The sequence below is a fragment of the Apis cerana genome, linkage group LG15, assembly GCF_029169275.1.
Source record: "Apis cerana isolate GH-2021 linkage group LG15, AcerK_1.0, whole genome shotgun sequence".
In the NCBI taxonomy this organism is placed as follows: Eukaryota; Metazoa; Arthropoda; class Insecta; order Hymenoptera; family Apidae; genus Apis; species Apis cerana.
Window position 1 is genome coordinate 4,639,822 of NC_083866.1, and position 1,031,942 is coordinate 5,671,763.

The following is a 1,031,942-nucleotide window of genomic DNA, read 5'->3' on the forward strand; positions in this document are numbered from 1 at the left end:
CACCTCCACAACTTTCTCCCCTCCCCCTTCGAGAAAGACGAAATTGCTACTTCGCTCGGGGGAAGGTGAATTCTTCTCCGAGCTAACTATCATGCTATCAAGATTTTAAAGGCTGAATCTCCCTCCACGTTAATAATCGAAAATAATCCAAATTATCAACGCTTCAACCCTTTTTCGTTGAAACTCGTTGTTCCTTCTTCTTATCCATGTGACAATCAATGTTGCGTTCGAAGCTCTCCTTGACAATAAGAAAGGATTCGACATTGGATTTTAAACTTGGAGAATTTGGTGTCGAAACGAGGTTCGAGATAATATAAAGAGAGAAACGGTTTTTCCAAGGCGCGGCGCGGGGGAATGAAAAACGAAACGTCGTAGCAACGCGAACTGATTACCCCGCAAACCGGCCGACCGTTGCACACATTTTCATGCGCATTTGCGCGGATTATTTATTCCACCGTCGTTGCGCTGGATGTGTTGGTTAAACGCGAGGGGTGGCGAGGTGGATCCGCGAAACCTGACGCCGACACAGCCTCGCGATAACTGTTTAAACGCAGCCACAAACCAGCCAGCCAGCCAGCTTTCCTCCCATTCTGCTCGATGTTAGAAACCTTACACGATACGCCAAAGCTTCTTGGGAATCACGCCTCCTGACAGTCCTTGGGAACGAGCGGCCATCGACTGTCAATCCTTGTTTCCCCTTCTCGAACAGAGCGACGAAGCGGTTGCGAGAGCGTGTGAATATATTTCAAGGAAGCAAGGAATTGGAGATTTCTATTTTAAGTTTCTTCCAATCTCTCGAGCGAAATTAAAAGGCATACAAAACTTGGTATCCGAATATCCGCCAATTACGATATCAACTTCCAAAAAACAAAAAAGAAAAAAAGATATAATATCTTTCGAGAAGATTGTTTCAGAAATTTCATTTCTCCCTCTTATCGAACCATTGTCCGTTAACAGAGCAAGGAAAGAGGATCCGGAAGGCGAAAAAGAAGAATTCAGAACAGATATAAACGGATGGGATAAAAACGTTGCATCCATTTGGAGGAACGTTTTATCCAAACTATCCCCCCTCCCTCCCGCAAAAAGCGGCCACCATTACCCTTTTCACTCCTTTTACACGGGAGATGCACTTATTAGACGGTATAAAGCTTGAAACGCAGTTTACGGCCAACGTGGTGGAGGGGGCCATCCCCGGGTTTTAGTTGGCAACAAGAACGAAAACCACACGTACACAACCCCGGCGATATAGCGAGCGGAGAGAGAGTGGTTAGCTCCAGCGTGAAACTGACCTCTCTCTGTGCAACGGGTTGCAGCGGTAAACTGCACTTTAGTACTATGGGCCGGCTTAAGCGATATTGAAGCGAAACCCTTTATACACTTAAAATACATTTACCATTTCATTATGAGGCGATCGTTCACGCGCGATAATAACCAACGACGATGAGTTTCCCGCGCGAATTGATGATTCGGAAATGAGAAGACGTTATCGTTTTCGGGGCGAGAGGGTCTGCGATTCTTGGAAAGATAGTTCGAGAGTCAATTAAAGGAGAAATACCGTGCATCCTCCGAAGTGAAGTGTATCAAATTTCAAGAGAAAAGGGAAAAATGATATTTGAATTGAATTTCCTTCCGTTTTAATTGTTCCAACAATTAAGGGTGTGGATACAAATCAATATTAGGTGAATTCTTTTATTAGATGTTTATGCAGAATGAGAGATGCATCCAATCCGAAGAAAGAAAAATAGAGAATTTAAATTGAGAGATTTGAGAGAAATTTTGCCCATGAATGCACAAACATTTTGCAGCCTATTTATTATCATTAAATTAAATTACATACACATTTGGAAAATACACATCCAAATGATTTATTTGCAGATTAAAATTTGTAAATTACAATTGACCCAACACGGAGACTGCGTTCGCTATCCTCCGTTATACAATAACATGCATAAACACGCACATTTTTTGAATACAAACTAAATAATGAACGAACAGCAAAACACTAAGATTATGATAACCACAATATAATCAAAAAGTCGCGATATCGAGTCACCTCCCCTTCTCCAAAAAAAGACCAACCCCCCTCGAGAAATCCCTATCACAGCTCCCTGGAAAAAGAAACTGATCGATCCGCCACGCGTCGAGAGCTCGATGTTGATCGGAGTCGTGACATCGGAGGAATCGGCCTGTAATATCGGGGGTGGGAAACATCGAAAGGATAGCCACGGGTGTGCCGTTAAAAGGAGTCCCAGAAGGGATATTGGGGTTTGCACACAGATGGATGGACGGATGGATGGTGTCGCACCTACGGTTTTGGTTCGGTGAGCCCACATGTCGGCTCTCCAGCGTCTCGGAGTTCGGTCGCGCCCCAAATGGGCCGCCAAGTGCGTGGAGGCCTGCATATAGGAATCTAATAGGAAGCAACCGAGCGCCAAGTGGTTTTACCCGGCGGTAAGCACGGCCCCCTCCCCCGATCTGTCGGCATTTATCATCGATTAAATTGTGTAAACGCCGCTGTCCATCGGGGGGGACGTCGCTGCGCGCCCAGAAACGGACTTTCGTGCAAATGGGAGCAGGGAGGAAGGGAGAGAAAGATAGGGGGGATGGTCTGCAAATCGGCCGCGAAATCGTTCGTTTAATGCATTTTCGTCCTCGTTCTTCGATCTCGATTGATCTCGATTTGGGACACGGAGAGGGAGGGGTTTGGAAAGTCGAGAGTTTGGAAAGTTTGAGGTGTAATTTAAGTAAATCATTTCTCGGATGTTAGATTAATCTGAAAACGGTAAAATTTTATCGGACATTCGGGATGAAATTTCACGAGAGAAAAATTCTTCTACGTTCTAATTTCTGTCTTGACTCTATCGTGACCGAAATTTGATAGATCTGCCAGAATATGCAGGAATGCAAAAAAAAAGAGATGGATAAAAATTATATTTATCGTAAAGTATTTAATATCCGGCCGACAAATTCCAATTTTTCGGCCATTAACAAAATCCCCTCCTCTCCTCCCCCATCTCTATATCGACGGACGATCAACGGGCGCGCGTTGTGTAATTAAGAATCAGGTGGCATTAGCGAAATTTTCATGGAAAATTCGCGTTAATTGTCGCGTGACAGACAGCAATACCAAAACTCTCGAAACGCCATTTCGGTGTTTGGGAGATCGCTGGATGTTTCGCCTCTCGCGAAATATTTTACCGTGCGCAATAACGGCGCGATAATTGCCGGGCGGTGGCCAGTTTAACGTTTGTAACCAATCGTCAATAACATGATCACTCTACAATATTTCACGATTGGTGGGGGTTGGAAAAAAAAAAAAAGAAAAAAAAGAAACAGTAGCGGAGTAACGCAGTAGCAGTTACATGATCACTCGTTTGACGGTTTGTAAATCGTTGTGCGTTCAGCAGAATGGTCGTGTTTGAAAAAAAAAGAGATACATATATATATATTTTTATATATATATGTGTGTGTGTGTGTGTGCATACTATATATGTACACGTATATGTACATACAATAGATGGACGTAGCACATAACAACGCGGATAGCGATTTTCGAATGCGCGAAATGAAACATCCATCGTAAAGTCTCGCGAGAAACTAATAATAAAAAGTTTGAAATATCATTGTTCGGAAATTGCCGGTTAAACGATTCGGCTCTCGATTGCAATCGAAACTCGATTACTCGAATTACCATCCGGGAAGAATTTTTAAATAAACCAAAAAAAAAAAAAAAAAATGAAAAATAAAATATATATGAGAGAGAGATTAAAAAAAAAAAAGAAAAAAAATGCAGATACGCGCAAAACGAAACGAATACAAAACGAAGCAGCAGCAGCAACAACAACACACCAAAAAAAAAAAGCATAAAAAACGAACTAGCAATCAAGAGGCACGACTCGAACATGGTGCTCGAGCACGCCTCAGATGACTTCCGGTCAAACTCCGCTCGATCCTTGCACAACACCGTTGCAATTTTTTATTTGGTGCGTGCTTTCGAGCCGCCTCTTTATTCACCGCTCCTTTCTACCTTTCGAAAACGCGAAACAGGCCACCCGTGGCCGTAGACGCGTGTAAGTAACGGTGATATCCATCCATCGGCGGGTTGACGGTTGATTTTCAAGGGGGCTTGGAGGGATATAAAGCAGAGAAAGATATCGGCTGGTGGGCGGGTATGTAGTATAGAGGGTGTATAGAGCGTAGGGGGGTATCTCCGCGTCGTATCGACTCTATTTATGGCGCTACTTGTCACCGAGGCCGGGGCTTTTGGTCGCTGAAATTTCCCTGGGAATGTTTCCCCGCGCGCGCGGAATGGAAAAGTCGAGAGGGGATCGAGGGTTCGATAGATTGGAGGAACTGCGGCCGGAAACGAGCAGCGAGAGGCTACATTGTACCTGTATCGACGTAAACAGAGCCCACCAACGGTTCTCCCTCCGCTCCCTCTCTTTGAGACGCGGTTCGTCGCCTCGGTTTTTAGAGAAGCTATTCCTCTCTCTCTCTCTCTCTTTTGCAAGTGGAAATACGAGGTTAGAAAATTCGAGGAGACGAAAAAGGGCATAGTTTAGCACAAAGTCTAGCTCTTCTGAAAATTAATTGCCACGTTACGGAGATTATAGATGAATCGAGAACGTTCCATTTTCATATACGAGGCTCACCAATCAACGAGTAAATTAAGAAAAATATATCCTTTTTAATTTCGATTTTCGAAAATCTCAAATCTCGCGCGTGTTTCTAGACCGATACTCCGTCGTGATCGTGAAAACGCGGACATCGAATTTCGAAATACACGCATGAAACAATACGTGACAATTTTTCCTCGAGGTATTGCGATTATTAATCTTAATTCGCGGAAAGGGGATCGGTGGAGAGCGAGCGTTCGTTGCATCGCCGATGAGAGGGATCCGTGTCCCCGGCCAGAAATCCTCATTCGCGGCCAGGCTAATAAAAGCGACAACGGCGCTACCAATTTGTCAAGTCGACAAAGTCCGTGGGCCGTGTCGTCGCAGCGGCAACTATCATCGCCGTGCACGGAAATTTCCTGAAAAATATTCCCTCCCCGAAGGGCGAGAAGTCAACGCCGGCGTTGCGGAGACGAAATGCGGAGGGAAAGAGAGGAGGAGGAGGAGGGAGAGGAAGGGAGAGAGAATTCAACAAGAGTCGAAAGGAGAAAGATGTACGAGGAGAGAAAGGGGTGCAGGGAGAAAAGGAGGGCGAGGAAAGGGGGAGGAGGACAGTGGGTGGAGGGAACAGCGGAGTACACCGGCCACATTGGCAGCAACAGTGGCATCCACCTAGCCACCCCACAGATACTACAGAGCTGTTGGACAAGCTGTAGCCTTCACAACCGAATTAGAATGAATCGACCCTTGCCTCCTTCCCTCCCCCCTTCCCCTCCTCCCACGGTTTTATTCTCTTTACGCGCCGCTTTTACCCTGCCCTCCGCACAACACCATCCAACGCACCCGCCATACCCTCCCTCCACCCCCGATAATCTTCGTCCCTCCTCCCCAAATCAGCCTCTCCTCTTCCTTCTCCCTTCTTCTTTCCTTCCTTCCTTCTCCCCCTCCAAACGCTTCGCCACCGCCACCCCTCGGATTCAACAAACTCCACCGCGCTGGCAACTGTCTTTCCTTTCCTTTCCTTTCCTTTCCTTCTTCGCTTGGATTTTCCACCCCGCTTGGAAAATCCAACCCACGCCGTCCCCCTCCTTCTCTCAACATCTCGCTTTCCTTCGCCCTTCGAGTTATATAAAGTTTTTACGATTTTTCGAGCTCTCCGCCTCGAGAACCTAACCCTCGAAACCCTCGACCACCACCACCAACACCACCAACACCACCACCACGGAACCACGACCGCAGCCCCTCCACCCCTGCCTCGCGGAACGGGCGGCGCGCGACCCGGGGGATAATCCCGTGTATCTTTCGGATAAGAGAGCTATAAATTTGTTTGGCCTGTCACCCGGGCCGGCATTAAGGAGAGGCAAGGCTCCCAATCTGTTGGTTTACCGGCGATATGGCTGCCGCGGATTCCGGGGGACTTCCTATTTCAGCGCCTGCCGACATCCAGCCGGGAGAAGGAAGAGTGAAGGAGCGGGGGGAGGGTGGGGGAATCGCGGCCGATTCGAAGCACGGATGGAGGGAATTCGCGATTCCTTGGCCGCTATATCCCACGGATTTGCCGGGATTCTTATGAATTTCCGACCGACCCCGCCATTTTGTCGCGGCCTCACCGTCCCATTCCCTCGAATAGGGGTGAGAGGGTGGCAGTGGGGAAGTCGATTATGTGCGGTGGATATTTCACGCTGGGGGTGGAAATGGAAATACTTTGCTCCTGTTCTTTCTCCTCTTTTTTCCTTCTTTTCGTTCGATCGTGTTTTGAGTCCATCTGGAAGAATTTAGCAATCGATAAATAGAGATTTTTAGATTTCGGTAGGTTTGTGTTTCCGAAAAACACGAGAATTGGATTTCGTCGAACGGAAGAGAGAGTGATTGATTATTATAATGAAATATAATGGTGTATTTGTCCGTCTTGTAAAAAATTTATCCCTCTTTCTAATTCTACTCTCAATAGTATTAACTTTATGCAACGTTGAAAATGTTCTAATAAAAATTGAATGGTCTCGAGAGTGGCACGTATTGATATTGTTTAATCATTTGTACATATAAATTAATACTCTTTTATAGGAAATATAGCGCGATTAGCGCATTAAAAATTTATCTACTTCGCGTTCTTTATTCGATCACATATATAAAAATATAACAACCTTTTATAACGTACCTTTTTTCCAGATCATTCAATTTTTATTTGAAGTTTTTTTTTTTCAAATTTGGATCGATAACGATAATGCGGATCGAGATGATAACGAAATCTCGTAGAGAAAACTTTTAGTTACATTCTTGTTTATTGAATATAATTAATACAACGCTTCGCGATTCCGTCGATATTTCCGCAAGATTTGACACGAATGGAGAATCTCTTCTTTCGCAATAAATATCTCTTAAAATCCTCCACTCCCTTCTCCTCGGCCAAATCTCTCGTTCTCGTGATAAAATTTTTTTCATCAAAGGGTATCGGAACAAGAAGAAAATCCTTCTTTCAAAATTTCGAAAAGAAATTTCAACGACGAGAAATCTTCTCGAAAGTGACGAGATCTTCAGAGAATGGAGGCTATTCTTTCTCCGAATAGGCCGATAGATAATATACAAAAACTTGTCTTGAAAGAGGACGAGTCATTTCACGAAGCCGCTCAAAGATTAAGCAGAAACAACATCTCGTATCGAAATCACAATACCTTCTCTGATCCAACGCATCAGACAGCCAACCGTTCAAAACCGTTCTCCATTGAAACTCAATCGCGGCTCGGTCGCGCGCGAAACTCCACCTTTTCACGCGAATTATTTGTCTGTTACCGGGAAGGTGGGGTTCTTCAATCGTGGAAGAACAGAAACACGAACCTTCTCCCCCTCCCCCCCCTCGAAACAGAGTTTTCCTTTCCTCGTGGCATCGATCGCGCCACCGATGAGGAAGGCTAATTGCACGTGAAAACGGCGCGCCTTTAATGCTCTCTCACTTTGCCAATCTGCCCGTATATACGCGCGTATATATTCTCTCTCTCTCTCTTTCTCTCCTCTGTGTACGCTCGCACGCGTGTACAAGCGTGTTGCACTAGTGATGGGATCAAGTCAAATCCGTACTTGTTAATTCAAGCCAAATTGAACGGCCCAATGACGAATGTTGTATCGACAAGTGGCACGAAGTATTGGTGAAAAGTATTCTTCTGATTTTCAAACTTTAAAATAGGATGGAAATAGAAATTTTAGATCGAGAAGAAAGTAGGGGAGTAGTGTTGAAAATTTCATCGAAATATTCGATTCCCACGAAGAAAAGTTTTAAAAATTTAGAAGTCGTATTATTAGTTTGTTCATTGGCGACTACCTTTCTCGACGCTTCCTTCATTTGAAACTTTTCATCGCTTCCAAACTTATTAACCTCTACAATTAGCAACTATTTCTTAGTAACTATCCCTATTTATAAAACTTTCCAATATAATAAATTGTTTCAAAATTTCCTCTCCCAATTCACGTCGTTGCGTCGTTCATCCCCCCCAAAATAATTAATTTACGGAAATTAAACCACTTTTATCTTGTCGTGCATTTATCAAAATCGTAAATCAAGGGGATCGAACGAGCGTATGGAAAACCTGAACGCGACACGCTCGCTCCCATCGCTACACACCACTGCGCCAATTCGAACCGGCCGATTCATTAATACGGTCCTCGGGAGACCCGCGGGGGTCTCCGCGAGCCCGCTAAAACCGACCTCATTAGGAGGCACGCCAAACGCATTTGTCGCCCCCCCGCGCCCCGCGTGATTTTTCCGCGATACCACAGCGCTCGCTCGCCTCTTGTTATGCAACTCTATACGCTTTCCCGTTGTCCCGTTTCATTCTTTTATTATCGGAGACATCGCCTATTCACCGCGGTATCGCGCGGAACGAGAAAATTCTCGGTATAATAGAAACTTTTTCAATGATAAAGAAAAGAATGGCGGGGCCAATTTGCGACTAAGGAGCGAGAACGGTGGACGGAGGCGACGGCGAGGTGGGGAGGGAGGAGGGAGGGGGGATAGGTCGGGGAGAGGGAGTGGCGGAGGGGAAAAAGGAAACGGGGCGCGTCTCAAACGGACGCATTAGAATAAAGCGGAAGATTAAAGTTAACGCGTTCCGTCGGCCGCTCTGTCGTCGGCTGGTCGGAATGAATGGCTCGATAGAGGTGATCATTAAGGCGCTCTTCAACGGTGGCGCTTCCTCAACGTCTATCGAACGAATATGATGGTGGGAGGGGGGAGGGGCTTAGTGTTTTCTAGTTTTCCAGTTTCGAAAAAGGGTTTGTTGTCGTTTGAGAGAAGACTTTTTTTTTTTTTTTAGAGTTTTCGATGAGGAAAATTTTGATCGAGGCTTGTTTATCGAGCGATTTTAATCTCGTAATTGGATAAGGCGAGGTGGATGATAGATGCGATGGAGATATGGTTTGGTACGTAAAATTAAATTGGAAGGGAAGAAAAGTTATATACAATATATCATTATTTGCAACAATTTTGCGATTACAAAAATGGGTATTAACGATTAACAATTTACTGATTACATTAATTGATGAGAGATTTGAGTTAGGTGGGATACGTATTCTAATTTTGGGCACGGTTTAAACGTTTCTCGAAACGTTTTGCGCTGAAAAATTTTAACATTTTTCTCTCATCGATTTCTCCCCCCTTTTCCCTTTTTTTCTTGATGTTGTTTACAACATCACCGTTTTCGCGGTTTTTTTTTATTTTTACTCGTTTCAAAGGGATGGCATTACAACGACGCTTTTTCGGGGAATTTTAAAGGGGAGTAATTTATCGACGAGAAACGCGAATAAATCATGACAGTCGCGCGGAAAGTTCGCGGAAAATTTATTCCTGTGACAAACGTTCGAAATTTAACGCCCTGCGAAAAATTTCTCTTTGGAAGGATATCTCTCTGTTTGAAGATATCGAAAGAATGGTATCTAACGCCACGAAGTTGTAAATTTTGTAAATTCCTTCCTTGCGGAAGGACTCAGTGGATAAGCTCGAGATACTTGATGTTTTTGATGGATTATTGAGTAAGGATAAGAATCCTTGTTCTATAGAGTAGTTATCATGAGAGTAAATTCATCCTTTGATGGCAGCACCAATAGAAAAATATATATGGGTAGATTTAGTATCTCATACATTTCTTATCTCTTTACCATTTTGGTATCATTTTCAACGTTACCGATTTAATTCGGAATGAGATACAATATCCGTAATTCAAAAATATTATGTTTTTAGATTGTAAAACTGAAAACAAATAATATATTTTTTATTGAAAATTTTCTATATAATTTTTTTTGAAAATAAAGACACATTGAAATTTTGTAAGATAAATTGTAATTCGCGTATATTTTATATGCCAAGTAGAGGCATATGATAAAAATTTGAAAATCAGCCATCTTCGGAGTACCGTAAATGAAACAAAGAAGGTAAAAATAATAAAAGCGAATAATAAAAGAAGGATAAAGATACGTAAGAATTAATCATCAGTACCATCTTTGAAATATTGAAAATGTAAATTTAAGTAGGTAAGTTACGATAGAATTAAAGATAAAATAGGACAGATAAGGATAAAGGAGGATAGGAATTAAAAATAAGCGCCATCTCTTCATTATTTTTAGAGATATTCTTGAAAACGGAAGATGGCACAAATTTATAATTCTACAATTCTATCTTGTTTTCGAAAAGATATCTTTTGTACTCAAGAGATGATGCTGATAATCAATTCTTATTGTATCCTTTTATCTATTTTTTTCCTACTATAAATTGTCTCTATTTATATTAAATTCATTTGCGAGACTGTAAAGATGAAACTGAATTCTACATTTTGATATTATCTATATCTTTTTTTCACTATTTGTTTTTCTTGTTATTTTTGCAAAATTATATTTCAACACATGACTCCTCTATCTAATTAACTTTATTGATGTTTTCTGCTTAATTTAATATTTAAAAATCTTAATTCCACTTCATTTAATTATTATATGTTGTATATAAGTATTATAGACATTATAAATATTTATTTTTGTATATTTAAATATTCAGGAATTCCATATATTCATTTAAATATTTTACATATAATTTCTTATGTGTTGTAAAAAAATATAATGTTTTAAATTCTGAATGTATTTTCACTTTATATTAAGTAAAGATAAATTGATAAGAGATCGTTCGAGAAATTTTTCAAGGAATTTTGCCAGAATTCTTCATGACGAACGAAATTATTCATTTCTTACACATTTATTTTTTATAATGAAAGCTATCATTTTTTGAGATTTTAACCAATTTTTGTTAATTTTTGAAGAATTCAAGAATATAGTGATCATTATATTTATATTATATGGAATATCTCATTTGTTTTTAATAATATCAAAAAATATTTTAGATAAAAATTAAATGGTTTCGAAAGAAACACATTTCTTTATTATTAATTTTTTCATTTCTTGATACCGTGGAGAATTTATGAAAGTCAATAACAATTTTTTAAATACAATTATATATTTTTTAAAATTCTTAGATACATTTCAGCGTTTTCTATAAAAAAGTATTAAAGTCTATATAGTAAGAAATTTATAATTTAGAAGATAATTAAATTTATTTAAATATCTTTTAAATTAATAATTTTTCGCTATAATTGGCTTTTTTTTATAGAGAATACCGAATTGTATTTATTAGTGTATTAAAAAATTGGATTTTGTATTAGGAGAACATAAGATGATAGGAGGTCGATCGAGAAATTTTTCCAAGAATTTTGCCAATTCTTGGAAGTGACGTCAAATTCTTGAAAATTTCAAAATTCTTGGAAGTGACGTCAAATTCTTGAAAATTTCAAAATTCTTGGAAACGACGTCAAATTCCTAGAATTTTCGAAATTCTTAGACGAACGAAATTTTGCTCAATTTTTCCACTTTATATTAGGAGAACATAAGTTGATAGGAGGTTGTTAATATTTTGCAAAGTAATAATTTTTTTCTAATTTTTATTTGAAATCATTTAATTTTTATTTGAAACTTTTTATTATAGATAAAAGTATAGTAGAATTATCAAATATTAATATTAAGTAAGATCTTATATATAAAATATATAAGTTATACTCTAAAAATATAATATAATTTAGGAATCGATATTTCAGAACACAAAGTTTCTTAAAATATCGTGTCCATTTTCTACCTTATCTGTAGCTGCTAATTTCACATTTCTTATCGATAATCAAATACCATTTGTTGGTAATAATCGTCTATCTACAAAAAGAATATTCTTCTTTATCTACCGACAATAAGAGAAGAGAATTTTATTTCCAACGCAAGATATCAAATTTGTTTTCTTTTTAAACTTATCATTTGCAGCAAAATTTGTTTCCAATATTATCTTGTATAACATTCTTATTTGCACAAACTATCATACTAATCTATCTCTATCCTAATCATTCATCGTATTTCACCAATAATCGAAACAGTAAAAACACAGACAATGTCCTAATCATTATACGTTATATTATATAAAAAACTCTATTTAGTACAAACAAATATTTCTAAATTCTCCAGATATATCCAAAAAAAATCCAACTGCAATAAAAAATCATCGAGTCCATATAAAAAATCCACGATTATATTAACCGTTGACCACATCGCCAAGAATCGCCATATCGTTACGCAAACTTTTCTTAACCAGAAAGCACGTCACGCTCGATTGAAACCCCCTCGACTGCGAGAACAACCCGGGCATAATTCCGTCCGAGTTCGAGTAAGAAAACTAGGAGATCGAGAGCCCAGGAGAGGATTCTCCAGAATCTTCTCCCTCCACCAATTCTTCCATCCCTTTCTCAATCTTTCGTTCAACGGTATATTCGAAAGGGTTCTCCTCTCGGTGTAAAGCCGAGAATCCCCGATATAAATGTCAAGTTCGCCTTTCGGCTTTGCCACTCGAGTCTCTCTCTCTCTCTCTCCTCTCTCCTCTACGCGCATTTCTCTTTCGTCACCGAGGGTGGTTTCGGCTCTCGTTGCCCTTGACGTGCCTCCCTCACCCCCTTCCTGTCGTTACCTACCCCCGAATATTTTCTCCATCTCCTTCATCTCCTCGCTTCTTCCAGAATCCTCGCCCCCTCTCGAGTACACGCTTACATTTTACTTCCCTCTCCTGGTTGTGAAGCCAACCAACCCTCCACGTCCTTTCTTTTTCCTCCGTTCTTGCTTCTCCTACGTTTATCCTCCTCCACTTTTGTTTGTCCCCTTTCTTGCTCCACGAGCCGAGGGGTTCACGTCGTCGAAACAACAAACAGAGCGAGGAAGAGAGGGGGAGGGCAGGAGGGAGGGAGGACTACGTAGTAATCGTAGCGATCTTCGCCCAGCAAGTGAGAAAGGCAATTTGGGCGAACCGCACACCACCACCACCACAGAGGGAGAGGGAGAAGGTCCGGTGGATAACGAACGGCCCGCTGGGAGGTAATTAACGGTGTTTTCCAACCCCCGGAGTAATGCTCGTCGTTACGACGGTTACGACTGCTCGTCGGAGGAGGCAGAGCCGGGGAAATCGGCAGGGGCGAGCTTTCTTCGACCGCGGCGAAGGTGAGGAACTCGTCTGGCCTTCCGGCCGAATGTTGGATGAGTCTGGACGAAGACTGAGGAGGGATGAAAGGGAATTTCTTTTTTTTTTCGTTGAGATTAAGTGGTTAACATTGGAGCGGAGTGGACTCCTCTCGAGAGAAAGGGAGAGAACGTGGAGGAATGTGGCTGATGGAACTTTTTTATTTATTTACGATGTAAGGGAAATTTGGACAATTTTCGTTTTAATTCGTATTTTTTTACAAGTTCACAATATTCTTATATAGTTCTTAGATAGGTTTAAAGATTAAAAAATATTAAAGATATTTTTAAGGATCGCATCAATTTTTTAATCCGTTAGAGTTAAATCCATTTATAATCCGCAGATATCCTTGAAGATTAAGGCTTTTTCAAATTCTCGAGGATCCGTTCCATTGGAAGATAAATTTATCGAATATCACATCCAACGTACGTGTAATAAAAATAATGTCAACGATATAACTGCTTGAAACAGTTTTTACTTCTTTCCAACACTATTTCCAAAACTACAATTCTCAGAGATCGAAAAAGCAAATTAAGTATAATCACCTTACCATCCGCTATCCTGTACACGCACGCACGCATTCCTTTCCTCCCAAAAGCGAGAAGCATCCCTAGAAATTTTCACCACCCGTATAATCATCGCGAGAAAAATCAACGATCTCGCGGCCACCGATCGCCCCCATTCTTCCATGTAACCAAGACGACGGGTACAGGGTGGATGAAGCAGGTACACATGCATCCTCGTCTCTCGAACACACAGACACACACACACACACACACACACACACTTGGACACGACACGCCTACCTAACGCCGCGACTGCGGCGGAACGCGGCCAGAGAGTTGCCTCGCACCGGTAAATAATGCAAGCCGGGGTAATGGCGCTATCTCTGCGCATCTTTTATTAAACGTTCGCTTCGCCGCCCCTTCCCAACCCTCCCAGCAGCCCACGCCACCCCTCCCTCCTTCCTCCCCCACCCACAACGCCGCTCAACTATCCGAGCCGGAACCCACACCCCCTCAACACCCACGTAGCACAGCCGGGTTATTGCCACCCTGACTGCTCTCTTCTTCGCGGAAAGGTGAGGAGGAGGCCGAGGAGGAGGGGGCACGAGTCTCTATGCCGTTGTTCCACGTTCCTTGTCCACTTGTTCCTCGACGCCAACGATTTTGCCACAGATTTTGCGCAGCTTTTCTTTCTTCGGGTGAAGAGAGAGAGAGAGAGGGGGTGAGTTTTGCTCGGTCAAATCTTGCAACAATATTTGCGGGGAGCATAGTTCATCGATGTAAGATCGTGGCCAAATCATTTTGCAATCGAATCTCGAAAGGAAAAGAAGAAATTTCGAAATTTCTTGACGACTCCACTGGACGCTTCCTATTTAACAATTACAATTGCAACATTCTATAAATGTTATCGAGTTATAAAGGAAGAATTAGAAGAGGAATTCACTTTAGTTGCTTAATCGATTCTACCGAGGAGTTCTTCTTTTATAAAATCTTTCACCTCTCTCCCTCCCTCCCCTTCATCCCTCCCTCCCCACCCCCTCGCAGGATGTGTGCACGATCGAAAAGACGAGGTCGCATTGCGAGGCGTTGGCAATTCGAGCGTGGAAACCCGAAGGGCTGTCGATTTTCGCGGCGGTGCTGATTTCAATTAGCATTATTATTAGAACCGCATCGGCGACAAGGAGAGGAGCGGAGCGGAGCCGATCGTCCTTCTCCCCCCTGGCCCCTCTCGTGCACGCGCACACCCACCTCCTCCGGTCCGGAGCGCGCAGGTCCCTCACGTACACGCGGCCTGGGGACCACCCCGAGCGGCTGACGCTTTGCTAGGGGGTGTTTGAAAGCGGTGAAATCAATGCTTCTGTTTGCACTGTTGAGGTCGAACCGAATTCCGTTCTCCCGCCCGCGTGTTTGTGAGCCTTTGTATATATATATATATATATGTATGTATGTATATGCGTGCGTGTGTGTGTGCGTGTGTGTGCAGTCAGATACGAGCACCACGTTCCACCCACCACGACACACTCGGCCGATCGCTAAGGTGAAAGTGCATGTGGATGGATGTGCATAGGCGACGCCAATTTTCGTCGGAGGCGGCTCTCTCTCTCTCTCTCTCTCTCTCGTTTCTTTTTTCCTCTCTCCTTCTTCCTTTCTTTTTCTCTTTTCTTTTTAATCGAAACTACGACCGCCATACCTCCTTTCTCTCTTTTTTTTCGGCTTCGATCTCCGTCGTCTCTCTCCTTCCTTCCTTCCTTCCTTCCTCCTGTTCCGGTTGCAAAATCAATCGACGCTGCACGGCCGAGGATTAGACTCGATGTCGAAGGTAATCGAAACCCCGGCTGGTAATTAAGCGGATATTTTGATAATAAATTTCGTTAGGTTGGATTTGGATCAGTGGAATTGGATTTTTTTGTTTGATTCACACGATTTCGAGTGGAATTTGAAGAAATTTTGGAAACAACATTTTGGTTTGAGTTTCGATAATCATCTCCCTATTAGATCTTTCTCGATCTTTCGATCTCTCGCAGGTTCGATTATTATGCCGCTTAAAGGAAATCGAGGCGAGCGAACGGAACGGAAATTTGCCAGACGAGTTTTAATCCCCCTCCCTCTGCAACTGAGATAACCGCTTCGAAAGGCTTCCACTTAATTCGCATCAAATGGAGCCAAAGAGGAGAGGTTTCGATGGAATCGGTCCCAAGAAGAAAAGGAAGAAGGAGGGAGGGGTGGCGGCGGCTGCCACCGTCATAATCCCCCCCGGTTGATCTGGTTCCGCTCGCGAGACAAGCGAGAGGACGCGTCCGCATCGCGGGCGGGAAACAGCGGCGCGGGTTGGACGAGGAAAGAGAGTGGCGCGGACGCGAAAGATAACGGCTCGCAGCCAATCGATCGATCCGCGGAGGCTTTTGTTCGTCTACGGTTCGTCCCGCTATCCGATTTAACTACGACTGCCCGGAATCGAGCCGCCACCGTAAGAACCGACTTTGTCCCCTCCCCTCCTCGCAGCTGGGGACCCTGCGAAAATATTGCGCCGTTACAACCCACCCTCCTCCCTTGTTTGTCCACGAATCCTGAGTCTTATGTGATAATAATAATAATAATATTATTCTTCGACAAAGTTTAAAAAGTTAAATGTACGTACGGACGAGAATCGTACGTATGCACGGGGGATCCGATTTCATTAGTTATCTGAACTGGAATTTCGATTGAATTTTGTTGCGTAACTTTGTCGTCACGCGTATGACAAATACAAGAGACGTCGATTCAGGAATACTTGCTCGATGTACAATTATCAATTTACTCGCTACTTCTCTTAATTGCATCGACAAGTAGAAATTTCTTTAATTAAGGTAAACTGCACTTACGTAATAGCTGGATAGCTTTATTATTTCCTTCGAATATAAATTGGACGTTAGAATTCTCCTGTTTACAATTTAAAATGTGAAAAAAAAAGAAAAAAAGAATTACACACATCTCGTTTTCTCGATACAAGTTCCCACGCGCTGTTCAATTAGCTAAACGACTCATTTGGACCCGTAACAATTTTTCTTTACATATCTATTTTTCAAAGAAAATATCGAAACAATCCTTCCAATTTCCTAAACAAACTTCCCATTTCCATCAAACGCCCAATTAACAGATTCCAATCAGCGTGTCGTCCAATTTCGTCCAAGTCGAAATCGTTCCGCAAGACGGGATAGCCTCGTTAACCACGGCTGGACCAATTACCTGTTCCGCGAAACGTCGCTCAAGAAACGTCTCTTTCCTTCCTTCCTCCCCCTTTTTTCCCTTTCCTTTCTTCTTTTTTCTTCTTCTGAAGCATACTTCAGGCCCCGTGTCCTATAAATAGCACGCGCGCGCAAGTGGTGTGCGGCCTCGTCGTATCCGCAGCAGCAGCAGACAGGACGAACGGGGAACGAACAGCTATTGAGCTATTACATGCTTAAGTGGAACAGGGTTGACTGCAGTGGCAACAGCGTGCCTTGCTGGATGCGTGCGACTCGGCGACCTCAAACTGCTAATCCGTAACACGGATCCGGCAGGATCGGTGTGTACAACCGCTGCACAGGAGTCGTCCCGTTGTTGGCACCCGACGGAGAGCGGACGCTGAAGGCGGGGGAAGGACAAAGGGGGTATATACGGTTGACCGTGGATAATTGGTAACTCTAGACCGACTTCCTAACCGGTCGCGCCTTTTCACGCGGCTGATAACGAGCCGCCACCATTTTAAACGCGCCACGGGGAACGGAGAACTTAGCCGGCCTTGCCGTCTAGGTCCAGGAGAATTTATAACACGCAGGTTTTTTTTTCTTTTTCTTTTGTCCCCGTGGACTGCTTGGATTTAAATTAAGAGAATAAATATCGCGTATATAGATATATGAAGAATTGGAAAATTCTGTTTAAAAGTAATTTAAAAATCAATATTTAAGAGTGTATTGTTATTATTTCGCTTATTGCGCCCCCGATAATGAAAAACTTTAATTTCAACAAGAAGGAGTTTCACCATTTTTCGATTTCATTCTTGATACAAACTTCGAATAAATTAGATTCCAAATTAGATTTGTAAAATCTTCCATCTATCTCCACCGACAACTTTCGACGAATTAAAATCGTGACTCGATTAGAACGTATCGAAATATGACACGACCGTGTCCCCCGTTGTTTCCGATATCGATCAATCGTTGATTTTCGACGCTAATGAGCCAATCGTCCCCGAGACAAGCCGACACGAGGGACACCCGCCTAAGAGAGACGGATCGTTAATTAGCGCCCTCCCTCCCTCCGCGTTTGCACCCGTGTTCCATTCTCCGAGGTTAAGCGTCCTCGAGGAAAGAATTCTTCTTCCGTACGTTCCACCTTGGCCCGTCGAGGCTACGCCACTGTGCGCGGGGAGCGAGTGTCGCGCGGGGTTGGTTATTTCACGGTCCACTCGGTCGACTCACACCCCTTACAGGCGGTGGCGGAGCCCCTTTCCAAATCCACCCCTAAGAATTAATTCGAGAGAATCGTCCGGCGGCCGTGCGACAGCCGCCTCTTCCTCCTACCCTCGGATCATCCCTCCTCTCTCTCCCTCCATAGAGGCCACTTTCTTCTTCTTCTTCTTCTTCTTCTTCTTCCTCCTCTTCGCTCTCCTTTCGCATTACCGTTCGCGTCGATCTAACTTACTCCCCCGGAGCTGCCATCCCGGCTTGATAACACCGTCGTTTCGAAGGGTCGAGATAAAAAGGAAAGGGCCTGAAACGCGAGGAGAGAGGGGGAGGAACACGAGGAGGTCTTTTTCATTGTCTACGGTCGAATGGGTTGGTGAGACTGATAAGGCTAATTTTCGCTGCCCTACTGATTTCTGTCTTTTGTCCTCGACGGACGAATTTCTGATTTGCGATTTTTCTTTTTTTTTTTTTCTCTGGAAAAATGTGTATAAGGAGGATCATTTTTGTGTTCCTCCCCTTCGATTTTAATCGATCTATTTCTGAAAAATTTTTTCGTAAGAATTGACCGATTAATTTCCAAAAAAAAAGAAAAAATGTACGGAAGTAACGATGGAAAGAAAACTGATGCAATAAGAAATTTTTGGTGAAATACCTATTAGATTCGGCAGAAACAAAACTTGAACTTTCTTTAATTCCTTAATTATTTCAACTTTCTGCAAATTGAGTTCAAAGTCTTCTTCCTTTCCATTCTTTCTACGGAGATTCATTCATTCATTCATTCAGAAAAACTATATAGTTTAAAATTTTTGCGAATTTTTCCTCGATTCCGTTTCCCAATTGGAAAAATAATAATCTATCGATTTTCTTACACGATTTTGGAGATCTTTTTGAGATTCGAGTTACCAAGTTTCGAGGGTATCGAGAGGATCGATTTGTACGTCCAACGATTCCTCTGCGAACGACGTGTAGTGTTTCATCTGGACTGATTTGCACGCATATGTTCGCATGGACACGAACGACGGGTAAAAATATTTCACGCTGTCGGATGTCGACGAAAAATTCCATTGGGACTGGGTTACAACGACCAGTCGAAATATCTTTCTCATTAATGACGATGAGTAATAGCGTTGTATCGCCAACGTTGAACGTTTCGAGCGATATGTTACCCGCTCATCGACCGCCATTTTTCAGAAGCCGCGCTGCAGATCGACCTTTATAAACGTCGATTCGATCCCTTTTTTTTTTAATTTTTATCTTATGCGAAATTCTCCTCGTTCATTCTAGTTCCACGTTATAATCCAACGTTTTTCCTTCTGGCAATTTTTAACGATTTTTCGTTTCAGGAATCTTGCGTGGACGCATTTGCCAAAAAAAAAAAAAAAAAAAGAAAAGAGAAAGGAGCAAGAGGAGAGGAGTAGAAGAGAAACGAAGGCAAGCGAATTATCGCGTTGCAAAAAGCGCCGATCTCTGCTCGTCAAACGTCCATCATTGTCCCAGAGGAGGCCTTTGTCAGCGCCTCGAAGGCCGGATCAGGAGGCCTGCGCCTCGCCTCGTGCTTTCTAATTTCGGCATCAAAGCAAGGCGCGAGCGATTTTCCGTCAATTGAACGTGGCTGCCTTTGGGACGGGTTGACAACAAGCCGCCACTGTATATCACGAACCGTGCGTGGAAGGCTGGACGACTTTGGACGAACGGCCGTTCAAAGCGCGTAATATTCCTCCGCCATCCGGCCGTCTAATGGCTCGACTCGTTTAGCGCTCTCCGCTCTTTCTGTGCTCGTGCAGCTCCCTCTCTCTCTCTCTCTCTCCCCGCTTTTGCGAAAATTTCCACTCCGCTTCGCCGCGAGAAACCGATTGCGGCTGGACGAAAAAGGAGGGTTGATTGAGAAAAAAAGCAGGTGGAAGAAGTCCGAGTTTAAGAGATAATTAGAATTCCAGGCCTCCTAGATCGTTTAGACTTACAGGTACAGTGTTTATTCACTCGTTATAATAAGCTCGATACGAAATTCTATTCTCATCGCGTTTAAAGAGAGATATTCAAGTCGAAACGGAAACAGTTTCATACTGTAGATCGATTGAATTTAAATTTTATTATCGTCAGAAAATTTTTTCCGATTTTGCCACGTTCGTCCGTTCGAATATCATAGTGCCATTTTATCCGTAATAAAAACGACTCGAGCGTATAACGAAAATAAATGCGCACTGCGTTTAATAATTTTTCGTGAAAATGGATTATTCAAGGGAGGGTGGAGAGTGGATGAGAGCGTTGGAGACGAATGACGAGCATACATAAGGAATATAAAATCGTTGCGGCCACGCGATCGTTCGAATGGACTGGAATACGCATAATACGCAAAGTATGCTCGATTTGCAGCGGCACCTGCATCGGGTGCACGCAGGGTTGATCGATCTTCGTTGAGGCCGGCGCGTATGCTGTATGGGATAATCTGCGTGTATTTACTGGCAAAGGCTTACGAGTGTAACGTACGGTATTTTATTTTACACAGGAACGTTCCACTGCGTTCCGACGTGGTTCAGTTTTTTGCAGTTTTTGCAGCACAAAAAATTTGCTCGCTAAATCCTTCTCTCTCTCTCTCTCTCTCTCTCTCGCTCATCCACTCGCGACAGACACACCCGCTCCGCTAACCCTTTCTCTCACGCACACCTTACCACCTCTTCGCCTTCCTTCTTCCGTTTTTACACCTATTACAGATGATCTCTCCGCCACTTTCTCTCGCCGCCATCAACGAAGGCGTTGAATATGTTACAACGATGTACGAGAAATTTCACCCTTCGTTCACTTTTATACCGAAAATTTTGGATAATCGTGCAATGATAATCTTAAATTCAAGTCGCAAATTTCCCCCCCCTCCCTTTAAAATTCTCAGAGAACAAAAGTCCCACCGATCTTTCGACAATTTACGATGTAACGAGAGATGGATAAAGGAAAAGGAGTTGCACAATTTCCCGACGCGTTTCGCGCTGCACGTAATCGCGAATATTGCACCGAAATAAAAACCGTAATAATAACGCCGCCGCGTACTCGTTCAATTTTTCAATCGCGTATGTATCCGGTTTTACAGCGGCCAACCGTTGTAATCGACCGCCCGTTGTTATTCCAAAGGCCGCGTATCACCGCGTATTTATCTTTCCGCTTGGGATGTCCCCTTCTCCTCGCGTGTTCGGCGAATTTTAAACGAGCCGACAATATCCTCCAAGAGACAGGCTCGTTTTCCGCGCCTCGCCCCCGCGTAAACCGATTACCCTATGATCGTGGGGGAGAGGGAGGGGGCAGTCCATCCCCCGATGCGCGACGATCATCGAACAAAGTGGACGAAACGGATGGGTCGACGGTCGGAGATATATATATATATTCGAGATATGTTTCAAGTGGCTTGAACGCTATTATATTCTTTCCTCGGGAGGAAAGATAACGATGGTTCTCTTCGAGATGGAATTGGTGCAGGTGAAGAACGGAATGGCTGGCGCTATTTACAATTCGCAATTGCGGCGTTCCGCCGTGGATCTCGACGATATTCGACACTGAGGACAACGTGAGTGTGTGCGTGTGTGTCTTTGTTTCTGTGTGTCTACAAATAACGAAGCTATATATATATGTATATGATCGGAATCCACGGAAAGACACCTCGATTCGCTCGAACGATCCCTATTATACATCATCTTACATACTCGGTTTTTTTTATTCCTTTACGCGCTGCCCTCTTCAGTCAAAGCGTATCGAACAACTTTCTTAATAAAAGTACAATAATCGTATCCGTTCGTGTTTCCCTTACCTCGGTGCGTGCAACTACTTACAACTCGATCGACATCGTCCGAAAGATGAAAAGCCGCTTCGACCAAAGGCGGCAGGAGGTTAAAAGTCACCCTTCCACCACCAATTTCTCCCATCCCTCTTACCTCACGCGCATCTCGCAAAGTGCACACTGTACAACGACGCATATTCGCGCCACCCACACTCGCGACGAGTTCACTTTTGCTCGAGTGCGACTACGGCGAAGGCGAGGACGCGGTCCGCGCGACGGATTGTCGAGTTCGCTACGCGTGCGGATGCGTGTGCGGGTGCGGATGCGTGGAGAGGGCAAGGCCCGTGGAGGATGGCGTGGAGGTGGGGGGTGGGCCGGAGGCGGTCGCCGGGGTGGCGGGCAGGTGATGGCCGAAGAACGTCGGCCCCGTGGGGGGGTAGGGGGGCGCGGCCGGGTGATAATAGCCGGGGGGCGGCGGGGGCACGGGTGGCGGGTGGTGGACGTGGGTGTGGGGGTGCGGGTGCGTGTGGGAGTGGGGGAGGGGGTGCTGGTGAGGATGAGCGGCGAAGAGGAAGGCCGGCGCGTAAGGCGGCGGATGGGGCGGCGTGGTGGGCACGGTCGGGCTGTTCACGTCGAGCCCCGGGTTCTGCTTCTTCCACTTGGTGCGCCTGTTCTGGAACCAGATCTTCACCTGGGTCTCGGTCAACGAGAGCGAGAGGGCCAGGTTGAGCCGCTCGCACACCGACAGGTATCTCGTCGTCTTGAACTTGTTCTCGAGGGCGACCAGTTGCTCGTAAGTGAACGCCGTCCTGGCCCTCCTCGGCTTCCCGCCTGTCCCACCGCCGCTCCCCCCGGTCCCGTTTTGGCTGCCCTGGTTCTGACCCTGGCAACCCTGCGCTTGGACGCTGCTCGACGAGGAGGAGGAGGAGGAGGATTGCCTCTTCTTGCAGTTGGCCGAGGCCACGTTGCTCGCCGCACTCGCGTTCCCGTCTCGCCCCGCGCTCGAGGACTCTTGGTCGGCCACCCTCATCTCCACGTCCTCGTCCTCCTCCTCCTCGTCCGCCTCCTCGTCCATTTCCTCCATCCCCGCCTCGGGCGTGCCCTCCTCGTCCTCTTGGCCGCTCCCGCAGGCGAACTCGCCCCGCGAGTCACCATCTGAAAACAGCAATCGCGCGAGTTAGACGCGGGGGAAAGAAGAAGAAGAAGAAGAAGAAGAAGTCGGTGGTGGTGGTGGCGGTGGGCAAGGAAAGCGATACGGTGTTGCGTGACAAAAATTGATTACACCGGTGGGGGGAGGATTGGGTGGGATGGGGCGAGATTGCCGGTCGGGTGTCGGTTTACCCTGTGACAAAGCGGTAACGCGACCCCGGCCGTTGTTTCACGCCCGATCCTCCGCGTCTCCGCGCGGAAGACCAGGCCGCGATGGGGCGCGAACTCGATACCGCATTACACGAGGGAAAATGAAAAAGAGATGATCTCCATTTATCGGGGTGGAAAATAGGCGAGGAACGGGACTCCAACTCGCGCCGATCGACCCTCTTATCCCGTCAGCGTACAGTCACCGCGCCGGTTTCGAAAAAACGCGCTTGTCCACGGCTATCGGTTTTAACGGGGGACGCGTCGTCGATGCGGTTTCGGTGGAAAGTCTCGTGCCGCGTTTAATTTTACCCCTCTCCGTTTCGGTGAGGATACTTTTCTCATTTAACGTTTATCCTCTCGAACCGACGATATTTAACAACATTCCATAGGTAGCTGGATTCATCTATCTTGTCTCAAAGAGGGGGGCAGAGAAAAGTCAGAATTGAGCAGTGTTGCAACGTATCCAATCGCGAAAATCTCTCGTAGCTTTGAAGACGTATTCCTGGGATGCCGATCTCTGGACCCGACAAAACGATCGGCTGATACGCGCGAATCAGATGGAAAAGGAGAGAGAGAGAGAGAGTAATAAGCGGGCACCCGGTCGGCCGGAATCGGAGGGAAAGAGAAAGAGAGCGGCCAATCGTTCGCTCAATGAGAGAGGAGATTGGAGATTCAATCAGCACGCAGATGTCCCGGGGACAGATATTCCCTGGCTCCGGTCCGTGGAGGCTGGGGGCGCCCCTGTGGGAGGGGGTGGGGATAGGTTTCCGGATAAAACCAGAGAGACGGAAAGAGAGAGATTGAAAGAGACGGATGGGCGGTTGAAGAGAGAGGAGAAGACAGCTGGGAGCAAAGGAGGAAGAGGGGACGGGCGGATGGAGAAATGGAGAGATGGAGAGAGAGAGAGAGAGAGACGGTGCAACTTCATCCGAATTGGCGTGGCTCGTGGCCCATAGCCCGTAGCCCAGCACCGTGCCTGGGGGTTGGAAGTCCGTAGGGGGCGACGGATCGAGAAGGTTTACGTCGTAATGGGATTTGTATCTCGTTAACGCGCGATCGTTCTTGCAGGCCGTCGTACAGGCCGCCGCCGACCGCCTCTCCCCCCCTCTCCCCTCTTCCATAGCTTCCTCTTTCTTTGCCTATTTTCCGCCACCGGCCCTCGTATCTTTCAACTCCACACCGTGGCCCACAGGCTACATCCTTCCCTCCCTTCACCCCCTCCTTTCTTTTTTTCCTATTGTACAGGCGTTGCGCCGATTGATCGGCCTCTAATTGAATCGCGTAATTTATATTGTTCCTCCGACTCTCCATTTTCCAACCGACCGTTGCCGCGTTTTTTCCCCAACGAATATCCTCGTGCTTCCCTCGAAATCCTTTAATCGTTTCTAATTAAACGATATCGTTCTTCTTCTTCTTCTTCTTCTTCTTTATCGTTATTTTATTCCCTCTCGGTCGCATTCGAATTCTTTCGATACGAGTCTCAGCGTTGACAATTTTCTAATCGAATTTCGATCATTGTTCCGTACTTTTCTCCGATTCGTTTTCATTAGCTGCCAATTCGATCACTCTCGATTGTTCGAGATAAATTTTTTAACAGTTGGAAAGGCTTTCCCAGGAAAGGCGAATCCATCGCGAGGCCAATTAGGTTCGATAACTCGCAACCTCTTATCGCGCTTAACGATATTTTACACCGTCGATGGCATTTATCTCGTTTAGATCTTCTTCATTAAGCACGATCGCTGGTCTCTCGCGCGGGAGAATCGATATTCGAGGGGGGAGGGTTAAGGTCCCCAGGGGGTGGCGTAAGAGGACACGAGGGGGCGCAGTCAGGAACACTTATTTCGGTTTTCCTCATTAAGCACAATGACAGCGTTTGAAAACGAGTATCGCGGCTTGGGAATAGGCAGACTGCCCTTCATCCTTCCCCTCCTCCCCCTCGGATGATGACGTTGACGAAGCGTTGCGAGACGGTTGGATCGAAGCCTAGAAACGCTTAATGGGCGGCGGGAATGTTAGGAATATTGGTGTGAAATTTCGTGTGGGCAGAGCAATAATGGAGGAAGATAAACGAGGCGAGGTTGATCACGATCGATCGAGATTTAACAGCGGTCTGTTTGTTTTACGAGCGGCCGGCCAATTATAGATTGGCAAGTGTCGAATAATCAGGTTCTTGGATACGTTCCGCTCTTCATAAAGGATAAATCTATAGGTTTGGAACACATATGGTCACGTGTCTAAAATCTGTGGGGAGGAAATATCGGTGGGTGATTGATCCAATAAACTAGGGTTGAAATTGCTTTTACCATCGCTCGATCTAAACACAGTTTAATTATTTGGCTTGGTTGCGTACGAATACAAACGATTAAATCCTTCAATTTCGAAACTTTTCCTTTCCATTCCTAATATATTTCTGTCACTCCTCGTAAAAAAGAAATATTTATATAATCTATTCATCGAGTGAAAGACTCGCTCCAACAAATTTCACTTCCATTTTCTTTTCAATTCGACCGCTTTTTCTTCGCAAAGAATTATCCCTTGCACGCGTTAATGCTCCTTCACCTCACTAATTTCCCACAAATTTCGTTATCTCGACAAGATACGCGAGCAAATATACGGATACAATTATCATACCGTTTCCAAAACTTGGGACAATGAGCGTGGAACAAAGACAATTTTAAGAGCAACCCCGCCCCCCTCCTCCGAGGGAGCTGTTCAACCAACTACAGCGCACACTATCCAATCGGTAATTACAATTTTTCCAGAAAAATCTAGCGGAAAATCCGAGTGAGATTTCGAGTCGTGAGGGGCGGGGGGGTGAACGTTCCCGGTCGGAGAATCGGTGGCGTGTGCAAAAGGGGGAGAGACGGTGGGGCGACGACGAGGGAGAAGTCATTATGATGCAGAAGAGCCAATTTTCTGGGCGGCTTGGCGCGATGCGACGCGATACGCCGCGATGCTGCGCGATTATCATAACAACCGGCGATATTATTCCGTCGCCGGATTTGCAGCGGGGGTGGAGAGAGCTTCGCCGGTCGAAACGGATTTCAACCGATCGGCCGGCTGCCTCTGATGCACTTTTAATGGGTATTCCTGACCACCCTGCAAGATGGATGGGCCGAGAATCGTGGTAATCCCGATTTCATCGCCTCCTCGATCGATCCTCCGAGAAGCCGTCCTCTCCTCCCTTTCCTCCTCCTCTCCGCACTTTTACTTTACCTCGTTTATCTATTTACATCCAAACTTTTACCCTTCGTCGCGTTTCTTTTCTTCATCATCCATAATTTTCGTATTATCGTTTCATCCATTCTTTCACGTTTCACATTCACGTTGCCCCTCAATTCGGCAATTTTCTTCCACCTTCGCTCCCTCTCTCCCCCTTTCACGAATTCGCCCACTCCGTTATTACGGATATCTTTTCTCACGCGACTTCTCTCTCGCGGAAGATGGAAGATGTATCCATCCATCGGTTGACAGGGCCGGTTGATTTCGTTTGCAGCCAGCGTCCCGTACCGGGATAAAGGGACGATAATGATGGGGTTCAAGGACTGGTTAACGCAGATTAGCGGAGCAATTTGTCACGCTCCGACAGGCCGCCCTCGCGAGCCCCCCTCCCCCTCCCCTCTCCGCGGGTCTGCACGTCCCCCTACACCCAACCTTGGTCCCTTTTCACCCCCTTCGTTGGACGATTCCTCCGCCCACCCTCTGTTATCGGAGCCAGGGATCCTTCCTTCTTATCTGTCCGCCAGACTCCATTAAATTCGAAAGTCAACTGTGAAATTGGGATCCTCGCGCGCGCGCGCGTGCTCCGGATTCGATCATCGACATTATCGGGACCGGATAAGCTTTCCGCGCCAGATGACTCGATTACTAGCCTACTCGCGAGCGAACAATTTAATAAAATTCCGGCTGAATCTTGCTTCGAAATAACGCATCCGTAATGTACTTGCTTCACGTTATTACCGTCGATTTTTATATATGTATAAAATATATTTTTATATATATATTTTCAAAATAAGTTTCAACTTTGATACTTTATCGTGAATAAAATTGGAATTACGTCGAATCGAATCGAGGGACGATCCCTGTTTCCTTCTCCAAAAGTCATCTTCTTCGAATAAATTGTTCGTTTTCGTTTTCGGGTGGCGATTAAAACGTGAGACACGAGTTTAAGCGGATCACGACGGAACGAATGGCATTAGAAGAGGGCATTAACGGCGACATTCGACCGTTCCGCTTCAACCCTTGTTCCCGGTAAAGCGTCTACATCATCACTTTTGTCGGAATCCCCGCAACTAACGCAAATAACTCTGAAACCGGCGAAATTGCAGGACGCGCGGGGAACAAGCCGTCCTCCCATCCGTCTAAACTTAGAAACGAGGAAGAAGCGTCGAATAAGGGGGCGGTGGTGGAGAGGAGATGCGCCCGGGGACGAAAAGAAATCCACGTTCAAGATCGCGGGATCTCGAGACGGGCGGGAGAGACGAGGACCATATGTTTCCTCCTCGATGGAGAAAAAGAGCGGAGCGCGATGTTTTGGTGGACGATTACGAGGACGGGCGCGAGAAAGGAGGAAGCAATAAACATGCGAGCTGATGTCTCGTGGGGAACGAAAGCCGGTCGAGATTAGGTGGAGGCTTTGCGAGTCGCTCGAATGCGAATATGATCCTCGCTCCGGATTAATCGGCCAACCAAATTTCCGACCAAATTTATTAGCGGAGGAGAAGGACGGTGTAACGGAGCGTTTCTAACAGACCGACGGTTCGATCTCTTCTGTACGAAAGTGTAAATATTCGGCGGATTTGTCGCGATCGATCGTGTTTGCCGGGAAGGAATTAATAACTCGATAATACCGTACATTGTAACGGACGATAATATTGGAATGAAATTTCGAACATGTTTATATATGTATATATATACATATGTTTAAACCATCGTATTCCGATCCTCCTAAATTTCCCCGTTACTGCTCACCGTTTGAAACGTTGAGCTCGAGCAACGCGTCGATCCCCTCCGCTAGAAAATTTGTGGGATCGTCAGCGTTCGTTCGAGTAGACGGCACACGACTCGTTTTACAAAGAAATAGAAAAGCGATCGTTGCCAGCACAGTGTTTCAAGTATCGATGGATCGAGCGATCCGAGGAATCACCAGACGTATCGGAATGGAAATCGAAGAGCAAACTGGACGAGTAATCACCTTCGTGCACGCTGTCGGCCCGCCGATGTCGCCGATGCTGAACGCGGCTGTGCACCACCCTCCCGCCGGTGAACTTGTTCGGATCCAATATATTCTCGACCGAGAACGCGAGACACCGTTTGTTCGCTTGGACGGTGCTCGCGGTCGTGGTGATGCCACCGCCGGTCGAGGTGCCGGTCGTTCGTGGCGCGTTGCCGGAAGTGCAGACGGTCATCACGGTCGACGCGGCGGCGGCGGCTGCGGCGGCGGCGGCGGCGGCGGCGTGCGCGGATATGTACACAGGTGTGCCGTGGGCAGTAGCGGTCTGTTCACCGCTTTGAACACACGAGAAAGGGTGGACGCCTCGGGCGGCGAACGGGTTAAGGAACTGGTCGGATCCACCGCCGCCCCTCGACGAAGGGGCGGTCAAGTCTACCGGGCTGCTCGGGTTGCTCTCGTCCACCTCGTCCCGACAAACGTCCACCTCGACCTCCTCGTCCTCCTGGTAACTTCCGTTCCGATCTCCCGGATGCACTTCCTCCTCCTCCTCCTCCTCCTGCTCCTCCTCGTCCTCTTCGTCCTCGACCACGTTCCTCCTCCTCCGCCGCCTCCTCCTCCTCGCGCTCCTCTCGTCGCGATCGCCGTTCTCCTCCGCCTCCTCCTCCTCCTGCTCCTCCTCCTCCTCCTCCTCCTCGGCCTCGTCCTCTTCCATCCTCTTCGACCGCACCGATTCCATCTCGTGGAAAGTCGCCTCGTTCCCGTCCAACGGGCGGAGGATCGGCGAGGTCGGCGAGGGCGAGTGCTGCTGCTGGCGCGCGTTCTCGTAGCGGACAAAAGGCTCGGCGGCGGTGCGTACGTGGAGCAACACGTGCCTCCTTTCTTGAGGCGGCAGCGACAACCCCGCACGCATATCCGCTTCCTCCCGCGGTAGAACGACCGGCCCTAGAGGCGACACGGTCCTCCCTTCCTGCATCCTCCACATAACCCTTCGAGGTTATCTCTCCTTTACCTCCTCCTCGCCTCTCGATCCTCCATTCTCTTCTTCCGATGCTCCGCTCACGAAACTACCGTTGCTACTACTGTCACTGCTCGTGAGAGAGCGAGAAAAATTCACACAATTACGGATCCTCAAACGGTACTGGGAAACGGGCGCACCCCGACTCGGCGAGTCATCACTCACACCCCCCGATCACACTCCAATTCCATCACTGACCCCTCTCCACCCGTGCCACACTAATTTCTCTCCTCCTCTCCGCTATCCTCCTGGAAGAAGAGCGAGGAGGAGAGCACCAAAAACGTTCGATATTACGCGAGTACAACCGGAACCGGATCTCGCTTCTTCCTCTCGAGAGAACACGACGGAAGCGAGCGCGCGACGAATCAGCACGAATCAGGCGAGCGCGACCGAGGGTGCCGCGTTGCGTACGTAGAATCCGTGCGAAATCGCGGTCGGCGATCAGAGCGTGGTCGGGCGCGCGATTAGCAGTGTCTTTGGTGAGTGAGAAGCGGCGCGCGTCCCGTGGAAGCTGGCCTCGGGACCTCCACGTAGAGCCATGGTGGCTTGAATAGGTGGTATATCGGCGTATTATTAGTAGCGGAGGAGCCGTCGTAGGAGACGTGGTCGGGCGTACCGGCGTACCCCGTCTGGTGGGGTGGTTGTTCCGCCTCGAGTGGGCGTGTCCAACCCCTGCCGGCTTACCAGAGTGTGCCGTGACCGGCGAGGGGGCGTGCACGGTGTACAGGGGGTTGCGCGCACACACGTGCTCTACCCCGAGCCGTCCGTGGTGGGTCGCGATCCATGTCCACCGCGGGCGGCTCTCTCTCGCCCGTGTTGGTCGGACGCCCGCGCCAACGATCACTTACACGATCACGAGGACGCGCGCGATCCACCCAGACACCAAGCCGCGGCTAGTGAATGGACGGGCACGAACACGAAATCGGGAAACAGAGGCCGCGTGCAGACGTTTCGCGGCCCCACGAGCGAGCTTTCGCCAGATACTCGGGTATGTACACACAGGGAGAGCCCTACCTTCCCTCCCTCCCTCCCTACACCAGCTTTCTATCCGCCCTCCCACTCCCTCTCGCCCCACTCCCTCGGATCCGGACCGGCTAAAGTGGTTTGTCTTTGATTTAACCACCACCGCCGCCGCCGTCCATGGAGGAACGCTTTTCCCTCCACGCACGTTGCCATCGTTCAGCGTTTCCCGGAGGATGTGCGGAGGAGTTGCACCTCTACCTGCTAGATATGTATGTATATATTCGTTTGTCGATCATCTTGGCACGCTCGCTCGGTGTACGATGCAATTACGTCCAAGATCTTTCGGCGTGTCTTCGGGCGGCTTTGGCTTTTTGGAGGATGGAACGGTCGAACGGAGGAAACGATGCCACTGTTCGCGGTAGCGGCGTGGCTGTATTGCCGCCGCCGCCGCCGCTCTTAACTCGGCGCACGGATATTGTTTACCCGACCATTTAGGTAATTGCTGGCCTACCGCCCTGCCAGCCAATCGAACGTAACCGGCGGATGAGCCTGCAATACCGAGGCCCTCCTCCTCCGATCAACCCTCTCTCGTCCCGCGTGCACACGGATCTCTCTCTCTCTCTCTCTCTCTCTCTGGCTCGCCATTTTTCCTCCCTTTTCAACTTTGTTATCGTTACCGATAGACGAGCGCGTCTATAGAGATCCGGCTTTTGTTTGTCGTTCGATCCGCGCTCGTGTTGCAGGAAGCAGCTCCCTGCCCTCCCCTTGTCTCCGATCATCGTCGAATTAGCTCGAGCCCAATCGTTCCACGAGATTGACGCTCTCTGATCGATTCTTTCCACGAAATTGGAGAGAGCTTTTTTCCCATCGTTCGATGACCGAACGGGGGAAGCGGAGTTTTGGGATGTAATCCATAACCTGGAGTTGGAAAGGAGCTTTCAGCGAAAGGAGTAGCGGAGGAGAACGGAAAGATTGCACGAATCTTTTCGAAAGAAGCGAGCTTGAGAAGCGAGCCTCGAAACTTTAAAGCTACGCGTGATTCGATATCGAACTCTTGGAAATTACCAATCGTTCAATTTATCCGAAAGAAGAAAAGACCCGGCTAACCGCACCCCGACAACTGAAAAACCTCTTCCAAAACTAATTTTCCTAATTAACCGACCGGCAAACAGCCGAATTAACGGTTCGACACGGCCGACCATAATCGCTCCACACCGTAAAAGGGTTAAACGATCGAAACGTATTTCCCAAGTCGTTGGGAAAATGCTCGCCCGGCTTTGCCTTCTCTTCACCCGCCCGCTAATAAGCTGTAATAATAGGGCGGCTATCCTCTCTCCCTCGCGTCGCTCGAATCGATAAGCATAATGAACCAGATCAAATATTTATAATCCTTACGAGGCCGCTTTATCGAGTTTTACTTGGACAGTACAGATGTTCCTGATTCGCGTAATCGCATCCAGTTTGCAAGGGGCGAGGGCGAGGGGACAGGGGAGGCGAATACCGCGCGGCGGTAACTGGAAACTGGCTGAAGCCCGACGGTTTTCCAGTGGAGGAGAGGGAGGAGAGGGGTGGGGGCAGCTGGTAGTTGGCCAGCTACTAATTTTCGCCCGCTCGCCGCCCGGCTAATGAGCATTATCGTAAATTTATTTCGGGTATATACCACCACGGCACCCGGCCACCGCATAAGAACTAACAAATTAATTTAATTCGTAAATGACACGTACGGCTTGCACGGTGCATTTACTGCATTGAATGCCGGCGCGCCGGGCGCGGCTCAATTTGCAGGCCGGCCACCAAAGCTTAATTAAAAATTTACACCGACAATGCGGCACGTTCCGCACGTGCCCGGATTGTTGTTGTTGTTGTTGTTGTTGTTGTCGTCATTGTCGTCGGTTCAACTGTCTCTCGGTGGCGAAAGCTTTCTTGCGCGAGGGTTCTAAAAAAGGAGGAGGGGAAGGGAGAGAGATGCGGAAGATGCGCGTTAATAAGCGGAAACTCTTTTCGAAACTCATCGACTCGTTGGTGCGGTGGAATAGAAAGGAGAACAGGTTGTTAACCTGTGGAAGATTGGGGTTGGTACCCTCGGCGAGGTCGCAGGTGGAGCGCACCGGCGGATTATCCTATACCTGGCAAAGTGATGTGGGTTTAGGCGAGCGTCCCTAATAGTTCCGAAACGGTGCAAGCGGAGTCGAGGAGCGAGCTAGGCGGATGGGAATGGAGGAGAGGAGAGCGAGAGGGCGGCATAGGGGTTGCGCTGTTGCTAGAGCAGGACAGATCGATACGCGGCGGGCGAGCGCGAGGGACAAGGACGGGGCGACGGGACATGCGATCGGGCGGAGAAAGACGTAAATATGGAGTAAGGGGCGACGGGCGAAACAGAGAAAGGACGAAAGGTGGAAGGTGGCGGAGAAGCGGGGAGGAGGGGAGGGGAGAGGAGGGGGTAGTTTGGAACGAAGATCGAACAGACCAGCCGTGACCAATTTGCGCCCGTTCCTGCTCTCGATTCCGATCCCGGTCTCGCTCTCTCGTCCACGCTCTCTCACACGCACGCATACACGCCCGCGCGCGAATACTATCCAATCCTGTACGCGTACAGCGTAAGTATATATACATACACACATATATACACGGCACACACGAAACGAGCGGAATCTTCCTCTCGCGACGAGGGTGGCATAGTAGCCCGCACTACTAGTGGTAGCAACGATGGCAAAAGATCGGGTAGGAAAGTCGGCGCTGCGTTGTCGCTGTGCTTGTGCACACAGCGCCGGCCACCCCAAAAGTTTCACGCCTATCTGGACCGACGCGGCACCCACTTCTATCCGCGTCACGATAATTGGCCAATTAAAACCGGCCGAGAGCGTTCGAGTTACCTGGCATCCGATAATTATACGGTATCCTCGCGGTGGTTCGACCACCACGTATCCACGCGACCAAGGGAGGGCGCCGGAAAGGGAGGTGGCCCCGCTCCACCTGGCCTGAAGGGAGGAACCGGATGGATCTGACGTGGGGGAGGAGGAGGAGGAGGCGGTGGAAGGAAGAGAGGAAGGTTGGAATCGACTATTCCGATTACGTGGCTTCGGGATCCTCTCCCTCCCCCCCTCTCTCAGTCTCTCCTCGCGGCTTGTCCCGCCACACCCCCTCTCGGGCCTTCCCTCTCGACGTCCTGTCCTCTTCTACGTAAATCAATGCGGCCAGCACGCCCTCTCCTTAACCCCGTGACGCATGACTGGAATATTCCTCGGTTCTCCGCGTTCATCCGCGGTCTGTTTACCGGGACTCGTTTCAACCCCCTCCCCCCCGAGTCGATATCGATGTATAACGGCGGTTCGATCTCTTGGCCCTGTGTGTGTGTACGTGTGCGCGCGCCAGGTGACTCGATAAGAAGGGTGGACTGGCTGGTTGTGCTTGGGCTGGTGGAGAAACCGGTGGTCGGCCGGCTTGATCGACAGCTCGTTAGCCGGCATGTTAATTGATTCGATCCTTCGAGGGAGGGGGATGGAGAATTCGATGATTTTCGAGCAAGGGTGTTGGACGTTTCGGCGGACGAGGATCGATGGAAAATTCGTGATCGCTTTGTTCGGGTCGCGGAAGTTCATCTTAGCGGAACGGCCAAATATAATAACGACGTTTCAATTATTTTATCGCGATAGCAATTTCACGTACAATCGCTTTTTTTTTGAAATTATCTCTTACCACGCGAGCGCGAGAGCGAGAGTAAGAGCGTCCGTTTATAGTCATCCGGATTATTTATCATTCGTATTCAGATATATTCGATTCGCTTTCTATGCGTCCCTTACACTCTTGCGAATCAAGCAAGTAAGATTTTATGTAAATTGGATTGCGTAATTTGTTTCTCACGCTGGAATGGATGGATTTTCGAAACGAATTTTCATTCGATGTTTTTCATTTACCTCAGCTATGAATTGTTCACGAGTAAAAAAAAAAAAAAAATAAAAAAAATAGAAAAAAAAAAGTAAAAAAATCCACGCTCTTCTCAATTTTGCATCTCGAAAATAAACACGTACAATTTTCATAATAAACAGTCCATTTATAATCGCGGTATTACAATAACACGTGATTTACTTTACCCGGGCGTAATTTCATGCATAATATTGCCGCTCGGAAACGCAAATAGAAAACGTTGTGTCCGGGCCGAAACAAGCTCCTTCCTCGATAATCGAATATCCGATCGGTGGAAATAAATATTTGAAATTTTTATTCAAATAAAACACGCACGCACACGGGCGAGCCGAAAATGGAATTCGTATCGGGATCCGTGATGCATGTCTCATTAAGAATGAGTTTTCCAGTTTGATTAATCCCATGGCCGAGTGATTGATCGTTTACCCCTAATTAGAGATCGGATAAGTCGTGAAAAAGTGGATGAAATTACGCGTGACACGGGAGGAAATTAGGTCCTCGGCGAACAGAATGATGTATGATCGTTATACTTCAGTAACCTTAGCGACAACCGCGTTAAGATACTCGTGGATACGAGGCTGCTCTATTTCCGATGGAACTTCTTCCAACGAGGTAATTATCCTCTTAATTAGAAGCATAATTCCTCGTTGACGTCTCCTTCTCTTTTTGAACGGACTCGGGTGAAAAATAAAGGAAAGGGAGAGGGGGAAAAAAAAAGAAAAAAGAAAAAGAAAAAAAGTGGATGAGAAGATTTATGAAAATCCTTTTCCTTCCTATTCTTTTTTACTTTTTTGTTTGGTATATCATTTTCCACGTGGTTGCAATCAACTGATGCAACAATGGCTGGTGACTTTTAATGCGTAATCGCGTAAACGTTAATTGTTGGCGATTATCGATTCATACAATTAACATTTTCTATAGACTATTGAACACCGATTGATGTTAATTACTAAGCCCCCCTTTGTTTAATAAAGCTCGTTTTCAAACGATTATTGCTCGCCCCGCGTATCGAGCTCACGTTATTAGCGGATAGAAACGTAATTGAAAACGCGCCACCAAGAATCCGATATTCGAATTCGTGACGCTTTCATCTTGCTGCGCGTGTCAAAAATAAAATTATCAATTAACGACAAAAAAAAATCTATCGCGTTGCTCGCGAGCTTGAGAATATTTCCCTCGGAGGAAAAAAAGAAAAATAAAAAAAGATGAAAATATTATATATCGAGGCGTAAATTTATCCGCGAAAAAAATAATATTTCCTAGCAACGAAACCGTTTCCCCGATAGTTGCTCGTCCACCGTTAAAAATAACTTTCAAACCGTCACGTTTTCCAAACTCTTAGGATCGAATCTTTGCACGTTACGATTATCAACACTCGCAAAACTCCAAATTCCATCGAGCCAATTTGGGAGGATCGAGGAGCGGCTCTCCTCCAATTTACGCTCGGCCGCAGAGTGAGCGTAGTCAAAGACATCGAAACGGGCGTACACTCGATCTAACGGGGAACAATGGCCGTAACGGGTATCATAATGGATCTAATGACGGCACAGCTTTCCGGATAATTCGATGTCAAGGCGGCGTTTCCGCCACGATTTCCAAGTGACGCGCGTGCGAGAATAGGTCTGGGGAATAGGGCCCAAAGGAGGTGATTATACGAGCTCGTGCTCCAACGATGAACGGTTGGCAAAAGGGTCGTTCCGTATATATATATATAATATATCGCATTAGGCGCGGGGGTGAACCGAGGCCGGGTATCGCTTACGCGTTATTATTGCAGCGATACGACACGCTACGGTGTCACCCGTGACCTCCCATGGGGGGTTTGCCACCGTATCATATACAATGTAGGTACCAACTGTCACACCATAGGCGAGAGGCGGCCAGGGTGTTCCCCCGGCTGGAAACCGGCTAGGCGTGCTTTATGGTGCGTCAAATTAAAAGATTCCCTCCTTTGCGTACCCTAACTGCGATCCGATCCACTTTGGCCCCGGTTTACGATCGAGGAGAGAGATCGGGCCGCGGAATCTTGGTCGAGCGATCGAGCCTTAATTCGCGGCCAATGGACCGTCGTTACGGGTGAAACGTGGCGAGAAATTTTTCTAATTCGTCGGCACTGGGATTTCTTAATCGTTCGGCGGTGTTAAGGGGGAGGGGGTTGGGATATATCCTCGAGAGAGAGAGAAGAAAAGAAGAAATAATGGAGAAGAATAATTTTTGAACGATAAATATCGTTTTGCGCCTCGTTTCATATATTCTGTCGATACTTATAACAATTAGAAATTATGTTCGAAAAAAACTTAGATACGATTTCTAGGAACTTTTGTTTCCCCCGTCTTCGTACTTTTATTATTTAACATTTCCAGTAAGCGAAGCTTCACGCATACGGATAAAACATGAATTATTAAACCCATTCTTCCCCCAATCCCCAACGCGCACCGTTCCAAAATTCCCCGTTCAATCATCCATGAGATTCGAACGATATTTCCAAACCTCCAAACAGGTCGTTACCACAATTCATCTAGAAGCCACCCACGAATAGTTTCGCGTCTCTCTCTCCCTCTCTCTGTCGCCTCTCTCGAGCGAGATCGTTCGCATAAATATCATCCTCGGTATAACGAATCGGTTCGATAATGGGTCCGATTAGCCGAGAATCGTGGCCAAATTTCGAATCGGCGGTCGATTAACCACAACGGCGGCCACTTTGCACGTTTCTCTCTCCAAGTCCAAGGAAACGCGGCCCAAGTGTCACGCGTACGCTTGAAATCGCGACGACGCGTGGTCGAACAGCTATACGAATTTCCGGGCGATGTGCCATTCGCCGTGAATTACAACGCTCGATCCTCCTTACCCGCCCTCCTCCTCCTCTCCGCGAGATCGTGTACCGAGAATTATGCGCATCAAACGGCGCGTATTTGCATATTTCGAACGAGGCACGCTCGAGCGAGCGGCAGAGGAGAGGCGTGAAAGGGAGAGGGAGAGAGGGAGAAACGTTTGATAGAGGATAATTCGTGGATGCGCTCTATAACTCGTCGGCCAAGATGCTCCACGTTCGTTTGCTCCGGGTTATTTTTGCGGTCTCCCCGCTTTGTAAATAGCGGGAGGCCGCCGTTTCAAACGGCGGAAAATGATCCGGTGGTTTATAACGGCCCCGTGGCGCGGGGCCATTATTTAATGGCGCAAACTACGATCCTACCGTGGAAACATCTTGTTTCAAGCTAGTTTCCATTAGACTTAGCCACGATCGTCCATTTAATGAACAAATGGTTTGCGCGCCTACGAGTTGCGCGCAAATAATAATCGGCCGGTTTGCATAATCCTCTCCTCCCCTTTTTCTCGGCTTAATTCGCCCGCCCGTTCTGTCAAGTTGACAATAAGGGGACAAAAACGGGAAAAGATGGGACAGGGAGGGAGGGGAGCAGAGAAGGAGAAGATAAACAAGTGGAATTCCTTTTCGTTCCGGTTGAACGAAAGGAACGAAATTTGGAGTGTGGACACAATCATTTTATACCGTTCTTCTTAAAATTTACCAGCCTTCCTTTCACCTTTCTTCTTCGATCACAGGATAAATTTTATCCCTGTTTTGATTCATCCTTTTTCGAAAAAAGAAAAAAAAAGAAAGCGTCAACGTCGGTAGCGGCACAAAGGGAGATCCGCGCCGAGATCTCGTAACTTGCGATGCCTCAGAGGCGACGCGTCCTTCTCGAACGTGGGCCGAACGAGGGCGACGTTTCGAATTCTTAACGACTGTACGCGTATTAACGACGCGGTCGGTGGCAATTTCGCGCGAGACTTACGGCCGTGGCCCATCGCGGCTCGTTAGTAAAAATAATCCTCCTTCGTGGGAAAGGGAGGGGGGAGGAAAGAAGTCAGAAACGCGAATACGCGGCGTTACACGCGGCTGGCAATGTAAACGAACGAGTCTATAAGTCCGTGTCGAGGCGCGAATAAACCGGGACAGCTCTTGTCTTGGACCCCGTCTCTCTCTCTCTCTTCTTCGACACTCTGCCGCTCCTCCCCTCCCCCCTGCCCCACCATCGACGACGACGAGGTTCGATCCTCCTCCCCCGTTAGACGTTTCGCCTCTTCAAAGTGTCAAGTGACAAACGGTCCCGCTACCGAGTAGGCGTAGTCGTCGGGGTGGATATAATTTGTCAGGAAATCACCCAATTAGCCTCCCAGTTATGCGGCCCAACAGATTTAACCAATTAGTTTAGCTATGCGAGCCCTAATACATTTCCACGCCGCCGCCGGCTACCGAGCCGCACCTCTCTCTCGCCCTTCTCTCTCGTCTCCCCCTCCTCTTCTCTCCGCGATTCTTTCGTTTCGTTCCTCCTCCTCCTCCTCCTCCTTCTCGGATTTTCGCTCGGTTCTCACGAGCGGAGTGGATGCATACGCGTTTCGAAATTAATTTAATTCGAACAAACAGGGAAATTACGTGCAAGAGGGTCGAAAAGTTATCAGCTCTCTGGTTATCGTGATAAGAATGTATAATATATAACTCAGATACGTCGGAATAAATTGATCGATCGAATTCCTCCTACGGGAAGAGATCTGGCCGAATGGACGAAATGGTGTGACGGATCAGAGCACGATCTGTCCACGATGGGACACAGAAAACTCAGGCACGTTCTGCACATTCTGAACGCACGTTCCACGCGCGCACACAGCCGGGGGAAAGTGGTTAGTATCTATTTATAGAGGAGTGGATCGTCGAGCGGAGTGTTCTCTCCGCGTCGGATAGGGGGAAAGGGAGAGGAAGAGAGAAAGGGAAGGGGAGAAAGTGGGGCTGGTACGTACAGAGAGTCGAGAGGTGAAGCAATTTGTCTCCCTAATGAGATGTCACCCCATCCGCGCGCGTGCAGCCGCGGCCAGTAAGGAGACGGAGCGGGACACACGGTGAAACCGATCGAGCAGAAATTCTTCCGCTTTTTCCACCACCGGCAAGGAGACGAGCGGTATCCTTCGCGGCGACCCTTGGCGCTGATTTTTTTTGACAGTGACCGATGCATCTCGCCCCGCCTCTCTCGTGAAAGAAGAAACGGGATCGAGAGAGAGTTGGTTTTCGAGACGTCTTAGATTCCGTTCGAGTTAACGAGTTTGAATAAGGGTATTTTTGTGTCTTTTTTTTCTTTACATGAGTAAGTATACGTGTATATATATATATATATATCCAAAATTTGTGTACGTATAATTTAATTTGATGGAAGATCGAATTTAATTTGGTGAAAGATGTTAGAAATGAATAAAGGATAGAGAGTCAAACAAGGATAAATTAATTATTAAGAATTTCTTGTCTCCACCCTGTCATCGAATGGAAAGAATTTTAATAAGAATTGAATCAAGGAAACGAAAAGTTGTTTGAGCAAGAATACCACGTTGAATGGAAAGTAATAATATTTGTAAAAGATGAGGGTATGGGTAATTGATTAACCGTCATAAATTTCCCGACGAAGATTGCTTCGAATTACGTACTTCAAATTAACCGTCTGCGAACCACCGAAAGACACATGGTGTAAAAAATGATCCAATCTTCCCCGGACACGTTTACGAACTGAGAAAAGAAAAGAAAAAAAAAAAAGAAAAAAAAGAAGGGAGGGAAAAAAAGAACGATTAATACCGCGGTATACAAAGTCTAGCACGTCTATATAAAGCTTAAGCCATCCTGAGCAAACAGTACACCGGGTAATAACGTTAATGACTGCTCGGTTGGCTGTCCCTTGCACCGAATAAACCATTCCTCTCTGGAAACCGCCCATATCGCGGCCGCAAACGAATATACGAAGCCACGAAGCGATAAAACGAAGGCAATGATTTTGTCAACGGGCTTAAGACGTTCCGGAAATAAGCGTTTCGATCGCGCGATAGAAAAACGAGACTCGTCGACTGCTCGGCTAGGAAACCTCCGTTTTTATCTCACAAGCACCGACCCGGTTTCGTTAACTCTGCCCTTCTGCTCCCTTTCCTTCGAATTACGTCGTTTTCACGAAGGGGATAGATCCGTCCTGATTTTCTCCTCTTTTTTTTCATTTTTTTTTTCGTTTCTATTGCAAAGAATATTTCTATATATGACGAATATATAAGGAAACGGTAGTTCGTAAGATCTTATAACAGGTAATGTAGAAAAGTAACGACGTTCAAACGTATGGTAATAAGAAACGAGGAAGAGCAAGGGAGATTTTTATTGATGCACGGTCGTAAAACGAGGGCTCCTCAGTCCTCGATTTTTACGCTCTTTTACGCGGTAATCGACACGCAACTGCGGACTTTTCAAACGTTTAGGGGCACGAAATCGTGAAACATTCGCTGAATCAATGGTGGACGAAAAAAGAAAAAAAAGAAAAATACATCTTTGCCTCGAATTCAATGTAATATTTCCACGAATATCGTGTAACGCACTACTTTCATTCTTCAAATTGTGATTGAGATTCAATTCTGATACACGCTAAAAATTATTTTCGACCCTGGCCTAAATTAAAATAATAAGAATTTGAATGTCTCGCGTATTTCCATCATTATCCAGCTAGCTCCCTTTTTTTTCCTCTCCAATAAATCTCCGGCCCGTGCTTTAATCGCGACCAAGAGAGATCGATCGAATGGAGCGACACGGAAAGATAGAGACGGAGAAAGAGAGTGTGTGTGTATGTGTGTGTGTGTGTACGGTCAATGGGAGCAGTCGGAGTACAGGATTGCTCTGGTCGATTCTAATTGAATCGTCCTTTGGCCTCTAAGCGATCACAGTTCCGCCCGCTGTTAGAACGGGCGACCCTCTCGGCTTCTATTACGCGTTTCCAACCGGAGATTCCACGCCACTCGTCTTATTTTAGACGAGCGATCGAGCTTTTTCCCGAAACCCCGGACCTACGGCGTCGGACCACGGCCGCGATAATTGTTCGAAAATTAATTTCCTCCGATCCGGAATTGGCGTGAAACGAGGTTTGAATCGAATCGGAGAGCGAAACGGAAAAATTTTAAAAGGGAAATTGGAAAACATCCGCTCGACGGTTGGTCGCGTGCACAGTTAAAGATTACAAGAACGGTTCGCGAAACAACGTAAAGTATTATAAAGCTTCATTTTCATTTTAATTCTTGCTTAATCAATTCCCAGTTAAGCCTAATCTAGAACTGTCTAATCGCCCTTCAACTTTGACTCGAGTGTTTTATCTAGCAAATGACAATAAAATTCAACCCAATTTAACTTGCAACGAAATTATTAAAAGAGAATAATAGAGATACCGAGGTAAAGAGCAAACGTGGACCGATTACCAATTAACGGACGTGTACTTATTCTCTCGTCTTACACTCACGCATCCACCACCCACGCGCGGGTTCACAATTGCACGCGACGGCGCCCACCAGCCGTCGTTATTTTTAAAAACCGTCCTCGGAATTTCTCCTCCTTCCTCCTCCACCACGCTTAATTCCGTCTCTCGATAAAAACCTCGCCTTCCCCTACCCCCCTCCTCTCGCCTTCCCACCCGCACTTCGCGACAAGGAACGAGAGGAGCGAATCCGCAGGTGATCGCTCGAAAAGAAAAGAAAAAAAGAACGCCTCCAGCCAATATTAATACAACCCCATCCCCCTCCCCCGCCATAAGACGATCCCCCTCCCTCCGACGAAGGGGGAGCGCGCACGCGTGGGGTATTAAATTAATGTAGTCGACTCCTAGGTCGGCGATTAAACAAAGGGTGAAAATTGAGCACCGCGTGCTCCCTCCCCCCGCCGCCGCGGCGGCGGCGTCGGCGGCGTGCTCGGCCACGAAACGGCGCATCGGCTACACCCACCCTCGGCTCGATTTCGTCGCTCGATCGCTCGTAACGCGTGGACAGCGTGGCCAGAATGTACGTGTGTGTACACACATATATATATATATGTGCGTATATATCGCGCTATTGGGTCGCGCTCGCGCGCTCGACGTACACATACACGGCTTCACGGACGAGTAATCGTCCCCGCGTACAATCGTGTCCGCCCGCTTTCACGGATACCACCTGGGGGGAGGGGGACGTGGTGTCGTGGTGTTCACGGACGCCGGGTTTTCACGGGTTATATCGAAATTTCGGTTGTCTGCGAGTCGAGGGGGGAGGGAGCGGGTGCGCGCACACGCGTTTAATATATGTAAACTGGCGGTGGCGGTGGCGGTGGCGGTGTACTCGCGCGCGCGCGCGTGTATGCGCGTGTATGTACGTGTGTATACGTTGCCGGTTATACCTATGTACACATCGGCCGACCGCCGTGGGGCGGGCTTCGTTCGTTGAATGCGGTTTAATATTAATGGGAACTGATGATAAGCAGCGCAAACAAGCGTCGAGTCTCCCGGGAGAGATCTGCCTTCTGTTACCCCGGGTGCAGTGGGACCCTGTGCGCTACACGCGTATATACGCTCGCGGGAGTGGAGTATACCGTGGAGGAGGGGTGGGGAGAGGAGGAGGAGGAGGAGGACGGCTGTACGCCGCCGACACGAAGATGTCGACCTGTTTCGTTTTTCGACTTTGGGGGAAAAACGGTGTCGCGGCGGATGTCGTCGGTGAAAATATCGCAATGATAAATATTTTCGAATTAAACGGATCTTGAACGGAGAGAGGGGGGAAAATTGAAAGTGTATGGATCATCGATCTTTTGCAGGTTTCTTGTAAATTGAGAAAAATAATGAAATCAGTTGGGTAATCGGTGGATATAAATACGTTTTACAAAACGGTCCCATACAAACACGAGCACGAACGGGGAATGGTGACTCTTACACGCACAGATGCACGTACAAATGAGGGAGAACTCGGGCCGGGAGGGGGTAGGAGGGGCTCGTTTGCCGGTACTTACTTTGCTCGCCTCGTCCTTTTCTCTTCAACCCTGCGTGTGTGCCAGCAGTTCTCTGTGGACACGAGCCCCCTTCCCCCCTGCCTCTCTTCCCGTGGCTCCACGATTGTGCCCCGGCTAACCTATTCGGTTTCGGCGCGAGTGTTTGCTCGGCAAATTAGAAAACGATCGGCGATCGACTATTCTCGGCCGAATAGGGAGACGAACGCGCTGTGTGGGGTTGTTTCGAACGTTCGAAGGGAGAACTTAATGCGCCGCTGCGAATCGCTTCGCTAATACGTTATAAATTCCCGGGGCGTTCGTTAACGAGCGAGGGGGAGGGGACAGCGGGGGAGAGGGTTTGCGGTTTGTCTTCCACTTTGTCCGTGTCAATTTTACAAACGTCGAAAAGGAAAAGTCTGGATGATCCGTGACGTCAACAGTGGAAACACCGGAAGGAGGAAGGAAACGCGTGTGTACGAAACGCGGATGATTTGTGTCTCGGAACGGATCTCGTTTCGAGGAATTTCGAGGCCCATTGCCTGCCAAATTTAGGGCGTACTCCCTGGCCGTATCCTGGCCAGGATTTCTCGTATTCAACATCCTCGTCATCACGCCGCTTCGCTATCCGTGCTTGATTAAATGGCTCCACTCTCGCTCACAACGTTTATTAGAACGCTCCACTGAGAATCTCCTCACGGCATGCTCCCCCTCTCTCGATCATTCGTCATTTATGAATATCCCAAATCCGCTCGGTACGGATATATTCTAACTAGATTTAAGAGATAGAAACGAGAGAACCATCTAATTATTATCCTCCACTCGCTCCATCCAAATCTAAATAAAGAAACATTGTCTGCTTCGATCTGACACCTAAGCCCCAAGATTCGTGGGAACAATATGAAACCGAGATACCGCTGCTCGAACGGGGAATTCATCCGTGGCGAATAATCGAGCATTGGCAACTAATTTGGCCGACGATCATCGTCGAGAGACGATGGTGGTGTACACCGATATCTCGGTGGTGCACGGATATTCTCGCCGCCGCGAGAGGAAGCCGCAACGAGAAGTACAAAGCCTCCCTCCCTTCCCCCTCTCGTAGTAATAGTAGTAGTAGTAGTTGTAATAGTGGTAGTAGTTTCCGTGCTACTAGGTGAGGAGGGAATAACCTAGGTGGAGAGAGACGGAGACGGATAGATAACAAGATAGATGTGTAGAGAGGGAGGGAGGGAGGGAAATTGCAGAAGAGGAGGCGATGGAGGTGGGAATAGGGATTCCATTATTTAACCGAGGTAGTTTAGGCGAGTATTAGGGGTTTGAGTTTATGACACCCCCCCTCTGCTGTCCGGATTGCCTATTAATACGATATGAGGCTGGCCCGCCTCTATTCCGCATCATCGCGCCTGGCGAGGCGCTTGCCACCCCCCGAGCACGAATTTTTTTTTTTTTTTTTATCATGCAACGACGTTTCGTATGAATGCGAAAATTCCTTCTCCCCGCGGCGGCTCTCGCCACCCTCCACGCCTCCCCGCGATATCTTTATTGCCCGTTTTCATTCCACGCAATCTCGCCCGGTAATTTATCCGCTCGCTTTCTCGCTCGCCCGAGTTTCAGCTGCGTGGATCTCGTGGATCTTCCACCGGTTCTCGTGTCCTCCTCTTTTTGTTTTTTGAATCGATATCCAGTCGCGAAAGAATCCACTTCCAAAGGATCCTTTGGAAATTTTTGAAAAGCAGAAACAGGAGGCTTCTTTGTTCAACGAGCAATTTTATCGTTCATTTAATCAAGATATCGAAATTAGAAAGCGGTGTGCTTACTTAAATCCTCGGAATCAATTAATTTGACAGAGGCATTGCGGAATTTCGAGAAAAGCATCGACTTCCTTGTTTTTTGCCAATCTTCGATCAATTGTAAGCCGATCCCTCTCAATTACTTCGTTCTGCGAACTTCTCTCTCTCTCTCTCTCTCTCTCTCTAAAGGCACGCTACCTGCGCGAGCTCGCAACAAAGAGGAATCCCTCTTGTGGAACAACAAGTTCCAAGTAACTGGATCGGAGAGGTTACTTAGATTCTCTTACGCGGTAACGATCTTTCTCTCAGTGCCGCGGTCGCGATTCAAACTTTGCGTAAACGCTTGCGAAACACCGGAGGAAACGGAGGAAAAGAGAGAGAGAGAGAGGGAGCGAGCAAGATACAATTGGAAGAAGAAGGGAAAGGAGAGAGAGAGAGAGAGAGAGAGTTTGTACTTCGGCTTATATCCGCGTACAAATTGCCTTTCGCTTAAGAGCTAATTAAGAGGCAGTCGTATCCCCGTTGGGGGAAGGTTCCGTTGGAAAATGTATCCTCTAAACTGGCGAACGTATATCCTATGACCTCCCCTGGACTCTCGAGAACTCGAGCAGAAGAGACCCTTCCTTTTCGTGCACCTATATACAGAGAGACCGAGGCGGGTAATCGTTACGACGTATCCGTAGACAGATAAGAGCATCGACTGCTCTTCCGTCTCGATTTCCAACTCTCTCTCTCTCTTTCTTCCATCCGTATTTCGCCTCTTCCCCTCAGACCGGGTCCATCCAGGTTCCAGGAAGCGTAGAATCCTCTTGGATTCCCCGGAGCCGACTTATCCGCGTATACTCCTAAAGTGGCGGGTGATCCTCGATGAACCGTGACTGGTCAGGATTTCTAGCGATTCGGGGGTAAGAGGAGGGGTGGAGGATCATCGAGGACCGTGTTACGTTCGAATTTAAAAGTTACGAGCGGAGAAGGCGTGTTTAAGGGATGGCGAACGATTCTCTCGATGAAGAATTCCGTGGAGATGATTTCTTTTTCTACAGATCCTTTTCGTATAAGCGATAAAAGTTTCGATCCGGTGATTTAAGATAGAATAGAATCATCGAAGGGTTATTAGGGAAGTTCCAAGTTGTCGCTGTTGATCGAAGAAGTAAAGAAAGTTTGGAAGAAAATAGAGCTTTTTTTCAAAGAGTTTACAACGTTTCGAAGATGACGATCGAAGAGAGAATCGTCGAAGCAACATCTCATTAAAATTGGAATGAATTGTCCGATAAAATGATTCGAAGAAAGTAAGATTCGAAATGGTACAATGGGTAAATAAAGGGAGGCTGGTGAACTGTGAGAAACTCTCAGCTGATCTGATAAGTAGATGCACCAGGGGGACGATTTAAGGGCACACTTGATTACGCGTGAACAGCGTCGTGACGTTAGAGTAAAATTTGTGTAATCAAAATTGTATCGGGATCTTCCTCTTAAAATTTATAAGAAACGATCAAAATTTCATCTCCACCAAGTTTCCAATTCCGTTTTCCGGAAAAGAGATGAATACCCTCCTTCGTTCGATTATCCACGTCCTTTCGAAGTCCTCTCCAAAAACCCCGCCCCTCCCCGAAAAAACGAAAACGAGCAAGCGTCTTAGAAACAGATGTGTACAATATTTCCCGGTTGTCTCACGGTTTACCGACGCAATTAAAATTCGCCTCGCAAGCTCAAGCACGTTCATTGCCACGCCATTAATCCCCCGAACATCCGACTAAAACCAACACGCCTCGCCTCCCCCTCCCCTAATTCTCCACCTCTAAATACCCTCCTAAATATTCGCCTCGCGTGTGTATAATACCGCGTTAAAGGAGCAACCTCGAATCTTCTCCTCGAATCGAGCGAGGGAGAAAGGAACGGTATGGAAAAGCGAGGTCGGAAATCGTAAAGTGCTCGACACCTCGGCCCTCCTGGACAAATAAGACGGCGAGTGGAAGAAGACGAAGCGGCGACGACAACCGGCGGCGACGAGTGGGAACCGACTTGCGCCTCTCTATGTATAACACGAGACTCCATACTACGCGGCATTCAACTACTCGACACCGTCGAGTCCTCGCCTCTTCCATTCAGCCCAAGAGGACGTGGACGCGGTGGGGGAGAGGGGGGGCAGAATGTGTCACGGATGAGGCAGGAGGCCGGGACAGGGACAGCTAAATAATAATTCTCACTTAACTAACTCGGTTAACTAGCTTCGCCGCGGCTAATAATAAAGGCGTCGTCGTGAGCGCGACGAGAGAGAGGGGGGAGGGAGAGGGAGAGGATCGTTTTCAGAGGGTGCCACGACGTCGTCGAGCTCCGAGCGGCGGAGGGAAGGGAGAGGGAAGACCGTGGGCCGCGCCGAGGTCTGAAGTCAATTTGTCGGAGAATGCGTTGGGAACACGTGCGTTGCGAGATTCTCCCCGAGTTTCTGACTCTGGGCGTACGCACGGAAACAGACGCGTGTACGTGGTTGAAAAACTTTGGGAATTCTCCTCGAGGGAAGGGAGGACGAATTTCGGGCCCTAGACCGGCAGTCTGCCGCGGAGGAGACGCCCTAGGGATTTCCGGAAGGACACCGCGTTGGCCGCATACGCGTTGAAAACGGAAGAAATTGAAAGAGACACTTACTAGACGATTACTAATTACGATAATAATAACAATAATAATAATAATAATAATCTTAAGATTTCTCTTTGGAACAAAGAAATCGAACTGAACGGGGCGGAACATTCTGTGGAAAAGCGCGCGTTATCCGGAAGGAACGACCAAGAGCCAAGATCCAAGATCTATTTTTTATCGTCGACCAGCCTGTATCGTGCACACGGACGAGGTGTGTGCATCTTAGCCCCTCTCTCCCTCTGCCCCTTCCCCTATCCTATCCCGGATGGTCCGGGGGGCGTTGGTAGATCCGGGTCGACCTTTCGGTCTTTCGGGGTGGTCCGCAGCCCGCCACTACGTAGGTATCCACTTATAAACACGACCCTACTTACTCTTTCCGTAGTCTCTGGCCTCGTAGGACTCGCGTCAGGGCGGTAAAAGGGTAGATAGATACACGGCACGGTATTAGTAGGTATTAGGTGTTGGCCTGGGAAAGGCTGCACGTGCTTGCGAGGAATCCCATCCCCTCCTGCGAGTTCGGATAATTCTTTAAGTGCTTCCTTTCACCCTTCACGCCGCCTCCGATCTCGCCACTCTTACCCCGGGGGGGCCGATCCTCCACCGGTCCCGACTCACCACCCCCTTTCCTCGACACCAACACCCTCCCTCCTCAGACCGATGCGCTCGCGGTGCCAAGCTCCGGATCTTTTTCCGGTCTACGTGTACATATATATGTGTGTGTGTATGTGTATATAACGGTCCACCCTTTTTTCCATCCTTTTCTGGATAGATCGCGAGGACGCTTGCTCCTCCGCAGACGGCTTTCAGCAATTTTACCGTGTGCGCGACTCCGATTCGGCTTTCACCGCCTCTTTGGACACCTTAGCGGGGGAGGAGGCCCTTTAATCTTCTTAACGCGAAGTTAAGCGTTCGGAGGAGGCTGGATGCGTCGACTTTAATGCATTCGATGATAATCGGATAGGGCGCCGAATGCTGTTGTGGATTAATTATCAGGTAGGGTGTTTCGAGCGTGCCGGTGCCTTGAAATTGAACCCAACAGTCGAGAGTTGGAGGATTACGAAGAAAAAGAGGAATATGATCGGAAAATTATCGACTCCTCGAGTGATTTTTAATCTTCCCTTTCTTTTTTCTTCTTTTTTTCTTTTTTTAAACTTGAGAGAATCTCGGAAGGAACTTTTTCTTATATAATCGGCGCGATTCAATTATACGTAAATGAAGATACACGAGAGATAGAGGATTGAAATTTGCAGCGGTATTCATAACAGGTATGGTTTCCACTTGAAATCTCGCCGGCAACTACCCGGCCGATTTACGTATTCCCATTCCGGGGCGGTGGTGCGTCGCGCGATGGCGGCATAAATAGAGCGTTACTTTCGCAATTTGAAACGGCAGCCTCCATAATTAGAATAATATTGCCGCACGCGAGACTCGTAATTTCCGTAACGCGGCGCAGTCGAGCGGCGGAGTACTCGGTAAATGACATAATTATCGCTGAATGAGCGCGCGTATCGCGCCGGCCCCCGTCTCTCTCTCTCTCTGAAATTACTTCGTAACACCTAGTTTTCACCGCGCGGATCCTTCCACTCCGCGTCCCTTCCACGCCGGGCAAAATAATCCGTATCCGTGCAAGCGTTCCATTCGTTGTCTCCGACCTCCGACAAGGACGTCCTTCCTCACAGGATCACCCTCCTCCTCCTCTAGTAGAAGAGTAGATGGTGGAAAAGTGAACGAACCGTTCTCAACTCCTCCAACATCTGGATGAAATTAACTCGACCGGTTCTTCCGCAGACAGACTGTCTGCCGCGTCTTCTTCTCTTCGCCTCCTGCGATATTTTTTCCCTCCCTCTTTCTCTTTCTCCAATCTAGAAAACACTCCTCTTCTCCGATTCTCGCGACAGCGCTCCAAGATTCTTCGCGCGAAATTGTTGTATGTATTTTAAGATTTGTTGTATATATTTTTATATAGATTGTTCGGAACGATCGAGAACAAAATTCGAAACGAAAAGGGGAGATGAGGGGGTGGAGAAATTGATAAAATTTGTTCCATCCATGGGGGGAAAAAAACTGTCTTCAGTTCGGTCCGCCGATCAAAGACAATCGAGCGTGGAGAAACACGCGGGGGAATGGCGGCGGACAATGGGTCGGCGCGGTCGGATAAAAAGCGCGAGCTGAAATGAAAAGCATTGAATTCGTCGCGGACGGATTTATAGGTAATTATTTTTCTCCAACGTGTCCCCCTTTATCGAGACAGGCGTAGGTGGTGGAGAAAGGAAGGGGGGCTTGCCGCGGACGTGTCTCGTCAAGCGAGTATCTCTCCGGCGAACGAGAGCCACCGCTGGGCGTGGAAACTAAAGCCTGATCATGTCGCGGATGTACATTTTCTACGGGGATCGTATTCAGCGAGGAACGGCGAGATGCGAGGAGAGGGTGAGGCGGAGGAGGTGGTTGCAGCCAAAAGGGAGGTGCGAGGGTGTATATAACCGGCGACAATTGCCGGATACTGCGATTCGCGCGAATCGCACAAGGCTTAGCTAGCTATATATATATATATATATATATACATACGTATATACGTACGAATACACCGTGAATCCTCGCCATGAGGCCGAGTGGAACAGGCGGATCGAGGAGGAGGAAGCGGAGGAGGATGAGGAATCGTTGAGGAAGATAGTGGAGGCAAGAATGGGACAGATGGAGGGGCGAGAGAAAGAGGGATGGTGAACGGCGGTGAGGGCGAGGGGTTGTATAGATACATCCCTGCGGCGGTGGTTTGTAATATTATGATAACCCTCCCTGGCTGCCTGGCTGCCTCACCCCTACCCTCGTTTCCCTCCTACGCGGCCCAGCCTGCGCGGCCACCCTCTTTCAGCGGCCATGTTGCCGGGAAATATGATTATTGTTATTATTTGCACCCTCCTTCGACCGCATCCTCCTGACTCCTCACCTCCTCGTGGCAATCCTCTCATCCTACCGCTCTTCCCTCTCCCTCCGTCTTTCTTTCGCCGCTTCGTCCCGTTTCACCATCACCGTCACCCGCCTCCGATGCTCTTGTTGCCATCCTCCCTTCCGTATATCTTTCCTTCGTCTCTCTGATCTCTATCTGATTTCCTCCTTCCGTCCCTCTCCCTCTTCCCGCTACTCATCCCCTTCGATCAAACTTGATTCTCTTCTCTCCGAGGCTTGCTCATCCTACAATGACGATTCTTCGCTCTCCGATGAATTAAGAGGAAACGAACAGAAATAAGTCAAAGGAAAAGAGGAAAAAAAAAAAAAGAAAAAAAAGAAATCAACGATGATTCTTTCTTTTCCATTCTATTCCCGTGTTTCTTTGTTCTTCCATCCTTTTCGTCTCTGTGGCCATGGCAGTTCGCGAAACTTTACGATGCAAAATGCCATCCCTGTGTGTCCTGCTTCTTTCCATCGGTTCTTCTTCTATTTTTTTTTTTCTTTCTCGTTCTATACCGCTTGCGTTTCTTTTTTTTTTCTCTCAGAGTATTTCGCTCTTCCTCGTCTCCTTCTTTTTATTTTTATCTAACGCTTCTTCCCGTCTTTGTCGTTTACCCTCGTACACCTCTTTTTCTTTCTCGACGCGCAGTTCATCCGCAACTCGTCCCTGCGGAAACGTTTCATCGACCGAGACCATCGTCCTCCTACCACCTTTCCTTGTTTTTTTCGCAGCTTTCCTCCGGGCTTTTCTTTCTTTTTTTTTTTCCCTCTCTTTCTTTTTTCCACCATCCCGAAACTTTCCTCGCGTGACTAATATTGAGAAGTATCTCTCCGCCCGTGTTTGAGGAGCGGGACGGTTATCTCGAATCAGACTGATAACCGGAAACTTTTAAAAAAAAAAAAAAAAAAAGGAAAAGAAGGGAGATCTTTTTAAACGTAATATTCGTGTTTCAACGCTCGAACGCTGTCTCCAAACTTTCTCGAATAATAATCGTGCAAAAGGAGGGGAAAAAAAAAAAAAAATAAGACGGAGTATTCTTGCAAGAAATCTCGAGTACAAGCTTAAATATCCTCTTCTTAGCCCTCTCTTCTGGAAAAGGGATCGCGAGAATCGCGTAGACGTGCAGACCATTTCCCGCAAATTCGACTAATCGTGTTATTCGTCGATTCCTCTCGGTATATACGGTAGTAGAACGCCGACAGTAGAAGCGTTAAATGTAACGAGAATCGTTGGCGTGACGTAAGAAAGGAAGAAATAAACGAACACCATTGGAAGAGAGTCGGGATGGGTGGTTAGAACGACGAAGAAACGAACGAACGAACGAATAAACGAACGTTGCGAGGGCGGGTGGAAAAGGGAGAAGAGAGAAGAAAAGAAAGAGAAAGAGAAAACGGAAAAAAGGGAGAGGAAAAAGGAGAAAAGAAATAGAAAACGAAGAAGGGAAGCGAGGAAGGTGGTGGTCTCGGTCTCGTACCAGTCGCGAGAGTCGTGGTAATAAATGGGCAACACGAGCGCTTATAAGGGGTAGGTAATCTAAAGCTTTCGAGGCGGTAGCGGGGAACGTGGAGAGAAAGCGAGGAGGAAGATGGAGGATGGGGGAGGGCGAGGGTGGATGGTGAACCTGTGTGTAGGGATGAGAGAAGAACCGGCTGGAGGAGGAGACCACGGAGGAAGGGGGATAAGGGTGGTTACGGTGAGGGTGTGAGATAAGGTATAAGGTGGGTAAGATGGCGGACAATTTGCCGCTCGACTACTCTTGCCCGCACCCCTCCCTCCACGCGATTCCACCCCTCCCCCTCCGGCCCATGTACCGGGTAATAGATGTTCCTCCTTCGCAACCAACAGAGAAACGTTGAACGCGCGCGCAAGCACCGGTTTCCACCCTCCTCAACCCCTTACCTCATTCCCTTTCTCGCTTTCTCTCTTTCTTTTCCCATCCGAACCAACGTCTCCTCTTTCTCCGCACGGAAAGACCCTTCTCGCGGCTTTTCCATCCCTTTCTCGACGCGTGTGGAACCGCGCATGAACGCATATATATATATATATTTTATATGTATATATGTACGTGTATATGTATAAGCGACGAGATGAGAGGAGAATCACGCGTGCACGCGAGCAGCGGAGACACGTACATGGCGGAAAGTTGCGGCCGCGTTCGCATATACACCGACTGGCTCCGCGGTATTCACGTTCGTGGTACGTAGGTATTTTAAACGCTCTCCACACCGTCACCTGCCGCCGCCACTGCTCGCTCCACCCTTCGCGCCTCCACCTCCCGCCCCTCCTGCCCGCCGCCCCTGACAGTCTACCCGCCAGACCGCACCAGCATGCTCTCTCTTAGCATTCCATCCGCCATCTTCTCACTTAATAAAATAATTACCCCAGGCCAATTAAGCGTTCCCCACCCCTTTCAACCCTTCGTCCCCACCGACCCCTCGTCCCGAGGCCATCCTCGTCGCACCAATGCCTAACCACTGTTCCTTCGCCAGGAGGAGGAGGAGGAGGAGGAGGAGGAGGAGGAGTACAAGGCTCGCGTATAACTCGCGCGTTCTTGCTCCTTTGAGCGAAGAGGCTTTCTTCTTGGGAGAGAGGCAGCTATTCCGCACGGTCGTTACACGACCGTTTACTCGGTATTATTATTTCAAAATGCCCGCCAAACGGGATACGATTAAACCTGGCGAGAATTATTCAAACGCGATTACGCGTGCCTCGATGTATTATGATTTGTATCACGTGATTTCGATCATAGTTGGAGGCATTTTCACGCGAGAATGATATTTTTTTAGGGAAGGGGAAGGGGGAGGGATGTTATTATCAATTTTTTTTAAAGAGGTTACGATCAGTCGTTATGTATATATATATATATATATATATGCATATGTATATGTATGTGGAGAAGGGGGGCCCGCGAGGGCGCGCTCGCGCTGTTCCCGCGTATTTTATACGCGTATCGTTATTTAACGGCTCACCACTCGCACTTTTTCCCGTGTACGGGAGAGATTTAACGTGCACCGGCGATAATGCATTTTATATTTATGCACCGGTGAAAATTTAGCATGAAACGGCGATGCATTGCTCGTCAGCACGGAAAATCATTTATTGATTTCCAATAACGGTGTTTTATCTTTCGTATAAATATAATGGCCTCGGTAACGTACCTGATGAATCCGGCACGCCCTATTTTTCATCGTTGTAGATGAGTCTCGTCTTGCTTTCCATTTTCAATCGTTGGCTAATTGCGTTGTCCTTGACAGGAAGCATCGAAGATCGTATTTCTTAGTGTATGAGACGATCCTTGATTTTTAGAAGATCTCACTCTACGTTCTGCTTCACACTTTCGTAACACTAGTATCAATCCACGCTAAAGCAAATTTATTAACATGAATTAACGCGAAATTCAAAATTTATTCGACATAAAGCACTTCTGCTAACTAGTCAAATCGGAAACTAACGAATTAGAATTCGTTTGAAACGTTGGTGACGACATCTATTGACAACTGCTCGATTTAAACTCTTAAGACGCGATGATGGCGCTGCAATCGATTCGTATCAAGATGTCTACCATGTCGTTGATAAGTCGTGTTTTCGGTAAATACGTCGCAGAAATTTGTCATACAACTGCTTCGATATCGTGTCAAATACAGCCAAAGAGGAATCAATGGAATCTAGTGAAAAGTGGAAAACCTGGAATCAACGGGAAGAGCTATAGAAGAATTGTACATTTCAAAAATGAATACACAATCGAACCTTTAAAGGTTACGAATTTAGGAGGCAGAGATCCTGTTACAGGTGCATATTTTACTTAAATTTTTTACTTTATATCCATGAGATATAATAAATGATATTGATTTTGACGAGGTAAATTAATTTTCAAAGTATATTTAGATTCTTTTCGTTTGATAATGAAATCATCAGTTGATAAAATAGTTTTCTATTCTGGCGAGAATTTCGATTAACACGATTAACGAATTAACGTTAAATTATTCATCCATTATATCATTTATGTTTAAAAACAGGAAGACTAGTGGCCAAAGGAATCGGTGGAGGTATTAAACACAAATATCATTGGATTAGATGGATCAGGGATGGACCCACTGATCTCAATGAACCTCCAAAGAAAGACAAAGTTTTGGCAATAATAAAAGATGGTTGTAGAACGTCAAACGTGGCTTTGATCGGAAGTGGCAGTCACATGCAATATATCCTCGCTACTACAAATATGAAAGTTGGAGATATAATTCGTACTCATAAAGGTATCCCTCTGAATCCAGTCAGAGCTTACGAGGGAGATTCTTATCCGCTTGGTGCATTACCCAAAGGTACAATCGTCCATTGCGTGGAAAAGTATCCAGGTTTAGGTGGTTCTCTTATTCATTCCGCCGGAACGTACGGTACAATATTAAAAAGAGATGGACCTGACCGTGTAATCGTTAAAATGCCAAGTAAGAGGGAATTCAGCTTACACCAAAGTTGCATGGCAACAGTCGGTAGACTGTCAAACACCGAACATAATTTGATACCGATTGGTAGCGCCCAGAAAAATAGAGAGCTCGGAAATCGACCGAGAAGCGGTTTGTGGAAGAGAAAAACAAGTCAATACGGTCGAAAAATTAAATCTATACCTCCAGTACGAGCGATTGGACCAGATATGAGTGGTTTAAAACAGGAGAAGCTGGAATTAAATTTATCGCGTTTTAATATTGTCAAAAATTAAATTGCATTCAATAAATATCATTGTACCGTTTTTTTATTGTCTTCGTTACTTAACTTTGCTTGTTTTTTTTTTTTTATAGTTGCAACACGTAATTGTAATATATACCAGAGAATAAAACTGGATATGTTTACATCTGCATCTCGATTCTGATAGAATCGTTATTGAATCGTTGATTCTATTTCTATAGAAATATTACAATTATAATTCGCTTCTTCTCGCGATGTATTTTTTCAATCGCGCGCACGCTTTCTTTGGCAGTATTTCGATATTTAAATTCGTTCAAAGACCTTTATTGTAATACACTGTTTGAAGATTCGGATACTTGGAGAGTATTTGTTCCCGTACTTCTGGTTCCAGATCGTCTACCGAGATGGGTACTCGTTGCTCGAATAGCGCACAACAAAGAGGAGTGGCAAATGTTAAGCAAATTCCGCAAATTAAAACTTGTATAGGTACGACAGCCCATTTCGCCCCGCATAACAATTTTCGTCGTTCTATTACATTCATTATGAAGGGCGCCATTGCTAAAAATAAACGCGTAAAATATTAATTATTCAACAAATAGATGAAAATTTCATAATATATTCCAACATTTTATTTTAAATACTCACTCATGCTCGGTACGGCCATAAGGATACGGGACAGAGTAACGGCGGCAATCGCCCTTCTAGCGGCACGTTTGCTGTTTCCAATCTTTATTCCTTTCTCTGTTTGTAATTCAATACCGTTTTGGAGCTCTAACATCCTCATGAAGGGAATATTTACGCAGTTGGCAGCGGCCACTGCTGCGAATGGCACCAATCGACACACCAGAGGTGGTGCATTCCGGAATAGTCGATTCAGGCTGAGGGCTGTTATTACAGCTCCTCCAGTTGCAATACCGTAACTTTGCAAGATCGTGTGTGTGGGAATCGGACTCGATCCGCTACGGTTCGTGTAATTGACGATAGCGTTGAACGACTGGTTCACCCATTGCCAGAACACGACATGCGTTGTCGTTCTAGAGAAAATTAAATATGTTAATAAGAATACGCGTGATAAAAAAATTATTCAAAAATTCGTATTGTTTTTTTTTCACAACATTTCACAAAATTTGCATTATTATCTCTCTCCACGAATGCAAATCTATGCTGCAACACGATAAATTTGAATTAAATTAAATTTTTTCGCATATAGATTACCCGTGTTTATATATCTCCCCGATGTAATACAATTGAACAAGCAAATATAAATCGTGATTCGATAGTTCGCGAAAGGTGAAAGGTCCGACAAATGTTTATCAATTCAACGCCACGATACAAACAGTTATAAACCGTCCCAATTTTCTTACTCGAATTTTCATATCGCTAAGATTAACGTAAAAATTCGTTACGCACTTGTAGAACGTTAACATACAGCCGGTGATCATCATGTTCATCGGTACTTGGGCGCTCATCCGACCTATCAGGAACATTTTCTCTCCCGTGTCGGGATGGAACGCGCTGTCGTACAAGTATTTGCATCTCCACAACTCGTCCTCCGTGATATTCAATTCCGCCAGACTGTCCCCTTTCCTGGGGAATAATATCATATTCAATTCGACAATCACATTAGGTGTAACGAAGCCAATGCGTGTTAATTACCTGTATTTAGTGACCACGTCTCGTGCATGCTCCAGCTGTTTCCCGGTGACAAACAAATTCAAAGGGTTCGTTACAGCGAGGAAGTGAAGCGCCCTACCCTTGTACGTGCTCTGATCCCAATACGGTTTCTCGATGTCGATTCTCTCCTTCGACATTTTGCCAGCTGCTCCTCCAGCTCCTGCCACTCGTTCCTTCTCCTATCGGCTGCTCTCTCACACACCTGTTTCCTCTGGCCAGGCACCCCCACCACGCGCCAGCACCAGCTTTTTTTGCCTCTGTCCGCTCGCTCGGCGCGCTCGATTCTAAGACGAGAGGACGATTTCATACGGCCTGATCCTCGAGAGAGGACGCTCAGACGCCTAAGACATATAGCGTCTCACGCCGCCGACTGAATCGAACCGTTGCATAACGCGATGATATCGCCCCATCGCCAGCTTGCTCGACCTTTCGATCCCGACACTTCTCTCTCTATTCTCCTCTGCTTCTCACCCCTTCGATGCCGTTATCGATAACGCATGCACGCCTGCGCGACCACCACCTTACTACGACGTTCAGCTTACCGCCTCCGCCAAGAGATGGTGACACTTTGACATCGATGATCAGTTTGCAGTTTTTGGAATTTTTTTTTTTTTCTTTTTCTTTTTCTTTGGAAGTTGAAGTTTTATTTTCGTTGTTCGAGTTTCGAATGATAGTTATAAAGATTCTTTTAACTGACAGTGCTAATAGCGATCATCGTGTAAAGTCATTCGTTTTCTTTTTCTTTTTTAACGTGGTGATAGTTTGGTTGAAAATTTGAAATTTTCTTTCTTTTAATTTGGAAAGTTTGTTGGACGGATGGAAAGGAGAGGGTTATTTATTGAAGGAGGATTAAGAATTTTTGAAATTATTGAAGAGTCGTACAGTAAATTGTTGGGGGATAAGGATTGTACTCTTAATTTCTGTTTTTTTCAACCCTCCAACAGATGGAGTAACGCGTCGTTTCTATAAAAATATGTTTCAAGTTTCAAGCAATGATTACCAGTGCTTGAAATTTATCTCGAAATATTGTATTGTTTTTTTTGTTTCATTCGCATTACATTTCGTGACATGATAATATAATAAACGCCGGATGCAGTTAGATGAAATGTTATGCTACTAACCTTTAAATCACGATCTATCAAATTTTATTGCTTATTCTATTTGATTTTTCTGGTAACGTAAATGGCCACGTTACAAATGAAAATCGATCGCAGTAAATTGAAATCAATTATTCGATAAACTTTATATACGCCCAGTTTTTGATATGTATATGTCCTTCTTGACAGTACCCTATCCCTTTTCTTGATAATTAAAAAAATGAACGAAGACGCGGCCTTCTTAGGGAACCCGTATGAATTGAAAATTCGTTACTCTCGGTTTTATAACGTTGATTTATTAATTAATCAAATTGCGATACGATCGATCGAAAAACTTTCTAAATCCATTGATCCAGTTCCAGAGGCAATAAAGTTTAAGTCAATAATTATTCATCGAAAAAAAAAAAAATCTCATAACACCAAATGCCCCGATTTTTCATCGTCGCCAATCGCTCCATTTCTCTTTTAACTTTTCTTCTATTTATTCCGCACTTTCTTATTTTATTTCTTAATTCACAGATGATTTACCGCCTCGTAAAAATTCGTGTCATTTCGCTCGCAAGTGACGACACGACACATTTCATTCCTCGTTTTATCCGCGCAACATGGAAATAAATGGCGAAGAAACGTTAAACATTAATAACTGAGATTAATAACTGAAAGGGGAGAGCGCGCGCACGTGTTCTTTCCAGGCCAGAAGTGTCTTATCGGTCATTTATAGCATCGTCCTGTTCTACCGTTTCAATTTTCATGCAACACATTTTTGCCGCATTTTTCCTTTAATCGAGAATCGAGGTCGTTCACCGTGTGTATGTTTATCACTGTTTAGAATTTGTAATTAAACGTTTTAATCTTTTTGATTATGTCAAAACGCGCCGGTTTCAAGGCTTGCGATCATCAGCCAGTTCATCACCGTTGCCCCACTTGTTCATCGCACGTACCGTGCAACTGAAATCGAAAACGAAAGGCAAGAAAACGTACGCGGAAATTGTAATTTGCATCATTATGCGCCGATTATGCGCGCATCCTACCACTATTGTCTAACCATAATTGTTAATTCTACCGGTAAAAAACCTTTGGGCGGTTAGATTGATGAAGTTTAAATAGGGTATTTATAAATATGTATTAGCGTGCTCTTTAATACCAGCTTTTCAAGTTTTTGTTAAAATAATATATATATATTAAATGTTTAATGCGTCTGAAATAATAATTTGAAATATAATTTAACGCTTTTTTTAATGATACAAATTTTTGTTCGCAAACGAATGATTTGAACGATTCGAAATAATTAATTATGAAATACTTATTCGAGTTTTTAGAAGACGAAAAATCACCAAACCAGTTAGTTACATCAATGTCTTATCGAATATCCTGCCCTGGATATAATACTATATAAGCTTTTAATAAATTTTAATTTTGCTAAACCACAAAGTGAAATTATGCCAAGTAGTTTTCGATAAAACCATGATAATTGGGATTTGGAAAATGGATTCAAAAATTTGATCATTTTATTACAGTGCACAGTAAGTAGAAGTGAATCTAGAAAATTAAAAAATAAAAGTAAGTATAATTAATTTCTGAACGTTCTTTATGCTGATTTCTCGATCCCTTCGATTAAAGGAAAAAAAAAAAAAAAATACTCCAGCATACTTTAGTCTCTAAAGTTAAAAATTCTAAAATGTAATCACATATCGAATAATAATTCCGTTTTTACTCTCTCGCTTCTTTTTTTCAATAATCCGAATCCATATTTTTCTTTTTTCTTTTTCTTTACAGGGGACAAGTTTTTTACAAGATGCGGTATTCAGGCCGTGAAATTTTCACACGTGACCTCGAGTATCAGCAGACGATCAATTTTACCGTATTTACGAGCATTTCTTTTTTCGCGAGCTTAACCATATCTTTCTGATTCCATGTCATAAACACAATAATGATCGCCTCGCTTCGAATTGAGAATAAAAATGAAACGGTCCTTTTTATCCGGAAGTTCGATAATTATCGACGATCGGTACTTTCACCGGGGCGGAATTATCGTTTATGGATCGCGTTCCCGAGCAATCATGCATACGAGATCTATGGGGCGCAACTATTGGCGCGAAAATGGAGGCCAATTGGAAGCAGCGAACGTAAGACGATGAGCGAACCGTAAATGATGACGAGCCTTCTCCTTTCCACGACATTCTCTGACGATAGCTCGAGTTTACTCGAAACAATGAAATTATTCGCAAATTATGCGAAGTAGGAGGACTATTATTATTATTATTATATTTTTTTTTTTATTATCCCAATTCGTTGATTCGAAACGTCTTGATTCCGTTTCCGTGAAATGTGGCGCAGTCTCGTTTGACGTCAATTTTTTTTCTTTTCTTTTCTTTCTTTTTTTTTTCCCTTTACGTTACGTTCACGAGGAAATCGTGTCGTGTCGTTTGATATTGTTTCTTCGGGAAAGAGAAAAAAAAAAGTATCCACGGCGTGGCTTTGTTAATAAATTGCGGTTATTTATGGATGGATTTCCACGAATTTGGCCACGAGAAGAAAGGATTTGTCAAATTTTGTTTATTTATCTCATCTTCTGTTCCCGTACGAAATTTTTATCCATGATGTAATTCTTTAAATAATTGTTACTTGTCATCTTGGTTATGTTGGTAATATTATCTCGTAGTATTATTTCACTCGTATCGTTTAACGTGTTATGAACATACATAATAACATGTATATGTAACTTATCCAAGTTGTTATCCAATTGAAACGGAATAAGCTTTTTCGTCATACAAGTATGGTGATTAGAGAGAGATTAAATATGATTATTAACCTCATTACTTATATACGATTACGGATCGATTATGTAAATTGTACTCGATCTTACTGTAATTTTTACGGAAATCTTATCTGTTTACGTTTGATTGATCATAAAAGAAAAGGAAGAAGAATTTACTATACGAATTTACTATATTAATCTATTCCGTAATTTTTTAATTAACGCAATTAACGCAACGAATTGAACGAATACCTGCAGCGAATCGATAAACAATCTCATTCACAATTTTCTCTTCTTATTAACCCAAACAGTAATAATCCACCAAGAGAATGAAATATTTATACTCTTTCCTTGCAGGAATTATGTATAAGCGGTGGTCAAACTGGATTATCGTCATATCCTGTGGACAATTACACAAAAGTGGGTCAATAAAAAAAAACATAATTGTAAAGCAGGTTACATAGCTAGAGACATGAAGCGTCCAAGGATTTTACCTTCGAGACATCGAACGAGGCCTGATTTTTATATCTAAAGTCAAAGCTGCTCGTTCTGCTTTTTCTTCGATTTATCGATGAATTCTATAAACCTGTTATTCATTAATTCTTCGTACCAATAGTTATTTATTTTTATTTACATCCGGGTCGCTTTGATTCCATCGAACGTTTTTCTTGAAATTGCTTCTGAAAAAATAATATATATATATATATACATGTATTTGTATATTCATTCAATTTTCGATTAATTATATAATAAATATAATAAATTAACAATTATGTTTGCAATACTTGAAAATTGGAAGAAAAGATCGAATGAAATTTGACTATATAAAATATTACCAACTAACATTGTTTGATAAAGATTAACGACACTGGAGCAACTCAAGATTTTATTCGTAAAAGGAACGGGGTGAAAATAGAGAATATATATACGTAGATACGAGAAATCCAAATAAGAAATAAAAATCGAAATATTTCTTTTGATACCGTAATCAATGGCTAGAAAACAGAAGCTGGATTAAATAACGATTTATTCTTAGAAATCGAAAGAACGTAAGAAAGTGTTTAATATGTTTAAGATACGCGTGAAAACGATTAGAATTGAAATAAAATTAAAGATAAAATTCATCGATCGAGTTTCTTCGAATTTTTTTTCTCAGCTTCAGAATTTATATCTTTTTTACCTAGCAATGTGACTTATCTTATTGAAGTTAATCGATAGAAAGACTAGAAAAAGATGTATAATAAAATTGTATACATTCTTTGACTTTCTTAAGTTTTATTAAATTAAATCGATCGACTGAGAAATAAATTTATCCTTGCCATGGACAAATGGACAAATTTCGAATCACGTTGAAGGAAGTAGATAATGGGTGTAGAAATTTTCTGTTGGAAAAGTAAAAGGATGGAATACGAAAAGAAAAATATTACACGTAATTACGAATATTTTTCGAGGATAACAAGATTTGATCTTGACGAGCATTAAACTAGTTTTTACCAGTTTCTTTCTTCTTCTCCTTCTTTTTTTAACTGAATCTTGTAAATTCTCGTTTGCACGGTTTGTTTGAAACCGTGAAAATATTCGAGTTCTCTAAAGATGTTACGGGTCATTAAGAAATCTGTGTCACTGATTACGACCAGTTAGATAAGCAAAAGTAAAGATTCAGAGGAACGAGAAAGCTTGCAAAAAAAACATCTTCCTGCTCTCCTTGTTCGCGAACAATCGTGATAATTTCTTTTCTTTTCTTCCTCGAATCGACAAATTTGAATCTTTTTACTCTCTGACCTCAAGTTTATCGTCTCATTAAGACTTTTATTACGATTTTCGAATTTTTAAGACACAATTTTTCTCCTTTTCTTTTCTTGCAGTTGTACTTCTGGTTTTCTTCGAATTGTTAAATATAAATTTTTTTTTTAATTTTTACAGATTTTCAAATCTCAGAGAGTGTCCTTTCTTCTTCTTCTTCTTCTTGTATGGAAAATAAATAAATGTATTATTTCCTTCGAATCATTAAATAAACATTTTTTTTCCTTTTTATTCAAAGATTTTTAAAATTCTTAATCAATTTTTATCTTGTTATACCTAATTATTTTAATTCGATCGAAAGTAGTTTAGAAAAACAGGTAAGGGTACAAACCGGTCGCGGAAGGAGGCTGATTTTCTTAGATCGTAAGATTGTAAAGAAGCTCTGCTCCACATTATCCTAATAATTATATCATACAGGAATTTCAAATGAAATATTAATGCACGAGAAACTACGATAAAGAAATAAAAAATCATAATTCTGCGATTCTCTCTAAATTCTATCGAATTTAACTTCGAGCAACGACAACTTTCTTTTCGGCTTAAACAAAACGATTCAATCGATTTCCGATCGAAAAGGAACCGAGGAATCTGAAACGTGAATTCTGTGACGTGAATCCTCATAAGTTTCTTATCCAATTCGCAGCCGGTTCCAGATCGTCCGCCTTTTCACAAACTGTGCGTGCGGAATCAAGCTCCAGTCTCTGCCGCGAGATTATCTAAGCCGAGGACCGGTACCCCCACCGACCTAAATGCACCAGATATAAATGGTCAAGACACCTTCTAAGATGTCAGATAGTGAGTGGACTTAATCTCTCGATCATCCTGCATCCGAGAGAGGCGGTGCTCATGCTCGATCTTCCGATCCACCGATCGAAAGAAGCCATTGTTCGGAAATAATAATCGGTTTAATCATGGAAAGGGAAACCCGTGGAAAAAGTTGGTGTTAGACAGAGTAAAAATAAATCGCAATTGTGGTGATGGTGCTCTTCGTTCAAGCATCCCCGTTCTTCGATCGAGGAGTCATGAAGTCACGTGGCTCGAGGCTGAGTTGCCTTCGCAGAATTGGTTACGCTTTATTGGTGACCATCTTTTGTCTCTCGTCGACCACGTCCACTTCTCCTTTTAATTCGAACAACAACAACTCGACGTACGTCGAGAGATGCCGAGCCGATTGCGCGTCGCACAAGGATCTTATAACTTGCGGCAAGTTCAGGGTCGTTAGATGGTTGAACGACATCGCGAGGGAGAAGGTAGGACTCGTCGAATTTTTTTCAACTTCAAGAGTATTTTCAAATTTTTCTTCGTGTAGCGTTGAATGATTATTGGATTACGGAATTTCATGCACCAGTTCTGAACGAAAAGTCGTTCACTCGTTGTTCATTATTCGAAAACAAGCCGCAAAAAACGAAGCAATCTTTTCCACGAGATATTTTTCGTGTAAAATTAAATAACGACAGTTTGATCGAAGTGTGCATTACGATTTCGCCGCAACAAACCGTTCGTGCAGCGGCGAGAGTGTCGACACACGATCCTCTCTGTTATTTTTCTAGACTTTTACTTTTTAATACTGATATTATTAACGATCGAATCCACACACGATTTTTCATTTCTCATTCAGACACAAATCAAAACTTTAATTATTAATATCATCGATATTAACGATACGAAAAAATTTACCAGAAACAGAAACCCAATTGTCGTGTAATAAATCTAATATCTAATTAATATCTCGTTAATTTTCGTATCGCGATATTTCTTCTCAATGATGATAATAATCGATCGATGATTCAAACCTCGTTAGGAATTCAAGTACGGCGCGATCCGCATCGTCAGAATCCCGTCACTGTCGCAGCAACCGGTTATCCCGAAATTGCCCGAGTCTCGTGCGTTCAAGACCGGCATAATGGAGGCCTTGAACTTCGTCAGGGACACGGCCGAGGATCTTATTACGAAACGAGCTCTCGTTTACACGATCGACAACACGGTTTCCGCGAGAAGTTTCGGGACAATGCCCATGATCGTGGACGAGGACCAACTCGCTCGGATGGAGAGCAGAGGCATATCCGACGGTAATTTCCGTAAACGAGCAGGAATAAGTAAAAAAGAAAAAAGAAATTGAAAATTTTAATTCTCTAATTCCAATTCTTTTCGATCCTTTGTTTTTAATAAATTTCCGTACAAATTGACAGCTGCTTGGCGAGGGATCAAGCACAAGAAGGCTCTCATCCTCCCACTCTTGATCCTCTTCAAATTGATGAAGCTGAAACTTTGGATCGTGCCGATCTTCCTCGCCGTTCACTTCATCAAAAAGATTCTAGTGATCGCCTCGATCCTCCTCCCGATACTGTTCACGCGTCTCAAGATCTGCAAAGTGTCGCAGCCCCATCATCAAGGTTACCCCCACCACCTGTGGACCACAGCAGCCGAAGCGCCGATCGATTATCCGTCAGGTATAAACGGAAGCAGGAACTGCTTTACCTTTCTCACCGGTTTGGTGTCACGGTTCGTTGTCATTTTGGAACGCGTACGATATTACAGCCACGATTTTAAGGCCGACACGACCGTGACGATTGGTCGGAATAACGCGCGTATAAATAATGTAATCGTGCGATGCTCGATGACACAATACCTGTTCCGCGAACCACAGTTATATAACGCTCGGCGCGGAATTGATGGGCGAGAAGCGATTCCAATGATATTTCGAGCATCATGATCGCCCGTTGATTCCACGTAATTGCACGTATTTTCTCTGGAATATGGAGAGAGAGAGAGAGAGAAAAAAGGAAGAGATTAGTCGAGTGTAACCGATCCCCGTTTTCTAGGCTGAGATCGACTAATCTGCCCTCCTCTACCTACCTCGCTCTTTTGCGCGATAAAATATTTTCATAATACCATTATTCGCAAAATTGTTATTACAAATTTTTCCGTCCACAGGATACGGAGAGGAGGTCTGGCCGTCTCACAGAAACGACTACCAACAAGGTCCTCCCTATCTAGCCTACCGCAACCCGTATGGATGAGAAAGAACGGAAGGAAAACTCGAAAGATCATCCGAGGCAAATCTCGTGCCAAATCTCGCTTGGACAAACATCTTTCCAATCCTTTCTTTCCTCTTCCACTCGCGCCTCCTTCTTCCCGAACACTTTCTTAACGATAATAGGGTACATCGTATTTAGCGGCGATTATCGATCGCTTTCCACCCGGCGAGAAATGACTTTCACACGTTGCCGAGTACCGTTACCAATATTTGTAACGAGGCGCACGTAATCGAGGATCATAAGCGGCGAGTGGGTTTTTCTTTTTCCTCGCGGATTCGCGCACACGTCACGCGAGTTATTCGAATTTCTCCAATTGATTAGGTGTACCGTAAATCCAGAGGAATTCGCCAACGACCTCGCGTGATGCCCACTTCCGGGGGAGAAGACACGTACGTTTGTGAATCGTCCACGATGGATTCGGAAAGAAAAAATTGCTTAAAATTCTTTTATTATTCTTCGAAACGATCGAATTAGTTGTAATTAATTTCTAGTACCTATATGTATATTTTTACAAAATAAATTGCTCTACTTGGTGTAACCGATTCAAAAGTAACGAGTACCTCGAGCATTAAACGTCTCGAGCGAAGAGAGCCAACCAACAACTGCATCTCCACGATTTCTTCTCCGTATCCTTCCGATCCTGTCAAATTTTCCAAATGCAGCGAGCCTCGCGCGAACGGTGGCCACGATGGCGGTCAAGGTCGACTCCTTGGCTGGAAACTCGTGGAAAGGCGCGGCGCACCGATGACCCACTGACAGATTTGGACGTGGTGCGTGGCTCCCCGTGACGCGCGCTTCCGCACGGTGACCCGTGCTTCGACGTGCGCGATCGGGAGGTACGACCGTTACAGGGCCGGTTATAGGCGTAGATGGATGCGGCGTCGATCGTTCCACGCGATAATACCATCCGTCGCGTTTAATGACAATGATTGCAGCCGATCGGGTGGAACGGTCGGCGCGAGACGGCGACCGACACGCAGCTTGCACTCCGCGTTCGTACGCCCGACCGTTACGTTCGAGCCGGAGTATTAACATAACGGCGCTCGTTCGAGGGTTTCTCGCTCGAGCTTCAGTCCAGGGGTTGCGAAGTTTTTCGCGAGAAGAAAGGTTAGGTGTAAGGTCGAGGATTTTTCTTGATTGAATCGTGTTTCGTAGGTAATTTCTGAAGAAGGGAGAAATACAAGAATTTGAAATAGTTTTGGATCTTTTGCTTTATTTCGGGTCTGAAAAGAGAGGAGTTTCTATGATAGCTTTTTTTCTTTGGAATCTCTTCTCCTGCGATAAACACGTTTTATCTTGTCAAAAATCGATGAATTATTCAACGAATTCCGTTGCTCGCTATCTCAACAGAGATCTATCAGGATTGTAAAGTGTCTCGTTAATTATTCCATTCACATATATGATTCTAGAGGACGAATCGATCCTCGTTTTTGGACGAATCTTTCTTATCCTTATCCCGCGTGTAATTTCGATCTATCGAATTCAGGAAATCGAGTCACGTCGGCGGGTATATGTCGTTTCGTAACACCATCATCGATTCTGTTAAAAACAACCACGTCTTTGTCTTCCTTAAATCCGTGGGCGATAAATTATTCCGAACACGACCCAATTTCCAAAGCAAATAAATTTTTTTACCATTTAACCCGCGATCGAGAAAGTAACCATAACATTCGAAATCTTCGCAGTATACTTTTGATCCGAACCGAATTTAAAAATTTGAAAAGACGCTCCAAGTCGAACCGCGTAAAAGAGCAATTTTGCCTTCAACGCCCCTCAATATCCAATAAATCTTCCACGAATCCAAATTTAATCAGGAATCACGGGATGGTGGTGGAAGATCCCCGTGGATTGAAATTCTGATCGCGCGTTCGATCGAATTTCCCTTGGCACACGCGTGCACACAACTCGAGGAGGAACGAAGAAAACCGTACATTCGGGACACAGTGAAATCTGTCGTGAGAGTAATGTCGCGCGATGCAACAAAGTCTGGTTTGGAGACACCCTTTTCTATTGATCAGCGCAATTAACGTTCACGTTCTTTCCATGTCCGTTCGGTTACCCATGGAAAACGGAAAGACGAGGCTCGCGAGTGAAAAATTTTATCCACGGGATCTTTTCGACACCACAGGGAGAAAAATAAATTGAAAACCGGATTAGCGGCCTACTTGAATTTTAAAAATGCTCGATTATTCGTGTCGATGGTGCAACGACACTTCAAGCCGGGGCTTTACGCCGGGAATTTTCCACGACGAGCTTTCCGCGCGAGCTTCGACCTCGCGTCACGTGAAATTCGATTTCTCTTCGAGGAATTATTTCTGGAATTATCCTTTGTTTCTGCGTGAAAAATTGGATCGATCAGAAAGAAAGAAAGAAAAAAAAGAGCGAAATTCCTCTTTTTCCACGTCTCGTCGTATAACGTAATTCCAAAAATCGGGGGAAAAAATCAAGCTAATTAAACGAAAAATCAGAATAGATCAGCAGAGTAAAGGGCAGGCAATAAAAAAAAAATGAAGAAGAAAAAGAGGAAGAGTTGGGACGAATCAGCCGAAATTCCAACCGGTGAAATCGGTCCGGCGATCGTTAGTTAGACCCGCGTCGAGAATTCGATTGGATTTGAATGAGAGGAGGACGGGTAGCGTTCCGCGCGGTGGATGAAAGGAGACGGGCGGTGTATGGCGGGAGTTGGACTGGCGAATGAACGAGGAGGACGAAGGTGGAAAGGAAGGAACAGAGGGACGGGCAGACGAATGGCCGGGTAACCCAGATCGGATCTGCCCAACCGATCCTACGGAGAGAGACTCGCCAGTTGCGCTCGAGTCGACCATCGTGCACGGGTTCTCGAACGGTTTGCTCCATTATTCCCCGTTGCACGCGTGCTCCTCCTTCTTCAATAATCAAAATCCGAAAATTCCGCTTAGAACAGTTGTTCACTTACGTCGAATCGGATATACACTTCGATGGCTGACCGGGTCCGTTTATGCGACGCGAAGAGGAAGAATCTGGCGTGAATTCTCTCGAAACGAATCGAAGGATCAGGATCGTGACGATCCTGTTGAACAAATATTTCTCTCTTACTCGAAGCAGATATAAAGGTAAACATGGATGGAGAGTTAGAATATATATATATATTAGCTCCGTTCAAAGATCCGTTGCACGGGATCGTGTTGTTTTTATTCAGAACCGATACTGTTACGCTATTTACTGTATCTTTGCGTAAAAGTTTGCGAGACACGATTTCTCACACTTTTCTTGTTTTTAATACACGTGCAATTTAAATACCCCACTCTAGCATCCAGCTACAATCATCATAATCACGTCTCGCACGATTAATAATCGTTAAATTCTCGTTAACAGTGCAAAAGAACTTCCGTGTCCCCTTACATCACAAACGAACTTAAAAGAATCTTCAAAAGATCGATAATATCAAATAAACTGTTACCTGAAATTATTCCAGGAACGGAGCGAGCCTCAGAGACCGAGATGCAGCTACATTTCGGCGGCAAAAGCTAGCCGAGAGGAGAGCGAGAAGCAGAGACGAAGGTAGAGAAAAGGAGAGAGAGCGAGAGAGCGAGAGGAGAGCGGCCGAACTCGATGGGGACGATGCGTGTGACGAGAATCCTGTCGATGTTGGCGGTCGCGTGGCTGGCGTCCGGGGTCAAGGACCACGTGGCGGCCTTGAACGAGACCAGCCACCGGCTCGAGCAGCCCATCGAGAACGAGGTTTCGCTCGAGACCGCGGACCGTCATCGCCATCCCCATCAAACCGTGCCCGGCAAACCCACGAAACTGGACGTGAACGTGAACCAAATAGTCCAAACGGACGACAGATCTCGATACCGGGTCGAGGCTATGGAGAACTCGACGTCCCCCGTTCACGATTTTCGGGAAGAGGAAGAGGAGAAGGAAGGGATCGTTCCTGCCTCGCGCGTCCTTGGAGACGATCCGCCCGGCAACGCGACACACGCGTCGCGGATAATGGGGAGCGGGGACGGGAGGAAAGGCGAAAAAGGTAAAGAGGAGAGGCGGCCGGACGCGAGAGAGCACGTGGTAAAGATACGTGGTCTGAGGAAGGAGTTAGTAGCCGGTAGAAAAGCTAGAAACTTCTTGAACGGTGAGTCCGCGTGAACGTGTCACGCTTTCGTAATCCTCGCACCAGAGCGGATGCTCGGTAGGGAGAGGTGGTTTTCACGCAGCGTCGCGGTTCTTCCTTTCATTTTTGGATGCCTTTATGGACGTTCGCCGCTGCCTTCGTCCGAGTTTTCAATTTTCGCGCACAGGGATGGATCGATCGTCGACGAAATCGGTCGAGCTCAATCGGCAATCGTTTCGAAACGAAATTGGTGGCGATCGGGTCTCGATCGTGGTCTCGCATATTTACTATTACCTGTCCGTTGTTTGCCAGATAGCGACGATTCTCCTCCGTCGAGAAAGTAGGCAAGTTCAATCCGAACTTTTATCTTCTGTAAAACGAGTAGTATTTTCGTGGACGATTTGGACGATACGATCGAGGCCCGTAAGCGAGCTTCTCACAAAGAGATTGGCATCGTTGGCAAGAAAGTCGTTGCACGTGCACGCACAAAGATCGATCGAACGGTTGGACCGCCATTGTCGAAGAATTGCGCTTTTCACCAACGCACCACCGATCTTTTTAGCTTTCTCGCTGAAAAAAAAGAAGATAATTAGCTTGGTAATCTCACCTGCTGATTTTGATTGGCAAAAATTAATCAAAATCGTTACATCGATACTGGTCGCTTAAAACAAAATTTCGATTACACGTCGAGCGAAATTTCAGAGAGAGAGAGAGAGAGAGAGAGACGCGATGGCTGCAGCAGCATGGCTTACAGGACTAACCGCAGTGCTTTAATACGCTGGTACTTTTGCTTTCAGCCATCTTTCAGGGAAAGAGTTCCTTTTTAACAGGATTCGGACTTGGTTTTCTAGCATTCGGCCTGAAGAAGCTGCTGCTACCTCTGATTTTCGGTGTACAGATCATTAAGAGCGTGCTGCTCGCACTTTTCCTGCCCAGCATCATAGGGAGTATCGGTAATATCGTCGGCAAAGGTGAGTGATCCTTCCTATTCCTTGCCTTCGCAATTCTCCCATCAAAATTCTACCGGAAATCTGTCTGTCGAGACTCGTTTTTTTCAAATCTCTTCTCGTTCCAGGGGTTTCCTCGTTCGCTCAATCGTCGCACACCACGGCCCAACCCGAAGAGAATTTCGAGTTCAAGGATAATTCCGATTTGTACAACGACGACTATTTGACCAGGCAACCGGTAGGTACTCTGCCAGCCTCCGCGATGTACGACGAAACCATGATGCAGTCACAAAAGACATCGCCAGAAATCGCCTCGAGATATTCTTTCACCGATCATAGAATGACGCATGCTAATGCAGTCGCTGATCGTTACTACACCAGGCACGTCGCCGCTAATGGACTTTCTAAAAAGCAAGATTTCAAGGTAAAGACTACTATTACGAGTATACGATAATCTTCAATTTATCTTTCTTCTAAAATTCAATGTATAACACCTTCCACTTAACATTATTATTATTATATTATCGTTTGGCGAAAACCCATTTCCAATTAGAAAATAGTTTCAATTGTCATTCGATTTCTTTTCAATCAGATAGACTTGAAAGAAAGAAAGAAATTCAACGGTTTGAATAAACTCTTTCAGGTGTTCCACGAGATTCCAACGAGCTCGTTGCTGCTGACCAACTACGATCCTTTCTACTCTCCCCTATTGTCGCGCCTGGACGCGGTGTTCTCGCGCCTCGGCCACACGACCGAAGGTTGCAGGGAGTACGCCGTGTGCGCGATGTATCGGAGCCCGGCCAGGTACGCGCCGTACTCGAACCTCGTCTCGGCGCAATTGTCCAGGGAATTGAACGAGCTGAGGAGGCCGAGCAGCGACAATCCGGACGTGCTCAGGTTCTTCCGTTACATGAAGGCGGCCAAGGACGGCCAGGACGGCGTCAAGTGCGAGGGGGCGTACTCCAATTGCGCGATCGCGCGGGAAGATCAAAGCCTCAGGCAGAATCAGGCGATGCTGGCCACGTATCAGGACATCGACAAACTGGTGCACGCGAGGAAGTTGTAAGAGGATGGAACTCGGCGAGTTTCGATAAAACTTGCAACAAACTCTTCGATCCAATCGAATAAATATTATTTTTCGTTTACACGAGGGGATGCCAGAGCGAGAGTGTTTCGAGCGTGTGCTGCTCCAGCTTCTAATTCGATTGACAAGATAACGGAGTTTGATTCTTGGGAAATACTTTTTTTACATCTTGATCGATCGAAAGATGACTTTTATTCTTTCTGCCCCGATATCCACCCGACTAGTCCAGTCGTATGCGGGCATCGAAATCTCCTTCACGAATGTGAAGATTCCACGAAAGACTCTCTTTTCCGTTCCGACTGTTCGAAAAATGGAAAAAAAAGTCTCGAAGCATCTACGTACTGTACGCGATGACGGATCGTCTCACAGGGCAATTACACGGCCGATAGTCCGGATCAAAGACAGTTAAACCGAGGCAATTCCGTGTCGATTAAGCAGGGGTAGAAGGCTGGCAACGAAAGAACGTCGATAATTACGCGTGGATAACGGTACACGATAGCTGGAAACGCGTGTATCGTTATCTCGAACGTTGCGCAACGTTGGGGGGACGACGAATAATTATTACTCGATCAGAAGAGACACGCACGATTTATCAGGGAGACAGTTTATACCGCGTGTTTCTGTTCCTCGGTATTTCGAGTTACCTTTGAATCCTCGATGGCCGAGGATTGTACGATAAGATAACTTAAAATAACTTTTCTTTCTTTTTCGACGAAGAACGATTATTCGTCGACGATTCAGAGGTAAACCAAGATCGAGAACGAAGTGGAAAATCGAAGTGGTATGTGATACGTAACGTCACCACGATTTTCAAAGGAAAACGAGCAATTCCATTTGATTTAGCGGTTTAATTAATCGGCAAGATTAGCTGATCATCGCACGGTGGAGTTGGAAATCGTGATCAACACCTTCTTCTTTTTCTTTCGATTTAATTTACTTTTTTAATTATTCGCGATCAGGGTCGGATCCAAGCTCCACGAATTTAGTTATTTATTTATTTATTTTAAGCCAAGGGTGAGACTGTTTGGCTGTTAATTTTAAATTAATCGATCGAGCGCGGGGATGATGTGAATATTCCCGGGCAAAACTATTATTTATTAATATAACAATATTTCCATCAGGGTCGGAGAGAGTCGGCCCGACTTCTGGGTCAACCGAGTTCTTTGTACAGTGCGTCAATAAAATTGTGAATGCGCTACCGATTTCTTCTTTCTTTTTTTTTTTTTTTCTTTTCCGTTACGAAACAGTATTGGCACACATCATTCACAGTAATTTGGAAACGGTAATTCAGTTATATGGTGCAATTATATATATGTATATATATTGTACAGAATGTTGATATATTTGTTCATAGTTTTGGAGGATAGGATTTCTTCGCAAACAAATGCGTGTATTGGAAATTGTTTTTTTATAAATTTTCAACCACTCCAAAGCTGTGTCACGAATATCATCAACGTTCGGTAAAAAAAAAAGAAAAGAAAAAACAAAAAAAAAACGAAGCTTCTTTGTCGAAAGATATAAAAAATATTTTCTTTCACTCGTTTCGCGATTCGGGATCAATAACGAGGGAAAAATTTTGTATTCCAGTTTCGATTGCCAATTTCGTTTGCCGTAATTCCACGAAAGGGTCGAATATCTAGAATCCACAGTTTCGAAAGAACGAATATGTCGGAGAACACGGGAGAAAACGAAAGGAGCAGGCTCGATGACGCACGCTCGAACGTGGATTACGAAGAAAGTCCAACGACTTCTTCTCGTTCTCGTCACTCTCTTGCTCCTCCCTGTTCGCTCGAAACCGACTTGTTCCGGATCTCGCATCCGGGGACCGCTTTCACTTTCGATTTTTACATGCTCCCTTTTCTGCCCCCGCACGAATCTGCCAACCTACGAATCCTTCTCCTCTCACTCCACGAGCCTCCTCTCGTATATAAATAAAGAGGAAAGAGACGCGAGCCGATCTAAGTCTATCCTCCATTTTACTCCCATCGAGAAGGTGAGACTCGATTTTTTTTCCTCTTTCTCGAAACTTCGAAGCTCGGATTCAATTTCGTCGCACGACTTTCCGACGAGCTGCGTAAATCTTCCGTAAATTTTTGAAACGTTAAAATTCGATCAAAATCGTTAGAGGTATCTTCGATCGATAATTCCAAAAAGAAAGAAAAATCCAATGTCCAACTCGCTTATTATATCATATGTAATATCATAAAATCGAACTTTATTATTGCTCGACTCGTCGCGATTAACCAATTCACGAGTCGATATCTCGAGACTGAATTGAATCGATATTAATCTTGAAAGCAATTAGAGACGCAACAATTAAGAAAAAGGATATTAGTTGCACACGATGAATTCGGTTAAAGAGAATGCGTGATCGGCGTAACGAATACGATGGACGCGCGACCGGAATACAAGGTTACGGACCCGGTTCCTTTGAACCAGGACTCGCGATTGGTCCGCCGAGGTAACGGAACTTGGAGATCCGCCGCGTGGTTAACGATCCAACTTGTTGGGTCTCCGACAGACGTTCGACCGCGGTTCGTGAATCACGATCGCCGTGATTTTCCTCTTTTTTTTCCCCCTTCCCTCCCCCTGGAATCGTGGAATCGATGTCGTTACCCGATCCAGTCGCTCCAGACGAGGTTTAGAGAGGAAGATAGAGCGCGATCCATTTTTCAAAGATCATTCATTTCTTTTTTTTTTTTTTTTCCTCTTCATTCCTTCCTTTCCGCTCGAGTTGAAAAAGAGTGCATTCCTTTGGCAGAAATGGTATTAATGGATTAAAGGTTACATGTACAACGTACATTCGATGTACTCGGTTTTCGCGAGAGGATGTTGTCGCGAGTGTGTCGATAAAGGAACGTGATTGCAGGACTGTGCAACGTTGAGAAGAATGCGACTAGTGCAATTGCCGGTAACGAAAGTGGTGGTGTTGTTGACGCTGTTGGTACCGTGCCTGTCGGTCACATTCGAGGATGGAAGTTCCGGATCCGAGGCACGCGGTGAGTCATTTGAAATTCGATAGTTGGAAGTGGAAACTTTCCAAATTTTGGAATTTGGAAGGTAAATTATGAGATGAAACTCGGAGGCGTTGGAATCACGAATTTGGAAAGGGGTTCGAAATTTATAAACTCGATTTTCAGAGAATCACGTGCCGGAGAAGAATTTGAACAAGACGCGGCAAGGGAAGGGATTGTTCGATTGGATAGGTGTAGGAGTGGATCGAAACGTGGATCCTTACGTGGCAAAGACGAATCACGGATGTTTAAACGGCGATCTGGCGGAATGCTTCAAATCTCAGGCTTTGGGTTACTTCTCCGATTTCTTCGACCAGCCTCGCTACGATATGAACGAACACGTGAAGGTCATCAGGATGTCAAGTGACGTCGTGCGGGAGGTCGATCGTCAACCGTATGAATACTCCAGCGAAGCCAGGTTCCAAAAAATATATCAGTTCACTTCTTATCAATTACGAGTATATTGATTTCTCACGACTTTTTCTTTCCTTCATTTTCAGGTCTACCGACTCCGAATGGGATCAGCTGACGAAGTTCGCTCTCAGGAAAATTGAAAAGTTCGTGAAAACCGTGGCCATCGAGTTGCACGTACCTTCAGAAGAAACTGGAGAAAACGAAGTGTACGCGCCACGATTCTTGGACGAAATCGCCGACGAAATTGACACTCTTGAGAACAAAAAGGATACCCTTTTCTGTGAGCAAATAAATAATCTGTTTAGAGATTCATTAGCGAAAGACAATCCTTCCAAAATTGTGTTATATTATTCTTTTCATCTCTACGTTAAAAATCAAAGTTTAAAGTGCATTTATTGGATCTGTTTCTAAATGTTATTATTATTATTAATATTATATTTCTTCTAACAGCTCGTAATCAATTCAAGAGACTTCTTATCCCCATGCTGCTCGTGTTGAAGCTGTTCAAACTGAAGCTACTCTTGTTCCTGCCTCTGATCCTGGGCCTGGCGTCCTTCAAGAAGTTTCTAGGCTTCCTTGCGATCGTGATACCCGGTTTAATCGGCTTCTTCAAACTTTACAAGCCGTTTACGCAGACTTATCATCCGCCTGTGTACACCCAAAGTGGCATAGCTTATCCGTATCACAAGGAAAGCAGTTATCCTTATCCCGGGGAACATCACGGTCCTGAATATCCGATTGGATATCACAGAGATACCTACGGACAGGAACTCGCTTATCGAGGCTATCGAGATTACCAGTCGTAAAGAGGATCGAATTTTGAAAATTTTGCTCTCTTCGATGTTGACCTCATTGATAGTATTACGATATCTTTGTATCTATTCCGTGCAATGCTACAGTTTTTTATATTACTGCGTTTGACGGAATTGTATCGAAGAAATCTTTGTAAAAGTTTCGCGTTTCTTTGAGAATTTAATTCCAAGGGATACGATACGCTCTCTTCTTAGATTATAAATCATTGCCATTATTGAACGCAATAGTCCTTCGTTCGAATATCGTAGGTGATCAGCTATGTCCTACTTTTCATTCATAAATTTGAATAAGTTTTGTGTGTGTGTGCGTGTGCGTGTGTGTGTGTGTAGGAAGAATGCGCATATACGCAAATAATAATTTGTGATAATTTATTTTGTATACATTTAGGATTTTAAGATTTTAGATTTTATTATTTTTCCGAATGATCAATAATTCATAAATTTAATTATAGGTGTATGATTCGATTCACACATTATATGCAATAATTACTAAACGAAATAAAAGGAATAATACGGAAACTTTCTCAAAATTTAAATAACAGTCGGTGCCTTTACTTCTTTACTTTTCATAATTATTCGCATAGCATTTCTTGTAATGATTAAAATTAATAATTAAGTAGTAAAAACGGATTATAACAAAATTTATTGCGGAATTAAAAGACATTGTTGTTGCTGTCCGTCGTTTCATTGAAATATCTCTTTGAATGGAAAGTTGCTCGAAGCGTAGTGTCGTATAAAATTTTATTAATATCAGATTACTTGTTTTCATGTCTCTCTGCATTCCCTCCACGTTTAACGTTTCTCAATCGCCATAGCCGTCGAAAAATATGGGACGGCTGTGACAAGTTTACGGCCAGGGAGGGCCATCGCTCGCTCGTGTATCTTTATAGACTGTTGCGCGTCGATACAAACGTACGTCGCCACCGAAAAAATATATTATCCCGACAATGTAAACACAAATCGAGCACACAAGAATTTGAATTCCCGTATCTTTCTCCCTTCTGAAAAATTTCTGGACATCGCAACGAGATACTATCAATTCTGAACGATCACAACGATCGATCCAGATACGCGTAGGAGATAATGATATTTCCTAAATCCAAATATATTCAAACTTACAAATTTCAAGATAGATTAAATTGAAAAAAAAAAAGAAAGAAAAAAGCTTTCGGCAAAATTACCGAATAATTTCTATTTCTAATTCTATTTATAAATTTATAAAATTAATATTTTAACTTTAACCATTTCTACCATCAACGATTTCCCTTCACGATTTTTTTTTATCCTTTCCAGCGCGAAATAACGTGTCGTTATTAACTTAATACATTTTCTCGCCAACCCCTCTCTTAAACCAACCCCATTTTCTCTCGTCAAACATTTCTCCACCTCTGCAAACACGCAGTCGGAAAACCAGTCGTCCTCCAAAATAATAGCCTCGATCGAACAACTAACCACTTCACATTCTTTCGTTCTCGCTTCTCTCCTCTTTTTCTTCTTCATGGATGAAACGCAACCGCGGGTTCGAAGTCGCGTGAAAATCTTATCTCTCTCTCTCTCTCTCTCTCTCTCTCTCTCTCTCTCTCTCGTCGTAAGAAAAGGTGGAACGAGAGTGCACGAGGCAACCGGTTCGACGCGATTCTCACTCGCGATCCAGAGAATCGGATGGAGCGGACCTGTTGACCAAGTGGCCTCGTTCGAGCCAGAAGACCGGAAACGGCCGATACACGGAAAACACGGAAAGTCTCGCGCAAAAACAATCGATTTTACGAACCAGTTTTTACGTATCATCGTGGTCTCACAATGGACTCGTCGGTTCTCGTCTGTGCGCGTCTGTTGCACGATTGATCCTTCTTCAGGGAGATTCTTCGGGGAGTGGAAATTGGGAAATCGTGAAAAGGGAAGGGTTGATTTAGGAATTAATCAGCCTGGATATGTAAGAGATCAGCAGTATCATTCTTGCTGATCGTTGGTTTTCATATGGTGAAGATTCGTTATATACGAATATTTTTTTTTTTTTTAATTCTTGATCGAGTTCGTTTTTCCTTTGCCTTCCTCTTGCAAAGCCTCGAGCGAACACCGAAACGGAGCGTGGTCTATAATTTCATTGAATATTCAAAGGAAAAGAAATTTCTAAAACGGGACGCAAACTCGTTCCATCGTTTCTTCGTTTCATCCAACAATATCGCGATATAAACGACCGGAAACGTCGATGATTTCACTTTTAAATGAAATTGCCTGCCATTTAATACTCAACGATGTCTTTCGACCGTCTTTCAAACCAATCTCTATCCCTATTAACGAATGGAAATTAACAACAATTCGTTAGAATTTCGTCCACGCTGTTTGATGCATAGGAAGGGAAGCGAAATTTCCTGTGTGCGTGCGTGCGTGTGACACGGTCGACCAAATCGTCGATACGAGTGGTATCAAGCGAGGAGAGGAAAAAAAAAAAAAGAAAAAAATGAGGGAACAAGGTTACCGAGGAGAAAGTTAACGAAACAGGTAGATATCAAAGGCACTCGAGCAATGCAAATCGACCAAAGATCGCACGTGACTTTGTTCGCGATCTTTTTTCTTTTTCGAGACTAATTTTTTGATTCTTCGTTAATTCTTTCGTAATTGGACGAAGAGAAAGAAATTTTCTCAAATTGGCGAATCCGTTTGAATCTATCGGATCAAATAGAAATTTTATAAACACGAAATGAATAATATTTAACAATTTTCTGCAGAATTTTAATCGATTGTTTTTGAAGATTATGATTTTTATCAAATACTGGAAGAGAAACTATACGAATGATTCTTTGCAATTGTAATTTTTCGTTTGTGAAACGAAGTTATTAATGAAATTTAAGGAAGAATATCATTGTTAATGAATATAAAACGTTTAGGAGGCTGAATTTATAAATATTTTTTTTTATCTAAGTATGTACATATACATATATATACGTCGAGTTGGATGAACGAGAGTTTGGCACGAAAGTATGCCTGCTTTTACCTGGATGAATGTAACCGATGATGTACATACCTGCGGTTTTCCTGGTCAGTTAGGTGTGTTTACTTAGATAAGATGCGATTTAATGAGCGGATATTCTGTAGAAGACGGACAGAATGTTAAACATAGCCTCTAAGAAGCTAAAGAAGGTAAGGTACAGTGTCTAATACAATAATTTGTACTTCGTACAAGTGAACGTTGTACCTGTTATACGTACGACGTCTTTTTAGACACAAAAATTCCAATTTCACATGAAAACTTCGATGGTATTGATAATATTCATCGAGATCTCGTTGAAAAATCGATCACCCACGCTGTCCAAAACTGACGAATTGGAATTCGACGTAACGGTCCTCGAACCTTTATAACCAAAACACCTTCAGGGGAATTGGAAGATCGAGTCGACGTCGAATAATCGTTTACCATATACGAATCCACGGCTGGCATACTTCTCGTCCTTTTTATTTATTTCTTTTTTTCTTCTTCTTCTTCTTCAACATTCCATTTTGCCGATCGACGAGAAACAACACGTTTACCACAGCTCGAATCCATAATTTCGAGTTTGGATCCCGAGTGAAAAGAATCGATGCACACAAACCGATCGACGTTTACGACTCGAAGTGGAAATCCGAAGCGCGAAATCTACGATCGGTGATTTCAGATACGGTGTTCGCGTTTCAGGTCATGTGGATTTAGTTTCGGTATCGAATTTTAATTTCACCGATCGAAGGAATTAGATTTCACTGGGTGATTTATCGACCGGTTGACCGATTATCTTTGGAAATTTGAATATTTGAAAGTTTCGAGGGGGACGATGTTGTTTACGAGTCGAAAGTCGAATAAAGTTTTAATAACCGGCCGAAAATTTCGTACCTTTCGAAGCGAAAACTCTCAAAAAATAACGATCCTTGATACGAGATCTCGTAATAATTCGATTGAACATCGAATCCTTTTCCCCCCCATCCGGGAAAGTAGCAAGAGCTACTCGATTCAAGAATGAAAAGCGGATATCGGATATCTAACGTTTTTCTATGCGTTCCACCGCTTCACGCCTAGTTTTGCTCGGATCTCGGCGACATCTCGCGATGTCGTTGTTTGCCGCGACCCCCTTGATTTCTTACCGATAACTTCACGGAGAACCGTTCCTCCGCGAAGTCGCGTATCATCCGAAACGCAAACAACGGCACCACGGTATTTCCGACTTTCTACCGATTCCTCCCGATTCATCACTGTCCGAAGATCCAAGAAAATCCGTTTATTTACTCTACGCTCAATCGACTCTTTTTCCAACCGCGTTGCTCAAATATTTGATTTTCTTTACACCGCCTCCTTGATCAATCGTTCGCGCGCACTTCGTGCTCGAATCCTCGCTTCTGGCCTGAATGTTTTCTCACTTCCACCTACGGGAACGAGCCACGGGTTGGGACAAGATAATTCCTTTATTTTTATCCGGGTTAAGACACCGAGTTTCCCAACGATTAGGGAAAAGAGATCGCGCGTGTTGTTTTTTCTTCTTCTTTTTATTTAAACGCTCGAAACCAGGCAAAAGAAATCTTCTGCCGCGCGAACTTGCGCGGCAATCCTGCGGAAGGAGGCTCCGAACTTGGCACACTTCGTCTGCCACACTCGCCCTCCTCCTCCTCCTTCCGTAATTGTTTCTTATTACGGCACGCGATATTTACTTTCTTTACGAGCGTAATATAACGAGGGCCCCTGCCAGTTAGTTGCTTTCTAGAATATTTTTCACCTCGATTCCGATATTCCTGCCCACGAGTCACGAGATCGCTACCGTCGGATCTTCCGTCCGTTCTTCCTTCCCTCGAACCTGAAAAACTACTGTAACTGAGTCGATGAAATTAGCGAAATAATCCAGCTCAAACTTATCCCCAGATTACCTCACTTTTTCCATCTCCGTTAAATCGAAATCCTCTCCTCACGAACACTCTCGAGTCGACAACCCTCCCCCTAAAAAACCAAACTCTAAAACCAACTAAAAAAAAAAAGAAAACGACATTGGAGAGTACGAGAGGACGCTCGTAAATTGTACAGAATACATGGAATATCGTAGATATCGTAGAGATAGCGAATCGATCGCGACACCGATGGAGGCATCGGCAGCCTCGGTCAAGTGTCTAACAAAGTGGCGGGCGCTCGTTCGCGTGTTCCACATCCGTGACACGGTTCTCGCGACACGGGTCTCGTGGCTGGACACCACCAGGAGAAGAGTCCAGGAATCGCCGACGCTTGTGTTGGTTCGAGACGAACCAACGGCCTCCGCTCTACACCAATAAGCAACTCAAGCACCACCACCGAGGTGTCCCGAGGTGTCCGGCAAAGGTGGAACCAGTTTGCTCTTCGGATCTCTCTCGGGGGTCGGCGCTCTTTTCAGCCGAGATGAGCGCGCGGGTACAGGAGGGGGGCGGGAGCGGAGCCACACGGTGGATCCCACCACTGTGTTCCATCATGTGACCAGTGCGACCAACCTCGTATCAAAGGCAAAAGTGGCCGCCACCCGCCCCCGTGTACGCCGTGTGCTCCATGTGATCCCTGGTGTGGTGGACCCGGTGTGTGCCGCACCGCGTTTTCGCGTGCACGCATATTCGGCCGGTTTGCCTACGGTATATAAAAGCGGCCGGGGCGAGACGACCGGGTTCAGAATACTCGCTACGCTCGATCCACGCATCGGGTGGTGGACCCGCCGTCGGTTGAGACAGGAAAGGGACAGAGAGAAGAGGGCACGAGGCACCGTGCTTCCTCCACCCAGCTTCCTTCCACCCGCTCCGCTCGTCTTCTTCGAGGAATCTAAATTTTCGTGAGTACCTTCCGCCAAACTTTTATCTTCTCTATCTTCTCCGTGAACTCAGAGAGAGAGAGAGGTTTTCTTTCGCTTGTGGATTTTTGGAATTGTGGAGAGTTCTTTCTTTCTTGCAAATTTTTCTCCTTCTCCCCCTTGTGACGATTGGAAAGAATTCGATCCCTCGAATTGAGAAGTTTTTTTTCGTTTCCGTTGCTTTGCAGAGAGAGGCAGGATGAAGGCCGTGGCAGTGTTATTCCTGTCGATCTCGTTGCTGGCCGCCCTGTGCCTGGCGACCCCGTTGACAGAGAAGCTCGACAAGATGAGCGTCCTCGAGCAGCAGTCCGTGACGCTAACGGATCGGGCCAAGTACGAGGAGGAGGTTCTAAGGAAGCTCAACTCCAAGTGCTCGCAAAACGACATGAGCAGTTGCGTGATGCTCAAGCTGGTCACGTACATGAACAAGCTGCTGAAGAAGGCGTCGATCAAGTTGACCGACGACATCGAGATAAGAAAAACGAGCCAAGCATCCGAGGAAGTGATCACGTTCGAGGCAGGGAGGAGCAAAGACGATGAATCCGAGGTCCTCGACCTCGTCGCCAACAAGGTGTACGCGTTCGTCAGGTCGAGGAGCATCAAATGGAGGATCCTGCCCGAGGACGACGTTGTAGTTTCCGCGTCCGAGGATGAGAACGGATCGCTGAACCTCGGACTCTCCATCGAGAGGGCGGATAACGTTCCCGTACAAGATGGTAAACACATTCTACTATTTACTTCCAACTAATAAATTTTCAACGAGGGAGATTTTTACTTTTATTTCGTTCACATTTCGATTCTACAGAAATCCAAATCTATCTTCCATCATCTACTTCTGACTAATAGATTTCAATCTCTCAACGAGGAAGATTTTCACTTTACTGCTCGTTCAAACTCGATTCTACATTACAGAAATCCAGATCCTTCGATCTGAAGGAATCTATTCTCCTCTCGCGTTCATCTTCGTCGTCTTTACTCTTCATTCCTTGCGGATGTCACATTTCCAAGCCAATCTATTACGAAAATTATTTCGAGTCGAATTCGTTTCTTAAAGAAAGCGAATATGAACGATTGTACGACGAACGATCGTCGATGATTTCAGGTCGTGGCAAGAAGAACAATAACATGGGCCCGTTGATCGCAGCTGCTGTGCTGAAGATCGGTCTGATCGGAGGTCTCGCCTTTAAAGCGCTCGCGCTATTGGTCGGGAAAGCGTTGCTCCTCTCCAAGATCGCTCTGTTGTTGGCCGGTATAATAGGCCTGAAGAAGCTGTTCTCCCAGCAGAAACACGTGACGTACGAGGTGGTAGCCCATCCTCATCACAGCTCCAGCCACACGTTCAGCTCGGACCACGGCCACGGCGACAGCTACTCGAGCGGTTGGGCCAGAAGTTTCCAGGAGCCTATTTCCGGTGTCCAGGGTGACGCCGCCCACGAGTTGGCCTACTCGGCGCACGCGAAATAAAAAGAAGAAGAAGGAAAGGAGATCCCGTGCTATTCGTGGTACTCGAAATTTTTCTCCGCCATCGTTCGCCAATTTTCGGGGCCAATTTTTCTTGCCAACACGCTGCTCTTCTTGCCTCCTCTCCATTTCTCTTCGTTTCTCCCTCCCTCTCTTCGCCCGATTCCTTTCGAAGCGAGACGACTCTTTGCTGTTCGACCGTGGACAGTAGACTTGGACAGATCGTGACGGAGTTTGGACAGAGTTTCTTTCGAAGAACGATGCGAAATAATTTTCAAATTTTGCACACGTCGTATGAATACGTAGCGTTGCCATCCATATTTTCATTTTCGATACGATTCTTATTCGCGCCATCTTCTTTTCTTTTACTTTTAATGCCGCGTTCAATGGGTTTTCCGACGCTTGGCAATCCAATATGTTCGATCGAGGAATCGCGTTCCCACGAGCTCATCGAGCGCTCGGATCACGTTTATAGGTAGACGGACGAACGAGACGCACCCATCGACACGGAATACTACTACTACTACTACTACTGCTACTACTGTTACTACTACGTCGACGAGTGGACTGTTTCCATAACAACTGTAACTATACTCTATTTATCGACTAATTTATGATTAATTTATTCGCCACATAGGCGCAGTACTGTAAAATAATGTTATTATTTACGTTGTTATTTACTGTATAAATAAATATTTATTTTGTTGTTATTTATATACACGTTTGCATCTAATCTTGTATAAAAGAAAAAAAAACTAGTCCAATATTTGGAAGAAACTCTTGTGTTTTCAAATCCCATCCCTGTTTTGTTTAATAATTTTATCCGATATTTATTATTGGAATTATATATATATAAAAAGAAGACTGTATACATAAATATCATCGAAGAATGCGCGTCAACAAAAATGAATAATTGTTTTACTTAAACGGAAAGGAAAGGTAGGTGCAAACGAGTTCTCGAGTTCGATTGAGAATCTGAATTATCTGAATCATTGTGCTTGGGTGATTTAAGCGTGTCACCTTTGTCATTTTTTATCGTTGTTTATCATCACAGCCAATCGTGATTAAATTCGAACTCGTACGATTTTTAATTAAACGAAAAGCCATTTTGCAAAAGAAGAAGAAGAAGAATGATAAACGTAACACAAAAGAAAATATATAAATATATATTAAATATTGTTACAAAATTTTTCCATTCCAGATCCAGAATGAACATTTTTGCCAATTAGCGAAACGCGGTTATACAGATTGCAGTACAATTAACAGGCCGATATTAATTAATGCGAGTTAATTGAAAATTTAATTACCCCATCAAAGTTCTTTCGCCTTTCAAGTTATCTTAAGAGCAGTAAAAAAAAAAAAAAAAAATGATTATACACGGAACGAAAGTTCGATAAATCATTTCTAACTGTTCGATAGGAAAAATACGCGCAATATATTCGTGGTATTCGTCACGTCGTGCTCCGCTTTGCGGAACTTAGCGGGACTTCAACACCACCAGATGGCGTCGAGCTATAAGAATTTGACTCAACTCACGACCAATCTTCATCCTCGAGCGATTATAAATCCATCCGCTATATTCCAAACCTCCTCTAACTTCAACTTCTCACTCCTACCTAATTTTCCAATGTTAAATTTCCTTTGAGATTTGCAGCATTCTTCCACGCGCACGCAAAAAAAAAAAAAAAATTCAAACACGTTTCAAAAATGGATCGAATTTTTTCTTCGCGCTCGAGCAATCATAGCTCGAGCAATCGACAGAAGGAGCGTCGGGGTGGTCCATACATCGGCTTTCAGAAGCTAAGTGTCAGAAGCTAAGGGAAAACGAAAAAGCAGCGACGGAGGCATCTCTCATTCAAATAAACCGTCCCCGTTTCGCCCGTGGCCGCTTTCTCCGCCTCGATTGGGAAGGATCGAAAAGAAGATGACGACGATGGCTCGATAAGGGACACCCAGGAGAAAAAGAATCTCCTTCCCTTCCCTTCCCTTCCTCTTCCCCATTCCTCGCGCGATCAACTTTCGGTTTCGGGTATCGGAGAGAGGCGGACGTCATCGTTGACCCAGTTCTCGATATTCGTAAATTGGAGAGAAGAAGAAGAAGAAGAAATATCGACACGTGGATCACGAAAAATTCCAGGACATTTAATCGATAATTATTCGACAATTATTGAATCGAGGGGAGAAGGAAGAATACTTCGTAGCTTCGTTACACTTTATAGCGAGTTTCCAAGAGTTTAATATTATTTTTCGATAATTCTGAAAATTCATACGATCGATTCATAACGTCTACCATCGTTATGATCGTTCAAAAGCAATAAAAGCATATCGCAACGAAAGGATCGAGATTTATTATTATTGTTATCATTATTATTATTATTATTATTATAACGCGCGGGATCGAAAATTAGTGGCCTGGTTTCGTTTCGGAAGCGCGTTTTCGCCCGATTCGGAGAAATTCGTCGCGAGAGGAGAAAGTATCTGGACGTATCGATCGTATCTTTTCTTATTATCGTCGTAGAAGGATGTTGAACGCGCGTAAATGGTGTCGACCAGTCTGTGTCTGAATGATCGACCGCTTGTTGCCGACACACATTTCGTCTATCGAAAGGAGAAAACGTCTGCGACCATAGATTCTACCGACTCGTTCTAAATTGTCCTCCTCCCTCGCTTATTACGGAAGTATCCCGGGGAGAAACCCGAGCCTGATTAAATTCTCTCTCAATCTCTCTCTCGATCTCTCTCTCTCCCTCTCCCTCTCTCTCTCTCTCTCTCGTCTTTTTAACACGGAAAAACAAGGACACTTGAGTTTACTCGTTTGAAAAACCTGATGATCATTACACAGGATATTAAAAGCCGTCGTTAAGGGGAAATTTACGATCGTAAAATATTAAATTGAAGGTGTTGGATAATTAAAGACAGCTACTTTGACGGGGAAAGAAAGATAATTGAATTCTAAATATAGAAGAGTTGACTAAGTACAGTTAAATTGCTGTGACGAAGTTTATAAATTAGAAATAATTAAGAAACTTACCTTAAGGAACGAGAGATGAAAATTTGAAATTCTCGGATATTTCAAATTTTTACAATCGTTACCTCCTTCCCCCACCCTCTTAACTCCCCTAGAAAAAAGCTTCCATAATTTGTCCGAAAAGAAAGAGGAACGAGAATTCGAAAATTTTCTCCGAAGCCGAGGCCAAAACCGAAACACTCGATCCTCCACCCATCTTCTCCGAGAGAAAAGGAAAGAAAGGAGGAAAGAAAAGGACGAGGAAAAGCAGGAAGAAAGCACCTCTCCAAGCCTCATCGTCGATCGGGTTTCAAGGATACACGATCGTCCGTGTGGCGTGGCGTCGTGGCAAGGAACGAGGCGAACGGTATCAAACCGGGCCTAGTTATACCAACCATCCAGCGCTACACGTATACACGTATACGTACCGTGTATCGTTCAAGCGGCACGCGAAGGGAAGTGGAACAGAAGAGAAAGGTATGCGGCGGCAAGATGAACTAGTTTCGCTCCTGGCCTGGTGTCGATCAAGCCTGGGACCGATTCCGCCTCTCCCGTATCCCATCGTCTCACGTCTACCCGAACAACCCGTCCGTCCGTTGTCCCTCCCCGTGCCGCGCCATCATCCCCCTCATCCCCTCGGGGGATCAAGTATCCGGAGGAAAATTCGAGCTCTCCTCACGGCGGAGACTCGAATATCCTCGATCCCGGTTTCTTCCATCCCATTCAAAAATTCACGCGAACCGTTTCAATTAATTCGAGTTCCACGCGGCGAACGAAACAGGAGGAGAGCAATGTAATAATAATAATAATATGTGGCGCGGATCTCGCGCAGCTAATCGCGGATCCAAAGATATATACATATATATACGTACGGGCGGGGAGAAGGAAGCGCTGCTCGCGCTTAGTTGCAACACCCGAGATTCGAAATCGGTTACGTTCTCTTCTGCTCCACTAAATCGCGGAAAGAGGGAAAGGAAGCCGTTTGTTCGTTCCGTTTGGGCGGGGTGTTGTAGCGATATCCAGTGATCTAGAATAAAGGGAGAGCGAGGATGAGAGAGAAGATCGAAGAGAAGGAGGGGGAGGGGGAGGAGGCGTATTGGCAGCCAACCGCGGCGTAACGCTCTGAAACGCTTCGGAAAAATGAGAATTAAAAACCGGGAGAGCAGCAGATGATAAAGATTGAGAGGCAGAAGAGGAGAGAGAGAGGAGAGGAGGAGAGAAAAGAAAAAAAACGGGCTGGGAGGAGGATGGGGGCGAAGAATCGCAAGCGCAACAACGAGCGAGCAACGACGAGAGGAGAACGGTTCGGCGGCGTCCGAGACGGCCCCGGCCGCTCTCCTTGCTTCTTTTCCTTTTTTTTTTTCCCCCTTTTCTTTTTTCTCCTTTTCCTTTTTTTTCCTCTTTTTCATAGTTACAATCACCGACCGGCACGTACAACTATATATAAACGAGATTTCAAATCCGCCTAGATGCACCACTCGGACCTCCGCCGTAGGTTCCACAGGTACGATAATCTTGTTCGAAGCGCGTGTCTTCTACGCGGCCGCGTGTCAAGTCGTGCAGAGTCGGAGAGCGAAACAGCGCACGGGGGAGCATGGATTGGGCAAGGATCGCGTTCACGTTACGCTACGGGGAGGGACGCGGCCGTTGCTTGGCCATCTGCCTGTCCGTCGTCTGCGTGTTTTGCATCGCGAGTCAGGCTGACGCGACGACGACGACGACGGCCGGCAGCAACGAGACCAAGGACCCCGGCTGGGCTGCGGGATCGGGATTCCCGGGCGCCGATTGCTCGGGCGCGGACCCGTCTAAGAATATTTCTGTGTCTTGTTACGGGATCAGGATCGTGAGGAGGATCGTGCAACAATTTCTGGAGCGGTCGAGCCAGGAGCCGAATCTCGAGATATTGGACGGCGTGAGTTTGGTCGAGGTGCCGGCCTCCGCCTCCCCGTTGAGGAAAGGGAAGTTCATGAAGGGATTCGGGGGCGTGGGAAGCCTGATGCAGTTCCTCGAGGGAAGGGAACTGAGGATTAAACTGCCCGCCTTGTTACCCCAGAATCTCGAGACCGCCCTTCAGGAAAGTTTGCCGGTCGACCAAGGTTCATCCTCGACGAGAGATTCCATCCGATATCCGAAATATTCTTCCTTACTTATTTCCCCTGTTTGTTTCGGTTTCAGCGAGACGAGGAAGCGGCGGAGGATTCGGGGGCGGTGGCGGCGGAGGATTCCGCGGTGGGAAGAAAGGCGGCGGCGGCGGGATGATGATGCTGGCTCTGATGATGGGTAAGACGAATTTTCGAAATAAAAATTTCCCCTTTTCTCCGTCTGAAAAATATCTCTCACGTGCTTACATTAAAATCTCTCACTCTCTCTCTCTGCTTCTCCCTTAAGAGATCAAGAGAGACCAAGATAATTACCCGGTCTGCGGTTTTCAGGCAAGATGATGGCGGCGCTAGGATTCGGCGCTCTCGGTCTGCTGGCCATGAAGGCGTTGATGGTGTCCGCGTTGGCCTTGATGCTCTCGTTGATCGTGGCCGTGAAGAAACTGGCGAGCGGGCACGAGAGCGGCGGCGGCCACCACGTGGTGTACGCGCAGGACGTCGGCCACCACCATTACCGGAAGAAACGGTCCTCCATAGGCGAGGAGGACACGGGCCTTCCTTACAGGGGATACGCTCACCTGTTCGGCGACTCGAGGGTGTCCTGATCCGATCTCGTACCGATCCAACCGGCTTCGTCGCCTCTTCCAGACGAGACAGCAGCACCGATACATTTGTTAATTAATTAAAATGTCGAGGGGGGGGTGGAGGGGGAAGGAGAGAGAGAGAGGGGAAGCACGAGAAGACACGAGAGACGAGACAAGGACGGGCACACTGGACGGTGACAATGACATTGAGACGATGGAGGTAGTGAGACGGACGAACACTTGACCGCTCCGTTAGAAAGTGACGGTTTTAAAAAGATTCGCACGTGACACGTACACAAGTACAGAGTGTTGAAAACGTAAGGTTGATCGGTTGTGATGGATCGCGCGACACGGGAGGAACGACGAAACGGGCGCTGGACACGCTGGAGAAATCCAAGCTTCGTCATTAAGCTTTACTCACCAACAACAATTTATTTATTATTCCTTTCTTTCGTTCTCTCATCTCATTCATTTCCATTTCTTCCTCTTTTGTATTATTTATTTATTTATCGCAACCGGACAAATAAAAATTTGTATCCAATTTGTTTGGCTGAAAACAATCGTCTGTTCCATTCTTCTGTCACTCAATCGCGATAAAAAATAGGGGAGGATATAGGTGGAAAATTCGTACAAATTGTCGAATTTATTCTATCGTTCAATTAAGAAAAGGGGAGAAAAAAAAACATTTCTGAAATTTCAAAGATACTGGAAGAAAATTCATACAATCGAGAGCTGCTCGATTAATTCGATTCGTAATTGGAAACATTGGACCAGATATTCCGCTCCAGTTTGTCGCTCGAGCAAAAAAAGAAAAGAAAGAAGAAACTCGAAAATTTCCAATATATATATATATATATATATGTGTCGAAAGACACAATCCGTTCTAGGATCAGGAGAGAAGAAGAAAAATTTAAAATTCTATTGGGAAAAAGAATTGATAATCGATAACAGTTGCACCAACGTGTAATAATATCCGATCGAATTTATACATATACATATATATATATATATTTAGGAAAATGGGATCGAGGAAAGTGTGCCAACGAGTCGCCATTTGCCGTGCGTTGCATATTTCACTTGTCCGCGCTCGCGATTAAACTCTCCCTCCGCCCGTCTATTCCTAATCGATCGGATTAACGAGCATAAAAGTGGCAAAAAGCCACTTATCACGGCGCGATCCCTCCTCGCGTGATCCGGATGTCCGCGTTGGCGGGTTGTGGGTAAGCGTGTCTCGCAAGTAGCACAAACCGATTGTGTAAGAAATCGTGCAAAGTGAAACGTGGCCGCTCGGTTTCGACCAACGTCTCGCGGAGCTGTGCGTCTCGCAGTGCGCGATCAAAGTCGGTGTCGGATCAGATTAAATTAATTAATTAATAATAATATACAATTCTGAGTATTTAAACGATAAAGATTCGTGTATCGTTTACGTTATCGATCCTCTTTCCACCAAAATGAAAATTTCATCCAAGAGATCGAATCCCTTCTCGCATCCCTGGAAAATTTCACCATCAAAAAAAAAAAAAAAATTGATCTCGCGCCTTTGGAAATCGAGGCCTCGAACGAATTTTCGAATCTCGTTTCTCGGAGAGGATTCGAAGCCGCAGAGTCGAGCGGCAGAGTCGGCTCAGCTTTCGAGAGCCTTCCTCTTTCTATGCACCTTCCCCTCCCTCCCCACTCGAGCCAGCCTGCGTTCCCCTACCCGGGCGAGCGAGGCCCCGTTTCTACGTCGAGTTGTTCGCAGCTAACACAGTGTCTGGTGGGAGGATGAGCGAGGAGACCGAGACCCACTGGCACAGATTCCACGCACACTTCCTTTTTTTTACATTTGAAATATCATAAAACGGGGGAAACGCGGTGGTAATCGGCTCAGATCATCCAGTGAATGCCCCGCACTCGTAACGAACGGCCGATGAACCGATTCCGCTATGTGGCCGGAAATGAGACTCGAATCTTATGTTTTTTTCAACGTAAACAGAGTTCGATCGATTTCTTTTAATTTGTCATTATCGTGCTTCTTTCATCGATCTCATCGGTGTAACTCCTTTTTCCTTCGTATCTATTTTTCCCCCTCTTTTTCTCTCGTCGAAACTTTCTTCGTCGATACGAAACACATAAGTTTCTTTGATTGATCGATTTTTGATAATACAGTATCCATCAACTTTCTCGATTAATAAAAGAAAAAAGTTTCGAAGAAATCATTTCACTTGAATTCCTCGACAAAAATTCCTTCCTACGTTTTTCTCTTCTTTTTCTTTCTTTCTTTCTTTCTTTTTTTTCTTTTTTTTTAAATACACATTGCAATTTATATATTCATTGTCTTTTACTTTTTACTTACCATCAACTTTCACACTTTGTTTTCTGTTTCCTTGATTGGTAAACAAGTTTCCAACTCGGATTTTTCTGTCTCTCTCTCTCTCTCTTTTTTTTTCTCCTCTCATTTAAAATTTGCATAAATATACTTTCCTTCTCGAACTTCATACTTCGCGACTGCCGCGTTTCGCTTTCGTTCCCCTCTCTCGAAAAGAAATTTCCCTCCTCCTCTTCCTTCTTCATCTCGCAGACGCGGCCGAGATTATCAAAAATCCTGCTCTGCTTTCGTTTTCCTGCTTTCGAACAATGCTCGCGAACAAGCAACGACGATTAAAGTTTTACAGCGCCGTAAACTCGAGCGCGCCAGCCGCTGCATCGCCGAGGGAAAACGAAAGTTGGAACGTTTTCGTGAATGGACCCCGGCAAAATCGCCATCTCCTTTCCCCGAAACCGTTCAAATCTACAAATCCAGGAAGGAACCACTTCAAGGAATTGAAAAATCATTTCTTCCTCGCCCGCGATTCCATTCAGGATCGCCGCTTTCCCCCTCTTTTTCCAAATTAACAGATCCTCGGACCAATCTTTTCTCAGAATTTAAAATATTTTCTTTGCCCGATCGAAGCGACTTTTCGAGAATCTTTACGTAGAAGAAATTCTAACGATAAATTCGTCTAAAAATCGAACATCGCCGTGGTAATATTTCAGCGTGAAAGAGTAGTCCGTTACATTCCACGGTTATTATCCATTCGACGAAAAGGAAATTTAAAATTCAAATGGCGGCCGGTGTCGACCGATTTTACGAATGTACGCGCGCGTGTCAAAGGCGATTCATGCTTCACCGTGAAGAACACCACTGTTCCGAATAATCAGAAATTTCTATGTAAACTAAAAGGCTGCGAGGGTATTAGAGGATCGATACGAATGGATGGAGGCTGTCCGATTTAAAAATTGTTTATGCAAATGATTTCGCGCCGAGATTCGGGTCGAATGATTTATGAAAAGGCGGAGAGATTTTTGAAATTCCTGCGCGAAGAATTTTCTCCTTTCTCGAACGGGAAAATGGATCTTTCATCCTGAATTTGAATTATCGAGAAGAGTTCATTCAGTTCGATAAATACTTCGGTTTTCTTTCCTTTTCAATCTCTAAGATCGGTTCTTTAAATTTTCGTTCTTTGAATCTGTTAAGAGATCGATGAATGGAATTCCATCGCGAAAAATTCTACTCGAAATAATAAATATTTCGAATTGTAAATTGAAAGAGAGGAAAAAAATCATCCATTCCATTAATTCCACAACGCAAGGGAAAAAAATACGGTAGTCTTTACACGTTCCTCGACCGATTTACTCGTAAACTCGTCGCTACAACTCGTTACCACGCAACCAATTCGTGGAACGATAAAACGACACTTTGACAAATCTTATTGAATTCTCTCTCTCGTCTCGATAATAAAGGATTCGTCACACTTGTTGAATAGGCGACGAGTCCACACACACACACACACAAAAATTAAAATAAAAAAATCCGTGAATCGGATTCGAGAAAGCGGAGTGAAGTATATATTCTGCCCTTTCGATACATAAATATAAACTCTACTTGGCTCAAAACGCTTCAACTTGCGAACCAATGACCGTGGAAAACTCGACTCGTTACAATTTCCCCCGTTTCCTGTTGACCGACTTGGCACAATGTATGATATTTTCGTTCGAAAAGTTTGCAATTTCGAAGTTCAATAGTTAGAGGAAGCTCGGGGCAAATTATAAGGAATTTGCGAGGAAAATGTTGCGTGCATTTCTGGGTTAACACCGGATCGGCCAATCAAGGGACCGATCCTCGTTTCTCTGGTTCGAGTGAAATTCTTGGGCGAACCAAGTGTATGCGAAGCGAGTCGAGACGGAGAGAAACGTCAACTTCGAGGCTAACGTGGCTGCGTGCACGATGACATCTATTTTCGAGTTCTCTTTCTTTCCTTTTTTTTTTCCTTTTTTTTTTTTTTTTCGTTTCGAATCTCGTTTCGTTCGCGATACACGATACATTCCCGGAATTCGTGAAAGAAATCGGTGAAATTCGAGCCGAGCTCCAGAATTGTCCACGGTGATTTATTCAAAGAATAAATCAGAGTGGATCGTATTTGAAATGGGCGATTATCGAATTCTAAATTAGCAGGAGGAAGCGAGGACGAGGAAGTTGTATGGAGATCGGAATGCATCAAATGTATCAAATGTTGTTATACGTCGTAATAACTCGAACGAGCAACAATGTGTCGAAGGTGTGAATAATATCTGAATAATAAATGCTCGCTTCTAAAAAGTATTATCGTAATAAAGTGCATTGGCGATACGACAGATATTTATACGAAGTCAGTTTAATGCCGGCTATTTACTCTCTTCCCATTACCATTTTCCCATTGCATTAAATGGATAAAACGAATATTCCTTCGATTCGTAAATTATATATAGAAATTCAACAACAACGATTACTTTCAACGATTAGCTTCGACAAACCTCGGTTAATAAATAATACAACTCTCGTATACAAGTGTACACGCGTGTAAATATCACTGTGCCCATTAATCTCTTCTTTATTCCAAACGCAATTCGAGATTCTCCTATTATCTTGTAATAACGTCCACATTACCGAATGAACAAAATTTTCCCTTATATGCATCGTTTTAAAAGCTAACGTAAAATAACGATTTTCAACTTGAAAATTTACTCTCAACATCGAGTATTCTCCAATATAAATTCAAGATGAAAAAGCAACACGCACGAACAACACGCGCAAAGGGAAAAGAAGTTACCTCTCGGTGAAAGTTTACATAATCCGTTCAACGAGTACGATATCAAGCGTGCCTAATTTCGCGATCCTTCTCTCCTCTCCTCCTTCGTACACGATTCCAGCTAGAAGAAGGCTCTGGGCGTGTCTGCTCCTCGTGGAAGGAGAAACCGTGATTTTACTTTTGAACGGAGTCTCTCCTTCGCCAAGGAAGGGGATCGAAGAAGGATCGACGAAAGGATGATCCCAGCCCGATGAATGAACGGGGCACTGACGTCACATCCAACCGGATTTCCTTCTCGTCGCTTCGCGCGCCTGAAAGAGGAAGAAAAGGAGAACGAGAAGAAGAAATTTTTCGAGCTAATTATCGATTTATCACATCAACACGCCATTTCGCTTCTGACCTTATATCCTCTCACCTGGATTGGAGGATTCTTAACGCGAGTATGCGAATAAAAATTGAAAATTTCCTTCACACAAACCTAGATCTTACCCACCTAAGTAAGATTACTTTAATAATCCCTCCCGTATGCACGGCACAATGGCACGATTGGACGAGTTCGGAATTTCGGACGAGGGCGAGTGGTGAGGAAGTTGGAAGGTGGGTTATTTCGCAACCGAAAATTCCTCGGCCGCTCGAAAGGAGGGAAAACGAAAACGACAAGAGGCTCTCGTGTCGTTATCGACGAGGGGCCCCTCGTGAGAGCCGCGGCGGGGTCAGAGTAGAAAGTGGTGTCCGCGTGCGGCTTGGCGCGCGCGATGAAGGTCGGATCCGGGATGTTTGAACCTGATCTATACCAGTTTTCTTTCATTCACGCGAGGAGAGAGAGAGTTCGTGTACGCGTCAATTTCTTCCTTCCTCCGGAAATCACGCGAGCAACCAGCGATTTAACCAGACTCTCCACTTTACGATTATCGCGTGGATAGGATCCATCCTCGTCCCCTCGAATCGGATGCTATCTCTTTTTCTCTCTCTCTGTCTCTATCCCTTCCAATCAGATCTTATCCACCATAGCGTTTAACCATAGCTGTTAAGAGGTCTACGCGATTTGCCGCTCTCTAACAACAGCGTTTTGTTAATTGGAGGATCCTCGTTAATTGCCCCGCGTGACTTCATCCGACGCTCCTTTCGAGGAGAAAACTCGGTTCACGCGTTGAAATCTATAATTTCACCCGAACACACACGCACAGAGTCTCCAATTAAGTAAGGAGTTTACGATTGCTCGAACGAGTATAATTTAGAGTTTAACTTTTGGTTTTGTTAATTGGATCTTTCTTTTTTTATTTAATTGCCCCATATACGTTCGCGTGTAATCTTAATTCGAAGCGTTTTTTCCTCTTTCTTTCTTCTTCTACGTGATATTCACGTGCACTTTCCGCGATGAGTTACGCACGTCAATAAGAAATATTCCAATCCAAACACTGCTACCAATACCTGTCAAGAGGATAGAATAACTGTAAAAACGTTGAATAATTTCCCCAAAAGCGGGTCATCTTTATTTAATTAACCTCATCTTCCATCCCACTTATCTTATCTTATCTACAATTTCTCCGTACTCTTCGAATCCAAATTGAGAAGAACGAGTGTTCCCCCGGGATAAGCCCCTTCGAATTTTTTCTTCGAAATACCACTCTCGAGCTCGGATGCATTCTCTCCGAGGCGAGATGAAAGGGAACGGGCGGCGAAGGTATCCGTTATCCGTGGGCAGGTCGCAGGTCGTGGTGGACGGATGGGCGGCTGTGAACACCTATCCGCGTCCGCCTCGCTCGAATACTTTCCTCGGTACGGGCCCCTGTTAAACGGCCCGTACGTGGCCACGCTGAGAGCCCGTGAGAGCATTGTGACGACACGTCCCGTGCCACGGCAAATAGGAAGAAAAAAGAGACAGGGTGGGGCGGTGACGCGGACCGCGCGAGAGGAGGGGCCCGCCAAATATATAAGGTAAAGAGATTGCACGAATGGACCACACGAAATTTCACTGCGGACGGGACGGGTTTCGGGAAAATTCGGCGCCCATTTTCATCAGTTAGTCGACAGTTGGCCACGATCGAGATACACTCTCGTGTATATATATATATATATCTCGCGTCTCGACTTTCCGTTTCGTTCGAGAGAGAAGATAAGTCATGAAGATATTGGCGATCGCATCGATTCTGACCGTCGTCGTGGCCGCTGGCCAGAGTCTGGACGATTGTCTGCAGAGCGACAGCATCTCCTGCGTGCAAAAAAGCCTGTACAGAAAGGCGAAGGAGTTTTTCGACAAGGACAGCTTGGAGCTGTTCACCGGTGTTAGCTTGGTGAGGAACGAGCGCAGTCAGGGGAGGAGCTCGAGGAGTGGGAAGGAGTTGATGTACGAGCAGGAAATCGACTCGGCTAACAGTGTCACGGACAGGCAGGCAGCTCTCGAGAACTTCGTGAGCGAGGAGGCTGGGGAATTGCTGACCGGTCGCAGCCTCAGGGTGAATAGAATCACATTCACGAGTTGTGAATCTCCCCTCTCTCCGTTCATTCTTAACGTCTTAAGAACTCGTTCGTTCTTCCTATTCGCAGATCAACTTTGCCCCCGCTTTCGAGAAGATCGGAGAGTCGGCGCGCGCCATTTCGGACTCGGCGCCGGAAGAGGTCCGCCAGGCGGTCGACGAAATCGTCGAAGGTACGTGTTTGCTTCGATTTACGCGCAAATTTAATCAAGCAAGGTCCGGATCCAGTGATATTCAATATATTTAATATTCGTTTATATCCTATATTTATAAAACAATCTCCTTCCTTCTCAACAACGTCCTCCGTCGGAAAAGAACTCGATTCAACGGTTCTCTTGTCTCAGGTCGGGGGAAGAAGAAGATACTCAAGTCGATCCTGCCCCTCCTGATCGCAGCGAAAGTGAAGATCGGCGCGTTGGCCACCCTCGCTTACTTCGCCATCGGCCTAATAGCGAAGAAGGCCATCTTCGCGTCACTCATCTCGCTCGCCATTTCCGCTTTCTTCGGTCTGAGGGCGCTCTGGTCCAAGAATTCCCACGACATCACCCCGTACAACGGTTGGGCAAGTGGCAACAACGGTTGGGCCACCCCTGTAGCGAGCGGATGGTCCTCGGCCAACTCGTGGGACGATTCTCACGGCTACGCGCAGAGCCAAGCGTACTCCGGATACCATCATTAATCTTTCTCCAAGTTTTAGCTCCATTCGCGTAAACCTCTCTCTCCTTCCTCTCCCCCTGCATCCCCTTCCCTCTTTTCCCCCTTCGTTCTCTTCTCTATCCCCTCCCCTTCCAAGAATTACGAAAGCAAAATCATTTCTGTTCTTTTCTTCCCCTTCTTGTTTTTCCTTCTATAGTTCCTGAAGAATCGATCTAAAAAAATTTATATTTATTTCGCTCTATTTATCCGATTTTACGTCTCTAATAGTTAGACGCGGCCATCCCTATCGGGGGGTCGAAGTGTAAATAATGTTAATATATTATATTATATAAATATATATATAAAGAAATTGACAGGATTTCGGAATCAAACAGATAGAGGCTAGTCGTAATAAAAGAGATATAAAATAAAAGAGCTCTCTCCCTAGGCACACGGGAGGAGGTCACGAGTGACCGATTCCTCTTCGATTCCACCAGCATATTCCTCCCCGCAATAATTTAATTTAATATCGATCGCAGTTGAAACGCCATCTAGTCCACGTACGATTTAGATGAACTCTGTCAACTCCCTACCTGATTATCTATGTAACTATATGTATACGTGAACCGTCGGTCAGAATACACGGTTTAACAGAGGAAAAAAACAAAAAAATAGAGAACAACTCGACAAAAGCGATTCATTTTTCCCTTCCTTCCAAGATCCCCGATATACATACATATATATATATATGTCTTCGAGTCTCGTTCGATCGAAAATTCTAGCGGATCCGGACGACGAAAAGAGAAATCATTCGCCGACTTTCCAACCTTTCCAGGAACCTCCGAAACCGTCTCCCTCTCCTTCTCCCTCTCTCTCGTCCCCCTCCCTCTCGTTCATCGGCGAAATTTCAGAGCGATCGGCCTCGAAATCGAGACGGGGCCCGATCTCCGAGGATGGAGACGTCGGATGTCGGAATGACGAGGGGAAAGTGCATCGGCCGATTCGCTGCACATCCGGTCGAGAAGCGTGGAGAATAGGAATAGGAGGCGCGGATGGGTCGATGGGGTCGCGTTCTCCGAATCGGGTCGGTGGATTCCAGTAAATCTTGCGCTTCGACCGATGTCCTTAAGTCCCAGATAGTGGAAAATGAGCGGCTGGAAAGGAGGTTGGCGCGAAATTGCCGTTTCTTCCGACGCTTGTTGGCCGATCCGATCCCGCTCCGGGGCCAGGCCAGTAAAAATCCTTTTTTGCCCACCCGTTTCTGGGCCACGAACGTTCACGATAATGTTCGATCGGTGGTTTCGACGGATTGTAAAACATTTGGGAGGGATTTTTGGGAGGAGTCGGTCGGGTTTTATTTCGAAATTTTCACACGAGAAATGAAACTGTCCAATTCGAATTCCAAACAGACACAAAAATTCGTGAAAAATTGAGGATGGTCGAGATAAAAAGAAATCGCTCGGTGGCAAAAACGGAGAAATAAGATCGAACGAAGGTGAAACGAGGATCGAGGAAACGGGAAACAGGAGCACGAGTGTCACGGCTCGTTACATCCGGCTGTAAGGCAGGATCGCGAGGGATCCCGGGGAAAAAAAAGATTATTCTGAAAGGAAGAGGAGAACTTTCGTTAGTGGCAAAGTGACGCGGGGAGAGGACGGGAGGACGGCATGCATCAATCATTTCATCTCGGTATTTCTCTTCGAGAAATCTCGATCCAATAATCCTTGTAATCCTTAGCATCGGGTATAATTTCTTTGAATTCGAAATCGTTTAAAAATTATTTCGTTCCCGTGAATCGTTCGATTTCTTCGTCAGAGCGCCAGAAACTCGGGCAGAAAAATCGGGACGCGTTCTGTCCACGTTATAGAAAGAATAATAATTCGCGACATTTGTCGGAAAGGAAAAGAAGAAGGAGAGAGAGAAAAAAAAAGGAAAATCGACGCTGCGTATTTCGAACGATCTACGAACGAACAGAGGCTTTCTTCTGGATGTCAGAGAAGCAGGAATTTCACCTCGTGAACGCGGCGAGGCCTTCTATCTCGTTTATTAGAGAGTCGTAAACGCGGCAAAGTCATGGCTGGCTCGCTCGCTCGTATCTGAATCTCTCGGTACGGTTCCTCCTCGAGTCCGCGATTAGTCAAGTCGAGTTTCTCGCGCGTCACACGGTTTCTTCGGCATTGGACGGACCCTCGCCTCGGTTTCCTTTAGCGTTTCCTTATTAGTGGGCCTCCCGTATGGACGATGCGCGACAGATGTTCGGCGTGATTCGAATCGCGGCGGCGGTGGTTGGTCCTTGGCAAAGATGTAGTAAAAGCGCGACACGGATTCCGCCCGTGGAACGATACAACCGAGTGTCGTTGGAAATTGGAAAGTTTCGAGACGCGTCGATTTTCGAAGGAGCCTTCTCCGAACCGGGTTACGAACCCATCGAAAATAATTTATTCCAATTACAACCGAGCTCGTAAGCTCGCTTTACACGTTGCCTAGAAATAGGTTGGTCGATAGGAATGGCGAGGACACAGGAGAATTCCAAATTTGTATTCCAGTGATTGATCAGTTCAACCCAAGCAAGAGGAAAAAATCGATAGAATCATCTTCGAAAGGAGCAAGTATCAGCTTCTTACGTTTTGCCTAAAGACAATTTTAATACAATTTTCGAAATAGACGTTATTACGATTTGGGTCATTTTGTTCGATTGTTTACGCCTCCATTTAAAATAACATCTTTCTTTTACGTACGTTAAATACAAGATATCCTGTATTCATAGTGATTTAAATAAAGCGTGAAAAATAAGACGCGCTCGATGTAGACATACTTCATTCATCCGGAAGCGAGAGAAACGAAAAAGGAAAAAAGAAAAAAGAATTAAATTCCAACTTTCGAGAGGAAGCCGGGATATCGATACACGCGAGCGGCGCGTCACGCAACACCTTGAACTTCACCGTGAATTTCGAAACAACAATCGCCAGCTGACCCGTTACTCTTTCCCGCGGCATCGTTCCGCTCCTCTCGAGGCTTCGCTCTCTTGCTCAGACTGCTCGTCTCCATTCGAGTCGAAATCTAATTATAAACGTATTTAGATCTTCTTTTTCCATGCAAACGAAATATCGAGAATCGAATCAACAGTTTTCATCAATCTCATCATTCAACGTCGATTTCCAAACATATGTATATATATATATATACATATATATACATACTTTCGATAACGTTTCAACAGCTTTCCGATCGGTTGAAAGTGTGCTGTCCTCTCCACTACTCTCTCACACGGGCTCTTAACCTTTGATTCCCGCGTTCTCTAACCATAATGTCCTCGATACTCGAATGGCTTCTGCCACTAGAAGCTAGCGATGGGATCGAATTCTATATATGTATCTTTCTTGTTTCTGTTTGAAGCCAGACGAAGATTCGTATTGAAAATTTTTGGCGCCGAATTAATATTATTTAATACTACCTTTTTTTCTTTTTAAGAATAATTAAAACATATGGATGAAATAAATCGATCTCATTTCCCCGTGATGGCAATATTCAATATTCGATCCTCTCTTTTTTCCTTTCGAATGAACTTACCATGGTAAGTCCAATTCTGCTTCTTCTCTTTAAACTCCTTCTGTCCAACGTTCTACTCGCGATCCGCTCGATCCCATCGCTACTAGAAACCGTTCTCCATTCCGCTAAAACGATTACATTACGTTCCATCCTTTTCCACGTATTCGAGTGCACGCATTCCACACGGCTGTTCCCCGCTATTCTCCGCTCTCGACACGAAATCGAGGTGCCATTTTGCGATCGAGGGTGGCCACAGAGCCTGATACGATGTACCTTCCCTTTTGTTCACGTGCACGCGTTCGCCGGCACGTAAGAGGCCGCGTCAGGTGGATGATTCCGCCTTGGGCGACATTCGTTCTCGAGGGCCGGCCGATCTTGATCCCCGAAACCGGCCGAGAGAACGCCTCTCTCTCTCTCTCTCTGGAAGGGAGCAGAGGGATACGGATCGGGGAGAGATGAAGACAGGTGTGCTGGTGAAGAGGAGGAAGAGGAAGAAAAAAGAGGCAGCCGAAACGAACGCTGGGCTCTCGACCCAGTTGTAAATGGGTGAGCGACCCCGTTCTCGAGATAATATCTCGCGTCCATCATACGACGATGAATTTTTCGATCCATGTCAACCTCTCTGGCAATTAACGATCCACTAGATGTTGCGTTTCCATGCTTGAGGAGAACGTGGGGGTAATCGTGGGAAACGATTGTACGACTTGTACGAGATACTCGTCTCGAGAATCGATCGAATTCGTCGTACATTTTTGAAATGTTTGAGAAACAAATGGGCGGCTCGAATTCGTTTGCTTTGTTTTATAATAAGAGTCGTATCCACGCACCTTATCCACGATTGTGAAATTTTATTCATTAAAAGTCACTTTTGTCAATCGATTTAGATATATCTGCCGTACAAATATACGCGAATCTTCCTCCACGCGAATAAGAATAATTATCATACGCGTTCGATACTAATTTCGTAATTCAATATCTTAATTTGTTGCCCCGAATATCTTACTCGAAGGAAGGAATTTAACGACGTTAAATCTCGGCTAACTGTATAAGCGCTATAAGGACCGGTCTAAAAGTAGCTTCCTACGACAGTTGGAAACAGTGTCATACTATTCCAACAGACTGTAACACCGTAGATCATTCCTCGTGCAACGTAATATCATTGAAAGAAAAATTAATGGATTTTTCCAAAACTTTTCGAAACCTCTAATCTCCAATTTCCAAGATACGAGAATAATCGTCGGGGAGACGTCACGATGTATGTGTGTGTGTGTATTTACGAGATCTACGTGGCGTGCAAAAAAAAAAATTACACGGACGCGGACGATATCGCGCTCCTCCCAATAATAAATAATAATAGAGGATCGGCGAAGAAGAAGAAGAAGAAGAAGAAGAAGGAGGAGGAGGAGGAGGAGAGACACGTGAAGTCGTGCGAGAAATCACAAGGGAGCCCCACGTATCCCCACGACGCATATGCGCGACAGCAGTATAGTAGATTTCCCTCGTTGAAATCTCGAATCGGACGAGGCTCCCTTCTACCACTTAGGAGAACCTTAATGGAATCCGAGCCGAAGTAGGTCTGCTGCAGGCGGTGAAGAAGAGGAAGAAGAGAGGAAGAGAAGACGGTACATCGAGGCGCGTCGTCGAGCCCGCCAACAACAACATCATAAAAAAAACCGACGAGAAAAGAAAATGCAAGTGCGTCCATACTTCTTTGTTTAATAATCCTCTAATATAATCCCCTTGTATTTATCTCTGTATACAACTACTGTGTGCGTGTGCGTGCGCGAGTATACGAGTTGTGCGTATCCTGTTCCTTCTCCTCCTCCTCTTCCTCATTCTCGTCCCTCTTCCGTGTTTACGAGTCTTTCTTTCTTTCTTTCTTCTTCTTCTTCTTCTTCTCCTTTTTTGCCATTTCTTGCCGAAATAACAAGGATTGAGGAAAGGAGAGGGATGCAACGAAGGAAGGAGAGGCCTCGTAGAGAGGCCTTGGAGGCCTTCGAAGAGAGGGGTACGAGAGAGAGAAACGAGGGGGAGTAGAGAGGGGATTGCAACGCGGGGAATAGAGAGAGACGGAATGGTAAGCGAACGCGAACTCTCGATGGCCTGTGCCCACGAGGTCTCCCCTCGTGCGATACTTCGGTATAAAAGCAAAGCAACCTCTTTTGGATGTAACACACGAGGTTCGATCGACGCTCATCCTGGCGTCCTCTCCGTGGCTCGACATTCGTTATTCGCGCGATCGTATCGAGGGATATAATTAATAAGCGACTTTTCTCCAATTTTTTTTTCTCGTACGGTGGTGATTCTTTCTTCTTTTTCTTCTTCTCCTTCTTCTTCTTCTTCTTTTTCCTCCTCTTCTCGTAACTGTTTGTCGAGGATCTCGAAAGGAGGAAGATGAGCAAGTACTTTGTGACCGTTCTGTGGCTGCTTCCGGTATTGGCCGCGGCGCTGCCGGCCAATGACAAGCCTGGAACCGAGAACGACCTCATGGCGACCATATACACCGATTGTTTGAAGAAGGAATCGATCAATTGCATCAAGTACAAAGTATTCTCGTACGTGGACAAGATGCTCGCCGACAAGGAGGATTTCACGCTCACGGACGGCATCACCGTGGTCAAGACGTCCAATGCCAACGAGGAAGGTGCACCTAGGTCGGTTTTCTTTTTTTTTCCTTCCTTCTTTCTTTCGGTTAAACGCAATTATCGTCGATCGATCTATTATCCCCCCCCTCCATCGTTCTTGAGAATTTTTTTTTTTTTCTTTCAATAATCACGATTTCGATTAGCTTCTCGCTCCCTTTCCGCGCGTTTAATTCGATTTTCCCTCGTCTTATCGTGATCATCGTTATTGCAGATCGATAGAGTCGAGCGACTTGGACACGCTTCTGTTCGACCGCCTGGGCAGGTTCTTGAGGACGTATTCCATCAAGGTCGATCTCAAGGGGACCGATATCCTCGGCGCCATCGAGTCTGCCGGACGAAGTTTCGAGGATTTCACCGACAACGCCGTGGAAAGTCGTGGCAAGAAAAGTAATTAACAACGATCCGATTCGTCACTCGTGTAACTCGTATACAACTCCTCTCGATTCATCCATCACTGATCGGATACCGCAGGTACCACTCCGCAGGTATCGGGTGTCGCGATTATAGTTCCATGTATCGATTACGATGATTCCATGTCTCGAAGTTTTCGGCTCGTCGTTTCGACTCTTCGACGCTTTTCAACCGCGACGTCGGCTATGCCGAGGAAGCTGGCCGCGAGACGTTGACCCACTGAGGAACTGGTTCCGCTTCCCCTCGAAGCGGACCCCGCAAACGGAGACGCGATCACCCGCGAGCGAAGAGAGAGAAAAAGACGGACGACAGACCTCCTCTCGAGATCTCGTCGCGCGAGATTTTTGACATACTTTCTTCCGTTCACGGGGTACGTCGCCTTGACCTTCGCCTATTCCACTTAAACGGATCTCTCCGCGCGGATCATTCTGAGAAAGGTCGAGCTCTACTCCCTCTACTATCCCGTGCGAACTTCCAGATAAGTTCTGCGCATGAGAAACGGATCTCGCTTCTACACGATTATATTACACCGTCCACGAGAAATTTATATATTGTCAGAAACACCGTGTTTCCGAATTTCTTTCCGTTCATCCGATATTTCGACTGGATACGGAAACATGACAAATTCCTTCCGTTCTTTCCCGAGAACCGACACACCGATGTCGGTAAATGTTCCTTGACCAAGAAAATTGTAATCGTTGCTCGCTTAATATGTACGATATAATTCCGTGGAATTGTTTCACAGAGAAAGCCCAGAAGATTCTCGGCCCCCTGATGATGGCTCTGGCCCTCAAGGCGGCAGCCCTGTTGCCGTTGGCCCTGGGCGCGATCGCCGCCATCGCTGGCAAAGCACTGCTCGTCGGGAAGATCGCTCTGGTCATCTCCGCCATCATTGGACTGAAGAAGTTGCTCAGCTCGAGCGGAAAACACGTGACGTACGAGGTGGTGTCGCATCCTCATCACAGCAGCAGCCACATAGTGAGTCACGACGACGGGGGACATGGCGGTTACGGAGGAGGTGGCGCCGACTATGGCGGCGGTTATTCCGGCGGAAGCAGTGGCCACGGCTGGGCCAGAAGTCTGCCTCAAGACGGCCACGAGCTTGCTTATCGCGCTCACCAACCTCAACCGCAAGCATAAAGAATCTCATAGAAAGTCACTTTCCTCTTTACCTCGTCCTTTTGATTCACTACTTTCCATCCACTCCCTTCTTCCTCGTCATCCTTGCGCTCTCTACTTTATCACGTTTATTTATTATTTTACGTTCCTGTTCGACGACCTTTCATCTCAACGTTTTCCATCTTCCATTTCCCCTTCTTCTTCCTCGAGAATTCCTCGAAATTCTTCCCTTCGTCCTGTTTCTACGAGGAACCAGTACCTCCGCGAGATACTCGTTCCATGTATAGCGTATATATATATATATATATATTTATATATATATGTCGAGCATTGTTTATTTATTCAACTGCGCCTAACATGACCTAGTATTTATTTAATTCTATCCATTCGATCGTGTGTTATTTGTTCTTTGTAATAAAGAGATGACGAACGGCGCGATGCGGCGTCTTGTCCCAAAGAGAAAAGGAAAAAAAAAGAGAGAAAAAAAGAAAAGAAAAGAAAAGAAAAGAAAAGAACGAAGCGTACGCGAGCGTGAGAATCCGTTTGTTCTATTTATTTACACTTGCACTTCGAGGAAATTATTTTGTATTGTAGGGTGGCACCACTGATCCCCAGTGAATCACGCGCGTTTGAGCTTTTTCTTTTTTCTTCTTTTTCTCTTCTTTTTCTTTTTACCGTTTAATATTTACGAAAACGAGCGAAAGTAGCGTAGGAACGCGTCGTCGGTGCATCCATTGATACCCGAACCAGATACGAGTTAATGAGCGAACGCGTTATAGGGGATTCCGGCTAGTAGAAAGTACTCGCTTGCATGCAACTCAATTGTATTGTTTTCTTTTTTCGAGAGAGAGAGAGAGAAAAAAGGAAAAGAGAAAAAAAAGGGAACAAGCTCAGAAATTTTCTCCACAGCGAGATTATCTTTCCTGCAACGATACGAAATTCCTCCCGTCTTAATAACAACCGTAACAACGTCGTAAACAATGTAAAATATCGAATAACCAACGTCCACTCGACCGTGTCGCTACTGACCCAGCTTCGTCCAATGGCTCGTTTAATGGCTCGTAAACCGTAATGGCTCTTTTTCGCCAAGCACTCTCATTACTAGCCACTTGGATTACCGGCGTCGGCGTAGCGAAACCGGATGCGCTGTGAACTTCCAACCGGTAACCTGCATACCTTCTACTGTATAATACCAGATAAAGCGTTACGCGCGTTGTGCTCGGTGCAAGGACGACAATGGAATGAACATATTACGGACGCGTCCCATTGGCGAGCGTGTGACGCGCGTGGCATTGGGTTTCCTCGAGAAGGTATCATCAACGAGGATCGCCAAGCGGAAAATGATTGGGTCGATGGGATCGCTATCGAGCAGGAAATCGTTGTGGTTCTTGTGCAACTGGTGGCGCTAGCGAGATCTAGCGGTCGCTTTCGCCGACGTGCAGAGTACAGTATCTAAAAGAAATACGTGCGTTTAATTACTGTTATGTATAAATGGTATATATTATAAGTATTATAAGCTTGTTTATAAACGATACTCGTTTAATTTCTTTACTCGATTATTTCTAGAATGAACATCATCTGATAATTCTATATCATATATACCTGTTTTTTTCGTTCAATCAACGTTCAAATACCGTAACATTGTACAGAGTTATCGTTAATGTAGCATATTAAATAGAACTAAAAAATAAATACGATTCTTTTATAAATAGATTATACGTTACAGCGATATTGTGAAATAAAACGAATCGTTGTCTCTTCGATACTATACCGTGATAAAAATTTTATTCTACCGATAAAAAATTCAATTTTCTGCAGTCTAAACGCGAGCCAAGTTTAAGATCGAACGAGACATTTCTATAGCATTCGAATTTCGATTCGACGAAATTCAATATTTTATCACTCGACGTTCTCGATCCAGAAGAATTCCCTCTATCATCGATCGATTCGACGTCGAAGCGTGGGAGAGAGAGAGAGAGAGAGAGAGAGGCACAGAAGTAGCGAAAAGAAATCGAGGCGGAACAGGTCCCCCCCAATCGAAATTTCAAATCGAAATTTCTTGCCTCGCTGCCTTCCTCGACGCTTCACTGCGTCCAATGTGAATCCAAACATTAAGAGGAACGATGCCCCCTTCGAGAGGGGGAGGGGGGGCCCACGCGTATCTACGCGTTTTCACTTGGCGTGACCCAGTTACCCCAGCCCTCCCCTCCGGCCAGGACGAAAATGGCGAGGATGCGATGGCAAAACGCAGGATAAGAGGGAAAAGCGCCCGCTGAGCGAGCTCTAACCAGGACGGTTGATATATATATATATATATTATATATATAAATACACGCATACGATGACTAACGGTCCCCGTTAATTAACACAGCTTCGTTTCTACTTTTATTCGTGTCATAAATGTAGAATACGCTTATCCAACGAGCGTTACATCTACCTTAACCGCCGAACAATCATTCCTCGTTACAATCTGTTTAATCCATTCGATGTTAATCAACCCCCACCCTCTCCTCCCTCCCTCTCTTTCTCTCCTCCTGTTCCTCGCGTGCTTTCGATTTCAGGCTTATCGAGATATAACGATAACGCGGGAGAAAATGAAAATCGTTTCTCTCTCTCTCTCTCTCTCTCTCCAGACGAAAAATTTCCACCGATTTGGACGAAGATTTCGAAGGACGAGCGGTGAGAGAGGTTGGAAGAAAGAGGTGGTTCGAAGACCGGTCGAGCGACGACAAGGGCGTTCCGCTCCGGAGTAGCGAAACGATTCGCCTGGATCCGAGGTTTTATCATCGTCGGATCGAATCGCGGTAAAAGGGAGGGGAGGGGATGGCTGCGCGGCTCTCCTCCTCCGCTCGGAGAGGGGAAACGCGAAATTCTCGCAGGAGAAGATCTCGCTGCTCTCTATCCACGGCGTGCAACAACCCTGGCGAGACGCGATCTCTCAAGTGATCCTTGGCGATGAAAATGCTCCCACAATGACGGTATTCGTACGCGGCGCGGCCGCCACGAGAAGGTGGGGGGGAGAATATCGCCAGCAACGGAGGTACACCTGACCAGATATATAGAGCTAGGGCAGGGCTTCCGTTACGGACAGTCCAGTTACAGTGCTCTGTGCAAGCACGCATCTCACGCGGCCCAAAGTGTCAAACCGATCCAAGTAGACCGAAAAGTGGCTCCGTTTCGCGACACCTGTCACCGAGAACCGATCGTCCAAGCCTTGTAGTAAATAACAATCTTGCTTCGGTGGGTAGCTTCGGCTGGTACAGGTATGGCACAGGATGGACGATGGAAGGATAGAACGGATGGAAGAATTTTCTCTCGGTGTGTACATACGTGGTGCGTATACACAGATTTTCCTCCGGGTTTCCAGGTTCTTCGGGTTCGTCCTCTTCTTCTCGAACGAGATGGTTCGACGGTTGGCGCATTGTTCCGTTCATCTGGCTCTCCTGTTGGCCGTGGCCTCGGCGAGATCGGCCGAGACCAATCCCACGACTAATTCCATCGACGGGGAGGCGGGTAGATCGACGGGGAGCGGCAACGTGTTCGGGGATCTTCGGCAGATGTATCAGATCTACAAAGAATGCGCGGACGAGGATCTCAGTTCCTGTTTGAAAGTGAGGCTGTTGTCGGTTATGGACAGGGTGTCGAGGAGCGTCCAGTTGAATGTCGCGGACGGGGTCACCTTCGTCCAGGACGATCCAATTTCGGCGAACGTCGCGGAGGAACCGCCGAAATCCCTTCAGGAGATCGAGGCTAGCCTGCCGAGAAGTTTGGAGGACAAGGAGGACGCGTTGAACACCATGATCTTGGACAAGGTGGTCAAGTTCTTCCAGAGCCACACGTTGAAGTTGAAACTGCCCAACGTGGAGGAACTTCAACGGAGCCTCGTCGAGGAAGGTGAGAGAGACGTTCAAAAAAGAGAATCGCAAATTCGCGAGGCAATGATCCGAAAAAAAGAAAGTTCCCAGTTCCGGTTTCCCGGCTCAGTGGACCGTATGGCCCACTCCTTTCCACCACCTGTCCGCAAACACTCCACTGGGAGTGATCACCAATTTTCCAATTTTCTCTAGGCCTAAACTTACTCGAATCGAATTCCAATCTTTCTTCTAATCGAACTTCGATTCTATTCCCCCGCGGTTATCCAGGTCGCAAAAAGAAGAAGAACATGAGCGGTCTTCTCGCCATTCCCCTGCTGATCGGTGGAACCCTGGTGCCGCTGGCTCTGGGAGCGTTGGCCCTCCTGGCTGGGAAAGCTCTGATCGTGAGCAAGCTCGCTCTCGTCTTGGCCTCCATCATCGGTTTGAAGAAGCTGGTGTCGGGAGGCGGGGACCACGGCCACGAAGTCGTTCAAGTAGCTGGTGGCCACGGATCGAGCGGATGGGCGAGATCGAGTCACGACCTCGCCTACTCCGCCTACAAGCCGTCGTCCACCTAACGAAGGGGGAAACAAAGGAAGAGGACGAGAGAGAAGATCAAGAGACCCTTGCCTTTTCAATCTCGTTAGACTTCGCTTTCACGAATCGTGTCCTTCCTCCTCGACGTCCAGATGTCGCTTTTCACCACGACCGTTCATCTCTCTTTCTCCCTCCCTCCCTCCCTCACTCTCTCTTTCTCTCTCACACGCACACACGTCACGCTTCCCCATTTGTTCCCAAACGAAACGAAACACGAGAAAGAAAAGAGAGCATCGACCATTCGATCGTCCACATCATCCACATCACGCCGTATTTATTTATTTGTTGTGCGCCGAGCTGCTAGCCAGCCGTGTATATTTATAGATATGTGGAAATATATTAAGATCAAGATTCGTCCGTATCCATCGATCGACTTGTTCTTGCCTGCCTAATCTCCCTCCCGATTCTCTCTTTCACTCCAATTCCGAGCGAAATTTTTCTTTTTCTTCCTTTCCTCTCAACAAAATCAATCCAACGAGGCTAGCCTCGTCCAAGTCGGGGAGGGATCGAGAGGGGGCGAATTCCTCGAGGCTCGTTGAAAGTAACGCTCGACCCAGGGGAGAGGTTTCGACACGTACAGTGTCCACTCGGTTGCGTTTCTGGATGCAGGGCAGGAGAGCGCTCGCACTTCCGTCTTTTTCTTCCTGCGCGCAAGAAAGCTGGGAAGAAAGGCGGAGGCAGAGGAGGGCAGAGCGCGTTGTTGAGTTACCTAGATACTAGAAACTACTGCACGCACACCTTACGCACCTTGGCCGGGGCCCGGCGAGCGCGCGCACGAGCGCCAGACGCGCGATCGAGAAGTAAACCAGGCCAGTCAGCATCCGCGCCGCCGAGCCTTCTCGAGCCTAACACTCTCCACCATCCACGGAAGAAAAAGCTGTGTCTCTCTTCGCTCGCTCCCCTCCTCCCGCACCTCCCCTCGGCCCCTCCCCTCCCGCGCCCCGACCCGTCCGTCGATCGATCTCTCCCTCCTCGAGCCGGACCACGTGACGGCGATGATCGAGGTTCATCGATCCTCGAGCACAATCTCGGGTCAGGTGGTCCCGTTCCGAGGATGGCTCTTCTTTCGGCCCTTTTCGACACTGTACCCGAAAGTAGCCGAATGCCTCGCCTCGTTTTCCACGGGGAGGAGGAACGAGGAGATGTCGAGATCCCGTCGCCAATTTTTTTAGAGAAGAGAAGCTTCGCTCGAATCCCCTCGATTCTTCTCCTCGCTTCGTTTCGAGCAGAAATATTTCGAGGGATGAAATTTTGAGATCGATCTTACTTAGGTAGATTAAGATAAGATTTCAGAGTCGTTCACACTCTGGTTCTCTCGCGTATATTGGATTGGATTCGGATGTTTGATTTTGCAATTTCTCCGAAATCATTCCTTCCTCTCTGTCTCGATCGAAATTACGGAAACTGTTTCGTTCTTATTTTCGTTCCCTTCTTATTTTTTCGAGGTTTTAATACACGCGGAACGATAGATAAATAGTCGGTGGATAAGAGAAGAATGCAAGGAAGAGTGGGAACGAGGACTCGTTCATTCATGTGATATATGTGCATGGAAAGTTTTCTTCCGTCTCTTGCTTTTTCTTTCCTTTTCTTCTTTTCTTTCTTCTTTTTTATTGGTGGCGAGTCTTTTGGAGAACCGGTAAAGGAAAAGGAACCGGGAGAAGGCGAGAGAATCGAACATGCGTGAATCGCGTTCATTCATCCGTGCCCGACGACTCTCCTTTTGCGTGCTACTTTTTCTTCCCTGGAATAGTTTCATTCATAGATCGAAATCAAGCTGATTGATCGCTTTTCGGAATTTCATTCGATTTTTAGTTGAAATTCAAAAAAAAAAAAAAAAGAACTTCTCCACCGTCGAAATTTTTATAACGACAACACGATTGATGATACAATGTGCACGTGAAAATTTCCTCGCCGAATTAAAATTCATCTAATAACCTAATCTAATAATAAATTTTGATCAGTCAAATTTCATCGACTACTGATCACGATGTAAAGTTAAACAACGTTGAACGTTTCTATGTACGAGATTTGAATCACGACGAAGTCGAATCGGGAAAAGAGTTACGTGGAGAATTTTCTTTGATTCTGATTCACGGAAGAGTTGACGAAAAAAGAATAAGAAGAAGAGGGAAGAGAGGGGGAGAGGTGGGGCTTTGCTTCGTGGGGGCCTTGACCTGACCTCGATCCTCGGCCGAGTTCACTCTCGCCCGGCGTCGTCGAGAGGAAAGTGTTCCATTATCACCGCTCAGCTCGCAGCCGCCTCGTTCTGCCATCAGGATTAGCTCGAGTTTCGGTGCTCGAGAATAAGCGACTCCGACTGTCGTTCGCAAATAACTTTGTCCAGTTGTTACGTGCGCGATCATCCATCACTCTGCTCCCACATTGCGACTAAACTTCGTGCTCCAAGGATCGAGGAAGATACTTCCAAGTCTTTGCTAAAAAAAAAAAAAAAAAGAGAGAATCAATATTGATCGATGAAGTGAAAGTTCTTCCTCTTAATGAGATGCAACGCATTTCTTTTTCTCTTCTTATTTCTTTCTCCTATACTGGCTCTCCCTGCTTCCCTTTTCTTTCATTTATCACATTTTAGACGAAATTTTCTTGAACAGGCATTTTTCTTCTCACTTATTCGCCTCTAAACGATTCAACGGAACAGTATCCCGAATCGTCAAATATCGAAATCAAGAAAAAAAGAAATGTCTACTTCTAATACCAACTGTGATTACTTTCTAATCATCCAACTAACGATTTTAAAAAAAAAAAAATTCTTCCCAATCCAAATATCGACACGATATAACAAAGTAATAAATAAACGAGAGAGAGAGAGAGAGAGAGAGAGAGAGAGAGAGAGAGAGAGAGAGAGAGAGAGAGAGAGAGAGAAGGAGGAGAAAAAAGACGTCGAATTCGCGGTGGACAGGCAGACGGAGAAAGTCGGAGGGATCGGAAACGAGCCTCGCATCGTCCTCTCATCTTTTTCCTTCCTCGTACGCGCATTTTTTCTAGGCGAGACGTCTTCGGGGTCACGGCGAGGCGCGGCCGGCTGTTCTCCTTGAGGAGGTCTGGCGCGGACCCAACTCGTCCACGCACCACGACGGACATTCCATGAAAAACCGTTAAACGTTTATACGCGATACCGGCCGGCCGCACGAATACATTAATTTCAAACAACATTTCTCAAACGTTCGTCCATTCGATAGATCCATTTGACAGACGAACGGGAAGAGAAGATATTGTCCTCCTCGGGCAGGAATGCCGGGGCCCGACTCAATCGTGCGTCACGCGATTAGCATAGGATGGAGGAACATATTTCTCGCGAGATGGGCGAGAATCGGAATATTGAGAAATTCGTTCCAATTGACGAATAATTAACGTGGGATGGGAAATGGACGGGGATCGATGGAATTTCTCGAAGAGTGCGTGTATTTTCGACGGGAGAGGAAGAGAACGAGACGAGACGAATTTACGAGAATGAAGGAAAGGCGGGGAGGGGGAAAAGGTGGATGATGAAATTTCGAGTTTAGTAGGCGAGTGGAGTGGAAGGGGGAGGGGGAAGGGAAGGATTTGCGAATGGAGAACGCACGTTCCGCTCGATAGGAGGTCGCGACGAGGAAAGTTGCGGAGGCGTGAGATTTCAAGTATCTTGTACATAATGCGAGGTATTATACGGCTTGTTGAAAGGGAAATTGCGCCGGTTATCGCTCGATCCTCTCCCTCCTCCTCCTCCTCCTCCTCCAGGATTCCTGTATTCGAAAAATAAATGTTATCCTCCGACCATCCGAGAAAAGTTTTTGGCCGAGCAGAAAAGCGAACTCGATCGAAAAGAAATATTCTTCAAACGGAAATAAGCGCGATGGAAATAAGTCGAATTAAGAGCGAAGGGGAATGAAACAAGTAAAACAGTTGGAGGGGAAAAATATTGTTTCTTTTTTTCTTTCTCCTTCTTTTTCTCCTTCTCCTTCTTCTTCTTCTTCTTCTTCATCTTCTCTCAAAGTGTTTCCTATTTAATATTTTATGATGTTTTCACAGTTACTTTTAATGAATTTGGAACTTTACTATTTTCAAGAATAAATTCTTGGAGAATATAGAAAGTAATTTTATGGATTACGCGGAACCGGTAATTAAATTTGGATACCTCTTCTAGAGATATATACATGCAAATAAAGGAAAACTCGATTTTATGGTATATTTACAGAACAATTTTAAGAGCACACTTAGTGAGAAGAATTATTACAAACCGAAACGATTCCCCGTGAATATCATTGACCCTGAATATTCGATTTCTAAATACACCTTTGCTGGTCTCTCTTCGGAAACAAATACGGTACCATAGAACGAGAAAGTAACCAAATTCTACGAACTTTCCTTCCATACTTTACAAAAAATATTATCACGTCTCAACAAACTCGACTGCCACTTTCAAGATCCCTCCACAATGCGTCCAAACTAATTATACATCCTCCTACGGAAAGTTCGAAAAAACGATCCCTTCAACTTCCCCGTTGTACCGAACAATTAAGATCGAACGATTGTTGTACATTTTATCGCGGATAGAAAAAATATATGCACATAAAACAACTGGCTTCGAGATAATTTATTAAGATTGATGAATCGGTTGGCCAACGATTCATTCATTCGAATGAAAAATATCATTTCTATTTCCTAAGAAAGGAAAGACGAAAAAAAAAAAAATAAAAATAAATAAATGTGACCAAACCTATCGATATATAATATTTATTACACGGCAACAGTCTGAAACGAACTTCCTACCGTAACATCGTGTATACTTTACCGAATAAAAACCTGTTACCTAAGTATATATGACGAATACACACACTCGTCACGAAGAATGCCATTTAGTTACAACTTAATTCAATCTTAGCAGCCTATCTTGCATACGCTTCTCCACGTCATATACATGTATCTCTTTTCCAATCCTACGTACGTGCGCATCGCAAACTTTTCGCACGAACAGGAAGGAACACCAACGACATCCCTTCTTCTCCGAGAACAAACAAAAGAAGAAGAAGAAGAAGAAGAAGAAAAAGCACGCGCATCATCCCATTATCTACCTACCTTCGATTCTCTTTCCTCTCGAAACACATACTCGAAACGTGACACGTATTCCATTTCCCGACTGGACCCTCGGTTCAATTTCCCTCGATCTCCTCCACGCGGGAAGGGCTGGAACCGCGTGGCTTTCGAGCGTCTTCCAGCAATTTCCTCTCCCTCTCCCTCTCCCTCCCCCCTCTCTCTTCCCCCCCGTCCGTGACCAATCGTCCGACGAGCACTCACCTGTGCGCGGTCAGGGCTGGTTCAAACAGAGGAACAGAGAGGAGAGAAGCGAGAAGGAGCGAGGCGCGGAGGCGCGTCAACGGGAGAGACGCGCGCGACAGGGAAACACGGGGACGCGACGACCGCCTGGAGGAGAACCAATAGCTCGTATGGGTTGTAACCCAGGCGGGGACCAAGCCGGTGGGGGCCATCAAAATTTCAAAAACGTACGCGGGCCCCTTTCGCGACGAGGATAAAAGGCAGGAATCGTGATTCTTTCGGTCAGTTTCGATACGATCGCCGCAGTAGTGGTTCCGACCCGTCCGTCCGTCCGTCCCGTGGGGCCACACGTCTGTGAACGTACATACACACGCACACACACACATCGGGGAAAAAGGAAAAAGGAAAAAGGAGATACACGTCGTCAAACACTTTTATCTTCGGATTCCGTTCTTGTGATCCCACCTCATCATCTCTCGTTCTCGAGTGTGTCGAGTATCGTATCCGCGGCCGTATCCAGTGTGAAGAGAGTCGAAGAAAAGAGTCGAAGATGACGGCGATGATCAAGTTATCGGGGATCGCGATCCTCCTAGCCGCGGCGGCGACGGCCGCACCCACGGCAACCCAGGAGGCGGCCCAACCGTCCGTCCTCGAACAGGCTCTGGACGTGTACGCGTCCTGCTCCGGGGAGGAGGACGTCTCCGTCTGCTTGAAACTGAGGGCGCTCAGATTCGTGGACAGGGTGGCCAGGTCGAGCGCGGACATCGAGGTCGCGGATGGGTTCAAGATCGTGGAGACGGAGGAGGCGAAGAGCAGGTAAGGGGAGGGTGGAGGGCGAGAAAGTGAACGAGTATAGGAGGGAGGGGGATGGAGAGAGAGGAGGGAAGGGGTTGATCACAATCTGCCTCACGCGTCGATTGTACGTTTTCCAGCCGCGCGGACAACGGAAGATCTCTGAACGACATCGAAAGCAGCTTGCCGGCCGAGGCGGGAGCCAAAGAGGCAGTCATCGATCAGGCGATCCTCGACAGGACCGCCAAGTTCCTCTCCACCCACACCGTCGAGCTGAGTCTACCCGAGGACGTGTCCCGCTCCTTCGACGAGGGTAAGCGACAAGCGTGAAATATTCACTCATCCTCGCGAGAATGGATTTGTTATTTATCGTTGGCCGGATTCGGATTGCAGCTCGAGGAAAGAAGAAGAAGATCGTGAAATCCCTGCTGCCGATCCTGTTGCTCCTCAAACTGAAGGCCGCGGCTCTGATACCGATCGCGTTGGGTGGCCTTGCCCTGCTCGCGCTCAAGGCGCTCGCGATTGGCAAGATCGCGTTGATCATCAGCGCCATCATCGCTCTGCAGAAGCTGTTCGCCAACAAGCATCAGAGTTACGAAGTGGTCGCCCACCCTGTACACTCGTACGGGCAGGAAGACCACCACGGATGGGCGAGATCGTCGGGAGCCGACCTCGCGTACAAGGCGTACAAACCCTCCGAATAGTTTCGGGTCCCCGTTCGTTGGTAGCAATACGTTTCTTCATTCTCAACTCACCTACCTTCGCTCGCCAAAGTGATCGTTCGGCCGAGGGGCGATCACCCGAGGGGCTGCGCGATCTCGAGCACTTTGTCCGGAGAGCTCGACCTGTGCAATCGATCGATCGACCACCTGGATACTCGTCGACGCTCGTCTTTGAGCGGTATCGTTACACACAGTGACGCATACTACATTCACACACACAGGGACACGTACATACAGTGACGGGACATACCGTGACTTCGCCGAATATCGATACTTTCCTCTTCGACTTGGAGACACGCTTTGCATCGAACCATCCATCGCAGGATTACGATTTTCGTCGATTGTGACGTAAGCATGGATGGAAAGCAGCTACGACGGACTTTATTCATTATGGACAGTGGTGAAAGGTGGCGAACGTATGGGTTTCCACCATCAGTGATCGATACGATGTACCCCTTCCAGGGGGGTCGACGATCCCTCGATCGCAGATCCCGGGTCGAACGCGCTCGGACTCAGTAGTCAGTACCTGTACAGGGCTACCAGATTTCATCCAATGATTATTTATATTCTCATCCCTCGCCCGGGTCGCCATGTAACTTATATCGAACTATTTATAAATAAATGTTAATTTTATACGAAGCTGTTCTCTCTCTCTCTTTCTTTCTCTTTCTCTCCTTTCGTGTGTTCTTTTCTTTTCTTAAAGTTAAAGGAGCGAGTACGATCAATAATTTTTGCGATAAAATTACTATTATTCGCTAGTTATTGGTTACTTTCGATCGTTTCGTTTCATTTTTCGATGTTTCCTTTGGCAAGGAAAAAAAAAAAAAATAAAGAAAAAAAAGAAAAAGGAGAATGTACAAACAGTTTTGCATATATTCATGCTCGAACGTATAATCCTCTCGACGTTCGAAAGTCATATATTTGTCGAATAAACGTTTGAAACAAGCTGAATGAACGATAGTTAAATAAAGGCAAGTTGAAAGAGTAATTTGCATTCAAGGAGGATCTCTTTCCTCTTAGTCTTAGGAGGGGAAACGATGTCGTGCGCGATTCAACAACTTTTCCCTTCTCAATTTCATCACTTTCATGAATCGATGACTCGATACCGGTTTACATCGATGATAATCCGTAGATTCGAACGAGTTCCATTCCATGTTCGACGAACTCTTAGAGATAATACTTCTTAGAATCGATATTTAAACATTTCAAATATTCGATAGTTTTTTTTTCCCCCTTTCCCCTTCGTTTCTCGTAAACGGACAGTTCTGACAATCTAACTCGCTTTTCTCGCTTCTCGAACTCTCGAAATTAGCCTGCTCGAGTGCATCCGGTGTATCGAGGGATCCTCGATCTCTCGTACGAAATGAAAAGAACCAGGCTCGGTACTTTCGCTGCTCGAGAAGATTCACCGAGTGAAACCAATTGTGTTCCGTTGTGTGTGAACGTCCTTTGCCGCCTATATAGAGGGCCGATCGTGGGCGTTGGATCAACAGTATTGTTCCAGAACTCTCGTTCCATGTATCGTATTCTTCTCCACCTCGATCTTTCCTTTGTTTCTTCTTTTTTTCCCTCTCTCTCTCTCCAACGAGAAAAATGAAGGAAACTTCTTCGTTCGTCGAATCGATCCTCGATTAATTCTCGAATTCCTCCTCAAGGAATGGAACGATTGGGCTAAATAGGCCAGATCAAGGGAAAACTTCACCATCATCATCATTATCGAGACTTTCTCCCCGATCCTCTTCCTTTCGTCACTCGTGGAACGCGATGAAGCACGGATTGAGAACCTTGTGCCTTTTAATCTACATCTCAACCGGGATCACGGTGATCGTTGAATCGATCGAGGAGGAGTCTGCGAGCTCGACGAACGAGGATGAAAATCGGGCGGGCTTCGACGAGGGTTTCGGCTCGTGTCTGGCTGGGAAACGGTACGCCACGCTGGAATGCTTGAATCGAGGCGCTCTGACCGCTCTTCGATCGATCGATCGAAAGGACGATTTGGATCTTGGCGACGTACACCTGGAGAGAGCGGACGGCCACGAGAGAAGAGAAGTTTTGGATTGGGATTACGATCCAAAGGATTTCGGGAGCGTCGTGAGGGCGGCCACCGAACTGATGGAACGGCGAAGCCTCAGATGGAGTCTGGATAACGTGTATCCCGGACTCGAATTGAGAGCCGGGCCGACGTTGAACGGAAACGGCGTACTGGAGTTCGTCGTCAATGAAAAATCCACGGTTTTCGGGGACAGGCAAACATTGGGCCCGGGTGAGCAATCTGTATTCTCATTAAGTAGCACGTAGTCCTCCTTTTCTTACCCGCAATTTCGATGCAGATATTTATTTCTGTCGGACGATCGCTAACTTGCTAATTTGCCAATAGGCGATACACGGGTTTTTTCGATCTCGAAACAGCACGGAAGCGAACCCATGCCGTTCTTCATGGTTCGTATCTGGGCTGAGTCGACGTTCGCCATAAGCTGGTTTCAGGAAGCACCTCCAGCAGGCAGCACGGTCAAGGCCACCCGCTCCGTCGAGCCTCCGTATACCTCATACTTCTAGAATTTATCAGAGCATCTGATACGTACATACATACATACATATACATATATAAAACTAGGTCTATCTTCCATTAATAAACCTGTACATCGGCTCGGACCGAATGTTCCTATTTCCAATGGAACAAGGTTACAAATGAAACGTGTGTGAACACGGACGTCTAAAGCCTGCCCCGCAACTTTCTCCTTTCCAGGAAGGCAAATGATGAGACACCTGTTGATACCATTCCTGCTAGGTTTTAAGTTCAACCTGGCCTCCCTGATCCCCCTCATGTTCGGCTTTCTGCTGCTGCTCACCAAGAAGGCTCTGCTGTTGACGAAGGTGGCGCTGGTGATCACCGGCCTGCTCGGCTGGAATTCCTTCTTCTCCACCGCCTATCCAAGCGGCATCCATCACTCTCACGAGGGACACGGCGCATTTCCACCAAACTACGAGCAGTATTACAATTTCCACCACAGACCACCGTACAGGGGATTCCAGGGCAACGACTTCGAGTCGCCGTACTACAGCCAACACGTCATCAGAGAGGTGGTCGACGTTTACGATAACGCGGAGCAGAGCGTTGACAAGAGCAAGGGGCGGAACGGGAAGAATTTCGTTTGGGTGAAGAGTAGTTGACTCGCTCTACTGTTCGATTCGTTGTATTCAAATTCAATTAGTTTAATTCCATTTCACAGCTACGTTCAACGTTGCCTTGTACGTTGATTCATTACGATATTATGAAGTTACGTTGAAAAAGAAATTTCAGAAGATATGTAGAATGAAATCGGATTGAAATATATTCCGCTCTCTTTTCCTCGCCATTCTTCACCCGTCGTAATTATCCTCATCAATTAACTCCTAAGAAAGTTAGTTAGCCCGATATACAAACAATGAGAAAGGATTCCAGGTTGAATCGGTTGAATTCGTTACAATTGAACAACCGTGAAATTGGCAGAAAACCAGATATCCGAATAACCTGGATAAAAGGCAAATTCTCTTCCCGTAACCGTTTGATCTAACCTCATCCATCCTCATTGATCCCATTACGGATGGAACAACTTCGAAACTTCACTGTCGTTTTCGGTTCCAAAAAAGAAAGAAAAAAAAGAGGAACAAAGGGAACACACGGAGTTTTCACTCCGTGACAGATCCATTAGAGCCGCGCGCCATTATCGTAACTGTACTCCATCCACGATTATCTTCTTCGAAGGAAGAAGCACCGACGTCCGGGAAACACGGTTTGCTCGCAACAGTGTTCACGATCCCGTGAACGTGCTGCTCCTCCACGTGGCCAGGAGAGCTTCGCGTCTCTCCTTATGTCAAGTGTGACGATGAACGCGGCATACATTATCGAGGATGACAGTCGACCGTAAAACTTGCTCGTTTTCCGCCACCGTTTCACGGCCGCATGAACGTCTCTCTCCTATTCCCTATTCTCTTCTTAACAATTTCTGCACTCGGCTGCCCTGCTCGAACGTGCGTGACGTCCGATTCGTTACCCGACGTAACGGTCCGCTATTTTTACGTCGTTATAGAATTCGTACGCTCGATGTTGCTCGAAATTATGATGATGAAATATTTCACGAAGTTGCTCGATCGGAAATGATCCGTTTTCTTTTTTTCTTCTCTCTTTCTCTCTCTCTTGGTAATTGGACATCGTGGCTTTTTTTATCGTAACGAAGTTATTCTATGGCTAATGGAGTTATTTATTTATTATTTTTTTTTTTGTAAAATTATTCAAGCTAGATTCCTCCCTCCCTCACCTTCTTATTTAATCAATTCCAAGTTTCAGATTCGCGTGTTTTTCTTTCTCCCCCTCCCTCTCTTTTCTCTTTCCTCCAAATAATTCCAATGTCTCCGTTCCATCGCAACATCCTTTTCGATTCGAGGGTAATTCTCGAGGCGTCCCCCTTAATCATTAAACTCGTGTTCGTGGGAAATTCCATCGTCGTGAAATTCGTCTCCCTCGACGGAAGAAACACTTCGCGAAATTATTTATTTAATCGAAATCCCCCCACCCTCTTCCTCTTCTCTCCACTTCACTCGATTCAAAGTTCCAAGTAGGGTAATGATCGGCAATCATCCGAAAGAAGAAACACGAAATAATAACGAGTCGCAAACTTGCAGCCAGATTTTTTTCTCAGAAGATGTCAGAGAAAATTTCTTTTCTTTTTTTTCCTTCGTTATAATATTGTTAAATGTTTCTTCTTTTTCTCTCTCCCCCCTCCCCCCTCCCTCTCTTTCTCTCTCAAGTAGGGTAATTGCGTTCGCTACTGCCTGCCATCAGAGAAGAGAAGCGGCCATCGGTGGAAAGCGTAGGAAATGATAAATAAGAGGAGAAGAGTGCCCTGAATTTTTCAACCCGGACCCTCGCACGTGTGTGCACGCGTGCATGTGCAACACTGTGTGGACATTTTTAAATATTAAATTTCGTGCGCGCGTAATTGGCCACGGGTCGTTTGACGTATGTGGCGCGTCACGGTCTGTAATCCGTGTCGGATTAACAGTATCTCGTCGAGGCGTGTTAATTAATTCCGCGGTGACTAATTCCCCGACTCGCGTAATTAAGGATCATTCGGAGCCGCGCCGCGTCATTTAACGAAAATGTAAATAAGCGAACTTTCGCCGGTATAAACGAAAAGCGGACTTGATTCGAAACTCGATTCTCTCTCTCCCATCCCTTCCTTATTCTCGATTCAAATTTCTTCGGATCGTATCCGAAAAATCCTCTTCCTTCTCGATAAATTTTTTATCCCTTGTTGAAACACTGCTCTTTTTTTTCATTCACGAATGCTTTCCGATCTTCATCGCAAGAATCTCATTTGAATTCGAAACGATCGTGTATGCAACACATAAGCAAAGATTCGCGATTCTCGTTTGTAAACTGGCCTTTAAACTCCATTCGCGGCCTGTTCGTTGCGCGGGGGTTCAAGCTTCGCTTGGCAACCGGGTCAGAGGGATACTTACTTACGGGGCTGTACGACATTGTTTTGAATCGGGAGTCCCTCCTTCCGAAGGAGGAGGCGTTAAACAGCGCGTGGATCAGGTGTGAGCCGGTATCGTAAGGACGAGGTAGGAGGAAACGCGGGAAATACTCTTATAAAAGAGCGGCCATCAGAGCAATTTCAATTAGTCCGCGATATTTTTCGAAACCGTGTACACCTCGCCGCTCTAAATATCTTCGATATCGCGTCCATTACGCCGTGTCGTCCCGCGGTCATGAGGGGAAAGAGTAGATCTTGCCACGAATTCGCGTTGCTCGTCGTTTGCCTGGTTGCGACGCTGTTCGACGCGGCGCAGAGCAGGAACGAGTACACGAGATTGTTCGACAAATGCGCGGCGGAGAGGAACGCGTTCGATTGCTTGAAAAGGAGAGCGTTGGAGATCCTGGATTCGGCGATCAAGGATGACACGGTGTACGTGTTGAACGAGTACGTGTCGATCGGCAGGGATCCCTCGGCCACGGCAAAGAATATCGACAGATCGTTCAAGGAAAATGGGACCGAGCTTAGTCTGGATCAGATGCTGGATAACAAGTTTCACGAGTATATTTCTTCTAGGAACGTGAAGCTCACTATTCCTGGGGACGCGTTTCAAGGTAAGGGCATTTGTTTTTCTTCGTTAATTAAATGAAATTAAAAATACCTCGTTTTCACGGCTTCAGGTCGAAAGAAAAAGGACAAGGGTTACGGTGCACTGATAATGGGCGCGATGGCGGTGGGAGGTAGGTCACGAATTAATCGGGAAAGAGATGTTGTTGATACTTCTTTTTCGATTCGAAGTATCGATGTCGAGAACTTTACTTTATTTTATTCATTTATTTTTCCAGCTATGATGGCGCAACTGGCCTACGGTAAAATCGCCTTCATCGCTGGCACCGCCCTGCTCACAGCCAAAATAGCCTTGGTTTTGAGCGCAATAATCGGATTGAAGAAGCTGGTGTCCAGCCACGGCGGAGGTGGCCACGAGGTTATTTATGCTACAGGCTCCGAACACCATGGAAGTTATGGAGGGGGATACGGAGGTGGCTGGCAAAGAGCTATGGAGGACGTTCCTACAACTTGAACGAAACGAACGAAACTTAATTTATTTCCTGTACGATATTTTTGTTAAGCGTGTAATGCAAGTAAAAAAAAAAAGGATAGAGATACTTTCTATTTGTACATAAATAAAGATATAATTAGACGTCGATGACAGCCTGATTTGAGCGATGTTATAATCGAGCAAGTTATAAAATAGACGATTGAATAGTTTTTCTGTTGAGAATTTATGTATATTTTGTAGTTAGAATAGTCGAAGAACCAAAAATTATATAGTATTGTATCGTATATTGTATTTATTTATTTTCCAAGTATGCAAATGTGTTCGTGTCATTTGCGTAAAAATGACATCAATAAAAAATTTCAGAGGAATATAATTATGATCAAATTATTTTCAGTCCTGGAAATTCGAAGATTTGTGAATAACTTTTCAAATAATTTCAAAAAAATGTTTTCTAGATTCTAAATTAGTTGCACATACTTTTTGAAGATTCCAAAATCCTCTTTATATGTAACAAGAATTAATAATCTGATTTATTTACTTATTTTACACTTTTATTGTTCAAAATAATTATATATATATATATGTATGTATATATTCTTCTTCGATATAAAATTCATTCGTATTAAACATTTATTTGTACTCTTCGTGCCTCAACGAGTTAATTTTCTATTAACTTTTTGCCTCTGGTATCCAAAATCACGATCCCACGATCCACCGTGATCATAATCGAAACTCGTACTGTGCGTATTCTCGTAGCTGTGATACGGATACTTAATTATCTCGTACGAAATTTTCTCATTGTGCTCTGAAAGTAAAGATAAAGGCACAATTATTAACGCATAAAATCGCGATGTTGCATAGAAATAAAAAAATTTCATACCAAGAATTCTCTTCAACGCGATCGCGGTCGCAATTGCTAGAGCAACTTTTGCGACGACCAGAGCCTTTCCAGCAATTGCAGCAACCACGTTCATTATTACGTAAAGCATAGTCATCTTGGACGCGCCCAGAAAATAAAGCAACATCTGTCCATATCCCTTGTTCTTCTTTCTTCGTCCAGCGACTGGAAGAAAAGAAGAGAAGAAATCAAACTTTACATCATAATATAATAATAATACATAACGAACGACATGTATAATACTTGGTGTAATACGCGTTCATTTCTAACGCGAAAAGCAAAGAAAAAGTAATTTAACTCGTGTCACGCTGTGCGCAAGATCGTACGCGATGATAGTTATGAAAGGAAACAAAACAGCTAATTGAATAATTAACAACGGGTAACATGAATAACTGCATAGAATCGTTTTCGCGGAACGGTATTTTATTTATATATATATATTCACGTCAGATGCATCGTCGTAAAAAAAAAATATCGCCTACTATGAAGTTACTCGAGCAATCTTGTCTGACCGAAACGCTCTCATTTTATGCAAAATAACTATTATGCGAGTAACTATAGACCGCATAATATTAATTTTCAACGATCTCATCCAATTTTATTCTACTCTTTATCTTATAATAACTATAAACTATATATATCTATGACACTTACTCGCACATAAGTTAATTCATAACCACTCACCCTGTTCAACCGCGCCATCTTCACTTTTAAATTCGTCCCCTCCAACGACAATCCTAGATTCCCTGGTCATCGACCGATCCTTCCTCCCTTCCTCCATCCCTTCCACCTTCCGCCTCGTCGCGCACTCGGTGGAATTCTCTCCTTGGCTGCAACCGATCGGTCTCGACACCGTATCGCGATCGCTTCGATGGAGGACGGTGCAACAGCACGCGGCCAACACGGCGCACAACGTGAACGGGACAACAAGGATCGTACGTTGAGGCATGTTCGACGCGGACTGAACGGCCGAACGAATGACCATTTTTATAGAAACACGGCATAATTAACAGTTACAGGCATACAGAGCGTGAATCCCGAGCTCTGCGCGGATCGTTCTCCTGTGTTCACTTGTTTTGTCGATTCTTCAAATCGCTGATGCGATACCCGTTGATAATTGCGCCGTGGCCACGCGGTGTGAAAGAACGATACCCTGCCGCGTACAAATGAAAAGGAATTGGGCTAATTGCGAGGGCGTTCGGGAAAAACTGCTCCTCGACTCGAGCAATCAGCGAGTTAGAGAATCGGTCGGAAGAATAGGATATATCGCGATGGTCGGAGGTAACGTTCTGTGAGCCATAGATATAGAGAGATAACTCGTGCTATTAAGATAAGAGGTTATTCGATATTTTCTCCTTCCTTTCTCTCTTTCCTTTTTTTCGTTTCAAACTGTTTATCGCAACGGTAATTACGAATATTGAGAAGACAAATTTGAGGAATTTCGTAGAGAATTATTTTTTCCATTGGATCGATTTGGAAATTAATCGTTACTCTTGATTCGTTGTGAACGAGTTTACGATTCTTCTCCCATCCTTTTGAATTTCGAGAAGCAAGATTTTCAAACAACCTCGATAATTCAATGGAACATACTCGGAGGAATAACGCCGCCGTGATACTTGCAGCTATCTGATTGGAAAGTCATCGTTGGGAAGCTGAAATCGTAAATCTAGGGAAACATTGTCGCCAAATTGAGACTGTTCTCCCTAGCTCCGCCTCCCGTGCCGCTTATACGCGGCGGAAGTGGAGAACAAGGTCTAAAAGGTAGGCTCTTTTTCTTCTTTGTGTGCCACTGGGCCGATTGCGCATCCTCGATTCACTTGCTTCGCAGATAAGAAACTATAGGGGAAGGTCGCGCGTTAACACGCGACGTGAAACCGTGAAAACGACACGATTCCTGTTCACGATCCCCGGTGAAATACCGTGCGTTTTCCTCGTACGTCGCCTCCTAAGTTCACGAAACGTCGTTAATAATTATAACGATCTATTACCTAGATTTTGTACCATTTAAAAGTGCACCTTTGTCGAAATTTTCGTTCGACATTCCAAAATTCGAAGCGAGAAATCAAGGTGAAATCCTATTTCAACCGGGATAAACTTATTCTCGTTATATCGTCGAACGTATTTTCTATCTCTTCGAAGGATACACCTGTACAAGAAGGAAAAGTAGATTGTTGCGTAATGGTATGTAATAAAATTGTTACAACTAACCAATACAATGTTTCAAGAAAGTAATACCGTGCAATAAACGTGTTTTACAATCGTTGGATAGTTAAACGCGTACAAGTTCGCGCCTTCACCCTTTTGGCCTCTTCTTAATTCTCTTCCGTTAATTCAATCTGCCGAACGCGTCGTCCATTTTTGCAGGTAAATTCTTACGATAAAGATCCCTTCTCGCGATAATATATCTAGAGAAGACGACTGACAGCGCGGGGATCGTGAGACTAGAACGCGCTCGAGGCGAAGTCGAACGGTAGCCCAATGAACATAAATTCCAGAGGAGGCTAATGAGCCAGGTCAGAAGTTACAACCACCTGTTGTTGATTGCTGGCCTGAATCCGATAACAGGGAGAGATAATGATCTAAAATTAGGATGTAAAAAAGTATTGGCACAAAAAACTGTTCCCTAAATCGTGATGATAGATGTATTGATGTTACATACGCATATTAATATTCGTTGACAATATAATAAAATTTAAAAAAGAGAATTTTCTTCTCTTCTTCTTTTCTACGTTTAATATATATCTTCTTTTCTACGTAAAATATATATTAACTTTACAATATTGTTCGAATAATTTGAAATGAAGCAACAACTTCGACTGTTACTTCATCTTATTTTATTACGAAACTATTTCGATATTTTTTTTCTTTTTTTTTTTTACTTGAATTAACATTGTCTATTTACCTGTTTAAAGGATTTTCTGTTGACTATTCGATTAGCTTGTAAAAGTTGTTGTTCGAGCTTCGAAGAAAATCAGAAGAAAAATATTTTTTCTTCGACTCATTGTTCTTCGTATCACGTGCACTGCGTAAACATTGGTGAAGAGAAAAGAGAAGAAATCCTTCTTGGAAACCTTTTTGGGACTACTTCGACGATTTCTTTGTAATTTGAAAGTCGAGGATATATATTTTTTTCGGATGGATTTTCGAACGTCTTCTGTGTTCCCTTTTTGAACAGAAGTGAATTTAAACGGGCTGAACGTAAAGACGTTTGACGAGAATCGCTACAGGATCTATTCACGTTGCGACAGTAACGTATTCGCTCATTAATTCCGCGCGTCCCCATTTACCGGTAAACCGACAACTTTCCTTCGTAACAATGGAGAATGAACTAATGTCACGTTTACTATTTCATTGTGGTGGAATAAAAGTAGAGTAAGCAATCGCTAACTCTAGGAAGAGAGTCCAAGTTTCTCAGTTTCCAAGCGGTAAATAATATGTAATGACTTATGGCTACAACAAATGGGATGCAATACTGCAAAATAAAAAAGGTTTAAAAATTATAGTGTCCCAAAATGATGGAAAAAGTGGCACGATGTAATTACAGTAGAGAAGAAGAAGAAGAGGAACATGGTTCCAAAAAAGTGATACCGCTTTGTCGTTTCACCTACAACTCCTTCACCTGTGAAATAATATCCGTGTTACAATCAAAATATTCTCTAAAACGAATTACCACGACGAATATACAAAAACTATATTCCAGAAACGTATTGAGACGTAGCGCAAAATTTTTTAAAATTTCTCGAAAATTTATTAAAAAAGAAACTTTTGCTTAATTTTAGAACAACCCAATTTGGTATTAATGAGGAAAGAAAAAAAAAATTGCCGACACGGTTGAAAGACTTCACAATGGCAATTTCCAAAAAGAGGATAAAGATTTTTAAAGTAGTTCACGATCAAAAACGAAACACAATTTCGTCGCAAAAGGAAGAAAACAAAGGTCACAAACTCACCTGGAATTAAATACGAGATCAGCCAAATATATATCTTCGTACGTTTTAAAAAAAAAAAAAAAATTACGATGAATAAATATTGGAATCTGCCTCGAATCTTTCCAACTTGTTTACGTCTTCGAAGGTTCGATCTTTGAACAATTTCCATTGTTTGCCGTGGAATCCGTCCCCGGCAGCGTCCGCGCGCGAATTCGCCTGCGTGTTGTGAATGTGGCACGCGCGTTAACACTGTTCACTTCGGTTCCTCGCGAGGATACCTTGTTGACGCATTAGAGATGCGTTAACCTCAATCCAACCCGTGTATTCGTAATACAAGATCGGCACAGTGACACGTTCCATTTGACCAATTCATTTTTTTCCCCCCACCATGAGAAATCGCGAAAGATTCAAGATTCTTAATCTTCAACGTGTCTTCAACGTCTTCCCTCCTCCTTACACAATTTTCAATCCAATTCTCGTCTTTCAATTAAAATTTAAAACACGCTTAAGGTGAAAGAATCCTTATTACGTAAATTATTGATCAATTTTATTGATTATATTTATTCAAGTCACACTACAAACAACACTAGAACTATCAATTTAATAATAAACGATACAAACGATTCAAGATCGATCGATTAAATAATTAATTTGCTTTGACAGTTCTAGTGTTAACATTCTTCTTTTCTACTTGCAAGGGTTAAAACTTGAACAAAAATTCATTCTCTTTTACCTCGTCTTACCCCTCGTCTTGTCCTTGCTTCTTTGGATTGTTACAAAAAAATCCAAAACTCGATGGAGCGGATGACGGATCGTCGAATTCAGGCGAGATGGTTTCGGATGGGAGAGTGAAGATTGCGAAGTGAGGCAACACCCTGTGGCGAGTGTCCGCGGTTTGTTTTCCACGCCGCGGACACGCCTAGTTAGCCAGGATGGAAAAAAGAGGAAGACCACGAGCGAAGGTGAGGGACAAGAGGCGAGAAAAAGATGCAACGTGCCGTATTCTCTCCAACCTGGCCGCTCTCATTGTCAACGCGATCCACGCCTCGAGATCGCTGCGCCGAATAAAACGATAACGTTACTAGGTCCTTGATTCTCTTAATTGCAACGTGCCGAGCGAGGACACGTGATTTTAATTCCGCGGATGGAACGAACCGAGATGCATAACGCACGTTTAACGTAACATTTTTTCTCAAATCGAATCGAATAATAAAATTCCAACCATTCTTGTACACTTCCCTTTCTACAGGTCTTGACAATGAAATCGTATCCCATAGAACGATTCACCCTTATGATTTCTTCCCGGAATATCTGGAATATAAAAAAGAAGAGAGAGAGAGAGAGAAAGAAGAATTAAGAAAATAAACCTTCTATTCGAGGCAAGACTCGAAGCTCCGACAATCTGGACCAAAGAGGACGCGATGCAAGGAGCGGAGAGAGAAAGAAAGAGAAGAAAGGGATACGCGAGAGTTAAGGCCACGGATCGTCCGCGACCTAAAACTACTTCCATCTATCACGGGGTCAACAGGGTCACGGTACCAGGCACTTGAAATAAGAATCCCTGTACATTTAGCCATCCCCTCCTTCCCTCCCTCCCTTCTCCTCCTCCGCCTCCTCCTCCTCCTCTCTACTAGAGGGAAATTTTAATTCGTTGCGCGATCGCGATCCTACCTTCTTCCTCTATCTCGATCTCGGCGGATTCAGTGGGTCTGTGTGTCAGAATGGGTCACGGCTGTGAGAGAATCATACGCGCGGGGAGCAGAGCGAGTGGAATAGCGTGTGAGGTGATGAGAAGGACGAGGAGGAGAGAGCTCGGCCCGTTGAACGGACGAGGAAGGCTGCGAGAGTTGTTTAGAGGCCTTTCGCAGGGGAGCCTGAAGGAAGGCGAGGGGGACGTGCACCGTCACGTGTACCATTGGTAGGTCCGCGGACTTGTGTTGGCACAGCTTCTTACGTGGGAGACAACTCAGCCCGATTCGCGAGGGATGGCGGATCGCCGGATGGTATATATTTGTCCGGACTTGGTTCTCCCGTCGTCAGTCTCCTGTCGCGTATCCTGGGCCCCGCGGAAGTGCTCTCCCTCTCTCTTTCTCTCTTTATCTCTCCCTCCCCCCCTCTCTATCTCTCCGAATCCGCCAATTCACGATCCACAATTATTCTTTCGTGGCGTCGTCGTCGTCGTCGTGTCGCTGGTTCTGCCAATCGAAAGTAACGAGCAAGTTCTGTACGAAGTTATATTCCGTTATATTTCTGTTACACAGAGAGGAAGATGATCCTCGATCTATTCAAGTGTGTGTCGATCTTGTTGGCGTGGTGTGCGCTCTGCGAGGGGATACCAGAGGTTAATAAGGAAGAGGAGAGCCTCGTTGACAGGGGATTCAGGGCGATGTACAGGGTGTACGAGGATTGCCAGCAACGGAACATAGCCGTGTCCCCGTGCCTGAAGAAGAAGGCGATAGCGTTCTTCGAGAGGTTGGGGAGAATACGTACCCTGCCCCTTTCGGAGAATTTCGAGCTGATCAGGAACACGGATACCGAGATGGCGAGGAGCTCGTTCGCCGAGTTGGAGACCCAGTTGGGGAGAACCGCGTCGAGCAAGGACGAGATACTCAACGAGATCCTGTTCGACAGGGTTGCTTCGTTGTTGAACAGTTTCAACGTTCAGATCAGATTGCCACGAACTAGCCCCGGCGAGTTGAAACGAGGTATGGAGGAGGGACGTGGCAAGATGAAGAAGATGATGGGCATGATGATGATGGGCATGGCGATGAAGATGGCTGCAATGATACCCATCGCCCTCGGGGTGCTGTTTCTGCTGGCCGGCAAGGCTCTGATCATCAGCAAAATCGCCTTGGTCCTGTCCCTGATTATCGGTTTGAAGAAACTGCTGAGCTCCAAGCAGAGCAACGATCACGGCGGTTGGCAGCACGGCGGTGGAGGTTGGGACAGAAGTTTGAAGAACGTTTTGAGCTCCACAGAGGCCACCACGACGGAACTGGCGCGCGAATATGCGCACAGCTTGGCCTACTCGGCGCGACATCAGCACTGAATCGTTGCGGAAAGAAGGGAAAGAAGGGAGATCTTCCGGTTCCGGTTCGGCGTGCATGGGCGCTTGAATCGCGTCTACTACACATTCCAGGCCAACAGACGTTCCGTTCGCGTTTATTGGATTGTTCTCGAAGAGTGACCTCGCAACATTTTTTCTTTAACATAAAGAAATCATTGATAAGGAATCGAACAAGTTCGTTCGTTGTTATTGCTATGAATACGTAAATGAATATTCGTGGAAAAGAATAATTGCAAAGAAACTTACAGGTATTTCGAGATTCGCGTCTTTCTTCCGAGAAACATTAACGTTTAACGTATACATCGTCGAATTATTTATAAAAGAAACGTGCAAGTTATTAAATTTTCTTAGTTACTCTTTTTCGTAGGCGTATCCCTACTATTCTGAAAAATATCCCGAAGAAATGGATAAGAATATTTGCATAATTTATAACGAATCCTAACGTCTCTTGCTAAATTTGTATAAAAATATTCTGCAATATATATTTATACTAAATTCCTACTCTCAACTTACTTTATTCGCAATTAAAATTCTATTTCTTCATAGAAGAAATTCTCCGATATCTTTTACTTGCGTCTTACTTTTTCTTTTTTTTTTCTTTCTTCTTATCGAAATATCGCTCCACAAGTAAAATTAAGCAATCGTAACAATGGGCGAGGATTCCGTTTGCGAAATTGAAGACTCGATCGAATCGAATTTTTCTTCCAATATGAGAAACCAACAAGAACAATTATCGGATAAATACATATAAATGCGAACGTTAGCGACACTTATCAAGAAATACCGTCACGCGATAATCAAGTGCATCGTGTATTACAACTGCCACTCATTTTCGTTCCTCGTCAACCAAGAATCCATTCGGCACGATAATAACCGTACGTCTATCTGCACGCATGCGAATTTCTAACGGAACCGAGTCGAGGCATTTTTGTGTTCGAAACGAATTGTAAACAGAGAAAATTACTTCTACGTATTATTTGCAATTGTTTTCTCCCGATTGCAAACAAGCCGAACTCTTTCATATTCGTTTCCCTAATAGTTCAATTAACCTACGGAGACCCAGACCCAATAATGATCAATAATATCGTTAAAGATAACGACGATACTTAACGCGTTTGATGCATTTATGCAAACTTAAAGAAGAAAAAAAAAATACCTAGTAAAGTGTACCTGACAAAAAGATACAGAGTTACAATTTAATTTCTCCGCTACGAGAATAAACGTTCTTTTTATTCCCATTTATCGTCTCGTCGTTAACAATATTGTCGATCATATCTGGGCCCTTATCCTAACAGATAAGAAGTTTATTTATTGCTGAACGCCATTTATCGTATTTATCGTATTTATGATACGTATTGCATTAACCCTTCTTTGACTTTTTTTGTAACAGACTCCTCCACGGATGGATCGAGCCTGAGATCGAATAAAGAGACGCGTAATCGACGTGAATAAGGAAGACACAACGGTTTAATCATTTCCAACGCTTATTCTTTAGCTACACCAGATAACGAGAATACAATAATATATTACATTGTTACGCCTAAATCTTCGATTCAAGATCACGTGGGTCGTCACACAGCTGCATTGCGCATGCGCGCGGTGATCCCACGTGATCATAACCTCAAAACAATAGCGGCTATCAGTTTTACCGAAACCAGTATTATTATCGGCCTCACGTTTCATAATCACGGATGTTCTCGTCGTGAAATAGGTTCGTTCACTTCACTTTCAGACCGAGAACCGCGGCGAACAGCGCGAAGAAGAAGCCTGCAAGTAGCGCGGTAGCTTTTAACAAGATCAGCCCTCCGACCAGTGTTGGAATCAGAGCGACGAATTTCAATTTGTACGCCATCAGCAACGCCATCATCGTGCGGTCCATCTTTCGCTTCTTTCGCCGTGGACGGTCTGAAAGCAGAGGGGATAATTATTGTCGTATATGTTCCGTCGATTACCTTTCTTTTATATCGATCCGTCTATCGTATAGATGTAAAGAAATTATTTGAGAGATTTTATTTTTATTCTTGTAACGACCGCGTATTTATCGAGATTATTTTCTGTAACGTTTTTAACATAGATAGTAAGAAATCAATAAATGAGAATGAAAATTGCATCGTTTTTTTGATCATAAAAATATCATCGAATCTTTCTCACTATCGATAGTCGTCAAACAAAGGTATATAAATAATACGTAATAATAAGAATAAATAACAATTAGCAATTATGTTGAACAGGCACAAGAGTTGAATATTTCTAACGAAAATCAAAGTTATGTTAAGTGTCGCGTTTCTAGAGATAGATATCACGATTCGATATTACCTGGCCCATGAAAGTAATCTTTCGACAAACCGAAACCGGTATTCTTGCTCTTCAGAATTTTAGTTTTATCTTCTATCCGCAGAAGAGCCGCGCTTTGAGATGCGGCTTTGTTGTGAACCTCCTTGACGATCTTCTTCCCAACTGGATAATACTCCTTGTGACTCGAATGCTTCTCGTCACTCTTCAATCCTTCTAATACGCGCGCCGCGCAGCTCAAAGTCAACAAAATCGCGACTAGATTCACTCTCGATTTCATCGTCCACGATTTAAACACGGCTCTCGATTCACATCCTCAAAATACGTTTAAAAAATACCTCCGTTCTTGATCACGACAGACTGGCCACACCATGACTTTCCTTAATTATCCATCTCGATCGTTTCTGAAAATGCCAGTGACAAATGGCAGCTAAGTTTAATATCAAAAAGCAACGTCCAAAAACGTTTTTCCTTACCAAAAAAACTCTTTCTTATTCTTACGTCTCCTCGCCTGGAACATCCACCGATCCGTCGACTCGTCAACAACAGCCTCTATCTATTCTCAACTTTAACCACTGGGGAGGGAAAGAAGGAAAGGACGAATAAATAAAAAAGAAGAAATAGAGTAAAACACTCGCTTCGAAATGCAAATTCGATTATCGGTGACGGAGGAGTGAGTGCAACAGCGAGCAACCGCGACCGCGAGCTAACTGATGCGCTCTTGATTCCTCGGCAACGATCTGTCGGAGGGGCTGTGGCCGGCCAGGGTACCGCGGCGGGCACGCTTCAGTTACCAGCGGGATCGACAGTCCGTGAAAAATGAGCACCGTGCGACGTGGCGGCAATATATGAGCGCGGTACAAGCTCTATGATCCCGATATATATGTCAGGTTACGTCGTCGAACGGTACACGGGGGATCGGCCCGGCGTTCCAAGCAACGAAGAAACGAAGGAAGGAAGGAAGGAAGGACAATGAGGGGGTGGAGCGCTGGATCGCGTAATCACACACCGCGACGTGAATCGTGGCGACGTGATTCTTTTTTAGTTACGCTACGCTGTTTAACCGGGCCGATGACAAGTGGTCGAGCGATGATGGAGGAGCTCGATGAACGGAATACACCCACGGCTCTGCGTGGATCGATCCTATCGACGTATGATGGGTATTTATAGCGGGGGGATTGGAATTGGGATTGGAGAAGGGATGACGAGGAAAAGGAAAGAGGAAAGGTTGAAGAAAATCTTTCGGGGGAGATGATAAGATCTTGGTTGAAATTTGAGCTTTGATCGAATTGATTGGAGTAATTTGGAAGAGTATTATAGGCTACGTTCGCGATCTTCTCTATGAAAATAGATGATAAGTCTATATTTAAATTTAAGTTTATTTGAAATTATTTATGCTCGTGGGGTGACGATTATAAAACGATCGGTAATTAAAAAATGTAAGGACCAAATGTTTGGAGAAATTTGTTGCGGCCGTTCCACTTTTGCGTTGAAAAATGATTTACTAAGAGAGGTTTCTAGCACGGAATCGTGAAAATCGACGCGCTGCACGCGATACAGTTTATCGCGTTCTGAAATACCTGCATGAAAACGGAATTCTTCGTGTCAATCGCTTTAAACGCAGATATGATTGTTAGAAAGCTGCCTTCTTCCTGGGCAAATGCCGCCTCTCAATGTCACGCGTATATTGGCACGCGGATTGTCAATTGGACAAACACTTTCCTAGTATTTTCCATCATACGCCTCCTCTCGATGATATTCAAATTTGTGAAAATGACTCGTGGGATATCGTTATCGCCGTTAATACCGTTAGAAAAATAACTACAAACAATATTATCCGTAGAGCGAAAATACAATTTCACTGAGAATTGGACTTTTCACTGGGACGGTGAAAAGAACTTTCGATAAAAATTCAATTTCAAAAGTATGATAACTCCATCGAACGATAAAAACGGAATAAAAAAAAAAAAAAAAAAAAAAAACACGTGGAAATCGCTAATTACAGTGACCGAATTTCGATCGAGAACTCGGCCGAAAGATTTAAAAGAAAAATTCCACGGTTCCATTGAACGACGATAAAACGATAAAGCGAATAGTCTCTATTCACGAGACAAAAAGAGCCATCAAAGTCGGAGATGCCGTGTCGCACGAAATCTTCTTCTTCGTATGTACGAATCGAGCGCAAAGTGCCAGAAGTTTTGCCGCAGTTTCCTATTCAAGTGGCAGGTGAAAGAGCGTTGCAACGTTCCACGAGGAAGGCAAGGGTAATTTCGTAGCTTCCTGCGTGAACACGGTGACGCGAATAATTGCACGAGAAACGGGACACGGAATAAAAAGTAGGGGAAGGAGGAACATAAAGGAAAAATGGGAGGACGAAAATTCTACTACTACTTCTACTGCTATATGCCTGCAAAATCACTGTCATCATTGCGGTCCCTCTCTTTCTGCCTTCTTTGTCTCTTGTTCGTTGCGTGCCGCGCGTAACTGCGATCGATATCGCAGTTTCATTTCCAAAGAAATGTAACGGTCGGGTGTTGTCCACGACCGCTGGATACACTGGATATACACCCGCAAAAAGCGTCGAAAGCGGCGCGATAACCAGAACGATCAGAGATTTTTCTTTTCAAAGAACTCAATTAGGATCTTGGTCTTTCTGCTTCTTTTTTCGGCCCATCTTTTTATTCCTTTCGTGCCATTCAGCTCAGAAAAACGGGACACTTCACGGCGAAGTTGTAAATAATCTCTGATTGAAAGGTTTGCAACAAGAAAACGATCCTTATCCAACTTCCACGTTATGCAACACATTTTTCTTCCTTCGATCTAACTGCAATTTGAATAACTCGAGTAAAAATCACGAGTAATAAATTAACTGCCTGTACTTTCTGTTGAAATAACATTTTTTTCTCCTCCGTTTTGCTCCAACGATTCGCACGATAAACAGATCCGCGTTTTGTGTAATCGGGATTACGAAAGCTCTCCCTCGTATCTTCAAGTCGTTCAGCATCGGCTCGTGAAAATTAACTCCCGTTGCACGATCGGGTTATTAAACAACGTGTTATTAAACAACGAATTCCGTTTCACGCATCTTGACCAAAAGATCCAGCGAAAACACGAAGAGAGATTCGTGAGAATCTGGCATAAATTTTCGCGATTCTCTTGCGTTAAAAATCCTATCTCTAAAAAAAAGGATCTCTCTCTCATTCAAATCAGAGTGAAAAGAATCTCGAGAGCAGATTATCCTCCACTTCTTTACCAAACTTTACTCCCTCCTCCGCCCGTATATCCAAGCGGAACAACCAAGAAGGCAGATCCCTTCCCAGGATCGATTAATTGCTCGACTGTGAAATTGACGGAGTAATTAACGGATCGAGGATCGCGCACGGTCTCGTTGGTTTTTTTCACGGAAGCGTGTCGCGTCCCATTGTCGTCGATCGAAATGTTCCGTTGGGGACCAATCGCGGCCAATGATCGAAGAGAAGAGAAGACGGAGGTGGAATGGACAGTGTATTTTTCGTCACGCGTCAAGTACCAAGTTAGATGGTGGTCTCCTTCTCTGGCCTTTTCACGTCCCACCTATATATAAACTAATGGTCCGGCTTAGGGCGAATGTCAGTTAACATTTCATTTGCCGAGTGGACGGTGCTCTTACGCGGTCAATCGTCCGGTTTTACTTCTCTCGAGAATCTGTAGATAAGAATATTTGGTAAACGGTCGTTCGATGGTGAGATATACAATTGTATAACATAACTCTAGACTTTTTTTTTTTGTCTTTCCTCTCGATTTCGAGAGGATTGGGAGACGTAATTAACGAGAACACCTTTCTTTTTTAGGATGTAATCGCGTTCTTTTCCTTGCGAAAGTGGATCGAAGTGAGAAATTGAATTTCTTGAGAAGTGAGGATCGCTGGTGCAAGTTCCTATTGTAGAATATATTACAAATATTTACATCGATAGTAGCGATTACAGATGAGATAGAAGGAATGCTGTTGCTCATGTATCCGTTGCTCTTCCTGCCTCTGTTCACGATGGCGGAAACCACGGAGGCAAGCATGATAATACAGGAAAGGTGGAAGCCCCAGCTGGAGAATTGGAGAAGGCCCGCGGATTGGATCGGCGATGGGATTTTGAACGTTGCGGGCACCGTTCTTCCTGTGACTCGATCACCATTCGACGGAATACGAGGTAATTCGTCGAGTCGATGAATATATATATATTTTTTTAAAATTAAATGGAATTCCTTTCGAGCGAAGGAAGAATCGAGAATTTTAGAAATTATTTATATATTTATTTCCAAGATGATGAAACCGCGTCACGATAACATGTTAATTGCAACGGTTGCGCGGCAATGTTGTTACACGAGCTCATTAGCGACGTCTAATATGCATCATAACGCGAAAGCACGGTCATTCACAGCACACAGTTGGTGGTCAACGCAATAACCATAAATGCTTTCCACTCCAGTTCACCTTATTACCTTGTTCATTTCGCGAACGTGACTAATAAGGAGCGCTTCCTTTTTGCCTCCAATGACTTGCGTTATCTGGTGCATCTCCGATGACATAGAAACGGTACCCGATTTTGTAGCTCGATCGATAATCGAAAAAGATACATCATCGTTTTCAAATTTATAATTATCGCAAGTTAATTTAATCATTCGTTCGAATATTGTTTTACCTTTTATTTTTTCTTTTTTATATATTAAATGAGAAGTTAAAGTTAGAAATTTGATAATATTTAAGAAGAAAAATTATATACAACTAACGCGAGGTATCGTTCAATTCGTTACAGCGCGTAGGAAGAAGAAGCACAAGTTGAACAAATACGTTATTCCCCTGATCGTGGGATTCATGCTAATAAAATCGATTCTGCTCCCTATTGCCTTGAAGACTTTGGCCATTTTAAGTGGCAAGGCGGTCGTTCTCAGCTTAATGAGCTTGATTCTGGCGGCCATCGTGGGACTGAAGAGGGTCGCACAGGGCCACTCGGGAGGGAGTTACGAGGTTCTAACCGTGCCCCACAATAAATACAAGAGGCAAGATTATCTCGACACGGGGGACGACTTGATGGACACCGAGCCTTACAAGTTTTATAGGGAACGGCGCAGGAGAAAGTAAAGATTTATATCGAAGAAAAACTCGATGACGTTTCCTTCATTTCCTCCCTTTAACTCCTTTAACCCTTTCAGGATCAAATTTGTCGAGGAGTGAGGGAAAAATTTTCTCCCCGATTCCTGAAAAGCAATCAAAGAAGATGAATTTGACGAATTCATTATAAAGAATCGGGAAGAATCTTAAAGTTCTCGTTTCCAACAATTGAGGAAGGTAATTCACTATCGTTCGAACGATGTCTTTTGCGATCAAAAGAATCTTGACATCGATCGATAATTTAATAATTGATGTCGTTATTGCACATGTAATGGGATTGATTTTAACAATTAATGCAAAAAAGAATTAAAATGTCGATTGAAAACGCTTTGGTTGCACGCAGGGTGCAGTTTCATTTATCAACAACAAGATTTCGATGTTTATAAAACTTTCTTTATTCGTACAAATACGAACGAGACTCGCTAATTATTCCGTTACGCAAAAGGAACGGAGCAAGAACGAGAAGTTAAAGTAAGAAGTTAGCGGATGAAAAGTGAAGAGAATCATAGAAAGTGTTTTCGAATAATTATCGATGTTACATGGGGAGAAAAATTCCCGATTCGATTAATCGCTACGAGTTTGATCATGGCGTCGATTCTTCGCGAAAAGGAAGCTCTTGAATATCTTGAGAATTTTGAGAATCACGAAGTAAACGATATTGAGAGAATTGAACTCCTTAAATCAGTTCCATCAGTTTTTTTTTTCTAGAATACAAGAGTTGCTTATTACAATTAAATGATAATGGTGTTGTAAAAATATAGAATAGAATTTGAAAGTGTATTAATTCTGTTTTTGAATAAATGAAAGTCGATATAAATGTTCGTATTTTCAGATAATTATAAAATTTGTCTACTAGTGTCAAAATTTGGTAATTTCCATACGTTATAAAATATTAGTTGGAGAGTAGTAAATAAATAGCAAAAGTTAGAAAAATATACGCTTTACTTCATTCACAATTCGAATTCAAGCAAAATCGAAAAAATAAATGAAAATATAAAATGAGCCGGTACATTAAATAGGGCAAGTCTCTATTCCACTCGCTATAAAATATTCATGGAAGAATAATAACTCGCCTTTCCAATTCATCAAATGATTCTCTATTTTTCAATCACTCTTACTCTATTCAGAAACTTTAATTTGCAAAACATTATCTTCCCGACTAACAACCTATTGATCACACGAGAATGAAATTACGTCGACTGAAAGTCGAAATGCAAGAAGGATATACGAAGAATACAATAGGGAAGAAAGTAATATAGACGCAATCGAAATTGAATCATCGTCGAAAGCAAGGCGTAAGCAAGAAATTTCTCCATTTAACATATAACGCTTGGATATTAACATTCTTTCGATCTTCTTTCCACTGGACGATTCTTTATACCTCTCTCTCTCTCTCTCTCTCTCTTCCGCACATTATTTCGATGTCTAAGAAATCGAAAAAACTCGGCAACACGAAACACGATTTTCCACGATGATATTTGACATACATCATAAAATGGAGCCGGCCGTACTTTGGTCAGAAATTCTCGAAATTTTTCTTTTCACCAGCACTTTTTCCTTCTTCGAACCATCGGCGAGTTCGAAACAACCTCGAGAAGAATTATTAGAAAACGATCGGTTGGTGAGTGATAAGATATACGTGGTGGCCGACTTTGAGAGGTTGCCGGGTGTAACCTAGAAAATTAATCGCGAAAATCCATCGAACGTTATACCGTTAACGCAGGAGGTGACGAAGTTCCGCGCGGCTGTTAAATATTTAAAGAGACCCGGAACGAGACAATGGAACGCGGCGCCCGCGAATAAGGCAGTTGCCATTCCGAGGCACGCGCCATTCCAAAGAAAAAAAAAAAGAAAAAAAGAGGAAGAACAACAACAGCGTACAATGCACGGGGATCGATCGGACATTGTTTGCCGGGCGAGTGACACACGCTCTGGCTGAGCTACTTATCCGCCCAGGAATTCGCGATAAATCCTTATTAGAAAAAAAAAAAAGAAAGAAAAAATGAGTACACTCGCACAACATTTGTTTGGCCGAGCATACATATATATACATATATGGTTAATCGACGATCGGTGTTTACTTTGAAAAGAAAAACACGGAGAAATGGATAGAGGTGAACTGCAATTAAAAGTATCGACAAGTACTATCGACCAATTTCATTCACTATAGCGCGTACCTAAACCGCTATTTACACTGTAAATAGCGAGCCGGTGAAAGTATAGTTTATCTCTCTTTCTCTCTCTGCCTCTCGAAAAATCGTAAAATGCGTGCGAAAAATTTATATTATCCTATGTCTGTACGAACGTTAGAGGAAATAATTTGAATTTTAGAGGATTTCGAGTGAGATCTGTCTTCTTTCGTCTTAATAACTTAAAGCTTGGAGCTTCGACGTTAAGAGGCGATTCTCGGTACGTAACGCGGGATATATCGGTGGAATACAAAAGAGATAATAATGTGCGGAGAAACTATCGGTAATCATATCATCAAACGTGGTCGTATCAGGAAATCCATCAATGCAACGAGTCGTGGCTTTGCACGACCACGTCTGTGGGTCAAGGTGAACTGCTCGCTCGTTGCACGTGGACGCATACAAGATACGCGCATTCGTCCCAATTATCTCTCCAACGCTTCTCAATCCTAGAATTTAGGGGAGACGAATGCCGGAGGGGATTTAGATGAATTATATGAACACACGCGCGCCGGGAGGATCCGGTCGTAAGTCCATCTACGAACTCGTAATATTCACGAGAATTCGTCGAATCTGTTGTCTCGGATTGGACAATTTTTGAAGAACGTGGAAAGATATCATCCTCTCTCCCGGTGTCACCACGCACACACACACACACACTGGTATCCTCTCGTCTCCCTACTGACCCAAATCTGGGAACTTGGGTGATCGGTATTGCCCGCGTGACTAGGGTCCGGCCAGCTTCTTGCGCCAACCCGGGGAAGAGTCGGCCGTTTGTTTAAAAAATTATTGAAGAAAGTTCGGCGTGACGGGGAGGTGGGTACAACAACGACGGTGTACCAAGCGCGATGACGCCTTGTGTGTGCCTTGGTCGTTCGTCGTCGTCACACGCGTCATCCGCCGTGAGAGTGGGGATATTGGGGAGGGTCCCAGCTGGCGAACACCTATAAAGATAGAAGCTACGGAGGGTCAGATCACACTTTGCTCCGAAAATTTTCCGAGGATCGATCCTCGTGGACAGTGAGAAAGAGAGAGAGGGAGAGAGAGGGAGAGAAAGAGAGAGAGAGATAGTCGCCAATTGTCGGATCGGTCAGGAAAGATGAACAAGCTGGTGATTCTGGGATTTCTCGCCGCTTCCGCGACGGCTGTGCCCACGTCGGTTGTTAACAACGTTCAACTGAACAGGGATCTCGATTGCTTCGAGCAAGAGAACGCGCTGTTCAGCTGTATCTCCGTCAAGACTGTCAGCATGCTGGACAGAGCTGCGAGGTCCAGCGATATTGACATCATCGACGGGGTCAAGTTCGTAAGGGAAACGCCGAGTGAGTTTCAACCATTATTCGTCTATCAATTTCTCTTCAACCTTCGTGATCCTTTTAAAGCCAATCATTATACGATTTTCTCCGTGACATCGATCGTATGTAAATTTGCACGAAGTTCGTTCGTTTAACTCGTTCAACTTCTTCAAATCGATACAATCTCGATATCATTCATCATTTCTTCGTTGACTAAAAAGTTGGTTCGAGTGATTCGATCATTTGTTTTCCTTTGCTTTAATCACGTGTTGTGAAATTTACAATTAATTTAATTATCGAATAAATTAGAAGAAAAGATTAAAGTGATAAGCACGCGGTCCCATCTCTCCCTTCCAGTGGAGCGCAACGGAAAAGATCTGAAGACCGAGGTGGACATCATGAACGAGCTGCCGAGAGACGCGTCGGATAGAGCCATCAAGCTGATGGGCATGATGTTCGACTCGGTCATGTCCTTCGTGAGGTCCCACAGTTTGAAGCTGAGCATGCCCGAGGAGGGCTCCATCTCCCGCGCTCTGGACGAAGGTAAACTTTCTATCTTTCTATCATAGAAGAGACATGCGCATCCGTTACGTAATCCTTCCCACCCGTGATGACCGTTCACGTCACACACATATGAACGAATAAACCAAGCCTTGCTCGACCAAGCCTTTCACCTTCGTGATATCTACACGATGCGCCGCGGCAACCTGTTCCGGATAAACTCGTTCCTCGCGCGTTCCACCTCCTACGTTCGCTTTCCTTCTCAAAATTATATTTTACGCCATGCTCCGTGAGAAAAGAGAGAGAGAGAGAGAGAGAGAGAAATGCTTATTGGAAGTTAATAACAGTAAGACTGTTAATTAGCAAGTATTCAGGGGTCGGTCGGTAAGTAAACGTGTTCGAGAGCTCTGGGAGTTGTGTTATTTTCTTCGAGTTTCGCGGTGATTTTGACAACAAGAGAATTACCTTTGATTTATCTTCAATTCAATTTTGGGAAAGAAGATGAATCAGCGCTTGAGAATCTAAATTTTCTTTTCTTCTTTTCTTTTAACGCTTGTTACTTTACAGCAGAAAAGGAATAATTTCGTTATTTGACGAACTAACTCGGCATCTATTTTGAATTTTGACAAAGATTTGGATCTGGCGTAGAAATAGATACAATTTTCCGTTTCTTCAGGTCGTGCCAAGATAAAGAAAATCGCGTTGCCACTGATCGCCGCGGCTGGGGTAAAATTATTCGCCCTGATCCCAATTGTGCTCGGAAGTCTGGGCCTGCTGGTCATGAAAGCCCTTTTCGTGGGCAAGATCGCCCTTCTCCTTGCCGGGGTGCTGGCTTTCCAGAGGCTGTTCGGCAGCGGCAACGGGGCGACGAGTTTCTTCAACAAGAACAATCAGCCGTCAACCGGGTGGGTGGACAACGGCGGTGGACAAGGCTGGTCGTCGGGCAACGTGGCGGCAAACGTGCAACCTCAGGGTTACTACAGAAGCTTCAACGATCAAACGGATGCCCATTCTTTGGCATACTCGGCCCAGGCGCCGATCACGAACGAAACCAATTGAAACGGGTCGACGATCTCGAGTGAAATCACGTTCTTTGAACGAAGAAGAAGAATCAGTTGGAGGCCATATCTCGCGTGTCTGGTGCGTTTAAAGATGCTAGATCTAGATAATTAATTCCCTCGACTGCTAGATTAATATTTATTATATTAATCCCTTTTGTATTAATAAATTATTCAATATTTCTTCTTACAAAATACCTCTTCTCATTTATTAATTCGTCGATTCGTTAATAATCGAATCAATCCAATTTGTTTCCGTTCTCGTTCTCGATATTCTTCCTAAGTGAATATAATTCCTTTTTCTTAACTTTAAAAAAGGATTTGTATTCAAAAAAACCTTGAAACGCAACACCACTTTCGACACGATTCTCTTAAACGCGATAAATCGAAAGCCGATTTCTAATTTGGGAGAAATAATCGATTATGCGCGTGGAAAAATATTATATACGATGCAACGCGCGAAGGTGCATAGAAAATACGGCCGATACGTGATTAGTGTTGCGTTTGCCCCGCCGCGAAATATCGAAATGTTCGACAATCGGTCATGGCTCATATTCGATTCAGATCGGACGTACAGTTTCGTTTCCCACTCCCACCGCTCTTCTACTCCGTTTTCTCACCTTCTCTCTCTCCCCTTTCTTCCTCTTCGTTCGTTCCATTTCCTTCTCTCCTTCTTCCTTCCTCCTTCTTCCTCCTTCTGACCGAAAACAGATTCGGGACACGGCAGCAGCACAACAGCAGGTCGTCCGTTTTGCATGCCGCGTGTTCCGTGTCACACGCGGCAACAGGCACGGAAATCTAATTTTCACCGAGAAACTTATTATACCCGCCGTCTCGTGCATATACACGATCGTGGATCGTGTATCGTCGAAGGCATACCACCGAAGGCTAGGAACGGGCGGCATTATCGCGTGGCCGCCGATTCGAGAGAGGGAGAGAGAGAGAGAGAAGAAGAAGAAGAAACACGCGTCGTCTCTGGAAACTTTGCTGCCATTGTGATTGGAGATTGACAAAAGGCGCCACACACATCCTTTTATTATTCTTACGATTTCGTGAGAGACAAGAAATATCTTTATTGTTGAAGTACGATTATTGTTCTCCTCTCTTCTCTGTTCGAATAGATGCTCGTTTGAATAGAGAATTTGGTAGAAAGTACCCGGTGGACATCTCCTCTTCGTCCATGCCTACGTTCGCGCCTTTCCACGAATAAACTGTGATTCTTATTTCCAACGTCTCCCAACGGCAAATGGACGCCGTTTGAAAAGATGCTTCTTCCTACTTTTCTCTAAAACAAATTATCCGCACCTTAAAACGGCCTATCAACTTTCAATCATCGTTAAGATGCTCCTTCCATTCCAGAAAATTGTGTATTCTCACTCCAAGTTTCTACAAATCCGTATTTCTCCATTTATGTCTCTCTCGGGTTTCGAAGCAAATACACTGCTCTTTTTCCTTCTCTCTCTCTCTCTCTTTACTTTTCCAAGCAAAAAAAATATGTTATCCGGTCTTTCGATATTAAACGATTTCTTTTTTTTTTTTCCATTATCAAGAGCGTCCAGCAAAATCGTTAGCATCACTTACTTCAGAATGATGCATAAAAATATTCATCAATGTATCTTTTGAAACTAACTTCGACATTTATTCTAGGATGAGAGAGGGAAATTTTCGGAGGCGATAGATAAAAATTGCCAGATACAACAGTCTCGACGTAAAAATCTAATTGGAAAACATATGCGATCGCTCGAAAGTGATCGCGCTGAAAAGGAAAATTAAATTTCTATCGGTTCGAAGCGCAACCAAGTCGCTTACGTGGGAAGTGCGTACCCACTCATCGTAGGCTTAGTGTAGATCGGCGAGACGTTGAAATTAAAATTCCTGACACCGCGGTCCTTGCACGTCGCTTGCCAAATGGTTCAAACCGCCCCCACCATCGATCACGGGCCCAAGTATAAAAGAAAAATTTGCCCCCGGGGCAAACAGTCAAAATCCTCGCGCGTTCCTCGATACCCGATAACAGACTCATCACGATGAAACCGTTTAACGCCGTTTTATTTGCGGCATTGTCGCTCGCCTGCGTCGCCGTCGCGGAAGATCCGAGGAACGTGGAGATCAGGCTGACAAGGGCGATGGACGAGTTGAACAAGAGGGATACCGTCAACATCTACGGTGACATGATCACTTTGGAGAAGGTCCACGTTGACGACGAGGAGGAAGGATCGGCGAGGAAGAGCGAGGATCCTCTGATAGGACAAATCGAACGATTCTTGAACAGCAGGAGGATCCGTGTTCGTCTGCCCAACGATGGATCTTCCGCGGATATGTTTGGCAGAGCCTTGGGACGGAAGGATATGGGCGTTGAACTCAGGGCCTTGATCACGGGGGCGTCCGAAGGTGAGAATTATTTCTTGGGATTTGAGCAGGGGAACTAGAGGTACAAGTTAAAATTCGATGAATCAGCCGCGTGGAAGAAAAATATCGAGTCGTTTGAGAGTGCGATATTCAAAGGTGAACGATTGTTTCGAGATTTGTTTTTTAAACGTTAAAAAATTAGGAATTTTTTTTAAGAAATCCAGATCGATTCCAACTTGAGTTGAGCTTGATTTTTAACGTTAAGGCAAATGTAAACGTTTTCACTACACTACATCGAAAGTCTCCAAGCTTTAATTAAAAAGAATCCGAAAATAGAAAGTGAGAGATTGGAAAATAGAAGGGGGAGAAGAATAGATTGTGTAAAGAGACATATGTATTTTTCTCCAAAAAAGAAAAAAAAAGGAAAAACTCACCGAAGAATCAATCATCGAGGAAAGCTCGAAGGAACTTTCTATCGAAAATAACCATTCCTTCGATCTCTCCTTTAGCCTACATATCGATCATCTTAAGCATTCGAGGCCTCGACTCCTCCGAATACCAAAGCGCGAGAGAACGCTGAAACTAATGGAAAAATATTCATGCGCCTCCAGCTTGGATCTCTAATTTAACCAACTTAAATTCCACGCGTCTCAATCTTCGAGGCGTCGAGCCGGTGCTGCGATCGGATCGCGACACGTCCGCCAACTTATAGCCCCTCGCCTTTCTAAACTCTCTCTAATACGATCGAAGTAAGCCACCGAGGCGAGAGGCGATTGGCTGCGAAAGTGGGACTTCCGGTGGCGAGGCTTCCGATTGGTGGCGAGAATCCTCCTCGCGCGCCTTTTGCTCTCCTCTTTTCCTCGGCCTCTTTTCCTTCGCCTCGAAATTTCCACCGATTTTTCTTTTTCTCTCTCTCTCTCTCCCCTCCTCTCTTTTTTCATTTCTTTCTCCCCCTCCCCGAATCAACCTCGCGTTCCTTCCCTCCACGGAAGGAGCGAACAAGAAGCGAGAAGGTGACGAAGAGGGAGCGCAGGAAAGTGGCCGCAGCCGCGCCGGGCGTAGAAAGCCGGCGTCGTCCAACGCGCGTCCCACTTCCTCCGCATCCGCGAAAACGACGGTGGGGATGGGGGGAGGGCAAAGTGGGCCGCCGTTGGGATTCCGGGTTTCTGGGACGGCAGCCGACGAGAACACGAGGAACGAGGACCTTGAACGAGAGTGCCACATGTCGAAGAAAGTAGATAGCCGGCGATTAAAGTGGCCATTAAAGATTCCAAGATTCTTACACAGATATATCCCCTTCTCTTCCCGGGCCCTGGGCCCCTCATTCATCGTATCGATAAATTTCACTCGACGATCGATCAAGGGTACGCACAAAATTTTTTTGCCAGTGTCGCTCCTCTTCTCCGATGATAATAACAACGCATTGTTGGTCGTTAAAAAAGAGAGGAAAAGAAACTGATAAGAGCCTTTTCCATACAGATTTCGAATTGGAAATCCTAAATATCGTCAAATTCATCAATATATATATATTGTTTTTTTATTATTATTATTTTATACACGATCGAGATTATTTGTTATTGTTATTGTTAAAAGAAAAAGAAAGAATCGCAAAATTTCTAAAAGCGAAATTTTAAATTTGACGTCGTTTCCCTTTCGTTCCAGCCCGAACCAAACTGAAGAAGATCGTACTGCCGCTTCTGCTGGCCCTGAAACTCAAAGCCATGATCGTCCTGCCGATCATCATCACTCTGATCGGCCTGATAGGGATCAAGGGACTCGGTGCTGGCCTGCTGTCCCTTCTCCTCTCAGGAGCGGTTGCCCTGAAGGCGTTGCTCACGCCACCACCACCCCCCGCCAGGGTGACCTACGGAGTCGTGAAACCCGAGATCCACCACGAACATTGGCACAGGTCGCAGGAGGAGTTGAATCAACCCTACAGAGGTTGGGCCCCTGAATTCGGGCCTGAACAGTACCCCTATCAAGACATCCCTTGAATTTAACCTTTAAAAATCGCCAACAAAATTCATCCTCTCATCCCCTCGCTTTATTTATTATCTCCTCTCTGTTACCCTCTGCATCGTATTTAAATAAAATGGCATCATATCCTCTCTTTTCATTTCTTTTTCTCTTTTCTTTTTTACAAACTCTTTGGCGTACAAAATTTGTACGCGTCCCTCTCCTCGACGATAAATAATTCTCCTCGCAGATAATTTCCATCCTTCGTTCCTAAAATTCCTCTCTTCGCCCAATCCATCAAACAAACATTTATCCACTTTCCTTTCGATCCATTCTTCGGTCCAACGATGCCACGACTGTTAAAATAATTAAATAAATAATTAAAAATCTATAATCGCTAAGGTAAGCGGGTTATCTTTGGCGAGAGGGGAAGGCTAACGACCCAAATAGAGGAGTGAGAGAGAGAGAGAGAAAGAGAGAAAGGACGACAGGTGGGGAAGAGAGAACAGGTGGGAGAGCAGGGAAGGGGAAGGAATCGAGGTCACTGTGACGCGAAAGGTGGGAAAAGTGGCCGAGGCAACGATTGGCCGTTCGTCCTTCCCTCTTGGAGGATCCTCAGGATCAAGGGCACTGGGTCATTGCCTCCACGTGGACCCCTACTTCGCGCTCTCCTCCCCTCCCTCCTATTTGGTCGATCGTTTGCCATTCCTCTCCTCCAAGTGGGGAGGTAACGGTATCGGTTGTGATCGAGTCACGTGGAGAGGGCGAGAACCTCGGATATATTACGAGCCGATCGAGAGGACAGCACTGTCAAGAGGCCGGAGAACTCGAGGCGAGAAGTTGATGAGTCGAATGATGGGCTTTTTGGGTTTGGATTTCGATTTTGAATTTTCCTCACGAAGTTCCGTTATTTCAAAGATTCTTTTAAGTATCTATAAACAGTCTTCTTAAACAGGATTGATTTATGATTTTCGCGAAGAATCGTGTAAACGATTAGTGGTAGATTTCTTTAAATTTTCTCCTCTTCTTCGTTCGAAATGAGGATTCAATTTTATTCAGCTTAGCTCTTCTTCGAAAAATATTCGCATCTTGATGTACAACGATCATCTCCATCGATGAATAAAGCGAGAGATTTCCTCTGCGAACGGAATCTACGAAATCGAAATAATTTTATCCGCTATTATTCCTTCTATAAAGTCACTTCGAATTGAATCGTTATTGAGATAATTTTACAAGAAATGCACGCAATAATTGTATTTCTTTTTTTTAAAGAATTTAAACGATAATAAAATAATTGAACGAGGAATTCGTAGCCTCGAAGTGAAAGAATGCAAAAGTATGATCGCGCACGAAGAATTTTCGAGCGCATAACGGATGCTCGTTCTCGAATTAACGAGGTCTACGCAGCCATTCGGCCAGTAATCGAGTTCGTAATCGAGTTCGTAGTCGACGTCGATGCGCCTCAATTTTTTTTTTCCCCCTTTTTTTCTCCTCCCCGTTCCACACACAACTCGATAACGCGTGCATTCGCTCGGCATGCCTGAGAACATTAGACGCGTGAACTGAGCACGAGACGGACGCTGGAATAGGAAAAGGCTTCAGAGAAATTACGGAAATTGCCGTGAAACTATTCCTTTTGAAACTGTACCGGATTGGCAGAAAGCTTGAATCGTAGATTATAATTCAACGCATTTTCTAAAACTGCCAATATTTCCTTTTATTCCAAACTTCCAATATCACGAATTATTCGAATCTCGACTATCCTTGTTACACTGCAGTATATTAAAATGACAAATATTTCGGACAGACAACTTATTATACGGATTATAACCGATAAGTAAATAATTCTGTAAATTCTTATATTATGCAAACAATGGAAAGCTTCGAGAATCCATCGAAACTATCGATTCTGCGAGGAAGGGGAATACGATCCATCATAGTCGGGCATGCGAGCCGCTCCTCCTCGTCCGACACGCTTTTCCAAATAACGTCGCCGCTCACCGAGGAAACGATCTCCTTCGAGGATCACCGATCGATCTTCGGGGAATTCACGGCGACTTTCTCGATACGTTCTATGTCTCGATTTTCGAAACGAAAACGGGGTGACCGCGCGCGATAGCAACGGCGCGGTGCAATTACGCTTCCGATATGTACAGGGTGTCTCGGTTATATTCGAAAAGTTATCAACGTTCAAAATTCAATCCGGAAGAAAGACAAGTACGTGGATACGTTTTTAAAAAAAAAGGTAGAAATTTTATAATAAATACCTTCTATAGGAAACATTTTACAAGAAAAAAATCTTATACTTTTCAAAATTATCTTCGAATGCGTGAGATATTTTTATCGAATAAACTCGTGATTCGAATACACCCTGTATATAAATCGACGAAACGGGAGAGAGAAAGAGAGAGGAATTAGAATCGTGGAAAAGAAACGGAGATTGACCTGATTGCGGATTAGACAGGGACAGTCTTATAAAATCGAACTTCTCCATCGATGATCGAACGGGCGATTCGATCCAGTTTTCTCCAGTTTCAATTGCTAATTGCCGCAAACTTGCCGGCCACTTAACCCAAATAGATATCCGCGGATTAGTCGAATCACAGCTTTTATTTCCACGCGCTTTTGCATTAACTTTCAACCAGAAGTTAGGGAGGACAGGGGAAGCTAGTCGATTTTCTTATATCACTCCATGTGACGCGTCCGTAGAAACGTAGGAATTAAGGACACTTATGAAATTGCGTCGTTGATCGATTTTAATTTTCGCTTTCGCCCCGTCTCGAAAGTGGAGTAGCAAAGTGGCGTTTTCCATCTTTTTTGCCCACGCCGCCTTTCGAACAAGAATCATTTAATAGCGCACAAGGAGGAGGGGGAAGAGGAGGAGGAGAAGGAAGATCGTGGAATAACGACCCGGCCGATGAAATTCAGACGAGCCCGCGTCTGTCGCGTATCAAATGTGGCAGAAGGATAGTAACAGTATACGAGAAACAGTTATGGGAAACAACAGGGCCCATTCGCGTTTCACCACTTACGGCACAATTCGATTTGGATCGATCGATTGGAAAGGCGGTGATCGATCGATGAAAATCGAGTCTATGGAATCCGTAACACTATACATTTTCTAATGACTCCATCCAACCTCGTATCAACGATAAACCTTTCTATCCAAAATAAAATTTCACTTTTTAGAAAAATTTGATCGAAGAATCAGATCTATACGTTTAAAATATTCCTGATTCGCTACGATTTGAGATAATATTTTTATCTGACCCGAGGGGGAAATGTTAAAGTTTTGTGAAAAAATTAAAAAATTTACCAATAAAAAATTTGGAAGAAAATCCGATTCGAGGACGATCGAAGAGGATCGGCCGATTCCGGCGCGAGCGGATCGCGAAACAAGAGCAGCTGAGCGGAGATCGCGCGATTATTAACGAAAGGAAGGCGTTGCGGTAAAAGGAAGTGGCGAAAGAAGATAGATAGGTGGAAAAGAAGGCTAATTCTCTCCTTTCCGGCACACCTGTTGGCCGAGCAGCGTGCGAGCGCATCGCCCTGCCCGTACGAAATGCATGTAAACGGCGGCCAATTTTTTACCACGCTCCAAACTCCACGCCCTATTGACGGTGGATCGTTTCTCAGCGGAATGCGCTCGAATCTTTCACGCGATTCGCGCGCTTTGTTTCGAGAAGCTCTAAATATTTAGTGAAATACGACCGAGTGTATACTCTGAATCCTATCCAACAAAGCTTCTCTTTAATTCCAATTTGACTCGAGTTGGTTACGTCGAACTCTCTTACTTCGCGTTTTTGTTTTTTTTTGTTTTCGCCAAATTTCACGTTCAAACGATTCACGCACGCCATTTTCTTCCTCCGATGACAAATTTCAACCAAATAAATTCTTCGATCGACTTCTTCCGATTTAAATGATTTTTAAAAATAATATTTAATAAGATCCGATCAGATTCGAGCCCAGGAAATACGGAAAAGTCGGCGAGTCAGATGAGCGCGTAAAATCACAATTTCCGCGATCACGCGATTTCCATCGATGCGCTGCTCTCCAAAGATGCTCCTCTGGATCCTCCTGCGGAAATTGGCCACTTTCTCGCTGCCAGATCCGTCTGCAGCGCGCGCTCGTCGTCGTTGGAGCGTGGCGCGCGAAAATCCAATCTCCACCGAGTTAACCGGTCTAATTTAAAGTAGGCCTGCTCGTTTCGCTCCAAGCCGATGTAAATATAACGTGCGCGCAACGACTCCACTCCTCCCTCTCCCCGCGCCGTTTTCGTAAATACACCGATTTTCGCTCGCAACCGGATGTAAAGCAAGCCTCCGTTTTGCCGGGTCGATCGACGACCACCGCCGACCGCCTCGATTTCGTCGTCGAGATCGAAAGTGGTTCACGCCGGGTTCGTTACTGTCGTCGTCCGATCGATCCGCAACACTCGATCGATCGACCGACCTTGTTCCTTTTCTTCCACGACCGAGTAAAACGCACACAGATTTACGGAAAATGGTGGACAAACAATTTCTTCTGCGTTATATACGTATATACACACGCATACCCCCCACTGTATACGTGCATTCGATACAAACAAGAATTAACGTAACAATTTGCTCGATTTGAGCGACATCGCGTTAGAAACTTTCCGTGCTAATAATTTTTAGATCACGGTATCGAATCGATACCGAGGGGGAAAAAAGGCAATAATCCGCGATTCACACCGTGAGGCGTGAATGGGCGATCCGAGGTGATCCAACGAGGCTTCGCTCTCATTATAGCGTCTCCGGTATCTCCTTTTTTCCCCCCGCGAATTCGACAGAGATTCGAATTCTCCGCTCTATTTGACGCTCCCTCTCGCCGCTTGACGCCAGCCAAGGCGGCGGCGGCGGCGGCGGCGGTGGTGGATGCCCCTCGCCTCCTCTTGGACCGCCGCGAAGCAAGAGAGCCGCCGTCGTCTCTCCGTTGCCTCTCTCGACTTAGGAGAATGTATGGAACGGGCCGAAAGGCAAAAAGGAAAAAGGACTACCCGGTGATTCGCTCTATATATACTGCAACTATCCGAGGGTATGTCCAGTGCACGGTACGCGCCTCGTCCGTCAGCTTCGGCCTACCGTCCTACCATCGAGCGCAGTCCTAGAACCAGCGAGACTACTCGCGCCGCCGGATCCGTTCGCCAACCAGCAGGATCGCGTCAAGATCTCGGGGGGATCTCGAAGCCATCTCCGTGACACGATAAAGTAACGAAAAACGGAAGGAAGGAAGCAATGAAGGGAGTAATGAAGGTTAAACGAAGTGGCCAACTGTTGGCGGCTATTCTGCTTCCCATTCTTCTGCTCGGTTCCGCGGCCGGCGAGATCGAGAGACGCACCTCGAAGCAGATGGTCGAGGACTCGGCCGAGAGTCTGGCCTCGGGCTTGAGCAAGGATTGCGGCAAGTCGTACAGCGCCACCTGCCTCAAATTGGACGTGGTCTCGTTCCTCGACAGGCTGTCCGAGCAGGAGGACATCAGCATCCTGCCGGGCGTTTCGGTGATCAAGGAGAACGGTACGGCAAACGTGCCGGCCTCGGAGGTGGTCGCAAATCTGGCCAGAGATTTCCCCAACGACGTGGAGAAGAGGCTGGACGCGTACCTCGTCCACAAGGTGGGAAGTTATCTCAACAGCCACTCCATCTCCATCAAACTGTTCGATCCAAGGACGTTCGAGGCGGCGAGAAATTTTAACGAGGAAACCCTGGCTCAGCTTGGACTCGGCGGTGGCGGGCAAAGCGTTGGAACTGGTAAGAAATTTCCCCTCCCCCCCATTTACAAACGTACAAACGAACGCTCTTCTCTTATGATTATCAACTCGAGAGAGGAATGAGAAAGAAAAAACAAAACAAAAAAAACGACGATTTCGCGCAGGGCGTAAGAAGGAGAAGGGCGGCATGGGAGGCATGATGGCAGGTCTGATGATGATGAAGGGCACGTTGGGGGCAATCGGTTTCGGCGCCCTAGCTCTGCTCGCGGGTAAAGCGCTGATGACGGGCCTGATGGCTCTCATGTTATCGGCCATCGTCGGTCTGAAATCTCTGGCAAGCGGGGGCGAGAAGAAGACCACCTACGAGATCGTGAGCAAACCGGTGTACTCGAGTTCTCACACTCACAGCTCGGAGGAGCACCACGGCCATGGTTACGGGCATTCAGGATACGGGAGATCCCTGGACGCGATCCACGAGGACGTGGAGCAGGCCGTTCTGAAGTACGGCAACGTGCGGGACCGTCGATCGTTGCTTCGACAAAATTAAGAAACTCGTGAACGGAGGGGCCGCCGGCGACTAACGACAGCCGGTGCCAGAGATCTAGTAGCACGTCTCTACCTCACCGAGTCTCCACACTTCATTTCCTCGCCTTCTCTTCTCCACTTTTCCATTCGTATTCTTACTTGCTCTTTCCTCCTCGTCTTCGTCACCATCTCCTCTCCACACTAACTATTACGTTCCTTTTCTTATATTTTTATTTCTCTCTGTCTTTCTTCTCTCTTTCTCTCTTTGTCACTCATTCATCATTCCTTTGTTTTCTCTCTTCATTCATCGTTTTTGGCTCTCTCTCAGTTTCATTACACTGTAATCTCCATCACCGTCACCGAGCTATAACTCGTAGATTCGTAGGTATTTATTTTATATTGGAATCATGCTATCGCCACCTCCACACGGTCACAAGGCTCGAGAGAAGAAGCTGGTCGTTGCACACGGACCATCCTCGAATCGTGTACATGATTTTCTCTTTGTTATTTATATTGTATTTATTACTCATTGTAAAGTTTTAATAAAAAATCATGTTTTTAAGAAGCCGCTTTCGATATCGCTTCGTATTTTTCTTTTATCTTGCATTTTGCGTATTCGAGAATTTGGAATTAATTTAATCGGCTCGATTCGTTCAACGATGCTGGATGCCTGGATTCGCGTGCTGCTCGTGGCAAAAGAAACGAGAAATCGTAGGGAACGGGAGAATTAAAGACTGGTCTTCGCTTCGGTCTGCCAAGTAAATTATAGACACGCCGGATTATATATATAATAATAGCAAGATGAATGTACCATTCAATTGGATCGATGCGAAATAAGGTCGTTCCTTTCTTCGCGCACATGTCCAATCTATCCAGATGTTCCGTGATCAATTATCCAATATTTCTCACTGTTCGACACTTCCTCGATGAATACATTCCCATATCTTGTAAAAATAGGAAATATATGTCTTCGACGTAATTTATAATCCCGGAACAATTAATTTTTTTTCAAAGATTATTGTAACTTTCGTTACAATTCTTATCTTAAAAATAATAATTCCCTCCTATTGTTATATCCAAGAAACGGGTAAATAAGAAACGGCAAGAAGATTTCATCATCGCAGACCAGGATCAAATTCTATTAATCTTTTCGCAATGATCTTGTCCCCGAATTCTCGAAAGGCAGCATCCTGCTTTGCAATCTAGGAGATCAAACCGAGTAAACGTATCATTACGTTGTTTACTTACTGGCGAATGATAAATGGTAATCGTGACAATGTCTGAAAAAAACCCAACGGATGACATAAATCTTATTGTATATAAACGATATTTACGATCTGATGGAAGTCAGTCTTTGGAAATCGTTTGGGGACCGGTCGAGCAATGACAAGTTGGAGGATCGTGCGCAAAGTGCAAGGATCGATGTTGATTGTGATTTTATTGGCGATCCCGATCGTGGTACGAAGCCAAGCCAACGATGCAACAACGATCAAGAACAATCCGGTGGATCCTTATAAAATCGTCGAGACCAACGATCGTCAATAGTACTTGATCTTGTTATTTCGTTATTCTTTGAAAAACGTGTTCGTTCCCGACAAGTGATTTCTTTTCTGATTCCTCGAAATTTCACTTCTAATATTTCCGTCGCTACGAAACGTTTCTTTCGCATTCAAATTATTGTAATTTTTAGCAACATTGGCCGAAGAGTGTTCGATTTCCGGAAGAACGGGATCAGAGTGGATATCAGAGTGGTACCGTCGTTGAAAAATGACTCGATGAAGGATGACGGGTTCCCTGAGTTTCCCGTGATGGATATAAACCGATGCGTTATCGATCTCTCGTTGATCTGCGCGAAAAACCGCCTCGGCCGATTCCTAGAGTCGATCAGGAGCATGAACGAGATTCACTTAATGGGGCAAAACGTTAAACTGGTGAAGACCAGGACGAGGAGCAGTCGTGGTAGATTCGTTAACGAGAGCAACGACAATATAGAGCGCAGTGTAAATGATTTCTTTGACACGTTCGCCTTGAGAATTACGTTGCCCAGGTGGAATGGGAATCGAGAAAAGAATCAGATCGACGTTATGTTCGACGAAACCGATATTGTGCAAGGTTTGTCAAATTTTAATGTTTAATGAATAATTAACGAAATAACATATATACCGAAATACGTATTACACTCTAGGAAGAGGGAAAAAAGGAGGTGGTGGTGGTAAGGGAGGTGGCAAAGGATGTCAGATGATGATGATGGCGGGTCTTATGATGCTCAAAATGAAATTTATGGGTAAATGTATAAAATGATACAAATATAATTAATTTCAAATGGAATCAAAATTTTCTTTTTTAATCGAAATTTTTTCAAATCAGGAATAGCTACGATGAAAGGAATGATGATGGCAGGTATGTCTCTAATGATATCAATGGCAATGATAATGAACAAATACATGAAGGGCGGTGGAGGCGGAGGCGGAGGCGGTGGTGGAGGTAATATATCACGAATATTTATCCTCGTCGATTATCATTACGAATACTGAATGAACATAGCATTGCACTTGATTGCTTGCAGGTCAATACAAAGAAATTGTCCTCTTAACGAAATCTGGAGGAGGTGGAGGAGGCTACGGTGGAGGGGGTGGAGGAGGTTACGGTGGAGGGGGTGGAGGAGGTTATGGTGGCGGTGGTGGCGGTGGAGGAGATTATTATGGTGCTCCACCGTCTATGACCTATGGTGTACCCTCAGGTGGTGGTGGTTGGGGTCGCAGTTTTGGAAAACGATTTATAACTACCAATCCCGATAAAACGAATCGTACGAATGATTCGACGAATTCACTTTTCAAAAGTGAAAGAAAACCTGTTTTAAGTACAAATTTTAGCAGCTATAAGAATTATGGATCCAATTTTACGTATTCGAATTGGAATTACAGCAATCACGCGCAACCACAGGCATATTTAATTAACAATGTTAGTAACGTGGAAAAAAATAACGGAATGGAGCCATTATTACATTCTTCTGATAAATATGCTAGTGGTACGAAAACTTATCGAATAAATGAGGGATCAAATGATGATACAAGAGATCACGTGACTGATACAGGACCAGTCGTTGATTATACGGATAATGTCGCTTTGACGAATCATATAGGTAAAAATTACGGTACAAATTTAACGCAACCGATTTACAGCAACGAATGGCAATCAACGGAAGAGAAATTAGGTGTCAAATTTGAATAGAGGAATTTTGAGAAAAGAAAATTCGAATGTTTCGTTGTGCGATGAATTTGATGTAATTCTCGAAAAAATGAAAAACTTCGTGTACTATTTGAAAATAAAATTAACATTGAAAATTACTTTGTTCGTTTTCAAGAATGATTTAAAACCCATCAATGCGATCGCGATTTTAAATCGAGTGCCATTACGTGCAAAACAGTGGTGCGATCTTTCGAATAACTAAGTAAAACAATGCAGAAAAGTGTTTTACCTGTCTTCAAGTGTAACTTTTTTATCCGTGTGTTCCGTGAATTACAGATGAAATACAGAATCTATTATCATTAGACGATAAAAATAAAAAAATAAATAAAAAAAGAAAAAAAATTAAATGAATTTAATAATTCAACAATAGAATATTGAAATTATAAGATTTGAAATAGAAATAATCGTTTGTATCGATACAGCGCGTGCCTTTACCCGTCGAGTATGTTTACATTTGGCTTTAGTTTCGTTTCGACTTTCGATACGAACGCATCGAAATACGTGCGGAAAATTTAATTTCGTATAAAATTTAAAATCTTGCACGTATTTTATAATTTAAAATTGCACGCAGTGTCGGTACATTTTTTTATTGCTGGAATGGACGATCTAGAAGCTAGCGATTTAAATGGTGACGATTTTATCTGCGAACGGTAAAACTTATGGAACTTTGTGTCACGTGTTCTGAAATACCGACTTCAAAAAATACCAAAAGTATTTTTTTACACTATCTATAACAAATTGTAATTTAAGTACACAAAATTGAATCATTCCAAAGTGCAAAATAAAAATAAAAATCTGTATTTATATATTTTAACAAACTGTTATTTATTTTTTAGACAAAATTTTTATCTACAATAATAAAAATACAATCGCGATCGCAGCCAATTAGCTCATATTATTTCTTATAAAATATATAATTATATCACTGATATTAACTATGATATGATTATATATTAACGGTGATATGATTATATATTGTATATTAAATAATAATGATTTCCCAGGTCTCACCGCTTGGAGGTTGCTGCGAATTGGAGACCCACCCTAGCCACGACATCCCATCCACCCTCCTTTTGCGTGTGAAAATTTATTTTCAAATAAATTCTCCTTTTGGCGTACGTTTGCAAAACGTTTAAATCTTTTACACGTTGCGCAATACAAACAACAAAAGGAGCTATAGAAAGAAAACCGGCGCGGAAGACTAAATCTGAAAATGAAATTTTAATTAATCTATCGATATTTTACATTTCCATCATTATGAAAATAGAAAATAATCGATAGTTAGAAGCTTAAAAAAAAAAGAAAAAAAAAAAAGCGAAATAAGCATTCTACAAAGCACTACTTTGGCCATTATCTACTTATCTACAAACTACTTAACACCCATGATTTGCATGCATTTAATTGTAAATATATTTACATTTTTAAATACATTTTAATCAATATTTTTCCACGATGTAATCTTCTATTCTTCTAAGAAGTAAAGAATCCTGAAACAAACTTAAATATAGGATTTTCCTATCTATTCTAAGAACTCTTTTCATATCCCTATCTATATAAAAATATTTTATTTACGAAGCCTGTCTATTAAAAATCTAAAGGATCTTTCTTACAAGCAAACATTCATCAACTAACAACAACACAACTTTCAAAAATTCACAACACGATATGAACCACATGTGGTCAAAAAAAAAGTGAACGATAGCTATGATGAACGAAGTCACGTAGCTATCAAGTATCGAGGATCTGATTGTTTAAAATAAGGAAGTTTAGGAATGGCAATTTCATGATCATGTTGCCTTGAAAAGGAATATTCTTTCGGGAAACTATGAATCGGAGTAGGAAAGGCAATTATGCCTTTTAACAAGAGGAAGAAGAGAACGTTAAATCATTTATAAATCCTATCTTATAAATCCTACCAAGAAGCTAACTTTATTTGATCCTACCTAATATAAAAATTGAAATGAAAGAAGAATGAGATGATCCCTTCATTGAAAGATGAAATTTGAAGATTGAAGAGTTCCTGAAACAAATTATACAACAGAATAATTAGTGAAATTTAATAACACAGATAATTAAATTTTAACAAATGAAAATCGAATCATTATTTCTTAATTACTTCTTCTTTATTTTCTTCAATCCGTACCTGTAACAAATTATTGGATTAGTAAGAAAGAAATAATAATTTTTAAAATTACTTCTTCTTTTTTATTTTCTTCAATCCGTACCTGTAACAAACTCAATTACTGGATTAGTAAAAAGGAAATATTAATTTTTAAAATAAAGTCAAATTACCAAAATATTGTTAAGTAACTCATAATTTTAAAAACATTTACGTATTTAAAGAAATATATTTTTTTAGCATTATTTAATATTTTTTAAAAGTATTTTCAATAGAAAATGCTCTTAATAAGGGGATGCTGAAAAGAAAAAAAAGAGGTAACCAGAAGGGTTACCAAAAAAAAATATCCACTCAATATAAACCCGGACAAACCGTGAGTGGAATCTTTTCTATCTCGCAACACTAATATACTAATAAGATCTCCAAAAAAAAACGCGAAGAGTGCTTTATTATATTTACAATGCAATTCTTGAATAAAAAAGAAAAAAATAATAAATAAAAGATTCGTGAAAATATGAAATATCTTAAATATTTATGAAATTCTCTAAATCAATTATTTTATGCACTCGTATTTTTTTGTACGCAACACTAATAACGGAAAGTTGCAGCATATCAGAGGCTGCCGTCGTGTAAAACCACCTTTGCAACTCTTTTGGTCGCAATAGGTGATCCAGAGCTGGAACATGCTTCCACAGTCCAAGTGGAAGAAATAATGGGCAATTCGTAAATTCGCAACACTACTATACAAAACGCGTTTATTCATGAACGCAACACTACTTCAAACAACGCGATCATTCGTCATCGCAACACTAATTCTTAAAACAAATGCGATACAAAATTCTTTAAAAATTAATATCTCGATAATATATCATATGATCGTAACAGTAAAAAATAAAAATTCAAATAAAAAAACAAAAAAAAAAGCAGACTAATTCATCAAAATAATTAGAAATCGCGATATTATTTGCAACGAACGCGATTCTCATTTTATCGCAACACTAATTCAAAACGCGAGATCTGTAAACGCAACTCTAATGCAACCCGTTATTGATCAATCGCAACACTAATAAAAAATCGCGATGCCCATGATGGCTGGATCTGGATGACGGGCCTGCATGCAATCGGCCAGACAACACAAACAATTACTACGTATTACTAAAACGAGCACAGTGACAAAATAGTAACAATGACTTCCCATCCTTTAGACCGAAAAAAACAGATCCAAAAGATGAGAAACCATTCGTTGCAGCCCCTCTTCGTGACAGTTTGTCGAGGCCTCTTCGGTCTTCCTCCTTCGGGCGCGATGCCCGCTGAAACTTATATCTAGGCTCGAGATTCGCTAATCGTAGAGCAAAGAAAAAAAGGGGAAAAAAAAGGACTAAATCGCGGAAGCTAAGTGCGCATGGACGACCAACAATCGCAACGATCGTTCTCCGTACATGCGCAGAATCTCGAGCGCAACGTTCGTTTCGATATTTTTCGCGATCGCGTCCGCGAAATTCGAAAAATCGAATGAACGAGGCCAGGGACGAATGATACCGTTCACCATTCATCCCAGCCTCATCCTCGATTTCCCAAATTTTATTTCCTGAAACAGATTGTCACGCGAAAAAACGCGCCTACCCGAACAGAGACTGTGACAATCTGCCCGGCCCTACCTACTTAATAATTAACAGGCACACAAGAAGTATACTACCTATCCTACCTAGCCCTATATTTAAAAAATGAGCAAAACAGGCATACCAACACACTCATTCCACGATATTCTCACACATAATACTCGGGCGCAAAAGCCTACACTAGGGAAAGCGTCCCGGGACGCCTCCGACACCCGAGCTTGGCACACCACACGCATACTCTAACTTTACGTACCATTCTCCTGAAATCGACCGATGATGGCTAGCAACCATTGCGTATGAGACAATAAAATTTCGTGTGTATATTCATATATATATGTTTATAAATTTTAATATTAAATATACTGTACAATTGAAAAAAAATGTATGTCCTCTAAACAAAATCATATCATTGGAGGATAATGTATCATTATTATAATGATATAACAAATAAGATTATATTTTACTATTTTTAATCTGTAATATATAACGTATTGTTAATATTACAAATTGTGATTGAATTAATAATTATTAATGGAATAAAACGACGCAATTCCACAGCCTAACCACACATACACATGTGAAAAATACGTCGTGCACGATATACTAACGCATCATCAGTCGCTGAAAAATATTTATGAACTTATGAACTAGGGTCATCATGCCCATTGCCTCTCTCTCACCCAAGTAACACCTGGGCACGTGAGTGAGTTCCTGGCAATGAACACGGAAAGGGTTAAATCTGAAAATCCTGAGCTAAAAAGATAAATTAGTATAAATATTTAACGGGCTAATGATTTTGTATATATCATATTTCAAATTTTAATGAAACTACTTTACTTTTACTTTACTTTTACTTTACTTTTTATCAATATAATAAATTATTAAAATATTCTATAAAATTATTAATCAAATATATAGGAATATATTTATTTAAAAAATTATTGAAAGACAATGTAATAATAATTTAATAATTGAAAGTTAAATATCAATAAAAATACCCTCAGGCGATTCCTTTATCAAAGCACATTTTTTAAAATACAAAATATTCAAAACTTATAGCTTTGATTTCAAAATCTGCCTGTCGCGAAGTGTCTTCTTGCACATAATATTTGATATATTTTCAAACGAAAGAAATAAAATTATTATGTTTATTATCTTCAAAATCAAGTGATATGATTTATTATTATCGTATTATTTTAATATTTTTTTAGATATTTGATATTTGCAAATATTCATATGAAATATAGTTTATAATTGCAATAATTTAATTTTAGAATTATTTTAGAAAATTATTAATATTTAAAAACACGATGTACAAGAAGACCTAGCCTGAACTAATAAATAAAATACAAAAAAAGAAAATGTTACTATTCACGAATAATAAATATCCGTGGTCACTGTGCTCGTGCAAAATTCTACGTATACAACCAGTTACCCGTGTCGATTTGGATCTTTTATCCTACGACATGATTGAGTAACCAGAGGAAACAAAATGCATGCGACTCACCATTAGATGCGAAGAATCTGCATAGCCATCGATGTTGACCCATGGGAAGTCCTCATCAAGAAACTATCAAAAAATAAAATATAATTTAAAACATATACATCATTATTTTAAAAAATTGGAACTTTAACTTGATAAAAAGATATATGAAGATAGTTACCTCTTCGCGTGATGGATGATCGCCTTATAATCTTGAATCACTGATTCTAATGTGTATCCGAAACGAATATTAAAAAAAAAAAAATAAAATAAAATAAAGAATTATTAACGCGTCCGTTCAAATTACAATCGGCGAACAAACACTGGCTCTAATTTCGCGAATAATTATTATTATAATTAATTTCAATTAGAGCAGCTGTGCTCTAAAAAATATTTAAAATACTATTGCGAAGGAAACACTGACTCTACCAACCGCATTGCGCGCGGTTACATATATTTGTTAAGATTCAAATCCAAGAGAAAACCGCAAAATCATCAGCACCTTTAAAAAATGTTAAATATTATAATACATTCATAATATTTTTCTTAAAAATTAAAAATTTAATTAATAAAAATTATGATAAAAATAATTACCTCTTCGAATGATGGATGATCGCCTTATTCTCTTGATACACTGACTCTAAATATATATCCGAAACGAATATTTAAAAAAAAAAAAAAATATAAGACTATCGACGCGTCCGTTTAAATTTCAATCGACGAACAAACACTGATTCTAATTTCGCGAATAACTAATATAATTAAATTAAATTAGAGCAGTTGTGCTCTAAAAAATGTTTTAAATACTATTACGAGATTAACACTGACTCTATCAACCGCATTGCACGCGGTTATAATTTTTTCTGAAAGAAAAGTTGGATTAGCAGGGAGGGAATAAAGAAACAAGAGAAAAGAAACAAAATCTTTTGATCTTTTCTTCTTTTTTCTATCGAGCATTATTAAAGAAAATACTTTTCTGAAGCTAGAAATTAAGAGTTAGATGATAAAAGAATAAATTTAATTTATTTAAAATAAAAAGTATAATTTATGAAAATAAAAATGTAATTTATTTAATATAATTTCATTATAGTATTCTTAATAATTCGTGCATTATGAGTTACTTAACAAATATAAATATATCAGTATTTTATAATTCAAAAAAAAATGAAAAATCAAATGTTACCACTTTTCCGATTAATAATCGTCGAAAGTCGTTACGGCATCCATATTGAAATTCCTTTTTCCTTTCCACCTTGTGATATTCGAATAATTAATCTGCAAAAAATAATCAAATTTTTAGAATAAATATATAAATACACATGAAAATTAAAAGATTGCATTAAAACGAGGCAATAACTAATGTAATTTGATAAACAAAATTGAATTAATTAATTTTTTCGAAAAATTATAATATTCAATAATAAATTATTGAATAAATATATTAATTAAATAATAATGGAAAGTAAAAAATAATTGAAAAATAATATATTACGTAATAAATTGGTCACATTTAGGGAAGAAAAGCGTTTAAACATTATAATTTTCGATACATATAACAATTTCAATATATCATATAAACTGAGGAAAGGGGGGAAGGAGGGGGAAGCAATTAAACAAGTCGAAACCTGTCGAAACCTGTCGAACGTGATATGAACGCGAACTGAAATTTTCTCGAAAGATTGAATTATATTGAAAAATATTTTCAGCCTTGCAGCTTTGAACATTCAATAATATAATTCAATGAATAATTAAATAAAATTAATAGTAATATAAGCGATATAAGTTAATAAGAATAGAAATTGCGACGCAATACGTATTTACGTACCTCAAGGTGATGCGTCCTATCGAGGATTTCGGAAAGACGAATAACGACACAACATATCACATAATCACTCACAAAACTATTTGATTTTCTTATCACAATGTACAATGAACACTTAGATAAACGAAACTAATAACAATATTAATAAAATAATTTAATAAGAATAGAAATTGCGACGTACGAACCGGCGACACGTCCTGTCCCAAGGATTTTCGAGAGACGAATGACGCAATGCGTCACATGACTTCTTAGCAGCTTTCCTATTGGTTGGAGCAGTCTCCCCCTCAACTACGTTTGCGCGGTAAATCTTTCTTCGAACGAAGAACTACGAAATATTCCGAGTTACGTATCACGTGACCAGCTAGCGGCTCGACTATTGGCCGAAACGATCTGCTCCTTCTAAGTTCGGATAAATTTTCCCTCGAATAAAAAGCTACGAAATATTCATAGTAGTTATTCGAACGAATTTTATAGTTACATTTAATTTTATTTCTAAATTAATCAGTAATATTATTATCTAATATTAGAAAAGATTTTGTATTTCTTAAAAATCTTTTAATCATATATAAGCATTTCTTGAGCACATAAATTTTGCAGAAGAAATATAAATAAAAGGAGCAAATAGAATATGGAAAACAAAGGATAAAAATGAATACCATTTCTAAAATGTAGCAAATGAAATACATAAAGAAAGAAGAAAATAATAGAAAAAAAGATAAGAATTGCAATTATTTTTTAAAGCATCTTTTTAAAAATATGCAAAAAATGATACTGATATCAATTCTTACTCTATTTTTATTTTCTTTCTTTTTTTTATATATTTCATTTATAGCACTCTGAATATAGCGCTGATTTTAATATACTTATTCTATCTTTATCCTTTTCTCACTATTTGTTTTCCTTTTCTTTACTTTTAGTGCGTGACCACAAATAAAATATGAGATGTCAAATGAACGTACTTTCGTCATTTCTCTTTCAAAACTCTTTCAAAATGTGTCTTAAAGTAATTTAATATAAAATATACATTCTCGATTTTGTATAGAATAACGAATTCACAAAACATAAATAAAATTTGATAAAAATATAAAATTAGAAAAGATCTACAAGATACCAACTATCGAGTTGAAAAGTTTCAAGTTGAAAAGCATCGTTACATGTCTTCTAAAACCAACCAATTTTCATTATGAAATTCAGAATCCTACGAAAAATAATCTTCCGAGTAATTCGTAAGATGATAAATAATTATATCGATGGAATGCAAGGTATGGAATAGATTTTATTTTTGAATAATTTTTTCTTTTAATGCCATTAATATTTTATAAAAGAGGAAATGAAATTTACAACGTAGTACTACTAGATTTTTTTTATTAATTTAATTACATTTTAAAATATGTGTAACTGTTTTGTCAATTTTAAATAACAATTTATATATATATATACAGCATTTAAAACTCGATTTTAATCATAATTGAATATACTTATGTATAACGATGCGTTACTAACAAGTATCTAAAGCAATATAAAAGAATAATATAAACCATAATTTGATTCCATAACATAAATAGCTACAACATAGAAGTTAGAAAGAACACAGAAGTAGTGTAGAAACATGCATACGTTTTAATTGCATGATAATTGTATACCAAGAAGCATTAAGTCGAATAATATAGAAATGTGTGTCTTAATACTATATATAACTCAACATACAAATCGTTTTATAGAATCGTCTCTGTACAATAACTGACCCACATCGATTTGCGAGCTTAGCATATACATTTCATGTTCGTACCATGTATTTTTTTCGAAGACAACACGATTCGATTTGAAAGGTATAACGGCAATTAGATTTTTTCTACCACAACGACTAACAATTTCTTCGTCTATTTCTTCCTCATAGATGGATCTAAAAAAATAATCTGTTTGTCTGCATTGAATTCAAATATCTTAAAGCCATTAAGAGTTTAACATAATTTTAACATTTAACTCGAAACGTTGAACATAAAATTGCTCTATATTTTAAGGATTCTCTAAACTACTTTCACTTGGATCAAAACTATGTTAGATTATATCTAAAACGCGTTCGACAACCTTCATAGAATTCTTTATATGTATAATGTCTGTATAAAAATAATTAATTTCAGGAAAAATTCAAAAGAATAATGGACAACGGGACAATGAATTGGGAAAATCGGTGAAAGTTTTCGCGTAAGAGGATAAACTCGATTATCAGTGCCAGAAATAGATAGAATGTGTCACGTCACGAGTTCGTGGATCGGTTCACTTTCCTACGAGCGCATGCACGCTTCGTGACGGATCTTTATTCAATTCTTCGTTGATGTAACAGGGGCATTACCGACACGAGAAAGCAGCCGGACAGGAAAAAAAGTGGGAATTTGATCGCATTGTTTTTATTTCCTAGAATGACGTGATAATGACAAATTAAAGAGTGCAGAAATCGTATCTTTCCTCGCTATGTATTAAAGTAAATGACGATGATTTCCAAAGAAAATCCTGGTAAAAGTCTCGCTTCTCATAGTTGACTCGTTTTCTATATCAAAAATCTATGTCAATCTTGTTCGTCTTTGTTTAACTTTATTCAACTTTCTTGGTCAAGGACATTTTTAATTACTTATAACATCATCAACATTATATAAGTTGAACAGAAATCACTTTAGTTCATTGATCATTTTAATCATCTGCTTATACAACGTGTCTCGTTATTCATGGTAATAATAATGAAGCAAAAGATTCTTCATGAAAAAATAAAAAATAAGAATTTTTTTCATCTGAAACTTCGTTTTCGAATAAATAAAATTTGAAAAATTTTTAAATACAAGTAAAATCTCAAAATTTATTTCTTTTTCTTTTCCAACTTCTTTCTTTTTTAATTTTATATCGTACCATTCCAAGCTAGTGAATCTACCGTTCCAAATATTTAAAGCTACCAGGAAGCACGAATAATATCACGTATCGAATAATCGATCTTAATCGCGTACGTGTCATTGAATAAGGGTAGGACTTAAAATTTTTACGCACACCCAATATATACAATGTGTCCCAGTTCCTTGGTTCACTTCGAGCACGTGCAAACCAGTTTCGATGCAGTGTGTCTTCTACAAATACTTTCTGTCGGCGTTTCTCAGTTAATGACACGCATAGACTTCCGATTTAATGTTGTCGTCCGTTCAACAGTACAATGCTTGATTAGTATCGATAAACGTTAACATATTAAACACATAGGATTATATTTAATTTTTAATTATTTAAATTTGCAATTAATTTGCAAATTATATTTCATATATCAAAATTTCAAAATATTCCCGAACTATTCTAATTTAATTAATTATATTAATTTTTCGTAATCTATTCATCATGGACAATAAGCTGTTTGTGATAAAAACAGCTTTAACCATCGTCTAAGAAAACAAGTAAAAATGAAACAAAGACATGTAGTTTTCGCTAATTTCAATTTTATTTTTTTCAATCTTGTGGATGATTCGAGTAGAAACGATACGGTTCATTCAGCCTACTTCGGCATTCGAGTTTCTCCTTTTTCTCTCCACGATATTCGTCTAATCAATTCTTATTCGCTATCGCTCTTCGAAATCTGAGATATTAATAAAATTTCCATAAAACAACCAAAACGAGTATATTCGATATATATGTTTTAAATATTAATCGAAAGGATTTCGAAGTGTGTTACTATTATGGAAATTCTTCTAGGTCGACGAGTGGTATCGTGTGTACGTAGTGCCGAGGAATTCTACGTACTGGTACTAATATCTAGGCTGTCTGGAGCGTGGCCGTTCTTCCTCCATGGGTATCGAGGGCCATGACGAAAAAGAAGGAGGAAAAAGACGAGGCCGTTTCTATGGACGAGCACGATCGTTTTCGGTGGTCGTCGAGCGACTAAGCCGGTCGTCGCTCTACCTGCCCAGTGGCCAGATCGATAGTAGGTCAATGGAATTCATCCGACCACGTTCGCCATCGTGTCTCCATTGACCCGTTCGATTCTTCCTCATGATCATGAAATTTAGACGAGATCACTGTGGAACGAAGGATTGATCGTGTGTATTGTATTCTCTAAATCTTGATTTAATTTAATTTAATTTATCGCAAACACATTTCTAATCTCAAGATCACATTTTCCCATTCAGGAAAAGATGAAACCATTTCTCTCATTTAGGAAATACCGAAAACAGTCACTGAACTATACGACTGTTGCTTATCGTACGTTCCTCATGAATGTAGGCTATTGGCATGGAAGCGGCTGTTTCCAATAATGGGAACACGTTCACCAACGATCTATTAGTGAAAACTCGAAGGTGGAGCTGGTTAAGAATTCGTAACAATGTTTATGAGATGGCTACTTGATCCATGACGTCTATGAATAACTTCAAAATAAAAGGAGTAGAATAATTAATAGAGAATTGGAGTAGAAATAGCTTTTGTCCAGGAGGTATAATTATTACATTTATCTTAGAATTAGAAGAATTTGGAGTAGAATAATCAATAACTATAATAATAACAAGTAAAATTAATTTAAAATAATTAATTATAAAAACAGAATCAAGACAAACAGTCAAAATCATCGGCATTCAGGTAAAAATTTAGAATAGAAATTATACCATTTTGGAAAGGCAAAGGATGTAAATGAAATTTCAGTTATTCATTGGAAATCGCTCGGCTGTTGACTTATACTTCGTTCCAGATGACTGTGCCATCATTTTCTAGTCAAATCTTAAACTTTGCTACGTCTTTCACAACAGTTAACCTCGATACGAAAAATAAAGTGAGGACAGAGTTACTTAATATTCCGCTGATATTCTTCATTTCTCGTTTTGTTTTTCACGGTATATGTTCCGAATTTCACTCTCGCGTTCCACTTATTTGCATTTATTCTGGATACATTCGGATATGGGCCGATTATTCAAAGAGCCTGCAATGGAAACTGTAAAAACCGATCTTGGATCTCATGGTTGTAATCAAGCGTTAATGAAAATGAGATCACTCGTCATGTCGCGTCAGACCGGTCTGATGGCACATAAACAGCGATCCGCAACGGTTCACTGATTTGCAGTTCTATTGAATCTGATAGAAGAAGAGTTTTCACGAGAAACGAATTAGCGATTTCTTTTTTCCTCGTTGAACGTTGTTATGATTACTGTAATATTTATTTATTTGATTAACGGGATGAATCTACTTGTTTCACAATATGAAAGAAGAAATAAAATGAAGATGGAATGATAAACAATATTGTTGAAAAACATTAGTAAACAAAATATGAAAAAGAAAAATATAATATTGATTTGATAAGAGGTATAATTTAGTTATCATACTCTAATCAAAAGTAAAGTATTATCTAATAATTGGAAGTTTTATATCAGTCCAAATGATTAGCAATTGTCCAAATTAAATTATAAGTCCAAAGTTGGGCAAATGAAGGTACAATATAACAATCTAATAAGAATATTCGTCTAATCTTTGAAAAGTTTTGACAACTCGTAACATTGTACATACGTTACATCATACATTAATTAAAAGATCAACTTAATTCCTAGTTTCTACACTTTCTAAACATCTTAACTATTTTTCATCTACAATAAGATAAATCAAAGGATAAATTCATGTACAGTTATATCATGAATAACCGTGTTATGGAATGTATAATTAAACGAGTATTTAATACTTGAAGTGCTATGAAATTTCACCTAACCAAACCAAAAAAAAAAAAAAAACAAAAAAGATCCTTCATATAATAACCGGCACAATCCATAATCTCCATATAAATAACGTATCTTGTGTTTAAAAAACGAAAAACAGTTAGCAAAAAAGAAAAAAAAATTCGACAGAGAATTTTCCATCAGCTTTCACCGTGGCCGATGCCAAGAGGTTCGAGACCGTGGCGCATACGAAATCCGAAATCCTCTTCGACGCCTCTCGACGCGAGCATGCGTGTACCGAGGCGCGTGGCCGGTTGCAGCCAGAGAGGAGACGATAATGACCTTCCACGGAGCGGGCATGGACGGAGTAGGAGGGCCTTTGACACACTTGACGCTCAAGTGAATTGTAGCCGAGAACCGAGGAGGTTGCGGTTAGTTTTGAGCGGGAGATCGTGGTGAACGCGTCTCGCGAGAAAGGACGGAGAGGACGAAACGAGAGGACGACGTGACATGCCGGCCAGGTGACACGGGCATGTCGATGGAATCGATGTGCCGTTCGCGACATGAATTGCGTGTAATCCAACAATCTCTAAAAGGGTAGTCGAACATCACTGAAGAGAAAAAAGAGGAGCAACGCGTTTGGATTGATATCGAGGTCGAGGCTGCTGGTGGGGGCGGCGGAAGTGATAAAAGGTGCACGTGGATATCTGTTCGAAGAAATCAAAAGTGTATCGATTAATCTCTGCTTCTTCCTCTTCAACACTTCGATCGAGTTGTTATGGCAACTATAGGATGAATTACATCGAGTTAGATTTCTTCAACGTTGGAAACAGGAATAAAACGGTTCATTTCATAAATGCGATTTGTTAACATGTAAAAAAATATTATTGGAAATATCAGAGACACGGTCGAATTGTTTAAATTTATTTTGAAAACTTGTACGAGTTGAAGTTTTTAATTTTTGTTTCGGCAAGTAGTTGAATCTAGTCCTCGATGAGAATGCATCTGAAGTACGTGATCGTGATCGTGTGTTTCTTCGTGGCGCGTGCAAGTTCTCAGCTCTTCGCCATGAAGAATTTGGAGAAATATTCGAGGATCTTTAATTTTGGTGGTTTATGGATGAACAAGACCGGAAACGAATTGTGGGATGGGTTAATCAGAGACTGCGATCGGTCAATTACGTTCTCCTGCATACAGAAGAACGCCTATGCTTACCTGGACCATGTTTTCAAGGAACGAGACAACATCACGGTGTTCGATGGTTTGACCATGACTAAGAACAAATTGGATTATGGTACCTGCCGCAGGAATTTGAAGGAAAATTATCAGGATTCCATGGATGAGAATCTTGTGGATGGATCTATCAAGAATGATTGCAACGAAGAGGAAAGTGAGGACGAAAGGGATCGACAATTTGATGAAAAGCAATCACCTCTGGAGGAAGTGACTGATGCGTTGAGGAAGAAGACGGTGAAATTTCTCGCGACTAGAGATTACGAGATCCAATTACCCGATTTTTTCTTCGAGGGTGCCACGATTAAACTGAGTCCTCGTGAGGTTGACGAAAATGGCGCCCTGGTCAGAGTGGACTTTGGTCAGAGTGGGGTGGAGAACCAAGGACGACTCTTTTTCAAAAAAATTAGTACGATCCTTTGTAATGCAATAATAATAATAAATTACGCGGATGTTTGTGCAAATTTTTTATATATTTTTATATATAAATTCAACGACAAATGCATAAACTTTTCAACGATAAAAATTTGCTTAAAATTTTCCACAATTTGATCAACGTTGTTCGTATTTTTAGGGAAATTCATACAGAACAAACTGTTGACGAGCTTTCTGGCCCTGCTGCTGATCATCAAATTAATCAAATTGAAGTTCATGTTCGTGATACCATTTTTATTCGGCGTGGGTACCGCGAAGAAATTGTTCCTCAAGCTGCTGCTCTTCTTCATACCGGCATTCGCGCATGTATTTAAATTATGCTCGAGCTATTACTCGACGCATAGCACGAAGTATCACCATCATCATCATCAGGTAATCATTAAATCCATTTCGATGTCATCTGGCGAATGCTGGATGCCATAATAGCCACATTAATATTCCATTTTTATTTTAGATATCTCATCATCATCACCATGTCCCGGTTCCGGTACCGGTTCCAACCTATTACAACCACCATCATCACAACGAATTCGACGGTTACGATTACGCTCATCCTCACATTCAATATCGAAAAGATATCGAGGAATTGAAGGAATGGGGTATAGAGCCTTACGAAGAGCCGTACGAGGTTCAAGCAGAGCCCATAGGAGGTAGCACAGGACCACTCCATCCTCCTGGTGTGCTTCCAGCGTCATTTCCAGCGCCCGCTTACTCTGGAGCGTATAGCGTCTCTCAGTACGCGTCGAACGTTCAACCGTCCCCATATCTAGAGAAGCATCCACAAGTGTCTGCTCATAATTTAGCTTATTCGGCGTACGCTGATAATAACCGTCGAACGAATTCTGCACCAGTGGTCAACGTTCCTTTGAATCCTGCTAACTTGCCGACCACTCTGCTACCAACCGCGACAAATGTGAAGGCGTACACCGCATTTGGACAAATGCAGAACGTTAATAGGCAAGGTTCCACGAAAAGCAATCAGATAGAGTCGAAGATAACAGTTGGCACTCGGCGATCAGACTACGACGATGACTTTTATGGGCCGATAATTAACAAGCTGGAGGACATATTCAAGCAACTGAGATTCGTGGATGAGCCTTGTAGAGAAAGACTCGTGTGCAGCATGTACAAGAACCCGGCGGTTTATTCGCCGCACAGCAACCTCGTTTCGAACGAGCTGTCCAGGTAGGAGAGGATGAAAAATGAAGATTAACCGATAATTATTAATGTTTAGAAGAAGTTGGTTCAACGTTGGAAAGCGTGGAAACGGGGACGTGGTTATTTGGTTTTTGTCCGTCGTTGGTCAAATAGTTTCACGAACAATATTGAGATGATTGATTCTCTTGTCTTCTTCCCCGTCTCGATTTTTTCTGATATTAATTACGTGTTCATCGATTCGCATCGCATTCGAATTCGATCGGATTTAGCGTTAATTATGAGGAGAAAGGTAGCCATCGTTCTGAATCGCTCGAATCGGAACGTTGAATCCATTCCTCTCGGAGTTGATTCTTTTTCTTTTTATATTCTTCCTATTGGCCATTCTCCGGCAACGATAAACGTTGTTCACGAAACAAGGAATGTTCACTGTACAAGAATCATTCATTGTACAAGAATCATTAATCCCAGTAGTAAATTATGATAAATCGAGGCTAAATGTTCTCTTTTATCAAATATTAATGATAAATTAGTATGTTACAAAAAGAGATCAATTTTGATAAAAGAGGAATACCGGTCAGAAGAAGAACAAGGCATTCGATTTACGAATTTCAAATTCTCGAATTCGAAATTCTCCATTACGAAGTTACGAACAAGAATTAAATTTAAAAAACTCGTTTATTAACAATTAACTACGGGTATATAATTATTAATGTAATATTAAAAGAGAATGTAATATTTATTCGTTAGTGTGTGTATCCGCTAAATGGCGAAAGTATCACACATGTTGACTCGACGCAAATATTGGCAGGAGAAAGAGGGTCAGGGTTTAATATGATTGTCGCTTGATTTCTATGTCAAGAGATTGTTAACAAAGACAATTTTTTTTCAGAGATCCGCAGGAGTTGAAGCAGACTGGGATCGAAAGTTCATCCAGCCAGAAATTTCACAGATATCTCGAAGCGGCCAGACTTGGGCAAGATGGTGGAGATTGTTTAAGAACGTATCCATGCCATATAAATACCGAATAAATCGGATGTAAATTTTGTAACGATTTGTAATAGTCTATGTAACGCGCCAAACTAGGCATCGAAGTCTCCGTGTGAGATTGACTGGTTTGTTCCGCTAGATATTATTTAGGTTATTTATTTGTGTCAGGGACACGATTCTTCGAGTACGAATGATTACTGTCGAATGATTTTATACATTTATAAAATATTTTTAATATTTTCAAAAAGATAAAGATAGTTTTTTTCATGATATTATTTTAAAGAAACGCTTTGATCGTTTTTCGAAAGGTTTATCTTATTCGTAAAATTAGTTTAGAATTTTCGATAAATAATATTATTTTATACAAATATACAAATTGGGGCTTTGAAATATCTTGTATTCGCACTCGTGGCAATATTAAATGGAATTTAATGTGATGAATATTATAAGTCGAATGGAATGGGTTTCCTGTTTGGACACATTATAAATGTAAATATCTACAAGATTTTTTTTCGAAGTTACAAGAATATCTTTTAACGTTTATATTCAGTCTTCGATATCGTCCGGAGCTGGATAATATTTTCTGATGAAATGTCAAATTTCGTACCTTTGACACTTTGTCAGAAAAGGAACTCCTAGTGATATTTGTAACTTCATCGTTGTCTGTACGAATTTGTAGATTTTTCCCGGATATTGAATTAAATAAAGATAACTTCTCCTAAGATATTTTTAAATCCACACGGTATCGTTGTGTAAAATAAACAAAGTGTAATTTATATTTAATATATAAGTAACTTATTGCAATGAGTATATTTTTAAAAAAAAATAAACTCTTAACGCAAGTACTTATTTATTTTTTAAATACGATCGTTTATTGTTACGTTCTCGGGTGCCATACCCAGTTATTACTGTACTTATTACATATGCATTAATAACTCGATTACGTTTAGACTGTAAGTTATTTATTGTACAAAAACGATTCACACTTCGATGTTACTATCTCGAAGTTGTATTGTTATCGTAATAAATAATGTTAAAAAAAGGACAACTATCACAGTTTCATACCTTTTATAATATCGTTAAAATAAAATTGCCAAAAAAATTATTTATACTTACGTTTTACGAAATACATTTTTACGAAGAAAGATAAAATTGCATAATCGTGATCATGTATAAAGCTCGAATAACCACAAAAAGTCCAATTCACTCTCGATTGAATCTCGTTCGAAGAAAACGAGCGATCCATCATCCCCATTCACGAATCTTGAGCCAAATCACCGTATAAAATCACTTTCTATGCAATCTCTATCTTCGTTCATTCCTCCCTCATAAATCAATTTTTACTTTCATTCCATTCTCTTCTCACGACCGACACCTCGAGCAATTTCACTTCGTCGTTCGTTAGTTTTTCTCCACCAATGGACGATCGATCGGGCTGTACATTTTCTTTCTTTTTCTTTTCTTTTTTTTTTTTTTTTCACTTCGAATGATCCAAATCGAACGAAAAAAAATCTTCCGGCCACGATTTTTTTTTTGGGCCAGACGCGAACGACCGGAAATCGTGGGTGTCGAATCGTATCGCGGAGCCCGTGAAAACATCGTCACCCTAGATAACGAAGCTTTCTTCTTTCCTTTCAGCCGGGCACACGTCCCTGATCAAAATTCATCGGCCGTACGTGGCTTCCATCGGCTATAAAACCGCGTTGTCTTCGTTCGAGCCGGCATTCGGTGTTTAGCCTCGCAAATCGGTCGGGTACAGTCATGAAGTTCACAACGATCCTCGCGTCTCTCGCCCTTATGGCCGCCCTCGCCAGCGCGCAGAGGGCCGAAACCACTGCCGACGCTCTTCGACACATTTATTACAGGTGAGGGGACAGAAACAAGGTTCGTTAATTAAAAAGAACGAAAAATCTGTAACGAGATTACGATTTATAAAAATAACATTTCATTTTTGCAGATGCATAGACAACGAGTCCATGTTGTCCTGCGTGAAGCCCAAAGTCCTGGCCTACCTTAGCCAAGCAGCGAAACAAGACAGGCTGGCCATCACGGAAGACTTGGCACTGGTGAAGTCGAGAGACATGCCCGAGGAAAACAGCGAGGATTATTACCCCGCTCAATACGACTCCGTGGACCCCGCAAGGAAGGAGCTCTTGAGATCCTTGATGTTGGAGAAACTCGACGCGTACCTGTCCAGCCACCAGCTGGAGGCTAAGTTGCCGGAAGCCATCGTTGGGTCCAATATCGTGCCAAGATCCTTGGTGGACAGTATGCCAAGAAGCTTGACAGTACCTCTTTCCGACACCTCGAGCAACGGTCAAGGTGAGGAAAAATTTCAATTCAGATTCTCGATTAGAATTTATTCAATTGTTGTCCAAACGAGGTGGACAAATTTTCTTGTGGATAGTTTTTAATTTAATTGATTCATCACGCGCATTTATTTTACGATCGAAAATGGAACAGGTCGTGGATTCGTGAAGAAGGTGATGATACCGTTCCTGTTGGGGCTGAAGTTCAAGGCCACAGCTTTGGTCCCGCTAGCCCTTGCCCTGATCGCCCTGAAAACGTGGAAAGCTCTCACCTTGGGCCTCCTCTCGTTGGTGCTAAGCGGTGCAATGATGATCTTCAAGCTGACGAAACCCAAGGTCGCCTACGAGGTGGTGCATTACGGACACCCACCCGTCGAGCATCCACCTCACTGGGAGACCTCGGCCCACGGACCCTACAGGGCGTACAGGAAATAGATTGATAGAAACTCGAACTCTCTCCCCTTCCACCCACCCATTTTTCTTTTATAAGAATCGTTTTATTTAATATTTATTGACGCGCGACGACTCTGACTTTTATTTATATATAAATAAAAATCTTCTTTCATGGTCTCATCAAAATCAAAATCTCTTTGCCTGTCTCTCCATATCTTTCGATCCTATCGATTCGTCAAAGAGAAGAAACAAAAAGGGAAAAAGAAAAAGAAAAATAAAACAAGTGAATCCACTCTCACCCTACACGTCTATCGAAGAAAGAAAGAAAGAAATTAATGCGCTCGATGCTCACTTTCCTTTTTATTATTTGCCTACGCGAGGAGAATCGGTCGCAGGATCGATCGGGTATTTGAAAGATGGAGAAAGTGGAAAGGGTCGCTTGTGCATTCAGCACGATAATTCCGAGTAAATCTACTCTGGGGATCGAGTGGCGTAAGAATAATTGGGTCGATCCTTGTTTCGATTCTTTTTTTTTTTGGAACGGTAAAAGTAGACGTAAAATCGGATCGGATCTTGATCTCTTCATTCATCGAACGATTTAACAAACTCGATCGCTCCCTTCATTATCAAGAGGGAGCAAGTTTTCTTTTATGCGCGTGCACAGAACGTCGCGGGGCAGAAATTGCCTGGAACTACCTAAGAGGCCAAAGAGGAAACGCAGAAGGAAAATGCAGGTCGTGGAAACTCGCGAAGGGAGAATTAGATTGGAAGGTGACATCGATCGACGCTACTACGTCCTGAATGCTTATGCAAACTCGACCCAAAATTCCAATTACCGGTTCATTGTTACGAGCAGTAGGAAGTCGGGCAAATGTGTCTCGTAGCAACCCCACGCGCGCATTCTCGCACGAGAAACTCGCACGCAGCGTGCATTTCTGATGCGTTAGAGAAGAATCTTTGCCGAAGAATCTGTTGGAACACGTGGTTCGATTCAGCTCTATCGTTTTGTACATTTATACTTGGAATCGCTCAAACGATCAAAACATCGTTTACTTCTCAAATATTCATTTATATCCGGCTTTAGCTATGAACTTTAACCGAGAATTCTTATTTATACAGATAGAATTCTGATAATGATTCTCGAACGAAATTAGGAGATTAGTTTGGTTTATTTTTCTTCGTAAAAATAACGCGAAAGGGGTGAAAATTTTCTGCCGTTTGAAATGGGGGGAAGAGGGAGGGGTGGGGAGCGCGCGAGCTAACGAGGCAAACGTGTGGAAAGTGTCGTGTTCGTGGAGTGAATGAACGATCGGTTCAATGCCAATGTTACGGTGCCATTGGTGCCAAGGATGAAGGGTCTTCTTAACTCTTGGCCGGCGTGCGCACGCCACTTCCGCTTCGCTACCTGAAACGATGCTGCGTATTATAGGGGGCCAAATATTCGAAAGTTTCGTTCCGTTTATTGCGTGAGCGGATTTTTTTATCATCGACCCACGATCGAGGTTAATGAAATGATAGACTATATTTTCGATCACTTTGGAATTGGAGCAATTTCGATCCTAGATATAGATTAATACAAGTGGCGTGTAAATATTCAGAAAGAAACGTTTCGACGAAATATCAAACGTGCAAATTAATTATCGGATTGATCAATCGATCGACTTTTCAGTTCGATCCTTACGATTCGCCACAATTTAGTTTTGGCGAAACGAAACGTCCAACTTATCGTCCAAGTTACTACTACGTAATCTTGGAAAATAATATTAAACGAGACATTATCCCACAAGCAACTATAGCGGAAGAATAATAAACGTAATCCTCAAATTGCAACCTATCTCTTCCAACTTCAATCTCCTAACGTCGAAAGCGATCGTGTTGGAGATTAAATCTTTATGGAAATAAACCCCCAAAAAAGGCGAAGCCGATACGATTAAAAGTATCGACGAAGCTCGGTGCTAATAGTAGAAAGTAAATGCGTACGACGAAATCGTTCATGCGATAGAAATCAACTTAGCGACGACGGAAGAATAATCTCTCACGCGACCCTCCCGGCACCGTTCACGAGGCTTTCTTTCGGCTTCCTTCGGATCCCTCTTCACGCGCATTCCCTTGGCATTCGCGTCACGATCGAGGCGCGAGGCCTCGATAATCGAACACCATACTGAACGAAAAGAAAATTCGTGGCCGGATGGAAGTGGGGACGTGGTGCGCGCCGGGTGGTGCTCCGCTACTCGACTGAACGTCCGTCGACACGACGACCGGGGGCTCCGTATAAATAGTCCGGTGCCCAACCCATTGGCAACAGTCGCCGTGCAATCGTCCAAACCGTACTCCACCTCCCGGTAGGCTAGAACTCGAAACGGAAGCGTCCACCTAGGAAGACCATGAAGCTGTTGGTTGTGTTGTGCTCCCTCGTGGCCCTTGCCGCGGCCCAGCCGGCGAAGAACGACCTGTGGAAGGGCAGCAGCATGGATCAGATGGTCGATCAGACGAAGATCGAGTGCGCGCAGAAGAACGACGAGGTCTCTTGCATGAAGTTCAAGGTCCTCAACCTCCTCGACCAGATCTTCCGCAAGGACAGCTTCAAGGCAAGTGTCGGCTCTGGATCGATTAATGCCTCGATGATTACGCTACCTTCGTTCGCTCGCCAGTGCTCGGTTTCTACTTGCTCCTTATTTTCAAAATCCCCCCCTTTCACCCGTAATCTTAACCGTAGGTATCCGAAACGGTGGAGGTGACCCGGAACTCGTACCCCGTGGAAGAGGTGTCCGGCCGCAGCGAGGGCTCGTTCTTGGACAACGTGCAGACGTACTTGACCTCTCACGACGTGACCTTCAAACTGCCGATGGACTCGTCGGTGAAGGTGAGCGCGAGGAACATCGAGGACGATCAGCTCACTTTCGACGTGAAGTTCGGGCAGGGTCGCGCCGTCGAGGAGGCCCGCAAGTCCAAGCTGAAGAAGGTGGTCATCCCGATTCTCGTGTTCGTCCTGCTCAAAGCGATGACGCTGATCCCGCTCGCGATCGGTGTCCTCGGCCTGAAAGCTTGGAACGCTCTTCAGCTCTCCTTCTTCAGCTTTATCGTCTCCGTCGGCATGGCGATCTTCCAGCTGTGCAAGAAAATCGCTGCCGACAGCCACGGCGCAGCGTTGACCGCGCACGGCCCGTGGGAGTACCAAGCCCAGTACAGATCCTTCGACGAGCAGCCGGATTTCGCGCAGGATCTCGCTTATTCGGCGCACGCGCAGTCGTAAACGCGCTCCCGTATCTCGTTCATCGCCGCGACTTTTGTAAAATACCTGCCTTCCTTCTCTCCTCTGTACACTTTATTTAATAAATTATTATTGCATATTCAAATCGGCAAATTCTATCGTCTTCTTTCTTTCGTCGGATGGGACAAGCTTTATACCCGATGATACATTGCATTTCAGATCCGTCAAGTTCCTTTCGAGTTATTTCTTTCATTTGAGAAGAATTTTTAAGGGGTTGAAGTCAGGAGAAATCGCACTTTGGAAGCTTAATTGGACGGACATTTGTCCGGGAAAATTGATGATCGATATATAAATCATGCGTGTGTAATGAGAGTTGTGAAGTTACGACAGAAAACTCACAGGGATAATCTAAATAAGGAAGATCGATCCTAAAGGATGATGTCAGGATAAACGCTAAGTTTCGCGTTACGTTACAATTACGTCTTCATTTCTGCGATCTGATATAATACAAAACCCATGTTATTACCATCCTAATAATTATACTTGTAACCCAATTACAATAACAAAAAAATGACATCAAAAATGACTTATTCACTGATAAAAACTTTCCATTATTCGCGTTATCAAAGGATCTCAATCAGAGACGTAAACTTATTTTATGGCATAACAGATTTGATGGAAAATGCACGATATCAAATGTTCCGGATCTAATAGGAGTGGTTTGTTTTTACAGGCGAACCGTAAGGGGGGGAAATGTCCATATAAAATCGTCCACAAGTGGATTCAAGTTTGAAACTGAACCGTAGTCCGGTTCTGCAAGGAGATTATGCCCGATAATGATCAGACACTTCGCGCCACTGGAGGCCATAAGCGCTTTGTCCTTCCGTAAAATGGAAATCCAGTTTCGTCTTCGCGAAGGCATTCCCGCACACTCTGCTTTCCTTTTTCTTTTCGTACTCTTCCCGCATTTTAAGCACGCACCGCGTGTCTTATTTCGGGAATGTTTTCATGATTTTACGCTTGTTTTCGTTGAACGTACACGTAACGTAAAATATTCTATATATTCACAGGATAACTCAAATAAATCTTGAATCACTTTTGCAACAACTGCAAAATACAAAAAAGAAATTATCGACACGGATATCGCGCATATCGAATTTATGGAAATAAATACACTTAAAAAAAAAAAGCTTCTATTTCTTTATCTACATTGAATCTCCCAAAGCAACAAGTATAAATTACGTAACGCTCACAATCTAGAAGAGACTTGTAAATAATTCAGTTCCAAATTTGTCCCAGACAATAGTTCCATACGATCCCCCTACGATCGCCTCCTAATCGTCCGTAGAAGAAGAAAAAAGCTACGTAACCGCTCGAGCGAATTAAAACCCAGTCGACATCCACCGTCCATCTACCGTATACGGTCCACCTACCAAAAATCGTGGCGAGGAAACTCTCGTTCCCGTTCGCCACGGATCGCAGCCGTGGTCGCAAACGGGAACGGTTTGTACCAAAGCGGCCGAAAGCGTGGAATCCCCCCTCCCCCGTGTACGTGGAAACGGCTTAGAAACTTGAGGGGGCGCGCGGCAAGTTCCGTTTCCGAGGCGTCGCCGCCGCATGCCATCGTGTACTCTCTACGCGACGCCCGATCGTACGCGCGATCGTGGACGCGTCGGGACGCGCGCGTGCACGCACGTACCGCGGGGGGAGAGGCGTAAGAGGAGAGGTGCCGCTCTATGTGCCAGTGAAATTTGAATAATTTTCCTTCGATCTTCGATTCCCGGCATGCGCGACCGAATAACATAGATTCGCGGGGGGCAAATTAAATAAAAGGGGCGGGCCACTCCTCCGTCAGTCGCAGTTCGATCGGCGATCGCTCGTCTCCACACGCACGCGCGGGATAACAACGGGTGCATCTTTTTCTTCTCTCTCTCTCTCTCTCTTTCCTTCTTCCCCACACGCGAGAGATAGGAGGGAAATTATACATTTATATATCTGTTTGGTATTTTCGATCATTCGAGAAGAGGATGAGGCAATTGGTGGCAATCGTGACGATCGCGTCTCTCTCGGTGGGAGGATGTTTGGCCGGGCAGGATTTCCTCTCGAAATCGTTGAACGAGTGCATCGCCGCCGACTCTTGGCTGTCGTGCCTCAAGCAAGAGGTGCTCGGATACTTGGACGGGAAGCTTGGGACGAGCACCGAGGCGAGATCCTTGGACACAATTGACGAGGCCATAGTCGCCAGGACGTTCAAGTACCTGAAGAGTTTCGACTACGGGTTGGATCTACCCTTCGTGGACGCTAGCCTCAAGTACAGGCCGAGCAGGAGTTTGGCGGATCTGGATATCGAGTTCAATGGGAACGAGGTGGCCACCGGGCAGGCAAGAGGAATGTTGAAGAAGAAGCTGCTGTTGCCCTTCCTGCTCCTCTTGAAATTGAAACTGAAGGCCCTTATGCCGATCCTCGTCGCCGTCGTTGGATTGAAGGCGTTGAAGGCTCTGATACTCTCGAAACTCGCCGTCCTCCTCGTCGTTGGATTCATCGCTGTTCAATTGTTCAAGAAGGGTGGAATGATGATGCCAATGGGTACGTTTCTCTGATTCTAATTTGCAGTATCCAAGTATGTTCACTCGGCTCGGAACAAATTAACTCTGTCTCTCTCTCGCAGGAATGTCGATGGAACCGGCTACGCCGGCGTACGGAGCTCCACCTATGCCCTCGACCACGTCGAGCTACGATCCGGCGAACACGTGGGACGGAAATGGCCCTTACTCCCGCGTATGGACGCCGACCAACGGTGTGGAAGCGCAGAATCTAGCTTACTCTTACTACTCTCCGAGCAGCGGATCCAACACTTACAGCGGCTCCTCGTCCTCCTCGTCCTCCTCGTCGTCGGTCAATTCCGCCAGCTCGACGAACTATTAGGCGATTGTACGGATAGTCGACTCGTTCTCCCCTTTTTAACTCTCATTTTTAACGACAGATCGATCGCACGATCGAGAGACCAAAGAAAAATACGCACGCCAAATAATCGTTTCAAGTGACGATTGGACGATCGTCGATCGATCGATCATTCGAAGACTGTCGATCATTCTTGATCACTGTCCCAAAGTTCCGTATTCTCGTCGATGCGAGAACTTAATTTAGAATCAACGAGTTCTGTAAATTTTTTCGGGATCATTGAATTGTCGAGGAAGATCGGCGAGAGAATGGAAGAATTTTTAAGATTGTTCAGCGTTGCAATAGGAATTCGGTTTGCAAAATGGAATGGACAGGAGACGATAGAGCGTCCGGACGACGAGAAGAACTCGAATCTGGCTGGAAATATACTTCTTTTCTTCCTTTTGTAATAAACTCCGGAACGTTGTTGCTTCCTTTATTTATTATTACTCGCGCGGCACGATTATTTATTTTTGTCTCCTTCGCATTTGTTAATAAAAGCATACGAATAACAATCGATCGTTCGCCCTCCTTTGTCTGCTCCTTTGTCTTCTTTCGAATTAATGAAATCTTCGTTGGAAATTTTTCACTCGCGCCTACCTTTCAAATGCACTTTCTCCCGATTCGATTCCTCTAATTGAAACGAAATAATTCCGATCGCGTTGAAAGTGCAAGCGCCACGATGTATGTCGTACTCCTTGCACTGCTGCACGCCTGATCGTTTTCGAACAACTGGAACATAGTTAATTTAAAAATTAAATTACATACCTAAGTGTATGTTATTCGTTTAATCTACGTTCTTCTTATCGAATTTATTTCCATCAATTACGAAATATTTATATATATTTTTTAGAATCTATGAGAAAGATATATAAATACCTATTAGCGAAACGAAATAATGTTTTACCATTGGATAACAAAAATTGTAATTTATAATTAATGAAAAATTTTTTTTATCAATAATATATCGGTAATAGAATTCGCATTAAAAATCCATGATGGATCTCAAAGTAGTTTGGGATGTTTGCCGGTAACTCGAATTTATCTTGGGCAATCTTTTCAAGTTGCAGGACACCAGCTGAAGATGGCGCCACTTCTCTGAAATCTCAGGTGTTACCTACCGGCCTATCAAATATAGAACATTGACATTGAACTCTACTACGTTCATTCCTTATCGATTCCTATATTAACATCGCCAATAATTCCAATAAATAATCTTGAAATACACGAGGAATGACTACCTACTTCAAATAATAAATGAAGCAGATTATAGGAAATAACATCGCAAGAAGAGAACGAAGAATGCAAGACGACCAAATGGACGAGAATTGAGATCGAAACTCCTTTTTTTGAATCCACGAAATTTGCTTCAACGAAAAAATCACAACAAGAAAAATGTAAAAATATCCGTCAAGATTTGTACAATCGCAAACAGATCCTTGCTAATCTCCTAAATTTACAGGATTAACTTGACCCTTTTCTCCACCCTTTTGTCGCACCCTTTCGTCCTTAACGAAACGCAAGCTTGTCCTTTTCGACAAAAACAACCCTTTCACCTTTCTTGAGAAAAAAACCGCAGTGACCAGAAAACGCAGTAAAAGTTTATGATTCGAAAGGTGGTGGTCCAGGTAAATTCTGTGTTCTCGAGTGTCGAAGCGAAAGGGTTTCTCGAGGAGCATCCTTCTTGACAATGGCGTAAGTTGTGTTCTAACTCGAGAATCATGGATAATCCTCTTCTTAATTCTCTTCGCCTCTTCTTTGACCGCAGGATTTCCTCGCCTGGTGCAAACATGCAGGAAAAGGGATTCGAAGGGAAAGGATGGCTCGAAGGATGGATAATTAATGGGGAAAATTGGCAGAAAATTGTCGATTTCGTGGATGTTGCTGTGACTTGAATTGAAAAATTGGAAAGGAGAATAAATTTATAAGACTCGTATCCTCATATTTTTCTCGATTGCGATCAAAGAACGATGCAATGGAAATTGAATTTTGGAAAATTTTGGAGAATTTTCTATTTTCGATACTGTTGATCATCGCATACATCCATCGATTCGTTTCTATTTGTTCGCAAACGTGTCACGAAAACATGTTTCCGAAGAATATTTAATTATACGAGTTTTTATCTTTTAATAATATATGAGGGAATATAAATGTTTGGTGACTTCGACGAAAGGATAAGCGCGATCGATATAATATCAGTTGCAAAATATTATTCATTATTGAAACGAAATCAAATTTTCAACGAATAATTTCTACTGGAAAAAAGCTAAATAATATTGTATTCAAAAAATATTAGAAAATTGAAATATCTGAAATGACGTTCTTGAAGAAACTTTGAAAATGCAGATTAATCGAAGAGACGAAGAATAATTCGTTTACACGACGTGGATTATCTCATTTTTTGACAAGTTTTAATCAGTTTCGAGAGAAAGACCGGTTCGAGGCGGAAGCAAGGCGCAACCCTTTTTCCAGAAACCTTCTTCCTTCAACGGGTTCGGTCTCGTTTGTGCCCAAATCATCGTCATCCTGAATGGCTTGTGGTTTTTTTCAAACCATCCATTCTCACGGTCTACCGAAACCATCGTCATCTCCCCCCTCTCCCTGTACTACACTCATAAATTCGTCGTCCTCGTCGTACAGCTTGTTAACAGAGTGTCATTAGCGTTATCTTTGACTAATAATAATTGCCTCGTGGAAAAAGTCATTAGCCAGGCAACGATAGCCGAATGAGTTATTAATTCTGATCCAATACAAAAACGTTTCGTGATAAAAATAACGAGAAAGTGTGTCCACACGCATATTCTTTTCTACAAATGTAAAATATGACGACTTCTAATAACTTCCAATGATATTACTAAATCAATTATTTAAAAATTATTCAAGAAATTTATTCCTATCTTTACAAATCTAATTTAATTTTTTATCAGAAAGCAATATATACTCTTGAAACCCCACCAAAGAGAGCAGAGAAAAATAAAAAAAGAATCGAAGCAAATCCAAGATCAAAGTTCTTCGTCTCGAGTGTCCAGGATCGATCGAATAAAGGCACGATCCTGCGACCGATAGATCGATCGCACAGGATGCGTAACTTCCTGCATTTGTATTCCCTCGTGTGCATGGACACTCGAGGGATCGAAAAACTGTCGGCGTTTCTCGACCAACCATCCGACCAACCGTTGCACCGGTTCCTTCCTTTTTTTTTCCCTGCTCCTTTTTTTTCTCCTCCTCCTCCTCCTCCTCCTCGATCTGGAACTATTAAAAAACGAACTCGTCGAAAACTGCGGATCCTTTGTAAAATGCAACGAGAGGGTGGCAGCCAGAGAGGACGGGGTGCAGGGCAGACAGGCTGTTACACAACCGGAAGGAAATCTGTAACACAAGGATTTCGTCTCGACGAGACGATTGAAAAGAGAGAGAGAGAAAAAGAAAAGAGAAGGAAAACGTGCACAGCCTCTTCGTTTGCGCAATTCCTTCCGCCTTCTTACGCATCTGTCGCTGAAACTGCTATTTACACAATCGAATAAAAGAATGTATTTCGTAATAATGTTCATTGTACGAACGATGAAGATGATTAGATTGGAGAAAAGCGTATATATATATATATTTTTCTCCCTTTTTTTTTTAATTATAATTGACAGAAGTAACCAAGCAATTTTAATTAACTATTATATAGAATATATCTTGCTACGTGGATTCGTTATATCAGAAGTAGAAATTCATGAAGAAGAAATCGTGTATAGACAAGGCATCGTAAAATGAATTCCATTAAAATGATCGTATATAAATAAATGACCAGGAGCTGGGAAATATATTTGGGATACGAAAAGTCAATATTAAATTTCATACAGGAAGTGTTTATACTTATTATAATCCAGATATTCAGTCAAGGGATCATTTTCTTTTCTTCCTCTCTTCATAAATTTTTATCCCATCGTATAAATTGCAATAAAATCGCGAAAAAACTAAACAGTTGTTCGTCGAAGATCCAAAAATCCAAGCAATCCTCCGTGGAAGAGGAGGAAACGCGTTCTCGCATTTCGACGCAAGAAAGTTTGTGAACGTTGACTGGCAAATAGTTGGTCGCCACTTTCTTTCCCTCCCTTCTCATCCCTCTCTCTCTCTCTCCCTCCCTCTCTTACCGATTGCGTAACGAGAAATCGATCTTCGTTGCATCGATACGATACAGCGGGACACACACGCACGCACGCATGCGTCTTATATGCGGCTTGCGGTAAATTGCGTAATTTCGTTTCGTCGAGCGATCTTTTCCACGGCTGGGCTTCCCTCCAATTTAATTTCAACAAGGACAAGCGGCCGCCGCCGCGGCGCGCTCGTGCCCCGCCGACATTTAATCGAACCGTGCATATATACACATGTACATATGTGCGTGTGTGTGTGTATATGCGTGACATTTGACTCGTCCAATTTCCCCGCGGCCTCGCTCCCTTGCAAAATCGTCTTCGAGCTTCGTTTCTTTCCCGTTACTTTTCTTCTTCGTTTTCCTCTTCTTTTCCACTCTTCCTTCCCTAAGGCTGCGTTTCCTCTCACCCCTCCCTTGCGTGTGCCATCAGTTGACATTTGCGAACGACTGGGACACGGATCGCCACGATGGAGGCGAACGGAGTGGAATCTCGAGACCGAGCGTCAACTATAAGGGGATTATGGGATTGCGAATTTAGAAAAATTTAGGGGGTAAAATCGGCGTGTAGCATGATACGATACGGTGATATCGAATTATATTTGGAGTGTGTGTGTTGATTTAACTCTTTAAGTTTATCTCTGAATTTCTGCTCGTGTCGGTAGCGTTTCTTTGCAAGAAAAGGTGAGAGAAGAAAACGTGGCGCGGTGTTTTCGATTGTTCCCCGATACGATCGGCTCCCGAATTTCGAAGAAGAAGAAGAAAGTGGCCGATGGAAGTCTAAGCACGAAAAAAAAAATGAAGAAAGAAGAAGACTAAAGAAGGCGGACTATATTTCAGAGGAGGGGGAGGAAAGAAATAATAGGAGAAAGGTGGATTCCGCTCGGGAGAGACACAGGTAAAAGTGAAATGATGCGAGATATCAGCGGTTTGACAATCGCTAACGACTCTATTCTCTTCGTCGAAGGGTTGCTCGTAAACCATTGCTCGTGAACCTGCGTAAACTCCAACTCTCTTCTTCGCATTACGAATAAATGGCCGATACTCGCCCACCTTCCACGAAACACCTCGGCCATGCCTATCGGCCGCTCATTATCTTCATCGAGGATCGTGCCTTTCGAAACGAGAGGTTGCAACATTGTTCTTTCGCTTCCAATTGTTTACCTGTCCGACGGCCATCGATGACCCTCCTTCCTTGCTGCGGAACGACACGGGCAAATTTAATTTATTTGGTCCCCGACCTTGCCCGGGATGCGACGGGAAAACTAATCTTACTTCGTTTAATTTTCTTTTTTTTTCTTCACAAGAAAGAAGAAAGATCCGACTTACCATTAAATTTCTATCTACGAAGAGATGAAAAATTTACAAATATATCGATTATCTCCTCGTATACATGTAAATACAACGAATGAAAGAAAGAAGAAGAGAAGCCTCGTTGATCTCGTTCGGTTTCGATCGAGTCTGGCTTGCATTTTCTCGTTCCGTCCTCGCCGGTTGCATTCCAACAGGGGACTTTTCAAGAGGCGCGCTTGCGTAATCGATCGTTGCGCGCGAGCATCCCCGATAAAATATCAGGCCCCCTGTTAAACGGGAGCCGACCAATCATTTATGATTTTTAATCATAGACGGGCCCCGCATCTCTCGTGAATCGATCAATTGACGTTTAATTAACGTGGCCCGGCTTCGTTCTGGTCGGCGCCGGAATTCATCGAGAATAAAAACCGACGATGTGTATATATACGTGTATATAGCGATGAAGAGGTGGCTGGTTTTTCACACTGTCCTCGATCATCGCGACAGCCCATGAGAAGCCGATAAAGCGTGACGTGAAAAGAAAAAACGCGATCAACAAGCCGCCTGCGTTGCCATTGTGAGTGAAATGAGTATATCGGCGAGAAAGGGGGGAGTCGGTTGGATAATTTAACGATCGTATCGAGCGTGTGGTGAAAAGTAGGTTCATTCAGTTTCGTGTATACTTGGCCCATTCATCGGCGGTTTCGCGATTGAGATGGGTTGAATCGCTCGTCTAGACGAGCCGACACGGATGATTTGCAATCACCGCTCCGATGGATCAATGGGCAGTGTGTTTGGTAAATGGAGTGGTGTCGGTGAATAGCTACTGGACTTCACGGGCCACCAGCCACGGTCCATCATCTATACGTACACCTGAAAAATTTTGAAACAACAACACTGTTAAGACAATTTTAATCTTTAATATATCACACTATATCGACTGTACCAGTGGAAATTTTAAATTTGTACAAGAAGATATATATATATATATACTTTGATAAAAGTTTATACATTTCATACGAAAAAATGTGGGAGAGAATCATTCGCTTTCGTTTCTTCGTCCGTTTTTTTCCCCTCCGCTCATCCGTTCGTGGGAAACGAAGTGAAGAGCGCGAGATATTTCGCAAATATTGGCTCATCAGTTACGCACTCTAATTGAAATATTTCCCTGGGCAATGGTTAATCGCGAATTAAGATATCAATCATGCACGCTTGTAAACTCGAATAATTATCGTCTTGGGCGTCATCTCTTCGAGGCATTTCTTCTAACGTCTCCTCTAGCGGCGAAGGCTGCACAACGAAGGCGGCAACCCCGTCCTCGGGGCTCGTTTCGACAGAGCAGGTAAGTGGCGGCGATTAGCGGTGGAACAGGACAGCGTGTAATTAAGGCGCCTGTGTTAAAGCCCACAGTTCCACAGCCGGCTTAACTTACGTACAACGAGGCTGCCCCCTCCCCCCGAGCATCGATGCGTCACGAAATGTTGAGCCGCCTCGAATACCGAAGAATTCCTATCGCTTATCCGCATATTTTCAAGGGTCACCGAGCCGGGCCGAGAACGTGCTTCGCTCTCTCGCCGCCTTCTACCGCGAGCTCTCCGCCTCGTCGAGGGTGGAAACCACGCTTCGAACATCTTTCCGATTCTCCACTCTCGAACGAGAGAGAGAGTAAAAAGGAAAAAATTGTAAAATTGAATCATTTTCAGATTTTCAGAATTCTGAGGCGAATGAAGAGACTCCTTCCCCTTATCGCGGTTCGTGGCCATCGTAAAAAACAAACTGGCCATTCGATCGTGGCCAAGAGAAGAAGCCGAGATAAGAAGGGACGAAAGGGGATCATTTCGGTTCGATGTGAGTCGGAGCATTTTTCTCTTTTCCTTTTTTCCCTCCTCTCTTTCGGGGGCAGGCATCTTATCACCGTGAAAGGCGTCCACGTCGATTCGAAAGGGAGATTCCTTCGTGGTGCCGTCACGGATTTCATGCATTCCTGCGCGGACGCCGCGGGAGGCTTCCTTAAAACCGAAAGTGATACCGGGCGAGGCGGACGCCGCGGACGTGAAAAGACGGGCGGAGAGGCTCGGAGGCAGCTCTCGTACACTCTCTCGCGTGACACGGCTCCATACGAGCGGGAGAAAACACGTGGAGGGACAGTGAGAGATAAAAAGGAGAGGATAAAAGCGGAGTTTTTCTTTTTATTTATATTTATTTATTCTTTCTTTCTTTCTTTCCTTTCGCCCGAGGACGTAAGGAACGAGGTGGACAGAGGTAAGTGCACCTGTGTCGCGGCAACCCGGCCGGTCGATCGATCGGACAGATAACTCGGGCACGGAGGGGAAACAGGTGTAAATAGATCGACGAATCCATATAACTCGGATGTTTTCGATTGAGACAAATTTCCTTCACGAGGGAGGGAGGGGGATACTTAATCCCATCTGATTTAAAGACGTTTTATATAATAAGCGGTGAAACCTAGTTGATGCATCTAGTTATGTCTTATTCAATTTTTGAGAATTGAACGAAGAGATTAAAAATGTAAGGTGGGGGGAGAGTTTAGAAATACTAATTCGATATAACAGGAAACGAATATTGTTTCGGCAAGGTAAGGTAATTATCGTAGAAGCCATTTTCTATAAGGTCGTTTTCTTCTTTTTTTTGCTCGCCTTCTAGGTCGTCGATTTCTTCAACGGCTACGGTTTTTGCTTTATGCAATGTTCACGGTGACGCGCAACGAGACCTTCGACGATCTCGGGAGAACGAATCATTCTTGTTTTATTAGTTTGCTTCTTTCCTCTCCTGCATTAGGCAACGTGGAATATTTCTTCGATAAACCACGATGTTTCAACTTTCCTTTTTTTCTTAAGATTTCTCTTCGATCCACACGCGTAATTTGTACGCGTTAATTCGATTTCCCAAAGATGGAAAGAAACGTTACCTTTATAGAATTTATATCGAGAAACGAGATCGACGACACGCGTTCGATCCACGAGAAAGAAAAAGAAATAACACGAAGATCGTCGATCGAATCGACCACGTTCTCACGTTCATGCTGCCTCGATTAATTTCCTCCTCTTAGGTAATTCCTTATCGAGATCAATCACAAACCGCTGCCCCTTTAACACGATCGTTTACAAACCATCCTGCTGTCTGTTCCACGTATGCCGCAGGAAACAGGGGTACAACCACAGCTGGCGAATTTCCAGGCACCTGGCCAAGAAGCTGGAATCGAGTGGTGGATCTGGAAAAGATACCCGATGCAAGAGAAAGAAAGAAAAAGAAAAAAAGAAGGGAAGAAAGGCACGAAATCTGGCGGAAGAAAGACGTTCGAGAGAAATTGAGGAAGGGGTTGGCTAGGTAAGAAGAATCTCCCCGCTTTCTAAACGGTATGCGGAAGGGTTGAGGCTAACCTGGACTCCTTTCTCTCTCTCTCTCTCTCGTCTCGATTTTTTCTTTCTTTGATCCCCTACCCCCTCGATGATAGGGCGGTTACCGAGGTACCGTTAGGTCAGCTCGCCATCAAGCTGCCCCTTGTGGTGGGTGGTTGCAGCGTTTCCTCCTCTTCTTCTCCATTTTTTCGTCCCCCTTTGTTGACGCTTCTTCGTCCGCTTCCTTGAAACCCTCGTCTAACTGTGATCCGTGTAATCCACGCGCTGCTTCCGCGTTTCGAGGGGCTGCGTCTGCCCTTTTTTTCTCACGAGCACCCCGTTTGGGAAACGTTCTGCCTCTTTTTTCTCTCTCTTTTTTCTTTTTCTTTTTTTTTTTTCTTTTTTTAGATTCCGATGGGAGTGGACCTCGTTTTTTGGGAAGGGAATTAATTTGGACGCGATGCTTTTTTGGACGTGGAATGAAAGAATGTGATGGGAAAGATGGTAATATATAGAATTGGAAAATATTAATTAAGCGGCGTTTCCGTTTTTGAGGTAAAATCGATGTTAATTATCTTATTAAAAAATTGTTCAATTATCGAATTATTAAAATTCTATTGCGCATTGTGTAGCTGATCTTTGAATAGATAAGACTTAATTATTCAAGGAATTAAAAATATCCTTATACTTTTTACAGAGCGAAGCTTCCAGCGCTCCAAAGGACAACGTGTCAATAATCTAGCCGAGGCAACTACTCCCCGTGGAGTGTGGATAGAAATCGTTGTAGTCCTTGAACACTGTGCAAGATTACGGCAAGATTTATGGCAAGATTGATAAATTCGTCGAAATTTGAATGTTTCGAATTTAATGAAATTCATTTCTTTAGAAATGTTTGACTCAGAATGACAATCGAAGAATTGTAAAAATGGCGAAATTGCCGTAAAATAATTAGGTTCTAAGAAAAATTTTGAGCATTGTGTAAAAAAAGATTTATCATGGCTGTCGCAGGTAATTTTCGAGCATTCTTTATTTTTCTAGGCCAAAAATCCTTGTATTTTCCTTGTACTTTCCCTTGTACTTTTCGAGCAATTATAAGGATATCTCTGAAATGATCATTGAAATAGTTTCCTTCGGAATAGATTCGTCATTCTCGATCACTTTTTTAGATTACATAAATATTTTTCGTTCACCTCGAGCAATTGCCGTTGTTCGATAAAATTTTGAAGGAAATCATTCTTCACGAACGACTCTTCCCTCGATTTTTGATCCCTCCATTCCACGGTCGAACGAGGAGAACTGGTTCCATTGCTAACCGACGAAAGTTCACCGGAATATTCAACATCGGCGAGAAAAACGAGGAGAGGAAGAACAGAAACAAGTGATAGTACGTGACTGGACTAAAAACGAAGAAGGGACGAGGAGAAGAATCCCGTGGATTTCGAAATAGAAATGCAAGGTCGCTAACCGTAATAATTTTGCAAATTTCTCGAGGTGTTCACCTCGGTGCACCTCGCTGCGCCTCTCGAGGTCACGGATTCTCTCTCTTTTCCTTTCTTCTTCTTCTTCTTTTTTTCCCCCGTTGTCCCATAACGGGATCGCGAAAAATTCGATCCTACCTGAGACCGTTAAAAATAACGCTTCCTTGGCCTTTTTCTGCCTTTTCTCCGACTGCTCGCTCGCGTACGAGGCGCAAAGAGAAAAGCAAGGACAAGTTGGGGGAAAAATTAGAAACGGGTTATTAGAATCCGAGGCGGAGAACACGGCGAGGGAGCGAAGGTTGCTCGATTTTTCTTCCCGCGAGTGAGCACGTAAAGGCAAGAAAATTCGCTGGAAACGACTAGTTCCTGATAGATCGGAAAAAAAAACGTAAAACGCTGTTTCTTGCCGGAAGTCAAGGACGGGGCCTCGACTTTGCTTAGTTAGAATGTCACTCTCTCGCTTTTTCTTTTTTTCTTCTTTAAATTATATCTACCGATAAATAAAATTCCTCAGATGAATTATGCATATTAGATAGTTGTTGTAAAGTTGATTGGTAAAAATCTCGAAATAAACCTTTTCTAAATTTACTCTGTTACGATATTAAATAATTTACGCCTCTTTTTAAAACGAACAAATCGTTGTTATTCTCCATACTTCCCCGTATTAATTTATACGTAACAAATAAAATCTCGCAGTTTGCGCAGCTTTAAAAAATACACCGATTCTCCCGAATAAACCTGCAAACAAATTACTGGATCTGATAATTGAAAGGGGGATCAGGTTCCCCCGGGATAATAAGAAAAATACGTTACGTGAGCGAAGGTGCATCGTCGCATATCCGGGGTATGCACCTCGGTCCGCCGGCGTCCACGCCGTGCCAGGGTCGAGGGAAAGAGGAGCCGGGTTGAAGGTGGTGGTGGGGAGGGAGCCGGCAGGACGAAGGGGGAGGGAGGCGGGGAGCTCGAGAGGAGAGAACCCAGTAACCTAGTGCCGAGTCGCCTGGAGGTCTGCAAAAACAAAAGAGAGGAGAGAAGTGCGTGCCACGTGCCCCGCCGCCGCCGCCGCCGGCCGCCGATCGCCGATCCCTCGCGATTAGTCGCGGTGGCCCGCAAAAATTACCCCCTTTCGCGCCTCGCCGCGATTTTATCGGGCGTCGAGGGTGGCCCGCGCCGCCCAGGCCCGGCCACGCGCCCGAGATTTCGCGATTCTTTTCGCCGATACGCCTCCTCCTCGACACTCTCGCCTCCTGCGCCCTTCCAATCGCAATCCCGATCTTGTTCTCGTTGATAACGAGAAAGGATTTTAGAGGATTTGCTTTCGTTCCTTTAGTTTTTCTTTCTTCTTCTCTGATCTCGAAGAAATTCGTAGAGGGCGATTCTCTTTTACATGCGATATAAAGTCAAAAGATTTTTTTTTTTTGTTATTACGGGTGTATAGAAGAAGAGATTATAGGTTAAAAAGGGGAGGATGACGAGAGTAATCTCAGAGTATTCGAATTTCTATTTTCTTTTTTTTTAATCTCCTACAAGGTATCAACGTGCCCTGTTTAGAAATGACTCAATGGCGATAGTGCGCGGTCAGCGAAAATATTTCCATCTCGAAGGCCAACAAGAGGCGCGCAGGAAGCGGTCTCGAGGAGAAAAAGTGAGAAAGAGGAAAGAGGAAAGCAACAACACGATCGATCGTTTCTTTCTCCTTTTTCCCCCCTTGCCGTTTGATCGTTCGTTGCAAGAGGAGGACGAAGGGCAACGAAGAGGAACAAAGTGTAGAGAGAAAATGATATAAACGCCAAGATACTTTTTTACTTTTCCTTTTTTTTCTTTTTGCTCGCCCACCCCTCTTCCTTTGGGGTGAGAACACGTATCGATTGCGAACACGTTGGTATCGCCGCCGCTAATTAAACGGAGGATAGATTCGATATTAGCGGAGGAAAATTGTGAGCACGGTCTTCCCGCCGCAACCTCCGGTAACAAACTTATCGATCCATCGATCGTTGCGTTCCACAGAAAGGTCACGAGGATCATGACGGAGGAGAGATATACACGTTGGCACGCGTTCACGTGCGCTCGATGCGGCGACAAAACTGCATACCCTACGATTTCTGCGCGAAACCATCGAGTACCGATTATCGATTATCGAGAATATTCGATGCATCGACAACGATACATTTTGGCGAGGACGACACAATTTTTTTCTCCGGATTCTATCTCTAATTTGTGATCGTAAAACAGGAAAAAATGTTGAAGAATATTTTTTTTTTTTTTCATTCGTTTCGATCTAAACAGTTCCAACAAATTTGCCTTAATTGATGATAAGTCGACTCGGTATTCACTCGGCCAATATATTTCACACTCGAGCACACGGGGAAACTTCAACTTTCCTTTCACTTAACTTTTACTTCAAACTTCAAACGCCGCCATTATGATACCAATTTACGATCTTATCTTATGCTGCATGGAAGTGTCGACGAGAGACCGATCATTAACGGACTTCCGTTCAATTTGCCACGCTGTTCGTGCCCCGAACAGAATAGACACAGATAAAAATATACATCCATTTCTTTTTATCTACTCTCGTACGTGTATATATTATACGTAAAAAAATTTTGCGTGTCTTCCTCTCTTCCTCTCGCTTGAACGTCGCATTACAGCTACTCTCTCCCTCTCTCTCTTACACGCGATGCATTCGGCCATCTCTCCTTTCTCTCGCACGTAACCACACACACAGCGCACCTTCCAATCTTCTTCCTCTCTCCGTCTTTCTCTCCTCGGCATCTTCTTCTTCTCCCTCTTCTTCTTCTTCTTCTTCCTCCTCTTCTTCTCGCTTCGGTTCTCCTCCTTTGCAACGCGCGATCGCGATCTGTGCCGTGGTAAGGTGAAGGAGGAGGAGGAGCAGAAGGAGAGGACGTCCAGGTGGAACGTCCAGGAGAGATCGTTAACGCGGGTTGAACAATCGAATCGCGTAATGTTAATCGTGGTGGAAATAACGTAACATCGGTGACGATAACGATGCAGTTTCTAATTATTTGACGCGCATTGCTGGGACGGATTACAATCGATAAAAAAGGAGATTGGAAAAAGGATCGCGTCTTTCGTCGTGACAGCGCGTAGACAGTTGATTTCGTAGAAAATCAATTTGAGTTCCTTTTTTTTGTACGAGTTACGACGATCCGCTTTTTCTTTGAATTTGGATCTGCTTAAAAAAATTTCGTCCCTTTTTCTTTTTCTTAATTTAATTTAATTAAACTCGTCATACATCGTGTGTCGTAGAAATTTTTATCGACAGATCATTATTGAAATGAATTATGAGATTTTATTCATTTATTAATCGGCAAGAACGGTTATTCAAGTTTCAATCTTCGTATCGTTCTTTATATATATTAAATATAACGACGACTTCGAATTTGAGATATTTTGGTAGGAAAATAAAAAATGGCTTAAATAACGAATACACTTAGAAGATATTTAGATATTAACATAGGGGATCCAATAATAATATCAGTATCAATAATATATGGTTAGATTCAGAAAAAGATAAAGATACAGTACATTTCAACTAATTTACACTCCCATATATAAAACTCCTTGATTTTACAAAATGAACACAATAACAAACTATTCCCCAAATCCTACTATTTCTCGCAACAACCATATATATTATAAATCCGTGTTACTGCATTAGAAAAAAAGAAAAGAAAGACAGAATGGGTTGTCTGTATATTATTTATCGCACAAAAATCCAATTTTAAAGTTTCAAAAACTAACAACTCCACGTATATTATTTTTACACGTAAAACATCCTTTTAGCAAACTTTTCCTCGAACAAAAAATTCCAAATCCCTTTACCTGTATCTTACATAGTAGCAGAACCTTCCACGAACAATCAAACGTTCGTTTCCTCCCCTAAAGAATAAACCCTTCATCCGCGCCGTTAAATTACAGACCACCCTATAGATATCGATATTTCTCTCCTCAGAGGAGCCCGTCCTCGTCCTCGTACACGGTGTAACAATCACGGTAACTCTAAAAGAAGGAGGAAAAAGAAAGAAACCAGGACGATACGAGCGTCGATAAACGCAAACCCACCCACTGTCCCCGCGAAAAAAAGCGGCGCGCGTGCCCGTGGAATGCAAAAGCATGCATGCGCGAGGATCGCCGACGATGGAAAGAAGTTTATGTGTAACAATGCGCGCTGCCACGCGGTAACTGCTTCCTGACGACCACGAGGGCCAGAGAGAGAGAGAGAGAGAGAAGGGAAGAAAGAAGGAGAGAGGAAACGGAGGATGGGCAAGGGGAGGGCGAGAGAGGTGGGAAAAGAGAGAAAACCGCGCTCGTGTGCGCATTCTCTCTCGCGTGCAGAAGGCGAGCACGTAGGCGAGCGCGCAGGAGCGGGTCAACGAACACTGCGAGCGGATTGAAACGAAAAATAGGCAATTTTCTTTTCTTTTTCTCTTTCATTCGATCCCTCTCTCTACTCTTTAGAGAAGCTTGGACCCACTGGTGCCGCAGTCATCTTCATGGATACACAGGTCGTGTGGGAAATTCTTAAAAATTCTTAAAATTTTATATATATATATATATAGGGAAAGAGAAGACACATACGATTGCAGTTTGTTTCAAATAAATATATTCTAAAGGTAAGAAATAGAAATAGTGAGAATAATTTAAGTGGTAATTACGGCGCTGATATTATATAAAGGTTATAAGGAAGGGCGATATTCGGATATTTCTTCCCTCGTCCGCGCCGTTGTGGAGTCTCTCGTTTACGGGTGACCAGGTGATCCATCGATCAAAAAAAAAAAAAAAAAAAAAAAAAGAAGGAGAAACGATCCTGAAGATCGATTCAATCGTTTCGCCTGGGGAGGAGGGGAATAACAGGAGGGGTGATGTGTATTTTTCCGTGTTCGCGCCTCGTAACGGCTCTATCGGCCGATAGAGGATAAAGTAGCCGCGGCAGTAGCCGCGGATAATTGCTGCGTAACAGGCGATATAGCGGCGGGTAGCAGTATAGTAAGTATAATAGCCTGTGGTAAAAGCCAATAACGCACAGGGCGGGTAGGGGAAAATGAAACGAAAAATCTACGTTGAATTTAACTGAAACGTGCCTGGCCATTCGCGTTCGCATAGCTCCTTTTATATTAAATCACCCATTCGGAATGGGACTGGATACATGTAACAAGAGGCTGAACGAGGGGCCAGAGGCCGAGAAACGTTTAAGTAAATTCAGCGTCATCGTGTGTATAGTGTAGTGAGAGAAGGAGAGGGAGAGACTCCTAGAGTATCCGTGCATACGTGTTTAAGTGTGCGTCTTTATACAGTAACCAAAGTAACTATCGGAGAGTAATGACAACAATTTTCCAATATACGGGGAGATACGGGGATGCGGAAGTTTCGCGGCCATCGTGTTTAGGATCCTTAGTCCGCACCTACGTTTTCATATACATGTACAATATTTATATATATATCTATATATATATATATTTATAACGGTGCCCTCTTAACGATAAGATTTAAATAATAATAATAATAATAATAATATTAATAATAATAATTTATAATTAATAATAATAATAGTAATAATAATAATAGTAGTAATAATAATTATTTATAATTAATAATAATAATAATAATAAAAAATAGTAACATCTCGAAATTCGTTCCCTCGAATGCGGCTCGACGGGACCGATGGAGAAAGGTGAAACGAACACGCGTCAAAAAACGGACAATCCTGCGGATCGATCATCATCGTTGAAAGGTGTGGAAGGTGCAGGACGATGACGATGAGGTTTCGAACAACGTATACGCATATCCAATCCTCTCTTTCGCTTTCCTCGACGAGTGATAATAATGTTGAACGAAGAACAACAGCAAGCTTGGTGACTGATGCTCATGGCAGTGCGAAGCTTCCATTCTCGTGTGTTTCCTCTGCTCCTCTGAATATATATATATATATACGTATATATTTCTCTCTTCCCCCTTTCTAGCTGTTTCTCGAGGGGCGTGGATCGCGGTCGCGAGCTCGATCCGATCGCGCAACGATCCGGATTCCTCGAACGGCAGTGACGTTGTTGCTGGTCTGTCTGTAAAAGAAGAGAAAAGAGAAATGCGCTGATGTTACTTCATTGTTTCTAATAGAAATTGAAAGAGTTATTCGAGAAACCTCCCCTTGAAAGTATGATAGCGCTCTGACGATCATTTTTAAAAAATTACCCACTCAAGACAATGTCCTCGAGCGAACGGTAGCAGCTCCATCGTTCCACTTACCCTTAACGCTTGACTTACAATCAACGATCGTGAAACTATTCGTCGATACGATATTAAAACGTGGATATTATCATACAAAAAAAAAAAAGGGAAACGGGATCTATAAAATATAATATACGTACAAAGCGTCAGGTGAGAGTGGGCACGGGATGTGACGAGGGTGAGACGGTGGGTGAGGTGAACAGGGAACCGGCAGAACAGGGAGCATAACAGCGGAATATCCTGATCCTAGCGAAGGTCGTCTGGTGCATTCTCAGGCGGGTAAAAAAGCGCACGGAGAAACCACGCCCTGGCTTCGAGCCGCGTGAGCGAAATATAACAGACACCACCCTCCATTAATAATTAACAATCCTTCGTGTATTCTTCGAGACGATCGATCGAGCATCGAGCTAGGAAACGGTCGGTTTTCGAAAAGAAAAAGGGGGAGGGGGGGACTGTGTTACCAACTACATCTGCGTTTCCACCTACTTCACCCAGCAACCCAGTTCCCTGCTCCCGTCTATTCGCCATCGTGAGCCACGGCCAAGCATTATCGCCGATCGGCGCGATATATCTTCCGCGTTCGAAGCGGCCTTCGCGAGCACCACGCCGAGGTCGCGCACGTCACAGATCCGTCTCTTGCCGATCCTTGGACGAGAGAGAGAGAGAGATCGATTCGGTAATTGGACGCGAGATTCTTCGGGCATCCGGAGAATCAGGAAGGAAAGTGGAATTCGAGCGCGTAGGAATGGAATAGGAATAAATTGGACAGGAATTACGAGTATCGGGCGCATCGTGAATCGAAATCAATAATAAATAATTTTTAAGTTGATACTTTTCACCAAAACCTCGAGAACTGTCCTCTACGCGTGAATATTCTTCTAAAAATATTTCGGCAAATCGTGTGCCATTCCCTTGCACTTTCCTTTCATCCTTTCCCGACGGTGGTTCGTTCGAAAACGTGACGTTTTTCCCCCTCCTCCGGAGAGAAAGTCGTCTAGGCCAGGATCACGGGCAAGGAGAAAGAGAAAACGGGCGATCACTCTCTCTTTCTCTCTCTCGACGACGTTTTGCATGAGAGGGAGGCGTCAGAGGGATGGAGGATAAGGGAGAGAGAAGTCTCGTTGCGCGTCTCCCTCGAGAAGGGAGGTGTGCGTATGCGCACGTTGAAGAAGGAACGTTGGAGAGAGAGAAGAACCTAACCTAAGCCACCGGGAGAGGCCGTGCGCTGCAGTTCGCCCCTGAACTTGGTTCTCGCGTCCCACACCGCGTTGACCTACTTCCATGGCCTACCCGATATCTCGACTGCCTTCTATGACTGCGCGCCGATTTTCTTCCCCCTCCTCCTCCTCTTCCTCCTCCCCCGCTTCCTTGTTTGTTTTGCCTTCTTGTAATCACGACTTAACGATCGCGCATTCATTTATCTATTTTTCTTATCCCGTGTCATTAAAAACGTTATTCCGGAATACGATTTCTTCGTAACGCGTATTTTTAATCGCGTTTACGTCGAATGCTTAAAAAAGAGAACCGATGCGAAATCACCTAATGATCTTTAATTCGCGATGCACGTAAATATCGTGGAAATAGTGAAATTATTTCTGTGCAAAGAGAGAGAGAGAGAGAGAGAAAGGAATTGCTGAGGGGACGATCGTGAAAGTAACAATCCATCGATGATGGATATCTGTATTGTGGACGCGAAACTATTCTTTCGCGATGCAGATAATTCGTAAGAAAGAATGTGGAAGTAATCATGGCCGAGTCCTTACGACGACTAATGTAGATTTAATAGTAGTTTCGTAACAGTAGTTAATTCGTGCCGGATTGAAAGCTAATAAATGCCTAGATCGGCAATCGAAAGGTGGCATCCGATCCACCTCCTTAGTTAACGATCCACCGTTCGAACGCGACGAGCCAAGGTCCCTTAAACTTCCACGACAATTTTTGCCTTTTTAATTCTTTTTTTCCTATCAAATCGTCGCAAAAGAATAATCCTGTATAAACACAAAGATGAACAATCCTAATACGTGAATAAGAAATAGATACTCATACAGCGAGAAACATAGAAAGACACGTGTCCTATAAATTAAAAATATTAAAAACATTCTACGAAAATTACAAACTCAAGTAGAAAAATTCACGTATCTTCGTTCACAAAATCTCCAATTCTCGATCTTATCGAATATATTCCCGAGAAGACACGAATAAGCGAATCGGGGAATTATTATGAATCGGTTTCGAGGTAAAAAGGTATCTCATCGATCGATATCGGTGTTTGCGTACACATATATATATATTGTAATCGCGCGAGGAAGTTAACCGCGCCGTAGTAGATGAATCTCGCATTCCAACGTGACATCTCGATCTCCTTGGGCCTTATCTGGCCGGCCGCTGAATTTCCTGCTCGGAGAGAGGGAGAGAGAACGATCGAGGTGGCTGGCGCACGGCTCGTATATTATTATTAGAGCGGCGTCTCGGGGGCGTTATCCGTTATCTCGCGTGTTATCTCGCCCGGACCGGTAAGTTAAACGAGGCTGCCGCGATAATGAGCCGTGCACGAGGTCCCCATCTCGTTCGCCGTGCGCCAGGATTACCTTACCACTACTCGCTCGAGGTGGGCGAAGGGGGGTGGAAGAGGAGTATCGAGATCCGCACGGTAGGTACGGTCAACCTGCGCGGGATACCCATTGGTTTAGACATCGAGGCAATGCACAAGTACCGGGATAATCATTAGTTTATATAACAAGTCATTTCCCGCGGCCACGTGATTTTCTCGTCAAGGCGAGCCGCTCCACCACCACGCCGCTTCTTAGCGACACACCGCTACTTCTGTGCTGCTACCATAGGTCAGCATCACCACGCGATCACCTCGTACCTCGATGGATGGAAAAAAGAGAAGTTGGAAGTCTCTTCTGTTTCTCCTTCCCCCTTCTTTTTGCCTTGCTTGCGTGGAATTGGATCGAGCTTGCGATTTAAGGTATCTCGGATAAGGTGCTCGAGAAACGGTGTCAGAATCGTGGAAGACGATTCCACGCTCGTAGGTGTTGCGAGAGAGCGATGCATTCCGCGTAGCGCTTGTAATGGAACGCTAAAGAAGCTGCCGGCGTGCTCGTGCACCTCGTGCCACGATCGAAACGGAGGGAAAGAAGGAAAAAGATCGAGAGAATGACTACGGTAGGCCGCGGGGGGGGAAGGGGAGAAAGAAGAGGGATGGAAAAGAAAGAGCAGAACGGTAGACGGAGACCGTTCCCGTTCGCGTGGAAGAGACGGAGAAACGGGAGGAATGGAGAGGACGAGGAAGAGAGAGGGAGAGGGAGAGGGAGAGAGGAATAGTCGAGGCAAAGGTGGTCTTGCCGGCGTAAATGCCACTGGTTGGCATTATGCCGCTTGCCCGGCCAGACCTTCGATGCACATCGAACACATCCCGATGATGATTGCCTGGCTGGCTATAATCGTGATATCGTTCGTTCTAAGATACGCAAGAGATGGGGAGACGTTCGAAGTTGGAGGGAATTTCGTGTTGCGCGACCGCACGACCAGCGACAACCACGAGGACGGCCCTGGCCCATTTACCTCTGCCAGAGTCACCAGATACCATCGTGCCGATATTGGCCTTTTCAACCCCCCTCCTTCCCTCGCAGCCTCCTTCGCAGCTTGCGTTCTCTCTCTCTCTTTCTCTCTCTTTCTCGCTCGTGCCACCTACGCGATGCCGCGAAAGGTCGCCACGCGATGCCTGCGAGCTGAAGATTCCACGGCTCGCCTCGCCAGTTCCGCGAATTTCCATCCGCTTTTATGCCAACGTTTTGGCCCTCGCGATATGCTCGTTCAATAAGCGTAGTTTAAATCGGGCCCGTTTCGGGATTACACTTTTCCCTGTTTAAACGCGGCAGAATTTTCTTTTCGAAAATTTTTCTCAATCGTGAAAGCTTCGATCGATATTTTACCACCCGAATTCCTCGTTTCATTACCAACGTTTTGGTAATCAGAGTCTCGAGTCCGACTCGAGAGTAGCGCAAATTGAATAAGAATCGTGCATCTAATCGCATTTTTATAAGATTAGCATTAAAAAAAAGAAAAAAACTTGGTGTTTATGATAAACGCTGAATCATTCTATTCAATAAAACATTGTGTATATATATATATATATATATATGTATCGCAACATTTACATATGATTACACGTTTAATGATTAATCAATTATATTTGTCGTAACCCACGTAATGATAACGATACTTTTGCCGTTAAAAAGGGAATAAAATATCAAGATGGATTAAAAGATCGAAAATCGTATCGTATCAGCCTTCACCCTTGATAATCTTCCTCGTATCACCTTCCATCTTATCATCTATTTAACTTAATCGTCGATCGAGATTCGAATTTCGAAATGGGAAGCAGGAAAACGCGTAAATCTCACGGCCAACCTCCTCCAACTTCCGCGGAGCTCACCTGAGCATTCGTGTTTGACGTAATCGGTCCGCGGATCGATCGGCGCGAACGGAATCGTGTCGGCGCAAGGACACCCGGTCGCGCGTCGGTCGTGTGCGAACGAAACGGGCGATCTCGAGCCAAGGCAGGGAACGAATTTCAACAAAGTGCAAGGAAACGAAGGGTCCAGGGGGGAACAAGGGGTCCGAATGGAATGGAATGTCGAATTGAAGCGACGATCTTCTAGGAGATGCCTGGCTAGCGGTCTACGCGCAAGGTAACGAGCGTAGGGCTGGCCTGTAATAGGAGGGATTCTCTGAGCGGCGGTGTAGGAAGGAGAGAGGTGAACGAACCTCCGAAACTTCTCGCGCGAGCGAGCGAAGTGGAGGAAAAGAAAGAGCGGAGGAGAAAAAAAGTGGATGGCTTCGAAAAAAAAAGGGAAAAAGAGAGAGAGAAGAACGGAGTGTCTAGGAGGAGCGAGAGGCGACTGAGGCGGCCGCTAGATCACGAAAAAGTGAAAGAGAAGGACGGAGAGGGATCGTTGCTTTTTTTTCTTTGGGCTGGAAGAAGAAGGAGGAGAAGGAAAAAGTAAAATAAAGTAAAGAGGATCGAGAAGATGGAGAATGGATGGAAGAAGTAAACGAGTTTGTTCGATTAATAATTAATCTTACAAATAAATCAGCCGCTTGTCAATCGTTTATCATATCAATTTGTATCACGTTGTAATTGATCGTAATATTAAACGTTTCTATCGAAGAGTGAGAAAAAAAAAATAACACGTACGCACGTCGTAAGAACATGTGTTTCTGTCTCTCCTCTCTATCTCTCTCTCTCTCTCTCTTTTTTACCTGTTGCTGCAAGCGATGATGACGTTGTTCAAGGCTATGTATACATATATATATATATATTTGCTATTTTTTTCTTTCTTTCTTTTTCTTCTCTTTTTTACTCCGTTTGTTTTTTTTTTAGTCGTTGTTATTGTTGTCGCCGCTACTTTGTTTGGAACACGAGACACGCATGGATGCGTTGCAAAATGCATTTGATGGCGGAAGAAACGGATCGGTCGTTTAACGCTTATGTAAACTCGTGTTTCACCGTTTTTCGCGATTGCTTGTCGATAAATCATATATCTCTTGTCATGGTACCATGGAGAGAGGGACAGGCATAAATCGATTGATTTCCGTTTGCGGAGAAGCAGAATCGAAACCGCCACGACAGGAACGAGATCAATATCAGTCGATACCGGAAAACGATTTTCCGAGAAAAACTGGACGCTTTCCCTTTCGATACTTTTAAACTCACCATCGTATGATTCGTTTTATCCGATATCTATTCCGTCCGAATAAATTACATAAATCGATAAATATATCCACATTTATAAATTTTAATCAAAGTGCAAAAAGATAACATTCTCCCTTTGAATATCCACCCCCTTCGCTCCTTTACCGCAAAGAGATGGAGGAGAAAAGGAGAAGGAGATGAGGAGTCGTGGCCCAAGTCCAAATAAAGTCAAGCCTTAGTTTTTCGTGGTTGTATGCGCGCGCGCACTCGGCCGGTACGTAGGCAGCGGCGCGGATGTGGGGGTGGGAGGAGGTGGGATCGAATCGGGCAGCGCGCGCGTCCACGTAACCAAATTCAAATCCGGGGGCGCGATTGTTATGCGAGATGCATCGGCCCGTTTCAGATGCCTCGCTGCCAAAATCCGCGGCAGGCCTCGGGTTCGATAGCATCGGAGGAGGAGGCGCCTCCTCCACCGAATGCGTCACCACGAGACGACTATTGTCGAGATATTCCAACGCGCCTCGTCGAGAGCGCGCTGTTCGTCCCTGTTGAGCCTCTTCGAAGGAGAACCGCTCTGAATTCTTTTCTCTCTTCTCTTTTTAGAAGAAAGCCAATCACGCGATTAAAATCCAAATTTTATTCAAGCTTTCTTCCTCGAGGATTCTTTCTCTCTTTCTCTCAGGAGAAACGTAACGAATATTCGAAAGTTGGTAACTAAACTCCGATTGTTATTGCTATTATTGTTCGCGAGGAGACGGACGAGAAACAGAGATCAATTCCCGTTTTTTCGTTTGTTTCGCAGAATCCAAAGATCGTCTTACGAGCGCATTAACACCCTGCGTACGCGAGGAAGAGAGCGAAGACGCGACTAATGCGCGGAAAAGAAGGGAAGAAGGAATGCGCGAATATACGCGGGAGAGCGAGAGAGAAACGATTGGCATGCAGGTCGCGCGGTATGTTGTCCTAGGTCACGCGTAATCCCACTCTCTCTCTCTCTCTCTCTCTCTCCTCTCCTTCCTCTTTCTCTCTAACTCCGTCCCTCCTCCTCGCCTCATCTCGCGGATGGTGCGCGAGGAAAGAGACGAGCCTCTCCTCTCCCCTGCCGATTGTCGTTTCATCTCTCCTCCGCTCGTTTTTTTTCGAGTAACGAGACCACGGGGAGAGATGAGACGAGATGGAGAGATGGCGGACGATCCCCTTGCACGTTGTCGCCACGATCCCTCCCTATGGAAGTGATTTACGGATTGATCACGGATTTTCTACGGGATTTCTGCCTTGTTCGTCGCCTTTTACCTAAACACGCTCGATGAATATCGATTAGCGCGCGGGACGGGACGCGCGGGTACGCGGCGATAAAAATAATTGCGCGATCGCGGGTGTACGCGAGGGAGCAGGGGATCGGCGTACAGTTGAGGATAAAATTACACCGTTTTCCTTTTTATTTCGATATCCCTCTCCACGAATACCTGCGAAATCGAAAACCTAAGATCGACACCAACTGAGCCGATTAATCAACAAAATCGGAAGTCAAGAAGGGAATTCAACCACGCGTGGAACTAAATTTTTCCTTTCCTTCCTTCGATCACCCGTTCCTTCCTCTCGAAAGGAGGGACGAGCGCGTTGCGAGCGTTGCACTTGCTCGAGCGGCGTGCACGACCGGTTCGCGAAATTTTCGCCTGAGTTTCCCGCCACCGGGCGAGCGTCCGTGGCGAAAACGACGGTTCTCGGGCGGGCGAAACGCGGCAGGAGCGAGAGAGGAGCGAGAGAGCCGGGCCGGGCCGGTACGGGCGTACCAACAACGATCGCTTATTCGGTTGACGAGGAGGGCACGATTCGTCGGCGCGCGCGCGCGACCGGGACGGTGAATGCCCAAAACTCAGCTTGGTGTCAATGAACTCGGCCATGTGAGGAGTCGGACGGAGAGGAGGCCTCCTCGGGCTTATACACTCTGCTATCGGGGTCTTGTCTTTCCCATGGAACCAAGACTAATTTCGTGACTTTGCGAAAGCCTCCGGGCGACCAGGAAGTGCACCCGTCCGCTTCCTCCGAAACCTCGCCCCGTCGAGTTTATGGGCCAACCCTTCCAATCCGCCTTCCGTTATTATTTATTTATTTATTTATTTATTTATTTATTCGCGTAATTTCTGGATTAGTCGGATTGTAGATTTTAAGTGGAAAAAAAAAAGGAAGGATAAAATTGTGCGCGAATGGAGCAAGCTCGGTTGCTGGGGGGAGGGGAGAGATCCTAGCCAGAAGTTCCCCTAATTACGCGCGCGGCAACGACATATTTGGCTGTGTACCTGTGCCGACAGAGAAGAAGAGAGAGGTGAACGTTCTAGACCGACTGGCAAGGCACCTGCTCGTAACCGCGACAAGAAAACCGGCGAACGATACTCGTCTCTTTGCTCTCGACTTTTGCCACGTACAAAACGTTCAATTCTTTCCTTCTCTCTTCCCTTCTTTCTTCCTTTTTTTCTTAGTGAAGTGAAAAACGAATTTCGAACCGCGCTGTTTATAAATTTTTATTACCCGAAAATTACGTCTCTAATTCTTCAAATATGAATAAAAAATTAAGATTAAAAAGCGGAAATGGCGAAAATAGGTCAGAGATTATGCTTGCTTGCTTGGATTTTCCGTTCGAATGTGCTCTACGATTATCTGAACGAAAAAAAAAGGGGGAAGAAAAAAAAATTCGACCTGATCAAATTTGGTAGGTCAGGAAGATTCTCTATGCTCCACGTCGGATTTACCGTGTATTATTTAAGCGTGAACGTGACGTAACGCGAAGAAATCGGACAGCCGGGCTCTCTCCCCCCGCTCTTCCTCTCTCCCGAAGCAGCGTGTTCGTTTTTAACCGGCTACCTCTTCTCTTCTCTCTCTCTCTCTCTCTGCCTCTCTCCCTCTCTCTCTCTCTCCCGTTTTGAGTCGCCGGTCACGCCGCGGGTCAGCGAATCTTCGAAGGAGGAATACCTCCCTTCTTTTGCAACTTGTGCAAAGGAGGTAGCCCCACACGCAGAGGTTGAACGCAGAGGAGGTGGAGAGGGTTTGACCGCCGAAAGAGAAGTAGTCGATTCGATTGCATCACGTTGGGGGGATATTATCGCGATATACGTTACATCTCTTTCGTCCTTGTCCAAACCTTGTCGATGGAACAAAGACGACCGATCGATCGATCGATCGACGGAAGATGAATCGAGTCGAAGGAAAAAAGAGAAGGAAAAAAAAGAAAGAGCAACATCGCAACGATTGACCAATCGATACGATGAAAATTCCTCGAAGAATCACGGTCATCGGTTAAACGATCGAGGAGAACACGGCTACCATATGTCAGGGCACGGTGAGTATTACATAAGCGAGGACTACAGGTGGACTCGTTCCTATCGACGGCGCATCTGTCTTCGATCGACGAGACTACACCGATTTATCCAAGTTTAATCGCGATGATGGATAAGTAACAAAATAAGGATAGAAACAGGGCAGAATTTTGCGCGAAAGGAACAGAGGAAAGAGAGAGAGAGAGAGAGACGACAGCGAGATTCGAACGCTCGATCGACGAGCAGAGGAGAGAAAGGAAAAGAGGAGACTATAAGATGAGATGAGTCGCTCTATAAATACGAGAACGAATAATTAACGGATTAATTAACTAACTAACTAACTAACCTCTCTCTTAGGCGCAGGCAGTGACAGTCTCCGAGCGGGTTCATTGATGAGTCTTGAGATCCAACGTGAACGGCGGACGATGTCTTCCCTTCCGTATGTGGATGCTCCACTCGGTTCTCCTCAGATTCGAGGTCGAGGTCTCCTCTCTACCCCTCACTCGTCTACCCATCGTCGACGCACCTCGACTCAACTTTTCCAACCTCCTCTTCTTCCCCCTTTTCCACCTTCCTCTCCTCGTATAATCCCCTCGATTCGATTAATTAGAGAAGCTTCTCCCTTCGTGGACGAAGAGAGGGAGTGAGAAAGAAGGAGAGAGAGAGAGAGAGAGGGAGGGAGGGAGAGAGAGAGAGGGGTTCAATACTGGCCGGTTGGATCGAGGCCCGTGCTGGCAGCCATGTCGCGACCTTGAGGTATCTCTTCCTCGACTCCACACGATCGACTTCCTCGCCTCTTCCGGAATCCTCCTCCTCGACCTACCTCCACTTCCCTTCCTTCAGTACTGACCGGTCGGATCGAGTCCAGCCATGTTCCTCTATTCGCCGGGATGCGTCCCCTCACGATGCGCGATGATAAATAATCGAACTCGACACGGAAACTGGCCACGGATATTTTTTTTCTCGATCGGCTATCTCTCCGGTTTCTTCCCTGCGTACACGCGCTCTCTTATAATACAGTGCGTCCGTGTGTTGTACGTGGTTGTGTGACGGTGGTGATGATGATGCTGCTGCTGCTGCTGCTGCTGCTGCTGCTGGTGGTGGTGATGGTGATGGTGGTGGGGGGGAAAGCGGCTCTTCTGGTTTCCTCTCTGTGTTCAGTAGAGCCCGGTGGGGTCCAATCCAGTTGCCATGATGTCAACCGATGATGTCGAACTGTCACTCGAGTCGAACGAGAATCGAACGAACGGTGGTGTATCCTCCCCGGGATGGATCCAAGTGGTTTCAATACTGGCCGGTAGGGTCCAACTGACGAGCCATATCTCTCCACCCTAGCTATCCTCTCGAGACGTTCTCCACAGGAGGGAGGGGGGGAGGCCTCCAAGGGAGGGGACCAAATTCGACCTCTGTCGCACGATCTCTGTCCTCGGTGTGATCTCACTGCTCGTCAAACGTAGCTTTTCGCGGGCGAGGTGGGGCGAGAAACGAGGAGAAAAAGGGAGAAGGAAAGGAACGGGGGGGAGGGGGGAGGGGAAAGGAGAAAAACAAAAAACGGCGCTCGGATGCACACGCCGCGAATCCCCGCGTTTCGGACTACACTCCGCGAGCCGATGAATCCACACGGCCACGATCCACGGGCCAGTGGACGGAACAGAGCACGGTTGTGAGAAACGTTGCCGAGAGAACAGAATACCGAACCGATACCGAGGGGATCTCGTAGCCGAGAAAGAAACGGGAGGCGGGAGGAATGATAGGAAGGAGGAAAAAGAAAGGAGGGGAGGAGAGGGGAGAGAGAGAGAGAGAGAGAAAGAGAGAGAGAGAAAGAGAGAGAGAAAAAAAGGAAGAAATGAATGGAGAAAGTGTCGAAAAAAAAAAAGACCAGCTGCTGTGTGCGTGACCGTGCCCCACAGAGCTCTGACAGCTCCACGGCGAGTGGCCTCGCTTAAGTCTTGGCTGACCCCCACTTGCTCGACCGGGGGCGACGCTGATTGGTCGACGCCACCGGCTACACCGGCAATCGGCACTACGATCAAGCTTTCGGAAAATTTCCCCCGATATATCGTCCGGACGAGCCCAACCCCCACGAGTGTGCCGTGCCGGGGCCCAATCCAACGTGGGGAGGAAAGTGGGATTCGTTGGTCACTCGAGGAAGGGAGAGAGAGAAAGAGAGAGAAAGAGAGAAAGAGAGAGAGACACTTCCGAACGGTGGACGCTCCTCCCGGGGTTCCAGCAGAATATTTTCACGAACGATTGGACGAGGTGGGACTGCTCGTCGCTTCGAGGGACGGGATAATTTTCGCGGTCGAAATATTACAATTTCATCCTTGGGGATGTGGGTACGGTTAAGTGAATTATTCCTAACTTGAATAGTTTGCTTAAACGTGTTTAGCCGATCGATCGATTCGAAGATAGAAATTCGAGTTGGAGAGAAGAATCGTTTTTCGTTAAGAATCGTTTTGCGGTAAGACACGCACGGATAAAGTTTCTTTTAAAAATTCTAAAAAAATAATCCCTTCCTCTTTTTCTTTTTTTTTTTTTTCCCCGAACGAATAAAGTTAAAACTCTATCCTCAAAGAAAAGTTTCAGAGAACAACGTTTCTAATAATACAGGAATTACTCGCGAAAAGATGGAATGGTAACACTACTACCTAGAAGAGCGTCAGCCATTTTTGGCCGTTTCTCTGCGAAGCAGGAAGCGAGCAAGAATTGTGCCAGTGGAAAGGACACGTAAACACGCAGTCGCAGCTTCGCGTGATTCATACGAATTCCGTTTCGAAATGGAATTTCGTGGTAATGGATGAACGATCGATGACGGCGTTTATCTTTTGGGTGGTGCAACCGGTGCGTTTCACGTCTCCCGTTCCACTAGTTTGCGCCCGTGGTGGTCTCTGCTCGCGGCGCTGCGCGCTCGCCTCGCGCGCGGACAGGGCAAAAAGTCCGCGGAACGTTGGCCAAGTATGCGAGCCCGTGTTTCCCGGATGGAAAACTGGATCGTGTGCGCGATCGACGAATTTTCCACTGAGAAATAATCGATACAATTGTTAGCGAAAATTTGAGACCCACCAATCTCTTTAAAATTTAATAATCGCTGTTACGATATTTCTCCTTTTCTTCGAACGCGATCAAGATCAAGATCAATTAGAAGAATCCGTGTCGTTCATAGATCTATCGCTCGATTCCGCTTTATCAGCGATTTCCGAGGACAATTGCGAGGAGCGAAGAATTCATTGACCTCGTATACGGCAGAATCGATTCGTTATCGCGCCCCGCTGAAGAGAGGTAACGTTATCGCAACAAACTCGACGATTCTTCTTTTTATTTATTTTTTCTCTCGTCATCGTTCCCGATAAAATCACTTTTATACACTCGTTATCCCCTTACGCCGAGATAAATCGGGCGCAGTGCAATTTATAATACGTTTTTCTCGAATACGAACGTTTGTCTGTGGAATGGACGGACGAGTGGGGAGAAGGAAGGGAAAACGACGAGTCGAGATTTCAAATTCGTTCGTTCGAGTTGCATCGGAGTCGCGCGCTCATACGCGATGCGAAAATAAACTCGTGCGCGTGCATTAAATCATCGCGTATACCGGCTCTTCCTACGTTCGTCCTACGAGAGCTGGAATTCTGCGACTTCCCTTCGTTCCAACCCTAATACACTCGATAAGGAAGCTCGTTAGCTAATAGGCTCCGCGTCTCGGATCGAACGAGACGAGACGCTTACGTAACCGGTCGTAAATGCTTGGAAATCGGTAAAATTCGTTTCACCGTATCGTCACCTTTGAACTGCACGCGTGTATATGTGCTATTAGGTTTGCATTATTAAGTAATGTAATGCATTTTCGAAAGCTTGGTCGAAAGAGAAAGAAAAGAAAAAAAGGGAGGAGTGATCCTTATTTTTCTTTTTTTTTTCAATAAATCGAGGAAATTCATTAAACGATAAAAGAAACTTAGTGAAATTAAGAAGAAACTTAGAAGAAACCGGATCATCGATGAATTTTTTCAAAAAAGGAGAGACCACGGAAGCGTATTATCATTTTAACGTATCAAATTACAGGCTGTTATCACATTTTACGAGATAGAATTTCAAGATTGATAGAAAACATCGAACAGAAAAATTTTACACGCTCAAACAACGATATTTCGGAATATATCGTCGAAAAGAAGCCTTGGAAAAAAATTGAAAAAAGATATTCAAAATTATCAATTGTTATTATATACAACGTCGACGACGATATTTCGAAGCGCGAATATTCCATTATCCGTTATTAAATGTCTGGAGAACAGCTCGGAGGAAAAAAGTGACGCATCGCTCGTACGAATAACGAGGCGGCGAACGTCTTCGCGAAGGCTTCCGTGGCTCGTTCCCCGTGAAATACGAGCCTTCCGCGAACTAACCCTCGCCTTTAATCCCTCTTCGACACCGTGCCGACGTCCGGCAGTCGTAAAACGCGTCAAGCGGATTTTCGTTTTGCCCCGAAACCTTTCCCCTCCTCGCCTGATTTTCCCGGCTGAATAAATCCCAGTACTTTCGAGCGCGTCCAATTCGTCGTCGGAGAAATTGTCGAGGCGTTTATTGCGCATCGCGACTATTCTCTGAGTGGCGGCGAGGATTAAGGGTGTGGCCCACCGCGGTCGCCGTTCTGGCCCCATTAAGACAACTATGGGTATGCACGTACACCTCCTGGGTCTCCTCTCGTTCGCACAGGAGACAATGACCGGTAGGCCCCAGACGGTGGCCTACCTAAGCCACGTTCCGCCTCCCTCGCAATCCGTATCGGATCGGGGATAGCTGAAAGTGGGCTTTCTTCCTCGTCTTCGTTTCCTCGAGGAAGAGGGATAAATATGAGAATGGAGCGATTTATGGAACTTTCGATCGCTCTCGCCTGGAACAGAATTCCCTTTCGAAATAATTGGAGATAAGATCGAGGATAAAGTAATTTTAAAACGGGTTATAATTAGTGAATGGAAGTTTCGGTTCCGAGCTCGATATGGAAGAGGGACTGTTTCTTTCGACGATTGTCGAGATAAATTTTCTAGTTAAAAGACGGAGTAATTTAGGAAATGTAATTATGAAACTATTCGGTTTCGTTCATTCGGAGGAATGAAAAGAGAACCTTGAATCAGAGGCGAACGAAGTTTTAAAGTGTATGAATAAAACTGGACAGAGATAAGAATAATTTTTTTTATACTGTGTTGCTCGATTTAACGATAGAATTAATGGCCCAATTCGTGAAAGCGACATCTTTGTTTGCAACGTCGCTGTTCGATCGTTCGAACGAATATTCCTTAAGGAATACGTACAGAAACGTCGATGAGTCTATTGCCATTTATTATACTCTATCCCGTTAGGAAAATGGAAAATTATCCGGGAAATAAAACTAAAAATATTTTCTCAAAACGGGCAAAAGAATCCTTCGAAACCTCTCCTCCGATCCCCAAAATCGAATCCCGTTTTAGAATCAACAACGACGATTTTATTAATTTATAAAAATACGTATCCAGAGACCGCAACACCCGCTCGTAAATCACCTCCATTTTTCACCCATCTCTCGTAGAGGGACATCAATTTGGACTCGCGTATTTTACGAGCAGCGAGAAGAAGCCCCCCCTCTCGCCCTTCCCCGAGCGTGGTGATGGAGGCCACGGTGGAAAACAAAGAAGGGAAGAGAAGAAAAACAAACAAGATGAAATAATAATAATAAAAAGAAGAAGAAGAAGAAGAAGAAGCGAGCGAGACGACCCTAACGGATCGAAGACGAGAGAATAAGACGAGAGAGGGACAGAGAGAGAGAGATATACACGGCGATACACGGCGGCATCTGATCGGCCGATACAAATAAAGCACGGTACCGGCATCGGTCGGTCGTCGTCGTGTAGATATACCGCGAGAACGTGCAGTTTGTAGTTTGTCGCCCGTCGTCGCTCGCGGCTACGACTTCGTGTTACTGGGATAAAAGGTGAACGACTCGGTGGTACTCTCGGTTTGCTCGTCCGTCCCACCACCAGCAGCATCCCGCTCTCGACTCTTTGGAGGGGTAGCGTCCTTCTACGAAGTCTAACCGAGAGATACAACGCGCAACGAGACAGGGGGAGGGGAGTGGAGGAGGAGAGGAAGAGGAGACGACGGTCGGGCGAGAAGGAGGAGGAGGAGGAGGAGGAGGAGGAGGAGAAGAGGAGCAGAACGCGCGAGGGACAGAGAGAGAGAGAGAGAGAGAGGAGGAGGAGGAGGTGGCGGGCAGGAGGAGAGAGAGAGAGGGAGGGGAAGAGGGAGTCATAAATTACTTGATCATCCTCAAGGTTCGATTCGACGCCGGTCTCTGCGTGCACCTTCGACGTTGCAAGCTGTCATTAAACGAGAATTTTTGCGCGGAAATGTAAATCTTGGCGTTTAGCATTTAGGATCCACAGGATTGGACAAGCGTGGGCGTAATCGGCACCACGGATAATGAAGATAAGAGGGAGAGTCGTTTAAAAAAGACAGTTAGAAAAGAACGGCCCCGAGTCGCGCCTTGATAAACATAATTCGAGCGATGGAGAGATCGAGACTCGATATTCACGCGTGCGCGCGTTTGCTGTATGCGCGAACGGAAGCACGTGGTGCAACCGGAACCCTCTCAATGGCGCCAAACGAGCCGATCGGCTCGATCTCTCGCGCTCGTTACGACACGTCGAACCAGTCTAGATGCTACGAATTCCATCGAATTTTTCGACCTTGCCGAAATTTCGTTCCAATTCCAATGAAACCATCCATTTCTTTCCACAATTTCCATTTTTGTACAAAACCGAAATTTCACCGTGCGTGCCCTTCGTTTCACGTTCCAACGCGACGGTAAACGCGCGACACGGCGCGATGATTGTGCAACGGACGAGCGGCCTGCCTACTTATCCACGACGTTTACGCAACGTGAAAAGAGTTTCGAAAAGACGCGGCCGTTCGGGAGGATGCGGCGAGCAAGCGAACGTCTCTCGTAGGCCAACCGTCGCACCGGTTGGGCTACTACGATTAATTAAGGCTGGCTAACGATTAAATAGATAGGAGAAGAAGAAGAAGAGGTTTTTGAAGAGCGTTGGTTGATCACCGGAGGCCGGAAGGGGCTTTCAAGCCGACACGTTCGCTCCACATTGACGATGAAATGCCTTTAATTACGGCTCTCGCTTCCTACTCCAACCTCGTGCCCCCTTTGTGCGCCTCGTTTCCTTAGACGCGCCGGGGTCATTAGGCGGCTAACGATGGAACTAAACTGGTGGATATTCGTGGATATACACGTACACGCCGCTTAGTTAATGATCAATCGTTATAATTATCTTACGGGGTAATCCGGTATTTCCGAATTAGGAAGTAATCGACCGTTTAACCGGTGATGGGATCAGAGTATCGATAACTTTTCCCTTGTATCGTTATATATTTACATTTCGAAAAAGCGGAGGAAGAAACAAACAAAAGTCGTGTCTCATCTTCTCTAACGCATCGATCATGATTCATCTTGAAATCACCAGTTATTACAAAAATGTCAGGACGCGATATCGAACAAGATAGCTTGCGAAACGCGGCGTGGAAGGCAGCCTTGGTCGCTGCACGTGACGCGATCCCCGCGAGTCGCGTGCCTCCTTCCAAGATCCTGCTGACAATAGAGAAACTCTCTCGTCACGGTCATCCAGATCCGGAAGTGGCGCGGCCAGACGGAATCTCCTGACACACGGGAGATGTCGCGGCGTGGAGAAAAGAGAAAAGGAGAGAGAGAGAGAGATTGAGGAGCAGAGGGGCGTCGGTGGAGGAGGAGGAAGAAGCGACAAGGCGATGTTAATCGGGCGGCACGGACGTGATCCTAGGTCGTCGAAGGACTCGGAAGTCGAGTCGGCTCGCTCGGCTTGCTCCACTAGCGGCTGGGAAAAAGTGAAAGACGCTATGAGAGGAGGATGCTAGAGAGAGGGGAGGGTGATGGGGGGAGGAGGAAGAAGGAATCTCGCGGCGAGAGGGAGAGGGAATGAGGAAGAGGAGACGGCGAGGGGAGGGTGACGTCCTGGTGGAAAGGTGCGAAGGCGAGGGAGGACAGGAGGAAACGAAGCGAGCGTGCGAAGGGAGGTAGGAGGAGGATGAGGAGGAGGAGGACGGCGAGACGGGGGGACGGGAGGATGGAGAGAGACGGAGGGAGAGATAGACGTGAAGGAGAAGGAGAGAGAGAGAGAGAGAGAGTCACTCGCTCGAGTTGTCGAGGCGATTGTGCCGATGTGCGTGGCAAAGTTTTGCGCCGGGACTCTCCCTGACCTAACCACTCCGCTCCTCTCTCGGTCGCCACCGCCACGAGAGGACGATGACTAGCCACCATAATTCGCCCCTCACCCGAATAAATCCAAATTTATCCTCCTATCCTTCGAATCGAGGAATGGATTGCGCGGAATTCTGCACAGTCATCGTGCCCTTCGTCTCTTCCGCTCGATTCAGTGTTTAAAAAAAAGAAAAAGAAAGAACTAGGATAATCTGTCGATTTGTCAATGCTGTGTTGGAAGAGGAGGGCCGCATTTGGCTCCGAATTCTCCCATCGACTCGACGAGCCTCTTCTAATCCTCTGTCGAGAGAGGATTTTCGACGATCGAATAAAAATATATTTGACGATATTCGGAGGAGGTAACAGGTATTTAATCCTTACGAAGATACGTGTGTACGAGAGCGTGGATTCCCGCCTCGGTCGAAACTCCCGCGAGAGGCGGCCGCTCTCGGCGCAGCCTCTAGGTCGGCCGTTCACCCTGTCCCGAGAGACGAACAAGCCGAGACTCGCGGCCGGGAATACTGAAACTCGATCGAATTTCGCTGTTCGCCGCGAGCGGCTCGCGAATCGCCACGGTTGTTCACCGGGAAACACGCTTCCGGGAAAACGGGGCCGGGAGAGAGAAAGAGAGAGAGAGGGAAACAGGAGCTGGGTCCGTGGGATGGGACGAAAGAGGGAAGAGGACGGTGGAATGGTCGATGAGCCGACTGTCGTCGATCGAATTCCGTTGAATCGTATCGGTTGGACGCGTCGGTTTTTTTATCGCGATGCTGCTCGATCGATCGATCGGTAAATGAAGATCGTGGCGGATGGTTCGTCGCGACGGGGGAATTTTCTTGAACAGTAACAGGATCGGAGGAAAAAGTGTGAATCATTCGTATTGAGAAACGATCCGCTACGTCATGCAAGTAGCTGTAGAATTTCCATCTCTGGTGGGGATGTGTCCGTGTCCCGATTAGAGATCCGTTTCTGACGTTTGTGACTCTCTGTTTAACTCCAGTATTGATTCAGAATCCGTGATTCAGAATTTACTCTCCACTCCGTTTCTAACTTTTAATCCTCGTGTTCGAATAATCAACGATTTGGACAATTCGGACAATCGACATTCCACCGTACGCGAATGGGAAATGAGTGGCGATATCGGAACACTTTCCTTTATAATCTCTTTGTCCTCGCGGCCGCGATCCTGCCTCGTATAATTGATTCCTCGATGCCCCATCGGACGTGCTCCAGGCGATACTTACCGACCACGACTCTCCCGGCCGATTCGTCACAGTTCCCACTTCCTGTTTCGTTCTCAGCTTCTCGAGACGCCTCCTCTCTAAACGCCAAACCAATTCAACCACCTTCGATCATCCGAAATCCATCCTCTCCTCGTTTCTTCCATTTCTCAAATCGCATCGTTCACGATCCGCTTCGTCTTAAAATTAAAATCCATCTTTCTCTCTCTCTAAATATATATATATATATATATATATATATATATATATATACATATATGGAGGACAAAAGGCTCGAAGAAACTCGTCCAGATTCAACACGAAGTGACCCATTCCCCGTTAATCGAGGGCCAGGCCAGCTTCGATGCTCTTTTTCTCATGTGAAAAAAACCGTGGCGACCGTGTGATACCTCCCCTTCCCCCTCTCCCGCCGTCGAGATCGAGCGGAGCCCGTTTCTTGCGAATCGATTCAGCTGGATCAGTGACCTGAAGCCGGGGCGCCATGCCCGTGTGTTCCATCGATACAGGGGCCGCAACGAATTATCATCCGTCCATATGATATTTCGTATCTCTCCACTCCGTGTTCATTCTTTCACGCCGCTCAGCTGTTCCTCTCATCTGGCGGTGAGCAAACAACAACCGATAGGTGGATAACAGATGATTGGATAGATGGATATAATTACGCAAAGTATGTAAGCATACGTGCAAAAATCGAAGGCATCATTTTTATAGATGTATATATATCTCTTTGATAAGGTCTTTTTGAAAATTGTTTGGATCATCGAGTATAACAATATAATATATCTTGAAAATTTCAAGGAAGGAACGAACTCTTCTCTCGATAAATCAAATGAAAAACCAAACGAATGAAATTTTTACGAGCAAGCAGATCCTTTGTCCGATATTCCCAGCGAGACGATCCAATTAATACACGCACAGGATATCGTAGACGATGATTAATCGAGATAAAAGTTTCGTCCTCGTCAAAAGTTCATATTAAAAAAAGAAGGACAAGAACATCAGAACGAATCGCAGCGCTCGATAATCCAGCGGGAAGAGAAAGAATTCGAAATCAAAGACGTAGACTCGCTCCGCCATTATTCCTCTCTTCTCTTCCGTCCGCGGAGGTGGCGGGTCGCGCGCGTGGTTAAACGGCCGATTCACCAATTCGGGATTCCACTGGCTGAGAGAAGCGAGTGAATAAGTGGCGATAAGTAGGTAGATGGGTAGGTAGGTAGGCAGAATGGATAGGTTGGCTCGGTTGGTCGCTCGTTAGGCCTTAGGTGCGTTGACCCGCCTGGCGTGTTCGCTGTCCAGAGCCCGGGGAGACGGATAGACAGGGGCGGGGAGGAGGAAGGTGGAGCGGGACGGATGGATGGATAGAGAGATGGAACAGGACACCGCGATCGGGGGTTGGAGGAGGAAGGGGTGTTGGTCCGCGATCCTCTCCCCCTGATCGCTCCAAAACGCTCGAAAACCGAACAAAGAACGTTGAACTCGGCGTTGAAACGATCCATCGATCCAACCTCTGCACGGGGGAGGGGGAGGGGAGCGGTCGCCGCGTCGCGATTCGGGCCACCGTTCTCCCGGCACGCGTCTCGATCGCTTCCACGATACGATTTATCAGCGTGGATACCACGGTATACGCTTTGCCTCTTATTCATGCGAGCAGGAGGAGGAGGAGGACTGCATCCACTTCTTTTTCCTCTCCTTTCTCCATGTCGACCGTTTATGTATATATATATGAGAGAAATCGGCGAAGAAGGGACGAGTTGGATGCGATTTAATGAAAATTTAAAATTTTCGGGAATAAATAATACTATCACGAGAAAAGGGAAATAAAATTCCCTTTGGAGTAAAACGATTGGCGAAAAAAGATTGGCGAGAAGAATTCTCAAAGAGAAGGAAACGAGTTTCGAGAAAATGGTTTAGGGAGCAAAAAAAATAAGGTGGAAGAGGAAATTTGGGGGGACGAGAGAGGGGCCCCCTCCCCTCCTCGCCCGCATATCCGGGGATCCGATTTTTCAACACCTTGGTGGCGCTCTCTCCGTCTCTCACGGTTCTCCTTTACTTTTCCCTGCCGCGAAAAAAGCGAGAGAAAGAGAATAGGAGGCGAGGCGGCTTCCTGATCGGGGAAAGTGAAATCGGTCGGCTGCTCGATCGCACGCGTGCCTACCTCGTTCAACGCTTCTTACCCGCCTTCTTACCCGATAAATCAGCCGACGCTTCCATTAATTTATGGAACACGCGCTGATTTAACTAACTAATTTAACTCCTCCTGAAAAAGGAACGATCGGAGAAAGTTTCTCAGGCGCGAAAAGCGTTTTTCGCAGAGCGAAAATTTATCGAGGATTTGCAACGACAATAAAGCTACGTTGGAAATGGATTCTCAGCCATTTCCATCGCCAGCAAGTCACGCGTGGAGAAACGGAGATTGGAAGTCGGTTTTCACTTCGTGCTCGGAGGATAAACGGATAAAGCGGTTTGGGGAACGATCCCTCTAAGTCAGATATCGCGTTCGAGAAATTACTTTGTTCTACCGTTTCATTATCGATTTCAGCATCCCAGAGGCACCAAACAAGCGTTACGTGACGCCCGTCACATCCATCGTACACATCCACCGTAACTGCACTAAAAGCATCCTCTCTCGGTTTCGTGTCCGAACCATTTATCTCTCCCCATCGGACAACCGTCCGACAGGGATTCTACGCTATCCTCACTAAACTGACACCACCGTTTTCGATTCGAGAACAACAAATACGAGACTTCTACTTGCTGTTATCGGCCAAGTGTTTCAATTTTTTTGAACGACAAAATCATCGTATGTGTTTAATTCTATTCAACATGGCATAACAAATCTTCTAGGCTACATCCAACGGCGTAGAAAAAAGTTTTAAAAGAGACGTCTCACCAACGTACTTTAAAGTAGCTCTGACTCGATCGAAACCGCTACAACAAACGGCAAATAGGTAAGCCCGAATGTTCATATGGTTTATATAAATTTTCTTTTTCGAGTATCTTTTGCTTAAAATTTTGTTATATTATACCCTCTCCAAAGGTTAAAGATCGAGCCCGAATCCGATCGTACGAAAAGTCCTGAATATAACGAGGCGAGGATACGGCACAGGATGTCAACCCCCTTCGCGACGGGCGCATGCGAACGCTCGTCACGAACGCAGAACTGTTGTGCAGAATTCAGCGCGCATTTGCATCCCGGCGGAGGTTGTGTGCGCCGTGGCCGGTCGCGTGCAACGACGCGCGCGAATCGAGCGGCCCCAGTGTGTGCGTGCGTGCGCGCGATCGGCTCGAACGCGTGATCGGCACGCGAGTCGAATCTCGATCGGGCGGTGCGCGTGCGCTTCGCTGCGCGAGTGCACGATGAAGCGGCCACGAAACAGGGTCGAACGATCCACGCCGCTAACGACCGCCATTACGCGAGAGTGAAAGAATCGAGAGTACGACCGCACGCGATCCGCTTCGGAACGTTTTCTTTCGAATTTTCGAGAAAATTCGTTCTTCTCCCTCTTGGAAAAGTGTTCTCGCTCTTACCTTAACGGTGCTCGAGACTATCTGCTAATAAGAACAAGCTCGACAAGCGTTCGGTAGATTTTATTTTAAGAGATCTCGCGTTTCTTAATTTTCCCTTAATGACGGTTCAATAAATAAATAAATAAAATAATAGGGAGGATTAAGATTCGCGCGTCGGACGCGTAAATGACACGTTACGGGTGTTAAGATGGTAGAAGTGGAAGGTGGGTCGGGATAATTGAAGGGTAAAATTTCTATAGGGTTACACGGGGAGGGTTATATCGTTGTTTCCATTTGATTTATTATGTAAATATATAGCGTAAAGTCTAATCCCTCGTACGTAATAATGACTATTACCGCAACATCGGAGAATGCCTTCGCTTTGAGTGATTCATGGTTGAAGGATCGAGGGTGTAGAATTATCTTAGGCGGGGAATTTATGGTGGAACGTTCGTTGATAGTTTCGATAGCATCGTTTCGCATGCAACTATGTATTGTATGCATGCTACTTTAAAATTCCTGCTATCTACCTAAGCACATTGCATGTAGTAGCAACGAGATTTCTCTGGAACCGTGCTATGTACCCGGTGTCCAAACCCGATCCGCGCATAAGATATTAACCATACACGAATATATTGCTCGAAACGGGACACCGAGTACGTGTGTAGAAATAACAGCACGATCGGCGGCACAATGCGCATATATAGCATTTTAATGTAAATCTTCATATATAACTATATATATATATATATATATATAAAACTTCTTCAATCGTGTATTTTATCGAAATAATTCTACGCTTAAATACAATAATCACGGAAAGAAAATTTTCGTGTCGATTCCATACTATTAATTACGCTCGAGTAAATTTTATTTTACATCCCTCTAAATACGGATTAAATCCTTTAAAATAATTAATCGATTTCGTTACTTTAATCTCGCATCGTTCGCTGCACAAAAATTTAACCAAAACTTGGAGAATTTCCCCCCCTTCAAATTGAATCAGGGACGTAGATTGTCCTGTCAACCCTCTGAGATGATCGAGAGGATCGAGCAACTGACGAAAGAAAGTGGTCGGGTTTCTGACATGAGCGTGGCGAGAAAGAAACCGAGGTGCAGATCGCCGTCCAGTCTAGCGAAACTGGCACAGTGTCAAGGTGCCTCGCGGGCACATTTGCTCCAGCGTGGAAGAGGGGCGTGCAGGATGCACGGAGTGGGGGGGTACGCCTTCGTGGTCACCTTTCCTCCACGTTTCACCACCAAAGAAGAGTGGCCGGCCGAGTGCACACCGATCGTACAAGAGCGTACTTTCACGGAGCTTTCTTCTTTCGCGGCCGAGTTAGGCGTGTGCCACTATTTCCCGTAAACACGGCCGAGATATCAGAATCCGGGGTGAAAGGCAAAAGGAAGAAACACGTGGGCAGAGAGCCGATTTTCCGTGGAAATGAAAAGCCTTCGCGACGCCTTTCACCGGTACCCTTGCCCGCCTCCCCGTCGCTTTACTTTCCTACTTTCGTTTTGTTATACTTGCTTCGATCCTTTCCGCTTTGAACATTTAATTTCCCACAGGATTCGACTCTGACGAAGAAACCTCTATTTCGATGACAATTTATTCTCGTATTAATTTCAAGGATTTTTATAACGAGGATTCTCCTGGTGCAAGTGTCTTCCATGGAGACAGCAATTTATTTTAGAGTTGGTCGCGGAGATTATACGCTAAAAAATTCATATCCAAACATACGATGACGCGGTTCGTAACGCGAGTCACGTAATGTCCTCGAAAATTGAATTCTTCCGTGTGGCATAGCTAAAGCATTCGGTATAAACCCGGCATTCATTCATAAAGAAATTACATCGGCTCATTACTCGAGGATTATTTATAATGGACAAGCGTGGGCATGGGGTTCGTTTGTTTCCTCTGTCTCCGAGACCTAGTTTCGCGATAGGAGTCGAACGTATTTATAGACGTACCTTTAAACTTCCTGTGACACCATTCCGATAAACGTGAGTTCTGTCTTAAGCATATTCCAAGAGAACCGAATATTTCGAGGAAATTGAGCTTGTGCTATCCATAAAAAAAACTCGTGTACATTCTCTGGAATAACGGTCAAGTATTAAAGTTGATAATTTGTTATTAATTGAAATGGAATTTATTCTCAACTATAATATCAATTACATGTACTCGCTTTCACTTTTTCTTTCTCGAGATACAAATTTTTGTTCGTAACATTTCCACTTTCTAACAAGTATATAATTTAATGAATTTTCTATTAGAAACTGTCTCGTAAGTGAAATTGAAATAAGAGTGAAAACGAAAAAGAAGTGTACGTTTACGAGTTTCAAGAGACGAAATACATCAAATTGTATACATGAAACGGATACAAAGCAAAGTTGTGTTTTAATCGATCAACGCGTCACGTTTCTGGATCGAAAATTTCAAATCGAGAGTATAAAAAAAAGAAAAGAGAAAAAGAGGGCCTCTCTGTCAAACGTTAACCCGCGGAGCTACGAAATGATATTCAACCGTGTGCGTTTCGACAGGCCGGGTGTCGTTAACCTCCCGCGCGGTTCATTCCTCGCCAGCCGCGAAACAATTGTCCAATCTAGACCTAGTCAGTCTCGCTCCAGACGGCCACCATCCGAGGACTACATCAATTCCGCGAGCCGCATCCCGTAGGTTGCGAATTGGGCGTTGGCCTCAGTATGTTTCTTCCCCGATGTATTAGACCGAACGACGGGCATGATCAACGCGTGGAATGCCACGTGCGATCACGAGAAAACTATTTTTTCCTCCCACCTTGCCGGACGGATTTCGATGGGCCCTGCGCCTCGAGCGGCGGCGCGAGGAGAGGGGCGGCATCGAAAAAGCACGGAAGGAGGGAAGAGGCGCGCATGGTCGCGAGCAAGTTGCGTGTGCACGCTGGTACACCGAAAATTCTGTGGGATCCACGTGGATGGCCCAAATGGTCGGCCAAGTGGAGTGTTGCAATCTTGCGCCGGTCCCGTTTCTTTCTATTCTCTTTCTCGGTCCCCACCGACTTCTTCGATAAATCTCCTCGTGATTTCTCACGGTGAATCGAACGGATGATGGGTCGCTTTTGGACAACAATAGACGTATTGTCAAGTATATGCCTCGAATCGAAAACGTACATGATATAGTGAATAAGACGATGCGCAAGTTGATCAGAGGTTAAGATAATTAAGATTAAGAAGCGGGAATTAGTCGGTAGCGACAATGCCAAGTGCGGCCAAGTTCCCTAACCTCTGTCGCGACTACTCAGTTACATGGAACGTTGCATCGCGTGCAATGACGCGTTTCGCAGCTATGAGGCGTACGGTCCGAAATCGTTTTCAAAGCGGAAATTTACGACCGCGTTTACTTGGCAGGACGGTAGTTCTGCAGCGTGGTTAAAGGCAAGTACAGTGGAAACGTCACGCGAGACGAGCTCTCAGCTGTCCGCGGTAACGTGCACTAACTCCCAGCTCTGATCTATGGTGTCAGGGTCCGTGGCTACCACGACTGATCGCTCTATTAGAGCTTACGGGGCCCGATCGTTCAACCGACCGGCCTACTTTCTTGAAAATCGTAACTCCACGAGATATCGGAACCCGTTACACGGAACCGCCTCATCCGCCTTGTCGTGTACTTTTAAACATAACCTATATTTCTCTTGTTTCTCTCCGGGTTGTTTCGCCTCGAGTGTAATTCGAGCGAATACAATTTTTTCTACCTTTTTTAACGAAGAATAGGACTACTGTACAATCGATCCAATAAATTCAAAAGGTTCAAGGGTATATAACCGTTCTCATCCGGACACTTTTAAACTTTTAAACCAATCTATACTCTACTGCCTCCATCCAGAGATTATTTCACTCTTTTATATATTTGCGAATAAATCAAAATGTATAATGAATGTCTTCGTACGTATACCCTACAGTTTTAAATCTAACCTATATTTCTTTTGCGCTTAATAGAAATATTGGAATAGTGATCTAATAACAATGAAAATTTCCTTTTATAAAATTAAAAATACATTTCTCTCTTCTAAATTTCCTTCTAAGATTCGAAGAATCGTCATCGATCACGAAGAAGAAAGAACGAACGAAGGCTAATCCCAAAGCGGCTACATAGCCGAGAATCCTCTTAGATCCCATCCGGATAGCAGTTAGCCGCAACGATGCACCATTGCGGACGGACACGTATGCAAAATGGTTGACCGAGTGAGAGAAGGGGCGGACGAGAGGGGGGCGAGGACCGCTCGAATCTCGGGCTAAAATCTCGCGGCTCGAGGATCCAAGAGGAGGAGGAGGAGGAGGAGGAGGCGAGCAACGGTAATCCATTGTATCGGACAGCCGGTTCCCTTTACGACGGGTTTCTCACGATCGGTCAGTCGGCGGATAAGCCAGAGGCGAAGCCGTTCCGCGATCCCCCGGGCTCTCTTGACGCGAGGATGCGTGTAAACCCCGCGGTGCGTGCAACTGGGTTTACAGCCGGATGCAGGCGGCGGATCGCGCGGAGGTCGCGGCCGCCGCATGCGAGAGGGGAGCAGCCGCTCGTCAGTTGGACAAGGGCAAGGAGAGGACAGGGCGAAGCCGGATTTCTTTTCTCGTCGCGCTCGCACGCGGCTAACTGTATTTTGACTTTGTGGCCTGAATTGCGGTAACACGGTAACTGGCTCCGCAGCGCGCGACACCCCGGAGTAACGGGCCATATCTCGAAGCCACGCTCTTCACACAGGCCTTTACCACGCGTCCAACCTACCTACATAAAAGGCGCTCTCACGTAACTCTCCTCCGGGCCCTCCCCCCTCCCCTCCCCTCGTGTGGACGAGCGTGTGTGCACACGAGCGAGTGTGTTCCTGCGCGAAACGCCACAGCGGTTGCCGTGTGTTACGGCAACGCTACGGCAGGGGCAGATGGCCGATACCGGGGAGCGTGGAACGAGGGAAACGAGGGACGCCGGTGGATGGAAAGAGGAACGGGAAGAGGAGAGCGCGCGAAAGGAAGGAGAGGATCGGGAACGGTTTTTCACGGTGTGCGTACGGGCCGCGGCGAGCTCTCCTACGTTCGTGCACGCAGCCTGGTCGCGAGCGTGAGTGTAGGTACAGTTAGGTGGAAGGTGGCCACTCGACTCTGTAGGTCGGAGCCGCGGGACAAGCGTGTATCCTTCGCATCCGGTGGATCGAGACGACAGCCAGGACCTTGGGCCTTAACCCACTCTTACCGGGAAAGGGACGTGTAACGCTTCTTCTTCTTCTTCTTCTTCTTCGCCTCTTCCGCGTTCGCCGCTTCTCGTCCAAGAGAACTCTCTGGCGGGAGTTCTTTCGTCCAATCCTTTCCCAGACGATTTCGATAGTGGACGATGGGAGCGAATTCTCGATCTCGAGGATGTGAAAGAGGAGTTAATTTTATCCGAACTTGTCTATCGGTAATCAAAGTTTTCGTTCGAGTCGAGGAGATCTAAAATTAAACGAAATTCCTTAAACCATCCGTCTTGTCGCGAAAAAATTAATTATTTAATTAACGGAGAGACTCTTGAGTAATTTTCATAGATTGCACGTATAATATTGTTGTCACTGTAACGGCTTTCTCTCCGAAGATTAACTTCAATGCGATACATCAATTCGTTTCCAAGATAGAAATCGAATGGGACAAGACGTTCGTCTCGATCTTTCATCAATAACCTTTTCTCAACGCGGGCCGATCGTCGAAACCGATCAGTATGCTCACGTGCCGTGGCACGCGACGCACTCCATTACAGAACCTAAAAGCGTAATCACGAGAGAAAGCCATCCCAAACTCGTTTCTCATCCTTTATCTCACCCCCTTTCTTTCTCCCTTGCATCTTCCTTGCACAACGGAACAGAAGGTGCAGCAGCTGTTTCCACCGCTTTCTCGAGAACCCTTTCCCCCGATTGTCCCTCGATTGGAACTCGCAAGAGGAGATCTCCTTCCGGGATCCGACTGGTTTTCACCTCGGAGGGGGGAAAAAAGTGGCCACTGGAGGGGGTGGATGTGGAAAGTGAAGAAAAAGGAAAAGAAAGAGAGAGAGCCAGCTTTGTTGAACGTCCTCCGAGCGATAGATCTCTTCCTGGAAACGTTCAAATTTTGATCTATCGACGGAGGAGAGTGAACTCTCGCGCGACTCTCACAGGAAACTCACAGGAGGTAAATGATTATCATCGATATTCGATCGAGGCTACCTTTCATCGATTCCAATCCCTCCTGCACGAGAAAATTATCATGGAGAAAGCAATGCGATTAGAAGGCCTTGATAACTTGTGATGTCGCCATCGATTTCTCGTTTCTTGTTGCCATTTTCTTCTCTCTTTTCTTTAATCTTTTACAAACGTCGCTTTTTTATGTCATCTTTACGTGGTGGAGTTTCCTCTTTGACAAGCTTTGCACTTTGGAACCGAACCGATAACCGAGCAAAGATATGGCTGTTTGATCGGACAATATCATTCGTAAATTGTAAATAAAGCAAATATATTTAGAATGTAGTAAAAATTATTTAAATGGAAGATAAGCGTTTTTCCATCTTTTATCTTTCTCTCATGCACACGAAACACGGGATATAACATTGCCATTAAATGTTAAATATTAAATATTAACTACCGACGTCTAATTACCTTGCACAGAAAGATGACAATGCGATTTTCGAGGAGCGCGGTCGAGAAGGCCAACTGCGATGTATTTTAAAATGGTACAATACGACTTTAAAACGCATTCCCTTCGAACAATTCATCCCCCGTGATCTCGTTGACCGGAAGAATGATCCGACGAACAAGATTCTCGACGTCCAGCCGTTCTCGACGAATTGTGCTGTATGCAGATGTCCATACACTCGCTGGCCACCGTGGAAAAATGGTCAGCCAGTCTCCGCCAGAAAAATGTCTTTTTAATTGGCAATTAGCCGCCGTCATGCGACCCTTTCGCATCTGTCACGCGGGCACACGGGTGATCTTTCACTCGAGAGAGGAGCCCTCGAGAGGAAACGATTGAATGGCGGCCGGTTAAAAAGGCCGGACAAAGTGCATTCTCCCTTAATCCCCGGGACACGCGTTTCCCCCATTTCCTCCATTCGGCCACGCGAAAAAAGGTGAAAAAAGAAGAAAGGGGCCGCGGCGGAGTGGACGATGGGCATTTTCCATCCCCTAATTTGAAGGACGGGCGTGCGGCCACCGTGCCTCCTCCTCCTCCTTCTCCGTTTCTAAGGACACTGTACATACCGAAGAGATAGAAGGGATATTCAAAAGCTTTTCAATCTTTCGGTCGTGTTTTAACATCCTGGCCGCCCCATTTTATTCACAGCCACCTTTTCGCTCGCTTGGAAACTTTTACACGATTCAATTTCAGTGGTTTCTCAGATTTTCTGTATATATATTTTGTGATATATGTATTATTGTGATCGAAACTTATCGTTGGCGGAGGATAATAAATGATAAATCGTATTGAAGTCTTTTATATAAGTCTTATAAGTCTTTTTTATTCGCTTTCATATCTCTCTTGGATAAATATCCGTATAATTTTTCAAATATCCTTGCGATAATCTTTCGCATTCGTTTTATCACTCCGTTATCACTGTACAATGTTTAATAAATTATCAACGATCGAAAGACGTAACTTTCCCAACCGCGTTTAATCGCATTGCAGACGAGGACACGAATCACAGTGGATTACTCGCAACTGTGCGCACAATTAATAAACAGCGGGAGAAATATTCTAAAAGTGGAATGGCAAGTTTTCACGGGCGCGGCGCCCACGCGTCGGCGGCGAAGAAAAGGGACGCGTCCCGGAAAAGCGATATCTCGTTGAAGGGTTCGAGAAATATCTCCGTACGAACAATGGGGAAGGAGCGGTGGTTAAGAAGCGATAACAGAATCGTGGCAGCATATCACGGACCTTGAATCGCGTCTGGCACACCTCCGTGTTTGCCATTACGCGGCCACTTGGCACCGGCCACTCGTGCGCCTACCTCCGGCCGCATACATCCTCCATTTTTCACGCCGGTGATCTATGCGCTCTACGATTACGCGACGTTCCCCTCATTCTCGAAACGTATCACCGCCACGGCCAACCGCGTCTCTCAAAGCCGGCTAAACGCCGTACCCATTACTAATCTCGCTCCCCTCTAACACGATTGTTGCAGTCGACCGATAAATCGATCGCCGTAGCTAAACTAAATCGCTGTAAATTCCGCCCTCTATCCACCGATCTATATCATCTTGTATTTCCATTCCTTTTTTCCATTTCCTTGATTTTCGTCTTCCCGCTGAGACGTTTCTCCAAATTTCTTCCTTCGTCCCGTCGAATCTGTTTTCAATCTCTACAATGTCTCTACTCCCTCGTTCTACTACTTCGTTCTATCCGAATTTATACGATAATTCGAACGATAAGAATCTATCAACCTTTCCCAACAACAATTCGTACGATTGGATCTATACGTATCGATTTTCCCTTTTACCGAGTATAAAACCGAGTAATAAACGCTCGATTACGTTTACAGGAATGCGAGACGTTTTCTTTTTTTTACTGCCTCGAGGAATTTGGAGAAAATTCCGCCGCGTTTTAAAATCGTAAACGCCACGGATCTTTTTTTCGGGGAGGGCCCCTTTGGACGATGACGAGGACAAACGATGGAAGCGAACGATCGAGGATAAGGCTACCGCACGTAGTTGCATCGTATCGGGAGAGCCAATATATATATATATATATAAACACAACGCCGGTGTCGACCGGTATGGCGAAGTCTAATTTCAAACACTTGCGCGACTCCGCGTCGAGGCGTGATGAGGAATCGATAATACGATCGATGCCCGCCCGTGTCTTCTTCGTCCTTCTGTTCACCGGTCGTTCTCCTCCTTTCTCTCTCCTCCTCCTCCTCCTCCTCCTCCTCTCCTCCTCTCCCCCTCCTCCTCTCCAACCCGCCTTTCTACTTTCTTCCCTCGGCCACAGCCCGGATTCATTCGGACTGCCGATGATGTTTCGAGAACAGTTATGTGGGAGTCTGGGTCACGAGGCGTGGCTTCTATGGGGACACCCGTCCACTGTCCCATAGAACCACAATCCCATTGGCCAAGAAACACAGGCGAGGCACGACCGGAATAATTATGTAACCCGCGCTTCGCGGTACGCGAGCCGAAGCGTTTCGAGAAACAGCGAGGGGGGTTGCGAACACCACCGCGAGCGCGAGTCGGGAGTGGAAAAAAGAGAAAAGAGAAAAGGAGGAGAGAAAAGAGAGAAGATCCGCGCGGTGGGATACGCGGGGGGATGAGAGGGGGAGGGGGAGGGAGAGAGGGGGAGGAGGAGAGCGGCGGAGTATCGGGCGGAGCGGTGGAGAGGGGGCACGGTGACCCCTGGACGCGAGGAAAATAGGTGCCGGTCTGCCCACGTGCGCCTCGTGTTTTTCCTATTTTTCCTTTCGTCGCCTTTCGTCGCCGCTGCGACTGTCTCCATCTCGGCCACTCGGGAGAGACGGCTGCTCGATCACCGGCGGTCCCTCGTCATCCGTGGAAGTGGGAAACGATCGACGGTGACCTCGGCTAGGATGTCGATGCGGCTTCTATTTATCGGCTCCTCGCGTTAAAAGGGGGCCCCCCTCGATGGTTGGATGGACGGACGGATGGATAGACGGATGGATGGATGGATGGATTCGTGTCAGGGAAAAGGTTAATTGTAGCCAGTCACGAGAGCGAGATGGAGCTTTCGACGAGAGGCTGTGCTCCTTCTCCCTCTCTCTTTCTCTCTCTCTTCGTCTCGCACTCGGAGGGAGGGGAATTAACCTTTTGAGCGGTGGCGGCGGCTTTTAACGGGAGTCGGTTGGAAGACTGATCTATCTGCGAATCTTTTTTAAATCTCATCTGTTGGAATTGAAGTAAAATTTTACTCGCTTTAACTCGAATTATGTATATATATATGTGTGTGTATGTATTGATTCCTTTGTGAATTTTTCTTACGATATTTGTGGAGGGAAATTGACGCGTATTTTAAAATCGACGCCCACTAAGCAGACGTTATTGCTGCATATCATTGATAAACTTCCGCGATGAGGTTACAATGAATCGCGTTACGATCTCGCGAGATATTATATCCTTTTCTTTCGTTACCGGTAAATTGATTCCACTTTTTCCACCAGAGAAGGAACAAGGGAAAGGCCTCTTACTTAAAGAAATAATGAAATAAAATTTTTTCTTACCTTATAAATCTTACAATTGTAAAAATTATTCCGGACTTTTATACAATCGAAACGCGTAATTTGCATAATAATGATTTTCTCCACATTTCCTGATGAATTAATCGAAACATCCTATTATTTCCAAGCTTTTTCTTCGTTATTATCGTTGCGCTTCTTTTTAGAAGAAAAAAAAAAAAAGAAAGAAAGAAAGAAAGAATTATTATCCTCAGTTCAAGAATTCATTTCGTTTTCGTTAATTACAGAAACCACCCACGTGACTCAACCCAAGAAGAAAATAAAACAAAACTTTCAAAATTCCTCAAAACATCGGTGTTTCCAAGTAACGTGGAAAAATTAGCACGAGCCGTAACCGTAACTCTCTCTGTTCCCAAAGGACCGTGTTTCGTGCGCGCGAGGAACCGTGTTCCCAATTATCATGGCCGCGCGAAACGAGGATTTTCGAGGCACGGCCAAGCCTAATGCCCCAGTAACGGGATGACTCTACTCTCTTCACGCCGTTGCGAATTTGCAATTCAAATAATTAGCGAACCCGACGAAAAAAAGGAAAAAGAAAAAGAAAAACGACCGATCCTTCCTCCTCGCGCGTGTTATTTATCATTCTCCTCCTCTCTCTCTCTCTCTCTCACTCCCTCCCTTTCCCTCTCTCCTTCCCCCTCTTCTCTCCTAGCAGCGCGCATCGTGCATCTCCCGTCGTGCATGTTCGTAAAGCAATCGCCAGGATGTCCATTCGCGGTAAAATCGGACATGGGTCGTTCGCTCGCCAAGTTCCGCGATGAATGGCGAACACACAACAGTGACTTTTTGACCTAAATTCTTTAACGACCGGCGAAGCTGACGTCACCGAGTCCTTGACCGTAACCGGCGATCGCCTATACTCAGCCACCACCTCCACCGACGGCCGAGGCATCATGGGATCGCCGGTGACCCTACCGGGAATTTGATTCGCGCCGGCCACGCTTCCTGCTTCTCTTCTCTCTCTCTCTCTCTCTCGCCCACGTCTTCCCCCCTCCCCCTCCCCCATTGTCCCGCTATTCGATTATTTTTGGCAGTGTAACCTGTATTCCTGCCTCGCCTTGGATTCGTTCGGGAGCGGAAGATCGGCGAGTCGCGACTCGAGGGTATAAGTGGTAGGATTACTTCTACGTCTTCTCGAATTCTTCTGTCGACTTCTTTTCTCGATTCTCCAGAGTTCAGAGAGCCTGGAAACTAGTGGTATTATTAATCGGGCTATTTTCTCTCCTCCGTTGTATAAATCGGAAAGTAATTATTATCGCTTTCAAAAATCGATATATCTGAACGATGGGTCAGGCAAAAGGTGTAAAAAACCTTTTGAAGTTTTTAGAGACTTCGGACGCGATGCACGTAGAGAGCATCGAAGCATTGGCGGGAAATTTGAAAAGACGAGAAATTTCGGCCGGTTGGAATGGCGCGCGTCGCCTGTACGGATGCGACAGAATGTTTACTTATTGAAATTGTGAGGCCTACGCAAAATCGGTGAGGATTATGCCGAAACCGGTTTCGATTGTGTAGCTATTTTTGGAGGTACGCAAACTCGTAAAACGCTTTTACGAGGAACGATGGTCTGTCGCATTCGTGAAACGCAACGATGGACGTCCACCCAACGAGCGAAATTTTCTTTGTCTATCGATATTCGCCCATTCAATTCCAATATCAAGGAAGGAGAGATCACGTTTCAGTTTAATCGAACGACTTTCGTTCACCGAAATTCTCCGTTCCGTCCTCTGTGTACGGTCTGCGATGAAAATTTTTGTTCATCTCGCGAAAGAAATATCCTCCTTCAGAGAAAAGATAAAATCACTTTTCAACACGATACTTCCATATCCTCTTGCACGCAGGAATTTCATTTCATCACAATCAAAATTTTCAATATCGAACGAATAGTCCTCCGTTTGAAGACTATCGAAGAATCGACATTCAATTCATCACTCTATCCCTTCCTCTCGCCACATCTCATAAAAAGCGATATAATTAACAAAAATTTTTGCACTTACCGATATCCTTTATCACATCCCTCACGTGACGAGCGATACCCGTTAAGGTGTATCCCGTTACACAATCCTGCTAAACACCTTAAGCTTCAATTACAATAGGCAGGCAATTCCATCTCCCCGGAATTAAAACCGACCCATATCCATATCCATTACCTCGGCTTCGTGAACCTAACCTAACCCCTCCCTTCCCGCAACGCGTTCGCGCCCGCGAATCATCCTTCCGTGAATCTCGCATGAATTAAAATCGCTTAGGCGGATGCGCCCCTGCCTGTCATCGTTTCGAGGGATGCAGCTTCGAGGTTGCACGCGCCGGCCGCGTAACACGAGATTCTCGTAATCGAATACGCGGGAGAGCGCGCGCACAAAAGGGGGAGCGTAGGGAAAAAGAGAGGGTGGCGAGAGGAGGAAGGAAAAAAAAGAGAAAAGAACGAAAAAAAAGAGGGAAAAAAAGGGAGAAAAGAGGACGGATAGGATGTGCTGTCGTAGTAGCTTCGAGTATATTCGGACTATGGCCGGTCGATCGGACGGATCGCTTCTTCATCTCTCCTAAAGAGAGAGGGGGGGCAGGGAGGGGAGGAAGGTCAGGCTGCGAGCACAGGATGCGTCGATTTTTTGCCCGTTTTTTTCCTCCCTCCCTTCCCTCTTTTTTTCTTTCTTTTCTCTCTCTCTGTCCGCCGCTTTGCCTTTCCCCCTTTCCCCTCTCTCGCTCTTTTTCCCCCGTGGAAAAATGCATAACGGGACGCGTAGAACGGCCGCCGAAAAAGCGGAGGAACGTGCGCGGCATCGTCGAGCCGCGGAGTTCAACTTGTCCCTTCCCTCCTCCCCCCCAAAAAAAAAAAAACGAAACCAGTGGGCGATTCGAGGGAGCTCGAGGGTGAAGTTTCCTCGAGAGGAAATGGAGGAAGGAGAAAGATTCGGGCGTATCGATAAGCGGGAGAAGAAGTAAACGTGCGCGCGTCCATCGGGGAACGGATAGATATCCGCAGCAGGTATCCGAACGTTTTATTAATACGGTAATATTGTGATCATAGTGGCAGCTGGTAGAAGATAGATATCCCCCTCCCCGAGGAATTAGCCGTTCCGAAACAAACTCAAATATCACCCATTACGTATACCTTTTATACACACGTATACGTAATATCGTGGTCCTGCTGTATTTACGAGAAAACAGGGAGGGAAAAAAGGCAAACCGCAGCCGGTAACGTGAAAAAAAGAAGAAGAAGAAAAAAAAAAGACTCACGCACAACGTCAGCACATTTCCTTCCCCATCAATCAACCAGGAACCACGTGACAGGGGTGGTCGAAGGATCCGATCTACCGCCCCTAAAAGGGGAAGGTAGAGGAGGGTGTTGGGTGAAAAGGCCGTAAATGGGGCCCCGCGTGAATCCAGAATTCGTATACCGTGGACGAGAAGCATGCACGGTTTCGGTGTTACAATATGCACGAACTGGTCGTTGGTTGCGCACGAGGAAACGTGACGCGAAAGCAAGAGAGTCCTTCTCCTCGTGCATCTCATTAGGACGCTCAAGAGGAAGAGAGAAAGAGGGAGGGGGAGAGAGAGAGAGGTAAGGAGGACCTCTTCGTCCGTTCGCTTATCAGGATGGATATATTTTACGATCGGGAAGTTGGCCAGCTTCCGCTGTTCCTAGGCTACCTAATTGGACGGCTCTCTTCCTGGTACCGCTCGCCCAGGAATCCCTCCACTTTGGAATGGGCCGAGAATAAACGTTTAGAAAACGTTGTTGGCTCGTCTCCTGCACTTCTAGAGAAGTAAGAAGAAGTCTTCTTTGTCTTCTTCTTCGTCGTTTCGTCTCTGTCCCGCGTTTGGATGTTCTTTCTTGCGCCCGTTCTCTCCCGTCTTTCGACCTTCCTTTCTCACCTTTCTTGCCATCCACACCGTGGAGGAAGTTTAACGCCGGCCCATCGTGGCGTGGCACGGGCTGCGTTCGTTCCTTCGTTCGCCGCGCATCCGTGAAAGTGAAACGGAGAAAATCAGGTTTCGAAGACGAGCCTTCGAACCTCCTCGTGGACGTGGCGCGGGATGGCGTTGATGAGAATTCGCCCCTCGATTCTTTCGTTTCGTCGATATCAATTGAAATATTGGATTTTTCTTTCGGATATACGGAATTTTACGACGACGTTTCGCAATACTGTCCAAGAATATTTTTTCTTTTTAAAATTCTTCTTAAAATTTGGAATCATTTCTTCAATTACAGCCGCATTCAATTTTTCTGCCACCTTTTTTAGCTTAGGTCAGGTTAGTTTCTAATTCTGAATAACGTAGCGATTTTAGACGGCTCGTTTACTTCTATTTTCTCGCGAATATTTCGCCACTTTTTAGATCAGATTACGAGACAGTTAATAATAGCGTAATATTTAAATTTCTAGTTAGAGATACGTTCAATCGAGGATCAAATGACGCGCGGTACAAATGAGAATCGTCAACTTAAGGAAACACGTTGATGCGAGATCTCAGCTGAGACGCGGCCAAAGTCAGCTGACTTCGAGTGTTGCCTGGCACGGGTCAAGTCCCCCTTCCACTTCACAAACTACTTCTTTGTCTCTCCTCGCGCTTCCCCCTTCCACATCCCCGAGTCATAAACCATCCCAATCTGTTTCGAGAAAATTTCTCGACGCAATTATTTGCATCTCTTCCCAACTCTCTCTCCTCGTCTCCTGTTCTCTTAAAAAAGAGAAGGAAAAAAAAAAAAAGAAAACCTCCAACAGTGCCAACAAGAGGATCGAACGTTCAAACTTAAACTTATTCAAGGAATAAGGAAGTTACCGCAACTTCGAGAAATTTAACTTTACATTCATCGTCAATGGCTTCTTAAGAAAAAAAAAAGAAAAGAAAAGAAAACAAGAAAAAAAGGAACGGAAGAGAATCGTGTGATGGGCGAACAAGGGAGGATCAAAATGCTGCGAAAAGGAATCGATCGTTACCACGGGCCTCGGTTCATAAACCAAGAAACCACAACGCGCCACTTCCCGCGTGGAACGCGCGCAATCGCGATTCCTCTCTTCCGTAAACACAAGCCCATTGATCATTCATCGTATATTCGATCAATCGTGCAAACATGATACAACAAATACAGTAACAATAACGATGATAAAATGTATCAGCAAGCGAGCTGGTTCACCCTCGGCTCCCGCGAAGTTGCGCGCGGGATCGGGATCCGTGTGTTCCGTCCACGCGAAATCGTGCGAATCGATCGGGCCGCTGGCATGGGACAGAGTGCAAGGAGGAAGCGAGCGATCGAAAAAGAGCAGCAAACCGGGAAGAAGACGAACGCGCGGAGGATGGAACGGGGGAATACGATAGACCAAGAACAAGAGGAGGAAGGAGGAGAAAAGTGTATGGAAAGGTGTGCGGCGGTGGCGGAGGAGGAGGAGGAGGAGGAGAAGATCGAACGAAGTGGAGAACGAAGAGAGAGAGAGAGAGAGAGGAGGTGAAAGAAGCTGAGGCGGAGGAAGAGGAATTAGAAGGAGAGAGGGATGAAAGGATGAGAAAAGAGGCGGAGGAGGAGGCGGAGGAGACACGAGTCGTCGTCGGTGCAAACCGAACGAGGTATAGAGGAATCGGTAGGCGATACGGGAGCGGGGGAGGTCGAGCGTGCGAGGGAGGGAGGAGGTGGAGGTCCACGGGTGCGGGGACGAGGTAAGGTGGGGGCTGGAGGGGCCTTGCGGGGCCAGGGACGAAGGGAAGTTGGTATCGCGGATGGCGATGGCGATGGCAGAGTCAATGTCCTAGCGCTCGCACTGGGTCACGGCGAGTTGCGGCCAACGACCCAAGCCCACAGCTCCTCTTTACTTTGCACACAGCGAGCGAGAGAGCGAGAGAGCCAGAGAGGGAGAGAGAGAGAGAGAGAGAGGTGATTACCGAGAGGGACGAGGACGGAGCTGGAGATGGAGCGACGGACGAAGAGAGAAAGAAAGAGAGAAAGAGGGAGAAGGAAGGAAGATATATACACCGTCTCGGTTGAAGAGAGACACATCCATGTTGGTGTTCCATGGTTCCTCGTCTCGCGATGTGTATACTGGGTGCTCGAAGCGAGAAGTCGTTCCTTCTTCCTCGCCGATCCTTCTTCTCCTGGTGGAGGATCCTTCTTCCAGTTTTCTGCTTCTCTCCGCCTAGCCTTTGTCCATCGCGTCTGCCTAACCCAGACCTGCTGGCCAGCCGGATCCGCCGCTGACACGGAAACCAGCCTGAGAATCTCGTTTCCTTCGAGCCTACGTGGTTCGCGTTCCGGTGAAGAAAGGGGCGAGGAGAGGGGCACGCAAGTTCAGTGGCGATTATCGGTGACCTGTCTCCTCTCTATATATATACATACACACACACACACGTACACACATATATATATATAAAATACATATATCTATATATATATATATATATATAAAATATATGTATCCGTGTTGTGGTGCGGTTTCCATCAGAGACCACGATTCGCGGGCACGGAGGAAACGATCCGGCGAGGATCGAGGAAAAAATTATATACCTTGAACGGCGGCGGCCCTATCCCATCCCCCAGCTTTTCCCTTTCTTCTCGTTAATCTTGGGAGAGATTCTCTCTTCCCAAGGTGGCCGACCGGTTCCGCGATCTTTCACGATCGCTATGACTACTCTTTGTGCCGGCACTCTTCGACCGAGACTAATAGATTACGTTCTATCCGTCTGTCTCCTCGGTGTCCTCCCCTCCCCCTTCCCCCTCCCCTCCCCCCTCCGCCCGATGTCGCGAGGGCTTCTTATATAATTCCATCGTGTGTCCTTCCTCGAGGAAAAGGAGAGACCCCAGAGCTCGAGAACGCGAGACGCACGCGAGATAGAATCTCTCTCTCTCTCTCTCTCCTCTCCTCTCCCCTGGCACGGGATGGCATTGGCTTTGACTCGCGAGAGAATTCGAGGAAAGTCCTGTAATGAACGTCCACCACCACCACCACCACCGACACCACCACCATCGCCACTATGAAGGTCTTCTAGCAGGCTGTCGAGACCGAGAAACGGATAAATTACCGAGGCGTTTGGTCGAGCGTAAATCATCGGTGACACCCTCCCCTCCCCCTGTCCGCTTTCTCGGTTGGGATCGGCTCCTTGGGACCGGAAGTATCGATCGAGTACGAGGCGCCGCTGCCCCCTCGATTATAGTCGCGTATAAGGCAAGGTGGGACCAGATTTCGATAGCGACGGTTAGATTCGTTCGCGTGCCCCCTTCCAGCCACGGCTGCAACCAGCCGTGAAGAAGTTCATCCGCGTTCGTTGAAAGCCAACTCGCTTCATCCAGACCCGAGAAACTCGAGTTCCCGACCGAGAGACACCGTCTCGAATTCCACTCCTCGTGCATTAGCATGCATAATGAATATTTGTTTTCGTAGCGGCTGCGACCACGTGCTCGAACCTCGAGATTTCCCTTTCTCGTTTTTTTCCTTTTTCCTTCTTTCCTTCTTTTCCACTCGTTCTTTAAATCGATGTTCCAATGACGCCGAGTGTATGCGCGCGCGCGCGCGTAAAGTCGCGCATGGAAATATCGTGTTCCTATACAGCCTATACGGCTGCCGTATCGTCGAGATATGTGCGTACTTATTCGTCGAGTATCTCGACGATCATCAGAGATTACGCGGACGTTTGCGCAATTCAAATTTGCAAATAATCATTTTCTCGCAATTATATATTTCGATTTTCGACGAGTGTATCTTATACATATATATATATATCTGTGCTCGTTTCAACACATTGACCGTACACTGATTTCGAACCGAGTCGAGTTTCTTATAAATTATATCTATTATTACGGGTCGTTCAACTTCTAGAATCGTTACTGCGTTTCCAATGGCTCTACACAGTTTAGACACGTTGCGATGATAAAAATAGTTAGCAGACACGGGAAACTCGTCGTGGAAGAACTTCATCCAAGATCCTCGACGTCTCTTTATCTCTTGCTCGAGCTTCATCACCCTCGTCCGCGAATCTTAATCTATTTCCTCTCCCTCCACGTCCCGGTTCGGCTTTCATCGGTGAAAATTCGAGGATGTCTCGCGTGATATTCGCAATAATTTATTCGGCCAATTACTCGAGAAACTGACGCGAGCCTATGGCGAATCATTGAGCGTAAAGGTCAATAGCACGTAGCTCTAACTCCGTTGCGCGGCAACAAGTCATCTAACCGCTTGTATCCGTGGAGATCCGAGTTTTCGTGCGATTGGATTATTATATATATATATAAACAGATTATCCTTCGCTTGTTTTCTCGATGGAAAAGAAAGAAGAGAACAAAATACGCACAAATATATATATATTTTTAGATACTTAGATACCTGCATATCCAAGTATATCGAAACTGGTGGGTTCCCCTTTGGACTGGCGAGTAATGGCTCCCGAGTTGAAGATCGCGGAATTAACTTCACCCTGTTATTATCCGTACCACGGTCCCTTATACGCGGCAAGGGATTAATTAATCGCGCGATTAATAAGCGCGCTACGAATTTCAAATATTTATGAGAATGGAATTCAAGTGTGCGCGAGGTGAGCGCGCGGGGGAAAGCCTAAGTGGGAGAGATGGGCGATAAGCAGACGGAAAATACAAGAGCGAGGCAAGCACTCGGAAGACTCGCGCGCTCGTTCGGCTCGGTTTAACCTGCTCGCGGTGAGAAGTGAACGGTGGCGATTAAAGCAACGTTGAATTTATATATATATATTTATATATAAAATATATCATTGAAATTCCCTCGATGATCCGTGCGAAAATTAATTAAATGCAAGCATGATTCGCTCGATCGATTGAAAAATTAAATAATTTGAAATTATCCTGTTTTGTTATTTTTTTAAAAATATTGAACGTAACAATCGAACGAAGCAGATGTTATATTCGTTGTTCCAGTTGTTACAGATTTCGGACTTTTCGGAATGGAAAAGAATACGGATCAATTTGTATACTTAATAATTACATCGATCTTCTCAATCGATTGATCTTGATCTCCTCGACCATCAATAGGAAACATCAAGTTCGATGCTTGTCGCTTAACGTCGAGGCTGTCTCCCTGTAACACAGCTAGAATTCCAACACACAGGAATAATATCAGTTAACGCGTTCGAATTGACAAGTGGAACCTGTAACAAGTTAGTTCCTGCCTATATATATATATATATATTCTTTCTCTGTTCGTGCCTCGATACAGACGCAGGAATCACGAAACACGCGTGACGGTTCGCAGAGATTCTAATTATAAGTCAGTTTCTAATGGAACCGCCTGGAATTGCCGCTTCAGATACCACGAGAATTATATCCGACCTCTTCCTACGGAATACCAAATGAACAAACGAAAGCCTCGTTAAGCTCATAAATAAACGAACAGCGCCTCCCCCACCACCACGTTGGTGGTTCTGCTCTTGCCCGCCGAGGCCTTAGAGGAGCGCTACCATTTTCGATCTAATCCGGAGGTCGCGGAGGAACGAGCTTCAACCTCGCATGAATTATTCGCCAACGATTCTTAATCCGCTTAATCCGTAGACATTTTTCTTCCCATTCATCCACTCCTCTGTCTTCATTCTTCTTTTCTTTCTCTCTTTCTTTCCCTTTCTTGGCGATGATGCAACACGCGCGTAAGAATTTTCGAATCGTGCGAAACTTTTTCGCTAAAAATTCACGAATAAAGTTGCGAGAATTTTTCTCGCTACTTTAAATTAATCTCTTGTTTCTTGCTACAGGGCGCAACTTGTTGTTGCGCCCATTATCCGATCCATTCTCTCGATTGTAATAACGTTCGACGCTTACAATGATTCATACGCACGGAAGCGAAAGATCGGATGAGATTCGGATCACGTCTTCTCTTTGGCCCAGGAATTTTCGTCACGCGACGTCTCTCCTAGTATCTACGATCGGGCAAAGAGAATCGAACCAATTTCTCGGTTTGTAGAAGCCGTAGAATCGTATCTCGCGATGAATTATTCAAACCACTATAATCCGCCAATGTACGAAATTCTTCTTCTTATTCTTTCCTTTAACGCGCCATCATCCATTAATCTCTCGATTATTTCCTCCTTCTTAATTATAATAACGTAATACGATATCGATCCACCCTTGGGACGATGAAATATCGCATCGTTTCCCAAGAATCTTTCAACGATATATTGCAATATCTTTTCTTTTTTGCCAGGAACAGGCCAAAGAAGAGAATCGAGCCCCGATTCCGTTGTGGCACGAGTTAAACGGACGTTTCCAGGAATCGATCTGGCCTCCTTTCAGCGCGGTACGAAGGGAGCATGTCGAAAATAAATTCGAGACCCGATGGATCGGCGAACGGGCACGAACACCACTAGCAGATCCAGCAGGGAAATATACCGTTAGCGCGTTGCCCACGAATAGTTCACGGCGATCGAGCGAGCCCGATTTTTTTTTGTCAGCCTCGCTGGCTCACCTACTTACAGCTCCGCCATTTACGTCCCCATCGTTGGTCCAACAGCGGGCCTTTTTCTTCCTTTTGGACCGCCGGGCTGCTTCGCTTCACCGCTATTCCGATTTTCGGTGACGTGGCTTTTTTTCTCCTTCTTTTCCTTCCTTCTTTTCTTTTTTCCAACGCTTTCATCATTTTCGATCGATGCTTTAGATACACTCGAATTCCACGTTATTTCAGAGATTAAAATTGTAAATAAAATTCGTCAAATATTTTCGAATATATTACGTACAATGATTTACGATTGAAATATTTCTATTTTCTCCGTGATTTTTTATAACGTTCGATAATTCGTTCTCCAACGTAATTTTATTAAATCTACTTAAAAAAAGGGAAAAACACGGGCAAGCATCATCACCAGGCGCAAGACATTTCCTTCATAAATAACGACATCGCCCCTAATGAAGATGTCTCGAGCGTTCAAACGTTGGAGCTCGTTACATCCCCTCGTACATAATAATAATTTGGCCACGGCATGGGTATTAATTTTAATTAAATAGTTTTATTGTTTCGAAATGATAATTCCCTCCACTCCGTGGGTAATGGTAATGCCGTTTGGGGATCCGTCATGTGAACCTGTGAACGATGCTAGACCGGAGGGAAGGGAAAACCTCGGGAAGAAATATATATATATATATTCGAATTCGTTACGTGTACTTTGAAAAGTAATAGTATTTGCACCGTAGAACAGGGTGGGAAGAGGATCTCTCTTCTGACACACACAGGCAACAATGGAGGCCGGGTTTATTCATCACCTTGATGCGTACGATATCCCCCCAATTCACTTTTGCCGCGAACAACCTCAACCGTGACAATTTATTACGAGGAAACACGGAATAAACCCTGCAACGAACGAGGAATATTAACCCATTGAAAAATATTCCGCCGTTCTACACGGCCGTCTACACTCCCATCCGCGAGCCGTCAGACACGTAGGTAATTTGAAACGAAGTGCGAAGAGTTCGTTGAATTTAATTTCGCGATAAGTTTAGCTCGGCCCGACCTTGTTTTCGACTCTATTATTACACTCTCTCGAGGGCACTTACTCTTCGTACTTTACTTTTTTACACTCGATAAAATAATAGAGACGTAAAAATTAAAATTCTTAAACGTTCTCGACGAGAAGAGAATTTTTTAAGGGGCAATGTATCATCATGATTCTTATCGATCGTTCGAATCGGCCGTAAAGATAAAAAAAGAAAAAGACGAAAAAAAAAAAAACACCTACACCTATAAAACATTGATCAATCCGTGAATCCATTCGGTTTCGTTTCACGATACAACTACTATTGCTCGTTGGCGGGACAGCGGCGATGAATAGGCGATAATTGAAACGGTCGATGTTGCAAGAAGCGGCCGGCCATCGCATCAGGGTCAGCAACGAGGAAGCGGGCGGTGGAAAAGAAGGGAAAAGGAGAGAGAGAAGAAAAGAAGGTGGAGGGGGGAGGAACGATCCCCCGGTTGCATAATCCCGATTTCGATCCCCCTCGGCCGTCGTTCTTGTCTCGGGGTCAGCGTGCTTCGAAGAAAATCACTTTCCTTCCCATAGAAGCTACGTGTATATAATGTACCGCGACCGCTCATCGAGCATACGTGCATACGCGCACGTAAAATATACACTCGACGCGCACGCGCACAGACACGCGCAACCGCTTGCCTGCTTGGCTGGCTGTAGAGAGCGGCGGAGCGCGTGCACCGATTCTTCCTTCCTCCTCCTGCTCTTCCTGGTTTCTCAGCTCGTTACGAGGCAACCGACAAATTATCGGTGCTCCCTTGCGCTCCCTCCGGTGTTCAACGTAATACACTGCGAGGGGAGGAGAGGGAAGGATAGGGAAGGACGGAGCGAGGAACGACAGCACGAAATCTCGGATGCGCCTAGTAAACGCAGGCCTCCGCGTATACTTTCACTTCCTTTCCACCTCGCAGCAGAGAGAGCTTCCCATCTTTCTCCCCCTTCGACTCTCGCCACCTCTCGCTCCCTCCGGATCTCTCGGACATAGAACTACTTTTCCTTTCAAACCCTTGGACCGAGGGTATTACCCGTACCGAATTCGTACTTTTTTCATACGTATTTATACTTGTACGGCGTACGCACCGACCTCTCGCCTCCTCCCCCTCCTCCCCTCTCGCTCCATGCGACGAATTAGGCGTGGGATAAATAGGTGTCGCGTCCATCGGTGGCTATTGCCGGTCGATCACTGAACGAGAAGGACTCGCGGAGGAGGGAGAAGGAAGGTGGAGGAAGAATGAAAGAGGGAAACGTGGCGTGACCTTTCCGCCGCGCGAGGAAGAGGAGAGGAGGCGCAGGAGCGGCGCAGTCTGCGTGGAGCATTGGTGGCCGGGCGAGGGAGCAAGGGTGAGAATGGGAAGGCTGTGGAAAATATTAGAGGCGGAGGAGTAAGGAGGGTACATCCCGACGTTTTCTCTCGAACTGATGGTAGGTAGCACGGGGTGGAGGGAATGGAAGAAGAGGCACGAGGTAGCGGCGGTGTTGTTCGTGTGCAGGGAACAAGGAGAATGCCGAAGAGAGGAGGCGGACCAGGATGTTTCGCGCGTGTCGCTTTCGCGTGATATACGCGGAGACGAAGAAGAAGAGGACGTTGACGTTAGACCCATAATAACAACTACAACATAAACCACCGATTCTTCGACTTGACAACTTTCGCTTCAATTGGACAGGTACATAAGCCGAAGGCGAAAAGGAAGAATAAGGGAATGGAGGGATTGAGAATGGAAGGTGGGAAGAGACGGCACACACAGCAGAGTGAAGAAGAAAAAGAAGAGGAAAAAGGTTGGCCAGGATGTTTAATATGCGATCGACGAAGGAAACATTAAACAAGGAGAAAAATCATCGATAAATAAATTGAAGATAAATGAAAAGACACAAAGTAGCAAAGGAGTATCTAGGAAAGGATGCTGAAAAAAAAGAAAAAAAGAAAAAGAACGTTGATGTCAGCAACAACGATCGATAACGACGACCATCGATTAATAAGCGTAAGACGAAAAGCAAGAAGAAGAGGAAGAAGAAGAAGAGAAAGAGAATAGGAGATGAAAAAGAAGGTGGTGGACGTGTCGAAGAAAAGGAGACAAGAAGAAACGTGGAAACAAGAAAGCGAGGAGGGTCCCGATGATAGAGACAACTCTCCACCGCGGTGGAACGAGCGCGAAGGAGCATGCAGAGGAAGAGACTGCGAAGGAAGGCTGCAGAAGGTGGGTTGGCGAGTAGTGGAGCGGGCCGGTGGGGTGGAGAGGGGCAGAGGAGGTGAGTCGAGATGATGCAGTTGTGCGTTTGCAAGGAAGGCGGAAGGAGGAACCGCGGAGGGAACCGGTCCCGGTCACTGGGCCACCAGCCGGCCGTCGAACCCGCCACACTGCCCCCTACCACCCCCTACCCCACCTTTTCCTCGCCATCTTTCTGTCCCTCGCTCTTCCTCGCGTCTCGCTCGCGGCCTGTCTCTGTCTCGCTTCCTTCGCTCTCCCTCTGCGCGCAAATCCCTCTGCCGCCTCCTCCTCCCACTCCTCCTCCTCCTCCTCCTCCTCCGCTCCCTTAGGAAAGCGTGCCTCCATCGCGAAACCTTTCTCAATTCGTCGACGAACGCGACGAAAATGACGAAGCACAAAATTGACCACGAGGATGAAAATGAAGAAACGAAGACAAAGAGGAAAACAAAGATGAAAGATGGTACGACAAAGAAGATGATTACTCTTAGATACCTTCCTCCTCTTCCTCCTCTTCCTCTTCTTCTTCTTCGAGTTCTTCAAACAATGTCAACCGGCGTGTGCGGCATTGTATGCGCCGATAATGCCACCGGTGGCCACCATGTTTACCGGCCCGAGGCTATATGCTAGAGGAGACATGTTCCCGCCGTGACCGACGTTTTCGCGTGTCTCCTCGTCCCCTCCAAAGATCGCACGCTTTTAACGGTGAGAATGAACACGAATCGGATGGACGATGCTCGATCCTGTTCCGGATGAACTTGCCGTTTAAATAGGCGAAGAGCTCGGTACGATGATAGATTCGAAGATTATTGGTGATATAATGGTAAATTTAAAACGGTAATTTTTCTTGGGAATCGTTCTTTTATCATCTATTCGAATTGATAAGGGTAATCTCGGTTGACTCGGGCGAAGAGGCGAACGTCGATGGGCGCGCGCGTGTGCAAACACGGTCGATATATCGAAGCGGTGAAAAGGAACGGAGACACGGGCACGGTCGTTCGCGTGGAAGAATGGAGGAATTAGTTTTGGATCGGGCTTTCGATCGTGAGAGAGCAGGCGAGCAGGTAGCGCAAACGGAAGCTTAGTACTCGTACACGGTAATCTCGCCGAGATACGCCAAACATTTTCTCTTAATTAAGAAAGGACGTGGCCGTAATTAAGTTTCCCTTCCACGTTATTCTCCTGCTCGTTTCAAGCCGTGCCGCGCGTTACGCCGTCAAAACAGAGTGTTCAGTGGCTTCGAACGATGACTTCTGCTTTCCATTAACCACTCTAATTCGTCAAAACTGCGATAATTCTTTTATACAGTTATTACATGCTCGAATTTTTCTCGTTTTCGTTCGAAGATCGATTCTAGAAGCCTAAAAAAAAAAAACGAACGAAATAAAAGTTTGTATGCAAAAATATCAGCTCGAGCTTATTTATGAACGACGTAAATTTGCGCTGGATAAAGCGAGATAGAGAAAGCAAGATGGTCGTACAACGAAGATAGAGCTTTTTCACTCTATTTGTATCTTACTTTATCTAATTTATTTAAACTTCAATTGCTTATAACTTATATAACCTAATAAATACGCCTTGATCAATTCTTTTTTTTAAATTCACAATCTGCATAAAATTATAGTTATTTATGTTAATACTGTAATAAGTGACGCGATGCTAGCGCCACGTGACTATTAACTACTAATATATATATATATATACTCCACGTATTAATATGACGGAAATAAAGTTGTCTTATATCGTGGAAGTTCGATTATTTTATTGAAAATGATATTAATCAAGGTGTCATTTTTATATTTAAAAAATTCAATATATCATTTGCTTTAATCAATCTCAGATATTATTCCAAGAAAATGTTCAGTATTGGTATAGTATCTTCAAACTTCCTATCCGATAACGCTTAATTTAGCAATCAAGACGAACAATATCGCGATTCCGTTTGTCGACGCGAGGCATGTAATCCTTGTCCATTTTATCAGGACCGGCCGATAAACTTCCCGATAGGAAAGGTTCAACAATACCGGCGCGTGTTATCGCTGTCCCGCGCTTCGACGTGCTAGCGTAACTCGCTCTGTCACGAGCCGGTAATCGACAGTCTGGAAAGTTCGACGATTCTTGTCCACTGTCGCGCCCGCCTAGATTGCATTCCGCGGATAGGATTCGCAACAGCCGACAAGAAAGATTATCGGCATACGTCGCGATTTTTCTCTGGAATTGTGTAGAATGCGCGTAATTTTCAATTTCTCCCATTGAAATCGCGAGAGAATTGATTATATTTAAAAAAATTGTGACTAAGAGAAAGTTTTCTCTATTTTTTTGTTGTTGTGTGTAAATAAAGGAGTGTAGAGATAATTTATTAAAGAAGAAGAGAGCTATGTTATTGTGAATGCATAGGTCGATTATCTATGTAGGTATTGAAGATTTCTACAAGATCCCTGTCGATCACTACATGACCTACATCTCCGACAGAAGATATATTTTATTTCTTTATATAAATCAGGATATTTATCGTATGATGGATAAGAAAAACTTATTAAAAAAGACACATTCTCATTGATTTTGGAAAATTTTCAAGAATTGAATTACAATAATTTTAAATAAAGAAATTAAATAATAAAAGACGAACAACCATAAGGAGATAAAACAGTATCATCTCTTGAAAATCTAGAAATCTATTTAAAAGTAAAAAAAGAAAAGAAAAAAAAATGTTATAAATAATACGATATATAAAAACAAATTTCAGAGTGTTCTTTTTCGAGGTTGATATTTTAGAAAACGTTCATCTGTGAATCTGTACTTATACTGTTGGTAACTTAGAATATGGATATTATCGATTCAAAAGGAAAATACGACTGACAGGAAAAGTTACCAACAATCGATAAATATTTCCGGATTTCTTCCATATCAACCACCAATATAAGAACAATTGAACCAAGAATAAAAGAAACCCCACACAAATTTTGAGAACTTTATTACAAAACATCCTTACGAACGAAATATCATCTTTAATTACACACCCCCTTTGGTACGTTCGGTCTGCACACTGGTTGAACAAGGGTCACGGTTTCTCCCCCACACGGTGGACAAGGGGCACAGGAGGCAGGTGGACAAACCGGAGGGCAACACGGGTCACAAGGTTGAGTACACGGAGGACAACAGGAACAATTAGGAGGTGCGCATATCTTCACATCGCACGGAGTACAAGGTGGACAGGGTTGGCACGGTTGAAGGCATACAGGCTTGCAGTCCACTTCGCAAACGTACTGCATCTCGAACGGCAGATCGTTTCGGACGGTGAGACATTTGCCTTGGATTAGATAGCAATAGGCCAATGCAAGAACCGGATTACCGCTGTAGGGTAACTCGTGGGGTAGGCTCAGATGTGGGGCCATGTCGATGTTCGTGTATTTTAAAGGAGAGCAGCTACAGGCACCGTGCTGCAATCGATACGAAGGGGATGAGGAAGGTGGTCGAACCAAGGGTGAGTGTAGGCCGAGGGTAAATGAGTTTTTAAACGTCATTGTAATGGAAAAGCTTTTTAATCTCCCATTAATGCCTTCTCGCGATACTTATGCTAAACTGATCGCCCATAAAAAATTCATCTTGCCATCTCCAATAAAGGGAGAAGCGTGCTCCGCACTCTGCGTATAAAACTGATTCTATAACGCATGTCGGGCTTTAAAAACGTACGATTGCAGCGATAAGTCTTAAGTAGCTAGTCAGACATACAGCTACGAAACAAACGAAATTGATTTCGCGAAGGGGTTAGGTTTGATCGTCCATTGCGTGGGATCGGGATAAGACCGGTAAAATCTGGGGAAGAAGAATTGATTGATTAGATACATCGATCGTTTATTCCGTTGAAAACTCTTGATTGAAGATCTGTTTCTCTGTTATATATGCGTATACAGGAAATACAAAATTAAAAAACATGATTGACTGATGATCCCGACTTAGGAAACCTGAAAACGTAATTTCAAGTAATAAAATTTCGACAAGCTGGCCCGTCTAGCTGGCCTCTTCGCAGTCGCGAAAGAGAAACTGTTTGGCCAATGCCAGAATTGGAGCACCTGTTGGAGGATCGGGAATATCGCCAGCGCTCGGGGCGATATCCAAGTGAGAATATTTTAGAGGTGTCCCCGATCGAGTGCCGTGCTAAAATTTACCACCAGCTCCTTCATACTACAGAAACGAGACAGATCATCTACGTAACACATTTTGAAACCTTGTCACCGTACCTTGTCCAGGCCGGAGGCCATGATCAGGAAGGCGGACGGTCCTTGATGGCCCCTGTTCGTGACGCCTGAACTGTCCTTACCCGAGTTCAGGATATCGTCGCCTTCCGTTCGCCCCTCGTGGAAACTGAAATCCTCCCTTCGTATCCTCGATATCTCGAAGGGGTCGCCCATTGTCTCGCCCGAAGCTTGAAGCTTTTCCGCGTTGCTCACCAAACGCGCCACTGCGTTGTCCATGGCGATCTTGAGTAATTATTTCGTTTAATAACGAAACGAACGATTGTCAAACGGGGTTGATAAATTGATGATATTCGCGATTAGAAATATTTATCGCGGTTAGTGAATCGAATCCGATCCGATTGGAGAATAAACAATATAACTAGAACTCGTGTAATAGGATTCCGCTAATTCCCCTCGTCCAGGCTATGACTCCTCGTTCGAATAATACAAGTTCGGATAAGTAGATTTAATCGGATTCTAACTAAAATTTCATTCGGATGAAATGAAACTCTGAAACTTCGCAATTTATGCGAATTAGAAAATTATTTGTATACAATTAGTCGTAAACACGTTTCGACTAACTGGATAAAACAGAAAAAAAGTCGATTAAAAAAACTATACAAAAATACCTTGGGCGTAAAAGTAAATACAGAATTTTACAGGAAAACGTTCTCTCGAAACGAAAGATTTGATCCATTGAATGAAATAAAAGAAAGGAGGAGTATCTACTTACCGAGTATCCTCGACCGGCAGTGAGTATCGCATGATGCGTCAACGTCGCGACCGTGAAAATATGCGGATTGACCGAGCACAGTGCCATTTCTTTGATATGGCACAGGGCATCGGCCATGACCAAACGGCCCTCCGCATCCGTATTCCCGATACGTACCCTCGTGCCGGATTTCGCGGTGATCACTTCATCCGAGACGTACGAATTTTCACCCACGCTATTCCTCACCACGCAGAGAGCCGCCACCGCCTTCACAGTCGGTGGTTGCAGCAAATTCACCACCTGAGAACGCAAAATTCACAAAATGACGTAACATGAAATTACACGTCATATCCTGATCCAACTGTTCATCAGAGAGAAATATATCTATCTCAAATTTGCAATATTTTCAATTATATTAATCAAGCTGCTGCACGCGAAATGATCAAATGGAAAGTTCGATAGGATCGTTTCTCCACTAGAAAAGGGACCTGCATGAATCCAGCGCAGGCCGCCGCCCCGCATTTATCCCTCGACATCCCGAACATGTTGCCCTTACTCTTGATATCGGCACCCCCCGTGTCGTAGGTAACACCCTTGCCCACGAACATCACCGTTTCGAGTATGCAGGCGGGATTGGGTGGCTCGTAGGTGAGGAAAATAATCCTGCCAGCGTGCCGCGGGATCATAGAGGCGGCACGGTTCACGCAAGCGAACAACGGGTACTCCTGGAGGAGGGTCTCCTGGTCGGACACCACTTGCATAGTCACGTTCGAGCCGCAGAACAGCTCCGCCAGATACTCCTCGACCCTTGGTGGCGCCATTCTTTCGGGATCTGCGCCGCCTGCGGGGAAATCACGTGAAATTAGCGTAGGAAACGAGATTTCGCCGGGGTGAAAGGGGTATTATCGGGGGTAATTCGGAACGGTGTGGACTTTATAAGCGAGGAATGAGAAAGATACAACGGAATGGCGTGGCTAAATTCGTATTTAACCACTCTTTCACCCCGGTTTTTGATTATTATTTCGTGATAGGGGAAAATTTCGAAGGAAAAATTTGCTGGGTTGGAGAGATTTTTAAATTTTAATTAATATCGTTCTGACAAAAATGAAATTACATTTACACCTGATAAAAACGTCATCTCTATATTCCTATTATTATTATTAGCATTGATGATGTTGCATCATCGTCGTACGTTTAAAATTTTCCAATACCGAGCTCCTCTCTAACGTTTAATAAACGTTCATTCCTATTATTTCTGTATTGTTATCTCGCACGGACTAATCGTTCCTCCAATAATTTAGGTTAACTATGATTTTGCACGAGACGAGAAGTGGATGGTTTCTAACACTTGCGAGTGAATTATTGTTGGCATAGCAATTCGGTGCTGACTTTACGTCACAATTAACGGGAAAGATCGAATTGTTGGGGGGAATTGTTATGGAAATAATTTCGAGAATTGTTCTGCATTTCTTAACCGCGGATTATCCTCCGTTATGGAATTTATATGTAATAAACGTGAACCGCAGGTTGGCACACGGTGCAAAAATAGAGTTAACGACACGCCAGAAAATGCGACATCGGCTCACTTGTTCTTACGAGTGGTATGTGGACATTCACCGTTCTTACGGGTGAGCAACGCAGGATATGAGTTCTTGCCACTCCACCGAGTGCACAGTTAAATTGTCTCTCAACCTTCCCGAGATTTATGTCGGTTCGCCATTTTTGTGCATCCCTCTTCCCTCAAAGCGAGCTTGTACCGGCAGGATTTTCATCAAAGAAGGGTTAGAGTAGGGAAAAACAGAGATTGGGTACACAATATGTGGAAGCAGAAGTGCAAAAAAAAAAAAGCGTTCTACATTATTTTTAATTTTCTTCTAATGACACGAATAAACGTACGATAGTCTTTAATTTAATTCTTGCTCCCTTCTTTCAGTAAAATGTATGAAGAAACGTCGAGTTAAATATAACGAAATCAATGTCGTTGCTTCATAAGTTTTGTATGTAGGGTGTATATATCCAACTTTATAGAAATTAACGCAAACTGTATGCATAATATTATGGCGAGAGAATCAGTGAGGTATAAGAAAAATGATAAAACGACGTGGTTAAATAGAGTTTAACGAGGCACAAAATTTCGGTTTAAATTTAAATCTATGGCATGCATAAATGGAATACTTCTCGTTCTTCTTGGTACATTTTATATACGAAAAAAAATTAACGTTTTACGAGAAAAATTAACCTTAATTTTAAGGTATAATTCAGTCGTTAAAGATCATCGGAAAATATTACTTTATTTTTTTTCTTTTTTTTACTCTTTTTTGAACGATCCTTTCCTCGAATATATTTTCAGCGTATATTATTTCAAAAGGATCAGCGTTTTTTTTTTATCATCTGTAATATTATTTTACGTGACAGAGAGGCGCGAGAGATACGTGAATGGAAGATTTCCGGGAGTTTTCGTATAAAATTTTCACGCGACACGTTTCTTCCATATCGGTTCCCATCGTTTTTTCCAACGGGGAAATTAATACGATGCATGTATCTCGAAACGAGTTCAAAATACGACGGATAAAAATTTCAGCCAACTATCATGGGGGAAGTTAAAAAAAGAAAAAAAAGTGGAATGACCCCACGATTAATAAATATCAATAAATCGACGAATCGAAAAAAATGCTGTGTACCGCTGTGTCCGATAATTATTTCTCAAAAGTGCAAATTTATCAAATTTATAAATTTTTCTTCCAATTGATATCACGATTTATAAAAGATAAAAGTTGTAATATCGTGTCTATAAATATATCGTATCAAAGTTGAAGTTATTATCACGAAAATAATTCAATATGCACGATTATCCTTCTATTTGAATGAAAATGAATATTAAACTTGGTCAAAAAAACTTGCTTGCACATTTTTAATAATTGCAAAGACAAAGAATCTGAAGTTAGTCAATTTGACTTAGCTTTTAAACTTCTTAAATAAGAACTTTCTTATGAAAAGAGTTGCATAAATATAAAGTTCAGGAAGAAACTTGTGAAATTTCTACACTTTCTAAATTAGGACATAATTGGATAATACAAAATTTAGCCGGTAATACGGGAGGGTGTAACTTTTAAGTGGCAAATCATGAAATTGCCTCCAAGTATAAAGCAAATTTTTAATTTAAGCTTGCCGATTCCTCTTTTTTTCTTCTTCCCCTTTGAAAATCATCAAAAATATAAACCAGACTGAAATATTAAATACAATAATTTTTTAATCGTGCACGAGGGAGGCTTGGAATTTTTTAAACATTCGTCGAGAAAATGCATGGACGACGTGTCCCGACGTAATGTCGCGCGGAGACGTATATATACGCGACTTTTTCTCGCTTAATTAAACGCCCGAGATTCTTGCAGGGTACGTGCAAGTGGAACGGCCTGAAATTTACATTCTCTCGACCGCGAGGAACGCGAACAGGACGGTTAAATCGTCGCGCGTTCTCCGCTTAGAGAAGATATCGGGGTTGATGGACCCTTGCAAAATACTTTCTTATATAATTCCTGCAATATTCATACGCGAGACATTTCAACATTGCCCACGATAAATGCAATAAGCAAAAAAATTCCAACAAATATTCATTCGAATCCAGAAAAAAAAATTTATCAACTCGAATATACCACGATTTCTTCCATAACATCGATCTTGTTAGATTTTAGAACTCAAAAATAAAAATTGATATGTGAAAATATCGGTTGAAATTAAACGGAATAACTATAATAATAAAATAAAAGTATAATACTAGTAGTTAACTGTCGCGTGGCGCTAGTATCGCGTATCCATAAAAATGGCCTCTAGCAAAGATTTCTTTCTGCTAAAAGACAGGGATACACGAGGATTTACGGCCAATCGGATACGAAATGAAACGAGAGGATGTCGGGCCATTCTTTAGTCTGCTCGAAGACAAAGATTTTGGTTCAACGACTTACCGATGTCTCTCGCGACGTATCTTCCACTCTCGAGCGCCGAGGCCAGCTTCACGATACCTTGAAGCTTCTTGCTACAAATCGGACTCCAGACGCCCAGTTGACACGCCTTGTAGCAACGATCCGGGCACGTCTCTCGCACCTCTAGCGGCTGTAACAGAAAACAGTGGAGAGGATTCGTGGTTGAACAATTTTTGATGCGAACATTTAACGACAATTTAACAATTTATTTTAATGACTAATAGAAGAGTAGTGAAATTGTCGATTGAACGATAGAAGCTATTCCTACGATAACTATGAAATAACAGAAAGTAGATATACAAATGTACGTAATATTAAAAAAAAAAAAAAAATAGAATATGTCGTAAATATTATGTTTAATTATTATATCGTAGAAAAGGTATATGCAATTAAATTGTGAAATTGTTGCGAACCTGGAATTGGACGGGAATTGTTTTTATTACGAAAACTTCAATTTTTTTTTTTTTTTGCTAAAATTAATAATTCATGTCGGTGGTGAATGGAAGGGGGGGTTGATTGAATTATTGGCAGGTTTGTTGGAAAGGTCAGGGACTCGAACGGATCGATGGTCAATCTGGAACTTACGTCAGTCACTGTTCCATGTTATAATTTTACAGTGACTGTAGAGTGGAATGAAGTGAAAAAATAGGTCGTGGACATATTTAATTGACCAATAATTACCTCGTAAGACAATAACTTCGTAAAATCTTAATTATCTATCTAATCGAGAGATTTGCCGAGGAATTATTTTCATGGAAAATTTCTATTCTACAAATCTCACCTTTTTAATTATAAAACACAAAAAAAGAACTATTTCATCGTGTTATCCATGTCAATAAAAAGAAACCAGGCAGAGACCTCCAAAGGAAGCCTGTGAAGAAAAATCGATAAAGAATTAACCCCGGGAGAGACCAATGTCCAAAGGTTGTAACGTTCTCCTGAAACACGGTTTCCTCAAAAGATACTCATCATAAACCATTAATAAGAAACAGGAGAAAGAAAGAAAGAAAGAAATCACCATCTTAATCCCTTAATCTTCCAACAATCAACGCACAAATTCTTTCCCGAATAAAAAAAAAGATAAAAAAGGAAAGAAAGAAAGAAAAAAGAAAATTGATCCCACGAGTCACGTGATACGGATCAAAGGGGTCAACGGTCGCGTTAAAGAAACGTGAGAAGGGAATAGGGAGGGGTAAGAAGAAGAAATTCACGGAGCGAGGACTCCAGTTTCCGGCGGAAACTTATACGGAATATTTCAAGAGGCGAGGAGGCGGATGGTTCTCTCGCGCCGTAGACACGTCGAATTCTAACGCAGCTTCCAAGCTTTGCTCCAAAAAAATATCAAAGCAGATAATGCTCTTTGCGAATCGTTTCATAATTTCGGAAAACAGCTCTCTTTTTTCCTTTCTTCCATTCCCCAACCTCTCCTCCTATTTTTTCTCTTTCTCCCTAACCATTCTCTTTAAAAAGTCGCGAAATTACCCTTAATCCTCCTCCCTTCTCCCGTCTTCTTCTGCCTCTCTTCCCTTCCTTCCTTTTTCTTCTTTCGGCGGAGGAAGTTTCAGATTCAGGCAAGATGGGTTTCTCATCTTCGTTACCCGAACGCCCGGCATAGTTCCGCGTTAACGTATTCGCTGCTCGTATCGGAGCCGCGTGTCTGTCTATCCGATACCTATTATTTCGAAGTAGGTGAATAGTTTACGAGTATGTACGTGGCTGGCGATACCCTATGACAGCAACGAAATCGAGGCAACGTTATGTAACGGATTAGACCGCTAATACATCCCTCTTACATCCCTCCCCCTATAACACATCGACGTAATATGTTTCGTGGACGTTTTCCGTAAGGGTGAACGCGAGAGACAGATTCGTTTATTAACGTTTCATCTTGCGTTGAATATGGCTCTCTAATTTTATTTTGCATTTTTGAAAAAATTGATCAATGCCAAATGATAAATTATTATTAACAGATTTTTAATATTGTTTCATCGAAATGAATTAAATATCCCAGAGAAAATTATTTTGCGTAAATTAAGGATTGTACGTTTTGTTTTCTTCCTTTTGAAATGTTTCGATAATGTGTCGAAGTTTTCAATCTTAAATCTTTAAGAAATTGTTATCATTAGATGGGGAAGTTAATTTAAAATCAATTTCGAAACTTTCATCCTTACGGGTTATTCAATATTCGTCTGGTATGACACTAAGATAATCTCATAATCGAATCTCGCGATCGACTACATTCCATCATTCTCAGGGCAAATTTCGTAGCGTAGGGGAAAGTTTGGAGGAATATATAATACTCCAATCAGAACTTTCTTCGTAGTTCCTCGAAACGATATCGGCGTAATAACGGCTGAAATTCCGAATGTTTAAAAGAGCCCGATAATTTCAATCGAAGCAACTGAAATTCCTGGAGCATCGAAAGTCGAGTAATATTCGAAGCGGGGTTAAAATACCTGAAGCTATTTCAATCTCGTCGTTGACCACTTTCTTCTTTCTCGACGAAAAAACTTTGAAAATTCTTCGAAGCATTGATAAAACGTCGAATAGAAAGGAAGGAAAGTAAAAAAAAAAAACTTCCTTTTTCCGAAAATGACGAAAAGAGGAAACAAAATCGAGAAAAAGAAAAAGAAACGAAAAGAAGTATCTTTCCCTGAAGAAATAAAACAAAGTAGAAACATACGAGAGAAGAAGAAAATAATCATTACTAGAAAAAAAAAGTACTCAAGGAAGAGATAAAAGAAAGGAAAAACCGGGAAAGAGAAGAAAAACTCCTTTTAAAAAAATAAGAAAAACAACAACATCAAACAAAGTTTCACGTTTTCACGAAATCGAATCAAAAAGAGGAAACGACAGCTTCATTTTCCCCTCAAAAATCAAAAAAGAGAGAAAAATAATTTCAACAACATCGCTATACCGAGAAAAACTCTCTTCTTCGAGAAAGAAAATAGAGAAGAAGAAAATAAAAAGACCCACAGCTAATGTAACCGAAATAAATGCCTCTCTAAACAAAATTACGAACAAAATATCCAAGATAGAGAAGAGATTCTCTAGAAGAGACACTTGAAAAACGAAAAAGAAAACTTTCACCTCAAAAAAAAAAAAAAAAGAATAAGAAAAAGGAATATTAATCGAGGGGAGGATGAAACTATGAAGAGAGGGGGAAGCATCTCAGGGCACGGAAGAAGAGGACGAGGTACAAGAAGCTGCGTTGGAATTCCTAGGGCGTCTTTAGGTATTTGGAAAATGATGGCCCCGTATTCGCGAGGTCCTCCGAGGGAAGGAGTTGGCTAAACGACGCGGAGGAAGCAAGGGCGCAAAGAAGGGAAAGCGCGTCGATGGATCCAGACACACGAAGAGATCCTTCCTGGGCCTCGAGTATTTCGCTAATTAGGTCGGCTAGCCGGCCGCCTGGATTTAGGAACGCGAGGCATCCACTATTCTTGGCAAGACCACTCCTCTTCACCCCTCCTCCCCCGTCTTATACTGTTCACCATCGTGAGCGAAGAAGATCCCCCTACCCCCTTTCTTCCCTCTCGCGTATTCGCGGTTTAAAGCACGAGGCGGATACGCGCTGAAGACGAAGGGATGGAGATTTTGGGGACGGAGAACGGACTTGGAGTTCGTTTCTCGTAAACGGGGGAGGAGTGGATCATCGATGAGGAGTTGATCCTTCCGGAATCAGACTTGGTTTCAATTCGTTACGTTGGAATTTGCAACTTGACTGGGTTTTTTTTAATAATTTATATAGCAATCATTTCGATAAAGGGATGAATAGATTTCAATTTTAAGAACGAATTATTAATATTATTAGAATACATTCAAAAAATTACTCTTTTTTCATGGATCAAGTTTCCGAAGTGTTTGAGACGATGCAGAGGTTATAAGTGAACTCGAGATTTAATGACCCACGCTGTTTCTTGGAAACGCATTCCTCTTCCAGGAATCGCGTTTAAAGTTTGAGATAAATCACGAGATCTATGTGAGCGAGAAGAGTGGAGCAAAAATTAACCCTTTCCTTTACACGACGATATCTCAGGAACAGAAAGTGCTATCGAGATAAACGAAAAAGTGTTTCAAAGCACGAGATTCTGCGCTTCTGATGACTCGGAGTTGTATCGATTCAAATTTGTTCCAATTTTAATAGCGCCTATAATATCCACGCGAAAGAAATAAAATTCGTAACACGTAATTTCCAGATGACAACAAAGCGGCACGTTAACCTAAATGTCGCCACTATCAGCCTTTCGTGCTAATTAATCTTGTCTCCTGTGTGGCGTTATCGATAATTTCGCAGGCAAGATACCACGCAGATACGATTGACCAATGTCAAACAGGCAATCCTACGGCACAACATGGCTCGTTTCCGATCGTAATTCCGATTGTCAGGTATATCATATCGTTGGACAGGAACGAAGCCGAAATCGATCTCGATTTCGGGAATCTGGGAAGATATCGATGAACAATGGCGGACTCGTAAGATATACTTATCCATCATCCACAGCTAATGTCGCAACTGCGCGTGACAAATGTTGTTTAATAGCTCTGTTGACCGCGCGTTTCGCATCTGATACCTGTCACGCGCCGGTGTTTACTCAAAATGTCGACGAACCGGAACTACATACGATTTTATTCGCTCCAGTAACCGAATTCCCATGATTATCGCGATAAAGATTAAACAGGGCAACGACCTGTCTTGTCGACATCGCTCGTGCTCCCCATCTTTGTCGAAGATACTTTATCGAATCGCTTGTAACGGCTAAGATCGGATCATACATTTACGAATCCAATGTTTTCTTCTAAATTTTCTAAATAGTTTTTTTCTGCAATAAATTCTTCGACGATGATTTATACTTATTTTTATTCGCGTACATAGATGATGATAAAAAAAAAATCATCGATAATTAAGGAATATCAGAGTCGCGCGCGGAAGAGTGCGCGTCAAGGAGTGCCGAAAGGGGTGGAGGAAACGCCTGACCTTGACCGGCCAATTGATTTTCCACGAAGGCTCCGTGGTCGTAAATAAATCAGAGACGAAACTTTTCAGTGAAATTGCTTTCCAGTGAGTAGTAATTAACGTGGGCCATCGAGGGGATAACGAGGTAATCTAGAACGTTCACTTGGCCTGATCCGATTCATCCAGAAGTTGCCCAAAAACTGTCTGTCTCGCCGATTGTCGATCCATATAATAATGCTCCAAACGACGTCGTTGGTTGTGGATTAAGACGAGGGTTTCGGCCCGAAATTCATTCGATCATTTTGGCCGACGAGTGGATTTAGGTCGGTTTGACGAGCAAGCCAATCAGAGTTTGCCGAAACACACGGGCACAAGGTCTGAATTCCTTTCAAACACAGGCCACGGGCTTCCTATTCTCCGAACGTAGTCACCACGCCGCCCAGCACTCCGTTGTCTCTGTTTGATTGGTTTAAATGGCGCGGCAGCGACCACAATTCGACCGACTATCTGGGAAACGCTTTAACCAGCCGTGTTGCCTACAATTGAGCGGCGCGCGTTTATCAGCGACGTTGACGTTACTAATCTTCGGCTGCTCCACTTTCTTCCGGGCAACTGTTCGATCTGTCGTGTCCCCAGTCAGTTTCCGCCGTTTCCTTTTTACTCCACCCTCCTCCCTTTGACTCGATCTGCTTTAGTTTCGAACGTCATCCGTGCGCCCTTGCGCCAACAGGAGGAACAATTGTTGGGTTCAGCTGATTGGGGCACGGTGTGTGTCGACAGTTCTTCAGAAATTACGATATTTTCGAATCGAATATTCAGGTTCGTTAAAATATCTCATCTAACGTTTTTTGGATATCTAGAAAACGCTGGAATCTTGTTACTTGTTTTCTTTTACGATATGTACGATTCTTGTACAAAATTTATCAAATACACGTATATCACGTCTATTTTGAATAATCTCGAAATCAATAAAATACATTTCTGTGCTATACAGATGTATTTTTTGATTTGTCTTGAAATTACGAATGGTTCGAGTTTCGATACAAAGATAGAAAATTGCGAAACCTAAGTGAATACTCACCACGTAGAAACCTTCGAGGGCTCCAAGAAGAGTGACCAGTTCGACGTTCTCGAAGCGGATATCCGGCAGGAGCGCGAACAGTGGACATCTGACGCCAGCTTTCAACGCTCTGTTCAAACAAGAATTTTCGGTTTAATAGATTCGATCTGTGTGGAAGAGGAGAGAGAAGCCGAAAGGGTGATCAAACGTAGGTAGTAAAATTAATTCTATCATCCCCGGATACGAAAAGGGTAATAATACATCGACGTCAATTTGTCGAGATCAATGTTCTATGAAACGGGAATAATAAAATGATCGTTTTCGAATTAACTTTTTCTAACAAATCAAATTTTTTTTTCAGGTTTCACAGAGTATTTTTTATCGCATAATAAAAAAAAAGAAAAGAAAAAAGAAGCCAGTTTATTTGATAAATGTGTAAAACCGTTTAAAATTTAGCGACTAAGCGTTAAATAATAATCGTTGTACGTTCATTTAAAGGTAAACCGAGAATAGAATTTCAATAAAATTTTATTCATTGTTTCATTATAAAACGGCAAATTGTGCGTTATAATGAAATACGCTTTACATATATGTATATATATTTAAAATTCAACGTAAAAACATTATTGGCAATATTAATAGAGCCATGGAAAAAGTTACATCTACCGCTAACATAAAACTTAAATATAAATATAACAATTAAATCAACGAAATAATAATCAATGAAAGATTTTAATTGCAATAAATTCAATTATGCTTTTCGATAAACAAAATGTATTTAATACGTTCAATTAAACACGAGATAATCAATAACAATATATAATTATTAAGAATAACCTAATATTTATCATCCAATTAAAAATAAATTGTACTATAGATCAAAGTTAAAGTATTATCATATATAAATAATCTATTTATCCGAACAAAAGTTCAATTTATCGATTCTCATTAAAGGACTAAGAAGAGAAACATCAAAATTGAGCAACGAATCGAAGATCTGTACTGGAATAATAACCGAGTCCACTTCTTATCAAAAACTTATCGTATTTTTAAAAAAATTGCAATCCAGAGATTACAATTCTTCAACCCAATTTCTCACGATCTTCGAAGAAGATTTCTCGTCCCGTTTTTTGGATTTCAATTCAAAAGCGCGAGACAGAAGATCAAACGCTGGCATTTCTCCCCTTTAAGACGCATAACGTAACCAATATCTCATCTCCCCGCGAGCGTCACCTCGAACGCAATTTTCTTTCCCCAAAAATGCTCACGTCGCGCGGCTTTTGCACCGCAAGCGTCGCGCGAAATCAAGGAATCGCGCGGACTAATATCGGACGAAAAGTCGAAAGTCGCTCCTCCCTGCTCCTCCCCGCTTCCGTCGCGGTATTTCGGCTGTCACCGCGCCACGTATGCGGGGAATCCCCCTGGCGACGATCTCGGGCCGCGGAATTTCATTTTTCAAGTGAAATTCGAGACAGCGGGGCCGTGCGGATCGCGAGGAATCTCGCTTTATTCGCGCGTGCACTGGAAACCGACGACGATTCGCGAGAGGATCGTGAGAAACTGAGGATTCTTCGTCGCGGAGGGGGTGGTTGATTAATCGCCTCGAATCGGATGGAGAAGTTGTAGAAGGAAGCACGGGAGCGGATAATGGATAGAATTAGATGTCTCAGTCTTGGAGTCTCTTTTCGAGTCTCCTTCTCCCTCTGCGGAGACGCTTGATTACTTTGGTCTCTTTGCGCAGGCTACGATTCTTCTATTGCATTTCGCTTTGACGCGCGAATATTGCAATTTGAAACTCTCGGGAGTTTCTCTCCTCGAGAATATATCCTCTCTCCTCGGGATATAATGTATCGATACCGACTGTTCGATATTGCTCTTTTACTCGTCGAGCGCATTTCACTCCAATGTTTATTAATAAAGTCGTCGCGGAAAAAATTAGGAAATATGAATACGAAGGAATAAAGAATAAAAATAGATTAACGGGATGATAGGCGGAACACTTGTACCGTTTTCTCTTTCACGGACAGAATTTTCTCTCAAAAGTTTTCCCCTATATTTTCCATTTTCTCTCGTCTTTCGCCATCCATATCTATTCGACAAACGATATTATTTCTGGATCGGAGGAGGAGAGGGGCTGATTGTTCATCGCGAGAGAAATCTATCAAAAGGTTCGTCGAACCTCGAACGTTTATTCCGCGGTATTAAAGCGGTAAAAAGCGCGCGACGGTAAAAGGCGGATCGAGGGGTGGTTACCTTGGGTGGTGGCCCCTCGATCATGAATATTTAACCTCGTCTCACAGCTTCGCTTCATTCCGTATTTATTAAGCGAGAGACACCTCGCGAATCAGATGTGCCATTGTCATAAATAGACAGGGTCGATCCTTCCGTTAAAAACTGATAGATCCGATGAATCATTCAGCCGATCATGCACACGGGCAACCCTTCTTTCTCGGGGGTCTACCTATTTCCGTGTGTGTTCTTATAAATATTCAAGAGACCCATTTATCTTTCCTCTTGGAGGACATCCATCATACGAAGCGAGGAGGGGGTGGAAAAAAACGTTTCCAATAGCGAGATAGCAGGTGAATCGAGCCGTGTTCTCGTTCACTTACGCGAGAATTTAACGAGGTAAAGACCACGTCGATTATCGCAGAATTTTCAGATATCTTTGATGCGAGATTTATCGAGCATTATTCGTCAGAGTGATCGATAATCATGATTAATTGAAAAACAATAACGGGGCAACGAAGTTTGTACTATCGATGGCAAAATCAATTTGAAGTCGGGCAATCGTCACTTGTCGTGAAATTGAAAATCAAAGTCACTTGAAAATAACTTGATACCGAGGATCAAAGTTATTTAAAGATCGTAATATCGAGAATAAAAGATATTTGATATTATCACGTTGTGAATTTAATATTGGGAATTCAGATGACTTGAGAACTTGGATCGATTTCTGGATTTAACAGAATAATGAAACTTTTGAAAAAGTCAAACGATTAAAATTTTAAAGTTTGAAATTATTCGATCAAATATACTTGGACGTATCCATCGAATTTATTATTACTTAATAATTTGAAAATTTGCGGACGACGATTTGTTTCGATTCCACTAATTTTTCATTTCCCTCGATGATATCTTTTTTTGTCGCAAAAAACATTTGAATAGTCGTATTCAAAGAGAAGACGAAGTTATCCAACGCGAAATCTTTGTTATTCGACAAAAGTAATCCATCGAATGAACCTGTACTTTAATATCTTTAATTATTATTACAGTGCAATTAATACATAATTACGCGACGATCGGATTTAGATAATTTGCCTGTTCTTGTCTATCTACGTTCCCAGAAAATAAATGATAAATAACCACGAACTCTCTCATTATTTCTATTTAATGTTATTTTCAAAAAAAATTAAACATTACGAATTTATCCTTACATAATTCCGTACTGGAAGTTAAATAATAATTTTAAAAAATTATTATTGTCGAATTTTAAATATTTTAAAAAACACGATTCTATTATCTATCATCTTACACGACTAAAAAACGAATGCACTTAATATAGCATAAGATTAAATGTAATTACAATTGGAAAAAAAATTTTAAGAGTTAGTATGTATATAATGAGAGAGAGGGAGAGAGAGGGAGGGAGGGAGGGAGAGATAATATTAATTGAATCGTACCTCTTTACGCCCTTAGTGGCCGCCTCGGCGAAGCTCCGCACGTCGTGGTAATCCATGTTGAGCGGGCCGGTCGGACTGTAAATGAGCCTTTTCGCGGGTAAATTGATGGGCAAAACCGCACCGATTACGCCCAGGGCGGAATCGATCTGGGCAGCGCTGAACAGAACCGTTTTGAAAGGCTCGGGCTCGTCGTAGCCCGGCGCGCATCCTGACACCAGGATTATGCCATCGTAGTCGCAGCTGCAGATGTTCGGCTCGATTTTCAGTTGACATGGCATCCATCTGAAACGAAATCATCATCACTTGTTAATCGTGCCATTAATTGTCCTAGTTCATCCTGATTTATCGATAATTATTCGCCAATGATTAGCCAGTCATTGTGGGACGCGTATCACTATCATCCAATCGTTAATCAATTATCCAATAGCATTTCGATCGGCTGTTATACATTAAGATGATATTATCGACAGGAATATCAGGAAGATTTAGGTAACTAGGCGTGGAGTTAAGAAAATCTGGCAGTTTAGTTGTAATATGAGGCCGAGGTGGCAAGTATCCAGAGTATTAGATTTAAGAATAGAGATTTATCTAGGATCTTGGATAATCTCGAATGAAATGGATGTGAGAAAGAATAGCGTAGCTTTTCTCTTGGAATTTTTCTCTTGGTAATTTTTTGGGACACGATTCTCTTGGTTTCGAGAGTCGTTTACAATAATAGGATTTATTATGATTCAAAAGTTAACAGATCTTTATTAATATAAATTAATTATTTTAATAAAGATATCTTATTAAAGAAAACAGTTATTTATTATTCGTTATTTTTGATAAATTACATATAGCGAAGGAAATTCTTCCGTCGAAATGATTGCACTAGGAATTCGATATAAAAACAAGAGTTCCAGAAAGCCAAAGGCAATTTGATACGAATCTCCGAGATCTCACGTGACTTCGAAATCGCTGCGGTTCCGCCCACGAATCCGTGATTTATCGTGAAACACACAACCTCCTAACCTAACTTTTGAGAACCTTTCCGTATCCTGATAAATTTGCCTTGTTTCTCATCGTTTTCCTTCTTTCTCTAATACAAAATCTCAATTTTCTCAAAAACATTAAACACCCTCACCTTGAGTGTTTTTTAACGAAAAGTTGAATGAGTTTAGAAACTTTGCTTTCAAACTGGTATTACCGTCGAAGGAAATTTCACGAAGAGAAGGTTTTCACCGAGGAATACTCGAATCCTTGCATGGTGCAGTTATACGTAAGAAGAAAGTTTCTGTTGGCTTATTTTCGCGGATTCACGGCCATAGGGGCGTCTTTTCGCAAGTTTGAGAACCAGTTCGCCCCCCTGGGGACGAATGTGTTAAATCGCGATACAATTCGTAATTTTTTTGTCTTTTCTTTTCGTTATCAATCACCAGACATGCCTCTTGAATTCTATCATGCATAAATATGTAGAAATTTGATTGACATATTTGATCTGAGCTGAGTTTCAAATATTGTTATCTGAGTATCGTGAAAATTTTCTTATTGCAAAACTTGAAATTATTTTGAGATTCAAATTCATATCATCATTTTATTCTTTACATAATATTTTCTTAATATTTATTTTGTAATAACCGATTGAAATGTTCAAAAGTGCACATTTATAAAGAAATAATTTTTGATGGATATAACTTTTCAGAAAAAAGATATATTAATTAGAAAGTTAGAATATTTAGTAGATAGAGATATTAAATATATATAATATATCTAATATATCTAATTATATTTAATATAATTAACTATATTTTGATAAATAATTAAAAAAACAAGAAGAATATAAAAACAGGCAATGATTAATAATTACATTACTATCCTTATAATATAAAAGTACATTACCAAGTGATTTACAATACAATGACTACTTTTAAAAGAAGCAAAATAATATAAATCTATTAATGTTCATGAATGAATTCAATTTAATAGTAGAATTATTAAGTTTACGAAGTCAACCGGTTTCAGATCTTTTGTTTTTTCAATTATATAAAATGTATAAGTATTTTTGACAAAATTAACATATCAACATTAGTCCTTGTTCAGAGAGAATAGATAATCACATATATTAAATTATTTTCAGAATAGTTCTTTAACTTTTGTCAATATATAATCAATGTATAATACAAATATATAAGTACATACTTATAATTGGTAAATTTAGTGTTAATATGTATAACAGAAGAATATTTACTTACATTACTTTATTTATTTAAATTAATCTAAACTTCCCTCAGAAAAATATTTATTCTTCACAAGAAATATTGAACAAACACTAAAAAATATCAAAAAAATTTAAAGCAACGTTCTTCTTAATACAATCAAAACTAAAACATGGCGGTTTCTCGAGATGAGCCGAGCTACACCGAATTTACACGAAGCCAATTGGGCTAACGATTCCACAAGGAAACATGAGCCTTTATACACAATTACACAATATATCGTTTCATCGCTTCGCGCGTTTTACCTCGATTCGACCGCCATGATGTACACTGTAGTTGCAACGTATCCTTTCTAGAAATTATCCTCTTCTCAAAATCAATAATGACTTTTCTATCGGTCACTAGATCACCTCGAAGGGATTGGATCGAAACTGTGCGTGAATCACGATTAAAAAATCGTGTAGAAGGTGGAGAAAATCGTGACGTTGCTAGACGTCTTTCGACACGACGCGAGATGCCGAAAGGACCGAAATACTAAGGAAGGAAGAACAACGACCGATCGACTATCGCTCTTCGCTGCCTACTTCACACTGGATATCGATTCTCGTTCACACTGCATCCATCTTCTCTTTATTTAGTGTTTCTTGATTGTCGATCATTTTGTTTCGTAAATGGGATTTTCATTGACATCATCTTGAGAATTTTTATTGTTAACAGTGTACAATCAATATGGTCATGTGAGTAATTTATCTTTTACTAATTATTTGCATATATTAATATAATAAGATAGGAATATATAAATCATTGCTAGACTGTGGATGATTATGCAAATTTATATTTTTATCAAAACAATAAAAAATTAATAATAATTTACAACAATTAACAATAAAAAATAATAGGTTTTTTTATTTTATATATTTAAATTTCTTTTAAATGCATAAACATTCATAGCATAATTATTATAATAAGAAATGAAATTTTGGTAATTCGTTTTATTACAATAAGAATTTGTTTATTGTTTTTATTACAATTATTATATTTACTACATTTGCGAAATCATTTTAATTAAATTAAAATAAGATGTAAATCAGTTTTTAGCCTAAACTTAAGATTTAAGAAAAATTATTTTATATATATTATAAATAGGTTATATTATTTTTGTTATTTTTAATACGTTTTTTTCCAACGTTATTTTTTTACGTTTTGATTCATTCTCTAAAAAATATTATATTCACTTTACTTTACGAAAAATATTTTTTTTATGCAACAATGAAAATGAAAAGAAATTGCTATTACGAAATAGGGTCATGACTCAAAAAAGATCGGGAAACAGTGCTTTAAAAAACGTAACTCTTCGAATCACATTTTCTATAGCATCACTTTATACGGTATTCATAGAATCTAACTTCCGTACGACGTGATTTAACTTTTATATTATATATAGGAATTATAGTAAAATTTTAAAGCATCCAATTTCGATTATATTCTCCGATCTTTACGAAGAATTCTATTATATCATTCTATCGTGTGACCATTCTCTTGGCTCTGGTTTCTCATAATTTTGCAAGTTTACATTTGTTGACAGTTTAGATTGAAAGTAACACAGTCGATAGATTTCGTAACGCAAAATTTCCTAAAAGTTTGACGATAAAGTCGTTCGATTTTTTATTCTCTTTTTCTCTCTTTCTCTTTACATGACGCGAATTAATTTTTAATCCAAGACGATTTTCGATTTTCAACCCACGTTTCATTGTAATTTTTGCATTGAAACGCGATTCGAAGAGTGTTGAAGGAAACGTCAAAGCAATTTAAACGACAGGTAATAACGTTATCTAATCGATCGATTGACGTCATCGATTAATCTCGAACACGATTACGTGTCGAGACATGTGAATTTCTGATTGATGAATGTACGTGTAGCTACAGATTTTTATTTTGCAAAATAATAGATCTTTCCGCTATAATCGGAACTGGGAATGATTTCGCTGACTGATCGAGGGCATCGTTCCTGAACCACGGGTTATCGACCGAGCGGAATGATGTTATCGATTAAACTAGGGGAAAATTTGGACAGAACGCGCGCAATTTAAAAAATTTCGATGAATTGATATAACTAACAGAGTAATGGATGGATGAAAAAATGAAACGTCAATTTTCAACACAACACTTAAAAAACGCGATATATTTGTGCAAAAAAAGAAAAAAAAAAAGAGAAGAAAAAAATAAATATTCATAATATTTCATACAGATCTATTCGATACTTCATATAGATACATCTAACGCAATTATATTTGTTATACCTATGTTATGTTACAAAAATAACGTAATCTATGACATATAAAACTTACAATAACGTAGAGACGAAGCTCTGCGAGTAACGGAGGCACACTCAATGTACAATTTACGCGAATAGTACTCGCGCTCTGTCATCACACGCCTCTTTCATTTGCATAGTGAATCACACTTGTCGCAAAACGTAAACTCATACCTTTAAGAAATCTTGCGCAACGGACGCATTAACATCCGCTTGATATCTCACAATCTTATCACGATTCAATACTTTCGTTATAAACTAATGCAGGAGCGGAATCGGAGAGACGAAAGCCACCGGTGAAAGCGTTTCTATATCAAATGTCAAAGATCACTTTCCCTCGTCCATAATCAAGCGCGAATAAGGAACGTTTCTCGTATTACTGTTACATAATATATTTTGACGAAATAGGAATAGAAAATTTAAAAATAAAAATTAAAACAAAAATGAAAATTGATATGTACAAAAATTTGTAAAATAAATATAATATTTATCGCAGTATTTACAGATTGAATCAAAATTTGTTTAAATTCTTTTAAAATCTTGATTACGTCTTAAATATTCGTCCAAATATATTTCTCGATAATCGAATTCTTTAAACGAACATCGACATCACAAACAATCCACGATTCCGTTCCTGACTTGAGACAATGAGTATTACATGCGTGTGTACGTATAACGTACAGAGTTCTTATGGCAAATTTGCGAATCGAAATTCGCAAATGACTGGCTGTTTCCACGAAGTAATTACATATATAGTTTTACATGGAACTACTTTAAATGTACAAAGCTCGCGTGAATCAAAGTGAAACTCGTCAGTCGAAAAACAATGTGAAACGATCAAGATAATAGATAAAGATCTATGATAAGGAGAGACACGATGAGACACGATGAGACAATCGAATCAACAAAGTAGTTGCAGTTCTCTACGTGCACTGATAAATGCCATCGTTTTTAATCTGCAATTACAGAAAGCTGACTCGTTCGGATGAACCGGATTTCAATACACTCATTCTTCTTGGAATCTCTACTTAACGTAATTACTCTGATTAAGTATACGCGTGTACGGTAGGCCAAGTAATCACGCGCATGCGGTCTCAACGAAGCCTACGACTTTGTACTACCGTCTACCCTATAAAATCGCTCGCTCGCTCGCCAATTCTGAATATAAAAATCAAGATTTCTACGTGAAATCTATTGCTATGAAAACTATTACTAAAAAGATTACATGCAACATCATCGCCTGTAATACTACCAACACAGGACCTCGATCGACGAAATTAAAAAAAAGGAAGAATATTTATCACCCAGACAGGTTGGTTAACGCGACACTCGGAAATGGATGAAATACTTTGGAATCAGCCTCGGTTCTCGGACAAATCTTCGAGACTCCTCAAAGCCTCGTCCCTTTGTTGACCTCGTTGGTCACGTCGAGCGAGACGTTCTTAAGGGCGTTCAGCTTCTCTATGTAACCGACGTCGATATGAAGGTTCCCGCTGCCATCGACGACCCCCTGAAGAGTGGCAGTCTTTTCCGCGCCATTCGCGATCGAGGTCACCGAGGACGAGGAAGTAGCATTCGCCCCGTTCTGCTCGTTCTGCAACCGCGTGCTGCTCGCGTACAATCTCCGCCTTCCAGGGAAGAATCTGGAGATCTTCACCGCGAGAGGGTGAAGGAGATGCTCCTCGTACATGTCTCCTTTCGGGTCGGCTGTCACTAAGCTCACGATAATACCGACGATCACAGTCGACATGCTTCCTATGAACGCGTAATACATGTACGTGATGCTGTACAAGAACTCGATAGGGCCCATATCCTCGGTTCCGTTCCTAAGCAACGGTCCATTTTCATACGAGTTATTGGCCGTGAGGTTGTTGGTCGTGAGATACGGCATGCTGGCTGGCTTGGTGATCCATGGGGAGAACGTGTCGTTCCGACAATTCTCGGTCGACAGAGGTAACGTTTCCACGTTGTTGCTGACGGTCAGGTGGCCAAATGTGATCCATAAAGTGGTTACGTGGCTGAAGATCATCCCGGCTGCGGCACCCTTCCAGTTGGCGCAAGGCACGAGCATAGCCAGTAGAAAAACGCCGAGCAGGGGGCCGGAGGTGGCCGACGTCATCAGCATGGACGACTCGATCACTCCCGATAGCATTGCGATGAGGAAGCTCACTCCTATTATCAATATACCGTAGATAACGCTGATCAGCTTGATCAGGTGCAACTGCTGCTTATCTTTCAAGTTCTTCATCGAAGGTATTTGACCGAAGAAGTCCTCGAACGTGACCGTGGCCAGAGAGTTGAGATTAGACATCGCCATGGTGAGGGCGCTGTTGAACAAGGTAGCCATGACGAGGCCCAATAAGCCTGGAAAGTTGAGGAATTTATCTTCCACGTAGAACGGGACGATCTCGTCGAATTTGGAGATGTATCCCAGAGATAGGGGGTCGCAGTCCGCGTAGTTGGCGAAGATTACCATTCCAACCACCCAGGAGAGGGAGTACAGGACGAAGATTATAGGGATGTTGGCCAACATAGTCCTGGAACATGCATATTATATATATATATATTTTTTCATTGAAATACGAAATATATACTTTCGGATTAAATTCTATTCTCCGCTCGATTTTGACAACGTATGTCGTTTTTAGATACACGTGCGGTCGACTCGATAGCACCTTAGCTCGAGGAGGGAGAATATCTACCGTTAAAAGTTTGGCCTGCTGCCATTTGACCCTACCGTGGCTGCCAGCCGAAAGACTCATTGATTATGTGGTAAAGGGTAGTGCGGAGAGAATATCGCGAATCGAAAGGTATCTCGGCCAAAGATGGACCGCGTGGAAATCTGTTCAGCCGAGTTAGAGAGACGGTCCATGAATTCGCGAAACTTTTTTAGGACACTTTGAAACTCTCTTAATCCGACGACAGTTCGATACATTTTCCATAGAATTTCGATCGGATGCCGGGAGAGAGGGGAAGATATGTCGTAAATTTTTAAAACAATTTCGAACGATCATCTATTTCGTACGAATTTTTCCGTGAGCAAGAAAGCAACGTGCAATTTTTTCTTTTTCTTTCTTTTTTTCTATTCTCTACGGAAACTTTATCATCAACGGCCCTCGAAAATGTGTAATAAAACGACAAATCGTCGGTAATTTTGCTCGCTCGCGCGCGGTTATATGCCCTAATAAAAATCCATACGATGAAACATTTTTATTGCGAGAGTGGAGAACCATGGCCGCGATTATATTCTAATAAAAGTCCATTTCGGGCCGAGGTTTTTATCGCGGCCGTACCGACACTTCGTTTGTTCGAATTTATGCACTAATAAAACGATCCTGTCCTTGTCGATGTTACGTTATCCCGAAAGGGATAAATTGCCTTTGGAATCGGTCGTTAATTTGTTTTGTATTTTTTTTTCTCTCTATCTAGAAACAATGACACGCGAGGGACCAAAGGACTCGTTTAAACCTCAAACGAGATCTTTTCGCGCTCGAATCTCTGGTTATACAAGATTTAATTGGAGATTTCATTGGTAAAATGCGAAGAGACAAGTATACAGAGCCGGAGTGTAATTTTTTTCTTTGCAACGTAGGATTTTTCCCTCTAATTTTTTGTAATTCTAGAATTCAACTATATAAAACTATATATACTATACGATAATATTTGTAATGCAAAATAGATTAAAATATTTCGAGATAAAATTCTAAAAATTTATATATTTTGCACAAATAAGTTTAGAATTTAGAAAATACTATTATATCTAATTAAATCAAATATTATTTCACGTTTAAGTAAAATATTATTTCCTATTTACATTTGGATTCGAAAATAGGATATAGGATCGAAAATACAATTTATACACATTTGAAATTATTATTTCAAAACTCTATTTTCTTTATAAAATAGTATCTATGTGTAGTAATATTTAGTTTCTCTAAAAATTAGCCCTTTATTGAATAACTTCAGACTCTAGAATTACATTTTGACAAAATGTTGGAGAAAAAAATCCTCAGAATAGAGATTTACGAAGAACGTCACTAGCAGAGTATACGTATATTTTTGTTCGGTACTTTATGAATATTAAACTCGTAAAATTTAAAGTGATATTTTTTCTGCGGAGAATTATCCATATTTTATTTGTCTAAATCCTTTTAAAATGGCCGAGTTATTATTTTTTCGCGAAAGAGTTTTGTATCTTCCGCGATTTCCAACTAATAACCGTATTTCGAAAACTGAATAAATAAAGTATCGATATTTTTCGAATTCGTACGTCAATCTTTTCCCGTTTTCTAAATGAATTTATTTTTTCTTTTTTCTTTTTTTTTTTTTTTTACTAAATCTTAATGGAATCGACCGGATGTATGGTTTCTTCGTTTCGAATCATTCAAAGATTTAACTTTTATCCCCGTGGAAGGGCGAAAAGAAGTTCGCAAATTACTTTCAGTCTGCTTTTCATCGTAGGTGTTCATCGTCCATGAAAAACGGAGTTATTGCGTCACGTGAGTTATGAAAGGGGAGCGAGATGTGGTTTTTTTAAACGACGAACGTCTCGATACTATTTAACATTTTTCCAATGGTTTCTGAGCGAAAAATAAAAAATACGTTTTGCGTATTTAAATGTCATGTCGTTAATTGTAAGACACGTCATTAAAATTCACTTAACTTGTTTCGATAAAATACGAGGAGAAATCGATAATCGAATGGAACTTTATTTATTTATTTTTTTCTTGATTTTGATAAACAAGGATAAAGACCGATCAATCACAAATAAAGAAAGATTAGATAACTGTAAGAATTTATATAATCAAGTGAAATGGTTATCACTGAAAGACACGCGACTCGTAGTCAGCTTATAATAATAATAATAATAATAATAATAATAATATCCAGCAAGATAAACGTCAAGCAGGAATAATTTCTAGCAAGCGTGATGATGATTCACATCGCGCACGTGATTGACCTTTTAATTGAAATGCCAGTCGTCAATTGAACCACACCATAACCTAAACTGCACAATTCCATCAAAGTTAATTATTTAGTTTTTATTAAACACTTAACATTATACAGTTTCCAAGAAATGGATTATTTAATGGATTTAATTAATGAGTACCTCAATTGAGAATCGTGAAATTCACTGTTACTATTCCAATTTAAAATCTATTAAAATAAGAGAATATAAAAATACACAAGGGAAATTATTTCAAGCTACAACTTCATATAATTAATTTCTCTAAAATGTTTTGTACAGTGATCCCGCCAATTGTCTCAATTCGGAGGAAAAAAAATAAAAAAGAGCGAGTAAAAAGAAAAAGTAGACACGATCAATCGGACGGAGTTTCTTTGAGATCATTCCCGGAAGGATTTCCCTCCTTTCGTCTTTCTAGCTCGAGGGAAAACAGTCGATTTCGTGTACACGTCGACTAAGTGATCCGAAAACTTTCAACTCACACCCCTCTTACTTTATTTCTGGGATACAAGACATATTCTCCCTTCACGCTTCGTGGAGAGACGTGGTCGATGATAGTTCCGAGTTGCTTGGCGGAAAGCCGCTCTAAGGGGCCAACAATGGCGGCAACAATGGCGGCCGTGAAAAATTAATCCAATTAATTATTATCTCGATCTTTTTTTTTTTTTTTTTTAATGATATCACGGGCAATCTAGGTCAACGAAGTTCAGCAAAATGTTTTTCTCGGTTTCCTAGAAAAATTTTTTCGTCCAAAAATTTATTTTCGTTTGAATAAAGCGTTACAAACTATCACTTTCCGAAAACTTTTATTAAAAATACTAACATCATTTCTTTTTATTTATAATCGAATTGTAAAGGAAAGGTAATTTTTACAATCGAAATTCATATGTAAAAAAGGAGAAAAATGATATATGAAAAGATCGAGAATCGTTGTTCTCGAGATTTTAAAAGTCTATCCAAACTATTTGCTATCGAATTTTTAATATACAAATCGCTTTTTGAAAAATCACTTCTACGTTTAAATATATCGAATCTCGTAACGCGTAATGTTATCTACATAATACTTATTTACATATCAGTCGCGTAAAATGCTAATATCGTGCATGCCTCCAAGTCATAGCTTGCACAAGCGATTTCTGTATTCCGCAAACTTTTCGAATATACCGTTCAATTTTTTCCCCTTTTTTTTTCTCTCGGCGAAAATTGGCGAAACACCAGGGATAGATTTCGGGGAATCAATGGTTCCAGGAATTTCGAAATTTCGCCGCGAGCCGTGTAATTTCACCGAGCGTTATTCCTCGTTAAATTATTACGAAAATGCGAGGTAACACGGTTAACAATAAAAGTACGAAATACGTCAAAATGACGGGTTTCCAATTTTTCAGTGTTCTCGCAATTACGAGGAATATACGGGTGGTTTACTCGCGAAATTAATTTGATTTTTATCGAGATAGAAACATCATCGTACGTATATACCGATATATATCATCCATTTCCATTAATAATTCCATCTTATATCTAGCCGAGCAAAATCGATTTTGCAGTTTCATTTATTATTAAATTTTCAATTTGATTTAAGAAGATTTGACAAAAGAAATTATATACTCACTTGATCACTTTCCTCTCGCTAGTCATGCTACAATATCTCTGCACGAAGTTCTGCTGACAACCGAAGATGGACAGGCTCATGAATAATTGACCCAGAGTTGCCGACAGAGTCGTCACTCGAAGTGTGGGATCGAAATTCATGCTGAAAGCAGAGATCGGTTCGATTAATTTCATTGGAGGAATTGATTTATAATCTTCTCGTTTCTCAAAATTTTACGAAATTAATCAAAATGCTTGGAAAATGTTTTTTTTTTTCTTTATTCTAAATCGAAGATACGTTGTTCTTACCACTTTGTATCGTCTCGTGGCACAAGTGTATTGAATTGGAAACTACGCGACGAGTATCCGGTAATCTTGTACCGCGTGTATTTAAAATCAATTATTCAGAATTATTTTCCCCTTTCTTAATTAAAGTTTTCTACAATAATAGTTTCTCATTTTTCGAGATGCATCAAATTATTTTTATCTTTTAAATGGAAATCGGAAGAATCTATATACAATGGAAAGATTATAAATAAGGAAAGTCTTTGTATTTAAAGATATACAAATATTTCTGTAATGTTATATACACAAATAGGATAGGAGAAATTTTTATGGTATTAATGCTATTTGCTAGAAATTAATTGAAAACAAACATTTTTCTATTTATATTTTCGCCATTATTCTTTGTAAACAATTGTATTTATTTAAACGAGAATGACACGAGGAAAATTATTAAATTTTTCTAATTATCTCAGATATTTTGAAGTGATAAATAAGAATATATCGTAAATAAGAAAGTATAGTATTATTAAGAAAGTATATTAGGATACATAAAATAATAGTAGGATCAAGATAAATATTAATGATTTAGTAGCACGTGAAACCGTCAACACCGATTCGAATCTCGTCTAGATTTCACGTGAAACTTGGAGCAATGTCTCGATTAACCAATAAGATTGTCGATATCTGATCTAAACGTGTTATAAGAATTTCACATCACTTAGCTTCGGCCAATGTTTACACTTACTCGAAGAAATCCAATCGGCCACGTTCGTACGTCACGTTTAAAATTTGACTGGGGCCGATATCAGCGGAGCCTCTCACGATTATCACGAGCGATACACCGATCATGGTCAAACCTTGTATAACGTCTGAGAGGATGGCCGCTTTCAGTCCTCCCTGCAAATATATGAAATTCATGAATTTTTTTACGTAAAATTTTGAAGCGATAATTTTTTTTTCAGAATTTTTTGGGAATTCTTTTCAAAGAATTTTTGAAGTGGTTTAACCTTTTATATCCCATTTAAAATTCCTCCTGGGATATCCCTTCCTCCTGGGATAATTTAAATTTTAATCAAATGATAAGAAATTCTCCAAATTTTTGTGTAAACATGATTCAAATTTTAAAAATTAATTCTCGATATTATGAGATGCAATTCCTTTTTACCACTCTTTACCATTTTTTCCCCCCTTTTTATCATCTTTTAATAGGAACTTTCATTCTCAACGCAATCCACTAGAGAGAAAAATAACAATTTTCGAAAACACAATTTCTCTTATTTTCAAATATATTCGCAACGATACACACAATAACACATTCAATTCCTGTATTGAATCGCTACGAATACAAATTTCTTTAATTGCAAAGCACTGCGTTTTTTAAAATATTTTCTTTACTATCGCCACAAATTCGCGAGCTACGAAAAAAAAAAAAAAAGAAAAAAAATTGCAAACACAGAGAGAGAAAGAGAGAGAGAGAGAGAGATGGATATTTAATCCGACGGACGAAAAAGCGAAAATCGCGCGTTTGGACGCGAGAATATGCAAGGGAATATTTCAAACGAATTGAAAATTATTGGACGACACGGAAATGAATTCACGTGTACGACGCAGGGGAAAGGCAAATATAAAATGGACATTTTCACGTGGTTCTCTTGCCTCCCGCGTTGTTCCACGGGAATTTTACGATCACGCGTGTTGTATTTACGATGCTTTCGATGGGAGGAAATGCCCTTTCGAACGGCCAACCCCTCTCGGATACAGAATAATTGATGGGGCGAAAATGCGGCGGCTATCGTAAGGACAATTTTAAATGAATCGGCGCGAAAAATCATCAGCCTCTTGGCTTTCCTCTCCTTTCTTTTGTCGTTGCTGTAAATCGTGCGGAATCGTCGATGAACTCTTCTCGAATGAATATTTATGATCCAGAGGCAATATCGTTAGCTTCGTGAAATATTTTGATCGAAACGCGACCGAGAGTGTAAAAATAAATTAAGAGAATTTCTTCGATTTAAATTTGAGAAAATTTTGTTTGTTTTTTTTTTCTTCGTTCTATTAATCGCAGTGGATAAGTATCTATATTTATAGATGTTTTTCTAAAATGTGTATTTAATATAACATCAAATAAATATTATATTATGATTACGAAGCGAGTTCGTTACGAGCTGATTTTTTGCTGAATTTTTATAAACTCGAACATATAAATTATTCATTATTTTTTTTAGTATAATAAGTTCGATGTAGATCAATTTATTCGCATTTTAATAATAATGGGGAAAAAAGTTTAAACTACAAGATGGAATTAAGATTAAATTTCACGATATTTGCTTCGTAAGATTTCCATAAATATATACGATTTGGTAAATGATAAATTTCTCTCTAAATATTTAGCGTTTAAATATTAAGAAAATTTCACGATCTTATTAACCTTTCAATTCCACCGAGAAAAATGAATCGTTAATTTTTTGGATTGCATAATTTTTTTACACGTCTACATGTCATAATTTCTTTACATTCTGAAAAAAATTTTTTTTCGAAAAAGTTCGTGTCGCGATCACCTGCCATGGAATAGAAAATTCCCATGACGCGTACGTTCACGTCATCCGCATTGAACGTATTAATTCAATTGATTTAGATTAACTTTCGACGATTATTTTCGATTCTAAATAAATACGATTAGCGAGTTTCAACTTTTTTCATTTCTGGCCCCAAAAATGGATATAAAAAAACCAGGTTAAACGGTGAATACATTTGAGAATAAAACTCTCCAGAGTTTGCTTTAAAAAATTATTTCTCTGCTAATGCACCGGAAATTAATTATCCGAGAGTAATTGTCTCTCATGTTTTTATACTCACATCTTTAATTTGAAAATTACACATTGTTGGATCGTGTATACATTTGAGAATAAAATTTTCAAGAATAAAAAAAAAAAAAAGAAAATAATTTTCCATTAAGTTACATTAGAAATAATCCGGTATCACATTCATTTCAAGAGCAAGCAATTCTCGATAATTTTCTTTTCAAATTACATTCACGTTACATTACCGTTGAACGTAAAATTACACTCACCATAATTGAAAAGACGACAGATATAGATGTAATACCGACTATACTGGTCCAGTAAGGCAAGCCAATCACAGCCTTAAGAGCTACGCAAGGCGTGAATATCGTGACGGCCAAGTTCAGCAGGCTTCGTATCACGTAGGAGAAGCTTGCGAGGCATCTGACTAGCTTCGACTTGAACCTGGGAAATTAGCATAATTACGAGAGGTCTATTCTCCGCTTATATATTATAGCCGGACATAATCGTTAAGCGGGAATATCGTCTCAAGGTTCAAATATTCGATTCTAAAACTTTTTCAAAACAATCGTTTTCCGCCCGAGCGAAAGTCTATCTGGACGGATAAGAATTTTTAGCGAGGAAAAAAAAAGAAAAAAAAAAAAAAAGAAGAAAAAATAGGAGGCGGATTTATACGGTGGCTGGTACCACGTAAATTGAAAATGTAAAGTAGCCTGGTTCCACAGGCAAGCAAACGACGATATCGAGTTGCTCGAGAGCATATCGTGTACAAGGTGAATTCAAATTTTCCCCGTGATCCGTCACGTGTCCGCGTGATTTCGAGGCGAATTATTTCTGGGAAGATATCTCGAATGATCTAGTCTATTAACTTTACATTGTGTCTTCCATTACTTGATTGTTGTGTTCATACAAAAAAAAAAAAAAAAAAACGCGATGTTTAAAAAAAACTTCCGGTTGGCGGCAAATTTTCCTCTCAACGTATAGGGTATTTCATCAGAGATTAGAAATAATTGAAATAATTTCGAAATTGTTCATTACATTGAAAACGTTGAATAATTTGTTGTAAGTACGGATCAAGATCAAGTTTCTTTCTTTGAATAGTTATATCTATGTATGTAATTAATTATTAAACAATAATTATTCCATTTTTCAAAGAATAAACTCTGATCGCGTATTTTAAAATAGAGAGAGAGTATCAAAGATGGAAGTGCAATTTAATTTAATATCAATTCGGTTCGGATGAAACGCCCTGTATGTATTTAAAAAGAGAAAAAAAAAAGAAACAGGAAAAAAAGAGATTCGCCGTTCCCACGAGCGAATTTTCAAGGATGCGGATCCAATTCCCGCGCGAGCGTTATTCTCAACGTTATTCCCGCGAAATGATGATCGCGATGGTCCGATGGAAACACGACTCTCGTAGATAATTACCTCATATCTAGATACTGATAGACGGACGTGATCCCGAGGTTGTAGTAAACCGGGACGAAGATGAAGCACACGATGGGATACGCGAGCATCATACCGTAGATGACCTCCCACATGGCGCTCCCTCTATAGTACAGCTCCGACGGATAACCTAGAAAGGATCTGACGCCAAGCGTGCCACGCGCGATTGACAGCATCATGGCGCCCATAGATACGGTGCCCGTTGCGAACACGTAATCGGCCTTGGTCGTCTCCTTCCGCCTGCCACGAAATTTCCCCCATAACGGTATCACGAACGAGGCAACGATGCAACCGACGAAGACCAGATAGTCGGTCACCATGGACGACGGTTTGATCGTCATCCCGGGCTCTCTTGGGATTCCGTCTCTTCCTTCACCCTCGAGTACTGTCTGCTTTCGGAAAACAAGAGCGTAACAATGTTACCGACGTGGTACTCGTTTATCCTTAACGGCCTCGTGTTTGAATCTATCCGCGGAACGATCACGAGTGAGAGGTTAGTCGATCTATGTTTACAGATGTCGCGTTTCGCTACTTTCTATCCTTCGGTCTCGGCTTTGTGTGTAAATAAAGATAGACGTTCGTTCTACCGCGATTGCTTTCGCACGCGTGCCTCGATCTCGAGCGCGCGTTTTCAGAGACGTTAGATTTTTTTCGAATGCTTCGAAGTCTCGATGCGTGTTTATTTTCACCGAGTGTGTGTATATATGTGTACATATATACAAGATGGGAGATCGATGCGATCGGAAGACGGCGCGTACTGTGACTGAACGCAATCCGTAAACCACTTCACGTTATTATGTTCGGCACATGGAGAGAGATGGAGGTATTCGCGGCGATAGAGCGACGAGCATCGACTCGTCTGACTATCTTCCTCGAAACGGTGAGAAGGGAGGGATAGGTAAGTGGAAGGGACTAGTGGCGGTAAGTCACTGGTTAAAAGCTTTTTTCTTATCTTTCTGCTCTATTGTTTATCGTGATGACACGTTAGGCCTCGTGTTTGTGGAAACTTGAAAAACACACGTATTTGCATATTGTATAAACGTATGAATTTGATAATAATCACGCATAATTCCGTTTAAATCGATCGTTCAATGTTTGTGATATAACGTGATCAGTTTTACTGGCAACACGTGAGCACTCCGTATTGCGGATCTTCGCGTTTGAGAAGAACAAGGCTGCGATGCGAGCTTGTTTGTTTAAAATTTCGTGTAGCTAAGTACGTATAATAGATCATATTTTGTTTGGAATTTGATAGATTTATTGTCATCATTTATTATATTTTCAAATAATAATAAAAGTTACGTTTTTAAAAGCAACATTAAAATCGAAAAATAAAATTTGAAGAGCACAAAAGCACAAAAAAAAAATCTTTCGAATGAGAGATTAAAAAGAGAAGTTATAAAGTTAATAATATCTTTAATGAAATATAATGAAATTATAAGAACACAAAAAAGAAAATGAAAAAAAAGATACCGTTATCGAATTAATGAATTTGCAAATGTGAGAAGATGAAATCGTCAAAACTGTATAAGTAGAATTAAAAACTTTAATCCAATGAATCAGGAGAGAGCCGAGTCAAGACGATAATTCAAGATCAAAAAAAAAAAAAGAAATTCTCGTAAAAAAGTTCATCTCTCGCGAAAGAACATCGAAAACGAGCATAAAAGAATCAAAAGAGAAAGAGAGAGGAAAATGGGAGAAAAGATGTTATATCCAGCAAAAAAATTTTATATCTCTTTTGAAAAATCGCTTTTCCTAACTTAACCCACTTTCCCATTCCGAGTCGCAGATTTTTCCATCCTTTCTTCACGTTATGGTTACTTTTATTCCCCTGAAAAAGAATTTCAATCTCAATCGATCGTTATCGAGACGGGAGGAGGAAGGGGGGGGGGAGAAAAAGCTTCCTCGACAGGAAAACGAGAACAATTTCTTCGTTAACGCCGTCGAACGCTATATTTCGTATGCTTCGAAAAACGATTTGAATTCGAGTCGCGTGGGTTACACAACGTCGACCGGGTCACGACTCCTCCATTGTCTCGTTCGGTTGATTTTCGAAAAATAAGAATTAGGAAATATTCCACTCCAAATACCTGTGTACCAGAGAGAGCATCCTATCCTCGTTTCCGCGAGGTTACAATGCGAAATCAATTGGAGGCTATTTATCGTGCCACGTTTAACCCATTTCACCGGGGCAATCGAACGGTCGACCGCTTCGTACCCCGCGGGAATATTTCGTATGCGGGTCGGATATTCTTTAACCGGAGTTGTTTCTCCGTTTGAAATGAACGAGACTGTACGAATTTCTTTATTGAGTCCACCGCTGACTGTTCGCCGGTCTTTGAAAACCCGATCGACTCCGAGGATCGTTTGTGGAAATTATTTAGAATTGGTGAATACGGTGGGGATTTGGGGGCTTCCTTTTGTGGTTGATTGGAAGCGTGAATTTTTTAAGACGAAGAAAGAGAGAGAGAGAGAGAGAACGAGAGGAAGAATCGAGAATCGTTATCTTCTTTTCTGATTAATTTCCTTCTCGCCAGCAATTTCGGATAATTGAATCTTTCGAATTTTCGAAGATAGAACTATAAGAGTTCTTTTGTGATTTGTTAACTTTTTCGATAACGAATTTTAAGAAATTTTAAATTTATTCGACGATGAACAATGTTTTCGTTATAATTTTCTATTATATTATCCACGACGGAAAAATATTTATTTATATCGATCATTTATTTATTTTTACCATCATTTATCCATTTTGTTTTTACATTCCTTTTTCTTTTTTTTTTTTATCACAAATAACGTGCCGAGTATCGGTTGTTTTAAAAGAATCGTGCAGGGTTATCGGAAGTGTCATTCGATTTCCGCGGATTCTAGATCGATTCTGATCCACCCCCTCGTGCGTATTCTATGAATCTCGCCGAAACGTTACGAATTATGTAAATAACGATAGAAGCGTGCATATAACGCAACCGGATTCATCTGCTCCAGTTCAGCTGATACGTCAGCCTCATGTGTCATGTGACACATGATCCACTTGTTTTCTGCGTGCCTATCGGAACATATTCGCTCTTGACAATTAATACACACCAGCGATCGACGAATCATCATCCAATTACGTATAAACGAACAAAGAACACCATGTATAATAGTAATATTATTTTCTGCCTGTTATTCACTTAGGTCAGTAACTCTGCAATTTTTTTTTTTTAATTCAGGATTTCAAAAAAATTAAAAAAAATTTTCTTCTTTCCCTTATTCTTTATTTAGGTTCTTTTTCTTTTTCGTATTATTTTCTCAATAATTCAGATTTTCATCAAGCTCTGCTAAATTTTTTTAAAATTTTAACTCAAGAAGGTATCCAACTTCATTTGATTTCGAAACTTTTGATTTCTTCTTTTTTCTTACTGTTTGTTTAATTTAATCTCCGTTGATTTATCGATTGAAAGGCGGTTTTCCTTTTTTGATGAATTTTTAAGATTTCAATCGGCATTTTTTAAAAATATTTTTGCAATGACCTGGAAAAATCCAAAAAATCTCGCTGGTAATGCTATCACAAGATTATCTAAGATAATAGCAATAAGCTCCTCGATTACTTTTTTTCGTGTAGAGAAGATAATTTTATTTATAAAAAGATAACTGTACTGGAACAATATCCTCCTTCTTCAATTTAATTCCCAATATATATATATATATATATATTTTTTAAAATACTGAAAATAACATCAAAAATAACGTATCGATAATTCCAACTTATTTCAAAGAGGCGTTGCTACCGCGCCCTGTTCATAATTTTTTAAATTAGATCACTTCGAATGAGATCGCAATAAAATTCAGCCAATAACCAACGTTCTCTCCTCTCCTTCGAATCGCTCTTATCCCTCCTCATCCTTCACAAATCTTCAATGATACCTACTCCAATAAAATCTACTCTAAAAGATGAAAAGATCCCGTCGGCTTTAATCGGTTCACCTTGAAACCGCGATGCTGCTCGTCGACGCGTCCCCGTGAAATCACAAGGGAAGGGAACGAGCTACTTGTGCGGCCAAGCCGAGTGGCGCAGCCACCGTGAAACACACGGCGCCGCAGTCAATTTCGTTCGCCTCGTCCTCGTCTAGGTGGGTATATCAAGGGAATCGTGGTCTATACGAGCATCAGACGACTGCCTTCTACTTAGATCCGACTCGTGGAAATTCCCGTGGAAAAAAAGCCCGATTCCTAACCTCAATTCCGTGCGAGTAGGTTATGCTCGAAGGAGAGATTTCATTCTTGAGAGATTTTTCTCTTTGCTGATGAAGTCTTGTGACTGTGTAATAATAATAATTTTGCGATGGTTTATTATTTCGAGTATTTCAATTGCACCAGTAGTTGTTAAAACTTTTTAAAATACGAAAATACGAAAAGTGAATAAAAATGAAAAATATAATTGTAAAATTGTAAAAGCATGTAACTTTCTGGAATGAATTATCTTTTACGAGTTTTTAAAAATTTTTTAAGAGAGTGGTATAAAAAGAAATTAGTCGTGGAAATAATGAGTTTTAGGTTACCCTTTGAAACTTTTATCTTAACTTAAATTAAAACAAATTTAAAAGTAGCTTGACGAAAGCTTTACGGTATTCTTGAGTTTTTCTTTTGGTTAGATAGTTGGAAAAAAAAATTTATGTAATTAATTCTGCCAGGTTTTTATATCGATTGCCTCTCTCAAGACGTATGATTTTCATGACGGAGACGTGAGCGAGTGGTTTCTAGAACGTTCTAGATAGAGATACTCTATTTATTACACTTTTGATCAAGCGTTAAGGTATGTTTGTTATTCATTGTCAAAAATTGAAAAAAATTAGGTCAAATTGATAGGCGTGACCTATCAATAGGTCATCGAGTATTGCTCTTAACGCGATATGCATTCACATGAAAACACATGACTACGTGACTCATAAATGCTCAAAGTATTAGTAAGCAGTAATTATAGCAAAAATATAAATTTTCAATATGATACAATTTTTAAGATAAGGAAAAAACTTGAATTAAAAAAATTATATGATACGAGTCAAAAACGAATATACATTTTTCAAAATGCATTTGAAATGCACTTGTGATATTTAATGAATATTGATATATTCGTTCTTAAATATCCATGTATATTTAGAAACGTCATTTTTTTTTACTAATTAATTTTCAATTACTCTCGAAAAATATATTTTGCTCTTATAGATTATACGTCAAATACCATATATTAAAATTGTATTAAACTCCAAAGATCTTAATTGTGTTCTTCTTCTATTCATAAAAGCAAATTTCAATTTTTTGAAAACAGGAAGTCCACTTACAACGTTAATTACTTAATTCGTCAAACGATTTTTTCTCGAAAAAAATATTCTTTTCCAACATTGTCGCAGATGTAATTACATATGAGTCGAAGTTAAAACCGATCTTTATTTAATATTTATCACATCACATATGTTACTAATTATTCATGACAAACAAACTTATGCACATTTTCTCTTAAGACTTTAAGGAAATAATGCTTAATTAGCGCTTATAAACGATCAAATAGAGAGACACGTGAGACACAGAACGTTCTTTCTTTCATAATTTCCTTTATATTTTTATTTCAGAAGTCCTTGTTGTTGCCACGTGTTGCTCAATATGTGTATCGTGGAACAATGGCGGGCACATAACGCAAAGGAAACACGACGAACGAAAGATTCGTTCGTGGTATTTTTAACCAATAGAGAAGAACTCATCGCGGCGTGCACTCTCGAAACAACTCTAGCCTTTTCCTTTTATACGCTTTTCTATTCCCGCCCTTCGACGCTTTTCTTCTGTGTAGAATCTCAACCGAACCTTGTAAAAATTTCTTACGTTCGAAGAAACCAAAATTGAAATTCTTTCTCATAGATGCAATCAATTTAACTTCTGATATTTTCTATCATTAATTAGAATGAAAAATTTAAAAAAGAGAAGCCTTGGCAATGCAAAACAAAACGAGTGGAAATTTAAAATGACTACATATAGTAATGGCAACATTTCTAAGGAATGACGTGTGCAAATTAAAAATTAAAAAACTTATTGAATTTTAAAAATTTTTTAAAATAACTTATATATATAATCGACGATTAAAAAATCTATAATTTTTGAACTTTTGAACGAAGATAAATAATATTTCAGCATTTTTATTATTCTTTTGTCCGAAATAGACTCCGACTCCACTCCGTTCGTATAGATTATATTTCTCTGAGTTTTTTGTATAATCCACTGCCTTCGGAAATACGTTCGAAATCAAAAGTATCTTAATCCTTTTCAGGGAAAATGGCGGTGCAAGACGAGTTTCCTTGAAAGCGGATATCCAATCCTGTTTTCCGCCCGTGAAAATCAAGTTTAAAGATTCAGGAGCGCGGTATGGCTCGCGTAAAACTTTAAGTGTACATTGAGACTGGACGAGAAGACAGGCGGGAATCGTGGAACGAAACATTTGGAGATTGCAACTCGACGAATAATCAAACTCTGGATTGGTATGAATGAAATTATTCTATTTGATGTTGATTCGTGAAAATGACAGGATAAAATTAATTTCAAATTACTTATTACCCAACTTTCAAATTCAAATTAAATTTAACTATTTAATTTACTGTTTATAACCATTTGGCTATATTTTCTTTTCTTTCTCATATTTTTTTTTTTTTTTTTTTAAGTCTCGCATCTTTGCTGGAATAAATTTAAATATCAGCAATTGGAAATCAACGATAAAATCGTAAACGAAACGATCTTATATAATCTTGATTGAAACTTATTACCAGTAATCGATACATCGAATTAATTAACGATTAATTTTAGAATAAAATCTAATCTCCATCTTGAGTTAAGAAAACTCTCGAGGATTAAACTTGAAGCGGCCACAAAAGGCTCTCGCAAAAGTCGAAAGAAGTTTCAATCCTCGCTGTTCATCGAAACGGGGAGACTGTGATTTGCAAAGAAAAAAGAGAGAGAGAGGGAAGAGCAACGAAGAGAGGACGATATTTTTCTATCGTCAATTTCCACGAACGTCGGTGGATCGACCGTCTTTTTTTGCGGAAGCGGCAAGAGATGACGGCAAGAAGGCGAGATAAATCTCTGTTATTCCGAGAACAGTGACGATGACAGTTTCTAACAAGATTTTCGTGAATAAAGGCACGTAAGATTGGGCCATCACGATTATCGCCTATTTCGTAATGCTTGATTAACCGAGAACTTGCGAGACACTGTTCTAATTTATCAGCGATGATAAATCACAGACAAGAAGAATTTTCTTTTCTTAGCCGTCGTTTATTCCTAGATTTTTTTTTTTTTTGGATATCATTGACGTATACAGTGTAATAGAATTATTGTAGAATTAATTAAAAAATATTCCATTATTGTTATCAATGTTAAGGGTCATGAGCGAACATGATGTTGAAGCGTGATTATACGATTTCTGAAATCGTAATTGAAGAATTATAAAAATTCCAATAATATTCAATAATGTTCAGGTAAATATCATGAAATAATCATGAAATTTTTTTATGATATAAAAATCGTATATATAAAACGCACATTTAATTTTTTTTCTAAATCAATAATTAGAATTAGCATCGTAGGGCACGATGATGAGTCAGCCTTTCGCAAAAAGATGGATTTAAACCGCTCGTAGCAATGAGATTCTTTAATTAAACAGATTTTTTCTTGCCGTTTCCGCGAGAAGCATGATCGAACGGACTTAACGATCTCAATTTAGACGACGGGCTTCGTTATCGAAGCGTGTCGACTAGCGGCGATTAATTCGCCGACAGAAGAAACTACTTACTTACGTAGGGTAGGGGAGGGGAGGGAGAGGGAGCACGTGTCTCTTGGGTTCACGGAAGCTGATCGATTACGAGAATCAGTAGTCACGAGACGAACAATTGGCAGAACTCGAGTTAAACGCGGCGGCCGACGCTTCTCGAGAACCGAGTTCCGCCGGGGGTAGAGGGCGCGTGCAAATTTATCCGCGTCTCGTGATTTCGATCAATCGAGGAAAATTTTCCTCCACTCCGTGTCGTGATCGTTTCTTTCCTCTTGATCGAAAGTTTTCATTCATCCATTCGTTCGTTCGTTCGTTCATAAAAATTCAAAATTCCTCCCTCCTCCTTCTCCCGAGGAGAATTTTCTTAATATAATCTCGTTCAATCCCGGTAATTCGAATCTCGGATCTCAATTTATCGGAATTTTTGAGTAGAAGAGGTTCAATAAATTTTATACGGAGAATAAGAGTGTATGTATATATATATATATATATTCTTAAGAGAGAAATTACGATCCATTTAAATTAAATTTTCATGGAAAACCTTTTGCTTCCCAAAAGAAGTTGATTCGACGATCGATCGATGATCGATCGAACCGACACCGGTCTCGTCGCTTTTGCTATTATTTACTTGCCTCGATGGACTCGCATCGATCGATGCACCCCGTCGTACTTTTCCTCCTCTTTTAAATACCTGATCGACCGAAAATCGTTTTAACGGGATTTTACACCATTTCGTAGGAATTTTTCACGGGGGGATTGCTTCCTTCCATGATCGACGGTTCCGACGACGATATCGAGAGCGCCTCTCTATACGAGAACGGCGATAAGCTCGCGCGAAACAAGCTCTGCGCGCTTTTCTCTTTCTTTCTTTTTCTTTTTTTTTTTTTTTCCCCTCTTTCTCGTGCAGCCTCGACGAGCCGTAACGAGGGAAGAAAACCTGGTTGCTCGAGATCGATGCACTTGCCCGATTTATGAACGATCCGCAAAGTAATTGTGCGGCGAGGCGAGGCGGCGCTTTGTTGGGAAAAATTTTTTGACAAGACAAAGTGGAAGCGAGAAGGAAAGTTTAATTTTCTTCTTGCAACGTTTCATCGATCGTTAATAACTGTTTAAAGTTAAGGTTATTATACTGCCTAGGAGGCCTGTGCAAGTTTCGAGGAAATTACGAAGAAACTCGATCGATCCAGCACTATAGAAATTCCTGCGAAAATTCCAACTGGTATTATATCCGGGGCGTGGAATAACTTTGATGATTAAAATTTGATGACAAGTGTATGACCCATTAATTTCCTCAACGGCCAATTGTTATGTACTTGTTACATCGGATGTAATATAATTTTTGAAAAAAAAAAAAAAAAGAAAAAAATAAAACTGTTTCGTCGAACGCGGAAATTCATTAAAATATTTCACATCTGCCTCGATTTCCAATTGCCTGGATTGGAAAATGGAATGAAAATGTTGGCAATTGAAAAGAGACAATTAACGGGCATTAAAGTTATCATTATTATTATTATTATTGTTATTGTTATAGAAAACAATTTTAACAAATTTCCTGGGATTTAAATTTTTATTTTCTACTCGTAGAACTAAAAAAAAAAAATCGCACCATACTTCGAACTGTTGAACCGCAAACTTGATACGACAAACTTTCCCTATCCCTTCGCATTTCGATAATTCGAACAACAAAGCGCAACAAGCACGCCCCGGCCGACAAAAGAAGCGGAATTTCAGAATTAATTATTCGCCGTATAAAAAGAATTTAAAAGGGAGGATCGGTGGAATTGTTACGCGACCGGGACTCTTCTACAACATTTCTCTTTCGGCCATTCGTTTGCCACGGTTGGCCAAACGTTGCGGTTCCGTCGCAAATGGCGATCGCTTGCAAATTTAATTGAAGCTTTCATCCAGCTTTTCAAATCATTTCGCTCGACCGCCGCGTCGTCGTGTAGAGGAGAAATATTATGGAGGGAAAAAAAAAAAAGGAAAAAGGGAAAAAAAGAGAGAGAGAGGGAGCTCGCTTTGAATACATCGATAACTCGCGCGATTCCGACCCTCGACTCGAAGCGTATTCAACGAGACGAATATAATGGGCAGTGACAAGCCGAAATAACATTGCATCTCCTTTGAGACGGTCGATCTTGCTCCTTTTATCTGCCTACCCTCTGTCTACCTTCTCTCGTTCGCTCACACGTAAGGACGGAAGGAGAGACTCGTGCGAGACGATCTCGCGATACAAATTCGCAGGGCTCATGAAACTTTCATTATCGATCGATTTCCTCGCTGCTCGTCGATTTACAAATCGTAGTATTAAAATCGAATCGTGTCGAATGTTCATCGAATGTTATGGAAAGAACGGAAGGAGAAAGGAGGGGAGGGGAGAACGTTTCTGCCATCAATTTCCTCTTTTTGTATTATCCGAAGAGATTTACATATTCATGAAAGAATTTCCCAAGATTTCCATGATTATTCGAATATTATACCTAAGAGAAACAATTTCGATTGAAGATTATCTTTGAGATAAGTAATTGAGAGAGAATCGTAATTGATCGAGTTTTCAAAATATTTAAATAGGTAGATTTTAAGTTTTGATATAGTTTTGTCATTGTAAAATTTACTATGAATTGCGATTTATTAATGAATTACGAATTCGTTAAATATACGCGAGCTTGGAGGAAGAATATTTAAATAAATTAAGCAACTGTTTTTGTACATATATATATATATATGTATATGTGTATATGTAATAGATAATATATGTACATAAATTACATGCAAAAATGCATATGTAATTATAATGTGTTTTTAATATCTTGTTGGATGACTTTTACGTGACAAATTGCTTAAATTTGTCGCATTTTTATTATACATTATTACACTTAAGGATATTTCTTTGTTCTTATGTTTCCATATGTAATACAATTTGTTTCGATGAGTCATAATGGATTGTACATTTTTTTTTCTTTATCAAAATAATTATTCGCTATCTTGCCATTTAATCAAATGTATACATCGACCAGTGCTATTATACAAGCGTGCAATAACTCAATTTTTGCATATCAAATTTATTTCAACCTTCAGAATCGTTATTTAAATTTTTTTATCTATTTCATTCAAACATTTTCTACCTTCTTCCATCCAAATATACGTGTACACTCGGTACAAGTCTTACACGTAAATTCTCGACAAAGTTCGAAAAACGAATTTCATCATCGATCAATTTAAAGAACGTTTCGAGCTCGACGATATTTCGACGATCTTGATGGGGGGAGGAAAAAAATCTTGTCACAACGCCGATAACGTGTATTGTAATTGGTATCCGGAGATTAACGATAAATCTGGTTTTTGCCAGTGTTGTAGATTCTATGCATATTGCATGAGGTTCGATCTTTCATCATTTTTCTTCTCTCCCTTCCTTTTCTTTTCCTTTTCTTCTTTTCGTCACAGTTTTTCACACACGGACTATATATATATACATATATATAGCCCTCGAACTCCTGTGATCAAACCCCTTTCGAGAACGAAACGTGTAACAATGGAACGATGACTTTTAGAAATACTTTTTGTACTTTAACCTGTCGTCGCGATTCGTCGAGTTGAAATTTGCTTGTTCGATGAACAATTTCGCGAGAAAGTCTTTCCTTTTAATGTTGAAACAAGAAAGAGGAGGAAGAAATTCGGACGAAAACGTCGAGAGAAATTATTACCTCTTGTAAACGAGTGCTCGAATGGAAGCTTTCTACCTGAAATTCCATCAAAATCTTCAAACTCCTTGCAACGTTCAAAGTGTTAATAATAGATAATGATATTCCTTTACGGCTTCTACAATTTTCCGCTATAAAGAGACACACATACACACATATATAGACTCTTCCTTAATCACATTCTGGATTAAATAAAGAAAGAATAATAAACAATCTATCCCATCAATTTTCTCGATCATAAACGCGTCTTCTTTTCTGCGATAATTGAATCCACTGTCTCGAATTTCAACTCGTTGAGACAAGAACGAAATGAGAAATTTTATAATCATCATTATCACAACAATTCGCACGATCGATCTATCATTAACTCGAATCGAGAGTATCATAGAATAAGAATTTCAATTTTCGATGCGTGTGCAGCTGCTTTTCTTCATTCTGTCTGCGTCACGAGACGGACGAATCGATGGATGGACACCAAATCGCGAAATTGATGCAAGCAGGTTCGACAATTTCTCGAGGAATTTCGAAACGCAAATAGGATCGACGTTCCTCTTCTTCTTCGCGCCGGTGCCCGGATATCCGGTCGAGCACGAACGATCATTCGTCCGTTCGTTTGCATTGGGATAACGATGTTTGGCGAAATGTTTCAAATATGTTTCGGAACGCATATGCCGGATCTCTTTGATTGACAATGATACGCGCTATTTTGGGATTATTTGGCACGAAATATCAACATTGTAGCCAGTTACGTCGATCAATTGATAAATTTAGATGGAAAACGGGAAAAACTAGATTGATAAATACGAACGTAACTTTCAAACGTGGATGTTTATCGAACAAAATAATAATAATTTAATTTTTTGGATAGCCTGGTAACAAAAAATGTGATATCACAAAGTTTGCTTGCTCACATTTTCTCGGTCAAAACGATATTGCAACGTTTATAATATATCTCATCAGAAATATGATTAATTGCGATATTTATAAAGGAAGAAGTTAATAACTTTTTCGTACTTAAAATTGTTTCTAAAAAATCTAATCTATCAAATATTGACAAGTTTCGATACATGGATAAATATTTGTTATCGTCAGATCGGATGCTTTTACGCAAAATTCTTCACTATTCTCACTATTCTCACTATTCTCTTTCAATAAATTCAATAATCAAAAAGCGTCACAACGAGTAAATTGATCCCACAACGATACGATGCATCCCATCGATATCCAACACAGCCCCATCTTTGCACAATCGATGATTCCCAACTGATACAAAAATTCGTGCTATCTTACGTTTCGTTACGAAAAAAAATAAAAAGACAAAATAAAACGAAGAAAAGTCCCCACGTCATAAAATGTAATCCCATTGTTGCCACGACTAAGTAGATGGAAAAGGGAAAGGTAAATGGGAGAGACGAGGTAAAAAAAAAAAGAAAAAGAGAAAGAAAAAAACGTTAAAAAGGTAAAATACGGAGGATAAAGAGGCAAGGAGAGGGAATTAGAGTAAGCCCGGTTAGAGTAAACTGAACAATGCTGTGATGTATCACGGTACAATAGGGGTAGCTTGCTCTTTTGAAACTTCCTGTACAAAATATGGTAACATCGAAAACACGGGAGGAGCAGGAGGAGGGGAAAAATAAAATTCAACGTTCTCTAAAGTGCCATTCTAACCAGGAACGAGGTTTTCGTTGTTAATGTTTTCCTCTCTCTCTCTCTCTCTCTCTCTTTTTTTCTTTCATTCGAAACCACTCTTGTTGACGTCACGACGACGAGACGTATTTTTACACGCGCGTTGCACGATGCAACGTTTTCGGCTTGATTATTTACAACACGCGATAAGGAATCGTGATATATGGACACGGATCGGTCCCAGATCTCGTTTAAATATTCCTGTATTGTACACTTGGAAAGGGATTCCTCTGGATATCGCATACTTTTGCTTTAACAACGGTGATTGATGAATCTCGATGCTCACATCGAGGAATTATCGTGGAAACGATAAAAAAAAAGAAAAATACGAGATTTCACGATTAAATATGTTCAAGGATTGAGAAAATTGCGGAGGCATCTACGAAGTTTGCGAAGATAAACACGTAATTGCGTAGATTCGTGCATTAGTGTGAAGGAAGCCTAATACCAGTCGAGGTTCTTCGAAAAACCTAATACCAGTCGTCACGTTCAGTCTTAAGAGACTTTCTTGAGACGGGAAGCAAAATTTCCCTTTCCTTCGAATAATTGTATTTTGAAAAAAAGAAAAGAATTAATCGCGATGGAATTTTAAAGGAAACGTTTATTACAAATTTCAATATAATTTTGCCGTAAACGCTTGTAATAACGAGAATAAGTCGAGACAATAAGAGGATCAATTATTTCGATCGTTAAGTTAAGAGTGCAGACAAATAATCAAGAAAATTAACTTGGAGGGAAGCGTATATATTTCGCGTAATATAGGAAATAAAAAATATTTTAAATAAGGCCGCAAGAGTGGCGCATAAATATGACGGCATAAGAGAGCATGGAAGAACGAAAGATATATCAATGGCATGAATTAGCGAGAGAGAAAGAGAGAGAACTTGCGCGAACCGGCGGCATTTACCATGTTCAACATTTAAACACACGTTCTCGTTAATATGGCAAATTGATCTTAAATCATTCTCGTATACGTGTACACGTACACGAGATCGGTATTAAACAGGATCTATGTGGAGAGGGAGATCTCGCCAATTATCCAATTATCTCCCGTAGAAAAATCTCGTCTCTGAGTCACGAGTTTGTTACGACCCTCATCATAACGTCGACGACGACGAGACATCGTGGAATAAAACGATAGAACGCATGATAATTAAATCTTTAATCGATCGATGTAACATGAAGGAGGAGGAAGGAAAGAGGGAAGGGAAAAGAAAGAGAAAGAGAGATGCGCGAATTTCCGGCGAAATTGCACAAGGTTCGACACAGGTTTCAAGGGAAGAATGAGTTGGGGAAAGAAGAGGGTGTTAAGTGCACTCTGCAGTCAAAATATTTGTTTAAACGAGCTTGTTGCGCGTTCATTAAAAACGCCACTCGACGAGAATCGACGGGATAATTGGCCGTTTTTGAGAAAGCGTGTTACACTCGTGCGTCAAAAATTTTTCAGACGAGAATAAGCAGTCCGTTAATGTAATACTTTTGGTTCGAGTACAAAGATGCGACGAGTCGTGTAAAGATTCATTTTAAAATATATTATTTGTTATAATCTTTGGTAAATTTTTCAAATTTCGGTCGCCAAAAAGAATCTTTCTTTTCATCGGGATCTAATAATATATCCAAGTTACGCCACATGATGTAGAATTCCTTTTGGATGAAATCGACTTTGAAAAATGGACTCCTCCTCATTGTATTGCATCCATTGTCTGGCAAAATAAAGATTCAGGATTTAATTAGCGAATTCATTAATGGAGATAAGAATATTATCGGAGTTGGTTTCGAATCGTCTCACGTCAGATTCAAGATCTCTTGTGTCGCTTGCCTCGTTATCAATCATGGGATTCGCATTAATCAAGAACCGAAAGGGACAGCACAGGGCAATAAATACTGATCGTCCAATTAACGAGGAATATTCGTGCTAAACGATAGCGAAATTTATCGATGCCTTCCATCCTATGATCTTCGAAATAAAGACAAAGGGAGAGGATGAGAGAGAGAGAGAGAGTAAATGAAGGTTCGGAAATTTCGAGAGTTTGCATCGAGTTTAATGAATGATGCATCCATTGTCTTGCAAGTTTGGTTAAACCTCACGATACTCGTAATATTGTAACTTTATATCCACCAATTTTATCGTTCCAAGAATTCGTAGAATAATTATTTAAAAAAATATTGGAAAATTTAAGTTAATATCTTCTTATATAAATTTCCATAAATTCATTATATATAAATTTTATTTAATATACGAAACAAAAGACAACGAATATAAATGAATAAGTTAGAAACGTGTAATTAAGAAAAATGCATTATCTCTATTAAAAGCTGAATGATTTTATAAACAAACATTTGAAAGAGTGATGATGAATACGCTCGCAGTGTCAGTTGCCAGACTGCAACGTTTATTTTCGTCGATTAGGTAACGTAGTATAATAATAATAATAGTTCGTTTCTCGTTTGACATAATAATCGTCTATGATATCTACTATCGCCAATCCTTTCATACAATTCAGATCTAACAATAACGATTACCCACGCCAATTCGACAGCTTGCACGAGTTTATTCCGCATTGAAATATTATTTCCCGCCAAGTTAAAATACATTTGCTTTAGCATCGAGCTTTTTAAATCGTGAAGTATAGTCTTCTTTGCGCGATATTAAAACACTTTCGATCAGTTCTCAAAAAAAAAAAGTGAGTTATACGTCTCGAAAGAGTTGTTACTGCGTTGACAAACAACGCATGAAACGACTCGTCATTTTTCTCGAGGACAATGAATTCGATACGAATGATAATTAGGACAATCAATTATGCCTCGTGTCCATCCATCATTTCCTGTGATTTACGACTAAAGAAAATATAATAACCCGGATTCGATTATACCTCGAAAATTGCCACTCGTGTTTGCTTATATTGTTGAGGTTAAATATTCTCGAAGAGATTAGAAAATTCTTAGATCGAGGCGTGATTAAACGTCAACACCGTTTTTACCCAGAAAAAACGTTTGCGTTTGAGCGGTCTCCGTGAGAAAAACCATTTATCAGATTACATAAAAATGTTTTGAGAAACGTTACGAATATATCGTCGAATTTTATTGACGGATTATGATGAAATATAATATTTAACTTCTCTTAATCGAGAGTAATTAACAACGGAGAAATTATAACAAAAAATAAACTGAAGATAAAATAAAGTAATAATAAAGTAATAATATAATACGTTTGTTTGATAATCACACAATTATACTTGATGATAAGATGAAAAGAAAATAATTGACGTAGGTAGCGCGATATCGTCCCATTATCGATTGTCACAACGATAATGCTTTAATGTATATAATTCAAACGATGTCCATTTCAACAAATTCCAATTCTCTATTCAATTTTTCAAGATTGTCAAATCAAGAACAAAGTTTACGAGGTAATTTGCATATGAAAGAAAGTAATAACAATCTTTAACTATTTCAAGCAACTTCGATCAACAAATTTCCAAATTTTAGAAAACAAAATTAATCCTTTCCCGAGAGAAACCAAAGATCTTGGCGGATCATAATTCGCAACCTATTAAGATCTCCAAAAATAAGCCAGCTCTTAATTTTCCAAAAATTACCAAAAATCCAATTTTTCGAGATCGTGGCAAAGTGTTATTCGTGGATGGAAAAATCTGCGTCACACGCAATCGTCGTCATCATCCTGATCAGAAATTGTCACGAGCCGATATTTGCGTTCGGACACGTCTGCCATCCCCATTTTCGGAACGAGTTAATCCTTACGTTGCACCGCGGCACGTCATTGCGCGTTACTGCGCCATCACGTTACACTTGGCCGTCATCCAAATGCACAGGGGACCGATAGGGGAAACGCCAGAGGGCCAGAAAAGTTCGACTTTCCTCCCTGATTTACATCTTCCACCCAAAGTCGATCGCCCCGAGAATTCAAATTCTCGCTGGTCAAAGCGCAACGCATCCCGGTCTCCTCATTTTCTTTTCTCTTGGACACCACTCAGTTGAAATTGTTTCAACAATTCGTTCCTTTCGATTAATCCGTATCGCGGACAATTAATTCGTCACGGATGGAAGTCACAGCTGCTGTCGGATTATTTGTGCAAAACTGGAGGAAATCCGCGCAGATCGATCGATCGATGTCTGCCTGGGTTTATAATTGCCGGCCACCTCGTTAATTTTAAATCCTCGGGAAATTTTTACAAAGAAACGTTGGATTATTGCGCAACTTGCGCGTTATCGGATTTCGTTTGTCGAATTCGATCTGCTAACGAGTCGCAATTAAATTTTACTTAAAATCTCGTTTTTCGACCAATTCTCCCTTTTTTTTTTAATCTTTTACTTTTTTCACGTAATAGTAAACTCTTCAATTTGTTATTCTTAATGGAACATTGATAGCCTTTTATATAATTATTTTTCAACGTGTAATTTTTTTAAATACAAAAAATTAATTCGAATAATTAAATACCTAGAAAAATGTGATACAATATTATCGACAAATTTTTTTCGAAATTCTCCTTATTATATTAACCCCCTTACAAAATTTTTAACATTTCACTTAACCTAAATATTGACAAATACCTTCACGATTCCTTCCTTTCTTTTTCTAGAACAATAAAACACTCAGAACAAACTTCAGTTCTCCAAAATTACACAACTACACGGAAGAAAAGAAGCACTAACACGAAAAAAAAGTATGTTTTTGCACGTACCATGGTAGAAATTTTATCAATAAAATTTATCCGGAGCAAAAATTGTTCGCGGATGGTGACGGAATCGATGCTCGAACACCTGACGCTGGACGACAGTTGCGTCGATCATCAACGATCGGGCAGCGATCGTTACCTCATTCCATGTGTCAACACATCCCGCGAATGGGATTCGTTGTTTTCGTTCATTTCGCGGGTAGCGATAATCGAGCGTGTGATCCGCAATGGTCAATCTTCCTCCCTTTTCTCGGAAAATCTTTCGCTTCCTGATTGCTTTTCTCCTATCTTCTATCTACGATTCGTGTATAATGGAGGTTGGATTTATTTATTACGATTAAATAATCCTCTCTGTGTAGAGTGCAGAGGAGAGAGAGAGAGGGGGGAGAGAGATTTGCACAGCTGTCGCGAGATTCGATCGATGTTTCGAATAATTAAGAAGATATCGAATCGATGAGCGCAGGATTTAGTCTTAATTTCAGCCTTAATGGAAATTTTGGAAATATTATATATGCAGGGTGATCGAGAAGTTATAAATCTTTCTTAGTTAATGAGATATTCTGATTTGTAACGATGGTAATATTTTAATATAGGTTAAGTTGTCCACATTTCCAAAGTGTAGAAGAAAAGTTATCTAATTTCTTACAGTTGTGGTTATATTTCTAGGTCACAATAAAAAAATTGTAATTAGTAACAATGACAATATTTCGATAGATTGGATTGGATGGATATTTTACGTATATTTTATTCCTTTTTTAAAATTTTCTGGAATGAGCTTCAAAATATATTTTATTCTTGATTAATCATAAATATTTTATTACGATGAAATTTTGTCCTTTCTCTTTCCAGCTTTTTATTGTTGATTTCTGGGTGGTAATTTATAACATCTCGTGTTTTATAGCGCAATATGACAAAGTCTAGTCTTAGGGATGGATCACAAGGCGACACGAAAGTTTAAAAACTGATTATTCAATAGCTAGATCGGCAAATATTTGTCTCGAAAATCGAGACATAGAGATAGCAAGACAAAATTTCTAATCTCTTATGTGCTCTTATTTAACTTTCTTCTCAAACCACATGCTTGAAGTCATACAATTTACATCTCTCTCTTCTTCTTTTTTTTTTTTTTCTCTTTTCAAAATCCGGAGTCACGTGTAACGTGAACGACGTAGAATTCTGTGGATAATATTTACTTCAACGTACGTATAACATTTTTGAATATGTTTGGAGCCGCTTTGAATTTCCATTTGCTATTTAAAATTAATGAAGCATTGTTGATCTTTTAAATCAGATGACAAGGCCTTTGGAAAAATAAGACATCCGTGAAAAGAAGAATTCACGTTTGAAAAATACCGTGCAATAAAATGTAATGTAATCGATACGATTCTTTATCATCGATTAAAGCTGTTGAAAGAAAAATTATTAAGAGCAGATAAGAGAGAACGATTTATATAATAAAATTGTACATCGATAATCTACATTTTTATTTTTATGATGGTAAGAATTCATTTATTGAGATCACGTTATTTTTCATTTGCGTTGCTGCCTTTTGTCAATTTATCTACCACATTACATTTTATTACGTTCGTGTAATCTTTTATAAATTTGTAGTGTTGTAAAATTTTGAAAATTAAAATTGTTTATGACATTGTCAACTTCAACTTCTAAATACTATAAATTTTTTTTCTCTGTTTACGTTTGTATGCTTTTACGCATCATTATTTATGAATATTTTACTTTTCAATATTTACCTACTTATTTCGATAGTTATATAAACCAAACATTTCCCACTTAAAAATCATTTTCATTTCTATCGCGTCGCATCGCACGGATAAAAAATTTAATAATTCCAGCTCTGTTTTGCCAAATTTTTAACTTTGAATTATTACGAATATACGACGATACGAAAAGATTATGCTAGTTTAAAAAAAAAAGAGAAAATCACGAACCAAGCAAAGATAAAAAGGCTACAAAAGCACGAGCCAGCATTAAAAAAAAAAAAAGTTTCACTGCGCGGTTAAAAAGGATTATGCATTAGTTCCATCGGAAATCCCTCCTATTCTTGATGGCGCCACACTTTGGGCAAGGTCGCGACATGGAAGGAGAAATGGCCGCCAGTGGAAAGTTCCCGCGCGGGCCAGACGTATTAGCGGTTTAATATTATGCAAGTTTGACGTGTTATGCTACACACGGTGTGTTTGAACCTGATTTATCCATCGACAAACACCCGTACGTTGATTCATGATACCGTCAACAATTAATTCTCAGAGGCGGCAATAAATTTCCTCGTGCAAACATACAACGATAGTATGAACGAGGTGAAATAAAACTGGTACTTCGAAACGACGACTTCGAAACTTTCACCATCCTATATATATATCTCTTCTATGTTTCTATCTATCTTTTTCGCGTGAATTTCTGCAAACAATCAAAAGTGCACAGTGCGAAAGAAACAGCAACCGATGCTCGCCAAGGAAATAATAGTCTTTTTCATGCTTGTAATCGGCTTTATAACTCTGTTTCGTTTCGTTTTCAGCGGAGGAAACAGAGGAGAAGAAGAAGGAGAAATCGATCGATGTGATGTGTTTCTTTTATTATTATTATTATTTCTTTTTTTCTAATTTTCCTCCCCTCTTTTTCAGGTAGTCGAAAAGTAGATTTATTCGAAAGCAACGATGCGACGTCGTTTCGTTTGAAATCCCTCTTACGTTCGCTCCAAAGAGAGCTGAACTTCTTCCACTGTGATTTCCTTTTAGCCCTCGGTAGCCTGTTAAACTGAGGTACAGTTGCAGTACTTATCCTTATCGGACGAGTGGTAAAAGGGTAATTTCATTACAATATATATATATATGATTTAACGTTCAATGCCGTCTTACTTTTCAGAAAGAACTTATGATACTTTTCTACTCTCTGTAAATATTTTAAAACAGCTTCGATCTTATAATCCTCAATTTAGCTCGTGGCTATAAGAATAAATTATATCTCCAAAAAAAAACAACGAGAATATAAATTTTAAATTCCCCTATACATATTAATGTATTCGCGAGATATTTTTGGATTAAATCGATTTTGGAGGACAAAACAAATTTATTAATTTGCTGAATAAAATCGTCCCCTGTTTCGCCCAATGTAAACTTAATTACTTTTACGATTTAACAAATAAATCTCAACCGTAATTTTTATACATTAATTCCTCCATATTATACAATTACGTTACATAATAACATTACAATTTTCCAATTTAAATTTCACATGAATTTATAAGAATTGAACGTATTCTTAATCTTCGAGGAAAAAGAAAAAAGAATCAAATCAAATCGCATATTCATTCAATTCGTCCATCATCCGTGCATCAACACGATCACGTTAATCAATGAATAAAATATCAAGGATTACGTGGACGTTTCACAGACAGAGAATAATGAAGCCACTAATAAGGAACTAGATAAATAATACGGGATTCCCCGATTCTGAATCCGCCGATGTTGCTAAGAATTCCCAAAGTAGACTCGCCATTAACAATCGGTTAGATGCCGGGCTAACGAGTTGAAAACACACGCGTTTTGCGAATTTCGTGGAAGTTGTGGGCGATTTAATCATGGACGGCCATCGGTTATCTTTGATTACTCTCGTCGTCGATCGTGGTAGAAGGTGAATTTTGAACGCAATGAAAAATTGCAATGGCCAATTTTATATCTTACAATTTCGTAGAATCGAGGCGAGTCTAATTTGTCGGGCGTTAATTAATTCGAAGAATGCGAAACAAACGGAGAAATTATTAAATAGCAATCGAACGAGTCGCTCGGAACAATTTTTAATCTCTTGCTTTTCAATACGGAAAATTTCATCGAATTTTTCTCGACCAAGATTAATAAATTACTGGCGACAAAGGTACAAATGTCCTCCTCGTTCCGATCAGCAACACATGACGGCGTAAAACGAAATTTTTGCGTAAAAATTTGACTTGATTGGAAAGGAGAAATTTTCATCGAAAAAAATTACGTTTAAATAAATTCGAATTCGAAATGGAATTATATTATACATCATCGAAAAGAACAGATCTGAGATCGAAATTTAATAAATAAATATTTTACATTTTATACGAGCATAGGATGAGGAAAGAAGAACACCTCTCGTCGAATCTTATTCTCTCTTATTCCGCTGGGACTTTTCATCGAAAACTACCCCATTATTACAGGATGGCGTACAACCTGCTACTTCCACCGAAATCGGTGGCCGTAATCCTCCGAAAGGGGGTTAAAGGGAGGAAGAAAAATCTGATGGATCAACGAACGAAACAAATGGTCAGGTTGAAGGCCGTGGAACCATCGCAATTTTCGCGAAAATTCGCGTTGGAAGGATGTGCGGAGCTCGTTATCTCTCGAGGGGGCGAGGGGCGAGAGGGGGTTAGATGGAAGGAAGGATGCGGAGGAAGGCTCCGACGGATGCTCGAGCGACGTGTTTCAACGCGATTCTCCTGCGAGATCCTCCTCGAAGAGCATTTTTCTGCATTACACAGTTATTTCGGGAGTAAATCGTCCGGATTGATAAAAATGGGCCGCGGCTTGTACACGCCGAGCACTCGAGGCGCCTTCAACCCGACCGCGGAGAAATATAAAAATGGCGAAACTGGACTGGATGAAATACGTTTCGGTGATGATCCCTGCCGATTTATATTTTATTCCATAACGTATCAGAATTTTTATCTTCTCCTTCTTTTTTTTTTTCTAAATTTGAATTCGGAAGTTGGAAGTGGTAAATCAATTTTATTTTTAGATGAGAATTATACACACATAGATACGAGGTTAAAACTATTATTACAATGGATTATGAAGTATTGAAAATCTGTCGCAACGAATATAAAATATCTTTGATGTTGCAATGAATTTTTAATATTTTTTTTCTTTTTTAGGTCATAATTTTTTCATGCATCAAAATAAATTTTTATAAAAATAAAACTGCAACTGATCTCTTGGAAATCGCGATTGAAAAGATTCCCTAAATTTGAGCAAACGAATATTTAACAAGTGTTCAAAAAAAAGAAAATCAAAAAAGAAAAAAAACACAAATGTATCAAAATATTTCACAGAAATTCGATTCTTTTTTTCGATCAATTCCGTAATCGCAATTACACTCGGGAAAAAAAGAACAAACCATATTTTTACCTCGAAATAATTATCACAGCCACAAAGGTGAAACACACCAATGACGTAATCCGCAATTGGCGAACAACACGGTCTTGTTTTCTTTTTTTTTTTTTCTTCTTCCTCCGGTTATTAGCAAGAAACAATGGACGGTTAATTATCGTTCGAGATGGAAGCTTCTTACGTACATCTCGATCGACGCGTATCCATCTCCTCGACAGGGGGGGATTCTAAATTGGACTAAGGGGCCAGCCTCGTCCATTCGGATATATACCGAATGGTCGAAAGTTTCCAAGACTTTCGTTTAACGTGCTAATTCCGGCCGGGCTTGTTTGAACTGGATCTTTAAGGCGGTTCATCTACATTTCAGACACCACCAAGGGAACACCTGAACGAATATTAAGCGATTTTATTTCACTCTGTGTATTTCACGTGTACGTTAACGTGATAAATAAAGTGTAAATCGCGTGCATGCGATAGATGAAATGTAAATATCTCGGCATGTGTATGAAAGATAATCGATGTCTATTTACAGTGTGGATAAAAAATATTGGATTTTATTTAAATAGTCGAGTTACAGAAGTGAAATTTTGAAAAAAGAAAAGAGTACATAGATTATTGAAGAACGATCGATGGATATATTAATTAATAATAACAATTTGAAACGGTGGAGATGCGATTTCAATGTTTCCCGATATATCGAAAGATATTGGGGATGATATTAGCTCCGTAATTTTTGATCGATTTTCAATATTTTCGTGGAGGGGGATAAAGTCGAGGAAAATTGGTCGAATAGCGGGAGGATCTCGCAAAGGGATCAAAGTGAAATGATCCGTTCCGTTGAAGAAAGCAATCTCCGACTTCTTTCCGTCACCTTACGTAACGATTACATGGTAATGGCGCGTTCACGAGCCCCCATCCACCGAAACCCATCTGCTAACTCTATCAGAGGATCAAAAATCGGTCAAGGAAGTCTCTTTTAACCCTCTCCTTTCTTCCATTTCCCAAATATTATAAAATCAACTTTTACTATTATTATTCGAAACTCGAAACTTGGAACGAATCGAGACAGAAATATATATATATATATAGAGAGAGAGAGATAACAAACAGGATTAATTCTCGTGATATTCTGCGCGCATTTAATTTAAATCTCGTGATTCAATAATTATTTAACACGAATAAATACGAGTATGAATATGATACTACTAGTAGTGATACTACTAGTAATAAAATTCTAGAATTTAATAAAAAAAACAATCGTAAGAGCACAACACGACGAAACGCGAACGAGAAGAATATTTAATCAATTCAATTATTTTTTACCGTTATATATCGGTGATATATAATGAATTACATTATCGGTAAAAATATTTACCTTATACCTTCGGTGCAAAGTAAATAAAATTCAATAAATTAATTTAATGCACGTCACCGCCGGTTCAATTATGATTTATAAATTTTATTTAGTTTAATAAATAAATATGTACATTTTTCGCTTTATTTTTTAATCGAATTGAACACGAGTTGAAAGTAACAGCGATTCATCAACCGTGTTAATGCGATATTTAATGAAATTATTTTATAATTTACTGTTTAAACGCGGTGGAAAAAACGTATCCGTATATATTTATCTACGAATCTCCTCCTCTTTATCGCCTGTCGTTCCATCGCGCTTCTCCTTCAAAATTTCAAAACTTTCGAAAACAAATGGAACAATCGTGAACACGCACAAAGACTGTACTATCGTGAAAAGGGAAGACAACTCTTCTTTAGACGAGCCACCTTCAAAAACGTGGAAACGAAAAACGTTATCGCGTGAGCACGAACCCCTCCCCCTCCATCAGGACGGATCGAACGTTGCACGCGGCATTAACCCCGAAATTAGCGAGGTTCCACATGAAATAGCCAGCCCTGTGGCCAGATCTAATCAGACACGGACGGAGAAGCTCGGTGCACCGATGCTATAATTTTCGGAGAAGCGTGAGATAAGTCGAGCTTTATCGGCAAATCGAGCTACGAATCCGAAATTCCTGCCGAATCTCGTTCGTTCCAGTTTTTTCTCGAGAGGCGATCGATTAATTCTCCTCTCCCCCTCTCCTTTCCTGTCACCTTTTCGAATCCTTTCGAGACAATTGATGATCTCTCCCGATACGCGACAATACGAAAGTCGAGTTAATTAATAAGCGAGAAGATCGAGTCCAATTTTCAAAGGAATATAATAACGCGTTTCAAGTGTGCGTTTTAGATAAGTGTTTTGTGGCAATTATCTCGTGACAAGCGTTTTAGCGCGTCACAAGTGCGTTGATTAATTTTTCTTGTCTGAATTTTTTAAAAATTCAATGTCATTTAATGATAAAAATGAGTTTCGTATATATATTATTTTTTTTTTTTTTTTTACAATTGCACACGGAAGTTTTGCAGAGTATCAATATATTGTATTTTGTGACGAGAGATACATAATTACGCGTAACCTTATTCATTCTCCTCGTATCATTTACAATATATAATTATTCGTACGTTAAACATTTCGTTTTGTCGAAAAAAAAAAAAAAGAAAAAGATTAAATATACCTGTACGCTCGTTTCGGTAGCGCGAAAAATTCTCATTCCAAATAAAAAAAATTCTCACGAAAGATCACATTCAAAGTACCTCCTCTCGGTATTTTTCACTGTTAAAACTCTGTCCCCCTCGAGCTCTTAGAGTGCTCGATTCCGACGTCCTTGAGCGCGCAATATCTCGACGGTGCTGGCCACGAGATGGTGGCCAGCCACACGGATATTGGACGCAAGGATCGAAAGGTTGGAGCGCAAAAACTAGGAAATTACATGAATTGGATTGCCGGCTGGAACACGTTTAAATGGAACAGTGTGACAGATATTGTTGGCAATGTTACAAATTCCGGATACGGGGTCGGAATTAATCAAATCTGTTTCTGCGAAGTCGAGGAAATGTTTGAAAAAAGAAAGAAAGAAAGAAAGAAAAAAACGTTCGAGCCAATTAACCGTGAAACACAAACGTGACTATCCGTTGCTCGATATTCACCCCCGTACCGGTTCAATCTTCGAAAGGTTTAAACTTTCGAATTAACGTTGAAAAGTTTCCGAAAACACGGGGAAAAGTGGTGTAAAATCTTGCGCAAAGGGGAGAAAGGGGGGAAAGAAAACTTCCCCCTATGTAATTGAGCTACTTTCTTCCAGAAGTTTTCGCGTGTAAGCTGTTTGGATAAGTCCTTTCGGAATCGCAGTGCAATTTATCGGGAATTAAAGACATCCGTTGACACGATATCAGTGATGCATTTTTCGTCTCTTCCTCTTCCTCTTCTTTCAGTCGTCGGCAAAACACGAAGGAAATTTAGAAAATTGTCATCAAATTTCAATAATCATTTTATATTCTTTTTATATTCACGAATGGAGATTAAATATTAACTGCAATTGACTGGAAAGACGTCGAACAGAATAACATTCCAATTTCCAATTTCTCATAAAACTGATATCTCATAATGATATTGAGCGAAAATTTTCTCGCATAATTACCCTTGTCGCGATGTCGTTTCCAAGCCACCAGTCACTCTGATTAATGAACGAAACAGGCGTTACCAGGAGTCGACGAGCGATTGTTTCCAAGTTTCTGACGTTATCGCCCAAGTTTTCGCGAGGTGACACACCGCAAACCCTGGTCACGTTGAGATATCTAGATCCAGGGATTGATAAAACCCTCAAATTCGGACCCAGAATTGAACGCGTTAATCAAATTCAAGGCAAATTTCTCACTTGTCGCGTGTAACTCGAACAGACCCTCTTTTCTTTTTTTTTTTTTTTTTCTTTGTCCACGAATAACAAATTTATCCGAGAATTGCTTCTCGCGAATACACAGAGTGGACACAGGAGGCTGTAAAATATACGCTTTTATACGCAGGTTAAATCTTGTTACATGCTGCTCGTCAGCGGCCATTCAACCGGTTGACGCCTCGTCACCAACTTCTTTTTTCCACCAACCCACGTTTTCACCAACCCTCGTGCGAGAATCTCATCATGTATCGAGGAACGATCGATACTCGAAGCGAGCGACAATTATTTACCGCGATGAAGCGATTAAGAAAGTATTTTTTTTTTTTTGTAAAATCTTTTAAGGAACATTCGCGAACATTTTTTTAAAAATTCGGTGTCTCTACATTACCTTTGCAGCGACTCAACAGACTCCTCCGGCGATTCGAACGGAAATTACGACATCTTAATCCTTTACAGAAATTATCACAAGCTTGAGACATCAGATCACCAGATCAAATTATTTGTCGAGTCAGAGCAGACCCACATCCCGCTTACAACCTCTTACAACTCTTCCTCCGATCAGTTAACATCCCACTTATATAGCAGAGGGGAGGATGCCGGGAAGGAAATTATCGGCCGTTCCGTTACGATCTCTCGATTCCACCACCCGTCTTTCCGATATCTGACGTTATTGTTCATTTTCCAAGTGCGTTATCGCGAATTATCAATCGATTCGATAAAAATACGAACGAAATACGTAGGAACGTGAATGAAATTTGATCAAACTCTCCTCCGTTAAGAGGAATAAAACAATTTTAACGCGGATAAATAAATTTAACGAAACGATCGAGTTGAGAGAAAAATATTCTCGATAATTTCAACATGTGTTTCCATGTGTTTCGTTTCATCGAATGCGTTGATGCGTTCCTCGCGGTCGCGAAAATTTATCCCGCATTCGTTCATCGTCCAACACTCGGACGCGCGTCACGTGAACTGGAATCGAGTAGGTTGTCGGTAATAACGGAGGGAAGAAGGCTCAGGCTGGGAACAGGTGCGAAACTAATCACGGAGCGGAATCACGCGAGCGTGGAAAAGGAAGGAAAGAGACGAAGAAAAAGGAGCGAGGGTTGCGCAACACGCGCTCGTCGCGCGTGCCAACGCAAACCCGTGTAATTGCTCGTGGTTTTGTTTCGTTATTTCAAGTCCTCGAGTTATTTTAAGCAGTTCTTCCGTTCCTTCGATTCCAAATAATCCGATCAACAATGAGTGTTCGATTCGTTTCCTTTCTTCGAAGAATATAAACGCAGTTTGGGAAAAACTGAGCGTTCACTTTACTTTCAACTCTAGAATATTCTAGGAAATTCTTGGAAATATTTTAATCAATTTTCTACTCTTGTTCTCGAATTTTTCGCGCAAGATCGAGAGATCTCGCGATTGGAAAGTGATACAAGTTTCCAATAGAATTTTCTCGCCACGAAATCATCCGTGTAACTTTTATATGCATACAAGACGCTTTCGAAAGGCATTTAAATTGAACTGGGTAGCTTGAACCACTTGGTCTGTCGACGAAGAGTTGGAATAGAGTAGAACAGAACGTGGGATATGCTAATTAGAATAACGTGGTATTGATAGTGGCGTGGATGTTTGATAGCCGAGTGGAGAATTTGCGATGAATCGCTATAATGGGGCGCACACCCTTACGAAAGCCCTCATCGTCGTAAATTAGAAAATCCCCGTTGAAACGCCATTAAACCATTAAAGATATTCGCGTTTTCTCGATAAATAAACAGCGGATACACGCGCACACGCATATACACAGTGTTTAACCGTGCGGGGTGGGGGAAACCCTTGAAATAACGGGCGAATTCGTGGCGAATCCAATTATAGCGGGCTAATGCGATGAAAATAGAAGAGAAACAGGGTCGCAATTAACAGATGAGAGTAAGTTGGGAAAATTGGAGGCGGGTCGGAAACGGTTGAAAATTCAGGTGTCCACACGCGATATGCTTTCTAAAATCGTGGAAAATACCGTGTTTGTCTTGCTCGGTGTTTGTGTTACTCGGTGGAAGGTTAATTTCGGAGTGGAGAGAGAGAGAGAGAGAGAAAGAGAGGGGAAACACGGATAACCGAGCGGATGTCCGACCAGGGAGGTGTGAAGGGGATGAAATTTTGGAGTAAATTATAGAAATTGGAAGAATTCGTTGCGCGTTCGATTGGAGGACCTCTCGAGAGAATAGCTTCTCTTAATTAACGCGTTAACCTCCTTCCCTTTCCTCTCCTCGACCGTTTGAATCGTCGATAAATAAACCGTGAACCGTGGTTAAACGAAGAAAGTTGACTCTCTTGGTTCATGATGATGGGTTAAATTTGAAATCGAGCAGATATGAAAATATGACGGGCGGGGAGAAACGAAGAGAAACGTTTCATGGAAGAAGACAGGAAATATATATATATATATACACACTTTGCGGTGGATTTGTTTTCGCTTCAACTTAATTAAACTTTCTTGATGGCATTCTAAGTTTGTTTACCCGACCAAGTTTTCATTTGATTCACGTCCATCTCTTTGTTTAAAACCGATGAATGGAAAGAGTCGGGAATTCCGTCAGGAAGAGACACTTCTTTTCTTCCAATTTTCTTAGGATGAAATTTTTAAGAAGATGTATCACCTCGATTCTGTGTCATTTCTATTAAACAGAGCTAGCTCGTATTATCATGTGAAAATTTTCTTACGTATCACAATATTTCCCCCTTCTTGATTAGTTTGTATTTGAAAAAATGATCAAAGCAATCAAAAAAAAAAAAATCGTATCGTCTATTTGTAAAAGTTTCAGAGACAAGTTTAAAAAGTATACTTTTTTCTTTTATACCGAGTGAAAAGCAAATATTCATTCATTATTTCGATCTGACGTTTTATTTTTATCCGACCGTATTTCCGTTTACGTAAGAAACTATTTACGTGTACCGCAAGAACAACAGAAAAATCATAGCTTGCTTTGGTTTCTCCGGAATCGTTTCCTGAATAAAACAATTACAGGAACGAATGCGTAGAAAAATGTACGAAGGACATATACAAATGAAATTACTTCATATCCGTGTTTTTTAATTAAATAATATGCAAACAAAAGTATATTGTATTGTAGCATAATAACGATCATTATTGTGATTATATTACTTGCCAATTTTATCATTATCATAAATATCTATATCGTATAAATAACGATATCAATTATTCTCATTTTTCAGTAAAAACATTTTCTTCTCGTACTCGTGATTCTAAACATCATTTTTCGTTTCGTTTCTATCCCATAGAAAAATTAAATTATATTTTTATACCGGGTGTGTTATAATGTAATTATCATGTGCAACGAATTTTAATGTTATATCGCGCGATACAAGTTTAGAATAAAACGAGAAAATTCACGTATTCCGTTCACAATAATTCCGGGCAAAGTATATTTCACGATAAATTATATTTCCTTTGTTCAACGAGAATTGTTCAATTATTTGCGTACGATGAACCGATATTTATCAAAAACCAATTCTTTTTTTTTTTTTTTTCGGTGACAAATTGAAGCCCATTGTACAACGAATGAATCGATACACACGAAATAATACGAAGGAAGAATTTAACAGTTGTCGTAATTTCTTATGTCCGCCACGTTTTACGATACGGGATATATCCACGAGTCGCGGCACGTACGCTCGACTTGCGATTTCGATATCCCGTTACAAGTGCAAATATTTGTCTGTAAACCCCTCGCAGCTTGCTGTTTCCGCTTTTTACCTTCTTTCCTTTTTTTCTCTCTCCTCCTTCTTCGATACAAAGTTCGAGATTCTCTTTTTCTTAATTCATGGAACGAACGATTATGAAAACTCGAAAAATTTAGAGAAGACGAATTTTCTTATTAGTTGGAAAAATAGATTATTATTATCATTTCTCATTTCCAATATATTTATTATATATCGTTCGATATGTGTATTAGTGCAAAACGTGTCGACAGGTCTACGAAGCGATATTCTGTCGTAGATAAAGGAGGCTCCCCTGTGAATATTAATAAACTTCTGCTAATAATTCGACGAAGCGAAGACAAGCAGCGTAATTGGAGATTCAGAAAGAATTTCTGAACGAAAGTCTATTATTACATCCTCCAATTATTTCGAGTATAGTCGAGCGTTTCCAGGGAGAAGTAGACAACAACCGAGTCTACGGTAAAAGTGTTTTCAACCCTCTCCTAACAATAAGATTCCTAGCTAACACGAGTCTCGCTAAACATTTGTCAAGAGTGGAGCAAACGAAACTAACTGTAACTTGGAAACACGTTACCTCAATTTGTCTTTTTTCTTTTTTTCTAATAAACAATCGTTCCTTCGCTTAACCACTCGATCTCGAGAAGTCGAGAAGTAGAATTTTTGCAAAAGTTGAGACGGTTTTCGAAAGGATAAGAAACAGGTGTGGACTTTTTGCAAGATCTTGGGAACTTATGCTCCAATTAAGGATCTGTGAGGAAACGTTACGAGGCTTTGTAAGAAGTCACGTGGGGCGCGATTTAGCAGGAATTAAGTAAGTATGATACGCCAGTTTACGACGATTAATCACCGATGAAAGAAACGAAAGAAACTGGGCGGAAACTGGGCCAAAGCCTTTCTTCCGCTTTTTGCGAAGATTTTTTCGAAAGAAATTACTACGAGGAAGACTTTTACAGGCTGCAAGGTTTAACAGGGTTTTACAATCATCGCTCTTCTATTATTTCTATTTTCGCGACGAGGAGGAAACAGAGTTTTTTTCTTTCTTTTCCATTTCTCTTCGGTTTCGATATTTCGAGGAAGATCGTGAATTTGCGCAAAGATCCTAAGCCGCGAATCGCCATTTTGGAGAACGGATTACTCTCGTAAATTCTATTCTATTTTTCTATTTATTCCCGATTTTCTACCTATTTTCCTTTCCTTTTTTACAATAGTTCAGATTCAAGGAGGGATCATAAAAGAAATAGATTTTTGAAAAGAGATTCCGCGCGAGATCCCAACAACAAATCGTCATTTTTGCGCAACACAAAAGGCCAAATTTCACGTTTCCTATCTATACGGCTCCCTTCAATTTTCTTCCACCTCGCCACATTACGAAATGAAAAGGCAAACACATAGCACGATTTGGCGAGCGAGCTCGAGCAATTTCCTTGGACAAGAATTCTCTTTCTGTCAGAGAAAATAAAAGCACGAAGATAAGAAAATCGTTTGGTATAATTCCAACTGTGTAGCTTTGGGATATGATACCAGGAATTTTTGTACAGTGGAATTTTTTTTAATGCTAATCAAATAGGTTCCTTCTCGTCGAAGGATAGGGAAAGAGAGAGAAAGAAACAGGAAAGAAGAAAGTCGAGGATGAGAACGGCGCATTAGGGAGTCGATGATGGCGTCAGATGCTCGTTGCTTCTGCGTTTTTATAAGCGATAATCGGGAAAAGTTTCGAGGAAAGGCGCTCTTCTCTGCCTCCCTCGTGCCTCCCCGAAAGAAAGCTGCTCTTTGAAAAGTAGAGGGATATTAAAGAGTCTGTTTCTCTCCTAACTAAATCCGAGCAAGAAATCTTTACGATCTCGAATCTTTCTAATCTTTACGATCTCTGGTAAAAAAAAAAAAAAAAAGGAACAGAAAAAGCATATTAAGGGGAAGTTGATACATTAATAACCGTCGATGCTCCGATACATTAAGTTTAAATGTTAAAGGAACAGATAAGAGCGATTATTAAAAGAAACTTTGCCGATTAACTTTTTTATATCCTTAAAATTTAATAATTCCACAGAATTTGGTCATTAAAAAGTACTTTGAATATTCTGCATCTTTTCGCATATTCACAACATTTTTTCGTAGCCAACTGTCTCTGTATATATACAGAAAATCGTGGGAATGACGATAAATAAAAAAATAAATTTACGCAAAGATCGAATTTTTGAACACAATTTAAAAGAAATTCGTTTCGTCGTTCAATAATTTTCAACTCAAAAAAAGAAATAAAAAATACCCTGCATATCCTAAATATTTATTAATCCCATGTTAGAGATGCGCGCGGCTACGAAAGCGAGCGTGACCCCCCTTCTCCCCTTGAATTCCCCCGAATTTCAAAGATAATATCCAAAGGAGGTAAACCAGTTTTCAAGGGGTGGGAATAATTTACAAGGAGAGCGTTTATATCGCCGGTGAGGATCAACAGCAGGCGAGGAGATGCGTTCAAACATCTTCCTCGAACCGATCCGAATCTCTCGATCGAGCCACTCGGCCACTCGACAGCTACGACCAAACTGCGCTTTTCGTCGTCGATTCCCCGATCGCCCCCCTCCCGGGGGAGCGGCAGATTTTCGGTTTCCTCGCAAACCTGTTCCCTCCTCGAGGAGGAGAAGGAGGAGGAGGAGGCCAAGAGCGTCTCGGCAAGAGGCAGACAAGCGAGGACAAGGTGAGGGCTCGACCCGGCTCGACTATTTTTACACTCGACACGCAGATCTACTTGGCGCCGATCTTGAACCTCGATCTTCGCTCGCTCTTCGTCTTCCCTTAAGCGAATCCCGCCTCCGTGATTTATTTTTCGATTTCTCGAGGAATTTTATCCTCGATCGCGAGCGAAGAATTCAACGTTTATGTATTTTCTTGTTGCTCGTCTCCTTTTAAGCGTCTCTCTTTCCAGATTTTTGTTTCTTTCGTTTTCGCGAGGAGGAAAGGAGAGGAGAAATCGGTGAGCGAGAAATTGTATATATTTTTTTTTGGTTATTGGATCTTTCTATTTTGTTATTTTGTTTCGGAGCGAAGAATTTTTTTTTTTTACACGTATCGATTATTAATTGACGAGGTTGAAAATAATGTTAAAATATTAAAATTAATTAGCGAGTTGTCCGAGCGTTATAAAATTTCCGATGGGAAATTTCCGATGGGGAGTAATTTAATTAAATGGGCGACGTTTCGAAGAATAAGTTTTATTCGTAGAATGTGAATAATATCAATTGGAATTAGATTATATCGGTAATTAATATTCAGCAGCGTTTTCATAAGAGAATTAAATAATATAACTCTTTCCTTTTTTTTTTTTTAGAATCAAGCTTACTTCAAATGTCATATATATATATATATATATATATATATATACAATTTGCACGCGTCATCGAAAAATTAAAATTAATAGCAAATGCCGTATTGAAAACGAAATGTTCGAAACGTTATAATTTTTCCAATACGCCCCATTTTCTTTTTTAAACAATAAAAACCGTTATTGCGAAACGAAATAACAAATAAGTTATTCGTATATATATATATATATGAAATATGAACTGAATTTCCATGTAAATTCTCTCGTACGATTTTTCACAAAATATTTCCTCAAAACACGTGTAACGATATTGTATATTTTTGGAACCAGTGCATACGCACTTGTGCGGGTTAAGATATTTCCTGTACAATATGATCTAAATATAAACGTATAGATGAGAACAAAAGCTTCTGTTGTGCTTTCGAGAGAAGACGTAGGGTGTCGCTTCTTACGCGTTCTTCTTGCGAGATTGTTCGCAATAGAAAACCACGTAAGTAATAATCGGCGTGGCCTCAAATCGGCTAATGGCTAATATCCGAGCGTTTCCTACCGGAATACGTGTCTACCAATCGAACGAATCTGCGAGTATAATGAGCTCCGTGGTTTCGTTCCGTGTCGAGAAAACGGAGATCATTTTCCAGAATGAATGAATTTATTTTTAAAAAGGAAGATCCTTCTTGTACACGCAACATGCACGTATATATATATATATTCAAATAATTCAATTCTTCTCTCTCGTATAAAGAAAATTTAAAGAACGGAGAGAATCAACAAAAAGGAAAAAATTCATCGTTACGCAAAATTTGTCAGTCAAACGCGAAAAAAAAGAGACTCGAAAAGAAATCAGTTCCTCCGAAGTTTCTTCTGGAACAATTCTCCTCTTAAAGACGTTAAGAAATATCTATTCTGCAAACAGACTCACCTTTCAATTCCTCTTATTACAACTTCACCGATGTTTTCTCGCGCGGGCACTTCTCATTCCCTCCCGCAACGCGCACCATCGATTCAACTCTCCAAAGTATCTCCGGAAGTCGGTGTAAACTTCGACGAAACAACGTCCTCGGGCGGTCTCCGCAGCCGGTCTCTCCCCTGCACCGACAGAACGGAAAAGAAAAACCGATCCCGTAACACCTTCGCTCGGATCGATTCACCGCACACCGCGCAGCAACTCCGATTCCATCTTCGCCGATCGAACTTTTTAATTAATCGATTGGTTCGATCCTGGTCAACGAAGAGAATCAAAAGAAAAAAAATTCCTTTACCCTTATTTCAGAAGTTTAAAAAAAGAATCGATATCCATCCATGGTCGCCGATTATTAACAATTTGATCGATTAAACGAACGCAAGTTCGTTTCTCGAAAGCAAGAAACGAGGCGGGTGGAAACGGGTGAGGAGAGAACAGGCCTGTTTCGTACCGCGTCGTGAACTGGGAAGTTGGACTTGTTTCTTCTAGAAACGTTTCGGCGTGGTTTAGGCGGGTTGCATCAGCCGGGCGTCGAATTTTGTCTATACGTGGGCGAACGAAGCCAAGGACGAGCCGCGTGAGACAAGAAAAGGAAGAGAAGAAGGGGGATTGAAACGAAACAAATAGTCGAGAGGAACCGGTGCCGGTGAATCAGAAGAAGAAGAGGAGGAAGAAGAAGAAAGCGAAACTAGGCTGTTGGAGAGACGTCGATTGGCCAGGCTCGATCGAAGACTTGTGTTTTGTATATCAGCGAGAGAAAAGTCGGGAGGTTATTTGTTGGTGGCTATTTTTAAAGCTGGGTTCGAACGATAATGCACGATCTCGATTAATGATTAATTTTTGATACGATACTATTTTATAAATTAGTGAATCATTGTCGTCATTTCTTTAGTCAGTTCTCAAACTCGACAGATCTTTCGGATAATGATGTATGTACGAGGCATTTATCGTTCGAGTTCATTCTTAGTCAGCGTTATACTTTTCTCTAGTCGATCTCTCTGAATCATCTTGAATTATTTTTATCGTCACCATTCTCAATATTCCACGAGGATTTAAAGAATACTTGTGTCACTTTTCGATTAGAATCGAGGACGTTGAAGAAGAACACGACACGAAAGCGATTTTATTTCGACGAATTTTATATTTTTAAAATTTTAAAAAAAAAATATATATTTCTCAAATTTTTTCTATTTAAATACGAATCTGCAATTATACTACGAGGATAATTGTAGATAGATAATAATTAAGTCAAGAATTAAGTTTTCCTTAATTTGCATAATCTGCTCTCACAACTTCTTCTTTTGTAAGCAAGTCGTAAGCAAGTTTCTTGGATCCGTTGATACGTGAACGTGAAAATACATTTCCAAAGATCTGTTCGTCTTTAGAAAATCGGTTTCGTATCGCTGCTTTCCAATAAATAAGGATGAATCGCGGGGACGGCGAGTTTGCTCGAGAACTCGCGCGTTTCAATCAGCTGATTCCCATTAAGCTAATGAGATCGCCGTTTCCGGTGTTCGCTAGAGACGAACCAAGTTCAGCCGTACTTCTTGGTTCTGGGAAATGTTGCGGGGCACTTGATAAAACTTGATTCTATCTTATTAAGCATCTTGCTCCGTTTTTTAACTTGCTGCAAAATATTCAGAGTGGAACATTTGCTCCAACATTTATCGTTTTTAAAATTTTAACATTACAATGGAAAGAAGAAAGGAGAAGAAATATTAATTATATCTGGATAATGGAATTAGTGCGCGAATAAAATAATTTTCCACCTTGAAATCATTAAATAAATCTATCTAATGTCTCTTCTTCTATGAAATTTCATTCGATTTTAGAAACTCTATCGAACCGGTTTCTTGGTTTCTGGATATCCCTCAGATTTCTTAAAATTCAACACTCAAGATCTTGGTTTCGCATTTGCAGAAAGGTTGGAGAAACTTGTTACGATTGTAGTTTTATCGAGGAGGGTTTTATATAAGAGGCACGATCGATTCTTTCATCGATGAGTCAACGAGCAGGATTTTTGCCCTCCAAGAGTTAGGGTGTTAACTCTAGGGTGTTGCTCTAAACACAAATTTACGAATTATGAAACGCGCCGTGAAGCCGTGTGTTTTCGCAGCTGCCTCTAAATAGTTGTGCAAACCGGTTGGGAAACGCGGAAGTTCGTTCTGGAGGGTTCGTTTCGGTTGTTACGCCCAAGTTTTGTTCCTCTTTGGTTTAGAGCATTAAAAGGCGACGGTCTTATGTAACTATTATTTACTATACTGGATTATAACTAGGTTAGACTCTATCATCGTTTAAAATATTATTACAAAAATATTTTGGAATTATCTAATAATAATTGAGAAGAAAATTTAAAATTGCATGATTCGAATATTTAATAACCAAGGATCACCTCGTGTTTTAATCAAAAATTAGATAAACTGCATATAAGGAAACGTTATACTTTCTACTCGTCAACGTATATTCGTGAAATATTTTTCATCGAATTAAATTACATCGAACCGTGACCTCTGACCTCTCCATCTCGCTCAACGCAAACCTAACCTACAACGAATCGAAGCACCGACCAATTTCCGTATACCAACTCTCATCTTTATTTCGAAAGCAATGATACCTCACACCACGAGTGTACAATTAACTAAAAATTCCGAGAACAATTTCAAACGAACGACACGTTACGATGAAATCATGAAACGCGTCGTATTATACAGCCAGAATCGACATCGTGTGAACGAATGATACGTGTACACATCTCGTCCACACACAACCGCGAAAACTACGAAGCGTCGTTTCAAGGCCGTGTTTCAGCCAACCAAACAACTGTTACGTACCAACTGTACCCGAGACTCCTTCCTCTCGGAGGGAAGCGAATATGTATCGAAACAGAGGAACGCGGCGGATCGATATTAAAAAACGCGACAGATCGTCACCCTTTGCGCGAGCAAAGGTAACGAGAGATTCGAACCGATGGTCGCAAAAGACGTGCGACGTGGTCAGTCGTCGACGTAATACTGGGAAGCCGAGAGAGTTCGGTTGGTATATTTAAAAAGGCAGAAACGTGGAGTGGCGTTAACGGGCTGGCACGCACGGTGCCATACTCACTTGGCACAAGTCGCATGGAGCACAATGCTCGTCTTCTTTCGAAGTTTCTTTCGAGGATGCGAGGCGACTGAGAAACGAAGGGGATGAATTTACGGGGACAGCGACGACAATAAATGTGCGTGCACGAATCGGGATAAGTTTATTGAAATAACATCGGCGATCGATAATTATCACTCGATAATTGGGAGAAATATTATTCGGTGAATCTTACCCTTTCTTTCTGGAGTAGGTAATTCGGATACTTTTTCTTCGACGAAATATTTTGAACGATATCGCGAGTGGACGAACAGCGCCCCCTTACAATTATGCGATTAACGGATAATTAGGGGAAATGTGTTATCGCGTTATAATCGGCGGCTTGGAGGATTACAGGGGCCAGATTTGTGCCGCGATTGATCGATAACGAACACCGAGTTGCGCAACAATAGATTAGATATAGGCGTGCGAAACGAGATCGTGTGTCGAGCACGGGAGTCATACGAGTACGGCACGTGGATGACCGCATTCACTACAGTTAGAAACGCGGAGTTAAAAGGGGAAACCGCGGAAGAACACGGAGAAACACGGGATATCGTGCCGTATTTTTTATCCTCGTCCAGTCGATGGCCGCCGCTCGTCGCCCACTCGCGTCGGAGAAGCGAAATCGAGAGCGAAAATGATAATGACAGGAACATAACCTGCGACAATGGACTGGATCGCATCTGCGCAAGGCAAAACCCACAGGATCACGTGTCTTCTACGTTATAACGCGGACTTGGGCTCGTGCAACAAGGCTGACGAGACGCGTATATAGTCGAATTAAACTATATACGGAGCGTGAAACGCGACCTCCTCTCTTGAACCAATTCTTTGAAACCCTTTTGACGCGTTTCGCGTAAATCTCGTTTATTTTTCAAGATTATCTTAATCGATATTTCGCACGAAAGTTGAAGAGCAATGAAAATCGATACAGATGCGATAACGGGGGAATATAAATCGAAGCTCAAAGGATTAAGTTCTTGGAGCTTTTACAGAAATGAAATACCATCCGTGATCTGAGAGACTTGCATTACGACTTTTCCAAAACCATGTATAATCTTAATTCGACTTTTATCCCATACCGATATTAAAAAGAAAAAAAAGAAATCGGCAGAGGAAAGGAAGAATATTCCACCGAGATCGTCGAATGCCATTCATTATCGTTTCTCGATTAATTAATAATAATGTAACGATATATTAATAATTAGTTTCGAGGAGAGAAATTTCCACGCGATTTTATACGCGACGTTTTGCATTAATGGAGCCGGTAATTCGGGGCTGTCGTGTGAAAATTCGAAATTCCACGCGAAAGATTCGCGTAGAATTGTCCCCTCGGTGAAATGAAATTCGACGGGATTGATTTCGTTGTATTTCGATCTTCCCCCTCATTCGCTCTGCATTCGAACGCGTTATGCTCGCGAATTCAATTAAAATCGATCGAACACAGCGCGCAGGGAGGACGACGACGGAGAACGAAGAATCGCTTTTAAAATATTTATACTTGAATCTAAATTTCTTCCGATTCGTTCGAAAGAATCGAAAATTCCCATTCCTTCTTAAAATTATATCTTCTTTACAAAATCATATCCCTTAAAAAATTCATAAATGCCACAAATTTTCCATCATTCTGTTCACCCATTCCTAATAATTATCCGTATAAATGGACACGGTTCGATTTATCGGATCTATCAATTTATCTAAACTTTCTCCTCGCAGAAATTTCCACCACTGGTCGAAAAGAAGAAGAAAAAAAAGAAGGGACGAGCGGTAAGAAACGATCTCGGAGAACCGACCCTCCTTTTTCTTCGGCCCACTCAATTAATAGACGGAGAGGAGACGTCGTTAGCCACGATTCCACGATCGTTCCGCAGCCACCGCCGCCGTTGATGCATCGATCACCGAGAAAACCGAACGGCTACCGGGATCCCTCGTCCCTTTCGAATGGGAGAATTTCTCCCTCCTCCCCCTCGTGGGTACAATTCGTCAGGATCACGTCCTGGATCACGCCGCAGAATCGCGTCGTTTGTTGCGCGCCGATAATAGATGCCCCGCAACCGACGTAATCGTTGCGGTCGTCTTGGTGCGCGTGTTATCGATTCTTCGAACCCGGCTTCCGGTTCCTCTGCGGGGAACTTAAACCCCCCTGTTGGCTTGGATCGATCAGCTGGCAATCTTGAGATTAGACCGCGCAACGAGATAATTGTTCAATTTCATTGTTTCATCATACGACTACGATTCTCAGCTTGTTCATTGTACTATTTCTCTATTGTTGGATGGAATAGTTACGATATGGAGCGATAATCAAATTTTTTATTATACCAGGAGAGAGAATACGTTTAAAAATAACTTTTTGAAATGATCGCTGGATTTTGCAATGTTGTTTGCGCTTTATATATTTTCGAGACGCACGGATTAGGACGTAAGTCGTTTGTACACAAAGTGTTTTTTTTTTTTTTAAATGAAATTCTTGTATTATTAGCGGGAAAAATATACGATCCTGATTTAATCTGGGACAAACAAAATGACGTTTTGAATGAAGTTGATGAATTGGCTTCTTTGCGAGTTAGTAATAAGCCAAACGATCGGATTAACTTCTATTAATGAAGCAATCGTAAGGCAAACACACGTGAGCTCCAAGTTTAAAGTTTCCAAGTAGGTGCTTGGAAATTCAATGTAGAAAAGCATATCGATGAATTTCTAATAATTTATTTTATTTCACGTCTGCACGTGTATATCCAATGGTTCGTTGTTACGATCTAATTTAAATTATTCTCTTGCATATATCCGTACGTACGTGTGTCATTAAATTTTTAAACTTGTTTTTCTTGAAAACAAAGCTATCAATATGGAAATCATATAACCTAAATCAAATTACATTTTTGCCTATTGCCAATCTTTGAGTTCACATATTCCATCAAAATCTGTTTTTTTACTAAAAAAAAGAAAAAAAGGAATTCGTCAATCGATATGGAATTCGCGTAACCTAACCCAATCTAAATTATATCTTTGTCTATTACCTTCGAAACCGTGTTTGTTCGTCGAATCTGTAAATCAATTGCTGTGTACAAAACGATCTCGATATGAAAATCGTGTAAATATCGTAATTTTTGTTTTTCGTCGAATTCGCCCAAGAGAAACAATCGCGTTAACCTCCGTTTAATCAGCCTTATGCTTATTTCTCGAAACGTGACGACGCCTGCGGCGTCACGTATGCGTTTCTCGATTTCTCGCTTACGTAATCGCGTGAACTCTTTACTCAAGCTAGATAATACACACAGCTGTGTACGAAAAGTGATTCACCTCGGGCAATCGATAACGCATACTCGTAAACAAATGCCATAATCTCGATTTTTTTTCTCACGAGCAACGAGTTGTTGCCATGTACTTATATGTATATATATATCTCGAACGATATAATAATATAACGATAGATTGTATCGCAAAATCTATATTACGTAAGAACCGTTTGATGAACTTGTATTTTTCAATTGTATGATTATTTCTAATTTGATCTCTCCAAACAAAGATTCTTACGGACTTTTGCAAATATCGATAGTTTAGCTTCTGAATGATTTTACGAGTGAATTTACGAAGGAATTATCTAACGAGAAACGTTATCTTTGAGGTTCGATAATTAGTTTGAGCAACCATTTATCATTTGTTTCCACGTCAAAATTAACCTAATGCTATTTCATTTCGTTTTTTAAGATCGAAATTATAAACGAACTTAACTTTCTCATTTATCATTAAAGGAATAAGAAATTTTGTGATCCTTGTAACATTAGAACTTAATTTTAGTTTCTAACTTGGTCGTTCGATTTCTGGAAAAAAAAGTAATCAAAACGTCATCGAGATTAAACGATAAATCATTTGGAACAAATCACCTCGATAGACTTAATCGAATCGAAAAATTATTGAAATTAGAAGAAAATTAGACTAATCATTTCGTTCACGAAAATTGTAATTAAGAATTCGCTCGATAAGGGAACTTGATCAACGCGGGGCTTCGAGCGAGCTCGTTTATCCTCGGAACTGGCACGATTGATATACAGTGGCGATCCAGTGGATCGAGGCCCGGTTATTCACTTGCTCGAAACGTGACTGCAACGTGGACAGAGCGAAACTGGTGAATAATATTTGATCAGACCTCGCGCACACCCATTAACCAACAAATCCCTACGCATAAATCAACCTCTCTCTCTCTCTGTCTCTCAAAATCCTAAAATCCTCGCGATCCGTCTTCACCCATCCGCTCTTTCTTTCCTCTTCTTTTCTTTTTCCGCCGATTCGATTTTCCGGAATTTCGCCGGAATCGGCAAACATGACGAGTCGATGGTCGTTCAAGACGTGGTTTCACGTCAATCCGTCGCATGGGCCAGCTTCTCGTATTACGATGAATTACGCTCGCATCATCGTACACACACACACACACGCGCGCGATCGTCATCCGCCAGGTGCGCCAAACTCGAGCGATGAATTATGCCCACGTATATATACATATATACAACACGGTGGCGTTTCGTAATTCGACGAGATAATCGCCTTCAATCCTCGTCGCTTCCCGTCAGGTCTGCGTATCTGAATAATACTTAGTTTCAGGGCATTACGAGGGTGTAGGCGAGGGTGGAATATTTATTAGATCCACATTGATGCTTGGCAAATCTCGTCGAAGAATTGTATTCCTCGAATGGAATATTTAATCCTCCCAACGAATTTTGGTTGTATATTTCGTTTGTTAATTTCTTTATAATCATATATTTATCGCATGCGTGGTATAGCTTTCGCGGAAGGTTTAATATTATATATATCGGATGAATTTAACACATTTGTTATGCATCGTTTTCTTCTTTTCCGATTATCAACTATTCATTGTACAAAAAGCGATTAATTAAGAGAAAAAATATAAAAGGAAGGCTCGTGTTCCATCGATTATCAAAATTCACGCTAGATTCAACCGTTTCAGGGACGAATTTCCCCCCTCTCGTGGGAGGGGAAACTTTGAAGAAACAATAAACGCGGTAAACGCGGTCGGAACAAGAGGAGACGGGGCATAAAGGGGCCTCGAAAAAGAGCCACGGAATGGAGTGGCCGCCGTGGGAGCGAACACACTCGAAAACGAGCAAACCCGGCCCGCACGAGGAGGCAGGGGACACACACTTTCCCTCCACGTGGGCAAAGGTGTACACGAACTTACATTTCCGCGTTTACATTTCCATTTAATTCAAACATGCACGCGCTCGTGAATTTCATCCCGGTCTCTGTGGGTAATGGTGGCGACGTCTGCCTGGCAATCGCCATTGTTCTCGAATCGGAACGGCTATCCAAAAGCGACTATCCTCGTCCTCCGACGTTCTCAACGGGACCTCTCACGAGGGAAAGATCAAGGTTTTGATATACGCCGAGCTTTCGGGAAAATTGTTTGAATTTTAAAATTGCTTGAAATTCAATGCTCGACTTTGATGGTGGGATTGTTATTTTTCTTTTTTTTTCTTTTTTCAAAATTTGTGATCAATCAATCTCTTGCTTCGATTACGTTTTGGAAAAACGAAAAGAGGGATTGAAATCGTGATTCTTGGAGAACAGAGATGTATTTTGGAGGATTCGAGTAATTTTTTTTTGAAAATATCGTGGAAGTACCTTCTTTCTTTTCCGTGCGAGATATTTTTGTCAAAAGATACAGATGTATATATATATATATTTGATAGCACGAGGATATACGAAGCCAGTCTATGGCATGGCAGTAAATGTATCGAGTGGTTTCTGTTACCGACATAATTTATAACCCCTCTTAACACGTATTACACGAGGACATTTCTTATTCCATCTCTCTCTTCCCGTCCGCTCTTCTTTTTCTGTAACCAACTAACATTATTTTCATATTCAGACATCGTCACGTAGACTCATTTACTCATTGTAATCTTATCGCTTTTTATTTTTTATTTTGAGACTCTGGTTCCTTACATATTCGTGCCTTTTGTCTTATTATTTCTTTCGTTTCGTCCTGATTCCCTTTCTTCCTTTCCCAGGTTTTTATTCTTCTCTTGCTCATCCATTCTTGGCATCTTCAATTCATCTTTTCCTCGGGTTTTTCTTCCCCCTTATGTATTTTGTCTAGATTTAACTTCCACACCCTTCTCCTATTCCCATCCCATCTCAGGAACATGGAGGACGAACGAAGTTTAAATCAATTAGAGATTTTCTTTCCCCTCCAACGATCGAAAATTCGATGGATTGACGAGCCACTAAAATACCTATAAACTCTCGAAATCCGAAAACGTGTGGTTCGAATAGTTGCTCCTAAGTCGAACTAATCCTTAATAATCGTAGCAACGTAGATCCCACCCCTAAAGCCTCAGAAATTCTACAACTAACAATGTAACTCCTACTAGGTAATCGTATTAAGGGCAGAAGTTCAGAATCTTCGAGAAAAAACTTAGTAAAACCACCTGCAATTCCGTCTTCGTAGAACCAACTCGTCTGAAAAACGATCTCCAGCCTTTGCCAACTTCATCCTCCCTCCCCTTCCTTGACACCCCTCGATTCTTTCCGGCCGTAAATTCTCGGAAAACTCGATACCAAGCACATCGTCGATCCTCCCCTCTCGGCCGAAGCGAGAATGGCGAAGCATTCCGTGAATAGGCACATCCTCGGGAGAGAAATCGGCCGAATTTGAAAAACGAAAAAAAGGGAGGGGCGAAAAAATGGCGCTCTCTCCACCCTCCCTCGAAATTCGGCCAATTTTTCGACCGACGACGGGCTTCGATCCCTCATCATCCCTCGCGAGCGAATGAATGGAAAAAGGGAATGGAAGGAAAAAGGGAATGGAAGGAAAAAAGAACGGCGCGAAAAAAATTGAAAAAAGAAAGCTGTACACGCACTATACACGCGGTACAGTGGGGAGGAAAACAACGGGAAGGCGCGAGTTTTTCGTCCTGGCGAGGGACGAATTGCCGTGGCGCACAAACCAGAGCAATCCAGAGTGTCCGCGGGGCTGATTTACGAGAGGCGCGGAACAGCGAGCGAGAATTCCAATAGGAACGGTGGGATACTTTATTGCAACCGGTCCCCAGCGCCTGGTAAAGATTAACACGTAACGCGTGCAAAAATAGGATTACACTGTAATTTCCGGCCCGTCTGTGCCGGTCCCCGCACGCGAACCGTGGATTACGCCCGGGGCAGCCGCGAGAGGAGGAGAGGGGGACGTTTGTATCGTCGATGCACGCGGCAAACTCTTCGTTATTGGCTCGAAAACGGCCGCCGCGAGCGTGATTCTACGCGATTCTGCGTTTTCCCAGGGACGAAAAGTAGTTGGAAAATTGTAATTCGTATACATCCGATTCTTATGATCGTTGTTAACTTTTTTAACCTGGGTTTTTAACTGTTTATTTATTTTTATTTCCCACTCTTCGTTTTGCGCGATAAATACTCGCGATTTTATTTGTGATACGCATTTCGGGAGAAGGGTTTGGGATAATGAATTTTTCAAGCTTCGACAGAGCTTTTTATCCCCTGATCTGATATAATTGTAGGGATGAAATTGTAGAGATTGGTAATCCCTTTTGTCGAGAATTTTCGTACTAATTTATCCCGTCGTTGAAGATAAGATTCAATCGGAACTATGATTCGTTCGCTCCATGTTATACGAGAATATGTATTGTATTTATAAATTTTGAAACATCAAATTAATTTGTTTGTTTCAATCGAGAGGCTATTTTTCTTCTTCTCGTTTCTTTCCTTTTTTCCTTTTCTCTAGTTGTTTGTATCATTGTGCGCGTAGAACGCTTTTTATTTTTGACTGTCGCGCCTCAAAAGCGGTAGCCGCAAGCGTGATTTCGCTTTGTGCGTCGCAATATCGAGCGTGATTCTATACAGTGTACACTTCGAAGGGAGGAAAATAGCCGGCGATCGATCCTACAGGATGTTTGCAATCTATGTCTCTGGCCAATTTCGCTTTTGTTTTTCTTTTTTTTATCCCTACGACAATTACTAAAAATTTAATTCTGACAAGAATTAACAAGAATAATAAGGAATACCTTATTAATGGTAAGCGTAACAACTCGACTTTCCAGCCATACGTTTGAACGTGTTGGATGATTTAATGGCCTGCATATATTTCTATCTACCGCCAAGATCTCGATCCCTTTGTGAAATATAAATGGAATACCTTGTCGTTCTTGAATCCATCTATATATATATATCCTTTGGTTATATTTTTGAATTAGATGGTCGAGCTTCCCACGAAACACATCGTGACGAGTTTATACGCGGTACGAGCGACGATTCCACGGTACAAAGGGCAAAATTTTTCCTTCGTGACTCACATTTAGAGGGAGGCTTCGTTCACAGGCTCGAATCGGTGAATATTCATGCTCTCCGCTCTGGAACGTTAGAGGAAACGCAACGCACGAAACACAGATTCATTGTTCCTGACACAGTCGTATCTCTCTCCCTTCCTCCCTCTTCTCTCCTCTCTCTCTCTCTCTCCAGCGATGAACGCTAAAAGCGGTCACGACGGGGTGAGAACGACACCGTTAACGATGACGAAACGCAAGTCGACCCAGTTCCATCCCCCTAGCGCGTGCACACACGGACGAAAAGCTGATTTATTACGAGCGCTTCCTCCCCTCCCTCCTGCGCCGTCCAGCCAATGGTACATTAAACTTGCCACGAATTTATGGCGCATTATTTCGAACGAATATATCTTCTTCACCGGTAACTCGCATCAACTTCGAGTCACTGCCTATTTGCATGGAATCTGGAAGACAAATAGAAAGAAGGAGGGTATAGAAGGGGGTGCATGTACAGAGAGAGGAATGGAAAAGGAAACGGTGGATGGATAAAATGACCGGGAAACGGACGAAGGCATGGGCACGAGGGAGAATAGGAAGAAAAATTCGCTTCTCTGATTTATAGATAGCAATCTCTTGGAGGAGATACTCGAAATATCGAAATATCGTTTGCTCGACGGTCGACGATGCGCCAAACAAAGTTCTACGATTCTCGCATTCGTATAGAAAATCCAATCGTTCTCCTGTGTAATAAACGTCTGTCGGGCATCGTGATATCCATCGATCGAGAGATAATCCGTGTAAAAGCGCATCGATGGAATTTCGAAGTAGCTTTCTCGACTCGTTCTTATGATAAAGATACGATTTTATAATAAAGATATGAAATAACAAAGATATGATTATAATATAAAATGTTTTCTAATTTTAACGTAGAACCGAGGATGAATTGTGAGAATTTATGTGATAACGCGTACGTATACGTAATTCTTATTATATTATTAGTCGTGGAATCAAAGTTCGGTGATTCTCTCAAGATTCTAAGAAATATCTCTTCTTCTTTTGTCATATATCGCTATAATTTTTAAGATAAACGCTACTGATTCGCGGTATCGATTGCATTATACAATGTCAATACCAATATTGCAATCACGTATTATTCACCGAAATTCAATCAAGACGGATTATATTATAAGCTAATATATATATTCCCGATCATTACTGTTATCTAACCATTCATGTGTACGTGAATTGGATCAGTGTAGATGATGATACAGGTGAATTACTTTGATATAGTTATTATTATTATTATTATTCTCTTTTGTGAGGTATATTATTTATACATATGCGTGTCTGTACAATTTGATATATATATATGTATGTATACATTAATATGTATCGGAGAATTTATGACGTGAATGTGAAATCAATGTACCGAATCTTTTCTGAATCATTAAACACGCTTGAAATCGTTTTGAATTTAATCAATTGACACGAATAATCAATATAAGGTTTTAAACGTATGGATTTGTTTTTAATCATAATTGATATAATATAGAATTTTTTTTCTTTTTAATATTTGTTTCCTCGAAATAACTATTCTTCCTATCAATTTAAATATATTTCGTTTAATCTTGACATTTTCGACAACTATGCATGGATGAATCACAACCACTTTCTCTCCATAAATAATATTTTTTATCTTCAAATTTCGCAGTTTAATTGACCATTGGATGCCATAGAAAGACAAATTGGAAGATTGGTTAATTTTTCGTGAAATGAAAAATCGAATCGAAGGAAATTTGGAATATCGAGAATTGAACTCGGATCTAACTGGGCGGCAACTAAGAATTTAACCGTATGAGCCATCGAGTTCTTGTTACTGAACTTCATTTTATCATTATTTATATCCAATAGAAATCGACTTTATAAAATAAAAAAAGTCTTTTACACTTTGAATAATATTACATGTCCTATTAGAATCTTTCTTCTTTTCCTTATTTAATTGCATAACACTTTTGGCCATTCTCCAAATATCATTTCGCGGAACAATTTAAAAGTGTCTTTCCCTCAAGAAAATTTTATCTCTCTCCTTTCGCATCAGTTAACTAAAATCCAACACTAATTCTCCTTACTCCCTGTATCAAAGAATCATTTCGAAAGAAGCATTAGTCCAGAAATTTTTCAGTCACGAAAGAGAAAGATATCATTTCAGTTTTAATTTCATTCTGCAAGTTTCTTCGTCTGGAAAAGGAATTTCGAAGGAAGGAAAGTTTTTCTCCGGAAGACGTTCCGAAACGGAATTCGAAAGTTGCTCACTCGAAGAAAAGAAACAAATTTAAACTGGGTCTACGTTGATCGAAATAGCGAGGAGAGGGACTTTCCTTTTTTTCTTTTTTTTAATTTGTACGCCTTGAGCGCTTACTTATGACGGGTGAGCAGGCATGATGATCGATGGATAAACTTTACGGATAATTAGGTAAACGGCGCTCTTTCTATTTATAGGCGCGTTCCATCATGGATGTCAGAGGCGTCAATTTTCGCGAGGAACGCACGTCGAAGGGAGCGCACGGGTGAAATTGCCACGACGCGAAATTTGCCACCTCTCGCCTTTCCTCGAACGATTTTTCTCGTATGTTGAGCCTTGCTTGCTCGATCGCGTGAAAAAACTACAGTCGTAGTAAAAATCTCGTAAAACCCGTAACAATGTCAAAAAAAATGTCTCGAACGAATAAAGGTATACGATGCAGTAAACGTTTTTATGGAAGATCCAGCATGCGAACTTGTTTCGCGATTGTTTGTTTTCACTTTTATTTTCCTCCCCCTCCCCTAATGTAATATTTTATATTTCCCATCGTCGTCGCAACACCGCGTTCGAAGAGACTTGGATCGTTTGGCGAGTACACGGGGATCGTTTCAATTTTACATGACCGATAACCGCAGGGAATAATTGTCCGAATTAGCAATTCAATTCCTTCTGTGACGATTCCTGCCAGTGAGGAACGATCGGTTTAACAGTGAATTACACTTAAAGAAACCAGTACACACGCAGATAAATTTGAATCTTACATCTAATTTCCAATAATTCTAATTTAATTTAAAAGTAATCTCGGACAAAAAATAACATTTCTCTTTCCAGAGAACCAATCTATCCAATATAAATAAAAATAAATTTCATTCGATTCGTCAAAAAATGTTTTCAAGTTTTTCAAAATTTCGAATTATCTCTGACAATTCTCCCTATCGATTTTTCAAAGCCTCCCAGAAACCTCAATGTTCCTGCTCATAAATATCAGGGAACAGGCTAGAAAAGAGACCGCGAAACGTCCCGCGGAGGCGACAGCAGTCATTAGACATCTTCTCGGTATAAAAATATTGGCAAGTCTCTTTTACTTGTGAATGTACAACACGAGTTTCATTTTCAAAGGAGATAATTTTCCAACCGCAACCACGAGCAGCTTCTATTCATACCTATCTTTTATTTTTTTTTATGGATTGTCATAAAAATGGACATCCTCGTCCGAGGATGGAGAACGCGACAAGATAATCAAGAGAAACATTCTTACGATTCGATCAAATAATTAGCAAAATGATGTTAAAGATTTAAAAAGAAAAATCTCAATACATTTTAATATCATATCTTTTTTAAAAGAATCTTTAAGCAATACGGTTTTATTATAAATAATCGATAAGGAAGAATTTTCTGTCCTTATTTCTAAAAAGATTTAGTCCTGAGAAGGTTAAGGATCGATTTAGATAAAAATCAATCGAAAAGAAATTTAGGTCACTCATAAAGAAGATTGGAGGAAGTTAATCGTAATATAGCAACCTTCCCTAACCTAACCTCCACTATCTCAGCATCTAAAGCACGGTCCTGCTAGATGGCGCTATCGATGAGTCCACTTAGTAATAGTAGTATCTCGTCCATATTACCATTTATATCGTGGTAAGTTTAAAAAGTAACAAAATATCGAAGAAATAATATTCGAGATATACACACATCATTTTTTTTTTTTGATCATTCGATTCGATGCTTAGAAAGAATTACATACGTCACTAAAGAAAACCACCATTAACAATCTTCCAATTTAAACACACTTCCTGTTGATGAAAATTCTTTCCCACTCTCTCTCTCTCTCTCTCGTCAAATTCCTCTCGATTCCAGCCAAACATCCACATGAGTCGACTCGTTGATTTCCCCATCTATTTGCACAGCGGCACAAAACGGTTTATTGTCCCTTCGGATCGTCTAATTGTAACAAACTAGCAAAAAGCAGCTTAAAGCAGCTTTAAGCAGCTCCCGTAACAATAAACATCCCATTATTCGCCGAGCTATTCGTTCGATTCGTAGCCGTGTTTCGAAACGTCTCGTGTAATTTCGAAGCTGAGTACGGTGAGAGCAAATGCATTTACGCGGCGAGAGGGAAATGCGTCCGCGAGAGTACATTTCCGGAAACGGTCCTGGATCGTGACTGAGTTAAGTCTGTGTGTGTGTGTGTGTGGGTCGAGAGAAGAATTTCTTTCCACGAAAGAATTGAATTACCGTCACGATCTAGGAAGAAGCTGACAGTCATCGACGAGGGATTCCCTTTCAGCTCGAGAATAATACGGCCTTCGTTTTTTCTCTTTCCTTCTTTCTCTCTTCCTCAATTGTTTTTGATCAATTAATACGCGTTTCATGGGACGTCGAAAGTCGAGTGAAATAAAGAAAAAAGGCGCAAAATGGCGAAAAGTGCAACGAAATATTATCGTGCACAGAATATTTGCACTGAATGTAAAAAAAAAAAAAGGAATATGGAAAATTCTTTTTCGTTTATTTACTTATTTTTTTTTTTTGAGAAAGTTTATAACGCAACGTATCATAGTGTAGGAAATTTCTATAATGCATACCGTTGCGTCACCCGTATCGAACGTTCTAATTTGTGAATAACGAAAATAACTGTACGTGGCGATTCCTTTTGACGAAACGATCAATGAAATAACGAAATGGAATATTTTATTTTTAAAGTTGTCGTCCACTCGATGATTAGCGAACGTTCCGTTTTCGATTAAATTGAATCAAGTGTTGTTTTGGGTCACTCTGCCGATCCGTTGATGGAGTTAGGTAATGGAGGATGATACGAGGTTAAGCTTTGTTTCGGAATACTGCTGATTCATTGGTGGAATTGGACGATGAAGGTTTTCCAGTTTTTTGTCGCGTGTTTCGAACGACACGCACGGAAAAAATTTAAAGGATGGAAAGAAAAATGGAAGGGAAGAATCCGCGAGAGAAGTATTTCTCGAGAAAAGATGAAAATATAATTTTCGAAAAATATGTATTGGTTTTTATCGATGTGGATAGAAACGTAATCTCATGCTCGTTCAATTTACGTTTATCGATGTTTTTTGAATATTCAGATTTTACCCAATATAATATAATTTATATTTAAATATGAAACTCGATTGTTCTAATATCACGAATCCCTCGCAATTAAATAAATAAAAATACGATTGAATTTCGGAATACGAGCAATTATTATCGCGACGAACGAAAATTTCATCGATATCACGAATGTATACTCATCGCGGACGCTGGTTCTATTAATTTTTCGTTATCAATCACGTGGAAGACAACAATACGCAATGAATAATCATCAAATTTCAATGAATAATCACTATAATGGTTATTTCAGGATATAATCTGTACGAGCAAGGCAATCAGCATCGCGATCCTTGTCCGATCAGCCAAATATTCCTACCAAAAATATTGTTATATTATCAATACACAAGGTGATTCACGCACTCTTCTTTTTCCATTCGCGTGCAATAAAATAACCGTCGTCTCATTGCCCTGTTACGTCATACACATCGAAGCAATATTCGTGCAAAGTCACTTAAATCGGATACACTAGCTCATAATTCCCAGCACAAAAAACAGTGAGAGGAGTTTCTATGTCAAAATATCGAAAGAGTCATAGGTTTATTGAATATAGTTCATCAAAATTTATGGAATTACCAATCATCAATAAACATTGATCATAAGAGATACACCATTCAAAAATATATCCAAAAGATTCTTAAATTAACCCTCCAAACAACTTTTTCTTCCACATTCTTCATTAATCTTTCATTTTCAGATTTTTAAAAACTGCGGACACGTATTATTTCGAGTCGAAACCCGGTATATAAATAACCCGTTTACCCCCGATACCGACTGCGGCGTCGTTAAATGGGCAACAGCCTTTAATCTCGCCCCACCATCTGCCCCGTTATCGGTCAGCGTTTCGACTCGCAACACGCGACGACTGCGAGCCTGACTTCGCCATCTCGGCGAGGTAGTCAGGTGTTTCGACGATCAAAAACCGATCGAGAGAGAGAGATCTCCGTTCGCGAGACAAGCGAGATAAGGAGAGCCGCGTGTATGCGATCGTAAATCGATCGAGAACCGCGTCGAATCGAAGAGAGAGCGGATGTTGGAGACACGGACGAGGGCGAGGGTGATGTGTGCGTCGGCCTACTCTGCCAACTTCAACCCCTTCCACTCCTTTCTTTCGCACATCCGTGACGTCACCGCGCCCCTACCACGACGCCCGTATCCCAACTACCCCTGGGTAGTTGGACGGAGAGTCGTCTGGTAGGGGTCGATACCATCCTCCACCCCCGCTGCTCCTTCCAGTTTCTTCCCTCGCGCGCTTTCTTCCCCATTTGTCTCCCGTTTCCAACGTTTTCTCCCTCTTTTCGATCCTGGCTCTCGCCAACCCTTAGGGGACGCGTGCATAGAACGCAACCCCCGTTGCTCACCTACGTGTCGGTGAAGTTGGAAAGAAAGGAATAAACGACCGTCGAACACATGGGTAAACGAGGAAATAAGGGCGACGTAGTTGGGAATCAGTGAGGGAGTAAGAAATGATAAACAGCGAATATAGGTGTTCGCGAAATGTTAACAAGAAAATTATCTTCTTGGAGGAAGAAACTTGCTGCAATTGCCATAAACAGGATTCGAAACAAGATCGATGGACTGCTCCACTCTCTTACGCGATCGATGATTATTTATTACGTTTCCTGTGTTTAAAAGATTTTATTTGCCAGTTTTTAGAGACAGATAAAATAATTCCAGGATAAATAAGGTATCACATTCGTAAGAGTTGACGAACGATTCGAAATGAATCTTGGAATTGGAACAAGAAGAAAAAGAAGAAGACGAAGGTTGGTCGTGGGGTTGGTAGACGTCACGAGAGGAAAAGAAAAGGAAAGAAAAGGGGGAAAGAGGATGAAAAAAGAGGAGGTGAAAGGGGAGAGGGTGGAGGAGGAAACGATGGAAAAAGTGTGGGGAGAAATGTGGGATGCGGGTGGTTAGTGGAAAAAAGTCAGCGGTAAAGAAATCAAACGAACCGAGGGGGGTGAGGGTATGACGCACACGGGTCCTGTGGCGTGCATGCGTGTTCCAATTTGTGTGTGTGTGTGTGTGTGTCTCGTATACACTGTCATGCACACGCAAGCGCGACGGTATGACGTCATAAGGGCGGGGTCCTCGTTAACGGCATTCTAGTCGGTGCACCGAGGCGACGAAGAGGCGAGCAACACGTGGAAAAGGGGTCGTGTCGGGGCGACGTCCGTCCTCGAGGCACTCTGCACCCCTTCGCGTCCCTTTCGGCCAATTTGGCCCTTGGTCGTTTAAAAAGCGCCCACGGACTCCCGTTGTCCGTCTTCCTCTCGCCCCCGAGAATCACCTCACATCCCTCAGCGGCGAGAAATTGGATGAACGTGGCATCGAGACGTTCGATTTTCGACACCCCTTTCAAAGAGAAATACGGATCTGGGAAAGTTTGAATGGGAGAAATGTATCTCTCTGCGGAGGATTTTGAGAGGGGGATTCGTCAGCTGCAGTTTTTATGAAAAAGAAAAAAAGAAAAAACTCTGTTGTACTCTATGATGTCAAAAATTAGGCAAATTGTGTGGTACTTGAAGGAGAAAACGTTTTTCGTTATACAAAAGAGGTTGCAAACTTATATTTCTTGATATCGACAATCTTTCAAAAAGAAATGAGAGAAATTTCGCGAGCGCAATTCTTATCCTTCGGTGAAATTAGCATCGTAAACGTAGCATTTATGTTTGATTCTCGATACGAAATATTCTTTGGGAAAAGAAATTGAGAAAATGTATAAAGAATTTTAAGAATTAGGAAAATCTCATTGCACGAGAGGGATACGCAAATCCGTATCCATAATAGACGTTTTTTTTTTCAAAAAAGAAATTCATTTTTAGAGAAATTCGATGCAGGGAGATATATGGAAGATTGAACGCGGAAGATCTCGTTGCAAGAGAAATGGGATGCTGGTTGATTTGCTGGTTGTAATTTTTTGAACCGCTCTGTATGGGAGATTTGCAGGAAGCTGAAGATACTATCGGTTTAAAACATTATTTCCGGTGACCCGCGTCTTCCGCGGCCGAGAATACTGCCACTTCCGTTGGAAGAGTCGGGGGAGGGGAAATGTTACAATACGCTTGCGTCACAATAAATAATGGTCCCGGTGGTACAAAATGATTCAGATCGTGGAATGGCGGAGGAAAAACCTTCATCGGGAACTTTTTAAGCGAGATAAAGGAGAATAAAGTGTCTTGCGGTGAATCCAAATAAGTTCCTTTCGCTATATGATCGTAGAACAAAGAACGAAATTAGAAAAGTTACTTTGGCGTAATGGACAGATCGTTTGATTGCCACTTCGTTAGTTTTCTTCAGGCCTCCCGAGTTCGAAACCGGGATTTTGTCGAAATGATTTTTTCACTTTCTATATGAATGGAAAAACTTCAAAAACCGTCAGAAATGTCAACTTTGCTCCTCCAATTTCCCCGACTGATGACTCTAAAAAATTTAATCTACCCCCGAAATTCCGCAATCAACAATTGTGTGCATAGCGTCGCAGTGTGCAATTTACAAAATGGAAATCAAATATCGTTTTATATCCCGGGTCGGGTGGTGGTGGTGTGTGTTGGGTTGGTGTTGAAATTCCGTAGACCGGCGTGCCCGAAATTCCAACACGTAGAAACTCGAGGGAAAATCGTGGAAAAGTGCACGCGGCTGTGGTTCCATGGTCGCATTTAAATCCTCCAGCATGTGTTGGTAGGTTCGAAGGAAAATGTATGTGTGGTCCGGAGCATCGAGGGAGATTCGTCCGGATTATTCGCAGGGTGAGAAAGATTAGATCGATTTAGATTGAATCGTGAGTGATAGTGGCCTGAGAAAGATGAGGGCTCTCTAAAACGAGGAAGTGAAGGAGGGAGGTTCTCGTGGGTTCCAAAATGGACTCTGTGAACTCGAATCGCCGCAAGTATCTTTGCGGCGTTTGGAAACGGATTGTTGTTAATCTATTTTCCGAAAAAAAAAAGATAAAATCCTCTTTCTCTCCGCCATTAAATATAAAGTATTTATACCAATTATCTTGATTGTCGAAAAACTGGAATCGTCTTTGAAAAATTCTTTTCAGAAAGAAAATATGTAAATTAATGCTTTTATTTAAAAAAAATCGATCACCTTCGATTTTGTATTAACACAACTTATAAGGCGAAACGATAAGCCAGATGTATAATAATCGGCATTATAAAATCTCTATTGCACGCCCCCCCCCCCCTTTTTTTTTAAAGTGATATCACTGAAAGAATTTCATCGAGGATATCGAGTGGCGTGAATTTTCCACGGTTTTAAAACTGATGGAATAAGGATGAAGGGAGGAGAGTTTGACAGTTTATAGACGACGAAATTGGTTGATCGTTCATTCTCTTTTTAGAGGCAGTCGCCGAAATGAACAATTTAAGAATGCATAGAATATTTATTGGAAACGCTCGATGGACGTTTAAACAAGTCTATCCCCTATATAGGTGTTCCGAGGCGGCGGCCATTATGAATTCAGGGAAATATTAACGAACCAATCTTCGAGTCTTATTCATAAATTTGGCCCTCGTTTAAGGATACCCCTTGGACGGGTCGGCACGTGCATCGCAATAAAAATTTCATTAAAACCGGCCCGGCTCTACGCTCTCGGCCCGCGATACTTTTTTGCTATGGTTTATTAAATTTTTATCGAAATATCGGCCACGAAACATACTTCGCTAGTTAACCGTCGAGGATATTTGCACGCGAATATCTTTAATAACGGTCTTCTAACGAATAATGAGAGAAAAGTTTCCAGAAAATTGAAATTAATTTTCATCCGCACGGTCATTATTGAGGGATCGCGTGTCTCAGGTAATGGAAACGTGCGATACGCGTAAACGTTTTCGTCCCCCCGGTCGACAGAGAGTGGCGAGATCGAATTAAAAAGCGACAGCTATTAATTAAAATGGACAGCACGGTACACAGATTCGACGGAGATAAAATCGCGCTTGGGAAACTTTGCTTTTTATTTGCTCGTATTTTCCACGGGTGAAATGCAATTTCTGTAATAAATCACAAAAAAAAAAAAAAGAAAAAAACAAAGAAGTTAAATTTTATTCCTTTTTTTTCTCTCTCTCTCTCTCTCTATGAATCGCGTCATTCTCTCGTATTCGCGCAATGTATTTACACGAGAAGAAACGTATAACAATGTACAATGGAATATACGCTTATCCGAAACGTCGATTATTCGAAGCTTGATTATTCAAGTGATCGATTATCCGAGAATAGCACGAGTATATATTCAAATTACCGTATCTACCAACTTTATCCGGGAATATAATATTTTTCACAAGAGGACGATTGAAACCTCGAGCATTGATTTCTCATTTCTCCCTCGATTCCTCTCTAAACTAAAAAAAATTGCATATAAAATTACGTATTCTTTTAACCGTTTCATCGTTACATTCATGGTCGGTGAACAGTTCGAGGTGAATTCCCTTCGAGGATAATCGACTCGGTTCTACTTATATTGCAAAACCAGATAGATCAAAGTGGCTGATTGCAAAGGGCAGTTCCGAAGTTACGTCGTATTCGTCACCGATCTTAATAAACGACCATGGAATTTGTTCCAAGGGATTTCTGCGCATTACCAACGCAGATTCCGTCCCGTTTGAAGTTCAACACCCGAAGTTTGGATCGTTTGGGGAATCTTGTTGCGAGGGGGACAACTCAGCTATCCTCAAGTATCGAAGCGGGGAAAGAAATCTAACGGGGGTAGGGCCTAGGAGGAGGAAGAACACGGACAGACAAACGTGTAATTGAAAGTGGCGCGGAAGCAATTTCCGACAAAGCGATGAATAATTCAAAATAAGGAGCGCGAAGAAAGGAATCCGCTCGTTTCTGTGTAAAATAATTCAATCGGAATATATTACCAGGGGAGCAGGGGAGGGGAAGGGCATTAATTCGTAGAAGTAGTGAGAAGCCCCCGGATGGAATTAACTTTGTAACCGGTTTTTTCTTCTTTCACTAGTGGAAAAGAGAGGTGGAGAAAAAAGAAGGAGAAACATTAAAGTAGTAATAATTATAGAAGACGATCCATCCGCGTTCTTCTTTTATCGAGCCTTACGAAATTTTTAACAAGACGATTCATTTTGAACGACACTTTCGCGTTTGCACCCCCGATTGAGCGATATCATTCTTTTCCCCCCTCACGATATTATGATATTAATAAATCTATTAAAAATCAAAGTTCATGAATAACCAACAAGTTGCTTATTCAAGTAGATACTTTCTTCCATATCCACAGACATTACAGACAGAATCTACTTGTTGCTCACTACTCGGTCACCCAAACTGGGTCACTTTTGACTCGCGCTCGTTCCTCTTCTGCAAATCAACTCTTCTACACAACTTGTGCACACTCGAATGCTAAAAAATAATCGATCAATCCATCCCAAGGGCTGTGACGGAAGAAAAAGAAGAAGAAGAAGAAAAAAATTAACCACTCCTGGCTGGATTCATCCGTTTCTTCGGATTTCAAGGGGAGGAGAAAAGTGTGTCGGAAAATGACAGGAGGAGGTATAGAGAATATAGAGAATTCTCGAGCTTGAAATTTCAAACGGTGGTTGGCTATCGCTCCCTCATTGTGTGCATGTGTGTGTGTGTATCCATAAGGCAGATGTCCTCGCTTCCTTTGACGGCGCCGCATCAGCGTTACCCATCCACCCCCGCGAGCTGCTCTCATTCTCTCCGTCTGTCTCTTTGCCGAAAGTTTGCCGTCGGTAAGTTCGGGATATTGTCGTAACTCTGATGTGCAATCTCCCTCTCTCTCTCTCGACTCCACGTGTGTAGGACGCGTATGTGTGTGTGTGTGTATCGGCATTGTCTCGTGCGGAGAACATGCACGGAGAAACTAGTTAGGAACTCCTTCGTTTTGGCCTTCGGTGTCCTTGGGCGACGAGATACGGGTGCATCATACGCGACCACCATCGACTCGGCATTGTCCGTCAAACAGACGAGATTTATATACGCGTCGTATAATTCGATACGTGCCTCTCTGATCGAAAAATTAGGGTTCTTTTCTTTTTTTGAATTTAATAATTTTATTCGATAATTTTTGCGCGTGACGAAGATTGTTTATAGAGTTCGAGTTTGATCGAAAAAGAACAAGGATTATATCGGATTCCTCTTTCGAGAAATCATCGAGGAAGAGATAAAGATCGAGTAAAACTGACCAATTGAAATTAGGCCGGAGATTTAGATTTAAAATTAGCTATGCCACGAGCATGTCTGGTGCTATCGGGCCCTGTTAAGTGGGGTGCATAAAAACTCTTTGTGCGGCGAGGTCGACGAACCTGGGAACGGGAGTTCGCGTGCGAGGAGAGGCCGCCTTTTCTGGGAAGAATCGTGGAAAGAATCGTGTTTCCATCGAGAAATCATCCACGGGGATTTTTATTAAGAACGATTCTGAATAATCGCTGCGTTCTCGATTACTTTGAAACAACGTGGTTGGGGGGAGGCAGGAGGATCCTCTTATCTATGAAATGTGTCGCGGGCTATATTTTGCTTAATCAAATAAAAATAACAAAGCGTTTCGCTCAAATAAATTTTTATCGATTTATTCAAATAGAGTATGGAATAATTTGACTCGAGAGATTACTCCGTTAACCCCGTGGAATCGATTCGAGTTTTAGTCAAATTGGATAGAAAATAATTTTAACGTAAGAGATTTTCATTGCTTTGGTTCTCATCACAATGAATCATCGTGATCCGAGGAATTCTTTTTACAATAATTAATAACATTTGCTGACTCGTGTTGTTCTCGTTTTTTAAACGAGTTCGTCCGTATTTTGATAAATGTATCATTGTACCGATTGTAATACACAATTGTTCTACAGTGGCTATTGAAAAATATACGAATGTGTGCACGCAAGATTTCTTTTTTTTTTTTTAAAGAACCGGTGTGTTTCTGTGCAGTTTAACAACGTTCTAATAACAATAAAAAAAAATATTCGCATTCGAGAGCCAATCAATAATTTAAAGAATAATAACTAATCAATAAAAATATAATCACACGAATATAACTCTATTTTAACGATTTATATTATAATAACTTTCAAAAGAGATGTTCGATATAATTATTTTTCAATTATTTTGTTTCGACAATATCCCAAGATTTACGAGAGTTGATAAAACGTTGGAGAATTAGAACAATTTCTGGCAATGTTTAGTTAAATGGCACAGACCCGATTATGTTTTTAGAGGATCTCGCAAGATCTATCTAATCAAAAGGGTAAATTTGATCGAGATCTCTCGAGAATTATAGACAGGATTTAATATCCAAAGCGGCATATATATTTCCACGATGAGCTCGTTTCAATGTGCCGAGTTCCACCATCCACGAGCTTCCTATCAATGAAAATTTTCCTCTTATGTATAAGAATTATGTGTATCTTGTACACGATAGTTCGCTCAGTCGATAAAGGCGAATAATTAAAATAAGACAAAGCGTAGTCGCAACGAAGAACGTGACGTGCAAGAATGACGTCGTATTATTACGTATGTATTGTTATCGTAACAGAGGCGATAAGGAGACAAAAACGATTCACGACGTCTGTCTATCTTTACGAGTTGACATTCTCGAAAGGATAAAACTTAAGCTCGTCTCAAACTTTTCCTTAGTCTTGTATCGCAGGTGTCGTATATTATATGAAATAAAAAAATATGTTTTTGAAATAATTGTAAAAATTTAATGTATACCTTTAATGTATCGTGTGAAAATATGTATGTACGAAATATATGAGAAAATGATTAGATGTAGAAGCGCGTATCGTACCAATTCTACGAATAAGAAAAGCTTCTTCCCTATCAATTATTTACGATATTTCTTCTACGATGAAGATGATGCGAAACGGGATATTTTTATATCGTTCAAAATATTACGATATCACGAATAACAATGGAATATGCATTAAAGATTAGAACGAAAAGAATCTATAAAAAATCGTAGGGAGGAAGGATTCTCGCGCGAGCTCGCTATATCGTGGATTTCTGCCCTCCATGATTCGATTGGCCATTGAGCGTGGTTCGCGTATACGGTTTCGAATCGTAAAACGTCAAACACGTTTCATCGGTTGCACCGATAAAACATTCCTCCGGTGTTTTATGGAAATCCAATGTACACTTTCAGCGAACGCACAAGAGAAACAAAAAAAAAAAAATATTTACAGAAAATAGAAGAAAGAGCTTTTCAATCGAATCGTAATTTAATCGAAATTAGTGGAAATGGATTTAAGGGCGGAGAAGGAATATAAGGGATATTGGATATACGAACGATAATCGAAACTTCGAAGAACCCAAAATTTGAAGGGTCGAACCGTATTATTCCTCGCGCGAATTTTCACACACGCCGTCGATTGTTTTGAAATATTCCAGGAGGGATGGATAGTGGTAAATGCATGCGATGTAACGGGGCTCAGTTCGTTAATTTCCTGTTTGCAGGGACGTCCTTGGGGAACCTGCGGGGACGATGAAATTACCCGAGCCAGGTGGAGCTTTTTAACGTAACGAATATTTAAAGATCGCAAGGGTAACGAGGCGGGCGCCACGCACGCAACGCTCGCCATTCATGACCGGCTCGAAACCAATTTTCATGAAAGCGTCGATAATTTTTGCCACGATCCAGAAATCGATCGTTTGGTCGATGCCGTGGAAAAAGTGGATAGGTACTCGTACCCATCGTTGTATCATAGAAAGACGAGAGTGGACGTGACGTGTAACGTTTTCGAGTATCGCAGAAATTTGCCCGCCACTAGATTTTCACGACACATTTTCACGACACGTGTGACATAATTTTAGTTTACGGAGGAAAAGAAAATTGTGACTTTAACAGGAATTAAAATTTTAGTAACGATGTTTACGTGACTCTCCACGTCACAAATCGTATCACAAATTGTGCACCACTGTGCAAATATTACAATTAGTACGAATATCCCGTAAGCAGGCTGATCGAGGTCGCATACACCACCTTATCTCCCGCCTTTTCTTCGAACGCATCCTCATCTGATAACAACCCGACAAGAGCAACATAATATATTCCCAATCCGGTGGCTCCACGTTCTAAAGGCGACTATCAAGTTGCGGTCGTCTAATTTACGATCACGGCAAATGGACGCCGGTTTTAGTGGACGGTGGCTTCGTGGCCACCCCCTTGCCTCCCCTTTCTCCTCCAAACCTCTTTCGCTTCTCGTTTTCTCTCCACCGTTTCTCTTCGCTCCCTCGAGAGTTCGTTATCGCCGACGGGAGCAAACAAAACGCGCGAATTTGGCGATCCAGAGTGCAACGATTAAGTGGCGAGGGGGAGGAGGGACTATTTCGAATATTAAGCTGAAGAGGCGGAGAGGGTGTTGGATGCTTGCAGCTGCTCGGCGGATTACTTGGATAAATCTGGACCCAAATTTGGCTCGGTTGAATGGTTCTGTGCGCGGGGAGAGGGGCTCGGATGTTTGGAATAGATGTTTGGGACGAGTTTTGGCCTGAACTTGGCCCGTTTCGGTAATCCGGTTATATCCGGTTTTATTATATCTCTGATATCCATTAGCGAGTGGTTTAATTGGATAGGAGTCAATTGGAGAATATTAAATATCCTAACGGTGTGCGTGCGTGTCGCGATCCACGAGACGGAGAACGATCGATTAGCGCGCGATCGAGTGTAACCTGTGGCCAATTGGAAACGGTATCTTCCAATGACCCGGAGGAATTCGATTGATCGGATCTAATCTCAGATTCGGAAAATCGATATCGTCCCTCTTTATCGATCCTTCTCCAGCGAAAGACAGACTCTCCCTATTAATCACATACGTAAAATCTAATTTTAACTCGCACGTGGTTACAATAAAAAAAGAATCGGTCGACGCCCAAATCTATAAATTCGTTCTCAGAGGGAAGCATCTGCGTGCGAGATTAATATCAAGCCCCCATTTGCGATATATTTTTCTTCGCCGTGGTGGATGGACCGATCGGTCGATGGTCCAAAGTCGACTGTCAGGCCACGGCGGTCGGGTGCTGGCGGCGCCCCGACGCCTGCGCCTCGCGTTCCCCGACTCCGTCAGACGGCGCCCCGACGCTGCTACCGTCGGACGGAGCGCTCGGTCGGGCCACCAGTCAGCCTCCAGTGAGCCAGCCAACCTCTCTCTCTCCCTCTCGCTCGCCCTCTCGCGCGCACGTAGAGGCGCGCGCGCGCGCGCCGCCGCGTCCTCTCGACACACACGTACGAGCACACATAGGAATACGTGTAGAGCACACGCGTGCCCGCCAGAGAGCGCGCACATGCACACGGCCTTCCCTCTCGCTCCATCCCACCCCGCCGAGCGTCCCTCCTCGTCGCGCGGCGATCCTGCGAGGAGAGGTCTCCATCCAGCGCACGACGCGAGAGGGAGTCCGAGTTCCTGGCTCGTCCCTCGCGGCTGCAGTGCGTTCCCAAACATCCACGAGGCAAGCTCGAGGTGTCCGCACGTACGCACGCACGCACGCACGCAACACCACCGACCACGTTCAAGGACCACGAGGATCCTTCCTCCTCTTTTCTCGACCGACGGCACGCTCGATACGCTCCAAGGACACGCGGCGTCGAATCTTCGGCGCGGTCCACTTCGTTCTCCTCTCCCTCCCCGCTCTCCCTCCCTTCTTCGCGACAGCGAGCAACACATTATACGGGATACACCGCTCGGACCTCGTGTTTCTCGCATCCGTGCACCCGACCTCGCTCGTGGAGAGGAGGAGAGGAACGAGGAGCCTCGAGTTTCCCGCGCGTGTCACCGCTGTAACTGCCTGTGCTTGTGCTCCGTTTCGAGGGGATTCGTTCCGCGAGGATCGTGCGTGCGACGGTGACGGGCCTCGCGACGGAAAATCGTGCACGCACGGGGCGAGCGCACGGGCCAGCTCGCCGTGGTGAAAAGGGAAGGGTTGTGGAGAGTTGTTAACGGTCGAGGATCATCGGTGGAGAGAGCGGCTCCCTCCCATGGGAGATGATTCGAAGGGGAACGAGCGGCGGACGCCAGGTCGGATGGAGAAGGTAGCAGCGTGACGAGCCGAAGGACGAGATATTCCTCGACCGGATTTCGCGACGAGAGTCAGGGAAGGTGGGAAGCTGATGACGGTGGCTGCCGGAGGAGTCCGATTGTTCCCGTATTGAACGTTGGCTGATCAGCTGACCGTGTGTTTCTTTTCTTTTTTTTTTCCAAAGGGGGTGGTGATACGCTTCCGTGCGCGAGGAGGACTCGAGGAGGAGGTTCGAGGACGGAGCAGCCAGGTGTGCGCGAATGAGTCCTGTTGATCCTCGCGTGTGAAACGAAAGGAAGAGGGGTGAAAGGGACGCGATCGTGTAAATACAATCGTGTACGGACGATGGGTCGAGGACGCCGACTCTGATCTCTGGGAAGAAGGCGCGTCTCTCTCGGATGAGATCTCCTTTTTTCTCCCCCTTCCCCCTTTCTCTCTTCTCCCCTCCTTCCCCCATTCTTCGTACTCCCTCCCTCGAGCCATTTTCTCGTGGCTCCCTACACTTTAATGGATAATAATTCAAGTAACGAATTAAATAGTTATAATAACGAGTAATTAATAATAATAATAATAATAATAAAAGAATGATAATAAATCGATTTACGATACGAATAAGGACCATCGATGAGAATCGAGCCTCGAACGTGGAGTTAGAGAGAGAGAGAGAGAGAGAAAGAAAATTCTAATTAGATTCTAACCTATGTGTAAACGTATATAGATAAACTCGTTTTTACGAATCAATCTGGTGTGCGCGATTACGTGTGCGTGTGTCTGTGCGTGCGTAGAGTCGAAATAATCGAATAAATACACAAATAAATAAATAAATAAATCTGTGTCGCGCGCGTTTCTTTTCGTTTTTTCCTCCCTCGTCGTCGTCGTCGTCGTCGCGTGTGTAGTTTCCATTTCTATTTTTCTCCCCTCGCGTTAACAGGGCGAGTTTGGACGCGTGTTTAACTCGTAAACAATTCGCAAAAAAAAAAAAAAGAAAAAAAAACGAAAAAAAAGTCGCAAGTCGGAGCAGTACGGGTATATAGTATCCAAGCGCTTAACCTTTTTTAGCCGTGGCGCGTTAATTAATTAACTTGGAGGGCGTATCGTTTCGAGAAACGGGCGGGCGGCAGCGTCGAGAGTCGCGAAATATCTCGACTTGTCCGAGCGAGTATCGAGTATCGTGAGTGTCGCGCTACATATGCCTCGGTGTCGATTCCAAACCCGATAAATTTCGCGGGAGAAAGAGAGGAGAGAGAGAGAAAAGATCGAGGCGCGAATCGTCGTGGAAAGGTGTTCTCTCTCGAGCCAAGATCGAGATCGAATTAAATCTTAGGGGAGAAGTTGAGAAAAAGAAGAAGAAAGAAAAAGGGGGACCAATTTTTCACGCCCATTCTCCACTCTCCGGGTTTCTAGTTTCTACTCCTCCGCATCGCCGACCTCTTTTACTCCACACTGTACGTCCGCAATACCTGACTAATAAACCCCGTATCGTCCACGCCTTTATCCCCTTTCCGGGATTATCCGTGAATCACTCTCTACACGTATCCTTCTCCGTATTAACTCCGTGGAGATCGGGGAATACGCGAGAGTCCGCGACTCACGCAAGCAATAAATCAAGGGCCAAACTCTGTGACGACAGCACACCACATAGATAGGGTGAACAGGTGGTGGTATGCAGCGATCGAGCGATACGTAAAGAAAGGAAGGAAAGAAGAAAATAGAGAAAAAGAGACATTCGTGCGTCGATCGAAGACAGATATACAAAATCGAATACGAAAGAGGCGATCGAATAATTAAAATTGAAGGGAGAACGGAGTATCATTGCACGCGTGGAGCGGTTTTACCTCCGCCTCTCTTCTCTCTCTTTCTTTCTCTCTCTCTCTTTTCCCCACTCTCCGACTGTCCGAAGAGAAGAACTCGAGAGAGAGGGAGAGAGAGGAAGGAAGGAAGGAAAGGATCGAAGCGGGGAATCCCCGATCGAGAGAGAGAGAGAGAGAGGGAAAAGAGCTCGGCATTGTCCCGTTTTTAACGACGATGACATTATCCTGAAACGGGCATGACGCCCCTGCCCTCGAGATGCGACGAGACCACCACCATCCTGCTGCTCCTCCTACTCGAGCTTGCACCAGGTGCACGCTGCTACTCGCGCGCGGCCACCACGCCCGCCTCGACTTTGTCGAGATAGCATCTACAGTCGACGGCGAGGGTGCGAGTGATGCCGCTCCTCGGCACCATTATGACCATCGACGCCGCCGGTAGTCCGACTACGGCGTCCAACAGCGTCCTCGACGAGAACATGACGTGGCCTCGGCCAACCGGTGGCTATTCGTCTTCCACTAACGAGGCACACGCGATCGACACCGTGACCATCCTCACCGACCACCGCCACCGACGACTGTCCACGACCGAACCCGACCACGTGGCCACGACGCTCGTCGATCCTGCTACCGGCCCAATACCCAGCGTCCCGGCCGATCGCCGACCACCGGCCGCCGAGGAGGAACAACCGATCGCCGCCGTTCCTCTTCCGCCGATTACCACCACCGACCACCGCCTTCCGACCGAGGAGATCGAGATCGAGATCGAGATCGAAAGAGGGACGACATCGGGCGGAGGACTACGGGCGGAGGAGGAGGAGGAGAAGGAGGAGGATTGTGCCTGCGGGGGATACGAGGACACGATTCCCTTGCTCGTGGCCGGCGAGGATCTCGAGCGGGCCGGCAACGGGAGCGTGGACGGCAGCAGCCCGGCATCGAGAAGCATCATCGAGGAAACTAGCACGGGGGTCGTTGGTACGAGCACGAGCACGGATCGGGAAGACGTGGAAGGATTGAGGGAGTTGGAGGTGCTGTTCGGGTTGAACGGCATAATGGAGGACCTGGATGGATCGTTCAACGACTCTTTCAACGAGAGTCTATTGTTCCCGTGCAACGGTAGCCTGTGCAACGAGACGTACGTGGTGCTCGGGGAGAGCCTGTACCCGTCCGGGTACACGATCCTTCAAATAGTTCTGGCGTCCGTCCTTGTCACGCTGTTGATGATCGTGATCGTGGTCGGGAACATGCTTGTGATAATCGCGATCGCGACCGAGAAGGCGCTCAAGAACATACAGAATTGGTTCATAGCGAGTTTGGCGGTGGCCGATTTCTTCTTGGGCCTCGTGATCATGCCTTTCTCGCTGGCCAACGAGATCATGGGATATTGGATCTTTGGGTACTGGTGGTGCGACATTTACTCGGCCATGGACGTGTTGCTGTGCACGGCGAGCATCATGAACTTGTGTCTGATAAGCTTGGACAGGTACTGGAGCATCACGCAGGCGGTGGATTATCTGAAGAAGAGAACTCCCGCAAGAGCGGCCCTCATGATCGCGCTCGTGTGGCTCCTGTCCGCCCTCGTTTGCATCCCTCCCCTCCTCGGATGGAAGAGACCCACGCCGGCTGAAGAGTATCCCAAGTGTAAGGTAAGCCCAACATCTTTCTCGAGGTTATATTTACGTAGCTCGTGACACGGATCGTTGTGCATTTCTATCACCTTTCCTATTTTTGCGAAATGGAATCGATTCCCTCGTTCGACGTTTAATTATATAAAGAAGGTAGCTTGGAAAGCTTCCGATACCAATTTGAGAAGAAACCAGATTCCGTGTCAATACAATTCTACTTTGAAAAACGATAGACGTTATAAAAGGAATAGACGTAAACGTCTCTGGCGCGGTCTGGCCCAGCAATGAATAATCGCGAATAATCTCGATATAAATTTGTCTCTTATCAATTGCGGCACGGTAAAATGGGCGGCGATCTTATCTTGGGCGAGATGCAGCTGCTCGAGTCAGAGTTCCCGGGAGTGGTTAATGTTTAAAACACAATTTACTCGGTCGTATTTGAGCGAACAGGGGCGGGTAATACAAGAGTTAATTATTTCCTCGAAACTGGTTGTTAGGTGGAGTAGATGGTCGTTGCAGATGACAGATTACGAGGTCGTGTTTCGTCTTCCAGACGAGGGATTAAATCGGTCGTAACGAGAAGAGTAACGCTCGAGGGAAAAGAGGGAGAGAAAGAAAGAGAGAGAGAAAAAGAGAAATAACGATAAAAAACCGAGGAAGAAATTATATCCCGTTTCGAGGATAAGTTTATCGGTAATTTATTTATCTCGGCCGATGATAACCCGATGGATCGTGGTTACTTGACCGTGTAAACCGTCCATTTATCGCCGATGAATCCACTCCACTCGTGCACTTGATTACTTCGAACGGATGGATTCATTGTTAGATCGGCAGAAACGATGGGAGAGGATAGGGAGAAATTCAGATTTATCGGATCAACTCGAGTCCCTTTTACGCGATCGCGCACGGTTAACGGGTTGCATTGTGAACCATCTTGAAATTCTACCTACCTTTCGATGTCGAGCTCCTTTGCTTGTTATCGTCTTTTGCAGCTATCTGTTACGCCATCTACTCGCGTCTCGAGCGCTAAATTAACGTAGACGAATTTCCGTGGCCTCCTTAATTCCTTTTCTTTTTCAACCAGCGAAACGCGTTCTCGAAAATAAGACGAGTTAAAAGAACGAACAAGACATTTATATCATTTCTCAACAATTTGCACGATTTCATTTTCTCTTCTTGTGGAAATTTATAGAACGTGGATAGATCATTAAATATTGTACTTTATTTCGAGGAAATAATATGCGATTATGCGCAACAATTATTCTAAATATCAAGAATTCGAATTGAAACTACCAGTTCGACCATTTTTCCACCACCGACCAAAGTCGCGCGAAAAACTTCAGACAGCGTGAAAACGAGAAATTCTATCCGCAACACGGATATTTTCTCGCGTCCTGCCGCGATGACAGCCGCACAATCGCCTGCCCAGCCGCCTTTTATGCATCGGCGAAACTCACACCTCGATCCTCGATCCTCGAAACCCGCTTATATCCGTCTCCACGAAACGTCCCCCTCGCGAGATTGCAATTCCACGCCCGACACTTTCGGCCCCCGACTTTGACTCTCTCCCCCATCCCTTTCCCAATTTCTTTCTTCCATTTCTGTTTCCCAGCCCCACCCGTTGCGGCGGCACAATTCGGCAACCATTGTCAGGATCCAATCGAACTTCCAACTCGAAACGCGAATTTTCGCCGACAGGAGGCCCAAGGTTTATCGTTCCCATTGATCACGTTGTTTCCTGCTAATTGAAAGCAGTTACGTCACTTGCGCGCGCGTGCACGGTTTAATTAAGCCTCGCGTACACTCCGCTTGCATTTAGCAAACTTTTCAACTGGATTTTTGAAGGCCAGAACAGGTCGAAAATCGGCGATTATTCGTACGAGAGAGATCCTGTTTCCGGTCGATGACTCGTCGATGATTCTAATAATAGAGGGGGGAAGTATCTGGTGCAGAAATTTCGTGCGTGTAGAGTTTAAACCTTTTTAACAAGTTTTTTTTACAAAGAAATATTTGTTGCCGAGTTTTCTCGAGAATGGATGTGAAATGGAAGGGAGAAATGTCGAGTTGCGGCTGACCTTTCGTCTGTGAAGAAATTTGATCTTGGGATAAAGGTGTGTATGTGTGTGTGTGTGTGTGTGTATCGTTTTGTCGAGACCCACTCATCCACCTTGTTTCTCTACTTCTCAGACTGTACTGTTTTTATGGATTATTCTTTTTAAGGGACTTGTTGCAAGTTTTTCAGGATGGATAATATGGAAAGAGGGTGCAAAATGTCAAGTGTTGTAAGTGACCTTTCGTTTGCAAAGAAATTCGATCTTGACTACTCGTCCAGATTCTTTTTTATTTCTCTCTCTCTCTCTCTCTTTCTTGGATTCTTTCATTAATGTTCATTTCTTCGTGAAACTTGTTGCAAGTTTCTTCGAGTAGATATGAAAGAAAAATGAAGAACATCGAATTCTATCCGACCTTATCTCAACTATGAAAAATTACATCTCAAGTATCTGTATTTTCTGTTCGAACTTGATCGCTCAACACATCTGTTTCAGGGAGCATTTTATCAAATAAAACGTATACGAGGAGGATGCACAGTTCAAAAATTTAGGTCAATCAAGTGGTAGCGATACAGAGTTACAGAAACATTTTTTCGATTCGATAAACATATCCTGCACTTTAACCTTTTCAACTCTTATTAACGCAAGAATCAGGCAACCTTAAAAAGTCCAAATCTCTCTATCCATCGAACCCACAAAGAATACGAACCTAGAAATAAGAAACTCGTACTTCCATATCGATTACACTCGCTTTCGATTCTTCCTTACCAAGTTAACAGTTGCACTCTAAACCAACGCTTTTCCACGGAACTTGAGCGTCAAGTTGTTCCCCGAAACAGACATCAAAAGGAAGGCGAAAAAAGAAGAAAAGGAGAAATCTCGCCTCGAATATCTTAACTGAGCCGAACTTATCGCCCGAGGCGTCCAAAAGGAAGCGTGTCGTGACTCGCGTGCGCGTAATAACTCGCACGCGAGTCACGAAACTCGATCGGCCGCGAAATTCCTTCCATGATGAACATGCAAACTACGACTATAAGGAAGGAAATAGAGAGGGAGAGAGAGCGTAATTGGAGGAGTGGATAGATGAAATCGGGTGACAGGGAACAGGACGACGTGGAATCAAGGTGGCTCTGAGCTTATCGGGCTAAGCCGCGCGTGTTGACGGAAGTTGGCATTAAGTTGGCGCGATACCGACTCCTCTCCCGTGTAAAATCCGACTAGGGCGTCATTAAGAGGCCGCGAGCACCTGTAATGCGAGAACAAGCGGCCCGTGTCCCCTTTATTAAGACAGTTCTCTACCCATATCCTATTAACAGGTTTTATCGCGCGGGACAAATTTTCCCCCCATCCTCTCCTCTCTTCTTTCGATTTCCTTTTCGTGATTAATTCGGGAGATCGAAAGATCTTTGGATACACAAGTTTTGGCAAGATTATTGGATCATTGGAAGGAGAAATATCGGGCTACATTTATTGAATAAATTTATCGAATTCGAATTTGGTGAATATCCTTATTTATCCGGTTAACGTATTTCTAGATATTTCTCAGATTCTCAATTCCGTGAAATGAAAATGCAAGGAAGTTAGGACGTATTATAGATGTCGCGTGTTAGAGTTGGAGAAGGAGAATCCCTATTATAGTTCACTAATATTTATGGCTCTATTATAAGTTGGATTTCATAGTTTACGTTTTCCTATTCCCTTTCTTATTTAGGCCAACAAATGCTCATCCTCGACGTACAATATCTCGAAAAACGAGAATACTTCAACCCCTTACATCGTCGTTTAATCAACATTTTTCGAATCCTGCAATATTTTCCGGTGAATTATCCAGTTAACGTCGGAATCGGCGGAAGAGGCAAAGCCCCTTCTCCTTCTCGTCTACGAATAGCCGACGAAACGGCAAAAGGGCGAAACGAGATTAAGCGGCGAATGGAGATGCACAGAAGTAAAGGAAACGCCGTCCGTCTTTTTCCCCTCCCTGGTTCTGGAAAGAGCAGGCAAGCTGGTAATCGCGTTAAAAGATTGAAACGTCCGTCCCTTGTCTCCTCCATCACCAGCCAGAGTATTTGTCTCCGTTCATTTGTCCGCTTCAGCAAGAGGTCTCCTCACGATCGAGAGTGTCAGCCTCGTAATTATAGGCTGTGGCCGCGAGACGGCGGTGAAAAGAGAAATGGCGGAGGGAATCCTCGAGAGAAGATTCATCGTCCACGCTCGATCCTTGAGAATGTTTGCGCGGCGGTGTGAAATTAGCAGGGAATGGCGCAATTGTGCAATAGTCTCGTTCAGGGGACGGATTGCGACGTTGCAAAAAAAGAAAAATGGAATCTTCTCTTTCAGTCTAATATTGCCGTCCGGGGGAGGAATTCTAATCTGCTACAGGGAATCTGTAGTCGAGTGAATGGGGACTATTGTTGCCATTCACGTCGCGGCTTTCGAATATAATCTCTATTCTAGTGGGGATGATACGATGGTCCAGCGTTCAGATTGCTGTTCAGTTTGCTATTTCGCGAGTAGGAACGATCGAGATTGGCAATGGTGAAGGCAAAGCTGGCGGAATAGAAGAGTTTAAGGTCACCGTTTCGCGCTGTTTCGCGACGGTGGGCCCCTCCGTCGTGGGACCTAAAGTTTCTCCAGCTTTCCTATCAATTTTCCTGTCCATGGATTTGCCCTCGGCAATTGGCTGTAGATAGGACTAGAGGAGTGGACTAAAGTCTCGAGTCTCCGATCCAGTGGCTTCGTTATCCTGTAGCTTTGCTTCGGCATTACCTGTGGGCATTTGTTCAACAATACTCTGGTCTAAAGTTTAAGTTTACACTCCATTAAGTTTTGTTGCCCACAGCTTTATCCTTCGCTACCGCTTGTAAACAGTTATTGAACAATACTGGCCTAAACTCCATTTACACTTCACTGCCTCTATCCTTGTCCTCTATCAATTGTCCTCTCAAACAGCATTTATTTTATGCCTTACTGCCTCTGCTACACAGGCATCGACTGTTTCCCAAAATTCTGATTCTACGGATAATTGCATCGAAATGAGACAAAAATATATTACAGGCGAGAAAACGGTGATGAAATTACTTTAGATCGATCCAATTGAAAAATATACGAGCAGCATTTCTCGAAACAGTGGAATTCACTGTTTACGAAGCCTCTCCGCGGCGCAAGAGCCGTAATAAAAAGGAGAAGGCAAATATAAAACGTTTGCGGGAAGGATGAACAAGTTGGAAGAGTGAACTATAACTCGAAAGAGTGGTTGGACGGAATTTGTGCTCGATTAAAGTGTTTCGAATATAAAGAAGCGGGTTGTTCCACCCGCGACTCATCCGTAAAGTCCCTTAACTATTAACTTTTCAAAGAGTGGAAATAAAGTCGAAGTACCGACCTAACTCACAGACCACGGTTACACCGCTCATTAGCCTGTAATTAACGGAGCCTTTATCGTCTTTGAAACATTTGCAGAATTTATAATGGCCCTGCTTTCCTTCGTTAGTCATCCGAAAAAAAAACCGGGATCGAACAAAAATGAAGCGCGGTTGATGGAATATCATCCGATCGAGGGACTTTCGAAAGAGAGCGAAGGGAAAGGGGCAAGAAAAATATCTGTTTCTTCGAATCGAGACCTAATTTATCCTCTCTTACAATTAATCCTTCCCGAAAGCCGCGTTAATCAAGAATTCTGAGAAAACTAAAAGAGGGTAAACAGGAAAAGCAAGAAAATCCAGGAACTCTTTAAGAAATTAAATCTTTGATTGAAATAGATCATTGATTATTTCGATTTCCAACAATTTATTCAAATAAACGTATTCCTAAAATAAATTCGATTATATCTTCCTTCGAATCGATTAGTGGAATCAACATTTCGACATCTTAAACATTTACACGCTCAAATTTAAATAATCCACTTACAGGCGTCTGACGACGAGCAACCAAGCGTCGGTTCTCTCCCTCACCGGGCGAGTTGCTCGTTGACAGGCGCCCAACTGTTACATTTAGCTTGCATCGTTAAAACCCGAAAAAGATCCATCCATTTAATCATCGTCCAAAAGACAATGTCTCTCCTATCCACCACGTTCGCGAAGAAGCCGGAACAGAATCCTTTAAACGACTTCGTTTCGTTCGGGTTGATCGCGGCGGTTCGAAAGGTTTTGTTAAGCGGCGCGGATAAATGGCGGGCCAGCCGTTTGTTTAAGTTTCGCAGCAACCTCCAGGGCACGGACGTGCTTCAATCTCCTAATGCGCTTAAGTTCACGCCTGCCGCGCGGAACTTGCATCTCTGGGGTGCATTATCCGTTACAACTTCTAATAAATTTTCGACCGTATACTCGAGCTTTTCTTCCTCCTCTTCCTACTCCCTCTACCCCATTCCTCTTCCACCCGTGACAGTAAGTCGATTTCGTTCGGGGAATTCCGGCCGGGGAATTTCGAATTAACCAACACCTTACACCCGCCCCCTCCCCCCTCCTCGCGACTGGTAATGAAATGGAAATCCTTGCGCGGCCTTTTCGAATCTCGCCCTTCTTCCCGAATAATGGAAATGTTAATCAACGGCGGTGGAGAATTTTCACGATTGAAACCATGGTTGCCAGTTTCGACTGGAGGAATTACGATTTCCAAGAGGCAGCCTGTTGTTTCATCCAGACCCCTTCTGGTGGCTTTGTATTAATTACATCGCGCTCGTGGGTAGGTAGCATCTATTGAAAATTTTAACTTTTAATCCCAATGAGTTTTAGAAATCGGTGAAAGTGGTTTTAAAAGTTTTGGAACGTAATTATTAATGATATATTCGTTACGTTCAATTATACGTTCATCGTGGTTACGAAAAGAAAGTGTAATTTGTATAATTCATAAGTTTCTTATTTATTTTCCGTTACTTGAAGGTTTTCAAGATCAGTTAAATATCGAGATTTTAAGACGATGCTGCTTGCAGATTCACTTACGGAAACAAGAGATCCGATACATTTTTCCATTATTTAACTTTGTGACAAACAACTTATGGTATCCGGTAATCGAAGCACAATAATTTTAAAACCTTTCGAAACCAACTTCTAGATTTCACGTTCTTCTTTCTTATTTTTATATTGTTGTTCAAACTTTTCGTTTCGGGCGCAATTTGAAGCGAAGCGAAGAGAGGGACAAAAATGTTTACTTCGATAAAGATCCTGAAAGCGAAGGATACAATGACCGGTATATAAACATCTGGCATTCTCGAAAAGATTTTCAATACAGACCGAAACGAACGCGTCGAAACTTTATACGTTTCGAATCGAAAGATTTCTCGTGTCTGATTCGATTGCGAGCATCTGATTGACGTCGAAAGTCCAAGTTCAGAACGCTTGAACGCTTGTCCACGATTTACAATGAAATTTGCAAACTTGTAAAAACTGCCACGTTTGAGCGTGCTCCAAGCCCACGGGTCGACGAATCGAGCGAGTTGCAGTGCTTGGTCGGGCGAGAAATTCGAGGAACTCTGGGCCTTTTGACAGTGGCCTTTGCCTTTCCTCGGCCAAAGTATTTCTCTTACAATGGAAATTTTATTTTCCTTGAAATTTACCGAATCCCTCGTCGAGACGTTCACTTTGGGAGCAAAAAACTATTCCTTTGATAAAGTTACTCGAATTACTAGTCCCATTTTATATTTCCTCCCTATTTCAATTACTCTTAACTCTAATTAACCGTGATTAAAGGAGAAAACGTCTGGAATTGATCTTCTATTCACGGCCTTTACTCGAATAAATTACATCGTTGAAACGAGAAACAAAACAATCGAGGCAAACAAAACATTGGAAGGATGAAAAGTATGAAAAGACAATGCCAACATCGAACAAAATCGAACGTGAATCCACCGATTTGTTCCACGCTAAATTGAAAGCAATTATCCACATTTGTAAACAGATTATTACATAGAAATCTAAAATTAATACATCGCGAAATCATTACGAGGAATAATTCATCATTCTGATTTTAACGTAAAGTGTTTAATGGACACGTATGAACGAGTTGTTGTAAACGTAAAATATATATATATATATCCTTATCAATGAAAAATATCTTTCTTATCATAAAATCAATCTCTAACGTTTCCATATATTTTTATTTTTTCAAAATTTTTCCTAACAATGCTTCGAAAGCTTAATTTCATCCTTTCTCATTTCTCATCAACGGAATACTTTATATGCGACAACGAATTTTTCTTAAAAACAGAATTATCGCGTTAAATCTCATTTGTGAGCAATTGCATTAATTATTACGTTAACTCTTTCGCTAGTTCGTTTTTTCTTTTGAAGATGCAAATACAGTTTTTTTTTTTTTTTGATTTATTATTCATAGCGAACACAGATTCAATTCGTAGGAAGAACGTAAATTAATCTTCCACGTTGTTAATAAAGGAGCATCGTTTTAAAAGATAGAATAATAGAAATATATATATATATATATTTTACACAAAGAAATAAATAAAATGTTTCGAGTACAAAAATGTTTATTGTCAAATTTTCTACGCAAACAACCACGTCCACCGAGTTTCAGATATCAATTTATTTATCCCATATATATTTATTTGCCAGAATCACTGGCTCTCCCACGTATCGTTATCCATTACGTTCCAACGACCATTTCCATGAAAATTCACCGGGGTTAAAAACACGGGATATATAAAATAAACAAAATTTAATCATTTACAAAAACCTGGTGTATCAGGTTAAACGGAACACCATGGAGTGAAATCTTATAATACGGGGCGGGTATTTTTGCTCGCTTTCCGTAAAATGCTTCGTTGTTATCGCGATTATGATAACGCGATCCATTCTGGTGTCGAGTCGAGTAATCGCGTTCGCGGTTTTTAAATCGTAACGTTTCTAATTTATCCTCTTATTATGGAAAAAAAGTCGGCTCTCGGCCAATTTTTCCTTCACTTTTTGTTCCCCAATCTCTCTGAACAGCTCGCTGTAAAAATGGCACGAACACAGATGTCTGAAAATTTGTTCGCTCGGTGTCAACCGAATATTTCTCCAAGGATCAAATATAATTACTTGAAACCTTAAAAATTTCCAAATAAACCTATTTTATAAAAGTTATTTGAACAATCGTTCATTTGGGAAAAAGTAGTTGGGAACGTTAGATAAGAATCCTTCTTTTTTCGAGATTTTGTTAACGAACGAGGCGGTTCTCCGCGGATACAAATGTATCGGCACGGATGAAAAATTTCGATCGACGATACGGATTAACAGGCGGCGTCGTGGCGACGATTGTTCTACGGCCACGGGGTTGCGGCCACCCCTACGCCCCCCCGATTAGGCACGATAAATCCGACAAGGCTCTTGTGTGCCCTGGTGAACCGTAGACCGCACCCGACATCCGCTAATAAAGCTTGAATTAATTAGACGTTTCCCTTCCGTGGCGCGCCATATTTGTGAAATAAATATTTTTCAAAATTCTATTGAATATTAGATTCGCACGATAAACGTTTCATCGATACAACAATAACGAGATAATAGCAGTAGTCTCGACTTTTCCTTTTCATCAGCTTTTCAATTATACGTACAAAAGAGAGGAAGGGATTGTCTACAACAAAATTATGACAATTTCTTCGCAAATATAATAAAAAAAAATGTATCGTTCGATCTTTAATATAATCAAAATCGGGAATCTTCTCGAGCGTCGCAGCGCTACCCAAAAATCCGCAGTGTGATTTATCACGTTAGAAGAATTGGCGTCGCTCGATCCAAGTTTTAACCGGGGAAGGGGATTTGCGAATACGGGCCCGTGGCAAATCTCGGAGAATATTCGCGACGGATTGCGGGGCGATAGTTGGACAAGATTCGGGAGGAATCTGTCAAGTTTGAAAAATGACGATCCTCGTTGATCGTAAGAGGAAACACCCATCTGTCGGCCGGAACACATTCTCTTTTTCCCTTTCGCCAACTTTCTCGCAACTTCTCCACGTATAATGTGTGTAATATATACCTACATATATATCTGTCTGACTATTTTCAAACTAGGTATTTTTCCTCGGTGCGAAGAGACTCGGAGGATTTCGAAGTAAGGAGATAGAAAAAGAACATCTTTTGTTAAGGGATATCGTGTCGCGTTCGAATATGAACAGAGAATAGGATATTGTATTAATTGTATTCCCCGCCTTATCCGCTCTCCTTTATCCCCTGTTATTTTTCAGAGGGTGTTAAACGATATTCCAATTAACGATACAAATAACGTGTTTGTAGCAATTATAGTTGACGATACACTTTTTTGTGTATATACGTGTGTGTGTGTATAAATTAAATTGGAGCTCTTCAATTCATTCTTGTTTAAGTCTGCTATTGGATGAAATTCGTTTGAAGTAACGTTTTGAAAAATGATGCTGTTTGTAATAACGATAATAAATAAATTTAAATATTTCATTATTAAGATTGATCGAGGAAGTGAATATTTATTTCTCGACGAAAAATTATGAGCAATATAATAATAAATCAACTGTACAAATTTATTTACTTTTCGTGCAACGAAGAATTATTTCTCGAGTAATTTTAAAAAATAATTTAAAAATTTCTTTAATTTTTCCTTTTCAAAGTTTTTCAAACTTTTTCATATACAAAAACGAATATTTTTAGAAACAATTTTTCACGCACAGTTTTTTTTTTTTCTTAAATCGATTTACGAACACTTGGAGAATTTGAAGCTCCTCGCAACGAGATGATGATTCGATTAATCGGTTGTTGGCCAAATAAACATACGCAGGTGAGAAAACCTCGCGAAACTGGTTTTGAAAGACAAACATGGAAAAGACGAGACGAGTGAATCTGGCCGCCGCAAACTCATTTCACGGCGACAAGTTAATTCGTTTATCCGCAAACGATTCGTCCTCGTTCAAACACGGTTACGTGCAAATACGACACACCTCCTTTCCTATATTTATATATATATATATATCGATGCTATCAGCACCGCATTTAATCGTGACGATATCAGCTCGTTTGGCTTCCATGGGCGAGTGGAAATTGCAGATCGAAGGGGAGGGGAACTCGTTTTCGTCGAAATAAGAAACACAGGTTATCGGCCTAGAGAAATCGATTGGACAATTGCTTTAAGAAAGCAAAGTAAGTTTGGATCTAGGGGTTGAACATGCTTCGAAAAGGCTGATTTTCATCGAAAAGTGGTAATCATGTTATTGAAACGGTAAATAATATATTTCGTGTCACTTGATCCTCAATTCTGGAAATTATCAAAAATAGTTTATCGCATATAGATCAAGAAAATATACAAGTTAGTTAACTCTGATGGTAAACTCTGTATCATGTTTCAATCGCGCAATGCTACAAACGAATAACACGATACCTCAATTACGATAACTTAACGGATAATTGATTCAATGCGTCGGTTTATTTTCAGGGTATTAAAAAACAAAAAAAAAGAAAAAACAAACGATCGTTTTCCCATTTTAATCAATGCACGGAATAACTATAACTATCAAACCAATCGTCTTTCTTTTTTTCTCCCCCCACCGCGAACTTGGCGCCACTTTTATTCAATATGGCCGTCAATGCTCGTAACCATCACCATTTCTTCCAATTTCCGAACAAATAATAGTAATAAACGTTTCGGAAAACTTTCGCACGTAAAAAGTTTCCATTATAAATTACAGCGAAATATTTCGTGAACGAAAGAAATTGTATGAAAAATATTCATGGAAACTCGAGAGAAAAAAATATAAAAGGGCTTCGAAGTGCTATAAATACAAAATACCGGTTAAACGCATTTTTCCTGTCTGAAAAAATTCCAGCTCATTCCAATTCCTCTCTCTCTTAAATTTTATAACCAACAACCATGTATATATACACACACTTGAATTTCACAAATTTTTATTTATTCTACCCTACAACTCTCGTTTTTTTCGCTACGATTTTCAGCCTCCATTCGACATCTCCTTTAACCGCATCTTGGTCCCTCGTCCATTCAATCTCCCCTCTTCCCACTCAACGCTGCTCCATTTTTCTGCTTCCTTTAATCCTCCATCATCTCGAACATCGCGCACCTGTATGTATGTTCATTATCCTTAACACATCTAATTTACGTATCGCGCCACAATAATAAGGATGATTAAACGCGACATTTAATTACATCTCGGATGAATCTTTCGTGAAGAATATCGACCACGAATCCCCCAAAGGGTGGTCTACGTAATTCGATGGATCGGCGCGAAAATTTCATCAAGCCGAGGATACCGGATGACTAATAAGATGCGCAACAATCTCCACAGGGAGGCGAACAATTCCTGCTTGATCAATATCGAAAGTTCGTTACCTGAAGATTCGAGATCTGTGGATCACACAACGTGGTTCTAAAAATTTTCATTGGTATTCATTCGTATTCCTCTTGCATATAGAAACGAGGAAATTAATATTGTTAGAGAAAGTGATCAGGTACAATTTAAAGATGGTTTTGACGTGTAAGAATAACGTGGTATAAGTAACGTTCTGCTTGGACACGCAATGGTTTAAATCAATTGTAGTTCTAAGTAGTGTAATTATTTTATTGCCAGGAAATAACAGTGTATAGCCGAATTCTAGTGAAACATGCACTCGAGCTTTCCCTTCTCTGTTCCAGTCGTCTCGAACATTTCTCGGTACATTTCAAATTCCTTGCATATATGAATTCGAATGCATATATGCGTACAGCAATTGTACAATTTTGATACTGTCCAATTTACATTCGACCGGTCTTCGTATAAAAGATATTTCCAATCGAGAGAATCGAGAAGAAAATATCTCTCATCTCGTTCGATCGACATTGCAACGGATTTGTTTCGATCGAAACGAGTAAGAAAAAGGCTCGATTGGTCGAACATTGATCCTGTTCTTCAAAAAGCGCTTCCTTCAATAATATTAATCGGTCCTTGTACGTGCTCCTTCGATTCGGTGTCTGCAAGTAAGGCGACAAATTATATTTCAAACACGATGCGCGTAACATGATACAGTGAGAGGAAATATGTAAAGCGTTGTAGCGGGGAAATTTCAACGGTGCACAGCTCATTTGCATATGGCCCAAGATATCACGCGATTCAAGTCGCATTGCTTCTGCCGGAATACATATCGTTAATTACGTGAATCGTGTGATCCGCGTCATTACAGGTATACGAAATCGTCGTACACTTACGATTTCGCTTCGTTGAAACGTGCTAATTCGAGCAAGATATATAACTGTTGCGTATGCGAATCGTTCGATTGATTTTAGATCAGCGTAAAATTACTCGAGTTATATTTTTGCGCCTCCTTTGTACCCATCCTTTAATTCTCCATTTGGGATCATATATACGATTCGAATGGGGGCTTTGGAATCAGCAACTTTGGAACTCTAACTGCATTTAATGCATACCCTTTTGTCTGTTTCTCTGTCGATTACAATTCGATTACACGTTTGCCCTCGAATTCGCATCAACTTCCGCTTGCTTTCCAACATTTTCCACGTACTTTCAACGATAAATATTTCCATTTATTTTGGAAGACTATTGCTTACGAATCCCTTTTTCACTCTTTTCGATCGGTAAACACATTTTCGCTTATCCATGACTCTCTCGCCACTTTGGCCGATTAATTGAATCGAAATAACAAAGTCAAGAACGGAGGCGAACAGTTATAAGCGAGCTTCCATAATTAATCGTACCACTTTGGAAAGATCGACGCGCCATCTAGTCTCGCGGATGCATCTCGCCGAGCAACAACAATGGCAAACATGGCCGTTCGTCTTCGTTTAAATGGCCATTTTATTCGCCCGTGATTCACTTCTCTCCCCCCCACCGATCAATTAGTATCGCGAGACAATCTCGCGTTTTCGAATACAACGACGATGAACCCGATTCCCTTTTGTTCGAATGGAGGTTAATGTTTTTTTGTTTTTTTTTTTTTTTTTGCCCGAACCAAATGGATCTTAGGTTAGGTCGGGTCGTTTATTATTGGCCCAATGATATTTGGCCTCGGTGATATTACACAACTCGCGTTGTGTGCGTTTGTGTTTTCATTGGAGGATGGAATTAAAAAGGGTTGGGATTTGCTCGTTCTTTAATTCCTTGGGATTTGTTGATTCAGCTTCCTCCATCCCCTCTCTCCCCTCTCTCTCTCATCGCGGAAGAACAGTTTTGCCGTTTTGTTGACACAAAATCGTTCGATTCATTGGATCAATTCTTTCCACTGTTTGTACAAATTTATTCCAAAGGTCTTCCTATTTCTAGATAGATGGATAGAGACCCCTCTCTTCCAATAATAATAATAATAATAATAATAATAACTTTAAAATGGAATCGCGTGAGAATTAAAGTAATTGCTTTTCGGAAAGTACAGCCTCGATACCTCGTGATTATTTACATTAATCCAACCGGGTTTCATATACAATAGCGATATTAATAGAAACATTGCCTAATAAATTCGCTTCGGTGTCCCGGCACGAAAGGAATAACACATCGTCTCGTCTTTCACCCACGATTCTATAACCCACGATCCGTGTCGAATAAAGCGATTTCGCGTGTTCGCACTCCTCACTTTCCGTGAACCTCGGTTATTCTTCACCGCTCTTTGTTACGGTAATCCGATGAAAAGGCCGCGAAAATACAACACGTTAACCCTCCATTATTTATATTCACGGAGAGAACGTTCTATATTGCTTACGCGAAGATAAATTTCAAAAAAAAAAAAAAGACATTTCGCCAAATTATTTTCGCAATTATCTTTTGATTATCTCAATCCCAGAATTTTCGCCTTAACTTTTTATTTTAAAAAAAATCACCTTACTACATACTTAAACTCCTTATCATATCGTAAATTTTAAGTAAAGATCGTTGAATATTTTAATAATCCGACGATCACCAAATAATAATAATAATAATAATAATAATAATGAAGATTGATTTTCCCCATGAGCCAAACGAAAAATGGATAGGAAAGATATATAATCCCTGGTAAAATCTGGAAATTTCGAGTTCCTGACTGACGAAAATTTTACTCTACCCGGAAGAAATCAATGGCAAGGTAAGTCGATACGCATCCTAAGTGGTAAGTCGGCGGGTCCAAGGGGGATATCGAGGTCGAGAATCGTGGAAACAAATGTCTTTGCCAGCGGGCCCCCTCTGGTGACCGGCTCGAATCAAAAGGTTAAAACCGCGTTGATGACCGATAAAAGTGCAAGAGCAAACTCGAAAAGCCAGCGAGAGGGAGCCGGTAAATATAGGAAATGGAGAGAGTGTGGAATTTTTAGTGGATCCAACAGCCAACAGTTTTTCTCCTTCCTTTTTTCCTTCTCTTCCATTCCTTTTAACCACCCTGACTCGCCGCCATTTACAAAGTGAAAAACTTTCCGTTTCGAAATTATTTCCCTTTTTAGCGCGGGGGAAATATCATATTAAAAGTTTAATTAACGAATCTTACCTCACTTTCCTCCCTTTCTTTTTTATTTTATTTTCGAAAAGGGATGGATGGATGGATGGAAATTTTTATTTCGACGTTTTTCACGATCTGTTACTTAGTTTTATTTAAGGAAACAGCAAATCAAATATCATATACGAATGATATGAATTCAAATTCATTTTCAAATTCAGAGGAAAGAAAGATGGCGCGTCGATGTATATTCAATATTAGAATTTAAAAGTGTAAAACACTTTCAAATTCCCGCTGATATTCTTCGATCTCTTATTTTCTTTATTCGGAGAAGACGCCAAGTTCGAATATTATAGAAGTGTCGAATTGAATTTTTCGAGACTGGATTTTGTATAAGAAGACGATCTTAACCTTTGAGGGCATGTTTTATGGCGGGATGTGTTTAAAAAGGAATTTCCGGCTACAGATTGGAAAGGAAGTGTTGTGCAACGATCAGGAGGCGAGAGGGTTTTGACGCGGAAACTTTTCGCCCAGTGGTTCTCAAAAGTTTGGCGAAATATTTCTTTATGAGAATCATATAAAAAAAAAAAAAAGGAAATTGGAGTCATTGTTGGATCTAAATTTAAACTTAATTTCGTAATAAAGTGATCAAGAGAAGAAAGAATATTTTCTTTTTACCAGACGTATGTAATAACACGCGTGTTTTCTACCTGTGATATATTTGATGTATGCGAGCAACGTAGCTGGCCATATTCGTCGTGAGATGCATAAACGTTATCGCATTACACAATATTCTCACGTTGTGGATTCGCCGCTTGTTCGGAATCAGACAGGTATAAACAGGAAATGTAGTTCGTACTCTGAGAGACTAAATCACTGACATGGTGGATTATCCGAATCGGGTATCGAACTGCACTTGTGTAATTCGCTTGAAATTAGGGAAGATTAGCATGGCCACACTTCTCTGTCAATTCCGCTCGTATCTCAGAATCGGTTGAAAGAGACAACTTATATTTTCACCGGAAACAGTTATTCATTACAATTAACCCAAAGCCAATAAATATCTATCGAATCTATGCTAACAATATGCTAACTAATTCTGAACTCGAACTTGGAAAATAATAAAGATAGAAAATGGAAGAGGACAAACGAATATAAACAATCGTTAGGGGAAATAAGAGGAAAATCACCAGCTTCGAATATGAATAACACGGATCTTGAGCGGTTTCGGCGACGAGTTCGCGCCGCTTTTTTGCCAGGGACGACGTAATCGGGTGCACGGTTGAAAAACAATTGGACCAGCGTCTCCCACGCCAAAGGGGACGCTGGATGCAAAGCGCGCCATTAAAGCCATTAATCGTCCCACCGGTGACGCCTCCATTATATTTTTTTTCTTCCTCCCGCCGGATAAACGCCGATTTCCTGTTGCTCGAATTTTTTTCCTTCCGCCTTTCCAGCGCTTCTTAAACGATCCAATGATTTTTCGTAATAATTTTTACGAAAATAACAAAAGGAGAAGAGGAGACGATATCGAGCACGAGCTTCGATTTAAACTTCTTTTGACTTATGTGTATAACAGGTATTTTTTTTTATCGATTCCTTTAATTAAGCTTTTTCAATTATGGAAGATGCAGGAAGGTCGACGCATCTCGGGAACGAAATTCATACGGAACAGTTGTGCGAAGGGAAACTTTTTTTACACGAGTCTGCGTTTCATCGAGATTCCTTTTTTCCTCCTTTTTTCGAGGAGAAAAAATCGAGGTATGAATGGACGAACGTGGCCACAATGTCCCGCGGAATTTCTGCGAGAAATAATACGGCGAGGACAAACCAACGATACCCCTTATTGTGCACTCGCCAGCCGAGTAAAAAGCTGAGAAATATTCAGAGAATCCTGGGAAAGAGAGAGGAAAGAGAGAGGGGAACAGCGGAGAAGACCGGAAAGAAGAAGCTCCGCCGGCCACGGATTAATGAAATTTAATTACAGCCGCAGGCCTGGCCCCCGGTAATTACTCGCATCCGAAACATAATTAAAAGGTTGGGATGCAGGGCGTCCTGACACCGGCCGCGTTTCGTCATACGACTGCATCTCCCAGATACCAGGTATATTTACCTCCGAAAAACGACGTGCTCGAATTCCAAGGGAAACCAAACGGAAAACTCGTGGCCCCATTGAGAGGAGGAACGTCACAGGAGAGGAATTAAAAGGAAATGAAAACGCGGAATGACAAGCGGAATAACAAAAAAGAAGGAGAAACTGAAACTGAAAAACTGAGAAGAGAATTAAAGAAGAATATATAAAAACTCTCGTGGTTATTTGCCGCTGGCGACTCGTTAAAGCAGCTCGTGATACGAAGATCGGCCGTCGATGAAGCCAAAGCTTGGAAGGGAAGGTGTTTGCCCTTCGAGGCTCGTTGGCCACCCTCTTTGCTCCATCCGGAACCGCCCTTCTTCCCCCAACGCGAGTTGCGGGCTGAGCGCCCCATATTTTTCTTTTCCGCCCGACGAGCTTCCACCAAGCCACGGATAAGCCATAATTCCTTCGGGTTTCATCGGCGAGCGAACCGCTGGCAAGGAATTAGCCAAGAAGTGTGCATCCTTCTATGCTTTCCCTGCACCCGACACGTTCACTGCGGAGTCGACGATCGCTGTTATTTGTACCGGATTATTATTTATTTCGCCACCGTGAATCCAGAGGAGTGTAACTTCTTTCTCGAGAGAGGAAAGAGGCTTTAGAGGGAAAAATCGAGCAGTTTTTCTCTCCTCTTGTTGCCTTATTTTTTCGTCTAAAGGCGAAACGATTCAATCTCGCGAAGAGAAACGGAGCTCGTTGAATTATAAAGACGATCGAATGGTCCGCAACGAGGTAATGGATATATTCTTGAACGAAAATATGTTAAATACGGATATTGAACATCGAGACGAATCGAACGAGAGTGATTGTTCGTGGAAAAATGGAACTACTTAATTACACAACTTTCGTCTTTCGAAAATAATTATATCAATCTTGGCAATTTCTCTCTCGAGATTCTTATTAGGTGTCGAAAATTTTCCTTCTACATTTTCCATTTCACCCAATTTGAATCCAATTTCGATTTTACACAGAATGCATCTTACGTACTTGTCAGGCAAGAAAAAAGAAAATACGATTTTCAAGAAGCGATAATTTTCATTTCAATAACGTTAAGTGAATGCCGTTGTTAACCGGCACAAATACTCTCCAGACTCGTGTTTAACGCCAATTATCATATCGAGAATGGGTTAGCCGGGGCCAGGATTTATGTAACAACGTTTAGGCCGAGCACTGATACGCGCGGGGCCATTTCCACGTTCGAATTATAATAATTTCAAGCGTCGACCCCTCGGAATGGCACCTATGAGGATGGATGCGAGTTAAATCGTCCCTTGATGTTGTCTGCGCCAGGATGATTCGATGGATCAAAAAGTATCTCGATATATCTTATCTTTGTGCGCGTTGAAGCTTAATTTGTTGGAAAATTCTTTCCTATGAATAAAATATACAAAAATAAGGATACTGTTGTATAATTACTTACTTTTGACGTTTTAAATTTAAATAAACACACGTGAACATATCTAATCGACGAACGAAATTATCGACAAATTTCACATAAATTATAAAAGAAAGAGAAAGATGATCGAGAATAAAACCATTATTAAAATTCTTCTTGACGATGAAGAATGAATGGATGAATCTTAAAAGTATCCAGATTCTTAATAATAAAACGGAAATTGAAATCATGCTTGAGCGAAGATTTTCATTTATTTTACAAATCCTCCCCTCCCCCTAGGCGAGACGAGAGAAGAAAACGAAAAGAAAAGAAGAAGAAACGATAAATAATAGAAATTCCGTAAAAAAAAAAAAGAAAAAAAAAACGACCAAATTCTTCTTCAATCCCAGCAAAATAATCGATCACCGGAGACAGTGCAGAGATGTTTACTTTAAAAGTATCGGGAGGGGGAGGGGGAGAGGGTGGAACGACCGAGGGACCAAACGAAACCATCCACGATCAACGGGTTTTCTGTCATCGCGATCCAATTTCCATTTCAACCAGCGGCGTGCACGTGTTGGCCATAACCCGGAGGGGAGAAACGGGTTAAAACAGTTCCTACGATCAAAGCAAATTTTCTATCGCTATTCAAAACCTGTGTGTACATTCGAGCGCGAATTTTACTTCAGAGTTAGTTTACTCGAGAGAGGGAAAGGGAGGGGGAGGGGAGAGAGAGAGAGATGGGGAACAAAAGGGGCGACAGGAATTCTCTTCTCGCTCCTTTGTCCCCCTCCCCCCTCCCCTCCTCTTCATTTCATTGTCAGTACCATCGGTCAGAGAACAGTTTTAAAATGGATCTCGATCTTTCCGGGGGTGGACTTGATTAAACGTGGACCGGATTTCCGCGATGGAAATATCGCCGGCATGCACGAAAATTGAGAAAGTTTCGCGCGAAATATTAAAGCTTTTTTCGAAAGGAAGAGAAAAGGGAGGAGAGAGATGAGTGAAAATCCGACTGGTGTAAACTAAACGGTAAATTGGACCAAACCTTAAAAAAGAGGAAAAGGGGGGATTCGTTCTGCAATTTTCGAATTTCATTTCGAATATATTTCTAAAATGTAGCTCGACGAGCATCAAGTGTCAGGTGGAGTTTTTCCAAGTAAAAAACGATCACACAATTTTTCTTTTTCTCGCTTGGAAAATTGAGAATTTAATCTAATTCCTTTCCCCTTCCTCGGATGGAATTGCGTAATTTCCACTCGGCCCTTCAGAGAAATTTTTGTTTCAACACGGTTTCAATACGGCGTTCGTGCTTTTCCAACGGTTTAATATAGATTTGGCGCAACGCGACTTAGAACGCGGAAAGAGACGACGTGATCGCAAGTTTCAACCGCTGGGAGCAATATGTAACGCGGCGTTTGTTGGTTCTGTATATATTTACGTATCGAGTTTCTTACGAGAAGAAGGGAGTATCGACGAAGAATCGGGCTTTAGATTCCGCGCTCGTGAAGATTATTCGAGCCGTGCAGAAATAGCGTCGATATTCAACGACCCCTTTCAACTTTCAAGACTCGAAAAGATGAAACGACGACGTGGAGGGGAGGGGAGGCGACTTTAATCGCACTCAAAGCCACAGGCGTTGATTACAAAACCCTTTTTTTCTCCCCTCCTCGACTGTTCGATCGAGATTTTGATATTCGCATCGAGTTACGGGTTTATCTTTAGCTCGGTAATATTCTCGTCGATGAATCAAAGGAGGCAGTGATGGATAGAAACTAAGCATCTTAAATTTCAAGACGAGGAGAAATTGTTAAAATCGTGATTGAGAAACGTTTCAAAATTTTCTTAAATTTATCGTTACGATATTTTTCTTTACTTCAGACGATAAAAAAATGCATATTATTCACTCGAAGAATCTATCCAGAATCTCAAATTACTCAAAAATCCAAATAGAAATTCTTGGAAAATTATTAAAATTCACCTGAAATTATACCACCCTGTCTCTTCGTTCAAAATCGCGAAAGAAAAGGATAAAGAAGAGCTTGGATGATCCACCAAAGAAAATTGCATCCGATCGAGAACTCGTCCACCCAAATCCCCCTCCCCATCTATGAAAATAAACTTGACGACCAACGAACAAAGAAAGAACCAGATATCGTTTTCGATAACCCCCTCTCCCTCCCCGATTCTTATCTGCATACCGAATTCCAAGGCGCGATCAGCATAAATGTTGATCCGGGGATCGTGCCCGGGGCGGAAGCTCGAATGCAGCGCGCTTGACACGTTCTAATAAAGCGCGTTCATGTACGAGCTCTGGACTTGGGGCGGAATCGCGTCGGTGGATTCGTTGCATCTCGAGAAGGAGAAGGGTTACACTCGTTCCTTTTTTCACGTCGTTCCTTGTATTGCATACACTTATTTTGTAATAGCAATTTTATTTTTTCTGCTCTTGTGACGAAGAATATACGCGTTGAGATGGAATTGGATGGATTAATAACAATAAATAAAACGGCAACATAAAATAATAATGATCGAGATAAGATCCATCCACTTCTGCGAATAAAAATGTCGCGACGTAAAAATTGTTCGGCCGGCCATTATCCCCTCGCTCGCGCCAAAAGGGGAAAAAAGAAAAGAACGAAGAGATTCATCCCGAGCGAAGGAGAGAAATTAGTGGCGAACACGAATTTTCCACGAATTCCACGAAATCTTCATATCGAATTCCCGGCCTGACGCGCGGATCTCCATAATTTATACGCTTTTAGTCATCCCTTCCGCGGAAACTGGCCACTGTTCGATTCGGCTATCTCTAAGCCTCGCTCGAGGAGGTAAAAAGACGTCGCGATTCAACTCTTGGATCGTCCCACAAATGCTTTTACAATTATTCAATTGTCCGATTCTGAACTTGGATGATTTTTCATCGATTTGATTTAATTATTTGTAATTGGAATTTTTTAACTTTTCTTTTCTTCCGAAAATTGTTCAAAATATGATAGACAACACGAGCAAAAGTGTAATCATACATTTTGTAATTAAATATATATTTTCTTAGAAACAAACAAATATTTTTAAATAAATATTCTTCGAAAACTGTTAAGAGTTGCTTTTTTTTTTCGAAGAGAAAAATTTTATATCCGGATATAAAACGTTTTTCAGGGATTTACGAGGACAAATAAAAATCCTGGTGGTATGATATCGATAACGCGTCTATTAATTTCAAGGAACGTTGTAAAATGATCACGTGAACGATCGAAGCTAACAAAACATCCAATAAACAGGGAATAAGAAGAAAGTTTCGAAGAGGCGCCTCGGATCTTTCGCCTCGGGACAAGAAACGTTCGTTGTTTAAACACCGTCCTCTTTGAATAGTTTCCAATAGTTTATTAGTCGAGACTCGATGATTGTTCGATATACAAAACTTTTCCATGTCGAATTACCAAACTATCGAGAATTTCTTAATATCGAGAGAATTTAGAGGCCAATTAATCGAAATAATTTATACGGTTCGAGGATCTTCCAATATTTACTCGATTTTTTCAAACTACGTGAAACATTTTTCAGAAAAATGTGACTTACATCGATTGACCTCTGAATATAAGAGACGATACTTACCAGCTTTATTGGATATACTGGTAATATTCTTTAATGAAATTCTTCTCGAAAGTTCGATTAAAGTTTACCAGCAATTTTTACATTAGGTTTTGAACTTTTAAATCTGTGAAGGGGAAAAAGGCTCCTACTCGAGTCGTGAGAAATTAGACATAGGTAGGAGGTGCCCCCTAGAGAATGCCTTTTTATTGGATAATTCTAGAAATAAATGGAGCTGCTGCTGCTGCTTCCCGCAAAATGATCCTTTATCGACGACTCTTTTTTTATCTTACCCTCGTGAATAACCTTTGCTCGTTTTCCAGGTGATCTGGAAAGCAATTCGATGCCTACGCGTTTTTTTTAATCGAAAAACGATTCAATTGTCAAAGTGGATCTATCAAGGCAAAGTTTCTCGGAATTAAAGAGAAAGAGAATTCTTATTCACCGAAATCGTAACTCATTAAACGGAATATTTTCATTTAAAAAATATATATATATCCAAGCGCTTGCTATATAAAATTTCTACATAGAAATCGTACTCTGCTAAAAATAACATTACTTATCTCGTCATTGTCGATTAACAAAACTCGGGAATCTCGAAAGAGAGATTAAAAATACTCGCGGAAACTTGGGATTAGACCATTAAAAAAATATTAAATCATCCCCGCTCTGAGAAACACAATCTAAAACGAATCTTTCTTCATCAACTCTTCTTAATTATTCCTCTACTAATTGGTTATTCAATGTGCTTATTATAATTAAACCCCCACTCACCCTTTCCTTGGGGAGGTTGCGCCAAGGAATTGCGAGTTTAATTTCCTCGAAATATTCTTAGATACCTGTCGCAACTTTCCTCATTAGCCCTTCTTTTGTTGTCTCGTTCATTTTCCATTTATTTGCTCGGCGAGATTCGTTGCATCCCCCCTCTCCCCCGAGGGGGACGATGGAACGAAACGAGGAAGGAAACCGAAGCGAAATCGCTGGAAGCGTCCAGGTTAAATCGCCCAACGTCCCGCGGAACGTTCCCCTCGTGGAAATTTCCGTTCGTGTAAAACGAGGGTTGGAATTCAGAATTCAGCCCGTCGGTGGTAACGCAACGGTTACGGCCGGGGTTATTAGTTAATTCAAAAATTTGCCCTCTCGAAACAGTGGTTCGGAACAGGAAGTAAGTGGTAAGCGCGAAGATGGAACAGGGTAATGGGATTTTAATGCAAAATTTAATTGTGAGGAAAGTTTGCGCAACGTTGGGGAAGAAGATTGAATCGGTTGTATTATCGTTAAATGGATTTTCGTGATTAATTTCAATTGGTGCCACCCCGTATACGGTTTGTCGGAATATCCTTGCAATTTTCCTTAAAATATAGATAAAGATAATAGAGACGCGTGGTGAAAGAATCGAGTGACAAAAAGCCTCTTGTTCCCTCTTTTCCATTCCACCACCATCGATTAAAGTGTTCGTCCAATTTCCAATTATATGAGAAAATTTCGAAAAATCTTTAAGGATTCCATATTTCGAAAATGGTATATATACAAAAAGGACGAAAAGGGTCGTGTTATTTCATACGAAATCCCATGCTACGTTTCTACAAATTTCTCATATAAATGTATATAGTCAGCCATAGACGAAAGAGATCAGAGGGTTATCGATTCCACGTACAATTTCTCGAAAAAATTTCACCGAATGTTGGCCGTCCGCGGAAATTCACGATATCTCCCTCTCCTCTTTGCCCATCTTTCATCGAAATACTTAGGCAGAGGACGATCGAGAGAAAGAAGATACACCCGATAAGGAATTCGAGACGCGGTATCGAAACCTCTGACCCGGTATGCCGACCAATCTTTCGGCTATTCCTCCCCCTCGAGCCGACGTATCACGGAAAATATGCCGCGTCTGCGAAACCTCTCGATTAATCGGGTGGGAATGGAAATTATTTCGACAAGTTGGATCGCGTGTAACGAACGCCCCTCGGCCGCTCGTTTATTTCGCCTGATCGATTTTGGGGCTGCGTTCGGATGGCGGAACAACATTCCAATGTGATTCGTGAATGTAATAATTGGACGGCCGAGAACTATCCGTTCCCGATACGTAAACTCGCCTACGACAAAGAGAAATTGTCCCTACGATTCCAAGATTTGTACCAGAGGATGCATAACTCGGAGATTAAAAGGTCTTGGAGGGGAAAGAGGAAAGAGAGAAAGGAAGGACGAAAAATTTCGAAAGTGAAATTAATTCTCGTGACGAGGTGAGACGGATTCCATGGACGCCAGCGAATTTCCACGCTTTGGATTAATTTCGAGCGAATTATAACCCGGTGGTAAAGCAAGCGGGAAATACCGCGGCACGAAACTGCGATTAACAACACGGGGTAACGGTAATTCGACCACGATTAAAGCGAATTGCCTCCTCTCCCTCGAAAAGGAACTCGTTAAGGAGAGAGCGAAGAATAAATTTTTGTCCCCGTTAATTGGAGCCATGCTTATCACGTGGCTGTCACACCGCTCGCAAAAAGATGTACACCCACCCCCTCTTTAAGCGTCGAGGCTTTAGCTTGAAAAGCTTTCGCGAATAAGAAACTTTTGCCTCTGTTAATCGAGCTATCTATCTCTCTTTACTCCGTATAAATTGCGACGCGTTATCGACCGTTTTCGATTTTATTATTTTTCCCAACCCCAATAATCTTTACTTTTTTTATCATCCATGGGAAAATCTTTCAGGCCGTTACGAAACGCATAAACTCTTTCGCTCAAGTAAAAAGTACCATGTATCATAGCCAACTTATGCGCAACAACTCCAATTTAATTCCTGGACAGCAAATTTCTGGGATACCGAAATTGGACAGCTCGTGAAAAGTAAGGTTTTAAACGCGTGTTCCCTCGAAATCCTCCGATATTTATCTGCTACGCTCCTTTTAATAAGTTAAGCCGGGGATCCACTAATGCGAAAAAAGTCACACGCGCATCTGATCGAATCGATGCAGCCGTAACCCCGTTTCTCACGACGAACCGGATAATGATGAAATTTCTCGGTTGATCCTCGCTTTCGTAAATGTTTTCGAAAAATTTTCCACCAACTTGGGGGAAACGCAATCTTGGCTGGCTGTAGCCAATGCAGACGCCGCCTTAAGCCGTATCCCGTTTGCTTTTCTTCCCTCGCCCCCTTTTTTCTCGAGACGTCGCGCCCCGACGAAATTGCGGCTTTGCAACAGGCCGACGTGTCGTTCCCCCGCCGTGAAATGAAAATGATATGCGTATCAAGGATCGAGGGGATTGCGCGCGAAGGAGAACATTTTTTTTTCTTGAATTATAATTTTGAATCTAAATTCAAGTAATCGAGTTCGGATGGAAAAAGGGTCGCGGTATAAAAATTGAATAATAATAATAACAATAAGTCGGAGAATGAACAGATCGGACAAATGGAAGGAAGTAATTACGGACAAGTGGAATAAGTTGACCACCGTCCAGACAGATGGATTAAAATCGTTCGTAACAAGTGGAACGAGAACCGGGCAAATGGAATAAGTTGGCCGCGATCAGACAAATGGAACGATTGCGAACAAGTGGAACAAAACAGGTACTGTTGGTGAAATAAGACAAGTGAATTAGCTAGGATTAAAGTCGTAATCGGGCAAGTGGAGCAAAACAGTGATAACGTTACGTAAGTGGAATAAAACTAGTAAAGGAGTAATTGGTGAGAGATAACGAGAGAGAACGAGGAGAAAAGAGCGGCGAGTAAGGTTTAAGGAGCACTCGGCGATTCGAATTCTAATAACTCCACGTTCCACGTTCGCAAACGCGAGATGAAAATATTAAAGCAGCGGTGGTCGCTGCGTGGCCGCGCTCGCAAATTTGTAAAGGAAAATCAATAACTAGGCCAATTCTCGAGCTCGACACACCACCGACACCAGCGCGGTAGTCAGCTGGCAAATGAAAACCCAGGGGGGGTGCGAAACAGCCATAAAGGGGGCAGGCAACCATAGTCGCCAGCTGTTACGTGCTAAGAATATCCCTCCCCTCTTATCTGAGAAGGAGTTTGGAATCGTGAACAGGGGAGAGCCTTATCTCGCCGAGTTTCACGCATGATTTTCACCACGCTCATCCCACATTCATCCCATCGTCGTCCATCTCGATCTCCTCCTTTCTCTCTTTCTCTCATCGATGAAAAGTCGTTCGACTCTTCTGGACTTCGCCTCGCCTATTTTTCCAGAAATTTGGATTACAATGCCGGCGGTGACGTTGGTAGTCGTGTCAGGACGTATATTCGATCCCTTGTCTTGCGAGACATGGATAGGGGTGGATTTTCTTTAGGGGGTGTGGATATGTTCGATTTGGGTCGGTCGATGCGCGGTGGAAAAAAAGTCGTGATTAGTTTTTTCCTTTGACGATTCCGAGTCTCTCTGCCCGCCCGACTCGACCACCGTGATTTAACGCGGGGGAGGGAAAGGAGTCTCGTGAAGAGTGTGTGCGTCATCGGCCCTTCGCTTACGTCACGAATCCGTCAAATCGATCCGACCTTTGAACTTTGCTCTCCAGCCTCGCGATCCATAAACAGGGGAGGGTTGAAACGTGTTCCATTGCAACGATGTAAACCGATCCTTTCGATCTCTTCGCCTATATCGTGTTTAATCCTTCCCTTTTTAAAGCAATCGAATCGATCCTTGCCAAAGAATATCCCGTCAAATTTTTCATATCGGAAAAAAAAGGAAAGGAAAGAGAAGAAAGAAAGGGCAATATCTTTAATGAATTTCAAACTAATGGCTCGATTTTATTCCAACACTTTGTAAAGAAAAAAAAAAAGAACCTTTCTCGAGAAATTACTCCGGCTTCTCCTTCTCCGGGAGAGTCATTTTTCACATTAATTCGCGTGGCCGGGTCAACCCCATCGAAAGGAGCAGGGGACACGGAGGGCTCGTTCAAGATTTTATTGCTCCCAGGTGGGATCCCCGATAAATCCTCACACTGACGCAAAATTTACCTAGCGTGCCGGCGTCCGGGTGGTAATAATCGCTCTGGAAAACTCTCTCTCTCTCCAATCTTCGAAATTGATCTTCTTGAAACTTGCGCGTGAAGGGGAGGGAATAGTTCTCGATGCCGCGAGAGTGTGGAAAAATCTCGCGATTTGGGGAGGGGGTGAAAGTTGGCGAAGGATCCGTGAGATGAATTCGGTGGGGAGAAAGATGGATGGATGGATGGATGGATGGATGGGTGAAGGCGACAAAAAGTAGGAGGAAACGAGGATAGACGAGGGAGAAGGGATACAACGACGTTCTGAAAGTTTGAGTACACGTGTACGCAGAGGGGAAGACACGGACGCAATACTTTGCCTACATCCGGTGTGGTAAGAGCCGAGATGCATTGTGGAATAACTTTTCGAAAACGAGATTTCTTCCGCGTGGAAAATTAAAATGGAAAACTGTCCTCGTTTCGACCATGTCTCGGATGCAAGACGATTTTTCTATATTTTCTAAATCTCTGAGATACGAGAGAACGACAAAAACTCGGTGTATTGAATTTATATATCATAAAGGATCGATTATTGCCCGCGCATTGAATTTATTTTAAAAATTATCTTCATTCCGAGTTGGTTTAAAGTTGCGAATTTGGTAGGTGCGAAGTTTATTTAAAAAATTAATAACTTCGACGAGAATAATTTTTTAAAATTCACCGATAAAAAAGATAAAAAAGATTCTCGATCGTCCTATCGGCAGAAGGCAAGCCAGGACACTCTCAACGACATGGCTTCGAGAAATCGATCGACGAAACTTTTGAAACCGAAATCGTCAAAAGGATCGGTCTCCTTCGTTATCTGATCCTTCGCCCCTTTTGGGGCGAAAGGGGCCCAAAACGATCGATAGAAGAGGAGAAAGACAACAAAGCCATCTCTTCCTTCTCTCTCCATCCAATTCCTTCCTCGATCTTCCTCCCAACCGAAACTGTTCCCGTGAGCCAACCAACTCCTCCGAGTGAAGCTCCGAGAGTCCAAGGTTGTAGAGGTTCTCTCGTATCTCTTATCGAGACCGAGGATCGATATATACAATTCCAGTGTTTCTGTCTTATCTGCCAACACACAGGCGCCTCTTGCTCTTGGTGGTCGAGCATTCTCGGTCTCTTGATGAGGGAACACACGAGAGAGAGAGAGACAGAAAGAGAAAATGGCGGAAGGCGTCGGAAAAGGCGCTCGTGACCTTCGCACACGTGTCACCGAACGTGATCGACGAGTTTCATTAGTTGGCCTGGCGACAAACAGGGTTTTTAACGGCGAGCCGTTTGTTTTTAACCCTTTAAGCCCTTGTGACCTGATTCCCTTCGAACCGCAAGATAGAAGAAACGTTTCTTACCCCTTCTTCTCCTGTACACCATATATATATATATATCTCCATTCCCTTCATTTGTCATCGTATCGGGTTGCCCGAACGATTGATGGGGCCGATATCGAATTGAATTTCTCGAATTTAACGCGTTTGGACGGGGATATCTCTCACTCTCCCCTTGGATTCCTCGAACGATTTTCTTCGAGAAGATATGAAGGGAGAATGGACGGTCGAGACGGGGTGGGGAAGAAGGAACTGGAAACTGGAGAGACTGGAAAGTGTAGCGCGAACGCTAATGAGAATGGAGAAGAAGAAGAAGTTCTGGTTGATAGCTGGTGCACAGCTGTTCCCATGGAGACACTTGGAGGACACTCGTATTTCAATCTTTCCCTCCTCCTCCGGCGATCCTTGCAAATCCAATTTGTCCACGCCGTTATTCCTTCATATTACACCTAACCTCCTCCTCTCCCCCTCCCCTTCACGTTCAAGGGAGATTGGGAATGATCGAAACCGTGGATACGATAAACATCGATGACGCGACGACGAGTGAAAATAAGATAACAAGAAGGGTTTCTCTCCGCCTGGAACGATATAAATCCTTCCGCCGGAAGAGGATCTCTCCTCGAGGATCATCGAGACGCTTAATCAATTCAATTGCCGGTCATCGAACATCGAGACGATTTTAATTGTGTCTTCCTTCTGTTGAAGGAAACAACGAAACAATAACTTACGGATTTTCCTTTTCTTTCTCTTTTGTTTCTTTCCTATACAGATTCCTCCTTGTCTTGGTGTATAAATTATATATACGAAGAAATTTACAATTCAAAATCGAAAAGTCGCTGCTGGAGGGTTGTTTTTTTTTTTCTAATAATTTCTAAAATTGTATTATCCCCGTGAAACGTGTTTGTAAGATGGGACGAATTTGGTTTTGCTTTGATCCGTAGCTCCCTCCGCTCGAGACGAGTACAAGAGCCGATAATTACATCCTGGCCAGCTAACGAAGTAACCGCCGATCTTTTGTCGTGGGGTTGCGCTACGTGACCGATTAATTTCATTAACCATCCTTCCCAGCCCACCTCTTCAATGCCTCGCTAATTGTCAAGTTCGCAAATAACGCGGCGCTGGGGCTCGTGTCGGCCAGCCAGGGGTCGAACGTCGAGTATCATCCGCGAATGTAAATAGACGGCTTTAAGCGACGCCTCGAATTCGGTTGCGCGTCGACTGTAATTAATTTCATTCAATCCTCGGCACAACTTGAATCCACTAAGACGCTAACAAGGAGCCAGGGATCTGATACTATTTAACCAGATTATCGAACAGCTTTGAATCGAATACCTTTGCCTCGCCTTTGTTTCCTTTTCTTTCTTTCGTCATCTCCAATTTGAAAATTTAAACAAATTACTCTACATCTCCTCCATGATACTTGTTATTTCTGAGACATCGAATAAAAAGGGAAGAGAAGTCAAAAAATCACAACAAAGGGGTATTTCGACAAAGGATAACTGGATAATGATAACGCAGAAATCCATTCTCCGTGGGACGGATCGGGTCAGGTATGGAAATGGCGTCCATTCCACCTTGGCGCGGCTCTGTCAACTTCCTCAAGGCGAAATAACGATTGAGCAACGAGGCCGCATTGCAGACGACCATTATCCTTTGCAGAGGCACGTTAACGACGCGTTGTTCGAGTGTCTCGCGATCGGCCGCCCGCAGAGACGATGGGTGGCGAAACGACGTTATCGAGAGCATACCTTCGATACAACCCGATGGGTGATTGTTCCACGATCGAGCGTTCCGTTCTGACTAATTAGTTTCATTAAGTCGGCGGAGCAACAATCGAGCGGATTGTCACCTGACAAGATCACAGCACTGCGCGTGAGATGATCGATGCTTGCCGCTACACGCCTCGGATGCGGTTGACAAACACTACTGATACGACGTGCATCGTGGAATCATGAACAGACTCCGAGCATTTTTCGCCCCAATGAAATTTTCTTCGAATTTTTCGCATATATTCACGATCTAATGACATATATATTTTCGAGAATATGTATATCATTATGCAGTCGTTCAATTTCAGATTAGAATAGCGATGGTACGTGATATTCCAAACATTTCTCTCTGCGACGTTTACGAATTAATTTTGCCGGATAAAAATTTATTATTGCACGATTTATTTGGCGAATTTTCGACTTTTGCAACGTAATGACTCGCGATGTTTCGTGAATAGGCAGGATTAGACGGGAGTATAAAGTTGTTCTTTCGATTATCGGGCACCAAGTTTCATTAAGAATCAACGATGTAGCTCGATCCGCAGACATTAATAGTTGGACTCTCGATAACGTTCGGATATCTAATAAATTGCGACGTTCGATGAAGTTTCCGTGAAGTTTCCAAGGATGGTTCGGGTAGTTTAATAAAGTGTTGGATCGTTCTAATTCCAATTTCTGTTCGAAGTTCACCTTAAAGGGGGCGAGTTATCACTCGTCATATTTTATCGGCGAGAATCTTTATCAAGAGTGAGAGAAAATTTATGAAATTGAATTACATCTCGGTTAAGCGAGACGATATTGAATCGATAATCTCGGTGAAATATTACCGTCTGATTATAAAATAAACGACATCGTATTCTCACGTCTCTAACCAAACTTTCCCTCAAGTTTTGCGAGCAAAAAATTGAAAACCTCCGACAACGACAAAATATTTCATTCGAGCGTCTTTCAACTTGCCCTCGAAAATTATCAATCATTCAAAATTTTCCACTGTAGAAAATACTTCGTCAAGAAGAAAATCGGTCGGAAATTAAACCATGGCTGGCCAATATATGTCCACGCTGCATTTATATATATATTTATATATATATATATTATCCAGAGGAATCGATAAGTGTCGATGGACCGATTGAATATTTGCGCTACTACTAAATAAAGTTCATTAATTTCGACGGCCACCAGCCCGTGAAATTCCTTCGTCGTGTCAACGAGAGAGAGAGAGAAAGAGAGAGAATCGATGTCCAACCAATTTTTTTCTCTCTCTGACGACATTCTGGAAATGGAACGAAACCATGGTCGTCGATTTCCTGTCGGCGTGAATCTCTCCGAAGAAACGACGCGGTTCAACCGATTCTCGATCGGATACTCGTGAAGAATTCTGGACACGGCGCGCGCGATTAAGCCACTCGAGAAGAGGGCTGGGATATCTGAAATCGAGAAAGAGAGAGAGAGGGATGAGGGTGGTTCGAGAGGAAGAGGATCGTTTATTATACGGGGTAGGTTCAAGGAGTTTCTTGAAAGGGGGAGAGACATCGAAAAAAACTGGTGCGCGTTGAATGGTGCGCCGCGGCCATTGTTCGAAGGAAGCAGTGCCCCACATTATCCAGCTTTATTTTTAGTGGAAGATGAAGAAGGAAGGAGGAAGGAGGCAGGCAGGTTTCACCTGGCAAGAGACGTTCGCCTCTCTCACGAGCACAAAGGGGCCCATTATTTTATGCCTTATCTGGTTTCATGGTTTACGAGCTAGCACGGGGATTAGCTCGATCTATTCTTATTCGTGGACAGATCGCTGTTGTTTTAATTTCCTTGCAATAATTGCGAGCGATGAGAATTAAATTTTTCGATCGAAAGAAAAATTCGAGTTTTCAGAAAGTGTTGTAGTTGCGCTGTAGGCTGGTGATTGGTATTAAATTTCCAATCATCGAGTATGGTAATAGGCTTACCTCGAAATCTTTCCAAGATAAATTTTGTTTGGCCGACCAATGACTCTCGAACGCAATTTCACCTTCGTTGTGAAAGAAAAGGGGACGAAAAGCGCGGAGATACACTGAACGGGTGACAAGTGACGGATTCATATTCTTTTAACCGCGATACACCGTGCTTATTTATCCAACCGGCCACTTTTTCAGGCAGGCCGGGTTGGAAAATAAATGCGCGAAATATTCAAATCGTCAATAAACCAGCAACCCTTTCCCACGTGGCCCGTTTTATCGGGGACGTTAAAGAATTCCGACCGCTTAAACAGAGGCGAGAGATATATCGCGGCTATGTTTCATACGGTATCGCGTTACCAACTTTTTGCTCGGTAAACGAATGAGATTCATCCCGTTCGAGCCGGACTATTCTCATTCTTAACATTCCGCAACATTTCAACGTTCGTGCACAAGAAAACGTGCACGCTTTTCATCGTTGAGAAAAAATTCATTTTCGTTCGTCCCATTGACTCGCGCATTTACGATTAACACGTTTAAAACGCATCTTCTCTCAATCGTTTGTCCATTACTTGTCATTCCGATCAAAGAAAAAGACGCTCGTTCTCGTGAAAGGAATCTTTCGACGGGCCCTCGCTTCGCGAATACATGCAAGAAACGTTAAAATTTCTTTTCACCGACCACGGTAACCCAACTTTCCTTCATTTTCACTATTATTATTACTATTATCGTTATTTCAACACTTTTTCCGCAAACGAGAAAAATTGAATAGGGGAGCAGGTTCATTCAAATAGCGCAGAAACTGGTCTACTCCGCGATGACATGGAACGACTTCTCTTGGAGAGCCGCACCTTCGTCATCGTTCGAACGCCGGTCACGTAGGCGGATGTAAATAATTTGGGGAGAGGGAGGAGAGAGAGGGGGAGAGGGAAGCACCGCTTATCCGTTTCGTATCGAGAATCAGCCATCGGTGAATAAGAGGCACGAGAGAAATAGAGAGAGAGAGAGAGGGAGGTTTGTCCTAGATAGGAGAAATGCATAAACAGGAATGTCTGGACGACGGGGGAGACGAGAACCGATACGAAATGTATTTCGTGGCGGGTTGTATGACAAACAGCCCGAAGCTTCGAGGCTTTGCTATTGACTGGCCTTGTATTAACGAAAACTGGGCATCGTGTGCAGGGAAAGCGAAAGGGGAGGAGGAGGGACAGAGGGAAACGACAGCGACAGGGTGAAGTCGATAGCGAGCAGAAACATCGATCTGCATCAACTTGCTCGTCCAACTCCCCCGCTTTCCTTTTCACGCGGTACTCGTCCTTCTCGCGCCTGCATCGTGGTTAACAAAGGTTAGGTCCTGGACCCAACCTGACCCAATGTTATTCGATTCACTTTCTTTTCTTTCGACGCAGAGAAAATTTTCAAAAGACGGAACAGGATTCCGCTTTTGAATTTCAGAAAGGAGGAGCAAATAATATAATTTGTGGATTCGATGAATCATTGTAATCTAATTTTTTCTTCCTTTTTTTTTTTTTTTTTTTGACATAAGAAGAAAATCTTCGAATCTAATCTAATCTGTTTTCGAAATAACGAGAGGGAGGCTGCACCGTTCTCGATATATCGCTCGTATTTCCAACATGGATGGAACGATCGATCCCATGAAATATGGAAATTTGGCGAAACGAAGCGAAAACAACCACTTACCCCGCGATGCGTTAATTAATCGAGAATCGATGCGTGAAGATCGATAATGATTAACACGGGTCCCCAATCTTTCCGACGATTATTTATCACTCATTATAATACAATCCAATTCAATTTCCAATTCGAATGAATGAATTCTTCGCGATTTCCAGATTGAATGCTCGCACATCTCCTCGATAATAATAATAATAATAATAATAATCGTACATTACTCGGAAAAATGAACGGAATCGAGAGGAAGAGGGATGTTTTTTATACGCAGATGTCGATCAGAGGGAAGTGAGATAGAAGTGGAGGAAGAAAGAAGGGAAATAAGAGAGAAATAAATAAGGCTGACCGTGGCGGAACGATAGCCGGACGCATAGGTGCACAGGCCATTTTCTTTTTCTCGATAGAACCTTTCGGATACGTACGTGACTTTCGTGCATATTATTCGAACGAGGATGCCAGCGGCAACCGAGGATACTAGAGGATGGTGTCTTTTTAAAAGCTTGAACGACGAGAATGTGTATCGAAATAAGGACGAAAATTTTGCCAATTTTATTTAGAGAAGATCCAACGTGTCAACGTTTGTCCGTCGAGAAGGAATATATTTATCATTTATTATTTGTAGCTGACTGTGAAACAGCATTAAAGATTTTGTAAAATTGCTTATATCCAAGTACGAAACTATTTTTTCCTGTTTATCTCTTATAAAGAAATAAAGATCGAATTTTATAATTCCACAGAGAATTCGATTTGGAAAATGTTGCCGAATGCATCGGATATCGCGCGAGGGGGGAGACGAATAGAATGGCAATTGGATGGTAAATAGGAGACCGAGCGTTCCCGATAACTCGGCGCAGGAACAGTGCAGCCGAAGAACGCGACGTACGAGCCACATTGTTAAGTGGAATAACAAAGTTTGCGTATCTGCGCGGTGGGAGCAAGTTGACAGGGCGAGGCTGCCCCCTTTTCCAAGAGACAACCGGGAGTCATCGCCGATGTACAACAACTCTCTGTATTAACGCTGCGTTAACTCTGCTCGGAACACTCGACCAACATTTTCAATTCGATCCGTGTTGTATCCAACTATTATACAGATATATTCGATTTTACGATATAACCGGCGAGATGCATGCAACGTGGATCATCCGGTGATTATCGAATTTTCAACATTAACCCGGCCTATCTCGTGGCCGAAATTGCTTTAACGGAAACAATACGGGTTTCGAACAACGTTAAACCGGGACACGAGCACCCCTAACTTTCTTTCCGTGAAAGCGAAGCGCCTGGGTTTTCCAGAAATATTTAAAGTTTGTGATATTTATATATGGAAGAGCTCTTGTCGAAATTTGTTATTTTTTAAGGTTATGGCACTTATTGAAATAGTTTTTAGAACATGGAAGTTTGGGAGAGGAGGTTAAATTTTAATATTAAGTGAGTTATATTTGTGATTTAATTCTTTCTGGTCGCTAGAGAATTTCGAAGAAGAGAAATGAAAAGAATATATGAGAATAATTGGATATTTATAATTATATCTCTATCCGATAATTCCATAAATGAAAAATAAATAAAGCATTTTGAATTTTCAATAATTTTTTTCTCAATTTAATTTAATTTAAAGAAATCGAAATCCCGTTAGTTATAATTATAATCGATAAATTGTAATTATATCAAAATATGAATAACAGTTATTATGTTTATATATGAATTTGATTCCGTTTTAAAAACATTTATATCGGGTGTAAACAGAAAAAAATCAATATTATCGCGACAATTATTAACGTAATAATTTTATTAATGTGATTATTTAATGAATCCACAATGCAAACTTAAAATTAATAAAATCGATACGAATTATTTATTTGATCATTTAACGATCTTATTGTAAAAATGAAAAATACCCAAATTATAATTCTGACTATAAGTTCTGTTATTGTGATATAAATCTTTTCACCTATTTAAAAAAAAAAAAAGCAATTATTTTCTAAAAAAAACATCGTAATTTTTCACGGTTAAAGTTTAAATTTACAAAATTACGAAACGAAATATTAATATTTTATTTTCCATCGTTTATCTGACTCTTGTCATCATTATTTATTCCGACCATTATAAAAAAAAAAAATTCTAACATAAATATCAATGCTCTCTTAAAAAATTGTCGCATAAATCTATCTCGTAATTTAAACGCAAAAATGGAAACAAGAGGGAGGATATTTTTTTTTTTTTTGAAAACGCGATTTTTCACAACATTGAGCAAACATTACTCTAAAATCGAACTAATAAAATTAGAAAAAACACGTCGAGATCCCTGACCGAGTCCTTCTCACCGAGAAAATAGCCTTAGACGATAAAAAAAAAGAAAAAAAAAGGAAAAAAACACGAGCACCGTTGACACAGTTGGATCGAAGCGTGTTTTTGTTCTGTACCGCAATTTTTTCGATTGGCGTGAAAAAACTTTAACGGGGGAGAGCCGATCGTTAAATTCGCTCGTTGTACAGAGGCTCGCTCGCATCGCGTGCACACGTGCGTCGTCAGCGAAATTACAAGGGTACGGAATAAAATTTGCCGACTAACCGGCTCGTTCGACTCGCCACTCCTGTTTTTGACATTCGTGCAACAACAGCAAGGGGCGAAACAGCAAGCGGCGGTTGCGAGCCACGTCACGGAACATTATCAACATTACAATTAACAAACAACGGAACAACAAGGGAACTGTTGTCTAGGAGCAATTTTGGAACCTGGACGAGATAATAAACCTGTCAACCGCATTCGTAAAGGAGATCGGATGGATGATCGTCCCTCGAGCGTAGCGATGGGATCGAACCCTCTACGTAAACTTTAATTCAAATTCGAATCTTATTTTTATTTTCCCTACTTTTTCCCAATTTCTCCTTCCCCCGTGTAAAATTGCTTATACACGTGAAATATATAGAGATGATTCTATGCAAAATTTTTAATACCACCGAATAAAAATACAACGGTTTTTGTTGTATATACTCGTCGAGCATTATCGATCTCCGGTAGCAGACCAGTTTCGAATATCGGAATGAATATTTGCAATTTAAATGAGCGGAAAATTTCTTAGCAAAGACATCCATTAAGTTATAATTCAACTTTGCTTAACCCAATTTATTAGAGTTCATTTAATAGTTTCTCCATTCTTTTGAAAATAATAACAACATTTTATTTTCAAGAATAAAGTTGACGAGCGTTTATTAAGAAGAATTTATGAATCTGCAAAGATATATGAAATATCTTAACAAGTATTAACGATGACTGACAAAGGATAGAGTCAAATTTTCGGAGATAGATTCCAATTCTTGACGAAGATAAATAAATTTGCACATTTTATCTTTAAATCTCGAGCGATGCTCAAACCCGTCTCTACCATGGCATCCCGTCTCGTCCATATTTCAGAGACGTCCCATCGCGATTCGAACGAGGTAATTCCGCCGGATGGATTTCAACGAATGGACATCGAATGTGATAAACAAGGGAACAGTAACGTTAAGAAGTTCTAACCATTCCTCTTATCGTTCCACCCTTGCCCCCTCCCCACTCAACTATCGCTTATCATTTTTATTAGCGTTCTAAACACGCAATCGGCTTATCGACCAATGCCTCGTCGGGGTGCAATGGCACCAGCTAAAGCCCCGCTCGATCGATCGCGAACAATTCTTGCTTTTTCTTTTTTTATCAACTCTTCGCGAACATTTTTAACAATTATTATACGCACCTTGGAAAACTCGTCCCTTCGAATCTCTTTTTATATCCTCTTTTCGACAGGATATAACAACAGAAAAGAATCACGCGGAAATCACGCGAAGACAAAACTAGGATAACATTCTAGTTTGAAAGAATAATTCAATTTCTTACCCCGATATTTATCAATCGCTTGAATTGTTCAGAATAAACGCGCAAAAAAATCTTGGAGTAAATAGTTAATAAAAAGGAAAAATCGACAGATTTACCTGACTGCCTCTGAATTTCGATTTCAACCCTCGATAAGGGTGCAGTAGTAATCTGACCGACGACATACTCTCGACGAGTGGCGTCTCGTTTCTTTCTCTCTTTCTTTCTCTTTCGTTAGAACAATAACTCGGAGCTGTATCGAGTGATTTGTACGGGTAATGCACGTGTGTCGTGTTTCCAGTTGGGGACAAGCTACGAACCCTCCTATCCGCGATAGGAATCGGGCTGAAACAGGGCGAATTTTTCCTCGTTCCAATTTTCCTTTTATTTACTCATAGGAATTAAATACGGGAATAAAACGAGAAACTTAATTTTAATTAATGGAAATAATTAGAGGCGGTTTATGTTGCGTTCCTCGGTCCGGTTTGCACGAGGTCGCATCGTGGGTTTTAATGTACTCTGGAGCCTATTTTATTCTCTCCCTTTAAGCGGCGAGGAAGCGGACCTGGTGATCGATATCGCTAGTGATGGGAACGAGCAGCGCAAATTGGTTCGAATTGTTTGTAAGAGTAAGATAAATCGTGGCAAATGTGGATTTCGGTGGATATTATTCCATGAATTTAAAAAAGTGAAAGGCAAATGTAAACGACAAAAATATAAATCAACAATAAATAAGACGAATATTCCCCTAATTTTTTTTTCATCTTCTCTAATTTTAATTATTATCCCGGAAGCCTCGATTTTATCGAAAATTCTAATAAATTTTTTTAAACTTCTCCCTTTTTAATCTCTATTTTCTCCTCTTGGAAACCACAAAACCGCTAGAATCGTCGTCGAATTTCAACTCGAACGTTCGTTCGACTCGGGGACGGTCTTCCAGAATAATTTCCTATGTGTCCGCAAAAAAAAGAAAAAGAGGATCGCAAGGATAAGGATTCGAAGAGAAAGAGAGAGAGAGAGAGAAAAAAAGAGAAAAAAGGGAACGAGTGTCACGCGGTGAGAAAATGCGACGAGACGTTCGCTTCGGCGAATCGAAAGTGGTTGCCGGTTCGATCGATTTTTCTGTCCGTTCGCCAATAACGGGGGCCCACTCCATCACGGCCAGGAATCCAGCAAGTGAAATCCACCGCTACCATCCCACTATCTTCTCTCCTCTCTTCTTTTTCACTCCAACTTTGGGCGAGTGCCGTTTCTTCGCTTCGGTTACATTCTTACTCTTCTTGAATACGTTTGACAATTTAACTGTCGTGAATTTTTCGTAATCTTCCGGTAATGGGGAGACAGGTTATAAAAACAGGTTATATATCTCGTATTTTTATTATTATTCAATTTCGAAAATAAATTTCTCTCCAATCCTCTATTCGTAGATCGTAGGATTTTTTTTAACTTGGGCGAGATTGATTAATAAAATATTGGTAAAAGTGTATATCGTATTATTTAAAATGTAGGGAATTATTGTAGCGTGGGAATATATTTTAATATGTACATTCATGAAATTTAATAATGTTTGAAGAGAGGAGGAGAATATTTCAAGAGAGATTAAATTTTATTCACTACTTCCATTCACTTGGTAATTATTCATATTCATGTTCAATTGTTCACCGTAATTACACTGTAATTTTATACATAGATATAACTCTACAAATACGACAAATTTTCATATCGTATTTTTTCGAAAACAAAAAAGCTTCGAAACTTTAAAAAAATGAAAAAAAATATTCACTTGACCAATTATTCAAATTCACGTTCGACCAAGAAATTTTCCAAAACTAAATTTATTCACAACGAAAGGAAAGATTCGAAGCTTTAAACAAATAAAAAAAGAAAGAAGAAAACGAGAAACATTCGCCCTCGATTTACTCTCGATTGTAAAATTAATATTCGCCCACAGTCCAAACTAAATTTATTCAACAACGAAAGATTCGAAGCTTTAAATAAATAAAGAAGAAGAGGAGGAGAAAAAGGAAAAGCGAGAAACATTCGTGCTCAATTTATTATTTTTACTGACCAAAACTAATATCGTCCAGGAATAGCGTAGTGCACGTGACGCACACACAGGGACTCGTATATAACGATTCGAATTCTGGGTCGACCAATTATCATTTCCATCACTTTGTCGCCTCTCCACTACCCCGGATAATACGATCTCGAAATTCGCCGATTATCGAGAGGGGGAGGGGGAATCGATTTAATTAGCCACCGGTAAATTTCACCCCCGTCAAAGGATTATCGCGGGTAAAACGATTTGGCTCGAGGCGGATCCCGCGTTTTCCAACGGCCCTTTCTCCTTCTTTCCTTCGTGGCCCTGTTCATTCATTGTGCCCGGCAAATGACGCACGAACATTCGATCCACCCCTCCAAACCGGATTTAAACGTTCGACACTGGGTCGCTGGTTGAAACGCGACCGATTCCTCTCCACCGTTCTTCTTTGATTTTTTTTTTCTTTTTATTTACTTTTAAACTTCGATACTTTTCACGAAAATCAAATTCTTGGAGACGAATTGTTTTTTTTAAAAGTGTCCTCGAAGAAATTTAGAGAAATTTCTAAGAAAAAGAAAATCAATCATCGAACAATTGGAGAATCTAAAATTAATATAGTCTTAAGTTTAAGAGAATGTTATCTCGAGAAAAAAATCTTTCTCTTGAATCGATATCTCGATATTGAAATTATAATGATATACTCGATAAAAACATTGTTTCTCGAAGAAAAACTTTATCATGAAAAAAATTCGCAAGAAGTCTTAAATTAATATCTTGACCTTGATTTTCGTTAATGAAAAAAAAAAAGAAAGAAAGAAAAGAAAAAAGGAGAGAATCGAAACGAGGAAATTACTCGTTCCACGACGAAATTAAAAAAATTGAATTGGGGCGTACATACATATATATCCATATCTCATTTAATGATCCAGAATGAAGGGAATCCTATCGAGCCTCTCTAAATAGTGGACGGTTATGAATTATTCGACATTCCCCAGAAACCACTACCCTTTTTCCCCATCCCCTTGCGAGAGCCAACCCTATCGCGCTCCTCGTACAAACCGGACGTATAAACCGAGGCAACGAGGCGTGGCATCCGAAAAGAGAATTCCAAATTATCCTCACGTGTGTATTGCACGGGCACGGAGCACAGTTTATGTACCGAAATTCTTGGTCGAAGGTTTGATCAACGATCTCAGATTCGCCCTTTCTCCCTCTGATGCCGCTAATTTAAATTGAAAAAGGGGGAGGAGAAGGGGATTTTGGGAACTAAAAGTAAAATGGAAAACTGCGCTGGCAAGGACGTAGAGTCGCAATGGTAGCGATAAAGTTGGAAACGAAAGTTGGCCGCGGGAAGGCTTCACCAATTACCGCCACGATCAATTCCTGGACCGGATACGCAGATACGAAGCGATGTTTCTCCGAGCGTGGCCAAGAGTTGCTTGAAATTCTTCGATATCGCGAATATATCGACAACTCGGAGATTTGGAATTGAAGGTGAATTTTACGAATCATTTGTCGTTTCCAATTCTCTTGACCGATTCTCGATTCCTTCTTCTTCTTCCTTTTCTTTTTTACCATTAAAAATGCCGCCATCGATATATCACATGTCCACCTTGGTTTTTGTTTTTTTTTACAGTCGAATAATTTTTCTCGAAACTTTCTTCCCCGCGCAAGCAAGATTTAAAATTTCCAAAGAATGATCATCCTAAGGAATTCATCCAAAGATGATAAAAATATATGTCTACAATACATAGGAGCATCATTGTATAATCTTCCTTGGATGTTAACCTACGAATACACGATATAGGAAAACCGTATTCTATCCAGTGCACGAAACCTCTACCCTCTGCTGACACTGCGCACACACACACACACACACACCGATTATCGCATGGTATTCGTGGCGATAAAACGTTACAACCGATCCCTCCGTTCGCATCTTTCGACGCGTTAAAACGGTGGAACGGTGGCAAAGTTGAATCCACGCCGCTGCCGAGACTGCAATTCCGGCTCTCTGGACCGCAAAGCACCTAGGATCTGGAAGTCGTGTATCGCTGCCGGCTGTTAACCGTTGGAAACCGCCGTCGGGAGAGTGTGACCCTCGTAAACAGCCGGTTGTTCCGGTCGGAAATGGGCCGGGACGCGGCCAAGTTCACAGCCGGACATTAATATCCCATTTCGAGTTTGCGAGTTTGGACGAGTTGCGGTCCGCTCCAGACCAAACTAGCTGTTTAACGTGTTATCCTGTAAGGACCCGTGAAGAAGAGCACCGATGATGCTGGATATTCGGGGAATAGATAAAAGAATCGAGGCTGGATATATCTTTCGTAAAAATTTGTGAAATATTTAACAATTTTGCTTGTCAGCGAGTATTATAAATGTTCCACGTTGAACTTCTTAATAACAAGATACGTACAGATCTATGGATAGATCTATACTTCATAGATCGTGCTTCTAAAATCGAAAATTCTAAACGTATTTCCCTCGAAATGTTTGCAGCATGTTGGACTCGAGATTATATCACGGGTATCCAAAGGGAGAATTTTATTTTTAAGAAAAACAGAAAGAGAACGTTTGCATGGATATTCGAAGAGAGAGGAAGGTAACGCTCGACTTGTCGCAAATTCATTGGAATGCGAGCGACGATTGCAGTTCGGATGAATGCGTTTCAACGGTCATTCGCCTGGATCCAAGGCGCGAATCATCGACAGCAATTTTGACGATAACCCGGGGAGAGCAGGGATGGTTGCAATAACAGTAACGCCGTTACACACCGGTATCTAACAACAGCTGGCCACCGATGCAAACTTCTCTGGTAGAGACTGTGCTGCTGCTGCCTCCCCAGTTCGATGATAGCTCGTTTCAGGAATGTCAGATATTAAAATACCGCAGAGTCTCGAGTCTCGCCACCATCCCCGTTCCTCGAGCTAAAAGCCGCTCCTCTCTCTTACACTCGGTCTTATCCTCGTTTCATTTTCAACATCTTTTTGTTGGAAATATTCTTTCGGGACCACGGCGAAAATCTTATCTTTCTCTGTTTTATTAAATTCCGTTTTATTTTTCTTTTGCGAAAATTTTTAATCATGAATTTTCGATCAATTAATTATTCCACGTTTCATTAATTAATTTCCTTCGAAGCAAATTAAATATTATTCCTTCTGTTCTCTTTTCTTGCCGCTTTTTCATCTTTTCCTATTACTTCTCTTTTCCCTTCGTGGAATATTTTTCGCGGCTGTAGTCAAATTGGAAATCAAATTTTCTTAGGAATTATCCAAGCCGTATCCGAACACAAACTATTCTATATATAATATTTTCCAAAATTTAATTGGGAAACAAATCAAGAGCCAATCTATTACGCGTTCTCGAATTTTATCCCGGATCGGTCTCTGCAAATTAACGAGATTCATTTACACATCGTGCAACTGCTACGATTTCGACGAATGGCGGCCAACTAGGCCCTCTTAACCCAATCGTTCATCCCTCTCCCGTTCCCTACTCTACTTATTATCATCGTTGAGGGTCGAAATTCGAATTCCAAGTGTCCAAGATCGAATAAGAGGAGCATATCGATGAATCTTCGAGCTTCCCTCGCCCGCCTTTCCCTCCACTTATCGTAAGAAATACTCGTTCTTCCGTTCGCGAAGTTGAGTACGCCGAATCGAGACGTAAAACAATACGTTCCACTATCTTCGTTGAAACTTGGATCGTTTCTTTTGTGGAGAGAACCAAAAAGAAGAAAGAGAGAAAGAGAAAAGGGAGCAAAGAGTGAGAAGAAAGATGGAAAAATTGACGAAAAAGAGAAAAAGAGAGAGAGAGGAAGTATCTACGCAAGTAGAAGAGAAATATCAATCTTCGAGGATCAGTTTTATTTCAATTCCACGGAGTATCGTTGTGGAAATACTTGCTCGCTTCCATTCCTTTCTTCCACTCTGTCGATTTTTATTTTTTTTCCATACGTATCGTCGTAAATTCCGGACGGAAAATTGTCGACGGGATCGTTCTTGCGACGATTAAAGCAATTAAATCGATGGGTTTATTGTTGAAACTTCGATAACGTCGATACGCGGTTTCGGAGAGTGGCTTAAGAACTCCACTCTCCGCGATTCCACGCGTCCCATTTCACTTTTCCATCGACTTGTTCATCAGGGATTACCATTTTTTTTCCATCTCTTCCTTTTTTCTTGTTTTTCCCCCCCGTTCGAGTTCGCGAATCGAACACAGAAGAATTCCCTCTCGATATTTCCGGCAGGGATCCACCGCAGCGAAATGGAAATTGTTTACCATGCTTCGGTAAATGGCGGATGCGGTCGGCTTTAAAACTCGATCCGCGGCACGATTTTTCAAACCTCCAACCCCCATTTTTCCATCTTTTCCACTCTGGAAGCCGAGGCGCAATTTTCGTCCAGCGAACAAATTGCAAAAATGATTTAAACAAGAGGTTCGAATTCTTCGAGTATCGTAGCCTTAAAAGAAATAAACAGTATTAAAGAAACATTTCGAATATTATAACCTTGCATTCGTACTTTGGATGGAGAATGATGGATTTGCATTCAAAAAAATTGCATCTGCAAATGCTTATTAAACCGATTTTTAAATACAAATGCAATCAAAAGGAATCCTTCAAGTTCCACGTAACGTAACAGCAACTCTCATCTCTGCTCTCCGTCAAATATAAATACAACAAGTATTTCATGGAAGATCGAATACGAAGGAGCAGGGCTAATCTTTCACTCTCATTCCCAAACTTTTCACTCACTTTTTGACACGACCAAACATCCCTGGAAAAAAAGAACGATGGTCAAAACGGTTCAGTCTGCTTACACGTGAACAGTTCGGAACAATTCGAGCGGAAGTGGAGGAGGATTCGTTCACTCTCGAGAATGTATTAGACCTTATACAAATTGTCCAAGTGATAAAATCGGTGCGATCGATCGCTGAAATCAATGTTTCGTCCTCCCACGAACGAATTCGTGTGAAAAGAAAAGAGAAAGATGAGAAAAGAAGCCGAGCAACGTTTAATTCGCGATTGTGGAAAAGCGGAGGGGATGAAACAGGGGTCTAACATCGGTCGAATTGCGTGTACGCATTCCAATCTAACACAAACGTTTGATCCACCGATCGAATTCCAATCAGCCATCCTCTCCCCCTCCCTAAATCCAACCCCTATTCTAACTGACACGCATCGCCTCCGCAACGAACCTATCTCGAGAAGATTAGTTCGGTTCTCGAGGACATGTCCCCTCCCCGTTCGCCTTCGAATAAACACTTCGTGAACGAGATATCTCTGGATTCGGTTGGAGGAGGAAATTTGATCTTGTGCAGATATTTCGGGGTTTAATCTCGTTGTCGAATTTCTGCAACGAGAATAATCATCACGAGAATATTTCTCCAATCTTGAAATTTCTTTTCCCACAATGGCGAGAAATGCAACGTTACGAGTGTATAATAACGTAATTGCGTTGAAAATATATTTACAATATTCGTAAACTAGTTATAGTTGCTATAAAAAGCCAGAAAGAAGTATTTTTCGTTCTAATAGTACCGTTTCATGCGTTATAAAACTTTAACGCTCTCCGCTACGTTGGAGCAAACAACGTACAATATCCATCCAGAAGAAGTAACCGTATACGTTTCACGATCAACGAAAAACGCAGAGATAATTTGGGATACGTTGAAAAAGCTTTCGTGGATGGCCAATTTCACGAATCACTAGCCCCATAAATAAATGTCCGCTTCGTCATCCACGAGAATGCAAGGCGCAGCTGTTTGGAGATTCATGAATGGCGAGTGAGCGACATCTGCGTACAAAGGCACGTACAAGTCGAGTTTATTCGGCGAAGCGCGTGTCCCGAGATTGTGAAACTTTTTTATTATCTCGTCGCACGTGGGCGCAAAGAGAACCGGTGAATTTATGGCAAAGGGAAAAATAACACGGTTGCACACGCGTTACCCCTCCTTTTTTTTTTTCCACTCTCGCGTTTCACGTTGCGCGTTAATTACACCTGCTCATCCCGCTGTTTCTCCTTTCCTCGAGTTTAAAAGTTTAACTGGAGAACGAAGAAGAAATGGCTCGATGATTTCTTTTTTCAATTTTTTTGATTCACTTAACATAGGATAAATCTAAATCACGATCGACGAATTCGAAGCTCGAGGATGGACTTGGATTCGTAATTTGTATAATTATCATTCCTTTGATCGAGAAAATTCATCGAGATAATTTAAATAAATTTTCTCGAATAATTTTCTTTGAATTCTTTCGTGGGGATTGCTTCGAAGAGGATCCTTTTTTAAAAGGATTCCGCAATCTTATGCATTAATATTTTATACTTTTTATCGTATTGCTCGACTCGCTAGACTATATATATATATATTGAATAAATTTTTCGTCGAATAATAACCGGATTAAACATACCATAACACTTTACCCTCGAGACATTTTATATCTCTCGCGTATATTCTTACACACATATTATTTTTCCTATAAATGCACGAGGCGTTTCGCAGTGTCCATTCACTTTCCCTCATCCTATCTTTTACGCAATTATTCTCTCTTTTATAACAAAGAGAGAAAAAAAAACACTGACGTACGATATTACCGTTCCTTCGATTTAAAACCATTCGTTGAAAAATCTTCGCCGGAACAATTAATTAAATCAATTATCGAGTCAATCATCGAGTCAATTATCTCGACATGTTCAAAAGAAAAAAAACCTCAAGCTGCTCAACTCCTCGTGTCTTACCGTAAAATTATTCGAGCGACGATTTTAAAGAGCACACATTGCCGTAATTGGATCACCGGTAATTAGATCTTATTCCTTTTCCCCCTCCCCAAATGTTACAGCACATTTTTCACGTTCCCGTTGGCCGAGAGCCATTTCGGCCAGCTCCCTCTCCCTCCTCACGAGAATCGTTGTCCCGAAACAACGTAATGAAAAATTACGTTTCCAAAAGAACGCGATGATTTCTCCAAGTTAAAGCGTTTCCGCAATTTTTTTACGGCGGTGGAAACTTTTCCACCCGGGAGGGGAAAGTTTTTAATACAGCGGCACATTGATAATTAATCCACAGTAAGGGTAAGGAGGGTGGGGGAGGGGAAAGCCAATTTCCACGGGTGACGTCTATTTAATTAAGTTCCCCTATCGACGATGTAGATCAACGGTAGACGGCGGCCCGCGTCTATTAAACCGTGTCTATTAATCAAATTTCTACCGCACGGTTACCGCGCGTTGTATTCCCCGATCGCTGCCTCGTTCACGCTCGCTTGGATAAGTTCGATTCGGATTCTCTCGGTCGAGAAGAGAAGTATAATTTTGATCGAAGATCAAGAATAATTAGGAGAGCGAACGGGTCGCGGACGAGCGGGAGACGGTTTGGAAATCGTGTTAAATTTTTCGGATAAATTTCAACGACACGCCAGCTTTTTAAAATATTGGTGGTGTAATAAATTTTGAAAAAAACGTTTTAAATTACGATTATTGTGTAATAATTCATATTTTTTATTATTATTTTTTTTTTTGCAGATTATAAAAGAGCAGGATAAATTCATTTAAAATTTAAATCTGCACGCAAAAGTTTCCTGTAACCATGGGAACGAGAAACTTTGATTAAACGAGAGAACATTAATAAACGACAGTGGATGTTTTGAAATATCGTTGTTTCATTTTCATTTTATTCAAGTTTTGCCTCGCCGCTCTGTATTTTTTTTTTTTTTTATCGTGTAACTTTGGTTTCTCATATTTCTATCTTATCTTCCTCTTTAATATAAGTAGCAGTAATAGTAAATATAACAACGAGACGCTTAAATAGGAACAAATAATAAAAATTAAGAGGATACCGTAGAATTTTTCGTGATTCCTTTATTTCTCCTTTCAAATTTCTAATATTAATTATTGACAACTTTAAAAAAAGGGAAAAATGAAATCTTAAAAACTTCATTACCTCTAATACTGGTGTAGAAAAAATTTAAAAAGGAAAATAGATAAAATTCCCTTTAAATAGTAGACAAGATTTACCTCACGAGTAAAATAAAATATTTTAATATCCAAGATTTTAAAAGGAGATGATCCCATTTAATAAAATACTAGACAAAATTCATCTCACATTCAAGCTTTCCGATCGACACCCAAGCGTTCTTCTACCCAAGCGGCACGTCACCTTCCTTTATCCACGCCATTCGCACTCGAAATCGAGGAGAATTGCAATTTTATCGCGGAAGAATAATTCGTTCGCGATCCAACGGTTACGATTCGTCTTCCCTGCGCGCAGAATCCCGGCACAGCGGATTCTTTAACCCACTAGACACTCCTATAAATCCACCTCCGCGTCAGCGATCTCGGTAATATCCTGGAAAGGTCGTCTGCACCTCTCCAGCCTCTCCACAATCGACTTCTTCCCATGCGTTAACCCGATTTCTAGCACGTCGAACGTTCAGTGCTTTATCTTCGAAATTCCAATGGCCTACAAAGTCGGTGAGCTTCGATCCTGTTTACAAATGGCTACCGCTTTTGGCACTGCAAGTGTAGTTATCGGTGGCCGTGGTATTTCACAATGACAGAGAGAAATGTCGAAGGGGAAGGCTCGCAGGTCAGGTGTTGCGTCTCGTCATCCATCGTATTAGTCTTAAATATCGGTCGAGTAGACGACAGATTTTCTTTTTCTTTCTTCTTCTTCTTCTTCTCTTTGGATTCTATTACGCGAGAGTTCTCTTCTCGCGTTGATCAAAATTTGCTACGTGATGCTTCTCAAAAGCAGCTTCGCAATTTCTGTGCGAAGAAAGAATCGCGGGGATCGTATTTGGAATTTTTAATCTTTCATATACATAAATAAATATTTGATTATAGAATTGCTTGAGAAGCAATCGAGAAAGATTTCAATGGAAAGCAAATAATCCTTCCTCTCTTCCACGAAGTTAAATATTATCAATTTGTCACAGATCCACGATTAGGCTGGACGAACCCTCCCCCTGTAACCCGCGTCTCTCTTTCCAAGGAAGATGGAAGGTAAAAAAAAAGAGGGTTGGACGGTTGTTGTCCGAATCAGGTTAATAAGCTGAAGGAACTTGCCGAACCTTTTTCACTCATCAAAGTAGATTCTTCACCTCTTTAAAGTTTCACAATTTGCGATCTTTTCTCCTTCCTTTATCGGTTCAAAGAACTTTTTCTACCTCCCTCCTTCGCAGTTGTATTCAATTTATTCGCAAAATAATAGAAAAAAAAAAAAAAAAGAAAAAGAAATGAAGCGAAATTCGTTAAAGATGCCGAAGTTTGGATAAACGAAAGCTTGGGGGCGAAAAAAGGAACGAAACGAACGATTTCGTTTGGACGAAAGAGGAAGGATGCCTCGAAGAGGAGGAAGATCACCTGAGAAGAACGATGGTCGCAGTGGAATTTATGACCTCCACGAGAGCGTGCAATCGGATAGAAACGATAATGGAGTTTCTTCACGAGCGGAGACGAAAAGACGGAGATGAAGCGCGATCGACTACTTGGCGAGGAAGAGGAGAAAAATTCGATTCCTTGGTTACAAAGCAAGCCGGGCCGATTTGTTCCCTGAATTTCTTCGAATCAGTTTGGATCGAATTCGCACAGGCCAATCATCCCTGGACGACCTCGTCGATGAAATTTCTCCCGCCTTTAAGTCGCGCACATTCCTTATTATCTCCTGTTTCGTCGACGATCCATAAAAATATTAGGTTTTACTCGCGTTGTAAAAGTGTTTTGTTACCCTCGCTAGGATTACAATGAAATTTGTTAACTTAATCGCGTGATTAAATTTGAAATATACTGTACTCGACTGGATTAATTGAAAGCAATTATACGAGAGAAGTGGCCATCATTCATATATATGCTGCAAAGAAGCAGTTTGAAATAGTTCTTCTTAATCAAGCTAATCGTTAAATTTCATTTGATATTTTCTTTAAAAGAGAAAGAAAGATGGAAGAAATGAAACGCGTATATGTATATCTCGTTTATTTAATATAAACAAAAACTTTACGACAGGAAAAAATATTTCATTCACTTTCGAAAAATAATAGGAAATCATTGAACGGAGTGTAAAAAGTTGTACGTAAAACTATCGATAGTAAATTAAATTTTAATAAATCGAGAGATCTATATTTTCGAAAAGTCTAATCATTTTCAATCGAGAATTTTCTACAAATACTTTTCATCCGAGGATCGGTTCTTCCTCCAGAACGATCAATGGACGTTAAATATGAACCGAAGAATGGATATTCCTTTTCTTCGAAACTGGGACGACTTGATAAGCGCAATTAATCTCAAGAATGTGACATTAATAGCGGAGGGTAGACGGATTAAAAATTCCTGATTCCTTAACAGGAACCCGGTGCGAAAACCCGTTAATCTTAATTCTCATCCCAAAATTATAACGATTATTATCACGACTCGCTTTCACAATTTTCGTTAAGATAAAAATCTTAGTTTCGACGTAGTAAGAAAAAAAAAACAAATCCTAACAAATGGAATTTTTGGAAAATTTTTTTTCAAAAGTTAATAAAACATGCGATAAATTGAGTACTCCCCGCAAGAGAAATAAATCATTAATCGATAGAAAAACACGAAACTCCCGTTTCAGTTCCTCTTTGCACCAATTTCCTATTTCGCCGCAATAATTCCATGTCGCGCCAAGTCCGGGGACCAAGCTGCTCATTCGATTTCCTCGGCCACACTCGGCCACCAACCATTAATCCCAAGCTTTTTCGTTTCGCGAATCTGATAATTAAATTTTCCTTTCTCGTGAATCGTGAACTGAAACGCGGAGGCAGAAGCCCTTCCCCTCTCCCTCCTCTCTTTGACGCAATCCTCTGAAATTAAGAGGGATAAACGAAACGCGTTACGCGTAATGATATATTCCGTGTACAAGGAAGTCTCGAGGGAGGCAGAGATCGCGGTTAAATAATGAATAATTCTCCCGCTCTACGAAATTATGAACGTTGGAAAAGGGGGTTGGCGAGGGCGGTTTGCCAAGAAACGAGCTCCCTCGTCGAGAAGTCGTCGTGGAACGAAGGGGACGTCGAAAGGGACGTTAAAGACCACTGTTCCCTGGGAGGATGTCGAACAATGACAGGGAGGATGCGGACTTCTTCTTCGGAGAGGTAGGATTTTCGGCGATTTTCTCTCCGAGCAAGTGTCTCCTCCACGGTGAGGAACAAAGTTTATTCCGCTTGTCGATAAATCGTTTCGCTTCGTCGGAATTTAATAGGTTGTTATTGCATCGATCTTTCGTTTCGAGCGCGGAAAGGGAATGAAAAGGTGGAGGAGGAGGAGGAGGAGGAAGAAGAAGAAAAATAGAAAGAGACGCGGCGCGATAAATCAAACGGAAATCGAGCGCGAAATGGAAGCTATTAAAATACAGGGAATCGGCGCCATTCGTCGCGCCTCCTCGTCATTTCCCCGAGATCCGATCATCCGAGCGAACATTTTGGAACGTTTGGCCTTCTCGACGATTCGCGAACACCAGAAAGAGAGCCAAGAAGAAATTATCCGTAATTTGCGGCCCCTAAAAAAAAAACAATTTATCTTACAGACTTAATCTTAATTCATAAGTTTCCAAGGAATCCTCCTATTATATTCGCGAAGGAAGGATGTGATACCGAGTCGTGTTGCACGCCACAGAGAATTCTTCGCAAGAATTCTCCTTTTGTTCACTCGTCCAAGGAACGCTGTTCGTAATCAGCCGTATCTCTCTTCTCCTGCACGCTTGTTACGCGGGAAACGATCGTTAGCAAACCGATCCCCATTCCCTCGACCCATGCTCCGCGTAAAATAAATTGCGGTTTGTTTCGGGAAGACGCTTCAATAGTTGGCTGATCAGCTACAGATTGCTTCCACTTGATACGGGCGCCAGTAGTAGTGGCACGCCACGGGTCAGGCGAGTGTCGTCATATCGCTCGTATGTATAAACTAAATAATAAGTTTCACGAATTATAAAATTGTGCGATTATCATTTTGATTCGGAAGATGATTTTGAAATTTTATTATTTCTGGTACTTGTTGAATTATTATTATACGAATTATACGATGAAAATAAGAGTAAATATGGTGTTTAATTGAGAATCATTTTCATAATTGGATATTAGAATTATATTTTGTATTAGTATGGGATGTGTTATAGAATACGAAAAAATGATTGATCAGAATACACACGGTAAAGTGGAGAAGGAGATGATTCCCGAGCTTTCTTGAGGATTGAATCGAAGAGGGGAACGTTCGTATTCAAGAAAATTGGAAGCAAGAGACGAGGAGGATAAGGACAAAGCGAGGTATTAATTTGCATCATAAATTTTTGACAACGACCGGACGCCGAATATTTATCTTACATTGTACAGCAGCGACCGAGCGGAGTAATGGCGTCCAGCAGTTGGGAGCTGGCGTTGGAAAGAAGAGAAGAAAGAGAAAGAGAGAAAAGATTGAAAAATATAAACTGGTGGACTGGTCAACATTTCATCGGGGATTAGCCGGCCAACCTACATTCATTCCTGTTATCCCTCTGTCTGACCTATGGAGAGGCCAAGAAATCGGCTCCCCTCCACTCTTAATCTAGCGTCCTGTGACAGCGCTCGTCGTCTCGCGATGGCTGAAAAATCGAGGAGCCAGGATCGAGAAAGAAAACCATATTTTTCGTTTCATTGCGGCGACCCGAAAACTCTGAATGACCGAGTATGGTGCTTATTGTATTCTTGGATTTTTTGGGGGAAAGAAATGAATCGAATCGAAGAGCAGTAATGTTTTATATTCAATTCAAAATGTTTTTTTCTCAAATATATATTCTACCAATATTCTGAACATAAGACGTTCGAAAGTGAATGGAATTGGATTCGGTTTTTGGATTTCGTTAAAAAGATATTCGTAGATTGCGAAAAATTTTGAAGAAGGTGGAAAGATAATGGAATAACAAATATAGAATAGACACGTCTCAGGGGATTAAGCGAAGCCAAAACGGGTGACGCCCAGAGTCAACTTGCCAACTTCATTTTCTTCACGCCATAATCTTATTGGAAGGAGGCGAAAAGATTCGCCACTTAAAATCGGCGAGAAGTTACAAGAATTATAATAAAAACGTTTGATAATCGACGATTTTGAAAAGTTTGAAATCTCGCGGACAAATTTCGCACATTTTATTGAAACGTATCAGTGAAATGATATTTCGAAATTATTATTAGATTCAAAAATTTTCCATTATGTAGTTTCGTGAAAACGTTTACGAAAGGGATTTTTCTTTCAATTAAAGAATCTTATATAGTGTAATTATCATCGAAATCAAAAAATTGATATACGGTGTCAATTTTGTTTTGCGAAATCGAGAAAACCAATTTAATCCAATTTCCCGAAATCAAACGTCAAAATAAAAGCGGGGAAACGTGAAGAATCGAAGAGAGAAACAAGGTCAAGGTCTCAAACATTATCGCGTTGCATCGTCCTTGATAATCATTTGATTATTCCGTATTATTTAATTTCCATATAATGCGACGAATAGAGAGGAAAATAATCTCAAAATGATTCGAAGACTTACAGAGATTCGAATGTACAATTTAAATTGACACAATATATCCATCCATCCCCCTTTATCGTTTCAACACCTGGAACTCCTCTCATTTATTTATCTTTTCTATACTCGATTCGAATTCTATTATAAGAGAAACGATGTCGAAACTCTCGGGGCTCGAAAGCTATCCAAAACTTCCAAGAGTTTCTTCTCTTCGAATTAATTCGAATTTTTCGTCGTATTTCGAAGCGGCAATTTTTCAAACCCTTACCCTCAACCATTTGAGATCGATCCATTTCGAACTTTCAAGATTATTTTTTCCTTTTTCGAGCGGAGACGAAGGCCGAAGAAGGGGAATTACTCGATAATCATTTGTAAAAGATACTCTCAACATTTCTCGAAATTTCTTGCAATTTTCCAACAAAAGAGCGAATCAACGAACGAGATAAAATATCGAACCACGAAAAATCTGTCTCACGACAAACTGCTTCCCCCTTGTAACGCCCTTTTGCTGCCCTTTCCTTGACTCGTGTCGCGAGAGAAGAAAATAAAGCTTCGCCGAAGACAACGCGTTTCAAACGTTTACCCGGTTTCGATCGATCTCGAATGGCTTTTCAGTGTAGCCACTTAGCAAGCGCAACATCTTTGCTCGCGTACTCACTCGCGGCAAAAGTGAGCCAGTCGAGTCTCCTCGAGTCGGGCCGCTTGAATTTTCATCGAGCGGCTCTCTCGAGAGAATTCGTTGTTACGTGTTTTCCCTATAATGGAGGCACGCTCGAATTTGCAAGATTTCAGCCAATTTCTTCGAGAAAAGTTTCTCGATTCTCTTTGGAATGGAAAGATAAAGGAGTCACAACGGTACATTTTTAACTGTTGGAGAAATTTCTAAGGATATTCTAATTGATTAATTTTCTGGATCAAATTTCGAAATTTGGATTCGATTGTAAGATAGAAACTGGTTCTTCTGAGAATTCAGATTTCTGAAGATAAGATAGATATGCGAGGATTAATTATTCTGATGGCAGAATTTTTACAATAATGTAAGATTATATTATTGAGTTTATAAGTTTATTACAATTAAAATTAATGAATGATTCGTTTCTGATATTCATTTATACACATCGATTTAAATTTTTAACACCAGTACTAATTAATATTCCTTTATTTAACGTAACAACTTCGAAAGCACACAATTAATGCGGTATACAATTCATTTATTTATTATTCTTTTATAATAAAATGATAAAAAACACCCTTCATATTACATTCAATATTAACCTCAAGTTTTAAATCGACGTGCAACAAACATCATCTATTTCTATCCATTCTTACATACACAGAATCCCCCCTTCGAAACGAGAATATTTTTCACAAAACATCCCACGGTATTTCCAACCATTATTAAAAGCAACTCCGCATTCTGCTTAATTGCTCACCGTACCATACACCTATCTATCAATCGTACCCCCTCCGATTGTCGCGCAGAGAAGCGCAGTTACCCCTATTTTCGAGTTCCATCCGACGAAACGCAGATGAAATATCCTTTCCACAGACCAGAAGAACAGAATTTACGAACATTGGGCCTTGGAAGGGTATATCCATTTCGTGCCACCCCTCGCCCTCGTTCGTAATGAATCTCGACGGCCGAAAACGAACGGAATTAAATCCAGACCGTGTACGAAATCAAAGGGTTGCTCGTTATTTTCGTATCGATACAAGCCGCGTTGTAATTAATAACCGAACAATCGCGCGTGATTACCGGGTGGATCGGTGCGTTAACGAGCTGCCAAGAGGTCCAGCCCGCCGAGGAAGATCAATTTATTCATCGCGCCGCCGTATTTGTCAACAAAAATAGAATCCATGAATATCGCGCATATCAAATACCTTGGAAGCGTGATTTCACGAAATCGAATAAATCGTTAAATAAAGGATCTGCACCCTTTATTTACACAATACTCGAAAAACTACCTCCCCCGGAATACTAGCCTGTTGTGGTCGGAGGGAAAGGGGTATCAACCCCGGGTACAAAAATAGCGGTCGGGAAAAGTGCGGCGCGATGAATATTTCAAGCGGGGCTCGGATCATATCGTTCGTCGAGATACCGTGATCGATGTTGCAAGAAAAGCGGCGTGGCCCGCCCACCCGTGCGCGCACCGGTAATTTCCTCTATTTATATATTTTACCGGGCCGTTCATCCCCTATAAATAGGCGGTGGCGGGCGGATAACGTCGGCCCAAGTGTGCACACGCGCGTGCAGCACGCCGAGTTCCGCTCACGTATTCATGCGGAAACGTCGGTCAAAGACGCCGAGTCACGCCAACCTGTGGGTCCTCGGCTGATAGGCGGTTTGCTAAAACTTACCTGCCGACCCGACAGCCCTCGTTACACGAGGGAGGGGAGGGGCTTTGCCACTTTAACTCCCGGATTGATTAATCCTTGGAATTTCTTATCTCTTTTTTGTTTTTACGAATTGAGAGAGAGAGAAAGGAATTTCTTTATTTATCTTTCCGTTCTCGGGATCGAAAAGGAACTGCGCTCTATCCTGTAAATTCAGAAAATGTTTAACTTTTATTACGACGATATCGATTGAGAATATACAGGTTAAAATTAAATCGTCTCGAATATACTTGTATATCTTGCGGAGAGATTTGTTTTGGTTAAGATGAAAGGAAAGATACAAGATGGAGTGGATCGTGGGCATCGAACTCGATTACCGAGATTGTGTTTGCTCCAAGTCCTGGATGGTCCTCGGGAGTTCGAGTCCAACAGGGGTGGATGCGGAGTTGTTCGTGATCGGAGTAGGAAAATAAGGCGCGGTTGCAACGCTTCGGAGTGGAAGGGCGAAATAATCGTAGTTAAATCGTGATAAGAATGTTTGGACACGATTATGTTAATGATTTAATGCTTGCTTCGATTTCCATTTGCGTTATTTCGATTGCTTGCTGTGCTAACATCGCGATGTTTGATTTCTACGAATCTTAGAATCAGATGATATCGAAACTTTTTTTTGAACGTGGCTCGCAATTATATTAAAATATATATATATATAAAAATAAGGAAAGACAGATGAACTGTATTTAGTGGAGAAATTTTTTTTTTGAAGTATTAATCCTCGATCGATGCGGATTTCTCGTGAATGATTCGAATTTTTGAAATAATGAACTTAGTTTAACGTTCATTTAAACGAGTACCAATCGAACGAGCGGAAACGAATCGAGGATTAAAACGGATCGACAAACAAGAATAGAATTAGATAACGTAAGATCCAATAGCGCAACAGCTTGTCGTTAACTGGAAAAAAAGGAGAAAGGAAAAAGTGGAAGCACTCGTCCGAGGCGGTTGTTTGAGGGACGCTGCCCTATTGTTTATACCTGGCAGGCTCGTAAACCTTGGCAGGCTTGAGTGCACGCAGCCGGCCAGTTCGTGCTTGCAATTAAAGCCCGGAGAATCAGGAACGGATGTTTCAAGAGAAAGAAAGCTTTCGCCTCTTCCACTCGCGAAACACGTGGCGTGGCCTATTGCCAGGGGCTGGCTCCTCCAAGAGAAATTCCAACGAGCCACTTCAACTTTCCTCTCGCCTCGCGCTTTTTATGCAAATGACTTGTGACCAAACGATCTTTAAGGAATTTCCTTCAAACTCCCATCGATCAATCGAATAATCCCGAGTACATGCTGAAATATACTCTAGGCGCAACCGAAACATTTTCTTCTCGGATTCACAAGTCTGGGACGGAATTTTATTTTTACTTTTCACTGCGTGATCGATTGTCTCACGTTCGCTCCTCCAACAGGGGGCGTCGTCTTTATTAATAATCGTTCCATCACGTTTCGAAACCAGCACACCGCAGAACGCAATAACGTTATCGGCCACAGCCTCGTTCGAAATGTCACAGCCCTCCCTCCCCTCTTCCCCATTTCAAATTCCGTGTAATTTCGTGATTAACGCGTTGTCGATTAAAGGGCAACAAGTTGCCACCGGTCGTTTGTGCGGACGCGGAAAAACACCGTTTCGTTGTTACCGATTATACGGGGAGTTTAAGGGGGATCGGTTGTCGGCGATTTATCGACGGTTTTAATCGAGTTCCAAAGGATAAGCATCAATTTCAATGCCGTTCGATGTAATTCGGAAAACGGCCGGGAGAATTCGATTCGGTAATGCCTCGCTCGAAGGTAATCCATATCCGGATAATTTTCAACAACTTCCCCTGCTCGAGTCGAGGTGGAGAAGAATAGTGCTTTTCGATAATTGGTGTTCCTTTTTTTTAAATTATTACCGCCACGTTGGGTCGCCACGCGGAAGGGCGAGGTCGGTGGAATTATCGCGAAGTGGTTTACTTTGACGCGGCATAATTCCCAACGGGGTGGTATTATCGTTGATCGCGGTAACGTAACACAGCCGATATAGAAATTGCCAACTGGAAAAATAAATTAAATGGCCCTCGCTCACCACACCACCGTGTCATAATATTTAGTCCTGTCTTCCAACGATCGGCCTTCTTCTATCCTTTACTTATTTACTTATTTAATTATCGCTCGATCTCTTAACCCTCGCACGTAATTCCCAAAAATTTCTCATCCCCTCTGCATCATTATTCTCATTACCTTTTAAAAGTTATCGAAATCCAAAGATTAACGAATAATACCAATAATATACAATTAATAATACATATTCCATCATCGAGAAATAGCCTTAAAAATATTACCCTCTCCAGCCAGAATCCGAATAAAAGGTAATCTATCCGACCATCCGTCCCGATAGCCGCCAACAGGCGATTCTAATTCTCGCGAGGGCCGGATCGATTTCAATCCCCTTTCGACCACGGGGGTCGATGTATTCCAAGGAGGGTGGCGCGGAAAATGGAATATCATCGCGTGTCTCGATTGACGTTCGAATGGAAAGGGACGTGGAAGGGAGAAGGGGATCACGCGAGCCGCCTGTTTCCTTACGCGTCTCTGCATGCAACACGTGTGTATGTGTGTGTGTGTACGTATATATATAAATGTATAAAGCCTCCTGGTGCATATGGATGCGCATAATTACGAGAATGATGTCGGCCAACCATCCGAAGGATCGTGTAAGGATCGTGTGCGTGTTTTCGTGCGGCGAGGAGGGGCACGCATGCCTTGATATGCAATGTTCCCCAAGCGCTGGGGGGGCCGCCTTGGCCGGACAGGCAGGAAGCGAGGGAGGTTGACATCCGTGAACACACGGCGTAAAACGTGGAATTATTCATGCGACGATTATTTTCTGACTGTGAATAGAAATTAACGGGGCTATCATGAATAAGTGAACGCGAAGGGGGAGGGAATCGCCAGGTGGATTAAAATAGAAATTTTCATTGGAATTTTTTTTCCTTTTTCTTCTTTTTTTATTTCGATCTCGTCGGTGAATCGTCGAGCCTCGTTCGGATTAATATCTGCGATACAGCGTTTTAATTCGGCGTGAAAGTTAAAAGTTTGTTATCCTCTTAAAAATTTGAACGGAACGGAAAATGTGGATTTCTTTCATCGGTGTATCTTTTATTCGTGCAGGAATAAAGCGTGTAATTTACGACGCGATGAAGTTCGATATTTCCTTTGATTCTTTGAAAACGCGTTTTAAAAGTTCGATCATCGAACAACTTTTTACAAGCACGAATTTTATATTATAATTAAAATTCCACAAGTGTTCATGCATAATTGTACTTTTACATTTCCAATCATAAATTTATAACACAAAATATTCGATGTATACATAGTAATGAATTGATCGAATGTAATTTTTCTCGTTCGAGGTGAGCTTTACACCAGATTATTGAATAATAATAAATGTGAAATATCGAATAACCGATTAATCCACATTTTCGAAATATAATCAATTTCACATCACACCAATTGCATTAACTGCATCACGATCGATGTAAAATGATAAATATTTGTGCAATTATTCTGCACACCGAAACATTATTTAACCCATCAAACAAATTAGATAAACGAACAAACATCGATATATCAATGAATCGATTTCCATCTTCTCCTTTATCGGCATCCAAATCCATTCGATCGAAATCCGCTCGAAGAAGAAGAGAAAAGGGAAGAAAGTTGCACGATTCGTTTGAAATCAGCTTCCCTTTCACCAGCTCGGTCTCGTTTGACCCAGTCCTCTCATAAATGGAACCGACGAAAGTTCCTTCGAACGGGTCGAACTTTTAATTTCGAGTTGGCATCCACGATTAGAAGAAGAAGACGCGGTTTAATAATCCGAACCGCGAGATTACAACTTTTTAAAAGCCGGCCAAACGAAACTTTCACGCGACTCTCCATCCCATCCAACGTTTCAACGTATCCTGTTCCATCTTTTGACTGATTTGATCGATTACTCTCCTCGATTCGGCTCAAGTTAAGATTCAAAAAGTTTTTATACATACACGCCGCTAATATTATCATCGAAAACATGGAACAGTTTCTTTTTCTACTCTATGAATAATAATGTTCTCCGTTATTGCTTCAAATTTTTATCCATATGCTTCTCATATATATATATAATATTCATTTCGTCGTTTCTGTTGAAAGAGTGTGCCAGATGGACGGAAGATCGGTCGATATTGTAACTCGAAGCGTTTCCTTCCTCCCTGATTTATTGCGGCCGATATTCGAGTGGAAAAACGGCGTGGAAATCGAGTTTCGTGTACGTCGGATTTCGTTGAATCATTTCAAGTATTTAGGCCGATGGGTGTTGTACACATGACCGAGTTCCAGGCCTATTTTCTAGGCGATAAAAGGGGAAGGACCGGCGAAACCGGACGAATTTATTCCTTCGAAATAATGAAAAGTCGAAGGAGGATGGGTGGATTAACCGATTTTCGTTATAAATAATGGGGCCATTCGGCTCGATATTGCAACACCGAATGGAAGCGGGATATTTTAAAGTGATTTACGGTCTCCATGATTTTTAATGAAAGAGGCGTTATCCGCTTTAATCCTCGCCGACGCGCTATCGTGCTTTCTCTGTTCATAAAAGCTCGTACTTGCAATATGCCTTTTAATACTCATTTTTTTTAGAATCGTCGTTAAATTTTTTTTTTTTGCCTATTTCTATTTTCCAATTTCTAAGCTTCTAAAGTTTAATTTATACGTATTGTAAAATGTGGTTAAAAAGCAGAAAACTCTGCCATTGGAATCGGTTTTTCGTTTCGATATCCCGAATCGAGAAGACTCGAAATGTCCGTACCGCTTAAGGCAGTGCAGAAGCTTCACGAAGCTATGAGCACGCGTTGACCCAATGACCCACATCTTTTCCTGGAAGTGTGCTCTAGCGCTATGTTCTTCTAGGAATCGCATCTGTCACTTAAGTTTCTTATATAACGCCAATTAATTAAAATCGTCCTTCTTTCTGCTCGATCAATATCCGAAGAGAAATAGAAATAAAAGAGAATACTTTAAAACATTCTAAACGATTCTTTCTTCCGCCCGTCTACAAAAAGTTGCTACGTTTTTAATCCAGATTTGAATTACGGCTTAAAAAATTAAATTAAACCTGTTTGCTATATATATATATATACATTACAAATTATCAGAGTCCAAAAATCTCTCGACAATATAGCCAATTAGGAGAAGAGGAAGTGGAACAGGATTAAACAGTCACTTTTCATGCACTTTTCATCCCCCATCCATGTTCAAAGTCCAAAGGGGGATTCTACGTACGTAACGCAATTTGGCGGAGCAACATCAAGGGTCGACGTCTCGATCGACCTCCTCAAATATTCGTCAAAGAGAGGGGTCACGGATGATTAAGCTTTCCGTGTCCACGGAAAGACGTCGGCCCTCAAACGGACTTAATCGTCGCGAGTTGAGCAGGGGGCCGGATAATATTCATCAGAAATTCTCAGTCCGCGCGTCCCATTTCCCGACATCCCCGCTTCGACTTCGCTTTCACCGCCCTCATCCCCGCGCCAAGGGAAACGTCACCTTCGTCACGTACGCTCCGAGAGGACTTCTTTCCTCGTTATGCGCAAAGGAGGGTTGAGAGAGGGAGGTGCTTGCTCTTCCAGTTTACACCATTCCTCCTCTACTTTCTCGTTCTCCGCTTTCCATTTATTCCGCCATTATCGTCAACGCTCCGCCGTTAACGAACCACGGATCGGCCAGCCGAGGGCTATCGCGTCGAGCATGTTTGCACGGTTTTCGGGGCGAGGGTTGAGCTGGAGGTGCGATTGGGAATCTTCGAGAAAACTCTACCTTGGAGAATTTACAAATAATTTGAATAAATAATTATATTAAATAAAATTCTATAGGGTCTTATCGTCCCATAATTAAATTTTAGAATTTTTACTAAAAATTTAAATTCATTTTATAAAATAGAGACAGTTGTTATTTCATCAATTCATTCGTTCAATTCTTCAATTAAAGGACAATTTATTATGCTACTTTTGTACAGTCAATACACTGCAGCTATTTAAATTTTACTTCATGGAGCAGATCGACCTAAAATTAAACTCAATAGGCCATGTTTTTGTTAAACAGGTGAATAATCATTTTTGCCGATATAACGATATAACGCTTGTGACTGTACCCTTTTTCTGCGAGTCTTTTCGGCGAGTGACGAAGAAGAAACGTCGAAATTGCGTGGTCGAAATACGTAGAAAAGAGGAGCACGCACGAACTCGATCCCAATTTTTCTGCGCTACGACAATTGAATTGGAAACGCGGGGCCGCGATGTATTTCTTGGCAACGTCGAGGAGGGGGGGATATTTATAACGAAGGCCTTTTCCCCTCGTTTTTCGACGACAATGCACACGAAACCGATTGATTTCGTTTCGTTAATTGAAAATTGACCGATTACGAGTGATGATGCACGAAAAGCAAACTGGGCGTTTATCATCGATCCTCGGCCCTCGAAACATTTAAAACAAATAAAACGTGCATCCCGTCCATCGGCGAGTAAATAATTCCATTTAAAATCCATCCTGCGAAAGAATTAACTCGTTAATTCTGAAATAATTTTCGCGTTCCCCATTGGTTTACACCGCGAAACACCCCTTTTCTTAATATTCAATTTCATCACGAATAATCACGAACCGTGAAAAGTGATTAAGCGAATCTTGTTTTCTTGTAGCTGTATCGAAAGATTAAATCGGATGATTATCTCGAGCGAAGAGAGGGGAAGGAAGAATTATAGCCAATAAATTATTCCTCGCGTCGAGAACGATTGAAATCGGCAACAAGCTTAATTAATTTCGATATTCGATGCAATTCCTCTGATTAATCTAATATTCAAAAATCAAGCACCGATCGTTACTTCTAAACCATTCTATTTCCTTCGAATATTCGAGATTCTTATACTTTGGAAAGTACTTATATCCTCGTGCAATTGCCGCAACTTCTTAGTTCTGTTGTCGAGATATTAAAAACTGAAACCTCGCGTAATATCAGATTCCCTAAAGCGCGCAAAGGGATCGATGAAAATGCCATAATTCGAAAGAAACCTGTTTTTCGCGTCGCCCGCGATCATCGACAAATGGAATCTTCCAAGTTAAGTCCTAAGACAGGGGGCGAGGCGGGTCTCGAAACGAGTTACTTTCACCCTTGGACGCCTCGTGTCCCTTTGCGGGTCGGGCAACTGGCCAACGGCTATTAAAAGCGGAAACTGGAAGCGGAACCGGGCCGGAAGCGAGCCGTTTGCCGCCGCTACGAAACCGTCGTCGCTCACTTCCTCGCCGATCCTGCGCGGTTCACGCCTGCGCTCGACCCCGACGCGCCATCCCAAAATTCCTCCCTCACCGCGTCTCTCTCTATCTCTCTCTCGACGAAACCCGCCGATGATTGATGAACGCAACAACGAGTGGAACATCTCTCTCCCTCTCTGTCCAAGTGCTGCGGTTTCTATCCGAGTCTCGAAGTTTCTTAATGGGCCGAGATACGTCTAATAACGAGAACGTTCTTGCTGATGACCGATCTCTCGCTAATGGCCCAATTTCCAACCAGGCAACAAGATATCTTGCGATAGTTTCCAATTCACGAGACTATCCACGTGATGATTAGGGATTGTTGTTGTTTTTGTCCTTGTCGCGGGTTCCAAACGATGAAAAATAGAAAAAGCAAAGAAGCGAACGAACGAGGAGGACGAGAATGTAAACGTTAGTTTGAACTACGCAGTATCTCTCTTTATAGTACCTCGATTTTTGTTCTCCAATTTTGGCAAGTTATCCGTGTCAAGGGAGGAGAGGATGGTATTGTAAAACGGGGAGGTGGTCGTGTTGAGAGGTCGTAACCGCCTCGGAAAATACGTTTCGGGAGGATTATTCCATGGGACGGCGGTGCATCTTCCTCTTTCTTCCTCTCGCGAATAAAACGACGATGGAAATTTTAAATTTACATATTTCGAAGGAAACTCGATTTCGCGATTAGAAGAACGTGCACCATTTTCTTTTCGCAATAAAATTCTCCAAAATTGAAAATTAAATTTCTCTCTATGGATATTTCGATTAGAATTTCCAAGCGACTTGAAGATATAGTGGAATCTCGACGCAAAGAGAAATATCGGTAAAATTTACTTACGTGCTTGCGTTTGACAGCCGCGAATTGATTAAATATTAATTCAAATATGGAGATGATGCTCGATCGATGGCTCGAACAAAACTATTTTCAAATCGCGTCTCGCGAGGCACAACGACCTAGAAATTCAACTTTCGACGGTACAATGACACGTGCTCGATACAAAGTTTATCGTACCGTCGTAAACATAAATTTCCTCGAATCTTCTTCCACAAGGCTCCGTCTTGAGGGAAAGGAAAATATCGCGGTTATTAACCTCACGTGAGAAAAGATTTTGCTCTGTTGGGTGAAGAACGAGGGTCGAAGAAGAAGGATAAAAGGGAAGAATGGGAACGGATTACGGTGCAATCGGTCGAAGGATGAATTGCACTTTAACGATAATGTGAGAAATAGAGAGAGAGAGAAAGGAATACGTGACAGGAAAGAGAGAGAGAAGGGAAACGGAAGAATCGATCGAGAACTTAATTTCATCTCCTTCTCGAAGGGAAGGAACGAAAGGAAACGAGGGGAGGGGAAGGAAAAAAAAAAGAAAACAGGGTGAGAGTGAGTGAGTTTGCAAGTGTAAAGGAGCAAGCGTACGAAGGCGAAGGAAGAAAAGCCAAAAGTGAAGCTGATTTACGCGCGGTCGAGAAGTCTTCTCTTTTTCTCTCTCTTTTTTTTTTGTTCTCCCTCTTCCAACTTCTTCCAGCACCAAGAGAGAAGCTGTCTTTTAGAGACACCTCGCTCCTTCGAGGTGTGCTTCGCGCGATGGAAGTTCCTTCCTTTTTTCCATAGCTTCGTTTAAACATCGACTTGAATTCCCTTCGTTTATTACGTAGGAGAACATCGCGTGTCGAATATCAACGTAAAACGATATTGTTGGCTCGGGTTGCACACACACACACACGTTTTTGCTCGTGAAATATTATATATCCGATAATAAAAATTGCTAAAAATATTAGATAATTCTTTTTCTTTTTTTTTTTTTTTACGCTGATTAAACGGGTACAATATTTATAATATATAATATACTTGAAACGAATATTATTTTCTCGATATATCCGTTCTTGAAAATTCAAATTCAAAAACTTTGAGCTTAGCTTTAGGAATATTCGTCATTTCCAATGCACTCGCTAAAATTCCATTATTTCCATATCTATTCTCACGTGACGCGAATGGTGTTTCTTCGTTTCGTAACGCGCGTGCAAACCTCGAAATCCAATCTCGCTAATTAGTCACGAAAGCGACTGTCAGTTGACATTCATTGGTACGTAAGAAATTTTCGTACTCCTCCAACATTACATTTCTTTTTTTCCCCCCTTTGTCATCAATTCCACGTAATTAAACTCGGCCAATAGTGATTGGAGTAACGAATCCTGTTGGGATTTCCAATTCCCCTACATTTTCGCGAAGATAAAAATCATAGGAAAGGGAGAAGGCTTGCAGGGATTGGTTAACGGCTGTGGCGAAATAGGTGGAGGCTGACGTGCCGCGAAAAACGCAAATGTGGCACGTGTCGCGTGTTCATCGACGTCTGCTCGCGACAATAATTGACGGGCGGCTGTGCTTTCACACGCGACGTGTTTCGAGAATTTCGCGGTAATCGAATCACCGCTCCCTTCATCCCCGTCTAAGGGGATGAAAATTCGGGAATACACATTTTTTTTCGCCCTCCTCTTTTCGTTTCACGTTGGAGAATCTTGGAATTTGAGCCACGATTGCACGAATAATAATCCGAACGAACAATTGTTAACGAGAAATTGTGAGAAATTTTCTAACATCCTATGGTAACCGATACATGGAGATCTTTCTTCGAAATCTACTTTTTTTTCTTTATCGAGATAAAATACAAGAAAATTATACAATAAAGTTAATCAAATTTTCTGATTGGAAATTAATAAATTTTTGTGCCAAATTGATAAGATATTGAATAATTGTTTATTAGATTAATAAATAAACGAAAAAAGAGAGTGGAACATACTTCGGTTTGAAGGATTTTCCGCGCGATGTATTAAGTTTTGATGAATAAAAATCAGGAAAATAACAGGTTCAAGGTTTGAATATCTCTGATATTTTCGATTTTACGTCGCCTCTCGTCACGAGGCGAGGCAAATCGGGGCGAAAGTGGGAAGTGGAGGGTAGCAGATGCCATCCGTGGCGGCATTTACTTTTTTCCCCTCCTCCTCCTCCACCTTTCTTTAATATTTATCCTATGCAGATGTATGAAAATTTTCCCGCGGAATCATCCCTGCCCGGTGTTTCTTCATTTGCATTCGTTCTTCCGCGACAACAATTGGGCCGGAAGGGCGATAATCAGGCATGCGTCACCCTCGCTGGAATAAATTCATCTTCCCAAAAAATTTATAAAAACAGAGATCAACCAGTGACGACTGTCGATGAATATCAATCGATTCGATGAGAAGGGGAAGATTTATCGTTCGACCGAATCATTTTTATTGAAATTCCTTCGATAAACTAATAAATAAATTATTAATGCAGCCAGTACAAGAAAGTATTAAACTATTCTATTTCTAATTCGAAATGAAGTTTGCAGAACTGAAGGACTCGTAATATTGTTTGAAAGAATTGACCCCTCCTCGTTTGGATAAAACGTTTGGATATCCTGTGTGCAAATAAATCGAATTCCGCATAATGACAATTTTCGAAACTTCATATTTTTTTCTTTTCAAGAAAGATTTAACACATTAATAATTCGAGCAGTGTTTTCAGTCGGATCACCAGCGTGTAATGCGAATACATTTTCCGTTCTGTATTGCGCGTTGCGCAATTAGGGTCTTAATGGATCCCATAATAGCTATTCTTTGACGCGGATGTCGACGTGGGAGAAAAAAAAAAAAAATACGAAACGATCCGGCTTGCGAACTTCAAAACTTCAACGGCACATTTTTCTCTATTTAACCCAGGAGAAAATTGCCGTGGTTCTCACACCTACGCTCCACCGACAGCACAAATACTTAATGGAGTGTGAGAACTTTTACCCGTGCACACGCTGCGCCGCCTCTCTAATTTCTGTCGTCATTATAGCCTTCTTCTTCCTTTTTTTTTTTTTTTTTTTTTTCGCTCTACGAAAAAATCCTCGGGGGCGAGAGAGAGAGAGAGAAAGATCTCGAGCCTCGCGAGGAGAAATCCTCGATGATGAAATCGACACGCGAATCGATATCGTGGAAATAAAAGTAATCCATAACCAAGTCAAAATTTGCGGCCACGTTTCTTTACTTATTTCTTCGTTCCTCCCCCAGAGAAATTTATTTTTAATCTAAAAAGAAATTACGACGAGTTAATTAATCCTGCTTAATTCTGACAATTTTTAGGGGTCGGAATATTTGTACGTAAATTTTTTCACGTATTCCAATAACCTTCTTCTTTTTTTTTTTAATATCTCTCAGTTTTATTACCACGACGACCTCTTGGGTGTTAAGTCGGTATCGCATCGATGAGAGAGAGAGGGGGATCATCTTCTCGCGATTATAAAGTACAAATTCAATAAATACGTTCGCGCAATCATGACCCACATTTCGCTTCGCTTCTGCACGATCGCAGCCCATCGAACTCCGTTTCGTTCGTAATAGACAGTCATAAAACTGCGCTGCAGAAATATCGCGCGACACGAGTGACATCTGGTCGAAATAATAACGGTGTGATTAATGCAACGATGGTTTTTAATATCCTTGTCGCTCCAGCGTTTCGTTATCGGCCTATGACACTATAAACCGATCCCAGCTTTTCGCTGCTCGGCTCGATGCGGAAGACTGAAAGGGAAAGAGGGGGAAGGGAAAGGGAATTATAATTGACGTACGTGGACGGCGATTCGATTTATTCATAAAATAAATCGCCAGCCGGAGAGAATGTTGAACGAGGGAAACTGATTACGGGTTAAAAATAACCGCAGAGAACGATCTAACTTTTTTATTATTTTTATTTTATTTTATTTTTTTTTCCTTCGTCAAATATCAAATCTCTCTTTTCCATCCCTGATTTCTCTTCGATTTTTCCAGCCGTCGTTTTCGCTTCGAAAAAAAGAGAGAGAGAGAAAAAAACGCCTCCCTTCGAAAACGTTAAATAACGACGAGGTCTGATGATTTGTTTATCCAATCTTGCGAATTCAGATTCTTGTACGAGTAATTACATTAAATATCACATCGTCGAACGAACAGTGTAGTTATTTTGGATGATAAAAACGGAAATAAATAATGACGGTATGATTGGATATTATATGAAAATATCGCCCCGAAAATGAATTCGAGACGATTCGTGAGAAAGGATTAATATTATCGGTTCTTTATTGGTTCTTCGTTTTTTCCTCGAGGATATCTTGCTGATACAATCCGCAGGCAAAGACAATAAGTTCTGGAAAAGTAATTCTACTATTGGCAGAAAGTTTCTAATAAAAACTCTCAACTTCCCAAAGGAAGAGAAACTTTAGTAATAAGAATCGCAAAGACAGCGAGAAAAAGGGATTCGAGAAATGAAAAGAGTGCAGGGGAAAAAAAGGGTTTTCCAGGATTGGAAAGTAGAACAGTTTGTAACCCAAAAGTATAAAAAAAAAAAAAAAAAAAAAAAAAAAAAGTTACGTTAAGAGCAGAGAAGAGAAGTTTCAGTGGTAGAAATCGGTACAAGGTCGCCGGAAAAAAAAATTTACGCTGATAAAATCTCACGAATAATGAATTCTAATGATGAATATTAAATAGTAAAAAAGACATTAAAAAAAAAAACTAGTTGCAACGATGAAAGAACACAAAAAGAAGCAATACGAATATCATAGAATCAATAAAAAAAAAAATTTCCACAAAAGCGCAAGGTCACGAAAATGCAGAAATTTTAAAAATAGAAATCAACGCAAGGCCGGCGGAAAAAAGATTCGTAGCAACGAAAAAGAAACATTGCGAATAATGAATTTTAACGATAAAAATCGAACAATAAATAAAGAACGGAACAACAAAGTACAGAGAACAAATATTATCGATGGGAACGTCGTAAAATCAATAATAAGTAAAAAAGAATATTATCGAGAACAAAGAAAAAAAAAAACTTGTACAAAAGACGCGAAAAATGAAGCAGTTGCCAGAAGCAGAAATCAACGCGAAGTCACCGAAGAAAGATTCGCAGTAATAAAAAAGAAACGGTGCGGATAATGTATTCAAACGATAAAGAGGGGCAGACAAAAGACGTAAAGAAAAAGAAAGAAGAAAGAAACTGGCTACAATGAAGGAACAGCGTAAGAGAAGAAATAGTAGCACTAAAAAAAGGACATAAAAGTCAACACAATAAAAAGAAGTGGAATAACATCAAGATCGACTGAAACACGACCCCCTTTTCTCTCCGCTCTTAAACCCGTCAATTTTCGACTTGAATTGAATGGTGATGGCCGCGGTGGTCCAACGCCGGAGGGCATCGATTCACCGACATTAATAAACAGCTCGCAGACGAATGAATATATACGAAGAGGGAGAAGGAGGAGGAGGAGGAGGAAGAGGAGGAGTCGAGAAATTCTCGAGGATGAATCGTTTCGTGTCGTTGGAGGGGGGTGAGGAGAAGTCGCGACACGTTCGAGACACGGAGAACACGGAGGGATGAGCAAAAGGGTTGGTGGATATCCGGGAATTTTTCCGGTCACGATTTAAAAGTTGGAGTGTTCCTTTATTCATGAGGGAATTATTGGCCGCATTACCATTTAACATGGTTAAAGATTTTGGAGGGCAAAATCGTTTCCAAGTGGCGAATCGATTCGTCGAGTGGAATAAAATCTCAACTAATATTTTCAAAGTACATGGCGATATTAACATTAGAGGAATTTAAAAAAAAAAAATTGTAATTGAGAGAGAGTTCATTTTCGTCGTATCACTTTAATTATTTATGCATTTGAAATTAATGTAATATAAGTTAATGTTATCTTAATAGATACTTAGCAGTGGATTTCGAATGAACGGGTGAGATTTCCGTGTCCCGAGCTTCGCGCCGTTACGTTACACGTCGATGTGCTTTTGCACCACGTTAATATGCAAGAGCTAATGAAAATGATAATTAACTGGATACGTACGAAACTTTGCATACAACGGGACGAGAGTTTGCAGCAACGAATGAAATAAAAATTCTCGTAATAATCTCGTAAAAATTAAAATCTGTCGCCATCTTTTACAAATTTTACATATCCCTATTAACATCGTAACACGAATTAACGATTTACATCGTCTAAATGTAAATGGAGTCTACTTAAAAATTCTGTTTTGTTTTAAACAATGCAAACAATATTACGTATATTTATATTATATTCCAAGCTAAACACTTGTAACTCGTACCTGATAAACTTGTTAGCATATATTAATATATTAATTTTTCATTTTTTACTAGACGCTTAATTATAGCGAGGTATATTCATAATTTCATAAAGTAGATACGTGAAAAAAAAAAAATTGTCTCGCTAGAGGCCCCTTGAAACCCCCTCCTTTTTCTTTGACTTTCCTTCCTACCGTCGCACACACAACTCTTATCTCGAGACCACGATCGTTCTCTGCTTTCTTGCCGCTTTTCTCTCCCTTGTGCCCTTCCCCTTTCAACCAGCCCTTTCAACCATCGTCCCTCACGCGCCACCTTCGATAAACCGTACACACGTACACACACACCGTACCCTTTAAGCAAGCGAACCATGTCCGCTCCGTTCTTCGTATTTCTCCGCGATATTCTTCCCCTCCCCCTTATCTTTGCCACCGGTTTCATTTATTACGCGGACAAGATCGCCGCCACTCTCCTCTTTTTATCGTTCCACTCGACCAGCTTCTTCCAAGACGCTTAATTTCTTTCCACGTTCCAACGACCGTCCATCATAACGTCGATCCTCGTTCACCGAATGACGGACGGAAGAAAGAAGAAAAAAAAGAAAAGTAGAAAGAAGCGAGAGGAAACATTTCTCACTGCATTTATTCGTACCGATAAAAATTTGCTTAAACCGATTAATCTTAGAATTGTATCACGTTTCGAGTCGAGTTTCCAGATATCAAGATGGCGTCCATCATTATTATTAACCCAGCGAAATCTGTGTAAATCGAGGCGAAGAGGTGTAAGCGCGAGATTGATTAATTAGAAGGGTGTATCTCTCTTGGAGAATCCGTTCTGTAAATACACCCGTCCCGGCTCGGTAATGATCGAGAGCGAACAAAGGAAGGAAAATTAATGAATCACCTAAGGAATTGGTCGCTAGCGCGGGAGATAGGAAGCGATAAGAGGGAAACGGAGGGAGAATTCTTTGGCGGGGAGGAGAGAATAAAGTTCTAGAGAGAATCACCGGCTGATTTTTCTCTGAGAGAGAGAGAGCGTCTCGCGCTTTACGCGCTACGATCCAAGGAATCGGAGGGTGGGGAGTGGAAGCAGCAACCACGGCGTAGTAATTACACGTCGAGCACTCCCACAGGAGATTTTCAAAGGTATAAAAGTGAATAAAAAGGGGGATGGTCGTTGGACCAAGAGGGACTCGCGGGGGAATTGACACGAAGAGGAGAGGAAACCGTGAGTTTCCAGTCTGTGCCCGGTTGGAGCCTACATAGTCGTCGATGAGCGGCCTTAAGATGGCCGGGGAAGAGCTACCCGTCGATGAGATCGTAAATCATGCGCACGTAGATTGGGGGATAGATCGGGGAAAATTTTTCTTCTTCTTGCGAAAGAATAGGCGAGAGAAATATATATATATATAGTTTTATCTTGTTTGTTGTGAGAATTATTTGAGGAAATAGATAGAAATTAAAATTGCATCGATTGGAACTCAAATAGTATAAGATTTTGGAAGTCGAAGACTTGAAAATTTGAACGCTTTCATTTAATTTTTATCTTAGTTTTTATCTATCAATTCGATCTATCAAAAGATATTACGTTGTTGTCCCTAAGATAATTTATTCTTTTATTTATAATTTATAAATCAAAATTAAAGAATAAAGTTTATTAAATTTATGAAGGAAGGATATTTTATTTTAATTTATTTGAGAATTATTTAAGAAAAAAGAAAAAGAAAAGAATCATTAGGAACATAAAATTGCAGATTGTTATAATAAAGATAGTAATTTTTCGCGTGAATAAAATTACACAAATATTAACGTACATTATAATTTATGAATGTTCAGGTTGCAAATACAAGAATAAATTAATATATCCAATTAAGTTTCTGACATTCTGACATTATCGTTTTTTCTTGTCTATTGCACGCTAGCTTTTAAAATCTTTTATAATTTGTATCTCTTAATTTAATTTTCCCATGCTTTTTTATTTAAAAAGAAAGAGAGAGAGAGAGAGAAAGAAAGAAGAATATATATTCCTGGCGAAATTATACAATTTTTATTTTAAGGATTGTTGATCCACCGATAATACTAATTAATTTAAATCAAAACGATAACATCGCGTGGAATCCTGTCCCGTTTATATTTCTAGCAAGGTTGAAAAGCAACGTAATTAAATAACACACGAAACATTGCAGGTATTAAAACACACGTTGAAGTGTACACGTGCAATTGAAAATTACTATCCATACTTCGGTACACTCGGCCCTAATTACACTTGTATTTATCCCATACGCGTGAAAGTTTCCCTAAATAAAGGAAATAAAATTTTCCAATCCCAAAAGCGTTTATTATAGGAATCAATGTTATTCAAATGATGTTGCCTCGATCAACATTTATTATTCGAATTTTACATTTCCCATGATCGTTCTAACGAATCCATTTAATTCCGCAAGATTTGCCCGAAATAACTCGCTTAAACAAATTCACTTCTGGCGCAACACTGTGGCCCACCAACCAACCGCCACTGTTTTCATTTGGAACGGCATGCAAATTAAGTAGCGCTCGGGTTGCCTTTAAATTAAGATTTTTGAACGCGAACAGAGTTTAAATAACGCGTTCCGCGGGAATTTCCGGATTAATACTATTCAGCCAAGGTTGAAGAGGGAAGCGGAGAGGAAAACAGCATTTTGCAACTTCTTTTCCATCCTTTCCATCGAGACATGAATGGAAACTTGCAAGAGAGATGGAGAGAGAGGGAGGGATGGAGAGAATAGAATTAAAAGCGAAGGGTATGAAAAAGGGAAAGTGGTATCTCGCGTTTCCAACTTTTACCATCCATTAATAATGGATCGTGTGTCGTGTGTGAAAATATACAAGAAAAAATTCTACTTTTCGATCGTCCCCGAACACAAAATCTCAGGAACTGAGATTTTCCCCGTTTCGTTACATATTTCTGCGTGACGAAAGGGTAGGACGAAACGTTGCTAAAAACTCCCTGATAAAATAAAATCCGATGGAAGAATCAGATCCACCTCGTTCCAGGCAGAACGAAATTTGAATTCGAGGGGAATCAATCCGACGTTGAACAAGGACGGGAGAAGGAAGACGAGAAGGAAGGTGTTTCAATCCCGGCGAATATCTCGGCTAAATCCTCGCCACCCCCCGTTTCGGGGACATTTGCCCGCAAAAGAATTTCGCGTTCCCCCTCCATTCATTTCGAACAAAGCCGCTTCTCTAATCGTGGCCCCGGATAAAACGGTGTTTGTCGGTGACCGAAACCATTCACGCCGACCCAAATCGACAGAAAACGTTTTCCATTTGCCCGCCCGGTACACCGCGAAACGACCCTCCCTTTCTGGCCCTCTGTCGAGGCCAGCTATACACGCAAACCGATTTCTCCTCCATGGAATCGAGCGTATTTGCTCTCCACCAAATCCAACGGATCGTGATTCGAATACGCACGTTTAATTCGTTTAATATCGTCGGAAACAATACGGCGATTAATGCGGGATATCTTTGAAGGAGGTGAAATTAAACGTGCAAAAGTTGTAGAAAGAAATAGATGCTTTATTTGCTACGATTTTGCTTGTAGATTAATAATCACTCGTTAAGGATTTTTAAAATGCGAATTTGTATATACAGATATATATATATATCTAATATCGTTTGATATTTGTATTATTCGTATCAGAGTAAGAATAAACCACAAATTATTTTCATTAATTTTCGTCGATACCAAAATAATACTTTTTACGATAAGATATTTAACGGAGCTGTTTCGGTAAAATATTTGATCCCGGTATGCCTGATTTCGAATATCAATATTTGCAAGTTTCGAAAATCCGAATCCGCAACACGCGAAGCAGGGATACATGGAAAATAACGAGGAGGGAGGATATCGCGAAAAGCCGAAATCCCTGCCGAATCGACGCGATCGCGGGAATTCGTGGCGATCTTCGCATCGTTTCGAAATTAAATCGCATTTCGCGAAACTAATATTTCCCGGAGGAGGGAATGCAACGAACGCATACGCGGACTCGAACGCCCAATTCGAATAAAATTTCAACGATCGAACCTACTTCGGTAAATTAGCTGAATAATTCATTCGGGACCGAAGCATCGGACGAGCCGTAAATTAACCGTGAATGACCGATCTTGGTGGGATAGAATCGCAAGAATAAATAAATAAATTGAAAATTATCAAACTTGACCTAACTTGCCCCGATTCTCTCTGATCCGCGATCTTACTGGCCTCGAACGAGCCAAAAATCTCTCTCTCGAGGGAGAGAGATATAGCGTCACCCCTAACTGAGAATCATAGCGCGTATCCCGGCCAAGATATAAAAATTCGAGTGGAAAAGTCGATGGGGAGGGACGCTTAGAAAGGTTGGATCGTGGCCCAACTTGGTAGTCCATCGAATAAATTCCATCGAGGAGATTCGTTGGATCGTAACTCGGCCGGCATGGGTCGTAACAAAGACAGTTGTATATTATGGATATTACAAATAAGCAGCGCTTAAAGAACGTTACGCAATACGGAATAGGAGGGTAGGGCAGGGTGGAGAGTCGCCGGTCCATAAATATCTGGGTGACAGGGTGATTTGCATATTTGGCAAGGGTGCGGTGTCGTTATCAAAAATAGGGAGAGGAAGAGAGGGAACGATATTTCTTCCAGACGAAATGAAATGGGAGGAATGAAAGAGAATCTGTTTCTTTCGTCATTCGTCGATTATGATAGATGGAACGTCGATTACCGAGAATTAATTGGGGGATTCTTCGATTTGACGACACATTTGAATTGCTATATGCGTTTTATATTCGATATAACGATTCGAACGCTGTTGACAATTGTCCTTAGGAATGGAGAGGTTGATGCAGAAAGTATCAGAATTCGTTTCGAGTAAATTTATTGGCAACTGGTTGGCATTTCGATCTCGACTCTACCCTAGTAAAAACAAAGTTTTTTACGACACTATCGATCGCGTGATAAATAACAATGAAATTTTTAAACCGATCTTTCGAAGGGAACGGGACAGCTCTCGTTCATTGTGCATCGCATTTCCTGCGGTTTCCTGTCACGTCCGGATCATAAACCCGGTTAAACGCAATTGACGCGGTGAGCTCTATCGATAAAACGGAGAACTGCCCCCCTCTCCCATAAAAATTTACCGCGCAAACTTTATTAAAAGGTGAAAAACAACTTTTAACATTAGCCTAGTCAGTCCTTACGTAAGCTCGTTAACGAGTTGCGCTGTCGAAGCTAAAGAAAAAGTCCTCCTTCTCAATGAAACTTTACGAACAATTATAAAATAGATCATATTGGATTATACGGAGCTACTTCATATCTATATATCGAATTAATCGCATAATCTTCGATTTCGACTCTGCCCAAGTTTAAAAAACTTGTTCCACCTTGAACGATCGAGGGTTTATCGCTCGTTAGGGGGTCGGTCGCGCGTTCTGAAACTTACCCCTTCCTCCCCCTCCTCCTCCTTGTTGAAAAAGACGGAGCAGTATTTGCGGAAGTTGGTATCTCGCCCCTAAGAGAGCTCAGCGCTATTAAAATGGATTTGGCCCGCGAGCAGTTCGAAGTATCAGCCGTGTGCAGTTTCACGCCGGAAGGGGGCATTAATGACTGCATTTCCGTCGAGTGCGCGCCAGTTTAATGCCGCGCCGTCGAGTCTTCCTCCCGAGTCTCTTACGCGATTTTTTTTCCCGCCGATTCGCTCCTCTTTTCTCGACAAATTCTATCCTGCATTTCTTTTTCTTTTTTCTTTTTTCCCACCCCCGCCTCTGTTTCCATTCACCGCGTCACTTGTCCAAATGCACGGCACGACTCGAACAACGGCAGATTCGTTTCTCCGTTCGAGAAAATGTGTGGGTAAAAAGTAGGGTGCACGCTCGAATGTAAATAGGGTGGATGTGCACGGTGTTTTCTCTCTTGAAGCTTTTCAAGCTTTTCGGGGGAAATTTCTTTTCGCGGGAAATTTTGAATATCGAACGCTTGCAACTGAATTTGTGCCGAAGCGACGGATGTTCGAGAGTTTATTTATCTTTAGCAATTGCGGAAGAGTGGAAATTTGAAAAATCGTTCATATTCTCGTCCAATCTGTTTAATTAAATTTCTTTTGTATTTGCTCGGAATCGATCGTCCGAAGATGTTAAAAATAAATGTTAAAAAAATATTACTATTATTTTTGTATATGATGTACGATTTATTCCACGAAAAGAGGCGAAAAAATATATGCTACGTCAAAATAATGCTTGGACGTGGATTGACAGATTATGGGAAATCGATGGCTCTGTATTCAATGGAATATTGATATCAATGAATCAGCGAAAATTAAAGTTTTATTTTTGGAATTCTATTCTCCGCACAATTTCAAATTGCACATTGGTCTTCAATAAATAAATCAATAATTTTTGGTCATCAAAATCTATTTGTTATCGGGCGAATCTAGATGGATTCTTTTTCGAGTTTGAAGGGACGAATATTATTAAACCGGTTTTGTCCCAGTATTCGTGCGTTTCATTGCATTGAACGCGATTTTTATATTTCCCTGAAAGAAATCGAGAGAAATCCTCGAATGCAACGCATGATGTACGAAATCGAGGAAGAACGATTCCTTCTTTTACTCTGTCCTTTCTCCTTGAAAATGACAAAATATTAAGAAATATTTATATAAAAAAAAACATCACTGACGATTGCCACGATTCTTCACCAAGACGAGATTCTTTCTAGCTCGATTTAGAAATAAAAAAAAAGAAAAAAATAAAATACAATTCCGACGAGACATTTTAGAAAAGTTCCTCGACATTTCTAACATTCAAAGACTTGATTTGCGCGAAACGTATCTCTCCTTATTAGCCTAGAACGTCACAAAAAGGGGGTCATAAAGAGGAAAACGAGGGAATTCTCGACCGAATTAAATTAGATCCGCGAGCGTAAACGCGAGTAGGAGAGAGTACCCTCGTATCGGCGACTTATTGCGGCAGTGATGGCGCAATGAAACCGAATTAACCGACCGTGGATGCGTTCCAAAGAAAACGAAAAAGAAGGTTACATTGCAACCTTTTCGTGGACGAAAATTGAGATCGAAGAAAAAGCGCGAATCTCGATCGTCCTCGACGTAATAATACCTAACTTATCGGGAAAGATATTGCGATTATTACAGAAAAAAATCTCTTTCCTCTTGGATCGCTCGAAAGTGGAACGCCCTTCACTTTGTCCAAGTTAATTTCCTTTCGAACGCGCGCGCTCCCCCTTCCTCACACGTTTCTCCTCCCTTTGTGCAAACTTGTCCGAAAGAAGATCGAGACGTTGATCGTGGCGAGTGCACTCGATGTTTATCTCGAGTAGTTCTGTAAGCGGTTGGAATTAACCGGTGTCCCTCAATCGCGGATGGTACTTTAACTTTTAAGTCCTGCTGTAAGATCGTCGAGTGAAAAAAGGAAAGGAAAGGAAAGAAGAAAAAGAGACAGAGAGAAAAGTTGCCCGCTCCAGAATTATCCAGGTACCAAGTGTTCTTCTTCTTTAACGCGATTTTTTCAACCAAGATGAACTTGTTCCAGAAAGAGAGATATATTTTTTTTTATATCGAGACCCGCGTCGATGATTTCCATCGAAAGATGAGGAGACCGAGTTTTTACGAGGCTCGTAAAAGGAAGCTTCGTAAAAAGTAAACAATGACCGGCTTGATAACGTTTCCAAAAAATAAAAAAGGAATCGTAAAAGCAAAGAAAGGTGACCGCAAATTCTTTCAAAAAAAACCCCTATCTCGATCACAATTCCAATGTTATACGAATAACACAATTCATAATTTATTTTTTTCAAATATGCCATAGAAAAATTTTTCACGAATCCCCGACTCTTATCCCCAATTATATCACCGACACTTGGATTCACTACTTAAAGAGAATCCAACGCGTCCACATCCGTCTTCCGTGCTGTTGCGAGGATACGCGAGAGTCGCACGCAAGGAAGAGGAAGAGGGGAGGCCCCGGGGGCGTCCTCGCGACTCTCCTCGACGACTGAAGGCTTAATCTTGCGGTTCGAGGCTCGCACGCCGGGCTGTGCACGCGAGCGGATAATTGAATCTCGTCGCACCCGAGGCTACCGCTTCCCATTGTCGGTTTGTTTGTACGTTCGAGGCAGGGTTTCGACGAACACCGTCGCGGCCGGAATCCCTTTCACCGCGAGGCGGAAGCGCGAGGAGTCGGGCGGAGGCGCGGTAACGAGGAGGAGGCATTCGCCTCGACGACGGATCCGTTATAACGAGCAAGTCACCCTCGAGTTTCGCTCGAGCGAGGTAGAGCGAGGGAACGAATACACGATCAGATCGTGACGAGACGTTTTGTTTCGCATTTTCATACCAAACAGTGGTGTCTTTAACGCTCGAATATTCAAGACGTATTTTGTATTACTTTTCGATGAAGAAGAGGGAAGAGAGAAGTCTCTCCAGGGATTATAAATGGGATACGATGATCTGGCGACATTCGAGGGAATCTGTGTTTAGAAACGACTAAAAAATTACCCTTGTCTTTATGCGACGAAATCAGAGATTCTAGATGAACGAATAACGCTCGAATATTCAAGACGTATTTTGTATTACTTTTCGATGAAGAAGAGGGAAGAGAGAAGTCTCTCCAGGGATTATAAATGGGATACGATGATCTGGCGATATTCAAGGGAATCTGTGTTTCAAGGGAATCAGAGATTCTAGATGAACGAATAAGCGTGTTGAGCTATCTTCGAGATTACGTTCAAAATTTTACTAATTTCAATAGAATTTTATCAGGATTGAAAATCACCTTTCATTTAAACGAAAAACTGTTTCGGAGAACTTCCAACGAAGTTTCGTTGCTCCTTTCTTTTTCTCTTCTACGAAACCAACGAGTACGTTGATCCACGTTACGTCGATGTTACTCAGCACGAATAAGACAGATGGTGGAAACAACTGCACGAATAATACGCGATTATTCTCCACACCGTGATTTCGAGACGGATGACGCGCAACCTCTTGAGACGGGAAATAGTTGTGCCGCGTAATTTATCAACTGACCCATTTCCCGAAGTCGCAGCCGAAAGATCGGAATACCCGCGAGAGCGTTTCGATTGTTTCCGCCCACGGCCCTGCGTAACTCGTATTCCCGCCGAATTATTACGCATACCGCGGCCTCCGTTCGATTCTCTCCAACCACCCTTTCACCACCGCATTCTGTTCTTTCCTCCCTGCCTAAACCGATCCGACGAAAATATTCGAAAATACGCGGAGAATCGAGAGGAATGATCTCTGGAAGTATTTCGAGTTCGATCTGTTACGCGCCAAACCACGATCGAATCTCTCTTTCTCCCTATTTGCGGAGGAAGAGAGTCAATAAGCGTTTCCTTCTCGGTTGGGACGAAGTGGAGCTCGACCGAGCGTGGACGGGATTTTGGCGACGTACGATTAACGCGATCCCTTCTCCGACGATGGTAAGCCGGCTCTGCAAAGGTGAAAACACGCGACGGTATCCTCGGTGATCGGTGTTTAGAAATAACGAGGCGAGTGGACGGCGATCCAATTTCGAAACGGGGAAAAGGAGGGGCACGCGTCCCTCTGTTCTCGAATCCGTAGGAAACGCGAGTAGTTGATGGTCTCGAATTATCGAGGGAAGGTGGTTACGCCTCGTTAATTCCCAGCACAAATATCCCAGCGCAATATCCTTTGTGGGTGTTCATTACGGGGGGTTAAACGCGCGGACTTGCACGGTTTATTATCCGGATAAATTCTGTGACGCGATTCGATTGCTCCCACTGTTCGATGTATCGCGTTGAACCTTGTTCTTGTCTAGATCGATACGATTTTCCTTTCGTTTGTTGTTAGTTTTGACTCTTCGTCGATCTTGGCGATTGGAAAGAAAGTATATTTCTCATATTTCGCGTTGTTTCACAATCGGAACGATTGAATTGAAAATTGATCGATACAAATGCAGTTATACATTATTTTTATCGCGTGTAATTGGTCGTTGCAAATGTTATAATGGTTAAATAATGCGAATAAAATTTATACTCGGCAAATATAATAAGGTATATCAAATAAAGTGGAAAATTTCAAAATCTCCTGTGTAATTAAATTGATTTTCAATTAGGTCGATTAATCCGTCCGATCGATTAAAAGTAAATATAGTTTTATGGATACTCTCTGTAATTGTCTCTTATCGTGTGTAACTGGTCGTTACAAATATTAAACGATTAAATAAAGCCAATGAAATTTGTATTCGACTCGATTAACGAGATAATTGGATAAAACAAAGGTTTCTTTTTTTCCCCGTTCAACCGTAGGAATTATTTTATAATATCCAAGCGCGAACTAGGCGTGTATAATTTCTTAATTGTACGATAATACAATGCGAATTTCGATAAAGGAAAGAAAATTGTTTCGAGAATTCCAATGGCAATAAAAACGCGCGATATATTGAGATTCCATTTAAGAGGTGAAAATATATTAAAGAAACAGTTAATGGTGTCGCGTCATCATAGCGTTAACATACTCTTTCAAAAATGAATCAATTGATTGACCACCTTAAGGATTTAGAAGATCGGAGACGTCAAATTTGAAACGACGTTTAATACTATAAGGAACGGAGATCGTTCATTTGAAATTGTCGAAGAGAAAGTATCATTAAGGTGAGGATAATAATTTGTAAACGCATTTTACGTATCCAAGTGAAGATATTTGGGAGAAAAAAGGAAGCGAAACTCGTGAGTTATTCCTCGAGTGTTCGGCTGAGCCGGAATTTCGCGAATTCTTAGAGTTAGCTCGAAAGGAGAGACCGTCAACGTGTTTCGGAATTTCGTGGCAAGAATTTCTTCCCGAAGCCAGGACTTCAGACAAAGAGAGAGAAACGATCAGACCATTCCAAAAGATTCTTCCGTTTCGCTACTTCTTAGAAGCGATCACAAACTCGACTATTCTGGTATAGAAGTTCATAACACGATCCAGCTTGCTGTAATTCGAGGAAGAATAAACTTTGAGTCGAAACTTTGAATGGTAGCGATTCATCCGAGAAGAAACCGAGCGAATACCATCGATTAAATTAACTCGACACCTCGCGTCAAATTGGACACCCATTCTCTAATAAATAATAAATAATTAGAGAACACAAATACCAATTCATTCATCGTTCGCGAGCCAGTTCATCGCATCCATATACGAAACGTATACACCTCCTTTCCGAAATAATGTTTACAAACAATTACACCTCGTTGCTCGATTATAATTTCCGCCAGGCGGGATATAGCGAGCGTTTAGGCAACGTTATCGCGTTTATTTAATATCACGCGAGACTTACGCGCAATAACGTCACGTGACATTTCCGAAACACGAAACGATTGTTCGCCCGAAATTACGGATTATCGTTCCCGTTAAAACTGTATTTGGTTAAACGGAGAATGATTTGGCTGAATGGAAAATTTCCCACGGCTCGTAATAATCGTAAAACGCTTTTAAACGATCCGCAATTATTTCATTTCGCGATAAACCGAAACGGGCCGAGCGATAGAGCGCGCTGCTCCCCTAATATTGTTCACAGTGGGAACAGTGTTGCACACGGCGATTAATCGTATTCGAATTAATTAATTACGCGGAAACGGAGGGTAAACCGGAAATAGAGGGGGGTGAGCAACGATTAGAAGTAAGAATGATGTTACGAGTAGAGCTCGTAACGAACGATACTTTTATTATCGTGTTATCGTTATTATCGCGAACAATGATGGTGCATTGTCGGTTATTTTATCGGCTTTACGAAGCATTCGATTGATTAATTCATCGTTATTTACTATATATCTAAAAGCTCATTTTTCGTTCCCTTCTCACGAGTGAAAATTTCGAAGATACTATTTGAGTAATTTACGAGAGCACGGATTGACGAGAAACTGTACGGTTAGTTTCACCATCACGGATCACTGGTCGCGATCGTAAAGTATGGGACTTGGTGTCCCATGATTTTCTCCACACGTAAGGGATAAACGTGTTTCGTGTTCACTCACCCTGCACCACGTTCCGCGCAAAAGTTTTGTTGCTCATCTCTGATGACCTTTTCACGCTGTCGTACTTTTCCCTCTTCGCACCGCTCGGCAGAATGGAGCTGCAAGAGTAGTTAAAAAAAATCGTGGATTATTCGCCGAAAGACGATCTTAATCTTCTCGATTTTAATTTCGATTAAATTCAAATATATGTATATAAAACCCTTAACAAATGTGCACAATGTGGTCTTGCGAAAACTTTTTCAAACGAAGCTGCATAAAACTACGTCAACGCAAGCTGAAAGTTAGGCGATCGTCGATCGAGCGCCGGGGGCGAACGAGACGGCCAATCAGGGCGGCCAATTTGCTATATTGGCCGGCAATAAATTAATTTTCGAGGCCTTGGTGGGAGGTGCAGCGCACCTAATTTGCGTGCAGAGTTCGCGATCCAGAGTTGGGAGCGGCCATCAGGTTGGGGGTCGTCGCGTACCCACGTCATCGTGGCGCGTAACGGGGTCAGTAACGCAACGTCCTCGAGGAGGGTGGCGCAACGACGAAAACAATGCGTCGAACGCAACGGCGGTCGAAATACGCGTTTCGAGATGGCGCTTAATCCCGACGGACGAACTTTTGTTTCTCTAGCTTTTCCATTGTGTTGGATCAAATCGTGGTTAAAACGTAATTGAAGAGAAAGTAATGTATAACGTTATACCAGCAAAGTGTTAAATAGTAAAAGTAGTATTCTAAGTGTACAGATATCGTTCAAAATAAAGTTTGGAATTTTTCCTTTTTCTTTCCAGTGTACTATTTTTACAAATTTTAGATTTCCAAACTTTCTTTTTCGAAGGTTTCTATTCGCAAATTAGGGATTAGAAAAAATCGAATTTGAAGTCGAATTCTTCGCGAGGATTCATCGTTTGGAAAATATGGTCGTGATGCAACTTTATTAGAACGATTTGCACGCGTCGATACATTCACAAATATATTCACGGAGTAATCGCATAGGAACTAAGTTTCCATAATTCCGAAGCTAGAGAGTTCGGTTTAATCGCGGAGAGGTTAGAGATGGTTCGGCAAGGGGTGGTTTGACTTCGAGATTAGTCCAAAACTCGACGTCCCTCTTCGCTTCTCTTCCACTATTTGTCTTCTCCCATGCTGGAGATTGCCTGACCCTTTTTAATCGCCAGATTAAATCCGCGACTGGACGATTTCAATGTTTAACGATAAATTCAAATCAATTAAGATTTCTAAAACACTGTATAAGGTTCGAATTCTTCGTATCGTCCCAATGTTAAATTGATCTAATAATACGTACATATTTCTTGATATCCAAATTTCAAATCTCCGTTAAAGCAAATAAAAAATAAAAAAAAATTGGTGGAACAAAAGTGTGAACGATTCTTACAAGATTCTTAAAAAAAAGAAAAAAGAATTAAACTTGGAATTCACAAGAGTTTCTCCCATAATTTTCTCAAAGTCAGGCGAACAGCGGAACACATGCCAAACACGCGCGTTGCCCGTCGGCCTGTTTGATTCATTAATAATCGAACAACTGTTGATACCCGATATCGGCGGATAAAACGGATGGATACGACTGGTGGAACAAGGAGGGAGGGGATCCGCGCCTCTCCTCCATCCCACCCCCGCCACTACTCATCGCCGATTCTTTGGCCGCGCCAAAAGCAATTTGAATATTTCTCCATCCGACGTGTGTTTCCAACGGAGCAAACACGCGAAATTTCCGCCACTTGGCGCAAAATTTATTCCCCCGCGTTCGCGCAAGACCGAGACCGCCGCCTGGATCTTATGCAGATGTATGCGGCTGCACGACGGGACGAACAGCTCGAAATAAAAAGCTTCTTCGAAAAACGGCGAGGCGAGGGGAGGGGAGGGTGGGGGTAAAAACTCCCTGCTTCAGCTCACGGCCGCATTAAGGTCGCGAAATTGAAAAATACGCGGCGTTTCGTAGCGTCTGACGTCTTTATTTCCCCGAGATGCAAAAATTGTCTCCTCTTTGAGACCGCGTCTAACTTCCTCCTTCGTCTTCCACCGACTGCTCTCTCCTTTTTTCCCCTCCCTTCTTTTCCCGCGCCGCGCGACGCGAGGCTCTGAAATTTAAATCAACGCCGGCTGTTCTTTCGTCGGCCCGCTCCTTTTCCCCGCATTCGAAATATTTGCACACGCGGGGCAGAGACGTTTCAATAGTTTATAAATATTGATTAAACCCGGAGGTGTGCGCGGCAGTTCGACGGCATCACGAATTAATCTGTCCGAAGGAAACGGTTATTTTTCTTTTCTTTTTCTTTCTCTCTTTCCTTTTTTTTCTTTTCACGCCGTTTGGGTCCCTTGGCTTGGTTGCTTTCCGAAAGACGTGGGCGTCCATCGGAACAACTCGAAATGAAACTGCGCGCTCTTTCGTTCTTTCGTGAGTTTTTGCACTGATAGCGGAGAAGAGTGAATAACTTTATTTTTTTTCCCTCTTATGTTCTCTGTGCCTCTGTTAGGAGAGAAGCTACAGATTGATTTGGAGGATGCATGAAAATTGGAATCCTTTAGGAATCCTTTGAGATTTAAGAAATCGATCGAGACTATTTCGAATAAATCTTTTCCTGAATTTTTCTGCGTAAAAATTAGGAAACCAACTATTCGACATTTAAAATTCATTCTCGGATCCTCCTTTGTACTCTGCCACTTCGTTGCTATTAAAAAAACTGCGTTCTGATAAATACTGGGAATGGGGACGTCGATGTAATAACGTAATTTCTTCCTTATTGTTTGGCCTTCCATTTTTTTATTCGCGGAGTTGACGACCAGTCCGTTTGGACAGGTCTCAGGAGTTGGAGGGAGGGGGAAAACTGAGCTGGGAGCAAAATGGAAAATCTTGAAGCGGAGCGGATGGACGATAAGATAGAGAGAGAAAGGGAAGAGAGAGGAATGAACGAAAGAATGGCGCAAGAAAGGACGTGAGATTCGAAATTGGATAATAAAATCGGGGGGATGAAAGAATCCTGGTGAAACGTGTCCTCGAACTTTACGACAGCTATGGAGGAATGGAACGTTTGAAAAATCTGTTTTTGACATGTTTACAGGGATGCGCGATATCTGGAAACGCGAGCTGAAATTGAAGAAATACGCGGCGTTGAATAAAATAAGTATGTATGGTGAACATTACGTTATGGTAGTTAATGGCCAAGCGGCGTTAGTTGTATAACGTACATTGAAAATTACCTTCGACCAAGATGCTACAACCTTGAATGTCACGTTCCTCGATTAGAATTCATTAAACTGTGCGTTGATTGAATTAACTTTGGCGATAAATTATTATCTTGAATGTCATACGTTTTCTCCCCCCCAAGAGAAGAGAATCCACTAGAACGAAACAATGCAGATATCCAATTTCAAAAGGAAGGAATAATCGATAACCGTTCGTCTGTCACCTTTTCTTTACAAGTGTATTTACACGCACCGGTTGTCCACGATGAAAATGTTTGTCGTACAAATTAGCGACCCGTATGCGTCGCATGGCCTGACACGATCCTGGTCTAGCATGGGCGTACGCGTGGGACGATATTTGTTCTACGGAGGAATCGCACGAAGATCTCTCTCTCTGTTCGTAGAATATCTCGACGAAAAATCGCCGAGTTCCATCCAAGAGGGAGGAATAGCAGTCGAAATGGTAGCCATGACGATCATGGGAATATTCTTGAAAATCGAGACGTTGGATAGAAACGAAAGGTGGCTGAATAAATTTTTGATGTAATGAAAAAAGAGAAGAAAAGCTGAAACATTTGGCGATAAGAAGAACCTCTTTGCCCATCATTGTAGAAAGAAGCGATTAATATCGAAGATTTTATCATACTTGAAAGCAATATTCAATATTCGTTTTAAATATCTCCTATACGATCAAAAAATTCACTTTATTTTCAGTTAAACTAGTTTTTAAAGCATTAAAAGGGATTAAACGAACAAGCATCCACCAACTCGATCGATCAGTGACAACAACCTTTGTCGAAATAATTAACGACGAACAACGAAAGGCTTAAAAACTAGTCGTTCGTGTTCTCTGTAGAGCGGAATTCTGGTGGAAAATGTTGGAGGAGGAGAGGTGGGTGGAAGATAAGTGTCCTTTAAAAGGGGTTGAGATCACGATGAAACCAGAGAGAGATAGTTAATTGCCGGTTTTCCAAATTCTCTCACGAATAGTGCGCTTGACAAGCCATCCATTTGCGCCCCTCTACAAATTTACATTCACGAGATTTTCTTCGAACTTGAAAAGTTTCAATTCTAATATGATCGAACTTGCTTTACTGTACATTCTTATCCAGAAAACTTCTTCTTCTAACATCAGGGCTAACCGAAACAACTACGAATCCTTAAAAAGTTATAAGTTTAGGATAACTGGGCTCGAAATTGTGCATTTACATAGAGCAACGGTGTTAAAAATTTAATCTCGATATGGCTCGACCGAAATTTTCGGTTCACTTTATACTTTGAGTAAAAGTGAAGGAGGAAGGAAATTTTATTTCGGCGATTCGAAGCTCAAAATTCCTTTTTTTTTATATTTTATAGAAAAGAATGGATAGAGGAAAGATAGAGATTGAAAATAACTATACATTTGATGATCAAATATGCATCTATAGTGGAACACGTTTATATTATTTATCGTACAATGTTTTCCACGTTTTACGAAAAAAGTTGCGAACAGGAAATACACGGTATTTTACGTGCACCAAGTTTGCGTGTAAAATTGAACGAAACTTGCGAAATAACCTTTAAAGGGCATATACCGCGTAGCTATTAAAAAGCGAATAGAGAATATCCATCGTTGAGAATGGAATTTCTTCGAAATAATTCGAGTAAAAAAGAAAAGATCACCTCTTGCCTCGTCGTTCGCCGCAATTATTCGAGCGTATGGGTCGAAACGAAAAGCTGGGGCAGGCCAAGGGGTGTCCCTTCGCGCGAAAATCGAAACTCCACCTCCCCTGGAACGAGTTGCCAGCGTGGTGGGCATAAATTGTCCACGTAATTCGAGCGGTAACTCAATCCTCGAAAAATAATCTTTCCCTCGGTGCTGAAACGTTATTTTCTCTGGGGCGTAAAATCCCAAAAAGAAAAAAAGAGAGAAAACACACACACACGCACACACACACATACACACCCGTGATATCAAGGTTCTCGCGTGAAAAATAAACGAAATCCCGCCACGTTACGCAATCTTGAAACACAACCGCGCTCGTAGATAAAAACTGAATGGCCGGATAATCCGAGATAAAAGTTGGTCGCGGCTCAACGTTTGTAAAAAAAAAGAAGAACCCTCCCTGAATTTCGTTTTTTCCTTTCGAGATCAGATGCCCGGGTTAAATAAACCGGCCGTGATCGCTGCTCGCGTGACAGCCAGCCTCGCCACGACGAGCTTTCATCAAACCTGGTGTCGAGAAGACGAAAAGGAGGGGAGTTTAAAGCTCGTATTCGTGCCACGCGCGTACCAGCCGATAGTTTTCCAGTAAACGTTTGCCGTTTAATTCTCTTTCAAACTGGTGGTATACCGTGTCCGTGATAGTTTTCGTGAAAATGAATCGAGATCTTGAAAACTTTTGTTTCGAAAAGAGTTACTGCTACTCTCCAGTATTTTTCGTTTATATGGCGAAATATTTCCATGTTCATCCATACTTTAAGGGAAATCGTATCGTCTGGCTGAGCGGAGATTTGGAATTGATATATATATCGAAATGAATATAATATTTCAACAGTTTTATTATTTTATATGGTCGAAGAAAAATCACCTCGCCTGACTAACACCTACCGCAACTACTTTCAAGATGGAATCGCGTCGAGTAAGGTATCCATTGGCCGAGCGAACCTATTATTAGAGAATTACTTTTTCACTTGGAAAGCAGCAATCTTGCGATATATTTTTCCAAGTTTTCGCGTGAACAAACACGGCCGCTTATCCCCGTTTATAACCTTACATCTGTATACCTTTTACGAGTCGCTTTTTCCGCGTGCAAATGGGGGGTTTTTCCACGCGATGCACGCACACCCTCCTCCACCTTCTCTCCACATTTTCCAACGGATTCTCGACGCGGAACGTATTTGGTATTCCCGATGCGATAAAAAAAGAAGTAAGCAAGCAACTCTCCGCATAATTTTGCGCAGTCTGGCTCGAATTGAAATTAAATCGACGAGAAAATAATTCGGGACGATCGGCGAACAACGCGTTGAAAGGAAAACGAGAGAAATGAAATTTCGTCGAGAGCGAAACCTTTTCGTTGGGAAAGGAATTCCTCCAAGATTTTTCGAGGCAAACGTGCCTCGCCTGTTCAACTCTTATCGCTCTAATTTATCCCATTTTTCGAATTACAAATTAATCGAGCCGCAAGAATTTGGGCCATTCTACTACGCAAGTCGACAGAGTATCAAGCTGACCGAAGTTGGCCGAACAATTTGCAAACATTCCGCAGCTCTCCACTTCAGTTTTCGCGTGTAAAATCTGTCCGGTATTTATTACACGGGGAGGAATTTATGGTTCGAGTTTGGTCGAAAGATGGAAAGTGATTTATTTCTTCGGCTTCGATCTTCCTCAAGATCCAAATATCGTCAAACCAGTTTTTAAACCACGAACGAAATATCTAGAAATATTCTAATATTCGAAATTTACGAGGATTTGACAACCGGATCGAACCATTGACGTCTTAATATCCGAATTCCAAAAGTTGCGTGGAATAAATCACGACAGATTCGAGCGCGAAATTTATACACGGGTGTCGAGCTTGATCCCATCGCTAGTTGGATTACGCGTATCGTCGAAGCCCAACGAAACACGGCCAAACAATTTTCGAGGCAGACCGGTAGTCGAGTTTTAAAAGGGAGCATTAGTTCCAGCGCCGGCGTCGCTTTTTCTTTTTTCTTTTTTCTTCTTCTTCTTTTTTTTTTTGCACTGGATGCAATTAAATTGTCATCTTCGGCCGCCACGCGCGCAGCCCTCCTCGCTTTTTCATCGCGCGTACAAAGAGAAAGAGAGTCGGCATCGAATTAATACCTTTCCATCGGCCCGCACAGAAAAACATCCAATTTCGTTTCGCAATCCTGTTAGACGATAGCATTGCCGGACGTTTCGCTGCCCGTACGAAATTGGTCCGTTTTAAACGCTCTGACGTGCTCTTACGCCGCGCCCCTCCCCCGCTGTCAGCCACGCAGCGAGGAAAGGGTTGGAGGGAAGGCGACACACGCTCGATCGAGCAATCGTTCCACGCGGCTAAGATTGATTCGTATCGATTTATTCCAATGGAAATTTTCGTTTCTTCGTTCCACGAGAATTTCTGGAATCCGGTTTGACTTTTGACTCCTAGGATAAGCATTTCAACGACGCTCCGTACACGCCAACGAATTCGTTATTCTCGGGAATACAGAAATATCCGTTTCATTGGATGTTTTATTACGCGATTACGTGATTTTTTTTTTTTTGTTTGCGGAGTTTTCTTCATCTCGACAACATTTCACCCTTACGTTATATTTAATGACTTATACCGCGAAATTTTTATCCCCACGGAACGGAATTCCATTCTCTCGAAAACGACTTTTTTACGATTTATCCACGCGAAATTATTTTCCCTCCGGACAAAATTTTCTTTATTATTTCGAGAATTATCATTCAGAGAAAGTTTAAAAGCGCGTGGACACGATAACGTATTTTTATTTATTTATTTATTCGTATGCAGTCAGAAGAGTATCGCGATTTTCCTACCGATTTCCGTGTCATATTGGGATACACGATACTAAAGAAATTTATGCAGGTAACTGGTGACATTACGTTTTCACCGGAGCAATAATATTAGCCTTATAATTAACCCTTCCAGGGAGATACAATCACAGTTGTAGGAATGATTTCGAGGCGAGGGAAATTAATTAGAGAATCACGAATGATTGCCGTTGTTTCGAGCACGAAACATTAACCCTCGAAAAACACTCGCCCCTCCCAAATCGCTTGTAATTTTCTAAAAATAAGTAACTGTTTTAATACATAAATGAAGGTGATATCGTGTGAAAATAAGTGGAATGCAGATGGTAGCAAAAGTTGTCCTTCTTAGCAGGAGGTTTGCCCGAAATTCGAAAATCTGTGTGACGACGAAGCAAATTAAATTCCGAATGAAAATGCTCGTTCTCGATGTTTAATAAGAATATTTGTCATTTTTTTATTATTAACGATTAAAGGCTATCCTAATTTTTACCTCGACCGTGTGGAATAGGCTCGAAATTACGTTCCACGCGTGAATTATTTTTTAATAAGATGCAAATTCGGGGAATCTCGCTAAGAGACTACATTCTTCGTGCCTAGCAATTATCAATCCCGATGACTCTGAACTCCATTTAACGAAAACGAAATATTCGAACGATCCTCTTTAAAAAGAAATTCCCTTTTAAAATATTTCACTCGAGATTTTACCAAAAATCGACGATGCAACGAGATAAATATCTCTATCTAACTCTCGAAATTATAGTAAGGAAGGACGTATCTAATATAAATTCCTTCCTCCAAGATAAACCTTCGATTCGAGGGTGTAAACTCTCGCTTTCATCCACCGGCCTGGTAACACGTTATCCTGGCATGTCGTATAACGCGCGTTTGAAAAGCGAGGAGAAAGAGAAAGAGAGAGAGAGAGAAAAGGGGTAAAAGGGTAGGAGAGAGAAAGCAAAAAAAAAAAGGGAAAAAGAGCGTTCGTTGGAATAGCAACATCTTTTTATGCGCGAGAGCGGCGAAATGAGAAGCGTAGAGGGAGGAGGAGGAGAGAGAAAAGGAGGGATCCAGGTCATACTAGGCCGTCACGCGAATTTGATTCCACAGAGCGCTTGTTCCGCCTCGAACCATCCCTTTCATCCCCATAGCGACTTCAATGTCAAACACTTTACATCTGCGCGTGACAGACTCATCGATTCCCGCGCTTATTTCTTTCCGCTCCGCTTTTTCTCAGTCCCATAAAAAAGAAAAAAAGAGAAAATGTACACCGAGAGTATTGGAATAACGCGTCTCGATACTCGGCCGTGATGATTTTCAATTAAACGTCGCCTCGATCAATCTCCCGTGAATAGAAGATTCGCACACTTTCTTCTCTCGATTGCGAACTCTTCGAGCGATATTGAACAAAGAAGAAATTGAATGATATTTCAAATATATTCGTACAACAGGTATATAATAATAAATTTCCACCATTGGAATATTATTTGAAGCTTTCGATGTTTCTCGAAACATTTGCAAGATCAGAAACGAGTATAGCGTGTAATTTAATTCTTTTCTTTACAAAATAAGATAATAAAAAGTTATCGGAAATTATATTTTTTCATTACATCGCAATTAGTCGAAGTACATTCACCGATAACAACAGGTATTGTTCCCTTTTTCCCCTTTCAAGAGCAAAGGGGTTCGATAAGAAAGGGAGAAATTCATTTCTTCGCGTTTCTATTTCAAGTCGCGACCGAAAGCAACGGGCACAATAGTCCCGCGGAGGACAAAGGGAGTATCAATCGCGGCGTCCAACCAACGAAACCGTAAAATGCGCCGCCACACCCCCACCATCGTGATGAATTTCTAATCCTTGCAAGTTTCCCCCAAGAGGAAAGAAGCCGTGAAACGTAGGAATAAGAACGAACGATGTACATATGTAAAACGATGACACGTCCTTATTGAAAAGAATCCAAGAAGTTCCATCGAAAGGGGGATGGATTTTGGTAACCGATAACTCGGATTCCTGGCTCTCCTTCGCGAATATAATCTCGATTCTCTCTTTTCTCATCTTTCGCTCAACTATATTTCTCTCTATTTTCGAATGAAACGTCTCCTCCCTCCGAGACGACGAGAATCGTAAGAATGGAATAACACAAATGAAATACATAAGTGGGAGGGGGTTCTTTTTATTATTTAATTCTACTACTACGTTTTGGGGTTGTTCGTATCGATCAAATTTTAGATCTGTGTGTGCCAATTTTAAAAATTGGGCCACATGTGATTCCTTTCCAATTCGGGGCACACAAGTATGACAAGGATAAATACTCGATACTTTTTTCTATTCTAATCTCATATCTTTATTGCAAATAGATTTTAAATGACAATACTAACGACGAAATAGAATAAGAATGAGAAGATTTAATGAAAATAATTCCTTGCACGCCTGGATATTTCGTCGAATCTCGACTTCTTCCAATTGAAGAATAAAATTATTAAATCTTAGATCAACGCACTTTACGAAAATTTCAAAAAAAGAATCTTTACGTTTCGAGTAGCTTTCGAAAGATAAGGAATATAAATGCAACGCACAGGGAGAAGGAAGAAAAATATTCATCCCTAGAAAAGGCTCAAACTCGATTAACCGCGGGGGAAACGCGGGGTATAATATATTCTCTGTCGTTCGCGATATTATATTTCGCGGACGGAAGGATAGGTTGCTCGTGTGCTTGGTCGTTTAATCACGGGCGTGCAATTCAATTAAGAGCATTCTGAAAAATGTAATTTTTCCCCTCCCAGCAGCCATATTCGCGAGAGAGAGAGAGAGAGTGTGGAATGCAATTATTTAGAGGGTGAGATGTAATCGTTTCTTTCGCGCTGACGCCGCGCTTAAAGCGCGATCTCTTATCCCGGATCCGGATGGAAAGAAGGAGGAAAGAGATGCAATTGGGTCGGACAAAACGGCGTACACAACGCCTTCAACTCCCGCCATTTTCCTAGGCCCCGTTCAATTTAATTGAACCTCCCCCTCCGAGTTAGCAACGACTCTCCAAGCTTGGACGAAAAGAATTTTTCCACCGATGCTATCGCTGATTTAAACGAAATCGAAGGAAAAGGTGAAGGATCGATCGAGTTCGAACGACGGGAAAATAAAGACACGTAAGTTTCGTTAAGTTTATTATTCAAGTTTATGATTCGAGAACGTGACATTTTTCATGCTTATTCCAATTTCCATATCACCATATCGCCTGTCGTTCATTCATAATCGAAATTGTTGGCGAAAATCGTTGCTCATCGACGCCTAGAAGCGATTTCCGGTTAAAATTATAAGGGTGGCGAATCCATCCCCCAGCATTCTCTTCCAACAAGAAGATTTCTGACCAACATGACGCGTCTCTTCCCTTATTATTCATCATTTCGTGAATTTTCATTCTCCTCGTGGCTCGAGAAAGAGATTACTTAAGCCGGATATGGAAAGATGCGTGAAATATAGAAAGAGAGAAAGAAGAAAAAAATATATATTCCGTAACCGTGAAGCGTAAAATTCGCCGTGGAAGGGAGAGGAAGGGGTGGCCCGGTAACGTTTGACGTCACCACGACAGACTTCGCCTCGCCCTTCCTCCTCTCTCTTGGCAAGAATGGAGGCGGCGTGACCAGGTGACCGATAATACCGAACTCCCGGTTTCAAGGATGCGGAAGAATCGACCTCGCCACCGACGGTCATCCGAGGAATCATCTTAAGGGAGGATTTGTCTCTCGATGGAAAAACGAGACTCTCGCGAATCGAAAGAAGAAAGGAGAAAAAGAGAAAAAGAATCGATCCGCGAGAAAATTTCCAGCTCTTGCGGAATATCCTCGCATCGAAACGGCTCGTTATTCCGCGTGTTTGCGCGATAACACGCTCGACGGGTGCTCCACTCTACTCTTTTCGTCGCCTTTCACCGACCTCGACATAAAAAGGATAAAAAGGAGGGAGAGAGAAAAAAGGGGAAAAAAGAAAGAAAGCAGACCGGTTAGGTGTCGGAGACTTTTTGAGACTTTGGAGGGTGTAACGGCGTTATGAAAGCCCGGAAAAACGGCAACGCGAGAAAGAAGAAAAAAGGAGAGGGAAGAAGAAGATTAAACGGTTACCGGTTGAAAGATTGAAGTTTACACGCGCTAATCGTTTCGAGGGTGGCAGGTTTTCAAGTCTGGGTAAAGGAAGACGATTAAATCGTCGGAATCTGATTTAGGGAGGGGCTGTGCATTAATCGAAGAGATCACGTCACGAATTACGATAGTGGGATAGACCCAATTCTCCTTCCCGTTCAACTATCACGTATATTCCCTCGAGGGCCTCGTTATTTCCGCGGCAACAACAAATGGAACGCCGTACTCGAGAGAAGGATGAAATGCGACGCCGAGTATCGCCAGGGAGGAGGGTAGAGTACGATGCTTTATAAGGAGATCTAAATCGGTTTCATTCTCGCCCGTCCTGTTTCCGATGATTGAGCCCGTGAAATGAGTCTGGCTCCGTTTACTTTGATCTTAATTCTGTGCGTCGATCGAGATATTCCGGATATCCCGCTCTATCCATTATGGGCCCTCTAACGGACCCATTATTTCGATTCTTCGAAATCGTCTTTAATTCCACTTATATATATATACACACATCCTCGTAACTGCCTTTATTGCGCCTCGTCCAACTTGGACAGATTTACTTGGACACTTTACGACTTCATTTGTCTTATTCCATTTTCTATTGGTCGATAGTTTCGCTCTTGCTCTGATCGGCCGACAACCGTGTCAGCCAGCCAGTGTCGTCGTCCCACTTATCCCGCGAATAATGAAACTTATAAACGAAACGAACACGGCTCGTCCTTAATTGAAATGCAAATGGGAATGCCTTACAGTGGCCGGTGACGAACAAGTTATTTCACCCTGTCCACGCGCGAGGGGAGGGCAGGCGCCGTCCCATTTTATGGCAGCCGAGTGTTTCAAGGAGAGGAGGCCACGGCATGAATTAAATTGAATTAGACTTTAACGCTCGCATAATACTCGCACGCGAGTCGTTTCGCGTCCCAGCCACGCCAACGCCACGCGACTTTTGCGAGGCAACGTAACCCAGTTCGTAAAAGTTGTTGTTGTCTTTCGGACGGGAAGCATGGAAAGTTACGAAAGAACGAGACGGAAATGTAGTCGATCGTATCGAGGAAAGGGCGAGCGAGATCAACGATCGAGCGTCTCCGATTTCGAATTGTCAGAGACTTAAGCGAGATTCGTTTGAACCGTTTCTGTTGCAGCTTTCAGAGGACATAGGCTACGTGCTCTACTCGGCGCTCGGCAGCTTCTACATCCCCTCGTGCATCATGGTGTTCGTGTACATACGCATTTACTTCGCGGCGAAGGCGCGGGCGCGCCGCGGGATCCGGAAGCCGCGTCCACGCGCGGCTGTGCCACCCGAGTCGCCGGACGTCAGGCAGACGAGCTTCACGCAGAGCACGCCCGCCACCGAGGCCAAGAAACCGCCTCCCGGCTCCGCCATGGAGAACGTCGCCACCATCGAGAACCAGCCCGTTCAAATACCCATCGTCACGTGCGACTTCGCCAGCGACGTGAGCACCTCCGAGGCGGATCCCGGAGGGGGGAGCAGCATCCCCATGGAAGAGAAGGACACGCTCAAGGTTGACAACCATTGTCGAATTTCTCGAAAAGACTCGTCGAAGAGAGAAGTCTTGCTTCGACAAAAATAAAAATTTCGCCCATATTCCTTCTCGCGCGCTATTACTTCACGTTTCGCGAGTGTAACGCGACAGCAGTTATCAAACATTATCCCTCGTTATACGAAGAAACGTATTCCTCGAATATTTACATCTTATTTTTCCTCTCGATTTTCCTCATCCATTCCGTAACGTCAAACATCTTTCCAGGCCTTTCCTTTCCCTAAGTGGTAGCAGATTCTCGAGGCTTGGAGACACGCGAGACACCTGTCTCCGCGCTCGTATCCCGAGTGCACTTACCCAATAACTTCAGTTTCGTGGCGGGAATCTGAATAGATCCGGTTTGACGTTACAGTCACGAACCTCCTCGAGATCCCCGTGCACCGCATAAAAGCGTAAATCTCAGAAACTCGCTATTGGATTTCAGTTTCCTCGTATACCGATTTCGCAGAATCGATATCCTCTTTTTTCGTCGTTGCTGCGTAAATTCCAATTCATAAATCGGATTCGTAAATGCGAGGGGCGCCCTTACATTCGCAGATATTATTCTAACGCTGAGGATGCTTCTTAGGATAGGACGAGCGAAACGAATTCGGTGCATCGTTCGTATTTTTACAACAAATTGGACCGAACTTCACCTTTCTTGGCCGTCCAGCTTCGTATATTAGGAATCTCTCGGTTATCCGACGCTTGATTTCTTCTATTTGACTCGTCCTCGAACCCGACGCTCCAGAATTTTCCCCTCCGTTTCTCTCCCATTGCCCACCGTGCGATTTATCATCGCCGTTTCAAACCGTGCGAATCTGTTGGACAGGTGACGATGCCGGTTCCGGTGCAAAAGAGCAGCCTGAAGGCGACGCTGTCCGTGAACGGTGACGGGCAGCAGTCGAGCGTCCCGTCCCGATGCAGGGCGCCCAGCGTCGGCATCGACGTCGACATGGTGTCCGAGTTCGATCCGTCGTCGTCGGACAGCGGCGTCGTTTCGAGGTGCGCGGTCGTCAAGCCGCTCAAGCTTCGCCTCTGCCAGCCCATTTTCGGCCGGAGGAACATCGGCAAGCTGAGGAGGGAGCACGGGGGGGACGGAGGGCGCGCGTCAGGCAAGGACGACGCGGGCGGCGAGGCGAAGTCGTCCAAGCCGCGGGACCCGGAGAGAGAGAAGAGGAGACTGGCGAGGAAGAAGGAGAAACGGGCCACGTTGATACTCGGCTTCATAATGGGCAGCTTCATCGCTTGCTGGCTGCCGTTCTTCGTCCTCTACATCGCGAAACCTCTTTTCCCCAACGTCAAGATACCGATCCAGGCGTTCGTGATCGCGTTCTGGCTCGGCTACATGAACTCTGCCCTCAACCCCTTCATTTACACCGTCTTCAACAAGGACTTCCGCCGCGCTTTCCGCAGGATACTCTTCAAATAATCCCGTCGTCCCTGGACGAACGTGCGCGAACCAGTTCTTCCAGGTAAAAGAAACGAGAATCGCGGGGCGTGCGGATCGCTCTCGCGATTGGACCGGGGTGGAACGTCGATCGTAGGATCCAGCAAGAGCATTTGAAGGGAGAAAGGCGGTGTCGTTCGATTCGTTGAAAAGAAACTCTCTCTCAGAGAGAGAGAGAGAGAGAGGGAGTTCAGAAATACGTTATTCTCCTTTTCTACGAATTTAAACTCGAACTGCGTAGCACACCAGATTGGACGGCGATTCGTGCGAGACGAGAAAAAGCGCGTTCTCTTCCAGGAGCTACGTCGAACCACGATGAATCTTTCGATTGTGATCCGAGGCCGCCGTGTTTGGCCAACAGCTGCCGCTTCCCGGGACGCGCAACTTCCGACTGCTTGTCGATTCGACGTGACGCCATCGGAAGACGGATGGAATTCGGGCGAAAGAGGGGGGAAAAGTGTCCAAGACGTTCCTTGATTTACGGAGATCGCGAGATCGAGCCTTCCCCATCCTCCCGCCCATCCTCGCGCCGTCTATCTTTCTATCCCCCGACGGGGGAGGAGAAGAAGAGAAACGGGAAACACGCGGCCTGCCCTCCCATATTCCGTGTAAGCAAAAGTATATTCCTCCCTCTCCGAGTTCCTTGCACGGCCAGCTCGGCCCGATTGTAAAATTAAACGTCGCGACAATCCACTTAATTATCCATGTATCGTGAATGTAGATATGTATAGCATACGCGTGCGTGTATATAATGCCCCGCGTAGGAGTTTTCCGTATATCGAGGATATATATCTGTATATATCCGTCTATCTATGTACATGTATATATCTTCAATACGAATCGTAGGGGAGCGTGGGTGACCGAGAAAGAGGACACCTCCGTCGCGTCTAGTTTCGCTCGATTTCACGTCGAAATTATTCTTCGATTCGTGTATTTGAAATTTCCGATGCGCGAGTAATAGGATACCAAGTTTTCTTCGAGAAGAGAGAGAGAGAGAATCGCGACGAGTGTGTGTGCGTGTGTGCGTGTGTGTGTGAGGAAAGACGAAAAGCGACGAAAGAAAGAGGGAGAGACGCGATTTCTCTCGCCCCGATCGAAGTGATTTTTCGGGGAGGAACGAAACTGGCGATATTCGTCACATCGGGAGGCACGATCTCACGGAGGGATCTCGAAGCGAGACGAAGAGAGCGATGATCGGTGAACGATCGTCATTGGAATCGAACGAAAGCACGTCGTCCGTTATAAATAGACGCGTGCATTTAAGGGGCGTGTAATCGTTTTAAACCGCGTCTTTTTTCCCGATTTTATCGATTTAAAGAGTAATAAGAGTATGTAACGTATTATTAAAATGACGAGAAGGGGGAAATCGAGTGTGGAAAGGGAAAGGGGATGGGGTGAAGACTTGGACTTTGATTGTTTTGACGATCGATTTGGATGGTGGGATCAGATGGTCGAATATTAAAAGCAAGGGTGCGAGGGGGGGTTAATAATCAGTGGCCAGCATCGGCCGGCTATTCGCAGCGTCGGAGTGTTATTGCGCGTTTAACGTCACGCATCAGCAATAAACAAGTAACAAGTTGTTTATATACGAGGGAGGCATACGTATTTTGCAATAAAATGAAATTGAACAAACACCTAGTTAATAATAATTATTATTCGTGCCACTATCGAGAGGATATGGAAGGGTTGCTGTTGTCGTTAAATGGACGCGTTTCTAATTAAAATATGTACAATAGAATTCCATTCGATAAAATTCCATTCAACGGAACGAAATTTTCGTAATTAAGCGAACTCTGCCCGAGAGTTTCCTATTATCTGGATTAGTTGTAAGCGTCGCTCGAATCATACGTCTCTGCTACAAATGAAAATATAAATACAACGACGTAAATAGAAGGATGAGCCACGTTGGGGAACGTGTTACGTGATTAAATTCACGTACGGTCAATTACAAACATCTGTATACATCTTGAAAATTTTGATTTCACGACACAAACAGCGTACAACGTACGGTTGTACGTGGAGCAATTGATTTTTCGACGAAGAATCGACATTTTTTTATCGTTTTTCATGCAATTTCGACTGAAAAATACTCTTTTTTTTTTCTTTACAACAGGATGTCGAAAGGACAAACTTGAAACTCAAAGTGATATTATACAGATATTAGAAAATTTCTCTGTGTATAGTCCATTGTGATCTACCATTACATCTCATCTAATCTAAGCCCGAATTCCGTAATTTATTTGAAAATTACAACGAGCGAAGGAATTCAGTGAACAATTACACCAACTCCATGTGAATGGAATTCCACCATGCAAAAATATATACCATTGAAATCCCACCGATGTTTATTCGTTCTCGCGTAGTTGAACGTGCGACGACTTTAAAAAATTCGCACGAAAAGAATAAGCGAAAACCGAGAGGAGCAATGTTTGTTCGGCAAGGATAAATTTCGATATATGAAATATTCAATTTGGTTGCTCCCGTTTAAAGATAAACGCCCAGTTTTATTTGTTTATTGACGCCGCCAACACGAAGGAGAGACCTGCGCCGTTTCAATTATTACGCAGCATTACGCAATGTTTTTGCGCCAATTCGCGATCGTTTTATAATTTAACGCCTGCTCGTCGAGATGTCGAATCTATCCTCGAAATCGATCAAACTTAACGGCTCAAAAATCTTCCCTTTTTTCGACCGCAGATACACTTTGCATAAATTAGATCAATTTTCAAAAAGATATTTGAAATCGTACATTTTTATTGGAGGTATAATTTTTTGAAATTTGGCGAGATCGAGCAGCCGAATTTCAAAATATCAAAATTTATCGATCTTTTGCACTCCATTGTTCTTCGCTTTGAGGAGATATCGTAAATCTGGCAAACTTGGATATTAAAAAAAACACAATGCAAAGGATTAAAAATTGCAACGAGCGAAACGAAAAATACTACTTCCGAAAAAGGAAACAGAAACAGAGAGTTTCGAGTTAGAAAAAATAGCAAAAAGATTGATAAAAAGGATAATTTTCCTTTCTTCTTGATTAATTTTTTGAAGTTGCACGCAAAGTATTCCATGTTCCACGAAACATCGGCACACTTTCTCCACCGATCCAGGGATCGGCCGAAACGAATCAAAGAGGAGCATTGCTCGTAAATCGAAAAGGGCGGCCCCACCCACGTCGGGACAAAATTTCGGGAAACAATTTCCCCTGGTACTTTTCCACCGTTGCATTCAATCTGCCCTTTCTATTTCGCAGATTAAAGATCATCCTCGCCGTTTGGCCGCGAGGAACACGAACAGAAAAAATTACTCTGGAATTTCTGTGTGAAGGCAACGGTTCGAAATCCGGCTATTTTCGGTCCGGGATTAGGAGTTAAGAGCCATGATACGTTTCACGCGGCCAACACAGTATGCCATACCGTACCATATCCCGAACATTGCTTTGCGATCTTGTACAAATTGCGGGACAAAATTTCTGTTCGGAGGAACTGGACAGGTCCGTATTTCGAAAAAGCTTTCAGAGAACGAAGCGAACCGTGGTATTAGGAGTATTAAATAAGAGAAATTTCATTTCGAACGTTTCTATCGAACTATTTTGAATGTAGAACTCTTTTCGTTTAAGCGAAATTTTAATAACGATTGTTAGCTGATCGGGCTCGCATCAACACGAATATATACATATAATTTATCGATTACAACTGTGTCGTCGCTTTTCACTCATATAAGATCGACAAATTAACGACAATTCTACTCTTCTTTCTTTCTTTTAGAGCCCGTTGGTTGCCTGTTCGGTTCGAAACTGAACCTTCTCGATATCGAATTTCATTCGGGTAAAAATATTTCGTCGTAAATGAAGTTTCTTTCTTCTTGTCCGAAGAGCGAGTGCATTTTTCGCGTAACATCGGCTCTGGATGACCAGTGGCGTCTAATTTACGAATTAACCGCGGCCTCTTCACAGCCGGCTGTACATGTGCGACACGCGTGCACACGCAACGCGCTACAACGATAAATCAATAAAGCGTGCATACATACGTCGTGATGCACACGTGCGCCTGTGGCTTCCTCCGTTATCTCTCTGTCTCTTTCAAGCTCGACGCGTTGCACGAGTGTAACTGGGGCAAAGTGTCGAGGGAACGGACAAACGAGACGGTTCCTCGAGTGTATCAATAAGAGCCGATAAGATTGAGTAACTGGATGGATTATTAGCGTATGGATCAATGGGATAGATACGGTTTGATAGATTTTTCTCGATTTTTGTTCAGCGGCGGATAAAAGGGATTGAAAAAGATCGATGTATAATTTTTCGAACGAGGCGCAAACGCATTACGATTAATCAACGGTGGAAGAATAGCAGGGAGGAGGAGGGAACAGATTTTTCACAGCCGATTTATAGAAAATTGATCTCAAATGTTTCGAGAAACGTGACAAGCGTTCGTTATTTTTCATCGGGCCCCGAAAGTTTTTATCGGAAGTATTTTATCAAATGGAGATTGTCCGACGGTGAGTTTTATCTTCGAAGCGACGTCCGAGAATTCTCGAGAATTTTGCTTTACACTGCATCAGGCTTCGTCTCGAGAGTGTTTCTCTCGAGTGGCCGACACCGGAATTGGACGATGATCGTTCGAGAGTAATCTTTTTACTTTCAAAGCGAGATCTCTCGAGAGATTACACCCAATAATTCGAGAGTTGCTCTCGAAACTGAAGAATAATAATGCTCCACCGAGTCTAATCCCCGATCCGTTTCCCATGTTTTCACTTTGAAAATATAACGTCAAATAAATTAAAATACCGGGCATGGAGAAAAATGGATGGATCTTTTCCCTTTTTCGATATCCAAACAGGAATCCTCCTCAACCCTCGTCCGATCCTCCGCGAAATATTACATCGCATACTTTGTAAATCTTCGTATTAGACGGACGACCGGATTCTCGGGAATTTATCGTGCACGAAATAAAAGGGCTGGAGATGAGACCCCCTCCCCTTCCACAGATATTATGTTCTCGTACGCGTAAACGAAAGCCGGATACGGATACGTGTAACAGAGCGGAATTTACGTTCTAACCGCGAGACAGGATGCACGGTAATATTTTAGACGATCAAGCATCGATGCGTCGCGCTTTTCTCTCCTCCCTGATCTGCTCTCTCTCCCCCACAGTCCTCCGGTATTTCCAATAGCTATACATACAGTTTCTCACTATGAATCTCGTGCGAATCACGTTTTCGATCGCGTGATTTATTTCCCAGTAATTTCGAGCTGGAGAGACAGAGAGGCTTCTCGTTTCTTCTTCGATTTTTCTCCCTTTGTTTATTTATTCCTTTCTTTTATTTTGTTTTATTTTATTTTATCGTTCGCCGTGTTTCTCCTTCAAAGGAAAGCAAGAACGAAAATCGTCGAAAAAGATTCTATCTATCTTTAAAATAGCGAAGGATCGATATTTATGTATATATATATATATCGCGGCAATAGGGAGGAGTGAAAGAATCGTCGAAACGTTTCTCCTCGTTGTTAGTTTCTTAATTAGATCGATGTAAGTTGTAAGCGAGCTGTCGAAACCGAGATTCGACTTTTTCCTGTAAACAAAACGAGTAACAACTACTTGTGTAAGATACTTGCGTAAGATTGATGAAAAAAAAAAAAAAACTACGCTAGCGTGTAAAAAGAAGAGGCTTGCTTCGCTGAGAGCGAGGAGAATGGGGGTAGAAAGAGAAAAAATTAAAAAACAAAAAAAAAAGAAAGAAAGAAAAAAGGGAAAAATACCGTGAATCCGTAAAAAGCAACGTACTAAGTAATTATGAATAACGTAATGTCGTTTATCAATTAAATAATGTTAACGAAAACTACGTGTACGTCGGCGATCTCGCCTTAGGCGGTCGGCCGAGATTTTTTGCAAACCAAATTTTTTCCATGAATCTCTCTGTGTGTGTGTCAGTAACTTAATTATCTTACCATACGTACACACGTACGATGTTAAATTAAGCGGTAAGAATAAGAGAAATTTTGCATTTTTCGAAGCGAAAGGATGTGTGAAGGAGTTTACACGAGGACAGTAAGCCACGTGTGTACGTGCGACGAAAGGGAAAGCGATTTCGATGGTGTTGATTCAATTAAAAAATAAAAAAAAAATAAAAAAAAAAAAAAAATGTTAGAAAAGAAAATGTTTTAAGAAGCAAGAACGATCATTCTAATTAATTAAAATTAATATTCGTAACGTTCGTACCGTCTTTGAATCTAAGCGACACGTTGTCGAGAGAAATTAAATAATGAATTAACGAACGACACGATACTTTGTATTTATACACATTGTACACAGATATGTATATTGTTACTAATATTATTCTTATTATTATTAACAGATTACCATTATTCTTATTATCGCCATTCGTCATTCTCGTTCTTATTACCATCGATCATTCTTATATACACGCATATATATAAATATATATATACATATAGTATACATAATAAAATAATCCAGCGTCGCCCTAAGGATCCAACGATCGAACTTTGAAATTATTATTTCTTAACCGTGGAGCGGCCATTACCCCTTTGATTTTGAGGCAGAGCGAGATCGTTCGTTCACGTCCAAATTTTCCAAAATTTTTTTCGTTTTTCCCAAATTTCTAAAAATATTCCGTTCCGGGCATCAGAGCCTTGGTATAACCAAGAGAAACTGGTACATTTCACTCCGAATCGCCGACTAAAAAGTTGAATTAATTATCTCTGGCAACCCAGGCTTATCGACTCTCGGTTGCCTTCAACTTTGTAAACTTTACATTCGTATAATCTTTCCATTAATAATACATTTGCGGAGAGAATTTATGCAAACTAAACAGTCAATTGAATTTCCACCGCATTAAATGTACAACTATTTCAACATATATATATATATATACGTCGAATAATTAATTTGACCTGGACCTCCATTTTCCTCTTCTTAAAACTCCATCTTTATCTATTTACCATTATCATTATAACGTTAAACGAAATGTTTGAATAATTTGTTAAATACGTTTAATTCAATTCCCACAGATCGCTCCGTATCTTTAAATTGGCATAGATTTCGTGAATTAATTTAATTTTGTCGATCGATTCGATAAATTATTTAACATACATGTTCGCGCTTTCGTTCAACTTTTGATTTCAATGTATCTTTCTAATAATAATATTATCCAATGGTAAATACACGGAATAACAATAATCCAATTGTATTACAAAGATATTTTGATGAAAAGAATCAACGAAATTTAATTTAGTTTGAGAAATAATCCGAACGATCTCGCGCTAGGGGCCGCGAAACGATCTCTATCGATAATATATTGGAGCAATGAAATCACTGTGATATCACTAAAACGCTTTCAAGGTGTGTGTTGGGATCGACGATTACTACCATACTCGCCAGGCTGGGCGTGGTTACGTTTCTAATTAATTAATTGCAGAAATGGATTAGATATTTGCGAGGAAGGAAAGACAGAGAGAGAGAGGGAGAGAGAGAAAGAGAAGAAAATAAGATTTATGGTATCGATTATCGTAAATTATTGTAAATCATATTATATTGTATATACGTATATATACTTATTATATATACATATACATATACACATAGAGTGTACCTATATATTACGGATTACTATTAATATCACTAAAGACTACTGTCATCGTATTATTACCGTCGTTGTTAGCCGACATTACTATCGATGCAACAAGTTCTACTGTCTAATAGCGTTGTTCGTCTGTCGCGGAAAGAGAGTGCAGCTATCAAAACCGAGAACGCAAGAATTAAAATACAGTTAGCCGAACGATACGATATTTCTGTCAACGATGTTTAGTGTACGAAGCCCGACAGAGCGGAAAAAATCCCGTTTCCGGAAAAAATTCTCCGCCGGAAACGCGACCAAGGACAATCGGTTCCGGTTCGTTCCGATTTTTCTTCGAATAGTAGATTATTTCTAGTGTACGAGCCAATGCTGTTCAGCAATTGTCCGGCCAACGTCGGTCAACCTCGGCCAACGTCGGTGAGTCTCGGCCAATTTCGGACAATTTCGGCAATGCGATAGGCCCGCGCAAGGCCTAAAGTCTTAAGCTTCTACTACTACGCGAATCGTCTGCCTTTAATCCTTCGTCCTCGATTCTTCTCGTAGGCAAAAACTAAACAGTCTGAACAGCAGTGGCGTATAAGCGAATACGATCTTTCTCCGAAATTGCCATCGATCGCCGATAAAGGAAAAGAAACGAAGGAGGCGTTGTGTAATCCGTTGAAAATAAAAATGAAAAAGAAGAAGAAGAAGAATTCTATCCAGTGACAATAGCGAGCACGCGATTAAACGAAACGCGAACCAACTGTCAGCGGTCGAAATTATCCGAAGGGCGATCATTGCGAGGTGAAAAAGCACGATGTTGCAGTTCGTTCGCAGCGAATGGAATTTAACGAGCGTATTCGTCCGTGTTCGTCCGAAGCGCAGTTTCATTCGGCCTCGAGGCAATCGAAAAATAATTTTTTACCTTTCGCACGGTCGCCCTTCGCAGGGATCAGGCTCGATCGCGTGGCAACGAGCGCTCTTATTCTGTTCTATGAACAGACACCATCGTTCGCCGGACGCCTCGATCCGGGAATAATCGATCACCAATGCGGTAATTAAAATTGTTCAACGAAACTTCGAACACAATTATTCCACCGGTATAAATAATTCATTATCATATTTGATCGCCGATGTCCGTTTTAATCCGATTCGCACACAACGAGGAGTGTGTAATTTAATACATTCTCGGATCGAGGATTTCATGCGTTGCGTGTCAGAACGATTGCAATACGAGTCTGGAAAAACACCTTCTCGATTTTATACTCCCGAGGATCGTTACTATCGTTACTAACCCTTATGCCGAAATTAATCAACATCGCTCGATTCCATTATTCCACACAAAAACTGTAATTTTGAAATCCAAATCGATAGCAGATCGATAGGAAATAGGCGAGAGTAGAAAATTTGACGCAAATTTTAAGATCGATCTCAATTAAAAGGATACCTACTGCGATTCAAATGCATTCGTAAGACCGCAGTTACTGTTCCGATACGGTAAAAATTCGATTCCCTATTGCTGCAGTCACGAAAAGGTCAAATTATTTCGAGCTCTGCGATGTCAAGATATTATATCTCGAAGAGCATGTGTCTCTCTCCCTCCCTCTCTCTCTCTCTCTCTACCACAAACTTTAATTTGGATACGCTGCTATCCAAAGGGACTATCCATCTAAAGATCTTCCCTGTGCAGATAAAATGGTATCGACATAAGGGTTAAAGCAGCGACAAGCACGCATCCACCGATCACTTCGAAACAATGGGTGAACAATCATCGGACGAAGAACGATACAAGCGGCCACGCCGCGATACGAGCGTTCCCTCGTCACCCCTTTCCTGCTCGAGAATGCGAGGTCGTGTCGATCGATGTGTAAATCGGGGTGTAATACCTCCGTTCCAGATCTATTCCAAGCTCTAACTAACTAATTCCTCCTGGAACGGGGTACGAAACAGTACCAATGCGATCTCCCCCCTAGCGATTCATTCGAGAAATGCACGGAACCCGCACAGCCGCGATTCTAACGTGAATCAAAATTTCCAATTACCGCTAAGTCACGCTAAGACTCATCGATCACTATATACCGCCTATTGCATAGGCATTTCCGTTTTTATTTTTTAAACTATACTGTTCATCCACCGCGAGGGAGCGATTTATCCTTACTGGTAGTTGGATTAACGAGCTTTCGTCTTGATCGATCTCGATATTCGTTGTTTAGTGATGTTAATTGTAAAAAAAGGTTTTTCGAGAGAGAGAAAGAGAGAGAGGGGGGAGGGAAAAGAAAGAAGAACTAACCTAATGCGATTCAACAACGCGAACTGTGAATCGATTTTTCTACCTTCTTTTTATTCCATCTCGTTTTCTCTTCAAAACGCGTGCAATCATTATTCTCGAAGCGACGATTATTACTTACGCAGCAATAAAAAAAATCAACCTACTTTGTAAAATCAAACATCAATCGCACGCAGACACACACACACACACACAGGCCAGATAAATCGAACAACGTTCAGCCTGAGAATAACTTTCTTTCGAATGTATTTTCGTCACGTGTGTTGGTAAGAATCCGTGAACGAGAAATTTATGTTTTCGATGCAGTGATTCCGTATCCAAGAGAACCAAAGCAATTCAAATTGTTTCCTACATAATTTTTCTACGGTACGAAGTAGCTGATCAACGCGTAGAATTATTAAATGGATCGAAATGATGAGTTTCAGATTTTTCTATTTATGCATTTATGAGAAACTTAAATATATAAGTGAAAATAGAAGAATATATGAAGTATCTAAAATAAAATATTGATTACGATTATTCTGAAGAATGAATCTAATTTTTATTCGTGGATTTCTATAACTCTGATCGCGTAGATCTAACGACAATTGATAAAAGTAATAGTTAATTAGAAAAGAATTATTATTTGAACAACTTGGATATTCACGAGATTTACAAATTCCGACAAATCTCTTATAATTAAAACTAATCTTTCAAAATTCCAACGTTCACGGATTCTTACGTCGTCGTGCACTAAAGACACCGCGTGGGCCGGAAAGAACACCAAAAACCGCGTAAGCGCAACGTTAAACGCTTCGTTTCGAGGCAAAAACGAAACAAACAAATAAAAAAAAAAAAGAAAAAGCGATTCAAGAAGCAGGAATCTCGATGGGCGCAGAAATTCGTTTCACGTCAAGTTTAATCTATAAAAGTCTTCCATTCCTTCCTCAACGTGTATTCGTCTATTCGGCTGATTGGTCACCGAGTGATGAAAGCTGGTAAAAAGCGGCGAAAACTGGGCGCATCGACCGGTTCCCGACAAACTCTCGAGGTCCGACCGGAAAATCGATCCGATTCTCACGCGCCAAATATTTACCATCCTTAATTTTAGGAAAATCACAATTTGACGCCAGATTTCGCGCGAAACACAACGCGTTAATTGCATTTTCCACGTTCAAATATTTTCGTCCGGTTACGATCTCGCATGTGTATGCAAAACGGAGTAAGTAAAGCAAAATGCTTCAGATAGTAAGAGTTTAAAGAAGACGCGTAAATTGTTTCCTTTCCGAGAATATATATAAAATGAGAGAAATATTTCTTCTCATCTTGCGGTTTTACGCGAATTATTATTATCGTAGAATTAATTTTTCTTCCCACTTGCAAGCAACTTCTTTCGTTACTTTTTTCTATAAATCGATAGAGGCTAAATTTTGTATTCATATTGTTTCTTTATCGGGAAATATATTTTCGTTTCTTCGTCTTTACGAAAATTAGGATAAGACGATATTCGAAATTGGATCGTATCCAGTTCTGTGGCATTCTGTGCGAGAAAAAAAATGGGGAGGGGAGTGGACGATCGAAAATTCGCTGAACTACGATGGGGAAAAAAGAAAATAAAGGAAATCTCGTCGGAGGGAAAACTAATTCCGGCCGGCGAATGTAATCGAATCGGTGTAAGTCGGTTACGGTGATTCAGACCAGTTTTCGATTCCGATTCCCACCGAGGAGAGACAATAACGGTCCAAGGAATATAATGGATTTTATACGCGATCTCCTGGTTCGCGTCGCTCTTTCAATTTGTTTGCGGCTATTTCTCGCGGAGAAAAGACAGAGCGCGGAATGGACCGTGTCTAATTTCACTTCGTTAGGAAATTCGTTCTTGTTTAATGAAGTTAGTAATTCGCAGACGGACGAGGAATCGAGGTGTTCGCCTTCTATCACGAGCTATTCGCAATTTGTGATACATTCAAGATATAACGCATTGGCAATTTTCTTTTTCGCAAATTTAAAAAATCTACCAAGACAACATCGTAGCGAAATTATGTTTAACCACAGGATCTTTTGCAAGAGGAAAGAGAAAAATTCAACGGAGGCTAACATAAAATGCATTCTACTACGAACAAAAGCTATTTATGAATTAACCGTTTTTCAATAATCTAAATATATTTCCCGGACGTGGACCGTTTTTTACTTAACAAAAGGCGAACATCGTTTCGTTTCTTCGTGAAAACGTGGCGAATTTGAAAGAGAGAAAGAGAGAGAGAGAAAGAAATATCTTACTCTTTCAATTAAGATAAAACGGATAAATAAGAATCGTAGAGAAAGATCGCATTATCTCCGGACTCGACAATACCGTAATTTATCATGCGAAAAAATAAGCCAGATGCTGTGGTAATCGGCACGGATATTCCGGCCGACCTCGACTGGGTGCCCGAGGTAAATCGATTCCAGCGAAACTCTCGGCCGTCCACGAATAATAGATCCGTTCCCCTCCTCCGTGGAAAAAAATTTCACGCAATTTCGTTCACGTGATTAAAATCGTTTCGCGGTTTCCCGTGGCGCGCGAGCGAAACGGAACAACGAGCAGGAACAAAGAGGGGGAGAATAGATGGATTTTTTTCAAGAACGAAAGCTACTTGTTGCGTGGCGCAGAACCAATGAAATTTCCGGTGAAAATTTAACGAATGTATTCGCGAGAACGTATACACGTCGACGAATTGCTCCGATACCCGTACAGAGTTTCCAGAGTTTTCGCAATTTTCGGGAAAAATTGGGGGCCGATAGAAAGGGGAGAGGAAAAAAAAAAAGGAAAAGAAAAAAATCGATACCGCCGCTCGTTTCGAGGCGACTCGAGATTATCTCGTCGTGAACCGGCGATTCCGCCACGATCCCGGAAACCGATCTTATTTCCTGGATAAGTCCTGCTTTGAAGCGGATAACGGACGGGGAAAAGGGAAGGAAATCGAGGGAATCGCGCGTTGCTCGCGTCTCGAGCTCCCCCGATTTTTCAGCTCCTCCTCTCCGTCCTGGCTGCGGGAGAATCGCTTATCGCGGATAAATCAGAGCCGCCCGTGATTTCTCTGCTGTGTGTGGTCGGTAGTAGGTCACGAAACGTGTTTCGTGAAGTGTAAAGAAGAGCGGGAGGAGGAGAGACGAAGATCTCTTTGTAAAGGAAAAAAAGAAGAAGAAGAAGGAAAGGAAAGATGAAGAGGAAGAGGGAAGAGTTAGGTCGAAATGGAACCGTCGGGTATAGTATCTGAGATTCTATGATCATTATAGGAGAAACCGAAGCAACTTTATGTACAGTTGTGATAATTTTATGGTTGACCATGTGATAATAAATATTGCGTTTGTAAATAAATACGGGACACACGATATCGCCTTAGTTCGTTCGAATATATATTGTACAGAGCTGTTTAAGTACGGGTTTTATCTTATATAGACGAGGGAAAGGATTTCGAGGATATTGTTGAGATTGATTTGAATTGTATATCGAAATGTTACAGCGATTCTATAGTATATACATACATACGTATACACATATATATAAAACGACGATTGTTGTAATTATTTCTTCGAGATTCTCCGCGAGCGAGGGAGAAATTTTGAAGGGGGAGGGGAGTGAGGAGAGGTCTGATTAAGAGGCGATTAAGAGAGACAATGGACCCGGTTCTCCAAACTGGGCCGAGAAAACAGGTACTTCGGTACGGCACCATCCACTAACGTTTTTTTTCTTTTTTTTTTTTTTAAGAAGCGAAAGAAGAAGCGGGTTTACGCGATAAGTGTAGCGAGGAGGGAGAAAAGAGGAAGACGAGAAGAGTGATAATTAAAGAAAAAGAACGAGTGAAACGGGGAGCGAGCGGAAATAAAAAGTGGAAATGAAAGAGAAAATTTGGAAATATCAAAGCGATTTTGCTCTGGTCTATTACGTTGTGCTACTACGAATTGCCTGTTTTTACAGCAACCCCGAAAACTCTATCGATTTAGCCCGATCGATCGATCGATTCGAGTCAATCGATCGTTCGTGAAACCGTTCAAGAAGGAATATACGAGTACCACGATGTATACTGACATTAAACGAAAAAGAACTATCAGTATATTACGACTTTGTTTTATAAAAGAAAGACGAGAAAAAAAAATCGAATCGAAACCGTGTTTATCTTTTCTGATTTATCCTCTTACGTCTATCTTATCCTATTACGTCTCTTTTCTTTTTTGTCTTCGATTATTCTTCCATCGATTAATTAATTAATTAATTCGAGAATGAAGCCAATTCTTCAATGGGATGTTAATAAAACTTAACGCGAAAGGTAAGTGTTCTTTTATATTTTTCCTCGACGCTTTTGCACAGAAATATTACTCGACAATGAATAATCGATCGTTCGAACTTTCTTACTGGCCCTGTGCGCTAATGCGATATTTAACAACCGTGGATTTATAAAAGCTTACACAAAGCTACTTACACAGCTAAATAACTTATAATAGAGTTCGGGACTAACTTCGCAAGTCTGATGTAATTTCGGTGCAACGAAATCTGGTTTCAAGCTCTTGGAAATATCGGGCCCAAGTTTCCAACAATAGTCATCCTCTAAACTTGTTAATAGGAATTTTAGATAATCATTTGGATCGTCATTCAACGTCGATATCGGGGGTATAAAGTTAAAGATTTTCACCGATTGAGATTCGATGAAATTTCATGGAAATTTATTTACAACTTATTTACAAACTTTATTTCTTTCTTGATCATTCGTAGCCGTCGAAATTTCGAGAAAACGACAATATTGTTTCTAAAAGAGTGCTAGAAAAATTGAAAAGGTATATTTGGTAATATCCACCCTTCGATTTCTCTGGACCCACTTTGACGGTCCAGGCCGATTTCCACGAGAATCATAAATCGAAAATCAATCCAATTGGCCTCCGAATAAATTTCGATTATCGCGATATACACAAAAATTCACGCGTTTCTTAAGCCAATTTCCAATCGATCCATAATGGATATCCTTAGCAAGGATAAGAAACCAAGAGCAAAAGCTTTTGAAACTAGCTGTAACAAACAATTTTCTCTTTCCAACATAACGGAGAATAACATGCGTTTTATTTATCGAATAACTTAGAGTAAAGAGGCAGGTAAAACTAATAATATAATCCAATCACCGTCGGAAACCTTTAAAGTTTAGATACCGTTCCCGGTTTTTTCATCGAATTTTCTTCGCGATTATTTCGTTAAGAAGAAAATTTCACTTCTTATTTTCCAAATTTTCCAAATTAAACGCCCCTTCATCATATTATACGATATTTCGCGATATAATCCTTCGATTTAATCCCCCGGGAGTATCAGACGTGCATTCATTCGAGATAAGACGCAGACAAACTGTTTCTTGCTTCGATAACCCTCGGATTCGAATCTAATTTATAGAGCGCGCGACAAATTCGACCGCTCCATTGTTCCCCGACGAGCGGAGGGTTAATACTATCCCGGCAATAACAATTTGGACCGCGAGAACCGTGGTTATGAAACCCGGCTCGGATTCGCCTCGCTTTGATACTCGGCCATTGTGTAATGCGACGTAACAGTGAGCGCCGCACGTCTCGACTTAGGGATGGAACGAGGTGGTGGAAGGGGGAAGGAGCATCGAAAGGGATATCTCACCTTGCGGTTAGCTCGCATCAGTCGATATCGATCCGCGATTGTTAACGATTCTTGTGCCACATCGAGCGAGCGATGGATCAGTAGCGAATTTTTTGGCAATATTTCGATCGAGGAATGAATTATTATTGGGTGAATAAAGAATAAAGGGGAATAAAGAAGGGAGAGTGTATATGGAAAAATTAATTTTCTAATTATTATTGCCCGCTTTCGATGATGAAATTTAATTAAGATTCACTCGGATAATATATTAATAATATAATACATATATGTTGTTCTTGATAATAAACGGACGATATCTAGATAGTCTTTTGGTTAATATTATTTTTTATTTTTCAAATTACAACAAAATATGACAATAGACGAGCAAAATTTTCTGATTTTTCCTTGAAACAAACGCGCGCGTTCTCGAAATGAGGGGAGAATTTATGATCAAAGCGGTTTTTTCAAACGAGATCCGATGATTAATTGTCACCGCGGTGTCCATTTGAGAGAAGGAAAGGAAGCCTTTTTTTCTTTTTTTCCGCTACGAGAACATCGTCGGAATACTAAACGAAGAACGTGGATGTCGGATGAACGTAAAATTCCTACGTGCAAATGAGATTCGTGGGCAAATGCGCTATTGGAAAAGATTCTAACGACAGGATCGAAAGAATCCACGTTCGACGATCGACAGGCAAGTCAAGGGAGGAACAAGAGAAGGTTGACGACAAAAGAGATATAGTGGGTGGAAATGTTGAGAAGAGAGACATAATAGGTGGGATAGAAATGAATCTTTTCAAAGACAGAGAAACGGATAAAGGATACGTCAGAATGTGTCGACGTGGCGCGAGTTATATTCAAGGACCAAGTGAAGAAAAACCTCGAAAATTAACCCCTTCGATTTCATTTTCGATAATATCATAAATACCGTGGACAAGATTTTACAAGATCTTTTATTGGAATACGAAATGTTTTATTAAAATTTCTATTTTTATTGAAATTTACGATAAAAAAAATTATTTATATAAATATAGCGAAGAGATGGTGAATAAAAGATACACTATATATTCGAAAATTAATTTATTTCGTATGAAAATATAACGATGATAATAGAACAATTGCAATTTCGACAAAAATATTTAGTTCTTTCGTTCGCCTGCTGTTTTTATAAACTAGCTATTTTTTTTTTTTTTTTTTTACTGGTATTTTATTACTACAAAAGTACAAAACTACAAAAGTAAACCGAATATTTTTTCCGAAATTGCAATGTTGTATCTCATTATTTTTTCCATATTTTCAAACATACCATATAAAATTAATTTGCAAAGATATATAGCGTATCTTTTATTTACCAACCATTTGATCGACCAGCAAAATATCTTAACAAATAGATCTCTTTTCCACAAACGAATTTGAAAATAACGTGTAATAAAATATACACGAGAAACCCGTATTAAAAATACGGTTTTCAACGCTGAATTTTTTTCGTACAAAGTATCAGCGAGAGATATCTCGTCCCTAATAAGAAAAGGGTTGATCAACTTCGACAAGGATCCGACACAGGCGTCGAAACACAAGTGAAATTTGCCAAGTCAACCGAAATCCATAGAACCGCTTAGCCATTATATTTCGGATTAAATCGAACCGGAAAGATGAATCGTGGAAATCTGAAAATCTATCCCGGAAATCTATTAACGGAACCAACTGTTATTAAACGCTCGTTATAAACGATTCGATCTTCCTCCTGGAAGATTTCACTTCAAGAAGAATAATAATAATCGTGCGAAGGGAAAACAAAGAGAGAATAATAAAGAGACGATAAAAGAAGAAACGAAGAACTGATATACCGAGGTAAAGTTAGCGACGTACAATGTTTGCAAAGTAAATTTAACTGAATAAAAAGCGAGAAGAAGAGAAAGTTAGTTTCGAACTAATTCTTCGTTTCCTGTTTACACGACTCTCGTTTATCATTCTAATTCTAAAAAATACGATAAAGCACATTCGTATTAGAAGGCGAAATTCATGGAATCATCCTGATCGAATTTTGAATCTCTTAAATTAGATGGAAAATAAAGAAACCAGGTACGTTGTCGCGAGGAAATCTTTGGGCGAAAACAGGAGAATTTTGCATAATTTTATTATGCGACGAAGAAGAAGATCGTTACGAATGCATGATGCGCACAAAATATGAAATCTACAATAAGGAAATAGAATACGTGATTTTCGAGAAGGAAGAAAAATATAAATTGTTTCGATGTCTGATGTATTCGAGCACGCTGAAAAAAATCATTTGGATAAAATCATTTGGATTCGGCTCGAATTCAAACAAATTGTTCGAGATCGTGGACAATGAAGGGAAAAAAATAACAGGAAAGGAGATATAATGCGTGAAAAGAACGAATCGAACGAGACATTGCAACCGGGGAACTTTGAGATACAATAAAGGATATTATCGATGACATGGAAAAGAATAAAGATAATATCCGAAGGCTTTCAGAATCGAACAATAGTCGATACCGAATAGTAGATAACACGGCGAATGAAACGGGGAATGAATATACCGAATGAATATATATTCAAGAGGATTTTCTTCCCTGGATTACGTTGAAAATAAAATTCTCCGATCCATCGATTTATCCATCTGGAAAGGAATCGTTCGAGATTAACCATCGGACAACAAGGTGATCAAGCCATGGATGGTTCACACGCCATTGGGCGAAAGAAAGGAATTATTCATGATGGTTTGATGGGCCATTCCTGACGCATGGTCTCGTTAAAATGACGTATTTCGTTATCGGCGCGACACAGTGCGTGCAAGTGTGAAAATGTACCGAGTGGAAAACGGATATTTATACCGGTCGAAATAAATCAACGAGGGTTGATCCGAAGTTTGATTACTACGCCCGTCCACGCATCCCTATAACCGTTCCCATTGATCGGATTGTACAGCTAACGTGATAATTTTTCATTCAAGTGTTCGATGGTAAATATAATTCGTAGTGAAATATCGTTGGCAGAAGATATTTCATTATTTTTCGTATTTTTAATAAACGTTTAATAACGTAAAACATAAGAGATTCCATTCTCTTGAATGAAGATAAATCTGCCCATCAAACGAGCTATGCTCTGTTGTTCAACTACGAGCTAAACATCCGCGTCAGAAGATAATAAATAATTTTGTCGAGCAACAACGAGATGCAGTGTCAAGAGGGTAATTTAATTGAAAATCGTATTTCACGAGTTACGTCTGCCTTGCGTTTTAAACGCTCACCGAAGCACAACTTTTGCGTAACAATAATTACACTTGTAATACATAAATTTATACATCATTGAATAAAAAGAAACCGCCATGTTCATTTCGCATGCGTTCCGTGGCGAAATATCCCTCCCATTCTATGATTATGTTATAGCACTCTATCGAACGAGTTAGTGCGGTTACGATGTTTAATTAGTGTCAGTTTTCGACCGAATCTCCGAGGATTCCCTGTCATTACTATCACCGGTGTCGACACGATATTAAACCTGGTAATTTTCATACTAACTCGTTGATTAAACGAATTATGTAAAATGCTGCATGTTCAATGAACGAATACGTAAAAATCAATATTATTCAAATGATACTTGTTTATTCTTTCATTTTACAATGATTTTAAATATAAAATTTCTGAAAAATTACCTAGAATAACGAGATTTTTCGAAAATCGTAATACATCGAACAATTATCGCGTTACGCTTAATTCGATATTTCAATTCGATAAATACGATGGTGTATAATTAATACGATTCCCTTTCCAATCCGTTGTAATTTCCATTCGAAATGATATAGATCTAATTACAGATTGCTCGAAGAAATCCAAGCCAAGTCGCAAAATGACTTTGGTATTTTACGATGTTGGTTCAGCATTTCTCAAGCTATCCATAAAATTAAATCTATAGATTATGGCCTGACTTGGTCGTTTCGTAACTCTTGTATAAATTCTATATCGAATCGATTCGAATCGAATCGAGACAAGGAACATCTCAATATTGAACGAAAAAAGTTTCTTTTACCGATCGTAAAGAAATAGATTAATGAAAAAAACCGCAATCGTAATAAATATTATCCCTATATTGGAAATAGCTACCTATATTCTAAATTTTATAGAATGTATATCGTTATGTTTGATTCATATCGCAAAAGAATATATTGATACACGTGAACGATTATGGATTATATATATATTTCATACGAAAACGTGAAAAATGTACAGAATGCGCCATTTGACGAATGACGAAATTCAGAAGCAATATGGCGTATAACGAACTTCGCAAAATGATATTCTAATCAATTACGAAATTGTTATATAAAACTCTTAACTCACCATAGAAGACAGCTACAGATGATAAGCATCTCGTAAATCTGGATGTAGAAGCTTCAGGTTCTTAAAACACTAATGAGAACACTAAAATATCACACAAAATTCGACCGAGACGCAATTACGACGCACATTTTACGAATTCAACGTTGAACTGCGTGCGCATCATCGACCCGGCATGTTGATCATAGAAATATACGATGCCTCGAGGTATCATTGCGAATATGAACGACCTTCTAACGATTTTACGTGGAAAATTAAACATGCTGTTTGTTTTCGAAGTAATTGCTTGTTTTATTAAAGCAGATATTAGTAAATGAATAAAAAATATTTAATTAATTGAGAAAATATATTGAACAAAAACGTGAGAAAGCAAGATGCGCAAATTTAGTGAAATTTAGAACATTATGGCGCATGACGAATTTCACGAAACGAATAGTACGAAATTATTGTACATAAAGCTCTTAACTCACTATAAAAGACAATTACGGACGACAAACATTTTGTAAATTTACGTAGAAACTTTAGATTTTTGATACACTAAAAAGAACAGTAAAAAAGTCACACGAAATTAGACTACGATATGACTACGACACGCGAATCGTACTTCGAAGTATTGGACTGTCGTTATACATCTGCGCACGCATATCATCGACCCGGCATATCGATCGTAGAGACGCCTCGAGGCATCATTGCGAACATGAGTATTCTTCTAACGATTTTACGTTTAAAATATGTCGTGCTGTTTGTTTCGAAGCAATCGTGTACATAGACGAGTGTTAATTTCTTGTGCATTAAATCGATAAAGAAAGTTTAATTAATTGTGAAAGTGTGTATAAAAACGCAAAAAAGCAAAATAGTGGCGCCGCTTGGTAAAATTCGAAGCATTATGGCGCATAAAAAAACTACGAAATAATATTCGAAACAATTGTTGTACATAAAATTCTCAATTTACTACAGAAGATAATTAATACCAGTATAATAAATTTAGTAAAATAATAATAAATTTTATACAAAATATAGCAATATTCGGATTCTTAAAATATTAATAAAAACATTAAAATAATTATATAAAATTCAACTGCGACACACTTTTCGAAGTATTAGATTGTCGCTGTGTGTACATCATCGACCTGCGTATCGATTTGTAAACACATTCGTCGCGTATTGTTTCAATTACGACGCGACACTTCGAGACACCGTTGTAAACACAAGCGACCTTATTGTAACGATTTTAGAAATCAGTCGTACTGCTCGTGTCGAAGTGATCGCATGCTCTCTTAGGTAGTCGTTAATTTATTGCGTAGTAAGTGTTTTAAAAAAATTTATTCAATCGTGAAAGTGCGGTTAATCATATCGAGTTGATTCGAGAAGATATACGTGTGAAGTGCGCAGAATAACCAAATTATCGATCGATATTTAACGATATATATCCTTACGATAATTGATTATCAAGTGTGTGCAATAATTTACTCGTGTGTACAATACGCATCAGACTACGTCAAGGCACGAAATACAGCAGCAATAGTCGGATCGATGACTCAGTTCGTGAAAATCAGATTGGATAGTGAGTTTGTTCGACGATGAAACGGTATCGTAAGAAATATTTTGGAACAACGCACAATGCAGAGTTCAACTTCGCTCGACACGACCAGGACAAAGAGAAGGTAAGTGTAATATGACTATTTATCTTGTTCTATGTAATATATTCCATGTCACGAAATATCGCAAGTATTGTATATCACGATATATTTTAAATATTACTATTAATCGACATATTTTTTCGTAAAAATATTTTTCGTTTCGTAACGAAAAATGGCTTCAAATATAAACGAAATCGTATATTGGCATTATTCGAATTATGATAAATTTCTAGTATCTACTACGTTATTTAGTGACATGGAACTAAAGGAATTCTGTTCGCAATAAATATTGCAACATACGTTCGCAAATTTGATGGAAACTACGATAGCTAGTAAAATCAACACGACAGGTTTAATGGTTATGTGTAGTCGAAAGCATGTTGTTAATCGTTAATGCCGACGTTATTAAATCGCGAATTTAATCTGCAAAATAGAATGATGTATCGATATTTTTTTCATTAATTCGCGTTATTCCCGATATATTAAACGTTTATATTTTTAATTTGAATCGTAAAACTCCGTAACGACGCAAAAAAATATTTATTCTTCAAAATCTTCCATAATACCGAAAACAGAATAAATCTCCTTTCATCACTTTCGAAATTAAATATCGATCTGTTGGTATTCGATGTACGGCTAATTATACGTATCCACGATTCGTTTGAGATAGAATTTCGAGAAAATTCATCCATAGATAATGTTGCCAATTTGTTTGTTAATCGTGTTCCAAATTGCACAAAACAGATAATTATACACGATTCACTCGCTGTTCCCTTTCTCTTTTCTCTCCATCTTTATCTTCCCTTTTGTTCATCTTCTAATCCATCCACTCAGGAATTCCAGTTTCATTTAAGAGGATAGCAGTTTTCATCCATTCATCTCCATCATTCGATTATCACCTCAACTGCTTCTCAAACAGAGGGTAAATTAAACTCGAAGAATGACGTCGATACCTCGATTAAAATATTTTCCTTTACGATTAAATTTTGCGAAAATTCGTCAGTTTAGCAACTCGTGCATATTCTTCATCGCCGTTTACGACATCGAACATAACGTTTCGAGGTAATCTTAGAAACTTCCTTCGATATATCGAAGGGAAACTTTACAATCTTCGTGGCGAAGATTGATCGAAAAAAACTCAACTTGAAACGCGAAATCGTTCCGGATTAGAAAAGTTAATTTCCGTTAGCTGGACCTATCCTGTATACTCGGTACTAGAGATAGAATCAAATTCGTCGTAGATAGATTTGAAAATTGACTAGATTCAAAAAATTCGAATAAAATTGCGTTTAATCCTTTTTAAAATTTAATTTTTTCGAAAAATCATTATTCCGTATATTTTAATTTATTTTTTCCGTAAGAAATTCATGTTCTCTGTATCTATAAAATTTTTTCCATTGAATTGCATTTGAACTCGGATTTTACAAATACACGACGAAGTTGATCCCAACGCTACTTAGGATATTCGAGAGTGAGCAGAGATGAAAATCGGTTGGAAAATCAGCTTTTAATCGAATCGTTTTATCGCGCACTCCCGGGATACGCGAGAACCCAAAGCAAAATCGAGTAGTACGTAGTTAAATCTGACAGCTATTGATGAACGAGTCGAGCTTGAACTCGATGTTAGATAATCTTTATAAAGCTAACTATTGCTATAACTGTAACAAGCTGGATCGACGAAAAATCCGGTTCCGCTTCGATTTCAATCCATTCGTTCAATTTATTCTCTCTCTCTCTCTCTCTCTTCTCTCCATGCATTTGGTTTATCGTTATTTCTCATCTCTCGCTTTTGTATACAACAGAAATCACTACTTTCTCTTCTTAGAGTCGCAAGAATACCGTTTTATCAATATAAAACGTTAGACTTTGAAGATTTAATTGATCAATAGATACAATTTGAAGAATTGTTTTACGTCTTATTTTTCTATTCAAACGTGATGGATCAATTTCTTCGAGTAATCTCGTAAAGCGAAAGTATAGGTGTCTTTAAAAAATGTATTAAAATCATCAATATCCATGATGAGGGTGTTACGCATCGATAAGTTCGCCAATTTTTGCGAGTACGTAAAAAAAGGAAAAAAAAAAGGGAGGATGATAAGATGATAAGCTTTGAATTTTCGCTTTAAATCTCTTTCCCGAAGATCGACGAGATAGGGTTTCAGAGGTTTAAGCTCCAAGGGAATCACGATCGACGCTTCGATAATTTATGATCGAGGTCAGGTTTGATCAGTTAACCAGAAACGCGGAGATCAACCCCGACGAGTCTCGTTGAAACGGATGGGAATTTCTGGGAATTTGCCATTTGCGCCGAAAGATTCGATTTTGTGATTGCAAGATTGCGTGTATATTCGTGAGCTAACTCAATTCGATCGATTTGATTTCCACCAGATTTAACGATGATTATTGATTCATTCCACGGTCAGATTGTTTTATCTAATCTTTTATTTAGAGATTCCACGTCGGCTTTAGAATATAATCGTTGAATAGTCAGTAATCGATCGAAGGAACGAGAGATTCCAGAAATTAATTGTTCCTTTGGAATCCCCGTTGGGTTCAATCCAGCTTCCTCCTCATCATTTTTGTAGAAAAGCGAAAATTTTTGCTTCTTCAACAGGGAGAGCAGCCAAGGGAGCCTTTTTTTAACTTCAACCGAGAAATAAGAGTTTTTCCTCTCCGCGAGGAGCAATGCAATTCCTCCAATAGCAAATTGCGTTTCTCTATTCATCGAGCTCGATATTTCTCGAAGAGGAATTGTTCAAAGAGAAGATACCAAGCTTAAATTTATGGCTCGATATCTCGCGTATAATCGTCCTTGTCTCCTGTTCTCGACGAATATAGATCAAATCTAATTTGTCCACGATATATCCCTCTCCCCCCTCTCCCTAGTTAAATGGGCAAAGTTTATCAGCCAAGCTGGTAAAAAGCAACGAAACTCTCTCGACAGACTCGGATCTCCGGTCTATTTGCACGTTTCCACCGCCGTAAACACGCGGCATTTTAAAAGAAGCTTCGCGATATAACCTTCCGCGAGAAAAATCTTGGCAACCGATAAAGTTTCCAACCGTATAGCAAAGAAAGCAACCAACCCCTTAAATTCTTCTTCTTCCGCGGATTGCTGCACCATATATGTGCGCGTACAAAAGACGTTCGCGTGCGGTTACTCGTTTCTCGAAATTAAAGTGGAATTGGCGTCTCGACACGGCCGAATATTCGCTTCTTATTATTCGCGACGAGATGGCAATGAGCAACGATGCCAGCACGACTTTATTGCATGAAAGAAATCCCCTTCCCCAAACTTGCTTTCCCTCATCTCGAGATAGCTCGGTTGAAACGGTTTGCTACATCGGGATTACGATGTTTCACGCTCCACGGGGCCGACCGTATTCCACCAACTGCAGGGAACAGTGGCGGTACGCCGGTCGTTGCGGCGTTTATCCGGCTCGTAGGGAAAGCTTCTTAATACGCCTTACCTCGGGCCCGAGCTTTTAATAGAGACCGTCTGCTCGAAACTGCCCGTTCCTCGTCGCGTGTGCGAGACAGGAGGCTGCGAATTTTACCCTCTTTCGGTTGTGTGCAATGCTTGAGTTTCGATACGTGGAATTTTTCTTCGAGGGGGATGTTCGTACTTGGAGATGGAAAGATTGTATATTGATTATTTGTTATTGGATTGGGTTTAGATATTTCGAATTATTTATTATCTCTATCAGTTTATCTGTTAGTTTATTCTACCAGTTCACGTAAAATACAAGGATCTCGTTGAATAGAGAGGGCGCGATTACCGAGTCCGACAAGCGATCGCAGATTCGCGGTTTGAAAGTGGATTTATCATTAGAGGTCTCAATTAAAGAAACCGCGGCCGCGTAAACGGGAATAAAATAGGAGGCATTGTCGAAGCTCCTAATTTCCGGTTTCTTGATTATGAGAAAAATACCCCGATGCCTGTTGTCACCGCTCTCGAGAGTTTCGAAATTGTTTTATTCAGTATCGACAAAGCGTTATTCTTCGTTCGCTCGAAATTATCGCGGGATTACCTTCGCCCCCGAAGACGAACGAATAAAAGGGAAATGTTCAATTCGGCCCTCCTCCTTGTTTATTCCTCGATCCGTATTACTTTATATTCCGATTGTTCCTTCGCCTCTACCTCGAGGCGAAAATTTCTTGATTCCTGATTCATGAAACGACCTCGAAGATGGAATTCCATTGAAATTTAACGTATTCAATCTTAACAGCCAACGATCTCTACGTAACGTAACGGAATTGTGCAACATTGCAAAAAATATTGGAAATTCGTTCTCGAGCAAGGAGAGAGAGAGAAAAAGAGAAAAAAGGACGAATCTCTCGATGCGCCGCGCATCCTTCGATTTTTCGCGCAAAATGAAAATTCTCTCGGTCCTTTTTATCGGAAATAATTTTTGCATATCGCGTCCATCCGAGTTGCTCGTATCCTTTGTACATATAATCATCAATTTCCCCGCCGGGATTGATGGATAGATCAGGACATCTTTTATGAAAGCTATCGACCCAAAAAATAGCAAGGGAAGAATTTATGGCTCTCCAACGTTTCTCTCTCTCTCTTTCCATCGATAAAAATGATTCGCGGTGTTTAAAAAGAAGAAAAAAGGAGAGACAGAGAGAGAAAAAACGAAAAGAGAAAATCCGTGGAGAAATAAATAACTCGCGGCCAATTAATTTCACTCACTGAAAAGAGTCTCTTTCGTTTCATCGGGATGTTTTTTCTTTTTCCTTTTTTTTTTTAGCGAATATCAAACGTACCTTTCCTACGAGCATTGTATTTCTCAATTTTCATCTGTCAGGCGCAAACCGTTCGTTCAATTACCTGGCGCAATTTGATAAGAACAAGTAGTACTAACCTTCCATCCCGGAGGAGTACTCGTTCTTTACTTCCCTTCCCCTCTCTCTCTCTCTCTCTCTCTCTCTTTCTCTGGAAACTCGAAGCTTTATTGCTTAGTTTGACGTAATCCTACTACTCGCAGACAGATGGATGGATTCTTTATTGCCTTTGCTAAGAGATATAGAAAAGGCGCTTGATAAATCTGATTTTTACGGAGGGATTATTTCCAACGTGTTTGTCTCACGTGTGCAAAAATATGACTTGGAAAATAGGATAACAAAATGTTTTATTTGCATTCGAATTCGACAGATAAACAAATAATTCGTGTAATTATTTCTAACTTTTAACATAGAATTTGTTAAGGATAAGTTTGGACTTAATTATTACTTTCGTTTGTAATGACAGCGGTCCCTTAACAATTATTCAAATTTACGTAACATTCGATGTATCGTTACACTTGAATTTTTATCAATCGAGCGAAAAACTAGATCCCTGTTATTATAAACGATCCGATTGCGCGGATTACACGCCTGTCGCGCGTTTAATTAATATTTCTTACTAGAACAGAAACGTAATTATCCGTCCATTGGAATCGTTACTTCTCCCTCTCTTCGTTTCCAATCGATCACGTTCGATCCAATTCGCTCGCAATCTTGTTCGCGCTTAGAGAAATTCCAAGAGATTCGAGTCACGCGAACGAATACACCCGCACGAGTGGTTCCCGCGTTGGGGCAAGATTGTAAACATAATTTGCAATTAGTTAATTTCTCGACGATGGGGGCAATTGCTGTTTCCTTTCAGAACCGTTTAACCGGGAGTAGTGGAACCGTTTGCATTTTAAATATCGGCTCTCGTACGCTCGAGTTGGTTCGTAAGAAAAAAAAGAGAAAAGAGGAATCAAAGATCAGAATTCGAAACGGCTGTTCAAATTTTCGAATTTTTCTCTGAAATATTCTAGGATATGCATTTCCGAATCGTCCTCTCGTTGATTTCATTTTTAAATAACGATAATGAACGAAAGAAACCTCGTTGAAAATTAAAAATTTGTAAATTCCATTGATCCAATCTGATTGTTAAAATTGTTAAAGCTTTTAACGAATCATCAAAATTGCTATTATTCCTCGGATCGTTCCGCGGTGTATCTTAAATCGAGTCGCGACGTTTGTCGGAACGAATTTTGTAAATCGCGTTCCCTCGTCACGAAGCATACAGTGGCTAAATGGTAAAGTTTTCGGTGCCGCGGCACGTCCACGTACCCCATTAAATATTTCTTTGTCGGATACGGGCGAAACTTGGCCGTGGGAGGGGCGAAATATTTCATCGCTATTCTCTCGTTGCTAGGCACAACTGCAACTCGTAATTAGAATCTCGGTGCCCGACCCTTATTTCAATATTCGCCCACGTAGGCGTGTTTCCCCAGAAATTCATTTCACCTTATACAAACTGAACGACGATGAGTATACTTATGGTAATAGTACACGTGGAATTAACGTAGTTCCACCTGGACAAACTGTCCATTCATCAACTTTCTCTTTGCGATTCCACGTATGAACGCGTCGTCAGCCAAATATTATTTTTCTGCTCGCTAATTTTTCTTTTTCTTCGAATTCCCAGAGGATTTAGGGAGGAACAAGGTTATATTATACAGGAATATTCTGTTATCTACGATCCTTCAAAAGTTTTCAAATTTTGGAGATCTGGTTAAATTTCAAATTTAATTTCGCGTATGATACACGCGTCACAGGTTGGAAACAGTTTTATTACTCGATAGAAGATTTGATTCTCTCAAGAATACCTGTAACTCGATCTCGAAACGTGGAATCTCTTTCAGAGGCTCTCCTCGATAAAAGATATTCCAATTTAAGTCTCTCTCTAAGAGACGAAAATTCGTTTAATGAAATATTCCCACTTTAAATCGATTGTCGCGGGCAGCAAGTTGATCGCGTTAAATTGAAGGGAATGCCTCACCCTCCGTATTTTCGTAACGTTCTCCAGCACGGGTGGAGCGATGCATCAATATGCCTGGCTTGTCGCTCCTACAAATGAACTGAAATATGCTTGTACCTTAGAAGCAGCACAATGATAAACGTTATTACTCGAGAGTACTTGAAAACATAATTTATATGCGAGGACGGAGGTGCACGCAGTTAAGTTAAATGCATGCATTTCCTGAACGGGCCAAACAAAGCAGATATATATCTTCCCAAGCTTGGCACAATTTTCCCCTCCAACTTTGTTCCCACGCATGTAGATTCCCCGCACGGGGTGGTAAGAAGGGATGGTGGAACGCCAGAGATCCGTTTCCACCAACCTTTTCAATTATTACCGCCCTCCCCTCCACTCTTCTTACGAAATTTCGCTCTTCTTTCTCTCCGACTATTTCCATCTTACTTGGAGAAAGTCTGACGTTAGTGTTAATTAACGTACGCGACGACGAAACAATTGAGTCGAAATGTTGGAGTAAAATAGTTTTTCTGTTTAAATTCCTTTGCAAACTTTGCAACTTTTATGCTTATGAAAAGAAAGGAGCAAGTTCTACGAGGGCTTCTATCCGATCAATATTTCAGATTCCCTATTTAGAAATTATATATATGTTCAGAAAGTACTCCAATTATCTTTTTTCTTTCCAAAATACTTGGAATGTTTAACACTGCAATCGAATCACTTTGTACAAATTCCTTCCCCTAAGAGATCTTTTTAGTTCGACCTAGTGTTCCGTCGTGTCCAATCAGGGTACGAAAGAAATTGAAACAAGATGAGCGAGGCCGATCAATAATCGAGATAATCCCTGGAACCGAGTGGTGTAGATGGAAAAGTGTTTTTATCGGGTTTTCACGAGCGATTCGAACGAGGCAATGGCCGAGCGAGCGAACGAACGAACACGTCCTGATATCTCCTTCTAAATCCAATTGGAAATCGCTTGCGCATAATGGCACCCTCTGGCGAAGCCAATGTCGCGGTCTATCGATTAGCATCGGTTTACAGTCCACCATTAGATTCGATTACGCAGTTCTGGGGACGAGTCACCAGCCATTGCCGACACCGCCACCGCCCGTTGCTCCCTAAAACGTTGCCGTCTCCGTCCATGCGCTCCTTCTAATTAGCCGACCACCGCAACCATTCGATATATGCTAATGTCTCCACCTTCCGCCGAATTCCACCTTCAGCGTGCGAATTTCCACCGATAACCGACTCGATTGCAACGGGGTGGAGTCGATATTTGGGGCGAGGGTTATTTTTAATTCGATAAGAAAAGAATGTGACGGAAAATCTTTCTCGACCCGAATGAATCTCCTGAGGCATCGTTTCGTGAGAAATATTGCGAAACGTTTAATCTCTCTTCGATTATTCTATGATTATCTACGAAAATTGGAATGGAGGATTCTCTCGCGAAACGGAGACGAGAACAAGGAAGACTTTTCAATTACGGAAACGCACGCGCGTAAATGGAGGCAGGAGGGCGCGAAAAGACGGGTATATTTAGGCGAGGCGTGCGGGGGAATATGAACAAATTCGCAAACAACGAATGTGCGTTGCATCAAATGGAAAGCGGAAGAGGCATACGCCGCGTTTATTTGCGGAACGTGAGAGGACGAGCTTTTGATTTATTCCGTCGCCGGTTAAAAATGACGCACGCCGCGTGACCCATTTTTATTCACTCCCTATATCGACTTCCGCCGATCTCGTCGTACGTCATATCATCGCGAAATGCCCCTTCTGGAGACGCGCGCGCTTAAATTGTTGCTCTTTCTTCCACCCTCCCGCTTTGCAATTAAAATTATTCACTCGAAAATTCAACGTGAAACGTTCTCTTATATATAGGGTGTTTCAGATTGAAATATCGAAATTCTTCGTCCATCTTTTCTTTCCGATCTTTTGCGACCGAGAAGGATAATAATGAATGAAATCGTGCGAATATATATTTCGGAAGAGAATAATCGGGGCGCTTTTTAACGTTTCGAGATCGAAACGTAGCGAGATGTAACGTTTCACGAAGGTGCTTTAAATGTTGATTAAACACAACTGGTATTTGGATTAAACTTGATAAAGTTGATTCGATGTACCGGAAAGCAGAATACACTCGCATTAATATTCAAAGATCGTATTGTGCGAAGAGAGATTATATCGTTCCGTGTGTGTGTGTGTGTCTATAATAGTGTCGTCGAATCGATCTCTGCGGTTAGTAGAAATGCAAATTTTATTTAATCGATGCACGTTTAGTCTTCTGCAGAATAAGAGATAAAAATATCGAAACAGCATACCCCTCGTATTCGCTCATAAATACACCTAGAAGGAAAAGTATAAACTACTTAAATACAAAGTTTCTTGCAAAAACACTTATCGAAACATGCAATTTTCCATTCCAATCGTTTTATATTAGGCCATAGAACGAGTTAATTTAACGAATAACATAAACGGCTAAATAATCTTCATCTCGTCACTCGCATTAACTCTCCGCTCTCTTTTTTAAGTTTATTCAATCATTAAAGCGAATTGAAAATGATTTACAATAAGTTCGTGCTTACGTTTTCCTGATTATCCAGAGGCTGATGGAGAATTAAGGAAGAAGTGAAAGGAGAAAGATCGCAAGATCCCCGTGCTCTAAATTTACATCGGCGTACAATTAAGGGTCACTGTATATATTAGAACGGGGAGAGGGCGAAGGGGGTTATAATGGACGAAGTCGCGGAATGGCGGCCGTAAATCTGGCAGCAAACAAGCGATGTGTAAAGTATGCAAATCTTTAATAGGGAAGTGGTCGTGGCGGGTTAAATAACATTACTAGGGGGGGTGGAAAAACATTCTATTTTGTGCCGAGCGGACAATTCTGAATACACGGAGGAATATCATTTTATTCCTTTGAAACTCGTCCGTTTTTACTTTCGAGTTGCACACTGTTCGGGAATCATTCGCTCAATTTCTTTTAACTCGTTCCTTCTTTATCTTTAATAGAGGATGTTAAATGTTAAGCGGTGTTCTTCGAGATAAAATTCGAATTATTTATTTTTCTTTTCGAATTGTAATAACGTTTTTTCGAAAAGGGCGGATCGTTTCTTCGTTTCATTTTTAAACATTCAACGACACGTTTCCGTTTTTTAATCCCGAAAGAACTTTTTAGAAGATGGTTTAAGATAAAATATAAAAGTTGGAATTACTTTTCTGATTAGCATCATTCGAAGAATTAAAAACGGAAGAAGAAAAATTCGTAATTTGTTCGCGAGAGGATAAGAAGAAAATTAAATTAATCGAAACGCGAAAGGAAAGAAATTACAGTGTTATCTTATTATATAACTGCAAAACTTGGGTACGGTGTAACTGCAAATGATCGACTTTACGAAACAAGTTTAACAATTTCTTTTTCTTTCTTTTTATAAATAAAATAAACGTTCCCGCTCAACTTGTTCATTTCCAAGAGGATAAAATTCCTCTGTATTTATGCAAGAAATATAATGAAATAAAAGTTTTAATTATACGATGATCTAAAAATTGGGAAAAATTTCATGAATGAATTTTATACTCTCGTTTTTATTTATAAATTCGGAAATATACGGATGTATATATATATATGTATTTCGAAATTCGTCTCTTTGTCGTCTCGACTCTATTAAAATCGATCTCGTCCAGGAAGGGGAGGGATAAACAACTATGGATATCGAGCCAGGCAGACTCGCTGCGGGCAAGAAGATATCCCTTCCCGTTCCGCCGATTCGCCGATGAAAGGTAAATGTTTAAATGTCCGCGAGAGCGGGCATCGCCGATTGAAGTCGATCATTAATTAATGCAGGTGCACCGTGTTTATCGTGACTCGAATTATTTCCGCGCGAATTAAACGTCCATAATTGAGAGGGCGATAAATGCCGCGAAATACCGATTTCCAACCATTGGAAACACGGCCGACGCGAAAACACTCGGGAGCACTCGTTAAATTAAAAAATTTTTCGAGTATCATCGAGTTTCCTTTTCCGAACGAGATCGAATTCCACTCGAGTTTCTCTTTTCTTTTATCCCTCTTCTTTTAGGATACCGATTTCACCAAGATCGTTATCGATTCGCGATTTTCTATCACGATGAGAAGGCAGGGAACCGATCATTAATTTGTCGGGGCTCGATTAGCTCCCGCAGATTAACGAGACGCCGTTGCCAATGGTGGGAGCCCTAACTTGGGCGGTTCTCTCCTCCATCACTGGATTCCTCCCCCTAATTTGTAACGTTAAAACTTATGGCTCCGGGACAATCGTTGCCCCCGGAATAATTCGAGGAATTTAGGGATCATTAGGCCATTAGATTTGGCCAGATTTATTGCGTTCTTCGTTCCAATTTTTTTCCCTTCTCCTTCCTTTCTTTCTTTTCTCATCGAAATCAAAGTGAAAGTGGTAATTGGATTCGCTCTCGGTAGGCAAAATAGGAATTGGAACGATGGCTTTGGATTTCATTAAAATTCTTTCGCATTTCCTTTTTATCCTTGCATCGTTGGATAGATTCCTAGTCCTCTATAAATAAATAAATAAATATAAATTGAGGGGAAAAGGGCTTTTACGAGAATATACAGGAGATATTCTTTTTATTTTTGTAGGGGAAGGGGGAGAAGAAAAATTTGACTTTCGGATGCTGGGTTAAATTATATATCAGGGGGATCAAGTGAACGGGCGTGTATATATATATACGTGGAGCAGAAGTAGGTAGAAGTTCACGTGATAACGTACACCACGTACAAAAGACCGGGTACAAAAGGTCCGCCCGAAAAAATGTTTCCGTCGCGTGACTTCCGGTTGCATACCCTCTACGGGACATTTATATTCACCGTCGAAAAATTCCAAGCCAGCCTCGAAAAATACTCGGCACATTCCATAACTTGTCCATTTTTTCAACTCCCTGCCGCACTTTTCTCCGGTAAATTATTACGAGAGACGCATATGGCTCGTAGTGTTGGGACAAAGTACGTCGTAAATTGGCTCGAACAATGATCAGATTGATGAAAGATTTTCAGAAGTAGAGAGAGAGAGAGAGAGAGAGAGAAAGAGAGAGAAATTGGTTGCAAGTGGAATCGAATATTAGTAGAATAACTCGATGAATTTCTCTTGAGAGAAATTGTTGTTTTCAAAATTTTGAAAATAGTATTGAAAATAGAAACTGTAAATATTGCGACAAGCGGAGAAATTAAAATAAAATTATACGAATTCTCTTTATCATACAATTTTTTCTAAATTTTATCTTTCCATTACTTTTGGATTACTATTCATAAAAAGAATTCAAACTCGATTTCAACTTGGATCTTTAAGATCTTTAGATTATATTTTAATTATCGTCCAAATTCTAGAAAACGAATCTTTCTCGTCCAACTCAATCGGAATCCATAACATCGAATTTGATCCCATCGCTATCTTCTCTTTCTCTCTCGTATTAATTCACGGGGCTAAGAAGTGTGTTGAAACATTTTATGGAGGGATGCGCTCGTTATTTTTCGTGGTTTCAATTACACTAGTGCTTTTTTTTTTTTTTTACAATGCGAGACAAATCCCGTCGACAAACTCCACTCGAAGGATCTCGTTGTTGTCACGTTAAAAAATAGAAAAAAAAGAAAAGAAAAAAGAAGAAGGAGGAAAAATGTAAAAAATTTTACCCCGAAAATGGTGCGTGCGTTACGTTCAAGTTTGATGCGTTTCTCATTTTACGCGCGAGCGTGATGTATTCTCCCTCCCCTCTTACTTCTCCCTCCTCTATTATCGTTGCAGTTGCATTTTTCTATCGCGCATCCCCCTTTTTTTTCTTCGTTTCCTTTCTCTCTTTTTCTTTTCCAACGAAACCATCAATTGGGAAAAGGTTGATTCAACGAATTGGCATTGTTCGTGCGGGCAATCGATAGATATGACGGTTAATCGGTTCGAATATATCAATTCCATTCCCAACTTCGATCGCATTAATTCCCTTTTGTCAAAGGGAATTGTCGCTCGAACGTATATAATGTGCCGCGTATCCGGTTTTTTAATCCGTTGGCGGCCATTTTTGCGCCCCGACATGGCCGATATTTTCGACACGGTCAAGGAAATACAATATTAATTCGATATTCACGGGCGGGAAAAATATTCCCGCATCGTGCTGTGGCGCGGCGTTTGTAGCGTGAAAGCGGCGCATATACGGGATTAACGTTTTGGAAATTAACTCCCCGCTTACAGGCATTGTGCATTAGTCAACGATGTATTGAAACTTTGCTTACATTTCGGTTTCTCCGTGCGGATTTTGCATTTGTTATCGCGCGATAATATATATATATATCTCGGTTTAACCCGGTTCATTATTACTTGAAAAAGCAACGAAATAAAAGCGGAAGCTTTTGCAAGTTGGAAAACCGTAGGATTCGCGGGGAGGAAGAAAAATATTTTTTTCTTTTTCTCGATCCCATGCACGAGCCACGCATTTTAGGAATATTTAAGGGGAAACTCGTTGCGATAAATAATAATAATTCAAATGTAACATTACACGGTGTTTTAATCGTTAAAAATGATCGTTAAAAAGGGGAAAAGAAAACTGAAATAAAAAGAAGGGAAGTTAATCAGAGAATAATTACGAGAAGATGGAAATATTAACAGTATTCGTTATGCGACTCGGTTGAAAAATATTTCGTTATTCATTTCGGAATGAGATTAAAAAGAGCATTGGAACGTTTTCCGATCCATTTTGTATCTTTCTGAAAAGTTGAACGATCAGATTCTCTTTTTCCTTTTTCCAAGAATACACGAACAAAATATTTAGCCAAGTTTTTATTACAATTTACCTTGCGAAACTGCTGCGCGGGACACGCGAGAAAAGAGAAACGAGAGAAGAAAAACATATATATATATGTAACTGCGTTTCTTCTCTTTCTTCTCTTTTTAAACCGCGCATATTTACATTCAGGGCTAACGTTGAACTAATTATCCCTTCCAACAGTTGGACAAAGTTCAATGTGAACGGTTCGATGCAGGCGCAGCGGTAAGAGCAATAATTAATTGCTCGATCGCGACGCAAAAACGGTACGGAAGATCGGTGAGGGCGCGAATAACTCTTGCATCTCTCTCTCGAAAGCCTTTCCCCTATATGGGCGAGAAAAGAGAATAAGAGCAGGCTGGTTAGGGGAAAAAGGGGAGGAAAAAGGGAGGAAACGGGCGATGGAATCGCGCGAAAAAGCGGACGGAGGAGGCGTCCCGCTCGTTAAGGGAGTACGGGCCGAAATGGACCCGGCAAAGCAACAAGCGAGGCACGTATCCCGGTCTCATCGTCGTGCACGGAGGAAATGCCGATAAAATAATGAGAGAATGGGTAAATTCAATTCCACGAAAAACTCGCTCGTTTCCAATCCACCTTCGCAACGACCATCTTTATTTATATATATTTTCCTCGATGGAAACGTGGAGTGCATACGCCTTCTCCATACATCTCGAAGAATTTCGATTCGAGAATAAAGGAGGAGGAGGTGGAGAATGGAGAACGAAGAAGCTTCTTTCTTATTTCTTGGGACGAACGTTTTGGAGTGAAATGAAATGCGGTTATTCCTTTCTTCTCTTTGCTTTTCTTTTCTTTTCTTTTCTTTTTTTTTTCCCTCCCGACTGGAAAGATATACGCGGGTCCTTCCTTGGAATAATGAAACGGGGAGAGAAAGAATGACGCCCGTGACGTTAATAAACTATGAAACTAACCTCGTGTACCGCGCCGTCCTGTAACCCGGTTCTGAATTCTCTCCTCTCTCTCTCTCTCTCTCTTGGAGATTATTTAGCCATGAATAAGATGCGGGGGTGGAATTGCATAGAGTTAGGCCGGCCTAAGCGGAAGAGAAAGCGTGGCGAGGTGGAAACGAGCAGACGGTGCATAAATAAAAATCCTTTTCGCCCGTAACAAGGGGTGAATAAGAAAGGGCCAAGGGCGGAGGCGCGGAATTAGTCGAGTGAAAGATGGCCTGGATGCCCTTTTGATTATGCCACGATCGATGATGCGGTTTCCTTATGCTCGCTATTTCTCCATCGTTCGATCATTCGAGCCGTTTAATTATTTAATTATCCAGCGAACGTGTGCACCATGCGTATCGTCAACTTTTCCTAGAGAGAAATGTGAAAGAGGAATAACAAGTTTTTAGATCTTGAACGGCTATTTTAAATTCTTCTTCTTCTTCTTCTTCTTCTCGAGATAATTAATTTAAATTCGTTGGATAATTCGAGATTATACATCTCTTTAAAAAAAATAGTTACTCTCATAATCGTAGAGCGTCCAGGACGTTCGAAATTTGGAGGAATTTAATTTTTCCCCTTTTCGAAGAAAGAGAAAATAAAATCGTTTCAGTTGAAACGCGATCCTTCGTTCAATTTCCATTGTTGTTGACTTATCAATTTTATATCGCTCACCGTCCAACAAACCCGTTTACTGCAACCAACGATTTTATTTTATTTTACACGAAAATGTTTCTCGCCGTACGATTAATCGTGGCATCGATACGAAATCGATACATCGGATGCGAGCCGCCTTTCGGCGATTAGTCAATTATAAATTCCTCGAATCAATTATAAATGGAGCGGCATAAATTTTCTAACATCATACGCATCCCGTTAGCTCGTAATTAGTACGCCGATCGAATTTCGCGATATCCCCGCACATGAACTATGGCCAGAATCGCGGCCACACGATTCCATTTCGCGTCGCTCGATTGGTAATAAAAATGGCGCGTAATTTTGATAATTTTTCTCGAAGCTTTGTCACGAGATTAATTAGAGAGATAACTATCGAATCTGAGAAGCGAGTTTTCTCAAAAAGTTAATAATCCTTTTCTTACTTTTACGTCTCTTTAACGAACAGAGCAACCTATCCGTTGTTTCGCTCGTTTCACGTTACCCCAAACCGTGCTGCGAGCTTAATTTCGCCGATTAACCAGAGATTCAATTTGTTGGAACGGCATACGATTCGAATTCGCCTGTATCCGCAGCGAAGCAAAATTTCGAACCTCGCGTTCACCGCAACCCCTTCGCCTCCCAGAGTTGATAACCCGGCGGGGATGAACGAGGAGTCTCCGCTCGGGATTAGCGTTGGGTGTGTCTCGATTCGTCGGATGGCGCGGGTTATGAATCCCTAATCCTGCGTACATTCGGCTCGCGAGCAAGTGCATGCAATTCGGTGCAACGGTGAAATTATTGTCTGGCCTGGAATCTGGCCGAGAATCGACATCGCCGAGCTAACGTGTCACCCAGGAGCCTATATTCGTCGCGACCTGTCCGATTGCCGCTTTAGGAGGATTATACGAGGCTTCCAGGGATTCTCTTCCTTTCGTTTTCTTCGTGTTCACGTCGCGGTGAACCAGTTTGTTTACTTGTCCACTGGACAATTACTCTTTGAGGGTTTGAGAATAATCGGAATGTTTTTGGAGAAGAAGGTTTGAGAAGAAAAGTACTTACCAAAGGCGAATGTTTTAATTGGAACGAAGCCTGTAATCATCGTTCAAAGAGGGAGAATCCGCACACAAGGATACATGTGTAGTACAATGGGCTAAGGCGTAGTCGTGGATGGACCGGCTTAATTTCTCGTTTCTCCCTACAATGGATACGAGAAATCACGAATTATATTTCCCAGTGGAAATTACTTGTCCGCTTTCTTGATTCGAATAAAAAGAAATACGTGAGAGATACATGAATTGTCGCGGTAAACGGATTTTCCGATTCTTGCTTATTGTTCAACGTGTTCTTGAATCCTGCCGAACGTTTCATTTCACGATATTAACACTCTTCGATTCGATCCGATCAGAGAGAATCGGAAAAGGAAAACGGAGAATGGAAGAACGAGAGAATCGAAGAGGGATTCGTGGAGCGTTCGGTCGTTAACGGCGAGGAACGATAATTTTACGCGATTCCATGAGCGTTGCTCCCCTCCCCTCCCCTCTTTACTCTCCACGTTCCATTTTTCACGAGGGGAGGAGGGGTGTTACTCTTTCCACCGACGGAAATTGCATCGGCTAACAGTTGAATCGAGCTCTTCCCACCGCACGTCGCCTTTGCCGCGATAAAACTCACCCTCGAGAAACAGGACAGGGGAAAAAAAGAAGGGAGAGAGAAAAGCAGAGGAATCACGCTGACCTCTTCACCCTCTTTCTTCTTCTTCTTCTTCAATTTTATTCCCTCATCGCTTCATTTCGTTCGTCGTTGTCTCGATTTATTTTCGGGAAACACGATTCATCCCTGTGTTCTCATCGAGGAACAGTTCCAAGCTTCCAGATCTTGTGCCCCTTTATTATCGATGTATTCTATAGAAGCGGGGAATCGTCGGTTAGGCAAAGTTATATTACGCGATCGAAAGAGGTTTTAACGATTCCTGTCAGGCCGTTGAAATGATGGATTATACCGAGAGGAGGGAAGTTTTCTATAGCGGTGCAATTACCTCCATCGATTAATATCGATATCCAATATTTTTCGCCACTACATCGCGCTATCGATCAATTATTAATCATTAAAGATATTGGGATAAGATTGGTAAAAATCCATCACCGCCGTATCGTATTATAAAATTTGCAAATCGTTGAATATTACCAATACTTACGATTGCCTTCAAAGGTATCATCCGAATCCAAAGTCCAAGATATCCATCTTTGGAAATGGTTGTACAAAAGAAACCTTTCGAAATTGCCATAATTCCGTTGTCAGGAACGAAATTTTTTACATATCTCAACATTTATCTTCCAAGTGAAACAAATTCATTCTTCTGAAGAATCTAACTTAACACATTTTTTTTCTCGACAAAATTCGTCCATATTGAAATTGCGTCAAGAATAAAGTTCTTCCTTCCTTCCGGCGCCATATTCCACGTTGATAGTGGAACACGCACTCCCTCTCCCTCTCTCTCTCTCTCTCTCTGTGATGCAAGCTCGCGTGAACCGCGTTGATTCGAGCAACAACCTCGTGAAAATTAATTGGTCGAGGACTTTGAACCGCCTCGAGGTTTCCAGGATGCGATCTCGCGAAAAGTACGCGGCGTATCGTTTCGATCGAAAATAACGGCGAGCAGTCACGTATTCTCGTCACGTGTTGAACTTTGACCGTGCGCGCGCGCGATATTAGACGATTCGAAAATTAATTCGCCGGTAAACTGCAGCGATTTAACCTTTAAGAGAATTGGCAAAGTTTGGAGAAAGTTGTTGGGGAACGATAATTTGATTACCGCGCGCTGTCGAGTCTCGCGGTCATAGTTCCTCCCCCGTTATTATTTCAAATTAGAAATCGTGCCAACGATTGAACTTGACAATTTTCCCTGCTTATATATATATATATGAATCCTCCCTTATATGCGAATTCTTAATTACCTTTATTTAAAAAATATTTTTCTCCGGAACACGTATTCTATCCCGTTAACGGGTCAGAGAACAAAGTTGGAGAATAACGTTCGATTAGCGGCAGAATCGCGAACAGAGGGAGAAAGATGGATGGATGGATAGGCCGAGCAGGTGTAGAGAGAGGGAGAGAGACAGAGGGAAGGCCATTTTCCTGGCTTAGGGGAGAGGGGAAGTTTGATGAGTTTATCGCGGGGTGCAGCAGGGTTGGAACATTATATACGATCATTCATACGAGATGAACTGCAATTGCCGCTACTATTTACAAGGGACGAGATAGAATTTTATACCGTAGGCATCCCCTCCTCCCCCGAGGGAGAGTATTTCACTATGATTAATGATCTCTGTCGACAACACGCGCCTTTTTTTTCTCCCCTCCCCTCCCCTCGTCCATTTTTCTTCATTACGTACGCGATACTTGAGAACAAGGAAATGGATACACGGAGACGACGACCAGGCAACCAGAGTTTTTTATTTCTCTTTCCTTTCCCTTTTTCTCTTTCGCCAATTCCTCCCAGCCAAGCATCATGCTAATGAAACCGAATCCACGACCGCCTCCCCGGTTATATTGTTCCTCGGCTAATCGATCTCGAGACAACAACATCGTTCCTCGTTTAATCGATCCCGCCTCAGATCCGAGATGACGCGTGTTTTAAATATGCATTACGCGCTCCTCCGGAAAATTTAATCTTCCCTGTTCCCCGTTCTTTTTTTTTGAGAGGCTCGTACTTTAATCGCTGGAAAATATCTGGAGGAAGACACGAAATATTTTACGCGACGGTAGAAAGTAAATTTTCTCGGTAGAAAAGAAAATTGTATCTCTTCCAAGGCGCTTGGATGAACTTCTAGATCGAAATTGAAATTCAAGAATCTTTGGATCAATTGGACAGTTGAAGAACACGCGGCGGAATAATCGGGTGCATAATAGCAGCCGCGAAGGTAAAATGTTATCCAAAAATAGATGGTAGATCGGCGAGGCTTGATAATAAACACGGAATCGTTGATCAAAGATTCCGAACTCCGCGCAATCGCGCCACGTAATATGAGTATTTCACCGTGGTATCGCGGAAGGGCTCGAGTCGCTTGATAAAAGGAAGGAAGAGGATGGTCGTGAGGAAGGTGGAGATTAAAAGGTAGAGATAAACCGCAGTAAAACGAGAGATGGATGGATGGGGTAAGGAAAGGGAGTAGTCGGCAAGGGAAGGAAAAAAGGAAGAAGGAAAAATAAAGGGAGAACGGGGAATTGTAGCGAGAGGGTGCAAAGAAGAGAGAAGAAATGGGGGAAAAAGTAGGCAAAAGAGTGGAGGATCGAGGTGGTTGGCAATGGCGAGCTTTTATCGGCAATCGCTGCCAGCAATTTCCGCCTTTATCGCCTATCAAACCGAAGGTATCCGACTGTGTGCACCACGCCTCGAGGGCAAAACACCCTCGAATTGCGACTGCCTAATGGAGCGGCCAGCTTTGCACGTGCATACGTGTAACCAAAAAAATAAAAGAGAAAGTGGATTTTTCCTTAATGAACTAATTTGAACTAATTCTGGACTCGTTTATTGCGTGATAATACTAATTCTCGTTGGTCGTTTGATCGCTCGATCAACGAAATAAACGAAAATCAGGAGGGAGTAGAGTCAGACTCGGTAGAGAGCAAGAAGAAGAGTGAGGAAGGATCGTTGGCGTATCGATTGCTCGCCGTATTATGTACCGTTTAGGGCGGAGGGTATAAATTAGTTTAAGCTTGATCGATCGCGGTGTAATTGTCCTATCGATTGCACAGCGTCGACGAATAATAAATTTTCGCGCAGTGTTAACCGAGCGACATAACTTTCCATCCCGTTCTTCTTTTCCGTTGGAGGCACGTTTTCCAATAATTCAATTTTTCCGGGAAAGCTACGCGTCGTGCGTACGTTGCATATCGAGGAAGAACGGGGCAAAGACTAATAAATAATTCCTACCGATGTAAATACCGAAATTTTGTCGATGAATTAAATTCTTCTGCATTCTGTTTCTTAATCATCGTTAAAACGGTATAACTTCACTTTTTCACGAAGCTGTTCACAGGCACAGTTTGTTTAAAATCTTCTTTTTAAAAACTTCTTTTCTCGAACTCGTTGGCAGAAAATATTTCTACCAAATAGAAATGGGTTAAGCAGAATGGAAATATCTTCGTCGCGAGACGTCGCGATTCTCTCCTTCTTTAGAAATTGGCCTCGATCTCTTGGAATGATGAACGATGATCGGCGATATAAGCCACGCCAATGACCAAGTTCGCCATTTGCGAGATTGCAGGCGAGAATTCCTTTCTTACCTTCCGGAACGAACGGTCGCGGATAACTCCTTGGGCGAGTTTTCTCCTGTGTACTTAGGCAAAAGGTTAGAGATGTGGCGCGCGAACAATGCATTTTTCCAGCTGCATTATTCATTCTTCGAGGCGTTCCAATGTATCCTGAATTCGTAGTAATTTAGAGTAAGCTTCGCCGTCGATTACGCTCCCTTTGTGTGTCATCCAACAGTCTCGTTCGCGTTACGTCCCTATTTTGCGACCGAATACACCCGACATTATCGCTTCTTTTCCAGTGCACACGTTAGAAATTTTCTTCGATTTAATCCCTCTTCTCTCCTTTTACGATCGAATCGTTCTAATCATTTATCCGTCGTAATGTCGGATCTCTTTCAATTGGAAAATTCTATTTTTTGGTTACGTTTTAATCGTTTCTCGAATTCTCGATTCGACGAGCGAGCAATCGTTCGAATTTCGAATTATTCAATTTACCCACCACGGTGCGCGCGCATCTCTCTCGCCTTTAATCTCTAATTTCGCATTTTTCCTCTAAAAACCGCGATGAAAGTGAATATCGAAACTTTGGCAAACTTTCTCCGATCGAAAAATGGGAAAATGTTTCGTTTTTTCTTTCTTTTTTTTTTTTTTTTTTTTACATTCAAACGAAAAAGTTATTGCAGTTGCGCGCACAAGCAATAACCATCCAGTGTGTGATTAAATCTACATTTCCCCGATGATTATTCCGTGTTTACAACAACGGTGCATGCACATTTCGACGCGTTTCGCCAACCGCATCGTGTCACGAAATATTCGTAACTCATCCGATTTAATAAAAAAAAAAAGCGCACGCACATATAAAATAAGACAAGATAATAAAAAAAGCTTTCTCCGTGGATGAAAATTCTACGAGAAAAAAAAAAAAAAAGTATTTCTCTGTATTATTCAGACGCCTTCTTTCGCGAATTTTTTTGAGAAAATTCCCCGTCTCCTAGTTGGACGAGAAATAATTGGGGAAAAGGATCGAGACGATCGATTCGTTCGGCCAGACAATGATAAATTACCAACCACGAGACGATATAACATAAACGAGAAAACGCAATTCTCAAGATTCTCCGAGATAAAACTGAATCAACGAGGGGAAAGTACAGGATTACATTGAGAGAAGGATCTTCTTCGTGATTTCATTAAACCGTCCTAATGATCCCGCCTTAAACTTTTCTCCCTTTCCTCGGTTATAAGTTTGGACGATAATAACTGCTCGTCGTGCTTCCCCTTTCTTTCCTCGAAGGAAAAATGCAAAACATCTGGATCAGACTGTATCTCTCTCTCGGTCTCGTTTAATCCGATCCGAAGAAACTTTATTATATATGTACACGAATTACGTCTGTCGAGCACTTGGAAAAACGATACTCGAATGTGAGAAAGATATACTCTGAATTTTTGTTTTGTCACTCGCATCGTTTGACAATAACAGCAATGTAAATTGAATCAATTATTGGATAATTAAAAAAAACGAAACGAGTTTTTCAATGCTCTCAAATTATATGAGAAGCGAGGGAATCGATTCGACCGAATTTCGTTCGATAATAATCCCGTTTACGTTGCTTGCGGTCGTAATTTGATCGTAATTTTTTCGCTTACGAATGAAAAATTGTCCGCCTTCCTTCAAACGCGTTCCGATCTCTTGTCATTTCAACCGATCATTTACATTTGTTTGGAAGAATCGAAACATCAGTCGATTCCTCTTAACGCTTACAATTATCCCTCGAGCCAAGATATTGAAACAAAAACACGCCACGCGTCGAGCACACGATGTTGGAACATGCAAGCATAAAAAATGAAGAAGAAGAAGGAGGAGGAGGAGAAAAAGTGTTTCCAAAGGCGCGAACTTTTGCGTCGATGCGGGAAATTCATAGGGAAAGTTGGTGAGCGAGAGCCTCCTCTATATATCGGATTATCGATCGTGGGGAGAGATGCATGCACGCGATGCTTCCGCGGCGTCATTAGCGGTATCGACGTGGCCAGTCATCCCCACGTCGATGATGATGCGCAATGGATTCGGTCGTGTTTGCACCGAAGATTAGCATTATTTTCGCGCGCGGTTAAACCAATTCCGATTAGAAACCTTCCCTCCTTTGACCAAGGATAAGGCTAATAGACGGATTTAATTACTCGAGTTAAATTAATTTATTTAAGAGAATTTAAGAGATTGTTTTGCCATTTCGTTTGCCACACGTTCGTTCAATTTTTATCCTTCCATCGAGATGGGGATGTTTCTGTTTCGCGATCTTTCCGTTCCTTGGGATTTTTGCGTTGGATATTCTTCCATACAGGAATATTTGGAATATCACGTGAGATATTAATGTTTGGAGTATACCTTGCGCGACAGTCAGGAATGATATTTTTATTTTCAAAGGGAATATTCAAAATAACGTATAATATTCAGAGGTGGATTTACATTCATGGTTTCCAATTTCCGCGAGATGTTCCTTTATTCCTCTTGTTATTTAAATCTTGAATCATTTCCAATCATCCCAAGTTTTTCATCCTTGGAAGCTGCACGCTTCTTCCAAAAGAAAATCTAGAAAAATAAATCGTTCTACTCGAATGTAAAGAAAATAAAAGACAAAAGGTTCGAAGCTCGAAACCTATCGCGATAACCGATTCGATATGTGCAACGATCGTTAGAAGAAAAAGTCAAATTCGTTTCAGTTCAGGAATCCCGCGCCAGCTTGAGGACCCTCCGTTCTGGCGATACTCGAGCCAGTTAGAAACCTCGAGGAGGGGGATGATACGGCCATTCGATGCACCCTCGACGCGGAGTCGAGAGAAATCGGGTCGACCTCGGCGAAACCGGGACAAGGGAAACGAACCGCCACCTCTCCACTTCGATTCCCTAAATCTTCTCTTCAAGTTGTACGTCGTGAGCGTCGCGGCGCATCTGCGAGACGCTAAACTTTCTTTAAGCTCGAGGAGATCTTGCAAAGTTTTTCCATAAAGAGACTACCGATGCTCGCCTTCCGTTCGCTCGCTTTGCTTAAAGAGGAGATCGAAGGGCACAAGCATGGAATCGAATTGTAACGATGAAGCACGTGTTTCATCTTTGAAGAATGATAAGGATGAAGTACTGAGTGAGTTGAAAATACCTTCTTTTGCAAGAGTTACAATATCGAAATCTATAAAATTTATCCATCGATTAATTGCTATCCGTGTATTAAATTTCGGAGTAAGAGGAACGTTGAGGATAAGGAAATCGAATTGGAATTCTATTTCTGTCAACTGTTCAAATGTACGTATCGTACGCGACTTAATCCCATCGCTGGGGAAGGGCACATTTTATCCATTTATTTTCTCCAACAAACACCAATCTTCGCACAGAATAACCCAATCATCCGTTCCTCTTTTTCTCTTTCTTCCATCCTCTTTTCCAATCCCTCTGTGCGCATTCGTACGTGCACTCTGTACATATATATATTCCTTCTCTTTTTTCCATTCGCAATTTTTGACTCCCCTTTTCAACCCTACTAGCACCACGTCCAAATGTAAATTATTACCGAATCGTGGCGTCGGATCGGCGAATCCGCCGGAAAACGAAATTGTTATCTCTATTAAATGCACGTCGACGTTAATCGAGTCGGTCATCGTTTACACAACGGGCCAATATTCGCTTTTAATTATTATTTACCGCGCCAGACGATGCAATCTTTTTTTTACCAACCATGTCGTGCATATAGCGACGAATTTGCCGATCGTACTCCTGAAAATTCACGAGCAACGAGAAAACTAAATATTAACTTTCTGCTCTGATAGTTGAAGAAAAATGGAAGAAAATATGAAGGAAGAGGAAGGAAGAAATAACAAACTGGACAATCGATTTTACATAATAAAGAAGCGCGGTTGTGCGTCGTAGAAATTGTCATCCGTGAACATAAATTACAAGCGGAAACGAGTTTAGTTTAACGTTAGCCCGATCTCTTCATAATTCCACCACGCGATAGGACGTGCCTTCGTTTCGAAAAATTCCTGGTGCAATTCGAGATTGGATGAAATAGATAAACCTTTCGCAAGAATAGATCTCAAGCTCGAAAAATTAACACAAAGATTGATAGAAAGTTTCGAAAATACGTGCGTTGATTCGCAAAATGTGGGGATAGAACATCGCGATTTCTTCCTTTCTTTCCTTTCGTTGGCCAGTCATATTACGCGGCAAGTTGGACCTTCTTTCTTTCCACGCCGATGAGGAATCTCTCCCTTCGCGGTAAATAAATAAAACGGCCCGTGACGGAGAAACATCCCGCGAGACGGGATGGAACACAAATGATTACGTGTCCATATTTAACGAACCGTTAAATCGAATCCACCACGCGATACGTGTATTTTTAATAATAAGCACTAATGAGCACTGCCCGATGATGAAGAACCACGCGTGCCTGTTAAACGAATAACAGCGGCCAGGTTGCGCGCATTAAATGATGCACGAATCGCGAGACCGCGTGCGCTCCCCTCCCACGTTTACGCATAATTGTCCCGAATTTAATTAGTGTTCCCGCCGTGGAAGAATCGGGGGTTTGATTTCAAGCAATATCGAGGAATGGAGAGGACAGCATTTTTCTAGTTTGGAATGGAATTGGATTGATTATAGTGATTGGAGAAAATTTTTTAAACGAATTTCTATTGGAATTGGAGAAGAAAAGAAACGAAAAGAAAACGTGGTTTCTCGAGTTTTGAGTTTTGAGATCGATCACAGCAATTGAATGTAATGAAATTCTTGTTAAATGTATATTTTTAATGATATTTTTAAACTGGCACGAAAAAATATATATCTTGGATCGCGGCGCGTATCCGTAAGGGGCGAAATAAAAACACCGCGGTATAAAATTGCGGTATTATTGTATTATTCTTTCATGACTCTCGGCGGTGGTCAGGCCAGGAGGAATGCAATAACCGAAGTTCGATAAGGAGGATGCCGCGTACCATGCGAACATGTACACTGTGGGCGAAAATTCGGTGGCAAATCGGGTCAACGTGTTTCAATCCGATAACCTATCCCCATCTATTATCCAGCGGGAGCTATTATCCAATCGGGCTAGGAATTTGGAACGTGTCTACGTGTATTTAATAAATTCGATTCTCCCGAAATCGATATCTTTCCGATTCGTAATTTCGTTGATCCGCGCTGAATTTCTTTATGCACAGTTATTCCCGCAGAGATTTTAATCGTTGGGATAAATTTTCTTCTTGATCGCAACCTTTTAACCTCCTCCACTTTTAATTTTAATCAAGTCAAAGTAAAATTGAGTTACTTTATATTTTAACAATTCTCGTTAAGCTGCTTTCATTACTGAACAATAATTAGTTCTCGTAAATTAATCCCACCCCTGGAAACAGGGGAGGGGTGGGCTCGAAATTCGGTCGTTAAACGTTTAACGATCGTTGCATTTTAATATCCCCTTTATACCCTTCTGAAGAGATGACTTGGAATGAAAAAAGGAAAAAAAAGAAAAAAAAGGTTAACGCTTTAACATTTCCTCGCGGTGGCCGTTGTTCAAAGTTGTTCTTGTTTCACCAGACACCGACTCGTACTACTTGTATACGACGGACCAACTTTTCCATCAATTATTTACGATCGTTCGTTTCGCCCGCTCGATCGATTAAACGAAATTGCTAAAAGATCAAAATGCACGGTAATTTGAAATAATATCCTGTTTCTTCCATGCTCGGTCGAAAGTTAATATAAGATCGTCCACAAGTTTGATACTCGTCCGAGTTCTCAACTTGTGCTGAGAACTGACAGTAATCCTTTCCTTTCCTAACGAAGCGCGTAACAAGTGGAACAATTAATTCGAAGATAGAACAAATCTCGCTTTTCCGTTCTTAATTTATCCGTTTAATTTAATCGTATCGGATAAGATTAAAGAAGGACTGTGGTAACAAAATTTACTAATAATTAGATACAAACAAAATCGTCACGCAATTTATTTATTCCCGATTTCTAAATTTCTCTATTTCTTTAATTACTTTGAGCAAAATCTATGATCGCAAAATTAATATCGATACTATTTGCCTGTTATTCAATACTGTATTTAATCCACGGGTATAAACTTTTATAATCGTCCACCGTTCTTGTCCACCCCGAAAATGTTTGATATCATGATACGGCCAGCCTGACCGCTTAATTAACCTTTCTTTGCCGTCCGCCATTAAACGTCCTCGCGGTAATTGAAATCTCTCGCCCACACACCGATGTTCGGCTTCGAATTCGAAAATTTCGTCCTCCCTCTCCTGCTCCAATTATGCACGCACGAGAGAGAGAGAGAGAGAAAGAAGTATATACAGTGTATTATATCAACGGGGAGGGAGACCGTTTAATCGTGTGATATGTTTTGCGGGGATCGCTTAATTAACCTTTCGCAAATGCCACAAATTTTGCAAATGCGCCCGTAAATCACCCGATTTTTCTCGTCCAATAGCTATCCCCTCCTCGTCGGACGATCTTGAAATATTAATCGAAGGATCGTCGAAGGAAGCTGGTGCTTCAAACGTATTTTTCGTAACATTATTATTATTATTATTATACTTTGCATCGGGTCGATTGATACCCGCCCACCTGTTAAACAAAGACCCGTCTCTCAAGATATTCTCTGTGTCTCGAGCGACAACGAGAGCCGCGAAATTATCCGGCCCCGGGTCAATTAATTTTAACGAAGGCGTCTCTCGGAGAGCACGCTTTATCAGGGGAAGACGAAGCTCGGTACAAAGTGATCCGGCGAGACGGATTGTTATCACTTTTGCAACTTCGTTCTCGTCTCTGATCTTATCGACGGACGGGTTATCGATGGAGTAGTGTCGAGATATCGAAAATGTTTAATAATTCGCGGCGAGGAACGTCTTAGGGCGTGCTCGCCTTAGGGATGTTTGTGCATCGTAACACTTTCGCAATCGAGTTCATTTCGAGCGTCTCTTTTCGCGGATGAAGAGTTTGGAAATATTCGTTTGTTTCGATGATCGGAGGAAGAAGTGGAGAAAAACGATCCTTTCTTTTCTCTTTCGCCGTTGGAATTTAAAATATTTTCGCGAATAAGAGCAGATTGGATGGGCCGCGAACGACAGGATAAGAATCGACGAAGCATGCTCCTCCGCTTTGCAATATCAAAAACTCGCGGCCTTATACCGATACAATCGAGAACGCTACGTACGTAGTGAGGATAGTTATCGTTTCCTTCTCACCTTCCCTACATCTCTGAATAGCGTTTGCCATTCTCGAAACGTGTACCGTTCAGACCGTAACGCTAGAAATCCACGACGAATCGTAAAAATGGATAGTAAGGGAAAAAATCAGAAATGGTTATTCTCATCGAAGAAAGAAGATTTACGAATCTCCTTTCTCTGAAGTAATCGATGTTTAAGTTTAAGAATTATTCAATACACGTAACAAATTTGCTCGAATAAGAATACGAAATTAACTTGCAAGAAAGAATAAGATACTCTAAAATGATTCTTACGAAAGCGTGCATCATCCTTAAGCCTCCAATGATCGCGCTGATCCGAATCTGTCTCGAGTATTTATATAAATATATATATATATGCACGTGTATTTTTCCACCAATTAAATTCCCACGACAAGTTCATGGGACGGGTGTAATTAAGGGAACCCTGGGAACATTTTGAAATACGAGCGCGACAAATTACGGTATCGCGGTTCGAACGTATGAATAACGACACGGTAATTATAATGGCGCTTAATCTCGTTCCACTCCCCTCCCCCTGCAATATCTTCGTTTCTCGCCTATTTCAAGCTCCAGCCTCGATCGCCTCGTCATTTGGTAATTTATTCGAATTATTTATTCCCCAGCAAAATAGAAAGCCCCGCAAAGTTTGGCTCTGGGAAATTCGGGGTCGAAGAAACGCTCGATCGTTAACTCCCATGCGTTGATTATTTATCACGACTTTTCGGTACACAATTTACGGAAATGAAGGCCGGGGTGGTAAATCTGGAATAACGCTTTTAGGTAAATAGGGTGGCGCAGTTCGACGCAGCTGTGTTCGGCTCGCTTTCAGCCCGAACGGCATTAAAGCCGTTTGTCCTCGGAATTTCTCCTTTCGAAAACGAGAAACCGATTGCCGAGAGACGGTCTCTGTTGCGCGAGGGTGGGTTGGGAATCTTCTTTCGTTCGTATAAACGGATGTTTATGAGGCGGATTGGGATTATTTGCTTGGCAAATTGGTAGCTTGCGCGCGTTAATTTAGAGAGATGCGATGCATGCCGCTAGCTCGCGATGTTTGATCAACGGTTCCCGGCAACTAGACAAAGGCAAATTTCTGGTAGAAATGCGGATGCATTGTGCTTCGTTTTTCGAGATATTCGATGCAACTCTCGGTTCCGTCGTGTGCTTTCGTCGGAAATATTGTTACCATCCTTGTGGAATTTATTAAATTAAGTATCGATTCGTATGTATAAAATTTAATAAATTCGAGATCATAGAAATCGTTGTTGAGAGAACGCGACTTTGAACGTCTTTTGTTTCTTTTTCGAAGGCTGCTTTCTTGCGCGCACATTTTCACATTTTGTCGCGAAATTGTTTCAAAATATTTGAGACTCGCCTCGGATGACGATCCATCGTGGAAAAATAACATTATGTCGTTACACTTGCAGTTTTACGAAGCTTTTCGTGTATTATTTAACTTTTATTCCAAAACATCCTTCCTGACATCTACTCTTGTTTCTTGAGTGCTGTAAAAGAAATTTGTATAAAAATATCAACGAGACCTTGTGAATCTTTACCACGATATTTTGAAATATTTCGAGACGTATTTTAAAGTAACTCGGCGAAATAACTTTTCCCCTTCCTTCCTTGAAAACACGGCCTCATTTTAATATCTCTCTCTCTCTCTCTATATCGAAATAATTCAATAAAGAATACATTCACCATTTCGCTCGAATATTGGAAATAACATACATATATTGCCAAGTATATACTTCCGCCTCGAAAATTGAACGATCTTACGTGTTTCACGCTGCAAATTACTCGGCAAACTCTCCGTCGTGCATCAAGAGGCGCGACGGCTCTGTGTCTAACTGTTGCAACTGTTGAGAGCAGCAGTCGCGATCGGCTCTGAGAATCTGCCTCTTCCATCCAAACGGGCTTTTAACCGCTTTCCAACCCGTGTGCGCATCCCCGACCTCCTCTGAGGAACGCCGATTCCTAGCTATTTCTCCTCAACGTAATTCGTGGGATTGGATGTAAATAGGTCGTTTCTCGAGTAATCAGTCAATCGTTGCTTACGAGTCGGTGAAGTTACACGAGAAGATTATCTTACTAGTTGGAGACGATTAATATTGGATATGGATTGGATGGACGAATTGGTGTGAGAGAAGGGAAAGCTTTAGAAAACGGTGCTTGTAGCGTTTTTCCTTGGTTGAGTAATGAAAAAATTAACGGTGATTGATTCGTGAACGTGTTACAGCGAGCGGTATTATAATCCGTCTTTAACGAAGTTTACTATAATAATCGTAAAGGGAAATCGTAAGCAATTGTACGGGTTTAATTGGCGCCATGAAGAGCCAGCTCGATTTAATGGCGGAGAACGGAATGGTAATTGGGTGATAATGCATTCGTGGCTTCGGTGAATCCTCGTTCGCGGACTTTCGCCAGTTTCCTATTATGGGAAATAGGATCTTGGGAAAATTGTTCGTCGCGAGTGACGGGCTCGAGTGTCGCGCGAACAGACCAAGTGTCTTGTTCCTTTTTTCTTCGAGATTTAGATTTTCTAATTTTTAATACGCTTATCTCCATTACGAAGGAAAAGTTTCCCTACTACTCATCTTCCAAGTCGTCCATCATAAGTTTAATCCGAACACGAGCTGGCAGACTGTCGGGATGCTCGTCCAGAGCATACTGTCGGAACACTAGTTGCAATTTCCAGAGAAACGGAGTTAGTTGTTGATACGCCGTGCCTGTAGCATATTACCCCGTAACTCAAGAGAGTCGAGTTACGTTTAGGCACACGAGTTATTATTTAACAAAACTATCAATTTGGAACAACGCGCAAGTTCGCTTTGCGGACCAAAGTCTCGTCCACGCCATTCTATTCCGTCGCATTGCGAAAGTCCATTGTGAAAGTTACGGCGAACGATCGTTCGCCTCCTGTTCCCTTCAACGTCAACTTCAACTCGAAGCTTTTATTAAACCCGATTCGTCGATGGAGGAACGATGATTTCGGGCTGATACAGGATGGCTGATGGGACGTGTGTGTTTTCGATTGGCAACGAAAACTCTCCGATAGCGTGGATATATACCGTTCGTGTCAGTCAAATAATGTTGGACGGAGAGTTTTCGACAGCTTTCAACCCGTTCCACGGAGTTTATTATAAATAACGCGACTGGGAGAAGGTTACGTTATTTCGAAGGCGCAATATGTCGGACGCATGCGAGAGTTTACCGCCACTTATTTGTCAATGGTATCGAGTTCCTTCCCCTCGAATGATACGATGTGAAACTCGGAACAGTTGCCGGTCGTAAAGTTGAACGGTTGTTTCGTGGTTGTGCACCATGAATTGAAAACTTACGCGGCTCTGAATTCTAGTTTCCACCTTGCACCATCTATAAACGTTTGTTATTGCTTTGCTCACGTGTTGTTCGCACTTGTCGATACGCGTGTGCGATGCAAAAATAATAAAATGATCGTTTTCTGTCTGAATTTCTCTCCCCTCGTCTTGTTGTTTGTGCAACGAATAAGCAAACTGTGCAAAGTGAGGGAGAGAGAGAATTTTTTTTCGTTTCAAGACTCTGTTTTCAAGCGTAATAGAAATTGTGCTGCGTAATTTTCCCTTTAATGTAGCGGGTGAATTATAGATTATTTTGCTGGTGAAAATGAGCGGAAAATGTGGGATAAAATTGTTTCGTTCGAAAGGTTAATTTTCGAGGAAATCGAATTTAAAAATTCATCGATTGCATCGTTTGTAATTACTTTTTACTTTTATACGCACTGTTCAATTTTTCGTTTCGAGGTCGAAAAGTGATCGATCCCATTTTTAAATTCGATTCATTCGAAAAAATAAAATCTCGAACGAATAAATTTTCTTCCTTTTTTTTTTTTAATTTCAATTTGTTTTTATCGTCGCATTATACGCAATATTCGCGCACAATCGAGCAAATGTAAAATTAACGAACAGAGAAATAACGTTTCGAAAAAGAAACTGAAATAAAATCAATTTTTTTTACTTTCCTCGAGCGATTCTTCGATTAATCAGCGATTCGTCCATTTATAAGACTGTTCGATCCCCGGTTCAGACAAGGATCCATCATCCGTTTCACGGCGCGGTTCGGTGTACGGAATAATCAAGCTGACGTTAAACAGTTTAACGTGCTCCTTTGCACGAGTTCCGACCGTTGCAACAATCTCCCCCCCTCCGTCTTCCAACCTGGATTTTACACCAGACCAGCGTCTCTCTCGTTCCAATTTTCCTTAATTTCTTTCCTCCCCCTCTGTTTACATATTCAGGTTGTTTCGCGTGGCGAATTTTTCCCCACCCCCTCTTGAAATTTATCCATAATTCATAATCCGTGGAGGGAAATCGGTCTTAAAAATGTAACGAGTTTAACGCGCTTCCCCTTTTCGCCTTTCGCGGCCGTGCTTTTGGGCGAGCGCCAAAAGCGCGGTTAAGAGACACAGTTGGCAGCGCGAGGGAAAATTAACGCGGCCGGTAGACCAGCGAAATTGACCCCACACGCTCGAAATCCGCTCTGTTGGGATAATCTAGATGCCCTGGTCCGGGACAAATTGAGCGCTTTCTTCGAAATAACTGTCGTCGCGTTCGAGTTGGTGTATAACGACTGTGCAAAAGATTAATAGTGGAAATAAGCGTGATTGGGGAAAGATCTAATGGATTGGGGAAATTACTGGATGGATGGAACGAGTGGTAGAGAAGTAGTTTTCTTTTTTGTTCGTGTTTGGTGTTCCACGTTAATTCCAATTCAATTAATCCCTTGAATTAAAAAAGAAAGAGAGAGAGAAAGAAAACGTTCATTCGTAAAATGTCACGCGTGACGGGGAAAATCCAGATGATTACCATCGGTAGGTAAACTGGTCGATAACGATGAAAAATAAAAATTTCGTTTCGACGCTTGATCCGTTTGAGGATAGAATCGAGAAAAAGAAAAGAAACGACGAGGATCGACGTCGAGAATAATAATAATAAAAAAGAAAGAAAGCCATTACCATTTTTTTTTTCAAAAGTTAGAAACTCGCCATTCCGCGCCAACAGTTGCATCTCGGACGAAAAAAAAGCCGTGGAAAGGGGAGAAGGGGATCTAATGGCTCGAAGATCGAGGGTAATTATCCGTTTTCACCGCCTAACGTGCCCACTTCTGCCTGCGTAATACCACCTTTTGTTATTCTTTTTTCCAGTCCTCCTGGCTAAGGCTAGCTTCGTCGTCAACGTACTGAAACTTTGTTTCAACTACCTCTCGAGCCACGAGCACCACCCGGTCTGGTAAAGTGGGTCGGCTAATTAGTTGGGATACTCGAGCCGTTCGCGTGTTATATTTTGCGCGGATGATGAACATCCTTGCTTCTTTATTCTCGAATCGATGCCGTCGCGCTCTTTGGAACTTAAACTTGGGGATAAAAATTTGACGGATCGAAATCGACGAAATTCGCGAGAGCAATTTTTCTATCTTCTGTGTACAGTGAATGCGTTTCACGGAATTGAAGTGTAATCTTCGTATTATCGTCGGTGTTTGTTTAAACGAAATTACACGAATCTTATTTAGAAATGAAGAAATACGTAGAATATGGAACATTAGGTTGGAATGTACGCAAAATCCTGTGATTTTATCTTGCTGTGATTTAATTTTCCACCGTTTAAGTGCCCAGTTTCGTGAAACTGGCGTGTACACGTAACCATCGCCTTGGCAATTTACATTCGGTACGCGGCGTATCCACGTTTGCTCAAACAGTTTACAAGACAAACGTCGCTTCTAGGAGCCGCGAGGCTGCGAATAAACATTTAACAGAAGGCCATCAACTCGATGTTTCCGAATCGCGTGATTTCTCAATTCCTCCGCCTCCGCGTTGTTGCCACGATCGATCGAAATCACTCCGACGTCTTGCACGCACGTTAATGGAGTGCACGTGTTAACAGCAGCCGTCCAACTACGTCGAAATACGATTTCGATAGTGAGCATTTTGAGCGGTGTATTGCAGCTCTTTCCCCGACTCGGTTGTTGAAAGCACGCGCCATTGTTTTCCGGTTTTCCGCCGATTGTGTATCCGCTTAACAGCCGCGACGCGTTATTTCGTTGCGCTGTTGAGAGCCGTTGTGCTACGACGCGCATGGAAAACAACGGTCGACGTGAGAGCGAAACCACAACCGCTGCTTTTTACCTCTTCCCACGCGAGAGTTTCCCGCAAGACGAACGACTTGGTTTTTCGACGGAAGGGGATAAATTTGGCTAATATCTCCGATTAATCTCGAGTAAATAAGGGATAATAAGAGTAATAGATCCGAGGAGGCTTCGATAAGTAGATCTCCCTTTTCGTTTACCAAAATTGTTGGCCAAACCGTATCGAAAATCTGGATTAATTTCACGATATTTTGTTCCAACAATTTTGAGAGCGAGAAAATCTCCCTTCGCGAGCATTAAACGTCACCCCAATATCATCGGGTAAACAGATTTCGATAATACGGGGTTTAAATTTAATTTCTATCTAGGGCGGCAACTTAAACCCTTAAGACCATCATCGACCGACGTGCTGGATCATCAATTTTTCACTCGCTCTTCCATTCTTCCCAAAAAAAGAAGAAACAAACATTCGTCGATCGTTCGGAAGAAATGGTAATATTTATCGCGATATTTCTTGACAATTATGCCTGAAATGTTCGTCGTAGTGTTAACATGACGGAAGAAACAAAGTTGCTCGATGTGAACAGAACCAAGATCAATAATTGATGTATATATATATATATATATACATATTATTAGGCGGGGAAAATTACCTAGATGAGAGAGGGATTCGAGTGTCCCAACAAATAAGCAACCCCTTATCTCGTAGGAAGAGACGTTGAAGACCACTCGAATCAACTTGTCCCGATTCAAAACGTTCAATGGAACGTCTCTTGCTTGTATTCAGATCTTTCCCTCGCCTTTTTCTCCCTCCCTCGTCTCGAGAATGTTTATAATATTCGAAACAAATTCGCGAAATTCGCCTCCGTTTTTCTCTAAAAATTATTCGGCGCGCACCGAAAAAAAGAATAATAATCGATTTATACATCCCCTATCCTCATTCTCGTTCTTTCACCATTTTCACAATTTTTATCATCGAAATATATATATATGTACGTGTATATTCCGGAATCAAAAATTTAATAACATCGAAAATTTTATATCGAAGCAAGTTTTAAGGAACGGAAGCACCCTCGAATATCTCGGATGGATATCGGTTGAGCCGGCCAGCTTCGCTTAAAAATCGCCTCCTCCCTCCCTCTCTCCCTCCCTCACCCGGCCGTGTTATTAAAAAAGGGCCGGGTTTACGAGATTCCGCGAGCGTCTCGGCGTCCATCGCCGCTTTTGTGCGTTGTGTTCCATTAAATTCATAAGGTTTAATTAAAAACTCGTTTATGCTCGGTGCACAGGTGAAACGCTCCGCGTTCGTAGAGCCGCGTGGTCCAATTGCCACGAGTGGCCGCTCGGAAAAAAGAAGGAAAGAAAAAAAAGGAAGAGAATGCGTCCGAAAGGAGAGGAAGAGGAAGGAGAGGAAATCGTTCTTTCTTTTTTTCTTCGTCGTCGAACTTTTAATCTCCACGATCGAGATCGTGTCGGCGCGTGTCGCGAATTTCGTCGAGAGCCGAAAAGCGCGCCGGCATCGCGATTATTGATTTATCGAAGCTTGCACCGCCGTGCGTCGTTATTGCATTAGCTGTATAACACGCGCTCGATCCTCGTGCTGTTACACCGGAATTTGTTGTATCGGATATTTGGCGTGGATTCAGCGCCGCGACATTGATAGATCGACCCGCGGTGCGATCCGCGAACTAGTGTTTCCCAATTGGGCCAACTATATATATATATGTGTGTGTATATATATATATATACAGGCCATGGTGATTGGTGCATTTTTTCACCGTCATCTTTTATTGTCGTTTCTGGGAAAATTGAAAGTCTCGTGCGACAGTAATGCGTTGCGAAAATTGAGAATCAGAATTGTCTTTACGAGATCCGAAGTAATTTAATTCAATTGCAGAGGGAGGATTGGAGAAGAGGCTTAGATTTTTTTTTTTTCTTTTCTGAGAGCAGAGATTCTCTTCCATTGATCTCTTGCACGATATCATCAAAGAGAACGCGAGAAAATTTTTATTGTCCAGCCAAGATACTTTATTTTATACAAATAATTAATAAGATTACACTGGATCGGCGGGATGATGATGAAATAATTATTATTCTTAGGCGAACTTGGAGACACGGCATCCCACGCGATCTCGCCTCGATTGAGCATTGTCGCCGTCTCGAATACTCGCCTCGAGATAACGTTGTTGTCGATCGCCTTGTCCGACGGTAAATTTCAAAAAATAGATCTGTACAATCGTTCTATAACAAAGCTGCTCCTTTCTTTCTTTTCGTGAAATCGGTATCGATGCTGCTCGATCGGTATACGAATGTGCGAAACGCTCGATTCGACTTTTCGCACGATAGTTTCAGAAGAGATGAAATGCAGCGGTCGATTAACGAGCGCAGCGAAGCAATCGGGATCGTTGCTCGTCCAGTAACAGCGAAGCTTCGCCCATGATCTTTGCACTGGTTCGAACCAAGAACAGCAATTGGTATTCGTCCGTGACTGTGAGAGGTGCCCTTGTCCTCACCAACGCGTGAAGCACGTTCGCCCTTTCCAGATCCAGCCACCTTTGGAGGGTGACCTCCCTCTCTCGCGGCCCGCCGAATGTCACGTCCGCGGGGCCCCACAGAGAAAATTCCAGGACGGATTTCACCTGCGCATCGAAGCTCGATTAATCGCTGGATTTATTTCTTAAATATTTAGAAATTTAGTTTTGGAAATATTTTTAATTAATTTCAAAGGAGGATAAGTGGAATTTTTAAAAAAATTGAGGAAAAGAATCGATCCAGCGCCTCCGAGTTAAAAATTTTCTGAAATGAAATGTAAATCGATGGATGGTAGCTGAGGGTATTTGCGAAGTAAATTTTCCCCGAGAGTTGTACCTGAGACAGGGTAACCGCTTTCTCCCTCATCAGCAACTCCTGTATCACGGGCAGCTTGCTAGCCAAGTTGAGCTGTTGAAGAGCGACGAGGGCGCATTGGCACAACGAAACCCTCTCCTCCTCCCTGTCCTCGTTCGTCTCCACGTTCAATCTGTCAAACGTTATCGAGCAATGAGCGAACCGATTTCGAGCAAGCTCCTTCGTTCTCGCGTTTACAGACCCTTGAAGAAGATAGAGCCTGTAATAGGCGTCCTTGTCTTCCCTGCAGAGGACCACATTGTTCAAGCTCCTCGCCGATTCTTCGATTCCTCGCGCCTGGAGGCTCTTCAACGCGGTGACGAATTGAAGAAGAACGAACGACGCTTCCCTCATTGCTCCTTCCTCGTGCGGATCCCTGCTCGTGGCGCCGAATAATTGTATCGTGCTCACTTGGAGCCGTGGCAGGACTGAAATGGTCGCTGAAACAATCGAAGAAATTCGAGGCTTTTTAATTAATGTAATATAATTTGCGTGCCGATACAGTGCAAGCAATATTTATACGAATAACTTTAATTCTCAGAAGCGTTGAAGAACGGAATTCTAGATGCAACGTGATAAGATGAAATACCTTCGAGTTGCTTGTTCGTAGGTAAACACCCGTTGTCGATAATTTCCTTGGGTGGGCTGTCTATAAACTCGATTATAGGTGCCAAATAAAATTCCTTCCGCGAGACGTGCGTGGCCAGATCGAAGGCGATGCACAGTGTGACGTTCAGCTCGTTCCACGTCGCCGAGCAAAATATTCTCCTGCCGACTGTGATCGACGTATTGGCGTCGATGCCGAAGTGGCTTACACGTGGGTTCGTATTTTTCAACGCTCGCAAACCTGCCGGCACTTGGGGCGTTTGGTTCAGCTGTATAACGTAAAATGTACGATGCCTCGTGAAAATATTCGAATTGTTGGCAATAAATTGTCTACGATAAAGGTAAACAGCGTGAAGATTATATACGAGAATTTTCTTCTCAACGCAGGAATAACACAATCGAGTGTAGCATAAATAAGGGCGATCGATTTATTTTTAAAATCGACAAATCTCGAATAAAAATCTCGGATCTTATAATATAAAGATTTGGAGAGAGTCTGGAGCGAGAAGTTGAAGATAAATTGAAAGAAACGGAGGGGGGGAGGAAAGAAAAAAGAGGGGAAAAATACCTGGTCAAGGAATTGCGCGAGAGCTTCGTGATTCGCGACCACGACGGCACCGTAATTATCCTCGAGGCTTCGATGAACTATACTGCGACCTCTGCGTTGCCTCAATCGGCTTATCCTTAATTCGTCGTCCTTATTCTTCCAGTCCTGATCCTCCTCGGGACCCTGCATTTTAAAAATCCCATTATAAATTCCGCGGCGGTTGTGCGGCCGATAAAACTATCTCGAAGTAAAATTGTTTCCCCGGGATCTTTATTAAATAAGAAAAGTCCAGGCCGCGAAACTTTTTACGCCGAGTAATAAAGTTTCGCAAATGCCGTGAAATCGAGTTGTGCGGTAATAAAATCGCTGGGCCCGCGCTAAGCAGCTGTGAAACCGATCCTCCATGTGAAAAAGTCAGCGAAAATGAAATAGTTTTTGCTCCAAGGATAAAAAAAGATGTCATAACCAAGGGATATCGGTTAGATTTATAATGATTTTCTCTCGTTTCTTTCTAATAAACGGGTGTACAAGAAACAACGCGATATTGAATCTCGTATTTAGCGACTTCTCTCTCGGACTCTATTCGACTTCGATCGGCACGGCTCGACACGTATCGTCGGCTCCAGTCGGCATTGTTCGGCAATGCTCGTTACAGCGTCGACTGCGGTCGGCATCGTTCGATAATTTTCGGCTCGCGTTGACGACTGTGGCGGCTTTTTAAAAAGAAGAAAAAAGTTTTAGAGTATCATTCCGTAATTCCAGCAACAAAATCATCGATTATCGTAATTTTTAGGAAAAATTTTGCGATTCGGATTGGTGTTGTAGCAGCAAATATCTTCGATACTGGCCGCAATTTTGAAACTAACATAAAGTTTTCCGAACAAGTCGATATCTCGCGTGACCGCCCACGTCCAATTCGAGAAATACCAAGAGATCGTACCTCATCGCCGGTGTAAAAACCATACGGAGCGTAGAGCTCGCTCTCCGTCTCGCTGCCGCAATATGGGAGCGAGGTCGATCTGACGAACGTCTGATGATGAAATTTGAATTCTGCACCGTGTTCCATCGCGTTGCTGTCGGATTTCCTCTTGCAGGTGAGATGAGATCCGCCACCGTGTCTGAGCTCGAGATTCGAGTCGCATTCCGGCGAGCTGGAAAGGCACTCGTAAACATGACTGTCGTTAGACGTCTGGAAAAAAATGCGAAGAGGCAAGAAAAATTAGTCACCCGTTAAGAATATGGGCAATTTCTCGTAAAATATAGAAATTATTCGAAGAAAAAACAAGTTATCCAACTTGTCGTTCTTAATCCAAATGGATCGTGGCTCGCGAACAGATCATTGCTATTTTCAAATAATGATCTATTAACAATTATACTATTTATTTATATATATCATATCATAGCAATATTTTTCATCGTTTCACGATGGAAGAAACCTCTATTATTTTATTTTCTTACCTTACGAAGAAAATAGAATTTCAATTCTAAAAGAGAAGTATCTAAAATTCTGCTGTGCTAGAATTTCGTAGTACTCCGAAATGCTAGTAAGAAACGGTTGCTGCGCGAGTTTCCCCATGCCTCGTATGAATTGCATCTCAAGAAAAGTTAGAAAACATTGTGCCAAACAATTTCAGAATCCCCCAATAACCAAAGAAAGAAGTTTCTCTCTTTGTTCTAGCATATAAGATTCGAGACAATTTATTTCAATATCAATCGAGACGTGATCCAAAAAAGAGAGGGGAAAAAAAAAGAAACCCTCCCTCCCCTCTTAATTTAAGAATACGAACGGTTAATAAAAAAAAGGTTGAACGTCTCGATAACGCCCCTTAAATTCTTGAACGCGTCTCCTGGTGCTCCCTGCACACGCATCGTCGCGATGGCCGTAAAAATCGTTAAAAAGCCCATTAATAATAGCATTACCAGTGAATCGGACGTGGGTGGCGCAGTAGCGGGCTCGTAATCCTGATTAAGGGCCGGGGTCGAGGATCCGTGTTTCTTGAGGATCGGCTGCGAGGTGGCTTGGTCCCTCATGCTGGCTGTTCTTTGCGGTTTCGAGGGTGCCAACGAGCTGCGCACCTCACCTGTAACATCCTCCGCTGCTGCAGGCACGTCCGCCATCGTCAAGCGCCACAAGGTTAGTACCACAAGACACAAGGCATTGTCACAAAACAGGCTAGCTACCGTACTAGCGTGCTAAGGAGTTTTCGTTTTTTTTCGGCTAGAAAAAAAAAACGCTAGACACGCGCTAGCGTTTTGTATGAGGTATGCGGAACGGTTTTGCACTTGCGATGGAACGGGGAGGGAGTTGAATAACGAGAATCGAATATTCTCGCTCGATCGACCACGAATCTTGGATGACTCTCCAATCAATCGCTCGTCGAGAATTATTGTTTCGTTCGAATTATTTGGCCGCGCATGATTTATTCCATGATTTATCGATGATTCGGACCAGAGCTGTTCAAATTCTTCTTGACAAGCTTTTCCTTTTTTTTTTTTTTTTTCGTTTTCAAGTTTCATTCGAATTCAAACGAGGAAAAAAAAAACTTTTTCGAGCTGTTCCAGATCTTGGATCCGCACGATGAAGAATATTCTTAAGTAATTTTTCCGTTCGAAAATAAAGGATAAAAAATTCGAAGAAGATAATTTTATTAAGCGGTCGTTGAACAGCACTGGTAAGAGATGATCTATCATCTAACGACGAGAGTCGTTCGTAATCCATTCAACCCTTTACCCTCTTCTCTTCTCCTTCAATCCTTTTCCATCGATCAGAGCCGGTTTCTATTTAGAATCCGTTTCCAAATGTAATTGCAAAATGTTTGCCGAACGTTTAGATACGTTCGTAATGCGTTGCGTGTATTTCCCCCGGCAAAGTTTCGACAGAGGCAAAGGGTTAAATAGAGAGAGTTGCAGAAATTCCAGATTGGAAACACGGTGAATTAAGTGGGTTTTCCAAGTTCCTGCGCGGATCATCGGGAATGCTGGAATTGGCATTCGTAACCACGGGCATTGACTAAAGGTAGTACACGATGCTAATATGCAATCAATACATGCGGCGTTAGTTGCACCCAGGGGCGGTTAAGGATACACCTTGCGCAACAATCCTACCCACCGGTTCACACGTCACCGCCGATGTGTTTACTATTTACAGCGGATTTTGAGGGGATGAGATGAGCACCTCTCTACCCTATATATATAGCCGTTCGATTCTCGCAGCCAAAGCAATCTCGATCCTCTTTCACGCGTGGACGAAGAGTCCAGTTACCCTTCGAATCGCCGCACAAAATCTTCCCTTTTCAACGATTATTTGGATAGAAAATTCTATCCGGTTCGAGAAATGATATCAAAAAAAAAAAAAAAAAGATTAACTTTCGAAAAACTTTTCCTTTTCGATTTAGATTATTCAGGTGGAAAATTTAGAGATCGATTTAAAAAATTTATAGCAAAAAATAAATTATCGACGATTCAAAGTTAACTTAGAGGAAGGGTGTCGAGAACCCGATCGTTTAAGTTTAATCCACGTCCCGCTGTGAATGAAATTACGAATCGATACGATGGGTGGTAGTATTAAAGAAAAAAAAAAAAAAGAGCGAGGCGGAGAAGAATGGGCGGAGGAGCGAAATGGGCGGATGAAAAAGGGATGCGTATGCAAATTCTGGTGGTCTTTGAACGCAGTCTCATCGGTGCATGCGGTTAACGATGAAGCAGCCCCCAAAATCGAATCGCGCGAATAGCCGCAATCCAATAACAATCGTTATCCAAGGTTTTTATCGAGGTTCTTTTTTCTTTTTCTCTTTTTCTTTTTTTTCTAATTTTCTTTCGCTTCGTCGTTTCGCATCGTCGAGGCCTCCGTTCGTTCGTCGAATGAAGAATGAGGGGGAAATCACGCGCGTTGGATAGAGAGATACTGTTTCTAATCGGACGGGTGCAACGAACGAGAGATAATAAAAAAAATAAAAATAAAAAAAAAAAGAAGAAAAGAAAAGAAAAAAATCGGAGACTATCACGTGAGCAAGAAAATAAGGTGTTCTTCTTTTTTTTATTTTTCAGACAACAAACATTTATTTCAGACACAGAAATTCGAGATTACAGAATCTTCCAATTCTATTATTTCCTTTCTATTTATTTTACAAAACTGTGTTGTATATTCGATATATTCGTCGATTCACACAAAATGATTTAACGCTTGTTTCTTTCGAAATTCATTATTTTTTTTTTTTTTTTTTTTTTCTCTTTTAAGTTTCAGCCATTCTCAAACTTTCTGATCGCACCTCTCGCCCGTGGAGGCAGACAACATTCGCTCGGTGAAAATAGAAATTATTTTCTGTATCAAAATGGCGACGAGTCGCGCGACGATTATTACGCGTGGAAATTCGCGATTATCGTCGAGAAGGAGGAAAAAGTAGTTGTAAAAAAAAAAAAAAAAAGGAAAGGCGCTAACAAAGTAATAAGTAATAACGGTAATAAAGTATATCACAGAGAATCGTGAATCGTTCGTACAATATCTCTAATAGATCGGTTAGTCGGGAAAGGTAGTACACTGGTACAGTACAATAAAAAGTATAATATAATAGTCTTTCGTGGGGGATTAGTAGTAGTGGAGGATAAAATACAAAAAAAAAGGAAAAAAAAATAACAGTAATAATAATAATAGAGATAAAACGCGTATGGCATATATATATATATATAGCGAAGTTTCAAAAAAAAAAAAGAAGGGCGCATCGAAGAAGAACATTATACGACATGACTAATTCGCAGCTGTTCATCCTTATCGATCGTGCGTAAAACCTTCGTTGAAGCGAACGGCACCGTCGAAATCGAGAAACGGAAAAATAAGAGAGAGAGAAAGAGAGAGAGAGGGAGGAAGGGAGGGAGAGAACGAGAAATGAAAGAAACGGCAATTTCACGACGACCGTACGTCGACCCGGCGAAACGAGGAACGAAGAAAAAATAAAAAGAAACGATAAAAAACGATAAATCGTGAGGGGAGGTAAGAGTTAACCACCGTTATCCAGCGTTACAAGGATTATTCCCGGATCGGACGTACTCGCAAAGAAAAAGATGTGTGTGTACAGGGTGTTAGCATATTTGTTGAACGATTATTCGGAAAATATCATATTCCAAACACGGGCGGAAATATTGGTACGCGATAACGCGATTGAGAATGATAGAATTTGAGCTCGATATCCATAGCTTAAAATATCTGAATTAAGAACGATTTAATTCGTTCAATACGAAAAGTCGGAGGAGAGTGCAAAAACAATTGAATATAATCGATAACAACGTGTATGCAAAATGGAAGGCGGATACATGAAAAACTTCTTTTTCCTGGATAAATTCATTTTACACGACGTTTTACATTCTCATCAACGTAAAGATCGCCCGCGCTTGTAGATCCGCCGCAAGATTGAATTACTCGAATAATAAAAATATTCCACCTTCGTTCAAACTTATCGTGTATCTTTTCATCTTCGTTCATAATCGACTCTTCGAACATGGTATCATCCGCGAAATACATTAACACCCAGTATATTATTTATCAAAAAAAAAAAAAAAAAAGGAAGCAGCTGGCGCGCGAGGATTCGTGTGAGTATGGCTGTTACAACATCGAGAGAGAGAGAAAGAGAGAGAAAGAGAGAGAGAGACTTGCCGTGGATGATCATTAGTTACATTGTATGGGCCTGAACTTACCCAGATTCGCGTAAATCGAGTCTGAGGTGGTCGAGGCTGCCGGCTGCCAGGGCGACGACGACGACGACGACGACGAAGACGACGAGGAGGACGACGACGCCGCCGACGACGATGACGACGAGGAGGATGCTGACGAGGAGGAGGGGGGGGAGGAGGACGGCGATTTCGAGGATGACTTGTCGCTCCTCGACGGTAGTTGTTTGGTCTCGACGCGTGGCGGTGGTGGTCTGACCGGTTTGCTCGTTGGATCCAGTCTTGACCAATCCTCCAGGGACTGGTTCCTCGGCGGTGGTGGTGGTTTCCCCGGCCTCACTGTAACATCGGGACGAATATCGTTAGCCGGTTTATGACGGTTGTAAATTTGGCGTCGCCGTTCGGAGAATTCAAGCGCCGGCCGGCCGAGGAAGCCATCATCCCAGGAAGCCTCGTATATTACCGCGTCCTCTTCGAAGAGGAGTCACGTGGGCGTGACGTGGAAGCTTAATAATGCCCGTGGTATTTAACACGCCGCGTTAATTGAACGACGATGAGAGATCGTACGGAATAATTAGTCGAAATTGGTTCGTATTTTTTTATATAATTTTATCTAAGTTTCTACCCCGTACTATTACAAAATTATCTTAAGGACTCTTTCGCCGATTAATAAAGCGTACCTCGAGAGAGAGAGAGAGAGAGAGAGACTCACCGGCGTGCGATCCGTTGGACAAGGGGGATCGAGTCGCTCTTCCCGCATCGTTCCTGGGACCACAGGAATCCGGTTGATCCTCGGTTACCCTGGCGATCCGATCGTTGCCTACCACCTCGACGGCAGCGCCATCCAACTCGAGGGGGTGTATGATCTCCAGTCGGGGTTTCGGTTGCGGGGTCGAGGGTATCTCGTCGATCCTCGAACTCGACCCACCCCCGACCATGTCCACGTCCTTCCTCGAGCCCATTCTCAAAAATCGTTTCAACGAGAAACGGGGCCTGCCCCTCTTCTTCTCCTCCCTCACCTCTGATTGCCCGCTCGTCAGGTTGTCCTGAGACAGAGAGATGCTCCTCCTCGACGTCGGGTCGCTGACGATGGCGACCGTTTGGCCCGTGGCCACGGTCGGATCGGGCAGCTCGGACACCGCCTTTCGAAATTTCGGGCTGCACGAGGAGGCCCTCTCCCGCTTCTCCTTCTCCCTGACCACCGGCGAGTCCGATTTGAAATTGGCGCCCGGATTCCTTGCGAACAGGCTCGAGCTGGAGGGGGGTAGCAACAACTCGTCGACGAAATCGGCCGGCGGCGGTTTCGGCGCCATTCTTCTCTTGTTGTTGGACGATCGTATCAGCTCGACCACCGCCGAGGATTGGCCTTCCGTTGCTTCCTCCTCGACCTCGCCGCCCTCCTGCCTCGGATCCCCGCAACAGTCCTGATTTCTGCCTGAACTCTGCGCAGTCATCGACTTGTTCCCGGCCGAAATTTTCGAAGGCGCCGTCTCCACGATCGTAGCCTTGGCATCGACGACACCTTGGCCACGACACGACGACGAGGAAACCTTGTTGTTCCGGGATCGAGAGTGGATCTCGCTCGTCGGATAGGAGATTTCTTCCCCTAGCTTTTCCGCCTTCTCCAACGGAGAATTTCCCCGATTTTGGTCCGCGCTCGAAATTTCCTCCTCGGACTTGTCTTTGGTTCCCGTTAATCGGCAGGCGGTTGTTGGCTGTTCCGCGTGGGCCGGGACACCGTTCGCACCTGTGTGAACCGCGGAGAGCAAACGCTCGTTAATTAGAGCGGAGCAGTTAGGGGCGATCGCTTGCGACTAATTGGAGGGATGGATTTACGCGGCCGTGCCATCTGCTTATCGGTATGAACGGTAATCTACCTATTACGGAATTATCCGATGGTGATTTTGATCGGATAGCTCGAAAATAGTTAAAAATTAGAAACGGTGAAGTTAGAAAAAATTTTGCAGCAACTTTATCGAATGAACATCCCGAGAAAAACCCTTACCCGCATTCTGGCCGGACCTTGTCGTCCCAGAGGCTTGTTGAACCGGAGGGGAAGGAGGCGGGGCGCAATTGTTCTTCCCGTCCACGGAGTTGCTCTTTGCCGAGAAATTGGTCGGCTTCTGGGGCACTAAAGGCTTCACCTTCGCCTCGGAATTGATCGCCCCGTGCAGGAAGGATGGCCTCGGCTCCGTGACGATCGGTTGCTTGTTGAACGTTTCGCCTTGAGGAAGGGCTGGGGGGGGCCTGGTCTCGACAGGGGGCGGCGGGCTCTTGGGAAGCGCGGGCGGTTCAACCGCGCCCTTCTCGTCCTCCCTCCCATCCGGCTCACCCGCCGACTCTCGGCTCTCCGCTCCGAAACCGAACCTCTTCTTCCTCTTCTCCACCTCCACCTTGCACCCCCTCGCGTCGGGGTTCGCGCGCTCCTCCTTGCCCGCCTTTCCACCCTCGTTCGTCAACGGCGCGGTAGTTTTACTCGCCTCCTTCCCTCCCCCGACCACCATGGATCTGTCGCTCTCAGCCGCGTCTTCGGCCTCGTTCTTCGCCAGAGGCGTCAGAGTCAACTCGATCCCCTTGCTGTCCGACGTTCCGTCGTCCATCCTCGATGTCGGCTCGCTCGCGCCTCTCTTCGTCTTCGTGAAATCGTATTCGATCCTCGCGCCACCGATCTTTTGTTCCGCGCCGCTCCTCGCCCTCTCGCTCTTCTTCGCCGCCTGGCCGCGGCAAATGTTCTTTCTCTCCGAACTCGTCCCTTCGACGCTCGATTCCGAGCCCCTGTCCCTCGCTTCCTCGGATTCGTTGGTCGACTCGTTCCGTTGAACGACCGAGATCGAATTGGTGGACGTGATCAGCGGCATGTCCACGATCTTCTCCATGCTCGACGGATATTTTCGATCCTTGCTCGCCTCCTTCTTCGACTCCGTCTCCGCTTTCTTCGCGTTCTTTTGCATCTGGGTTGAAGCGAGTTGAAGGAACGGAAAGAAGCGAGAGGAGTTAATTCGAAATTAATTTCTAGAAAGAAGAAAGGGAAGAAAAACTCGATAACCAACCTCCGCCTTCTCGTTGTCCGCCGTCGTGGATTTACACTTGGAAAAATTCGTGAACCCGTTGACGAATCCGTTCACCCTCTTGTCGCCGGGCCTCCTCGCCGTCGGCAACGACTCGTCGCCGCCGAAAGGCGTCACCGAGACCAGCAACGTGGTCTTCTTCCCCTCCGAGTCCTTCTGTATCCTCCCAAGCATCAGAGACGCGAACGATTTGCTCGACGATTTGCTCGACTCGTTCGCGCTCGACACGATCTCCGTCAGATTGGCGGTGACGGTGTTGAAGTTGGTATTGGCGCGCGTCAGGTTGCCCAAAGCCCTTTCCTCCTCGCTGTCCGGCGGTACCTCGTCGTCCCCGTTCAGGGACTCGGCCGTGTCCTGCTCGTCCTCCTCCTCCTCGTCCTCCGAGAAGAAGTCATCGCCGCCGTAACCGATTATCTCCGTCAAATCCTCCGTGAACGTTACGTTCTTCTTCCTTTGACTCTTCTGGGAGATCCCCTTCCCCCGCAGGATACTCTGAAACGTTTCAGATCACGGATTTTAAACCTGAACGAGAAGATGGGGTCGATTCCTTCGAAACTTTAACGTTTTCAGGGACAATTGTTGGAAATTTTTCCAAGAAAAATACAAATGGAAAAAGTTTTCGAGTCCAAACGATGAAAGAGAATAAATTACCGCGAATCTCCAGTTGACAGGCATGTTGAGTTTGAGCCACTCGATCTCGAGAGACAGAGAGAGAGAGATAAAACCTGGGAATTAAATACGTTGGACGTAGTGCGTAGCAAGCAACGATCGAAACTCGGTTTAATCAACTTTCAATCGTTGTGTCCTGTGGCCTGGTAATCCTCGATAATTCGAAGAAATGTCTCGTTATCATCTGGTGTCGGGAAATGAAAGTTTCTCACTCTCAGCCTCGCCGAAAGTTTTTGATCCGACGAGGAGGTCGGCGCAGCCGGCGCGAAAACGTTATTTTTCTCGTCGTCGAAGAAAGTTTTTCGTACGGTCAGCTGGCCTTTTAATGAAAAACCGAATGAATTATTCAACGAAAGAAAGAAGGAACAGAGGGGCCACTGTCCGCCTATTTCCAAAGTCCGCGCGTCCAAAGGAACGTGCACCGGCACGGTCGAGTAACCGTAGTCCACTACTAGTTTTCTTCCACGCCTCGAACGTTCGCCGTTTGATTTTCGTACGACAACTCGTGTTTCATAACACGAGTGAGCGGATGGAAAGGGACAGCGGGACGATCGAAGTGACGCTGCGAATTCTTTCGAAAGCGACGACTCGACAAAAGCGGCCGAGAGCTTCCTTCCGGACACCTTCGCTTCGAGTTTCAAAAAAACCTCCTCCAATGTTTCCAACGGCTTTTTTCTCGTTGGATTATCGTCTCTTGATTGGATTGGACCACCCTTGTCGGACATCAACACGCTTGGATTTCTCCGGTTTCGCTTATCTAGTTTGCAAGTTTTTGGACCAATTGCAACGAGGACGATCTCGAAGTAAATACGAAGGAAGGGGTAATTTTATTACATAATAGAAATAAGTATTTCAGAAAGATATTACGTCTCTCTGATTAAAAACATTCGCTCGAGACGAGGGAAAGAAAGAAAAGAAGAAACATTGTCGGATGTGTCATTTTCCATCCCGCCGGATGTCGAACTCTAAATTAACGATCGGAGAAAGTGATTGGAGGAAACTAGATTTTCACCGGATCGTTTTCTCTTCTCTTTTTTTCTCGAGTTTTTGTTGCTCTTTTTCTTTTTTTTTCAACAATTTCCCTCGAGGCACCACGATTTTAAAAAACGCGTGGGCATCTGAACGACGGAGTTTTCTTTTTTCGACAGAATGCGCGTTAAATTCCCTGCTAGAATAACGCCTATCCTCACGATTTCGCGTTGCGTCGTTACGTAAAATTTAATATTTCACGACAATTTGACACTGTCACGTTGCGATTCGAATATTAGCTATATGGCGCTGATTTTTTTCTAACAACTCTTCGAGGAATGATCATATTGTTTATATCGAAGGAGGAGATTCTCGTTTAATAAGAATTTAAAATTTTGTGCATAATTTATATTTTTGACGAAAAGAGAAAGGATGACAAAGAACGGGAATACCAATTAATTATTCATTGCTCCTCGAATAAAATATAATTCGATAGAAAGATATTGGGATCGGTTCGTTACAACAAGAGCGATAAAATTTTTCCAATTACCTTTGGAAATCTCCGTTTAATCACTTTTTTAGGACAGCCCAATACGACAAAAAGAGAATTACAACGCAAGTTTTTATCGCGTAAACTTGATCTTCTTCTAAACGGAGGAGGAATTGAGTTCTCGCGATTGCACGAATAATGGAAAAATTCGTTTAATTGGAACAGAGAGGGGGCTGGTGTGTTCCTAGAGATTTTTCCTCCATTACCGTTGTTTGAACATCTTACAACGCTGTTCGGATCGACTTGCCTATCCTCCCTCCCGTTCCATTGCTCCATGCGTTCAACCGGAATTCCAGCGCACGTAAGTGGCCTCGCATAAGAAAACGCAAGGGGAAGAGAATCAGGTATATGAGATTCGTAGGTAAAAAGCGGCAGGTTGAACAACAATTGGCGAGTATTACGGTCCGCGTGGACTACGCGCCATCTTCTTGCCAGGAAATTGCTGACGTAGGAGCGTGCAGCATAGGTCCTTCGCTCGAACGACCCAGTTTCGTCGAAAGGCGTTGATGGCGCGGCTCATTGCTGATGCAATTTTCCATCGAGAAAAACGATCGAGTTCAATTTGACAGATCGTCGTGTTAACGATATTTTATTCAGAGTGGGGTTAAGCAGAATCGAAGGATTCGACGTATACTCGCCGAAATGACGAACGAATTTTAAAAAATTATTCAAAAGTATATCCATTTCGTTGGAAAATACCTGTAACTTAAAATTATCAGTCTTGACATGGTTCAGAGCCCTGCCTATGTTCACCCTGAACGTCTCTTCCGGCGAGGCGTGCTCCTCCCGCGGCTTGAAGCAGTTCGAACAGAGTTCCTTCTTCCAAGCGTTCTGCACGAAGCGGTTGCATTGTGCCGTGGACATCGTTGCTTCACTGCAGCGACAGCGAAAGTCCCGTTACATCATCACCCTGAAAGGAAAACAGGCGAAATAAGTGGTAATCGTCCAATTCTTTAACCGTCACGACGTGTTACATGATTACGTGTACGTATATATAAATTCCTCGTGATCCTCGAAGGGACACGATATCTGGTTGGTTAATCGACCGATACTTTTCTGATACTCTTCGAAACACGGTAAATTGCCCGCGTTCCTTTTCGAATCGACGAATTATCCTGTGGCGAAAAGGTAATCGCGGCTACGATGAAACAAGATTCTTGGGAATTTCTAATTTCGAATTTTCTAATTTCTCTTCAGAGATGGATTGTTATTAGCATTCCGTTATCTTTCTAGAAGACATTCTACGGTATTCTACGCTTCTGAAGATGGTAGAGTCGGATATTGTTCTTCGAAGAGTGGAAGATTTTTTTTTTTGTCGAGAATAAAAAGGGTCGATTAGTATCCCGTCTTCTGAAGAATGGAAATGGAAATGTAGTTTGATCGCTATTCTATTTTATTCAAGGAAACCAAAAAAGTCGAGCGCTATTCCATCTTTCGAATGAAAATTCGATAGAATCATTGTTTTCTCCAAAGAACGAAAGGATCGATCAATTTTTTTCGGATAAGAGACAACTATAATTTATCTATTTACGAGAAATGGCAAAGAATTACGAGAATTTCGATAATTATCTTACGGATAGATTCGAACAAATTTCGAACATTTGAGATAAATCAGAGTCCATTTATCGATAATTTCCGTCCCGTGTCTGTTTGGATTCAATTGTTCGTAAGACACCGTAAACGAACGGTGATGCATCGAGCTAGTAAATTTTCGAGAGCAGTCGAAAACGCTATCTCGCGATATTCACCTCTTGGATAAAAAGATAATTAAGCGTCTCGTTGTTTTTGCTCGGCATACGCTTATCCACGGCAGAAAATTGTTTGCAGCGAAGTTTAACGAAGCACGTTCAACATCGGCTTCGGTTGCAACAAAGTTTGATCGGGTTTGAGTACGAGTTGAATAAATTATCCTAATTAATCCGGAATTATACGGAGCTTCTTACGCTCCATCTTCTTTTTTCATTTATCCCTTCAAATCGAAAGAAACGTTTTCTGCTATCGTGACTTGCTGATCCGAAAATAATAATTCGTTCGAAATTACGAAGGACTCGACTCGTGCACCATCCTTCTTCCTCTTATTAAAACTAGAAACCAATTAAATTTTCGAATGGAACCGAACGGAATAACGCGCGTGAGATGTAATTTATATCGTTTCAACGAGGAAACGTTGGGGGAGCCAGTTACCGTGCGAGTTTTCGAAAATTTCCCTCACGAGTGGCCACGTCGTGCTGGAATCTCCTCCTCGAGCTCGTTCGAAATTCAAGATACGCGACCAAGTCCTTTCACACGTGGATTTCTATCCTTCCGCGCCAACCTCTTTTCTTTCTCCCAAGTTTTCCCCTTCCCTTGCAAATGGAAATCTATTCCCCCGCGAATTTTGCTCTTCTTTTCGTTTAAAAAAAAAAATCCAATCGCAACTGGAAAACTGACGAAGAAGATTCTTTCGATCGAACGGAATAATCTTTCTTCAAACAAGAAAGCATAATCCCGTTAATCATCGTAATCGAAAAAGAGTTATGCATTCAGAGAGGACGAAGGAAGCGAAAGTATCTAGCAATATTCTTCCTGAGTGGATTAACTCCCCCCCTCCATATCTATCGATCCTATCGAAGAACAACCGGGGCTGGAAATCTCGGCGGTGGTCGACGATCCCTCCGACTGAAATGTCCCAGTCACATTAATTATGAACGACATAGTGTGCAGCATCGACAAGGTTAATCCAAGCGAGAGTATGCTTTCCTGTCGACAGCGGCCACCGTGGAACGCAATCAGGACAATTGACCCGAGCTGGCCGCTCGACTGAATAATTGCCCCGCTTCCGGCCCCCGCTTTTATCCTCTTCGCCCGACCCTCGACATTAGCCAACGATAGCCGCCCGGCTGATCGTGACGCCTCATCGCCTGGGAAGATGCCCCCTGGGATCCAAGATGGAACCCTTCCGAGTGAAATCGTTCGAACGAGACGAGGAAGAGGTAAAAAAAAAAGGAAAAGGAACGACAACTTGCTTCGAACAACAACTTTGGTTTCGTCGAGCGCATCGATTCCGAGGGGAAGAGACAAAAATAGGGTTTTGTTTCCATCCGGGGACTCGGAGAGAAAGTTTTGCTTGAATTTGGACGGATTTATTCGTTGGTGGAAAAGGAAATTCGATCTTGGATTCGATTAATCGTTTTCGTTTCCCGCCTCTCCTTGTCCGAGACGATAATACTCCCATCGCGTTCGAAAGGTAAACGTGTTCAAAAATCGATTCCAATTTATTTCGCGACGCTGCCACAAACGGTGTTACTGAGAACGGCATTCCGAGGAGCAAGAACTCTTTTCTTCGAACGAGTTTTCAAGATCAAGGCCATCGATATCGAAATCCGAATAATATCTGAAACTCCTCCTCCTTAAGTTCCAATAAGTATCGTTAGATCGTTCATTCCCACCCGTGAAATTAAGAGAGAATGGAAAACCCGGTGCAATGAGAAATCAAGTGCAATTGGATAATAACGATCGTGACGAAATCGACAAAGTCGAACGCACGTGTTCCGATGTATATACACACATATATAAATAATTAATACACTCGGTAGAAAATTATATTTCCTATTCTCGAAACGATCCAATTAATTAAAACCGGAACCCGAGCGTCGCCGATTCGAAACAACTCGAATCGTTTGTCCAGCATTAACGCGAGGGGGACGACGGTGATCGGCGGAAAAAGAGAAATCAAGGTCGACCGAGCTGCTGTGACCGACCGACCGAGCGACCGGCTCCCATTACGTCACACGTGGAATCGCGCGGCGGACGAGTCGTTCTAGGGGAGTAGAGACGAGAGGGAATTTGGCCGAGGATTCCGCAAACAGGTTCCCACGACCAAGCCTAATCCCTAATGGAACGATCCACGTCCACGATCTTTGTCAAGGACAAAGAACCGTAGTGACACGGGCGCATTAACATGCGCGAGAGCCAGGCGAAGCCAGGCCAGGAATAAAGTACCGTTTTCCAATCTCGATGATCCGTTACATCTTCTGCGTTCCGTCCTCGACCGTTGGAATCCCGTCCTCGAGGGGGGAGCAGGAGGGGAGGGGAGATGGAACGAACCGTCTTCGTTTCGTTTCCGGCGTTCTCCTCGACGAGACAGAATTGTTGGAGACTGGTTCCGCCTCTTCTGTATGCAATAAAGTTTAGTTGGTTTCGAAATGAGAGAAAGTGGTTGGGATTTGAACGTTTGTGGCAAAAGAAATTGGTGAAGACGAGGCTCTCTCACTCGCTCGTATAAAATAGAGCGAGCATCTCGGTGAAGTTTAATTTTTCTTCGAAATGAAAATAATAATAAGAGCGCGATCTTCAAACTTCGGTGCTCGTTCGCACGCGTTATCTAAAGAAGGAAAACAGTCGAGTTAAAAGGATAGAAGGAAAGAGAAAGGGAATAATTCGTAGCTGATACGACGTTTGGAATTCTTTGGGGAGGAATATTTAAAAAAGAAACATGGTGATGATGAAACGTAGGCGAGACGATAATTTATCCACGACACGACGATAGTGTGTGTACCACCCGTGCCCAGAAACTCGCAACAACCTCGTTCGATCAATTTCAAGGAAATTTTTGCTCCATTTCTCCCGACCGGTCGGTGACTGACTGGCTGGCTGCGAGGGCATCTCGCCGGGGCGAGGCACGAAAAGAAAAATTGAAGGTGATGGGGACAGGTTACGCGTTCCTGACCGCCACCAGGATAATCTTCCTCTCCCTCTCTCTCTCTCTCTGGACGATCGCCTAGAACGGTAAATTCCATGGGCGCAAAGCTTGTCAATTGCAGCGAATTAATGACGAAGAGTGTTCCTCTCGAGGATCGGGATCGAGACGTGTTCCATCGAGATGGATTCCGCGTACAGATGGAGGCGGTCTGCTCGAACGGATGGTTGAACGTGTGGTCACGCGTGGCGCAATCGACCTTTTTCTGGTTGAAATAACCGGAGGATTCTGGATGGTGTCTTGGCCGTTTGTGGTTTTGAATATATATATATATATATACGTATATAGATCTAGGAATTAATTTACCATTTTTTTCCAGTGAATCATCATTTGATTTGATTACTCAATCACAACGGAGTGAATCGTGATACCAGCATCACAAAATATACTCAAAAATTCATCGAAACTCGTCAACAGGATTAAAGGATTTAAACAAACGGCACGCTTTTTCTTCTTTAAATTAGAAACTTCTAACAATCGCTTTGGATGCGAAATCACGAATTTTCAATTTCGCTTGCAAATTCGCTCCTTTTTCGTCCAAAGTGGTTTATTAACGCCGAGTCAAGTCTTAGGGAATCGAAGGAAAGTCGGCATTGTTGGCGTGTCTGAATTATTGCGTTATAAATAATCCGGGATGAATTTGAGCGAGGGGGGAGGGGAACGATAGAATGGAAAGGCGCGTAGAAGGAATAAGAGAAAGTAGGGGACGAGAGACGGGCAAAGGGTTTCGCGTGGTGGAATCCGAAGGAAGTTTTTTACGAGATCCGTGCCGTAACGTGCAGGCCTCCGCCGAGTGGCCTGCAAACAGGTTCGCGAACAGATCGATCCTCTTATCGTTTGCCAGGCCCGAGAACCGGTCGTCGACCTTCCCGGGCCAAAATCATTTGAAATTCTTGGCGCGCCGGTTTCGTTCATTGCCACGCTGCCAACTATAGAACGAAGAACCGGGCGCAGCTTTGCAATTTGCAAACACAAGAAAGGAACCACGCGCCGTCATCCGCGCGTCCGTCCATCTATTATGCATGAAGAGCGCGAAGGCGAATTCCGTCCATCGATTCGCGATCTTTCTCTCCTCGATACTCCACTCCTTTCTTCTTTCATCGAAATCTCGTCGACGAATATCTATTTCGATTTCTGAAACGTGCAGTGGCTGCTAATAATGCAACGCGGCAATTTTATTTTATCGAAAATAACTGTTGCGAAGTGAACTTTGTTTGCCTGTACCCCGATTCAAATCGTTCGTCCAGTTAGCCAATCGATCGAACTTAAAATTTCTAAATGACAATCGCGTTATTTAAATCAAAGGCTTAAAATCCGAGAAATGAAAAATGGTTGAATCGATATGATCCGTTGTTGAGATTCAGGGCGGAGTAACGTAAACACGCGTTCGCAAAACTTCCGGTACTTTGACCGGGACCATTGATTTACGCTCCCTTCGTCGATGTTCCAGGGACGCGTGTCCGCCTCCCCTTTTCCTCTCTCTCTCTCTCTCTCCCCGCTTCTGGCGCAAAGCGCGGGAAAGGCGGGCCTTGGCGAGGAGGCATTCCACAAAGGTGACGCGGCCCCTCGAGAGAAAGAAACGAACTCGATCAACGTCGTCGCCGCGCATTGTTTTCGAACCTGTCGCCTCTGCTTTGTGCCCGCGAGAAAGCTCCACGGCCGTGAAACACCCCGAGCCGGCGGTTTCTCCTCGCCAACCTTTCGTCACCTTCTTCAAGGTGATCTTTTGTTCACCAAGAGCGTATTGCATTTGCGACAACGATCGTCTCGAATTTAACGCCGGGTTTCAATGACACCTTGCATCTGTGTAAAATGTAAATTGTACAGCTTTGTGTGCAGGTTTTGAAAGTTTTAGAAAACTAATTTTACGATGGGAGAATGGATGAAAATTTTGAGTAAAACTGAGGTAAATGGGTAAATAGGTTTTGTAATGATCATTTTGAAATCTGCAATCAACTTTTTCTCGCCTTTCTTTTCCCTTTTCCCTGTCTGAATTTCGAAATTTGCATTGCTCAATAAAAACTGCACTGAATCATAGTTGTGACTATTCTTCAGCCAAGTCTTTGTATCCAACTGCTGTTTCCATAACAATGGCGTTATATTCAAAACCTCCGCTTCGTAAAAATCTGGCGAAAAATCATTGCGAATCGTTCTCCATCCCTCGTCCTGTAATAATACTTTTACGATTTAATTATCGATTATTAATTGTTGAAGCTCGCTTCGCTTTTGTGAAAACTTGTCTCTCGATTATTTCGAAATTTAAACACTCGCGAAAATGGCGGGATTAACGGCGACTCGCTCGGCGAATACTCGTGGCGGCAAGGCTGATTTACACCGCGCAAACATTCGTGAAATTCGAGTGAAGGAAAAAGTGTCGGGAGAGCAGCTAGGCAATCAATTTCACGGAACGACGAAACAGAGGCGTCGAGTATCGTGGCTCGTGGGAGTCGCACCCAAACAGTGCTTCTCACGACAATGAGGGGACGCAATGGCGGCCGGGTCGAGACAAAACAAATTATCGTTCGCCCCATAGGGGCGTGACAAGATTCGCGTGTGTAAATACTGTTGGACAGTTTAAGGCTATGATTCTCTTTTTCCCTTCTTCTTTCTTTTCAGGAAAGACGAATCTTTGAATAATCAATGTTTGTGGCAGTAAAGAAGCGTACAGTTTGGTTTTAACGACGAGGGAAATTTTTTTGTCTGAAAGAAGAAGAACTGTGACATCGTTGCGAGAGACACAAAGAGAGATGCTAATAAAATAAAATAAAGATGTTAATTTTGAGGCGAGTTCGTTAATGGATTTGAACGCGCCTCGTTGTTCGAGGTGTGACCTGGATGTAAGGGAATTGGAGACGTTTCGTGCGAATGATGGGAAGAGACGCGAAGAGAATGATTCGTTAAATTGTTTAAGCATAGAGGAAAGCCCACGAGTGGAGCAGGCTTACGGTTACAGTTACCTACGAATGGTCATTAGCAGGAAAGGGATCAAGTGTTAATGTTCCAATTATGAGGCCCGTTAGAGAGAAACTTTCGAGTTAATGCGAGTACAGAAAATCTTTGAACATCGCGTTATTATCGTGCTCGTCTCGCCGGTTATGATCATTAACTTCGCTTGTCCGCGATTAATTTATAATTCTCTTGATCCATATCCCGTTACCTTACCGTGAAAAAAAAATCATCGGAAATGTTCGACATCCGATATCCGATATGAAAAATTAAAATGCGATCCTGAAAAATGACGTTAAGTTTGAGACATTGAATTGTAAGAAGGTTGCAGCAAAAAAAAAAATAAAAAAAGATAATACAGTCGCAATAATTGTTTGGTAATATTACAGAGGATGGGAACTGTGACCTTGGATCGATGACTCATCGATGCACGACGAACGCAAGAAATCAAATCAAACCCCAACTAACTTTGTCGAGAACTTGTCTCAGATCATCTCAGATTCGCTCAGATCGAATAAACGTTTACCTTGTCTTGATTATTGCTAATTCATCAAAATCGTGAGCGGAGCGCAATCTGGAAACAGTCGACGAGACTTCTATCGCCCTTTTTACGCCACGAATTATAAAGTGCACTCGTGCAACTTTATAATTTAAACTCTTTCTTCTGACCTTTATGGAACACTTACGGCGTTATGATCCTCCGTGGATTCACGCGCATCTCGTATGTAGATTGCGTGGAATCAAAAAAGAAAAAGAGAAAGAAAGAAAGGGAAAATGAAGTTTAAATTAAGTTCAATTTGGTAATTTCCAGTTTCGAAAATGATTGGAAGAAAGAAAACTGAACTGAACTAAACTAAAATCCCACGTGCTCGCTCGAACATAATATTTGCATATCGGTTAAAGGCTCTCGTTGTCCAGCTTGGGAGAAGGAATGATGCGAAGAACGAGATAGCGCGATTCCCGCGAAGCACGAGTCCCAGCTGGAAACTTATTAGCCATTTTGGATTCGCGGCTCGGCTCCGCCGAGATCGACCGATCTTCAACCACCGGATGGATTTATCGCTCTGTGGCGCCGCTCCTGCGGGAATAAGGGGCGACGAAGATTTATTCGACTGGGTTTCTCTTCAAGGAGAGAAGGAAAAAAGAAGAAGACCCCGTCTTTCCTCGAATTCGATCCCGAGTCCAATGGAATTCTCTCTTTGGCGGGAGAATCCAAACTTGCCATTTCTTCGAGATAGGATCCTTTCGTTCCAAGGCCTCCTTGGCTCACTTGTCCATTTGATTTCGAATCAAATCCTTAAGGATGAAGAGAACGATCGAGTTTTTCGAAATTTCGCGGTGACTGGAATCTGGATGAAAGAGGAAAATTAGTTTTACGCTGACCTCTCGATCCGTTCCGATTAATTACATCGACGTTGATGTTGTGTTTTCTAGTTTAGTTAAAAAAAAAAAGAGGAAAAATAGCAAAAAAGCGAGCCTCGGACGGAATTATCTTCTACCGTTGCCAATTAAAGAGGCCGCTTCCCTCTTATCGCGCTGTCAAACGCTGGCTGCTCTTCGAACAAAGAGAATGTTCGTTATATGTACACGCGATATCGTGCCTCTGTGCTTAGAATTTGATATTTCGGATTGGATATTCCGTGCGGCGCGTGTGTATAGTTTAGAGATGGATGGCCGGTTTGGGAAATTGATTGATCGATTCGACGCCCGACTCACCTCTGAAACGGATACCGTATGACGCGGGGGATCCAGCTTTGCTCTCCTATTTGTAGATTCCGAGTTTCGAATAGCGAAGTTGAAAATTGGGGAATCTCGATGGATAATTTTTCAATAATTAATCATTTTATGAGGGGGCGATTCTTAATTCTTTTCGCTAGATGATGATTTTCCGTTTTCCAGAATCGTTATGCATCCAATAATAGTATCTGTTCCTCTCAAAGAATTATATACAAACAGATTCGTAATTTAGATTCTTTCAAAAATTGCTTCATCTCGAGAGATCGTTTTCCTCTTGACAAGTGGACACTATATGTCGAGAATGTTTAGTAATTTACGATAAAACTTTGGGAACTTTTACTTTTCGAGACGAGATAAATTTCCAAAACACCGAAATTGAAAGTTTCCAAAAAGCTTCCACTTCCTCTCGAGATCTTCGATGACAAAGCATAAAACTAATCCTCTTACAATCCTCGCGTGTGATATTGCCTAATCACAACGATTCAAATTTTATCATTGACGATATGTAAACAATATACGCAGATGGGATTACGATTCGCAATTTGTAGCGTGGCAATTTATTCCTCGGCCTCGAGGCCTCTTGTTCCTTGAGCGTTCCTCGTCAACCGAAAACCACTTTTGCGCGCCATCTTTCCAACCGTGTATATACAAAGCGATACAAAGCTAACCGCGTTAGCTTTCTAATTGCTAGTTTTCGGGGATAAAGAACGCTCCGAGATGCGGAGAACGGAGCAATTGGCGGCTTGTTGCGCAATAGGCCGTAACACTTGGCACACTTTTAGCGGCGTTTAAAACCGGGGTTAGGACGTAAAACTTTTCTTAAAACTGTAAGGTGGGAAACAATGAGAGACAACAGGTGAGCGTAATTGCTCGTTTGGGAGCAATATATAATCATCCTGACGACTATGACCGATCGAAATTCCCGAAGATTTAAGTCGAGTAACGTAAGGTTTTAGGTGCGCAATTAAAGATAGTGAAAGAGATAGAGGTACGTTTGTGGGAAATTTAAATCTTCTCTTTTTTCTTTACAAGCAGAATATAACGCGTTACCATATCCCAAGAGTGGAGCATGATTTTTATCCGTGTAATTAGACTCGTTGAAAATGTTAATTTGAATTTTACACGAGTAAATAAAGATTCAACGAGCAACGGTTGCTATCGCATTGTCCGCGATAATAAATTCTAGATGAAAATTAGAATTGAAATGCGCGCATCGTGCAAAGGAGATCTCTCCTTTTTTTTCAACAACTTTCACAATGCCTCGTAAACGCAAAGTGAAATTGTTACTACTGTTACCTATACAAAAAAGTTGTCAAAGTTGAATATCGGACGAGGCTCGTTTAAAAATCACGGCACAATCGTCGATCGAAAAAAACCGCGTGATCATCTGCAACGGCGCCGAACCGCATCGAAGAGAAGAGGGGCGCCTCGATCGGCTAAATTCCTCTGTGACGCTTCAAGGTGACGCCGTGTTTAGTATGCCGCCACGGCCACCGATGCCTTTATTTAAAAAATCATTTAGCGCTCGAACGACGCCTCGAACCAACTCTTCCCGACCGAATCGAGAGAAATCCTGTAATCGCGATTCGGGTTATAATGTTATTTTTGCACACAATGAACGCGATTACGTTGAAATTGAACGTGCAATTCTTCGGGTAATAATCGAGCCACTTTGCAGTAATAAGATTCTGAATATTTTTTTTTGTGGAAATATACAAGATGTTGAAAAGAAAAAGAATCGAGATTATTCGAGAGTTTAAAAATTTTATTACGGAAATATTGTTGAAAACGTTGGTTGAACTTTGTTTTCAATTATTTAATTAAATTAGATTTTGCAATCGATTTTATGAATATTCGATGCCGCGAGCGAGATTTCCGAGCGAGATTCGAATGTAAATAGAGGAATTGATTTAATACAATCGGCTCAAGGCTAATACCTTACATACAGGGAAAGATTCATTGACACATATATATATGTATATGGAATATGGAATTTTCAATATTACGTTTCATTCTCATTTTTTTCTCAACACTCTCCCTCCCGTTGTATAACATAAATATTTATCTTTTCGATTAAGCTAAACGATTAATTTCGATGGAGGCTACAACCATTGATAAATACCTTTGCGCAAGAGGCGCAGGAGAGATAGAAAGGATGGAAAGAATAAAGTTGGATTGCATAAATATTTATCCGTTTCCGCACAGCGGCACGTGATTTTTAACCGTGCTAACGCATTTATGCGTGGATCGTAAACGGATATTTATCGGGAGATACGAAATGCTCATACCTGTTATCGAACCTTTCAACTTCGCGGCATAGGAATCGGATAAAAGGTGCGCGGATTAGTCATAGATATTATAAAAAAAAATCATTTAGAATCACCTACCGTTGGAATCTTCACCTTAAGATCTTCGATACTTTTCGATATTTTAATGAAATTGGGGGGAGGGGGAGGGTGGAAACGGGAACGTATCGTTTATACGCGTATTGAAAAAAAAAATTTTTTTTATTTCGGCGCACAAGTTCAAATAGCGTTACGAGTTTAATTAAATTCTCTGTTGGGCGAAATTTTTATTAAGGGAGAATTATTTTCTATTTACTCTTTGTATCGGGCAAAAATTAATTAAGGTCAAGGATGGTTTGATTTTGAAATTTATCAAAAAAAAGGAAAAAAAAGAAAAAGGAAAAAGGAAAGAAAAGAAAGAGGAATCAGGAGAAAGGATAATTGTTTAATTATTTAATCCTTGAATATCGAAGAAAAAAATTAATCAAGTTATTTAATTTCTTTTTTCGTCGGACGAATTTCGCCAAGGCCAAGAGAGAATAAATTATTTCCAATTTAAATATTTTATCCGATAATTTTTATCCATTTATCCTCGCGTCAAATTTATTAACGCCAACAAAGTGTAATTATACATGGAACGATGTTATTAATTTTTCTTATCGAATAAATTTTTATCTTCCATTTCCCTTTCGAAAGCAAATACGTGCGCGCGGAGCACAATATAAAATATACGAAGCCAAATCCAATTAAACGTTCATTTTTCAATTTTACTTTTGAAATTATCGCGATTGAAAACTTGCTTCGAAATTTCTTTCGTTTCAGCTCTCGATCGTTAGCGTCACGCGGTCTCGCGATGCCTAACAGTAATCCACGCGTTAGAAACCGTTGTTAAACCGTTGTTAAAACCGTGTACAGTTTCCCGTTCCCGCTATCTTCCTTGGCTCGCGTGCTCTTTCTCCCCGCAAACCGTAATCAACAAGACAAGGCAAGAGAAATGCCAATCGCTTTTCTTCTCTCCTCGTCCTCGTCATCGTCGATTGCAACGCGAATCGAAAGTTGTATTTTCTCTCTCTCTCTCTCTTCGATAATTGCACAACAATTGAAAAAATGTTGGAACATTGGACGAACATTTTCAATGGTATCGCAAAGGGATCGAAACGGAATTTCCTGTTATGCAAATGAATCCTTGGAGACCGAGATTCGAAATGTCAGTTTCAGATCGTTAGTCGAAGGTCGAAGGCAAGGCAAGGCGGTGTGTTTCGAATCGAAAGTGTTTTTTCAATTTTCCATTCGTTTCTCATTCCATCCATCATCTTTCCAGTTTCCTCCCATCGATGAATGTATACGTAAGCTTATGAAGGATTACGTGTGCGCTTTTTATGAAAAATTTTAATGAAAATAGAAAAATAACGCATAAACGTAAACACGTGACGCGCGAGAAGACTGTAAAATATCCTAGACAAAATACATATATACATATACACACACACATACACGAATGAGAAAGTGGGAAGAGAGATTTAATAGAGCAATTTAAAATGCTTCCTACGTTACGATATTTAAATATCCAAACAAATTTTCATCTCGCTAGATCGAGCCTCGCTCTCCGTCCTTTCTACGCGAGGAAACAAATTTTTATTCCTCCATACGTGTTTTTTAAAAAATTTCTAAAAACAAACATCCATCGAGTGCCTCTCGGTGTGTCGATTCGAAGGGTTGTTTCTCTCTCTCTCGTGTTTCTCGTCCATTATCGAGCGGAGAAACACGTTTTCGTGTTTTCTAATCCTGGAACCGATCCCGGCGAGAGAGCTGGCAGAGAGACGCGCGTAGTAAGCGCGTAGCCAGCTCGCGTACGTGTTACGCCTTTACCGGTCCTAAACGAGGTCGACCGGCTCCAGCATAACCACCACACCTCCTTTTACCGGACGGAGCCTCCTCCGTGCGTTTCGACGCATCGACACGGTGGGATACGACAAAAGCCATCCTGGAAAACCATCTTGCGTTCGAGCCTCCTCTTCTCCATGGGATTCTCGAGGCCCTCGTTTACATAACACGTCTCCGCCCGTTTCGAACAAATGGAATTGACGGATGGATTGGCTCGAATATGAAGACTGGGGTGAACAGGTAGGAGGAATGGCGGTCGGACACCGATCCGCACGATCTGAAATGCCACGCGGTGAGATCATCGTGGGAGAAAGCGAGCGGATTCTTATTCGTTGTTGTTTGTTTATTAGTTCCGCTCTAACCTGTGTTGGTTAGTTAGGTTTAATCAATTTGTTATTTGTTCCTTTCTTTTATTTATGCGGAATTAGTTGAAGGCAGGTGTCTTGGAATTGCACGACGAATATTATCTTGTATTTATATCGATAGAATGTTGAGAAAAAGTTATTTTTACCTCTTAATATAAAAGCCAAGATGAAAATAAAATTCCTGCTCCTAGTATATATATATATATCCGACTATTATCTCTATAAGCAATATTGTCTCAACGGTCTTAAAATTTCTTTTAATTTTTATTGTCATTCCTTATTGAAAGTTGAAGAACGTTCACGTTATAAATTTTCTTTTTTTAAATTTCAATTATCGCATCCTTCGTTCCCCGTTCATTCTCTGAATCCACTTTGAAAATTTACGATTCGTTTCCATTGATTGGACACTCGGTCTCGCGCGAAGGTCAGAATCGGAAAATGTTGGAATTTTTATACATTTTTATACATTCGCAAAATCGTGAAAGGATTCGGTTTCTTTGTTCCTTTTGCCGTCCGGTTGGTATCGAAATGGAAACGGCGTTCCGTGGCTTAGATCCGCGATACGACTACGCTCCATTGCCCCCGCCTCGGCCAGGAAGAGTTACATAATTTCGTGGCGAGGTTGTGACCGTTCCACCGGCCATGCCTCGTAATCGAACGGCTGCAGAAAAAAGAGAAAAAAAATCCAGCCTCCGGGTCGCTCAAGTTTCTCTCCGCTCGCTGAGCTTTGGAAACTCGGCGGAATAAAATTTAACCGACGCCTTGTTTTAATGTTGCCTCGCGATGGATCGGACGATAGAATGGGAGAGTCGTGAAATGGTGGATGATGGAACAGGAAAAGTAAAAACGTCAAGATGCGTACGAGATGTTAGGTGGATGCGAGTTTCGTGGATTGTAGATTCTTCGGAAATTTTAAGACGGAGAAAGTGTGTAGTTTTTGTGGTTTTTTAATATCAGTGACTTTTAACTTTTTTAATAATCTTAATGGAAGAATCTGTTCGTTAAACTTTTTTCGATTGATAAATCAGTCGCGTAGTTGGATTATGTGGAAATAGTCGAGTTTAATTAACGAAAACGAGTTTCGAATCTGAGAAAATTAATCGAAAATCATGCTCGTGTCAATTATTTCGTAGCGAAACCTCAATAAATATCCCATATTTAAAATCGTAAAACGCAAATTTCTTCCAACAAATTACGCATTCGCGTATTACGATAGTAAAATTCTTCTCTCTCTTCTTCTCGATCAAGTCACAACAATTTCGCGTAATTCCGCCACGTGACAGTTAAAAATCTTCCCTTTATCGATTCGAGACAAGTTTCCCCCGATATATCAATCACTTTATTAAAGACTTATCGTTCCGCGATATTGAAATTGAAAGGAGGCGGTCGATGAAGAAAGATATTCGAGGTGTGCATTAAAAGTTGAGTCGTGCGTCGATGGGATTTAGTCCTGAGATTTTCTTCCCCTCTTATTACGAATTTTTTTCTTGTTAACTCGAGGGAGGAGAGAGAGCGTTCTTCCTCAACTCTTTGCCCCGAAATTAATGCGATAACTCGAGGGGGGGAAGTTTTTCAAGAATGAGAACTGCTCTCCCTGGAAACTTCCCTCTTCGAATAAACTTAAAGCCCCGAGTACATTTCTCTTCTCAGGGCTGTTCGCATCTCGCGTCGTATATCTCGCGTCGGTGGCACGGAAGAATAGTCTGTTGCTCCTTGCGAGAAGTGCTCGAAACGATATGATCATCGCGAATAGAATTTACTATCTACTCGCTGATTGCTCGCTTGATATCGTGGAAAATTCAAATTCTTTCGGGATGGAGAGGACAATCGAATATTTTTAATATTTAATATCGTAATTTGAATTTCGGAATTTAGATTCTTGATCTTGTAAAGAATTCCTTGTAAAGTATCGTTCTCTTTACTCCGAATATATCCAGTGAGAGTCAAATAACACGTTAGAAACGCTTTTATTTTTCATTGGTAATTTGTATTCATACGCGGTTTCCCGCTTTCTCAATTAATCTCCAACCGATACGACATAAACGTAAGATTTGCTTAATAAATTCTTTGCTTTCAACAAGCTTATTATGATTCTCGCCGATGTGTCTTGTTGTTTGAATCTGTTTAAAAAAAAAGAAGAGAAGAGAAAAGAAGCTTAAACTAATCGTCTTCGTAACCATAACCTAATCTCAAAATCGAAAGGAGATGCAATTTCGAACTCGAATATCTCTATTTATATAAATATCGATTATTTTTCCATTCGTGCAACGGTCGCTTGCTCGTCCGCGTTTCCAACGCCAACTTCTTTCACTTTGAGAGTCAGAATGCGCGAAGCCAACACGTAAGTGATGCGTGCCACGGACTTTCCCTCGTAACCCCGCGATCTTACGTGTCTGGTCCCGTTCCACGCCTTGAGCGCCATTACGAGCCGACTGATGCCAGAAAACAAGCGAATTAACGTTTTTTCTTCTTCTTCTTCTCGGGAAAGACAGGAATGCCGCGAGAAACGTGGCAATAATTGTATTGGAGAAGACACGATAGGATGAAAAAAAGGAAAAAAAGGACCTTGAAATGAAATGAATTATTGAAATACACCTCTGCCTATAAATCGTTGAATAATTACAGATGTGGGCAATCTCGAGGTGTGTCATTTGCTCGATTATTATTCCAACTGATTCTCTCCTTTTTTTTTTTTTAACGATACGCTCACGGTAGATGTGTGCGACTCTCTATTCTCCATTAATGATTAATCAATATCGTCTAGGATAATTAATCCTTGGTTCGTTATTTCTTTTTTCTTTTTCTTTGTTCGTTCTCGTGCATCGAATCATAGGATATTTAAAATTGTTTTTATTTTATTATACGATCATTGGTATTAAATATATACAATAAGTTAATAAGAATATATAATAGTATTATCGATACAATCACTATATTATTTGATTATTAAAATTTTCGACGATTGGAAAAATAAAAATGGTATTGGAACTGATTAGTTTGATCCAGTTTCTTAAGAAGAAGCAAAGACGAAAGAGATTCAAAGGAAAAAAATGAAATTTCGGTTCTCGAAAGGTCGATTATGCTTCGTGAATCTTCTCGACCGTGGCAGAATCGATGCAGTTTTTTGAAAGCAGTTTTTTCACGCGTACGAGCTTTTCGCGTGTACCACCTCGAGGAATATGAGCCGTTGCAAATGAAGAAACTCTCGTGGCGGGAGCCGTAAAAAATGTGAAACGCGCCTCCATCATCCAGGCTTTTATTCCTCTGCACGCGCGCGCCATCTCTCTCCCGACGGGGGAAAAGGAGAGGAGCCCGCGCCTGGATGTATACTTTTAGCGCGGCTCGCCATCGCTCCTCGGCGAAATTCGCCGCTTTGGGCCGTTAAACGTTACGCGCGCGGATAAAAGTGATCAACGCCGCCTCGAAAGCTTCATAGGCAACGGTAGGAATTTTCAGGCGCGGATGGATCGCGAGTGCTCGCCTCGTTAACGTTGCCGCGAAAGCGCGATTTGTCCGCCAAGTGGAATAAAAGATGAGAAGACGCGTGGCCGCGAAACAAAGCGGTCGAACAAAGCGTTGGGAGAGACAATAGAGAGGTGTACAATCGGTTTTCATCTCCTTTCTCGTCGTGACATCGGGTAAAAAAGTTTCTTAGATAGAGTGTCGAATTATTCGATACTCTTTGGATTTTTTGGATTAAAACGATCGAGATAGATGTAGAGTAATTGGCTATTATTCTATTTAAAAAGGTAAATAGTCGAGGTAAGATAATAATTGTAAGAATAAAGGCGTGTGATTGAAAAATGGATGAAGAGATAAAAATGAAGTATCGAAAATAAATAGTAAATTTGTTTGTCTTCGTAATATAGTAGTATTACGAAAATTAATAATTCGTGATACTAATTTGTTCAAAGACAGCGAGATGCTTATGGTATTATACGATTCATTGTCAGTCACAGTGCCGGTAACAAATTACCTTATTTCTCAAAGTTCAGAATCTAGAGAAACTTTAGTTTGGTATAATTTAGAATGGACGGCTTTGCCGGAATAGTTGGAATATATACAGCTTGAATCTTCTAACGCGAGGATTTCAAATAACTCGTAAATTATTTCAACCGCGCGTTCTCCAAAATGGCCGAATCGTTTCCCCGGGATAAACCGAGCGGAGAGATTTCGCTTTCCTTCCTTACTTTTACGAAACTTTGCCGCTCTGATTTTCGTTTCTTCCTCCGAGTTCGCAATTTATACGGAGATACGGAGTCAACGCTTAATAAAGCGATTGGTTGGAACCCGGCGTTCATTTAATCTTCCGTCCGTTTTTTACGCGTAAGAAAATTACTGATTTTTCGTTTGGATCGATTAGATTGACTCTCGAATTGAATACGAGATTGTACCAGTTCTTCTCGAATATTATCTTTGACACCGAATCAATTTCTAATATTACGTTTTACGTTTGATGAAATATGTTTAAATATAATTCTCGTGACCGGCAATCAACAGTAAGAAGAGTGAAAAATATGTGGAGAGATACGAAATCTATTTTAACACGAATATAATCCGAGGAAAAACTATCAGAGGAGATCGTAAGTAAGTCGATGAAACAATATTTTTTCACAAAAAGAAGGAAAAAGATTAAATATAATCGATAAATCGATTAAAAAGTAACATATTTTTTATCGATTCTTCCAGACGAAAGTCAACACGTTTTCTTCTCAACACCCGTATCCGCGATGGGCCATAAAGAAAATTACGATGTGTACGAGGAAAAGTCGATCGATCGCACGGAATTAATTATCGTTCATTCGACTTCGTCCGGCCGTTTTTATCTAGTACAAACGTCGGCCCCGCGTGACTCGATAGCAAATGCGCTGTTTCTCAAACAAAACACGCGAGATACACGTATTCCCATTTATCTGGCGATTGGTCATACCGTTCTTCATTCTTCTTGCATTATCTCGTAGACTCATGCCGCCCGCCTATGTCCGACTATACGGATGACAAGCGAAACACACTTTCGTTCCTCTTTTTATTTCGTTTCTTATCTCGTCTAACGAACCGTCTTCTTGTTTCTTTACAGAAACATGGGCGAGCACATCCTCTCGAATCGAGCGAGGATGATAATTCGGGGAATTCGTTGGTAAGAGAATCGAAGAATCGGCTGTGTAATTCCACGAAGCTTGGGTGGCTATGCCTATTTTGATAAATAGAGTAGAGGGAGAAGGATGGGATTCTCTCTCTCTCTCTTTTTCTCTCTCGGTGGAGTTTAGTCGGTTGCGACTGAGCTTTGATACCAAGGCAACCGTGAGTGACGTCAAAGTTTTCCACACACAATGAGAAAGGACAGGAAGAGATCGATGACCGCGATAGATCTCGCGAGCATTGTGACGATGGAACGTCGCGAGAGTGGGTTTCGAGGGGAAGTCGAATGAGAGGAGACCGATTCCTGCACCACGTTTCGACTTTTCCAACGATAGCTCAGCTTATGGTATTTATCGATCCTTAATATATATGTATATATATATTTTTTTTTTACGAATAAATTGTAATTGTGATCTTTGTGCGATAAACAATATTTTTAAATATCCACGGAGATTTAACAATTGCCACAATTTTAATGATAACAAAAGTTTGAAACTAATCAATTTGATTTGATCGTTCTTTTGATTAGATTGGATTAATTTTTGATGTTAATAATACGTGTTCGAACGTGAATCGGTTAGATTTGAATCTATTATGGAAAGTTGAAGAAGAGATTCGATAGATTAATTTCTGAAATAGATTTCGAAAACAATCGCGATTTTCTCTTTATTATTATAAATCAACGATACGTTTCGCTTAATGAACAGAAAAGGAAGAAAAAAAAAAAAGAAGAAGAAGAAGAAATCCAAACCACGACCACCCACATTCTCGCTACGTTGATTCGTAAACAGAGTTCTTAATAATTCATGAGCAACGCGATTAAACTATGACTAAGGGGATCTGCTGAATTTTTCAAACGGTTCAGAAATTTCACCGTCATTAACACGCGGTGCAACACACGCGAGTCGAAGAAACTCCTTAACGAAAAGCCGATTCACCGCGATTTCTCTATTATTTCCTAAGAAATTTCGCGAAATTTCGTTCGTTCGCCGAAAGAAAGAAAGCGCGCCGATGCGCTGAAGGCATAGAAATCCCGAAAACCTCCGCTTTCGTGGAGGCATCGATCGATTTCTAATTGCCTCGAGACGAGTTCCATCGGCCTCGATTATCGGCCTAATGGGCCTCGTGGATCGATATTTACTCAACAATATCACTTATAAATTCAGATCAGATCCAATGCAAAACAATCCTTTTAAACGGATTATTAATATCTAATTATTCAAATATCGGAAACAAGTTTCGAAAATCTACTTATAAATTTTTCCTACTTGTACAAATAATAGAGCAGTGTATTTCTTGTTCCATTTTTCGAGCCTGATCCTGATTAATATTCAATCTTGAAACCTACTCGATCTCATCGCAAACCGGAACACTCGCCTAGATCGACCGATTCCGGAAACAGCGCGGTTCCAGGAGAGGTTCACCACGCCATTACCACGACCAGGTTTCGTGAGAGTAGCGAAAAAACTGGACCTGGTTACTGTGTCATCCGCTTCTGTAATCATTTCTCGATCCGCTTTCCGATATTCCTTCCCCTATCTTTTTCGTTTCGGACACGTAGACGCCAATCTTTTCGCGACACGTGTGCGCCATATTTGAAGAGACGGTTTTTCGCCGATGAATCACGAAGAGAGAGAGAGAGAGAGATAGAGACTTGAAAAAGAACTGTTTCAGGATCTATCGGATATCTCTGGCCGCTCTCTGCGGAAGATTTCTAATTTTTTACAGCGCGACACGTAACACGATCTCTGTAAGAGATTTTTCAAACCGTTCTCTTTCCTCGCGAGGCATTCGTCTTGCGAGAGATGAGAGAGTTATCGTTGCTAATTAATTCCGCAATGCCCACGTACGAACCGTGTTCACGCGTAGGATGCTCGTTGTTTTCCAGTTGAAAGGTAAAGAGATCGATAATATCGTTAAAAATATTCGTGATAACATTTCATCATAATATTTTTAATCCCAAGAACGCGTATACGTACGATCGATAATATCGCCAATATCGAATGCGAGCTCCTCTTTTCAATTTATGTGTTTTCATGCTCCTTCGTTTGAATGGAAGAGAAACTCGTATAAGGAAAGAAAAAAATTGATAATAATCGATCGACATTTCTCTGGACACCTAGTCGTCAAACCAGTCGGATTACTCCGTCTCTGATTCATTGGCGATAATTCATAATTACGTTCCAATTTCGTTTTCATGCTCTCCTGATATAATCCCAATTTATACCTCGTCCACATCAAAAGTCCATTTCAAAGATATACAATAGACAATTACAACCAGAGAGAATCACTTGGATAATAGAGGTCTTCTAGATCCCCCTCCTCGCGCGCCAACCATTTAACCCCCCATCTAAACGACTCTTCTTTCGCGGAAGGATCGAGCGAAAGAAAGAAAGAAAGAAAGAAAGACGGAGATCCGTGGAAAAAAAAAGGAAAAAAGAAAAACTAGGCCTGACCTGCCTAGTGTCAGGGTTTCTAGGATCGTCGAAACTCTCTCTCGAGTGCTGTACCAGCACGTGATGCCCGTGTTCCGTAGTCGATCCGGCGTGGCAATGAGCACAAGGTCTCCGGACCCGGTTTCCTCCTTTTCTTTTTTTTCTTCCTTCTTTCCTCTCCTCCATCATCTCTCTCTTTCTCTCTCTCTCTCCTCTCCTCTCCTCCGCTCGTTCCTCCGGGCTACAAGGCTCACAGCGTTCCCTAGCCTGAAACACCTCGACCCGTTCTGGGACGACCTAACGAGGCGCGATACAATTAATGCGAAGCCCTACTTCGCGACCGATGCACCCACCCGGCCGACCGGTGCCATGAGTTTTTCCTTTCCTTCGCGCGTTTAATTACCCGCCTAAAGAAGAAACGGCCCCTCCTCTAACGAGGCCGTTCTCGATCCCGCGTTATAACCTCAAACTAATTCCGATATCCGCGAAATACCCAACTTTTCCTTCCCCTCCCACCCGTTCCCGCGTTAATTAACACGGGGAGGAAGCCAGGAGGCAGCTTCGATCCCCTGTTTTCGGAACACGGTTCCGTACGATTATCATTATTGGGGGGGAGGGGGCGAGGAAACGTTTCGTGGGGAGAAAATTTCCCCTCTTCCGGCCGTTTTCATTATCCCGGAATGGATTATCGAGGCTCGAAGCGCGCGGGGTCGTGGAACGTGGGAAGGTATTCGGGACGAGTGAAAGTGTCTGGTAATCGCCGGTTTAATATAACTGGAAACTTGGCGATACGGGCCGAAAACTTGGAGTGGAAACTTTGGAGTTGGTTGGTTAATGGGATAACGGCGGATCGGGATAATTGGTGAGTAATAGAGTTTAGTAGAATGTTGTTGTTCGCGGTATGAAGAAATCGATCTGAAAGGTTATCCCTGACCAACGTTAACTGCGCTCTATGCTTTTGCGTAACCTTTCCCCGCTCGAACTCTCAAGGCGATTCAGATGTCGCCTTGCGCGGAACAGCTTTCGATCGGTTGTGACATGGAACGAGAGAGAGAGAGAGAGAAAGAGCAAAAGCGAAGAGTAAAATAGGTATCCGGAAATGTTTATCTTTGGAGAATTAATTAATTTTTTCCCTCTGTGAAATTTAATATTATTGTGTGGATTTTAATCTCTTTCCGTCGTCTCGATATTGATTGGAATTGAATTAATAATAAATTTAATGCGTTTATTGTGTAAAAATTCGATTAGATATGAAGAAAGAGAAAGAAAGTTTTCGATCCGTCGATCAGTCGGTGTGCAATTCGCACGCGTGCCATGTCACTGGCGTGTGCGAGTCGCCAAAGAGGTCAATGCCTCCGCTGGTTCTCGTCCATTCGCATACACACGGTCAACCAGGTCGATGGCAGCGTTTCCTCTTCGCATTCAGAGGTTTCCGCGCTTCCCCGCCTCTCCGCGCCTCGAAAACCAAACGAATCCCTCGATTTATATTCGTATCCAAAACATCCTTCGCCATTCCGCTCGTTAAAGATCATCTGCACCGATATCGTCGGCAAACAGTGTGCAAATGCAACAATAATCAGCAATGCCATTTGAATAATGTCAAATGGATTATGTAGAGATTATGTTGTGCCTCTATATCAAGCTTTAAGATCCATCTACACTAACAAACATTGTCTGCAGATAATAGCGTATGCACATATTGTACGTCAATAATTAAACAATGTCAGGATCATGTACACGGATTATAAACAACTAAGATCGTGCGTTCAGTCCTACCTTACGCAATCCAAAATATTGGCCGATAATTAATGAACGATTTAGAAACTTTAGAAAATGAATATTTCGAAATCGAATCATCTTAATAAATTTAATCCAAAGATTGTATGCATTGTCTGCATACGGATTGTCGGTGTAAATTGAGTGGTGTAAATAAAATTAAGTGCAAGGTGGATCGTTTGGAATCGCGACCTAGGTTAATGAGAAATCGTTCTTAGAATTTTTCCCACTCTGTTGAATATTGTTTCACGCGAAGAATGGAGTAGGGATGTGCGAGCGTACGTCTAAAAGGATCAGGTGATCGTGAACTCCTTTTCGACGAAACTAGGTCAAGTACCAACGAGTCAAGATTCAAAATACAGACGGAGAAGTAATACTCTAACGTTATCGGTAAATACAAACGATTTGCATTAAGCAATCCTCGAAAGGAAGACCACTTAAGACATAGCTTCTAATTCGTAATTCAAACCGTGCCTTCGATTCTACACGCGTGTATTTCTAACAGGAATGAGAGTCTTGCAAAAAGGTATAGACCCAACTATGAAGACAGTAAAACGCGTGAAAATTGACCTGGGAAGGTGCGGTCGTGGGAATCGGAGAAACTCTTAACTTCTTTCACAATAATACTTGCTCCATTCTCCCGCCACAAATCCTATTTATTAGTCATTCTCCGTATTCCTCGAGCTACCCCCGCATACTTGCATCGAAAGAGAAACATTTAGAAACGCATATAGAATACCGAGGTTACGTGTTCGGAACGAATCGGAAAAATTCGGGCGAAATCGAACGTGATCTCGAATAAATAAACGAGGAGACGCTATGGGACAAGAGCATCGAGAGACTTGACCCGATCTCGCCCGAAATTTTCCGATCCGTGCCGAAGTCGAGTCACGTGATGCTACACACATTCCTAAGCGCATCAAACACCATCTATCACCTCGATAGAAACGAAATATCCCAGGAAACGTTCGCTAAGTGCTTCTATCAATTTCCATAAGAAGTTTTTCCTTTAATTTCGTACAAGTTTCGCGGAGCTCAGTCTATATAGAAGACGGGCGCGAGCCGTAAATACTCGAGTCGAGGATTGGTTGTGTTCGAGGATGGCATACGGGGCAAAGTTCCGCTACGTGCCGGCACGTTTTACCATCGGTTGCCGAAGAAACGCATAACTTCGGGAGGAACGTGCATAAACCACGTGAAACGCTCCATTCGTTTCGATAAAACGCCTCTGGGCTGAAAGCGCGCCAGTGTCCGCCCGAAGAACACTTTTCAGATCGTCGTCACGGGATTTTAGCGCGAGCAAAGACCGGGATATATCCATCCCGTCGACCGGGTTGGAACGTGATACGTCTTCCATCGACGTGGCTCGCGTTCCGCCGTTCACCCGATACTTGGCCAGTTTCAGTACGGGGATCTGAATTTTATGGCTAATGAGACACGTAGATTTTTATCGCTTTGCATTGAACCGAGTGAAATCGATATACCGATTCTAATTACGGTACCGATTTTAATTACGATACAAATTGGCGTATTATTTCACCCAGTTTCCCTTGAATAGAAATATAATAATCGATGGCGACACGAATATCATGTGTCAACCGTTAATGTTTTAAAAAATAAACAGGCTTAAAATAGATATAAATGTAATTTTTTACAAAGAAATATAAAAAAGCATAAGTAAAATGATAGTAATAAAAATTCGAATTTCACGGGAAATAAATATGCGTTAAGTATAGTAATTTGATGTATATTAAATAATTCCTTTGTTCTTTTTTTCTTTCTTCGTTTTGTTAATTTTATTTCGATCTAATTAAAATTGAAATTACACAGGAGGAATAATAACGACATTGAAAAATACATTTGAAAACAAAGTCAATTTATGTAAAGAAAAGGAATGAAAGGAATGAATTATTTGTCGCGAAATACGATATCCGTCGACCAAAATTTCACGCCTGGGGACAAAAGACTACGAACAGTAGTCGCGTGCCTGTTGTCGAGCATGGCTGGGACAAGAAACGGAGGCAGAAGAAGCAATTTCAGTCCTCGACGGTCGAGGTTGAACGATCCAGAATGGAACAGAGGTGGAAGTGGACGTAACAGGTTGTTACTCGTTAATAAATCCCTCCGCTTTACAACTCTATAAACCCGCGTATCGCGGCCACCGCTGCGCCTCGGTGTAGGAACAATGCTGGAAATTAAAGCGATCCGCTCCTACTTAACCGCGATCGTGGAATCTGGCGGCTGTTGGGTTGTTGCAACGGAATAAATATTAATGCCACGACCGGCGCTCAGCTCGCCGCTAGATTCGCCAATAGAAGTTAACGAACACGAACACGAGTACCGTTTGCCGGACGGCTGGCTAGGGGAATCTGTGCCGAACACTCCACGCTCTCCTAACTTCCGTTTCGTCGAACTTTCCTTGGAAACTTGCGTATCCTCGAACGGGCGATCGTTTCTTGAGCGTTAACCGGGATTAATTAATTATTGGGATCGTGCAACAATAATTTTTCGATGGAGGGAGATCATTGGAAGAATATATCGGACGGAGTGAAAAGAATTGGTACAATTTGGATATAGAAATTGTATTGTATTCGACGAACTTTTGGGGATAAATGTTAATCGGGATTAATTAGAGATGGAATAATAAATTTTTCGATGAGGAAGGTAAAGGAATTGAGAGAAAATGGAAACATAATGTTTAGAGGTAGAAATATGGTACAAGAGATTAAAATTAATCCTTGAAGATTTGAATTACGCGTAACTATTTGGATTATAATAAAGACAAAAATAACAATGACTTTTTTCTAAATGCGTGTACAATGCATTTTAACGGTTCGCCTGTCAAAACAATAAAAAAAGAAACGATATGAGAAATGGCGATTACGTGACCATGGAATGATTCACCTAATTACTCATAGATGTCACACGATTAGTGTGGTCAAAGAAACGTTCGTTAGAAAAGGAGGAAATAGATCAAAACGAAGGAAGAACATCCCTCGATATAATCTAAACAAGATGTACATATCTTTCAATTTTGCCAAAATTCTCTTCAATAAGTAAGTATTAAAAGTGAGCATCTGTTAAAATTCTCGCAACAGCGCATTAATAATAGAATCTAGAAACGAGAGAAGAAAAATCTCGAAAGCAATCCACCTGTGTGTTATGCCTGTGAAGTTTCGCAAAATCTGTTTCTGCAATTCGCGCCAAAACTAGGTCCCGTCGTCAATGTTATCATTAAGTCGGCGGAGGGAGAGAGAGCGCGTAGACTCTAATCACCGGCGATAATTCGTGCCGCTCACTCCTTAATTACCTTAAGAGGAGAAAGAGAGGGGGGGGAGGGGAAAAGCGGGCAAAGCAGCGTGAACTCGTTCGTAATAAGTGAAAGTCTCGGTCTTTTGTGATAGTGGCAAGGTCTGTTTTACGTGTAGCGCTCTCGGCATTGGCAATGGCGGCCGACCAATCGCGTATCCGCCCGCGAAACGGATTATTTGCTCGCGTGCCGATTCCTTATCTTGAGGAGGGAATCACCCTGCTTATCGGAGGCCAGTGGGGGGAAAAAAAAACCTGCTTTCACCGGTCTCCCCACGGGAATGGATGTTCTCTCCTCGACTGGTTTCGAGCGATCGGATGTGCACGATGTTTGTACGACTTCAAACTCGTTACTCCACTTAAGGTTAGTTAGAATATCTCGCGGAATCAATTCTGCTTCTCCTTGAGAAACGGCGCCGATGAGAAAATGAGTTTTATGCATGGCTTCATCGCTTGATTGGAAGTGGTTTATATTGGTCGTGGTCCAATTTCGAAGAAGGATGAAGCTGTATTAATATTATATGGCGACAAATGACGCGATACTAGCGCCACGTAACTATTAACCACTATCGCTGAGCTAACGATGATCCAATTCGATCCAAAGGAAAATTCTCTACATCTTCAAATTCGCCTCTATTTTCAATTTATACCGCCAACTCGATAACAAAAATTTAATTTCGCGATATTTTATTTTTACGCTTGTTTCAAAAATTAAACCGCAACGAGATAATCAACAATTATAAAAAAAATCCACGTATTGAAACAATGAAACGAACGAATGAAATGGACAACGACGACGACGCGGCAAAATAAGTTAACAAACTCTTACCTTATACGTTCCCGTAGAATTTTCAAATAATGGAGACCCTCGGTGAAAAATAATTCCTTCTCTCGGTATCCATTTGCCGATTCCACCTCGTCAAAACACCGTCGAACAATACACAGAATCCTCTCCTAATCCCACGACCCGTTAACAAGCACGCATTGAACGCAAACTGAACCGAGCAACGCAACAACCACCACGAACTGTGCAATCAGGTCTCGGCTAGGAGAGGACCCCTTCCACCTTCAGCAGAATTGAACGACTAACCACGGTTTAATATCACGGTGAAAACGCGTTAATTCAGGCCGGGTTCATCGAGCGATATCGCGCCGCTCCTTCTCCATTTTCTTACGCTCTACCACGCGTATTTCCTTTTTCGTGTTTCCGCCCCACGTAACATTTTTTTTCTTCTTCCTCCTCTTCTCCTTCTCCTTCTCCGCTTTCCACCCTACGCGTCTCATGCTAATTCAAAGACGCGCGCCAATTTTCCACGCATGTTAACGCGTGTATCAAGTGCAGAATCATGGAACAAATGAGAGAAGTTCTCGTGAATTTCGTGATCCTTTCACGCGACAAAACTCGTCGTCCCCTCCGCCGAACGTTTTAACACTTTCTAGTCGTCTATTCGTTCCAAATTACGTGGTGATCGTTTATTGACGCGTTTCCCAAGTTTTGAATCGTGAGTGGCAAATTCTTTCGCTGATACTTTCTTTCTGATTACATTTACAACTCGTGAGCAGCGAGAAATCGTGTCGCATGGAATTAACACGAGGATTGGTAAGCAAATTGATTGCATTTCCCTTGCAATTACTAAACAGACGCTTTCGATGCTAATGATATATTACGGTATGGTTAATAGTAAATTAAGAAATTAACGGTGCTAAGAATTATTATTGATCTTTGTTCAAGAAGGAGAAACGTCATAATTAAGCGTATGCAGTATATACTTAATTATTACCGTAATTTACTAATTTTAACGTTAATGTAAATTATTACGATAATCTTATCTATTTTTCTAGTCAAAGCGGATCAATGCCGAGGGCCTCGTAGCCAAAATTCTGAAAAATGATTTTTCGAAATTGAAGTTTCGACTCAACGCCTCGAGTTGATATTCCCAGTCGCAAATGCAAGATGAAGCAAAATGTATTATACATTCCCCGAGTTGCTGCTCTACACTGCTACACATCCAAAACCAATATATTCGAGGCACAATTTACGAGACAGTTCTACTCAAAGGTCTGAGACTTGGCATAAATATTGTTTGCCTGTGCAACCTTGCCACGCAAGCAGATTCGGCCAACCAACGTTTCGACATCTCTTTCAGGAACATCGGGCTCCCGAAGACGATTCGTTCGCTGAGCTCGCAATCGTTCGAGGAACGATATTACGTTGGAAAAGCGATCGAATTCGAAAGTCTGGAAACAGTTTCATCGTGAATAATAGATCGCGAGAAAAATGTGTTCCTCCCAACTACTGTCTCCCGACCAGTGATGCATCGGTCAACTTCTTAACGACTCTATACGATGAATACAGAGATCCCTCGATATCTGTTTCACGACACGTATCAGCCATCGAAAAATCACTTTTACCGAACTTACTTTCAAACTTTTTTTCTCTTCAGTACTCGTACGAGAAACAATCGACACCTCGTCCGATAATTCGGTTATAGTCGACGAAATATAACGATGCCAAAACTTTTCTCTCTCTCTTTCCTTTGCTCTTGAGATAAAATGTGGCACATCTTAAGATATCTCCCAGTGTTTCTCAACTCTTATATATAAATTCGCATTTTTTTTCATGAATCTGTTCGAGCTTGGCTCGTGTGGGAAAGAAAGCTGAATTTTGGCAATAAAAAAATTGTATCTATATAACACGATCTTCTTTCTCGAGTTATTAGAAGAAACATTGAAAATCACTGGGGTGTAGTGGAGAGATCCAAGCGAAGAAAATTTTACTCCGTCTACGAATTCGTGAGAAATTCAAACGTAACTTTCGTTGGTTCTCCTATGGCATCCTCCGTGTCAAGAAATACCGCACGGTATTCAAGATTTCTTCGCGTAAACTTCGTTAAGCACTCGCAACGAACGAACGAACGAAAGCATTATCTTCGCCCGAAAGTAAACCAAGTTGCAAGAGGATTCTCGTCAAAGTTTGCGCGTTAAGGAAGTTGGACGAAGCTCCGTCTATTGTCTATCGCGTGTCGATGAGGTCGCTACGGTAGCAATTAAACTTTGTGCGTGAAGGGACGAAGAATTGCTCGAGCGGATTACCTGTGTTGGGATTCCGTGGCTTCTGGCTCCTTCAATTAAACCGTTCTAAGCGATCCTCTTGCTAACTTTAACAGAATTACAGAAAGTAAGTTGTGTTTATGCGTTGCGACGATATGAAAAGCGTTCGTGGAATATTCGCGGAGAGCTTTGATCAAACGCGAGAAAATGGCGGAACCTGTAAATGATCGATCCTCGAGATAAAGTAAATTGTTGCTTGTTTGCGATTTTGAAAATTCGTGATAAAATAAGCGGGTTTCTTTTTGCGAGGCTTCGAGTCGAGAAGTTTGATCAGCGAAGAAACAATTAGTCGCTGAGTGATTTATGCGACGGCGAAAATCGAAGGAAAATGAAAAAAGGCTTCCACGGAGAGTTTAGATCAAAGATTTATCGATGGTAATCGAATTGATGGGATTGAAAAATCGGGAAGAGGAATTTTCCACTGGCAAGGCTTTCGTGGAATCTGAAACTGTGATTATCGAAGAGACAATGGCCGCGCGCGGTGAATGTCGGTCGATCGACGTGACCTTTGAGTCGGCTGACATTTGAACCCTGAGAAGAAGGGAGCCGCGACTAACTGCTCTGGACGGGTGGTGACGTACGATCTGGTGAAATCGAATCGGAGTACACGTCCACGGTACTCCGTTAGATTGATCGATCCTTCTCCACCGAAACTCGAAGCCAACAGTTCTTGCCCTTCGTTCCACGGAAATCAATGTCTTTCACGGACTGGCCGAGATCTACGGGCCTGTAAATGTCCTTCTCCTGCAAATTTACAGGGTAGAATTTATTGGAAATTCGTTGTCTCGATATGAATGGTCTGATTGTGAAAAACAACATTCTATTCTAAAGTTTCGAAGGTTTCGTGGTGTCTTGGTGGATCTTTAAATTTAGATCGTTTAAATTCCTACGCTCGTTATTAGAGCGATGTGGATAACACGATTCTCTCGAAGGTAAATCAGTAATGCATTGCTCTGACCTGGCCTCAATTGGTCTGGCATCTAACAATAAGGCACGAGGATTGTCTTTCTACGGGCAATCAAGATATTCTTTAATGCGAATAACCTTTTTTCCCTCTGAAATACTAGATAGTGTATTAATTGGATGGTGTACGTTATTTGATTAGAACTCTCTCTTTGAAATTCGTTTTTATTTTTGCGTTTATTTGATTCAAATTTGATCCAACATTCAATTTCGTCTTCTTCGTTCAATCCACCGGTGGATTATCGTTAACCACTACACGATTAATAATTGTTTGGGAATAATAACGAAGAATCGATAAATAATTAATAATTATTTAAATCATATAATTGCTCGGTATCCCACAAGTTGGCAAAGATTGTATTAAACGATTATTAATTTAAATTTGCATCAATCTGAATAATGGAAGATCAAATTTTGCAAATTTTTATCATAATTTTCCACATAAATGGTTATAAATCAAAATAACCATAACGATCCAATTTTACCAAAAATTCGAATGAAATATAATTCAAACTCTTGCAATACTTTGAAGCCTCGATAATAACAGGAAGAATTCCCTCTTCTTCACATCCTTCTAAATTAAATTCCATCATCGAAACTCTCTCAAAATTCTCAAAACTCTCGCGCAACTTCAAATTATCGCTTTTCTTTCTCCCTTAAAAGAATTTCAAATCGATCAACCACGCACGACCAACGCCAATCAATATTCAAACCTCGCAACAGCAACCATCAACAACAACAGCCCTGTACAATTGAACGTTAAACAAACCTCGAAATCACGGAAACGAGGCGCATCTGGAGGCCGGCTGGATCGTGCTGATCCAACCGCGCGAGCAAGAAGATACACTTGTGCGGAGAGGAGCAGTCGATCACGCGATTTCCCCTGGAGCCGGCGAGCTAATACAAAGTTATCGCAGCCGGCCAACCTCGCTCGTTAATCTCGTTCGTTGTGGATCCACGTCCGGAAGGTTATTTCGAGCGGAAGTGCATCGCTGCGCTATGCTCTCTTCCTGTCCAACCCCCCCTCCCCTTGCAGAACCTCGTCTCGAGGAAGACGCGCGCCTCTAAATTTAGATCCACGCTCTCGCGAGTATGCTGTTTCTCCGGGAGAAAGGGAAGGCGACACCGTTTTGTTAAGCAAAATAAAACGACGAAGCGGGCGAAGAGGCGCTTTAATGGAGATCGCGTCGAAGAAGGACGCGATCGGCACGCGACGCCGCGTAAATTTAGACTCGAAACCGGCCTGTTGGATCATCACGTGCCCTTATCCTTCGGAGAGATGGGTTATTTATGGATTAACGAGCGTGGTTCTACTTCTAGGGGCGGTGTCGAAGGTTAAATCGTTTTGGGGAGAATGTTGAAACGATACGCGGTTCAGAGGCGCTTCTTCTCTTGCGGAGTCCTTCGATTGTGCGTGAATTACGTGGAAAAAGGTGAAGGTGGATGAGAGGGAGAATTTGAAATTAGGGGATGCTGGTGGTTGTTTCATTTCGCTCTTTGCCTCGCGGATCTTTTCTATTTGGAAGGAAAGTTTTCAATTATTTTGTCCATGATTGTAGAAAAATTGAATATCTCGGGGGAGATTGAGGAGGTGGAGATGTTGGGAAAATTTGAAATTGGGGGGATGATACTTGTTTCATTTTTTATGAGATAAAAGATCCTTCTCTTTTCTTTTTTTAAGAAAATTGTATTCGTGATTGTAAAGAGATCGAAGAAGTTGAGATTAGTTGAGATTCGTAAAATTTGAAGTTTGGTTGATATTTGGAAAAGTTTTTATTAATTTGAATGAAGATTGATTGGAAGAGAGAATTACAAAAGCCGTTAATATTAATTATATTTGAGAATTGGAAATGAGATGTACATATTTCTAAATAATAATTCAACTCCTCTTATATTTAAAGAATTAAGAATTCAATTCTTCAATTATGCATATAATTATTATCTTTCTCGATTTATCTCGTAAATCGTCACGATGTAACAGATATATAATATTCATTTCACCGAATTGGCACGAATTACCGATTCCGTAATATTTTGAAACAACACGAGAGGATTACGGAATTTGTATAATAGATGTAATATTTTGATTAATTGCTAATCACTGTTTCATTAACGGGACAATCCGAAACGTTCCAATTTTATATCGAGCTATGGATGTATATACGCACATTCTTGCAAAACGTTTCTCCAAATACCTCACCGATTAATCCTTGTTGCAATATTTAACAATAGAGTGAGCCAGCCTTCAATTACACTGGGTGAAAATAATTTTCTCGGCGCACCGACATGTTACGCCCTCGATGCTCCCTCAACTATTAAATTCCGAAGGAAATAAAAGTCGAACTCGTTCTAAATCATCGGCATATTGGATCATACGATGAGTAACGCGATTCTTCCTATCGAATCCCATCGTGCAATAAACTAGTCGTCGTATCGACGAAACAGACGGTGCAGGGAAATGCTGATTTATCTCGGTTCTTACATAAAATCCGTGACGAATGATATTCGATACCCACTTTCGAGTAGTCTCTAATAATGTGGACTCAGGAAGTGCCATCATAGATTTTTTTTTTAGAACAGCTTTCTACACTAATTATAAGCTAATAATTTAAAATCTTTGTTCAACTTATATACATAATCTCGATTTTTTCTTTTGTTCTTTCAGAAATGTTGTTTCAAATTCGTGTAAAATTTGTTGTCAAATGTATTTACCTCTTAATCATTCGATTTCCTTTTTAATATCTTTCTTTTTTTTTTTTAGTATCTCTTCTTCCATTCTTTTTCATTATTCCAAAGTTTTTCTAATATGTGTCTAGCAAACTGAACCTGTTATTTAGATAAATCTAACTTAATCTAACTTCCAATATTTCGAGATATCTCTTACTATTATTAGACTTACTCTTGTCTAGACATAACCTAAAACCTTTCAAATATTGACATAATTCACAGTCACTATCTGAAACCAATAGACGTTTCCAACTTTGGCTTTGAGCAAAACGCAAATTGCCTTCCTTTTGTGTACTTCGTCTATGTGTATACATGCACATCTCTGTCCAATAAGCACAATCAAAAAAAGAAAAAAAAAAGAAAAAAAAGAAAGAAACCTTAAGAAAAACCATCCAAGATAATTTTCCAACTGCGCCATATGGTATCCCCCAAACATTTCCACTCCCTACACATTCACAAGATCCACGTTCCACGTTCCACAGGTTTAAATCAAGTTTCAAACGTCTAATAGGTAGGAGGAAACCATGCTTTTAATCCATCCCTACAAATTAGCTGCGCGAAACTGCGACGAGGCACGGAATTAAACGTTGCACGCTATCTCGTTGTTGCCTCGCTGTAAATCATACGCCGAGTACGCCGAGGGACAATAACAGACGCGTTGGCTGTGGATTACGAAAGATCGGATGCTCCACGCTTCGTTGGCTAAGGCACGATCGCGAAGACGATCCAAGATTTCGACATTAATACCGCGACGAGCCAATATGGCGGCGGGCTAGAAAGAGGCCGCGATTTCAATGTTGTTTCGAGGTGGCGCCAGTTACGTGGCGCTCTCGCTTGGCCACCTCGATTAATCCGTGAAACCGTGAAAGCTTATGGCATGCTTTCCACGCTCCGCGTGGAGCAGGTCCATTCGCAAAAGTAAATCGAGTAAGTCGATGATTATTCCACGTGTATTATTATTATTCCAGCTTGGTATAATATAAGCGTTAATAAACGGGATACTCGATCGACGTTCCGATTGTTTATGCTCCGTTTCGCCTAATTGCGCCTAGGAAACTGGAATACCGTCACTACGTAAACGCGACAGGATCGAAATGGAGAAGGAAAAATGAAACGGTTTCACCGCACGCGAAGGACGTCTACTATTCCCATTTTCTCTGAACCTACTATTTACTTTGTCGAAGATATTCGATAAAGGAATTGGTCTTTAATATTGCAATTTCTGTTTCGGCGCTTGGAATGGAAATCCAAACTGTTTTTTAGATATTGAGAATATGTAGATTCATTAAGGATGAGCGGACAAATTTCTTAGAAACGAAGTACGTACAATTTTAAAGCTTGGAATTAGCTCGAGTTGGTTCTTTTCGAGAATCTTTTACTCAAACCTTCCTTCAATATTCGTCGAATGATCTATCCCGGAATGTATCGATATACCGGTATAGGAGCACTACTCAGCATTATCGAGTATTTGGAATCTCGTCGAGTACGATCCATCCTCCGGAGGCGGTGGTCAAGAAAAGAATGCACGCACTGTTCGCAACGGGAAGGTCAGTTCGTATGAACGTATCACGCGAGGCGATTGCCACGCGCGTGCATTTGTATGCGTGACGCGTGACGAGTCGCAGGCTCGTGCATAAGGGGGAAGGAACGGTTCATTCGTACAATACGAATGAATGGGTAGTGTACGACACGACATCCGGTCGGAAGGCCCGCGCGGAGGGAGAGGAAGCCGGGCGCAAGAACGTCCCGTCTGGCGCGTTCGTTTTCCACGATCGGCTATTTCAAGAGTGGCTGATGCACACGGTACCAAAGCCGGCGCCCGCGACCGCCGGGGGAGAGAGGGAGGCGTCGTAAAACTTTACGAGCGGCTCTAAAAGAAAGATCGCCGGCCGCGGGACGAGCCATCTCGTTCCAGGCCCCGTGAACCGCCGATAAGCGGTGTTTCCCGCGTCTCGATCGCGCCGATACACCTGATTTGCGATAGCGGCAGGGATGCTGCCGCCCAAGGTCCATTTTACCAATGTGCTCTTTTTATCGCGGTATCGATTTTGTTTCTTATCTTGTGGGTACGGTTCGGATGTGCCAATTGTAACCTGTATCGAGTTGTGAATTATTGCGAAAGTTTTCGAATCTGTAATTTCAAAGTGAAGTCACTTTTTCTGTTTCTCGTATTAAGTGATTAGGGAATTTAGTTTTTTATCGAGGCGTTGGTAGGGTTTTCGATCGATAATGAATAATAATTCGAAGGTGGTTTTTTTATTTTTATTTAAATTAGTGGTTTTGTCGAAAGATGTAATTATTTATAATTTCTTTTATTTGACTAAATTTTATTTGATAATTATGAAGAATTACACAGGGAATTGATTTTTCAAGCAAGAGAATTGAATTTGATGGATTTATTATGAAAGTCTGGCGTTATAGAAAGTGAAGAATTGTTAATTGTATTTTAACAAGTTGAAAAACATATTTTTTTTAATTTTCTCCATTTTTTATTTTTATCTATTTCGCTTATCTTAATTTTATAATTTTGTATCGTGTTTCATAATATAGAAAGTTAATAATAATTTTAGCATTCCTAACTTTTTATACGCTGGCGCAATGAAATTCAATTTTTATTAATGCCCAATCTAATAATCATCTCTTGATACTTTCCATAAAGAAAATTAAAAAAGGAGAGATTAACAAATAACACATTTTTCTTCTTTTCTTTTTAATTTCTAGTAAAGTAAAATCAATCGATCAATTGTCCACCAAGGCTAACTGGCCCGTTTACCACGATTATATTGAAATCCTTTCTAGGTCTTGATTTTCTCCCTTCCTTTAACAATAACTCCCCCTTCCCCCTCTTCCCTGTTTCCACCGTTTTATCGACCTACTTTTCCACGCGCCCACAACCCTTTTGAATTTCACGATCGTTCGAAGTCGAAGTGTATTTAGTTTCTAGGAATAGCAACAGAAACGGGGAAGAGGGAGGGCGCAGAGAGTGGGAGAAAAGCGTGGAAAAAGAAATTTCAAGAGGACCCTCTCTCGTTCTAACTTATTACAACGCACGAAACAGTTTCGGTTTCGAGGGTTCTTCTGGCGAGTGTGAGTAAGTTTCACGAGTTTGTCGAGGGTAGTAGTAATAATAATAGTAATAATAATAATAATAATAACTCGATAACAGCTTGATAACAAGAGTCGATAAAAAGGGAGACGAAGGAAGACGACTTTTACGACTCCTCCCTCGCCAAATTCATCCTCTACGCGCAATTTTTTCGATCGAGTTTCGCGTGAAATTTTTATTTCCATCGTGCTCCCCGACCGAGACCGGGACACGCGAGAAATAAAGTAAGGGGGTGGAAACTTTTTCGCGATTCTCGGGTTAAAAGGGATGACCAAGGAGGGAGGGGAGGATATTTTCTTCTGAACAGTCCCTGCTCCTTCGCGCGGCGAGCACCTCGGTAAAAAGTAATTGAGAGCGAACATTATTATATTTCACACGAGGTCGCTATTTGTAGAAATGAAACGAAAAAAACGTCATCCGCGGTTTTGTCGCTGCCGAATTTCGACGATGAATTTCAACATGGCTCTCTGGGAAGGGGAACGAATAAACGAGGACAATAAAAAAAGAAGAGAGATGGGGAAGAAGAACAAAAAATATCGCCATGGAATGATAAAAAGATAGCCAAACGGTTTCGGGTTTCGCCTCTATAACCGGAAACTTCGTTGAAAATTCTACTCGTTCTTCGCGAGATGACGAAGTAGACTGGAACATTAACAGATGATCCTTTTATAAGTATATCCTGGAAAAAGAAGGGACTGTTTTCAAGCGAAAAAGATACTTCAAAAGTATCTTTAAAAATTCTATTTAAACAATAATAATAATAATAATAATACGTGTAATATTATCCGTAAATGTGTCGGTTAAAGAAAATTGGATTAATATCTGAATATCATTTTCCAATAATAAATAAATATTCCGTTATTTACATAAAACGAATCTTCTCCATTCAGGATTGAACTTGATCCCATCCCATCGATACAACTGGACAGAAATGGAGAGGCTACTCGTCGTCTCCCCGAGTATCTCCCCGAAACATCGAACGATTATTCATTTCCGGTTAACGATCCGCGCACGCCGTTGAACACCTCGCTTCCTCGAGCGATTTTCACTTCTTAATTGGTAGATCCTGCGGATTAAATAACATTCGAGTGGGGATAGCGAAGGAGCTCGAGAGGAATCGAAGTTGCGGGTTGCTCTCCCGAAGGAGAGGAGGCGAAACGCTTCGACCGTTCTGTTTACGAGCGCATACCGAGTAAATCGCGTTTCTCTGCTCGAGTGACACGGGATCTTCCGCTTTCGAGCGAGCTTCTTCGACCGATTGTTCTTATCTGCCATCGTAAATCTCTCCCTCCCTCCCGCGGCGTCACGTATTTATCGTCGAGAAAGTAGCAAACGGCCTTGATTCCGTCACGGTATACATCCACCACCGTATCGAGATTATTTAAATTTCGATCCACCGCTGGATTCCGCCATTTCGAATCGCACGAAGAAGGGAAGAAGCATTTGCATCCCGTCACGAGTAGCGGTATGGCGGTATATTTTCTCTGCCGGGGTGAAATATCGCGACTCCCGTAAATCTGTAATAGCCACGGTGACAAGCTGGAATTCAACAAGATGGAGGAATTTTCTTCCTTTTTTCTTTTGTTCTTTTTAAAAACATGATGATTCCAGCGCTGGAATTACCATTTTCGACGTTATCTGTTATACTGTTAAGTAGGTGACGTCGGCAAAAACGAGCATCTCGACGAGTAATCTCGCGGTTTTGCGCGAGTAGGTGATGCACCCGTAACGTGATCCAACTTTGGTCGGGGATCGAAGGCTTGCGACTTTCTCTGATGCGTTTTTACGTCCGATACGGGGGGATCTCTCTCGAAATTAAACAAACTGAGAGAATCGTTAACGTGAAATAATAAGATGGTTGTTCTCGAGGGGAAAACGATAGTCAAGATATATCGCGCGTGGAGCATTAACGCGCGAACACCTGAAATCTCGTTTTCACTTTTTCTTTTCACGTGCACGTAACTAGTTCATTTATCATTTATATTCCGTTGTGAATTTTTTTACAAAAATTTGAAATTTTTAAATCTTTCAATCTTTTTGCTTTCTTCTAAAATTTCACTTTTTCCTTTTTTCTTTTTAGATAAAACGAAAATATCGAAAATGTACATACAAAATAATAGCCGTTAATTCAAAGTGAAATTTCATTTATCAAATATAAATATAAAAATTTTAACGATCTCTTCTTCTCTGTTGCAACTTTTATCAGATTGTTCTCTAATATTTAATGTTCAATTAAAAATGAATTTTTGATAAAAAAGAAAAAGAAATAAATAAAGAAACTGTGCTTAGAAAATTATTTTCAAAATTTTCACCTTTCTCGATGGTGAAACTTTGATGGACTTTTACCAATTGAACCCAAGATTCGACAAAAAATTCAGAAGAAAAATATCAACAGTTCGCCTGTCAGTCAACGATTCCATTTACAATGATAATCAGGCAATTTCTAATTAACAAAGATATCGAAACTCTTGTCTCGATCACGAATACGAGTCGTTTCCGCCGATTATGAATTATAATCTCTCAGGCAACAAAGACACGAATCGCGGAAAAGCATCGTGGAAATCTCGATTTAGAAATTCCTCTTCCTGTCGGTAGCCAGATGAATCGGCGAGATAACAGCTTAAGGTTTTAAACACGAAGCGAGCACGCGCGCGCGTATTATCTTGATGCGCGTAAACGTCGTCATTGTTGAGGCTTTCTTTGATTGCTATATTGCTACATTAAGGAACGAAATTCACCGAACTTCGTCGCCATTCAATTCGTTACTTTCCATCCGACTTTCACGTAGGAAATCGCTCGAATACTGTGTAATACAGGGAACATTTCGTTCTTTCTCTTTTTTTTTTTCCCCTCCCAATCCAATACAACTGATTCATATGAACGATTCGCTCACGCTGATGGGCGTGACACTTATTTTTCTAACGATTTTCAAACAATTTTGTACTTATATACTCGTTTAAAAAGATGCGCGTGCGAAAAAAAAAGTGAAGACTTTGAAATCGATGGAAAGTCGATCGATTGTTTGGAGCTTGATTTGCGTGTATCAAATAATAATTTTCTAAAGTACGAATTGCACCAATTTCTCCGCGAATTAATTCGGATTAATTTTTGTACACATTAAAACATAAACCATAATATCAAGTTGTGCAATCGATTGCCTCTGAGACATCGAAATTACTCAACCTTGCCTAAAAATACCTTTGTCCCTAAAAGCTAGCGACAGACACGAACCGCAAACGTGTCGATCAAACAAGTGTTAATTTGTGCGCGATTCTTACTTGACAAATCGTTTTTAGGAAGGAGAAGAAGGGAGAAATTAATAGGAAAGGTCCGTCTCGAGAACATTATCGATTCTTTACCACCTCGGTTTTCACGCCTCGTGCATAAGAAACGAGAGTTTGCATCTCGAAAATTTCCATGGAAATTTTCTCCCCACGTCGAAGCGGTTTCGATTAATCGGTAAACCAACAGCGGAAAATTCAGCTGCCGTTCACCGAACAGGAAACGCCCTCGAGTACCCCGAGCGCAAGCCGGAAGTCTCGATGGAAAGTACCAGCTCTTTCTAACGACTGATCAGGCTGGCAGGGTATTGTCGAGGCTGCACAACGAATCGCGCGCGGAAACGCACGTCTTAATTTAATTAGACCCGCGGCTGCAATTACAATGAGCATTCCGCGAAGGATCGGCGTGGAAAATGGCGTGGAACTGGAACAGGAAACCCTCCGTTTTGGACAAACGAATTTCCAGCAAATGAATTACACGTACGCGTATTTTCTTTTTTTTTTCTTTCTTTCCTTTTTTTTTTTTGGTATTGTGATAATAACGATGCCATCCTCGTCGAAAATATTTCTCGTTCGTCCTTGTTATTCGTCTCGTGTACTTCTCTGAGACCGATTTCGAAAACGAGATTATAATTCGAATAAAAACTTGGTCTGCGATGGAAGAAAAATTGCATCGGATCGGAGTTGATTTTGACGAGGATATAATTTGATGTTAATATTTTTTTTTTTTTTTAAAGAAAGTACAGATATTGAGGTTATCTTTACTTTTTGCCTGTTTTTTTTTTTTTACATCTTGAGTCGATGACGAACGATCTCGAATGATTTTTTTCTTATCAATAAAAGTTACTGTACTCGTGTACTTGAAGTGCTCTTATTATTAGAGCATACAACGTGTAATTCCACTTGAAAAAGTGAACGTGCCTTTGATGTCTTCATGTACATATACATCTATGAAAGGATCGTTGAAATTACTTTATATCTCCTTTGGAAACTAAGCAAGGTTTAAAGCGTTTTTCCTTACTTTTTTACGCACGATAATTTTTAAAAATCGATTTTTGAATCGGTTGATATGTTATGTCAATTTGATTTATCCATTCGATCTCGGGGATGGAGACACTTTGGGTCGCAAAATTTAATATTTGAAAATGTTTGCCGTGTCTTTGGCAGGCTTGTGTAATATTCATATCGATCAGAAAAAAATCTTCGCCGAGGATATACGATTTTTCCTCTCTTTGAACGAGCAGATTTACTTTACGAGGATTAAACAGCATCGAATACGGTATTTTCGATATTAATCAGTGCAAACTTGCCGAGAAGCCAATCGAGATATTTTTCCTTTCGTACGATTAGATAATTTTAAATGTGATAAATGAAAAATAGGGAATGATGTAATTTCGTTTGAAATTTTCAAGAAAAATATTTCTTCCAAACGGACGTAATTACGATATATTGTACAACAATTTATGTAACATATTTTCACGTTATACCTGCGTGAATCGATCGATAAATTAAATTACTTATTATCTAGTAATTTTTCTTCTAAAAGAAATCACTAGATTGCTAGAAAAACGTAATGTTATCGTCGATGTATCACGATAAGTCAACTTGCATATTTTAAACACATGTATGCAATGTAATAAATGTTGTACAAGATCCTCGAGGACAAAAGAATATTCCCGATATAGCTTTATCCTACAATTTTCATACGCTCTCTCGAGTGAAGGAGGATATTATCCGGAATCATTTTAATACAAATGACGGTGCACGCGTAGAATGGAACGCTGAAATTCTGTTGAGAATCAGACCATGCAAATTTATCGAAAATGTAATACATAAATTCTTAATACACGCTTACGGCTACAAAATTCCCTACGTTTATTTTCCTATAAACATACCTGTTATACACATTATACATCTCGTTCCCATTTGAACAACATTTGAAAACTAATAATTAATTTTATCGTCCGTTACCTTCATTAATACAATTTGGAAAATGATCGTTTCAACTTGTACGATTTATAATAGTTGCAGCCGATTACAAGGTAAATTATATTTTCCTATTCTCGGCCATTATTTTATATTTTTAAACAGTCGGTATAACAGCGAAGGGGAAAGTTGAAAAGTAACGGCATTCATCCCCGGGATGAATTTAATCAATCAAGTTTTGCCGCCACGGATATCGGAGGAGACTTATAACCTTTGATAATTGAATGCAGGAGAGGGAGAAAGTCACCGTCCCTGGCTGCATTAACTATGCATAAAACGTTTGCCGGATCGTTGCTCTCCGAACGGTGAATAACTACGTAAATAATACACTTTAACTCGTACGTACGTTACGTTCGTTTCCTTTTAAGGGGCATGCCTTCTCGGCCTGGATCGTGACTCCACGTTATCGTTCGAGTTCGCGGATCGTGTCCTTTCATTTTTATTACTTCACTTACAAAGAAACTTTACAATGCCAGCAACAAAACCTTGCTTGTCCCTTCTCCGTTTCCACGGTCATTTGAAAATGAAAAGAGAAAAAGGGAATGACCGGTTGGCTGCTACGGCTTTGCTGCTTTCGTGTAAAGATCGGGTGTTGCCATTTTTACCGATTCTTTAAACCTCGTTCGCGATGAAATGAATCTCGGTTAATAACTGTATCGATTAATATATCGTGACAATTTTTATTTTAATTTTTAAAGTATATATAAAAATTGTAATTAAATGGCAAAGAGTTCATTTAGTATTCATCAGTACGAATAATTTCATACGAGTTTTTCTGCTCCGGTGACGTGAGTGAAGAAAAAAAAAAAATAATAAAGTAATCGGATTACTCTAGCTCCAAGATGCAAAATTTATTAATAACGTTATTAACAAGTTACAAGTAATAGATTATATATAGTTTCCTCTTTCACAATTTTCATCGCGTGAAATGGAATAATCAAATTATAAAATTTATAAAATTTCTCCTTTCTAGAACTTTTGTCCCTACGAAGTTCGTTCATTTCATTACCAAGTTCACGAACTTTATAGAGCAAGAGAATTTTTCAACGCCAGCCTAAACTCGTAACTCGTGGCTCGTAAAATTTCGTTAATAATATTACTCGATAATTACGCAAGAGGGCACTGTCATCGACTTTGTCCTCTCACCATGGCCCCATTTACGACTGTGCAAACGTTGTTAGTTTACTACCAATAATGCTCGTATTATATCAAGTTTATAGCGAAATGCCGGTTACCAAGGGGTCCATGTTCGTTCCATTATCGATTACGCGCAGTTCAAACATTGTTCACTAATTATTCGATAACGTTATGCTCACTCCACAACGTGTTACAATTCTCTCTATCGCATTACGCCGAGTTCACAGTTTGCGCATAAACGTGATTCCTTTTCCTTTTCTTTTTTTTTATTCTTTTTTACTTCCAAGTATTACATTATTCGCATTATTCGTTCCAGAGAGAGGAAATCATCTACAGGATGTTACATAATATATTCGTGAAATGGTTTTGGAGAAACAATCGGCAAACAAAGAAATTAAATTACAAACGATTTATATAACAAGTTCATCAACATTTTTGTCTTCGTTTCAATCTCTTAAGGAATCGAAAGTGTCCCTGTGTATGAAATACCCAGATCACGAGGCTTCTCACGTCAATTTTCCAGACGTATTGCCTCTCAAGGTGAATCTTATTAATCACCTGCATCGGCGTACATATACGCCGCGGTACAAAGGAGACCTGGTTGGTCGAGGCATCGGATTTCGTGCACAGAAATTCAAGATTCTTTACGTGGTGCGGCCACGTACGTAACAAGAGATTTCACATCCTGCTTTCGTGTGGACGTCGTCCACGTTCCTCTGCTCGAAGATCGTCGAGAGAGGAGAGGTGGAGGAAGAAAAAGAGAGAGAGAGAGAGAAAAAAATACGCGGAATTATTTCCAGTCCATCGTTCACGGGTCGTAAAATTCTTTGGGTAATGTCTTTCTAAACTGTGTCAGCCAGCTAATCGCTTCCTCCTCGAACACTCGAGGAATCTCTCTCGTTCACCGATCGTTCCTCGCGTTAACCGTTTCGACAAATGAGTAATATTTCCGACGATAAAATTCCATTCCAATTTGACGGATTTCCTATCGTGGATGTGATATCTTATGGAAAGCGTACGTGTCAAAAATGTACGAACATTTTCTAGGAAATAAATTATAAATAATTTATCGAATATTGTTCGTTCCAATTTAAATCTCTCTCTCTTTGTTTAAATGTTAAGATGATTTTCGTAATGTAATGTCACGTACCATGAATCGAAGTGACCTGAATTTTCGTGTTTTTTCATTCTCGATGAAGAAAATGACAAACTAGTTTTATAACTTTGTTTAATTACTAAAAAATAGGACGCTTTAATTAAAAAGAAATATATATATATATATAACTTATGGAAAGAAAACGCATTTGCAACAGCAATCCAACCATATCAATTAAGAATTTATACAAGAAAATAAATACTCGATGTAAAATTGAATTTTTCATACGTTAATCTACTTCATATCTAATAAATCTAAATTTTATTTTATCCAGAGGATAAACAATTAACAAGATATTAAATTTTATCCGATACTCTCTCTATTAGACAGAATCATGGCTCTTACTTTCTTCGCTAACAACTTTGAAAAAAAATATATATATAAAGATAAATTCGATGAAAAACGCAAAAGCTAATCGACGTTTATTGACGCGAAGAATCGTCATCGAAAACGAGAGATTTCACACGTGGCCGATTGACACGCCAAGCGGCAGCTCGATTACGAATCCTCTCGTTATAAAGCGGAATCCTAATTGGCGGTGTAAACAGGGACATCGGGCTGGAAACTGGAACAAAAAGCGAGCGAGGCGAAAGAAACAACATCCACGGCCTTTTTCACGCGTTCGTGCCCGTGTAAGAAACAGACAACGCTCATTTATACAGAGAGTCATCGAGCCGCGTGTAAAACGCAGATTGAAACCGTGTCTGTTGCGTTCCAATTGAGCCCTGGCAATTGGTCACGCGCGAATTACGTTATCATGGGGCCGCTAGGTGATGCCGCCATTTTTTCCACGCGCCTGCAAGCTGCAACTGATCAAGCGAGACAATCGAAAATTTTCCTGTCGCAAAGCGTAACTAGATATCAGGAAGTCCAGATTTTTTTTTCTTTTTTCTTTTTTGGATCCCTGCTATCACAGAGTCGTGATTGTGGATTATTTTAGAGAGTTAACTTTTGTTTTATTCATTTATTTTTGTTATTTCAGAGTTGTGCGATGAATAAATTTGCCTACTACTTGTTACATCTCGAAAGAGATGGCCAAATTTTCAAAATGACGAGTTTCGGTAAAAATTCTGTTCATGGATTGCACTAGTTCTAGAGATCTTTCTTGGAGAAGAAGATAAACGTGGTCGGAAGAATATATAAATTTATATATATACATTTATGTATACAGCATGTTAATATTAATTAAATCGTTTGTTTAATTTTTGCTATATTTATTTTTGTACGGCGCTGGGATTCTATTCATTGTTTTCTTCCTTTCGCACGGTAAAAATTAAAATTTTATTACTATCTCAGATTTGTGTTCATTCCACGTAAATTATGCGGAAACGCGCATTGAAAATTCAGATGGCAAACAAGAAGATAATCATCCCATTAGGTCATCGCGCGAATAAGTAATATCGTTTGATCGAAGCCTCTTTTTACATTTTTTATATCTTTCAAATATACTCGAAAATATTTTTACCACGAACGAAATACCAAATAGACGAAGAAAAAGAAATATAATAAATTCAAATTCCTCCTTATATTCTATGCTTTTGTCACGTTTGTGCGGCAAATAGAAACTTGCGATCCCACTCGTTTTTTCTTATCAATCTCTTATCTGCTCAAATTCCTCGCTATCAATTTTATCTATCCAAACGTAATTTCCCCTCAATAGAATTCTCAATAAAATATTCCTCTGTCGCTAAACACTCTTCAACACTCTCCTCGATAACCCGAAATCCAAAAAATACAGGGAAAATACACTCCCTGCCTCTTCCCCCCATTTACTCTCGATAAACATTCCCTGAACCTGACTGCGACCGAATTCAAGTACGACCGCGTGAAAACGAGCAAGCGTATCGACGGATTTTTAATTCAGGAGGAATTTCCAGCACGGATGGCCCATATCGCGAAAACGGATCGCCGTTAACGAACTCATCGAATAATTAGCGGCAATTAACGCGCGTTCGGTTTGTTTTGGCAACGGGCCACGGAAACGGTATCCACGTTACCGTTAGAATTAGATTACATATAGTATATATATATATCCTCTTCGCGATTTCGCAAGCGTACTTTCACGTGTCAGGCCTTTTTTCTCTCTCTCTCTCTCTTTCTCTCTCCTCTCCTTGGAATCGCGCGCCTGTTCACCCGCGTCGAAACACACTTCCCCACACCCACGGTTGGTGAAACGTTGCCTATTACGCTCGTTCTACGACAAAGAGCGCCAAATCGAGTTTCCACGCGGCGAACGTGGCGGGAAAATTAAAAGTGACTTTCCTTTCGCGCGATGCTAATTCGATCTTCGACGATCTATTCGTTTGTGCAACGATGCATTCGGTTACGAGTTTCTTGGGACTGATTAATTGGAAGATTAACGAATCAATTAACGAGAATTATCGAGCATTTGCGTCAGAGGAGGGAAGGTTTTTTCTTTTTTTCATCCTGGCCGCGAGAAATATCACGAGGAAATTATTAATTTCGTCAGCGCTGCTGGAGATCAAGGATTTATCGTTATCGGAGGAGGGGTTTGATTCTTTTTCTCGCTAATTGAAACGGAGGAACGATTAATGTATTCGATGTATTCGAGAATCATGCAGATAAGGGAATTCGAATTAACAATGGATATATTCGGTAGATCGAATTGAAACATGGATGTGAAAAATATTGGAGAGAAATGACGAGACGAATATAATATTTCATTGGAGTCGATCGATCAAAGAATTTAATTGGAAGAAATATTACGAAGAAGAAATGATCAATGATCGTTCGATACGATATTTGCGCAATTACACGCGAAAGATTAACTGGAATCATTAGTAAGAATCGATGGGTTGGACACGAATGCGACGTCATGACGCCGTTCCAGAGCTAAAAATAGCTCTGAACCGAGCAGTCACCAATGATCACGAGTTTCGTCGCTTCTAAGGCACGCCCTCGCCTCTTCTTTAAAATCAGTGGCTAATGTGCTTATATATTACTAATAATATACACAGAGTGTCTGAAAATGATCAAATTTTACCTCTCCGCTCGCATTTTCGCACAGAATTACATTCAGAAAACGAACCCATATTTGCATACAGAATCACTTTCTATCAAGACACTTTGTATATCGATACACGAAGGAAAAAAGGTATATTTCGATAATTTCAACAAACTAACTTCTCTTCCATTTTTCTTTCGTACGTAGAATCGCATCGTAGTAAACAAAGACACGTTTCGACCAATAAATTCAAAAAACACATTTCCATAGATCCAATCACTTTCCAGTAAGACACCCTGCACCCAGCAATAATCACATAAGGAAAAAAAGTATGTGCTTCCCTCTAATAATCTAAGAATGGAACAAACTTGCACTCCACAAACTTGTTACCTCAAATTTGCATACAGAATCTTTTGTTTGTAATAGGACACCCTGTGCATCAAGAAGGCGGGCGAAGGAAAAACGGTGTGTTTCGAGCGATAACGCAGCTGACTCGAGAACGGTGCTCCCTTTGTCCCGTTAATTGCTTCGATTCTGACACACGCAAACCGATTCTATCTACAACGAGTACACAAAGGAGCGGGGCCCGCCACTTCTTCGAGGCAGTGGATCGCGATAATCGGCGGAGCGCAGGTATCCTCCACTCTTCGGGGAACGGACACTTGGAAATCGAAACGAGCGTTATCTCTCTCTCGTGTTCGCGACGTTCCTACGGGCTCGTTAGCGGCACAGGAAAAGGAAATGACACACGCGGAGAATTTCAACGGCGGAGATGCGTAGAGTTAATCGCGTGCTTGCTTCTGGAATTCGCGGTCGAAGGTGATTCGAATCCTCGGGGAGGAATCTTGATACGGAATCTTGGAAAAGGGGAATTAAAGGGGAACGAAACTCTTTGCGAAACTTCGATTAAATTGCTTGGATGACCCAGGTTGATCTCGTTTTTTCTTAGGTTGAAATTTCGTCGTCTTGGAAGACCACCATTCTTACAATAATCGGGGAAAACGGAGCACTTCTCGAAAGATTTTTCGAACCTCGTTATATTATTATTGTATCTTTACGGAAGATACAGGAAATTATCGAGATACAGAATAAAACGAATTGCGCCGAAAACGTGCAACTATTGACGCAGAGATTAAACCAGAAACGATACCGCGTGGCTTCGCTTTCGATTTCGCAACGCTCGTGTGCAGCAAATTCCGATTCTCAGAAACGAGATGCCGGCAAAACGGATCGGCAAATGGTTTCGATGCCTCTCGTGCGGCCAAATTCGTCGGTTTTTCCCCAACCCGGGTCGCGGTTTCGAACCATCCGATTTTCCCCGCGGTTGTTGCGATCCGCCCGCGAATTGGCGCGCGGAAAAAGAGAAATTCAAGGGGGGGGAGGATCGACGGAATTGACGGGCGCTTTTATTATCGATCGTTCGATCGTTGACGCCTAACGGGACGCGAAAATAATTCAGCCTGTCTCCACGTAGGTACTCCGGGCACGCGTGAACAACAGTACAACGAAGAGTCATCGAGACCGTTCCTCTTCCAAGGAATTCGCTCCTTCTTCCCGACATCTGCCTCTAAGCTGCGTGTAGAACGAGATACAATCGCTGGAAATACTCCGCTAGTATCTCGGCGGTAAGTCGAGGCCCGTTGTGTATGTACGATGACGGATGACAGTTAATGCGAATGTTAAACCGAGGTGAATCACGGCGAGTCGAGGAGGGGGCTTTTTTTTTCTTTTTTCTTCTCTTTTGAAAAATTGAACGACTTATTTTTGCTCCCGAGTCGAGTTTCGCGTTCTGGGAAACGGATCTTGGACGGAATTCGATTGCTCGTAATATAATTCTGGAAAAGAAACTCGTGAACTTGGATGACAATGAAATGGTATATATATTTTAATCTAAGTAATTCGATTCTATTTATAAAAGTCGTGTACGATTATATTTCCCAGTCATTCGAGATGTGAGCTTTCTGCGTTATACGTTATATCACGAGAAAGAGAGGGAAATATTTATGTAATTAGTTCCCCCGTAATAATAATTGTAAAACTCTCTTACTCGATTCTATATCGAATAGCTAAGAATAATAATTTAATTGCGGCTCGTCGATTCGAAAAATCATACAGAATTGTGCCTGCTCGAAACGAGTCGAGCACAATTTTTCCAATTCTAATTTTTCAGCCCATTCCGTTCGAAATTTCCGTCCATTGAAAAAAGGAGAAAGAAAAGAAATGCTTGGAATCCAAAAGACTTGTTCCTTCTGAACTCACCTGGTCGATTCGGCTGGCTGGCTTCTGAATCTCGGCAGAAATTTCGGCGGTAATCCGACGAGGCACACTGACACACAGGCCCCCTGACTGCTTTCGAGGCAGGCTCTCGCGACAGGAAGGAAAACTCGAGGCGGAAAAACTGGGCCGAACGAGAGGTCGGGCTCGCGCGCGCGAGCGGAGAAACAGAGGCAAAGTTGCGTGCGATCGTGCGTTCTCTCTCTCTCTCTCTCCCTCTCCCTCTCTCTCTCTATGTATGCGCGCGTGTATATACGCGATATACGCGCGATGCGTCCACCGAGGAGAGGCAAGAAAAATGGACGCCGATCGTGCGTCGCGGCCGGTGCCGAGCCGACTGACTGACTGACTGACTGACTCCGCCAGTCAGCACGTACAGTCACCGCACTTGCATCAACACACACCGGCTGCCATCCACTTCTTCCCCCGCAGCCTCTCGTTTCCAGCTCCATTCCAGCCTCTCCCGCCTTCTCGCGGGCCCCTTCTCGCTTCTGCCTCCTCTGCATCTTTGCGGCCCGCACTCCAGCTGCGTGTTCCTCCCCTCCCACCAGCCTTCCCCTCCCCTTCAACCTTTCGTACCACTGTTTCGAACCTGCGTTGGAATTCGATCGAGAATTCGCACAAGGTATTTCGTATTATCAAGTTTTCTCCCTTTATCGTCTTTTGCGCGCTGTCCAATGATGATTTAATAACGATGGAAATGCAAGTGTAACGCTTTTAATTAATATATAGTATAGCATGGGTGTATAAATGGGTGGAGAGATGAAATTCTTGATTTTCTTTTCTTTTTTTTTAGGGAGGGTGGATTCGAAACGTGATGGGAAACGCACGTGGGAGAGATGTTAAAATATATTTATTAGGACGTTCGTAATAGAAGAGATTTCTAGTAGGAAGGAGAGATTAATCGGCAAAGGGTTTTTTGCGAATGAAATTAATCTTATTCGGTTCGCCGTAATGAACTGTGACTCGGAAACAAGGCCGCCTAAGGATATATCGCGGTAGAGGGGCGCATGCAAGAAGCTGAATACCAAAGATTCCTGGAATCACTGCCGCTGGGCGATAAAGCGTTTACACCTGGATCGATTAGCATCTTTCATTAAAATTAATGGAGAATCGATACTAATCCTCCTACGATCCACGTTCAACGCATACGGGGGCACTAATTAACCGAAATATCTGCGACTGACCGAGATGTATCGGTGCGTTGGCTTTGGTTTTAGAGATGGCCGGCGCCTGATGCGAATTATGTATGATGCATCGACCAATATCGCGTTAAAAAGGTAACGAGTCTCGTATTTCATATAGAAATTATATCTGTAAATCTTATCTTTCGAGTGTTACCTTTACTGAACGAGTAAACGGGTAAGTATATGAGATGCAGAAGATAATTCAATGCAATTCTTAAACAAATCGTGATATGATATCTTACGATGTATAAAAATATAAATATCAATGTATGAAAATATATATAGATTTACGTATAAAAATTGGATTAGAATAGATTTCGGTAAGATTTTCGATCGATAGATTAAGCGAAGAAAAGGATAAAGTTGATCGAGTATCGAAGCTGTCTTTTGAGCGCATGATTTTTGTGGAGCAGGTGATAGACAAGGAGAGTAAGTAATGCGAAAAGGACAGAAATAGGATAAAAATATTGAAATCAGCGCCATCTTCAGAGTGCCGCAAATGAAACTCGGAAAGGAAGGATAGAAAATGGTTGGAAAAGGACAGAGATAGAATCGGAATTAACCGTTAGCACCATCTCTCGTGTAGAAGAAGTACTTCTTCGAAGATGGTAAGATAGAGTTAGAAGAATTAACGCGCAGCGCCATCTCTCGAGTACGAAAAGTACCTTTTCAAAGTCGATAAGATAGAGTTGGGAGAATTAGGAAGCAGCGCCATCTCTTGAGTTTTCTTTTAACGAGATACCTTTGTTGATTAAGAGATGGCACTGATGATCAATTCTTATTGTATCTCTATCCTTTTCCCATTATATTCTGTCCTTATTTTTTTGAGTTTCATTTGCGGCACTCTGAAGATGGCGCTGATTTCAATATTTTTATCCTATCTCTATCCTTTTTCCATTATTTGCTCTCCTTGTCTATACTTTTTTTTAGCACATGAATAGGTATAAAATAAAATTCGATATAAAATAAGATTTTAAGACATTACGAATAATTGAAATTTAAACTGTATTTTAATGAAATTACAAATAAGATACAAACGTAAACAATAATTAGAGATATTAATTATTTAACATTTATAACGAATAATAAACGAATAGTAAACAAACCCTTAAATATTCTTATGCACATTCAATTATATTTTTATCTTGAGATAAAACTTTCAAAAGAGCATTAATATTTTCTGAAAGCAAGAAATCGTCCGAGATCACTTTCGATATATCGATAGTCGTTTCTATGGCGCCATTTAATTTTTTGAACGCGTTCCTCGCAACCACAAGCTCTGTCAAAACGTTCTTGAAAAGTAGCTAAAAACAAGTGTGTGTTAAGTGTTTACTGATTCTGTGTATTGTGATTTGAAAGATTGTAAGCTACTCACTTCGATTCCACCATAATTTGCGATGCCAACACATCCTACGAATCCATTTCCGTGAGTATAATATCCTAACTTCCTTCTTCGCAATCCGAAACAGAAAACTACATTTTGCTTTCTACACGTATCCATCAATTTATCGATTTGATCGTCTAATCCGTCTAAAATCGTGATTTTTATTAAAAAATTTTCCATTTCGTTATAAATTTTATATATTTACCTTCTAGTTCAACTTTTTCTATATCAGGAGCTATAATCACGAGTTTAAGCTTTTTCAAATCAACGTGTTTACGAACTTCTTTCAAACCAGAATAATAGCGCCGTTTATACTTAGATTTATTTGGATTTTTCTCGTGAAATCTTCTTTGAAGCCTTGTGATTTCTCGTAGAAATTCTTCGAGAGCGTCGTTCAAACTTTTCGTTAACGTATTAGTACAATATCTGTAAGATGTTTGAATTTACAAAATTATCAAATAGTTTTCATTTCACGTAATATCAAATAAATTCTAAAAGAAAAAATAAATTTCATCTTCTAGATGAAAATTAGGATAGGATAGAAAGGTTATAATTTTGACAAACATTTTGATAATGTAATATATATATTATTTATTGCGTGTATAATGCAAGTATTAATGAATCAAGAATACAAACATATATTACAATGTCACACAATAGCATTTAAGTGTCATACAAAATATAAAATACTTTAGTGTTTATCGTTATAGGTAAATTAAAATACTTACTCTCTAAAGTTACGAGAAAATTTTGGGAAATTTTTATCATCTATTTCTGTACTAGTTTGAACTTCTGACTTAATATCATCATTAATTTGAAGAGAGAGAGTCTGTTTAACAATGTCATTTTCAATAATATCAGTAATAAAGTGAGAAAAATTTGTTCTATTATTTCCTTTCACTAGCCTATTTGTCAATTGCATTCCTTGAATTCCAAGATCATTTATCCTTTCAATTACATCAGGTCTGTGACATAGAGTATTGTCAGAAATATTTATATCATTTATATTTCTGTAATTTTTATCATACAGTGCCATTGTCCACATATTTCTAACATAGTCTATCTCTGGCTCTGCACTAATTTTCAAAGCATTAAAATCAATAGTATCAACATCTCTACAGATAGCTTCTACTTTTTTACGTTCAAATTCTTCTCTTTTCTCATTATTAATCTGTGCTTTCATATTACGATTTAAAAGAATTATTCTCTTTAATTTTGAAGGTTTTTTGTCTTTAGAAATACAAATTCTAACTTTTCTAAGATCAGAACATTTGTTTTTATCCAATCTACTTGGCACATTAAAACCAAGATTACCCATGTAGAGATTAATCCTTAATTTTGGAACTTGTTTGTTCATTTTATTAGCACATAATGTATTCTATAAATAAAATTATAGATATAATTCATTGTATTATTGTAAATAATTATTCAATTTTATAAATTCAATAATAATGCACCTGTAATGCTTCTTGAAGATTGATACAAATTTTATTTGATTTTTTATATCTTCTTAAAAATTTTGATCTTTTTGGTTCCATGCTTGTCTCCTCCATGGGTAACAAAATCTGTATATTGTTAGATGTTGACAAACAAACTTCTCTTGGTATAATTGACTTTTTACCCTTGATATATCTATCACCAAGTTCAGGATATTCAAAATTATTTAAATTTAATATTCTGTCATTTTCAGTAAAAGCATAGCTCTGGCTAAGTTCTGCCCATGGATCATGAGAATTGATATTTTCATTTGTACTGAAAAGCATATAAAAATATTATTCAACTTTTTTTTTTAATATTTCGTAAAATTGCAAAAGTTATACAGAACACTTACTCAAATGACCATGTCAAATTATCAATCTGTGATTTCTGCATTTTAATATAATTATGTCTAACCATCGTAACTTTCATTTATATAGAAACTAATATTCATAATTGTTATTGCTACCATTTATTAATCGTGAACTACGCAAAACATACGTCATCTACTAAGAATATGTAAACAAAATTATATATTTCGTCATAAACTGATAAATAAAAGATCCTAGATCCGAATGTCTAAATTTAAAAATTCAATTCCAATAATGAATCTGATAACATTGCGGTTTAAAAATAATTTATTTTTCATTTATTTTTATAGAAATCAATTATTTACAACTAAATAAATTTTATATAAATAATGTTTGGAAATTAGATTTAATAAAAAATTAAATATAGTAAAGATTGGTAAGCCTGATGACCCAGTTCCTTAATGAAATAACTTTTATAGTTCTCCGTCAGAGGGTACTAATGTCGTATATAACTGCTTCATTAAATTTCCATAGAATTTATAAACAGAAATTTCTTACAGAGAATTTATAATCATAAATACTTTTATCGAGAATTTCATTCTCTTTATTATTCATAAAACATTACGCATATATATTTGTGTGAAGTTAATTTTACAAACATGAAACTTCTTAGAAAGTTTTAATTAAGCTACATAAACGTAATCTAAATTTTATCAAAAGAATTCGAGAAATTACTTCATAAATTGCCAAACCTAAAACACCGTAACATTAGAAATTTTATACATTGCCATTTACAAGTAGAAATATCAACAAATAAGACAAATCGTTGGTACGCGTATTAAATAAATTTAATATTTCTTTATAAATCCTATTCAAATTTGGTATAATAAAAATAATTCATCGATTTTATTTTTCATTCTCCATTTTATTTATAATTCTCATTCGTTCAGCCACCCCTTGCGCGATGCATATATATTTTTTACGCGCTATTTATATCATCCAAGTAACCACATATTATCCCAATATTATCTTTCCATAAAATTTCACGAGCTTCGAACCTCGAAAACGAGAGATCAGATCCGTCAGTCAGAAATCGTTGCATTATCTAAATAGCAATAACAATTCTCTCACGATTACTCTGGACGAATTGCGCTATTTCTTCGGCCTTAGGTTTATCGTCCTTCATAAAATCGGTCGTCGTAACGTCGTTGGCACGTGAAAACGATCCCATCAGGGACGAGCGACTTTCTCGAAAAAGTATCCCTTATTTTTCTCTTTTCCCTCCTCCCTTTATTTTTCGCGTTTGGCAGTGGTGCTCGTGCGCCGTTCGTCAAGGACCTGCGCACGTGCCACCGGCCTGGCGGACCGATGAAAATCAATAATTTCCAGGGTATAAAAGATCCTGTTTCCGTAACGTGGCCACCTCTTTGAGTTCCGGTGATCGGTGTGTCGCGCACCTCGGCCTCGAACGTGTTAGTGGCTCTTCTTCTCCGTTTTTTCCGATCTTTCTCTCTGTTCCATCGAAGAGGTATACAAGCAGGTAGTCGATTAAGTGGATTAGCGTATAAGGTACCCACGCACCGGCATAGTGCGTATGCCGGTGTTTAGCGATAAGTTTCACACCCATCCCGTGGTCACACGGACGATTTCGGTGTTTCACCCCTTTTCGAAAAAGCTCTATCGAGGCGTCGTTTAGAATTAATATTTTTTTCTCTCTCTTTCTCTCTTTTTCGTTCATCCAATGTCTTCTCATTCATGCGTTTTAGAAAATTCCATTCTTCGCTTCGATCAGGAGATGATATTCCTGTTGATGTTCCTCCGACGCCTCGAAGAGCGTATCGTCATCGCGTGGCCTCTTCGAATACCGATAATCTAGTCGAGGTTTACAAAAGTAAATCGGTGGAAGGATTAAACGACTCGTTCGATCGGTCCATTCCCCGATTAGGACGGCCGTAGAAAGTGCAGTTGCACGTGGGCACGTAATCGAACGCGAGCAGGAAAAATACGCGACGACGGATCATTAATGATTCGAAACACTTTCGCCTCGTAAATGGAGTTTGCAACCGATCGGTATTCGTGGGTCATTGCGATAACGTTTAAACGCCCCTCGCTCCGGAAATCGTCCGCACGACTACAATTAATTTATTTAAGAACTTCGAAATCAGAAAGATGAACTTCTTACGAGATTTGATATACATCCACGAGACTGATGGCTTAAGGATTATACACTTCTCTTCTCGATCTCTTTATTATTTTTCAAATACCACGAAATATATATATCTTATCTTTGTTTTTTTTCTTCTTTCCCTGTTTCTTTGATTTGTTCCACACGGAATATCGTGTGGCATGGTGTAGGCCTCCTGGGGATCCCCGCCATGTAAAAAAACGGGAACGCGTTCCGGCACAGTACCCCTTGGGTGACGAGGAAAGCTGTGCCATTTTATGTTCGTTTTTTAACGATAAGTTCAACCGAAACCCAGCTTTCCTTGTTTTCCACCCTTGCTTTTCTTTCTTTCTTTCTCTCTTTCTTTCTTTTCACACAAAACAGTTTATACTATAACATTTAAGAGGACACGCGCGTACACGTGTTCTTCCAAGTCGCTTTCATTCTCGATTCGTAAATTGGTCGAGCGAGACGAGGAGCAACCTGCTCGAAGAGCGTAAGTACACAAAGTGGTTAAAGTATTGTTTCAACGGTTTCAAGAACTTTGAGTTGCTCTCGTCTCGAGCGAAGTAAACTGCTTTCATACTGTGCCACCTCGCTTCAAGTTCCCTTCATCTTTTCCCTATTCTCTACTTAACCGACCCTTCGTTAAGGGAACCATCGTTTCTCTTTTCAAATAATACTTTGGTTCGTAGAACTTTGTAACTTTACGTGTATACATTTTCTTCGTCTAAGTATGAAATAATTCGTACTATACTTTCACGAAGACGAGATAGACAACTACTAGAGTTAATTCGTAATTGTTCAATCATCATTCTTCCTTTCATTTCTATTTTTCGTCCACAACTTTCGTTCCACAACTCGTTCTACGACACACGATCAATGAAAACATCGTTCATTCGCAATTTTTTTTCACGCACAATATATAATTTGCCCCCGATGATCAAAAGCGATTTAAATGCTTGCATCGATTGCTCGTGAAGTTTTGTTTTAATAGGGGAAATTTGTATCTGTTCTCGCCGCATTTCTTCTATTCGAACATTCCGACTCGTGTTTCCTGGCGCGATAACGATCGGATCCGCTGGAAAGTTTGATTAAAAGCGTGGTCGTAAGGCCACGGGAATGATTCATTGTTCGTGGAACGGGTGCATCGCGTTACTTGAAAAGGTGATACTGGGAAAAACCAAGTGGACTGGAGAATCATGTGAAACGTTTTCATTGTTCGATCGTTTCATTCTTCGATTCTTAATTATTCTTCTGATAATGGTATAAAAGTATATATATATACTTTTTGTTCCAACCAAATATGTAAAATAAAAAAAAGCCGCGTTATAGATTAAATTTTATAAAATACCTGTATTAAAATATTCATAATAGATTTGTAGACTAAATAACTTTTTTTTTTTACATTAAATCAATTTGAAATTTAAGTTACGTGCAATCGATTCGGTTAATGGAGCTTAAAGTCATTAGGGTCGTAAGCGCGATGTAATCAGTATTGAAATCGTGCACAAGTTAATTTATCAAACTATCGATTCTGAAGTGTACCAAAAATTGATTGACAGCCTAAAGTCGACGATCAACCGTTCGAATTTACGCAGTAAACTTTGATCAATTGAACTTTTAAAATCTAAAAATTAAAATTCATCTCGGCAAGTTCTTCCCTAGTTTTTCACCCCTTCCAAGCTCCACTCGGCCGGAGAGTGGATCGATCGAATTGCCTGTTTCCTCCTCGAATCCCTTAGCTTGCACTTTGGATATTGGATTCTCGATTGTTTGCCAACCGAATCGATGCTGTTTACGAGTACTCCCCGTAAAGTGGATTCCTCTCTCCCAATCCTCTTTCAGTCGGACCATAAATTCATATAGCATCAAACATCTCGATTTTTATCGACATCACATCTCTCTTCGAACGTAAATCGTTCGTGGATCGTTCGCTCGCAATCCAGAATCGCGGAGGATTAAGGAAGACGTCGGGTCACGGACATGAATCGGATCGCCGTGATTCAATCCATAAAATTCCGCCGGCCAATTTGTAAGGTTCGCTTAGGCGTGAGAAGGCGAAACCGCAGCGCATTAGCCCGAGCTAAAAGGAAAAAAAAAAAGCAATTGATTATTATAAAACGACCGGGCAATATCTCCGGCTGCCTACTTACCTACTTATGGATCGCAACTACTGTGGCCGTTTGTGTTTCGAGAAGAGCAGTTTTGCGAGAGAGAAAGAGAGAGGGAGAGGGAGAGGGAAAAAACGACGCGAAACACCCTTCGGTAATTTAGAGATCAACGAGTCTCGCGTGATACACCGTTGTTGCACCGTCATCGTCCCATTTCGTTTAACAGGCTTCATCGGCTAATCATCGTTGCCACGATTATGAGCATGCATTAAGCCTCGTTTTAATCGCGAGATTTTCGTGGAAAGTGGAAATGCAACGCGCGCAGAAACGTGATATTCGACGATATTGATGAGGTATCCAAGGGGAAAGTAGAGGAAGGATATGTGGGGATAATTTTCATTGGGATTGATATTAGGTGGGAAATTCGAGACGATACTCGAATTTGTTTGTTGTTTGTTGAAATTGTTTGTTTCTTTCATCAATGATTTGTAAATAATAATAGTTTTTGAAAGGCGGATAAATTTTCGTTCGGAAAGAATAATAATTATTTGATATTGAGGCTTCGTTCTCGAGAAAATCGGTTATGAAATTTTACGCGCATGCACTTGAGAAATAAAGTCAATTGAACTCCTTCTTAAAATGCACAAAACTTCACATTTCGATTTTCCTTGAAACGAAACATCGTGTTAAAAATAACCACTTATTTTTACAGGCTCCATAAAAAATTCCTTGTAACTTCGAACTTCTTACTTTCCCTCTCGACACCTGTTAATTTTCTTCAGAAGAAAATTTATAGTTTGATAATTCTACGAAAATTTCAAGTATCGCAAAGTTAATTAATTAAGCAACTACACGCGGATCGTGAGGTATACTTACTTAAGAGCAGTTGTTCGAACTCCTCCTCCTCCTCCCCGTGTACATGGTACATCTCGACGAACGAGCTCTTCGACATAGCGAAACACACGCCTGCCCTTTAATCTAATACGTCGATCGCCTATTATTAGCGAAATGCATTGTGTCGCGCGTGGTTTAATCGGGACGTTCGCCGCTAATGGAAGCGGAGAACGCCCACCCAAATCAAATCCATCGAGAGGATAGGGCGTCGAGGCGTAAACGTTCGTGGCGTTTAGTCGAGGAGAAGCCTTCGCTTTGCCTTTGAGCGGATGCATCGCGATAATAGATTGTTTGTTCGAGGGAAACAACCACGTCACGCGATGCTTCAAACAGAATTGGAACGTTGCTCGCGATTAATATTGTCGTGGAACGAATCTCCTCTTGGATGCGCCGTTAAACCTGTTGGGACTCCATTCTTTAACGTATGGAATGTAATATTTATTGGATACGATCCTATCCTATCGTGCGTTACGCTCTCGGATCTCGAACAATTATTTTATTTGAGAAATTGGACATTTCATAGATGAATGAATCGGAACGGATTGGACGATTAATAATTACGAAATTAAGACGTCACACGTAAGTTGTGGATTTGCATTGTATCGTATCATATAATTTAATATTGTCGTGGAACAAATTTTGATTTTAGATAAGATCAACGTGATGGTCTCTAATTGGAAAGCCATTAGCATTGTCGTGGAATGAAAAATTTCATTGGACGATTTCATGCCGAATATTAATCTCGAACGAATCTCGTCGGATACGATCGAATCGGATTATTCGTGGAATGGTATTGTCGTGGAATAAAATTCGTTGGACGGAGCGAAACGAAGCGGAATTGGAGCATCATTCGCGATTAGTATTGTCGCGGAGCGTAGAATTTCGTTTGAATACGTCCATGATAGGACGCATCACACCGTTGGAGAGAGCATCGAGCGCATTGTACATGCTAATGTAATCTTGTAGGAGGGAAACTTGGCATCGAGAACCTTTCGATACCATTGTGAAGAGATATACAGACGATTGCAACGAGATTCAACTTTGAGAGAGAGAGAGAGAGAGCTCCCTCGAGTGGGCTTTAGCAGTTTCGAGACATCGAGGGTCTTTTTTCAGGGAGCGGATAATTGAATCGTGATGAATGTAGGCGATGCCTTGTAGAATACGATACGTCTGTAGAGGTATTAGATCGAGGAGAGGAATTTTGACCTCAATTGTAAGTATGATTCTTCGTGGGGTTATTTTTTTGCACAGTGGATACTTTAGTTCCCTCTTTTTTTTCTTTTTGGGAACACGTTTTTCCTCTCTCTTCTTTTCAAAAACTTTTTTGAATTGTACGTTATCCCCATCGATAAGTATAAAAACTAATAATTTTTTGTTACATTTTTTTTCCTGCGAGAAATGATAATTCACCCGAATCTACCGATGATCGTTAGCGATGAGGATTGGGTATAGAATTTTATAAGAAATTTTTATTAGGGTCATCCATATTTCTCACGGCAAACTCAACGACAAAAAAGAATACACGAAAGAAACAAGTCGAAACGTAACCGAGCCAAGTAATAAATATTTCGAGGAAATAATCGATCGATGCTCTCCCTCCCTGCTCCGCACAGTTGTGCAACATACGGAAAAACAGTTAGAAGATTCCAAGATTCTATGAAATAATACCTGCACCGAAGTTTCGCAAGTTTTTTTTTTCTCTCTCTCTCTTTTATATCCAAAGATTTCGAGATTCGAGCAATTATTGTAAATAACCTTAGCCGTGATCGTAAAGTGGATGCATAGAATCGAGCCACCGAAATTTACCACGTATCCACATAGAGAATTTTTACTATGGTAAACGCAACGTTTCGCGGAATATACGAGGCGGCTCTCTGGAGGCATGTGCGGTGTGGCAAGTCGCGCGGAACGCATTATTTTCCTTTGGCAGGCTTAAAATATGTTGTTATGCCGGGGAACGAATGGGATGAAGGGAGAAGGAGAGAGGAAGCTTAACATTTCGTACGTTGCGTATATACCGCGGAAATGAGGACGCTCGATGAAGCAGGGGGAACGACGAGACTTCACTCGTCGAACACGCCTTCGAATTAGCGGACGCGCGCGTTAAGATGATATCGTTCTAACTAAAGAGAACTTCTTAAGAAATCTTCTCGGCGTGGCACACATTCTCGTTCTCGTTGTTACACATACGTGGAAAAATAATCGCGAACTTTTTCGCAAAAACTTGTAAAGTTTAACGAATTTATTACACGTTCGAAAGTATATGTCTCGTTCTCGCAAGATTTCGAAGATTTAAGAAAAACAAATGCTGAGAACAATTACTCTTTGTTTTCACTTTTCGTTCCTCCGCCGATTTTCCTCGAATCTCCTCGAGTTTCTAATATAAGTTTAAACGCTGAAAAGAAGAGATTCCGATCCACGGAGACGCAAATCTTGCAATTACCTCGTGGCGGCACGCGATTCCGTACGTATCGTTTATTCCGAGTAATTGCTTCTTTAATGGAGACCGATTTCGAGGCCGTGCAAACTTTCTCGACCCGTCTAAAGTCAATTTGACGACAGTTAAGTAAATTTAGGTTTCTTGGACAACCTTGAGCCGAAGATGTAATTCGTGTCAAGCAATCTGGCCGTGCATCCTCGTGATCCTCTTGTCATGTCTTGCGGTTTCGGGCTGAATCGCGAAACTTTAGACTATTTGCAAGTGTTTATTTATCTAGGAATCATCGTATTTGAGATACGATCTCAAAATAGGATAGCATAGGATGAATTTGATGAATTTTCTTTCTAAATTTGTACGCACGTATGCGATCATTGTGAAAACATCGTATACGTAATGTAAATACGTAATGTAGAGATATAGAGAATTATCGAAATTACCAAGATCGATTAAAAATCCCAAATTTTCATACTCCTTCCACTCGAGGAAATAATCGATATAAATTTATAAAAGAATAAAGCAAAGAATTTATACCAATCGTATATATAATCGTCACACATCGAACAATAATCGCACATCATTCCAATTACGCAAAGGGATTGAAGAAATTAAAAAGGAAGATGTCCAGAATAATATAACGAAATTAACAATCGTATTCCAATCACCGTATATCGTGCAATAATCGTATATCTCTCAGAAAATTACGAGAAATTAATTGACTCGGGGGAGGAGATTGAAAAAAATGCGAAAACTTCTTCGTTTCGATCGACCACTTTACGAGCACTGTGTTTAATAAAATTCCGAAAAAAAATACAGGCTAATTAAAAGGAAAGCGGGAGCCTCGAAAGCTAAGAGAGGCGACTGTAACGAGCGGCAGGGTGGCCGAACACAATGTCCATTGCGCAGCCTGTACCGTTATTTTTTTATGTTTACAACGTGGCCACGTTCGAGGCCCTGTTACGCAACTTTCGTAACTGTATATCGCGTATACCGTGTCACGGGATCAACCGAAGAAATATATCTGGCTTCGAGGGGCGAGCTTCCATCGAGAACTTACGATCCTCCTTTTATGTGTGTGTGTGTACGTGTCAGGATACGGCGCAGTCATCGTTCAAGCCTCGATAAATCGCCGTTTCGATACGCGCGACCTCGTGAAATACGCGATGACAACGTTTACCCCGCTTTGCTTCCTTGTTACCTCTCAAGATTCTCCAACTGGAATAAGAATTACACGAGTTGGTTTCAAGTAGAGTAGAATAATTAACTTTCTTCCTGCTACGAAAGTAGTAGTTGCTCTCCCATTCGTCAGATTCCATAATTTGGTCGTTGAACGATTATCCATCTTGGAATTTTCTTTATTGCTTTTCCCTTTTATTAAATTTACACTCTCGGTATTATTATATTCTCGTTTATTCGTTTGCATCTCCTGCATATTGTCGCTGGCAAATTTGATTCAAATGGAGCTTTCAACCGTTGCAGCTAATTTTGACCGGAAATATAATCCCGAAAGCGCACGTACGACGCGGGGCGTCGCGACGACCCACCTCCGCGCTCTTAGATTAGACGTGGCTGTTGGAGAATTCGCTTTATGCCCGCCGATACTTTGCATAGAAATTGCCTCGACCCAATTCACAAAGCCGGAAGAGAAGCTCGAAGATTCCCGAGGTACTCACCAACCCTAATTCATTCGCTCCATGCAAATGCGGTCGTTATTGGGTGGCCGTACTTTCCTTACTTCTCGAGTGTTCCACATTGATTGAATTTTAGCCGAGGCCTCTTTTACAACCCTGCTCGATTTTTAAACCAATTTTCCTCCGAGACCCTTTAACAAATTTAAATTAAACTCCATTAGGCAATTAGATAAGGATTGATTTATATGATGGAATTCGATCTCGCCACCTCTTAATAACAAAACAATGAAAATTCTCCGCGAACGAGTCGAGAGAAACGAGTCTCGATCGTAAATCTGCATAAATGTCTTTCTGCGCGCAATCAAATCTGAGAGAGATGTAGAGGATAGAAGGATGTGATCAATTAATTTTTAATCTCGTCAAACTTTTTCTTCTTACGATAAAACCCATTAAGAACAATTCGCCTCGTAAATTCTATTATTAGCCGGTATTCTAAATTAACTCGAGGAACGTAGAACGCATAGAGAATGAAGGGAGGAGGGAAGGAGGGGGAAAAAAAGTAAGAACGTTTCGAGGAAATTTCCCTGTTCTCGAGATCCAACGTCTGGCAACGTTCCCTCCGTGGAATCGAGACGAAAGATTTTTGTTCCCAGCGCGCATCACCGAGACGAATGCCTCTGCATCTCGTCTGCGTGCAAACTTTCACCGGTGTCCATTGTCCCCATCGTTATGCCAACTCACACGCGCCGTTTGCGAACGCTCCAAGGCTTTCATTTCGCGAGTGACAGTCTTCTTTTCCATTCAGCGATCCTCGTGGACGATTTCTTTTGCCGGGCCCACCACCTGGAACCGCCTCCAGTCGAGACCGGCGCGTGATCATAATTTTCGAAATCCACGATTCTTCGAGATCCACGAGATCTCGTCCTCCAAACCATCTATCCGTATTTCGTCGAATATCATTATCGCTTCGTCAGAGCATCGCTCGCGTTTAACGAGATTCCCATTTAGAGTTCCCATTTAGAGTGTGTGTAACACCAAGCTAAGGATAGGTAAGGTAATTTTACAATTTCTAAGTTTCTAAAGAAATCCTAAGATCCTAAGAGGAGAGGATGATCCGTGGAGAGAGAGTCGTTCACTTGACTCCAACCTCGTTTCTCACGCGTAAATGGGGAGAACGATTTGCTAAGAGAATGGCTAACCGTTCACCTCGGGGGCCAGAATCTTTTTCTCCTGGCTCCTCGTGCAGCCACTTGTCCATGTCATCCCCGAAATTGCATTGTTGCACGCGAACAGAGACATCTCGTTTACGGGAAAAAAAAACCTTTCGTATTATCTTCTATTTCTTACGATCGTTTTCGAAACGATGTAAAAAGTCCTCCCCGTTTCGACCGGTCAATTAGAAACAATTGAAAATTCACCCGAAGCGAAGTTCCGAGTAAAGGAAATTACTTTCGAGCGAGGTTATTATTCGATTCAGGGTATCAAGTATCGAGATATTTTCTCCGACACTTCGAAATAAAAATTAGAATTAGAAACGAGAGGCGAGATTTGTAAGAAAATTTGAAGATTCAACGAAACGAGCAAACATCGTCGTCGCTTTTCGAAATCTTCAACCTGAAATTCGACGCAACCAATCTCAAGATTCGATATTTAACCAAGACTTCGCTACCTGAAAAATGGAAAAAGCTCAGAAATTCGCACGAGGGGACGACGCTTTCTCGCTTGCTTTTAACGAATTACGAGCACGTATCACGTGAGGAGATATTGCAAAAGAGTTCGAAGCACGCCTCGATTATTCCGGGCCCATCTGGCGCAATAACGAAAAACCGGGGACGGCGGATCTATAGGCGATAAATCATGGAGTAAAAACAACGTACGAGGTTCGTATTTCGAACAATGAAACGGGGTGAAGGATCGCGGTTATTCGAGGCCATCGGGGCCCTACGTGACATCGAATAAATGGAAACTCCGATAAAGGGCAAAAATGGACACGCGATAAAATTACGTTTCGAAGAAACGTAACACCTTGCTCGATTGAAACATTTATCCGAGCTCTCTTCGATTTAAAAAATCGTGCGCCTGTGCGAAAAGAGGGGAAGGAGGGGGGAGGAGGAGGGGAGGAGTGGATTTTTCCGCGGCGAAAGCCCGATTACAGTAAACGGGAAGTTATCGAGGGTGAGATGGAGATCCGGATGGAGCCGTTTTGTCGAGGAATAAAGCGGAACTTCGCCCAATCGGGCTCCAATCGCGACAAACTTTCTCCGCTATTCTCCTCCGAGAGACGAGGAGATCACGCTTCGTTGCGCTTTCGAGCCTTCTCGAACCTGATATTACGATTGATCTTCTAAAAACTTTGAAGGTATTGGAAGAAACGTTAGTATCGATTCTTTATTGTGATCATACTGCGTTATAATTGGAAAGTTGGAGCAGTTAATTACGTTTTACGTTAATGTTTTACGAAAAAGGAAAAAATGAAAGGAAGAATAGAAGAATTGAATATTACCTGATTTATCTTTTAACTTAACGAAGTCTTTACACGTATAATATATATATGTATACGTTTCTTTCACTTTTGTTTCGCAACAGCGACGTTTTTCACTCTTAATTACGAGAAGAATAGAGAGAACGTAAATTAAAAAAGGAACCAGAAGAGGAGGGAGGAGGGAAGGGAATCATTGTCAGTTTTCAACCTTCTCTTCAAGGTTTCGTCGTCCAAGCTTCCAGAACAAGGCCACGCGGATTGTTTTCGACGTTTCGCGAAACGGGAACACGCGTCGTACAATTGTACGACGAAGATCGTTGCCCGTAGCAAAACAATAGGCCGACACGCTTCCACCCGCGACTTCCATCTGCTTTCTTTTTTTTTTTTTTTTCTTTATTGCTTCCTCTTCTTCATTCAGCGTTATTACGAAACCGCGTGTCCCTCCCAACCGACACTTTCATCCTTCTCCTTTCTTACCTCCCATTTATCATTTCTCGAAATCACAATTGGTGTTGCGCAATCTTCTTCTTACTCTTGTAGATCGCAGATAACAATCATCCGTGTCGAGGTCGAAATATTTGCTAATTTTTATCACTCACTTATCGGAGAAGAAACAATTTCGTAAATATATGTAAAATTCCTTCAAAATTTTCTTTCATCGATCGTGAATTATTGAATGATGACTAAAAAGAATCCTCCTCGTATTAACAGAATATTTCGTATTATAGAAAAACGAATTGAGAAGAAGCGAACCAGAGTTCGTAGGAATAAAATTTCGATTACCATTGCTAATAAGATATACCAATTTTTATATTCAAATCGAGATTATTCAAACCCGAACAAAGCATTCGAAACGTGTCTGCGCAACGAGAAGTCAAAATATTACCGGTATACACCTATTCAAAGTGCATTCGTCGTGCAGTGTACAAAGCGGAATGATCAGAGGAATGTTGGATCACGGCCAGATCCAACGCGCGAATCGTCGGTATCTCGTCGGGCCGAAGATACAGTAAGGCTTAGAAACTCGAACACGTCGAAATACCAAGCAAGATTCTGCGAAGATGAAGTGATTTCGTAAGATTTTTCCGAGAAATTGGAAATGTGTTAAGATTTTACAGCCGAATGTAGGGGGATCATTACTGGGCCAATGCAGTTTTACAGAACGGAACGGGCGTTCTCTCCGTTTCCCGCTTTTTAATTGGCCTCGGGATGATAAATCTCGGCGAGCTCGCTTTAATTGCGCATCGCGGCTCATGATATATTTATCTCGATGAAAGATTCGATGTTGGTAAATTTCGTCAATTATGCAAATTGCGAATTTCTTCGGTCGGAATTAAGGCGTGAGATAGTGGCGTAATTACACGGATCCATCCCATATTTTTCCTTAACGAATTAATGCTTCGTACGAGAAAAAGAATCTATTATATTATATCTCTTCTCAGAGATACGGCCGATAGATACCTGACAATCGTTACTTTCGATCGTTTAAATTGATCGTTACTTACCAATCGTGAGAATCGTAAATCCTAAATTGATCTCTCGAAAAGAAGCACGAACGAACGAAGCACGTCGAAGCATGATCGAATCAACGGCAATAATAAATAAGGAAAAATCGGACGGGCAAATTTTTTCTAAAGAAAAAATATTAAAATATAAAAATAATGGGCTCGCAGTTGAGATACGCAAAAAATGACAGGACACTAGCTGTCATAACGAGTTGTAATATCGTCGCCGCCGTTTTCCCTACGCCTTGCTAGACGCGACCGAACAAATTAATATCTCCCCTAGGAGATGTTTCTCCTTGTATTTATCATCATTCCGGTGTTCCCCGCGTGTGGTGAACGGATGCGGCGGGAAGCGGGGTCAGAAAATGCCGCTAGAAAATGTGTATTGCGACCCAGTGACACAACGAAGATCCCGGCAACCGTTATCGCGTGTTGCCTCCGCTTTTTCTCCGCGTTTCTGCGACACGTTTCAGGAATGCGTCGACTGTTATCGATGCTGTACAGTGGTTCTTGATCCTAGCTTCCCAGCGCTATATAGCCTTCGTGGCATGCTAACCTTGGCAGGCAAAACGATGCAAAAATTCTCGTGAATTATCGGGATCTTTATTTTCTTCCTCCTCGATCGAACCATTCTTTTCGAGGAATTTAAATCTAGCGGAAATTGAATAATGCGAATAATTTTTATTGTTAGAGAATAACTGTGTCGAAAATAAATTTTTCCACGAATATCTTCGAGTTAAATTTTTTAAGAAACGGAGGCTAGAAAATCCCAAATTCGAACGTTTCGAAAAATCTTCTCTCTAGCCACAATTTTCATTTTTCCTCGTTACAATCATTGAAAAAAATCTGTGTAAATCCTATCTCGATATTATATTAAAATTAACGAGAGACGAAAATTAAAAGACAAATATGGCGAAAGGTATAAATCGCCATTAACACTTGACAAGTGTTCCCTCGACACCTTTCGATTTCTTATAAATCTCTTAGTTCAAAGACGACGAATCGGACGAGGCGACGTAAAAAAAAAAGAAAAAATCGATCGTCACGTCCGCGGTTAACTGTATTTTAATCGTATCGAAAGACGATCCTCGGTCATCGTTCGAGTTAATTAAAATTTATTGCCGCATCTGGCACGCGTGTGTTTGTTAAGTTTAATGGAAATTCTGGAGGGCGGCTTTGGTATCGAGCGCTCAATTACAAGGGAATATACGGTGGCTTTAATTTAATCATTAACCGGCCATTTCGAAGTTCGCGAAAATGAAAAAAAGAAAAAAAAACAAAAACGGAAACAAAAAAAAGGGCAGAAACAAATATACATATGTATATCGAGAAAGTCGAGTGAAAGAGGTGAAGAGAAAAAGAAAAGAGAAAAGAAAGGAACGCGAGGAGAAAGAAAAAAATGGTTCGACTGGTTCGTTCCTCGGCATCGATCGGCCCGTTCGTTCCTCCACTTCCGTCGTTTCTCTGTCCTTGAAAAGCAATTAAACGCAAGTGCGTTCTCGTGAAGGGGCCACGACGAGAACGGGAATACTGTTGGCGACGGCGGTCGATAATTAAGAAGAGAGAGTCGACTCTGCCTTGACTATCTCCTCGACACGTTATGCCAGATCCACACCGAGACCGATCCACTTTAACACGTTCAAACGCGCCACCAAAAATCGAAGCAGGTCTCGAATTTTCCAATGGATATAAAAGAAAGAGTAGGGAAACAGTGAATATCCAAAATGGAAATATGTATAGCGGCGATAACGTTTGTATCGAAGTGTGAATGCACGTAAGCTGGAAAGCTTCTTTCTCATTTTTCACGTTTCACGTTGAAACGATCAATATGACGCGAGCTTACGCGTCGTACCGCCTTTGAATAGAAAATCTCCTTGACGCATACGTTGCGTCACGAGTATTGAATGTGTTAATAAACATTACGGATGCTTCTTAGTGTGAAGTAACGCTACTGTTGTATAATATAATTCTATCATACGGTCCAGAGAGGATTAGAACGACCGAGAAGGAGAATGGAACGATTCAAAGCCAATGACACCGTTCCACGGACGTTATTGTGTAGTTTACGGAAGTGTTACAGCCGACGTGTAAATCCTGAGAGAGAGAGATTCGTGAGTTTTTCAACGGTTTTAAGTAATTGTGGGCAGATACGATAAGTGAGAAAAATGTTTGAACGTTGTTTTACAGAGAAATTGGTATAATTCGAAAATTTTAATCGCAAATTACACGTAGAGATTTTTGAGGGGAGGAGGATTGGGATGAAATCGAAATTTCAACATTTTGTCAAATTCTAAATATAATTTTTTTTTCTTGAGAATTGTTTTTGTCATAAGGTTATTAAGAAATTAAAGATATATCGGAACCTCTTGCAACGATATTCGGATAAAACAAATTGTTCCATATATTATTCATTGTACAGTCATAAAGTTTCATTAAAAATAAAAAATTCATTAACATTTCATTAAAAAATAAAAAGTTGTTCGAACATTTTCGTGAGCTACTAGCGTGTTTCGTGGCTCGTTGCATCTGCGCCGCTTGTCATACATAACATTTAGGTGTTCTTAATTTTGTTAAAAACATAAAATGCGCATTACGATCTTCTTCCTATTACAAATATATTCAATTCATTATCGAAATGATCCATTATATACTCCCAACCAACGAAAAGAACCTTCCAGGCCAGATCCAGATTCTGAATCTTCTTTCTTTCGTTAAAAAAAAACCGGAAACCAAACTGAGAGAATTCGAAGAAGAATCTTTCGAACGAAACTTTATATCAAAGAGGATCGATTTTCGATTCTTTCAATCCTTTCCTCTACGGAACAAAAACGACTAATCCAACCAAGTTGCTATAAACACCAAATGCCAAAATCGATAACCAAGCTCAATTACCCACGATGCATCGAGTAAGTATTAAATTCAATTCATGTTGTCCCCGCGACCAGCCACGGTCCAAGTGACCCACTTCCGCCGAGATTGAACAGGACGAAGAGGAGAGGGACGTGCAGGGTAAACGAAAACGGGCGATTCTCGAAGGGAAAGGGAAGAATCGTGCGTGGCCAGTTCCGTAAAGGGGACCTTTTAACCGCTCCTCCACGTCCAATAAAACGAGCCCGGCCTCACCGTGGAAATTCCTCCTCGACACGGTCGTAAAGCTGCCATCGCGCCCGTGTCAATTAGGGGCGCACACACGCCACGAAAATTCGACACGAGGCGATGGAATCGAATTTCTGCCTCGTGCCAGTTTCCGCCATCGGCGATCAAGGTCGTGGTTCCTGGAAACGTTTCCCCGCAATATTCGGCGAGAAAGCTCCGCCAGCGGGTTTATCTAGTTCGAGCCGAGTTTCTCGTCGGGAACGGATATCGATTCCATTAAGCACGATGTTGTTGCTAAATTCTGTTATATCGTAGTTAATGCGTTATCGTATTGGGCATCGGTGAAATGTTCCTCTCCAACTGCTAATATCCTTGTCGCGCATAGCGTACCGAGTTGGCAGGTTATAGAAGGATCTTGATATTTTAGAGATTCTAAATATACGTTCTTTGGATGCTTTAGTTATTTAAAGTTGCAATTATCTGTATGATTTATCGGAGGATAAGGTTACAATTTTTCTGCGATGAATCATGTACTTTGTTATCGTAGTCGGATACACTTGGCATCTATTACATTATAATATAAATAATTCTTATCATTTTTCCGACTTATATCTTGGCGATAACATTTAATAAACGAATAAATCGATTTTTAATACAAAATTTTCAACTTGAACTTCAATATATAAGATAGAAAGATAAATAAGAAAATCTGGATGTTTTTTTCAAGAAGAGGAAACAGCCCTATAATTAAAACCTCAATATCCGGTTTTTAAAACGCCGTATTCCCGTGTTCCTGGATCACTCGCATTCCTAAACCACTCTGTCAGTCTTCCACTCGGCGCTAAAACTCTCAACCCTCTCGTGAATCTCGTGTATTCGTAGCCGAAGAAGCCCCACACGCGCAATTAGCAAAGCCCCCTTATACGGGGAGGAGGAGGAGGGCTGGAAAGAGAGGGCCGGTGCCTAATTAAAATTTCACTTAACACGCAACGTTGCAACCTTAACAAGCTCGCGGAACGGCTACATTGCTACATTTTTCTCCACGAAATACTCTTCTGGACCACCCTATCTGCGACAGAATCCATCGAACTCGAACACGGTTGTGCGTCGTCGAAGCGCAACAACCCGAGTGCATTCTCACTCTTTTCCTTCCTTCTTTTTCTTCCCTCTCTCTCTCTCTCTTATTTTCTACTACACTGCTACTCTTATAACGAGACCGCAATTAACGAGGCCAGGCCGGGCACCAGCAATTTCGAGCATTCGTGTAACGTCGATGGGTGAAAGGCGAGGAAGGGGAGAGGAAGAGGATCGTTTCTAAGTCATGCCATTCGGTCCTGTGGTAAATTCCGTCCGGCTCGGCTAATCGGCTGCGTGCATCCCAAATGAGCCTGATCCCCCGCAGAGGGTTGCACCATGTATTTTAAACGTATGCAAAGCTGAAGATTGGCCGCACGATTTATGCCGTAATGTTGAAACCGGATTTCGCGCGATACAATTACGCGAGAATGGGTGCAGCACCCTGGCTGAAAATTAAATTGAATGGAGAGATTGGGATTGGATTTGGTGCGTAATAAAGGGTTGAATGGAGGATTGTTGATTTTGGTGGATGGATAAGAGAAGGCAGTGAGAGACAGTTTCTGGGATTGTCTTGCAGAGATGTTTAGGATAAAATAATATTTTTTAAATACTTACTTCTAGATAGATTAAATAACAAGAAATGAAAATAAAAATGCACGTGTGCATGTATGTGTATGTGTGTCAAAAGAATATTTCAAGATTTACGATGTGTAAGTGAATTATAGAGAATTATTTTTTGGCACCGGTTCTGGAACTCATTCTTTTCCAAAACTAGCTACGTGACTGAATATACAGGTATATTCTCCTTCGAAACACGAATGCTGGATAAATCTTAAACGAATCCCAACTTACATCGAAAATCTTGTTATTACAAATTTTGAACGAGTCCATTTCGTATCGATTAATCTTATTGTAATCCTGGTTGTCAAGGAGGAGGAGAAAATATGGATCGATCAGTTCGGCCGGAATGTGTAATTCTTCTCTCGATCCTTGAGAACGATTTCTCTAATCCGATAAATATATTATCTCGAAGATAACTCGAAGAGGAAACATCTTGTTGCTCTTGTTACTACATGATGCATCTTGGGCATCGATCGCATGAACCGCGTTGAACGGGTCATGGTGGAAAAAAAAAAAAAAAAAAAAGAAAGAAAGAAAGCGATTGTCGAGGAGAAATTCCTTTTTCAAGTCCTGTCGGACCTCCGCTGCTGTCGGACTCGGAACAATGGAATCAACGGCGGCCGCGATATACGCGACGCAAGTGTACCGTGAAAAGAAAATGCATCTCGGCCGCGTGTTTCGAAAGATCTTCTTTCGAACTTTGTTGAAAAAAAAAAAAAAAGAAACACAGCAAAATTATTCTATAAATTTTATAAATTCGTCTCGAAGAATGTAGAATTCAAGTTTGCCGGTATATTTCAATTGAATCCTTTCCTTCTAAATCTAAATCATTATCGTACATCGTGCTACTTATATGTAATAATTTTATAATAATTAAACACGTGTCCGTAAAAGAAATTTTAGGTTAGGTTTGCGTCACGTGGAAAGCAGGGAACGGTTTACCGGTAGAGCTGGTCGAGTTTGAGGGATATCGATGGTTCGAGTCAAGTTTCTATTACGGTCAGATAATAATAGGAGATTACAAGTGAAACTTGCTCGAAAGGTTAAGAGTCGAGGCGGCGGAACAGAGAGCGCAACCACGGAAAATGGGTTAATTAATCGTGTCAATTGTCCATTTACCACCTGGACGGAAAAAAAAAAATCTCGGTTTCATTGGACGTTTACCCGACATTTCCACTCTGAATCACCGAACTTTTACGCGCTGCAAGGACTTCTCGTGCAAGGAATCCTCCATATAATAACATTTCCATTCGCCTCTCTTTTCCTCGTTCTCTCTCGCTTCTAATATCTAGCTCATCGCAATATATCTCGGCTCACGCATGCGCAATTAGTGGACGCGTTTAACACAAAGCAGGCGGTTTAATTAACGCGCCAATTTTCAACGGGTCGTCGAGTTATCATCCGGTGAAAAACGTCGCGATATTTTCACCGGATAAGATCGAATCTCCTTTCGAATCTACAAACTCTCCGTTTGTTAATCAACGTGATGAAATCGAAACGATAACGATGCAATCTCGTTAACGAATACACTCTCTGCGACGAAACGATATAGCACACTCTATAATTTCCAACGTTTCCGACTATTAATTCGATTTTAAAAAGGAATATTAATAATATAAAAACGATACATTTGACGAAAATATTGGAATGAAATTATAATTATAATTATAATTATAATTATCTTTGGAATATTCTCTCTAGTAAAAAAAAAAAAAAAAAAAGAAAAATTTTAAACCGTGGTTAATCTTTTTCCATATTATTAAGAAAGGTATATTTTATATGGTTTTATAATGCATAAAATTTAGATATATTGCATTGTCTCGAGACGATCATAAGGTACACACGATCATTTTGTCGCCGAGTGTAAGTCCATTACATTACTAGTAGCGTGACTGTTCACAATATGAATATTTTACCTTGTTAACCTCGCGACAATGTAATTATCTTCTGGTAAATACGATCAAACGATAGCCTTTAAATATCCGCAGCCGTGAAACGCGTGTTAATTCCTCTCGTGCTAATTGGTCTGTCGGCAATTATCCGCGCGGCGTTAATCCTCGTGCGGGATATCGAAACTAAAAAGTTTCTCCTGTGCCAGATAATCTGCACGAGGAACTTCACAACAATATGGTGAACGCGTGTGCGCGGAATCGGTTGTTATTTCCCCGGCACCACTTACGCACCAGTTACGAGCCGAGAAAGGAAATGCATTTCGCGTATGGAGAGCGTCCGGCTGAACCCGATATCGCACGATGCACTAACCTCTCTGTTCTTAACATACCACTTATCCGTTCCTTATCGCGATGTTCGTTGTTCGATTATCACCGATTGTCCACGATAAACTGTGAACTTGTCGCTATCTTTTCTCTTTTTATCTGATCATTTCCGCGTGGAAATGAACCAAGGTAATTTGTCAATCGTATCGATAAACGAATAGAGGTGAATAATAAACGTCTACTTGACGAAGATCGGAAGAGTGGTGATTCGGGATGCAAATATAAACGATAGGAAGGAAGGAAGTTGTTCAGAAAGGGAACTCGAACGTTTGTACTCTCCATAATGGTATTCATAAATAAGTGGCGATATTGCGGCCGTTCCGTAGCGAGGTAATTAAGTTGCTCGAGTTGAACGAGCAATTTCGGGGAAAGTAAATATTCAAATGCTATTATCTCGAAGCCAGAGACGCTTCTATAATTTCGTATTCGCGGCAAGGAATAAGGGAATAAAAAGTAAGTCTACTTTGCACACCGAGGCAACCGTTCGTAAGCAAATTCTTCTTCTAGATTTTGAAATTTCTTTCTTACGAAAGGAAATGAATGAATTTGAAGAGAATTATTACAATTTTTTCGATTCCACGGATTCTTCGATTTACTTTTTAAACGAAGAAAAAGTTCCTTTTGGTTTTTATTCGCAGTTTTCGGGACACTTTGGGAATATATAAGGTCGAAACGAAATGCACGTTCGAAATGGAATGAAAGAACAAATTAGCCAGTCAATGGATGAACAATTAAACGAGGACGCGGAGGAGCGCGGCAAATTTTTCTTACCGGAAGACGGTACTCGTTAGGCCAGCGAATTAGAGCGAAAACTTCAAAAACTGGTGAGAGTGGCCGTCGAGAGGCATAGATCGCGTTTGTCTACAATGTAGAAACCAACCGATATATTTCGATTCGAAATATTCTCTGCCCGATGGAAATCGACCCGGTCATATTCGAATATTAATGATCCTCGCGGCGCTGTTTGAGATTTCGTTTCCCTATCCATCTTCGTCTTCCTCTCCGCCTAGAACCGATTTCACGAGATGAGAGCAGCTGGTACGATACGATACTTTTTTTTCTTTTTCTTTTAAACGAATAACTAATATAAAATCCCATACGATGATTAATATACTAAATTGTGTTGTAATATGTGTGTCATCCACGTATCTAATATTTCATAGATTAAAATCCAGGAAGAGAATTTAATTAATAAGAATTATTCTTATCCTCGTTAACTTGAAATCAAATTTCACAGATAAGACGACGATTGTTAAAGTTGTACAAAAAAATGGAATAATAATACGGATTATTATTATTAGAGGAGAGAAACAACACAGGCATATCCTTTTACGGGTTATCCATCTCGGATTCCATTCTCATTCCGATCGGGCGCAATCTCGTGAGATAACTCGTGCAAGCACGGAGACGATCCCTGAAACGATCGCTCGAAGCAATGTCCACAGAGGGAGGAGGCGCAGGACTAGACTCTGGACGAGACAGGTAGCGCGAGAGGAGGCCGTCGGCCTCGACTGCGTTCTCCAAGAGGTCGACCCACTTCGCCCAAAGGCGAGAGGGACCGTATTGGTAGGCAGTTACGCGCGTATACGTGCACCTTATACACGATAAATATATCTACGATCTTCTCTTTGCGTGGTATAACGGCCTCACCCTTTCTCCACTTTTCTCTCTCTCTCATCATTATCGTTCTTTGTCTCTTTTTCTCGATGCAACTTGCAAACGTATTTTTCGTTTGTCGATCGATAAACAAGGTCAATTATTTTTTATTTTATTCTTGAGACGATCGTCGAATACGAGTTATGCGTCATTGTTTCGTTGCGCAATTGATAAAAAAGTTATTTAAAATCTCTGGATGGATATACAGGTTGTACGTAAAAATTTATTTGATATAAATTATTACACGTATATTATATCGTCTTCGATCGGCAATAGGAAAGATGTAGCAACGAATAAATAAACAAATTAACAAAAGATAATGATAAGAATAAATTTACGATTTATTAAAAATACAATTATATATTCTCGTTAAAAAGAAACAATATTACAAATATTTAATTAATAAATTAAATTATACGTGTACGACATAATTATTGTTAATCTTAAGCTTCAATAATTAAGAAAAAAAATCTCTCAAATTTACGCTCGCGACAAAAATCTTAATTTTTCGCTTGACCCCTTTTATCACCACCCCCAATCGAACTTAACAAAAAAAAACAATGTAGAGTCGCGTCACCGTTTCCGGAACCGAGGAATTAACCGCGAAGGATTTTCCTTTCGATCGGGCCGCGGTCTCGCTATCGGCTGTTTACGTCTCGTTTCGTCTGTCCTCGATGTCGATATTGGTCGTCGAAACCCGTAGTGCTCGGCGGCGTGTCGTGTCGATCGCACGTGTGTGTCTCTCGCGTGTGCGTGACGATTTTCACAATTCCATCCCCCCTCTCCACCATCTGCACCACCTCTTGCCCATCATCCTTGCTTCCGTCGCTTACGAACTCCGTCGCATCTCTCCAAAAAAAAAAAACGATCGTCGAACCGCGATCCGAACGGCAAATTTTTGCTCGAGGCGGAGGAGGGGGGAGGATAGCGATAGAAATTGATAGAATATATCGCGATACGAGATCAAGAATCGAAGAGAAAAGGGAAGAAAGAGAGAAAAAGAAGGTGGACCTCCAGAAGAGGCGGCGTGAAATCACCGGTATTCTTCCTGGCGGGAGACGACACGTGGTTTCTGCAGGCACGCGGCTCCCTACTCTCCACCACGAGTTCCTCGTCCACGCTGGACGCAATCAGCCGATCCTCAAAGCGCGACCGGTAGTCGTACCGCGTGCACGTGGAGCTCTCCCATCAACCGATTATCGCCGATCGATCTCCGTCTCGTCCACGCAGCAGGATCTAACGTCCAGTTGGCGCGTGATCTCGCCGGGATCCCTGGCGACGATGATCTATGACCCCGATCGAGCCGTCGTAATTGGAACCGTCGGGAAAGCTTCTCGGCATCGATAGAATCGCGTACTGTGAATCGACTTCCGTGGAAAAGCCGTGGGTCGGTCCGTGGTGAATCACGAATCTTTGGGGGCCGGCCGACCATCCAGTCATCCGGCCAGACTGGATCCGACCGGATTTCACCTTTCGACCAGAAGAACAGGGATACAGGGTGGTTCCTCGGAGTTCAGTGGCACATGTGATCGTGATCGGAGAGAGAGCCGCTCCAGTGTTCTCGCGCGGGGGCCAGCAGCGGTTTTTGTCCTCCAGTTTTGGATCCTGAGGAATGGACGGCCAAGAATGAAGAAAGGGTGAACGTTCGGCTGCGTAGAACGTGAGAGAGAGAGAGAGAGAGAGAGAGAGAGAGAGCTGCTTCAAATCGGGTGAGTCAACGTTTTGTTTTTATTTTTTTCGAATGTTTGTCGCGCATCAACTACGCCGTTTTCTCGCGGTATTTAGCTGCGAGGCATGTTTATCTCGTTCGACGAGCGTCGTCGATTGTTGTGTCGATCGTTTGTGGTTTCTCGGATACTTTCTTGCGAAAAAAAGAAAAAAACGTTCCCGTGTAATAACTTGGAGACATCGTAGAGTGTCGCGAATTAGGTTATATCTTTTACATGGAAAATTTGCCTCGAGCAGCCAGCTGTTTCTCGCTTGCTTTCGTGTTTATACTGCGAGTAATACTTGATGAGGGGGGGAAGAAAGAAACAAAAAGGCTCGTCAACGCGTTTATCAAACTAACTCTTGACAGAATTTATACCGTTTTTGTTAATATGCGTGTATATTAATATGCTCTCGAGGTAGAAATCGCGTGAAGGAATGATAAATTACGGATCGTAAATCTTTTTTTTTTTCATGGAATGGATCAATGAATGCATAATTGGTTTATTAACCGCTTTAATAAAGAATGATTTCGAAAACGGATCAATTTCGACCTACTTGACTGGTCGAATCGGCCAATCTTTTCGTTTAGAAATAGGAATAAAATATATTTTGAATTTGCAAATGATGGGGAAACAATATTTCGATAATATCGTTCGATGTTTGAGTTGATTTAAAATCGAGTTTGGAAATTTTTAGAATATTCTTTATTAATATTGGTCGATTCGAACAGGTCTCTTTGATCAGAATTTATTTATGATTAATATCATAAGTAAATTATAATAGAAGAAAGAGAAGGGAAAGATTCGATCGAAATCAAATAGGATGGCTGATATAACACGTATTAGCACTGCATCATTGGTATTCCGCTCGGTCGAATCTGAATGAAAGTGATTTAATTTCTTTGAATCTGACACGCCTGTTGAATAAAGAAAATTAAACCCCTAAAGTAGCAATAGGAATTCTCAGTTTAGATTAAGCTGGTATATAATCTTGATATCGCATGGAATTTAATTTCTAGGTCAAGAATTCGAATTATTTAGATAGATGGTGGTATTTGGATAATTGGAAGATTGTATTTTAATCCAACGCTTACTCGCTACGTTAATTAAAGTTGGCTGATTCATCCGTAGAATTTAATCGCTCGCTAACCCATTTATTATCACATTTCTTTTCTCCTCGATTATTACGTAACTCTGTTAATTTTAATCACTTTATAATGAATTTCTAAAACAAAATTCTCACGCTCCGGTTTAATAAACAAAATTTTAAATATCTCCAGTAAAATTCAGGGCAAAATTGAAATAGGATATATCCGTATCGCGCTCGAAAGATGGTTTAATAACAGAGAAACACAGCAGAATTAGAATTAGATTCGTAATTTAATTTAGAGAAAGACGAAGGAAAATAAATTCCCTGTTTTTATCCAAACGAAACTACAATTTTATAAATCCAAATCTTCGTCTTCTTGTTCATTGCTGGACAAATCGTTGGTTGCCACGCAGATCGGAAATAAATAAATCACTGTATATCGATAAAATCGACGCGAGACTCGTCGCTCGCGATCATTCAGAATGTATCACCGGAAGTAATCAGGAGTCCATAAAGCGGCGTGTCCCCTGGAGAACGTACGATGCCAATAAACAACTTGGACGGTGGTTCGGGGTACGATAAAATTTCGCGAACACTAACCATCTCGTTCCTCGGCTAAAGTCTCGAGGAACGACGATGGAAAATCCATGGATGGAAAAGTGTCGGGGATACAAGGTAATAAATCCCTAGGAACCGCGTATGTAGTGATGGAATCGAGTCATGCCAGCTGATTTTACGAAACGAAAAATTTTCTGCGTGTCACATTCACATAATATCTATTATATTCTTTATTAGTTTCTTTATTAGTTTTAATCTCCTTGGAAAAAGCTTTTATAAACGTTAAAATAAATATAAATTGTGTAATAATTGGCAACTGTTTTAACATCAAAAATTATCAAAAGTCTGGTCAGAATGAGCAACAATCACGTTGCTACAGCGATTCTTAGAACGAAACGAATCATCCATCGACGTACGTCTTCGTCCGTACGCACTTGAACTCGATCCCATCGCTGAACGCGCACCTCGCCTCTTCTAACGCGCACAATGAATATCTATTGTCCCTTTTACTTTCTCCCGCGGCTATGGTGCACACAACACCATCGTGTGCCGTCTCGTCGTGCAACAGAAGCCACGTGTATACGTGGACACCTGTTCCCGGTCGTTGGATTCGATTCGAAACTGCGTGACATCTTTAGAAAATCGAACGACCGACGTTCAAGGGAAAACATACGCGTTCCATTCGAGTTTAAGTGGAGTTAGAAATCGGTTTGCCTGCGCGAGACGCGCATTCGTCTCGATTCGACGCGAGAGAGAGAGAGAGAGGATGCGTCGAAAATCGTTGCTCCTCTCGTCGTTAGAAAGCAATTTGTCAGAAATGGTCGTCGAAAAAAAGGAGCGATATCGAGAAAAATTATCGCGCTCTATCTTCGATGAGCATCATCTCGAGCGGTTGCTTTGTTACTTTGCTGCAAAAAAAGAAGCAAGGATGAAAGATGTTCATCCTCTTCTCGATAGGAAACTTCGATCGAGCTTTCGAAGTTTAGAGAAGAGTTGTCTGATAGATGGATGAAAGAATGCTGGATTTCCTCGATCGCGATCCCTCCATTGTATTGAAATTTTTCCCAAGATGTTGTTCTTGGGGGGATTGATCGACGGGCGAGAGGAAGAAGGCCGTGGTCGCTTTTTTAATATTTCTTTTTTTTTTTTCCCCTCTCTTTCACCTCTCGTTATTGATATCTCTATCACGCCGTGTCTAATTCCTTGGCATGAGAGGTTTCTTGAATTAACCGAGGCGGGAGAAGAACCCGTCTAGACTAGTTTTTTTCAACCGCGGTTCAGCCGTTTCAAACAGCCGGGACTACGTAATAAGCCACCTCGATCGCGAAACAAAGAAACACGCGTCAAATACGGGTTTGTCTATTATCTTCGAATCTCGAGTTTCTCTCTCTCTCGCGTTATTCGTAATCGAGGAGGATAAGTCCATCTCGTGTTTCCTGTATCCCCTTCCTTGGTTGCGTTTAAACGAAATCGTTTAAACAAAAGTTACTCGTTTTCGGACAAGATGCGTAACAACGACACAGCTTTCCTGATTTTTACGTATTCTCCTCTTCGATCCTCTTTGAGAAACAAACTTTCTCGGCATCTCGAATTTTAAGAGAAAAATAAGCGACGAATATATTTTAAGTGAAACACGATTGTTTATTGTCGATGAATCAGCGTGTTGGTCGGTTTCGTTCATTCGAAATACGAATATCCTTCTAAAACATTCCCTGAGAGAAAGTGTTGCCACGATTAATCATTAAGAGCCATCGACGACCATATGGCGAGTTGGCAAGAATGCGTTTGCACGGTAGCGCAGAGCTAATCAGTGAAAGTGCCACACGATCGAGTAGCTGCACTCCTTTTGAAAATCGAATCGACCCACTTCTCCTGCTTGCTTCGATTGCTTCGATTCGTTTATCACATATCGCGCCCTCTTCCTTCAAAATCCATCTCCCTTTTTTTCAATTCCATCCTGGAACACTGGCGTGGAACGATTCCAAGCGCGTTTCCAACGCCGCTTTACCCCTCCTTAAGCGTTCTACTTAACCACTTCGTAATCGTGAACGAGATATTCCGACGCAATATCTTTCTTACGACCGACAGATATCTCGACGAGTTTCTATTATTACTAACGTAGCCAACCCAACCCTAATTCCATTATTGCTCCATTAAAATTACTTAAAAGCTTACAAGTTGCAGTTGATGATTCTCGAATTCGGTTCCAAGTTCGTTACACGAGAATAAGTTAGACTTTTAACGCCAAGAGTTTCCTTTTAAGCTTTGAATCACTTATCACTCGAAGCGATTCGCAATTTTTCACGGTGTATGTATAGATTGGAAGTGTTACGAATCACCGGTACGCGATATGTGTCGCGTCCATATCTCGTCCACGTTTGCCCATGCGGCTAAGTGGGTTACGCATCTTTCGTCTCGTTCCAGTCCCCTACTTGTCGTTTCATTTCCTACGATGACTCTGCTCCTCTGAAACCGAGGATCGCGATCGTTGCATCTCGAACGATTCCCATCCTATCCGAAGATTTATATCAATTCGTCACAAGTTTCTTCTCTACACCTCCCTCCCCCCAAATAGCCCCTGTACGCCATTTTCTAATTGTCCCCCGACTCTCCCGATGCCTGTCGACCGAGTTTTCACGAACAGAAACATCCACTTTCGCTCGGATGAAATTGGACGGTTGTTAGAAACGGTTGTTACGGATACACAATCATCGTTTTTTCTTTTTTTACAGTCCTAGGTCGTAGAGGACAACAAGCAATCAACGTGTATATATATATATGTATATACACCACCACTATAACAGAGAACTCGCTTCCCTCTAGATCGATCCTCCTCGCTCGCGTTTCACCCGAGAAATCCTTTTGTTCGAAGAACGAGAGCAAAGCACAACGAAGCGAAGATGAAACGTTGTTTCTCTTGGTTGGATCCACGGGAAGCTTGTCGAAAATTAGAGTTCCAAGAGGAATTATAATCGACCGGTTACTCTCGTCCCGATTGAAAATCGGCTTCCGTTCGATATCGCGCTCCAGCGATCCGAGTTCGCTCTCATCGAAAGTCGCAACGGTGTTAATTTGATCCTTGTGAAGCGGGGTAGATCGACCACAATACGGTCACCGAGACACCGTTCTCGAATCGAGAGAGCTACCGGTCATCCGACCATTCCGTTCTAGTTTCGTGTATTCAGAGCGCAAATCGATGTAAAAAATTACTTACTCGATCTTGGTTACAGCGGTGCGTATTGTTTTGCATTTGGAGAAATGTCGAGAAAACGAGGAGAGAATCGTTTATCTATTTACGAAACGCGCGATATCTCCAAGTTTAAGGGGTGATGCGATTTCTTCGTTCTTTCACGTAACTGTAACACGAACGATCAACGTTGACTTATCATTCGAAAAGATTCGACCCCTTTCTCTCTTCTCTCGGAGGCCATTAGACCGTTTCATCGTCACGGTCCCCGTGATCGCAAAACATTTACCTTACCATTCGATGACCCAAAATCACCTCGAATTCGCGAAACACAGCGGCCTTTTAACGCGGTTACCAATTCGCACGAGACGCTTTCTCGGACTTAGCGTCCGACTGTTAACGTTGTCTCTAATTAGTCTTCCATTAGAGAACGGGGGACGCGTGAAAAACGCCTAAAATCGTATCGACGGAGAAGGGAAATAAAGTTGATCGTTGTCCCAATCGTGGAAATTATTCCCCGCTAAACTTTTTCCAATAGCTTACCGGAATGTTGCTCGTCGGATAATTTTCGCGAGAAGCTAATTAGCTGGCTCCGCGACAAGTGACAGCGATTAATTAATTAACAGCAGAATCCGGCCATTGTTAGAGCGGGCGATTAACTTATCACGAACAGAAGGTTGAGACGCGTGACGAGGAAAAGGAGGAGAAGGAGGAGGGGAGACGCAAGAGGAGAGAAGAGATGGAGGAGGAGGCGGTTCGTGGAATGGAATGAATTCTCGTGGGACGCGTAGCGGCGCGAGCGGTCGTCAATTACGGAAAACGGTCCAGGGGGAGCCGAGTGAAATTACAGGCGGTGACGATTCGATCGGAAATGACGGAGTGAATACCGCTTCTTGTGGAAACATCCGGCGAGACCGATCGGCCTTACGACAAGGAAGCTCTTCCGTGTCCCATTTAACAACCTTCTTCTTCTTCTCTCCTGTCTCCTGGTCGATTTTTTATTCGTCCTTGCGAATGAAGAGAAGGAAGATCGACGAATTTATATACCACGGATATATAATTTTAATTTGAAACAATTACCTCGCTTCGATCGTTATTTCATTGATCGTTAATCTCAGTTTTATACGATATAAATGGGATAATAAGTCCGTGAGAAGGAAATGATGTGTTTTTATTGATTTTTTATTTTTTGGAGAAAGGGGAAGGAGAGGAGCGGAATAATTAATCGATTCGTTTATGTAATGAAAATAAAAATTCCCGGATTATTAAAGATTATAAATTATCCGATAAAATAACTCTCTCCCCATTCATATATATATACACCAAATTAAATCAAGTCGTTTAGAAAAATTTCATCTTCGATTCGCAATAATTTCGATATATATCAAGAGGATATATCAACCGTAACAAAACAGGATTCAAGAAGTAACGTGCACACCAATCTCGATCTTCTTATCCCCTCAAAAAGAAGAAGAAGAAGAAGAAGAAGAAGAAGGAAAAATTATCACTTAAGCCTCTCCATCCTTTATCTTCTTAACTCGCCCCCTTCCCCTCGCCAAAGCGAGCGATATCGAAAGATTAATGAATCGAGGGATCGTTTAAACCGAATCCAATTAGCGTGTACGATCCACGAAAACGATCGCGTACGGTACACGGTCGAATGGGAGCTTTAAAAAGATACGAAGCGGCGCTTGCTCCGCCACCAGGCTTTCCATCCGCACGGAACTTTAGTAACCCTGTTTTACGGTACACGGGGACTGGCTTTTATTTACAGTGCGACCAACCGGTGGCCTGGCAAGGGACCGCAAAGGGTCAATGGTTGCAGCCCGTTAAAACCCTGGCGTGGCGATAAATTCAAACCGCGGATTTCGTTCCTCGAAAAAGATCCCACGGTTCCGGTGACGATTCGGCCCATTGTGCGCGTATTCGTTTGATGGCACGACTCCTCGTGTAGGAGGAGGAGGAGGAGGAGGAGGAGGAGACTTCATTTACTCGCGATGAGCTGGTTCCTGGCCAGTTCTCGAGATGTTAAAAGAGAACGAGGAAGAGAACGAAATTGAATTTTACGATCAGAAGTTTCTTTCTCGGAAAATTTTCTCTTGTTTTTATTATGGAATTTTTTACGATTTTTATAATTTGAACAAGCGATTGCAGAGACAACAAGCAATTGTATAAAATGAGGTAGGAAGAAAGGAAAAATCGGTCTTTTCTGAACAAAAAAAGTGCTATAAAACTTTTTAACCTTTATCGCGAAGATTATCAAGAAACAAACGGGTGGTTAGAAGGTCTCTAGAAAGGGGATCAGGAAATGGGTTATTTCCAATGAAACGGATACGTGGGCCGGGTCGAGAGGCCCGAGGGCTCGTTCCGCCTCTGGTCTAATAACGCATGCATCATGGCGAATAATTAACATCTCGTCTAGTCCGAGGCGAGGACTCGTTGGTCGTGCCAAGTGAAACGAGAGAGACATCGCGCTCGTGAGAAGGCACGGCCGAACGAGGCTCGCATTTTCATCTGCTCTCTATAGTGCTCTCGATCCCTTCGCGATCGTGAATCGAACTCGAATCGGACGCGTGATCGATCGTTGATTGGCGTTTCCGCGAAACTTGGCCCCAACTCTCGCGGAGGCGTGCCTCGTCCAGTGCTTGGGAGCAACGACTTTCGAATACCGTTTTCCCTACGCGCCACTCCAATCAAGGGAGAATCGTTCGAACTTAATCGTGCCGCCATTCTACGCCAGATCCTTGACACGCGTCGAGGATAAGTAGGTGAAAATCGAAACTTTGCACTTGTACGGAGTTATACGGCTCGAGGAGAATTCACAATTCCGTTCGAATTTGATGGACTGATAGCAGAGGAAGAAAGAAGAAATAACGTGGAGAGAGAAGACCAATTATGGGAAATGTTGGATAAGCGATGAAGATTTTGCGCTTTTGGAGAGTGGTGAAATTTAATCTCGATATGGCTCGAGCGGAATTCCATTCGTATTTTGCTCGATGCGAGCGTGAAATGATAACGAGGAAAAGAAAAAAGCATCGAGAGATTAAATTGAGGATGGTAACGAAATGTTGGAAACGATGAGGGGTCGAAGATCAAGATTTTGCACGTTTGGGGAGTAGTGAAAATTTAATCTCGAGATTCGTATTATTTCGAAATGAGCGAAATAAGTACTGGAAGTAACTGTAAATGAAAGAAAAAGAGAGTTGAATGAAATGTGATGTGCGTGGATGAGCAATTTAAAATTTCTTTCATGCTTTATCGAATACAGGAATTCTTCTCCAATCACTAATCCATAAATTGTTTACTGCAAACAGAAATTTTTGAAGATTAATAAAATATATAATAATAATAATTTTTGGCCAATCAATCGAATTAATCACTCTGAAAAACGCACGTGTGAGCTATACTTCAACCGGATAGAATGGCCGATACAGTTATCAGATTATTATCGAATCGAGACCCGCTTGTTCCTCGAGTCATCCTCCATAATTCACCGACAACACTCGCCAATTTTAAGTGAAATATTCATCGAGATAAGACTAGATTTACTATACGACGATATAATTTACACTCGACGAGTGTCTACTTTTCCAACTAAAAAATTAATCGTCATCCTAACCGACCCACACGTATGGAATCAAAGATATACTACAAATATCCTGATTCTCGCCGCATTGTCACATTCCGTACAACTCGTATACTCGAAATAAAAATTGTTTCACTCGCTGCGTGCGATTAATCTGACTAAACAATCGAAAAAAAAACCGAACTCGAGTCCTCATCTGAATCGAATGTGTGCCAACAATCGAAGCGGTTCCTTTGTACTTCGCGGTCCCGTGAGCGAGGTCGCCGAGTGAAACGCAATCGTTGAATCGTTAAATTCGTCCCGCGTAAAATATCGCGCAATCGATCGACAACCTCTCGAGGAGAATTTCCCCCCCCTCCTCGAGAGAAATTCGAAGAGATCGTCCCCTCGAGATAACGTTGGCGATCCGCCAAGAAATCGGCGATGGTCGGCGGATGATGGAAATACACGTGGCAAATATATAAATTCGTGGACAGTTGGCGGAAAACAATTAGCGGGCACGAGGTGGACGGAGAGGTTGTTGCGTTTGTCGGTGGAAGAAGGGAGCGTGTGGGGGAATGTGTGTCAATCGAAAGCCGGTTTCTAGGTGGCGTCGGGCATCACCGGCCCCGACGATTTTCAGCGTGGAATTAATGGGGATCATTAATATCGCGGTGTAATTACGTGTTTCACGCAGCCGTGTTGCGTATTTTAATATTCGTTATTAATATAACCGCATAACGGAGTTAGAGTTGCTCGCCATTGATCCGATCTCACGGGTTGGCCGGTAAAAATCGCGATTACTCCGGGGTTAAATTAATATTTACATTGGGGAACAAGCCGCACAAGACGAATCACTCGCGACATCCTCGTTAATGATTGAGCGAGTGCAGGCGATAATACGTGTATATACGCGCGTTCTTCACTTTCCACTTGTACTGGGAATTAAATTTTTCCTATATTTCGAGGAGGGATAAACGTTTTAGAATACTGGCCCATTAATCGAGTAAGTAAAAGTAAGTAAATTTCCATCCATTGTTACACTTTGATAATAAACTCTCTATTCAAACCTCTTTTTTCTTTAATTCGTATAAACGATAAGATTATTATCGTTTATACGATTATATTAAAAAAGAAAAAAGAAAGGATAATTGCGTATTTCTATCGATCGATAAAATCGTTTCGATAAAAAAATCAATCGCTGTCCTAGGTTAACACGGGTGGAATTTATTCTTTATCGAAGGAAAAAAAGATTTATTCGTGCGTACGTAACAGCCCGCGTGCAATTCCTCGCGCAAGAATTTTCGCAAGCATGCTCGCCATGATCACCCTGTAAAAAATGAATGTTATGCGCGTTACACGTTATACACACATAGGAGATACACACACCTGGCATTCACGTACGAGGAAGAAGTGGGTCACTTTTACCCCCTTGGGTAGCGAGCCTTGGATCTGAAGATCGCGATCGGCCTGCCTGCGCGGTGCGAACGATCGCTATGTTGCGTTGCATCGATCGTGCGCGTCGCCACGTGCGAATACAGGTCGGTTCAAAAATATTTCCTTCTTTCCTTTTTCGACTCCGCTCAGTCAAAGGCATTCGTTATTTCTTTATTAAGACGTCGTGTGCGTCGTCCTCCTCTCACCTCGGAGAGAGAAAGAGATATTTCAATTTTGCGTAAATTAACACGGAAATTGAATCGGTCCAATTTCCCCTCCCCCCCGCGAGTATTCATCATCTCGATCACGATTCGGACAGTTTCGATTGGAGCCGTCCCGATTCGAGGGTCCTCGAAGATTTATACCCGCCGGGAGATAACGCCAATTATTACCACGTTGCTTCATAAATTTACGATCTCACGATACGCGCGTTATTTATGCGTAATTCGTCGCTCGTTGAATGTATCGAGGACATAACGTGTATAAAACGGTGATTCCGTCGCGCCTATTCCTGCCTGTTTCACGGGAGAGAAAGTAGCCGTGGTTTTGTAAAATAACACGAGCATAGTTGCATAATATATATTTAATTTATCTAGCTCGTATCCGTAATATCCGAGCGCGGTGACGTGCTCGAACGGGAAATGGGAAACGAGGAGGAAACGATCGCCGAGTTTCTCCATCCTCGGTCGTTTTAATACCCGGCAGTAATTTCTAGAGTCGAGAAACTCCACCGTAGAAACTCGTCGCATCTTGTATCTGAGCATTGGCCGGGATAGGCTGTGGAATAATCGAGAGAGATTAATTCGAAAGAATAGAAAAGGCTCGGCTCTCGAGGATCGCTCCGTCGAGGAATCGGTCCGGCCTCCGTTTTCACGAGTCGAGCGCGAGAAAACAGTGGATCGTTCGATCGGACAATTGCAACAGGGCCTTGCTCGATCATTGAAATGCATCGCGCGTCCGTGGAAACACCCTTTCTAACAGTTAGATAGCGCGCCATAAATTTTTACCGGTCGATCGAGCCAGCCTCCTCTAAATGGCGACGCGAGATTTCTATCGGGACAAAATGGTCGGTCAATCACCCATTCAAATTAGAATATCCCTTCCGTTCTTCGCTGCTCCCGTTTCTCGTTCGAATCCACTTTATCGAAACTGTGCGCGATTGCGTCGATTTCTTTGCCGATTTTTTGTAGGATATTCGTATCGATTATTGCTCCTTTCGACGACTTGTTTCGATAAAACGTAACCCCACTTTGCGACGTGTACGATTTATCGAATTTTTTTTAAAGATGTATCTATCGTGCTTTTGATTTGCTTGTTGGTGATAATAACTTCGTACAGCCATGTGCTTAAATAGTACGCGACGAGGAATATCCAATTAATTTTTCGACTCGACTTTCTCGTTTCTTGCTTGATTATTATTCACAATACGAATTATTGAATATAAAATTGGAAAGTAATTTTAATTAATTTACCAAAAAAATGCGTCAAGGGGTACACGGTGGAAACCGGTACAAATACTTCATCTTAGTTTCACCCACTTCCTCGGCCTATTCTTCTTTCTCCAACTTCTTCCAATGTTTTTCTGCTTCTCTTCAACCGCCAACGCCCATGACGTTCACCCGTCGACCTTCTTAAGAGAGATCCGTCGACTTTTCCATCGTCCTCGATCTCTAAACGGCGAGGGACCGAGGAGGATCAGAGATCGTCACGAAAGCATCGAGTGATAGATGACACGCTTACGATAACGAATGACACTCGATGCGAGGTCTCGAGCATCCTGTATACTCGCCTCTCGATCCCTCTTCCCATCTTATCGCGCGTTTACTTTCGAACAACGAGCAAATAAATGCTCGGCTAAATATCAACATGGATTGTCAACTCCGTTTTCCATTTCGTTCAAAGCAAAGGTCGATCCGAGCTAGCCAAATATCTCTCTCTCTCTCCCTTTCTGTATCCATTTCCATGCATTCTCCACGAATCTCTCGAGCCTCGAATCCCGATTACCAGCCATTCCTATGCGAGCTTCTCAAGTGTTCTCCCATACGAGAACGATTTCTCTCTGCTAATCAGCGGTAATTATCTCGCGGGGATAGTAGAATAGTAGGCGTGCAAAACTCGAAGAGGAACAAAAATCTTGGAGTTATCTAGATCTCGTCGAAACTTTTTCGATAATAATAAGTTAAATCTTTTATCTTTTCACGTGTACTTTGCAAATGATAAAACAGCTCTGTATAATAAAGATATCTTAACGAATAATAATTCGACTTTCTCGAATATACGATACGATTCCCGATAAAATGTCTCTCGTGGTTCATAGGTGATGATCCTATCTCTCGCAGTTTTCAACCAGGAAACAGGGACGAGAACGCAGGGATTTTCTTCTTTTCCCTTATACAGTCTCGGGATCCGGATCGAGGCGATCCATAAAAAGAGGCGCGGTTTCACCCGCCGCGAGGACTTCCGGTTTGAAAAGGTTTCACGTGTTCGACTCGATGGAATTTTCATCGCTCGGCCCATTTTCTCCCGGACGGACGAATTCGCCTCCGTTCCGACGAAACACTCGCTCTCTTCCCTCTCCTGATCCACGCCTCGTCCTTACGGCGGCGTGACGGATTTAATACATTATTAATAAAACGCGGGGAAATATTATCGCGGTTTCTAATCGAGTATTCGCCGAAGCATCGTGCGGATAGAGGCAAGCGTGCAAACGAAATATCATCGGGCAAAGCGGGAAAAAATTCCGGAAGAGCAAACACGCGAGCTTTCACGTGTAATCGCGGAACAAAAATCATGCGGCTTCGTGCCGGTCGGCAATGCGGCGTCGTGGAAAAGGAGAAATCGCGAATATCTCGTTTTGTATACCGTCGCTTGTATATACACGAGTATTTGCACACCATTGTGTTTAAATATTAATTAATCGGGCCTGTTATATTTCCCGTACAGCTGCTTCCAAAAGTGTCTCAAAGTTTCTTAATATCCTCGAACGACTATATATATATATACGTTGAATAAAGAAAAAATAGAATTTCAATAGGATCTTTCCCGTTCTATTGGGGATAATTGAACGTTTGAATGAAAATTTTAAACAAATAACGTGAAATTACGTGCAGCTAGGATGATAATAATTCGACAACAGCGATTCTTCCGACAAATTAAACCAAAAACATATATTTGCATAATGATCGCTTTATCGGCACGGAGAAGGCGTTAAAACGGTGTCGTTAAAGGAATTAAACGAGCCGTCCCGTGTACGACGCTAAGATTAATCCAACAGTAATCTCTCGAACGTATTAATTATCGTTGTACCGGCATCCGTTCCCACTTTAATTACACATTTCACAAAGAATTCACAAACACGGGTGGACACGTAACGATTACCCGCCAACCGTATAATCATGGAAAGTCTCGCCGTTTCTCCTCCTCCTCCTCCACTGGAAATACTCCACATCGAGCCAAGGTTGGAACGAATTAGCATGTACGAAATAAAGGGGAGGGAGGGGAGAAGGAAGAAAAGGGAGAAAAATGATCGAAACTGATGTAACCGCGGCCGGAAACGGCCGATACTTTCACTGGGGGAGGCCAAGAACACGCTGAGAGCGTGCGCGCTTGTACGTAAGCGCGAACACGGTTGTTGGAGGCGCGCGTGGGCGGAAGTTACACATTAAAGTTACGTCGAACCGGGACGGACAGGTGCACCGGTACACGCATTCCCACCCGCATTGTTCGCCACGACCCGGTGCATCTCTCCGTAGAACGGAATCTTTCCACGATACTCCTGGAAACGGGTATGCCCACGCTTTATGCAAATCGAGGGATCGTGTACCATTGGATCGGTTAAATCGTGTGTATGTTTGCGTGTATACCTTGTTACGCGAGAGGAAACAAGGATGGAAAAGGGATAGGATTGGTCTCGATATTGATTCGTGGAAATAATCCGAGGGAAAGTGATAGAATTTAGGTGGAAAGAGATCGAGGATGAATTTGATTTTTTTAGTAAGGATGTAGATCTTTCCCGTTTCGTAGGACGTTGAATATGGGACTGGTGTCTCGAAATTGATTCGTAGAAATATTCTTGGTAGAGAAAAATGATGGAAAAATGGCACTACACTTACAGGAAATGAAATAAGGTGAATAAATTTAAATTGAGGACAGGATCGAAATTTGAAAATATTTAGTCAAGAATTAAAATGTATGTACGTTTTTTCAATCGGTATTAGTAATAATTTTTTTATAATTTATAACGGAACGAAAGAAGATAAAATTTTCCAATGCAAAGCTACTATAAATTGCACAACGATAAAATATATATAGAAATTTTTAGATTTAGTCGTTAAGAATGGAACGGGCATGAAATAACCGGGATCGTGAGCGTTACCGTTCTCCTCCGGCTCTACCAGTCGAGCCGTTTTCAGTCGGATTAAAATTATTAATCTTTTGCGCGGCGCCTAATTGTTTGCCCGACGAATTTATCACGGCACGGCTGCTTTAATTGCGCCTACCTCGCAAGAACTAATTAAAGAAAGGCAAGAAGGCTTCTTCTTCTCCTCCTCCTCCTCCTTCCTCCCTCTCTCTCTCTCTCTCTCTCTTCAGCTCTTCTTCTTCATAAACACATATATACACGTCCACTTGTACGATAACATCGTCTAAACGGAACTAACGAGCGAGTTGCTCTTAATACGCGCGCGAGCGAGCGAGCGTACACGCCTGAAAGAGAGAGAGAGAGAAAGAGAGGTGGGATAATATCCGTCGAGAGAGATCCACAGATCTTATATTGTCGTGAGTTGTCCATTCAGCGCCGATAATCGCTCGTTATGCCTCCAACTTTCTCCAAATTAGCGATGGAACTCGGCACAGCTCGCATTAGATAGGGTTGCTCCATCGTCTTCCTTTTACTTTCGCGCCTATTGTTGAATGGGAGGATCCATCTCGAGGGGGAAATGACGGATCGCGTGTCTGGGAAACTTGTCAGGGAAAATTGCCTCGGAAAATTGTCCGTTTTCGAGTGATGCGCGTTCGAAAGTGTTCATTTGCGCATGGGAAGAAACTTTCAATTCCAAGAGAACCGGATATTGATCTGGCAATTTCTCTCTTTTCCAAAATCGAAATTCCAAAATTGGCAATCTATTTTCTCAAGAGTTTTTCAAACTTTTCACTTTAAGATTCGAAAGGAATCCAAGCTTGCTTCCTCCTCAATAATCGTCTTCCCTTCCTTCGACCCTCTTTCTTTAAAATCGAAAACATTTTTTTCTCGTACGAAATCTCTCTCGTCCACCTCGCGAATCTCGCCTAAAAATCTGTGCGGAGAGGAGGCCAGCATCGAGGAAGATCGAATCGATCGATCACTTTATCGCTCTATCATCTCTCGCGAGCCGATGCTCGAAATCCTTGGCGCATCCATCTCCATCACCGGTCCCATTATTACCACCTAGCTAACCCACATTTACCGCGATTCACGTTCACTTTTACGCGCCCCCCATTCCCTGTACACGACACACCGATACGGCGGGAAGATAAATGTCGAAGGATAAATCTTCGGGACATGAGAACGTGCCAAACATTGTCTCTCACAACGAGCTTCCGCTTAATGGCAACGCGGCCGTGTTATTACGCGTGCGATTCCGCCTCGAGGTGGCCATCAACCTCGGACCCAAGTCGGTCACGAACGAGCTTCCTACCGAATTTCGTCTACCCGTCCGAGAAACGTATTCCCGGTCGTAAAAAAGAATCGAGGCCCCGCGAACCGATCGTGATGATAATTCCTCGTGAAAGGAAGCGCCGTTTGACGATATTCGGGACGAGTATAATAAAAAATTTTCGAGGCTCTTTCTCTCTGTCTCTGTCCCTCGAGTCAAGGGTCGATAGTCGAGGGAGGGAGAAAGATCGTGACGCGTTTCTTCTTCTTCTTCTTCTTCTTCTTCTTCTTCTTCTACGCTCGTAATTAAATACGCTCGAGGAGAACGATTTCCTCGTGAAATTTCTGAGAGAATTTCTCCTCCCGCCCGCTGCTCGATTATTTAGACTCGGGTCGTTACCTCTTGGAAATCACGACACTTCCAATTCAGAGCGTGAAAGAAGCGTATTTACGAGAGGCGTCATAGGAGGTTTCGCCGTGAAAGCGAACCCTTCAACGCTCGTTCAACTCGACGCGTTATTTTTTTCTCTCTCTCTCGCGAAAGGGTTTCTCGTGTTTCGCGAATTAGATATTGGATTATCTCTCTTTTTTTTCGTATACGATATAATTTGGTGATACAATTTGTGCAATGATGTAGTTAGAATTTGTTAGTGCATTTATCGTTCAAAAATATTCTTGTTTCGAGTATTTTTAAGTATCGTCCAATTTTTTTTTTTTTTTAATTCATTGCGTTGGTGGAGCTCGTCGAAAATATAAACGGATATAAACAGGTGGTAACGCGGATATCGATACAGTTTCGCAATGGTATTTTTAATCCGGTGATATTTCCAATCTCGTAAAAATTGAATTATAAACATCAAACTGCATTGGCGAGAAATTAATCGAAATGGACATCGATATATAATGGCAATATAATCTTGTGTATAAACTTAACCGAGTTATAAATATCGGATAAAAAATCGCTATTTCTCAGACAGATTCTCCCTTACTCGTTTACTTACTCGAAATACAAATTTAACTTGGGAGAATAACTCACGAGAGATCGATAAATATTCAAGAAAAATCTATGGGACAGATCGATTCGTGGAATGGAATCCATCGCTCCAGTGAACCAGTGAATTTTAATTAACCGGCCGCGTGTCTCGATAATTAATCGATGAAAATCGATACAACGTTGCACGCGTTGCATTGGAGGGAGTACGGGAGGAATAGTAAAGTCGTTCACGGTTACCGTTAATCGATGTCTCCGTGCGTTACGTTTTACTCTTACTAATTCCTGAACGAAAGTCGGCGACGACGTAGCTGAGCGTACCATCGCCGAGGTAGATAAACTCTTAGCTGGCAATTACGTGGGGGAGGAGGGGCGAAGGGGAGGTGGAGGCGTCCCCTCCCCTTTGCCATCGAGTTAATAACTCACTGTTTTAAGAGGCGGCCTCAGCCACTGCATGGAACAGTTCGATAATTGCTTTTCACCAACATCTTCTGCTCCCTCTCTCTCTCTCTGTCTTCCCCATTTTTACTTGTGATCGTTTTCCAGCTGGGATTGAGAAATGTGAAAAACTTTTGGGGTTTTACAAGGAATACTTTTTTGAAAGTATCGACGATGATTCAATTTCGTTTCATCCCTTCCATCCATTCTCTCTTATAAGAAAAATGTGATCTTCAAAATTTTAGGGATACGTGAATGATATTGGATACCCGTTTAATTATTATTATTATTTAATGATTGAATACCTTTAGAAAAGTGATACCAATACCATTGGCAAATTGTAAAATGACGTAACGAAAAATGTATCAAGAACGAAGAGCACAAGGATGAAGGATGACGTGGGAGTGAGAGTCACGAGAGATGAGAATAATCGAGATCGATCATTCGTTGGATGGAACAATCGTGAAAGTAAGAGTGAGAAAAGAATGGAGCCCATCAACGGAGAAACCCGAGACTTAAGATTAGCCTCGATGATTCGATGAGAAAGTTTTGTGCTTAATCTCATCGAAATCGTGAGATATTATTTTGCGGATCCATTTCTCTTTGAATATTTTTATCGATTGGCACGAACCGTTAACGAACTGTTTCGCCCTTCGTCTACCTCGCACGAACGAAACCTTTTTAGCAAGTTTAGTAATCGATAAAAATTCGCGGAATATCGAACGCTTTTCACGCTCAATCTGCTCGACGGAATTCCAATTTTAATGGCACCGACGATGAGTTTCGAGCACGGCTTAAATGTAGATTGGCTCGCGATATATCATAGAAACGGGTGGATAAAGGCGAGCGAGTACATCGGCACTGTATATCACTTGTCTCGTAATTAAAGCTGTGCTGTGCCCACCGGTTTCGATAGTGTCGATGATAACGAGCCGATAAGCGTGGATACAAATTAAACGTTTTCCAGCCTCCTTTATCGTACGAAACGATCGTGCAAATTTTCCCACGAAAAATACCTGTCCGCGCGCGTCTCCCCCTGGAATTCGCCAACTTTTCACTTTTCTTCGCTCCGAACATCCTTAGATAATTAATTAATTCGAGATGTTTAAACTCTTAATGAAATCCCGAAGCAATCTCGAGGACTATTCCACGTGATAATTTATACACATTTTGTTGCATCAAAGTGGAGAGAGATTATATTGATTTATAACAAGTACAAGAAACAGTTATTAAAACGGAGGAAACAAGCAAGGAGATTCAAAATGGCCGATTCCTTTTCATTCTTGATCACGATGATATTAAAAAAAGTAGTACTAATTGGTCCTATTTAGTTTCTGCCAAATATCGAATTTAGATACATTTTTGAAAAAAAGAATTTCAAGAGAAGGAGAAATTTCCATCACTTTTGATCGCAACAGTTAAAGAACGTGATGATTATTTTATAATAGTTCAAAGTAGAAGTCTGGGCTGGGCTGTGAGAAACAGGAACGTGGCCGTTCGTGCAAAGGTGAGGAAAGCCGGTTTATTCGGTTCAGCAATCTCGTTCACCAAGCTGGCTGCATTCCGTCAAATCGAGTCCGTCAGATTTACCGTGGAATCATGCAAATCATGCACGTCTGCCCGCCGCTATCATCGTCTTCTCCGGCTATTTCCCCGCGCCGAGAAACGGGGGTCGCCCGTTTTTACGAAAAAGTTAATCGAAAAGTTAATTTTCGGCCGCGTCCTCTTTACACGGGCCACTTTCACTCGATTAGACCACCGAACGCCTCGCTTCGGGATGGCTCCCGTATCGTATGCCCACTTGTGTGTACACTTTAGCAGGAAAACAAGCCCGGCCCACCCCTTTTAAAGCCTGTTTGAGGATAAGATTTAATTCACGATAGGGCCGGTCTGCTTTCGCTACCAGAACACCATAATCACTCGGACACGTTGATGTATCGCGCGCCCCGGGGCCCAAACTCGCGTACACCGCTTTAATTACGGGCCTGGCAACGGCCCAGACTCCCCTATATATATATACCGACTCATTGAAATTTGGCCCGGATACCCCTGTTGCGATCCGGAATGGCTACGCATCGGATCTCTTGGAAAGTAAAATTGGAATTTTGCCTTTTTGTCCCAAATCGGTTGAGGGCCTTTTCCAAGCTCTTTCGATTTTTCGTCGGATTTTTCGTTGCTCGTTTTCTATGAATGCTATGAGCTTATAGGAATGATAATTTTGAACATCTTTTGGAAATATCTTTCGAACTCTTGGGGTTAATTTGATTTACTTTTTCGTGGATTCGATGAATTATTATATATTCTTATATAATTAGCATAATTAACGAGAAAGTTAAAGGTTCGTTCTAACTTTGGCGCGAAAATATGAGGAATATAAGGAAAAGATACAAAGTTTGGTAAAAAAAAAAAAAAAATGTAACCTGATCTAATAGGATTTATTTTGAAAAAGTCAAAGTCTTGGAGGGGGTTGGCGTGAAAGTACGGTAGGAGAATGGTGTTCGTGATATTGTCAGTCGGCCGAGATCGATCCGTTCGCCGCGATATAATTGAATATATCGATGGCCAGGACTCTCGGCCAAGTAACCTCGAAATTCGATGCTGGATCTGGCTGCTCGATTCGAATATTCTCGCATCGGATGTCCGACAAGTAACAGATACGCGCTTTCAAACACAGAATGTAAAGCGGCCGGTTAACCTAGAATATCTCTTGTTAAGGCAATGACTAAGAGATTCTAGCAATTAGTCGTGAATCTTAACGATCCTTCCGGTGCATCCAACCACGCCTAAGAGCCACGGAGGAGATCTATTTTAATTTATTTTAATTCAACCCGGCTAAGTTGATAGATTACAATCGGCCGGATCTTTATCTTCGTATTTACGATAGCCGATTTTAGTATCGGATTATCCCTCGGATAAATCCCCCAACTTGTTATTATCGTAAGTTATTTATATATCGTAGAAAATTCTTCATCGAATTCGAAAAATTTCATTTTCATACACACGCGTCGCGCCAGAAAAAAGAAATATCGATTTACCATCGGCCAATAATTCTCATTATTAGTCCTTGCGTTTATTTAAAAATAAAATATTATATTTATACATCTTATATCCTATTAAAAGACATTATTAATATAAAGAGAGCGTAAGAGACGTATTATCGATCGAAATTTTGTACTCCTCAAAAAAGAAAAAGTCGTGAGAATATCTCTTCTTCGCGAAATCTTCGTCTTTAACCTCGCAATAGAAAAGCAATTCGATCGAGAATAATTGTCTCTCGAACAACTCGATAACTTCGATAAAAAAAAAAAATTAATTTATCGAAAGAAAGCGCAGTCTCGAAATCTTACGAATGGAAATCGCGGATATTCGTGATGCGAGAAACGGAAAAAAGATAAAGAAGAAAAGGAAAAACGATCGAGACAAGATATTCTCGACGGAGGAAGGCCGAGATGAGTTAGCGGAGACGCAAGAAGGCGGAAAAGATGGACGGTGGCGTGTCATTAGAGAGTGGCGGGTACGTGCCTGGGCCGATGGAGGAGGGATAACATTCCTGCTTCTGTCGATAGATCGATCATCGTATCGTTCTGCCCTCTTCCTCCTCCTCCTCCTCCTCCTCCTCCCTCTCCAGTTTTTTCCTCCCGCCTGCCAGCTCATCTCTCGCGTGTTTCGAGCTATTTCTCCTGAGTAACGGCGGAACGCACTCGTCTCGGTTTTTCACCGAGCATTTCTCGCGGCGCGGCGTATCGATTGTTCTATCGGCCGGTGATCGATCGAAAGAAGAACGGAGGCCCGCGAGCATGAGGGATGGACCAACTCTGGAAGGAAATGAAAGGTTTTTGCTCGTCGTCCACGGTTTCCTGGGGAAAGAAGTAACGTTAAGGCACTTTTCAGTAGTTAAAAGAAGAGTCACTCCGGAGAAATATAGGAAACGATTTTTTAATCGGAGCTAGATCATCGATGGAGAAGAGATAAATGATTTCCTAGAGATGAGAACGCACTATCGTTATTTTTGTCCCTTTTTTTTTTTTTTGATCCGATGACAGTAAAATTGGAACCAAACTGGATCGTATTTAACGGGATATATTTATATATATATAATGTGTTATCATTGTTTTATCCACATTAACATTAGAAAAATTTATGATCAATAAACTCGAGGAGAGGGGGGGGAGAGAGACGAATTACACGTGTAAACAGTTATCGTATCTAGATAGCAGATTTTTTTTTTTTTTATTAATTAACGGTTCGCCGCAATTGCTTGTTATCGAGAAAGTGTCAATATCATCTGCATATAAATGCTCTTTTTCTGGGAAAGTGCATACAAACGTGTGGAGAAAAAGGAAACGTTGGAGTAAATAGAAAAGTAAAATCGTGGCTCGTGGTTCGGCGGTATTAAACGTTAAACACCAGCGGTACAATCGATGTACTTAAATTGAATCGAATCAAAGAACCGATATAAAAAAAAGAAAAACTTTCAAAAACGAGCATACCATTTAAGCATACCATTAAAACCACCCACCCGCAAAATTAAGTCACGTAGCTGCTTCGGTAAACGAAACTCTCTCTCTCCAAGGATCAAAGCAAATGGAAACGGATCGTTCTCCCCAACTCGCTTTTCCCGCCTGCTTTTCGTCCCGTTCCTTCAGATTGCTCCATTTTGATCCCAACGTTTCGCCGTCACGCGTCGGTGCGCATCGAATTAATTAATATAGGCTGGTATCGTTCGGCCGGCAAGAAGCGAAATAGCGCCCTCTTTTTTCCGCAAAAAGGAAACAACTCCACCAGCCGGTACTCTCATTATGCGAGTCGTCTTACAGAACGATAACTTTCTCGATACTGTGCCTCTCTGCCTTCTCTTTTTTTCTTTTTCTCTTTTCTCTCTCTTTCTCCTCCTTCCTCGACTTCTTCTTCGTATTCCCCGTATCCTCTCTCTCTCTCTTTCTCTCTCTCTCTCTCCCTTATCGATGCAGACAACTACGAGACGATGGGTTTCTCTACGTGGAAACTGGCCTTTACTCCTCAATGGGCTCTTCTTCCTCCGGTAGAGTTACCGCTAATCTCGCGCTGGTGTTGCCACCGCGTTTACACGAGTGCTGCGTGTAACCAGTCGCGAATTAATAATTTCCATGCGAAATTATTCTTTTTTTTTTTTGCAATTTCTGCTCGACTTTTTTCGAACTGTTACTCGCAGATAAAATGTGGAAATGCGGTGGTAAATATAATATATTTATATAGATGAACACGAATTTCGAAGTTGAAGGGGATTTCGTACTCGTGAGTTGTTGCAATGTTGAATTTCGATGCTGGACTTCTAACGGAAACGTAGAATATGAGGATATATATACGTTGTATTTACTTGTGTAGTTTGTTCGTGCAAATATGGCGGACGTTTCTGCACGAAAGGATTCTACTCGATATTTTGAGAGATAGTTACGAGAAGTTTTTAATAGATCTAGATTGTAGATCTATTCCAGATTGTTTGCGTGAAATTGAGATATTTAAATATACAATATATATACATCGAAAAAAGGAAAAACTAGCAAGGATACGTAATTCGTTCCGAACAGAGAAAAGTAATTAATGAGTTTGTAATAGGTGAGTCAATTGCAATAAAGATATAAGCGAAGAAATAAAAGAATCTATTATCTCTGTACGAAATTAATTACCGGTCGAACGAACAAGTTCTCGAATAAATCATATTCAATAGAAATTTCACTTACCAATAAGCAATCTCGTTGGAACGATTAATGCAAATTAATCGTTACATCATTAATTATTCAATTTCGAAAACAAATCAGCCAATATCTAAGAATCCATCCATCTTCGCGGATTCTTCAATTAAAATTCCAACGTCGTAACACTACATATATATATTTCTCTTCAAATCCCCAACTCAAATCCCCCTCCCCCTTTAAAATCAATTTCAATGTACACATCCAATTTTCCTCCTCTTTCAAAAGGAGGGAGAAGGCTTCTTTCTTGGCGATCTCGTTGGAGATTCGTTCGAGAAGGGCCAAAACGTGGAAGAGGAAAAGCACGATCTGGAATCGTAGGGTCCTTGAAAACGCTGAAAAGGGCGTACGCAATTAGTGGAAATAATTTCGTCGTTAATTGCGTCACGGGCTGCCGGCCGCGCGTTTTCTCCCGTTGCGCCGTTTCTTCTACATGCTCCGAGCCTTTCCACAATCCGCTTTCTTGCTTTCCAACCGCGTACCTCGGCCCGATCGTATCTTTCTCGCGAATGGACGCGGCGTGGCGATGCAAAAATTAAGCGGTTTCGATCGTTGTCACGCCACTCGTCTCGTCGCATTGTTCGATGGAGATATTTCATCCCGTAGGTGGAACAATTGGAAGGGAAAGGTTACTTGGCTGTGTGTGTGTGTCTGTGTGTGTGTGTAAATTCCGTGTAGCATTCTTTTCTTATGAAAGAAGAGATTTGGGAGGATTCGTTAATAGTCTTCGGGAATAACGTCTGTATTTCTTCTCTTCTTTTTTTTTTAGGAAAACCTGGAATAGATAATAATAATCTGAATGTTTTAAACGTATTTCAAAAAAAAGAAAGAGAAAAAGAATAGCGCAAGTAACCTCGATCTTCCAAAAGAGAAGAGTCTACTGTTTCTTACACGATACTAGTTAGAGTGACTGCAGCAAGATCTCGATTAATCAATTTAAACGTGGAGATAAATGGATCGTTCGCCGAATGATCAGAGCCAGGAGGAAAATAGTTATATAAACGGAGCTAGGAATTTAAATTTCATTGCCCTTGGGCAAAAAATTCTTTTAGAACTATAAAAATGAAAATTTGTAATAAAACTGTAATAACGAGATCCAGGAATGCGTTATCAATAATTTGCGATATGATAAAGTTTCGTCCCACCGTGTGCTGGCCTCGTTATCACGTTGGATCCTCGAGGAAGCGAGGCTGACACGCGTCCGACGTGATTTTGATAGATGACCACGTGCGGATAATTCACGTGCGGAAAATGCAAATGTGTGCGCGTGTGTGTGTGTGAATATGTACGCGTATGAGAGAGAGAGGAAGAGAGACGACGAGGATCGGGCACAATGAGAAGCGTACGGCCTAGTTTCATGGACGAGCCTCTGGATCTTGCAATCGACCAAACATTACGATGTAAATTAAGCAGTTTCTTCCTGCCTATCTGAGCAAAGTTTCGCGGGGACATAAGCTCAGTTTTTCGAGGCAAGAAGTGGAATTTGCGCGCGAATCAGGCGACCGTTTCGATACGTCACGCTGCTGGGTATGAGTCCTCTGGCAACCGTAACGCAACGTTATCTTATGAAACATCTGTTTGAGTTTCTACCGTTGCTAGAGGAAATAACGTTGGCTGTTGCTGATGGCTAAACGTTTGGACTACTTCCAAAGGATTCTTTTTTGTTTTTTTTTTCTTTTTTTCGTTGTTAAGAATTTGAGGATATTGTTGGAGATCGATTTGATGAGAAAAGAAAAAAAAACTGTAAGTAATTTGCATCGTTTAGTAACGTTTTGTCGAATCGTCAAATCAATTCTTTTGGTTCGGCACAGCTTTAACGTGTTCTCGAAATGTAGATCAATTCTAGAGCATGGAAAGAAAAAAAGCGATCGATTCAACAGAGAGAATGAGAAATCTTCTTTCTCCTGAAAGAAAAAGAAAAAAAGAAAAATAAATATGTCCAACCCGTTCAGAAATTTAAACCATCTAATCCATCTCTTCTTTGACCCTTCGGCGAAAATAGCTGTTCGCAAATCTGGTAGCACGAAAGCGTATCCGATCCAGTTGCCAAAGAAAAAAACGTGTTCAAAAATTTGACTACTCATCTACCTTTGACCGATTCGCCGACTCACCGACACGAAAGTGTGTATCCAGTTACCGAAAAAAATTCTACCAAAAATTCTACGAAAAAAGAAACGTCAAAAACAATCGTATTTCAAAAATTTAAACTTACACATCTTTCGACTATTCGAATACAAAAATGGCATCAAAGTATCGAAATTCCAGTTACCAAATTCTACCAGAAAAGGAGAGGAAATGCGTTCAAAAGTGTGACTTCATCCATCTTTGAGGATCAATCGAAAGTACCACGCTACTCTCAAAAGTATCTCGACATCTTCACGAAAGCGTATTACCGGAAAATTTGTAGCAAAGAAAAAGGAAAAAAAAAAGAAGGAACGTATTCAAATGGAATATCCGGCACGTCGAAAAGTTTGACTGCCTAAAATACCGTTTTTCCGGAAAAGTTTATCGAACGGAGGCGAGCCACGAAAGTGTATTGAAGTCCATCCAGCTGACCGGCACCTCGGAACGGGAGCGCATGATGGCTCGATTTTGACATATTTCCCCGTATGACCTTGAATAGCCGAAGACGCCGCGACGGGCCGAGGAAGAAGGCGCTGGAAGAAGGACGAGTGACGGTGGCGATAGTAGTTAGCGGTAGAAAAGAAGAGGGTGAACGAATGAGGAGGAAGGAGAGAGGGAGAAGGCCGGTGGAGCGAGAGGGAGAGAGAGAGAGAGAGGAACGGCGGCCAACGAGAGACAAGACGAGGAGGGCCGATGATGGCTACGATGGTGATGGTCAGTGGTTGTATACCGGTTAAGCCGTTCAGTGCCAGGCCGGCGTCCGTCACGGTTAAACCTCGACCGCTACGCCCGTGTTCGATCTCTCGTAGATCCGATCCGATCCTCCGGGATATCGCCCTTCCGCCTCACGATCGTCGCCTCGCCTCGAGAGATCCTTATCCTTTGAGTATCGATGCCCGCCCAAATTCGTTCGTCTCTTCTCCAAAGATCGGCCCATTATCCATCGAGACTCTTGCCCGGATCTCAGTGATAATCGTATCGATAATTTCGATCGTAACAATTGGATCAGTGCGAGGGGAAGCTCCGTCCGATCATCGTTGGCCAAATATCCTTGATGTCCAATATACATATATATGTACATTCAATCGTCGTTAATCAATTTATTTCGATCCGGGCAGAAACGGAGGAATCTGGCGGAAATTAAATCCAACGGTTCACCAAGGAGGTGAATTACTCGTATTCCATCCGCCTGACTCATACCGAAGCCGAGCCTCTCCTCTCCCCTGGGAGAGGAGGCGTTGCAACATCGATCAACAGTTCCACAGCCGCGATACACTTGGATCGACGCGACTCGTCCGTCTGGCCATCGGTCATTTTGACGCGAGTTGGCCGTTAAATCGGATCGCGCGAGCTGGAAAGCTTCCCTTTCGTTGCCAATAGAGAGATCGAGAGGGACACGAAGATGGAGGAGTGAAAATTTGATGAAGGAGGCGAAGAGAAGGGTGGGACGAGGGTGGAAGATTCGGGTGGTGCAGAATGGCGAGTGACGCGCCGCTATCAGAAGGGGAAGCGGGAAACGAAGCAACCAGCCGCCAGGATTCGGAGCGAGCGCGGATGAAGTAATTACGAGGATTGACCAGTCACGGACCAGTCTGATCCCAAGGGAGATCCAGGTACTTCTTCTTCCGCGTGTCTCTCATTCTTCCGTGCTTCCTTCAGAAAATCGTGTCCGCCGATCGGCCGCCGATATTCTCTCTCTCTCTCTCTCTCTCGCGCCGACCAGCGCCAACCCGATCCCCCCGGTTTCTCGCCTCGCCTCGCCTCGCCTCGATACAACTTCATCGAGGACGGAACGTAGAAACGGAGGAGAACGGGCAGAATTCGATCGATTGGCCGATTAACCCTTTGCCGTCCTCCCGAGTGTCGTTAACCTTTCGATTCGATTCTGAATAAGAAAATTCGGAATCTTATTTTTATTACAAGGTAATTTCGATTCGGTAATTATTACGTTAGCAATTCGATTAATCTTCGCGTTTGCCGCGCTCCATCCTCGAGTGTCGTTAACCCTTTCCAATTCTAATTCTTGGCGTGATCGAAATTTTAATTTTATCGAGGCTTGTGTTTAGGTATATATATATGTTGGTCTTTGTTTTAAAATTTTCTTTACTTTAAATTCAATTTAAATTCAAATTATTCGAGACAATTCAACATGGTTTTAGGGAAGTTAATTAGAGATATTTTTTCGTAATAATAAAAAACAAAAATCCTATGAAAACCCTCTAAATCGAAAATGTTCGAAATTTCACATACGGTGTATACTGTAAGATGAGACGCTAATTTTTACCCCGATCTCGTATTCGATCGCTTCCGTCTTTGAATGAAGGAAGCTCCATTCCATTCAAACGTTTGAAAGCTCACAATAGAAACCCAAGACGAGCTTCTTGAGGCGTAACGTCAATAAGCCTGAAGGGTGAAAAAGAACGTTGCCGTTGTAAAAGTAAAAGCGAGAATGGGACAGCCCATACCTCATCTAGAGGCCAGAGAGTTTGTCCTTTACGATGCAATCGTCTCTCCTTCGTCTGGCTGCAGGGGACATGGAGGAGGAAAAACGGAGACGGAGAATAGAAGGAGGGGAAGAAAGGAGAGGAGGCGAGAAGAAAGAGATTTTATCCGCGGAAGCAATCGCGCGACGGGCAGACGCGATAAAGACCCGACAATTCAGCTACCAGTTTGCGAGTCCTTGATGGCCGATGCTACGATTTCCATGCCCACTCGAATACCGTAACGACGCCGAACGTGACTTCGATCGAAAACCAGCCGCGATACGTACGTTCGTTTCCAGTTATCTATTACCGTTGTCATACTTCCGTAATACTTCTTCATCGGCCGTTAATCACGCGTACAGCCTTATGCCTGGTCCACACCGACCGGTTTAAAGGAATCGAACAATTGAGAGAGAGAAAGAGAGAGAGAGAATCGAAAAACAAGGCTTGTCGATTTTTTTCCAATCCGATCTTATATTGTACTTTCAATTAAATTCGAATTTTATTTAAAAAAGGGAAAGAAGAATTTAAGATGATCAGGACTGAGATTGAAATTTGAAAGATTCTTCTTTGGAGAATAGGTGTGTTTTAAATTTATTAAGGTGTCGAAAAGAAAAAGGTGTTACGCCAAGGAAGAAAGTTTTGATTCTGAGAAACTATGTTCTATAATTATGCATCATCGTTTTTGAGATTTGTGCACGATGGTTGTACATGGTATGCGTCGTATGGGGGATCGAAAAACTTGGATACAGCGGCAGAGATCAAAAGGAGCAACATGTTGCCAGGAGATAGGCTAGGCAAAGTTACAAAAGGGCTCTCTGTCCTTTTCTCGTGGAAGTCCACTTTCGTCTTCCGTGTTTCGATCGAAGGCGGTGTTTGTTTTGCGTGTTGCTTGGAAATGTTCGTCCTGTGTGTCTCGAATAGGTTGAGATAGCATCTAAGGTAAACGTCCCACTTACCGGGACGTAAACTTTTCAATATTTAAAAAAAGAACACAAGAAAAGTGATCGAATTGCACGCATTTATTTTTAAAAAATAAAACTTGAAACTTTCGTTTCACTTTCGCAGCATGACGATCGGCAAAAACTTTCGTCTCATCATTAGAAGAATTAAAAATATTTCTGCTTAAAAAATATAGATATTTTTTGAAAAGTAAGAAACATGAAAAAATAATAATTGAATCAAAGAAGCGCATAAATGGATAACATAAATAATATTTGATCCAAGCAAGTTAATAGTCACGTGGCGCTAGTATCGCGACGTAAACTTCGTTGCAATCATCGTTGTAATAATCGTTGTAATATAATTAGAATATTAGAGGAATTTCCATCGAAGGTGTTTAGAAATTCTCGATAAACCTCGATTTCGTGAAGGAAAGCAGAAAGCGTAGGGAAAGTGACACTTGAAGAGTGAACCAGAAACATCGTCCAGTTATTAAAAGCAAAAAGAGTGAAGTTAGTGGCGCTCGTTCGGCAAATCGCTTCGAATCAACTTTCGAGTTAATTATCGAGGGGATCGCGGTTGTATCCAACGGTGTAAAACGGGCATTAGCCACGAAAGCTTTCGAGGCTCGAGGGAGGCGAAATAGTGTGGACGTGCACGTTTATAGATAATACGGTTGCACGGTAAATTTGCCTCTGTCTTGAAACGAGCTATCAGTTTCAATTGGCGTGTCGTATCGTGACCCGACATTTCTCCCGTTCGTTCCAGTAGCCGAGTATTGTCATTATCGACCCGTTCGATGTACCGTAGCGTTGTTAAGACGCGGATAAAATAAGTGCTATTACTTTAATTGTGTATACTAAATTGCTGATTCGCCGATTACCGATGCATTAGGACGTTCAATTGCGTGACACGCTCCCGATATTTCGTATTCAACCGTTTCGGTCATCGAGTTTTCTGCTCGACTATGGTGGAATCGCGTATAAGTATGCGAGCATCGTCTTGGTTGACTCCTGTTTCTTTACTTGATTTCGTGAAAAAAAAAAATCTATCGAAAAATCAAACTTTCGTCAAAAATCTCATCTTAAAATCGTGCTCGATTCAAATTATTATATTCTAATCGTCCAATTGAGTCAAAGAGATCCCATAATCCTCAAGTTTAGGACCCAATCTAACTTTCGAAAAAACCTCACCGCGCTGTTATTGAAATTTCTCATCCGCCATGTCTGTCCATCGAAGCGAAAGCTGGCATGAACAATCGAGGATGGGCACATTTCTGAGGACAGGACCACGTTTGCACGAGACGTCGTCCTCGATCATTTCTGATCGATCGAAAGTCGTCAACTTCGCAGGAAGTTGGCGTTATCTCACGCCTCTTCTCTCTCTCTCTCTCTCTCTTTACACGTGCAACGGGATCCCGATGTTTCGATTTTCGCCAGTCTACCACTTGGAAAGCCACCTCGACTTGTCGAAATCCGCGATCGTTTCGCCCGCGGAACGAAAGATGGTCGCGCGCACTTGTGCCGGTTTCCTTTTACCTTCTATCGTTGGAAAGAATTTATCGTTTACCGATAAAGCGTCTTCGTTTAATGGGACACCGTTAATGAGAGACATCCTGGTCGACCGTGAAATTTCAGGCACGTGATCCCTCGTGAGCTACCGTGGAGAACACGCGGTCTGCTCCATCCGATTTTTCTCCCTTCTTTCTTTTTCTCACGGGTTTGATAACTGGTTCTGTCTCGCGATAATTATATCAGTCTACGGATAACGGGAATAGAATGGAGATTGGCGAGAGAGGCTTCTCACTATTTTGCATCCGATAAAATTATTTCGATAGGCTGTTACTCGAACCCAAAATTTCCCTCGCGAAACTTTGATGAAAACTCTGTGAAATAATATAATTTGTATACCTGGAATCTAACAAGAGTTTTTTCTTCTTTTAGATCGAAGCAATCTTTAAATAATAGTAATCGAATCGCTACATTTTTTTAAAAAATAAAACTTTCAAACTTTTTCACTTTCGTGACGATTTTTAATCGATCGGCAAAAACTTTCATTTCGACATTGGAAGAATTAAAAAATATATATATATATATCTGCTTCGAAAATATAGATGTAATGATATTTGAAGAGGTGGAAATAAATTTAACTTATTCGTAAGTGATTCATCATTTTTTCTAAAAAACGTATCTCTACAACAATATTTACCATCCGGATAATTATATTAGCAGATTGATGTATCGAGGCGTCCACGAAATATACGCGCAATCGCCTCGGCTCCCAAAAATCGATCCTCGATCGGGTCGCTTAACGGCGAAGCAGCCAGTGAAACAGTTTATTAGCTGGGTGTGCTATCTGGTATCAGGCAACCGGGCAACCGATATACTCGGTCGTCGTGGGCTTAATGCCCGCGTAGCGGATTCGTTGCGAGCTTGGGACGGAGTGTGTACGGGAAACTGGTCTCTCCGCGGTTCTCTATGAATAGAATTAATGGACGGTGATACCGCGGTTAATCGTCGCCGAAGAGAGGAGACCCCGAAGATCGAAGCGTGAATGACGAGCAGAGATATCGCAAAGATATCCTTTGGTAAAAATTTTAATTGTTCGAATTGATCGTTCATCGGACCAATCGATATAACAATGCGATTATTAGCATTATTATAGAACATGGACGAATCTCTCTTTTTCCCACATTTTTTTTTAATCTTGGTTGCTAATTCGATGGAAATTGATCGGTATTGTAAATTTGATTAATACGAGTAACGATGGAAGAAGTTTGGGTTCGAGTAGGTTGCACGTTCGTTTAAAATCAATTTCCTCGGCCATCCCTGAACGTAACCCATTGTTGCTCTCATCCACGATCTGATAGTAGGCATGGTACGGGATACGGTAGCGGCGAAACACGCGTCGATATCTCTTCTTCCTCTTCACGGTTCTTCGCCTCTCTTTCCGCGATTGAGTAACTGTACATCATCGACAGCGTCTAAGCCGTGCTCGCATCACCGAAACGAACCGGAGCAAAAAGCCGCATCTCGGAAATAACATGGGGGAATTATGAATACCACGGGTCAGTTTATTAAGAGACATAAATCGCGCAAAAAGCGGTGGCTAATTACGATCCAATTTGCCCAGCGTTCGCACCCCACGAGGCGATGGTTATTCGTGTAGGATGCCATCTTCAATAATGTCTAGTAATAGTCCGTGTTCTTATATAGATCATTTTAATCCCTTCGACGTGGCAATCACGCATCCCTGGTATTAACTCTCCGGCGCCAGAGATATTTACATTCTTATTTGCTGTTGGAAAAAAATAAAAGGCAATTTTATTTGAGGAATATATGTCTTTTAATATACATAATATACAACAATAAAATAATTCGGATCGAATATTGCAAAAATGTTTCTAGAAGAAAAATAAGTAAAAACAAGGAGCGATCGACAAGATAGTTCTTCCTTCGAGAAACGAGGACATTTTTCTCTCGCTAAACGAAACGAAGCGTAGAAAGCAAACAGTGAAATTGGGAAGGAGGATTTGATCGGCGTGAGAATGGATCGGCGATAGACGATCGATATGTACGATCGGGAGCGATATGCACACTCGAAAGCGAACAATCTTTCCCATGAGAAAGCGGTAACAACCAAATTCCAGGCTGACGAACTCAGCCTCTTCTTCTGCTCCCCTTAATCATCCTCCATTTCCTGCAAAAGCCGTGCTACGCCCGCTTGTTAAAACTCCGCGAACGCCTTGCCTTGGTCGGCGAGTGAACAAGCCAGGAAAGACATAAATTAAATTACCGCGGTATCAAGCGGCTCTGCCTGCTACAGATAGGGATCATTCGTGAACTGGGAAACCGATGATTTGGCGGGGCGTTACGGAAGAGCAGAACTTCAGAGCGAACGACAAAGAAAGGCAAAACCGATCTCTGTCGAGGATTAGGCAGAGGAATAACAGGAAAGGACAAAGTGGATGAAGAAATCTCTCGCTTCTTCGAAAGGATCCAGACGAATTTCAATAATTATATCAATCGAGACAGAGTTGTCGCAATCGCTAATCGCAATCCATCGAATGGAATAATACGGGCAGGGCGTCATCTTCTCTTAAACCGCAATTTAATTCCTCCTTTTTATATGCGATTTACCAATTATTGACTCTATTACCAATCATTTCTCCTCGTTCCATGGCCATTTTTTTTACTAAATATTTTTTAATTCGGATAATTGACCTTCTATATATATATATATATATGTATGTATAGTGGCTGTAAAAATTATTGCGTTTACACATCAACGTAATTAAATACGAGCATATTACATTTCCCATCGTTTAAAATTCCCTTTCATTGCCGTCCAAATAAAAATGGGACACGATTAAAAAGCATTTCGTTGGAAAATAGAATAATTTCGTTTTTTATATGCTTATAAGATTGTGAAATTTCAAGACTTTTTTCATCGCATCGTCGAAAAAGACTCATTAACGAGAGGGAGGGGGCCTTTGTCCCCGTTAGGGAGGGCCGGTTAATTGGTCGGTTAGTGGGTTAATTGACGCGTTCCTAATCAGCCATCGAGTCATCACGAGGGATAACGAGGTTAAATTGCGGTTGGCTTCTTCAAATCTGACCTCCCTCCCCCCAACGTCGTTGGACCAACGCGGCTCACAATAGAAAGGCGCGTTTAACGCCACCGCGTAGCCTCTCCTCTCCACAGTTTTCCAGTCCGCTACTACTCGGATATTTTCGCGACAAAGGAACGATTAAACGTTGTGGAAATGGGAACGAGAGTCGCTGTGATGATAACCCAGGCTACTCGTTACGGGACATTTGTTTGCGGAGGGAAGGAGGGGGAGGAGGAAGGGAGCGCACGGTTATCATAAATGCACAATCTCACGGAAATTAGAATTAATGTCCGCGTAATGAATCGTGTCACCGTGCACGTGAACGTATATTTGCATCGGTGGTTGGGTCGATGTTTATGCAAATTGAAATGGAAAGATGGAGATCTGTTTAAGCCTTTGAAGAAATAATAAGCGATGCGTGCTACGAGTATATATTGATATACTTTGCGAGTTACATCGATCGAGTCTAAAAGGTATGATAGTCGTTTCGAATAGAATCGAGGTTGAAATCAGATGATTTTTTTAAGAAACTTTAGGAAGGAAAAAAATATCGTTTCTTTTTGATCGATACAACATCGATATCGGTGCATTAAATATCGTAGAGATAAGGATGCTTGTCTCTCGACTCCAGATCGAGTTTGAGGTCCGCTTTTCCGCCGTATGAACCGCTTGTCCTAGTAAGACAGTACAATAGAGTGTGGGCCGTGGTACAAGTTTCGTAGCATGCGAGAAGATTCATTTACAGGCGGGGTTTGTAACTCGTTGCTGCGAACTCGTGTCTCTGTCGCAATAGAATGACGCGAGGGAAATGGAAATAAAAGGTTGGAGATAAAATTTAAAGAGGCTGTGGGAAAATTGTAAATCGGATCGAATCTGTTTTCTCGCTTGAAATTATTACAATAGCTATTTATTTAATTAACTTTCTTTTACGTCTTTTGCATCGTGCCGATTTCACTCTAGATTGTCTAATTTTCAAAAATTAGAAAATTTAAAGGTTTTAATCGAGTTAAAAAAATTTTAGAGCAAAAATTACTCGATTCCACGGTGTTAATTATCCACGTTCGCCCCTGTTTATTTACGCGGACAGCCGAAAACGCGAGCATAAATTTTAATGGGCGCTCGTCCACGAAACCCCGTCACGTAGAGATCCCGGCACGTGTTTAGGAAGTCGCTAGAGAACCACGAGCATTATGAAACCTCGTCGCGACTATGAATGTTAATGGGGGGCTCAGCGGCGGCCACGTTTACTGTCTCCGTTGCAGAAAGCACGGACAGAATTGGTGTGCATCCGCGCCACGATTTCAACCAACTGCTCTTGGCCAACGGCAGCGTTTCATGAATTCACGCGGAAGTTTTTCGCGCTCAGCAGGACGATTTTTCGTCGTGAAAATTTGATATCTCCGCTTACGATAGAAAATTTGTATCGTAGACTCGTTGAAGATTCCTTGATGTGAAAAGAAAATTCTTCAAAATATTTCATCTCGATGAAATTGCGGACGGAGAAGGATGATCGAGCAATCGTTCGAAAATATGTGCTCCAAAGATCGATCGATTGAATAACGATTGATAACAAATTCTGAAAATTGAATAGCACTCGATACTTTTTTATCTCGAAAATTCGATCTATTCGAGGAATTGCACTGCGAATGGAAGGGAAGAATTTATTTATAAAATTTATATCCGTACGAAGTTTCGTATATATATATATATATATATATATATCTTGCTCGAAAAAAAATTGATGGAATAATAATTGAGAAAAACATTTAATCCTCGATACGAAACGACTGGATGAGAATCGATGGGGCGAATAGTAGATAAATTCCAAGAGATAAGACTTACGATCGGATAAATCCGTCGGATCAGTAGGTCGTGTGGTGCGTGTACTTTTTGCCGCGCACGATTTCTCGCGATGTCTGGTCGGCCAGGAAACACCTAAGTCAGCGACAGTTTTATACTCTTTGCTTCTTGACCTTGCCCCAGAGAGGCCACCGATCGGAACACTATTCGAAGCATGTAGGGTAGAGCAGTAGTTTTCTTTCCTCACCGGCGGACGCTTAACGGTCCAAGCCGATCGGATCGCCTGCCAAGGTGTATCCTTCAAGTATCTTTAGTGTGACCAACCTGCGAGAACGATCAATCTCTTGCTCGCGTGATGTTCATCTCGCCGATTATGTACAGCTCATCCCTCTTTTTATTGCGAAATATTTTCAAATATTAATTTTCACTTCAAAATTTTCGAAATTTCGATTCCAATCATTTACCAATTACAATAAAATTGCGCGATTCACGATCGGAGAATTATTTCGAAGAAGCAAAAATCTTTAATTTTAACGATTCTCCAGCAATAAAGATCGCGATGCAGTTTTGATGAAAAATTTTGAATTCGAAACGAAGGGGAAAAAAAGAAGAAGACATCCGGATAGATGGATGTTTACGGGGAGGGTATCGAGATCAATGGAAAACGAGCGGCGAAAAATCGTGTGCCGGATATGTTCCGCGTGCTCGCGGTCAACCGAGTTCTCGTTGCCCTGAAATATGTGTCACTTTTTGCGGGCGCTCGTGCGGGAGACGAGGTAACACGAGACCACGGCCCAGTTCCTCCGCAACCGCGAGGGACACACGCACTCTATCTTCCTCGATCGTTCCTCTTCCCCGACAACTAACCTTGCCTTCCTTTCCCCGCCTCGATCGCCCCTCTCAATTCCCTATTAGATAGCTCGATCGATCGATCGATCGTGATCGATCGCATCGGGTTCGAGGTATCGAAACAAGGTTTCCTCGCTCGATCGAAGGTAAATCTTTTCTCGTCGAAAAATAATTTAGAAAATAATTTAGAGGATTTTTTATACAAATTCGCTTTCAATATTTAATCAAATTAATTAAGTTAAAATTAAAAAAGTGGAAGGGTGAAGATTTCCAATTCATTTTCCGGATATTATAGTGGATGGAATGTTTTTACTTTATTCGAGTTTCTTATAAATGCATATCTGCAATCTAATTAGAATAATTATTAAGTATTGTTGGATAAAATTCGCTTTAGAAAAATTTCTGAGTTCAAAGTTGTGAGTTGTTTGGACAAAATAACCGTTTCGCCGGGGAATGGAAAAGTGTAGTTTGTCGCTCTGAAAGAACGTATCTTTCGATATGAAAAATGCATACATAAAAGTTAGAAAAATAAGAAGAAACGTTTTCACGCTTGTTAGAAACAAGTTTCGTCCACCAGCTCGATCTCGAGGCTAGCAGTTCCTATAAAAATTCAAATTTCGTCCCATATCCGGGACGAACGAGTTGCGTAAGAAGCTCGTTCCGAGCCAGTTTCGCTTCAGAAAACTTTCGTTTTCGATCGATAAACGACGAGGAAGGAAAAATAGAAATCGAAATTGCGAAATCCATCGAAATCGTAAGAAGAGATTTTCCATTGTAAGGGAAATACGGGGCGAAAGAGAAGCGAGATACGAGAACTTCTTCCGATTTCCTTCCTTTCCTTCCAAACTTTCTAGAATGTCCGTCATATTCCAAAGCTGAAACCAAACGTCGATACTTGGCAAACTTTCCTCACTTTCCTCGTAGGACGAACTTGGAAAATATTCATTCTCGATATCCTTGAATTTCTCGAATTTTATCCTCTGTCTATCTCCCCGTTGCAGAATTATTGAATTAATCCAAACCCAATCCAGCAGACAACTTGTAAATAATCCATAGATCTCCAATATCAAAAAAAAATAGGATTAGAATTCGTGAAAATCGTGGTCTTCAATCGACAATTAAAAAGTTACGCGAGCAACTTTAATATCCGCAATAAAATAAAGAGAAAATATCGTTAACGCTGAGGAGATCAATTATCTATCCATAAAAAAAGGAATCGAGCGAACGAAAAAGTAATCACAAAAATAATATATGCTGGAACTTTTGAAGGGAAAAATATAATATCGAGGGACAAAGAGACAGGCCTCCAGAAAAAGGAGAGGAGGGGCAGCTGCCATCACATCCAGACCCATTCAGAAATCACTCTGTCTGCGGCGAAGGCAGTCCGGAAATACGAAATTGATGTTTGCATACCACTCGTTGGATCGATCGTCGTCGCGTGTCCCCCGCTAGTGATTTCCAGTGGCAGGGATAGCAGGTCCGCAAGTAGAATCAGCCATCGTGCGTACGGCACTCGTCACGATTTTCTCTCCCGCTAGCATCACCATCGCGTGACCCCTCCTCGTGAAACGAAGAGATTGCGAACTTTCGAATCGTCTATCGATCAAACCGCCCACGCAACATATATATACGTTATAATAGCACAGTGTCCGTTCCTCGATGGAAATGAGATATTCCCAATCGATACAGAGGCGTTCCATTCATTGGAAGGAAATTTTCATCGATCCCTTCTCGATCGAGACAGCTCTGATTGGATTAATCTGTTATCCGAATTAGTCGGATAACTTCCAATTACGTATGCTACAAATGTAACAGGATACACGCGGATGCGGTAAATAATAATGTGAGAAACGAGGCAAATGGATGGAAATTTTTTTATTCGTCTGTGCGTGAAGAGTAAAAAGAGTAAAAAGTGCGTAAAAAGTATTATTCGTATTGCGTACGATTGCATTATATTTTGATCCAACTTTCTCCGATTGAAATATAACACTTTACATTTTTACGATAGATCATTTTACGCACGTATTTCAGAGTAATTAAAATTGTACACACCTTCGAATCGGCCAAATGAAATTCGAATTAGAAAAAGTTCCATGCAATCTTCACGGCTATACGAATTATATTCTCAAACATATCGGAACACGGAAGTTAATTAGCAGTTAAATGGATTGGATAAAGTAACAGACGCCATTTCGAGGATAATAAATCTTGGTGGCATACGAAAAATAAGCGTTTCTCGCGTTCAGTGTCATCGAATAACCGGCACGCGATCGGGCAGAGGGAAGAAAAAGAAGAAGAAAAAGAAGAAGAGGAAGAGGAAGAAGAAGATCGAAAGGCTTTCGCGTAAAACGACGGATGTAAATCAAGTCGAATCGAGCGTGATGGGTGAGCTTTCTTCGAAAGCGTGGCCGAGGCGAGTTGGAAACATCGGCCAGGTTGATTTATGTGGCGTGAAACGTGTTGACACACGGCCCAGGCCACGTCGAATCAATGTTTTGAGACTAAACGATTCGCCAGGAGCGCGTAATCCCTTTCCCCTCCGTCTCCGTCCCCGTGATTCGCTTAAAATGATAATGAACGAACGGCCGAGCCGAGAAATATCACCTGTATGGACACTCGTGGCCGATAGACCGAGACCACTTTGCATTCGAACGTTCCATCTTGCGGAAGCGCAACAAGCTCGAATATCTCCGAACGCTTGTATATTTTAATATTCGAAAATTAATCTTTGAATCCTAGTATTGAAAGAAATATAGTAAAACATGCTATTTCGTTTGTTTCGGAAAGAAATATATTAGTAATGTTTTATTTCTGCAAAATTATATCAGTTCGAAAATCGGTAATTTCTTTAATTCTAACACCCAAACTATGGATTCTCGCGAGCAATTACGTATAATCATCTCACGATTTACATCTTTTACAACACGAAATCTGTTCAAAAAAAAAGAGAGAGAGAGACCCTCTATAAAGATTCCTTGGACATTCTTCGACTCGACGTATACTCGACGCACACCCTTGGTTCCATTCAACTTGGTTGGAAAGGAAGCGAGAAATCGATTTGAAGGAGACGCAAAAGGTTTCGCAATGGCGCAGAAGTTTTTATCGGATATCGATTTTGCCGAGGATCTGCCACGTCCACTCCCCGTCTGGCGTGTGTCGCCTTCTGAAATACGAGACTCGATAAAACCGCATCCGCCCGATCGAGGCAAAAAGCGAGCAAGGGATCGTGGTCGACTGTGAATCGGTGTCAACGAGACAAATTGGCCGAAAAAACGAGCGAGAAAGCACCCGAAACTCAGCCCGATGACCCGGTATGCGAAACCAGAATTCGGTATCCAACCCCCCCTCTATCTCCCTCTCTCCTCCTCTCCTTCCTCTCCTCTCCCCCCTTCTCCTCCTCCTCTCCCGGGATCAACAATCGCGCCGCGTTTTTCTTCGCGCGTCGAAGGCAGGGTGCACCTGCTACCGATTCAATTACGTACGTACATGTGGCCCATGTGCCCCGTGTGTTTTACGATCATCACCGACTTTGCTTTCGATCGCTAACGAAACGCGACGAAACGTGGTACGTAGTTGCAAAAGTTTGGAGGGAAAAGCGAGACGATAACTTTTGAACGGACTTGGGAATTGGCTGTCTTTGCTTTTGAGGATGAGAGATATTAGCTTTTTCAAAGAGGTTCTACAGTGAGACGAAATGTTTAAGAGATGTGAAAATAATCGTAGCGTAAAGAAAAAAGAAATGGAATCGTTTTATCGATCGGTTCGGAATCGGATCGGAGAACGGTTCAATGATAATTGTTTTGTGTAATATCGAAAGAAAAGAGAGGAATTGACCTAAACGGAGGAGAGAATATCGAGTACTTCGACTACAAGGCGTGACTACGTTTCCCGCATTCTCACGTCGAAGTTCCAGCGCCGGGCTGGAAATCCTGTTAAATCAATACCCTAATTGACCGAAGCGACTCGTGTGTAAACGCGCGTGAACGCGTACGTACGCAGTTTCGCGTAATATTCAAGCATCCGTGGAAACGTTGGCCGGCATCGAGCGTTACGCGATATCTCGCGTTTTACTACCGTGCTCTTTCGTTTATTTGCATAATAGTCGCTGATGACCCGTCATAAAGACACACACGCCGCGGCGTGTATGCACCTCGCCCTCTTTCCTTTCCTCCCCTTCCGTCGCTTCCATTCAACACGACGTAACCTTTTTTTACATAACCAAGTTACATTTCCAATCGTTACTCACCGCCTTTCATCTTGCTCCGCGAAACTTCAAATTATACGCACCTGTATCTCTATATATCGTAAAGATATTGTCTTTATATATATATGTTCCAGAGTATGAAACATTTTTCGCTATGTCAATTTTGTTACACGTTTGACAACGAATGCGCAACAGTATGGACAGCATCATCATAGCGACAAATTCTTTGTAAAACTTGTTTCCTGGATGATTAAAGATATTTTTTGGGAATAGGGAAATTTGTTACTTTTTTTTTTATTGTCAATTTATCTTTCTGAATAATAATTTCTCCAGGTAAAATTTCTCGAGAGTTTTCGATAAGAGGCACCCTCCCGTCAAAGGACAGAAAATCGATGGCCTCTTATTAACACAATAAGTCAAACTCGATGCACGGCATTCGTCACGATCAAGCACGTGCTAACAAAGGGGTCGATTTAATTGAATCTCCGCGGACCCCACCCACAGCGAGACGAGAGCACCACGGGCGATCCATTGATTTTCCACGCGTACACCACACTGACCTCCTCCACGGACGCCGATATTACGCCGCCATTGAATTCAGGTTACCGCGCGGCGTGTACAGGCTCATAAGACGGCGGACGCAAAAATTATGAATCCCGTGAAAGGTTTCTAGTACAAAGGCACGGCTGAACGGTCCAGTGCAATCGCACATTTCATTAAACCGTTACAGTGTGACGAGTTCTTTCGACCGGGATATAGAAAGGAGCGGTGTGCGCGATTGTTGCGCCATTCAATTTCGTTCCAGTGATATAACGTTATGAAAAATCAGGCGTTGATATTATACGTGGATCGAATCGTCGGAAATTCTCCTATTTTCCTCACTTTGATCCTCCATTCTGAAATGGAGTTAAACCCGGAGTAAAAATATGACCGAGATGTGGATGCGGGACGTGTGTGTGTGTGCGTGTAACAAAAGGGATAAGAATAACCGGAATAAATTAAATTTCAAGATAAGAACGATGAAATACGAATCCCTTTCCTGCACGTTTTTATTTTATCTATTCGACTCGAAAATTTCCATAAGATTAAAAAATTATTCAAACATAATCGGGACCGTTTCAACTTTTGTCCCGTTCGATCGATCAATCGTTGATTCCAAAAATGGAACGTAAGAAAGAAATATATAAAATCCGAAGGGGGAAATCCAAAGAGAAAACAGATAACGATCGATTTCGCTTCGTTTCCCGATCGAGAGCGAAAATGTGACCTCGGAATCGTACTTTGGCACCTAGCCAAGGCGCGCGAGGAACGCGTGGCATTAGCCACGCTTATTAGTAACAGAAACCGAGGAGTGCGCGAGCAACTGTGTGCAACGGCGCATCGGAAATCGGCGGGGAAGGGAATAACGCGGAGTCGTTACAGGTGTTGTAACGCGCGCACACACGGCCGAGTCCCCCGATGGGATCAGAGAAGAGTTTTGCAACTGTGCCACCGGTGGAAATGCTTGTGCAATTTGCATGATTCTCGAGGATTAACCTTGCGCGCGTACACAATAACCTCGAGCTGGATACGTCCGTTCTTTTGCGCCACCAATTATTTTTCCTACTTTTTCCGAGATGTAGATTTGATAATCGCGCGTTAACCGCTCTTCGTCGATGTTTCATTTTTACACGAGAAGAATTCTTCTCTTTTTTTTCCTTTTTGAAAACAATCGCGCGTGAAATATTGCGCTTTGTAAAATTGTTTTTTCTTTTTTTTTGCGAAATGTAGATTGTTGTTGAGACATTAATTCGATTGAAGTGGTTATTTATTGAAAAAATACATTGAAAATATAAGATAAACATTATACAGGGTTTTCTATTCTATAAAGTTTCTCTACTTTCTGAGAAAATTAAATTTGAAAGTTTTTTCAAGTATGGAATTAGTGAAAATATGAGAATAATCGAAAAGTGTAAAGTAAAATTTTATTTCAAGTTTTAAATTAATATTTTCGAGATAATCGAATTAATTAAAATTCGTCGATGAATATTATATTCTTCTGTTTGTATACGTCCAATCTTGATTTTCTCAAAAAGATCACAAGAATTTGAAATAAAATTTCTACCTCAGATACAGAAAAGACCTTCATAGTAGCTAATAATTGCACTATTAATTTTTCGTATTTAAATAACGACGATATCCGGCGAAAAGTTGAACTAGATTCAAAAAGATTTCAATTTTTCACACGACAAACGATCAATTGAGAATCGATGCCCATTAATTTTTAATCCACCAAATATTTTATTCCTTCGTATAAAATTTCATATCTCGTTCGCGGATTAAAAAAAGGGGGGAGGGGTTCAAACACCTGTATCTAACTGATGTTTCCGATTTCAGGGATCAGGATGCGGTGGATCGGTTACGTGGCCACAATTCTCTGGTGGTCGGGCATCGCCAGGTCCCTGAGCACGCTGAATCGAGGTCACAGTCAGTAATACTCCTTTTGGTGGTTTTAAACCCAAGTATTTCAGTAGCCTCGCCGCCGCGTTCCTTTCCTCGTGTCTCCCCGACTTTCTTGGCTGGACCACTTCCTTCGCCCATAGAACTCTCTCGCGTGCTTTCCAACCAGAACTGGCCATTAATCGGATTCCCTTCGTTTTAATGCTATGCCTGACGTCCCGCGTATTTAGATCGACCCATCTCTCTCTCTCTCTCTCTCTCTCTCTCTCTCTCTCTCTCTCTCTCTCTGGCCTCTTCTCAATTTCCAAGTAAATAACAGTTTCCATCGTTTGTACAAACGGATACTTAACTCTTTCGCAAAAAAGTAGCCAGTTCTGGTTTGACCCTCCCGTCGTTAAACGTTTCCTCGTTCTCTACCCCTTTCTCCACCCGTTCCCTCGTGTTCCTCTTTCCTCCCCGTGAAATGTGTAACGCCTAATTGGAAAGAGGAACTCGGTCAAGGTGCAGCTCGGCCAGCGAGGAAGTGGAAAAAAAAAGCGAGCAAAGGGTTCTTCGACTAATTTCTTTCCTTTCTTCTGTGGGCGAGAAAAAGGGAGATGAAATAAGCTTCTCTTTCTCTCGTTAGTTCCACGGATCGGAATGGAAGATTCGATGATCTGAGCCTCGAAAATCGATGACCGATGTTTCGTATTTAAAATGCAATCGATCCATGGAAGCAACGACAAATATTCAAACCTCCTCGACTTTTCTCGTTCTCGTATTAATAGCGGATTAATATTTTTTAATCTCGATAGGTCTACCATGTGTTTATCGATGTGATATAGAATCGTTGTGTACATATAGAATCGTAACGAACGGGACGTAATTACCCTGCCGAGTATCGTTGCTCGTTTGTGAACGAGGAGCCAGTTTAATATCCCCCGTTTGATTACTACTACTGGGATAATGCGGAAAACCGTGCATCAGCGAAAGAGAGTGAGCCCTGTGTTAATCATCCGCGACACAGAAACCGATGTGCCGTTTAATATCCCGCCGAACAGAAGGGACGTGTTTGACGTTTATCCTTTTTCGCGACTCTGTTGGAATATTTGTAACGATTATTGTTAATCCATGTGTACGATGAAAAGTTGGAGGCATTTATCTTTTTTTTTTTTTTTTGGAATCCTTGATATCTGACGTGATATTTTTTTTCTTTTTTTTTTTTTTTGTAAACTTTGTCTCAAGAAATTATTCGATCTAAACGAATAATTCGAGGAAATGGAATTTGTCGAGAAGCAAGATAGCATTGGTTTCTGTTAAATGAAAAGTGTATATTGCGTGGATAAGATATGCCTTAAGATTACTGGGGGATTTTATTCAATTTAAAAATAAATTTTATACTTGTCCTTTTTAACGAGAACCAGTTTCACAGTGATCGCCGATGTGAAACATCAATAGTAATAAGTGGTCAAGTTTTTCACGACATGTATTAATTATGTATATTTTTGTGAAAAACGTAACTCTGACGAATCTCGAACGATATCCAATTAGCCTGAAAATGATTAATCGATGATTAGTACACGAAACCAATATAATACCCTTCGTTACTTGGAATGCCAATACAATAATATCCTAATTGCCTCAAATCGTAATAAGTGAATTCACCACGAATCTTCGGCCCATTGTGTTCCCTCTGCTGTGAAGACGAACGTCGGCCACCGATAAAGTTTTTCTTTAATTAACGCCGCTCTTATCGGGAGAAAGCGAGACCGTGAAGGTAGAGAACCGCGGCAATTTACGTCGGCTTACGCGCTCTTACTGTCTCGGTTAACGACCTGGCCCAGGTCTACGTACTCTCGTACACTTGGACGATCGACCGCACCGTTTTTCCTTTCTTTTTTTTCTTTTTCTCTCTCTCTCTCTCACTCTCTTCTCCATTTTTGTTCGTCCTTCTTTTTTCTCGCGCGTGTGTCCCTTCGTGTGGCTTCACACGGCCACACGAATATCCTCTCCCGACGAAAGGGCCACGCCGCACTTTCACTGAGAAGAAACTGGAAGAAAGATTCTATCGAAAGGTTGGGACGTTAACAACGCTCCAATTACCGAACTCGATCCAACAGCGGTACCGGGCCCGGTTAATTAGCGATTCGGCCGAAATCCAAAAGAGAATCGCTCGGTCGGTAAGTTATCGATCCGGACGGTTATTCCCCGAACACGAGGGAAACGATTATTCTTCGAACGACGCGACCTCGAAGTTCCCAGGATGCCGTTGTTAATTACGGAGGTGCATCGATATCTGTTCAAACGGTGGCTTATCACGCACCGCGTGGTCATGTAGGTCACGTGGAATCGTATCCGAAGATGAAGGAACAGGCGTCGATTCAATTCGTGAACCACTCTCGTTAGCACCGATCGTTAGCACAAGCATTTTTCAAATTGATCCTCCAGTCTCGAATAAACATTGGACAACCGTAATTGTGCGTTCTTCGCTGCCCTACTTTTAATCTTCGTGCATTTGAATGTTGGGAAGAATAACGAGAATCGATCATGAAACTTGTCGGGTTAACGTTAGCATATACTTAGCAAAAATTGAATTTCCTTTTTCGTTAATATTCCATCCTAGGATCTATTGTAAAATTTTAATAGTCGATAAACTTTATCCTTCACCAAGCATTATTTGTCCATCTTTTTGGCACAATTCCATCCCTTACCGGAATGCAATTCTTTCATTCTTTAAAACACACGAAGTGGGTCGTGATAGGATGATGGAAGTTTCACCTTGCAACTAGCTTTAACCGCTTGATAATCCTCTTTGAAAAATGACATCGAAGCAAAACTCTGAAAATTAAAAAATAACAAAGGATTATACTGCATATATTCGCGTACAGGTTACAAAATCACCCCGAAACCCTGTCGAGCCCCGGGTCCAGAGTCCAAGGAGGGCACCTGCATGTTCGTGTGGGAGTGCATCAAGTCTGAGGGCACGCACGTAGGCGTGTGCGTGGACACGTTCATGTTCGGCAGTTGCTGCGTGCACAACACGACGACGAACGCGATCACCGCCTCCAATCACCATCATCATCACCACCATCATCATCAACAAGCATCCTCTTTGGACCCATTGAGGCCGACCCTGGCCGAGGCGCTGGGCAACGAGTCGACCAGGCCCACGCTCACCTCCCTCTCCAGCTTCCTCGTCACGGACACGAGCACCGCCAGGCCGAGTTACCATCCATCCGAGACGCTCGAGTCTTCCGGAGGGTCCGGCAGACCGCACAAACCGCTGCCGGCCGGTTCCGCTAGGCCGCTGCAAAAAAGACCGCACGCGAAACCCGCGAACGATCACAAGGACAGGATCCAAACCTCTGCGATTCCCGCCTCCTCGTCGAATTTCTGGGAGAAAGGGTCTCAGAGTTCCCCAGAAATTTGGGAGAAAGACTCTCATAGCACCAAAAGACCAGGATCCTCTGATTCTTGGGAGAAGGGTTCTCAGAGCACCAAGAGACCGAGCTCTCCTGAATCTTGGGATAAGGAATTTCAAAGTACCAAGAGACCAGGATCCTCTCAAGTTTGGGAGAAGAACACTCATAGCACCAAAAGACCAGCATCCTCTGAAGCTTGGGAGAAGAATACTCACAGCACCAAAAGACCAGGATCATCTGAAGTTTGGGAGAAGAACACTCATAGCACCAAAAGACCAGGAACTTCTGAAGTTTGGGAAAAGAATACTCACAGCACCAAAAGGCCAGGATCCTCTGAAGCTTGGGAGAAGAATACTCACAGCACTAAAAGACCAGGATCCTCTGAAATTTGGGAGAAGAATACTCATAGCACTAAAAGACCAGAATCCTTTGAAGTTTGGGAGAAAAACACTCACAATACCAAAAGACCAGGATCCTCTGAAGTTTGGGAAAAGAATACTCACAGCACCAAAAGACCAGGATCCTCTGAAGTTTGGGAGAAGAATACTCACAGCACCAAAAGACCAGGAACCTCTGATGTTTGGGAGAAGAACACTCATAGTACCAAAAGACCAGGATCCTCTGAAGTTTGGGAAAAGAACACTCTTAGCACAAAAAGACCAGGAACCTCTGATGTTTGGGAGAAGAACACTCATAGTACTAAAAGACCAGGATCCTCTGAAGTTTGGGAAAAGAACACTCATAGCACAAAAAGACCAGGAACTTCTGAAGTTTGGGAGAAGAATACTCACAGCACAAAAAGACCAGGAACTTCTGAAGTTTGGGAGAAGAATACTCACAGCACCAAAAGACCAGGAACCTCTGAAGTTTGGGAGAAGAACACTCATAGCACCAAAAGACCAGGATCCTCTGAAGCTTGGGAGAAGAACACTCATAGCACCAAAAGACCAGGATCCTCTGAAGCTTGGGAGAAGAACACTCATACCACCAAAAGACCAGGATCCTCTGAATCTTGGGAGAAAGGATCTCTGAGCACGAAGAGACCGAGCTCTTCTGAATCTTGGGAAAAAGAGTTTCAAAGTACCAAAAGACCAGAATTACCTAATATTTGGGAAAAGGGTTCTCAGAGCACTAGGAGTCCTGGATCCTCTGAAATTTGGGAAAAGGGATCTCAAAGTACCAAAAGACCTGCATCTTCTGACAATTCAGAAAAAGGATCTCAAAGCACGAAAAGACCTCTGTGGGAGGAGAATAATCAGGATACGAAGAGACCTGGTCATCATGACTTCTCGACTCTTCAAAAGCCGAGACCGGAAAGTAACCAACACACGGTTGTCAAAGAGAAAGACACGACGCACGAAGGCTTTCAGAATCATCATCAGGGATACAAAGATAAGATAGATACGGGACTCAATACATTGGTGATTAGGTTACCTGGAAAAGAGCATGCGTCTAGCGAAGATGAAGGCATCAGGCCCAACAGGCCTAATAACCAAAGACCATCCGAGTCGAGGCCCGACGATAGTAAAACGGAGGACGCTGATTTGAGCGTTCAGGAATCGATTCATAGACCGAGTGTTAATTCGGTTGATGAAAATGTAAGCGTTTGATCGTAAAACTTTAAAAATAATTTAAATTTTAAAAATGATGATGTTACTTTTTGTCAAATATCATTCACAGTAGAGCATCGCTTTGGACGTGGAATAAATATGAATTTTTTTACATAATAAATATTTATATCGAAAAATTACTTAATCGTTTCATGACATATTCTTTCTGATAGAAGATTCTTTTATTCTAACGAATTAGTTCGAATAATCGACGTTCTAGTGTGCTCGAATTCAACGTAGCATCGAAATTTATTGATTTTTTGGGGAGGAGCTTGCTTTCAAAGTAAAGTTTAAAAGTGTTTAATCATCTCATCAGGAATCAGCCAAGGATCCTCACCCGAGCTTGAACTTCATTCACACGGAACGTCCACAATGGGCTACCAAACCGGTATCCCCTAAACCGACCACAGACTTCTCGAAACCGTACTTCTCGATCAAGACGACAACTTATCGACCGATCCTGATGAACGAGCAACCGGATACCAGGCCGAACTTCGTCTCGAAACCCAATGGCCCGAGCACAGCCGTGAAAACTTCGACCACAATCAGACCGTCACACTTGAGCGGTCAATCCACCACCAGGTATCCGACTATGTCCTTGCGTTCCTACCCTCGAAAATTCTTCCTCTCGTTCGACCATTTCCACCAGAAGCTTTTATTCAACTGAATTAACGCGCGATCGTAAATTTTCTCCATAATTAATGGACTCCAACGGAAACAGGAAGCGAAGCGGAACTGAATCGTTTTCGAGCTTCAAGCTTTTCTTTCATTCTAGCGCAGCCGGATCCTTGCCACAAACCTCTCATTGGCATGTGACCACTGAACCGGTGTTCGTCACGAAGCAGAGACCGTCCTTGTCCACCAAGCCGATGAGTTCGCTCGAGACGGTCAAACCGTTGACCAGTAGCTCCCATTTCTGGTCAGAGAACAGTTGGACACCGCCAAGGCCGTCCTTGAAACCGCATTGGACGGACAATCCTAGCCTCCTTCAGAATGGACCTGAAGCGTTTCCACCACGGCCGAGCTTCAAACCGACCGAACCACAAGAAGTACGTGTGGATATTTATCGATAAAACGTGTTTCCTTTGTGATTTCGCGGTATCGCGTATATTAAGAGATTCTCTTCACGGTGCTTCTTAAAGTATCATATAATACGGTATTCTCGCCTTCCTTTATTTTCCCGCAATATATTTAAAGAAACAATAGAAGAATAAAATAAGTATGTAAATGTATCAATGTGCTGGTGCGTAAAACGAATGGAATCTATTATACCAGTCAGAGAATTTACAGCAAAACCAGTAAAGTATTCGAAATGGATGGATACTTTTAATGATCGTACACTGAAATTATCGAATAACTCAAGAATCTCCGTCTTATGACCGCGAGCCATAATCGCGAACACTTCTTCCCCGCCCGATACCTGAAACGCTTCCGCGTCTTATCTAGAAATCAGTTTCCCCTCGAAGGAACAGCTTTATCATATTACATCCTCGAGTACACTCCATATCCCGCGGTCCTGCAAACCCCTCTAATATCGATCCCTATCGATATTCGTCGTAAGGAAAAAACAACTTCTAGCCCTTTTTTTTCCTCTCTTCTTCTCCTTTTTTTTTTTTTTTATTTTTTCACTCGTCGGATTACTGTTAATCACTGACAAAGAAACGGATCGGCCTTCGACTCGATTACACAGTCCATTGAGCACCGTGTTGCAAAACGGAGCCGTCCATTCGGAAAATTAATAAATTCGAACAGCGTCGAAAGAGTCGTCGGATAGATTCAACTCGATCGTTCGCATTTTCTTTTTTTTTTCTTTTCTTCTCGCAGAACACGGAGTTCCACAAGCCGCTCGGCGCCGCGCATTACATCACCACGTCCCACTTCGAGACCTCCGCAAGGCCCAGACCCACGAAGAAAACCACCACGTCCACCACAACCACCACCAGTACCACCACCAGTACCACCACCACCAGTACCACCACCACCACGACCACGACCACCACGACGACCACCACGACACCAAAACCCGATACGACCGTGTCCACGACCGAGGCGATCGCGAAAACTGGATCGGTGTTGACCGTCTCTGCCGCGACCGAGAGCAAGGGCATGCAGTGCGGGGTACCGCCTCTGTTTCCACGACCCGAGACCAGGATCGTTGGAGGCAAGGACGCGCCGTTCGGTCGATGGCCTTGGCAGGTATCCGTCAGGCGCACCTCGTTCTTCGGCTTCTCGAGCACCCATCGATGCGGCGGCGCGGTGTTGAACGAGAACTGGATCGCGACCGCGGGACACTGTGTCGATGAGTGAGTAGAATTTCTTTGGGATTGTAGATGGTCGACCGGTTGCAAATTGAAATTTTTGTGAATGCGTTACTTAGAGAAGAACGGATAAAGTAGAGATATCTGTTTCTTTTTTTGCATACATCATTTTGCACATTTAAATTTTTCATAAATATATATATATATATATATATATAAAATACGTATATAAAATATATAAAATATTAGGCTATTAAATTGTTATAGTTTGAAAACTTATTTGCAAAATATATGGCTTTAAATATTTCTTTATTTCTTTCATTTCAAGATGCATAGAACAAAAATAAAAGAAAGTAGAATAAGAATGTATTCAATATGAAATCTATAATAAAATATTTCCTATTAATGTCGAAAATAACTTTCGAGACATGCTAATAATATCGAAAATAATAAGAAAAGAGATGTATAAATACAGAAGATAGAAAGTCTAGGAGCCGCGGATCATAAGAAGAAGCGGGATCAGTGTACGTAATTGCTTCCTGTTATGATTACAGCCTCTCCGTACGTGAGTGAATGCAAATGTGCCCGCCCCTCGTGTAGAAAATGAACCTCGATTAACCCGTATACTTGATTAGCAACGATCGTAAGAATGCAAAACGAGAGAAATATTTGAAATCGATTCTGTTGCAGCCTGTTGACCTCGCAGATCCGGATCAGAGTAGGCGAGTACGATTTTTCGTCGGTGCAAGAGCGATTACCGTACGTGGAACGCGGCGTGGCCAAGAAGGTGGTCCATCCCAAGTATAATTTCTTCACTTACGAATACGACTTGGCGTTGGTTCGATTGGAAAGCTCGTTGACCTTCGCCCCGCATATCTCGCCGATTTGTCTGCCGGCCACTGATGATCTTCTCATCGGCGAGAACGCGACCGTCACCGGTTGGGGAAGGTTGAGCGAGGGTGGCACCCTGCCATCCGTGTTGCAAGAGGTAAACTTTACGACTTTACTCTTATAATTGTAAATCCACGAAGAATGATAGTTTTAAATTTCCCAATCGTTGTAAAAAGAATTGTATGGAATCCTGATGAATCTCTGGTGCTTAACGTCATATTTATAATATCTCGATGAGAAACAAAAGATTCAGGTTACGTTACGAATGAAAAATTCTTAATTCGAACTAAAATTTGGTGTCTATTGCAGGTTTCCGTGCCCATAGTGAGTAACGATAGGTGTAAGTCAATGTTCCTGAGGGCTGGGAGACACGAGTTCATACCGGACATCTTTCTTTGCGCCGGATACGAGAGCGGGGGCCAAGATTCTTGTCAGGTATCTATAAAATAACTCCGCCTATAATATCACTACATATTCGTTTAAGATCTACAGACAGACGTTTCATTGTTAATGTATATTCAATTTGGAAATCGCGTTGGAACTGCAGAAAAATCAAAAAGAAAAATGTGTAATAATTTTCAGGGCGATTCGGGTGGACCTCTGCAAGTGAGAGGGAAAGACGGCCGATATTTCCTCGCGGGTATCATATCCTGGGGGATCGGATGCGCGGAGGCGAATTTACCAGGGGTGTGCACGAGGATCTCCAAGTTCGTTCCATGGATCCTGAAGAACGTCACTTGACCCTGTTTCCGATCCATCGTCTGGTCACGGGACCTCGTCGAGAGATTGACGAACCGATTCGCCGGTGTCCGAGCACTTAAAACGTAACTCTAAACGTTTCTTCGGATATTTCTTAACCAAGGAGTAACAGAGAGAATCACTGCCAAATAAGACGTAAGACTTGTCGAAAGAGAAAAGGAACACGAGGATTCTCATTTCTCCTCTGAAGATAAAATGTAAAAAGAGGAAAGGAAATGGTGTAAGGAAATGAGAGTTCGTGTCGTATCGTAGACAGAAGTTTGAGAAACTGCTCTCTCAAAGACTGCCGCTTTGAAAGCGAAGCCAATCAAACACAGATCGCGCGAGGCTGTGGAAAAGAAAGAGATCGTTCTTCGAGAACAACGAACAAACTCGCGCTCAACCAGGACTGTATTTATATATAAATATATAAATATAAATAAGATAATATATATATATATATTTTTTGAACGAGCTGTTGACTCGTCTGTCAGTTTTTGCCAGCCTGTACATGAATATATAAAAAAAGAAGAGAATTAAGTTGAAATTGGCTTGACGTTGAAAAGGCCTGCGGAAAGGATTATATGAATAATTAAAAGATATCGGCAGTTTCAGCAGCAAGCCCACGATTATGCATTTATCTACCAAGTTGTATAGCGAATTTTGTAAAATGCTAAATTCTTGCCCATCGCCTCTAAATATCCTCTATTAATCGAAGAATTAAATTAAAATTCTGTCTTTCTTTCACTCTCTTTCTCTCTCTTTTTCTCTTCATTCCTTTTTTCTTTCTCTCTCTCTCTCTCTCTCTCCATTCTCTCTCCATTCTTTATTTACAAAGTACGGATATTTTTGTACAGACATACATCGTGTACTTAAAGGTAGGTGTGTGCAAACTAGGAAAGATTTAATAAATATAAATATATATATGTGTAATTGTTTATAGATATATATAACAATATTTATAAGTATGTCAAATAAACGTATGTTTATTATTACCCGGGATTCGTCTATTCTGTTCCCAAGTAGGATAGAAGTTCTACAAAATTCGCGAATTGAGCGGATCGTTGACACGACCAGCGATCAGAACCACCGAGGTTTCCGCGTCGACGATGAAATAGAGGAACGGATGGACAACTGTAAATGGCACTGGACCTGCCCTCTCGAATAATCCATTACCTATGAAAAATTATATATATATTTTTTTTTTTATCCATGAATAAACGAAATCATCTTGTTCCAAATGTCCATATTTTATATATATAATCTAGTGCAGATGAAAAATTTTTAGGTAACATGGAACAGATAACGAGGTATTTGATAATATATGTTAGCATGAGGAGAAAAAAAAATGATTGGAAACAGCTGACAGATTAATGAAAATATTTATGAGCAACATTCCTCGTAACGATTCAGGAATTCCTAGTAAGCATAATGGAGAACACAACCGCAAGGTCTTTTTATTTATTTTTCTCGGTGAGTCAGGCGCACAGGATATCAGCGATTAAACCAAGCCAACTTTATAACAATACTGAGAATATTCTCGATCGTGGACGGCGTCAATTACAATAAACCGGAAACGAGTTCTTCGACGAGCAAACAACGAATTGGCAATAGATTCGACATTTATCGATTAGAGAAAAAAAAATTGTATCTTCTGGAATGCTTGCGTGATCGTAATCGTACATCAACGAATAATTTAGCCGTAAAAAAAGAAAAAAAAAAAGAAAAAAGGAAAACGAAGGAATTAATTACTATGAATCTATTTTCTTTGAAAGAAGATGAATAAATTAAGAGTAATACTCGTTCGATTCTCACGATGCAATTCGCTGATATAGTTGGCGGTCAACAACCTTTACAAGAGAAAGTATCGATATAATATAAATGTGAATCTGAACTGTTTCTCGATTTTCACAAAAATTTCTATCTTTGAGAATTGAAACAATTTCCATTCTAAAATTTTTAATAAAATTCTTTCTTAATTTTATATTAGCTGAATATATATATATATACAAGAGATCCATCGTAACGATAGCAAGCAAAAAGCATGGAATGTAAAAAAAGAAAACGAAGAGGAATGGAGAACGAATCAGACACGCGCCAGTAGTAATGGCCAGACATCGTCAGACATTTGCCCACTACGTTGCTCAGAAATTATACGAAATATTTATGAAGGGAACGCGGATCTTATCGATCTTATTTCTTGTTAATATTGGCTGGTTAAAAAAATTTTACACACAATAATATACCATCAAAGATTTGAAGAATTCGAAGAAACGTATTACTTAAAATAGATTGTACAAACTGCTAAGAAACAATTCTAAAACTATAGCTTTAAAATACAAAAATATAAGGAAAATTAAATTAATATATATAATTCTCAATTTAATAAATCTTCTTCAATAATATTTATAATTACGTAAGAAAATTATTATTAATAAAATAATCAAGAAATGTGACGATTTGAGACACGATTCTAAACTTTTGATCGATACTGTAACACAGTGAGCGAAGGAATTAGGTATTCCCTTTGTCGTTCTCAGCAACATACACCGATATCTCATTGTTCGCGGACCACGTACACCGGAGAATCGCAATTTCACCGATTGCGTCATGTCTATTGCCTGATCGAAGCTTCTGCCAATCGCCGATCACTCCCTCCCTCCACGATAATCCGTGATATCCTCTCCTTTCTTTTTTTTTTTTTCTTACTAGAAATTCGTGACTGGAAGAAAAGAAAAATCAAAAAGATTCGATCAAATCCTCGTAGATTGTGGAATATTGAAATTGTAATAAAGAATGGTAACAGGGAAAGTGCAGAAAGAACGTAGAAAGCAGAGAGCAGAAACCTGGATGATGATAGTATCGGTAATAATCCCGACGAAGTGGAACGATCAATGGAGGATCGGTAGGGCGATAGAACGACTCACGAGAATGGGTCCTGTCGGGTTTCATATAATTTCTGATGTTCACACCGATGCTTTGCTGCACGTCTCTAGCGTACACACCTAGGTCAGGTGTCATTGGCGAGAGATCAGCTGTTCTGGGCTCGAACACGTCCAAAATTCCCAACTGAAAATAAAATAAACATTTGACAAGAAAAAGAAAAGAAGAGTAATTGAATATAAGGATCGAACAAAAGTAATTTTAAAAATAACTGAATCCAATCGATAATAGAAAACGATTGAATATAATTCGCTTAAAAAACTACGCTAAAACAACGTGAAACAGCATTGGAATCTACAAAACTTGCAAGAGTAAAATGCTACAACTTCAAAAGTACGTCTATTAAACAATTCCGTTTCGAATTATCGTGAATTACGTGTCGTCGAGGAGGGCACGTGTCCCCTTATACCAGCTCTGGTTCGCGGAACGAAACCGTGACGAGAAACGGAAAGTGCACTCAAGATCTGTCGGCTAACGCGATTAAGTAATTAGGAGCTTAATGATCGAAGCTAATGGCAAAATATCGGGCAGCGAACACCGAGAAAGAAATGATTCGATTTCGAGGATCTCTCTTTCCTCCGTTAAAAAAAAATGTTTAGATTCTCGAGAGAATACTAAGATATTAAATTCATTTTCGAAAAAGAAACGTAGAAGAGATTCCTCGCAATCGTCGTACCCTTTGAAGGAAAGACGTCAATGTGACAAAACCACGCAACATGAAGGACGGAATGGTGGCCCTGACCCAAGTGGCCTGTAACTGCTTCCGCAACACTCTTAACGACTTCCCGCCGAGATCTCTGGCCAATCGGTACGTGTCCCTTCTATCCGTGGCCATCATGAGGATGATATTGTATCTAGGATCCTGAAATTAATGAGTTGAAAAGATAATTTATCGCCAAAATATATCGAAGATAATAATTTCCTGTTTTATGAGAATGGCGAGAAAATGAATTTTCGAGAGTTTTTATGGAATAATAGATCTTACATCAAGCGGAAACTCAAGGGCGACCGCGTGCAGCGATGGGAAATAGGCAAAAGGTAAAACGGCGAAGTATCTTGAAGCTGTAACGGAAGAGACGTCGCAACCGTTTACTAAGAATGATATCTCTGTCGAGTCTCTGACGGATGCCTCGTTCAAACTTGTGGAATAGGGTTTCCAGATGCCTAAGTCCTGCATCCAAATCCCTTCATCTGAAAATTCAAAGAATTTAACAAGAATAATAAATTGAGACTAATCAAAAAATATACGTACATGAAAGTTTAAAAGACTTTATAAAGATAAAAAGGACATTTACGTAAGAATTTAATAGCAAAGCGATTAGCGTGCCGCATTCACCACTTATTTGGCTCGAGTTCGAATCCTCGAATTTCAATTTTGTTTTTCAAGCATTATTATTAATATAATAATCCATTCAGATTTTTGAGCAAATTCATCAACATTTTATTAACCATTTTATTTTAGAACTTCTCTCTACTCCATTCGTTTTAATCATCATTTTATGAATATTCTTTCTTAAAAAATCTATATTCAACGGTCAATGACTCCATCTAGACAAAAATAAAGAAAGAATTTAAAAAAGACGGCAATTAATACCTGGATAACTAGAAAAGAATCCCCTGGGGCTCCTGTCACTACGTTTCCTTCGATTCATCATCCTATTCGAGGATATAGTGGTGATCGTCGTCTCCTGGCCAATCGACCCGATTTCACCCGCAACGGTCGTCGTGACTGGCAATTCGGTAGACTCCATCTCGTTTGAGATGGACGACTGATTGTTCAAAGAATCCGTTGAAATGGTATTCTCGTCGTCAGGTTTATTCGTGAACCTACTAGTCTCATTAATGGACATTTCGTTTGTCTGAATTGTTGGGATCGTCGAATTCGTAGAGATTTCCGTGATATTGACTGGTAGAGTTGGTGACATTTCTTCGAATGACACGGTGACAGTGGCTTCTGCGTTTATCGGCGCAGACGTTGTCGATGGCATGATCGTTGATTCTGGGATAGGTTCAGTCATAATTACAGATTCTTCGGTCGTTTGATCGGTAGAAATGGTTGTCGATTCTGGAGTTTCTAGGATTATTAACGTGGTAGATGGTGGTAACGTTTCAGAAGTGGAAGATGGAATAGAAGTAGTACTAGTAGTAGTAGTAGTAGTAGTAGTAGATGGAGTGGAAGTACTTATTGAAGTTGACAAAGTACTCGTACTTTCCTCGGTACTTGGAGATTGGTTAGACAAAGTAACTGTAGTTATAGATTGAGTGAGATTTGCAATGGTCGTCCGTGGTTCTTCAGAAATTGTAGAAGCTACAGTAGTAATTAGAACAGGAGTAGTAGAAGTAGTAGAAGATGTAATAGAAGGTGGTGTATTAGTAATGGATGATGTAGTTACTATCTCGGAAGATGAAGTTGTAATTAAGTTAGGCATAATAATCGTAGGTATCGAAGAGGTCGTTGTCTCGATGGATGATGAAGTTACGATCGAACTTAACACTGTAGTAGCAACATTAGGATCATTCGTTAAAATAGTAGCAGCAGGAGTAGTTTGCGTCAATTTATCCTGCTCGTCTATCGTACTTGAGGTTATTCCAGTCAACTCCACCGAGGATGTAGTCGATATTGGTGTTTCAGTAGCGATTTCAGAACTCTGCATACTTTGTGTAGTAACAGATTGCGTGGTAATTTTATCAGGAATTACCGTCTTCGTTTCTATCGTTGATTGTTCAGTCACCACATTATTCGTTGTTTCAGGAACAAAAGTAGTTTCATTCATTTCCTCTTCAGGAATGGACAAATCGAATCCATAGAATCTCAGAATGTCCTCGTATTCAGGCCTCAATCTTGTGTTCTCGTGATTGAGTGTCAAACCTCCGAGAAATCCGTCCGCGTTCAGATACGTCTTTAAAGTAGAGAAAAATAATTACTGCAAACCCTTCACGGATCGTCGATCTTCCATTACGAAATTTGTTCGAAAAGAGCGATGGACCGAGAAAGAAGAAAACCACCGCTACTTAAAAAAAAAAGAAATTACGCGTTGACTCAAATGAGCCGTCGAAGCAAATTTTCCGTGTCCCTTTTCCGGCTAATCGCCCTCGTCGAACGCATTGCGCAACGATTTTGAACGATTTAACGACACCTGAACGCGATCCCGGATAATTCTTACCCTCAATCTACGATGGATATCGCGAAAACCGATCCTGGTGATGTCTCGATCCCTCGGTAGGCCGAGGGCATCGACGATTTGCTGTTTTCCTCTGCCGGCCGAGCCCTCGTAGAGCGCGGCCAGGACGAAGCCAACCCCCGTCGGCGAGAATGCAACGTTCCCGTGGGCCGTGTACTGCTGCAGAATCCGCACGCCTAGGTCGTTAATAACGTCTGTGATGATGTCGACCGGCCGATGCGGAACCGGTTGATACCAGCCGTCGAATCCCACGTTGTCGTAGCCATGCGCGAGCACGGACGACACTGTTGGAATATTCCCATTCAGAAATCTTTCCTAATCTCTTAACTTTGCGAATCTTTCTCCCGAATATTACGATATTTCTTCACTTCCACACAACGATACGATCGTCTTCCAATTCATAAATAATCAAAAATCGTCTAACATCGTTAACTTTTACCGACCAACTTTAAGCAAATTGGAATCAGTGTCGGCCTGAATATAATAATAAAAGGTGAAGAAAAAAAAAGTGAGCATACGTACGCTGCAGCAGGATCAGCCAGGACATCCAGGCGCCCATATTAATCGCGACTGGTTGGTGGATCACTGGCGGACGAGGATCGCAGGCCGACTGGCATGGACAACACACACGTACCTCGCGGATTCTCTCCCGTTTCACGAAAGGAAGGAAGCGCGGACACGGTGGCGCGGAAACGGCCGGTAGGCGCACAACTCTATTAGGATTAGTCTTAGTCGTCCGCTCTCTACGTCGGAACTGGCTCGCGGATGGTGCACGCCGCCCGCTCGAGCCTCTCTGCCGGCCACTCTGGGATTTTTTAAACGGCAAGGTCGTCAGGTAGATAAACCCGTGTCTATGTACGCCGTCATATCGCGCGCCCGCCCTTCCCTCTCCTCTTCGAGAAACCGGGAGACGGGGTTCCAGCTTCCCCAGAGGATGTGGTATAGTAGGAGGAGAAGCAGGCGGAGGAGCAGGCGAATTATTCAGAGATATCGTGGTGGATTTGTTGAATGCGAAAGCTACTCGTTCTTTTTCTCGAGAGATTTCGAGGATTTGGATTTGTGGAGGGGGGATTCTCGGGGCCTGTGCGTTTGCCGAAAAGGCATTATATTTGAAAAATATGAATAAATATGCGGTTCGATTTAGTTCCTCGCCGATATTGTAATTTTCTTTTAAATTTTCAATAAGTTTGTCATTCCTGTTTATGTATTCTGATATCCTTTTACGAAATTTGACACGATTTTCCATAAAGAAATCGATTCTTTCCAAAGATTAGATTTTTGAAAAATGGAGCGGTGTAAGTTTGAAAAACATATGATATTCCAAGGATAGACGATTTATGAAATTTTATAATTGATAAAAGACGTTAAAATAACACAAACTACGATCCATCACTATTTTACAAAAAATAAAATGAATAAAAGTTACGATAGTGGAAGTTCGTACAGTGATATTCTTTCGCAATGTTCGATTGTTGTAAAGAGTTTGTGGATGTTAAGAAATTGAATTTAAAATTCATGAAAATTAATTCATTGAGAAAGAATGAATGAATTTTTATCATGGAAGATAACGAATACTTTGGAGATGTAAGTAGACGCGTAAACCGACCTTTCTTCACTTTCGCACACTTGCACATCTCCATTCTTCTGCGAGCATGATCTTAATAAAGTAACTAGTTGTGGCAACTTCCAGCGTAACGTAACAGGGAGCAACTGAATCATACGCGTCATAAGTCTTGCTCAATGTTGCGGTCGTTCACAATGTAATAAACCTTGTTAGGTGCGAATTCTTCCGGCGAAATTAACGAAATTAACGGCTTAACGAGAATAATGAACGAAAGTACCTGTCGCGAGGAGCATCCTTCTGTCAATCTTAATATTACCCGACAAATTTTTCGTAATCCCGTATATTACGCAATATCTCAAAAATTTTACGGATAAATAATGAATTTCTCTGTTATTCTTCCAAACGAATTTTTATTGCTCACAATCGACGAGACTATTGGTACGATAGTCTCGTCTTATAATAATTTTGCACTTATTGTTAGTTATTATTAAGTACAATGTTCTTAAGATTAACCTCATGGAACATTATCCGCGAAACATCGCCACGACTCTCGTGCAACTAACGAGATGGAAAAGGATGCCTCGGACATCGGTCATGGAAAGGATCGAACGTTTTCGACGTTGCGTGGATATCCACGCAATATCCGGTGCCGTCCATTATCCGCAAATTAGACGTTCGTGTTGGTAATTGTAAACGTCCTCGGGCCATTGGTCGCCATTTTATTGGCGAGAATTATTACACGTCTGCCTTGCGCGTGAATTGAATCACCGAATGGACCAACTACGTTTTAAAATCGGTTGACATTAACACAAATCGATATTTGATTTTTCAGAATTAAGGGATATTAAACCGATCGTTTTCACTTCTTTGGAAATTTTTCATTTTGCAATCCAATGTAACGTCTCATATCGAATGAGTAAGTTACGATAGAATAAACTACGATAAGTTTGATTTCTTATATATAAATCAATTGTGGATCAATGGATCAATGGTTATGGATGAACGATTTATGGCCTCGTTCAACGTCAACGATTGTTTCTCGACTCGATACGATCAAAGAATTTTAAGAAAATGGCGGATTGAGCAAGAATTTTAGGAACTTTGGTCGTGTAAATTGGTACCGAGCACGTTTTTTGTCGATTAAGCGATGGAAAAAAAAAGGCGAAATGGTAATTATCGGGGAAAGGGAGTAGAAATTGGAAGCAAAAAGAGCGGTAATACGTGCAATTGAACGCATTGCGTGGGACTGGTTTATATTTTCGAGGAGAAATCCCACGTGTTGGAACCTTCTTGTGAGATGAAGAAAAATAATTTAAATTAATTGTATGTGTCTTAAAATAATATTTAAGAGACAAAGGGATGAATCAATTTGCGTTCCTTGGCTATCTTACGCCTGTGACAATAGAACTCCAAAAAGAGAAAGAGGAAAGCCAACGTGATACCTGAAACGATGACAAAATCTTTCTTACTAAAAAAGATAAGACTTTAATCATCATCTTGGCACACGAAAGATAAATACCTTACCTATGAATAATACGAAAAATATTCCTTGCATATCAGTGACATTCACTTTTCGTTTGTTCACCGCTTGATTGCTACCTGGCGCTTCCCAACATTTATCTTTCATCGGCATCTTCTCCGTGATCCACTTATTCATCAATCCAGACTCTAGCATTCGATGCAGCCTAAATTATCGGGAAAAAAAAGAAAAAAAAAAAAGATTCAACTCACAGAATTTTATTTTACGATAAAATAAAAACTATTAAAAATGATTCCTGAACATCGATCCTCCAGAAGTCAACGTACAACTTACTCCGCGTTAATGACAGGCAGATAAGGACTGCCGTACGGGATGATCATAGCGATAGGCTCGTCGAGAAACTCGTCCATGCTCAGGGAGAAATGGCAGCTACCGGTCAGCAAGAAATCCTTCCTCATCAAGAACCTATTTCGCGAACCAGTTAATTTCCACGCTGGAATTTCCACGCTGGTTTCGACTAGTGATAAATGAAGCGATACCTGAGGGAACTCCTCCAGTCGATCAGAGCGTGTTTCCCTTCCTTTACACGTTCCACCAATCTCTCCTCCTCCGTGTCGTTATGCCTCTCAGCGCGGGAGAATAGAACGTGGTATTTAGGCTCCTCGGCGTTCTGCAGATACATCTCGAGGAAGCTACCGTTCGGAAAACCCCAACTGATTCTATCCTTGTGCGCGATCAAATCTTCCACGCTCAAGATAGAGGTGTCCATTCGAGGAAAAGTGAGAAAGGCGACCAGACTTCCGGAATACGTGGCCACCAGGACCATCACGACCAGCCACCACACACCGATCAATATGCGAGCGCTGTCATTGTGCGGTAGATACATCCCACCTGGAATTTTTCAGGACCGATAGTATGTGATCCTCTTGACGCTACTTTGCCCGTTGAATTTTAATTAATCGGTGGGCAGGGGAGGGAGAAAGAATATTGCGTCGAAACGAAAAAAGAAATTTTACCGAGTTTCTTCAAACTTGTAGGCATTTTTTGAAACGTTACGTTATTAAAGCGAATATACGAGTACGTATATCTTATCAATTATAATCTACCATCTACATTGACGCAAACGTAATGTAATTTCAAAGATGAGATAAAGATCTTTAACGATTAAGGAAAATTTCATGTAACATGCCAATTTCAGTTTCTATCTCTATTTGTTTAATAGACCTGTATACTATTCTATATTAAATAGAACGCAATATTACGAGACACTATTTCCAATAAACATCATTTCGTCGAATCGATCTGCCAAAATAAAATTTGTATAGAAGAAATCCAAGAACGCTAATGATCGGTAATAAAATCACTGGAGGGAAACATCACGAGTTTCCATCGGTGCAAATATAAAAGAAATAGTGTTGGTTTACGGGACAATAAAATCGTACCTTGTTGAAGAAGCGCCCCGTACACGTACCACACACATTGCCAGGAGGAGTTGAGACCGGAGGCCATGGTGCTGTACGGGCTGTACTTGTGGATCAGGTATAAAATCGGACCCATTATGATAATGGACACAGCCAGACAGGCCCACGTCTAAAAGGCAGCCGGAACATAAGAGGAATGCCAGCGAACGTACCGAACTTGAACGACGACAATCTTTATAGTTCTGTCATTATGCGCTATTACACGGTGGAATGCCGAAACATTAGCGAACGCTTTTAAAACGAGTAAGAGGTATCTCTTCGCGATCTTTGTGTAACTACACCGATTCGTTTCTGTCAGTCTTTCGCTAAGAAAACCTCGTAAGAAATTATGGAGAGTTACTAATGTAACGTAATATCAGACGTTTGCTTCGCTTCTTCGATCCTTATCCTCCTGAGTTATCTTCTATAATTTGTTGGGTTAATTTGTTCATTATTATTTCGAGATTTCGATAACGGGGAATTTGGTATTCTTATTTCAAAAAAAAAAGTAAGGATTTAAAAAATCAATTGCAAACCTCTTTGGTGAACGGTGAAGCGAATAAGAGAACTCTAGACAGTTGGCTGGGTTTCGCTGTTAAAAAGCTGTATGTCTGCACGAAAATAGGTACGGTATAATTGAACGTGGTATTCCCACATTCGTTCACGGTCAACGCGCACGCAGCCAGAAGAACTTTCTTCTGGCGCACCAAATCGATTATTTCCAATGGCACTTTCTTCGTGGTCGACATGGTCATTTCTTTGATTTTCTATCAACAGAATCGAGCAGAATTGACAAATATAGTAACAAAATATAGTAAGAAATATCGTAAAAATTCTTACCTCGCCCAATTTGGCAAATTGAGAAGTGTTCCAGGATCTCGGAATATGACTCGTTTCCGGTATGATCACTGTGTACGTGAAATTCAGTTTCATGCTGAGGTAATTAATCGTGTCGAATATCAATCCTTCGTACAATTTTTTCCCCGTTTTACTTATAGAAATTATCTGCCATGGTGGATTCTAAAATGACAATCGTTCACGTTCGATTATAATGTTTACAATTTTAACGTAACAAAGAAATTTCGAGTGAAAGTTTTAAGAAAAATTAACTTTCTAATAAAATGTGAAATTTTTTTCGATATTTTTTAATAATAAGATTTTCTTGTAAAATAATAAATTGGAAAATTGAAATCGTTTACCCACGTGATAAGTCGCGATTGGTAAATTAATTCCTCTGAATCCGTGCACGATGTGAGGAAATATCACATCCGTAAGGTTTACGCCGATAATAGGTGTCCACGTTCCTATATCCAACAAGTGAGCCATATTTTTATCATGAGAGAAAAAATTTCCCCACGTTATGGACGAGAAGAATCTCCATAACAGACATTGTTCGCAAACACTGTTCGAAGCAGACGTGTTTCGGGAAAGGTGTATCTGTCAGGAAACATAGTTTGGATTTTAGTCTGGCTAAAACACGTTGTAAATGTCATGTTACAAATTCACTGACTCTGACATTCTTCAGGAGTTCGGCTCGCCTCTTGCTTTTCGTCAGTCTGATCATTTCGAACTCGTCCTCGTTCATCCTCTTGAACAATTCGATCTCGTTCGACAAAGAGTACTCCAAAGCTTTCGCCAATGCTTCGATCAAATCCTTGATGTAACATTTTAATTTGATCTGAAACAGAAACCTTTCGACGATTATTTACCATATAGAGAAAAAATAATATAAAGGAATTGCTTAAAATTTTTAGCAAAAGTTATCAAAAAAAATACAATCACAGTAAAACAAAATAATATAATAATATGACTATATAATTGTTTAAAAATTATTACTTTATAGAAACCATCCAAATTAGTCGCGTTATACATGAAAGCCACATTTCCTCCTTCTGCCAATAAATTAATGAATGTCGTGTTGATCAAATTCCCTGACACGCTATTTGTGATCACGTACAACCATTGACTACCTGGATGAACCATGTTCAAAGAGTTTGCCTTTAAAAAAAAATTTCCTCGATAATATGAATTTTTTCATCATTTCAAACATATTCGTTAAAGAAACGAAATCTTACTACAGACATTACATCCGCGACCATGTCGACAGTGGCGATCACCAGAAAGCAATGCCCTAATTGTTCCACGTGAAAATCGTTTAACGTCTTCTTCACCGAACTTTTCCTCCCGCTTCCCGTGTTTCCGTGTCTCAACGAGAAAATCGATCTAGAGATTAGATTCATTCGCTTGTTCGGTAACTTATTTGAAATGGCTTTCAACACTCTACTGATCGTGTCCCTGTCTGAAACGAGGCGTGAACACGTGTTCGCATTAGATAAAAGGATCGTGACATTATCATTGCTACTAGTTGCCTTATCACCGAACGTATCGTCGTGAAGGATGTTGATCACGTTCCAGGACAGAATATCTGTCATTCTTAAGTCGAGAAAAATCTGTGACAGCTCTTCTCCTGGAACGATCGATGGCACTGTTATACCATCGGTGTCTGGAATTCGAGGACAGTCTGGATCTTCAAATGGAAAAAAAAAAATTCCTTTTCAGCATCTTTTTAATTTTATAATTAAAATATCTAGGAAATGGTTACTCGTGTACCTGTTATGGCGAAATGTGTCAGTTCTTCCTTTTGCGCGACCTCGTGCAGACGCCACGTTAGATAGCAGGTCGCGACAGACAAAAGAATTGTATAGTCTTTTAGCAATTAAAAAACGTAAAAGATTAATAAATAATCGAAGTAATAATTGAAATGATAATTATTTATTTATAGATGGAAAATTTACCTTTAAAATTAACATTCATATCGCGAAATACGCGTATTGAGATACTACCTAAGTTCATCTCCTTCTTCACAGCATCTGTGATAAGATCTTGTATTACTTTTGTGGCATTTTGGTACTCATCTTTGTTATTGAAGAAACCTTTATCGATGATGACAGCTATTGAAAAAATTCTTTTTCATCAAACTTTACTCAGCTTTATCTTTTTTTTTTTTTAATAATTTATTATATATGGTAATAAAGAAGAATTCTTTTTTTTTCCGAAAGATAAATCACTCATACCCATGGTAGCATTAGAAGTGATCAGAGATGGAAAATCATTGTAACTGCTCCCATAATTGATGCACCAAACCAGCAACAGAACCGATATCATTTCTATTAACAAACTGAAATAACCACGCGTATTATTCGCACAATATATAACCGAGGACACTTGTGAATAATGCATCACTTCATTAGTTTAGTCGATCCTTTATTACAAGCCAAGTTGATCACGATCACGAGCACTGTGCCAAGCAGGCCAAATACAATTTGATGCACCACGAATCACGGGAAAGGTCAGTTCTTTAATAACTAACTACAGAACGATCGAATCCCTGTGAAATTGAAACGAGACATTGTTTAGCCTAGTTGCGTGCGATATCGAGCCTCAGCTTTTTAATACTATAATAAACGATACCAAGAAAAAAAGGAAATTTATCAAGGTAAAAATACAAAAAGAATTTAACACATTTTCGATTTAAATCTGCAATATGTAATTTTATATTTCAATAATTATATAAATTCTTTTATATGCAAACATAAGTCAAGTGTATTAAATTATAACTTTAGAAATTGCTAAAAATGAAAAGGAATATTAGTATAGATCGAATTGAATGAATGTTGAAATTTATGATTTTATGATGCAATTTAATTTTGAATATTTCCTAAATGCTTTCGATTAGTATGTATGCAAAGCAACGACGACGAGTAATGTTATTACCTCGTTTGCGCGCATGTTTGTCACTAGCAGAAGACAATTGTATTGTTTCATATCGGTTGGTATACCACTTCCGTGTAGCAAAACCAGAGATAAAACCTGGTAGCGTCGATTGCATTATTCCAACTTGCATTTTGCTATCATCAATAAGAAAATCATCCATTGCTTTGTGATTTTATTTTTCATTTCGTAGAAAATGAAAATTCTGTGTCGTTTTTTGTTTCACTTTGGTTACACACTATCGTATAACTGCTATGTAACCAGAAAAATAATAAGTTAAGTTCTTATTTCAAATACTTCTATTTTAAATAATATTCAGTTTTTATAATGCATATAATAAAATCGGAATGAAAAGACTGATAATTGAAAATAGAAAAAATACATTATATTGTCGCTTATAAACGGAAGTCGCGATGTGTCGCAATGCTTATCTATAACCAAGTCTCGCGTATAGAAAGAAAGCAAACAAGCACGATTTAAATCATCTCCCGTCTCATTCACATTGATTACACTTTGGAATTCCAGACGTCACATCGAACGAAATAACTCGAATATAAAGTAAGATGCGTTGATAAAAATTCGGTGCAAATAAAATTAGACGAATTAAAATAACAAAAGACGAAGTAAGAGTTATCTTTCAGAATAGTCGCGCTTCTACGATCGTTCGTGACAATTCGGGCAACATCGTATGGACGGAAGACGTGCATGCTTCTATTACTCGACAGTTGGCTCCGAATGTGTGGGGAACCATGCAAGAACGAAACGATTTGTGTACGTACGTATATACCTAACGCAATATATCTGTGCAACACATACACATAGAAACGAGCAAATTTTTCTCCTCGGAAATCTAGTCGACGTTAACGTCGGGCTCAAAGCTTTTGTGAAATGTCAAGCACTATACATTATGATGGGTTGAATGTGTTCGGGAAAACTGTCAGATTAATCGCAAAGGATAGAGCACCGTTCGAAAGCAGAGGCAAACCAGTGAGAGGAATAGCACGGACGGGAAAAAGTGGGAGTGAAAGTGGAAAAATTCACTTTTTCGAAATTATAAGGGGAACAAAGGTACGTTCCTAGTGATACGTGAGACTGCTAATGTTTCGCGGAAACGATGGAGCCTGAGGAACCTCTATTACAAGGTATCCTGCTGTTACCACCGCAGGGAATGTTAGGACAGCTCAAGGTTGGTTAACATTAGCATTGATAAACGTGTATTTCAAATTCTAGTGATCCATTTGTGTGAATAGATTCTTTTTATAATTTTATTTATTCTAATCTTTCGATAAATAAACATATTGATTGATTCAACTATTTGTTATTAATGATCGTCATGAAGAAATAACCTATAAACTTTAGATGATAATATTCCAAATATTTCAATGACGCTAAATCGAGCTTGATACACGTCATTCTTGATTTTATATGACTTTCGAAATATACAAAATCTATATTTTTCTTTTTCATTGAAATTAAAACATTAATATTGAAAGGTAATCATATTATTTATATTTTTTACAGAAATCTTGGCATAAAAGATTTTGTCAGCTGTTTAGGACTAGTAACTATGGAATCAAACGTGTTGAAATATATGATAATCAAGAAGAAGCTATAATGCAATCACATGCTCCTCGTATCATCACATTAGATGCATGCATCAAAATTGCACCTAGTAATCAGTCACATGTATTTACTGTAAGTAAATATTTAACAAAAGATTTAACAAACAATGTGAAATGTCTATTTATTTTTGTGTTTATATGTAGGTTGTGACTAAGTCAGGCATTCATTATTTTGGATGTTATTCTGAATCTGATATGACTCATTGGATTACTGCATTTCAATTAGTAGCATTTAAAGATAGTGTATCTAATCAGACAATAGAAGAAAATAATGATCTATATTGTACCAGTGGAGAAGGAGTATTTTCTGTTAAAGTTGTAGAAACAGATGCATCTAAACGATGTGGTTTAGAAACTAGAAACTATACACTTATAGTAGCTGCAGTTGATATTAAATTAATGGATGGAGATGTAGTTTTATTCACTTGGCCATATCGATATATTAGGAGATATGGTTACAAGGATGGAAAATTCATTTTTGAAGCAGGAAGAAAATGTGAATCTGGAGAAGGTTCTTTCCGCTTGGAACATAGCAGTCAACAAGAAATTTTTCGTTGTATGTATTCCAAAATGAGATCAATGAAAAAATTAATGAATGAGGAAAGTAATCCAAACATTGAATGCAATGATGCTCAATATCATGCAGCTTTATCAATGGAAGCTGGATCAAGAGCAGCATTACCTCCTTCTCCAAATAATTCTGCTAATTTAATCGATATTGATTTTTCACCTCAAAATTCTCAAAAACAATCGAGTTCTTCATCTAATTTAGATACTAGTTTATCTTCGAAGCCTTCTTTGCCTATTATTAAACCAAAACCTGCGAAACCTCCGCGAAAATATGTTTTTACAGGTATATTAGATAAGAGAAATGTAGATCTTGAATCATCAGATTTACCTACGTGCGGAGAATACAAAGCGTTAAATCGAGATAATTCACCGGAGATGTCTCAAAAAACAATAGGAAGTTCCATATTAGATGATGAAGAGAGACATCCTTATGATTTAGTAGAAGTAAGAAATGATGCATGGAAAACACATGGTATTGATAATATACATCATACAGAGAGATCAAATTCGTCACATAGTGACAAAGACAAAGAGAATGAAGATGATTTCCAATATGAAACAATGATGCCTATGATTACATCCCAAAACTCATCAAAAAGTAAACCTAATATTACGGAGAATTCAGTAACGAATAGTCCAATATCGCCGATAAATCATATTCCTAATGATGAATCTGATTATGATAAACTAGAACATTTTGGTTCCGCAAATTCTAAAATTAATCAAAAAAGTTCATACAAATTTGGAAATTTTAATAATGTATCTCAAAATTCATATTCTACTGCTTCTTTAAATAATACTGTAACAGATACAAATGCTATATGGTCTAATTATGATATTGTCGAAGATATGTCTGCTGTTAGATTGGCAGATGATAGTCACCTTGGATATGGTGTCATTAGAAAGAAAACAAATCATTCTGAATCTGCATCTACTAGCAGTAATATTGGTCCAAAGCATAAAGTGTTTAATAATAGTGAATATGCAATTGTATCAAAACCAAAAAGGGTATAAAAAATTTTAACTTCATTTGATAGTGATTCAAGAACATTATATAAATTACTTCTATTCCAGAAGTTTTTAACTTTCAAAAATGATAAGAAAATACTAGTCTACAATATGACTAGGATAAGTCCGTTTTTATAGTGCTAAATGAAAAATTAAATGCTTATATTTTATATAACTTTATTACAGAAATGAAATAACATTTATTCTGTACAGATTATTTTAAGAAACACTAGTCTTTTTAATCACTGTCAATTATAATAGAAATAATTATTTTTAAAGATAAAATAATTTTATACATATACATTCTGATAATTTTAAAATATATTAATAAATATTAGAAACATTAGTTTTTAAGATAAGATAAAATTATTAAGGTTCAATATTGGATTATGAAAATATTAAAATAATTGCAATGAAAAGATATATCAGATGCCTTATATCATTAAATATAATAAATAAAATTACTAAAAATATAGCTTAATGATAAAATGAAATAAAATTTAAATGTACATGTCATTCCAACATTTGGTGTACTTAGACATCTTTAATATTATTATTATAATTAATTATTCATAGTCCTTTATTAATACTGTTACAAGCTCAACAGAAGTTGTGCCTTTAAAAATATTTAAAATAAACAATGGATAGTTTTTAAATGTAGAATTTAGATATGCATGATAAGAAAAAAACATTAAGTCATTCCTTTGTTTTCAATATTATATATTTTATATTTATATATATATATATATATATATGTACTATATATATGTACACATTTATAAAAGATTTAATTATATTACATATATTTCATTGTTAAAAAAGACATTTTTTATGAAAGATACATTATCTACATGTACATATTAATTGATACAAATATCACTATATTATAATTCCAAAACTTGCCATATAATTTCTACATGTGCCAAGATCATTTTTATGAATTAAATTTTTATTGATATTAAAATTACATAATATTTAACTTGTTTTCATAATAAAATTATATTTACATTTAATATATTGAATAAATAGGCAAGTCTCATGGAATTTATATAAGATCTGAAAAATTTTATTCAAGAATATATATTTTTTACTAAATTGTACATATTAGAAGTATTTACATGTAATACATATGGTATAATAGAAACAATTTTGTATCTTCTAATGATTATAATTTGAAGGATCAAAAAACATTTAAATCTTTCAGTGTTAACCAAACTTTGGATATTTTTATATATGTATAATTGTAAGATTAACATAATATAAAAAGTACATATAGTCAATAATAAATTTAGAAGTATACAAATACTGAAATATTTTTTTACCTTTATCTTATCAAAATAAAAATTTCTTTTTGTAAACAATCTTTATTTTAATTCCTTCGAAGATGTAACCTTTTCATTTTTATTATGTATATCTTTTTGTTCTTCAATTAAACGTTGTTCTCTTTCTTTATTATGTTGTATTAAATCAAATTCTGCTTTAGCAACTACTTCGATATATCCATCAACATCATTTAACACTTTTCGAACTGTTTCTCCTTTTGCCGCCAATAACCTTTCAATATTTCGCTTATTTTTTAATTCCTCAAACCATCCAAGATTATCAGCAATTAAATGATTATTTTTACAACCATCACAACGAATTATAACTAATCCTTTTTCATAAGCTAATTTCGATATAATTTTTCCATTTCGAAAATTACACTTTTTACATGTAAACATCACTTTGATTTTAGCTTCAATTTTGCCAAGCACTTTTTTCTTAGCATCTTCATTAACTTCTTTTTCTAGTGATTCAGAAAGATTAGTTTTCGTTCGAATAAAAATTGAATCACGTAAATCAAAATTAAATTTTCCTTTTCGAATTAATGAGATCTGATGTAAATTTTTAAATTCTCTCGTAAATGTCAATTGTGTTCCGTATCGAATTATTTGCCGTAATGAAAACATAATGTCCTTTCTCTTCTTTTAAATCTTCAATTATTGGCAATTGAAAGTATTTTATTTATTTTATATATTTTTAAATTATAATAATATTAATAACAATTTTTTATTATATGAATTACATTACTTATTATTTTTCTCATTCACGTGTACCATTTGTATCGAACTATAGTAAAAGGCAAATTCACATGTATGTATAGTTCTCATTGGTCATTTTCAATATTATATAATTTCACATTAATAAATTTAACATATAAGGAAAAAAGAAAATTTGATTTTTTTGAAAATTAATATTTTATTTTGATGAAAATTCACTCTATACATTATTTTTTATACTACATTTAAAAATCGATTCTCCAGAAATACATTAATTATTCAACAAGTATGAAAAAGCCTAAATTGTAATATATGATAAATACAAATGATAGAAAATGAATCACTAAATATATTTTTTCTCCTATTTTTTCTTTTTTTTAAATAAATTATATTGAGGACTCCTTATATTGAGGATAACAAGGAAAAGTTCATTTTTTAAATGACTAATATTATTGGAATTATTAGTTTTAGATCTTATACTAGTTTCTTAGCTTCAAAGAAACTTTTCAAATGTCTCATTTGCCATGTACCCATAATCAATACAATCACAGTTTGTATTAAAGACCACCAGAATACACGGCGATGTGTACTTTCAGATGTTTGCCTGAAACGTTCTTCTCGATACTGTGAACAAACAATTTAAAATTATAATCCAAATTTTTAACAAAACAATGAAAAAAATAAATAAATGAGATACCCTCTGATAATTTTGTTCCTTTGTTATTTGTTCCACTTGATCAAGAAGTTGATGTATCCTCAATTGTAGCTCAGTAAATTTTTCCTTGTGAGCTGTATTGGAATAATCAATAGCATGTTCACCAACTTGAATGTCCAAATGCACTCTCTATATAATGTAATAAACTCAATTACATTAAACAATATAAACAATTATTGCTTTACATTAATAGAATAAAAATCTTACTAATTGAGCACCACTGAACCAGGAACTAGTGTTAGAATATAAGCAAATTATATGCTCTCCAGGCATGAAAGAAGTAAAAGAAAATCTTCCTTCTGAACTATACACTCTGGAAAGAATCGTTTTATCATCTGGATCTCGAACTTGCACGTGCATTCCCATTCCCGGGCTACTCGGGGCGAATCCACCGGTTCTTGGATCATATAATTCAACTTTGTAATTTACTATATAAAGAAAAATAAAAATTTTTAATAAAAGTCATATCATTGACACGTAATTGATATTATTTTTTACTAATAAATATATTTAACATACCTAAAACAGTCGTTTCATCTGGAATATCTTCCATGAAACACTTTCGTTCAGTTTCAGCAATATGAAAATAAAGTCCTGTACCATATTCGAGAATACACAATAATACTAAAAATATACCGTATTTTAACATGATTTTTTATGAGCAGTGCTTTTAATAGCACAACAAAACTTAAATTACGAAAGAAATTCTAGGTGAAACCAAATAGGGCACACGTCACCTTCGAAAACAACAGTGAAGTTCACGTACGCGGCGCTACTGCGCGTTATCGATATTGACTCTCGATAATCGAAAGCTAAAAGATTTAGTAAAATAAAAAACAAAAAATGGACGTTACGTTATTAGCTTTTTTCGCTGTTTTGATCATTGCATTGATTCTCATTTGTACAGTGTTTTTAAGACAAAAATCCGGTACGTTTTTATCCATGCAAAACTTTTTTGTTATTATTAAAATCTCTTTCCTTACAACTAAATATATTCCTAACCTTTAATTTTGTTATGGAACAAATGTTGTGTTAATTTTTATAAATATTGAATTAATTATATGTACATTTCATAAAATGTACAATTAAAATAAAATATATAAATTTAATTAATTATTATGTCTTTATATTTAATATTCAGACAAAACATAAAAATTTTGTTATTTCGATGTTATAGCTGCACGAAAAAAACAAACGAATGTAGAAAGAGTTGCACAAGGTAGACCAATAAGGCGAGCAGCAGGTCAAAGAAATGCTAGACGTCGTATGCAAGCAACTTCTAGTCAACAAATTGAAGAAGATGATAATGGGTCTGGAAATGAAGCAAATGATGAGGCAGATGAAAAGCCATCCACTCCTGATTTCAAAATGGGTGCAAAAAAGAGAGCAAAATTAGCAGCTAAATCAGAAAAGAAAGCTCAAAGAGAAGCTGCTGAAAGAGAAAGAGAAGAGCGTAAAAAAAGGGAACAACTTCTTCAAGAAGAAAGAGATAAACAATATGAAAAAGAAAAAGCAGAAGAATTAAAACAAGAAGAAGCAGAAAGGAAAGCTAGAGAGGAAAAAGAAAAAAGAGAATATGAAGAATATTTGAAAATGAAAGAAGCATTTAGTGTAGAAGAAGAAGGATATGATCAAGAGATCAAAGAAGATGAAGAAAATCTATTGGAACAGTTTCTTCAATATATTAAACAAAACAAAGTGGTGGTTCTTGAAGATTTGGCTGCATACTTTAATTTAAAAACAGCAAGTGTAATAGAAAGAATTCAAGAGCTTCAAGCAACTGGAAATTTAACTGGAGTTATTGATGACAGAGGAAAATTTATTTATATTTCTCAGGAAGAACTTGAAGCTGTAGCAAAGTTTGTCAGACAACGTGGTAGAATCAGTATTACTGAATTAGCTGAAAATTCAAACCGTTTGATTAATCTAAATCCAGGAAAACAAAGTATGGTGGAAGCTAGATGAATTATATGATTTTATGTTATAGGAGTCTAATATGAGAATATTTTAATAAATTTATATGTTATTTTATATACAAAAAACAAAATTTTTATATAGAAAAGCAAAATTTTATTTATATCTTATAAATTTTATATTTTATTTAATTGTAAATAATATCTTTTTAAAATATAAATCTTAATATATACTGCATTTTTTGCCATTTCAAGAACATTAGAATTTTCTTTCTCCTTTTTTCTTTAGCATTTTATCGTTATTTTCAATAATTCGGCCCAAAATAAGAATGCAACATTAATAATTTGATCCAAACAATTAATTATTACACATTATAGTTTTAAAACAGAAAATATGTTCAATTTAGTCAATCAAAATTATACTATTATATTCTATATTTTATTTATAATTACATATTAAGAACAAGTGAAACAAAGAAAGCAAATAGTGGGAAAAGGATAAAGATAGACTAAAATTATTGATATCAACGCCATCTTCAGAGTGCCGCAAATGAAACACACAAAAAAAGATAGAAAATAGTAAGAAAAGGATAGAGATAGAGAAGAATTGACTATTAACGCCATCTCTTGAATATCAAAGAAATCTCCATAAAGAAATATTTTTGAAATCATTCAAGAGATGGCGTTAATTCTAAATTCTTATTCTACTTTATCTTCCTTTAAAGAAGTGTCTTTGATATTCAAGAGATGACGCTAACAGTTACTTCTTGCACTATCTCTATCCTTTTTCAATATCGTCTATCTTTTCTTTCTGAGTTTCATTTACGGCACTCTGAAGATGGCGCTGATTTCAATATTTTTATACTATCTTTATCCTTCTTCCACTATTTGTTTTCTTTGTTTATCTTCTATTTATTTTGTAAAATGTATATGTTCAAGCAATAGCTTCAATATTTGATTAATTTTATAATCTCTCTTACATAATCAAAAAATCAATAAATTTTATTCGATGCATCTTATATGTATCTATTTTTGTCATATATATTTATATTTTTATATTTTTATATATTTATATATTGTAAAAAATATATGTATTTTATGTAGATATAAATTTTTTTTCTATATGTTATAAGAAACATATATTTATAATATCATAAATTGATATTTTTATTGTTGTAATAAAAAATATGAATGAAATTTTTAATTTATCAATAATTTAATTCACAAATGAATTTATCTAAGATTCGTAACAATTAAAATATCAATAAACATAATTTAAAAGTATAATGTTTGAAAATATTTATGAAAAAATGTACCAAAAAAATTATTTTTAAAAATCTCACAAATTTATGTAATTGAATATAATTCTTGTACTTATTATTCTAAATCATTAAAAATATATTATTCAAGATCGGTATTTGAAAACATGGGATATAAAGTTTCATTAAATATTTTGTTTATCCTATATCTGGCCGATGTTAATCATCATCGGCATCAGTATAAAAGATAGATAAAATAAAACATTAGAAAATATTTTTTGATGATTCATCGATTTCTCTTCGAAAATCTATCGACATGATATTCCACCGAGATTATAATTTTCACAATATAAAACAATACGTAAATCAAAACGTAAAAATCTATCGTCAAACATCAAATTAAAGTAGATATTACACTAAAACTTTCCAAGCATTTTTTCATTGATATTTTTTATCGAGAGTTTCGGTGGTTTTAAAACATCCATCTGATGAAATCAAGGATTGATGTTGCATCAGATTCTAGTTTGCATGTAGATGCAAGTTAAGTATGTTATTCCTGAATGAATAATATATCGCTGAAATGGGTGTTGGCGATGATTTTACCGCTAAATTCTACAATTATGATCTATTTTACATCGAATAAAAAAATATTCCATAATTAATTCTAACTTATGGAACCGATTTCAAGAAATATTTCAATCTGAATCAAAAAAAAAAATCGATGCACATTTGATTTATAAAATAGATGCGTGACGATACTTTGAGACCATTAAATGTCTCACCCTAAAGTTAGTTCAGCAGCCATGACTCCCGAAATTTTTCTAGTTTCGAGAGGAACCTGCAGTTTGTTTTAGAACGAATGATAATAGTTACAGCGTATATACTAGATTTCTAGAATGAAATTTTTTTCTCTAAAAAAAAATCCAAAAGAGAATTATAGACACGTTACGATTTATTTGCTCAAATTTATATATCACATATAATGCAAAAAAAAAAAATATCATTCCTACAAAATTCTAATATTTTTTTTATTACAAACTGTTACACTTTTAATACATATATTTTTGCATAATTGAAAAATATTTACTGCAATGAGATTTTCCTGTATGAATAATAATTAAATCTTTGTTAACTTATGCACATTGCTTATAATATTAATCAAAATCGATCGATTTCGAAACCGATTTGGAAAACAATTCTACCGTTTACGATTTGAATCGATCAACATCCCCCCACTCGATATCGATGTTTGATACGCGAAGAAGGGGGCACACGGGGACTATGTAAGCGGCCACGGAATCGCAAGAGAACCTGTAGTCTTCTTGAGCACATCGTGTCGACGTCTATGATCTGAAGAATTCTTTATCCAATCAAATTAGAAAAAAAAAAGAAGAAGAAGGAAAAAGTGAATCGGTTCGAAACTGATCTGAAGGAAATTCGAATTAAAAAGACGGCCGTGATAATATTTTCTAGTAATCGAGAAGACTTATGTGTCGATGAGGTGCAAGATTTTGGATTGTCAAGGAAATTCTCCAACATTCTTACCCAGTGTTAGGTAAGCATAGGATCATAAGAACAGGTTTTACATCTCGATCTTCTAGCGTCACATTTCAATTCTTGTTTCTAAATTGCGTAGAACATTTATTTGTTTCGCATCTATAATGATGTGAAATACACACAGAGGATTGTTGAAAAAAAATCTTGAAACCTGTTTGCATTCTTTTTTTATTATTACGATTTAATATAAAATTTTTTTATTATGATCTTTTGTAGAAGAATCTTTGAAGAATTTTAATAAATTAATAAATTATATATGTAGAATGGTTTAACGAATTTTTGAAAATGTCTGAATATTATTAATGACTTTTATTATTATTTTTTTTTGCAGGCTTGCTAAAAATCTTCGAACTCGCAAAGGGAGTCGATGTGGTAACGCTGGAAATCGTCTAGAATTGTTAGTTCTGGTTCATTTGCATCACGTACCATAAAGTAAGTATTTTTTTCACAAGAAAAAATATTAGAAAAAAAAATAATAATTAATATAAATCAATATTATTCAGATAAAAAAAAAAGATCAGTGAATCTGATAGTGTCAGAAATTAAAGTGGAAGTGCTGCGTGTCGGTTTTAATTGGCTTAAAATCGATAAAAGCTAGTAGAAGGAAGATAGAAGAATTTTCATTTCGAAAGGAAAGCGAAAAGAGGTCAAAATGGTTCACACCGATATTCTCATCAAAGGGCCTTACGAAGATACGAGGTATGCTAAAAATTTTTCTTATATTTCAAATATCTTAATGTTCTAAATATTTTAATCCTTTGCTCTATAAAGTCACATCTAATGACAGCAATATTATTCTTCCTTACTTTTGAACTATCTTTGACACTTTATGTACTTAAAATAAATCAAAACGAGAAAAGATAAAATTAGAATTGACTCAGAATAAATAATTATAGCGCAAAGAGTTAAACTTCTTGATATGCTATATATATAATAAACGTTCTTCTTCTTCTTCTTCTTCTTCTTCTTTTTTCTTTTTTTTAATTTTAAATGCGTAGAAAGAACAAAAATGCATCGTCAGCACACCAACAGCGACCTCAACAATCGCAGAACAAGAATGACAAGTATGGCTCTTGGGGTCCAGTGTATAAGAACAAACAAAACTTCATCGACATGCATATTTGCTGATTACTATGAGGTATAAATTGAAAGATCGTATTGAAGATAATGAATAACGAATAAAAAAAATTTTATATATTACTTGCATCACTTTATCACTTTAATTTCGACACCAAAGATTTTTACTCTTTGTTAAATTGATAATTAGTAACAATAAAAATGAATAGAAGTAATTAGAAGCCAAAACGCTTAAGATTGATTATTCTTTAACCGATTATTCAAAACAATTTCCATTGAAGAGGAAAAAATGCTAATAATCTTTGAAGCTTCGAAACAAACAGGCGAAAAAACTATTCACTAGTTCCGCCGGATATGCAACTCACGAGAAGACAAAGGACTCGAAAAAAATAACGATTAAATTAGAAATCTAAGAATATAAATATATCGAATCAATTCTCGTTCATTTCGTTTTTTCATCATATATGATTCTTCATATTTCTATTCACGAAACATAATCTCTCAGAGAGCGTGAATTCTTCCATCATAATCAGACTACAATTTACAATACAATCTTCTTCATTCCAGCTCGATTCGTTTCTAATCTAAAGAAAAATCATCTTTAAAAAATCACCACATAAAGAAATATGCAAGTATGAAGATATCGAAAGATTCAATTTCGAACATTATTTAAAGTTAAATCTTTAAATAAAATAAACGTTTCGATCATCTTCAAAATCGATTAAAGATTAAACGACCAGCATTCGTATCTCTCTACAATACAATCTTCGTTTATTTCGATCCCACGTTTAATCAACGAATAAAACAGACTTAGGTTTCGCTTGGAAAATCAGCGAAAACCGGAGATGAAAAACGGGTGAAATAAGGTTTGGAGAGGAAGATCGATCGGGGATCCCCTCGGTTTCCACCCCGTCGAGTCGAGGAAATAGTAGGGGAAAGCCGGGCTGGTGGGGAAACGAGCGAGGAAGAGAAAAAAAAAGCTTCTGGACAAACGAGAGAGCTTTGCCGTGGCTCGGATAGAACGGGGGCAACGTGGTGCAGTCGTTGAGAACGCGTCGTCAGGTTCAGTGTTCCTCTGAATGGAGGGTCACGGGGGTGGAACGGTTCGTCGCTCGAGAATTCACGTTCGACCAACGTTTATCTCGTTCCTGATATTTATCCTAATAATAATTAAACACTCTTAAACACTTCTGACGAAATCGAAGGACGTGGCAATTTTTTTTTCCGATCAACGCGATTAGAGGGATTCGATTAGAGTGGAAAAGGAGGAGGAGGAGGAGGAGGAGGAAGACGAAGAAGAGGAGAAAGAAGGAAAGTGGCTCCGTGGAACGCGAGAGATAACCCGAGAGTCGACGTCCCGACGCTGCTGCTATTTCGAGGCTGAAACACACCGGTAAGCTTTTGTGTCCCGCAATCTCACCGTCGACCAGTCTCTTTTTCGTTGGCGGATTTAAGGTGCATAACTGGCGAGCTTCCGCACGTTCGATCACGGCTGGTACACATGGAAAAAAGGGGAATGCGCTGAAGGGTCCTTTTTTTCGAGATTCCAAGCTGGACCGCGTTCTCGACGTGCCGACAAACCTTTCTCCGCGCTGGCTAAAATCGTTCGTCCTTCCAAGGGGAATCCGGTCTCCTTGCTTTTTTACGCCGGATAACGCGAAATAATCTCTAGGATAGGATCCGTTCCCCTTCCTGTTATGCGTTAACTAGTTGTTAAACATCAAAGACATACGATCGATCCGTTTGTTTTCATTCAAAGCACGACTGCAAGATTCTATTCTCAGAGCGTATCGCTCTCAGGAACCAAGCTTCGATCAAGCCTCGATCAGCTGACAAGTTTTGATTCATTCTGTGATTCCGTCCATCGTTATATACGTGATATCTTCTATCGGAGGAAACTTGTGGGATTCGTTTTACTCCTTTCTTTTTCTTTTTCATCTGTATACGATTCTTCTATTTATTCGCATGTTTCATTGGAAATTAAGATTGAAAAAAAAAATCAAAATTCCTGCTATCCATATTTCCCATCCATGGAAAACAAGGATCTTCTTGTGAGTTCCATTTAATACGAGTTTTTTTCCTTTTCTTTTTTTTTTTTTCTTCCTCTTCTTCACTTTTTCCTCCGCACACGAGGAGAATTCTTTCACGCGTTTTATAACACGCGAACGTGATATCGGGCAGCGTGATTGGAGGGCCTCGAGGGAGTGTGGAGAGCGGAAATAGAGCTTCCTCTACGACGCGATGATCCCCCCGTTGGAACAAAGTCCCTTTTGCGTGGCGAAGGGCGGCCGCCACGTCTGAATCCCGCCCTCTCCTCTCGTTCTGTCGATGCTAATGCTCGTTGCATCCGTAGGTACAACGGCATCGGGGCGCTATTTTTGTCGGCTGCCTACAGTTACTAGTAGGCACCCTCTTGCGAGCAGCCGGAGGCCGGGACTCGCGATACCCTCGATTCTCGGTGCGGGCGCGTGCCAACGCTCGTTCATCCGGGTCATTAGACGTCTCCTATCTCTCTGCCCTCCTGAAAAATGATGGACGAGTCGAATATGAATTACTCGTGAGAGGAAGAAAAGACGAGAAATCCGGGACGAAGGTTGTAGGAATGCTTTTCTTTCGAGTCGAAACATAATTATTCTTAGAATTTAAGAGAATTTAAGAAATATTGCAAAGGTTTGATTCGAGAATATTTTTCTTTTAAAAGTCTAAGTGTTCGAGTAAGTGTTTTTATTTTAGAGAGGTGGAAGAAAAATGAAGAATAAATATTTTTGTATCATGTTTTATCTTCACGACTATCAATTTAACGAGCGAGAATCAGATTGCCTTATAGTGATTGGTGTAAGTAGGTTTGACAATTTCAGAGGCGCACGTGTCCGTCATCCTGCAGGCGCGCGTGCCCTGCATTAACGTCTAGCATAGACGAGTCTCGAAAATAAGGGGTCGAGGGAATGCATCAAGTGGAAAAGAATCAGACGAAAAACCTAGGAAGGAACATCTGAAAATGGGGGAGATATCTGAACCGACATTCGATCTATATTTGTTCCTCGAAAACAGGATGGAATGGAATATTCAATAAATAGTTGATTTCAACCGATTTCGTCAGGCGAAAAATTCCTGTGAAAATAAAATTCGTTCTAAAGCAGAACGAGGTAGATCTGATCGAACCGATTTATTGCAATAATCTCCAATGACCAATATATATATATATACATCAACATATTTCTATATTTGTTCCTCGAAAGCAGAATGGAGTGGAAGTCCGATAGATCGAAGACAACTCGATCGGGCGAGTCTCGAACCGGTAAGAAATTCGATCTTGGAGTTAGGAAAGGCTAAATATAACCAGGAAGTAAGCGTCGGTAGCGATTTACGTATGTTCTCGTCACCTTCTGGGCCCAGCACGCGCATAAACCACGTGCAAGTAGGGTTAAGCCCCTGACAGAAGTTCCGACCGCGTTATTGCATTAGCCCCGAGGGCACGTGCGTGCGTGCGTGGGTGCGAAGGGCAGAGAATTAGTAAGTGGCGTTCGAGGCGTGAAGGGTGTCGTTGAGGTGCGTGCTCTGCCAAGTTCGTTCAACTCGAGAGGGTCGGGAGAGCATCGAGAGCAGGCTGAAAGACTCGCCGCCTTGGCGGTCGAAAAGCTTGGAAATTTATCTTTGAGCTTTATAAATCTAAAGAGTCTAAAGAGTCGCGCTTGCGCTCTTTCCACTTGAGAGTTGTTTCTGGAAGGGATTTTTTTTGGAACGATCGCTTTTTTTTGAAGTAGAAAGAGAGCAGAGTTACGTAAGTTCGCATCATACGCGTTCCACGTTTTCGAAATCCAGTGCAACGAGCGTCGATGCGATTCCCAAGGGGACGAAGTAAACGCGTCTCGTGAGAACTCATTGACAGGATCTGGAGCGAAACAGACGCAAACGATGCATCCTGTCGTTAACGTTGCCAGTCGCGCATCAATTACAACAATCGCGTGCGATCGCACGAATTATTTCGTTTCCACCGGCTGTATCATTCCCTCTGGCATTCGTGTTTATACGAATAATGTATCAGAGTCGGTTCTCGTATCTTTTTTCTCCGGCCAGGAATGGATGACGTTATCGGGGGATCGCTTCCGGTGATTTAATTATAGCAACAAATCCCTATGCACGCGTGTGCCAAAGGTCGTTGGTAAATATGGTAAAGGAAATGGTAAAGGAAGAATTTTCAAGAATTTCCGCAATTCCTTTTTTCTCTCTTTTTTTTTTCATTTACTCTCTCCTTTCGATGGTCTCTTATTTCTTAAGAGACGAAACTTCCGACACCGATTCCGTTTCATCCGTGGCGCCGTTAGCAGAACGGGAGCAAAAAGGAACGTGGAAGAAGATGGAGAAAAAGTAAAATAAAATCGATGATTTCCTTTCGCCTCGACGCGGAGCGGAAGGAGAGGAAAGCACGCGATCCCGGGTGGGAGAGAGTGTCTCCTAAGAATAGAAAAATTCTTTTTTCTCGTCGCGTCCTTCCGTCGCGCAATTGTCGGGGGAGTCTCGAAATTGTATACCTGGCGATAGAAAACAATCTCGAGAACTGGTCCACACGATGACTGCGGAGAATCTCTTCCCCCAGACGCTTCAGTGACGTCGGCCTCAGACGGCTCTGATCCTAAATGCAACCGCGTTTAAAAATATCAATTCCTGGAACGGTTCGCAGAAATCGAGCAGCGAGATATTTAGTCCTCTCTCTTCCTTTTCTTTGTTCCATGTATACCGCCGCGGAGACCCCCCGCGAACCTAAAGGCGTGGTTACAACCACCGCTCTGTGCTTGGTATATACACGTGCATCCGCTGCTCCGGCATACAAAGACCGAGAGAAATTATGCGCCTTAAATTAGCCATCAAAAGGGAATAAGCTGAAAACTTGTTTTTTTTTTGTTTTCTTTCTTTCAAAATGATCGATCGATCTATATCTTTATTACCATTAGAGCATCATTGAGATTATAAATTTTAACGAGGAGGAAAAGAAAAAGAAGGGAATTTTATATTTAAACAAATTCTCTATATTTCAAATTTGATTTCAAAATTTTTTTCTTACTTATGCGGACAACGTGGAAAACCTTTGAGATTTACGGTTCAATATTGTTTGCGATAGAGTCATGTACCGACAGCTGGTACATTCTTAGACATAATGACGGCGGCGTTCGTTCGGTGATCGCATCTTGGAAGAATGACGTCTACCGGTGCGTCGAGACGACGGCGGTCGTTCTACCCGAAATAGATCTCGAATACGAAGACGACTCGTGAATGCATCCACGAGGAAACCGGTTGCTAGGGGAAAAACGAATCATTTCGATACGTTTATTAATGAAGAAAATTCCAAGCCTCTTAAACGCGACTCTTTACAACGCCGCTGCGCTGTGTGGTAAGATCGAAAGAATCCAGAAACGCAACTCTAAAAAGAAAATATTGGCTTCATTCTCGTCTCTTGTCTCAGTTATTACACGCTGGAAGGAATATTTATTGGAAAAGTCGATGATTAATTGACGTATTTCAAAGACGAGTCGATTCGCGTATTATGCGTAATCTTTCGATAACGAAATTTTTCTTTGTGATGTCAGATACTTTAAATATACAAAACGTGAAACAGGGATCGGCTTGTTTGACTTAAATTCTGGAGGGGTTGCCATTTTTGGTACAAGGACGCGCATGTCGGTCGAAACGGTACAGGAATGAACATATGGGACAACGCATAACATTTGCACGATCATCGAAGTAGATGGAAAAATAAACTAAATCTTTATTATCTCGAGAAATTTCCTAGTAACCTTTTGAATCATTTGTTTTTCCGGTTTATTTAAATTTATTGTTAAAAATATACATATATATGCAAAATATTGCGATCATTATGTTCGATAAGCGGATAAGATAATTTTAATTCCAAGAATTTCATTCCAATATGCAAATCGTGCGAACGTTTAAGTGAAGTTCTCGCGAATAAAATATGTATGTGCATGATGAAATCTTCGTTTTGGTAATGCAACGCTTACATGCGCCCATATTATATCGAATAACGGTATTAACGAGTTCCTGGCACGTTATTTATAATTTCCATAAAGTGGATAGTAGGTTTACGATTGACGGGAGTTATATTCAATTTCAATTTCACCGTATGTCATTTATTCACTATCGATAAAAGCGGAAATTATTTTTTATAAACGTGGTAAAACGTGTCCACGGGTTCAATGGCGGCAGCCGGATTCACATTGCGAGAGAACAACTTTCGGCCCGGGAATTTATCAGTTTTTGTTAAATTTGATCGGTAAAGAGGAAAAAATCGTGGAGAGTAGCAATATACTTTTGTCAAAAATCCAAAGAAATCCCAACAAATACTATATTTGGCATTCTGAGTCACGACACAGTTGCGCAGCCGCACCGCAAGCTTTGAATTCTACCGCGTAAGTCAATGCACCGCTATTTCGTCTTTTTCCTTCCATCAAATTCTTCGAACTTCTCCGTTTCTATTCTTTATCTACGAGTCTCGAACTTTTAGAAAGTATACTATATAAATAACGAACGCATCTTTGACACACTCACATGAGACAACAAATGAATCGAGTTTATTTTTTTTCTAATTATGTAATTTTTCTTTCAGTTCGTTCGCGGATGTATTCTAAGGAAAAAAACTGGTCTGTTTAAAATTCGGCACGATGAGGGCACGAGACTCGATCGTGTACACTCCGGTGTCCCTTGGACCGGATACGGACGACGAGGAAACGTTGGTCAACGCGGAAGTTTACAACAACGGTGAGTTTTATCATTTTTTATTCACGTAAGCAATAATAAATTAGAAAGAAATAAAAGTAATAAAGTTTAAAAATCACTGTTTTGCGAATTCAATTTTGTACTTCATAGAACGAGTGTTAAGCGCGCCAGTGGAATAAGTTGATATTTTTACCAACGATCGGTAATAAAGTTTCGTATTTTCTAACGAGGTAAGGTTAGTGGCCTCCGCGGACTTATTAATCAAATCTCAACGACAAAAGAATTCCCTTATCTTGTCATTGATGTTTAATGTCGCATAACGATGTTTAATAGTGTTTTACGAATTTTTACGGCGTTCCGGTTCAGTTTGCTCTACGGATCAATTAGTAACATTGAATAGTGCGTATCTTCGAATTTATCGCACTTAACGAATCCTATGTGGAATCAACGTTCAAAAATTAAAGGAAATTGAAAGAAATAGATTAACGAATCGCGGATGTTTGTGCAAATTTATCACATTTTCATCACAATTAAAGAAGTGGAGCATAAATGAAAATTTATAATTCGTCTTCCAACTTTCAAACGCGTGTTTCATACGTTATACATTTTACAGAATTTAAAATTTTCCATAAATGTACTCTCTAAGTAATAAGAGAAAACGTAGATTGGACGCGTAATAAATTATCGCTTCTTACCGTTCGAAATCGCATCGCATAAAATGTAAGGCAAATTCCAGGGCGTACAGGAACGCCGCTAACTAGATGGGACATTTTTCCTTATTAAAATTCTACGGTGACCGAACACGGATATTCCTGACCAAGTCAAGCCGGATGCGATTGGAAATCGAAGCGGAGAGCGAAGACTCCGATCTCTGAGTCAGAGCACACCTACACGACTTCCGAATTCGAACTTCGCGGTTGTAATGCACGTAGGATAGGGCGGGGGCGTGGCGCATGTACGCAATATACCGAAGCACAAGCCGCGTCAGCCTCCGTTTTTGGCAATGATAATACCACTCACCTGGTATTGTTTAATCCTAGTCTCTTATCTTTTTCGCGAAACTGACACGATCGTCACGCTCAAATATTTGATTATCCGTCCTTATCTTTCTCGAAAAGCGATTCCTCGAAACGAAACGTCACTTCGTTCTCGAGAAAATTAATTTTTGAGAAAGAGAATCATCAGAGAATCATAGTCTGCCTTCTTTTCATTTCCAATAATTAATGATTAATGATAAATAGATCGATGTTTTTCCGAGTAGGACAAATTGTTAAAAATGAAATAGCTCGACTTAATTAACGTTATCGCGAATTTATATCATTGTATTAATATAACACGGAAAATGAAAAATTGTCGTTTCCGTTTCTTGAATGATATCGCGAATCTGATCGCAATCGATGACACACCGGCTATATTTACAGAAAACTAATATCAGTAGGCGGGTATCTTGATTTATATAAGGGTATTGTTGTTCGCGTTACGAGAATATGTATCGTTTCGCGCCGGCTCGATAATCGGTATTTGTTCGACGAGCGTGATAACAGGCGTTAAACGGAGTGCAGACACGCCAGAAGCCGGTGCACACCCTAAGAAAGGATCGTCCACGACTATTCAATACTCCTCGATAACCATTATCTGTAGTTGGCGCCGTCTGGCGATCTTATTAATTTTCCCAATCGAGCTATTTATATGAAAAATAATACACGCATCCACCTCGACGCGAGTTACACGGGGAGTTACAAGAGGAGGAAGCATAAATCGTCTCCGGTGAGATGAGAACGGTAAATGACGGAGTTTTACGATCGATTTCCTGCACGATGGAGAAAGTAACCGCATCGAGGCGAGGAAATGTCGGTTTAGTTTAATTACGAGCCGATGCAATATCCAACTGTGCTTTCTCCACGGGTCTTCCTCCCCGTTCAACATTAAAAACGCGTTTATCTCGTGCGTCACGATATTCTCTGGTGATACATCTATTGGGAAGACCTCCTCGTTTCCCTGACCATTCGAATCTGCACCGCATCCGGATGCAGATAAAACGTTCCTGCTCGCCTTTTATGGATAATCGTAATTAACTCCCTTCTGTTTTTCTCGCTATCGTACATCATTCTACTAGCCTCCTCCATTGAATTCGAGATCGGGAACGCGACACGTTGTCCAGGAAGAGAGAGAGAGAGAGAGAACACTGTCCCCACGAGTCGTTCCGACGTAATTCCCAGCCGGACGCGCTTTCCACATCGAGAATCGTAACCGCTCGTTGCGTAACCGATGTATATAAATCGTATCGCGGCTGAAACGCGTGAAACAGGGCCGCGTTACTCAATGAATCTCTCCGAGAAGCCGAAAACGAGCGTTGCCCACTGTACGACTCGCGTGGCTCGGGGCGCACGATTTGAAAAATTTTCCAGAATTTGTAAGGAATTGTAAGCAAATATTATCACGAAATATGGGAAGAATATTTCACGTCGATGATTAGATACACAGTGCTTCGAAATGTAAGCTGTTTCGAGCTTATATATCATGTTTAAAAGTGATCAAATAGATAATAGAATAAAAGATGCAAAGGGTTTTTCCCAACGAATGCCTCGATGCATGATATAATCTCGTATCTATCATTTTTCCATCCATACGCGCAAACTTTCTCTTTTGATTCTTCGCTCGTCACAATAAGCTCGCTGCGTCCAACACGTCGCATTCGCTCGCGATATCTGGACGATCATCGGGACATATCGCGGCCGGTTTCATGCGGGACACGTAGTAGACGCAATGCCGCGTGTATATACGTATCGTGGCCGCATAAAACTGGCGGAGACGTGGCTTTCAGCGCCCTCGTGAGATCCAGGATCTCGAGCACGTAGGATCCTCCGGCGAAAAAACGCCTAGGAGCGGCCTTAGTGCGTGTAGACTCGGTGGACGGCGAGTGTGCACGCTCCTGGAGAGATGGTAATCGCGTTGAGTGGTGGTTGTCGGTGATGTTGGTCGTCGTGCACCGACGGCCACCGATCGTAACGAGCCGATCCCAAGGGTTTTTCTTCTTTCGTGGGAATATACGCCTTCTACTTGCAGAGACTGTGCAATGGACAGAGAGAGGGAGAGAGAGAGAGAGACAGAGGTTTTTATAGAAAATCTCGTGGAGTTTTGGTTTAGAAGATGATGTGGGATAGACGAGTGGACTCGATTTTTATTGGAAATTGGAGAAGAGCGATTTTCGAAGATCGATCGAATCTGGGGTTAATCGGTGAAAAGGTTTCTCCTGTTCTCCGTTAATTGGGTCGCTGCGACGAAAATCGTGAAAGTACTGTTTCAAGGCGAGCGATATTTCGTCTCGGAGGAAAGAACGAGAAGATTGTACGCGCGTAATTGTGAACAGCGTATTACGAATAATTTCGAACGTTTCTTTTTTATGTATTATTGAATTACGTAGAACGCAGAAACAGCTTTATCCCCGTCATACTTTATTTACTCTGCCTCTCCCCGTCTAATTAAAATTGTTTGTAATTTAATGAAACAGGACATCTTTTTATATATCAATCATTACCTTTCTTCTAAGATAGGGGAGAAAATTTTTTATTTCGCCTTAAGAATAAATATCTTAAATTCGCGTAATTAAAATATTTGTACATATCAAGGCGTAAATAACAGCAAGATTGGCCGATTGTAAAATTTAATTAATCAACGAGCAAGTGTATTCCATAATGGAATAGCCGGAGGGCGACTAATTATGTGAAAATTACACATCATTTGGACGGTTAATTCGCGTGAATGGTATTGCGGTCTCGATCCTCTCTCGCGTTTTCTACTCGTTACCCTTCGCAGGAGAGCAGTTGCACCAATCTCGCCCGAGGGCGATCCGTGTTGTTGCCCAACCTGTGTTGTCGGTGCATTTATCGGGCCCCCTGCACCGACACCTCGTCCAACGATAAAACACGGTACACATGTTGTAAAACGTAATCGAAACCGTTATTGTTATAGATCTCACGGCCGATACGGGACATTGGAGCAATTTGCTCGGCGGCGTGACACGATCCACCTTGTTTCATACGCCCTTTTCCGTGGCCCGATTTTTCACGCGGCGCGCCCTCGTGGCGCGTGTAACGCCGATCCATTTTCGTCCGATCGATCGAGAAATCGAATGGTGCCGTGAGCTCGTATGAAATGTATACGTGGCGCAGATGTTATCGAGGGAGAAAAAAAAGAAAAAAAATCCGCAATTACGTCGAACGGTTTTCTTATTTAAACGAAGCGAGAGCGAAGGAAGAGAAGGCGTATAATCGAGGCAGGGATCGTGGAACGAGAAACTAGATCACTGGACTAAATGGCTGATAGGTATATTCGTTTGGAAATTTCACGTTGCACGGTGTTAATTAATTACGCCTCCTCTATCGCCCTTCCTCTCTTAATTGCCCCATAATTACTCGAGTTAATTTATGCGAAACGAACTCCCTTTCGCGGGAACCCGTGAGAACCAGTGTGTGAACTTTCGAGACGACCCTTTTGCGATTACGATATCGCGTTATTAATCGCGTTATCCTTAGAAATCTGCCTGTCATATAATGAATTTTTAAAATGCTAGAAGGATCTTTACCCCGATAGCTCGTAATTTCGGAGAAAGAAGATACGATCGAGAGAAGAGCTCTATATTAACATAAATAAAATAATATTGTGAGAAAACGATCCGCTGGACTCGTCGATAATTCTACCTTAAAAACAATCTCCCCCCTTGAACACTCGAAACGTTATAACTCAAAATTTACCGTGCACGGAGGATTTATGCAAAACAGAGAGATCAATCACTTGCGAGAAAGTAAAATCGGTGAGCCATCTAGCGGCAAGCATTCGAAACCGCTCGGCAGAAAGAATCGAACTAGAAAAATATTCATCGAGTGTTTGTATCTTAATCTTATAACACAGAGAAGGACAAATTATTGTGATACAGGTATAGTCGGTTCGTGCACTCGTTCGTTCAACGGTCACGGGTGCACGTGCACACGCGTGCCTATCTATACGAGGCGGCCTCGTGCCTCGATCGAAGTGTATCGGGCCTTGAATGAAAGAAGGATTCGAACGACTGAATGAACCGAGGCAGCGAATGCGCCCGAGCGAACGAGCGTGCGTGGAAGGAGCGGCGGAGCGGCGTGTAGGAGCAAGCGTGGGCGAGCGCACGCGTATCTGCGAGCGGTTTTCGGGTACGAATATCCTCTCCGTCTCGTCTTCCACTTTTTTCCACTTCCTGCGTTTGTACGCTTTTGGTGGTCCTTCCGCGGATTTTACGATCTTCATAACGCTGCGATTAATTCGGAATCGAGATTGTTAAGATAGATAGATAGATAATGATACAAAAAGTAGTGGAAGGAACTTGTGCGTGTTATACGAGCGACGTCAATCTGTCTCCGACCTCCGAAGAGACGGTAGGCGTACTCGCGATTCTAAATTGTATAGATTAGAATTCGTTTGATCATATTCTGAGATTGTTTTGCTTGTTTTAAATACGGAGATAATGTACAGGCATTAGGTGGTCTTTGAAAATGACGTGTCCAGACCGCAGATCTGTTTATCTACGTTAAGAGACATACGATACTCTCTTACGATAAAATCGAACCTATCTTCCAACCAATTTTATACAATATGAAACGAAAGTAAAAAAGGATGGTGAAGAAAAATGTAATTATCATTTCCGTATAACCACGCATAATCATCAATTAAAATCGATATGAACGTTCTCTTAATTAAAACCTTCATCTCGCGAAATATTATATCGTCGCGATCAGAGGATAAGGATGTCCGCATATAGAGAAAACTTTCTAATTACATTTTTCGCGTCAAGATCATTGTCTCTCCTCATTGTCACTCATCCCTGACCGTCGTCGTCACGAGTCAAACCAGATATCCGATGTCGATCCTTGTGTGTCGCGCACGCGCTTCCCCGTGCATTGTGTTGCAAATGAGGACTCGTCGACAAGGGAAGGCGTGAAAGTCTGCCTTCCACGAGGGTACCAAACAGAGGTTTGACGCGTGGCCGCCGGAGAGGGGCCGGAAGAAGAATCGAAATCCCTCGAAAGAAGATCTTTGTCCCGTGAAATTGGACGTGAGACGCCTTAATTCGTCCCGATCGAGCGTGTATCGACGTATTCAACACCCACGTGACAGGAGGCCATTCAGTGTAAATCGCGAGCGGACACGTCCGGGCCCCGTGTAGCCGCGCGTTTACGCTCGGGGACAAGCTTAATTCGTGTTCGAGCGTGCAACGGCCGTCCGTTCATTCGGCCTCATGAATGCAGCACCGCTGGAAAACCGGTGTCTCGTTTCCTTCTTCGTTTCTGCCTCTTCCGACCCCTCGACGCCTTCGTTCGTTTCACCGTGGACCACGAATACGCGAAATTACTCGTACTCGTACTCGTTCCAGGGGATCGAGTGTACGTGTGTGTAAATTTGGATTTGTGGCAGTGGCCACGTGGGCGGACTAGGTATCCGCGTTATTGGTCTGCCGATTCCACGGTATGTATTTCACCGTGGTCCACGAGATCTGGTAGTCTGTGAATCAGTCGAAAGTTTTCGTTTCTTCCAATTTTCTACGTAAAACGTTGTATCAGAACGAATTATATATAGTTGGTGTTAATACGTCTTTTTCAGAGACAGATAGATAGGATTTGTAGGAAAATTTTGAACGAAAGGTTGAAAGGACATTTCAAGTCGAAGTCAAGGAACTCAAGGAATTTATGGTAGTGCGAAATATTTTCCACTAAGACTGTAATTTAACTCATTATCGGTGCTAAGAGGACGAAGAAAAGATAGGCTCGGTAATCTCGGGTGTATTCTTCCTTCGGTACAACTCGAATTTCCCGGTACAAAAAAATTCACCACGGCTCTTTACCCATCCCTTCGACAATTATCGTCTCTTCGCCCACGATCGTAAAGAAGCGGAATTTCTACTAAGCGAGGATACTTTTATCGATCGAGGACACCAGAAATCGTTTAACGATCGTAATTCGCGAGGGTTTAAATAAATTCGGCGGTCGGTTGGCTACGTTACTCTCCTTCAAGTCCTCCGTCGAGGATCGTTCGAGCCAACCTCCAGGCACGCACGGCGCTCAGAGGTTATAATTCAACCTCGGCGCGAGCTGAGCGTATTCGTTCGCAAGGTTGACGTTAAAAACGATGAGGTGTTATTTCTTCCTGAAACACGCGCGCACAAACATGTAACGATGCCTTTAACCTCGCGTTTGGCAATGGTAATTAGTATCCTACGGGTCGAAAGGAGATATTAATGCGGCACACGTAGCAACCATATACATTTGTCGTATTTTTTTTTTTTTTTTGAATAACTTTTCACGCCTTTTGTTACGTATATTCCGCAAAAAAAGAAGACTTATCTATCCTCCTCCTTCTCCTTTCTATTTTTGCGCGGTTTCAATGTTTGTCGCGGCTCGTTAAATGATTCCTCGTTTTCGGAAGAGCATTGTGTGCCTTTTCATCTCACATCCTGGAATAGTTTCGTAACGCCGCGTTTGGAGAAGAGTTTTACGAAAAGTTGCTGTAATTGAATGATCGATCGACGTGAGTATTCGTGCAAATTGTTTTGATCATTTTTTATATCTAACGAGTCGATAGATTACACTTTCTTCCAATTTATAATAACTCGTAAAATATCTTTTCAGATATGTTAACAAATTCCTTAATTCTAATTTCTTATCGTTATATACACAGACACGTTCAAAGACAAAACGCACACGTTTCAGCTTCAATTTCCTGTTTTACAACATATCAATGAACATCTCCATCAACGAAGATTTCTCCTCTACTCGCACACAACATCGCGTTTTTTTTTTATCCGAGCTGTTAATACACGTGAAAGTCGAACGCATTCGAGTTTTCGACCGTCTCCCGACCAAAACGAGACGTTTCATCCCACAAAGATAAAGATTCCACGACGGGAAGAATTTCGGTGTGGAGTTGGTACGGATTCCACGAAAGAATTCGCCGCAGAAGGGGTGAGTCCGCGCGAGGGGGTTAATGACGAGAAAAGGGGGAGGGAAAAAATGCGGCTGAGCCACGTCACTCGACAGGTAGTCGCCCTGGGAAGATCGTAGACGCCGTGGAATCTTCTTTGTGGGGCATAGAATTTTTTTTTTTTTTCCACCAGATCTCCTCGTACCCCGAATCCATCGAATCGGTTTCACCGGCGTTAAGGTCACAGGACCGGTGCAACGCGGCGGAGATTCATTTCGGAAGATAGGGCCTGGAATCGAGAGAGAGAGAGAGAGGAAAGGACCGGTCGTAAATTTCTGTAAATTCGTGCCCCGAAATATTATCTTCGTTCTCTGTACTGCTGTAACACTACACAAAGGAAACACGGCCGGTTTCGTGTGAAGTACAACGAGTATCGTTTGTTTTAACGTGTACTCGCGCGACTTACAATTGACGAAGTACAATCGAAAGTATTAAATGATCACTTGTTTTATTTGGAGAAATTGTATCAGCGGAATTTAAATTGAAATTACACGAGTATTGTTTAATCCATTTTATTATTTGGAATCTATAATAGGAATATAGAATAATAATATTATTGTTATTTTTTCTTTTTGATATTTATAGATGTATAAAATTCCAATATATTCTTTTTTCCTTTTTTCATTATTGATCCTTAGCTTTGGAAGATATATCGGAAGTGACATTGAAACAATAATAAATCAATTCAAATAATTTATTGTTCAACTATTTTTTTAACGAATTTTGATTAATGAGTCGAAAGTATCTTAAAAATTTATCGTCCCAGTAACTATCATTTATCGCATAAAATAAAATATTTTTAATCAACGTTAAATCACAGGAGCAAAAGATGAAACCCGATTAAACTCTTCATCTTCCTGTACTTTCCCTTCTTTCGTTCAAGTGCGTAGACCACCAATTTTATTTCAATTCACGGTCATCGATGCAAACGATTCCGCAGGAGCAATTTCAACTCGGTAGAAACGAGACACCGTAACGACCACCGTTTAATCGCCATTGATCGGCCGGTGATCCTCCTCTACCTAGACCCGAATAAAGTACACCGGATCGGTGCCGCAGGAAATTCGTACGTGGGCGAGCAATCTCGTCGCATCGTCTCCTATCGTGACGAACGATTTAACGTTTAACATTGCCCACGCATCCAATTGTACCTAATGCGTCGGCAGAGAGCTCGAAGTAACGCGAATAATTTCCTCTCATCGGGCCCTTCGGCATGCTGTCCGACATCGTGCTCGCCACGCTATAAATACTTTTGACACTTTTGCGTTCGAAGTGTAATCACGCATTGTTTTCGCTCGCCCGAAACCTTTCCGCTACTGTCCATCTATAATTAAACTCTATAAATAAACTCGTCTATGAGGGAACACTAAAATGAAACTCTTTCGAGGGACAAAGAGAAAGAGAGAGAGAGAGAGAGAGAGAGAGGAAAGAATTTTAAATCGAAATTCTTTTAAGAATTTTATAAAAGAGAGTTTTGAAAATTAAATTTCTTTGAAGAGAACTTTGGAGATCTTTCAGCAAAGGGAATTTTTTAATAACGTAACTGAATTGAAAGTGAAATTTGTATCCTAAAAGAAGAATTTAAAATGAAATTCTCTTATTAAAGGGAACTTTTTAAGGGAATTTCAATTTTAAATTTTTATACCAAAGGAAATTCTATAAAAGAATCATAAATTTCTTGCGTGAGAGGGAACTTTATGAGAGAATTTCTTTTTTATTAAAATAATCTATTTTACTTATCTCCATTCAATTTCACAGATTCAATATTATTGAATATCGAGTGAAAAGGATCAAGCACCGCGTTAAACGGCGAAAGTCGAATGGTATACGGAAAAACGCGGAGCTAAAGAGCGACGCAGATCGGTGGACAGCGGTTACGTACTACGTACTCTTACAAAGGTGTGTTTATCGCACCTTTTCACGTAGGCCAGTGTGGCGGATGCGGGTGGGCGGACCGGGATCGGGCCCGTGGCGGTGCAGCGAAGCCGGAGAACCCACGCTGGAACGAGCATCGGTAATTAAACGAGCACCTCGCCACGAACGCGTCATTTTTAATCGCGAATCGCTCTTCTCGAAAATCATTGCTCCCTGCCGGCAGATGCTCCGCCATTTTTGCGAGCCTTTTCAATCGACATCCTCCGATATTTTATTGCAGTGGACGTAAAAAATCATTTGATTAATTGCTACGATCTTATGCATCTCTTAATTTCAGTGGGTTTTTTCGAGATTCGAATTTCTTCGAAAAAAAAAGCTTTCAAAACTTTAATTTGCGTATCCGAGAAGTGGATGTGCAAGTGCTAACGAAAATATTAGGAATACGTATGCATTTAGTCCGATCATAGTGGAGTATTAACTTCTCTTACCCTATAATGTTAGAGATCATATACTAGCGTTGATCTTTGACCAGGGAATCGCGTGTTGATGATTCGAAGGAACAAGAAACTCGAGTATTAGTCGAAGCTTACCTGCCTAGGAAGGTGCAGGTAGCTATTGTGACGCTAGAGGTAATTAATGGCTTCGAGACAGCTTCGATCAGCTTCTTCTACTGGCTTGTAATAAAGAAGCGAGTCCATAGAATTATATAGGTCATCACTGTTCGACATTGATCTTATCCATAATCAATTCGATCATCGTTCAAAACTTGAATATTCCATCATGCCAATTACCACTAGATTCTTCCTAGAATCTAGGTAGCTCGAGGCTCGAACTATTCGCACTTTGCATCCAAGACTGGTAATAATATTCAATCGGCCATAGTTACTGATGGAATTCATTTCCAATCAAATGACGAAAATATATATTCGAAATCACTGTTTTAAATCGTCATGGTCTTAAAATTTCGTATTATTTCAAAGATGAAATTCGAATATCCATTATTAGCCATAGTTTCAAAATAGAAACACAGGATGCACGGTATCATGCGTATTCGACGGTCCATCGAAAACATGGTACGAAGTCGTGCCAAGGCATGAAGGGTTCTTTTTGCTCGAGGGAGAGCCAACTTCGTGTCGAGACCCGTATAAGGACCGACTTGCACGGTACAACACACATGTGCCTTCCAGTACACGGGATCCGCTATACTCTGGTACCGATATCGGCTATCTCTCAGGATCGTGCGTAGTTAATTTGTCGTAGCTCCCTTCTCGGTTGCCGACCAATCTTTTTTTTTCTCGGGAAGAAATGTTCAGGTAAGGGTACAGTCGACTGTATACCTTCCGCTTTTCAATCTTGCCTTTTCATTGGGACTTGGCTTCGTCAATATTAACCATGTGCGTTGTGCAACCCTTCCACTGTGCTACTTTTCAAACTCTGTCAATGGTATCCGTTGGGGGTACGTTTAAAAATCCTCTTGACCAACCGCTGAAAGAATATAAATTGGTACGTGAATCATAGAAATTGTGGTTGAACTGTGGTATTTGTTGTGACAACAGGAATGTAAAAAGAGAATATCGAGTATTATTCATTAATATATGTTTTTTAAATGAAAGCTCAATATTATATCTCAATTGTTATTCTATATTATTATCATTGGTATAAATCTTGCAATATATAACAAAAAAAAAGATTATTCAATCAATTCTTATATAGACAAAATCTTAAATAATTTTTAGTAAGAAATTCAAAACTTTCTCCAATGTTAATTCTCTCAAAATTGAACGTTATTCGGTTCAAATTAACTCGCACATAAGTCATTTCTTTCCGATTCTTTCCGCGAGCAGTTTGCCGACCATTGCATGCGGCTGGAACCTGTTACATGCGCGCACACGGGAGCCGTAAGGTCCGCAAAGCGACACGTAATAATACGGCTGGTAGGCCGAGTGGTAGGCTGCTCGTACGTACATAAGTACTTGCTTACTTACGTACACACGCCTCAGGAGCTACTTTAACCTGTTCGTCGCGGCGCTCGAGAGATCGGGTCACCCCGTAGAGGGGCCATCGCCTCGAAGGAACTCGCGGCGAGAAAGGATCAGGCGGCTCCGGCTCTCTCGTGATCGGCGGCCAGAGCAAGGATAGAGAAATGTTTGTGAATGCAGCAGAGATCGGTCGTGTTTCCTGGAACACCTTCTTTTTATCATCCTCTCCTCTTCACGACAGGATCACGTCGAATCCTCTTCGATGCGCATTCGCCAAACCGTGTATTATGCAGATATTGTGTATATCGAACAGACGTGAAAGTAGAAAGTGGCATGGTAGAGGGAGGGCATTGGCAGAGATTGAATCCTAGACCGAGCTACACCTGCTTCGTGAATCGAACTGCGGCGTGTCTCCGTCAAATTTATGCGCTCAGAATCATGTCCTCGATTTTAAATCGATAGAGGTATCTCGCGAGATCCGTGTTTCTCGTTTCATTTTCGAGTGTAACTCGCTGCAACTTAAGACTTCGAATCTCAATCGAAAGAGGATATTTATTGAAACTGACATATTTTCGGAGTTGCAATTGTTCATTGAAATATAGATGTTAATAATATATTTATGAAACATTTTTGAAAGATCAATTTTTGTTGCACAGTTGTTTTTTTGATTTTTAATTTTAATGCTGGCAATAAACAATGTATAACAAGTTTGAAGTTAAAATGATTTAACTTCGAGTCGTGAAAGCCTTAAAGCGTTTTTGAATGGATCTAAATTTTGTCCTAGCGTGTTACGGATAGTCATGGTGGGCGTACGCGAATCGAACGCGTCCTTTCAACGCTACTTCCGCTTTAACTCGCCGCGCAGTTAGTATCTTGTGGGCGAACGAGAGTATCCGCGGTTGCGTGATCGCATATCATCATTCTCCTTGGACTAGAGTTTCTACTAACCACTTCAGTCTTCTGCTTTCAGATTTTTCAATGACTGTAATGTTTGATATAGACATGCTTCTGTTTATAAGTCGGTAGATATTTATCAGTCTATAAATATGTGGATATTTTCTTAATCGCAATATTTATTTAAAGAATGTTATGAAATCATTAATAAATTTCATCGAAAGTATGTTTTGCAATTAATAATTGCAAAAACATAATTTTGGTTTGGTAATTTCAATGTTAAAATTACCAACAAAATCCATATACTTATAAACAAAGGTATATAATGAAACTACTTATCAATACAGTTAGTTAATTATAGTTTCAACTATTTACTTTTATTCTCACGTCATTATTATTGTTCATAAAATACTTACGTATATTCATATCTATTTTAGTAACAACAATAGTATAATCATAATCAATTTTCCTTATAATATTAACAGCCAGTAAACATTGCCTTTCATAGCTGTAACATAAACTTACAACTTCTTATAAAATTTATTATCTAATCCATAATTCGTGAACGGAAATATATCTTATAAAATAACTTGAACATAAGGTTGGCCTCGTTAGACACCAGACCTAAGTCAACGTATGACCGTTAGTCGAGGGACAGTTGGGCCAAATGTTGGATTAACATAGGTTAAAACCGAAAGGTACGAATAACACCGGCTCGTAACTGTCCACTACGCATAGATTATTAGCCTTTGAGGTGTCCTGGTTCTCGATGCGTACTATGCAAGGACTCCGAGAGAACTTTTGCATACACGTGGTAGACTCGTTCACGCCTGGTGGATAAACGAGCGGCTGTGTCAACTTCTCTCGCCATTGGACGGGTGAACAACAGTAGCATTCCCCGGAGCGTGCTATTACTGCTCGATACTAGTCGTAACTTTGTTTTATTAAATAAGTGAGCGATCGTTGCGTAAGCATGCGTTTTCTGCGTCGCGGATTCAAGCAGCGATCGAACTTCAGGAAACCTGGAAATAAAACTGATTATTTGCAATATAAACTATGTAATTTTATTAGATTTGATTGGACAATTAAAAATATTGAGTGAGAAAAATTGTGATATAAAATAAGGAAGTCTATTTGCCTACCTTTTATCTTGAAAAATATATTTTTATTCAACTGAAAAATTAAATTATTCGATCTAATATTATTAAATATCATTAAATATTTGTACTAGAATTTAGTAACAAACATTATTTTACAATAATAATTTATATTATGTATCGGTCATTCAATTGAAAACAATAGATTTCTTTATACTTACATGAATAAAAATATACAATTTTCTTTTCATCGACATTACGATTCTAACCTCACAAAAAATCCGTCAACATCCGAGAAAATCATAAAAGTATGAATTTATTAAAAACGTTCATCAAAAATTAAACGATTCTAGAGGTTTTAGAGAAAATACAAATTTTATGCAACGATATAAGAAGAAGACAACGGAAAAAGCATATTTCGTCCTTGATCGAATCCGGCTTTCTCGAAAGTATCTTCGTCTCTTCTGGTTTCCATAGCTCTGTTTGAATCGACCTATATATTCAGTGGCACAATTAAAATTCCCTCCAAAAGAAAAAAAGAGGAAACAAAAAAGAGAAAGAAAAGAAGTTCTCTCGAACCGCAAGTATACACAGGCTAGCCGCTGCTCTTGAGCAGAAGATTCAATAGAATCGAGAAACCGCGCATGCGCAAGCGCGAAGACCAGACATCGAAGCAACTCGGCGGAAGAGTCGACCGTGAGGATCGAGACGAGAAGTCGTCGAGTATAACCAGCATCTATCCAGTCAAGCCAGTCGACCGGTCGACCAATCAGCCAATCAGGCGTCACGCGAGTCGACCGGTGCTCGAGGTGGAGTGCTCGTGTCTGCCAGTCAGTGTTCGGCCAACGTTCGTCGAGTGCATACCGTTGTATGTATGACGCTCATTTTCACGCATATTCAACAGTTCGTTCCCGTTGTTTGGCGTGGTCGCGCTCGCGCGCGCGGGAACTGTTATCCTGCTATTTTAATCGATTAAAAGATAAAATGACAAATCAGTGGTGGAAGAAGGAACATCCTCGTGCGTTTCTTGCAATCGAACGCGAGCCTCAAAGGAATCCCTGAAGAAATTACCGAAAAAGGATTCACGTTCCAGTGTTCAGGAACGAATTCGATTGTGAATGTGTTTGTGACTGTACGATGAGAGAAACGAGTCTACCAGTGGATTAAAGCGCCTCGTACACCCGCTTGAAGCAACGCCATGGCGCCCCCAGACAGGCACAGATCACCGAGGCCAGGCTCCGGGCTCAGCCTCTCCGTGCTCGGTGAGTTTACACGCGAGATTTTTAAGCTTTCTCATCTTTCGTGGTCGTTCACGATTCGCTCACGACTCCTTTGGGTGGACGAACCACGGGCTTGACGTCTCGAATACAACCTTTCACAAAGGTGTCGGTCCTGGTTCCCAAGATCCTTCTTATGTACCGAGACCTGGAAATTGTTTGTGTGGAGAAACGGTTCATCCATGGAATAACTGTTCGCCGATATTTCACGAAAGACTGAGTCTCGGAAAGATGAAACTCTGTGTTCATCAGAGTGTCACTGATTCGATCTCGATCTTAATACTGACTTGGAAACAAAGAACTCATAGTATAGTATAAAGATCATTCGATCTTTTTTATATCTCGTTTAGGATGATGTTTCTTATGCGTACGTTATTAATCTTCTCTGATTAAATTTTCAACTGGTTTATTTTCGTTCTTCGATTAAATTTTCAAGTTTAAAGAAAAATGAAAATTATGATATAACAGAAAAATAGCAACGATTAGAGATGTAAGATTTTTTATTTTGTTAACGTACAACATTCATCCCTTATCTCAGATTCGATCGTCTATCAGCAGCACGAAATTAACTATCTCGAACTAGTTATACGGGAAGATTTTCGCGCGTTCTTGGTTTCTCGATCTTAGACTAAGTGCTTCGCGACACGAAAGCTTCGTTAATGCGAGGGATAGTTTTAATTAGCAAGGAATGCAACCAGATTCAAGAAAGAGGAATGCCGCTCTGACGAGCTCAAATGGCGCTTAGATTACTCACTGTCTCTTATCATTGAGGACGCGATTACGGTCTAAACAAGTTTCTTTAAATCATCCGTGTTACAAGGTCGTCATTAGAATTATTAGTCTCATATCCTTGACAATCATTACTTAACTTATTATCTTTAATTTATTGATATTTTTAAACTTTAATTTCTCATCGATCTTTTCGTGTTCCGTGAGTTTGGAACGGATGAAGAGTAACAACGAGACCGTTCGAAATTTACGAGCGCAGAACACGAAAACCAACGTGTCTAGTCGTTTGTAATGAAGGGTTGCCAGGGAACAACTTCTAGCGAGACCACTGTAATTTTTTCGTCTGAGGGCCTGAAATTGGCACGATTCAATTTTCTTCTCCGACACCTGATCTTTTTAAACATAAAAATTTCTTCTAAACTCTTACAAAGAAGAGTTACTCTTATAAATTTAGCAAAAATTAATTGACGGAAAGCTATTCATTCAAGTTTCCTGAAAAATTTTCTCTACTAATTTCTTTTTTATTTAATTCAATTTTTTCTTTTCCTCGAAATCCGTAATCCTAGCATCAATCGATTATCCTTAATATCATAACTATCGAGATTTCTGAAAAACCAATTCTATAACATCTTTCTTAATCTCAATTCAACTTTTCTTTTTCTCTGAAATGATAATCTCCCAACGTTCATCAACGATCACGACGCATCCTCGTTACGTCATAACGCACCTTATCTCCGGATAAATCGTGACAAGTGACTCATTGGTCGCGTACGAGTCGACAAGGAAGATGTTAACACTGCCCCTGGATATCGCCGTCTCCGGAGGCGGACGCCTCGCGAGCTCTGAAAACTGGTCGCGTATACTTGCCCCTCTGCAACGGAGTGGAACCGGCCGCTTCCGTTTTCGGTACACGCGTCCGACTGGTTCCCAGGAAACTTATTATTTCGAAAAAGGGGCAACCAACGACGTTCGCTAGGCATCAGCTCGGTCACCGGCCACCTGTTGCACTCAATTAAATGGCGTAATTGACGCTTGCTTTTTGGAGCGTGACAGAACGCTTGGCTTTTCTACACTGTCATTATTTTCGTTTATCTATCGACTTTTCGTCTATCGACTTCTCTGTTTAACCCCAATTTTTTTTCCCCATTTTTCATTGCATTCTTATTACCTACGCATGATATAACTTCATAATGGAATTCCGCTTATATGAACTCTATTTATTCTCCTAGAGTCACGAATATGCGATTTGATAACTTATGGAAGTTTAAACGTGAAATATAATAGGTGCACTGCGGAGAATTTAAACGTAAAGAAATGTAGAGAACAAACATAAGATATCGAAAGTAAAGTCGTTCATTATCATATTTAATGAGTGAAATAAATTTCTATGTCCTATTTTTGTTTAATTCAATATTTTTAAAAATATTAATTTGCATAAACATTCGCAGTCTAATAACAAGATATTATCATTCAGATCAAAATTTTCGGGATGCCGATATTTATTTTCTTTAATTTCATTATAAAACATTTAATATAATACGTTTTATAACATCTTATAAAAAAACATTATATCGATACGTTTACTAGAAAGAATTTGAACATTCGTACGTGCATCTGCTTGCAACTCCTGACAACTTTACGTACATATATTTACAGAGTGATATAAAAATAAAATTACAATTGTCCATTACAATCGACCACCCTTCTCTTCTCATTATCATACTCACTTTGTATTCTACCTTCCTCCATTAATACTCTGTCTGTTGGTGAGAACGTGTACAAAATTGCAAGCGATGAAGAAGGAATTGCGTCTTCGACGATCGATTTCCCTCGTACAGGCGTCGAGTTGTCGACTGACAACTGACCTCATACCTGGCCGCATTTGCAATTGGAAGCGTTCGCGGTGCGCGTCATCGACAGGAACTACCAGCTTCATTGAAAATACACGGTGTACGGTACTGGTCGGTCCGGTGCCAGTCGATGAATCAGGCTTCACGCGACGCCGATCGTCGTCACGCGTCCCTCTCTCGATCGGAAAAAAAGAATTCCATCGCGTGCGTGAAATTCACGCACGCCGCCTCGTGTAACAATGCACACGTTGAATAAGAAACATCTTCTCGCCCGTCTCTTCCTCCATATTTATACATATTTTCGAAATTCTCGCCTTCTTTGCATACAGAATTTCCATTTCTATTGACGAACTTTGTAACTATTCTTCTGTAATTTTTTTTTAATTATTATATTATAGATTTCTCTATCTCGTTTGCATAACAGAACAATTTCATTTCATTGACGAACTTGGATTTTTCTCTATTCTTTATCTTTCTTTTAATCACGAATGCTTTATATCCATATCGAAGTTCTCTAAAGAATCTCCATTTTCAATTTCATAACTATTCTTCGTAACATCTTATTAATTTCCTTTCATTCTTTATCTCTCTTTTTTTATAACAAGTATATAAAGAATTATTACTAATCGTAGACGAGCTTGGTCAATAGCTTAGGATTCATTCAGATAACGCCGTTGCCCAACAGAGATACCTGTTGTTCGAGGTAAAACGTTTTCCCCGCTGGATTTATGTCGCAACCGATGGAACGAGACGGCGTGCGACAGATTGCCAACTCGAGCCAGCCTTGCACAAATTAAATCATTCAACTCGATTCCTTCTTTTCCGACCCAGCCTGTCCTTTATCCCCGCCACTTATCTCCTGGCCACCATTCTTGCGGCCGCTCAAACCGCGAAACCGAGATCCAGTTTCTGCGACTTCCTGCTCCACGTTTATATACATCTATATCGTTATAACTATTCTCTTCCCCTCTTCCTCCCCCCTCCTTTTTTTTCCATTTCCATCAACAACGACGACCGCGGATAGATTGCTTAATTGGCCGCCGTAGATTATGAATGAACCGCGCGGCCGGGTTAGCGAAACTTGGAAACGTGTTTCGCAAGATTCTTCGTCTTTCTCGTTCTTTCGCAAATGTCTGGCCGATTGACGCGCAGCAACGAACCGTTCGACGTGTTCGCCACAGCCGCTTACGCAACCTGCACAAGCATTTGGAAGTTCGATTCCGGCCGGCGATCACGAGGTCCCACGCGATTTCTACAGCGATACCGATTACTTCGCGCCCGTTTATTATAGGTCAACCTTATCTTTCTATGAATCTCGATAAGTTGGAAACGATAAGGGCGGCCGGTTGTGGAGCGAACGAATCGCTGTGAAACGATAATTGCGATCGGATTGTGCCGAGGCGTCGTCTCTCCGCCTTTCCAACGAAATTCTGCTTTCACGAGCCTGCTTTCTACCGTCTTTGCTTTTTTCGGGGATCGTTAGAGGAAAGTTTACCTTCGAATTTTCGGTAATTGATTGTGTTCCGTGGGTGTATAGATACTTAACTTCTTTGAATTTTAGTGTACGCAATCCCTGTTTATTTCAATGAAAAATGTAATTTCTTCTGCATTTTAACTTTGAAAAATGATGGAAATATGTACGAAAATAAGACGAGGCTTTAAGACGAAATCCAAAATCAGCGCCGTCCCTGCACTTCAACTTCAGAACACGAGAAATGGCTGAAATTCTCGAGATCGTGCAATAAAAATCCTGATACAAAATTTCCCCAAAAAACTGGCCCCGAAGCCAAGCTTGGCAAAGTTAAACCGGAAATTTATTAAAATTTAGTATCCCAATCAGTGGTTCCTTGTGCGGTCCAAAAACACGAGAACACGAAAGATTGCCGAGATTCTCGAAATCGTGCAAAAACCGGACGAGCAAAAATCCTGATTTAAAGGTCCCATGCCTATAAAACTAGTTTAGCACGAAGTTTCTCTTCCAAACGAGGATGGAATGGTCGCGGATTAGCGAGGTTGCGCGACTCACCAGTGGTCGCCAGACGGTTGTGAGGCCAACGGACTTCCTACTCGGCCTCATCGGCTATTAACTTGGCAGGTTTCTCAGAATGGACGTCCCAGACGCGACTGGTAGGACTGGTGTGTCTGCTCTCGACCCTTCGCCTCTATTCTTGCCCTCGTCACCAGACTTGAGCCCCACGATCTCGTATATATATATATATATATACACATGTACATACACGTATGTGTCTTGCGCATGGACACGGACAGGTCAAGGAAAGGTTGTAAAGCATGGAGGAGATTGACACTTTCCAAGCTATTGTTGGCGACGCATACGTACGTGTCGTGTATTTTCAGGACAGGGAATGCACTTGGCTGCTCGGACAACGGGCCTCGAAGGACGTGCCTGTTGAATCGAATACAGGGAATTGGGTAAACTTGGCTAGTCGAGGAATGGGAGGTGTTCGAAATTGGGATTCGATCGGGAAGGGATTATTGGGATATGAGAATGATGGAAAGAATTAACGATAAACTTGTCATCTTCTCTCTTTATATAAGAGCAGGAAAATTAAATCAATCATTGGGAAATTATTAAATATTAATTGATTAACAGCGGTAAATATTTTGTGGGTCATGTAATTTGAAGCTGGACAATCGTTATTTTAGTTCCTTCTGTGGGAAAGAAAATTGGTTAGGATCAAAAGGGACGATTGTGTTTTTCTTCTCCTCAAAAAAATGCGTCATCGAGTCAATTTCCAAGTCACTTTCATATTCAAAAATCTTTCCTAGACGACTACTTATACCAAATGAATCACCCAATATATATAATCGGTAACAAGCGTGCGACAGGGACTAACAATCATCCAGGAACTTGAAAGGAAAAATCAATTTCCCATGCATTTATTTACCGTATTAAAATCCTTTTCTTCCTCGCGTGTGGGGTCCTGGTGAAATAAAATTCTCGTTAAAATTCGAAAAGCAAAGAATACAAGGGTTTTCGGAGGCACGAGAAAGTGAGTCACACAGCTGACGGTTGTGAGATCAGCACGGTTTCGAGGTCAAGATACGCGTGTTCAAAATGCATCGCGCGCCATCTTTTTCGTTCACGCGTATTGAAAGAGGAAAAAGGATTCCAGTCTTCTTACACGCGTCTTCTTCGATCGGCTCGCCTCGAAGACGAGTGTTCGCAGGGCTTCCTTGCCTGGCTTTTGTGCAAGACGACTCTTCTTCTCTCTCTGCGCAGGATGCGGATGCTTACGGTCACTCAGCGGGATGCAAACAGGTGTGTGTTTCACAATCAAATGATTATCCGGTCTTTGTGAAGATTTTTTCAGTTTTATTGAAAATAAAAAAATTTCTTAAATTAATGAGATTAATTGTATGCGCGGATTTGTTTATTAGGTAATTATTTCGTAGGAAATCAAAGATAGAATCGAAGATAATCTAATTTGGAAAATTGAAGATTTAAATATTGATATAAAAATATATTTGTAGCAATAATTCTCGTTCCATCAATTGTAATTCTCACAAGATTATGAAGTATTTCGAGTGAATAATTGCTCTGAATTGATTTATCTTAATACAATTATCTATATTATTAATTTATATTAATTACTTTTTCTTTTCTTTATTTTTTCTTATCTTATAAAAAAGAAAAAAGAATCGAAAATTTTTAAGTATTACAAGTCGGAAAAGCGATCCTCTCACCAATATTTTTATCTTTTCTCAATCAAATCTTATTATTTATCAATTTATCTATTATTGCGCTATCTATTTTTTTTCCCGGACATCAAAATTTATGATTATCTTTATATCATTTTATAATCGACATAACACCGAACTAATTGCCTATACAATTACCTGATTCCAAAGTGAAAACAAAGCATCCAAAGACCGAATGATAAAGTGAGGCTCGTAAAAGAGGCATTGGCGAGAGATTGAATAATCTAAACGAAGTTCAATGCGAGTCGATATATCCCCGTTTCGAAGGATCGAACGGGTGAAACAAATGTTTTAAACGATCTATCTCGTATTATTACATCCTCTATGCGATAAATCGATTGTTTGAAAAGCAAAGGGGTATGCGGTAACCCTACGAAATCGAAATAAGTTCTGTCGCGATCGAGTCTTTTCTTAGCTCGTCTCCACGGTTAATTCCGTCCGCTGATACGAACACGCTCTTATCAATGGCTCCAGACTGCTGTCGAGTCTGTGGGGCCCAGTTAATCGGCCAAACACTAGGAACAGACCAAGGAAATTAGAAGAATTTCATTCATATTTAAAAATTATCGCTTCTTGAAATGTCGGGCATACGTTCTTTTTTCTTTTTTTTTTTTTTCTCTGAATAGTTAATTACGATTGTTTTGCGATAAGAAACTTTAAGGTATTTAAAATATCGTATATTATTTAAATCAGTGTTTTTCAATGGATTGTGATTCAATATTGGACAGTTTGTAATGGACAACTTTAAGTTGTTTATTTATTAATCTCTTCTCAAAGAATTTTTATTGCACCATAAAAAAAATTGTAATCTGTAATTATTGGATGAGAAACGCTGATTTCAATATTGCAGTTTTTAGATCAATATAAAGTATCCGATTTATCTTTGCCATGTACAGTATATCTTTATAGTATATACTGTTATATAAAATGAAATTCATAGATAATTTTATTTATGATGTTGCTATTATAGTTTATGAGTTTCTCGATACGTGTATTTTGCAATAAATTAAACCTAAAAATCCTATCTCGCTTATTTTCTGATGATTTTAATCCAATTCGAGTTATAGTTAATTTAAAATTATTAATATTTCCTATCCGTTTAACAACTTTCCAATTTCCCCTTCCCCCCTCCCCCTTTTTTGTTGCAATATTTCTTATCTCTTTCGTTTCTTCTCCTACCTCGATCTATGCGATTCTATGCGTATTCAATGAGATTTAGGTCAGATCTCTGTATACGTATATCGCAGCGTTTATCGATCCACGTACCAAGAAAAACCATAAACCAGCAACACCATAAAGCAACAGCATGTAGAAACGTTTCCTAAAGATACCATTTAACCACATTACAACTTTAATAACGCACCGTTTGCAAAAGTTATAATACTTTTGCACAGCCTCGCTCCTTCGAGACGACCGATCTTCAGATCGGCGAAACGAAGAAGAAGAGAGAGAGAAAAAGAGAGAGAGAATAAAACTCGAGGAACGTTAAAGGAATAAACGAATAGGTCGAAGTGTGTCGAGCAAACAATGAATCCTCATACTCGTTCGATCACTGTCATCCTTCGCGAGGAGATGAAATGGACGATGATCGTGACCAACAAGATCAAACGAGCGTTCGGTTACGCGCGATTGAATCGAGCACTCGCAGCTTCCACGCATCCCGCTACCTCTCTTTTTCTCTCTCTCGTATAAATAATTGCACAATTTTACGCGAAGGAAATCGACAAGCGGTAGGCTCTTAATCACGATTAAATTAGGCCCAAGCGAAATTTTCCCTACTTGTGGCGAAGGGAAAGAAGGATAGAGGAAAGAGAAGAGCGAGAAAGAGATAGGTAGGGACAGTCCCTGTTTCTGTAGATTTTAATCCTGGAAACGAGCCGCCGACGATAAACGACAGATAACCCACGCCACGGTGGAGATTTTCCTTTAGTCGTCTACGATTTAATCTGTCCCGGGTAGAGCTTATCTACATAGCCGTTATCGCGCGCGGACCAGAGCTCAGGTTATCTCGTGGAAGCGGACAGGTAAGCGCTGTGCACCGCTCCGTGAGAGAGCGACGATTAGAGGCCGGCCGGTGGAGGAATCTCGTGAGGAACGATGGATGGAAATTGTTTCGCTTCGATTTTCTCGTTCCTTTCCAACCAGCTCGTTATTAACCTCTATTGATCTATTTCTCTTCGAGAGGCCTAGTCGAGGAGTTAATTATTTAACGGAATATCGATCGCGAGACTTGCGATTTCGTATCGATGATGAATTTCGTTCGAGCCGTCGAGGTTAGATCGATCAAAGTTTTATTTGAATTATTATCGTTATACTTTTGTTTATTCGATTGTACACGTGAATTTTAAATCGAAAAATTACTCCTTAATTATTACTCTCTTAAGGATCAGTTTAAGAACCAATCAAGAATATTTTCCTATCGTCTCTTCTTTTTATCCCTTACTTTTATCTTTCTTTCGTTTTTCGATTTTTAGATTATTATTATTATTCGTACGTACAAAATCCTGGAAATTAAATTTTAATCGGGCAAGGAGTTAATTTATCTCGAAACGTAAATAATAAATATCGATTCAGGAATAATATCATCGGCAATATAAATTAATCAACAGTGAAACATTATCGCGGATATAAATTCACCGTGTTTATTGAAGACGTGGAAATCGAACGACGTTCGAATCGCATACGCAATTAAAGGACGATCGAGCAATTAAACTTAGGAAAGGACAGAGAGTCGAGCTGTACGCTTTCCATATAATAAAAGCGGCACGATTAACATAGCTAATAGAGTCGCGGTTTCGACACGAGGCTACGTCAACCACGGTGCAACGACATTCGGGTTATTAATCGCGCATCGTTGGGAACCCGCTTGCATGCTTGTCACAAAGAAATTATCCTCTTCATCACATATCCTGCAATATCGAAGTTATATACCAGATTGAACTTTTCACGGTGAAACGATGAGATTCCGCGAGAAAGATGCAGTTTGAAATGTCTCGAGTTTCTTCTGAACGGAATAATCGTGTACAATAAAGTATAAATAGAAATATCGGATAATCGAGAAAGTTTTGTCGTGGCGGGAGAGGGAGAGGGGAGGGGGGGAGAAAAAAAAAGAAACGTCACGATTTCAGGAAACTTCTTTTTTTAATAATTTCTTATTTTTAATTCTCGTACGGATAATTGTCCAACAGAAAAAGAAGAACATTAAAAGTTAGAGTTGGAACAAGAAATTTTAATTTACTCGTGAAAGCTTTTACAGAAATGAGTTCTCGTGAATTCACTATAATTAAACATAAGTAGATACGCATAGAAATATATAATTTTAAATGTGATCCAGTACACACCCAATATTAAATCTCTGCAATCATTCTCAATTATCTCTATTTTATCGTATATATTTTTTTCATCATAAAAGTAACGACAGAACCTTCTCCTTTCCCCGATACGATCTCAACGTTTAAAATCAATTACATCGCGAGACCAACACCATTGTATTTAAATTTGCATATTCCATCCTTAACCAGTCTTCTTATACCAGCCTTTCATGGCTAATTGATTCCCAGTTAAATTGCAGCGTTCGAATCGTCTTTTATTTAGATCTACCCAGGCGAATTCTACTTTCCCGCTTTTCCAATTAGCCAGTTTCAAATCGAGATGTTCCCCGCATTCTCTCCAAAGGATCGATCGATCGATCGATCGATATTCGAAGAATCTCTTTCGATTCGAATCCTCGAGAAAGTCGTGGTTTCCAGCCGACATTTCCCCCTCTCTCGATCGTTTTGCACCGATTTGTTCATCCATCGCGCGGTTTTTGCACGCGATATAGCAAGGGGGGAACACGATCGAGGCGTCGTTTTCGCAGTCTCCAGGTATAACAGAAGGCGCCGATTTAAATACGACAGCCGTAGGCGAGACACGGCAGGGTAACTTTCTCTCACTCTTCAGGGTATGCATCGAATAACGATTATTACGCGTGACTCGTCGAAACCAAAAACGATCTTTGGGCAGCGGCACCAGCCACGATCTCAATTCGCCGGCCGTTTTATACTTTGCCCCCTCTTGCCTTCCTCCTTCTCCTTTTTTCTTTCTTTCTTCTTTCCCCTCCCTCCTTTTTATTCGTCCCTCCTCTTCTTACGCGACTTCTTTCCCGTCGCAAGGCGCGTTACACGCGACCGTTCCCTTTTTCAATCAGAACGGTGTTAAAATTCATTTAAGTTTAATCAAACCACGTTGCGAAACAACTTGCAAGAAAACGATACCGTGTAACCTTTTAAAACGCCATGTGTAATTTTCTCTCTTCGTGTTATTACGCTTATACACACACACACATATATACGTATGTATGTGTATGTTTGGTAAACTTCTTCGTTTTCGGTGAAAGATTATATAGGAAATTTTAAAAGAAATTTTTATTACTTTTCGTATGTTCGACGCAATTTTTTTTAAACTCGAAGAGAAATTAATTTTAATCGGGTTACGCGAAACTCCTACGTGCTCTTTTATTATATCGTTCCACTCTCGATTCAGCCACGAATATGTATGAATTTATTCTCTTCTCAAGAGCGTGGGATGAAGACAACTTCTTTTTCTTTTTATATACTCTTGAATCCAGAAGGTAAAAAAGATAAGTAAGCAATCGAAGTTTGGAGTAAACCAGGCAAATTTTGAAGATATATCTCTTTCCTTACAAATCCTCATTCCATTAATCCGTTTGAATTAACACGGCGCGAACAGATCTTTCTAAATTTACGTCGGACATATGAAAAAAGCATTGATCCCAGAAAAAATTTCTCTCTTCGCACGAGTTGAGAACGAAAGCGGCGATGTAAATGAAAAACGATGTTTCCCCTGTCGGGATCTCGATTCGGGTCAACCAGTCGGCGACGGGGTACCGATATTTACGAGGACGCGTTGCACCCAGGAGCAAGTGAGCGCGATGGAGAACGGAAACACCGCCGGGGGGACAGGTGGCCCCCAGTGCGGACATCGTTTTCTGCTCTCTCGGCTCGTGAACGGGCTTTAATCGCGGCCGTTCTCGCTCCGTTCCTCGGCTACATCGTATATTTTATCGCTGTCTCGTTGGCACTGTTCGAGCAGAGAGGCTCGAAAGAAGAGGAAGAGAGCGTCGGTCCGTGGGCAGAGAGGAGGCTGAACGGATTTAACGAGCCTTTACGATCGTCCAACAGGGAGAATCAATCGTGAATCGGGCCCAAATATCACGGATATATATGTGTGTTTTGTCCATTCGTGGAGGATCCTTCTTCTGTCGTTCTAATTTACTGGGCTACCTTAGATATTGAATGAGAAAGGGGATACAAAGGGTTAGGGACTTTTAACTTGATTTATGAGTCTGTTGAGTTTTTTCTGTTCTCGTTATTGTTATTTATTGGGCAGGTGGTAATTGACGAGACTCGAAGAGACGCAGAGTTCGGGAGAAAATACGACGAGGATGATTGATGCAAGCTAAATGCGTGATTAGGTATATACAATTTTTCCACTCAACGACGGAGAGTATTGAGAGGAGATCGATCGAAAGTTTCTCTATTCTCTTTTCATTTTCATCGAGCCTTGTCCACCTTCTCCGTGTCCATATGACTCTGTAAACGTTTCTCTTCCGCTCCCTTGATGCAAAACGTTCTCTTAAAGTGTGCTCGACACGCAGAGTTCGCCAAGAGGGCGAGGAATGCGGAAGCATCGATATCAGCACGCGTCGATAACCATAACGATTGTACCACTCGTAGAAACGCGAACGAGTCGAACGGCACATCGTAACGGAGGGAAAAACGTGGTTGGGAATCTGCCGTGATCAAAGATCGATCCCCTACTTCGTGCACCGCACCAACACACGTGTTCGCGCGCATCAACAACAGAACGATCGATAATAACTTTGAAATTGTGCGCGCGGTTCCACCTTCTCGATAAGGAGGAATCGAGTCGTTTTCCGCGAAAGTGTCGGCTCGCGTAATTCATTGGCGGAATAATCGGGGAGAAAGTGGGAAGATACCGTTTAGGTGGCGTAGCCTATCAACCTCTGCGAGGAAACGAAAACGAGGCGCGGAAAAGAAGCGAGTTTCGCGCAAAGCGACTCTGCCACTCGTCGATCGAGCCTTTTGATGTTTCGAAGAACCGTTCACGGTCTGGGAAACGTGGGAATAATAGATGCCGGATTTACACGGTTCAAGGCGCACCGAGTGTTCTCTCCACCTGAGTGTTGCTAGTTCTCACCTTGTTAGATCGAGCGTGGAAGAGAAAAGAGGGGAAAAAAAGCGCGGCGAGCCGAGGAAGACCATTAAATTACAATACAAAATGCCAGCGAGTGAAACGTGTCTGGATCGTGACTATCTCTGTCGAACGGAAAAAACGGCTTAATATATCCGAGCCCCGAGCGCCACGATCGCTCGAGTTTCTTCGTGGCCAGCGACAAAAACTGCTGTTCACGCTTAAGTTCGCGGCGGGAAGGGAAGAAGGGGGCGAATCTCTTGTCGTCGGAATAACCGCATACGTGTTCGACACGAGGTGAAACGTTGCCTTCGTACGAACCTGGTTGAGGATAGGCTGCACAACTTCTATCTAATTTTTCGTTCAATCGATAGAAACATTCGAAAATGTAATAATACAGTGAATTTTTAACTCGAATACGCGACAATCGAAATTATTTGATATAACTGACGAAATAACTGACGACGATTCTTAAGAAAATCAATGCTTGAATAATTGATAAATTGATATAAAATTCACCAGGATTGGTAACTCGATTGGATTCGAAAAAGGAAATGATTCTGGGAGATTTTATTTCTCGTGCCGTGTAACCTGTATCCCGGAGACAGTCGGCGCAATTAACGAAACACTAGATCACCGTTAATTAGATATACGAGACGTGGAAAATAAGAAGTTGTTCCGAGGAAAGGAAGGAAAAAAGAAATTACATCTTATGGACGTTTCCTCGACCTTCGACTCCTTTAGCTGCTCCTCTCTTTCCGTCCATAAATCTCGGCTGGAAGGGGCGATGCGAGGAAGATGGAAACTGGATACACACGCGGCGGAAACGCATGAGTCAGTGATGCCTCCGGAGAAAACGACATCACGCGAGTTCACGTGGAATATATCGAGGTGTCTCGCTTCCCCCCACGAATCTTTCTTCGTGTGGGTCCCTCTCTCTCTCTTTCTCTGGGTGCGTTGACCCAGCTTACGGTAACCCAGGCCGAGTGTTGCACCTGCGTCGACATGGACTTACCGGGATAAAGGGTCGCGCGACCCGAATTACTTCCTTCTTTCATCATTCGTCGAGCCATTTCATTCCTGCAACCCGCGAAATCGCGCTTCGACCCGCTCAACGGTCGTGGCTCACGTCGTTTTCAAGCTGGCGAAAAAGCCAAGTCCTGTTGTGAAAACTGTCGCGTTTATTGCTAATCTTTTCCTCCCAGCAGAGACTTTAATAGCCGATAAAAACGTCGCTTTTCCGAAACGAGTGGAATAATCGTTGAACGAGGAATCCGCACGTTTTCTCGGAACATAGACAATTGTGGTATTTAATGGGTCGCATCCTCAAGCCTTTCAATTACACAAAGCGATCGCAGCGGGTACCGCCCACGTCTTAACCGCCTCAACAGTGCACCGTGATCGTATTAATCTGCAATTTGCATAGCTCGATCCATTCAACGCGCCCTAGGTTCCTCGTTCGTTCGAGAGGAGGAGAACGAACTTCCATCGTGAACGTAATTCTTCTCTTCTGGAGAGGTGTTCGTTCAGTGTCATTAGCCGAGTTGCTATTTAACGGCGTACTACGAAACGAGATGCTGGAATCGATCAACACGGGGCGCTCGTGAGATGGGTCAGAAATAGAAGCGCCGCCAGGTTTATATACATAGGTTCCGCGCACGCAGCAAGGATGAGGACGAAGGAGAGAGGGCACGCGAGGAGGTCTATCCTCTTGACCTCACTTTCTAGAATCCTTTAAGTATATGGCGCCACGACTCGTTTATCCATTATCGATCGACCGACAACCTTCTAGATACACGACTGTGTCTCTACTAACCGAGATATCGCTGTACAGATTATTCGTGAATTGTCAAACTCACGGATCTATTTGTGACCGAAAACCGAGTTTCAGTTTGCCGAATTCAGAATTATTCCTTCCTTTTCGATCTCGTTATTGTCGTACTAAAAAAAAAACAGCAAAATATTTTGATATAAAACTGACTCGTCTTCATTAAAATATTGCGGATAATCCAGGAAGAAGACAACAATGTTGTTCGAAGAACTTGCATGTTATAACTCGCTCTGAACGAACAAATTACAGATCTGGCCCAGATCCGAGCGCTGGTGGAGTCAACGGGGATGCTGGGTGGGTCTACCTGTCCGTCCTGCGAGATGCCATTCGACAAAGGGAAGAAACGTCGATTGATCGACTCGTGCGGCCACGAGCGCTGCTATTCCTGCCTGTTCCGCAGCGAGGCTTGCCCGCTTTGCCTGCGCGCCGATTTCAACGACGACGATGGCCTGGAGGGACCCTTCAGGGAGGGGTTCATCGGCTCCTCGGGGCCTATGTCCATCCTCGCGCCCACGGATGGCTGGATCGATGAGTCATCAACGGTGAACTCTCTCTGCGGCAGCCCCAGACCGCGTACGAAAGTCACCACGAGAGCCAATCTTCCTTCGAGAGTCATGCACGTAAGGCAATATCATAGTCATCAAGTTGGAGGCCTCGAGTAACACTTTCTCGCGCGGATCCTCGACTCCTTCGCCATTTCTGGAATGCCTAGGTCGTCCGATGACTATTGTTCACGTTGTCCCCTTATCCATTTGATTGGATTCGCGCAAATTCTAAGGAGAAACGATTAGAATGTCTCTAGAAAATGTATTTAATCGATACGTTTTCTGCTTAACTTTTTAAATGAGAAGTATTTAGAAAGGATAGCGATTAGAATTCTATCGTTTCGTTCGGTTAAAGTACGGATTATTTATGATTCTTCTTCTTCTTCTTCTTCTCTTCAGACCGACGAAAGCGTTTCTTCCTCGGCGATGGCTAAAGGATTGAAGAACAAACCACCGGCACTTCCGGAATCCTCTCAGGGGAAGCAGAAGCTTCAGATGATGACGCAGAGTACGTATTTTGGATACCGTCGAAAAAATTCCATTATCGTTGATCAAAAGATCAATCAACAAGATTGATAAAATGTAATATGAAATTGAATTTACAGGTTGTCCAACCCCACCGAATCAAAGGAAGAGGTTTTTCCTGAATCCAAAGGTGCTCAGGAGTTCATTCGTTCCTCAAAGATCGTCCAGACGAGGGGCATCGTCTCCCGAACCAGTCGTAAACGACAATCCTTCCGCCTTGTCAGGTAATCGATTTAATTTAAAATTGTTTCCCTCAATCTTTGATGATGTTAAAGATAACCAAATAACAAAGTAGGGAAGCACATATTAACTGTAATTAATTATTAAACGTGAACCAACACGCGTATAGCTTGGATGGCCTCGTCTTGGGAGGGGAAGTCTCGATGGCCGGGTGTAGTGCTGGGGAAAATCAAATCGTTGTGGAGCAACAGTCAAGGGACGGCGAACGATGGGCTGAACCAGCTCATCGACTCGAGGAACAAAGTCACAGGCAGGAAGAACACTTTAGAAATCGAGTGTTGTGCATCTTCTCGTGTGTTTTAAAAGTCGATAATACATGTACAGGTTGCTCGAATTACTACGCACTCTCGTTTCTCTGTCGTAATAATCTTGTTTCAATCACTCTTTTCACACATCACACAGTAGAGCACTAGCAGAGTTTGAAGCATGCCTCCATCGATCATATCGACACTCGCGTGTGTGGCACGAATTTACTTTTTTCAGCCGGAAGTACTCGTACCACGATATCTTCGTGTAAGGATCTTTAAATAGAATTCGGCGGGTATTTAGTGGATCTTCTGCATCTTGAAAATATATCCGTTTTTCTGTGTGATATTTTTTTTTTTTTATCTTATGCATCGTTCGTTTTTTCACATTAATTCTCGACCACTCTATCCAACTATAAGTATTTCTTTCTTCCCCAGACGACGAAGGAGGTTGCGTGAAGCCATTGTCCTCGAAGACGAGGAAATCGTCCCAATCGGATCTCCACATGAGGCTAGGCCTTCTCCTAGGCACGAATCATACTCGAGCGAGCAGCAGCGTGGACACGACGGATCTGCCTGGTGTCTCGAATCGTTCCAGTGCAGGTGCATGCCAATCCAGAGTCCCTATCCAAGGCCATGACAGTTCTGCAGCCTCGTTCAGCAGTTTAACGAGCTTCGAAACGCAAACGTTGGCCTCCACGAACACCAGTCCAGTGTCTACATTGACTGGAACGTCGAGTGAAGCGGAAGCAGCCGCAGCTTTGAGGTGTCCTATCAAACCTAAGACGAAAGTAAAAGGGAAGAGCAAGTCCAGAGATTGCGACAGTGCTGGAAGCTTGGCCTCTATCTCAACCTCGGTGTCCGCATCCACTTCTATGTCGATGTCGATGTCCGTTTCCGTTTCGGGCCTGTCGAACGGCAGCTCGAGCCCACTCACTCCTAGAAGACATTCCGTGAACGCCTCGCAACCTGGCCAAAGCGACGAGCTTGGCCAGTTCAAAAACAGACGGTCTTGCGCCAGGAGATCAGCCAGAACTGGAAACGTCAAAGGTGTTGTCGACACGAAGTGTAAGTTCTTTTAGCAACCGTAGAATATGTACGAATGATGAGGCTATCTCATGTAAATCGTTCTTCTTTCAGTACGTTTCATACAGCATCACGGCACGCAGCTGACTCTGAAACCTCTGTTCTTCGAAGTACCTTTATTAGAAGCCGATCCATTGTTCACCGGTCGCCAATGGCTGCTCCAAGAACTGGAATCGGTTGTAAACGGGTCCAGCCCTGGAGTTTTGATCTCTGGATGTCCTGGAACCGGGAAGACCGCGCTGGTTCTACAGCTGGTTGAGCACAGCTGTTTTGGAAGAAGGCGGGAACAACCTCTTCCATCGGAAATCAATGAGGAGGCTGGAGAAAAAGAGAAAATAAGTTGCAGCTCAGCTTTGCATGCTAGTATTCGTTACACCAACGAGAAGGTAAACATTTTGATTTTCTCTTATTAAAAATATCATGATATATTTCCTGTAGAATTTAATGATTGGTTAAAATTTTGATCCTCAGGTTCGAGAACTAGCCTCTCACGTTGTAGCATATCACTTCTGTCAAGCGGATAATAACAGTACTTGTTTGGTACCAGACTTGATCCACTCTTTAGCAGCTCAATTATGTCAAGCACCTCAACTCATCTCCTACAGAGAATATCTGCTCTCGGAACCTCATATACAGGGTTCTCTATCGCAAAGGGAATGCACTGTCGATCCAGATCTTGCACTATCTAGAGGTATAATCGAACCCTTGTCTACATTGAAGAAAACAAATAGACTGCCTGACACCAATATGGTGAGTAAAAGAATCTTATATTTAAAATTTCCATCAAAGATTTTATAATTTTTGTAACGAAAAGAAAAAAAACCTATGTTCTCAATATGAAAAAATATTATCTTCCACCAGGTGATTTTAATCGATGCTGTCTGCGAAGCAGAGTACCATAGACCAGACAGAGGCGACACAATAGCATCCTTTTTAACGAGGCATGCTCCAAACTTTCCTAGCTGGTTAAAAATTGTCTGCACAGTCAGGACACAATTATTAGAATGCGCCAAACAACTACCTTACACCAGGGTCTCCTTAGATAGAGCCTCAAACGACAACGCCGCAAGTAACGTGACGAGAGATCTGTCTGATTACATTGGATATAGATTAGCTCAGAGTCCTGCTATTCAAACAAACGTCACTGCGTCGGTGAACGGCAAAGCGGAATCATCCTGCAGCGCGAATCAAACCAGATTCGCCTCGCATCTACTAGCTTTAGCTAGAGGTAGCTTTCTCTTCGCGAAATTGACGCTCGATCTTATCGAGAGCGGTCACCTGGTGGCTAAATCTGCCAGCTATAAGGTGAATAAAATCTGTCGATTTACTTAATTATACAAATTATATAGAGAAATTTGCTTAATCTCAAAATTCTAAAAAATTTGAAAATATGAAACATATAGCAGAGAAATTTTTTAATCTGATATATTTGGAATTGGATGTTTCAGGTACTGCCAGTCTCCTTGGCGCAAATTTTCCAGTTGCACTTCAACCTCAGGTTCCCTACAGCAACCTCGTTCGACAAGGTTCAACCTCTATTAGGCGTTTGCCTAGCTGCTCTGTATCCTCTAACTTTACCTGAGATCTTCTACTCGGTGAATTCTCTGAACACGGACCATTTCGTTTCATGGGAGGATTTTCTACAGAGATTCAAAGTAAGCTTTTCTTTTAATAATCAATATAGATAAATATCCAAAAAACAAATTATATAATTAATTTATCCACTCTTGTCTATGGCTAACTTCAAGTGGATTAAGTAAGTCTCGACTATATTCTTCCTTATGATAAAAAATGTTTCTATTTTCTCTTTCGCAACTACAAACCCATCCATTTGTTGTCCGACAGCTTATCAGTTCTCTCGTTTTCAGATGCTCTCTGGATTCCTCGTGAAACGTCTGGACAATACCTACATGTTCTTCCATCCATCGTTCAGGGAGTGGTTGATGAGAAGGGACGAGGGCGAATCGACCAAGTTTCTCTGCGACCTGAGGTTAGGTCACGCGGCCATCGCGTATAGGCTCTCCAGACTCCAGGCACCGTTAGACGGCGATAAAGCTTTAGAATTGGGTCACCATATACTGAAGGCGCACGTTTACAGAGGCGTTGCTCCGTGTTGGCCTTCGCGCGATCTACAAGTAAATCACCTGTTCCGCATTTGCATTTTAGGATAAATCCGTTTGCGTTACAATAGTATTTCAATTACGAAACATTCTCTTGTTTATCAGGCCATTTGGTTAGCGTCGTCCACGGAATGCGTCTCCTCCGCGCTGTGCACATTGAGGAACATCTACAGTCCGAACGTGAAGGTTTCGAGGTTGCTTTTGCTGGCAGGAGCATCTCCGAATCACATCACGGAATATCTGGGCAATGCTCCAGCTCTTTGCATGTACGCTCACGAAGGTTCTGTCGAGATGGTATCGTTGTTATTGGAATTTGGAGCTGATGTCGAGTTGACGAATAGCCAGGGATGCACAGCGCTCTCGTTAGCGGCTGCTCGTGGCCATTGCGATGTTGTCAGAAGGTGAGTTAATGGAGTATATGATTGTTGGAATGCTAAAGAAAATTGAAATAATATATTCAGTTTTGCGATATCAAGGGAATGGTTAACGAATTTGAAAATATATTCATATTTTTAATTCAGACTAGCCGCTGCTGGAGCTTCGTTAGGTCACACGGACATGGCAGGACAGTGTCCCTTGGTTCACGCAGCTAGACACGGAAGACTGTCCGTGGTTGGTTATCTTTTGGCTTGCGATTGGGTAGTTCCAACCAACGTGAGTGAAGCCGAAGGATCTCAAGAAATAGGTAGAGAAGAGGCTGCTCAGCAAGCTGTGGTCGCCGCAGCGGCTCAAGGTCACGAATCTATCGTGGAATACTTATTAGACATGGCCGAAGTGATCGTAGATCGTCCTGATACTTTGATAGGCGAGACTGCCTTGACTATCGCTGCTGCAAACGGTTCCACGGCCACAGTTTCGGCATTGTTGGCTCGAGGAGCGAATCCAACAGCTGTGAACGCAAAAGGACTGTCTCCTTTGATGTTAGCTGCAAGAGAGGGGCATTGGGGTACGGCTGAAAGATTGCTGCAAGGTTAGTGTTAAGTATTATTACTAAATATAAAAAGATTGGACGTGAAAATATTGATTATTGTGCGACAATATGGCTGCAGGAACACTCTCGAGCAGCACCGATACCGTTCTGGACGATGCAGCATCTCTCCTAGATCAACGAGACCCAGCTGATCGTACTGCACTGATGCTAGCTGCCTCAGAAGGTCACACAAACTTGATCGAACTATTTTTAGACAAAGGATCCGTGCTAGAGAGTAGAGATAAAGAAGGAATGACCGCTCTCTGTTGGGCCTGCGTGAGAGGAAGACTAGCCGCCGTGCAGAACCTTATTGATCACGGGGCTGATGTTAATACTAACGATAATACCGGGAGAACTCCTCTAGATCTAGCTGCCTTCCAGGTAACATTCTTTAAAAAAATCCGTGCATTTATTATTTACACAAGATGAACGAAAAGTATATCTCACAATCTTGCGAACAATACAATTCCCAGGGCAATCCAAAGTTGGTGCAATTGTTGCTCGAGAAAGGAGCAGCGGTCGAGCACGTCGATCTCCACGGAATGCGACCTTTGGACAGAGCGATCGGATGTCGAAATATACTCGTGGTGCAGTGCTTCCTACGCCGTGGGGCGAAATTGGGCCCGGCAACCTGGGCGATGGCCGCTGGAAAACCGGACGTTCTCCTGATCTTATTGAACAAACTCCTGGAAGATGGGAACGTCCTCTACAGAAAGAACAGACTGAAAGAGGCGTCGCATAGATACGCGTATGCGCTACGAAAGTTTCCTGCGTCGCCGGAAGAGGATTGCCAGGGGCAAGAGCAGGGTCACATGATGCTGCAACTCCAGACGTTTGCGCAACTTCGACTGAATTTCTTGCTCAACCTCAGTCGATGCAAGCGCAAGATGAATGTGAGTGTATTGAATGAACTACTATAAGTTTCCTAATACTTTCATTCATATCACAGCTATCTATAGATATATCGTGTTATGTAATTTTGTTTTCTCGTTCGTATGAAATAGTTCTCGAATAGGAAATATTTTGAAACTTTAAATTTAATACTTAATTAAAATTAAACTCAACGATATTTTTATAATTTTTGATTAATTTTGTTTTTTTTTTTTCATTTTTATTTATGCAGGAATGTGCGGAAGCAATCGAGCTCGCTGACGAAGCTCTAAAAGTTCGTCCAGTATCGTACGAAGCATTTTACGCGAGGGCGAAAGCACGAGTTGATTCAGACTTCCTGGAGGACGCATTATCCGACGTCCAAGAGGCATTGCAGATCGCACCACCGCAAAATCGGCAGGATCGGCGCGTTCTCGTTACTCTGAAGGAAGAAATAGTTTCCAGATTGGATGGAGTAGGGACCAGCAAAGGATCGGTTGACTCTACCAGCAGATCTCGCCTTCGAGCGTCAGTCGACACTCTCACAGAATTGTAAAATTATCTATTTTTTTGTCTTTCAAAAGACTTTTGATTGCTCGAAGACGTTTAAGATATGCAAAGGCAATGATTACATGCAAGCTCTGAAACAGTTCTTGCATGCGTATATTTAATTTATAAGTTGATTTTTCTTGAACTGAACTCGCGATTCCTCGATGATTTTTTTAAAAAGATAATATGGCTTAGGTTTTGCTTTCAAAAAATATTTGGAGGCAATTCGAAACGTTCAATCAAATTCGAATGAAGTATTTTGATTGTTTCCTTTTTTTTTTATTTTGTTAATTTAACGATTCATTGCGTACGTTGTACGTACTTGAAGAAATATTCCTTCCCCATTGCGTTGCTTGATTCATTTTTGACAATCAGCAAGAATTTATATATGTTTTTATTCTTTTCTTTTCTGTGCAATTGTATTGCATGACCGTGTTAGGATTTTGTACTATGTCCAATTCGATTCCAAATCGAATACAGAGTTTAATATATATACGTTTTTCTATATATATATATATACACATATTATATATATATAGTAAATATATATATAAGTATTTATATTATATTAAAAAAAATTGATTTTTTAGTGTCGTTGTAATTTAAATGAAAGTTATTTAATTGTTTCTTCCTTTCTGTTTCTTTCAGTATTTTCTTTTTTTTTTTTTTTTTTTTTTTAAATATATCGCCACAAAGAAAAAAAATGCAATTTATAAAAGAGAATTTTGATATTCCAGCGTTAAACTGTCACAGCCTAATTAAACATTGGCTGCTATTTTTCCATTGCGTGCGAAACGCAACACGCAACGATCTCGCTGAACGTATTTATAATGCACTCGCTTGCCAAGCATTTAATACACTTTTAATTCCTCTGTAACCCGTCACGATCGTTTCCGAATTTTTATGTTAATACAATCCCTGCAAAGTTGTATGGACTTCGATTACGATTACAATGTTATTTTGTCTCTGCCTTGGAGCACAGAGGTACGAAATAAACGAACTTTTTATCGAAAAAAAAAAAAAAAGATTCTCTTTCAAACAATTTTAAAATAATTTTAAGAAAATGTGATGTGATAATTGGATAAATTTTATTTCAACTCGCCTTTATTGTTTCGAATGATCGAACTTCTGAAATCAGAAGAATATCGATCGAGGTACGTTGTCCCTTAAATAAGTGTACATCGATTAGAAAGAACTCGTAAAGTGCGTTACGATGATGGCACTTTTGCGAAAGCGAGATAATTTTCGAGGTGAGAACAAAAAAGGCGATAAAATGTTTGATAACAAATATAAATATATGAATATTAGTAACGAAGAATTGCTTTTTCTTAATACTTTTTCGAAGACACGGAATAAATAATAATTATTTTTGAAAATAGATCTTGAAAAATAGATTCTGTCGCTTTCACAATCGTGTCGCCAATTGATAAACGGTGAGTTTCGCATTTCACTTAAATATCTTCAAGAATTAGTACCAAGAATTACGGATTTTGGTCTCGAGTTCGCCACCGTTACACGCTGGGCGACCAACTTTTAAGTACACTTTAATTCGATTAATATAATGTATACGTAAATCATCTTCGTATAGAATAACCATAAATATCTCGAAATTTGCATCAATTTCATCGTATACTACGACATTTGTAGACATTTTTACGTATCTGAGAATATTATTAGCTTTGAAAATTGCTCGAAGAGAAAAGCATATATCAGAGTACAGATATATTTGAGAACAATAATCTCGAAAGTTTCTTATTTTTCGCTAATAGACACTAAGAGTGGAAATTACGGATAATATCTCTTATCACGGTGTTTAAAATACTCTCTTCGATTTCATTTTTCGAGAGTATTTTCCACTAAGCATTAAGAATTGCATTAAGAAAATTATTGTTTGTCGATCCATTAGTGTCCATTAATGTCTACATAAATAACTTTCGAAAATAACTCTCGAGAATTTTACACTCAAACACATTCGTATCTTTACACGCAATTAAGTAGAAGAAATTAGAATCGTCTGCTTTGCGGCTTCGACTTCATCGTTTTCATGAAACAATAATCAATTCTTAATCAAGACTTTACATTTACGATCATTTTGATATACATATGTCAAGATGTACGATCGAGAACAGCGTATAAAAGAAATTTAAAGTTCGAGTAGCATCACATTTAGATTTTCGATTGAACACGCGATTTGCGTTCGAAAGACAAAGGAAATCGAGCGATATTTGTACTCGCGACTCTGTCGAAATGATTGTACAATACGTCGAAGAGAAAAGAAATTTGTCTTTCGATCAAAATCACACGAATTCAATATTCTCTCGGAGAATAGAATAATGAACAATTGAACGAAGTTATCACGAGATTGCACGACCTTATTTCTTTAATCATCAAATGATCCCAGTTCAATGATCAATTCGAATGAGATTGATTTAAAAATTATCTACTCTTGTGATCCATTCAATAACTGTATATAGAGTGTTCAAAAGTAGAAAGAAAATTTAAAGAATGAAAACCAAAGAAAGAACTATATTTGATATACAAAAATGTTGATATGACGAATATAATAAATAAGTTTCTATCCTCATTTTTGTATACCCACTTTCGTGTTTATCTCAGTCTCTTTAAATTCTATGGACTATAACAAATAATTAAAGACGCACACACATATACATATATCTCGTAGAAACTGGAATCACATCTGGGATCAATTGTCCGTGAGAAAAGCGAGGAAGCTTTCTGATCGATGAGCTCGCGTGGAACGAAGTACAAAGCAAACGAAACACAGTAATCTACAAAGTGAAATCGAAACAGAGTGAAATACGATAAGCTTGCATTCGGATTAGTATAACAAATGTATCTCCCTCGTTAAAGGAAAAGCCCCACTCCCAGATGTTCCATGGGTAAAAACGCATTGTCGAGATCTACAGCAGCAATTGTCCAAGAAAGACCGAGTACCGAGTCCACGAACCGCGTTCCAAATCCATCACCATCTCCTCGAATCGCTCTTCGTCGCGAAGAATCAACGTCGAAACGGAAAACTCGCTTCGAGATTTTCGTTACCGACAATCGGTACTATCGAGGTTATCTTCCAACGCGTTCGCCGATCGTCGCCAATTTTATCGATCGTCGACGGCACCGTTCAACGGGCCTGCGAACTTTGCGGAAGAGCCTTGTGCAGATCGAGGAACGCGAGGATAACGAAGACGAGGCAAGAACGCGACGACGTTTCGTGTAAAGTGCGTGGACGGGACAACAGAGTGTCGAAGACATCACAGAAGCGCGCGAATCTGAAGCTAGTGAGCCTTGTAGGTGTCTTTGTTTTGGTAGCCCTGCACGTAACCGGATTGGTCGGGTATATCCTTTCGGCCAGCGATACCTTTCCCCTTTCCACTTTCGTCGAATCGTTGCTTGTGCGATCCTGTGTACTTGCTCACGTCCGTGAGTCTGTCCACCGTGGAGGCCGCTTTTCCTGTCTGAAAATTAAATAATAAAGGTAATGAATAGGTAATGATAAATATGATTAATGATATTTGGTTGCTCCATGATTGAAAGGAAAGAATTTCATCGTATTCTATTCTTGATAATGGGAATATATTACTTTTGTTCCATCCTGTAGTAAAATCTAGATAGATACTCGTATGATATAAAATTGGTTGAGAAAAAAAACAGAGAGAAAGAATTTTAAATAATTCTAAAGAATTCCTAAAGAAATAATAGGAAAATTATAAAATATATATTCAATATTTGTAAAATGTTTTAGATTACAATTTGCATTTCTTAGAATGTTTTAGCAGTTTTTTTACAGAATGCACTTAGCATAGTTGAAAAACATTGACCTAATTAAGACGAAGGACGCACATATGTAGGCGAGAATTTAAAATTCATCGTTAGAAACGATATATCTATAGGTCAGGTCTACGTCATAAATCTTCAGTGTCGATAACGTGACAAGCAAGGACACGATATTCGATATACAAGCTATTTCTACTTTGGTTAGACTTATGAAATCGTGATAGAAACTTGTTGTCATCGATCACGTATGGTATAAACTCTGAACCTGACCCTGTCCCCTGTCTTTGCTTTGTCACCAAACACTGGAATCGACGATAAACTTTCGGATTAATATTTCAATTTACGATACTTACTCCACCAGCACCGGCTGAGACTCCAGGTGGTCCACAATTCGCCATTTTCTTCTTCATTTCCGCTGGATCGACCTTCTTACTTTTGGCCAATTCGTCCAAGAACGATTTGTACTGTTCAATACCTAATTTCATGGATCTAGAAACAAAATTACAATACCATTTTATTTTTAATACTAATAACAAATCAATCGTGCACAGCCATTTTTGATTTCCTTTCTATTTCACAATTATTTTTTTTTTTACACAAATTTCCGAAAATCAATATCCATCATTATAAATTCTATTTAATTTTTAAAATATCATATTGAACGTGTTAAATATAAAAAAAAACTCTCGTACTTGTGTTTCTTGAAGTAAATCCCAGTATCGGTAGTGGTGATCTTCCTTCCATCGATCACCTTCGCCTGTTTCATCCATTTATCGCTCTGACTCAGAGTGATCAGCTTCCCATCGCTTTTCGGATCGCCGAATTTCGAGAAAGCCTTGAAACTTTGCAAAAAGCTGCCAGACTGCGCGGCGCTTGGACTGCTAGGCGTCAATCTTCCTGTCTCGTTTTCTTCGATTTTCAAATTCGCTACGCATTCGGTCGCCTCCTTAGTGGCACCGTTCGTTTCCGCTTTGTCCTCCCCTTTCTTCTCCCCTTCCGCGTTATTTTTCTCCGTCTCGGCTTTCTCGTTCTTCTCTACCTTTGCGTCGTTTTTCTCAGTTTCGTTATCTGCCTTCTCGGCTTGCATGCTTGCGTCTGCAATATCACGCAACACAGATCAGAGAAATTTCGTTTCCCGACCGGATACGTGCGAACAAGTTGAAAAAGGCATCGCATGATGCAAAAATGGTTCTATCCAAGTGGGTCAAGTTTGTGCTTGCAAAAAAAAAAAAAAAAAAGTATCTTTTATGCTTCTGGATTTCACGCTATTGTACGCATCCAGGTAGACACGTTGACGATGCCGACGTTTTGAGGTCAAGCAACGCGAGCTATCGATTTAGCATAATTCCAGTAGGCGGTCTTTACAAATTGACATTTAAACGATGATTAGCGATCGAATAATATTTCTTCGTGTTGTTAAATCGATGCATATCATTACGCAAATTAACGTGGAATAAAATCTCCCCTATTTTGGTTAATAAGTTTTATGAGAATTCAATTAATCAATAACGACGAGTTTCGTATTTTGGAATAATCTTTTACCGATCTTGAGTAGCAGATAATATTTTTCAATTAAACTAATCGATAGCTGGACGATGAAATGGGACAGAATCGACTATTGGAAATAGTTTGGAACCTCTTCTATATCGGTCTTTTTGCTATGTGGACGGTATTGTGCCTCCTCCGTGTCATTATTGCCCGAATAAAGGATTCGAAGGTACAATAGAACGAATATACCTTTTATTTGAATTTCTACGTTCCAAGAGAGTGTACAGTCGATCAAACTATATTTCTTGTAGTTAACAAGCTTCGTTGTTGAAATAATAGGAATCGAGCTCGTCTAAGTCTTTGAAAAATTATACCTTTCGATACCTCGTTTCATTGCTAATCGAAATTTTACCACAAATCAAATCTATTTTATATCATCAAGTATCATGCGTTTATATATTGTCCATAATCTATAATGAAATCGATAATAAGTAAATGATTAATATATACTATAAAGGATTTTTTGTACGACGAAAAAGAAAAAATAGGTAAGAAGAGAGAACATTCAAATGCCTCTCTGAATTTATAACGTGTATGAGAAGGCAATATTAGCAAAACTAATAAAAACATGATTTATCAAGGACCCTGTTCACATATATTGGCGTGTTCGTAATACGTTTCACGACTCACACAGAGTCAATTTACAGAGAACAATATAACTCGTTCGATAACCTAATCGGGCCGATCGTTTGTTTTCCATTTAAGCAAGGGCAAGGACTACGTATTTCTCCATTGTTTGAATTCAATTTCACGCTCGTGCACGTGATCCACGAAACATTATCCAACGAAAGAGAGAGAGAGAGAAAAAGAGAGCAACCTGTTCAATAAATTTTCAACCAGTGTTATCTTACACGGGAGACGACATTGAGATTCCGTCAGAAGAGATCGCGAGTACACATTTGATCGATACACAAGAAATCTGATGAAACGCGATCGGCTTCGAAGCGATTTTCATCCTATCCTCATGGATCCTCTCTTCACCTCTCTTGAAACGTTGAAACGTTACGAACGGCGGAAGGCCGACACCAGGCTGTGGAGGTACGTTGTTATTTCATGACTATAAATAGAGATTACGATAGTCGGTGTTAGCGCAATTAGCAAGGAACAGGAAACGAGGAGACGATTAAGTAATAACGATGATCAGGTGTCGAACGGATAGATTCTGCGTACTTGCAATATGTAACTGACCTTTGATTCCGATGGATTTTCTTTCTTATTCATTATCAAAGATATTTTAATTTTTATATTTCTAAGTACTGCTCCGCGTCCAAGCTTGTTATTTTTCGTCGAAAGTGCAGAAATATTTCTGACGAGTAAATTTTCTATATATCTCTTTCAATGGAATATAATAAAAGAACACGTTCCGTTAGAATTTAGAATTTAGAAATGAAATCGTTTCGTTTCGTATATATGTATCTTTAAAAAAGATATTCGTAATAAATAAATAACAATTCATTTGATAACAATTTCACGTTATTTTACACAGATATCGATGTATCACTTCGTTAAAACACGCGTTTTCGTTCATTGGCGAAAGGAAGATCGTTGCCTCGAAGAGGTTGATTAATTAATCGAGAGATGATCCACCGTTTAATTAATTTTTCTTCGGGAAGGGAATCGATTCAAACCATCGACAAAACCATCGCGCACTTATTTCGAACAATACAATACCTATGGATATTAATACACGCTTCGAACTTACCGTGTCGATATTCAGAAGAATTCAATGGAACGATTTTAATTACGCGTGTAATGGCTTCGAATTATGATCGAATAATCACCATGTACCACGTTGCGATAATCACGGAATCGAACGATCTTCGACGATCAATGAAGCTTTATCTGCTCGAAAGCGATAACACGACCGATTTATTACGACGGCAGAGGAGAAAGACGGTGCCAAGACGACAGAAGGAAACTGCGGAGAGCGCTGGGTTTGTATACAAGTTGAAAAGCTGTTGAACGCCGGCTTTCAGCCAGGAATCTGTACACCGTAGGGCGCATGTGTTATATCGATCACCCCCGTAGAAACGAGTCACCCTCTCAATATATCTTTTGAAAATGCGTTTCACCCTCGGCTGCAGCCGAAATAAGCGCCGCGGGGATCCAATTCTGACAAGCGATACCAGGACTAACTGTTAAAATCAACGATCGCTTGATATTCGGGTCTAGGGTTTCAGGGTGTGTCCCTTTAGGTTAAATTAAAGATCGATAATGGAACTTTCTGGAAACTATGGAGCTATTTTAATTAGCGGCTTCGCTCAAAGTTAATTTAACCGTAATTTCGATAACCGATATTTTTCTCGTTATAAAAATTTTAAGTTCGAGATGCCGATGCAACACGTCACTCCATCAACACCAAGTAAAAATATTTTTCGATACAGGGGTTATATGGAAATAGAATTTTATCAAATTTACGGTAGTTTTCTCTCGAGAAATACGAATGGAAGGAGACGAAGATCGCGAATCTTGCGTATAATTTTCTTACGTGATTAGTTTCAATTTGGATTTTGCGTGTGACTGTATCGTTATATTTGATAACAGAGCGGGGTATCTCGTACGTACTGACTTTTTCTTTTTTATCTCCAACCAATGAACACGTTTCTACACGGCGTTTTCACTCGAGTTCCGGAAAAATTGCTCGACGCTTATTATCTCGTGCACGGGATATCTCTATCCACTTTTACATCCGATCATTACGTCAACGATATTACGACGAGCGTGGAAATAGCTCATTTCGTCATTCAAGTCAGGAAAACGGACTCTCAGTCTTGAATGAAATACGTGTCGGTATTAATAATAAGAGGAATATATTCACTCCCTTGGCAATTGTTTGACGATGAAAAAAAATTGACCGAAACAAAAATGAATTAATCATTGTTAATATTGATTATAAATATTACAATGTTTAACACTTGTGTTATCTTTGCTCGGAAATTGATCGATATATATATATCTTTTTTTTAATTGATGATGATAATATAGTAAGTTTGGTAATCACCTTTTAAAGAAAGAATTTAATTTTATCGCCACCCACTACTGTGCAGCCCCTTCAGAATACTCACGCACTAAAACAGTATTGATTCTCGAATAAAGTAGAGTCGAACACTATTCCTAGTGTATTTTTGACGCGTTCATCACCGTGATTCCAGCCTGGATGAGACTGAGAACGAAACTGAACCTCCTCCACTACTGCGGCCAGCATCATCCCCACCTACACCAGACAACACCTTCAGCTATGCTCGTTCTATCACCTACTTTCTTCTAAAAATCATTATTATTCTCTTTTAATTCGTTTCAATCGAACCTTTTCTTGCTTTGATCGATCCTTTCGTTAGATCTTTTTCTTTTTTTTTTTCTTTTTTCGTTTTTCGAGTATCTGATAACCAGTTTCCAATCTGTAAACTCGAGTGTTTATTTATATTAATGGATCACACGATACGGTTAACGATATCTAATTCGATAGTCATGACGACAAATATAGGAATTTTTTTTTTTATAAAAATAAATGTTAGATAATTTTTTTTAGGATATATAAGATATAGTTGAGTATTGATTGCATCGCTTTATTAAATTTTTATGAATGTTGAACACGAAATGAACGGTTTAATTATTAATCGATCTCTTCGATTAATTTTAATTCTATGATTGTTATTCCATAAATGTAAAATTAAAAATCTAGTGTTACATAAATCACAAACTGGTGGAAGCTTCTAAATCTTAAAAGCACTTTTATGTGTATACACGGAATCGACTTTCGAGAATATCCTTGACCTGATTCCCATCGACGCCAGAGAAGTTTAAAGTTGAATTTTCTATACCCAAGTGGTATAACTCAACGATATGTCATTCGAATAGTAAATCGTGTTGCTATCCTCATCATTCATCGAATTGCACGGAACCTATAGGTATACATGAATGTTTGATCGCGTAACGACAGATCGTTAAATTCTTTCACGTTGCGATCTAATATCAAAATTATAAATTATCCCTTATCCCTTATCAATTGAGAACGCAGATTAATTTATTGTCACTTATGAATAATCAAAGTGCACCGATAAAAAAAAACGAATTAATTAATTAATGTAATTTGTTTTTATTATGCTTTAATTTACCAAACGAGTTGCCAGGAAAATGATAAGAGAATCTTAAAAAAAAAAAAAATATGACACGTAAAACGTGTGTGGAGTGAAATTGGTGACAACGCGTATTCAGATGTAAATTTGATTTGTATTGAAAGACTTGTTGCATGATGCATATAAACGATGTCGCTTGTTGCTTCATCATAAACTGTTGACAATGAAATAAACAGGGATAAATTATGTAGGATGGAGATAATAAATATATCGATCCATAATAATGTGTAGAATGAAATTGTCTGTAAAATGAAAGATCAATGCCTTATATTTGAGTGAATAAATTGAAAAACATGCGTGCAAGATGATATTATAAATTTTTGATTTTTAAAAATGTACATATATGATATATTTAGATTTTTTCCATTAAAAATTGATTATTAATGATTTTTTAATCGCTAGAATGAATGTTTTCATTTTAATCGATTTGAATTTTTATTTAGCCTCAAAGATACACAATAAACAGAATAGATCTAACATATATTAAGTGGAAGAAGGACAAAAATAGTATAAAAATATTGAAATCAACGCCATCTCCAGAGTGCCGCAAATGAAACTTAGAAAGAAAGGATAGAAAATAATGGAAGAAAGATAGAGATAGGGAAAGAATTAACTATTAGTGCCATCTCTTGAATATCAAACATACATCTTTTAAACATAAGATAAAGTAGAAAAAGAATTTAGTATTAACGCCATCTTTTGAGTATATATATTTTAAAAGAAAAATATTTCTTTAAAGAGATTTCTTTGGCATTCGAAAGATGGCGCTGGTAGTCAATTCTTATCCATCCCTATCCTTTTCTCACTATTTTCTTTCCTCTTTCTTTGTTTCTTTTTATGTTTCATTTGCGGCACTCTGGAGATGGCGCTGATTTCACAATTTTTACTTTATGCTATCCTTTTTCCACTTTTTCCTCTCTTTGTTTATATTTTACTATAAAATTTATACATCTGAGATATATAAGAGATATCTTTGATTTATTGTATCTTTTTTACTTAACCTATTATCTAATCTACATCAAAAATTTTGATTTTCTATTCGATTTGACTTTTTTTATATCGTAAGTATATATATACATCGTATATATATTTATTTATATATATTTTTTTATTACATATATATTTTATTAATATTATATATTAATATTCTTATATGCATAAGGAATATATACACACGTGTTCGGTAATAATTAAATAAAATAAAAAAAAAACACTTTTAAATTGGATTTATCCTATCTTCTTCTTTATTAATAATAATATCGTTGTCATTTAATAAAATATAAAACTTTATTTTACTGCGTTATTTAATATATATATTTTTTTATAAATATTTTATAAAAAATATAAATATTTTTTGTGATAAAAGTATAATTTATAAAAATGATTTTATTTATTAATAATGTAACGTGTGTGAAAAATAAAATAATTTATAATATTAATTATAATTTCACATAATCATTTAATGTTATAAAAGATTAAAAATGTTAAAAAAATATTTTATATTAAATAACATTTCTTTTCATAATAAATTTTTTTTCTATGGGTAAAACTCCATTTCATTTAATTTCTATTAAATAAAGAATGAAATCTTTTTTATATTTTTATTTATGTGAAATTATAAATTAAATATTTACAGATTTAAAAGAATTAACTTTATATTTTTGCGTAATATGGAACAATGTGCAAAAAAACCAAAATTAGATAATATAAATATAAAAGAAGGAAAGGCAGAAATTCTGGTGAATGATACAAGTGTATTTTATAATCCTGTTCAAGAATTTAATAGAGATCTTAGTATAGCTGTATTAGCAACCTACATAAAAAATATAAATAAACAAGCGATAGAGACTAACGCAAAAAAAAAAGATGAAATCTGTATATTGGAAGCTTTATCTGCAACTGGTTTACGTAGTATTCGGTATGCCAAAGAAGTAATGGGTATAAAACAAATTATAGCAAATGATATTTCTGCAAAAGCAGTAGAAAGTATTAAAAAAAATATATATCACAATGCAGTTGAAAATCTTGTAAAACCAAGTCAAGAGGATGCAACATTACTTATGTATCAAAATAGAAAAACCAAATTTGATGCAATAGATTTAGATCCATACGGTTGTCCTACAACATTTTTGGATAGTGCAGTACAATGCGTATCAGATGGTGGATTACTCATGATTACAGCTACAGATATGGCTGTATTAGCTGGCAATTCTCCTGAAACTTGTTATCTTAAATATGGTGCTATCTCGTTAAGAACTAAAGCTTGTCATGAAATGGCATTAAGAATATTGTTACAAAATATTGCTTCACATGCTGCTCGTTATGGTAGATATATAATACCCATACTTTCTATAAGTGCTGATTTTTATATAAGAGTATTTGTCAAAGTGTTTTCCAGTCAAATTAAATGCAAAGAGAATGCTACAAAAATTGGAATGGTGTATCAATGTACAGGCTGTGAGACTATTACTACTCAACCATTATGTTATAAAAAGTCCTCGGGAGGCTATAAATTAACATCTTCACCTTATGTGGATCAATTTTGTAAAATTTGTAATTATAAACATCATGAAGGAGGACCTATATGGTTAGGTCCTTTACATGACCAACATTTTATATCTGATCTTCTATGTAATTTAAATGAAATGAAATTGGGAACATTGAAAAGGATAGAAGGAGTTTTAAATGTTATTCATGAAGAGCTAGATATTCCATTATATTATACTCTTAATCGTTTAATGTCTATAATCAGATGTATTACACCATCAACACTAATATTTCGATCTGCATTGTTAAATGCAGGATATAATGTATCATATTCACATGCGTGTAAAACATCTATAAAAACAGATGCTCCAAATGAAGTTATATGGGATATAGTACGTGCATGGGAAAAAAATAATCCCATAAAAAGAAATAAACTGTCAAATGATAGTCCTGCAATAAAAATATTAGATACACCAATAACTACAAATGTTTCATTTGATATACATCCTCTAGCCAATCCAGTATCCAGACAAAACAGGCTAACACGATTTCAACAAAATCCTACAGTTAATTGGGGACCTGGAACACGTTCAAAAACAAGAATAGATTTAGAAAATGGAGATGAAATTCCAAAAAAGATAAAAAATCAGAATAAAAATTCTAAAAAAGAGAAATTACAAGTAACAAATGATATGGAAAAAACGAAACCTTTATAAAATATTTTATTTCTATTTGTAAGTCTTTATTAAAAATACAAATGTATATAAATGTATCAATTAATAACTTCTCATAAATATAATAAAATTTAAATATAATTTATAATTTTTTTTATATTTTAAATATATATTTTATAATATATATATTTTAAATATTTTCTTAAAATATTTAAAAATATATAATTTAAAAATAATATGTTCATACAAAAAAAAATATAATATTTGAATATATATTTACAGCAAAAAAGGAAATTTTAATATTATATAATAATGTAAAATTGAAATATAATTGAACAACACCATACACAGTATTTAAATATAATCACGAAATGAATTATGAAAATATTTGAACACAAGATAAACAGCTTTTATCTCATTTTTGTATATCAGCATTATGATTAACATATTCAATTAACATTCAATTAAAATTATATACGTAATATTTTTTTAAATAATAATAACAATATTATTATAATATAATTCATAATTAATTTGTTATATTAATTATAATAATTAATCAATATCCAATCAAAAGTCAATTCTAAAACTTATAGAAATGATTTATTATATATGAAATAATATATTTGCAAGAATTGATTCTCAAAATAGTATTAAAAAATTATAACAAAATAATTTTATAATAGGGATATAAAAAAGTACTGAAAATTAATAACATAAATAAAAAAGAAAGATTAAATTTTGCAAAAAATTATATCATTAAAGACGTTATCTTTTGAGATACTATTATATTATCAAATAAATGAAAATTTATATTTTTCATTCATATATACTGTAATGTACTTATTTGAAAGAAAAAAATGAATATTAAAAATTTATATTTTTACATAAGAATTTAAATCGAAAAATAAAATTATTTTATTATAATATAAAAATATGTGAAAACTGACGAAAATTATATAATTTTAAATAAAAAAAAATGTAAGTATTATAGAATTAATTATATATTAATATAAGAATAAATTAAAATATTATAAAAATAATTAATAATAATTAACTATATATTATAATATTAATATTATATTAAAATATTTTTATAATATACTAATTATAATAAATTAGAAGTATTTTATATATATCATAATTTGATAATCTCAAAATATTTTCATGTTATCGATATTATATTAAATTTTTTGTTAATTCATTAATAACAACAATAAATATATAGAAAATGTTTTTCATGAAACTACGTATATTATCTTACAACTTATATTTTGTAAAATTTTATGAAGTTTTTTTCATAAATAATTATATTTTTGTAACATTTTTTTTATACATTCTTTTATAAATGGAAAATACATTGAATTGATTATATAAAAAGTTTCATTTGATAATAATATTAATAGTAGAAGCTGTAAAGTGGGGGAACATTTATATATCCATGTAACGTTCGTATCTGTATTTTAGAACAGTAACTATTGAATACTTTGACGCAACAGGATGGCGATACCAACTATTACATTGAATAACGGATATAAAGTTCCTGTATTAGGACTTGGTACTTGGCAATCTGCAGTAAGTATTTTGCTTAAAAATAATAAAATATATAATAATTTATTTTTAAAATTTACAAATATCATACATACATTTAAAATTTCTAATTAATTTTTAACTTTATATTTCTTTAAAATGATTTTTAAAAGATTTTCATCTAATATGGAATATAAAGATATTGTACGAATAAAAAAAAATAGAGCAAACGAATACTATTTATTATATTATTATTTAAACAATAATATTTTTTGTTATAATCATATAAAATTCTATTGTTTAAATATTTAAACTTGCTTACATGATGTTTTACTTTCCAAATATTCAATCGAATTTAAATTCGAATAAAACTTTTAAAATTTCCACATTTTTTTTGAAACAATAAAAAGTCTCTCATTAATTTTTACCTTTTATTGTACATATAATATAAACAATGTAATAAAAATAACATTTATATAATATATAATCTTTTATAAATTAATAGAAAAAAAAATTATCATATATTATATTATATTATTTTTCAAAAATTACATCATCAAATGATAGAAACAGGATTTATACATACGTACATATAATATTGAAAATATTATTCATTAATAAAAGATAAAAAATTCAATGATGTAATCTAAAATTATTTTATTAATATAAATTATCAGAAATTTAATAAATAATTTATTAATACTTTATTAATCGCTTTGTAATGCAAAATTGAATATTTATATTAAAAAAAAACTATACATTTTATATTTTATATTTTAAATAATCTATATATATTTTATATGTTTTATAATAGTAATAAATATGTAAATCTATTAAAAAATTTTTGAGGATAATCCAGGTGTCGTCGAACAAGCTGTACGAGATGCTATTGATGCCGGATACCGACATTTTGATTGTGCTTACATTTATAGAAATGAAAAGGAAGTAGGCAAAGCTCTACGTGATAAAATTGCGGAAGGTGTAGTAAAGAGAGAAGATCTATTTATCACAACAAAGGTAATTATAAAAAATAAATTGTGTTTTATAAATTTGATCATTAATATTTTTATATTTTCAGTTATGGAATACAACGCATAGAAAAGAACAAGTAATACCAGCATGCAAGACATCGCTTAAAAATTTTGGATTCGATTATGTTGATCTTTATCTTATCCATTGGCCCATGTCTTATGATGAAGTAAAGGTAAAAATGCACGAATTTATTATAATATTAATTATTATAATATTATTATTAATTAAAATTCATGATCTCAGGAGGAAGATGGTTTTTGGCCCAAAACTAAAGATCTGTATGAGAATGTGGATTATTGTGACACATGGCAAGGAATGGAAGAATGTGTAAAATTAGGATTAACGAAAAGCATAGGCCTTAGTAATTTTAATTCCCAACAGATCGATCGTATTTTATCAATTGCTCAAATCAAACCTGTCATGAATCAAATAGAATGCCATCCAAATTTAAATCAAAAAAAGCTTCGAGATTTTTGCAAACAACGTGATATAGTTATTACGGCTTACAGTCCACTTGGTTCCCCTAAACGTAATTGGGCGAAACCTACTGATCCACAAGTAGCAATCGAAGCATCAGAAATTCTCGAGATTAGCAAAAAATATGAAAAAACGCCAGCACAAGTTGTTTTGCGATATTTGGTATAAATATATCATAGTTTTTAAAAATATAGTAATAAATATAAAATGAACAATTCAATTGAAATATTTAATTTAAATGATTATTATTATTATATTCATTATAGATCGATATTGGTACTATTCCTATTCCGAAATCTAGTTCAAAAGAGCGTATTAAACAAAATATCGACATTTTTGACTTCAAACTATTGCCACAAGAAATTGCAACCATTGATAAACTTGACTGCGGACTTCGTATTTGTCCTGCTAAAGAGTAAATAACAAATAAGATATATATTTCTTCATTTTTATTTTTGTATTATAATTATATTGTATGATATTTTCTTTTTTTTTTTTAGATGTGCAGATCACAAGGATTATCCCTTTAATATAGAATTTTAAAAAATTTATCAAAAACAATTTTCTCTTTTTGCATTTTTCGAAAATATTATTCATACAAATATTATTCATGCGTACTATTACTAATATATTATAATGTTATTCACATTCATTTGTAATTGTCTTTAATTTTAATAAAATATTCTAAACATACTGATTAAAAAACGACAAACATCTTTCGTAACACTCCTTTGATTATTGAAAAACAATGACTTGCATTATTTTTTAATTATTATCTCATTATTATATTTGTTTGATTATTATGCATTATCACATTTGTGATTTTTGTGAATTTTTTAAATTTATAAAATAGTCATAATTATTTCTCTTATCGAAGATAAAAAAAACTAGCGATATTGATAAGGTTTAAATATTGCAATGATATTGTGTAATATCATCAATGCAATACCACATTTCTAATCTTAGTTCTATCTAGTTTAATATTGTTTGTATCGTTATAGTTATATAATATTTATCTATCTAAGAAGAGTATGAATAGGAGGTAATAAAATACAGTTTTACCAGTTACTCACATTTTGTGTGATTCGAACATTGTAACAGTGAAAACCTTTGACGCTTATTTGTTAACGTTTTTTTTTTAATCATTTACTTAAGATTTATAATTAATGATGACTCAAATACCCATTCTTACATTTTCTAATGGATACAAGATGCCTGCATTTGGTCTTGGTACTTATCAGGTAAGATTTCATTTATAGATCAAATAATTTACATATAAACAAAATTTTTGTTAATAATAATTTTAATAAAATAAAAAGGTTATATCAAAATCTAGTAAATTTCTTTTGTATATAAATATATCACATGATCTCATCGCGCGTTTTATTCGAAATATTTAAAAATCAAATTAAATTAAATATGATAAACTTCTTAATTTTTTCAGTCACGTCCTGGAGAAGTAGAAAATGCTGTAAAAGAAGCAATAAACTTAGGATATCGTCACATAGATACAGCATATTTTTATCAAAATGAGAAAGAAATCGGTGAAGCGATTCAAGCGAAAATTAAAGATGGAACTGTGAAAAGAGAAGATCTTTTCATTACAACTAAAGTAATTAAGTTTTATATTTAAAAATAAATATATTTATAATTTATAACTTTTTATATATTATACCTTTTTTTTTTTAGCTTTGGAATAATTTTCACAAACAAGAAAGTGTAGTCCCAATATGTAAGAAATCGTTAGAGAATCTTGGATTAAGTTATATAGATCTCTATTTAGTCCACTGGCCATTTGCCTTCAAGGTACGTTCCAGTTTAATATATTGTAATTATCTGTTATTGCTCAATATTTTTAAAAAAATGTTAATTATTTCCCAGGAAGGTGATGATTTGTTACCCAGAGATGAAAATGGCACCCTTTTGTTATCGGATACTGATTATCTTGAAACTTGGAAAGGAATGGAAGAATGCGTGCAATTAGGATTGACTCGTAGTATCGGAATTAGTAACTTCAATCAAGAACAAATCACTCGCTTGCTTAGTGCAGCCAAAATTTTACCTGTAAATAATCAGGTAATTACATACATATATTATATTATTTATTGATTCGATTAATTTCTGAAAATCATAATAGATATAAATTATTTAGGTTGAAGTCAGCATAAACATTAATCAAACGCCACTAATAGAATTTTGTAAAAAGCATAATATTACAATAACTGGTTATTCACCATTGGGACAACCTGGAAATAGATCAGGTTTACCAACTTCCTTAGATCATCCAAAAGTAATAGAACTTTCGAAAAAATATAATAAAACATCAGCACAAATTGTTTTAAGATATATTGTAAGTATAATTTATTTTCTTAATCTTCTTTTTATATTACAAATAGATATGATAATTATTATGGTTTAATAAATATATATATAAAAAAATGAATAAATATCTTAATTTATTTTTTAAATATGATTTTTAAATTCATAATTAAAAATATTATTTTAAAATTTTTATATCAAAAAAAAACTATAGACAAAAAATATAGACAATTTGAAAATATTACAAAAAATAAGGATTAACTTAATATAAAACTTAATATAAAAAATAATATAACTTAATATAAAAGATGAATCCATATGTATTTAAGAATGTATTTAATCTAAATATATAGTTGAAAAATATGAAGTAATGAATATACTAAAAATTATATGATTGAAAATATAATATTTAATTCTTTCTGCATAATATTAAAATTTTTATTATATTTGAATTCAATGCAGAATATCAATTTATATTTCTTTTTTAATACATACCGACATATATTTTAACGATGATACTTGTTATTGAAATATATATAACTGATCAAAGATAACATAAATATGATATAATGAAGATAATGTGATTATGTTATAACTTTGATAAAAATTAAATCTTCAAAAGAAGTATAATTGCGTAATACAATTATTGAAAATCATTTTATTTCCTAATAAGAAATCTGATAAATTTATTTACATCAAGATTCATAGAAAAATTATATATATTTGTATATTTGTAATATTATTTTTTTTATCAAAATATTCCAGTTACAACAAGGAATCGCTATTATTCCGAAATCTGTAACACCAAGTCGATTAAAAGAAAATATCAATATATTTGATTTTTCTCTGACGAGTGAAGAAATGGCATCTATAGCTACAATTGCAACTGGTCAACGTGTTGCACGATTTGCAGAGTAAGTATCTTAAAAATCCTTAAAATAAATTAATTTTTGAACAATAAGACAATGATATTATTTTTGTTCTTTCTGCAGTGCGAAGCAGCACAAATATTATCCATTTGAAAAATAAAAATTTCATTGCAACTGAGTAAAATGACAGGAAACAGCTCGTCAAATTCAGTAGGTATACATTAATAGTAAGGTATATCCCCTTTGAACTTATATAATCCCACGCTGTAATTCGGCACTCGTTTGACCCTTATCTAGTCAATTAGATTTATTGAATGCCATGGAAAATTTTGATGCTCCATATAATATGAGATCATGCAACGTAACAAAGCGGACACCATCATGGACAAGGTTAATTGCATTCAACTAATGTTAACGTTGATTACTAGATATGTATATTGCAAATAAATAAAATTATATCAAAAACAAAAAAATTTATTAAAAGCAATTTATGAAGTATTTTTTTTTTATTTAAAAAAATGCAAATAAAATAATTTTAAACATTTTATGTTATAATTATATATAATTAGTATATTATAACTGAAATATTGATAAAAAACTATTTTTAAGGATGCAGACAAATTATATTGGCGGAATTATTATATGATATGATATTATTATATGATAGCGAAAATGCAATTAAAACGAAACGGACTTAATTTTTATTCTTTTTATTACAATTATTCTTCGAATTTTTTAAGTGAAAAGAATTTATATTATACAATGTAAATATAAAATATATAAATAAAATGTTTTTATATTGTTTTAGAAAAATTCGAACCATAGTTCAATAAAATCCTATCTAGAAAGGAGACTATGATTTTATATTTACACGTTAAAAATTCTAAACAAGATTTCTTCAAGGCCAATAAATGCCAAAGGCTCTTGCGAACGAGAACCCTTTTTTAGGATGATTCATTCAACAAGCAAAATTGCTTATTCGTTGTTCATAATATACGAATGGAATTTTTTACCATACGAAATATAATACCATTTAACCATTTTTGTAATGATATTTTTCACTTTCTATTTTCCTTTCTTCCATCATTAAAAATACAAATGAATTTGTTCGAAAACGATAATTCGAAACAGCACGTAAGTTTTTGAAATTTATACGTAAAATTTATACGTTAAATATATAATAAATGAAATATACGTGTTCTAAAGTTGAATTTCCCACCTATTGTACAATGTTTAGTAAATTAAAGTATGACCTTCGAGAAATAATAATATAATAAATGATACCTTCGAGAAATTATTCGTTATCAATCTGTTAATAGTCACGTATTCATGATATTGTTATTTTGGTACATATATGGTCGAAGAAATTACATCATGAATCATATCACACAAGCGTAAGTTTCTAAGCAAACCACCGTATGCATTGAATTACGTGTTTGATATCTTTTTTTTTTACAATATCATTCTTTATCGGTAAAACAAACACTTTAAACACTGAACGAAACCATTAAATGATATTACAGGTGGAACACAAAATTTTCTAACAAAACTAAATCACCGACGCATAAAAAATTATTATCGTTAGAAAATATTCGATCGCCAATAATTTATTGTGGCTCCTGGAGATCTAGAATGCTCGACAAAGTGAAAGAATGCCGTGATGCTATTAAGAACATGATGACCTTCGACAAGCTGACAAATACCTATGAAACTACACACATAGTCGGTAAAACTCCGATAATTCCGAGAGCAGCTACTTCTATGTCCTCGATACCGGATGTTATTACATTTAGTGGCATTGCATTGAAACATAAAGAATACGAAGACATACCGATTCTAATGAGGGATTCCATATTGAATTCGGATAAAAAAGAGAAAGAAAACACTGTTGTGGAACAAATTGATCAAACTAACAATACAAACAATTCGTTGAAACGTTTTGTTTCAACAGATAACATGCTCAGCAATTCATTGAAATCATTCATAGTATTGGAAAAACAGATAAAAAAGGAATTTTTGGAAGAAGATGATATTTTCACAACGAAAAAAAAAATTTCTGCAGAACCATTCCTTTCTTATGTGGAAGGAAACGCAGAATTCATTTGGCCAGATGATACAATTGAGAGTTCTTCCGGAAATGCTTGGAACTCCCTGGAACATTTGAATTCGTCCGATATCAGATTTGGAAACCCGCGTACGAATTCTACTTTTTATGAAGATATTTATGTGAATAGAAATTATACATCTTCCCCAATTCGAAATCATTATTTTCAGGATTCTGGTTTTGAAAATAATTTCTCGATATAAATCAGTCCTATTTCCAATTTTTTCTCTCTATTTCTGTTTTTACTCTTTTTTATACTTCTTATTTATAATTTTTTGTAACTCTTCATATTTGAATCAATAAAATTTCTTATAACGAATACAATTTATTATGTATTCATTCGAACTGAATCCATTTCTAAGATTCCATTGACTAAATGTAAACAAAAATATTATCAGTAATATAATATTGTACTGGTGACACTGTGAAAATCATATAAAATCAATGATAGTTTTATAAAATTATCGTTTAAGTAATTTTTGAATACGAAATATGAATTAATCGTGCAATTAATCGTGTAATATAAAAAAAAAATAACACTTGCGATATCAATTTAAACAAACGGAAACGCGATTTAAAAACAAAAACGAGACAATAATATCGAAATCCTCGAAGTTATCGATCTAATGAACAGCCATTATGCTGGAATATATGAACCAGTCTAACGATTCATTTTTATCCTGTGATAAGCTTAAAACAATATCAATTTTTTTAAAGAAGGGAAGAACCACTCAAAGTAAAGTAATGGATTTTATTCTAACGATACTTGGCTGTATAATCCTGAAAATTGATAATCAAATCTACTTATACGAATTTAAGGATATCTTCAATGATAGAACCTTAAAAAATATAAAGAATGACTTGGAAAATCTTTTGTATTTTAAAACTAAATTCTTTAATTTTTTAATCATGGAGTTATTGTTAGAGACTATCAAGAAAGAAAATAATTATTTTAATAAACATATCAAATTCAATAGAATCATGGAGACATCAAATAAACAATGTAACAAAGAAGTTTTTCAAAAAAAAGTCAAGGATGTTATAAAATTTTTAATTTTTCGAAAGATCGAAAAATTTTCTTATCTTCATGATAATAAAAGTACATTGGATTACTACAAAAAGAAAATCGATGTTATACTTAGCAACGAAATTCATCCAAGAGATAATATAATAAATAAAAATGTTAAGGAAAATAATGAAGAAAATACAATAAATTTTATTTACCATAAAAGAAAAAATGAATCTATGAATAATGTAAACAATTCAAAAAAACCAGACTCAAAAATAGAGTCTAATTTCTACAAAACATCAAGTTATACTTGCTTCGATTATTTTTGCAGTAAAATTTATTGGTTGCTCTGCTATGCATGGTTAGGAATTTTTATATATTATTGTTGCATATCTTTTTTTCCAATTTTCCCAACATTGTTAAATATTATACATAAATTGATAAATAATAATTCATAATATAATAGTTGTATAAATTAGGTATAAATTTGTATTATTTCGTTCAAGTTATTGTTAAACATGTTGTATATATTGTTTTCTTCACAAACATAATATAGGAATTATATATGTGCATAGTATAGAAATTAGAATTATTTTGTTAATTCAATTAATAACTTATCAATTAGAAAATTGATAAATCTAATTAATTTTATCAATTACATAAAAATATCATATATTATGTCAATTTATTAAGACAAAAAAAATAATATATAATGTATACATCCAAGCTTGATTTTAATATCTTCTAATTTAACTTATTTTTCATCATGTAATGAATAACTATGTTTCAATATAGTACGATATTTTAATGTAAAAAATATTTATATATAATTAAAAACTTTTAATGATAATGAATATAAAAGTTCAACTTTATTATCTTTAAAATGTTTAAATAGTCATTGTTCTTTCATATGCTTTCATAATAAATTTATTCATATATTTTATAAACTCTTATTATCGCGAAATAAAATATCAATAATTTTTTGATACTATTCAATTTATTTAAATCATAAAAAAAAAAATATATGAAAAAATTTAACCGATAATCATTTATTTAAATTAGATTATAAATACTTAGTTTAATGTACATATACCGAAATTAAAATAAAAATATAAATTACTATATAAATTAATTTGTATTTAATTTATTAAGATTTAAAAAAGTCTATATATATCGTCAAATGCAATATTTTTGACATAACATTTTAAATTTCAATATAACATATATATAACATATATACATATATAATATAACATATGATTAAAAAGTATATATTTAAAAATAATCCATTTCTCTTAAAATATGTTATTTTCAATAATTGATTTATTCATTCTTAACGATCAAGGGATTGAACTGTCCTTTGTTACTTCTAACGGATTCTGTAATTTTCCATAGGGTCCGTTTCTTGTTAACGAATTTGCCGACTTGTCGAGCTACGTCGAAATACATATACATGGATAAATCTCTCTATGTTATACATAAACTTATTATGCAAGGTTTCAACACATATACAAAGATCGCAAAACGCATGCGTAGAAAAGCTGCGCAAAACAGGGCAGTATACTTTTAGAGGGTTAAAAGTGCCATGTTTTTCTTTCAATTTTTCCAATTTTTATATATAAAATTTATTTTTCGTATTAATTTTTTTAAAAATATGTTAGACGTAAAATATTGATATCTAAAAAATAGAAAGTAAATTTAAATATATAAATTATAAATATCAAAACATAAAAATATTAAAATCATAAATACGAATATAATTTATAGAAAATATATAAAAATATTTGATTACCAATTAATTATAATAAATTTTTAAATTTTATATATTAATATATTTACATGAAAAAAGAAATTCTAAAAAGAAAATTTCTGTTAAATGGATTAAGCAATATTTAAATATTGCAATATTAAATAATTAAGATATAAAATTGAAAAAATATTTTATTTTAGTAAAAACATAAATGATTTAATTTTATTTTTATTTTTAAAATATATAGAAAAAATAAAAAAAAATAAACATAAACGAAACGATAAATCACACTTCATTTTTTGATATACGGGTATGTTCTTAGAGGAGGAGTCGGGGTAACGTAGGATATTTATAAAGGAAGCTGAGAAAATCTACCGGCATTATATTACTGGTATTACGACTGATTGTAATAAAAGTATTCAAAATTTTGTTTCAAATAATAAGATATATAACAACTAAAATGGTTGCAAATAGTGCACCAACGTTAAAATTTTATAATGGTAACGAAATACCGGTATTCGGACTTGGTACATGGAAGGTCAGTAACATTTATAATATAATAATTTATAATATATAATGTAATAACAATAATAATTTATAATCTATTTTTACAAAAAATACATATAAAGCTGTGTATAATATATTTTATAAGTAATATATATTATTATCAATATAAATTTATACAATTTTTATCATGAATTTTATTAATGAATTTTTCTAATTTTATTCGTATTTTCTAATAATCTATTCATTTTTTCTTTCTATATATCGGTTAAAATTTCCAATATGTCATTTAAGATATTCTACAATGTTCTCGAAGTTACGAAATAGATCTGTCTTTATTTAAAATGTAATATATTATAAATGTTTTTATAATATAACAAATTGTTATATTAAAATTTAAAAAACTATTGAATTTTTTACATTTTGATTTATATTTTACTTAAATAAAATTTTATTATTTTATGTCATTAGAATGAATTTTATACGTACATAATAAATACATATATACGTGCTACGTAATGTATACGTAAGTAGGTAACATTGGTTATTTTGAGTTAATAGAAGTATATACAATTAAATAGAGATAAGGAACTTATCAAAATTAGATAACTTGATTCAGAAATAATTTTTATTATATAATATATTTTTTATTTCTGTATTTAATATAATATATTATAAAATTGTTATGATTCATTTTTCTCAATTAATTAAGTGTTTATATATCTTTTAGTCCAAACCTGGAGAAGTGACTCAATCAGTTAAAGATGCAATTGATATTGGATATAGACATATAGATTGTGCTCATGTATATGGCAATGAGAAAGAAGTGGGTATTGCTATTAAAGAAAAAATTGCTCAAAATATTGTAAAAAGACAAGATCTTTTCATCACAAGCAAATTATGGAATACTTTCCATAGACCAGACTTAGTTGAATCTGCTATCAAAACATCTTTGTCGGATTTAGGTCTTGAATATTTAGATCTTTATCTAATTCATTGGCCAGTAGCATTCAAGGAAGGAGATAATCTTTTTCCACAAAATCCTGATGGTTCTCCTACTTTTAGCGATGCAGACTATGTAGATACATGGAAAGCTATGGAATCTTTAGTAACCAAAGGACTTACTAAAAATATTGGTATTAGTAATTTCAATTCTGAACAAGTAGAAAGAATTCTTAAAAGCTGCACTATCAAACCAGTTACAAACCAAGTAAATATATATTTTATTTAAATCAGAATAATATGTAAAAAAATATATTTTTTATAATGTATTATATATTTATAGATTGAATGTCACCCATATCTTACTCAAAAGAAGCTTTCTAAATTTTGTAAAGATAAAGATATTCTTATTACTGCATATAGTCCTCTTGGATCACCTGATAGACCATGGGCTAAACCAGATGACCCAAAATTATTAGATGATAAAAAATTGAGTGAAGTTGCAAAGAAATATAATAAAACACCTGCTCAAATTCTTATAAGATATCAAGTATATATACTAATATTCTATTCATAAATTATTTTTTTAATTTAATTTCTAATTTTATTTTCTTTTTCAGTTGGATCGTGGTCATATAGTTATTCCTAAATCGGTTACAAGATCAAGAATTGCTGAAAACATTGAAGTTTTTGATTTTAAACTTTCCTCTGAAGATATTGAATATATTGATAGTTTTGATTGTAATGGTAGAATTTGCCCATTGACAGGGTAAATATTTTATTTATAATAATTTTTAATTTATTTAATATTTTTATTTATAATAATTTTTATAAAATTAATTTTAATATAAACATTAATTTTTTTCAGCTCTGAAGCTAGCCCTCATTATCCATTCCACATTCCATTCTAAGTTAATAATGATAAGTTAATAATACATTAATATATATCTAATATTTACAATATCTTTTTTCTGTAAGTTTTCTACATGAATCACAAAATAAACTATATTCTAATAACAACTTTAATTTCATTTTTATATCTCAAATTATTATTTAATAATTATATAATTTATATAATAATAGAATTGCAATAAAATTATTTATAATGTATTCATCTCATATTCTTTCATTCTTAATAAAAATATTTTTCCAGTTACAAATTCTTAATAAAAAATTTAGATGTTATTTTATATATAATATTGTAATCTAAATATTATGTATACCAATAACCCCATTTTAATAATCTATTGATAAAGGAACATTTATCGGTTAATTAACGGTTATTATTAGCGGAAATAATTGTATTGTTCATATTATATACAAACATAGAATTATCGTCGTTAAGGCATATTTTTAAAGCGAAAAAACTATATATATATATATAGATATATGTTATATCACTTTTTTTATGATAGAAAATTCTTTTTTGTAAATCAATTTAGCTTCTTCCTTTATTTTCTTTGAATTTCTATGAATTTAGGTTTAACAAAATTTATTCTATTTATTATCTATTTACATATTAGATAATGCATGGAAATAGCATTTGAAAAATTATGTTTTTCATTATATCTATTTATTATCTCGACATTTGTTATTTATTTATGAAATCTAAATTCAACTTTGACTTCTGATTTATGCTGAATATATATTAAAACGATACACAATATTAAAAATATTTTAACTGATATGACATACATAATGTATATGTATATAATATATAATATATAATATTATATACAAATGTATTATTTTTTTTATTTTATTTTATTATTTTTTTCTAATTAACTAATAAGATTAAAGACAAAAATTCAAAATATTAGATGGTATATTGTACATTACCATAATATAGTATATAATATAATACAAATTAGAGAAAATTATTACGTTATAAAAAATGGAGAACAATGAATTACATTTATATTTTATTGCATTCGCATAAATATTCATCATTGTCTTCACAACCGCATAAGCAACATTCGCAATATTCACTGTCTTCACTGTCTTCTACTTTTGATAAATCAGCTAGTTGCTTTATGGTTGGTTGATATTCTTCCGAAGGATCTAATGGTTCATCACTGCAATTACATGGTGTATCTGATAATCCATTTGCGCATTTCCCCTTACAATTGCATCTGCAATTTCCGATTGAACGTATATTGCAAGGCAATAAAGGACAAATTTCACAGGGACCTTTGAGATCATAAGATAACATGTGTGGTTTGCATCCTGTACGAATACCTATAATTATTTTTTATATTAAATTGTTTTCATGATTAAAAAATTAATTAGCATAATTTAGTTTATATACCATGTTCTTCCATTTTATAACGTGGTTGTTCGCAAAAAGGCTTTCTTAAAGATGTAATGCAGGAAATATTGCAAGGAGGAATAAGTTTAGGCATACAAACTTTTTTTAAAATATATTCAAAATCCTGAGAAGTGAAACAAGGACGATGACATTGTGCCGATTTTGATTTAAATGTTGATGATTTATCATCTTTTGACTTCTCAGAAGTAGGGTTTTCCATTTTCTATCGAAAAAAAAGATAGATCGTAAAATAAAGATCAATAAATAATTTTATGATATTTATATTATAACTGATAAATTTTTATATATCATTTTCAACATTTAATGTCGTAGGATTTGCACTTTTCATCTGTTCCATTCCCGATTTCTGATTGCCTGCCCACCAATTTGACATCCAGGAAGATCTTTCTTTAACTTTTTTTTCAGGTAATTTTGGATTAGTTTCTTGGTCCTGTTTAATATTTTGTCCCGATGTAGAAATCAATATATCATTATGTCTCTATAAACATGAATAAATAAATTTATTATGAAATTATTATTATTATTTTTGTTTTCTTATTTTTATTTTTATTTTTATTAGATGAAATTTCTTTAAATCGAATATATATTAATATATTAAAAATATATAATATATATAATCCAAAAATTAAAAAAAAAAATTATATTTTTTGCTTATTATTGTTCTATTTATCAATAGTTTTAAGAGAAATATCTAGTTTTAATATACTTAAAAATTTTTCAAATTTATTATTCGAAAACGAAGCTTCAAATGAAAAAAATTTTATTCTATATTTTCGATAATTATTTTCAATTCATATAGAATCGTTTTTCCGATTATATTACAGAATAATTTTTACTAACAGTTTGTTTCTGTCCTTGCTTTTTGTTCGACTCATAATCATTTTGATTAGAACATGCATATTTTTTACGCATATAAGATGTTTTCTTATCGTTTAAATCTTGAATACAACTTATAATTTTTCTTCGATCACAAATATTTTGATATTCCTTAGATGTCAACAATCGATCCATATGTTCTTTAAATATCGTTTCCTTCTGTTCTAATTCTTTAATACAATTCTTCAAATTTAATTCTTCTTTAGCTAATTGACGAATCTTTGATAAACAAAGTAAGTCTTCGGAATGTATCGAATGAAGACTTGGAGTAGTATAAGATCGTATTTCTTTCTCTAATTTATTTACTGTATCGTTCAATTCCTTATTCATAAGTTCCAAAGATTCTAATTCCATTTCCGTTTCTTCTAATTTAACATCAGCTTGAATGATTTTTTCCTAAAATTAAAATATCGATAATTTTTATATAAATTATATAAATTTTATGTAAGTTAATAATATTTTTTATAAAAAGTATAATAAAAAATAGATATATTTAATAATACGTCAAATTTTATAACGAACGCAAAGATTCAAACACACACACTAAGATTTACCCGCTGAATTAATCGCTGAATTTCAATCGTTCCGTACATGCAACTCATCGGTCTCCTTGTTCAAATTCTTCACCGTATTCTTTAGATTTTCGAGAAGTTTTTCAGTTTGGTCCGGATAAGGAGCGAATTTCTTCATGATCTCGCGGATTTTACAATACGGCGCATTTTCACATTTCTTTGACATCCACATATTATATGCCATCAATGCCGGAATTGATCGTTCCATTGTCGTGATTTTATCTTTTAAATATTTATGCCGACCAAGAAGATCGCAACGACGTTCCTCCATTTTCGTCGTTATATCCTCGAAATACGGCGAATGGTGCTCGGTCGTTTTTGTATCTGATTTTGGACCTTCGATAAAAAAAAGAAAAATTAAATAACTATGTTTTATTAAAAATATATTTCATTTATAATAAAAAAAAATAAATATTTTGTTTCACTTACATTTACATCGAGACATTTTTGCTTGTTAAAAATTAGTTCTTTTCCAAAATAAAGAATTTATCACTTTGAATTATATTATATATAAATAGGTATATACTTTAAATCTAAACAGGTTATTATGATTTCCTGCACAGAATTTTAAATGTTTCATATCATTTTAATTTTTAAAATCATAAATTATAATAAAATTATATATGTGTCTGACTAAATTATCTTTAAAATTTTGAATATTAAATGTGAATGTTAATTTTTTTTTTATGTATTTTCTGTTGACGGTTTCAAGTAAATATATATATATATATATATATATATATATATTTACTTATATATATATATATATACTTATTTATTTATTTTAAGTTAGTGTTCTCAACAAAGATACATTAATTGAAATTAGCAATGGTACTGTTCTTAAAAAAAACTATCGAATAAGATCGTATGTTTTTTCAGATATTTTCGATCATTTTTGATAGTTTTACGCGCAACGAAAATCAGCATGCATTAGTATAACGTTTCTGCGAATTGTTCAAGATGTATTAGATTTCTTCAATTCAGTGAAGAAAATATAAAACATATCGAATTCTTTGAAATCTGGAGCAAATCGAAGTGGATAATGTTACCTCTCGATATAGTCACGAGTTAGTAAAATTATAAAATTAAATTCAAAATAATATGCATATTATATATTATATATAGTAAACTTGACAACGCTATTATTCAAATGAATTTTTATGTAACAGAAGAACGGAGGACTTGACTAGTCGTGACACGGATGACGATAAATATTCTTTGTTAACCGGAACTAGTACATCTCTTCAAGATAGCACCGGAAGTACAGTCACAGGCTCAATTAGAGCCAACTACGAACGTAATTTTGAAGATCGTGTATTATATGGACAGAGCGGTGGTCGCAGATTTAGTTATAAAAAAAGAAAGACTTGCAGCGGAAATGGAATATTTAGTGCTCCTCCCGGTGTCAGTCCCCATCATGTTAAATCATCCATTATCCGTCGCAATACAAGTAGAGCTTCTAAATTCCATACATATTCTATCATATATATCTTATATATTTTTTTAAATAGTTATATGTTAAAATTAAGAATCATTTTTATTCTTTTCCATAATAGATGGATCTCGATTAATTTTTGTATGGCCACAGAAACCACCTAGAAGTAGATTGTTAAGAATTTTAGCTCCGCTCATGCATGGCATTCTCATTGGTTTTTTATTTATGGATGCTATTCATCTTTGGCCAGGAGAATTTTTACCTACATCGTTGCCTTCTATAATACCTGTTCCTTTACCACCTGTAAAATGTAATGTAATTGAACCACGATGGTTTGACAATAGTTAAATAATGCAATATTTTCATTTTTTTGGTTTTGAAGTCGCGTAACTTAAATTCTCTTTTCATTATTTAAAATATACAAAATAAATTATAAGAAAAATTAAAATGTAAAAGAAATATATTAAAACACAAAATTATAAAAAAAATTGTTTTTAATATTATACAAATATTAATGATTAAATAACCTATAAATGTTAACAATTTTTTCATGCAAAAATATGCTTATGCGCATCATTATAACATAATACTTGGGAAAGAGTGACTACGAAAGATATATTTTCAGCAGTGAACAAAAATGTCAAATAAATATCTATTTCAAAAATGTGGATTTTTGCGTGCACCCTTTGCTATTGGTGTTGGTCGTTATGTGTGTCAATTACAAAGAGTAACTATAAAATTTTGTAAAAGTCACGGTGCTAGTCTTGGAGTTAGGTAAAATATTTCCTTACTTAACCTTATTTTCACGATTAAATTTTTATATTATATATATATATATATATATATATATATATAGTAATATAACAATAAAAAAAGTTATGAATTTAAAAAAAAAAAATTAAAATTATTTTTTAATATTAATATATTTAACTTATTTTTTATTTGTTTTTATATTTGTTTAATTATTTGTTTTTCTCAACGTACGTTTTACAAATTATAACCTTATTTCATAAATTATAAATATCTTATATTATATATGTATATATATATATATATACATAAAAAAAAGATTTTTTTTGTTATACAGGAATTTTATAGAATATGACTTAATTAATTATGCAAAAGAAAATCCTGGAGTTGTAGTATATGTCAAACCAAGAAGACATAAACATCCAATTTTAAAAGCGGAATATTGTAAATCTATTATTGTTTTAAAGAAATAAAATTTAAATATATTAATTGAAAATTTAAAAATAATATTTAATATAAATCTATGTTATTTATAGTAAATGGAGAGACACATTGGATGTCTATTGCTAATTATAGTAGAGAGGATATTATACAATGGATGGAATTATTAAAAACTCAGTACCATAATGGTCCAGATTACAGATTACTTAAATTATGGCATACAGATTTTCCTTCTATTCAAGGACCTTGGACACCTTTTACTTTTAAAGAACCATCTTTGAATCAAATTCAATTTCCAAATGTAAATATTAAATTTTTTGTTATATAATGTCTTTTATATTACATTTATATTACATTTATATTACATATATTACATCTTTTATATTACATTTTTATAACATTTTTATATATATTATATATTTCATTTACTTTTAGAAAAAATTTGGGGAATGTATCAAATTGGAACCAACAGCTACAGAGGAATTGATTAGGTTGTTTAAAGAACAACAAGAAGCCGAAAAGCTCAATGAAGAAAATAAGATTCAAGAAAATATTAATTAAATGATAATTTTCAAATGTTAAGTAATTAACTAAAAATTAACATATATGTCAAAATTACTATAGCTTCTCAAAATAACATTTGATTTGTTTATTTTTATGTGACAATAGAAAAAATTATATTTATTTAATATTTCAATAGATAAAAAACTTTTACATACTACTTTTACATACTTTTACATATCCAATCATTAAAATATAATTATATAATTATTATTGGATTGTGATTATTATAAAATAAATATATAAATTTAAAAATTTATTTGATTATTTATTAGTGCATATAAATATTTTTCAGGTTTTATTATATAATAAAATTATATAATAAAATATTATATAATAAAATTAATGTATTTAAATTATCAAATATAATGCTTCAGACAATTATATAAATAACAATCATATAAATATTTATTTATGTTTTATCTTTTTAATGTAAGCATTTAGTGACTATTTTATATATATCATATATACAATATTTTTGATGTGTAATATATTAATATATATAATATAAAATATTATTAATACATATTAATAATATTTATACTAATCAGAATTATATGATAGGTACATAAATTTTTTTTTGTTTTTATGTATATTTTTTTAATTACATAAAAATAAGTTAGCATTTTTCGTATAAAAAAATTGAATAATTATATCGTATTTAGCACCAATATTTTGAAACGAAATTATGCCCAATTGAAATAATTATTTTGATCAACTATATTACACTTTAAATAAATTATATTATTACTATTATTATTATTATATTTAATTTCCATATAACAACTTATAAATATTCATTCATAATAATTCATTTTTCTGTGCGATATTGTTAATACGTGCAAACTTCATAGATAAAAAAATAAAAATATACATATTCTACATATATATTTATCAATTATTTTTAGTATTTGATATAAAAAATATCAATACAAAATATTAAGATGATATTACGTATATCTAATTTTAATTAAAATCTTTAATATAAATATCAAGTAAAACATAAAATATTCATAATATTTCATAAACATGGAAAATTATAACGATTTTGTAAAAATATAATTAGAATATTCTTTTTTATATTGCATAGTAATTTATGTAAATGCAAAAAGATATATTATGCAATATATCTTTTTTTTAAATTATGATAATATTAATTATAAAAATAGAAAATAGAATTAAACGCGCTTAGACTATAATAAATGACATTTTAAATAATCTTTAAGGGATGGGTACAGTAGCATAATCCTGATATGCTAACTTTTTTCTTTGAGAAATATGAATAAATAGTTTATTTCTTACACTACAATAAAAACTTTATCATTTTTATAGGAAAAAAAATGCAACTTTTCCTGTAATATCAGATAGATTTAAACATTCATAATTATTTATCAAAATAATGGGATAATGAGATGATTCTAAATATATAACAATATAAATAGGATGAATTTGATGCTACATACAATCATACGCACAAAAAATCACACACCATCAACATATCATTCCTTATTAAACACTTCATTATATATAATTGTATATAAATAAATTTATAATGCCTCATTATAGAATCTTAGTATTAAAAACTGACAAATGTTACCTGCAGTATTTCAATTATTTAAATTCAATTATAAATACTAAGATGAATTTTGTACTCTAATAATTTTTTTGTAATAAAATAAAATATTGCAGATAGAAACCAATTAACATGACGCAACATACCATATTTATAAAATAAAACAAATTAAATCATGCATATCTCCTTTCGTACAGATAAATGTCCATAAAGAAGATAAAACAGCATATCAGGAAAAATATTCTCGCTTAAGCAAAATATCACACACTATATCAATTAAAAAGTGTGACTAGACATGATTTAGTTTATTCGGCTTTAAGTCGTTTACTAAATTCTTCTTGTTGTTTTTCTCGCCATTCCTTTTTCGGTTTTGTTCGTTTAAGTTGACCATCCCTAAAAATAATATCATTGTATTAATTTTATTATAGAATTATGTATAGAATTTGTTCTTATTAATCGTATTAAAGTAACTTACCATTGTAAATCTACTAAACCACCTTGTCTTGCTATCACAGACTTTACTCTATTTGCAAAGTCAATAGCGCTCTCTCCCTCATTTCTATACATCGGAGGAAGATACCAAACATCACAAACTATAGCCCAACTCGACATAGTCATGTATAAATATTGAATCATAGAATATCGACTACTATTCCAGAATGCATCTCCAAATCTTGGGTCATACTGTAAGAAAAATAATGAAATTAATTATTTAAATTGCTATTTAAATATATTTTTTATATATTTATAAATATATTTTTTAAATTATATTTTGTAAATATATTTTTTACATGTACATAATTACCTTTATTGCAACAGGATAGATTACACCACCAACTTCAAAACTTCCTTTTTTAAATTGCATAACTGATGTATTATTTATACAAGTGCCTTCAGGAAAAATAAGTATAGGTGGATTTGTAGGATCAGAAATATGTTTTTTTAATCTAAAATACATTTATAAAAGTCTACATACATAAAATATATTATAAATAACATTTATACATTAAAAATAAAACAAAATTTACCGTTTTGTAACAGCTTCTCTATCTTTAACTTCACATCGTTCAAACCAAATATGCGGTGATGCACGTGCTAAAGCTCTTTGTAGAATTCCTAAAAATCCACCATGCCTTTGACCTATCTAAAATAATATTTATTATTGAATAATATAAATCGTTGTTCATGTATCAAAATATATTTTTATATAATGAAAATTTAAATAATGATAACAAAATAAATCAAAATTAAAACATGCAATTGAGAAGAAATAAAATAATTGAAAATAATTATTAGTTTATTAATCAATATGGTAAATGATAGAAACATACCAAAGAATAGCAATTATCGCACATCAGTACTAAGACATCTATAGGAGAAGTGTGATTTGCCACACAGATACCCCTAATAGGACGATTTTCTGGGTTATGATAAGTTATTACTGAAGATAGCGCACTGGACAATACACCAAAGCACATTATGGAAACTTTATAATTTAACCATCGCTTGAAACTGCCCTCTGGGACATACCCCACAACAGCTGTACATGCTGTCAGCCACATTACCTGTAAACCATAAGCTTTGCATATAAGAAAGTATATTTTATTCTTTTTGTATTGACGGTGAGTAGTTTACCTACAAAGCAAAGTTACAGGAATCTGTTACCTGCAACATTCATGCATTTCAACTTTCAATAGGCAATTACTAATCATATTATAGCAGGATTTCCCAGATTATTTCAAGAATATTATTATAATATGCTGAAATTTAATTACTAACAAATAACAAATAAATATGGTAACAAATTCTCAACAATAATACCCAATAAACAACAAATTTGGATATTTTTATAATGATATATTACCAAAGAGAATGTTGTTTGTGTGGATAAGATGGACACGTCGATTGTGGAAGTGTGATTTGCTACACACATTCCTCCAGATTTTGGTTTATATTCTGGATTATGAATTGTAATTGTAGCTGATATAGATTGTGATAATATTGTGAATGCTATGATACTAGCTTTGTTGTATATCCATTTCTTTATAAAACCATTTGGTAAGAAGCCAATAAGAAATGTTGTAATTACAATATACAGTACCTAAGAAGCTTTGATATTAGTTAAATTGGAAATGCTAAATTTATATTTGACATGGACATTTACTGAAGCAAATACTTTCAAAATAGATGCATTAATAGAGCAGAATTGTGGAATGAAAATAAGTTAAAAATTGAATATTAATTCTTATATAAATATTTTTTTTTCCTAAACTTAATAATTAATCATACATCCTACCAAGTTGTTTCAATTTCAATTTTAAATATTGTTACATTAAATATTGTTACAAAAAAGTCAATGTACTTACCCCAACAAAACAAATGAATATTCTTAAGGGAAGAAGAAAGCAGTACCGCATAACAAATCCACACATCCATATTACTGTTAGCTTCCAGGAAATGAATTCATAATGTCTATTTGTTCTAGTTAATAGATTCCAATTCTAACAAAAAATATCAATTTATCATATATTAAAATATCAATTCATATTTTTTAAAATCTAAAAAAAATTACCTTCAATTCTTCTGCCTCAAAACGAGATGTCACCTCATCTTCAATAATAGCCTCTACACCAGCTTTAATATAATCCAAACAGATTGCAGGTTTGAATTCTCTTTTTAGTGTTTCAAATGAATCTCTACGCATAAGACTCTATAAAAAATATTTTTAATCTATCTTACAAATAACTCTTTTTATAAATAAAAGCAATAAAGTAAAATTAAAATTATTTACAGTTGTAGATGTTTGAGAACTTTCTGTTTTTGTTTCTTCCAGATGATTTTTATGATTCTGCATTTCCGGCTCAGGTACCAAAATCAAATCTGTCGATCTGGCTATTACATTGCTACTTAACATCCCATTTTGCATATCGTTTTCCGTTTTCCAATTCTGTACATTCTGTTTCTCGATATGCCGCGATTCGTTTTCTTCATCGGCATCCTGGTCATTTTCTGTCCAAGTACCGTTTTTCTTTTTTACGTTCTCTATATTTTGTCTGCCATACTGAAATAAAAATGTGTGTGTGTGTGTGTATATATATATATATATTATATATATATATATATAATGATCATCTCAATCAAGTTTGAATATTTCTAAAAAATATGTGATATACATTTCTTGTTGAAAAGAGATTTGTCAAACACAACAAGAACAATAGACTTATTCACTAGATAAATATAATTCATAAGAATTGAATATCATCGTAAAATACAAGTACCTATAGAACGAAAATATGAAAAGGATATTCTTAGCAATAAAAATTATTTTATTATTTATCATAGATAAAAATAAAGCTGGATTTTTTAAATTATATTTTTTTAAGTTTCAAGTGGATTTAAATTTATCAAATAATAAGACTTATGTCTGCTTTCGCGAAATATTTTTATAAATATTATTTATATTTAAAAAGAATTTATACTTTAAAATTTACAAATTTGCATTTATTATGTATCGTCCAATTTATTTAAACATTCATAGAATAATTATTTTCATTTATTTAATATTTTTAATCTACATTTGATACACTTAAAATATAAAATATATTACATTTTTAAATAAACATATAATATATTTTTAATAATACAAAATTGAATAATTTTTTTGTTTAATATTTCCGTTTTTTCAATTTTAAATGATAAAAGAGAAACTAATTCTATTTCAATTATGATAAATAAAAGATTGAATTTTAAAAAATTACAGTTAAAATGATAAACAAATGAAACAACAAAAAATAAAAAGTGGTAAAATAAATGTAAACATTATCATTATAATTACTAATTTAAAAAGAAAAAAAAAACTAATTTCGCACGAAAAGAATAATACAATATAAATTTATATGAGAAACATAAATTCATTATAAATTATTGTACAAACACATTTTTGTATAAACAATTTTCATTAAAAAATTATCAGATTTTAGCGTAAAAATAAGTATATCTTATTTTATCTTTATCTTTAAGAAAAAATAAATTTTATTATTATTTTTTATCGAATGTGGATATAAATTTTCTGTATTATATTATATGTATAATCTGATACATATCATAAAATATTTTATAAAAAATTATTTCTTTTTTTCTCTACAAAAAAAAATTATATACATATAAACACATATCGTTAGAATTTTCCCATCGAGTTAAACTGCTAACATCTTTGATAAAGAAGTTGTTATTATTTTATTATTCATTTCTGAAAACAAACTTCATCTTTAAAGTTATTTCTGGAAATGCAGATTTTGAAAAAGAATAAATCTTGATGATACGCATTTATTTTATATAATATATTATTGATTCTTAAAAATTGATCAATCACAATAATTATAGAATTTGAACGTTCAAGTTTAAATGAAATATAATGAAAACTCAAATTGATAAAGTACCTATTATATTTGATAACAAAAAAATTTTTGGACTTTGCACTTGATAACGAATTATAGTTGCTATAGAAACATTGAACGATTTATATATCTTTCTTTCTTCGATTATAGATATTTTAAAATTAAAATTACAATATATTATTATCAATCTTTTTTATATAGTCAAAGTGATATGTATGAAAAAATATGTATGATAATATAAATGAAATATCTATGAACGAGTGAATTCAATATTGCAAATCATGCAAAAATTGTGTCAAGAAAACAAATTAACTTCTTTTACAATTCTTTTAAAATTCACGTTTTTTTTCACGTTTAAATTAAAACATATTTACGTAATGAATATTGTTTTTACATTTTAAAACAAAAAAAAATAGAAAATTTTATATAAGTAATACGACATGATTTGAACATATTTTTCTTCAACGCGCAAAACATTTTCTAATTAAATATAATCACAAAATTCACAAGAGAGAAAAGAAAATATCATTGAAATACATTGTATATTTAATAAAAACTTGTTTACATAAAAAAATATAAATTTTAATTGATTAAAATTTCTTATTATATTTTGAAAAAAAACTTATAATCATAAGAAATAAATGAAATAAATTTGAATTCAATTTGAAGTGCAATGTATAGTGTAAAGTACAATAGCACAACGATAAGGAAATAAAAGAATTTTTTAAATAAAGATCCATAAATAGTGCATATTTTAAATTACATAGAATTAAAAAATTTTTTTTCATTAAAATTAATTAAATTGAAATATATTTTAATTTAAATGAAATTTAATATTTAATACTTAATATTTAAATCGATTTTTATAAAAATTCAATAATAATAATTTTTATTTTAATGTCATAAATATCTTATAAGTTTTTTTAATTAAAAATATATAATAGAAAGAATTGTAACAAATATAAAGTATATGATATTTGCTTTTTAAATATAAAAAAATTCTATAAAATAATTTTTTTAAAATATTCAAATAATAAAAAATTTTTTTACAATAAAAAATTTTATAATAAGAAATTATTAATAAATAATTAGCTATATTTCATTAAAAAATATATTAAAACAAATAATGTTCGATGTAAATCATTATAATTATTATAATCTATATGATTATACCATTATTATACCATTATTATACCAATATATTATTATTGAATGATTATTTTCAAATATAAATCTAATATTTGTAACATTTGTATGTATTTTATATTTTGTTGAATATTTAAAATAAATTATAATAAATTAATTAATTTAATTTCTAATGAAGAATTATCGAATTATTAATATTATTATTAAGAAAATATTAATATTTAATTATTAAGAAAAAAATATAAAAAATTAAGAAAAAAATAAAATATTGGAATATTATTTAATGATAAATTTGTGCTTATTGATGATTATAATAAATGATACTAACCACAAATAATAATAAATAACTGAAAAAAAATGCTTATCGAAAAGTATAACATTAATTAATTAAAATAATAATAATATTTAATAAATTTAGAAATTAGGTTTGATTGATTTATTTATCATTGATTTATCTATAAAGATTAAAATTAATAAAAGTGAAAAATGATTTATTTCTATTAAAATCAATATATAAAAAACAATAAATCATTCTAAGAATGTATATAATAATACATAAAATATAAATTAGAATTCTTATTAATTTATATTAATGATAAATGATGATTAATATTAATATTTATTTAAATATTTATATAACTCTTGATCATCATTTTTTATTTTTATAATATATATATATATCTTTGAGCCCATTGATTAATATGCAGAACATGAAAAAATTCTTAGAATACGATTTTGAAAATAATGAATAATGATTATTTATTTTTCAAAATAATAAAATAAATATTTTAATAAATAATATGATTTATATTTTTTTAACGAAAATATTTATATAAAATTTATGTTTGAATTTTATTATTATATCAATATATCAAAAATTGTTTGAGGACTTCACAATTTACATCGATTTTATAATTTTAAATCGATACGAACTCGTACGATATAAAATCATAGAAAGTTTACCAAAATATGTTTCAATTAATTTCAATTTAATATTTTATTATATATGCTATATCATTTATTTTTATATATTATAATATATATTATTTTTATTTTATAATTAATAATTTATTTTATAATTTAAATGTATAGATATAAAAAAAATAAGTACGAAAATATATCAAAAAAGATAAATGCAAAAATAAAAAATTGAAAAAAAAACAAAAAAATTGAATAAAAGATTCAATATAGATTCAATAATAAAATATTTTTGTTTCACTAATTCATATTTTATTAAATTGATTAATATTTATTATATAATCTGGAAAAAATAATATTTATATATATTTATATATATTATATATATTTAATGATTAACTATAACTAACATTAACAATTAATTGTAGTTATAAATTTAAAAAATAAAAATTAAAAATTAATTAAAAAAATTTGAAAATATATTATAAATAATAAAAAATATTTATGATATAATAATAATATAATTTAAAATTTTGAAATTGTATATATGATATATATATATTTGTAAAGAAAATTTGAAAATTAATAATATAAATTAATAATAAATTAAGTAAATATAAAATTTCTAATTATTTGAAGATCAAAATAAACTTGAAAATATTGTTTATTTTAACATTTATATAGTTATGATTAACATAATAGTTTAATTATTTTAGATATACTTAATACTAGATGTATCTTATATAAGATTGTGAAATTTGAATCGAATATATATCAAAATAAAATGTAAAAATTTTAAAAATATTTTATATTAAATGTCACTTATTACAACTACTTGTTGATTTTTCAATAAATATTTTTAAATGAAATGCATTTATTTTAATAGTAATTATATCTTTCATTAATCAAGAATTAACATATTGAAATAATAAAACTTTAAAAATTATATAAATAAAAAAAATTTTTAAAATTAAACAAATTATAATACAGTAATATAAATTAAATCGAATACATACAAATGAATAAAATTCAAAATGTCTACCTCAAATTTAACTTTATCTTCAAATTTATACACTAATAAAATAATATTTTTTATGTTTGGAACATGTTTTGCTCTAAAAAATTTTATTGTAAATTGAACATGATAAGATTATACAATCTTTTTTATTTTTTTTTTCAAAATAAAATCATATAATTTAATCTTGTTTTCAATTCATAAACTCATAACGTGTCTTTAAATGAATAGGTAAGTACGTAAATTTGCTCTACGATCTTCTTACCTCAAAAAGTGTTAGCAGCAATTTTATATATAATCTTCTAACCCCAAGTGATTTTCCGATAGATGCCAAAAAGATTATGGCCAGTAAAAACATAAGAAAAGGTGTCAAAAGTAAAGAAACAGCTAACGACATCACCATCCACAACGGCGCCATTTTGCTTACTGCCGAGAGTCAAGCAACAACCGAGAAAGTTAAACGATTGTTCATTCAAAACCTGTGTGTACGAATATTATAGTGAAATATGAATTGGAAATTTTCGCTGTCCTCTAGAGACTACTAAAAGAAATAAAGACGATAATAAAGAACACGAAAATATTTTATTTATCTTGACTATGATGTCATATTGTAATATTATCGATTTACAAAGGAATGAAATAATTATAATGAATAGAATGAGAAAATGTATTTAAATATTACATTACAAATATAGTACATAAACCGAGAAATTTCTATTTTCCATTAAAAATTAAACACAATAATTTTTCTTTAAAAAAAATTATTGAACAATGTTTAATAAATTGATTTTCTATATTATATTTATGATCGAGCAGAATAAATAATGAGAGAAGAACAGAAATAAAATAAAAATTAAGGCATCTTCAGAATGCTATATATGAAACATATATAAATAAGAAAAGCAAATAATAACAGCAGAAATAAGATAAGAATTGATCATTCATGTCATCATTTTTCAGATATAGGATAAAATAAAATAAGAATTGAACGTTAATACTATTTATTGGGTATTTTTAAAAATAATTTTTTAAAAAGTTATTTTTAGTGTTTAAGAGATGTCAGTAATAGTCAATTCTTACTCTATCTTTATTCTTCATTACTATTTGCTTTATATTTATATAAAGTATTTCAAAAATATAGAAAAACTGATATAAATAATTGAAAATTCTCAAGATAATTTTAAATAATATTTTGTATGGATTTTTATTAAAGCTTTGTTAATGAAATATAATAAAAAATACTAGTCAATCATGAAGTGCATAAATCAAGTAACAACGGTAATGGATATATTGCCGACTGAGCACAAATAACATATTTTAAAAAAAGTGTGAAATATAACAAATTTTTTATCAACATAAAATTACATCAAATTATATCTTATTCAGAAAAAATGAATAAATTAATTGATTATTATTTATAAGACATTTGTATCGGATTCTTCTCTTTTTTTATTATTTACCATCTGTTTTGTCATCCTTTCATCTCGTTTATCATTTTTATAAAATATAATATAATAATTCAACATTTAATGATTTAATTCTTCATTTTCTGCCTTTCCTTTTCATTGTTCTCTTTATTATTGCTTGACTAGTCTATACATCTATGCTCTCTGATTGGCCAGTATTTTTTTTAATATTTTATCAACAAAGTTTTAACAAAAATTTTTGCAAAGAAAAATGTTATTTGAAATTATCTCAGAAATCTCTAACTAACTATATATTATTATATTTTTTATATATATTTTTTTATTTTTGAGATAATCTACATATAAACTTGATTTTTTTCATTTCTATCACATTTATATTTCATCTTTAGTTGTATGTAAAATGATAAAAAATGATAAATGATTAGTAATACCATTTTTTTCGGGAAATTTTTGATATTGAATTTTTTTTTAGGCATACGATAATAAAATAAATTGTTGAAGTAAAATTTTTAAATTGTATCAATTTATACTATAAATTATACATAACAATAAATAATATCTCTCAATTATCATTTATTCATGCAAGCATGATTGATAGAATAAAAAAACATTTATTAATAAATTATAATATATTCTATATTTTTATTATGAATAAGAATCACGATATTTATATAAAAATTTTTAAATAAATATACATTCGAGCTATATAATATTATATTTATAGAATAATAACTCTGGTTATAATATTCAAAAAATTCGCGGGAAAAGATTCAGATTTCATAATCAGAATTCTCTACTATCTAATACTTAATACATTGAGAAAATGTCGTCTCTTGAAGCAGGTCCAAGACCAGTGCAAGTATCTCCTTTAATTAAAGTAAGTATCATGTATTATAATGCATTTTTAAAAAATATTTATATTGGAATATTATAAAATACTATTTATTTGGCAATACTTTGTTGAAATTTTTTTTTGTTATAAAAGTGAATAATTCTGAAGAAGTAAATTCTTCTAAATTCATTATATTACATAATTTTTATTAGAATATTAAATAAATAAACTTCTTAAATATTAACCTAAATATATGTAAAAATTATATTTTATTTATTCTATATATAATTCAATATTTAATGAAAAATTAATATTAAATTTATGTTTCATTTTCTAACCTTTTAGAAATTAATAAAAATAATAGAAATTAAACGAATATTAATTAAATAATATTTTATTAAATGAATTAAATAAATATTAAATAAATATTTTTTTTCAATTATTTATTTATATTTACTAATATATTTCATATATAAACATTTAGAAATATCTTATGAAATTATATTATTTAATTTTTTATAGTTTTCTCGATGGAGTTTGTTGTTAACTGGAATTCTATATGGTGCTTACCATCAAAAAAGACTTAGTAAAAAAGAAAATGCTCTTCGTGAGCAAGAACTTAAAGAAAAACCTATTAAGGATGCAAAATTAGCAGAAGAGAAAAAGAAGCTAATGGAAGGTAAAAAATAAATTTATTCATAATTGCAAATTAATAACTTTAATTATAATCATAATTTTTTTGTTTCAGCTGAAGCCAAAATGATAGAAGAATGGTCAGGAATAAAAAAATAAAAAATAATATTATTTTCAGTAGTATAAATGTGTATTTTTTTTAAATTAATATTATATTATACCTTTAAAATAATCATCATGTCAATTTTGGTTCATTACAATAAATATTAAATATAAATTTCTTATTGTGTGTGTGTGTGTGTGTGTGTGTGTGTGTGTGTGTATTAAATATATATTAAATATATAATATATATATATATATATATATTAAATAAAATAATTTATATGATAGACTATAATTACATCTTTAATTTTATATTTATTCATATTTACTTTTATATATATAAAATTAAATAATTACATTTCAATAGATATAATACGTTGCATAGTCTATGAAAAAATTTTTTAAATCGTTAACTTATATAAAAAAAAATTTCGCCCGAACAGGGACTCGAACCCTGGACCCTCAGATTAAAAGTCTGATGCTCTACCGACTGAGCTATCCGGGCGATTGAATCAAAAGTTTGCAAAATATATACCTACTCTTAGTACTATAATAATATAAATAATATATAAATAATATACTAATAATATAAAATTAAAATTTATTTAAATATAATACAAAAGCTATAATGTATATATTTTATAATATATAGATTTTATATATATATTTATAATTATATATTTATAATAATATATATATTTTATAATTCATATAGATAATCCTAGTTTTTTGTATATATAATTTATCATTTATAAAAATTATATTTTTCAGAAAAAGGTAGTTATAAACAGTTTTTTAATAAAAACTACAATTATGCTACATATTTTATTTTATTCGTTTTTAATTTTTAATAATAGAAATTATTAAAAACAATATTCTGTCTGTTTGCAGTTTTATATTAATTATTAAAGTAACAAATAAAATTATTGAATATAATGTGAATATATTTTTGAAGATATATATATAAAAATAAATATTACAAATATAATTAAAATATAATAAAATATATTACAATATTCTTGTAAATAATTTTACATTACATATTTTTATTGGTTTTATATATCATAATGGAATGAAGAAAATATTAACAATAAAGAAAAATATTCTTACATATATACAAATATTATATCCTTATGTAATATTTAAAATGCATCAATAAAAAATATCAATATATAAGAAATTGAAAAAATAAAAAGCATTGGATATAAAATATTTAGAATGTATATATATTGTCATAGAGAGAAAAAGCTTAAATGTTTTTGGTCCAAAAAATATAACTCTTTTTTAAATATACAATTTTCTTTTTAAGCTATAATTATTTCTGTTTTGTTATTATTGGTAATTAATTGCAGAAGACTTCCATTTGTTGGACGTTCTTGATTTTGTGACCATTTCCAAAAGAGACTAAAAAATAAGATATTATTTATAAAAAAATAAATTTAAATATGTAGAATAAGAAAAAAATGTTATTTACTCTGCAACAAATTCAAGTGAGGTCCATTTAGATGTATCAGCATTAGGCATCCATTTCCTATTCATAGGTGTATCTAAAGTGATAGGTAAGATAGAAACAACAAGAGAATCTTTAGGAAAACCACTATCTTTAGTTGCTAAAGATTTAGTAAGTTGATGAACAGCAGCTTTGGCCATTCCATATCCAATCATTCCTGGTGTTTCTGCTAGTGCAGCTTTGGCACCAGTTAATGATAAAAATCCTCCTTCTTTTAAATGATGTGCAGCAATGCTGGCAGCAATAACTGAACTCCATACACTTTGTTTCCACATAAGTTCACTATTTTTTACAAAATCCTTATGAGCTGCATTTCCACCAGCCCATCCACCAGCCACACATATAATTGCATCTAGTTTATCTCCTTTTAAAATATTTGTAACTTGTTGTAAAATATCAGCTTCCTAATTAATAAAAAGAAAATGTATGATTTCAAGAATGTGTATATTTTATATATATATATATATATATCATTAAAATTTTTATAATTTATATAAAAAATGATAAAAAATGAATAATTTAAATAATAAATATAATTTTTATTTAAATAAATATAATATATAAACAATTACCTGTTCTTGCCAATTACTGTCTGATTTTACAATTATATTTGCATCAGCTTGTTCATTTACTTTCATATCAATACAGCCAACCCACTATGATTATAATATTAATATAATTTTATATATTTATATTTTTTTGAGCTTAAAAATTTTATAATTATAAATCTTATGTAGAATGTTTAAAAAATATAATATGATAAAACAAATATTTTTAATTTTATGAAAATAAAATAATTATAAATATTTTATTTGTTTAACGAATATATTAGAAATATAATATATACAATATGAAAATATATATATATATACAATGTGAAAGGATAAGTATGGCCTTGATGTATTTTTCCTACACAAGAAAGGTGACATGACTAAAAATAATTTTTTGTTGAAATTATTTTTTTATAAATATAAAAAAAGTATATATTTAATTTATTTTAAAATATATAATAATATTTAATAATATAAATTGTTCATTTAATTATAATTAAAAAATAAATATATGTAATTTATTTACAATAATTTATGAGTTAATAATATCCATTCTAAGTACATAATATGTATATATATATAGATATGTATAGATATGTATATATATGTATATATATGTATACATATGTATATATATATATATATATTTATATAGATAGTAGTTAGAAAAGATAAAAAGAATATTGTATTTCGTAATATTCAAAACAGTGCGCGAAAAATTAGTTCGCGATTTGAATGTATGAATTATACAAAAATGTTATAAAATTAATATATATCGAAAAAATTATCGATTTAAATTTAAATTTATAAGAATATATAAAATAATTTTAGAAGAAGCATACCTAGTATATACATACTATGCAAACAAATATATGTTTATAATAAAAAAAAAATTTTCTTACTTATAAATCTTCATCTAATAATTACTCGAAATTATTTATTAATAAATATTTAAAATAAATAAATTGTTAATATATGCACAATTGATAATTTATTTCTAATCAAATAAAATTAATTAATAATTAATAAATACATTATTTTCAGAAACAATCAATTAAAAAACTGAAACTTTTATAAAAAAAAAATCAGTCTTATTGATAATAAAAATGATATTCAGATTTTTTTTACATATTGTAATAATTCATTATCACTATTATTATTGTTATTATTACTTACCCAACTTTTCGACTTGAATTTTGAAATACAAGCCGAACCTAAAGCACCTTTACCTCCATATACAAAAACACGTCCAAGTATTGCCTCCATTGTTCAATAAAAGAAACAACTTCGCGAAATATGCTTCGGGAATTGCGATTATATACGAAAGAATACGAAGTCATACGAGAATCTTTCGGAAAAGTTCGTAAAAGGAATGCTAGATTGCCAGATTTCGGCACAAACTATGAAAATAGATTGTCAACTGAGTAGTTGATATTGTTTCATTAAAAATATTTCGAATTATTTTACATGTAATATGCATACAAATCTTGAAATTATATATTACAATTTATGTTAAAAAAGTTGAAATGATTTGTTAATTTAATATGATATCATAATTTTATTTGTATAATTTTTATAATGTTAATGATACTTTATGAAAAATAAAAGCACTTTTAAATATGCAATCAAATTATTTATGTAAATTTCTTATCTATATATAATTTTTCTTCATATGTATCATTCTTTCAAGAAATTTTATTAAATAAATAATTAAATAAATTGACTTAGTTTATATAAAACAATACGATCATATTTTTTATATTTGAATTTCCCACGCATATTTATAACAAATGTGGCAACACCGCAATGACAGAGACCCTGCCCGCAACGTTCTCCGGGAGCGTAGGTCTAGTGTGACGTCACGGTAGCCTAGTTGGGTTAGGTTTTACGCTGGAAATTCTAACGAAAAATTTTTTGTTTGACGATTAATGTTTTTCCCATTGTATCTGCTACATCGAGCGACGTGAAGAGCTAACGCAGTGGCGAGCAGTAATCATATTTCATAAATCGTTCGATCGCGAGACTTCGCGCTATCGGCGTATATGAGATTTTAAACGGAAAATGAATCGACATGACGGTACGTACGTGTGTGCTGTTTCTGACTAGCAAGTCAGCCTTCACTTCACACACTAAATTTGTTTTATGTTGATGGCAAAATTTTTTGATTATGGGATATTTGGGGATGTGCATAAAAAGTTTCTGCAGACTCATCGTCGAGGTTACGAAATCGACAATGTATGAGATTTTTCCTAAGACATTTCTTGTAAGCTCTGTACCAAAGGGTCTAATGTCAGAGGCCAGATGGCAGCACTTATAAAAAATTTACTCCAATTTCTTTGGGTTTATAATGCTTTTTGATGATTGTACTCAATTTTTTGTGATGTCATCGTTTTTTGCTATCTTAATTATATAAAATGAATAAAACGTATAAAAAATATTTATTGATTAATAATCAAGATATTGTACCAAATGATTTCTTTAAAATTACTTTTCTTGTTCAATTCCTTTCTCTTTCTTACAATGTTAAATCTTTAAAACATATTGGAACATATTTCTCTTATTCTATATATTTGAATTAATTTCTTTTTTGATTTTTCTTAACTTTCATGTTTGTATTTTTTAATTAATGTATAATTTTATTATATTCTTATAATATAATATTAACATCCAACGTAATTGTAATAGATTTTTACATTACAATATTAATATGAAAATAATGAATAAAAAAATATTCAATCATCGTCATTACTTACTTAATATACAAATAAAATTACCACATGTATTCTTTCATATTTATTTAATATTTATGCATGTTACATAATTAGAATTAGAAATATTATATTGAAGTTTAAAAATATATGTATTAAGTTTCAAAATTTTAACACACATATATATATATATATATATATATATATATATAAAATTTAAGAATATTAATATATATATATAATATATAATAATATATATATATAAATTAATTTTTATAATATTATTATGATAGTAATAAGTAATATTGTTTCTTTTAATTACTTATAATATGTTTGTGCATATATATATATATATATATATATATATATATATATATATATATATGTATGTATAACTTCTAATCTAAAAATAATATACATAAATTTAAAAAATTTGTATGTGATTTGAATGTGTATGTGAATATGTATAATTTTTCCAAATTTTTTTTGATTCTAAATGTTAATTTTTTATACATACAAATAAATTAATACAAATAAAAGCTTTAAATAATACATTTAATTATAAGAATATTATATATCTTATATATATATATATATATATATAAATGTTTTGAAGTAAATTTATTTATTTAACTTATTTATATTTGTATTTAAATTAATTTTTTTATTAATACAAATAATGAAATTATATATTTATCTCCTTTAATATATAATTTTATGTTAAAAATTTTATATATTTAAGATAAACTTAAGTAACCTATCTATCTTTAATAAATCTAGTTCAAGGCTATTATATGCATATGCATTAGAATATATATATATATATATATGTATATATGAAAGATATACAAATATTTTTTTAAAATCAGTTTTATTTTTCATTAAAATTTTTTATGTAAGTGTATTATAATTATTATTATTATTTATGTATAATATTTTTTGTTTATATATTATTTATTAATTACTATATAATTTATTAATAATATTTTTATTATTAATAATAAATTTAAATTGTAAATTTAATAGTATACATTATGAATTAATGTATAATTTATTCCAGGGGTAAGTTGTGACGCCTGCTTAAAGGGGAATTTTCGGGGTCGCAGATATAAGTGCCTCGTATGCTACGATTATGATTTGTGTGCCAACTGTTACGAAGGAGGTGCCAGTACTACACGTCACCACAGTGATCATCCTATGCAGTGTATACTTACTAGATCTGAATTCGGTAAGTTGATTATTAAATTTTATGTACTACTATAATTTCTTCTAAAATATTTAATATTTATTTATAATATTTATATTTATATATAATTAATTTTTATTATTTAATTATTATTTAATAGAATTATATTATGGTGGAGAGGCAGTAAGTGTAGAACAGCCACAATCTTTAACTTGTCCTTACTGTACAAGAATGGGTTTCACTGAAGCTACACTACAAGAACATGTTGCTGCAGATCATTCAGATACTTCATTTGAAGTTGTATGTATATATAGTATAATATTGTTTATAATGAATTCTATAACAAAAAATTATAAATTTTAATTTTGTTATAGGTTTGCCCAGTGTGTGCATCTATTCCAGGAGGAGATCCTAATAACGTGACTGATGATTTTGCGGGTCATTTAAGTTTGGAACATCGTAGTGGACCAAGAGATTTGATCTCTTTTCTAGATGAACCAGCTTCAAGTAGATATACTGGTAGACGGATAACACATTCATCTAGAGTTGTTGGTGGGCCACGGCCTCGCAGGTATATATATTGCTGATATATACGATTATTCAATTATTCAATTAAACTCTTACAATATTATTTATAACAATGTATACACACATATATATATTTATATATATTTTTTTATTATATATATATATATATAAATATAATAAAAAAATAATAAAAAAAATTGTTATAAATTGTTATAAATATTGTGAATATTATAATCAAAATTGAAAAAAAATAGAAAGAATTATTTTTTGTTAAAAAATGAAATGTATATGATTACTAATTTATTAATTTATTTTTTTTTTTTAATATTAATTATGAATTATATCAATGTATTAATTCTTTGATATATTGATGCATGTATTTTTTTGAGTATCACTTTTTGTTTATTATACATTAATATTGTAATTTATCAATCATTGTCATTAACTTATTTATTAAAATATAGTAAAACAATTATTATATATTATATAATAACTGTTAAGCAAAATATGTTTTTATTTTTAAAATATTCAAGAAGAATTAAAAAATAGCAAGATTTCAGCTTCAGTTCATCATCATCTCATCTTAGATAATGTTCATTGGCGTATCATTGGACCTGCAGGTCCAATATGCATTTCAGTTCGTCTGGAGGATTGAGTCCGAGTAGTCGAGAAGGTATAGATCCAATTACAGAATTACTTTCTCAATTATCCGGTGTTCGTAGAAGTGGTGGAGGAACTGGTCAGAGTTCGTCAGCACCAACGCAATTACATCAATTGCAAATGCAGCTACAATTAGAACGACAACAAGTTAGAGTATGTCTAATTTAATACAAAAAAATTTTTCAATGAAATGATTTTAATTTACTTAATAAAAAAATTTTATCAAAGCAATTTTTTTTTAAGATAAATAAAAATATAAATTTTTATAAATACTTTTTATTAGGCTGCTAGACAACAATTGGAACGGTTACCTAGGAGGCAGACTCAAGTTCTTGGTTCTGCAAGTTGTGGAGGAATTATTAGTGGAAGTGGTCATTCTACTACTATGACCAATGTGGTAGCAAATAGTACGACTAGTAACAATAATACAAATAATGTGGCGAACCCGTCCGGCGTATCATCTACCAGTTCACAAAACTATATGTTTCTATTGCCAAAGTATGTATTATATTCTAATTTTAATATATACAATAATATATTTATAATACAATAATAATATATTATTTATATTTAATTAATAATAAAAAATATATCCAAATTATTATTTGATATTTAAGTATCTTTATAAATATATTTTTGCGCGTTATAACCGCGCGTATATACTCTTAAAAATCTTTTGTCTAAATTTGTAAAATTGCATGTCATGATCAATGCATGGGATGCCAAAAACATTTAAGATAATTCCATGAAAATATGATGAATAAAACGGATCTTTTTTTAGTTTTCAAAAGACAATAATTTTGTGTTTATTCAGAATTTTATTTAATTATTATATTAAATATAATTAATTCTATATATAAATATTTTTTTCTTGTTATAGATGTATTACCAGTTCTCTCTCTGACTCACAGTTGCAAAATATTGAACGTGAAAGTGCAAATAGAAGTCTTTTTACGTGCGAACTTATTCTTGGAACGCTTTGTCAAACATTGCCGGAATTAACACAGGAACAATCTGTAGCACAAACACCAGTATCAAGTGCAACTACTGCTACAAATAGTCCCGAAACACCAAATGCTAATTCTTCCACAATTTCTACAAAGAAATTAAATGTAACTCAAGAAGCGAAAAGGGATCAAACAATGAATAAACATGTAACGCAGACATCTACGCAACAATCACATACTGTTCAGACTACTACTGCTGGTAGTGTAGGGACAGGTCTTCAAAGTCAAGGATTGCCTCCAAATTCTAATAATCTTGCGTTACAAAATACACCTATGGTTCAAACACTGATGCATAGTGTATTACCTGAATCATTGGTAAGTATAAATAATAAATATAAATAAGTTAAATATATAATGTTAAAAATATGATTAATTTTACTACTCGTATTAAAGAAATATGATAAATATAATTTAGCACTTGTATTTTATTATATAGGTATTGCAGGAACCACTGTCACTACCATATAGTAGAACTATCAGAGAACCGATAGTAACTCCAGCGCCAGCGTACCTTAGAGGTGGAGTTGGTCCAGTTGGCGTAACAGGTCCTTCACGTAGGAAGCCGGTTAGAGCTGTAGATGGCAGAAACCAATCTACGGAACCTCCGCCCCCACACTAACCCTTCCTTAGCCCGTACCCATCCACCCTGATTCCTCACAGGACCCTCTAGCACTAGTCCTAGCACTGTTTAGAACACCTCATCATTATTGTTATTATTATAATATTATATATTAATAATTATTCAAATGCCCTCCTCCTCACCCTCCCTATCTTATCACTTCTCAAAACTCTAATCTCGCCATCTTTTGTCGTTATGTGACATGGAACAAGGGCAAGGGCTGATTCGCCGACATATGCAAATAATGTAAATAACTCACTTCTTGCAGTCATATACACTCCTCGCTAGAGGTTGAAAACGGTTATAATATGAGTTCGGATTCTCAAAACAGTTGTAAGAACCGACATAATGTAACAGTTGTAGGTGAAGAAAGTTCTGAGGGTGCAGGGCCTATATCGGTTATGGATACATTTCTGGAATTTGTTATGTTTTATAAATCAGTTATGTATCAATTCTGTACGTTTCTAAAAATACATTAATTATATATCAATTTTGAATTGATTGAACATTAATTTAGCACTAATTTAAGATATTATTAACACTAACATTATTAATTTTTATAATATATCAGTTAAATATTAATTTTATAACAATTATAATTATTGATTATTTATCCTTTTAACAAAATGATATAGAATATTTTTTATATAAAAATATTTATTTCTATAGATTTCAAATCAAAACTGTCCATCAATTGCTCAAGAATATATCTGTACTTTACTTTTATTTTAACAGTTATTCTTCAGAATTTGTTTACAATACATTTTTTTATTATTAAATTTCTTTATTTGCAAATCAAAATTTGTTCTCATATCTTGTTCCATATAAAAAAAATGAATTGAAAAATAAAATGATAGGAATCTAATTTTTACAAAATCGATATAATAAAAGAGTGCAACATTATAATCAGAACCGATAAAAATCAGAACTTTTTTTTATCTATAATAATTTTAATATTATTTTGGTTCTTTATAATTGTTTAATTAGAATCTTTATAACATTTATTAACCGTTATTTATGGAACTTTCTCAATCTCTGCTCCTCGTACACGCTCTTCAGCGAGTCTTGCCACGTTCTACATCGATATTATATCCACTTACAATAACTTAATCGAGGCTAGAGACGGGCAGGTAAAAATAATAATAATATAATTATATTAGCGTTTTATGTTTGGTGGTTGTATGGGTTTGTTAGAACAGAATTAGATTGATAAAATACTCAGTTTTATTTAACACATAAAACCTCGGGAATGTAGAAACTTTAACAATTCACAAGACGCACTGCCCGTCATACGCACCAGTTTAATTGTGTTTAATTTAAACTGGTAAAATTTTTTTGGTCGTCGAATATTAAATACATTTCTTAAAAATTAGTTATTATTGTCATATATATCTTTGAAATATGTTTAATGATAAAAGATTTATAAATTTATCTGGGTTGGTCCGTTTACATTTACGTATCTTAATCATTAGACAATTATTTTAAAAAAAAGTATTAATAATTTTAATCTATAATTTATGGTATCATAAAAGTTTATATGCATTAACGTTTTGTTAAAAAAGTTTTAAGTAACCAATTATCGAGGTTTAAATTATTTCAAAATTAATAATTAAAGTAAAAATTAGTTAGCGGACCATTCCTTAATATATTTCAATTGCTCAGAAATTAAAATTTTAAAATGGAGGGATTAAACTGGGTGCTAAAATGTTAATTAAATAAATCTTGAATCATTTTTTCTATTAAAATCAATCGTATTTATTTATAGTATTTGTTATGAACTTTTTTTTTTCGTTACTGTTTTGAATTTCTCCATACATTGCACTAAACATGTTTTAAAAATATTATATGAATTTTTTTTAAATGTTCATTTATGTATCTATAATCGCTCCATTTTATAATGTGAAACGAAATAATATTTGTATGTGTGTTCGCTTTTTTTTTCGATAATAGATTATTGATTTGGTATATATGAGAATTATACGATGTATCGAAGAAAAATTGAGGAATGTTTGTATTCTGTTTCTTCGAATTGAAAGATGCTAAAAGTATAGTTAATATTTCTTTTACATAGAATTTAATGGAAAATAATGCATGTACGTAATATGTGCGTATGACGCACGCAAATGCATTCGAAACTTGTGAAGATTCTACTGAAAGTAGAACCTGAAAACGCTCGTACAAACGAGCAATAATTATTTTTCAATTATGTTTAACTCTTACTGCTCCCTCCTTCCCCTTTTTTTTTTTAATTTTTGCCTATATTTCTCGTTTATCATTTATGTACATTTCATATTGTAATTAATTTCCCTTGTATTACTTTCTGATCTTATGTTATTTGATTTGTGGGTGTATCTGCAAGATGTGGATGAAAATGAAGTAAAATTATACATATACATATATACATATAAACTTGTAAAAAGTTATGCAAAATATGTAGCGTGTGATTTAATTTTTTTGTCTTATGCTTTCGCGTGTTCTGGCATTCTCGATGGTAAATTCAAAACCGAGTTACTTATGACATTACAAATAACCAAAGGTATTAAAAATATCATACGTTTCGTTCTTTTTTATTTTCCTTGAATCTTTCATTCAATTATAATTTTATATTTTCATTTAAATATATTATCCGCTTCACGCACCTATTTTCAGATATTTCTAATAACTTCTCGTATTTCTCTTGTGATGTATGAGTTGGAAACAATATATAAAATAGTGAAGCAACGATATGTAAAAAAAAAGTATACTAATTGCCTTAACGCGAAATGCCTGAAAAGAGAAAAGTCCAGTCTTTTATGGAATGTATGGTTAATCAAAAGAATCCTTTGCACGTGATACTTAAATAAAAGTGATGCTGTATACTTATCCAAAGTGAATAAATATGTGCATATCCACAATTGAAAGATACGAATAAAAAGAATAAAAAATGAATTTCTCATTGATGTGCACACTTCGATGACTGATAAACTAGTTATTTTTCAAATTTTACACGAATTCATAAGCGTATAATCTCAGAACGAAGCAAGACTCCAAACACAGTTTAATACAGAAAATTAATTACATCAATTAAAGGAAGGAAAGAAAGAAAGAAATAATTAACATGATTTGCTATGTATTAAATAAGTTCATATAAAGTCGAAAATTACAACTGTTTTTTTCTTCTATTCTTGTCACTGCGAACTTATGTTTCCCTTGTTTCCACGTCACTTTGGGATTGTAAAATTTTGGATTTTTACATGTCTATTTTATTATTAATATTATTTTATTATGTTTATCATCATATGTATTATATACGATGTAACAGGAAAATGTCTGATACATCTCGTTATCAGAAAAAATGTTTCGAGGGACAATGTAACGCCTGTTCCAAAAATTCAATGCTGTATTAATATCGTTATATTTTTATTGTTAGGATGTTTGTCATATTTTATTTTGAAATCTTAGCATAATCTTAACAAACAGCTTTTTAGATTATATATGAATAAATATATATATATTTATTTATATATTAATATATATTTATATTTATATATATATTTATTGATAAAAATGAAAAGATATCTTGGAGTATCATCGTAACGCTTAAATTCTTCCTTTTTCTTTTCTTTTTCCTAAAAAAAAAGCATACATAATTAAATACCTTTTTTCTTAATTTATAAATATTCTTAAATCTTAATTAATTGCATTAGAAAGTTTTGATATTTAATATTTTTAAGAAATTAGTATGCTTTTTAAAAATATCGATGATTCTCCTGAATATCCTTCATGAAAAAAGAAATAAAATTATCAAACAATTATTCTTGTGAATGAAGTAACAAACAGAAAAAAAATATTCTTGGGTGGCTTAAACAGTTGTTTTTATCGTCCTTTATCCGTATATCGTCGAGTATATAAGGAAAAATAATTTTCTGTGAATTTTTAATCGAAACCTTTACGCCCGACGAATTAACAAAAAAGAAAAGAAAGAGAATGAAAAAATAGAAGAGAAGACAACTTCACTAAGAATATAATTCTGTCAAAGTAAATGTAGCCAGTTTTACAATGAATCATGAAGATTAAAGGTGGAATTCAACCTCGTTACATTTTTTGGATTAAAAAAAAAAAAAAAAATAAGAAGAAAAAAACAAAAAAATATGGAACGCGTACGACATTTTCCCCTTTTCTATTCGATGAAGAGAATTTTCTTCTAATGAATTGAAAATTTCAATTTATATTTAAATATATTTTACGCATCATTGCCTATCGTATGAATATAAATAAATGATATATAAGTATATATATATGTATATGTGTATATATATATGTGTATATATAAGTATGTATATATATATATATATACATACTTATATATATATATATATTAAATATACATATACATAACATACATTGACGTGAATGTATGTATACTTCTACGCATTTGTATAAGAGCAATTGAATAATTGCGTTTGTGCGTAGATTCGACTTATTTTCTTTATTAATTAATATAAAGAACATGAATTTACGTATCAAAGTAAAAATTATGTAGATGGCTAAAAATAAGGAAGAAAACTGAAAATAATGCTATTGAAAACACAATACACACAATTTATCCTTAGGAAAAAAATAAAAAAATTTTAAATTTAATTAAAATCTCGATAATTTATCATATTACACTCTTATTATAATACTGTTTCTTATCTTTATAATCAATTATTAGCGATTAATAATAGGGCTTATATATAGATGGTGGCCCAATTATATGGGAAGGAATCCCTTTCTTTCTATAATGGTATATATATGTATATATGTATACATATACATATATATATTATTAAAATATAATAATTTTAACGAAGGGGATGTGTCGTTGACATTAATAATATTGTAATTAACGACGCGCGAATCATTCATAAAAAATTGTACTTTGTCATTAAGATGCTATCTGATAAAAAAAAGGAAAAAAGGTAAAAAAAAAATAATAATAATAATAAAAAGAAATAATGATGAACGTGAGAAAGGAAACTTTCTTTTCTTTTTTATTAAGAATATTTATTATACTATATTTTCCACAGTATTTTTGTACTGTGATATATGCGGATGTGCATGATTAAGAACTGTTGCAGCGTTGCCTTCCTCACGTTAGAGTTTTATTTGAAAAATTTCACAGTAAATAATATTTAGCGAAAGAATACGACATGAATAGAAAAAAATACAAGATCTTTTTGGTATTAAATAAGATTAAATAAATAAAATTAAATAAAAAATATTCTCAATTGAAGCATTGTTCGATTCATATTTTTGTTATACTGAAATATGTGTAATATTGTTATAATATGAAAATTTTTTAGTTTGTTTTAATTATTTAATAGAATCATGTCGTGTTTAAGACTTTTGTCTTATGCATTAATTTTGTTAAATATATTCAAATATTTTAAGATCGATTAGTATTTTTGACGGAATTCTGACAAGTTTTATTTATAATCCTAGCCAAAGGAAGAAGCGAGTGGTGTACGGAGGAGAGCACGATAGAAAAATTTGTAGGACCTAGCAAAGCGCATATAAGTATATGTATGTAACTAGAAAGAAGAGTGGGTTAAAAAACAATGTAGCGGCTTTTGTAGCCCTCTAAAATCCAAATGATTTTTTTCTACATCTTCTTGTTTCAAGTGATGAAGGGTGGTGTACGGGATAAAAGGGTAGAATCAAAACAAAAATGGATGTAATAAAGCTTCCCCCACATAAGTCCTTTCTAGTTCGTCGGGCAAACAAAGCAGTGTAAGAATGAACGAAGGAAAACTGTATGTATACATATTTGTGTATGTGTGTGCCTGTACGAGAAGAACAAAAGAAAATATGTTTCATCTTTTTTTTTTCTTTTTCATTTTTTCTTTGCTTATCAAATAATTTTTATCTTAAGAATTTCTCAATTGAAACATCGATTATTTTATAAATGGATTACACAACCAGGTTGAAATAAATTAGAGAAAGAAACACATAGAAAGTAAATCTTCGAATACAAATATTGAATTGCAATTACTATTATTGCAAATTTACTCGAGTTACGAACTTAATGGCACGGCCGCATTAAGCGTGATCCACTGCCTGAGCTAAAAAAATTAAAAAATAATTCATGATAAGCATTCATCGGCTTTATATATGTAAGCTTCAAAACAATGTTCACTCTTCGTTGTGAAAAACGCAGATTTTCATGTGTAAATCTTTGAAAGACAAAATGGTGGTAAATGTCCTAGTTATATTATGCAAAGCTGATTTCTTTGTGATCAGTATAGTATTAGATATCGCACAATCGTGCATTCACAAGATTACCTTAATTCGGCCTTGCTCATCGATACATGTAGTTAAAGAGCACTCATTTTGTCGAGAAAACTAGATTTCTGATTTTTTAATTTCAACAAAATTGCTGTCAAAAGCATCGCGTAACAATGTATTGAATTTTTGCTAACAATTTTTCCCTAAGCCTGTTCGAAAATACATAATAAAATTACAGTGACTATTCGCGAATTTTTACCTGATTTTTAAAAAATCGAAAAAGAAATCGACCGATACAAAATGTATGCGCGTAATAAACGAAAGTGAAAAAGAGAAGAGAAAAAGAATAAAATCGAATGAAAAAAATTATGATGATAAAACAGAAATATTCTGCGTGACACATTAAAGTGAAAAGTGTTAATGAATATTACTACTAAAGTAATAATAGGCAATTAAAATGAAATCTTATACATAATAATTATTGAAATGTAAATTGTGTTTGGTTGTATTTTGTGTTATTCGCCTCTGATGCTAAATATAATGGAAATTCGATTAAATTCGTTTATATTTATTATATAATTGTTATTATATATTGTTTATACTTATTATATAAATCGAAAAACTTTTATATTTTTTTAAATATTGTAATAGAATTATTTGAATTTGAACTTGGCGCTAGTTTTTAAATTAGACTTGCGCACAAGTATTAACTTGTGATTTGTTCGTTACTATAAACGTAACCGTAGAATGATTTTGAAAATACGTATTAGTAATCTGTTTATTAATATGTACATATGTATCTGATAAAAGTTCATAGTTTCGCGCGTTAGCAAATATTTTCAACATTTTAAAAAACTTTCTAAAAATGGGAGAGTTACTTACTCTCGAGAGTGCTAAACAAATTGCAGCTTACAAAGCAGTTGATGAATATGTGAAGGTAATTTTACTTTTAAATAAATTATGATATAATAACAGGTTATATAAATTTATTAGTATTTTATTATTTAAATTTTGCGTACAACCATTTTACAGAATAACAGTATCATTGGAATTGGTAGTGGATCTACAGTAATATATGCTATTCACAGGCTTGGTAAACATTCTATTTTATATATAATTATGATCATTTGTAATAAATTTTTCTTGTATATTACTGTAGTTTGTATTTCATTTTTTCTTTAAGACATTAATAGAATAGACCTTTGATCCCATAAAGAGATAAGATTATTTGATTCAAATATAATTGGAACAAGTATTTTAATTCTCAAATTATAAATTTTCTTACATAGATTTAAGATATTTCTAATATATATTTATCATATATTTATATAAATAAATGATTGAATAAATTATATTTCAGTTGAACGTGTAAAGGAGGAAAATCTTAATGTTATTTGTGTTCCAACTTCATTCCAAGCTCGGCAATTAATATTAAATAATCATCTTACATTGGGTGATTTGGAGACCTATCCTAAAGTAAGAAACAATTTTTTATTTTATTATTTATAAAAACTTTGTATATTGTTGTTTAAACATTAACAGTTGGATTGTGCAATTGATGGAGCAGATGAAGTTGATTCCGACATGAATCTTATCAAAGGAGGAGGAGGTTGTTTACTTCAAGAAAAAATTGTTGCATCCTGTGCTAATCAACTTATTATAGTAGCAGATTATACGTAAATGTATTTTTGCAAAAGAAATATTTTGATAATTACTTTTACTTATAATATTTAATATAATTTTAGGAAAAATTCTCAAAAACTTGGTGAACAATATAAAAAAGGTATTCCTATTGAAGTAGTTCCTATGGCATATGTTGCTATTTTAAGAAGAATTGAAGATAATTATGGAGGACTTGTGAAAGTTAGAATGGCTTTAGCTAAAGCTGTAAATATTTTTTAATAAATTTTTTCTTGTAAATTAATAAATATTGTGTATATTATATTAATTACTCTTTTCTAGGGTCCAGTTATAACAGATAATGGTAATTTTATCCTTGATTGGCATTTTCCTCGTGATATAAGTAATTGGGATAAAATCAATATAGAAATCTCAATGATACCAGGAGTAGTTGAAACTGGACTTTTTATAAAAATGGCAAAAAAAGTGTACTTTGGAATGCCTGATGGTAGTGTTAAAGAACAATTTTAATGTTTTATATTAACAATATTTTAAATATGTTCATAATTCATGATATTAATTTAAATTTAGTTTAAATTATGACAAAAGGATTGAAATAATCTTAATTTTTTTTTAGATAATATATTTTCATTCTTGCCATTTATGACATATTACATTCATATACATTCAAATCTTAATCTTTTTGCAACTAGATCTTAAATAAGATTGTGTTTTATAGACTGAATTATTTTCTGTACTTTTTACATATTTATTTTTTGATTCAATGTATAAAGGAACACATAAAATACTTAAAATCTTTTTTTTGTGATAATTTTTATTCTAAGTGTGCTATAAGTGGTGCTCAAATAATTATACACTGTTTGTATAATAATTAATCATTGTAAAACTAAAAATTAAAAAAATATAGAAATTTTTATATAATATTTTGTTTTTATTCACTATATATCTATATTAAAATTTAAAAAAAAATATTTATATTAAATTTTATTTATCATTATTTTATTTCTATTTATTAAATATTGTATAAATAAATTAATAAGATGTGTCGTTATAAATAATCTATGATGTATAAAAAAAAAAAAATAAACGCCCGAACAGGGACTCGAACCCTGGACCCTCAGATTAAAAGTCTGATGCTCTACCGACTGAGCTATCCAGGCATTCGAGAATTGTATTTTTGTAACTAGTAAAAGTAGAATTTATTCAAAAAAATTCCATTAAGAATTTTATTGATTATTATAATTAATTGAATAATATATTAAATATGAAAATTAAAAAATTATTTTCTTTCTTTTTATTTTAATAAATAATATCATTTATATTTATTTATTATATAGATTATTTAGAAATCTAATCTAGATATAATTTTTATATAAACATTTTTAACAAAGCGAAACATTGATAAAATGATTATTCATTTTATATATAAATGTTCTTTATATATATACCAAGAATATAATGTAATACATATCAAGAATAATATTAATTTAATATTAATATTAATAATATTAATATCGCTTATTCATTAACTTAAAATCAATTATAAATTCAATTATAAATATAAATATATTTTTGAAAATGCACAAAAAATGGTAACAAAACTTATGAAAATTTAATATAAAAAATTTTATTTATAGATTAAATATTGTAATAAAAAAAGTTCATTTCGAAATTTCATATGTGCAATAAATATTGTACATAAAAAAAATATATTGTATATAAATATATATAAAAAAAATATTTTATTTTTAAAAAATATTTTGATTCGAAATATATTATACGGAATACATATATTTTTTAATTTGTATTTAATATATAATCGAATAAATATTCAAAAAAAAAATGATTAAAAATTTAAATGAAAGAGGGTGAATAAGAGGCAGCACCAAAGATTGAACAACTTTAACGTAACTCAGCGGGTTCTGATGTGCGAACGTTGTAAGTACTTAACCCCGGGCTGCTTTCCTTTGATTTACACGAAGTTTCTTATCGGTCAATGCTTCATAAGCTGCTTCTTGCATTGATCGTTGTATAATGTTTCGATCTCCTGTTTTCAATTTTTGCATATTTATCAAATATAATAAGTTATTTTTGTGATTGGATGTAAATGAGATAATGACACAAGAGATAAAAAACCATTAAAACTTTTCATACTTTTTAAAGACTTACATCTTTTATCTTTTGATAATATTTTCTAGAAAAGAAAGTTACTTTGAAACTAGATTTAGAAGAAATGATTATTTTTTTCTTTTTAGAATTTTATTATTTCTTGTAACATAATATAAAAAAAATACAGATATTATTTTTTAATTGCTTAACATATTTAAAATGTCTTAAAATTGTTTCATATTTGATAATTTTTATACATCATATAATGTATTTATGTTATATATGTATATTATGTATTCAATCTTTAATGCATGAACGGTTAAAATAGACGAAATGTGATTATACAAACAAAACATGATCAAATGCATAATTTCTGCGTTTCTTACCGATTAGATTACAAATTACATCTTAGACTATCCACAATCTGTATAAGGGATGTTAAATGTACTGTTTCGAGGACTATTATGAATGATCATGCGTTCTTTCGGCGCATGTATTTACGCCCTCGAACGAAACAACGAAAGAGGGGATGAGTATTTGAAGAGCCGAAGCGCGATTTCATCCCTCATACGGAGACTTGACTTCTTCAGTGAGTATCAATCTTTAGCCAAGAAACTTACTTATTTGAAGTACAGAAAGTAAAAAAAATAATCGAGAAATAATCAAGAAGAATCTTTCTTCGAGTTCCTACAGAAATCTTTCCTCAAGTTGCAGCTGATTTCTAAAGTTCAGACATTCGATATGAAGGTAACTTTTTTAACTCCGTTCTTTAGCTGTTTAAATTTTCAATAATTTTGGAAATATTATAATTTAATTATTTTAATTTAATTCTCTAATCAAATCGATAAAAAAAGAATTTCTTTGTTAAAATATTTTATTAAAGTAGTTTCATATATGAGAATATTATTAATATTTAAAACATATCATAATATTACATAATAAAAATCGATCTTTTAGAAAAATCTATCGTACTTAAATACATAATATTTTTTGTATGTACATTTCTAAAAATATTCTTTTAAGTAATATAATTTATATAATTTATATAGATTATGTGCATATTAATTTTCTGATCTATTATAGTGATGCTTCTATTTATTAATGCATTTCAGAAGATTGCATTATTATTTTCAATTTGCTTTTTCGATTGATAATATAATTTGAATTAACTCATTATAATTTTCAATGAGGAATTATTTAAACAAATATTTAAAGTAATAACGAGATTTTAACTGATATTCATTGAAATGTTATCAAAAGTAAAAGTTATAACTTACTTTTATTAAATCATATCATTACATTGTTTCAATCTTTTTCATTGATACATCATATATTTGCAAAATAAAATTAAAAAGTTTGATTTGCATGGATGACGAACTTATCGCTCGAAGGGATAATCGACCAGCTAGTATCGTTCGACATTAATTAACCACAGTACAAACCTGATTAAAGTCATAAGCAGATTATAACAGTTAACATGTTTGAAAGTTTCACATATGATACTTATATAATCAACGTGCTTATTAGAAATTACGTGTGGATCTATAATTATTAAGATTTTATCTTCATTTTTCATTCTTTTTATTATCGGTTCATCAACTTATGAGTTTAATGAGTAAAAACAATTCTTATTTCATTTAAACAAATTGAATACTCTTCGATTGTCTATTCTAGATAATCAATTACGTTTGCTGTATCCTTGCTTTCGTATGTTTAATGAATGTGATATATTCCGAAGAATCTCAAAGCAAGGTAAATTACATCATCTCAAAGAATAAATGATATCAATAATTACTTTAATAATTAATTGAAATTAAATCAATTATTAGATGGAGCAACAGTTTTTAGATGTTTTTACGACAGACGAATCGTTAAAAATGAAGAGACCTTTTTGCAATGCATTTACCGGTGAGAAAGAATCTAATCTTTGATATAACAAAAAATACAATTATTTAAAATAATCAATTATTTTTAGGATGCGGGAAAAAAAGAAATTTCCATGAAAATCCAACTGATTCTCAGGATTTGGAAATAAATGGCAACATACGACTTCCGTTTTCTATCTATAAAGCGTTGCTAAGGGCAGCTACCCGAAACGTGAACGAATATCAATTATCTGGAGTTCCACAGATGTATCTATCTGGTAGAATGCCTCTTCACAAAAGAATCGACATTCGATCATCATCTCTAGAATAATTTCTAGAAAAATCTCATTGTTTGAATAAACGATTAATGCGAATTATTCGCGATGTGGAATGTTAAAAAATATATTATTTTGTTATTACATTTCATTTTTCTGTTCTTTTATCTCAATAAATAATTTATGTCAGTGATAAAGAATATTCTATTCATTTAATATTCTATTCAATCTATTTATTTTTCTTTTACATAATTGCTTATACTTCTAGTAAAAATTAAATAAAATTAATTAAAAAATATATTATTATCGATCAAATTGCTATATGTGTATATATATATATATATACACACACACACAAACACACACATATATATATACATATATATGATCATCAGAAATAAAATCATCTAAAGATAAATTGTTAGCTTTATTGTAATACTTCCCTTCCAAAGATATTTCGTATTGCTCAATAGATGATTGATTGAAAACGGCAATTTATAGAAAAGAACTTGTCGTGGAATACTCAATCCAACGCATTCTGGATTATCTGGTTCTCCAGTTAATTTTGGACGACCCCAAAAATATTCCGAACAAAGCATGGATGGATCCCAGATTCGTGATCGTCGATCTCGTTGTGATTGCTTGGATGAATGATCTAAAACCTGAGGATTATTTTTATAAGAAAACGATTATTTTTATAAAAAAAAAAGAAAGAGAATAAAGTTTGGAATTATTTCTTTTACCTCGAGACGAATTTTATAAGGAAATGGCCATTTAAGAATGGAATCGTGGTGACCACGAGTTAATCCGACTCCTATGAAAATTGTACCGTCCGGAAAATATCGTGGTGTAACTTTGATGTACATGGCATATCCATTGTAGCCTACATAAAATGTTGAACTGCGTATGAAACGAGCAGTTTTCCAATTGGCAAGTTTCTCATCAAAATTTTTTATTTGCCAATAATAAAAAAAGAAGTTCGCGGATCCTGAAACATATTAAACATATTGTCAAAAATTTTATATTCCGTCTTATTATTTTATATTGATTTCATTTTTATACGGTTTCCTTTATTTATTATATAAATAAATATATTTATTATATAAATATATAGAGAAAATATAATAATAATATAATAAATATAATATAATAATAAACCATATATAAAAAAAAGAAATAAATTTATTAAATTTATTAATTTTTTTATTCAAATTTTGCTTTTTAGCGCATACAAACCGTTTAACGTTGAAATTCTTTGGATCGTATTATTGAAGTTGTCGATTTCAAATTGTCTTGGAGTTAATATCTCACTTTCTTTGTGATAGTCATCAAATAATTTCGTTAACTTTGGCAAGTCTTTTTTAATCTCTAGAATTGTATTAAGTAATATCTTGATTTCTTCCAATTCTTTAGTCAGATTTTTTTCTAAAGCTTGTATTTTTTCATCGATTATTTCTGTTATTTACGAATAATTTTATTATTTTATTATTAAATGATAGAAAATGTTACGAATAAAAAAATTAAATAATTATTTCTTACTTGTATTGCAAGTTCCAGTAAGTACTCTCGTGACACTTGCATGTGCACTAGTAACTAATTTTTCCGTAGCAATTTTACAAGATGTTTGTTGCGTTTCCGTGACACTTTCATCACTTGATAAATTTGTGTTTATTTCAGCTAAGATTTTAATTTTTTTTTTAAATAAAAATTTTTAAATAAAATATGTATTCTTAAATATGCAACATTAAAATCTTTGTCTTTTTATTAATACTTACATAGTCTTGAAACGCTTACATCACAGCAAGTTAAGTAGAGCATATTCAGATATAAAAACAACAAAACCGTCGATGACATCTTGTAAGTGATCCGTTTTAAGATTATTCGAAATTTTGTCTACTCAAATAAAAATATCTCGATTTCCGGTCCTTATAAAAATAGATTCGATAGCATCTTTAAATAACTGTGTCAGAAAGTTTCTTAAAATTTCAGAATTCATGAATTATATTATTTGAAACAATTTAAATTTCAAGAGCTATAAGATGCAGATGTAGTTTGTAGCATGATCGCCAAAAAACTGTCCTCTAGATTTCTTATAAATTATTAAATAAAGATAAATCTCTATTTCTCTTGTAATTAATTTTCATATAAAAATTAAAATATTCTTTTAAATTTTTACTTGAATCTTTTTTTAATTTTTTTTTTATATAATTATTTTAAATAAATAATTTTAAATACATAAATTTCTTCAATATTATATATATAAAAAATAAATAAAATAATTAAAACAATTTTTTCATATTTAATGTTTAAAAATAAAAGAATAAAAATATAAAATGTAGATTATAAGTATTCATTTTATGATATGATGCTAAGATTCCTTTAATACATTTGGCGGTTTTTTTGACAGTCGCGTAGAAACGCGCGTATATATGGATGGTAATCCTCATTTTTATCATTTATATTCCAAATTAAATTGTATTTTATAACAAAATGAGTGAAAATGTACAAGGTACATTTGTATCGGAAAAAATTTCTAAAATTAGATGGAAACATGAAGATTTTGAAGATGCTATTAATTTTATTACCGGTAGTTGGGACGATCCGGTAAGGTTATCTTCAATAGACTTAACCTATTATATTGTTATATACATATAAATTATATAATATAATTATTTTATTGAATTACGTTTATTAATAAATATATTTATTTACATTATTAGAATTTTTTATTTCTTTTCAGGTAAATAAAGTAACGCATTGGACATTTCAAATGAATGATGATGGCGAATCCTATCCAGCAGTTGTTTCATCTTATGCAATTCTCGGAGATGTAACTGAAATAAAGGTTTTTATTTATTACTTAATAAAAAATATATTTGTCAATTTTTTTATTAATATTATTTTTACAGTTTATTTCGAAAGATTTTTTTGTGGTATCAACATCTATAGGTACTGTTAGATTGTTACAAATCCATGAAAATCCATATTCTCAATTTAAAGAACATATGTCATGGGAATTTATACACAAATTTGAGTAAGTTTTATTAAGATTTTTATTTATTTATTTTATATTGTATATTTTATATTATTATTTTATATTTTATATTTTATATTAAGTAATACAAATGATTATGCACCTTGTACTGGACTTTCCACATTCGAACAAGATATAGCTTCAGTAGGAGAAGATGGAAGAATTAATCTTCTAACAGCTGGACAGAAACAACCAGTTAGAGTTATTGGTATTATAGAATTTTATTCTATAATATTCTATTTCTATAATATTTATTTTGTATATTGTTTTCAAAAATAGATTTATATTTCAGATGATGCAGATAGTTGCTCATTATATTGCATTGATTTCTTAAGACATAATGAGATACTTACAGGAAATATCAGAGGACATATGAAAGTCTGGGATTTAAGAAATGATCAAGATCTTCCTGCTACAACATTTATGCTTTCTGATCAAGCAAAAGTATGATTTGACTAATGTTATTTGTAAGAAATTATATATATTATGTATATTAGAATAAAAAAAAAAGTTATTTATAGACAGAAGCTACAAGTATTGCTCATCATCCAACTCAAAGACATATTGTAGTGGCTGGTGGTGGTGATGGGAGCTTAACAGTTTGGGATTTAAGACATAATACATATCCAATGTCTCAACTGAATGCTCATGCAAAAGCTGTTAGTGAAATACTTTTTCACCCTGATAGACCAGAAAATTTATTTACATGTTCAGGAAGTGGTGAATTATGGCATTGGAATAATGCTCAACATTCAAAGCTAAGTTTGGGTAAGTTTTATAATAAAAATATTTTAAATATTTTTTAAACTAGTAACAAATTATAAATATATATATTAATATATATTTTTTTTAGATCCTACAAATACACATTGGTTAAATACAATTGGTACAAATGGTAAAGTTAATGTAACTTCACTTTATAATGCTATGCATAAGCCAATAAATACTATTGATATTGATAAATCAACATTACTTTTTGGATGTGATAATGAAGCAATGTACATTATTAAAAATATACCTCTTTAATGATATAGCTAATTATATTTTTTCTAATTATAATAGATGAAAAAATAAATATCTTTCTTACCTTAAAACTATTTTTTTTTTTTAATAAAATTTTTTACCTTTATGTAAATTTGAAATTACCCGCGTTTAAGCTATTTTTCACGTATAATATTATTTCATAGTTATTTTATGGTATCTGTAGCTCCATCTGTCGTTGTATTTTGTGATTACAATTACAGGAAGCTTTAGCCTGTTAGTTTGCCATTTTGTGACGCCTTGTGTAGAAGTTCGTAAACAGATTTTGCTTTGCTTGCCTGCGGAGGGACAAGAATTATGTCAAAACGGAGAATCGAGGTTGTGGATCCGTATATTAAACGGAAAGCGTGAGTCTTTGATTCTTTTTTATTTGTAAAAATTAAGATATTCAATAAGATATTTTACCATGTGCATTGTTATAAGTTTTTATAATTCTGGCACATCTCATTTAATAAATTTCATTTTTTGAAAATAATTTTTATAAATGTAATTGTTCAGTTGAATTGTTCGATTATATGATAATAAAATTTTATAAAATTAATATTTTGAATTCATAAAACAATCATTTCTATTGCTGTTGACTTGTTTGGTCAACTCATCCACAAAGGTTCTCAACTAAATTTCTTTTTTTACGAATGAGAAATATTTTTGAAAAAAAATAATATAACAAAAATTTAAAAAATATAAAATTTATGGTTAATTATAAATATACTAAGGAAATTTTTAATTTAAAATTAAGCATTTGTTTTTTATCTAATTGATTTTCATAACCAATGAAGTGTTCTCAACTCTCGTTATTTTACGATGTTATTATACATATATTATATTTCATTATTATAAATAAAGCAATGTTTAAGTAATAAAATAAACTAGTTTTATATATTTCATTGTTTACATATTATTTCACAGAGATGGCTCAGCAGCATCTAACTCTACAACTACACCTTCAACAGCACCAAAAAATCAAGTTCAGATAAATCCTTATACTAGTCTACCTTATACACCAAGATATCATGAATTTTATAAAAAAAGAATCACTCTACCTGTATTTGAATATCGTGCTGATTTTATGAGATTATTAGCACAACATCAATGTATTGTACTTGTTGGAGAAACAGGCTCAGGTAAAACTACACAAATACCACAATGGTGTGTAGAATATTCAATGCGTATTGGCAACAAAGGTGTTGCTTGTACTCAGCCAAGAAGAGTAGCAGCTATGTCTGTTGCACAAAGAGTTTCGGAAGAGATGGATGTTGCATTAGGTATGTATTATTTTCTTTTAAATTAAATAATATTTATATTTTTTAAATCTAAAGTTAAAGTATTTATGTATGTTTTTTATGATAATTTTTTAAATAGGCCAAGAAGTAGGATACAGCATTCGTTTTGAAGATTGTAGTTCTCCAAAAACTATATTGAAATATATGACTGATGGTATGCTTTTACGTGAAGGCATGTCAGATCCTATGCTAGATGCTTATCAAGTGATATTATTAGATGAAGCTCATGAAAGAACTTTAGCCACAGACTTGCTTATGGGTGTGTTAAAAGAAGTGATTAAACAAAGACCAGATTTGAAACTTGTGATTATGAGTGCAACTTTAGATGCTGGAAAATTTCAACAGTATTTTGATAATGCACCTTTAATGAATGTACCTGGCAGAACTCATCCTGTTGAAATTTTTTATACACAAGAGCCTGAAAGAGATTACTTAGAGGCTGCTATCAGAACTGTTACTCAAATACATATGTGTGAAGAAGTAGTAGGAGATTTACTCTTATTTTTAACTGGTCAAGAAGAAATTGAAGAAGCTTGTAAAAGAATTAAACGAGAAATGGATAATTTAGGTCCAGAAGTAGGTGAACTCAAGTGTATACCACTCTATTCTACACTGCCTCCAAATCTTCAACAAAGAATCTTTGAACCAACACCACCTACAAAACCTAACGGTGCTATTGGTAGAAAAGTAGTAGTTTCGACTAATATCGCGGAAACATCATTAACCATCGATGGTGTGGTTTTTGTCATTGATCCTGGATTTGCAAAGCAAAAGGTATTAAATTATTCTCATCTTTTTATATCATACTTTTAATTAGTTTTATTGATTCATTATATTTTTTAACAGGTATATAATCCCAGGATCCGTGTAGAATCTCTTCTTGTATCACCTATTAGTAAAGCTTCTGCACAACAAAGAGCTGGTAGAGCTGGCCGTACAAGACCTGGAAAATGTTTCAGATTATATACAGAAAAGGCATATAAAAATGAAATGCAAGATAACACTTATCCTGAAATTTTAAGGTCTAATCTTGGTAGTGTTGTATTACAATTGAAGAAACTTGGTATTGATGACTTGGTATATTATATTTTTATGAAATCAATTTGTTATCTTATATTTATAAAATATTTTTTTCTATAATTTTTTTTTATTATACATATTTAGGTACATTTTGATTTTATGGATCCTCCTGCACCAGAAACACTTATGAGAGCTCTAGAACTTCTTAATTATTTGGCCGCTTTAGATGATGATGGAAATCTCACAGATTTGGGTGCTGTGATGGCAGAATTTCCATTAGATCCACAATTGGCAAAAATGCTCATTGCATCTTGCAATCATAATTGCAGTAATGAGATATTGAGCATTACAGCTATGTTGTCAGGTACAGTATTATTAAAAAATATTCTTTTTATAATACTTAGGTTCGTATCTTGTTTTGCGTTTAAATTAATTTTAATACGAGCGAAAGTTACTAAGTCAGGATCATGGTAAGGTAACGTGGTTTTAAATTGATGATTGATATTGTATTAGTCCCGCAGTGTTTTGTGAGGCCAAATGAATCAAAGAAAGCTGCGGATGATGCTAAAATGCGATTTGCACATATCGATGGAGACCACTTAACGTTATTGAATGTCTATCATGCTTTTAAGCAAAGTAAGTATTTTGTTAAAATTTATTATATATCTTTATAATAATTTATTTTTTTTTCTTTATAGATTTCGAAGATCCACAATGGTGTTACGATAATTTCGTCAATTATCGATCTTTAAAAAGTGGTGATAATGTTAGACAACAACTAAGTAGAATAATGGATAGATTTTGTTTAAAACGTACTTCAACAGAGTTCACATCAAAAGATTATTATATTAATATTAGAAAAGCTCTTGTAAACGGTTTTTTCATGCAGGTAAATATAATTGAAAGTAATATTTTCAAGAAAAATGTTTCTCTAATATGTAATATTATTTTTTTTTTCTCTTTTGTATGCTAGGTCGCTCATTTAGAGAGGACTGGTCATTATTTAACTATTAAAGATAATCAAATTGTACAACTTCATCCAAGCAGTTGCTTAGATCATAAACCTGAGTGGGTAATTTATAATGAATTTGTGCTTACGACCAAAAATTATATCAGAACAGTTACCGATATTAAACGTAAGTCATATTTTTATTATTGAATAATACAAAATAAATTTGTTTATTATATATATTATAAATATTATATTTTTTACAGCTGATTGGTTGCTTAAAATAGCACCACAATATTATGATTTACAAAATTTCCCACAATGTGAAGCAAAGAGGCAATTGGAAGTAATTCAAGCGAAATTAGATTCAAAACAGTATCAGGAAGGATTCTAACCTCTATATATTTTAGCTATCTTTATAAATGGTGTCAAATGATTGATAATGTGTGACCTGTTTCGGTAATACGTCAGGCACACTATTCTTACAAACATAAAGTCAAAACATATATTAAACATTGTGAAATGATCAAAGGAGTAGTTGTCTGCTCTGTATTTTCACTTAAAATATGTAAAAAAAAAGACAAATTTTAATGAACATTTATAATTTTGTACAAGCTATAATGAAACTTGTACATCTTTTTGGCTTATGCCGAAAAAATTTGAATGTTTGTAGACATCGTTTTGTCTTAATATGAAACAAATGAAATTCGATCTTTAATCAGTTAGAAGACACGTGGAAAGCATAGTTGATTGATAAATGATTTATTTATGTACATTAAAGAAAAATTTAGTAACTAAGTAATTTTATCAGTAGAATTTTTGTTGATCAACGTTTGCACACTCGGAATGTAATATTAGATAAAAAAATAGATTAATTTTTTTATTAAATGTTGAACAAATACGCCAGATAAGATGTATACAATGCTTACTATCGATAATCGAAGGACAATGACTTTACATAACCTTCAACATGAATTATATCTGTTTGCCGTTTTTTCTTAAAATCAAGTAGTATTGTTTTTGTGTTATATATTTCACTTTCTAAGTACACATACAAAAACATTACATATTTATTATAATTTTACATTTTAATTATGATTAAAATGTGCAAATATCTTATTTTACGCTATGTTTTTTGTTTATAATCAATATGACTATATTATGATAATTTACTTGAAAATAGATAAAAAAATATTTTCAATTTCTAATCATAAAAAAAAAAATAAAAAATAAAAATACAACTTTAAATAACGTGAAAAATATTTTGAGAAATCTATGTAAGTTTGAAAAATTAAATTGTTCTTATTTATAACTGCTAGCACAATATATATTGCAAACCATTATCACTGTAAGGAATTAACAACTTACAGTATTACAAATTATCTCTACGAGACGTAAAAAAAATTAAGCTTATTATTCAAATAATAAATTTTTAATGCTATGCGGTTTAGAATATCACATATGTTAAAGGATAAAAAGAAATTTTTTAGCTTGTTTTAGAATTGAATTATTTTCTAAACATTTTGCTGTTTGAAATCTCGTACTTCTTTAACATGTTGAATAATAGTTTCAATTTTTGTAAATAAAACATATGCAAGTATTAAAAGAACTTATAGAATCACGAGAGTTACGGTCACAAACAGTTTTCATTGTATTGTACAACTTCATTCCAATAAAATATTAAAAATATGATTGAATTGTAATAATTGTTAATGAAAATGTTAATTTATAATCTTAAAATTTACACGAACTTTTTAAATGAGTATAATTAGAAAATTGATATATAATATCATGTTTTACGTAATACATCGAAATATACGATGGTTAAAATTTCTTATCGCGATTCTTATGTTGCAAGAGATGTTTGAGAACCACTGAGAATGCACGAGGATCGCTGTATTTCATCATTCACCAATTTTTATGAAATTAAGAACTATGGCATCATTTGTGGTACCGGTTGCAACGAGATTTACTCGTGTCACGATTGATAGTTTGCACAATATAAATAAAAATATTTTACTTAGGTAAGATTCTATATTTCGTAGTTTATTATATTGTTAAAATATGTAACTTGTATGTATATTGCAAGGTACATCTAGAGGTTAGAATGTTAAATAGTATTTATTTATTATTTTATTATCGTAATAATTTTTTAAATAAAATTGTAATATATTTAATAAAGATGATTATATTTTCAAAATTGTTAAAGATTTAAATAAAACCTTATATAGTTATTTGTATATTTTTGTGTATTCTTAATATTAGTTTTTAATAATTCTCTAAAATAACAAACATTATTAAATAAATAATAAAAATATTAATTTCTTTTGATTTATTTTTTAAAGAAGAGAAAAAATATAATGTCTTAAAATTTTTTTTAATGATTTAAAGGTTAATTCAACCATCACATGTTTCTTGGCAAAGACAAGAGTATAGTACAATTACAGAAGAACAGAAGTCAGAAAGTGGAGAACCAGTATTGGAACTTACAGAAAATGAAAGGAAATTAAAAGCAGATATTGAACTTATTAATAAGGAATTAATGGATCTTAAAAATCATAAAAATGAATTAGAAGACAAATATAAAAGAGCACTTGCCGATGGAGAAAATCTTAGAGTTAGATTAAACAAACAAATTCTAGATGCAAAAATGTTTGGTATTCAAGGTTTTTGTAAGGATCTCTTAGAAGTAGCAGACATTTTAGGCAAAGCTACAGAAAGTGTACCTAAAAATGAACTCACAGAAAAAAATCCACATTTAAAAACATTATATGAAGGTTTAAAAATGACAGAAGCACAGTTACATAAAGTAATTAAAAAAATATGATTCAACTACATTTTCATAATTTTCAATAACAAATTTACTAAATTATTATTTTAAAACATATATAGGTATTTAAAAAACATGGTTTAGTTTCGCTAAATCCTCTGAATGAAAAGTTTGATCCTAATCAACATGAAGCATTATTTCAACAGGTAAATTTCTTTTTTTTTACTTATGTGAACAATAATATATTAAATAAATAACAATAATGATAAGAAACATATTTTGACATAGGAAGTTGAAGGTAAAGAACCAGGAACAATTGTAGTTGTATCTAAATTGGGTTATAAATTACATGAACGAGTAGTAAGACCAGCATTGGTTGGTGTTGCAAAAGGATAATTCATGGTTATGTTAATTAAAATGGGATTAAATGCAATCTCATAAAAGGTACCCGTGAATGAAATATTGGCAAATATATATTGTAATTAAAATTGAAATGTAATACATCAAAGTATGAATGTCATACAATTGATAGAAAAAAAAAAGAACAAATTTTATGAAAAATAAATTTATTCTTATTAGGTTTAAAAATATATATAATATACATACAAATTTTTATGTTTCTTTAATTAACATAAATAGATTTATATGTAATGAAACAAATCGTTTTTTTGTTATACCATATTTTTTATTCATTACATTCCATTAAAATAATATAGAAAGATAATATTTAATTCAATATAGAATTTATTACAAAATTCGTAAATAAAAATAAATAAATCATAGAGCCAATGTAAGAAGTACTATGATTCTTTAATACTACGATTCATATTATAATTTTAATTAGTAATTATTAAAATAGAAAATATTTTTTTTATGAAAAACCAATTTTATCTTAAAAATTTAACATCTCTCAAAAACTTTATATAATTCAGGTAAACTAGCTATTTGTAATATTGTTGAATCATGTGCAAAATGTTTGGGAGGAAGAAAACTTTCCTTAATTGTAGAATATAAAACATGTTCTGTAATATATTTCCAATCATGAGTATCATGTATGGGACTAATTTGACTATAATACTTTGCCGTTTCTCTACAAATATTTCGGAAACATGGTTGTTCTGTTGACCATTCTACTTCGGTAGCTAGACGTAATATATAAAGAGGAAGACCTTCTATACTTGGAAAATATTTTTCTGAAAGAATAATATAATTTTGTATTACATTTTAACTATGGATAGTTTATTAAAATATATTTACCTAATAATACTGGTAAAGATTTTAAATTTCCCTTTTTATCTATAACAATAGAAAAGTATTCTTTTAACATATCTGCCTTTTCCAATAATAATTCTTTAACACTATTAGCTAATTCTTCTTTTGGTCCATCTTCTTCTGTCCATCCAGCTTCTTTAGTATCTAATCCTAACATAGCTAAATCATACAAAGGAAGTGCTTCCTGTAAAAAACGTATATATATGTAATGATAATGTTATTTATTTACATAAATACATACCGAAAATTTAATGACTGCATAATTTGCAAAATCATAGAGCATAATTTCATAAAAATGTTCTTCCCTAAATAAAAAAAAATATAATTTAATTTTTTATATATATTACAAAATTTTATGAAAAAAAATTAATACTCACGCTAATTTTTGTGTATTGCAAAGGTACAAATTAACTCCGCTTTGAATTAAAGCAGAAGACTGATCTATGCAACCAACGAAAGTTAATTCTGATAAAATTTGTTTCACACCTTCATGGCATGCATCTTCTACTTCTTTTCGTAATTTTAAGACACTCGTTAATTTTACTTCTCTTCTAAAATTATTTATTGAGTAAGATTTAAATTCATATGAACATTTATTATCATTATTTTTATCATTATCATTATTAATTTCTTTTGATGTTTGTTCAACATTTTGTATTTCATTGAGTTGCTTATTTTCTTCAGGTTCATAATTTTTTATTTCTTGTTTATCTATATCATTTTTATCTATTATTTTTTTTTCTTCTGATTTAGTGTTCTTATTTCCAAAGCATTTATATACTTGTTTACGAGCTTTATCTGCAATAACATCGATACATTTATCTTTTATAGAATCTGCTGTATCTTCATCTATTTCATCATTTGTAATTTCTAAAATATCTTGCATGGTATTTAATTTTTCTTCTTCTTCTTTGTTAATGTTCTGAATACATAAATTTATATTAGATTCATCAGATGCTAGCAAATCTGATGTAGATGGACTTGGGTCATTTATAATATTACTCCATGGACTATTAGATTTTTCTGTCGCCGCTGTTGTTATAATGTGCATTGATTTATCCTTTTGTTGCATATCAATTATATTTGGTGGTTTTTGTATTTTATCTGTATTTTTTTCATTATCTACATTATCAACATGCGCTGATTTATTTTTTTGCTGTATATTTATTGTATCTGATGTTTGTATTTTATCTGTATTTTTTTTATTATCTACAACGTGTGCTGATTTATCTTTTTGCTGTATATTTATTGTATCTGATGTTAAACATTCTATATTTTCTTCATCAGTATTTTCTTCAATACTATTTTGAGTTTTCATATTCAAATGAGTTTGAATATTGTCATCATTTTTAATATATTTCATTTCTTTATGAATCATAAAATTAAATTTATCCAGTTTTTGATCAGAAGCATCAGTTCTAATCATTTCTTGAGGACGAATTTTTTTTATTTTGTTACTGTTATCTTCTTCATATTCTGGTAAAATTTCTTTCAAAACTTCTTTAGTGATATCTGTTTTTGGTAATCGAGTTTTTAAGTAAAATGTTCTGGAAGCACTATTTGCAGATAATTTTTCATCTAAAGCAAGTTTCATTTTTTCAATGATAGAATTTTCATGAAGAAATTTAACTTCATGTTTCGTCGGATGTACATTAACATCGATATTTCGTGGATCAATTTCTAAAGATATATAACACCATGGATGAGTCTTTTTTGGAAGATAAAATGTATAAAGTTCTTCTAACATTTTCTGAATAGCTGAAATAGAATATTTATATAATATAATTTTATAACTAAAACTAAATTTTTTATTTTAATATTTCCACACTTACAAGAAGATTTTACTAATCTGTTATTAATGAATAAGAGAAATATCATTTTTTTGTTTGTATAATTTGCATTTGTTATTAAAGCATGCATTTTAAATTTATAAGTATCATCTTTAAATTCCACTTCTAATAATTCACGAAATACAGGATTACCATAGAGTATTCTTATGTTATTCATTTTAGTTGAATTATGTGGTGTACGAATCTAAATATTAAAAACATTTATGAATAAAAATATTTAATTTTATAAATTTTTATATATGATAAAATACCTGAGGTGCTATTTCACCATGTTTTTTTAATACAAATCCTACATCTGCATTATGAATTGCATATTTTGTAACTACATCTGTAATTCTATTAAATTCTTCATTTGGATTTGACAAAGCCTTTCTTCTTGTTGCAACATTATAAAACAAATTTTCAATTACTATAGCAGTGCCTTGATTTCCAGCACACGATTTAAGTGGTGCTTTTAATTTACCATCAACATATGATGCCCTTAAATGAACAAAAAGAATATTGTCAAAAAAATTGCTAAAATTTGAGAAAAGTTTTATATATTTAAACATACTTATAAGCACATTTTTCATCTGCTGTTTTTGTTGTTATTGTTAAAAGTGATATATGACTAATGCTTGCTAAAGCTTCACCACGAAATCCAAAAGTTGATATTGTTTGAAGATCTTCAAACGTTTGTAATTTACTAGTTGTAAATCTTTCACAAACAATTTCCATGTCTTCTTTTCTAATTCCTGTTCCATTGTCTTGAATCTGGATTTAATAACATTAAATTAAATTATAAAATAAAACATTAAATTATAATTATTTTTTCATGTAAATAAAGAAAGAAAATACCTGTAATAACTTTAATCCACCTTCTTTAACGATGATCTGTATATTATTTGCTTTTGCATCAAGACTGGAACATTTGAAGTAAGTTAATAATGAAAAAATATAACAATCGTATGATTTTTAGATATCTAACCTGTTTTCAATTAATTCTTTTAATGCATTTGCTGGTCTCTGTATTACTTCACCAGCTGCAATCCTATTTACTACAACTTCATCTAATTTCTTAATTTTCCCAGATGGATTCATTTCATTAATATGGTTTTTAGATTTTGATCGAAATCTCGAGAAATGAATCAAATATTAAATTAGATTAAATTGTAATATATATAGTAATTATAATATATATGATGTAAAATAATTACATTTATAATAAAGAAAAAAAATGAAAATAAAAGTTCTAATTTTAATAGCATGAATTGTTTTCTTTTAAGATAAAAATATAGTGTACACAAATTCTTTAATTTTATTTCGCGCCAAATATTTGAATTAAAGTTAATAAATATGTCAACTTTAAAAAAATTATTTACAATACTAATATGCAAAAAGATATTTTTTAATACATTATTAATCTTTTTATAAAATATCAAGAATAAATAAACAATTATTTATAGTAAAAATACAAAAAATATACATATTAGTAATTTTTTATTATTACTTTTGATTATTATTATTATGTACCTAAAGTTATTTTTGTACAGTATTATTCTAGTATTTGTACTCATATATGTAGTTATTAACATATTTAGTAACAGTCAATCTTATGTGATGTAATAATAAAGCAATAATATCGTTTCACTGACATAATTATTTTTAAATTAAAATATATATTCAAAAAAAGATGTATAAATTATTACATAAATATAATATATTTTTGAAAATTTATTTTTCTACAATTATCGAATTATTCTAGATTAAATATATATAATCATATTTTAAAAATGATATGTTAATTTTATTTAATTTTTATTTAATTTAATAAAGTTCGTTATTTGAAAATAATGTGGTATTTAAATATGCATATACATAAATGACTAATAATATTTTTAATATTTTAAATATATTTACTTAATTTAATTACCTAAAAATTTAATATAAATTTTGATATTTCTATGATCAAATACAAATTTTGTATTAATATAATATTTTAGTAATTTTTATTGTTGATTTTTTTAAAGGAAAATAAAAAAAATATAATTTATATTTATAATTATAATAATATTTTTCATTATAATATATACAATATTTTCATATATATAGTATATTTGTTTATCATTTATACACAAATGTTCAGATTTAAATTAAATATATTTAAATCATTTGTGTTTTTGATGTTTTTGATATTGTTTCTTTGATGTTATCGATATGTATAATTATAACTTGAGTTTTACAAATAAACAAGAAAATATTTAGCATGCTAAATATAACCGCGATCTTGAATGTAATATATTCCAGCATTTTCTCGTATTTCTACCATCATATTTCTCTCTCTTTTTGTCGGTAAGTTATAGTTCATTCTGATATATTTATCCTTGTTCTAGATGCATCGAAACTTCTGAGCCAATAAGAATGCTTGTTTGAATCAATGAAATGCCGTGATTGGTCATCTACAGAAACTTCTCGAAGCGCGAGGTTTGGTGTATTAAAAGACCCCCGCGCGTATCATACTCAGACAGAGTTTGGAAAGCGAGAAGTGAACATTGCGTTTACGTATAATTTATTATATTGCGATTTATTCTGTGATATATACAAAACGAACGATAGAAAAGGTAGTATAATTGTATAATTGTATAAGTATAATTTGAATACATAATAGCATATTTATAATTTATTTATTGAGTAATTTTTTATTATGTTTAAGTGCGTAAATATACTATGAAAAGACTAACGATACAAACATCATGAAGTTGCATCATATTGATAAAATATTGACAGATTTCGAGTTTGATTTTTTTTTTTTATTTAAAAATGATCCTTTGAAAGTTTTACCGTTGGATTTTAAGAACTGAGATTTGAATCGGATTCCACATTTATCGATAAATTTCGAGTTTTCATAAACTTGTCAATTACTATTAACTTGAAGCAAAACTTAACAGTGTGATTTAAATTGGTTATAAATAGTACATATAATTATAGACAAATTTATAATGTATATCATCTTTCTTATTGCGTTTTATTATACAATATCATTTTTTGAGTATAAGTTTTAAATTATAAAATTAAATAATAGATTAAATTTTTCAAAACATTTATGAAAAATATTAATATGATGTGATTTGTCTACTACATCGTACTAATTTAGACATACTATGCGAACAAAGAAATATAGTTAAATATCGAATGCTAGAAGACAAACTAAATCAAATTAATATTTTATATATTTTTATATATTTTGTATATTTTTTTATATATATTTTTTAGTCATGTATTTCTAAATTATATTTTTTTTTCAGCGATAAAACATGTCGAAGGCTCCAGCAGTTGGAATTGATTTAGGTACTACTTATTCTTGCGTGGGTGTTTTCCAGCATGGAAAAGTTGAAATTATTGCAAATGACCAAGGAAATCGAACGACACCGAGTTATGTCGCCTTCACGGACACAGAAAGATTAATTGGCGATGCGGCCAAAAATCAGGTCGCAATGAACCCGAACAACACTATTTTTGGTAAATAAAAGCCAAATTTAATAATTCAGTTTATTCTATTCTTCACTTTTCATTTTATGTATTATTTTTTATTTTACTATATAATATCATTATTATTATATTTTAATTATTAATTATAAAAAAAATATAAATGATTAAAATATAATAAAATATTTTTTTATAAAATATTTTTAAAATATTTGAAATAAATATATATTGCAATTTGCAAATATGATATAACAAGAAAATTACATATTTCGTTGTATCTTTTTTGTATTTTTCTTCGCGTTGAAACTTCGTGTTGACATCATACTTCTCTATATATAGATTTGTTATGTTTACATATATACTAAAGAATAATAAGTCATAGTGTTGAATTTACTGACCTCGTACAACTTTATTCTTTTACTTCATTCATAGAAATTATGATATTTTACGCATTAATATTATTACGCACTAATTGCGTAATATATTATTATTTAATATTTTTTTTTAGTTACAGTTTTCTTTGATACATATATTTATTTTTTTATTTTTATTTTTATAAAATATTTTATATTTTTTTGTATCTGTTTGAAAATAAATGTAATAGAAATGAGAATGTTGAAGCCTAAAAGATATTAAACAATATAATTATACATTATACAATATAATTTCATTAATTTATTCATATTTTTTATTTTTAATAATTTTTCTTTCTTATGATATATGTATTTAAATTGTTATTTAAATTAAATTTGTAAATTATCGTATGTTTTATTAAACAGATGCGAAAAGATTGATCGGTCGTCGGTTCGATGATACAACAGTACAAAGTGATATGAAACATTGGCCATTCACGGTGATGAACGATGGAGGAAAACCAAAGATCAAGGTTTCGTATAAAGGTGAAACAAAGACTTTCTTCCCCGAAGAAGTGTCTTCGATGGTACTCACGAAAATGAAGGAAACTGCAGAAGCGTACTTAGGAAAAATAGTTACCAATGCCGTTATTACTGTCCCCGCATATTTCAATGATTCACAAAGACAAGCTACCAAAGATGCGGGAGCGATAGCAGGCTTAAACGTTTTAAGAATAATTAATGAACCAACCGCGGCGGCGATTGCTTATGGCTTAGATAAAAAAACTGCCGGTGAAAAGAATGTACTGATCTTTGATTTGGGAGGTGGCACCTTTGATGTGTCCATATTGACCATCGAAGATGGCATCTTTGAAGTGAAGTCAACAGCGGGCGATACTCATCTTGGTGGTGAAGACTTCGATAATCGGATGGTGAATCATTTCGTTCAAGAGTTCAAGAGAAAATACAAGAAAGACTTAAGTTCGAATAAGAGGGCCCTTAGACGATTGAGAACTGCTTGTGAGAGAGCAAAGAGAACTTTAAGCTCTTCGACACAAGCCAGTATTGAAATCGATTCTCTTTTCGAGGGCATTGATTTCTACACATCGATTACCAGAGCCAGATTTGAAGAACTTTGCGCGGATCTATTCAGAAGTACACTGGAACCGGTTGAAAAAGCTTTGAGAGATGCCAAGATGGACAAAGCTCATGTTCATAGTATCGTTTTAGTCGGTGGTTCTACCAGAATACCAAAGATTCAAAAATTACTACAGGACTTTTTCAATGGAAAAGAATTGAACAAATCGATCAATCCTGACGAAGCTGTTGCTTATGGCGCAGCTGTACAGGCCGCTATTTTGCATGGTGACAAATCTCAAGAAGTTCAGGATCTGTTGTTACTGGATGTCACTCCATTGTCTCTGGGTATAGAAACAGCTGGTGGTGTAATGACAACTTTGATCAAGAGGAACACGACGATACCAACCAAGCAAACGCAAACCTTTACTACCTATTCCGATAATCAACCTGGCGTCTTGATTCAAGTATACGAAGGAGAGAGAGCTATGACAAAAGATAATAATATTCTTGGAAAGTTTGAACTTACTGGCATTCCACCTGCACCTAGAGGTGTACCTCAAATTGAGGTCACATTTGACATCGATGCTAATGGTATGTGCATTATCTCTTTTCAATACAACATTTCTTTATAAAAATATCTTCAATATATTCATTAATAAATTAATAAACTTTCTTTTCACACACATTATAGGTATTCTGAATGTATCCGCAATTGAAAAATCAACCGGAAAGGAGAACAAGATCACCATCACAAATGATAAAGGTCGATTGTCGAAAGAAGATATCGAGAGAATGGTGAACGAAGCAGAAAGATATCGTAATGAAGATGAACAACAACGTGAAAGAATAACTGCCAAAAATGCATTAGAATCTTATTGTTTCAATATGAAGAGTACAATGGAAGATGAGAAGATCAAAGATAAGATCGATTCAACGGAAAAAGAAAAGGTTATCAATAAGTGCAACGAAGTGATTTCATGGTTGGATGCAAATCAATTGGCAGAAAAAGAAGAATTCGCTGATAAGCAGAAAGAACTAGAATCCGTTTGCAATCCTGTTGTCACTAAATTATATCAGGGAGGAGCAACACCTGGAGGGTTCCATCCAGGTGCTGCTACAGGAGGCGGTGGTGCTGGAGGACCAACCATCGAAGAAGTAGACTAAAAAAACAAGAAATCATCCATAACATTAAATATCTTTTTCGTTTCATTGTATTTATTTCAACTCAAACTTTGCACAGTCATGATCATCGATTTTCATATTTGTTTACATTGATAATGCATATTTTTTGAGATCAGAGACTTTATTTCCTGCAAGAAAGAGATTTTATTTCTTGTATTTGAAAAGATTGGTAATATAAATTTGTTATAAAAAAAAAAAATCACTGTGTTTAAATATTTATTTCTATATTGTGTCTATTTATTAATTTTTTTAATTGATTTATCAATGTTTTTTGTTTTTGATATTTATAAATTTCTAATTCTTGTGATTCTTTATTTTTGAAAAATGCTATCTTGTTAAATTAAGTTGAACGTTGGTATTCAGTACAAATTCGCTGTAATCCAATTTTATTTATCTCTCGATGGATCAGCGTATATATCCAACATCAAAGTGAACTATTATAAATTATCCAAATCACGTTATTCAGGAATATGAAACAGCTTCGAGACCACCATTATAAAAAGAATTTGTAAAACATAACAATAGATCTATGCCATAAATGTCGTTTACTATCATTATTACATAATATAGAACTTAATTCTACAAGAATCGCAATTTAATCGAGAGATAAGTGCATAAATGGTGCATCATTACGCATCATTTTTAATAATAGCATTTTAATAATAGAATGAGGGACGGAAACAAATTTCTTTTTTTAAAATAAAAGACGAAATGTTCAAAATGACGTACGCTCTATCCAATTTACGTCACTCACTCTAAATACAAGAATTAAGGCTAATATCTCGTGCCATTGTGCAGTCTCCTAATTTTTTTGATTTTCAATACAATCCAACAGATCGTTACTTTTTCATCCAACTGTTTGATCATCTCTATTATCTTGATTACTCTAAATTTGTGGCATATCATGTATAACGGCATCGAACACGAAACTATTCATTAAAGTTTGCGTATAATAAAGAAGTAGATCGGATGCAAAGATTTGATCAGGTGAAATAATAATAAAGAACGTGAAGCATTGATATTGGACCGCATAATATAACTATAAAAATGGCCAAGATTTGACTCATCTTCACGTATCCATCTTCGATCAATTCTTTGCCGGTATTCTTATCCAATATCTTCATCAATTTAGGCCATCTGTCATAATGTCTACATGGTAAACGTAATAATATGCTGCAAGATGACACACGGTTTCGTTCATGAAATACATGATTTTGAACAATTCATTGGTGAAATTGGCCTTGCTGAAATTGGCGAAATCCATTGCGCTAAATAGGACGATCGAGCAAACGCTGAAGTGAATCATTAGAGAGATGACAGTGATCCATTTTGAACAATCGTGCAACTCCAACACCTAACAACCAAGAAACATACATTATCGGACGTAATATACATTTTGGAATCGATGGATCCCCTATTCGAACGTTTATCTCTTCCTCCATGATGATTTATTCTTCCAGAAACGAGCAGAAGTCTCGATTCTCGATTTGAAAATTTCCTCGAGGTGAGATAGCTTTAACTCGAAAGCAAAGCAAAACACGCTGAATTCTTGATCCGAGGATTTGCATCTCACATATTCGTCTTTTAATAGACAAAGATTGAACGCGATACGAGATTCGTTTCGCGTTCATATCGGAATTCAAGAAAAGTTGGGGAAGATTTATGCATGGCAACACCATCAAGGCACTTTCATTTTTTCGATGGAAGTAGAATAGGCATGAAATTAAACGCACGAAAGGACACGAATGGGACATCATTTGTTCCGTGATATGTGTGTATATATCGAAAAAACGAGCTTTATTTGCCCAACGACTATATTACAATTTTATTATACAGTAAACATTTAAAATGGAATAAAACGATAACTTTGAACATCGACCGTCTTTTTTTTTCTTCTTCTTTTCTTTTTCTTTTCATTTCTTCGGTTTTTAGAAATCAGGCGGCGGGTCGAGTTGAATCATCTTGCAATAATAATAATAATAATAATAATAATAATAATAATAATTAATAATAATCATGATAATAATAATGATAATAATATGCGGGTCGTGGCGAATTAAATCTGTTTCGTGTGTTATTATTAACAGCGATTGGCATTCGTTCGAACACGATCGATTCGATAAATTGGGTGTGTGCAATCGTCGCCAAGTCGTGCGTGTTTTATGTCCCATTTTTTTTTAATTTCTTTTTTATTATTTTTTTTTGTGGGTGAAGATTCCGTGTATCGTGTGTGTCTGTGTATATGTATGTGTGTGTGTGTGTGTGTGTAACAATGAGTTATTTCGTTTGCGCAAGGATTTACGTAAATGTAGAATCGCGTAGTCCCAAGAACAAAGTCTTAAGACTCTCGTTTCTACATCTTTTTTTTCCTCTTCACTTTTTTGTATTCTTTTTTTTCTTTTTTAGATGGGTTTTTTCTTCTTTTTAGATTTATTTAGTTATTTATTTGATCGGGAAAGGCAGCGTAATTATTCGAACACGAGATGTCGATATACGTTTTTCTCATTTTTTTTTTTTGTTAAATTACTTCCTCTTTCTTGCGACAGGGGGACGTCTTCATTTTTTCTTTTTTTTTTTTTTTTCAATCACCAGTTTCTCTCTCAGGGTGAAAATGCAACACAACCCCTCGTGCTTGTTCGCTTTCTTACGTATATACATGTATATATAGAATATGTATATATAGAATATATATATAATTTTAACGATTTTTTTTTATCTCTACTAATTTACAATTGGCGAGCCAAGCGACTCGGAAAAATCATATGCATCGATGCAACGAGACGGTTTTTATTGGCATTTATGAAACGAGCATAACGTAATTTATTAATTATTTATAATAATAAAGAAAAAGGAAGATAAAGAATTAATTTTCTTTATTTCTCGCTTGTTTCTTCTATCGTATCGAAATAAAATTTATTCTTTTCCAACGTTTCGTGATTGTATACCATAAAATAACAGCATCATCGTAGATCGTTCAACGAAATATTTTATTACTTAATTTTCACGATGTACCTCGAATGAGTTCCTCCATTCGAGATAAATAATTTCGTAACTCTGTGAAGTATATATATATTTGGGAAAAAATGAATTTTTCTTTATTTCAATCTCGATAGTTGTGTTTTCCACTGAATTTTTTTTTGGTCAATGTGTGTTTGTTGGAAGAAAAATAGTGAAACCGCCCGTGCTTCACGCAGTTTCGGTCGCAGAAAAGCGAGATAACGAGATCGCAATAGTCGTAGCACAATTTTTTTTTTTTTTTAAATATTTTTTTAGCGTTTCTTATATAATTCTTGCTGGTGCCACATCTTGGTTTCGTCCAAGCACCAGCCCGATATTTTTTCACTTTTTTCCATTTGGTTCTCACAGAGTAGTTTACCTAAGATTAGAGGTATGTTTAGCCTCGACCCACTCGAGAATGCCCTGCCAATTGCATTTTGTCGCAGAAAATTCCGTTCAAGCAAACGAAATGATCAAACGCATCGATATTTTCACGTGAAATCAAATATCTTTGAATTTGTGGACGCGCGCGCGCGCATGTGTGTGTGTTTTGTGATTTTTAAATACACGTGTAAATGGATAAACTTTTAAGGATAAACATTGACAAATGCAATTTCGCTTTTTTCTTCTTTCCTATCGAATTCTGCTACGCGGATTTGAGTGTACTCGTGTGTGAATAATTAGAGAAATATTGGTATAATTATTTTTCCATTTATTTCTTAATATCTCAAACGATATTTTTAAAGTTTGAATCAATTTTGTTTTGTTACTGATATGTGATTAAATCGATAATATTTAAGTAAGAAGATAATAAATGCGAAAGGAAGAAATTTGTAAAATTTGATAGATAAAAATCTTTGTTCGTTACGTGATATTTCGTAAAACAATTACTGATATGTAAGTAAATCGTAATCGTGGTACCGAGCATTCAAAAATATTAATTCGAATCTCGATCTTTGTCTTCAATCAATTGTATTTATTCTCGACAATTTGTCCGTGAATTTTAAATAAAAAATTCTATCGTTGAACCAATAATTCTAATCGAAAATGCTTAAAAAAATCATTATTTGGGATACCATCTTTCTTCTTTCCCTTGCATTTCATTCTTTCCGTATTTTTTTCTTCCAATAAGAAGAACAAGTTCAAAAATAAATTGATACATCCCATTTATATTTTCAAATTTGAAATTATATATATATATATATATCTGTCATCTTTAATAATAATCACGGACAAGAAATATTTCGCTGCTGGACCAGAATTCTCGCGAAATCTCTACACTTTCTTTTCAAGCATCCAACACGTACCACCCCTATGTTCAGGTACTACTTCATATACCCTCACCTACGTTCAGGTACATTCCTGAATATTACGTATTCTAGAGTTGAACGATCTTAACTGGTTCGATCTTATCAATTTTTTTATTACTGAAAGCTGTACCTTTCGTACCTAGGTAATAAAAACATATCATTTTTAGAATAAATTCTAGGCCTTCGCGCGTGGCTCAAGCAAAACTTCAACTTTAACAACTCTGCATGCCTCCTTTGTACCCATTTGTGTATCTACAATTTCTTTTTTTTTTTTTATTCGTTCAAAAAAAGCACCGTGTCCGTGACAGAGCATTTTTTTTTGTCTTTTTTTTCCCTTTGGATATTCATATTTTAGCCGCTCGCTTCTGATTAACCGTACTCCGTCACTTTCATTTATTTCTTACTCGAGACATTTTCTTTCTTTTTTTTTTCTTTTTTTTTTTTTTTTAGCTTTATTACGGAACTGTGCTGCTACGTAATTCGTGTAATGAAAATTCCTTCGTCCCTTCGCACTAGGCTTGTACCGTTTCGATTCGAGTCACGTGAGTTATTATATTAGTTCATCGATAATTATGTCCTTAACTACACTTGAAAAATGTCACCGGTGGCACGGGGCGCGATGTTCGTTTCGAAGATGGACGTTGTCGAGGTTGTGACGGGAGCCATTTCGCCGAATCTGCTCGCGTTTATGTTGGTTGTCGTTACGGCCGTTGTTTTCATCGACGTTTCTTCGATCATGTCCGATGTCGTCGGCACCTGCTGATGTGTCCAAAGATTTCAAGTTAGAATTCGTAATTTAATTCGTTGAGTTAAACGTTATAGCTCGTGTATAGATCGATAGACGTTAAAAATTCCATCCATCCATCCGCAATTACGCGCAATCGCGATTCTTCAAATCTGCAAAAGGATACAACGAACGATGAAATTGAATGAAAGCAAAAGTTTCAACCATCTTTTTCATAGTTTTGCAACAGAAGTTTGAGCCAACTGGTTAGATTTACCGGATTACTTAACATCACTTGGAATTCAGAATTCCCCTTCCAATCTACTGCAAATCGGTCTTTATAACAATTTTAACGAATTATCTCGAGTTGGAACGAAGGGAAGAAGAATAGAAGGAAGAGAGGAAATCGTGTACAATATACCTCGTTATAAAACACTTCCTTTCCCTCCTCCACGGAGGGCAACAGCTCGTCCATGGAATGAGGCGTTCTAGGGCTGGGCGTAGGCGCGATCTGTTGCTGTTGCTCTCGCTGCTGCTGCTCCCGTTGTTTCGCCAATCTCAACTCCTGCAAAGCTTGCCTCTGCTCCTTCTCGTTCCTCTCTTTCTCGAGCCGTCTCGCGCTGTAACTTCGTGCCGAGGACGTCGAACTGTGAACCGACGTTAAACTAGGGCGACGTGAACCTATCGGGGCGAAAACAAGGGTAACAGTTTAATTCGTGCAACTAATTCGAGGGCGCGCTACCCTCGCCCCAAATTCCCAATTCCGCTACGCTAAGAGTCAATTAGCTAGGCTTGGAGATCAATCAGAAATATTAATTAAATCTAATTGCAACTGCTCGGCTAAAATACCAGCGTTACTCTCGGTCATTTGCGAAAACGTTTCCTCTATCGATAACCGGAGCAACGAGCGTACGCAGTTACCGATGGCCGTTCAAATCCAACCAGATCCCTCGCTCACTAGCTAATTCTTCGTGGATGGAGATACGCAAGCTCGATGATCGCATCGGGAGGATCACAGGGGAGTATAATAAAGGCGTTTGACATGATCATTTTCGAGAAAGCCGATGAGAGGTAGGTTTTAATTCAAAGAGAAATTTCACGTAAATTTAAATAGAATTTATAAATTGGGATTAAAAAGAAAAATATATATATATATATAGAAAAAGATTGTTGCTGAATAAGAGAGGTTCGAAGAGGATGGAAAGGGTGCAAAGTGTATAATAAACGTGTTCGAATATAATCGATTATATATATATATAGTATAACGTGGACGTTTGAAATTCGGTGTTCGCGAGTGATTGTGCAGATTCGTGTATTATCAGCGAGCATCGCATCGTGTTGTGTAATACAGGAAGAATGACAGAAGCGGTTCTCTTCAGCGCGAAGCAAGCAGTACACGAAAGCGAACGCTCCCTCCCCGCATTTTCGTTTTTTTTCTTTCGAATCGATAATCGCGCGAGGCTTTTCATCGACGATGGAGGCGATATAATCTCGAGCGGATCTTGATTCTCCAATTTCGGATACATAGAAACGAATTCTTCACAGCGTTAAGAAATTATTACCACGGACGAGGACCATCGTGTGGATGGCGCGGGTTTGCGGGTTGTTCGAGTGTTTCTAATTCAGGCAGCTCGTTCAAGAGTTCTTATTGATTGACGACACGTAGAAAAGGCGACGTGGAAAATGCCAAGCAAAAGACAGAGAAAGAGTGACAATATACATGTATACGCGTGCATCCTGTTGCATATAGAGATTGAAGCGAAGCTTCGCCCGAGAATGTGTGTACGTTTTGTCCTTCGATTTCTAGCAAGCGCATTCAGCAAGTTAAATCCGTGCATATCTCCTTCTCTTTTTTTTTTTTTTTCGTAATACGATTTTTACTTCGCGAATTTTTTTTTTTTTCCATTCAATCTTCGCTCAACGAATGTCGGGCTGTCTCGATCAATCACGACACACGTTCTTCTCACATGTCTCTTCATCCACATAATTTGTTATCATTTGTTATTAGATACGATTATATATGACGAGAGATTATTATCCCCTTATCTGCATGATCAAAAATCAACCGACATTCGTTCGCGTGTTTTTTTAATTACGATTACAATAAATATTCTCCATTTAATAATAGCATTGGCCGCAAATCGAAATTTGTAAAATTGCTATTATAGGCCACACAGAGACGCACAGAGAAGCGGAAAAAAAGCGAACGAACAGGCAAACAGAAGAGAAATATAACATATTTTCTCCCCCTCCTGAATTCTTCAGCATTCGTTCTCGTTCACAGCTTTCAAAAGAAAAAAAAGAAAAAAAAAAAAAAGAAAAATAAGCGACGTTTCTTAAAAAAGTGCAGCAAATAAAATGTAGCAGCGGAAAAACGTAGGCAGGCTTAATTAAAGAATTCAAACCCTTCAGACCCACCGCCCGCCCCCTCGATTGCGGGCGTCAGAGAAGTAAGTTTCGCGTTTTCGTTCAAAAGTTCGAGTGTTGGTTAACTTTGAAGAGAGAGAGAAAGAGAGAGAGAGAGAGAGAGAGAGAGAAAGCTGACCCCTCGCATGCGAACCGGCACCTGTTCTTGCGTGCGTGTGCGGCGAGCTAGCTAGTGCGTAAAGATTTCGTGTCTCTCTACGTCTTACCAGAGAACGTTCGTTCGTTAACGAGCAACGAAATCGGCCGCTGCCATCTTGCTATCTCGTAACACACTCGTGCAGCGCTTTATATATATATATTATTGGATACACATTAGATTCACATATCACGTGACAATGTAGCATTTGTGTTTTTTCGATCCACGATATAAATATGCCACACGTAATGTGTACACATGGTTTTCTTACCGTTGCATTATTTTTTTTTTTTTTTTTTTTTAACATCTAATCAGAGGATGAGTGTGTAAGATACGATACAGGGGAGGAGTGATACAGATTTCTTTTCTTTTCTTCTTTTCTTTTTTTTCCCCCTTTGTTTTCAATGTAATTTCGAGTAAATCCGGATCGGTAGCACCGTCACGGCCATTCGTCGGTGAGAATAATAATAATAATGATGATGATGATGATGATAATAATAATAACGATAATGATGATAATAATAATAATAATAATAATAATAATAATGCATGGTCGAATCGAAAGAAACGACGATCTAATGTCGAAGAACAACAGATAAAGAAGGGTGGGCTATTCGTGTCAAGGAGGATTAAACGTGATCGGATCTCGCGTTTCCCTCGTTTCTGTATACCTCGTGGACGATACTTCGTGTGATCAAGGATCGTTGCAAAAGGGGTCAGACGAGGAATAAAGAAACGTGGGAGACGCGAGAGGGAAAAGGGGGTGCTAAATATCAATAACAATGACTACGACACAACAGCGATAACGGTATATGGCACGACTCGAACCACCACCACCATCTTCTTCTTCTTCATCGATGTCGCAAGCTTCAGAGAGGCGACATTGTGTGCAGGAGGATTCGTAAAGAAAGAAAAGGAGGAGGGAAAAAGAAGAACGGAAACAAAAATAACAATGATAGAAAAAAAAGAATAATGGAAAGTGATTTCCGTGATTCGATTGTCAAATCTCACGAACAAATCACTCTACGATAAACGAACGATGAAAGAAGGATGAAAAAGGACAGGAAAATTCGAACGAGAAGAAGAAGAAGAAGAAGACGAAGACGAAGAAGAAGAAATAGAAGAAGAAATAGAAGAAGAAGTATTAAAGGGAGTATTAACAACGGACGCACAGGTGGTGTACAGAGTGTGAGAGATGCGGATAGAAAGAAGAGAATAGAAGACAGAAAACGAAAGAGTTAGAAAGATCGTTGATCGTCTACCGAGGCCGTCGGACGATCCCTCAGCAACATCGCTAAGGGTACGTCGATGCTTGTTCCCGCCTTTGGTTGCCTGCAGGTGACACGATATAAGCAAGATGGCGGCGGCACGTGCCGCACCTGCTCTCGACGATGGTACCAGGGGACCGCGGCTACCACCGCTGCTAGGCCTCCTGGAGAATGCATAGGTCAACGGTCCTCCTGTGCTGCTCCTCTGACTGGAACGCGAGGATGGTCGGCCACCGTGAAGCGTCAATGGAATACCTGTTGGATCGTTTTTAATAAAAATTCATAAAATTCATACTAATGGATAACTAAGAATCGTTCAAGGACGATCAAATTTCTGATAATTTCCGTCAATTCAACATTAACCTCGGATACGAATAGGGAAAGTAACCGTGATTGTTCGTGTTCTAAGATTCACCCTCAAGGTCTGGAACGAGGGTGAAACGAAAATAGACGTGTTTGGACAGGGACTGGTGTTCTTCATCGACTACTTAGCCTCTATCGATTTTACGAGAGTGAGTTCTTGATGGAGTGCAGCGTGTGGAATGCCAGTATATCCCTGACACGTTCACAAGCAAATCGTTTGGTCACGATTGAATAAGAAAAAAAAAAAGGACAATGGAGTAAAAGTTAGTTTTGCTCGGGCGTCTATCCCGAATACTCACCCGTGTCGCTGGAGAAGAGCATAGGAGGCGCGTGATTGGCGTTGGCATAGTGCCGCGGTCTTGAGTATCTCGCGCGGCTGAATAACTTGAGCACGAAGCATATCATCGCCGTGAATACCGCTATTCCCGATGCTATGCAGAGCAGGGTCGGAATATCTGTCGTTATCAGCACCAGATCTGCCAACAAATTGAAAAGAAACGGAACGCTTTAATTCGTCCTCTCTACAGGAACAATTTGTCAACGCAGTGGAGGATTCCGCGAGGAAGAGAAGTTAAGATTTACGTTAAGCTTTCTCTAAATTGTAATCGTGCAACAGGGATGTGTACTACGAATATTCGAGTGGTGTTCGAATCAGTGTGACGTGTTACGATATACCTTCGGCGCAGAACACCTTCTTGCTAGGCCTGGACAAGGAAACTCTATGGTAACCCTCTTCGCAGTCGCATACGGCATTGTGTTGCACCTGGGTGCAGGTCGAGTGTTGATCCGCAAAAGTGCAACTCGCGCGATAGAAACATTGCTCCCCGAGTCTTTTAGCTGGAAAAACGGGTTTTATTATTTTTTCTTCAACTCCTCGTTCTTTTATAATTTCGATTCGATTTCTTTCTCCCTCCGATCATTCTCGTAGGTAAGATCGAAATTAAATTAATGAAAGATACACGGGAAGAGAAGAAAGTAGACGTTATAACATCGGTATATAAACGCGTTTCTCCGTGTAAAATATTTTCTTCTTTCATTTGGTTGGGCGGAACAATCGTTTATTTTGTTTGCTTCGGTTTAACACACGCGTTGTGTGTTTCTCGATACTATCGGAACGACCTACTTGAACTGGAAATTGGAAAATATATCGATGCAGGACGGAGTACGTACGTTTGGCACATCCTTTCGAGGGGCCGAGACGAACTGGATAGAATTTTTCACACTCGCAGAAACCTGTGACCGTGTCGCAGAACACGTGCTGCAGTTTCGGATTGCACGAGACATCGCACGGCGAGCCCAGCTGCTGCCCCTTCGCTGAAAACAGACAAAATCGATAAGCACGCTAGATTATCTACGACGTTTCTCGATGAGTAGATGAAATATCTAGGTTAATTTCTTAAAATAGCTCGCGCTACTCATCCAATCATCGACTAGTTGCGCCGCACTTGATCCCTCGTTCTATTCAAAAATTTAATAATTCAGTCTGCAGATAGAATTTCATTTTAATCTTCGATACGATCTTCGTTTAAATCTTAACGCACACGTATGCGTATATCGTATATGCAATATATATTTATAACAATCATAATAATTCGTTTTTCCTTTCGCATCAAAATGTCAAATTGAAAATACGCGCAATAAATCTGATCATCAATAATATCTTTTCCGTGTCAATGATTGGAAAAACTGCGAATTTCTAGTCGTTGTAACGAATAACGTGCGCGCAGTGGCAATTTTGTAAAACGAATCTAACGACTCGCGATCGTTTCATTTGACCCTTTTAATCTAATTAAAAAAAAAAAATTTTAAATATTCCTTTATTTACTCGTTCGTTTTAATTAAAGAAACGTGTATATTTCGAGCTACGCGCAAGTTATTTTATCGAGCGATAATACTTTTTTACAAAAGAATCACTCGCGAATGGCGCTCCCCATTATTTTCACCATTGTCACTTAGTTTTCCGATAAAGATATCATTCTCTTTCAACTATTATTCCCGGATTCGATACACGCCTCTTGTCCTCCCTTTGACATGCAGCCACGGCCCGTTGTCACGGGCGTTCGTTTTCCGAGCCCCTGAATAAGCATACATTCTGAACGATTAATGAAGCAAAGAAGCCATTGTTACACACTCTATCCAGGCCACTTTCTCGCATCAAAAGATGTTTGATATCTGGTGCGCCTTTGTAGACGACGTCGAGACTGCGTCCTTCTCGCGTCGTCGATTTTTCCAATGACGTCCTCTCCACGCGGAATTGAAACGCTCGCCTCGACCAGCCAACTTTTGCCAGCCGAATAAATTGGACGATTCTTTTTTTCCCCCTTTTTATCTTCTTATCGACCGTTTGGGTGAGAAATTAACGAGCTAAATCTCCTTCGGATAATTGCGCCATTTGCATTGGGTTACATCGGGCGCAGGCATCGCGCCAAACACCCTATCGATTTTTCCCTTAATTATCGCATTATATCGTTATTAAACGTCTCGTGACTTTGGGCCGTGTTTAAGGAGGGTGCTATCGCGGTGATCAGCTTCGTTGGCAAACGTTCAGAGAACGACATATAGATAGGCTACTAGACATACTCGTATCGTGTTCTCTTTATCCTGATTAATCTTTTTCCCTTTCAGTCGAGGAAATTCTTTCCTGACTCGTGGAAATTCGACAGTCGAATCGAAATGTGCGGAAAAAATTAAAAAGGAATCGTTGGTGTTGCGACGCATGATGGATTTCGCAACACGCGATATTTCGTCGTCAACGAAATCTATTATCGCTTAATTCGTTAAAAAGAGATTACCTTAATCTTAATTGGACGAATGACGTTCAGAATCACGAAGAACGATATGAAATATATTTCGTTCCAACGATTAAATTCTAGAATCCACGTTATTGTAATCGAACATTCGAAATTATGGATGAATGGGGAGAATCGATCCGAGAGAGTCCGAAGTTGCTGCGTCACGTAAATAATAGAGTAGTTGGGATTATGCTTTTTGACCTGGTTCAAGAAGTTCACGGCACGATCATAAGGGTGCGGTTGTTCGCCGAAAATCTTCCTCTCGATCCGAGCTCCTGTTAAGTGGAGGTTTCTCGGTGAATGGGTCGAGGAAACGGGAATGAATGACGCACGATATTTTCTTTTTTAACCTTTTCCCTCGCTCCTCTTTCCTCCACTCTCTTATATCGCGGGATGGAAGGAGATGGGGATGTGGAGCGCGGTGTGAAAGAGAGAAGAAATGGAGATCTCTTTGAAATCTCACGCAGATGCAGGCGGTGTACAAACTCCCACAGACACAGAGGAGAGAGAGCTTGCAGCATCCATTAAAATCAATACCGGCAGCGTGGTTGGCGCGAAAATCAAGAAGGAAAGGAGTTCCTCTCCTGTTTACCTAGACGCAGGCGCACTCGCGAATCTGGAATGTGCAATCTATCGCCGTCTCTTCTCGCTTCTTCTCGATCTCGTTCTAAACGATTATCGACGATTTAGATTCAGATTAATCCTTCGAGGCTCGAGGGAAATGGATTGAATCGTTCTTAGAACGATCTTAGAAAATTGTTCGTTACGTAAGAAGATTCGTTTGTCGTTGCTTTGATAGCTAGATTTTAAGAGGTTGAGAAGAGTGGTGGTGGTGGTGGTGGTGGTGGTGGTAGTGGTGAACTTTGCAGCGTTTCGTAACATTTACCTCGGCCTCCTCGTTGGACTTAATGAGGCCTGACGAGGACTACTTATCATCTGACGAAGAGAGAACGTCTATATGACGATAACAATGACAGTAACAAGTGTTTGCTCGCTGGTTGAAGGTTCTGGAGCAAGAAGTGTTTGCACATCCGTATCGAGCAGGCGCGAAGAAGGCGAGGCGAGCAAGAATCTCGAGGCACACGCGTTTCTTCGATCGTCCTTGTTTCGCGAGAAAATAACGTAACGATCCTTCAACGGTAGGAGAGTATCGATCCATATACGAATTAGATGCTTTCGATGCAACGAAAGAGAACGAATGGAACGAGGCTCGTGATCGTAAGGCTAATATTTTTTTTTTTTACAAATATACACGAATAGAACACGAGTTGGTCCCTCTAAAAATTTCGATACACCTCTTTCTTTCTTTCTTTCTTTCTTTCCACTTCTATTCCGCGTCTACCCCTCTCCCCTCCTCCCTCGCTATTTTCACCACTTCACCCGATATTCGAATCGATATACGAAACGATCGTCCAACGATTTGCTAGCATCGCACAGAAAATCCCCCGAGCTTTCACCCGAATAGAATCCACGCCTATTCCATCGATGCGATTTTCCCACTCGTCTCATCACTAGCGAAACCTCCTCACGCCCACGATATACGATATATCCCGTTGTTAAATCCGGAAAACGGGGCGGCTGATATAATCCATTGGCTGGCGAAATGTCCACAGCGCGATCACTCACCAGTGGCGTTGTCCTGATAGTCTTCGTCGACGTCGTCGTCGTCGTAGTTGGATACGCGCACGTCATCATCTGCCGGTAATTGGCGAGTCAGGCGATCCGGTCGCGTGCCGCGGCAGGTGCAGCCGGACACCAGGCAAAGCAGGCAGATGAGCAGGAGCCAGGAACGGCAGCAGGTCAGTCTCAGGGCGGAGGGAAGTGCGCTCATCGCCCCCGCGGCGCGAGTCAACCCCCGAAACCGACCACCGGCGGCGCATCGACATCCTTCCCTGTCGCCTGCCCTCCCCCCTCCCGCCCTCCTGCACGCCCTCTCGCCCTCGACGCCTCTGACGACCGCCTTATATCGCGTTCAACGTTTCTCGTGAAAAAAAAAAGAAAACGGAAACACCACGAAACACCCGCCTTCTCCTCCAACGATCTACCCACCACGATCCTTTTTTTTCTCTTTTCTCTTTTCTTCCTTTTGCGCGCCAACGAGGCGAGTCTCACGGCGGCTCTTGGCAACGCGCAAACACACACGCACGCACACACACACGCGCGCACAACCTCGACGATTCTTGTGTTCTTCCGCCACGTTCGACTCCGGAGGACGACACCACCGCGGTTCTCTCGATTCCGTGCTCCCCCGTTCACTGACGCCTTCCTTCCGCCAGCCGGTCGACCACCACCGCCACCACCACTGCAGCTGCGCGATGCACCCGTTCACCCCTCCCCCACCCCCTCCCTGCGCGCCGCGTCGATCGAGATCAGGGCTGCTCGCTCTGCCATCGCCCAATCTCCGGTCAGGGGGTGAAGTATTATTGGTTTGTTACCTTTCCAACCGCCTACCTTGAAACGATCCCAATTTTACGTGCACGATCGTGCGCACCCTTCTAGAGGGGGAGGGGGTGGTTTCTCGTGCGTGCCCGTGAGGCAGAGTAGAGTTTCGTGGGGAGATTGGTCGGGTAGGATCGAAGGATTTAGATCGATACGGATACGATCGGGGGTGTGTTAATGTTTGATGACCTTTCGGGGGGGTTGATTCCGGGATCGAAATGAAAAATAGAAAAGTTGAATATATGAAAATGATGGTCGGTTGTAAAGGTTATACGTTTGTTGAGCTTATTAAATCGACGTAGACTGCGGATATTTATCCATTATGTGGATTGTACACATGGAAATGTATAATCGATAATATTTGAATTGAAAAATAAAGTAATTTTCTATTTAAGCTTTGTTTCTTCGGTCGATATAATTTTGTATAAAATTGTATAATCCACAGTCTACTTATATATATATAGAGCTCGATAATTAAGAACTTTTAATCGAAATTTATTCGATGACGATTATGGTGTATGAAAGAAAGTGCATTGACGGAAGTCATTTGTCTTTGTAAAATAGTGTTACGATTGGAACACGTTTTACTATTTCTATTTAAACAGGAACTCATCGATATATTAATTTTACATAGTGTAAAAAAATAAAAAAATAAAAACATCTTTGCTAAATACGAATAAATTTCATCAAAATTAATAGACAATACGTGTTGTTAAGCGAATTATGTTAATCGTGCGCATTTCATTAGCCTTAAAAAAATCCAATAAAAGGACAACAAAAGTCTCGTTCCAATGTGGATAGAAATATTTCATTCTAATTTATTGTCCGTTAATTTATCGTTCGTGTAAATTAATACGCAGAATCATCATCTCGTTCCGAAATCAAATACTCGTTTGCCATTGTTTCCTGTAATACATTCTGCACGATGGCTGAAAAAAGAAAAAACGCGTTTCGTTATAATCTATTTATTCGCAAAAAAGCTCGCGAGGAAAAATTGCGAATGACGCCCGTGATTCATTATCGATTACACAAACTGCGTAAAAAATTAAACGAGAGATATATCATTCGATTTTTCCAGTTTGCGACAACAAAAAACGGAAATGTGGCGACACGTTTATCTCGCCCCGAGTTCCGGTCCTCCACATTCTTTCCCGTACATCTTATCGTACAAATTTTCCCATGAGTATCGCTCGATTGTGTTATAATATACCTAAACGCATCTTTTTTCTTCGATGCCTATAAATCACGAAACACGCTATCGTCACGACCACCACTATTAAAATTATGACCGCTTCTAACATTCCTGTCTGCATCTTGAACTCTGCATTCAGTTTGTCACGATGGCAAGAAGATTCTACTGGAATAGAAGAGAATCAGAATATTAATAAACGTATCGTCCCGATAAATCTTCCATAATAAATCAATTCGTTCGAAATACATACATACCTGTCTCGACGAAACAGCCAATCGACGAATCATTGATGGCGAAACAGTAACTTTCGTTGTTCGTTCTCCCGTCACATCCATAGCAGAGCGGCGCGTAACGTTTAGCATTCGTAAGCGTGCTATTCGTATCGTTACGAATCGTGATTCTGCGAATAAACTCTTCTTTTAAAAAGAGTTTCCCTCGAGCGTACACCGATACGATATACTCACCCAATGAGATTTTCATCGTCGGGGTTGATTACCAAAATACAGAGGGTGGATTGGTCGCATTCCGGCCCCGTCCACCCGTAAGAACACTCGCACGGTTTCTCGTCTTCCACGCAGACACCGTGGCCTTTGCAAACCGTCGTGCACGTGGGCACGTGTTCCACGCACGTACTGTCACTGTTATTTCCACTCGACTCGAAACCCTCGTGACAAACGCACTCGTTCGGAGCCATGCACTCCCCGTTTTCGCACCCGTTCTCGCAAGATGGCGCACAGCCGAATTCTTCCGTCCGGACGAAACCTTCCCAACATTGGCAAACATCCGGCGCTACGCAGGAGCCGTTGTGACAAGACACGCAGACGGGTTCGCACCGATCGTCCGCGTCCTTCTCGAACCCGTCGTTGCAAGTGCAAACATTGGGCTCCGTGCACGTGCCGTTCGCGCAATCTTGATCGCAAACAGGTTCACAGCCCGAGACGATCGTGTCCACGACCACCTGCATTCAAACGAATCAATTTGTTTCATCGCTTTAGAAATCGATGCTTAAAAAAAGAAAAAAGAAAAAGGATCGTTGCGCTCACTTCGTTCTCCTTCGCGGTCATATCGATCATCCGATATCCTTGGATGCAGTTGCAAGTGTTGGGCGCTGCGCAATGGCCGCGAGGCTCGCAAGGAAGCTCGCAGACTGGCTCGCACACGTGGCTCATCGTGTCGTCTCCTGTCGCTCTGTAGCCGTCGTGACACGTGCACACGTCGGGCGCCGTACACGTCCCGTTCACGCAAGCTTTCTCGCACACCGCTTCGCACACGTACCTGGAGTCATCCGGTAACCCGTATCCAGGGTAACAGCTGCAAACATCCGGCGCGATGCAAGTACCCATCACGCACGGTTCGGTACAGTTCGGCTCGCATTCCCCGTTCTCGTTTAACTGGTAGCCTGGGTCGCAGGTACATACGTTCGGCGCCGTACATTTCCCATTCAGGCAAATTCGCTCGCACTTGGGCTTGCAAACGAACCGATCGATATCTTCTTCGTAACCGGGGTTGCACGTGCAAACGTTCGGCTCGGTGCAGTTTCCATTCACGCACGGTATTTCGCAGATCGGGGTGCACGATGGTAAGTCGCCATCGATGTCGCTCTGTCGATAACCCCAATTGCAGGTACAGCGGTTCGGTTCCGTGCAGTGCGCGTTGCGATTCGCACAATCTTGGGTGCAAACCGGCAGACAATATAATTTGCTCTCGGTCAATTCGTAGCCGGCGTTGCACGAGCATTCATTCGGTCTCGCGCAAAAACCGTTCGTGCAATAGGTGTTGCACAGGGGCTCGCACTCGTATTGCGTAACAGACGAATATCCGATGTCGCATTCGCACAAGTTTGGACTCGTGCACTTTCCGTTCACGCATTCGGGGCTGCATACGGGCTCACAAACGTTATTTCGATCCTCGTAACCGTCGCAACATCTCTCCTCTAGCTTCCATACGGGGACGTGCTGAAAACCGAGAATAATTCGTGTGAATAATGTAGACGTAAAGCAGCGTCGTTCAAAGTTGAAATATATTTAAAGGAGCGAAATTTTTTGCGATTGATTTCAACCCCTGAAAGGTAATTCTCTTACAGGCGCGTAAACTTTAAAATCAGACGGCTTACGACGAGTCATAAATGTGATCAATTTCGTAACATTAAGATTTCCTTTTTTTTAAATAAGAATTATAGAATTTCTTCAAACGTAAAAATTGCGTTATTTTCGCGTCATTCTGTTTCGATCTCCTCTCTCTTACATCGATCCTGTAATTGGTTCGAGACCTCGTTTGATGAAAGAAAGTCCATTTCCTGATCTTGTACGTTTCCGTGTAGGGTACGTATCTTGATTCCATGTAACTGTAAAATTATCGCTCGTAATTTGTACACGCGTATATTTCATAAGTTTATAGCACGTGCAATAAATACCTGAGTTGCACGTTGCACACCGACCCATCTTTACCGGTCAAAAATAATGCCGCCCTGATGAGGTTCAAAAAGACGACGAAGCCTAGGCATCTCATATTTTCGATCCGTCCTTTAGCACAAGCGATTCAGTAACTGCAACTGATGCGCTTACGAGTTTACATTATATCAATTATCTGTCTCATTCCAGCTTGTATTCCGCGCTATCGATACGAGACAGGATGCTTGCGATATCATAGCATATTATCGTATTCTATTCGAAAGAAAATTTGCATTCGTCGATTAGATCGAATCCGGAAGTAACAAGTATTATTCAATACAGCTACTCTTTTTTTTCTCTTTTATACAATTTTTTTTATTGATTACAATAATTTAATTTATAAATTATAAACGTGTGATAAACTTGTCTTTCAATTTCTGTTCTTCTCCTCGGCTCGATTCTGCATCTGCATCGATGTTGGCGGATTATCTGCATTTGTAAAATTTATAAAATTCCATCGCTACGTTTATTACGTTATCAACTTAATCAATTACCTAGAGAAAATTTCCTCTTTCTCACGTTTCGTCTCAGCGAATAGATCACGATGGCGCTACCGGCTATAACCATAGCGATACCCATAGCTATTCCACCTATGATTACGTGATTCGAGAGCAACGCGTACACTCGACTGCAATTAGAATCTATAAGGAAACAGACGGATATAATCAGAGAATTTATTAATCGAGTTTCTTTATACTCGTTCCTATTTGTACATACCGATCAGACAGGCGATCGTATCGTTCCCCATGCCGTCCTTCCTGTACTTTCCATTGCACAAGGTTTCGTTCCTCAAACAATCGTGATAACACGATGGACTGTTCGCGAACACGTAATCAATCGTATCATTCACATCGTACTCTACGTTCCATCTGAAAAGAAAATAAATAAATAAATGCGACCCCAGCATGGATCGAGAAAATTATTAAAATATTTCAATATTTACACGTTCAACCGTTCTATCCCATTCTCCACCACGAACACGCAAAATCTTGCCTCCTCGCAATACGTTCCATCCCACCCGTAGAAACAACGACAAGTTCTGTTCTCGATATCACAGATCCCACGATCGTTGCAATTGTCTCGACACGCGATAACGCACTCGCCATCCTCGTTATCCTCCTTCACGAAGCCGAAGTTGCACAGGCAGTCGCCAGGTGCCACGCAGCTTCCATTCGAGCAATTCTCGCAATACGGCTCGCAGACGGTTCCATTCCCTCGTCTCGCTTCGACGAAACCTTGGTCGCACTCGCACACCCCGGGTCTCGTGCACGTTCCATTGTCGCAAGACTCGCACAACGCAAGGTCGCACCGATCTTGCCCGCCCCTTTTCGCGTAGCCCGCGTAACAGGTGCACACGTTAGGGGATGCGCAGGTACCGTTTCCGCAGTCGAATTCGCAGATGGGCTCGCAAACGTTGGATAAAGTCTCGTTCCACGTCGCCTCCCGCTTGTAACCCCGCTCGCATTCGCAGCTGTTGGGCGCAACGCAGATCCCGTTCTCACCGCACGATTGCTCGCATACGGGCTCGCAAATCTTGCTACCATTATCTTCCGATGGACCGTAACCTTGGTCGCAACTGCACTCATCCGGCGCGCTGCAGTATCCATTTACGCAAGGCTGTTCGCAAACAGGTTCGCAAATGTTCGAACCAGTTTCCAATGATCGATAACCTTCATTACACTTGCACTCGTGTGGACGAATGCAATATCCATTGGTGCAATTTGGCTCACAGATCGGCTCGCAAATATCGGTGTTATTGTTGAATGGTTGATAACCCACCGAACATTCGCACTTGTTCGGCGCGCTGCAGTATCCGTTCACGCAAGGCTGTTCGCAAACAGGTTGGCAAATGTTTGAGCCGGTTTCCAATAATTGATAGCCCGGATCGCACTTGCACTCGTGTGGACGAATGCAATATCCATTGGTGCAATTCGGCTTGCAGATTGGCTCACAAATTTTGGTGCCATTGTCTTCCGATGGACCGTAACCTTGATCGCAACTGCACTCATCTGGCGCACTGCAGTATCCATTTACGCAAGGCTGTTCACAAACAGGTTCGCAAATATTCGAACTATTTTCCAACGATCGATAACCCTCATTGCACTTGCACTCGTGTGGACGAATGCAACGTCCATTGGTGCAATTTGGCTCACAGATCGGCTCGCAAATATCGATATTATTGTTGAATGGTTGATAACCGACCGAACATTCGCACTTGTTCGGCGCACTGCAATATCCATTTATGCAAGGCTGTTCACAAACAGGTTGGCAAATGTTCGAACCATTTTCCAACAATCGATAACCTTCATTGCACTTGCACTCATGAGGACGAATACAATATCCATTGATGCAATTCGGCTTGCAGATTGGCTCACAAACTTTGGTGCCATTGTCTTCCGATGGACCGTAACCTTGGTCGCAACTGCACTCATCCGGCGCGCTGCAGTATCCATTTACGCAAGGCTGTTCACAAACAGGTTCGCAAATGTTCGAACTATTTTCCAGCGATCGATAACCTTCATTACATTTGCACTCGTGTGGACGAATGCAATATCCATTGGTGCAATTCGGCTCGCAGATCGGCTCGCAAATATCGGTGTTATTGTTCAACGGTTGATAGCCCGTTGAACACTCGCACTTGTTCGGCGCGCTGCAGTATCCGTTCACGCAAGGTTGTTCGCAAACAGGTTGGCAAATGTTCGAACCGGTTTCTAATAATTGATAGCCCGGATCGCACTTGCACTCATGAGGACGAATGCAATATCCATTGGTGCAATTCGGCTTGCAGATTGGCTCACAAACTTTGGTGCCATTGTCTTCCGATGGACTATAACCTTGGTTGCAACTGCACTCATCCGGCGCGCTGCAGTATCCATTTACGCAAGGCTGTTCACAAACAGGTTGGCAAATGTTTGTGCCGGTTTCCAATAATCGATAACCTTCATTGCACTTGCACTCTTGAGGACGAATGCAACGTCCGTTAATGCAATTCGGTTCGCAGATCGGCTCGCAAATATCGGTATTATTGTTGAATGGTTGATAACCCGTTGAACATTCGCACTTGTTCGGCGCGCTGCAGTATCCGTTCACGCAAGGCTGTTCGCAAACAGGTTGGCAAATGTTTGAGCCGGTTTCCAATAATTGATAGCCCGGATCGCACTTGCATTCATAAGGACGAATACAACGCCCGTTGATGCAATTCGGCTCGCAGATCGGCTCGCAAATATCGGTATTATTGTTCAACGGTTGATAGCCCGTTGAACACTCGCACTTGTTCGGCGCGCTGCAATATCCGTTCACGCAAGATTGTTCGCAAACAGGTTGGCAAATGTTTGAGCCAGTTTCCAATAATCGATAACCTTCATTGCACTTGCACTCATGAGGACGAATGCAATATCCATTGGTGCAATTCGGCTCGCAGATCGGCTCGCAAACCTTGGTACCATTGTCTTCCGATGGACCATAACCTTGGTCGCAACTGCACTCATCCGGCGCGCTGCAGTATCCATTTACGCAAGGCTGTTCACAAACAGGTTCGCAAATATTCGAACCAGTTTCCAATGATCGATAACCTTCATTGCACTTGCACTCGTGTGGACGAATGCAACGTCCATTGATGCAATTTGGCTCACAGATCGGCTCGCAAATATCGGTGTTATTGTTGAACGGTTGATAACCGACCGAACATTCGCACTTGTTCGGCGCACTGCAATATCCATTTACGCAAGATTGTTCGCAAACAGGTTGGCAAATGTTCGAACCATTTTCCAACAATCGATAACCTTCATTGCACTTGCACTCGTGTGGACGAATGCAATATCCATTGGTGCAATTCGGCTCGCAGATCGGCTCGCAAATATCGGTGTTATTGTTGAATGGTTGATAACCCGTTGAACACTCGCACTTGTTTGGCGCGCTGCAATATCCATTTAAGCAAGGCTGTTCGCAAACAGGTTGGCAAATGTTTGAGCCGGTTTCCAATAATCGATAACCTTCATTGCATTTGCACTCTTGAGGACGAATGCAACGTCCGTTGATGCAATTCGGCTCGCAGATCGGCTCGCAAATATCGGTGTTATTGTTCAACGGTTGATAGCCCGTTGAACACTCGCACTTGTTCGGCGCGCTGCAATATCCATTCACGCAAGATTGTTCGCAAACAGGTTGGCAAATGTTTGAGCCAGTTTCCAATAATCGATAACCTTCATTGCACTTGCACTCATGAGGACGAATGCAACGTCCGTTGATGCAATTCGGCTCGCAGATCGGCTCGCAAATATCGGTGTTATTGTTGAACGGTTGATAACCCACCGAACATTCGCACTTGTTCGGCGCGCTGCAATATCCATTCACGCAAGATTGTTCGCAAACGGGTTGGCAAATGTTTGAGCCGGTTTCCAAAAATTGATAGCCCGGATCGCACTTGCATTTATAAGGACGAATGCAACGCCCGTTGATGCAATTCGGCTCGCAGATCGGCTCGCAAATATCGGTGTTATTGTTCAACGGTTGATAGCCCGTTGAACACTCGCACTTGTTCGGCGCGCTGCAGTAACCGTTCACGCAAGATTGTTCGCAAACAGGTTGGCAAATGTTTGAGCCAGTTTCCAATAATCGATAACCTTCATTGCACTTGCACTCATGAGGACGAATGCAATATCCATTGGTGCAATTCGGCTCGCAGATCGGCTCGCAAATATCGGTGTTATTGTTCAACGGTTGATAGCCCGTTGAACACTCGCACTTGTTCGGCGCGCTGCAGTATCCGTTCACGCAGCTTTGTTTGCACACCGGTACACACACGTAATAATAATCCGCGGACAACTCGTAGCCGAGATCGCAGCTGCAGACCTCTGGAGCGTCGCAATACCCGTGCACGCAGGCTTTTGTGCACACGGGCTCGCACACCGTCGCGTTTCTTGCCGAATATCCATCGTAGCAAGTACACGTGCCAGGCGCGGTGCAAGTTCCGAAGTGGCATCCCTCGTTGCAGGTCGGGTCGCAAGTAAAGGGATCGTCCGGGTTTGGGTGGTGGTCCCTGTCGCAGGTGCACTGGTTGGGAGCGGTGCAGCGGCCGTTCTTGCAAGGCCGTTCGCAGAACGGTTCACAGAGATCGGACGCGTCCTTTAAAAATCGATAGCCCGGGTTGCATTGGCAGGTATTCGGGGCACTGCAATACCCGTTTATGCACTCGTTCACGCAGATGGGTCGGCAGATGGTCATGGTGAGGTTGGTCGTGGAGTGTTCGTAGCCTGGATCACATGTGCATACCTCTGGTGCGCTGCAGTATCCGTTCACGCAAGTTCGCTTGCAGATAGGCTTGCACTTTGATTCGAGGAAAAATAAAGAGATTTAAAAATAAAAATTTCCACCATCTTTCTCGAATCGAAATTGGATCTTTCGGTGAGTATTTCGCTTCTTTTTTTTTTTTTCATTTTTTACGAAATATTCATAAAAAGGAATTTTAGTCTTCCAGGTTCCATCGCTTATTAAAAAGCGTACTTACCCTCGTCTTGCTCCCGTTATCGAGACGATAACCCTTGTAACAAGTGCAGACATTAGGGGCAGTGCATTTCCCGTACGGCTCGCAAGATTGCTCGCAATGTGGGACGCAAACGTGTTGCATCGTGTAATCGCCGTGCTGTATGTAACCGTCGTGACAAGTGCACGTGTCAGGCTCCGTACACGCTCCGTTCACGCATTCCAACGTGCAGATTGGCTCGCATTGCTATTGGAATCGTTCAAATTGAAAGAATAAGAGATTTGCCCGTTCGACGGAAACTGATATATTCGTATTAATAAAATTGTGCTTAATATTGCTAAAATGTTTCGAAAGATCGAGTGTCTTGTCTTGTCTGTTAAATTTATTGTAAATTGTTACGAATATATTAATACTCCGATATTTAAACGAGTCACCAATGTTGATATATCTATCATGCTGCTAACACGTTGAGAGGCAATAATTGTGAATATACCGTCAATTATTATTATAACACGTGATACAAAAGTAACCAAAATTTAATTATAAAATAAATAATAATACGCATTGTACGCAACTACGAAATTCTCTCTTCAACTTGTTCAATTTGTTTTACTTTCTCGTCACGTTGTTTAAATTGTAATTTTTCTCAACGATATCCCACAACACATTATTCGATACATACGATTTATATCTCGCCTGATACAATACGTACACGGTTGACAGCCTGGTAACCAACGTTGCAGGTGCACGTGTTCGGCGAGGAGCAATAAGCGTGTTGCTTTTCGCAGTCTTCGGCACATACTGGCTCGCAGACATCGTTCTTCATTTGATATCCGAAATTGCATTGGCATACGTCTGGCGCTATGCATTTCCCGTTGACACAATTGCTGCAATACGGCGAACATTCGTTCCCCGTGTGTCTTACGTATCCATGGTCGCATTTGCAATAATTATTCGGCATGCATTGGCCATTCAGGCAAGGTGGGGTGCAAACAGGTACGCAAACATCGTTCTTAAATACGTATCCCTTGCAGCAATGATATTTGATGCCGTAGGCGGTATAATACTGCGTAGAAATAAAGTTTAATCGAATTTTGCCTCGTCTCGGAGGAGGAAATTTTTATCAACGAAGAGAGAATATTTTACCTCCTTCCGGTAAATCCAACGATATTTCGTCTCGTAGAAAATCCCCCATACACTGCTTCTGTAGGACTGCTTGTAGGGGACGTCTCGCGACGCCCTGTAACTGCGAGAAGATATTCGATCGATCGATTTTCTTCGTTCGCAAAAAAGCCACGCCTCGATCAATTGATCTGACAACATACCTGATCCTTCGCGTACAAATACCTTGGCTCTCGTCTGGGAACAGTACCGCCCCGTTTAGCTCGAAAAGAACGGGGAGAAAAAGTACAAGTTGGAGAGATGCCGTTTCGAGATGCATGTCGCATCGTTTCTCAGTATTCACTGGCGCCATGCCATCGCGTATATCCTGCGACACGATAGAAACGAAACAGGATGTCCAGCGATATCGCTTCCCTAATAATCATTAGGAATTCTTAAAATAATACGTAATAATAATAATACATCGCGCCGTTTCCGTATAATATATATGCTCTCTTTATTTATCAATCACGATCGTGTACAAAGATAAAAAGGACGCTACGATCAAAGCTAAAAACGTTTGAACATTTTCCCTTACACATATATATATGTATATAATTACGGCACGCGCATACGTTATTCGCAATCGTACGACACGATATATCTTACTCGTGCTCCGATAAGGAGCCGTGCAATGAAAAAAAAAGAAAAAGAAGAGAATTAATCATGAGTAAACGGGAACGCATCTTTGTCTGCCCTTGACTCCAGTCTCTTTCGTGTAGCCAGGGTTACAGATGCACAGGTTGGGGGCCGTGCACACGCCATTGTGACAGCCGCCGATGCACACGGGCACGCATCTCGTTCTCGTCACATCCAAGGGGCTGATAACGTAACCGCGCTTGCACGTGCATTGATTCAAACCGGTACACTCCCCGTTCAGACACGGAATCTCGCAGAAAGGCTCCGCCGTCCCGGACGAGGGGACACATTTGCCGGTGCTGGAGTCGAGCGCGAATCCCTGGTCGCAAGCGCAACGATCGGGGCCGACGCAGACCCCGTTCGGGCCGCAACCGTGCTGGCATTGCGGCCGATCTCGATTCGAGTTTGCCGTCTGACTCCTCGGCTCCGGGCACCTGCCCGTCACAGGGTCGACGGCCATCCCGTAATCGCAGATGCACATGTCGGGACCGACGCAGAGCCCGTGGGCGCCGCACCCGTTTCTGCATTGGAAAGAGTTGGAGAAGGGGACGCACTTGTTGGTGTCGGGGTCCAATTTGAATCCCAGGTCGCAGGTGCACTGGTTCGGGCCGACGCAGTGCGCGTTCGGGCCGCAGTCCAACCGACAATCCGTCCCCGGCTTCTTGGCGCATCTGCCGTTCTGGTCGCGGAAGTAGCCGACGTGGCAGTCGCACACCCCCGGGGCAACGCACTCGCCGTTCGTGCAGCCTTGGGGACAATCCGGCACGCACTCGTCGTTGCCGTCCAGAGTGTAGCCCGGGTTGCAATCGCAAGAATCCGGCGCGACGCATTTGCCGTTCGCGCAATCCCGCGAACAGGTTGGGGCGCACTTTTTGCTCGCGTCGACGGCGTAGCCCGGCTTGCAGGCGCAGGCACCGGGCGCGACGCAGTCGCCGTTCACGCAGCCCAGCGGGCACTCCGGCACGCATCCGCTCGAGGCGGCGTCGAGGGCGAAGCCTGGGCCGCACTTGCAGACCCCGGGCGAGACGCACTCGCCGTTGGCGCACCCTCGAGGGCACTCGGGCACGCATTTGCTGGCGGCGTCGAGGGTGAAGCCTGGCTCGCACTTGCAGACCCCGGGCGAGACGCACTCGCCGTTAACGCAACCTCGAGGGCACTCGGGGACGCACGCGTTGCTTCCGTTGAGAACGTGGTTCGGCTCGCATTGGCAAACGCCAGGCGCGATGCATTTGCCGTTCGCGCAGCCCGCGGGACAATCGGGGATACAGTACTCGGGGTCGTTTCGAGGGTTGACGAATCTGAAAGAGAAAATTCACCCAGGCTCGTTATCTCGATTCGAGCGTCGATGACCGATGTGTCGTCGATCGATTTACCCTTCGTGACAAGTGCACACCCCGGGAGCTGTGCATTCTCCGTTACGGCAACCGTTTTCGCACACCGGCACGCATTTCGCGTCGGTTCCCTCCATCCCTGGCTCGAGTTGGTAGCCTGGCCTGCACTTGCACACGTGCGGCGCCACGCACTCGCCGTTCACGCACCCACGGGGGCAGATGGGCTTGCACTCCCCGTTCACCTCCTCGTAGCCCAACTTGCAAGCGCACACGTTCGGCGAGAAGCAGTAGGCGTCCTTCTGGCAAGCTTGCTCGCAGTAAGGCCCGCAGACGCCCTTCTGAGCGATCCATCCTGGCGAGCAGCTGCACACGTTCGGCGCTGTGCAGTTCCCTCCCAAGCATCCCTCGGTGCAGATCGGGTAGCAGGTACCGGAGCTGCGCTCGTACCCGTCGCAACAATCCAAAATCGTTATCCACCCACCTTTCTGTGGAAAGAAGAAAAGGAAAAGGGGAAGGTGGTGAGAAATTACTCTGCTTAAAAGCTCATCGTTTCGATTATACTCCGCGCCCTTGTCTCGAATAATAATAATAATACGTATGATGTATTTATAAGTCGGTACATTTACCGTGCCTTCCTGAGAAGTCATCGGGAGGGTGTTATGAAGGAACTGGCCTGTGGCGTTCAATTCGACTGCATCTTGGTAACTGAAAAGGAAGAAAAAGACGATGAGCGAAAAACGAATCTCGAAATTTTTCGATATCGCTCACCGTATTCTCTTGTAGCAAAGTCCTTGCGCCATCGTGGTGTTCACGGCGAGCTGGGATCGATCATATTGGATACGGTGACGGCCACCTTTCACACCTTCGATCGCCAACGCGGTATCGGATACCAACAGCGCCGAAATAATATAAAAGCAGGCGTGCAACGTCTTCGACATGTTGAATGTACGAGTATCGATGATTTACTGGTTTCTTATTTTCCACGCGCGCAGGATTACATCTCTTTCGATAACATTAACCGCGGCGGGGTCACCGTCTTTTTTTTTCTTTCGATTACGTAGCTCTTCTTTCCATAGCGATTATTATTAACACACCAACGTATGTAACGCCCGTTCGGAGAATTTTTCGCTGTATCCTCTCCTTCTCGTCTCCGTCTCATTCAGATTCTCGAGAGAAGATAATGGAATTAAATTCCAATCGCGTATCAACTCGATAACTCTTTCATTTTTTTTATTGCGTTCAAACACGCGCGATAACATTTCCGGACTTTCATTTCATTCAATTATTTCGTAGAAATTGATACGTATATGTATATATATATATACATATGTATATTTGTTTCCTTTGATCACTCTTTCGCTGGATAGGAAACGTTTCCAATTTCTATCGATCGGAACGTTGTTCGAGAAAACGTTGTTTGGAGCAAAGCTTTTAATCGTTTAACATTCAGAGAAGATAGTTTTTTTTTTCTTATAGTTTTAGCCAAACAATCGCGAAAACATATCGCGTATTATTTATGTAATCCATCGATACCCGTTGCTCCATAGAGGATGCAGCGTAATGCACGGACGAGATAAAACGAGCGAGCGGGATGGCACGATGCTTGCTGTCCCTGTCCTATTTTTAAAGTACGATAAAACTGGCCGTTTTGACTCGTGAACGATAACGAATTCGAAAACGGTTCACGAGTGGAGGAACGAAAAAAGTTTCGGCAAGTTTAACAAAAATCGTCGAAAATAGGACGGTTTGTGTATACGGAATAATGCAACGATTATTGTTTATCATAGAGGAGCAAAGCTCGGCGAAATAGACGAATCGATATAAACATTTCAATTGCGCAAAATCGTAATTACGTCTTATCTATTCGAGTTTTTCTTTTTTTTTTTCCTCCTCGAACGTTAAGACGCATGACACAAATTAACGTAACGAATCTATTATTACAAGTGATGTCAATTTATAAATAAAGACGTAAATAGTATGTTGGTAAAAACATTGAATCTTAAAGCTATGCGTCTCTTTGGTGTTTCAAACTTGAAATCTTTGGCTCGTGTAACCTGTTAACCGAACTATTTTTTTAGTCAATTTTTCTTTTAATCAGAATCAAATAAATACAAAAATGGAACCATCTATTTTTAATAAAAATTATATGATATTACTTAAGTCAACTTTTCTTTCTCGATTAAAAGGTTTAAAACTTATCGTTAGAAAAATCTATTTCTATGATTAGCTCGATTATTATCTATATTTACATATCGCTGTTTTAAATTGCGAAAATAAAACATTTGAAAATAAAACTTTCAAAAATTGCTTTCGAGAGTTTCACTTCTCTCAAAACGTACCTTTCCACAAACGAGAAATTAAATAATTTCATACATCTTCAACACGCGTTCAAATACGAGTAAAACTAAACTAAAAACGCTAGATTTATCAGCGTTGAAATTCAATATATTCGCTTTCTCCGCTTACTTCCAAGTAAATTGTTACAAATACTAAAACGCTTTGTCCAACCTACGATATTTCTCGTGGTTGACGTGAACGAGTGATTCAGAAGGTTGGATAGTCGCTACTTGACCTGCAAGTTCGAGGAAAAAATACACGCCCCGAATGCGAATAGTTTAATCGGTGTTGGGAATGGTGTTGGTACTTTTCTGCCTGTTCGAGGACTGATTGTAGTCACGTTCAGCCTTGCACACTTGACGAGCATGCGTAAGGTCGGAAACCAGTCCAGTTAGATTTTTCCTCGCTTCATAGACGAGCTGACTCGCTCACATCCGCCTCTGGAATCGAGCGTGACTCTTGAACAATGGCGCTGATACGATAGTCTTATGATCTTGCTCGATTTTTTTTCAAAGAAAGAGAGAAAGAGAAAAGATATTTCACAGATCTTCGTTAATCGAGTTCTTGGTCATTCGCACTTTTTTTTTTGTTAATCAACGACCATGAGTCGATAAACCCGTGTTTTCCAATTTTAACTGGAACAGTAATTTGATTAAATTTTTCCGTAATTGAAACGATTATAATCTTGAAACTCGCCAAATTTTTTAATCCCTCGATACGATTGAAAAATGACCATCAGCTAGACGCGTTGAGCTTCTTTCGTACGGAGTCTAGCTTATTTGTTCGACGTTGCTCGATTCGATCAAACGTTTCTACGGGAGCTCGAAGGGCTCGATTGCAAGGGAATTTCATCGTAGACGTGTTCGGTATTAGCATCGAATTCGCCTTGCAAGTGTATCCTTGTTGCTGGAGGCCGGTCGTAATGATCCTCCTGAAAGAAACCTGAAAAAAGTAGAGAAGAAAACTTGTCATTAAAAAAAAGGAAAAAAAATGATTTATTTCAAAATTATGAACACGTGCGCTTACCATGCAAATTACCAGATAATCTGAGACCGATCGTGGCTGCTCCATTGGCGTAATTACTCGATGGATCGTTATCTATTGGTATCGTTCTAGTCTCTGGAGTGGAGGCAAACAGAGGTACCAAACGAATTGGAGTTTCTGAAAATTGTTACCATTTTTTTCCCTCGAGAAACTCGATACATCGATTCAACGTAATTACATCGTTACACTATCGTAAATCAGAAGTGGCCTTCGAGAAAAAGTGAAAATGCCGTTGCCGTTCTAATTTTCCACGAATAATCCACGCTTCGACCGTCTTGGTTCAACATGGCCATCGAGCTGTGGTATTACGTGTACGAGATCGAGGTCAAGGACAGGTAGATTTCACTCAGGCGAGAAAGGAGGATTTGGCGGAGCATCGTGTATACTCACGGGGAAGAGTACTACCGGTCACTATCGACGAGATCTTAGCCGCATTCGGATTCTCTTGACTCTTCGTCTTCGCTTCCTCGTAGATGGACAACCTAGCTGCTTCCAGAAGCTTGGAACGCATGTGGAGAACCATGACCACCGCTACCGAGGTCAGACCCAACGATACGATCGAGGCTACCACAATCAGGGCGATGTCCAGGGGAATTGGAGTCGATTGAACGTCTGCTCGAACGAATTTTCAATGTTGGATCAATGTTTTTCAATCTCCTCTCATTCGTATCCTACTATTTCCTCCGATATAATAAATTAATCGAAAAAATTAAGGAATATCTGTTTAACAGTTGTTTCGAGATTTAATACCTTTGTGAATATTTTTGACATAATCGTTCTCGGATGAACCTATGTCTTGCAAGTCGTCATCCATGCGCCTCACGAACGGATTCTTAACCGCGAATTCTCCTCGGCCTTTGTCCAAGTTCCTTCTCCGCTCCGGAATGGAAACCCAAACGATGACAGGCTTCACGGTGCTCGAGACGCTCGCACTTTCAGGCTTCGAGGTCTCTTTACCAGGATTATCCGTCGTGGCGGCTATCTCGCGATCATCTTCGAACAATGATCATCAAACGATAAAAATATCATTGCGTAAATTACACTTTCGGAATTTTCATTCCAAGGAATGGACGTTTGCTCGACGATGCATTATGTTTATTCAGACGCACGACTTTCGACCAACAGTTGCATCACGCGAATAAATATCACGTCTTTACACGTATCCTCTTATTTTTCTTTCTTTCTTTCTTTTCTTTTTTTTACCTTCCGTCGTTGTATCCCAAATCCGCGACGTATCTGTGCCCACTTGGGAACCCGTGAAGTTCGCATTCACGCTGTTTTCCTCGTCTCCGTTTCGAGGATGGCTCGTGTTCTCCGTGAAAATCTTGTTATCGTCGATGCATCGACCCGTTTCTGGATGACACCCGTTCCTCGAATCCTTGCAGTTGCATGGAAACGAGCATCCCGGCCCCCAGCGATCGCCAGGACACGACTCGTTGCACCTGAGAGTGGAAATTATTACGTACGTATATCACGCGAGGGAAATGCGTGTCACCAGCGATTACGGAGTTATTAGACGAGTTTCGATCAACAGGTTGGATCGTGTATTTGTGCAATTTTAAGAGTAAATACGACGCGTGGAAATCAATGGAACTTGTTGAACGGACTAAGCAGCTTTCTTTTTTTTTAACACGTTCCACGACGCGTGGATATTTATGCGTTATGTACAATACATTATTTCCCAACTTTCCATTCGGACTAAATTCGAAATTTTCTTTTCAAACGGAACTGTATCAAAGTATATCGTTGGAACGATAATTTCTCGTTAATTTATTTGAGAAGTAACAAAGTAGCAAATAATCAAAGAAATAGTTAGCAAGTAAATGAATATATTGGGTGTTGGTAGTTTTGGATTCATTTAGGATTCCCTAAATAATAAATTTACTGTATAAAATTCTAATTGTATCACGAATTTTATACCTTCAATTCATAATTATATTCAAAATTGTATTGAAAATTCGATTTTTTTGAATATCGATACTTATCTATCACAAGATTTTCTCAAGTTATTATATATCTTAATCATAAGAATGGCTGTATTTCTTTAACAATCATCAATTCTTATTAATCTGATTGCCATTTACAACGTAATAATAATTGGAGCAATCGCAGTAATTGCAATTATCGTGAAGCGTTATCTAATTAAAACAACACCGTTCTTTTAACCCAGATCTCATTACGTTGCCTCAAAGAGAGAGATACGATACGACGTATTATATTTACAGATGAAAAACTTACATTTGTCCACGCAATCCTGGCGGACAGATGCACTGTCCACTTACGGGATTGCAAGGTACGTCCTCGGTGCAATTGCATTTCTCCTTGCACTGGATGCCCCATGTGCCTCGTGGACATACTGCGGATAAAATAGAACGTATCGCTTTATAAATCGTATCGTTATTACCCATTAAAACCATTAAGCTTGTATTTTTCTCATTTTTTTCCTTTATACGATAATAGTGGCGCAATTACGAGCGAGCACCTGATCGTTACTTTTCCGTTTTCTCGAGAAACTCTGATACTCGACACGAACGCGATGCTAAAGCGGGAAAGAGAGCGGGAAAACACGGTCGAATATCGATTTCAGAATCGAACGGCGGGTGAAAATTATTCGCACTCGTTCGTACACCACTATTATGGAAGGTCGGCTTGTTTCATCGAGCGTGAAATATATCCGTTGTGATGTTTTGTTAATAATACGACGGGTGAACAAATATTCTTTTCGAATCGAATACAAAAATTTAACGACAGAGATTTCTAAACATAAAAATGAAAAAAGATAATTTGTAAATTAAGTCTTTATAGAAATATATAAAATGTAGCGGAGGCAATGAAAATTCTAAAACCGAAACTCACCAGATTTACAGTTATCACCCTGATAACCAGGAGAGCACAGGCATTGACTCGGCGACACGCAGATCCCTGATAGACATTCTTCGCAAAAAGGCATGCACTCGATACTACTCTCTTCATCATCGGATGACATCATTTTATAGCCTTCGCAACACTCGTTTATAATCCTGGTCTTCAACTCCGTCTGCAAACGATTGTTGCAAAATTATTTACTTTTCTCTTTATTAGTCCAGTTAAATAAGCAATTTATTTGAATGGCGTAATAGAACAGTAGATTCAATAAACGTCTTCACACTGCGCGGCGTAATAGAAAAGCTAATAAGAAACAAAAATCAGGCCGGCTAAGCCATCGAACAAAACTCTTCTGGCAACTCTTCGGGCTGGTACACTCTTGGAAAAGATCCCATTTTTCTGAGTAACGAGATCCCAATCGTAATGGGAAAAAGAAACAAAAAAGAAAAATAAAGAACGAAAGAGAAAGAGATCGAAAGCGAGAGGAAAGGAATGATAAACGTAAGCTTGCAACTGTTTCGTTCGTAATCCATCGTAAATGGATACGCGCGAGAAAATCAAAGTTCACCTCTATAAATTACACGTCTCGTTTCTTTGCCTCTCCTTCCTGTTTCTTACTCGGGCTCCATTGTTGGATGTAAACGATCGTTTTACATGGGAATTCATTAGTAACGTTAGCTTCGTATCTCCTTCTTCTTATTTATTTATTTATTTATTTCGTATATAAAAGAGCTGCAATCCAATATTAAGGAAATGAATGAGACAAAATTAATTTCCGACGACCATGCAAGCATTAAGTACAATTGGTTAGAGAGCCCCATCATGGAGTTTTGAAATGTCAATGTAACTTTCAATCAAGACGTTTGTTGGAAGATGAAGAAACGTTTTATGTCGGGAATATTAATGAAACAATGGACAGATTCGATATATCGGTCGATTCGATGTTTCTTGCGTATCATCTTGTTTGTCCTTTGCATATCCTTGTTGCGTATCTTCTTCCAGAAAGAAATTCCCGCGATCCGCATTTGAATGGCATTATCATGCGCAGATCGTTATGCGCGATAAAGTCGATTAATGTTCACGAATGACGCCATCCACTCTACCGACACAATATTGCAATTAATATCTGTCTTTCTCCACGAACCAATGATTCGTTATGCAATTCGTGGCGGATTAATTCAATAACATAATGCAATTGCCATTGAATAAAGGAAGAATCGAGAGAATCGAGTTAGAATAATTTGTAAACAGAAGTGAAAACCTCGAACTGGGGGATAAATGAAAAAAATCCCTAGCTCTTTCTAACTAGCCTCATTCGTTCAGATGAAAAAAGAGTATCGTGCCACTTTCTCGAGTTCGTGACTCATTGTCTTCTATTGGGAACTAAAGTTTTGACAAACTTTAAACCCAGAAAGGATCGATCAAGTGGCGTTGAATTATGGAAAAATGTGTAACTTGAAATTCTATCGGAGAATGGTTCGTTAATGTGTCAATTAACGGCTTCGTTTCTCGATTCCGATGAATCTATTTCGACATCGATCAAAGTTCGTTGCACGTATGCAGGATCAGCGTTCCAATAGCGTGTACCGGATTTTAATCCGCCGATTCCTTGAATTGGAAAATATATCTATTTCGTTTTCATAAATCATTCGTGCGAATTGATCTCATGCATGTAGTCTATGCACGTAATCCTTGTTCCACGATTTCCGTATTTCTTGGAGGTTTTATTTATATACATCGCGATATACATCGCGTGTTGTTTTACTTCCAATTCATATTTTTTTTCGTGAAACTAGTTGTAAAAATCTTTACAGAGATGTTGGACGGTTTAAAAATTCTTCGTAATTGCGAATACTGGACACTAATTCCAAAGAAGAAAATAAGTTATTTTTAATTAATTCTTAACGAGGGAGGAAATTCTTTTCTTTTCTTTTCTTCCTTTTTTCTTTTGAAAATTACAAATGAAAACGTCAAGAAATTAGAATTTAGCAGATTAGAGTTTTATTTTTATGCGCAATCGAGCATAATTTCTTTCCTTCTTATTCCTGTTTCTCACGCGATTAAATTCAAACAGAATCGTATTATTATCGAAATAATTTAAAACCTCTTTTGAATTATTATCGTCTATCACGATTCGATGCGGAAAAAGATTTTTGTTTTTACGTAGTAAATTATAAATAGAAATTCAGGATCTCAAGATTTAAAAGTCCAAGATTAACCACAAACTTATCGAAAATGTCTTTGATCAAAAGTGCAAAGTATTTTTGTGATACGCATTCTAAATGAAATAATTCTCAATGAAATATTCATTCCAAACATTCTACCGCTATAAGAATTACATAAATTATGAAATTACCAGTAATAGATTAGTTAATCGATGACTAATTAATTACATTTTCTCTTTCGTACCGAATCACTTATGTAAAATATTTTGACAAAAATATTAAAATAAAATATATTGCGCAACGCTTGACAGATTCGATGGAAAAAAATTAAGAAAAAGATTAACATGATTAATAACGACGCTTGTGACAATATTTACGATGTAGCTAGTCACAACAGAAAGTGGCACGGGCTGCCACTTTACGTAACGTGTTTCCTCCTCTCAAAGTCTGACCAAATAATGGCTCGTGACCATTTTGTAGATGCTCTTGGTGAAAAGTCGATTTAATGATTATAAGTTTGTGACCACGTAATACTCGAAAAGTTGTGCAATTAACCGTATCTCGTTCTTTTTACTCGTAAAACATCGAACAGTCTCGAGATATCGACGTTGTTAGCTATCCGTTTTCTTTCTAACTAGAGATTTACAAATGGTATTTATTAAAATAGCCGGTATTCGTGCAAAATTTCGTCCAAAAGATCTTATCCTAATTAAAAAAAAAAAGTTTAAATCGTAATAATACTTGATATTGAAATTATTGAGCCTTGATCTCAGATATATTTACTTATGGAATGGGTGAGAATGGCCGATCCTATCTCGCGTTTCTTCCTTCACGTTTTCACGCCTAACTCCTCCGTTCATTTCATTCTTCTAGGACATCTTAGCTAGTTTCCAAGAAACTCTCGTCCAAATCGCTCCACCACGTTCGCCTCATGACACGATTTACTACTCGTTTACAAACGTAGTAGCTCCATTTTGAAACTCGTTCAAGGCCTGCTCGCATTGTCTTGCCAATGCTTCCCATTACTGTTATCTTCGAGGTTACCTAACTGGCATAATTCTGATTAATATCCGCGTGTTTCCCTTTGTTCTTCCTTTCGCATCTCTGTTAATCGTTTAATAATTATTATTTTTTCTTTTAGAAAGTGTAATGTATCCAGCTTATCAAGAGATAATCAAAATCATTTAATCCAAGTTTCAATATAAGTATAATAGTTCTGATTCGACGAGCTCTATAAATTTCTCAATATCGTGGACATCAATCACGTTTACAATGGCAAAATTCTTCTTCCATTACTTCGACAGAACATTCCCCAACATCCCTAAATATTAACCTTCTCTCTCCCTTCTTTGATTTCTTTACCATAATAACAGTGGATTCAACTCTTTTTCACGATTATTACATTATCAATCATATCGTCTGGACTGGATTTCAAAAGGAATAGGCTACAATCTTCGACAGTTTTATTGCCAGTGACGAAATCACTGGAACGAATCGCTAGCTTGTCGATTTTTGTGATCCTCGAAAAATAAATTTTCTTACGAATCTTACGCCGTTCGAAAGTCCCTTTCCCCTCTTTCTTTATATAATTCTCCGCGTAATACGGAGCAAAAACACGGTGTGATGTTCCTAACGCAATAAATATTAAACGTTCCAACCGTGAGAGACTTGGGTAACGTGCGATATATGGCGTTCGATGCCTTCATCCTTTTTCTCATAAGGATACGTTCTCATTGTCGGTGAAATACACACGTGTATACGTTCCATTACACGAGAGTTTCCTAAACGTAAACTTGTCGGTACACGTTACATATCCAGATTAAAAGATTTTCTTCTCGACTCATAGATTTGAATCGAATAATAAAAATATTTTTTTTTATGAATTGATAAGTAAATAAATATTTATCTTGGATGAAGATTATCTGAATTTAAATTTATTCTTCAAGGTTGTACGATATCCAAAGCATTTTATATGGAAGCAGGTAGGAAGGAAGAAAATGGCAAAAAGTTCAAACTGCAGACGGAACACTTTATACTGAATTTAAATTTATTCCTCGACGCGTCCTCCAACTTTTAAGCAGGCTTAGAAGGACTTACTACTTACGGAAGTACACGTATAGATACAGTAGAACGAAAACGAACACGAGAATTTCAATCGTAACGTCCAATTTCTACACAATTATCCACGTGCTCTGATAGACACGCGTTCTTCACACTTTATACATATTAGAACATTCGCCTCCATTGCAAAACCATTGAAATTTACACCGAGCCTAAATTTTCTCTTCCGACAATCCGTTATCTCGATCTCGTTAACCAACACCGTTTACAACAAACAGCAAACCTCAAGGGACGTGTATCGATCCACGATTCGATCTAGAAGTTATCCCATTTTTATCCTCTGCCTCTCGATTTTCCTTGGGAGAAAGTTTCGATTGTAACTCGTAGAAGGGTACACCGTTTCGTGATTATTTCACGTCGACAATCCGGCGACGTCCCGTTACGAAAGAGCCACGGATCATTCCGCGGAGTGCAGTACACTCTTCTGCGGCGGAAGAAACAGGGACGCGCTTTTTTTCCACGGTTCGACCACATTTGCATTAAACACGCTCGCTTTCTTCCGCCAGTAGTCGCTCCAACCCAACGGTGGACGTGGACTTATTACGCAAGATCGTGTAACGGGTATCTAACCGGCTTGCCGAAATCTGCAATGGAATCTCGATTTAACAGATAAATAGGGAATATTTGCGCGGATCTAGGTTTAATTGATTTATGCGTTTCTCGCTCGTAATTAACGATCGATGCATGGTGATCATGGTTAGGAATGGCTCGCGATTTAAAGAGAATTCCATCGATAATCATTGATCGGTGTCTCTTCGTTAGAGGTTTCGTTGAATTATATAAATTATAATTAAAATTATAAATTAAAATTGTATCCAAGATAGACTCTTATTACTCGAAGTCTCGAAATCTTGAATTCTTCGTTGATAAATATAGGAAATATAAACAGGAAATATAGATCTTTAATTAATTTATCGTAGCAATTAATTGGCTATATGTGATAATTATCGATAGACTATCGTAGGATTGAATGAAATAAAATTATACCGCAATCACGGTTTGAATCTCGATTTTTAAACAGGAAACATTGTAGACTTTTGGTTTAATTGATTCGTCGTAACTCATGGTAATTAATTGATCGATATGGCGGTATGGTATATTGATCATAGAATGGCGCGTAATTTAAAAAAAACTGCATGATTCTTTTTATCGAAATTTTATCGAAAAACACGCCATGATCGCGTGTTGCAAAATTAATCGAATCGTTCCAGTTAATAACTTATGATTTACTTTCTATGATCAAACTCTTTAATATCTTAAACATAAACACGTGTATATCGTGTTATATAAATAAAAATTATATATTTTCAGACGATATTAAATTTACTTGGATATAATTAATTAATATTTGAATATCATATACGGTTAACGAGCAAAAAGAAAAAAAGATAATAATAAAACAAAGAAAAAAGAAATAAAAGGATCCATATCGACGAACAATACGGCGAAACGAAATAGTTAAAATGCCCAGTGAAGTGTATTATCTGAGTAAAAAATAGCGCGTTAATTATTGGAAGAGTTAATATTTACTCGCTACTTTTTTACATAATCGCCACTTTCGACATAAAAACAAGGAAAGTGATATCATCCTCGCAAGATCTTTGCCACGATATTAACAACATTATTCTGAGAACTTTTTTTCTACAATAATTAGCTTTTTCACGTTATATTGTAGTAGATAAGAGATGAGAAATTGTTTAAACATTGTGCAAGCGTATTTTTTGCTGCAATTCTTTATATTTATAAAACGATATATAATAACGCTGGATATAATATGATATATAATAAATCGCACGCAATCGTGTTAATTTAACGATTTCTAATTTCCACTTTTGTTCTTTGGTGTACCGTTTCAACAATTCAAACAGGAAGCCGTTAAAAGGCATGGTTAAATTAACTCTATTCCTGCGTAACGATATCGAGAACGATATTTCTAATTAAAAAAAAAAAAAAAAAAGAAGAAGAAAAATACCGAGAAAAACTGAATTTCATTATTGGATTCATTATTATATGATATAAGAGTAATTTTTTACCGGTAATTTCATTCTTTATGGATTTTTTAAAAATATTTCCTTGTATATCCATATCAAGATTTTTTTTCTCGACGTTCGAACGATGCGATCAAAACTTATATGCTCCATGTGTTTTTCAAATCAATTTAATCAGAGAGGAATATGGAAAACGGTTAAGTCTCTTATCGAGAGAGCAAGAGATGGCGGAAGACTTGCCACCATGGTTTTATTGCACCGTGTAACGAAGACCATTACACGTTCGTCGGTAGATTAATCGCAAATATCCCTCCTGCAACTCCATTCTGACCATTTCTCTCTCCTCGCGTTTGAAGATTTATCTCGCCGGAAAAAAAATCTTGCACGAACGAGAATATTCGAAAATTCCTCTTGGATGAAATTTTCCATTAATTCAAACGATCATCACGATTATCGAGCGAATATTAACGAGTAGAAGCGAAACTCGTTTAATTAAAAAATATATTTCACGAACGTCTACCGCCGATTACTTCCCCCTCCCCTAAATTGTATAAATATTGGCGGCGTGAAAAGAAACGATGTATAAATATAAATCAATTTTCATTATAAAGGGGCAATCCACGCGCAAAGGAGGAAAAAAGAAAGCGGAAGATGATAAATCGTGGCTCACCTTCACTCGATACCGTGGCCTCATCTCCGTTCGAGTCTTGGGACACCTGGGTGGAATCTGCAAGCACCAGGTGAACGTAATCACGATAACCGGCTCCGTGTACGTTTCCATCGAGGTGATCGTGTAGCTGCAATGTTTGATCAATTAAGTATCGGCTTGTCTCGCGGTTTCCTTATCGGGAGAACACGGGACCAACGGGTGACCGCGTATTAAATTAGCGCCACTGGGTTATTGTCAAGGCTCGTCCGCCGAGGTGTTTAACCTCTGCGAGTATGCAAACATCGATACCTTTACGGAATCTGGACGACGAGGGATATTTTGTTGTACACATTTTGTTTCGTTGAACGTAATTTGATTTAGAAGCACTTTGAAATCTCATTTCTGTACTAATCTGTACGGGGAGAGAATCGATCGAAGAGCGGCACTCACTTTTCCATTCTCGGGCACACGTTGTCCGCCGAAAGCACCACGGAGGAAGATACGACGAGGAAGGATACCAATTGCCAGATCCCCGAAACGGTCATCTCAATTTTCGCTATAAAATTTTATTTTATCCTCCAATGTATATTTCATATTTCCAACGAAAGAAAAATTACGTAAAACACGTGAATACTTACGTTCGTGGAAGGTTCGACAGTGAAAGTCTCGAGATACCAAGGCGAACGTTCAATTAGCCTTTTCAAAAGGATGGGTTGCTAAACGAACTGGCCAGACTTTGGCGTCGATCGAACGAATGTGACGCCTCTGCCGTCTCGCGTGTCATTCTTTCGCCGGAAACGGATCGACGTATCGGCTGGTGCAAAATGGCCAGCCGGCTCTAAACGCGCAGTGTCTCATTACTATCGGTAACAAGAGACGCGAGACAAGAGTGCGACGATACAATCGTCCATATATCTCTGACGCCTAAAAAAAGAAAAAAAGAAAAGATACAGAACGTTTAACGACGCTCTTATTGCTCTCGTTGGAACAGGCAATTTCTATTGACCCGATTGTGCTCGCAAGAGACGTTCAATGCACGCCTCGCGAGAAAGTAAGCGAGATGATTCGGTTTCGAGAAAAAATATCGAACAGTCGTCGACGAGAAGAGATAAACGCGGTTGTGTTCACCACATATGCGGTGCCGGAAATCGCGTCGCCCATATTCGACATAAGAGGGACGACGACGAGCGATCTCTTTCTTCGCGACAGGAAATGTTAAGTTGGGGCCAATTGGCTGATTTACTCGGCGGCACGAGTAATGTATCCGATAAACAAGACTTCGATCAAACCACCATCTTTAAAATCCTTTGTTAAAATATTTCGTATATACATATATATATATGTATATATATATACATATATATATATGTATATCTTTCGATTTTCTTTCGAGAAATTCTCGAAATTAAAAAAACAAAAAAAAAAAAAATACGAAAAGGAACGTTTTAACGAATCAATCGTTTCATTAAAACCACCGACTTATTCGTAAAATCTCTTTTACACCAAAGAAGAAGAACTAATAAGCGAATGAATAAATAGGTTATTTCGGATTACGAGCTCACTGTGAAAAATCGAAAATAACAGCCATAGACCACGACTGGGAGGAAGAGTTTACACTTTCATCCGCGTCTAATGTCACAGACTAATATTCTTTCGTTCTTGGTCGAGCAGTTTCGAACACCACATGTGGTTTATAATTCAATCTCCGCGTCATTTTTTTTTCCAACCTCGAGACCGCGTGAACACGATACAAAGATCACGAGAAATACTTTCGTTCCGCAGCTGTCACTATCGTGAGAAATTTCTTTCTCTCTCATTTGCGTAACGCGGCTTTTGATACATAGCCGTGTCAAAGAAATCTCGAGCGAGCGAACCTTATTATCGAGACCAGCGCGCCACACCGACACCAGATACCATCCGAATGATCTCGTCACTGAATCTGGATCATTCGGCGTGGAGCATTAACGCGGAAGATCTTAATTATCCGATTATCTCTTTGTCCACGTATGCTCAACCTTGGCTTTCGAGGCAATATTCAAACGAGCTAATTAATTCGTGTAAACTGAGATCTCTTCTGACCGAGAAATTCACCATCTTACGTTCCTTTCGAGAAGAACGAATCGCACCAAATTATCAAGTTTCCTTGAATTATTTCACGCTTTCTTTTTTAATTTTTCGTTCGTCGATATTTTTTCGATTCCAGGGACGACTAAAACGACCGAAAATACGTTAATAAATCCGTTATATACCTCCTGTACGATAGAAATTCTCACGATTTTAATTTCAAGTATCGAATTTTCTCGCAGCGGAATTATCGCAGGGTCTCCATCATTTCTTCATATTTCTGCGAGATCCTTTTCGCGGATCGATTCCAGGGACGACTAAGACGACCGAAAATACGTCAATAAATCCGTATTACACGCGATGGAAATTCTCACGTGGATTAACGTCACGATGTTCCGTCGAATTTAGTTTGGCGTATTCTCTCGGAATTATCGCAGGATTCCATCCGTCATCGATTAACATCAACTTTCCATTTCTCCGTTCACGACAGAGGGGAAGAGGCGCAGGTGCACCGGTTCGCTGCACGTACAGCTCGGAATGCAAATTCGCCTTTATCCCGTTGCAAACGCGAAATTGCGACGTGGAACGACTTCGTTTTCTCTGTTCGAAGCTGTACGAACGCGTTACGTGATCCACGTTGGCGAAATGTATCGAAGGCGTGGCGCGGCTTCGTCCGAGCAAAAGTTTCCGATCAGTTTTTCGTCACACGCGCAATAATTTTGCGAGAAGTTCGCGGGAGGTTCCGCGCCGCTCTTTCCTTTCGATCTTTGCGCGCGGCGGATCCAAGCGTTCCCCTCCTCCCTCCTCGTCGCGCGGATCGTTTCTCACGGGTTTCCATATGCGGGTCGATGGGAATATTCTAATTGCACCGCACGCCGGCAAAGCTAATTTTCACCAAGGAATCCGCAATTACGCGCGCCGGCGGCATGGGAAGCACAAGCCTCCCTTCTACGCACTCTCCCTTCTACGTGATTTCGAACGAGACTCGAATAATTCGAAAGAGGCGTTTCGTAATCGCGTTTCACAAAGGACAGGCGGACGATGTTGGATCGATCGCACGTGGGAGCTTTGCGCGACGAAAAAAAATTGGTTAATAACGCCCGACGCAATTGTTGTTGATTAAAATCTCGGGCGGATTAATTGGAAAAGCTCTCACAAGAGTTTTTCTTCCACAATGACTCGCCTGTCTCCGAACTAACAAGAACCAGATATCCGAGACTGAACTTTACGAAGCGCAGGGTCGCCCTTGACGAAGACAATTTCGAGGAGAGTCGTGGAGACACGAACCGAGTCGATCAATCACAAGTTTCAACTCACAGCGTCGCGACACTCGACGATTAAACGGATTAAACTGTGCGTACCGTGCGAGAAAGGGGCGAGGAAGCGCGGTTGGATCTTGAAAGAAAACAAGAAAAAAAAATAGCGGAAGAATCGCGGCGGAGGAAAGAAAGTCGGTGCCCCTTTCGCAGACCGATTCACAACTGGCCTCACGTTTGTAACGAGCAATTGGCTGGCCGCCGCCGCTCGGAATGCACTTGTGGCACAATGAACTCCGACCCCGGCGACCGACTACACACAGGGCAGAGAAGGTGGGGTCACAAGATACCCACCCGAAGGGGGCGGTATGTGTTCCACGTTCTGGGTCCACTTTCCGCGTGGAAGACAGAGAACGACGAGCCACTCGAGCCTCTCGAGCACCGAGGATATCCTGTCCACAGACATTGACACCGTCCGGGCAATCGTCCTCGAACCGTGACTTCGAGCAACCCTCTCGACTTGAAATGCTTGGAAGGGAGAACCAAACGACGCGTTCCAATGCTGGTAATTACGGAAGCAAGACAAGATTTCCTGTAAAATGCTCTCAAACCCGAATGTCCCGAATTATCGAAGATACTCGGAGCGTTTATTCGAAGGGATGAGACGCATCGAAGTGATCGCGGTTGCTGCAGGAATCGTCGGGGTTGGGAAGAAAGGGCGCAATTAAGAGATACGAGCGATCGAAACTCTCGGCGAATTAAACGTAACCGAGATCTCGGTTGCATTGCTTTCGATCATTCTCTTGTCGTAATTACAAATTGTTTCTGGAAGCGTTCCTCGAATTCTTGAAATTCTTGCACGCTCGTTCGGCCAGCAAGATGATGTCCCTCGAGCGAACAAATTCAATGGATGGAATAAGATGGATTCTCGGTGTTCGACCAGAGCTAAGCAGGCAAAAGCGTAATGAGATGATTGGAGGAGCAATTCGTCAAGAGCAGTTCCCTCTTGTTGCCTCGTCAGCCATCGCTCGTTTAATCTCGTGACCAACGAGGTCCCATGTAATGGAGTAATTAACCGGGCGGCGGGCGAAAAGCATCCGAGTTTTTTTTATAAATAATACGATATTCCACGGAATGGATGTGAATCTGTTGCTTAAATCAAAATATACCATAAAGGAGAAAAAATGATTCGGTGAATATTCTTTACCCCCGAAGGGTGTAAAGAATTCTTCTGTATTTAAAATTTTACTGTTACACCGGTATATACATCGGAGGATTGATTTGAAGCCACGTTTGATATAGAATGATCCACGCGAAAAAGTGAAAGAGCATCGTGAAATATTCACCTTTTAATTTGCAAGCGAACGACCTTTCGGATGCACCGAAACAGCGGTTTCTAAAGATAGTCCTCATTAAATATCCGGTTGTCAGCGGCGACGTAACGAGATAATTAATGTAAATGCCTTTAACGACCTCACAGGACTAGTGTCGCCGGTTTCCATAATGATTAATCCGCATCATCGTTTTGCACGAAATAGCGTGCGAAGCCAGGTAATTCAAAAGTCCGATTGAACAGAAATTTATGGTATTTCTAGTCCGGATTGGCCCTGGTACAATCATATCGCGCATAATTACGTCGCTACCTTTTACGCGAGACACGATTCTCGTTTCAGGTATTTCATACTTGGGACTGGATTTCAAAACGAGTCAATCCGTGTCGAGAAACGTTCGAGTTACAAGTTTTGATCAACGCTGTGATATATTAAGCCATTATTTTTAACCGATGATTTCAATAAAAAAAAACTTTGAATCTATAATTTATTTCCTATAGCATTTACTTGCACGACTTTTCGTCGTAAGATTCATTTACGATGAATCTTCGAGATTTATTAATCAACAAGAGCTTAACAAGAGCTTCGTTTCGAAGATAGCCTAATTGCCGCGATTCGCCGGGTTCAAAGTATCTGGGACGAGAGGTCTAAGATCTTATTTAGCTTTGATCTAGCTTTCCTTCGCAAGATTCAACGTTGATAAACCTTACTCTCCTCTATTCCTCCTCAACCTTCTTCAGTGTACTCCCTTTTTTCATTCCGTCCTTAGATCTGATTTTATGGAGACAAAATCGATCGCCGTTTCCCCGTCGTTCCAGCCTGCTGTCCTCCACACGTAGAGTTTCCAAGTTTCGAATTGGACCGTGTCGATCCCTCGTATAAGATTTACGAGAATCGAAGGGAAATCGCAGTGGCCTATGAAATCTTTGAATTATCGCTATTGGTTTTCGATAATTGGACCATATTCAACCTTCGTCCAAACGAATATAAAATCAATGGATTGTGCGAAACGTTCCATTTCTCAAATTTACCACCATCTCGAGAGATTTTTACCTTCCTTTCGTGTGATTCGATATCGGTGTGGACAAATATTTTGCGATGTTTGCGTTTCAAGTAAAATATATTTTAATAAAACCACGATACGGTGAATCGAAGATAATGGAGAATCGAAAATGAGGAAAAAAATTATCCCTTCCTAATAATTCCAACAACTTTCTTTTCCAAACTTCGAGTTCTTTTGTTACGTACGACCTTTTGTAAGAACCGGTACTTTGCACCTGTCGGCCACCTATTCGATTTATTTACCCAAGAAACAATTTCCCACCGATTCGTTCGCCTTTTCCACGCTGGCAAACAGGATAGGGAAATGCACACTAATGTTGCGCGACGTTATTAACTTCTGCAAGCAACAGCCACTTATTCACGGTCTATTGTTCTCGACGGCACGGCAGAGAGGTTGGTTATACCGGCTAAGCGTTAATCGATATTGTGGTCGATGCTTGGCACACGTTTCACAAAGAAGAAGAAGAAGGAGAAGAAGAAAAATACGCGTGAAGAGACGAGTCTAAAATTGTCACTCGAAACGTCTCGTTCCGAGCGTAAAGTAAAAATTGTTGCGAAAAACGATCGCAATGACGATAATATTTGTGATTAGACGGATTAGTATGTCGATGCCTTTACGACAACGAGGTTGGCCTGAATAGCAGTCGCGGCATCGTTAAAACCGGCTCCACGTGTTCCGATCGATCATTCCATACATTTTCCACGATGCGGGATTGGAAACACGTGAAAGTTTCCGCGTCTCGTTTCTTCAAACGACTTCCTGTACGATTTTTTCTCTATGAAAAAATCCCTTATATAGGGGCATTTGTGCCAATTATTGCATTCCTATTCCATTTTTTCACGCGATAAATTTTAAGAATCCAAGTTGAGTTTTTAATTTTTTAAATATTAATATCGTCTAGGATTTTCTATTTTATGAGCTATTGTTCCCAATATTACGTAGAGTATTTCTTTTTTTCATTGTTATTTGAAATTCCTTCAATATTTCATCAAAAAAATGAAATTATAGTTTCAATTATCATCGTGCAAAGTAGGAACAAAAATGTATATTTTAACGACCGCAACTAGGATGCCAAAAAAACATTTCCTTCCGATTGAGAAAGAAGAGAAAATTCACGATTACAGAGAATCGAATTCCAAAGCTTCTTGCACGTTCGGATCGATTATGCCCGAGTTACGCGTGGAAGGAACGTCGTAGCGTGACATTTCTGACATATCTGCCTTAAAAACCAAGTAAATAGGCAGCGACAGGACGCGGATACCACGAGGAAGGGAATTCGTAATTGCTACGGAGCACGATCGATTCCGGTGCACGGTTCGTAGGTGAATTCGTGTCCTTTTTCTCTCAAAATGACGTAACACCTTTGTAATCTTACGTACGATTATGAGGCAGGAATCAACGGTACGTGGAAGTACGGGGACATTGCGTAACGATTGCGCTCGTGTATCGTTGTTTACCGTTTGTCCCCACGAACATCGGCCCGGGAAACGTTCAATTAATATGCCCCGCTCTCTGGTACACGGGACGTACACGATTTGGACATAGGGAATAGAAAGTGAACAATGGGTTGCATAAATTGTATACAAGTTTTTTTTTTCTTTGTTTCACATATTTAATCGAAAAATTTTCATTAACTTTTTTCTTTCGATGGCGAGCCGTCTCGCTGGTAGATGACTTGAAGAAGAGAGAGGAAAAAAAAAGAAGAAGAAGAAACCGATCGAAAGTTGGACAAGGTTTAAGAAAAAATAATTGTTGCTTCACTCTCGAAACATCGGATTATTCCAATTTATATAGCCATCGAGATTCTTAAACATGGTGCGTTAAAAATCAAGTTTTACGAAACTCTGTTACGAGACTCTGTGATTTCTTTTTCTCCCGTCTGTTGTTTTTCGTGATAGAACGAGCAAACATCACTTCTTGGTTGCTTCCTTTTTCGTTACACTCAGAAGAATTATACGCTCGAATTATATCGCAACGCCGAATTTTTCTGCGCCGCGAAAGCGGAATTTTGATGCGCTCTCTTCTTGCTCCGATCGGTGAATCTTGCCCGCTTCCGGCTCATAAATCCGCACGTGTCTGTCGAATACATAATTTCCTCACTTTCATCGCTTTTTCTTTTTCTCTTTCGCACATACACGCACGCACACACACACACGTTAGTTTCGTTAACTCGAGTTACTCGATTGGACGATTCGATAAGAAAGAACGATCCGAGCGTGTTCCACGTGTCCATAAACGCTGTTCGTTATTTGCATTTTCGATCGGGCAATTTTATATCTCCTTCTTTTTTCTAATCGTGCAAAAAGCGTCCGTGGCATCGCCTAATTACGTAAGTTTATCATTATTGGCGATCTCGTTCACGAGAGATCCGTATCTGATCTCCACTTTCGACAATAGAAATTAATTTATTTCTAAAGAGAAAAAGCAATACTTAAATAGACGCGATACTCTCGTTTCACGAACGCACGGAGTGTTTCATTCAGAAGATTGGAGGAAATTAAATCGAATAAAGGCCAACGTTTTGTGGGATTAAGTTAGTTGTTGCACAAGCCAATGACATTGCGCTGCTCCGTTTTACCTTTTAACTTGCGCAAGAGGGGCATTGTTCTCCGTTAATAGTAATTACTCTCATTACGATCTAACCAGATATTAGTCTCGAGTATCGTTGACCACCCGTTTCATTTTCTGTGACGTCTTTCGCTCGGCTATCTCAATTACGAGCACGCCACGAGCTTCACTTTCGATCCGGATTTTTATACGGAAATCGAAGATGCACGAAAGCGTGGCCTTGAGACGTGGAGATCCGCGTCCTTGCGGAGAGCAAAATTTCTCATCTATCTCTTCTTTATCGACTATCATATTTCTTTTTCGATTTCTTCCTCCTTTCAATATCACCTTGATTCATTCCTCGAGAAGAGACCAACGTTTTCGTTCTACCGTTATTACGACGAATATTCTACGTTCGAATTTTACTCAAAGAAAGGAAATCAAGTAAGGAAGAATTATGACAAGGTTAAGATATAGCGTGATATTCTCTTCTTGCAAACTAATATTTTCGCAAGGCGTTTGAATATTTTCAATAATAACTGCTCCAACATTTTAAATAATCCATTGTCACTTCGTAAAAATTCTAAATTTCGACTATCTAAGATCATATCACTCGGATCTTTACGTATATTCTACAAGAAAAATAAAAATAAAAGAAAAAATCAGTAAATTTCTCCTAAACAATTTTCCTTCTTCTTCTTCGATCTTCAGATCACAGGCGGCGGCGAAATATTCGTCACGAAGGAGTGCAGCCACTTCAAAATGAAAAATTTCGAAATTGACCATCCAAGATCGGATATATTGTAAAACTCGTGGTAAGAAAACTCCTTGTGCATGCTCGGATGCAGCAATCGCCGAGGTGTCCGTCACGAAGGCGTGCACGAGGAATCGGAATTTCCACGGCCTTCTTTCGACCGGATTTCAAAGGTGACCGCGCGCGTTCTAGGACGTGCGTGCGCGCGTGGACGACGGTGAAAGTGGACGAGTGGCATTCGTCGAGTCATTGTGCAGACGTTTCGCGGAAAGACAGCACTTCCCTGTCTTCCGATTGCGCAACCGGACGGACCAGTTTTCGGCGAGCGATCGAGATCGAAAGCGAAAGGGGATCGCTGCCCGCTCGATCGAAAGAAAAATGACCCCTTGACCCTGCGTGCCGTGGCTCGAGGCCACGAGAACCGCGCCTCGATCGACCTCTCCTTTCTTCTCTCCTCTGGCGGAGAGAAACGACCAATTCGATCATCGAATTCGCGCGGGTTTTCAGTGATCGTCAGTGAATCATCTACGAATAATTAAACGATTCAAGGTAAAAAAAATGGAGGCAACGTCGGAAAAGGAAATTGTCAGGGATTATATAAGATACTAACTGGCGGATTCTCGATCGCTTTCTTCGAGAAATCTTGCCCGATTTTCCCTATTGCGTATGGGCACGCAACACACACAGGAGAAATCTAACGAATTTCAGCGAATCGTCCGCTCGTGGATAATTTATATAGAAATAATCCGTAGAATTTCGTCATTTTCGGTTCCGATTTCTCGTGTATTTTTCCATTTAATTTGAAGGTATGTAACTGTAACTGGTTTTTAAAAAGTCTTGTGAAACGACAGACGGACGGACGGGGCTCGAATACACGTTACGAAACTTTTTTTTCATTTAAATTCCTATAATCGAAGATACCGCTCGAATCTCAAATCTGCTGCATTTCTCTTGGGCAAAAGTTTCTTAACACCTTTACTTACCGTAGTGAACCTCTTCGGGGAACGCATCGCCCCCATCATCGAAATGTTAAGATCGTAGTCGATCGTGATATTCGTGGCGCATCGATCGCCAAAGGATCGGACACGTTCGATGATGTAATCGGGTTCCAGGTCTTTCGAGCCCGGTTTCCGCATCTTCGCGTTACGCAAGTAGGTGAACCAGTTTCTGGACAGACCACCTTTGTGTAATTATGGCCGAGCAGCTGTCTCTCCGTAGGAACAATAACGTCTCCTATTGCGACTCTCGTGAAAGCTGACGTCCTACGCGTGTTCTCCCGTTTCAAAGAAAGTTTCTTGAAAACCGAAAGATCTCCGTGAAATTTTACAAGTTATTGGATAATTCTCGTGTCTCGCGCGGTGTGAAAAATCTCTTGAAAAAAAAAAAGAACTTTCCTCCTTTTATAATTTTATAATGACTCTTATCCCCGAATATGCGTTTATTGAAAATATTCCCCCTCGTCGATTTTAAATTATGCAACTTATGTCGGATAATTCACGTTTTACATCGTGCCAATGAAAAATCTGTTACGCTCGATTGTTTAATTGATGTTGAAGAATGTAAAGGATATAATAACTGTTACGTGGGAACGTCGGTATGTGGAAAAATTCTTATTAAATTAAATCTTGCAACTTGGTCGCTGTAAATATTATCCCATGCGAAGCGAAAATTGATTGGAAAGAAAGGGTTATATAAATTTACGAGCTAATTTGTCGTAATTTTTGAATTTGTATAAAGCGTCAATAAAGAGGTTCGTTAAATAAAGTCGTTCTCCGTGGAATTACAATTTTCATGGGTCGGATAAGTGATTATACATTATAGAGCGGCTTCTTAATTACACAATCCTGCAAAGCAATTTCGGTTCTCCGCAGTCAAACGACTTTTATTCGACGATCCTCTCGAGAGCCGCGAAAGTCGGGAATAATGGGTTCCGGACGGCAGAATCTCTTTGTGGATGGAAAGACAATAAAAGAAAGAAAAAAAAAAAAAGGAAAAAAAAGAAGAAAAAAAAGTATCGAAAGTATCTCTTTCTTTCTTCGTGCGTGATATTTCGAACTTGTTCGGCTTGCAACATCCCTTATGAATCTGTAAATAACTCGGTGCTAAAAATTTATTTAAAGCTTATTTTAATGGTTTTGTGTTTACATTCTCTCTTATTATTTACTCTCTCTCTAAGAATATTGTAAAAATAACTCGCCTGAACCCTTATGTCGATACCCAAAATTTCCATAATTTTCCACTGATAAAATTCTAAATCAAACGTTACAGTTTTCGATTAATCTTTTAAATTATTAGAAAAAGAGAGAGATCTTACATTTAAATGATAATTCGCATAAGGGTTAACGATTCATTCGACGATCGATATAAAATGCACATACTGACACTGTAGACGGAATGTGGTGTTTTTTTTACTCACTGAAAATTGTAACGATAATTCGCGTGATCGTTACCAAGGCTTGTTTTCGTTTGGGATTGAAACGTATCTCTCAATTACGATACGTATAGTGGAAATCGCCTTCAATATGGTTTACGAACTTACAAACGCGAAACGAGCTTATTTCTTCGTTAATTCGACCCATTTCGATACCCCAGTGAGATTCCACTATCCAAAGACTTATTATCGAACTTAGAATCTAGAATCTAGAAATAGCGTACGAACATTGTATCATTTTAATATCACTTTCAATTTTCAAGAAAAAGATTGAAAGTGATGCCTTCACACTTTGAAATCACATTCGAGACGATTCGAGAAAATGGATTGCAAAATTTTATGCGATTTTATGCGATTTGAGAGAGAAGATACGGGATCTGTAAATAATATTCTAAGTAATTAAAATTATTCCATTATTCTTCTCGAAACGTGTAACGCAACAACAATCGTGTTATTTCGAATATATATTCCATTGTGTTCGACATCTCGTCCGATTAATAAACGATTTACGTATTTACAACGAAACGTGTGCACGTCGAGTGAAGCTCGAGCTTTCAGAGCTAAAAATAGCATCAACTCGTATCTGTCTCGAAGGCATAGTGGGACCGTTTTAACGACGAAGGATGTAAATCTCTTTGCCTTTATTAAACGGAGAGGTCGTGTCGCTTTTCAACGTATGCGACACGAGAGCGACCCTTTCGACACGCTGAAACGATTTATGCTCGCACATCAGCTTAATTGCACGCGTACTATTGCCACGTTATGAATCGCGGTTAAATTAATAATGGATACTACGGTAATAACAATTATAACAGGGCGACGTTATTCCTCGTTTGATTCCTCTATTATTATATTCTGATTCTTTCTCGCACTTTTTTAGGTTTTGAGAACAACTTCGGAAGATTCTGAAATATTTATCCAAGCTTTGATGCAGAAAAAATCGTTTAATCTTTTTTCTTCTTTCGAAGAAATAGAATTGGCAAATTTGATTCTTCAGGAAAAAGTTATTTGTTGCTTATGTCTGATGATCGATTACTTTGTCTCAATTATTATAAATATATCCGTTAAACGAGGAATATTTCACCTAAAAATCGCGTGGTCTATTTATTATATTTTACAGTATTTAACAAGAATCCTATAATAATTTTGGTGTTACGTTTGGTTTCTGGTTTGGCTCCTGTAATAAAAGTATCGATCGTTCTTTCTGCCCGGATATCCTCCGGAGAAGAAAAAGATATCCTTAAACGATCTCGATCGTGGAAGCTTGACCCACTGTTCCATACATTTTTTCCTTAACAAAGTATCAAAATTGTGAACAGGATGGAAAAAATCGTTGGCAAAGTAGCTTTCGTACTGGTGATCGAAACGCCTCCGTTGTAGAATCCGCTTCCATAGACCTGGAGACCGGCGGTCTCGATGCTGCGCTTGCAATAATCTCCGTCTGCAATCGTAATCCACGGTTACACGATCGTGAAACAGTGATATCTGGTTATGATTATTGTTATTACGCCGATGAAACAGCTTCGAGTGATATCTGTTTCGTTGGAGGAATTGTTGCTCCAGGCGATCCGGTGTAAATTGCAGGGATCGGGAAATGAGAGTAAACAAAAAAGAATAAAGGATTGGAGGGAATGATAGAGGCCGATTATTGTATTATATTATAAAAAGATGAACAAAAAAAGGAAACGAACACAGATTCGATTAGTTTTTAATCATCGAGACTTCATTCATTCATCAGGCTTAACAAGAATTATACAGGACGTTTATGGAACATCTTTTATAAAGATCGAAATATAAAATTTGTGACTAGTAAATTGTAAGCGATTTAACTTTTGTATTTTTTATCTCTAGACATTCCAAGAAGTATACACACGATATTGTAATAACATCCTGTATAATAAATCAAAGAGAAATAAATAGCTGCAAGATATACATGTAAGTACATAATCTCGTGACAACTTTCTCAAGAATGTTTTTGTAAGTTGGATCGTAATTGGACAATATTATAAATACGTATAAAAACACATAATTCTAATTAACTACAACAGACCATCAATTATATCAAGTCTATATAATTTACAATTATTTTAGTAGAGCAGCGTTGCATAACGATCATTTATTTCTCCTTCTCATAAAGGGAACTCGACTGAACTCTCTCTTTCTCTCTCTCTCGGGTCTAAATCCGACGGATCTAAATCAATATCAATACCATAAAATTTATATCGTTTGTTGGTCACCAAACGGAGACCGAGGCGGTTGTAATAGGTTAAAGCGCAAGGAGAACGGGTCGCGGATAGATCGATAGATCATTCACGGCTGGAGGGCGAGGGAGAGGAGAACGAATCGTTCTAAAAACCCAGCCATCGAGATTAAGACAAAAACAAAAAATCTCGTCGAGGAAAGTAACTGGAACAGGTACCGTTTCCCCTTTCGAACAGTGACGTGTCCTTTCGATTCCATGCATTCTCTTCGATCATCGCGCAAAACGAAAAATATTTCGTCATCGATTCCCATCCCACGATCTCGCGCCTATATATCTGTTTAACCATTTTGTTTAATTAAGCTAATTTATTTGACCATTCGAATCGATTTCGCGCTCCAATTAACCAGGATCTAATATATAATCAATTTAATCGAATTTATGTCACAGTTCCGATCACGGCTATACAAATTGTAGACAAAAAAAAGGGATTGTGCACAAGTGTCGGTGTAGAAAGGTGTAGAAGCGGCGCGCGAAATGCTTTCTCCTTTGATTCCACGGCGTGGAAAGCGGCGTACGGTGTACGAAATCGATTACGGTGTCGTTTCTTTGGAAGGAAATGGAGAATGAACGGGGAAGAAAGAGGGACGCATCGGGCGGGCGATCGACGGAGAAAATTGTGATCGACAATCGGCGCGTGCTCTTTCTCCTCGTAACGCGCGCGGAGTCACGTACATCCGCGCTTTCCATCGCGATCGCTTCTCGGAAACGGCTCATTTTTCCTCCTAACCTGTCAGGCCAGGCGAGGCTGGCTTCCTCCGATTTTCCTCCAAATCTGACTGATTTCCATTGTCGAACGATATTCATCTCGAGAAAGAAACACGGAGGAACGGGGCGAGTGTGGTCGAGAAATCGTGTTACACGTGTGTACAGGGAGATTCAGAAATATGTATCGATATTTACTTACTCAAAGATGTGAATAAGTTAAAAAATAAAACTCTCTCTCTCTTTCTTTCGCATCGAGTTCATTATTCGAAAATAAATAAAGTGTATCACGTATTTGCTCGAGCACGTAATCTCAAATCCAAATTTTTGCTTCCGTTTTCTTCGTAAAATTTATACAGGAAACTTATTTATTCACTTTGGAGGTATATCTCTCGAAGTAATGACACGTATCTCTGAATTAGCCTGTACGCTCGCGAGGAAAATTGACAGGTTTCGAGGTGCAACGTGGAATGGAAACGAGAGTAGAATCGTCGAACGTGTCTCACGATTCGATACGTCTCTCTCCTTCTGCAAGACAACCATCCTTGTCCCTTCTTACGGCCCATGCTCGCCTTCTTTTCTCTTTCTACTCCGATTTCGCAATCCGCCAGTCCCACGGGGCCAGAACTTCACTAACCGTGGCATAATTGAACTCTACCTCTTTACGATCCGTAACGCGGAAATAATCGTGACGCTTTCCGCTGCATGCGAATTCTAGAAATATCTTTTCTTCCTGGACCGGGGAAAATTTGACGGTTGAAGTCGAAAATAAAGTTGCTTCAATAATCTATTGTTCGAAACTGTATCGAATAATTTGATAATAAGTTTTAATTATTTATAAAGAAAACTTTATTCGAAGGTTTCGACCAGTTTACTTTTTTCAATGGACCAAAGAACGGTTGGAAAATCTATATTACTGTTTTAAGCGAACTTAAAACGATGGACGATCTAATGGCGTTTCAGACAAAATGCTTTCGTGCGATTTAATCGGTCAGTACGTGGTCAGTAAGAAGAGCGATCAATCAAACTTACGATTCTCGATGTTAGATAATCGTTTGGATAATTAATAACCCATCAACCACGAAACGAAATCTCGTGCATTCTTTCTTCCCATTAATATTTCTCTGATGTTTATATGCGTACAGTATCGGTAAAAAGTTCGAAACCACTTTTCGAATCTTCTCGATTCACTTTTTCTTTTTAGCAAATTAACGCTGCACCATTTACGTACATTTTTCCGTGCGTTAAAGTTTTAACGCGACTTTTTTTCTCTTTTTAAATTTTCCTTGGAATTCTTTGAAACATTCTTTGAAATTTTTGAGCGATAATTCTACGCAACACCGTTCGCCACAATTTGGCAACAGGCTCCACACTCTGGAAGATGTAACGTCAGGCAATCCCGATAATTTCGCCCCGTTACGGATCGTAATTCAGCCGAATGTCGTCACACGATGAATATTTGTAGCGCTCCCAACGGTAACTGGCACGTGGGAACTGCAACCTTCAATCTGTTACGGTAGGAAATTGCATAATTTGTAACAAGTTACGATGAAAGGAACCGGGTAGCTAGCGCGTACCCGTGTATCGATCGTGGCTTGTCGCGTGAATCGGTTCCTTGTTTCTGACCAGTCGTATGCACGTGCAGGAAGAGAGAAAAGGAGAATCGATAAAAGGAACGTAGAAAAAAGAAAAAAATCCGTGAAACGTGTACCAGAACGCGGAATCGAAAGTGCAACGAGTCTTGAATAAATTTACGGAAGTGAGAAATTTAATAATCGTTCTTGATCAGCCATCTTCGATAATTTAGTCTCGTAACGAATATCGATGCTATTTCTACGTATTTCTGTATCTTCTTATGGCAATATATTCGTTGCTAGATCTTCGAGTAACAGGTTCTCTGAATTATTTTCAATTCAATTTCTGACAGTTATCGATGTAGCTACTCACTCTATTTTTCTTTTCTTTTTATCAAATTTAATCGTTGATAAATTTATTACGTAAGTATTCATGGATGGTAGATCGTTTAATTTTATTTCAAAATAAAATTGGAAAATATCGGAGATTTCTAAGAATCAATATTTCTTTTAAACGACACTTGGGAAGAAAACTCTCTTTAAGAGGTTTCGAAAAATTTCCAGCCAATGATTTACTTACCCTCATCTCATATGGAAAGAGAAAATTGCGAGTTATTTAAATGTTAGAAAAAGAGTATTGCAAGAATCTGATTTATATCCTCGACGTTCCAGAGCGCAACGCATTTACAAATTACGCGTTGCAAATGATGGAAATACGACGAATGATGGAGATACAAGTTAAAGAACCAAAATATGAACGAGTTCTTACCGTAAGACCATCCGACCACGTCGCCAGTCCTCAAATTTTCCGTTCTCAGCCAATCTTCGAGGGGCCTGAAGTATTCTCTGAGGGCAGTCGCGTCCAATCTGTCCTCACCGATGGCTTCTTGAAGCGTCTCCTGCCAAGGCACCGAGGAGCCCCTCTCCATGATTTTTCTGCGAACAACAACCGCGCAAAGATCGCACTTTTCCATGGAATTGAACGCGGGAAAATCAATAGAAAGGAAAACGCAACATACCTACCATCGCGAAACCGAAGCTCGTTATTCGTGCGTTGTTGCTCTTCGACGGAGATTATTAGCGCGCAAAAAAAAAAAAAAAAATACATAATGGCGCACGATTGGAAAAATCGAGGACGAGGAAAATCGGGCGTAGAATTGTGAGACGAGAGGAAAATAATGGACGTGTAACGAGCCTTTCTTTCCAATGCATTAATTAGACTATCTTTGGCAATCAGCCGCGCTTTGAATCCGCTCGAAACGCGTTCGATTGCCGCTCGCTCGATTTCACGACGGGTGTGCAACAACTTTTGCTCGTTCATATGAGTTACGATGTCGAATTAATTCTGACTCGTGCAACAATGTGCCAAGAAACGGCGGGAAAGACAAGTGCAATAAGGCTGAGATACGAATTTTAACGCTTTGAAAAAATTCTTTGCAAAGATTAAAAAAAAAAAACAGTTTCCGAGGATTAGACAATCCGAGGATAGTTGTTGTATTTATTCTTTTCTAGTATTAATTTGCGCAGCGTGACTTCATCGAAATCGATGAATCGTGACGTGTCCATAACAGTTTAGAGTAATAATCTCGTTCAATCCCTTTCATGGATTATCGGTGATTTAATCTTAACCGTTTCCATGTGAACACACTTCTCAGTTCTTTGCTTTCGATTGCTACAGTCGTCATTGCGTTATGTCATTTCTGAGTAATCTGTTAACTATTCCTGTCGTCAGACAGAACTCTCACATCTCGGAATCTCAAATTCCTGATTTTTCGATCTTTAAGTTCGGTTTGATAAAAATATTACCACCCCTTAGATTTTATATATATATTTCCTCCGTCAAAACTAGCGCTACTTATTGCGACACAGCTACGAATAAAGCACACTCTATTTGTCGACACAATGGCCAACAGGAGAAAGATTATGAGGCGAAAAAGACAATCTCGGAATCGGCCAGATCGTCCATTTAAATACAATGGGGCGGAAATATGGAGCAACGAGAAGAAATTCTGTCGATGGATCGAAATATCTTCCTTACGACATTGCCGTATCCAGTGGCCGTGGAGACGTGGAGAAAGAAAAGAAAGAAGGAAAAACTTCTTACTCCTGAGAGCAGAGAAAGAGAGAGAGAACCGTAGAAAAGAAAAATCGTCATCCGATCGAGTTACGTGATCAGGGGAGAGTTTCGTTGTTGTTCGAGCTTCTTTTACCTCTCGTCCAATTTCTTTCCTGCTTCCTTTGCCGATCCGAGACAGGCGATACACGCTCGCCTCTCTCGTAATTCTGCTTGCCCCGACTACAACGTTACATAAAACGAACTTAATCTAACCGTAGGGGGAGAGGAGGAGGAGAGGAGGGATTTGTTCGATCGGCGACGGCGGCCTTTCCACGGATGAATCGCAAACGCGAGATATTTCTTGCGTAAGAGGGTGGATCGAGTTATCGACGTGCGTGGAAGCTCGCGATTTGACCAACGCTTGTCGCCGCTCTCGCGTTTCGGCTACCAGAACCGCAGACCGACGCGGATGAAATCGAGGAAGCGTGATTCAATCCGAGAAAGTAGAATCGAGAAACGAAATTGTTGAAGAAATATAATAATCGTTCTGGCTCGAGGAAGATGCTTGGAGAACGAATAATCCCCCCAGTGTACACTTTTGGCGAAAAACGGCAAAGAAAGTGGAGGGTCGGTTTCACGAAAGTGAAAAGTGACGCCAGCCTCGTGACATAACAACTTCTTTTTTTTTTTGGAAAGTGATTTCGGATGCAGGTCAGGCGGTGCAGCTCGCTTCCGGTTCCTTCGAGAGCAGGCCACGCCTCCCGTGGGAATCGAAAAATATTTCGGTATTGCCCCTCCGGTATTGCAATTTGTTTCGATCTCACAATTTCCGCTCATAACGAAATCGCCACTTTCCTGCCCCGACCTACCTACATTTCGCAATACGCTCGGGATGCTGGTTCTACTTGTATTTAACACACGTCCCTCACACGTCGAATCGTGCGTACATCCGATTCTGGAAGAACAGTGAAAAATTTCAAATTTCAATTTTAAACTTGCAACCTTCGATAAACGTTCAACGAAAAGTTTGTTTAACGTTACGGCGTTTTGGCGTCGAATCGATCGGTCGAAAAAAAAAAAAAAGAAAGAAAGAAGAGCACTTCGGTCTAGCACGTTCGTCTAGCTTTCCAACGCAAGAATTTTCGCTCTAGTGTTGCCATAGCGATATTGATCCTTCGAAATTTGACGAACGGTTCTGGATTACTCGAGAGCTTAGCTGCATATTCCTTTCAAGCCTCGACCAAGCAACACTCCTCGGTCTTGTCTTTAATTGGGGACCCCAACGAATCACTTCCATTCTCCTCCTCGCCGTGAAATCGAGTCACGAGTCTCACTGCCGCTGTTGTTTCTACCGTTGTTTTAAGGGTGAACCCTGACACCGTGGTGTGGGAAACGCGTGTCATTTGGCCAACGATTTGATCGGTTTTGCCGAGAGGATCTTGACGGAATGTGGATCGTTCAGATCGTGCGATGGGATCGATTCAAAAATTGAACATTTTTATGAAAAATCTTGAAAAAGAATGTTTTCGAGTGGAATTTGGGAAACTCGTGACATTTCTCAGAAGTGAAAGGAATAGTTGGAAAATAAAATGGAATAAATTGGAAACTTAGCAATTTTTGGTAATGGTAATTAATGGAAACGGGGTTTTCCGATTAAGAAATACACGTTGAATTTGATCCCATCGAATGTTTTTTTGTTGTTATTGGAAAATGGTTTTCGCACGGCGGGCACGACCGGTTGCTCAACCTGAGGCGCTTTCGAAACGCCGATGCACCGGTGCCAAGGACGAATCATCCACTTGCATAAATTTCAATCGATTTCTGTTTAATCGGATTCGTCGATCGACCGTCGTGGAGTTGTGTAATTGGATGGAATCGGTCGGATCGTTTGTAATCTCTGAATTTTAATAATCGTAAAACGCGGTTACGATTTCTCGGCGTGTTCCGTAACGTGGTTGAGTGTGAATTATGTGCAAGTAATTTGTAATACGAATGGAACTTTGTTTTTACGAACTGGCCGGGGAAACAAACGGGCTCACATAACGAGCCCGTTTTTCTATATATAATAAAAGACATATTTCTCCATTTGATGTTTCTTTCGGAAATAATAGGAATCCACGAAACGTTTTCTCTGAAATATTAAATATAATAGATATCCAGTTATTTAGTCACCATGTAATGCATTTCGTTCGTATATAACCGAGTTTCACTGTGTGTACAAGTAATTTGTAATACTTACGTATATTCGGTGTTTCACACTCCGATAAATAATCTCGTTCCCCGATCGGATAATTATAGTTGTCGCGATTATTATCGTCATTAATAAACATGTAAAAAGGATCGCTAAAATTATCGTTACGCTTTACGTAAGAGAGGGGACGAGTATAACGTGAAAAATACCTGTTCTCTTCACCCAATTACCCTCATCATCCGAACTCGAGCGAATTCTTCGTTCGCAAATTGCGCACGCGAAATCGCATTAATGCTTCTCGAAGCGATTAAAAAAAAAAAGAAGAAAAAAAAGAGAGATAAGAAAAATAAATAAATAAATAAATAAAAATTTCTATCCATCATCGAATTTCAAACGAGTCGTAATGGATAAGTTTTCAGGAAGTGAAGAAATCCTTTCCTGAAATATATATCGGTTCTCGTTCTTTCTTCAATCTTCCTCTTCTGTTTCTTGCGGACGAGAGTAAAATTACAAAACGGAAGTGGAACGGGTAACGAGCCTGACCGCGCCAGTTTCTTCGTGCAACTGCGTGTACGAGACACGCGCGTGTTTTTACGCGGCTGCAATCCGTTTCGTAACTGCGTCCGCAAACTGCGAGAGATCGTCCTTCGGTTACAGGAAGTCGGGTCTTTGGACTATCGCCCAGCTGATTTCGATCTATCGATCGAATCGCGCCGTAGATGCGTATTCGAATATTTCTTTTTTTTTTTTTTCATAAGAGAGAACGATTTTCCTCTCTTGCGAAAAGAAGTCTTGCAATTAAGAACGAATATTAGCAGCTTATTCTTCGCGTGGAAGTAATCAGGGCAACGCGAATTTTTTTTTTTCAAAAAGAAGAATCGAACGTGCGCGTGAATTGGCTTAATGAATTTCGATCGAAGTGCTACACGTAGAGGCGTGAAACTGAGAGTGGAAAAAATAATGTTGTAACGTTGGAACGGGAATTGAAATAGGAAATCGATTAGAACTGGAACGATCCATCTTCTTCGAAAACGTACGCTGTTCTCGTTGCGCAATCAGTTTAAGAGTAAAATTTCATAATCGAGCGCGAGAATGCGCATTAAGCTACTGCTAAATGGATAATTTCTTCGAGGCAGAAATCAGTTGCAGATTCTCCCAAGCGATAGAGGCGATTTATTATCGCTGGTTTCGTGCACTGACAGCTGCATCGGCTTTAATTGCTCGTTCCTCGGATATTTCTTCATTTCGCCACTCACGAGGAAACGAAAGCTGCCGCGTGCCATCGTTTAAGTTTCTGATATTTCCATTTAAGTATCGAATCAAGAAAAAGAAAATTTGGGTTTTATCTTTGGGTTTTATATATAATTTTTAAAGAATCCTTTAAAGAGAATCGACAGATGTATCAAACCTATCGCAAGTTATCATTAATCATTCGTAATACTTGTAATACGATATTAATAAACGTGTTTAAATCACGGCTTAACGATTAAAAAAAAATCAGAATTTAATCCAAAGATAATTTGAATTAAAATTCGAAATTAATATTGTTGACGGAGAATCCTCCACTGGATGGAGAAGTCAAGGAACGAATATCGAATTGGCAGTGAAATTGGCGAAGGCGAACAAAGGTTTTCCTCCCGTTGACCCAGATTACGTTGACTACCGGAGACTGTTAAGGGATCGGATCGCTGCAAGATCGATATAATAGGTCTTTTCCGATTGTATCTTCCACGCGATATCTTCGACCTCTGTGTACACCCACGCGCCTTATATCAGAAGGAAAATTTCTTTTTGAGACCTTTCCAAGATCGTTCCTTCGCTCTTCGATATAATCTGCATATGGTTATATCTCTTCTATATCTGCCCTTCCTCTTCTTTTTATCGGAAAATTTGAATCTATCCGTATATTCTGATATTGATTTTAATCCATAATTTAACGAAAGAATATAAGAAAAAGAACCTCAATTTTGAGAATTCGCTGTATACCGGATAATCCAATATTACTTTTTAATTTATATAATACAAGTTTCTCTACGAGGATTTTTTTATATTTGAACGATGCATATCTTTTGTATGGTTAAACGCTCACGAATCGATGTATGTTGAGTGTCCCGAGTGATTTACAACTTATGAATTCTTACACGCATGGATTCGTATGCGGTTTTTCTTGCCACCTCTTGTGCTCTTCGTTCGATAAGTGTCCCATGTGGTCTATTTGTTCGTTCTCTCCGCGAGGCCAGTGAAAGCGTTCGAGCGCGTAATTGATTAGCAATTACAAACGAGAAGAGGTTGCTATTATACTTTATTTTTCTTATTTTTCCGAGACGCAAAGATCAATCATACATAAAAGAAGAAAATCGTTTTCATTCGATGGGAAAAAATTTAAATTGAAAAAGGAGATGGATGTGTTATTATATGAATCTCACAGATGTTTTATAACATCAGAAGGAAAAATAAAAAAATTGTACTTAGAGAAACATGATCACGATAAATTCTAATTAAAAAAGAAAAACAAAAAGAAAGAAAGAAAGAAAGAAAGAAAGGAAAAGATATCAATAAAATTGTAAAATTTCTCGAAGAATCGAAGATGCATAATATTGATTTTTATGGCAAAGTTTCATGCAACAACCTACACGAGCAAATAATATATCACTTTCAAATAGTTGAAATCTATGTGACCTACTCTCGAAGACAGAGAGAGAAATTTAATTTAATTTAATTTTGCTATTTTTTTTTTATTACAACGATAAAAGTTAACGATAAAAGAATACGAGTAAAAAATTCGACGAAATTCGATCCTTCTCGTTTGCATGTCGACCGACTTATACAATCTCTCATTTTAACCGTCTCTCCATTTTACAAAATACTTATTCCTTCCAGTTTTATTCAGGGTTAATGTGATCGTTTGCAACATCGAAGGTACGATATTGTCGTAATATAATTCACGAGAAATTGAAGTAGCCGATAATATCACGGATGACACGACGATTTTTCAACTCTCACGTATAAGTTTTTCGCAATCGATCGTTCGTTCGTTCACGCAAGCGATCCACGACGCAATTTTATAAAGTAATAGGGCTGTTTCTTTCATCGCGTAAGATTCGGTTCTATCCGCTTTGTATCTTCATCACTGTTTATTTAACAAAGATTACGGAATCCTGGATATCTCTTTCTCCTCTCGTTTCGTCATCTTTCACAATTTTAGAGAATAGAGATAGATATGAAAAAGTTTTACAATTTTCTACAACTTCGTATCGCTGTCGTAAAGGATTCAAACGCGTAAAATAAATTAATCAATCGTTGAATTTTAATTACTTTTTAAAATTATTATCAAATATAAAAATTGATTATATTTTTAAGGTTAACACGATGAATATTCGAATATCCACGATTAAAAGTATCCATGCACGTGGAAAATTTTGGCGTCAAGCCTTGAATTTTAATCAGGTCAGAACATTTTCGGTGGAGAGATCTGTCGTCCGCGCGTCTGTCGTCTGATTTAATCGAGTAAATTCGAAATTTTTTTCAAATTACACAACTACGATCAAGGGAAATTATGAAAATAACGTCGAATTCAACTTCGAATATGTCTCGCGCAAAGAAATTCTTCGTTTCATTACCTTGGAATATTTAATGAAAGAATCTTGATAATTCTTCGAATTCTTTTCCCGAATTTAAATATTCAACGAAACGAAATTTTTTTTTCCATATCCATATCTCGATGCAGTTTTACACGGGATTACACGCGTCAAATATTTTTTCCATCCGGAAATAATCTCGATAAATTTACAATCGAGCTTGTTATTAAATCGACGTAAAAACATTTTAAAAGATATTCCTTTCGGAATTCCCTAACTGGCAAAAAGCAAAATCATTTTCTCCTCCACGTGAAACATTAGACTTAGAAATCGAGAAATGTATTATCTAACATTCATCGATAAAAGGAACGCAGAGGAAATGTTTCATTAAATTACATAGGGTGAGTCGTCTCGTAACTCGACTATTTCAAATAAATCGTAAATTATTAATTTCGATGAAACATCCTTTCGCATCTTCGCTTATCTCTCGTACAATTTTTACAAAATTCAAGTTAAATTATCTTTTGAAGCAACAATATCATAAATGACTTAATTATACTTCTTATCACAGAAAATAACCAATCAACATTTATATATAGCGTATTAAAAAAATATATCATCTCATTTAATCCATCCTCGAAATATTCGCTTGTACAAAAAAAAAAAAAAGATTAATATTCTCAATGCAATTTTCGTACGATTTTTCTTCCAGCGAATAATTTTCGAACGTCACAACCGTAACATCTTAAAATGATCCATGAAGGGGAAGGGGGGCATATCGAGAAGGGAAAGTACACTGGTTTGCGAAACCGGAATTTTTTCTATCGATTATTTAATCGTCGATCTTATGGACTTTCTATGAACGAGGCCGCGTCCAAACTGGCACGATTATTCAGATTCGCTAACAGGGATCCTCGAGAAATCGTTCACAGACGCTTTTCGTTTCCTCGTCAATCTCGTTAGTTACACGTTCGCATTCGCGCTCCACGACGCATTTTGACGCTGTTTTTGCCACCTTTCCATCCTCCTTCTCCCCCTCTTTCCACCACTCTATATTTTCTGCGTTTTTCGCGAGACCGGACGTTAAAGCGAACGTTTTCATTGATGTTATTCACGATGGAGGAGAAACAGGGAAACAATTACATGCTCGGTGGGTATTTATCATGTCGTTGAGAAAGTCGTTCGCTTTTCGTTAAGGTTATGACGACGAGTTAATAACGAAGTCGGCTCGAAATATATCTCTGGCAAACGGAGCTCGCCTTTTTGCGAGAAATTATACGAGGTTTTGGTTGTTACCTAACAACTTGCGATCGAACATTTTCTCGTATATACGATTCAAGGATTTCTCGCTTTCGTGAATCTCTGGATGGAATTGTAATAAAATTTTGCTCATCTCTCGGATCGTAAATCATTTTTATCGATACTTCGTACCTCATACTTCATTCGTAAAATGGATGAATACATGATTTATTTAAAATTTAACGCCTATGCTACAAAAATGTATTCAATAATATGTTTAATATATCGTTTAATAATCAAATATTAACGTGTAATTAATTTACTAAAGAAGAAAAAGAAGGAAAGGAAAACTCACCCTAGAATTCTTCCAGCTTCCGAGCTCCTGTAAAAGTCGCACCTGTGCAGAGGCCTCCTAAAATCGTCCACGCTCCTTTGTCCAGCGGCCTGACACAACGCGCGATACAGTTGGAACTGAAGAACCCCTGCCACGAAATTCCTGTAACGTATAAACGAACTTTACCGCTTGTCCTGTAATTTCTTCGTGTCGACAATCCATGTATCTCACCCTACTGCTATCAGTCCACATTTGCAACCAGGAAACGTGAAAATTTGGAAATTTAAATAACCTAGAAGAGGAAGAAGGAAAATCAAGATAATCGATCGATCGGCAAAACGACGTTGACCCATCTTTTCGAAGAAACGGCAACACGTCTCATCGTGAAGGTCAGTGTCAACGAGGTCGATTCGCTACTCGGGAGGATTCCTTTCAACGGCACTGGAGATCGTGCTTGTTCCTCCTCCTAGATCTTCTCTCCGAGAAAGGTAACGCGATGAAAGCGAGAGAGGAGAGACGAGGACAGCAACGAGTGAAGTTTGAAAACGAGACTCTTCATCACGAAGACGATCTTTACGTAATAAACCATTCTTATCTGGATCGTTGTTGTTATAACTTTCCATCGATCGAAAGATGGCTGCGTTTCCTTCCTCTTGGAAATTGTTCACGAAATCGAGATCGCGAACGAGAGGATTGTCGCCCGCCGTCAGAAGACGTTCGATAGTTTCATAACGTAAGCGTAATTACACGCCTCTTTTACGACCGAGATCCCCCTCCTCCCCGTTTTCGCTTTCGCGCGACATTACTTTCATCGATGATTCGCTTTATTTTAATAGACGATACAGCAGAAACATCTCTGTCCTCCTCTAATTTATCGAATCGTTTTATCGTCGATTAATAGCTTCTTTTTTTTAACCGTAGAAAATTTCTACGTCGACGCAATAATCTTGTTGTAACGCGCGAATCGAACGAATATCGCTATCTTTCTTCTTCCCTCGTTTTCAAGTATGGACGATTAATCGAGTCGATGTCGTTCTCGATGAAGTCGTTTAGGATCGATACCTGTCAGATAAGAATATATGATTGTATAGCACCATTTGTATATCGAAAGAAACAATTTTAATTTTCGAAAATAATCTTTTTACAAATAAGTTGCACGTAAAAATTTATGGACGTAGCGTGATCCGCACAAGTTAGGAAGAGAGAATTGTACCACGATAAAATTCCGTCCTATTAAACTACTACTACACCGATTTCCATCTTTGAATTTGTCTTGCGCTTTATCTCTCGCACGACTGATGCAAATGCCGATGAGTTTCTATAAATGTTTATGCAGAAAGCGAGGCGTTAAATCGCTGTCCGCCTCCGTCTGTCTCCTCATCTCGCACGCGAGGTTGACTATTAATCAAGAATAATCGGGTAAAGGATAACACACGACGGTTCCAATTTTACATTCCGCTTCTATAAAAGCGGAATGAAACGCGTATAACTGAACGTCAACAAGGCATCCTTGAAAAGAAGAAAAATTTCTTTCACCCGATGGAACGGTGAAAGAGGAGAAGAGAAAAAGATCGATCGTTGTTGCGCTTGAATCAAAGAAGGTGAAATTGAACGAAAGGATAAAAATCACTCTCTGCGCGGAATACTCGTATCCGAATCTTTATCGATTGACCTTTGAATTATATCCACTGCGTGGCTATAACTCAGATAAAAATCCAAGTTAAGCCAGCCTCTAAGAATCGAAGATAGAAGAAGAATATTATCCGCTGTCCAAGGTAATGAAAATGAGTTAGAGTGGTAGAATGGAAGGAGAGAAACCTTCACTGTCAATGATTGGATTCACGCGTGTCGCGTGGTCGTTTCAGAAAAAAAAAAAAAAAAAAAATCGAAACATGTACCAAAGTTTAATATTGTAGTCGGGGAATCATAAAATTTTGATCTTTAGTATTTCTCTCCCGTTAGATAATATTTCAATCGACATAGACACGGATCTCACTTTCGAATCTTATCCTTGTATATATTGAGGATATTTTTCAATCATCGTCCATCTTCGAACGAGGAAATTAGTTATGGTTGATACTTATTGAGCCAAAATTGCTTAATATCTGTCCAAGAACCTCATTCCGATTCACCATGGATAATTTAGTTTCGCTAATCGATATTTTATACCTTATTATCGATCAATTTTCGATTATCCGAGCTCGACACTTTTACCTCGCGAGAAAATTATTATTTTGTATAGAAAATTTATTTGACAATTTTTACTCGATAATATTTCTTTTTTTTTTTTTTATATTTACGCGAAACTTACGTACGCAGAAAATAATTATTATATGGATTACACGTGATGGAGTGACTTCTTTCGATAAATTTATAAAAAATATTTTTAGTGATTTATCACTCTGTTATATAAAAAAGACAGAATAAAAAAATATTACACAAACTTTTACCAGCTATACCACAGATACATAATTTCGTATTTATACGTATCCAATAGATTTTGAGAAAGATATTTCGTAAAATTCTTTCGCGCTTCTAAATTCCTTAACTTAAAAAACTTACAACAACAAAAGGAAAATTATAACTGATATAAATTCCAAGGCAGGTTCGTAGAAACATCGCAGCGATCATCAGTTTCTCCGATCGCATCGCCACGCACCCGTTACATAACGATTTCTCGCGTGGAAATGGAATAATCCGTCGATCCACATTACGACGCGAGAAGAGTGGCCCCGCGCGGCGCGTTTCTGCGACGTGAGAACAACGTAAGAAAACGGAACCGGGGCCAGGCTGGGAAAAGAGAGGGAAATCGTGACGTAGGACCGGCGTGTCTCATGAAAGGGAGCAACGGTTGCACCCACGAGATCGGCGGCGGATAAATCCTTGCGGGTGAGCACCTACGGGCGCGCGCGCGTAACCGTCGAGGTTGCCTTGTGTCGAGAGAGGAAGGACGAAAACGGAACGGAACGGCACAACAACAAGGGAGAAAGGGAAGAGGATCGGATCGAGCCGTGCGATTGCATCGATCCGATTATCGTGCAACGATTATCGCCAACGGCCATGTCCGGTTGAGGGGGGAAAAAAAGAGAGAAAGAAAAGAGAAAAAGGAAAAAAAGGGGGGTAATATCCGTCAGTTGCGAGAATTCGAATTTCGCTTGCGAAAATCGCCAAGATATCGTGGATCGTAGGATTGGATCGAGGGAAAGAAACGGGGGAGGTTCCCTTCTTGAGGGAGACGTGAAAATAGAGATATCTCTCAACGCGTCGACAGGTTGGAATGCGAATTACGCGCAGTCGGAAGTTGAGGCAGCGGAGAAAGGCGACGGTACGGGGAGATTTTCTTGCAACATTCGACACGTTAGATTTTTCTCTTATTTCTCTCCTTTAACGAATCTAATCAACTCTTCCATTTTTCCGTTATCCCTTTCAGCGCGACTAATTAACTACTTAAAAAAAAGAAGGAATAAACGAATCCATTTAAAACTTCTTTGCGACGGAGGAGCGTTACGAAGACTTTTCTCAAAGAAACTTGCGACATCGTTCGGAAGAAGATAACGACGCATATCCCTTACGCATATACTTTCGGAAAAGAAGAAGAAAGAAAGAAAGAAAAAAGAAAAGGAAAATAGAGGCAAAGTTGGAAGGTGTCTAGCGAAGGTGGAAACGACTGACACGACATCGGGGGGGATAGCAGACATCCGCATAACAGCGGGACCAAAGGAAGGTGGGCCGAACAAGTGGGGGATCCGTGGTGACGAAGAAGAAGAAGAAGAAAACGAAACCGTTGGCAAGGGAGAGGGACGTTTTGGCGAGAGGCGTGGGGAGGCGAGTCGTGTGTCTCCCAAAGGGGAGTGGTAGCAGCCGATCGTGGTCGTTCTACGCGAACAAAGAGGTGTAACGTGGGGGGTACGGCGTGTCGGGCCCGGGTGGCGAAGGCGAAAGTATGCCGCGTATATAAGGCGACGAAGCAACGGCAATCAGCATCCAGTTCACTTCTGGACGCACCTGGAATATCTCGAGAGCAAAAATGAGAGTCCTGGTACGTGTGCACGACGGAAAGGAGAAGGAAACGGTCGGGGGGAGGGCCGGTCGTGAAACCGGAACAACAACGGGGTCTGCGACGATTCAGTGCGACGAGACCAAAAAGACCGTGGTCCCCGCAAGTGAATGAATTTCCGTCCGTCCGTCGAGCTGTCAGTGACGATCGATATCCACGAGTTTTCCGAATTGAGGATAGTTCGCTCTTTCCTTGCCGGGGAATCGAATCCGTAACCGTAATCGGGGGTATCCTTAACTCGCTTTGAATTGAAAAATGGTTCGATCCGTGGTAGATTAGAGTATCCAGCTGGAAATCGGTGGATCGAAAAGCGATTTTTCCAATTGGATATACGCATACGTATATATATATATATATATATAAATATACGTGTGTAGGGATTTTTGGTCTCGAAATATATCGCGATCCGATTTTCATCAGATTTTCATCAGAATCGCTTTGGTTTCTGCAAAGAGGAGATCCGCTAACGATTCGATGTGGTTTTGTAGGTCTACGCAACGACGATAGCTCTGCTGGTTTCATCGGCACGGGCTGGCGAGGAGAAGGCGGCTGAGAAAGCGGAGGCCGACGCGGAGGACAAATCGACGAAGAAACAAGAGAAACGCGGCCTGTTGGGTCTCGGTTATGGGTACAGTTACGACGGTGGCTACGATATCGGAATCGGCGGCCACGGTGGTGGCCTGGAATTGGCAGACGGTGGCTACGGAGGTGGCTACCTCGACACGAGCGGACACGAGCACGTCAAGACGTTGACAGTGGTGAAGAACGTGGCCGTCCCATACCCGGTCGAGAAGCCTGTGCCCTACCCGGTCGAGAAACACGTGCCTTACCCCGTCAAGGTTCCCGTACCTCAACCATACCCCGTGGAGAAGCCCTACCCGGTCAAGGTTCTCGTCAAGGTTCCGGTACACGTGCCTCAACCGTACCCCGTGGAGAAAAAGATCCCGTACCCGGTCCACGTGCCCGTTGACCGCCCATACCCCGTCAAAGTTCTGGTACCGCAGCCGTACCCGGTGGAGAAGCACGTGCCTTACCCCGTCAAGGTACCGGTCCCGCAACCGTACCCGGTCGAGAAGCCGGTCCCGGTCCCGGTCAAAGTCCCGGTCCACGTACCAGCTCCGTATCCAGTGGAGAAATTGGTCCCGGTCAAGGTTCCCGTCGATCGTCCCATTCACATACCCGTGCCCAAACCATACCCAGTACACATAGAGAAGCCAGTACCCTACCCGGTGGAGAAACCAGTGCCGGTCGCCGTCAAAGTGCCGGTCGACAGACCGTACCCGGTCCCCGTGGAGAAGCCGGTCGCTGTCCCAGTGAAGGTGCCGATTCCACAGCCGTATCCGGTCGAGAAGCCCGTACCTTACCCGGTCGAGAAGCCCGTTCCTTACGAAGTTAAGGTTCCGGTGGACAGACCGTACCCGGTCCACATCGAGAAACCGGTCCCTTACCCGGTCGAGAAGCCTGTTCCGGTCCCCGTCAAGGTGCCCGTGGCGGTTCCGGTGCACCACGAGCACGGTTACAGCGGCGATTGGGCGGGTGGCCACGGTGGTTATCATTAAATCGGGATCGGTAAGGTCGGAATGGTTGTCGGTCGAACAGGGCGACACCGGGCAAATCGACGAACGGTTTTAGGTAACACAGCGGAGAAACGAAGAAACGAACGAGTGGAAAAAGGATAGCATTGGATAATGGCACGCAATGGTCGATCCGCATACACACACACACGCGCACACCTATTTTTCTCTTGTACCTGGATCGCGACTGGGGTGGACTTCCGGTAACGAACACGTCGTACCAGAGGCCGGTCCCTCCGAGGTCGATCGTATATCGAGTCCCGCAACACGGCGACGCGCGTCACGGATACGAAGAGGCGGATTCTCGTGGATCATGCCTATCTTTAGTGATCTTCCTTCGATAAACAGCTCGCTTATCTCATCTTTCTTTTTCTACCGAAATAGCAGAATATATGTATTTTTATACGAATTATAAATATTAATAACGTAATAAGAATATTCAACCAATTTCTCTCTCTCTCTCTCTCTCGCTCTGACCTTCCTTCGCTATTCCCTTCGACCACGTCATGACCGGTTTTTATAATTTTCCACTTTCATTTCCTTCATGCTCGGCTCACCGATATTCCTCCACGTTCCTAATCGTTAACTATCGTTCTATAACGATATTTATCACCGACGATTGTCCATCGATGTTCTCGAGGAACGATATTGGAATGTATCGTATTCGCGATGCGTGTGTCACGATCGAACGCTCGCTTTCCACGCGAATTAGTTCGATCGAAGGGAAGGACGTAATTCCTACGTTTCACTTTTCATTAGAAACTTTCCGAACTCGGTTATTTTGCCTGTGAATATCGCGCGCCGGAGAAAAAGAATTGGCGTTCTATCGGCGACAAATCGGATGGTAGAGCCGCGGCGACCCAATTCTCTCGCTGCCAACACGTCCCTGCCAAATCGATGCTCTTCATCGCTCCTTACCGTCCCCGTGTCCTCGTAATTTGCACCGATATGCAGCTCGTTGCTTTTCGACCCATATCCATTTTCCACGGAATTGCGAAAAGGTCGAGAAGAAATTCGGTTACTCGTACTCCGACAAAAATGTATCGATATCTTCGTATATCCGCAGTTTTAAATTTCATATCATTATTTTTGTCCTTCCGTTAACAACTTCGACGCGCAATTTTTTACCGCAAATTTAAAATTTGATTCCGTAAAATGTTTCGAAGCGGACGTCGAGGGGAAAGTGATTATCTAGGAGGAAGTTGGATGGAAGCGCCGGAAACTTTAGCAACGATCGACGAACAGCCTTCAATTACCTTTGTTGCGCGTTCGTTAAGCAACTTTGCAAGATTCTTCTATATACGATTTCGATCTGTGTGCAACTCCTCGGAACTCTCGATAATATGGTTGAAAACGCACCAGCGTTGTTTTAATTAATAATTCGACGAATCGCGCACGCGTTCGTTAGAATCATTAATTGACGTCGTTAGCTCGGAGAACGTTTTTCGCGGCCTGAAAGCGGCCAAGCGTGTCGATGGATCGCGCCTCTGACTTATTTATTTTCTTCGGGTTTAACTACCGGTTGTGCGCTCGATACACGAGAGAATACACGATGCCAGATATTTAAAATAGATAAACGGATAATTAAAATATATCGAGTGGAAAATGCGAATAAATACGGATTGTAAACGAATTAAAAATAATCGAAAGTATGGAGAAGCGAAAATTAAACATGATAATAATAGTAATAATGATCGATAATAGTAAAATGTATAATAGGAACAAACGAAAGTTTAAACGAACAAAAATTTAAATAAACGTATTAAGAATAAACAAATATTTTATAACACGTCGAGAAATGGAAATTAAAATTTCTTTCTCTTTTTTTTTTGTGATAATAAACAATGGGTTCCGTTTTTTGCGCTTCGACCCACTTCGACCGTGCCCAAGCATAGTCACTTGACTCACGTATCGCATACTTCGTGCTCGTCCGTCGAACAAGTCAGCGATTCTTACGCAATCGAACCGCACGCGACTTCGACCGAGGCTGAAAGTGAGAGAGACTTCCCTTTCGTACGAAAGATCGTCATGGGAGAGAAACTTGCACCTTTGTGTCCGACCGGAACAGTCCCATTTCCCTTTCGCGACTCTTAACTGGCCGGGGAGCGTTTCTATTCGCATGTTACGCGCGCTTCGATTTCTATGTTCCTCTATCGTGACATATATTTTTTACACGTGTCATAGCTAACTCTTTGACTTTTAACACTTTAAAGCTTGTGAAATATTTTTTCATTCGAGTGTTAAGAATTCACAGGTTAATTGTGCTAATTACGAAGTTGCGTCTCAATTTGAACCTTTGCAACGCTATGGTGTAATTCGACACTTTTACGAACTTTTAATCGAAGCGAGCGTCGGTAAACAAGATGTCCGACTTTTACGATGATCGGTATAAATATTTTTACGTGTTTTAAATTAATTGAAATTGAATTTGTGTAAAATCGTAATCACGAATCAAAATAGAAACGTAACTTTGAAATAGCGATACAGAGAACGATTGTAGAAATATTACTCTTAATCAATCGTGGGAAATAATATCGACTGTAGTTACAGCAGTTTATTTAAAATGAAAATAGATCAACCAATCACGTCAATAATGATAATATTTCAATTCGAGATAAACGATGCCGTGACCCAAAATTTAATTGAATTAAATTGAAATCTTTCTAGACGTTATTTTGCTTTCTAATGGAACTTTAAAAGAGAGAGAAAAATATTCGATAAATCACCATTAATGCAACACACGATCACCTTAATCCTTCGATTAGAATTATGCACGTGTTGAAAGCGAAGTCAATTATATTAATTATACGGAGCGATTAAACAACATTCCTTTAATCGAAGTACATTTTTTTTTTTTTGCTTAAAAATGACTCAGATCGCCTCGCGTGTCTCTAAATCATTATTCAAACGATAATCCATTAAAACAGGTATAATTAATGCAACACAGGGCGTTTTACATATCATTAAAGAAACTTCCATTTAATTATAACATTGATTTCAATAATGAATTTTCGCCTTATACGTATTTCTATTACGGAATAATAAAATTCCCAAGAAAATTGTTCAAGAACGAAAATAGATATTTTACACTCGTTAATCGTAACTGATATCTTTTTAAAAAACAAATTTATTAACACATCGGGTTTCGATTATTACGATTCGTTGGACAATTTTAAATATCTTGATTGTTCATCTCTTCCTCAATAAATTTTCATAACTATTCTTTTTCTACAACTTTGATATTTTACAATTTTCATAAATTTTCTATCTCTTTAAAGTTAAGAAAGAAAGAAAAAAAAGACGAAACAAAATTATGTCGACATACGCTAAATACTAAATTCTTTGGAATATCTTTCACATTCATAGAAAAGAATGTAAGAATATTCTCTCCTGATGGGTAATGTCTGGAACGACGTATGCATGGAAAAAATTAGCATGCACTGGGCATGAAAAAGCGGTATCGAAGAACAAAAAAAAGATATCAAATCGGTCACGGCTCCGTAATCATCGCGTGCTCTGAAATCTTAAAACAAAGCGATCACAATTAACGGGATTTTCATTCCCCTTAAAAATTCGTTACTTTAAATTTTAAAATATATCAATTTCGCTTTCATTCCTTCGTGCGCGATTCGCATCAAGATTCATTCTCGAACGGTTGAACACAAAATCATCAGCATCGAGGAGAAACAACAACGTCGCAAAAGGCATAAAAGATCGTCTCGATCTTATACTCGACTAGAGAACTCGTCCGTTGATTATCGAGTTATCGAGTTCTTTATGGATTCTTGATTCGATCAAAACAGGAGTCAAGTTCCTTGAACCGATTCCTCCTGACAAGGCTCATCTGGATGAGAGTTTCACTCTCGGTAAAATACGCGAAAGCGAACGCGTCCCCTCTAGGTGAATCTATCCAACTTGGAGCACAGCCTCAGGGATGGTGAACGAGTATATAAAAGCTAGTAAATCTAAGATTGATTTACTTCTGTCTATCGTCTCGACTCTGCAATCCCGAGAGACATCGTTACTATTCATCCATCATCAGAATGGATCACGTGGTACGTGGTGTCGAAATACTTGAAAATTCGAAGCAATGGGACACGATGCGTTGCGAAATTGGTCTGGAAAAACTCTTCTTTTTATTCCGTTTCCAGATAAACGCAACGATCCTCCTGCTACTTTTCATGGCATCGTCTTCCGGTTATTCTGTCGAGCAAGATTTTGATTCCGAGGAAAGTTGTCATTCTACGATTGTACGGCCACAGAGATACTCGAAGCAAGTGCGAGGCTATCATATCAGGGAAGAAAGGACGGACGATTCTGTTCGAAGGAACAGAAATCGAGAATCAAGATCGACGGAGACGGTCGAGCAAATTCGTATGCGAATCTTAAACTCTTCCTTTTCATACGTGTGAAATTTTAATACTAATTAAGACGAGATTTACAGATAATTCGTACCAGGAGCCTACAAAAGACCAGCAGACGGAAGCGGCAAACCATTCTCAAGAGATCTCTCTCAATAGCGATCAGATCGAAATCGGAGAAACTTTGATGACAGAGAAGACTTACATCCCAGAGAGCAACGAAATAACCTTGCTTGGAGTCCATTCCAAGGATCAAGTAGTTCTAGATCATCACGAGGACCCGCACAAATTGGTGACAGTGAAGAAAATACCTGTACCCTATCCCGTGGAGAAAACGATACGATATCCGATAGTGAAGAACGTGCCTTATCCTGTCAAGGTACCAGTACCCCAACTTTATCCAGTGGAGAAGAAGGTGCCATATCCGGTCAAAGTTTTCATCAAGGTCCCGCTCAAAATACCAAAACCTGTGCCAGTGATTAAAGAGGTACCTTATCCGGTCCAGGTACCCGTGGATCGTCCGGTGCCTGTCAGAGTCTACGTTCCTGAACCTTATCCAGTTGAAAAGAAGATCCATTATAAAGTAAAAGTACCGGTGCCCGAACCGTTCCCTATCGAACGAAAGATACCTGTACCGATAAAGGTGCCTGTAGAGGTTGTTCAACCGTATCCTGTCGAAAAGAGGGTCCCCTATCCGGTGAAGATAGAGGTTGAGCAACCGATACCTGTACCAGTAGTTAAGCCGTATCCCGTGCCCGTGCCCAAGCCGGTTCCTTATCCTGTCGATAAACCGGTACCTGTACCCGTGAAAGTTAAGGTTCCACGACCAGTACCTGTGCCGGTTGATAAACCTGTCTTCGTCAAAGTGAAAATCCCTGTACCGGCACCCTATCCGGTGGAAAAAGAGGTACCTTATCCTGTCGAAAAACCTGTACCTGTACCGGTGAGGGTACCAGTCGAGCGACCAGTACCCGTACAAGTGCCTAAACCTGTGCCCTACCCTGTAGAGAAGCCAGTCCCTTATCCCGTTAAGGTGCCAGTTGAGATACCAGAGGAGGAGGCATCGGTCGTAGACGAGGCTGGGATCGAAAGTGATTGGAAGGAGTGAATATGGACAGAAGATGTTAGGATAATTGATTAGTCAGCGCGAGATTTGAAGAGTCGAAAAATTTTTATTTTTCTCGAAGAAAAGTTGAAAGTATGAATTTTTCATATTTTCATATTACTTTGATATTTTTCATAATTTCAACATTAGGAATAAAGTGCAGTCCCTGTAACTGTATTTATGAGTATAATTATGCATCGATAAGTACAGTGCACAGTACAAGTGCATTTAAGCGTAATTCTTATCGTTTCTATTATTAATAGAATTCGCATTGCACGAGAGATTGTATGTGAAAATAAACGACTAAAAATAACTCTTTGATTAATTCCATTATCTATCTATAGAAAAAATCAAATATTTTCCGTCATTGAATGATAATAAAGTTTGAGTATAAAATAGTGGAAGCGATTTTCGAACGTATATTTATTTTCCTCGTAAACACAGTGGAATCCAAATCGTCGATTTCATTTTTGAATCGTATTCGCTTTCGCTCCGATTAACCGTATCGATATACCGTAACATAACTTTCAACCTTGATCGAGACTTTCCACATAACCGGAATTAAATGCACTTGAAAATAACTTAATGATTAAAATAAATTAAAAACGAAGCGAAACGATATTTGTCGATTAAATATATATTTTATCCTGTTCCAATTCTCTACAATAAATTTAATATTACAATCTGATCATAATTTGATAATTTTAATCCCATCCCAACCTCATTTCCTGTAGTACAACGTAAGAGTAAAAAAATACAAATTCCGCGACTTTCGAAGAGTTTCTTACGTTTTCTATTAAACCATAAAAAAACAATTATTCGTTTAATTGAAAAATTAATTCAAATTGGAAGGCATAAAGTTGGGAACGAGAGAAGATATCTAATCTGATTGTCGATGCAAAGGAAGAAAGCGATGCGATTTAAAATGGCAAGACCGCGCCGTCTGAGAGAACTTTTATACCGGTTTCGGTTTCACTTGAACCAGACACGAGAAACTCGATGACTCGTGTGATTGATGAGGATCAACGGTATAAAAAAAAAAAAAAAAAAAAGAAAGAAAGAAAGAAAAAGATAAATATAAGAACGTGAGGAGACTGAAACAAAAAGCGTATAAATCTGTGAAGCATTGCGAAAAGAACGATTAATAAAAAAACGTAACTCTATTTTCACTTCTCGTGAGTTCCGCGATGGAAATTTTAAAATATTTCTTTTATGCAGAAAAACGTGGCCCCATGAAATGATTCAAGGTGATTTTACGATTGTTTCTAGAAAGTGGTCATTCACTTTTATATATTAAATATATAAATAGTCACTCTATCATTTCATTACTGAATAAAAATTTCTGCAATTTATACATCATAAATGCAAATGAGTTTTATAAGAGAGTTTATCGTGTCTTTTTAGAATAAAAATTTCAATTTCGCAAGCATTGCAGATTACTTTATAGACACGGAAGAAACATACATCATAAGGGTGTGAATATGTTTGAGAATATTTATATCGAATGTAATTTCTCTAGTGAAAGATAATTTTCGAATGAAAAAATTAGATATATGATAGGAATTTTTTAATCATTCAATTTCTGAGTGTAATTTCAATTTTGTTCAAATACGAATTGCTCGATTCGAGAAAATTCTCTGTTCCATCGTAAACATTTCCGTGACAATAATCCGGCAAAGGTATTCTAGAATTATTTCTCTGGGAACAAAACAGTTTTACGAGTCGAATAATAAATGCCTGTACGTTTCCGTGCTCTTGGACCCTGTCGAACTGATTCTCATGAAAAATGGTCGTTTACACGGTGGATAATTATCACAAGTTGGAAATTGCAAGTCTATAAAGATCTATCTGGTCGGACGGGCGAAAGTCATCCACCGTGTATAAATAATACTGGAACAGCATCCGCTTGGATTCAGTGCACTTTGATCGCGGCTAGAAAAATCATGGGACGACTGGTTGGTATTTTGAACCCTTAATCTTTTAGCTTCATCGAATCGATTCTTCCTCTTCCTCCTTTCATAACTGAATTTTAAGAGTTATAGGTGAAACATATTTTCCAACTCTCGACTGGTTTATATATTAAAATATATTACGTCGTAATTATAGGCATTACTTGATATCGCCATTGAGAAAAAAAGCAAATAATTTAGAAGATATCAAATCAATTTCTTTTCCCGATTTCTATCCCATCGATTATATAATTGAATCATTTGTATATAAAGTCTCTCTCATCTCTACCTTTCATCTCTTCCATACGAATATTCTTTTTCTTTGATCAATCTTTATCCGATTTTCACGCAGAAGCAAAGTGTCATCACGTTGTTATGTCTCTCCATGATTTTGACGTGTACCGCAACTCGAAAAGAAGATCTCGAGAGGGCAGCGGAGCTGGCTGTGGAAAAAGCAGCGGAAAGGGCTGCGGAAAGAGCAGTGGAGAAAGCGTTGGAGAGCGGAAACACCACCACCGAGTCGAAGATCGTTCGAGAATCTTACTCCAATAAGAGAAAAGTTCCTCATCGTGACTTCAATTACGACAATCGTTCCTCGTCGATGGAAGAAGAACGAGAAAACGATACCGACGATTGGATCAGATATTTTAAAAGATTCGAATCCAAATCTTTCAAAGAATGGCCAAATAATAGACGCGGAAACGAAGATTGGAGAAGATTTCCAAGGAGCAATATCTGGCAGGAACCAGTGATAACAGTTAAGAAGAAGGTTCCGGTACCAGTGCCCGTAGAGAAAAAGATACCGTATATTGTGTATAAACATGTACCGTACGAAGTCAAGGTACCGATACCGCAACCGTACACGGTTGAGAAAAAAGTACCGTATCCAGTAAAAGTGTTCGTGAACGTACCCGTCGAGGTGGCAGAACCGTACACCGTGGAGAAGAAAGTACCCTACGAGGTGAAGGTGGATCGGCCGGTACCGTACAAAGTGGAGATTCCTGTCCCACAACCGTACACGGTTGAGAAAAAGATACCGATAGAGGTGAAGGTACCGGTACCGCAGCCGTATACCGTCGATAAGGCAGTGCCCTACGAGGTCAAAGTACCGGTTAAGGTACCGCAGCCCTACGAGGTGGAAAAAAAGGTGCCTGTACCGGTCAAGGTAGTCGTGAATCGACCTTATCCAGTGCCAGTACCTAAACCATATCCCGTCGAGGTCGCTAAACCGTATCCAGTTCCCGTGGCTAAACCGTATCCCGTTCAGGTTAAGGTACCGGTCGATAAGCCTTTCCCTGTACCGGTTGAGAGGCCGGTGCCGGTGCCGGTGAAGGTGCCCGCACCGGAACCGTATACAGTGGAGAAACCAATCAAAGTGGAGGTAAAGAAACATTATCCCGTTCAGATTAAAGTGCCCGTGGACAAACCGTACGAAGTGTACGTGCCGAAACCGGTACCGGTCTCGATAGAGAAACCATTCCCTTATTGGGTTCAGGTACCGGTACGAGTGAATCTCGACTGGAATGGAGTTAAATCTGAAAAATGGAACGACAAAGAAGACCTTAATACGGATGATTATGCTCACGAAGTTAACGATAAAAATTCGGATATATCTCGAACAAGATCGAATTAGAAATTAAACGTAGAACGAACTCACGATTATGATCGTATTATATTATTATTATTATTATTATACATGTTATTATCGTGTCTTATTTATTTCGATTGATTTCTGACATCTCGATTCTCGAGAGAGATGTTCAGGATTTCTATCTTTAAAAACATTTCTAATTTGTTAAAATTAGAAATGTAGTATGATAAAATGGTGATAATTTTTGTTTAATGTAAATAAATGTATTTCCACTGTTATATAAGTCGTATTTCTCATTTTTTTCTCCACGATGGTTTTTCCCTATTCGTATAATAATAGTGCGGATAATTAATTATCTACATATATAAATATAATATAAATATATTCCATGATTGCATGAGTTTCCCACGGAAAACTCGTTGATTGATTAATCGATATTGCATATTTCTCGAGTAGTTTTTTTTTCTTTTTTTAGAACACATTCTTTCTTAGGAAGAGATCGTGCCTCGCCTGATCGATATCTTATTCGAAAATTCCTCATCTTATCGCATACGATAGAGCCACTGATACATTTTTTTTTTTTTAATCATGAACAAAACGAATATCTCCAAGAAATTATCCAACTATCGAACGTAAAAAATTATTTTCCGGTTGTAGAAAGTGATTTGTACGTATCAATATTGATATATAATCAATTAAAAATAATAATTTACAGATTCGTTTCGATGCTTTCATCATTTATTAAAAATTAGCAAACGTTTCACTTAATCTATCAATCAGTATCACTACGTTCCTGCAATTATATCTGCCCCATGTTATTTCGCTTTCAAGATCGCGTAATTACTATCTAAACCCTCAATTAAAAATCAGTAATACGCATACATTTACATATAGATGCTACTATCATATCTGTTTTCCAGTTTTTGAATTATTATCAGGTTGGCACGTACAGTGAATACAGTGGGAAAAAAAAATTTGATTTCCTTCATGTTGCATAAGCGTAAAATTCATCCCCCCTCCCCCCAATATATAACGGATGGCTTGTAAGTTTTCCAAATGGACAGCTACGAAAGCAGAACGTGTATTTAAAGTATAAGGAAGGGAAGAGAATTCGATAAGAGTCTCTCGAATTATCCTCTCTCCTCTGCACGAGACGTAATGCAATTAACATTCATCGATGCGTTTCGAGCTCAGCATCTGCACGATCGATCTCTCAGACGTAGTTTCATCAGTTAAGAACGGTTGCCCGAATACTCTGAATAATTTAACTTCAACTTTGTATTATTCATTTAAGACGATTTATTGGATTTTTAACTCTTTCTTTTCGTAATTAACATTAAGAATTAACGACCTATTATATTATGCGGGTAAGATATATTATATCCACACGATTAAAATTAAAGAGGTTTGTTACGAGAACGATGTCTTATAAGTCTCAAAAATGGTTAGATCAGTTCGAGTCCCTGTAACGAACCGAACGTTTTTTGACATACGATGAAAGAAACGCTTCAATTTTATGCAATAACAATGAGAAAAATTATAAAACGAATTGCTAGAAATTTTAAAGAGCTATATTAAAAAGGGAAAGTGAATTTAGGAAGGGAAATGAAAGGATACTTCAAGTCTATAAAATAACAGGTTCATTTCACCTTAAATAAAATAACACGTTCAGTGTGGTTACTTCAATTCGACTAACTTGATTTCAGCTTTGTGTTTACGTAAGACGAGTTACCCCACTTTAATTCGTTTGAACTGCGGTAATTAGACATGAAAGAAAATGTCTTCTTTTCGACATTAACGAAAAAAAAAAAAAGAAAAAAAACAAGAGAAATTAAAGATTAAAAAAAGAAAAACGATAAAAGAGAAAGCGAATTTGGATAGCGGAATGGAAGAGTACAACTCGAATAATATAAATGATTTTAAGTTTCATGAATTCAAATTGCTCGAATTCAAGCAACTTGATTAATCTGAACAAGGCTTTACTGGCGTGATGTAAATCATATATTATACCTCTCCCTCCACACCTTGTCCCGACTTCCATCGCTTTTCATTTTTTTTTTTTCTTTTATTTCACCTTTTCACTACGGATTCTCTTCCTCGCGTTCTCTTCGTTCCACGAAACAGGACTTGGTGCTCGCGGATTCAATTGGTGGAACGTCACTCCTATGGAGATCAGAAAGGAGAGGACAATCGTTTTGACGAAGGAACTTCGAAATATGGAAGTGGGTAGGAAGAGAGAGAGAGAGAGAAAAAAAGAGAAATTGTTCGTTCAATTTTGGAGACTTTGAAATGCGAATTCCTCAATTCAGTGATGTAGATTAGATTTTTTTAATCCATAAATTAAAATTACAAGAAATTACGAGTTATAAGCATTGACGTAAAAGATAATAGACGATCTTTGTAATAAAAAAGAGATGACGAATCATTTTTATTTTTAGAGGATCGTTACAGGATGAAGATATTCGAGAAGTAAAGAATTAGTTTAGTTTAGATGTAGGAAAATATGTTGAATCCATAGATACAAAATATAGAATATTGAAGTCAAAGAAATTGATAATCTTTGGAATGAATAGATGATCGGATCATCTATTACGAATGATTTTTGATAAGCTTCAATTAATAAAGATCGCGATGGAGGAAATCTATTGGACAAAACATCAGGCAAATAGCGTTTTTAGGATCTAACCGGTCTACCGTGAAGATTTTCTTACTGCTTACTTTAAAACAAGTAAATCAAATATTTGTTAAATTTATCTTCTCGAATTCTTTCAAATATAACTGACAGTAGAAAATCATCAAATGAAATTATATCACACCTTCAAAATTCAGTCTATATTTTTTTCCTTAATTTATTACGTTAAACACTATTACAATCTTCACAGCATTAACTACTTAGGATCTCTCCTAACTAACTAAGGATCTCGAAATATTTAAAATAATCGATATTATACGAGTTAGATACAAAGTTGAAACTAAATTATTCTTAATTATCACACATATCGTATCTTGCAAATCTTTTATATCTTTCATATCTTTATATTTTCGTGTTATCTTTCGCGCGAGATCTCCCCAATTTATTTCCCTATTAACCTGCGTTAAGGAATCTATTTAAAATTAATCAGCGTCAAACGTGTAGTATCGTTTTAATTTAATCGATTGGAAGGATAGATAGAGGCGCGGCGCCGCCGAGGAGAAGCGTGAGTTTCGGTAAACACTGGCCCGTCTTCCGTGCGGTGAGCGTTTCCTTTCACCCTGGAAGAGAATCCCCGGCACGCCAACGGGTACGCCAATGCGCACACCACGAGTTATGGAAGCAACCGGGGGCCGGGATTTAAAAAAAAATGCTACAACGTCGCGAGCGCCGAGCGAGGGGCCCCGCTTACGCGCGCCATACGCGCGTGTTTCACTTTTCCGCGAACGTAGCGCGAACAGAGGGGCTGGAGACCGATCGCGACGGGGGAAAGCGGACTATAAAGAGCGTGGAATCTTGGGGGGAAGTATCCAGTAAAGTCTGGACTTCGACCAGATATCGGAGTGCATCGCGAGACATGAGATATTTGGTGAGTAGTTTCGAGAGAACATCGCGTGAATATCCTTGGAAAAGTTCTATAATTCTTCAACATTTTCCGATCCGAAGAGAATCGAAAGTTTGAAATTGAAAATTGAGACAAGAATTGTATCCAATTGTTTCGTTAACGTCTCGTTCGTTTCAGATTCATGCGATATTGGTTGTCGGCCTGTTGGCCACGGCGTTTTGCGAGAAAGAGGGAACGAATGGGGTGGAGACTCGCGGCGAGTCTAGCGTAGAAAAGAAGCAAGAGAAACGAGGCCTCTCGCATTTCGAGGGTGGCGGTGATATCGGCGGTGGTGGCGATTACGGCGGAGGACACGAGATCGCTATATCCGGGGGAGATGGATACGAAGGTGGCGGTTACGGGGGTGGTGGTTACGGCGGTGGCGGCGGATACGGCGGCGGTTACGAGGAAGGTAGCAAGGTAAAGGAAATCACGATCGTGAAGAGCGTCAAAGTACCGTATCCGGTAGAGAAGAAGGTCCACTACCCCGTGGAGAAGGAAGTACCGTACCCGGTCAAGGTCCCCGTACCCCAACCGTACCCGGTCGAGAAGAAGATCCCGGTCCCCGTCAAAGTTCTGGTCAAGGTGCCGGTTCACATTCCGCAGCCCTATCCGGTAGAGAAGACGATACCGTACCCCGTCCAAGTACCCGTGGAGAGGCCAGTGCCGTACAAGGTGTACGTGCCGCAGCCGTATCCGGTGGAGAAGAAGGTTCCATACCCGGTCAAGGTACCCGTGCCTCAGCCGTACCCCATCGAGAAGCCCGTACCGTATCCCGTCAAGGTCGTGGAGCACGTCCCCCAGCCGTTCCCCGTCGACAAGCCTGTACCGTACCCGGTCAACGTGCCCATAGAACGGCCGTACCCTGTTCACGTCCCTAAACCGTATCCAGTGCCCGTCGAGAAGCCCGTACCTGTGCCCGTCGAGAAGCCTGTACCTTATCCTGTCAAGGTGCCCGTCGAAAGACCCGTCGGAGTACCGGTGGAGAAGCCAGTACCCGTCGAAGTCAAGGTACCCGTACCTGCGCCGTACCCAGTAGAGAAGCCTGTACCGGTGCCCGTGGAAAAGCCTGTACCGTACGCGGTTAAGGTGCCAGTCGAACGGCCGGTAGCTGTTCAGGTCACGAAGCCGGTGGCGGTTCCGGTCGCCAAGCCCGTGCCGTATCCGGTTAAGGTGCCGGTACCCGTTCACGTGCACGATCATGGATACGGAGGAGATTCTGGGGGTCTAGAGGGTGGTTACGAGTCGAGTTACGGCGGTCATTAGAAGAAATAGGGGGTACGTATCGCGAATTGGGGGCTGAGCCATTCGTGACCCTCCCATTCGTAACTCGTAGGTTCAATCGTTTAAATTGTCGCGTCAACCTTCCTTCTCCCTCTTGGAGATTGATTAGAGTTTATTATTTCCGACGCGACGGGGATATATTTATTTCCTAATTGTAATCATTTTCCGAAAAATATCGCTGAGCCGAATGATCGAGAGATGGAGAGAGAGAAGGGGGACGATGCAAGGATAAGGTGGACGCAAGCATTTTTTTCGAGTGGATCGTTCTTCGGCCAGTGATTTATTTAGAACGTAGTATTATACCCTTTGATACCTGAGTACCTAAGAACATATTATATCATATATGTACGATGTATTGTACAAAAGATTCGCGTTCGACGAGCAATTGTTAATTCGAGCTCGGCTCGATGGACGCCCCTGTACCATGTGTCTTTCGCTTCTTTCTAATAAAACCAAAGAACAAAAATCTATGTATTTTCGATATTTCTCCATTCTTTCCAAATCCAAATCACGATTCGATCGATATTCAACGAAAAATACTCTACTACGAATATTGCTTATATTATGTTTTCTATACGCTTCCAATTTCGTAAGAACGCTTTTCTCCCCGAGGAAACGCGGAACACGCGATATCATCTTCGAATCGACTTTCGCAGTAACGCAACGTTACGTCCGTAACAAACGAGCCACTGTTTCCCGGAAAAGTTCGAAAGTAGCCGGCCAGATGTAAGTGCGGAGAATACGTTAACGCGGAAATAGACTGGTGATTAACGCAATAAAAAGTTGGCCGGCAATTATTAATCCGTGGGTAGCCGAGGAAAGGGAAACTTTCATCGTACGTGTGCACGTAACGATACAAAACGGAGGAGTCCGACAAAAATTTATCGAACGTTTGTCGAAGGCTAGGCGGAGAGTCTCTGACACGGAGAAAGCCTCTTTCTCTCGATGCATCGGGATGATACAACGGGATTTCGAACTTTGAATCAAGACCGATCGTGAGTGAAATCGTCCCTCTTCTTCTTCGATGGAGAAATCCGCATATTTCCTCCATGATTTTCAATAATATAATTCTGACAATAACTTGGACGTATTCAAAGACTTACCGGATGTACGGGATATTCGCAGGAATATGATATTTGGCGCCAGGATCGAAATCGTCCTCCGATCTCAAAACAGGGGGCTTGATGCCGGCGTATTGCTCCATCAGCCTGTGCCAATGACAATTGTAATCTTCTCTGGTGACGTAACCACGGAAAACGTCCCACCGCCACCTGTCCATTACGATGCTGAACGGCAACATCACCAATTTATCCATGGCAAGAGTGAACAGATAATTGATATCCGTTGTAGACTCGTCGATATACTTGTTACCCAAACTTAGAGTTTGAAGATGGCGAGGAGTGGCCACGCTGAGAGCCACGGCTTCACCCACGGCTTCGTGGAATCCTGTGCGAGCGAATATTTTTTTACACTGTATTTTTTACACTGCGCGCGTGTAATTCACGGGGAAAGCGAGGACAGTTACAGACAAATTGTCAACCGCTAAATCTTTCAACTTCTTTCACTCCTCGAGAGGTGAAAGACAAGCTTGTTTTTTCCTATCGAATCGTAACTTTCGTCAGTGACAACTTAATCCCACCATTATCGACGATTTTCTAACTGTCCAATTCGAGTGAAAAAAGAAAAGAAAAGAAAATAAAAAGTTTAAGGATTGCCATACGTCCAACTTTTCATACTTTCATTCATATGTTTTTTCTTTTCTTCTTTTTTCACGATCGAGCCAATTAACGGAGTTCGGTTATTTGTTTTAACCGGCTCGACGGGTCCCTCGACAAGGAGGGACTATATGCAAGGTCGCAGTTATATCGTTCACGATTTATTTTCATAGCGTCGATTTCATTGGGCGAACGACCGGCCGGCAGAACGGTGAAAGCGCGATTATACCATAATAAAAATATTTTAACGATCGTACAGATTGGAGAGTGCTTGCACATCCACTCGGACACACCGGATCGGTGCTCGTGCGAATCCGTCTCGACCGTATCGCTCTCGCTCTCGCTTTCGCGCTATTAACCGTACAAGTCTTGTGTGGACTGTCTACCGGAAGTCGGACCCCATTCCTTACGTAACTACCGTGTATCGTCCATTATGCCATCGCGTATCGCTTCCCTTGTTTTTTATTCGTCAATCTCGTTCGTGCGTTCGCGCTTATATTTACCTCAAATTTTTCACCACTTGTGTATTTGATTTATTTCGCTCGGAGAAGAATGTTCGATATATCGATAGTGTTTGATTTTCGTGGTGATCGATCGATTTTCGCGAAAGAAGAGAAAGTTTATTTGCCTTATCGATTCGTTTTTGCTAATTTGTGATAGAATTTTTTAAAAAATTTAAATTTATATCGTAGGAATAAAATGAAAAGTTGAGGACGAGACATTTGTATACCTGGATTGGCGCCATCCCTGAATTCACGAGTTAATCCGCTGTACCGTAAAAAATATTCGATATGAGCCATCTCGTGATGCACCGTGATTAAATCCTTCATGGTGACTTTGGTGCACATTTTGATCCTGTAAGAAATATAAAATTGGTTTTGAAATTCGAATTTATATCGATTCTTTTTTTTACACACGAATTAAGTAACCTGTAATCTAGACGGTTGCAGAAGTCCCAAGCGGAAGCCTGGCAAATCAAAGGTCGATCTCCAGGGTCGACGATTATACTTCCGGCCCAGAATTCCGGTGGCATGGCGCTCAGGTTCAAAGATAAGTAAAATTCCTCGGCGATTCTGAACATCTCGATAGGCGTGTAACCCTAAACGAATTTTAGCCAGTTTTAATCTCGATCAGATGAAAAAAGTAGCAGTAGAATTAATTAAGATTAATTAAGATTCAACGAATATGTTGTTGTTTTTATCTCAGGAATAAATTCATGTAGAAATTCAGCACGAAAGTCTTTTGGAATAATTGAAGATAAAATCATAATCATAATCATAATCATAAACGATTATAATGGCGATTGTATCGTATATTTGAAAATCAAAAAAAAAAAGGCAATTGCGAAATTAAAAATTAAACTAATCTAGTAATAGATTTCACTGTAAAAGTATCTTTATCTGATAAATAGACTACGAATTTTTATTACGTATTTATAGAAAATTTGAACGAATAAAAATTTATTTTTCCACGTAATGAACAATAAGAGAAGAAAAGTAAAAAAATTTCGGATAGAAATGAGAGAAACATTGTATTTCTCGAATCTTCACTCACTTCACCGTTACTTTCGAATCGTAACAGGTTACTTTCGATTCTATCTGGCACACAATGGACGATTGAATTCATTAGCCTGTCCAAGTTAATTCCACTTTGATAAGAATTATATAATATTTAATAAACTCTTACTTGAGCCTGCATTTCCTGCGTCACATCTAGATTATTTTTTCCTGGATATGGAATCGTGATATCGATAATGTTAGTCCACGATTGAGCCCAAATATTGCCTGTTAATATCAATTATATAATTTAAAAATATGACTTTATTGATATTATTGATATTATGACTATTATTTATATGATATATATATAAATAATATCGATATTGTGATTATAGAATTGAAATTATATTAGTACCAAGAATATGAGCTGGAAGAAGAGCATGAGAGCCGATCTTCTCGGGTCCGTACAAGTCCCTTAATTTCCTTCGAATATAGGCATGTAATTCTTCGTAAAGAGGACGTATCATTTCCCAAACTTCATCGATATCTTGTTGCAGATTTGGAGATTCATAAGGGAACATCCAATATTCTGACGCATCGGTGAAATCTGTGTGATTTTAAAAAAATAATAATAATTTCTTCCAATTATCAATTATTTCAGCCACAGCAGAGATTCTAAAATCATGATACGAATCCATGCTATACAAAAAACAATTAGATGTGCGATATAATTACGAAATATAAAATCAACGGGTGAAGAACAAAGGAAAAGTAGTATGAATTTGTCGAAAGATTGAAAATCTCTGCACTCTGCACAACGAGTTAATTTTCAAACATACTGTTTAGTTTAGCTGCCTCATTGTTCAATGTGACAAGTTGTTGATATAGATCCTTGATCCTCATGCCGCTACGTCTTCTCCATTCCGTCCAAACATATTGCAACTCGTCCCAGTTGCGACTTTTCGCCATGATCTGCGATATATCTGCGAAACAACGTAATTCGATATTATTCTCCGAACAAACAAGACTATACATAAATCGTGCAAGACGTTCAATTTATTTATACAGAATTGTATTTCAAATAACATTTTTTAACTCGATCGATTTTCACGATAACCATAAGATTGATAGCCTCTTGTGACGTGTTCTCCAAGCTTTGTGAAAACTTTGCTAATAGTTAGAGATCTTAGATACAACTCGTATAGTTTTAAATTCAACAGATCCGAAGTATCCATATTTTGTAAATTAAAGATAAATATCAATTGTAACGAATCATATTATTCTGGACAGTATAACAAATGTTATAGATTAAAATAATTATAAATGTAATTTGTATGGATTCAAAACTCTAAGTCTCTCATTCAAAACGTTAAAATTGTATAAAATATATAAATTTGATTGTACTATCAAAGTCGACGTATTCTGTACAATTTTTATAGATTTAAAGTTACATAATTTCAAGTTTAATTACAATTATTCAATTTTCGATATCGATTTTCGTAAGCAAAATAATCTTTCTGATTTTACCCGTCACTTTTATTATTCATTATTATTCATAATGAATCATTATTATTCATAATGAAAATATGTTACGTATTCGTCCTTAACCAGCGATACGTGACGAAACGATTTTTCAAAGACGTAGAAGATCATTTTTCTAAGACCATTTTCGGAATATATATATCGATGAAATCGTCGAATGTTTAAGAATTATTTTTTTTTCTAAGCTGCGTATTGCATTTCACATCGCATTTGATAGAATCTCGATCTTCTAGATTTAAATGAATCTTTAAGACAGAATCTTTAAGAAAGATCATAAAACTTCCGTGTTTCTACGCTGCCTCTTTGCCTCGTTGATTGTCTTCTGCGATTTACGAGACATCGTTCATTATACGTATTTATACTGTCTGTATCCCATCTTATAACGCAAAAGAAAATCGTTGATCTCAGAGATTAATCCTCTTATCTTTGGAAAGAGAAATGATCCGAATAGATAGAGCGAAGAGTATTTTCCATTTTCCATTGAAACACGAACACGCGTAAAGGAAAAAGAGAAATTATAATGAATTTTCATGAATCCTCCTTCTTTTAACGCACAACGATGAAATATTTATCGTTCATTCGTGTTTACGTATTAGAGAGGCACTTTCTTATGCGTAACAACCGCTTACGCGTATCGTGGCAATTTCGCCGACTACCAGCCGTGAAAATCGTATCGTTGTTTGTTTTTTTCTTCACGGACAATTCGAGGATATTATTCATTACCTGGATACAGCCGCAGCCCGCACCGGAAGGGATCGTTGTACGCGCAAATGGTAGCCTCGTTGTACACTGCCAGCATATCGTTGATCACGCGATTGTACTGAAAAAAAAAAGAAGAAAAATAAGGAAGAAATGAGAAAGGAGGAAAAATAAGAGAAAAAGGAAGGAAAGAGAAAATATCGTTGGGAGAATAAAATAAGAAAAGAAATATAAAAAGGAAAGATGGAGGAGATTTGTGTCTCGTAGATTGTTTTTTCGTTCTTCTCTTCTTTTCTTTATTGTTGAAAAAATGAGCATTTATTATCATTAGGAAAGGAAATTTATTCTACGTATACTTCCTATTTGAAAGAGTCTGTTACGCGACTAACTATAAACGGAAATGAGTGATGGAATGAATAGATTCGATTGCTTTTTTTTTGTTTCTTATTTTTAACGAGTAATCCAGTTGATTGTTTTATTCTTGCTATTATTTATGTTTCTTACATTCATGTTTATAGATCATGAAAAAAAACAGATATATTATTCTAATATTCTTCTTTTTATACTTTTTAACTATCTATTAAATTCTTTTTTTTTTAACTTTGATACATAAATCTAAGAATCTTTCTTCTTATCTATTAGAAATAATGTAACGGACAAGAAATCGATAAAAATCGATTTACCAAATGATGATGGTTTTCATGTATTTTTAAGTAATTGTTATTTACCCTGTCCAATTGATCCGGTGGAAGAGCCGATGGACCAACCACAGACAAATATCTGAGGCGTCTCCTGATCACAGGATCTCTGATATTATTTTTATCGATCCTCGAAATGAGGAACCAAGCCTGATTCTGAAAGTCTGCGTATATTCTCTGAGCTTCGAGCTGGAAACAAATATTTTTTACATTATTATCTTGTTACAAATATGCTCGACAAATCGATTTCGTAACATTATTTAATTTTTATTCATCGAAGATCGTATTATTTTGGAATGGAATATGCCTAGTCTTGTATCGAAGAGCAAGGTAGTAATCAGTGTGGAAGGTGTTTGTCCATGTGGAACTGGTTCGAAGTGCAAATCGACCAACGCCAGGTTTACCGTTACCGATAAACACGGTTATCTCCACTCTTCCTAGGATTAGAGATAGACGAAGGCGTTGGAGAAAAGGAAAATACTCGAGAAAGTGGTGGACACAGGTTTCTTTATGGGTCATTGGGAATCGCCATAGAAGAATTCTGAGTTAAAAGGAAAAGTAAAATAAACGCCTAATTTCCTTTTCACTTCACGGATACGTATATAAAGAGGAATGAAGAAAATTTTTGAACGATTTCTCCTTCAATCCTCCCCCTCATTCCTAAACATCTAAGAAATAAAATCATTTTGTACGTTTATCAAACATACCAAAATTATCAAAAAATCATTTCGAATTAAAAAAATTAATTCATTAATAACACTTTCGTAAAAGTCCATAAATTTCTTTCCGACGATCAACAGATTTCTCTGCTAGAAATCGATACAAACTGTTCGATATAGAATTAAGCAACATGGAAGAATCTCGTGCCTTCGACATCGTCTCGATAGACGAGTTTCCCCAAGTATTCAAGAATGACGAAGGAAAAAAAGAAGAAGAAAAACGAAGACATGACTATTATCATTAGCATCACGCGACTAACATAGCGGATTTCGCGTTGAAGGCTGAACATTTCCATTCCGACTTGGACTGATGTTCCGTTGCGAAATCATTTGGGATACACCGACGCCACAATGGGAGCCGGTGGGAATATTTCCCGCGAAGGTGTTCGGCCCCTAAGCGGACAACAAAGGCCGGCCACCGAGGAAACGTGCACACGCGAAATCGCGATTCTCCGCGATCTGACAGCCGCGATGACGTCTCCACGGTTTCACGGAGCGGGTCGAGGTCTCAGTGTCATCGAGAAACATCGAACGATCGCGGTGCACGCTGTTGGAATACATGATTTTAGGATTTCGAGGATACGTCTAACTTATTACGTCTGATCTTGAGAAAAAGATATGGAAAATGTTCGAACAATTCGGCAATTTTGTAATTGACTTGACGATTATTCAAGATATCTTGAGAAATTTGGAATTATTTGATCGTGTGGATTATCGAGATGAATGAAAATATGAAATTAAACGTTTCGTTAAGCGACGAGGATAATTAAGTCCGTGGACAGACGAAGAGGCCGGTGGTCGTTAATTTACGAGGTTGAATTAATTCCAACTGTATTCATTGCGGTAAATTGGTGACTTTCGGAATGGAAAGGAAGAAAGTTGAATGATAACGAATCCGATGATAAATCGGATCTCATTTGGTAATTTTCGAAACTCGAAAATTTTTATCGCATATGCGGGTGTTTTGGTCACGAATCCGTAGAAATTGTAATTTAAGCTACACGTGGGTGGAATTTTAAATAGGATTGAATAATATGCCGGTGAATATTCCGTATACTCACCGCCTGTATCTGCGTGTATTCGTTCACGTCCGTTTCGTAGGACCATTGCGCAGCCACATTTGCGCTGCATCTCTCGGTACCAAGGAAGTCCAATCTGGCTAAAATGTCTTGCAACTCACCCTCCGTAGGTGGAAGCCGTCTGCCAAAACTCCCGCGGGAATTTTCATTCAAGGACGGTATATCCAGCTGACCGTGAACCAAGGAAAATAAACCGAAAAGAATCCAAGAAGGCATCATCTGAAAAATAATAAGAAAGAGTTAGAAACAATCAGAGCTCCACGAGCAATTTCTTTCATATTTCTTCCTGATGTGTTTCCATCGATCGTTATTACGCCGATGGAAGATATTTGTGGCGCCAATATTGAACGCAATATATCGATAGATATACGTTCGATAAAAATGACGAACTGTTCTTTTCAATGTTACACGCGATTCGTTCGTTCCCTTTTCTGTTTCAAAAATATATCGAGGACAATGAACCTTCCCTGAAAATTCTTTAAAAATTTCATTCCAAATTATTCAAACCGGTAGAGATAAAAATTGCGCGATTCGAAATAACGAGAAATAACAGATGAATTTGACGATCATTAGTCTCAATGGCAGATATTACATTATTTTCGTATCGTAAATTATAATCATTTCGTAAATCCAACGCATTACGAATGGAACATTTACGTGCAATTGATTTGTCGACTTCTTACATCGCGTTATTACGTCTTCGCGTTACGTATTTCCTCCTTTCAGCATGAAAGGCTATTCATGCAAAGTTGTGGGTCATCTACGATCGCGCACCGATCCTGCAACCTTGAATGCTTGATCCTCGAGCACGATTGCGATGTAATTTAATCAACGCGTGAGAAACTTGAAGAAACTATATATATATATACATATATCTTAATCATTTCTCGATTAGCCTCCATTCAATTCTCGTATTTTTATTTTTTTTTCATTAAATTCATACATGCACTTCTATAAGACGAATCTTCGCCTTAAAGAAAAATCTCATTATCCATTGGAAAACGTATACGTTTTAGAAGAATTGTACAATTCCACCACATCAAATCTTAAGAAAGAAACTTAAACTTCAAATCTATGCACTTTCTCTCTCACAATAACAAACTCACGAAACTAATTCCAATTAACAGATTCACCGACCCATACATCAACCCCTCCCCGAATTTCCATCCTATTCACGTGCAACACTTTCACCCTCCTACAGAAACCTTCTTCCAACGTTCCTCCAATCCGAAACGTTCCCCGGGCGTTCTCAATTAATTCATCGGCGAAGTCGACGACGATTCAAAGAGGAAGAGAGACTTACTACCGATATTTTCATCCCCGAACGTTGCACGTAATTTCTCTCTTCGCCGTGGATCGAGCAGCAGGCGCGCCGATCTCACGATTCTGGACAATGAGACGCGGCGATGATTGTTGTTGACGAGCGGCAGTTTCGTTCTGCCGTTGCTAAAAGCCTCGTGGCCGACGCCAAGTGTATATTTATCCCTGCGAAGCAGTTCGACCACGGGGGAGGTCATCCGTGGCGAGAGGTGGGGATCCGCGTGTGCACACCTTGGTGTGTCGTCGCGTCGAGGATGTCTCGATTCGTGGACAAGCGTGGGAGGATGGAATTGGGGGAAAGGCCTTGGGAAAAATGGTGGAAAAAGAGATGACATTTTTGTCAAAGATAGGATCGAGCTCGTGAAAGTCGATCGATATGAAAGAAACTTAACGCAATGGAACGTTTCTTTCGCAGTATTCGTTTTTGTCACTGTAGATCTTGATTCTGAGTAGAGAATCAGCGAAGAAGAAGAAGTGAAAATGAAAAATTTAACATTTCAGATCAGGATACTGGTATTGTAGGATTAATTTTTCTTACTGATCGCAATGAATTTTTTCCTCGTGATGTAAATACAGTTTCAGTTGCAGGATTGAGGATAATATTGAAGATTTATGAGCCTGAGTTTATGATATGGACTAAAATCATCGGCACGAATCCGTTAGATCAAATAGGTCAGTGTTTTTGCCAGTCTTTTTATTCCGAATGACGTTGTTTCTTCTAATGTATAATAGTTATATTTTTTCCTTCGTATTACTATTATTTTTAAAATCTTCATTTAAATTAATTACCATTCGTTATTTTTTTTCTTCAATTGAAAATTACATTAAGAGAAGAAGAGATTTGTTGACTCATATCGATGAAAATCTCATCAGTTGTTTAAGAAGAAATTCGATGGAGGGACATTGCTAGACGAAAACAGGCCAGTGAGAAGGCTGCGGAGGAATCGAGGATCAACCTGCTGATCGATTACGAAAGCTCCAAGCTCTCACAATGTTGACAACCGTCGTCCTACACGTCGTCGACCTCTCTCTCAATGAGCCTCATTGTCTGGGAACCAGGCACGACGCGCCTCTTTTGCATCTTGTGACAATTTTTACATTCGTCCTTCAGCATTGTCGGGCCGATCCTTTTCATCGGTTAAAAAGTTGAGACTCGTTTTTTGATAAATCAGAAAATTTTGGAAAATTTATTAATCTTTGTGAGAAGACTACTCGTCAAAGGGTTTCATTATAATTATTATAGCAATCGATCAAAATTGATAGAAGATGGGATGGATGGAAGATAGATCGAGACTCATGAATGATGGATGGCGGGGGTATAATAGATGTTATTCTCGATAGATTAAGGGATGCTTGAAATGGAACGATAAGAACTGTCGTTTATTTGATTACGAAACGCGTTACAAAAGAAGTTACAGAAGTGTTAGAAAGTGACTATTGAAAAATATTGACGATAACTAAAAAATTAATAACACGATTTACATATAAAACATCAATCGACGAATTCTACGAAAGTGGAAAAAAAAATGAGTCGATTCACGCGAATGATTCATCGCTATCCGCATGCCTAATTACGCAATTATCTTGAAAAGAGAATCTGATCGGTGTTGCTTCCTGCTTCGACTGCCTGTACCTCCCTGAGAATTTTTAAACACCATTGTGTCACCGTCGCATCAGCCTTTAATTGAAATCGTGACTCATAATTTTGCAAGTTTTAATAAACGTTGCAATGGTCGTGAGAAGTCGACAGGGTTGAAATTGCACGTTTAATACTCATTGTTCGACAGTCGGTTTTCGACTCGTGATTAATCTTCCTCCGTTTCTATTTTTTTTTTTTTTCAAGCAGACGATGATTCAGTATTTTTAATGGCTGTGAATTGGCATTATGTCTAGTCGACATAAAATTAATCGTAAAGATTTCTTAATTTATCACAATTTTTAATAGTTATTAATTTAATTTAAATTCCTCTTTATAGGAAGCCAATCACTCGATATTACATCGTTATTAACAATCAATTCCAATGATTCAATCATAATTTTGTAAATAATATGATAAAAACCGTGGGAAACAGTGTGGAGAAAATGAATGATTAGTATTCATTCCGAGCATTAGTCCAAGGTGATCGCCATGCACTCGTTTTCATCGATCGTGAAACGTGCGTCCACGTGCGTGACGCATCATCTCGACGACGATTAAACCCATAGATCGGCAAGAAATCCGATAAACAACCGCACCCTGCCGAGGATAGTCTCACGATGATTTGAAAAATGGCTAATATCTATCGTTATAGTATAGACCTTGAATCACTGTTGACGAAGTTTTACTATTCGTGTTTTATTCCATATATAATTGAGCTAGTTGCTTGCGCAACGTCGGGATTGTAAAATTGTTATAAGTAACTTTTGTTTCCCGCGAGAAAACAATTCTATCCCAATCTTTTTCGTTGAGCTCTGCTAAAACCATTTTTATCAATAAGATCTATTCTTCGATCCTTCGTTCCGTCTAAGAGACGGAAATTCTAAAAATAGATTTTACTTAATTTCTTCAATTGTTCACTGCTCATTCAAAGAAGGAGAGCGATTTACTACCAGGTTTCGAAAAATACGAGATCACGTATCGCGCGCACGTAACCAATTACCGGGGTCTTTGCAAGCGAAATTGAATTAACGCGAAGAAGGAATTAACGAAACACAAATTCAGGCTTCAATGCCGTACCAGAAGCGGTAACGCAATATCGTGGTTTTTACTTTAAAAGCGCGCCTCGTGTTCTCCCAGCACAACTTCGACAATGCTAATCCTGTCAAGAGATAAAGGTACACCGATCCCACGCACTGGCCCCAATTCTGGGTTCAAGTACGCCGCCGTTTACGAGACGCATCCATGCGTTTCTTCGACATTTTTTTGTCCGAAGTTGATACATCTTTGCGTATATTATCCTTTTCGAATTAAAACATATAAAGATGGAACCCTATTTACAGGTTTTCTCGCATAACAGAGGAATTTTTCATTTAAATAATTGGAATTTAGATTCAGATAAATGAATTTGATCGTATTTCTAACGAATGTCCCTATCATATCTTGTGATCTCTATCTTGAATATATTTTCTAAAGAATGTTTTATTTTCATCTTATTCTCTTTTTCTATCACTTTGTATTTTTCTTATTTCATTGTTCGTCTCTTCGTTTGAAAATCAAAGTTATACGACATAAAACAGGTCTATTTGCGAAGCAAATTATGCAAAGAGGGAATCATAAGATTTACTAACTAACAATTTAAATATTTCCACTTTAAATACAATAACAAAGTGATACGTAACATTTATATTTACACAGGGCAGAAAAGATTAAGTTAATTAACGAGCTAACTAATGCATAATATATATGTTTGTTGATGAATGCAATATAACACAATGTATATATATATATATATACAATAAAAAAAATAATCTACATATTTCCTCAACATCCACATTTTCTTAATGTTATCTACGTTACCATCGAATCTTCATCTAAATTTATTTTTTACATTCATCTCTTTCGATATACACACGATTGCAAATCATCGTGTATCTTTCACATTGCACTGTAACTACGAGTCACAATACGAAGACAGAAAACGGCGATTGTCAGCGTTAGGACAAGGCAACCGATGAAACGTGGGAAAATGGTGATACGTGTTACCGGTATTACGCGAGCACGCTCAAGAATTATTCAAAATGCAACGTTATGAAGACGGCAAGGCCGAATCGACTAAATGATTGAATCCTTTTTATCGATCAGCCCGTCAGTTTGGGTGAAGGTTAACGACGCGTTCGCGGAAATGGAAAAACGAAGAGAAGAAAAGAAAACATTTGAACATTTTTACGAAAAAAAATAATCTTTTTGATTGCATTTCATCTCTGTTCGAAATTTAAATAAAATACGCCATACCTTTGGACGAGTTGTAACTTCTGAATACTTTGTTTCATAGCCGAATCGTAACACGACACTGTCAAGACAATTTAATAACTTGAACTTCGTTGACGCTTGAATAATAATAATGTCTGTGTCTTTTTACTCTTTTTACTTTTCTACCTGGCAAATCGATGTAAGGATTAAATTCATTAAAGAATGTAGAACTTTTATTTTTAGTTAATTTTTCTACGACAATAAAATGGAGACGCATCTTTGTCATTCCGTGTATCGCGCAATGCTCCAGTGTGCACGACTTTTTTGTTCTATGACAATTTTCACTATGTTTTCACTACGCAGTCATTAAACGTGATTGCACATTCTCGTTTATGTCTGTTTCGAATCGTGATGATTAGGCAATCTTCAATCTTCTTTTCCCCATATAAAATAAATACCAAATATATAAATTTAAAAAAAATATGGTTAAAATATGAATCATGGACAGTATTAGAAACGCATGTAAAACACTTGGAATAATATAAAATACCGCAATTAATTTTATCTTTGACTGAAGATTAACAATACGAAGTCGGTAAATTAGAATAATTATTTTTGTTCGTAGATCAATTATCAATAGAAGAAAAATCATCGTTTACAATGTGATTAATAGTAATTAAAGTGCTTACTTACCATTAATACGATCATTTATAAAGGAAGAATCATGGAATAAGAATGCAGATGTTATGTAAAGAAAACCATAAAACTTCGGTAAAGAAACGGAAGAGATAAATAGTCGTTTTATTGAATACTTTTGATTCGATCGTTGCCCTCATTTTTTTCATTGTATTATCTTTTGTACGCTTTTAAACCATTGTCTATGAAGACATGTATTCAATACATTTTTACATTATTCCATAATATCTCTTCCTGTCTATATATTTTTCTTTCTTCGAGTTTTCAATGTAAGTCGTTTTATTTTTGACGTGCAAGTTACAATAGAGTAACGTGTTTCTGAATGACTATCATCCAAATCGTTGGTTGCAAGGATATCTATTTCTTGATTTTTAATTACTTAGATGCGGTAATTAGAAATTTTTTTAGTTATATGAGAATAAAAGTAATTATACATATATATAATATGTATAATTATTCTATTACTGGATGAACAAAAAATGAAATAGTATTACGAACACGAGCGTAAAAATATAAATATCTTAACGATTTAACAATCATTCATGAATGTTATATAATGCAGTTTAGAAAAGAATTTCATTAATTCAATCGTATTATTTTTAATCATGTGGATTTTAATTAATTTACCTATGTTATAATAATTTTTAATTTAAATTGTAATGTGAAATAATCATATGACAATTGGAAAACTGTTGTTGCTCTTTCTTTTGCATTAAGTTAAATTAAAATATTTATTTATAATAATTTTCAAAATTAAGAAAACTATAATTTATTATAGTATATATATATATATATGGAATTGTAACAGAAAATTATATCATGGAGAATTCTAAATTGAACAATTCTTCGTTATTTTTTGAAAACTGCATATAAATTTTTGAAATTTAAAAATGTGAATATTTTTTCATGAAAAATCACTCGTGGAAGAATAATTTTCTTGAATTCCAAGATATCAAATGATATACTCTGTTGTTTACTAATCACGCCTATTATTTCTTATATGAGATCATGTTGTTATAAAAGAAGTTTCACTTGGAACATAATCCAGGAAGTGAAAAGAGAAGTAAAGAGAGAGGTAAAATCGTTAAAATTTGTATTTGAAATTTCTATTTCTTTGTATTTGAAATTATATTTAATTATTTGGAAATTTAATATATCATTTTACTTCAGTTAGATTTAAATTCATTTTAGAAGAGAATTTTAGAAGAGATCTATGTAAAACATATTTAAACAATGCAACGAATATTCTTCAATGTATACATGAGTATCATATCTGTGAAACAACTGTTTTCAGCAGAAGTCTTCTTTATGTGCTGTGGATAAAAAAGAATTAGTATCTTAATAGAATTTTTTTTACAAATAAAGAATAGAATAAACGTGACATCTCACGGGAAATACATTATTTATATTAGATATTCTATATTACCGACTTCAGGGAAAAAGAGAATAGTTTTTTCTGCTTTTCGAATTTATATTATTGTAGATAGATATAATTTATTATTTAAATAATAAAAATACAGACAGTGAAAAAATCTGTAAAAAAATATATATTATAATTTTTAAAGATGAAAATAAAAATGTTATCACTAACTCAATAAATTGTAAATTCACATAAAACATAATTGCATGTGTAAGTAATATTATTTGCTATAAACTTTATAATCGTCTCAGAAATACGATTATGAATTATATAATAAATAATAATAATTCATTAGATTTTGATTGCATGAAAAATAAAAAATAAAATGAATTCTTGAATTTAATAAAACATAAAAATATCTTACCTTAATTTCAAATTTACTTAATATCATCTAATTTATTTTTTAGCCAAATCTTAATTTAAAATATTTCTAAACTTACAATTTTTATTTCTTTTCTTGTATATATTTTTTATATATATATATATATATATTTAGAATAAATTTAAAATCTCCCAAAATAATAATATATAGATATAGAAATCCTAATAAAAGAATTTCAATAAAACTAAGGAAAAGAAAAAACATTGAAATATAAATATCTTTTGATGATTTCACATGAATTAAGCAAGACTTTCTGAAACAAATAAACTATAAACGATAAATATTATAAAATATGATTATATTATAATATAATAATTAATAATTGACAGAAATATTACATTTTCTTGAAAATGCATTTAAATTTGTATACCCAACAGGAAAAACCAGTGCAAACTTGTTGACTGCTGTCATATAATCACCTTTGCATGTAGCTTATTCAGCTACGTCAAGTGATTCAGGAATTGGAATTTCCACACAATCTCAGTGGAAGAGAATTGGGCATTAAAAATATTACGATTAATTATATAAAAAATTTAAAGACAAATGATAAAAATTTGAATTAAATTTTACAAGAAATACAAACGCGATTTTTTTCATTTCAACGCAACGCTAATGCAAACGCGATTCTCAATTTAACGCAACGCTAATTCAACCCGTTTTTTTATTAATCAATCGCAACACTAATAAAAAATCGCGATGCCCAGATGACGAATGGATTCGGACGATGGGCCGGCATGCAAATCGGCCAGACGATACAACATAAACTACTACATACTAAACGAGCACAGTGACAAAACAGTAACAATGACTTCCCATTCTTTGGACCCAGGCAAGATCCAAAAAATGAGAAATCATTCGTTGCAGCCCTCTTGGTGACAGTTTGTCGGGCCTCTTCGACTTCTTTCTTCGGGCGCAATGCCCGCTGAAACTTAAATCTAGGCTCGAGATTCGCTAATCGAAGAAAAAAAGGAAAAGAAAAAGTCGCGGAAACTAAGTGCGCATGGACGACCAATGATCGTAGCAGATCATTGCCCGTACAAGAGCAGAATCTCGAGCGCAACGTTCGTTTCGAAAACAATCGCGACCGCGATCGCGAAAATTCGAAAAATCGATGGACAAAGCCAAAATACGAGTGGCATGCTCCAGCTTCGTTCCAGCTTCGTCCTCGATCATTCGAATTATATTTCCTGAAACAGATTGCCACGCGAAAACGCGCCTACCCGACCAGAGACTGTGACAATCTGCCCGGCCCTACCTACTTATAATTAACAGGCACACCAGAAGTATACTACCTATCCTACCTAACTCTATATTTAAGAAATGGCAAAACAGACACACCAACACACTCATTCCACGAATCTCACGCATAATACTCGAGCGCAAAATGCCTACACTAGGGAAAACGTCCCGGGACGTCTCCGACACTCGAGCTTGGCACGCTACTCGCACACTCTAACTTTACGTACCATTTTCCTGAAATCGACTGACGATGCTTAGCGACCATTGCGTGAAACGTGAAAAAAACTTGTATATATTTTAAATTATGAATATTCATAAACTATAATGTTCGCTAAAAAAGAATCATACGCCTGCATCTTTTAAAGAAATGTTAAATCTTAACGATGAAATTTTTGAATTATTATTATAATCTGATAATAAAGTAAATTAAAATTATTATTTGTAATCTGCAATATTCAATAGCGAATGTAAAATTATTATCATGAATTGAAATGTAATAACTGTAATAATGAAAACGACGCAATTCCACAGCCTATCCATACACACATATGTGGAAAATACGTCGTGCACGATACACTAACACATCGTCAGTCGCTGAAAAATTTGTATTAAGTTACAAACTAGTGTCATCATGCCCATCGCCATTCTCTCACCCAAGTAACACCTGGGCACGTGAGTGAGTTCTGGCAATGAACACGGAAAGGGTTAAATCTGAAAATCCTGAGCTACAAAAATATTAATATATTTTCTTTCTAACGGACTGAAACTTATCGATTTGAGATATTCTTATTTTATTTTAAATTTTAATAACGTTATTTTAACAGTTTAACGAAACCTTAATTAATTATTGAAACTTTAATATTAAATAAAAGAAAATATTAACAAAGAAATTTATTTATGAAAAAACAATAATAATAATTGTTAATATAAAATATAATAATTGATTCTACATGAAATAAACCCTCAGGCGGTTTCGTCATCAAAGCATATTTTTAAAAAATTCAAAATCATATTGCTGCCTTGATTTCGAAATCTACCTGTCGCGAAATGTCTTCTTGCACATAAAATTTAACATATTTTTATACGAAAGGAATGAAACTTTAGAATTTTTACGTTACAAATCTTATTATATTCATAATATGAAAATTATTAAATAAAGTATATCAATATGAAATGAAAATAGAAACAATTTATTATCAAACAAAATTGATAAACAATTGATAATAATATGCATTTTTATATCAATCATTATATGATAATTGCGACGAAATCGGAGGATATCCGATTTCTTTACAATTATTTCAATTATTAATTATTTATTCAAATATTCATGTTTTGATTATTGATAATTCATAGTAATATTTAACTGTTTTAAATATTTATATTGAAACTATATTTATATATTTATATTTAAACTATTAATATCATAATGATCAATACCATTATTAAAAAAATCATTAATATCATTTATTATTTATTATAAAACGCGGCGTGCAAGAAAACCCTATCCTGAGTTAATAAATAAAATATACAAAATGTTACTATTCACGAGTATAATAAATACTCGCGGTCACTGTGCTCGTACAAAAATCTACGTATACAACCAATCACCCGTGTCGATTCGGATCTTTCATCCTACGACATGATTGAGTAACTGGAGGAACATAAATGCATGCGACTCACCAGTCGATGCGAAGAATCTGCATTGCTATCCATCGTTATCCATAGGATGTCAAGTATCAAGAATGAAGAAGTGGAGACTGTAACAAAATGGAATATCGTAATTTAAATATTGATTATTTGAAAAATAATCAAATTTTAAAATAAGTGTAAAATATATAAAAACAATTACCTTTTCGTGTGGTGAATGAGTGTCTTATCCTCTTGAAAATCACTGATTCTATCACGCATCGAAAATGAATATTTAAAAAAAATAAATAAATAAATAAATAAAAATTATTAACGAACAAACACTGATTCTAATTTTACGAACAAATGAATTTAATTAGAGCTATTGTGCTCTAAAATATTAAAAAACAGTTATTAAGCAAACACTGAATCTACTAACCGCATTGCGCGCGGTTACAAAAATTCTCTGAAAATAAATTTGCATTAATAATGTCGGAAATCTATAGAAAAAGAAGCAAAATCTTTCTTTATTATCGTTTTTTTTGTTGTTGAATATTTGTTTAAAAAATGTCTAATTAATCTAAGTGTCATTTATAGATTATAGATTATTTATTATTAATTATTAAAAATAAAAATTTTACATCTACATAAAGATAGAATATATTTTTTTAAATTATTATTTGAATATACGTATTAATATTAATATTTGTGGTGAATATTCATCATAAAAAACTAAATATACTTTAAAATATACTTTGAAACATCGCATAAACATCGAATAGGAACAAAATAATTACATACAATACACCAATCAAACTTCATTTTGAAAAAATGTAATGGCGTCCATATTGGAACTTTTCCCGCCTTTGAAGTTGGACCACGGTTCTGGTATAAGTAACCTGTACAAAAAAGAATAAAAATATTCAAATATACGCATAAAATCTATAAAATTAATCATGAATCGATTAAAAACAATAACAATCAAGCACAAATTCCATCTTAAAAAGTCGTAATACGAGCTAATTGAAATTATAACTAGTGAATAAATGAGCAAAAAATAAAATAAATAATTTTGCCTTCGAAAAATTATTAATTAATAATCCTATTTAGTTGAATAATAGTGTACGAATGATAATAATATATATATGAATATGGAAGAAAATACATACGTATTGCGAACGGACAACGAACGAATCACACAACAAATCAAGAGAAAAATGAAACAAAAATGGAAGTATCAATCGCAAGAATATCGATACACAATGACGCATCGCGTCATAATTTCGATTATCGAATCGCGAATTCTCTGGGAGAAATAGCTGGAGGGGGCGACAAGTTGAAACACGTCGAAACATGTCGAGCATCGTAAGGACACGAACTTGAACGAATTTCTTCAAAAGACAATATTATGAAAAAAGTATCGGTCTTGAACGATAACGAGAGAAAAAAGATATCAACACTACACCAGAGACGCATTTACGAACGCAATACGTATTTTAACTAGACAAAATAGAATTTATTTTCTACATTTCTTACATTAATATGGACAAAAGAATTATGAAAATAAAAAAAGATATTAAAAGAAATTATATTAAAACGACCCAACAAGTAATTTCGAATCTCGATTCAACGAAGCATGAATTATTTGGTAACTTTGACGGTAATGATCGACGAAAGAACAAAAAAAATGCTCGAGACATTAATTAATTTCGTCAACGCAATAAATACGTAATAAATGTATTATTAAATAAACGAAACTTACAATAATTTAACTAAATTCGATAATAAAATATAAATAAAATTACTTACTGCGAAGTAGAATCACCGAGGCCGATCACGCGTCTTGACACGATGACTTTCCACACTAGACTGACGCCGCGCGCCAAAATTCTCCTAGCGGCTCTCTGATTGGCTGGCATCGTAAACCAATTCGATAATCGAAATCGCACAAAATATATTAATTGCAAAATATATTTTAATTATTTTAATTAATAATATTATTAAAAATAATTTATTTATTTATTTTTCTAATTTTTAATTTATTTATTTGACTTTTATATTTATATTCTTTTATTAATTAATTTATTTATTTATTAATTTATATATCGATTATCGATTTATCGATTTATTTATTTATACATTTTTTTATTCTTTTATATATGCATTTATTTATTTATTTATTCATACTTTTATTTATTTAATCATTTATATATTTTTTTATTCATTTCTCTATTTCTATTGAGCATTTTTTTGTTCACTTCTTTATTCTATCCATTTATAATTACATTATTTTATTAATATATTTATTTACACATTTATTTATTTAATTTATCTCTTTATTTATTTGTCATTTATTTATTTCTATTAATTTCCTTTAAACACATTCATTCTTATTCAATTCTTTATTCCATTTTATATTTACAATTACATCATTTCATTTATATATTATTATATTATTTTTTCTTATTTTCATTTATTTAATTATTTATTTATCTATCCATTTATTTATTCACTTTTCCATTTAAACACTTTTTTATTCACTTTTTCATTGTATCTTTTAATAAATGCACCACTTTATTATTTTTCTTATTTATTCTTTCATTTATTTATTCATTTAATTATAAATATTTATTTATTTTTCTATTTATTTTGAAAACTTTTTGTTCATTTTTTTATTCTATCCATTTATAATTGCATCATTTCAATAAATATATTATTGTATCATTTTCTCTTTCATTTATTTAATTATTTATTTATTTATCCATTTATTTTTCATTCATTTTTCTGTTTGACATTTTTTTGTTCATTGTATTTTTCTTTTTCATTCTATCCTTTAATAAATGCTTTATTATCATCATATTTAAATCACTTTATTATTTTTCTTATTTATTCTTTCAATTATTTAATTCATTCATTTACTTTTCAATATTTATTTATTTTTCTATTTATTTTGCACATTTTTCTACTTTGTTCACTTTTCCATTTTACACATTTATAATTGTATCACTGTATTAATTTACTTATTTATTATAATATTCATTTATTTAATAATTTATTCCTTAATATCTACTCATTTATTCATTTTTTATGTAATTATTTGATTGTATATTTTTTTATAAATTTCTTATAAATTTCTCTGTTCTTCAAATTAACCTATATATGCATCATTTTAATCATTTATTTCTTTAAGTATTTACATACTTCATTTTTTTATTATTTATTTTATTATTGATGCATTGCATTTTTTAAGAAATTTTTTGTTTACATGTAAATTTCCTTAATCTATTTATTTGCATATACATTAATTGATTTACTTACTTATTTATTCATTATTATTATTATTTATATCTCTCAATTTTTATTTATCTGGATATTTATTTTTTGATCTTTATTTCTCATTTATTTTATTGTGAAATGATCTGTTTCTTCATTTATTTATTTACATACATTATATAATATATATTATACATTATGTATTTTTGTTTTCATCTATTATTTTTTCTAATACTTTATTTATTATTATTATTACATAAGACATTAAAAAAATGATATAAGATAATGAAATTACCATTCTCATTACTATTATCTATAAGTTTTCATATTAAACTGTTACATTAACTTATTTTTATATACTTTTAAGGCAAATTCAAATGTATTACATTATATCTTAATTTTTATTATCAAATTATAATAGATAATTACATAAATATAATTTATAAATGAATACTTGAATTATATATTATGAATAATTTATGAATAGCTATGAATATATGTATATTTGTCTATAAATAAGTATATGTGAATATATAAACATATTTTCAAGTAAATGAATAATTGAATAAATAATTGAGCAAATTAAAAAAATAAATGTTTAAAATAAATCAATAATTGAATAAATATAAAACAACCTGATAAATAAATGAATTAATATATCATAAGAATAATAATGAATAAAGAATAAAGAAGAAAGAAAACAAAGTATTTCAAAAAGTATAAAAATAATTCATTATAAAATTAAATAAATAAATAAATGCATATATAAAAATAATTAAAAAAATGAATAAGTAAATAAATAAGTAATAAATATAAATAAGTAGAATGATACATATATAAGTCAATTTGAAGAACAAAAGAAAAAATCTACAAAAAAAAAGTTATTGTATAAAAAATTAATATCTATGAATGGATAAATGAATAAATGAACAATGAAATAATTAAATAAATAAAAAGTAAATAAAGATAATAATAAAATCATGCATATATAAAAATACAGAATAAAGAAGTATGTAAAAAATTGTTTAAGAAAAATAGGAAAAATAAATAAATGTGATAGATAAATAAATAAATAATGTAATAAATGATAATAAATAAATAATAAGTATATATATAAATATTAATTACAATTATAATTAATATATAAATATAATAACAAAGAATAATAATTAAATAAATCAAAATTTAAATACTTGAATGAAAGTAAATTAATAAAGTGATACAATTATAAATGTGTAAAATGGAAAAGTGAACAAAGTAGAAAAATGTGCAAAATAAATAGAAAAATAAATAAATATTGAAAAGTAAATGAATGAATTAAATAATTGAAAGAATAAATAAGAAAAATAATAAAGTGATTTAAATATGATGATAATAAAGCATTTATTAAAGGATAGAATGAAAAAGAAAAATACAATGAACAAAAAAATGTCAAACAGAAAAATGAATGAAAAATAAATGGATAAATAAATAAATAATTAAATAAATGAAAGAGAAAATGATACAATAATATATTTATTGAAATGATGCAATTATAAATGGATAGAATAAAAAAATGAACAAAAAGTTTTCAAAATAAATAGAAAAATAAATAAATATTTATAATTAAATGAATAAATAAATGAAAGAATAAATAAGAAAAATAATAAAGTGGTGCATTTATTAAAAGATACAATGAAAAAGTGAATAAAAAAGTGTTTAAATGGAAAAGTGAATAAATAAATGGATAGATAAATAAATAATTAAATAAATGAAAATAAGAAAAAATAATATAATAATATATAAATGAAATGATGTAATTGTAAATATAAAATGGAATAAAGAATTGAATAAGAATGAATGTGTTTAAAGGAAATTAATAGAAATAAATAAATGACAAATAAATAAAGAGATAAATTAAATAAATAAATGTGTAAATAAATATATTAATAAAATAATGTAATTATAAATGGATAGAATAAAGAAGTGAACAAAAAAATGCTCAATAGAAATAGAGAAATGAATAAAAAAATATATAAATGATTAAATAAATAAAAGTATGAATAAATAAATAAATAAATGCATATATAAAAGAATAAAAAAATGTATAAATAAATAAATCGATAAATCGATAATCGATATATAAATTAATAAATAAATAAATTAATTAATAAAAGAATATAAATATAAAAGTCAAATAAATAAATTAAAAATTAGAAAAATAAATAAATAAATTATTTTTAATAATATTATTAATTAAAATAATTAAAATATATTTTGCAATTAATATATTTTGTGCGATTTCGATTATCGAATTGGTTTACGATGCCAGCCAATCAGAGAGCCGCTAGGAGAATTTTGGCGCGCGGCGTCAGTCTAGTGTGGAAAGTCATCGTGTCAAGACGCGTGATCGGCCTCGGTGATTCTACTTCGCAGTAAGTAATTTTATTTATATTTTATTATCGAATTTAGTTAAATTATTGTAAGTTTCGTTTATTTAATAATACATTTATTACGTATTTATTGCGTTGACGAAATTAATTAATGTCTCGAGCATTTTTTTTGTTCTTTCGTCGATCATTACCGTCAAAGTTACCAAATAATTCATGCTTCGTTGAATCGAGATTCGAAATTACTTGTTGGGTCGTTTTAATATAATTTCTTTTAATATCTTTTTTTATTTTCATAATTCTTTTGTCCATATTAATGTAAGAAATGTAGAAAATAAATTCTATTTTGTCTAGTTAAAATACGTATTGCGTTCGTAAATGCGTCTCTGGTGTAGTGTTGATATCTTTTTTCTCTCGTTATCGTTCAAGACCGATACTTTTTTCATAATATTGTCTTTTGAAGAAATTCGTTCAAGTTCGTGTCCTTACGATGCTCGACATGTTTCGACGTGTTTCAACTTGTCGCCCTCCAGCTATTTCTCCCAGAGAATTCGCGATTCGATAATCGAAATTATGACGCGATGCGTCATTGTGTATCGATATTCTTGCGATTGATACTTCCATTTTTGTTTCATTTTTCTCTTGATTTGTTGTGTGATTCGTTCGTTGTCCGTTCGCAATACGTATGTATTTTCTTCCATATTCATATATATATTATTATCATTCGTACACTATTATTCAACTAAATAGGATTATTAATTAATAATTTTTCGAAGGCAAAATTATTTATTTTATTTTTTGCTCATTTATTCACTAGTTATAATTTCAATTAGCTCGTATTACGACTTTTTAAGATGGAATTTGTGCTTGATTGTTATTGTTTTTAATCGATTCATGATTAATTTTATAGATTTTATGCGTATATTTGAATATTTTTATTCTTTTTTGTACAGGTTACTTATACCAGAACCGTGGTCCAACTTCAAAGGCGGGAAAAGTTCCAATATGGACGCCATTACATTTTTTCAAAATGAAGTTTGATTGGTGTATTGTATGTAATTATTTTGTTCCTATTCGATGTTTATGCGATGTTTCAAAGTATATTTTAAACTATATTTAGTTTTTTATGATGAATATTCACCACAAATATTAATATTAATACGTATATTCAAATAATAATTTAAAAAAATATATTCTATCTTTATGTAGATGTAAAATTTTTATTTTTAATAATTAATAATAAGTAATCTATAATCTATAAATGACACTTAGATTAATTAGACATTTTTTTAAACAAATATTCAACAACAAAAAAAAAAAACGATAATAAAGAAAGATTTTGCTTCTTTTTCTATAGATTTCCGACATTATTAATGCAAATTTATTTTCAGAGAATTTTTGTAACCGCGCGCAATGCGGTTAGTAGATTCAGTGTTTGCTTAATAACTGTTTTTTAATATTTTAGAGCACAATAGCTCTAATTAAATTCATTTGTTCGTAAAATTAGAATCAGTGTTTGTTCGTTAATAATTTTTATTTATTTATTTATTTATTTTTTTTAAATATTCATTTTCGATGCGTGATAGAATCAGTGATTTTCAAGAGGATAAGACACTCATTCACCACACGAAAAGGTAATTGTTTTTATATATTTTACACTTATTTTAAAATTTGATTATTTTTCAAATAATCAATATTTAAATTACGATATTCCATTTTGTTACAGTCTCCACTTCTTCATTCTTGATACTTGACATCCTATGGATAACGATGGATAGCAATGCAGATTCTTCGCATCGACTGGTGAGTCGCATGCATTTATGTTCCTCCAGTTACTGAATCATGTCGTAGGATGAAAGATCCGAATCGACACGGGTGATTGGTTGTATACGTAGATTTTTGTACGAGCACAGTGACCGCGAGTATTTATTATACTCGTGAATAGTAACATTTTGTATATTTTATTTATTAACTCAGGATAGGGTTTTCTTGCACGCCGCGTTTTATAATAAATAATAAATGATATTAATGATTTTTTTAATAATGGTATTGATCATTATGATATTAATAGTTTAAATATAAATATATAAATATAGTTTCAATATAAATATTTAAAACAGTTAAATATTACTATGAATTATCAATAATCAAAACATGAATATTTGAATAAATAATTAATAATTGAAATAATTGTAAAGAAATCGGATATCCTCCGATTTCGTCGCAATTATCATATAATGATTGATATAAAAATGCATATTATTATCAATTGTTTATCAATTTTGTTTGATAATAAATTGTTTCTATTTTCATTTCATATTGATATACTTTATTTAATAATTTTCATATTATGAATATAATAAGATTTGTAACGTAAAAATTCTAAAGTTTCATTCCTTTCGTATAAAAATATGTTAAATTTTATGTGCAAGAAGACATTTCGCGACAGGTAGATTTCGAAATCAAGGCAGCAATATGATTTTGAATTTTTAAAAATATGCTTTGATGACGAAACCGCCTGAGGGTTTATTTCATGTAGAATCAATTATTATATTTTATATTAACAATTATTATTATTGTTTTTTCATAAATAAATTTCTTTGTTAATATTTTCTTTTATTTAATATTAAAGTTTCAATAATTAATTAAGGTTTCGTTAAACTGTTAAAATAACGTTATTAAAATTTAAAATAAAATAAGAATATCTCAAATCGATAAGTTTCAGTCCGTTAGAAAGAAAATATATTAATATTTTTGTAGCTCAGGATTTTCAGATTTAACCCTTTCCGTGTTCATTGCCAGAACTCACTCACGTGCCCAGGTGTTACTTGGGTGAGAGAATGGCGATGGGCATGATGACACTAGTTTGTAACTTAATACAAATTTTTCAGCGACTGACGATGTGTTAGTGTATCGTGCACGACGTATTTTCCACATATGTGTGTATGGATAGGCTGTGGAATTGCGTCGTTTTCATTATTACAGTTATTACATTTCAATTCATGATAATAATTTTACATTCGCTATTGAATATTGCAGATTACAAATAATAATTTTAATTTACTTTATTATCAGATTATAATAATAATTCAAAAATTTCATCGTTAAGATTTAACATTTCTTTAAAAGATGCAGGCGTATGATTCTTTTTTAGCGAACATTATAGTTTATGAATATTCATAATTTAAAATATATACAAGTTTTTTTCACGTTTCACGCAATGGTCGCTAAGCATCGTCAGTCGATTTCAGGAAAATGGTACGTAAAGTTAGAGTGTGCGAGTAGCGTGCCAAGCTCGAGTGTCGGAGACGTCCCGGGACGTTTTCCCTAGTGTAGGCATTTTGCGCTCGAGTATTATGCGTGAGATTCGTGGAATGAGTGTGTTGGTGTGTCTGTTTTGCCATTTCTTAAATATAGAGTTAGGTAGGATAGGTAGTATACTTCTGGTGTGCCTGTTAATTATAAGTAGGTAGGGCCGGGCAGATTGTCACAGTCTCTGGTCGGGTAGGCGCGTTTTCGCGTGGCAATCTGTTTCAGGAAATATAATTCGAATGATCGAGGACGAAGCTGGAACGAAGCTGGAGCATGCCACTCGTATTTTGGCTTTGTCCATCGATTTTTCGAATTTTCGCGATCGCGGTCGCGATTGTTTTCGAAACGAACGTTGCGCTCGAGATTCTGCTCGTGTACGGGCAATGATCTGCTACGATCATTGGTCGTCCATGCGCACTTAGTTTTCGCGACTTTTTCTTTTCCTTTTTTTCTTCGATTAGCGAATCTCGAGCCTAGATTTAAGTTTCAGCGGGCATTGCGCCCGAAGAAAGAAGTCGAAGAGGCCCGACAAACTGTCACCAAGAGGGCTGCAACGAATGATTTCTCATTTTTTGGATCTTGCCTGGGTCCAAAGAATGGGAAGTCATTGTTACTGTTTTGTCACTGTGCTCGTTTTAGTATGTAGTAGTTTATGTTGTATCGTCTGGCCGATTTGCATGCCGGCCCATCGTCCGAATCCATTCGTCATCTGGGCATCGCGATTTTTTATTAGTGTTGCGATTGATTAATAAAAAAACGGGTTGAATTAGCGTTGCGTTAAATTGAGAATCGCGTTTGCATTAGCGTTGCGTTGAAATGAAAAAAATCGCGTTTGTATTTCTTGTAAAATTTAATTCAAATTTTTATCATTTGTCTTTAAATTTTTTATATAATTAATCGTAATATTTTTAATATCGATAATTTTTGTTTAATTCGTTTGTTGAGAGTAGTGTTGCGTTGAAAGATAATCGCGTTTGTCAAGTAGTGTTACGAACATTAAATGCCCAATTCTCTTCCACTGAGATTGTGTGGAAATTCCAATTCCTGAATCACTTGACGTAGCTGAATAAGCTACATGCAAAGGTGATTATATGACAGCAGTCAAGAAGTTTGCACTGGTTATTCCTGTTGGGTATACAAATTTTAATGCATTTTCAAGAAATATTCTATTTCTACTTAGTAAGTATATTTTATATTTTATATTTTATATTTTTTTAAATTTTATATTAATCTTTTGTAATCTTATTTGTTTCAGAATGTATTGTGTAAGCCATGTGGAATCATTCAATGGATATTTAGAGTATCTTTTTCTTTCCTTGGTTGTATTGAGATTATTTTATAGGTATAATTTCAGTATCTCCAAGTTATTGTCTTGGGAAGTTTTAAATCTATTCTAAGGGTTTATGTAGGAAGGAATGTAGGAAGGAATTTTGCAATAAAATAAAAATTCACAAGTATTTGAACGATAAAAAAAATAAATAGATAAATAATAGATTGGATGATATTTATAGTTAGGTAAGATATTTTCAAATTTAATTATTTGAAGAATTAAATCTCAATATAAGTTTTAGAATAGTAATAGTTAGTAAGAAGGTGGTTTGTAAAATTGTTACTGTAGAAATAATACTTATAAACTACATTTATACATTTAAATGTATAAATGAAGAATGATGTTAATATGTAGATTAATTAATTAGTTGGATTGAGAGAAGTGATAGTCAATAATTTTGCATGGAATATGTTTCATTTTTTTATTTTTCGTAATCAATATTTTATATTTTCATGACAATGAAAATACAAAATATTGATGCATGCATGGTATATCGTGTATATGTATGTGTGGAATTATATATTATGAAATTAATATATAATTTAATTTTTACTATTAGATTTAGCTGTTAGATTTGTCGTATTAGTTTTTTTTATGTTTATTTGCTTAACGATCAAAGATTGAACGTTTTGCAAATTTACATCAAAAATAATATTTTTCATTAGTTTTTATCAATAAATTTTTTAATGGAAATTCGATGAGACTGTGGATAGTGAATGTCCAATTCTCAACAATTTCCATGGAATATGAATTATGTTTAAATAATTATTATTTATTACATAATTTATAATTATAACTCTGATAGTATTTAAAAAAATGTTACTGGTCTCAGTTGGTAATCATATTTCGTCGGTATTTAGTGCATTCTATGTTATCGTTAGCAGCGAAGGTAGTTGTCTGTGAAGTTTGAGCAATCATTTATATTTAAAATATTTAAATTTTTGTAATTTTTATCACACGATTGATTTATAGTTTTATAATTTGACAGTATAATCTAATGTACAATTTTTTATTATATTGAATTGCATTTATTTTTGATATTATACGCGAGTAGTTTGTAATACATAATATATAGTATTAATTCCGACCGCTACTGACGCTGCTATCTTATTTTTCTGCATCGATAACATAGGAAATGTTATTAAAATTGTAATTGAAACTATCTGTAGCTATCTATACACAGGGAAAAATATTTTTATTCTAAATCATTGAGATTTAATTTTTATATTTATTTGATTCTATGCCTATATTTTATACCGTTCTTCTATTTTCAAAGCACTTGCATCGTTGTAAATTTTCATTACTATCTCCACCCATGTTACACAGATTACACGAAATTGTATACACGAAGGCATTAGCTTTGACAGGATATTCATTTGTTACGACGCGAAATTATAGGTAATTGTTGGTTTTATTAAAATAGGCTTTCATTAAAATAATCTGTGTATACTGTGTCGTAATCGTTTAATCAAATCTGGAGTGTTGACCTAATGGTATTTATAGTTACGCAAATTTTCGACAACCAATATTGATCTTTCGATTTTCTCGAGTGAATTATTTCATCGATTAGAATACGATTGGATACGATAATATTTTTGCAATTCGAAGCGTCATTATGTAATTTCATTGTTTTGTAATATTTCTTTTCAATATTTCATTTTTGGACAAATTGTCTAATAACTTCTTTTGTTTCATTGTGAAAAAAAATTCAAACAATAAGCTTTCTCAATATAGAAATCAAATAAAAGAAGAAAACAATTAGCAGAAAATTGGAGAAGATTTTCCATGATTCGAGTGTCAAATTTGCAATATTCATGACATTCTTATAAAATATTTATAAGAAAAATGTAATAAAGGAGGTAGTACAGCCCTTCTCGAAGTGGTTTCTGATTGAACACTCTCAGTAGATTAGCCTAGGTTATTTTTTTTTTTACGATCCCAATTTGCGTGTCGTAAATCGTTCTTGAAAATTTACAAAATTTTTCATCGATATTATTCGAGTGTTTCTACGAAACTCGAGAAAATCGAATTTATTCGAGAAATCATCCGAGCTCTTCGCTCGGTTTATGAATAAGGATAATCCCGATTTGGAAAGTCAATAGGTTTCTTTAAAGGCGCGTAACTCGTGCGATGTGAAAACGGTGGCACAATATATTCAAGAATTAGGTTAATTCGCTCGCAATTCACTCGACCTACTAGACTCTGACTACAACAGCAATATCATCCACGCTAGTGTTTTGTCGTAAAAAAAAACTATGCAATTATCGAATCAACGATACAACGATTCGATATTTAAATTTTTTTCACTTTCCACTCGACACCTTTTAATACCTGTACGCTTCCGGTTACGAACAAGTTTTTTCTCGAAATCGTTTCGCGCGACTAACGAGTAGGAAATTAGTAGGTTGTTACATTGGACGACCTCGCGCCAGGATCGAAAATGTTCCTCGTGTTCAAACTCTCCGATCCAATGTAATAAAATTCCATCAGGTGTGACGGTATGGGGACCCTCGAAATGACCCAGATATGACCCTGTGGTGAATCTAATATCGAATCCCATCAATCCTTGACTTTTGTGATGGATTATTATTTTTTTCGACAATTCGCCTCTCAAAGTTTCCTCGTTTCGAAAGAGAGGGATATTTCTCCCGAGGTCTCACCCGATGCCGTAAAATTACCGTAGGTGACGAAAAAAAAAAAAAAAAGAAAAAAGTCGATGCTCAGGGTTAAAGAGACCGAAAGCTTCCCCGGAGGAGGTGTACGAGGGAGATGGAAAATGGAGCTAACGAGCAAGTTGACGCGAAGGCAACGAGGCGGCCTCATAAAAGGTGCATTCGTAATTGCTAATTGCGTCTTCGGTGGGCTGCACCGCCTTCCGAGTAACAAACCGGCAATTTACTCGCTGCGTCACGCGCATCGAATGTCCATGAGCTGAATTCGTCTACAACGGAAGCCCACGAAAACGGCCGTTTCCGGCTGCAATTTGCTCGAGAACTCGGCAAATTTTGCGAATCCGATATCGCGCCTTGATCCGAATAAACACGCACGCGTTACGTATCGCGAGATAAATAGTCCTTTCCAGACTTGGCCATTTTGAAACGACCTAACGCGAACATAAGACGGTATAATAATTTGTTTTTTTATTATAGCGCGAGAGATGCGAAAGATTCCAAGATTTTTCGAATATTCTTTATTCGAACGATGTCCAAGTCTACGGGATTTCCGTCTACGCAAATGCTGAGGTGTTTCTGATTTATCGTGCGATTCGTAACTGGTACAAAACGTTTATTCGTATACGGGTCGTGGAACGTGACTGTTGCACTGTTCCGGAACCACGAGCGGACCTTTCTATAAATTAAACCGAGACGAATCTGACGTATCAAGGATCAAGAGGCGGTGGTTCACGGCCGATCGCGATTTCGATCCCCTTAAGCTCGATCCGATTTCGTCCGTCTTTGGACTCGCCACTCATTCAGCGAATATTCGAACTCGTTGGAAACAAATTGATTTTAAATCGAATTAAAAGAAGGTGGATTCGTTTTTTCTCTTTCACCGTTGGAAAGAGAAGGACGAGAAGTTGGAAAGGGAATGTTCGATTTAACGAGAACTTGGAAGCGCTTAACGATACGCGCGACGTGGCTCGATTTTCAATGAATCGGGCACAGTTAATCGGATCGTTTGAAATCGTTGGAAGAGTTGGATAAAGGACTCGGCGACAAATGGAGCACCTTGCTGCTTCGTACGAAATCAGAATGCAAGGTGTTCGCCTTCTACGCGGCCTGGAAAACTTTATTCAGAATTGTTCCGTGTTCGACCAAACACGCAAATGATGTTTCTTTCGTGGAGGTCTTGATCCAATTAATCGTAATTATCCGATAATCGATACCACTTCGATCGATGATGATTTAATCCGTAGGAAAAAACATTTAGTCAATGATAGCGTGTTCCAACGTGAATCAGTCGAGGACAACTACCGTTTAAACATCCGTTCCTTCGATATCATTTTGAACCGCGATCAAACCTTTCGATCTGTTGCGATAAGTAAAAGTTGAATATAAATAGAACAGAATATAAATAGAATACCTCTCGATTGCTCAACAGAAAGGTTAATTATATAAGACCTTGTATATCAAGTATATACAAGAAATCTTAATGGAAGAAATGTAAAGTCCGATTTGTCGATTCCACGTTATGCTATTCCAACACATTTCTCAATCATCAACAGTAAACTTCGCTTCAATTTTCTTTTCTTTCTTTTTTTTTTTTTTGAATTAAAACATAGTCACGCAAGTCGCTCGATTATAACCAGTTGATTACAAAACAAGTTACTTTTCCCTCCAATGACAAAATTTTCCAATCAATGTATGATTTCTTCGCGAACCCATCGCGATGATTCGATCATCGATAGGAACGTGTCGTGTGGCACGCGCGAATCGAGGATCGACAGGGCATTTAATTAAGGCCACGAAGAGTCGTAACATCTGCACTGTACCGGTTGATTTTTCTCGCTAATCCAATGACTAAACCCTCGTTAGACTTTCATAAGAATCTTTAGCGACTGGACAATTAATTTTCCAATTTTACGACGATATATCTCTCCGCTAATTGCACGATCCATCGTCGTTCCTCCACTTTGGCCTTCGTTTCCCTCATTTTTTCTTCTTCTTTTCCCCCTCTCCCTCTTGCTCGCTCTCTCTTGTTCCCGGTATATTTCCGTTCTCTCGGTTTAATAAACGAGACGATTATTGAAAATGTAACGAAGGACGGTAGCTATTCAGGTCCATCAAGGCCCAAACCGAACAACAATGCTCACGTCGCGTATCAACGAAAAATAACGTAATCGTACCGCTTTATATTATACAATGAGTCACGTAATACAGTTTTGATTACACGTTTCCGATAAGTGGCACGTGTTTCGTGGAAAAGGTCGCGCAGTGTGAAACGGTCACGAGTAATTTCTTCCACAATCGACTTTCAATTTTGCGCGATATTACACGTTATATATATATAATAACTGTATAATCAAAATAACTCGATCAAGTTGAGAACGGTAATTTCTCTTCGGATGCATTCTTTCCGAACGCTGACAAACGGAGAGTGATAATATTGATTGAGAGTAATGAAAGGGTTGGAGGGTAAAAATCTTGAAACGCGAGAACAACGTCGCGATTAAATAATTTATTTCATTTCGAGGCGATTGATTAACGAGGCAAAAAAACGATCGTTTGCATCTTTGGCCACTTAATCGAAAACAAGTTTTACAAATTTGTATGCAGATGGGGAGGGGACGCAGTGGATCGTGGAAAGAGCGAGCGAACGGTATGCGTGTAAATTACCAAGAACAGGTTTCAAAGATTAAAATACAGGCGTGATTCCTCGATCTAGATTCCTCGAACGTATATAAGAATAAACATGTTTCTTTCGAACTCGTCCGCAAGATTACATTTTCGAAGAAATACATACTCGCAATTACAAAATAATTATCGCAAAGGAGAATTCTTTTTTCGATCTTCTGCAAGATTGGTCGCCTCGAGAGCTGTACTTTTCTCTCGAATCGTTTGATCGTGAAACGAGTGTCGTTGGAAATTAAAAAGAAGAATTTTGAGCGAGAATTTTTGATCGTAAATGATGGAACGATATGCTTCGCTCGGTGTGATTTGACCTCGATAGGTGGATCGATTTTTAGGAGATATCGCGATCATTCAAGGATTAACAGTGCCCATGATGTTGGAAAGCACTGGTCATTTCCTTGCAGCTGAAAGTTGCAATCTAATTATCGGGTTAAGGTCGGCAATTCCATTTTTGACGAAGGTCAAGAAACCATCCACGCGATCTGCGGCACGTAGTACGTTCGTTTATCAACCCTTGTTGGAATTTTAGCCGGAATATGGGCGACGAACGAGACTTAGATTTTTGAATGATAAAATCACTCTTCTAAGAATTGACTTATATAATTTCTTATATTATTGCAAGAATCATAAGAGCATTCTAATTACCCATAATTACGCGTGATTACTCGCATCGTAATTCAAATATTTCAAAGTGATTATTCTATTGTAATTTATACTTCCTTAACGTGATTGGCAAAAAAATTTAATCTAATGCTAAATAAGCTAGTTTTAATTGGTATTTAATATACTAAATCATTTATCCTTTTAAATCATCTATTATCAAATTTTTCAAATAGCAAACCGTACGTATAGATACCAAACAAAATTAATAATAATTGATAGTTAAGAAGGAAAAATTTGTTCGAAATTAAAGAATTGCCTCGATCGTAACGAAATAATAAAAAAAAAAATTCATTCCTCTTTTAATAACGAATCGTAGAACACACAAATCATAGAAATTTAGATAAAGAGATAATTTTTACGATAAGATAAATCTTGTTAAGGTATCCTTGCTACTCGCAACTGCAGTTAATCAGTACTTATATAATAACAGCGATATAATAACAGCAATCTTGCTTTAATCGGATCATTATGGATAGTTATTTTTTTTCAATATCGGTAAATCGTAATGTAATCGAATGGAACAGGAACCTTGTTCCATTTCAATCCTGCTTTCACGAAGAGACAATTCCTTCCTGAAGTTGCTGCGAGGCATGAAAGGACGAGGATCGATCCTCAAATTCGGCCTCGATGAGAAAAAGGAAAAAAAAGGAGGGAATCGTATTCCCTTGAATCCACTATTGAATTTCCACGCGGAGACGCAGAGCGCTCGGCCTCGAAGTCGTTACACGCGAGAAAGAAGCGAAATGGCTTCTTACGTACGGAATCCCGCGATAATCGGCCACGGATGACACCGATTTATTCCCCGCCCGAGATTTATCGCCGGAAATTATTGCGAACTTCTTGGGAACTTGTTGGCGAGCTCGATGAGATTCTCGAGACTAATTGCCTCCTTCTTGCTCGTTTGTTTGATAAAACCTGTGGTAATTCGAGATACTGAAGAATCTCGGACGATGATCTTTCGCTTCGTACGAAAATTGCGAAACGAAATTGCATTTGTTTGTATTTAAATATCTTTTTAAGTGCAAATCGAGAAAAGATTTTTAAGCTTAGAAATTTTACATCGTATCATTTGTAAATCGAACGATCTCAAACGTTCGATGACATTTGGTGAAATATAAGTGGAATAGTATAATCGATATTAATATTGGATGATTAAAAGTTTAAGAATTAATAAGTTTAAGAAAGTATCGTTTGGATTAAGATATTCTTCTACGTTATTATTCTCTATTCTTGAATTTACTTGATCGTCGTCCATTCGAATTGTTTCGACATTATATTCATAGGGTATACACTTTCAGAAATTGGAAGATATTCGAGGAAATATAAATGATTTAACTTAGAACCATCATATTTTTTCAAAAGTTTTCTCAAAAATTGTCTCAATAATGACGAATATCTTAAAGAATACGATACTCTTTAAATGAATAATAATTTTATTTCGAAAAAGCATCGAACTAATTTCTAGAGCGATACACTTCTTCATTCGTCTCATCGTTTATTTTACAAAGTACGAAAGATTCTTCTCCACAATGGGACAGTGTCTCTTCAGACATCGTACCAAAATACGATTTTTTTTCTTCTTTTTTTTTTTTCTTTTTTGCTCTGAATATTCTCTCAAATCCCAGACGATGGAGAGAAGAAAAGAAAAGACAGATTTCCCATTCAAGAGGTCTCTATTCTTCACTTTTATCACGAGGATCGTCGCGTCAGCGCGAATCTCTGGCTTTTTTTTTTTCAACGTGACGAACCGCGTTGAAGAAGACGTCGCGATAAATCGACCCGTCTAGACCGAGAAAATGGCATCGAAGAACGAAGAGTTTTTGCTCGCGTATTAATTTTGGCCAGGGTGACGTTAGTCGCGATAAGATCACGGCTTAAACGCGATCGTGCAGCTCTTTGCAACCGTGCTTGACGTCATTAAGTCCGCACTCGAATCCGGATTCCGATCGCTACACGTTGTAATCGTGCGGAATCGTCATCGGGATATGTCTCGGCTCGATGCCTTAATTAAGATGGGATGGGTAATCAACGGTAATTCGATTTTGCAATGGAAATCGCGTGCCCTCGAGTATTCTGGTTTTTTTTTCTCCGTCCTAGCTTAGCGTCCCGCGGTTAAATCGATGGAGATTTGATGGATGAGATTTGAGTGAAAATGCAGTTTTCAAGAGATATTTTAAGAACGATTTCCCTTCTGCGTTCAATCAACATTCGAACTTACTTTTTCGTTTCGATAATTTTCCAACAGTATTCCAAAATTGGAACGTAAAACGAGTGTATAGAACGGTAGTAGTTGTTTCTACGTTAAATCGTCGTCAAAGCCCACGCGTTATTCAAAATGTTGACGACGTTTCGATAATAAAATTCGACAACGAAGTAAAAGCGTAGAACGGCAATAAAACGGTCTTGCAGTCAAACGACTTGACTGCTCGAAACTCGGAAACGAGAAATCGAAAGAGACGGTTTCTTGGCGATCTCTCACGATCGATGGGAAGAGATAACGGCGAGAAGCGACGAATAATCTCGCATATGGTGGAGGAGGCGATTTCCCCGAAGCGATCGGTCCCCTCGAGGCACGGGTCACCTTGACCATCGTCAAGGGCCCGTCCAGAGGGGGTTGGGTCCAGAGGGGGCATGGATCAAGAGGAACGGTGGCCTCCAGCGGCGACATATAAGTCTCAGGAACACTCCCCACCTCGCGTCAAACGTTGCCGGTACGGCAAGCGCGCGGTATACACCTACGATCCACCTTTTATCGCCACCGTTTCCTCTGCCTAGGCCCGCGAGTTCAGCAGAGCTTACGACAGATAGGAGGGAGAGACATACCTGTTGTTCAGCCAACGGTGTAACGAGAACGTGGCGGAGGGACCTGGCGAACACGCATCATCGTGTCTACACAGCTGCCACGAGCTGCTTAACTCGCAGCTGCTTTATTAGTTCTCCTCACCGCGCGGGTTTCAAGAGAACTGTCTATCGCGCGGTTGAACCGCTTGGATTCTTTCGTCGGATCGTTTTAAACGTCGGATCATGAGGATCGTAAGTAATAATTGGTATCTGTGTGAACAGGTGTGACGATACGGGGGGAGGGGAGAGAAATACACACGAGCGTTTTACACTTTCTTGTACGAACTGTTGGAGCCACGAGTGAAAGTAAGAGAAAAATGTTACGTATTTTTTTCATTTCTGGACGACACGATTCGATCTCGGAAAAGAAAAGAAGATTCGAGAAAGTCGGAGCGAAAGAGGAAATATCGTCGTCAAGAATTGTATCGTTGCATACAATTTTTTCCTTCATCAAAGAGGTATTCGTCGAATAAAAAAAAAAAAAATTAAGAAAACACCCTGTGCACGGGAAGAGATCCGTGCGAATGGAAAGGGAAGTTTTGCTCGGTGTTGGGTCCGCGTGCGATTAATTGGAGGGGCGGTGGTATCGGTGGGGGAGACTTTCGCGGGACTAGATCGCGCGCTTTTATATAGCGAAGTAAGTTGGCGGGCTCCCTGTGGCTCGTTGGATCGATCGTCTCTCGGTCTCGGTCGGGCGGAGAAGAAGTCTCGGTGGTGTGTGCTCGGTTCGGCACATGACTTGTTACATCGAGAGACGTGAGCGTGATTCGTTCCCCTCGCAGTTCCCTGGCGGGGAAATGAGGTGTTTGACTGGATATCATCGAGCACGGTAGTCGGATCGAGGATCGAGGGGTACACGCAGGATGACACTGTTCCAAGTGAGAATAGATATTAATCGGATCGTTCGAATTGGAATTGCAAGTTGTTATATTCATTTCTTTGGACGATCGACTCGAACTTTTCGTAAATTTTCAAATCGATAATCCAAATTCTCGATTAACTCGATTATCTGTTTTCGCTTCGAGATTTTTCGTTAGCCGGCTACAATCACTCGGCATCTTTAGGAGCCTTTCACGCGCGCGCTTTCTACGATTGTCGATCTCAAAATTATTAACCGCGTGAAACTCGTGTTTTCGCCTCGAACCATCAATTTTTTTAATTGTTCGATAAAAGTGTGTTATCGTCTCGTGTATCTAACTCGCGATAGAGATCTAGGGAGAGAAAGAGAGAGGCCGCACTGTAGCATCATCCTCGTCACGATCACGTAAAGCATGAACATCGAGTATTCCGACTTAACTTTCTACATCCTCCTTTCTGGAACCGTGCCTTGCGAATCTATGCTTGCAATCGTATTATATAGAGCTAGCTCGATTATCAACATTCTCATCTATATGATTATAACATCCGAAAGAAATCTTAGTTTTTAAGATCCTTTTAATTGCAAATATCTCAACTTTATAATATTTATAATACTTTTATTCTTCCGTAATTTCTATTATAATTGCTGATAAAATATTAAATTTATTTCCAGAAGAAGTTGGTTCCCTATCCTCGATACATTCCAAACGTTCCAATTATTGGAAAAGTAGGTGGTGAATTGTTCGAAACTTCGTCTCTCTTGCTATCATTCTCGATATCATTTTCGAAACGATCTCTTCCTCATTCTCCTATTTCTATTTATTTCTATTATTATAACACTTTTCGTTCCTAAGTTAACCGCTACGAAGGCAGATCTATGATTTAATTCGAAAGTTTCGTTCTCCTTCCCTTATTTCTCTGTCGTACTTTCTTTTAACGAAGGTTCTTCTTCCTCGTTATCGCTTTCGTCACACTTCTTTTCGAGGAGAAAGTGATCTCAGATCAATAGATTAGGTCGGTTAATCTCTGGTGTGAAACGGTGATAGACACGCGGAGGAAGGAATGGAAGGAAGTTGAACGGACGGAGGATATCCGTAAACTCGACTCGGATTCATTCACTGGATCTAGCCGGTGGCGAGACAGGTCCATGTCCTTGCCCGGGGCAAGTTGTAACGTTTGCCATTCGACTGGCGTCTGCTTCGTCTCTTAACCCATTGCGCAACGCAAGTATATCATTAGCGGCAACCTGTCTGTCGGGATGATTATCCTACTTGATTGATCATTTCATCGACAGAAGTTTAATGGAAATTTTAACGTGCCGTAAAGTTTACACTATTTCACTCGCTTACACTTTCTATTTTGTAACGTATCTCACACTTTTCGTGTATAATAAAAATTTTCGTAATAATCTTCGACAGGTGTCTTGACTACGATCAAACTTTATCGTTTCTCAATCTAAATTCTTCTTTTTTAAGTTCTTCTTTCGTTGGCTTCCTACGTATTTTTTTCGCGCTCTTTTAATTTCATCGTCGTAATCTTCTAATCCGGTATAAAATAGTGAAAATGGTGTAAAATTGGAAAACGTTGATGCAATTTTAAAAACTGCTTGTCTCTTTAGAAATTCTGCCTCCGATCGATTCGACATCTCTGGATTAAATCGTAAGACGAGGGTTTAATACGACGTTCTTGCGCCTCATCTCGTAAGGATTAAAAGGATTCAAAGTGATTGACCCTTAAAATTCTGTGATATCTGTGATATCGTTGGAACGAACGAAGGAAACGATATTTTCGAAGTATCGAACGTTATTAAATTAAGAAAGGTGGTTGTATTTTGCGGTTAAATCGTAGATTGCACGGGTGATTGCGTAACGAATAATGTAATGAATAATATCCATAGAGGAGATTGATAAAAAAAAAGTTCTGGATCAGATCGGAACAATGAGAGTAATTCGTTTCAGCCGCGGGAATTGTTCGTTGTAAAAATTCAATCGAGCATTGTGAAACGAGGACTGGAAACGGCTCAGCTTAATTTCTTTTATGCACTTTTTTGGATTAAATTCGAGTCACGCACGAAAAACGTCATTAATCGATTTCCAAATCGAAAGCAATTTTACACCGATTTTAGTTGTGCGATTAAGATTCAATTCACTGTTGCGAAATAATTTTTGAAGATCCTGCAAAATTATTGAATCTCGCGAAGAAGGAGAAAAAGATGTTTCTGAAATTCGATCGTAAAAATTTTTTTCTTCAAACTTTCCAAAGCGTTACACGATACGTGTCCCAAAGAACTCGTTCTGAAAAATTTATTGGCAAATAAATATTAACGTAAAAAATTGAAAAATCACGTTATTTTATCTCTTAAGTAATTGTAATTGTACGCATATCTGTAATGATCCCAAATCAGCTGATTTCAAAAAATTCGATGAATTATTCAGTCGTCGTCGAGATATAACGTTTCTTAATAATTGTCTCTGTATATAGCCTCAAGTTTGGAAATTGTACGAGAATCGAAGTTAAAAAGGTTCTCGAAGCAATACCAGAAATCCTATAAGTATAACGAAACTGGTCAGAGAAATTGCAAAGCAACGAGATACGCGAATATTTTCGTTCGTTTCGGAGGATCTAGTGCGTGAACGACACACGCCAGTCGGTTGGTACCAATTATGGTATCTCGAGCCGATTTTAGGCCCATTACGATAGCGTTTTTTAGACGTGGAAACAACCGCGAGGATACGATTTTTTTTCCGATAATGATCGTGATAATATTTCTATATCGCTTGTGATATTATTTATATACCGCGTTGAAGCGGAGAAATTGAGAAATCGACTACGTTATTACGGGGCGTGACAAAAAGGTTTTACAAACGCTGCTCCAAAGAAACGTTAATCGCGTCGACAGTCGAGATTAACGTCGAATGTATTCACATACGTGTCCCTGTACTCAAAAAAAGTTTTACAGTCTTCTCAAAATCATTTCTCAAACTTGTAACATTATTTGACCTTTCGCAGGTTGGGTTCATTGGTCATACGACGGAGTGATTGACTTGGTCATCGTTGTCCTTTTTTTCTTATCGATAACGGTATATCTGGACGCTTATAAATCGCTGAATTGACCTTTCGATGAGAGGCACGCACTTCCTCCAGTAGACTTTCGATAACCATAAATCATGAAACTACGAAGCATAGATAGATTCGAAGCTTTGATCGAGACACCTTCGTAATCGGTTGTTCCGGATGAATTAATAACATTGATCTCGGATCAGGAAGGAACAGTTGCACAGCTACACGGCTTACACATTTCCCGGAGGGCGAAAGTGATCGGGGGAACGGATTGGAAAGGAGGGGAAGAAAGATCTGTTCACGAATGGATTTTTATTATTATTATTATTATTATTTTTCGAAAAACAAAAGGCGAACGATTTTCGCGTTTGGAGAAAGGTCCGCTCCACCACTCTAACGGAGAAATGTTATTTTTCCTCGATGATCGTTGAACCGTGGCCACGATCGGAAGTATCCCTTTCTTTCCTCGTTCTCAGCCAACTAGTTCACGCCCTTTTCACGCGTTGTCTCGAGAGTGACATAACGGTAATTTTGCTGCGATGTAGCAACACCGATCCAGTTAATTATTCATGGTCTAATAGAACTGGATATTGGATACTCGGCTCTCGATTCTCGAGTTGAACTCTGGAATAAGATAGGAGATAACATGGAAGGGAAAGTTGCGAATTACGTTACGCGCGCTGCCATGATGCCAAAATGACGCGAGCGAAAGAATGGATTTGGAATACTTATCGGGGAAATTTTTCGAAAGAAGGTCTACCACACGATAGAAATTCAATGGATATAAACTCGTTCGTTACAGTCGTTCCACTTTCTAATTGCGAATACTGTTCTCTTTTTCAACACCTTTGGCCCTCATTTCGCGAAATAACTGGCCCATCGCCAGGGATAAGATTGAAAAGATTGCACGACACCGAAGTATGAAATCGCGATTGCTTTCACTCGAATTTTACAAAAGAATTCGACGTTAACGCGTACATTCGTGATATCTAACGGACATATCGATGAAACGGTCATGGTTTCCATTCTGTTACAACCGTTGAACACAATTTATAATTAATATCGTTCGAGGTCAAGAATATATCATCTCGAACCTATTCCGTGATTGCAATCACGTTTCATCATTTCACAGGATCTCTCGGCAGCGCTGTGTCGAACATCTCAATGCTGTGAAGTATAACAATGGTCCTTTGTATTCTCTCTCTCTCTCTCTTTCTCTCCCCCGAACGCACGTATCCGACGCTCTACGAAATTATAACGCGGATATTGTACGCGGATTTCCAAATGAAACGCGATTGTGTTTCTATTAACCACGGATAACAGCACCTCCTGTAGAAGGTTTCTCCCGGATGACGTCGTTTTGCACTCGGGGAGCGCATTCCGTCGAATTTTCTGAACGGTCGACCTCGATTATCGCGTGCACGTTGCACAATTCCCCTTTCTGAAAGGACTCTCGGTTCACGTTTCGCAGGAAACGAGTCGACGCGATGTTTCCTATTTCTTTTGTGTTCTCGCCTCGCGAAACTATGCTGATGAATTTTCGTGTTGTAACGTCGGTGTAAGCTGTATGCCTTTACGGTGAAAATTGTCGACGACGAGTTTATAATTATTCGCATCGCTTTTACGCGCATAATTTACGCACGAGATTCATTCGAAATGGGAAAAATTATACGACGCATCTGTTGAAAATTGAAGCAAGTAAGGCGATATATTGAGCAAGCATCGGAGCAAAAGAACGTATCGTCGTCCATGTCGAAACGGTGTCGTAACTTGGCTCGCAATATAAAATAGAAAAAAAAAATCAATAGAAAATCGCGAATCAATTCGATCCTCAATAATTTGATCGGTGAATAATTCCATTCGATTTATTGCAAAAATTGGATATTTCGCGTATAAAAAGGAAAAATCCAATTTTTCGGTTGAAAAATGGTAATATATATTTTAACGTCGAATATCCTTTCTAAATATTGCGATACAATAGATGCTTTGTTTCCATTCGGTAATTAAGAAACGCTTGTGGGGAAATTTCTCTGCAAACTGTGCAATTACACGTACCCGCTTCTCTTTTAATAATCGTTTCACTGATGCCTGGAAGTGAAAAAAATGGATTTACGAGAAAATACAAGTTGGTTTACGGTCGCTGTCGTTCACCGCGTGACAGAAAAGTAAAAGTGAGAAGATAACGTTTTGCACGGGCACGATGTGGGCGTGTTGTAACAATAGCTATCCTAAGTCGCGTGTGCACACTCGCATTCCTCTGTGACAAAAGATATCGGTGTAAACGAACCGGTGATTCGACTTCTGTGCTTTGTTCGCGGCCAACAATCGGGCTTTTTGCTTCTTTACGAGAACGTCCGATTAGAGATTAATGAAACATTTGCAAATTATCGACAATGCCCTATTTCCAATGGAATTTAACTTGAATTATTGCAAATGAAAAAAAAATATCTCGATTAAGACGGTATAAATTTTATTTCACGAAAAGAAGGAAGGGAAATTTATCCATAAATGTTTCGCGAACGGGATCCAAGCATCCTCGACACGCCTAATTAACCCAACGGCGTAACGAGTCAATTTCACGCGAATATTTCCCCAAGCGATCATCCCAACGATCCTCTCTTTATTAGAGCTGTCGGGAGAACGAGTTGAAACGTAATTGCACCGTTGGAAACGATGGAAAACTCGTCGAAAACTTTCGTTGGCGAAAGACGTCTTTCTCCGTTATGCAACGCACACGCATCCTGTTTCTCCGGATGCTTGGCCGAGCATCGCCGCGTAACTACGCGCAGGCAGACGAAAACGAAGGCAGTTCGAAAAGAAAAGAGGGAGGGAAGGGAAAAAATGGACGAAAAGAATGCTGGTGGATATTAAACGCGGAAGCACAAACGTTTCTCCTAGCGGATTCTCTATGGATTCAAAGGTATTATACGTACTCGAGATGCATCTCGTATGCATCGTATAGACGCGCGGAGAAACTCGATGAAACTTTGTTTGCTTGTAACGATCGAGAGATTCATTGTTTTGACAAGAGAAGACTGGATTTCTCTCTCGTCGAGAGCATCGATGCTTTCGCTTCTCCTCTCGTTTAATCTCGTGCACCGATTCGAAATTTAATTTATACTTTCTGACGATGCTTCGAGGTTCCATTCCTAGGAGGAAATTAAAATTGCTATTTTGGAATATTTTCGTAAAAATTGACGTTTTTCTTTTATCGTTTAAAGGGAAATACGTAATGGATTTATTAGATTTAAGAAAAGAAAAAAAATATTGAAGTTAATAGGGATATTACGAAAAGATGGCTTGTCAGATTCGAATCAATTTGAATAATACACAGAGATTTTTGTCGGTCGCAATCACTTCTATCGAGTCGTAAATCACGATATTGATATTTATCGTTGAAAATACGAGCTTTTACAACAGTTCCGCCATTCGTTCGGACAGATCTACAACCGATATTTGTTATCGATCAAACACAGGAACATAGATTGCGCTTGCTACTTTTAGCTTTGTTCCCGATGACTCGCGCCGAACGAACGAGTGTCGTAAGAAAAGTATCGCGGAGAACGGGCGAAACTTTGCAGTCCGCGGGCGGTTTCGAGCAGATTAGAGGGAAAAAATAATGAAACGGGCCGACCTGCTATTTTATTGATCATTCGGTGGAAAGGAGGCTGAAATTCTTCCTGGAAATATCCAGTGATTCGATAAATCTGCGTTGCTCGCAGGGATTAGAGGGAAGCAGCTATGCGTAGAAACGTACGTATACCGCGTATATTATTCTTTATTAGTTCACCTTCGATATCGCAATTTGTAATTTTACCGTGTCGATCGTGTATAATCATTAATCGATTACGGCGATTGTACGTTTATTTTATGCAGCGTCGAAGGTGGAAAATTAAATGTATGAAATCGTCGGATGTCATTTTTGCCTGCTCCAACAAGTTTAACGTAGCATTAAACCCATTTCTTGTGCGAGTGGACACCGCGTCGAAAGTAAAAGTAACTTCCACTTTTATCGTAATTAATGAAAAGTAGTTTCCGGAGGACAACTCTCGAGAATTTTAATTATCGCGAATGTCAATGCATCCTCACATTATAGCAATCTTTGTATAAACGTTGTAACATTGCCGGAGAATAGAATCATTCAAATCAAAATTAGTGAATGAAGGGAAGCTTATACAGAAATGGAAACTTTACCTTCAATCTTGGATCTTAATCAAGATGATTCGTGGTAGAAGAGATGAATAATCGCGATTACTTCGTTTCCATGATTAATATAATTTCCATTTATATTTTCATAATAATTTCGTCTTTGTAGGTACTTGACCTCCATAGTATTACTCTACACTTTCCTTTCTCGAAGAAATTACAGGCTTCACGAGTGCAACTTGCTGCGATACTTTCCAAGGTACTTCATTGAAACTCAAGAGGAGGAGAGGAATTAGCCTCTCTCGCTCAAGGTTCGAATTCTCGAGCTCCGGTTTGCTCGAAAACCTTTCGAGTCGCGTGATATTCGAACAGAATCGGAACGCTGTATTAGGTTAGCTGCACCCGCACGGATATAATTTCACGCGTGAATGATTAATTATATACTTTTTAAAAAAAAACAGTGCTTTTTAAAACAAACTAAATCGCCATTCTTCTAATTTATGAAGAATATTTATCGCATTCACGCGTGGAAAACAGGCTCAACATAAATTCTCGTCTCGTTGAAAAAGAAAAAAACTTTCGAATAAATAAATTTTCCAATTTCACTGGTCGGATCTACAATTAATTCTGAAAAAGAATGAATGATTTGTTTTTTAAATCGTTCAACACAAAATCGTAATAAATTTCAAGATAAATATCGGAAACGATCGCTCGTAATATTCATATTCAATTCATCATTCCTATTTTCCTATTTTACAATTTTAAAATTACGGCTTATATAAGTGATCCGTTTAAACGTAAAACGTACTAATCAGAGAAATTATATTATTGGGCTCCTTACGCAAAAATCTCATTGTGAGCGAATGGTTAATTACGTAACAGTGTTTGAAATATTCACTGCTCGACTCGATTTATTAGGTGTTGATTATTAATCCACGCGTGGAGAACCGCACGTTCTCCGGTTTCTACTTTCCTTCCACATTTCGTGCGCCGCTTCACCCCGACAAATATGCAATATGCTCAGGATTATTTCGCAACTAGGCATTTATTAGCCGCGTGTTTGTGCGCGGTTCTCCTCGTGATCATCGACGCGCGTTGGTTCAGATATCACAGCGGCGTTTGATATCTATCGTCACGGTGCACGCACATGTGTGCCGTGGTTTGTGGGCGACCTCGTGCCTCTACAACGAGCGCTTCTCGGGCGGAATTGTTCTCGAATCTCTTCTCCCGGACGCGCGAATGTCGAACCAATGTTTCCTAGGACAAATTTGTTTGGCCGAATAACTTTGTATCGCAAAAATCGGTTTGAGCGCCAACTCGAGTTATGGCCTGCGTCGATGTTGTATTCTCTTCACCTCGACCTTGCTTTTCTGGTTTCGAGTCTAGTTCAGTTTCAAGGAAACTGGAAATGATTTCCTCCGAGATCGTTACGCTTCTCAGAAATTCCGGTCGAAAAATTAAACGTTCAACGTTCCATGCAAAAGTTAATCTCTCGTGTAAATTATATTATAAATTTTATCGAGTTATTGCGTGTCTCGTTCCACGATGAAGCTATTTTAATTATTATACGATCCAGTGTTGTTGTTTATTGCGCGCAATTACACCGATACGAATTGTACTCATCGCGGATAGATATATCTGTTATATCGTTTTATTCGCATTTTTGCAAGGAAAATAGCTGTAGGGTCGCGAAAAACATTTCTCGATAGCCAGTTTCGTTACGCTAGTTACGTAAATTTATTCGTCCAGGCACCGATCTCTAATTAGAACCAATGTCGATCAAGGGTCGATCTCTGGTGGCTGCGATACTCTATCATTAATCTGTCTTTCCCTCTCTCCATCAATCCCGTTCAAAGTTGTGACAAGTAAACCTCGGTGTGGCGTAATGGGATATCGTCATAGAGACGCGTATATCTCGTTGGAAAATCAACGTAACATTCTAGATCCAGACGCGTGGATCTAGTCAACGATTTAAATAGCTTATGAATTTTAAAGACGCCAGATATCGATCAGAGAATCGCACACACACACACACATATATATATATATATACGGAACTTTATAATAACGAGTCGATAGTTCATGAATTTTAAAGATACGGAAATACTTTATCCGAAATCTCGAATGAACAAGAAAGTAAACAATTACCTTAATAAGTCAATGTCGGTTGAATTCTTGATACATCGCATAAAATTCTTCACTCCTACCATAGAGCTGTATTATCTCCGCAATTATCAGTTATACGTAATAGGGGCAGCAATTAATCGCCTTGACATTGCGACAAGCGTGAAGAAATAAATCGCGAAGCGATGACGTGTCGCGCGTTGCTCACCTTGCTTTCGATACAGAAAAACCGATATATAATATGCATGCAATAACGTAACCGCTCGTTCAATCGTCATTTATTAGCGCGATTATTCAAGCAAACGCGTTCCCAAGCTCGGATGAAGTGACCGTGTATAACGATTTCGTCAGATTTTACGTAAGAATCGTGTAACGGACGGGAAGAGATGATCGGTTGTCACAAGATATAAATCGCCGGCTTTTCTTCGCTCGCCTCGAATCGTTTCCCCGACCGAACCGCGAATTCAAGACACGAAATTTTCGTTCGTGGAGTTTACGACACGTTTACGACACTGCACCTTTTTAAACGTTCCTTGGAGCACGCGATGTCTCGTGAGCTGATAATAAGTTGGGAATATTTATCGCTTTTTGCGGAAACAGATCGGTGGTGGATCTGTCGCAATGCTCTGTTCTGTCGAAACTTTGGTACAAGCGAGCTGCAATTAACAAGTTGCTTTTTTACCGAGGTGAAAAAGTAACGGGAAATGTATCTCAATTCGAAATGCAATTCTTTATTTCCCAAGACTTTTTGACATTTATGACATTTAATAAATCCTTGCAATTCGTTCTTTGTCTTTAAATCTTTCAACGTGAATCGTTGTCGTGTCAAACGAGCGGATCGTTGGTTCTTTTAACGTGAAATTATCTTTTAATTCGTAAATAAGAAAAATATTTGTCGAGCTCGCCGATGGGCGATCAGCTTTTTAGTTATTATATTATTTAACGATTTAAATTTTAGATAAATTCCGACTGAATTTGATCCGTGAATTTTCGACACAATCTATTTCTGGTGTCCCTTTCCATATTTCAAAATTCCATAAATACGAAGACGCATCGAACAAACAAACGAATCGATTAAAAATCGAACGACTGCAATTTATCAGAGTCGCGTGGCAAAGTGACTCCGTGTTGCGATTTAACGTTCTCCATAATTCATCGTGGTTAATTTATCAAGTAACACTTGGGCTTCGGAGATTCTCGCTTAATGGCGAATGTTTAAGTAAGTCGAGGCAAGAAATGGGTTGAGAAGAGATCAGGACGACTTCTGAAACGGATCTGAAACCAGAGAGTGGTGATTTCATTCGATGACTATATTCGGCCCATAAATTATATCGCATTGTTAGCTGATAGAGGCTCGTAAAAATTGTCGCATGGCCTGGAGAAAATTGTGTGTACCGTGACTCGAATCGGTCGTCAATCATTGGATCGAGGTTAGAAGGTATTTTCAGAACGAACGTCTAACGAAGCTTTCAATTCCCATTTATCGTTGTATATAACGGAATTTAATGGGGCCGTTTCCGGTTTTGCACAAGTTAAAAATGGAATCGTCACGGAATTGTCTCAGGAGGCTCGATTAAAACTAATTGAAAGGCTCGAGGATTGCCATTTTTTATTTATGTTTATAAATTTTTTTGAAAGTTTTTGCACGGAGATTGGGAAACGGTGAAAGTGTCTAATAAATCGTTGATAGATTCAATAAGGGAACGTGTAATTCGGACGTTTGAAGGGAAATTATAATATCTCGATTGACAGGATCGATAATTTATTTCATCTTGACAACCGTATTTGTGATTTGAACGTAAATAACGAAATATTCCCTTAAAAGATATCCCATTTAGAAATTTGAAATCTATTTTGAAATTCTAAATAAGATATTTTGATCAGCGGGAAAGCTGATAATTATTTATTATTATTATTATTTTTTTTCTATAATATAAAAAAAATCATACGTATTACTACTAAAGATTAAATTAATCTTTCCATTTCAGACAGTTCTGATTCTACTGGTTTTCACAGTTCTGGCAGCGGTTTCGTCCCAGGACTACAGTCAACTGTTCGCAGGATTCGGACCTTATATTAGGCAAGCGGTAGCAATGCGAGATCCACGATCGAATAGAGGTGAATATGCTGATCCTTTTAACCCACAAAATCCTCGAAATCCTCGGAACCAATTCCCAATAAACTTGGATTCGACCAACACTAGTTCTCCGATTCCAGTTCTCGACCCTTAAAACCCTGTCGGAAATAATCTTGGAGAGTGAGATATGGATTCGCGAATAATTGGCGGTTAATTCCATTTCCGCTCGAGTTATTGACGAACCGTGACGCTCCTACTAAATGAGATTATTCTCGGATTCTCGTTCGAACCCAGAAATTACGATCGATGCCGGAAGGGGGAACTAATAACGATAATTTCATAGATATCGAACGGTTTTATATATATTTATACCCATATATACCGATAGAGAACGTTTACCGATTGAATGTGATTAACGTAATTCGCAGAGGAAAAGGAAAGTGATCGTATGAATTCTGAATGGATTTGCAACGATTGCTCGGTCGATTTCTACTAATAATTATCTACATCGGTAAAAGATAAAAAAATTTTATTTAGTAATAAGTCGATGGATAAATGTAAAATGAATTTTAAATCACATTTATCATTTTAATTCGAACTCGTTCGATTGATATTTCGCGTTTATTTTACCAAGGTTGTGTAATTTCTCGAAACGAAAAAGAGAAATGATCGTGTAAACTTCGGATCGAAATTTTTATTGATACATCAAAATTATGCAAATTTATTTGATATCGTATCAAAAAAAAAAAAGAAAATTAAAATTTTTTGATAATAAATTAATAGATAAATGCAAAGGACTTTTAAATCAACACGCGTAATATTTTAAACTCGTGCAATTAATTTTAGAAATTTCACATCATTTCGAGTTTGAAATCGAAGATTAATGGACGACACGACAGGCGCTATTTGTTGCCCTAACGAGGTATCCCATCCATTCTAACGTTTCCTATTCTAACGTTGAAGCTTTGACATTTGTCTGCACGTGTATAATTCGACACACGCCGTAACCAGGATACGCGATCCTTGCGATCGAGTGGAACGCGGCGGCGCGTTTTACGCACGGAATGAGTGTCAAGTTCAAACTCACCTACAATAAATAGAGGCAGGAAAATGTTGCTGACATACCGCCAACTTGAGTTCCGACTGGTCAATTTCTTGTCAACGTGTTAGATAATAATTTTTCCTCGAGTGAAATATCTTTTTGCACAAAACTCTTCGTCATTCTCCATTCCCAACCGTAATAACATCAGGTTCTTCTAAAGTTTCTTTCGATCATTCCGCACGTATGATTTTCGCACGTCCTTTTTTTTTTCGAAAAATCGAATCCAATGATAAATAATAATTTTTTTATTGAAAATTAATTGCACGTTGAATAAATTAACGAGAAGGATCGATTAGATAAAAAAAAACCAATTTCTTAAATGGAATAAAACGATAATACAAATTTGAAGTTAAAGAAGAATAATGGAAGAAGAAAAACGAAGCTCTGTATTAGATATGGTATATAAAATTTTGTTAAAATATTATATCATATATATATAAATAATATACTTCGATCATTTTGGATATAAGAGAAAAGAGAAGGAAAATTTTTTTTAGAATAATCCAACCACATTAAATAATCTTAATTCGTGGAAGTAAAAGGGAAGTGGTCTCGTGATGACGTTAAGCTGATAAGTCTAGCGATAAATTGAAAGTCTAATGATAACCTCAATCAGGTCGTACGCGTTTCTTAATTAACCGGAACAATTGTGTTCAAGTGTGCGCCACGTTCATGGTTTCGTAACAATTTGCCGCGATGCGATAAGGATCGAGTTTGTTGCGTGAGGTTTGCACCTCGCACGCATTAGTGGAAACCGCTATTTCCACGGTGGCATCGATTAATAGTCGTTCGGATTGCAAATCACTTCCCGATTCAGGTAGATTACACTGGATCTCCTTGAAAACTTGTTTATAACGAGGTGCTTATAAAATTAACACTTTATAGAATTGCACGGGAAGGATCGATTATGTGGATTCTCTCCGTTTATACGCGGTTGCCTTATACAATCGGTTATTATAATTTAAATTCCAATAAGGTCATAGAAGATGCACGAAACGATTGCAAAAGATGATGAATATTTGTGTTCACGATCGTGATCGAACGATCGATCGAAACTAGACCAACATACGTACGAAATGACAATACGATGGAATTCTTCTTAATTTTTTTATCTTTCTTCGAACTTTATTACACATACACATCGAATTATATTCTTCCTGTTTCTCAGAGCATCCAGAAGACATATTTTCATCATTTTTATTTGCTTCTTTTTCAAAATATTCAAAATAATACTAAAGTGATATAATAATAAAGTAGCTAATGTTTGTAAAATCTAAATCTTTGGACTAGAGATTCGATTGTATCGTATAAGAAAAGTTACTTTCAAAAGTATCTCTCAAATCAAGTTAGTGATTTTTCAATTTCGACCGTGAAGAGTGGATTACGCGAAAAATTCGTAATTTCAAAACGATTCTTTTGATAAGATCGCCGTGTAATAGCGATTATGAAGATCATCGGGGATTTCAGGAACATACGGTAGTGTAACTTCATCGAATTTCATGGCCTTTCTAGGGCACGATGTTGAATAATCGGCCCCAGTTTAACGAGCTCGTTTAAACCGTGTTTATAATTTTTCATAAACGTTGCACGGGAATGGAGAATGAGTCGAGATGTCGTTTCTGATTGAAATGAAATCGAGAAAAGGGGCGTAACCGTCAGATTGATGAATGACGCTTAAGGCTTGGTGCCTTAAAGTAATCGATCTTGTTTAATACGAACCGGTACTGCCAAAGGTGAATTACTCGGATAGAAGTAATCGAGAAGATATAAATTTGATCGAACAATGATCAAAATTAAAATTTTCCTTCCTCTTCCTCTCCCACGATTTCTTTGTTTAAAATTTCTTTCATATTTCTAACGAGGACGATTTTTCTTCCAGGTCCGGTACTGTTTCCTCCTGGTCCTCCGCCAAATAACGAGGACAGCAGTGGAGTGATAGTAGGCGCGAGCGGATACGGATTCGTGCCGCCCAACCAAGGTAAATCGTCCTTAGGATAGGAGAGGAGAAATGGGAAATGCTTGAACCGTGGAGAAGCGGAAAGTGGCGCCAAATATCTGCTCTCTAAAATTCACACCTCCACCAAAGACTCAACGGCACGGCGAGCAGTAACACTTTGGGGATGACACTAACCCCTCGAGCACTTGTCGTCGCCCCTTGTGCACTTAACGTGTGAATAAATCGCTATTTATTTGTTGCCAGATACGTCGAACCGCTCAACCCTCTCCCTATCTTCGCTCCAACGTTTTTAATCCGCATGACTTCCTTCACTTACCACTTGCTCCGAGGGACGAAAATTTGAACGCCATCTTTCCATCATTCTCACATCCGAGATCAAATTTCATTACAGCTTTTTGATTATTTTTACCCGAATAATCATTTGGTTAAATTGCGAGGAATCATCGTGACTAAAAAGTACCCATGGAAGGTATTCCGTAATTAGCGATTGTGTCGATTCATTGAAATTTATTCGCTGTATTTATATAATGATTCGTAGCCCATGATCATTCTATAATAATATTCACAGCTCATTCGAAAAATTATTCCTCCAACTTGTAACACAGGTAACGAGACGTATGTTTCATTTTGATTTTAAACTTTAGAAACTTTATTATATTTTTCAATCGACGTAGATGATTCTGAACGACCATCCTGAAATTAGATTCAAGAATTAAGAAACGATACGGTTGGATGGCTTTTATGAAAAGCCATTCCATTTAAATCGTGATCCTGAACTCCTCAAGAGCGACGATCCTTCTCCTTGATTCCTGTCAAACGTGAAATATCACGCAACGTCACGAAAGATGTCGTGCAGTGCAACCTTTAATTCTATTCTCTCGACTCGTACGAAACTTGTAAATATAAGAATGAACACCTCTTCCAAGACTAATTTCACGTAGTTCCACGTAGTGACACGCTAATACGATTCGTGTTATCTATACTGGCTAATTACCACTTGCTCAATTCACGAATGTGTGTTAACAATTCCACTAACACGATTCCACGCAAAAGGTATAGAGATGCACAAATGTTAAACCATTTAACTTACCACCATTTTTATTTTGGAAAAAAGAAGGCCAACTTTCCCTTTCGAGAATCGAAAAATCTGGAAAACAAACAAGAAACCTCCACCCTTGAAATCCTCCAACCTTGAAAGCTGACAGCGCGATATTCTCGTGAAAAATCTATTCGATCCTCGCATAAATCACATCGCGCGTATAATCCACGTATAAATGGAGGCATCGAGAGCTTTCTCTTCCCGGATGGATTACGATGGATCTTTCTCTCTGGCTGATTCTCGCAGCAAAAGTTGGGAATAAAAATTCTTCCTCGTCTTTCATTATCGAATTCAATGGCGGCATTCCTCTCCTCGTTCGATAGAGAGGAAGAGAAAGAGAGAGAAAGAGGAATACCGGTTTCCCCGAAGAAGAGGCAACCTTGGGATCCATTTAGAGGGGTCAGTGAAAGTGATTTCGTTGGCCTCGTGACTTAAACTCGTTTACACGTAACCTCGGCTGAGCTACTTCGCGAAGCGTAACAGGTGTTACGAGGTCACTTGGATCGTGGACGACAATATCGTCGTTTTTGGCGACACGAAAATCTTATGTATCTCTGCCGCTGGGATCAATGATCCGTTCATGGCCAAGTTCGTGGTTTATTTTTTTCTCGTAGTAAGATAAAAAAATTCTTCTTCGTGGAACTGTAAAGCTATTTAACGTAATATTTTCTAATAATATTTTCTAATCAAGGGGAAATATTATTTCGTTACGCGTCGAGAAAATAATGATTTCTTCTTCATACATATAAAGATACATATAAAACTTCGCTATATGTGAAATTGACAGTGGATCTTGACGAAAAAGAAGAAAAAAGAAAATTAAGAAAATCCTTCGTAGTAAGATGGAATGGTTCAAGATAAATTTCGAGGCTGTTGCTGTTTCTTTAAATACGATAGAAATAATAATAATAAAAAAAGAAACTTGCTCAAAAGTTTTGTACATAATCGAGAGGAGGAATAATTTCGTTCCACGAAATTCAATTTACGTTTTTCAATAGCCGAGCGTAACCCTGAAAACATTACTAACCAATCGCGTAACGAAGGCAATTGCGAGATTTATAATCGTTAACAAGCGCAATTAGGCATCGTTAGGGACTCGTCGTTACTTCTTTATCGCGGATCACCGTTGCAAATAAAACTGACTCGTAATTCGTATCGTTCTCTTAACGAGGCCCTCGTAATATGATTTCGTGCAATCGGCAACGCGGCGTTATTCGAACGATCGTGAATTTTTAACGGGCGTAATTTCACAAACACCAATTGAGACGAAAGTTGGATCCATGCGCAGAGTTGCACGAATCGTTGCATACGCTGTCATTATGAGCGCTTAATCGAATAGTTAAATGAGGTCGTTGGAGAAACTTCCACACCTTGCCTCTGCCTGGAATTTAATTATTATTGCAAATACTTGCTTTTTCTCAATTCTTTCGTTCCTAACCTTTAATCGGCATCCATGTCATGGCCTCTGGACGAGAGTATCGATTACAGTCGTCATCAGAATTGTCGGAGAAGATTCTAAATTTTCAAAGTCTAACGTCACGCGTCTGATTTGAGATTTGTGTACTGGAAAGAGAAAATAAACCATTTTCCTCGGAGCTTCTAGATTTTAGTAACGAGTCGTTGATTTCAGTATCGATTTTTCGTTACAAAACGATTATAATAGAAAAATAAAACCGCTCACATTTCCCTCCACGTGTAAAACGAACATATATGCATATATTAGCGCGCGTGTAACCTCGGGACAAAAGAATCGATGAAAGTTTACCGAAAAAAAAAAAAATATGCGTTTGTAGCAACCGGTTTCCAAGAATCATAGAAGATTCAGAGAAATAATATTCCATAAACGTTCAATCGGTTTTCGATTGTCCCGTACCTTCCAATCTATCCAGACAATGGAACGGAACTTTGTTCACAATGGCTCAAGATAAGCGGATAGAAGGTTCGAACTCGATGGAGAAATAAATCTTGAGCGCAACGGGCTGTCTAGCGTCGGTTATGGCCACTGTATATCTTTTGTTCATTAATGCCTGTAAACGATCGCGATGGAGCGGATAAATCTGCGAAACTGGCGGTGATTAACGTTCTGCCGCGTCTAAGGGCAAGGGGAAAACGCGTTAAAAGTTGCTCGCGAGATGGCTCGAGAGATTAACTCGCGGCCAGATAACCGCGTGAAAAGCGTGATTTAATTGAACCGAAACGCGGAAGGATCAGACCCGTTTTTCTTCGCCAAGGTGGCTCGTTTAATAAATACGAGGATGGTCCGTTTCGACGTTGTCTGCGCGTTATCGAGCCTGCCTCTCCCTCTCCTCGTTTGCGAAATAATTGCGAGGAAAGGGGCGTAATTACGGGGTAGAAATCGGGGACAAATCCTCCTCGATAGCGTTCCGTGGAGGAACGATTTAGGTGTTAATGATACAGTTCTCGCGAACGAGCGGGTGCCAGTGAAAGCCAGTGATCGTCTCTGAATGTCTATGATCGACGATTGATGGTGTTGGTCCGGGAGGGAAAGGAAATAAGACACTTAGCCGCACGTGTTCCTAACTAGTAGCAGAGTGATCGTTAAACTTGAACCACGCACCTCTCCGATTTCACCTTCGGTTTATATTCTTCTGTCGTTGTTGCGCTCTCGTCAGGATCCATTTCGAGACGAATTCTCGATTCGATGTGACCGAATTTTCGTCGGTAAAATCGGGCACGGGAAGCGAAATCGATAGAAATCGAAAAGAAAAAGAAAAAAAGGAGAGTGCAAAAAATCGTTCAAAGAAACCTCCCTCCATACACTCTCTCGAATTCCATGGCGAGGGCGGAAGGGTTAAATTTACGCATAGCCACGCTAGGCGCCCCTCGGACCGCCTAATGGATCCCATTGCCTTCTCCCTGTTGGTTAACTTTATTGTCAGCGCCGTGGTCGGCCAGTGTCGGAGGCAACGGGCAGAAAAGCGAGCACTTAACAGTCAAAGGGGGAGAGGATATCGGACGTGGTGGAGATGAGGTGGAAGGGTGGCCGGGTGACGAGGGTCCTGTAATTAGCAAGCTTTGAAGCGGTCCCGTGCCTGACTTCTCATTACCGACGGTCAGGTGTCCCGGCGATTACTCGAGGAGCTTTGCCGCGCGATTCTTGGCGAATTATTGCGCGCGATCTCGTGCCCTTCGTCTTCTCTTCTCAGACGAAGAAGGATCGAAGGGGAAGGACGGAGAAGGAAGTTCGGAACGTTTCGAGATCCTGTGCCCGCGTCCGCGAAAGTTTGACAGGGTCGAGGGTCGTTCGCTTTCGTGCGAACGCGTTGAGGGTGAAATTTAACGCCTCGAGAAATTTGGGTGGATTTTATTTTCGGGAGGAAATGCGTTTTTTATTTGGACGAGTAAATTGATCAAAGTTGGGAAGAGGAAGCGAACTTTTTTTCTTCTTATATTTTGTTGCAGCTTTCTATAGGTTCTTTTACTATTAACCGTGAACGAAGGATTAGCGGGATATTGAGAAGGTTGCGAGTGCCGCGTCATCGATGGGGAAGCTGTACCACGGTAGAGAGTCCTCAAGAATATGGGAAAACCGAGGAAAGGAACTATCTAGGAACCACGAACTCCGTCCTTGTATCTCCACAGTGCCTGGATGTTTCAACACCACCCAGGAGCATCTTTGTATCTGTATAAAGAATCATTATATCGAATCAATACATTGTTAATTGTTTTCTACGACTAGTGTCTCGATACAGCACCTCGCACGATGGAACCTCTCTCGATCGACAACTTTCATTGCGCTTTAAATAAAAAAAAGAAAGAAAAACACATCGATCTACCAACTTTTCCGTCCAAGAGCGAATCTATCCAATAAGATAGATTTAATTATACCACGTTTAACTAAAACCATCGGTTGATGAAAGGCCTATTAAGAAATATTATATAAGTATTTTACGCTTCAACATTTACAACCGGCCGGATCAGATTATAAATTCTCCGCGCATGAACGAAACGTCGGATTAGAAATCGCACACGAGAGCATCGACACGCGTTCATCGTGGCCCATTAAAAGACAAGTTGTGAATACTACAACTAACCTCCCTCCAACGAATCCCCTATCCTATCAATCTTGATACACGATCGAGAGGTGTTTCCACGATTCGACGTGATTTCTCAAGCGTGCGCGCTGCTGCACGCATGCCTGTCTCGTTCGCGTTGCGTTGCGTTACGTCACGATCGATCGGCGGCCGACGAGCAGCGTGGCTTAGTCGGAGACTGCACTTGAAATCGAAACGCACGGCGGAACGAAAATTGGCGGATCCGTTCGCGGTCCCCGTTCATCGATCACTGAACGATCCGGTTCGACCGCGAGTCACGCTTGATCGCCACGAAATATCGCCGCTCCGCGGCTTGTAAATATTCATGATGTAATAAAATTTATTTTTTTTACATCGAACACACCCTGGGATATAAAATGGGATATAAAAATGAGAATTTGTTGCGGGGATTGTTCGAGCATCGAGGTGACGGGTTATTTGTATCAATATTTTTTTTAATCGACGACGCATTCGTCGATGTATTCGTAAAATATATCCGATACGAGCAACAACTGAACGGAAAATGACAGTTAGCGAAGGAAAAAAAAGCAGCCAAGACTTCTATCGATAACAATCTGATTTTATGAAAACCTGCTCGCGACAAAACTGCGAGCCATACTATCCCCGATTATATACGTATGCAAATTAAAGAAATTATTACGAGCCACTGTTGGAGGAGAGGGGAACGATCGATAGTTGCGAAATTTCACCGATCTCTGACTCCCTCCCTCCCGGATTGGAAGTGAAACCTCCTCGTCTAACGATAACGAGGCGCGTTGAACCCCTCCTCCACTCCCGAGTAATTACCCTTTGATGATCGAGTTCCATTCGCAAAGACGATCTCGTTAGCGTAATTACGTGCAACAGTAACTCGACGTAACGATGGATGGAAACATGTGGGGCAAATTAATCCACGGAATCTCGCGCGATCTCGACCCTGCTACTCGTTGCCCGAACCGAGTCGATGAAAGTTGATGAGTTAACGAAGTTACAAAAAAAAAAAAAAAAAAAGAAGAAAAAAATATACTATAATTACCACTTACACGACACGACGAAAACGGAAGACATGGAGAAATCGAGAAGCTTGTTACGCAAAGCTTGCGAAGAAAAATTGCAACGCGCGAGTTTGAACTTCCCTCACGGTTGATTTAACGGGCGGAAATGGTCGTAAAGGCGGGAGACACATCGGTCCCCGCTCGACGGAATCGTAAAACGAGATTGATTATCGACGAGTAGGTGGCAGAGTCCCTCGTCCACTTGGCGAGGAACGAATCAAGAATTAGACGGCTTAGGTTAGGGATATTCGAAAGCGTGCGGAGAAACGTTAATGCGTCGTTCCATCCCGCGGGGAACGGAATCGAGGACGTTTTCCGCACGCCTCCCGGGAAGCTAATGGCTGACTCAGCGCGGTTAATCTCCCCTCCCTCCCCCTTTCCTTTTCTCTCTCTCCCTTCTGAATGATTAACGAAGCGTCCATTAGATCATTAAGATTTGCCAACGCTTCGTCACGCTTGCTTAGACTCGTCGCGATCTTAATTACGAATTTCTTTCTTCCTTTCCCGAGATCGATTCCATCCCATTTGTCTGACCAACGTCGCTCGTTTCTACTTATCGATCAGACGCGACGTGTTGAGATACGAATTTTGACCCCTGGAAAAATATTGTAATAAATAATTTTAGATTTCGAGGTAGCAGAGTCACGGAACGCGGATATTTTATCTAACGGAATCAGTTTCGATTAGTTTCAAATTCGTTCTCGTATCCGCGTATTAAGTGAAAGCAAAAGACGTATCGACTTTTTCCATCTTTTCTTTTTTTTTTCTTTTTCATTTCTATCGGCCAATTCTCGCGTGACGAATTTTCCAACGATCCCCCTCCCTCATTTCCTATCCATTCTTACACAATCGTATACGCGTGATGATCGACGTGGAGGCAATCGCGCGAACGAAAGTATATATTGGAAGAAACCGGAAGCAGGATCGATACAATTACGCGAAAGTAGTGGTAAGTTGAAGTAATTACGTTCTGGCGACAGGGTACAGGTAGACGAGATGAGAAAAGGGGCGGTTAATACGAGAAGAGCGACGAGGGAAAGCAAGAACAATTGGCGATCACGGGTCGCTTCGTCGTGTCTCGACTATAAACCCACATAATTCCGCGCAACAGCTATTCAAGCGGACGAAACAGACGGCCTAGACTTTCCTCCGTGTCATTCCCCGCGTTATGTCACTACTTTTACTCTTGGTTCGACAATCGGTATCGCTGTCTTCCAGTTGGCCGAGCGAACGACCGACCGATCGATTATCGCGTTCCGCCTTCGCATTTCGCCGGTTTCTCGTCCAACGAATTTATCGGCGAAGCCCGGCGAATAAGTAAACCAGGCTGTTTGGCCCGGCTAAAACTTCCCTGATCGGATTATTCGCCGTTCTCTCGGCGAATATTACGCCGCGGTTTACCGCTCGAAATTACGTTTATAGTTTAGATCGACTTGTTCCGTCTGCCTCGCAAAATTACGGGGGCATAAAGTCGTTGTTTCGTTCTTGTTTCAACGTAGCACGATGCTATCACTGCTTATTCCGCCACAGTATTCCGTGTTTTTGCGCTGACTTTTTTCTCCCCCTTTCTTTCACAAGAGAGAAATAATCGCGTGGAAATAAAACGGAAAAATAGAAGCGTAACATTGCGTAACGAGTAGGAATATATTTATTCGCGCGATAATCGATTTGTATTGTATCGATGCGGTGTCGTATCGTACGCCCGTTCGAATGGGGATTTTCCGTAAAAACGAACGATCGAACTTTCCTTTTGCAAAAATATCATATATCGCGTGATTAATCGATCAAGGAAGAAGTTGTTGGTTCGACGACTTTCGATTTTATCGGTGAAAGAGGAGAGTCGGTGGGAGACACCCTCGCGAAGAATTAACGTTTCGAGCACGTAGACTCGTTATTACATAACGAAATTAATCGTAACGAACGAACCTACATGACTAACAGAGCGTGCAATAGACCGCGGGAAATATATTTCGGTCGAACAAGCCGATATCGCAATCTTGCCATTTCCGGCACCCTTCGGTATTCGATACGTAAATTAGTCATAGATACGTCGTATTTCGTTAAACTTTATATATATTTCTTTTCGAACGAAAAGAAATATCGATTTTAAAGGAATATCGTTCGAGATGAATAAACTTACGAATTTACTTATGATAATTCGATAAATGCGAACGATTGCGGATTTTAACGAAATTGTTTCGAATAGGAAATTGATTTGATCGATGTTTCAGATTTTTTCACATTTGGTATTACGACAAGTCAGGTGCGAAGTGAAATTAGTCGAGATTGGAACCGAGAGACGCGCTGCTCTCTTACCATCCGTTCTCTTACTAAAAAGATTGCGGCGTTCGTCGACAGATGTCGCTCGAGGTACGAAACGATCGAACTCGATACAACTTTTTTTGGCGGCAAAATATTGTTACGAATTAACCAAATATCACCGTACCGTCAAGTGTCGAGTATTTCCATCGAATTATCGAGTGTGCAATCTTGCGATAGTAACATTTCCACTTTCATCAAGTATTTGACGAAAAATGCTCGTCCCCGTTGAATCATTAGCACTGAATCGTAGCAAAAGCTAGTGATCAGTCCGGAAGACCGTCAGTTGCCGGTATTGTCAGGTCGACGACATGAAATCACGTTAGTGGAACAGCGAAGCCCATCAGTCAGTTCTAGGGTTCGAAGTGTGTGATTCTAGGGCCAGGCTTTTAAGCCTTTGACGCGATTACGTCGTTTTTAGGAAAGCATTAGCTGTCTCTCTGCTCTCCTTTTTTTCTTTTTCACACGCATCACAACGAATTCCCTCGCGATTCGACTCTCGAGAAAATTTTCAAAATTCTTTCCACGTCGACACAAACGTCGCTCCTTGCAAATGTTCGATACATCGGTTCGACCGCGAACGCGAGAGTAAACCAATCCTTTTTCTCCGCCGCCGCGCGCGTTCAAAGGAAATAAGGGAGGCGGGGGCGTTGGAAGGGGTCGGAACGGGAGAAAATCCGCGAGTCAGAAGGGCCGAATTCATTATTAAAAAGCCGAAGCGAAGGCAGTGCCTCCCCTTTCATCTTCCCTTCGAAAGCCAGTGCATCAATATTCAAGCGGCGATGCGCCTCTTCGTATCGCGACAATGTCAGGTAGTTTACTTTATATTTCACAACACCCCCGCCATCCATCCAGCCTCTTCTCCCCCTGCACGGTTATAAGATCCTTATCGCGTCTATTCAAAGGCGGCCGCGCGAGCCTGCGAAAATAGAGATTCGGTTCTGCCCTTCCCTTCCACCTTTTCCTCCCTTTTTCTCCTTTTCTCTTCGCTCATTGCCCGCTCTCGAGCAAATCCTGACGGGGGATCGCTTCAAAGGGAACACCCTCTTCCGGTCCCCGTTGGACCACCATCTCCTCCAGTCTATTTCGTGTCTCGAATCGAAGATCGAAGGGTTCTTTAACGGTTGGCGATATTTCCTTTTTCCTCTCTTTTTTCTATCTCGAAAATAAACACGCGACAAGTACGTATCATGGTCACTTTGGATATTTTACGCCTTTCTTGCGCATATCGAGTAACGCGGAAAGAAATGCGAAACGACAAAGTTGTATGGCAATATAATGGGAATAACAAAATATATTGTTTTCTTAAGAATAATAGTGCCTGTACCTTTCTTCGATAAGTTTATTTTTTGTATCTTCGTCTAATTCTTCCGCGATTTTATTCACAGTATCGCGCATATGTTGTTTAAGTTGAAAGATATTACTGTTTTCAAAATTTGTAATATTATTACCATTCATTTGATATTCTTTAAATGGCCAAATTTTTTGCCGTAAAATAATTCCACCACTTAGAAGACCCACAAGTTACAGTTGTTCCGTTTTTTCTAAATCGAACGATTATAGCGGAATGCGCGGAGGAAATAAATTTGCTTCTCTCTCCACGCTTGTCCTCGCGTTTCTTTACCCGGTATTTCTCAAAACTAGGAACTACTCGAGAGAATTGTTGATCCGTTGATTATTAAACTCGATTAAACTTTTATTGCGGACGACGTTGAAATTCGAAACGGGAATATTTTACAAAGCAATTCGGTTGCAGGGCCGAGAATATGAAAGGAGCGATCGAACGTCAAAACGTCGTTCCGGCAACGACTACGAAGAAACGGAATCCGCTTTGCAATCTAGTCTAATTGAATATTCGTAGAGCGAGATGCTTAAAAGGAGAGATGCTCGAGGACGAATAATCGGGATTATTCCGAAGGAAGGAAGCACGCTGATTTACGTCGCATTTGCGAGGCCTCCTTCCGCTGAATTATGTTCAACAGGCGAATCTACGATTTCTCTGTGAGATCTCCATGAAAATTTCAAGGAGATACGAGGCGAGGCGACGCGAGGCGAGCGAAAAATCGATCCGCGAATTCTCCAAGGACTACTTCGACGAATTTAACTGGAAAACCTCGAAACGAAAATCGAGAGGAGTCGCGTTGCCTCGTGAATCGAAGCGGAGAAACGACCGTTTCGGGGCCTATTTCTAACCCGAAACGAGGCAACTTCCAAGGAATTAAGTTTCGAGAAGCCGAAACACTCTCGATATACGGAAAGTAATCTGTTCCCGATATTCGGGGAGAAATATTCGAGGAACGAATGAAATGGAAAATTTCTTGCGCGGAAAGAAAACTCATAACCGATTCGCTCGACGATCAAACGTGTGAAGCGCGCGAAGAATTCGGCTCCGTTTCCACCATATTCCCCCCGTTCGGCGACACATCCTGCCGATCGAAGGAAAAGAAATTTAAGGCGGCAATTAGCGGCAGGTATCGTCCAACAACGCGTTTACTTGAGTTTTATTAGCCATTATCGTAGTTTCCGCGAGTGCCAAGTTTCCTCCCGTCCTTTCCCTCCACCAATTTTTATCGCCCCCTCTCCCTGAACCGCGTATTACTTTTCCCCCGTTGGAGCTTTTACGCGCGGAGGGGAAGGAAGAGAAGGAAGAAAAGTCGGGGAAGGAAAAACCACGGAGAAGCAATTAGCCGTAAACGTCCCTCTGTTACGTGCCATTCCCGCGACTACACGATAATTGCTTTCCCGTTTCACGATCAAATATACGAATACGAGATGCGCACAATTTTCTTCAATAAATGTGAATTCCCGCCTTGTTCGCAGATAATTATTCAGACACGTCGTATCGAACGGAAGAAACGGATTTGCGCTTCGATTCTCCATTAAACGGAATCACGACGAAAATTCTAAACACGTTTCAATATCTTCAACAGGGCTTTGGATAGAGATCGTGGAATTAAATTTCAGTTAGCGAAGAAAAAAAGAAGAGCGATTAAAGTAGAAGCGAAACGATTAGGAGGTTCGATCGCCCTATTATCAGAATCTTAGAAGGTGCTAACTCGCGCGAAAACGGTAATTCTCTTGCACGCGAGCCCCCTCCCCTCGATCCTCCGCGTCGTTAAACGATGTTTCGGGGACGAAGAGGCGTGGGACTCAACCCTTTTCCTCTCCTTGCGGCGAACAATAAACTCGTTTATTATTGGGCCGAGGCAAAGCTGTGGAACGCGATATTACGGCGTTATGGTGGTACGATTGACTAAATCGTCGTCGGGCCCTCGTAACTCGGGATTAGGGCGAACGGCCGGGCTTAAATCGGTTATTACGTCGCGTTGCTAATCGTAAATCGTGTCTAACGTTATTCCACGACCATGAAAATCGAAGGAGAGACAAAGAGGGTTCCACAGTTTCGCCCTTCCTCTTTTCCGCCCGCGAACGCCCTCGATGATCGCCCCATCCCTGAAACTAGCGATGGAATCAAGTTCGATATCGAGCTCGAACGCAATGCGAGATAGTCACAAGTTTTTATCGTACAACAATCGAATATCGTAATCCTAATTAATCGGTACATTTGTTACGGAATATAGTTTCGTTGGAAAGCTTGGAAACCTCGTTCGAAGAGAGAGTCGGAATCTATCGTATTCGAATCTAAAGTATCGCTTCTTTTCCTTTTCCAAGAGTACTCACGAACGATTCGAATCTTGTCGCTTGTCACTGTTCGATGAACACGCTCGCGATACGTTCGCTCCCATCCCTACCGAGAAACACACCCTTTTCTCTTCCTCGGAGTAAGCAAACAATAACAACATGATCGTCGAACAAGGAAAAAGGAGCGAAAAAAATACACCCCTCGGAGGACAATTTATTAATATCACTGGAAGTGATTAGAGGCTGCGCCCGCGATAAGGGTGCCGGTGTTCGCTCTCCTTTGCCCTGGATATACTTATTGAAGATCCTGACACGGACGTTTTTATTACGCCCCGTTTTCCGAGAGCCAGATAAATACCCGTTGCCACCGGTGAAAAATCCTCGCCTAATGTACCGATCCTTATTTTTTAAGAGGGGTAAACGCGAGAAATGAAATTATGGTCGGGGCGAAAACAAATTTTTCTATGAATAAAGACGGACGCTCGTCCGACAATCTCTCAAGAAACGAGGGGATGTTCGTCTAACGTTGTCGCTGTTGCGTTACCCATGGAAAACGCCGCGAAAATGAATAAGTCACGCAGATCGATCTCTTTGAATACAGATAGAATATATATCCACGGGTCGTCTGGCATTCCCGCTCGAAGTAGATTCGGACATTTTTGCTCCGACCACTGGCATCCGCTGAAAATTGTCTCGACGGTCCGCGTGGCTAAATATAGGCGCGTGGCGCGACGGAGAACGGTTATTGCGCGCAGACGAGTAAATATTATTAAAATATTCATGACAAGCGCAAGATGAAAACCGCGGGACGCGGTTTCTAAACAGAGGAACTCAGACGAAGTACACCGTCCGCTCCCACCCACCCCTCCCTCCTTCCTCTTTCGAAACCCCTTTTCTTCGTTTCCCCTTTGTTTCCCCAGACGCTCCTTCGTCTTCCTCCGCCGCTTTCGTTTTCTTCCTCGAACAGTTGCCCACTTCCCCTCCCCTCCTATCGCGCGACCAACTTTATTTTATTTTTCGCTGGCGCGATACGCGCCAATCTCTATATACGTAGCCGCCGCCGCTGCACCTACCGTTTTATTCCGCGCCATTTTTACGGCCGGTTTTTACGATACTTGTTGTTTGTTTCGTCGGTTGAAACAACGTTGTTCCCTGGGGGGAGGGGAAAATAATAAATGGAAAATAATATGAAGGGAATAAGGAAGGGAGGGAGGGAGGGAGGCGGGCGAGTTGAGAGGAAAGAAGGCGAAGGTGGATAAAAATTGGAGGCTTGGGTTCGAGTCGAGTCACGCGTGCCGCCCCCGCAACGTTTCCTCCCGTGATCGATGCGTTAATGGGTTAACGACCAGGAGAACACCGTCTGGAGAGAAATTATTTTCCCATCTCGCGACCTCTGATCCCTCGGCTTTTTTTGCCCGTCCCAGGAAGAGCCTCTGCGTTTCGACAGTTTCTGACGCGTAATGGAGAATTGATGGCCAACTTTTGAACCGAGCGAACCTGGCGCGTTTGAGAAGCACCAGGCATCGTGTATGATTCGCTTTACGTGTTTAATAATCCGCCAGAAAAAGAATGGAAAGAGGGAGGAGGGAAAGAAACGAAGAGGAGTTCAACAATTAGCGAAAGATAATTCGCCCTTACTTTGGCCGTGTTTATTGAAAAAAAAGAAGAAGAAGAAGAAGAAAGAAGAAAGAAAAATAGGGAGAAAAGGAGCCGATATCAATTCCTCTCTTTTGAAACACCCCTCTTTCGTTCGGTCGCCGTGAAAGGAAACGGGGGAGGGGGTTGGAGCAGACGGCGTCGTCGAGTATGGGCGAAAAAAGAGAGTAAACTTAATTCACGAGACAAATGGCGTGGCGTGGATTTGCCAGGGAAATTGTCTCGGGATCCCTGGAGAGGCTCGGATCCCGAAACCCGATTGTTGGCGAAAGCGCGTGGCACGGTCAGGTGCAACGGAAGACGCTTCCCTCGAGGCGGATCCGGTCGATGAACGTTCGTTCAACGAACGCTATAATTAAGCACTAACGAAGATCGAAACGAGGTACGTTTACGAGGACCCGTTCCGGAGAGGAGAACACCCGGCGCGAGCTTATTTATGCAAATTGGGAAATTTTGTAAAAGCCACCCCATCCTCGGCCGCCTCGATAAAGAACGAGCGGATAAAAGTAGGGTGATATCGAGTTTCACGACGATTTATTAATCGTCGATGAAGAAGAGATATTTTGAAACGTAAGACGATGGAATATCATTTTCTTTCTTTTTTTTTAAAGAAATTTTCGTAGAAATTTTGCTCGCTTCGTTTCTGATTTCTACTTTCTATTGGAAATAATATTTACGAGTGAAATTCTTTTCAACAAAGATATAGAGAAATACCTTTGTAAGAGGACCTCTGTTTCCTGGACACTTTTATCGCGCAAAAAAGTAAATGGGAGGGACGTAGTAATCCCAGTTTCGATAGAGTACATTTCTCTAGAGTGCTCGAGTATCTGCAGAAGCGGAAAAGATCGGAAAAGTAATCAATTTGGACGGGAAAGGCCATAGAGAGGTAGCATATAGTCTACTTTGCGAGAAGAAGTTTGAGAAGTTGAGAGCCCGGGATCGTAACAATATGTGTCCCGCGATTTCGGCCGATTCCAGAAAAGAAAAAAGGAAGAGAGAGAGAGAGAAGCAAGACGATTCTATCCATATAAAGTAATAGTATGTATTATTCACATCGATAGATCGAATCGAACTTCCTGCAGCTTCGCGTCGCCGCCGTTTCCTTTCCACCCCAGTCGTGGCCCGATCCCATAAAGAACTCGAGTGCTCTCCTCTGGCAATGGCGAAACTTTGATCGTATCGTTGTCTATATCCTCGCGTGCCTCGCGATACTGCGCGCGAGAAGCCACTAGTCACCATCCCCTTGGTGACTCCTCGCGTTCATCCATCACGAGGGAACGTTTCATAATTTATAATTATGCCAGACCCACTCCTCGTCCGTACGTGGGAAAATCAAAATATTGCCACGCGAGTTTGCGATCGATATCACCATTTGGGGTGCGAAGGAAACCGCCAATATACGCAGAAACGAATTATTTTTACATTTCGTTGCATAAAAAGAAATCGAAGGAAACATTAAATTGATGTAGGAAAATATCGATTGAGTCAATTGTAAAGTAATAAAGTGAGAATTTCGTAAGATACGAAATAGATTGAGGGTGAGAAGGGGTGAAGAAACTTGCAGAAGGGGAGAGGGAGGCGAGACTTTGTTCGCGACGGTGACAAACGCTCGGCAAACACAGCTATGCGGAGGCGTGCGAGGTCGGTGGCACTTGGCTGCGCCGGGTTAAACATCGGCCACGGCCGGGGTGAAAGAGAAACTGGAGGTGAATGGTGGCGAGGCAAGGAACGAGAGCGAAAGGAAGGTCGAGACCCGAGAACCAATTTATCATCTTCATCAATTTCTCTCCCTCCATTACTTCTATCAACTCCTCTTCCCCTTATAAAAACCAAACGCATTCTCGCAACAGATATTACATTCGCATTTAACTTATCCACGAGGCAAACTCGAACAACTTCAATCCGTTCGAAACGTCTTCCTCGCCTCCTCCTCGACACCGCATTCCATCGCGTGGACGTGTTATTGGAGGGGGTGGTGGCACAAACATAGACGCGTTAATTTTTTCCCAGCTGGCCGGCGGGACGTGGGGAAACAAAAGGCCGTGGAACCGCGCCCGAAAGGTAGACGGAACGCCGCGCGCCGGTACGTGAGCGAGCGAGGGCGGCTCGGGGGTTGGAGGGTCGGGCGCCGTCCGACACGGCCACGGCCACGACCGCGGGGGCTACGGCCGGCCCGGGCGAGACATTGAACTCGTTGCAAGGGAGGACGGGCAACGAGCATCGATTCGTCTGCTCCAGAAACGAACGCACCCTCCGCGCCCCTGCGCGGCCACCGCCGCGTGGCGCCCCCGCGCGCACTGTCTACCTAGCGGCGCGCTTTCACCGTTACCGGGCGGACGAGAGGGAAACGGAGCCGGAGGGCGGAGGAGAGGAGGAGGGGCAGGAGGAGGAGGAGGAGCAGGAGGTGGAGGAGCGGCTCGACGGGCTGCAAGCCTCGTGACACGACCGGGCAACGTGACACTCGCTCGTTTATTCGATCAACCCCTCTCGCATGCACACGCCCGTTCCCGATAATTCGCGCGGCTACGCGATAACGATCGATAGGTTCGCGATGCCAAGCTGCGCCTTTCGTTTCCTGCGCTTCTTCCAGCCCTTTTCCGTGTCAGTCGACGCTTCCTCTTGCTCGCGCAAGTTGTACGTGTTTATACGCGCGAAATTCTAGTTTCTGCTCTCTTTCTTATTCGTTACGCTAGTCTTTGCTCTCGTTTTCGCAAGACGGAAAGGAGTAGGGGGGCACGCATCGATTCTCCGACTCGTGGGTCGATTCGAAGGGAAAAGTTCAGTTTGGAGAAGACGTCGAATTAATTTCCATACCGTTCCGAGTACGGCAATCTACTAAGGGAACTAGTTTTTCGTATCTCGATACGAAATGATTCAATTCCATCGAGAAAGGAATGGAGAAGGCGAGAAGGAAGAAACAACACGCGCAAGATAATCTGGATCGAATTTCTCGCGGAGAAGGAAAAAGTGTATCTCTGGGAAATACAGTCGGGTAATAGATATTCGACGTTTCGATCGGGATAAACGAGATTCGGGGGTGGCGTAACAAGTGGGGGCCAGCTTTATCCACTCCATCTTATCGAACGGTCGATTTAGTTATGGTTATGTTAAGGGCATGTATCTGCATAAACGGCGCGGAGCCTGCCTCCCCGCGCAAACGATAAATAAACTCCACCCTCGCCTCGACTCGCCTCGTCGACGTCTCCGCGGCGTCGCTCGAAACTTCTCGGCCACCCGTTTTCTCGTTACCTCCTCTCCCTCCCCCTATCTCTCGTGTCCCTTTTGCGGCGGCTACATAAACGTTATGGTCTTAAGGGGCTGTGACCCCTACTCCCGAGCCACGCACAATTCCCGAAACGTGCCGTCTTTCACGCGATAAAGGCCGCCGCGCGATAAGATTTTTTTTATGGCCACGCTTTTGTCGACCCGACCGTATATATTCACGGCACCGGAACAAATCAGATACCGATCCTGGCGTGTACACGCATGCGGGTAGCAGGCCGTTTAATTACGTTACTTTTCCTCTTTTCTTCACCCCTTCACCCTTTAACGTTTAGTATATAAAAGAAGGGATGCCCTCGAATCGTTGAAAAAGTGATCGAGTTGAAAAATAAAGTTGCTTCAAGTGGTTAGTCGGTAAAATGGGCCGAACGACGTTTATTTGTAATCGACCCGCTCTGGCGCTGCAGTTATTTCCGATTGTTATCACGTTTTGAATTATTACGAGCAACTTTACTCGTAATTTCAACTTCGATCGAATTTTGCCCCGGTCCAGTCTCGATCCGGTGTAGAATAAAAACGTAATAGAATAGAATAGATGTGGTGACTGGAATTTATAATTCGTCTCGAATCTCTCGTCCTGAACGAAGTGAAAAACAACTGGCCGGTCCACCCACGGAGTTATCTCGGAACGAAATTGTACAACGGTTTGCCCTCGATACGGGGGGGAAAAGGAACGAAGGAAATTTCCCTTCGAAATCGTCGTCGTCGTCGTCGTCGTTCCCAACGAGTCGAACTAAACGATTACAAGGAGGAGGGAAGGGGAGGAGATCATCAAAAGTTAAAAGCGATAACGAGTGGTTGAAGGGGGCGAACGAAAAGCGGCGTTAACCAGGGGTTGGCCAGGGTCGATTCAATTTCACCACACTCGATTTCTATTCGAGAAACCAAGCCTTTAACGCTCGGGCACGCGTTTTATATCTGGTGATCTCGCGATTCTATTAAATATAAATTTGCCGGACGTCGCGAAGTGGCAGCAGCCTGTTTTCCTCGCTTGAGAAGGGATAAAGATATTGCGGCCGTGTCCCTCCATCTGCGTCTCGTGCCTCTGGGGGCCCAACTCGGTGATATAAAGAGACGAAGATCAGGGGTGCTCTCGTCGTCGATCGACAACCGTCGTCTTGGCCCGATGCTCGGCCCATGGGAGATGACCAAACGCCGTCCACTACGCCGGCCGTCGAGCGAACGGTTGCGCGGACGTGTCCAGCCATGCGGGAATTATGGGACGATGGTCATTTGTACCAAACTGGGAGAGGGACGAGGGCGGAAAAGAACCACCGTTCGATCGTTTGCGAATAATTTATCGTTCGCCCCTACGCGGGACGCGGTTCTCCAGACCGCCACCCTCACAGAGGAACAGCTTCTCTTGCAGCGGTGGATCGTATTGTTCCCGTCGTGACGGGAACGCTCGGATGCTTTGGGATGAACGATGGATCGGTCAAGAATTCGAACGAGGGTTTCAAATCGAGAAAATGGGGAAGAAGCGGTCGAATTAAACGGCCATTTCCGCGCCCGCCCGTCGCCCTAGATTCGATTAACCGCCGACCTTCTTAACCGTCCTCTCGTCCCAATTGCTCCAATCACTCCCGCCCATTTCCAATCGCACTCTCACCAACGTTCGAGCAGAGTTTCGAGACCGCGGCTCCGGACAGGGTGTAAAACTGTCGTTCCATCGTTCCAACGGCACGAGACGGACTCATCTGGGGCGATCCAGGCCTTGCCCCTCCTTTCTCGCCGCTTAATAATCCGTCCGACACGATTTCGGATTAAAATTTGCCACGGGTGTCCGTATACGTTACACGCGTAACCCGGCTCCATCGATGCCAATAAAACGCATCGAAAGGAGGAGGCGTTTACTTACGAGGAATCTTCTCGAGCGTCAATAATCGCCTTAGCCGATCCGTTCACGGATTTACGACGATTTCCCGCGCATCGATCGCGGGAGGAGTGATCGTAAACCGACCACCCGGAGAAGAAGATCTGGTTTATTAATGCAAACTCTTGTTACTCCTCTCCCCTCCCCGTGTAAAGTCGTAAAATGTACGGCTTCCGCAGCTACACGCGCCGCTTGCGCCCCGCTCCAACGATCAATACCTTCTCGGCTTTACAATCCGCGCGATACCCTCCACTATTCACCAGCCTTCCTCCCTCCCTCCTTCTTCCTCGCGTAATTCAACCACGCACGCGATGTGTCGTCTCCTTAATCCCATTGTTTACGAGCGATCTCGTAAGATCGAGACCGGTTCCGATAATCGAATCAACTGCGCGCCACGTCCTCTCCGGTGGTTTACTTTTGCTCGAACGAGCGTTAATAAAATCGTTTCCCCGTTCCGTGGCATCTCCTCTTCTGAAATTGAATATTTCTAAAATCTTGGTTCGTGATTATGTATAAAAATTTGGAAAATTTTAGCCACGATGGACGGAGAAAGATGGAAACTTTTGTTCCCTCCTACTCTCGACTCGATTCTCCGGCAATCAAAAGGCCAAGTCGCGAGATTTTTCTCTTTTTACGATCGTTTAAACTCGTCTGTCGGGGTCTCCGCCGTTTGAATGGGAGTAGGAAAATAAACCGCGAGGAGGGAGCGAGGGAGCGTTAAACCAATGGGTTAAACAGATTTTAAAAAGGCTGAATGGAGGGAGTCCGTTCCGGATCCCCGCGGGAACTTGCGCGACGGCCGATAAGAAAGGCATAATGGAAGGTGGAAACGAACCTTCGCCGGATTTTCCACGAGGACCGTTGCCTCGACCACCCTCGAGCCGCGACTACGGGGAACCTCTTGGACCCTAAATCCTGGCGGAACCCCCGCCGCGATCTCGACGACGCCCGCTCCTCCGACGACTCTTCCATCCGGCTCTTCCATCCGCCCGGATGTTTCGTCGAACGGTTATCGATCATTCCTGGAAAGGGAGGAGATTCGGGGTCGCGAATATTTTATTTACCATCGAAATTACTTTCTTTTCTTCTTCTTCTTCTTCTTCTTCTTCTTTTTGCCGCGATCACATTTGTCAGTAGCAGGGGTTGTCTCGATGTAAATCTTTCACATCGCGTGCTTTTTACGATTCGAGGTTGGAAAAGAAATAAGAAATTAAAAACTGGACTGACGATTTACGAGCGATGAATCGACATATTTCGAATCGATTGGAAACAGGGTATGAGATTCTTTTTCTACATAAATACGATTATTTCTTTTTCTTGATTACAAGTTCTTCTCTCCACTTCTGAACCATTCGAGATCCTTGGATAAATACGCTGTCAAGTCGCGTCCGTACTCTAAACATCCTTATATCGTCGATCATTCAATGAAAGATCGAACTCTTCGTTGAAATGGAAAGGAGAAAGAAAGAGAGAGACAGAGAAAAAGAGAAAGGGGGGAGTAGTAACTGATAAAACTTACGGACACGGAAACCATCTTCTTTAATTTGAATTCCTGTGTCGAAGAGGAGGAAAAAAAAGGGGGGAAAAATGAAGACGAGCTGGCAAGTAGCAATCAACCGGATGGAATTTCACCGACGATTTTCACCGAAGGGCTCTCTTTTTACGCTGTTGGAGGAGGGGGAGGAGGGGGAGGAGTCGCGTTACAGAAAGCGTATAAAATTCCACGGAAGACTTGGTTGGTGGAACGTTAAAACTGCGAGGCCGCGGTTCGCTTCTCCTCTTCATCTTGCCGCTCGATCGTAAAGGAGCGAAGTAGGAAGCGTACACAGGGCGGGTTTTCCGCGTGGTGGAATCTTTCTCCTCGATAAAACGTGTAACATTAATGAGGCAATGAAAATAAATCCAACGCTATCGTCAGCTCGAACCGAGGCAGCTGCTATTGGACGAACCTTCGTCCACGTTCGGCAACCCATAACCTCCCTTCGATCGTCGGGACCCTCGCGGGGGTGGAAAACATTTAAAACTCACGGCGAGACCGTCGTTAAACTGGATAATTCAATTTCCGCCGGCCTAGAAAGTCCGCGCGCGCCGGGTATCGGGAATAAAATCAACCTTGAAAGCTTCTCCTCGATACGAGTGATAGAATTGAAGACAGGCCACCTTCGAACGACGACGCTTTCGTTTCTCAATTATCACCGATTGTCTTCTCCTTCGTTCTTCTTTTTTTATATATCTATTTATTTGTCCGTTCGATCGAGAAATTATTTCTCGATATTGAAAGAAAGAATCGTATATGTTTATTCGTATAAAAACCCATTGAAAAGGAATAAATTTGAAAGATCCTCGATCGATGAGATTTTAATTGGAGAAGTAAACGATCTTGAAGAATTTAACAAGCTTCAAGAAATAACGTTTACAATTAACGGCCTTCCCATCTCGAGTGAAAATAGTACGGTTTCGGGAACGAGAATGAAAATTTCCGGCGGATGAAAAGCAACGGGATATCCGTTCGAGGCTGGAAACTGGATAATAAAGACGGACGTTTTTGGAAACGAGCTGTAAACCGAGATAAATTAGTTAACGAAAAATTAAAGCGGGAAGCGTTCGGAGAAGCGTGAAGGAGGAATTCTAAAGAGCCTGAATGATAATTCAAACGAAGTGGCAGGAAAGGGGCAGCGGGGACAAAAGGAAATAAAGGACGAAGAGTGCAACGCGACGCGCGTAAACGCCGTCCTTAAACAAAAGGCCGACCCTCCTCCCCTTCACCCCTCCCTTTTCTAGACAGGAATCAGGACGTCCTCGAGATCGCGGGATTATATTAGCTTCGTCTTCGTTACAGATGAATCCGCGTCGATGGACCAACCAAATCTTAATTAAGCATCGAGAAATTCGGGGCGTCTGTAACGAGCAACTTTACTCGAGTAAATTTCGCAGCTGTTCGAGCGAAACGGAGAAAGTTCGGTGAAAAATTAGGGACGAAATGGCGGGAAGATCGAGGGATTTAAGGGATTTAACCAATCATAAAGTTATCCCAATGATGACGATGATAGATTTTGCCGTTAATTTAATTTTTATTTTTTTACCTCGGGATGGATCGAAACTCTTAGAAACTTCGAAAGATCCTTCGTTATTTTTCTGAAAGTTTTCTAATCCAGATAGAAGGAAGAATAATTTTATTAATTCGATTGATTATAAATCTGGGTTTAAATGTTGTCGATAGAAGAAAAAAAGATAAATATTATCTATTTCAAGAATTCGATTTTCAAATTTCGGATTTGTTTCTGCAATCCATCCCGGTGATGGATAATTCGAGATAATTGAATGGTGACGATTATCTTCTCGCGAACCTAATCCATTAGTCTATTAACGCAATGACTCCTGATTCTCGAATCCATTAATTCTCCAGCCCCGCGCTTGCTCCTCCATCTTAATACCGTTCGACGTCCTAATAACCCTAATAGCTCTCACGATTCGACAAAATCGATACTCTTGCGACTCGAGTGCGTTTTTAAAGCAATTTTCCAGTGATTCGAACGTGATTGAATCTCGAAGATAAGATCGCGAGGAGTTGAGAAAATTCGAAATGGTCGAAGGATGTGCATCGAGAACTCGAGAGAACTGGAAATGAATCATGGATTCGCAGAGATAGCGAGAATGATAGCACGGGAAAAGGAGAGTACTCGCAAAGCTGCAACGTATCGTCAGATTGATGCATGGAAGATTAAGGATGATAGCGTATCTGTTTTCTTGTTCACGCTATCGTCTCGTCGTAAGAGAAATCATCTTACGTGCAATCAGTGGCGAGAAAATATTCTTTATCGATCAATTTGATCAATTTCGGTTAATCCATCGACATCGACTATTCTCTTTCTGGATTACAATTTTCGAGAGATACAGGAAAGGGATGTCGAGTATTTTTTGATTTTCCAAAAGGAATTTCTTAGAGAACTTTGACGAAAAAATTTCTACGATATTCTATCATTGATTATGCAAGGAATGATTTGTATGTTTTTTTTTCTTTTTAAACGTGAAAAGAAATGAAAGATGCGTATTTTTACACGTGCGCTGCACGAATCCTTATTTCCCGGGCGATAAAGATTGAAACTACGAGTGCGTAAAGCGCTAAATCCAATTCCTGGCACACGACGTGAATCTGAATCGTGGTTGATGGAAAGTTATTTCGTTTTCGCGAGTTATTCCATTTTATAGAGACGTGCTTTCGCATCGAAACAAAAGCACGACGATATACGCGACATTTTCGCTTAATTGTAAATATAGCTGCATTCCGATTCATTGAATTCTATATAAAACTCAGTCATACGTAAAGACACGTTCGTATCATATCAATACTTCGTAATTAATCCATAATTTCTGTCACCGTTTATTTATTTTTTTTCCATATCAATTCTGAAATTATTTGTTTTTTTAAAAATAATTTTAATACAAATATCCTATAAATAACGAAGATTCGTCAAATTCAACGTTACAAATATATATTCAATCTCTGTAATTTTCTCCTCTATCGGCAAAAAGTAACAAAAGAAAGTTATTCTCTGCGTCATGTACACAATTATATCTCTGTCACGAAGAACAAAGGAGGGTGAAAGATTTTCAAAACAGGAAAGGAATCGGTGATTCCGCAGGATCGGCAAATCTACTTCGATTCCATTTCCTTTTTTTTCTCTCTTTTTCTCGCGAAAACGCAAGGAAGCAATTTTGGCGTAATTTCCGCGGCTGAATAATTCATGGCCAACTAGTAGACGCTTGGACATTTTCATGTAAATTGTTTAACAACTTCGAGAATCGGTCGATCCTTTCTACGTTTTTCCATTTTTGGACGAATGGCGTCGAAAACTTGGACGCGAAACTTCCGACGCGTGTTTCTCTCTTTTTTCCTTTTTTTCCATTCCTACTACATTCGATCCCGGTGATTCGAATAATTAAATTCGACCGCGAACGAGTCGCGCAAATTCGATGAAACTATTTTTTTGCCGACCGTGTGTTAATACGTTTACTCGTCCCGGCAGAACGAATTTTCATGAATGTTGTCGAGTGTTCTGAACAATTTATGCGTGTAACGTGCTCGTGACGGGATTGAAACCTATATTGCGTTGAAAATTTCAACCACATCGAAGATCGATCAACTCTATTATTCGACGTTTTATATTGTGAATCGTGCAATTTTATTTCTTGTTACGAAAATGCAAGAAGTTTATTTACAATACTGCGAATCATAATGACAAATTTATCAATAATATTCTGGATTGTAGAAAGTTGGAAAGAAGTTTGATTCGAAATTTAAAGTGCCGATCTTCATTTATTCCAGTATCACTCTACTCTGATAGTTGCTTTTTTTCAACCCATCGCTCATCCTCTCCGATCCTTTCATCAATTTTTTAACGCCAAATAGTAATCTAATCATGTCTGTGTCAAGCTGCGAGGACTGGAAAATTTCAATTTCGGGACCGTGCATGTTTATTTTCCCCTGTTCGTGTTTGATCATCCGTGTTTCTCTCAGCTGGTAGAGTAAAAAACGTGGACGTAATTGGCTATTAAATGGCAGATTCTAAAAATAAAGTTTAATCAAAATTCAAAAAGAGGAAAATCTTAGAGAACAGATTCCAATCGTCCATCCGTTAAACTTTACTTAAGAAACAAATCGTTTGCAACAAATTGCTTATTCTCGTGAAACACGATTATCGAGATAATAGAGATCCGGATATCCGCCGAAAATCAATCGAAATTCCTAAACCTCAGGTAATCCTCAGAATTGCGAGTATAAACGCTGGAAGGCAGAGCGAAACGTTGTTTCTCGAATAATCTCGATCGTTGGAGATATCCGGAAGGCCCGTTTCTACGAAACGTGGGATGGTCAAGGTATGCTCGTCTAATCACGGATTCCGTTGTTTCGGCGACGTGAGCTAATTAGCAGGCGCAATTAATTCCAGCGCGGTTGGAGATTGGCCGTGGAGTTATCCGGGGGTGCGAGAATGCGGTTGCGCGCCGCGTCTACAGTTGCACCGCCATCCGTTTAACCACCACCCCCGCTGTGATTGTCCGTGCCGACCCTTGATCCAACTGTTCGCTTCTTACTTGTCCGTCTCGCTCGCCTTGCCGCTTAATTACGCCACGCCAGAGATGGATCGGACGACCCTTTCGCCCTTGCTCCCTCCAACGGCGGAGGGGGTGGTGTCTGTCATCTCATTTTTCAAGCGAAACATGCAGGAAAGACGAATCTTCTTTTTTTCGTCGTAAAAAAATTTTTTCGCCGTTTAATTGAGATAAAATTTGCAAAGCACGTGAATTTTACATGGGATTGTGGGATAATCCAGCTTGGTGAAAATTCTTTTCCGTTATAGATAATGTACGTACATGTATACGTATATATATATATAGAGAGAGAGAAATTATATTTGAGTATAAGAATTGTATAGAAAGATTGAATTGGTGAAGGAAGATGGAGAATAATTATCAAACAATGGACCGTGTTATAATTGTATCTCGAGGTACAATGAAGGGTTGATGGATGAAACGAAGCCGACAGACTCGTCTACGAAAGGGATGAAAAATCGTGAGATAAAGAGAAAGAGAGAGAGAGAGAGAGAGATGACGGAAAACAGACGCTTTGTTCCTGGCTAATAATTCGTCTGCTCCTTGCTGGAAGTTCGCCTTGTCTGGGCAAATATGGCTGAATTATCGTAAAGCAAACACGGGCAAGAGAGCTGCCAGGTTAAACCTGCCTTACGATCCGGCTCCGCTCGACGACATTCTTCGAGCAAACAGCGGCAAAAAAGAGCGAAAATCCTGCAGATCGCCGCGAGTTCCAAGTATCATAAGCCGAGATCCTGGAATCGATGGACTCGACGGATAATTCGAAGGATCGCGGCAAATCGAGCGGGGTATCATTTGTACTACGTAACTTTGGTCGCCAGACAGAGTTAAATAACGCTCGTCCAGCATTCCTCTTTCCCTTTTTCACTTCTCTCCATTTTTCTCTCCGCATTTTCTTCTCTTCCTTTCTTTTTTTTCTTTTATCGACCGAGAGCAAGGATTCATTTTTGTTCGTTTGAGAGAAGGATATTCGTAGAAGTTTCAATTCCTTCGAAGCAATTCTCTTTTTAATCCAACGAGAGACGGAGATCGATGTCGCGACGATTAAATGGTTTTTGCAACTGATAACTCGATGCCTTGATCTCCCGTTGACTTGTTTTCTTCTCTCTTTCATCCTTTCCCCGTCTCTCTGAAAAATAGGAATCGATCTTTATGAAATTTTTACGGTTTGAATCGAAATTCATTGGAACGTTGAATCCAAAAAGTTATTGATGAAATTACTGTCGTCCCGTTATATCGATTCGATCCTTTCACCATTCCTTCTAAAATAATCATAGAATATATGTATACGTATAGGAAGATATAAAGAATGGTCGGGAAAAATTGCGATACATGACGGAGCCCGAACGAAATACTAGATACTCGATCGGAATTTTTCGCCGTGAGGCAATCAATTACAAACGCGCCGGATGCACCAGATCAATTGTCATTTGTAAAATATTTTCGCACGCGCCGAGCGCGACGTAAATTTCAATTCCAGCCGAGCGAGTCATAAATCCCGCCTTCTTTTCTCCACTGCCGTCCAATCGATGGATCGATTTGATTTATAAAATTGATTCACCAGTGGTCGCGACTCGTAAATTCGCTCGGTAGGAAAATAGGATGCATTAAGAAAATCGTGATTTCAATTTTGGTATATTAATATTAAACGTCCTATCTATCGACCGTCTCTCTCTCTCTCTCTCTCTCTCTCTCTCACTAAAAGGATCGTCCAATTTCGTCCAATTCGAAACCAAGAACGCGCTCTATTTATTTTTGATCAAATATAAAAATTTGGATTCTTGTGCATTTATTTTCACTCTTAAGATTAATTCTATAGATATTGATTATTGATTAAGAAGACATAAAAAGTATTGTAACACTTTATGAAACATATGTAATATTGATTTCCAAGTTGAAAATTTCCACGTGCTACGGGTTTACCATTTCAAGTTACCTTTTCATCTCTATATTCGTTTCGTATACATGTACCGATGGAGCATCCGCCGGAAAGCAAAGTTTCGCAACCCTTTCTATTCCTGCTTGTCGAAACGCGGAGGGTAGAAAAAAAGAATCGGAATAACGAAGGGCGAAACTTGGACGTTTTTCGAAAGCGAGCGTACCCCTCTGGTCTGTCGATGCATCTGATCCAAGTTACGTGGTCCAATCGTCCTTTTGTCGAGAAGAGCTGAATATCGGCCGGCCACCCCCTTCCCTACCTTCTTTCCAACGCGTACGGCCCTGGCTTCTCTTCTGTATCGATTACGGGGAGGGGAGGGTCGGCTCGTCGCTGTATGCTAACTATACAGAATGCGTCTAGACTATTTTTTATGCTTATCCCAGTTTATAGGAAATAAGGGGAAATAAAGAGAGGCCACCGACGCATCGATGTCCTCCGGCCAGACCGTCGCTTTTTAGAACCAATCCTGGACGGGGCTCTCGTCTCCTCTTCTTCTTTTTCTACTTCTTCTTCTTCTTCTTTTTCCTTTTTCATTATCGTGGAACCAACTAATCTGCTCTCTCTTCCGTTCGCCTCTTCTACTTATCGATAATTCTTGCCTACGATAAATTCTAGAAGATTAAAAGTACCCTTCTTCCCATTCTACTTTTATATTTGTCTTTACGTTTTATATTTGATTTTACTATCCTGCAATTGTAAGGATGAATATATTTGATACCAGTCCTAAATAATTTGAAAAAAAAAGAATATCGATTGTATTTTGAAGTGGGAAGCGAGGAACGATAATGAAGAAATGCGTTGTATCTTCGATATTGGTGATTAAAAGGCGAAAAGGCTGGTTCGACTTTGAGAAAATCGAAAGGTGAAAAGGGACGAGGAAGGTCGCCGTTTCGCGTTAAACGCGAATTAACTTTGGGCCGGAAAGGGGCGACAGGTTGACGAATGAAAGTAATTCCACCCTGTGTATACGTAACCCTGGCCATTCCGCACAGATAACAACCCCCCCCCCCCTTTTTCCCCTGCATCCTCTGCGGCGCCCCTGCGAGCTTCGAATGAATTCGAACGTATTCAAAGCGCACAGAGGGTCGGCCGTGATCGATATGTAAAATTCACTCTTGCGACCCGGACGCCGATAAATCCAGCCGATGGCCAACCCCGTCGAGGGTGAAAGCAGGTCGCGGGAAGAACCGTGGTCAAGATTTATGCCGGATCTTGCCTCCTTCGGCCTGATTTACACGAGATTTTCGACGCGATTTCGCGACCACGACGTCAACCCGGAGGGTGATTCTCCCTCTCTTTCTCTCCCCCGTCTTTTCGAGGGCCGCCATTATTTCTGCCCGATCGAAGTGTTTTCCTCGAACGTTGCAACCGGATTTTATGTGCGCGCTTGCCTTATCGTGAATTACTTTTTGAAGTTTGTGTAGGGAAAGAGAGATTTATGGGATCGGCTTAAAAGCTTTTATAGTTTTGAATTATCCAGTTTGAAAGAACACAGATATATGTTAGATGCGTTCTATGTGAAATAGCTCGTTTCATAAAATATATAATACGCAACAGAATACTACTGTATAATAGTTATAAAGTTAAAGACGAATCGAGAATCCATCAATTTTTACAAATCTTATTTACGATAATTTTGATTTTTAATAAGATACTCGTGTTAAGAATTCGGTCATTTGGAATTGAAAAACTTAAAAAATCCCGAGAAAATTGCATAATTTTCACAAATTAATTCTCGCATTCAAAAGACGACGTGACATTTTTGCAGCAAACGAGAAGCTACTTTTACGTGCATACGTACGTTTCAAAGTGCAACGTTTCCAAATGAAACGTTTCAAGGACACTAATTAAGTTTTTAATTAAAACTAACTCGGTGACTTTTAAAGACCATTCATCGTGTCCACTCCGTGTCTGTCCGAGAATCGAGACGAGATTTTTTTCTCCTCTTCCTTACTTTCTCTCTCTTGGTCGAGAAGAAACACTCCCCCCTTTTCTTACCACCGATACCACCCTTCTTGTCCACGATCCGCTCATAAAAAGGACTCGTCTTGATGGTGGACGAAAGTTCGAAGACCGTTCGCCTGGACTTTTGTTCGCCTTTTCGACTCTGTGCCACCGACATCCACGCAACAACTTCCTCCCCCAAGCCTCGTCTAATTATTTACCCCAGTCGCTTCTGAATCACGCCGACTGTCGGCCGCACGCAACTGATAAATTCTCCTGTCGCGATACACTTAACTTCGCCTCGACCTCGTATTTTCCATCGATTGCTACGTTCTTCGTTCCGCTGGAACTTCGAACGAATATCATCCCTTTAATCGTTCTTCTCCCTTTTTTTCCGATCGAAAGTTTGTCAAAAGGAAATTGGTACAAAAGATTTTTAAAAGTTTGAAAGATTTAAACTAGCGAAGTAGACGTTTTTGATACAATTTTTGAAAAACAATTTAAAAAATATTTTTTAAACTTTAATCCAATTTTCTGCGATATGGAAAAGCATAAACTTCCACTAAGAGAAGTCAATGATAATTCAAATTCGTACACCCTTAAGAGTGATACATTCGAATCGTTCGCGGCATAAATTTCCTTCGTTTCACTTCGCTTCGTCGTTTCTTTCCCCCGGAATAAAAATTTGATTCAGCCAGCGGTATTTTTACCTGTCGCTCGCGATTGACGCAATTATCGGCTCGGTGGATTCCTTTGTTTATTCCCGGTAACGATCCGCCGGGCTTTTAATTGCTGCTCGAGCGTGGAAACGGTCGCTTGAGATTTCTGGGCGGAGCTCGTTCAATTAAACTTGGAGCATCCTCTCTCGCGCGCCATCACTGTTCGTAATTATAATTAAAGGGAAGAAAATATCTCATTGACCCGGTGTCAACGGCACCCACCAAAGAATCGCCCCTCCCTCCCCTTCCCGAGGGACTTGCTTAATTACTCGCCCTGTCAGAACCCGAATCGCGCCGACTGTCCGCCGCACACCACTAATAAATTTCGTTTCCGCGAAACGTTTGCTCTTCCGAGTGTCCATCGATACTCTTGCTCGCTCAACCTTTTTCTTTTCTTTTATTTTATTTTATTTTATTTTATTTTTTTTTTTTTTACCTTGCGTAATTATTCCCTCGATGGCGGAGGAAAAGGTCTGTCATCTTCTCTCGAAAAGATGATGGATCGTCCTCGCGGAATTATAAATGGCAAAAGCGTTCGACGCGTGAAAATTGAAAATCATTAATATTCTTAAAAAGGGAATATTGAAAAGCTTTCTCCGACGACAAATTTTTTTTTCAACGCGAAAGAGTATCGATCTATTTCGTTGAATTTTAAATCTCCTACATATTTTTCAACAAATTCACGAACGTGTACACCTGATAATTCAACCCTCGTGAAATCGTATTTCAATCGCACGGTCGTATTTCCAGGAACGTTTCCCGATTCCTTCCACCCCAATGGAATAGTTTCTCGCAAGTTGCTCGAGGGCGGAACTCGGGAAGAAAGTGCGTGTCCGTCTAACGAGAAACCGTTGTCAACCGAGGCCCGTATATCTCGGCGCGGGTGGATGGGCGAGAAGAAGTTGGAGGAGTATAAGGAGCATCCAGTTTCCCCGGCAAGAAGTAGCCCGTGAAAGTGGGTGACGCCACTTTCACCGGTCGGATATCCACGGATATCCGCGTGGGAAAGGGCCGGCTCACCCTCCCGTGATTTCCTCCCGGCCTTTCCTTCCTTCGCGGAAACTCGTAATGCGACGTTGACTACACGACGACCCGATTCCCGTCGAACACCCTCCCTTCTCCAATTTATTGCCACGGAAAAACTCTTAGCGCGGCCTAGGCTTAAACGGGGCTTGATACACCGTCGAATATATATCTCCTCGTGCGTGGATCGCAAACGGGTTGTTATTATTACTTTCTTTTTTTCCGAGCACTCCGGCCATTCCATCGTAGCCGCCCGTTTCTTGCCAGATCTCCTCCTTCCGTTATTTATTGTTAAGATCGTACTTGGCTCCCGTGTAAGGAAACGGAGGAGGAGGAGGCGGAGTAGTATTAATAACGAGGAATCGAGAGATTGATTATCGAGTGGATTGGTACGACGTTTGGGACGTGGGGACGCGGAACGATGAGATTCTTGCTTCGTTGTTCCTTCTCCTCCTTTGTATTGGTGCATAGGGGTTATTGTGGGTTACCGAGGGTGAGGTTATTGGAAATATCGTATCGTATCGGTTGTGTAACGAAAATTGCGATACGATATCCTGAACAAACGAGCAATCCTCGATGCTCGAAATATATCAATCTGAGAAGGAGAAGATAACGCCGAACGAGATCCATTAAAAAATTCTTAACTATCGTCACGCTTGGCCGAATCTCAGGATGAAAATTCTTCTTAGGCGCGCTTGCTCGCGGTAGATTCTTCCACCCCACGGTTGAAAACCGGCCAAGTGGAGCGCGCCCCATCGTCGACACTTTCTTCCAATTAACAAAAAAAAAAAAAGTTGGAGAAGAAGCCCCATCCGCGACTCGATCGAGCGGCGGAAACCGGTGGGGTGGTGTTCGGATGGAGGAAGGGAATGGACACATTTTTATCAGTTCCGGCCCATTTCACCGACTCGCCCTTGATTTCTCCTCGATCGCGTATCGATCCGTGCCTACGCCGCCGACTAACCGAAATTACGAAGGGAAAGAAAAGGCGGGGGAAGGAAGAAGGGGGAGGAGGATTAAGGACTGGCCACGGGTTATTATTGTACGAGGGCGGGGGAGGAGGGCACCGCGCGTTATTCCGGTCCAAGGGCAGACGAAGATACGGTTGCTCGAGTTACGCGTTTGAATTTACGAAGCTATAATTCAAACTGGCACCCCAACAGGGTGCCTCGAGATGAGCGTATCTCGATTCTGTTCTCGGCTCGAGGAGGGAGCCGATCCTTCCTTCCTTCCTTCCTTCCTTCCTTCCTTTCGAACGAGATCGGTCGGAACAAAGAGGCGGTTGCGCGCGTTTACCCTCGTTTTCTGGCGACGAGCGACACGCGGGAATTGATCCAAGACGCGCGTACCACGCGCCTCTGATCCCCGGAGATTGAATCCCTCTTCTCTCCTCCCTCCATTCGCTCCCGCTTTTTAATTTTCACCGGTGGAAACGCGCCAACGCGCCTTAGAATTACCCCGGAGGTTAGATTTTCGACAGGAATAAGATCGTGTATTATTTTTCTCTCGTTTCGACATTATATAATCTCGACTGTACAAACAAACGTGGATCGAAAATTTCGATACGAGTCTTTTTTATTAGTACGCGAATCGAAAGATATATAGAAATTTCCCCGATAAAACGAAATTCGAGTGAATTTAGTGTTGGTGAAAATTCTTGAAAATCATTGTAAACATTGATTCTCTTTTATCTATCGATCACTTCAACTTCGATAATCTTATCGAATAGCGCTGTTAAGATTAAAAGAAATCTCCTCGAATTCTTTGAATCGCTCTTCTCGACGTGAGACAGACTTATCGATATATAATCCATCTTAAGATCTCTCGTATCTTGCGATACTTATCGATTTTCGTGTCGATGATCCCATTGAATTTATATATCTATCCATATTTCGTTAACCATCCCACACAGTATTGATTATTATGATTATTTTCTTACGGACGGAAGTGAAAGGGGAAAAAAATGAGAGGAGATTCGTTATAAAATAAGAATAACCGGACGAAGAGAGAGGGAGAGAGGCTCTCGCGTTCGCCGAAAATTGGCAGCGTTCGTTTCGGGTCGAGACAATGGAGAACTCGTAAAAACGTCGTGGGCAAACCACCGAGGGCGTGAGAGCAAAGACAATCTCCCTCCCTTTTACGGAGCTATAAATTAATCCGTGGAGGCGAAAGGGGGCCACCGAAATGTTCTCTGCTCGTAACCCAAGGCGACCTCCTAGGCGGCGGGAAGTTGTACCGAAACGGGAACAAAGGGACTCTGATCACGGGGACCGGAATGTGCTGATTTCGATAAGTCGGCTCCGAGCGCGGGCTAACCTCTACTGCGACGATTAAACCTTCGTATAAATTTACCATTACCCCGTGATGTACGACCTCCCCCCCGTGCGAGTATTTCTTTCTTATATACATTTTTTTTTGTCTTTTCTTTTGCTTCGTAGATGGGGATGAAGGATGAGAAATTCTTTGGATAAATGTATCCGATATTTGTATCGATATATTATTTCTTTTGTACAGTACGGATGATATATTATATATTACGAGTGCTGAAAAAAAATTTCTTATTTCTATTTTTTTTTAGCTTTTCAAAATATTTCGAAGTATTTTGTATGCTCTTTTCTAAGCGAAAAAAAATCATTTTTTACTAATTTCCTTAATTTCTAGATGCACGGAAATATTTCATCGAATGCGACGAAAAAACTTGCGTGTTCAGTGGTTTCCAAAAAAAAAAAAAAAAAAATGAAAACCGAAAAATTGGACAATTCAACCGAGAAACGGCAAGATTACTGTAAAGAGCAAGCTTTGTACACACAAGTATGCTGGTTGAAAGTGGGCGGTGAACCGATGACCAAAGGAAAAAAAGCGGATTTCGAGGATGGCCGGGAATGGAATCGAATCGAATCCTCCGATCGTGGCTCGCATAAACAGGGAGCGGAAAGAAAGAAAGAAAGAAAGAAAGGGTGGCGAAGGGAGGTTCAAAAAGGAACGGACGACGGATAAAACGGTATTGACCCAGTGAGCAAAGGGGACGTGGACGTGAGATGAAGAAGAGCGAAAGAAGCTCGCATTCCCGTTCTCTTTGACTTTCCCCGCCCCTTCCCCAGACCTCCCCTTTCCGCGGCGAATTTGCTTCCAAGCCGCGTCTCTTATCGCTCGTATCGCTCCTCTCAAAGGGATGCCGATAACAGAGACTTCCATTCCCTGATTCTTCCGCATCGGTGGTGACCTTGGCGGAACTGTTTCCGCGATAAGTGAAACCTTTTTTTTTGTAGACGCGATGGAAAACGAGTTTGGATGGAGAAAGTTGGATCTTCTTTCCCCGCGGACCTTTTCAATTTCGGAACGGAAGACGGATGTTTTTCAACTTCTAATCTCTCTTCCACTCCCTCCTCGAGGAATTTCGATATTAATCTTTTTCAGTCCCAGCCCCACCCCCTCTTCGCCCCGTACCTTCCATTCCGTGTCTCGCATAAATTTGCATAGCTTCGGGAACAAGCTTGAATATTGTTTACGTCGAGACAAATATTTGCAGCTACCCTTTATGAACGTAACGTTTCGGGGCCGCGAATCATCCCTTCGTATCTCGACATCAAACGGAGAGGAAGACCTTAGGGAGACCCCCGAGAGGACGAGAGGGTCCAGGGAACGTTACTACCAACTAGACACCCATCTCGTATGTCCGTCACGCGCGCGTTACGAGCCTTTCCGTCTTGTTTACGCTGTCATTTGGCCAACGACCACCGATTTGAATTCGCACAGCAAATCGTACACTTCCGTTGTTCCTCGTCTCCTGTAATCGGGGATGGCACGGCGAAATTGGCTGGCCTGGGGGAAAAGAAAGTAGGGGCCCCCTTTAATTCCATCCGTTTCTAGATTCGATTCGCGAAACGAATCTCTCGAAATTAATTCGACAGTGAAGCAGATCTATCGGATTCGACGAGCATCCTCTCCTCTCGTTTCGTCGAAATCTTTGTCAGTTGGGGAGGGAAGGGGGGATGAAGCTGTTTCTGAAACTATACGAGATTCTTAATAGGATAGTAGAAATAATGAAGAGAAAAAGAGAGAGAGAGAGAGATGAAGATTAACAAGTCAAAGTGCAGCGATTTGGATGGGTCGAATTAAAAGAAATAGTTTTTTTTTTAAATACAAGAGGCGAAAGGAAGGAATGGGGGCCCCTTCCCCATTTGAAAATCGTCGCGGATGGCAAGGGTCCAAAGGCAAAGGTCCTCGGAGGGGCCAAATTCACCAAAGGTTACCATTCTTCCGCTCTACTCGAGTTCCGACTGCCTGCCTGTCACTCTGGCCGGCTAACTCAGAAAATCAACTTCCGACCTTTGAAACGAGGCCGCTTCTGAATTGAATTTTACGAGCCGGAGGGCTGACAACGTCGCCAGGATGGCCTGCAACTTTATCGTATTATAATCATTATTTCCTCTTTCTCCATTTCCGTAGAACCAAGTCTCTCTCTCTCTCTTTCCTTTCTGCACGCACAATGCAAATTTGCCAACTCGAAATTTTTATTTCGAGCGATCGAAATAGTCTGAGATTAAACCTTTTTTTCTTCTCTCCCCTTTTTTACAATAAAAATACAATAACCGAAGAATAGACGGCGATTTAAATAGCTTTTAAAAATCGCGATTCGAAAGTAAACTGCTTTTTAACCGTGATCGATAACGGTGGTATCAAACCGTTGAATCGTGAACCAGATTAAACAACGAAATTGCGAGCAGGTTCGTGAACGGCGTTTATACAAGCGGCTCACTTTTGTTTCTCAAATGACTCGCTCCCCTCCGACCCCGTAACTGCCCCCATATCCGGCTTCTAACGTCTCCCTTCCACCCCCTGGAATTGATTTTATTTTACGAGCCACCCCATCTTCCACGGGGTAGCATTTACCTCGAAACGAGTTCTCGAGTACTGGAAAGAGAGAGAGAGAGAAAGACTCGGTTCGAGCTCGTTCGAGGATAGATACGTTCTCTTGTCTCTCTTAGCGGTGCTAAATCTACCGTTAACGCTTCCACAAGTTTGTAGGAAAATGTCGATGACACGATTTTCATATACGACCGAGCTTCCACCGAAGCTTCTCCTTTCAGATTTTTCAGAAAACATCGGAGCAAAGTAACGTTCGCATTGGTTAGTTCGATCGAGATTATAATTTTGTCCATTCACTTTTCATTTCACTTGTCCATTTCACCTAAAATCAAAACGTTAATATTCCGAGTCGAATTATATATCATCTTCTGCGCCTCAGGGAATTCAGAAAAGTTGAATTAAGTCAAAATTATATTTGCGTATCTTTCAACTGTTCGATCGTTTAACTTCAAAGACAAGTTCAACAAAAGGATGAAACACGAATTTTCGATGTTTCATCCTCTTCGTCGAAGGAATGGAGAGGGTTATTGTTTCGATATATCGAGTTTCGGGTTCATTATATCCCTTTTCGAAGCGAGGCTGTGTTCGAATCCGATCGTTAACGATGCGCGTCGTTACCGGCACGCAGCCACGCAGCTTCTTCCCGGTTCGATGGCACTCGAACCCTGCTCGAGCCTCGCTAACGAACTGCAACTTTTCTCGTTTAACGAAGACGATAGAGAGAGAGAGAGAAAGAGATTACTGTAATCTCATCCACAAACCGATCCAGCCCTTGGCTCGCGGATAATTAAGCTTTCGGCTCCGCCCGATGCGTCTTTAATTGTAACACCGCTGCGTCATGAATATGCAAAGCGTCCTTTTTTAAATACCGCCTCCCTGCCTTCGGATCCACTTGGCCCAACGGAAGCACCATCGTCGCAGGAAGTCGGTGCACGAATCAACCGGGGATCTCTAAGAAGAAAGGGAAGATAACGGATTCGCGTCTGTGCTGCGTCTCCTCTCCTCCTGATTTTTTAATGAATCACGCACTGTCTGGAAACTTTGAAGCGCGTAGATAAAGACGCATTGACGTGTAGCGTTTCACATCCGAATTGCTAAAAGATTGGATAACAAGGTATGCGCTATGAATCCAATATCTGCATCAGATTTCTGCGTCAATAGCAAAAATTCTTGGGACGAGATACGTGGAAAGATGGATCGTGAAAGTTATTTTAACGTTTTGGAATAGGAAAAGCGAAAGATTTGGTAAGAAAGAAAAAGAAATTGCACTCGATGCTTCCAGGCATATTACTGGAATAATATTTCAGGAACAAAAGAAAAGAAAGTTTACTCGATATCAAGTTTCTCTTAATCGCAGATAACAAGGAAATAATAATAATAAAAAGAGCAGAAAGTAGTACTCGAAAGAAAGTAAAAGAGCGTCCCAACCACCCTGTCTCTAAGTCTCCCTAATCCCTGGAAAAGAGACGGCCGGAAAAAGGTTCAGAATTCAGCAGTTTCCTCCTTTTCACCCTCTTTGGGTTTCCTGGTGATCTCTACTTTTATCTTTTGCTCGAACATCGTCTAATGAATCCTTGTTTCAGAGACAATGCCTTTTTTTCTTTTTTTCTTAGAACAGTCAAATATATTGCGCGCCACGATTTAATTTCATTAAATTTCTTATTCACAGATCTTCTTTTTCAAAGAATTAGTTTTCCTCCTTCCTCGCGTCGAAAATATAAAAGGTAAAGAAAAATTTTCGTCGAAAGCATCGAACGTGCTAATTTTACAGCAAACGCTTAAAAGAAAAAGCACTTGAGTTCCAAGTTTGAAGGAAGAACGGGCTAGGAATTCGATCAGAACTGACCCTAAGTAAGCCCGGCCTCGATGACGAACCGGAATACCATCCGCTATTTCCTCTCTTGAAATAGTAGATCGTGACGCCATCGCCGAGGATCTCGCGGAATGCGCGCGTATTGGATTCGTAAAGAAAAATAGAAGTTCTTTCTTTCTCGAGGATGGAATGCGGAGAGGGTTCGAGGGGTCGAAGGAATCGGTATTGTTTTTGGAGAAAACGATTAAAATTGATGACATCGAAGGGAGGAATATACGTTTGCAGACAAAAAGAAAAAAGAAAAGAAAATCGATTTCAAATTCATCAACTTTACGCTCTCCTTTGGAAAATTCGAAGAAGGGTTCGAAGAACTCTTAAGAAATCGTTAGAAGCCGACAAGGGTCGGCGGTAAAGTGGATTAAAGGGATTACCAGTCCTTTCGTTAGAAATTTTCTTACGTCTTACCGTTTACTTTTTCACCCCGGAGAAGACGTATCTCACACGTCTGCGCGCCAAGAGGCCGATTAATTAATCTCAAAAGGCTGTTGGTGGAGCCGGCTCGAAGAAGTTGACAAATACGAGGGCGAGACAGTCACGCCCTGCTATGATTTGTCTCGCGCTTTCCACAATTTTGCCGAATTAATGGCCACACCTGTACAAGCAACGAGGATCCTTGGAAGATCGCCTCTCGAGGGAGCCCCTCTCCCTCTTCTTCTTCTTCCTCCGGGATAAATCACCGCCATTCCCAACACTCTTCCTCTCCACTCTTCTTCTCCTCTCGCGTTCCGTTTTGGAAATCGGCTGCTGTCCCGCGGAAACGGGTAAATATTCAGCGCGTCTGCGTGCAACATTTACGATAAAGTTCGGCCTCGGCTCTATTTATTATTCATGGAGGGGATGGAAGCCGGAGCCGGGGGCCGGTTTTCGAGGGCGGCCAGTTATACTCGCGGTCGAATTAAAAAAGTTTCTCTTTAATTAATACCGGTGTCGGTTTCGAGTGCATTCGGAAGTTGTTGCGCGGGGGAAGGGTCGGCGAGTCGCCAGATCGAAATTTCCTTCCTTCCGGCCTGCTAATTTTTTAAGGAATCCCGCTTTTAATTAGATCGGCCCACCGGCGGGGATATTAATTACCGAATAAACAGGCAGGGGAAGGAGCATCGCCCAAGTCACTCGTTCGTAATCGAATTCTTTGATCGAGGCAATGCATCATTAATTCCCCCTTGGATAGATTAATGGAATTTTCGGAAAATTTTTCTGTTTTTTTTATCTTCTTATTTTTTTGATACATTCAACGACGCGAACGCACGTTGCGTACTCACGAATACCGTTCTCGAACTTTCGAATTTCGACGAATTGTTCTAAGAACGTGTGTTTTTTTAAGTATGGAAAAAAAACTCTTGGATTCTTCACGCCGCGTGTTTTATACGCTGAATGTGTTATACGATGCGTGGGATCGAGAAAATTGTACGGAGACGTTAAAGCGTTGAACAGAAAATGGAATCAAATATCTGCATAGACGGAGGCGCCATTTAGCCCGCGAGTAGAGGAGAACAAAGGGCGAGATGCGTCGGGTGGCGTCATAAACATGCAATAACGCTTACCTCGGCCTCGAGGGCTTTCATAAAAACTAATTCTCCCGTTTAATTTCGCCGCTTTATATCACGACGTCGCCTCTTATTACGCCGCGTATCAGCTTCCAACCCCGCTTTCCTTTTCCTTCTCCCTACCTTGAGAATACAATCATCTACGACGTGGAACAAGAAACTTGACTTATCACATAAATTATAGCCGCCGACACATAAAGCCGTAAACATGTAAATTAAGTCTTTCCACTCTGAAGTCTATATAATTACACACACAGTGGCGAGAATACAAATAGAAAAATTTCGTTTATCGCGTACGTTTTTCATGTAAACATAAAATTACAAAACTTTCCCTAATTTACAGCTTCGTTGCTCGCTTATCTCTAAATATCTTTTTCAAAATTTCAATAACGTAATATCAATAACGAAACCTCGTCCGAATTTCGACCGGTGACCAACGAAAATTTCATCTTTGCAAAGGGATTCAATAATCCCTCTCGTTCGCTCGGCTCCTCCCCCCACCGATGTTTGTCACCTGGTTTATCGCATCTGTCCCTGGTGAACAGACGTTCGCTATATGAGTTACTCCCGACCCGTGGAAAAACTTAATAAAAATAACGATATTGCGAAAAAGAAGGAAGGGAGGATCTGGTCGCGTCCAGGCCGGCCAATTACCTTCATCCCCCGTGGCGGTCTGGTAAATATAACGGGTGATGCGAGAAGACGTCCACGGCCCGTGGCCAGATATATATATATATATCGTGGCAGATATTGTGCCGAGGCCGAGATGTTTCCCACGGCCTCTCCAGTATCCGTGTCCACCGCTCGTTACGGGGATATATCTCGAACGAACCGTGTCGATTCTTATAAGCGGTCCAGATGGAAGGGGACGATCGGGATTATGCGACGAATTTACTTCCACCCTCCGAAGAATTCTCGGAATATCGGCGCCGTTAATTAAAGGATTACGTTATACGAATATTTCGAATACTTTGCCGGGTAGTTGTTATTCTTTTTTTTCTTTTTTCTTTTTGCCTTTGAACCCTACATTCTGAACGTGGAGGGCTAGGAGCGCGGTTACAGGAGAGGGAGAAGTATGAAGATTGGATGAATTTTATTTTTAGGTTTAATATCTAACGAATGCGATAGGGGTTGTTTATTAGAAAGTCGTCGAGGTTACGTGGATTTCTCTAGATCTTTCAATTAAGTTTCGAGAAAGTTGATCCTTCGAACGAATTCGACTTTCGAATGGACCTCGATAAGATTTACGTGAGTTTGAAATATTCTCGCAACACGACCTCGATAACCTTCAAACGGTCTCACAACGCTAGAATAACTTGACCACAGTATCCCTCTAAATTTTTAAATACGCTTTATAACAGTTTGAAGTACCTTTAAATGACGTTATACGGCTATAACCCGATGTATTTTTCATACGTTTCTTTTTAGCTGATTTCCAGTGGGAGAAATATTTGGCGAGGGCCAATTTCTGCGTTCAAAATTTCTAACACGTGAGATCGATACCGAAATTCCTTTTCATTCTACAAAAAAAAAAGAAAAGAGAGAGAAAAAGAGAAATACATAAGTTCCCCGTTCAAACGATTTTCGACGCAGAATATCCGAAAAAAAGAGAAAGAAAAAGAAACGAAAGCGTGATCTTCGGATCGATACCGAGTTCTCCGTGAAAAAGATAATCGAATCGGTTCCCTGGAGGGCCTGTTAAACCGACTGTCGGACCGTGCATCCCCCTCGTGGACGGGACCGGAAGCGTAGATAATCACCGGTGTTCGCCACCAGTAATTTTCGGCCGGAGGAATTTACGGTAGCGATAAATCGAGCAATTATCGCGATAAAACGCCGCGGGGAACGAGCTGGCGCGAAATACCACGGGGAAAAAAGACCGCGTCGAATATAGAGGTGAAGGGAGAAGCCGAGAAATAAGAGGGTGCAATGGAAGAAGAAAAAAAATATATATATATAATGGTTTTATCGCGAGAGATAAAACAGGAATGGACCATATTGGAGCTAATTACCTGGAAGTCAAGGGTCGGTCACGGGCATGGTGAGGTTCCGATAAGCATCTTGAGACCTATCGGCCGATCGATGGAAAGGGCTAAGCCTAGGAGAAACGAGGAAGAAGAACGTTTGATGGAAGAAGCGTCGAGAGGATGTGGATGTTGGTTAACCTAGAAACGATCGTATTTTAGAATCACGGGTGGAAAGATAGCACCCGACAAACGTTTGCGGATATTCGGGATAAGGTACGACGTCTCCGCGTCTCGTCTCCGCGTGTAATTCTTGGATTTATGAGGAATGACCATGGGGAAGGATGTTTCTAAGAAAGTTTCTTCGGAAAATGAGTTTTTAAATCGATTATTTAAAAATTTACGGACACCTTTTATAAAATTTATATAGATATTTTTATACCCGTTTCATTCGAAAGAGAAACTTTCTTTCTTTCTTTTCGAATGAATTTTTCAAGAAGCGAAAAATGGTTGTTGTTACTGCTTCCATCGATAAATGATGCGTTTAAAATGGAGCAATCACTCAGGTGTATACTATAACACGGCGTAGGATTAAAAATTAAATATTTCTTCTCGGATTCATTGAGAGTACGCGATTTCCATATAAATAGATGGTAAAAAATAGAATTTTAAATTCGTGATCGATCAATATCATTTCGAGCAACGAACGCGTAATGCGGACGCGTCGTATCAAATAATCGATAACAGAGATACACGCCGCGTCTCTCCAATCCGCTAATAAAAAATCGTATTCGAGTTGGAATGAGTTCAGTCTGCGATTTCGCCGATTAATATCTGGCGCGATTTTCATTAGCGGGGCGGACGATTTTTCGAATTTATCGAAAAAAGCGTGGATCCATCTCTCTCTCTCTCGACCGTAAGATTAAATGCCGCGAATCGTGAGCGTTTTCCTTGAACACGCGGTTCCAATTTTGAACAGGAATTTTACGGTCGCGGGTATTTTTCTTTTTCCCGTGGCGCGCGGTCTAAAACCGCTCGTGGTCTCCGGCCGGACAAAGAATCGTATTTTTAACCAGCCCCCGTCGCTGCACCTTCTGGCGAAAGAAATTTTCTCGTTTGCAGAGGCAGAGAGAAAACGCGAGAGGAACGTTTGAGATTTAATTTCATCCTTTCCTTGTGAAATTTAACAACAAGAATTCCACCGTCTTCTTAATTAATTTCAATCTTTTTCCAAAATAATCGATAGAAAGGAATTATCAGTAATAATTGGATACGTGGTATCAAGCGATCAAGCGATACGTGGTGTCGAGATTTCGATTTTGGAAATGATACAAAGCGATTGCCGCGATTTAATCACAACGATACGATCCTGAAACGAATAAGAGATCGATAATCGTTAATGAAAAAGAGAGTCTCAAGGTTGAGTTACGTGCAAATAAATCAAACAGTTGAATCAGGGAGCGTTAACGGGAGAAGGGAGAAAAAGTCGAATTAATTTCGACTTTGGAGAGAAAGAGAGAGAGAAAGAGAGAGTTGGAAATAAGCGGCACGAGTACAAATCACTCGAGAAACAACGAAACTTTCGACCAGAAATTGCTCGGCAAGAGCTATCGTAAATTCATTTCGAGCGTGCCGCGTAATTTCGCCTCTTCGGCCCCACCGCCGCGCCGCTACTCTAAATATTTTTCCGCCTCTCTACACTCCAAAGCCGGAAATTTAAAAGCTCCACCCGTGCAGCCACGCGCGCGGCGGCTAATTGTCAGGCTCGATGATCCGCTTTCCCTGCCTCCACCCGATAATCCAATTTCACGATTACGCCATCGATGCGCGCGCCCGTACGTTTTCCGCGTGAATTTTACCTCGACGTTTGCCGCGAAATCGTAACGAAACGAAGGGCGTATAGCATCGTTCCGCGAATCCGTTTAATCCGTGGAATTCTAGTTGGAAGTTACACGGGGGCGAGGGTTGCTCCGGAGAGGAGGTCGAATTGCAAGGAAACGAGTGTCAAAGAAGCGGCTAACGAAGGGAAAGTTAGCGTGGAAAATAGGCTATTCGAAACTGGAAGGGAAAGGGGAATGAAGGATCGAGCTACAAAGGAAAGATTGTTGGGGAGGGGAGTAAAACTACGCGCCACTCGACTCGAAATATAAGGAATGCAAGCGGTTCTTGAAGCCGGACTTGGGGGGAGCGAGATTAGGCGAAAAGTTTCCTCGCGACGATTGAAAAAAGTTGAAAGTGCCCAGTTTTTGCGCGGGAGCAACAATTAAACCCCGTCCGCGAAAGTTGGAAGGAAGGTCCTCGAGCAACTATTTGTCCGGTTTCACGATCGGCTTGCAAATTCCAAACTTTTCGCCGGAATATCGAGAGTCCCGGGCTGGGCGGCTGGTAAATAAACGATGAACGACTCGGTGAAATTTATCTGAGGGTGGAGGGACGATATCCTTTTCTTTTCACAAAGAAGACCACTATTTTTGAAAGTTCGCCGACGTGGTGGAAACTCGCGCCAACGTCGAACGGTTTCACGAGGCTTGCCTCCGGCGCCGCGTCCTTTTCCCTCTTCTTCTTTTTTCTCCGCTACACTTTGTGCGGACGATGCAGAAACAAAGCGAAAGAGAAGGATGGCAAGTTACGCGATTCAAGTTCGAATCCCAGTTCCCACGGTTGACAAGTTATAAGAAAAGGAGAAGACATTTATATATATTCATCATTCACGAATATCAAAGCGGAAGAAAATCGGAGAGGAAGCGAAATACCTTGTTTGCCGTGAAAGTAAACAATTTAAACGGTCTCGTGATCGATATCCCATTTTTTTCTTTATTCAATCACACGACACTTGCGTGATTGAATTACAGACGTGTCGTCGTAATTGAAAATTGGAACGTTCGTGCGAGAGGCGAGGATATTACAATAATTGAGCGGTGTTTAGGTTGGACAATGTCAAAGGGGCTGTCCGATGGACTGCGCGCGGTTGACAGGACGACGTTTCTGCCAGGATAACCTAATTTGCCTCCCTTTCGTCGAGGGTCGTGGATCGATGAGTCCGCGTCTCCGGCATCTTTTCACGTCCCCTAAGCGCGCTCGACCGCGACGGAACGCAGATCCGCGGGCGCAACGCGCATCCCCTTAGGGTCACTCGAGCGATTCCGTCCCTCGTGCTGGTTCGCTCGCGAGATGGATCTCGGAGTAAAATCACGTGGAGGGGACGAGAGAGGCTGGAATCGGGGAAACTCGATGAAAATCGAATCGAAACGAAAAATGCGCGGTCCTCGGTCCACGGAAATAGAGACATCCATCGAATACGAGAAGATTAATCGCAGCGTAGCTGTCACGTACGTAGATAGGATCATATAACTCTTTCAACGTAAACGAAAGCAAAATCATTAGGCAATTAACTAATGGAAGCTTCCTTTTACTTACGAAGAACAGTTGTTCGAACGAGAAGAGGAGAACCCGTGACGCGTTTGTATTTCTTTATATAATAAATAAACGATTCTGCTTAAAGTCTCAGGCGCGAGGAAGCCAGGTGATTTATCCTTTTCATTTCTGGACAGGTCAGGTTGGAAATCTCGGTATCGTTGGAGCATTTCGTTCCCGAAAGAATCTCGATCTCGGGCGAGAGTGGTCGGCGACCTTTCCACGTTCTCGGGGATGCAGAAGCAAAAAAGTCCCCGCTGGCCAAGGGCGAGCTGACAAATGGATGGGATTTAAGCGACGCAACTGGGGAGGGAGCGTTTTTCATCGGAAGAGGGAAGAGGGTGGCGGTTCTCCGCGCTTTAAGTAATTGCATCCCAGAGAGACAGCGGGCAAAGGGCGAGGAGGAGGGGCGGGAGGCATCGGTCGGAACAAACATTGTCGTCGACTCTCGCGCACCGTGGAAATTCTTATCGATGACTTTCATAAATGTACGAACTCGGTTGTTGGACGTTGTGGAACGTTGGGAAAGAAGGAGGAGAGGGCATGGTGGAAGAGGTTGTGCTCGGTCAGGAGTCGTGGAAAAAGACAAGGTAAGAAGGGTGGTGGCCTTTCTTGCGGCCCACTCCCCTGGCGAGACCATTAGGAAGACACGAGGAAAATAATGATGGAATGGTGGCCGTTTTCCATTTCTCTCTCTCTCTCGATTCGCTCCTCGTTGGATTTTGTGTTTAACGAGGAGATTTCATGAGGCGTTGACACGAGTTTTCACGATACTTTAATGATTTTTCTTCTCCGATAGATGATAAATTGCACGATATATTTGTATCTTCGTTCTCAACGCGCGTTGTATTCGCGTATCAAAGTAATTTCGAACGAAGTGTATCTTTAAAACTAATTTAAAAAAAGATTGAGTAACTTAGCTCCCTCACTGATCTTTTCGAAAGAAGATATCGCAATTCTGAGAACCATTTCACAAAATCGGTTTCAAAATTATTTTCAAAAATAAATTAGAGATTGGCAAAACTACCTTTTCTAAAAGAAAAACCCCGAAAGCGACCAAAATTTAATAATGATATATATATTTCTTTTACTCTTTTATCACGATGAGTTCACTCTATCGTCAAATTCCCTATTATTGATAAAACGAGAGATTGCTTAAAGAGATTTTCAAAGAATATTTAAGATCTCAAAATCTCTCTCTCTCTCTCTCTCGAAAACTTGCGCAAAGAAATGAATGGAATCGGCCACGAATAATCCCTAATAATTCCAAGTGATTTACCTCCGATGATATTTGTAGCACGCTCGATTCACCGCGAAATTGTTATCTCACGGTGCGCGTCTGGCTTCGTCACAGAGACGGAGCCACCTCGAGCGGAAGACGAAGACGAAACGTTTCGACCACGGACCGTGACTGACCCTTCGCCATGGTGGATCCATTAGGCGAGACACGACATGGGGAAAATAACGACAGACCGATCTCATCGGTTTCCGTACCCGCAAAAGCTGAGTGGGAAATTTCTTAACGACCCATGTATTTCGAACAGAAAAAGGGAGAGAGAGAGAGAGAGAGAATATGACTCGAGGCAATGCGAATTTTGCAAGAAGCATTAATTTCACGCGTGAAACATCTCACCGAAGAATTATTAATAATCCATGATTATGCATTGCGAGTTTGTATTCTTCGATTGGAGATTCTCTGCGTATGTTGTCTCTTATAAGTTCCAATGGACGCGCAATAACCCTCGAAACCATTGAATCGTTTTTTAAATTGAAAATATGATAAATTTAGATACATTCTTGTTGATTTTTTTACGAGGTCGAGGTTATCGTAGGGTTAAATAAGCCAAAATATTGCGCGGTACACTAACCATCGCTCATTCCTGAAATGAGCGATGAAAGGATCCTGGTAACTTTCCCCCTCCCTGATCCTTCCTACCTTCCACGATTATTCCAAAGGCTTTATTCGCAATATGAGACCGCTATCTCCGCGGAAAGAAGGCACAAGGGACCGTTTCACCGTTTTAATGACGTACTCCGAGCTGGTTTATTATCTCTTCTATTTATTTCTTTCATTACCATCGTAAAATATTCAAACCCGCCCGCGGTTCTAACTCTCAATTCACTATATTAAAAGTCGTTTGAAAATTCCAATTGCGACAATTCCAACGATGCAAAGAAACCACGCCACGCAAAAGTCACAAAGAATCTCCGAATCTTCAAAAACCAGAATTTTCGAGTACAGGGGGAGAGCTGCGGTATCCTGCTTCAAACTTCCCCGACTTCCAACTCCTCTTTCCTCCACACAACAACGGTCAACAACAGTCTCCAACGGACTAAAGGACAATCCAGTGGAGGAAATTACCGCGACAATTATTTAACCAGTGAGTGCACTCCTCGTGCTTTCTTTTCGGACCCTCGAAAAACCTAGACCGAATTACAACGTTCAAACGTTGTACGGGGTGAGCGTATTTTTGCCAACCGCGAAAATTAGCAAGTTTCATTACCGGTCGTGCATGGAGGGTACAAAACACTCGACGCGTATTTTCGCGCGAGCGAGCGGTCAGCCTCGGCGGCCGAGAGATGAAAGAAGCGCGTTTAAACGCGTTTCGCTGTCCAGCTCCGGTGCTTCCTCGTTTTCCCTTTCAACGCCGTGCCGTCTAATTAATTAAATGTAAACCTCCAAGCCTTCTTCCCGCCTCTCCTCCATCGCCTCTCGTCACACCGCCCTCATTTGGGATTCGAGATGGGGTTGGAAAATTCCCGAGTCACTTATTCGCGTTTACTTAAGAGGACCGCGTTGGCGTCTTCGACGCAGACGTTAATTGGCCTTCGTGCACCCCCTTCTTTCTATGAGTTACTGACGATTCCGCCTCATCGTTTCACCTTCTTTCCTGTTAATTGGCGGATCCCTCTCCCTCTTCCTTTTTTCGTAATTAATACTCGCATAAACGTTCGTAAAAGAATCATCACTCCCAATATATATATATGCAATTTTAACTGGAAAATATTTATTATATTTATTGTATTAAGAAATAGATTAAAGGTCTAAGAAGATTGATGGATATTAAGAAATTTTTCTAAATTGTAAAGAAAATTGAAGAGAAAGAAGGCGGAAGGAAAATTGCTCGCGGTTCCTAGAAATTCACACAGATCGTTGGGACGAATCGCCTTTAATAAAAGCTTTAATAACAACGTGAAGCTAAGCCCGTATCATCCACCGACCTCCTATCCCGCCTCGGGCCAAAAAATTATACATTCGAGCTGCACGCGCCAGCTTGACCGCTTTATCTCCACCCGCAGCGGCCAATTACTTACCCTGGCGCGCCTCCAGACTTTGCCCCGGACTCGTAAAGCTCGGCCATCGGTGGCATCTCTTAATCCCATAAAAGGGTGAATCGCGAGTTATTGCCGGACAAGTTTAGGCCGTGGCTCGAGGCCGCGTTTCAAGCCAGCCAGCCGGAGGGGGTTAACAAAACGTGGAATCAGCCGCTCATTATCATAAACGCGTAACCACTCGAGCAACCACTGTTAGCCAGATTCGAGTTTTTGGAACGAGGCCAGTTAAAGGGCGGTATTATTATTTTGGTATTTTGGAAAGCGAGTGGCGAGGTGAGGAAATAAGGATGGAGGTGGATCGTTGGATCAGCGCGGAGGATTTTTCGGGGTGAATTTGAAACGATTGAGATTGGGGATGGAATCTTGGTGTATCTTTTTTTCATACGGCCTGGTGAATTGATGGCCGGTTTGTGGGTCAGTTTCAGCGGGAGAGAATTTGATACGTTGCTGGAATTCATCTTCGGGGAAGATCATCTTTGGAATCGAGAATATCGAGGTTCGAATCCTACGTACGAATATTTCAAGAAGTGAAAAAGATTTAGGGAATTGGATTGGTATTTTTTGAAATCGTATAGTTACGAACGAAGAAATTGAAAAAATAAGATCATAAGAATTTACTCTTTCGTAATGAGAGTGTATATTAACGTTTGTAAATTAACGTTTTTGCCTTAAAACCTAAAGTTACTTTTTAGGTATGATGTCGCTTTCCGGTCACATCGTGAACCAACGACTCGTTCTCGCGGCAATCTTGGCCGTTAAAGCGTAACTCGGTCATTAAACGGGCCTCGTTCGTCGACTCGTCGCCACGCCATCAAAACCAAAGCGTTCCCTCTTTCTCTTCCCTTCTGGTTTAAACGCGCCATAAAACCATCCCCGATCACGAAAACGATCCTTCCACGTTTCCTTTTCCTCCGGCTCCTTCGATCGTTGACCTTAATTGACCTATTCCAAGAAGGAATCGACGAGGCATGAGGCGACTCGTCCCATCGAGTTTTCGATTTTTACAACAAAATCGTACCCCTTCAGGGGTTACGTAATTGAATGTTTAATAGGAGATTTTTGAACTTCGTGAATCGTTGATATCAGGCTATAACGAGGGAGATACTTGTTAATTAGCTATTTAATTTTTCAGATTACTCGGCCCAACTTTTTGATAAAAAGCTTCTTTAATATGAATAACTCTTTGTTCCTTAATATCCTCTCTCTTTATGCAGGATGCTTCATAAATAGATAAACTTTATCGTATTCTACTCCCTCTCCCCTCTCTACTCGAATGAAGCATTCAATTTTTTCTTTTTACTATAGAGCAAAAATATGTTTAAAAAAAAAAATAGATATTACCCAACTTTACTACTATTCAATTTTTCCTATATCTTCTACCCTTATATAAATTTCATCCCCTATTTTCGAAGCACGGCGTACGTATACCGCTCGAGTTTCGTTAATCCCCTCGTAAGCTCCGCGTCGACGAAATCAACGTCAATTTTTGGTCACGAAAGGTATCGTTCCCAGTTAAGAGATTGGCGCCGCTGTCATCCTCGATTTTTGGCCCGAAACGGGAATATACACGGGAGAGCCCTCGCGTGTCTCACGCTTCTCTTGGCGCACAGAAGCCAAGATTTCTCCCCTCGCGAGGAAAGGAAACCTCCCTCTCGTCCGGACTAAATACCTTCGAGAAACGAAATTTTCCGTAATTAGAGAGGAAACAGGCCCCTTTGATCTACCCTCCGTCTACCGTGGAGCACCGCGAACGAGCAAAGAGATTGCCCTTGCCCTCGCCGATCGATCCAAATAATTGCACGGCCTCCCGAAATTTCCATAACGCGATGCCTTGCTTTTACCGTCGGCTCGCAATTCGCCACAAATGACCCGACCCACGTGTAACCAAACGTATCACCGATAAATGTCTCTCGTTATTAAGTTACGTTTTTTACATTATTGAATTTTTCAATTGTTCGCAGGGAAGGGTCCGTCTTATTCGCGGAGATATTGATTAATAAAGTAACGCATTTCTGTTATACGTAATCGTTGTATCGCGTATGTTGTTTCAGCTTTGATCTTGTATATCTGTCAATTGCCAATCAATTAAATAAGTATTCCGATAATGGATATATATATACAGATATTCGAGCTTTACGGGTTAAGCTTTAGTTCGATATACACAGATTCGTTTGGACGATCTTCCTTGCTAATAATTCGTCCAACTCTTATTAAATCGCAATCCTATTTCGGCCGAGATGAACTACGGGATATTAACACCGATATTCGTCCATGAGAACATCGTTCCGTCTCCGTCTCGAACCGCCCGTTCGCTTGTTCAAAGTCTGAAAACTCCCGGCCAATTCCAACCCGAGTTCGAATTCTCCAAGAGCAGAATTCTCGGCGAATAGATTTCTGCAAATCTCTCCTTCCCATCTTTTATCCTTCCCGGGAGGAGTAATTAGAGAGAAAAGTGGGGATTCGAGTTCGATTCCACCCTCGAAACCATTTCCATCGCGGCCAGTGGCTAAAGTTGCGGCGAGAAAAAGTAAACTTTTAATTTATTTAAAACCCTCCCCCATAACGGTGACGAGAAAAGGGATGGGTCGCGCGCTCTAATGAATTCTTATTCGATCCGTGGAATTAAAGAGGTCGCGGCCCTCGCAGGGTGAAAATCCAGGGAGGATGCAACTCGTGAAAAATTCGTGGGATGGGGGAGAGAGAGATCAGGAGGGTGGATATCGTGTATTAGAAGTTACGTTTATCACGGTGTGGTGCGCGCAGTTTTCGAGACTATAAGTTCACCCTTGTATAGGCTTCTTTCGCCACCCCTCTTTGTCCCACTCTTCTTTACGATCGTGTCCGCCCATCGATCCGCGATACACCCTCGCCGAAAACCGACCACCTTTCGGGTTTCGACGTGGATTAACTTTCGGAAACGGAAGCCTTCCTCGGTAAATTGCGATCACGCGATGCAATCTTGATAATTACGTCTTAATCCTTGTCACAATGATCAAAGTTATCAGTTATTATTTATTAAATTTCTGATTGTGAAAATTTAAATCTTTTCTTCTAAAGAGCAAGTAGAACAGAATCGAATGAAAGTTGTACAAGCAGGAAGATGTCCAAAGTTATCGGATGTTATTTATGGAATTTCCAATGATGATATTCCGAATATTTAAATCTTTTCTTCTAAGGAGGAATGTAATAACGAAGTGATTGAACGACCAGGAAGATGATGGTATTATCAAAGCCGTTACAAAAATAAATCAGGGAATCGCATCACGATTTTTACGCATCATCTCGAAACAATCGATTCTGGTAATAGAAATTGGGCGACAGATTGAAGGAAAACATAACTTCTCACATTCCGTGGTTCGTACCATGAAGAATCCTGTTACCCCCAAAGGTTTTTGCCTGATAATTGGCTTCGATTCGTACATCTATCAACTTTCCGCCTCTCCTTCCTCCGGTATGGACAAATATTTTCTTCTAATATCTCGAGGACGGGTTCTTCCTTTGAGGAGCGAGGAAATTCAGTAGAAACGGGTGGGAATCGTCAGACATGAGATTATCGTTCGACATGGCAACGTTACTAGTATTCGGCTCATGCGAACAAAGCTTCACAGTATCGAAGGTACAGACGTGTATTTTTTCCTCTCAGTTTTCGAGCTAATTGATGAAAAAAGTTAAATAATTAAACTTATCGACCTAGAATTTCAAAGGTTTCTACTATTTTTGCGAATACGTTCGAAACGTGATACTACGATTTTTTTTTGAAATGGTGCGTGGAGTTTTTGATAATTTACGAACGAGATTACGAATTCGTTTATTGACAATTTATTTCTAGAATTTTAAGAAATTATATGAAAAGGGTTAATTAATTGGTTTCGTAGATTGATTTTCAAAAATATAAATTTATTTATAAAATTATAAAATTATTTATATTAATTATAAAAAATAACACATGTTGTAATAATAATTTACACTAATAATACAAAAATTAATTTAATTATTTTTTTTTTCTATTTTTTTTTTCTATTCTAATTATAATGATATTTTATTTTAACTTAGAGATGTTTTTTGATATTTATTTTATTATATTTATAAATATAAATTAATAAATATATTATATTTATTTTCTTTGATATTTATTAGAAAATAATAAGTACATAAATATACGAATAAAAATGAAAGTAAAGAAAATACGTACAAAAAGACGTAAGAAAAAGAAAAAAAGGGAAAAGAAAAAAAATCACATCAAATTTTAAAAAACAGAAAATTTCAAAATAGTCTGGACATAGTGGTGATATAGTTTTTAGCCGGATATAGTTTTTATATCGGTATGATCCATTTTATTGCCATAATATTTTCTGCAATGTAAAAAAAAATAAATAAATAAATTTATTATCGTTTTTTCAGCGAAAATATATATATATAGTATAAATATATAGTAAGTATAAATAAGTATAAATATATAGTAAAATATAAATAAATATATACATATATATAAATATATAGTTAATGAGAGTAAAAAAATAAATAAATAAATTTATTATCGTTTTTTCAGGGAAACCATATATATATAGAACAAATATATAGTAAGCATAAATAAGTATAAATATATAGTAAAATATAAATAAATATATACATATATATAAATATATAGTTAATGAGAGTAAAAAAATAAATAAATAAATTTATTATCGTTTTTTCAGCGAAAATATATATATATAGTATAAATATATAGTAAGTATAAATAAGTATAAATATATAGTAAAATATAAATAAATATATACATATATATAAATATATAGTTAATGAGAGTATTAAATATATTAAATAAATTAAATATATATATATAAATATATATATATATATATTTAATTAAAAAAAAACATTTATCAGACATGATACAATATAAAAAAAGCAATTGATGGCAAGATCATGGAAGCCATCACCTGTTCCATGCCTGACTCATCTTTAATTGCCATCTTTTTTTTAAGGAACGTATCTTCCTCCGTGATTTCCGCGATCCAATTGATGTAGAAATAAATGTCTGTGTAAACACCAGGGGTACGTGGACGAGCGCAACCGTTTCCACCGGAAACTATACCAGTTAACTCGCCGTTACATATCATACCGCCTCCAGAATCTCCCTGGGATCAAAAATCAAACGTTTATCGTTTAATGTGGAAAGAACTTTAAATTAAATTCTCTAACGATGAATTATGATTTTTACGGGGACTCGATAAAAAAAAAATTCTTTCGCGCGGATGATTAATCCGCCTTTGGATCTATCATTCGAGCAAAGTAAGCTTTGATGCAATCTTATTAAATTTTTTTTTTTCTATTAAGAATCAAGTTTAAATTTTTAACGAAAAGTTTTCGCAAAAGTTACTTGGCAAGCGTCTTTTTGACCCTCCATGTATCCAGCGCAAATCATCCCTGGCGGGAAGTCTGTTATGTTTTTCAAAAGTTCCTTGCATAAGTCACGACTCATCAGTGGTAAATCCACGAACATAAGATCCTCGGACGTCACAGGATAATTCTGAAAGAGAAGCGATGATAAAGTTTAAATAAAAGATAAATAAAAAAAAAGAATAATTGATAAGAATGATATATAAGCCAATAGAACGGATTTACTTCATTTGGATAACCCCATCCTGCCACCTGACAGATCGTCGTTGGAATAGGCGTATGATCCGTCAAAGGGGCTATGTTCACTTCAGGTGTCAATTTAAACGATATTTTGAGCTAAAAAACGGACATTTGTAGGATAAAAAAGTTTACAGAGCGTTGATAAATTTGCAAAAAGATCAGTACAGTAAGTATAGTTATGTCATTCTCTAACGTGACGCTATTGAAATTAGGATGAACGTTAATCTTTTCCACGCCTCTTCTCTGACCAGTCGAGGTTGGCTGCCAGAGCTGAAGTTCACCGGCAACTACAGTGATCATCCAGGGTTGTATTTGTATACTTCTATGAAAACCAGATTGATATAACAATGAATTTGACGCTTAATAACTGATACTCTTATCGTGAAAATTTTCTATATATCTTTAAGTTTGATATATTGAAATATTCCTAACTTACTCATCGAACATACAATGGGCAGCTGTGAGAATGTATTTTTCGTGTATCAACGATCCTCCGCAAAAATGTACGTAGCTGTGAGTTTCTCTCAAGGATACCTATGTAATAATTCAAGAGAAAATAACAATAGACTTTTTTCTTGAAATATCTAATCGATTATATGCATTCACAATGGATTGATAAAATATAGATATAGATAGATATAAATATATATATATATAAAACCAACAATAACATATCATGGAACATTCTAGAAACGAAAATGTTTCTACAACACACATACCTGATAAGGAAATTGTCTCAAAGATGCTTTTGACCCGTTAACTATACGACCAGTCAGATCATAAATCGTCCATTTTATTTCTGAATTCGGATTCGAATTAGTCTCTGGTTTAATCGATTGTGTATCGATATCTATAAATAATTTTTAATCAAAATGGATAATATTATCATTTTATATTCGTATCTTTCGTACGTGCAACAAATCACGTCGATATAATTTATTAATAATTTATTAATAAATTATTAATAAATTATTATTAAGTAAAAAAATGAGAAAATGACATTGTGAGATATTTATCAAAGTTGAACATTTTTACTTACCAATCGTCAAATAAGTTGTGATAAACAAGAATCCTAAGACGAAAGAAGTTAACGACATCTTTCTTCGATAAACTAATCGTTTTTGTATTAATTCTCTCGAAATATGTTCTACTTTAATTTTAACGAAAAAAGAAAATTCGAACTTCTTCTATTGACTGTTCTCCATTAAATGATTAGAAATACAATATATCAGGTATATATCTCTATTATCAAGTAATAGCTTTATCTATATAAAATGGCGATTAAAGAAGAAATGATTAATTACATATCTAATAATAACTACTGTCTATATGATTTCTATCACTTTTTTAAAAATTGAAATTATCTTAACAATATATTCCAATGAATTGAATCGTAAACTTACTGAATAGTGATAACTAATATTATCACTATAAATCTAATAAAAAGCATTGCATTGATTTTAAATCTTATCATCCGTTATCATTCATTCGTGTAAGTAATAATTCATTTCATAGAAAAGTTTCAGTCGACGAATAATATTTATATCCGAATATACGAAACAACAACAACAACAACATCGATTCGACACGTACATTTGCCTATCTGTTATTACACGTTGATAAACGATCCTAAATCAAAGGATTTCGCATCATTGATTTTTAATCAATTTCGCCAACAACAAATCTTGTTTCCAACGAGGGTTTCGCGATGAATCAAATGTATGGATAGGATCGAGAGACGAAAAACAGGTGGTTAACCACGTACGTGTAAGTTCAAGAAATCTAATTTTTGAATATCGATCAAATCCTCCATCATCTTCCAGGTACGAATTAACGTCGCGTAAAATTGAGTACGATCGAAGTGAATCACGCTTTCGAGCAATGAATTAAACTAATGATGGGATCAAGTTCAATATCCACTATAAATCCAAGTCAAATCCAAAGACGTGCAAAGACTCGTTTCGTGTTTAATTCGAATAGAAGCATCAGAAGTTGAGTGTTTGTCAGTGTGGAAAATTTTACAATTATTTGGATAAACTAAAATATTAAATAATCAGTCATCTGTTCGGATTCGAATTAAGCGATACTTATAAAAGATTTGGATTCTCTCTCGTCAAAACTTATCTACGATATGTTTGATTCCATCCGTGAAATTCGAATCAGAAATCGGTATATAATATATACGTTTGCTCGGTCGATATTAAAGGATAAATTAATCGAAGCGATTATCGGAGAAAAATAAATATTCATGAAAGATTTGAACGTTAAGACTTAACGTTGTTTCCGTCAATTATCACTTCGTTTCAGAGCATCGCTTATCAAACGAATTATTAACGAGTCTGAGCTTCGAACAACCGGTTATGGATTTTTATTTATTATTTTAAACGAGATCCGGAGTTTATTTACGAGCAAGGTTTTGAGCATCCCTTCGTTACTTTCTCAATCTACAATCTCAATTATTAATTCTTTATTAAATGTCATTTTTACGATAAAAAAAAAGATAAGCAAGTTCATTGATGTAACCAACGTGAGTGATAAGAATTTTCTTATCTTAAAGCGAATGACACATATATCCTATGCGTCGCTTCAATGTTTTCATTTCAAGAGGAATAAAAAGGTGGAGTCGCGTTTCGAATTTTTTATTGCAATATTCACCAAGAATTCTTTTATTGAGACACGAATCAATCGTCAATCACGTACGAAGAAATTCTTCAAATTCTTTTCTCCCCGTCTACCTTCGATATAATTCTGACGCATAAACACTTTCTCTGGCAATAAAGGGGAGGGGGGTTGCGAAAAATGTTGTAAGAGATGTTTCAAACATCCCATTTTGATTTTGATCCCTCTCAGAGACTCGACTCGTCCTCTGTTTGTAGGAAGAAAAACAGTCTAACCGGATTATAATTTCCTGCCTTCTCTTCGAGAGCCTCCCTCTCGTTTCGTCCGCGAACTTTCATCCCTAGGAGGGGAGGGTTCTTCCGCGAATCGATAAACAAAACACGCGAAGCGTAAACATCCACCCGCGTAATATTTCCTCGGTATCTCGGCTACGTCCCGCAAACACCAATCCCGGCGAGTAAATTCTGTTCGACGGATCCTCAAACATTCCGCGGAACGATCTGCACGCGAAATCTCCTCTTCCCGCGATCAAATTTCCTCGAGATTTTTTCCAACGAGGAATCAGAGAAGAAGGAAATTGATATTTCGTGAAATATCAGCTTGTTCCCGTTTAAGGAGGGGAAATTAAATCTGTAAAGAAACGTAATAACGTTTTCACAAACATTAGTCTCGAAGAAAACAATTTAAATCTCTCTTAAATTTATGCACGATATTCAGAATATTGCATTCATATCGTCAATCAAACGAACGTATTGAACTCGTGTAATTAGTTTATATTCACGAAGAAATTTTTTTCGAAATCAATCAAAATTTTAACTACGAAATATTCAATTTTCGATGCTCTGTCACATACGAAATATTTTCCAAACGAGATTCTCTTCGCAAGAAAATTGCACCGTGTATCGAGACACTTTTGCAACGTTAAATTACACCCGTTACTCCAACTTCTTCTATCCAAACTTCTTCAAACCTTTGCTTTCGGGGCAAAAAAGAAAAAAAAAAAAGAAAATCTCGCTCAACGAAATCGCGACGCGACAAAACAATCCTGTTTGCGAGGAACGGCGCGAATCGGTTGGAGCAGTTAATTAGCATCGGGTGTAGCAAGGTCTGGAGGGGTGGTCGCGATCGAACGGCGGCGCTTCAGACAACGAACGGCCCGGGGCTCTCGATCGGCCTGTTAGCCGCGCGGAGATTGTACACAGGGGTTGTAGGTGGTTGTACGCGGGGTTCCTCCGAACACGGGGATGGGTAATGGTGGTTCCTATCAGCTCTGTACACTCTCTGCTGCGCTCCCCGTCACGAGCAACGATATTCCAGTGAGTTACGCCGATGGTACCTGAAACGCGCGGCCACTTTGCATATTGGATGGATACTCGTTCTACGGGGCTATCGGGCCCCGTCTTTCCATCGACACGTCGGAAAAAATCTTTTCAAACTTTCCTAGATATTTTTTTTTATTTATTTACAGTGTATAAATACGAAAGTTTCCGTCGTTATCTGTTTTGAGTCAATCTGTAAATATTTTTTTTTTTAATTAATATTTGACGATCATCGTTTCGATCGTTATTGAATTACAATAATTCTCGTAAGAATCTTTCGAACGAACTTGTTTTCTAGAATTTTTTTTTGTCGGGACCTTTTACAGTGGATAGATTTATGGATGAATGTGACAATGTATACCGTGCATAAAATACGGAACTTTCATTCGAAAGTTTCTGTCGTCCTCTTTTTTTTTTCCTTGACCTCCTCTTCGACTATTCTTCGCTTGTAAAAGTTTTTTTTTTTGAATTAATTTTTTCAGATCTTGCAACGGATGGATTTATGGATGGATGTAACGATAAAGCATGTACAGCGAGTATAAAATACGAAAGTTTCGTTCGAAAGCACCTCTCGCCTCTCCTTTTCCTCTTGAGCTCGTTTCTTCGACGTGTCATTTTCCTCCGAGTTTCGTGTTGTAAAAAATCCCTTTTACATAACACGAACGTTGCCATGGATCGACGATAAAAACAAAATATCCTTTCAATCACTCGGTAGAAATTTTTCTTTTTCCAATTAATCGAATTGCAGAATGAATTATCGATTTATGGAACTTCCATTTGGGAAGTTGAATTACTCTTATTCCATTCCGACACTGGGAACATTTATACAACCGCCTTCTCCAAGCGCCCCTCTCTCCGTTCTCGCTCCTCCGTAACTCTTCTCCTTCACCGTCTCGTCTCTCCTACGTGCCAGGCTACCTCCGTGCTACCTCCGCTCGATTTCTCGTAGCCGGATCGAGGAATCATTCTCGATGGAACCGAGGATAATGTTTATGGGATGTAATGATAAGGAATGCCGCCTCTTGGGTCTATCCTCCAACCCTTTCCAAAGTTATTCGGTTACGGTTGCCGGGATACACGATTGTACATGTGCACGCGTACACGTACACGTAACACGCACAGTCATCGATTCTGCTTCCTCGTCGTCGTGGACCGAACCACGTTCTTGCAACATGCGAATAAAATAATAACGACCGATCTAGTGGGAAAGGAATTGAGATAATACATACACTAGAAATCGAAGGATGAACTTCTTTGCAGAATTATTCGTTCGAGGCTCGAGATCGGAAAAGGAATTATCGTTCGTTGCCGGTCTTATTTCCGCAAACAACATTCTTTGAATAATAAAAAATCGAAAAAGGAGGAGCCTTCTCTCAAGAATACATTCGTCGTTACGAAAGCAGAATGAGAAAGCAATTATTATTCGATAAAATTCTTATTATACGCCCTCGAGGCAAGTTGGATCGAGTTAAAGGATACGATAACCTTTCGCTTCTCTTCCTCCTGTTTCTCAAAGCCAACCAAACAGCCAATTATCATGGAATAACATTGTTTGACCTTGAGGCCACGTTGCACGACACATCGATCAAGTTTGAAAGAAAGAAACAGTCGCCCGTCCAAAATATTTGAAAGGATCGATTTTTACCGGTCTGCGAGGTACGCCATGGCGGCGGCTGGATGGATGGTTACGACCTTGACAAAGTGGCGAACCCACGACCCTATTCATCCGGTCCCCCTCCTCCTCCTCCTCCTCCCCCTCCCACCTAATGCCGCGGGCGCAACAGCGGCGTGGAAAGAGGAAGAAGACAACCTTGACTCGAGTGCAACCAGTTAAAGGGCCGTTCAAGGTCTACCAGACGGTTCCCAGTCCATCGTCTGGCGGCCGGGTTGGCTGTTGGGTTGGCTCGTTCGGTCGTTACGCTCCGCCAAGTGGACGACGGATGGAAACAGACAGAACGGAACCTTTTCCGTTCCCCATGCAAACACCGTTTTACTTCGCCAACTGAAATAACGATCGGTGTGTTTCTTTTCTCCCTTCGATCAGATGGAAGCCGGAGTTAATTATCGGAACCTTTCGAAAATCGATTTCCGCTTCCTTCTGCTTGCGTTTCGTCCCTCCGACGGATCCGTAATTATCGAATGTCCAACTTTGCCGATTCTGATCAAATTCAAACGTGTGTAGAACGTTAGGAGGGTTGGGAGGGAATGTTTGGTCGAGAATTCGAGAAAAATGTGGGAAAAAATATATTCTACTCTATTCTATTTTATTTCTAATGTCGATACTTTACGTAGACTTTAGAAAGGAAAATCATCAACAACAACAGCAACAACAATAACGACAACGACTGTCTGTGAAATGACACATCATAAGTTTTACAAATTACATAAATGTAATTAGGCAAGGAAATTTTTTTGATTTGTCCGAAAATTTACAAATATTATTTACAAATATTATTTCTTTTCCTAAGAATATCCGTAAGGAAATTAGAGAAAAAAAATAAGTGGGACACTTTGGGTGCATGGATTCGGTGTATGAAAAATTACTAAAATATTCTCTATGATGTATCGTCGAATTTCAAAGGTAAAAGTCGGATGATGGAGGACGCTTGGCGAAGGTTGAATATTGTATGGATCTCGTCACACTTTCATCTAGATGGGACGAGCTCTCGTCGCTCGACCGAGCTTTCCCCTCCAGCTTTTCCCTTCGATGGAAGTGCTCGTGACGGGTGCCGGTATGTGGCAATCGAAGCTCTTTTCCTCCGCTGCGAAATTGGGTTGCGCCTCTTTCCACTCCTGCCTCCTCGATGGCTGCCGTTAACACGCGATTCTCTTCCTTTCCGACTTGTGACGTGTTCCAAAATTGCTCGATCGCAAAAAAAGAAAAAGAAGAAGAAGAAGAAGTACGATGTACTGCGCAACATGCAGATGCAGCGAAGCGACAATTATCATACGTTAAAAATTCGAGAGGCATCGTTACGCTGAGAAACGGTGCAAATTTAACGACGCATAATATCGAAAAATAAGAGGGAAAAGTGTCGCCCGCTTTCGGATTCCTCCGGCCTGCCCGCTCGTAAATAACGCTTCGATTTTAACCAACAACCTCGGCTCCGCTCGTACCATTTACATAATTCTCAATATTACGAGGAGATACGTTAACCTAATGGTTATTCGTTCCGCCATGCTCGTCCATTTTCCATAGATTTCGCTCGCTACGCCACGGAGGATTATACCGGTATTACGAGACTCGATGGGTTTTAATCTTTTCTCGTATGTTTGACTAATGATTTTCCGATGACCGGCCTCGTACAATGGACGAAGAGGAGGAAGAGGAGGATACCTCTTAATCCTCGAGAAGAAACTTGCTCGAAGCGGCCGGAATGAAACGTTTATCCGCCGCGTGTTATTAATCGCGCGATGCCGCGATGGCGTTTGTCGGTCCAATTTCCCGATCAATAACTCGTTACTTGGAATCGATTATGAAAAACTGTCGGATGCAAATGACACAAGATTTGGTATCTGGCTCCTGGTGGGCTGATCACCGTTATTCCAAGATCCGTGAGAGGAGACATAGGATAATTTTCAGAAGCTCGATCGAGTTGTTTGGAAACTGTAATTTCAATCGGAAACGCGTACGAATTCTCGTGGATTCATGGAAGGTATCATCCGGCGAGTTCTTATCCGAGTTGAATTAAATTTAAACCTCTGTCGGAGGAAGGCTTAATCCCTTTTAGAAATGGAGGGAGCGAAACAAGTCACTGACACCCAATTAGAAACATAAATCCTGAACAGCCACACCCATTTATCTCGAGATAAAAATAGGACGATCGTCGAGAGATCGTTGCCATCGAAATTCCGATCGAGACCCTTCCGATCCTAAACAAAATTCCTTTCTCTCTTAAGTCTTCTTCATCCTTTCCCCTCCTCTTCTCATTGTAACGTGATATTTCTATTTTTTTTAACCGCTATTTAATATCACGTTAAATTAAGTAACGCGTCACTTAATTTTTCTCTTGTCTTTCTTACGCGACAATTTGAAAAGTAAACAAATAAATGGAACAATAATCATGACAATCATAATTGGCCTTTCCATAAATATGAAAAATAAAGAGTTACGGAACAATATATTTCCCCATGGAAATATACTTTAAAAATTTCTGTCGATGACAACAACGAGCTGGCAACAATAAACAATGGAAAGGAGCAAAATTTCACACCTGTCCTGCCGACTCGCCATTGAGATTCAAGTCCGCGCGAGGAGAACAGGCCGGCAACCGCAGGATCCAATCCTTCGCCCGTGCGTCATCGTGCCGGCTCGCGGGACTCGGCAAGCTTATTCCTGCTGTTCGTGTTACGTAACAGAGAGCCCGTGACCTCGATCCCGAGGAGCGGTTGGATAGCCAGCAGAACCAGACGGCGCAGCCAGCCTCCCACAGACAAAACAACCACCTTCCAGCCAGCCACGACCGCGACCTTTTTGTCGGCTCCTGGTACAGTCTCTGCTCGAACAGTAACGATGTGCTGCCAACCGAAGAATCGAATATCGTTTCTCTGTTGCGTCGTTGCACGATAGAGATGGAATATTTCGAGGAAAATCGATTTTCATTGGATTTAATTCATTTTTGGTAACGCGTGGATCTTTTTTTTTTTTTCTTTTGTACTTTTGAACGAGTTTAAATCGATGAGTGTAATTTTTAGATTCGATCGACGCAAGTTTAAATAAGCGTCGTGATTTTGCACGATTTCCGACGCGGTTTCCACGAGGCGGTTTCCATCGTAATTTTGCGGTGTCGGAGAAATTAGAAAGAAAATAGGATAAGTTTTATCATGATCTTTAAATAAACGGATTCTACTCTCTCGGATGATGATATTTTTCTAAAAAAAAAAAAAAAAACGTACAACGTAATCGCCGTTCACAACCCGTAAATAAAGATTTCCCTCGCGATCACGAAGAGTTAATGGAGGCTGATTGTGAATTATAGAGGCACTAGTACCCGCATAGTTTACAGCTCGAGAACGGAACGCTAGGTGATTGTAAGTTATTGGCAGTTTCGCGGTAACCCGCGGAAGATCGTTGCCATTACGGAAGGGGTTCACGTTTCCATAGATCAAAACGAAAATGTCTTTTCATTATCATCTCTTCAAAATTTAAAAAGAAAAGAAAAGAAAGAAAAAATACCAGAACATTCAAAATACCTTTAAAATACCAGTTATAATATGAACAATGTTTAAAAAGATGCAAGAGTATCGATTAAAAATCGATGGATCGATAAACAAGTCGGACACGAGTAATATTTAAAAACACGAGAATGAAGATGGATTCGATTGGAAATAAGAGACAGGAGAGGCGTGGATTTTTACTGCGACTTCGCGCCGCGAGAAAGTAACAATCGGGCCAGATACGATCGCTTTTATTACGGCCTCCTCGAGAACGCGTAACGTGCCCCGCGATCGTAAGCGACCGATTTTTTTTCCCCCGAAGCGGAGTGGCGTTTTCGTCCAGAAACCATTCGGCAAAGCAATATTTTTTTAACGCGCATCGTCGATACCTTCCGAACGTGAAGCGAACAATAGATTTCGATTGGATCGATGATTCCACGCTCTCTTTATTTCTTCTTCGACCGAGGAAGAAATTATTTTCGAGCTCGAACAGCTAAAGAAAGGGAAAAAGAAATTACGATTGTTCCTGAAATCGAATTTTCAAGATTCCATTTACGATTATACGATAGAATTTCATCGTGTCTTCAATTCATTTTGACACGAATTTATCTTGATATTCCTCGTGATTTTTGTTCCAATGATTTTCAAATAAATGTTACGTCCCTATTTCTATTCAGCATTAGTTCTTCATTCAGATAAAAAAAAGTACTCTTTCACATTTTTTTTTTTTGAAAAGCGCCTAGAACATGAAATTTTCATATTACGACAAATGTATTGACAAGGCAACGAAGAAAATCGACCGATAGATGGTATTCCACTATGTAAAATGAAAAATGGATTCGATGAAAAATTAAAAATCTCCTTGGAAAGAAAAAAAGTAGTATGTCGATTGATCATCGTATCGATGGATCGCGTTAACGAATGCATATATCTCGGAATTGAAAAAGAAGAAAGAAACTGCGGAATTCTCGGTTCGAGAAAAGGGAATACATTCGTCTTTCCATCGACACGCACGCAGGCGTGCGTCCTGACAGCGATCAAACGATCGGTGCCTGCTTATCAACGACTGGTTATCGATTAACCAGAGCTTGCACAGCCACGTGACACGTTAAACGCGTGAATAATTGCGAAAAAGATGGTGATCGATAGAGGAGAGCCGCGTGATGAATGCGCGATTCGAATCGCGAGCCAGGTATCTGTCAACGATTCGAATAACTCAATCGTTTAAAAGGAACCGATCGAGAGTGAACGACTGGCGGATTCACGGCCAGATTCTGACGAGCCATTCTGGAGAGGATTGAAAAAAAAAGAAAAAAGAGGAATCCGAATCGAACTATTTTTAAAACTTGCGTCGTGTGAGCTTCTTGACTGGCTCCGGTGATATATGAACGTGTCCGGATAACGAGCGTACGTCGATACTTGCTTTTCATTGGTGTGATATATTGGTGAGCAACGAGATTATTAATCAAACCGCTTTTCGATGGAACGGAAGGATTTTGCATTTTCACGCTGAAACTTATCAACAAATCGTGATGCGAAATTTATATAACAACTTAGGTTTCTAAAAAAAAAGAAATTGTAACGATTTTCTACTACGTGTCGTATCAGGAAATTAAAAAATTTGCAGAGTTTAACATAATTACAGAGGTAAACAGAATGTAAATATTTGTGACAGATTCATTTCTAATAAGATAAGAATAAAAAAAGAGGAGAACCATCGCTCCATTTTTTCCATCATGCAAACGCAGCCAATTGCACGGTTACGACGATCCATCTTTCGAGTTCGCTATGTAAATTTACACAGAGATTATATGCATTATAATTGATCGAACGAACTCGAGGAAATCAAAGGAGACACGAGTCGTTTCGCCTCTCCATTCGAGTCACTCAATTTTTTTCGCCGCTCCGTGCACCGCGTCTCGAGCAATCGTTGTCTGGTTGACGGCGTCCCAAGGGAAAACGCGATCGGGATACACCCTCCGCGTGTTCTTCTCTACGGAGGGAGAGATGGAAACGCTAAGACCCCCCGCTCGACTTCTCGACGTGCCATTAGGCGGTGTAGCAAGTTTTTCGAGACCACCTTATCGACCATCCTCGAGACCATTTCCTTCTTCTTCCACGAAGAAGAGGAAAGAATTCGATCGATTGGAAAGATTTTCTGCTAATATTTTATTACCCTATCCCCTCGATATAAATATTGTTTACATTATTTCATCGCTAATATCATCGAACGTGATTTGTCTCTGGTTTGCTCGTCAACTTGAAAGTTTTTCCACCGACGTGAAGTCCTCGAAGATCCAGGATTCGAGTTTGGAAAGCTTGAAAGCTAACACGAGAGTGCAAAGTTTGATCAATTTATTTGCTCTGACTCGTAGAATCTCAAATGCGATGCAAATATCTCAAGTTTTTAAGCTTCGTAGCTTCGAGTTTTTTTTAAAAAAGCAGAATCTTGATCGTTTCGCCTCGTTAATTGGACAATATGTAAACAAAAAAAGATCGACGAAACACGATATACGTAAGACATCGCGAAAACAAATTGGACGTTGCCTATAATTTCGTATACGAAATATAATACGAGAAACTGCAATCGTTACGATCGATATGATCGATATATCGTGGAATAATCGCAAAACTCTCGTTACTAATTCGTTCCTCTGCGATTACGCCACCACCGGACGAAGTTCCGCGCATCCGTCACACTCTGATTCCTGCTGGAGGTGTATCGGCCGCGAAACCGAAAAGGAAGCGCGGTCAGAAAAGGGGGGAGGGGGAAGGAAGGGGAATCAGAGACGAATGTACCAGAAAGGAATGAAAAACGGAGGGGAAGGGCGGGGGGAGGGAAGAAGGAAGCACGCCGCGTTATTGCACGCGACTGCACGGTTGCGCGCATAATCGCACGGGCCCCCGAAAAACGCCATTTCAAGTTCGTTCACCCCCCTGAAAAACGTACTTTCTCCTCTTTGTTGCGCGCGCCCGTTCCGATCGGATCCACTGAATACCCCCGATACCCATCTTTCGAGCGCCGATTTTTCGAAACACCTGCCATGCTTTCACCTCGTCCCTCGTATAATATTTCGCCTTGGCCGTGAAATCGATCTTTTTACCCTTCCCCTTTCTTTCCTCCTCGCGGATTTCAGGTCCGAAATTATGGAAATGTGTTCGTCGCATCGTGGGACGAGGATGGAATTTTCTAAGAGGGAATTCTTTTTTTTTATCAAGATTTTTTTTATGGTATTCGGACTACAAGCTACGAATCGTGATCGAGAATTGATTTGTACGAATTTGGCGAAACGAAACGACCGAATTTTTGAACAACATATTCAAACGGAAATCTATGGAAAAGAGAGAAGGAAAATTTTGTGGAGGATGATTCGACTTGCCTGTGAAACGAAGCTGTTCGATTCGAAATTGCATTGGATTTTTTTTAATTGTTACGCAAGAAATATTATTTAACGGTAATTTATTAACTTTGCTTCCAAATAATTTTACACGTTCTTTCGCACGCAACAGCCCAATAATTTCTTTTGGTTGTAAAACTATACGCCTATACGCTACGCGAATCAACCAACGTTTCCAAGAGAAGAAACCGTTTTACGACATCTCTGTCACGGGCCATTGACACCTCTTTCGTCTCATCCACATATGCGTGCATATATAGGTCGCATCGATGACTTTTTTCGAGGGGAAGGAGGGGAGGAGAGGCTATCTTGGAAATTGCAGCGAGTGCATACGTATATGGACATGCAATGATGCTCCCTGCGTTGGATGGCAGCTGTCGTTCGAGGACTGGTTTTAATAAATGAAGTTAGCCGGATCGCGGGATGTGCTCCCGCTGCGTGCAGTAACGTAGGGATCGACTGTCGTTTCTGTTGCAACGATTAGTCGAGATACAGAGATTCCACTGCGATCTGATTGTTAGGCAATAACGGCGATAACGGTCGGATGATTAGATAGAGAAGGGGACCATGATAATATCGTGGATAAAGATTTCACGTATACAAATTTTAGGGATTATCAACGTTGATACGCTTTGTTATTGTCGACAGATCATCGGAATTTTAACCATTACGCGCAAGGATTTATTAGATTTATTTCAAATCTGGAATTATTACATCGTTTTATCGAAGATAATCGTATTATTCATTTGTGAAAAATTTATCGTCGAGAGTAACAAGTGGAATACAAGGGATTCTTTGAAAGGCAGATGATAGCAGTCAAAATATCCGCTGCTGCTTCTTTAATTATATTACACGCGTCAATGTTGCTAATTTATTACGAACGACACGCGTACCAATTAAGTTGTTTTTACCCTTCGAGGTGCTTAATCATTCCTAGTTATTTATTACCCGTAATAAATACGACAATCTTTTAATCACCAACGATAAATCCATCCATAATTACCAATTACAAAAAAAAATAATTAAAGTGAGAAGAAACTGTTAATCCAATCGCGTAAAAATTCGAGCAAACTCATTCGATTCGTTGGCTCCTTTCAATTTTCCTCTCCTCCCTAAAAAAGAAAGAAAAAAGAAAAAAGAATCGTGGAAGAAGCAATTAACAAAAAGGATGGAACAGCTAACGGAAAAAAAGGAAAAAAAGTGCAAAGCGAGAGGAGGGAGGGGAGTGACTCGGGCACGAGGATGACTGGCGTTTTAAAGAAGCAAGACATTTAAAGGCTCGATTGTCCCTTTCTCACCTCGACGTTGGCCAGCTGCATCCGGCAGAATACGTTGGTGGCGCGCGCAGTGACTACGGTGTGCGGTCGGATACAATGTTGGAATCGCGACGAAGTGCAGGTGTAGCCGCAACGCAGCCTGGCCGCGTTTACACGCGGCCCGTAGCACATGCCATTAACGTCCAGACCGCATCCATGGTGATCCCTTTCCCCCTTTTCGGCCAACGACAATGCAGCCCAGCCCCTGCTGCAATATCGCGAAATACCGGACGTTCACGACCGCCTTGTATAATGCACAAGCGCCACGAGGATCATTTATTAGGGAGGACGGAGCGTTGCGGCCGGCTCGCTGTAATCGACTTGGATTACGAAATTACGACCACGATTCTTTCAACGAGGCGCAAATCACGCGATATGCGACGGAGGATGCATCCTCGTCTTATATTTCCTTTCCCTCCACTCGATGGATTCGCGAAGATTTTGATCGCTCGCGAAATATTACGCATAAGTCACGAATGTTTCGAAAGAATGCTTCGCTCCTGTTTCCCACTTTTATAACATTACGCAAGAAAGTATATAAACTCATTGCATCGATCAGGCTACGTTTTTTTACAAATACATACAAGGATAAATTTTTGGAACGAAGAGAAATGATATCCTCGTTGAAATGGTTCGAACAAATGTTGGATTAATAAAAGTGAGCTCGAAGGAGAGAGAGGACGAGACTCGCTCGTTTCAACCGCGTTCATTCGTTTCAATCCGCTTAGGCGATCGAATCTCGTGAACAAATCTCCGCCAATTCCGGGACTCGACACGATCGCCCCATTTTCAGAAAATTTATCGAGAGAAAATCGGCGAGCGCATATCGGAGGATTCGTCTTAATTCGCGACGGAGAAGCGGCCGATCCTCGTTCAGCTGTTCACCGCTCCTGCCTTTATCCCCCGCCGATGGGATTACCCCGCGTGGAAAAGCTTAGACGAATTTATCGCTCCAAGACTTCGTTAGCGAGCGGCTGCAAATGAAAACTTATGCGAACGTTGGGGATATTGGCGGGGTTACGATGATCGGACTCTCTCTCTCTCTCTCTCTCTGTACCGGTTTAAATTGCTTTTCTCGTTGATTTATAGGACCCAACCTGGATACCACCGGCTCTAAATCAATTCTGCTACTTCGCGGACCGTTATCAACCGGTGTCTTAGTCGCGTTATGTATCGAGCGGTAATTGTATCGAATTGCGTCTTCGTGGGAAATTATTGGCCACGATATCGAGAAACTTTCATCGACGCAGTTTGTAATACAAATACTTTTCGTATGATATAATTTTCCCGACGAGGGAATTGAATTATTCCAACAAGATTTGTTATAAGGTGATTATACGTATTACGCAAATCAAATCTTCTTTATTTAATACTCGACACGATACAATCAGAATTGTACATCGTATTTTAAGTTTCCAAAAATTTTTTCTACCTCTAAATCGGATACGTTGTTTCAATATTGTTTCATATTTCATTGGTTTATATATATATATATATTCTTGGTTATATTCGAAAAAAAGAAAAAAAAAGGAAAAGCGATGATCGAACGATTGGACGAAACACGAGAAGTCGGGAAAAATTTGTATCGAATTACCCCCGTGGAATTTCCATGGTATAAGTACGGATTCCATATCCGCGGAATCCTAGCAAGTGTCTCCCCCAAAATAATAATATATATCCCTCAAGAACCAGAGGGGTAAATATAATTTCGCTCAGACTATTCCCTCCCGTACGAAAGTTTTCCGATTTACCAGCTTTATTTCTTCTCGATGGTGCTTATGTTCTGCGAATTACGCCCGTTTTTATGACATTCCTCTTTCCAAACTACTCCTATCTTTCCCATCCATTCTGGGTACATATAAGTTCTTCGATAATCCTTAATCGAGAAACGATTTCCCGACGATTAACCCTTCGCTAAAAACTGTCCTAAAAATATTATCACAGATTGTTGAATACAATTCCTCGATCATAGTTTTTTTCACACGGAAGGAGAAGATTCGATTGATCGTTTCGACGCAATTCTTTTTACAATTTTTCACGCGACACACATAGATATACATATATTTTAAGTAGAAGAAAACATGGACAATTGAGCACGATCTGTACATGATAAAAGATTCGTTCAGATTGACTTGGTAAAATAGAAATTAGTAGGGACGCGAGACAAGGAAGGGGTTAATCCTTGGCGGAGACTTTTGGCGGAGGCTGTATCGCCCTCGGCCTTGGTGGCCGCGTTAATTACCGGGCTCAGCCTCGCTATTGAGATTAATGACATCGGTTCGTATTTTATGCGAGGATGGGTTTATTGGTAGCGCGAGCTGCCCGTTAGGTGTGCTCGTGAGCGCGGCCCGTGTTAATTGGTACAGACGATCTGGGGAGAGGCGATGCTCCGCGAGGCCATTCGGTTAACCAGGATCGGGAACGGAGATTGAACAACCGTTCTCTCCTCCACCACGAGAAAAACAAGCCCAAGATCGTGCTATCCGATCCCACGATGCATGAAATCTCCTCCCCCTCTCTTTCTCGAACCTAGAATTACGAATATTTTGATACCTTAGGATGATTCTTCGTTCGATCCTTCCAATTCGAAATTCGAACTTTCAAATTGGAGTAATTTTTAATCGTGATATCGTGAAATCTATTCCTCCTTTTTCTGCCATTCGAAACTGGAAAGCAGGATTGGAACAATGTTTTAATTTACAGAAAATTGGCGTTGAAGGGAATTTGGAATATTGATGAATTCTTGTTTAATATAGAAAAGAAACGGAATTCTAATTTCTGAGAATATTACGATTTATAGCAGGTACGATATCAACTGTAAGATCAAGAGAGTCGTCCTAATTGTCCTCTCACCTCTTTTCATCCAGCGAACTCGATACCATCGCATAGAAACGTGAACATAAAACAGTCAAGACACGTTGGGGATCGGTGTGTATTCCCACTCGTCGGAGGGAAAACATTGGAAAGAGACATGTCTCCTGATAGACGGATAATTTCCACGTCTAACGTTACTTCGTATTACAATCAGGATTACGTTACACGAGTTTATTCCTTTATATATATCGAGCTCATACTATTTGCGCTAACTAATTTCGTTTCCCGTTACGTGCTCCATTTCCATCAAGCTTCATCACCTCCTCGATAAAGTTTCCGAAATCGATGAGAATTCACGAACCATACAATCGTTATCAAACCATCATGGCGGACGGTTACCTCTCGAAGGTAAGTCGAGAATTTACAAATTGAACGAATAATAATTTCTTCTTCGAATAAAAATAATTTCTCAAAAATTATCATCTTCCTATCTATTCGAAATTTGTCCTCCTAATTATAATATCGCTTGCTCAAGCAACAATTTTACCTCTTGATTTATTTCCAAACAAACTTTCCTCCGACCGTATCGAGTTGGAGCAATATTTACGTGGATTCGTGTTGATACTCGCGTCCTATCCCATATCCACGCGCGAATCATCCAATTCTAAACAGTACGACACCGGCAATTCGACGAGGCAATGGTCCGGAAATTTGACGCGCGCGAATTTCGGGATCCGCCTTGTAAAATCCTCCACGTTCCTCCTATCCAACCCTTCGTGGATCCCTTTTGGCGCGAGGGCAGGGATTAGATTCAGCCGTCGTTGGGAGGCGAGCTCGCTTCATAATGACTGGGGAGGAGGGGGTCCATTGTCCGTCCGAGCAGGCGAGGATCGCTAACTCGGTCCCCGGAGGTATTGGCAGGGCCGCGTGTCTGTCGCCATCCTGGACGAGTTACGAAGTCATTGTTTGCGACGCCCGGCTCCCGAGAGGCACACGAATACGTTATTTTCGACGTTGGCCCCGCCGTGTGATGCTTCCCGGAGAGGTGATTCGATTTTCCACTCGTCCCTTTCCCGCGCGTACACGTAGGATAATTCCTGGAAAGAATTTGAATCGTTCTCGAAGATTAGTGAAAAGTTGAGGGAACTGAACTTGGGAAGTTGACAAGGTAAATATATTTTTAACAATTGTTACAATAACTTTACTCGTGTTGCAAATTTCAATGGACGATCGCCCAGTTTGTCTAAGAGAGTAACATTTGATCCTCTTTCGAATTAAAATTCCGCTCCAGATCCACTCGAAGATAACGCGGCCGATTATCGAGGCCGAAAACAACGCGGAAACAAGCCGGAAGATGCAATTAAAGTGTCCCCCTTTGACGGGGAGGGGGGCTACTCTGTCGCCGCTACTCGAGCCGTCACGGCCGCCTCCTTTCGTCCAACCTCTCCGTCGCTCCGCAGCGGAATTAATTCCTCGGTAAATTGACTCCGTGGAGGAAGAAAGCCCTCTCTCGTCGCGACGCCGACCGGGAAACACGTCGGAGGCGGGGGCGCACAATGGATCGAGACGGGGAGGAGGGAGGGAAAAATATGTTTCGCCCCGTTGGATGGCGCGGTTTCAGGTAATTCGAACGATAACCGGGCAGCCCGTGGCCGAGCCTCGTGAAACAAGGGAGAGGCCGGGACAATGAGAAAGTTTCACGAGCGACGAGTGAAACTTTTCCCTGTCAATGGTGGAGTGGGATGCACGCCGGTCGTGGAAAAGAGAGGAAAAAAAGGAATCGACGACGGGGACGGAATCGAAACTTCAGTCCTCCGGCCCATTGTCGGGGCGTACAATCGTTGGAACGAAAACGCGACGTCCACGAGACCGGCGAATAAGTGTACGTTGCGGGAATAATGAAAAAAGGAGAGGGGGAAGAGAGAGAGAGAGAGAGATAGGTCTCTTCCCACGATCCACAGGAGCATGTATCCTTTCGTTCCGTTCTTTTTTCCTTCCCTCCCCGTTTCCTGTGGATCCCGTCGCTCCAGATCTGCTGCGCAGAGTGGTTGAAGTAATAAAGCAGGAAATTCCACGCCATCCCCGTGGGAAAAAAAAATTTTCATTTTCTACCACTGCAATTTTCACCGAGCCACTCCGATTTGCGAAATCTCGGCTGCCTTTACGGTTTCGAATTTTTCCCGATTTCACGCCGCCACTGGCACGAAAGCGGTCGAAAGCGAAACACGGTGGAAAACACTTCTGGTCCAGCGTGTGTACACGTATATATAACGTATCTCGTGATTAAAATATTCGTTCCGCTCGAAATTTTCCAGCAACTTTTCAACTAAAGTTCCGTTTTCAAAGAACGTGCCACACCTTTGTCGAAACACAACTCGAACAACGTGCGTTCCCCTGCCAAAGTATATATAATAAAATTAATTAATTAGAAAGAAAAATTCTTCATCCTTGAAGATGAAGAACCAAATTTCTTTTTCTTCCTTTTGTGCAAGAAATTTATTCGTTCAATTGATTTCACTCTTTTCCAATCGAATCTCCATTCCCTCGTTTAATTCCCTTTGTTCCCAATTATCTGGCTACAACAGAGTTGGACGATGCTCAAAGACGCGTGATCGGCTCGACGGGATCGAGCTCGGCCCCGAGAGGCGAACGAGCCGACGAGAGACGTTGGAGTCGAACGGAGGGATCGAAGCTGGTGGTCAAGGCGGCGTATTGATCGCGACGTAGCCGGTCGTACGGCGAATCTGCAAATAGATTCGAGGGTGTACACGGACGTGCACACGTTAAACGTCCGATTCCGCCTCGCTCCGTCTCGAATCCGCGTTATTATCGTGCGGCGCACAAAAGCCAACCGGCTATCGAACGCGCTCCTCTCCACCGCGAACGTGGCGCGCGATCGATATCGATGGATGCGGCGGCGAGCATCGCAGTGGCTCGCCTTCCTCCACGAATAATCCGCTTTCCATCCCCGAGGAAAGTTGGGGGGGAAAGATTGCGCGCGCGATTCGAACTTGCCGCGCAAAGTAGCTCGAAAGGAAACGTTCACCCTCTCCAATCTCCCTCTCCACTCGTCGTGGGAATATTACCAGCCAGCCTGCCTCGTTACCGGAACTTACTTACGGAGGCCGAGTAGTTACTTCGTCAGAAACTTGTATCGATGGTTAATCGAAATGGGTGGAGCGAAATCGGGGCCAGATGGTTCGTTGGAAAAGGCGTTTTTTCTTTTCTCTCTCTCTCCTCTTCGAACAAATCGCTCCGCAATTTGACGATTGGAGGATAAAGATGTAATAAGGAATGAGGAGAAAGATTGTACGCGAGACAGTGGAAAATGTAGGATAAATTATTATTGTTATTGTTGTTATTAATAATTCCGGAAATCCCCTTTTCTTACAGGGAGCTCCTCAATTTCAGAGATAGTAGAGGGTCGACAGGCGGGCGTTTCATTAAACGGAGCGAGTGTCAGGATCGAGTGGCACACGTCGAGGGTATATAGGTACCCAGACGCGATCCATATTTGTTAATCTATCGCGGAAGAGGAGAGTCTTGACGAGAGGCGGGCAACAAAGGCGCGTCTGGAGCCGTCTGATTAATTTCGCAACGCGGAGAGGCCGACTCCGTTGGAATACTAGAAGATAAATGAGATCGTTCCGGGACAATCGCGCATCAAGCTGATTGCAGGGATACGCAACAGCCTCGCCCGGAGGTCCGTCTAAATTTCTATCGACACGAACGATATACATGTATCCGGTAAGTAAGAGCTGGATGCGATAAGACTTGTTACGGAGCTAAGAGCACACGTGTTTGATTCCGAAGAAAAATTAAGACGAGGATGATAAGATAAAGTAAGTGTATTATTATCTTGAAAGTGAATTTTTCGATGATTTTTATATCGATTAAAATCACTTCGATTTTCGACCTTTTTTCTTCTGTCACGAGTGTTGTCGCGTTATCTATCGAAACTTTTCGTTATTTTTCGTTATCTTTGGTAGATAAAAATGTAGTATTATGCGCGAACGCAGTTGAAGGGTTAAAGAATACCATATTGAAATGCTAGAAGAAAATCGAGGGAAAATCGAGAATGGCGAAACGATTGCCGATCTCTTATACAGATACATGACAAACCAATGAACGGACCATAAAATTTTATCGACGACATCTGTTCTCCATCGAACCGAGTTAATTTCAAATCCCAAGATTCTTTGCGTGTACGCGATCGAAACGACGGGCAATTGTTCCGGTTGGAAGCGGCAAGGCCGCCCATTACCCGTCACGATAAGAATTCATTTTGCAAGCCATCCAATTTTACACCCTCCCTCGTCGAACGAAGGAAAAACAAATTCGCCAGAATTCCCGTCACGTTCCACGAGGACAAGTTTCGTACGCGAAATTGCCGACGAATTCCCATTAGCCCTGCCTCCTCCACCCCTTGTCTACCGATCTGGACCCGATTCACCGACGCTCGCGAGCGTAATTCCGCGCTGGACCGCGCGCGCAATGCATCGACGTCGCAGACGGAGCAACCACGGATCGACCCGATGAATACGGATGGCGCAGTTTCCGTGATCGACCGACCTCCCCCTATTGTCCATGCTAAATTAGCCCCGTGAACGCGAGCAACTCGTTTCGCCGCGATACCGTGACGCTTCTCGAAGGGATTCGTAAACGAGGGGCGATAAAGCGTGGCGGTAACGATAACACGATCCAACTCCTTGGAAAAATTGTTCGCCATCAGACTATTTCTGCGCCCTCTCTTGCGTTTGCTCTTTAACATCTCGTTTTCAGGATTTTTAGTAAAATAGGGGGAAATAGCTTCTAAGGTGTATTACGGATAAGTGTATCCTCCTCTTAATTGGAGAAATAAGAATAGAGAAAATAGAGAGAAAGTTCATCAATTGGATTTTCGAAATATCGATTGTCGTGGTTCGTTGTTATCTCCGTTATATGTTATGGATAGGTGAGATTATTTTACCAAAAGATTTCCAAGAAGATAGGGCAGAAGGGTAAACGGTGCGAACGTGTTGTTGTTGCGAGAAGGAGATTCTGGAGGGAGGGCGGAATGGAGACCGTTCCAAACTCGGGTCCACGATAATTGCACGCACGGGGTTGAAGTAATCGGTGAGGCCGGCCGGTTGAGGGGTTAATATTCATAGAAGTCGTAGCCGATCTCTTCGATCCAACACTTGGGATCGTAAAACTACTGTTAACCGGGAATTCGAAACTTGTGTTCCCATCGGCAACCCCTCCCCCGCCTTCCTAGCGTCCAGTAATACGAGTCGACCGCAGAGGGTGGAAATATCTTGCGGCTGCGACGGATAAACCCCGGGAACACAGAAATTGGGTACAAGCAGCCCGGATACGCGTGGAATGCCGAGCGTGCAGACAGAAACACCTGGGAAACGTCCATGCTTTTTGCCGGATCCTGGCCTTTTGGTGGATCCTGGTCGTGCCAGGTCGTTTCCAGGTGAGTCACTTTTCAGAAAATTAACGCAGAATATTTCTTCGAGGGGTAAGAAAATGTAGGGGCAGCTCCATTTTCATTAACTTTGGGGAGGATTAAAGGAAACTTATTGTTATTATATGTTATATATTATTTTATTTAATTCCACCTTGAAATACGTGAATGTAACGCACGAGGAATTAAATTAACGAAGAATGAAAAATAAATAAATCAACCTCCTCCTTCTTCCCGCTTCAGATCTTCAATTTTCCTTGAAAAATCGACCATTTCCCTTCCCCTCCCCTTTCCCCCCAAAAAAAGAAAAGAAAGAAGAGCGTTCAAAGAAGAATAACCCCCTCCCCCCATTCCATAGTAAGCCATATCCGGTAAGAGAGGCACGTAGTTCATTTCATACTCGAAGTAGCTCACGCGCCACGGCTGGCGAAACTTATGGCAACTACGACATCCTCGACGAGGCAAGAAATAAGCCGACGAAAAAGCTCGAAAGGGGTGGAGGGGAGGGGAAGGGGGAGGTGGAGAGGTGGAGCCGATACGGGGCTCTCTCTCCATCGGGCTGTCTGCGAATTATTAAACATAACGGTGAAATATCGCGTGGCGGCCGATACCCTTCGGGCGAGCCGAAGGGAACAACGTGAGCTGCTTTCGCAACCGCTTTTGTACATTCGTGCGCGGGGATGGAAAGGAAGGGGTTGGCCTGCATCGATGCATCCGATTATTCGCCTCTCCAGACCGAGTTTGATCGATGCGACCGACGTTGCGCGCCTTGGAAAGACCTCGCAACCGTTTCCGAGTGGGGCCTTCCACCCTAATACGTTTACGAAACATTCAATCGAGTGCTGATATCTCTCCAAAAATGATGCAATGCGATGATTAGGGTGAATTAAGGAAGATTAAATTTGAATTTTATTGTTGTTATTTTTGGTTTCTTTTACGTAGAATTGAGAAAATTCTTGAAACGAGTGAAAACGAGAAAGGGAAGCAAGGAGCAAGGGAAGGAGATTGAGGAGATTGAGCGCGATGTTTGTTCGAATAATCGGGTAAAATTTATATAATCAAACATCCGTCAAACATCCCCGAAATGTTTAATCATCAACAGTTAGCGAGTTATTGGTTAAGCGAAGACAACAACTTTGCACTTTGCGCGATCCCGTTAATATTAAATTACACGGGGGTAAATTACATCCTCGACAGGAAACAAGGCAAAGATTCCGCAGTCCGTATCACTTCTTCCTCGACGGCTGATTTCGAGCGAGAGTAGCTCGTTTAACACGGAAACTCCCCGAGGAACGGAAGTGCCGTTTCCGCGAAAAGCAACTGCAGTTACGATTATGAGAGTTGCGTTCCACCCCGTTGACGGCCCTACTTACGACATATTAGCGACTCCTGAGACGGCCATTAGCCCTGCCTCTTGCAAGATAGACCGTAACATTAGTTGACGCGACAATTGCCGGCCTCTGACTCCTCTCTCTCTCTCTCTCTGTCCATCCTTCTATCTATCTTTCTCTATCTCTCTCTCTCTCTTCTTCTCTTCGTAATCGAACGATAACGGCCACGCTTGTACGCATCACTCGTTTAGATAACGTTCAATTCTCGAGTGGATGAATTGCATCGTGTATCTCCCGTAGACGACGCCGTTTAATTGTTATTAATCGGCCTGTCTCGTTCTATTTTCGTGTATCCCTGTGTGATCACGCTAATTGCGGAAACGATCGATCGATACGCCCGGCTTTCGATGCGAGGGAGTTCATTGTTCCGTGTACGACCTATCGATTCCTTTGTGCGGATATCTTTCTATTCGTCGAGGAGATTAAAGGTTAGAAAATACGAAGATATGGAAATATTTTCCGATATTTAATCGAACAAGATGACCTTCCAATCGCTCGTGCGTAAGATTTAATAATTAAATAATCAAGTGATTTCTCTGTTTTTTTCAGGTAAAAATCTTGGTCGAAATAACATTCGATCGAATTTTCTTTCCTATTTCTTCCATCTTCTTCTTCTAAGAATCTTTATTTCAGAATCCGGATCCGGATGGGCGGGGAGGTCTCAGAGGGGTTGCACGTAGGTCATATCGAAGTCTCATAAAAATTAATGCTCCACGATAACGCGGTTACGTTCTCTGGCTTACCGGGTAACAGCAATCCGATTACGATCCACGATGTCCAGGAATCGGAGCGAGGGTTTACGCGGGGTATTATCCGTTTCGGCATCCCCCGCCCCGTGTGTTAGCTCTCGTTACAGGGATCGGCCGCTAATGGCATTTAATTGACCTCCCTCCCTCCCTCCCTCGTTTCCGTGTATCGATGCACTTTTTCATCCGGTTTTACTCGTATCGGATCTCAATTATTCCCCAAACTTTCACGAACGTTCTTTTGTTTTTTTTTCGTTTTTCGTCGTTCGATCATTTTCGCCACCCTTATAAACCGTAAACGCATTTGGAGGCCGCAAAAGGTACGAAACGATGAAGACAGTTACGAGAGCAGAAACGTGATTGGAAAATTTTGGCCGTTAGCGAATCTCGATCGAAATCTAGAAATCCATTATCCCTCCTCTATCCGTGACGATCTAGCGTCCCGTTTCGCCCGAGGGTGAAATCATCGTCCCGCGTTAGAGAGAGGCGTAATAAAGTTGGAGAGCGCGGCGGATACCTCCTCCTCGGCCGCCTGTTTGCCTATCTCCGCGTATATCTCTCCCTTAACGACGCGAAGTCTGGTGAAACTGTGATACAACCGCAATATTAATAGGATGTACCATTCCTGCCCCGCCCTTCCCGTGGCGCGTAGCCCCAAAGACAAATCCCGAGCTAATGTTGTTAGACCCGCTCCTGCGGGAGTCGTGGCGCGCTCACGGACAAACGTCGGACAACGCGTCGAGTGGATTCGTAAAGCTCGGATAAACACTCTAATATCTGGAAGATCGTAACAGCCCTTCCCTTCCATCGGCCTCGTTTATTTTCGGATCGGTCGAGGGCCGCGTCCATCGATTAACCCTATCCCGGACAGATCGATAGGGGCGCGATCTCGAGTGAGATGGGGGAAAGGATTGAGAATTAGAAGGGTTAGGGACAGGGGAGGGTTGCGTGTAATCTTGGAGCCGGTGATCGATCGCTAATAAATTCGAACTGTGCGTTTGGTGTTGTACGCTACGATAGTACGGCGTTGAAAGAGCGTGGTGAGGGTGAAATTTTTGTTTTATTCCGATATTCCGCGATGAAAGTAAGATCGCGTATTTACGTATTTGAAAATTTTATGCGTGTATTTTATAAAAGAAAAGGGAGTTTCGAGTGACGAATAAATATTCGTTGAGGATAATACGAGTGTTAAAATTTTTATTCCATCTGAAAATTTTCCTCGCCTGCGTCGATTTTGTGGATGAAAATTTTTTATTATACAACTCGTGTGATAAAACTACGTAATACCAGAGCTCCATCCTCCCCGTGGAAAATTGGCGGGGAGGCAAGTTTGATCCGAGATGGCGTGTACGTGATCAAAGCTTACGTAACAGGAAGCAGAGGTTGTACCTCTCCAGAGGACGAAATATAATTATATAAACAGTGATGCCAGTCGCAATAACGACAGAAACGGTAAGACCTTTCTCCCCCCTGGGAACGACCCATGTAAGGGTTGCTTCATTAAATACTCGGGATCCCGGCGAGGGGATCCTCACCCTCCTCCACGAAAATTGGCGCGGAGAAAAGCCAACGATTGTAATAATAATTACGCCATATTAATAACCGTCGGAGTTATGCGCGTAACGACGCCTCCATCAACCGGATAGTTTTCAATTATATTCCTACCGTCCCTATGACGAATTAAAATTTTTCCCTCCTCCCTCCCTCCCTCCCCTCCAAAATTTCTCCTTCGAGGGAACGTTTGAATTGCCAGCCAGGATCTCGAGACATTCGTTGATGCGCGGGGATGAATCACGTTGGAACGACGAAACTTTTTGGCGTGGAGAATTTTTGATGTATTAAAAGTAATTGTGGAAACGGTATATTGTGTACAAAACGCGAAGTCGTGGAAATTTTTCTCTATTTTTCACGTTTTTTTTTTTTTGAATTGCGTGGCGCCATCGTGTGAGAAGAAATCTCTGAATGACGCGTAAGTTTACGTCGTCGAACACGTTGAGCTGCGTAAACGGTCAGCAATTTAATTCGAAACGCACTCGAGTTTTGTAAATTTTCAAAAATAGTTCGAAACTGTAGAAAATTTACTCTTTGCGGCATTTATTATTGTTATTATTATCGTCAATAATAAAAGAAAGAAAGAAGAGAGAAAAAGATGTTCTAAAGACAGGGAGGAACCATCTTCCTTCGTTCGTTTGCAGTAAACTTTAAAGGAGACCGACTTTCAGGAGCCGAAGCCAATTCGAACAAGCAGCTTGACTCTTTCGAGGATTCGAACCCCCTCGAATCCACTCCCTCGTTTAAAGATTTCGACGAAAAGAGCAAATGAAAATCAAACGGCGGCGGATTAAGAGTGTTGAGAAGACTCGATGGAGTCGAAGGTAAAGATCTGAGAGGCTGGCTGGCTCTCGCGGGAGGGAAGCGTTATTAATGACAAGAGGGTGGAACCGGCCCCGCTCTACGGCTGACGCCGCAGTCAGTCGACACGGGACGCCTAATGACGATTAATTCAATGTCTTGGTGGCACGGGGCTGTCTCAACGCGACAACTCTCACGACTTCCGTTCTGCCTCTCCCCCCTCTCTTCTACTCTCTCTCGAATCCGTTTCGAGAGAAAGAGAGGGGAGGCCATTAATCAACGTGAACAACCATGAATAATAATCGATCTCGGACCCTCGAACTGGCCACTGGCCTTCGGCTACGTTGCCCAGATACGGGATTTTAAACGCGAGAGAGGGGTGGGCTGACAGCGAGAATAGCTATTTTAGAAGAAATTTACAAAACATACGTATGGATTCCAACGAGATAAATTTTCAAATGATCCGTATAATGTTGGTTATGATGAATTCGTTTCATTCGGGGATGGTCAGCAATCTTTTATCGAGTTACAAGATCTCATAATCGAATAATCGGACAAATATCAAAGAACCTCGGTGTTTAAATAATTTTGACAACTTGCCGCGTGACGATAACTCGATTAACTCGAGTGGCCGCTTCTGATTGGCGCGAAAATACGAACCCTATTAATCACGGGCCAACTCGACCCCGATATCTCCTGAATAATAACCAATTCAAAAATGGATTTTCGCCCTGGAGGCGAATGCCACTCCATACCCCAGGTCGTTTGGAAGGGCAGTAACGACATCCCTAGAGCCGTCGTCGGCTGCATAATCGCAAAATTTCAAATTCCACCCTCCCACCCTCGCTCTCATGCAACTTTTATAAAACGAGAAACGATCTTACGACTGCGGTCGTAAAAAATCCTTTGAATCTAACCGGCAACCCTTGGAATCCTCTTCCCTCTCTTTCTCTCCTTAGAAGGAAGGCAACTCGCGATGCAGAAACAACCGATCCAAATCTTGATGGGGCGGGGAGAGCCGATCGAACTTCATCCCTTTGACCACTCACCCCTGCACGCCGCCTGTATTTCGAGCAACCGTTATTCACCCACTCGCCCTTAGGCGATGTTACATATTTTACTCTGCATTATTCATCCTGTAACCCTCGAGCACGCCTATATTACGCGCCAAGAAGCGTTTCTCCCTGTTTGCTCGTGCAACGTGGGAACGCCACATTCCCTTTAAGGAACGGTTCTGCTGACCACCAACCAAATATCCAATCGCTTTTCCCTTCTTTCTTCAATCCTTTCGTGACTCTGTACGATGTTTTGAAAATTTACGACGGGAGGGATTATTTATAAAAATGTACAGAACTCGTATTGTTAGTGTACGAATAGGAAATAGATAAAGGAAAGGGGATAAGAAATGGTAAAGAAAGAGTACGTTAATTTTACAAAAATATTTAATCACTTTTTCTTTCAGACGGATTGTGCTTTTGAAACGATCTTTCGGAAGAATATTCGCAATTGATTCGCTGTATTAAAAAGATTATAATCGTCGATATAACCGTCGAGATCGAGGTTTGCACTCTGGAAATTTAAACTTTCGAGTCTCGCCAAGGCTATTACGCGCGAATAAAACGTGCAGAGATTTCGCTGATCCCGCGTAGAGAACAAAGGAACGATGGGAATATCAATGGGGAAGCGTGGATTTCCAAGGGAAAGGGAGGGAGGAGACCATTCCAAGAGACGAATCGCGATCCATTCGGTTCTTTCGCGTCTTAGAAGACTAGTCTCCGCTTTATGGAACGCGATAAAACTTGGAGAGATCGAGGATTCTCATCTTCTCATCTTGTTACTTTTCGTAAAATCTATCCTCAACCCGTGAAAGCGAACCCGTTTTGATAAAACTTTTCGTTGCGTCCAAGATTAACTTACACGCTCGATCGGATTTCTATTTATGAATGAAACGTACGACTTCGCCTCGAGCGTTGGAAAACATCGATTATTTCTAACTGAAAAACTGAAAAAAAGAAACGTGATCGATTACTCTGGCATTCGTAACGCGACTTCCGCGTTCCTCCTTGGGTTTACCAATTGTCGAAAGCAGCGAGCTCCATCTCGCTGTTTTACGACGTCGTTAAATCCGTTTTTCTCTGTTTAGTATTCCTATTATCCGTTTCCGCGGTGATCTCTTGAAAATTCAACATTTTGCCCAAGATTTCCGCCTCCCCTCCCCTCTCCCCTTTTTTCCCCCAAGCATAAATGGCGCAGAAGGAGGCGCAGTTACCGTAAATTCCACGGGAAAAGTTGGCGATGACGAGCGAGTTTACGAGGGAACGAAGACGTTCAACGTTTAACGATCGAAAACAATCGAGAGGCCGCGCGAGCGGAACGATATCGCGTGCAAGGGAGCCGGCATAAAAATTTGTGGCCCATCCTCGGAAGAGGAAGAAGGAGGAAAGAGAGGAGAGGGAGAGGAGCGATCTACAGCGATCGGCTCCAGACGCTTCGAATCAGTATCCAAGCAGGGAAACTTTTCGATTCGCGTAACGCTCGAAATTATGGCCGTTGGAAGAAACTTTAACTAGCTGGAATGACTTCGACACGTTCGATGAATTCCAACCGTTCGAGTTGGCGATAGAACCATCGCTGTTCTATCTCCGATATTTCCGTTCTTCCGAAGAATCTTTAAAAATTGTTTTTAAATTAACCGCATGACACGAATACATTCACGAAAGCGGATTAAAATGATCAAAACGACTAGAAGAAATAATTGAATAATTAAGTCGTGAAAAGGAATAGAATATGCAAAGTTTAAACAGATTTCCAATAAGCGTGAAATACGATTGGCGGAAAAGAATTGGAAGATCCTCTTCCTCCAATTGTACTAAGAACAGTAGATATAATTGTATCTCGTCTTTGACATCCTCTTAATCCGATCCAAACTCCGTATCCGAGCGACGTGATAAACCTGACGCGTACTTCGAACGCTTTGTACTTATAATACTTAAATTTTCGTTGCGAAAAAGAGAGAAAAGCATATACGGAAGGGAAATTGTTACATCTTTCGAGCGACAGTAGTGGGGGGGAAAAAAAGAAAAAATAAAACGTTTATTTCGATGAATAAAATGGAGGATCGAAAGGGGGAAAGGGGTGAGTGAAATATCTCTAAAGAGCTGTCGTAAAACTGGCCGCCATGAAACCCGTATCCTTGCACCCCTCGTGAGGGGGTGGTATGCAGGAATAGGGTACACGCGTGCGTCTCGCGAAACGACTCGTCGTGAAACGAAATCGTCTATACACGACGTTCGTCATAAGTATTTACATGTTTCCCTTTAGAAGCAGGGTCGTGGGAAGGGCGCGTTGTAAAAATCCGCACCGGAACGAGTAAGATCGAGGAGAGAATAAAAGCGTTGCGAAATTTATAAGGGTGGATCATTCTCGTGGAAGGAACGACGCCTTCGGGAACGGGAGCCAAACGGGGAGGAATTTGTTGTACCCCCTCCTCCCCCTCTCCGTCCTTTCAAACTGTGTTACGTGGATCGTTTCGACCGGCGAAATATTGTTGCGGCTCCGTTTTTTCCTTCCTTTTTCTTTTTTTAATATTTCACTTTAATGACTCCTCCCCTTCGACGAGTACGAAGGAATTTTTGAAAGTCCGGAAAAATTCATGAAATTCGCGCGTTCTCTTCCCGTTTCTTTTACATTTACTCGATCCTTTCGATTCACTTATGATCGACAATCGCAAAGTTTCACCGGAGAGATGGACAGTTTTTCGGATAATTGGGACACCATTACGGAACATCGATATTAACTCGAAGCAAAATATTTTTCCTTCGCCTCTCCTTGCTCGGGGTTGCTCGAAGGAAGAGAAACACGATACAATTGTGCATAACCTATATACGTCCATCAACCGTGAAAGAAAAATACCTGTCATCGGTGATACGTGACGTGTATTCTCCGCCCCTCGACACGCGAGGAAAAGAAAAAAAAATAAAGAGGCCGTGTCAATGGTGTTAAGCTCAGTAAGACAGCCATAACGGTTTATCTTCAAGTCCGATCATCTTTACGTTTATTCTCCTCGGTTATGAATATGTTATCGCGGTAATCCTATCGGCGATCGAGGAAAAATCGTGCAACTCGATCGGCAAGGAGGTATCATAGGGGAGTTAAAGGGGGATTCTTAGTTGGCATTTACATGTTTCGATAGGTGGCGGCCGGTCGTAAAAGGCGGCGCGGTGGGGGCGGGGGGAGAAAGATCAAATGGAGGAACATTGAATGAAGGGGACACGGGTCAGCGACGGGAAGGGCAACGGCTGTGTCTTTGATGCGAGGAGAAAGGGACAAGGGGAGGCGTCTATCCAAACCAACGGCGACGTTCAATCGAATTTTCGGTTTTGCCGGTACAAAAGAGACGTCCCACGGGAACCAGATCGGCCGATGGACCGTGCTTTTTTAATCAATTTCCACCACGTGCCGCTTCCGGTTGCCTCGCTCCCTTTCTTTCTTTTTTTTTTTTTTTTGCACGAGAGAAACCGTGTCGGTTCTTAATTCCTCCTTTTCCTCCATTTTATTTTCGGATGATTTATTTAAGAAGCGTGCGGAGTGTCCTTCTCGGCCTTCGAATTAAGAATATTCGAAGAAATCGTTCTTGATTATTGTCAATAGATTTTTTTTTCTTCGTTTCATGTGCATTTTTCTATAAAGTTAATTGAAAAATTTTGCGATATATTTAAATCTCGTTGAAAATTTATCGTCGTTGTGCAAAAAAGAAATATATATCGGGAAATCGAGCAGAGAATATCGAGTCAAAATTCAAAGATAAAATTATTATTTGCGAAAAAGAAAGAAATGGAAAGCCATTTCATCGAGGCCAGGGGCGGGAACGCGATGCAAAATGGATTACTCGGACAAACTGCAATTACCAGTAACACAATGCGCCTTTTTCCGACCCTTAGGTTATTCAAGGTGAGAGGCTTGCTCCGCCAAAATGATGAAATTCGAACCGCTTTGAAGATGTTCCCCACCGTGCAGGGCCGAGCGAAACGCTGCCATAGCAAATCTAATTTCGACCTCTACTCTCCGCCCTCTCCACCCTGCAGTCTAAAGCCACTTTCGAGAGAAATTCTCCCTTCCGTTGTCGAAACTTCGCACTTCATCGGCGGATAACTTGGATTTAAATCGGTCAGAAACTCTTTTTCAATGATACTTGCTCAATATTTTTTTCTTTCAAAATTTTACCATCAGATCTATTCGATATAGATGTTGCGACGAATTGTAATTTCGAATTGAAGTTCAAAATCGGTAAAAGATTCGATTGGAAAAATGATTTCAAACTTTTAGTCTCTAACATTGTATATATATAAATACAATTTCTGAAACTAGCGTGAAAGAAACGAATCTACAGAAGAGAATCAAAAGTTTTAAACAGTTTTACGTAAATGACACAATAATACATTTTAATATATAATAATACAAAATATACGTTTTAACGGATGATTATAAACCGATTGGATGACGCGTATCTAAAAGTACATATCGTGCCGTTCGAAATATTATACAAATAAAAAGATATACTCGAGCTTGGGAAAATCGTCTATTCGAAAAATCGAACGACAAATCGGCCCATATTCCCATATCGACTGTACCCACCTTGTCAAACCTCGACGAACACGAATCCATGAACAAACACCGGCCAATCCCTCGACTACAACGAGGAAGAGAACAGGCCTCGTTGAATCATTGAATCGGGCCACGGAATCGAGGAATCGCAGACCCACTTTTCCTCGATAAATAATAGAAACCGCGCACCCTCGTTCATAAGCCGCCTGCGTCGTCTTCGGCCCCCCTCCCCCTCCTTTTCAGGCGAAAGTAACAAGGAGAGCAGGTCGAAAGAAAGGTGGAGTGGAGGAAAAGCCCGAGGCAAAATCGAATCTTAAACCATTGTCCGAGTTTCGAGTGGGAACCCGGCTGGTACTCGACCCCTCCCGCCCCTATTCGGAGGAGGGGAGGTCGCTCTCGATGGAAAACGTGGAGCGCAAACTCGATACACGCGGCTAACGAGAGGAGACGAAATAACGGGGGGAGGGGGAGAGTTGAGAGTCGATGGGAACGAAGGGGAAAGTGCAAGTGGAATTAAAGCCGAAGCAGAAGGAAGGGGAAGTCGACGAAGGCAGGAAATTCTTCTCAGCGTTGAATCCTCTCCTCTCCTTTTCCCCGTGACGGGGTGATTTTTCTTTCGAAAATTCAATCTTCGCGCGAAATATTCTCTTTTCTCTTTGTTCAATGGAACGCGAAATGGAAACAGTGTGATATTAAGTTTAAAAGGCAGATAGAAAATTTCGAAAACGAAATAATTGCAATTTGGAGACTATCTTTTTATCGCGATCTATGAAATCGTTGATACACTTTTTTTGTCTCTTTAATTCGAATTGCAATTCAAATAAAGTTCGACACTTTTCAATCGCAAAGAATTAGTAATTTACACTAAATTCGTTCAATTAATTCGATATATTTTCCAAAATCCTTTTCCAAGAAGGAAGTTTCATCCCGAAACTTTCTCTTCCTTGGATATAATCCTGAAGAGAAATCCAACATCCTCTCCGGGCAAGAATTCTTCCCAATTAACAGACAGTCTAAAACTATAATTGATAGCCAGGAGAGCTAGCATCCACCTCGAGTGGATCTCGCCGTTTCGACCACTCGTAGAACTCTAGCAAGTTTTCCAAACACTTTCCCTAGGAATCCCGTCTCGTGATTCGGGACACGGAAAGGTCGGTGGCGGAAATTAGTTTCCACCTCTAATTATGGGGAAGGGGGGCGGATCGATCGCAGTGGCCTCGTTCCTCCCAGAAGAAGCGGAATAATAAGAGGGCGGCGTTCGTCGCGGTGAAACGAATTCGAAAAGAGGAAGAGTCGAAGTCCGGGTCGATAACCAATTAGCAATATCCCCGGGACAAGGGGATCTTGGAATAGCGCGTAAACATCGCGGACAAGGTAGCTGGGGCAACGAGTTTCCAGGCCACCGTGACGACCGTCTTAAATTTTCCATCTCCCCCTCTTTACGACTCGATACGGTTTAATCCGTCTGGCCCGGTTGGCAGATTAACGAGTGCATTTCCAGGGGGGACGAAGCCAGGAGGCTCTCGATCGAAGCCTGCCAGGCTTGTTAGACACCGGCCATGAATCGTTCGTCGACCAATAAAAATTTCTCGATCGCCATCCTGTAGGAGGGTGGCTCGAGATCGAGTCAGTGAGATATTAATTTAACGAAAACTTTTCTCCCTTGTTATTCGCAGTGTACGATCGTTGGATTTTACAGAGTTCTTTTATTTACTTTTTCATCCTAGATGAGAAATTTGAAAAAAGAAAAAGAAAGAAGAACAATTAATGGAACGATCGAGTGGAAAAATAAATAGGAATCAGAAAGGATAAACGAGGAACTCGATGGATCTCTCGTATCGCGAAGGATATTTCGCGGGATGGAAAGTGTAGAGGTGACGCACGACACACGTCACTCGCACACGCGAACCTCGGCTCACGACGTTGCACGGCCGATGGACCGAACGAGGGATGCATACCAAGCAGGCTTTTTGCCCGCTGGCAAATTTGTCAATGGACCCTGGGGGGTGCCACAGCCTGGAAGGATCCACCCTCCATCCGACGTCTCCCCCTCGCATCCTCCGCGACCCGTCGATCATTCTCCCGCGCGTCCCAGACACGCTTCACCGCTCCCAAGGAAATGTGAAGGCGCGAGCTCGAATAAGTCGCGACGCAGACGTTGGTCGATCGACTTTGTATAGGAAGATCTTAATAGAGGGTTGAAACGACCGTGTTCCGTGGATAGAATGGTTGTGCGGCGGTAATAGCGCGAAAAGAACTCTCCCTTCCTCCCCCTCGACAGAATTCAATTTTGGAAAATTACGACCGCCATTTCCAGGAAACTGGACTCGACTCGACTCGATTCGAACCGGTGGATGTAGAGCAACGCCCTAACCCGGATAACCCATTTGCGACACCCAATTCCGGTCGAATTTAGGGGACAGTCGGCTGGATGGCTGCGGTCCAACCGGCCTCTGACCACGCGCCCCCATAAATATTCAAGAAGGAGAGGAGACGGAGCGAAATCGTTTGCCACCTGCGACTGATAACCCAAGAAACGTTCCTGCGCCGCGTTTACAGCTGACAGTAGCCAGTGATGGAATCGAGCATATCGCGAGTCAACGAACATGGATAAGACAAGGTTCGAAATACTTGTACGAGTTCTTTTGGAAACGATGTACGAAGTTCGTCGCGAATATATCGGAATAAAAATTACTTTCGAGTTGCATTCGATTCTTGCGAAACGAGTGATTGGTTTCGATTTAGATTTACAAGCGCACGTTGAACTCGATCCCATCGCTAGCGACCTAACGTTAACCTAAGCAACTTTCCTGACACGTTTACCGCTGACCGTGGCCGTGGGTAACGAGGGTAGTCAACAAGGATCCAATAACGTGCTCTCGTGGTGTCCACCCTCGAGACGACGATCCTTGGCCACCATTAAAAAAAACCCACGGACCGCTGGAACAACGGGAGCAAATACCATAGGCACGTCGATAAATCCTAAAAAGTGCTGAAGTTTCTTGGTTCCAAGGGTAAATCTGTAAGCGATTTAAAAGTGTTACGTCCATCGAGATTCTTCCCTTCTTCTAGGTGGTTTAGGGATAGGTATATATTGTTGGTATTGTATACAGAAAAAATTCGAGTTTCCTAACAAAGTTTCCGGCCCGTTAACAACGGCGAGAAAGGAACGGAGGAAAGGGGGAAAAACTGGGAACGATCTGGAACGACGAGACGCAGGGTCGATCGAGACGAGACGAGACGAGACGAGACGAGACGAGACGAGACGAGGCGAGGCGAGGCGAGGCGAAACGAGACGGTGAGGTCCAGGAAATGGATGGATGGTCGTTCGCAATTTGGCCCCCCAATAACCGCGACACAAAGTAGCCAATTTATAATCCCCTGCCCCTCTCCCCGCCCGCTCGATACTTTTATCAACCTACCTGCCCTCTTCCCCTCCCTCTCCTCGCACTGCACGCCGTGTATCCTTCTCCCGCCCGAGTGTTTCGATCCGACGAGCAGTGCGCGCCGATAACGGCCACGAGTCGCAAGCAATGGGCCGAGAAATTAAATTTGTCCATTAACCGTTGATCGTGACGCGATCGAACTCTTCCGACGCTTCCACTTCCGTTTTTTCTTTTGCCTTCATCTTCCGGGGACCTTCCGCGAATATTTAACGAAACACTCCTCTTTCTCTTTAACTCTTCGTCTGCTGCTTCCAATTGCAATTTCTCTTCCTCGGATGGCTTCGATCGGGATCGGGTAAAAAATTTGGATTTGCAAGAGAATTCTGAATAAATTCGAATTACTTAGATTCCTCGACACGGGCACGATTCCGGCAACAATTCTGATTTCCCATGCAATCTCGAAGATTAAAGGGAAAACTGGGAGGCTGTTCGTCTTGCTGGGGTGGAATGCTCGGAAATTAATTGGTCCGCTGTAAGCAGCACGAGGGGTGGCGGTTGTCGTGTGGAAGGAAGACGAGCTCGAGCGAGCCGGAGGCTAAGAAAGCGCCATGCATCACCGATCGATCGGCCGCCCATTCACGGTTGAACGTTTTACGAGCGTAATGGTCCACCCTTAATGGACGATGGATCAAAAAATTTATCGCGCGCGAAAGCTCGGCACCCGACTGGCAATTAGCGGTCGGTCGTTTCGGTGAAATACAGTCGCGTCGTTCGTGGGGTACGAGGGACGAGGACGTCCAGAATGTGGAGGAATCTTATTTCCCGAAGAGAGAAGGGAGGATTCGTGAATTCCAAAGAAAAAGAAAAAAGAAAGAAAGAAGAAATGCATCGGATTCAATTTTTTTCCTCCGCGCCCTTTTTCCGAAAATTTCGCCTTTGGGAGAAGAATCGAGGAGAGCTGTGCGTCCCTCCCTCCGCCGAATCTTTAACGCCCCATCGAGGCATTGGAGCTGCGAAATTCCCAGGGACGGGAAGGGGACGAGCGCGAAAGGTTCCGTATCGACGATCGAAGGATGGATCCTCGATCACGACACGCGACGTGCCGTGTAATTGAGCAGGTGTTGAGACAAACCAGAATTGCGTCTCTCTCGTGCTCGTCCACTCTCGAGGGACGATCGAGACGATACTTCCTCCCCGTGATTTTCTTGGCTCAGTGACTGCTATATCGTTATCGATATGATTCGATGCAATAATATCGAGACAATTGACGTGATGGATGAAACTGATCGAAATCCTTTTTTCTTATTCGGACTCGTTATTAAATTTGTTGTTTTTTTTAATGTTCGAATATTTTGGAGAGATTTAACTTCTTAATAGTATCCACGGATCACGATGGATTCGATCAATTCTTTAATTTCCTCGAGAATTTCCTTTGAGTCGCCTCGAGATAAATGCATAATCTCGTCTAATCCAATTCACCCTATCTCGAGGCACGTCTCTCTATTCGCCAAGTCGAAAATCTCTCCGCCTCCGAACCGGTCTCCGCGACGTCATTCCGTTTAATTATTATCAACCCCCGTCGGCTGGCAGCTCGAGTGACGGATGGATTTTCGTTTATATGACGCGCGACGTGGCGTGTAATTAACTGGCGGCCAATTATAGAGACCGGGCACACCACCGGTTTTTTCAACGTTGATTCTCGTGACGGGCGTCGGCTCCTCGTCGCGATATCCTCCTGCAACCCCCTCTTGGCCTCTTTCGCCGTTCCCAAACCTGCTAACGTTAGACGAATGGAGTGGAATGGAGAGTGTGAGCGTGTGTGTGTGTCTACAGCTCGATCGAATTTATGCCAGTCGAGAGAATATCGATAATATCGTGGAGCGAGAGGAAAGAGAGAGAGAGAGAGAGAGAAATCTTTTTGGATAGGATGATACGTTGAGTTTTCGGAGGAGGGGGAAGTGGAAAAAAATATCGAGGATCGAGATCATGGGTAAGAGAGAAATAACGTAACACCAGAGATTTCAATTACTTTTTTCTTTTTTTTCTCATTTTTTTTTTCATTTTTTTTTTCCTCTCTCGTTTCATTTCACTTCATTTCACCATTATCTGTAGGATAGTGGCATTAAAAAATGTTTATTAATATAATATGTATACTTTCCTTAAAATCATCCATACTCGTATTCTCATAGCGTAATAATCATAATAATATATATAATCATTATAATAATATATATATCTATATTTATTTATAATATATATATTATGTATATGTATTTCGCATATAGAGAATAGTCAATTACATAGTAGGTTTGCGTAGGTTTCTTTTTTTTTTTCCTGTCGTATTTTTCATTATTACCATTAATCGTTATTATTATTTTTTTTTTTCCATTTTTGTTCATTTACTCTTTAAATGTAAGGTATTCAATTACTAAACATATAAAAGCGGTATAAAGCTCGATCCACACACGCTAATTATATCTTTTCTTTTCTTTTTCCTCCTTTGTCTGTCCATTCTCACCCCCGAATTCTAATTATAATTAATTACAAATCGTCGCGTCTCACCACCAGTGTATTTTTCTTTTTTTTTTATTTTTCCTTTTTTTTATTTTTTTATTTTTTTAATTTTTTTAATTTTTTTTTTTTACCTATATGTGCTTTTCGTGTTCTTCTTCCCTTTAAAAAATCTTTTTTTCTTATCCCTCTTTTCTTAATTAAATAAATTGCTGTTTCGCGAAAATTTCCTCCTTTTTTCCCTTTTTTTCTCCTTTTCATCGCTTAAATCATTTCTTCTCTCTCGCATTTCCATACCATCGCAATTCTTTTTCTCTCACTCTCTCTCTCTCTCTCTCTCTCGTTCTACACCTTTCCAACACGGCTTTCTTTCTTTCCTTTTCTTTAAAAATCTAGGCGCACGCGCGCGCACGCAGCGTAATTCCGCGATGCATTCCGTTTTAATGCTTACGAGCGTACCCCTTTAAAGTGTACTTCCTCTGCTCGTCCCTTTCGCTCGTTTCCACCCCATACCGACTCGTCGGGAATTCAATGCACACTAGGCTAAAAGAAAAGAAATAAAATATAACAACAATAATAATAATAATAATACAAGGATAGGCAGGAGCGAAGGGAGAAGGAACGAATGCAAAAAAAAGGTGGGGAGGAAAAGAAAAGCAGAAGTAAAAAGAAAGAGAAAAAATTATTCCATTTTGCGGTCGATGCGGTCGAAATGGGGATGAATAACGGGCGAAAGAGACAACGCGTAAGCCCGAAAATAAAAAAAAAATTGCCAGGACCATATTGACCGTGTCCTCCGCTCTGTCCAAGAGCATATCGATTAATTAACGCGAACTCGTATTTAGCGCGACGATGGCGACGGCGTTAAAAGAAGGGAGAGGGTGGTTCTCGCTCACCCACCCTGGGTGACCTTGACCCTCTGTCTGTCCCTGAAAATTCGGGTCATAGGCCAAGTCGACAACCGTCGGCAACGTCCTCGAGTGAAATATTAAAAGACTAAAGGCGAGTCGTTTCTTCGAGAACCTTTTTCCCCAAGGTTACACATCCCAACACCATTCAGCGCACCCAAATAGACCTCCTTCGCTTATATTTTATTTTGTACGTCCCCGATACGCTTGCGTTCCTCCTTTCGCGACATTTTCGTATCTTCGAATTTATCGTCTTATTTTATTCTCTATTTCGTTAAAATGTTGTGTATAATAGAATGATTCTCTTCCTCTCTCTGTCTCTCTCTTTCTCTCTTTCTCGAAGAAACGACCTTAACACGTGGTTAAGCGCTAGCTCTCGATCGACACAGCTTATCGATAATATATCTTTTTCAACCGTAAATCATCCCTTCGTTACTTTCCGCTTCTTCGTGCGTCTATCTTCCCTCTCGAAGTCGCTGGCGGGCACACACCGGTTCACTCGCCCTCCTTTTCCCTTTCTCTCACTCTCAACGTGAATCAACCCCCCCTCGATGCACTCCCCTTTATCGAGAGAACGTATCCTCGACGACGAGTTTCCAGCAATTTCAATCGCGTTCGACTGTGACTGCTTTCTTAATCTCTCCCCCCGGTCGGTTTTACGCGACCCCTTCTCCTCTCTCCTTTCTTTAATCGCGAGTGAATTCTTCACGATTCCAACGCCCAGCGTCGAGAATCGAAGAATGCAATTCCTCTCGTACGGCGAGCCCTTTCTCCCTCCGTCGAGAGTACGTTCGTCCCCCTTTTTCCACGCCTCTCACCTACGATTCGACGACACATACCTGTCGTCGACACTTCAACACGCTCGTTCAACACGCTACGACAATCGATCTTTTCGCACGCTCTTTATCCGCTCGGATCTTGCCTCTCAAAATAATTATCGATCTCATCGGATAAATGATATTCCAAGATAATATTTACGAAGGGTGTACAATGGAAATATGCATGTATATATATATATTTTTTATTCAAATTTTAATTTATTCCTCTACCGCTGAAGCGGAGACAACGTTGATTTTACAATATAAATTTACGAATTTCGTCAAGGTAAATTAGAAAGAAAAGTATACAACTTTAAATTTAGAGGATTGAAATAATCTTTCCGTAAGAATCTTGGCAAGATCCAAGACCTTCTTCGAAAATATCGGGGAAAAAAAATTTTTTTTGGAAATATCCAATACAACCGGCCACCGATTAGCCCGCCAGCTAAAGGTACAGCGTAGTATCTAATAACACCCGAGTTAGACTCTCGCCCTCAAGCCAACCAAACAAATATAGTTCGCATACAATTATTACAATTATGAATTCTTAAATATCAACTCTTATACTCTAACGATAGAATGATAATTAATAGGGTTGTGTCTCGGCTGAGAAGAAACGGTGGTCCAGGACACGTTCGAACACGAGCCTGGAAAACCGTTGCCGGCTATGCGTGTGTACGTTTTATTTCACTGTGTATCGCGAGATAATAGTTTTTTTCTTTTCTTCTTCTTCTTCTTTTCTCTAACATTTTTGTTCTCCCTTTTTATTTTCCTCTTATTTCCATATTCACCGCGATCGTCGTCGATATTCACGAATGTTCATCAACAGGTTTCGTGAACAGGATAACGATACCTGTCCATACTCGATGTTGATGTTGATGGACGATTCGATAATCGGTGATGAAACTGTATATGACAATATATATATATATACGTAGATTAAAATATCGATAGATCATGACAGAGTGTTCGAACTACGGTGAAACTGTCGAGATCAGTAAAATTCTTTTTTTCTTTTTTTTTAGGACACGCTATACGGTGCATTTCGATTGTTAGAATTTTAGCGGAAGTTTTAATGTCAATTTGTTAATGTTCTCGAATTACGATTGCAATTGGTAATATCTTAAACGATCTTCGAGATCGCTTTTTCTTTTTTTCTTATTAATTCCTCTCTCGAGGATGGTAAACGGATTAATTGGACTGTTAGGATAAATATCGTTGAATGTAGCTAAATAGGATTCGTTGCAAATCCCGCTAAAAGCGGAAATTGTCTATTACCTATAAAATATCTGAGAATAGGATCCAAAATGGAAATTCCATTAGCGCTGCGACCTGAACTCTCAAAGGAGACCAATTCCAGTGGCAGTCAAAAACACGTTTTAAAAATTTCCCGAGATCTCGAGCTTTTTTTTCCCCATCTCTGCTGTATTTTTTTTTTATGTGTGTGTATTGTGTATCAGTTCTTTCCCCGATAAATGGCCAAAACGTGGATACCACGTGTGATAAAGATAAACATCCCTTTATCGAAAGCTCAGTCGACTTCTTTTAGTCAGCAATATATCGAACTGGATCACGTACGGAAGATGTCGTTGATCAAGAATTATTAAATAGAAACATTTCGATTAAAATTTTTCGAATCTTTCTCTGTGTACAATTTTTAAAAATATCCCCCCTCCCCGTTCGAAAAAATCATGCTCGACAGACGACGGATTCTTAATATTAATTATAGATTACTTGGAGATGCACGGGCTCCTCCAATCGTTCGGAAAAATTCGGACAAGATCGTGTGGGATCGTCTCAATAGCCTCGTACCGTTCACGAGTTCCGAAGTTCGATTCGAGTAGACCAATTTATTCGATCGTATCCGATTATTGCCGAGCCAATCCGAACTTCTCCGGACTCGATTCATTCGATTCCGCGCATCTCCAGTACTTCTCTACATCTGCTACATCCGCTACTTCTATTATCCTACTTCTATCGTCGTTATCCCCTCTCCATCTTCGAAATTCTCCCGTTCTATTTTCTCTTAATTTTTTTCCTTTTTTGTCTTTTTCGTTTTTTTTCTGTTTTTTTTTTTAGAGAACCTTTTTTTCCAGTAGATTTTTATCAAAAATATATACTTCACGTATACGTGTATATACGTAGTCTCTTTAGGGGCGGCGACATTCGTCCGCTCGACCCTCGAGTAAAACTTACGGATATGCGAATTATCAAGGAAGTCTTGACCGTTCGGATATGGAGTCGTCGGGCCGACGTTGTTCGCCGCAATTCTTTGTAAATTTCTTTTTTTTTTCCTCCGATTATTTTAGGCGTCGCCAATCGAGCAATATATCTTCTTCCCCCCTCGCTAAAATCTAAAAATCTAAAAAGAAATTTTTCCTTGATCCACACGACCCTTCTTCCGTTACGATATCTTTTTTCTACGATTATTTAGCTCGTCTACTAAAGATCAGTCTGAGTGAAGTTATAAAAGCGGTCTATTAAAAATGTCATCGGAAAAATCGAAGACTGTGGAGGAACAATTACGTTTCTCGAGTCTTATTTGATCGGCAGTTCGGCTCGTGGACTATCCCAGAAGAATCTGTCTCTCGAAACCGAAGAGTTTCATCCGCTCGTGGCACCCGATCAAAGCATCCTACTACTTGTACATCGCATTTCGTCTGGCCAAAAATCGCGTTTCTTTCCGTCGGAATTTAAACGCAGCAAGTGTACACGTTTTCGATCGTCGATCATCTTGCTGCTTGGACGAAAATGATTTTTCTCGACAAATTTTTGAAAATCTTTCGGCGATTCAATCGGACGAGCGGTTTTCGTTTCGTTTCGTTTCCTCGAGAAACAACAACAATCTCGAAGGAAAAGCGGATCGGTCCACGGTTCTAACTTTTTCTCTTTTTCTGTTACTACGTTTCATCGCTACCTCGAGATAGAAAATACGACCGAGCATATCGCACGGGACTAATTTCTTTTTCTTTTTTTTCTTTTGCAATTGTATCGTATCGTGAAAAGGGAATTGCGATTCGTTAAAAATTGTTTGTCGATCGATTTGTTGACCGATATTATATTGTACAACCGTCGGTGTGAACAACTGATGGTGCGCGAATGTGTTGTGTATACTTGTGTGTGTAACTTGTGTGTTATTTGCTTTGTCGATCGATGATTCTCGTACAAGTTATATCGTTCAAGTTCTTCGTAATATTAATTACTCGATTCAGTTGGAACAGTATGTACAGACATCCTGCGAGAATAATAATAATAGGCGCCTCTAGTGCAGGCAGAAAAGGAGACACACACATCTATAGAGAAATGAATAGCGATCCTCTTCGAATAGATAGCGGCAAGAATCTTAAAAATCTGAATTTTATCTTTCGTATTACCCTACTACGGAGCGGGGTTGCATGCAAATAGACACACCGAATTCTAACTAACGATTATTGTGAGATAGAGTTCATCCTCGAAGCTTGATTTTCCTATACACACGATTTATATAGACCTTTTTTTTTTTCTCCTGTAGTTTCGATGCACACGGTTCTCTTTCTCTCTCCCTTTCGCTCTCCCTTTCTCTCTTTCTTTCTCTCTCTCTCTTTCTTTTATTCGCCGTGAAATTACCGTACCAATCACACTTAAGACACCTGCCTAGGTAGAACGAGTTTCGAGAAAATTTCGCGAAACCGGCTACCATATTTTTTCCCCCGTTTCTTTCTTTTCCCTTCAATCGTGGGAAATATTCGGAATTTGCTTTCGCGCGTCGACTGGACCGAAATTACGTCCCCCCCAGAAACCTTTGAACTTTTTCGATATTTCTACGCGTTTCGACCTCTTGGATGAAATTTTTACTTGGATTTCTACGTGGAATTCTCGAGGAGAATCTTGGATCGAGGAATTTTCCAAGAATTTTTCTTCCAGTTTTACAGATCGAAATTCGATATAAAATTTGCAATATATATATATACGTATATATAAAATTTCCGTGAACGATCGAAGAATACGGTATGCATTTCGAATAGAATAGAAGAAATAGTTTCGAACCGGGTGAAACGTAAAGCGGTCCCAGGAGGACGCGAATACCTGAGAGAATTCGGGCTAAATCGAGGTAAATCGGGCGAAGCCGCGCCTTAAGTGCTAATGGCAGTTCGTTAGATCGTTAAACGTACAGGTAATATATAGCCTATGCTCGTTGAGTGTATAATATATGTTTATACGTCATCGTATCTCGTCTCGATACGCGACACGTGTTGAAAACGAGGCCTAACTCTAAGTAAGTATACGGTACATATCATATATATATATATACTATTATAATAGATCATTTGTCAATTTTTTTTTCTTTTTCATATCGTTAGATCGCAATATAATAACTTCTACCACCAGGGAAAAAACATCGTTTAAACGTTTACTCTTCCTCTTAATTAATATTACACCCTCTTTCTTTTCCCTCGTTATACGTTCTTCCACACCCTTTCACACCATCCCTCAAACACGAAATTATTCCACATTCGAATAAACACACGGACATACTCTCACCACCCTTTGTTTTCCTTCCCCAATATACAGGCACGCAAATCCATTTATCCTCCGTTCTAAAATCAATCGCTTTTCTCAATCACTCGTTTCTTCTTCTCGCCTCTCTTCGCGTCGTCCTCCTCTTTTGTTTTTTGCTGCTTCCTCAGTGTCGTTTATATATTTCCCATTCGTCGCTTCGAATATAATTTTATTTTATTTTTTATTTATTTATTTATTTTTTTTTTTTTTTTGTTAGAAAAATTTGTACTCTTATAGGGGAGGTATAGAGAAGACGACCACGACTCTGTCTTGCACTCTGGAATTCCTTTTTCACGATCATATCGATCTTCATCGATAGCTCGTCCAATTTCTCCCCAGATTTTTCTTCGATTCTTCCTCTCTCGTTGTTCTCTCTCGAATATTCGAGATGAAATAACTTCAGGATTCGTCGAGCAGAAGACAGTGAGGTCGACCAAGCGAAACGGTTCCCGTTTGCCGTAACCGACCACGAGGAACGAGAAGTACCATCATCGCAAGAATGGCGGCGTTCAATTAAAGCTTCACAATCGTTCCGGCATTTTCTTTTATTCATTGTCCCCTTTTCTCCTCGCGATAAAAAAGAAAACAGCTAGCCTCTCTCTCTCTCTCTCTCTCTCTACTCCTTCGCGAAGAAGGTTTCCTCTCTTATTTTTCTCCATTTGCACAGCACTCGAGACGTCTGCCAATTAAATTAAATAGTGTCGGGAAAAGGATCGATGAATCCTCCTCGTGGAACGGATTCAAAATAAAAAGGTATACGTGTTTCACTGTTTTCCGCTCGCGACTCTTCCCCCCTTCCCCTCCTCGATTCTTGTACTCCTTTGTCCGACGTTCTTCATTTGTAATGCGATGATCGTCACCGTGAAGCAGGAACCGTTTTACACAAAGTGGCTCGTTCTCTTCTTTCCTCGTGGTCGAGAGAGA

General features: G+C 40.1%; 70 protein-coding genes, 6 long non-coding RNA genes, 2 other non-coding genes and 1 pseudogene across 152 annotated transcripts; 49 read left to right on the forward strand and 30 right to left on the reverse strand.

The window, feature by feature from the left end:
- Positions 1–13,376: 13,376 nt before the first annotated feature.
- Positions 13,377–30,274, reverse strand: LOC107994573 (homeobox protein ARX-like). The gene is made up of 2 exons (XM_062085714.1): positions 28,441–30,274; positions 13,377–23,042 (listed from the first exon to the last, which is right to left on the reverse strand). The coding sequence occupies exons 1-2, from the start codon at positions 29,399–29,401 to the stop codon at positions 22,180–22,182; spliced, it is 1,824 nt and encodes a 607-aa protein (XP_061941698.1). The 5' UTR covers positions 29,402–30,274; the 3' UTR covers positions 13,377–22,179.
- A 23,427-nt stretch (positions 30,275–53,701) lies between these two features.
- Positions 53,702–55,230, forward strand: LOC107994590 (large ribosomal subunit protein uL2m). Its single transcript, XM_017051576.3, has 2 exons — positions 53,702–54,275; positions 54,503–55,230. The coding sequence occupies exons 1-2, from the start codon at positions 54,011–54,013 to the stop codon at positions 55,198–55,200; spliced, it is 963 nt and encodes a 320-aa protein (XP_016907065.3). The 5' UTR covers positions 53,702–54,010; the 3' UTR covers positions 55,201–55,230.
- On the reverse strand, positions 55,216–58,341 carry LOC107994589 (sideroflexin-1). Its single transcript, XM_017051575.3, has 4 exons — positions 56,823–58,341; positions 56,577–56,753; positions 55,812–56,200; positions 55,216–55,724 (listed from the first exon to the last, which is right to left on the reverse strand). The coding sequence occupies exons 1-4, from the start codon at positions 56,975–56,977 to the stop codon at positions 55,480–55,482; spliced, it is 966 nt and encodes a 321-aa protein (XP_016907064.2). The 5' UTR covers positions 56,978–58,341; the 3' UTR covers positions 55,216–55,479.
- Positions 58,342–63,274: 4,933 nt separating this feature from the next.
- On the forward strand, positions 63,275–66,074 carry LOC107994593 (uncharacterized). The gene is made up of 4 exons (XM_017051584.3): positions 63,275–63,748; positions 64,300–64,567; positions 64,688–64,948; positions 65,433–66,074. Exons 1-4 carry the CDS (start codon positions 63,476–63,478, stop codon positions 65,516–65,518), a joined length of 888 nt encoding a protein of 295 aa, XP_016907073.2. The 5' UTR covers positions 63,275–63,475; the 3' UTR covers positions 65,519–66,074.
- A 635-nt stretch (positions 66,075–66,709) lies between these two features.
- On the forward strand, positions 66,710–72,859 carry LOC107994591 (uncharacterized). Of its 4 annotated transcripts, none has more exons than XM_017051577.3 (5): positions 66,710–68,628; positions 68,991–69,647; positions 70,424–70,597; positions 70,702–70,997; positions 71,217–72,859. In XM_017051577.3, the coding sequence occupies exons 2-5, from the start codon at positions 69,128–69,130 to the stop codon at positions 71,637–71,639; spliced, it is 1,413 nt and encodes a 470-aa protein (XP_016907066.1). In that variant the 5' UTR covers positions 66,710–68,628; positions 68,991–69,127; the 3' UTR covers positions 71,640–72,859. The 4 variants fall into 4 exon arrangements, with proteins under 4 accessions (XP_016907066.1, XP_016907068.1, XP_016907069.1 ...); XM_017051579.3 differs by having other exon boundaries at positions 70,478–70,597; XM_017051580.3 differs by having other exon boundaries at positions 68,991–69,545.
- A 5-nt stretch (positions 72,860–72,864) lies between these two features.
- On the forward strand, positions 72,865–76,416 carry LOC107994592 (uncharacterized). 2 transcript variants are annotated; one of them, XM_017051582.3, is made up of 5 exons: positions 72,903–73,650; positions 74,527–74,656; positions 74,798–75,089; positions 75,172–75,365; positions 75,536–76,416. In XM_017051582.3, the coding sequence occupies exons 1-5, from the start codon at positions 73,363–73,365 to the stop codon at positions 75,889–75,891; spliced, it is 1,260 nt and encodes a 419-aa protein (XP_016907071.2). In that variant the 5' UTR covers positions 72,903–73,362; the 3' UTR covers positions 75,892–76,416. The 2 variants fall into 2 exon arrangements, with proteins under 2 accessions (XP_016907072.2, XP_016907071.2); XM_017051583.3 differs by having other exon boundaries at positions 72,865–74,656.
- A 5,088-nt stretch (positions 76,417–81,504) lies between these two features.
- Positions 81,505–83,894, forward strand: LOC107994574 (uncharacterized). The gene is made up of 3 exons (XM_017051558.3): positions 81,505–81,701; positions 81,908–82,435; positions 82,822–83,894. Exons 2-3 carry the CDS (start codon positions 81,919–81,921, stop codon positions 83,181–83,183), a joined length of 879 nt encoding a protein of 292 aa, XP_016907047.1. The 5' UTR covers positions 81,505–81,701; positions 81,908–81,918; the 3' UTR covers positions 83,184–83,894.
- Positions 83,895–87,646: 3,752 nt separating this feature from the next.
- On the forward strand, positions 87,647–89,411 carry LOC107994579 (uncharacterized). Its single transcript, XM_017051564.3, has 3 exons — positions 87,647–88,283; positions 88,363–88,467; positions 88,620–89,411. Exons 1-3 carry the CDS (start codon positions 87,782–87,784, stop codon positions 88,889–88,891), a joined length of 879 nt encoding a protein of 292 aa, XP_016907053.1. The 5' UTR covers positions 87,647–87,781; the 3' UTR covers positions 88,892–89,411.
- A 6,491-nt stretch (positions 89,412–95,902) lies between these two features.
- On the forward strand, positions 95,903–97,762 carry Osi6 (Osiris 6). The gene is made up of 3 exons (XM_017051566.3): positions 95,903–96,413; positions 96,505–96,607; positions 96,779–97,762. Exons 1-3 carry the CDS (start codon positions 96,081–96,083, stop codon positions 97,111–97,113), a joined length of 771 nt encoding a protein of 256 aa, XP_016907055.1. The 5' UTR covers positions 95,903–96,080; the 3' UTR covers positions 97,114–97,762.
- A 5,020-nt stretch (positions 97,763–102,782) lies between these two features.
- Positions 102,783–106,326, forward strand: LOC107994575 (uncharacterized). Its single transcript, XM_017051560.3, has 3 exons — positions 102,783–103,273; positions 103,476–103,651; positions 104,421–106,326. The coding sequence occupies exons 1-3, from the start codon at positions 103,014–103,016 to the stop codon at positions 104,813–104,815; spliced, it is 831 nt and encodes a 276-aa protein (XP_016907049.1). The 5' UTR covers positions 102,783–103,013; the 3' UTR covers positions 104,816–106,326.
- A 1,545-nt stretch (positions 106,327–107,871) lies between these two features.
- Positions 107,872–116,669, forward strand: LOC107994576 (uncharacterized). The gene is made up of 6 exons (XM_017051561.3): positions 107,872–108,057; positions 108,162–108,688; positions 108,937–109,223; positions 114,875–115,332; positions 115,449–115,621; positions 115,702–116,669. Exons 2-6 carry the CDS (start codon positions 108,196–108,198, stop codon positions 116,010–116,012), a joined length of 1,722 nt encoding a protein of 573 aa, XP_016907050.2. The 5' UTR covers positions 107,872–108,057; positions 108,162–108,195; the 3' UTR covers positions 116,013–116,669.
- Positions 116,670–116,821: 152 nt separating this feature from the next.
- LOC133667395 (uncharacterized) lies at positions 116,822–119,386 on the forward strand. 2 transcript variants are annotated; one of them, XM_062085725.1, is made up of 2 exons: positions 116,822–118,293; positions 118,777–119,386. In XM_062085725.1, the coding sequence occupies exons 1-2, from the start codon at positions 117,795–117,797 to the stop codon at positions 119,199–119,201; spliced, it is 924 nt and encodes a 307-aa protein (XP_061941709.1). In that variant the 5' UTR covers positions 116,822–117,794; the 3' UTR covers positions 119,202–119,386. The 2 variants fall into 2 exon arrangements, with proteins under 2 accessions (XP_061941709.1, XP_061941710.1); XM_062085726.1 differs by having other exon boundaries at positions 118,819–119,386.
- Positions 119,387–120,860: 1,474 nt separating this feature from the next.
- Positions 120,861–122,982, forward strand: LOC107994572 (uncharacterized). Its single transcript, XM_062085730.1, has 3 exons — positions 120,861–122,163; positions 122,230–122,289; positions 122,395–122,982. The coding sequence occupies exons 1-3, from the start codon at positions 121,785–121,787 to the stop codon at positions 122,628–122,630; spliced, it is 675 nt and encodes a 224-aa protein (XP_061941714.1). The 5' UTR covers positions 120,861–121,784; the 3' UTR covers positions 122,631–122,982.
- A 156-nt stretch (positions 122,983–123,138) lies between these two features.
- On the reverse strand, positions 123,139–124,887 carry LOC107994595 (uncharacterized). The gene is made up of 3 exons (XM_017051586.3): positions 124,192–124,887; positions 123,490–123,672; positions 123,139–123,414 (listed from the first exon to the last, which is right to left on the reverse strand). The coding sequence occupies exons 1-3, from the start codon at positions 124,490–124,492 to the stop codon at positions 123,260–123,262; spliced, it is 639 nt and encodes a 212-aa protein (XP_016907075.1). The 5' UTR covers positions 124,493–124,887; the 3' UTR covers positions 123,139–123,259.
- Positions 124,888–128,122: 3,235 nt separating this feature from the next.
- LOC107994585 (uncharacterized) lies at positions 128,123–132,611 on the forward strand. Its single transcript, XM_017051571.3, has one exon. The coding sequence runs from the start codon at positions 129,706–129,708 to the stop codon at positions 130,483–130,485; it is 780 nt and encodes a 259-aa protein (XP_016907060.1). The 5' UTR covers positions 128,123–129,705; the 3' UTR covers positions 130,486–132,611.
- LOC107994588 (uncharacterized) lies at positions 131,970–133,111 on the reverse strand (the record flags this gene model as incomplete). Its single annotated transcript, XM_017051574.3, has 2 exons — positions 131,970–132,408; positions 132,820–133,111. Coding segments are annotated over 2 exons (480 nt in total), but the record flags the coding sequence as incomplete, so codon positions are not given.
- A 1,719-nt stretch (positions 133,112–134,830) lies between these two features.
- On the forward strand, positions 134,831–138,120 carry LOC107994587 (uncharacterized). The gene is made up of 4 exons (XM_028665142.2): positions 134,831–136,516; positions 136,626–136,976; positions 137,583–137,904; positions 137,980–138,120. Exons 2-4 carry the CDS (start codon positions 136,775–136,777, stop codon positions 137,999–138,001), a joined length of 546 nt encoding a protein of 181 aa, XP_028520943.1. The 5' UTR covers positions 134,831–136,516; positions 136,626–136,774; the 3' UTR covers positions 138,002–138,120.
- Positions 138,121–140,780: 2,660 nt separating this feature from the next.
- Positions 140,781–143,176, forward strand: LOC107994584 (uncharacterized). The gene is made up of 3 exons (XM_017051570.3): positions 140,781–141,449; positions 141,780–141,965; positions 142,600–143,176. Exons 1-3 carry the CDS (start codon positions 141,227–141,229, stop codon positions 142,980–142,982), a joined length of 792 nt encoding a protein of 263 aa, XP_016907059.1. The 5' UTR covers positions 140,781–141,226; the 3' UTR covers positions 142,983–143,176.
- A 747-nt stretch (positions 143,177–143,923) lies between these two features.
- On the forward strand, positions 143,924–147,446 carry LOC107994586 (uncharacterized). The gene is made up of 2 exons (XM_017051572.3): positions 143,924–145,372; positions 146,993–147,446. The coding sequence occupies exons 1-2, from the start codon at positions 145,009–145,011 to the stop codon at positions 147,322–147,324; spliced, it is 696 nt and encodes a 231-aa protein (XP_016907061.2). The 5' UTR covers positions 143,924–145,008; the 3' UTR covers positions 147,325–147,446.
- A 154-nt stretch (positions 147,447–147,600) lies between these two features.
- On the forward strand, positions 147,601–154,108 carry LOC107994597 (uncharacterized). Its single transcript, XM_017051589.3, has 2 exons — positions 147,601–153,058; positions 153,183–154,108. Exons 1-2 carry the CDS (start codon positions 152,545–152,547, stop codon positions 153,563–153,565), a joined length of 897 nt encoding a protein of 298 aa, XP_016907078.1. The 5' UTR covers positions 147,601–152,544; the 3' UTR covers positions 153,566–154,108.
- A 154-nt stretch (positions 154,109–154,262) lies between these two features.
- On the forward strand, positions 154,263–156,890 carry LOC133667397 (uncharacterized). The gene is made up of 4 exons (XM_062085727.1): positions 154,263–155,087; positions 155,234–155,655; positions 155,729–155,827; positions 155,911–156,890. The coding sequence occupies exons 1-4, from the start codon at positions 154,927–154,929 to the stop codon at positions 156,075–156,077; spliced, it is 849 nt and encodes a 282-aa protein (XP_061941711.1). The 5' UTR covers positions 154,263–154,926; the 3' UTR covers positions 156,078–156,890.
- A 2,055-nt stretch (positions 156,891–158,945) lies between these two features.
- Positions 158,946–164,051, reverse strand: LOC133667399 (uncharacterized). The gene is made up of 4 exons (XR_009832871.1): positions 163,839–164,051; positions 162,608–163,288; positions 162,195–162,515; positions 158,946–162,100 (listed from the first exon to the last, which is right to left on the reverse strand). It is a non-coding gene; the product is annotated as an uncharacterized LOC133667399 (long non-coding RNA).
- A 5,668-nt stretch (positions 164,052–169,719) lies between these two features.
- LOC107994596 (uncharacterized) lies at positions 169,720–174,156 on the forward strand. Its single transcript, XM_017051588.3, has 4 exons — positions 169,720–171,140; positions 171,306–171,538; positions 171,621–172,351; positions 173,214–174,156. Exons 1-4 carry the CDS (start codon positions 170,492–170,494, stop codon positions 173,350–173,352), a joined length of 1,752 nt encoding a protein of 583 aa, XP_016907077.2. The 5' UTR covers positions 169,720–170,491; the 3' UTR covers positions 173,353–174,156.
- Positions 174,157–175,015: 859 nt separating this feature from the next.
- Positions 175,016–176,205, forward strand: LOC107994583 (uncharacterized). The gene is made up of 3 exons (XM_017051569.3): positions 175,016–175,176; positions 175,269–175,633; positions 175,775–176,205. Exons 1-3 carry the CDS (start codon positions 175,073–175,075, stop codon positions 176,053–176,055), a joined length of 750 nt encoding a protein of 249 aa, XP_016907058.2. The 5' UTR covers positions 175,016–175,072; the 3' UTR covers positions 176,056–176,205.
- A 2,089-nt stretch (positions 176,206–178,294) lies between these two features.
- Positions 178,295–179,369, forward strand: LOC107994580 (uncharacterized). The gene is made up of 2 exons (XM_017051565.3): positions 178,295–178,601; positions 178,730–179,369. Exons 1-2 carry the CDS (start codon positions 178,398–178,400, stop codon positions 179,264–179,266), a joined length of 741 nt encoding a protein of 246 aa, XP_016907054.1. The 5' UTR covers positions 178,295–178,397; the 3' UTR covers positions 179,267–179,369.
- Positions 179,370–181,066: 1,697 nt separating this feature from the next.
- Positions 181,067–182,679, forward strand: LOC107994578 (uncharacterized). Its single transcript, XM_017051563.3, has 2 exons — positions 181,067–181,810; positions 181,893–182,679. Exons 1-2 carry the CDS (start codon positions 181,252–181,254, stop codon positions 182,147–182,149), a joined length of 816 nt encoding a protein of 271 aa, XP_016907052.1. The 5' UTR covers positions 181,067–181,251; the 3' UTR covers positions 182,150–182,679.
- Positions 182,680–186,459: 3,780 nt separating this feature from the next.
- On the forward strand, positions 186,460–193,147 carry LOC107994594 (uncharacterized). Of its 16 annotated transcripts, XR_009832863.1 has the most exons (6): positions 186,460–188,937; positions 188,999–189,443; positions 190,757–190,943; positions 191,363–191,458; positions 191,652–191,962; positions 192,121–193,147. XR_009832863.1 is itself a non-coding variant. In XM_062085720.1 (5 exons), exons 2-4 carry the CDS (start codon positions 189,062–189,064, stop codon positions 191,445–191,447), a joined length of 1,068 nt encoding a protein of 355 aa, XP_061941704.1. In that variant the 5' UTR covers positions 186,460–188,937; positions 188,999–189,061; the 3' UTR covers positions 191,448–191,458; positions 191,652–191,966. The 16 variants fall into 16 exon arrangements, 5 of the variants coding, with proteins under 5 accessions (XP_061941704.1, XP_061941706.1, XP_061941707.1 ...); XR_003696821.2 differs by lacking the exon at positions 192,121–193,147 and having other exon boundaries at positions 188,999–190,665; positions 191,652–191,966; XR_009832858.1 differs by lacking the exon at positions 192,121–193,147 and having other exon boundaries at positions 188,999–189,857; positions 191,363–191,509; positions 191,652–191,966.
- Positions 193,148–197,042: 3,895 nt separating this feature from the next.
- Positions 197,043–221,335, reverse strand: LOC133667398 (uncharacterized). Its single transcript, XR_009832869.1, has 2 exons — positions 208,040–221,335; positions 197,043–198,512 (listed from the first exon to the last, which is right to left on the reverse strand). It is a non-coding gene; the product is annotated as an uncharacterized LOC133667398 (long non-coding RNA).
- Positions 221,336–240,053: 18,718 nt separating this feature from the next.
- Positions 240,054–246,173, forward strand: LOC114577330 (uncharacterized). Its single transcript, XR_003697323.2, has 2 exons — positions 240,054–243,805; positions 243,874–246,173. It is a non-coding gene; the product is annotated as an uncharacterized LOC114577330 (long non-coding RNA).
- Positions 246,174–247,548: 1,375 nt separating this feature from the next.
- Positions 247,549–267,897, reverse strand: LOC107996302 (putative aminopeptidase W07G4.4). 5 transcript variants are annotated; one of them, XM_062085711.1, is made up of 8 exons: positions 267,761–267,897; positions 263,218–263,499; positions 259,556–259,664; positions 253,500–253,647; positions 250,026–250,378; positions 249,559–249,837; positions 248,829–249,068; positions 247,549–248,027 (listed from the first exon to the last, which is right to left on the reverse strand). In XM_062085711.1, exons 2-8 carry the CDS (start codon positions 263,493–263,495, stop codon positions 247,596–247,598), a joined length of 1,839 nt encoding a protein of 612 aa, XP_061941695.1. In that variant the 5' UTR covers positions 263,496–263,499; positions 267,761–267,897; the 3' UTR covers positions 247,549–247,595. The 5 variants fall into 5 exon arrangements, with proteins under 5 accessions (XP_061941695.1, XP_028521779.1, XP_061941696.1 ...); XM_028665978.2 differs by lacking the exon at positions 267,761–267,897 and adding an exon at positions 265,718–265,860; XM_062085712.1 differs by lacking the exon at positions 267,761–267,897 and adding an exon at positions 265,449–265,639.
- Positions 267,565–314,007, reverse strand: LOC107996301 (sodium-coupled monocarboxylate transporter 1). 2 transcript variants are annotated; one of them, XM_028665974.2, is made up of 6 exons: positions 313,593–314,007; positions 278,791–279,197; positions 277,632–277,806; positions 275,310–275,461; positions 274,302–274,442; positions 267,565–270,263 (listed from the first exon to the last, which is right to left on the reverse strand). In XM_028665974.2, exons 2-6 carry the CDS (start codon positions 279,147–279,149, stop codon positions 269,117–269,119), a joined length of 1,974 nt encoding a protein of 657 aa, XP_028521775.1. In that variant the 5' UTR covers positions 279,150–279,197; positions 313,593–314,007; the 3' UTR covers positions 267,565–269,116. The 2 variants fall into 2 exon arrangements, with proteins under 2 accessions (XP_028521775.1, XP_061941694.1); XM_062085710.1 differs by lacking the exon at positions 313,593–314,007 and adding an exon at positions 296,691–296,795.
- Positions 280,639–299,868, forward strand: LOC114577329 (uncharacterized). Its single transcript, XR_009832870.1, has 4 exons — positions 280,639–281,985; positions 285,107–285,314; positions 285,637–299,261; positions 299,327–299,868. It is a non-coding gene; the product is annotated as an uncharacterized LOC114577329 (long non-coding RNA).
- A 27,548-nt stretch (positions 314,008–341,555) lies between the features above and the next one.
- On the forward strand, positions 341,556–457,118 carry LOC107996318 (alpha-2B adrenergic receptor). The gene is made up of 4 exons (XM_062085709.1): positions 341,556–342,529; positions 342,634–345,903; positions 441,285–441,665; positions 442,516–457,118. Exons 2-4 carry the CDS (start codon positions 344,656–344,658, stop codon positions 443,113–443,115), a joined length of 2,229 nt encoding a protein of 742 aa, XP_061941693.1. The 5' UTR covers positions 341,556–342,529; positions 342,634–344,655; the 3' UTR covers positions 443,116–457,118.
- A 5,102-nt stretch (positions 457,119–462,220) lies between these two features.
- On the forward strand, positions 462,221–565,174 carry LOC114577328 (uncharacterized). Of its 3 annotated transcripts, XR_009832868.1 has the most exons (5): positions 462,221–464,619; positions 532,396–532,803; positions 560,836–561,042; positions 561,884–562,034; positions 563,480–565,174. XR_009832868.1 is itself a non-coding variant. In XM_062085729.1 (4 exons), the coding sequence occupies exons 1-4, from the start codon at positions 556,649–556,651 to the stop codon at positions 563,499–563,501; spliced, it is 681 nt and encodes a 226-aa protein (XP_061941713.1). In that variant the 5' UTR covers positions 555,884–556,648; the 3' UTR covers positions 563,502–565,174. The 3 variants fall into 3 exon arrangements, 1 of the variants encoding a protein (XP_061941713.1); XR_003697320.2 differs by lacking the exon at positions 532,396–532,803 and having other exon boundaries at positions 462,268–464,619; XM_062085729.1 differs by lacking the exons at positions 462,221–464,619; positions 532,396–532,803 and adding an exon at positions 555,884–556,949.
- LOC107996319 (serine/arginine repetitive matrix protein 2) lies at positions 500,412–563,103 on the reverse strand. Of its 2 annotated transcripts, none has more exons than XM_017054301.3 (13): positions 562,669–563,103; positions 514,063–514,273; positions 511,158–511,667; positions 510,113–511,058; positions 508,820–509,854; positions 508,135–508,446; positions 504,367–504,545; positions 503,387–503,635; positions 502,468–502,629; positions 501,883–502,168; positions 501,496–501,733; positions 501,276–501,426; positions 500,412–501,046 (listed from the first exon to the last, which is right to left on the reverse strand). In XM_017054301.3, exons 2-13 carry the CDS (start codon positions 514,225–514,227, stop codon positions 500,783–500,785), a joined length of 4,497 nt encoding a protein of 1,498 aa, XP_016909790.2. In that variant the 5' UTR covers positions 514,228–514,273; positions 562,669–563,103; the 3' UTR covers positions 500,412–500,782. The 2 variants fall into 2 exon arrangements, with proteins under 2 accessions (XP_016909790.2, XP_016909792.2); XM_017054303.3 differs by having other exon boundaries at positions 504,367–504,527; positions 562,669–563,102.
- Positions 564,862–587,407, reverse strand: LOC107996256 (uncharacterized). 4 transcript variants are annotated; one of them, XM_062085718.1, is made up of 9 exons: positions 586,979–587,403; positions 576,324–576,472; positions 575,708–575,865; positions 567,086–571,291; positions 566,712–567,006; positions 565,983–566,632; positions 565,460–565,680; positions 565,246–565,400; positions 564,862–565,174 (listed from the first exon to the last, which is right to left on the reverse strand). In XM_062085718.1, the coding sequence occupies exons 4-9, from the start codon at positions 567,160–567,162 to the stop codon at positions 564,989–564,991; spliced, it is 1,584 nt and encodes a 527-aa protein (XP_061941702.1). In that variant the 5' UTR covers positions 567,163–571,291; positions 575,708–575,865; positions 576,324–576,472; positions 586,979–587,403; the 3' UTR covers positions 564,862–564,988. The 4 variants fall into 4 exon arrangements, with proteins under 4 accessions (XP_061941702.1, XP_061941703.1, XP_061941701.1 ...); XM_062085719.1 differs by lacking the exon at positions 575,708–575,865 and having other exon boundaries at positions 586,979–587,405; XM_062085717.1 differs by having other exon boundaries at positions 571,362–576,472.
- Positions 587,408–589,306: 1,899 nt separating this feature from the next.
- On the forward strand, positions 589,307–642,679 carry LOC107999804 (serine proteinase stubble-like). Of its 6 annotated transcripts, none has more exons than XM_062085703.1 (9): positions 589,307–590,703; positions 632,724–632,807; positions 635,654–637,785; positions 638,114–638,379; positions 638,573–638,846; positions 639,622–640,100; positions 640,746–641,043; positions 641,256–641,381; positions 641,529–642,679. In XM_062085703.1, exons 2-9 carry the CDS (start codon positions 632,732–632,734, stop codon positions 641,685–641,687), a joined length of 3,810 nt encoding a protein of 1,269 aa, XP_061941687.1. In that variant the 5' UTR covers positions 589,307–590,703; positions 632,724–632,731; the 3' UTR covers positions 641,688–642,679. The 6 variants fall into 6 exon arrangements, with proteins under 6 accessions (XP_061941687.1, XP_061941685.1, XP_061941686.1 ...); XM_062085701.1 differs by having other exon boundaries at positions 589,319–590,703; positions 632,724–632,813; XM_062085702.1 differs by lacking the exon at positions 589,307–590,703 and adding an exon at positions 615,791–617,070.
- On the reverse strand, positions 642,607–649,618 carry LOC107996320 (uncharacterized). 3 transcript variants are annotated; one of them, XM_017054306.3, is made up of 7 exons: positions 648,332–649,618; positions 647,792–648,093; positions 646,222–647,527; positions 645,613–645,818; positions 645,304–645,489; positions 644,612–644,753; positions 642,607–642,860 (listed from the first exon to the last, which is right to left on the reverse strand). In XM_017054306.3, exons 1-7 carry the CDS (start codon positions 649,053–649,055, stop codon positions 642,721–642,723), a joined length of 3,006 nt encoding a protein of 1,001 aa, XP_016909795.2. In that variant the 5' UTR covers positions 649,056–649,618; the 3' UTR covers positions 642,607–642,720. The 3 variants fall into 3 exon arrangements, with proteins under 3 accessions (XP_016909795.2, XP_016909793.2, XP_061941690.1); XM_017054304.3 differs by having other exon boundaries at positions 644,531–644,753; XM_062085706.1 differs by lacking the exon at positions 642,607–642,860 and adding an exon at positions 644,046–644,406 and having other exon boundaries at positions 644,531–644,753.
- Positions 649,619–649,763: 145 nt separating this feature from the next.
- Positions 649,764–656,302, reverse strand: LOC107996321 (ionotropic receptor 93a). 3 transcript variants are annotated; one of them, XM_062085708.1, is made up of 16 exons: positions 656,088–656,302; positions 655,388–655,701; positions 655,109–655,183; positions 654,924–655,019; positions 654,691–654,840; positions 654,389–654,612; positions 654,150–654,311; positions 653,824–653,991; positions 653,517–653,750; positions 653,154–653,333; positions 652,850–653,080; positions 652,296–652,443; positions 651,393–651,744; positions 651,187–651,318; positions 650,898–651,058; positions 649,764–650,815 (listed from the first exon to the last, which is right to left on the reverse strand). In XM_062085708.1, the coding sequence occupies exons 2-16, from the start codon at positions 655,551–655,553 to the stop codon at positions 650,718–650,720; spliced, it is 2,577 nt and encodes an 858-aa protein (XP_061941692.1). In that variant the 5' UTR covers positions 655,554–655,701; positions 656,088–656,302; the 3' UTR covers positions 649,764–650,717. The 3 variants fall into 3 exon arrangements, with proteins under 3 accessions (XP_061941692.1, XP_061941691.1, XP_016909796.2); XM_062085707.1 differs by having other exon boundaries at positions 654,389–654,840; XM_017054307.3 differs by having other exon boundaries at positions 654,389–654,840; positions 655,109–655,264.
- A 197-nt stretch (positions 656,303–656,499) lies between these two features.
- LOC107996322 (uncharacterized) lies at positions 656,500–660,587 on the forward strand. Of its 2 annotated transcripts, XM_062085716.1 has the most exons (5): positions 656,500–656,642; positions 656,726–656,855; positions 656,939–657,270; positions 657,606–657,779; positions 657,851–660,587. In XM_062085716.1, exons 3-5 carry the CDS (start codon positions 657,199–657,201, stop codon positions 659,288–659,290), a joined length of 1,686 nt encoding a protein of 561 aa, XP_061941700.1. In that variant the 5' UTR covers positions 656,500–656,642; positions 656,726–656,855; positions 656,939–657,198; the 3' UTR covers positions 659,291–660,587. The 2 variants fall into 2 exon arrangements, with proteins under 2 accessions (XP_061941700.1, XP_016909800.1); XM_017054311.3 differs by having other exon boundaries at positions 656,726–657,270.
- LOC107996267 (uncharacterized) lies at positions 659,988–661,233 on the reverse strand. The gene is made up of 2 exons (XM_017054231.3): positions 660,607–661,233; positions 659,988–660,340 (listed from the first exon to the last, which is right to left on the reverse strand). Exon 1 carries the CDS (start codon positions 661,231–661,233, stop codon positions 660,649–660,651), a length of 585 nt encoding a protein of 194 aa, XP_016909720.1. The 3' UTR covers positions 659,988–660,340; positions 660,607–660,648.
- Positions 661,234–661,502: 269 nt separating this feature from the next.
- Positions 661,503–662,692, reverse strand: LOC107996253 (transmembrane emp24 domain-containing protein eca). Its single transcript, XM_017054215.2, has 4 exons — positions 662,558–662,692; positions 662,246–662,466; positions 662,021–662,167; positions 661,503–661,947 (listed from the first exon to the last, which is right to left on the reverse strand). Exons 1-4 carry the CDS (start codon positions 662,685–662,687, stop codon positions 661,798–661,800), a joined length of 648 nt encoding a protein of 215 aa, XP_016909704.1. The 5' UTR covers positions 662,688–662,692; the 3' UTR covers positions 661,503–661,797.
- A 132-nt stretch (positions 662,693–662,824) lies between these two features.
- Positions 662,825–664,208, forward strand: LOC107996252 (DDRGK domain-containing protein 1). The gene is made up of 2 exons (XM_017054213.3): positions 662,825–662,966; positions 663,216–664,208. Exons 1-2 carry the CDS (start codon positions 662,882–662,884, stop codon positions 664,001–664,003), a joined length of 873 nt encoding a protein of 290 aa, XP_016909702.1. The 5' UTR covers positions 662,825–662,881; the 3' UTR covers positions 664,004–664,208.
- A 3,062-nt stretch (positions 664,209–667,270) lies between these two features.
- Positions 667,271–712,223, forward strand: LOC107996307 (protein TANC2). 6 transcript variants are annotated; one of them, XM_017054284.3, is made up of 17 exons: positions 669,095–669,237; positions 674,464–674,615; positions 704,298–704,668; positions 704,993–705,101; positions 705,199–705,342; positions 705,468–705,608; positions 706,042–706,671; positions 706,744–707,075; positions 707,161–707,439; positions 707,551–707,994; positions 708,138–708,344; positions 708,558–708,824; positions 708,915–709,210; positions 709,331–709,779; positions 709,859–710,160; positions 710,253–710,672; positions 710,903–712,223. In XM_017054284.3, exons 2-17 carry the CDS (start codon positions 674,519–674,521, stop codon positions 711,203–711,205), a joined length of 4,791 nt encoding a protein of 1,596 aa, XP_016909773.2. In that variant the 5' UTR covers positions 669,095–669,237; positions 674,464–674,518; the 3' UTR covers positions 711,206–712,223. The 6 variants fall into 6 exon arrangements, 5 of the variants coding, with proteins under 5 accessions (XP_016909773.2, XP_016909775.2, XP_016909774.2 ...); XM_017054286.3 differs by lacking the exon at positions 705,468–705,608; XM_017054285.3 differs by lacking the exons at positions 669,095–669,237; positions 674,464–674,615 and adding an exon at positions 689,112–689,687.
- Positions 667,479–675,977, reverse strand: LOC133667401 (uncharacterized). Its single transcript, XR_009832872.1, has 2 exons — positions 675,594–675,977; positions 667,479–670,365 (listed from the first exon to the last, which is right to left on the reverse strand). It is a non-coding gene; the product is annotated as an uncharacterized LOC133667401 (long non-coding RNA).
- On the reverse strand, positions 687,684–689,119 carry LOC107996309 (uncharacterized). Its single transcript, XR_001765769.3, has 2 exons — positions 688,647–689,119; positions 687,684–688,350 (listed from the first exon to the last, which is right to left on the reverse strand). It is a non-coding gene; the product is annotated as an uncharacterized LOC107996309 (long non-coding RNA).
- Positions 712,224–712,264: 41 nt separating the features above from the next.
- LOC107996300 (tubulin polymerization-promoting protein homolog) lies at positions 712,265–720,240 on the reverse strand. 7 transcript variants are annotated; one of them, XM_062085742.1, is made up of 5 exons: positions 719,846–720,240; positions 719,604–719,752; positions 715,683–716,085; positions 715,344–715,479; positions 712,265–714,671 (listed from the first exon to the last, which is right to left on the reverse strand). In XM_062085742.1, exons 3-5 carry the CDS (start codon positions 716,075–716,077, stop codon positions 714,492–714,494), a joined length of 711 nt encoding a protein of 236 aa, XP_061941726.1. In that variant the 5' UTR covers positions 716,078–716,085; positions 719,604–719,752; positions 719,846–720,240; the 3' UTR covers positions 712,265–714,491. The 7 variants fall into 7 exon arrangements, with proteins under 7 accessions (XP_061941726.1, XP_016909758.1, XP_016909757.1 ...); XM_017054269.3 differs by lacking the exon at positions 719,846–720,240 and having other exon boundaries at positions 719,604–719,761; XM_017054268.3 differs by lacking the exon at positions 719,846–720,240 and having other exon boundaries at positions 719,540–719,747.
- Positions 714,371–727,579, forward strand: LOC107996296 (aldo-keto reductase family 1 member B1). Of its 5 annotated transcripts, none has more exons than XM_017054264.3 (7): positions 714,371–714,691; positions 725,303–725,410; positions 726,215–726,382; positions 726,444–726,569; positions 726,641–727,036; positions 727,141–727,289; positions 727,375–727,579. In XM_017054264.3, the coding sequence occupies exons 2-7, from the start codon at positions 725,336–725,338 to the stop codon at positions 727,415–727,417; spliced, it is 957 nt and encodes a 318-aa protein (XP_016909753.1). In that variant the 5' UTR covers positions 714,371–714,691; positions 725,303–725,335; the 3' UTR covers positions 727,418–727,579. The 5 variants fall into 5 exon arrangements, with proteins under 5 accessions (XP_016909753.1, XP_028521790.1, XP_028521788.1 ...); XM_028665989.2 differs by lacking the exon at positions 714,371–714,691 and adding an exon at positions 717,558–717,576; XM_028665987.2 differs by lacking the exon at positions 714,371–714,691 and adding an exon at positions 721,622–721,735.
- LOC107996260 (tRNA (guanine(26)-N(2))-dimethyltransferase) lies at positions 721,518–723,980 on the forward strand. 2 transcript variants are annotated; one of them, XM_062085733.1, is made up of 3 exons: positions 721,610–721,735; positions 722,149–722,217; positions 722,311–723,980. In XM_062085733.1, the coding sequence occupies exons 2-3, from the start codon at positions 722,156–722,158 to the stop codon at positions 723,875–723,877; spliced, it is 1,629 nt and encodes a 542-aa protein (XP_061941717.1). In that variant the 5' UTR covers positions 721,610–721,735; positions 722,149–722,155; the 3' UTR covers positions 723,878–723,980. The 2 variants fall into 2 exon arrangements, with proteins under 2 accessions (XP_016909712.1, XP_061941717.1); XM_017054223.3 differs by lacking the exon at positions 722,149–722,217 and having other exon boundaries at positions 721,518–721,735.
- Positions 727,580–727,798: 219 nt separating the features above from the next.
- Positions 727,799–737,391, forward strand: LOC107996297 (uncharacterized). The gene is made up of 14 exons (XM_062086200.1): positions 727,799–728,115; positions 728,319–728,486; positions 728,564–728,680; positions 728,756–728,950; positions 729,027–729,224; positions 729,959–730,107; positions 730,186–730,221; positions 730,360–730,452; positions 731,694–732,256; positions 735,279–735,463; positions 736,160–736,639; positions 736,715–736,921; positions 736,992–737,140; positions 737,240–737,391. The coding sequence occupies exons 1-14, from the start codon at positions 728,041–728,043 to the stop codon at positions 737,280–737,282; spliced, it is 2,658 nt and encodes an 885-aa protein (XP_061942184.1). The 5' UTR covers positions 727,799–728,040; the 3' UTR covers positions 737,283–737,391.
- Positions 730,363–732,492, forward strand: LOC107996299 (uncharacterized). Its single transcript, XM_017054267.3, has 2 exons — positions 730,363–731,456; positions 731,586–732,492. Exons 1-2 carry the CDS (start codon positions 731,392–731,394, stop codon positions 732,367–732,369), a joined length of 849 nt encoding a protein of 282 aa, XP_016909756.1. The 5' UTR covers positions 730,363–731,391; the 3' UTR covers positions 732,370–732,492.
- On the forward strand, positions 732,611–734,299 carry LOC114577325 (uncharacterized). Its single transcript, XM_028665964.2, has one exon. The coding sequence runs from the start codon at positions 732,806–732,808 to the stop codon at positions 733,631–733,633; it is 828 nt and encodes a 275-aa protein (XP_028521765.1). The 5' UTR covers positions 732,611–732,805; the 3' UTR covers positions 733,634–734,299.
- A 725-nt stretch (positions 737,392–738,116) lies between the features above and the next one.
- LOC107996355 (uncharacterized) lies at positions 738,117–741,337 on the reverse strand. 3 transcript variants are annotated; one of them, XM_028665966.2, is made up of 7 exons: positions 741,198–741,337; positions 740,578–740,703; positions 740,168–740,484; positions 739,541–739,972; positions 738,999–739,178; positions 738,680–738,902; positions 738,117–738,609 (listed from the first exon to the last, which is right to left on the reverse strand). In XM_028665966.2, the coding sequence occupies exons 2-7, from the start codon at positions 740,591–740,593 to the stop codon at positions 738,287–738,289; spliced, it is 1,491 nt and encodes a 496-aa protein (XP_028521767.1). In that variant the 5' UTR covers positions 740,594–740,703; positions 741,198–741,337; the 3' UTR covers positions 738,117–738,286. The 3 variants fall into 3 exon arrangements, with proteins under 3 accessions (XP_028521767.1, XP_061941720.1, XP_028521769.1); XM_062085736.1 differs by lacking the exons at positions 740,578–740,703; positions 741,198–741,337 and having other exon boundaries at positions 738,117–738,597; positions 740,119–740,318; XM_028665968.2 differs by lacking the exons at positions 740,578–740,703; positions 741,198–741,337 and having other exon boundaries at positions 740,119–740,318.
- An 883-nt stretch (positions 741,338–742,220) lies between these two features.
- Positions 742,221–743,594, forward strand: LOC107996357 (large ribosomal subunit protein mL43). The gene is made up of 4 exons (XM_017054372.3): positions 742,221–742,357; positions 742,671–742,777; positions 742,870–743,075; positions 743,210–743,594. The coding sequence occupies exons 1-4, from the start codon at positions 742,221–742,223 to the stop codon at positions 743,333–743,335; spliced, it is 576 nt and encodes a 191-aa protein (XP_016909861.1). The 3' UTR covers positions 743,336–743,594.
- Positions 743,595–744,596: 1,002 nt separating this feature from the next.
- LOC107996354 (glycerol-3-phosphate acyltransferase 3-like) lies at positions 744,597–752,825 on the reverse strand. Of its 4 annotated transcripts, XM_017054366.3 has the most exons (10): positions 752,650–752,825; positions 747,700–747,969; positions 747,481–747,618; positions 747,275–747,409; positions 746,773–747,009; positions 746,240–746,473; positions 745,937–746,052; positions 745,714–745,855; positions 745,384–745,592; positions 744,597–745,301 (listed from the first exon to the last, which is right to left on the reverse strand). In XM_017054366.3, exons 1-10 carry the CDS (start codon positions 752,800–752,802, stop codon positions 745,214–745,216), a joined length of 1,722 nt encoding a protein of 573 aa, XP_016909855.1. In that variant the 5' UTR covers positions 752,803–752,825; the 3' UTR covers positions 744,597–745,213. The 4 variants fall into 4 exon arrangements, with proteins under 4 accessions (XP_016909855.1, XP_016909857.1, XP_016909856.1 ...); XM_017054368.3 differs by lacking the exon at positions 746,773–747,009 and having other exon boundaries at positions 752,650–752,824; XM_017054367.3 differs by lacking the exon at positions 746,240–746,473 and having other exon boundaries at positions 752,650–752,824.
- Positions 752,826–754,532: 1,707 nt separating this feature from the next.
- Positions 754,533–755,553, forward strand: LOC107996273 (ATP synthase subunit e, mitochondrial). Its single transcript, XM_017054237.3, has 3 exons — positions 754,533–754,688; positions 755,166–755,322; positions 755,392–755,553. Exons 1-3 carry the CDS (start codon positions 754,635–754,637, stop codon positions 755,433–755,435), a joined length of 255 nt encoding a protein of 84 aa, XP_016909726.1. The 5' UTR covers positions 754,533–754,634; the 3' UTR covers positions 755,436–755,553.
- A 258-nt stretch (positions 755,554–755,811) lies between these two features.
- Positions 755,812–755,884, reverse strand: Trnak-uuu (transfer RNA lysine (anticodon UUU)). Its single transcript has one exon. It is a non-coding gene; the product is annotated as a tRNA-Lys (tRNA).
- Positions 755,885–756,405: 521 nt separating this feature from the next.
- LOC107996264 (dihydropteridine reductase) lies at positions 756,406–759,266 on the reverse strand. The gene is made up of 4 exons (XM_062085745.1): positions 758,617–759,266; positions 757,462–757,545; positions 756,854–757,293; positions 756,406–756,783 (listed from the first exon to the last, which is right to left on the reverse strand). Exons 1-4 carry the CDS (start codon positions 758,704–758,706, stop codon positions 756,684–756,686), a joined length of 714 nt encoding a protein of 237 aa, XP_061941729.1. The 5' UTR covers positions 758,707–759,266; the 3' UTR covers positions 756,406–756,683.
- A 109-nt stretch (positions 759,267–759,375) lies between these two features.
- Positions 759,376–767,287, forward strand: LOC107996347 (E3 ubiquitin-protein ligase KCMF1). 2 transcript variants are annotated; one of them, XM_062085743.1, is made up of 8 exons: positions 759,376–759,517; positions 761,209–761,376; positions 761,495–761,634; positions 761,709–761,905; positions 762,483–762,675; positions 762,806–763,020; positions 763,403–763,844; positions 763,966–767,287. In XM_062085743.1, exons 1-8 carry the CDS (start codon positions 759,502–759,504, stop codon positions 764,146–764,148), a joined length of 1,554 nt encoding a protein of 517 aa, XP_061941727.1. In that variant the 5' UTR covers positions 759,376–759,501; the 3' UTR covers positions 764,149–767,287. The 2 variants fall into 2 exon arrangements, with proteins under 2 accessions (XP_061941727.1, XP_061941728.1); XM_062085744.1 differs by having other exon boundaries at positions 762,501–762,675.
- Positions 767,288–768,517: 1,230 nt separating this feature from the next.
- LOC107996359 (ribose-5-phosphate isomerase) lies at positions 768,518–772,956 on the forward strand. 2 transcript variants are annotated; one of them, XM_017054380.3, is made up of 7 exons: positions 768,518–771,331; positions 771,427–771,487; positions 771,755–771,870; positions 771,937–772,070; positions 772,140–772,281; positions 772,357–772,522; positions 772,652–772,956. In XM_017054380.3, the coding sequence occupies exons 1-7, from the start codon at positions 771,260–771,262 to the stop codon at positions 772,732–772,734; spliced, it is 774 nt and encodes a 257-aa protein (XP_016909869.1). In that variant the 5' UTR covers positions 768,518–771,259; the 3' UTR covers positions 772,735–772,956. The 2 variants fall into 2 exon arrangements, with proteins under 2 accessions (XP_016909869.1, XP_016909870.1); XM_017054381.3 differs by having other exon boundaries at positions 772,357–772,956.
- Positions 772,957–773,122: 166 nt separating this feature from the next.
- Trnak-uuu (transfer RNA lysine (anticodon UUU)) lies at positions 773,123–773,195 on the reverse strand. Its single transcript has one exon. It is a non-coding gene; the product is annotated as a tRNA-Lys (tRNA).
- Positions 773,196–774,545: 1,350 nt separating this feature from the next.
- On the forward strand, positions 774,546–776,484 carry LOC107996275 (uncharacterized). The gene is made up of 4 exons (XM_017054240.3): positions 774,546–774,891; positions 775,819–775,896; positions 775,974–776,052; positions 776,120–776,484. Exons 1-4 carry the CDS (start codon positions 774,886–774,888, stop codon positions 776,338–776,340), a joined length of 384 nt encoding a protein of 127 aa, XP_016909729.1. The 5' UTR covers positions 774,546–774,885; the 3' UTR covers positions 776,341–776,484.
- LOC107996279 (TNF receptor-associated factor 6-like) lies at positions 776,473–778,344 on the reverse strand. The gene is made up of 5 exons (XM_017054241.3): positions 778,060–778,344; positions 777,824–777,961; positions 777,521–777,739; positions 777,028–777,272; positions 776,473–776,946 (listed from the first exon to the last, which is right to left on the reverse strand). Exons 1-5 carry the CDS (start codon positions 778,136–778,138, stop codon positions 776,692–776,694), a joined length of 936 nt encoding a protein of 311 aa, XP_016909730.1. The 5' UTR covers positions 778,139–778,344; the 3' UTR covers positions 776,473–776,691.
- Positions 778,345–778,672: 328 nt separating this feature from the next.
- LOC107996269 (nucleoporin Nup43) lies at positions 778,673–780,412 on the forward strand. The gene is made up of 7 exons (XM_017054233.3): positions 778,673–778,888; positions 779,025–779,129; positions 779,194–779,318; positions 779,402–779,526; positions 779,611–779,762; positions 779,840–780,086; positions 780,172–780,412. The coding sequence occupies exons 1-7, from the start codon at positions 778,775–778,777 to the stop codon at positions 780,342–780,344; spliced, it is 1,041 nt and encodes a 346-aa protein (XP_016909722.1). The 5' UTR covers positions 778,673–778,774; the 3' UTR covers positions 780,345–780,412.
- A 118-nt stretch (positions 780,413–780,530) lies between these two features.
- On the forward strand, positions 780,531–785,303 carry LOC107996311 (putative pre-mRNA-splicing factor ATP-dependent RNA helicase PRP1). Its single transcript, XM_017054291.3, has 9 exons — positions 780,531–780,706; positions 781,269–781,624; positions 781,722–782,416; positions 782,489–782,719; positions 782,807–783,026; positions 783,176–783,298; positions 783,361–783,551; positions 783,636–783,798; positions 783,878–785,303. Exons 1-9 carry the CDS (start codon positions 780,657–780,659, stop codon positions 784,003–784,005), a joined length of 2,157 nt encoding a protein of 718 aa, XP_016909780.1. The 5' UTR covers positions 780,531–780,656; the 3' UTR covers positions 784,006–785,303.
- Positions 784,589–787,041, forward strand: LOC107996312 (grpE protein homolog, mitochondrial). Its single transcript, XM_017054292.3, has 5 exons — positions 784,589–784,888; positions 785,470–785,635; positions 786,003–786,420; positions 786,504–786,587; positions 786,670–787,041. The coding sequence occupies exons 2-5, from the start codon at positions 785,532–785,534 to the stop codon at positions 786,775–786,777; spliced, it is 714 nt and encodes a 237-aa protein (XP_016909781.1). The 5' UTR covers positions 784,589–784,888; positions 785,470–785,531; the 3' UTR covers positions 786,778–787,041.
- A 131-nt stretch (positions 787,042–787,172) lies between these two features.
- LOC107996310 (DNA mismatch repair protein Mlh1) lies at positions 787,173–790,846 on the reverse strand. Of its 2 annotated transcripts, XM_062085747.1 has the most exons (10): positions 790,700–790,807; positions 790,471–790,617; positions 790,341–790,404; positions 790,057–790,256; positions 789,755–789,983; positions 789,486–789,687; positions 788,031–789,411; positions 787,895–787,958; positions 787,639–787,837; positions 787,173–787,574 (listed from the first exon to the last, which is right to left on the reverse strand). In XM_062085747.1, exons 2-10 carry the CDS (start codon positions 790,581–790,583, stop codon positions 787,282–787,284), a joined length of 2,745 nt encoding a protein of 914 aa, XP_061941731.1. In that variant the 5' UTR covers positions 790,584–790,617; positions 790,700–790,807; the 3' UTR covers positions 787,173–787,281. The 2 variants fall into 2 exon arrangements, with proteins under 2 accessions (XP_061941731.1, XP_016909778.1); XM_017054289.3 differs by lacking the exon at positions 787,173–787,574 and having other exon boundaries at positions 787,669–787,812; positions 790,471–790,846.
- Positions 790,847–791,081: 235 nt separating this feature from the next.
- LOC107996313 (heat shock 70 kDa protein cognate 4) lies at positions 791,082–797,459 on the forward strand. The gene is made up of 4 exons (XM_017054293.3): positions 791,082–792,103; positions 792,788–793,001; positions 793,748–794,992; positions 795,093–797,459. The coding sequence occupies exons 2-4, from the start codon at positions 792,797–792,799 to the stop codon at positions 795,563–795,565; spliced, it is 1,923 nt and encodes a 640-aa protein (XP_016909782.1). The 5' UTR covers positions 791,082–792,103; positions 792,788–792,796; the 3' UTR covers positions 795,566–797,459.
- Positions 793,747–797,025, reverse strand: LOC133667403 (uncharacterized; annotated as a pseudogene).
- Positions 793,747–810,666, reverse strand: LOC107996350 (uncharacterized). Of its 5 annotated transcripts, none has more exons than XM_062085749.1 (7): positions 809,227–810,666; positions 805,979–806,122; positions 805,484–805,645; positions 805,108–805,284; positions 804,557–804,700; positions 801,036–801,295; positions 793,747–800,646 (listed from the first exon to the last, which is right to left on the reverse strand). In XM_062085749.1, the coding sequence occupies exons 1-7, from the start codon at positions 809,429–809,431 to the stop codon at positions 800,473–800,475; spliced, it is 1,266 nt and encodes a 421-aa protein (XP_061941733.1). In that variant the 5' UTR covers positions 809,432–810,666; the 3' UTR covers positions 793,747–800,472. The 5 variants fall into 5 exon arrangements, with proteins under 5 accessions (XP_061941733.1, XP_016909846.1, XP_016909845.1 ...); XM_017054357.3 differs by having other exon boundaries at positions 793,747–800,649; XM_017054356.3 differs by having other exon boundaries at positions 804,440–804,700.
- A 159-nt stretch (positions 810,667–810,825) lies between these two features.
- On the reverse strand, positions 810,826–813,782 carry LOC114576765 (multiple epidermal growth factor-like domains protein 11). 2 transcript variants are annotated; one of them, XM_028665935.2, is made up of 7 exons: positions 813,645–813,782; positions 813,476–813,575; positions 812,275–813,186; positions 811,696–812,189; positions 811,486–811,631; positions 811,250–811,393; positions 810,826–810,968 (listed from the first exon to the last, which is right to left on the reverse strand). In XM_028665935.2, exons 1-7 carry the CDS (start codon positions 813,737–813,739, stop codon positions 810,889–810,891), a joined length of 1,971 nt encoding a protein of 656 aa, XP_028521736.2. In that variant the 5' UTR covers positions 813,740–813,782; the 3' UTR covers positions 810,826–810,888. The 2 variants fall into 2 exon arrangements, with proteins under 2 accessions (XP_028521736.2, XP_028521735.2); XM_028665934.2 differs by having other exon boundaries at positions 811,250–811,396.
- A 187-nt stretch (positions 813,783–813,969) lies between these two features.
- Positions 813,970–836,382, reverse strand: LOC107996249 (fibrillin-2). Its single transcript, XM_062086201.1, has 22 exons — positions 836,102–836,382; positions 835,914–836,019; positions 835,485–835,611; positions 828,532–828,712; positions 827,914–828,031; positions 826,879–827,117; positions 826,426–826,668; positions 826,066–826,287; positions 825,658–825,792; positions 825,440–825,573; positions 823,063–823,256; positions 822,921–822,999; positions 822,337–822,779; positions 820,992–822,261; positions 820,489–820,703; positions 820,310–820,409; positions 819,876–820,229; positions 819,188–819,409; positions 814,625–819,006; positions 814,399–814,550; positions 814,176–814,322; positions 813,970–814,110 (listed from the first exon to the last, which is right to left on the reverse strand). The coding sequence occupies exons 2-22, from the start codon at positions 836,006–836,008 to the stop codon at positions 814,052–814,054; spliced, it is 9,111 nt and encodes a 3,036-aa protein (XP_061942185.1). The 5' UTR covers positions 836,009–836,019; positions 836,102–836,382; the 3' UTR covers positions 813,970–814,051.
- Positions 836,383–846,587: 10,205 nt separating this feature from the next.
- Positions 846,588–889,763, reverse strand: LOC107996328 (angiotensin-converting enzyme). 2 transcript variants are annotated; one of them, XM_017054318.3, is made up of 13 exons: positions 889,597–889,763; positions 888,276–888,512; positions 886,526–886,684; positions 885,822–885,918; positions 884,396–884,539; positions 883,972–884,163; positions 883,744–883,841; positions 882,987–883,156; positions 882,788–882,912; positions 881,446–881,788; positions 860,868–861,008; positions 852,218–852,384; positions 846,588–848,350 (listed from the first exon to the last, which is right to left on the reverse strand). In XM_017054318.3, exons 1-13 carry the CDS (start codon positions 889,609–889,611, stop codon positions 848,202–848,204), a joined length of 2,037 nt encoding a protein of 678 aa, XP_016909807.2. In that variant the 5' UTR covers positions 889,612–889,763; the 3' UTR covers positions 846,588–848,201. The 2 variants fall into 2 exon arrangements, with proteins under 2 accessions (XP_016909807.2, XP_061941734.1); XM_062085750.1 differs by having other exon boundaries at positions 889,600–889,759.
- Positions 864,591–866,924, forward strand: LOC107999019 (skin secretory protein xP2-like). The gene is made up of 2 exons (XM_062085751.1): positions 864,591–864,885; positions 865,392–866,924. Exons 1-2 carry the CDS (start codon positions 864,874–864,876, stop codon positions 866,460–866,462), a joined length of 1,083 nt encoding a protein of 360 aa, XP_061941735.1. The 5' UTR covers positions 864,591–864,873; the 3' UTR covers positions 866,463–866,924.
- Positions 870,376–872,256, forward strand: LOC107999020 (uncharacterized). The gene is made up of 3 exons (XM_017058646.3): positions 870,376–870,532; positions 870,629–870,851; positions 870,922–872,256. The coding sequence occupies exons 1-3, from the start codon at positions 870,521–870,523 to the stop codon at positions 871,944–871,946; spliced, it is 1,260 nt and encodes a 419-aa protein (XP_016914135.1). The 5' UTR covers positions 870,376–870,520; the 3' UTR covers positions 871,947–872,256.
- Positions 873,662–875,766, forward strand: LOC107999018 (titin-like). The gene is made up of 2 exons (XM_017058643.2): positions 873,662–873,898; positions 874,245–875,766. Exons 1-2 carry the CDS (start codon positions 873,677–873,679, stop codon positions 875,523–875,525), a joined length of 1,503 nt encoding a protein of 500 aa, XP_016914132.2. The 5' UTR covers positions 873,662–873,676; the 3' UTR covers positions 875,526–875,766.
- On the forward strand, positions 878,883–880,808 carry LOC107996329 (uncharacterized). The gene is made up of 2 exons (XM_017054319.3): positions 878,883–879,043; positions 879,197–880,808. The coding sequence occupies exons 1-2, from the start codon at positions 879,032–879,034 to the stop codon at positions 880,322–880,324; spliced, it is 1,140 nt and encodes a 379-aa protein (XP_016909808.2). The 5' UTR covers positions 878,883–879,031; the 3' UTR covers positions 880,325–880,808.
- A 28,086-nt stretch (positions 889,764–917,849) lies between the features above and the next one.
- On the forward strand, positions 917,850–938,123 carry LOC107996352 (uncharacterized). 3 transcript variants are annotated; one of them, XM_017054361.3, is made up of 4 exons: positions 917,850–918,199; positions 930,184–930,313; positions 933,254–933,352; positions 937,854–938,123. In XM_017054361.3, exons 1-4 carry the CDS (start codon positions 918,191–918,193, stop codon positions 937,877–937,879), a joined length of 264 nt encoding a protein of 87 aa, XP_016909850.1. In that variant the 5' UTR covers positions 917,850–918,190; the 3' UTR covers positions 937,880–938,123. The 3 variants fall into 3 exon arrangements, with proteins under 3 accessions (XP_016909850.1, XP_028521758.1, XP_016909848.1); XM_028665957.2 differs by having other exon boundaries at positions 917,852–918,465; XM_017054359.3 differs by lacking the exon at positions 917,850–918,199 and adding an exon at positions 918,605–918,885.
- A 47,038-nt stretch (positions 938,124–985,161) lies between these two features.
- Positions 985,162–987,907, reverse strand: LOC107999566 (trypsin-like). Of its 2 annotated transcripts, XM_062085752.1 has the most exons (8): positions 987,728–987,907; positions 987,408–987,538; positions 987,125–987,222; positions 986,854–987,010; positions 986,674–986,784; positions 986,429–986,578; positions 985,989–986,186; positions 985,162–985,400 (listed from the first exon to the last, which is right to left on the reverse strand). In XM_062085752.1, the coding sequence occupies exons 1-8, from the start codon at positions 987,783–987,785 to the stop codon at positions 985,383–985,385; spliced, it is 921 nt and encodes a 306-aa protein (XP_061941736.1). In that variant the 5' UTR covers positions 987,786–987,907; the 3' UTR covers positions 985,162–985,382. The 2 variants fall into 2 exon arrangements, with proteins under 2 accessions (XP_061941736.1, XP_016914980.1); XM_017059491.3 differs by lacking the exon at positions 985,162–985,400 and having other exon boundaries at positions 985,709–986,186.
- Between the last annotated feature and the right edge of the window lie 44,035 nt (positions 987,908–1,031,942).

Bases quoted from the DNA above. Each gene is read 5' to 3' on its own strand.
- LOC107994589 (XM_017051575.3), bottom strand. From the start codon at position 56,977: ATGTCGAAGGAGAGAATCGACATCGAGAAACCGTATTGGGATCAGAGC. The intron at 56,201-56,576 runs GTGCGTAACGAA...AATTTTCTCTAG, and splicing joins TGTATGTTAACGTTCTACAA to AACGACAACGCATGTCGTGT. The intron at 55,725-55,811 runs GTGAGTATTTAA...GTTTATTTTTAG, and splicing joins TATGGCCGTACCGAGCATGA to CAATGGCGCCCTTCATAATG.
- LOC107994573 (XM_062085714.1), bottom strand. From the start codon at position 29,401: ATGTGGAGGATGCAGGAAGGGAGGACCGTGTCGCCTCTAGGGCCGGTC. The intron at 23,043-28,440 runs GTGATTACTCGT...TGCTGTTTTCAG, and splicing joins GGCCGACAGCGTGCACGAAG to ATGGTGACTCGCGGGGCGAG.
- LOC107994595 (XM_017051586.3), bottom strand. From the start codon at position 124,492: ATGGTCATTCGTTCGGCCGTTCAGTCCGCGTCGAACATGCCTCAACGT. The intron at 123,673-124,191 runs GTGAGTGGTTAT...CTTTTCTTCCAG, and splicing joins AGATGGCGCGGTTGAACAGG to TCGCTGGACGAAGAAAGAAG. The intron at 123,415-123,489 runs GTATGAAATTTT...CTTTACTTTCAG, and splicing joins CGCGTTGAAGAGAATTCTTG to AGCACAATGAGAAAATTTCG.
- LOC107994574 (XM_017051558.3), top strand. From the start codon at position 81,919: ATGAAGGCCGTGGCAGTGTTATTCCTGTCGATCTCGTTGCTGGCCGCC. The intron at 82,436-82,821 runs GTAAACACATTC...CGATGATTTCAG, and splicing joins TAACGTTCCCGTACAAGATG to GTCGTGGCAAGAAGAACAAT.
- LOC107996267 (XM_017054231.3), bottom strand. From the start codon at position 661,233: ATGTTTTCATTACGGCAAATAATTCGATACGGAACACAATTGACATTT.
- LOC107994576 (XM_017051561.3), top strand. From the start codon at position 108,196: ATGGTTCGACGGTTGGCGCATTGTTCCGTTCATCTGGCTCTCCTGTTG. The intron at 109,224-114,874 runs TAACGAAGGGGG...ACACGTCTGTGA, and splicing joins CCTACAAGCCGTCGTCCACC to ACGTACATACACACGCACAC. The intron at 115,333-115,448 runs GTAAGGGGAGGG...TACGTTTTCCAG, and splicing joins ACGGAGGAGGCGAAGAGCAG to CCGCGCGGACAACGGAAGAT.
- LOC107996320 (XM_017054304.3), bottom strand. From the start codon at position 649,055: ATGGAAAATCGTGTCAAATTTCGTAAAAGGATATCAGAATACATAAAC. The intron at 647,528-647,791 runs GTAAGAATTATC...TCTACTTTAAAG, and splicing joins ATATCCATCGTAGATTGAGG to ACGTATCTGAACGCGGACGG. The intron at 645,490-645,612 runs GTAAGATCTATT...CATTAATTTCAG, and splicing joins CCCTTGAGTTTCCGCTTGAT to GATCCTAGATACAATATCAT.
- LOC107994590 (XM_017051576.3), top strand. From the start codon at position 54,011: ATGATGGCGCTGCAATCGATTCGTATCAAGATGTCTACCATGTCGTTG. The intron at 54,276-54,502 runs GTGCATATTTTA...GTTTAAAAACAG, and splicing joins AGGCAGAGATCCTGTTACAG to GAAGACTAGTGGCCAAAGGA.
- LOC107996354 (XM_017054366.3), bottom strand. From the start codon at position 752,802: ATGGCGCCGTTGTGGATGGTGATGTCGTTAGCTGTTTCTTTACTTTTG. The intron at 747,410-747,480 runs GTAATTTTTTTT...ATTTTTTGTTAG, and splicing joins TTGAGGCAGAAGAATTGAAG to AATTGGAATCTATTAACTAG. The intron at 746,053-746,239 runs GTATGTTTCTAT...ATATTATTTTAG, and splicing joins GCGATAATTGCTATTCTTTG to ATAGGTCAAAGGCATGGTGG.
- LOC107996279 (XM_017054241.3), bottom strand. From the start codon at position 778,138: ATGTCATCGACGGTTTTGTTGTTTTTATATCTGAATATGCTCTACTTA. The intron at 777,740-777,823 runs GTAAGAAATAAT...CGTAAATAACAG, and splicing joins TACTGGAACTTGCAATACAA to AAATAATCGATGAAAAAATA. The intron at 776,947-777,027 runs GTAAAAGAAATA...AATAATCCTCAG, and splicing joins CTTATAAAATTCGTCTCGAG to GTTTTAGATCATTCATCCAA.
- LOC107996322 (XM_017054311.3), top strand. From the start codon at position 657,199: ATGGAGCCTGAGGAACCTCTATTACAAGGTATCCTGCTGTTACCACCG. The intron at 657,271-657,605 runs GTTGGTTAACAT...TATTTTTTACAG, and splicing joins GAATGTTAGGACAGCTCAAG to AAATCTTGGCATAAAAGATT. The intron at 657,780-657,850 runs GTAAGTAAATAT...GTTTATATGTAG, and splicing joins ATCAGTCACATGTATTTACT to GTTGTGACTAAGTCAGGCAT.
- LOC114576765 (XM_028665934.2), bottom strand. From the start codon at position 813,739: ATGAGATGCCTAGGCTTCGTCGTCTTTTTGAACCTCATCAGGGCGGCA. The intron at 813,576-813,644 runs GTATTTATTGCA...ATAATTTTACAG, and splicing joins GTGTGCAACGTGCAACTCAG to TTACATGGAATCAAGATACG. The intron at 811,632-811,695 runs GTGAGTATATCG...GTTTATTCGCAG, and splicing joins GACGATGAAAATCTCATTGG to AATCACGATTCGTAACGATA.
- LOC107994583 (XM_017051569.3), top strand. From the start codon at position 175,073: ATGAAGTTCACAACGATCCTCGCGTCTCTCGCCCTTATGGCCGCCCTC. The intron at 175,177-175,268 runs GTGAGGGGACAG...TCATTTTTGCAG, and splicing joins CTTCGACACATTTATTACAG to ATGCATAGACAACGAGTCCA. The intron at 175,634-175,774 runs GTGAGGAAAAAT...AAAATGGAACAG, and splicing joins CACCTCGAGCAACGGTCAAG to GTCGTGGATTCGTGAAGAAG.
- LOC107996319 (XM_017054301.3), bottom strand. From the start codon at position 514,227: ATGTCCACGGCACAATGCAACCGCTTCGTGCAGAACGCTTGGAAGAAG. The intron at 511,059-511,157 runs GTTGGTTATCGA...GCTTCAACCCAG, and splicing joins CGGACAACGAGAAGGCGGAG to ATGCAAAAGAACGCGAAGAA. The intron at 509,855-510,112 runs GTAAGGGTTTTT...CGGTTCACACAG, and splicing joins AAGGTCCGGCCAGAATGCGG to GTGCGAACGGTGTCCCGGCC.
- LOC107994587 (XM_028665142.2), top strand. From the start codon at position 136,775: ATGCTGTTGCTCATGTATCCGTTGCTCTTCCTGCCTCTGTTCACGATG. The intron at 136,977-137,582 runs GTAATTCGTCGA...AATTCGTTACAG, and splicing joins ACCATTCGACGGAATACGAG to CGCGTAGGAAGAAGAAGCAC. The intron at 137,905-137,979 runs GTAAAGATTTAT...TAACCCTTTCAG, and splicing joins AGGGAACGGCGCAGGAGAAA to GATCAAATTTGTCGAGGAGT.
- LOC107996302 (XM_028665978.2), bottom strand. The intron at 250,379-253,499 runs GTAAGTCGTTGA...ATTTCCCCGCAG, and splicing joins ATACGTCGCGAGAGACATCG to GCGGCGCAGATCCCGAAAGA. The intron at 249,838-250,025 runs GTCCCTTTTCTA...TTGCGTTCTCAG, and splicing joins CCTGCGCTGGATTCATGCAG to GTGGTGAATTTGCTGCAACC.
- LOC107999566 (XM_017059491.3), bottom strand. From the start codon at position 987,785: ATGTCGTTAACTTCTTTCGTCTTAGGATTCTTGTTTATCACAACTTAT. The intron at 986,785-986,853 runs GTACTGATCTTT...TCCGTTTTTTAG, and splicing joins ATGACATAACTATACTTACT to CTCAAAATATCGTTTAAATT. The intron at 986,187-986,428 runs GTAACTTTTGCG...TTTTGATCCCAG, and splicing joins GTCAAAAAGACGCTTGCCAA to GGAGATTCTGGAGGCGGTAT.
- LOC107994579 (XM_017051564.3), top strand. From the start codon at position 87,782: ATGGATTGGGCAAGGATCGCGTTCACGTTACGCTACGGGGAGGGACGC. The intron at 88,284-88,362 runs GTTCATCCTCGA...TTTCGGTTTCAG, and splicing joins AAGTTTGCCGGTCGACCAAG to CGAGACGAGGAAGCGGCGGA. The intron at 88,468-88,619 runs GTAAGACGAATT...TGCGGTTTTCAG, and splicing joins GATGCTGGCTCTGATGATGG to GCAAGATGATGGCGGCGCTA.
- LOC107996328 (XM_017054318.3), bottom strand. The intron at 885,919-886,525 runs GTAAATAACAAT...TTTTTTTTTCAG, and splicing joins CACCGGATCAATTGGACAGG to TACAATCGCGTGATCAACGA. The intron at 883,157-883,743 runs GTAAGAGTTTAT...AAATTCGTTTAG, and splicing joins CGCAGGAAATGCAGGCTCAA to GGTTACACGCCTATCGAGAT.
- LOC107996269 (XM_017054233.3), top strand. From the start codon at position 778,775: ATGAGTGAAAATGTACAAGGTACATTTGTATCGGAAAAAATTTCTAAA. The intron at 779,130-779,193 runs GTTTTTATTTAT...TTATTTTTACAG, and splicing joins GAGATGTAACTGAAATAAAG to TTTATTTCGAAAGATTTTTT. The intron at 779,527-779,610 runs GTATTATAGAAT...TTTATATTTCAG, and splicing joins ACAACCAGTTAGAGTTATTG to ATGATGCAGATAGTTGCTCA.
- Osi6 (XM_017051566.3), top strand. From the start codon at position 96,081: ATGAAGATATTGGCGATCGCATCGATTCTGACCGTCGTCGTGGCCGCT. The intron at 96,414-96,504 runs GTGAATAGAATC...TCCTATTCGCAG, and splicing joins TGACCGGTCGCAGCCTCAGG to ATCAACTTTGCCCCCGCTTT. The intron at 96,608-96,778 runs GTACGTGTTTGC...CTCTTGTCTCAG, and splicing joins GGTCGACGAAATCGTCGAAG to GTCGGGGGAAGAAGAAGATA.
- LOC107994572 (XM_062085730.1), top strand. From the start codon at position 121,785: ATGAGGGGAAAGAGTAGATCTTGCCACGAATTCGCGTTGCTCGTCGTT. The intron at 122,164-122,229 runs GTAAGGGCATTT...TCACGGCTTCAG, and splicing joins TCCTGGGGACGCGTTTCAAG to GTCGAAAGAAAAAGGACAAG. The intron at 122,290-122,394 runs GTAGGTCACGAA...TTATTTTTCCAG, and splicing joins GGGCGCGATGGCGGTGGGAG to CTATGATGGCGCAACTGGCC.
- LOC107996359 (XM_017054380.3), top strand. From the start codon at position 771,260: ATGGGAGAGTTACTTACTCTCGAGAGTGCTAAACAAATTGCAGCTTAC. The intron at 771,871-771,936 runs GTAAGAAACAAT...AAACATTAACAG, and splicing joins ATTTGGAGACCTATCCTAAA to TTGGATTGTGCAATTGATGG. The intron at 772,282-772,356 runs GTAAATATTTTT...ACTCTTTTCTAG, and splicing joins GAATGGCTTTAGCTAAAGCT to GGTCCAGTTATAACAGATAA.
- LOC107996310 (XM_062085747.1), bottom strand. From the start codon at position 790,583: ATGAATCCATCTGGGAAAATTAAGAAATTAGATGAAGTTGTAGTAAAT. The intron at 790,405-790,470 runs GTTAGATATCTA...CAAATGTTCCAG, and splicing joins AAAGAATTAATTGAAAACAG to TCTTGATGCAAAAGCAAATA. The intron at 787,838-787,894 runs GTATGTATTTAT...CGTTTTTTACAG, and splicing joins ATGCAGTCATTAAATTTTCG to GAAGCACTTCCTTTGTATGA.
- LOC107994597 (XM_017051589.3), top strand. From the start codon at position 152,545: ATGAAGGGAGTAATGAAGGTTAAACGAAGTGGCCAACTGTTGGCGGCT. The intron at 153,059-153,182 runs GTAAGAAATTTC...GATTTCGCGCAG, and splicing joins CGGGCAAAGCGTTGGAACTG to GGCGTAAGAAGGAGAAGGGC.
- LOC107996249 (XM_062086201.1), bottom strand. From the start codon at position 836,008: ATGACCGTTTCGGGGATCTGGCAATTGGTATCCTTCCTCGTCGTATCT. The intron at 835,612-835,913 runs GTGAGTGCCGCT...CAAACATTGCAG, and splicing joins GTGTGCCCGAGAATGGAAAA to CTACACGATCACCTCGATGG. The intron at 822,262-822,336 runs GTAAATCGATCG...TTTCTCTTTCAG, and splicing joins GTGTGCACTTGTCACGAAGG to ATTCGTCAACCCTCGAAACG.
- LOC114577325 (XM_028665964.2), top strand. From the start codon at position 732,806: ATGCTGGAATATATGAACCAGTCTAACGATTCATTTTTATCCTGTGAT.
- LOC107994593 (XM_017051584.3), top strand. From the start codon at position 63,476: ATGGTGCTCTTCGTTCAAGCATCCCCGTTCTTCGATCGAGGAGTCATG. The intron at 63,749-64,299 runs GTAGGACTCGTC...AAACCTCGTTAG, and splicing joins ACGACATCGCGAGGGAGAAG to GAATTCAAGTACGGCGCGAT. The intron at 64,949-65,432 runs GTATAAACGGAA...TTCCGTCCACAG, and splicing joins GCCGATCGATTATCCGTCAG to GATACGGAGAGGAGGTCTGG.
- LOC107996352 (XM_028665957.2), top strand. From the start codon at position 918,325: ATGTTACGTATTTTTTTCATTTCTGGACGACACGATTCGATCTCGGAA. The intron at 930,314-933,253 runs GTGAATATGCTG...TTTTTCTTCCAG, and splicing joins AGATCCACGATCGAATAGAG to GTCCGGTACTGTTTCCTCCT. The intron at 933,353-937,853 runs GTAAATCGTCCT...ATTTTGTTGCAG, and splicing joins ATTCGTGCCGCCCAACCAAG to CTTTCTATAGGTTCTTTTAC.
- LOC107994584 (XM_017051570.3), top strand. From the start codon at position 141,227: ATGAACAAGCTGGTGATTCTGGGATTTCTCGCCGCTTCCGCGACGGCT. The intron at 141,450-141,779 runs GTGAGTTTCAAC...TCTCCCTTCCAG, and splicing joins GTTCGTAAGGGAAACGCCGA to TGGAGCGCAACGGAAAAGAT. The intron at 141,966-142,599 runs GTAAACTTTCTA...CCGTTTCTTCAG, and splicing joins CTCCCGCGCTCTGGACGAAG to GTCGTGCCAAGATAAAGAAA.
- LOC107996260 (XM_062085733.1), top strand. From the start codon at position 722,156: ATGTTAAAAAAATATTTTATATTAAATAACATTTCTTTTCATAATAAA. The intron at 722,218-722,310 runs GTAAAACTCCAT...AAATATTTACAG, and splicing joins AATAAATTTTTTTTCTATGG to ATTTAAAAGAATTAACTTTA.
- LOC107999020 (XM_017058646.3), top strand. The intron at 870,852-870,921 runs GTATGCGAATCT...CGAGATTTACAG, and splicing joins GGAGACGGTCGAGCAAATTC to ATAATTCGTACCAGGAGCCT.
- LOC133667397 (XM_062085727.1), top strand. From the start codon at position 154,927: ATGACAAGTTGGAGGATCGTGCGCAAAGTGCAAGGATCGATGTTGATT. The intron at 155,088-155,233 runs GTACTTGATCTT...TGTAATTTTTAG, and splicing joins GAGACCAACGATCGTCAATA to CAACATTGGCCGAAGAGTGT. The intron at 155,828-155,910 runs GTAAATGTATAA...TTTTCAAATCAG, and splicing joins GCTCAAAATGAAATTTATGG to GAATAGCTACGATGAAAGGA.
- LOC107996264 (XM_062085745.1), bottom strand. From the start codon at position 758,706: ATGGAGGCAATACTTGGACGTGTTTTTGTATATGGAGGTAAAGGTGCT. The intron at 757,546-758,616 runs GTAAGTAATAAT...TTATAATCATAG, and splicing joins AATTCAAGTCGAAAAGTTGG to TGGGTTGGCTGTATTGATAT. The intron at 757,294-757,461 runs GTAATTGTTTAT...TTTATTAATTAG, and splicing joins ACAGTAATTGGCAAGAACAG to GAAGCTGATATTTTACAACA.
- LOC107996301 (XM_062085710.1), bottom strand. The intron at 275,462-277,631 runs GTGAGTGTAATT...ATATATTTGCAG, and splicing joins CTGTCGTCTTTTCAATTATG to GGAGGACTGAAAGCGGCCAT. The intron at 274,443-275,309 runs GTAAGTGTAAAC...CTCTGCTTTCAG, and splicing joins GGCCGATTGGATTTCTTCGA to CATGAATTTCGATCCCACAC.
- LOC107994586 (XM_017051572.3), top strand. From the start codon at position 145,009: ATGAAACCGTTTAACGCCGTTTTATTTGCGGCATTGTCGCTCGCCTGC. The intron at 145,373-146,992 runs GTGAGAATTATT...CTTTCGTTCCAG, and splicing joins GATCACGGGGGCGTCCGAAG to CCCGAACCAAACTGAAGAAG.
- LOC107996256 (XM_017054219.3), bottom strand. From the start codon at position 567,162: ATGAAAGTTACGATGGTTAGACATAATTATATTAAAATGCAGAAATCA. The intron at 565,401-565,459 runs GTAAATATATAA...TCACGATTTTAG, and splicing joins AGAAAAAGTTGAACTAGAAG to ACGGATTAGACGATCAAATC. The intron at 565,175-565,245 runs GTGAGTAGCTTA...ACTTGTTTTTAG, and splicing joins CAAATTATGGTGGAATCGAA to CTACTTTTCAAGAACGTTTT.
- LOC107994596 (XM_017051588.3), top strand. From the start codon at position 170,492: ATGAGAATGCATCTGAAGTACGTGATCGTGATCGTGTGTTTCTTCGTG. The intron at 171,141-171,305 runs GTACGATCCTTT...TCGTATTTTTAG, and splicing joins ACTCTTTTTCAAAAAAATTA to GGAAATTCATACAGAACAAA. The intron at 172,352-173,213 runs GTAGGAGAGGAT...ATTTTTTTTCAG, and splicing joins GTTTCGAACGAGCTGTCCAG to AGATCCGCAGGAGTTGAAGC.
- LOC107996307 (XM_017054284.3), top strand. From the start codon at position 674,519: ATGAGGGCACGAGACTCGATCGTGTACACTCCGGTGTCCCTTGGACCG. The intron at 707,440-707,550 runs GTGAGTAAAAGA...ATCTTCCACCAG, and splicing joins GACTGCCTGACACCAATATG to GTGATTTTAATCGATGCTGT. The intron at 710,673-710,902 runs GTGAGTGTATTG...TTATTTATGCAG, and splicing joins GATGCAAGCGCAAGATGAAT to GAATGTGCGGAAGCAATCGA.
- LOC114577328 (XM_062085729.1), top strand. From the start codon at position 556,649: ATGGTTTTGGAGAAACAATCGGCAAACAAAGAAATTAAATTACAAACG. The intron at 556,950-560,835 runs GTACGTAACAAG...TGTTTGTAATAG, and splicing joins TCTTTACGTGGTGCGGCCAC to GACACCCTGTGCATCAAGAA. The intron at 562,035-563,479 runs GTAAGTCGAGGC...CTTTTTTTTTAG, and splicing joins ACTCCGCTAGTATCTCGGCG to GGAGGGTGGATTCGAAACGT.
- LOC107996350 (XM_017054355.3), bottom strand. From the start codon at position 809,431: ATGAGCGCACTTCCCTCCGCCCTGAGACTGACCTGCTGCCGTTCCTGG. The intron at 805,646-805,978 runs GTACGTACTCCG...CCGTTTTTCCAG, and splicing joins CTCGAAAGGATGTGCCAAAC to CTAAAAGACTCGGGGAGCAA. The intron at 801,296-804,439 runs GTAGACGATCAA...TCGCCCCGATAG, and splicing joins GGGATCGTCCGACGGCCTCG to GTTCACGTCGCCCTAGTTTA.
- LOC107994592 (XM_017051582.3), top strand. From the start codon at position 73,363: ATGACGCACGCTCGAACGTGGATTACGAAGAAAGTCCAACGACTTCTT. The intron at 73,651-74,526 runs GTGAGACTCGAT...ACGTGATTGCAG, and splicing joins ATTTTACTCCCATCGAGAAG to GACTGTGCAACGTTGAGAAG. The intron at 75,366-75,535 runs GTGAGCAAATAA...TTCTTCTAACAG, and splicing joins CAAAAAGGATACCCTTTTCT to CTCGTAATCAATTCAAGAGA.
- LOC107996312 (XM_017054292.3), top strand. From the start codon at position 785,532: ATGAAATTAAGAACTATGGCATCATTTGTGGTACCGGTTGCAACGAGA. The intron at 785,636-786,002 runs GTAAGATTCTAT...AATGATTTAAAG, and splicing joins AATAAAAATATTTTACTTAG to GTTAATTCAACCATCACATG. The intron at 786,421-786,503 runs GTAATTAAAAAA...AAACATATATAG, and splicing joins CAGAAGCACAGTTACATAAA to GTATTTAAAAAACATGGTTT.
- LOC107996296 (XM_017054264.3), top strand. From the start codon at position 725,336: ATGGCGATACCAACTATTACATTGAATAACGGATATAAAGTTCCTGTA. The intron at 726,383-726,443 runs GTAATTATAAAA...TTATATTTTCAG, and splicing joins ATCTATTTATCACAACAAAG to TTATGGAATACAACGCATAG. The intron at 727,037-727,140 runs GTATAAATATAT...TATTCATTATAG, and splicing joins AAGTTGTTTTGCGATATTTG to ATCGATATTGGTACTATTCC.
- LOC107994591 (XM_017051577.3), top strand. From the start codon at position 69,128: ATGGGGACGATGCGTGTGACGAGAATCCTGTCGATGTTGGCGGTCGCG. The intron at 69,648-70,423 runs GTGAGTCCGCGT...TTTTGCTTTCAG, and splicing joins AGCTAGAAACTTCTTGAACG to CCATCTTTCAGGGAAAGAGT. The intron at 70,998-71,216 runs GTAAAGACTACT...AAACTCTTTCAG, and splicing joins CTAAAAAGCAAGATTTCAAG to GTGTTCCACGAGATTCCAAC.
- LOC107996313 (XM_017054293.3), top strand. From the start codon at position 792,797: ATGTCGAAGGCTCCAGCAGTTGGAATTGATTTAGGTACTACTTATTCT. The intron at 793,002-793,747 runs GTAAATAAAAGC...TTTATTAAACAG, and splicing joins CCCGAACAACACTATTTTTG to ATGCGAAAAGATTGATCGGT. The intron at 794,993-795,092 runs GTATGTGCATTA...CACACATTATAG, and splicing joins ATTTGACATCGATGCTAATG to GTATTCTGAATGTATCCGCA.
- LOC107996355 (XM_028665966.2), bottom strand. The intron at 739,973-740,167 runs GTACGGAACGAT...TTTTAATTTTAG, and splicing joins AGGAGACCGATGAGTTGCAT to GAAAAAATCATTCAAGCTGA. The intron at 738,610-738,679 runs GTATATAAACTA...AAATAATTATAG, and splicing joins TTATAAAATGGAAGAACATG to GTATTCGTACAGGATGCAAA.
- LOC107996347 (XM_062085743.1), top strand. The intron at 762,676-762,805 runs GTATGTCTAATT...ACTTTTTATTAG, and splicing joins TAGAACGACAACAAGTTAGA to GCTGCTAGACAACAATTGGA. The intron at 763,021-763,402 runs GTATGTATTATA...TTCTTGTTATAG, and splicing joins TATATGTTTCTATTGCCAAA to ATGTATTACCAGTTCTCTCT.
- LOC107996311 (XM_017054291.3), top strand. From the start codon at position 780,657: ATGTCAAAACGGAGAATCGAGGTTGTGGATCCGTATATTAAACGGAAA. The intron at 782,417-782,488 runs GTATTAAATTAT...ATTTTTTAACAG, and splicing joins CTGGATTTGCAAAGCAAAAG to GTATATAATCCCAGGATCCG. The intron at 783,799-783,877 runs GTAAGTCATATT...TATTTTTTACAG, and splicing joins AACAGTTACCGATATTAAAC to CTGATTGGTTGCTTAAAATA.
- LOC107996299 (XM_017054267.3), top strand. From the start codon at position 731,392: ATGATATTGTTATTTTGGTACATATATGGTCGAAGAAATTACATCATG. The intron at 731,457-731,585 runs GTAAGTTTCTAA...ATGATATTACAG, and splicing joins ATGAATCATATCACACAAGC to GTGGAACACAAAATTTTCTA.
- LOC107999018 (XM_017058643.2), top strand. From the start codon at position 873,677: ATGCCTGTACGTTTCCGTGCTCTTGGACCCTGTCGAACTGATTCTCAT. The intron at 873,899-874,244 runs GTTGGTATTTTG...ATTTTCACGCAG, and splicing joins GAAAAATCATGGGACGACTG to AAGCAAAGTGTCATCACGTT.
- LOC107996321 (XM_017054307.3), bottom strand. From the start codon at position 655,553: ATGCATTATTCACAAGTGTCCTCGGTTATATATTGTGCGAATAATACG. The intron at 655,020-655,108 runs GTAAATTTTCCA...AATTGCTAAAAG, and splicing joins TATGAATGTTAATTTTAAAG to ACTATACAATTCTTTTGTCT. The intron at 653,334-653,516 runs GTGGGTAAACGA...TTGTCATTTTAG, and splicing joins TACCAATCGCGACTTATCAC to AATCCACCATGGCAGATAAT.
- LOC107996275 (XM_017054240.3), top strand. The intron at 775,897-775,973 runs GTAAATTACATC...ATCAATTATTAG, and splicing joins CCGAAGAATCTCAAAGCAAG to ATGGAGCAACAGTTTTTAGA. The intron at 776,053-776,119 runs GTGAGAAAGAAT...AATTATTTTTAG, and splicing joins TTTTTGCAATGCATTTACCG to GATGCGGGAAAAAAAGAAAT.
- LOC107999804 (XM_062085701.1), top strand. From the start codon at position 632,732: ATGCGGTGGATCGGTTACGTGGCCACAATTCTCTGGTGGTCGGGCATC. The intron at 638,380-638,572 runs GTATCCGACTAT...CTTTCATTCTAG, and splicing joins AGCGGTCAATCCACCACCAG to CGCAGCCGGATCCTTGCCAC. The intron at 640,101-640,745 runs GTGAGTAGAATT...ATTCTGTTGCAG, and splicing joins GCGGGACACTGTGTCGATGA to CCTGTTGACCTCGCAGATCC.
- LOC107996300 (XM_062085742.1), bottom strand. From the start codon at position 716,077: ATGCAAGCCGAGAAGGCAGATAACGAAACTGAGAAAAACGACGCAAAG. The intron at 715,480-715,682 runs GTACGAGAGTTT...TTTTGTTTCTAG, and splicing joins ATTTACTTCAAGAAACACAA to ATCCATGAAATTAGGTATTG. The intron at 714,672-715,343 runs GTAAGTATCGTA...TTTAATTTTCAG, and splicing joins TCTCAGCCGGTGCTGGTGGA to ACAGGAAAAGCGGCCTCCAC.
- LOC107994580 (XM_017051565.3), top strand. From the start codon at position 178,398: ATGAAGCTGTTGGTTGTGTTGTGCTCCCTCGTGGCCCTTGCCGCGGCC. The intron at 178,602-178,729 runs GCAAGTGTCGGC...TCTTAACCGTAG, and splicing joins TCCGCAAGGACAGCTTCAAG to GTATCCGAAACGGTGGAGGT.
- LOC107996273 (XM_017054237.3), top strand. From the start codon at position 754,635: ATGTCGTCTCTTGAAGCAGGTCCAAGACCAGTGCAAGTATCTCCTTTA. The intron at 754,689-755,165 runs GTAAGTATCATG...AATTTTTTATAG, and splicing joins AAGTATCTCCTTTAATTAAA to TTTTCTCGATGGAGTTTGTT. The intron at 755,323-755,391 runs GTAAAAAATAAA...TTTTTGTTTCAG, and splicing joins GAAAAAGAAGCTAATGGAAG to CTGAAGCCAAAATGATAGAA.
- LOC107996297 (XM_062086200.1), top strand. From the start codon at position 728,041: ATGATGACTCAAATACCCATTCTTACATTTTCTAATGGATACAAGATG. The intron at 729,225-729,958 runs GTAAGTATAATT...AAAATATTCCAG, and splicing joins AAATTGTTTTAAGATATATT to TTACAACAAGGAATCGCTAT. The intron at 730,108-730,185 runs GTAAGTATCTTA...TTCTTTCTGCAG, and splicing joins CGTGTTGCACGATTTGCAGA to TGCGAAGCAGCACAAATATT.
- LOC107996252 (XM_017054213.3), top strand. From the start codon at position 662,882: ATGGACGTTACGTTATTAGCTTTTTTCGCTGTTTTGATCATTGCATTG. The intron at 662,967-663,215 runs GTACGTTTTTAT...TCGATGTTATAG, and splicing joins GTTTTTAAGACAAAAATCCG to CTGCACGAAAAAAACAAACG.
- LOC107994594 (XM_062085720.1), top strand. From the start codon at position 189,062: ATGCGTCACGAAATGTTGAGCCGCCTCGAATACCGAAGAATTCCTATC. The intron at 189,858-190,756 runs GTAAGTGCACCT...CGTATGCCGCAG, and splicing joins AAGGAACGAGGTGGACAGAG to GAAACAGGGGTACAACCACA. The intron at 190,944-191,362 runs GTAAGAAGAATC...TTCTTTTTTTAG, and splicing joins TTGAGGAAGGGGTTGGCTAG to ATTCCGATGGGAGTGGACCT.
- LOC107996357 (XM_017054372.3), top strand. From the start codon at position 742,221: ATGTCAAATAAATATCTATTTCAAAAATGTGGATTTTTGCGTGCACCC. The intron at 742,358-742,670 runs GTAAAATATTTC...TTTGTTATACAG, and splicing joins GGTGCTAGTCTTGGAGTTAG to GAATTTTATAGAATATGACT. The intron at 742,778-742,869 runs GTAAATCTATTA...TGTTATTTATAG, and splicing joins AATTTTAAAAGCGGAATATT to TAAATGGAGAGACACATTGG.
- LOC107994578 (XM_017051563.3), top strand. From the start codon at position 181,252: ATGAGGCAATTGGTGGCAATCGTGACGATCGCGTCTCTCTCGGTGGGA. The intron at 181,811-181,892 runs GTACGTTTCTCT...TCTCTCTCGCAG, and splicing joins TGGAATGATGATGCCAATGG to GAATGTCGATGGAACCGGCT.
- LOC107994575 (XM_017051560.3), top strand. From the start codon at position 103,014: ATGAGCAAGTACTTTGTGACCGTTCTGTGGCTGCTTCCGGTATTGGCC. The intron at 103,274-103,475 runs GTCGGTTTTCTT...TCGTTATTGCAG, and splicing joins AACGAGGAAGGTGCACCTAG to ATCGATAGAGTCGAGCGACT. The intron at 103,652-104,420 runs GTAATTAACAAC...ATTGTTTCACAG, and splicing joins GGAAAGTCGTGGCAAGAAAA to AGAAAGCCCAGAAGATTCTC.
- LOC107994585 (XM_017051571.3), top strand. From the start codon at position 129,706: ATGATCCTCGATCTATTCAAGTGTGTGTCGATCTTGTTGGCGTGGTGT.
- LOC107996253 (XM_017054215.2), bottom strand. From the start codon at position 662,687: ATGTTAAAATACGGTATATTTTTAGTATTATTGTGTATTCTCGAATAT. The intron at 662,168-662,245 runs GTAAGATTTTTA...TACATTATATAG, and splicing joins GGTTCAGTGGTGCTCAATTA to AGAGTGCATTTGGACATTCA. The intron at 661,948-662,020 runs GTATCTCATTTA...GTTTGTTCACAG, and splicing joins AGGAACAAAATTATCAGAGG to TATCGAGAAGAACGTTTCAG.
- LOC133667395 (XM_062085725.1), top strand. From the start codon at position 117,795: ATGAAGCACGGATTGAGAACCTTGTGCCTTTTAATCTACATCTCAACC. The intron at 118,294-118,776 runs GTGAGCAATCTG...TCTCCTTTCCAG, and splicing joins CAGGCAAACATTGGGCCCGG to GAAGGCAAATGATGAGACAC.
- LOC107996318 (XM_062085709.1), top strand. From the start codon at position 344,656: ATGCCGCTCCTCGGCACCATTATGACCATCGACGCCGCCGGTAGTCCG. The intron at 345,904-441,284 runs GTAAGCCCAACA...TTTCTGTTGCAG, and splicing joins AAGAGTATCCCAAGTGTAAG to CTTTCAGAGGACATAGGCTA. The intron at 441,666-442,515 runs GTTGACAACCAT...TCTGTTGGACAG, and splicing joins AAGAGAAGGACACGCTCAAG to GTGACGATGCCGGTTCCGGT.